The sequence below is a fragment of the Giraffa tippelskirchi genome, chromosome 13 (genome assembly GCF_054371585.1).
Source record: "Giraffa tippelskirchi isolate mGirTip1 chromosome 13, T2T-mGirTip1v1.2.pri, whole genome shotgun sequence".
NCBI classification, from domain to species: domain Eukaryota; kingdom Metazoa; phylum Chordata; class Mammalia; order Artiodactyla; family Giraffidae; genus Giraffa; species Giraffa tippelskirchi.
The window spans coordinates 1970969-3058513 of NC_137287.1; the positions used below are offsets into that span (position 1 = coordinate 1970969).

General features: G+C 47.7%; 4 protein-coding genes, 5 long non-coding RNA genes and 1 other non-coding gene across 29 annotated transcripts; 5 read left to right on the top strand and 5 right to left on the bottom strand.

The window, feature by feature from the left end:
• Positions 1 to 20329: 20329 nt before the first annotated feature.
• LOC145531105 (uncharacterized) lies at positions 20330 to 40792 on the bottom strand. 2 transcript variants are annotated; one of them, XM_081552708.1, is made up of 9 exons: positions 40709 to 40792; positions 39623 to 39728; positions 35325 to 35584; positions 34769 to 35072; positions 29147 to 29437; positions 26443 to 26624; positions 24559 to 24655; positions 23060 to 23253; positions 20330 to 22119 (listed from the first exon to the last, which is right to left on the bottom strand). In XM_081552708.1, the coding sequence occupies exons 1-4, from the start codon at positions 40724 to 40726 to the stop codon at positions 35043 to 35045; spliced, it is 414 nt and encodes a 137-aa protein (XP_081408834.1). In that variant the 5' UTR covers positions 40727 to 40792; the 3' UTR covers positions 20330 to 22119; positions 23060 to 23253; positions 24559 to 24655; positions 26443 to 26624; positions 29147 to 29437; positions 34769 to 35042. The 2 variants fall into 2 exon arrangements, with proteins under 2 accessions (XP_081408834.1, XP_081408833.1); XM_081552707.1 differs by lacking the exons at positions 20330 to 22119; positions 23060 to 23253; positions 24559 to 24655; positions 34769 to 35072 and adding an exon at positions 34496 to 34565 and having other exon boundaries at positions 26108 to 26624.
• Positions 40326 to 112361, top strand: LOC145531106 (uncharacterized). Of its 6 annotated transcripts, XR_014072188.1 has the most exons (5): positions 40825 to 41081; positions 49676 to 49745; positions 101826 to 102028; positions 103804 to 103976; positions 111450 to 112361. XR_014072188.1 is itself a non-coding variant. In XM_081552710.1 (4 exons), the coding sequence occupies exons 1-4, from the start codon at positions 40961 to 40963 to the stop codon at positions 58000 to 58002; spliced, it is 321 nt and encodes a 106-aa protein (XP_081408836.1). In that variant the 5' UTR covers positions 40781 to 40960; the 3' UTR covers positions 58003 to 58697. The 6 variants fall into 6 exon arrangements, 2 of the variants coding, with proteins under 2 accessions (XP_081408836.1, XP_081408835.1); XM_081552710.1 differs by lacking the exons at positions 101826 to 102028; positions 103804 to 103976; positions 111450 to 112361 and adding exons at positions 57405 to 57507; positions 57976 to 58697 and having other exon boundaries at positions 40781 to 41081; XM_081552709.1 differs by lacking the exon at positions 101826 to 102028 and having other exon boundaries at positions 40802 to 41081.
• On the bottom strand, positions 67102 to 69487 carry LOC145531107 (uncharacterized). Its single transcript, XR_014072191.1, has 2 exons — positions 69299 to 69487; positions 67102 to 68333 (listed from the first exon to the last, which is right to left on the bottom strand). It is a non-coding gene; the product is annotated as an uncharacterized LOC145531107 (long non-coding RNA).
• An 8119-nt stretch (positions 112362 to 120480) lies between the features above and the next one.
• Positions 120481 to 961393, top strand: SDK1 (sidekick cell adhesion molecule 1). Of its 13 annotated transcripts, none has more exons than XM_081552683.1 (45): positions 120481 to 120588; positions 393554 to 393713; positions 413926 to 414032; positions 416180 to 416327; positions 560919 to 561052; positions 663875 to 663986; positions 664611 to 664801; positions 671221 to 671304; positions 674663 to 674857; positions 676981 to 677097; positions 678375 to 678542; positions 680410 to 680512; positions 682774 to 682950; positions 689471 to 689607; positions 702477 to 702624; positions 703536 to 703676; positions 708147 to 708328; positions 730037 to 730152; positions 732315 to 732507; positions 736991 to 737089; positions 742627 to 742818; positions 745333 to 745454; positions 766531 to 766640; positions 767554 to 767704; positions 768266 to 768503; positions 773784 to 773899; positions 775136 to 775325; positions 777209 to 777307; positions 785851 to 786045; positions 787636 to 787837; positions 792033 to 792136; positions 794336 to 794406; positions 800454 to 800589; positions 801775 to 801834; positions 803808 to 803909; positions 810799 to 810914; positions 812698 to 812884; positions 814549 to 814686; positions 818791 to 818952; positions 819633 to 819758; positions 831912 to 832076; positions 834542 to 834679; positions 837391 to 837511; positions 837815 to 837944; positions 846987 to 847378. In XM_081552683.1, the coding sequence occupies exons 3-45, from the start codon at positions 413990 to 413992 to the stop codon at positions 847230 to 847232; spliced, it is 6105 nt and encodes a 2034-aa protein (XP_081408809.1). In that variant the 5' UTR covers positions 120481 to 120588; positions 393554 to 393713; positions 413926 to 413989; the 3' UTR covers positions 847233 to 847378. The 13 variants fall into 13 exon arrangements, 11 of the variants coding, with proteins under 11 accessions (XP_081408809.1, XP_081408808.1, XP_081408813.1 ...); XR_014072185.1 differs by lacking the exon at positions 120481 to 120588 and adding an exon at positions 313337 to 313919 and having other exon boundaries at positions 834547 to 834679; XM_081552682.1 differs by lacking the exon at positions 120481 to 120588 and adding an exon at positions 313337 to 313919.
• Positions 301601 to 313280, bottom strand: LOC145531109 (uncharacterized). 2 transcript variants are annotated; one of them, XR_014072193.1, is made up of 4 exons: positions 312641 to 313280; positions 305478 to 305709; positions 304702 to 304815; positions 301601 to 302294 (listed from the first exon to the last, which is right to left on the bottom strand). It is a non-coding gene; the product is annotated as an uncharacterized LOC145531109 (long non-coding RNA). The 2 variants fall into 2 exon arrangements; XR_014072194.1 differs by lacking the exon at positions 304702 to 304815 and having other exon boundaries at positions 312641 to 313220.
• TRNAG-CCC (transfer RNA glycine (anticodon CCC)) lies at positions 409738 to 409810 on the top strand. The gene has a single exon. It is a non-coding gene; the product is annotated as a tRNA-Gly (tRNA).
• On the bottom strand, positions 447338 to 463092 carry LOC145531110 (uncharacterized). Its single transcript, XR_014072195.1, has 9 exons — positions 462890 to 463092; positions 462611 to 462673; positions 462158 to 462406; positions 461217 to 461338; positions 459239 to 459923; positions 457425 to 457508; positions 456371 to 456450; positions 450656 to 450761; positions 447338 to 450430 (listed from the first exon to the last, which is right to left on the bottom strand). It is a non-coding gene; the product is annotated as an uncharacterized LOC145531110 (long non-coding RNA).
• Positions 895642 to 899035, bottom strand: LOC145531108 (uncharacterized). Its single transcript, XR_014072192.1, has 2 exons — positions 896203 to 899035; positions 895642 to 896017 (listed from the first exon to the last, which is right to left on the bottom strand). It is a non-coding gene; the product is annotated as an uncharacterized LOC145531108 (long non-coding RNA).
• Positions 961394 to 1028190: 66797 nt separating the features above from the next.
• FOXK1 (forkhead box K1) lies at positions 1028191 to 1078727 on the top strand. Its single transcript, XM_081552705.1, has 9 exons — positions 1028191 to 1028710; positions 1063276 to 1063461; positions 1074398 to 1074554; positions 1074949 to 1075095; positions 1075595 to 1075788; positions 1076176 to 1076342; positions 1076446 to 1076730; positions 1077521 to 1077745; positions 1078229 to 1078727. Exons 1-9 carry the CDS (start codon positions 1028205 to 1028207, stop codon positions 1078489 to 1078491), a joined length of 2130 nt encoding a protein of 709 aa, XP_081408831.1. The 5' UTR covers positions 1028191 to 1028204; the 3' UTR covers positions 1078492 to 1078727.
• LOC145531111 (uncharacterized) lies at positions 1042004 to 1046204 on the top strand. The gene is made up of 2 exons (XR_014072196.1): positions 1042004 to 1043286; positions 1043345 to 1046204. It is a non-coding gene; the product is annotated as an uncharacterized LOC145531111 (long non-coding RNA).
• Positions 1078728 to 1087545: the final 8818 nt, after the last annotated feature.

Here is a 1087545-nt window from a genome sequence, read left to right on the forward strand (position 1 = left end):
AGTAGTAACTCAGATATCACTGTTCACATATCACCATAACAAACACAGTAATAATGAAAAAGTTTGAGAGGTGGTGAGAACGATCAGAACGTGGTACACAGACAGGAAGTGAGCAAAAGCTGCTGGGAAAATGGAGCTGAAAGACTTGCCAGATGCAGGGTTGACACAGACCTTGACTTGGTGGAAAATGCAGTGTCTGCAGCAAGTAATAATGGAGGCGTGCCTGTACACGTCAGTGAAGCGTTCCCAAATGCCCAGCGAGGCCTCCCAACTCTGGGGACCTTACTGCTTTGAAGCCCTGAAAACCGGCCCCGACCTAATGTCCCCGGGTCTCCATTTACAGCAGAGTGCCAGCATCTCTCTGGGTTTTACTTTCGGGAAGCTCTTCCCTAATCACTCCTTGTCAAGTTGCAGTGTCCAGACGGGTCACCCGAGTGTCCAGAAACTGCCGCGGGGGGGGGGGTGCGTTTCTAACAAGATCGCAGGTGATGCTAGGCTGGTGGTCTCCAAACCACACTCTGGGTGGCCAGGGTTTCCATCACCTGTCACCTGTCATCTCCGGCCGATGAAGGACTTCCTGGCTGCCCGGCTCACCTCTCTAAAGTCCAAGTCACTGACGCCACCTTAAGGCTGGGCAGCAAAGGACACATTGATGGCGCCTGATGGAGTACACAAGGCTTGGGCAGAGAGGGGTTGAGCGTTTGATTATTTCGCCTTTTGATTCCCTCTGCCTCTGGGGGCTGTGGAACTGGGTCAGTGATGCAGAGGAAAGAACTGAAAGTTCTTCGTGAAGCACACGAAGAACTCCTCGATGTCCCTGCAGATCTTCTGATAAACACACATTTTGAACCTAATCATAATGGTACCACAGGCTTCCCAGGTGACACGAGTGGTGAAGAACTCGCCCGTCAATGCAGGAGACATAAGAGATGTAAAAGATGTGGGTTTGATTCCTGGGTTGGGAAGATCCCCTGGAGGAGGGCATGGCAACCCACTCCAGCATTCTTGCCTGGAGAGTCCCATGGACAGAGGAGCCTGGCAGGCTACAGCCCACGGGGTCGCACAGAGTCAAACACGACTGAAGCGACTTGGCACACAAGCACAAGGGTATTGCATAAAGAGTCATATTATGATCGGAGGTGATGCGAGCTGCCTCAAACCTTGTTGCTCACCTGCCTTTGGAGCCATTTGCTAAGTGAACAGGCAGGCCCCTTTCTTCCAGGGCAACACTCACCCTCCTTAGACAGTCAGTGCTGCTGTTTTATTCCTATGTTTGTGTAGGTCTACTCCATCTCACTGCTGTCCTTCTTCCCCAGCAGCATGGCTACTGAGGTGGAGTGGAAACCTTTCTGTTCCAGGGCTAGGGACCGCATCATGGGAAGCAATCATCAACTCAGAAATTAAAAGAGGAAATAATCATTACAATAGGGAAGAAATATCACACCCGTCTACGTGAATGCACTTAACCGTCAAACGAAGATCTTTAAGATGATGGAGCACGGACTGCACCGCAGGGAAAAAAAACAAGAAGGCAAAATGCGGCTGCGATTTATTCTGAGTAATCTCTCGCCTAGAAAGGACCACTTTCCGCTTCATAATCATTTACCAAGGAAGTTGCTGCAAACTGGGGAGGAAGGACTCAGGTTATGGAAATTGGCGGGAGGCAGGGGGCGGGAACTGGGGTGGGGGCGGGGTGGGGCTAGGGGCCCCCCACCCCCCCGCTGTCTTCCGGTTGTAGACCGGCAGCCCCAGGTCACATCCAGAGAATCAGGCACGAGAGTCAGAGTCCGGCAGGGGGACAAGGGGTAGAGAGGTGACAGGGAGGTGCCCACTCTGGCGAGGGCTGGTTATTTCATACCTCCAAGCTAAGGGAGCAGAGCTGCCTCGAGAAGGAAGAGAATGACGGTGATTTCACGGCCCTCTCTGCATGCCGAGAGGGGGCTTCTGCGGTGTTTTAGCGCCCAGGAAGCAGACTTGGGGAGGATAAGACATTTGCAGGGCCTTTCTGCCGGTATTGGCAGACCACTGTGTACACCCCTACTCACCATCTCACCCTAGTTTTGGATGCAGTGGATACAGCTTTTGGAATAATTAAGGAAAGACTAGGTATCCCAAATGAATTTTAAGTCACATAGAATTTTTGCCAGGTTTTCCTTAATGCCGTGTGTAGGCCGCCCAATACCCTGATGCTGAAAATGAACTCTGGGGAGGAGGGAGGGGGGATGGAAAAGAGGGGAGGGAGGAGAGGCAGCCGGCTGCCTTCAATATGAGCATTGGTGCAGCTTTCAGAGAAAATGCTTTCAGCTGTTCACCACCGAGTATGATGTTAGCTGTGGGCTTGTCTATATGGCCTTTGTTATGTTGAGGTATGTTCCCTCTTATGCCCACCTTCTGGGAGTTGTTTTTTTTTAATCATAAATTCATGTTGAGTTTTATCAAAAGCTTTTTCTGCATCTATTGAGATGAGCACAGGGTTTTTATTCTTCAGTTTGTTAATTGATTTGCAGATACGGATTGATTTGCAAATCCTTGCATCCCCGGGATAAAGCCCACCTGATCACAATGTCTGATCCTTTAATGTATTGGATTTGGTTTGCTTGTATTTTTTTTTTGAGGATTTTTGCATCTGTGTTCATCAGTGACACTGGCCTGCAGCTCCCATATTCAACCAAACATTTAGAGAAGAGTTAACACCTGTCCTTCTGAAACGGTCCCCAGAAATTGCAGAGGAAGGAATACTTCTGAACTCATCCTCTGAGGCCTACATCACTCTGATATCAAAACCTGACAAAGGTATCGCGGAAAAGGAAAATTATAGCCCAGCACTTGGAAACAATCTACTCGATTCCGTGCAAGACGCCTTTTGCTCACAGGAAGGTAACTACTCCCCAGATCCATGCTGTCCTTGAGTTCTGTTTCAGTTAAATGCCGGACACTCACACAGCTGCAAGTTAGACCAAGGAGCCTCCGGCGGCTCCCTCGGCTCCTTGCCCACCCTGCACGCACGCTTTTCCATCAGTCACCACGTATCTCAGGCTCTGTCCGCGTCCCCTCGAACCACTGCAACGGCTCCAAACCGCTCCTGTCCATTGATTCAGGCACAAAAACCGAGCCAGGCGTGGATGCCCTGCGATCCGCCCGGACACCAGAGCAGATTCAGGCGAGGCTTGCCCCAGCCCTGCTGAACCCTCTTCAGCGGCTCCCTGTGCCCAGCGGGCATCACTCAAGCTGCCCCGCAGGACCCAAGGGGACCCGCACGCCAAGGCCCTGCTGCTCCCAGTGGCCTCTTTCCTCCAACCTCGCCAGACCCAGCCTCCCAGCCCCGAGGAGCCCTGCTCCTCCTCTGTGCGTGCTCCCTCGCCGAGACTCGCTCCTCCGCACGGCCCTCCCCTCTCTGACCTGCGGCTGGGTCTCCTCCAGGCTCCCAGGGCGCTGATGCAAAGGCCCAGCCGGCACCGCCAGGGGCTCCCCGCAGGCCTGGACGGGTGAGGCGGCCTCCCGGGACCTGTCCCCAGCCCTCTCCCGCCTCCTCACCCCTCCACGGCGCGAGCCCCCTCCTCACTAAACGCCCTCCGCGCGGCAGCCGGCCCCGTCTCGGGGCGCCCTACCTGGCCGGAGGCTGAGCTCACGGGCGCAGCTGGGTGAGGAGCTGCAGGTGTGAAGCGGCGCCAGGCGGAGGGCAGTCACCCTGGGGCACTCGTGCCCAACAGTCTGTGTCTCCGGAGCCTGTGAGCAGACCTCGGAGGCTGCAGGTGGAAACGGGAGGAGGCATTGGGACAGGCTCCCGTCTTCCTGCGACTGTGCCCGTCCTGCCAACGGGTTTCCCTGTCCGCACCTGCTGGTTCAGCTAACAGGTGTGACTGTGCGTGCTCCGTCCTGCCCGAGTCTTCGCAGCCCCGGGGACTGTAGCCCGCCAGCCGCCTCGGTCCACAGGTGTGCCCACTTGTATTCTTGGGTCGGACGGTTCCACATCCGGGGCCTTGCCGACCCCCCAGGGCCCGCCCCTCCCCGGGCAGCTGGGTCCTAGAGACCGTAACCAGCTCAGCCGGGAGCACACCTCCCTGTGCAAACCGGCCAACCCGGAGCCCACCGCCCTCGCCTCCTCCACCGGCTCCTGCCCTCTGCGCCACCGTCTCCCTGCCCTCTCCTCCCTGGGCAGGTTCCACACAACCGGGGACGGGCCCTGTGCCCGGAGCCTGCTGGCATGATCCAAACCAGCCGGTCCTCAGCTGCCCCCCTGCTCAGCCTTTATGGGTGAGCAGACGTCTGGCCGTGCCCATCAGGCCGGGAAACCAGTGACCCACACGGACTAGCTGTCCCAGGCAGGGCCGTGGCCCCGGGGGGTGCAGTTCCTGAAGGACTCACAGCGAGAGCCTGTCTGCCCACAGCACTGCCGGCAGCTGGAGAGACAAGCTCCCCACCGAAGGGGGGGTCTGGGGGGCGTCCATCACAGCCCCATCCTCCCGGCCTCTCAGATGACTAATCGGTAAACCACCATCATTAGAACGTTCCCTTGTTCACTTTAGTTTGCGAAATCTCATTTGCATTCACTGCGTACCTTTAACATATTATTTGTCGTCTGCTGATATCACGGGGTACGTTAATTGCAATAAAGGAGAATAATGCCATTGAACAGTGTTCACAGGCCCCCTGGAGTGGGTGCGTGAAGTGTTAAATAATTAGGTTATTGATGTTTTAAATGCCTGATATTATAAATTCTCGGTGAGTTGCTTCGTGATTTTTGGAGAGAGTTTTAGTAATCTGGGGGACTTTGGGGTTTTTGAACCTGGGAAGGCATTATATTACACCTCTTAAAATAATGGGATATAGAATGGCAACCCACTCCAGTATTCTCGCCTGGAAAATTCCATGGACAGAGGAGCCTGGCAGGCTACAGTTCATGAGGTCGCAAGGAGTTGGACAGGATCGAATGACTGACAACAACATAGTTTCCTGTTAGCGAAAATGTTGCTCTCTGACCCATTTTAAGGAGCATCTTAGGTTGTCTTTTTCACTTAGCAATCTGGCATGTAGAACCGTAATTCTTTCTTTTGAACTGTTACATGGGGACGTCCCTGGTGGTCCGCTGGTTAAGATATCACCTTCCAGTTCAGGGGTGTGTGTTTGATCCCTGGTCAGAAGCTAAAACCCAACTTGTTATTGGCATGTATATATATATATATATCATATATATAAAAATATATAAATATATATATATATATAAATGGACTTCCCTGGTGGCTCAGATGGTAAAGCGTCTGCCTACAATTTGGGAGACCTGGATTCAATCCCTGGGTTGGGAAGATCTCCTGGAGAAGGAAATGGCTACCCACTCCAGTATTATTGTCTGGAAAATCCCATGGATGGAGGAGTCTGGTGGGCTACAGTCATGGGGTCACAGAGTTGGACAGGACTGAGCAACTTCACTTTCATTTTCATATATATATATATATATATATATATATAAGCAATATTGTAACAAATTCAATAAAGACTTTAAAAATGGTCCACATCAAAAAACTCCTTAAATAGTTGCATGATATTCTGTAATATGGATGTATAAAATTTATTCAGCTCCTCTCTATTGATGAAAATTAAGTTTGTTTCCACTTCCCCACAGTATTAACACAAACAATCCTTTGACATCCTTGGATTGTTCCAACTTTTTCTCCACTACAATGCTGTAGGAATCCTTCTTTGTCCCTGCTTCCAACCACGCTACCACAGACACCCTGATACACACCTTTCACGCACCACTGATCTGACTCGTGTAGGACAGATTCCCCAAAGTGCGAATACTTGTTCAAAGGACATGCATTTAAATTTTTCATAGCTATTTACTGTGAGGTTAATTCCCGTAGAGGCTGCAGCAATCACGCTGTTTCACAAGGTCTGTGAACACCTGACTTCCCTTCTGCTGCCAGCGTTGGAAGCTGCTGCCGTTTGAATCATTTGTTAATGTAACTGATGAAGAAGGGTGTCTCGTGACCAATGTAGTTTGCTTTTCCTTGGTGGCTTGTGAATCTGAGCAACTTTTCCTAAGCTTGTCAGGCAATTTGGATTCTTTCCTCTGTGAATTGTCTGTCTCTGTTTTTGGACGGCTTTTCTCTAAAGTCTTGGTTTCCTCATCCATAAAATGGGGGAGCAATGGTACCTACCTCGTGGGAGTCGTGAAGGCTTATTGTCTTAATGCATGTGAGGCCCTTGCAACACAGAAAGTGCCCTTAGCATCACTGGTGAGCAGCAAGCTGTGGTGGCAGCTTCATCACTGCTCTCTCCGTCTGGTGGGTGGCGCCGGGTTAGGATGAAGGTGCCATCCAGGACTGGTGGAAGGCAGGAGCCTGCAGCACTGGAACCTAGACTAAGAGCTAAACCTGGGGAACTGAAATAGGGGGCGATGTTGGTGGGGCCTTTTGGGGTCAAAAATGGGGCTGATCTTGAGCAGTAGCCGTGGGGAACAGTGGGCATGGAGCACCAGCCAAAGTCCGAGGACCAGCATCCCGGTGAGATGAACCGATCGTTCACCCCCACCCTGAGACTCAGAGATGCCGAGTGACTTGCCCACGGTCACGCAGCATGTGACCAGCAGAGCAGCAGCGTGAACCCGATTGTCTGACCCCCCCTCAACCCCCAACCTCTCTGCTGTCCCAGCTTAAAAGATTGAACTGAAGCTGCTCTGCTGTTGATGAGGGACCCTGACCACCTGGGTCCGTCCATAAAGCCCACATGGTTGCCTATTCTTAATTTCTTGGCTAGGATTTTAGGAAGAAGATGGAAAGCTCCCGAAGTCATTGTGAGGCTTCTGCGATCAAGCAGCCGATGCATTTGTTACCATACTAATTGGAGCAGAAATTAACCGAAATGCTGAGTTTTTAGTAGAGAGTGATTCTGCTGCAGGTGTCAGTAATTAGCGAAGAATGAGTCGTTTGATGTTTGTAGACACAGCCTTCTCAACTTTCTGTTCAAAAATAAACTTTGTAGGCATATTGTTCCGCACAGCTCCTGCTAATGCATGTGTCTCTCTGATGCTGTAATTCAGCATAAATATTTTAAATAAATCAATGACGCTGTCCTCCAGGGGCAGCGCACAAATGAAATTTTCAAAACCGAAAGAATGAAATATTTTTTGGTGAGAAAGGCAGACACCTGCAAGACAGCCGCATAGAAATTACTGTTTTCTTGCACTCTCTTCTTTTCTCCCTCTCTTTCTTTTGGTTTCTTGGGGGTATAAATAATTCACTGCCAATATCCTGTCCTGAGCAGGGACTGAGCAAATAAAGAGAATGCCAGTGGAGATCTGCAGACTTTGGAAACGGCCTAAGAAATCCCACTTAGACTAGACAGACATTCACTGGTAAGTCCAGGATGGCATTGCTCAGCACAGCCTGAGTTCTGAGATGGGAAGAGAAGGAAGGGAAACTTACAAATACACAGAGGTGCCTTGAAAAGAGAATCTCCTCCTTTATCAAACCAAGCTGGTTGGCCAACTCTGAGATGTGAGAGCATCTGTGTTTTTCAGCAGGCAGAATTGGAGCTTGGGTGGTTTTTCCCCTTATGAGCAGTAGTTGTGTACATGTGCGGGTGTGGTGTGTGTATTTTCAGGCTTAGGATTAGTGTTTGCATCACACATAACCTGGTTAGACACACCCCTCATCATGGGTACTTGGGTCCACATTTTACTCTTGACCATGAAGGGTGCCTGGCCCTTCCTACCACCTGGCTGGGTTCTAGAACATTCTCTACTTATGGCTACTGTGTGAACCATGCATCTGCCCGTAGGCAAACTGAGGATTGGCCAGCTGGAATGCTGCAGACTGTGGCAAGGTGAGGGGACCCTGTCTTTCCCTGACCTGATCAACCATGATGGATGGCGCTTGTGCTCGAGGCTGCCAAAAGTGTAGGGGGAAGTTGGTCCAATGGATTCCCTTCAACCATCCAGCATCCTTAAGGATAACTAGCACCATGGATCCAAACATATGAATGTTTGGGATTTTCCTTAGTGAAAAGTCTGTCTCTTTGAAAACAAGTCATAGCTATCATCCAGGACGCCCCCAGGAGGCAATAATGCACAGTGATTGGAATATAAGTTTTGGTTTCAGGAAGACTTGAGTGTTCCCATCTATAAAATGGGCTGGTAACAGGCCCTCTCTCACCTGGCTGTTGGGAAGATTCCGTCAAGATGCTCTCAGTCTGGGGCTTGGCAAAGGGATAGATAACATGACTGCCCTATGATCCCTGGATTATTTCACTTTGAAGAGTCCTATGGACTTGATCCATTAGGGCCCATGAGAGGGCTTCCAGCAGCTAGAACAGGTGAGGGGTGGGTGGACACAGCAGGAAGAAAGCTGCTAAGATGAAACAGAAGGAAGAAAAAAATCATCCTGTGGCTTGAGATCATTCTAGTCTGGGTGACCCTGAGCAGTCCTGAGTGGAACTAGAGATTCAGTGCTGGAGAAGACTCGAGAGTCCCTTGGACAACAAGGAGATCCATCCCGTCAACCCTAAAGGAAATCAATCCTGAATATTCACTGGAAGGACTGATGCAGAAGATCCAATACTTTGGCCACATGATGCGAACAGTTGACTCATTGGAAAAAAACCCAGATGCTGGGAAAGATTGAGGGTGGGAGGAGAAGGGGGTGACAGAGGATGAGACGGTGGGATGGCATCACCGACTTGATGGACATGAGTCTGAGCAAGCTCCAGGAGATGGTGAAGGACAGGGGAGCCTGGCGTGCTGCAGTCCACGGGGTCTTGAAGAGTCAGACACAGCTGAGCAACTGAACAACAACAAGAAAAGCAAGGAAAGGAAACTTCGGGTAAAGGGCCTGGTGCTCCCGGCAGGAAGACTGGAGTGGGCTGCTATTTCCTTCTCCAGGGAATCGTCCCGACCTAGGGACTGAACCCACATCTCCTGCATTGCAGGCAGATTCTTTACCATCTGGGATGGAAAGCCACCGGGAAAGCCGGGTAAAGGATCCGGCACTAAATATTTACGGCTTTGTGAGCCATAGGTCTCCGTGGCAACTACTGGCCTCCGCTCTTGGAGCCTGAGAGCGGCCCTGCTCCAGTCAGCACTGCTCACAGAAGAGGCAGGGACTGGCCTGGGGCTGTGGTTGGGCCCGCCCTGCTCTCCAGCCCTTTTGCGGTGCAGGGGGCTTCCTGCGACCGCACACTGTTCTTCCTGGTCTGTCCCAGTGGTACCCACTCCTTGGCGGTAGAGACCTGGCTCCGGTCCCAACCACACTTCCCGGGCCGTGGGACGTTGGGAAAGTCGCTGCACCTTATTCACATCCTGTTTCTCTCTTGGTACGAAGTGGCCTTTCGCTCCCCCCACCCCCAGCTCCCAGTACTTCGCCTCACCCATTCTCCCCTAGGGCACGAGGTAAGTAAAGGCCTTTGAAAACTTCAAAGCACCCAGGAATCTAAGGATGTTTTGCATCCATTTATCTCATCCAAGGTAGGAAAGTGAACCGCTGGATATGAAAGGCTGGAGAGGAGCTAGGTGATTCATCACCTCCTTGAAATCCTCCCAGGTTAAATCTCTTTTTCAGAGAATTTCCTGGGGAGAAGTCAGGGCTGCATTCCAGCTAACAAATCCATTCCTTTGCTTTGACTCTGAACCAAATTCTGGGACAGCATCAAAGCCAGCCTCCAGGGGCCTGCCTGGGGGCCGTCTGGGCCCCTCGCCCCCCCTGCCCTGCCCTCACCCAGGCAGACCCCCCTGTACCCCGTTGAGCTCCCCATGGCTGAGCCCCGCTGGGGTGGAAGTCTTGCTCATTAAATCGGGGAATTGAAGCATGTCCCCTGCCTCATTCTTTAGCCTACAGGGGATGAGGGCACAGAGCAGAGAGGTCGTGTCTCCGGTCCTGAATCGGTTCCCTTTGGAAAGCAGAGAGTCAGAGAGGAGGCGACGATCAGTGAGCCGTGAAGACATCCCTAAACTAAACGGGAGGGTGAAACCTCAGCAAGCCCCTCAGGCTGACTCGCCCTGCTCAACCGCCAGGCCCGGGGAGGTTTTAAGAGGCAGGCTGTGATTCTTTCTCCGAGATGATGCTGGTCCCGGGGGGAAGGGGACCTGTTAAATGGAAGTAGCTAACCCCGTGGGGACCAGCCTGTGCCGTTTCTACTCAGTCAGGTTTTGCGCTGGAGAAGTTGTTTCATCTTTTAAGTGGATGGAAGGGACTTCCCTGGCGGTCCAGTGGTTAGGACTTGGTGCTTCCAAGGCAGGGGACCCAGGTTTCGTCCCTGGTCAGGGAACTAAGATCCTGTAGCAGCATGGCTTGGCCAAAAATAAATAAATAAATAAAAATTTAAAAATAAATTTAAAAAAATGAATAAAAGGAAGGATGGCCTGTATCTCACCAGGGGGCCCTGCCCCACATGTCATTAAAGGAAGAGGAATCGAGACTTTTTTTTAAGCTTATTTTTAATTGGAGGACAGTCGCTTGACAATCTTGTGTCGCCTTCTGCCATGTGAATTGGCCGCAGGTATTCATGTGGCTCCTCCGTCGTGAGCCTCCCTCCCGGCCCTCCAGGTTGTCACAGAGCACCGAGTTTGAGCTCCCTGCATCAGACAGCAGATTCCCACTGGCGGTCTGTTTATTGTATTGTAGTTTACGACGTGTTTCAATGCCAGACACAGACCCAAAGAACAGCCCTGCGCTCCCAGTGAGGGAAGGAGACGGGAGGACGGTTTGAGGGAATCGGATTCTTAGAGCGAGCGGCCCAGGGAGAGCTGTGGTCACAGGTCCTGGTCTGGGAACGCTTGTCCGGCAGCCAGGAACCTCCTTCAGGTCTAGACCAGCTTCTGGAGGTGATACAATTAGCAAGAGGGGGTTACGCTCACCCTGGGGGCAAAGGCATTCTCCCTCGAAGGGAGAGGACTTGGAAGTAATGTTGGAGGGATGAGGGGACCTCCTCCCAGGGAGTGAGGCCTCTGGACGGGCCTCTCTGAGTTTCTCCTTCCCTTGCCAACAGGACGCTGGGATCACCCAGGGGTCGGATCCAGCCTTCTTGGGAGCTGCCAGCTCGGGGAGGGGGGCACCGATGGGCATCCACGAGACTGGGCGCATCTCCATGGCCGGCTGCCTGGCTTCACGCCTCAGATGCTGACCCGCCACCTTTGGCTCCCAGACTTGGCTGTGGCCGGCAGGCTGTGACAACCGCTCAGACAGGAGAGCAGCTCGGCTTAGAGACGCAGCGTGAGCAGGCCCCCTGCCACCTGGAGAGCCAGTGGGGGGACACGGGGCTTCCCAGGTCAGGGGCCGGCGCCAACGGCTTCACGGCCCACTTTCCAGAACTTTCCTGAAGCGGCTGGAGTGGCTGCTGTTATTTCTGCCCTGGCCTTTATTGTTTGAGGTCCATTTCCAGAAATATAAGACAGCTTGTGGGTCACGTTCCTCATTTCGCTAAGTTTTTTTGCTGCGAGGCTTGCAGGATTGCTTCTCTTGCACCCATGGCAGTGGAAGTGCAGAGTCCTCACCACTGGACCACCTGGCAAGTCCCCACAAAGTTAACTTTTAAAAATTATTTTTAGATATTGCAATAAGCTGCACGTGTACTACAGCATGTCTGTTTGCTTCAAGTAAAATGCTAAATGATTTTAGTTTGCTGTTCAGTCATTAAGTTGTGTCCAACTCTTTTCGACCTCATGGACTGCAGCACGCCAGGCTCCCCTCTCCTTCACCATCTCCCAGGGTTTGCTCAGATCACATCCACTGACTCAGTGATGCCATCCAACCATCTCATCCTCTGTCACCCGCTTCTTCTTTTGCCTTCAGTCTTTCCCAGGATCAAGGTCTTTTCCAATGAGTTGGTTCTTTGAATTAGGTGGCCAAGGTATTAGAGCTTCAGCATCAGTCCTTCCAATGAATATTCAGGGTTGATTTAAGAAAGGAAATTTAGTTTAAATTAGCTAATTATGGGGAAAAAAATGCTTAACCCACTGTGTGACGTTCCTAGGGTAGACAGAGTCATGGAGACACAAAGTAGAAAATGCATCCTCAGGAGAGGGTTGGGGAATTAGTATTTAATGAGCAGAGTTTCTGTTTGGGAAGATGATCAAGTTCTGGAGACGATGATGGTGAAATAACAACGTGTATTAAGCTGCTGAACTGTACTCTCCAAACGGGTTAAAGTGGTGGAGTCTCTGCCATGTATACTGCTCCAATGCTTAGGCCACCTGATGCGAAGAACTGACTCACTGGAAAAGACCCTGATGCTGGGAAAGATTGAAGGTGGGAGGAGAAAGGGGCCACAGAGGATGAGATGGTTGGATGGCATCACTGACTCGATGGACATGAGTTTGAGCAAGCTCTGGGAGATGGTGATGGACAGGGAAGCCTGGTGTGCTGCAGTCCCTGGGGTTGCAAAGAGTCAGACACGGCTGAGCAACTGAACTGAACTGAATTGACTGAGTTTTAAATGCATACACCCCAATCTTTAAAAAATAATGAGAAAAGTCTCATGGGGTGTGTGAGAATTAAATGGTTAGTGTATAAAGACCCTCGAAGAGTGCCCAGGACAGAGCGGTCCTCAGGAAATGCTGACTGTTCTTACCCTGTCTTTGTACTGAGACTCTGATAGGTGTCCAGTACAGCCCCCAGACTTGCGTACTTCTCACAGAGCCCAGCAGAGGGCGACAGCTCACACACATCGCAGGTTGGGGCAGGCAGAGAGGTATTCATACTTGATCAAGGGAGCGTTTCCTCTTGTCTGTGTTCTCAGCACTCTGGGTTTGCCTTCTGGGGTGGGGTGGGGGTCACCATCTCCTCCCAGAGCTGTGGGGGTACACCCTGCAAGAAGCCCAGCTCAAAAAGCAGCTCTTTCTTTCCCATGTGCAAAGGAGGCTCTTAGCTCATTCAAGCTCCTGCAATGAAGTGGGCGGTGGGGAGGAGGCTGATAATGAGCAGACAGTACTTCTCATAGTTCTGGGGGCCAGGAAGCCCAAGATCAAGGTGCCAGCAGACTCAGTGCCTGGTGAGGGCGCTGTTCCTGGTTCATTTTCTCACTGGGTCCTCACCTGGGGGAAGGGGTGCGGGAGCTCTCTGGGGTCCCTTCTGCAAGGGCACTGATCCCATCATGGGGCTCCACCCTCATGACCTAAGCCCCTCTCCAAAGGCCCCACCTCCCAACACCGACACGCGTGACTTGTGGGTGCTGGGGAGCGACACAGACATCCGGTCCGTACAGAGGAGCAGAGGTCACGTCCCTGATCCAGTCCTTGCTTTCTGGACTGTTCCTTCAGACCGATCTGGAGATTTCTTTCCTCCTGCCCTCCTGCGGTGGGGGGGGAGTGGGAGGAGGGGAATGAGTGCCATCCAGGCTGGCCACCTCACAGACCCACTTCTCAAGCTGTGATGTGCCCGGATGAGCTGAAGAGCTGGATAAAGTGATGGGCTCAGTGGGCATGGGTTCGGGCTGGTCCCTGGATAAAGTGATGGACTCAGTGGGCATGGGTTCGGGCTGGTCCCTGGAACAGCTCTCTGTTAGCAAGTCCAAGACTCTTAGAATGCCACTGGCAACGGCCCCAGGGGACCATGTGGCCTGGCAGAGAAATGACGCGAGCGGGCTCTCCCCCACTGGACACGATGCACAGGGCTGGCAGAGGGGACATTTCCAGCCTTGCCACAGCTCCCGGTCAGCGGAGAAGCCTCACTGGCCTCAGGAGCCGGGTGAGGAGAGAGTGGAGCTGGTAACTACGGAGGATGGCATTGAGCTGTCAGGAGTTCAGGAGCAATTAGGAGCTCACAGCAGATCCCACTCGACTTCATTGCCTGGGGCATCAATAAAGCCCCAGGGAGCGCCCCGGGCGGTAGAAAGTTCCGGATGCACCTCACAAAAAACTTTCTGCGTTTCCTTTTGTGGAATGTTCCCTCCTAACAAGGAAGAGATAATGACCCTGTCTCTGCCCGAACCAAGAATCTAACCAGAACTTTCTTGGGCATGCACTCTGGGGTGGGGGACGGCCAGGTCTCACTTTCTGTGGGGAGGGGGAGTCCTGTGTCCGCAAGCCGAGGTCTGCATGGGCCCCTCATCCCCCGTTCTGTCTCTCAGTCCGTCCCTCCCTGGCCAGGAAGAAATGGTGGGTTAAGTGAGGGAGGTGATCACCACGTTGGAGGGTTTGTTTCCCTACTTTCCTCGCCCGCTCAGCACACTCTCTCCCTCTGCTCTTTTAAGAAATCTCTGGAATTCACTGAGGCCAGAGTGTGGTCACCAGCTTTGTCTGCCCCAGAGCAGAAATCCTGCTTCCCCAACGTGCAGCTGCAAAGAGGCCTTGGTGAAACTACGTATTCCACCCCACACCCAGAGAGAAGAGGGCTTCCCAGGTGGCTCAGTGGTAAAGAATCCCTCTGCCAGGGCAGGAGAAGCAAGAGACTTGGGGTCGATCCCTGGGTTGGGAAGATCTTCAGAAAAAGGAAATGGCAACCCACGCCAGTATTCTTGCCTGGAGAATCCTGCGGACAGAGGAGCCTGACGGGCTACAGTCCACGGGGTCACAGAGAGTCTGATCGTGACTGAGCACGCAGGAACCAGAGAGAAGGGTTAAACTCGCCAGGTAGCGGTTGAAATCAAAGCCCGGCCCACTCTCTCACCTCCTAACACAGGGGCCGGGTTCGTAACGTCACGGGGGCCTCACTGCGGCCCTGTAACGCGGTGTTTCCTGAGCGCTGGCATCCCTGTGTTCCTCCCCCGCGTCTGGAACTCCACAGGATAATAGCGGTTTGGTACCAGAAGTTCCCTTAAATGTTTTGCATACTCTCTCCTGGGTGCTGCCTCAAAGGATTTTAATAATTACCGTGTGTAATGGGCAATCCTTCCACTCCTTTAATCCCCTCCTGCAGGAAGCCTGGCGGATGTGCCTGGGGGTGCAGTGCGTCTTGGCAAGGAGCCACCTGAAGAGAGAATCCGCTTAACCTGAGCGGGCAGGTCACACAGGGGGGTGCCTGGCTCTCAGGGACCGCCCCTCCCTCGCCCCTCCCCAGCCTCCTCGCTCTGGTTGGCGCCCGGAGCTCCGCCCTGAGCAGGATGGGGGTGGAGGGGCCCACAGAACAGCGACATGGAAGCCGGACAGGATGAGGGAGGAGGGGTCCACAGAACAGTGACATGGAAGCCGGCGGCCACCAGGGGAGAGGCCGAGGCGCTCTGCAGACTCTGGCTGGGCTTGGCCGGCTGGCACCCCCCTGCTGGTCCCAGGACGGGGCAGAAGCCCCTGCACGTAAGGCCTGGAAAGCTCCCTGAACAGCGCAGCAGTTAGCCGCCTGATGCTGAGGTCAGGTCTGTGCTGTAAACCCAGCTCCCACACTGACCAGCTGTGTGACCTTGCAGGCATGTTGAAATCTCTCCCAGGCCTGGTGATGGGTTACCTTGTGTCCCCAACAAGGTACGTTGAGGTCCTGACCCCCGTCCCTGTGGATGCGGCCTTCCCTGGAGATGAGGTCTTTGTAGAGTTAATAGAATTAAGGTGAGAGCATTGGGATGGGCTGGGGTCCAGAGGACTGGGGTCCTTATAAGCTGGGAGCTTTGGACCCAGAGACACGTGAAGAGGGGAGAGGATGTGAAGATGGACACGGGGAGACCCACCGTGAAGACTGGGCTGAAGCCACCGCCAGCCAGAGAACAGCTGGCGCTTCCTGAAGCTGGCAGAGGTGGGGCGGGGGTCTCCTGCAGGTTTGGGGGTGAGCACGGACTTTCAGACACCTGGACTTCGGCCCTCTGGTCTCCAGATATGTGAGGCCATCAGTTTTCTAAGCCACCGAGTTTGTAATTCTGGGATTGTCATGGGATTTTGTGCGACCCTAGAAAAATGCTTAGCAAGCTGCCGGCCAGCAGGGAGGGCTCGTAACTGGCAGCTTCAATCCCCAGGGGACTCAAGGGCCTTTTCCCCAACCTGCTGAATATGAGCTTGACCTTGGAGCCGCACTACTTCAATTTTATTTCATGATGTTTTATTTTGCTGGCTGGGAATGAGAGAAGGGCAGGGAACTTGGAGACCCTGAATGTAAATGTATGTAAAATTTGAAATGCAATTTAGATCATTGAGCCAGGAGCCCTGAGCCTCTTGCTCTGTCTCCTTCTCATTCTGTTTCTCCCCTCTCTCTGTCTCTATCTGTCCATCTCTCTCTACACATGCGTGCACACACACACACACACACACACACACAGAGGCATGCACACACACACATACACAGAGGCACGCACACACACACACACACACACAGAGGCATGCACACACACACATACACAGAGGCATGCACACACACACACACACAGAGGCATGCACACACACACACACAGAGGCATGCACACACACACATACACAGAGGCACGCACACACACACACACACACAGAGGCATGCACACACACACATACACAGAGGCACGCACACACACACACACACAGAGGCATGCACACACACACATACACAGAGGCACGCACACACACACACACACACAGAGGCATGCACACACACACATACACAGAGGCACGCACACACACACACACACACACACACACAGAGGCATGCACACACACACACAGAGGCATGCACACACACACATACACAGAGGCACACACACACACACACACAGAGGCATGCACACACACACACAGAGGCATGCACGCAGGGAGAGAACCTGGCTGGCAGCCAGAGCTCACGAGAAAAGGCAGAGAGGCAGGACTAGGCAGGAGGATCTGGCTCCTCTTGCAGCTCCCACCTGGGCAGGAGAGATTCCTTTGCAAGTGAACCATCCACTCTCTGTCTCTCTGCCTGTGTGTCTCCCTCCCCACCCCCCCTCCCCTTCCTAACAGTCCCACCTTGCAGAGACTCCTGGCTCCTGCATATCTCTTGCAGCATACTAATTAAATGTTTCAAATGGCTCTTATCCACAGTTAAGTGAAGATAAAAATTTAATGATTTAATTAGCAAGCTCAAGGAAAAAAAAAATCATAATGAAGAAAGGCGTTTGTAACTGTCCTGGGCTTTGAACGTTTCATGTGATGCTGCATTTGAGTTGCAGGGGACTGGGGCCTCCCTGGCCCGATGCAGAGACCTTCCGACCCCCGCTCGTCCTCCAGAGAAGGAGGGCTGTCGGGAGCAGGGCTGGCTCTCATCTGTGTCAAAGGGACCCCAAGGGTGCTGGGCAGAGGGCGCCCTGTAAAGGAGAGACAAGCAGCTTCACGGGGACCATTAACTTGGAAGCCATTGGAAGCGCCTGGTGCTGTTTTTCAAAGGACACTCTGAAACCTGGTCCATTTTCTCCTACCCTCCTGACATTTTTCCATTTTCCTTTTGGTGTGCAGCTCTTATTTTCAACGTGGGTGGCTGATTGACTTCCAGCCACGTTAATGTTCCACGTTTGCTGAAAGAAACCTCTCGTAGCATTGGGGATGGGGTTTGAGCAAGAAAATTAATTGCCCTTGTTTGAAGATTTTTGGCGTTTGCTCTCCGGAGTCTCCCATATTTCAGTGTGTGATCTATTTTAAGTGCAAAGAGGCTGGCAGCAAGAGCCGCCCCTCGTAGTATGTTCTTTCTCTGGGGGTCCTAGCCTGCCCTGCCCATCCCGACGCCCCCAGGGCATCCTTTATGCTGCCTTCCCACCTCTTCTGCCGCCTCCACCCATTCCCTAGAGGGTCTCGTAGTGGTCATTCAGCAAAAAACATCGTGTCCTGAAAAGCCAGGGGATGGCTGTGGCAGAGGGAACAATGTGTGTGCTCAGCTGCTTTGAGAACTGGCTCTGGGAGTGGACCCCCGGCTGCCCACTCCTGGCACTGACCCCAAGGGTCCCCCCTGGAGTGGACGATGCCTGCACGCACGGGGGCTCCCAGTCCCCCTGTCCTGAAGTCCCCGCATCTGCATCAGATGCGTGATGACGGCAGGGGCCCCTCGCTTCCTGGGATTCTCCTGCGTTTGGCCCAGGTCTTCACACACAGGAGGTTCCGCTGAAAAAGTTGCTGTGAGGACAGCCTCCCCTTTGGAAACTCTTCTTCTCTGGGCTCACCATTTGTGTTAATCGTTTCTTTTATTTTCTGGATTCTGATGCTTTGACATGTGCGGTCCTGCTGACTCTGAGGGACCGTCCCTCCAGGGCTGGCTAATTCCTAAAGCTAGCAAACAACTCACCTGTAAGCACACCTTCCCAAGGCAAACCAACCGACCCAGAGCCCACTGCCCATACCTCCTCCACCGGCTCCCACACTCCGGGCCACCGTCCCTGCCCTCTCCACCCTGGGCAGTTTCTACACAACCGGGGACGGGCCCTGTGCCCCGAACCTGCTGGAATGATCCAAACCAGCCAGTCCTCAGCTGCCCACCCCGCCTTGTCCACTCCTTCCGCAGAAACCTCAGTGAGGTTTCCGGTCCGCACTGACCCTCTCTCTGTCTCCTGGCTGACCCTGGTGCTGCCAGGTGCGACGCTGCCTGGCCTAAGCCTCCTGGGTGTAAATATCTTCCCTTCTGTGTGTCTTACTGCACCTGGAATCCTTCCGACTTTGTGGAACCCAGCCCTGAACATCTGTCTTGGGGTTTGCCTGAAAGGTTCAAGTATCCAGGTCCTTTTTCGTATCTCCTTCCCTGATCTGTATGGATGACATGAATGGACTAGCCTGTCTTTGGCTTCCCATCGGGCTCAACAGATGGGGGGCCCAATGGAGACATTCCTTTTCCTGGAGTTAGCCTGTGGGAGTCCCTGTTCCTTGCACCCAAATTGTGTGACTTTAGGATTCAACCGACAGATGCGTGTCTGCCTGTGAGACCCAACACTCTCAAACAACCTTGGCGACATTGGGGATCATTTCAGAGGGCATTGATTCTGTTGTGTCTGCTTCACCTTCCCACATGGACCCATCGCTTTCTTTCAGAGAGGAGGACCCAGGGATGAGCTGTTTCTGCCAAAAGCCTTTTCCTGTCATTAATATGTTAACAAATGCTGTCAAATAACAGTTGCAGCGGGCAGAATTTGCTGTTGGCAGAGGCTGCCTGCTGCCAGACGAGGCTGCGTCTGTTCCATGGGAGCCAGGCTGCTTCTGCCAGGAGAGCTTGGCACCAGGGGTCCCCGAGCCCGCGGTGGGGCCTACCTGCCCCATCAGCAGTGACAGTGTCTCATGTATGAATAATGCCTCCACAGAGCGTTTCTAAATGCCTTCCTGCAAAGAAGGCAGCAGAGATTCCCAGGGGAAGGGTGAACACCTGCCCACCTTCTACGAGGCCGGGAGAGATGGGGAGGGGAGAAAGAAGGGCAGGAATGGAAGCCAAGTGCAGGGAGAGGAGGGGACCAGGTGGGATGAGCCAGCTCCCTGTGTAAAGGGTGCTGCGGGTCCAAGGAAGGTTCAAAGGAGATGGAAGCATCGATACAAGGGACCCAGGGGGACTGGAAAATCGATGGTGGTGCCGAAGGGTCTTAGGGAGTCAATATTAGCATAGAGAATGCAGAAGAGCGGCTGGTGTGGCGGTTGTGAAGCTGCAGATTAGATAAAATGCATGCAGGACTTCCCTGGTGGCCCAGTGGCTAAGACTCTGTGCTCCCAATATAGAGGGCCTGAGTGTGACCACTGGTCGACAACTAAAAAAATTCCACATGCCGCAACTAAGACCTGTTGCAGCCAAATAAATAAAAATTGTTTAAAAATATGAAAATGTATGGAATGGGAAGGACCAAGTGGTTCACGAGAAGGCAATGTGTCACTTAACTACTGATATTAAATTGCCACATAACAAAAAAGACCCTCAAGTTCAGTGGCCCAAAGCTGTCATTATGGGAGCTCTCCGGGCTGAAGGTCAGCTGAGGACTGGATGACCCAGGCTGGGCATGGCCAGGATGGCTCTGATCCCCAGGCCTCTCATTTTCGTACCGAGACAGTGGGCCAGCCAGCCCTGTCCTGCTCCTGATGCTGGCGGAGGACCAAAGGACGAATGCAGCCGTGCAGACAGTCTTGAGGCCCAGGCTGGGAGCTGGCTGGGGATGAAACCTCATACCCTCCTTGCTCTGTTGGGCAAATCAGGTCCCGTGGGTGAACCCATGGGCAGAATGGGGGGCAATATTCTCTGCCCACCTTGGAGCAGGAAATGGCAACAACTCACTCCAGGATTCTTGTCTGAGAAATGCCCTGGACAGAGGAACCTGGCAGGCTGCAGTCCATGGAGCGGCAAAACAGACGTGACTGGGCGACAGAACACACACACACACCTGTGACTGAGTGAGTAGACTCTTCAGACTCGCCATGTAAAATATCTTGCCCCCAACTTGATTTTCCTAGAAATCATGGCTTCTTTTTAAGGTCTTCTCTGAATGCCTCTTTGACTTTGCAGTTGTATTCTAAGAACTGGAATGACTCAAATCAGATGGACCTTTAATCCCAGACCTCACAAGTCCAGAAGCCAGGAGGGGAAAACACTCTCTTTGCCCAGGTCCACATTGAGTATGACACATTTGAACTAGAATCTGGATGTGACCCCTCCAAAATGTAACTGGAGTAATCGCCCAGACCCTATAAGGTTCTGCTCAGTGCAGGGTCACGTTGGCAGAAACAAGCCATCAAATAACACTAATCGCAAGTAATTCCAATATTGGATCATGTTTCTCTTACAATATTAAAGGAAATAAAATTGTAAGCAGTAACAGCCTTCTTTAAAAAAAAAAAAAAGCTTTAAAAAACAATAAATAACTTCCTAATGAGAGACTCTGGGAAATCAAATTCCACACCTTGGTACATTCATCAGGCACTGATTGTGAACTTTGATTGCATTGGGAGGAACCTTGAAGCCCCCAGCCATACTCTGTGCTCTGGGGCTTTTCTCTCTGATCGTTTCAGGGAGCAGGCTATGTGTTTGGGGGTGACCCCCGGTTTCCTGAGCAGCGTTTGCAAGTTGTTCACATGGCTTCCGCCCCGTGCCGTTCCGGGTGGGAAACCGGCCGGGAGAAGTCAGTACACCAAGAAACGTGCACAGCATTTCCATTTGCTCCACATAAGCTGACTTGTGCTAGGAGTCGACCCCCTTCTTTCAACACAAAGTCTTTAAATATCATTAAGTGGGGGTAAAACACTTAGGATCCTCATCAGGAGACAGGATAACTGGACAGAGCAGATGAATGAATTTCCCAAAGCAAATTCCCTCAGCCCATTACATGTGTCATCCACCGGAGCCGGGGTTCTCTACGTCTCTGTCAGAGCCTGGGGGACTCTCCCTTTACCTGCTTTCACTGCCCAAGTCACAGCCATCTTCCTGGGTTAGTGAGCGGGGTCGGGGTGGGGAGAGGATTCCCTCCGTCCCCCACCCCTGCCACTTTCCCTTCAAAGTGAAGGTGACCACAAGGCTGAGGACACAGGCTCATCACCAGGGCGCTGGCCCCTGAGCAAATCTTTGCCCCGCTGACTGAAGATGGAAAGGGGGCTGGTGGGGCTGTGGAGAGGGTCAGAGACGCCCTCTGTGTCCCCAGGGGTCACCAGTCCACCTCTGGACCGTTCATCTTGCTGACGGACCGCAGGTGGGAGTCCCGGTAGGCTAAGCCTGTGCTCTGGGCACTAAGCGCTTTCGGACTTGTTTACTTCAAACCTCGGCTGAAGGGAAGAGGGAGGCTGAAGAGGTCAAGGCTTTCCCTGGACGGGAGCATCCTTCCCCAAGCACAGAGAAGAAGAATTCTGTCTCCCCATCATGCAGATGAGACACCAGACCCTGGTCTCCATGGACCATTTTGCATTGCCAAAGGCAAACAAAAGTTGGGTAGTGGCTTTTGAATGTCTAAGGGGCCTTTCCAGGCATAACTTTAACTCTGTGTGGTTTTTACTTTAGAGAACTTTAGAATGTAAGCTCCAGTTACATGTGTGACTCCACTGGACCAGGCATCTGTATTGGCAAAGCCTCCCCAGGTGGTCCCAGGTTTGGGGAGATCTTAGGACTCACAGCTCCCCACTCCACCCACCTCCCTAAGCCCCACTTCACCCATAGGGGAGCTTCAGGAAGCTTCTGGTAAAGGTAGACAGAGGGTTTCAGGTGTCAGCAGTGATGAGGAGGCAGCCAGTAAGGCTTAGGCGGGAGGAGCTGACTTGGGATTTCCACCACTAACTTGACTCGATTCTGCTAGACAAAGCGTTGGTGGGAATGTAACCTGGTGGAGCCGCTATGGAGAGAACAGTACGGAGCTTCCTTAAACTAAAAATAGGAGTACCATACAACCCAGCAACCCCACTACTGGGCACATACCCTGAGAAAACCATAATTCCAAAAGATACATGTACCCCAGTGTTCACTGCAATACTATTTACAAAAGCCAGGATGTGGAAGCAACCTAAATGTCTGTCGGCAGATAAATGGAAAAAGAAGATGTGGCACATATATACAATGAAATATTCCTCAGCCATGAAAGGAATGACATTGGGTCATTCATGGAGATGTGGATGGGCCTAGAGCCTGTCACACAAAGTGAAGTAAGTCAGAGACAGAAAAACAAATATCGTTATGTTAATGCTTGTATGTGGAATCTAGAAAAATGGTACTGATGACCATATATGCAGGGCAGGAATAGAGAGGCAGGCATAGAGAACAGACATGTGAACACGATGGGGGGAGGGGGTGAACTGGAGATTCGGATTGGCACATATACACTACCATGCCTGAAACCGATGGCTGGTGGGGACCTGCTGTATAGCGCAGAGAGCTCAGCTCAGAGCTCTGTGATGACCTAGGGGGTGAGAGGCCCAAGCGGGAGGGGAGGTGTGTACACATATAGCTGATTCACTCCACTGTGCAGCAGAAACTAACCAACACTGTAAAGCAACTATTCGTGGTGGTTTAGTCACTAAGTCGTGTCCAACTCTTGTGACCCCATAGACTGCAGCCCACCAGGCTCCTCTGTCCATGGGATTCTCCAGGCAAGAATACTGGAGTGGGTTGCCATTTCTGTCTCCAGGGGATATTCCCGACCCAGGAATTGAACCCAGATCTCCTGCATTGCAGGCAGATGATTTACTGACTGAGTTATGAGGGAAGCCCCAAAACTCCCTCCCCAAAAAAGTCCTGGCATCTCTTAGAAGGTCAGAGTTGAAAACATCCCATCACACCTCTGTTGCAGGTTGTCCTCCCAAAAGGTAAGTCAAAGTCTTCACGCCTGGCACCTGTGGATGTGACCGTGTCTGGAAATAGGGTCTTTGCAGATGTACTCAGGGTATGACGAGGTTGTACTGGACTAGAGTGGGCTTTAAGCCAGCAGCTGAGCTGGTGTTCTTAGAAGATGAGGGAAATCTGGACACATGACCTGCAGGAGAGAGAGGTCTTGGGAAGACAGGGGCACAGGTCGATTCACCTATAAGCCAAGCCGTGTTAGGAGCACCAGCAGCTGCCAGAAACCAGAAAAGAGACGTGGATAGATTCTCCCTGGACCTCCAGGAGGAACCAATCCTTCCAGCACCTTGAACCTGGACTTCTGGCCCCCAGAGCTGTGAGAGAAGGCATTGCCGTGGTTTTAAGGCACAGATCTTGGTCATGTTTTACAGCGGGCCCCAGGAAACAGATACAGTGTCCTTTGGGGAATGTCGGTACTCGTGCCTTGGGGGTAATGGGGTAGATGCAAGCTCTTGGGAAGGCGACTTGGGGAGATTATCCAAACGCCTAAAGCCCGTACTTCCTGATCCAGTTCTTCCTCTCGTGGGAATTTATCCCGCGGATGTATTCACACAGGTCGCCAGAAGCATTTGTACAGCATATTCTTTCCAGCATGGCAGAAATTAGCCAAAAAGGGAAAACAACCCAAGTCAGTAGGAGTCTGCTTGACTAAATTATGGTGCTTTCACTCTTTGAAAAAGAAGGCGCAAAAAGAAACGGAAAAGAGTGAGCAAGTTAAGTGCTGATCTGGAGCAGTATCCAAATCATTATTGCTAAGTGAGAAAAAAATGGAGGTGCCAAAGGAAGTATGATTCATATCCATTTTGGAATTAAAGGAATTACATACATGCATGTGTGTATAAACAAATCTCAAGGCAGAGTTACAGATGTGGGAGAAGCATTGGTAACAGTCTCTGCTTCTGGGGAGGAGAAATGGGTGTCAGGACAGGAGAAACGGTGTCTCTGAACCCCCTTTGTACTGATGAAATCTTTCCTTTCTTTGAGTAGTACCTAATGTATTTGTTTTTAATATTTTTAAAATTGTTCTTTTTTAATGTGGACCACTTTTACAGTCTTTATTGAATCTGTTACAATATTGTTTGTTTTATGTTTTTAGTTTTTTGGCTGCCAGGCATATGGGATCCCAGCTCCCTGACCAGGGATCAAGCCTGCACCCCTGTGTTGGAGGCAGAGTCTTAACCACTGGACCGCAGGGAAGTGCCCCTAATGGTTTTAAACTTTTTTTTTTTTAAAGTTCGTTCATGCTCTGGTTGCTAATATTATTCTTGGTTTATGAGCTGATTTTCAGTTCACACAATTTGAAGATGAATTTTGTGATTGTTAAGGGAAAAAGAAAAAAGTCTATTTCTTGCAAGTTGCTAGCTTCAGGGGGTGGAGGCGGGGTTTAGGGGGCTTTACGGGGTGATCCATGGTTAGAACACCACACAAGTCACCCTACCTGTGAGCGTGCATGCTCAGTCATGTCCGCTCTTTGCCACCCCGTGGACTCTAGCCCATCGGGTTCCTCTGTCCGTGGGTTTTTCCAGGCAAGAACACTGGAGGCAGAAAGGAAAGATTCCACCAGTACAAAGAGGGTTCAGGGAGAGGTCAGTCATCCCCCTGTGCTGACAGCCATTCCTCCAACTCTCACAGCTCAGCTCACATTGCAGACACAGCCTTGTGTGGGGTCATTTTAAAAGCCATGACAACACACCCTGCCCTGGCTCGAACAAGGAAGCATAAGGGCAAGAAGTGCTGGTTTTGCTTCTGGGGCCCCCGGATCTCCACCCTCTCTCCAGAGCTGAAGAGCATTTTTACTGTCAAAGCTTTGCATGCCTGCATTTGTAATCTCAGCTCATGCTGGTTACGAGTGAGTGGGGGTTGGGAGGGCCGCCAGATTGTCCCCATTTGACGGATGGGGAAACTGAGACAGGGCAACTTAAGTGACCTGTCCACGATGACAGAGTGAGGGCTTCTACCTGGGTCTCCTGACTATGCATCTCCTGACTATTCTCCTGACTCTCTTAATGCTGAAGCTCCAATACTTTGGCCACCTGATGCAAACAGCTGACTTATTGGAAAAGACCCTGATGCTGGGAAAGATTGAGACAGGAAGAGAAGGGAGCGACAGAGGATGAGATGGTTGGATGACATCATTGACTCAATAGACATGAACTTGGGCAAATTCTGGGAGATAATGAAGGACAGGGAAGCCTGGCGTGCAGCAGTCCATGGGGTCACAAAGAGTTGGACACGACTGAGCAACTAAACGACAACAACCTGACTATGAGCTTACTTTGCAGGGTCCAAAAATGGAACTGAAAAATCAGAACTGATTATCCTGCAACAATTCATAGAGTTCAAAAAATTTTTAAATGTTGCTTTAACCTGATATAGAATATTCTCCACCCTGACCTGGAGGTCAGGTCACGTGGCTGCTTGGCTCTGAAACCACGTCTCCACCACGCTCTGTGGGGCCCTATGACCTGTCCGCCCCAGTTGGTCTGACCTCATCTGCCCTCTCTGAACTCGATTTGCCCCCATGTCCACCTCTCCTGCCAGGTGGCCTCCCTTCTGCTTCTTGACATGCACCTGTCTCTGCACCTGTCTCTGTACCTGTCTCCGGCCCCTGCAGCCCCTCTGGGTCTCTGTGAGGCCGAGCGGCTTGTTCCACTTGAGTGTCACTTCTTACCTAGGCCCTCCTGGCCACTGCCATTTAATTTGCAAACCCACCCTGCCCTCCTCACTCCCCTCTCCAGCCTCCTTTTTCCCCATGGCAGCTTCCTTCTAACATCCGATGTAATGGACTTACTCTTCTGTGCATCTCTTTCCCATTTATGAACAAGATTGTGTCCATTCCTAAAATTTATCTTGATGCCCCAATGCACAGTGTGACTATATCTGGAAATGAGGCCTTTAAGGAGGTGACTAAGGTTAAAAGGGGCTTCCCTGGTGGCTCAGACAGTAAAGAATCTGCTTGCAAAGCAGGAGACCCCAGTTCGATCTGTGGGCTGGGACGATCCCCTGGAGAAGGGAATGGCTACCTACTCCAGTATTCTTGCCTGGAGAATCCCATGGACAGAGGAGCCTGGTGGGCTACAGTCCTTGGGGTCACAGAGTTGGGCATGACTGAGTGACTAACACTTTCACTTTCAAGGTTAAATGAAGCCATAAGGGTGGGCCCTGATCCAATAGGAGTGGCGGCCTTATAAGAAAAGGAAGAGACACCAAACCTCTCTCTCTCTGGGTGTCCAGAGGAAAGGCCACCCAGAGGACACAGTGAGAAGGGAGCCATCTGCGAGCCAGGAAGAGAGGCGTCACCAGAAACCAACCCTGATGGCACCTTGACCTTGGACTTCTAGTCTTCAGAACTGTGAGAAAGGAATGCCTGTTGTTTAAGCCGCTCAGTCCATGGTCTCTTGTCATGGCAGCCGGAGCCGACAATACAACCGCATCACCCCATGAGAACGTCAGCTCCCGGAAGACAGGCGTGTGGATCTCCTGTCTCTTTTGTATGAATACCTCCTGCGAGAGAACCAAATAAATATTTGCTGAGGGCAGAAGGCAGTTTGTTTCTGGCTTTTTCAGGGAAAGTTGGGGTGGGTCTGGGGCTCCCGAGTGTGTCTGGGCACCACGGGGACAGTGAGGAGCCCACACCTGGTTGATGACGATCACTGCCTTCCCCAGTTCCTTCTGGAACAAGGTTTGAGTTCTTGCTTACCACCCCGCATCTGTGGCCATGAGTCTGTCTCCCTGCCTCTCTGCTGGGGCAATGACTGAGTCTCTGTCTAGTTCAGATTTTCTAGCTCTGCATCAGCAGATGTACCAGTTACCTTTTTAGTAGTGTTTCGAAGGTGAAAACGGCCAAGAGCTGCCAGTTACGGAACAGGTGGGTGCCCGTTCCCTTGGTTCCAGGGGCCCCACCTCGGACTCCAGGATGTGCAGATGCCAAGCCTGGGGACGCCCCCTATGAGCTGGGAACCTGCCGTGTCGTGTGGCGTCGAGACAGCAAAGACAGCACAGGTCACCCCCTGCCTCACCCTGGACGGCACACACCGTTTATTTTCTGTGTCTACTGCCAAAACCTGAGACACATGCCATATGTCCACTTGTTTCTGGAGACTCTAGGATTGTAGACGCCTGGGCGGTGTTCGCACACACAGGGAGGTGTGATCATTGCCGACACACGGAGCCTGTGTGCCGGGAGGCCCTGCGATCCTGCCTGATGGTGTTGGAGGTGTCATAATTCTAGACACATAGCATATGTCCTTGGAGCAGACAAGGTGCTAAATTAATTCTAAAAGCCGGTTGTAAGTTTCTTGCCCAAACGCTCCCTCACCATATAAATAGCTTTTGCGTTCCACGTTTCCTACTGTGGTCTCTCCAGAAGCCCAGATATGCGATTCTGGCTTTATTTTTACAGTGCTGAGCATTCTTCAAAATAGCCCCATCTCCATAGAAGGAAACTGGGTGGGGGGAGCGATTAAATGCTAAGCAGGGGGATGTTTGCTCTATCTGGCTGGGAGTCCTTGCCTCCTGCTTCAGCACCTCAGCCCCTGAAGGAAGCTCTTCTAAACCTTCTAAGGAGGGACTTCTTGTCCTAGTTCTTTTTGTCTCTTCTCCAGGATAGGCTGCATCCCCAAAGACATCTGGAGTCTGGCCCAAGTCCTGCCTCCTGCACCTCTTCTGAGTTGAAGGTTTTCTCCATGTCATATTGACCCATTGGGGCTTCTTTGTGAACTTGAGGTGTGTTGGATTTGGGAGCAGAGAGAACTAGAATCCTGGCAGAAGATGTGAAAGGGAGACGGAAATGACTTCCTGGGTGTGTGTGTCTGGGGAGGGGTGGGGGGATGATGAGAGGGGCAAGGCCCCTGGTCTCAGCCTGGGTCTTGAGCTTTGGCCCCTCCCATCCCCCACCACTCCCCTCCCCCCTCCTCCCTTCTCCTTGCCCCCTCCCTCCTTCCCCTCCTGTTCCCGGCCCTAGTTCTGCTGCTTACCTTCCCCGGGAGCCCCGCTGCTCCATGTGGGTATTAGAAAAGTGTCCCTCTCTGGGTGCACTCAACTCTGTGGGTGCTCACCTGAGCAAGTGGACAACACTCTTTGAAAAGGAAAAATTCTGTCCTTCCTCTGAGCAGATGCAGCTTCATACGTACATGAACACAGAGCTCAGTGAATGGAGGATAGAATGGATTTCAGCTCCGCCTGCCCTCTTGGCAGGGTGCCTTTTTGCAGTGCGTGACCTGCACAACAGTCCCAGGCAGTCCAGGAAATGTATTCTTTTTCTCTTAGTGTAGCACAGATATTTCCTATTTGCTCTGGCCTTTGTGACAGATTCTGTTCTCCAAAATATTGTTGACAATGACATCTCCCACTTCACATGACCTCACAATGACGGTTCTCTCATCTAGAGTTGGAGTCCACATTCCATCCCCTTGAATCTGGAGTCCACATTCCATCCCCTTGTATGGCCTTGGCAGAGGTGATGTATGTGACTTCTGAGGTGAGGTTTAGAAGGTCATAAAGCTCCCTCTTGGTTCTCTTGGGAGGCTCTCTCTTGGCACTCAGATGCCATACTACAAGGAAGCCCAACTAACCCATGTAGAGAGACCACAGAGAGGTCCTGGGTGAGTGCTCCAGCCGGCAGGACGGGAAGGTCCCTGCCAACAGCCAGCACCAGGCGACAGACACGTGAGCGGAGATGGTCCATGGGCCCATGAGCACAAGGAAACAGTGCTTTTCTGTTACTAAGTTTCGCTGTTTTTTTATTTTTTTATTCTGTAAACTTTTTTTTTTTTAACTTTCAATTGGAGGATAATTGCTTTACAATGTTGTGCTGATTTCTGCAGTATATCAGCATGAATCAGTCGTAGGTATCTGCGTCTCCTCCCTCTTGAACCTCCCTCCCACTTCCCACCCCATGCCGGCCCCCTGCATGGTCACAGAGCACCGGGTTGAGCTTCCTGTGCTATGTAGCAGCTTCCCGTTAGCTGTCTATTTTACACGTGGTAATATATATTTCAACGTGTGGTGTTTTTTTTTAAACTTACACAGCAGTGGTAATTAGACTATCTTCAGAACTCAGCTCTGCTCCTTCATCAAGAGGCCCTCCAGGATGCCTAGGCTGGGTCAAGACATTCCTTCTTCTGGGTCCCTTCCCCTTGCTCCAGGCTCTCTGATCACACCACTTATGCTGTGCGTTAATCCCTGCAGCAACTCTGTGAGCCAGGTCTCACTAGCCCCGCTTCACAGATGAGGAAGCTGAAGCTGGGAAGGTTAGGAGACATTGCCCAGGTCCACGACTGCTCAATTGGCAGGGCCGGGTCTCATCCCTGGAGGGGCTGTGAAAGATATGGAAATACATAAAATAAAATTCATGAGATTACTTGGCGTCAGGTTCCCGAACCTTCTGAATTACACCTGTGGAACTCTTGGTTAAGGACCCCAGACAGAGGTGAACAAAGCCCAGGGTATCCCCTGAGTTCAGCACCCCTCCCACAAGGAAAGATGCCCCCCAGAGCCGTCAGGGACTCTGAAAGCAAACCGGACAGTGCGAAGGTGGATTTCCAGCCATGAGGCAGTCAGCCAGGAACGTGGCTCTGACACGTGGTTGAGGTGGCTGCAGCCCATGGATCTGGGGCAGCCGGCTCCATACTGAGGTCAGGGCTCCGTAGGCTACACTAGGTAGGGAGAAACGGGGCTGGGTGGGTGAGATTCAGGCTTGTGCAGGTGGAGGCCTGGGAGCTGCAGAAAGCAGCTCTGTGCTCAGCCTTCTCTGGCTCCCAGGCTGAGAAATTGAAGGCCCTGGCTTTGCCTTGGCTGGCCTCTGAGCTGCTGCCGTTTCCTCACTGGCAGGGAAATTCACGCATCTGTGACATGGGGTCAGGCGTCAGAGGAGTAGGGGGCAGGCGAACCACCTCTCTTACAACGAAAGCCTTTCTTTCCATAACACAACCCTTTTATATATTGATTTCGAACATGAGTGGCTTGCATTTTAAGGAAATAGCACAGTGCGGCAACACACAGTAAAAAATGTTTTTCAAACAGAGTGTAGAATGAGAAGTTCAAGTTTCCCCTCATTTCCAGCTCTCATTTTCTCCCTACAGAGGAACTATTGTTAACCCGGCAGTCTCTTCCTTCATGGTCTTCGCTCTACGAATTTGCCTATGTATAAACATGCTTACGTACATACGTGCAGATATAAGGTTTGACGTAAGTGCGATTATGTTATTTGCGTTATTCTATGACTTGATGTTCACTGGACTTTCAAAATCGATTGTCTTGGAGGTTTTTCCATGTTTGCGCAATGGGTGGTGAAACTCATTCTTTCTACAGCTGCATAGTTTTCCACACTGTGACTGCATCATGGCTTGTTTAACCAAGTTCTTGGAAGCTGTTTGGAAGGTTTCCCATATTTTTTTCCTATTACCATTGCTCCAAACCATCAGCTTCTTTCTTCTTACTTCTTTCTGTGTTTGTGCTGGCCTTCCTACAAAACAGCTTGGCTTGATGTTGTGAGACTAAAGGATAGGTACATTAAAATTTTTAGTGATGCTGAGCCCAGGGACGTCTACTCAATACCCTGTAATGACCCATATGGGAAAAGAATCTAAAAAAGAGTGGATATGTGTATATGTAGAACTGATTCACTTTGCTGTATACAATAAACACATTTTAAATCAATCATACTCCAATGAAAATTAAAAAAAAAAAAAAAGATTTTAGTGACACCAAATTGCCTTCCCCAAATGTTTTCTAGTGACCACTTCCTCCACTTGCGTGCAAGAGCTCGTACATCACAGCCTCGCTGACTTTGTTGGTATTCAGTCACTCAGTCATGTCCGACTCTTTGCATCCCCATGGACTGCAGCACACCAGGCTTTTCTGTCCTTCACCATCTCCCGGAGTTTGCTCAAACTCATGTCCATGGAGTCAGTGATGCCATCCACCCATCTCATCCTCTGTCACTCTCTTCTCCTCCTTCCCTCAATCTTTCCCAGAATCAGGGTCATTTTCAATGAGTCGGCTCTTTGCATCAAGTGGCCAAAGTACTGGAGCTTCAGCTTCAGCATCAGTCTTTCCAATGAATATTCAGGGTTGATTTCCTTTAAGACTGACTGGTTGGATCTCCTTGCAGTCCAAGGGACTCTCAAGCGTTTTCTCCAACACCACAGTTCAAAAGCATCAATTCTTCTGTGCTCAGTCTTCTTAAGGGTCCAACTCTCACATCCATACATGACTACTGGAAGAACCATAGCTATTACCAATCTTTTTACTCTTTACCAGTCTAATGGCCACAAACTATATCAGTTATTGCAATTTGCACTTCCCGATGTAACTACTTAGGCTGAGTATATTTTCATATGTTAATTGGCCAATCATATCTCATCTATAAAAGTGCCTATTCCTAACTGTAGCGATTAGGGTGCTTTGGGGAGCGAGGAACAGAAAACCATGACTCAACTGGCTTGAGTGATAAGGAATTTATCTTCTTATATTAAAAGAGCTGGAGATGGGGGAATGCAAAATGGTGCAGCTGCTTTGAAAAACAGTATGTTTTTTTCTCAAAAAAATAAACATAGAATCACTATATGACGCAGCAACTCCACTTCTGGGTTTATACCCAGAACTGAAGCAAGGATTTAAAGAGACTTTTGTTCACTCACGTTTACAGCAGCATTATTCACAGCGGCAGAAAGGCGGAAACAACCCACGTGTCCGTCGGTGGATGAATGGGATAGTGGGAGGTTATGCAACCTTAAAAACGGAAGGGAATTCTCACACATGTTACAGTGTGCGTGAACCCAGAAGATGTCGTGTGAAATGAGATGAGCCTGTTGCAAAGGGACAAATACTGTGTGATGCCACTTACACGGGGTCCCTGGAGGAGTCGGGTTCATCGAGACAGAAGCACAAGAGGCTGCAGGCGGGGGGCGATGGGCAGTTAGGGTTTAATGGGGACAGAGTCTCAATCTGGGAAGATGAGGAAGTGCTGGAGATGAGGCTGGGGAGGCTTGCACAACACCCTGAATGTGCTTAATGCTGCTGAGCTGTGCACTTGAGAACAATACACTTCATCACTATGGCACACTTTATGTTACATGCAGTTTATCACAGTTAGAAACAACCTTTTAAGTAAGAACAAACAAACAATCTCCTGGGCTGGTGAACTCCGCAGCCCAGTGATGTCAGGCAGGCCCGAGTCCTTCCCTTTCTCTGCCCTGCCAACCTCGGTGACGTTGTTGTTTTTAGTCACCTCCCCTCCTGGTCTAAGACCTCTGCGGCCTCTTCAGGACTCACAACTTCACCATGGTTACAGCAAGCAGGAAAGGGGGCCTTTCTTGGCAGCGTCTCTTTTTTGAGGTTGAGGAAGCTCTTTCCTGGAAGTCCCCTGTCCTCCTCTCCCCCTCCCCAGCCCAGCAGATGGGACAGGTGCCATCACCTGCCCTTTGCCTGTCCTGTCTATGGGTGACTGGCCACGGTGAGCCCAGATTCCAGGGCACCGGGGCTGGGCCCTGCCCCAGGCACAAGTCCACGTGGAGGTGGTGACCTGAGCAGACCTGGGGCCCTGGGATGGGGACGCAGGAGTGGCCACCCCAGCGGGTGACCAGCACAGCTCGAGACAATGCTCATCACCCCTTTTAATACCGGGTAATTTTTGTTTGCTTTTGATTTGTAGGAGCTCTTTACATAAGATCAAACGTAATCTTCTTTCTGTGAGGGGTGTTAACAATAGTTTTCCTAGTCTGTTGCTTTCCTTCGAGTGGATTGTATTTATGTAAGGCCAGGAGTCAGCTATGGTTTTTCCAGTGGTCATGTATGGTATGAGAGTTGGACCATAAAGAAAGCTGAGCCCTGAAGAATTGATGCTTTTGAACTGTGGCGTTGGAGAAGACTCTTGAGAGTCCCTTGGATTGCAAGGAGATCCAACTAGTCCATCCTAAAGGAGATCAGTCCTGGGTGTTCATTGGAAGGACTGATGTTGAAGCTGAAACTCCAATACTTTGGTCACCTCATGGGAAGAGCTGACTCATTGGAAAAGACCCTGATGCTGGGAAAGATTGAAGGCAGGAGGAGAAGGGGACGACAGAGGATAAGATGGATGGATGGCATCACCGACTCAGTGGACGAGTTTGAGCAAGCTCCAGGAGTTGGTTATGGACAGGGAAGACTGGCGTGCTGCAGTCCATGGGGTCACAAAGAGTCGGACAGGACAGAGCGACTGAACTGTACTGAACTGAGGAGTCAGCTGGAAGTATGCTTTTTCTCCCCAAATCTTGATTTCATTAATAACACAGATGCTTTTCTCTTCCTAAAAAACTAAATTGGAGGTAGCTGAGGCCATGAAGCCCTCATTATTGGCTTTCAGGCTTTAGATGTTTCCAATCAGAGGCAGCTGCTGAGCCAAGGCATCGGGGGCTGCAGGTACCTTGGCACTCTTGGGGCACCTGCTGACACAGGAGGACAGTGAAGCGATGGGGCCATTGCAGCCACATGCGAGGGCCACACTGGAAAAGAAACTGCCCTGTCAGCAGCTGTGTTTGTGCCAGGGGTTCCCCTAGGAGTGGGGGACCTTTTCCTTCCATCCTCAGGGTACAAGTGGCTGTGCTCTGCCCTGTGGGGAGCTGGCAGGGAGCACGCCCTTGGCCTCTCCCGGTGTTCCTGACTTATTGACCACAAGCAAACCAAGAAGATGGAGACTCTTAAAGAACTTGATTTGCAAAAACAACTCAAGTGCAACAGAGATTGTGTTTCTATACAAAGCCCACATATTCCGCTGATGGGGTTAACTAGACGGCAAAGCCGACTCGATGATCACAAATGTACAGACACGTCCCAGGCCATGGGAGCCACACAGGGCTGGGGCTGGCAGGACGGAGCAGAGAGTGGTGCCTGACCACAGCTGGGAGAACTGCGCATCCCTCATCCTGGTTCCTGGCCTCTGCGTGCTCCTGGGAGGTGGTGGGATGGACTTCAGGGGCATGCAGAACAAGGGAGACGCTTTGCTCTCTTGTTGGTCTCACTTGACTTATTCAGAGCCCAGGGAACAAGGAGGGTTATTTACTGGTGATCCTCTTGCAGCCCCAGGACCCCATCACCTGACTTTTGTGGACACAGGGGCTGGAGTGACTACAGCTCCCATGTGTGTTGTGAATCCTGTGCTCCAGGTACTGTTCTCCTTGCTTTGCAGGTGTAACAACCTTATGAGGTTAGAACTGCCATTGACCCATTTTACAGATGGGGAAACTGAGACACAGGAGGCCACGTAACCACAAGCAATGCTGCTGCTTTCACCTTCAAGTCCCTGCTCTCCTCCTGTTTGCAGAAAGCAGAAGCCCCTTTGCCAAAACCCAAGTGGGGTCTTCCATGTCCTGACCCATCTGTGGTTGGCAGCTCACCTTCCTTGCCAGCTTTCTGAATCGAGGACATTGATGACCAAGTGGTAGAATGGAGATCATGAGAGAGGGTCTGGGGGAAGAGAAGAGAAGGGGTCTGAGATACTGAGGAGGTAAGGTCCTCTCCTGAGGCCAGGCTCTAACACGGGGAGGGACAGAGCACGTGAAAGAACACGTGACTCTGGTCTCTAATGTGGGGCCCCTGTCCTGAGGTCACACTGCTTCCTCTCACACTGGTCCATCAGTGCTCTAACTACAGCTGTGTCAGTGTATTACCTGGAAGGAGTCTGCAATACACCAGGCTGGGGAGAAAGTGCTTCAGTTGCACCCCATCAGCTGCACTTCCATCTGGGACACCCAGGAACACCCTGAAACCGTGGGCAGAATCACGATGCATGTGACTGCCTGCGGGTTCATGCATTTTTCTGCAGAAACAATGTGCAGCTGTCACCACCCTCCAGAAGGCATCCTCCACGAGGTTAAAGCCATTGTTCTCTGTTAACAGCCATCCCTCGAGTGGGCAATGGCTCTGGACTGGGCCACCGTCTTCTCAGTGATCCCGGAGCCTCAGGCTGAACCTCTGTAGGAGAAGGAGCACTGGGTCAAAGTCACCCACTCAAATCCTGTGTGATTCCAGGCTGGTTTCCTACCCCCTCTGCATCCTCATTTGTAAAAATGAGAACTTCCTTTCATTCGTGCAGAGTAAATACAGTTATCAGCTTTTCTGGTGGCTCAGTGGTGAAGAGCCTGCCAAGCAGGAGACCTGAGTTTGATCCCTGGGTTGGGAAGATCCCCTGGAGAAGGAAATGGCAGCCCACTCCAGTATTCTTGCCTGAAGAACCCCACGGACAGAGGAGCCTGGTGCGTTACCGTCCACGGGGCCGCAGAGAGTCGGACACGGCCGGGTGACTGAGCACATGCGCACGGGGCCTGAATCATGCGTCCGGTTGCCCTCTTGCCTCCTGGAAAGACTCTCTCTTCTCGTCAGACTCCTCCTCCCCCCGGCGTACCGCCTCCGTGTCCCCGAGGGTGGGACAAGGAAGAGACGAAATCTCGCTCGTGTTACCACCTCTGAGCAGCTGCAGTTAATATCTGGGGGGGAAGAAGCTGAAATCATCATCTCGTTGAGGACTGTGCTTTCAAGGATTCTCAGTGCCTCTCCTCAGATGACCCCTCCTTGGTCATGAATATTCCAGAGCCTGATGATGGTCCAGTCTCTTAACGCAACCACTGAAAGTGAACATCTGGGCCCCAGAGACACCACAACCAGAGGATATTTACAGGAGAGGGAGGTGCCAGACACATGTTTCCTCCTTGGCCACATCCCAGCCTAAGCCAGCCGTCCCCAGATGGCCCCCATCTGTGCTGGCCCATGGAGGTGAGCGCGGGTGAGCACTTGGGGCCTAGGCCCATTAATCTCACTCGCGGCCCTGAAGCCCGAGCACATTTATGACCCAGTCAGTCCTCGGCCTCATCTCTTTGCAATCTCTGCTCTTTTAACTTTCAGCTTCCATATTTTCTGGTGACAAACTAGGTCATATCCATGGCAAAGGGGACTCTACCATCATATCATGCCATTGTTATTAAATAAATACATACTGACCTTAGGTTGCTGATTCATTCCTAATTTGAAGGGGAGGGTCAAGACCAGAAGTGCAGACCAGATTCCCCAGTCACACCCCTCGTGCCTCAGGGGCACCGTGACAGCTTCTGGTCGATGGGTGGTGACCTGAGGTGGCATGAGGCACTTCCGGGCAGGAGTAGTTATGAGCTGGCATGAGATGTTCCCACTCTCTTTTACAGAATGTAGGGGCCACGTGGTGAAGTGGAGAGCAGTATGGGAAGCTCCCTGGATGGCAGGGTCACTGAATGGAAGACTTTTAAAATAGATTGATAGAAAGTTCGAGGTACAGAAAGATCAGCAGATTAGGAGACGACTGCCCTCAGAAAGATTGTTTGTTCCTCACAGTTCCCAAGAGGAGGGGGCACGTGATGCCAGGCAGGGCTGCACGGGGAGGCACCAGGGAGGCTGGAGGCAGAGGGAGGGAGGGTCAGTGTGGACCAGAGACCTCACTGAGGTTTCTGCGGAAGGAGTGGACAGGCGGGGTGGGCAGCTGAGGACTGGCTGGTTTGGATCATTCCAGCAGGCGAGGGGCACAGGGCCCATCCCCAGTTGTGTGGAACCTGCCCAGGGAGGAGAGGGCAGGGGGACGGCGGCGCAGAGGGCGGGAGCCAGTGGAGGAGGGTGGTGGGTGGGCTCTGGGTTAGTTGGTTTGCACTGGAAAGGTGTGCTCATGGGTGAGCTGTTTATGGTCTCTAGGAACTAGCTGACCTTGGGAGGGGCGGTACCCCCTAGATGTGACAGCATCAGATCAGAAACAAGGGACATGGTTAATACAAAGACAGCTCATGCTGGGCTTTGTGGGAGGGAATTAACCCGGGTGATGTTGAGCCATGGAGATCTGGGGGTGATGTACCATGTCAGGTTAGTGCACTGTTGTAGGAACTCAAGGAGAAGCACAGGAACTTGGTTGTGGAGCTGAGTCTCACACCGTTGTGACATCTGAGATGTTGATTCACTCACTCAGTCAATCCTATATTCAACCAGTGGTCACTGCACATCAGCTGTTTTCAGGCCCAGTGCTGGGTCTGGACTCACAGAGGTCAAACTCTAGCCCTGCCCTCAGTGGAACTCTCAGTCTTAAAAGAAAGTAAGATGCATCAAAGGGTAGAGTGAAGATGGCCAGGATAGAGGCTGGGCAGACCCAGACAGAGGATGGGTCCACACTGATGACTCAGGGAGTGACTCCTCCTCAGGTGGAGGAATCAGGGAGGGCTTCTAGGAGGAAGTGATGTTTGAGTCGGGTCTTGATGGAGTTACATGAGCGTTTCCCTGCGGAGACAGTGGGCATGGATGCTCTAGGTGGTCTAGGGAAAGCAGATAAAGGCATATCCAGGCTTTGCAAAGGGTTCAGTGGGGCAAAAATAACTACTTTAAAAATGGGCAAAGAAGCTGAATATTTTTCCAAAGACCTACAAATGGCCAAGAGGTATATGAAGATGCTCAAGAGGTATATGAAAAGATGCTCAACATCACTAACTGTTAGGGAAATGCAAATCAAAACCACAGCAAGATATCACCTCACACCTGTTAGGATGACTATTATCATGAAGACAAGAAATGACAGGTGTTGGCAAGGATGTGGAGAAAAGGGAACCCTTGTACACTGTTGATAAGAATGCAAATTGGTACAGTCATTATGGAAAACAGTATGGAGGTTCCTCAAAAAATTCAAAATAGAACCATCATACGATCCAGTTGTGGGTATATTAATACACACCAAAAAGAAATGAAATTAGTATCTTGAAGAAATACCCGCACTCTCGTTTGTTGCAGCATTATTCACACCACAGCCAAGACACAGAAACACCCTAAGTGTCCAGTGACAGATAAATGGATAAAGAAATTGTGGACTATTTAGTCTTTAATAAGCAAGAAATTGTGCCATTGTGACAACATGGAGGAGCCCAGAGGACACCGTGTTCAGTGAAATAAGCCAGACAGACAAAGACAATTAAAGTAGGGTCTCACTTATATGTATGTGTGTGTCATGGTAAAGAATTTGTCAGCAATGCAGGAGACGAAGGAGATGTGGATGTGATCCCTGGGTTGGGAAGATCCTCTGATGAAAGAAATGGCAACCCACTCCAGTATTCTTGCTGGGAGAATTCCATGGACAGAGGAACCTAGTGGACTACAGGCTAAACGCGCACACACTCACTTTGAAAAAGTCGTAGAACCAGAGGCTACAGAAGTGGTTACATGAGAAATGGGAGAAGTTGATCAAAGGGTACAGACTTCCAGTTACAAGATGAATAATTCTAAGTCTCTAATGTGCAGCATGGTAAGTATAGTTAATATGTGAAAGTTGCTAAGAGAATAGATTTTATGTTCTCACCCCCTCCCTCAACATACACAAAATGGTAACTATGTAAGGTGATAGATATATTAACTTGATTGTGGTAATCACACTGTATACACATATGAAATCATTACATTATACACTTTTTAAAAGTCACATTGTACAACCTCAAATATATATATATATTTCCCTGTGTGTCACTAAACCTCAAAAAGCTGGGGAAAAAACGAGTTCAGAGTGGCTGGAACAGGAAAGGACCAGGAGTATGGTCAAAGACGTGGCTGGAAGGCCAGGAGGGCTGACACCTGAGATGGCTCTGAGAGGAGGGGCAGGGCTCTGGACTTCCTGTTGCAGGTCCTGAAAGCCTGGGCCATGGACAGACCAGGGGGTAACATGATGAAAGCCTGGGCCATGGCCAGACCGGGGGATAACATGATGACATTCGTGGTCATAGCTAATGATGAGATTAGGGTCTCAAGTCCCTCCTTCAGGGGCTCCACCATCAGATTTTTGGGACACTATTGGTAAAGAACTTGCCTGCCAATCCAGGAGACATAAGAGACACGGGTTAGATCACTAAATTGGAAAGATCCCCTGGAGGAGGAAATGGCAACCCACTCCAGTATTCTTGCCTGGAGAATCCCATGGACAGAGGAGCCTGGGGGGCTACAGTCCAGGGGGTCCCAGAGAGTCAGACACAACTGAAGGGACTTAGCATGTGTGCATGCGCATTCTCTCCTGTTACAGCAGGAGACAAAAAAGTCACTTAACCTCCTCTACTCTAAGACAGGGAAAGTAAATACTCTCCTCCCTTCTTGTATTTATGGCAGGTATAACTAATCAATAGACATTCTTTGGATTGGAAGCCATATAGAGCCTCAGAGGCTTTCTCAACACAATGTTTCAGGCAAGTACTACCCACAGGTCCAGATTGGCACGCATGTCAAATTATGTGTCATTTAAGAGGTTAAGGGCATCGTGTCCTTTTTATAGAAGTATTAATATTTTCATTTGGAAAAATAAGAACTGTCCTAGGCATGCAGAGTTTAATCAGAGGAATAAATCTCTAATGGTAGAATTTTAGTAAACAGAAGTTTGGAGAAGGGAGGGGAGGTCTGTTATGATTTCCTCAGATCAGAGCTGCCTCACCCACTCGGAACGTGGTCCTGTGTGGAGACCAAGGACACTTTTTTTTTTGTTTTCTCACTTTCCTGCCTCCATCGTCCGCAAACACCTCCGAGCAGACAGGGAGACGTTTCCATGGAAAGCTCCTCCCACAGCATTTCCTTTTGTGTACTCACAAAGCCCACGATCTGCAGGCAAAAAATAGACTCTCAATAAACATTTATTGATTGAATCTAAATTGCAATTTTGTCTACGGCCCTCTGGGAAGCCGAGCGGAAAGGAAATTCACCCCCATATGGTGCGGAGATGCATTGACTACCTAGAAACCAACCGAGGACCGCCCAGACTCCGAGATGGTGTTTGTCAGAAGCCACACGTATCAGGACTCATGAGGCCCCTCGGTCAACTCCGGGATGCACACACTCTTTCCTTGGCTCCTTCTGTGTGAGCCCCGAGAATAGTAACGGGTTTTTTCCCTGCTCGGCGTCTTATGACCTGGCCCAACACAGAGAACACTCTCAATGAAAACTTGCGAATGAATGCGAGTTACTAGTACTGCGAGAGGAACAGGCCTTTCTCCCCTCCTCCCCAGTCCGCTAGGACAGCGTGGGGCACCCGGAGGGGCAGCTGGGGTGGGAGGCTGGGGGCTGGGGGGACAAGATGAGCTCAGTTCTGAGCTCCGTGAACTCGGCCCGTGGGCTTTACCTGGGGAGCCTGGGGTTTGTGGGGACAGACGTTGGTTTCCTGGGAGCGACAGGGGACCCCCGGGGGAGGGGAACCCAGGGGAAGAGCGTCAGGAGAGCGGGGAGAAGCCCAGCTCCGGCTCTGGGGCAGGGGAGGGAGTGAAGCGGCCAGGGGTGTCAGGGAAGGGACGTCGGAGGGGAGGAGGCCCCGGAGAGGAAAGCAGGGCCTCCAGGAGCGCCTTCCTCACAGGCAGCGAGGAGGAGAGACGCCCATAGGGCGTGGTGCCACGTGTGATCCGCGCGGCCTCCTCACCTGGGGCCCCGTCCAGCCTGGAAGCTGTGCCTGGCACCGTTAAAACTGCTCAATTCCCACAGACACGGAGAACCAAAGACTTTCTCCCATCACCCAACCTCTTTCTTTGGTTGTCCCCTGCCCTGCCCTGCCCCCCTTCCCCTGGCCCTGGGTCTGAGCTTCGCGATTTTACCAGAGTTTCCGACGCCATCGCACCGCCGGCGCGCCTGGGCCCACGTGTGCAGCCTCTGTTCACGTTTCTCTCTTCCCGCAAGATCAGGCCGGAGGCCCCGGATGTTCTCAGCCCCTGAGGCAGGAAGTGGATCTGGGCCCCGTTACCTCGCGGGGGCGGCTGTGGGCAGAGAGGGAGCCCGGAACTCCTCCGCGTGGAGACTGGGAGCTGAGGGCGCGGGAGTCCCGTGCGTTGTGGACCAGGAGGACCTGAATGTCTCCATCCTTCGCGCTGGGAGCGGCAAGCGGCCTGCTGTGTGGGGAGCCTGCCTCTCATGCCATCGGCATGGACGGGGAGCCCACTCGGGGCGGTTCTGTCCGCCGTCACCGGGAAGGTGAGAGAGGGCCTCCTCACAGCCTCAGCTGCCTGGGCCAGACGGGTCCCGGGTGAGGGGCTGCAGGGTGGCCGGGGAGAGGCTCGCAGAGCACACGAATCAGCGGGAAACAGCAGGGATCCCGAGTGCGGGGCCAGGGTGTTTGTGCCCCGGCCTGGTGAGAGGCTGCCTCTTCCGGCGGGGAGAGACTGGTTCCCAGGCAGTTCTGGGAATTCACGGCCGTTTTCCAGCAACTCTCCAACAACCCGAGAGGCTCTGGCTTTGGGAAATCAGGCTGATGTGCGTGGGGCCGAGGCAGGAGTCCAGGGGCCGCGGGAGGTCACAGAGAGCGACCCCAACGCATCGCAACGGGTCCGGGCTACTTAGGGGTGGAGAGTGGGAGGTTCTGATAGAAGGCTGGACAGGGCCCTGGTGATGGTTGCAGGGCTTTGTCCTGCCTGGGGAGCTGCGGAGGGTGCCAAGGTAGCTTGTTCGAAAATTCATTTCCCGCTACAGTGGGGAGGGGACTGGAGGGAGAGCGAGGGGTTCACAGTCAGCGGTAAAGAACCCGCCTGCGATGCAGTAGCCGCAAGAGACGCAGGTTCGATCCCTGCGTTGGGAAGATCCCCTGGAGGAGGGCATGGCAACCCACTCCAGTATTCTTGCCTGGAGAATCCCATGGACAGAGGAGCCTGGCGGGCTCCAGTCCATGCGGTCGCAGAGTTGGACACGACTGAACAACTTAGCAGCATGGCGGGACTCTGTAGCTAGTTCCCACCCCCCCACCCGCTAGACTGTAGTCTCCAGTTCTGAGCCTGCTGTAACCTCTGACCCCGCTCCTTGTGGGTCTCACAGCGGCTCTGACATCCACCTGCGGACCCTGGGGGCGTTTCAATTGTCTGCAAAATTGTGTCCATGCTTCTTTGCGCAGTGACTTCCAGGCTCTTCCCATCTACAGAAGAGTCCGTTGCCCCACCCCTGAATCCTCGGGACTTGCCTTGGCCAGTAGAATTTGTCAGAAGTAAAAGGTGCGAATTCTAAATGTGGGCCCCTTGACGTTTTGCGTGCTCTCCTCTCTCTCAACCCCACAGCGTCATGTGAACAGTCCAGGGCTATCACCCGCTGGATAATGAAGACATCACTTCCTGTATCTGTTAGCACTCACTGCATAACAAATCGTGCTCAGTCATGTCCGCCTCTTTGCGACCCCATGGACTGTAGCCCACAAGGCTCCTCTGTCCTTGGGATTTCCCAGGCAAGAATACCTGAATGGGTTGCCATTTCCATCTTCAGAGAATTCTCCAGAGAATCTTCCCGATTCAGGGATTGAACCCAGCTCTCCTGCATTGCAAGCAGATTTTTAACCATCTGAGCCACCAGGGAAGCCCTCAGTGCTAACCCTGGGCCAAACTTTTGCATGTTGTTGTTTAGTTGCTCAGTTGTGCCCAACTCTTTTGTGACCCCATGGACCGTAGCCCACCAGGCTCCTCTGTCCACAGGATTCCCCAGGCAAGAATACTGGAATGGGTTGCCATTCCCTCCTCCAGGGGAATATTCCTCCCCCAGGGATCGAACCTGTGTCTCCTGCATTGGCGATCACTTGGGAAATGTAACAAATCACCCCCAAACTAAGCAGCACAAAAACACACGCATGTGTGAACTCATAGTTTCTGTGGATCAGGAGTCAAGGCTTGTCTTAGCTGGGTCCTCTGGCTTGCAGTCTCTTGTGCGGCTGCACACAGGGGTCAGGTGGGACCAGAGTCCTAGCGGGATTGACCAGGGGCAGAATCTGCTGCCAGGCTCAGTCCCCTGTTACGGTAGAATTCAGTTCCTTTCGCGCTGTTGGCCGGAGACTGGCCCCAGACTCTTGTTGCATAATTCCACCATGGCGCAGTTTCATAGCATGGCAGCTGGCTTTGTTAGAGAGAGAATGTTATCGGGATGGCAGTCAGACTTCTGTATCCTCATCTCAGAAATGACATCCATCACGTTTGCTGTCATCTTGTCTCTAGAAGTGAGTTGGGGTCAGGCCCACACTCAACACTTGTTCAGTCCCGCCTCCTCTGTGACGCTTCCTCTTACCCTCCTGCCCTGCGGACCTCCCCTTGTCTGACTCCATTGCCTTTGGTGGCTGGGCCACCACTGGGCATTTCTCACTTCCCTCCAGGAACATCTGATCATGTGTTTGGCACGGCCCAGTCTCGGTGGCTCCCTCCGTTGCCTGCAAGATCTTCCTTACCCACCAATCCAGTTCCTCCTTCCCGTGAAAGATGCTGGAGCACGAGTTCTGGGCTTTGCTTCCAGCTCTGTGTCCCCCTGGCTCACCCAGAATCATGTCTTCCATTTCGCATGCACATCAGGAATGACAAATGACATAGCTTTGAGTCCCCTCTGTGCATTACACAGGTGTGACCTTCTATAAAACCTTTATTTTGAGATCATAGTAAATATGCACATAGTGTAAGAAACAAGCAGAATACTGTTCTACCCTTCAGTTACTTTCCCCCAATGAGACCAACCTATGTGACTCCGTTACAACATCCCAACAGGAGATGCTTGTTGGTATGAGTTTTGCCAGTTTCACGTGTGTGTGTGTGTGTGTGTGTGTGTGTATTTGGTTCCATGCAGTTTTATAATTGTGTGTATTGTGTGACCACTGTCAACCACAGTCTACACAGTTCCATCAAAAGGACCTCTCATGGGAATTCCCTGGTGATCCAGTGGTTAGAACCCCACAATCTCACTTGAGAGGGCCCGGGTTCAATCCCTGGTCAGGGAACTAAGATCCCACAAGCCAAACATCGCAGTGGTCAAAAAAAAAAAAAAAAAATCCCTAGTGCTGTTTTTTTATAGCCAGAGCCTCCTCTCCTCCCTGCTTCCCCTGGAAGCCCCTGGCAACCACTAATCTGTTCTCACCTCTAATTTTATCATTTCACGAGAGTTATAAAAATGGAATCATAGGCTATGTAATCTCTTGAGGTTTCGCTTTTAGCACTTAGCACAATTCCCTTGAGATCTGTCCAAGTTATCATATGTATCAATAGTTTGTTCTTTTTTTTCTTTTATTACGGAGTCATACTCCATGGTATAGACACATTGCCATTTGTTTAATCGCCCACCCTTTGAAGGGCATTTGGGTTGTCTCCAATTTGGGGCTGTTATGAATAAGCCGCTGTGACCATTCCTGTATAGATTTTAGTGTGAACATAAGTTTTAATTTCCCTGGGATAAGTGCCCAGGAGGACAATAGCTGGGTCGGATGATAAGCACGTGTTTAGTTCTATAAGAGTCTGCTGCACTCCTTTCCAGAGTGGTTGTACTGTTTTGCGTCCCGCCTGCTGTGTGATTCATTTTCTCCACCTCCTCACTGGCACTTGATCTTATCACGGGTTTTCATTTGAGCCGTTGGATAGGCATGTAGTGACAGGTCATTGTGACTTTAATTATGCTTCCTTATTGGCTGAGGATAGTGAGCCTCTTTCCCCATTTCTTATTTGCCTTCTGGGTGTCCTCTGTGGTGAAATGTGTGTTCATGCTTTTTGCCAATTTTCTAATTAGAGTGTTTATTTACTGTGAATTTTGTCAGATCTTTTTTATATTCTAGACGTAAGTCCTTTGTCAGATATGTGGTTTGTAAATATTTTCTCCTTGTCCGTAGCTTGTCTTTCCATCCTCTTAACAGGGTCTTTCATGGAGCAAAGTTTTTAATTTTGATGAGATCCAATTAACCAAATGTTCCTTCTATTAAATGTGCTTTCAAGAAACTCTTCGTCTAGCCCTATATTGTCAAGGCTTTCTCCTATTTTAATTCTAAAAATTAATTTAATTCTTAGAATTTAATTCTAAGCTCACCTTGGATAGCACAGGTTTGAACTGCATGGGTCCACTTACAAGCAGATTTTTTTCAATAGTAAAGACTACAGGATTACACATCCTCAGTTGGTTCAGTCCCTAGATGACAAAACCATGGATATGGAGATAACTCCTGGATGAAGGGCTGTCTATAAGTAAATTATCATGGATTTTCAAGTGGGTGGAGGGCTGGTGCCCTAGCCCTACCTTGTTGAATGTGTTTGCTAAGTCACTTCAGTCATGTCCAATTCTTTCCGACCCCACGGACTGTAGCCCACCAGGCTCTTCTGGTCCGTGGGATTTCCCAGGCAACAATACTGAAGTGGATTGCTATTACCTTCTCTAGGGAATCTTCGCAATCTGGGGATAGAACCCATGTCTCCTGCATTAGCAGGAGATTTCTTTACCACTGAGCCACCAGGGAAGCCCCTGCACTGTTTAATCATTAACTGTAATTGTATTTTAAGTGCATGGCCCATTTTGAGTTAATTTTGTATAAAGTGTGAGGCTTAGATAGAGGTTCATTTGGTGGTTGTTGTTATTTACAGGCTTCTAGTTGCTCTTGGAGACAGAAATGGCAACCCACCCCAGTATTCTTGCCTGGAGAATCCCATGGACAGAGGAGCCTGGCGGGCTACAGCCCATGGGGTCACAAAAGAGTCATACACAACTTAGCAACTGAGCAAGAGCAAAGTTGCTCCAGTACTATTCGTTGAATGGACTGTCCTTCTTCCATTGAATTGCTTTTCCTCTTTTTTCTAAAATCATTTGAGTATTTGTATCTGTTTCTAGTTCTCTATTTGATTTCTCTTACCTATGTGTCTAATCCCTCTGGCAAAAGTACACTGTTTTGATCACTGTAACTATATATGTCCAACTCTTCGTGACCCCATGGACTGTAGCCCGCCAGGCTCCTCTGTCTGTGGGGTTTCCCAGGCAAGAGTACCGCAGCGGGTTGCCGTTTCCTATTCCAGGGGTAACTATATAGTAAGCCTCAATATTAGAAAAATTTCTCCCAGTTTAATCTTTTTCAAGAATGCTTTTGCTGTTTGAAGTCCTGTGCTTTGCTCCAGAAACTTTAGAATAATCTTATCTGTAAAAAAAAATCTTGCTTGGATTTTGATGGTGCTTGTATTAAACTTATAGATCAATTTGGGAAGAATTGACATCTTCACTATATTGAATTTTCCAACTATGAATGTGGTATATTTCTCCATTTATTTAGGTCTTTTTCTACTTATTTTGTTAGTATTTTGTAACATTCAAGATACAGATGCTGTACATGTTTTGTTAGATTTATACCTAAGTATTTATTTTCTATGAAGCAATTGTCAATGTTTTCAGTTTCACTTTTCACAGTTCATTGTTACTACGTTGAAACGTGATCAATTTTTGGAAGTTGTTCTTTCATCCTGCAACATTGCTGACCTCTTTATTATTAGTTCTACAGGTGTTTTGGTAGGCGCCTTAGAATTTCCTGTGTAGGCGATCAGGCCCTTTGTAAATGGTGACAGTTTCATTTCTTCTCATCCAAGCTATATAACTTTTATTTCCTTTTCTTGCCTTATTGTACTGGCTAGAACTTCTAGTACTATGTTGAATAAAGTGGCGAGAGACAATATCCTTTTGTTTCCAATCTTAGGGGGAAAACATTTAGTATTTTACCATTAAATACAATGTTAGCTGAAAATTTTTGGTATATGCTTTTTATCAAGTTGAGGAAGTTCCTCTAGTCCTAGTTTCCAGAGAGCTTTTGTAATGAATGCATGTTGGATTTTGCCAAATGTAGTGGGGTTTTTTTGCATAAATTGTTAAGATCATACGATTTTTCTTCCTTAGCTTGTCAGTATGGGATATTGGGAGAAGGAAATGGCAACCCACTCCAGCATTCTTGCCCAGAGAATCCCAGGGACAGAGGAGCCTGGTGAGCTGCCGTCTGTGGGGTCACAGAGTTGGACACGACTGAAGTGACTTAGCAGCAGCAGCAGCATGGGAGATTACATTCTTTCGAATATTGAACCAGACTTGCATCCTAGAATAAAATTCCATTTTGTTATAGTATAAAATTGTTTTTTACATATTATTGAAATCAATTTGCTAAAATTTTTGTTGATAATTTTTTAATCTAAATACATGAGGGATACTGGCTTGTATTTTTCTTTCTTTTACCTATCTTTATCTAGTTTTGGTGTCAGGGTAATATTAGCCTCATAAAATAAGCTTAAAGGGTTACTTTCTCTTCTATTTTCTGGGAGAGATTGTGTAGAATTATTGATTTTTGTAGGGATTCCACTATATAAACACAACTTTTTGCAGTCTACTAGTATTGTTGCTTTACCACTTGGGTAAAATGTAAGCTTTCTTTCGCTTAGGTCTCTATTACTGCCTCATTTAAGAAAAAAAAATACATGTATACACGCACATATTACATATGTGCGTGTATACATGTACGATTATATATACAATTGTCTTAAGTATTTCTTATATACATGAAAGTCACATCAGATGCTATAATTTTGCTTCAGTTATTAAATACAATTTAAGATACTCATGAGAAGTAATAGTCTGTTATATTTATCCCTATTTCTACTCATTCCAAACTTCTTTTTTTTTTCCTTTCTGAAGTAGCAAGCTTTCTTGAAACAAATGAAAAAATAGAAAATCTCAGTAAAGAAACAGAAGTTCTATTTCAAAAAGCTTCTGTTTATATCACTTCTTTTACCTAATCTTTAAGGATATGTTTGCCAACAGTAAATTCTCTTGGTTTGCTTTCATCTGAGAATCTCTCTCTTTTCCTTGGTTTCTGAAGGATATTTTTACCAAATATAGATCTCACAGTTGACCGCTCTTTCTATAGCACTTGAAAAATGTTGAAAAACTTTCTGCTTCCATAGTTTGAGATGAGAAATCTACTATCATTCAAATTGACGTCCCATGTAAGTAATGTGTTGTTTCTCAATGTTTTTAGTATTTTTTCTTTGTCTTAATTTGCAGATGTGTAACTTTTGTGTGTATTTCTTTACACTTATCCTATTTGAGATTAGTCAGCCCTTTGAATCTATAGTTTATTGTCTTTCTCCAAATTTGGGTTGGGGAGTTTTCAGCCATTATTTCTTTGGATACTTTTTCAGTCCCACTTTTTCTTCTTTTGGGACTCGGAAGCTATGAATATTTATCCTTTTTCACTGTCTCAAAGTCCCTGAGAATGTTTTCTTTTTCAACTTATTTTATGTCTGTATTATGACTAGGAAATTTTATTGCTCTGACCTCAAGTTTGCTGATTCTATCCTTTGTCATTTCCACTCATCTATTGAGCCCATTCTATGAGGTTTTTTCCTGGTTATTGTATTTTTCAGTTTTTAAATTTCCATTTGGCTTAAAGAAAAATAGCTCCTGTTTCTTTACTGAGAGTTTCTATTTTATTTGTTTCAAAAGAATTTGTAATTGCTTGTTGTGCATCTTTACGATGGCTGCTCTTAGATTCTCGACTATTCCAACCTCCCATTCATTTCTGTATGATCCCTGTCGACTGTCTTTTTTTTCACCCAAGTTGTGATTTTCCTGGTTCTTGGTAAGAAGGGCGACTTTTCCGTTCCGTCTTGGTCGTTGGGAGTATTATATTATGAGGCCCTGGATCCTATTCCATTTTTCTCTTGAGCCCGCAGTCTCCTCTTTGAGAGGAAGCATGATGGTGGACGACAGGCTGTGTCCAGTTCCCAGCTGAGCCCCCCACACCATCCTGGCTGAAGTGACGGCCGACGCTCGCCGCCTCACTGCGGCTGGGTCAGCAGCAGTTGGCTTTCCCCTTGGCTCTGCAGACACCTTTGCAGTGAAAGCGGAGAACAGCTGGTGCCGTCTTCCTGTCTCTAAGCCCCGCTGCTAGGCTCCCCTGACACAGGGATGGGAGGAGTGGGGATGTGAATCCCACCGCTGTGTTGTTGCAGGTGGGACACAGACGGAGACGCTCCTTATGCTTCTTTGCTCCGTCACGTCCAGGGGTCTTCAGTTGTGAGGAGGAGAACCTGGGAGGCGTGGGCCACTCAACTTCATCCTGAGCTGGAAGTTCAGGTGTGAGGTGACCTTTCTATTCTTTCTTTGCAAAATGGCTATTAACATAATAATACTCTGCCTGCCATCCGGAACTGTTCTGAGAGTTAACTAAGATGTACGTGTATATGAAAGTACACTGGAGACTCTGATGCTAGTAGAGAATTTTATTATAACGATTTGTTATTTCTGAAACTAGGGTCTGGTAAGATGAAGCTTGAGAAGAGACAGGGAAAATAGTGGAGGCCCTCCATCTATCAGTTTAATGTTGGTGAAAGCAAGCTTGACAGCCAGAAAGCAGCCTTCTCTTGCCTAGTTCCCTGTTTCTTTCGAGTCTGTGGCAACCTTCTCTTGACGATCAATAACCCAGGAGAAAGCGAGAGGAAAAATGAAGATTAGGGTCATGGCAAGGAGAGAGCAGTAAAGTAGCTTTAAAAAGCCTAATAAACCAGGATAATTGAATGTAGTAAGGTTCGTGGCTGGGACAAGGGTGGTGTCTGCAAGAACCGTTTCCAGGAAAACGATCACAAAAGGGAAAAAAGTGCCGAAACCGGGAGGGAAGGAACGAGTCCCAAAGGGGACCCTGAGCGGGTAGGGGTGAGCGTTCAGGACGGTCCCCCTTACTTAGGGGCGTGGGACAGGACCACCCCTGGAGTGGCCCCGGTGTTATCAACCAGGATGATCTGGGTCTCACGGGTTCTTTGTCCCTGTTCCAGGTAGACAAAGGGTTGCAGACTTCCAGTGTTTGAATCTCAGCTCAGCCACCTTGTGTCTGTGTGATTTGGGGTAAGTTCCTTAATCCCTCTGAGCCTCAGTTTCTCCTTCTGTCAGTTGAAGTTGGCAAAGGTGCCAGCCCCAGCAGGTTGTTTGAGGGTCAAAGGTGAGGGTGAGCATGAGTCATTGAGCTTGCCCGTAGTAGAGAACCATTGTGTAAGGTAGTCCTTTTCCTGGCTCTGGGCCCAGGAATTGTGACCTCGGTCTAGGCTAATAGTGGAGAAGGAAATGGCAAGCCACTCCAGTATTCTTGCCCGGGACAGAGGAGCCTGGCAGGGTACAGTCCATGGGGTCACAAAGAGTCAGACACGACTTAGCACCTGAGCACTCAAGCTAGGCTAAAAGACAGGAGACCCTCTATTCAGTCATTTTGGTTCCTCCATAGTCATGACCCACTGCCAAGAGTAATGCCCCACCCCCAACAGTTGTCCCCACTCCCTTCCTTCTTGGGACCGGCCTTCCTGGTGTGTGGGCATGAAGGTATAAGGGATCCACCTGAGACTCTGAGTAAGGCTGGCAGGATGCCCGCTTGCTTATTGGTTTCTCTAGAGTTTTGCACGAACATGGGACATGGAACTACAGACATGTAGCCCCTGGAGGCATGTTCTGGCCAGCCTGGTACCGCCAGCGTGTTTCTTGATTACATTTCTCTCTGGAACTAAGTTGTGCTGTAGATGGTGTTGCCCTCCACCGCTGACTCAGCCAAGAGGTGCCTGAAGCCCTTTGGTTTCGGGGGGAACATGAAGTCTCTGGAGTGTCCTGAAATTCCCACGTCACTTCTCTCAACATTAAATAAACACATGGAGTAACTTTTGTTATTTTTATCCTTTGAGAACCAGTGTTTTGACTAGTAACAGTTCAGTTCAGTCGCTCAGTCATGTCCGACTCTTTGCGACTCCATGAACTGCAGCACGCCAGGACTCTCTGTCCATCACCAACTCCCGGAGTCTACCCAAACCCATGTTCATCGAGTCGGTGATGCCATCCAACCATCTCATCTTCTGTCGTCCCCTTCTCCTCCCGCCCCCAATCCTACCCAGCATTAGGGTCTTTTCCAATGAGTCAACCCTTCGCATGAGGTGGCCAAAGTATTGGAGTTTCAGCTTCAACATCAGACCTTCCAATGAACACCCAGGATTGATCTCCTTTAGGATGGATTGATTGGATCTCCTTGCAGTCCAAGGGACTCTCAAGAGTCTTCTCCAACACCACAGTTCAAAAGCATCAATTCTGTGGCGCTCAGCTTTCTTCACCGTCCAACTCTCACATCCATACATGACCACTGGAAAAACCATAGCCTTGACTAGACGGACTTTTGTTGGCAAAGTAATGTCTCTGCTTTTAAATATGCTATCTAGGTTGGCCATAACCTTCCTTCCAAGGAGTAAGCGTCTTTTAATTTCATGGCTGCAGTCACCATCAGCAGTGATTCTGGAGCCCAAAAAAACAAAGTCTGACACTGTTTCCACTGTTTCCCCATCTATTTCCCATGGAGTGATGGGACCAGATGCCATGATCTTAGTTTTCTGAACGTTGAGCTTTAAGCCAACTTTTTCACTCTCCTCCTTCACCTTTATCAAGAGGCTCTTTAGTTCTTCTTCACTCTCTGCCATAAGGGTGGTGTCATCCGCATATCTGAGATTATTGATATTTCTTCTGGCAATCTTGATTCCAGCTTGTGTTTCTTCCAGCCCAGCGTTTCTCATGATGTACACTGCATATAAGTTAAATAAGCAGGGTGACAATATACAGCCTTGACGGACTCCTTTTCCTATTTGGAACCAGTCTGTTTTCCATGTTCAGTTCTAACTGTTGCTTTCTGACCTGCATACAGGTTTCTCAAGAGGCAGGTCAGATGGTCTGGTATTCCCATCTCTTTCAGAATTTTCCAGTTTATTGTGATCCACAGAGTCAAAGGCTTTGGCATAGTCAATAAAGCAGAAATAGATGTTTTTCTGGAACTCTCTTGCTTTTTCGATGATCCAGCAGATATTGGCAATTTGATCTCTGGTTCCTCTGCCTTTTCTAAAACCAGCTTGAACATCTGGAAGTTCACGGTTCACGTATTGCTGAAGCCTGGCTTGGAGAATTTTGAGCATTACTTTGCTAGCATGTGAGATGAGGGCAATTGTGCAGTAGTTTGAGCATTCTTTGGCATTGCCTTTCTTTGGGATTGGAACGAAAACTGACCTTTTCCAGTCCTGTGGCCACTGCTGAATTTTCCAAATTTGCTGGCATATCGAGTGTAGCACTTTCACAGCATCACCTTTGAGGATTTGAAATAGCTCAACTGGAATTCCATCACCTCCACTAGCTTTGTTTGTAGTGATGCTTTCTAAGGCCCACTTGACTTCACATTCCAGGATGTCTGGCTCTAGGAGAGTGATCACACCATCGTGATTATCTGGGTCATGAAGATCTTTTTTGTACAGTTCTTCTGTGTATTCTTGCCACCTCTTCTTAATATCTTCTGCTTCTGTTAGGTCCATACCATTTCTGTCCTTTATCGAGCCCATCTTTGCATGAAATGTTCCTTTGGTATCTCTAATTTTCTTGAAGAGATCTCTTGTCTTTCCCAATCTGTTGTTTTCCTCTATTTGTTTGCACTGATCGCTGAGGAAGGCTTTCTTATCTCTCCTTGCTATTCTTTGGAACTCTGCATTCAGATGGGAATATCTTTCCTTTTCTCCTTTGCTTGTCGCTTCTCTTCTCTTCCCAGCTATCTGTAAGGCCTCCTCAGACAGCCATTTTGCTTTTTTGCATTTCTTTTCCATGGGGATTTTCTTGATCCCTGTCTCTTGTACAATGTCACGAACCTCTGTCCATAGTTCATCAGGCACTCTGTGTATCAGGTCTAGTCCCTTAAATCTATTTCTCACTTCCACTGTATACTCATAAGGGATTTGATCTAGGTCATACCTGAATGGTCTAGTGGTTTTCCCTACTTTCTTCAATTTAAGTCTGAATTTGGCAATAAGCAGTTCGTGATCTGAACCACAGTCTGCTTCTGGTCTTGTTTTTGCTAACTGTATAGAGCTTCTCCATCTTTGGCTGCAAAGAATATAATCAATCTGATTTCGGTGTTGACCATCTGGTGATGTCCACGTGTAGAGTCTTCTCTTGTGTTGTTGGAATAGGGTGTTTGCTATTACCAGTGCGTTCTCTTGGCAAAGCTCTATTAGCCTTTGCCCTGCTTCATTCTGTACTCCAAGGCCAAACTTGCCTGTTACGCCAGGTGTTTCTTGACTTCCTACTTTTGCATTCCAGTCCCCTATAGTGAAAAGGACATCTTTTTTGGGTGTTAGTTCTAGAAGGTCTTGTAGGTCTTCATAGAACCGTTCAACTTCAGCTTCTTCGGCGTTACTGGTCGGGGCATAGACTTGGATTACCGTGATATTGAATGGTTTGCCTTGGAAATGAACAGAGATCATTCTGTCGTTTTTGAGATTGCATCCAAGCACTGCATTTTGGACTCTTTTGTTGACCATGATGGCTACTCCATTTCTTCTAAGGGATTCTTGCCCACAGTAGTAGATATAATGGTCATCTGAGTTAAATTCACCCATTCCAGTCCATCTTAGTTCGCTGATTCCTAGAATGTCGACGTTCACTCTTGCCATCTCCTGTTTGACCACTTCCAGTTTGCCTTGATTCATGGACCTAACATTCCAGGTTCCTATGCAATATTGCTCTTTACAGCATCGGACTTTGCGTCTATCACCAGTCATATCCACAGTTGGGTATCGTTTTTGCTTTGGCTCCATCCCATCATTCTTTCTGGAGTTATTTCTCCACTGATCTGCATTAGCATATTGGGCACCTATTGACCTGGGGAGTTCATCTTTCAGTGTCCTATCCTTTTGTCTTTTCATACTGTTCATGGGGTTCTCAAGGCAAGAATACTGAAGTGGTTTGCCATGCCCTTCTCCAGTGGACCACAATCTGTCAAACCTCTCCACCATGACCCATCCATCTTGGGTGGCCCCACACGGCATGGCTTAGTAACAGTAGATAACATATGTTGAATAGCCTGCCTGCCCTGTGTGCCAGGCATATTTCATCTCATTTAATCCCCCAACCATCCTATGGAACAGAATCTCATACTGTTCCATTTTAGAGATGGGGCACTTGAAGCTCAGAATTTAAGTCGTCTGCCCAAGGTTAAACAGCCAGCTGGGTGAGTCGCTTCCCCAAGGGCCAGAAGCTCAAGTGCCAAGAGCAGAGGCAGCAGGCTTCGTCTGCTGAGGTCAAATTGTAGGTGTTCTGGGCTCTGTGGGCCAGACAGGCCCCGCGCAGCTGCTTGTGTGCTGCTGAAACAGGAGCGCCATCACGGGCAGTCTGCAAACGATTGAGCGTTCTAATGAGTCTTTATGTAGGGAAACAAGCGTTGGGCCACATGTCACTGTGCGCTCACCCCTCACCTGAAAAGACCAGTGGGTCAAGTCAGTGCGTAAAACAGGAGCAGAACAAACAAAAAAGCAACCCACCCTGATACGCACCCTAATATGTTCCAGCTCCTCTTCTCCCCAGATGAGAGGGAGACAGAGGACATAGCACAAGTACCTGCTTTGTGGTCGCCAGCGTACGGAGGGGGTGGTGCCCACAAGCCCCATCGGTGAGCAGTGGCCGGTACTTAGCCTGAGCCATTTGCTGACCCCCTCCTGGACACATGGCCAGTTTCCAAGCAAAGGCGCAGGTCTGAATTGGAGGGGACCGTGTGTGTGTGTGTGTGTGTGTGTGTGTGTGAGAGAGAGAGAGAGAGAGAGAGAGACGTCTGTTTTCTAATATTGTAAATGAGTAAAACAAATCCCCAAATCCTGCACAGACCCAAGTAGAAGATGCCCAACCACTGGCTGTGACCCACTGTCTGCCAGCAGGACCTGTGCACTCTGAAAGCTTCCCCAACAATACTGCATTTATTAAGTAATAATTCATCTGTTTTCCTATATATTTTATTTATCAAAGACCTCAGTAACTGTCAGGCAGAGTTTCTTATCAGCAGGAACTGACCAACGGACAAGTGTTGCCTCCCAGGCTGGATGATCAATCCGGAGGAACCAGGGAGCCCTGACATCTTAATTATCTGGAACATCCTTATCAGTGGTCAGTCCTGGACGGGGCGCTTCCCATTGTTCGCCAGCCCCTAATTGGGACTCTCTGATCTGGTCCCTCCAGGGCCACTCCTCCACGTGGCTCATCCTTGTTGCTTCACTCTGGCGGCTGCCTTTATATTATTCAACAGACCGCGCCGCCAGCACCCTTGGAGTGAGCCGCTCTCCTCCATATCCATGCACTGTGTAGCATTCTGAGCCGTTGAAACTAAAAAGAGAAAAAAGGGTTTCTGTTTGCTGCAGCACCAGCAAAAATATAGAGAATTTTTTTTTTTTTTTTTTTTACATAGAACAAAGAATTACTCCAGACCGAGCAAGGCGGTGGACAGATTTCCTCTTACTGGGGCTGGTGGTCAAACTTCAGATTTTTGTAGGGGAGTCAGTGCTGTGCAAAGTCACTTTAAGTTACTCTCCATGCATCATGTAAAATAGAAAAAAAAAATTAAACAGTGATGTCCTGGGAAAGTGGAGAAATGAACAAATAAAGCAGCTGAGGTTAGGTTCACACTTGCATTTAAAGAAGAGTTCATTTTAGTTGCTAAGAGGCCTGTTGGCTTTCTCGAAGCCTCCTTGAGGGGCAGGAGTGGAAACACCCGTCACCTCTGGCCGCACCCGCGCCCCCTCTGAAGAGGACGCCTCGTGCTGCCCTGCTCACGTGACCTCATCTGGCTGCGCAGGTGGAGCCAGATGTGGGGACTTGACCACGGGCAGCCAACAAAGAGGGTGACAGAAGTTGATGAAAGACCTGATGGGATTCCCTGTAGCAGGAAACGCTGAGGGAAGCTGGCGGCTGCCTTGGACTCCAGGCTGCAAGGCCGTGGGGTATGTGGGTGGCCCGCTCACCAAGTTCTGGCTGACGTCCTGGGGTGGCTGAGACAGGAGGAGTCAGAGAGAGGGCGGAGGAGCCACGTGGAAAAGGAGGGGGTGCTCCAGGAGAGGAGAGACGAAAGGTGCCCACCTCCCAGAGGTACCATGCAAACACAGGTCCTCCGTGGAGACGGGGCCGCGGGCGGGGTCCTCTGCGTCTTAAAGATGGAGAAAGCCGCCAGGAGCAGAGAAAGGCCTCAGCCGTCTAGAAAACCATAACTCTTCGGAGATCCCACGCCGAGGTTTCCGTCTCTGTCCAATAAAAAACAAGCCTAGATTTCTTACGGCAAGACTTCATCTGGTGGGATCATTGTGAGCAGGGAGGTGGGGCGCTGGGATCCTTGCAGTTTGGGGAACACTGACCACAGATCTGTCAGCATCGCAAGGTTTTCTCTTACGGAGAAGAGTAGGTGGGATTTCCCTGGTTGTCCAGTGGCTGAGATTCTGTGCTCCCGATGATCCCTGGTCAGGGAACTAGATCCCACATGCTGCAACTAAGACCCGGCACAGCCAAGTAAATAAATATTTTAAAAGAGCAAGGCTAGAAAGAAGCCTTGTGTGGGAAGTCATTCTAACGGGAGTGAGAGGAAGAGGGTGGCAGCAGATCAGAGAACATCTTCCCCTGAGGCCAGCCTGTTCTCAGGAGGGGAGGTGCCCATCTGCAGGTCCTGCCTCACCTACCTAAGGGTGGCCAGAATTCAGGGACGGGCACGAAGGAGAGAAAGTGAATGCAAGTTCTGTTAACAGAGGTTTGTTCCGTGTGATCAGCTGGACAAGCAATCCAACGAATCATCTATGAAGCAAAAGATTGGAATTTGTGGGGAGAGGGTCTGAGTCTGGCCTCATGGTTGCATCTGCACCCTAGAGTCTTATCCAGGTCATACTGGGGGAGGGTGTTTCTTTTCAGTGAGCTGTTTCCAGAACGCGAGGGGGTGGGGGATTTCTTAACCCTGCTGTTTTCGCAGAGCCCAGGACTCAGGTAAAATTCAGCTTTGCCACCTCTGGGGGGGGTCCCCTAAAACTCTTTCGCGATGTATGAGTAGGATACTGTTGCCTTTGCCCAAAACTGTCTGATGGTCCTCTGGGCCTACCCCTTCTAGAACCTTCCCTTCTACTCTGTCCCCCCCAATTGAGGTGGTCCCTCAAATTCTGGAAGAGTTTGCAGTAGGAAGCAAGGGCTGAGCAGAGAGGCTGCCCTGGCATTTGAGGAAGTCTCCTCCTGAAGTCTGCATCCTTGACCCCATCTCAGGCCCCGTTGTCAGGAGGGGACCCTCGGCCTCTGCCCCTCTCCTAACCTCTTTCACCTTAATCCCCCACCAGCTCTGTCCTCAACAGTAGACGCTGACCCTCCCCCCAACCCCGTCCCCCACCAGGTTTTGTTGCAAAACCCCAAAACAGACTTGTAAATCTCAAGTCTGTTGACTTAAGTCTTCTTGACTGTGCAAATCTGCCTGTAAAAATATTTTTAGGAGCTGGGTTGCCACAGGATGTGGAGAGTTGAAACCTATTTCCATATGACAATAAAACCAATATTCATTGTGATCATTATTATGATAAATAGTATAACTATTGAAAGTCCCATGGGTGTGACTATGTGCCAGGTGCTGCTGGAAACACATTACACATGTCGACTTAAAAAAGTATTCACAACCTAGAAGTTGAGGGTTATGTTTCATCTGCTGTGAATTTTTAGGACTCCATGCCTGGGAGACAGCATCTCAAGTGACCCTGAGAGAACTGTTCCAAGGAGGTGGGGCGAGGAGCCAGCTTATACGGAAGTTTGCAGCAAGAGGCAGGTAGTCTGAGCATCAGAAGGTTATTGTTTGTTAAAGAAAACCAGGTATCCCAAGTTAAAGAATTTAGCACTTCTCTGTGTACGGGAAGATGCGAGGGTCTGGGCTCACTGAAACCATTCCCTTCATATGCCTCTGAGCTGTCTGGGGCCAGCATCCTGCGATTTGACTTTTCACATCCTGAGCTCCCCAGTCCTGGTCATAGGGGGTGGCAGCCATCTGATAGCCGCCACGTCACAGGTGTTTTTGTCTTTTTGTTTCTTTCTGGTGACTCAGATAGTAAAGAATCCACCTGCAATGTGGGAGACTTGGGTTCGATCCCTGGGTTGGGAAGATGCCCTAGAGAAGGAATTGGCATCCCACTCCAGTATTCTTGCCTGGAGAATTCACGGACCTGGCGGGCTACAGTCTATAGGATTGTAAAGAGCCAGACACAGCTGAGCCACTGACACTTTCACTTTCTGGATTCAGAAACTCACCTTTGGAGGGCCGGAATAGCTGATGACTGTGACACCCTTGTTTATTGACATGGCAGGACTGATTTCGTCAGATCCAAGCATCAACCCTACAGGGGCAGGTATCTTATTTTTCCCATTTTACAGAGCAGGAAACTGAGGCCCAGGAGCGTTGTTACCCAGCTGGGGTTTCAACCCAGGCAGCCGGAAGCCACAGCAGGCCTTTCACCACAACCCTCCACCATGCTCAGTGCTCCAAGGCAGCACTGTCTTGTTTCCGCGTTCCTGGCAGCTGGAGCGGAAGGGTTGCCTGCTGTGAAGTCGGCCAGGTTTTGCTGAGACACGTGGGCTGGTCACCCAGCACACTCTTTCTGGACCGGGGCTGGGAACCTGGATTTTCCTTTCAACAGGCTCTCAGATGGAGTTAAATGAACTCGAGATTTCATTAAGATAGCTATCGTGAAAGGAAACCGGGCAGTCTGGCGGAACAGGTTTTGGCTTTGTTTTGCTGTAAAATAGGTACCTGTTTTAAAATCAGATGAGTATCAGTTTTGGTGACCCTTTGTCTGCAGGCGATGCACCTCTCTCCTGAACCTGCCTAGGAGGGGGCCGCCTGCGGAGCCTGTGATCGGGGTTCACCCTGGAGACTGTAACGGTGGTGTCTGCGTGTTGATGGCCGTGTCCTACTATGTTCCGAGCACTGGGTTCATACACATCAAATCTAGCTCTTGGAAAAACCCTGGAGGTGTGTGATGACTAAAAGCTTGGGCCTTGGAGTCACCCCGAAGTTAATTTAAATCCCTACTCGATCATTTAATAAGCTGTGGCCTTTGTAGGTTACAGTCCCCTCTGTAAGCTTCTGTTTCTTCATCTAAGGGTGGACATCCTGAGAGTGCCTAACAGGGCTCTTGTGAGAATGAATGAAACCAGGCATATAAATACATCATGCATATAAAGTCACAACCAAACGAATATTCACTTTTAAATGGGCATCGCTAGCCGCATTGTACCCAAGACAAAATGAAGTTCAGAGAAGGGACATGACTTGTTCCCAAATCGCAGAGCTAGTTAGTGGTGAAGGTGAAGTCGGGGTAAATGATGAACAAGTGGAGAGTGTTGATGGTAATGGTGATATTATGACAAGCTGGTGGCTTGGGCTCCTGGGAGCCTGAGCTGATGCCCCACTGTGACCGACGCCCCGGGAGAGTGAAGTCTGTGGCTGATGGTGCCAGTGAAGCAGAGGGTCTGCTAAAGCTCCCCTGACCCCCCAGAGGTGATGATGCTGTCCATGCCTAAATTTAAATACCCAGCACACGTATTCAGAAATACACACCAGCAATCCACAAGATCTTCCAGAGATGTTTTGCGACCACTTGTCTTGATGGTAATAACAATGATGACAGAGAGGCAGTGTGTGCGCTGGTGACAAGTATAGATTGGGAGAGTCACTCCAGTCCTCGGTTCAAAACCTGGCTCCATGACTGGCTAGCTGTGCAACTTTGAGCAAGTTCCTTAACCTCTCTGAGCCTCAGTTTCCCCATCCATAAATGGTGACAGTAAAAGTACCCACCGCTCGGAGCTGGGGTGAGGATGGAATGAGATAATGCTTGTAAAGTGACTAGCACGTAAGAAAACCCACAACAAAGTTTAGCCATCGTTTGGAAAGATAGGTCTGTCCCGGCTCCCAGGGAGGCTGGGGTCACGTGGGCGGGGGGAGGTGAGCTGATCTGAGGCACTGAGTTCATACTGTTTTCTTCGAGCGCAACATGGTGGCAACTTTGGCCTCTGGCCCGACCTCTCAGGAGAAAGTAAACACACAGAGACCTGGCAGGTCCCACAGACGACCAGCCAAGTCCACCACCCCTGCCCGTACCCTCCCCTGCTCACCTGTCCCCAACACACATTTGACTCCCTCTTTAGAGGTGTCCAAGTTCTACTGCATCCTGGAAAGAAAGCCAAGTTCTTAGTTGTGACACTGGCCTATTTCCCCTTTTGTTTTTTTTAAAAATGGTGAGAAACCTTCCCTTCTCGCATGCCTGCACTGTCTCCTCTTTCTCTCCCTCAGTTTCTTAGGAATGAAATCACCCAAGATATAAATAAAATGTTCTAAATAAAGCGCTGCTCTACCGCGGCATAAGACGTATCTGCGTATGTATGTGACTGTCAGCCAAAATAAATTAACCTCCAATGGAAGTCATTTTCATGTAATTAATTATTCCTGTATCAGCTAAAAGAGACAGGTGCACCGCTGGCGTGCTTTGTCGGGACTTCTCAATGAACTTTTTAAGAAGGCTCCACTTAAACATGCTGAATGACTGGTAATGGCAGCTATGGCTTTTGTTCTGACACTGTTTCTTGACTTGGAGCCTTCATTTCTCAATTACTGTAAACGGAAAACAAAAGAACTGACATCAGAGGCATTTTTGAAGTACAGGATGTGCTAATTAAGCAGCAGGAACATAGTATCCTCTGTCAGCTGATGTTTGCCTTCTCCAGTTTAAGAAAGGGGTTTAAGCTGTTTGGGGCTTTATAGCAAAACAACTTGTGATGTGGTTAAGTCTGTTATTAGCACAAGTTCTCTCTGCGTCTTGGCAGTCAAAGCCCTGGCATAGTAAGATATCTGGATAAGCTGGGGAAATAGCAGGATGAAGATGGCCAGGTGACTTTGCAACTTAGAGAATGAAAGTGTCCAAATAAGGACAAGTAGGGAGTTGGTGTCTGGAGTGGATTGCCTTAGGACTCTTTTCTTAGCCTTTTTCTGAAGTCATTCAAGGCTGATCAAAGAGGGACATGTCATGAAGCACAACAGAATCAGACCGATCAACAGGCCGGAATGATAGGCCTGTTTAACAAGTTGCTGCTTTCCAAAATAAATAAAATTCTGTCCTGGGGATAAGAATAATAAAAGCAGCTACAGGGTGTACAAAGATTAACAGCCGCCTTATGATCTTAACTTTTCTGAGTCATTGGTTTAAGTGTGTCTCCTGTTTATAAGCAACATATAACTCTATTTTAAATCCAATTTGATATTTAATATGTGAGTTTAACCCAATCACATTTATTGTGATTACTGATATATCAGGATTTAATTCTGTCATCTGATTTTGTATTTTTTTCTGTTTGCCATGTTTCTACCCCTTCCTTTCTTCTATGTACTGATAAGCTTTCTTTATTTTCTTTTGTTTCTTTCACTGTGATGGAAATGACAGCTTATGTTTCTGTTCTTCCTTTGTTACCCACAAAATCTTAAACATAGATACTTTTCTCAAAAGCCTAAAGGTATACAGTGTCTCTGTTCTTCTTCCAAGCAAGAGAAGGGCTTTAGCAAATTCAACCTCTTCCCTCCGGTTTTCCATGTTACCATTCTGTAGAAGTTCATATTTATCTTTTGTAAACACAAAAGTAGCTTTTCTTACAATCAATAGTTAACCAAGACTTGTCAAATTCCTTAATGATGTTTTTGTTTCCTCTAGTTTCCTGTGTCCCGCTCCTTCACCTTTTATTTATTTTCTTTCTTCTGGAAAACATCCTTTAGTAGCTTTCTCACGTGAGGGTGGAGCCATCTGTGGAAATAAACTCTTTTAGTCATTTTATATGTGAAAATATCTTTAGTTTGCCCTCACCTCTGAATGATAGCTTATCTGGGTATATTATTCTAGACTGAATTTTTTTTTTTTTTTAGCTTAGCAGTTTTATGGTATCTAATGTTGCTGATGAGATTCTTCCTAATTGTCTTTGCTTTGTGGGCAATCAGTACCCTCTTCCTAGCAGCTATGAATCTTTTTCTGCTTATCCTTAATATGCTGCAGTTTCACTAGAATCATCTGAGTGAATTCATTTGTATTTATCCTACTCAGCACAAGATGTGAAATTTCTAATTAAGGATCCAATATATTTCTGCAAAAATAAACTTGAGCAAATGGAAAGACATTTCTTATTCTTGTACAGGATGGCTCAATGTCATGAGGATGTCAGTCCTTCATAAAAATACCACTTTTTTCCCCTGCAACTACACAAGTTGATTTGAGTGCTCAAATAGCAAGATAAACATGCAAAAATAGGAAAGTCACAAAAAGGACAATAGAGGCTAATGACTCTTCCAGATATTAAAACACATTATATAGACTCCATACCTAAGAGTGTTGTTTTGGTGCATAAACAGGCAGAAAGAACAATAGGAAATTTTTCAGAAATAGATACAAGGACATATGACTATTTAGTATGTGGTAAATGTGATATCTCAAATCATGGGGGATAGGACAGACTTTTTTTTGTTGTTGTTTTCAAGTATAGTTGCTGTAAAATATAGAAGTTACAGGTGTATAATATAGTGATTCACAATCTTTAAAGGTTATACTCCATTGATAGCTATTATAAAATATTGGGTATATTCTCTGTAGAATATATCCGTGTGGCTTATTTTACAAACCCTTTGTTTGTACCTCTTACTCCTCTACCCTAATATTGCCCTTCCCCCTTCCCCTCTCCTCACTGGTAACCACGAATTTGTTCTCTAGATCTATGAGTTGGCTTCTTCTTTGTTATATTCACTAGTTGGTTGTATTTTTTAGATTTCACATATAAGTGATATCATACAATATTTGTCTTTCTCAAGACAGACTTTTAAATAAACAGTTTTGTGATATGTATTTGGACATAGAGTCAAAACTTAATCCATTTCTCATATCAGAAACTAGAATAAATTAAAAATGGATTAGAAGTCTAATGTAAATAATGAAACTGCACAAGTGTTTTTTTTTTGATTATGGATGAATTCTTTTACAACTTGGCTATGGAGAAACTCTTTCTAATTATGATGAAAAATCTAGATGTAATAAATAAAAAGATTGGTATATTTGACTGCATGAAAAATATACCTTTTATGATTAAAAAAATCAACATAAGCCGAGTAAAAAACAACAAATGAGAAACCAGGGGACAGGGGTATAACTTACATTACAGATAAAGGGTTAATATTCCTAAATATAAAAAGCTTTTTAAAGGGAGGGGTGAAAGCCCGCAAACTTGACTGAAAAATGAGCAAAAGATATAACCACATACTTCATAAAAATCAATACACAAATAGCCCTTTCAGACAAATGAAAAGGTATTCAACTTTACCCTCAATAAGATATATAAATTAAAACTGCACTGAGGTATCATTTCTTATTTTTTCATTTAACAAAAATTTAAGAACAACTGAGTAACACTCTAGGGGAAGGTGTGTGCATGCCTGCTAAGTCATGTCTGACTCCTTGCAACCCCAAGGACTATAGCCTACCAGACTCCTCTGTCCATGGATTCTCCAGGCAAGAATACTGGAGTGGGTTGCCACGCCTTCCTCCATGGGATCTTCCCAACCCAGGGATCAAACCCAAGTTTTCTGCATCTCCTCCATTGCAGGCAGATTCTTTACCCACTGAGCTACCTGGGAAGCCCCCAGGGGAAGATGTAGTGGGGTGCAGAGTGACTACCCCCTTGAAGGGAATTGGATAGTATTCAACCAAATACCAAGCATCTACTGTTTGACTCACCAATCCTACTTCTAGGAGTTCACCCTGAAGACACATCTTTACAAATATGAAATGACTTGATGTAAGGCAGTTACTGCAGTCTCGTTTCTAATGCCAAAATATCAGGGACAACCTAATTACCCATCCGTAGAAGATGGATTGGATAAATTAGAAATGCAGTAGATTACTAGGCAGCTAGAAAAAACAATGTGGAAAATCCCTAAGAGCTGATAGAGTGATTTCCAGAATATATTGTTAAGTAAAAAAAGCAAAGTTCAAAAGAGTGTTATAATATGCTGAGTTTTGTATGTATGTACGTATCTGATTTTTTTTTTTCTGTAAAGCAATACAGAAAAGTTAATGAAAACAGTTACCTAAAAGGTTTAGGGGGCTGGGATAGGAAATGAGATTTCTCTGAATATAACTTTTACAATTGGGTTGGGTGACTATCATATTTATTTTATTGTTTCTTTGAGTCGTGTCCGAGTCTTTGTAACCCCATGGACTGGCACCTGCCAGGCTCCTCTGTCCATGGGATTCTCCAGGCAAGAATGCTGGAGTGGGTCACCATTTCCTCCTCCAGGGGAGCTTCCCAACCCAGGGCTCAAACCCACGTCTCCTGCTTGGCAGGTGGATTTTTTACCACTGAGTCACCTGGGAAGCCCCACCATATTTATAACTGTCTTTTATTCACACCCCTTCTCTGTCTCTTTTTTGGGGGGGGGTGTCTTTGTTAATTCTCCTGCCTTTGCCACCTTGAATTAAGCATTTTATGTGATTCAATTTACTCTCCTCTATTAGTATGTCAATTATATTTCCTTTAAGAAATGTTTCAGTGGTTTCAATATATATTTACAGCTAGTCCAAGTCTACCTTCAGATAGTACTACACTACATCTTTACAACAGAGTATTCCCAGTTTCTGTTATAACATTGGTGTCATGCATTTCCCTTCTCTGTTAGTTATAAACACTCAGTTCATTGTTGCTGTTATTATTTTGAAGTTATCTATCAGCTCAATTAAGAATAATAAAATATTTAAAATTTTTATCTTATTTCTTCTCTACGCGTCTTCCCTTCTTTATGCAGATCTGAGTTTCTGCTCTAAAAATCATTTTACTTCTCTCTGAAGAATTTCTTTTTAGCATTTCTTAGCAAGGTAGGTCTACTGGCAATAAATTCCTCATTTTTTGTTTGTTCGAGAAAGTGTTTCTTCTTAATTTTTTAAGTATAACTTCACTAGATACAGTTTCAAGGCTGGAAGTCTTCTTTTTTTTCTTTCAACACATTAAATGTTCCACTCCATTCTTTTTGGCTTGCATGGTTTGTGAAGAGATCTGTGAGGTCAATTCTCATTCTTATTCCTCTATAGGTAAAGTGTTTTCTTCCTCTGCGTCTTTCAAGATTTTTCTCTTTGTCTTTGATCTTCTGCAGTTTGAATGTGATTTGCTTAGGTGTAGATGCCTTGGTATGTATCCTTCTTGGTGTTCTCCTGTAATTGTAGTTTGGTGCATGTCATTAATTTTGAAAAATCCTCAGTCATTATTACTGTAAATCTTCCTTCTATTTTTCCTGTTTCTTTTCCTGTTGTCCCTGTTACACAAAATTTTGTACCTTTTGTAATCATCCCACAACTGTTGGGTGTTTTGTTCCTCGTTTCTCCTCATTGATCTTTCTCTTTGTATTTCAGTTTGGGAAGTGTCTTCTGACATTTTTCAAGCTCAGTGGTTCTCCTCGCCCATGTTCAGTCTACTGACTCGCCCATCAAGGGCACCCTCCATGGGACTGCCCTGGTGGTCCAGTGGTTAAGGCTTCGCCTTCCAATGTAGGGGACGTGGGTCTGAGCCACGGTTGGGGGGCTAAGAGCCCACACACCTCATGACCGAAAAAAGCAAAACATGAAACAGAAGCACTATTGTAACAAATTCAATAAAGACTTAAAAAATGATCCACATCAAAAAATCTTAAAAAAAAAAAATCCTTCATTTCTGTTATATGTTTTTTTTTTTTAGTATTTCCCGGTGATGTAAGCAGAGAGATGGAAATGCTAATAATGAATCTCATCTCTGCTCACATCACCCATCTTTTGCTGCGTGTTACTGCTTTTTCCATTAGATCCCTCAGCATCTTAATCATTGTTATTAAAACCCCCAGCCTGCTAATTCCAACACCTGTGTCGTACCTGAGTTTGATTCTGGCGCTTGTTGTAGTCTCTTCAGTCTGAGTTTTTTTTCCTGGCTTTTTATCATGCCTGCAGTTTTTTTTTGAAAGTCAGACATGGCATATCAGGCGGTAGGAACTGAAGTGAGTCGGCTCTCGCTTTCATTGTGAGGGTTTCTGTTCACCGGCTGGCGGTTAGGCTGTGGTGACGCTTGCAGTGGCTTCGGTGTCAGAAGCTTCTGTTGCCTCTGGTGTCCTTGCTTTTTTTCTCCCTGTGTCTCTGAGTTTCCCTGGAAACTTCTTTTTAAATAGAGTCTGTGTCTCGCAGATTTCTCAGTTGTAATTCACTATGATTATGCCGGAGCCCTACTGACATGGTGGTGAGGCGCTGGGAAGCGGAGACATTCTATCATTTTATGATTAAATCTCAGGCCTTTTTCTGTTTGGGTTTTGGTTGTTTTTTGTTTTTCAGGGGACCTGAGTCCCTGGGCTGCAACCTTCAGAAGTGTTTATCAGCTGTTTTCCCCTCAACTTATGTGAGATAGGGAGGCTAGAGATGGCTCCAATTGTCTAATTGCCCTTACCCTAGATCAGAGAGGGTCTGGAAGTTTCCTTTGAGAATAGGCCTGTGTGGCTGAGAAGTGAATGTTCTGGGTGTAAATAAAAGATAAAACTTGTGTAATTGGGAGACCCCAAAAACTGGGCCCCCAGGAATTTAAATTCTCCAGGAGTTTCTGTTCCCTATAAGCTGTTTTCCTCTGTATTCACCCATTTCTCCAGATTTCAAAGCAGAGGTTTGCCCTGTGACCTCAGTTCTATGAGGGATCTAAGAAGAGTTGTTACTTATTAGTTTGTTCAGCACTTTTTCTTCCTGGGATGTTGGGAGTGATAACTTGGGAGGATGGGAGCTTAAAGCTGGAAATCAGGTTCCCGTTCTCTTTTTCTTGCTTTCTTAGGCGACATCACCATTTTTTTTTTTCTATTGCCATTTTGTTATAGTGCCTTTGATGAAGGCATCTCTTTTATAGATTTGTTCATTGTTGCTCTAGGTATATATACAAAATATTTAACAGTCTACTGGTGTCTACATTTTAGCAGATTGAGCAAATGTAGAAATTTTACTTATTTTTAATATTCCTTTATCTTCCCCTATTCGGAGAAGGCAATGGCACCCCACTCCAGTACTCTTGCCTGGAAAATCCCATGGACGGAGGAGCCTGGTAGGCTACAGTCCATGGGGTCGCTAAGAGTCGGACATGACTGAGCGACTTCACTTCCACTTTTCCCTTTCATGCATTGGAGAAGGAAATGGCAACCCCCTCCAGTATTCTTGCCTGGAGAATACTAGGGACGGTGGAGCCTGGTAAGCTGTCTATGGGGTCGCACAGAGTCGGACATGACTGAAGCGACTTAGCATAGCATAGCATATCTTCCCCTATTATGATAAAGCAATCATGGAGAATCACATCAGTGTTATAATTTTTGCTTTAATCATCGAGCATAATTTGGAGATTTCGAGAGGAAAAGTCCACTGTGTTCTTTGTTATTTCCTTGTGTTCTGAGATTCCTTCTTTTATCATTCCCTTTCTGTTTATAAAACTCCCTTTAGCTATTCTTTCAGCATTGTTCTACTGGTGACAGATTCTCTTAGCTTCTAGTCTTTCCAAAAGGTCTTGATTTTTCCTCCATCCCTGCGGGAGTTCTCAGTGGATATAAAATTCTGAACTGGCCGTGCTTTGCTTGCAGCACTCGAGAGATGGCGTGTCACTGCTCCTGGCCTCTGTGGCTTCTGGTGGGAAACCCACTCTTGTATGAGTTGCCTTTTCCCCTTTAGATAAGGTCTCATTTCTCTCACTGCCATCAAGATTTTTTTTTCTTTTCCTGTTTTCTTTTTCAACCAAAGGGTTTTCATAAATTTGCTTGTGATACGGATTTCTTTTAGTATATCCTGTTTGGGGTTTACTCAGCTTCTTGAATCTGTAAATTTGTGTCTTTTGCCAAGATGAGGAACTTTTTAGCCATTATTTCTTTGAAGACTTTTTTAGTCCTACCCACTCCCTCCTCTTTTTCTGGACCTCAGATAACATGAATACAGGTATTTTGTTACTGTGCTGCCGATTCCTGAGTCTCTGTTCTTGTGTCCGTGGGTTTTCTCTGCTGTTCTAATTTGTTCATTTTAATTGTTCTCTCTTCACATTCACTTTCTGTCCTCTGCATTCTTCTCTTAAGCCTGTCCGCTGAGGTTTTTATTTTGATTATTGTATTTTTCAGTTTTTAAATTTTTATTTTAAAAATTATTTTCCATTTCTGTGCTGAGACTTTCTTATATTTTCACTTGTTTCAAGTATGTTCATAATTGTTCACTGAAGCATTTTATGATGAGTGCTTTAAAATCTTTGTCAGACATTTCTAACATCTGCATCATCTCTGTGTTGGCATCTGTCTTAGTTTGCCAGGGCTGTCACAACAAATTACCTTAAACTGGGTGACTTAAAGCAGCAATATTTATTCTTTCTCAGTTCTGATGGCTAGAAGTCTAAGATCAAAGTGTCAGCAGGACTGGCTCCTTCTAGAGGGTCTGAGGGAGAGACTGAGGGATGCTGGTGGCTGCCAGCATCCTTGTCACTCCTTGGCTTGTAGGTCTAATTTCTGCCTGTCTTCTTATGCCTTTCTTCTTTGTCAATCTCGCTGTGTCCTTACTCCTGTAAGAATAGGAGAAATGCGTGCTCAGTCGTGTCCAACTCTTTGTGACCCCATGAATTGTAGCCCACCAGGGTCTTCTGTCCTTGGGATTTTCCAGGCAAGAATACAGGAGTGGGTTGCATGCCCTTCTCCAGGGGATTTTCCCAACCAAGGGATTGAATCTACGTCTCCTGCATTGGCAGACAGATTCTTTACCACTGTGCCACCTGGGAATCTGATAAGATTAGGAAAGGAATCACCTAAATGCATGGTGATTTCATCTGGACATCCTTAACCAAGGACATCTGCACAGACCCTATTTCCAGATATTGAATTGAAAGTGTTAGTCGCTCAGCTGTGTCTGACTCTTTGTGACCCCATGGACTGTAGCCCACCAGGCTCCTCTGTCCATGGAATTCTCCAGGCAAGAATACTGGAGTGGGTTGCCATCCCCTTCTTCAGGGGGATCTTCCCGACACAGGGATTGAACCCAGGTCTCCTAATTGCAGGCAGATTCTGTACCATCTGAGATACCTGGGAAGCCCATTTCCAGAGAAGTCATATTCTGAGGTTCCAGGTGAGCATGGACTTTGGGGGGATGCCCTTCAACACAGTACAGCATCTTTGATTCACTTTTCCTCATTCAAGTTGAGTCTTGTTGGTTCTTTATATGATGAGTAAAATCTGATTGAAACTTGACATTTTGAGTGTTACGTTATGAGTCTGGATATTATTTAAACCTTCTGTCTTAGCATGCCTTTTCTACACTCCTTCAGCTGGAGGGGTCCTTCCCTTGTTGCTTTCAGTGGAGGTGGGGAAACGCAGGTTTCCCATTTGGTGTGCGGTGACATCAGAGGGAGAGGTGTTCCCCGTTAGAGCTGGGTAGAGGGTGGCTCAGGCTCCCCACCAGCCACCACCGCTACCCCCGGGTGGCGAGCACATGGCACTTCCCTACCCCTCTCTACGTGGTGCCCGCTGTCATCACCTGAGGGTAGCCTTGTTGCCACTGGACGATGCCAAATGGTCTGATTCTCCTCTTGGCCCTTCTGATGCCACTGCAGCAGGGAGGTGGACGGTCGTGTCATCCTACCGGGCATAGGTGCACGTTCAGGCCCCCCTCCGTGGTCTCCAGTGACACTGTGGAGTGGGGCCTCACACCCCCCTCAGTGGGGGTGAAGGTTCTGGCTTTCACTCCGCCTTTGTTGGTGGCCTGCTGAGCGTAGGTGGGGTCACAGTGTCTTCTGTGATGTTTGCCTGCAGTGGAGCAGCTGTTGTCTTAAAATTTTCTTTCTAGGCCGCCCCTTTCCTGGTTCATTAGTTAGAGAAAACCGGCTTTCCTTGGGATTTTTTTTTTTGTCTGTGCCTTTTGGCGCTCCCAAATCGCTAGCTTTTCCAGTGGGATGTACGAGGGATAGATGAAGCAGAAGGAAACTAAAGCACTCAGAGCTGAATCTCATTTCTCCTTTCCTCGGAGCTCTGCCTTCTTCTCTCTACCTTTAAGCGTCTTTCTGTATTTGTTTTCAATATGATGTACAAGGTTTTTAGGAAAAAGTCCATGAATTCTATCTTTCTGTGAGTCGAAGTTCCTATTTCCAGGATTTTTTAATTTTTAAAAATTTTTCTCTTTCACTCATTCTTGTCTGCTTCGTTACCTTGGTCATGTTCAATGGGTATCATTCCTCTCTTTATCTCTGAGGATTGTAATCATACTTATTTTAAATCCATTTCATGTTATCATCACATTTTCATTTCCTTGGGGTTGACGAATTTGTTGCTCATCTCCTATAAGACGTGCTTTGGAATTTTCGTTTGAAAGCTCATCTTGAATTGAAGTTCTGTGTGTCTGTGGGTACATTTCTCCTCCCTGGGATCACCCCACTGTGACCAGCAGTTTTGCAGGGGTCTCCACCAAGCCCATTGGGTTTCTGAGTAACAAGGGGGCTTTTACTGGGGGCTTGGGTTCTTGCTCCACAGTGACATTGAGCAGATGTGATTTGACCTAAGCTCCACAGGTGCCTCTGCTGGTTCCTGTCACCTCAGGCAACCACCCTGGGCCACAGATGCCATGTTTGAACTCCGTTCGTGGATGGGAGTGGCCTCCCCAGACTGGACCCCGGTCTGGGATACATGGAGGCCATTTTCTGTTCTCTTTGTCTTGCAGGATTTAGCTCCCAAAGCATCTATGTATTTTTCAAAGGCAGTTACGTCCTAAAATATGTTTATACTTCGTTCATTGTTTCTGTGATTTTGGAATCGGAAAGGAGAAGGGCCTTGCGAACTCACGCTGCCATTTTAATGGGAAGTAACCTCCCCCGCCTGCCTACAGCTTCAAAAAAGCAGCTCAGCTTCATGCAGCGTGGATCGCCTTGGTGTGGCAGTTGCTATCTCAATTAGTTTGTAGTCAGGCGTTGGCTTGATAACTGTATTAAGTCTGGATAATGATAACAATACTTTAAAAAGATTATTGACCTGTACTTTAGATTTCTCAATCGAAAACCTTAAATTGCAAAATGACATATTTCAGGCATGTATTACCTTGGGTAACAAAGGCAGAGAGGCCACAGAGAATCTCTGAGCATCGCTGAAGTTCCTGCTCTGGTGCACAATTATGGTATTTTTGTAAAATTACAAAGAAAGGAAGAGGATGTGATATTTCTCTCTGAAAGGCAACTTCTTTTTGCAGCGCAGACTTGGGCCTCATAATCCCCAAGCCCAGGCGGGGTTTCTGCTCTCCGGCCTTTCTGACGGTTGTTCACATTCAGTGCAGGTGATCAGCCAAAACGCGTTTGAACGAAAATAGCAATTTTACCCACCCTCAATCCACTTTCTTTTCTGTCCCCCATCGCCACTCCAATTTGGCCATAATTGTACCGTTCCCATAACAACAGCCAAATAACTGGATCTTTGTGGAGGGCTTATAACAGGGTTGTCCACAAAGCTGCTGGCAGTGCCGCACAGATCCTGCATATCAGTATCTCACAAAAGAGACCACTATTGAGGAGAATGCGTCTTGGCAGCTCCGAGTCCAACTTGCAGCTGATACTGCCGCTGTGTTTCTGAACAGCAGCCCATCTTCCTCCTACGTTCTCCACGGGCATGAGGTCTTCAGATCGCCACTCCCTTGTGGCCTGCCTGGGACAGTGCAAAATGCACGCACAGAGAGAAACACACAACAAAACTCCTCTGTGTGTATTTCAGCAAATTACCGCAAAAATCAAAGAATCAATTCTCCATGAGGTCTCAGGGCTGTGCTTCAGGCAGTGTGGTAGCATGACGCCAGCGCTAAGAATCAAAACACGTTTAAGTGCCTCTCTCTATGGAAAGATGGAGAGAGAGACAGAAAGATAGACAGAGAGACACACACAGAGAGAGGCAGAGACAGAGAACAGAGGGAGACAAAGAGGCAGGGAGACAGAAAAAAGAGGGAGGAGACAGACAGAAAGAGACCAAGACAGAGAGAGAGAGAGCAAGAAAGCTTTGCTTTCTGCTGAGCATCGGTGTGGGTTCAGGGAGCAGGCTTGTGGATCAAGGTGGAAGAGCTGGCTAAGTAGCAGCCCTCTTGTCCCAGCCAGCAGGTACATCAAGCCAGGTGTCACATGTCCCTGCCAAGAGCTGTCTCGCTCTCTCAGTAATAAATGAGGCAGCCACTGCGGGTAAACTGGGAGCAGCATCCCGCATTCCGTCTGAACTCAGAGCTGGGACTTTGCAAACTGACGGCTCCTGTCCCCTTGCGGGGAGCTGCTGACACACCAGTTGTCTTCATCCAACTCTGGGGTGGGGTGGGGGGTTGGTGAGAAGTTGTGAGTCCTGCTCACCTTCAGTCGCTGACTCTGGGGGTCTGGTGGTAACGACCATGTCACCCCTGGAGCTGCAGGGCTAAGAGCCTTTGAGGGAAACTTAGAGCCCTGGGTCTCCCTCCTGCAGAACGAGATCATGGCTGATGCCTCTGGTTGTCACTGGGAGCCGGGCTGGGCTGGACCGAGGCGGACCCTGACACCTGGCAGCAAGGTGGGCTCAGAGCTGCTGGCCTCAGGTTGGACCCCTCAGAAGGGCGTTGCAAATGCATCGCTTTAGATGAAAATTGGGCCTCCCAGGTGGCGCTAGTGGTAAAGAACCCACTGCCAATGCCGGAGACATTTCAATCCCTGGATTAGGAAGATCCCCTGGAGGAGGGTGTGGCAACCCATTCCAGTGTTCTTGACTGGAAAATCTCATGGACAGAGGAGCCTGGTGGGCTACAGTCCATGGGTTTGCAAAGAATCAGACACGACTGAGCGACAAAACAACAAACAGAAGACCATTGTCCTAATCCCCTGTAGAATGTCACCAGCCCACCAGGAAGCTCTGATGTGATTGTTACTTAAGAGAAATAAAAGATGCAGTCTTTGCCCTCGGGAAGGTTTAAAATTCCTCTGGGACAAAAAGTCTAAAATACTCGAAATTGTTAGTGAACAATCGTTAGTAAATGTATATGCAATACTGTGTTTTGGGCTGGCATCTTAGTCCATGCAGGCTGCTAAAATGAACTTACTGTAGACTGGGAGGCTTAAACAATAAACATTTAGTTCTCAGAGTCCTGGAGGCTAGGAGTCCAAGGTCAAGATGCTGGCAGATTTGGAATCTAGTGAAGACCAGAGTCCTGGTTGTGGACAGCTGCTTTGTTGCTGGGTCCTCACGTAGTGGAAGGAGCAAGGGATCTCTGGGGTCTCTTTATAAGGGCACTGATGCCAAGGGCGTCCTTGGTGGCTCAGCGGTAAAGAACCCGCCTGCCAATGCAGGAGATACAGGAGATATATAAATACTTGCGTTAACAAGTATATACAGTTATATACAGGTGCACTGGGAGGACCCCCTGGAGAAGTACATGGCAACCCACTCCAGTATTCTTGCCTGGAAAATTCCATAGACAGAGGAGCCTGGCGGGCTACAGTCCATCGGGTCGCAAAGAGTCTGACATGACTGAGCGACCGAACACCATCCCGTGCATGAGGGCTCTGCCCTCATGAGCTCGTCATTCCCCATCACCTTGGGGGCTGGGATTTCAACATACGAATTTTGGGAAGACATGAGCGTTCAATGTTTTGCAGCTGGCATCTTCTAATGATAGAAGTGAGTGTGATGAGCAGATAGAATCGGGGAAGATTTGAGGAGGCCATGTAGATTGAGAGACTGAATTCTCCCCTTGTCGAAGTGAGGCAGGAATTCTTCCCCTTCACAGATGAAGACTCGAGAGTTAAGCTGGTAAAACAAATGAGATTAGATTTTTTTTCATCTTCCTTGTCCGTCCTTCTTTCTATCTGAGATTAGTCATTAGGAATGGAGGATGGCTCAGAATTTCATGACTGCTAGCCACAAGTCCTTTGTAGGATCATCATAAATTTGAGAGGTAGGTAGTTTTACAGGTGGGTTCAGGGAAGACTTCCTGGAGAGGGGGGTGACCCTGGACATGCTTCTTGAAGGATGAGACAGCAAAAGGAGACGTGGCAGCAGCAAACACTCTTGGTTCCTGCAGAGCAGATCTGTCATGCCCAGCACTGGTACAAACCTTAGTGTAGATCCCAGTGCGTTTATGAGCTCTGGGGTGCGATCCATTTGAACAGTTTGAAGCTCTGGGTTTTCCTTCGATGGGAGTTGAGTACTGTGGGTTTGCTAAGTCCTCGGCCCTGTGTGTGAATGGATCACTGGCCAGCCCTCTTCGCATCTGCCAACTCCTGACAGAGAGATGATGGCTCAGTGGAGGGAACAGTTAGTCCCACTCACCCATGCCCTCTGGCAGTGACGCTGTTCCTGAGTTGGACCTGCCAGACGTACATCTGTTTGAAGGCAAGAGAGGAAGTGCCTCTTCCCTCAAGCTTCTCCAAGCCAACCAAGACTGCCGGTTTACTGACGGGGCACAGCCTGAGGAAGCGGAGGTCCGTGTTTAATGAATAAAAGGCCGCCCGTGCAGACCTGCCCAACTCCATTCAGCATGCACGTGGTGAGGGCCTCCCCCTTGGTAGGTGGTGTGGCAGGTGGGAAGGGCACAGGGGAGCTCTCTGCCCTCGAGGACCCTTTTTCAGTGTTCTTGTTGCAAGAGGGTACCTTGCCAGTCATTCAATCACCCTCTGGCTTGTTAACGCAAGTATTTATTGAGCACCAGCTGTGTTCCAGGCATTGCACTGAGTTCTGAAACTACAGTGTGCTGCCAAAGCAAAGAGATGCTGGGTGACTTATTTAAAATAGTGCGAGATGTGAAGCCCAAATCTTCTAGCACTTTTTTAAAGGGCCAAGATGGTAAACGTTGTTGGTTTTATTATGTGACTACTCAGCCAGATCGTTTCAGCATGAACACGCCACACACGGTATGTAAATGAATGAGCATGGCTGTGTCCCAGTGAAATGGTATTTACAAAAGCAGGCATCAGGCTGAAGTTTGCCTTCTGGCTACAGCTTGGCAACCCTGATTGCAAAAGATTACACTCCCAATACCTAGAACCACAGAGAATCCGAGTCAGAAGGAACCAGATAAATCTTCAGTTCCTTGCAGAAACTGTCTCTAACTGCCATGTGATCCAGCAATCCCACTCCTGGGCATATATCCAGAAAAAACTTTAATTCAAAAAGAGGCATTCACCCCTATTGTTATAGCAGCACTGTTTACAATAGCTAAGACATGGAAACAATGTAAATGTCCATCAACAGATGAATGAATAATGATGTGGTACATATATGCAGTGGAATACTACTCAGCCATAAAAAAGAATGGAATAATGCCATTTGCAGCAACATGGATGGACCTAGAAATATCATTCTAAGTGAAGTACATCAGAAAGAGAAAGACAAATATCATATGATATCACTTATATGTGGAATCTAAAATATGAGACAAATGAACTTATCTATGAAACAGAAACAGACTCACAGACACAGAGAACAGACTTGTGGTTGCCATGGGGGAGGAGAGGGAAGGCCTGGGAGTTCATCTGGGATTCACAGATGCAAACCAGCGTGTATGACGGACAAACAACAGGTCCTACTGTGCAGCACATGGAACTATGTTTAATATCCTGTGATAAACCATAATGGAAAACAACGTGAAAAAGAATACATGTATAACATGTATCCAGTTATATTAATATGCATTATATATAATATGTATTCAATTATACATATTAATATATATTATGTATACAATATATATTCATATATATGTGAATCAAACGGAATCACTTTGCTGTACAGCAGAAATTAACACAACATTGCAAATCAATTATACTTCAAGAAAATAATTTTAAAAAAACTGTCTCTAAGAAATCTCTAAGAAGTAACTGGCCCGTTCTGTTCAGGCATAGGGAGCATACCCAACGTGAAGCGTGTCTGGACAGTTCAAGTCACTAGCAAGTCTCGACTGAGTACAGGTTGTACCTGGATACAGAGAAACTAGTATCTGTGTTCCACATCTACCCCAACACAGTCTGTTTAATGAAAACTCAGAAGTAACCTAAATGACCATTGGTATAAAACAGGTAAATAAATCATAGAATATGCATATAATGAAATATAATAAGCAGTTAATAGATCCATACTTATCAGAATAAATAGGTCTCATAAAACAAAAATTTCAGAATAATGTGAAATATTTGATGTCATTTGTTTAAAATTGTAAGATATACAAAGCAATGCCGACATTATTTGTGATAGCACATATATGTAGGAGAATATATAAAATCAAGAATTAATGTACTTATATCAAATTTTTGATGCTAACTGCTTCCAGAGTGGAGGGAAATAATGGAACTGGTACAGGAGGTAAAGATAACCTCACTTTCACTTGTAATCCTTTATCTCATTATTAAAATTTTGAAGAAAGGGATAAAAATATGACTAATAATGGGTTGCTGCTTAATCTCTGCCATCGGTTCTCATCTTGAGAGTGCCAGGGAGCCGTTGGAGAGTTTTAAGTGGGCTCTGTGACACTGTCCGGTTTTTAAATGATCCCTCTGCGGTGGAACAGGTGGACTGGAAGGAGTCAGGGTCGGTGTGGCTACAACAGTCAGCAGCTACTGCAGGTGACACGGGGTAGGCTGGACAAATGTGGTGGCGGCGGAGGCGATAGTGGTGGTTGGTGGAGGTGATGGTGACGGTGATGCTGGTGATGGAGGTGGTGAAGGCAATGATGGTGGTGATGATGGTGGAGGGGGAGGTGTAGACGTGTTGGTGGTGGAGGTGGTGGAGGTGCGGTTGTGATGGTGGCTATGGCGGTGACAGTGATTGTGCTGGCAGAGATGAAGAGCAGTAGAGGTCTGCAATATACTTAGAAGGTAAAATGAACAAGATTTAGTGATTCTTAGAGTCACTTAGAATTGAAGAATGAGGAGCAAGGACAAATCAGTTGTATTTTGTAAAAAGTCTGGTAATGACCTTAAGCTGCTCTTAGTTTCATTGAAAGTCCGTCTCTGTTGACCTGCCCTTCATAGCTCAGCATCCCAGTGTGCCTCAATCAGCACCATTCAGGCTCCAAAAACACTTCTGCCTTGCACGCGTTCTTGGTTGCCTTGGGGAGTTCAAGACAGCTGCACACGTTCTTTGACAATCTTTTCAACAAGAGATGGGGTTTCTTTCCCTTCCTCTGAGACCTGGGCTGGCGTGTGACTGTTTGACGAACAACTTACGGAAGGAGTGATGTGGGTAACTTCCTCCCGTAGCATCTGGCCTCTGAAGAGTCGAGACTCGGTGACGGATGCTCCATCCTCCAGCCTGGTCCCTGGGGTGCCATGATGCATTGTCTAGTCGCTGAGGGTATTTAAATTACTCAGTCTGAACACTCCTCCCCATGGAAGAGCTTCAATCCCAACTAACAGGAAGATACATGAGAAGCAAGGGGCAAAAATCTTCCAGCGGTGCTCTTGCTCACTAACCCTCAGCTCCACGGAATGCTGCCTCCTAAGTGAGTGTTCAGTTTGTAAACGTGTATGCAATTTCGATACTGCACAAAATGAGGAAAATAAGTTGATGATTTCATGTGGTGACTCTTAAAAAATCTAAAGAGTTCGTTTATGTTATTTTTGTTAACATTTTCATTGTAAAACATTTCTTCCCAGGATGAAAGCTCATTGAAATGACGCCTTCCTGGGAGCATATGTGCAAACTTTACACTCGGCTAATTTTATATGCGATTAAAACTTAAATGCGTGAAGACATCCTTTGGAATAATTAAAGACACTTCAATAGAGGCATAGAAATGTGTCCGAGTATATCTGAAATCAGCAGAGACGGAGCCGGGGAAATCAATTTGGCCTTATGTCATTTTACGGTAATTTAGAAGGAAGCAGAATTTGGCTTTCAAAGGATATGCTTTTCCATTTGGGGTAAAATAAGGTGCATTCTCCACTCAAAGTAAGTGCCCTGCTGGTGTACAGTTAATGTATGGACGACAGTTTATCTCCAGGTTGTTGGAGGGAAAGCAGTCCTTTAAAAGGGCGCTGTGGTTCCCTGGGAAGGGAGCCTTGAAGACAGTGTTGATCCACTGAGGAGCGCTGTCTAATATGCTCCCCGAGGTACAGTTTCCCTAAATCTATTAGACTTTTACAGTCTTCCAGGAAGTGCAGTCTGGAGATGCTTCATCACACTGTATTAACTTGACAACGTAATGGATTGCTCTCTCTTTATTTTCATAGAAAGTGCTGGGTTTGACCTTGAAACTCTTAACCACACTTTATAATCCTCGGCCCATTCTGGCATGGAGGGGCCCCTAAGAAAAAAGCCCTGGCAAGGTTTGAGTCCGTGAGACTTTGGGTTTGAAGGACGGAAACAGAGGAGGTGTTGGAGAGTGGGGGTCCTGGTGGCTCTGTGTGGATGGATGGGGGCGGATGAAGAGGGGAATTGAGTCACAGGTAATCTGTGGGCTCTCACCTTGTGCCAGATGCTCACTTTACAGGGCTATCCTATTTGCTCCTCTTGAAGTTGACATTAGTTTTGCTCTATGGATGAGAAAACTGGGGCTCAGAGAGGTTAAGGAACTTACCCAAGGACACCCAGCTACTAAGTGGCAGAGCTGGGATTCAAACTCAGGTCTTTTAAAAATTTTGATTTATATTTATTTATTTTTCATGGGAAGACACTTTATTTTAAATATAGCGGTGTGTGTGTGCCAATCCCAAACTCCCAGTCTATTCCTCTCCTGACTGTTCCCTTTGGTAACCATAAATTCATTCTCTAAATCTGTGCAACTCAGGTCTTTTTGACTCAGAAGCTTGAGATCTTAAGCATGATGCTGTAAGAGCTCATGTTGAAATAAAAGCTCTGCTTTATTTATTTCCCTTGTAGAGGAAAGTATGTTATTTTGGGCTGTTTCTCCACTGGAGTGCTTTTGTGTATCATCATGTGATCTTTCCTGCACTTACCCTAAGCCAATGGCTGAGCTGTCCCTTCCTGGATTCTTCCCTAGGAAGACAGGATCCTTCCTTGGGGGCTGAGGACAGTGTTGTTGTTCAGTTGGTAAATTGTGTCCCTTCATGACCCCATGGACTGCAGCACGCCAGGCTCCTCTGTCCTTCACCATCTCCCGGAGCTTGCTCAAATTCATGTCCATCGAGTCGGTCATGCCTTCCAGCCACCTCATCCTCTGTTGTCCCCTTCTCTTCCTGTCTACAGTCTTTCCCAGCATCAGGGTCTTTTCCAGTGAGTCAGTTCTTCACATCAGGTGGTCAGAGTATTGGAGTTTCAGCCTCAGCATCAGTCCTTTCAGTGAATTTTCAGGGTTGATTTCCTTTAGGATTGACTGGTTTGATCGCCTTGTAGTCCAAGGGACTCTCAAGAGTCTTCTCCAACACCACAGTTCGAAAGCTGACAGTGTGCCAGGTTTTATTTCCTGCTCTGGGTCTGCAGAGCAAGACATTCAGTGGGGCTGAAATGGTCTGTCCATGAAAACCTCCTGGATGCTGAGCCCATTCAGAGCTTCCTTTTGCTTCCCTGGACAGATTGGGGTTTGCTTCCAAACCCCTGGGAACACCCTAAAGTTCTTGACTCGGCAGAGACCAGTGCCTTTGGATGGCTGAACTGATATCCCAAGGGTCGCGTCAGAGGTGGCCCATCACCATCCCCTGGTGGGTGTGGTCTTTGGCTGGAAGCAGTGTCCAGGTCCATGGTTGGCGCTCCTGAATTTGCTTCCTTCTGCAAGCCATAAAGGATTTTAATTACTGAAGAATGATTCCTGCGTCCAGCCAATTTATCAGCCTCTGGCAGGAATGAAGAGTCAACTGGCTATGAATCCTACCTGATTACTAATAAGAACTACATAAAATGACACCAGTGCTGAGGAATGCTCTTGCTTGGGCTCCAGCCAGTGCAGTTCTGGATGGGCTGACCCCAGCTGAAGACAGCGACTGCTTTCCCTGGTGCGAGGGAGAGGCTCCCTGAAGGCAAAAGTTCACAGGGCCACGAAGGACTGGGAAGTAGGTGGCGATGGTTTCCAAAGGCAGATGTTCACAGGGCCATGAAGGACTGGGAAGTAGGTGGAGATGGTTTCCAAAGGCAGATGTTCACAGGGCCGCGAAGGACTGGGAAGTAGGTGGAGATGGTTTCCAAAGGCAAATGGTCACAGGGCCACGAAGGACTGGGAAGTAGGTGGCGATGGTTTCCAAAGGCAGATGTTCACAGGGCCGCGAAGGACTGGGAAGTAGGTGGAGATGGTTTCCAAAGGCAAATGGTCACAGGGCCACGAAGGACTGGGAAGTAGGTGGCGATGGTTTCCAAAGGCAAATGTTCACAGGGCTGCGAAGGACTGGGAAGTAGGTGGCGATGGTTTCCAAAGGCAGATGTTCACAGGGCCGCGAAGGACTGGGAAGTAGGTGGAGATGGTTTCCAGCAGGTCCCCCGGTTACCCTTCCCATCCCGGGGGCAAGGTCACACCCTCCAGGCTGCCAGTCCCTTCTGGGGCTAGAGAAGCAGCAACACTTCTTCAGCCGGAAGCCCAGGTCTTGGTGCCCACAGGCGCTCGCAGTGTGGGTGATGCAGACTGGAGCCAGGATGCCTGGCTTCAAGTCACACGAGAAATATCCCAGGCGCCCACCAGTGAGTCAGGGGACAAACTGATTGTGTCATATCCGTACAATAGAAACTTGTTCATCCATAAAGAGGAATGAAGCTCTGGTACACACTGCAATGTGGCTGAACCTCAAAAACATGATGTTTGTTGAAAAATGTGAGACAGAAGGTCACGTGTGGTATGTTTCTGGTTACCTGAAATGTGCAGAACAAGGAGAACCATAGAGACAGCAGACTGGTGTTGCCAGTGTGTGCGAGCTCCTTCATGTCCGACTCTGCGACCCCATGGACTGTAGCCGCCAGGCTCTTCTGTCCGTGGAGTTTCCCAGGCAAGAATACTGTAGTGGGTTGCCATTTCCTACTCCAGGGACAGTGGCCGTGAGGAGCAACTGCTTGGTGGGTGTGGGTTTCCTTTTGGGATGACAACGTGCTTTGGAACTAGACGGAGGTGAGGGTCGCACGACATTGGTAATATACGGAAGGCCTCTGAATTCTTCATTTTGAAATGGTTATTTTGTGTCATATGACTTTTAGTCCAAAAAAGAAAAAAGCAAAGCAAATCGGATCATAATGATGCATTAAACAAAATGCATGTTTTGTTGATGATCTGAGGTGGAGCTGTTATACTCCATATATACCTGTACTACACAGGTACAGCTGTCTACTGTAACAATAGTAGACGTGAAGTGCACAATAAATGCACACCTGAATCATCCCATGACCACACCCCCTCTTCTCCGCCCCAGCCCGGGCTGTGGAGAAACTGTTTTCCACGAAACCAGTCCTTGGTGCCAGAAAGGTTGGGGACCGCTAGTCCACCATTTGTCTTTTTGTTACGGAGAAGAATCAATTCTTACTTGTTTAATCCTCTCTAAAAAACAGCAGAAGTGTGGATGGGGAACGCCAGCCAGTGGGATTTGTTCCTGTCCTTGTCTAGACTCCTTAGCGCCTGTGAACGTTCATGATCACAACACCACTCATCCTCTTTCTAACATTTCCTCTCTGCGTGTGTGCTGCCTGCTAAGTCACTTCAGTCGTGTCTGACTCTTTGTGACCCTATGGACCGTAGTCCTCCGGGCTCCTCTGTCCATGGGATTCTCCAGGCAAGAATACTGGGATGGGTCACCATGCCCTCCTCCAGGGGGATCTTCTCGACCCAGGGATTGAACTCGCATCTCCTGTGGCTCCTGCATTGGCAGGCGGGTTCTTCTCTACTGAACACAAGATCTATGTTATTTCTTATTATTTATTGTTTTCCCAAAACAATAAACATATTGAAATAAAAAACAGAAGCAATCATCTGACAAGAGCTTGCTGTGGGGCCCTCCAGAAACTCACAACATAGTGGGAGATGGATCTATGAATGAATACAGGGGTCCCAGTGGTATGTTCCAAGACCCTCAGGGATGCCTGAAGCTGCGACTAGTACCAAACCCTAGTTGTATTATGTTTTTTCCTACATGTACATACCTATGGTGAAGTTTAATTTATAAGTTAGACAGAGTAAGAGAATATCTGAATTGCCAGCATCACTACCCTGGCACTTTGGGGGCAATTATTAAATAAAACAAAGGTGACTTGCACGCAAGCCCTGCGAGGTTGTGACAGGAAAGCTGATAACACACATGGCTCCTGAGTGACTAACAGCAGGGTACGCGGGACAAAGAGGTGACTCACGTGCCAGAGGAACAGAGCAGGACAGCAGGAGATTTCATCCTACTACAGACAACCGCGCGCAGATGAAAACTTAGGAATTGTCTAGTTCTCGAATTTTCCATTTAGCATTTTCTGATTGTAGATGACCACAGCTGAAGCCGAGGAAAGGGAAACCAAAGATGAGAGGGGACGGCTGGGTGGCAGGATCGCGTGGTAAGCACAGCACGTGATGAGTTACGGTCAGGGATGCTCGGGAGCCCAGAGAAGGGGCCCCTGAGCCTCTCACCCAGGTAGAGGGGGTGGTCAGTCTGGGAAGGCCTCTTCCCTGGGCCTGAGCCAGCAGTGGGGCTTGACGGGGAGAGTCCTGGGAGAAGCAGGCTGCTTGGGGCGGACAGGGTCTTAAGTGGCGTGGTCTCCGCTGGGAAGTTATCACTGGTTTGGTTTGGCTGGAAGTGCAACATGAATGTGATCAAGAAAACAGTTGTCAGCACCCGTGTTTGCCACTGTCAGACCTCCCTTCCCGCTGGACTTGGCTGTGCTAACCTGGCCAGGAGTGGAGCCAACGGGAAAGACCCCAGGGCTGGCCACACTGTTGCCCAGAGGAAGGAGAGCAGGGAGAGAAGAAGGGGGTGACGTTTCAGAATTAACACGGGAGAGAAGCAAATGAGAAGAGCAACTCCGTAAGATGGGGGCTTGAGGTGATAGAGTTGAGTGCCTCGGGGGTTGGATTTTCTGTGGGTTGTGCTGTGGCTATTGGAGACTTAGTCTCCTTCAAGGCAGGAAAAAGAAGGCTGGATTTACCTTGGGTTACAGCGAGGTATGGGCCTTCCTTGATGGCACAGCTGGTAAAGAATCTGCCTGCAATGCAGGAGATGTGGGTTTGATCCCTGGGTCAGGAAGATCCCTTAGAGAAGGAAATAGCAACCCACTTCAGTATTCTTGCGTGGAGAATCCCATGGATGGAGGAGCCTTACAGGCTACAGTCCATGAGGTCACAAAAATTCAGACACGACTGAGTGACTGAGCCCAAGACACACAGTGAAGTAAGATAGGGGATGGAAGTGAGGTGGATGGCTAGAGCGTCCCACCATGATGCTCTTGGGTCATCTCTAGCATGTAGGACTTGATCCTGACGGCAAAGGGGGACTTTTGGATGTTGAACAAATTAGCCTTACCAAAGCTCAGTTGCTTCATCTTTAAAATAGAGGTCCTAATGACGCCTGTCCTGGAGTTTTGTTGTGGGTGTTATAGCAAACCACACAAAGAATAGACCTAGCAAGTGTCCTGGCACAGAATAGCCTCAATTAATGCGCATTGGATCTGGACCTTGATCTGCCCTGTGTCCTATGCACCTAAGACCAACCCTCTCCCCAGAGCTGATAATATTCTGGATCACAGAATGCCTGGGATGTGAGTAACATGATAATACCGTGTTTCATAGCCGCCTTTGCCCCTTGAGCCAAAAGAGGGAGCAAAGTGGATGTTTTCGCAAGCAGAGAAGAGACACACACACAGTCTGTTTCATTCCAAGGTTCTGACTCTTGAGCAGGCTCCTTACGAGGTCACGGGCCTGAACTGAGGAGCAAAAGGCCCAAGAAACAGAGATTAAATAAAAGAATAACAAACAGGTATTGCATGTCTGCTCCCTGTGCCTCTGTGCAGTATTCCCTTAATCTTTGCCACGGCTCTGTGACGTCATATTTGCATGAGTTCCTCGTTACTGATAAAGCAGCAGCCCAGAGAGGTTAAGTAGTTTGCCCAAGGTCACACAGACAAGGAAGCAGCAGGTCCAAGGCTTGAGTCCAGACTGTTTACCACTGGTCTGAGCTCTTGAGTCATCTTTCTCAGGAAATCCAGGAATGCTCTCTGGCAGAGGAGTGAATATCCAAAAGTGCATAAACCACAGTCCTAAGCTGACCTTGATGAGAGCCTATAGAGTTAGCATTAAAAAAAAAAAAAGGTATTTATACATGTATCTTCACCCTCATAATCCATTCTGTTCAGATAAATTAACTGTTCAGCAATGCAGAGAAGCAAGGAGCAGTCCCCAATCAGATGGCTCCATGCACACGCCATTTGTCTTGTAGGATCAGTCCTGGAGGGGTTTCCTGTGGCCCAGTGACTTCGAGTGTGACCACTGCAAAGTACGAACAGGATTAAAAGGAAAACATCTGTGTTTTTCAAGGCTGCTGTAACTCAAAGACAAACAAACTATGGAGATACCCAAATGCTTAGTGACTTCTGCTGTGGAGGGGGATGATGACTGTCTGAGCTGGGCTTTGATTGGAACAGATGCAGATAATACCCTGGGATCCTCACATCTGAGTCTTTTGGGTGGCCTGGAGCATGATGACAGAGGCATGAAAGTATATGTATGATTCCATAATGTCAGATTGAGTTGGAGACCATCTTTTTTTTTTTTTTTTTTTGGTTAAAGTCAGTGAGTCCTTAATACATTTCCCTCCCAGGATGAAGTCTTTGGGGTTGTAGAAATACTCCAAATATGTACTACTATTTTATTAACGAGTTTTGCATCCTGTACAGGGCTCTGAACTTCAAAGAAAAATAGCCAGGATTTGATCTTCAAAAGAAGAGAGGAGTCCCCATTAAGATGCTCACATGCCTCAAGCTATGTGCTGGGTCCAGAAAAAGTCTCATTTTGGGAGGAGAAAAGAAAACTTAATTACCAATGAATGAAGCGACTCTCAGAGCATATGGTTTTCGGGTTTGCCAAGCTCCAAAGCCAATTTGTTACTTTATTATTATTGTTGTTGTTAATGGTCACTTGAAAGATGTCTTAAGCTTCTCAGTCAGTCTCTTTCCTGAGGATGCAAAAGCTGAAATGTCTCTGGAAGGCAAAACCGAATGGGATGGCAGATAAAAATAATATTTTTATCATCTGTCGACATTCAAGGGTGACTGTAAAATGTGTCCCGAGATGGTCTCTCCCCCTCCTAACAAAGAAATAGCCACTCTCCCTTGTTTGGGAAACCTACTTTGATGCCTCAAAAACCAATCTTTTCTGATTCTGATTCAGTTCTTTTCCTTTGGCAAGTGTTCTGCCTGATTCTGCACCATTCTTTGGAAGGGATAATTCTTCTCTTGTTTATGCTCCCATGTTTCAGAGAAAACGTCATGGCTGAAGCAGACATGGTTTGCGAAAAGTCCTGCTCTTGGTGAGCCAAGGAAAACATGTTTCTAAAATCTTGCTAACATTTTAGCTTTGGCATCTTCAAATCTCATATTTCTCCTCTTTTTCTGTCTTTCTCCAATGTGGCTGTCAAGGGACTGTGTGATCTTAAGAGTAACCAGGGCAGACATGTGCCCTGGAGCTCCGCCACCAGTTGGAAGAGAGTGTGTATTATGAGATTATTGCGCCCTCCAATTTGAGGGGCAATTTGAGTGGGACAGGGAGCTGCCTGGGTCTACAGAAACTGCCTGCAGTTGGGATTCTGCCCGTGTGGGATGAGACATTTGAGAATTGTTAGAATTGCCCAGAGGATGGAGAAACCAGCAGCCCACAGGGCATTGTGAGCAGTTTTACGACTAATGAGCATACTAAGGGCTTTATGAATGACCCTCTTACACTGTTGACACTCAGCTGACCTTTGCATCCTCAAGTGTGCAGGTCAGGCATCTTTTGAGTCCTAATAGTTTCTTCTATGGGCTTCCCTGGTGGCCCAGATGGTACAGAATCTGCCTGCTAATGCAGGAGACCTGGGTTTGACCCCCTGGGTTGGAAAGATCCCCTGGAGGAGAAATGGCTATCCAATCCATTATCCTTGTCTGGAGAATTCGATGGACCCAGGAGCCTGGTGGGCTATAGTCTGTGGATCACCTATTTCATAGGTGGCCCAATCGAAGTGCATTAGTGCTCTCAGGGGGCTATGTCTTTAAATGCCTCCTGGACAATGCCCTCAAAGGCCCCTACCTCCTTCCTAAGCGGGCCTTTCTGCAAAATCCCAGTGCATTTCCTCAAGCTGGGCCATTGGCTGGCTCAGCTGCGGTCCTCTCTGAGACCACAGTGGCAGCTGCTGAATATTTTATTAGTCACTGTGTCTGTCTGTGAAGCCTGCATCTGGATGTCCTCTGTCCTGTTGTGACACCCTTTCCCTTTATTTTTTTTTTTTTGTCTTTCTCTGATTTATTAGTTTTTTTCTTTTTTTTAAAATTAATTTATTTATTTTAGTTGGGGGCTAATTACTTTACAATATTGTAGTGGTTTTTGCCATACATTGACATGAATCAGCCATGGGTTTACATGTGTTCCCCATCCTGAACCCCCCTCCTACCTCCCTCCCCATCTCATCCCTCTGGGTCATCCCATTGCCCCAGTCCTGAGCATTTGTCTCATGCATCAAACCTGGAATGGTATTCTGTTTCACATATGATAATTTACATGTTTCAATGCTATTCTCTCAGAACGTCCCACCCTCACCTTCTCCCTCAGAGTCCATAAGACTGTTCTATGCATCTGTGTCTCTTATTCTGTCTCACATATAGGGTTATCATTACCATCTTTCAAATTCCATATATATGCATTAGTATACTGTATTGGTGTTTTTCTTTCTGGCTTACTTCACTCTGTATAATGGGCTCCAGTTTCGTCCATCTCAATAGAACTGATTCAAATGTATTCTTTTTAATGGCTGAGTAATATTCCATTGTGTATATATACCAAAGCTTCTTTATCCATTCATCTGATGATAGACATCTAGGCTGCTTCCATGTCCTGGCTATTATAAACAGTGCTGAGATGAACATTGGGGTACACGTGTCGCTTTCAATTCTGGTTTCCTTGGTGTGTATGCCCAGCAGTGGGATTGCTGGGTCATATGGCAGTTCTATTCCCAGTTTTTTAAGGAATCTCCCACCCTTTCCCTTTAAAGGAGCCACCAGCGATGATGCGTTGTAGTCTGTTTAGAAACAAGGACTCAGCCAGCTCCTGGCCAAGCTGGAGAACATTCTCCTTTCTGAGGATAGATCTTTGAAAGTTTGTGCAGATTTGGTAAAAGGGAACACTCCCTTCCCAAGGAGAGTTTTGCTTTTAGGAAAGCTCCCTGTCTGTCCCTAATTCCCCTGCAGCTAACCCCAAGGAAGAAATTTCAAAAAGAAAATGTGAACCTAGGGGTTCCCAGGGCTTCCTAGTGGCTGAGTGGTAAAGAATCTTTCTGTCAATGCAGGAGATGTGGGTTCAATCCCTTGAGTAGGGAAGATCCCCTGGAGAAGGAAATGGCAAACCACTCCAGTATTCTTGCCTGGGAGATCTGTGAACAGAGGAGCCCGGCAGGGCTACAGTCCATGGGGTTGCGAAGAGTCAGACATGCCTTAGTGACTAGACAACAACAAAAGGGGACTCCAAAGATTGCTTTTCAAAAGGTACTGATTTCTAAGATCACTGTTCTCATGCTCTTGTTTTAGAACTTGGGTGAATTAATTTATTCCATCAAGAAGTGTTTACGTAGTTGCTGTTATGTCAGGCACTAAAAGGTACTAGGCCTCAGCCTTGAAGAAGACACCTACCTTGTCATCACAAAACAGAAGGCCCAGTGAAGGAGTCATTCACTCACTCTTTCATTCACTGCACACAGCTTATTAAGTGCCTACTGTGTGCCTGGAATTGCTCTAGAGACTAGGATACACAGTGGTGGACAAAACAAAAATCATTCTGGTGGGGGATGGACATTTTTCAAATAATCACAGTGTGTATAATTATAAAACACAATGAGCCCAATAAAGAAAACTTCTTAAAAACACCTTCCCTGGGATTCTATACCCAGCTAAACCATCATTCAGCAGTCAAGGCTAAATATAAATAGCAACATTTCCAGATGTACAAAAATAAGAGAGTTTATTATCAGCAGATACTCCATATCAGAGGAAGTGAAAAAAGAAGAAAAGCATGAAAAATGAGAAACAGCACAACAATCATTAAATACATTGGAAAATGCAATGAATTATTGCTTATCTTAAAACACTATTTTTAGTTTTCATAGAGAAAAAAATGCAATTAATGAAAACCAGTGAAATAGAACACTGGGATCAAAGAGAAAGGATATTTTTTAAAGCTGAATTTTTAATTAAACAGATAAAATAGACAAACCTCTAGCAAGATTTAGAAGTGGATCAGAAACGCATAAATAAATGTAGGTATAGAAATGGGTAAACAGAGATACAGTTGAGTTTTTTGTTTTTTGTTTTAAATCAGGAGGATACAATGAATAACTGACACCAACAAACTTGAAAGCTGAAATGAAGTGAATTATCTTCTAGAAAAATATAGACTACCAAAACTGACTCAAGAAGGTTTAAATACACCAAAACTATTAAAGAAATTGAATTGACAATCAAAAGTACTCCCACAAACCAAACCCAGTACATACAGACCAGAGGGCTGGATTCTGTTTTACAGGTGTGTCCTAACAAAACTTCAAAAAATAGAGAGCTCTCATCTCATAAAAGCTATTACAGAGACTAGGAAAAGAGGTGAAGCTACTGAAATAATTTTATAAGCTTAGTATAATCATGATGAGCCAACCAGATATTCACGAGACCACAAACAAAGAAGGCTCGAACATCTTTGTTCTACCAGCCAGTGCCCTGTTCTTTATCCTATGAAGGAAGGGAGGCATTGGTTACCTGGCCTGTAGAAAGAGTCAGGAAAAGAAAGATGGGTTATCATTGCACATCTCTCACATTAAACTTTGTGTTAAAGTGAGAACTTTGTTTACTACACAAAGACCTAGATGTCTCAATTGAGATGTAGGCAAGACCCCTGCAGAAGCTGAAATTACAAAAGTGAGGTCTACCAGGTCCATTCTGGTCTATGTAAATGCAGTTGCTAAATACTATCACGTTAAAAATGAGCGACCCGAGGGAATTCCTCAGTGGTCCAGTGGTTAAGATTCCATTCTTTCATTGTCGAGGCTGCAGGTTTGATCCCTGATTGGGGAAATAAGATCCTACAAGCCAGTCAGCAAGCCCAACATAAATAAATATAGGAGATCCAGGGCTAGTGCTAAGCCCCATGGGATCCCAGGACAGCAAGTGAAACCAGAAAACTCAGATTCTATACTAATCAGAGATTGGCAATGGTCAGGATATAAAATCAAGATGTAAAATCAATAGCATTTCTCTATAACAATAGAGACCAGTTAGAAAACTTCATAGAAGGAAAAGGCACACAAAACAAATACAATATCAAATAAATGTGTTTTCAATAACTGTGAATAGATAAATCTTACAAAAACTTCATGAAGAAAGTACAAAATATGACCAGAGGGAAAATTTGTTTTGTTAAAAGCAAGGATAAATCATATGGAAGGTTGGTAATCTCTAATATATTAATAATAAAGATATTAATTCTACTTCAATTTAATTTATAAATTGAATTCAATCTAAACAGCAATTCTTACAGAACTTTCCCATACTTACTCAAAATGTCATGTGAAGGCCAAGGCCAAGAGTAACCTACAATTTGTTGATGAAAGAAAACAAAGAGTGGGGAACTTGCCCTACTGGGTATCAAAAATTTTATAGAGTTTTGGGTTTAAAATAGTATAATAATAACACAAAAAATAAGGTACTAGGGTAACAGAATAGACTAGGAAGAAGAGAGAAAAACCACGTATATGGAAACTAATATTCACATTAGTGAGGAAAGGATAAAGGCCAATTAATAATCCATATAAAAGTTAGTTCCCTCTCTTGTATAATGTATACAAAAATAAATCCTGATGGATGAAAGCTGATATGTAAAAAATAATATTAGAAAACCCTTAACAGAAAATATAGAAAAATATATTTTTGGCCTCCATGTAGGAAAGGATTTCTTAAGACACACAAAAAAGTACAAACTACAGGAAAATACGAATGGATAAACCTGATGATAATAAAACAAAATCTCTGGACATCAAGAGACTAAATTAAAATCTAAGGCACAGATGAGGAAAAGCAATAACTGATTCAGACGTGGTTTCTGGAGTATGTGAAGAATTCCTACAAGAAAACAAAAACTCAATAGAAGAATGCACAAAGAAAATGAACAAATAATTCATTGACAAGGAAATCTGCATAGCAAATAAATATATGGGGAAAAAAAGATCCGTCTTACTAGGAATCAGTCAAGTGCAAACCAAAGCAACAATAAGATACTGTTTTTCACACCCATCAGATAGGCAAAAATTTTAAAAGTGTTACAATATTAAGAGTGTCAAGAATGAAGAAAAACACAAGCTCTCATTTATTCTGTACAAACACAAGTTGGCACAGATTTGAAAGAACAGTTGGTGGTGTCTTGTAAAGCTGGAGACACGCATGCCCTATCTCCCTCCAGTTCTGTTTCCAAGTGTGTGCCGAAATGTTTTTAGCGAAGGTATGGCGTTTTTTTGCCTCACACCAGTTCTCCAACTCTCTAATACTGAGTGTCCCACAGGTTATTTCAACTCTGATACTAACTAGCTGAAGTTAGTGCAGACCCCGCAGGTGAGCGGTTGAGTTTCTCAAGGCTGCCCCTGCCCACTTCATGCCAGTCACAAAGGGCAGGGTGCCAGCTGTTGTTTACTCCCTAAGTCGTGTCCAACTTTATGACCCTGTGGACTGCAGCACACCAGGCTCCTTTGTCCTGCGCTATCTTCTGGGGTTTGCTTAAACTCAGATCCATTGGGTCAGTGATGCTATCTAAACCATCTCAGCTTCTGCTTCCCCCTTCTCCTTTTGCCTTCAGTCTTTCCCAGCAGGACAGTTCCAGAAAAACACCTACTTTTGCTTGATTGACCACGCCAAAGCCTTTGTGTGGATCACAACAAACTGGAAAATTCTTAAGGAGATGGGAATACCAGACCACCTGACCTGCCTTCTGAGAAACCTGTGTGCAGGTCAAGAAGCAACAGTTAGAACTGGACATGGAACAACAGACTGGTTCACAAATCGAGAAAGGAGTACGTCGAGGTTGTATATTGTCACCCTGCTTCTTTAACTTATATGCAGAGAACATCATGTGAAATGCTGGGCTGGATGAAGCACAAGCTGGAATCAAGATTGCCAGGAGAAATATCAGTAACCTCAGATATGCAGATGACACCATCCTTAAGGCAGAAAGCGAAGAAGTAAAGAACCTCTTGATGAAAGAGGAGAGTGAAAAGTTGGCTTAAAACTCAACATTCAGAAAACTAAGATCATGGCATCTGGTCTCGTCACTTCATGACAAATAGATGGGGAAACAATTGAAACAGTGAGAGACTATTTTTGGGGCTCCAAAATCACTGCAGATGGTGACTGCAGCCATGAAATTAAAAGATGCCTGCTCCTTGGAAGAAAAGCCATGACCAACCTAGACAGCATATTAAAAAGGAGACACATTACTTTGCCAACAAAGGTCCATCTAATCAAAGTTATGGTTTTCCCAGTAGTCATGTACGGATGTGAGAGTGGGCTATAAAGAAAGCTGAGCGCAGAAGAACTGATTCTTTTGAACTGTGGTGTTGGAGAAGACTCTTGAGAGTCCCTTGGACTGCAAGGAGATCCAACCAGTCCATCCTAAAGGAAATCAGTCCTGAATGTTCATTGGAAGGACAGATGCTGAAGCTGAAACTCCAGTACTTTGGCCACCAGATGGGAAGAATCGACTCACTGGTAAAGACCTTGATGCTGGGAAAGGTTGAAGGTGGGAGGAGAAGGGGACGACAGAGGATGAGATGGTTGGATGGCATCACCGACACGATGGACATGAGTTTGAGCAGGAGTTGGTGATGGACAGGGAAGCCTGGCGTGCCACAGTCCATGGGGTTGCCAAGAGTCGGACACGACTGAGCGACTGGGGTGAACTGAAATGAACTTTCCCAGCATCAGGGTCTTCTCCAGTGGGTCAGTTCTTCCTGTCGGGTGGCCACAGTATTGGAGCTTCAGCTTCAGCATCGATGTCATCCCCTGGACCCTTCTGTGTGTTTGACAGTTTTTATTGTATATGAGCTAGAAGGAGAGAGAAATTGTATGAAGACATAACTAATGAGCTGTAACTTACGTACAGTGAATGAACCCATCCCAGGTGTACAGCCTGATAAATCTTTACAAGGTAAACACTTCCAGAGCGTAGTACAGAACCCAAGACTGCAGAAGGTCCTCCCAGTGATCGACCCACCCCCTGCAAAGAATAATGACCATTGTGACTTCCATCAGCATCAATGAATTGTGTTTTTATGTTTGAATGAAGAAATCATGTAGAATCCTATAGTAGATTCTCTTTAGCAGCTGACTGCATTTTCGCAGCATTGTCTTTAAGATTCGTCCTGAGGGGCTGTTTTCTAAATGTCCTGAGTGCTGATCCAGTCAGAAGGTAGGGGCTCCATGCTCAACTTGAGGAAGGGCTCCATGTTCACGCCCCCGCCCCCTGCCCTGCAAAGCAGCAGAGAGGGAGATCTAACCCTTCTGAAGGATTCTTTTTTTTTTCTCTTAATTTGTTTATTGATTATTGAAGGATAATTGCTTTACAGAGTTTTGCTATTTTCTGTCAAACCTCCACATGAATCAGCCATAGGTATACACTAAAAACCACGGCTGTTTAGGGAGCTGGTGTCCATCCCGGCTGTAGGTGGATTTGATGATGCTCCCAAATCCCCTTCTGGCCCTCAGTTTTCTGACCCCCTTGCCTAAATGTCTGCTTTACATAAAGTAATAACCAAGTGTCAGGGACTGCAGGAGAGGCTTGGAAGAGCTTCCCAACTCAGCCTTCAGACAGCTCACCAGGGGTGTAAAAATAATTAAAGCTGCAAAGGGAGATACAGATATTATTTTTAGACATACATCCAAGGTTTGCCTCTCTTCAGCACCCCATTCCAAACCCTCACTCGCAGGCAGAGTTTTTAACTGTTAACCCTTCATGTTGTTTTTGTCCGCAATGTTAACTTACAACTCAGAGGACTCGGAGATATATTGTTGTGATAGGAGAGGTACAGACGCGTGCTGGTGGGGTCCCACAGCTGGGCTGGAGGGATGCAGCACTTTGAGGTGTCCTGACATGTGGTTGGTTTCCTGGTGCTGCGTGTTGGTGAGCTGTGGGCCATCTAGTTGCTTCCAGGTGCGTGGGGACCATCCAGATGCCCCCATGGACGGTTCAGTTCATTGAAATCTGTCATCGAAATGAGTGGACTGATGGAAGTCTCTGCTTAAAACTAGCAAAATAGTGGAGGTTGGTATGAAATACACACACACACACACACACACACACACACACAGACACACACACACAGACACACACATGATACGGAGCCCAGAAGAATTCTACATCTGTTGTAAGGGAATCATTTTTCACTTCCACGGTATCACTTCGCTGTGTCTGTGACAGTGAGTTTAACCCAAGTTACACACACTCTGGGTGGTTTTCCTTGGAAGATGGACCGCCACAGATGACAGTCTGAATTTGACCACCAGACCCACTGCCCACATGGTTAGACTCTGTTCCCACTGACCTAAAGAATCAGCCGCTGGAGAAGGAAATGGCAACCCACTCCAGTGTTCTTGCCTGGAAATCCTATGGACAGAGGAGCCTAGCAGGCTACAGTCCATGGGCTTTCAAGAGTTGGACACGACTTAGTGGCTAAACTACCACAACCAAAGAATCTGTACCATAATTTTAAAAATATTCATTTATTCATCTGGCTGCACTGGGTCTTAGTTGCAGCACTTGGGATCTTTGATCTTCGTTGTGTCTTTTGGGGTCCTTAGTTTGGCATGTGAACTCTTAGTTGCTGCATGTGGGATCTAGTTAACCCGCAGGGGTCAAACCTGGGTCCCCTGCATTGAGAGCTGGGAATCTTAGCCACTGGACCACCAGGGAAGTTCCTAGCATAATGGTTTTATTTTTGCATCCGACAAGAAGAGTTTTAGTTGCTCAGTCATGTCCGACTCTTTGTGACCCCATGGACTGTAGCCCGCCAGTCTCCTCTGTCTATGGGATTTCCCAGGCAAGAATACTGGAGTGGGTAGTCATCCATTCTCCAGGGGATCTTCCCAACCCAGGGATTGAACCTGGGTCTCCTGCATTGCAGGCGTATTTTTTTTTTTTTTTTAATGTCTGAACCACCAGGGAGGACAGCACTGATGATCCAGATAAAACAGGGCACCGTGAAGCTCAGAAAACTCTCTTGGTGAGGACAAGATTAAGAGACACGCCTGTGAGTGGGAATCGCAGACTTGCCACGTGGACGAGGAGGACAAGGGTGACATCTGTGGCCCTGATGGAGCTGATTTGCTCCTTTGCAAGGGCAGAAACTGAGCTTATTTTAACAAAACCAAAAGTGTGGAAGCGTTCATCCCCCATTGGGTTTAACCCAAACTGGATGGTATCTATTTGCTCGTTATTCCTCTTGGACTCAAGAGGCAAGAAAGAATCACGACTCTGGAGAAAGGATGCAAGAGCAGCAAGGTGCTGCTGAGATGATGAGATGCCAGCTGAATTATAGGCAGTCTGTCCAGAAAGGCGGAGAGCTGGTGCACTTGAGGATTCAGCCAAGGAGAACAGTGGAAACCGATAAATTATTTTGGCTGCTGAGAATAAAAACCCTGTTGGTGGAAAAGGCAGAGAACAGGGTGACTCGGAAAGAGGGAGAGGAGTATCAAGTCAGATTCCGCTTTGGTGCCAGCACCTCTAAAGTTGTAGGAGACAGGTGGCATGGTGGCCGTGCCTGAATTCTTGTCTGCAGCTCCCCAGGGCTGCCTGATGAGATTCGGCTTTTGCCTTTGCCATCTGCAGTTAGGAGAGAAAAGCTCCTTTTAAGATTTGAGCCACTTGTACATTTATCAAATCTTGGATCTTCTGGTTTGTGCCCGCACCAAGGATTAACAAACAACAAAATGCCATTAAAAGCTAAAAAAAAAAAAATTTTTTTTTTGAAAACTCTCAGAAGGTTGTAGACACCTCTGCAGAGTTCTCATTCAAAGTCCATGGACTTCCAGTCTTGTCGAAACCACTGCTAATTAATACCTTCTCACTTCCCTGCTGAAAGCAAAACAATTTACAATTAAGTCAGGCAGCCTACGCATAATCACTCTAACACCTCTTATGTATGTTTTGAAACGTGCTCTCACATTTCATGATCCGTTTGTTTTACAAGATGGGTAAACGGCAGACAATTATGGTGATAATATGGCTGAGGTGTTTGGTTTTTATCTCTTCGCAGTAAATTGTGGTTGTTCAAGCCTTCACAATAATGGTTTCCATGCTTCTCCCGTTTTCTTCCTACCACTTGACAATAAATATGCATTCTTTTTTTTAAACAAAAAAGAATGTTAGTTTATTATAATCATATCACCTATTCAAATAGCAATATAATTAAAAAATTTCTTGGTAGGCACGACTGAAATTAATTATACTAACAAATATATTCAACAGTATGTGCCTCTGAAAACAGAATATTAGGTGTGTTAAGTCTGTTGTGTCTCCTTTTTCTATGTAGCAGCAAAAGGTGCTATCTGGGTAATGGGGCAGGCAATTTTGCTTTTGAAAGATGCTATCAAAGGACATGAGGATTTAATTTAAGATTTTTTTTATTAGAAGGGAATGTGTCCCACATGTGATTCTAGGCACAGGATCAGGGCTGACAGGCTTCAGAGATTCACAAGCAGTTGGAATGAATGGGAAAAATCAAAGCCAGGGCGATGGGGAGAGTGGGACCATGGAGAGCTTCCTAGCATCTTAGACCTGTTCTCTTTATTGCTTGTTCCCTCGAAATGTCCTTAGTCTACTTTTGCCAGAGGCATTCTCAGACTTAAGAAAAAGGAGCCAGGTAGGCTGTTTGTAGAGGTCCAAAAGGATTAAGATTTGAAGGTGAAAGCCCTGTTAGAAATACTTCCCTCAAAACTCTCTAAACAGTTGACAGTAATATTCTCAAACCTTTTGCCCGCTGGCTCTCTCCTGGGGGTGGTCTTAAAACATTCTTGGAAAATAGTGTTTCAAGAGCACACATAGGCAATCTGTGAGTGTGATTTAGAGATTACTCTCTGAATTCTCCCCTCTGCAGAGCACATCATGTCACCGTGAGCCTTCCTCCACTGTGACACCAGTGTCATTAATTAGGTTACGGAAACACAGAACTAAATAGCCATCTGGGGAGAGTAAAATGAAATACTCTTTTTTTCTTTTTCTGCCTTCTGAATTTTGAATGCATTACAGTTGGCCATAGCCAAAGCCATCCTTTAAGACCCTCTGACATTTGAAAGTAAGAAATCTGGGGTCTGACTCTATTCTAAAGCCTTTCTCCCTAGTTCACCAAGAGCGCTGTGGATTTTACAAAGTGTCTTTGTACATATTAGCTCATTTGTTTGTGAACAAGATCCCTAGCACTTGGCACAAGGGTGGGTGGGTGGGAGGCGTGCTGGGCTTGATTTATTATTTTTTCCATTGGGGCAGGAATGGAAGCAAAGGGAGATCTAATCATCCCGCTTCACAGAGCTCTCTCTGCCCATCTCTCGTCCTCTCCATAAACTTCCAATCTGTGTCAAGCCCCCTGGACCGTCACCACATTTTATTTGGGTGTTACTCTTTAAGGCCAGTGTGCTTTCCATAGCAGTTCTGGGGGCCCCCTCGGAATGCCAGGAGGTGACCCCTTCCTGCGGCTCTGGGGTCTGCCTGTTCTGAAATGTGATCTCCAGTTCTGAGCTCTGATGGGGGAGCGACTTCACGCCGCAAAGCCAGCACAGCTGTTTTGTGACTCATGGGAATATCATATTTAGCATGTTTTCTCCAGTGAGATGTATTTATTTAGATGACACATAATACTGTTGAAAAGCCAAGCCTGCTTTGCTCTTACACTCAGCCTTACAGAGAATGGAGGAGTGAAAGAGGCAGAAGGAACTTGTCTGGGAGAGCCAGCTGGCGCGAGAGGCCCCTCGGGCCATTTGTGCAATGAGCTCACACTGGAAATCTGAACAACAGGGAATGGACCCTGGGCACGGAACTCCAGGGCACAAGACAGAGGAAGTACTTTGTAGCCAGCTCATCCTAAGCATTTGCGGCTCACAAATATTGCCACTGAGCCTGGGAGATTGCTGATTGCCCACAAGCATTCTGGAGAGAAAAATACAGTCATCTACCACTTGAGTTGATAGGGTGTTTTGGGAAGTGGTGGTAGCATTATGGCTTTTTTCCACTCTGGAGGTCATCCTCTGGAAGGTAACAAGGCCATTAGCACTTGAGCAAGCCAGATGGCCCACTCAACAGACAGAAGACTCCTCCCTCCTCCTTGACCCAGTCCCCCAGTTCAGCTGTTCCCAGCCTTGGCATTACTGAGCTCAGACCATCACCCAAACATAGGGAATGAGGGGGAAACACGGGAATGAATTAACGTGTAATTGGTGGGACACCTTCCCATTTTGTCTTTAACTTTCCTTAGTGATGTCTGGATCATGGGGACTTTGCCAAAGCAGCGTGCTGGGGACAGTCACTGAGACCTCCCATTTTATGGAGAGCATCACCTTGAAGTTGCTCACATTCAGTCTCACCTCCCTCCTTCCAGTTCACCTGCACAGAGTCTTGAGTTCTTCCTGTTTTCCGTCAGCAGTTTCCAGGCCTTGTCCTTTTATCTGCTAACCCTGAGCTTTCTCTGCAGCACACCATACCCACTGCCTTCAGCTCTTGCCAGAGAATATTAAAGAAAACTGGGGCTGGCCTTGATCCTTCAGGAGTTTTGTTCTCTACACCTCCCTGTGCAGAAAGGCTCTGTCCCTTCACCACTGACATTTGTTCCCTGGTCTGTGTCATTCACCATCTGTGTCAAGACAGTCCCCATCTCAACTGGTCAGTGGCTCAATTATTTCAAAGGGTCTTTAGTGGATAAGATTCCTCTTGAAGTATTGAAAGTGTAAGGAGGTGTCTTTTGAAACTTGGTAGTAGTAAAATCCTTAGTTACCCCTCTGTTGTGCCACCACTGGGCATCTAGAAGGGTGTGAGTATATCAACCAAGACCGGAAGAGGCACTCAATCAATGGGTAGCTGATGATGAATAGTAACGAGGAGCCCAGGGAACAGTGCACCACAGAAAACAAGCCTTTTCTGCCTGGGTCACCTTTAGGCCGTTGCAGAATTGGCCTCAGATACAGGCTACAGGGCTTCCCTGGTGGCTCAGATGGTAAAGGATCTGCCTGCAATGCATAGACCTGGGTTCAATCCCTGGGTCAGGAAGATCCCCTGGAGAAGGAAATGGCATCCCGTTCCAGTATTCTTGCCTGGGGAACTTCATGGATAGAGGAGCCTGGCAGGCTACAGTCCACGGGGTCACAGAGTCAGACACGCCTGAGTAACTAACACACACTTAAGGCGATAAGGGAGCCTATCTTTCAAGAATCACCCTCCAGCTTCCCTTTTCAACCCACTCTCCAGTGCAGAGTCCTGGTCTTCACTTTCTGGTTCCCTGCACAGAGTCAGGGAATGATCGCTCTCTTTGTTCTATCCTGTAGGGCAAAAGAAATCACTGTTTTCTGTGGGTATAGTCAGGACGGTAGTGATAATGAAGATGATGATGATGATGAAGATCGTGTTGAAGATGGTGGTGGTGATGAGGTTTCTGGTGATGAAGATAATGATGGAGGTGGTACTTGCGATGATGATGATGATATGGTAATGGCATCAGTAACTAAAGAGTGCAAGACACCAGTTAGCAGTTTGCATTTATTAACTCGTTTAATCCTCAGAACTCCCTTATGAGCCAAGTATTTTTTATGATTGATCCCATTTTACAGGTGAAGTAATCAAGGCATAGAGTTGTTAAGTAACTTGCTTAATGTGACAACAGCCAGTAGAAGCAGAGCCAGGAGTTAGACCTGGACCGTCTGCTCCAGAGCTCACACTTTTGGCCACTGCACTAAAGGTATAGATGCTCAGAGTCTTTGAGGCGGTCAATCTGGAAACCAATGAACTCGTGTTGCTGTTGTGTAGAACCATCATTAAGTATGATAAATGACCCCCCAGCGAGGACCGGAAGGGAGGTGAGGGGACAGAGAATCCTGCTACGTCACAGCTTTTCGCAAAAAGAGTCTCATGTAGCAAATGCAGACGAGCAGAGCGGTCTGGGAAAAACAGGGAAGGAGGCCTGGGTTCCTGCTCAGCGATATTCCCAAAGACCCTCCACAGAGGCCTGAAGGCCTGCCCCTCGGAGATCTGAGGGCTGCAGAACTGGGGTGGGAAAGCTTTTGGTTGCAAGTGTAGTCAAGAATACTGGCTACTGCTTATTACATACCTGCTACTGCCAGGTTCAGTTCAGTTCAGTCACTCAGTCATGTCTAACTCTTTGCAACCCCATGGACTGCACACGCCAAGCCTCCCTGTCCATCACCAACTCACAGAGCTTACTCAAACTCATCTCCATTGCGTCGGTGATGCCATCCAACCATCTCATCCTCTGTCGTCCCCTTCTCTTCCCACCTTCAACCTTTCCCAGCATCAAGGTCTTTACCAGTGAGTCGATTCTTCCCATCTGGTGGCCAAAGTACTGGAGTTTCAGCTTCAACATCAGTCCTTCCAATGCATATTCAGGACTGATTTCCTTTAGGATGGACTGGTTGGATCTCCTTGCAGTCCAAGGGACTCTCAAGAGTCTTCTTCAACACCACAGTTCAAAAGCATCAATTCTTCGGTGCTCAGCTTTCTGTGTAGTCCAACTCTCACATCCATACATGACCACTGGAAAAACCATAGCCTTGACTAGACAGACCTTTGTCAGCAACATAATGTCTCTGCTTTTTAATATGCTGTCTAGATTGGTCATAGCTTTTCTTCCAAGGAGCAAGCACCTTTTAATTTCATGGCTGCAGTCACCATCTGCAGTGATTTTGGAGCCCCCAAAAATAGTCTCTCACTGTTTCCATTGTTTCCCCATCTATTTGCCATGAAGTACCTGCCAGGTACTTTTAAAAAAATGCAATGTGTCTTGTAGCACAAATTCTGTTTTATGAAAGTTGGGGTAAATTTTCCTTGGATATTAAAAAAGAATCAGTTTAAATCTTCAACACTGCTTTTAGAGTGAGGTGTGACTATGCTCATGTTTTAGGTGAGGTAACGGAGGCTCAGTGCAACCAGCCTAAGTTGACCTCGTCTAAACTGGTGGCAGAGCTGGGGTTGGAGCCAGGATGGAGCGACTCCAAAAACCTGCTCTCTCCTGGGTGCATCACCCCATGGAGACGAGAGCCTCAGCTCCCCTCTGTGCACACGCTGACTCGCCGCCTCGACCTCGGAGGACGCCCGTAGACCCTCAGGTGTGACTCCTCTGGGCAGCACGTCGGCGGCCACTCTTGGTCCCACATCCCATCCCTCCCTTCCCCTATAGGTTATTTCTGAGCCTACAGCCTTCTCTTCTTGATCCCAGTCGCCACCAGCTTGGTCCAGATGGAGGCTGAGCTACATCATCTGTGCTGTGATTCCCCTGGCCCCACGGCGGCGCTCTTAAGGCGGAGGTCACATCTGTGAGCCGACGTCCTCTCTAGCTCGGTGGCCGTTTGCGCCGACAGGTCCCCCACTCCTGCCAACCGACGTTCCCAGTTTCATCCATGATCTCCTGCAGCTCTCTCAGGGGGACACCATCTGCCTGCAATGATTCATCTGCGCGTACTTCTCTCTAGTCTGGCTTGGAACATCCTGGTATTGACCATGGTTTGATCTAGTACCTGTCTGCTATAGAAGCCATTTGAATAGCCTCTGTAGACCAAGGTTGGAAGTCCATTCAATCCGTTAGCTGTTTTCTTTTCATCCTCTCCCTCACAGAGAGCATCTATCCATTAGTCGTTCCACCCTTTTAAAAAACAAAGTGAGCAGCTGGATTGGTGGGTTTTCATTTCCTAGCAGGATATTGACCTTGACTTTGATCAGGAAGTTGTGTTGCTTAGTGACTGAGGGTATCGACTCTGGAGTCAGACTGACCTGGGCAGAAGCCCTGGTTCTATCACTTCCCATCTGGGGAGCCTGCCTGATAAGTACCACTTTCTCTCCCTTTAGGGAACTGCACCTCCCACACTCCATCACAGGGGTTGTGCTGGGTCACCAATCACAGCACACCATCTCCTTGGCTACAGTGATTGGTTCATGGATGGGTCAAGCAGAATCCTTCCCCGAATTTTTCTAAATAGATCCTGATGGGATGGCCATTTCTACTCATACAATCCAGACCTGCTAAGGTCCTTTTTTCACTTCTCCAGTGAGGGTCTGTTTGAGACAGGTAAAACAAGCTCAGAGAATGAGAATCACGAGATGGGAGGAACTGGGAAGTAGGGAGTGAGGAGGAGAGTCGCCCGCCCCCAGAGCTCCATTGCTGAGGCCCCCAGAGCCAGCAGCATCACTTGCCTTTCAGTTACATGAGTCAATGGATCCTCCTTTTCCGTTTGAGCTGGTTTGTGTGGGCTCCTGCTGATTACAACCACTGTGTCCAGACAAATCCATCACTCAACTGAGTTTCCTACTGAGTCTCTAGAAGTCTTTCCACTTTGATATCATCCAAAGGCCTCGTTTCTTGTGACTGGTTTAAGAATCTGTTGCAAACTACACAACAAAATCCTGGAGGCCCAACTGTCTGTCTATGCCTCCACGTATTCTCCACTTCCACCTGGACAAGCTTTTCTTTTTCTTTCTTCTTTTTCTTTCAGTGACCTAAACTGCTTATAAAGCGCTTTTGGAAGTCGTGGTTTGGTTTAGTCACTAAGTCGTGTCTGACTCTTGCGACCCCGTGAACTGTAGACCACCAGGCTCCTCTGTCCATGGGATTTCCTAGGCAAGAATACTGGAGTGGGTTGCCATTGCCTTCTCCAGAGGATCTTTCCAACCCAGGGATTGAACCCAAATCTCTGTATTGCAGGCAGATTATTTACCTACTGAGCCACCAGGGAAGTCCATGTGCCTCCTTAAGTGCCGCCAGCCACCTTTCGAGAGAGGAATCTACTCGTTAGGTTAACAAACCTACTCTGTCCAGTCACTGTTTTTGGCACTGGTGATACACAGATGAGCGTGACAAAGCTCTTAGCCTTCACGAAGCTGCATTCCGGGGGCAGAGGCAAACAAGTGAGTGAATAAATACATAATAGGGTTTCAGGTGACAGTAAGTCTGGTAAAGACAAAGTAGATCATGTCAGAGAATGACTGAGGGGGTGGATGCCATTTAGACAGGTGATAGTAGAAAGCCTTTCTGAAGAGTTGACGTTAAGCCAGAGACCCAGGTGAACTCAGGGGGTGAGTGAATGGGGAGAGGAGTCCAGGCCTATGTACAGCAAGTCTAATGATCCTGAGGCAGGAATGATTCCTAATAATCTGAGAAAGTGAGGCCAGTGGTGTGAAAGTGAGGGGCAAGTCTGGGCATCTATTTAGCCTGTACTGTACCTTCAGGTTAATTAGAAAAAGGCACCCGCTCTGGGTAGACTAATTAACACTAGGCATCTTTGTGTAGAACACGACCTGGACAACTGTACCTGGCAGTCATGAAGATCGTCTTAGGGGATAAGGTCAGAGAGAGACAGGAACCAGTTCATGTAGGACAAATGCTGAATTTTACTCCAGAACCACCCAAAGAAATAAAACAGGAGCCACAAATGTAATCCAAAACTTTCCCATAACCACATTAAAAAAAAAAGTGAAATCACTTTAATCATATTTTTTTAAAAACACTTACACAGAACATTAACATTTCAACATGCAATGAATATAAAAAATGAGATATTTGACATTCTTTTTTCATAGTGTTTTTAAAAATCTGGTATATATTTTGCAGTTATATTGGGTTGGCCAAAAATTTTGTTTGGAGTTTTCCATAACATCTTACAGAAAAGTCCCAAAGAACGTTTTGGGAAACCCAATACTTAACACATCTTGACCAAGCGTTGAATTTTTATCAGAAATATTTGATCAGTATGTAGAGTTCATATGTTATAGTGAGAAAGTAGATGCATATATTCAGCTTGTTTAAAACATGCTGAAAAGTTTTCCTAATAACTGAATTGGCCATCAGTTCTGAAATTAATTAAATTAAATTAAAAATTGACTTCCTAGGTTGCATGGGCCACATTTCAAGTGCTCAGTGGCCACACGTGGCTAGCGGCTGCCATATTGGACAGGGCCGTCCTGCGTGTTCTGGGGTCCATGGTAAGGTGGACCACGGGCAGGGACATGAACTGAATGACCTTTAAGAAGGATCTTTCGGGACTTCCCCAGTGGTCCAGTGGTTAAGAATCCGCCTTGCAACGCAGGGGATGTGGGTTCGATCCCTGGTCAAAGACCCCACCTGCCACAGAGCAGCTAAGCCTGCACGCAGCAACGACTACAGCCCACACACTCTAGGGCACACGGGACACATTCAGAGAATCCGTGCACCACGGTGCGAGATCCCGTGTGCTGCGACCCAGGCCCGAGGCAGCCACATAAATACTTCATTTTTTAAAAATAAATATTTCTGGAAGCTACATGGAGTCTAGAATGGAAACTGGGAGACGAGCTGTGACTGTCCAGGTGGGGGATGAGGAAGCCTTGCTCCAAGGAGGCAGGGCTGGGGGAGGGGGCGCTGTGAGGGTGGGCAGATTTGGGATACCTTCCAAAGGCAGGGCTTGTGGGCATCTCAGGGAGCAATGGAGATTGACCGCAGGGTCCAGGGAGACGTTCTAGGACGCTGATGAAGCTCAGCCTCAAGGCCCCTCGCTCTGTGGGCTCCTCTCCGAGGCGTTTTGTGCTGCCTGTGGTAGTTGTCAAGTTTTACAAACGTGCCAGTTTGTAATGACTTCTTTCTCATTCCAAATAAATACTCACTTTTGTTCCTGATTTGATTAATACTTTTTTTTTCCTTATTCCAGATTGAGTAAGCTTCAAATCCATGAAGACTGGGATCAGCCTCTGCTCTGGGATGTACTGGCCCATTTTGAAAATGAGAAAACTGAGCCTCGAAGAGGTAAAAGTGACTTGACCTCAAGCAAATCGATCAGCTCTGATCACATGTTTTCCTGCATTGAGGCATTTTTTTCATCCGGTAAGTTGGCTTGAAACAGTGCTCTGAATTTTATGGAGTTATTCATTCCTTTTAATGCTCCCTTCATGTTTTCAGAAAGTCCACTTTTGACTGTATTATTTGCATTATCTTTCTAAGTGGAGCAGGTAAGTAGGCAAACTAATTCTTGAGTATGTGTTCCCTGCACTTTCCCCCAGACCATAAATTTGTTCCGTGATTTGGAAGTGATCTAACATGATCACAAAAGAGAGAAGGAGGAAGGGAGAGAGAAAGAGAGTTAACATAGATGAATGTAGCAGAAAGCTATGTGTGCATTCATTGCAGTAGTCTTTCAACTTGGCTGTGAATTTGAATTTTTTCCAAGAAAAAACAAAAAAAAAGCCACTGACCTTCAAAGCCACTTGACCTTTACTTTCTGCTCAATAAGATATTTGGCTTATTGATGCGGGGTAGTGAAAGCTTTCCGTCAATACCAGGTCTAAACTGGCCTTTTTGCTAACACTGTTAATGTTCCTCTCTCATCTTGGTTGCCCCCATCCAGGGCACAGCAGTATGGGGGCAGTGAGTGGAATCTCCACCTACTGGGATTCCCTAGCACATCCTTGCCAGGTGAGGCCAGGGGCCCCGCTGCTACCTACGTCATCCTTCTGCAAGCAGGTTTTCTCCTTCCATCTGCTGTCTCTCTCCTCCTTCTATCATTTTTGGCCTCAAAGCCCATCTCATCAATTGCATCCCTGCCACCAGGTCTCCGTGATGCCAGCCATGTTAAGATCTCCATTTGCTGCCAAGGATCCATATGAGCCAGCCTATTATTTAGGCTCCTGGCGTCAGGCTATATAATCTGGCTTTGTTTATTTGTCCGCTCTCTGCCTATGTAATGTCTCATTCAGTGGGTCAGCTTCTGTCTATTCCATTTATTTTTTTTACGAAGGCTACAAGGCTTTCCTCCTGGCCTCTAGAACAGAAGCCTCATCAATCTTTATCACTCGCTGGCTTCCTCCCATCTTATTTTAAGTTTGAATACTCTAGTGAAAGAAGTGGTGGACCTTTTAAAACTCTTGTAAGAGAGCCTACATGAGTTGAGCTGTGAAAGCAAGAGAATCATTTGTATTGTAGTTGTTTCTCTGTGTGTGTCCTGCTCCAAGCTATCAATTCCTTGAGGACAGGAGCTGTGTCTTATTCCCTAACCCTAACCCTCAAACTGTTTCAGGTTCCTAATAACAACTCAACAAATGTCCTTTGATCAAATAAAGATTCCCGGGCTTCCCTGGTGGCTCAGTGGTAAAGAATCCACTTGCCAATGCAGGAGACATGGGTTCGATCCCTGGTCTGGGAAGATCCCACATGCCACGGAGCTGCTAAGCCCGTGTGCTGCAGCTACTGCAGCCTGCGCACCCTGGAGCCCGTATTCCACAAGAGAAGCCCTCGAACCGCAACTAGAGTAGCCCCTGCTCTCTGCAACTAGAGAAAAAGCCCGCACAGCAACAAAGACCCTGCACAGCCAGCAACAAATGAAGAAAATTATTTTTTTTTTAAAAAGAAGCATTCTCATTGCTGTAATCATAACCCCTTGTTAACTGGACAGTCTTTCAAAAGGAACAAGCCATTTTCCTTTAGACATCAGACGGCTAACAATTCAGAGAGCCCTTGGCCTTTTAAGTCATCAAATGCCATCGTTAAGCAAAGTAGAGTATCTGCAGGGTACTTTTCTGGGCTTAGGGCCTGGGAAAGAATAGGGAAGGATTCAATACAACCTATATTTATTGACCCACTACATGTCAAGGCCTCTTGCATTCATTTTACAAACTCTGTTGGGAGCCAGCGTTCCAGGTGCTGCGTAAGGACCAATGACAAAACATGAGGAGCCACTGATGGCTCTTAAGGAGCTCCCAGTGTCTTGGGGAAGGATGACCCAAGCACACAAGTGATCAGACAAGACAGAGAGAAATGCATGCCACGAGACGAAGATGAAAACATTATCAAGAGTCCTGCTTCTGAAACAGTCTCAAAAGCTCTCGGGATAAGACATTGGCAAAACAATAACAACAGTATTTGTGGAACTTGTTGTAACTACGGAGTATTTACAAGTTCTGGATTCTCCTCTACCATGAAGCCTGAAAGAGATTCCTCATTTCCTAGAGGAGGAAACCAAGGCTCTTGGAGGGACAGTGACCTGACCTAGGTCTCCCAGCCAGGGGTTGGCCAAGCCAGGACCTCCTCCACTGCTTTTTCCTTTTTGCTGTTGTTTAGTCACTAAATCATGTCTCACTCTTTTGTGACCCCATGGACTGTAGCCTGCCAGGCTCTCCTTCCATGGGATTTCCCAGGCAAGAATACTGGAGTGGGTAGCTATTTCCTCTTCCAGGGGCTCTTTCCGACCCAGGGATTGAACTCGCATCTCCTGCATTGGCAGGTGGGTTCTTTACACCTGAGCCACCTGGGAAACCCTTTCCTTGTTTACCTCTGAGGAACTGGTGTGAGGTGCTGGTTCACAGCAGACTCACCAGTGACCCCCAAAGTCTGACTTAGTTGGCCTGGGGTGTGCTTCTAAAGCCCCTTGAGTGATACTAACGAGAACCATGTGTGTTAATCATATTTTCTTATTCTGTACTTTTGATGCTTTGCTATCTTGGGAACTTGCAGACCCTGGAGGGATGTTCTCCCAAGGCTAACCAGTTTCTAGAGACAGTAAACAACTCACCCATTAGCATGCCTTTCATATGCAAACCAAACAACCCAGAGCTCATACCCCAACCCCTCCTCCTAGGGGCTCCCACGCTCTGGGCCACTGTCCACCTGCCCTCACCACTCAGGGCAGCTGCCTGGATCTTTCTGATCATTTTCATATTGAGAACCCCATGGGTCTGCACAACGAGGGTAAAGGTTACTTGTTAAAATATCAAGGAGGGGACTTTGAGGACAGCAAAGGGAATGTCACTTCTGCTCCAGGGCAAGATGGTATCTCACTTACAAATAGTAGTGATCCTTGAACACCAACCAAAGGAGATGAGAGATTCTGGGAAAAGAGTGTCATCATTTTGGTGTAGGAAATTGAGCTGATGACATCTCTGTTCAGGAGTAAATGAGCAGAAAAGGAAACACATGGAAATAGTATTTTAGATTTCCGAAGAGCCCTTGACATGGTTGGAGAAGGAAATGGCAACCCACTCCAGTGTTCTTGCCTGGAATCCCAGGGACGGGGGAGCCTGGTAGGCTGCCGTCTATGGGGTTGCACAGAGTCGGACACGACTGAAGTGGCTTAGCAGCAGCAGCAGCAGCTTGACATGGTTCTGCACCAACATCTATTTTTAAACCTTTAGTCAGCATAGGATGGGGTGGGCAGTGTGGGTTTCTTTTTTTTTTAATGGATGAGAAAGTGACTTAGAGACAGGGAGAAAAGAACAGTAATCAAGAGGCCACTCTGGCAGGAGCAGTTCAACTGGCGGGACCTTGACGAGGGGCCCTGGAAACGGTTCCTTGTGATGCTTTTGCAAATAGTCTGGAAGAAGACTGCCCAGTGAAGTCAGCGACTCGGCACACGACCTTGGACCTTCCTGGGTGGTGGTACGTCAGGCCAATGGAGATGAACGGCGGGAGGTCTTCAAGGCTGAGCGCCTGGGCAGGGAAGTGGCAAATGAGCTTCACTGGGGCAAACCCGGGTAATGTATCCAGGGAGGAGCAAGATGATGCTGTCAGCCGGGACCCAGGGAAGGGGCCGGGTAGGCACCATGCACTTTTGCTGGAACATGTCAGGCAAGACACAAATAGAATACTGGATCTTCCCGGGAAGGGCACCAGGTCACCAGAGGACATAGTTCATTGTCCGACTGCTTCATGAAATGCCTCGTCTTTTACTGTTCTCCCCTCACGCCCTACCCCCTCCTTGCTGGGTGTTCCTTTTAACTTTCCTCGTTCTCTGTTTGTAACTATGCTTTTGAAGGTGGCATTGCCTTCCACAGAGAGTACCACCTCCTTGTGAGTCCCTTGCTCAGTCACTCAGTCGTGTCCGACTCTTTGAGACCCCATGGACTGCAGCACACCAGGCTTCCCTGTCCTTCACCATCTCCTGGAGTTTGCTCAAACTCATGTCCCTTGAGTCAGTGATGCCATCCAGTCATCTCATCTTCTGTTGCCCCTGTTTCCTCCTGCCCTCAATCTTTCCCAGCATCAGAGTCTTTTCCAATGAATCGGCTATTACCATCAGTATTGGAGCTTCAGCATCAGCGTCGGTCTTTCCAATGAGTATTCAGGGTTGATAGGCCCCTCCCCCCCAAACTGGTGCTAAAATAATCTCTAATAACTTGCCCACACAGTCAGATATTTAAAAACAGCTGCCAGATGGGACCTCCCTGGCAGTCCAGTGTTTGAGGCTCCACGCTTCCAATGCAGGGGGCGCAGGTTCGATCCCTGGTTGGGGGACTAACATCTCACAGGCTGCACAGCACAACAAACAAAACAACCCCCCCACAAAACCAAATAAAGTTTTTTTTTTTTTTAATCCAATTAAAAAAATGAAAAGAGCCAGCAGATCCATGTGGAGTCCTCCCACCTCTGTCTCCAAGCCCTTTGTTCTGCGACCTTCTCACTTGGCACTTGTGTCTCTAGCTTGTGACCCTCCCTCTTCAAGAACTGAACATGCGGCTCCAGCTCTGGCCAGCGCGACCCGCTGTCTGTGCACCACGCTGATCACCACGTGCTGCAGACACCCCCACAGCGCTCAGAGGCAGCCAGAGAGCAGCCTGGAGCCTTGTCTCACACGTGTGTGGTGTGAAACCACGTCCTCCCCACCCTGTCCTTCCCCCAGTGGGGAGCAGATGTGTGGAAATGGTACACTTGAAAATACAAATAGCTTGGCAAATGATGCAGACAACCTCACAATGCCTTATTATGGCAAACTGGGGTGTTCCGCCGCGCTCTTCTTGCTTGTCCAGCCGACAGCAGGATAAATAACTGTGTTGGATGAGATGGTTTCGGAGGCCCCTTCCAGCTCTCAACTCCTGTGATTCTCAGTCCTCCCACCACATGTTCTTTGGTGCCACGGTTGGCCCCAGAACGGAGCCAGCTGGGCCAGGAGGCTGACTCAGTTGTCATGGGTTTTTGAGAGGAAAAGAGCTGAGAGAGTAGCCTCAAGACGCCCACTACCGTGCATAAGAGACGGCTGGTGGGACACTGCTGCGCACACAGCACGGGCACTCCACTCGCTGCTCTGCGATGACCCGCGGGGTGGGAAGTGGGAAGGGAGGGGGCTCAAGAGGGAGGATGTATGTGTATTCTTATGGCCGATTTACGTGCTTGTACAGCAGGAATTGATACAACGTTGTAAACCAATTATCCCCCAATTAAACATTTTAAAAACAGAAGTTAAAAGAAGCAGAGGTAGGAAGGTGCAGCATTACTGAAAATTCCAGACGTCTCCCAGTATGAGTTGGACAAATGCTCTTGGCTTCTCAGGTGGGAGGAGACAGCGGCTGCTACCACCTCCACGTTAAAACATAACTGATTTTTGTTTACTCAGTATTTATTATAAAGTGAAATGTATTCAGTCTAGAATTCTTAAATTTTTTAATGAAAATGTCACCTATAATCCTATATAGGAACAATCACCATTAATATTTTGGTGCATTTTCTTCCAATTGTATTTTAAATATTTATCCATCTTTACAGCCACCCATCCATCCAAAATATACCCATGTATTCCATATTTCTTTTTAAAAAAGAAAAATGGTATAGACAATTTCTCCCACTTATCCTGACCATTTTCCTAGGTCATTAAATATTCTTTGAAAATACAGATTTAATAAATTCACAGTATTCCATGAAGCAGATAAACCATGATGTATAATAATTTCTACTTTTAGACATTTAGGTGGCTTCCAATTTTTTTTTCCTATCACAAACAATGCCAAGATAAACATTCTTGTACATGAATCTTCGCCTTTTCAATTATTTTAAGGAGATATTTATTGGAATGTAATCTTGGGCCAAAGAATATGAATTCTTTTAAAGCTTTTCATATACATGTATCACCAGAGTCCTTCCCACAGTCTCTATGTGACCCTGCAGTCATGCACCTCTTTCATTGAATAACTTCTCAGAATGATGGAGTTGATCAGCTCTCAGCTTCACTTCCTAATTGAATAGAGCACAGGAGAGTGAAAGGTAAAAACACGTAATAAATGTTCTACTTGAGGCTGAGATGCCAAGGAGCACAGGTGGGCAGCGATGACTGTGCCCATAACCGTGACACCGAGTCACTCACTGTATCCGTTTGCTAGGGCTGCCCTGACAGATTCCAGATTGGGTGGCTTAGGCAACAGAATTTAGCTTTTGCACAGTTCTGGAGGCCCGAAATCCACATCCGTGGTGTTGGCAGTTTCCTTCCGAAGCCTCTCTCTTTGGCTTGCAGATGGCTCCTGCTTGCCACCTCTTCACAGGGTCTTCCCTCTGTCTGGGCATCCTGGTGTGTCTGTGTGCCCAAGTTTCCACTTCTTACAAGCACCCCAGTCAGGGTGGACTAGAGCCTGCCCTAATGACCCCACTGTAACTTAGGTCACCTCTTTGAAAGCCACTTTCCAAGTACAGTCACGTTCTAAGGTATTGGCTGTTAGGCTTTACATATGAATTTGGGGGGTGGGACACATAATACTTAGTAGTAGAAGGAATGGTTGATGTGGAGGGGTGTGTATTTCTAATCTGAATCCTGGGTTTCTAAGGCAAGACTCCTAGACCCTGCAAAGTACTCTTCTTCCAAGTACCGGGTTGGCCAAAAAGTTTTTTTGGGTTTTCCTGTAAGATGGTAGGGTAAATGTGAACAAACTTTTTGGCCAACCCGATATTCCCAAGTCCACAGGGATTGTCTCTGGGAAACTATATTTCCAAGGTGGCTACAATGGTATTTCAAAACTCGCCTGCTCTCCCGTAAGGTGGCTTTGCCTCCCTGCTGCCTCCAGCCCAATCAAGAGAGAGCATGTAATTCTCCCTCTTCTTGAATATGGGCCAGTCTCAACCAATAGAGGAAGTGATGGCACATTCCTTCCAAGGCTAGGTCGTGGGAGGTCGTCCAGTTTCCAGACACTCGCTCTCAGATGCTCCCTCTTGGGACTCAGCTGCCATGTCGTGTGGAAGCCCAAGTCATGTGGAGGAACTGCATGAATGCAGTCTGGTTAACAGCTTCGATCCAGCCCAGCCTGCAAGTAATCCCAGCACAGGTACCAGACATCAGTGAGGTCATTCCAGATGATTCCAGTCCCCAGTCCTTTCCTGGCTGCACCCTGATTAAATCCCTGACCCTCGGAACCTGTGAGCAGAGTAAAGTGATCTCTTTTTTATACCACGTTTTGAGATGATGACACTGAAGCCAAAAGAGGGACAGTGGAATATTCACCGTTGTTCCACGGGTAAATGATGGGACTAGATTATTCTCCAGCTCTCACAACCTTCAGTCCACAGCTCCTTCCACTATTTACTTTTAAACAAGTGTTTATTTTTCTCCAGTGAACCACATACCACTGGGGGCATGGAGACAGGAGGCAGTGATGCTTGCATAAGCTCCTGAGTGCATCCGAGGACCAGCGGATGGACACTGCAGAAAGGCCCACTACAATTCAGGGCAAGTGAGACCTTGGTCGTAACCAGAGATTTCTCCAAATGGAACGATCTTGAGGGCTGACAAAGAGGAGCTGAGTGCCTCCGGCAGACGATTGGACTTAATAGGCATTAAGATCCGTTCCAACTCTCCCTTTCAGCTCTGAGATCCCATTGCTTCCATGCCTTGTTCCCAAAGGGAATTAAGAGCTTTCTTGTATTTGACTTAAAAGTTCCTCTTTTAAACAAGATGCCCTTTAAGGTCCCCTCTGATCAGTTTTCATGATGCTGTCTGTACAGTATTTTGTCTTACCTGCCTCTAAAGCAGAAGACAGCAACAGGACATAGCTTAAAATCCCCACTCATTGGCTGGGTACCCTGGAAAAGTGATGGAAGCTCATTGAACCTCAGTGAAGTGCAGAAACACATTTCCTATCACTCCTAAATTCCTATCATTCCTAAACACAATCTCCTATAGAGATTGTTGTGAGGATTAAATATCATGCTTCTGTGAAAACCCAGTTTCCCTGGTGGCTCAGTGGTAAAGAATCTGCCTGCAATGCAGGAGCCACAAAAGACATGGGTTTGATCCCTGGGTGGGGAAGATCCCCAGAGGAGGAAATGGCAACCCACTGCAGTGTTCTTGCCTGGAGAATCCCATGGACAGAGGAGCCTGGGGGCTGTGGTCCCTGGGGTTGCAGAGTCGGACACGACTGAGCAACTGAGCACCGACATGAGCATGTGAACACCAGGTGGGGAGACGTCTGTGTGAGCCTCTTGTTAAGTCTCTCCCTTCCTCTAAAGTAAACATCTCAGAACTTCTCCAAGTCTGCCGGTTCCCTTCCTCTTTCTAGGCCTAAAATAACTAAGGTCCCTGTTGAAGAGAGTGATGAAGAGAGAGACAGGATAGATAAATAAACAGAAAGAAAATATCAACTGCATCTTCCCTAACTTTCTCCAACTGCTCACCAACTAAACTGTGCCCCCTGCCCCTCTCCCTGGCCTCCCTTTGCAGTGGACCGGAAGGCCGTCCCTGTATGTGGCCAGAACTTCACTTGACAGGACGCTCCAAGGGTCTGGGCTTCCCTGATAACTCAGTTGGTAAAGAATCCACCTGCAATGCAGGAGACACTGGTTTGATTTGTGGGTCAAGAAGATCTGCCGGGAAAGGGATAGGATACCCACTCCAGTATTCTTGGGCTTCCCTTGTAAATTCTTTACAGCTGGTAAAGAATCCACCTGTGATGCGGGAGACCTGGGTTCGATCCCTGGGTTGGGAAGATCCCCTAGAGAAGGGAAAGGCTACCCACTCCAGTATTCTGGCCTGGAGAACTCTAAGGACTGTATAGTCCATGGGGTTGGGAAGAGTCGGAACACGACTGAGTGACTTTCACTTTTCACTTACCCAAGGGTCTTCAGGACCCTGAGCTATTAATTACCAACCCCTCCTTTTGGGTCTCCCTTTCCACAGAAAAGAAACTTCCCTCAAACACCAAATAATCTTGCCACCTTCTACCCTCACCTTCGCACTAAACCTCTTGAAAATGTCACCTCCATCTCCCACTCATTCCTCCCCCACCTGGGGCTGGCTCAGGCTCCCGCTGAAACTGCTGTCCCAGGTCTGGGAGGACACTCTGGTCACTAAATCTGGGGGTCCCTTTTCTATCCAGAGCTTCTGGACACTCTGCTGTCTTTGCCACTGAAGATTCCCTGAAGTCCCCCGTCTCCCCACCACTCGGATACCACCATCCTCTCCTGCCTTCCCCAGCCTCTGCTTCCTCCTTCTCAGTTTTACCCCCAGATCCACATGTCTGGTGTTCATATCTGTGTGATGTTGTTCCACAGACATCTCAACTCTAACATTCAAGATGGAATCAGTGTTTCTCCCACCTTTATCCCTCCAATCCTGTTCCTCCACCTGTGTTCATCCTCTTAAGAAACAAAAGGCTGTTTTTGTAGCTGCTCAAGCCGGAAAACAGGCGTCCTCTTTGACACCTCCCTTCCTCCGGTATGGATCCTACCTGCCCCTTAATCTGCCCCTTCTCTGCCACCCCCTGTCACTGTCACTTCCTATTTAATTGCTGTAGTGCTCTCCTAGTAGGTCTCCTGGCTTCCAATCTTGCCCCAACTCCAGTCCAACCCACCATCCGAATGATGTTTCTAAAAATGTATCTCATTGTGTAACTGCTCCTTAGAAACCTTAAGTAGATGTTTATTGTTCTGCTGAAATTCACACTCCGGGCTTCCTCACCTGGTGCTCACTCTGCCTGAAACGTCCTTCTGTCTCCCGGCTATTGATTCCATTCCCATTTATCCCTCTGGTCTACATTTAGACTTGACTTCTCCTGGAAAACTTTCCTTGATTCCCCCAGGCTTCGAGATCTTTTCTCAGATGTTCCTTTAAGTGCTTTCGCTTATCACACAATTACTGTAATTGCTTGTTTCTCTCTTGCCTAGCACTGGAGCTGGCACAAACCAGGAATTTAATAAATACTTGTTGAGAAGGAAGAATGGAAGGAATTACTTTCCAGTGAGTCTTCCAACTTGAGCATGCATCAGAATCACCTGAGGGCTCACCCCGAGATTCTGATGTTTGGGGTGAAGCCCTAGAATTTGCATTTCCGACCAGGTGATGATAATGATGGTGTGGGACCACACATTAAGAACTTAAAAAGGTGACGGACAATTACCCTTGAAGAAGGCTGGTAGAAGATTTTGGAGGCTTGGTAAATTTCTGGTGCATGCACGTGTGCATGCTCAGTCACTTCAGTCGTGTCTGACTCTTTGAGATCCATGGACTGGAGCCCACCAGGCTCCTCTGTCCCTTAGATTCTCCAGGCAAGAATACTAGAGTGGGTTGCCATGCCCTCCTCTAGGGGATCTTCCTGACCCAGGGATCAAACCCCCATCTCCTGTGTCTCCTGCATTGCAGATCTCCTGCGTCTCTCTTTACCCACTGAGCCACCTGGGAACCAAACTTCTGGTACCTCTCTTTTTTTGCAGCTTCCTTAAGAAGAGCATTTCATGAGAGAGTTCAGTCTCTGAAAAGATTCTCAGGAAACTGGGTAGGCTTTAAGGTAACCAAAGCAAGGGCCCCCATAGGAATCAAAGGCAGCACCTGGTGGCTTCTTAATGGGTTACTAAGCAACGGAACAAAGGTGAGGGTGAGGATAGGACAGGCAGGTGGTGGGGATTTTCGAGTGAGACTAAGGCATTCAGAGGGTAGCCGTCTATCAGAAGGCCATGGAAACCAGATGGAAGGAATCCCCTCCATCTTGCCTTGGTTTGCACATGGACGGGCACACCATCCCTATGCGGAGATGTTGATGCAGTAACAGCCTCTAATGGGATCGGGGAATATTTTTCTCAGAAGAGCCACTGAGAACCCATGAGGGACATTTCTTAATGAATGATAGGTGAGAAATGACTCGGGTTCCTCGCCATCTGCTTTTTAAAAATAAGCTCTTTGTTTATTATGAAATACATATTCACATTTGAAATTTTTTAAAAGTAGAGGAAAATCATATAATTCTAAATCCCCTAAAGGAAACATTTAAGTTTGGTATCCACCCTTTTAGAAAAAAAGAATAAAATGAACATAAAAGGGATTATTTTATTTATACTTGCCCTATAACTTTATAAGAGAACACTTAACTGAGTATAATGGACACTTCCGTATTGATTTTGTCTGCTTTATTCTTTTAACAGTCACGTGGGATTTTATTGTGTGGATTCACCATATTGTACTTAAACTTCCTGGATGGGCAATTAGGTTGCTTTCCATTTTTGCTATCATTAGCAGTGCTGCAATGGACAACCTTAAGCACACATTTGTGCATCTGTGAGGTAGAATGGAATGGAGAAGGAAATGGCAACCTACTCCAGTATCCTTGCCTGGAGAATCCCAGGGACAGCGGAGCCTGGTGGGCTGCCATCTGTGGGGTCGCACAGAGTCGGACACGACTGAAGCGACTTAGTAGTAGCAGAGGTAGAATGGCTAGATCAAAGACAACTTGTATTTAAAGCTTAGTTACAGATTGCAGGTTTCTGTCCAGAAAGGCTTAATTTATGTCTCCACCCGCAACCTGAGCACCCTTCTCCACATACCATACTTGCCATTGTCAGTCCTTAAACATTTTTATAAGCCCTATTACTTTAATTTTTTATTTCTTGTATCAGTTTCTTTGGGCATTCTTCAAGCATTGATTTTTCCCTTTGTATTTGTTCCAGACTTGCCTGTTCATGGGCTTTGCTCATCTTTCTGTTACGAATTGTTCATCTGTTTTCTGTACTGACATAAATACCATTTATAGAGTTTGTTGCTTCTCTTCCCGCACCGCCCCCCCCCCATGGTCCCATAAGTGTATTGAGTCTACACAGTTGAGTCTATTATGTTCTAGGAAGATGCATATTTTCCTTTTAAAAAAGCAAAATTATAATTCTATCATGAAAAAAATCTTTCCTTTTATCTCATGACCCATTATGGGCAAAAGAACAGGGGAAAAAAAAGCACAGAATGAAGGAAAGGAGGTCTGTAGAGAGGAAGAGTGAGAAAAGAGAGCCGTATTCATCATGTTTATTACGTTTTTGAGACAGTGTGATTCTCCAGCTTTAATTCGTATGTGAATCCCTTGGAGATCTTGTTAAACTATGGATTCTGATTCAGCAGGTCCAGGAAGGGATTGAGATTCTCTATTTCTTACCAGCTCCCAGATGAGGCTGATGGCCCATGGACCACATCTGGAAGAGCTTCAGTTTATGACCAGTTGAAAATACCAGCGGTCTCAGCCAACAGTACTAACTCCACTTCAATTATCATTTGTTCTGAAAATCCTTTCTCTAAGTAAGCAGGGAAAACCCTAACTTCTTGTTCTGGGAAACAGGAACTAGCCATAGCTCTCTCTCTCTCTCTCTTTTTTTTTTTTTTTAAAGAAAAATAACTCTGGTTTCATGGAGTAACATGCCTCCACACCTTGGTCCTTTAGAATACGTATATGGCTAAAGCTTTTAAAATATGTATAAAATGTTCACTTCTTGAGACCTTCTCATTGGGCTGGATAAAATTACACTGAGAAATTAATTGGCCCTTTGGGGCAGAAAAATTCCAGTTCTGTGCTGGCCACCTCCTCACCCCAGCATTATAGAGGGGTTTCTCTGTGATGTGTTCTAAAGAAAACCTAGAGTCTAAACATACCCCCTAAGACAGTAACCTAACGGGTCATGTAAGAGGTAACACTGTCTGGTGTGGAAAAAGTCTTAGAATTGGACTCAAGAGAGCTGGACTCCTGCTCTGGCTTTATCACAGCTACTTTGCGTCTATTAAACTTCCCTGGCTTGGTTCCTTCAACTGTAAAATGAGATGCCATTAGAGCCTCACTTACTCAGGATGATACTGGAATAAAAAATTTCCCAGAGGTGTCTCCAGACCTTTCAGAGTAGCAGTGATGTCAATGCTTCTGCTGCAACTTCCAGCATACTGGCTTGGCTTTCCAATTTCCAAGCAAGTTTCCATAAAGGTTCCCCTGAACTGCAAAATCAATCACAGCAAAAGAGGCTCAGGGCACTTTTTTGAGTGTCCTGATGTCAAGAAGTTGCCCGAGCCACTGAGGGACAGGGAAGCCTGGCGTGCTGCCTTCCGTGGGGGCGCAGGGTCAGGCACGGCTGCGCCACCGAACCGCAAGACGGGCACGCGCTGCCACTTGCAAGGAAGGTCACGGGCATATGTTCCTGGATGAAAGGAAGAGGTTAAATGTGGACTGCACTCAGCTGGCGTGCAGAGCGAGGGTGGTTTGTTTCAGGACAAACTGGTATGAGGAAAGGGAAACGAGCGTTTACTGACTGGGAATTATCTCACTCCTTCCCAACAACCTTGTGAGATGGGACTTGTTCCTTACTCTTTACAGGAACATAGAGTCAGCAGTTTGCCCACATTTCACAACTGGAAAGAGTGGAGCTGAGACCTCCAAACCCTCATCTGCTCCACAGGTTCCCTCCCACCCGCTCCGTGTCTCTGAGCAAAGCAGAGGTGCTCAGAAGCAAAGCTACTTCACCTCTTTTATCTTGTTTCCCCGGCTGCACTAGGGGCCCACCTCTCACACAGCGTGTGGCGGGGATGAGTGCGATGCTCCCACACAGGGCTGGCCTGCCTGAGCGGTCAACGTCCTGTAGGCACGGCTCATTTTCCTCTCTAGACTCTAACATAACCCTGCAAGTTAGAAGAGGCCCAGGGCTGCTGCATAACGTAAGAATAATTGGGCGTTCCCTGGTGGCTCAGTGGTAAAGAATCCGTCTGCTAATGCAGGAGATGCGGGAGACTCATGTTCAATCCCAGAAAGGGAAATAGCAGCCCACTCCAATATTCGTGCCTGGAAAATCCCATGGACAGGGGAGCCTGGTGGGCTACAGTCCATGGCGGGCGGTGCAAAGAGTCAGACAGTACTTGGCGACTGAGTATACATAGGGCTGCTGCAATGGAAACTAATATAGCCCCCCTTCCCAGCCCACCCCTCAGTGCCCTTAGGACACCCTTGGTCCCCAGGGTTCTGCTGTGGTATTGGAGTCAGTGCACACTAGTGTTTCAAGACGGCGTTAGAGAACACGCTAGCTTTGGGTTGCATCTCACCTTTCAGCCCTCCTCGCAGCCCTGGGGTCCCATCCCGTTCAGAATCTCAGAATCCGCCTCCTCAACTGGCTGCTGTCCTCTGTCCTCAGTTTCCCCACCTTTCCTTCCCAGGGTCATTGTTCAGACTTAGTAGAGGCTGGGGAGCGCACAGTGGGTGCTCTGAAAGCGGGAGCTAACCCCCGCTCAGAAACCTCGGCCACGTGACCCGCTGTCCACTCTCCCGCCTGGAGCAACAAATGCAGTAACAGGGAGCCCGCACCCAGTGCGTCCTGGGGACGCAGCCCCGAGCCGGGCGCAGGCCCTGCCCGGCTGCCATCACCACTTACCGACCGCACTCGGTCATCACAGGCCCCGGGCCTCAGACTGCGTGTCACCTTCCAGGCCCTCCTCCCACAGCCTCCAGGGCGCTTAGTTCACCCTATAAACTCGGCTAATGCTTATCACGTGCGGCGGAGCTCCGCCGACCGCGCCCACCCCGCTTTGCGGGCGCCCAAGGCTCAGAACCAGGAGACTCTTCCCAGCAGGAGACCCTCCCTCTAGAGGACCCTCCCCTGGGGGACCCTTGCTCTAGGAGACCCTCTTCACGCAGGGACCCTCCCTGTAGTGGACCCTCCCCCTGGGAGACGCCCCCAGTGAACCCTCCCCCTAGGAGACCCTCCCTGTAGTGGACCCTCCCCCTAGTGGACCTTCCCCCAGTGAACTCTCCCCCTAGTGGGCCCTCCCCCTAGGAGACCCTTCCCCTAGTGGACCCTCCCCCTGGGAGACCCTCCCCCTGGGAGACACTCCCTGTAGTGGATCCTCCCCCTAGGAGACCCTCCCCCTAGGAGACACTCCCTGTAGTGGACCCTCCCCCTAGGAGACCCTCCCCCTAGTGGACCCTCCCCCGAGGAGACCCTCCCCCTAGTGGACCCTCCCCCGAGGAGACCCTCCCCCTGGTGGGCCCTCCCCCTGGGAGACCCTCCCCCTGGTGGACCCTCCCCCTGGGAGATCCTCCCCCTGGTGGACCCTCCCCCTGAGAGACCCTCCCCCTGGTGGACCCTCCCCCTGGGAGATCCTCCCCCTGGTGGGCCCTCCCCCTGGGAGACCCTCCCCCTGGTGGGCCCACCCCCAGGGAGACCCTCCCCCTAGTGGGCCCACCCCCAGGGAGACCCTCCCCCTAGTGGACCCACCCCCAGGGAGACCCTCCCCCTAGTGGACCCACCCCCAGGGAGACCCTCCCCCTAGCAGATGCTTCCTCTAGGAGGCCCGCCCACCCCACGCTGGGAAGCAGCCCAAGCTGTGCTCCCCGCCGGCCGCTCATGACCTTGGACGCGCCTCCAAAGCCAGTGTCCACTCCTCTCAACAGGCGGCGGGTCTGCACCTACAGGTGCCTCTAGTTGCTGGGATCTGAAAACCCGATCCGGCGTCTTTCTCGTTTGTAATCCCGGCAACTTGGCGCCTAACCACCCGAACGCCGAGCGGGCGGGAGGGGCGGCTCCCCGGGGGCAGCGGGGAGGACGGGCCGGGGCGCTGCGAGAGGGGCGCCCGCCTGCCCTCCCCGCGGCCGCACGTGAAAGCCCACCTGCGCGCGAGTGCGCCGGGGCCGGGCGAGGCCGGACCGCCCCCGCGGGAGCCGCCCGGGTCGCGCGTGCAGAGCCGGCGCCGGCCTGCAGTGCCCACCGCGCGTCCCTAGGGGGCGCAGCCGGCGCGGGAAGCCGCCCGAGTGGAGCCCCGGGGCCCGGCGCGAAATTCCAGGCGGGCGGGCGCGGCGAGTTTGAAAGCAAGCGAGGGCGTGGGGGCGGGACGCGGGGGGCCGCGAGCCGCCTCCCCTCGGCCAATCAGCGGCGGCGGCGGGCGCGGGCGGGCGGCGCGTGCGGCCGGGCTGTGAATGGGGCGCGGCGGCGGCGGCGGGCGAGCGAGCGGCGGCGCGCGGGCGGGCGCACTTTCTCCTCAGCGCCGGGCGGGGGCGGCGGCGTCTCCTCAGCGCCCGCCGGACCCTCGTAGAGACGCGGCGCGGCCCGGGCGCTCCGGCCGCGGAGCCGGCGTGACAGGCGTCTCCTCGCGGACAACTTCTCCCCCGCCGCGCCCCTCGGCGCCCGGCGCCCCTCAGCACTTGGTCGCCTGTCTCGGAGGCCCCCGCCCGCCGTCCCGCTCTCGGGGCCCGAGGCCGGGGCCGGGGGCGGCGGCGGCTCCTCGGCATGGCCCGGGGCGCCCGGCTGGCGGCCGGCGGCGGCGGCGGCGGCGGCTTGGCGGGCCCGGGGCGGCCCCGGGGGTCCCGGCCCGGCCCCGAGCGGCGGCCCCGTGGAGCCCGCGCAGCGCCCGGGAGCCCCGGCGGGGACGCGGGGGAGCGCGGCGGGCGGCCGGCGACAAAGTTGAGCGCGGGCCGGAGGCGCGGGTGGTGGGCGCTCGCGGCGCTGCAGCTGCACTTGCTTCGGGCGCTGGCTCAAGGTAAGCGCGGCGCGGACGCGGGCCGGGAGCGGGGAGGCGCCCCGAGGGCCGCTCGCCGAGCCTCCAAGTTGGGAGCCCTTCGCCTCTCAGCGCGCCGGGCGGCGCCGGCCTCTCGTCAGGGGCCGAGGCGCCGGCCACCTGGAGCCGCTGCGCCCCCCCAGGCCCCGCCGCCCCTCAGGTCCGGCGCCCGAGCCCAGGGGGAGCCCGGCGGCTGGCGGAGCAGAACTTCGGGTGCCCGCGGCCTCGCCCTCGGCCCCGCGCCGCCCCCACCCTCCCCTGTGGCCCCCGGAGACCGCGCTGGTCTGACGAGGTGCTGCCCCTCTGCCGGCGCCAAGTGACCGCTTGAACGGGGAGGTGGCGTCTCTCCCGAGCCGAGCCTGGCCCCCGAAACATGGGTTCTTTCCAAGACCCGGAACGCCCCCCCCCCAACCCACCCCCGGCCCCCCGAGCATCCCTGCTCGCTGAAGTTTGCAGGTCTGGGGAGGATGAAGGTGGAAGTGGAAGTACCTGGCTGCACGCGCCCTCTCGGTGCGGGCTTTCATGGGGCTGCGGGCGGCTCCAGGGGCTTGGCTTCGGTGGTCCTCGGCGTCGCGGGAGGCAGGTGGACGGCAGATGCGAGCACTGAACTTAAATTAGCCGTGTTCGGTGTCCAGAGAAGGTGATGTGTGTAGCGACGGATGATGGTTTAAATGGAATCGCATCTCAAAGGTCTGATCTCAAAACTATCATCCGATCGTGGAACAGCAGATAACTCATCCTTCTCCTGTGAATGTTCACCTGATTGATCCGCACTGAGGTCCTCCCCGCCCTCTCCCCAAGGCTTTCCTAAATGCCCGCTCTCGTGTTTTGCTACATGGAAACAAATTGCCATATTTCTGGTTAATTTAACTCTCCTCCATTACTTGGAAAATATTCGTTTCGCTTGTTTGTGCTTTTTTGCTTAATGACTGACTTTGGTAGAAGAGCATTTATTAAGTCGTTTTGTAAAATGGGATCTGGAGATTGCCAGAGAAGCCAGGTTCAAATGAGGAAATCTGAATCAGTTAGGGATGACCTTTAAGATAGAAAGGGTGTTTATTAAGTTTTCCTTTTTTGTTTTTTCCCCCCGAAACAGTGACTTGCACTTTACAGTAAGCTCTGAACCTTAATCCATGTAAAGATTTGTGTACAAGTTCAGAGTGGAAAAATCTGGCTTTGTTTTGAAATATATATATTTCAAGTTTTTATCGGTTTGAAGGCTGTCAGTGTGTTGCTTTTTACAACTGTAATGTTAGTGAAATTAACTTAAAACAAGTACTAAGACAAACTTTGTTAGGGAGGAGTATTTTATTCCTCATTGCCAGTAAAAAAGGGGGGGTACCTATTTTACATTTTACATTTACATGGTTTATAAAGTGTACAGATCTTTTATTTCAAATAGGTTGTCACAAATTTTAAATTCATTGACAGGTTTCTGTTCTCTGTGCTCTGTGAAATGTGTAATATATCCATCATTTTTTTATATCATATTGAAAATTCATATTACAGGGGAGATGTCACCATTTGACAAAAGCTCATGTATCTTGAAAATGAAAATTCTGGGGCTGCTATAGATTTTTGATGGAATGATGAGTTGGCCATATGCATGGCGAATGTATTCTCTTGAATCTTATCAGATAAAATGTAACATTGTAAATGGAACACTTACCACTAGGTTAGAACCTGCCAAAAGTACTATATTACTATGTAGCTAGGTGAAGCAATTCCTAATTTCTCTTTAACTGTTTCCTTCTAATGGCCTTTCATGTGGCTAGGCTTGGTCATGATACCTTGGGAGAAAATAAGGGCATATGGACTAGTAAAAGTTACATAGTTTCACAACCCAAGTTTTAAGCAGACTGTGTAATTGACGGTGAAGTGAAACATCAAGTTCAGGTCTTCTAAATGGAACTTTTTAGTAGTCCTGGAGTTTCTTTCTACTCAGTAATGATAATTTGAATTACATAGTCTGTTTACTGGTGGGCTTTTGGGACTTTTCTCCATTGCTAAAGAGCCAAGTCTTTTTAGTTGTACAAGGCAGGTGGCAATGCATGCTTTCCATATGTTGTCCACTAGGGAGCCACGCTTGAGTGTTGAAGAAGGTTGCTTTCTGGGGCAGAAGATGGCAGGGTCGTATGTGTCATTTGTGTGAAGTCTCTGGTGTCTTAGCTTTCCTGCTGGACCATTTCAGGCTTACTGATTCTGATAATGCTCAGTACAGCTTTGTGTTAAGGTTGTGTTCATCGAGTGGAGAAGGGTAGGAATGCACTTCTCAGTTACTGCTTGGGGTGGTTCACAGTTCTTAGGTTCTCCTTTGGAGTTATTTTCAGCCCCTTGGATTCATGGTTCTCCAGCTGTGGTGTGTATCAGAATTACTTGGGGAATTGGGTGAACCTAGAGAGGGCCAGCTCTTTTTGTTCTTCAGTGAGTCACATTGAAGTGGCGGACTTGCTTCCAGGTGTCCCTGATGATACACATCAGAGTTTGAGAACCACTATCTTGGCTTGCTTAGTTTTTCCTCATCCCATCACCTGTTGATTCCTCGTGTTTCTCAAATGTGTTTGCATGTCCAAATCACCTGCGAGCTCTAAACAATACGGAAGGCTGACTCTCATTCTCAGAATTTGTTTTAATTGACTTTTGGTTTGACGTGAGCATCGGGAGATTTAAAAACTCAAGTGGTTCCAGTGCTCAGTCAAGTTTGAGAACCATTGCTGTATTATTATTATTTTTTTTAAATCTACGACTGCTTGATTTTTCCTTTAACCTTGTTTCTGGCTGGTCTTGTGGTTCTGTAGACTGTGCACCCTTTGCTGGACCACCCACAACTCCAGTGAGCTTTTCACACTTTTAGCTGATTTTCACTTGTTACATGTTCATCATCTCAAAACTTTGAAATTTCTTCCAGACTTAATTAGCTTTTGAGTCACTCATTCTATTTATTCCTACCGACATTGTCAAGTTCCTGCTTTGTGCTAGTCTGGGGTTTGCATCAGAATCACCAGTGCAATTTAAAAATACCCTGGTCTCTCTGGGCTCTACCTCCAACCTGGAGGGAGAATGTGTGCGTTTAAAAACTCCGCAGGTGATTTCTTGTGTCTTTGTGTTATGGTTTTATCCTTGTAGGCCAGTCTCATAATCATATCCAGTTCTCTGTCATCCTTACCCTGACTTGCTGTGACCTGGCCTCCTACGTGGATCCCTTTTCTTGGGCAAATCTCAGCCTTGAGTAAGGTCTACTCTGCCCCTGGCTTGCCGAAGATATCGCAAAACAGAGCTGATTTGGTTCAATACAAATCTACTTTCATTTGGGCCCTCCTTGCTTCCCATCCTCTCAGAGTGGTTTGTTTCCCCTGTTCCTCTTACTCCTATACCCACTTCTCCTCACATCTTTGTAATTTGAGTCTCAAGTGGAACTTGATTGAGTTCCAGGCTACTAGCTTCACCAGATGGAGAAGGCAATGGCACCCCACTCCAGTACTCTTGCCTGGAAAATCCCATGGGCAGAGGAGCCTGGTGGGCTGCAGTCCATGGGGTCTCTAAGAGTTGGACACGACTGAGCGACTTTACTTTGCCTTTTCACTTTCATGCATTGGAGAAGGAAATGGCAACCCACTCCAGTGTTCTTGCCTGGAGAATCCCAGGGATGGGGGAGCCTGGTGGGCTGCCGTCTGTGGGGTCGCACAGAGTCGGACACGACTGAAGCGACTTAGCAGCAGCAGCAGAGAGTCTTCATGGTGCCACACTTAGTAGCGTTCAGGTACATCTTATTAGCCATGGCATGTTTAACAGATGGCAACTGGCCACTTGGTTGGTAGCCATCCTGTAAATCTAATAATAAGTGATTATCACCTTCTGTGCAGCCTATGTATGGCCACCTGTACCTCACCCTTCCTGAGCCCTTATTATGTGCCAGGCACTATGTGCTTTACAGGTAGGCTCACTTACTCTTCACAACAACCCCAGAGAGTCAGGTAGCATTTTGTACTCATTTTGCTTATGAGGAAACTGAGGTACTGAGCTATTAACTAATTTGCTTAGGGTCTCAGGGCTAGGGTAGAACCAGATTGGAAGGCAGACTGCCTGATCCACGGTTTCTGTGCATAACCGACTGGGCATAACTGGACTGGGGTGTCTCCTGTGCAGCCCGTGGCTTTATGGGGGAGGGGGCCGGAGGGGAGAGCCGTCTGATCAATACCAGAGGGAAGATGGCGGCTGATGTTTTCCAAACACTGTACTGAGTTACGTGACCTCAAGGGTCAGGTTACCTTATTTACTGTTACCATAGAACAATAAAAACTACATTAAACAATCTGGGAAATAGAGAAGAATATGCATAACCCTCTGCGTGTACCTGTCCCTCTTCTATAGTAAAATGACTTGCCGTTTTGCCTTTTCTTTTTGAAGATTTTTTTTTCTCATAATGTAAATGCCAAATTACAATTGAGAATGGGATTGTGGCAGTCTGTTGACAGATTTGAACCCCCGAAAATTGAGCACACTAACCGTTTCTTTGAAGGACACTTGGAAAATGTTCACTCAAGTACATGTATTTAAGTTCCTCAAATGGAAATAGAGAGGTGGGGTTTGTGAGGTCCTGATCTTTTGTTAGCAAGCATTTTATCTAACCCCAGTCCAGTTTAGCTACATGTTGGGATTATGTCTAACCAGAAAGTTTCTTGTGTCACCAAATATTGGAGTAAAACAAAGTCACTCTGGAAAGCTAAGTGGGTGATGAAGTGGAATCAGACAGGATATTGTAGTTTAGTCCTACCTGTGAGTGTGTGCTCAGTCACATCCGACTTTTTGAGACTCCATGGACTATAGCCCACTAGGTTCCTCTGTCCATGGGATTCTCCACGCAAGAATATTGGAGTCAGTTGCCATTGGCTTCTCCAGGGGATCTGCCCGACCCAGAGATCAAACCTGCATCTCCTGCACTGGCAGGAGGATTCTTTACCACCAGGGCCACCTGGGAAGCCCTCTAAATTCTACCTACTAGTTGCCTTCATATTCTGTCCATCCTGAGTCCTCGTGTCGTTTCGTTGGGGGAACTTGGCGGGGGGAGGGAGTGCCTTCTCTCAGGTGTCCCTGAGGTCAGAGACCAGCCATGTCTGCTGAGTACATCTAGAGACGGATACAGAGTGAAAGCTCAGAAACTGGGTTTTGACCAGGTCATGACTTAAACTTCTGTAAGAAGGAAGGAAAGCAGTAGTTCTGAAAGTAGACTCTTTAAGTCCAAACCCATGAAAGCTGAGTAAGGGGAGGATGGGCAATGAAAATCAGGTTGAAAGTTATAGTACAAAGAGGAGTTAAAGTACAATTATCTAAAAAAAAAAAAAAAAAGTAAAGATGTAGGGGTAAGTTTTATGATCTGGCTAAGACTTAGGGTAAGCTATCACTCAAGCTATCACTGTTTTTTACCTAATGTAACTGGACATTTTAATACATATACAATCCCTTTCATTCTAATTAGTAATTTGACTTCCTCATTTCCATAAGGTATTTTCTTAAAATTTACCCTCAGTTCGTAAATCTTTTAATCAAACAGAGCTTTTATTTTTTTATTTTAAAATATTATTTTAAAAATTATTTTAATTAAATTTAAATTAAATACAAAATTTTATTTAAAAAATAAAATAATCTCATTTAATATAAATGTTTGTACCGTATTTTGTCACATGGGACTGCAGCGATGGCATCTCATGTCATTCTTTTGTAGTAGTGCATAGAAATCAGCCTTATGTTCTTTTAATGATTCCCTGAAATAGAAAAGTCTCTCACAGTGTGATAAATACCACCTGCCAGTTATTGATCCCATACCTGAGACCTGTTCTGGAGAAATACGTTACTAACCTTACAGCTTCGCTACTTGGATACCAGTCTTACCATATCCGAATACAGAGGTAAAGGTGTGTGGGAGCAGTGCTTCAGGAAGTGCTTGTTTGCACATTTGCTCTTCTGACGTTGAGGTGGTCTCACCCCTGACAGGCCGCTCTGAAGACAGACTTATTGCCTTGGTCTGGCTTCAGGCTCCCTGACCCCAGGATCTCCTGTGAGTATTGTGGGAATGAGAACATTTTATAAAGCTTTCCTAGAAGAAAGGATATGGTGAATGCAAAAGACATTGGGATAAGGGTTAGTAGACTGGTTTTTATTTCCTTCTATAACTAACTTGCCATATTAGCAGGTATGTTAGCGTCCGAGTTGATTTTTTCTCACCTGTAAAAGTTGGAGGTTAAACTACATCTTCAGAATTGTTCTGCCGTGATTTTTTGATCTGTATTTTGTCACATCTTTTCTGCCCTTTACCAAGCTTCTGTGTCTTCTATCTGGGGATTCTATAACTCCATATATCTTAGCTCTTAGAACCTAATTCTCTTCATTTTGCTTTTGCTGTGGTGTTTACAATGTGAAGACAACTAAGATGCAATATAATATTTCTCCTTAGGTGCTGCCATCTTACACATGATATATTTACTCTCGCCTGAAAGTAGTTCATACTGAAAATTTTAGGTTCTCTAAAATGAATTAGTGCCGCAATTTATCAATGTAGACCTGAAGTTTGGAGGAATAAATTTCTTTAAAATGTGAGATGCCTATGTATTTAAATGGCTAGAAGAAAAAAGGGCAAGACTAATCGAAATCTAGGAGGTAATTAATGCAGTGAGAAAATTTAAAAGAGATGAAATAGTGATATGAGGATGTTTATGTTTACTGGACAGTGACCATCAGTAATTGAAGAGATTAGTAGATGCTGTCTGTTTCTGGGTGCAACCTAGTGCTGTGTTGGTTGTCTTCATTAGAGACTTTGAGTAAATCAAATAGTTCTCAAAATTCACAATAATTATTTTTCACTTTAACAGGCTTAGCTGACATGCTGTTGGTATACAGACAATGTCTAGTGAAGATAACAGCTATCAATTAAATCTGGTTTCTTAATAATGAATGTCAGTCAGATAAATCTTCTAATGTACTGATATTTGGAGATTAGCTTGTTGAACATGGGCCAAGTCTGTAGTTTCTGCAGTGTTTTTGGGATGTGTGTGTGTGTGTGTGTGTGTGTGTGTGTGTGTCTGTAACTTTGGGGATGTGGGCTTTGGAGAATGGGCTAGACTCCTGGGCCCGTATTATCATCTAGATAAGTTTAGCCTTTGATGTAGTGTTTTGTTGCCTTTTCTCTCTTCTAGAACTCTCTTCTGTATTCTAGACATGATTCTTTATTGTGAGAGGCTTGGAAGCTCTCAACTATATAAGCTTGATTTTTATGAAGATGACTGATCTTTCCAAGAGAAAGAATATAGGAAGGTAACTAAAGAATGACCGTGGCAACTGGAAGAGGAATGTGGCTACTCGGGGTGCTGTTAGTTACCTTTATTAAGGATTTCACCGACCTACGCAGGCTGGTTGAGAAAGTTAGATTTTGGGTGAGGAAAGATAGCATAGCTTATATCACATGGGGATAACCTGTTCCTTTGTTACATCCACAGGTATCTGTGGGTTTTTCTCTTTAGTGTGAGCCTTAATTTTGTGTATATTTGTGGCTGAAGGTCAGTTCTATCTCACCTTCCCTCTAGGTTGTAAATGTGATGCAAAAAGAATAGGAGGTTTTGATTTTGTGGACCAAGCCCTCTGTACAATGAGCGTCAGTGTTGATTTAATACATGAACCACCAGATGGCAACAGGAAAAGTATTTATATAGGATGTAATCTCTAGTTTGTGTAGCTATTTTTTCCCCTCCCTTCCATGGTACACTGCTTTTCAGCACTTCATGGAATATATAAAATTCTCGGCTATGAGCAAGGTGAATTCGTAATACCTTACAATGCAAATCACAACCAGGAAATAAAGTAGTGGTAAAGTATTACTTGGGGTAAAAAAGACATTTTATTTACATGAGTGCATGTATAAACTGTTCCCAGAGGGAGTGGGTTTCCAAGGATGCAACTTTATGATTTATATTATTGTACAGTTATGCTTTTTCTACTAATTTTTTTATTCAGTGTTTAGCTCTACAGTAATCTATGATGATTTGCAGAACATAAAAGAAAACATGGCTCTTAGCCTCCAGCATTTTATGTAACACGTTTAAAAGGAGGAGATACATGAGTTAACAAACAGTGTGTGTGTTTATGTATTTTCTGGCCAAAGCTATTTTCACTTTATGTGGAATTTGTTTTATTTTTGCTGTGTAGGTGTGTCCCCCTTTTCTAAGTGTGTCTTCTTGGCTTTTCTAAGTTTTTTTTTTTTCCTTAGCTAAGACTCTCTCCTGGTTGAAAACTAGAAACTCAGTCTGAATGACTTAAGGAAAAATGATTTTATTGAAGACATCTTGGGGTATCAGTGTTACAAGAAGAATATTTTGAAACTTGGCAAATTTAGGATTCAGCTCCATCTCTGGGATCAGCTCAGTCCAGTTGCTCAGTCGTGTCCAACTCTTTGTGACCCCATTGACTGCAGCATGCCAGGCTTCCCTGTCTGTCACTGACTCCAGGAGGCTACTCAAACTCATGTCTGTCATGTCAGTGATGCCATCCAACCACCTCATCCTCTGTTGTCCCCTTCTCCTCCCACCTTCAATCTTTCCCAGCATCAGTGTCTTTTCAAATGAGTCACTTCTTTGCCTCAGGTGGCCAAAATATTGGAGTCTCAGCTTCAGCATCAGTCCTTTCAATGAATATTCAGGACTGATTTTCTTTAGGATTGACTGGTTGGATCTCTTTGCAGTCCAAGGGGCTCTCAAAAGTCTTCTCCAATGCTACAGTTCAACGGCATCAATTCTTCTGCACTCAGCTTTCTTTATAATCCAACTCTCACATCCATGACTACTGGAAAAACCGTAGCTTTGACTAGACGAACCTTTGTTGGTCATGTAATGTCTCTGCTTTTTAATATGCTGTCTAGGTTGGTCATAGCTTTTCTTCCAAGGAGCAAGCATCTTTTAATTTCATGGCTGCAGTCACCATCTGCAGCGATTTTGGAGCCCCAAAAATAGTCTCTCACTGTTTCCGTTGTTTCCCCATCTATTTGCCGTGAAGTGATGGGACCAGATGCCATGATCTTAGTTTTCTGAATGTTGAGTTTTAAGCCAACTTTTTCACTCTCCTCTTTCACTTTCATCAAGAGGTTCTTCAGTTCTTTGCTTTCTGCCTGAAGGGTGGTGTCATCTGCATATCTGAGGTTGTTGATATTTCTCCTGGCAATCTTGATTCCAGCTTGTGCTTCATCCAGCCCGGCATTTTGCATGATATACTCTGCATATAAGTTAAATAAACACGGTGACAGTATACAGCCTTGACATATTCCTTTCCCGATTTGGAACCAGTCTGTTGTTCCGTGTCCAGTTCTAACTGTTGCTTCTTGACCTGCATACAGATTTCTCAGGAGGCAGGTCAAGTGGTCTGGTATTCTTATCTCTTTAAGAATTTTCCACAGTTCGTTGTGATCCATACAGTCAAAGGCTTTGGCGTAGTCAGTAAAGCAAAAGTAGATGTTTTTCTGGAACTCTCTTGTTTTTTCAATGATCCAGCAGATGTTGGCAGTTTGATCTCTGGTTGCTCTGCCTTCTCTAAATCCAGCTTGAACATCTGGAATTTCAATGGAGCCAAAAATTCAAAACCTCTCAGGTACTGCCCTCTTTGTCACCCTCTCTGTCTGCTTCTGTTCCTGTCTGTGTTGGGGTCCCCCTGACGCTCACTGAAACGGCCTTTCTCTTTGTGACTAAAATGGGCTGTCACCAGTCTCTGCATTCTTATGGCTTCAGACTCTGAAATAAAGATTGACTTAAAGCTTTGGTTGTGAAATTTGTGAAATAGTCAGATTTGTATTTTAAAAGCATTATCTTGAGAAGAAAAAAGCACTTTGATTGTAAAATTGAGAATGGGTTGGGAGAAACCAGAATGCCTGTAGACAAGTTAGATTGTGTCACCTGTTGATGTGAGAGAAAGTCATAGCTCAGGCTAGGATGGTAGAGTTGGAGATGAGAAAGGAGGATGGATGGGTTGAGAGAGAAATAGGGGACAAAAGATGGACAGGGCTTGGCAATAGGTTGGATACAGAAGCTGAGTGAGAATGTCAGGGAGTAGCGTCCGACTTTCTGACTTGCATGACTGGTTGATTAGGGGAGTCAGTCACTGAGGTTAGACCACCTTAGTTTGGGTGGGATGATTACGATTTTCAGTGTATTAATGTGAGGTACCTTTGAAGCATCCAGACAGACTTGTCAAGAAGATGTTTGGATGTTGATTTTGCAGTTAGAGGATAGCTCTGGGCTTTTGATATAAATACTTGTGGAGATAATATAGCCTGTTTAAGAGGATAGACTTGGCATAAAATAAAATTGACCCATAAAAGCTAGCTGTGCTTCCTTGGGTTGGGTACTTAATCTTCTTTCGGCATTATTTCTCATCCCTTAAGTATAAGTGTACAATGTACCTTCCTAATTGTACCTACTTCATATAGCTATTGTGAGGATCAGTTGATATGATCACAGATAAGGAAGGTATTTAGCACCTTGCCAAGTACATAGTATGTCTCCAGTACGTGTTAGGTGGTGGTATGGTTGTTTACACTTTTGTGAATAGGAATCATGCCTCATTCATTTTGTCTATTCCCATAGTTCTGAAGTGTTAGTCACTCAGTCATGTCAGACTGTTTGTGACCCCATGGACTGTAGCCTGCCAGGCTCCTCTGTCTATGGGGATTCTCCGGACAAGAATACAGGGGCGGGTTGCCATTTCCTTCTTCAGGGGGCTCTTCCTGAGCCAGTGATCAAACCTGGGTCTCCTGTACTGAGAGAGACATCAGGGAAGTAACAAGCCACTAGGACAGGATGGGGATTGTGAACAGTTGTCGTGACTAGAGTGTAGTCATGTTAGTGAGGCAGTGACTTACTGGTTAAACTGAAGGAGGAAGAGAGGGATTGAGGAGAGTGAGTTTAATATGAGGACTGAGAAAAGGTCGTTGGATTTGTTGATAAAGTGGTAAATGTTGATTCTTTTTAGTATAATTTCACTAGAGTTGTAGGACTGTAAAGCAGATTGAAGTTGATTACAGAATGAATGGGCAGTGAGAAAATGGAGTCAACAGGTGTTTTTCTCATACTGTTAAAACTGTCAAGCAAGCCAAGAACTACAAAGGCATTTGAAGTGTATAGTGACAATGCCTTGGGAATATTTATTTTTTCCAATTTAAAAACTGTCGTCAAGGCTGAAAATAATTGTGGGCTGTTGTCATCTGGCAAAATTGTAAGTAATCATCACAATTCTCTGAAGTGATCATTTCACAGTTTCATATTTTGTGACTCCTGGAGGCTTCTAGCAGCATTGCTACTGGAGCTGATATAGAAGACTTCCACTCCCACCCTGGTGTAAACACATCGAACCTGTGGACAAAAGAGAACAAGGACAAGTAGAAGCATTCCTGAGCCTGGTGAAGCAGGAATCCCAAAGGTCAGAGCCAGGGTATACTTGGGAGCTCAAGGCCTGTGGCAGTTTTAGATCTGGGTATAGGACCCGAGGGTCTCATGAAGGAGCAGGAGACACGGTCTTAGGTCTGCTAGAGAAGGAAGGCAGAGTTGGGGTCCCCAGTGTAAGACCCTGTGGGGCATCCCGTCTGTGAAAAGAAGACAAGAAAGGTCTCGCCCAGTAGACTGAGGGAGCACAAAGAAATGAGCTGTCCTCAGGAGTAAAAAGAGAAAGTCCATACCTCACATTGGGGGTAGGTGGAAATTTGACATTTCTTACAGTGTAACCAACCATCAAGCTAAGAAATTAGCACAAAATCTGGTCCAGAACTGTGGGAGTCCTCAGAAATAAGTGTAAATTGTCCTGCAGAGCAGAGGAACAACCTGGGACTCAATAGAAGAAACCACTCATGCTAAGGATGAACTTGAAATAAAACAAGCCAGTCACACAAGGAAGTGAATCATTACGAAGGCACTTTGGCAGATGTTGTAAATAGGAGAAAGATGCTCCTGGGACGTGGGACAGAAATCACTTGGGTAAAATTATTAGCGATAATAAGACTGCAGTGAAAGAGCATCACAGATTGGGAAGAGAACACGTAGATTTGGAAAGGAGCCAAGTAGAATTTCTAGAAACCTCAGGTAACCTCAGTGCACAGGTTAGACAGCTGAGTGCATATCAATGAAGGGAAAACTGTTCATCTTTGAGGTGTTCTGAAGAAATTGCTTGGGAGAGAGACAGAGTGGAAAATGAGTGGTTAAAGACTTATGAAATTCAGTACAAGAAAGTTCACTGTTACCTTCTGTGAGCTTCCTGAAAGAGAAAATAGAGTGGGAGAGAGACTCTTCGAAGATATAATGGTTGACATTTTTCCATAATTAAGTGCAAGGCTTACTTCTTAGGTTCAGGAAACACAGTGAACCCCAAGCAAGATAAAAACAATTCCATACCAAGACACATTGTACCTGAAACACTAGAAAAAGATAGAAGCAACTGGAGGAAAGTCACTGTCTAGAAAGTGTTTTGTTGGTGGCAGACGGTGATAGACTATTATCTTCAAAGTGCTTTTGGAGAGAAACATCAACCTGGCATTCTGTATCCATATGAAGAAATACTCAAGGGTAAAAGTGAAACAAAAGTTTTGCAGATGAAGACCAAGTTGATCACTTTTGCTGAAGGAACTATTAGAAGATGTACTTCAGGAAGAGAGAAATTGAAAACTGAAAGACAGATTGAAATACAAATAGTGAAATGCTGACAGAGGGTTCAGAACCTGGCGGGTCAGCTTAAACAGAATCCCGGTGGGGCTACGAGTAGGCAGGTCAGTTAGAGTCTGGAATTCAGCTTAGCACTTGAGAACACAAAGATGAAGGATTCAGGTAAAAAAGACACTAAGCAACAGCAGTGATGAATTCCTTGTCTACATGATGAGATTCTTGCCACTTTGGACCAATGTCAAGACCTCCATGTTCAGCCAACACATTCCGTAATGACCTCCTTAACATTCTGAATTGGGGTCTTAGCTGTGGAAAATAGGACTTGAATCTTAGCCATCAGAAATTCAATGCACAAAGGTAAACTACATCTAACATTTGAAGGAAAGCATCAATATGGAGGGAGGACCATGGTTAAGATACAAAGAAGCTAAATGGATGAGGATAAGTAGCAGATGAGAGTGTCGACTTTTGCCATTTTGTGTCAACTTGATATGATTTGCTGGTGGTTTTTGACCAACTCCTGGACTTTGAAAATTACTTAAATCTAGTATCACAGTATTATAAAGACAACAGTCATCTGGATCTTAACTTTGCTGTTCCCTGTGGGATCACAACTGTGAAAGGAAAGTTATGGTATGCTTTTATGTGGACAGATACAGTGTAGCAAGTTAAAATCTATAGTTTAGCATTTTATTATCTGAAAATACAGCTTAAGAGGATTTCTAGAAACTACAGTTCTTTGCTTTGAAACTCACTCTTTCTTGGGTAAATTTAATTTCATCATAGAGACTATTGAGAATAAAAAACTCTAAAAAACAAACAAACAAAACCCAAACCTCATTTGCCCTTCTCCAAAGTCCGCTAGTGAGGAAACACTGGGAGTCTTAACCTGCTCTGACCCGCATCCCCCACTTTTAGGGAACAAGTTGGGTTGGATGGAGTCCTGTGCCCTGTATGTAACAGTCAGCAGCAGGCAGCTCTTACCAAAATGGTGAGATCTGAATTCTTATGGCATCTTTTCTAGTGGTTGATGTAGCACATGAGAAAACTACTGTACTATGTTGGTATTAAAAAGATGTTGTAGAAGTGGATCTAATTGACACGGAAGGATGTTCAGAATATATTAGGTGAAAAATGAGGTGATAGCATGGTTTGTACAGTGTGATAGCATGTCTTTATTGAGTGCTTCTCATGCATCAGGCAACGCGCTAAGGCCTTTCTATGCAAGATCTTATCTTGTGGCAGTCCCTATTTCATAGACGAGAAAATTGAGGTGCAGAGGGTTTGAGGTCACCCACTTAGTAAGTGATGCAGATAGGCTTTGAGTGTAGTTCTGGCCGACTCCAGCGCCCCTGCTCCTGGCCCTTGCCCTGTGCTGCCCGCTGTGTGTGACCGAGCACATGTGGTGGGGTGTTTCTGACACAGGGTCACTCATACATGTGTCAGTAGAAAAGGACCTGGGACACGGTGCATCGGGACATTGAGAGTGGCTGTCTCTTGATGACTTTATTTCCTTTTACTTTCCTCTAATTTCTAATTATTCTATAATGGGCTTGGATTGCTTTTGAAATCAGAAATAGTATAAAATCTTATAGAATGGTGTAACAGACTAAAAAAAGTAATGGGGATATAATTTTAAGTCAGAAATGGATAAGAAATTGCTGTTTTATACTCAGCAAGTATGGTTGAAGGAATAGACCAGTCTGCTTAAAGTGCGTATCTCTGTGTTATCGGAAATTTTTCTTTTTTTCTGTAAGTTCTAAGTTTCAAACAATAAGCATTTATAACTTTTAAAAAATTGTGGAAGCAATTATTATTTGCCACAATGTGATATTAGTGGATTTTGGGAGGAATATGGTATTAAAGTAATTTAGTGGTTCAGCCTGAGATTGCATTAATGGGGACTTGAGATTTTGGTGCTTTTTTTCTACTCAAGGAAACTTAAATTACTGTTTTGGGCCTTATTTTGTTCATCTACTTGAAAAAGGCATGCAGTATCTTAAATTACAGGCTTATTGTAAGAACAAAAACTCCTTTGAAAGATGAGTTGATAAACACATTTGTACCATCGATTTTTTCATTAGTGATGTTTAATATTTTATGATTCTGGTGTCACTTCTCCCAGTAACAGCTCTGATATCAAGTGCTTTTAATAAGTTTAAATTTTAATGATATTAAAAAAATTTTAATGATATTATGTACAAAAGCTTCGCAGCATGTAGCTTGTGTTCAATGAAAATTAGTGATTTTAAATTTGTGTTTTACATAAATTATGAACTAATACATATATATTAAATATAAATGCAAATTATGAGAGTATTATGTATGAATGCAGTAGTGTAGCTGGCCACAAAAGATGCTGTCTTCTGAGAATGACCCTGGTACACAGCAGGGAACCCCATTAGCCGTTTCTCTGCTCTGTCATCTCTTGATTTGTTTTCATGGAGTTCTGCAAAGTCCTGCAGCTTCAGAGCTTCTCTGGTTCTTGCTAACCCTGAAGTTTACATGCTTAACTTTTCCTCAACTCTGTTTTCCAATATGCCTTCCTTTTGCTTAAGCTAGAAGGAGTAGTTTTTTCTTGGAGCAAACAATATTCAGACCTTTTAAAATGGGAAGGCATAGTAAGCACTGCCAGCAATTTTGAACTGTAATATAAATTTAAAAATTGTATAAGTTCTAATAGTAAATATTTCAAGGCAAGCAAAGGAACATGTACTGAATTCTGAATGGGCGTATTACTCATTGAATTACAACAAATGGATTTGGTCTTTGCCTGTTTTGATCTTGCTTTCATCTTAACCACTTTCCAGATTAATTGGAAAGTGAGAATTCCTTCCTCTAGCCCTGCTTAAGGCGCTGTTGTGCCTTCAGCTCCTCCTCCGCTTCTGTGGCTTGGCTTCCTCCTGTGGCTGTGCCCCCCTCGGCCACCAAGAGTGGGCTCTTCTCTGCCGTTCCTGTTCTCTTGGCTTTCTGTTTCTGAGGGGCTGCTGTTCTCCCCTTCCTCACCAGGGTTGCTTACCTGCAGTCTCTCCTGCGTGTTCACCATTTCTGTGTGTGACAGCATGTGTGGTCCACGTTTAGGATGTGTGCAATGTTAATAGGTACCCTTTACTTGTGAAAACATCTAGAAATGGTGCTTTATTAAAGTAGATGTGCCTTTGTGGTTCTTAAGCTTCTTTCTTTCATTTAGTTTTGGTAGGCAAGGAGGCTTAAGGTGTCTTTTCACAACAAGATTTTAGTTTATAATTATGTTTTATTATGTAGTGTTTATTCCTTATGAAAAATTATGAGCGGGAAAAGGATCTACTTTTCTGATGCTGGTCCTTTCTACTTGAGGTCATCACTGTTCTCTGTTTGATTATTCTTTCAGTGATAATTTTTGTGTAAGGCAGCCATATACGTATATCTCCCCCCCCAACCCTTTAGCATTATACAAATGGTAGCATACTGTTACATACTTTGGAGACTGGCCTCAGCATAGTTTTTCACTTAATAATGTGTCATTTCATGTTAGCAAATACAGATGTATCTTATTTTTAAATATGTATATAGAAAATGTGCTTGTAAGTCATTGGCTATGGTGTATTGGCATTATAACATGATGATAGCTTAAGTCTTAGAACTGGGTTCAAATCCTGGCTTTGCCATTTATAAACTGTGTCACTTTTGGCAAGGTACATAACCTGTCTGTTTCAGTTGCTCATTTATGAAATCAAAAGTTAGTATCTCTTCACAAGGTTTTTGTAAGGATTAGAAGAGAAAATGTATGTAAAGCATTTAGCACAGTGTCTTGCTTAATATTAATAAATCATAGCTGTTATTATGCTCCTGAGTTTATCAGATCATGAGCCGCTGTTGTGTTTCTCCTTCCTCAGCTGAAGTAGAATACACAGGAGGCGTTGCATGTTTCTTGGCCTCTTAACTGACCTTGGTTGTCTGTTTTCTTCCAGTCTATTGCTGTTTATATTCTCTCCCGCTCCCCTCCCTACCCTCTCCCCAGTCAATAGTATGTATTTCTTTTACTTGTGAGGTTTCTACTGATCAGTGGTAGCCTCCTGCCATTGCATCGTTGTTGTTCAGTTGCTAAGTTGTGCTGACTCTTTGTGACCCCAGGGACTGCAGCATGCCAGGCTTCCCTGTCCTTCGTTCTCTCCTGGAATTGGCTCAAACTCATGTCCATTGAGTCGGTGATGCCATCTGACTATCTCATCCTCTGTGGCCCCTTTCTCCTCCTGCCTTCAATCTTTCACAGCATCAGGATCTTTTGCAGTGAGTTGACTCTCTGCCTCAGGTGGCCAGAGTTAGGTGCTATCATTTGTGCTTTAGTATAAACCTCAGCAGAGAAGGCATATTTCTGTTGATGATACTCTGGAGTGAATTTAGTATTGGGAATCACAGTCATGTCACTAGACAGGATGATTCTTCTTGTGACTGGGATTTCAACTGGGATAGAACTGAGATTTGGATACAGAGGGCAGTTGACAGAGAGGGCCTGAGTTTCTACAGAGGCACTTCAACTGTGGGCCTGTCTGAAGTGGCCTTAGGAGGCCGAACCGTGACAGGGGAAGTGTGTGTGTGTGGGTGGCAGTATGCAGGGATAGGTTGTTCACTAAAAACTATCAGGAGAAGTCAGGGGCAGTGGGTTCTCACGGGGAATAGTATGCAGGGTATGGTGTGTTTTTATAAAAAAGAAAAAAAATTGGTGTGTATAAACCAGATGAGCTTCCTTACTGAGCTCTTTTCATGTTCTGCTCCAGGGTACAAGCTGTCTAGCTGTGGGAAGCCCCTAGCCTTTTCCTCAGGGGAGGCAGGAGTCTCACTTGACGGAGTCTGCCCAGCTGTCACACTTGGAGGGCTGAGGATCGGTGCACCCAGGAATACCTGTGGACCTCTTCAGGGGGTTGAGTGCCTGGAAGAGTGTCTGGGGGCTTAGCTGCCCAGTTTAAGGTATTAATTCACATCAGTGTGATTTCATCTGTTCCCACCGACTCGTGTGGCCTAAGCAAGCTGGCTTATATTTGAGAGATTTCTTTTATCCTCTCTTCAAGATTGTGTTTTCTGGCTTCTTGGCTTTGGCAGGTTTTCAGTACCTGAACGATACATATGTGCACTGTTTGATAATCTTCATATTTTTGTCCCCATTGAGTTTCTATCATATGTTGTGGTCATGAGTGAGGATCTGTTATCTGCTCCCAAGGTATCTGGTGATGGTCTGCATGTCCTTGGTCTGTATATTGCCAACTCAAATAGCCTTTCTGCCCCGGGACCGTAGTTGCTGAAAGAAATATATAGAGATGTAGCAGCTGAAATACATTTGAAACGTTCTGTTCAGGGAGTTCACTTTTGTTACTGTTTCTTTATATTAAAAATCTGATTTCCTCCATTTGTCTAGATCTATTTCATTCTTAGAAATTCTTTTTTTTTCATTTACTTTTCTGAAAATTTGAACATTTAAAGAGATGACAGCTCAACTCTGTACCAAGGCTTTCTGAGAAAGTGAGAAAGTGAATTTCATTTTAGAATAGCTCAGAAGTGGTAGAGGGGGTGTGGCAGAATCATAGTTCTGCCTTTTGAAACCACCCTTCCAGATCCATTTCTCCTTGCTGCATTCTCTCTGATGTGTGGGTTTAAGAAGCACCAGATGATTCTGTCTCTTACACAGTTTCCCCCTCTCTCCCTCCTCACCCCTTGTATGTGGATAAATACACTCAAAGAGTTAGCCATTCTGATTCCAGTCATCTTTGTCCTCCTTTGCAGTTGGAGGGTTTTTTTTTTCCCCCTCTATTCCGTGTTCTTACCTTACACATAATACCTTGAACTCTATGAAGAAAGCTACAAGTAGAATTAAAATATATGTATTTTTCTATTATACAGAATGAGAACTCATATTCCTGTAGGTTGCTGCTTAGCATTCAGAATTGTGTATTTCAGCATCAGAGTTCCTTTTTTAAAAAACTGGCCATGTTTAATATTGATTTTTTGTTTGTTTTGGTTGGTATATGAAGACTCTAAAGATAGAGGAAGCTGTTTGACTAATTTTTGTTCTTTACAAATAAGTCATTAGAAAGCAAACCAAATCTGTAGTGCCAGTTCATGGTCTTTGTAGACTTTTGTCAAATATCTACATGTTTTAAGCAATTTCTGTTTTACTCATAATTGCAAACATCCCAGAATTACTCCTTCCTGAGGTACAAAGTTTGTTCAACTAGTTATCTTTGTTAAGAAAGGAAATAAAAGACCTTTCATATATCTTTTGCTGCTTATAGAATAATACCAAACTTTGTTTATAGTGTTAAACTTGACAAAAAATGTTTAAAGTAATTTTGATCTCAGGAATTAGAGAAATCAGTACTTTGGTCCTGGCTGAGAAATATCAGCTAAGGCTAGGCAGCCTCACTTTAAACCTTGTACTTGGTAAGAATTGAATGTCGCCTATAGACTTGGACAGAGAGGATCACAACGTTCTTGAAGTTTCTGTGTTTTTCTTCTGAAATGTAACTTTTCTAACCTAACATAGGGTATAGGTATGTCTTGCTGTGCTAAAATTTTAAGATACATCAGAGCATGTCTACTGATGGCTCTTGAAATGAAGATTAAGTGTATTTATTGTACATAAAAAGAATCTTTTTTTTGAAACTCAAAAATCTTAACAACCTGGAAGAAAGATAATTCCACAGAATCTTTTGACAGATTGCTTAGAAGCTTCAAAATCAAAGTCAAAATGAATTAGGAAGTCATCTTTGATTTTCCTGGGTCATTTGATTTGTGCAGATTTCTCTGTCACTTGTAAGGTGCTCATGACAGAGTAGAGTATAGTGCTCGTGATGGGGTCCTGGCTGGTCAGGTGGTTGGCAATGAGCTTTGGCTGGTTCTGCTAGCCCTGGCTCTGAAAGCTCAGCCCAGGAACGTGAATCGGGTGAGAATATCAGGACCTGTCATGCTGTTGTAAGAAGAACTAACCTATGCTGTTGCAAGAACTCAAAAAAGCCATGCTGTTTTCTTAAACAACAACAAAGAACCCAGCTAAAATATACAGATCTTATAGTATCTTAAGAAGTTTATGCAAAGAAACACTCTTCGTGTTGTGGCAAAAGTTATTTTTTAAACCTTTGGTTTAAAAAGATGAATGTGGAGTTGTTTTTGACTGCTTTGTGAGCTTATTTACAGGACTCAAAGGTGGAATTGTGTAGGAGTGTATACAGTGAGGTCTTGCTTTACACCTTTGCCCTCTAGCCTGTTTGCCCCCGCCTCCTGTCACGGGTAACCATATTAGCCACAGGTAACCAGGGTATCTTTCTTTTAAAGATAATTTTAAAAATTGAGATGAAATTCACATAACATAAAGTTAACCATTTAAAAGTGAACAATTCAGTGGCTTTTAGTACATTCACAGTGGTGCAGTCACCACCTCTACCAAGCTTCGAAACGTTTTCATTGCAACCAAAGGAACCTTGTACCCATTATCAGGAGCAGCCCCCAGAGCCCCCAGCTGTTTCCCCCTCGTTAATCTACAGTTTGTCAGTCTGCATTTACCTGTATTTCATGTAGATGGAGTCACACAGTGTGAGAACTTTTACTGTGGCTTGTTTCCCTTAACCATGTTTTCAAGGTTTGTTCATGTTGTTGCATGTATCAGCACTCCATTTATTTATTTAAATTGTTAATTGAAGGATGATTGCTTTACAGAATTTTGCTGTTTTCTGTCAAATCTCAACATGAATCAGCCACAGATATACATATATCCCCTCCCTTTTGAACCTCCCTCCCGTCTCCCCCACCCTTCAGCCTGTTGCAGAGCCCCTGTTTGAGTTCCCTGAGTCGCACAGCAAATTCCCTCTGGCTCTCTGTCTCACACGTGGTATGTAAATCTCTCTGTTACTGTCTCCATACATCTCCCCCTCTCCCTCCTCTCCTCCCACCTTGTCCATAGGTCTGTTCTCTGTCTGTTTCTCCATTGCTGCCCTGAAAATAAAGTCATCAGTGCCGTCTCTGACTCCATATATATGTGTCAGTATACAATATTTATGTTTCTCTTTCTGACTGACTTCACTCTGTATAATGGTTTCTAGTTTCATCCACCTCAATAGAACAGATTCAAACATGTTCTTTTTTATGGCTGAGTAGTATTCCATTGTGTATATGTACCACAGCTTTATCCATTCACCTGTCGATGGACATCTGGGTTGCTTCCATGTTCTGGCTCTTGTCAATAGTGCTGCGGTGAACATTGGGACACATGTGTCTTTTTCAGTGTTGGTTTCCTCGGGGTGTATGCCTAGGAGTGGGGTTGCTGGGTCATATGGTGGTTTTATCACTAGTTTTAGGAGCACCCCATTTATTTTACGGGCTAAGCAGTAGAGTCCCTTTTATGTGTGTGCCGTAACGTGTTTATCCATGCTTCCATTAACGGACATTTGCGTTGTCTCCACCTTTTGGCTGTTGTGAATCATGTAGCTGTGAAAATGTATGTACATGTGTCTCAGTACTTTCATTTCTTTTGGGTATATTCCTAGGAATGAAAGTGTTGGATCATGTGATAGTCCTATGTTTGACGTTTTGAATAATCGCCAAATTGTTTTCCACAATGGCTGAGCCACTTAAGAGTCTCACTAGCAATGTATGAGTTTTGCCACATCCTTGCCAATCCTTGCTATTCTTTCTTTTCTTTGTAATCCTGGTAAGTGTGAAGTAGTATGTCTTTGTGGTTTTGATTTGCATTTCCATAATAGTTAATGACATTAAGCATCTTTCCATAAAATTATCGGGCATTTGTGTATCATTTTTGGAGAAATGTCTCAAGTTCTTTGTCCATCTTTAAACTGCATTGTCTTTTTGTTGAGCTGTGAGAATTCTTCTAAATTCTATCTGAACCCTTACCAGATATGACTTGTGTATTTTCTCGCATTTTCTTACTAGTTTCTTTTTAGTGTTTTTTGTAACTTAATTTTTTCGACCTAACAATACAATCTAGAAATCAATCTATATAGGTACATAGGGATTCTCTCTCCTTCTCTCACTGCCCTCTCTCTTTGAATAGTACCTCACTATATGGATATGCTGCAGTTTATTCCATCTGTTCCCCAGTTACTTGGGTTCCATTTTCAGTCTTTATTCCAGATAGTCCAAGTTGCGTCTACCACTAAAAGCTCTTCCCCTGCCTCTAGACATCACTGAACACTTCTCCAGCTGGTCTCGTGCACTTCTGTAGCCTCGTCTGAGTTTCAGCCAGTGTTTTCCATGTGTTGGTGTCACAATCGTCCACTGAGTCACCTCAGCTAGAAACCTCGAATCTGTCTTGAGTCTCCCTCTTCCTTCTCGATCCTTCCCCATCCCTTGGCGTTCCATCCCTTGCCTCCAGTCAGCTTTAAAATCCTGTGGGTTTTCTTCTCTAAGTATTTCTAAAATCTGTTGTCATTCTTACTGAATTTTCTGCCCAGTTCTTGGTCAAATCCATCCTCCACATGGCTTCCAAAACAAATCTCGCCACGAATCTCTGCTTACAGTGGCTCTTACCAGGGAGATCTTCATAATCTGAGCCTCGTCTCCCTCTCCTGTGTAGTCTCTTCCCGGGGTACATTTGGCCTCTCAGAATACTGAGTTGCCGGTAGTTCCAGTCTTCTGCTCCCTTCTCCCCAGCACACTACGTTGTTTTTACCTCCTTTGTTTTGCAGGTCCAAAGGGAAAGTCCTGAATACTTTCTCCTAACCCCTCTCTCTCACCCAACCTTTGGCCAGGCAAACTTCCACTTACTCCTTGAGTCTTAGCTCAGTTATCACTGCCTTTCAGATTTCTGTGTCCTCCACACAGAGAATAGTCTTGATTTCCACAGTATCCTGTGCATCTCCCCACCTTTGTACTTTCCTCGCTATAGTTTATTATGGCAGCCTTTTTTCACCAGTCTGAGAACTTCAAAAGATAGGATTATTTTATTCATTATTATATTCTTTGCTCCTGGTGCAGTGCCCAGTATATAATAGGAACCCAAAAAAAATACCTGTTGAATGAATGAATATGTTGTACAGTTTTTCCTTTACCACCGTTTAGGCCTGTGCTTATTGAATTTCCAGATCTTGCTCTAAAAGATAGGAAGAAATGATATGGTTAACACTGGCCAGCCTTTGGGTAGCTCATGGTACAGTTGGAGATTCTAGAGGAGAACCTCCTGCCAAGTTCTTTCAGCTGTTGATCACTTCAGTTCCTCATATTTGTAGAACTGAGGTCCCTTTTCCACATTGACTGGGGCCACTCTGCTTCTAGAGGCTTTCCTTCTTGTACAGCCCCTCCATCTTTAAACCAGCAGCAGCATACCGCATCCTTCTCATTCTCTGAAAATCTCTGACTACTGCTCTCAGCCAGAGAAACTCTGCTTTCCAGGGCTCACATGCCCAGATCAGGCCCACTGGGATAGTCCCCCTGTCTGTGTATGTCACAGTGCTCTCAGGCTCCAGAGGTTGGGGTGGGGCATTTTTGGAATTCTGCCTACTGCAGTGCTCAAAGTTTAGTGATGTTTTGACAGATTGGGTAAGGGTTCTGCTTTGGCCAGTACATGAGGGTTTATGTGACCTGTTTCCATTTCTTCAAGCCCCTTGGCGTCCTGTTGCTGCATATGTGACAAGGATTTTAGTCACGTGATGTAGCTCATAATGTGGAAATAAGCTTGAGAGAAATGAGTTTAAATGGACTGTTGGTCCCCATAATGAAATCTAGTATGTACTATTCTAGGGAGAGGAGATTCATGTTCTCTTTCTCCAATTTCAGTTTTAGATTTGGATTGTTTTTCTTGCCTTTCTTCTCCTTTAGCATTTGAAATCATTGAGTAGATTGTTCTGATTATAAGCATAATATTGTTTTTCTAAAGTAAGCTTCTTATTGAAATAAACATACAAAAGGTATATAAATAGTATATCACTTGATAAATGTTCACAAATGGAACAAGCACATGTAATTAATATTCAGATCAAAACATTAGAACATGTACTAGTATTCCAGAAGCCTGACTGTCCTATGGTCCCTTTGAAAGCAGTGTTTTGCTTGCCTATTAATTTGATGAACTTTTTGTTTATTTAATTGGTTAAAAAAAGCTTTTAAAAGAAGCAGGTACAAAAGATAATCCTTAAACTGTTTAGAGCATGGAATAGTAGTTAGGAGGTTGCTCTTGCAAGTCTGGTTGCTGCAGAGGATGGGACCTAGTGACCAGAGGTGATGTGGGGCTATGTTCCTTACCTTTTTGGTAATAAGAAATAAACTCTCAATGTATCACTGCTGCAGCTGCTAAGTCGCTTCAGTCGTATCTGACTCTGTGCGACCCCATAGATGGCAGCCCACCAGGCTCCCCCGTCCCTGGGATTCTCCAGACAAGAATACTGGAGTGGGTTGTCATTTCCTTCTCCAGTACATGAAAGGGAAAAGTGAAAATGAAGTCTTTCAGTCGTGTCCGACTCTTAGTGACCCCATGGACTGCAGCCTACCAGGCTCCTCTGTCCATGGGATTTTCCAGGCAAGAGTACTGAAGTGGGGTGCCATTGCCTTCTCCTGTTGTATCACTAACTTTTAGTTATAAAAATGGGCTTTGCACTCTAAGCAGTAGTAGGCTCTTTTGCTGTTAAGACAGAAACTGGAATCACTGTTTGGCCTTTTGGGTAAGATCAAGTGTAAAATAGAAACTGGAAAACCGTTCTTTAGGAAAGTCAACTTAATGGGGTCAATGTGAAGTGATGGTTGGTTTTTGTATTTTATTTCCAAGACCAGAGATTTTAGTTTTTCTCCTTTATAATTTTGTTAAACCTGTGCTCAGAAAATAGAAAAGGGCAAAATTATAGAATTTATATGTTTGAATGTTCTTAGGAGGCAGTGTTGAAAAGGTAGTCCTTTTTCCATGCTAAATTTTTCTATTTTAACATATGGCAAGTTTTCCACGTACAACTTTTCTTTTTTAACAGAACAAATTTTAGGAAGCTATATTCAAGTCCCGTATGATGTGATAAGACTTTGATAATGGCGTATCTATTAGTTTGTGTGTCTTAGAACTGTATTTATTCTCTGCATTACCAAAAGAATCCTGGCCCCATTGGGAAAGACAGCTTCTTAACCTTCTTTACTCATCCACAGTTGGGTGACGCTTAAGTGTCACAGGTCCATCTTAAGCCGCAGACTCGGATGTGGTGTTCTAAGGTAGAAATCTGACACCTTAAAGTGACCTACCATATCATAAATACTGATACTGAGGATTCATGATCCGAGTATCAATAGTTTATTTTTCGAGTTATATATAACATTCTCAGTCTAATGTATAATATCCTATCCTTTCTATGTATCATCTTAACCTATTACTGTGTATTTCTCTAACCTCATGGATTATTTATTGCATATATCTATACATGACAGAAGTAATTTTATTTTCCTTAATATTCAAAGAATATGAACTTTAAAAGAAAAATATGAATACATCTTAAATTGAGAATTTTGATGTTACACGTAAAGCTCTTTTTATTATAATCATATGAAGAAGCTCTTTTTGTGTAATCCTGGTTCCCAGGGACCAAAATGATTTTTATTGTAGATGACAGAATATGAAAATAACTATTTCCATTATAGAACTGAGGGATTAAAATGCATATCAACAAAATAAACCAGCTTCTTGTGTAAAATTATTAATTTTGCTAAATAATATAGTTTTATATAGCTATGAAATAGTACTATAACCATTGCTGAGTAATGTCTTACACATTTTTAAAATTTACATGAATAGTTCTCAGACTTCTTGAATTTCTTATGTTTTGTTCAACTAAGTTTTTGTGATCAGGATGATCTTACAGGTGGTGGTTATGATAAAAGTGGCAGACTTTTAAGTCATGGTTAGGTTGCATGAGTCAAATATATTCCCTCTGAGAGACCTAAGAAAGGCCACCTTGCTTGGTTGTATCCACGTACATTCTCACTGGGAGAAAGAGCCACCAAAGTGAAGATTACTTAGGCGTTTATGTATCTTGTCAAATACCTCTTCATGTAACAACAATAATGTGGTTAGCTTTTTCACTCCCAATGGCTTACAATTTGTAAAAATGTCACTTGTTCATTAAAAAAAAGTAGAGTGTAGAAAACTATAAAGAAAGTAAAAATTAAACTGGAGAAGAAAAGAAAGCAAAGATCAACAGAAATCTTCCTCCACAGAGATAATGGTTGTTAGCATTTTGGTGAACTTGTTCCTAGGAATCTCTCTGTGCTTACAAACATATGGAAAAGTATACATATCCCCAGTGAAGTGAGATCAAAGTGTGTGCTTTTGTTATCTTTCACCCGACAGTGTGTTTTCAAACCTGTAAATATAGACGTGCACCGTTATTTTCAATCGGTAAGTGCATTCTCCTCCAGTGTGTCAGATTTTCCTTAACTCTCTGGTTAATGGACATTGAAGTTGTTTTCGTTCTTCTCCATATTAAATCATAATGTGGTGAATATGGTTGGGTATACATTTTTTTCCTAGTTGTCTGTAAATACCTTGGAGTAGGATCGCTGCATCCCAGAGTATTTCCTGTTTGTTCCATGTCACCAGGCTGCCCTTGAGAAGGTAGTGTTAATTCACACCTCACTAAGGCCTCATTTCTACATCTTCTCACCAACACTGCTTTGTTGGTCTTTTTTGATTATTATAAATCAGAAATAGGCAAACTGATGGCTTCTTTTTTTCCACTTTATCTTTCATTTTTATTGCTTTAACTTACATTTAAAAATGTAAATGTGTCCAAGGTTAGAATGTGCACCTAGCACCCAGTTTTTTCACCTAGTGATTTCAGCTCGTGGCTAATCTTGCTGCATCAACATCCCACTTGCCTCCCTTTGTCCATTCATTTGAAGCATGTTCCAGACGTTATCATTTAATCTGTGTCAAATTATTATTTAATACCTCATTTTTATTTACATCTCTCTGTTACTGAGAATGAGTATCCTTTTATATACATGTTGGGTACCAAGTGGTTACACATTTTAATTTAGTAGTGAATTAGTTGATCTTCTCTCTAATTTTATGCCAGTTGCATTAGTGTCATTTAGCACTTAGATTTAATAATCTTAAGATGTTAGAGGTAAAGATAATACTTGGTTCCAGGAAAGTAACTAGACTCTGTGCTGGTCAGATAACGTCAGCATTTGGTCCTGGGTATGACATCTTCAGGATGTTGACAAATGAGTGTGCCCACAAGAGAGTGATCAGTGTGGAAAAATTACAGAATAGCATCACACAGAGGATGGTTGAAAGAGCCTGGTGGGCATCTTTAGTTTGGAAAAGATGAAACTGAGGAAAGAGGGTGATGAATGGGGGCGACTCTGATGATGTGTCATGTGGAAGGGTTTTGGGGGAGATTAAGAGGAAGAAGCTGCTAATTCGGTAGCAATAAATGATATTTCCTCTCTGGCTCTCTTCCTTGGATTTTATTGATTTTGTTCATACACAGCTGATAAAAGAAAGCAAGTGATTAGTTATGTGATGCTTTTGAGTTTCCAGGAAAACCTGAGATGACACACCCCTCTCTCCAAAAGAGGACTTAACTCTGAGGCTTAAAGTGATTTTGTCATACAAGGAAATACGCTTCAGTAGAAAAATAAAATTTTCCAGCTAGAAAACTGCTCAGTATAGGCCCAGAATTCCATATCCGTCACTTCAGCATAAAGTTTTGAAATATTTTTTATAACTCATTGGAGGCGAAACTTGACCTGAACGGATATGTCTCTATTTATCCCCCTTGGTGTGAATATTCATACATTTCTTTGCAGAAATAGTAATGTGTTAGATTATATTGTACTTTGCCATACCCCAGAGGGTGTTGTGTACTGCTGTATCATTACTGATCTAAAACCCAAAGAAATCTGAAGTCTAAAACACTGGTCCAAAGACTTTTTGTACCTATAATACAATGGCTGTTTTTTCATATGTTGAATGATGTACTGTGTATTTTGGTACCTGCTCACTATGTGTGTATAAAAAGATGATAATAGTTTCCCCATTTATCTTTTGGAGGCTGTGAAAACAAGGTTAGGATGTAGAACATTCTGAATAGGATTGCCTGAAAATAACATGTTATAAGTATAGTATTATTATTCAGTACATGTTTAACATTTCTTCTGAAAATGGAAAGAATAATGTTGAAATGTATAGCTGAAATATTATAGATGTTTAACAAAGAGATGTCTTATAGAGGCAAACGACATATTTCAAGATGTTTTCACTTCGTCTGATTAGTGCATTATAATGCTATTTTGAATTATTTGAAATGAAGTAATGTATCATAAAACAGAATCAGGCCTATTTGAAGGTCCACATTTATGAACTCTTTGACTTTTCTTTTAGGCATATATATTGAAGTTACTTGTAAATGATGATGATGATTTCGTTTTAGCTCATGCTAGCATCCTGGTTCAAGTGATCTAGGTTGCTTATATTGTAAGCCACATACCAAACATCACACCGAAAGGTAGTGTGGTTTAAAAATGTATTTATAAAAACAACTCACTTGGTTGAAAAAAAAAAAATCAAGCAGCAGAAAAGCATGTTAAAAAGTCTCCCTTCCTTAATCTACTCAAAGATAACTGTTACTAAAATTTTTTTGTGTGTGTTTTTAACCCTCAAAATCTTTACTCATGTTAGCTTATATGTCTTTTAAAAAAATGATACAAATAGAATTGTATATTCTCCATAATGACCTTTGGGCTTCCCTGGTGGCTCAGTGGGAAGAATCTTCCTGCTGTGTCTGGGTTGGGAAGATCTCATGGAGGAGGAAATGGCAACCCATTCCAGTATTCTTGCCTTGGAAATCCCATGGACAGAGGATCCTGGCAAGCTACAGTCCGTGCGGTTGCAAAAGAGTCAGTCGGACATGACTTAGTGGCCAAACAACACTGACCATTACTTTTTCACATATGTCTTAAAAGTCTTTCTATAAATGCACACATAGATCTTGTAGTCACTGTGCACTATTCAACATGTATCATAACTTTCATGAATGGCCCTTGATGGACCTTTAGATTGTTTGCTTTTTTTTATTAGACATGATTATGCACTGAATATCTTTATGTGTGTAGTTTGACATGTTTTTTGCAAGAAAATCCAAAAGGTAGATTCTTACCTTGAAAACGCTGTATATGTACATCTAAACATACTGATAGTGTTGAATTCCCCAACAGGTCTCACCAGTCTATCTACTTACTGTGTTCATGAATGCTATTTATCCCCCTCTTGCTGCTGCTATGTATTATTTATGCAGGTATGTTTTGCTTTTTCATCGAAATTAACTATATTTTGTTAATGTCAACTTGAAAAAATTTATGTCTGAGCCAGGCCATTTTTCATGTTGCAGACAGCGGTTGGTACTCATGTAGGTTCTCAGCTCCCATGTCTTTGAACTACCTTCATGAGGCACTCTTATGACATTGGAGAGAAACAGATTCTCTCTCCTCTCTTCATTGTGAGCTCCTTGTTCATATGCTTTTAAAATTAAATGGCTCTATTGATACATAATTTACATGCCATATAATTCACTCATTCAAAGTGTAAAATTCAACAGCTTTTAGTATAGTCAGAGTTGTACAACCAATCAACAATCAATTTTGGAACATTTTCATCACTGGAAAAGGTCAGTTTTCATTCCAATCCCAAAGAAAGGCAATGCCAAAGAATGCTCAAACTACCACACAATTGCACTCATCTCACATGCTGGTAACGGAGAAGGCAATGGCACCCCATTCCAGTACTCTTGCTTGGAAAATCCCATGGACGGAGGAGCCTGGTAGGCTACGGTCCATGGGGTCGCTAAGGGTCGGACACGACTGAGCGACTTCACTTTCACTTTTCCCTTTCATGCACTGGAGAAGGAAATGGCAACCCACTCCAGTATTCTTGCCTGGAGAATCCCAGGGATGGCGGAGCCTGGTGGGCTGCCGTCTGTGGGGTTGCACAGAGTCGGACACGACTGAAGTGACTTAGCAGCAGCAGCAGCAGCACATGCTGGTAAAGTAATGCTCAAAATTCTCCAAGCCAGGCTTCAGCAGTACCATGAACCATGAACTTCTAGATGTTCAAGCTGGTTTTAGAAAAGGCAGAGGAACCAGAGATCAAATTGCCAATATCCTCTGGATCATCAAAAAAGCAAGAGAGTTCCAGAAAAACATCTATTTCTGCTTTATTCACTATGCCTAAGCCTTTGACTGTGTGGATCACAATAAACTGTGGAAAATTTTGAAAGAGATAGGAATACCAGACCACCTGACCTGCCTCTTGAGAAACCTGTATGCAGGTCAGGAAGCAACAGTTAGAACTGGACATGGAACAACAGACTGGTTCCAAATAGGAAAAGGAGTACGTCAAGGCGTATATTGGTACCCTGCTTATTTAACTTATATGCAGAGTACCTCATGAGAAATGCTGGGCTGGAGGAAGCACAAGCTGGAATCAAGATTGCCGGGAGAAATATCGATAACCTCAGATATGCAGATGACACCACCCTTATGGCAGAAAGTGAAGAAGAACTAAAGAGCCTCTTGATGAAAGTGAAAGAGGAGAGTGAAAAAGTTGACTTAAAGCTCAACATTCAGAAAACTAAGATCATGGCATCCAGTCCCATCACTTCATGGCAGATAGATGGGGAAACAGTGGAAACAGTGTCAGACTTTATTTTTTGGGGCTCCAAAATCACTGCAGATGGTGATTGCAGCCATGAAGTTAAAAGATGCTTACTCCTTGGAAGGAAAGTTATGACCAACCTAGATAGCATATTAAAAAGCAGAGACATTACTTTGCCATCAAAGGTCCGTCTAGTCAAGGCTATGGTTTTTCCAGTGGTCATGTATGGATGTGAGAGTTGGACTATGAAAGAAAACTGAGCACCGAAAAATTGATGCTTTTAAACTGTGGTGTTGGAGAAGACTCTTGAGAGTCCCTTGGACTGCAAGGAGATCCAACCAGTCCATCCTAAAGGAGATCAGTCCTGGGTGTTCATCGGAGGGACTGATGTTGAAGCTGAAACTCCAATATTTTGGCCACCTGATACAAAGAGCTGACTCACTGGAAAAGACCCTGATGCTGGGAAAGATTGAGGGCAGGAGGAGAGGGGACGACAGAGGATGAGATGGCTGGATGACATCACCGACTCGATGGACATGGGTTTGGGTGGACTCAGGGAGTTGGTGATGGACAAGGAGGCCTGGTGTGCTGCGGTTCATGGGGTTGCAAAGAGTTGGACATGACTGAGCGACTGAAGTGAACTGAACTGAACATCACCCTTAAAAGAAACGTCACACTCCTTAGCTGTAATCCCTCCATCCTTAGAGTCCTGGGTGGGCAGTGGGGTGGTGGTGGTGGTCTCACCTAAGTAGCAGTGAGATTATTTACTAATTTACTTTCTGTCTCTATAGATTTGCGTATTCTGGACATCTAATATAAACAGAATCATACAGTACGTGATCCTTCTGTGTCTGGCTTCTTTCATTTAGCATCATATTTTCAAGGTTCATGTAGCTTGTATCAGCACTTCATTCTTTTCTACAGCTGAATGGTATTCCATTGTATGAATATGGCACATTTTATTTATCCATTCATCAGCTGATGGACAAATATTTGGATGGTTTTTACTTTTTGGTGGTTATGAATAATGCTACCATACAACTTTTTGTGTGGCTGTGTTTGCTTTCCTCTTGGGTGTATACCTAGAAATGGAATTTCTGCATCATGTGATGACTGAGGAACTGCCAGGCTGTTTCCAAAATGGTTGCATTATTTTATATTCCCACCATCAGTGTGTGAGGTGCTAACTCCCCCAGATCTGTGCTGGTGGTTGTCATTTTCCACTTAATAAACTACACTAGAAGTGGAAGTGGTGTCTCATTGTGGTTTTGACTTGTGTTTCCTTGACTGCTGGTGAGGTTGAGCCTCTCTTTATGTGCTTATTGGTCATTTACATATCTTTAGAGAAATGTGTATTTGGATTCTTCCCACGTTTTAAAATTATTTTTCACTTGTAACAATTCTTAACTCGTATATGATTTCCAAGTATTTTCTCCCATTCTTTGAATTTCTTTTCACTTTCTTGATGGTGTTCTTTGAAGCACAGAGGTTTTAAGTTTTGATGTCCAATTATCTTTTTCTTTTGTTTCTTGTACTTTTGGTGTCATATCTCAACATACATTTTTAGACACTGAATTTGCTTGGTGAAACATCTTCCCTTCGGATACTGGTGCAACATGTTTCTTTCAAACCGTCCTTGAACTTCTTTAAGGCAATGTCAACTAATTTGATGTAGATATTTTACTTGGCAGTATTTTAAAGGCATTTTCATAAAATTAATCAACATTTTATAACATGTGACCTTGCAGTGTAGTTCTGCATATTTATGGTAAAACACTTGTTGTTACTTACTTTATAGGTACTAAAAAATCTATTTTTAGTTTGAGAATATAGCTTTCTCATGCTTTATTTTGATTAGCAGTAAGCCTCTTTTTTTTTGTTTTAAGCTAAGATGATGATTAATTTATTGCAGATTAAAAACCACTTTATCCAAACTTATCTTTAAAGTTAATACCTCTGACTTTTTTGAGTAACACTGGTTGATACTGAAGTTGTTTGAGATTTTAAACCGATTTATTTTTGGTCATCTGCAGAAAGTTAAAATTTTTTTTCTTTGTTGTAGTTTTAAATTTCTTTCTTCAGATAATTAATGTACAGGGCATGGCTTACTGATAAGTATGACTAAAGTTGTACAAATTACTCCTAGCAGGGTTCCATCCTTTAATGTCAGTGCTGTAAATTGTTCTCACAGTCTTCCTGTTATTCTGGCATTATATCTTGTGTAGATGTAAATTTTTGTTTTGTGGGCAAAAGGGATATGGTTCAGTAGGATTCAGGAACTTAAAAATTGCTTTCCATCACATTTCTAATATGTATTAATAATAACTCTTTCAAAGTGAAGTCAAAGTAATTATAAAGGAATGATAATGGAATCTGTTATCTATTTGGAAAAACAAATTTACCATTTGTTTTAGAAATAATGTATTTCTAGGCCCTAGAAAGACTCTGCAATTCATAATTAAAGTTAGTAGAAACTGGAACAGTTTCTAGGAATGTCATATTATGCTGTAGGGACAACAAAACTTTTAAAGATTCTGACATTTAGCCAATAAGTTGTTTCTATTTCTAAATAACTCCCCCTCCCCTAAATAGATAAACATTTTTGGTAAATCTGTGGAGGTTTTTTTTTTTTTTTTTTTATCACTCTCATATCATTGAAGGTACCTAAATAATATTAGCATTTTAAGTTAAAGCTTACCACTTTGACATTGCCACTGATTAGGATTGAAGGCTAAATTGAGCCTGGGGACTAGGTTTCACTGTCCAGAAAAGGCTATTCTGTTTCTCCCTGTCAGTATGTCATACTCTTTTATAAGGGCATTGCCAAGATAGGAAGAGGCTGCTCCTTCGAGCAGGGTATTTGATTATGTCATTCTCACAGGTGGGAGCTCTGTGAATGAGTTCAGACCTCTTAAGAAATTGGGAGCTGTGGTTCTGTTGCTCTGAGGGTGCCAGATTCCTAATGAAGGTCAAAATGCACAGAGCCGATGGGGCCGGTTCCTGGCAAAATCCTGATGCTCAGAAACCACTTGTGGGGTATCTGGGATCTCTTACTTTTAAAATATCTCCTGTCATGCAAATCCCTACCCCCAAGATAAACTCACTTTATCCGCTTTTGTGGCCACATTGCTGAGCACTTTGGAATGAGTCAGAACAACTTTGAAGAGTGTTTGTATTGGTCAGGATTCAGTTGTAGAGAATAGAATCTAATTCTTACTACTTCAAACAAAGAGATTTATTACAGGGAATTCAATGTCTTTCTGCATTGTTAGTAAGAAGACTGGAGTAGCTTTGAGTGAGTCAGTCTACAGTGTTTTCCATAGGTGTGTGTTTTCTAACCAGACCTGCTTCCTCAAAACTACTCTACTGTCCTTCCACTGTCCTTGATTGGGTGATTCTTCTGTTCCTTCGAGTGTCAATTCCTGCTCTCTTCACTCTGGTCCCTTTTAATCTTAGCAGGTACTAAAGTCCAAGTGTGAAAGAAAAAGTTGTGGTGTGAACTTAATCATTCTTCTGTCTTCTTTCCTGTCCCTTTCAAATTACTGTGAGAAGCTTGCAACACTTAAAGAATGTAGGAAAAAGGAGGCATGAGTCAGCAAAGTTCCTAGGAGCACAGAGATTTTTAGAATTGGAGTCCAGAAATTGAGGAGAGTAAGCATGAGGAGGGAAATAAAAACATTGTTGAGACTCCAGAATCAGCCTCTCACAAGCATTTGAGACTATCAGGGTCCTCTTTACTTCTTGAAAACCTTTCTTCAGAGTCTAGGACATTTCTGTCTCCTATCTCACTGACTGAAGCCATTTCTCTTTCCTTTGTTGAATCCTCTCCTGGCTTCAGGGCTCAGTCGTTTTTTTTCTTCTTTGTGGGTAATCAATGGAAACAGTGAGAGACTTTATTTTTTGGGCTCCAAGATCACTGCTGATGATGACTGCAGCCATGAAATTAAAAGACGCTTGCCCCTTGGAAGGAAAGTTATGACCAACTTAGATAGCATACTAAAAACCAAAGACATGTGCCGACAAAGGTCTGTCTAGTCAAAGCTATGGTTTTTCCAGTAGTCATGTATGGTTGTGCGAGTTGGACTATAAAGAAAGCTGATCACCCAAGAATTGACGCTTTTGAATTCTGGTGTTGGAGAAGACTCTTGAGAGTCCCTTGGACTGCAAGGAGATCCAACCAGTCCATCCTAAAGGAAATCAGTCCTGAATATGCATTGGAAGGACTGATGCTGAAGCTGAAACTCCGATACTTTGGCCACCGGATGCGAAGAACTGATTCATTGGAAAAGACTCTGATGCTGGGAAAGACTGAAGGTGGGAGGAGAAGGGGATGACAGAGGATGAGATGGTTGGATGGCATCACCAACTCAATGGACATGAGTTTGAGTAGGCTCCGGGAATTGGTGATGGACAGGGAAGCCTGGCGTGCTGCAGTCCATGGGGTCCCAAAGAGTTGGACACAACTGAATGATTGAACTGAACTGACTGTGGGTAATCACCTGCCTAATTTATCTCTAGCCTTAATCTTCCCCAGAGGACTACATTGATTCCCCTTAGATATCTCAGATGAGTCTAAAACCAAACTTTTGTTTTCCTTCTCCCAATTCTGCCCTTTACCCGGTGTCCTCTATCTTAGTCAATGACATAATTTATCCAGTAACTCAGGCCCAGAACCTTGGCATTATTCTTGGTGTTCTCTTTCTCATTCTACATTCAGCCCATTAACAAATTCTGTTGGCTCCACCTCAAACTAAATCCTGAATCTAACCACATGCAATTGAAACTTTCAAAATACACAGTACCGAATTATATAGTCACCATACCATACATTACAACTCCAGGACTTTTGACTGGAGTTTTTGAATCTTTTGATTGCCTCGTGCCTTTCGTCTGCCCCCTACTTCTGGCAGCCACCAGTCCACTGTTTACTAAAGAAACGAAAAAATTTCTCTTCAGATACTGAAGTCTGCAGTGAAATTCTTTGTTTGCTGCTCCCTGCAAGACTGTCTTCTCATTCTGTTCATTTGTTCACACTGTTGCTTCTGACCTTTTTGTTATCTCCATCATCTGATGTTAGCCTGTTTTCTTTAGGTTGTAGTTTTCCTTACAGACTCACTCTAAGAATTCCTCTCCAGTTGCACTAACCAAAACTGATTTTTTATGTTCTTGCTTTTCCTATATTAATGGCTGTTTTGTACTACTGTTTTGTACTACTCTGATAATATTTGAAGTAAATCATGTGATATTCTGTAGTACATGGAGCAGTTGCTTTATAGGTTAAAGAGCATATTTAATGTGACATTGGTAGTGCTTGTTTTGTCCTGAGTAAAGAATCTGCCTGCAATGCAGGAGACCCTGGTTTGATTCCTGGGTTGGAAAGATGGCCTGGAGGAGGGCATAGCAATCCACTCCAGTATTCTTGCCTGGAGAATCCCCAGGGACAGAGGAACCTGGTGGGCTGCTGTCCATAGGGTTGCAAAGAGTCGGACACGGACACGACTGAGCGACTAAACAGCAGCAAACATGCAATATATACAGTGAACTTTAAATTGCTGGAGACTTGTAAATACTGATATGCTGTTACCGTGAAGACAGTGACGAGGAGGACTTGCTGGAAGACAGACTGTGATAGTTAGAACCCCTCAATGAGGAAGCTGTGGGAGAGAATGGGGAGATAGGGGTGCCAGTTGGATAGCTGGTGACTCTCCCTAAAGCCACTGCCCTCCTGCTCTCACTGCCGACAGGACCTGCTGAAACAGGAGCAAGTTAGCTTTCTCTTCCATCTGTTCTCTAATGAGTACAGTCAAGTGTAGCCAGGATACTCTGTCCGGGTGGGTTTCTGTCCAAAAGACCTAGATATTTACAACCTCCCTTTAGTGTCATTTCTGCCAAATTCTCGAGGGCCCAGGGCCCATCACTAGAGCAGTATTTCCCTATAGCTTGTTTTTTTTAATTGTATTCTGAATTTGGTTTATATTCCTAAATGGCTTTATAGGTTTTTTCTCCCCATGCCCTTAGAGGTAGTTAATGTGCTTCTGAACCACTCGGGTACCATTTTAGTAAATTAAAAATTCAGTTCACTGAATGATACCCCTGTGGCCTGAAAGAGTTAATACAAGTTTCTTAAGTGCCTTATTAATTCCCAGGGAATAATTTATGTATTAGAGTGTAGCTTAGTATCTTGCCAGTTACACACACACACTATGGAATTTTTTCCCCCCATTTTGGAAAGTAGAATCGAGCCCTTGAAAACAAATGGAGATTGAGCTTAAATCTAGGACTCCTGCTTCATAAATACTTACACGTGTGTAATGTTTCAGTGAGAGAAGGGGTATATTATAGTAATAAAGATGAACCAGGTTCATATCCCAGCTCAGCACTGTACTTCTGTGAGATTGTGGTACATTAACCTCTCCACATTTTTCTCATCTTTAAAGTCAAGGATCATGCTTATGTTAGAGACAGCACAGGACAATTGTTAAGAACTTAGGTTTTTTAAAATTTATTTTTCATTGGAGGAAAGTTGCTTTACAATGTTCTGTTGGTTTCTACCATACAGCAACGCAAACTAGCCATAATTATACATCTATCAACTCCTTCTTGATTGTCCCCCTCCTCCCTTCATCCTATCCATCCCGGTCATCACAGAGGGCCAGGCTGGACTCCCTGTGTTATATAGCGACCTCTCACCGGCTATCTGTTTTACACATGGTAGTGTGCATATGTCAGTGTTACTTTCTCTGTTCGTCCCACTCTCTCCTTCCCCCTCTGCATCCACAAGTCTGTTCTCTACGTCTGCATCTCCATTCCTTCCCTGCAAGTAGGTTCATCAGTGCCATTTTTCTAGATTTCATATATATGCATTAATATAATGTATTTGTTTTCCCCTTTCTGACTTCATTCGATATAACAGGCTCTGGGTTCATCCACCTCACTAGGACTGACTCAAATTCATTCTTTTTTATGGCTGAGTAGTGTTCCCTATCGTATATATGTACCAGTCTTCTTTATCCATTCATCTGTCATTGGACATGACAGGTTGCTCCCATGTCCTAGCTATTGTAAATGGTGCTGTTATGAACATTGGGGCACATGTGCCTTTTTCAGTTATGGTTTTCTCAGGGTATGTGCCCAGTAGTGGGATTGCTGGGTCATACAGTAGTTTTATTGCTAGTTTTTAAAGGAATCTCTATACTGTTCTCCACAGTGGCTATATCAGTCTACATTCCTACCAACAGTGCCAGAGAGTCCCCTTTTCTCCACATCCTCCCCAGCATTTAAGAACTTAGGTTTTAAAAAAAATAAAAAAAAATAAAAAAATAAAAAAAAAAAAAAAAAGAACTTAGGTTTTAGTGTATAATTCGGGTGCACTGAGTTTGGTTCCTGGCTTCACTACGTTACATGTGTGACCTTAAGCAAATTAATCTCCTACTCAGTCTTTTTCATTTGTAAACTGGAATACTACTGGTTCCTAACTCATAAAGTTGTTTTGAAGATGAACAACTTGGTAAATGCGAGCTGCCATGTTTATTATTCACCATGATGACTTTTGGTAAGTGATAAAAAGTGCTCTGCCTGGGACACAGTAGGGAGCACTGAGTAGAGGACAGCTTTTGCTGTCAGCGTTATTAACAGCAGAAGGGTCATCTGCAGTGTTCCCGCTTTAAGGTGCAGATGGCGTCAGCCCCTCACAGGACAGAACACTTGGATGCGCGGCCCTCAGTGTCCCCTGCTGTTAGCCTCTGTCCTGTCTTTGGAATGTGCTCGGTACAGCTGTGTGCATGTCACTGTAGAAGTGTGGCTGGCTGGCTTTTCCCCCTCCTCCTTGCCCCCTAGGCAGAAGTAACTTGAAAGTGAGCTTTAGTTTTGGCACTTTCTTCATTTCCTTTCTGTGTCTTGCGCCTTCACTACTTTTGCTGCCTCTTTCCTCAGTTTTCAGCTGCCATGTGGTTGCAGTTAGAAGAAAAAGATCCTCTGTGTAGCTGTGTGATGTGGACTTCACGAGCCCTGTGGTTCTGTGATAAGATGGGTCTCACTTAAGGGGAAACTCATGCTTGGACTGGCTCATCTGAAAAGGAGGCTGGCTTCTGAGTGGCACCGAGGCTGGAGAGCAGGGTGGGGGAGGAGCTCTGGGTTTCTGCAGGGCAGCACTTCGCTTGACTCTTGGACCCAAGTGTGACTGACCAGGATGGCCTGGGAGGCACTGCACTGGTGTGTCTGTGCAGGAGCAGCTATGTGGAAGCAGCTGGAGGACTAGGAGGTGAGGAATATGGACACGTGGCCTGTGACGTTTTATCTGCTTTTGGGGACCAGAGTACATCTGCCTTAGCTCCCTCTTGGGAGAGTTAAGAATTTCCTCCTTGAGCATTGTCGGGCTGCAGATAAAGCAGCGGGAGGAGGATGAAGTCTGCCCTTTGTCCTTTACGTCTCTCGTTCGTGCCGTCTTTCTATGGGGCACAGTTATGTAGGTTCATGGTGGTGCTGGTGTGTAGGTGAAGTGCTCCAGTAACAGCAAAGTTAGCCTGAGGGTGTGCGTGTGTGCTAGGTCTCTCCAGGCGTGTCCAACTCTTCGTGGTCCTGTGGACCATAACCCGCTAGGCTCCTCTGTCCACGGGATTCTCCAGGCGAGAATACTGGAGTGGGTGGTCATGCCCTCCTCCGGGGGATCTTCCTGATCCAGGGCTCGAATCAGTGTCTCCTGCATTGGCAGGCAGTTTCTTTACCACTAGCGCCACCTGGGTAGCCCTTGGTTTGAGAATGGTAAACTATTTTGAGTCAACCACTATGTAATGGATTAAAGGGGTGAGTGAGAGACCCCCCCAGCCTGGCAAATAACATGATCTAAAAGTAGTTAACAGTAGAAATGTGCATATGCCATTCAGCAGCGAGCTCAAACAACAAGAACTTGTTAGTGCCTGTGTGAGCATTATCCGTTGAAGAGTGTCTATTGGAGAGGACAGGTATACTCTGATGCTGAAAATGGATACAACTCTTGAAGTCAGTAAATAACTCTTTAGCGTGACTCCGCATCTGCCCACTGAGCATCTGTTGTTACTCCACTGTAGTTCTCAGTGTAGCACACTGATGGAGACAGGTTACAGTGACAAGAAAAGCTAAGTATTTAGTCATCTTGGATGTTATTTTCTTGTAAATTACCGATAATATTGACAGCATGTCATTTTGCTTAATGTAGTTGATAGACTATAAGTTTGGACTGAGGGGTCTTTCCTGAGACACTCTAGGACTGTGATAAGTTTCTGGAGTACGAGACTGAGTCTTATTTGTAGCCTTTTCCTAGTGATGTTCCAGCTTTTACTTCTATAGTCACCCAACATGTCATGTTAATTTTGCTTCGTTTTACAATGCAGAACCTTGTATCAGTTTATTCACATCTCACAATCGATCATGTATATGGTAGTTTGCTTGAAACTTAAAAAAATTAATGACACAATTATAATACTCATTTTTCCCCCATTAAAAGTGAAATAACACTGTTTTGTTTCTGAGGAATTTGGCTTCAATGGTTTTTGTTTGGAGCTTAATGTTAAAGAGAATTATGATAGAATAGTAAACACAATTAGTGACAGCTGGTTGCTGCAAGGATCAGTAATGTCTGATAGGTAGACATTTATTTTGTGATAACATACTCTGGTGAAACTAGAGTTTTATCTAGTTTTACTACATAAAACTAGAAGAATAAAAACAAATTTGAAAGCAGCTTAATTACTGCCTAAACAGCAGTTATTCTGAGAGTCTGTTGCCATCTTTTTAAATGGGTAGCCTTGTACTTCAATGGATTGGTTAATCTTAAAGACCAGATGGTAGTTGTATCAAAATTTCGTAAAGATTTTATGTCCTGTGTTTTGCTATCAGCTAAAAGCATTAGAATTTATTAACTAGGAAAGTTAAACATCACCCCAATCCCATTGAGAAAACAAGCATATAAATAATAAGAATAAAAATTGATGAATCATTTTATTTACCTAATAATTTACTGTCATTATTCGCAAAGAAGACAAGGTAGAAGCTTAGAAGAGAATGAACCTTAACATCATTGTCTCCTCAGAAGAGACGAAATAGAGAAGAGGCGGGAAGAACATGCAGGGTAACATGGTCATAAATCCGAGTGTCAGTGATTACAGTAAATGTAAATAGACCAGGTGATTCAGTTAATAAAGTTTGTCAGGTTAGACTAAAGATAATAAAGGTTGTCAGATTAGACTAAAGAAAACCCAAGCTGATGAAATGCCGGGTTTACAGGGAGCATATCTTAAAAATAAGGATGCAGAAAGTGAAAGAATGGAAAGTTACATTTCAGTTTCTTTCTAATTGAAAGAAAGCTGCTATATGACTATGTTGGTGGCAGAGAAAACAGAGATTAAGGTAAAAGGCATAGTAGCGGTGAGGAAACGCACTCCACGGTGGTGGAGGCTCAGGCCACCGAGTGTGAAGAACTCAGGTGCTCGGTGACAGACGCGGTTACCTAAGGAAGCGTGCAGAGACAGAAGGACAGTCCTGTGGGAAGTCCGCACAACTTTCTGAATAATTAGTAGAACTGACAGGTAGACAACTCAGAAGTATATAGAGGATTTGAAGAACATGAATAACAAATTTAACTTAATAGATATATATAGAATGTTACATATGCTTTTTGTATAACCCATTCTTTCCAAGCACATATAGAATTTTACTTGACATTAACTATGAATAGGACTGTAAAGCCAGTCTCAACAAAGTTCAGATGATTGAAAATCATGTAGAGTATATTCTTGCATCATCATGGAAAGAAGCAATAATGAAAAGATAACAGGAAAATCTCCATATGTCTAAAAATTAAGAAATATACTTCCTAGAGAGGTGGAATGGGAGGGGTGGGAGGAGGCTCAGGAGGGAAGGGATATATTTATATATATAGTTATGACTGATTCCCGTCGTATGGCAGAAGTCAATACAACATTGTAAAGTAATTATACTCTAATTAAAAAATAAAAAAATATACTTCCAAATGTTTTCTAGATTAATGAAATTTTATAGAAGCACTGGAAGGACAAAGAACAGTCATTTAAAATGTTTTCTAGATTAATGAAGTTTTATAGAAGCACTGAAAGGACAGAAAACAGTCATTTAAAAAACATTAACAAATCCCTGTAGTTGAACCTAGTAACTAAAAATTGTCAGCGTTTGGGTCTATTTTTCTTAATGTCCAAATTTTTTGATAACTCAATATTGCAGAGATCTCCAGTATGTTGAAAATTCTCCTTTCCTTGGAGCCTAGTGATCATCTAAACTGAATCATCTACGACGTCTCTGATCTAAATGGGGGAAAGATCACTCCTGCTGATGGCGAGAGAGAGTGCCATGACCAGGAAACATGGATTTACCGGAAACGGGATGTTCACGTGCAGGTTTCAGCTCACAGAGCTCTGGAGACCGCTGAGCCTGCAGTGAGACTGTGGGCTAGAGACAGGGAAGGGAGCTTGAGACCCAGACACGCTGAAGTGGGTCAGTTCTGCTTCTGTGTTTGAATGGTGGTAGCAGGGATACCAGCAGGCCTTCACCGGTGTGTCTGAGATTTAACTACCCCTTCCCATGTCCATTTCTGAGGAGGAGAGAAGAGGTGTTTTAGGTCATTACTGATCATTTGTCATCTGGAGACCCTCCTTGCCCCCCCCCACCCCCCGCCCCTTTTCCTATTAAAAGCTTTGAGTAGCATGAAGGGATTCAGGCATTGACAAACTTCTGAAAAGGAAATGAGTTCTGGCCCATTTTGAAAGAGTGAGGATCTAACAAAGGACAGACACCAGGTTGAAGAAATAATTTGCCACATCATGGGTGCAGGAGCACACTGTATATGGAGTAGCTTGTTGAAGCAGAGAGGGTTTGTCTTGACCAGTGTGTGGAAGGGGAGGTTGAGTGTCAGGTAGATAGATACACGTGCTTTTCTGGTGATCGTAGCCTCATTAGTTTTTGTTTTTTTAAAAAATTTCCACATTATCCCAACTTGCAGTTTCTGTTCCTAAGGCAGTTTCTTTGTTTCTCGTTATTGTTACCTTTTTTGAGCACAGGCTGGATATCTGAGTGATGTAGATGATGACATGGAGAACTTCAAGACCACGCGCGGTAGATGACAGTTGATTCGTGAACAACACTGGTTTGAACAACTCACCTCCACTTGTTTTTTTCACTATTCGCTAAATACCAACCTCACTACTACACAGTCTGCAGCTGGTTAAATCACAGATGCAGAACCTCATAGAGGGCTGACTGGTCTGTAAATTTAAATGCAAATTTTCTTCTGCTTGGGGTTGGCACCCCTAATTCCTGCATTGTTTAAGGATTGCTGTGTATCCTAAAGTATTCGACTTAATCCTGGATAGATATTTGCACATTTTAATGAATATCTTTCATTTTGGGGTTATTTTGAAAATTGTTGACATTTAGAATAAAAGTTGATATAAATAAGTACCACATTTAGATTTATAAAATGTACTGAACATGACTCCCAGTTTTTGAAATAACCATAATTAAAAAAAATTAAAATGCTTATTCAGTTCAGTTCAGTCACTCAGTCGTGCCCGACTCTTTGTGACCCCCATGGACTGCAGCACGCCAGGCCTCCCTGTCCATCACCAACTCCCGGAGCTTGCTCAAACTCATGTCCCATCGAGTCAGTGATGCCATCCAACCATCTCATCCTCTGTCATCCCCTCTCCTCCCACCTTCAATCTTTCCCAGCATCAGGGTCTTTTCCAGTGAGTCAGTTCTTCGCATCAGGTGGCCAAAGTATTGGAGTTTCAGCTTCAGCATCAGTCCTTTCAATGAATATTCAGGACTGAGTTCCTTTAGGATGGACTGGTTGGATCTCCTTGCAGTCCAAAGGACTCTCAAGAGTCTTCTCCAATACCACAGTTCAAAAGATCAATTCTTGGGCACGCAGTTTTCTTTATAGTCCAACTCTCACATCCATACATGACTACTGGAAAAACCATAGCCTGGACTGGATGGGCCTTTGTTAGTAAAGTAATGTCTCTGGTTTTTAATGTGCTGTCTAGGTTGGTCGTAACTTTCCTTCCAAGGAGCAGGTGTCTTTTAATTTCATGGCTGCAGTCACCATCTGCAGTTATTTTGTAGCCAGAAAAATATAAAGTATCTCACTGTTTCCACTGTTTCCCCATCTATTTGCCATGAAGTGATGGGACCGGATGCCATGATCTTAGTTTTCTGAATGTTGAGCTTTAAGCCAACTTTTTCACTCTCCTCTTTCACTTTCATCAAGAGGCTCTTTAGTTCTTCTTCACTTTCTGCCATAAGGGTGGTGTCATCTGCATATCTGAGGTTATTGATATTTCTCCCAGCAATCTTGATTCCACCTTGCGCTTCATCTAGCCCAGCGTTTCTCATGATGTACTCTGCATATACGTTAAATAAGCAGGATGACAATATACAGCCTTGATGTACTCCTTTCCTGATTTGGAACCAGTCTGTTGTTCCATGTCCAGTTCTAACTGTTGCTTTTTGACCTGCATACAGATTTCTCAGGAGGCAGGTCAGGTCGTCCGGTATTCCTATCTCTTTAAGAATTTTCCACAGTTTGTTGTGCAAAACACATATTGAGAGACGTTAAATTTTACTACTTGGAATTAACAGAGTAATTCATTCTTTTTCTGCTCTTTGTAAAATTAAAAAAATACTTAGCCCTAATTAGTTGTACTCTGTGTGCTAAGTCCCTTTAGTTGTGTCCGATTCTTTACAAACCTGTGAACTGTAGCCCACCAGGCTCTTCTGTCCATGAATCCCAGGCAGGAATACTGGGGTGGGTTGCCATGCGCCCCGCTCCAGGGGATCTTTCTGACCCACGGATCGAACTCGTGTCTCTTATGTCTCCTGCATTGGCAGGTGGATTCTTTACCACTAGTGCTACCTAGAAGCCCTGTATGTAGTTTCCTTAATGGTTCACCCAAGAATTGGCTGTAGTCCATTTCTAAATGCCCCACGGAGAAGGAAATGGCAACCCACTCTAGTATTCTTGCCTGGAGAATCCCTGTGGACAGAGGAGCCTGGCAGGCTACAGTCCATGGGGTTGCAAGAGTCAGACACGACTTAGCAACTAAACCATCACCACTGCCAAATGCCCCATGGGTCTGCCCACTACTCCTCTGCTGTGCTTAGTTGCTCAGTCATGTCAGACTCCTTGACCCCATGGACTCTAACCTGCCAGGCTCCTCTGTCCATGGAGATTCTCCAGGCAAGAATACTGGAGTGGGTTGCCATGCCCTCCTCCAGGGGATCTTCCCAACCCCAAGATTGAAATATTACCACTCTGTCATGAATAGAAACCACAATAACTAGGTTAACATACACAGACTGTGTGATCCATAGTTACAGGGGCCGTGTTTGTCCTTGTTTGGTGAAGCACCATTCACTGTGGACTCCATTCAAATGATGAACAGAAGCAGCAGTCTAATGTGCTTGAGCTCATCCTGTGTCAGCCTCTGTGCAGAGTCTTTCCCTAGGGTACCTGTGTAGTCCTCATAATGATCCCATAAAGTTGAAGACAGGGATCTAGCCCACAGCAAGGTTGACCAGTTGCCCAAGTAACACATTTTGTGATAGAATTAGGTTCTGAATCAACATTTTAGACCACTGTCAAATTTCACAGATTCAGATTTTTTTTTTTTTTTTAAGACAAAGGAACCCAGAGCTATGAACAAATGGGGACAGTATGATTTCATTTTAGGTCTTATGTTTGTGTCTGGAAAAAATGAATATAAGGAAGAGTTTTTTTTAGCAGTATTTGTCTTTGGTAATTATCATTTTAGAAATTAATTTTCTGGGAAAAATGTTGGTAAATGCAACATCATAAAAGTTAAATTGAACTGTCCTCACATTTCATTTGTGAGAACATTTTTTTGGTATCATTTAAGGCTTTAAAAGCTCCTGAAAAAATTAATGATCCATTTATATTTTTCATACGTATCAAAATCACACATTTATTAAATCACATACAGTTAATCACATTTCATTGGACATTCATATTGACTTTGTAAGTCTGGAATAGACTCTTTAGCTCGCTAGCAAAGGCATTAACCTCTGCCCTTATTAAAAACATATCCTGAAGTATAAGAGCAAAATATTATTGACTGTGTTGTGCTTAAAAATCTCAGAGTGAAATAGAGTGAAGCAAAGTTAAATGAAGAAGTTGTTGAACTTAAACTCTATTTATTTCCTCATTTTCTTTTATTTAACTTGGAATGGGATGTATCTGGCCAAATCTAGTCTTTTTCACTCATGTGGTAATTCACTTGATATATTTTATTAAGATATAGGATTTTTAAAAATACTGAAGTAACTAAAGATTTCAGAATGTTTCATATCTAAAATTTGGTTTTGAGTGTTGTCTGAAATTAGGGCTAAAAATCTTTGTTAAAATATAAATGAATTATTCATAATGATAATGGAGTTATTTTTTATATTTATTTTAAATTTTTATTGGAGTATAGTTGATCTGCAGTGTTGTGTTAATTTCAGGTGTACAGAAAAGTGAACCTGTTTTACATTACTATATATAAAATAAATGAGTAATAAGAACTTACTGTACAGCACGGGGAACTCTAGTCAGTACTCTGTAATGACCCGGATGGGAGAAGAATCTAAAAAGTGTGGAAATATGTATAGGGAGTTATTTTTAAAACATAGTGGTGAAAATGCACTCCTTGCCATTTGCAAATTTAAACCTCAGTGTTTTCACTGTGTTTCCAGTCAGCCTTCTCTTCTCTTCTCTACATCAGCTTTCCCCACCCCTCTCTGTTCCCTACTGTCTGCCTCCTCACGTGTGCCCTTCATAGAAGAAACAGAAGCCGTTAGTGGAAACACCCCGGACTTCTCACCCACCTGTCCACATGTTTATTCTTTTAGGCACCCATCCTTACCATCTGCATTTTAAGGGCTCCTGGTCCTAACTTCAGAAAGGATCCCCTGAGTTCATCTATCATGCCCAGATTCATTGTCCGTGAAATGTGCCGTCATATGCCTTCCATATTCTGACTTTCTTGTCTTGAGAGGACGGGGCGCAGTCCTGTGCAGCACATCCTAGAGTCTTCCCTCTTGGGTGAATTTGATCCAGTAACAATTCCCTTTATGTCTGGTTCCTCAAAGTTAGGAAATTACACAACAGTTCCCACATCAGGGCACTTGTCCGTCTTGCCTCTCCCCACCCGCTTACCATGAGGGCCGCACTGTGTGAGTAGGCAGCTCGTAGCTCTTCCCAGCAGGAGCACTGTTGAAAAGGAGGATTCCATGGCCTTGTAGTGTGTGACTTCCTATGACATCTTCATTAGCTTCTACAGACTGTTCTCTTAGTTTGTAAGACTCTTGGTAGGGATTCATATTAAATATGTCTAGCTATAGTTTTTGAAAAATGAGACCACATTTGCCCTTCCCCAGTCATCCTGTACCTCTTAAATTTTTTTAGCCTTTTGTGTGTGTGTGAAATACGGCCAGAAAAAGTGCATAAAGCAGATGTACAGTTCAACCAGCTATAAAATAAACACCTGGTAGTCACCACTGAGATCAAGAAGTAGGACATTGCTGCCTCCTAGGAGCGCTCTCTTTGTTGCTTCTCTTGACAGATTAGGCAGGTATTCCATGAGCTCGTGCACAAGTTCCTACATTGTAATTCATACAAGTTAGGAGACTGCAGTTTATTTACAGTACCTAAGAATCATGACTTCATTATCTTCACCAGGCTTTGGATTTTAGTTTTCCTTTTTCCAAGTTTAGTTTTCTGTATGTATTCTGAAGAGTATTTTCTTTGACCGAGAACGTGTTTGTAGAGTTATGTATGTTTTCTATAATTGTTAATAGTGTAGGATAACTAAATGGAACTTTAGTTTTTACAAATCTCATTTTATTCTGAGATTGTTTTCTGATAATACTTCTAGAGATTCCTGCCATTTTCTTATACACATGACATGTCTCTGTCTCTGAACATTTCTGAACTTATTAGAATACCTGCTCAGTCATGTTAATCTCCTTGAGTATCTCTTCTGTTTCTTCCTTCCTGAAATGGTGTGTTTCTAGTCAGAATTTGATCGTTGACAGGCTTGGCACGCTCTTGTAGTTGATGTCCATGTTCAGAATCATGGTCTTAGAAAATGCCGTGTGTTCTGTTTCTTTTTTCCCTCTGCTTCTCCTCTTTATCAGGCTTTTTTCTCTGTTTTTCCCCTTCTTCCATCTCTGTTCACTGTTCTCGCTCTCCTCCCTTTTTTTCTCTTACTTGAACGTGGTATAGAAAACACGAAACTAAGTTTCAAAACATAATGGCACAGGTGTCATATGACCTGAGGGACTGAAGAGAAGGGCAGACAGTTTTCAACGACTCAAAGTGTTAACACAGTGAGGATGGTCTGATAGGTGCCCTACTATTATGGGGCCATTGGGCAGGTCTTCCTTGATGATAATACCTTCCTACAGACAAAAAAGGTTGAGCTAAACTTTCTCTGCTGCTGTTGTATTTATGATTTGTGACTAGGTGTGTCCTTTTTTCCTCTTTCATGATCTGTGTTGCAGTTATGTACAGATGTATTTCTCAGTTATATTTGCTTTAAAAAACTATGTATTTAGTAACACTGAATGTAGCTTAATGGAATTTTAAACTGTTAATAATGTTCATAGGTTGATGTGTAAGCTGTACCTGTTTGTTTCTGGTGCTGGACTTGGTGATCTTTGACAACTTGTTTCTTTAGTTATTTTAATAAGGGAGGACATTTGGAGCAATCAGCTCATCTAATCATTAAAAAAAAACGATGCTTAGAAAGCATCACTACGAACAAAGCTAGTGGAGGTGATGGAATTCCAGTTGAGCTATTTCAAATCCTCAAAGGTGATGCTGTGAAAGTGCTGCACTCGATATGCCAGCAAATTTGGAAAACTCGGCAGTGGCCACAGGACTGGAAAAGGTCAGTTTTCGTTCCAATCCCAAAGAAAGGCAATGCCAAAGAATGCTCAAACTACCACACAATTGCACTCATCTCACATGCTAGTAAAGTAATGCTCAAAATTCTCCAAGCCAGGCTTCAGCAATACACGTGAACCGTGAACTTCCAGATGTTCAAGCTGGTTTTAGAAAAGGCAGAGGAACCAGAGATCAAATTGCCAATATCCGCTGGATCATCAAAAAAGCAAGAGAGTTCCAGAAAAACATCTATTTCTGCTTTATTGACTATGCCAAAGCCTTTGACTCTGTGGATCACAATAAACTGTGGAAAATTCTGAAAGAGATGGGAATACGAGACCACCCGACCTGCCTCTTTAGAAATCTGTATGCAGGTCAGGAAGCAACAACTGGACATGGAACAACAGACTGGTTCCAAATAGGAAAAGGAGTACGTCAAGGCTGTATATTGTCACCCTGCTTATTTAACTTCTATGCAGAGGACATCATGAGACATGCTGGGCTGGAAGAAACACAAGCTGGAATCAAGATTGCCGGGAGAAATATCAATAACCTCAGATATGCGGATGACACCACCCTTATGGCAGAAAGTGAAGAAGAACTAAAGAGCCTCTTGATGAAGGTGAAAGAGGAGAGTGAAAAAGTTGGCTTAAAGCTCAACGTTCAGAAAACTAAGATCATGGCATCTGGTCCCATCACTTCATGGGAAATAGATGGGGAAACAGTGGAAACAGTGTCAGACTTTATTTTTTTGGGCTCCAAAATCACTGCAGATGGTGACTGCAGCCATGAAATTAAAAGACGCTTACTCCTTGGAAGGAAGGTTATGGCCAACCTAGATAGCATATTTAAAAGCAGAGACATTACTTTGCCAACAGAAGTCCGTCTAGTCAAGGCTATGGTTTTTTTTTTTTTTTTTTATCTCAAAAATATTTATTGATCATCTACAGTTTGCTCTGTAAGGGAAGCTGAGTGGAGCAAGAGTTAGATGAGTCCTTTGCTGTCACAGAACTTAAGTTTAAGAGAAAACAGAACATAAGCCAAAGAAATGAGTATTAAGTAAAATATGCCAGGCCAAGTAGTAGTAATGGGGAGAGTGGTACTTGTAAAGTAAGCAAAGAAGACCTCCACAAGGGAGTATATTAGTTCTCTAGGCTTGTATAACAAAGTAGCACAAACTAAATGGCATAAACACCAGGAGTTTATGTTCTCACACTTGTGGAGGCTAGCTGTCCAAGATCAAGGTGTCAGAACAGTTGGTTTCTTCTGAGTACAGTGATAGAGATTATCTTCTATGCTTCAGTTCTAGCTTCTAGTAGTCTTATTTATTACTTGTCTTCTAGAGGATAATCTCCTTTCATATTGTCTTCTCTCCATGCTTATATGAATGTTCAAATTTATCCTTTTTATTCGGACACAGCCATACTGTGTTAGAATGTGCCCTTTTGACCAGATTTTAACTTAATCAGCTTCTGCTGCTTTGTTAAGTTGTGGTCAACTCTTTAGGAGCACAGGGATTATAGCCCACTAGTCTCCTCTGTCCATGGGATTTCCCAAGCAAGAATACTGGAGTAGGTTGCCATTTCCTTCTCCAGGGGATCTTACTGACCCAGGATCAAACCCCAGGTCTTCTGTGTCTCCTATTTGGCAGGTGGATTCTTTACCACTGAGCCACCTGGGAAACCCTGATAATCAGCAAAGACTCAGTTTTCATATAAGGTCAGACTCACAACTACTGGTTTTTAGGACTTCAACTCCCCATTGTGTGACACAATCCAGTTCACAATAGGGCATGGGGTTTAAAGTATGTCCAGTTGAGTTCAATTCAGTCACTCAGTCGTGGCCGACTCTTTGCAACCCCATGGACTGCAGCACGCCAGGCCTCCCTGTCCCATTACCAACTCCCGGAATTTACTCAAACTCATGTCCATTGAGTGGGTGATGCCATCCAACCATCTCATCCTCTGTCGTCCCATTCTCCTCCCTCCTTCAATCTTTCCCAGCCTCAGGGTCTTTTCCAGTGAGTCAGTGCTTCACATCAGGTGGCCAAAGTATTGGAGTTTCAGCTTCAGTATCAGTCCTTCCAATGAACACTTAGGACTGATCTCCTTTAGGATGGACTGGTTGGATCTCCTTGCAGTCCAAGGGACTCTCAAGAGGCTTCTCCAACACCACAGTTCAAAAGCATCAATTCTTCAGCACTCAGCTTTCTTTATAGTCCGATTCACATCCATACATGACTACTGGAAAAACCATATCTTTGACTGCTGCTGCTAAGTCACTTCAGTCATGTCCGACTCTGTACGACCCCATAGATGGCAGCCCACCAGGCTCTGCCATCCCTGGGATTCTCCAGGCAAGAATACTGGAGTGGGTTGCCATTTCCTTCTCCAGTGAGGCTATGGTTTTTCCAGTGGTCATGTATGGATGTGAGAGTTGGACGGTGAAGAAAGCTGAGCACCGCAGAATTGATGCTTTTGAACTGTGGTGTTGGAGAAGACTCTTGAGAGTCCCTTGGACTGCAAGGAGATCCAATCAATCCATCCTAAAAGAGATCAATCCTGGATGTTCATTGGAAGGTCTGATGTTGAAGCTGAAACTCCAATACTTTGGCCACCTCATGCGAAGGGTTGGCTCATTGGAAAAGACCCTAATGCTGGGTAGGATTGGGGGCGGGAGGAGAAGGGGACGACAGAGGATGAGATGGTTGGATGGCATCACCGACTCGATGGACATGGGTTTGGGTAGACTCCGGGAGTTGGTGATGGACAGGGAGGCCTGGCATGCTGCAATTCATGGGGTCGCAAAGAGTCGGACACGACTGAGCGACAGAACTGAATCATTAAAATGTTCTTTTAAGATTACAGAATAAGTTAAGGTATGACTCATCAAAAAGTTTTTCTATAAAAGCAATCTCAAAATAGGAAGAATTAAATGTTGTCTCAAATTACTATGCAGCTAGAATTTTCTGTAGGATTGAAGGTTGTAGTAGCTCTGAGCGTTGATATTGATTTTGAAAATTAAACCAATTGGCAGTCATCCCTGGAGGACTTGATTTCTGAGACCTTCATATGTACTTGGACTACAGTAAATAAAACTGCATCCTAGAGGGAGCCAAAATGTGGATTTTAAGCATTTAATAAAAGCATTAAGCATTTTAACTATTTAATTTCTCTTGCCAGAATCCTGGAGTGGGTAGCCTTTCCCTTCTCCAGGGGATCTTCCCAACCCCGGGATTGAACCCAGGTCTCCTGCATTGCAGGCGGATTCTTGACTAGCTGAGCCACAAGGGAAGCCCAAGAATACTGGTGTAGGTAGCCTATCCCTTCTTCAGTGGATCTTCCCAACACAGGAATTGAACTGGGATCTCTTGCACTGCAGGTGGATTACTTACCAACTGCTATCAGGGAAGCCCTGCAATTGCAAAAGAAGGGTTAAATACTGATTGCTATAGATGGAGATATGGTACACCATTTCTAAGGCATGATTTGGAACATTAGTGCAGCTTTCCCCCCAAAACATCTAAATCAGAGCCCTGGTTTTCAGACCATCCCTCAGAACTCCAGGAGTTATGGGAGTCCTCTCAGGCATCACTGTGGGGACAGGGGGTGTGGGTAGGCGTGTAGCAGGGAAGACGCTGCTGCTCCCTACTTTCCATCGAGCTCTGCTTTTCTCTCTTTATTTGCCCTCAGTACAAAAATAAAATCTGAGATTTAGTTGAAAGAAAGGCTTACTTTTATAAAGATGAAAAGTTGAAAACTTTGGCGCACTGGGCTGTAGCAGCTGTAGTTTTCTGTCTAGACCGGCTTTCCTTCTATCTTGTTTTCTCTCCGACTTCTCTTCAGTCCACACAGTGGGCTGTGCCTAAATGTAGTAGCTGTTTTGTGGAAGCTGTCATCTACTGTCTCCCCCACTCCCGAGAGAACGAGACGGCAGTGCCGTGGAGACACAGCGTTAGTTTAAGGGATGGCCGTGTCATCAGCCAGGGTGGCTGGCATTCGTTTGTACTTTTCTGCAGGACTAGGAGGGAAAGACTGTCCTTCTGTCTGAATTGCTGCTTGTGTTGGGCTGCCAAGTGGCCACCTTCTCCGCCCTGTTGGGGTGCTCAGCTGAGGAATGCAGCCCTTGGAGGGAGCAGAGCCAAGGCACTCAAGCCCTGATGACACTCTAGGAATCTGGGTCCCTTAAAGGTAGGAGTCTTCCCCTCCCGGGCTACCTACTGGCATTGTGGGTACATTCTTTTTGTTGTTAAAGCTGTGTGATTTTTTTTTTTCCATTAAGAACTATGAACAATACCTTAAGGAAGATGAGACTTGAGGAACTATACTGTCAGGTCATTGGTTTTTTTTTTTTTAATTAAAGTGTAGTTGATTGACAATGTGGTGTTAGTTTTAAGAGTATAGCAAAGTGATTCGGTTATATATATTATATATATTTTAAGATTCTTTCCCCTGATAAGATATTACAAAATAGAGGGTATAGTTCCCTGTGCTATATAGTAGGTCCTTGTGGGTTATCTGTTTTATATTTAGTAGTTCATTTCAGTTCAGTCGCTCAGTCGTGTCCGACTCTTTGTGACCCCATGAACCGCAGCATGCCAGGCCTCCCTGTCCATCACCAACTCCCGGAGTTTACCCAAACCCATGTCCATCGAGTTGATGATGCCACCCAGCCATCTCATCTGCTGTCGTCCCCTTCTCCTCCTGCCCTCAATCCTTTCCAGCATTAGGGTCTTTTCCAATGAGTCAACCCTTCGCATGAGGTGGCCAAAATATTGGAGTTTCAGCTTCAACATCAGTCCCTCCAATGAACACCCAGGACTGATCTCCTATAGGATGGACTGGTTGGATCTCCTTACAGTCCAAGTGACTCTCAAGTCTTCTCCCAACACCACAGTTCAAAAGCATCAATTCTTTAGCACTCAGCTTTCTTCACCGTCCAACTCTCACATCCATACATGACCACTGGAAAAACCATAGCCTTGACTAGATGGACCTTTGATGGCAAAGTAATGTCTCTGCTTTTTAATATGCTGTCTAGGTTGGTCGTAACTTTCCTTCCAAGAAGTAAGCGTCTTTTAATTTCATGGCTGCAATCACCATCCACAATGATTTTGAAGCCCCCAAAAATAAAGTCTGACACTGTTTCCCCATCTATTTGCCATGAAGTGATGGAACCAGATGCCATGATCTTAGTTTTCTGAATGTTGAGCTTTAAGCCAACTTTTTCACTCTCCTCTTTCACTTTCATCAAGAGGCTCTTTAGTTCTTCTTCACTTTCTGCCATAAGGGTTGTGTCATCTGCATATCTGAGGTTATTGATATTTCTCCTGGCAATGTTGATTCCAGCTTGTGCTTCCTCCAGCCCAGCGTTTCTCATGATGTCCTCTGCATAGAAGTTAAATAAGCAGGGTGACAATATACAGCCTTGACGTACTCCTTTTCCTATTTGGAACCAGTCTGTTGTTCCATGTCCAGTTCTAACTGTTGCTTCCTGACCTGCATACAGATTTCTAAAGAGGCAGGTCAGGTGGTCTGATATTCCCATCTCTTTCAGAATTTTCCACAGTTTATTGTGATCCACAGAGTCAAAGGCTTTGGCATAGTCAATAGAGCAGAAATAGATGTTTTTCTGGAACTCTCTTGCTTTTTCGATGATCTAGAGGATGTTGGCAATTTGATCTCTGGTTCCTCTGCCTTTTCTAAAACCAGCTTGAACATCTGGAAGTTCATAGTTCACGTATTGTTGAAGCCTGGCTTGGAGAATTTTGAGCATTACTTTAGTAGCGTGTGAGATGAGTGCAATTGTGTGGTAGTTTGAGCATTCTTTGGCATTGCCTTTCTTTGGGATTGGAATGAAAACTGACCTTTTCCAGTCCTGTGGCCACTGCTGAGTTTTCCATATTTGCTGGCATATCGAGTGCAGCACTTTCACAGCATCATCTTCCAGGATTTGAAATAGCTCAACTGGAATTCCATCACCTCCATTAGCTTTGTTCGTACTGATGCTTCCTAAGGCCCACTTGACTTCACATTCCAGGATGTCTGGCTCTAGGTGAGTGATCACACCATTGTGATTATCTAGGTCGTGAAGGTCTTTTTTTGTACAGTTATATATGTTAATTCCAAACTCCTATTCTACGATTCCCCCTCTTCCCCGCTGGTTAACCATAAGTTTGTTTTCTATATCTGTGGTTTTATTTCTGTTTTGTATATAAGTTCCTTTGTATCTTTTTGTTCCCCTAATTCCATGTACAAATGATGTCATGACATTTGTCTTTGTCTGTCTGGCTTACTTTAATTAGTGTGATAATCTGTAGGCCCATCTATGTTGCTGCAGATGGTATTATTTCATTGTTGTTTTGTTTTAATAGATCATTGTTATTAAAATAATCATAATCTAGGCTTTTAGATTTACTTTTTAAGTTACTGTTATATTTTTCTTATAATGAGTGATTTTACATCTGGCCAGGAATGCATTTAAGTAAAATGCATTTTGGATACTGTCTATAAAATGTCTGCTCTCAAAACAGGGTGACTGTGTGATCCCTTAGTGCTGACATTCGACTCCAGAGGGTTTGGGGCTCCCAGTGTGGAATACTGGGAGAACCACAGAGCGCATGCCAAGTTCCACAGCAGCTCCTGCTGTCCCCTTCAGTGTCTGAGCCTCACTTCTAAGATTTTAGCAATTTCAAGACAGTATCTTTAGACTTCACACCACTCTTCAGAGGATGCTACTATTCAGGGCATTCTGCAAGTTACTGTAAGAAGGCATAATTCTCGGTAAGCAAGCCGCACAGATAGGAATTTTTACTGTAGTCATGACTCTGTGAGTCTTAGGGCAAACCCAGGAAGGCTGTTTGTCTGAATGAATCTTGAGGTCTCCTCCTTGCCTTTGGAGTTCTTGTGCCTGTTTAAACCAGTAGATCCTTTGACAGAGAAATTTTTATAACTAAGATATTCCTGTGCTTCCTCCATTTTACTTCTGGTTCTGCCGTTCTGCTGTCGTCTTTGCAGGTCACTTAACATCAGGGACCGGAAGACAGGTGTTCCTTCCTCTCTCATGGCCTTCTCAGCATGAAGCGCCTTCTCTTGAACATTCCCACCACTTCTGTTAGTTTGTTTCTTCAGTGTTAGAGTGTAAACCTCAAGAGGACAGAGGACAAGCTACTTTTGTTCACATTACATTCTTCACTAGACCCAATGGAGTACCTGGCACAACAGGTGCTCATTATTCAATCTGTTGAATAAATGAACAAAGCTCCTCGGTTATTTAAATTTCAATGGCTTGTGGGGCTGATTCTCATCCAATCAGTGTAGAAAACAACAAGTATTTTAAAGCAATTAGACTTCATAGGAACACTGTCATGCAAATACGTAACTCTGGGTAGCCTACTCAAATGCCAGGCCCATAATGTTAGTAAATGAAGCGTGTGCGTGTGTGTGTTTGTGTGTGTGTTGTGGGGGCAAAACAGATTTTACTTTTGATTCTTCTTTAGCATTAGGTCTCCTTAGGTTTATTAACATTCTTCAGTAGGAATAACTGCTGAAGATTCCTGTTGAAACGTCAACTTTTCTTTGCTGTGTGTTTTAAAACATGTCAGAAGTATGTGAGAAGCTACCGTTGGGTTGATTGTCCCAAGTTGTGTAACCCTGGCCCAGTGCTGCCTCCACAGTCCCAGCCACCTGGCCTGCGGCTCCTGGAGCAGCGGGAGGAGAAGTTGTCGGGGTTTAGCTCCATGAGAAGCCCTCAGGGAGGGACGTCTGTGCTCTGTTATGAAACTGCGAGCCCACTGGAAGGAGGTGGGAGTTTTAACTTGGGGAATTTCCATATTGGAAATGGTTCTGCCTGTGTGTTACTCCATGTACTTACACAGAATAGCAATTCAGCACATTTGAATAGTAAGGACTAGTTGCCATTTATAGCTTGTGTACTGAAAAAACAAAATGACGAGTTGACGATCATATCTGCCATCTCTTTGCTTTGGTTGACTTTTAAAGTCACAAACTTTAAGAAATTTAATATGGTCAAAAGATAATCTTAAACATATTCTAAGTTCTTAGAAAATATACATGATCACTTATCTCTGATACATTATTTCCATAATTACTTAATTAAAAACCTGTTATTGAAACTAGTGCTAATTTTCTGGACGTTTGCAGTAAGAGAATTTTACTTCTCTTGTTATACGTCTGTTGCTTGTTCTTTGGTTCTGTTTTGCGTCACACCTACTAGTGAGTTCTCTTACATTTCCTGCTTCAGTGAAGAGACCTGGTCTTTTCTCCATCCCCGTGTGTCTTCTCCTTCCTCCAGTTACTGCTCTCACGTCTTCGTTTCCCCATCTTCTCTCTGTATCGCTTACTTTTGGTTCATTCCGTTTAAATTTACAGTTTAACTCTCACTCATTTGTTTATTTCTTAAATTATTTGTGTCACTAGGTGATTTCAAATAGGCTAAGAGCTGGCTGTGCTTCCCGGCCTCCCCTGTGAGGGAGGGGACCTTAGACCTACCTGTTGGCTAGAATTCTCCTTTGGTCATGCAGAGTGTACAGACCTTTACCAAATATTTATTAGAGGAAAGATATATAGCTGGGCAAGTTTCTGATCTCAATCAATTAAAAATAGCTAGTGAATTTTTCAGGGTGATTATTTAAAGTGCTATACCGATAATAGATACTGAAATGAAGCCATATGCACAGCCTGGCATTTTAAAAAATCTGTTTTAAGTATTTTAGGTCTTTACCTTGGAGCAGATTAATTTTTCAGTGGCAAGCCTCATTTTCTCTACCTTGAGTTATGACCTGGTACCAGGCTTTATTGCAAAAGTCTCAGACCTAAAGGATTTAAGGTTTATTATTGCAATTTTAGAGCAGGATGGAAAGGAAAGAAAAATAATTTTCCTGAGTGAAAGGACCTAGTTCTTACAATAGCATTTTGATCTGAGGACTATACTGTGATAAATAACTCTCACTGTAGAATCTGGGATGAAATTAACCCTGAGAGAACTTATATATCCCTGAGGCATTAGGTGGCCGATTATGACTCTGTATAATCTGTTTTCACACAGTGTAGTACACAAATATATGTGTGAGCTGAGTGTAAAGCAGCCTTCCTTTACTTTTTTTTTTTTTTTACTCTTTTTGGTGACTCCTTTGAGTAAGGATTTATCTAATACTGCTTGAATCTTCTCTTCTTGTCATCATGGTAGTCTTATTATTTGAGTAGGATTTTGATGACTGTGTTTGAACACAAATATACAGCAGCAGAAAATGTGTATACCAAATTCATAATTGTTCTTGGATTTATTATATCTAGAGAAATGCCATCTGTAATATTTTCTGGTGTTTTACAAATTCCATTAGAATACTAAGGTTAAAAAACTAAATATAATTTCTTTCTTTGCAGACTTTCAAAGGAATACACAAGATTTAAAATTCATTAATTTTTAGAAAATTAAAGCTTTGCATTTATTTTTTAAACTAAAACTCTGCAGTATGAATTATAGTTTTGAAACATGTAATTAGGAAAAACAGTATTTATTAAAAATTGTATGCAATTGGTTTTTTCCCCTGGAAGGCATGTTATGTTTTTAACTTTTTATTTTTATATTGCAGTATAGTTGATTAACAATGTGTTAGTTTCAGGTGTGCAGCAATGCAATTCATATACATGTATATGTACAAAACAATTCATATACATATACGTTTATACATATACAGTATTTATTCTTTTTAAAATTCTTTTCCCACTTAGATTGTTACATAATAATGAGCAGAGTTCCCTGTGCTATACAATAGGTCCTTTTTGGTGATCCATTTAAAATATAGCAGAGTGTACATGTCAATCCCAAACTCTCTAACTATCCCTCCCTCCCCTCTTTCCCCCTGTAACTGTAAGTTCTTCTCTGAGTCTTTTTCTGTTGTGTAAATAAATTTATTAGTATCATTTTTTAAGATTATCATATTCTTACCCTTGCACATGTACAGATACATATACATACACACATATTTGGTAAAGAAGCCACCTGCAATGCAGGAGACACCAGTTCGATTCCTGGGTTGGGAAGATCCGCTGGAGAAGGGATAGGCTACCCACTCCGGTATTCCTGGACTTCCCCTGTAGCTCAGTCATTCAGTCAGTTCAGTCATTCAGTCGTGTCCGACTCTGCGACCCCATGGATTGCAGCACGCCAGGCCTCCCTAACCATTGCCAACTCCCAGAGCTTACTCAAACTCATGTCCATTGAGTCAGTGATGCCATCCAACCATCTCATCCTCTGTCATCCCCTCTCCTCCCGCCTTCAATCTTTTCCAGCATCAGGCTCTTTTCCAGTGAGTCAGTTCTTCGCAGCCGGTGGCCAAAGTATTGGAGTTTCAGCTTCAGCATCAGTCTTTCCAACGAATATTCAGGACTGATCTCCTTTAGGATGGACTGGTTGGATCTCCTTGCAGTCCAAGGGACTCTCCAGAGTCTTCTCCAACACCACAGTTCAAAAGCATCAATTCTTCGGCACTCAGCTTTCTTTATAGTCCAACTCTCACATCCATACATGACTACTGGAAAAACCATGGCTTTGATTAGATGGACCTTTGTTGGCAAAGTAATGTCTCTGCTTTTTAATATGCTGTCTAGGTTGGTCATAACTTTTCCTCCAAGGAGCAAACATCTTTTAATTTCATGGCTGCAGTCACCATCTGCAGTGATTTTGGAGCCCAAAAATATAAAGTCTGTCACTGTTTCCACTCTTTCCCCATCTGTTTGCCGTGAAGTGATGAGACCAGATGTCATGATCCTAGTTTTCTGAATGTTGAGCTTTAAGCCAACTTTTTCACTCTCCTCTTTCACTTGGTCATCAAGAGGCTCTTTAGTTCTTCTTCACTTTCTGCCATAAGGGTGGTGTCATCTGCATATCTGAGGTTATTGATATTTCTCCCAGCAATCTTGATTCCAGCTTGTGCTTCATCCAGCCCAGCATTTCTCATGATGTACTCTGCATATAAGTTAAGTAAGCATGGTGACAATATACAGCCTTGACGTACTCCTTTTCCTATTGGGAACCAGTCTGTTGTTCCATGTCCAGTTCTAACTGTTGCCTGCTGACCTGCATACAGAGGTCAGATGGTCTGGTATTCCCATCTCTTTAAGAATTTTCCAGAGTTTGTAGCTCAGCTAGTAAAGAATCTGTCTACAATGTGGGAGACCTGGGTTCTATCCTTGGGTTGGGAAGGATCCCTTGGAGAAGGGAAAGGCTACCCACTCTAGTATTCTGGCCTGGAGAATTCCATGGACCGTATGGTCCATGGGGTCACAAAGAGTTGGGCATGACTGAGCAACTTTCACTTTCACTTTTCACACACATATTTACGTTAAATTCAGAAGTCAAAATTAAATGCAAAGGTATTTTTTGAGATGGCTCACTTCCATCTCTAATCCCTTCACTTATTCCCAATATCTCCTCCATTTTTTATTAATTTTTCATAAAAATAAGGAAATGTATATTTTCTTATACAAAAGATAATATTGTATATTCTCTGTTCTCCATCTTTTTTTTTCACAATATATCCTGCAGGTTACTCCATAATAATATATAGAGGGATTCCTTACTCCTTTTTATGGCAACATAAATACTGGATAATTTTGCATGTGTAATTTCATTAGATACTACAGGGGATTCCTCTTTATGGGGATTTTGTTTTGTACTTGTATCAACATTGTTTGACGTTTTCAGTTACCTCTCAACCTTGCCAGGAGAATAGGGTTTTGCTAGGTAAGTGGGAACTAGTGTTTCAGTGTAGTTCTACTTTACATTTCTCTTACATGTATAAATGAACATTAAAAAATTATTTAAGAGCTTCTTTTCTGTAAACTTTTGGTTCATTTTTTCATTGCCTATTTATCTGTCAGATTTTTGGTACCTGTTTGCTTCTATTTTTGAAGAAAAAGATTATCTTCTTGGGAGATGAGTTGTGAGTATTAAATATAATCTGGTTTCCCATTTGTTTTAGGATGATTTTTCTTGGATGTATGTTTTGAAAAATACCATCTTACAGCTGTGATTTCATTGGCTCTTGATCTTTCTGCAAGTGTCCTACATAGCTGCGGTAGAGAAGTGAGGAGTTACTGTTCATGTCTGTATTCTCTAGCTGCTCACTTTTTTGGAGTATATTAATATTCCAAACCACTTATCAATAACAGTGCATTATTTCAGGTCCTATGTTGATTAATCTTCTCACCATATAGCAGAAGACCACAGAGCCTCTACAAGCTTTTTGTCTACTGTAAACGTGTCATTTGTGGAACAGTTGTCTGGTTATGTTAATTATTTTTGTGGAAGGGCATTCCCTTTTTCCCTCTATATTTGTAATATATTTCCATAGTCTGTGTTCCTTGCATCTCTTGCCTAAAATGGGTTTACAATATCTTTCTGCAAAGGGCCAGAACAGAAATAAGTATTTTAGGCTTTTCAGACTATATGATGTCACAATTGCTCAAATTTGTTTTTGTAATGTAAAGACAGCCTTAGACAATTTGTAAATGAATGTCATGGCTGTGTCCTAGCAAGTTGATGGGGAGCAGGAGAGGGAGAAGAGTGGGCAGATTTGGCCCGTGGACAGTAAAGAACCCGCCTGAAACACAGGAGACCCAGGTTTGATCCCTGGGTTGGGAAGATCCCCTGGAAAAGGAAATGGCAACCCATTCCAGTATTCTTGCCTGGGAAATTCCATGAGCAGAGGAGCCTGGTGGGCTACAGTCCATGGGTCGCAAAGAGTTGGACACGACTGAGTGACTAACACCTTCACTTTTTCTCTTTACATTCTGCTGACCTCTGGTCTTGGCCATTATAATTAAACTCCCCTTCAACTTGTATAACTGCCCACTTCCTTGCCATCATTTTGAGTAAGTTTAATAAAAATTCCCTTAACTGTAAAATCAGATAGTAGAGTCATGTACCTCCAGGGAATTTAGTATAGTGTTTGGATGACGATGGCGATAAGATTTAACTTGTTTTGGTGTACTGTTCAGTTGAGTTCAGTCGCTCAGTCATGTCCGACTCTCTGCGACCCCACGAATTGCAGCACGCCAGGCCTCCCTGTCCATCACCAACTCCCGGAGTCCACCCAAACCCATGTCCATCGAGTCGATTATGCCATCCAACCATCTCATCCTCTGTCGTCCCCTTCTCCTCCCGCCCCCGATCCTACCCAGCATCAGGGTCTTTTACAATGAGTCAACCCTTCGCATGAGGTGGCCAAAGTATTGGAGTTTCAGCTTCAACATCAGACTTTCCAATGAACACCCAGGCTTGATCTCTTTTAGGATGGACTGGTTGGATCTCCTTGCAGTCCAAGGGACTCTCAAAAGTCTTCTCCAACACCACAGTTCAAAAGCATCAATTCTTCGGCGCTCAGCTTTCTTCACCGTCCAACTCTCACATCCATACATGACCACTGGAAAAACCATAGCCTTGACTAGACGGACTTTTGTTGGCAAAGTAATGTCTCTGCTTTTAAATATGCTATCTAGGTTGGCCATAACCTTCCTTCCAAGGAGTAAGCGTCTTTTAATTTCATGGCTGCAATCACCATCAGCAGTGATTCTGGAGCCCAAAAAAATAAAGTCTGACACTGTTTCCACTGTTTCCCCATCTATTTCCCATGAAGTGATGGGACCAGATGCCATGATCTTAGTTTTCTGAACGTTGAGCTTTAAGCCAACTTTTTCACTCTCCTCTTTCACCTTCATCAAGAGGCTCTTTAGTTCTTCTTCACTTTCTGCCATAAGGGTGGTGTCATCCGCATATCTGAGGTTATTGATATTTCTCCTGGCAATCTTGATTCCAGCTTGTGTTTCTTCCAGCCCAGCGTTTCTCATGATGTCCTCTGCATAGAAGTTAAATAAGCAGGGTGACAATATACAGCCTTGACATACTCCTTTTCCTATTTGGAACCAGTCTGTTGTTCCATGTCCAGTTCTAACTGTTGCTTCCTGTCCTGCATACAGGTTTCTCAAGAGACAGGTCAGGTGGTCTGATATTCCCATCTCTTTCAGAATTTTCCACAGTTTATTGTGATCCACACAGTCAAAGGCTTTGGCATAGTCAATAAAGCAGAAATAGATGTTTTTCTGGAACTCTCTTGCTTTTTCGATGATCCAGCAGGTATTGGCAATTTGATCTCTGGTTCCTCTGCCTTTTCTAAAACCAGCTTGAACATCTGGAAGTTCACGGTTCACGTATTGCTGAAGCCTGGCTTGGAGAGTTTTGAGCATTACTTTACTAGCATGTGAGATGAGTGCAATTGTGCGGTAGTTTGAGCATTCTTTGGCATTGCCTTTCTTTGGGATTGGAACGAAGACTGGCCTCTTCCATTCCTGTGGTCACTGCTGAGTTTTCCAAATTTGCTGGCATATCGAGTGCAGCACTTTCACAGCATCACCTTTGAGGATTTGAAATAGCTCAACTGGAATTCCATCACCTCCACTAGCTTTGTTCGTAGTGATGCTTTCTAAAGCCCACTTGACTTCACATTCCAGGATGTCTGGCTCTAGGTGAGTGATCACACCATTGTGACTATCTGGGTCATGAAGATCTTTTTTGTACAGTTCTTCTGTGTATTCTTGCCACCTCTTCTTAATATCTTCTGCTTCTGTTAGGTCCATACCATTTCTGTCCTTTATCGAGCCTATCTTTGCATGAAATGTTCCTTTGGTATCTCTAATTTTGTTGAAGAGATCTCTTGCAGCAGAAATATACAGAAAAATTTTTAAAGAAAATTAGAATAACTAGAATGTGCTTTAATTCCTATTTATTTGCTGCTAATGTTGCTGACAATACTCCCTTTGAGGATGAACTTTGCAGAGAGACTGTTGAACTGTGATACCATCGCATTGTCAGATCTCTCTGTAGAAGTGATAGTTCTAAGAGGAAATGATCTACATCGGAAAGGAGTCCTGTCATAGTCTTGTAGGTATTATTGTCCTCAACTAAAAGTAAACTTAATAATAATGGCTTCTATGAGTTAAAAAAATTTGAAACAAGTAGAATATGTAAAACTTAGTTAACTGTTGAGTCAGGTATGGAAGTCCTGATCATTTCTGGGTATTACAAAGAGAAGAAAGTGTTCCCAATCCTCTCCTTCCCTGAAAGACAAAGTTTTGTTCACCCACTATTCACAAAGATATTTGTCCTCCTGTTAGAATAGTGATTAAATGAAAATTGTCTGTTGCCCAGCTCACTTTCATGGGAAACATCTATTCAGTTCCAGATTTTATCAGAGGGATTTCAAATCCAGTACCTCTTATCGTGTTTCCATCCAGTTTTCATGGGGTTGCAGAAGGGCAGTTAGTAATAGGGTATTAGGGGATTAAGTGAAATTAATAATTTGAGAATTAAAAGCAGCCTGGAAGAGTTTGAATCATGGGATGGTAGAGTTGAAGGGATAAACTAGTAAGGACAGGAGGAGAGGAGGCCCGTTGGAAACTAAGACTTTAACAGTCTGTCGTATGAACCTAAAGCGTGTGCCCTTGACCTTGCCAGCCCAATCTTTGCTTCTATTCATTTCCACTCCTAGAAGCAGAAAGGAGCCTGGTTATGACCTGGCAGCTCATCTGTATCTAACACTGTTTCAAACTTGTCCAAGTTTTTATGTGGAGCAAACGAGACAATTAATGCAGAGCACTTAGAACAGTACTTGACCCAAGTCCTGTAAGGGCTGAGTGACAGTCAGCTCTTACTATAACCCAAGTGCTGTAAGGGCTGAGTGACAGTCAGCTCTTACACATACAGCTTCATCGCTGTTAAACATGTAGGTGTTGCTCCTTGTTTCTTCTAGTTTATGCATAAAAGCTAAGAATTCTGACTTCTGTGAAGTTGTGTTGCCCCAGATTTCTGTGCGTCGCTGCCCTGCTCCTCCCACCCCCTTTAACAGTGTAAGCAGTCTGGCTGAAACGCGGTCCTCCCGCCCCGTCTGACAGCGTAAGCAGTTTGGCTGAAGCGCGGTTCCCCCGCCCCGTCTAACAGAGTAAGCAGTCTGGCTGAGGCGCGGTCCCCCCGCCCCGTCTAACAGAGTAAGCAGTCTGGCTGAGGCGCGGTCCCCCCACCCCGTCTGACAGGTAAGCAGTCTGGCTGAGGCGCGGTTCCCCCACCCCGTCTGACAGCGTAAGCAGTCTGGCTGAGGCGCGGTCCTCCCGCCCCGTCTGACAGCGTAAGCAGTCTGGCTGAAGCGCGGTTCCCCCGCCCCGTCTAACAGAGTAAGCAGTCTGGCTGAGGCGCGGTCCCCCCGCCCCGTCTAACAGAGTAAGCAGTCTGGCTGAGGCGCGGTCCCCCCACCCCGTCTGACAGGTAAGCAGTCTGGCTGAGGCGCGGTTCCCCCACCCCGTCTGACAGCGTAAGCAGTCTGGCTGAGGCGCGGTCCCCCCGCCCCGTCTGACAGAGTAAGCAGTCTGGCTGAGGCGCGGTCCCCCCACCCCGTCTGACAGGTAAGCAGTCTGGCTGAGGCGCGGTGATGCTCCTTCGTTCATGGATCCTGTGCACGTGCTCCCCTCTACAGAGGCAGAGGTGAGCAGATGAGACAGAGAGTATATAGTTTGCAAAACAGACATTATTTACTATCTGTATGTTACAGGAAGAACTTGTCAACGCCTGATATATAGGGCCTTCTGATCCAAAGTAAAAGTGAATATAAAGGACTCAGGTAACAGTTTTCTGAAACTGTCATTTAGTCTTCATTTCTCTTAATCTTATTGAAACAGATGATATTGTATAAAAGGGGATTGTACAAAATAAGATGTTTATTCAGGTTTTTATTTATGTTGTTATCAAAGAGCTGATTTGAATTACTGTAAATTATTAAAAACATTACCGATTGCAGTAAACTATGTGAATTAATTTAAATGCTTGAAGTTTCTTTTCTTTTGTAATAGATGAAAACTGCAACCATAAAATTTGTGGTACATTTCTTTCCACTTACTAAGAATAAATACATGTATGCTGTGTAGTCATTTGGTTTCGTAAGAATTGGTATTTCACGGCAGCACTGAGCTTATCAGCTTATGGTACCAACTCAGAACATTATTCTAGACATGAGAAGTCAGTGGTGTCACCTTCATCCACAGGAGACAGCATGTTGCTTCCCATTGAGAAGGACTTTAGGGACCAATCTTTGTTTTAAAATGTATCATTACTATTATCAGAATCACTTAGATTCAGAGCCATAATAAAGACTACGAACATAGGTCTAAGATAAAATTTGAATTTAGATCTGCCTTTAAATTAAAATATATATGTGACTTCAGAGAGTATGGTTTTGATAGTGTGATTGTTAATTTCCCCAAAGTGAATCTGCTTCTTGAGTACGTGGATTTTCAGAGCAGTCTCCTTACTGGCAGAGGAATTTCAGACAAGTGGTGTTTTTCAGACAGCAAGGCAGATGGCTCTTTTTTTTCAGTACAGGGTGTGCCAACCAAAAGAGACAGCTACACAAATGTTAACCCCTGGGGGAGTGAGAAAACAATTGCTGTCAGTTGTTCTTTATAAGTCTGTAGCTTGACTTCAGAACGGTGTGGGAAAGAAATCTTTTAAGAAAAGGATGCATTAAATGCACAAGTGCAGCCTGTAATCCCAGTTCTCACTGAAATAGTGGGAGATGATGTGATATAACAAGGAAACAAACTCTTAGGTCTGATGTTTCTGAGATAATGTGGCAGCATACTGCTTGGGCCTGATAGATTGCTTCCTAATTTCTGTTAAAACATTCGTGTGGATGACAAACGCAGGCAAGTGAACTCGAGAGCAAATGCCATATGCTAAGATCTGGGTAGGAGCTTCCCCAATGAGGCTGGTGGAATGGATTGAGACTAGTAGGGTTATATAGCACATGCTCTGCCTCAGAACTATCAGTAGAACAGGCCGCACCCAATGTAGGACAGAGTGTGAAGATTGGGAGCACGTGTTAAAGATTTAAGAGACTTGAAGATTGGAAGCACGTGGGTTATGTTGAGTGGAAAAGTTTGCTGCCTGTAGATTTTGAGTCTGTCAAATCCGTGGCCTTAACCTGTTGCTTTCCCATCTCCACTAGTTCATTTCCATTCATCTTCCTCTGAAACCCAGCTCCCAATGTGCAACCCAGTAGCAGGAGCTAGGCGAAGGTGGCTGAGGGCACCCTACCCCCTTGAATGCATGTCACTTAAGGAAAAGTAGCAGGAGCCATGGGTGCCCATGTGTTTCATGTATTATGTACAGTGCGCATGACGGCTGACAGGAGTGCCTATTAGATCAGGAAGAGTTTCTCCATGTGATCATACTAGAAGGAATGTCTAGTCGTGCATCAACAATTGAGCTGAGAGTAGAACACATCTAATTTCAATCTGTCTTAGTCTGAGAGGGAGAACCTGCCAACATTTAGTGGACATTGAGAAGACTAAAGACATGTTTACCTTGTCTGCATGAACGTTAGATTTAGATAGCTCTGTCGTCTACAAAACTTGTGTATGGAAGATGTCTATTGTGTAGTTTCTGAAAAGATTCTAGAAAATAAGGGAAATGAAATAATGACTTTGAAGACATAGTATATCTCTCTGAAAATGATTACATGTAAGAAATACATTTAGTATAAATATACAACAAATTTAATGTCAGTCTCCTGAGATCTTAAAAGATCATGACCTTGAGTAAAAAGGAAACCAGAGAGCCCTGAGGAGGAACAGGATGAGGTGAAAGAAGACTTGTCAAAGTTAAGTGAAATAAAAGAATGCAAGAAAACAAAAATTGCGGTAAAATTTAAAATTTGTATTAAGGCAATCAAAAGAAGCTTAGGTCCAAAGCATGGAGGAGTGTTATGGACAACAAGCTTGGGAACAGAAGGCAGAGGAGAAAGGGACGATACGTGAGTGAGAAGTAGATCTGGAAGGCAGACCTTCAACCCAAGAGGCGTTCCGTAGCCGGAAACTAGAGCAGTGATCAGGGAAATGAGTGAGCTTTCCCATGCCAAAGGGCGCCCTGAGAAGCAGCCAAAAATAATGACGAAGGGTTCCTACTTAGGCTATTCTGGCAAAATATTTGAACTTTAAGGATAAAGCAAACCCAGGAAATAAAGGAGGTTACCCACAAGGGAACACCCCAAGTCTGTGGCTCTGTAATTGTGTTCAGCTAATTTATATATACATGTACATATACATGTAAAATCTTGTTTCTAAATGACTATTTTCAGACGTAAAATAACAGCATTCATGTTCCATCCCTCAAAAAGCTCTTTAGATACATATTTCATCCATGGAAGAGACCACTCTTGGATTTTAGCTTTTTTTTTTTTTTTGACTTTGAAAGGAGAACTTGGAGTTGTATAGCCTCCTGACCTTTTGGTAAGTTGGAATATGTTTATGCCATGTCCTTTGATTGGAGGTTAGCAGTACGGGCTGTCAGACTAGCTCAACTGAAAATTCACCACCCAAACACAAAGCCCAAAACAATCCAGCTATATTTCCTTTATAAAAAGCTATGTGCCAAATAAAATGACTCAGAAAGGCTTAAAGGAAAGAGATTGGTAAATGTACACAAGGAAAATATAAGTTCCCTTACGCTAAGACAGCGTTAAAATAGAACAAAAGTAGTCATGAAGACGAAACATATAAGCCACAATAAAGGAGTGACATTAATTTTTATGGGATGAATTACATCACAATAAACATTAGTCACTGGGAAGTCAAAGGAAAGCAGAGAGTAACGAGACACTAATGTTTCTTTTTGGCCGATTGTTAGACAGGAAGTCAGGGTGATCGAGGGCATGAATATTCTAAGAGTGAGCTAAGATGCTTGTCGAGAGCTTTACTCTGAAAATAGAGGTGATTCCTTCTTTTTAGGGCCCCAGAGAATTCTTTTTTCTAGATCATAAAATCTAAACTTACTACAAACTGAATATAATAGAAAATGCATTCAGTAACTACACTGAAATTTCAAAAACACCGTACAGGAAAATTTAAAACAATAAGTGCTGAGTTCTCCCCCTTTACCCTGCTTCAAGCCATTTCCTAAATAACTCTTGGGTCAAAGAGAAAAGCAATACTAAGATTACAAAATATTTAGAAAAACTGTATAATGGAAAGTGTGTGTTAATGTGATCAAAGCAGTACCTAGAGGAAAATTAATGTACTTAAATACTGACATTTCTTAGCAAGAGGGAATAAAAAGCATTTCAGCTCAGACCTAAAAGAAAAAGGGAAGTTATTAAAGATGTGCCCTAGAAAACAGTGCAGTTGATAAGCTTGTTGTCACCATAGGAAGGACTTCATTGTGTCGTGGGAGCACCGGTGTCTGTGTCCAGAGCAGAGCTGCTTCTCTGCCTCCCCAGGGCCTCATCTCCCATCCCCATCTTTTGCAGTTTTCTCTCCCTGTTCTCTGTTAGGCTGGAACATCCACACCTGGAGCTCTCCCCAGGCCAACCATCTACTTTGAGCTGCCTTTTCACAGCCACAAGGAGGGCAGGGGCTTATGTGCAGGGAGCTTGTGGGTCCGGCTGTTCTCAACTCTACGTTTTCATCAATTTATTGTCGAGCCACTCTTGCTTTTCTGTGTGTGTTAACTCTGAGCTGGGAACTTCTTTTGGCTGCTCTGAGAACTGCTCTTGCCTTCTGTTTGGGGCCACAGTTAACATTGCTCAGTCTTTCAGTTTTTAGTCCTCTTGTTTTGAGTCCTGCAATTTTTCTGGTTTCCAGGCACCCTATAAAATATTTAATCTGCTGATGGCACCATTTTTGGGTCCAGGATTCTTTAATAACAAAAGTCTTCTGTTAGTGCATGAGGCCTTTGGTGGGAGAGAGAATAGACATTTGTGCGCAGATGCCCTGCTTTTGTGATTTTTGTTTTTGTGGTGTGTTATCTCCTTGAAGTTCTCTAAGTGGTTTTTTATAATTTCTTCTGCTTACTGAACTGACAGTTAGTGAGGGTGTGGGAGTGTGCACCTATCCCTGTCGCACACGAGGAGACACTAAAGTCACAGTAAGGATTCAGACCAGGCTGTCTGACTTTAAGGCCATCCCAGCTGCCTCACTGACTTTTCTGGGTGTTAGTTGGGTGCCTCTTTTTCATGGCATTTGTTTACCTCAAACACCCAGTGTTTCGTGTATTCCTGTTCACCTCTGTAGGTAAGGATCAATGACGGAGTGTATTTCTTTAGCTCAAGTGAGAAGTCCCCCCTCACCTCGTGGCAAATACAGGTTCAGCACAAGGGCTCAACTTCAGATGACTTTTCAGGGGCCAGGAGGGGCCGCTGTGGGGCAGGGGTTGGGCACCTGGCTGTGTGCACATTCCCACCCACCCCTTCCCTGAGCTAGCATTAACTTCCCTGAGTTAAGCAGCTGAGGCAGGGGGGCGCACTCAGCACTCCTGCCCTCCAGTTAGTTATCTGGCCAGTTGTCTGTGGCAGCTCCCTCCCCTTGCCTGCACTGTGCTGATAATGGGATTATTCTGAGCTTCTGCTGGGAAACTTGTCAACTGTCGCAGGTTCCTTATGTTTCCTTGGATTTGCCATTGTGTTCTCATCAATTTTAGTTTTTCCAGAAATTCACTCATCTATTCCACAAATGTTTATTGTGGAGGGCAGTGTGTTGGGCTTTAGAAAATTAAGGTGAACAAAAGGAGAAACAGCCCATTGTGATGGAGTTTATATATACGCATGTGGGGAAGATGGGCGCTAAACGGATAACTGACTTACAGAAAGCTCATGTTCTGTGAGGAAAAGGTGCGGTGTGCTTTGGGGACACGAGAAAGGGCTCCTCAGTGGGAGAGGGCTTGTCATGGAGCTCTACCTGGAGTCCGTGACAGTTGACCTGAGCTCTGGGAGGAGAAAGAAGGCCTAGGAGGTGAAAAGTAAGAACAAGAGTGTCGCTAGCAGAGGGAAGAGGGGGCGAAGAGACCTGACAGATGAGGGTAAACATGGTCTGCTGGATATTTACTCTTGCTGTAGCTATGTTTATTTTCATTATATATTTATTCTTCCATTTCACGAAGTGTGGTAGAGAGAAAAAGTTTGATCAGTTGTCTTGATTGAAACAAGAAGTCTCAAAGAAAGTAACCCGGGAAAATTTTTCTGGTATAAGCAATAAATGAAACATAAAAAAACTTACATATTGTGTGTGCTGTGCTATATATAAATGAATATGAAGGCACTATACCAATACCAGGGCTTCCCTCATAGCTCAGTCGATAAAGAATCTGCCTGCAATGCAGGAGACCCAGGTTCGATTCCTGGGTTGGAAGGATCCCCTGGAGAAAGCAATGGCAATCCACTCCATTATTCTTGCTTGGAAAATCCCATGGACAGAGGAGCCTGGCAGGCTATAGTCCATGGGGTCGCAAGAGTCAGACACAACTTAGTGACTCAACCACCACCACCATACCAATACCAAAAATATTATCCTTAGGAGGTGGGATGACGTGATTTTTATGACCTTTTTTATACTATTTGATTTTCAGCTTTTCTATGAGTGTGGATTGCTTTTATAGTCAGAAAAAATTTTTCTTAAATTAATGTCTAATTTATGGTTTGACTTATAAGCCCAAACAAACAATTGCTAAGTAATTTTGAGAGAGCAAACTTTAAATTTAACTTTTTAAAGTTAGGACATGTATGATAGTTTTTAAAATATGCCATAAAGGAGCCAGACTCTCTTTTCCTGATTTACAATTCTTTTAGTGTGGCTGTTGACTTCATAGTAACTAGATGGCTGCTGCAAGTCTAGAAATTGCATATATATCCAGGCAGGGAAAAGGAGACAGGGAATTTCAGCTGAGTTTGTCCGTTTTTATCAGAAAATAAGTAGCTGTCGCAGAAACCTCACCTGTTGGACTCCCGTTTGCCTGTCACTGGTTAGAACTGTGTCACAGAGCTGTCTGTAGTTAACTATAAGGAAGCCTGAGATAGCAAGTTTTTGTTCTTTGTTTTTAAGCCAGAGCACATTGCTCTTCAAAACAAAATAGGGTTCTATTAATAAAAGGATGAATGGATATTGGTTAGGCAACTTGCTGTGTCAGCTACAGGAATGGTTGCTTATAGATGGTAATAAAAGTCAGGAGCATGATTAAGACTACTCAGAGGGAGTATTCAGAGTAAGAAATGAGAATCAGCAAAAGCGCCTGAGGAACTTTAGGATCAGAGGAATGCGTATTCTCCAGGGAGGGCACTAAGAAGGAGGGACTGTGAGAGTGGTAGAAGGGTGATCACCTGATGGGTGTGGTATTTTCTAAGCCTCCCGAGAGAGAGGAAGGTAGTTTATCTTGTCCTGTGTGCTAATGAGACAAGTACAACAAGAACTAATGTGTGAACTTGTTGTTGAGTCTCTAAAGTCACGTCTGACTCTTGGCGACCCCATGGACTGCAGCATGTCAGGCTTCCCTGTCCTTCACTGTCTCCTGGAGTTTGCTAAGATTCATGTCCATCGAGTCCGTGATGCCATCCAACCATCTCACCCTCTGTCACCCTCTTCTCCTCCTGCCCTCAATCTTTACTAGCGTCGGGATCTTTTCTAATGAGTTGGCCCTTCACATCAGGTGGCCAAAGTATTGGAGCTTCAGCATCAGTCCTTCCAATGAATATTCAGGGTTGATTTCCTTTAAGGATCAACTGGTTTGATCTCCTTGATGTCCAAGGGACTCTCAAGAGTCTTCTCCAGCACCATAGTTCAAAAGCATCAGTTCTTCAGCACTTAGCCTTATTTATGGTCCAGCTCTCATATCCGGACATGACTACTGAAAAAACCATAGCTTTGACTATACCGACCTTTGTCAGTAAAGGTACTATGCTGACTTTGTTGGCAAAGTGATATCTCTACTTTTTAATATGCTGTCTAGGTTTGTCATAACTTTCCTTCCAAGAAGCAAGTGTCTTTTAATTTCATGGCTGCAGTCAGTGTTTGCAGTGATTTTGGAGCCCAAGAAGAGAAAATCTATCACAGCTTTCACTTTCTTCTCATCTATTTGCCATGGAGTACATCATGCAAAATGCCAGGCTAGATGAAGCACAAGCTGGAATCAAGGTTGCTGGGAGAAATATCAATAACCTCAGATATGCAGATGACACAACCCTTATGGCAGAAAGCGAAGAAGAACTTAAGAGCCTCTTGATGAAAGAGGAGAGTGAAAGAGTTGGCCTAAAGATCAACATTCAGAAAACGAAGATCATGGCATCCGGTTCCATCACTTCATGGCAAGTAGATGGGGAAACAATTGAAACAGTGGAGATTTTATTTTTGGGGGGCTCCAAAATCACTGCAGACAGTGACTGCAGCCATGAAATTAAAAGACACTTGCTCCTTGGAAGAAAAGCTATGATGAATCTAGACAGCATACTAAAAAGCAGAGACATTACTAACAAAGGTCCGTCTAGTCAAAGCTATGGTTTTTCCAGTAGTCATGTATGGATGTGAGAGTTGGACTATAAAGAAAGCTGAGCACTGAAGGATTGATGCTTTTGTACTGTGGTGTTGGAGAAGACTCTTGAGAGTCCCTTGGACTGCAAGGAGATCCAACCAGTCCATCCTAAAGGAAATCAGTCCTGAATATTCATTGGAAGGACTGATGCTGAAGCTGAAACTCCAATACTTTGGCCACCTGATGTGAAGAACTGACCCATTGGAACAGACTTTGATGCTGGGAAAGATTGAAGGCAGGAGGAAAAGGACGACAGAGGATGAGATGGTTGGATGGCATCACTGACATGATGGACATGAGTTTGAGTAGAGTCTGGGAGTTGGTGATGGACAGGGAAGCCTGGCGTGCCGCAGTCCATGGGGTCACAAAGAGTTGGACACGACTGAGTGACTGAACTGATTTGCCATGAAGTGATGGGACTGGATGCTACGATCTCAGTTTTTTGAACATTGAATTTTAAGCCAACATTTTCACTCTCCTTTCACTTTCATCTAGAGGTTCTTTAGTTCCTCTTTGGTCTCTGCCATTAGAATGGTATCATCTGCATATCTGAAGTTATTGCTGTTTCTTCCAGCAGTCTTGATTCCAGCTTGTGATTCATCCATTGGTGACCTTGGAGAAAGTGTTTTCAGTGGTGGCCGTGGGCTATTTAGTGAAGAGGGGTAAAGTAGTGGCAGTGAGAGTAAATGACTCTCAAAGGGTTCTGAGCAAAACAGAGGGCGGGAAAGGGAGAGGAGTGATTGGAGGGAGCTGTGTGTTTGGAAAGTGATACTGGACCATGGCTAAATGTTTGAGAAAGGCTTTCTATTGGACAATTATATTTCCCAAGGGACATAGAAGTTGTTGAGATCTGGAGCCCAGGGGGGAAGGTAACCTTTGAAGGAAGAAAAGATATGGACACAGAGGGATTTCCCATATTTTGGAGGCAGGGATATGAGAGGTAGCTTCTGATGGCGTCTGTCTTTTCTGGGAGGTGAGAAAAGACGTCTTCCTTGGTGTTGTGAGAGTTGGCAGACGTGGGGACTGGAGAGAATGGACAGGATGATTGATGAGCCTTGTAGGGAACTTAGGGGAGACTGAGATATGGGTAGGTGGGTTTCAGCCCAGTCATGCTTAGGGAACCTGAGTTAAGTTAAGTTCCACAGTACCAATATGCCCTGCGTTATCTTACAGAGGAAAGTATTTTTAAAAATTTAGCTGACATTTCTTGACTGATACCTATAAGCACTTTAGAGGTACATAATCATAGATTTGTAGAAAAATGCTGTTAAAACATGCTTAATAGGTTTCTTTGTCTCTGAAGCAAGTAATTGTTAATAATAATGACTAACATTTATTGAGGGCTCCACTCTGTCCTAGGTGAAAGGTGAGCACATTACCTGCATGATTTATACAAACTTCACAAGAGAAATCTAGCAGGCAGGTGTATTATTGTTGCCATTTAAAAGATGACTAAACCTAGGCTCAATAATTAATAACATGTTCTAGATCACAAAGCTACTTAGTAGTAACAACAGGACTTGACCTGCATCTCATTGACTCCAGAGTTGTGTTATTAACTACTATTGTGTGGATTGAACCACATAAAATTTCCTGTTTTGTAGGTAAAAATGACAGAAGATTGGCAATTTTATGGCTCAACTCCATACACAGTACTTACCCAAATAATTGCCAAGGTTATGGACTGCTTTTTTTCTAGGTATTGCCCCAAGTATTTTAATTGCCATAGTCTGTGACGTTGTGAACTATTTATTCAGTACAACCTTAGTTATTTTGATTTTTGAAATTACATTTATTCTCATTTTTAAATAACATCTTTAGTTTGTTTTATCGTTTTTGCTTTTTTTTTGGCCTGGATTTGAGGCTTGTGGGGTGTCAGTTCCCAGACCAGGGACTGAACCTTGGCCTTGGCAGTGAAAGCACTGAATCGTACCATTAGACCACCAGGCAACTCCCCAGGTTTGTTTTGCTTTTTTTAAAAATTTTTATTTATCTAGGCCTCTGTTGCTGTGCGTGGGCTTTCTCTAGCTTCACCAGTGGCTTCTTGTTGTGGAGCACAGGTGCCAGGGGCACGGGCTTCAGTAGTTGCAGCCTGTGGGCTCAGTAGTTGTGGTTCATGAGCTTAGTTGCTCCTCAGCCTGTGGGATCTTCCTGGGTCAGGGATTGAACCCATGTCCCCTGCATTGGCACGTGGATTCTAATCCACTGTACCACCAAGGAAGTCCTGTTTTACTTTAAATGAGTACATTTTTATAGTGATGTTACCTTTTCCTGATTATACTGACAAATTGTATTTTGTGGTGGTGGGAATCTGCTGGGAATATTGGCAAAAATATAGAAGAAAACAAACATTACAACTTTAATTTCTCACGACATAAAAATAGATTAAATTGCAGTAGTTGTAAGCCTTCTTATTTAGTATCCATTTCCATTATTTATCTATTATCTATATCCATAATTTATCTATTGTATATGAAAATATATAAAATCATTATAAGCCAAACCACAGGATAAATATCAGTTTCTTTTAAGACATTTCTTCTGGTTATAAAGCAATCCGTACTTATAGAAATGTTGAAAATCAAATATATAAAATCATATAATCAAATATATATAAATTATATATAATCAAGCATTATATAAAAGTCAAATAATTATGTATTTTCATTCTTTACAACATTTGATTCAGTGAGTGGCAGTCAATCAAAAATATGGATTCATTTTTAATTCAGTAGGTTTCTGACTTATTACGTATTTGTTGACTGCTGATCATCTTGATATCCTTTTATTTATGAAGATTATTTTGAGTAAAGGGAGGGAATTCTTCCTAACTACTCACTTCACCTCCAACTTGTGAACACCCCCAGGTACCAATGATATTAAAAGTAAATTGGCCACTCTCTCATACTAATAAAATATTCTTAAATAGTATTCTTACACTTCAGTTAAAAATTTCCATTTAAAATCATGAATTTACAAATTGGGTGATTACTTTTTTCAAATTAAGGCCTTAATTAAAAGGATAAAAGTTATGCCTGTGACAGTGTTTGGTTTACCAAGTTAGTGGAGGGTATTTGACCTCTCATCTGCCTTCATATAATCATTTAGGTTGCATGCATATCGAAGCCCTTAAAGTGTCTACTAATTGTGCTCCGTGTTGGGACCTGATCTTAAACTGTATAGTCTTAGTATTTTCATATAACTTTTTGTTCAGGTACAAGAATTTTTTAAAGACGGCATGGAAATTAATTATGTGACTGAGAAAAATAATTTCCCCCAAGTTAATTGCACAAATTACTGTAGCCCTAAAAGGTTAATGATTGTCAAACATCTTTGATGCATGGAACCTATTAAATGCCAGTGTCATTTGAATAAGTAACTCAACTAGACCTTTGTGAACAAATAGCCTTAGCCAAAGGACAACAGTACATAGTGCCCTTTTTTTATGTTTTAGAGGAACACTTTTTAAACTCTGCAGCTAGAAGACTTAAGTCAATCTTAGTCACAATAGATCCTTATATTTCACATTAAAACAGTTGACAGAAAACTACAAAAGTAAAGCAAGTATCCTTCAATTAAAAAATAAATAAATTTAAAAAGATAGTTTATATTTCAAAAGGTAATTATGATCATGTATTGTCCACACTGTACTTCACAGAACTGCTGAGTTATTACTTGAAATTTGGAAATACATTTATTTTATGCAGACTTAATATAGACCTTAAAGAACTGAATAGAATTAATGCATAGCTATTACTGTGGATATCTGAAATGAAACTTCTTTTATAGCTATTTATAGAAGAAAATGTTATTGTATGGCTAATATCTTAATTTTATTTTAAAATGCCAAACTTTATTACGTGTTTCTTAATCTTTGCCTTTTAATCTTTCTGTTTAATGGATACCTTTTAGTGATTGTCAGTAATTAGCCAGTTCCAAAGGAATTAGCCAGAATATACTTTTATTTTTAATAATGGTATATCCTAAAGGACAGTCTGAAGAATAGAAGTTCCTTTAAGAGATACTTTTCCAAAAATGATTGCATGGTTCAGTAAATTTGGGAAAAAACTGCATACTAAATCCTCTCTTTACAAGGCTAACAATGTACATTAACAGACTGAAGGATCTGAGAAACCTAGAGTAAATAAATAAGGTTAGCATCGTCTAATTCAGTGTTTCCTAAACTTACTCGATGACAGAAATTTCTACTCTTTAGTAAAATTTTATTGGCCTACTCTTTGTGACCCCATAGACCATAGCCCTCCACGATCCTCTGTCCATGGAATTTCCTAGGCAAGAGTACTGGAGTGGGTTGCCATTTTCTACTTCAGGGATATTCCTGACCCAGGGATTGAACCTACATCTCTTGTGTCTCCTGTATTAGCAGGCAGATTTTGTACTGCTGAGAAACCTGGGAAGCCTAATACAATGTATAGTTGATTTACAGTGTTAGTTTCAGATGTACAGCAAAGTGATTCAGTTTTACACACATATACCTATTCTTCAGATTCTTTCTCCTTATTAGTTTGTTTCCTGTGTGTGTGGATCTAATTCTGCTTTGAAAGTTCATTTGTATCATCTTTTTAGTTTCCACGTGTTAAGTGCTGCCATGTGATATTTGTCTCTCTCTGTCTTACTACACTTAGCAGATGGGAGTACCAGACCACCTTACCTGCCTCCAGAGTAACTTGTACGCAGGTCAAGAAGCAACAGTTAGAACCGGACTGGTTCTAAAATGGGAAAGGAGTACATCAAGGCTGTATACTGTCACCCTCATTATTTAACTTGCAAGCAGAGTACATCATGCAAAATGCTGGGCTGGATGAAGCACAGGCTGGAATCAAGGTTGCTTGTAGAAATATCAGTAATGTCAGATATGCAGATGACACCACCCTTATGGCAGAAAGCGAAGAAGAACTGAAGAGCCTCTTGATGAAAGTGAAAGAGGAGAGTGAAAAAGTTGGTTTTAAACTCAACATTCAGAAAACTAAGATTGTGGCATCTGGTTCCATCACTTCATGGCGAATAGATGGGGAAATAATGGAAACAGTGACAGGCTTCATTTTCTTGGGCTCCAAAATCACTGCAGATGGTGACTACAGCCATGAAATTAAAAGACGCTTACTCCTTGGAAGGAAGGTTATGACCAACCTAGACAGCATACTAAAAAGCAGAGATATTGCTTGACCAACAAAGGTCTGTCTAGTCATAGCTGTGGTTTTTCCAGTAGTCACATATGGATGTGAGAGTTGGACTGTAAAGAAAGCTGAGTGCCGAAGAATTGATGCTTTTGAACTGTGGTGTTGGAGAAGACTCTTGAGAGTCCCTCAGGCTGTAAGGAGATCAAACCAGTCAATCCTAAAGGAAATCAGCCCTGAATAGTCATTGGAAGGACTGATGCTGAAGTTGAAACTCCAATACTCTGGCCACCTGATGCAAAGAGCTGACTCAATGGAAAAGACCCTCATGCTGGGAAAGATTGAAGGTGGGAAGAGAAGGGGGCGACAGAGGATGAGATGGTTGGATGGCGTCAACAGTGCAATAGACGTGAGTTTGAGACGTGAGTCTGAGCAAGCTCCAGGAGATGCTGAAGGACAGGGAAGCCTGATGTGCTGCAGTCCGTGTGGTCGAAAGAGTTGGACTTGACTGAGCCTGAGCGACTGAACAACAGATGATAATCTCTGAGTCCATCTATGTTGCTGTAAATGGCATCATTTCATTTTTTATGGCTGAGTAACAGTCCATCGTGTGTGTATACACGCACACACACATATGTACACCTCATCGTGTTTACCCCTCCATCTCTTGGATTGCTTCCGTGTCTTGGCTGTTGTCAGTAGACCTGCAGTGAATGTTGGGGTGTGCGTACCTTCTCCTGTTACAGTTTTTTCCAGCTATATATCAGTGGGAGCTAGAAAAGGCAAGGAAATGGACCCTCCCTAAGAGGTTCCAGAGGGGGTGAGGCTGTGGCTGACTTTTGCCCTTTTATATACATATTTTGGACTTCTGGCCTCCAGGACTGTTAGAATAAATCACTGTTATTTTTTGCCATCAGTTTGTAATAACTTGCTATAGCAGCAATGGAAAACAAATACAGATTTGGATGCCTGGAAGAGGGGTGCTGCTGTAACAAATACTTTAAAATGTAGAAGTAACTTTGGAAATGGTTAATGGCTCGAGGATTGATTTTGATGTGCATGATTGAAAAAACCTAGGTTGCCTTGAGCAGACTGTTGGTAGAAATATGAATGTTCAAGGCTCTGCTGAGTGCACAGAAGGAAATGAGAAGCTTGTTATTGGAAACCGGGGGAAGCAGATTCTGGTTTTACAATATCGCGGCAGAAAGCTTAGCTGAATTGTGCCCTGAAGTTTTATGAAAAGCAGAACTTGTAAGTGATCAACTTGAATAGCTGAGGATATTTCCATACAATGTGCTGAAGGTGCATCTTGGTTCCTTCTTGCTGCTCATGGTAAAATTCGAGAAGAAATTCTGTCTGTGGACTGCAGCTTCAGTGCATAGCCTCGAGTTCCAGCCTGCCCTTTCTGACAGCCTGCCCCAGTGGGCACACGTTGAAGAGCAAGGTTGTAGAGAACCATGTTTGTTTGTTTAGAGTGTCAGACACATGTTATATGTACAGGAGTTTGAATTTGCTCATCAGTCTTCAACATGTTTACCACTGACAATAACTTAACTGATCTAATTACAGTGATCCAAGCCAGTATATAAGAACCACGCCTTCTCTAATTCTGAAAGTTTTTTGGTGTTTCTCCCCTAGTAGGTTGAAGAGCGTTTCTCCCCGCTCTGCTGCCCCACCCGCCCCATTCATGTTTACTTTGCAACCTGGGATTGTGACCTTATTTGGAAATAGGGTCTTTGCAAATGTGATGAAGTTGAGATGAGGTCATGCAGGATTAGGTGAACCCCAATCTAGTGACATTCCCTTATACGATGAGGGGAATTTGGACCCAGGGACACATAGGGAGAGTACCACACGAAGACAGAAGCAGAGATGGAAATTGTGCTGCCTCATGCTGAGAACACCAAGGATTGCTGGCAGCCACCAAGAGCCGAGAGAGAGGCATGGAGCAGATGCTCCTTCTGAGCCCCCGAGAAGGAACTGACCCTGCCGGCAGTCTTGACCTTGGGCTTCCAGTCTCCAGAACTTTGAGGGAATAAATTTCTGTTGTTTTAAGCCACCTAGTTTGTGGTATTTTGTTTTGACAGCTCTAGGAAACAAATCCATCTTCTAACAAGTACAAATTAGATAAAGGACTCTAGCAAATTAATTAAAAATCTGATAGAAAATGTCACTCTCCCACAGAGCCAATGACTATGATGGCTGTCTTCCAAATTTGGAATTCTGGAGGTGAAAGTTAGTGATGATAGCTCCTTGGATAATTCTAAAACCTTTTGTACCAGGTGAGATTTAGAATGAAGTGAAAAGACATTTTAACAAAATCAAACAATATCAAACTAAGAAGGGGCAAGAAAGAACTAGAAGGAAGGTTGGATAAAGCAGTTGGTTATAGCAGTGCTGGGACTAAACAGATGCCTCTTTTTGTGGAATAGAGTTGTCCCTTGAAATTCTGCTTTAAAGTACATTCTATGAAGTGGAGCTGTGTGTTTTTTTTTTTTTTTTAGTTTTTCTACCTTAGAATAAAAGATTTCTTCCCACAAGGAAGTAATTTTACCCAATATGCATTTTTTAAGATTATTTCAAAGAAAATGTATGTATCCAGTAAACAAAAAAATAGGGATGTTAAAAAAGTATTCTCTATTCAAGATAGCATGCTATATATAGCCTAAGATTAAATTAGAAAAAAAAAATGCAGTCTTTGGAAAAGAGATATCGGTAAGTGCACTGATGTACCATATTCACCATGGAAGGTATCAGTTTTATAAGGATGATGGTTGTCTCCACATTAACCCATAAATTCAGCTCTAATCAATAACTGAGCACTTGCAACATTTTTCATAGCAGGCATTTTCAAACTTCACAGAAAAGAATAGTATCGTGAACCCCATGTGCCCATCATCTAGCCTTGACAGTAATCAGCATTTTGACAATCTTGTTATCGTTGCAGGGATTTGATAGGAAGAATGTGTTGTTTTATTTTCCTGGAGAATTTTAAAAGAGGACTAGAAGTCATGTCATTTTTGCCTGTAATTACTTCAGTTTCCATCACTAGGTACTTAATTTTTTAAACATAACTACTGTTCCAGTATCATACTGAAAGAAACGAGCAGTGATTCCTTAATGTCACCTAGTTTTCCATCCACATTCAGACTTCTCAGGTTGTGTCCAGAGATGGCTTTTTCCGCTTGGCTTATTTGAATTAGGATGTAAACAAAAGTCCTTCCGTTGTATTTGCTTATGCCCTTTACACCTCTTTGGTTGTGTGCTGGCTCTGCCTCTTTCTATTGCTTGCGGTTTATTTGTTGTGTGTTTTTGCGTGTGGGGGTTGGGAGGGGGTGTTCCAGTGGTGTGTGCCTGAGCCTTCTCTTGAAAACCTCTCACTCGAGCTTAGTGTTTGTTCACTGATGATTATTGCCCAGAACCGTGATTTCCTCAGGGGTTGAAAAACAGTGCGTTTCTAATGATAGCATTCTTTATGCTTATATTAGCTAGAATTCTTTATATAATTTATCCCTCTTCAGCTATATAGTTACCCTGAAATAGCTATATTAGAAGGGCAAGATAAACCTTAATTTTTTTTTCCTTTATCAGTTTTAAGTGTAGTAAGCTAATGTTTGATTATCTTCTGCTGTGTAAAAAATTACCCCAAGATTCAAGGGGTGTAAAACAACAACTGTTTTATTAAATATCATTGTTTGATAGGTAAGGAATTTTGGAGGGCTTGGCTGACAGTACTGTTAAATGTGGAAGAAAGTGGGTGGGCTGATCTGAAGAGTCCCAAGACCACTTCATTCATTCTTTTGCATGTGGACATGCAGTTGTTTCAGCACCATTTGTTGCAGAGACAGTTCTTTTCCCATTGAATAGGATGTAGAACACTTGTCAAAACTAAGTTGGCTGTGGAGGTATGGATTTATTTCTGGACTCTCAATTCTATCCTGTTGGTCTGTATGTCTGTCTTCATGCCAGTACCACACTGTTTTAACTGTTGTTGCTTTGTAGTAAGTCTTAAAAGTAGAAGCATGAGTCCTCCAACTTAGTTCTTCTTTTTCAAGATTGCTTTGTTGTTTGGGACCCCTTTAAATTCCTTTTGGATTTGAGGATTGGCTTTTGCACTTCTATAAAAAGGACTACTGGCATTTGATAGAGATTGCACTGACTCTGCAGATCACTACAGGTAGTACTGATATCTTGACAATATTAGGTTTTTTGATCTATGAACTTGAGGTGTCTTTACTGTTATTTGTCTTCTTTATTTCAACAATGTTATATAGTTCTTAGCGTACAATTCTTGTACTTTCATGATGAAACTTATTCCTAGTTATTTATTCTTTTAGATTCTGTTATAAATGGACTTGGTTTTCAAATTTCCTTTCAGATAGTGTATTGCTGATATATAGGAATGTAACTGATTTCTGCATGTTGATTTTGTACTCTGCAACTTTGCTGAATTCATTTAGTAAGCCTCAGTAACTTTCTTATGGATGCTTTGGGATTTTCTACACATAGGATCATATCACCTTTGAATAGAGAGAGTTTACTTCTTCCTTTCTAATTCGGATGGCTCTTTTACCTTTTTATTGTTTAGGTGCCCTGGCTAGAACTTCCAGTACAGTGTTGAATAACTGTGGTGAGAGTGGGCATACTTTTCTTATTTCTGATCTTACATGGAAATCTTTCAGTGTTTCACCATTGGGAATGATGTTAGTTGTGGGTTATTTTGTAAATAACCTTCATTATTTTGAGAAAGTTTCCTTCTAGTCCTGCCTTTTGAAGTGTTTTTTTTTTTTTTTTAATCTTGAAAGGATATTGAATTTTGTCAAATGCTTTTTCTTGTCAGTTATGATCATGTGGTTCTCTTAATGTTCTTTGTGCTATTAATGGGTGTTATACCGATTGTCTCACGTTGAAGCACTCTTGCATTCCTGGGTAAATCAAATTTGGTCATGGTGTATAATTCTTTTTTTTAATTTATTTATTTTTAATCGAAGGATAATTGCTTTACAACATTGTGTTAGTTTCTGCCATATATCAGCATGAATCAGCCATAGGTATACATATATCCCCTGCCTCTTGAACCTCCCTCCCTTCTCCAACCCCTTCCATCCCTCTAGGTTGTTACAGAGCTCCGATTTGAGCTCCCTGAGTCATAGAGCAAATTCCTTTTGGCTGTCTGTTTTACATGTGATAGTGTGTATGTTTCCATAGCACCTCTCCATTTGTCCACTCTCTCCTTCCTCCCCCACGCCCGTGTCCATAGGTCTGTCATGATACATAGTTCTTGAGATGCTGTTGGGTTTTGTTTGCTGGTATTTGTTTTGAGACCCTCATTAGTTTTTGGTAGTTTTATTGGTTGCTAGAATAGCAAGTGTCTTAGTCACATCTTGCACATTTCATCACTTCATTATGGAATCAAGCATTTTGGAAAATAGCCCTTGTTCCATTTTGTGGAGACACTATTTAGAAACCATAGTTTGGATTATTAGTTTTCGTTGTTTGCAGTGGTCAGAGCTAGAAAATACACACCAATACACACATATCACATACATATTTTTAGTAATATGATAAACAAATATTTATTTTAAAGTGAAAAACTTAGGCTTCTAAATGAAGTGAAAGTGTACTAGATTGTCTTTGATTTTATGTTGGAAAGTATGATACTACTCATTTGAATTATTCTATGATATAACTATGGTAGTTAGAAACAATGATACCACAGTATTTCTATTTACGGAAAGACTACAGAATGCAATTTAATGTTTCTTCGCGGTTCTCTTCCTCCTCACATGCCTTCCTCCTCTCCATCCCCATCCCCCATCCCCTACCTTAAGCTGTATCCCTCTGGAGAGATGTACAGCCAAAATGCAACTGTTTTTTTGGCTTCACTGAGTGGCTTTGGGATCTCAGATCCCAGACCAAGGATTGAACCTGGGTCATGGCAGTGAAAACGCTGAATCCTGCCACTAGACCGCCAGGGAACTCTGCAAACTCAGCATCTTAAAGGAACTTGAAGTGACTATTCTCTCTGTGTGGTTATGCCACCAACTTGTGCAGTTCAGTTCATTTTCTGTCTCAGTAACTGCCTTTTGTTTGTTTTTGCTTAATTTTGTTTTTAAATTACATAATAGGATTACATGGTTTCATTGTCAACATTGTGAAAGAAGATATACGCAAAGAGACCAGCCTGTGTTCTCTTCCTGTTTGTATTTTTACTTTGTCATCTAAGTTGTTGCATTTGTTGGTATAAAGTTCATAATATTTCCCCATAGATCTTTTAATTTCTCAGGGGCCAGAGGTAATCTTTCATTCTTGATTTTTGTGATCTGTATTTTCCCTTCTTTTTCTTGCTAAGGGTTTATATACTCAAGGGTTTGTCAACTTTGTTGATTTTTAAAGAACTTATTTTTGGTTCTTCAAATTTATCTTAAAAAACTTATTTTTTTTATTATTTTTGTTTTATATCTCTTTAATTTCTAGTCTCATCTTTATTATTTCCTTCTTTCTGATTGCCTTCAAAGTCTTTTCCTTTTATTTCTACATTTTAAAGGCAAATGCTTAGATTTTTGATTTGAGGTCTATCTTCTTTACTAATATTGGCATTTAACTCTCTATGAACTTTATTTTTGCTGATATCAAAATCCTTACTGATTATCCTTGTATTTTTCTTTGACCCATTGTTATTTAGAAACGTGTTTAATTTCCAAATGCTTGTGGATTTTTCTAAATTTTCTTCCATTGTTTATATCTAATTTGACTCTGTCATGTTTGGTGAATATACTTTGTATAGTTTTGATCTTTTTATATTTATTAATGCTTTTTTTTTGGCCTTGTATGTGGCTTATCTTAGAGAATGCTCTGTACTTGAGAAGAATGTCTCTTTTGTTGTTGTTGTTGTTGAGCAGAGTGTGCTATAGATGTTGGTTAAGGTAATTTGGAGAAAGAAATGGCAACCCATTCCAGTATTCTTGCCTGGAGAATCCCATGGACAGAGGAGCCAGGAGGGCTACAGTCCGTGGTGTTGCAAAGAGTCAGATATGACTGAGCGACTAACACTAAGATAATTTGGTTGCTAGTGTTTTTCAAGTCTTCCATTTCCTTATTGATCTTTCTGCTTGCTTTTTATATGTTATTGAATGTGGAATGTTGACATATTCAATATAACTGTTGAATTGTCTGCTCCTCTCTTTAGTTTTGCCATTTTTAGTTTCATGTACTTTAGGGCTCTGTTATTAGGTTCATAGATGTGATTGTTACCTTTTCTTCTGAACTGACCCTTGTATCACAGAATTTCACTCTTATTTTCAAGTAACATGTTTTGTCTTTGTCTATTTTGTCTGCTATTAGTAAGCTCTACTTTACTTACTGTTTGCATGATTCGTCTTTATCCTTTTGTTTTTGACTGACTTCTGTCTTTGAATCTGAGTATCTCTTTTAGATAGCGTATAGTTGAGTCATTTAAAAAACATCCATACTGTTAAGCTGTTTTTTTATTTCAATGTTTAACCCATTTTCATTTATTGTTATTACTGATAAGATAAACATCTACCATTTTATTATTTTCCACATGGCTTATATCTTTTTGGTTCATTCATTGCTCTGTCACTGCCTTCTTTTGTGTTAGGTAGATTTTTTTCACCATATATATGTTATTTTCTTAGTTGTTATCTTGGGGATTATAATTAACATCTTAATTTAAAACAATCCAGTTCATATTAATCCTAACATAATTTCACTAGTGCACACAATATTGCTCTAGAGTCATATTAGCTCTAACCCTTTCCCCCACCTTTATGCTATTTTTGTTTTACAAATTACATCTTTATACATTATAAGCCCATTCACATTTTTATAATTGTTCATTTATATAACTGCCTTTCAAATCAGATAAAAGAAACTGATTACACCTTCTCTCCTCCCCAAATATAATTATTGTCTTTTATATTTATCTATGTGGTTTCCTTTACTGGTGTTCTTTTGGATTTGAATTGTCACTTAGTTTCATTTCATATTGAAGAAACCCCCTTTTTAAATTTCTTGTTGGGCAAGTCTGCTAATGACAGATTCTTTCAGTTTTTCTTTATCTGTGAAATTAACTTTATTTTTTGAAGGATAGTTTTGCTGGATACATAATTCTTGGTTGATAATCTTTTTCTTTCAGCACTTGGGATATGTCACTCGCTGACTTCTGGCCTGCATGGTTTTTAATGAGCAGTAACCCATTAATCTAATTGTTTTTGTCAGACCACTCTGGGGATGTGGCCTTCTCTGCTTAGTGAGTTCTGACTGACAGCAATAAAAGTGCTTTTTGAATGGGGCCTTTCCAGGGAGTTGAGACAAGTCAGATGGTGACAGTGTTCTGGCAGTGGTGCTTTCCAAGGAGGTCCAAACCCAGTGGGGGCAGGGCTACAGGTGATCACAGCTCCTGTGGTTGTGGGGCTGCTGGTTTGCAAGGTTGCTAGTTTTTAGGAGAGTTTAGGAGAGGAGTGGTTTATGGCATTGTAATATGTTCTAAGCAAGGTTTATCAGTCTTCCTGACATGTACTCCTTGGATTTTTGTTAGCTTTTGGTTAGTTTCCAAAATTTTGAAAAAGTTGATTTCCACAACTGCACTGGCATTTTCATTGTTCTTTTGGATGAGAGCATTTACACAGGTCCTCATTCCACTATTCTGGAATCTCTGCCATTCCCTGACCCCTCCCCCCCATATGGATGAATTAAAGGCCAGTTTTATTTTGGACTTCTGGGTTCATGGGAATTTATTACATTATTATAAAACACACAAAAATTTTTATGGTTGTGGTTACTTTCACATTAACACACGAGATAGGGAATCTATTATGTAATGGAGTTTTATAAAAGAGCTTTGACTTCGGCTTTCAAATCCATTTTTATGGCTAGAAGAATTCCCACATGGGACTGCCTTAGCTTGCCCTACTTCCATATCAGGACAAGACAGGGATACTGATGAAAGGAGTGCTGCTTTAAGATGAGAGAGTGTTGCACACTGCCCTTTCCTAGGTCCCAGCCACCGCCTTCAGTCTTAGCCCTCAGCTCCACAGTGTGCTCTGAGGGGTTTAATAAATGCTGGGGAACTGTCAGCAAGGCCCCAATAAGGACACAGACAGCTCTGCCCTTATTAATCTGTATTTAAAGCATGATGTTTTCTGGTTGCTCAAGCATTCAAGAGTTTTTTTAGAATAACCAAGTGGAGATCTGGGGGAGATACCCCAAACTGTCATCAAGATGACTTGTGCATAGTGTCATGCAGGCAGGATTAGAATGGAAAGGAAACTAAGAAAATGAAAATTTAAACAGTTACAGTTTTCTATTTTAAAGAATGACTTTTTAAAATAGAAGTGTCAGCACAGAGCGTTGATAATGGGAGTACTGCCACTGGGTAATTTATATCACTGAAAATCTTTTTAAGAGACAGTATTGGTAGAGTCAGATGGTGCTCCTAAACCTTTTCATGTATGTAATCCATAGGAAATGTTTATTTTATGGCTTGTTGAGGAAAACAGCAAGGCTGCTCATGGCTACAATAGCTTGAACCAGCCATGGTTCACTGGTTGTGAAGACCCAGCCTTTCTGAATTTGCTTCTTACTTACCCATCTGAACTATGGGGATGGTTCTGCTGGCTTGTCATGATTTTGTATCTACTAGTTTTAGAATACCAAAATTATCCCTTAGTTTCCCAAATACTGAAAATGTAAAGTAACGTTTGAATATTGGCAAAATAAGAGGAAATGCATTTGTACAAATGCATAGCCATTCTATTTTATTGTCATTTAACTCTCTGGATCTGAAGACCAGTACACGGCGTTTGCTGGCAGTTGATACTGATGCTCTCGTGTATTTGTGGCTGTCTTTCCTGGGTTTGTCAAGTGGGAAGTGTGGACACCTGCTGCTGTGTGTACCTTGTCCAGGCTATTGTGGAAGAGATAGACAAGCAGGAAATTGGTCTACTCATGGACCTCGGTCTGGCTCATCACGTGTTGCCTTTTTCCGAAATATAAATGATGAAGTGGTGTCATTTACAGAAAACAAGATGCAGAGAATAAACGTAAAAAGATCTTAAAGAAGAGAAGGCTCCGTGTGGCTTAGTGTCTTGCACTCAGTAGGATATACAGGGGATATGTGTGAGGTCTGATTGAGATTCTTAGGGAAGGATGTAATGAGGACTGAAGAACTAACTCTCAGACATAAAAGATGCTGAAGTCTGGCTATTCAGAGAGTTTTTATTGTTTTCCTAAGAAATTTGCTTGGAAGCACACTATTCATTTCTCAAGAGGAAGACTAAGTTTTAGAGAAGAAATTTCTCCTAGATACTATTATAAAGTTTGAGTATTTCTATTATGATTTTATTACATCCCATCTGTGGTAGATGTTTTATTGAAATTATTTGGATGTTATCATCAAGCTGTGACAATGATGTTTTAAAGGTCATACACAAAACACAATTAAATTTCCCAAGTGAAATAAGGATATGCGTTGTGAAAGGCAAATAATTTGAAGTAGTTTCTTTTTTTTTATATGGGCCATTTTATGATGACATTTTGAGGTGTTTAAATAGGTCACTATGTTGTTTCCTTTTTGATTGCAATTTTCCCTTCACTATTTGTGTAGCTTCAAAATAGAAACCAATGTGTTTAAGTTACAACATTATTGAGTCTTATAGTTAATATAAACTTTATTTTAACTTCAACAGTAGATTCTATTATAACTGTGAAAACTTACTAATATTATTGTGTTCTTATATAAATGTGATGGCTTCTGATTGGTAGAGATTTAATTATGCACACTTTAGTTTATTATAAATTGGATAAACCAACAGTTCTGTACCTGTGTCATTTGCTTACTCGTTAGGAGATTGCTAAGATTCCCTTCGTCTAAAATTTGTGATGTTATTTTTACTTTTTTCCCTCTAAAAGTAATAAATGATTATTTCTTTCAAATGTTTGGAAATTAATACTGGAAAATTTTTAATTATTATTGCCTACCACAGATTATTTTAATATTTGACAGTGTTTTCTGTTTGATTTGTGGTGCTGACTCATAAATGCCACTGGGAACAAAGGCATTTTGGTTCTAATATAAGGATCAGTTATTTAGGTAGCAGCACGATGACTTGGGCAAACAAAAATTTGTTTATAATTATGAGCAAAATAACAGATGATACCTATCTGAATAAAGTGAAAAACACAAGTACATTAAAAAAGGATAACTCAATATCATATCAGTTTCAATAGCCCAAAGGTTATTGTCTCTTAAAAATAGGCTGATACTGTTGTTTGTTTCCGTATGGATTGCTCACTGGTGTGTACTTTCTGAGAGGGCAGGTGTACTGCACATCTGTATGGGTACTAGAGTATTGTATTTCAAATTGAATTAAATGGAAATATGTGTGTGTCTGTCTATTTATCTCAGGTAATAGAGAGTTGATAGCCTTATTAATGGAGTCTGTTGACTTTTCTTTGTTTACCTAAACAAATGACTAGTCTGCCCTTAGGACTGGCATTGTTTTAGGGATATAGTAGTAGTTGGTGGGAAAGGAGTTGGAAATGATTAAAATTATTAAGTACTTCTGAACTGGTTTTGAAAGCTTCTCTGGGCTGAAAGCCAGTTGATTCTTGTCAGTGTTTTTACATGACTGAGGTCAATTACTTCAGAGTTAGAACAACTGCTTCCTTGGTAAAGGGTTTAACTCTACCTGGTGGTACAATATAGGATCCTTTTAAATGCTGCTGTAATTGGTGTTTAAATAAACATGTTTTGATTGGACAAGAATGGAAAGGCTATTTTGGAGTATTTTCAAAGGCAGAAGTTTAAAATAATGTAACTTGTTAATTTTGTATTCTGTCATGTATAGAGTAATATTGAGGTTTCAATTTTTATATTAAGTAAATGAAAATATTCACGTAAACCTTTTCTATAAGAGGGATTCCCAACAAGTGAAAGATTCTGAGCAAAGACAGTTGGATTTAAAAAGTTGAACTAGTTGGCTAAAGACTTGGGTTATTATCATGGCCTGTCTTTGCCTTATCAAGGCCTATCATGGCCTTTTAACTTCGGGAAGTTTTAATATCCTCATCGTTAAAGAGAATCTAGTCCAACTCTCTCATTTGTGAGACCTTCCTTAGTCCTGGAATACGTTGTGAAGGAAGTGAGTGTGGCATAAGTGGCTGTATGAGTATTCTGCCGTCACGGGAGTTTGAAGTTGGAGGGAGAGGGTAGAGTAGTTGGAAGTAAAGCATGGGCGTGCCTCATCCAGACAGCCCCGAGCCTTATTGCCAGACAGGACTGCACAGATTTCACACCGTTAGTGCACAAGTTAGGAGCAAGCAGCCACTGGGCTGACCACTGTTTTTAATGCTTATCCCAAACATTGTGTATCGAACAGCTTTTCCCCACAATCTCTACCTTTTTTTTGGTTTCATACCTGCCTGTTGTCTCTGCCTTTTTGCCTTTGAAATTTTTCGAGTTTACCCCATGTTGGGGTAATATGTAGACATAGAAGGGTTTGGAGAGGAGCGTGACATCATCAGTTATGCTTGTAAGAAAGTTTACTTTAGCCAAACAGTGCAGGGTTGATAGAGAAGGGTAGTATCTGGGGAGCTAATCCTGTGAGAAAGTTAATAGCAGTATTTTTTCTTCCTCAGACTAGTTCTGTATGTTAAAATATTTAAACAAAATGTAGAACAACTTAATCCAAATGTTTTTTTGCTCTCAGTTAAAAGCTGATGCTTTGAAATAAGAACTCAGTCAATTACCATCTCACTATGCTTATCTTGGCAGAGAACTTGGATGTGTATATTGCAGTGGACTCTTAGCTTAGAAAATCTATCTTAGATATGCATGCATGCATACTCCATCTCTAAGTCATGTCCGAATCTTTGTGTCCCCATGGACAGTAGCTTGCCAGGCTCCTCTGTCCATGGAATTTCCCAGGCATGAATACTGGAGTAGGTTGCCAGTTCCTTCTTCAGGGGATCTTCCCGACCCCATGATCAAACCTGCATGTCCTGCATTGGCAGGTGGATTCTTTACCACTGAGCCACCAGGGAAGCCAGTATTAGATACAGATATACCTATATAAATTGCAACTAGTCAGACATGACTGAGCGACTGAACAACAACAACATGTAAATCTTATCTGCATTGATATGTCTGTGGGACAGATTTTCAGATAGCCCAGACAACAGAAATAACCCTAGATTTGCACTGAAGTAGCAAACGTGTTTCTGTCTCTGTGTACCACTTGTATCTGGGGAAACTTGCTTCATTACCTTTTCCTCTCCTACTGCACTGTCTGGGCACATTGTTGTCAAGTCAAAATCAGATACACCGGAGTTAGACCTTGTTCAAATCTTGTCTCTTTCTTCAACTTTGGGCCAGTTCATTAATCCACCTGAGTTTTGGTTTCATTATAGATCGTTGATAGATAAATGATTTTATGGATGTGATGAAACATACTAAAAACATATAGCTTTATCATCCAGATGAGGGTAGTAAACAATGAAAAGCCAATCTCTTAGTGTTTGGATGTGTTTCATCAGAAGGAATATTTAAGGGAAAGCCACCAAAGGCTTCTTGAATGATTAAGAAGCCACATACAACATCCACATATAAACACACAGGCACACAAGGAGATTTATATGTGCACATGAATACAAACATTGATATAAACACAAGTGAATTTAGAAGGTTAATTGATGAATGGAGGAGTTTCCATTTTGTAGAATAAGAACAAACAGGACATCTGTAATGTAAGCATTCCATTTTTATCCTAAAACAGAAAAGCAGAAAATAACCTCTTCTAATTTTTATGTCTTTGTGGACAAGATTGAGCAAACTGCAGAGATGGTGAAGCACAGACAATTTGTTGCCAACAGGATTAAGAATCCTAGAGGAAAACGGCACAGATTACCCTTTCACCTGAAATTGCTGTTTCTCTCCATATGAGTAGGGAAAACAAAAACAAACACACAGTGAACAGAGACAGGGATACTGCCTGCACTAACGATGCTTGGGTTGAAGGAAGTCCTTACAAGTTGGCTTGTGTGTCTCCCTACTCAGAATTCACTGTGCTTCCTGGAACTTCATATTAAAAATTTCGTAGATCACAGAAGGAATTTTCAAACGCATAATCTTTGCTGAGAGCCATTACCAAACATTTGTTCTTTCAATGACTCTTTGAAAACAAAGCTTCTTTGAGTGCTCTTGCACCATGCCAGGCTTTACAGATTTTTGCATCATGGGAAGTGATATTTTGTGTTTGTGTGTGTGACCAGTGCCATGGTTGACTGGTCTCAGCAACCTGCTTAAATATCTGTGATGAGAAGATGTGACTGAAAAAACAAATAAATGAAGGAAACAATAAGCTTAGCACACATATGTTTGCACAGTAATAAGTTTTTCCCAACGTGTGTAACATTGGTCAGTCTCCTTTAATAAAGAAGATTTATTTTCAGGAAACCAGCTTTATGTGAATGATGTGTATATCATAATATTTTATTTACCTGTATTTTGATATTTCAAGCTGGGTACTAAACTGAAGATTCTTCATATAGCAAACATTTCTTGGATGATACTTAAGGCTCTGTTCTAGCATTGGGTGTCCAGGGGTATGTAAGAATAGGTCCTTCCCTTTAAGGGGATCCTACTTTTGTGGCAGAATTGTAGCAGATCCTGTAACTAGTCCTTATTGAATGACTACAGTGGGCCAGGTTTGGTTCTAGACTCTGGAGATGGTGGCAGGCATAGTCTTGCTCCCAAAAGACGCTATGAATATTAAGAGAAAGATACAGTTGGGGGTAGGAAGCTCGGACAGAACTTACAGAGAATCAGCTAAAGCCAAGTGTACAGTGATAACCTGGAGAACTCTGTGGTCCACTCTTTTCACTCAAGTAAATTCCCTTTATGACTAAAATGTTACTTTTCCTCTGTTCTATATTATTAATTATCCATCCTCAGTCTTTAATTATAAGCATTTGCTTTATTGATTTTTTTTTAAAAAGTTCATGTCTGATTATGTCTAAAAGAAGTTGTGAACAAATTCCATACAGCAAGCCATTTGACAAATTACTGAAAAAATAATATTTGAATAATATGAGTATCTCATTTATCTTATTATTAAAGGAGATTTTAGCCAATTTCTGCTTCCTATATGTTGAATCGATCATTCTTTTTCAGCACCTGTTTGTACAAGCTTGTTGATTTGATCTGTACTTGAATTAACTGTTTACATTTAATATGTTGGACAGACAGTACTATGGATTACTCTATTTATGAGTAGTAATTGAGTGTGAGTAATAATTACTCTATTTATGCGTAAATTGTTTTATTTTAATATGTATTTCTAAATTCTGCTTTTAGAAATTTATTTGCTTTTGCATACTCAACTTTATTCACTAGCATTTGATAATAATGCATTATAAACTGGCAGGGCCATTTATTTACCAAGGCTTGCAATACTTATTCTGTAGTTTCCAGTTTTGAAATAATTAAGCAGTGCTGATGCACAGTTCCCATTGTGTTTTCAGAACCCAGCTAGTTAATTAGCTTAAGTGGCTCTGTCAGCCCTATTGACAGTTCAGGGCACATAGTGCGCGCTTGTCAGGCTGCGAAGAGGAAACACACAAGAATGCCATTACTGTGGTTAGCTCGGTTCCCTTCCCACCCTTGAGATATGAGTGGGCTTTCTTTTTCACGACATAAAAACAGAACCAGATAATGTAAACTGACACTTTCGCTTGTGATTAGCATGGGCCTTTTTGTTCAGTGTGGGTTGGTGGTTTTCCAGTCCTTTGCTTTGCTGACCCTTCACTGCTCTTTGTATCCTGTGTCCCACCTTTCCCGTGTGATGGTCTCTTAAGATTTTATTACATGTTTGTTTTGGATACCTTCAAGGCTGTTGGAATCATACCAGTGATGACTCTGAAGTATTGTTGTTTAAGTCGCCAAGTCGTGTCCAACTCTTTTGAGACCCCGTGGATTGTAACCAGCCAGGCTCCTCTGTCCGTGGGATTTCCCAGGCAGAAATACTGAAGTAGGTTGTTGTTTCCTTCTCCAGGGTCTCTTCTCGACCCAAAGATCAAACCCATGTCTCTTGCATTGGCAGGAAGATTCTTTACTACTGAACACCTGGGCAGCCTGGTGACTCTGAGAATCACTTACAGTTCATTTGTCCTGCGTCTGCCTTCTGGTTGGCTGTGCATTTGGGTGGGTGATCTTGTTCTGCATCTTGTCCCTACAGTGCCTTTCAGACATCCTTTGTGGGTGGGGTTTGAGGTGTTACTGTTTTCTATTTTCATCAAACCTTATGTAAATTATGGAATTACTCCACAGCATACACTTAGTACAGTTTTACTGGCTTTAGAACCTAGCGCTTTGGCGGGGCAGTGGTGAATGAAGTGGAAATGGAGAGAACAGGAGGAGAACAAGTAGGAAGAAACCCAGGCTGGAGTTGGACTGAGACAGAGCAGGAGAGCAGAGTGTTGGGGTGACTGTGAGCTAAACGCTGGGCAGCTGCTGACATGAGAGGCATGTAGAGAAGCAGGCTCTGTGTGTTGGGAGGATGGGCAAGGGGAGGGGAGTGGAATGTGGAGTCTGATTTTTGACATTCCTAGGTGTATGTTGGTGAGACACCATGTGGAAATACCCTGTGTGTGTACTAAGTCGCTTCAGTCATGTCCGGCTCTTTGCAACTCTGTAGCTTTGTAGACTGTAGCTTGCCAGGCTCCTCTCTCCATGGGATTCTCCAGGCAAGAATATTGGAGTGGGTGGCCATGCTCTCCTCTAGGGGATCTTCCTAGCCCAGGGATTGAATCTGCATCTCTTATGTCTCCTGCATTGGCAGGTGGGTTCTTCAGCACTAGCAGAGTTTAAGTGAACAAAGGTGTGTACTTGCTGGGATGTATGTTTGAGAGTCACATATTGAATACTTGCTAGCTCCGGTGATAAGGCCTATTTGAACATGCTCTTTGAGCCTAAATTTGCTCATCTATAAAAGGGGCAAAATAGGATCTTTGTGAGGATTAAATGAGTTAATATGTGTAAAGTGCTTAACAGTGTCTAGCACATAGTAACTAATATTTAAATGCTAGTTATCATCACCATCATAATTCAAGATTTGTTTAGAAAGAGGTATTATTATAGAGTTGGCACTTGAACAGTGTCAGGGTTAGGGAAGCTGGACCCTTGCACAGTCAAATATCTGTATAACTTTGGACACCCCCACCCACAATTAACTACTAATAACCTACTGTTCTCTGGAAGGCTTACCAATAACGTAAGTAGTTGATTAACATATTTTATGTATGTATTAAACACTGTATTTTTACAATAAAGTAAGCTAGAGGAAAGAAAACGTTTTAAGAAAATCATGTTGTTAAGATGCTCAATTGTATCGGACTCTTTGCGACCCAATGGACTGCAGCATGCCAGTCTTCCCTGTCCTTCACTATCTCCCCGAGTTTGTTCCAACTCATGTCCATTGAGTTGGTAATGCCATCCCACTATCTCATCCTCTGTCACCTGCTTCTCTTGCCTTCAATCCTTCCCAGCATCAGGGTCTTTTCCAAAGAGTCGGCTCTTTGCATCAGGTGGCCAAAGTATTGGAACTTCAGCATCAGTCCTTCTAGTGAATATCCAGGGTTGATTTTAGGAAGAGGAAATACATTTATAGTACATATATGTACTTATGAAAAAAATCTGTAAGTGGGCCTGTGCAGTTCACGCACATGTTGTTGTCAGCTGTCCATATTCAAGAGAAGAGGGATACCTGACCTGAGCACCTTAACTGCTCTGCCAGGGGTCACATAATCAGGAAGTGTCAGGAGAAGTGAACCAGGTCAAACTGTATTCCTAACTACACTTGTCTCTCTCCTTCCTTTGTGAAAATAAGCTCTTCTGCAGAGGCTGTGTGGTGTAGAGAAAAGATAGAGGACAAAATACCTAACTTGCAGAAAAGCTACCCACTGCAGTATTTTTGGGCTTCCCTTGTAGATCAGCTGGTAAAGAATTTGCCTGCAATGCAGGAGACCTAGATTTGTATCCCTGGGTTGGGAAGATCCTCTGGAGAAGGGAAAGGCTACCCCCTCCAGTAGTCTGGCCTGGAGAATTCCATGGGCTATATAGTCCATGGGGTCACAAAGAGTCGGACATGACTGAGTGACTTTCACTTTCACATCATTGTAAGAGAGAAAACCTTGCAGAAAGATGTAGATGAAGCTTGACATTCAAGAACTGCTGGGGAAGAATGAAAGGGAAAAAGGGAGAAGGTCTGAGTGGAACAAAGAGACACCAGAGAGAATGAGAGAGAAAGGTCGTATAGTTTCTGCATTTAGGGACAAGAAAGCTTCAAAAAGCACCTGTTGGTTGACATTGTCAAATGCTGCCTGAGAAAAGGCAGTCTGAGTCACTGTTTGGTGTTAACAGATTAAATTTATTTCCCTTTGGAGCTAAAATCAATTGACTAAAAATACAGTAAGAAACAGAAATACATGATCTAGCGATGTAGATGAATCAGCAAAAATTTAGAGTTAGATTTATTCTTTTGAGCCCCCCTTCTAGTTCATAACTTTTATCAACAGAATATCCTTGTACCGTGCAGTATCTGACATTTATCAGCTTAATTAGGGATCTCGTTGGACCACTCAGCTATCTTACGCATCTGTGATGCTGCTCTGCAAATCTGAAATGCAGTAGATGCACTGCCATGAAAAGATGACCAGTGTGCTAATGGTAACCTGGAAAAGCATCCTTTTAATTCAGTGATGACTCTTATTCATACTAATTCTTGCCATTGTTTCTTAATTCTTTGCGTCTACTTTCTCCACAGTCAACAAATTATGAGCTGACTAGACCACATTTTGAGAGCAGCAGGTTATGGACTCTGCTGTTTAACTTGTCTGACATCTATGAGGGCTTGGTAGGGCTGGAGCTTTGTTCACCACATATGAGCCCATTGTCTAGATTAGCGCCCAGCACATAGTAGGTCCTTAATCAGTGTAATTTAAATAAGGAATGAGTGAAGCTTCATAGTCAGAACATTTACAAAAAATTTATCCAACACAGTATAATGATATACGTAATTGGTGTGTTTCAAAATTAATCAAAAATAGAAAACAGACCATGTAAGTTACCAAAAAGCACAATTTCATTTCATATGAAATCAGACTTTTATACAGTTGACATTGTGTATGTGCATGGGTAGAGTGGGGGAGGATTATGGAGCCCAACTCAGAACCATGGGCAGGGTTAGGGCAGGAGTTGTAGACCTCCAGATCTGTGACCCAACCTGTCTGAGCTTCCTGGGGTTCCTTCTTGGCAGATTTTCAGACACCCTCCCTCAAGTATTATAATTTGGCATACTGTGTCCATTCATCTCACTTATGAGAATGACTTCCACCCTCTTTAATAAGATCTACACTTTATCTTCTTGAAAGACCAAGATTAGATAAGAATTGGTGTAGTCTAGGGGTGAAGTTCCAAAGAATAGCAAGGAGAGATAAGAAAGCCTTCCTCAGCGATCAGTGCAAAGAAATAGAGGAAAACAACAGAATGGGAACCACTAGAGATCTCTTCAAGAAAATTAGAGATACCAAGGGAACATTTCATGCAAAGATGGGCTCGATAAAGGACAAAAATGGTATGGACCTGACAGAAGCAGAAGATATTAAGAAGAGGTGGCAAGAATATACAGAAGAACTGTACAAAAATGGTCTTCACGACCCAGATATTCACGATGGTGTGATCACTCACCTAGAGCCAGACATCCTGGAATGTGAAGTCAAGTGGGCCTTAGAAAGCATCACTACAAACAAAGCTAGTGGAGGTGATGGAATTCCAGTTGAGCTATTTAAAATCCTGAAAGATGATGCTGTGAAAGTGCTGCCCTCGATATGCCAGCAAATCTGGAAAACTCAGCAGTGGCCAGAGGACTGGAAAAGGTCAGTTTTCGTTCCAATCCCAAAGAAAGGCAATGCCAAAGAATGCTCAAACTACTGCACAATTGCACTCATCTCACACGCTAGTAAAGTAATGCTCAAAATTCTCCAAGCCAGGCTTCAGCAATACGTGAACTGTGAACTTCCAGATGTTCAAGCTGGTTTTAGAAAAGGCAGAGGAACCAGAGATCAAATTGCCAACATCCGCTGGATCATCGAAAAAGCAAGAGAGTTCCAGAAAAACATCTATTTCTGCTTTATTGACTATGCCAAAGCCTTTGACTCTGTGGATCACAATAAACTGTGGAAAATTCTGAAAGAGATGGGAATACCAGACCATCTGACCTGTCTCTTGAGAAACCTGTATGCAGGTCAGGAAGCAACAGTTAGAACTGGACATGGAACAACAGACTGGTTCCAAATAGGAAAAGGAGTACGTCAAGGCTGTATATTGTCACCCTGCTTATTTAACTTCTATGCAGAGGACATCATGAGAAACGCTGGGCTGGAAGAAACACAAGCTGGAATCAAGATTGCCGGGAGAAATATCAATAACCTCAGATATGCAGATGACACCACCCTTATGGCAGAAAGTGAAGAAGAACTAAAGAGCCTCTTGATGAAAGTGAAAGAGGAGAGTGAAAAAGTTGGCTTAGAGCTCAATGTTCAGAAAACTAAGATCATGGCATCTGGTCCCATCACTTCATGGGAAGTAGATGGGGAAACAGTGGAAACAGTATCAGACTTTGTTTTTTTGGGCTCCAGAATCACTGCTGATGGTGACTGCAGCCATGAAATTAAAAGACGCTTACTCCTTGGAAGGAAGGTTATGGCCAACCTAGATAGCGTATTTTAAAGTAGAGACATTACTCTGCCAACAAAGGTCTGTCTAGTCAAGGCTATGGTTTTTCCAGTGGTCATGTGTGGATGTGAGAGTTGGAATGTAAAGAAAACTGAGCGCCAAAGAATTGATGCTTTTGAACTGTGGTGTTGGAGAAGACTCTTGAGAGTCCCTTGAGCTGCAATGAGATCCAACCCGTCCATCCTAGAGGAGATCAGTCCTGGGTGTTGATTGGAAGTACTGATGTTGAAGCTGAAACTCCAATACTTTGGCCACCTCATGTGAAGAGTTGACTCATTGGAAAAGACCCTAATGCTGGGAAGGACTGGGGGCAGTAGGAGAAGGGGAAGACAGAGGATAAGATGGTTGGATGGCATCACCAACTCAATGGACATGGATTTGGGTAGACTCCGGGAGTTGGTGATGGACAGAGAGACCTGACGTGCTGCAATTCATGGGGTCGCAAAGAGTCGGACATGACTGAGTGATTGAACTGAACTGAAGGGTTGAAGTTTCCAACGAACTTGATGAGTGCCCATAAAATTTCTGGAGCCTATAATATTGATGTAGCTAATATATTTTGAGAACCTACTTTGTACATAATATTTTGGAGAGTAAAAAATGCTTAATGCACATTTTATATCCTGGGAAAGCTTATAGCTTTGAACTATTTTGAGGTATAATTTAAATACCATAAAATCCACCATTTTTAAGTACAAATTCACTGATTTTTCACATATTCACAGGTTTATACCAACATCACCACTAATTCCATAAGATTTTCATCAGCTTGGAAAGAAATCCCATACTAATTAGAAGTTACTCTCCATTCTCCCTCCTCTTCCCCCACTCTCCATCCCTGGGAACTACCAGTATACTTTCTACCTTTATGAATTTGCCTGTTCTGGATATTTCATATAAATGGAATCACACGATGTGTGGTATTTTGTGACTGACATTTTTCACTTAATGTTTTCAGGTTTCATCAGTGTTGTAGCATCTTTCAGCACTTTCATTTTCATTGCTGAATAATATTCCATTGTGTGGATATACCATTCCACATTTTATTTATTCATTAGTTGATGGACATTTGGGTTGTTTCTACTTTTTTGGACATTATAAATAATACTGCTTTGAATATTCATGTACATGTTTTTGTGTGAACATATGTTTTCACTTCTCTTCATTATATATCTAGGAGTGGAATTGCTGGGTCATATGGTAACCTGTGTTTCACTTTTCGAGGTTATGTAGAATTTTAATATCTACAGAGTGCTTTATATCTTTATTTATCACAATGACTGATAAAGGAAATTGAAGCTCTGAAAGATTAGCTGGGTTAGAGAAAAGCTTGCATCTGTCACAAATATACATTTAAAATGAGATTCATTGATGTATTGGTTAATTTAGGGAAGAACTGAAAGCTAAATATTGGTCAGGAAAGGTAAATAAAATGTGTGATATTCACATAGTGGAAGTCTGTTGCAGATAGATGTGTGTGTAGAACAGTTATCTACATAGCAGAAAATATGTGTATATATACACACACCTCATCAGAAATAGATTTAAAATCATAGAACCTAATGCCTAGTGAAAAAACGGGTTGCAGAATGATAGATACAGTATAACATCATTTATGTAAGCTAAGAAAACCATAAAGAAATAATATACATGGTTACCCACATGCAAAAGTGTAAAAATGGATATGGAATACATTCACCAGTCTATGTAGTGGTTGATCTGCATCTCTGCTTCCAAGCTTTAGAATTCCTGCCATTACTCTTTCCTATATATTTAACAAATTATTTCCATTACAAGACTGTCAGTTTCTTTATATAGGGATCATACTTCCTTCACTGTCTTATTTCCATTGTCTAGCACGATGTACCTAGCACATGAATGTGACATCATATTTTTGAATGGCTAAGCAAATGAGTATCAGACCACTTAAAGTATTTTGGGAAGAAGGTAGGGTGGGACAGATTAAATTAGCCATTCTCCCTTTCTGCTTAATTGTCTCTTCATACCTTCATATTCCCCTGGTGTTATCATAATATGAGGCCTGCAATCACAAGAGTAGTTCTGTGTGACATGACGTGCTAATAAAGCAGATGGTGTGTGCAAATAAGCAGGAGAAAAGACATCTTTGCTGCAGAAGTCATTGCTGTCTCCTTTAAAGTATGGAGTATTTTATGGTATCTCAGTAGATTTTATCTTCATTGTCAAGGTAATGATTATGTATCCTATAAATCTTGATGGCTTTGTTGTATCAAGCGTCAAGTTACATAGCTTAGGTAGTTGTAGAAAGAAAGATGTCTATAATCAGGTTTGGAAGGAGTATTACTAATATTTTTGCCTTTCAGGAACATTTTGGTTTCCCCTCTTTGTGTTTATATGGAGGAAGAGAACTCTGTTTCCACTTAGGGCCTGTCCCTCCTTTCTCTTTATTATCTTCTCCCCAAAGGAAAAAGAAGGCAAACTAAAGTTTGGAGACAACCAAGTTTGACAACAGTATGGTGAAGGTTCTGGTTTCCACATCTCTGTTCTGACTCTCTCCCCGAGTGCTTCGTGGCAGTAAAGACGCTCCTCCGCTCTCCCTGCTTCACAGTAAGCAGGGCCAGCGGGTCAGCCCTGGCCACACACGTCTGGTCCTGTCTCAGCCTTCCTGGGGGAGGAAGCCAGTTCAGGCTCTCTGTGAGTCAGGTCATGAGGGAGGTCACGGGGAGCCTCATTTTTGACCCTCAGCCCAAGCTACATTCTCCAACACAGCTCACCAGAAACTGCGAGGGACTGTAGGCAGCAAACTCTCATGCTTTGACCCCGTGTGTCCGTCTGCGGCTGTGCTCGGTTGACTAGGGCCGGGCATGGTGGTGAAGTGAGCCATACATTTCCTTTGTTACTTCCCACCCCGTCATAACGACAGTCCTGACTTTCCCCATGCTTTGCACTGTTGAAACTTTTCCATTCATAATTATGTCTCACAGAACCTTCAGCCAGCATCTTGGCATTGTAGAAATCTACTCAGCTGTTTAGAAGCAATTTGACCTATTTGAACCCATAAAAGCAGTTAAAATCCTGAGGGGTCCTGTCAGAGCACATTGTTGATAGTTGCTTTTATAGGTGGTGAAACCTTTTATTTTTATTTGTGAAGGTATCAAAACAGTCTGTCTTCCTTCAGATAAATACCTACTCAGCACAGGAATATTTTACTTTAAAAATGTAGCTGTTGTATGTAATTAAATCTAAGATGCCACTGATTAAAAAGATGCACTGTTTTATGTCTCACTAAAAATGATGCTGCCAATTAATTGTAAGATGCCATTGGTTAGACAATGCAACCCCACTCCACAGTATTACAATATGAAGAAAAAAGAAATATGGAACAAATAAATTAAGAAGGAGTGACTCTTCATTTGCAGAATATCTCAGTAGGAGCAGGTTGGTGTATTAACCACTGAATGGTGAGCTTAATGTCTAGAGACTGAGGTTCTAGTTTTGGCTACAGGAGAAAATGTATATAATTTTACTTTGAAAGGGATAGAGATAATAGAGTTTGGAATAAGTCTGGCCTCTGCCCACCTCTCCAGCATCTTCTCATGACGCTTAGTTTGACCTTCTTTGAATTTCTCAGGCCCCCCAACCTTCTTTCAGCCCATGTCCTTTGAATATGCTATTTTCTCGGCCTAAACCCTTTCTTGCTCCTTCCTTTGGTCAAGTCCTGCTGACTCTTCAAGCTCCCCCTTAAATGTTACCTTCTCTGAGTCTCCAGGCTAGGTTTGCTTGCTTTCATACACTAAGGCAAGTATACCGAGTCTATGTACTAACTGCCCCTCGTATTTCTTGTAACATTTGTCACGATTGTAATGAAATATTTATGCAGGTATTTTCTTGTTGCCTTTCAGGATAGTCTTGTTCATGCTCGGTTCCCCCTGTGTTTTCACCGCCTGGCACATATTCTGTGCCTAACTGAGATTTCTTGAGTAAGTAAAGTGGCAGTGTCTGACAGTGACACATACTGCTGAGGGTGGCAAGTCAGAGTCTGAAAGTGTCCATTGTGTTTGGCAAGTCAAGTCGCTGGGTATGTTAGAAGGCATAGTTTTAGTGGGAGAGTGGGGAAGAAGTGAGATTGCAGAATATGTTACAAAGAAAAGCAAGACTACTCTCTATAAAACACTGGAACACTTGCAAATAATTTCTCTACTTGATAATACCTTTCCTTGTGTTTTACTAACTCAGTGAACACTGTCAGAATCCTCCAAATTACAACAAGATAAAAAATAAATCCCAACACATGCTACTATGATTTCTTTGCTCAGCGGATAGTGGATAGAATGGAATATTCACTTCAGTAAAGGAATCACGGGCAGGCAGTTCAGAGCATTCTGCTCCAGAAGAGCAAAGAGTAGCCCAAATGTTCTCTTCCCCTCTGCTTATCACTGAGCCCAAAGTACAGTCATCTCTTTTTTTTCAGTACCACTGGCATCAAAAAATAAGTTATCTTTCATCTCTGTGCTCAACAGAACTTGAAACAGAACCTTAGAAGACCAGCTCTTCACATAAGCATGAAGTAATTTGAAAATCCTTATATGATGGAAGTGGCCTTGTGAAGACCCTAATTGTGAAGGTCTTCCAGGCTGTGTTGTGAAAGGTGCTGTGGGCAGACCCACAGGCAATGCTGCGCGTAGTCCTGGTGTGTTCTACTTGTGACAAGTAATAACAGTAACAAATACTTGACACTTGGGGTGAGTCACCTGTTCTGAGCACTTTACATACATTTACTCCTTTAATCTTCGCAACAAATTCTATGAGGAAGCTGCTCTATTCCTTGTTTTCTTTTTTGAATCCATCAGGAAACTGATGCTCAGAGAGTAGCTTGCCCAGGAGGGCAGAGTCGGTGTTTGAGGCCTTCTGGCTTCAGAATCCTTGTTCCCAAAGACTGTAATGTACCCCTGATGGCGCTGATTATACAGTCAGGACCTGGGATTGACTGCCATTCCCTCTTCTGCCTCCTTCCTCGTCCGCTTGTGCTGATCCCTGTCCCCTCTTCCCTTGTGTGAGTGTCTAGAGAAGCCTCGGTGCAGATGCTTCCACACTCTCCCGCCCGGGCAGTCGCTGGTTTAGAATGGATCGGCTTCTCTGGACACCATTATTGGCTCTGTGTGCTTCTTCTGCAGTAGGAGCTTTGTTGTGGGTTCAGTCAGTTTCTGAATGCCGGTCACGAATCCTAGTCAACCTTCACCATGTTGATCATTTGAGAAAATATGTTCCGAGTTCTGATAACTGTTTTACATGTGCGCTTTTGGAAAACCTAATCTGTTTCTAAAGTTGATAACTACCTTGTGTATGCATTAAGTATGCATTAAGTACTGAAGTTCCCAGTGTCCAAGAAATGCACTACACTATTAAAAAAGAATTAACGGCTTTCTCTAAAGAACAGAACTAAGCTCAGTGTGGTCTGGAATTAATTCCTGCCTAGAAGTTCTACAATCAAAAGGGCAAAATGTGGAAAAGCAAAGATAAATAAGTAAAATTGGAAAGTATGCAAAGCCGTTAGAGATGTGCCAGTGACTCAGAAGTAGATAAAACCGAGAAACGCATCCAGGCCCCGGGTTGTGAATGCGCCGCCACAGTACTGGGCGTCTGAAGTGTTTCCCTGACACTCAGACCTCCTGTCAGTGGTGCCCAGGAGAGCCTTCCATAGTCGTTGCAAAGAAAAGAATGTCCTGGAGGGAAAACAAAACAAAATGCTATTTAATATTCAATTTGGTATTCTTTAAATTTAAAAGTGTTTGTAATAATATCATAGCTGGATCAACAGTACTGTCATATTAGCATTAAAATTTTCCCATTATTTTTTTTGGCATGGTGAATTTGAAAGTATTGTTTAACCTAAAGGATTTTTAAAAGTTAGATGAAATAGCATTTATTTTGCACAGTTTGATGGATTGCCAGCAGCAGGGAAGACTTTGCAGCTCAGATGTTTCCAACGCCCTTCTGATCCTCTTTTTCCACTTTTCCTTCCTCGTTAATTTTTCTTTCAGAGCCGTGACCATTTTACTTTATATAGAAGAGATGCCTAAGTAGTTAGGTGTTAATGAACTTCTCGGCATTTTATGTGTCTGTGTGTCTGCTTTATCATCTCTCTTAATAACCTTGCTGATGTTTGGGGGGGAGTAAGGGGAGGTTTTGCTTAATTTTGTGATATACTTTGTATTGTACAATAAGCAGGATTATAATAAATTGCCATTTTAGAGAATCTGAATGTTATTTCATTGTATTCATTTTAATATAAAGAGAATCTTTTTTTTAAATTAGTTTATTTTCTATTTTTTAACTTTACAATATTGTATTTGTTTTGCCATACATTGACATGAATCCACCATGGGTGTACATGTGTTCCCCCTCCAGAACCCTCCTACCACCTCCCTCCCCATCTCATCCTTCCAGGTCATCCCGGTGCACCAGCCCCGAGCACCCTGTATCATGCATCGAACCTGGACTGGCGATTCATTTCACATATGATAATTTACATGCTTCAACGCCATTCTCCCATATCATCCCGCCCTCGCCCTCTCCCATAGAGTCCATAATACTGTTCTATTTATCTGTGTCTCTTTTGATGTCTCACATACAGGGTTATCTTTACCGATTGACTAAATACCATATATATGTGTTAGTATACTGTATTGGTGTTTTTCTTTCTGGCTTACTTCACTCTGTATAATAGGCTCCAGTTTCATCCACGTCTTTAGAACTGATTCGAATGCATTCTTTTTAATGGCTGAGTAATATTCCACTGTGTATATGTACCACAGCTTCCTTATCCATTCATCTGCTGATGGAAGCAACGGACAAACAATTAATCTCAAAAATATACAAGCAACTCCTGCAGCTCAATTCCAGAAAAATAAACGACTCAATCAAAAAGTGGGCCAAAGAACTAAACAGACACTTCTCCAAAGAAGACATACAGATGGCTAACAAACACATGAAAAGATGCTCAACATCACTCATTATCAGAGAAATGCAAATCAAAACCACAATGAGGTACCATTTCATGCCCGTCAGAATGGCTGCTATCCAAAAGACTACAAGCAATAAATGCTGGAGAGGGTGTGGAGAAAAGGGAACCCTCTTACACTGTTGGTGGGAATGCAAACTAGTACAGCCACTATGGAGAACAGTGTGGAGATTCCTCAAAAAACTGGAAATAGAACTGCCATATAAAGAGAATCTTTATGGAAGAATTTACGACATCTCAGGAACAATTATTTTTAAACATAGTACTTGGATTGCTTTATTGCATTGTTGCTTAAGTGGTAATCCAAAGGAGAAAAGAGTAAAACCTTTTACTAATGATCTTTTTTTGCAATGGATTTCCTTCTCTCTACTCCCACTTTTAGTTATTTCAATGTTAAATTTACTGTTTGTCATTAAATAATTGTGATGTTCACAATTACAAAGCTCTTAAAATTGCTTTTCATATTTGCTACTTATGATAGAAAACCCTTTGACCTAAATATTTTATGAATACTTAAAATTTCATATTATTGACTTTAGATGTGTAGAGTTTAATTTTTAGTACTGAGCTACCATATGTAAACTGATTATATTGTAAAATGAAATCAATAGAGAATGGACATGTTCTACTTTGCATGAATGTCCAAAACTAAAGTACATCTCTAAGCAATGAGGTGGCTTTCCATTAGTTCTTGGTTGGGACTGTATTGTGGAATTGACAGTGGGTGTTATACCAAAAGACAACTCCCAGCCCCTAATGTTTAAGGGTGATGTTTAGAGTACTGTGAGTTTATGAGAACTTGCTCTCAACCTCAAATAAATAGAGTGCTCCAGGAGCTCCATTTTGTATTTCCGATTTCTGGGCATTTGAGACTATTTTGGAAAGTGGGCAAAAGTTCTTCTTGTAAGTTGAGTTGATAAGACCCTAGAGAAATGAAGTTGTCCCATAGAGTCTCAATACTACTTCCCTGCCTCCACAGAGCATCCCTAGTTTGTTATGATGAGCCTGAATAAAAACTAGATAGCTTAAGTTTTAGTTTAGATCTGCATTGGTGACTATAAGAAAAACATTTAAGCTGAAACCTGATAATTAAGTTTTTAATAAAATTTTCAATATGCTAAATCTACAAAATAAGAGACATATAAAAAATAGTCTGAGCATGGAAGAGAATTCTTGGAGATGCGGAGCATGGTTGCTGATGAGAAGAAATAAATGGCAGATTGCATGGTGCTCAAAGTCAAATAGTAAATCAGAAGACATCATGCCTGGTTAACAATAGTAATGGGGATATAATGATATATATATGTCTGTACTGGGATTTCTGAATTTCAAAATAAAGAGAAAATTCAAGTATCTAGTCAGAATATAACATGTTAAGTTCGAGTGGAACACAGACAGACAGACCCAAGGATTCTGTACCCAGCTAATAGTATTGCTTAAGTGGTTAAAGGGTCCATGTTGGTAGACTTACTATTGGTCTAACTATGAATCCTTTCAGAAAAAATAAAGAAAATATTGAAGGCAGTGGCAAAATCTAGGGTGATTCAACCCACACACTATTATAGAAAAGAAGCAATGGCTTGTATGCAACCAGTGGAACTTGAATCTAAATAATTGTTAGTTAATAGGTTGTGAAGCTAAGTGCATTCATTGCACAGAAAATACTGTGGAACATAACCAATTTTTATTTTCTTAATAGCACTAGCGTTCTTTTGCAAAACTCAAATAAATTATTCCTTTCTATAGCTCTGAGTTCATATGCATTTCTAATTAATTGAAAAATCTACTCTGGCAAGACCTGGGACCAAAGGGAGGAAAGACGGTGATAAACTCGAGATATTTAAAAGTGGGTGAGGAAATGATACAAATATGATAGACTGTCAGTTCTAGGGAAGAATACCAGAAACAATCTGATTTTCAGAAGTAATCATAAAAATAGATAGCATTTAATGAGTGTTGCAGGTCTTATTTTAAGTATTTTTTTTAATCTCATTTTACACTGCATATTTTCAGGGATATTAATGGACAGGCCAATCTTAAGTCTGCAAAAGTGTAAAGAGCATGCATATAAGGTATAAGATATAGATATCTTAATTTTAAAGTTTTTTTTTTTTTTTTTACTATTTCCCCTTTGCTTTTTTTAAAAATTAAATTTATTTTTTTTAATTGAAGATAATTGTTTACAGAATTGTATTGGTTTCTGCCAAACATCAACTTGAATCAGCCATAGTTGAAAAGTCTAAGGAGTAATCATAATAAGGAATTGAAGGGAGCCGCTGTAGATACAGATGTAAAGAAAAAGTAATACATTGGCTGGTGAGAGCTATCCTGTTTTCTATAAGAAAGTTTAAGAACAAATGATGCCAATAGTTTACCTTTTTTACTGTGGCAGGGTAGTTGGCTTGGTTTATATCTGACGATAGAGAAGAGTAAAATTTTTATGGAGGAGCCAGGACCTGAGTTTCCTGCTTTAGGAAAAGAGAATATGTAGTTAATTTTCATGATCCCTATCAAAAGAACAATGAACTTTTGAACAGCTTGGTGAGCAAATGGAGTACAGAGCAAGGCTAATTGAATCTTCAACAGGGAGAATTTCTGGATATAAGTAGGTTTCTATGATTTCATAAGATGGGTTTTTTGGGGCAATGAGAACATAAAAATAGTAAATTCAGGAGTGAAAACTCAATCGATAAAGAACCTGAATTGTATTTTAATCATGAAGTCAACTGCTTTTTATACTTTTTTTGCTTTTGTTTTCTGTACAAAGAATCCTATACAACAGAAATATATTTCCAGGTGGTATTGTATTATAGAATTCAGTAACTTAGATTGAATTTACTTTTGCTTTTGCTATCTGAATGGATTAGAAAAATTCCTTTTGGGCAACCAGAGACCAGATGATCAGATAGGCATCATATCATTTTCTTTGCTATGAAAATTATAATTCAACCGTGGTAAATTTTTCTAATGTTGTATTTTCTGTAAATAATACAAAGAGTAAAAGTAAGTAAAATCATTACTCTGTTTTCCTCCCTTCATATTCTAAATAATAAACAACTGATTTTTGGCAAATACATATTAATTTAATTTTAGGGATGTTATTTTTTAGTTCATTTTGATCAAAGATGTAAAAAGATCAATTATTTTGTGCTCAAAGGTGTGCTAGCCAAGATGGCTTGCTGTAGATATCTGGTATCTTTTCATAAATATCTATGTCTAGATAAGTCTTTTCTCTGAAATCATCTCCTTAAACACTTAAACCTAGTTAGATCACCCTCAAGTATAAGGGATTTATGAACCATGTAGGATATTTCAGGAATTCTTTCATACCCATGCAAACAAGAGGCTTTAGTATTATTGTGGAAAAGAAAAAAATGGGAGATTTTGGGGTAGCTGTTTCATTTATGAATCAAAATTTATTTTTTCTTTTTGCTGATAGTCTGATAAGCAATTTTGTTTACCTTTCTAAGAATTTCTCTTCATGATTAATCAAACCCAAAATGTTTAAGATAAACAGCAAAGTATTTTTCATTGTTTGAAATGGCTGTGGCTGATTAAAACTACTTCTATCAAAATTGACTATATATCAATTAATGAAGTTATTACGTCCTCTATGTGGAAAAAATATCAAAACCTTGAGGTCTTTGATTTTCCATTCTTGTCAGACGTTAAATTGTCGGGGTTTTTTTTGTTTTTGCAAGTGGTAGAGGGGCTGTAGGAACTACTGAACTAAAAGATACCTTTTCTTTCTATGCATAAGCTGCTGCTCAGCAGCTGAATGATCTCGGGGAGGCAGGCCTGTGTTATCGTCGTGGTATTGACTTACACTTTTACAGAGAGCAAATTTATGGCCCTTATCTTGGTGAAGACTTTATGAATGACTGGTATAAATCAAGAATTGAATGACTATTTTTCCCTTTGAGCATAAATCTATGATTCGGAGACTGATTTCTGAGTAACTTTTTTGTAACCCATTTAAATGATCATTTTCAACCACTTTTCTATATTTTGGCATAAAACAAATTACTAAAATAAAACTTAATACCAGTGATAGATTTTTCTTCTGTTAAGGAGCTCCTGGAATTCACCTTGAACTCTTACACAACTCAGTAAATGACCTCAATTAACAGGGTGGTGGGAATCCAATGCCTGGGATTGACCGAAGCAACTATGTATGTACTCCTTTTAGGTGGGAGAGGGAAAATGAAGTATATATTTATTTTTAAAGGTATTTGTGATGAAATATGCCATTCATTGAGGAAAACAAGTAGATAGGAAAAGCCAGTCATTTCTAGGACACTTGCAGAGTGAATAACTTTTATCACAAGTCCTAGAAAAGTGAAAAAGTGTTAGCCCACAATCTTCTGAACACACTTTCCCAAGAGACTTTCCTTCAGGAGGATGTCTCTAAAAACAAGATGGAAAACATGTCAGTTCACTTGGAAGGAAAAGCTAGAAATATGTGGGTTTAAAAATAGTTTCATGAACACTGTCCTTCTCCTCAGAAAAATTTTGATCTATAGATGGCGTCCTGTAGGTAGAGGGGTTACTTGAAATGGTATTTTTTTCCTCAAATGGTCCTTTGTTTGTCTTCCTCTTAGTACATGCAGTTGTATGACTTAAACAGTTAACAACATGGAAAAAATAGTTGGTCAGGAGATAAGCAGTTGATCTTGGCTGTTTTAAAGGGACTACAAGAGAGGGCTGTAAGTGAAGTTATGCAGCCCCTGGTGAAAAGAGGGTGACCCCCGGATGAGCAGGTTGAGGATGTGTGTGTTCGGAGGGTTGACTTGAGTCATTGTATAGAAGTAAAGCCCTTAGGACAGTACTTGGCACACGGCATTCGACCAATAGCAGCAACTGTTAACCACGCAAAGCAAGGGCTGCCTGTACGTTTTAATCATTTTGCAAAGAAACCAAATTTTGGGAAGATTAGGTAATTGTCTGAGGCCGCATAGGTAAGAAGTGTCAGAAACCTATTAACAAAACGTTTTAATGTCTCCAGATGTTAGTGTTGTAAGAACTCACAACCTGTCTGTTGATGCTTCTGTCAGAATACCCATGGAGCTCGAATTTCTAATGGATTGTTTTCGAAAACTCATCTGCCTATCTAATCATGTCTGTAGCCCTCTAGGGGACTCTCTGCGTAGCTGAGCTGACCATGTAATGTTGCCAGGGCTTGCCTGAAAAATGAATCAGTATACAATGATCACACAAAGCTTCCGGAAGCTAGTGACACACTTGGCCTTCCAAGATTGTTTCTTGGAAGGAATCAAAACTCCTTAGTCTTAGAATGAAGGAGGAGCCACCCTGGAACAAATGAAAAATCCCGGAGAAGGACAAGAACATCCCAGTAATTGAGTGGAGAAAAGTGGGCGAGCTAACTGCTTAGCAGTGAAGATACCTGGTTACGCTGGGAGATAAGCAGGGTGGGTAGGGGTTGAATGACCCTACCTTTAGTTTCCAGGGTTCAGTGTAGTCTGTGCTCCGTTCACTGGCCAGCTGGTAGTTGGAGTCCACACCAAGTAGTTAAATCTGAGTGAGTCTGATTCTGATTTACAGTCCACCTTCCAAAATGGAGGAGATCCTATTCAGAGTACCTTAAATTATTCAGGGTAGAGGAGAATCGTGATATGGAGATGGGCTATGGGATTAATGCTAGGCCTGGAAAGATGAAGACCAAAGAAAAATTTGATTAAAGAAAAAAATCTGACATTATTTAGTGCCTCTAAGATGCCAGGCCTTGTGCATGACTTTTACTTATTAATTATGTAATTCTCATAAAAATCTTGTTAGCAGGCATTGCGGAGACAAGGAAGCTGAGACTCAAAAAAGTTAAGTAACTTAACTACTAGGGCTAGTAAGTGGTAAAGCTGAGATTTTCTTTTTAAACCCAGACCCATTTTAATATATCACGTAGCTCTTAAATGAAAGATACCAGAGTAAAACATTAAAAGTGAGACATTTCGGGAGTGCATGTCTCATCTTCAACTAAGCTTGTTTCAGGAACCCCAGAATTCATGTTTCTCTGGAAATAATGTTTGAACTTGTCATTTGTTATCTGGGCCATACTGCAGAAACCTATTTTATGTGCTTATGGCTGTTTTTCTGTGTCTTGACATGTATATCTATTTCTTTATATATAGCTTTCTGTACTGTTGATCAATAAAATGCATATAATTATTATATAAGGGTTTCCCTGGTTGCTCAGTGATATAGAATCTGCCTGCCAATGCAGGAGACCAGAGTTTGATCCCTGGGTCAAGAAGATCCCCTGGAGAAGGAAATGGCTACCCACTCCAGTATTCTTGGCTGGCAAACCCCATTGACAGAGGAGCCTGGCAGGCTACAGTCCATGCGGTCACAAAAGAGCCAGACACGACTTAGTGACTAAACAACAACAATTATTATATAAGATAATACATTTTGAGGTATATTTTAGGGATCCTGGGGACTGCTTCTCACTTGGAGAGCAGCTCTTGCTGTCAGCAGCTCTGTGCAGGAACAGGAGCACCGGTAGGTAAGTTGTCAGGTGTCCACCTCTGTGCTGGGATGGCAGCTGTCTCCATCTCTGTGTTCACAAGAGAAGCAGCATTTCCAGTGCATCTCTTCTCAGGTATTCTACATTTGAGAAGAAACAGCACTTCCCTGATATATTTTTATGTTCCATTTTTCTTTCCATGTGAGTATTCTTAATAAATTGTTTCTGTGTATTGGAAGTGTGTCTTAATTAGTAATTAAATTCTTTTCATAGCAAGTAACAAAAACAGACTCTGGTCTGCTAAAAAAACACTTGTTCTAAGGCCTCAGTGGTGTTTTCACGTTGGGAACCACAGTCCAGACCAGGCACTGGACTCTGTTAGGCAATGAGGAGCTTCTCTCCTTGTCTGACTCTTGTCTACCTCGTCTCTGTCTCTGCCTTTGCCCCTCTGGCTTGAAGGTCACTTGAAACAGTCTTTTCTTTGCTTGTTGACTTCCTTCTCTCTCTGTTCACTGGTTTGCCTTCGACCTCTGAGCGCACAGTCCTATGTGGCTGCCTCCCTGTTCGTGATTTTTTATCTCCTCAGTTTCTAATGAACAGATTCTAACCAGAATCTCTGAGGCATGATTCCAGAATCCCAGGTACAGAATGACCTGATGCTTGGCCCACCCTAAGTTAGATACCACCACTAGTTAGGTATCCATACGATGTCCACAGTCTGGGGGGCGAGTCCTGCTCTCCCCAAGCGCTGCAAGGGGGTCGGTCTTCCGCTGGAATGGGAGCAGGGGGAGACTGGGAGGTGCCTGATAGTGGTGCAGTACTCACTGATTGTATTTGGCTTTTTTGCTTCTGGCTTTCTGTATTTTACTCCTTTTAAACTAAGGAAGCATTTATTGCCACTCATTCTGTATTTTCAAATTAAAATTCACTTCCAAAGTATTCCCAGTAATAAAGGGCTCCCAGAGAACTATGGTACAAGGAGGACCAGGAGCAGACTTACTCTGAAAACTGGAGAAGATATTTTAAAGCAAGCTCGTCTCTTTTACTCACCCGGACCCTAATAGACGGCTGATTGTTTAGCTGAGTGATCTGAAGACGCACACACTGGTCTGGTCTGTGAGTAAGACTGTGCCTTTCAGTCACATTCTTTGCTGCTTCACTGCAATGAGATACACCAAAGGTGAATGCCGAATCAGTTACACCAAAGGTGAATGCCGAATCAGTTACACCAAAGGTGAATGCCAATCAGTGTTGTACTTATAAAGGCAGTCCATGAAGTGGTGAATGGAAGAATCAAACTTCTGTGGTAAACTTTTATTGGAATCTATTTTCAGTTCTGTCAGAGAAGCAGCATGGCCCAGTGGACTAAGGGGAGGACAGGGAATTTGGAGCTCTGAGAGATAATCTATTTTGCAACTGACTAGCTTTGTGACCTTGATAAAAGCACATTAACCTTCCTCTACTTCCTCATACGTAAGATGGGATCTACCTGATAGAATGATCAGAATATAGGTACATTCTGACTTGAGCAAACTGAATAATAAGAGAGATTTTATATGAATCGGGAGTGGGTATCAGAAGACTGTGGTTTGTAAGAAGATTCTCCCTAGATGCATGTACGATCCAACCTCTTCTCAGGCTTTTAAACTGTGGTTAATTGACAAAAGTTAAATTTATATATATGAGTTTAAAAAAATATGCTTATTGGATACTGTGAGAAAAAAATTCTGGTAGAATTATGATTTGATAACTCAGTAAATCCATGTGAAATACTAAAAGAAATGTTTTGCAGGCAGCAGTAAACAAAGAATATTTTGAGACCTTAGATTTCAGGGTGAATTTTTTCAGTATGAGAATGACAGTAGTGCCATTTCTGCCATATTTTTACTAACTTGTTGACATGGGCATCATCATATTGGTCTTGGCGTCATGACACTGGTGCTGAGTCGACATTCACACTGGCAGCTTGTCATCCTGCTCCAGTCAGGAGTAGCTGTAGGCAGTTTCAGTTTATCTGCTGCTACTGGAATTTTGATGTAGCAGTGTTGAAGGTTTGATTTGTACTATGGCAGTCTTATGCGTACTTGTGAATTTATTCTCCACAGGGCAAAGGATCCTAAACACTAACGTATAAACAAGCTCAAAGAATTAAAGTAGGAGGAATAAATAAATAGCAGTTTGTTATATATTTATATTGAATTTTGCAGTCTTAGTTATTTAAAAGTACATTTTGTCGGTTTTCACATAGAGAAACTCCTCAAGTCCAGAGACTAGGTGGCTAGAGACGCAGCAGCCAAATCTTATTAAGAACCCAGGTTTCCTAACTTCCCAGTCAAGACTGCTCTCTGAACTGTTGCAGAAGGGTGTTGGTGGACTGGGTTCTGAAGCCAACTGATATGTGTGTTTGAGTTGCGTTTGAAGGAGATATTCCACTCCCTCCATAGCGTAACAAAATTTGCTTATAACTCCCCAATAAAATTGTTTTCCTCCATCTGAAAGAGACTCTCCCAAACCAGTCTGAGGATGAATGCTGCTCTGCCATCTTTTCCAGAAAGGGCTTTGTGGCTGAGCCTCATTGTTGCATGAGTTTACAGCATGTTATTGCTAACTTGTAAATATTCATTTACAGGAAAGAGTGACTAAAATCTTGGCATTCTTTTATACTGCTGAGATTTCTGAGTTAAAGCTAGTTTTCTGTTTCTTTTAGAGGAAGGTTTTCCCAAAGTTTCATCTTGGTTGCAAAACATATCCCCAGAGATTCCAGTCAACATAACTCATGCTGACCAGCTGACTCCAAGTGTGACAGCACAGTGTTCAGCAATGTCCAAACGAAACCAGGTGGAGGCCGGAGAATATGTCTGCTTTTGTCTGAATTATCTGGTTAACTACTTTGGTTCTTGATTTCAGCTGGCCTCAAATGAATATTAACCCAGAGACAAATTTTGTAGCCTTACATGATACTACAAACATTTTGCCATTGCAGTTACTGGTTTATAGTTGGTTGCAATGCTTGATTTAGTGCAGCGCTTGCAATGCTTGGTTTAGTCATTTTGATATGTGGGAGGAAGATTTAGTTGGATTAGATTTCTGTTATTTCTTTTCTCTTGAGAAAGATAAGGCAGGTTCTCAGATTATTGTATTTGATTAATAAGCTCCCCTCTCCCAGGTATCCCATCACCATCTCTGTCTTCAATTTTATCTTCATCTCTTCTTTTTCTCTCTTCTTCCCTATTTCTTCTCCCTTTTCTTTAGGTGTATATTAAACAGGAAAAAAGTTCCAGCACAATGACTGAGCGAATTGCAACATTAAAGACTGCTTGGCCAAGAACCTATTAATCTTTTTATGAAAGCCTTTAGGGACCAACATCAAATACAAACATGTTAGAAATCTTTTTGCTGTTCCAGCTCAACTGACCCAGAAAAATTTTAAGAGCAATAGTCAGTGCTTAACAGAAAAAAGATACAATTGTAAATTTGAAAAGCTCTCATCTTTAACATGGCTCTTATGTATCACAAGCTTGACAACCTTATAGATTCCATGCATGCTGCAGTCGACTTCAAAAATCTGTTTTAAACACAGTTTTACATTGAAGTTTTCTGTGTATTTAGTGATTTATTAATAATTTTAATTTTTGTTAAATAGGTTACTTTGCATGTAAATACTACAATGTATTAAGGAAGTGTTGAGAATTGTTACCCCACATAATAGTCAATTTAAAGCAGTGCTCTTTTTAAGCAATCAACTGAAGAAAGGAATAATAACAGAAAAGAGGCAAAAACCATAGATGTGGGTCCATCTTATAACCTGTTTTTGCTGATAATTTTGGCTTGTTTTGTGATGGATTTGTTTTCTTTTCTTTGAAGACCTAGAGTTAGAAATTATGCCTGGTGTGCTGCTCACCTTACCAGGAGAGAGCCAGCATGATGGAGAGAAGACTAGGAAATCATGTTTTCAAAGGCTGTTTTAATGAAGAAGAGTGTGTTAATTTGATATCTCTTTCATCAGGATCTGTAGGAGAGTTTGCACTTCGTTCCCTTTGATTTTAGTATGTGAAGTAGAGTTTTTACTCAAGTCCTCTCTGGAGTAAAACTTTTGTTGAGAATGAGTGTTCTAGCTATGCCACTTCGCTCTTTCCTTGAGGAAATTTGCTTTGCCACAAGTGCCGCCCAGTTCTCTTGGGGAACATGGTGTGCTATAGCTGCAGCTACCAGGTATTGAAGATCACATGCTTCCCCATTTTAAGTCTCACAACAACTAAAGTACTTCCATTTCATAGATACTGATTAGCTCATCCTAGGTCAGTTTTCCAGTTAAGTGACCAAGCTGGGATTCTGTCCCGAGCCAGCTGACCCAACACAGATGGTCCTAATTGCTTCCCTAGATTGCTTCCCCACGAGGTGTGGCTTGCCACCATCACCAACCCAAACTGCCTGCTTTGGGGGTTCTGCATCGCGACCCCTGGTGGCAGTAGTGCTGGCAGCAGAGTAGGTTGGAATCAAGCATATTTTGCTTCCATGTTGGCCTCAGTAAACTCAGACACAGGTCAGAATTGACCCACTTTATAGCACTGTGTATGTTCTCTTGTTTCATAGGTGATTTTCCTGGAGGAAAGATGGGCTAAAATTCCAGAGCAATTTTTGAAGGCTGTCTCTATTGTTAAGTTTCTATCTGGATCCCACTAATAAGAAATGAAGTTGTATCACAAAGAATAAACTTCCAAATTACATAATTCTTATTCTGATCAGTTAATTGCCATCTATTTGTCTTCACAAGAATTAAAGATTTCTAACTTATAGTTTAGTTTTGTGATTCTTAATAATACAAAGAGACTTTTGTTAAAATATTACTGATAAAAATATTTTCTTTTTCTCACTATTTTATGGAAGACAATGACTGGCAGAAAAGCAAAGTATAATATTATTAAGCATAAAAGAAATGTTAGAAATCTTTTCCAGTGTGGTTTCCAGACCCACATGTTTTGATATGTGACTTACTAAGGGGGCTACTGTTCAAAGAGGGAAGTAAAGGTAATTAATCTCTATGCTATTTTACTGCCCCAACTCTTGACTGTCTTCTGTGGGGGTCTTCTGACTTGTTCTGTTTGTTTCCTCCCCTCCCTTAACCTCCCTTCTGTCTGTGGTCACGTCTGGGGACCTCATCCTTTCTCATGGATTTATGGTGATTACTCCCACCCTTAGATTTCTAGGCTCTCTCCTCTATATTTACTTGTTAGCCACAAGATTGTATAGTGAAACTGACGCAGCTTTCTCTCCACTAGAAGTATTAAAAAAGGCAGGACTGTTGTTCTTGGAAATTAGGCCTAAATTATGTTTTAGGTTGTAAATGAATGTAGCATGATGTGGCTTGCATCCTAAGTTATTTTAAAGAGTTAGTTCCATAATGGTCCCAAACAATTCCATCATTTTATTTTCTGTATAATACGGATTTTAAGTGTGCGTGAGGACACTTTGCATCCACTTATGTAAAACAGTTTGATGAGTTAAAGTGAGATGACATTTCATGGATTCAGTGGGACTTCAGATCAATTTGCATTTCAGTGGTATTTTATGGCTGACTTCAGAAAACTTATTTTAAATAGGATTTCTTGGTAAGTTAAAGGATTTAGGGGGATGATTATAAAATAACTGATTAAAAAGTGTGCAGTGTTAGTTTTCATTGAACTTAAGCTTGTATGAGTTAAATTTAAAACTTAATTCAATTTTTCAGGTTTTATATTTTCCTGAACCTCTTTTGAAGTATTAATTTTGTCATGCTTGTCATTCTAATCTAATGATGATTTGATGTTTGCAAACTGAATAAATTTGTATGCAAGGAGTTCTGCTGTATTTTTAATCAATAAAGATTAAAATTTGGCAACTATAATAAAAAGTGAAAAATTTTAAATAGAAAATGAAAATAATGATTATACTTTAGAAAGTACTTTTATTAATGTTCTTGTCTATGAATCACGTAGTATCTTTCTCATCTTTCTATTCTGTAACATTAGAAGGTGATTGAACCTTAAAAGAAGTAATTACTACTAAATTGTGAAGAGTATGTAAATTAGAACAGAATATTTAAATTAGAACAGAATCCTTGTGCTCACATTCTTCCCTCTTTCCCTGAAACATATGATCTAGAGTTGCAAATAAAAACCAGAAAGATGCTGCACTACTTTAAAAACTCATCTGCCCTCCCCAGGAACTTGCATAGACAATAGAGTGTTCTCTAATGAAAGTATATCTTTACTTCTTTATTACTTATTGATAAAAAATGTAGGGCTTAAAATACCTAATAGATCAGTTAAAATATCTAATAGATCAGTCACATGAAAAGTAAAATTCCTGGGTTAGATATCCAAAGGGCAGCAGTTACTGTTCCATCAGTCCAGGAGAGCCTGGTATGGATTAACACTGCTTTTCTTTCCAAAAGATCTCTTGACACTGAAAGACAATTAATACAACCCTTAAAAAATGCATGCAGGACATTTTATTGTAGCTCTTCACCTTTATTGCTCAGTGCCCTTCAGGGGTGAAAGGAGATCTTCCAATGCAAAAATAGATCTAAAAACTTAGCTGAATGATTAGTAATAAATGATTCTTCAAAAAAAAAAAAAAAAGAACTAACACTGTTATTTCCCAGTATTGAGAGGCCACCTCTCAATAGAAAATGAATGTGATTATTTCCAAGGCTGAAATTTGACTTTTTAAAAGTGATGATTTAGCATGATAACACAGATGTTTAATAGTATATGAAAGGCAAAACTTAAAAAAATAATATGGAAATTTATGAAACCTGTAACTCTATCAGATGTCAGCAGTTAAAATTAGACATGATTAAGCAGAATAAAAGCTTATTCACATAGCTTTGTAGAAGCTCTGACTGAACAGAAGCCTCATCTTTTGTAGCACTGTAACTTACTAGTGAAGAAACCACATAGTTGACACCCCTGAAAGAGACAATGTGTTGATAATTGAGAATACCCCTTATATATGTGTGAGAGACTTGACAGCATCTTCATCACCATCGCATTTGATCCTCTCAATCCTGAGACATTGTTAGAGCAGGTGGGATTATTTAACATTTTACAGATGAAGAAATAGAATAATTGTTATCCAAGGCTACATGGTTAACATTTGTAACTAAACTCCAGATCTTTCAAAACTCTCCTTTTCCCCACAGTGCTTTTAAGGTGCTATATTGTATAGTCCTTTGATTCCTTTGATTTTATGTATCATATTTAACACTAAACAAAAAATTTGCTATTAAGATCTACATGACATTGTATTTCATATTCTCAATATAACTTCTGCTTATAACATGTAACGAAGATTATCCTTTTACAGTTATGTTGTCTTCCAGCTAAATTTGACGCCTTCATTTACAGACCAAATGATAGAATGTGCCCCATATTCTGAACCATTTCTTTCTTTAGCCATAGCCTATTCCAGCCATGAAATTAAAAGATGCTTACTCCTTGGAAGGAAGGTTATGGCCAACCTAGATAGCATATTTAAAAGCAGAGACATTACTTTGCCAACAAAAGTCTGTCTAGTCAAGGCTATGGTTTTTCCAGTGGTCATGTATGGATGTGAGAGTTGGACGGTAAAGAAAGCTAAGCGCCGCAGAATTGATGCTTTTGAACTGTGGTGTTGGAGAAGACTCTTGAGAGTCCCTTGGACTGCAAGGAGATCCAGTCAATACATCCTAAAGGAGATCAATCCTGGGTGTTCATTGGAAGGTCTGATGTTGAAGCTGAAACTCCAATATTTTGGCCACCTCATGCGAAGAGTTGACTCATTGGAAAAGACCCTGATGCTGGGAAGGATTGGGGGCGGGAGGAGAAGGGGACGACAGAGGATGAGATGGTTGGATGGCATCACTGACTTGATGGACATGGGTTTGGGTGGACTCTGGGAGTTGGTGATGGACAGAGAGGCCTGGTGTGCTGCGGTTCATGGGGTCGCAGAGTTGGACACGACTGAGCAGCTGAACTGAACTGAACTGATTCCAGGCCCTCAGGAAGAGAGAAGCCTCACTAGTGTGTGCGTTTCCCTTTGCTGCCGAGTGTGTCTGAGCTGCCTGTGCCCTCCGTACAGTGCAGTCAGCTACAGAGACAGCTCCAGCCTCGGGAAATGTCTGCTGGGAAGGCTGCTAGCCCGGGTATTCCCGCCACTGGTGGCGTGAGATAAAGTTGGTTTAGCACTGGTCCAGAGCCTGGCTCTGGAGCAGCTGATGTCTGGGTTCCACCCCTGCCACCACTTGGTTGGTATGGGGCCTCTCATCTTCATCGCCAACGCCATCTTTGAGTCTTCGTTTTCCTCTTCGAGGTTTCATCTTTCTTGCCGTCGAATCTTGACTCACTGTGGACAGCCCTCATACTCAGTTCTAACAAAGTTTATTCTTCACGAGTCCCCTCACTGGCAGTGATCCTGTTGTTGAGTGTTTTGAATGTGTAGTTCATGGAAGTCTTCAGTTGAGCCTCAGCTGGTTAGATACAATGTAGTGAACTCATTTTTTTCAAAAGATGAATAATGTTTAATTTCCCCTGAGTAAACATTCCATGCATTTGTTTACATGCCACTTTCTTGCTTAAAACTGATAAATTGTTTCTCAGGCCATGATTATACATGAGGAGCATGCAAGCCCCGGGTCCAGCTGTTTCACTGGAGACCATTATTGCACTCCTTACAAAACTGTGGCAAAATAGTCATGAATAATATTAACTTGTTTGGAGGTGTGGTCAACCTTTCCCAGGACTGACTCAGTGGACAGCAATCAGCTCTGTGCCAAGATTCGGAAGCGGAATCCAAAATTCCACATGTTAATACTAGTCCTGATTCTGTATAGGAATGATACTGGGAATCAGTGTTGCCAGGAATGTCCTGTATTGGCTTAGCTAATACTTTACAGTGGGTTAAAAAAAAAAAAAAGTTTCTCCTATTTTTTAACTTGTTTCTTAATCCAATACACTTTTGGATGAACTATCAGAGTTTGCTTTATAGAACAGAAAAAAAATTTTCATTCATGCATTTCTTGGTTTTATTATCATGTCATAAACATATCAGTTTTGTGAGAAGAAGACTGTCAGAATGGCCAGCTCAGCCCTGATTACACACGGAAGAACTCACCCCCACCAAAGGGCCCTTTTCTTATGCCAGAAGCATCTAGGTGAATCAGAATGGGACATGAATGAAAATAACTCCTAAACCTATAATGGACTTCCCAGGTAGCTCAGACGGTAAAGAACCTGCCTGCAATGCAGGAGACCAGAGTCCGATCCCTGGATGGGAAAGATCCCCTGAAGAAGGAAATGGCAACCCTCTCCAGTATCCTTGCCTGGAGAATCCCCATGGACAGAAGAGCCTGGTGGGCTACAGTCCATGGGGTCGCAAAGAGTCGGACACAACTGAAGTGACTCAGCAAACCTCTACTGTACATTTTTTAAAGTTACAGCTCTGTTGAGGTGTAACTGACATACAACAAGCTGAAAATCTTCAAAGTATACAATTTAGTAAATTCTGATGTGTATATATCATGAAATCATCACCACAATCAAGGTAGTGAACACATATGTTCCTCCCCTCAGGTTCCCTTGAACAGAGTGGTAATTCCTCAAGCAGGTTCTTTGCACGTGCCTCCATCATCAGTCACTGAATCTGCTTTTAGTCCCTGTAGATTAGTTTGCATTTTGTAGAGTTTTATTTAAAATGAAAGCATGCAATATGTCTTCTTTTTGTCTGACCCAATTGTTTTGAGATTCATCTGTCTTGTGTGTATCAATTGTTCATTGTTCATTTTTGCTGCTGTGTAAATATTATATTGTGTAGATAGACCACAATTAGTTTATCAGTTCATCTGTTGATGGATATTTGGATTATTTTGAGGTTTTGTCTACTACAAATAAAGCTGGTATGAACATTTTTGCTAAAGTGTTTATCTGGACTTAGGTTTACATTTTTCTTGGGCAGAACATAGGAAGGGGGTATTGGGGTCATATGGTCAGTATACTTTTTAAGGACACTGTTTCCAAAACGGTTATTCCATGTCTGGTTTCTTCACTTTCATGCCAACACTTGGTGTGGTCTTAATTTTGCAACTCTAATAAACATGTAGAAGTATCTCATTATGGTATTAATTTGAATTTCCCTAATGACTAGTGATTTTGATCATCTTTCCATGTGCTTATTTGCCATTCGTATATCTTCTTGGTGAAGTATCTTCAAATCCTTCATCCAGTTGAAATTAGGTTGTTTGCTGAATTTTGGAAGTTCTTTATTTTGAAAGCAAGAATATCAGGTATGTGCTTTGCAGAAATTCTCTTCCTGTCTGTGACTCACCTTTCCTTGTTCTTAATAATTTCTTTTGAAGAATAGTTTTTAAGTTTGATGTGGTCAAGTTTTCCAGTTTGTCTTTTTTGTGCTTTTGGTATCATATCTGAGAAACCTTTGTCTAATCCAAGATCACAAATGTTTGCTCCTATGTTTTATTTTAGAATTTTTTTGGTTTTTAGTTTATGATCCATTTGGAACTTTTTTATATATGGTTTGAGGGATGGATCTTCATCATTTCTTTCTTTCTTTTTGGTAAATGGATCTCTTATTATTCTAATATCATTTGTTGAAAAGGCTCATTTTTTTTTCTCCATTTAATTGCCTTTGTACTTTCTGGAAATCTTTTGTCCATGTGTGTATGAGTTTGTTTTTGTTTTGTTCCATTGATTTACTTCTCTCTTTTTACACCAGTAGAACAGGGTTTGATTACAGTAGTTTTATAATAATTCTTGAAGTTAGGTAGCATTAGCCTTCTGTCTTTGTTCTTCTTTTGTTCTCCTTTTTCAGAGTTGTTTTGGCTATCCCATATAAATTTTGGAACCAGCTTGTCATTTTCTGACAAAAGGCCTGCTAGGATTTTGATTGAGATTACAATCGAACATATAGATCAGTTTGGGAAGAATTGAGTCTTAACAACTATTGAGTCTTTCAAACCATGGACACGGTCTCTGGATCTCTGAAAATTTAAAATGAGTATCTGGGTTCTAAATGTAAACCAGTCAGGATCACTGATCAAGAGACAAAGCAAAAGGAATACCTCAGGTGCCTCCTGGATTAACCCGTACACTGGAACACTGGTCTTCTCATCCCCTCAGTTTTGTTGTGCTGTGATTGACATACAGCACATAGAAGTGTGGGGCTTCCCAGGTGGCTCAGTGGTGAAGAATCTACCTGCCAGTGCAGAAACTCACATTCAGTCCCTGGGTCGGGAAGATCCCCTGGAGGAGGAAATGGGAACCCACTCTAGTATTATTGCCTAGAGAATCCCGTGGACAGATGATCCTGGTGGGCGACAGTCCATGGGATTGTAAAGACTCAGACACAGCTGAGAGAGTGAGCATGATCACACTGTGTGTAAGTTCAAGGTTACAGTGTAATGACTTGCATGCATCATGAAGTGACTATCACAATTAAACTGAGTGAATATCATCACATGTAGATACAAAATTTAAAACGTAGGAAAATGCCTTTTTCTTTGTGATGAGAACTCAGGATTCCCTTTTATCTGTGACACAATAGCAGCACTGATTATATTTACCATGCTGTGCATTATATCCCTGGTGCTTATCCATCTTATGACTGCACGCTCATTCCGTTTGACTACCTTCATCTAATTCCTCCCTCCTGCAGCATCACCCCTCCCCGAGCCTCTGCTGACCACAAGATCTGATCTCCTTTTCTGAGTTTGTTTGTTTTCAAAGTATAATTGACCTACATCACTGTGTTAGTTCCTGGTACATAACATAGTGATTTGATATTTCTATACATTTCAAAATGATACCTTGATTAGTCTAGTTACCATCTGTCAGCATAGAAAGATATTACATCTAAGTAAACTATCTTCCCCACACTGTACATTTCATACCCATGACTCATTTGCGTTATAACTGGAAGTTTGTATTTTTTTTTGAAGTTTGTACTTTTTAATCTCTCCTCCTCCTCTGAGGAGGCCTTACAGATAGCTGGGAAGAGAAGAGAAGCGAAAAGCAAAGGAGAAAAGGAAAGATATTCCCATCTGAATGCAGAGTTCCAAAGAATAGCAAGGAGAGATAAGAAAGCCTTCCTCAGCGATCAGTGCAAAGAAATAGAGGAAAACAACAGATTGGGAAAGACTAGAGATCTCTTCAAGAAAATTAGAGATACCAAAGGAATATTTCATGCAAAGATGGGCTCGATAAAGGACAGAAATGGTATGGACCTAACAGAAGCAGAAGATATTAAGAAGAGGTGGCAAGAATACACAGAAGAACTGTACAAAGAAGATCTTCATGACCCAGATAATCACGATGGTGTGATCACTCACCTAGAGCCAGACATCCTGGAATGTGAAGTCAAGTGGGCCTTAGGAAGCATCACTACGAACAAAGCTAGTGGAGGTGATGGAATTCCAGTTGAGCTATTTCAAATCCTGAAAGGTGATGCTGTGAAAGTGCTGCACTCGATATGCCAGCAAATTTGGAAAACTCAACAGTGGCCACAGGACTGGAAAAAGTCAGTTTTCGTTCCAATCCCAAAGAAAGGCAATGCCGAAGAATGCTCAAACTACCACACAATTGCACTCATCTCACATGCTAGTAAAGTAATGCTCAAAATTCTCCAAGCCAGGCTTCAGCAATATGTGAATCGTGAACTTCCAGATGTTCATGCTGGTTTTAGAAAAGGCAGAGGAACCAGAGATCAAATTGCCAATATCTGCTGGCTCATCGAAAAAGCAAGAGAGTTCCAGAAAAACATCTATTTCTGCTTTATTGACTATGCCAAAGCCTTTGACTGTGTGGATCACAATAAACTGTGGAAAATTCTGAAAGAGATGGGAATACCAGACCATCTGACCTGTCTCTTGAGAAACCTGTATGCAGGTCAGGAAGCAACAGTTAGAACTGGACATGGAACAACAGACTGGTTCCCAATAGGAAAAGGAGTACGTCAAGGCTGTATATTGTCACCCTGCTTATTTAACTTCTATGCAGAGTACATCATGGAAAAGGAGTACGTCAAGGCTGTATATTGTCACCCTGCTTATTTAACTTCTATGCAGAGTACTCCATGAGAAACGCTGGGCTGGAAGAAACACAAGCTGGAATAAAGATTGCTGGGAGAAATATCAATAACCTCAGATATGTGGATGACACCACCCTATGGCAGAGAGTGAAGAAGAACTAAAGAGCCTCTTGATGAAAGTGAAAGAGGAGAGTGAAAAAGTTGGCTTAACGCTCAACATTCAGAAAACTAAGATCATGGCATCTGGTCCCATCACTCCATGGGAAATAGATGGGGAAACAGTGGAAACAGTGTCAGACTTTGTTTTTTTGGGCTCCAGAATCACTGCTGATGGTGACTGCAGCCATGAAATTAAAAGACGCTTACTCCTTGGAAGGAAGGTTATGGCCAACCTAGATAGCATATTTAAAAGCAGAGACATTACTTTGCCAACAAAAGTCCGTCTAGTCAAGGCTATGGTTTTTCCAGTGGTCATGTATGGATGTGAGAGTTGGACGGTGAAGAAAGCTGAGCGCCGCAGAATTGATGCTTTTGAACTGTGGTGTTGGAGAAGACTCTTGAGAGTCCCTTGGACTGCAAGGAGATCCAATCAATCCATCCTAAAAGAGATCAATCCTGGGTGTTCATTGGAAGGACTGATGTTGAAGCTGAAACTCCAATACTTTGGCCACCTCATGCGAAGGGTTGACTCATTGGAAAAGACCCTAATGCAGGGTAGGATTGGGGGCGGGAGGAGAAGGGGACGACAGAGGATGAGATGGTTGGATGGCATCACCGACTCGATGAAGATGGGTTTGGGTGGACTCCGGGAGTTGGTGATGGACGGAGAGGCCTGGCGTGCTGCAATTCATGGGGTCGCAAAGAGTCGGACACGACTGAGCGACTGAACTGAACTGAACTGAACTGAACTCCTCTGACAACCACCTGTTTATTCTCTGTACCTGTGATTCTTTCTGTCTTATGTTTTTTCATTTGTTTTGTTTTTTAGATTTCTTATATACATGAAATTATATAGTAGTAGTCTTTCTCTGATTTATTTCACTCAGCATAATACCCTCTAGGTCCATCTGTGTTGTCACACATGGCAAGCTTTTGTTATTTTTCATGGCTGAGGAGTATTCTATTCATTATCCATTCATCTATTGATGGGCATTTAGGTTGCTTCCATATCTCAACTATTTTAAATAATGCAGTGAACGTGAGAGTGCAAATATCTTTTCAAATTACTGTTTTCATTTTCTTTGGATAATTGCCAGGAATAGAATTGCTGGATCACATGGTAGTTCTATTTTTAATTTTTTGAGGAATCTGCATACTCTTTTACCCAGTGACTACACCAATTCATTTCTGTTTGCGTTTGTTTGTGTTCACACTCCCATCGACAGCGCACGCGCGTTCCCGTTTTCTGCATCCTCCCCAGTACTTGTTGTTTGTCATTTGCTCCGACAGGTATGAGGTAATACCTCATTGTGGTTTTGATTTGCATATTAATTGGCTGTTCAGTTCTTGATCAGTTCCCCACAAAATTTTCATTTAACGTGAAATGTCTAAATGTTAGATGTCTCACTCAGTAGAAACCTCAAGCCCCCACAGGCGTCTTTGTCCCAAGATGCCAGTCAGTCGTAAACAGGTGCACTCACCTTGTCTGCTGGTACCACACTGGGGGGTGGGCAGTTTGGATGGAAATAAGAGGGGTTTAAGCTAGAGATCCAAGAATATTCAGACCCTCCCTTGGTCAGCTAACTCTTGCCTGCAAGAAAGGCAAAGGAATACATGCAACAAAAATGAGACCATTATCAATAAGAGCCACATAATTCTGGTTATGGAAGAAAGAAGTCAGATATCACAGGCATCTAGATAACCGTGTCTTTTATAGATTTATAGCCTTTCATGTTGCAGCTTCACATTTTTCTGAAGGAGTGTTGATCACAGTATGAGACTGAGCTGTGGCACAGACAGCGGGATTGCTTATCACTGCCAGAGCCTGGACGCCCCAGTCCTGTGTAGTCAGTTATGTGAAGTCAACAAATAGAATGGTGAGGGTCATTGCAGATAAACCACCAGTCCTTCAAAGACAAGTCAGAACTGTTTGTCATTGACGATGTGCCTATGCCGTTCTCCCATGTGGAGAATACAACCGTACGAGCTAGGGTCACGTTGTGGTTTGAGGACATGAAATTAGCCTACATGGATTCACATTACCATTCTGCGTTTGCACATGTGGAGAGCCAATTTCTCTATACCTCTCTTCTTTAAAGGATACAGAAAATTGTAATCATAACACGGAGATATTAAAAGTGAATACTTGGGTTTGGTGTGCTTGGTACATTTTGTGTTTTTAGCATAATATATTTTTTGTCTTTCATTTTGTATGTTCTTGTTGCCCCTGACTACCTGTGAGGGTGTGAACTGTGTGCTCAGTGAACAACGTTTGCTTTACTTTGTGTAAATTATTTGTTCTACTCACCTCATCTCACCTCTTGCATTCCCTCTTACTTTTTTGATCTTTTCTTTTCACCTCAGTCAGCCTTCTCTTTTACTTCAAAACTACTTTCTTCCAAGAAGCCTGCCCTCACACACCACAAATGACTTATAGATTAGAGGAGGGATGGGAAATATGTTTACTTCCACAACCTCAGAAACAATCTCTCCATATCCAACCTGTAAAAATAAGAAGCCAAATGCTTTTTTCTATCCCAAAGCAAAGCGAAAAGTTTTAGCATTCTATCCTGTAACTTAGAGTTCAGAATATTTTGTGTCCTATCTAGTAGTGCTGAGAGTATTTAATAAGCATTGATAAAAAAAATTAACCATTTTCTGCCAATTAACAATTTATTTTATTTAGCTTATTTCTTATTTCTGATAATTTTAGAATAGGAATAAGACAGAAATACTGAACAGAGATGATAGTAGCTTGAAAATCCTTTATGTCAAATATATTAAATTTGAAATATTGGAAGGCTAGAATCCAAATTCAGAAGTAATTAACCAAAATAGTTGACAGATGTCAGCCATGCTAATAAAATTTGTATACCCTGAATATTTTCCAGCTTGTAATTAACTGCACAGATGATGTGATCTGATTTTGTCACTAACTGCTTATTAATGAAGGAGATAATGACTAGTTACAAAATCCATAGTGCTAGATGAATACCAAGTTTAAATATTTCCCATACAGCTGGCACCAGTAGGAGTCATACAAACCTTGATATTAGTTTGATTTGTGCTTACTTTCTTCATGTGTGATTGCCAAGGGGAAACTGAATTTGCTAAATTCAGCTTTAAGTGACCTTGAAGATAGTAAATCTATTTTTATTTTTTGGTCAGTAAGCATAATGGCTTTCATTTTTAGATTTTTTTAATTAGAATTTAATGTCGTCAGGCTAGTGATATCACCAGTGAAAGTTTAAAAAGTGCAAACGGATAATGTCAAGTTCAGTTACAGCCAAGCAGAACATAATCTGCTAGTATGACTTGAAGACCTGAATGCAGGATACTATTAACATAATAGTTCAATAACGAAAGAGCATTATTCATTATTTTCATATAATGTGACATTTACTTTAATATAGAAGAGAAACACTCTTCAGATGGCGAGTGAATGTCTCAGCACAAACAAGAGATTGTATTAGGTGTTTGACTTCAGAGCGTGTACTCTCTAGTGACTATGAGCCCTCGCTCCTGGGTGTCTTTCATCTCTTCTGTGAACCAGTGCTTGCTGAGCGCTCACTGTACGCTAGACCCTACGCTAGTGTTGAGGATATAGTAGTGAGCCAGAGGATTCGGTAATCTCTAAGTAGCTTATACCCTAGAGGGAGGTGGACAGATAGTCACTCCGGAGTCTAACTGTGGTGAAGGCAGGAACATTTCATTGCCACTGATGCTGGAGGTCAAGAAAGGCTCTCTTAAGAATGGATTGCTTAAATTCCAACCTAAAGTTGACGAGGTGAAAGGGAGGGAAGAGTGTGCAGGAGAGGGACCAGCTCAACGCAGGGTCCCTGTGGTGGGAGAGAACAGCCACTGAGTGTACACGGTCTAGGAAGCCAGTGTCAGGAGATGTGTCTTATGCTGTATTGTAAAGGGAATCCATTGGAGGGCTTAAGAAAAAGAGGGACCATGATTAAACTTCAGTTTTAATTTAAAAAAACAAAACGAAACGACCAAAAGTCTAGACTGCAGTTGGAAAATGGATTGCAATGAGCTCAAGTAAGTGTGGACTAGAGCAGTTAGGGAGCACTTACAGTTGTTTTGCCAACAAGCGTGGAGCCTGACAGGAAGCGGAAAGGTTCAGGAGAGGCCGGGGAGCAGCCTTCCCAGCCATGTCCTGTCTCTAATAGGCTTCTGTAGCCCTTGCACCTCTGCAGAAGCCTTTACCCAGCACTGCTGTTCTCTTGTGTGCTTTTCCCCCTGGAAAGTCTAGTTCTGTCCTTATTTATAAGACAGATGATTGATACCTCCTGAGCCCAGGCCCCAGCTCTTGGCTTTCTTCCTTGGGTGGTCTCTCTCTCTCCAGTAGAGTGGTCTTCAGTATTTATGCTCGTCTGCCAGCTAGTTTTGCCTGCTTGACATCCCCACTTGGGCATCTCGCAGGCGTCTCCAGTTTCTCATGTGCTTAGTACCCCTTTAGCCTCCCTTTTTCCAAACTGGTTTCTCTGCTGCCTCCGCACCTCTTCTCTTACTTTTGTATCCCTGTGTTTGGGATAATACATACTTGTTGAATGAGTGGGGGAATTCAACATATAATTTCAGTGGTAGGTAGTTCTGTTAATAAGAACAGGGAAGGCTCTTTCCTTATTCCATCCAGGAATAAGAAAACTCCATTCATTTTACAAGAAAACTATAGTTTTTCAAAGTTCTTTTAAAAGAACCATCCCAGAGGAATGGGAGGAATCGTACCTTGATACAGGGCAAGAATGGCTGCCTAGGCAGCCCACTTGGCTTCTGTTTGTAAGAATTTGTGTTAGTTTGTGTTTTTTTCAGAGGTGTTTTGCTGAAGTAGAATGATTATTGTCTAAAAATTTTCTGTCTTGTTAGGTCGTGTCCTTCCTTATGCTTTGGTTATTGGAGGAAGTTTTTCTTGGAGATTTTTTTGTCTGGTCCCATTGGTTTTTCTAGGTTGCCATCTTCTTCAGCATCTGATCTGGGATAAAGCAAAAAGAAAACTAAGAGAATATACTGCTGTGTCATTCTTTGGGCCCTGGGGTCCCCCTAGCCAATCTTACTTCTTTCCACCTTTCAGAAGCTTTTATGATTGTTTTATAGATTAGGTTCAGAGTTTTTATCTTCACTTGGCAGGAGAAATAGGGAAAAGTACATGTACTTCATCTTGATTTGGAGCTGGAAGTCAGGAGGCTTTCCTTAATGATTACATATCTTTTAAATATAGTTTTCACATTAAATCAGAATGTTCTCTTCCCAGGGTAAAGGAATGTTCAGCCAGTTTAACTTATACGTGTTTTATGCATATTTGTCAGTGTTTGGAATTTTTGATAGCTTTGTATGAATCTGAAATTTTGCTAATAATCACAGTACTGGTTACTGGAGCTTCTGCTGTGCACTTGGCACGCTGCACGCCGTCTCTAATCTTCTCTCGACCCCTGTGCATCAGGTTGTGTTATCTCTGTTTTGTGCATGAAGCATCTGAGGCTCATGGAAGTAAATTAACTTAGCCGAAGTCACAAATGAAGAAATGGTTGCATTAGGGTATGAACCAGAGTTTGTCTAATTCTAAAATATTTGCCCTTTGCCTTTATCATACAGTTGCAGAAAATTGGATAAAATCTTAGAGTTAGCGAAATTTCCACCAGCCCTTCTGAAAACAGAATTAGAGTTACTCTCTCAATGCTTTGTTTGACCTGCATTTAAAGTAGGATTTTAAACACGGTATGGGTAAGAACAACCAACTTTCAGAAACTTTATCAAGTTAAATACTTTGGATCCATTCAACGCTATCAAGTCTCTGCTTTTAATTTTCTCAAGCACATCCCTGACAATGTATTGTAAAACAACATTTGTAGAACAAGTTAATGATGACTTTTACCAATACCTGTTTCAAACAAGATTAAACTGTATTTGAATTCAATCCCTGAGAAATAATATTAAATCAGGGGCACTGCATAGAATTAGGTTAACATCCTAGGGTATTGTTTTAGCTACAAGTATTTTTGGATGTTAAACTCTAGCGTCAAGTGTGTTTGCTTATGAGATTATTGCTTTACCATGAATTTTTTCTCTTCAAATTCTGTTTCAGACTTTCAAGAAGTCTTTATGTGGCTCATCTTTTAAAAGACTGTAATCAATAGAACAGCTTTCAAGAAAAATGTTGAGAAAAAGATGGATGGATTTCATGAAGGGAAAGCTAATGAAGTGATATGAAATATGAATGACTCTGATGTGCTGGGTTTTAGGCCCCTTTTTTTGTGCAAGTGATAGGTTACAGAGCTCTGAGCCTGAAATCTTATTAAAATTTTAGAAGATAGAGATAGAGTAAATCTCATCTTAAAAGTGTTCTCTACTCAGCAGGTTGTAATTCAGCATTATTTGTATCTGTTTTAATATATTAAATATTACACATTAAACTACTTTAGAGGAAACAATTTTATGTTCAATACTTTAATTACAAAAGTAAAATAGCCTAATTGTAACATTTGAAGCGATTAGCACGTTATGAAGGAAACGTTAATTATTTTTCTGCCAGCAGCCTTCTCTTCGTCCTCTTTCCCTCTTGCCTACTAATGTTAACATCAGAGAGTTTATCTTTTCACATCTTTTTCCACGTTCGAGTACAAACACACACATACTTACATCCATGTACATTTCAAATGTATTAGACTTCACTAACAGTAATTCTGTGCTCCATAAATGGGACCATTCTCTATACATATGAGTCTTCCAATTGCATTTTTCCTCTCCTTCCTTCAGAATGATAGATATACATCAAAACTATTTAAAATTAACTAAGGGCTTCCCTTGTGGCTCAGCTAAAAGAATCCACTAGCAATGCGGGAGACCTGGGTTCAATCCCTGGGTTGTGAAGATCCCCTGGAGAAGCGAAAGGCTACCCACTCCAGTATTCTGGCCTGGAGAATTCCGTGGACTATATAGTCCATGGGGTCGCAAAGAGTCGGACATGACTGAGCAACTTTCACAGTATTTAGTGTCTGTAGTATGGACAGTCAGTTTATGCAGTCATTCCCTATTGTTGGACATTTCAGTAGTTTCTGGTGAGATTCTCATTTTTGCTTTAAGTGACATTTTCTGACTATTGGAGATATTGTACATCTTTTCATTTTCTATTAGCCACTTCAGTTTGGTATTTCCTCTTTGTGTTACTTGCCTATTTTCCCATTGAATTGTCTTTTTGTTTTCAATTTGTAGGAGTTCTTTCTGTATCAGGCATTAACTGTTTGATCATTTAGTTTTGAAGTTGTTTTTTTTTTTTTTTTAACCAGTCTGTAACATTTTTGAAGTGACTTACTGTATTTTTTTGCTGTAGAATAAATACAAAATTATGTTTTCACAGTTATCTATATTGTCATGAGTATCCTGTCTTCCCTAGCTAGTTCTACACATATCCTCCTAAATGCTGTTAGTCTGAATGTTATTGTTTTACTTTTTTTTGTATGGAAATCTTTAAGTCATCTGTAATTTACTTTAATGTATGGTGAGATGCAGGGGCCAAGCTTTGCCTTTTGGTTGATAGCTAACCATTTATTATGCTAATGGATTTTAGTAAATAAACCATTCTTTCCCCCTCAAAATGTAAATGCCATCAGTATTCTTTTAAAATATTTAAATGATTAGATTTCTTCTCCAGCTTAACCCATTTTCAGAAAGGTAACGACTTTTTAAAAGCAGGATTTAGTAAATTGGAAAGGTTATTTCTCTGTGCTCAAATGTCAAATGCTACCTGATACTCTTCTTTGTTGCTGACTGAAATTGCAAGCACAAGAAGGATTATTGCTATGAACAAATCCTCTAATCAGGATGTAACTTAACAATTTTAAGACCCTGGGTAAAAAAGGGAAAATTTGAGATATTCATACAGTGCCTCTACAAAAACAGTAACATATAACTACTGTGAAGAAAGTAATTTATTAAATATAAGAAAGAAATCTTTTTTTCTTTGCAAACATATGCAGAGAACTTAGGTTCACAGAGGCCTTCTCTCTCCTCCACGGCATAAACTACATAGGGATGGCTCTCTCGGCTGAGGGCACCTCAAAGGTGCTCCTCCAGGGGTATCTGAAGGCAAACTCTCCACTTGCCAGTGCTGATTGGGTTCATCTTTTAAGTATTCCCTGCACAGAGAGATCAAATCCAGGCATATCTCGCTTTCATTCATTGTGGAAATAAGTCCTTGGGGTTGGTTCCACAGCAGTGTGCTTTCCAAGATGTTTTGCTGAGGATGCTGACTGAGTTTATCCACCATCATACAAGGAATGAAAGAGAGGAAAGGTAACTTCAGTGTCTCTAATCAAGAGGTAGTGGCAAGAATTATATCAATGACAGATTTGAGAAGACTTGGTTATATATTCCATCACTATAATGATAGAGCATCCTCGTAATTAGAAATAGGCTCTTGAAGTCTGTTCAGACCCCTTCGTTCTTGTTGTGACCCCATGGACTGCAGCCTGGCAGGCTTTCTGTCCATGGGATTATCCCGGGCAGAAATAGTGGAGTGGGTTGCCATTTCCTTCTCCAGTGAATCTTTCTGACCCAAGGATCGAACCCACATCTCCTGCATTGTGGGTGGATTCTTTACCACTGTGCCACCTGGAAAGTCCCTCAGAGCCCTTTTAATGGACAGCTTAAATATCTGACAGTAAGACCTAAGTAAATAGAATGCTGTATTTCTAGGATGGAATAGTATGTCAGTACTCCAATACTTTGGCCACCTCATGGGAAGGGTTGACTCATTGGAAAAGACCCGAATGCTGGGTAGGATTGGGGGCAGGAGGAGAAGGGGACGACAGAGGATGAGATGGTTGGATGGCATCACCGACTCGATGGACATGGGTTTGGGTGGACTCCGGGAGTTGGTGATGGACAGAGAGGCCTGGTGTGCTGCAATTCATGGGGTCGCAAAGAGTCGGACACGACTGAGCAACTGAACTGAACTGAACTGAATCTTCTATTTTGATGAATATTTATGGTAGATAAATATTCTCGCAATATCATGTTTCATGATAAAGCATCATCTGCAATAGATATCCAGCATTTAAACTCAAAAGATACCGGTAAAAAGACTTGTGGGACTAACTTTTCATTCATTTTCATTTACCAAATAAAACGGACTAAAATCAGATAGTTAGAGAGGTAAGAAAATAGGAGGAAGCCAAGGGAGGAGGAGGTTTTCTAAGGGATGCAGTAGTTAGTGTGGTCAGTTGGTGCAGAGAGCTCCCATCAGCTCAGTCCTTAGAGGTGCCTGTTGGATTTGGCAACAAAGAGGTTATCAGTGATATAGCCAGACCCAGATTTCTGAAGTGGAACCAAAAGATGGAAGCCAGTAGGGACTGAATAGAGGACTGGAGACGAAGTGGGGACAGGCATACAAGTATTTGATTTCGGTAGGTTGGCTGTAAGAAAAGTAGACAACAAATAGCTAGAAGGTTATGGTGTAGGGCCAAGGGAGGTATGTGTGTGTGTGTGTAAGATAAAACTTGAGCAGTGTCCTAAGTTTCAGGAATAGAGAGTGAAAGGGTATGAGGGAGGTGATTGACACAGGATCCCTAAAGAGATGGGGGAGCATGGAGCTCTACTGAAAAATAGGGAGCCTTTCCCACTATGTCAGACGAGAGGGAGGGAAAGACACATAACAAGGTTCCGGCAGGTTTGGGTCAGAGGTGAAGTAAGCAGGGGGAAGAATGACGATGCATTTTCTTTTGTGAAGTAAGAGATGCCTTCTGAGGACAGAGAGAGGAGAGAGAGGACTTGGGGACTCTGGTCAGGGAAGGGAGCTGCCTAGCAGAGTGCATCTGCACAGGACCACTGTCCCCGGTCCTGCTGATGTATTGATGTGGAGTCAGAATTAAGTTGTTTTAACTTGATTTCCAACCCTGAATATTTGTTGGAAGGACTGACTGATGCTGAAGCTCCAATACTTTGGCCACCAGATGCAAAGAGCTCGTTGGAAAAGACCCTGATACTGGGAAAGATTGAGGACAGGAGGAGAAGGGGACAACAGAAGATGAGATGGTTGGATGGCATCATCCACTCAGTGGACATGAGTTTGAGAAAACTCTGGGAGGTAGTGGAGGACAGGGAAGCCTGCTGCGCTGCAGTCCATGGGGTCACAAACAGTCAGACACGACTTAGTGGCTGAACAACAGCAACAAAACTTAATTTCCATTATCTTTCACCACATAAGATATTTGATACTGAGAATTTATGTGTAATATAGGACTGATTTACTGAAATCTAAGCTAAAGTAAATATTTGATGAACAACACATGTAAAATTAAACAGTTCCATCAGCCTTCATGAACCCTGCTTTACCTGATTACTTTCCATTTTGCTCTCTCTCCAATATCAACACTTTTCCTTCAACTGTGAACCAGCTGTATATGGCTAATCAAACCAGTGCAGTAAGGAAGAGTCTCTGGGCAGTTGCCAAGAAAATAGACCCCAAGTAGGAGTGTTAACATACTGTATAGGTTTCTCTACTTAAGAGCTCTGTCTATAATATTTTTTGTATATAGAAAAAATAATTCGTTCAAAGCTCATTAACATGAATAAGCTGGTATCTTAGAACAGGATCAGAGGGCTAAACTTTTTAAGAGTTAGATTTTATAAATTTGTCAAAGGTTATTGAAACTGACTCGCGTGATTAAAAATAAATTACAGACATTTTTGTGTCTTGTCTGTTTAACATATTTGGGGCCTTTGTCATTTCAGCTTTCTTTGGAACTGGTCGAGTGTTCATCTAAGCTCTTCAGAATAAGTAGTCATTTTCCTAAGGATTCTAGGACGATGGTGCTATCTCAGATTCTTAGAAGCTGGCTGTGCGTTGCTCTTGGTGAGCATGTGGTTTCTTTCTGCCAGCCTCGAGAAGCATGCGGTTGATACTAGAAACTGGCAGGTTGGGAGTTATATACCAACATATCAATAATATGAATTTATTAATTCATTCTGAGTCATAGGGAAATTCTTACAGTAAACATCCCTGGAATAAAGTTAACCATGTGATTGTTGTATCAAAAAGTAAAAAGCAAGAAAGTTATTTGGAAAATGCATTAATAACAAGTCAAAACCTTTACTCCTAAAATGCCACATTAAGAAAACTCTTAATTTTCTGTATATTTGCTTCAATACTAAGAGCTCAAAGTGCCTTCATGCAAATATTAAAATTCAAAGGAATACATGTCATTGTGTGACTTCTTGGAATTTCCTTTCGTTCATCCACCAACCTGTTACAAATTCCTATCATTTACTTTTCCCAAAAGTCTTGTAAGGTTTTTTTGATGAGTCAGATTTTTGTTGCTCGTCCTGCTGAGGTACCCCTTTCGTCTCTCCCTCCTTTTGTTTTGTGGCTCTTTCTATTTTTGTTTTTTTCCCAGCACAGAGCACATTCCATTGTGAAGCCCTTACTGATGTCAGCTGCCCTGTCCCACCTTATTCAGCCATGAGAAAACTACATGTGACCGTTGTTATTTTTAATGCCACACTCCCTTTGCCCCAGCTTTGCTTCCTCAGCTCCATCCTGCACTGCGATGAGCTGACCTAGCGCTTTGGTGGTTGAGAGACTGGGAAGCACTGGGCCTGGTTTGTTTCTATCTGTTCGGCGGGTGTTCATAAGGTGCCCTGCCATTTTGTTGTTCCTCCGGTCCTGGCAACCCTAACCAGTTCACTTCTTCTTTCCGTCTTTTCCAGTTCTTGGGGGGTGAAGATTCAAGTCTTTAGCTCATCCTTGTGCCTTTCCCCAGTCTGTTCCCACAGATATTATACACATTGTCCCACCTCTTCCTTTCACGCTCCCAATTTCACAACTTCTGGTTGAATCTGAACATGGCATTCCATCTTTATGATTCGTAATTACTGTTTCTAGCTGGCCCACACCATGCACTATGAAAGATATTTCTTTTCTTCCCAAGTTTTCTGTGTATCTATTACTGGTCTATCCCTGAACTCTATAAAATTCAGTTTAATGTGGCCAGACAGGTGAGGTGGCTTATCATTTCCTTTTTCATCTTAGAGATGTTCCTCCAAGAGGCAGGCTTCAGTCTGAGCTGCTTGTTTCCTGGGCCTTCGGTGCAGCCCCGTCTTAAAGCGTCACATCGCGCTCTCCGTCCCCTTCGTTCACCCATCTCCTTTGGGGTCTCTTTAGCTCCCTGGATTCCATGTGTTTTTCCCTTATTTTGCTTCCTGTTTCTCAAGCATACCCTCTAGGAGTTTCCTGAAGATGCACGTGAGAGATGTATAATTTTAGACACTTTTGATCTTTGAAAATACCTATTTTGCTCTCATACTAGTCTAGGTATGAATTTCTTAATTATTTTCCTTCAGAATTTTCAAAGTGTTGCCCCTGCCTTCCAGCGTCCAGTGATTCTCTTGGGAGATCAGATGTCATCCTAATTCTTGTATCTGACATATAAGAAGATAAATACTTTAGGATATCTCTCTATCTTTGATGTTTTGAAGTTTTGCATCAATAGACTTGATGTAGTTGTGGCATTGGGCTGGGTCTTAGTGGGCTACTTTAATCTGGGAACTTTTCCTTTTTCAGAAAATGTCTAATATTATCTCTTTGGTAATATCTTTTATCTTATGTCCCTCTTCTTACTTTATCAAATTCTGCTAGAGTATAGCTCTAAAACTAGAGAGATTTTTATCTCTTTTTCTCATTGTTTTACCCCAGTGCCTGCCTTTATAATGTAGGTACTGTGTACAATAAATATTGAATGAGTTTATAAGTGAACTGTGTTTGGCAGTTAAACCTGGGTTTATCTTCTAGCTGGTTTTGCTCTCTTTTTACAAGTCTTTTTCTTTTTGTTCTATACACAGGAAGATCTCCTTCACTGATCATCCCACTTTCCTGCTTTTTTGTCTGCTAATCCATTATTATTTTCAAGAGCCTTCCTTTTTTCTTCCTTTTTTTTTTCTTTTTTGTAAATCGCCTTTATGTCCAGAGTCCTGGTGGGAAATAGAATAATCTATAAGTATACAGTCTGTCTGGACTGTTGTTGTTGTTATATATGGTGTGAGGAAGAGTACAGATTCGTGTTTTCCATGTGTCTGTGTTTGACATACATCATTATCGCCATGATCATCCGCTCTGCAGTGCTCTGCGGCGTCACATTATTAGGTCAGATGCCTCTGAGTGTAGGACTCGTCCTTTTGTTCGAGGAAATAGGGCTTCTGTCTTATCGTTGTCTTTCATCTATTGTGCACTATTACTGTACTGTCTCAATTACTGTAGTTTAATAAATAGGATTTATATCTGATAATGAAAGTCTCTAAATTTGTTCCTCTTTGATATTGTTTTGATCCGTATTGACCTTCCTGTATTTTCATGTCAGTTTGTGTAATCAATGTGTCAAATCACACACACTCACACACACACACAAATCTCTGCAAAGATCTGAATAGGATTATGTTGTCCATAGATGAACTTGGGAACAACTGATGTCTCTACAGTACTGTATCTATTAATCCATGACTTTTGTATGTTATTCTTTCTATTGTAATTTTTATATTTAATGATGACATAGGAACCTGAACTTGATATGCCGGGGGTGTAGGCCTCATCATTCTTCTTTTTCCCACTCTAGGCATCTGTCCTCAGGGCCATTTCCCCATCTCTGGAGCTTCTGAACTCAGAGAGCCATGCAGGTGTAAAACGTTCCTCTCTTTCTGACAGCTTTAATCTAAAAACAAATAAATGCCTTTTAGTATTTTTAAACTATGACTTTTTTTATCAGTTGTAAAAATTATTTTAAAATATTTTATGTACTTATTTCTGAGTACTATTATACTGATACACTTTTCTCTGAAGGGAAAACATATAAATGCACATTTCAAGTATATAAAGCACTTTTGGGACAGAGAAACTTGTTTTTCTCTGTTAAAGCAAGGTATAAAAGTTAAAACTTGAAGTGCCTTTTCTATCAATTACTTTTTTTTTTAAAGAAAAGTTTTTTTTTTTAAAAGCAACATTTATAATATGGTTAGTATTTGCTTACTGCTTGTTTTACAGTATGTTTTTAATGTTTGTGGTGTGTGTACATATGTGTATATCTATACACACATATAAAGTATTTTGGCTGAAATATATTTCAATTTTATGATATTTCTCAGTTCAAGTTTTTAACAGAAGATTTTTATAGTCAAGTCTTGACTTTAACTATATTGTGCATTAAATTAGTCCTTACCTGGAGAAAATATACATTTATATGATGTTTTTCCTTTAGATTTGATGTCAAACTATATTAATAATATTATACTTGAAACTGTAAATATCATATTTGACACTGAACTAATAGTATCTTATTTGAAAACTATTCATAATGGAATATTTTGAAGATGTTCTTTGTGTCGCCAAAGGTAAAATTATTACTAACTGAAGGGACACTTAGAGGAAGAGCTCTGAAAGGAGGGCCCCAAACTCCTGCAGAAGTTGGGTCAGAAAATTTGAGAGTGGTGGAGGCAGCTCTGTCAATGAGGCTGCCGCCTGGGAGATCCCCACGGCAGGCTGGAATTGGGCGTCCCCCTCAGAGTGGCCTGCGGCGTGCTGAGGAGGGACCTGCGGCGGGCTTTTCAGTTGGTGATATGGAGTGGCTTCTGGGGTGAAGAGGAGCCCTCAGGTCTCATTTGTCACTTGTGTCAGTGGACGGCACTCTCTAGAAATTATCATAATTTTTTCCATTATTTTTATAACATGCAAACTCAACTATGAATAAAGCTATTTAAACCAACAAGTGAAAATTAGGAGAAGTAGGTACGTAAAACATAATGGATAATCTCAGTGTAATTTGAGATCTCAGCAGTTGAAGACTAACCCTGAGAAGAGAGAATTCTAGTAGAAATACTCTGGTGTCCCTGACCATTGGCTTTTCCTGTCATTTGATACCTGTGGACACTTTCTTTTTGACTGGCTCTCCACCCCTCTAATTGCTGAGGTTTGTATGATGTTAGGTTTTTGGTGGGATCAAGCCCCCCATGTACTGAAAACATACTCTTCGTGATTAACCATTTAATGGAGGATGGGGAAGGCCCAGGAAGGGAGGTAGTCCCATTTTTTTTCTTATCATTCGCCTATCTGACCATTCAGGCACAGGACTTGGAAGGACTGGAAGGAGTACCTGGTGAGCCGGCTTAGAGCACGACATTGGTGTTTACGGAACCATTTTACAGGCTACGATGGGGCGTTCTGGGGAGTCAACGCTGAGCTAGCCATAGGTCTAAACATACATACAACGAACCACAGGGCCTTGGTGAGGAGAATTTTATATTAACCAAACCTGGGACATGTTCACCTGGACCTCGTCCTTCCTGAATAAAAGTTGTAGTGATTTCTGATCACCCCCATTTTCTTGGGCTGATTGTAAAGCACATGCATGGATCCCTGTAAGTGCTACTTCAGGATGTGATGGTTCTTCTCTCCTCAAATGGGCAGCTGTGTTAGCTGAGGTTTTTTACTGGCTACGCCTTGACTTCTGCCTCGTAGAACGGGACTGTTGGACACAGTGGCCGTCATGATTTAACACATGAACACGCATGGGAGGGTAACTTTCGTTTAGTTCTTGGGGTGTGGAGAGAGCCTGAGGGTCCTCAGGCAGATTCTTAGCTTTTCATGCTAGCTCTGGGAGCTGTGTGCTGCAGGGCGTGAAACAGTGAGGTGTTCGGTCACAGCCGCTGCTGTCCCAAATGGAGTAGTAGGAGGTGCAGCAACATCGAATCACGCTTGCTCTCTGATGCTGGATGCATTCTGAGTACTCACCTGGAGAGCTAAGTGAGCATTGTTCTTTCACAGACAGGATCGTTACCTAGCTGTGTCCTAACCTCAAGAATTCAGTTGGGTTGTGTCTTGTCAGTTGGATTCCTTAGCTTGGGCTATGAACTCAGCCTTGCACTGTTTCTGGCAGGTTTACCCATCTTCAGCCACTCTTATCTCAGAATGAGGATATCTATTTTTTGAGCCATGTTCCATATCCACAGTTCATATGAAATTGCTTGTCATTCTTGCTTATCATGTAAACTAATAACTGGCTCCTTTGTATTGTAGCATTTGCTAGTAATGGCAGAACTATCCAAATGATTGTGATAACCTGCCAAGAGGATTACACCAAGTATTCCCCCACCCCTCTTCTCCATAGCAGAGTTGAACTGAACCACATAAAGGGAATTTTCCTAGCTTAGGACTTTGACTAATGATTTACTATGTGTTTAAATTGATGTGAAATGACTGGAGGCATTGACTTTTTAGAGTTGTGAGTATTTACAAATCATCCATGGTAAACATTATGTACCATCGAATTCTTCTTCATTAGTGTCTTTAGTTCCTTTGATAAGTATGCTGGTAAAAATCTGACTCTCTCTGTCTCTCTCCATATGCATATAATATATGTGAAAATATACGTGTAGTTGGTATATGAGATCTTAAGTAAAGGCACCATATGTTGATAAATGTGGTTTTACCTGAGTGGTAGAATTTGGGGTACTTTTTATTTCTTTATACTTTGCTCTGTGCTTCATGGAGAGCATGTATTTTTAGTGAATCAGTAAAAAAAAATTTTATGTAATCACATATTACTTTTATGGTAGAAAAATGGTTTTAAAAATTGCTGACAATTGAAAACAGTAAAATTTGTAAATGGACAGTGTTTAATTAAAACTTTTTCTCTAAATGAAAACTTAATTTTCCTTAGCATTAGACTTTATTAGCTTATGCCATGGAACAGTGCTTGGAAAAATCTGAAAATGCATCACAGGTTTATTAGAGATCTTGCTTTTGTGTAATTTTTAGGCTTTTTGGCTTTCTAATTGTTATACGCAGGTGACATAATTATCACTGTTACTGTATTTTTTTATTGTGGATTTTAAGCAGTTCTTTGCTCAGTCATAAATATTCAAGAAATGAAAAATTATCTTAGTATTTTTGAATGAAAAAATTAAAACACAGAGAATCATTTGTTCAAGTATGTTAGTTGCTCGATTGTGTCCAACTCTTTGTGACCCCATGGACTGGAACACGCCAGGCTCCTCTGTCCATGGGATTCTCCAGCAAGAATACTGGAGCGGGTAGCCATTGCCTTCTACAGGGGATCTTCCTGACCCAGGGATCAAACCTGGTCTTCTGCATTGCAGGCATTTTCTTTACTGTCTGTGTCACCAGGGAAGTTCAAGTTGTGAAACAATTTCAGATAAATGTTCAATATTTCGTTATTCTTATTTCATGTGATATTCATGTTGTTTCAGAGAAGAATATTTTCTTTTAGTACTAGTGAAATATGATTTTTCCAATGCCTAATAATGTGTTTTCCAGAAGGTTAAAAACAAATTAGTTTATGGAATTTGGGGGGCTGTTTACCCAATTTGAGCTTTTCTCTAATTACATAAAGTCTGGTGGCTCAGACAGTAAAGAATCTGCCTGCAATGCAGGAGATCCAGATTGAATCCTTGGATCAGAAAGATTCCCATGGAGAAAGGAATGGCAACCCACTCCAGCATTCTTGCCTGGAGAATTCCATGGACAGAGGAGCCTGGTGGGACACCGTCCATGGGGTGGCGAAGGGTCGAACATGACTGAGCGACTAACACTTTCACTTTCATGAAATACTCAGTAACAGCATGTTGTTAGGTCTACAGATAGATTTTTCTGATTATGTGATTATGTACAGGCTGATTTTTAAATTTGGAATTTTGTATCAATTGATTTCATCAGAAATTCTTTAGAAATTAAGATGCAGTAAATGGCATCAGATTATGTATACTTCTTCAGTATTTTAAAATATTTGTGAAGGGCTTGTCTACTTGTCTACATGACTGCAGCCATGAAATTAAAAGACGCTTACTCCTTGGAAGGAAGGTTATGGCCAACCTAGATAGCATATTTAAAAGCAGAGACATTACTTTGCCAACAAAAGTCCGTCTAGTCAAGGCTATGGTTTTTCCAGTGGTCATGTATGGATGTGAGAGTTGGACGGTGAAGAAAGCTGAGCGCCGCAGAATTGATGCTTTTGAACTGTGGTGTTGGAGAAGACTCTTGAGAGTCCCTTGGACTGCAAGGAGATCCAATCAATCCATCCTAAAAGAGATCGATCCTGGGTGTTCATTGGAAGGACTGATGTTGAAGCTGAAACTCCAATACTTTGGCCACCTCATGCGAAGGGTTGACTCATTGGAAAAGACCCTAATGCTGGGTAGGATTGGGGGCGGGAGGAGAAGGGGACGACAGAGGATGAGATGGTTGGATGGCATCACCGACTTGATGGACATGGGTTTGGGTAGACTCCGGGAGTTGGTGATGGACAGGGAGGCCTGGCGTGCTGCAATTCATGGGGTCGCAAAGAGTCGGACACGACTGAGCGACTGAACTGAACTGAACTGTCTACTTAATTGTGATTTAGTTTTCCAGGTAGGGCATATTTCTAGGTTGGTTTTTCAAAGAAAGTTTTTGGTGTCAATGCCATGCTTTTCCCTTATCCATTGGCATTTCTGAAGACCTTGTATTCTCCATTTAATGCCTAATTATTTAAGGATTCTCTGAGCAGTTTGCTTGAAGTCTGTTTTTCCCTCTTAGCCATTGACAGCAAAACACATCTACCTGAGTGAGGCCCCTTTGATCTTCAGAGAGCTTTATCTAAAGGGAGATTAAAAAGAAGTCTGTCAGGCATTCTCCCAAGGAAATTGAAAGCACTTCCTAAGATTTCAGATCAGGTGAAGCTTCTCTGAATTAAGACATAGGAAAGTAACTGTGCTGATCAATGGCTTAGTCATTGGTTAGAGATTTCAGAGAATTGCCTGACTTGGTATGAGAGAATATTTTTCACGTCATCTCAGGCTTAGAATTTATGCAATAATATTGATGGCCAGAACCAACATCTTTTCATTCATTTTACTGTATTTAACTCTCTTCATGTCCATGAGGACAGAGGCTAGCAAGGTTCCGATGGTTCTCAGCCTTGTTGGGGCCTGGTGTCATTGGGTGAATTTGCAACTGGGCTTTTCCGAATCGAGTTGAAAATTTTCAGGAACTTATATGCCAACCCCCTTTCCTCATTTTAAACAAATATACAGAGAGTGCTTATTTTTTGTCAGACTCTAGGTTTGTACTATTTACCAGGAGCAAGTCTAACAGGTATAGCATCTGACAGGCAATGGGCTTCAGAGTCAAAGTACTGTCCTCAAAACACTGTATGTAACCATTTAAGATGTCTTGTAGGGCCTCAGTTTTAGTAAAGAAATATAAAGTCTGTAATCAAACTAAGTTTCATTTTAAGACTATTAATTTAGCCTTTTAAAAAGTTAGAGCTGGGGGTGGCTAATGAGCTGCTAATTTGTAACATAAAATATGTCTGTGAAAAAAGAAAGTCTGCTTTGAGGCTCTCATTCTGTCAGTAAGAAAACCTTGGGGAGAAAGCTGTAACTGTGTACAGTGGAAACTTTTTATTGAGTTTGGGGTTGTGAAAGGAGAGGAAACTATGAAAGTCTAACGAAGGATTACAGTCTGATTTCTGAAATGAATGGTTGAAAGGACACGGGAAATAAGGGACTGACAGGAGAATCAAGCTTTCCAAATTTCTTTTCAGAAATTCCAGGCTTTTTATGAAACTGTGAGAAAATGGCTTAGCCTTATGTTCTTCCATTTTGAGCTGCTTGGAAGAAAGTATCATATAAATGCAAATTTCTACTGTAATAATGTGTTCACCTTGTATTATGTGCCTAAAGAGTTGGGAGAACCCAGAAGCTATTTAATATACAAAGCATTGCCTATAAAATGTTCCTTTATTACCTAAAGAGTTTGCTGTGTTTGATAAGCGCTACCTCTCCTTCCTCCTCCTTGTTTATACCCCCAAATAGGCTGAGTTGACCAAAAAGTACCTGACATCTTCCAGTTATTGTAGCTGTTGGAGGACTGTTGGTGTATTAGGACTTTTGTTGCTATCAGTTGATAACATTTTGATGTCCTTCATTTCATTCATTAGTTTAGGAAAACAATTTGGATTTCCTGTACAAGTGCGTGCTAATTACTTGAGTCACGAGAAGATCGAGAGAGGTCCAAGGGTCCTATTAATTGCTTTGAGCCTGAAAATTTTCTCATAATTGGTTTGGCAAGAAGAGTCAGTGAGATTAGTTGCTAATGAGGAGATAAGTATGTAATTTTAGCTTGATATAAAGCTGTGATTGTCAGTAAGTGGTATTGGGAATCTGGATTATTTTTATTAGACCTTGTTTCTCTCGACAAAATCATTATCATGTCCAGATATTGTAAACTGGGTTACTTCACACTGTTATTTTTAACATGTGTTACTCCTCAAACTACAGGTAATTAAAACCTTGCTAAGTAGGGTTCATTAATAAAGTTACCAATATGAGCAGTCAATTTAGATTCTTCAACTCATTCAGAGAAATTCTATTTTACATATTTATACTTGGTTTTCATTTGTCTGAAATGTTTGAAGTAAGTCAAGAAGAAGAAACTCACGTCAACTTACTTACATAGACAACCTAATTTGTGTTCAAGTGAAGGACTGGTAACATTGCAGAGAAACGAATGAAATACTGCTCTTTACCAGCCAAGAACAAAGTGAGTGTTATGGGCTTTACTTTGTATGGTCCATTTGGCTTCCTGCTTTTAATATGAAACTTGCCTGATTTTACTAGTATGAAACACTGTGACTTCAACCTTCAATTGTAAGGTGAAGTTTCTCTGAAACAAACATTGAAGTATTTTTGATTTGTGAAAAAGGCTTCTTTTCCTCTTTAAAAAACAATCAAGCTCTTCAAATTATTTATAAGCACAATGCTTTTTACTTGAGGCGTGTGTTACGGTCTCGAGCATTTGTTCAGTTTTCCCCTTTTGTAATCTTTATATCCTCCTTTTGTATTTGGGCTTGTGTGAACATAGTGCTCCAGTGAACGTGAGTGCTTTCTCATCCTTTATCCGTGTCTCCTCCTCTGCTGTGTTTTCAGCCAGTGAAGTCATACTTCCCTCCACTACTTTTTTGTTGGCAAAAGGTTTTTCAATGTTTGCATCTCTTGTTTTTTAAATATCCACAAAATTCCATTTTTAGCTATTATGTTTTCACAATTTCAAAACACCTTTTGCCGAAGGAGGAAGGATGATAAAGAACAATTGAGTTTCTACACATCACACATTTTGTGTAAATCCTACTGAGCATCTGGCATATGCCTGGTGTGTTACTAGGTACTGGGAAGGAGATTAGAAGAGTTAATCATTTTTCTGCCTGAAGAGATTTATTACATAATTAGAAGGACGAGGCTAATAAGTTAGAAAAAATACAATCTAAATATAATATGTAAGCATGTTTTGAAGGAACAAATACATAAAATTATTTTTATATCTTAGCAGAGTAATTGTAATTGATAATGACTAGTTCTATATTTAGTTAAAAATGGTTACTTCCCCATCACAGGGCCTTGAAATAAATAGGGTACTTCTGTTTGAATTAAGGAGGAAAAAAAAAAAAGAATCACTGTCTTACTGAGGTGAAGTTTGTGGAGCACTAGAAAGCTATGAGAACTTAAAACCTGAGCTTAAATTACTCAGTGTACGTTTGAAGAAGTTAAGACCAGTGACTTGCCTAAGTTACACAGCTACTTAATAGTAGTGCCATAAGAACTTGGGGTAATATACAAGTCTGAGTTGCTGGCAAACCTAAGGAAGAACCGCTCGTAAGTATTACTGATGTAGTAACATGAAAGGTCATTTTATTTGACCCTTTCCCTTCCTCCACCTTTGATCTTCTTTCTCTTGCTACTCATCTTTCTCCATCATTATCAGCATCATCAGTGTCATTATCCCTTCTATTTGAATGGCTCCTTATGGCTTAAAAATATTTTTATATATACCAATTTACCTGAGCATTACAGAAACCTGTGAGGTAGGTCAAGCTTGTCTGACCGAAGCTGATAAAACACACCTGAAAATCAGTGAAATAATTTGCTGCAGTAAATGAAAAAAGACCTCAGACCCAGATGTCCTTCTTAAGTCTTTCCCACTCCCTCTCAGAAAGTTGGTTCCATCTCAAATCCTTTCCCAAACCAGGGAATCATTTAGAACATGTGGAAAACGAGGAGTAAAATTGTGTTTAATGCTTATTGTAATTATTTGGCTTGTGCCTTTAAAAAATGCTTTATAAATTTACTTATTAAATAATCCTTGTAGATTTGTGTTGTATGCACTATTCCTAGTACATAGTATAAATAAAAATCTAGGCTGGTTTGAAGAATAGCTTTGTGGGGTTTTTAACTGAGGGACCACCCACCTCTACATGGGACTCTTGCATGAAGTCAGATGTTGGCGATCCTGAATAATTTGGAAGCCTTTTGAATTTGTGTGCGCTCATGTGCTCATGCCCTGGAGAAGGAAAAGGCTACTCCCTCCAGTATCCTGGCCTGGAGAATCCCATGGACTGTGCGTGGGGGCGCAGAGAGTCGGACACGACTGAGCGCCTTTCACTCATATGTGCTCATTGATTACTACTACATTTTCCCTCTAGGCTCAGCTATTAGCATATCTTCAATTATTACTTTTTTGTCATTCTATCTTTGTAATTACCGTCATTCTACTTCTAGCTTCTTTTTCCTAAACGTAGAACCCTAGTTCCTAAAATAAGGTTCAACTATATTGATATAGGATAATGTTTAGAGAGTGTGGTAGAAACTAGGTGATCATTTTTGACCACTGTATTGTCTCCATTTATTTTTCTTAGGCTATTTTTCCAAATCCATGTGTATTCTTAGCTTTTCTTATTTGTATGTATTCACAGCAGTGAAGGACAGAGGAAGATTCTGGGTTTTTGAGTCAGTGGTTTCAGTTGAAAGATGCCCTCCACCACTTACTTGCCAGCCGTGTGGTGTGATAACTGGGTTCCTTCAGTGTGGGATAGGGAGGCAGGAGATGAGGTCAGAGTGGTGCGGTGTGGGAAGTACCCGATCAGCTGTTGCTGGCTTTGCAGATGGAAGGAGACGTGGGTCAAAGGAGGCGGACGCCTTAGAAGTTTGGGAAGGCAAGCAACACTGTCCTTCCTTGCAGCCTCCAGAAAGGAGGCACCTCGGCTCGGGGTAGCCCAGTGAGTCCTGCACCAGACTTCTCAGTGTTCCTCTGGTGTATCCTTCTTTATCTTTCTGTGTTTCAGTATGCTTGTGCCTTGTCTCTCTTGTAAGCATTACAGATGTGGATTTCTAATTTTTTACCTAGTTTGACAATATTTGTTTTTAGTTGCAGAATTCAGAACAATTATACCTACTATGATGACTGATATATTTAGAGCCGTTTCTACCACTGTATTTCCACCATCTTATTTTGTCCCCATTTGACGTTGTAAAAAACCTTTTCCTTTTCCTATTTTCCTCCACTCCTTTAGATGTAACAAATTATTTTTCTGTTAGTTTTGCAGTTCCTCTTAAAGGTTTAATGTGCATATTTTAAAGTCTAAAGACTTCACTCTGCCACTCCCAAGAACCTCTAAATGATCTTAATTCGGTCATTTCTCTTCCACATTCTTCTTTTCCAGTATCTTTAGTTCTATCTCTTCATCTTTCTTAATCCCAGATGCAGTATCCTTATTGTTGTTTTATATGGTTTGGGATTAACTGTGTGTTTACTATTTGCTGTGCCCAGCTCTTCATCTTGCATTCTCAGACCATCCTTCTGGGTTTGCAAGTATATATCAGTCAGAAATTCCTTTTGACATTGTTTGGTTTTGTTTGCCTTAAAATATTTTAATTTTTGCGTTGTATTTGGAAGAGTTTTATTTGATGTAGAAATCTATAGTTATTTTCTTTTTGTATCATGGACTGTTCCGTTGTCTTCTGATTTCCCAGTGTCGCTGATGAGAATTCTTTATAAATTGACTTGCTGTTGCTGAGATGGTCTGTTTGACTTTGGTGTTTTAAAGTTTCATGGTAATGTGATGAAGTGTGAATTCTTTGTAATTATCTTCAGTGAATTGGGATTTGTTGTGCTTCCTGAATCTGAGAATTTACGTCTATCATCAACTCTGGAAGATTTTCTGTCATTATATCTTCCCTCCATGTTCTTTGAGGATTCCTATTATATGTATTTTAGTACTTCTCTATTCTGTATCTCTGAACTTTATAAAAAAAAATTTTTTTCTATTTGCCTTATTCCACATTTTAGTTACTTTTTCTTTTCTATCTCCTGCTTCAAAAGTTCTCTTTTCAGTTATATCTAACTTGCTGTTCAGTTAATTCTGTTTATTTTTAGAAGGTGTATTTTTTCCTTTGTAAAGTGTGCTTGGTCATACTTTGTCTCTTGGTCCTTTCCTGTGCCTTTTAATTGCCTATTATTTTTCAAAACATGTTGAGTATCTTGGATTTTTTTCAATATCTTAACATTCTGTGTATCCTAAATTTTTTAGTGAGTCTCATGATCACATTTGCTTTATGCACTGACCCTCACTACAATGCTTTCTTTTCTCACATGTTATTTTTATTTTAAGTTTGTGTTAATGGAGATTTTAATTGTAAAAATGTGAAGATTGCATCATGAGGAGACTTTCTCTAGAGGCAATTGTGTTTTCTCTTACTTTGGGACAGCTACTAAGGTGGGGCTACTTCAAATTAATTTCTCTATTTGGAGTGCTTTGGCTTCCCTGGTGGCTCAGTGGTAAAGAATTTGCCTGCCAATGCAGGTGACACGGGTTTGATCCCTGGGTCAGGAAGATCCCCTGGAGGAGGTAATGGCAACCCACTCCAATATTCTTGCCTGGGAAATCCCGTGGACAGAGGAGACTCGTGGGCTTCCAGTCCATAGGGTTGCAAAGAGTCACACATGACTTAATGACTAAACAATGATAGTGTGTGCTTTGGACCATACAGATAGAGTAAACTTAGATTTCAGTCATTCATTAAGGTCAATTTGTGATTAAAATTCAGACATCCTGCCCCTCACCATTATCCAGAATTAAGACCAGAAAAAAAGACTTGTTAATCTTTTCACAGGAAGTAGGGATCTTTAATTGCTTTATTCTGGCTTCTCACCTTATATGGGCCCAAAGTCTTGTCTTTTGTATTTTGCACAGTCATTAAAAGCAGAAGCTCTTGGTTCTGGGCCACCAGTTTAAGCTGCTTTGGCTCGGTGCTCCATCTTTATGCTTCATACTTACTTGTTTTATCCTTTGAAAAGGAGTTCCCTCTCTTTGTGAGCTAAGCTATAAACATAAAAGGGATTTCAAATATTCATCTTTCTTTGTATATTTTATTGCAAAGAAACAGCTCTTGAGGAGTCTCAATTAGTTTATTTTCTATTTCCTACAGTGTACGCTTGCCACAGCTTCTGCATCAGCACCTGCTGCTTCAACTTACAGTTTAATGTTGTAGAGACAGTTCTTTCCTTAAGCCTCATGAACCAATTTCTGTTAGCTTCAGACTTTTCTTCCACAAGCTTCCTCATCTCTTTCAGACTTTATGGAATTGAACAGAGTTGAGGCCTCCTACTAAATTAGGTTTTAGTTTACTGGAATATTGTGACTGGTTTGATCTTTTATCCAGATCACTAAAGCTTTCTCCATGGCAGCAGTAAGACTGTTTAACTTTTTTTTTTTTTGTCATTTGTGTATTCACAGGAGTAGGACTTTTAATTTTCTTCAAGACTTTTTACTTGACACTAACAACTCGCTTAGCTGTTTGACACAAGAGGCCTAGCTTTTGGCTTATCCAGAGTTTGACATGTCTTCCTCCCTAGGCTTAATCACTTCTAGCTTTTGATTTAAAGTGAGAGAGGTGTGACTCTTTCTCTCACATGAATACCCAGAGGCCATTATAAGTGTTGTTAATTGGCCTAATCTCAATATTGTTGTGTCTCAGAATAGGGAGGCTCAAAGACAGGGAGAGGGACAGGGGAACGGCCGCTCACTGGAGCAGTCAGAACACAGTGGACGTTTGTAGAGTAAGTTTGCTGTCTTATATGGGCATGGTTTGTGGAACCCCATAAGAACTACAGTAGTAACATCACAGATCATTAATCACAGATCACCCTAACAAATATAATAATGATGAAAATGCTTCAAATTTTATGAGAATATTATGAAATATTATGAGAATTACCAAAATGTGACACTGAGCCCCAAAGTGAGAAAATGCTGTTGGAAAATGGCATAGATAGACTTGCTTGATGCTGGGTTGCCATGGAGATTCGATTTGTAATAAAAAATACAGTATCTGTGAAGGGCAATAAAGTGAAGAGCAATGAAATGAGGAATGCCAGGAGTTTCAACTGAGGTCATTTTCCTACAGGCTAAAATGTTTACTGTCTGGCCTTGCACAGAAAAAGTTTGCAGACCTCTGTGCTATTATTTACCCTGATTTTTCTTTATAGACTTTAACTCTCTGCCCTTCCTTCTGCCCTTACCATATGGTTATTTGTTTATTATTTGACTCTGGCCGCTATAATATAAACTTCCAAACAGACTCTGTGTTATCACCAAAATAATACCAGGTAAAGGTAGAAGCTCGGTAAATATTTTGCTGAACAATGAATGAGTTAGCAACATGCAAGAGCGAGTTCAGTTTTCCCACATCCTTGTATGCACCCAATGAGAGGTGTATAAACTTTGCCAATATTTGGGGGCAGTGATATCACATTGTTTTTTTTAATTTGCATATCTCTGGTTACTCTTGGTGAGACTGCATCTATTTCTGTGTTCTGTTTATTGATGATGTACATTTTATCTTGTGTGGATTGCTTGCTAATCCTTTACCTGTTTCTCTGTTTGCTGCCTTCAGTAATGCTTTGAATCCACATCGAAGCTGCTCTCCTCCAGAGAGGATTGTATTTGCTTTTGCCAGTTGCCTGGAGGCACAGCTACCTGAAGGGTACATTTAAAAATTGTTAGGTTGCTGGTGTTTTGGGCTTCCCTGGTAGTGTAGTGGGAATTTGGGCCACAGACCTGCACGAGGCCCCCTGGTGGTTAGAAATTCTCAGGGAAGTGCTTTCCCTTCTAAAACAGTAACTCGGACCTGTGTCCTTGCCTTTTTCTTCTGTACAGGGGTTTGTTTCTCATTCACCTTTACACTGTGGGCGAAGGGCTTTGTGATTCCAACTGTATTCAGAAGTCTCTTTTGAGCTTACCCCCTTGTAACAGCCATGGGCTTTACTGCTTATCTCTGATGCCTCATGCATTCATCGAATCAGAAGCTCTGGGCCACCAGGGTTCAGAGAGACGGTAAAACCCCACTGCCCTCCTGGAGTATTTCTGTCACTTTTTTCCCCTCTTACGCTCTGCCTGATCAGAGATACATTTTGGAATACCTTTTAAGAAGTATTTCATCTAACATTTTAAATTGTTGTCAGTAGGTACAAGTTTAGGGTATCTGATCTGTCATAATACCATGAAATAAAGCCTGTTTCTCTTTTATACACCAGCACTACCCATTTTATTGCTGTAGTTTTACAGTATGTCTAGTAGAATATGTTCTTTCACTTTGCTATTGTGCGGTTTATCTTTTTTATGGCTGTTTTGACATCCTTTACATGTCTTAATTATTAATCCTTTCTTATGTTACAAATTCTGTCTGCCAAATCTGTTGCCTTTTTTTGTCATACAAAGATTTAAATTTCGATGTCATTAAATTCATTGTTTTTCTCTTATGTGTTTTCAGTTTTGTGTCTTTGTAAAGAAGGAATTCTTACCCAGGGTTATAAAATATTTATTTTCCTGTACCTTCTATTAATATTTATATAGTTTGTTTTGAATATATTGATCTTCAGTATGTCTGTAATATTTCTTGTGATTGATATGAGGTAGGCTTTAACTGTTTTTCCCCCAAAGGATAGCTGATTTGATTAGCTGATTCTGTCTCAGTTTATCAGTCAGGGTCCTGGCAGAAAACAGATTGGGCGAGTAAACAGAGATAATTTTTGAAGAGTTTAGTAAAGAGACTTTAACAAATTGTGGCAGTTGAGGGAAAGAAGCCGAAAGGAATCCTGCCATACCCTGGAGCAAGTAACAGCTGTTTTTTTCCTCGCTAGGCCTGTAGGGAGAAGGTCAGTGGGAGTGGAAAATGGATGTGGAGAGGGCTGCCTGCGAGGAGCTGGGCCATTTTGCCAAGGGGCATTGAGAACTCTGTGGCAACCCTGTAGAAACAGAGCCCATTTGTGTGGAGGGAGACAGTTGAGGTTCAAGGGCCAGAATGAGTACCGTGACCGAGTTATTTACCCTCACTCCCCACTGGGAACCAACTGGAAGTCACAGAAGCCCCCTAGGGTGGTCCAGACAGGTCAGCTCCTGGGCACAGCTGGAGAGGTGTGCTAAGAGGAAGATCTCCTGCATGTCCAGTGATTGAAAGTTTTATCTTTTAAAATTCTGAGCCTCCATAAACTGTACGGCACTGTAGGGTAGTATGCTGGTTACTGTGGTCAGATTTGCTGATTTGAATCTCGATCTGCCAGGCACAGGTCTTGACACCTTAGACAAGTCACTTAACCTCTCTGAGTCTTAGTCTCCTCAGCTATAAAGTGAGAACAATAAAAAGGCACCTACTTACGAGGATTATTGTAAGAAATAAATGAGCGAATCTATGCAGTAAGTTTAGAACCATGCCTGGTGCATAATAAGTGCCAAGTAAGTGTTAGCTATGATGATGGTGATGATGGCAACAATGATATTCAGGATTTCAAAGCTTTTAAATTGTCTTGTTAATTGCTGTTTCTCTTCCTGTATTAGTTTTACTCTTTAATATAATGTTATTTTGGCTTTTTATTATTTCATATAGCTCAAACTCTTTCATTGTTTTTTAGGATTACTTGGTCAAGTTCCTGGGCTAAGGATTATGTTTATCAATGAATTTGTTAGAAACTGACATTTTTACATACTAAGTCTCACCATTCTTGAACAGAGTGTATCTTTTCATTTATTTGGCTTTGTTTATGTTCTTCAGTAAAGTTTTACAGTTGTCATCAAGATCTTAAATGTTTCTTTTAGTTTTGTACCACTTTAGTGCTTATGTCACTTTTTTCTATTAGATTCTTAAATTGACTATTTTGGAGGTGGAAGAAAGCTATTGGTTTTTGTGTTGACTATGTATGTGTCCACTTGCCAAAATTTCTTATTTTTCTGTTGATTGCCTCTGATTTTCTATTGTTTATGAATTATGAAACCTTATCTATTCCTCTCCTATATTTATACTTCCATATTTTTGTCTCTGATTGCAATACCCAAATCACGTATTTGGGTGTGGGGTATAAGCAGATGAAACCAAGCTCCTGGTCTCAGTCGTCCTTTAATGGATACCCCTCATATTTGACCATTACATATAACAATTTTTCTAAATTTCTGGTATATACCCTTGATATGAATTTGCTAAGCATTTTTGTTAGAAATTAGAGTTGGATATCATCAAATGATATTGCAGCCTCTATTTGATAACAATGTTTTTTTCTCTAATAGAGTACTGCAATCAATTCATTGGGGTTCTTTCCCTTTTTCCATTATTATTAAAACATATACCTTGGATAAACCCTACATGGTCACAACACTTGCATAACTTTTATATCTTAATACTTTTTTTTTAAAAAGTTACATGTGTTCATAAGTGTTATTTCTGAGTTTCTCTTCTCATGTTTATGATGTTTATGAATTCAGTTAGTGTTGCTCTGTTAAAATATGTCAAGTAGCTTTTTGAAAAATACTTTGTCCCAAGACATTTTATATAACATGGGGATTATCTCTTCCTTGAAGATTTGGAAAACTCTCCTGAAAACCGTCTGAGTTTAGTGCTGTTTTAATTTTTAGAGTTACATCATTAACTATTATTAATATTTTAGTTTTTCCTATGGTCACCTGGTCTGCTCATGTTTTCCTTTACTGTGTTCTTACTGTACTCTTTCTAGTACATTTTTCTAATATTTTATCCATCCTGCCTAGGTTTTAAAATTAAAGTTAAAATATTTTCAAACTGAATTTTTCCCTTTTCCCGTCCTAGAGTGTTTATTTGGGTGTTCTCTCTTTCTTCTTAATCAGACTTTGCCAGTTTTGTTTGTCATCCCAAAGAACCTAGGTTTCAAGTGTCCTGGTATTTTTGTTTTATTTTCTAATTAGTTTCTTCTTTTATCTTTAATAATTTATTCTACTTTCCTTTTCAGATTTATCTGTGAGTTCCCCCCTCCCCTGACTCATTTTCTGAGCTAAAAACTGCCTGAAATTTCATGTGTTTTCTAAATAAATGTATTATTTTATCTTCTGATTTTCTTCTGACCCTGCTTTGACTGTTTCCCAGTCTTTATTTTGTAAGCTCTGATTGTTATTTATGTATAAAGGAAATAAAAATTTTTCCTTTTTTTCTTTACCCAAAACATATTTATAAGTAAGGTTTTAAAGTTCAATAGATTGATAGAGAGATAGTATTTTTTGTAGTCATGTTTTAATTTTATCTCATTACATTCATTAAAAAGGTTTATTTAATTTCTGTTTTTTTGAATTTGTGAATGTATTCTTTTGTACTAATATTTGGTAATTTTTGTGAACATTCCAAATTTGTTGAGTGTACATTTATCTGTCTCTTAAAACTATCAATTTCTCCTTGTTTTTATCTTATATATTAAAACTATTGTATTAAGTGCATAAAAGTTGTATTTGCTTTGCACATATTTTATTGAAATGAAAGTCACTCAGTCATGTCTGACTCTTTGCCACCCCATGTACTATACAGTCCGTGGAATTCTCCAGGCCAGAATACTGGAGTGGGTAGCCTTCCCCTTCTCCAGGGGATCTTCCCAACCCAGGGATCAAACTCACGTCTCCCACATTGCGGGCAAATTCTTTACCAGCTGAGCCACCAGGGAAGCCCAAGAATACAGGAGTGGGTAGCCAATTCCTCCTCCAGCGGATCTTCCTGACCTAGGAATCGAACCAGGGTCTCCTGCACTGCAGGCAGATTCTTTACCAACTGAGCTATCAGGGACACCCCAAATATCTTATTAGCTATCTTTTTATGGTCTAGAATAGATTTGGAAATTTTGTCTTGTAAAGGGTCAGGTAATAAGTGTTTTAGGTTTTGTGGCCAGATGGTTTCTGCCAGAGTTGCTCAGCTCTGCCCTTGTAGTGTGAAAATAGTCTTAGGTGATATGTAAATGAGAGAGTGGCTTGTTGTTCTTGTCTGACTCTTTGCAACCCCATGGACTGTAGCCTGCCAGGCTCCTCTGTCCATGAGATTTTCCAGGGAAGAGTACTGGAATGGGTTGCCACTTCCTTCTGCAAGGGATCTTCCCAAACCAGGGATCAAACCTGCATTTCCTGCACTGGCAGGTGGATTCTTTACCAGCTGAGACACCAAGGAAGCCTACTGTCCCTAATTGAATAACTAAATTGTTTTCTACTTTTTCTCTCCCCAATTTTATGTGGTATCTTTTCTTCTGATATAAACCTGGTTATATTTCTTTTTTCCCGTATCTTTATTTTCTGTTTTTTTGGTATGCAGGGTTCTTGCTTAAATTATTTTCTGAAGTTTTTATAATTGCTTGTTTAACTTCTTATTTGAGAAATGATTTAGGATTTGAGGAGAATTTAAAGTATTCTCCTTATTTATCTATTTTTGTTTCATATTTTTGTCATGAATTTCAGTTTTATTACATTATCTTCAGAGAATGTGATCTCTGTAATTTATATTCTTTTGAATTGAGGCTTAGTTTGTGGCATAATATGTAATCAAGTTTTATAAATGTTCTGTGATCATAAAGTGATTTTGGAAGTCTATCACAATGATCATCAGTTTAGGTTGCTTTCAGCTATAGGTAATGGAAAAACAGTTGAAAATGGCTTAAGCTGTAGGAAATTGATTATTTGCATAATAAGTAGGGGCTTCAGTAGTGTCATCAAAACCAAAGTTCCTTTCATTTTTCCCTTCTCCCCTTTTCAGCTTGGGCTTATGCTCTTAGGCTGGTTCTCCCCCTGGTTTCAAGATGACTCTCACAGATAATGACCAGATAAAGAATAAGTGCCCTCATTTTAGTGTGCGTGCGTGTGTGTGTGCGTGTGTGCGTGCGTGCGTGCGTGCGTGCGTGTGTGTGTGTGTGTGTGTGTGTGTGTGTGTGTGACGTTCCCCAGAGGCTACTGTAGATCCAACAAGCTCTGAATGACCAGAATTGAGTAACAGGTTTATTCCTAAAGCAGTCATTGGGAATAAGACCACCATGGGTAGTAAGTGCAATAATAATTTGCCGCTTGAGAGTGAGTCAGGGTTGGAGGCACAAAAGCAACAATTGCCTTTCCCAGAGAACATCAACCCTGAGCCAGAGTGAAGAAGAGTCAGGGTTCGGAGAGTGAGTCTAAAGCCTGGGGGCACAGGGGGTTCGGGGAGGGTGACTGGGTGGGAAACCAGCATTATCGTCTACACAGTGGAGTCCTTTATCAGCTGTGAGGCTGCACAGGCAATCCCGGCAGTTCCTTCGGAATATTTATCTCTTCAGGTGTAACTTAAGCATCGTTTTGGCTGTAAATAATTCAGTTTATCTTGGAAAGTTTGATGTGATTATTGTCTTTAATAAGTAATTGCTGCCCCCTGAAAAAATGCTTACTGTAAAATTCTCTGTTACTATGAATATGTCAGATATATATATATATATTTTGCTATTTTGTTTATAACTGAGAATCTTAGGATTTTGAGCATTGTGTCTTCTTTTTGTTCATCCAGCAGTGAGCACAGTATTTCCAGAAACTAATTATTAGTAATAATAAAAGATATGTATCTGGAGATAGATTGAAATGTAATTCAAGATGTGATTAGCTACCTAGTTTGTTTTTATTAAAAATGTTATTTTTTCCTGCATATTTGTAATCCAGGGAAAGTGTCTAATATGAAAAAGATTTATTTTAAGACAGCATATAAAAAATAATTGGTTTAACAGCATTGTGTGAATACAAATGAGATAGTCCTATTAAAATTTGGTCTCAAAGTATATATGGTAATACAGCAAGATTCATACTAATTACTAGTTCAAGTTTGTGGTCAAGTGCTGAATTCATGTGAAGTTGTGGTGTCACTAAATGAGTCCTGTCATAAAGAAATGATGTTGCCAGTTACACATCAAGTAGTCAAAGGTTAATATATTTGAATAACTAATTGTCAGGATGAGCTTTTTAATCTCCCTTGTGCTTACTGATCTTTTGTTTACTTTTTCTTTTGTTGAGAGAATACCCAAAAATGATAGATTGTCACTTGCCTTCAAGCTTGATGTTCAACTGAAACCAATTAAGTGAAGAGAAATCCGTCTTAAGTGAAATCACCTTAGTGTATGTGTCTTCAGACTGTCTAGTCTGTAACTGCTCATCCTTTACTTTGCATCCAAGTAATTTTATATGAATGATGGATTATTGAATTCTTTTAATAGGAAAATAGGCACATTTTAAATTAATAGTCCTTATCACAGATACTGTTCAGTTGCTAAGTCATGTCCACCTCTTTGCAACCCCATAGACTGCAGCACACCAGCCTTCCCTGTCCTTCACTATCTCCCGGAGTTTGCTCAGGCTCATGTCCGTTGACTGAGTGGGTGATGCCATACAACCATCTCATCCTTTGCCATCCCCTCCTTATCACTGGTACCAATTAGCAAAAGAGAAATGAATTCCCAGGATTTAACAGCTCTTCCTGGTGGCTCAGACAGTAAAGCGTCTTCCTGCAATGTGGGAGACCTGGGTTTGATCCTTGGGTCGGGAAGATCCCCTGGAGAAGGAAATGGCAACCCACTCCAGTGCTCTTGCCTGGAAAATTCCATGGACTGAGGAGCCTGGTAGGCTACAGTCTATGGGGTCGCAAAGAGTCGAACACGACTGAGCGACTTCACTTTCTTTCTTTCTTTCAGGATTGTTTGGTTACTCTGGGGGAAGGTGTATGAATTTTGGTCTAGATATCACATCTGGCATAGAATAAATATATTTACTAATTCAACAGTATTTACTGAGTGTCTGTGTTGCTAGTCATTCATGTGTTCTGTATGTCACTTCAAAGATTGCTATTCCTTTATATTTCTTTAGAGACGTTATTTTGTGTGAAGAATTTCCCACGTAGAAAGCTCTGACTTCCTGTCACCTCCATTTAATTCAGTCAGGAATACAGTTCAGTGGACACACGAGTGAAGTCCTGCCTGCTCAGACGCTCACCCACTGGGAGTGGCTGGAGAGGGGAGGGCGCTGCCTGGGCCCACATCCCTGACGTGGGTGGTCGTGAGCACTGCCTCTTCTACCAGCTCAGGACATGCCAGAGACCCCCGTTCCCTGTGACTCTGGGGATGGTCTCCCAGATTTCCGCAAGGTGAGGAGCTTCCGTTATGCTTTGATGAAGTGCCACCGCCGCTGCTGCTGTCGCGTCCGTCGTGTCCGACTCTGTGCGACCCCACGGACAGCAGCCCACCAGGCTCCGCCGTCCCTGGGGTTCTCCAGGCAAGAACACGGGAGCGGGTGGTGAAGTGCACTCGCCCTCATTTCTAGGGGCATTCTCGGGCTGGACTTCAGGGGAAGACTAGGAGAGTGCTGGCCCCCCGTCCCTCACTCCCACAGGCAGATATGCTCTTTGGCACCCACTCCCGTGTGGCATTCACCCTGTGAAATGTGGCAGATGTGAAATTTGGAAATTGCAGATGTGAAAATAAACAGCGTCACTCAGTTGATGACTTGCTTCATGCCTCGTGCTCTATGTAACTTCCGTTGTCAGCCTCACTTTGCAGCACTTTATAGATGGCAGCAGAGAAAGGACTAGGATCTTGTTTGGATTGCCTCGTAGAAGTTCAAGCATGTACTCATGGAACTTCGTTTTACAGGCATATGTAGCCTTAAGTGAGCAGGATGTCTCCTGGTTGCTAAGGGGCCCACGCTGGCTTTGGTTCAGGCAGGCCCGTGTATCTTCCCATCATAATGCCGCAGTATGGAGTGCTGTGTGAGACCCTGCCAGAGCCTCTGGGCGTGGAGCCTGGGCCATCAGTATTTTGAAAGTGTCCTAATGATTTCAGTACACAGTCAAATATGAGAACCACTGGTTTAAAGCTTTGAATAACACATTTGTTGCAATTTTAATGGTAGACGTTACTGAAAAATGTTGAAGTATCTATAAAATGAATTAAAGATTAAAAATTCTCTTTCCCCTCATTCATAAACCATTGTGATAGCAGTCTTGTGTAGAATTATCTAATTTTGCCTGATGAGGTTTACTTAGAAAAAGAAAGAAACTTATAGCTGTGTCTCTCCTGAAGTCTTTTTGCAGCAACTCATTAAGGCAATAATTAGTAATAATTAGGCATTCTTACCTGAGGTGAAACTTTAGATATTGTCTCATTGTTCCACTGAAAGTTACGTGAGTGTTATGGCTTTTTAAATGAATCAGAGCAATAAATCCAATATTGTTTGCAAGCCAACTGTTTTTTCTCGTGTGCCAACAATTATATAATCAAACTGTAAAGTAGCTATTTAAAGATTTCTTACTCTTGAACAGAATTTAAATTTAAGAATTAGAAATAGTAGTTAGCACAGATAAAAGTGTCTTATTGACCACCACTTATTGATGCAGTGAGTCCAGGTCCTCTTATGAAATACAGGCATTTAAAGTCTTCTGTGCATTGCCTCTTATCCCATTTTACACTGACTCCCTGTTACGACTCAGGGTGTTGGTTTCATTTTCAAAGCCAAATGTGATTTGGACATTGGGCAGGATAACCCTTAAATTTCCTAAAATAGATGCTTTTTAGGAACTTAAAACACGAGAAAGCCGTAATAACTGCTTATTTAAATCCAGAGCAGTTCCAAAAGTCTTTTCTGTTCATCTCAGACTTTCTTCTCTGCTAAAATTTATTATGTGTGAGGGCAGATTTGTGAGTTGAAGAGTAATGTCTGTAATTAGAAAGCTGGTGTCTGGCAGATGTCTGTGAAATTAGGTGATCTTACCAGAGGAATGGGTGGACAGCTGGCATGCTCTGAGTGGTTCTACATCAGAGCTCCTCCTCCTCAACACGGCAGGCTTCATCCCGTATCTCACAGTTTACATTTAACAAGTGTCCTGTTGCTTTCTGGTTGACTGATGCTTTGTTTGTTACATAACATCCTGACATCTTATTAAGACTGTAATTATAAAACAAAGCCCCAACTCACTAACAGTAGTGGCAGACAGAAAGATGCAGCTGTTTAGCTTGCTCTTCTTGATTGAACATAGAACTTAATCCAGCCTTTCATTGCCTAATGACTAAAATTTTTATATTTTAGATAAGTCAAGAAAACAGTGGGAATTTAATTGAGATTCAGATAATTAGTTTATGCATATACTGTGTTCCAAGAGATTTAAATATATGTCTGTCTGTCTCTACCTGCTTGACTTGTAGTTATCCATCCTTGACATTGCTTGTGAGCTAAAACTCTACCTGAGTTTTTAATCTCTAGTCTAGAGTTCTGGTCATTCAGTTACTGTAATAATCATTTAATGATGCTTATGGATTTTGCTCTCAAAAAAGAAAATTAAAAATATTTCTTCTAGTGTAGTGTGCTGTTCTCACTACAGAATATTGTTTCCTTTATTTCTAATTTATACATTTTTACAAGGACGTACCCACACAGATAAAATAGTCATAATCAAGAAATTTTATTTTCCTGGGATAATTCTTTTATTTAGCTAAAGAAAAGGAGAATTATAGGAAGGATTTTATGAATTCCATCTTGGAGTCGGGGCTTTTGTATTGTGAGGGCTTTTCAGTTTCCGTTTCTCTCTTGCAAGGTTAAAAGAATCATTCTCATGTTAGCTCACAACTACTGCATTTGGTCGTCCTTTCTCACTAACATAGCCTCTGGCTTGTGGAACACTGGGTTTTCTATAGTAGATCGGTCTGACTCTGTCTGTACAAGGAATGACCAGACTGAATTAGCACTGAAGTTCCATTACAAATCCTTCATCCAGCCTTCAGGTTTGAATGGGAAATATCAATTCAGGAAGCTCATAAGTCATCAAATGTTTCAGTGGTTTGATACAGCCAGAGCATACAGAAGAATAAGTTCCTGTATAGATTGGTTATTGAAACAGTCCATTTCTGCATCATCCTTAGGTGGGTTTTGAAAAGTTAGGTTTTTCACTAAACTTTTATCCCATTTAATAGAATTTGGATACATTTCAAGGACTAGAGAAAGCAAACAAACACCTCTTCCCTTCAATGTTCAAAGTAGTTATTACAAAATCTTTTTTTTTCTTACTGCGTAAGACTTTTATGCTTTCTTTTTTTTTTTTTACCTTGAATCAGTACACATACTTCATATACAGTTTTAACAAGCTTTGTTATGCTATCCTGTTATTAGTTCAGTTCAGTCGCTCAGTCGTGTCCGACTCTTTGCGACCCCATGAATTGCAGCACACCAGGCCTCCCTGTCCATCACCAACTCCCAGAGTCTACCCAAACCCATGTCCATCGAGTCGGTGATGCCATCCAACCATCTCATCCTCTGTCGTCCCCTTCTCCTCCCGCCCCCAATCCTACCCAGCATTAGGGTCTTCTCCAATGAGTCAACCCTTCGCATGAGGTGGCCAAAGTATTGGAGTTTCAGCTTCAACATCAGACCTTCCAATGAACACCCAGGATCGATCTCTTTTAGGATGGATTGATTGGATCTCCTTGCAGTCCAAGGGACTCTCAAGAGTCTTCTCCAACACCACAGTTCAAAAGCATCAATTCTGCGGCGCTCAGCTTTCTTCACCGTCCAACTCTCACATCCATACATGACCACTGGAAAAACCATAGCCTTGACTAGACAGACTTTTGTTGGCAAAGTAATGTCTCTGCTTTTAAATATGCTATCTAGGTTGGCCATAACCTTCCTTCCAAGGAGTAAGCGTCTTTTAATTTCATGGCTGCAGTCACCATCAGCAGTGATTCTGGAGCCCAAAAAAGTAAAGTCTGACACTGTTTCCACTGTTTCCCCATCTATTTCCCATGGAGTGATGGGACCAGATGCCATGATCTTAGTTTTCTGAACGTTGAGCTTTAAGCCAACTTTTTCACTCTCCTCCTTCACCTTCATCAAGAGGCTCTTTAGTTCTTCTTCACTTTCTGCCATAAGGGTGGTGTCATCCGCATATCTGAGGTTATCGATATTTCTCCCGGCAATCTTGACTCCAGCTTGTGTTTCTTCCAGCCCAGCATTTCTCATGATGTCCTCTGCATAGAAGTTAAATAAGCAGGGTGACAATATACAGCCTTGACGTACTCCTTTTCCTATTGGGAACCAGTCTGTTGTTCCATGTCCAGTTCTAACTGTTGCTTCCTGACCTGCGTACAGGTTTCTCAAGAGACAGGTCCGATGGTCTGGTATTCCCATCTCTTTCAGAATTTTCCACAGTTTATTGTGATCCACAGAGTCAAAGGCTTTGGCATAGTCAATAAAGCAGAAATAGATGTTTTTCTGGAACTCTCTTGCTTTTTCGATGAGCCAGCGGATATTGGCAATTTGATCTCTGGTTCCTCTGCCTTTTCTAAAACCAGCTTGAACATCTGGAAGTTCACAGTTCACGTATTGCTGAAGCCTGGCTTGGAGAATTTTGAGCATTACTTTACTAGTATGTGAGATGAGTGCAATTGTGCAGTAGTTTGAGCATTCTTTGGCATTGCCTTTCTGTGGGATTGGCACAAAAACTGACCTTTTCCAGTCCTGTGGCCACTGCTGAGTTTTCCAAATTTGCTGGCATATCGAGTGCAGCACTTTCACAGCATCACCTTTGAGGATTTGAAATAGCTCAACTGGAATTCCATCACCTCCACTAGCTTTGTTCGTAGTGATGCTTTCTAAAGCCCACTTGACTTCGCATTCCAGGATGTCTGGCTCTAGTTGAGTGATCACACCATCGTGATTATCTGGGTCGTGAAGATCTTTTTTGTACAGTTCTTCTGTGTATTCTTGCCACCCTTCTTAATATCTTCTGCTTCTGTTATAGTACAGATTAAAAATAGGAATTTGGGGGGAGGTGATGAGTAGTGCTAGATGGAGCAATGAAAAATGATGGGGGTAATCATTTTTGGAAGAGAGGGAAGGAATTATAATAGTCTGGGGATATTTAGGGGTGTGCTAAATAACTCTGAGCCAATAATAACTTCTAAGGATATAACATTATACTGTAGTAAGAAAATTAGTGTTGGAAGTTATAAGTTTTATGAAAAAGGGTTATGTTTTATGTACTTTATCAAAGAAGACAAAATATATTGGGAAAACCTCCTAAACTATTAAAATTTTTACCTAATATTTAAAAAGATAAGAGCAAATGTATGTAAAGTTCACCTGTTTGGATTACCTCATTCACTGATTATGCTGCATAATTCAGGGATCAATCCATATACTTTATTTGGGAAGCGTTTGTTATGCACTTATTATGGGCTTCCCTCATAGCTCAGTTGGTAAAGAATCTGCCTGCAATGCAGGAGACCCCTGGTTCGATCCCTGCATCGGAAAGATGCGCTGGAGAAGGGATAGGCTACCCACTCCAGTATTCTCGGGCTTCCCTTATGGCTCAGCTGGTAAAGAATCCGCCTGCGATGCGGGAGACCTAGGTTCAACCCTGGATTGGGAAGATCCCTGGAGAAGGGAAAAGGCTACCCACTCCAGTATTCTGGCCTGGAGAATTCCAGGGACTGTACAGTCCATGGGGTCACAGAGAGTCCGACACGACTGAGTGGCTCTCACTCACTTCACTCTCATGCGCAGGAGGTGATGTGGGGATTTCTCCTCTCGCCAGGTGCCCACTTCTTTGGCCTTGGTTTCGTGTGTGTCTTTCTCTATCCGTCTGCAACCCAACCTCTTGCTTTAGTTCCATCCATTGTTTCTTACACAGTAATGTTTAGCAATGTCCTTCTCTCTTGTGAAGACTTGAAACCTAATGTCACTTGAACACGTCTGTGCAAAAAGAGATCTGGAATAATAGTAGTACATATGGAGACAATGCCTGTGGGCCAGTGGGACAGAAAAGCTCTGTGTCACCTCAGGTGGAGAACTTGGGAATGATCCAGCAGTGTCTGTAGGGGATAGTTTTTTTTTTTTTCTTGTTGAACTGCATAAATTTTATCCTTCCTTATTAAGTGTAGGAATTAACTCATCAGTTCTGGCCTGAGAGGAAGGCTTCCTAGCCTTGGTACTGTGCCCTGCCTGTTAGAAGTTGGACTGAGGCCTGCAAATGCCACCTTTTACCTATTCAGGAAGGCTGTTTTAAAATAAAGAACTTGCTCTGCTGTATTTATGAACTCTTTGGATGGGACAAAGGACTTCCCCAGATTTAAAATCTGTAATAAAGGCATTAAGCAAAGGCTTCTCTTCTCCAGATTTAAAATCTGTAATAAAGGCATTAAGAAAAGACTTCTCTTCTCCAGATTTAAAATGTGTAATAAAGGCATTAAGAAAAGGCTTTGCTTCATCTCTCTAAAGTGCTACTACTCAGAGTCACTCCCTGACTTGGTTACAGGGGACACCACCATCTGCCTCTCAAGCCTGGAGCTTTACAGAAATCTCAGTGCCTGACGCCTGTCTTACTCTCTGCAGCCTGTTGATCACAACATTATGTTTTCCTCAGAACCCTCGTCTCTGTGAGACTCTTTCCTCTGTGCCCTTAGTTCAGGCGAACAGCTGGAATATGTAACAGTTCTCAATGCTTTCCCTTGGTTTATTGAGGCCTTCTACAGCACTGACCTAACTGTTCCCCTGAAAGTGGTAGCGATGGTGTCATGCTTCCCACAGGGACCTCCACTAACCCCTCGGTCGTCCGGGTTCTGCACCCCTCTGCGGCCTTGCCTCCCTCTGCTTTCCCTCCACCTGCCGTGCCTTGGTCTCCGCCATGGGCTGTGTCCCCCCACATTAGTGGATTCGCAGGTTCTGCTCTCATTGCCTGGCTGCTCTTAGAGTCCTGGGGCCAAGGGAAGGAGAGACCGCCGTCTCTCCAGTTAACAGCTCATTCTAGTGTAGACGTAGTCAGCTCAACATTTCAATTCTTCTATTCCAGGAAAGTTTTCTACATAGTGAGGACATATTTATCATATTTCCACAGTGGACTGTTACTGTGAAGATCAAATAAGATCTCAACTGTAAAGTTATTGATAAACATTTGCCAAGGCATACACACAGTATAACGTATTGGTTAAGAGCTTGAACTCGGGAGGCCCATGGCTTGGGCTTGAATCCCTGCTCTAGCGCAGAGTAGGTAGCTGTGTGACTGTAACCTCTCTGTCAGCCTGCTTCTTCATCCCTAAAGTGGGGGTGGTACAGTACTTGTCTCATAGGGTTGCTGTAGGAACAACCAACTCAGCATATCTGAAACTTCAAGGGTAATGCCTAGTATGGAGTCATGTGCTATACATTTTAGCTGTGGTCATTTCTATTATCTTGGTTGCAGCTGTGTTTGTAATTCCTACAATCTGTTTATGGGATTCTGAATTAAACCGTTCTTTTTGCAAACATAGACACATATACATATATACTTTTTTTTTTAAAGTTCCTGCAACTTGTCAGGGTATCAAGCCCTATTTTTAACATGTCTTCAGCATTCTAAATATAAGAGGAAAAGTTGTCTTACCTACCTCGTTTTGCTTCTTAATTATAATACATAGAGAAAATAATACTCTTTTGTATTAACAGGTGATTTGTTTGGAACAAGTTGTATGGTGAGGGTGAAAATTTAAAATGGTGAGGGTTCAGGTCGGGTATAATACATTGGTTTATGCTTAATAAATTTCAAATCAATGAATTTTTACATATTGAATTTCTCTGTTTTAAGAAAGGATGCCTGTGCTCTCAATGTTTAGCCTTTCAGTTCGGTGTCATTGGTTACATTCTGAAGGCGTAAAGAATGGGCCATTGGTCAACTTATTTAGTGTAGTGAAGGTATACAAATTCAAGCTAATTTCCTTACAGGCTGGAAGATAAAAATCTTTTTTACCGCCCACAGCTAGGTTAGTAGTGCATGACCAGACTCCTCTTCTGAGGTCGCCTGACTTAATTGTGGTTGTGACGCAGCCACACAATGTGCCCCCATACTCATATTCCTGTCCCTTTATGTTTCTAGCACAGAGTAACTGAATAATTACTGTCGCTGGTCCTGCCATTTTTCCCAGTGAAAAAGCCTCCAACAAATACACAGAAGTTGAAATCATTCTAGATTAAGAATGTTTATGACAGACAAGACAGTGCTATTCCCAAGGCTTTATTTTAATCTATGACTTAAAAGAGAGATCCCAAAAAATGCTCCTATAAGCATGTTACCTCCACATGAGCCCAATGGTTACTCTTTTATTTCTTAGATTGTTTTGCCCTGAAGATAGGCATCCCTCGGGCAGAAACTGTGAAATAGAAATGTACATAGGGGGACTGGGGCTGCAGATTTGTGTGAATAAATATAGTATTTGTGGGGAATGTCAAGCTACCTACTCTTTTTTGCATTTTATTTTTTATTTTTTGATAGATGATGTTTATCACTCTTTTCGTAGCTTTCTGCCACAGACATCATTGCACCCGTATTATGAGAGTGCTGTAGCTTTCCAGTCATTGCTATTCCAGAGTTGAGTTTCTGAAGCAGCAGGAGTGAGATGATTTTGCAAATTGCAATATAATACTATATATGATCTTGTCTCAACCTGTAACACACGTATCCTCACAGAAATAACATTTAATTATGGTAATATCCTTCCTGATATCAGACACAGTATGGCGCCTGTTAAGATTATATTGTTTGTATAAGATGGAGTAAAAAGTGGTTTAAAGATGAAGGAATAAAATCACATACCTTGATAAACCCCTTAGATGGTATTTAGGCTGTGGAGAGCTTTTGATTTTGTTTCCTTTCTGTACTCCCCGAATAAAAACGCCAACAATAATTTGACAGGCAAATGCTGTCAAACGCTGTAACCCCATCTAGTCCCCTCCCTGCACATTTTAATCCCTGGTGGACTTTTCTCAGCTACACGGGCTGTGAGGTTAGGGAGTTCTGTGTGTGACCCTTTCCCCAAAGTCTCCCAGCAACAGATGCAGTGACCTTATCACACAGACAGCTCTATCCAGTTTGACAGTCCAGCCATCTGGTTTATATTGATCATAATTGATTTAAAGAAACCATCTCTCTGAAAGTTGGTCATTTAAAACCCCAAGGCTAAATTGGCCTACTGTTAATTTGAAGTTTTAAGCCATTATTCTTGAACCTTGTTTCGGACTGATACGTAAAAAATTAAGGCCTCGTTTCTTGTTTATGTGAGCTTTAGGGGTGAGAAAAAACTCGTGGCCTACCTTGGAAAACGTCAGGCTTTATGAAGAATGGTTTTTACTCTACAGACTATATATGAGTATGTGCTCACAGTTTGAATTGATGTCTCTTTTTAGATCCTGCAAGAGCTGCAAGTGTAGGTGGATTTATTTACCAGCTTTCTCGATTTGAACTCATACTTAACCTCTCTGAATCTCTTGAGTCTGTAAAATGGGGTGACGATGGTACCCATTTCGTTGCATTGTTGGGAGAATTAAGTGAGATTAACCTACTGCGTAGCACAGAGAAGAAAGGTTGACTTCCCTCCTGGTGATGGAGACCAATTACCAGTTGCTCTTAGTCACCACCACTTTCCCCTTCTTGAGCCTGTTTCCTCTGTAGGCTTCTAGAACCCTCCTCTCACCCTCTTCCTCAGGATCGCTGACACAGTGCCTCAGCCTCTCACCTGTTCTTTATCTGTCTGCCTGTAAATATTGGAATTTCTCATCTGATCACAGACAGGACTTCAGCTGTGGCTTGTTTGCATGCTGAGTGGCTTCCACGGGTTATCTCCAGCCCAGGTCTCTCTTTTGGGATCCTCTGAAAGGCATTTCTTATCCTGCTTACAGGGCAGATCAGGCTTTATGTGGCCAATTAAGGGCAGGTAAGGATCAATTTGGGAATGAATATCATTGATCTGAGCCAGCTCTTATTGGTTAATTAAGAATAGGTGGAAATCCAAAGTTTAATTAAAATGTAGGGGTTTTATACTTTGTTTTTTAAAGTCTGATGTTGCATGTCACACCATAAAACAAGTAAATTCTAGTCAAGTGTTCAATTTCTGCAGTTCTTGGTTATGATGATGCCTCTACAATTTGTTTTGGAAAACCTGGTTTTCTGAGTTGCTGAGATTATATCAGTGCAGCACTAAGTTGTTTAAGATGGACATCTTTTCAAGTTCATTGTATGCCTTGATTTAATTCAACAGTTAATAGTCATATACACAGTATTAAAGGCCATGTCAAGCTACCTACTCTTTTTTACAATTTATTTTATTTTTTGATAGGTTATTTATCACTTTATAATTCTCTGCTATAGGCATCAGTACCTTTATTATGAAAGTGCTATAGTTTTCAGTCACTGTAACCTTTTAGTCATTTTAATAAAGCACTAACTTTATTAAAATGGGGGTTATTAACCAGTTATTCTTAATGTCTTAGTTTTTTTTTTTAACTTATGAGACATATACTATATGGGGAAGAGTGTATATAATGTGTATTATGGTTTAAAGAGTAATAGTAAAATGAACACTTAACTAATCAACTTCCAGATGAAGCAAATAACATTATCAGTGTCCAGAAGCTCCCTGTGGAGTCATTCCCTATGTTACCCTTTTCCTTCACCCCCAGGAGATGTTTATTTTGAAAAACTGAGTTACTTTTGTACATCTGGGTGTGTAAGGGAAGGGCAGTGTTGCCGCTGTGGTCTCCATGATTAGAGAAACCGAACTGAGTCTCTGGGTCATAGCTGGGGTTCATTTTTCCTGGTGGTTTACAAAGCTTCTGGGGAAGTTAGTGCTCAAGGTCATGAATGAGTTCTGGGAGACAAAAGGTTTATCGTGATCAGAAAACCTGGCAGGGCTGTTGTGTGAGCCGTGGCAGATGCCTGGCAGAAAAACGCTAACGGGGGCGCGTGCATCTCCGTTCTCCTGTTTCTGAATTCTGTGGTTTTGGCCAACAGCTCTCCAGCATAGAGGGAAGTGCCATCATAGGGTGAGAAGAAAGTCTTCAGTGGGTAAGGGCTTCGAGGTGGGGAATTGAGTAGGAACTTCATTCACACGTGGTTAGAATGAGCCAAAGCACAGAGAAGAGTCTGGGTCAGGCTCACCCGGGCATTTTATATTCAGGTTGAAAAGGTGATTAAAAAAAGCCAAGGGAGGGAATGGGGTTGGTGGTGATAGCGCTCAGCCTGTGTATCTCATTAGTCACATTGCTGAAATTGGATTAATCCTCTCTGTCTCACAGTCCTGATTCTTGGATCATTCTTCACTGTTTTCATGATTCCATTTGCTACTTCTCTGCGCTGGACCTCCTGCTTCCTGAATCCCACATTTTCCTCAATTTAGATTACTTTCTTGTTTTGGTAGAACACAGCCTCCAGTATTTTTTGAAATAAAGCCTCATGGGAGATGACTTTTTTGGGATCGTTCTGTCTAAAAATATCATTATTCTATCCTCATTCTTAGATTGAGGGATTGAGGATTCTTGATTGTAAATAATGTTTGTCGGTAACATGAAAGTGTTGCTCCATTGTCTTCTCATTTCCAGTGTTGCTATTGAGAAGTTACAAGCCATTTGGTTTCTTAATTGTTTTGATGTGTTCTTGCAGTTTTTCTTAGGCTGTTTGTAAGAACTACTTTTTAAAACAATATATTTCCCTTTGGCTGTGCCGGATCTCCATTGCTATGCAGCCCTTGCTCTAGTTTCTGTGTGTGAGTTTCTCACTGTAATGGCTTCTCTTGTGGAGCATGGGCTCTGGGGCATGTGGGCGTCAGTAGTTGCAGTTCACGGACAGAGTAGTTGTGTTTCTTGGGCTCTAGCACAGGCTTAATAGTTGTGGCTCACTGGCTTAGCTGCTCTGCGGCATGTGGAATCTTCCGGGACCAGGGATCGAACCCAGAATCTGGCAGGCAGGTCCTTTACCACTGAGTGCCCAGTGATGCCCTGTAAGAACTACCCATTTCCCCAGTGTTTTGAAATTTCATCACAATATGCCCAGGCGGAACCAGTTTTCTTCCATCTATCTGAGTGCTCGGTGGGTCCTTTAAACCCAGATCCTGGTTTCCTTCAGTTCTAAGAAGTTTCCTTAAATAATTTCATTAATGACTTTCTCTCCATTCTTTTTTTCTGTTCTTTCTTTCTGGGATTCCTGTTATTCAGATGGTGCGCCTCCTGGACTGGCCCTCTATTTCTTATCTTTTCTTTAATTTTACATTTCTTTGTCTTTTTGCTCTACTTTCCGGGAGACTTCTTTAAATTCATTCTCCAACTCTTCGTTTATTCCTGTTACCATGCTGTTAAGTTTTAAGTGTGTGTGTGTGTGTGTGTGTGTGTGTGTGTGTGTGTGTGTTGGTTCTTTTTATAGCATCCTGTTCTTATTGGTTAGATGCAATATTTTTTCCATATCTCTGAGAATTTTAATGATAGATTTTTTGAGTTTTCTTCTTTCTGCCTAGTCTTTACATTCTAATGGTTGCTTTTCTTTATAATTGTTTTGATTTCTGACTTCTCTGAAGTCTTTCCTTCGATGACTATTAATCCTATATATGTGATTATAATGCCAAATAGCAGGCTGGAAAGTTGATGGAAAGTGCTAAGCATGTGGGTGGGACATTTTAACTTGGAGTCTCATTGCAGGATCATCTGCTCGAGCCCTTTTTGGTCACTTTGGCATTAGTATCTTTAGAGAATTCCTGTTGGACTAATTAGATTCCCTAGAGGAGATTACTTCAATCACTTACTTGGATGTTAGCTTTTGTCACTTTTTCTTCCTTTCTCTAGTTTGCTATTTCCAATTTTCTATATCTAGCAGATGGGGGGAAACCTGATTAGGATTGTTTGAAATTATAACAATTAAATCCTGAGTGACAGCCGAAGGGACTGGCCTGTGCATAAAATGCTTTTAATGTGTGGACTTTTGGGCATCTATTTTGGTGACCTAGAAACATATTTTTGTTTATTTTGTGTTCTTAGATGTACTCTGGAAACATGATGTGTTCATGTAACAGAATTCTAAATAGACAAAGTGTTATTGCAAATTGTTCTGGAATAATTTGTTTTTTCTTGACCGTTTCAATTGATGCAGTATGTGTACTTCTCTTGTTGATAATATTTCTCTAATCTTCCTACTGAACTAAATACTACTGGTCTATAATTATCATAATCTTTCTTTTATTTTTGTTGAAGTAGAACAGTCCTTTGAACTTTTTGTAACTATAAAGTAATAGGAGATTATGTTTGAGAAATATTTCTTACTTTTGATGTTCTCCAAGGTTCATATTTTGATTTCCTTTTGATTTACAAACATTTGGAAATTTCAAGTATTCAGTAGCCATTTTAACTAATTCTTGGTTGTTGTTTTGCCCTCCCAGACCAGAGATGTATTTTTTTTTTATGATTTATATGTTTTTATATAGTTGGATTTCTAGTGATAGAAAAATCTTTAATAAAAATTCCATTTATGTGTAAGCTCATTGTCATTCGCTTACAATGAATTAACCTATTAATGTTAAAATCATGGTTTTATTAAGTCACTGCCATTAAAGCTATGAAATGAAAATTCAGGTATACACAAGGGTTGTTAATTGGGGGTTGCTGCTTCAGAATTTTAACATTCATTGTTTTCATAAAAAATTTTTAACAAAGTGTTTCACAAGATGATTTATTTTAATAGGAGAATCCCAGGGACGGTGGAGTCTGGTGGGCTGCCGTCTATGGGGTCGCACAGAGTCGGACACGACTGAAGAGATTTAGCAGCAGCAGCAGCAGCAGTGCATTTAAAGTCTGATTATATATGCAAAATTTGAATTCACGTGCATTTTCAGGACTACATATTTTGCATGAGCTTATATATACCTATATTTTTTGACAAATGAAAGGACTTTTTGGTAGAAATCATCTCCAGCTTCTGATCTTCTGAGAGACTGGAAAAATTTTTTATTTGTTCTGTAATACACTTTTCTTGGCTATAAAACTGAAATGAAGATGTTAATCCTGATTCTACCAAATCATTGCAATATTGTAAGGATTAATGAACTAATGTTTGTGAAATATTTTCTTCTTTTTAGAATTGGAATTACCTAAATAGATGATATTATCATTAATATTATATATTATGTTCAGTACAGTGGACTAGATAATGATGCCATTATATCAGCCAATGTTTTGGATTTCTTCTAATTAGAATTACAGGGAGATAGTGGCATGCTTGCTGTAATCTTGCCCTCCTCTGCAAATGGCAAGTGAATATTAACACGAAATATTTAAATTGTACATAATTACAAGGTTCTGAAGAATTTATCAGCTCTAGGGAAAAATAGGGAGTAAGAAAATATTAATTAAAATTCAGGAATTCCAGCAATTGTATTTGGAACAGTTGGATTATTTGGCTTATGGTATTCATAATATTTTAGTATATTCATTTTTTAGCCAGCAATGATTGAATCTTGTCAAACACAGTATATAGCAGTGAATAATCCACAAATGGATTAAAGAAAACAGCTACATTTTATGATAGCATTAAAAAGGGTGAAATACTTGAGAACACACTGAAAACTATAAAACATTTTTTTTAAACATTGTTAAAAGAAAGTAAAGAGCATCTAAGTAAATGGAAAGGCATGGCATGTTTATAGATCAGAAGACTTAATATTATTAAAGTGACATTATTGCCCAAATTGATCTACAGATTAAACACAATTCATATAAAAATCCCAGCTGAATCTTTCTGTCTGTTGCAGAATTCATAGGCTGATCCTAAAGTCACATAGACATACAGAGGATCCAAAATGACCAAATAATAATGAAAAAGAAAGTAAAACTGGAGGATTTGCACTTCCCAACTTCAGACACTCCAAAGCTACAGTGATCAAGACAGTGTGGTATTGGCATAAAGACATGTTGATCAATGCAGTAGAATTGAAAGTGCAGAAATAAACCTTTACACTTAAAGTCAAGTGATTTTTAACCAAAGTTCTAAGGCAACTGAATGGAGAAAAAAATAGTTTCAGGAAATTGTGCTGAGACAGCTGTATATCCACGTGTAAAGAATGTTTTGGATCCCTACCTCACACCTGCACCAAAAGAACTCAGTTTTTTCCTTCTATGGCTAACACTATAAAACTCTTAGAAGAAAACAGGAGTAAATCTTGAGACATTTAGGCATTAGTTTCTTAGATATTATACTGAAAGCATAAGAAACAAAAGAAAAACTCTCTCGTGATTGCTTATGGGAATGTCACTTTGGAAGATAGTTTGGCAGTTCTTCAAAATGTCAAAGATACAATTATCATGCAAGCCAGCAGTTGTACTCCTAGATATGTATCCAAGAAAAATGAAAATATACATCCATTCAAAAATGTGTGCACAGGTGTTCCTAGCAGTGTTATTCATAATAACCCCAAGATGGGATCAATCCAAATGTCCATCAGCTGATTAGTAAATAAAATGTGCTATATCCATACCCTTGAATATTACTCAGCAATAAAAAGGAATGAAATACTGCTGCGTTCTGTAACATGAAAGAATCTTGAAATCACTATACTAAGTGAAGAAGACAGACATAAAGAACACATTTTGTTTGATTCTATCTATATAAAAGGTGTAGAACAGGCAAATCTATATACAGAGAAAGATAATAATTGCCTAGGGATAGAAATGAGGTGGGGAATGGGAATTAATTGCTAATAGAATTGAAGTTTCTCTTGGGATGATGAAATATTCTAAAATTGGACTGTCATAGTGATACAACTCATAGAATTTACTAAAATCCATTAAATCATACTCTTTAAACAGCTAAAATTATGATAAATGACATATCTCAATAGAACTTTCTTGAAACCCAGCTACTTCCTAGTTGTAAGATATAAAACAGAAGTGTTCGGACTGTGCTTCACAGGCCATCGTGTTTCGTGGAGATGTGTCGGGACCACCGTGGGCGACAGGGAAGACAGGTGGCAGGGCCCTCGGTGCCCTCAGCTGCATTGGACTTCAGCGAAGTCCCTCCTCTTTTATTCGTTATACAGATTGTAGTTCCACACATGATTTTGTTTGGAAAATGTACTTTACTGCTTTAAAAAATAATGGGAAGTATATGTTTAGGGCATGAACCACCATTTATAATAATTTGATTTATTCGTTCATCTACTATTTATTGAACATTGAGCACCTCTATGTGTTTTGCATAATAATATAAGTAAATAAATAAACAAGTAAATATATATATAACAATTCAGTGAGTGATACAACTCTAGATGTTTATTTTGGCTCTTTTTTCTATATGATAAGATTCTTGAGTATTAGAGTAATTTTCTTTAAAAAGTATAGATTGTATGTAGTTGAAAAAAGTGAAGTAGAAATTTTCCTTTTTTCTTACCTTCCTTTGGATTCAGAATTTTAAAGTACAACCTGTTATCTTTTGCCTTATTAACTAAAGCCCTTTACTTGTTACTGGTTGCTGTAGGGTTTTCATGTATATTTGATTTATATTTATTCTGTCTTTAAATATTAACCTCCTCATGTAAAAGATGATAAACCAAAACAATATGCTTTCATTTTCCCCTTCCTGCCCTTCACATATTTTTTACATATGTATAAACTCTACAATTATTTTATTTTTACTTTTAACTGCTGGTTACTGTTTAAAGAAATTAAAAGAATAAGAAAAATTAAATTTAAACTTACCTATATTTACCATTTGCAGTGCTTTCTATTCCTTTTTGTAGTTTCAAGCTTTTATTATCTTTGTCTTTTATCTGAAGAACTTCCTTTAGCTCTTTTTACAGTTCAGGTCTTTTGAAATCAGATTATCTCAACATTTTTTGGTTCTAGTTTTGAATGGCATTTTCACTGGATTAAGAATTGCAAGGTGACAGTTTTATTTATTTATTTCCTTAAAGGAAGGATTTTCTTCCATTGTCTTCTGACTTGCATTGTCTCTATGGAAAGTCAGGAAAGCTCTTAATCTATTTTCTCTTTTCCTCTGATTACTTTGTAAGTTTGCCACTAGTTTTCAGACGTGCCATTATTATGTGCCTTGGTATGTTTTCTTGGTTTTATTGTGTTTGAGGTTTATAGGCCTTTTGGATATGTGGATTTGTGTTCTTACTAATTTCTCAAATTTAAACACTTTACTTTCTTCCAAGACTCCAGTGACATCTAAAACATATTGCTTGATGATTTTCCTGATTACCATGACTGTTTATTTCATTGACTCTTTTTCTCCCTATGCTTCATTCAGTCTATACAGTTTCTAACACCCTATATTCAAATCTACTGTTCTGTTCTCCTAAGTTTATATGATTTTTAAGCACATTCAGTCACTTTTTCATTTTGGGCATTGTATTTTTCAACTCTAGATTTTTTTCCCTATATTTTCATCTAAATTCATTGTTTATTTTCTTTTAAATTTCCACTTACAGTTTTTGCCTATTAAGTCTGTCGTCTCTATCATGGCTGCATCTGCTTATATTGCTTGATTTTTCTTCTGGTTAAGTTACATTTTCCTTTAAAAGCATTTATTGCTTTCTTTTTTTCCAGTGGCCAGCTAAATTACATGTGTGTCAACTTGATCTCTTCAAGTCTGTCTTTTGAGTTTTGATTGGTGAGTGAAAAGCGGTCCTTAATGTAGCCGTGCTTTAGCCCTAATTCTGATTCATGGTCTTCAGCCCGCTTAGTGCCTCTGGGGCTTAAGGGGGTCCGAGTGGGGCTCCGCCGTCCTCCCACCCTGTGCGCACCCCAGGAACTCTCCAGCTGATTCCTCCCCAGCTGATTCCTCTCCAGCTGAGTTTTTTTTTTTTTTTTTTGCCTTGTCTCTTCTAATCTCACCCTGCTGCTGCTGCTGCTAAGTCGCTTCAGTCATGTCCAACTCTGTGCGACCCCATAGATGGCAGCCCACCAGGCTCCCCCATCCCTGGGATTCTCCAGGCAAGAATACTGGAATGGGGTGCCATTGCCTTCTCCTAATCTCACCCTGCACGTGTACAATGTTTTTTCAGGCAAAGAATCAAGGGGATTGTGTGCCGATTTTTGGACTTTTTTCTCTGTGAAACTCTTCCTTTGTTAGTGTTCTCCACAAACTCCTCTCACCTCTGTCTCCCCAGCTGACAAGTCCAGCTGCCTGGGCTCCCATCCCCATAACACGGTCCAGTAAGCGTCTCCAGGCAGAAGTCCAGGGCGACTGTAGGGCTCACCTCGCTTGTTTCCTTTTTCTTGGGCATCATAGTCTAGTGACAGAGAACAGTTATTTCTCATATTTTGTTCATATTTCTCATATTTTGTCTTTTAGTTTCTTTACTCCAGGAATTCTGGTCCAATGCTAAGTATTTCACAGTATCTAGCAGTCCCTTTATTATTTGTCTTGCTAATATTTTGTCAACTTGATTAGTCCAGAGACTTTCTCCTGACTGTCTTGTATCACTGAGTCTGGAACAAAGCCTAAGACATACTAAGTGGTTAGTAAATGTTTGCTGACTGTTTCATTGAATAGAAGATCTCCCCCTTTCTCCCATATGCTCTATATCCCCTGCTGGGCATTATCCTCCAGTCAGCATTATATGAGCTGCTATCTCCCCTCGTCTTAAACAACCATTGCTGGACCTGCTAGTGTAATTCTCAACCTGTTCCATTCTTGTCTTCACCTAGGATTTCTCCAGCAGTAGAATTTGTCAGGGTTGCTCCTGGCTCCCCTATTACTCAAGTGAGCAGACTGTCTCTCTGCTTATCTTATTTAATTTCTGATGGCACTTGACACTTCCTGAAATTCCCCACCCCTGCCCCACCTTTTCCTTTCTTTTTTATAATCACAATTTCCTGCTCTTCTTTCCTGTTGGGCTATCCTTTTCTTTCCTGACTTCCTTCTCTCTTACCAGGCATAAAATGCTGGCAATTATTGGAGTATTGTCTGTGGTCTTGGTCTTTTCTGATTATGCACACACCTCCTTGGCAATCTCGAATACTTCTGTAACTTGAATTAGCATCCACAAACTGGTGTTTCCATATATTTTTTTCTGGCCATACTTTTTTTCTGAGCTTTAGATTCATGTAGAGAGCTGACTCTTCCCTGTCCATCAGACTGTCAAACTCAGTATACTTCAAATTGATCAAATTGATCATTACTCTTGGCTCTCTGACATTATCATGCTTGAGACTGCAACTTAGACATCTAATTCCAAGAATCCTTTCCTAATTCTCCCATGATTTTTGTACTTTTTTGTCTCAGCACATAGAACCTTTGTATGGAAATTGCCTTGTATTGCATTGGCCTTGCCCCAGAGTTTCTTTTCCAAATTAGGTTGTAGGTAAGTTGTTTGGTGGCAAGAACTAAAATCTATAAGTAGGTATTTAGTAAGTGTATGTTCAGTGAACAAATGAAGAGATAAGATTTACAGGAAATGATTATTTCTTTTATTGAATGTGGCATGTAGTTTTTCTTTTGCTCCTAAAGTTACTTCCCTCATAGCTCAGTCTGTAAAGAATCTGCCTGCAATGCAGGAGACCTGGGTTTGATTCTTGGGTGGGAGAGATCCCCTGGAGAAGGAAATGGCAACCCACTCCAGTATTCTTGCCTGGAAAATCCCATGGACAGAGGAGCCTGGTGAGCTACAGTCCATGGGGTTGCAAGAGTCAGACACAACTTAGCAACTAAACCACCACTGCTCAAAGAATAAACACATTTAAAATGTAGTAAATCGAATGTTCTAGTAATAGCTGTAGCAGTGATGGCAGTCATAGCAGGCAGGCAGTGATGAACTTAACATTTTATGATAGCCTAAGGAATGAGGTTTGTGTGTGTGTCTGTGTGTGTGCGCACATGTGTGTTTATGCATGCTTGTGGGATAATGTGCACACATATGTACACAATCCATCCTAAGGGAATGGTCAGAATATGAAGTAAGATTAAGTTGCATTAGATAGTGGAGTTATGCCCGGTGACTTGGCCCCCCACGGTGCCAGCACTGACCCACATACTCAGAGAGGGCTTCTCAGGCTTCCCTAACTGTAGTGCATCCCTAATCTTAGTGATGGGAGCTTCTCAGGCTGACCCTGAAGCCAGAGGCTCTTGGGCTTGAAACCCAGCCCTGCCAAGATGTGACCTAAGGCATTTATTCACCTTTTCATGTTCCAGTTTTCTCACATGTAAAAATGGGGATGATTTGTAAGGCACTCACAGGTGCCTGGCACATGATCATTGCTACTTAAGGGTTTGTTAAGTAAATGCTTAAAACCGCAATATTAGGGGTTATTCTCTCATCTCTCTTTTACAGATCCAAAACTGTGGGCCAGGCAGCTGAGTGTCCCAAGGGTTCCTCAGGGAATGGAACTGACCTTTCTCCAGGTTCTTTTCCCCACACCATGCCTGCACCTTCACGCACCAGGTGACCCTCCGTGTAACAGCGTGGTCAGGCTCCGGCAGCAGCTGTCACTCAGGGCAGGCGTTCTCGACCACTGGCCCTGGGTAGGGTTTCTGGAAGAAAAGGAGCAGGACAGGCAGAGGGGGTACCGTGGGGGAGTGGGCATGTGGGGTCTAAACCTTGGAGCAGAGTGAATGAGTGAATGAGATCAGTGGTTCTCAGCTCAGGCTGCCCCTGAGGATCGGGGCCTCCCGTGCCTGTCAGAGCGCCCCGAGGGGCCCTGAGGCGCAGCCGCGGTTGGGCAGATCCACGGATGTAAGCGGGTGCAGCTCAGTTATAGCTTGTGCCTCCAGGTTTTTTAGGAGACAGGCTTATCAGCAGTAAATCTCCCAGTGTTTTCACTATGCTTGGACCTGGGGATTTTTTTTTTTTTTTTCCACTGCAACTTGAATTTCACTTTGTGCACAACTATGTGCTCCTAATCATGAGGCAGGTGTGTGAAGCTAGTATATCAAGGAGTGTGAAATTTCACAGGGAAGTAGTCTGGGTGCTCAACGTGTCATGGATTTGCACAGAAGATTCTCTTCCACCCTAGGTGTCACCCTAGGCTGCTTGAAATTTTCACTTCACCTGTGTTTGCTGGCCATGCAGCGTTGGGTTGTTTATGTCCTGTGACTGTGTTTCAACTGGGTGCTGATATTCTGATGTTTTGCTTAAAAAAGAATTAAGATGGTAGATGGACAATGAAGTGAAAAATTGAAGGATAATCAGTGGCTAGCTTTGGAGAAGGAATGTCTTTGTCTTTCTTACCAGACATTCTTTTTGGATATTCCAGGGCATGCTTTTCTCCACAATGAGTATAGTTTCTTGATGTCTGATAATAATGACCTTTGGCAGTATGGACATCAAGTATCACTGGTCTTAAAAGAGAGAAGAGAACATGTAAAATTTATTTTAGGTGGATTATCGTTGGTACCACTCTTTTCACTTAGCACACATTTATTTAGTATGTACTATGTGCCGAGGTGTACTATGGCACCACCTCACACACACCTGGGAATATGGGCTTCCCAGGTGGTGCTAGTTGTATAGAACTCGCCTGTCATTGAAGAAGACATAAGAGACGCGAGTTTCATCCCTGGGTTGGGAAGATCCCCTGGAGAAGGGCATGGCAACCCACTCCAGTATTTTTGCCTGGAGAATCCCACGGACAGAGGAGCCTGGCGGGCTACAGTCCATGGGGTCACAAAGAGTCAGACACAACTGAAGCAACTTAGCACACACACATGCATGTGCCAATTAAACTCTAGATGCTTGGAAGACATCACTGAACAAAATGGGCAAAAATCCTGCTCTCATTGAGCTTTTATTTAGTGACAGTATTCACTGGGGACAAAGAGTAAGTAATAAACACATGCTGCAAGCTCGGTGCTATGAGGAATAAAAAGAGCAGATATGAGCGATGGAGTTGAGTGGCCTGCAGTTGTAAATAGAGTGGTTGATGGAGGGCTTCATGGAGATGGTGACATTCGAGCAAAGACTGGAGAGAAGTGAGGGAATGAATAGTGCAGTTGTGTTAGGAAGGAATGTTCTAGTGTGTGCAAACACCATATGGGGTGGAGAGTAGAGGTACCTTCCACGGATTTCTGTGAGCAACTAGAAGGCAGTGGGCTGCAGATGGCAGAGGTCAGTAGAAGAAAAGTAAGCTAGCGATCACAGGGGCATGGGCGTCCGTGTCTTTGCAAGGATTTTGGTTTTGACTTTGTGTCAGATGGGAAGCCGTCAGCACCAGAAGTGGCCGGATCCGGCAGAAAAGGACTTGCGGTGAGGAAGAGCGTGGGGATGAGAGTGAAAGCGGGGAACCGGGCCTGGGGCTGTTGCAGGAAGACAGGCAGAGGGGGTTGGACAGGGGTGGCAGGGGTGCTGGGAGGTGGAGCCAACGGGATTCCACGGTGGACGCGTTGCCTGAGATGAGGGTCGAGGGTGACCCCCGCTCTGCTTGTTTTCTCTTGGCGGTCACCACAGGCTGCACCTGGTGATTTAATAAGGTGATACCGAGTTTTATTTTTTCCATGTTTGGGCATTTTTTAAACAATTTGCTACATTCTGAAAGCTATATTTGGATTATAGGTAATCTTCTATATATTTACATGGAACCTTACTTTATTCTCATTATCATTCTCCAGGTGGTAATATCTTTACCTGTTTATCTGGTCTGAGATTTTGTGTTTGATTTCAGAGCTAAAGTTTTTAAATAAAGCTCTGGTTGAAAAAATATCTTCAATGCTTTGATGTTTAAATTAAAGTTCAATAAGTGGATTATTTGGGTCATTTTACTTACATTAGTGCTTTACATTAAAATTTTCCTGTTTAATGAATATGTAATTAATGAGTAAAATTTGCTAATCAAATTGTCAGACTCTGTTAAATGCCTTGTTGAAATGTTTGTTTAGCAGTTGTTCCTGTCTCCTTAATATTGTGGCATTCCTTCTAATATAGGTTTTTCCTGGTAATTGTGAAAAGTGGCAGCATTTCACAATTATTTTTTTAATGCCTTATGATAAAAACGTAGAAAATTATAAAGCATAAAAAATTTAAAGAAACAAAAAGAAAATCAACCATAATTTTACCATTCTGAGCCAACCATTCCTAATGTTATTATTTTTCCCATCTTTTTATTTCTATGCTTACTTGTATGAATAGTTGAGATTTGGGGTAAATGTAATTTTGTTACTTTTTTCACACTTAACATCACAAAAAAGCTGCTTTTCCTGTTTTGTTGAAAATGCATTATGTCATTGTAAGAACTGTGTGATTGTAATGAGATTTAACATTCACCTATTCTTAGAAATTTTGGTTATCTTCACCTTTTAAAAGTTATAAATAGCATTTATATGTATGCACAATTAAAATAACTGTGCATAAAAACTTTTCCTGTATTTTAGATTATTTTCTTAGAGTACATTCTCAGAAGTTAAGTGACTGATTTGGAGAATAGAAACATTTTTGAGGGTCTTTATGCACGTTATGAGGTTGCTTTCCAAAAATTATACTAATAAAAATGATACAGTCAATGTTGAGCTGTTTTATTCCTAATTCTTCTGATGTTTTATCTCATTGTGTGTATGTTAGTCGCTCAGTCATGTCTGACTCTTTGCGACCTCGTGGGGTGTGGCCCACCAGGCTCCTCTGTCCATGGAATTCTCTAGTCAAGAATACTGGAGTGAGTAGCCACTCTCTTCTCTAGGGAATCTTCCTGACCCAGGAACTGAGCCTGGGTTTCCTACAATGCAGACAGTTTCTTTACCATCTGAGCTCATTAGATCCTCTTAAAATTCCTGTGTGGGGGTACCTGTGATGACCCTATTTTATCCCTGGAGAAAAGGAAGCCCAAAGAGATGATGGAAACAGAGTCAGGATTCAAACCCAGGTGGCCTGTCTTCTCCAGAGCCCTTGATTTTTCACCCATTTGCTGTGCTGCTTTGCAGGAAAACACTGCATTGGTTTTCAGTCCCAGACAACAACTATTTTAAAGTTTCTGTTTTAAAAATCTCCATAATTTTATAATAGAGACATGGTTTCATGTTTTGGTTTACTTGGAAAACTTAATGAAAAATTACTCACATGTGTGTTATCCATTTGTATTTCTTGTTTTGTTCTTGTTTTTTCATGACCTTAAATTGTTATTAACTTGCTATGAAATAGCCTATCTATATTATGTCATATCTGTTACAAATATTTTGTCTAGGTTTGTGATTTGCATTTTAATTTTAAGTTGGCTTTAATTTTTAAGTTGGCTTCCCTGGTGGCTCAGCTGGTAAAGCGTCTGCTTTACCCTGCAATGCGGGAGACCCGGGTTTGATCCCTGGGTTGGGAAGATCCCCTGGAGAAGGAAATGGCAACCCACTCCAGTACTCTTGCCTGGAAAATTCTATGGACAGAAGAGCCTGGTAGGCTACAGTCCACGGGGTCGCAAAGAGTTGGACACGACTGAGCGACTTCTCTTTCTTTCTTTGATTGCAAGTTTTCAGTTTTAAAAAAGTCTGGTCTGAGAAGATACATTTGTTTCTTTTATGGTTTCTTCTATTTCTTTGAACCATAGAAACATCATCCAGAAAGTTGACAAATATTTACCTATATTTTTTTTCCCCTAATTATGGGATTTTGTTTGGAATTGTGTTCACCTTATAAATCAATTTGAGACTAACTGACATTTAAAAAATAGTCTTCCTATAGATAGCAACTCTCTTTATTCAAATCTTTGTCATGTTTAGTGTCTCCTAATGAAGACTTAATACTCATGTGGCTGAAACATGAAATTGTGGTGTAGAATATAAATAAAATAGTGGTATTTTAGCAGCAAGGAAAGAGCAGAAGGACAAGACAGGTTATAAACCTTACAAGATAGGTTTCAGAGGAAGTGTCTACAGACTTCCCACCTGGAGTTTGTATGTTTTTCCAAGTGTGATTTTTCCCTTCATTTTATAAGCTGAATCTGCTACATGAGCATCTACTGCTTTCTGGGCAAGTTTTTATGTGTCAATGTGTATTTTCTGTTAATGAAACAAGGAAAAAATATATGGTTACAACTCACAAATATATTTATAGAAAATTTACTTATCAGATAGATTAGCTTTGGTTGCTTTCAGCAGCAAATCCACATGGCTTGAACAAGAGAGAGATTAATTTTCTCCTACATTAAGAGAGGCAGGCAGTCCAGGGCTGGTGTGGTAGGTCCACAGTGATTAGGACTCAGGCTCCATGTGACTCATCACCTTGCCATGGGTAGCGTGTCATCATCATGCTACATGGATGCTCTCATCCATGCATTTTAGCTTGTAGGAAGGAGGAGAGCCAAGGAGCACAGAGCAAACGGTCTGTACCCAGCTTTCTCTTAGGGAGGCGTCTATCTGCACTCCTCGCTGGCTGAACACTAGGGCCGTGAACAAGATACAGGATTTCGTGCCCAGCGAAAAACCAGGAGCTCCTATTACTAAAGAGGACTTGGAGAATAGATATTGGGATAGATAAGTAGCCATCTCTGCTCCGCTTTACTTAATGTTCTCTTTTTACATACAAACAAAAAGCATTTATTTTATGTGTAATAAGAGCAAAGGGAACATTTCCAATACTAATTAGAAAAAGAATCCCTTCGGCCATTTTCACCACTGAATGTAAAGATTCAGGATGAGACGTTGTCAGGCTTGGAAGGTACCTGGAACACTGTTGCTCCTTTGACATCTCTCTGTATATCTGTGGGCTCAGGAGGCAGGTGAGAGAACGGAGAGACTGGATTGGCCAGGGGAAGACTGGACCCGAAGGCGTAGCGACTTCTCACTCTGCTGTGTTGTTGGATAATCTTGGGAAGTTCAGCATGTCTTGGACTGAGAGCTGACTCTTACCTCTTGGGACCATCCTGAGAAATAATCCCTTAAAAGGAAAGGCTTCTGCATTTTAGGAAAAGAAGAACATTTGTTATTTTTTGTTGTGTCTTAAGAAGGAGAGGTAGCCTAACCAGCAAAATTGTGGAGGGCAAAAATGGCATCCTTATGAGTTCACAGATTTGTGTGCATAAGGCCACATTACCAGTTCCTCTAGTTACAAATGCATTGTTAAGAAATCCCAAAAACATAGTATCAAAGCTATAAATCATTGTATTTTGATCAATTTTTGAAGACTGAAACAAAGCTAATGAAAAGTCTTACCAACAAGGACCTACTGTATATCCCAGGGAACTCTGCTCAATATTATGTAACAACGTAAATGGGAAAAGAATAGATACATGTACTTGTATAACTGAACTACTTGCTATACACCGGAAACTATCACATGATTAATCAACTATACTCCAATATAAAATAAAAAGTTACAAAGTCTTCACTATGTATAAGAGGCTTAGCTTTTTGACTTTTGGAAATATTCTTGTACTATAATTAGAAGGACTTTCTGCATGTGTAATTATTTCATTATTAGTTATTATTTTATGCTTATAACTCATCAGATGAGAAATAGTTAAAATATTAAGTCTTCAGTGCATTAAGTTAGAAGAGTGTAAGGAAATTTTAGAACTCTCCTTTGTTCTTACCCTTTAACTCAAAAAATATTTTCTTGTTTTTGGTCTGCTTTCAAAATAGGCATGTGTGTGTATAGTGCTTAATATATGTATATTTACAATCTCCACCCCCTATATATAAATATATATACAACCACCTATATGATATATATGTACCTACATACTGTATTTATGTAAATTATATATGTACATATTATGTATATTGTAAGTCACATATTTATATATAATGTTTGTACATACACTTACCTATATATAATTAGTCTCATGCTCAAAGGCAAATACACATACTACCTATGTCAAACCATCCTCCTGGATGATTCTATATTCTTTTAGCCAAAACTGACTTTTATACATTGAATTTATTTGCCACAGTCTAATAATTGAAATTATAATAAGACATTTTAAAGTATTTTACTTTAAAGGACTGTTTTATATTTTAAAAAATAAAGACATAGTCGTCAAACCTATTATGAAAACATGCTCCAGATTTCTAAATGAAGTATTTTTGGAGCCTCCGTGACCTCTTAAAGAAGTAGTGTGCTACTCACAATACTTCTGCAAAACGTTCTGAAGATAAAGTAATCAGGGAGTAATAGCCTTTCACGTGAATTATTGTGGGTTTGTATAAATGAAAATTTGGAAAGTTGATGGAAGACTTTTGTGAAAAACTCTGATTATCTTCTAACAGTTAACAATTTGAAATATATCCGATATTATACATTTTACTTTAAAAGAAGTTGATACAAAATCATTCAAAGAAAAGCATCACTTTCTTAAGAATCCATTAACTGTAATAGACTTCATTACCTATAATTTGGGGACATGAAAAAACTGCTCACTTACAGAGCTATGAAATGCCATGTTGGGTCAGATCAGCCTGCTAGGAACTCTCTGATGTTGGCAACCAGAGACTGGTTTTTGGTATGTTTGTCTTGGATTATGTCCTGTCAGAGGATTAGGGTTAGAAGCAAACAGCCCTGATTTTTCTCTGTGACCTGTATTGTGTACACCATTCATAAATGTATGAAAACTCGTATTGAACCTACTTACAGTTTTAGTCTGAACCATTTCTGGAAGAAACTTATTCCTAAGCAATTGCTTCTGAAAGAATACCAGCAATTGCTCTGATGGTCAGGAAATTACAACTTTCAGGTTTATGAGTGTGCCCCATAATTCAAGCATGTCCATCTTTACATGAAAACTTCAGTTATCCCCAATTTACTCTTCTATTTTGTAGCATGCTAATGTTTTTAATCTATCTTATGGGTTTCTTATGTCCTCTTTATTATTTTAGCTTATTTTTGTTTTATTTGCTGCCTCTCCTCTTGGATTGTACCTGTGCAAATTCAGTACAGTGTCAGAGGCAGAAACACATCATGGTTCCACAAAAGAGGAAGTCGTCATGTTCCATTTTAAATGCTCTTCCTGATGATACTTGTCACTTTTACCTGCTTTCTGCAGGAGGCTATTGAGCCTGTTTCATTAGGAAATGCCCCGGGACAGCTTAGGGACCCACGAATATGTCACCATACGTGATTCATAGCTCAGAGCCTGTCACCTCTGGAGCAGGCTGAGTTATTATCTGGAGTGTGGTACCTGCAGGTTGTCCGTGTTGATACCCACTGCTCTTCTGAGAAAGTGCTTAGCTTTTTCATGTTGCATGATCTATTAGCCTGTAACTTTACTACCGCCCAGTGCTTTCCCTTGCTAGCTCGTCCAGAGAATTTCTTGTGCATCTCTTCTCCTAGGTCATCATCAAAGAGGACCATTTTCCTAGTGGCTGACACTGCAGTTGAAATCGCTTTTTCCGGAAAACGAGTTTCTTGTTACTGTGCTACCTTTACCCAGTGACTGCTTTTTTCTTAACGGTGAGCTCATTTTGTATTTCGTGAGTCTGTTTTAGGGCCCTCACTCTTTTTGGTGCAGAAGACTACCTGGGTATTTAAAGAGCCAAATTAAAGTTACAGTTTTAGGCCCTTTCTTGTAAAGACTTAATTCATCTTTCAAAGTGTTTTAGTGAGGTATTTATGCTTATAGTATTGTTTTTGTCTAAAAGATGTTTGTAAGTTTGTAAGTCTACCCAATGTTGGTAAAAGGCAAGAGAATATATAATTTTTAGGTGAATAACTTATTTTGTACTATCCTTTTTGGAAAAGAGAATAGTAATATATATGAAGAATTCTTAAAGTGTGAGCTTTTCTACCCAATAATTATACTTCTCAGAATTTATTGTAGGAAATAATAACAATAATAGCTAACATCTCTATACCACTTGCTGTGATTTAGATGCTGTTTTAAAGCATTTTACACATATTAACTAACTCATCATAACCCTATGAGATAGATACTGTTGTATCCATTTTTTTAGCCCAAAAAATTGAGGAAGCAAAAGCTAAATAACTTGTCCAGTATCACTTATCTAGTGAATGGTGAAGCCAGGATTTTATTTTGCCTCTATTAGTCTCAGAGATATTCAGTAAAATATGTGTAATAGATGAAAATTTTTGAATACACTTATATTTCCACAAATAGAGGTTATTATTCAATAAGAAAATCATACAATAGAATTCTATGAGATTAAAAAAATTCAAGTTGTAGAAAATGCCTTCCATTATGCTAAACCTTAAAAAAAGTATGAAACTATTTTTATAAAAAGTAGAATAAGTAATACACATAAATTTGAATAAAGATATTACATAAATAAACTAGGAAATCATCTAACAGAATATTAACAGTATTGACTACCCCTGGATGTTGGGATTATGGTTGATTTTATTTGTGCATGTATTTTTTCCGTTTCCTAAGTTTTTTTTCCATTGAGGACATTATTCTACGTTTGGAAAGAAAGGTTATTCTTGACGCGAGTGGTAAAAACTCTGCCTGCAATGCAGGAGATGTAAGAGACACGTCTTACATGTCTTCAGTCCCTGGGTTGGGAAGATCCCCTGGAGAAGGAAATGGCAACCCACTCCAGTATTCTTGCCTGGAGAATCCCATGGACAGACGAGCCTGGCAGTCTGTGGTCCATGGGGTTGCAAAGAGTTGGACACAACTGAACTATTGAGCCACAAAATTAAAAAAAGATTTTTTCAGTAATTAGACTAGAAGTTATTACCTTTATGAATACCTATGAATACCTTTATGAGTACCTATGAAGACCTACAAGACCTTCTAGAAATAACACCCAAAAAAGATGTCCTTTTCATTATAGGGGACTGGAATGCAAAAGTAGGAAGTCAAGAAACACCTGGCGTAACAGGCAAGTTTGGCCTTGGAGTACAGAATGAAGCAGGGCAAAGGCTAATAGAGTTTTGCCATGAGAACGCGCTGGTAACAGCAAACACCCTATTCCAACAACACAAGAGAAGACTCTACACGTGGACATCACCAGATGGTCAACACTGAAATCAGATTGATTATATTCTTTGCAACCAAAGATGGAGAAGCTCTATACAGTCAGCAAAAACAAGACCAGGAGCGGACTGTGGCTCAGATCATGAACTGCTTATTGCCAAATTCAGACTTAAATTGAAGAAAGTAGGGAAAACCACTAGACCATTCAGGTATGACCTAGATCAAATCCCTTATTAGTATACAGTGGAAGTGACAAATAGATTTAAGGGACTAGACCTGATAGACAGAGTACCTGATGAACTATGGACAGACGTTCATGACATTGTACAGGAGACAGGGATCAAGAAAATCCCCATGGAAAAGAAATGCAAAAAAGCAAAATGGCTGTCTGAGGAGGCGTTACAGATAGCTGGGAAGAGAAGAGAAGCGAAAAGCAAAGGAGAAAAGGAAAGATATTCCCATCTGAATGCAGAGTTCCAAAGAATAGCAAGGAGAGATAAGAAAGCCTTCCTCAGCGATCAGTGCAAAGAAATAGAGGAAAACAACAGATTGGGAAAGACTAGAGATCTCTTCAAGAAAATTAGAGATACCAAAGGAACATTTCATGCAAAGATAGGCTCGATAAAGGACAGAAATGGTATGGACCTAACAGAAGCAGAAGATATTAAGAAGAGGTGGCAAGAATACACAGAAGAACTGTACAAAAAAGATCTTCACGACCCAGATAATCACGATGGTGTGATCACTCACCTAGAGCCAGACATCCTGGAATGTGAAGTCAAGTGGGGCTTGGAAAGCATCATTATGAACAAAGCTAGTGGAGGTGATGGAATTCCAGTTGAGCTATTTCAAATCCTGAAAGGTGATGCTGTGAAAGTGCTGCACTCGATATGCCAGCAAATTTGTAAAACTCAGCAGTGGCCACAGGACTGGAAAAGGTCAGTTTTAGTTCCAATCCCAAAGAAAGGCAATGCCAAAGAATGCTCAAACTACTGCACAATTGCACTCATCTCACATGCTAGTAAAGTAATGCTCAAAATTCTCCAAGCCAGGCTTCAGCAATACGTGAACCGTGAACTTCCAGATGTTCAAGCTGGTTTTAGAAAAGACAGAGGAACCAGAGATCAAATCGCCAATATCCGCTGGGTCATCGATAAAGCAAGAGAGTTCCAGAAAAACATCTATTTCTGCTTTATTGACTATGCCTAAGCCTTTGACTGTGTGGATCACAATAAACTGTGGAAAATTCTGAAAGAGATGGGAATACCAGACCATCGGACCTGTCTCTTGAGAAACCTGTATGCAGGTCAGGAAGCAACAGTTAGAACTGGACATGGAACAACAGACTGGTTCCCAATAGGAAAAGGAGTACGTCAAGGCTGTATATTGTCACCCTGCTTATTTAACTTCTATGCAGAGTACATCATGAGAAACGCTGGGCTCGAAGAAACACAAGCTGGAATCAAGATTGCTGGGAGAAATATTGATAACCTCAGATATGCGGATGACACCACCCTTATGGCAGAAAGTGAAGAAGAACTAAAGAGCCTCTTGATGAAGGTGAAGGAGGAGAGTGAAAAAGTTGGCTTAAAGCTCAACATTCAGAAAACTAAGATCATGGCATCTGGTCCCATCACTTCATGGGAAATAGATGGGGAAACAGTGGAAACAGTGTCAGACTTTATTTTTTTGGGCTCCAGAATCACTGCAGATGGTGACTGCAGCCATGACATTAAAAGACACTTACTCCTTGGAAGGAAGGTTATGGCCAACCTAGATAGCATATTTAAAAGCAGAGACATTACTTTTCCAACAAAAGTCCATCTAGTCAAGGCTATGGTTTTTCCAGTGGTCATGTATGGATGTGAGATTTGGACAGTGAAGAAAGCTGAGCACCGAAGAATTGATGCTTTTGAACTGTGGTGTTGGAGAAGACTCTTGAGAGTCCCTTGGACTGCAAGGAGATCCAATCAATCCATCCTAAAAGAGATCAATCCTGGGTGTTCATTGGAAGGTCTGATGTTGAAGCTGAAACTCTAATACCTTGGCCACATCATGCGAGGAGTTGACTCATTGGAAAAGACCCTAATGCTGGGTAGGATTGGGGGCGGGAGGAGAAGGGGACGACAGAGGATGAGATGGTTGGATGGCATCACCGACTCGATGGACATGGGTTTGGGTAGACTCCGGGAGTTGGTGATGGACAGAGAGGCCTGGCATGCTGCAATTCATGGGGTTGCAGAGAGTCGGACACGACTGAGCGACTGAACTGAACTGAACTGAACTATTACCTTTAAGTATATTTTAGCCATGTACCAGTTAAATAAATAAAAATGCTAAATGTCATGTTATCAGGATCTTCTCCAGAGCCCTTCCTGTGGTGGTTACACTCATACCCTCCCTGTATTTGGCCCAGTGATCTTGTAAATAACATGTTGTCCGGATTTGACCAACAAGTTCATAGTTTCACTGTCTTTTCCTCTAGGGCTTCTGGATAAAGCTGTGTGGTTCCATTGGTTTATCTACATCTATCTCTAGTTTGTGTGTTAAGAACACAGGTGCAGTTATCTGCTTGCTCTGTTGAGCCTTTGGATGGTTATCTCGTTAGTACAGCATTTATAATAATGAAGCTGTGTGAATAGTCTCTGTAGGCTATTTGACATTACTGTTTTGTGTTACAGTCTGTTCTCCTAATCTTGTCAAAGAAAACTCCTTGGATCATAAGATGTTTTGTCTGAGTGTTTGGGAATTTTTATATAAACATCTCAATTTATTTCAAAAGTAATTGAAGCAAATAGCCTTGTCATATACTATAATTCTAATATATTTAACCCAATTATTTTAAAATCCAGTTTGTTTGGGAATCTCCAAGTTTTCCTTAATAAAAACTGAAACATGGTCTGCTCTTTATTATCTCTGTGCAAGTGGGCACGTTTGTTTAACCACCTTACCAGCATTTAGTGTCTATTTGGATAGCTTGTCTGAATTTTCCTTTCGGCCTGTGTACCTCCTTGTTTGACCTTGCACTGTCGTATCTGTGAGCAGATTAATTTCTTATTGCTACCATAGTAGATTACTACACGTTTAGCAACTTGAAACGATGCTCATTTATTACATCACAGTTCTGTAGGTCAGAAGTCTGAGTACATCGTGGTTCGGCTTGCTTTTCTGCTAGAGTCTCACAAGGTCCGAATCAAGGTGACAGTGGAGTTCTGTTTCTTTCTGGATGCTCTGAGGGTGAACTGGCCTCCAGGCTCATTTGAGTGTTGTCTGAAATGAATTCCTTGCAGTTGTGGGACTGAAGCCCCCATTTCCTTGGTGGCTCTCCTCCAGCGGCTGAGCTCTCCCCTCAGAGGCCACCCACATTCCTTCTCCTGTTTTCCATGAGCTTGATTCTTCTTCAAGGTGACATCCCACTTCCCTCCTGTGGCCCCCTCTGCTGTCAGAGCGCCTGTGATTAGGTGGGGCCACCCAGATAATCCAGGATGATCTTCCTTTTCCATTTGCAGAGTCCCTGTCGCCTCATGAAGTGACATAGTTGGAGGTGCTTGGGGGTCTGGGGTGCTGCTGTGTTCACCACAGAGCCTGTCTGTTCTCACATTCCTTCTACATGGTGACCATTGTGTTGCCCACGGTAGCAAGCGCCCAGAAAATAAGGGCGGAGTCCTGACACATGAATGGGTAAAAACTAGTTGAGGACTTGGGATAAATCTACTATTGGTTTTGGGGATTTTAAAGGAAAGTAAATTCAGTGAAGATGGAAAATAAGGAAGGCTTTACAGAGTAGGAAGTTCCTGGGTGCACCCCTTAAGACTGTATTGAATTTTCATATTCTAAGCACTGACGGGTTGTAGAAGGTGGGAAGAACTTGATCGACGCAAACAAATACAGTGTAGAATTGGACGTGGTTCATTTATGTGACAGCAGAGAGGCTACATTGACTAGGCTAGGAATAGGTGATGACATGTACAAATTGTAGAAAGCTTGGAGAGTCATGACATGTACAAATTGTAGAAAGCTTGGAGAGTCATGCAGTGGAATTTAGGTATGATTTTTTTAAAATGGGAAGCCACTTCGTTTTGAGTGAGAGTAGTATAAGGAAATGGGTTTCTTGAAGATTAGTCCAGCAGCGGTGTGCAAGATGGACTGAAGGTGAAGAAGGTGGAGCTCGGGCCAGTGGGGCCCAGGATCTGGACCATCGTCATCAAGCACCCTGCGTGCTGGACCATCGTAAGACTTTATGATTTTAAAGCATACGCTTTAAGAGATAACTTCATTAACTCCTTCATTAATGATGAGATCTTTTGGTCTTATTGTATACAGTAAATCTTCCTCTCTCTTGCAGCTTTGATATCGGTAAGAGTATCAGACTTACAGTGCTTTACACACTTTTCTGATAACTCTCTTCAGAATGCTTTCAGGATAGAAAGAATTGCTTTTTCTATTTGAATATGAAGAGGTGAAATTCAGAAATCTGAGCTTATTTTATCAAGATCATTCTTCATGTCAGTGTCGTAAGTAGAAGCAAAATTCTGGGCTTTAATTCTGATCCATGCCCTATCCTTGCAGCTATTCTTGGAGATAAGTTGAGAGAATCTTCAGATATACAGTTTGAGTTAACCCGAATAATTTTCCTGCTAAATAAATGTATGTATTCATTTACTAGTTTTTATGCAGATGACTTATCTATGAGGCATATGTTAAATACTTTGGAGCTACCTGCACGCAGAGACTTGATCATCTTGGTGCTTCAGGGCTTGTTATGGGGCCTGGCTCATAGAACGAGCCCTGAGATGCTTATTAAATTGATGATTGATGATTGGGATCACCTTGGCTCACCTTTGAAAAGCTGCTTGCTTCTTTTCTTCCAAAGTTCAAGAGGCCTGAAGGTCAGTGGACAGCCTGGCAAGATTCTCACCCAGAGTGCTTGATTTGTGAGGCTCCAGCTGTGAGGCTCACAGCACCCTTTGAAAAACACAATCTTATTTTAAAATAATTTCCATGTTAATCCCTTTGGTGGAGAGGGAATTCACAGGTATTCACATCAGAGTGTGAGTAGCCTTTTCTAAGGAGATCTGATTAGTTTGTTGAATTCAGACCAGCATTTGGACAGGACTTCAGTAAAGGTTACAGGCGCTGTTTGGCTCCAAAATTTCATTTCAGAGTAAGAGGTCCCTAAGGGCTAGTTTGACTTATTTAATTATACCGTATAGGACTTGGGTAATAGTTTTATAAAAACCCTCTTCAAGGCAAATTCGTAATTTAATACAAAGTGGTAAATTGGTATACCTTTAACATTTGTATCATGAGACAGATGATGTAGATAAGGATTAAATAAAGGGAAAAATTAGGTATAACATTTGAATTGGAAATGACAATATTGGTATATTTCTGAGAAAACTTGGAGTGAAATCACCTGAAAAATGCTAAGTGCAATTGACCTGAATGATGTGATTGTTAAAGAGCCACCAAATTTTGCAAAAGCATTTGTGAGTCATAAATGAAACAGCTTTTTTTCCTTCTCTATTTACAAACGGTCACTACTGTGCTAGACGCTGGATCCGAGACGAGGTCTGTGCTGTCCCAGGGCTTCTCGTCTCGTGGGGAATGAGCCACAGACTCAGGTATATGTGTCCAAGGGGGTTTACTGTGGGTGCAGAAAGTACTCAGCTCGCAGGGGGGTATCACCAAGCACTGGATTAGTGAATGAATGTGACCCTTCTTCCAAGCGTGTCTGCCTGCTGAATGGCTACCAAGCTCTTGAAGTTTGGCAGAGTCCCGCAAGCATCCTTTACCTTTGACCCTTTGCCTCCTCCCTGCAGTGTGTGCTTCTGTCACAGCATTCATGATACCCTCGCGGGCACAGTCATCAGAATGAACGCAGCATGGGGAGCCTGGGGGGCCCAGTTTACCAGAGCAGGAGGAAACTCTGTAACTGTCAGAAATCACAATGATCAAATATTAAGTAAGCTGTGACAGTTGTTAACAACCAGTCACCTTTTGATTTGCAGCAATGCAAAACTCTTTCTCTTTTCATCAAGCTACAAAACAGAAACAAAGGAAAATTCGAATCCTTCCAACAACTCAGAAGATTCTACACATGGACATCACCAGGTGGTCAATACTGAAATCAGATTGATTTTATTCTTTGCAGCCAAAATTGGAGAAGCTCTATACAGTCAGCAAAAACAAGACCAGGAGCTGACTGTGGCTCAGATCATGAACTCCTTCTTGCCAAATTCAGACTTAAATTGAAGAAAGTAGGGAAAACCACTAGACTGTTCAGGTATGACCTAAATCAAATCCCTTATGATTATACAGTGGAAGTGAGAAATAGATTTAAGGGACTAGATCTGATAGACAGAGTGCCTGATGAACTATGGACAGAGGTTCGTGACACTGTACAGGAGACAGGGATCAAGACCATCCCCAAGAAAAAGCAAAATGGCTGTCTGAGGAGGCCTTACAAATAGCTGTGAAAAGAAGAGAAGCGAAAAGCAAAGGAGAAAAGGAAAGATATTCCCATCTGAACGCAGAGTTCCAAAGAAGAGCAAGGAGAGATAAGAAAGCCTTCCTCAGTGATCAATGCAAAGAAATAGAGGAAAACAACAGAATGGGAAAGACTAGAGATCTCTTCAAGAAAATTAGAGATACCAAGGGAATATTTCATTCAAAGATGGGCTCAATAAAGGACAGAAATGGTATGGACCTAACAGGAGCAGAAGATATTAAGAAGAGGTGGCAAGCATACACAGAAGAACTATACAAAAAAGATGTTCATGACCCAGACAATCATGATGGTATGATAACTCCCCTAGAGCCAGACATCCTGGAATGCAAAGTCAAGTGGGCTTCAGGAAGCATCACTAAGAACAAAGATAGTGGAGGTGATGGAATTCCAGTTGAGCTATTTCAGATCCTAAAAGATGATGCTGTGAAAGTGCTGCACTCAATATGTCAGCAAATTTGTAAAACTCAGCAGTGGCCACAGGACTGGAAAAAGTCAGTTTTCATGCCAATCCCAAAGAAAGGCAATGCCAAAGAATGCTCAAACTACTGCACAATTGAACTCATCTCACACACTAACAAAGTAATGCTCAAAATTCTCCAAGCCAGCCTTCAACTATACGTGAACCATCAACTTCCAGATGTTCAAATTGGTTTTAGAAAAGGCAGAGGAACCAGAGATCAAATTGCCAACATCCACTGGATCATCGAAAAAGCAAGAGAGTTCCAGAAAAACATCTATTTCTGCTTTATTGACTATGCCAAAGCCTTTGACTGTGTGGATCACCACAAATTGTGGAAAATACTTCAAGAGATGGGAATACCAGACCACCTTACCTGCCTCTTGAGAAATCTGTATGCAGGCCAGGAAGCAATAGTTAGAACTGGACATGGAACAACAGACTGGTTCCAAATAGGGAAAGGAGTATGTCAAGGCTGTATATTGTCACCCTGCTTATTTAACTTATTTGCAGAGTACAGCATGAGAAATGCTGGGCTGGATGAAGCACAAGCTGGAATCAAGATTTCCAGGAGAAATATCAATAACCTCACATATGCAAATGACACCATCCTTATGGCAGAAAGTGAAGAGGAACTAAAGAGCCTCTTGATGAAAGTGAAAGAAGAGAGTGAAAAAGTTGGCTTAAAACTCAACATTCAGAAAACTAAGATCATGACATCCAGTCCCATCACTTCATGGCAAATAGATGGGAAACAGTGGGAACAGTGAGATACTTTATTTTGGGGGGGCTCCAAAATCACTGCTGATGGTGACTGCTGCCATGAAATTAAAAGATGCATGCTCCTTGGAAGAAAAGTTGTGACCAACCTAGATAGCGTATTAAAAAGCAGAGATATTACTTTGCCAGCAAAGATCTGTCTAGTCAAGGCTCTGGTTTTTCCAGTAGTCATGTATGGATATGAGAGTTGGACCATAAAGAAAGCTGAGCACCGAAGAGTTGATGGTTTTGAACTGTGGTGTTGGAGAAGACTCTTCCGAGTCCCTTGGACTGCAAGGAGATCCAACCAGTGCATCCTAAAGGAAATCAGTTCTGAATATTCATTGGAAGGACTGATGTTGAAGCTGAAACTCCAATACTTTGGCCACCTGATACAAAGAGCTGACTCATTGGAAAAGACCCTGATGCTGGGAAAGATTGAGGGCAGGAGGAGAAGGGGACGACAGAGGATGAGATGGTTGGATGGCATCACCGACTCAATGGAGATGAGTTTGAGCAAACTGCGGGAGTTGGTGACGAACAGGGAAGCCTTGCGTGCTGCAGTCCATGGGGTCACAAAGAGTCAGACACAACTGAGTGACTGAACTGAACTGAATGAATGAATGAAGCAAGGTTGTCAACACAGCTGATGTGCTGACTCAGGCCACTAAGGGAGTAAGTGTAGATAGAAGAGAGAAGACTTTTAACTGAATACTGGATTCTCCAACATTTAGAGATCTGGACAACAAAGAGGAGACAAGCAGAGCGGTGGGAGGAGACCAAGGCCCAAGGCGTCCTGGAAGGCGAGGGAAGAAAGAAGGTCTGTGTGCCAGCCGCTGCTTCTGCGTCCAGAGAGAGGACACTGACGCCTGAGCGCTGGGTTCAGCCCCTTGGATGTTATTGGAGACCTCAAACAGACAGTTCTGATGAAGTGATACTGATGGAAGCCTTACTGGATATTGATGAAAACCTAAAACTCTCTCCAGAGAAGCAGCGGGAAAGAAGAAATCGGAGAAGGTGCAGCTGGAGTTTGTTGTAAAGGAGAGTAAAGAGGGGCAGAGGGAAACGTTATTGACAGGGAGATACAGGGTTGGTTGCTGGGCTTGGGTCCATGACTGAGTGTGCAGATGCAGGCTTGGCCTTAGATGGGAGCATGGGCAATAATAATACGGGAGAGGGCAGAATACAGATACGGAGGCAGGTGGAGCAGACTGAAAATGAGGAAGCAGGAGTGATGCAGGAGGTTTGGGAAAGGTGTACAATATTGTCATGTAGCGGATTGCAAGAGGGAACGGACCAAACAGTGGGACCGCCAGACCCCACGAAGAGACCCACCTGAGGTTTGCAATCATGAGTTTCAAGGGAGCCCAGCTGATGTGACCGTGTGTCTTTGTTCAAATACAGTCAGCTGCCTGGGAATAGAAGTAAGTTCACATGTATGAGAGTGGATGGTGGGCCTACTCCACAGATTCAAGCATGAGGAGGGGGTTCTGGGAGCAGTGGGTCGCTTTCTGCCTCCTTCCCTTTCCGTATCTCGTGAGTTTAGGTCAGGCAGCGTGCTCACTGGTACTTGAGGAGATGCCTTTTCGCTCGTCGTGCGGTTTGGACCCCACATCCCCCTTTTCTTATCTTCTGGGAGGTTGATGGTGCTGTACGTTCACCACCCCCCGCCCAGTGCATTCTGTGAGTGTCGCTGGTTACAAGAGAGCAGAACCAGCTCAGTAGTTTCCGCCAGCACTGGGAACCTGCAAAATGCTTTGTAGCTGTTACGTATCCATTGTACTCCTGCCTGCAGGAGCCTCTGCCCTTGTGTTGAGTCAGGCTTCCTTCCTGTTACCTCTCTCTCCTCTTGGAGGACCGTTTCTGATGAGGGGTGGCCTAGGACAGGGGATGCTGGCACAGAAGCATATTTACAGTTGGTCTTCTAAACACTGTTCCCCTCTTGCCTGGTTATTTTCTGTCTCAGTTATTTTGCAGATTTCCTCTGCCTGAAATTCCCTAACTCCCTGTTCTCTGACCAATAAAAAAACTATCACATTTGAAGTAATAACTTGTCCTATATAATTTTGTTCACTTAAATAAAATTCAAATTTTACCAGGGATTTAAAATGGTGTTGGGATAGAGATTAATGAGATAGTATATACCCACTATCAAATAATTCACATTTTGGCCTTTATAGGATTTGTTACTTTTACCATCCAATTTTACATCATAAGATTTACCATGGATTTTTATTATGGTGGCTGTTTCACTGTAAATTGGCAGTATTTTTCATATATTGAAGAAAATTTTTAAAGTCAGTGTTTTCTCCTATGATTTGATATAACTTCTATTTAATAATCATTGTTTTTAGGTTGAAATTTTATCAGCTTTTCATATTTTCTTTATATGTAGTAATGTGAGTATATGTATTCCATATATGTATGTTCATATATATGCACATATATATATGGAATTTTTCTCATTGTCTGCAGATAGTTTTTAGGTTGAGTTTTTCTTTTTAGTTATGCTTTCCTCTATCACTTTGCTTGGAAATGCTGGATGAAATAGTTACTTTCATTTCTCTCTTTCACCATCATGATTGTTTCCTGCAGTTCCATTTATTTTTGTCAAGTTTTCCTTCATGCCATCAATCTGTCTCATTTGTCTACCGGTTCTGTTTCTTTTGCTTTTTTCACTGCCGTGCAGAGCTACGGATGGTCTTTTATTTGCTTGATTTTCATTCTTGATGCATATACAAACCACTGGAGTATGCAGTTTTGAATCCTATATATGTCTTCCAGATTTAGCTTTATATTATTATGAAGATATTTGTCATTTGGGCAGCTCCGAAAGGCTGCCTTCTTGAGACTCTCTCTGCCTACCTTTCCTACTGCTTTACAGTTTTCTACTGTTCATATTGCAGGTTGTCAGTTAAATTGCTATAAATCTGTCTTCAGTTTCAGGGTTCTATAATTACATAAATTTGATTATGAATGGCACATCTCCAGTTTGGTGGCCTGCTCCTAATATTGCTAGTGGTCAGTGTCACTAACCCTGTTATTTTACCATTTATGGTGAATCCACATCTTCAGATGATTATTTTTCTCTTTTGTAAATGTTTGTTATACATTCATTTCTGTTAATGTGTCAGCTTAGCATATATTTGTTAAATACCCACCACGGGTCAGGCACGAGAGTAATGGGGATACCATGGTGCATTGGATGCCCTCATAAGAATCACATTCTCGTATGGGAGGCAGACAGTGAACAAGAGAATACAAACCGTATGGAGCCACAGAGCATGTGAAATGCTACCAAGAACATGAAACAGGGTGCAGGGATGGAGCCGAAGACATTATTGTGGACAGGGAAGGCCTCTCGGGAAAGGTGGCATTCAAGCAGAGTCCTGATGGATCTAGTGGACTGAAGGGCTGTTTAGAGAAGGGAGCAGCCCCTGGAAAGGCCCTGAGTGGAACTAGCTTGGTGCATCCTAGGAACAGCAAGAAGGTCAGGGAGGTGATGATAGTTAGCTGTGGCAAGTGGTAGAAGTTGAGGTTGGAGAGGCAGCAGGGGCGATCAGAGGGCTTTCAGGGGCATTGAAGAGTTTGGATGTTAAATGGAGGATTTGTCCTCCTTAAAATGGGGGATTTTTTTTTTTTTTTTTTGGTAGGAAAGGACGGAGAATTTGTTTGCATTTGTTAAAAAATAAAAAGCAAGCAAACAAGAATCCTCACCTCCATAAGCACAATATAACCATCTGAATTAGGAAGTCAGTGTTACTGTTACACTGTCTGTCCAACCAGCCTATGGTCTCTTTCTGTTTCCTGCTACGGTCTCCATATGTTGCCTTTAGTTGCTGTGTCTCCTGTCCTTTAGTCTTTATGGGTTTCTGTCTTTTCCCATCTTCACAGTGTTGACATTTCTAAAGAGTTCAGGTTTATCTCTTCTCCCCTCAACCTGAGTCTGTCCAGTGTTTCCTCATACCCAGTCCGGGGCTGGGATTTTGGCAGATTTACCACCTAATTTATGCTCTTCTCAGTCCGCCTCGTCAGGAAGCATGTGATGCCACCATATCCCACCACTCCCAATGTCCTCCTTGATCACTGAATCACCAGCTTTCCCTTTGTAATTCAGGTGTTTTGTGGGGAGATAAGCCAAGACTACACCACTATTCCGTTTCTCATCAAACCTCCCCCACAAACATCAGCATCCATTGATGCCTCAATCAATCACCATTACAGTGGGTGCCAAATGGTGATTTTTTTATTTTTACTTCATTATTCCTTCCTCATTCATTAGCAGGCATTCTGCTGTAAGGAAGAACTTTCCTTCTCTCCCATTTATTTATTTGTCTTTATTACCATCATTATTTATTTTGATACTCAAATCACCCACAATTTGGACAGTGAGAGCCCCTCAGTCTGGGTTCTCTAGCTTTTGGACAGGACCCTTCATTCTGAGTACTTCCTTGATTTCTTTTTTTGTTTTTTAATTGATTAATTTTTTAAATTTATTTTTTAATTAGAGGAAAATTGCTTCACAATGTTATGGGTTTTTTTTTTTCTGCCGTACAACAGCGCAAAGCTATCCTTGCTTTCTGACACAAATACATTTTCTAGCATCATTTTATGTTAATGCAGGAATCAACAACTCCCTCGTGGAGCCTTGGTTATTTTTTAATGGAAGATGGAACTTAGAGTATAAGACCTAAGTATTTAGTGTACTCATTGCATTTAGGAATCTAGATTTCTAGGAGTTATGGCTAGCAATAATTTTAGGGTTCATCGTTGTAAAGATGGCATTGAAAATGAGATCGGGCTGGCTTGGTTTTGTGTTTTCCATAAACCATGTTCAGCTGTGTGTGTCCAGGTGCGGTGGGAGTGGAGCATTTGGTATAATCAGTATTGGGGGTTTCCAGCTTCTGTGATGCAGGGCAAGAGGACAAGGAAGTTGGGGTGCTCGTAAGGGCTTCCCAGGTGGTGCTAATGGTAAAGAACCCACTTGCCACTGCAGGAAACATAAAAGATGCAGATTCAATCCCTGGATTGGGAAGATCCCCTGGAGGAGGGCATGGCAACCCACTCCAGTATTCTTGCCTGGAGAATCCCGTGGACAGAGGAGCCTGGCGGGCGACAGTCCATGGGGTTGCAACGAATCAGGCGTGACTAAAGTGACTTAGCAGGTATGCACGCAAGGGATGATTATAGTGATGGACAGTGGCGTCTACCCTAGGTGGGGCTGAGAGAGGACATGAACAGAAGAGTGACTAGTAAAGATGTTCTAGAGGTCAGCGGCTTGAAGGTCTCGATGGAGGTTGGTTGTTGTTTGGCGGCGTGTTAGCAGGACTGCCTTATTTCACAGCTCCAGCCCTGCAGCCAGGAAGAAGTCTCAGTGGCCCTGATAATGAGGAAGTGAGCCAGGACATAGCAGGCTACTGGAGGCTGAGATTTTGTCAGGGTCTTGAGAGTGTAATCATGGCAGGAAGTGACCAAGCTGGGATAGAGGAAAAGTTCTTCCGCTGTGATGACAGAGGAGAACTGAGAGACGAGTGTGAGGGATGGATCATCTGTGTGCGCATCGAATGATGACAGAGACTGATGATGTGAGAAAGCCTCCACACTGACGTTTTCATCACTGAGGGGAAAGGGCGGCCAGAAGGTCCCTCGCTGATTTTAGCAAGAAGCAGTAGGGTGAATGGTCTGGTAAGCACAATAACGGCCCCCTAAAAAGACCCCCTCCTGAGGGCTGGAACCTGTGTGTGTGTCGCCTTACACGACAGGAAGGATTTTGCAGATGCGATTTCAATCAGATTCTTGAGATGGGGAGATTATTCTGGATGATCTGCCTGGGCCACATTCCATCACAGAAGTCCCCGTAAGGAGGAGGCGGGGGTTAGAGTCAGCGAAGGAGATGTGATGATGGAGACAGAGTCGGGGACGCTAAGGGGAGGCTGTGCTGCTGGTGTGAAGGTGCAGGAGGAGACCCCCCAGCCCGGACGTGCGGAAGCTTCTGGGAGCTGGGAAGGCAAGGAGGCAGACGGGCAGCAGCCCTGCCAACAGTTTGACCTTAGCCCAGTGAAACCCTTTTCGCACTTCTAACATCCATAATGGTGACATAGTAAATTTGTGTTGTTTTAAGGCCCTGGTTTTGTGGTAATTTGTTATAATGGGAATAGATGGTAAAGAGTCCGCCTGCAATTCGGGAGACCTGGGTTCGATTCCTGGGTCAGGAAGATCCCCTGAGAAGGGAAAGGCAACCCACTCCAGTATTCTGGCCTGGAGAATTCCATGGACTGTATAGTCCATGGGGTCGCAAAGAATTGGACATGACTGAGCGACTTTCACTACTGAAGTGAACAGCATGAGGAAAATAATGCAAATGATTTAAGGCTAATTCTTTAAATTTGCAGAAACTTTGAGTGAGGAAGAAGATTTGGAATCAGCCATGGCATAATGTCTCCATGGCAGTGGCTGTGGGGCATGGAGAAGAAAATGGCTGATGCCTCCTACACCTCGTTCACGGGGCTTCGGGGGACAGCCTGGTGCCAGTAAAGGAAGAGGGGGTGCGGCTATTCAGAGAGGAAACTGAGGGTGTGGGGGCATGGCTGCCGTGAGTCCCAGAGGGCCTTGAGCCCGGGTATAGGGGCAGGGCAGGTGGAGTTTGAACCCATAGACCACATGGAGAGGGCCACGTGGGGTTAAGAAGTGGCACAATGTCAGATAACTGGAGTGCTTGAAGTCCTTTTGTGGGTGGAGGTTTACAACAAAACAAGCAAACCCAACACAGCTAGTCATTTAGGGCACAACGGGATCGCTCCAGAGAACTGTTAGGTATCAGCGCTCAGTTAGAGCCCTCGGTTGGAATCGGTCTGTCAGGCAGTGAGGAGTGGTGGTAAGCACCTCGCCCAGGCCTCCCCCAGCAGCACGTCACCTGGGCTGGCCTGGGGTCTTCCCCCTGCAGACCTAGAAGGCCCTTCAGTGGTTAGAGATGCCTGAGGTGCCTCTCTTATTCCCAGCCATTCAGGTACTCTGTTCCACCACCAAAGTACAAAATAAAACTCACTAATTCTTTAACAATATTCTTCACTTTTTCCCTGAGTTTTAATGGAACACTTACAGAGATTATTGAGGCTTCCCTGATAGCTCAGTCGGTAAACAATCCGCCTGCAGTGCTGGATACCTGGGTTCGACTCCTGGGTCGGGAAGATCCCATGGAGGAGGGCGTGGTAACCCACTCCAGTATTCTTGCTTAGAAAATCCCAAAGACAGAGGAGCCTGGCAGGCTACAGTCCATAGTGTCACAAGAGTCAGACACATCTTAGTGATATCTTTCTTTCTATAGAGATTATAGTAACATATAAATAAGAATGATTCACTCAAGTAACCAGCATTCCATTTTGGTATATTTCTTTACTGTTTATTTGATGTAGTTTTACTCAGTTGAAACAATGCTATATATAAAACTCTATGTCTTGCTTTTTAAACATAATATATCTCATAGCCATTTTACCTTCTTTTAAACATTATTTATAAGCAGCTGTTTAATATCAAATGGTATTCTAAATAGTATTCCATCATGTACATGTCATAGTTCAACACTGTATGGTTTCACAGTTTAAGTTTTCACTATGTGAGGAACACCTTTGTGGGTAGAATTCTATCCCTAGGAGTATTTCATGAGATAGAGTTCTAAGAATGTAATAACTGGGTGAAAGAGGAAGAACTTTTAAAGTCTCTTGAAAAGTATTGTTAAATTATCCTCCCCAGCCTTGCACCAGTTTACACGCACACTAGTGATTTGTACTTAAGTACCAGTTATATTAGCTCAAAATGGCACTGAGTTTATTTTCATGCATTTAAAAATAATAATGGGCTTCCTTGTTGGCGTAGATGGTAAAGAATCTGTCTACAATGCGTGAGAGCCAGGTTCAATCCCTGGGTGGGGAAGATCCCCTCGAGAAGGAAATGGCAACCTACTCTAGTATTCTTGCCTGGGAAATCCCATGGACGGGAGCCTGGCAGACCACAATCCATGGGGTTGCAGAGAATTGGACACGACTGAGTGGCTAACACACAGACACAGAAATAATAATGCAATAAACCATAGTCTTACAATGACTCATTTCAACTTAATTATTAATAGATACTTCTGTGTTAGGACATTTTCTGTGGTGTCCCTTACAGATGTTCATCACCTTCCTGTTTAAACATTTCCAATGAAAGTTCATAGATTTGGTTTCTTTTAAGGCTAAATGCTTATTAAAATTTTAGGCCTTTCCAAGTTACTAAAGGAAATTTGTCTTTTACCATATTATTAACTGACATGGTAGCCTGTAGAAGACATCTATTAATATTAATGACTAGTTCTTAGAATGATTATAAACCATGAGAGACATAAACAAGTCAGAAAAAATGAAGTAGGGCTAAACAGAACTTAGATTCACTCATGTTTTATAGAGGAAAATAAATGAATAGAATGAACAATAGAGGGAAAATAGTATTTCTGTTGTTTATTTGTGATATTATTGACAGTGTACCACCAGTTTTCAAATAGGTGGGCGTATAAAGTCAATCATCTATTTCAAACGTACCTTGGATGTGACGTTAGCATACGCACATGACTGAGAAATGATACCGTGAGCTGTGGGGGTTCAATTCAAACCTGGAATTCAGCATTCATCCGCTTCATGGGGAGTGCTAGTGAGTCTGCAAAATTACATCTGTGAACAAAGTTGTGTGATAACGTATTTTCTGAAAGAATTGTTTGCTTGCCTTATTATTTCCTCTGTGTATAAAAATATAGATAAGTGTGCAGAAGGTCAAATCTAAATATTATTACAATGTGTTTCTCAATGAAAAAAACTTACTGTACGGTTGATCATCTCTGTTGAATTTTTATTGGTTTGGAAGTATATGACTGGTATTTGGAATTATGCTGTTAGAATATTCTACCAAACTAGCTCTGCTTCATGTAGCAGTGAATGAATGATTCGTTTAAGAGTCTAACAAGATTTGACTAATGTGAACTCTTCTCTGAATATTGGATCTGCTCCTGATTGTCAGACCAAAGTACTTTCAGGCTATATGGCTTCCAGTTGATATTAAATATGGATCTTTTGATAAGCCTACATTTTAACTTGAATAATTCAAGGGCAGATTTTTGGAGTGATCTTAATCCATTCCCTATGTTAGTGCTTCGTGTAAGGCCTTTATTTACCCTAAATTTTGTGTTGAAATGTTCATGATTTTTTTTTACTTAAGGGTAGTGAGAAATGTGGCAGATTTAGTCTTTATTTGAATAATGGGTATTGGAGGCTAAATTGGGGTACATTTGACTTTTACTTTCTTAAAATTAAGAAAAAAGAATTTACCAGCTATTTGAACGTTGATTTGTCTTTGGATATTTTCATAGAGACTTAAATTTTCCTAGCCATGTTCTGAGTCTAGCCAGAAGGGAATGTAGGTTAGTTAGAACATACTTAGTGTGTAGGTAATTATATTTGTGTCATTATTTAAGTATGTCTCAGATAGTCAAATATGATATTAACATATTTAAAATCATTTGGATCACTTGTATTTTCTCCTTGTTAGTGTAGATAGTTAATTTCATCATTTTGAGTCTTCGATTTGTTCTGGGAACTGACATTTGTTAGAACTGATACATGACAGAGTTTAGTCTTGAAAAGAAATGGTTTTTGGTTTACGACTTATGTTTAATTGCACATTAACATTGTAAACATACAAGGAATCCACAGGAAATACTTTGCAGTTCAGGTAAGATAAGCTGTCTAGGAATTATGTGGGCTTTTGTTTTAAACTTGATTCATTTATTTGTACTAAAGTAGCACATTCAGTAACACCCCATTTATCTGGTCATTTTCCAGAATAAGATGGGATTTTCCAGGTAACTGATCATAAATTAGTTTTCCAGGTAACTGAATCTTACACCTTCAAGGACTAAAATCTTTTAAATTTCACCATTTTTGATGGAAATCTTTATAAAGTACGCACTTTCTACTTTCTTAGTTTCCTATGTTTTCTTAATCAGAGGATTCTCAGTGTAATTCAATCTTTTTCTGATGACTCAGGACCACAATTTTTTAAAAATGAGGAAGTTGAGTGTTATGCCTACTTTGAAGTTTTTTTTTTTTCTTCCTGGTCAGATTAATAATAAGCTGCCATTTCCTCTGCTGTTTATCACCTCCAGTACCTCTTCTTTTTCTCTTGGCGATTTTGCTTTTTGTTCTCCATGGCTTGTGAAACCAGAGTTGTTAGGAGTTACTGTTTATGGTAAATCAGAATCGAGGAGGAGCAGGCCTAGGGCCTCAGGAAGCAGGGCTGCTGCTTGGGTTCTGCCCTCCCGACAGCCGGTCCCGCGTTACCTCTTTCTCAGCGCTCCTGGACTTGGAGCGCTGTCCTGAAAGGCTGATTGCTGAGGCATGGTGTGACTCATGGCATGCCAGGTCCTACCTGTTTCCTTCCCCTCCCCTTAGAGGTGTGCCCTAAGGGAGTGCCCTGGGAACTGCCCCGGCTTACACTAAATAGCAGCAAACCCTGGGTTTAGTCTCAGACTCCTGTCTCCAAGCCTAGCGCTTCTCTACTGTGACTATGATCTTAACTCCAGGCAAGTATTAAGAACATTGTCATCAGTCTCGGTAAATAAAAAAAAGTCTGTTCTTTCTTAAAGGGACTCATGTCGTTCACCCTCTTACCTACTCCAGAAAGCAGAGACTCACCTAGACTCCCCTGTGCTCTCCATCCCAGGAGTTACTGGCTCCTTGCCTGGTTAAGTCTCTCCAGAGCACCCCCCCCCCCCACTCTGTTACACAGGCCTGGTCCACGCCTGGTCCTCTCCTGTCTTTTTTCTCTCTTTGTTCTGCACCCTGCTTCTGGAATCACTGTCTACAAAAAGCACCATCCATTTGACCAGTATAAACAGTCAATAATTGGAGAATATACATGGAAAAAGAGGGAGATAGAGACTGTGGACCATCATGAATACTTGAGGGGCAAAGAGGGAGCACCAAAGAGTCAAACAATGGAAACACCCAAATACAGGCAGAAAATAATTGAACTGTGCATATGTAGATGTGAGAGAAAGTGATTCAAGTGTTATAGTCAACCTACGCCTTGTGGTGCAATGTGGAGTAAGATACCATGAAAGCCCTGGAGGCATAACAGTGTATATAAGATCGGCCTCTCTCGTCACGTACAGCACTTACTGCTGACCAAACTCTGATTAGAACTCCATTTCTAATGCAGGGTAATACTAAATAATAAGTTTAGACAGGGCTGAAAAATGTGAGCTCCAGTGAACAAACTGAAAAGTTGATTAAGAACACCCATTGGTGTATACTGAAGGGAATGGAATTACTATGACTTGAAACAGTTAAGGGATACTTACAGGGTTTCCCCAGTGACTCAGAGATAAAGAAGCTGCCTGCAATGTAGGAGACATAGGTTAGTTCCCTGGGTTGGAAAGATCCCCTGGAGTAGAAAATGTCAACCTGCTCCAGTGTTCTTGCCTGGAAAATCCCATGGACAGAGGAGCCTGGCGGGCTACAGTCCATCAGGTCACAAAGAGTTGGACACGACTGAAGCAAGTGAGCAGTGGTATACGTGACTTAAATATATAAACTTTATTATTCTGATGCCAAAATAAATTCTATATGTTCTCTAGACAATCAGGGATTATGGTATAAGCAGTGTTTTGAATTTAAATATTTGTATTTTTTATCAGCCCAACACATATGCTATATAAAACCAATTAGCACCTTAAAAGTCTGTAATGAAAACTAACAGTATCAGGCACTCTGTTTATCCTTATAATGTGGAAATTCATGTTCTGGGAATTTTTTTTTTTTCACTTTTGGTGTCATTTCTTTAATAGTTTCCTTGTTTCTCTTTGTCTTTTATTTCGTTTTAGAACTCTTGTTAGTTTCCTGTTGGATTTGCTGGGTTAATTATCCCATTTTCATCTGTTCATCTTTCCTTTTGTCCATCTTCTCGCCTCCCTGGTTCTAGTGTCTCATAGTCGTTTTTTCCTGGCAGTCAGAGGATATTCACCTTTTCCTTCTGCGTTCCTCACTGCCTCTGCTGCTGCTGGCGTCCGTTTCAGTTTTGTCTGTCTCGGTCCTTTGTGTCGAAGGCTCCCTCAGATGCCTGTGGGTCACGGATTCCTGCGCAGGGATGAGGCCCAAAGGCTTCTTGATGAGGCGACCTCTGTCATCTCAGAGGGGTCTTCCAGGTGCCAGTGTACACAGGTCTTCCCTTTTATCTGAAGTGCTCCACATTTAACTAGCAAACCTAGAAAGCTCTTTGAATTAAGCGTAAGGAAAACTTAAATTCTAGTGATACTAGATATTGCACTGAAGTATTATGTAAGGCTTTAAAACTTGTGAAAACTTCTTGTTCTTGTTTATAAATATTAATGTTATCTGTTTGCAGCATGTTTAACATGAGAGGTTTTGTTGGGGGAATTGGGAGCAGTGTCTTTGTCTTTTCGTGGTGGGGAGGGTGTTGTTTTCAGGAACATTGCAATTCTACTTCCTCAAAGTTCACCGTAATTCAGGGGTTAAATTGGATTTAGACTAACAAATTACAACACATACTTCTTCCGGTAGAGTAACTATCCACTTAACGTGGCTCAGAACTCTTCCTAAGTAATACTTCATTGCTGTGATCCTTAATTAGGATAGGATAATGGCTATTTTTTCATTCTTAAATACTTAGTTCTTGAGAAATTATTTCATGTAAAACTGATTTAAATATTTTAAACCACTATTTTAAAAAGGCAGATATCATGAAAGTTCAGTGTTTTCATAGAAAAGAGCAGTGATACTTTTCTCAAAATCATTTTACAAATAGATGCTGAGGGTCTTGTAAAGTGAGAAAAAATGTATTTAGTCTTATGATTTAAATTAATAAAATACACCAATTTATTTCAGAACTATCAAAGCTAATAAAATATGAAAAGTTGGACATCAATTTTTCGTTAATATGATTGTATTTAAATGTGGGTAGTTATTTTATTAAAGAAACTATGGTAGGCTATAAAGAGTCCCTTATCTGTTGGTTTAATTTAAAAGTAAAACATACGTTATTCTAATTATATGCACTAATGTTGAATTTTACATTCATAAATTCATGACTCTCTTTCTTGATAAGAATATCTAACTGCTTTATACCCTGTGGCTGTAGTATGGAAAGAAATCTGGCCTGGGAACCAAGAGAACTGTTCTCTAGGTTGAGTTAGGCTACTTACTTAGCAGTGTGACCTTTCACGTGTATTTAACTTCTTACAGAAGTACTTAACTTCTCTGCTTTAAAGTTTTCTCAGCTGTAAACTGAGAGCCCTTGGGTTTCCTCTATTTGTAATACTCCCTTATTATATGACAAACTATGTCCTTATAGGTCTTTCTCATTAAATTAACATGTAATCAACTAATGCAAACATATATATATACACACACATACACATATATTAAGTTGGCTAAAAAGTTCATTTGGGTTTTTCTGTAAGCTATGTGTATCATGGTAAAAAATTTGGATTTTATCAAACTATATAAAACAAAAAGTGAAATTCTGCTCCCACCCCCACTCAAAACAAAACAGGTTAAAAGTCTACAGTGACAGCTAATAAATGCTAACAGTCTCTGTATCTTATTGCAGAAATTTTTCGTGTATTTGTCAGTATACAGACATTTAAGTCATAATACAGGTAACTGTTTAGCACCTTACTTTTGTCCTCTTTACACCTTTGAAATGATTTTATGTAAATATATTCCTGAACATATTTATTTTTAATCAATATCTGGTAGCTATAATTTATAATTTAATAGGAAATTTAATTTTTAATTCTTTGCCTTTTCCTTAAACCATAGTTTCCCCCTTGCATGTTTGAATTGTAACAGCAGAATAATTTTTAAAAATCTATATATGAAAAAATGTCTGAAAGTAAATAAAACAAATGTTGACAATGCTTATATTGGATGCTAAATTTCAAGTAATTTTTCCTTTATGCTTTCCTATTTCATATTTTAAGCAATTGACATTTTATTGGGGGGGAATCCATTTTAATAAAAAGTACCATGCTATGAAGTAATTATCAATCAGTAGTTGTTTAATTGAATTGTAAAACCATATTCTTTATTGACTATTAAATAGCACTTCATTAAAATATTTTATTATTATTTTTATTTTTTAATTGAAGCATAATTACATATAATAAAAGGCAGAGATTTTAACTGTACATTTTGATGAGTTTTTTACCCACTTCACTTGAAATATAAAACATTCCAATAAGCCCATAAAACCCCCTCAAATCTCTCTTTAATCAATCCATACCCTCCACCCAGGCAACCACTGATCTGGTATCTATCCCAATGGATTCATTTTTTCTGTTTTGAGCATCATTTGAATGAAATCCCACTCTCTGTACTCTTTTGTGTCTGACTCTTTCATTATACATAATATCATATTTATGTGTCTTCATCACTATTTTAAAAGCCCTATTCTTATTCTTCTTAATGTTTAAATAACTGGGCCAAGATTGCAGAGCTTGGAAGCACTGGAATCAGAGCTTGGTTTCAGGTCTGTGTGACCCCAGAGTTCTTTTCTACCTTTCATGTAATCTTCCTTGTCTGACTCCTTTGCACTCCTTTCTGGGATAGCTCAGGCCACTCAAAATCCTTTGGGGACTACATTATAAGTCATCATATCTGCTGTTAGTTTCCCTATTGCCAACTTTGGATTCAGGCTTCTTGCATCAGGTATAGCATTTCCCGCTGTTGCAGCATTTTCCAGCTGTTCAAATTTTATATTCTCTCCTGTGTTCCCTTTACTTTTAGGAGAAAATTCCTTTACTGTCATCTCATGAAGTTTCAGAAGAGAATTTAAAATTAAAAAAACACATACTTTTAGCCTGCCATCTTTATCTTGGAAGTTCCCCCTTTTTAAAAAAGAAAGGCAGTCTAGGAGTAGACTTTTAAAATTACTTCTATTTTTTAAAATTAATGTTTCCTTCTATTAATTCTGAGGCAGGTTCAGAAATACTGAATTTTTTTATTTTCCAAAGATCAATGTAATTTTGACTCCAAACACCTTCCCGTTGCCCTGTCACCAGTTGTCTTTATTCACTGTTAAGGCACGTGGCCCCTTACCTGGAAAGGGATGTGGTGCTGGACTGTGAGATACTTTGGATGGTGCGCTAAATAACTTCCATTGTATTCTTCTTATGCGGGAATCAGCTGAGTCCTCATGGTCCCCTCACATCTGCCAACCCAGCTATTTCTGTGCTAGACTTAGGACACAGGAATTCAAGACGCCTCTCACCCCAGAACGTGATGATGAACTTGGAGGAGGGCACAAAGGCTCACGCAGGAGCTGATGGAGAGGAAATCACTTTGGTGGCTAGATAATGTTTTAAGGAACAAAAGATGGGGGTGGGGTGGGGGTGGGTCAAGAAAAGAGAGTGAGAGATCCAAAGTGTATTATCCTGCTGTCATGATTTTATGGTAATAGGAACAAGAGGCAGAAGGGATCTTTTTTATCAGTGTTTTTGCTGGATTGTTTTTTCCCCCATTTCTGTCTTGTCTCCCAAATTGGTATCATCTCTCTCTGCCTTTTCAACCTAGTCACTTATGGGCATGACTCAGTTTGTAAGAAATGACTCTGGTTTTGTTTGTGAGTTGAATACTCTCCACCACTACTGGGGGAACAAGAAGACTCAAGGGAGAGGTTTTCCAGTAGGACCTTTCTGTTGGTTCAAATCACCTGATTCCCAGGCTGATAACCGTCTTTCCACCAGTCAGGGCCTGTGTGGGAGGGGGTGGCTAGCGCATCCTGTTACTTGTACTTCCAAGAAGCTGGAGCTTGGCCGTGAAGACCTTATCCAGGCGGTGCTTCATCTGTAGAAATTCCTTCAAAGACTTGATGTATACATGATTTACAACATTATTTGAATGTTCGTGTGGAATTTTAATGGGAAAGTGAAAGAGGAGCTGTTGAGCGTTTGCCGTTGACACCTGCAGTCCCATCTGAGAGCTTCTTGCAGGAGTTCTAGGCTGGATGACTGAATCTGTGCTGGCTTTGGCACCTCCGCGTGAGAGGTCCGTGGGGATTGGAGACTCTGGGCTGGAGCTCAGCAGAGGCTAATTTACTTGCCTGGCTCCCTACCTGGGATCACAGGCTCATTTAGAGCAGGGCCACATCTCATTTGTTTCTGAACTCCTGGTAACTGGCATAGTTCATGGCATGTGATAGGTGCTCAGAAAATGATTGCAGACCAATCGATTAAATGAGGCAGTTACCACCACCACCACCATTCAGCAAGGCAGTGATCATCCACACCGAGAGGAATCCTAGGAACGGGTGAGGCTGCAAAGAATTATCTCGTATGTCACCATCACGGGACTCATCCCCTCTGTGTGTACAGGGTCCTGACGCGCGAGTGCAGAGTGCTCACTTTGGGATGATAAGCTGCAGCTGGAGCACACACCTTATCTGATGATGGCCGTTGCTGCTCAGCTGTTGCTGGTAGATATGATAACGGAGCTCCCAGACTTTCAGAGGACAACATGAACTATTCTGATGTTAAAATTTACATTTGCAGTGTTTCGAGGAACACATAAAACACATGTATAGGTCAGATTGGTTCTGTGGGCTTTCACACCGCTCTCTCCAGAAAATCAAACCAGAAGAGAAGGGCAGGGTGCCAGGAATCTGTAAGGGGCAGGTGGAATAAAAAAAACTCCCAGCAAGCTTGAGAAAGGGTAATTAAAGAGCTGGAGGAGAACAGTGAACTTGAATCTTAAGAAGGGAAGACTCTCAAGAAATCTGGGCAAGGTTGATGGATATCTGCTATGATATATGCTATGGAGAAGTCAAGTAATTAGAGAACACAGTGAATCATTCAAGAATGCAGGGGGAATGCACATTAGCATTATGTAGCTATTCTTGGCCTGGCATAAATATGGTCCAGACTGTGACTTAAGTATCAGTTGGACCAAATTTGTTTTCAAACTTATTTCCTTAAAGCTTTGACAAAAAAAAAATGAGTCCAAGTTCATGTAAATTAACTTGACATTTTGAAAACCATTATTCATGTATCGAAAATATAATACTTCAAAGGAGTATTTAAACTGTTTCAAGGAATTTACATGAAACTGTCAAGGGAATCATTCTTGTTGTATCTTTACCATGTTAGGATGGGCCTTCGTCTTGTCTGTCTGGGTAAAGTTATGACAGTGGATCCTATTCCAGGAGGTTTTGTTTTATTGGAAGGAAGCCCAGTTAAAGTCTCATACTAATTTTCTGTCATGTTATCTACCAGAGAACAGATTTCCAAAGTCTCTCAAACATTTGACACAATCATTTCCATTTGCCAAACTTCATCAATGTTTTTCAAGTGATATATGCATTTTAAGTCAAAATTGAACAAGGTTTATCCTTGAATAGAACAAAATGTGTCCTGTCTAAGGCATTGGATTAATAGAAGATGTTTTCATTTTTATTTGTTGAAATAGAAAGTTTATAGTTATAAATTACTGAGTGCTTTTTGCAAGTTGAAAATTGTCTCACTGAGCAAACAAAACCCATTTACTGAGCTCCCTCTGTGTCCTTTCACATGCTCAAAGCCATACAGTTTGGCTCAGTGTTATCGTAGTCCTGAAGAGGGTATAATCTGAGCCGCACACTCATCATTCTCTGTACTTCCATGCCTTCATGTCTTTTTCTGATGTACTGCCCTCTGCCTGGAATGCCCATCCATCCTCAATCTCCTGTTCTTCTGACCTTTTTTGTGAACTCCTACTTATCGAGCAGGGACAGTGTAAAATGTCAGTTACTCTGCAGCTCTCCTTAATCCCTCCTTATCATTATCCCCATAACACACCTTGTATACTATGAATAGAACACTTATCAAACAGTATTTTTGGTATTTTTCTCTTCCACAAAACTGTAAGATTCCTAAAGGCTGTGTGATTAATTTCTCCATCTAGGCATGTATCTGACATGAGGGAACTTCAACCAATGATGGTTGACTTAGACTGAATCCACTTATTAGGACAGATTTTACTCTAGTGCGTGACTCTGGCAAATAAACTATTAACCCAATGTGTTATTAAATATTTACCTTAAATTGTGATAAAGTAAGTCACCTCACATATTATTATTATGTAATTCAAACAAAGGAACAAAAAATAAGAATTTTCAAAGGAAGAGGGGCTAGGTATATATACATAAGCCTTCACAAGCTAATTAATTCAAAAATCCAACACTATCTTAAGAGGGATCACATTGATTAAATAATTTAATTGTTGATTAGGTAGTCACTGACAAAGCAAACTCAAGAATTTTCATGCAGAAGGATAGCTATTTCTCTAGTAATCTGCAGTAGATTTCTGTTCTGTCATAGCTTGATATTACATAGTTCAGATATGCCACAAGTCAACTCATCATCCAGAAATCTCATGATTGTGAAAGTCCCACACAAGACAACTTAAAACGTTGTTTTTCTCCTAACACTAGTGCTGGAAAAATGATCCAGTATGTTAAAAAGATGTTTTTAACTTCTGCTTTGTAGAGATCATGAGCATAACTCCTTGTTTTATTGTTGTTCACTCACTAAGTTGTGTCCAACTCTTTGTGACCCCATGGACTGCCGCACACCAGGCTTCCCGGTCCTTCACTATCTCCTGGATATGCTCAAATTCATGTCCGTTGAGTTGGTGATGTTATCTAATAATCTCATCTTCTGCTGCCCCCTTCTCCTCTTGCCCTCAATCTTTCCCAGCATCAGGGTCTTTTCCAATGAGTCAACTCTTTGCATCAGGTGGCCAAAGAAAGTATTGGAACTTCAGCTTCAGCATCCGTCCTTCCAGTGAATATTCAGGGTTGATTTCCTTTAGGATCAACTGTCTTGATCTCCTTGCAGTCCAGGGGACTCTCAGGAGTCTTCCCCAGCACCACAATTTGAAAGCATCAATTCTTTGGCACTGAGCCTTCTTTATGGTCCAACTCTCACATCCATATATGACTACTGGAAAAACCATAGCTTGGACTATGTGGACCTTTGTTGGCAAAGTGAAGTCTCTGCTTTTTAATACGCTGTCTAGGTTTGTCATAGTTTTCTTCCAAGGAGCAAGCATCTTTTAATGTTGTGGCTGCAGTCACCATCCACAGTAATTTTGGAGCCCAAGAACGATCCTCCGGAGAAGGGAATGGCTACCCACTCCAGTGTTTTTGCCTGAAGAGTTCCATGGACAGAGGAGCCTGATGGGCTACAGTCCATGGATTTGCAAAGAGTCTGATACAACTGAGCAACTTACTTTTCACTACAATTATGTGGTAGGCTTAGTTTTATTTTTTGTTTATGAGGAGTACCTTCAGGGAAGGCATAGAGCTCTGAAAGGGACCTTTTTAAAGTGTAAATGGAGAAATGAGGAAGAAACATCAAGGATAAAGAAGGATTTCTAGGAGGGAGAGTAAACATGGATTTACCCTTGCTTTAGAAATTTCCCGGAAGGGGGTCTATGAGGAATCGGGGAGATCTTGCTGAGGGCCTTCCTCCCCTCTTGCTTGTCTAGCTCGTGGATGCCAGAAGCCTCTCTGGGGGAAAGTTAACCCTCAGCAGTTTGCACTTGCTGCTGTTCCTCTCATCTCCATACTGGGCAAACTTAAATGTCGTTCCTATTTGTCTTTCAAAGTTTTCTGCCAAAGAGTGTATTTCTCTAAGCTAACTGAGCTTATGCTTCATTTTTATTTTATTTTCTTAAATTGACAAAGCAATGTTTCTGCCATTAGCAAGAAAAAAATTGAGATATCGCCATAGAGGAATTGTCATTGAGAGGGCATTTGTGATAAGATTTGACCTTTTGAAGAAATAGATCCCATTTCCCTTGGCCTCCTGTTCTACTCTGAGTATTTAATTTGATCATTATCTGTTGTGACTGTGAGGGTAAAGTCACAAGGCCAGACTCCTGCCCTGTGGGGACAACCATTTTACTGACGAGATGTGCTCTCCAGTCTGCGAGGAGTCCTCGTACAGCGGACCCCAGGCAGGTCAGGTGGGAGGCAACTGTGCCTGACTAATAAGCTTTCCAGGGGCCACTTCTAATAGTGGGTAATAAAGATGACACATAGTCACCTACAGGCAGGTCTGGAAACATGCAAGATGGTCATTTGCTTACTTCCAAGAAAAAGACTTGGAATGGCATTCAGGGTGTTTCTGCCTGTGTTACGCATGTTTGCAGACATGGACAGGAGTTATATGGACTTTCTGTTAAAATATGTTTTAAATTCTATCGATCATATAGTTTGAATTTCATTTTTGGCTTATTCTGTACGGGAGGATGATCTATTCAGAGCATTTGATGAATATTAACTTGTACATTACCTCAAAATATCCAGTTATTGATTACCTGATAATAAAACACCAATAGCCATCTGAGCTTTATAAACTTTTTATCATTAAGATAGGCTTGATTTTATTTTTGAAAAATAATCATTTTTTGCTCATAGATTGTTTTCCGCTATGCATCTATGCTGGTGTTTAGCTTCTTTAATTCCTTTTTCAACTGTAACAATTGTATACTTTTTATATTTGAATTATTTTCCTCATAAATTATGTTATCCTTGGCTAAAGGCTTTTCTCTTTAGTAAATGCTTTTGACTATCTGGCCTTTATAGCATCAATTTCATTTTTAAATGCCTATGGAGACATGCTTGACTGCTTATAAATTTTCTAGTGTAGTTCTGTAAGAATTCTTCACTTTCCAAAGGACCATACGTATCCGTGTTGGTTCCCAACAGTTTATAACTGGCAGAATAATTTAAAAGACATTTTCCCTTTGCAACTTAATTTAGAGTAGAGTGCATTTTGTCAGCAAAGGCAGTGCAGCAGGGGGCATGGATCAAGCAGTCTGGACCTCCACCAGCCTCAGAGGCAGTGTGGGCATCCAGAGAGTGCTGCACTAGCTGTGGTGGGTAGGTGTGGGGGGGGTCTGGTTTTTAAAACTTCAGCTTCTTTCATGCTTAGGCTACACATGCGGGTAGGCAGGGGAACTTCAGCTGAGCACAGCCCTAGGCCAGTGGAGGAGCCACCATCTCAAATGCTGATGCCTGCCAGAGGGGAAGGCAGTGTAGCCCATGTGTATATGCATGTAGTTTACGAAGTCCTAATGTTTCTGCCTGGAAATGAGGCCCCTGACTTCTGCTTGCATTTCATGGGCTGAAGGAAGACGCCATACCTAATTCAGGGGTTGGGAAGTGCAGACACAACAGGGCTTGGGAGAACTGAGCATGTTTGCTGAGCTGCAGGATTAAAACTGCACTTGACAAAGGCGGTCTTCCAACGACAGCCAACGTGAGGAGAAAATTTTGACAGATAACAGATCTTTGCTCAAGACCTCGCCACACTGTGCAGAATAAGTCTGATAACTGGTAGAAAAGGTGTGCGAGCAGAGATGTGTCACGGGATTGATGGAGGTTTAAAAAAGTAGGTGAGGTGACCAAAGGAGCAGAATGCCAGCAGGGACTAGTGTCAACAGTCAAGTTTAGGCCAACATGGCATTGCAGATTTGGGGGGAAAAGATGAATATGCAATTGTTCCCAGAAGCTCTTCACTTCGAGAACGCACAGCATCCTTTACTTCTCATCCTTCCAGGCTTAATTCAAATATTAGTCATTTGCATGTATTTTCCCACTGAAGTATGAATTCCTCAAGGACAAGGGTCCGCTTTTGTGTCCTGTGTGCCTAGTGCGTGGTTGACAGCACAGGCATTGCATGACTATTGAGGGAGTGAACTGGAACTCTCTGGCAGCCCCTCCCACGGGGCCAGGTGCCTGCTCTCCCCTCTGGCTGGTTCGGCATTTCACAAATGTATCCTGGGGGTTGCTGGTAGTGGAAGCAGCGAGAGCAGGATGGCGTTCCTGAGCATTCCGGCCTCTGCTCTGTTCATCTTGGAGGGACCAGCGCAAGTAGGAAGGATAATCAAGTAGTGTTCGGAGAGCTGAGCAGTGAGAAGTAAACTTGTACCTAGTGTTTAATTTTTGTTTTGTTTTTGTTTCCTACTTTTGAGTGTATTAAAATGAGGAAAACCTAAATTAATGTAATTTATTTACTTAAAGACTTTATAACTTGTGGTATTCTTGGCCTCACTTTTTATTACGAAAATCAGTAAACATAATTAGACATATAACTTACTTTTTAGACCGTGGGGTGTAGAGCAGCAGTTCTCCAACTTGAGTGCCTCAGGGTCCCCTGAAGGGCTCGCTAACACCCAGATGGCAGGGCCCTGACTCCCAGAGTTTCTGGTCCAGTTGGTCTGGGCTAGAGGTGATGAGACTGCTGCTCTGGGAAAGCACACTTTGATAAGCAATGAGGAAGAGGAACGGACACCGAAAACAGAGTAGAAAAACGTATGCGTCTGAAGCTCTGTGATGCTACATGATAAATGTTTGATTTTGTGTAAGTTACTCAAGCCTTCTAGTTTTGTGTTTCCTTCTTGTGGAAATGAAGGTCATAATTGACCTCACAGAGGATCAGATAAGAGTGTATAACAGAACCATTTTTTTTTTTTTTAAAGTGAGGCTCTGTGAAAATACTGCTTTAATAGGTCCTATGTGTTATGAACCATGGGCATCTAATTGGCAGCTAAATGTATGTGGGGTACTCTGTGCAAGGCAGTGGAGGATAGAACACGGGAAGAAAAAGAACAGCAGTATTGTGGACTTTCCCAGAGGCCAAATACTGGAAATGCTATTAAGAATTCAAAGAAGGAAAGGTTGTGGTGAGCTGCTGGGGTGGTCTTTACCCAAAATTTACTGTGTAAAGACCATCATTTCACAGGAAGACACTGGTTTTTCCTTGCTGTGCAACTGTCTTATTGCAGAGCTGATGTCCTAAAACCTAGAAATCTGTAATTTTGGCACATTTTAGTGTGAAGTTTATTCTTCTGTGGATCAGTCTCAGGTTACCTACTTAAGAGTTTGGTGAAATTAAGAGTACAGAATTATTTGTTTTGCCAGCATTTAAAACTCGTCTCAATAAGATAGTTGTAAATATAAATATCAGAAAGATATGCAGAGTCATTTTTCTCAGCCTGTTCAGGCTGCTGTAACAAAATCCTGCAGGTGGATGGATGGCTTAGATACAACAGAGAGTTGTTTCTCTCCGTTCTGGAGGCTGACAAGTCCAAGATCAAGGTGCTGGCAGGTTCAGTGTCCTGGAGGGACCCAGTCCCAGTTCACAGGGAGCCTTCTCTGCTGTGACCTCACTTGATGGAGGGCACAGGGGAGCTCCTGGATGTCTTCTGTAAGGGGCACTAAACTGCCACCCTGTGACCTGGTAGCCTCCTAAAGCCCCCACCTTCTAAGAGTGTCACACTGGGGGTTAGTGTTCAACACGTGAATTTTGGGAGGATACACACGTTTAGGTCTATAGCAGGCTACTGAAACTTTTAGCCAAACAGGATGGGTGAGGAAAGCCCCTGGAAATCTCCACTTAAAAAACGTGGCTCACACATAGTTGACCAGCATTACCATTTTTCTTTTACGATTTGTGACCTTCTTCATTCTTTAGAGTTTTAGATATTTTTATTATGGTTTAACTCTAGTTTTTTAAATTATACTTAATAGTATGTTTAAAAATTCATATTGAATGCAGAATATTAACATATTTAAGTGGTTTAATAGCCCTATATTTAAGATTAAAGTGATAATTTATCATTAATAACATTATTGATTTAAGTAGAAAATATGGACTAATTTTAGAAGTCAGAGCAATTGATCTGGTAAATAAAAATTATTTTTTACAATAAAATTGAGATTTTAAAACTTACCTTGTGCAAAACAGTATCTGAGTAGCAGATTGAACTTTGGATGGTGAAGTGTAACTGTATATTCTGGCTACCATTATGATGAATATGTTTATATGAAAGCTTTACTGCAATTGTAATACTGTAGATTTTATTATGTTTTTTTTCATCCAGTGAATCCCACTTACTACCATATGGGTTCTGTTTAGATTCTTGGCATTAAAAGGGGGATCCTCATACCTGAAAAATATTGGGAATCCCTGAGGCAGTGCATGGTACTACTCTGGCCCTTCATCTTGACTTGCTGTTTGGATCCTTTGTAACACACGTTTCTTACATTTGTCTTACCCATTTGGCTATAACTGAATCTTCTCTAAAGCAGGCAAGGGTGGAAAAGCAAGAATATTAAGATGTGAGGACACTTCAATACTCTTATTAAGACTCGGATACACGTCAGCCTTAGACGATTGCTTTTTGCTTCCCTCCTTTCCCTCTGCTGGCCCTCTCCTTCTCAGGACCGTCTCTGATCATGTCAACCTACATATTCTTTTTGAAGAATTTATTAGAAATCATAACCAGTGTCTCCCACCATCCTCTTTCCTTTTATTTCTAAAGTACCAATGGAAGAGTAGATCCAAGAATATGGCCCCCAAATTCTTGAAATATTTCAGAGTGGGACAACTGTAAACCATGTATTACATAACATCAATTTCCCACGATCAAATCAGTATAAATTAACATTGAAATAGATCTACTGAATAGGTTAGAGATCCAAGTATATGTAAAGATCTGATATATGATGAAGCTGCAAAAATCAGTTCAGAAAGATGGTTTATTTCATAAATTTCATTGACAAAACTAATCATACGTCCAGAAGAAGATAATGTTAAACATCCTTCTCCTACTATGTGTATATATATACTACTATAAATTTCGGGTACATTATTATTGTAAACATTCCAAACACACAAGTTGCAGAGGCAGGATTGGAGTCCAGGTCTTCCTCATGCTATGCACTACACCTAAAATGTTGACTCATGTTGTCCTGCTACATTTCCTGAAGTAGAGACAGGAGAGAAATGTTTTCTGTTGCTCATCATTTGATAGTTCCCATTTTGTTTTATTTTTGTCCTTATAAATGATGCTTATAAATTACATCTTGATTGATAAGTGGATCCATGATTATTTTCTTAGAACCATTTTCTAGATGTGAAGCTGCAGATTCGAAGGATACTCAGGTTTTTAAGGCTTTTGAAATGAATTTCCAAATTGCTCTTCAGAAAGGCCATGCCAATTTAGTGATTTGGCTCCTGTGTTGTACTCAGAATCTTACCATTTTTCTATTCCTAGACCATCATTTGTCATAGAAAAGTAATTTCCCCCATCTTCTTTCTATATTGGCAAGTTTTTAATTAACTTAGGGCTTCCTGTGAAGTCTGAAGTTAATATTCTTTTATCCTTTTTATCATCTATTGCAGAGTAACATATCAGTAAGGTCGGGAAGAAAATATCACTTCTTTGACCCTAAATATCTTCTTCTCTAGCATTGATCAGAGGCCTCTGTTACCATTTGGTCACACAGAACAGCAGTAGTAGGCTTTTCTTTGAGTAGTATAAGCATATCGTCTGTGGGGTGGCCAGATGTCCCCCTGCCTCACGATGTCAGTGAACTACACCCACAGTAGAACTTGCTGCTTCTTGATTTCCGCCATTCTGCATTATCTGTTCAGTGGAAGTGCAGTGTACTTCCAAACTATAACAGCATGTACTGTATTAAGACTTACTCCTGTGTTTACTTATCTGTCATCCATACACTTCTCTTTGCTGAAATCTAGAATTTACTGAGTTATTTCCAAAGACCATGAAATGTGATTGCTATGAGGTCTAGTCTTCTTGGGAGGATGCATTCTCTTTGTGGAAGCTGCCACAGGGTTGACACAGTACTATTATTATTATTCCATACACTTTGTGTACCTCCATCTGTCACCAAGAGACGGAGTTGAAGTAATGACATCTCACCAATTATTTGATGACATAAGTTTTCTTGTGTGCTGCCGTATTACTTAATTTTTTTAAATAATATATTGAGCTAAATATTATCCCTTGTGCCAAAGGAAAGTAAAATTCTTTCCAGAGCAGGGAATTTTATGTCATATGGTATTCGATGTGAAATGGATGGATATGTGTCATCAATCACAATGCTCACTAGACTGAATTTAGAGCATTTGTGCCCTGTGATCACGGTTATCTGGTCTCCATGCAGTGAGGGGTTTTGGTTTTACTTTTTAGCACAGACCTAGACTATTATGGGCTTCCCCAGTGGCTTAGATGGTAAAGAATCTGCCTGCAATGCAGGAGACCCAGGTTCGATCCCTGGGTTGGGAAAATCCCCTGGAGAAGGGAATGGCTACCCATTCCAGTATTCTTGCCTGGAGAGTTCCATGGACAGAGGAGCCTGGTGGCCTACAGTCCATGGACTCGCAAAGAGTTGGACACAACTGAGCAACTATCACTTAGACTATTATACTATAAATAAGGTGAAAATTATAGGACTTGTTTAAATGGACCCTAAACAATAACAGGCATCTTTCTTAAATGGCTTTATTAATGCACATAGAGGCACCACTCTTTGCTCATGCCCTTCTGTTTACTGCAGATCAATTACTATGTAAAGAGAGATCTGAATCATGACTCATTTTTCTTTACATAGGCCAGTTCTTTCCTCAAGCCAAATTTAGCCAGAAAGGAAAGAAATCCTATTTTAGTGCATGCCACACTGAAATAAAACAATGCAGCTTCATTCATATTCTCCTTAAATCTGCATCTAAAAACATATATTTGTATATATATATAAGATATACACAATATGTCTATTAAACATCAGTACAGTTTTCACAACGATGATATTTATAGTCAATGTGAATTTTTAGCTTTACATGTAAATATATAAACATATACATTCCTGTATATGTATCAAAGTATTTTGCATATCTCAGCATATATGTATACCTCTATATATCTGCATATATACTAGGATAACAGAAATAGCATTTATTAAAGTGAAAGTGAAAGTCACTCAGTCATGTCTGACTCTTTGCGACCCCACGGACTGTAGTCCATGGGGTGTATAGTCCAGCTACCCAGAATTCTCTAGGCTAGAATACTGGGTAGCCTTTCCCTTCTCCAGGGCATGCTCCCAACCCAGGGCTTGAACCTAGGTCTCCCGCATTGCAGGCGGACTCTTTACCAGTTGAGCCACCAGGGAAGCCAAAGAATACTGGAGTTGGTAGCCTATCCCTTCTTGAGCGGATCTTCCTGACCCAGGAATTGAACTGGGGTCTCCTGGATTGCAGGCATATTCTTTACCAACTGAGCTATCAGGACTACAAATTTTAGGTATCTTGCGATGTTTAAATAAACTCGCAATATTTTAGTGCCTAGAATTTTTTTAACTTATACATTTCAGTAACTTACATTTTCTTCCCTTACCTAACGTAGTCTTCAGATGCATTAATATACTGAAAATCAGTGTATTATGGTGAAATGAAAAATGTGGTATTGCACACGTTACCAGGGGTTGCATCAGAGTAGTGCTCAAGTTTGTTTAGTTGCTAAGTCATGTCTGTGCTGATGACCACTTGCTTAAAGCATGTATTGCATGTCCTCTCCACCTTTAAAACCTTCCTTAGTTATTACTGCATACTTACTTTTATTCCTTCTCTGATGTTATCGAAATAGTATAAATTGTAATACTTCCTTGCCTACCTATCATATATCGGTCTGATTCTTCTCTATCCTTAACCCTTGATGAATGACTACTAGACGTGGACTTTTATAACATGTAGAGAAAAAGTCAGGAATTTTCTTGTGCTGATTATATCCATTTGATAGATGTGTTCTGAAACTTTCTTGTAGTCATTAAAATGTGAAGTAAAATTTGAAATGCTTTGTGTGGTGAATTGTTACTAGAACAAATAATAGTTTAGGAAAGAAAATATTTCTCATAAGAACTCTCATATTCCCTTTTCTTTTCATGTTTTGGTATTTCTAGGAAATGCTTTCCTCTATTAAAGGTAAGCACTTATAATTTTTTTTGCAACACTGCTCTAGAGTATAGTTGAAATGCACATATTAGCTTATTTTAAACCTTCTTTTACCATCTGTGATTGTTAAAAGAAGTAAAGGTTAAAGTAAATTGCATAATTTACTTACACAGTTGTGTAATTGAGTTGGGTAAACTCAACCAGTTTTTGATACTTTTTTTTTTTTTTAGCAAAGTAGCAAGAAAGAAAAACTATTTAAGGACTTCACATACTTTTAAATCATGCAAACTAAACTTTCTCTTTTTTTTTTTGCTTAAAAATCTTTTTCCTTTTTATTCTTTTGCATTTTATTTATTGTAATGGTAGTTTGCCAGGAGTAGATGTTTTTAGGAGGTGGTGGTGGTGGTTTGGTTGCTAGTCATGTCTGACTCTTGCGACCCCATGGGCTATAGCTCTCCAGGCTCCTCTGTCCATGGGGTTCTCCAGGCAAGAATACTGGAGTGGGTTGCCATTTCTTTCTCCAGGTTTTAGGAGGTACAACCCAGTAAAAAAAAAAAAAAAGCACATCTGTGTTTATAATGCAATATTTATTAATATAGGTCATATTACTTTAATATATCAGTACCTGATGGGTATGTGAATTATTTAAAATGAGCATCTGTGTACTATTTATGGTATTTGAAATAAAATGAATTTTTAATGTTCATATGTAATACGACCTGCCAAGATTATTGTGGTAAAAAGTTTTCAGATCCAAATTAGGAATCAGCTGCAGTGTTTCTCCCTCACTTTATAGCAAGCCTAAAGTTGGACTCAACCTCCAGTGATGTTTTCCTGCTTTAAAATGGGCTAATTATGCACCTATTTATACACGATTATGTTAATAATTTTTGAGTCAGTTAAACTTCATGCTCGGCTTGCATGCCTCTTCAGTCTTTTTCTTTCCGGAATTAAAGCTATCCAAAAATAGAAATACCAGTTTAGCTGATCTCACTTTCCCCCTGAATTTAGTAGTTTTATGTAACAGACAACGTTAAAAGTTTTCTTAAAAGTTTTTCTTAAGGGAATTATTTAGATTAGAAATTCTGATTCATGTTATCAATCTTTAAAAACTCTTACTCGAGAAGATTAAGTACAGGTGTCGCTGAGGTTTCAGTTCGGTACGACGACTCCTAAGTGGGAGGTCTCACCCTCTCAGACCCTCTGGTTGCTGGAAGTCATGGTTGCAGACCCTCGGTAGACCCTCGCTGAAGGGACGCTCACCGAGCATCTCTATCCTTCAGAGGCTGTTTAGGTTTTCACCTGCTCCTCCTCCCCTCTCAGTGAGGCTGATGGAGCTGCTGTAGTCTGAAGGGAGACAGGGTTTGCGGCTCTGTTAGTTTGCGGCACGTAGTTTTTCTTGAGGAGAACTTATTTTCATTTTGCTGTATCACACAGTTGAGAGAGCTCTTTTTGGTTAAGCTGATTCCAAGCAATGTTTCTGAGCTGGACTAAACGCAGAGTAGCATCTTACTTTACTCATGGCTGTGAATCATATTAATCCATTTATCTTAGCTGTCATGCAGTTTGCTAATTAAGTCATTCTAGGGGGTTAGGGGAAGTGAAAGACTTTGAAATAATCATTCCATTCTCCAAACAAAGTAGCAGCAGTTAATGGTCTTGCCCAGTCGTTTTATTCTGATGTCTCATAAACCCAGAAATACAAGATAAGTTTGAATCTTATTGTTGCGTCCATCTTCCTCACTTTATCTGAAGATTGTGCAGAAGATATTTAAATACAAAGTGATAAATTTAGGTTATAGTTATTTAAAAATTTTATCATCAAACTAAAACCTGTTAATTGTATAACATTTGGAAAATAGAGAAAAATATAAAACCAGGAAATTTAAAAGTATCCATGATCAACCATGTAGAGGTATAATTATTTAATGGATTTCATTTTGGCCTTTTCAATTCATGTTTTTTCACAAAATGTAATTATTACTTTGTATTTTGCAACAATAACTGACATTTGCTGAGTGCTTATTTCATAGAAGGCAGTGAACTGAGAACTGTGTATGTGTTATCTATTTAATGTTCACCACACACTATGAGACTTTTTAATGATGAATCTGAGACTTAGATTTTACTCAGTGTCAAAAAATTAGAACCTTGAGATCCCCAGTCTGTACAAATGGCATAGATCTGTTTCTCCCTCCTCTTCCCCACTGAGAACAACTGTAAACCTTAGAAATTAATGCAAGAGGCTAAAAAGGAGAACTCTGAAAGCTGGTAAGAAACGGGCAGGCTGGTTTGGGCCCTCTGGACTGGAGGAACCAAATAGCAGTCGAGCATATTGCATGCCCCCAGCCAGCACAAGAACCAGCGAGACCTGGCATTTTCTGGCCCCCAAACTAGCAACACAGGCAGCTCAGATGGCCCTTCCTTCCCGGGTAAGGAAGAGCAGGCCTGGTGTCACCAGCAGGGGGGTCAGTGAGACTCCTCGAGCAGCAACTGGCCAGGGTGTGTGCTCTCTTTCCCTGGTGGGCCAAGAGAAGGCTGGGCGCTTGGCAGCCCCTGCTACGGAGGCCCGCCGGGTAACTCCTTTGTCCTGTGGGTCTGAGACTCCCTTCCCTGCCCAGAGACACGGGGTCGTGAGCACACAGGCCAGGGGTCCTGGGAAGCATCTCCCAGTTGGGAGGCCTTGAGACGGCAGGCGCGCGTACCTGGGGAACCCCTGCTGTCCTCTCAGACAGTACCTGTGGGAGCCTCACCAGCCCCAGATGAATGAAGCAGACCACCAGAGCGCTGCCGTGGCTCTGAGAATCAGACTCATTAGAGCCACAGCTCATGGAGGCGGGCCAAGACCCATGCGAGTGAGCACCTGGAGACGGAGCCCTCAGGAATGCAGGAGGGCTGGACACGTGCCACCCAACAGTGAGGGAATGCATCTCCTCAAGAGCTCATCGGACATTTGCTGGAACACGGCACGTCTCGGGGCGTAGAGCAGACCTCAGCACATGGAAAGCAGCTGGACTTAAGCTGAGTGTGCCCTCTGACCACAGTGGAGTAGGACAAGCACTCAAGACAGAGAGAAAACGCAAGAGCCTGGGAAAGCTCCAGACAGGTGAAAATGAGACAGCGTGCTTCTAAGTAATACGTGCATCAAAAAGATCTTAAAGGAAATAATAGTACATAGAACTGAATGGAAATGAAAACAAACATATCAAAATTTGTGGAATGCAGCTAATGCAATTCTAAGAGGGAAATGTATAGCACTAAATTTTACATCAAAAATGAGGAAGGATCTCAAATCAATAATCTAAGTCCCTACCTCAAGAAATTAGAAAAAGAAGAGGGAAAGAAAAAAAAAAACCCTGAAAGCCAGCTTAAAGGATGAACATTGAAGAGCAGAAATCAATGAAATTGAAAATAATAGAGAAAATCAATGAAGCAAGAAGCTAGTTCTTTATAAAAAAAAAATCAATAAAATTGATAAACCATTAGCAAGACTGAGAACAAGAGACACAAATCACTAATATCAGGAATGAAATGGGATAACACTACAGACCCTGAAAGCCATTAAAAGATATAAAGGACAACTTTGTGCTCATACGCTTGCCAACTGAGAAGAAATGGGCCAATTTGTCAAAAACTACAAACTACCAAAACTCAATTAAGGTGAAATAGATATTTTGAAGTTTTATAGCTACAAGGAAATCGATCCAGGGTAGAGGCTGTGGTTACAAAAGGGCAATGCTCAGGATCTTGGTGGGGATGAACATATGCAGTGTATTGGTTGTGGAGATGGACCCGTAAACCCAGAAACTGGTTGAGACTGTAGAACTGAACACACACACACGTACACAAATGAGAACAGGTTAGACCAGGGAAATCTGAAAACAGTGGGTTTTGTTTGTGTCAAATCCTGGTCCCAATATCCTGTGGTGGCGGTGGTGGCGGTTTAGTTGCTAAATCGTGTCCGACTCTTGCAACCCCATGGACTGTAGCCCACCAGCCTCCTCTGTCCATGGGATTTCCCAGGCAAGAATACTGGAGTGGGTTGCCGTTTCCTTCTCCACAATATCCTGTAGTTTTGCAAAATATTACTGTTGCAGAAAAAACCGGATGAAAGGTATTGAATATCTCTATAATTTCTTAAAAATGTGTGTGAATGTAAAATTATCTCAATTACATTTTCAATTGAAAACATAAAAAACACCTCGTTACTTTGAGTTGAAACCTGACAGTGTGACTCCAGAACCTGTGTTCCCAGTAACACGTCTCCACGGCCAGTTCCCAGTAACACGTCTACACGGCCAGTTCCCAGTAACACGTCTACACGGCCATGTGATTTGAGACCTTGCATGACTAAGTGGTTTTATGCAGTCACATTGATTCATACTATGTGTACATTTAAAAGTGAGTATGTATGTGTGAGTGGATACATTGGTGTTTCATATGTATCTTTATCAGCAGTGGTTAATACGAGATGATATAGGTTTTTTTTTCTATCACATAGTTTGAAAATTCCATTCAATATTCGCAGTTGTGGTCACCAAAGACTCTTTAGATTCTAAGTGACATAAACCTGACATGGCCTGTTAGGTAGAACCAATTGAAATTGCCTGTATGGTTGTCAAGTTAGACCATTTTTGATTTACAGAAATGGCAGTTTCATATGGTTCAAAGAAATTGCTGGAGCACAAAGGATTTCTCAGAAGGATCTTGGAGTAGGTAATGGGATCACAGAAATCGTGGAGGGACAAGAGAGCTCTGGGGGTCTCTGAGGCTGGAACCTGGGATACAGGCTCTCTACATATATCTTGTTTTTTCCTTCTTACATTTTGGGTTCTGTGGCAGATGAACATTCGCCAATACCTCTTGCAGTAGGACCACTGGGAGCCTCCGGGGTCTTATGCTAACCTTCCTTCAGTCAGAAGGGAAGGGAACTTCCCTCCCTGAAGAGTTTTTTGAAGAAATCCTGGGGAGGACTGAGATGAACCTGGTTTGGGTCACATTCCCATTCTTTTCCAAACAGTGGGAAAGGGGCAGTGTTTGGGGAACAGCCCAGCAGTGTGGACAGGAGGTGGAGATTTTTGCTGTATGAAGACAGGCGTGGAGAGGGAGGCCATTAGAGTGACCACTGGGCCCCAGGAGTGCTGTAGTCTGTGGTGGTTGTCAGGGCAAGATACCTAAATGATAGTTAAATCGTGACTATAAAAACAGTCTTTAAAATGTGCTTAATTGTTATAGCTTTTGAGTTCAGTAGACCTTTCCCCTCCTGTTAAAGACAAACCAATCTATATTAGAGACTATCAAAAATATTTTTAAAATAACATTTAAACAAGGAATATTTGTATGTTTTTAATATATATTTTTATTAGGCAAATGTGTATTCCACTCCGAATTCAAATAATCACTTTTTCCTACCACACTTGAGGTTATGTATCTAAAATTGTTTGAAAGCATGCTTTTGACTAATGGTTGTTAGAAGCAACAGCTGAATATTTTAAACTTTCCTGTCGCGTACAGGATGTATCTTTTTGAAAATTTAAGAATGAAAATAGAAAGCATGCCCTCTCCAAGTGAAGGTGTTTTCTTTGAATTTTTTTTTCTGTAATTGAGATGCTGAACCTAACTGTGATATATAAATAGTCATTTTTATTAATATTACAAAAGGCAGATGTGTGCTTGGAAACAAAATCCTGAACAGTACACACTAATGACTCTTGCAAGGGTGTAATTTACCAGGATGCAGTCTGACTTTATAACTCATTAGCACAAGAAGCATCAGTTTGAACAAAGCTGTTGCCTCCTTGGCACAGTGGTCGTGGACAGTCTTCTTGTTCACTCTGCTATCCAGCATGGCTTACATGAAGACCCGGGTGAACTCTGCTTTGGTCAATTTCCAGGAAAAATATTTTCTCTGCCAGTGAATTTTTGTGTCTGTTTTGTCAGAAAACAAGAAGATGCATGCTTCAAATTTTTCTTTAGTGGCTCAGGGGGTGGCTTCCCAGGTGGCACTAGTGGTAAAGAACCTGCCTGCCAGTGCAGGAGACATAAGAAACGCCAGTTCGATCCCTGGGTTGGGAAGATCCTCTGGAGGAGAGGTGGCAGCCCACTCCAGTATTCTTGCCTGGAGAAACCCATAGACGAGGAGCCTGGCAGTCTACAATCCATAGGGTCACAAAGAGTTGGTCATGACTGAAGCGACTTAGCATGCATGCGCACTTAGGGCTCCAGTTTAGTGCCCAGATGTAGTAATCAGCATCCTCAGATGTCATTCATTTGTACTCTATTGTGATTCATTCTTAAGTGTCCTGCAATCGCTTTTGTCTGTGAAGCCCTGTTGTGACAGAAGTGTTGATTCAATTTACCTGCATATCTGTTTACAATTTCTGAACTGTTTTTGCAATCATAAATATCTGAACCTCCAAAATAACCCTGCAAAGTTCAAATAGAGATGACACTGTGTTTTTTCTTTTTAAAAACTCATCTGAATAAAAACAAGCACAGATGAACTTGGTATTATCGACATAGACTGTAGACTTCACAAGGGCAGGGACTCTTGTTTGTTCACCGCTATGCCCCAGTTCCCAGTATAGTGCCTGACACTCAATAAATGTTTCAAGATGATTGATGTTGAATAAACTTTAAAAGTACTGAGCTCCTCAGAACTTGGAAGAACACTGAAAAAACTTGTATTGGCAGAAGAGAGAAATGCACAGCCCCAGGAGACCAGGACGTAGCTCAAAGCAACCTGTCACAAGCACATTTCTTTGAAGTCTGATGTTTTATCTTAAAAACTTATGCACATTTTAAATTCTACTTCATAGTAGGACTATTTGTTTTATCACAAAAATTACTTTAAATGTTATCCATCGTAAAAATAATATCATGCTTCTGGAAAATGCACTGTGTGTATCCTGAATGCCCCTAACTAGCACATCTCTGTTGCTTTTGAGAAATGCAAATGTCCACTTATTTACATTCTATTTAAGTATTATCTATATGCTGATCACTTCCAAATGTATGTCTTCTGTGCATCTCTCAATTCATCATCTTCAGTTCAGTTCAGTTCAGTCGCTCAGTCGTGTCCGACTCTTTGCGACCCCAGGAATCACAGCACGCCAGGCCTCCCTGTCCATCACGAACTCCCAGAGTTTACCCAAACCCATGTCCATCAAGTCGGTGATGCCATCCAGCCATCTCATCCTCTGTCATCCCCTTCTCCTCCTGCCCCCAATCCTTTCCAGCATCAGGATCTTTTCCAATGAGTCAACTCTTCACATCAGGTGGCCAAAGTATTGGAGTTTCAGCTTCAACATCAGTCCTTCCAATGAACACTCAGGACTGATCTCCTTTAGGATGGACTGGTTGGATCTCCTTGCAGTCCAAGGGACTCTCAAGAGTCTTCTCCAACACCACAGTTCAAAAGCATCAATTCTGCGGCGCTCTGCTTTCTTCACCGTCCAACTCTCACATCCATACATGACCACTGGAAAAACCATAGCCTTGACTAGACGGACCTTTGTTGGCAAAATAATGTCTCTGCTTTTAAATATGCTATCTAGGTTCGTCATAACCTTCCTTCCAAGGAGTAAGCGTCTTTTAATTTCATGGCTTCAATCACCATCTGCAGTGATTTTGGAGCCCAAAAAATAAAGTCTGACACTGTTTCCACTGTTTCCCCATTTATTTCCCATGAAGTGATAATGACAATTCTGTCTTTCCAGTTGATTGGGCAAAACAGTTGTCGAGTCATCCACGACTTGTTCCTTTCTCTCCCTGTCCACAACCAGTCTACTGGAAATTACTGTTGGCTCTGCTTTGAGAATACATTGTGAATTAGACCTCTTGTAACCACTCCTACCACCACCACCATCTCTTAAATTGAACAAGGAGTCTATGAGACTAAAGTGACTCTAGTGCTGATGGCCTTTGTAAGCAAAACAAAACCTAAGGCTGTAAGTGTCTTGAAGATTATGAAGTCAAAACCCTGAGAACAACTGATCACAAACAACCAGCTTGGCTTCACCATAGCTAGGCAAATGATTTCCTTTGCTTCTGTACTTTATATAAGATTTTCCCCTGTCTCCGTTGGGTAGAGTGCTCCTGATCACTTCCTATTTGGGATGACTGATTCAAACTGATTTATGCTCAAATAAATTCTTATTTTAAATACGTCTCAGTTTATCTTCCAACATGTTTTACCTGGGTTTGTTCAGGAGCTGTGTCTGTCCCTCCCATCTCCTTTCTGTTCAGGGTCCATATAGTGTCTGTGTGATCCTATAAACACACAGGTTGGATCACAGCCTCACTGGGCACAGCCCTATCCAGTGGCCACCCATCTAACTAGATTGAGGGCTGATTCCTCGCTAGGCACTGCAGGGCCTTGACGTCCCCTCTGTAACCTTTCCCCTCCTGCCTCCTCATCTTCCTGGTTCTCTGTCCCAGCCAGTCTGGCCTCTTTGCTGTCCCTCCAGCATGCCTGAGTTGGTGCTTCCTCAGGGCTTTGCGTTCACTGTTCACTTTGCCGTACCAGCTCTTTCCCAGATATCCAGATGGCTGGCTTCTATACTTCAATTGGGTCTTTCCTCAGAAGTCACATTTGCAGTGAGGCCATCCTATCTAAAATTTCACACTTCCCACCAAGCATATCCCGTTTCTCACTTTTTTTTTTTTTTGATACTTAAAAGTCAACATTAAAAAAACTAAGATCATGGCATCTGATCTCATCACTTCATTGCAATTAGAAGGGGAAAAAGTGGAAACAATGACAGATTTTATTTTCTTGGGCGGATGGTTACTGCAGTCATGAAATTAAAAGACACTTGCTCCTTGGAAGGAAAACTAGGACAAACCTAGACAGCATATTAAAAAGCGGAGCCATTTCTTTACCCACAAAGGTCCAAATAGTCAAAGCTATGGTTTCTCCAGTAGTCATGTACAGATGTGAGAGTGGGACCATAAAGAAGGCTGAGCGCAGAAGAATTGCTGCCTTCGAACTGTGGTGCTGGAGAAGACTCTTAAGAGTTCCTTGGATCTCTTTCTTCCTCAGCTTTCCTCCTCTGCAGAATACATCCCTAGACTCTAAGATTGATAAAGGCAGCATAGAATGGTGCCTGTTGCATACCAGGCATGCCAGGAAATCTTCCTTTAAACTGAACTATGTCCAGAGTTATCAGAATGCTCCCTCCTAACTCTCTCTCTCACTCATGTCTTTTTAAAGAAAATACTTATTATTTATTTTTTGGCTGTGCAGGCTCTTCATTGCTGTGTGGACTCTTCTCTAGTTGTGGCGAGCAGGGGCTACTCTCGAGGTGCGGTGCATGGGCTTCTCATTGAGGTGGTTTCTCTTGTTGCCGAGCATGGGCTCTAGGGCATGCAGGCTTCAGTAGTTAGGTTAGGTATCTTCCCAGACTAGGGATCGGACCTGTGTCTGCTGCAATGGCAGGTGGATTCATTACCACTGAGCACCCAAGGAAGCCCTCACTCATGTCTTGAGTCAGATCTCTAACACTCACCCTCAAAGTCTAAAGCCTGCCTTATGTCTGTGGGATACTGGGCCAACTTTGTGTCCGAAATACTTCTGAGTCACCCATCTGTTAATAACTGTCTGTGGACACTGCTTTCTCCAGGCATCAGAGACAGAACTTCTAGTGGAGAAAAGAAAGACGCTGTCTCCTCTCTGGTCACTTCTTTATTCCCACATGGGTGTCCCAGGTCAGTTCTAGAAAGTAGAAGCGTGGTTGTAGAAGTTGGAAGGCCCCAGGAGGGAGCATAAACCTTCTTGTGATGATTTGTTTCCTCTGGCAGGGACTCCTTAAGAGACTTACTTATTAGGATGTGTATTTTCCTAAATGGTGGTTATTGGCCTGACATAATGTCCGGCACATAGTAAGTGCTCATTAAACCATTCATGAATCAAGACTGGGCCCCTGAATTTCAATTTGATGGCTTCAGTTTCTCTCCATACAGCTTACACATGGCCTTCACATATTTACATTCTGAAGCTGCAGATGTTATCAGAGGCCAGGCTACAAAGAGCATGTTTCCTCCCAGAATGCACTGTTTCTAACAAGCGAGCTAAGTAGGTTTTTCTGAATATGGGCTTAAACAAGATTCATTATAGGGGTGGCCTTGCACTGGGAACTGATTTTTATAAGGAACCTTAAGTTATGAATAGTTCACTCTCTTTCTAAAATTTTCTTTTTAAATTCACATTTGCTTTCACCTTCTTCTGAAAATGGATTGAGAAAGATTAATTTTAACGACAGCAAAAATGCCAGTGGGGGCGAGTACAGACAAAGTTTGCAGTCATTATAAATATTTTAGGTCTCTGTTTTTTAACACCCCGCAGCTATGTTTACATAGTTGATCTGGGACAGAATGCAACTCTGTATCTGTTCAACATACTGCCTGAGAGCCAGTGTTCACATGGAGAGTATAGCTTGATGTTTGGGGCGCTGCACAGTGTCCTAGCAACAGGTGATTCCAAGGGCGAGGCAGAGCCTTTCTCCCAGGGTCTCAGACCACAGTGTAAAGTTTCCAAGAATAACTTGTCATTATCAACCTTGACCCTTAAACCTTTAAAATACCATTTTCTGTTTATTCAAGTAAAATATGCTCATCATGGAAAATAATCTGGAGTCTTTAGGTTTTACGTGTAAGAAGTGGTGTGTAGACCTTTAGTCCCAGCCCAAAGAGTAAAGTAGCATAGACTACCTATTTCCTGCTCCCCAGAAGAAAGTACAGAAACTCAAGGGAAACATGGGTGCTAAGAACAGACAGTGGAACCAAAGCCCCCTTGTGGAGCTGAAGCCTGTCTACACTTTCATACAATTGGTGGGGATGTGGCTGCAGCCGGTGGGAGGCCAGCTGAGTCGGCCAGACCGAGGGGTGTGCTCGGCGTGTGTGAGGCTCCTTGGCAGGTGTTCCCTGTGAGTGCAAGTGAGCTTATACTGCTGTCAAATGAAGAGACGTTCATCCACCTCATTCTTTCACACGTAGCTGTCCAGTTCCCCCACCACCACTCACTGGGAAGACTGTCTTTTCTCCATTGCATATTCTTGACTCCTTTGTCAAAGATAAGGTGCCCATAGGTGTGAGGGTGGGACAGATTAAGAGAGTAGCATGGAAACACATACATTCAGTTCAGTTGCTCAGTCGTGTCTGACTCTTTGTGACCCCATGAATCGCAGCATGCCAGGCCTCCCTGTCCATCACCAGCTCCCGGAGTTTACCCAAACTCATGTCCATCAAGTCGGTGATGCCATCCAGCCATCTCATCCTCTGTTGTCCCCTTCTCCTCCTGCCCCCAATCCTCCCCAGCATCAGGATCTTTTCCAATGAGTCAACCCTTCGCATGAGGTGGCCAAAGTATTGGAGTTTCAGCTTCAACATCAGTCCTTCCAATGAACACTCAGGACTGATCTCCTTTAGGATGGACTGGTTGGATCTCCTTGCAGTCCAAGGGACTCTCAAGAGTCTTCTCCAACACTGCAGTTCAAAAGCATCAGTTCTTCGGTGCTCAGCTTTCTTCACATATACATTACCATATGTGAAACAGCCAACCAGCGGGAATCTGCTGTATGATGCAGGGAGCTCAGAGCCAGTGCTCTGTGACAGCCTGGAGGGGTAGGATGGGGTGGGAGGCGGGAAGGAGGCTCAGGAGGGAGGGGACATATGTATGCCTGTGGCTGATTCATGTTGATGTGTGGCAGAAACCAACACAATATTGTAAAGCAATCATCTTCCAATTAAAAATAAGTAAAACTTTTTAAAAAAGAGAAGCTCCATAGGCAAAATGACCCAGGACTAAGATTCTAGACGTTATCTGCATCACTGAGTTGAGGGGAACCAAAGGGACTGGGCGGTAGGGCTAAATAAACATAAGAATGGGTCTTAAAAGCAGTCATGTGCACACAGAAAACGGAGGGTGCAGCACTTACAGCAGAAGAAAACTTGGTTTTTCTAATCAGAAATAGGAAAGAGAGGTGGGATGCGGGGAGAAAACAGAAAGAAAGTACATTAAAACGGGAAATGGGAAAAAAGTAGGGTCCAATATGATACTAATTATAGTGTATGTTACTGTAATGTACATTACAAAGAGACATTCTCAGACTGAATAGAAAAACAAGATGCAAAATGAATTATCTATAAGAAACATACTTCAAAAGAAAGGCAGGAAAAGGTTGAAAATAAAAGGATAGATAAGAAATACACAAATATGACCCAAGAGAAAGTAGCAGTAACTTAAATATAAGGGAGAAAGACGAATGTTATATACTGATAAAAGGAGCATTAGAACATCGAGACTACAAAGATGGTGCAGCCACCAGAAACACAGGCGTCTAACAACACAGCCTGAAAACATGCCAAGAAGAAATGGACAGAGTGCTGAGAAACAGGGAAAATCAACAATTGTGTTTGAAGATTTTTTTTTAACACATCTCTCTTAGAAACTTAAATCCTGCAGTTAAAAAATAAGCCGATATGGAGAAACCCTGAACACCACATTAATAAACTTGAGCTTTCAGAAATACACCTAAAACTGTATAACTCACAGAAATGTGTCTTTGGGGGGGAGCCTGATGTGGAATGAATATATATTACGCCATAAAGGAAACCTCAACTAATTCCCAAGAATGAAAGTGATACAAATTAGCTTCTCTCAATATTGTGCAGTATAATAAGAAATTAATAACAAAATGATAGCCTGCCCCTCCCATAAAAAATCTCTTGTGATTACAAATTGAATAGCATATTTCTAAATAACCCTTGGGGTTAAAAAGGAAATAAAAAATGAAATTATGATATATTTAGAATTGAAAAATAGTAAAAACATTAAATGTAAGAATTGTGGAATATAGTTCAAGGAGTGCTTTAAAGGATTGTACAGTCTGAAACACATTTATCAATAAAAAAGAAAGGTTAAAAAATAAACGAGCCGGTTTGAGCTCCGCTGCTGCTGCTGCTAAGTCGCTTCAGTCGTGTCCGACTCTGTGCGACCCCACAGACGGCAGCCCACCAGGCTCCCCCGTCCCTGGGATTCCCCAGGCAAGAATACTGGAGTGGGTTGCCATTGCCTTCTCCAATGCATGAAAGGGAAAAGTGAAAGTGAAGCCGCTCAGTCGTGTCCGACTCCTAGCGACCCCATGGACTGCAGCCCACCAGGCTCCTCCGTCCATGGGACTTTCCAGGCAAGAGTACTGGAGTGGGTGCCAGTGCCTTCTCCACAAGAGGGAGGGGACGCAGGTATGCGTGTGACCGATTCATGTTGTTGTGTGGCAGAACCAATACAATGTCGTAAAGCAATTATCCCTCAATTAAAAATAAATAAACTTTTAAAAATGCAAAATAAGTGAGCCAACATTGAACTCAAAAGTTAGTATTAAAAAAAAAAAGTTTAGAGAAACCAGAAGGAAGGAAATAATAAAGGTAAGCACCAAAGACAATAACATGCAGAACAATAGTAATAAATGATAGAGAAGGTTAAGAAAAGCCAAAACTGGATCTCTGAAAGACCTCTAAGACTGAACGTGAAGAAAAGAAAAAAACGGGAACAAAAGATGAGGCTATAGACCAGACATTTTCAGATGAAAAAAAGTATTGGAACAAATATATGCTAATAAATTTGGAGGGGACTAAATAAAATTAATAAAATTTCAAAAAAATGTAAATGTCAAAACTGTCACAAGAAGAAATAGAGAATGTAGTTAGATGAATCTATGATTGAACCAGTCTTGGAAATAGTAGTCAAAGGCTTTTTCTCCCCAAATCTCTAGGGAAAATTTTATAGGTGATTTCTGATAAACTTTTAATTCATGGTCACTTTTTCTCTTTTACCAGTTGTTCCAGAAAATAGAAGATAGAGGGGAAAAAATGCTCAGCTTATTTTATGAAACTATTGTAGCCATTAACAGAAAATCTATGAGTGCACATTTAAAAAGATAAGAAAAAAAATGATTATCTCAGTGTAGCAAAAGCATTTGATAAATTTTAACATCGGTGCAGTGGTGAAGAATCCACCTGCCCACGCAGGAGGTGCAAGAGACAGGCGTTCGATCCCTGGGTTGGGAAGATCCCCTGGAGAAGGAAGTGGCAACCCACTCCAGTATTCTTGCCTGGAGAATTCCGTGGACAGAGGACCCTGAAGAGCTACAGTCCGTGGGGTCACAAAGAGTCGGGTGCTACTGAGCACACACACAGGGTTTTCAAAAGGCGGCACAGTGAACATCTTTACAGATAAATACCTGGTCATTTTTGAGGTTATCTGCTGAGAAAGAACGGTGCTCTGGCATTTACTAACTTTGCCTTACTTTCTTCATGGGTTGTTGTGAGGCTTGAGTGACTTAAACCTGTAGCAGAATTAGAAGAGTGTCTGACACATAATAAATGCTTGGTAAGTGGCAGCTTATTGCTATGGAGTTATTTGTAGAAGCAGAAGCCCTGGGTTAATTGGTGTTAACTTTTATTTTTAAAGACTCATCATTAATTTGTTTATTCAATAAGTATGTGTTGTGTGCCCATGGTATGTCTTGACATCTAGACAAGGGTGAAACTAAATTACCACAGTGACAACAAAAAGGTAAATAAAATACAGTATATGTTATGTGGTAGTAAGTGTCGCAGATAACGGTAAAGCTGTGGTTGGTTTTCGCAGTGCTCTGATTGCAGAGTGCTCTGCACGCGGGCCATCTACTCGCCTTTTCGCTCTCCGTCTTGTCGTTCCACAAGCGTCAGTGAGAGACGGTGACCCCTGAGGGTTCCCTCTGATTCGTCTTTGGTTCTTAGTCAAGGAGGGGGCTAACGTGGCTGCCCACCTGCTACTTTTATCACATTCTCGATGATGCTCAAGAAGGTGATTGGTTTTTTCCTCTTTATCTTTTAAATTATGAAAGTATGAGAACACACAGGAGACTTAGAAAATACAGAACAAGGTTACATTTAGTTATATATTACAATTGTTTTTTTAAGTAGATAAATTCAGATTTTTAGTTGGAGTTGCAATATCAAGCTCTCAAAAATTACTAGAATGAATATACAGAGAAGTGGAAGGATATAGCAGGCCTGAAAAGCACTATGAACCAATTCAACATAATTAAGATTTATGCAATTTTCACACAACAGTAGGACACAGATTCTATTTAAGTTCCCATAGACTGTAAACCAGGAGACACTGAACATGTCCAAGGACATACAACGAGGTGCAAAAACTTCATGGTCTAAAGGTATTGAAATCATGCAGTCTGTTCTTCAAGAAGGTGATTGTTAAGAGATTTATTGTTTGAACCAGTGTCACTAGTGACAGCATATGGATCCATTTATTTACCGTATTAATCTTAGTTAGTCAGCTACTTTAGACAACTGTGATATGCCATTCCTAATTTCTGGCTTCTTTCTGGAAGGAAGTGTATTCCTTCTTGGTGCTTCCATGACTCTTTGTACCTCTGTGAAAGCAACAATCGCCATTCTTCTTTGTATGTAACGTACACATATTTTCCCCTTGCTATATGCTTTGGTCAGAGACTATGGCTGGTTCATTGTGAAATGCCTAAAGTGGTTACCATTCAAGGAGCTTTTGTTGAATTGGATTTGACCTTCCCCCTCCGCATCATTTGGACTTCTTTCTGGTGAATATTCAGGATGTCCCCCAAGGTTATTCAGTACTGCATTCCAGAGGACCTCAGGAATGATTTACACCAGCAGTTTGTGATAAATAGCAGACCCTTGGCAGACAGAGCCTTTATAATTTATGACTCCACCTCTGGTGACATATGGATGTGGCCTTTGGCAGGCTCCCTGATATGAAATGATTTTTTTCCTAAATTGGCCTCATCTTGGAGTATCTTTGAGTAATACTGATCACCAGATCCTTTCAAACACCACTCAGATACCAAAAGGTTTTGCTCCTACATAGGAGCATATATCCGTTTTATGTTGTTAATAAAACATAAAATATTTTCCTAAAGGAATTATAGAAAAATTGATTTAGTATCTTTCTTTGCTATACAAATAAGCGTTTAGTTTAACTTCTCTTATTTATTACTGAATATTTTAGCATGGCATATGTTTTTCCTAGTACCACATTACTATCAGCAGTTCTTTGGACCTTAATTTTCCCACTTGAAAATTTAATGAGTGTATTTTTTATATTTATTTACTCATCTAAAATTTGTATCTTATTTAGTTTTAAAATTTATATCTTATTTAGTTCTAAACTTTAGTTTAAAGTTGATGAAAAGGATATAGAGAGTACAAAAAAAAAGTATCAGAAGTGAAAAAAAAAGAAACAAGGAGAAAGTAAAGTAGGCTCTCAAACTGGAACGAGATGTGAGGCTGATAGAAGGATGCAGAGCCTGGGTCATTGCCCCAGCTGCTGGTTTTAGTGACATGCTGTGTTGCAGCCAGCAGGAAAAAGGGGTCCTTGCCAGTTGCCTGGTTCCCAAGGGTCACCAGATAGGGTCGTTCCTTGTCTCAAAGGAGCACAGCTACTCAGGATGCCAGGACCAGAGGCTGTGTTTCTTGAGAAGTTCCAAGAGGACACTAAGGCTGCAGAGCAGTGTCTCAGCAGCATCCTATAAAGCCTTGTGAAGAGTCCCAAGGGCGTCTGGTCCAGTCTCTGCCAGAGAGGCCAGGGTGTCTGTGCACCCAGGAATCATTGGCTTCTGCTTTGTACTTATTGAAGGAATTGCTCACTCCATCAGCATGCTTCACAAATTTGTTACTTTTGGAGAAAAGCTTGACCTTAAATTTGTTAGATCTGTTCCTTCTTTGTGCCACACGTTGACTCTCGGTTCACTGTGTTAGTGGGAGCTGTGTCCCTGGTGCGTGTTGTGTGCAGTAAGCCACTTTTACTTTTTTCTTTTGAGGTTGCCTCCCAGAGGCTCAGTCTTGCTCTGCCTTTGGACTTAGGACTGTCGTTTTATATTTATTTATTGGAATATAATTGCTTTACAGTGTTCTTAGTCTCTACTGAGTAGTGTTGACATATATACACTTGTCATTGTTGTTCAGTTGCTGAGTTGTGTCTGATTCTTTGCAACCTCATGGATGGTAGCAAGCCAGGCTCCTCTGGCCTCCAGTGTCTCCTGGAGTTTGTTCAAATTCATGTCCTTTGAGTCTGTGATGCTATCTGAGCATCTCATCCTTTCTTACACTACCATGTGTAAAATAGATAGCTAATGGGAAGCTGCTATATAGGAGCTCAGCTCAGTGCTCTGTGAGGACCTAGGGGGTGGAATGGGAAGGTGGGAGGGAGGCTCAAGAGGGAAGGGGCTTATGTATACATACAGCTATATGTATACATAAATACATGTATGTATTCCCTGGTGGCTCAGATGGAAAAGAGTCTGCCTGCAATGCAGAAGACCTAGATTTGATCCCTGGGTTGGGAAGATCCCCTGGAGAAGGGAATGGCAACCCACTCCAGTATTCTTGCCTGGAGAATCCCATGGACAGAGGAGCCTGGCAGGCTATACAGTCCATAGGGTCTCAAAGAGCCAAACACGACTGAGCCACTAACACTTTCACTTTTCTCAGCTACATCACGTTGATGTACAGCATGACCATCATTTTCTTATCACTGTCTTTTCGTCATGACTTAAATTGTGGACAACAGTCCCATCATTTGAGAGAGGCAGAGACAGAAACCACTGGCTGCTGCTGTGACCGACCTAGACAGCTTCTTAAAAGGCAGAGACATCGCTTCGCCAACAAAGGTCCGTGTAGTCCAGGCTATGGTTTTTCAGTAGTCATGTATGGATGTGAGAGTTGGACTATAAAGAAAGCTGAGCGCCAAAGAACTGATGCTTTCGAACTGTGGTGTTGGAGAAGACTCTTGAGAGTCCCTTGGACTGCAAGGAGATCCAACCAGTCCATCCTAAAGGAGATCAGTCCTGTATATTCATTGGAAGGACTGATGCTGAAGCTGAAGCTCCAATACTTTGGCCACCTGATGCGAAGAACTGACTCATTTGAAAAGACCCTGATGCTGGGAAAGATTGAAGGCGGGAGGAGAAGGGGACGACAGAGGATGAGATGGTTCAGTGGCATCACCGACTCAATGGACATGAGTTTGAGTAAATTCCGGGAGCTGGTGATGGACAGGGAGGCCTGGCGTGCTGCAGTCCATGGGGTCGCAAAGAGTCAGACGTGACCAAGCGACTGAACTGAACTGGCCTCCAGTTGGTTTGGGAGAAGCCTGAGGCTGTTTCTTCCCTTTTCTTCCCCTCAGTGTCACTTAATTAATGATTCTGTTTCCCCAAACTGCTTTCTACCTCTCAATGTTCAGCAAGGATTCTCACTGAATTCATCGCTCTTGAGAGGATCTCTCAAATTCTGTCTTATCTGGGGACAGTTTTTGTTTTCTGGTGGTGGTTTTATTTGCAGCAGCACAGTCAGTGACTCATGTCACAGTCACCAGTGGCGGTAGCCCGGCCCTGCCTGCTGCGCGGCGTGCCGTGGCTCGGGAGAACTGCAACCGACGGCCCCAGCGCGTCCCTGAAGGCGCTGCGCGCTTTGCTCCACACAGTGCTCTATTTTAACATAACTTCATGCTCTTTATTTTGTTCAGTGATTTTCGCCAACACATGAATGCTTACAGTTCATTATAATCACAGTTTGCTTGTTTACTTTTAATGCATATTATGCCTCTTTAATCTGTGCTGATTTATGGGTTTGCCATCTGTAGTATGATTTCTCTGTCAGAATGTGTATTGAGGTATTTGTACCTACAGTACACTCATTTGTTGTACATTTCCCCAGGGAGGTAATGTTTTATATTTTTCTCAAATATATTTATTTAATGAAATTAGGATCTTCTCATTGAAATGTTTATTTTTAAAATTCCAGTTAAGCACTCTATGTCATGTAATTTAATTTACATTTGGGTGGTTGAAACGGATTATTTACTTAAAAGTAATTGCTGCAGTATCTCTCTCTATATATATATTTATAGATATATAAGCTTATTTTAGATACTTTACATTACTGATCTGCAAAATTTTGGTTTTGATGGTATTGTTCTTTCTTTTAGGCTATCTTTGTTGTTAATGAAGTAACTTTTTGTTTTAGAGTTTGTTATAAGGGAATTCCCAAGTTTGTATATCTTGAAAAATATTGATTCATTAAAACCCCTATTTTAAATCAACTTTGAGAACTGTAAGGAGCTCACTGAATACAGCATTCTTGGTAATCAGAGAATAGGATCAAGTTTTTTTTTTTAACTTGGACTAGCAATTCTAGAATGAGTTATGAGGAAATGTAAACTGGCCTGTCTTTTTTTTTTTTTTCTGACCTGTCTTCTTAATGTTGAATTAAATCTGTTGTCTGTGCTTTTTAAGTTTATTGGTAAACCTCTGCCCAGCCCTTAAAAAGTCAGCAGTCATTCTTTGTTCTCATCCTGTTATTCCCTCCTCTTACCCAAGCTACTCTCTTGCTATCCTATTAGGAAAATCTTCAAAATCTGCTTGTTGAATATCTAAGTACGTAGGATTTATTGGCTAACTACCAATGCCTAACCATCAAAGACAGGACACTTAACCCATTAAGGTAAACCTTTGGATCAGCAGGAAATGACTAATTTTTTTTTAATTCAATTTGACAGGCATTTACTAGATACTTACTATGTTCAAAATATTATGGATAATAAAAGGACTAATAAGTCAATAGTCTGTAATTTAAAATAACTTCTGTTTTTACTTTTTTCTATTACTTTGCTAGAATTCATCAACCTAAAACAATAAAAGAGCCAGTTATTTTTACCAGCAAAAATGAGTTTATTCAGAAACAGAAAAGAATTCCCGTCAAGGACATGTGGTCTTTGGGGAACCACAGGCAAGAACAGAGACAAAGGAGAGGAACAGTCTTTGATGGTGGAGAAGGCCAACAGGCTGTGCCAGTCTCTCATTGGCTGGGCTGTTGCTAGGCAGGGAGAAATTCTCCTTTCCAGCTGCTGCTGCTAAGTCGCCTCAGTCGTGTCCGACTCTACGCGACCCCATAGACGGCAGCCCACCAGGCTCCCCCATCCCTGGGATTCTCCAGGCAAGAACACTAGAGTGGGTTGCCATTTCCTTCTCCGCTGAGTGATAAATAGCCTTCCTCCTGTTGGAGATGCAAATGTACATCTCTTCCTGTTGATGTCAATGAGGAGTAGGGTGTGAGAGCTCTCCCTGTGGTTCCCTGACTCCAATTTAAATGACGTTTCTGTTTATTAAGTTGTTTAATGGTATTTCATGTATTTTTGTAAAAAAGAGATTTTTAATGACGATCCTAGGCAAAAATGCCTCATTGGAGAGGATGTGGAGCCTATTTAGGATTAGGATCCTCTAGACCCTCAGAGGGCAAGATTATGGGCATAGTGGACATCAAGACCTGGGCTTGGTGTAGACATTAGGTCTGACGGGAGTGACATCTCCATATGCTCTGTGAGGTGCACAGACCACGGAATGAGTATGGGGAGACAGCAGGAATGTGCCAGAAAGACCACAGGTCAAATGAGACAGACATGTGATAGGACCTAGCACATTGCCTCATGGCTCAATAAATGGTGGCTTCTGTTCTTCTTCTTCTTTTTTTTTTATGATGAACATTCCTCCATAAAGATAGCTTTTCATCGGTACCTGTGATGTGACGGGCAGGGCACCAGGTACAGAGGATTCCATTGTGAACTAGACAGACCAACTCATTACCCCTGGAACTTGTAGGGGATGCCAAGTGAACAGGCCAAACAGCGTGTGTGATGGTGGCAGAATACAGCATGCAGTTGGAATGGGTTCTTCTGAAGAGCAGGTGCAGGAAGAATCCCCATTGGAAGGGGTGTTCTTGCTGGAAGGCAGGTGGCAGTTGGTGAGAATAGGGGGTGAGGGGAACCCTGTTTCAGCAGAGGCAGCATCCAGAAGGGCCATCCAGGAGGGAGGGAGGTACAGAGCCCCTGGGAACTCGGGGTGCAGCCAGGGTCTGGGGCCGCATGGGCTGTGCTTGGGCAGTGCCTCTAGCTTGCTCTGAAGGTGCTTGGACTTTATCCCACAGCATTCTGGGAGCTACAGATGAAATACTGCTGGGATCTGACGAAACACTTAGAAAAATTTCTCTGGTCTCAAAGGGGAGAATGGTTTGGGTTGGTGGAGGAGTTGCTGCAGAACCAGGGACGATGGCCGAACTGGAAGTAGGCCAGGGGCTGATGCTGATCAGCTGTGACCAGGAAGGCAGAGGAGGGCAAATAATCCCACAGAGGTGTGGACAGTGGGCAGAGTGGAGACTCAGAAGAGTCTTCTGATGGGGTCAGTCTTGGGGTACTGTATACTCTCAGCAATGGGAAATGGGTGGATCTCTTCACTCGAGGGCCCAGGGAAGGGCTCGCATTAGGAAGCCAAGGTCACTGGACCACGGTAGACCAGCCGTCCACCACGGAATGGGAGCATTCACTATGTACAGCCTGGGAGAGTTGTGGCCACAGTGAGTCTCAGTCCCGCCCAGCGCCTGGTGAACGAGCATTTCCTCCAGAGCCAGCCTCTGAGTAAGAAGCAGGCTTAGCCATTCTCCAGCAAGAACACTGGAGTGGGTTGCCATTGCCTTCTCCAGAGGATCTTCCTGACCCAGGGATCGAACCTGGGTCTCCTGAGTCTCCTGCATTGGCAGGAGTATTCTCTACCACTGAGCCGCCTGGGAAGCCTCTGAATAAGAATAGTAATCACATGCTTCTCTCCCCAGGTTGTGCCTCATCTCGATTAGCTCAGGGCCACAACTAAACTGAGAAACCAAAGCCTTTCTGGGAACCCGGCTGCTTTGTGGTCGCTGTGGCCACCAGACACTGTGATTGCCGCTCTTGCTTTTTTCCTGAGGCAGCCGGGGACCCTTCAGGTCCCCACCGCTCTTTCCGTTTTCCACTCTCTTGTTCCAGTGCTCATTAAGGAAGAAGAGACAGAGGAGAAGGAAGAAGGGAAAGGAAAGCTGAATGTGTGATAAGCTCAAACCTAGACACTGTTTTTTATCTTTGTTTTTCCTGACAGCTTCATCAATTCTACATGCATTTATTGAATATTTACTAAAGATGAGCTGTCTTTTAGGTGTCATTCTTTGCAGAGTTGGCGTTCTGAAGATAGGGTGTGTTGGAGGATTCCTAATAGCCTACTTTGATGAGTAAATTTGATAGACTTGGCTTCACAGTGAGGGCTCAGCTGTCTTTTCAAAGCAGACTCTCTGTGGCCCCTGATTTGACGTGGTTTGTAAGTTTCTGCTGTTAACTGGTGCTGGAACCTGTGTTTAAGGAACGAGCAGGGCCAGTGTGCCGTTCCTGAGAGTGTATGAACCTGGGAAGATTCTTGGCTTCCTTCCCACAGCCCAGAGCCTCATCAGTGCTAGACTCAGGGTCCCACCATTTGCAAACAAGATGTCCATTCCCCTGTGTACCATCTCCCTCCACACACACATTCCACACAGCAAAGGCATCTTATAAAGTAGTTGGTGCAACACTGTACTATCTGGCTTCCTAAAAATCAGAAGGAAAACATTTCACTTAAAGATGTGAAGCAAACCAATTATTAAACCAAATGAAGGAGCATGTGATAAAAGGCAAAAGAAAGTTGAAAAGTAAGTCTTCTGAAATGAATAAGAATTCTAGGATTAAGAAGATAAGGCGTTATCAGGCTCACAAATTAATAACATGAAAAGCACTTTCTCTAAATTATAGAGAACGTCTGAGCGTGAGGTGTGTGTTGGAGCCACTTGGCGCCTCTAAGTGCTGAGGAGTCATTTTCCGAGGTGCTCCTCTAGCCCCCTCACTGCTTTACACTCAGGAGGAGCCCCCTTTGCCTCTCGGAAGACAAATCCAGGATCAAGGTGCTGGCCACGTTGGTTCCCACTGAGGTTCTCTTCCTGGCTTGCTGATGGCTACCTTCTTGCTGGGTCCTCATGTGGTGGGCAGAGAGGGGGAGAGTGCAGCCCCCTAGGCGTCTTCTTCTAAGGGCACCAGCCCCATTCTCATGACTTAATCTCATTGTCGTCACCTCCCAGCGGCCTGATCTCCAAATAACATCACATTGGATGTTAGGACTTTAACATGTGAAGTTTGGGGTAACAGAAGCCTCCAGTACATAGCAGCATCTCATTTAATATGTTTATTTAAGCTAAAAAAATACATTTATCAATTTTCAAAAGGGGGAAAACACCCACATAGGCTATAAACAGTGATTTCAGCTGGCTTTTGATTTTTCGTGAGCAAGAAAAGTAAATCTAGAGATAAACTATAAAATTCCATTAAGTAAGAACTTCAAAGGGGCCATCTTCATAAAAGCAGTAACTCTGTTTAGAGAAAGTTTGGGGGATCAACTTATTAACAGCATTCAAAGATAATCAAGCTTCCTTTGTTCTTTAAAATTACGGGAATGAATTAAAAGCAAGATTCCCAGTCTATCATGTATCATTGAAACCCCAAACACAATAGCATTTGTCTTGTTACAGATCAGAGGAGGCTGTAAATCTATTATTTATTTTTTATTAAAGGTGCAAGCTCCAGAGCGAGGCCCATGAATAGCCAAGAGAAATAGGAGATGAAGCCTTTCATCTCTCTGAGTCCCTCCCCATGTGTCCCGGTCAGCAGTGATTCAGTGTTCCTACTTCTTTTATGAATGTGTTTGTTTACCTGGACTATGTTCAAAGGCAAAGAGAAAAGAAAGGGGAAAGATGAGGAAAATCGCAAATCTGGCTTTACCTTTCAGAGCAGAGTTAGAGTTGTAATTAGAGACAGCTCCGTTGCCATTTCCAACTCTCGACAGAATTTTCCATCAAACCAGTTGTGCTCTGGATCTCTCATGGACCGTTAGGAGTAACGCAGGATGCTGCTGCTGTGCTCTTCAGACTCCCCTTTTATGCCCATCCCTCTCCCCCAGGCAGGTCCCCTGGGGTCACCGGTGTTTACAGAGTAGGTGGTGGCCTGCCCCGGGTGAAGGCTTCTGAGACTGCCCCAGACACCTGGGTCTGGCTCTGAACCAGCTGTGGACACTGGGAGTGAGTAGGCTGTGCACTGCCCGGGTAGATAAGCCTGTGCCTTCTTCAGGGGACCTGGGGGCAAGTGCAGAAAACAGGGGGCGGAGCAGTCCCAGCGGATGCCTGGAAAGCAGGGGAAGATCCCTGGTGACTTAGTATGGTGGCTTTGGAGGGAACTTGCCCGAGTCGTGGGTCCAGCAAAGAACTTCTTCACGTGGACACTTCGGTTACACTATGGTAAAGCAGCCAGTGTCTTTAACTTGCTGGAAAGAGCAAGTCGTAATCAATTCTGCCTGTTTTCTCTGGGGCAGGAGCCATCACTTATGCCTGTGTGAACCATGCACAGGCATGCATCTGGCTGTGTTTTCATGTGTTAACCCGTGTGAACCAACTAAAAATAGTGTTTCTTTATCGCGCCGGAAACTAGAGCTTCTACGTTTCGTTCCCGATGCTTCCTTGACTCAGGTGGAAGGTGTGAACTTAAACTATATAAGTAGTCTCTGCAAAGCCAAAGCCAGTTGCTGTTTGTGGGCACTACCTAAGCCTGCCTCTGGGGAGCAGCGCTTTAATTTCCCGGGTAGCTGGCGGGCATCTGAGCAGAGGGTAGACTTGATGTGCATCTATTTGCCTGCCCTCACCGCGGACAGACTTCCTGGTCTTTCCTCGATGCCTTGTAGTCACCTCCTGACATGAGTCCTTGTGTCCAGTCTACCTCGCACATGACTCCCCTGGAACCTGGCCACGCTGGAGGGTTCATCTGCCTCTGAGCCTACTCTGCACCGAGTCCAGCCTCCTGCATCTGGAATCTTGGACCCCCAGCACCCGCCACGGGCCGGCTTGGCATGTCCTTTCCCTGTGCTTGCCCGTGAATCTTCTGTCCCAGTAGCAACCACGGTAGTAACAGCAGAGCTCCTGGGCTGGTGCTGTCATTTGCACCATCTTACAGAGGAGGAGGAGGCCAGGAAGGAAGGGGGCCCAGCCTGTGGGCCCCGACCAGCAGGTCCAGGTGTCAAGGCTTCCCTGGCTGCGGCCTCACGTGCAACCTTCTGTGCAGTAGGTCCTCTTGGCAGTTCCCCTCCCTCCTGGAACCCCCAGGGAAGTCTTCCGTTTTGCAGTTGTTTAGCCATCTCTGTGTCAGACCCTGTGCTAAGAGCTTTCTGTGCCTGTTAACTTAGAGTGAAGTAAACTGAGAATTTCGTCCTTGCAGCAGCCCTGTGAGGAAAGCATTCTCCATTTTACAAATGAGGGACCTGGCTCGCATTAAGTTTTCATTTGCTTGTATTGTCCTCCAACCATGTTACAAGCTTCATGAGGGCAAAGACTGTAATTTCCTCATTTTCCATGTTCCCAGACGACCCCTAATATGTCCATACAACAAAGAGGCTTGCAATGAATGCCTTAATTAATGCAGTTTAAAGGCAACCTCGAGATAGAGAAAGGATCAGAGGAGGAGCGAGCAGGAGGGCTGGTCAGACACAGCCTTTAGATTCACCTTGTGATGAGGAGAAAGAGGTGGCAAGATTCCTTGCTTTCCCATCCCCTCCCCCCCTTTTTTTTGATTCATCTTGTATTTTTTCCCTGAAGTTTGCATTATTTCCTCCTAAAAGGGAGGCTCTGTGAAAGTAGTATCAAGGCCAGTCCTTCAGTTCTAGTCCTTGTTCTGACTTTGCAGTAAAGGAAGCAGAGTCCTTTCAGGCCCTTCTCTAGTCCAGCCCACTCCCCGTTTTTTCAGCTTCTCATCTCCATTTAGCTCTGTGGCCTGTGTGTGGCAAGGACTTTATTATTTGGGACCCCACTGGTGCTGGAGGGAAAGACGCCCGAGGAGGATCATGGCAGGAAACAAAGGGTGTGCATGGGCCGTGGCGGGCCTCCCAGGGGGTGCTGGTAGTAAAAAACCTGCCCATGACTCAATCTCTGGGTCGGGAAGATCCCCTGGAGTGGGGCATGGCAACCCACTCAAGTGTTCTTGCCTGAAGAAGCCCGTGGACAGAAGAGCTTGGTGGCCTACGGTCCGCAGAGTCAGACACGACTGAAGCGACTTAGCAGCAGCATGGGTAGTGGGTGTATATACAGGAATTTCCAAGCCTGAGGCAGTTGTCTTCCTGAGGTCCCTCTCTGTTAGCCGTAAGGAGATGTGGGGTCAGGGGAAAGGTATTTTGATAAAGAAACTCCAATTGGAGACAGTGGACAAATTGGTGAAAACATCCTTCAGACCTCTGGTTGTTTCTCCATTTTAGGCCTCGACTGTAGCCACATGCGCCTTGTATCAGCGCGACCTTGTTTATAGCTCTCGGTCTAATCAGGATTATCATGTATGCCTGCGAGTATGTAAATTTGACAGTTCTTACTCTAAAATAGCATTCTCCATCTTTCGGGGAGTAAACTGCTTTCTCAGTAAGCAAATTTTCAGTTTATTATGTTCCACTTTGAAGCTTTCTTCTTCTTGTGCCAAGTTGCTCTTAAAAGTGACTGACTCTTAAGGAATAGTTTATTTACTTTGAAATAAGATTCTGTTAGAACAGTTTTAAAACACAAGGAGAGTCGGCAGTCCCTTGCTAGAAATATGCGAGGAACTCAAAACACTGATATTCACGTCCATATTTATGTCTTTGAGAGGCTGTTCCTATCCAGTTCATAGCACATATTTCTGATTCACTCACTGAGTCACTATTTTGTGCAAGGCCCTCCACTCAGGGGTCTCCTTAAGATACAGAAATGAATAAGACGCAACCATTCTCTGGTCCTTGAGCCTGTACACTCTGAGAGGGGAAATCAAGCTAGTACTAAAGTGAGAGGCGGAGAGTCCTCGCGCCCTCTGAGAGGTATAGCGTGCAGGTCAGAGGAACCAGAGGAGATGGCATCTGTGCCAGCAGACTTATGCAGGAGATAGGGAGCGGGGCAGCCATTCCCAGGGCACACTGTGGACAGGGAAAGTGTGGCGTCTGTGAGCCCTGGGACGTCTAGGCGGAAGTGAGGGTTGAATGCCAGTAGTCTATCAAGTAATAGGCTAGAACTCCGGTTTGGGGTCAGATACCAGCCATATTTCACCATCAAGGAGGAACCAAATGCCGGTCTGAGGCAGCTGATGATAGAGAAGTTTCTAGAGTTTATAGAGCAGGAAGAGTAAATTGATTTGAATAATTTTTCCAAAGTATGTTTTTTGAAGCCAGATTGGAGTGTTGTAAGGAAAAAAAGGGGGTTCTGTGCCTTTATTATAAGACCGTTCAGCGCCTTTGATATGCTTTGTGACCTTCTAGATGGTGATGTATTTTGTGCCATTTCAAACGTCCTGGACCATAAGCCTGAGGAGGACACCAACCGGGTGGAACACCAGCCTTGGGATTCCCTTGGCTGCCGCCTCCTTCTGCCTCAGGTGCTGTCTGCCAAGTGTTCCCTGCCCGGTGTAACTCACAGCTGCGCCTGCCCCCTCCCCGGGCTCCATTCTGATTCAGTTGCCCCTTCACTCCTGGATGCAGGTAAAATGCCTCCTGACGGCATCCCTGATGAGGCAGCCGAGGGGTGGGTGATGCAGCCCGGCCTTTCTGGGGGATTAACTTCCCAAGAAGTGAATCTTATCCGTAGGAATTGGGGGAGCTGGGCTGGTGGGTTTCCCGTGCTCCGTCTCTCTGCTGGCTTCTCCTGAGAACTTCTCAGAGAAGGTGCCCATGCCTGGACGCATCTGCCAGGTGAGCTGAGGTGTCTCTGAGCCTGTGCCATCACAGCATCAGGATGCCCTGGCACTTACCCTCTGCTCTTGCCTCAGCTCTCGTTCTGCACATCCTCTGCCCTAGCTTGCACTTCCCAAGCAGAGTGTCAGCACTTAATCCTTGCCTCAGGCTCAGCTTTCCGGAGAACCTGGGCAAAGGCAGAATCCTGTTTTTTTTGAGCCTTCGAGAGTATGGTTTCACAGGGCTCACTCGGGGAAACAGTGTGATGGCTGCACGGGCTGGCTCGGGGCGCCGAGGATGACCATCTCACGGTAATCCAGACGAACAGTGGAGAGAACAGGAAGGGCAGGACGTGCCCCGCAGGGAGCTGGCGAGGTGACTCAGAACCGAGGCTAGAGGAGCTAGAGATAAGGACTTGGGGGGAGGTCTCTCAGAGATGGCTGAGAAGCACGTGGTGCTGTAAGCTGCATATGGGCGGGTGTAAGCAGAGGAGGATAGGAGATGGGCTGTCTTGGCATGGAGAGGGGGAGGACAAGGAGCTCTTGAGAAAGGGATGACGCGGAAGCAAGGATGGAGTGTGCAGCCACTGAGAGCTCTGAGGAGCAGCGTCCTCGTGGCAGGAGGTGGGTAAGGCCCTGGACTCGGAGGCACAGCGCGATGGGCTCACCGGTGGCGCTGTGGGCACTGCCATGGTGGCACTGAGGCTGGGAGTTTGGTAGTGGCGGAGGGAGGGTGGTGCTGGAAGATGCATCTGGCTTGAGGGAAGGGTAAGATAGATGAAACGGGAAAAGCAAACGAAATGCAAAACAGATTATAGCCACTTTGCCTCTAAAGATGTGGTACAGTTTTCGCCACTGGGGAAATAAGAGTCTGTTTCTCTTCACCTTTAGAGATGGCGCCTGAGCTATTAAAGGGAAGACTGACATTGCAGGGCCTCCTCCATTTTCTCGTCCTTAAAGGAAACAGTTTGTGGCTCTTGGTTTCAGATGAAACAAGAATGAACTTTTGGATATGCAGATAGGGGCTCCACAACTGACTGGGCGGAGGAGAAAGAGCTAGTTGCTGTGCTGAGTAAAGTCTGCGGAACTGACTCTGGGGTTGGGACTGGCCGGGAAGAGAGGGCGGAGCCACCGCTCTGTTGCCCTTACTTTCAGTGAAGTGCGCTGTGCACAGAGCCCCTTGGGCCAGTGTCTCTGGCAAGATGGAGCAGTGAGAGGAAGAATTTAAGTCATACTGAAGAAAAGGGGCCATGTTCAATTGGTCAGCACAGATCAGCAGAAGAACCCGGCTGTGGGCCAGCGACTGTGAGCAGGAGCAAGCCTGCCCAGCTGCTGTGACCTTGGGAGCCCGTCTCTCAGGGATTAGCAGCAAAATTGAGGAGGGATTTGGATTTCCCACACTGTAGACACTGTTATTGTGGTGTCCAAGGACAGAGTGACCTTAGCTGTCATCTGGGCGTCAGGGGGATTTCTTAATGTTTGTGCAGGCAACGGGGGAGCACTCAGTGGAGGCAGAGGTGTGGCCCCTCCTACAGAGAGGCGACGTGTGCTGGGCAGTTGTGAGAGAGGCGGTGTGATGAGGATTCCATAGGACGGTTATTTTCAAAGCAGCGCGGGTCCACATAGATTAGCTGGCCTTGTAGTGAAGCAGTCGACGGAATTGCTCGCTGTAGTAGGAGAAGGAAGAGGAGGTGGAGGAGAGGGTGGGGCTCAGTGCAGAGGTTTGGGGTTTCCATCGTGGGCACGGCCTGAGGGTCCATCAGGGAGGGATTCTTGGGCATATATGAAATCACGTCGGAAGGGCTGGTCATGGGTCCAGACACAAACTCTGCTCAGGAACCTAGGTAGGGGGAGCAGATGACTGAGAATTTAGCGGTCAGACTGACTCCAAATTCAGAGGAGAGGTGAGGGAGCAGAGGAGGAGGTGATGAGGATCAGGGGTCAGAGGGGGTCTACAGGGTTTGAGACTTTCAGCATTTGCTGCTTGTATTAGAGCTCTTGGTAGAAACAGAACCAGTGGGGTAGAGCAGTCGGAGAACGCGAGACCTGGGGATGGCAGCTGAGAAGTCCCACACCTGCCATCTGCAGCCTGGAAACCCGGGGAGGCTGGTGGAGTAGTTTGAAAGCCTGAGGGCTGATGGTGTGGATTCCAGTCCGTGTCCGGCTCAGCAGTCGGAGAGTGAGTCCAGCACTCCTCTCCCCATTGGTTCTGTTCAGGCCCCCGTGGATCGGGTGGTCTTCACACATAGCAAGAAGGGCCATGCTTACTCAGTCTGCTGACTCAAAAGCTTACTTGTCCCCCCATGGATTGGATGGTCTTCATCCACCATGACAAGGGCCATTGGTTCTGTTCAGGCCTCCACGGATTGGACGGTCTTCACGCACAGCGAGAAGAGCCACGCTTACTCAGTTTACCGACTCAAATGCTCACTTCCTCCCCAAAGACCCTCACAGTTTAACTAGCCATCTGGGCAGACTTTGACCCAGTCAGGCTGACACCTGAAAGTGACCGTCACGTTTCTCCCTGGCCTTCCTTGGATGGAGACCTAGCTTCACAGGGGTGCACATCAGGTCTCCGCATCCCAGTTAGGTATCAGCTCCCCCGGACCAGAATCCCTGTCTTCTCCTCAATGTTCTCTGTAGCCGACACAATGCTTTCCATGTACTAAATGTTCAATAAAAATGTGTTGGATGGTTCATTGATCCAATAAACTTATGTCTATGCCAATATAGAATTGCTCTTGAAAAGCTGTGGGTAAATCAATTCTTTGTAACTTGAATCTTATTTCGAAGGTACAAGGGATCTTCAGCATTTAAAGGAACCTTAGGTCAATCTTTGGGAATCCAAGAGTCTTTCCTCATGGATAAGGAAGCTGATCTGTAGAGAGATAAAGTGTCTTGTTGCAATCTGATATGCCGGCCAAATACAGTGTTCCTTAACGTCAAGTGTGCCTAGTTTTTAGGTAAAGAGCGACTCAGAAGTCCAGCCATGGGGTTTATTGCATTAGATTAATAATATCATAATTCCAGCCTTATTTATCTTTAGTCTGCAGATATTTAGTAGATTTCAGTTAAAGCATTATTTCAGTTATACACTAATGAGTGAATTCTGTATTGAACAGTTTTCCATTTTATGGCAGGTTAATGAAAACAAAAGAATATACAAGCAGCCAAAGCTCTGGCCGAGAAAATTCACTCATAAAAGGCCCCTGACTCAGTGTACTCAGTCTTTCTTTGGTGACTGGTGTTGAGCATGTGCTCTTGGGTTCTCTGTTGTGGTGATGAAAGTCCTTGAGGCTGTGGCTTAATGTTAAGTGTGAGAAAGATGTTGAAAGAGATTTAGTGAAACCTTTTGGACACCTCACTGATTGAATTATTCATTTAAAATTGATCAGGTTTTATCAACATCTGTATTGGGTTGATTTACTTTCTTCTTGCTGTGTTCTAGAATGAAGTAATTTATTAGATGAGAGGAACTTGAGAAAAAAAGCACAGTTCCTTGGATCACTATTTTGGATGATCCAAACGAAAGCAATAAAAGAATCACAGCATGCATTTCATTTGTTCTCCTTTCTCTTCATAGTCATTTTCACATGACTTCTGCTTGTCAAAAATGATTTTGAAGTTGTCATTTACTACAGAAGAGGCTTCCTTTTCATTTGGGATTTTAGTTTCCTGACGGAACAGTGAATCAGATGTGAAGGGCAGGAGTTAATTTGTATTGATACTCACTAACAGTTGTTGTACAAATATCACCTCATTTAATTCGCACAGCTCTGCAGGCTGGACACTGTTAGCCCCATTTGCAGATCCCGAGACTCACAGGGATAAACCAACTTGCTCCCACAGTTCGTGCAGCCCTGGGATATCAGTGTCTGGACTCTTCTTGGTCATCTCTACAGCCAGGGCGCCGTCTTCTAGTTTTCACGTGTGTTATTAGTGTTGGCTGCTGTGACCACTGTTTTTGGAAGACAATGTGATATCATTTGCATAATAATCTCTTGAATAAGGCTTGTGCGTGCCAAGTTGCTTCAGCCATGTCCAACTCTTTGCGACCCCGTGGACTGTAGCCCACCAGGGATAATGCATACTGTTTGAGCAATTCAAAAAGTATGGATAAATGGGATCTTTAGATTGTCCGCACTCTCAGTCTTGAGCTCATCACAGTCCCCACTTAACCAGGAGTGTATGCTTCCTGGACTAGTCCTGTGGTGCCATGCCAGGATATACACAAAAGTGATGATAGAGAGTAGGTTTGTTTTCATGTTGGTGTGAATGTAAAAATGGGATAGAGGGTAAATAAACCATGTGTGGGTTTATAAAATTCAAGACTAAAGCTGACCTCATTCAGCTGAAGCTCCAATACTTTGGCCACCTGTTGTGAACAGCCGACTCATTAGAAAAGACCCTGATGCTGGGAAAGTTGAGGGCAAAAAGAGAAGAGGGTGACAGAGGATGAGATGGGTGGATGGCATCACCAACTCAATGGACATGAACTTGGGCAAACTCTGGTTGATGGTGAAGGACAGGGAAGCCTGGTGTGCTGCTGTCCATGGGGCTGCAGAGAGTCGGACATGACTGAGCAACTTAACAACAGCGACAACACAAGCTGGCCTGTGTTGCTTGCAGTAGGTAGCTTCTGACTCTGCTCCTAGGATGTGGAGGGCACCTGTTCATTTTCTCCATCTGTTATGGGTTCTCCTGAGTAAAAGTTGAATGTTAGTGGATTTGAAGTAGAAATAGTCTTTCTTGAATTCTGGCTGGCTTGAAGTTTAAAAAAAGGGGGGGGGCAGGGATCAATGTAGATGTTCTACCTCCTTTCCTATTTCTGTTTCCTTTGCCTTTCTTTTGATTGAAGTGAAAATGAATAATGCTACAGATGAAACACAACAGAGAGGCAGGTTATGGGTAAGTTGGAAAATCAAACTCAGTGAAGATTTATTATTTTTAAATTATGTAACAAATTTAATGAAATCTAATGAAGCAAACAAATTTAATGAAAAAGTGAATTGACAGTTTAAAATATTCTGTTTAGCTTCTAGAAAGTGAATACTAATAAGTTTGAAATCACTAAATCACAGTAATCTGCTACTTTATGCAAGAGAGTTCTGTTGATTAAAATTTAAAGTCTAAACATATTTTGGGCAAGATTGCTATCGTCAGATAACTGTGTGTGATATCCTTCAGTTGCTTTAAAAGGTTCTCATTTTCAGCTGCACAGTGAAATCATAAAGAAAGCTTGAAAAATACTGATGCCTGAGCTCCACTCCCAGATATTCAGATTTCATTGTTCTGGAGTATGACCTGGGTATAAGCATTTTGTAAAACTCCCCAGGAGAGTCTAATGTGCTTCCAGTGTTAAGAACCATAGATAGTGGTATTATAATCATTCTTTAATCACATTTACTTGTTTTTTTTTTTTTAATTAGATCTCTGTATTTTAACATTTTGATATTAGAGTTGTAAAATTTTCAGGAAGGTAGCTCAGATCAACTTACAGGCAATTCAGAGTCTTGACCTTTATCCTTAAAGTTTTTATATTTCAGATGGCAGTTACTGTAAAGATTACCCTTTTCCTTTTGCAGCATCATAATACTGAGTGCCAAGACCTAAGTTTTTGAAACCTCCCAGTAGACCCTTTTTAAACTGTTCTGGGCCTGCAGGCTATGGCAGGACCTGGCTGTTAATTCAGTACCTTCATCTGATTGACACGGGGAGGATCACTGGCCACCCAGGGGAGGCCTTCCTGTTATTAATTCCTTTCTGGATGTCCTTTATGTGTTTGCCCAGAGGCCTTGGCATTGGGCACGTTGTGAAAGTCATAAAATTAAAGAAGTATTTTGCACTGGCTACTCAGCCTGACATCCAGAAAAACAAACTACAGTAATGGCTGGCGTGTCCTCCTTTGAAAGAACTTGTACCGAATGTCTTTTTGGTGTGTATTTCTTGGTAGAATTTGTAGGGTGCCTACTGTGTGCTGATGGATGAAGAAGGGTTCAGTTCAGTTCAGTTCAGTTCAGTTCAGTCACTCAGTCGTGTCCGACTCTTTGCGACCCCATGAATTGCAGCACGCCAGGCCTCCCTGTCCATCACGAACTCCCGGAGTCTACCCAAACCCATGTCCATCGAGTCAGTGATGCCATCCAACCATCTCATCCTCTGTTGTCCCCTTCTCCTCCCGCCCCCAATCCTTCCTAGCATTAAGGTCTTTTCCAATGAGTCAACTCTTCGCATAAGGTGGCCAAAGTATTGGAGTTTCAGCTTCAACATCAGTCCTTCCAGTGAACACCCAGGATTGATCTCCTTTAGGATAAACTGGTTGGATCTCCTTGCAGTCCAAGGGACTCTCAAGAGTCTTCTCCAACACCACAATTCAAAAGCATCAATTCTGCGGCACTCAGCTTTCTTTACCGTCCAACTCTCACATCCATACATGACCACTGGAAAAACCATATCCTTGACTAGACAGACCTTTGTTGGCAAAGTAATGTCTCTGCTTTTAAATATGTTATCTAGGTTGGTCATAACCTTCCTTCCAAGGTCTTTTAATTTCATGGCTGCAATCATCATCAGCAGTGATTTTGGAGTCCAAAAAAATAAAGTCTGACATTGTTTGCACTGTTTCCCCATCTATTTCCCATGAAGTGATGGGACCAGATGCCATGATCTTAGTTTTCTGAATGTTGAGCTTTAAGCCAACTTTTTCACTCTCCTCTTTCACTTTCATCAAGAGACTCTTTAGTTCTTATTTGCTTTCTGCCATAAGGGTGGTGTCATCTGCATATCTGAGGTTATTGATATTTCTCCTGGCAATCTTGATTCCAGCTTGTGTTTCTTCCAGCCCAGCATTTCTCATGATGTACTCTGCATATAAGTTAAATAAGCAGGGTGACAATATATAGCCTTGACGTACTCCTTTTCCTATTTGGAACCAGTCTGTTGTTCCATGTCCAGTTCTAACTGTTGCTTCCTGACCTGCATACAGGTTTCTCAAGAGACAGGTCAGATGGTCTGGTATTCCCATCTCTTTCAGAATTTTCCACAGTTTATTGTGATCCACAGAGTCAAAGGCTTTGACATAGTCAATAAAGCAGAAATAGATGTTTTTCTGGAATTCTCTTGCTTTTTCGATGATCCACTGGATGTTGGCAATTTGATCTCTGGTTCCTCTGCCTTTTCTAAAACCTGGCGTAACAGGCAAATTTGGGCTTGGAGTACAGAATGAAGCAGGGCAAAGGCTAATAGAGTTTTGCCAAGAGAACTCACTGGTCATAACAAACACCCTCTTCCAACAACACAAGAGAAGACTCTACACGTGGACATCACCAGATGGTCAACACCAAAATCAGATTGATTATATTCTTTGCAGCCAAAGATGGAGAAGCTCTATACAGTCAGCAAAAACAAGACCAGGAGTGGACTGTGGCTCAGATCATGAAATCCTTATTGCCAAATTCAGACTTAAAGTTGAAGAAAGTAGGGAAAACCACTAGACCATTCAGGTATGACCTAAATCAAATTATACAGTGGAAGTGACAAATAGATTTAAGGGACTAGATCTGATAGAGTGCCTGATGAACTATGGACAGAGGTTCGTGACATTGTACAGGAAACAGGGATCAAGACCATCTCCATGGAAAAGAAATGCAAAAAAGCAAAATGGCTGTCTGAGGAGGCCTTACAAATAGCTGTGAAAAGAAGAGAAGCGAAAAGCAAAGGAGAAAAGGAAAGATATTCCCATCTGAATGCAGAGTTCCAAAGAAGAAGGGTTAGTGACGATGATGAGGCCACAACTGCTGGAAGCTGTTTGTAGTCTGCGTAACCCTCTGGGGTGGGTAGGTATGTGTGTGTGACTGTGTGTGTATGCACCCACACATGGACATGCTGTGGTGTACATATATTACTTAAAAAAAAAAAACAAAACAAAACTTGAAACATGAAGTTCATTTTTAAAATGTAAACCTTTGAATGGGTGATTCTCCAACTTTGGTAGGCATATCAGGATCTGATTTAGTATCAAATTTGGTGTTCAAAGTTGGAGTGGCAATGATTTAAATAAACTTTCTTCCCAAAGCTATTTTTCTTAGAAGCCCTGACACAGATTCCAAACGAGTCTATTGATGGTTTCATACAGAAACAAATGAATGTATTTTTACCATTTGTGGAAATTATAGTTTTGAAACTGGGAAGGCCTGTGTATCACTATCTGCTCTATTTTTGGAAGTAATGGAGGAAGTATTTCAACCTGATTACTGCCTGTGGAGTGAGGAATTTCTTATTTGACTGACCACCTGCTGATATTTTATTTCCTTAGAGCTCCTCAAGTTATTATAAGAATCACCCAACAGTCTGAAATCAAAATGATGTCTTACTGTAAAATGTCAGCTATTTGTTGTAAAAAGATTGCATGCCATTTTAAATATAATTGCCATCCCTCTCCCTTACACGCAAACATTTAAGAATAACAGAATCCTTGCAGAACGAGTGGGAGCAGTCACGGTTCAAGCTTTGCAAATCTGAGCGACTGCCTGCCTTCTATTTTGAGTCTGTTAATCGTCCAGATAATTGTAACTCCAGTTACCGCCCTTTTTTGTCTCTCTACCTCCTGGTCATCCTTGCGACATTTTAATGAGGCTGTTTGTGTGTTGCTGCTGATGAATTCTGTCCACTGAAGCTTATTTACTTTCTCTTCAGCTAGGTTCTAGCCTCTGTTTACTCGTCTTGGTATTCTCTTTCCTTTCTGTACTGCTACCAGACTTTCCTTTCCCCCGCCTTTGTGTTGTAACAGCAGACTGGGGGAGCTTGCGGGCTCCTCCTGTGGGAGCCCTGTGTGGGTAAATGTCACTGCTTTAGACAAAGAAGGGCTTGGCTACATCACGGTGACTCGAGATGCAGCTTAGATCGCACCCTCTTGAACGTTGTATCTGGCCCTTTGAAAGCATCTGTTTACTGTATACTTCTGAAACACTGGCTGGTTTGGCACCAGCTTTCTAACTCATTGCTTATCTGTATCCTTGGGATGAAGGTGAAAAGTGGCCAGTGGGGGTGAGTGACCTCGCGTCTGTTCCCCCCACAGGCGCCAGGGGAGCGAGAACTCACCCGTGAGACGCTGTAGGAAAGCAGTGCTGCAGCTGGGCCTTCCTGGGTCTGCCTCAGTCTCACTGTGGAGAGTGTAGTTCAGTTGATTCAGCATCTGTGATGGCAGGCTAGGGTCTAGGTACTAATTTGAGAAGTATTACCCATCTTAAGGCTTATTTCTTGACATTAAGAACATGCTTATGTAGTAATGCTTTGTTCTCAGCACCTCGCGGCTTTTGAAAGAGGCCCTTGCCTTCACTTATTTCTACCTGGCAGCTGCTGCCTTGGGCCTCCCTGTCGGTGTGGAGGACACGGGGACAGTGTAGACCATCCCCACCAGGCCATCCCTCCTTTCTTTTGCCCCTCAGGTTGAGAATGGCCAGGCTTCCAGTGGGCAGTGACCACAGGTCAGCTGCCCCTTTGCTTCAATCTTGCTTTATTTACTCAGGGCTCTTGGAGGCTCAGAAGGTACTCAGCTCATTTTTATATAATTCTGCTCGTTTAGAACATGATTATTATTATTATTGAAGAAAACTTTGAAGACTTTCTCATGATGGTTTTCCTTCTTATTCTCAAATTAAATCCATCAGCCTTGCCCAAGATCTGGTCCAAAAGAGGGCCGCCGGTCCACAGGGGAGGCCCATTTAGCTTTCAGGAATGTGTGTCCGAACTTAAGCCAGCTGTCCTCCCGTCCTTCTCCTGCTGTCCTCTCTCGTGTCCCTCCAGTTTCCCTGCCCCTCCTCCTGCTCACTGACCGCTGCTGATGCCCACAGACAGAAACTGGCTCTTTTCAAGAGGACACGAGGCTGAGCGGGTGAGAACACAGACTTTGCATGAGGTTCCCTAGTCCGGCTCTGCCGCTTTCCCGCTGTGAACCGCGGGCACATCCTTGACTATATGCCTCAGGTTCCTCATCTGTAAGCAGGGATGCTTAGCACAACTAGCTGTTATTGTTATTTCCCAAACAGGCTACTCAGACAGCTTTACTGAGATAATTTAAGGCCATAAAATCCACCTTTGAAGTATAAATTCAAAGTTCTTCATATGTTTACAGGGTTGTCCAACCATCACTATACACTAATTTTTGAACCTCCCAAATAAACCATGTCCCGGTTAGCAGTCTCTTGCCATCCTCTTCCCTCTTCCTCCTCTGCTTGCCTTTCCCCAGGTAACCTCTAGTCTACTTTGTCTATGTCAGTTCAGTTCAGTCGCTCAGTCGTGTCCGACTCTTTGCGACCCCATGAATTGCAGCATGCCAGGCCTCCCTGTCCATCACCAACTCCCGGAGTCCACCCAAACCCATGTCCATCGAGTCGGTGATGCCATCCAACCATCTCATCCTCTGTTGTCCCCTTCTCCTCCCGCCCCCAATCCTACCCAGCATTAGGGTCTTTTCCAATGAGTCAACCCTTCGCATGAGGTGGCCAAAGTATTGGAGTTTCAGCTTCAACATCAGTCCTTCCAGTGAACACCCAGGCTTGATCTCTTTTAGGATGGATTGATTGGATCTCCTTGCAGTCCAAGGGACTCAAGAGTCTTCTCCAACACCACAGTTCAAAAGCATCAATTCTGCGGCGCTCAGCTTTCTTCACCGTCCAACTCTCACATCCATACATGACCACTGGAAAAACCATAGCCTTGACTAGACGGACTTTTGTTGGCAAAGTAATGTCTCTGCTTTTAAATATGCTATCTAGGTTGGCCATAACCTTCCTTCCAAGGAGTAAGCGTCTTTTAATTTCATGGCTGCAATCACCATCAGCAGTGATTTTGGAGCCCAAAAAAATAAAGTCTGACACTGTTTCCACTGTTTCCCCATCTATTTCCCATGAAGTGATGGGACCAGATGCCATGATCTTAGTTTTCTGAACGTTGAGCTTTAAGCCAACTTTTTTACTCTCCTCTTTCACTTTCATCAAGAGGCTCTTTAGTTCTTCTTCACTTTCTGCCATAAGGGTGGTGTCATCCACATATCTGAGGTTATTGATATTTCTCCCGGCAATCTTGATTCCAGCTTGTGTTTCTTCCAGCCCAGCGTTTCTCATGATGTACTCTGCATAGAAGTTAAATAAGCAGGGTGACAATATACAGCCTTGACGTACTCCTTTTCCTATTGGGAACCAGTCTGTTGTTCCATGTCCAGTTCTAACTGTTGCTTCCTGACCTGCATACAGGTTTCTCAAGAGACAGGTCAGATGGTTTGGTATTCCCATCTCTTTCAGAATTTTCCACAGTTTATTGTGATCCACAGAGTCAAAGGCTTTGGCATAGTCAGTAAAGCAGAAATAGATGTTTTTCTGGAACTCTCTTGCTTTTTCGATGATCCAGCGGATATTGGCAATTTGATCTCTGGTTCCTCTGCCTTTTCTAAAACCAGCTTGAACATCTGGAAGTTCACGGTTCACGTATTGCTGAAGCCTGGCTTGGAGAATTTTGAGCATTACTTTACTAGCATGTGAGATGAGGGCAATTGTGTGGTAGTTTGAGCATTCTTTAGCATTGCCTTTCTTTGGGATTGGAACGAAAACTGACCTTTTCCAGTTTGTCTCTATAGATTTGCCTTATTCTGGGTATTCATATTAATGCAGTCATAAACCATATGATTCTTTGTGATAACCACTCTCAGCACAGTGATTCAAAGGTTCATCTATTTTTCATTTTACTGCTGAATAATATTATGTTGTTTATCCACCCACATATTGTTTATCCATCACCTCTTGACAGACACTTGTGTTTCCACCTTTTGGCTGTTGCGACTAGTGCTGCTATGAATATTCATGCATGAGTTTTTATGTGGACATGTGTTTTCATTTCTCATGGACGTGTACCAAGAGTGGAATTACTGGGTCACGTGCTAATTCTATGACGCTTTGAGGAACTGATAGACAGTTTCTGCTTTGTATTCCCATCAGCAGTGTATGAGGGTTACAGTTTCTCCACGTCCTTGCCAACACTTGTTATTATTTGTCTTTGTAAAGTGGTTTGGGATAGGTTATCTCATTATGATTTTGATTTTTGTAGTGACTGATGTTGAGCATTTTTATGTGCACGGTGCTCTCTGTCATGTCTGACTCTTTGTGACCCTATGGACTTGTAGCCCGCCAGGCTCCTCTGTCCATGGGATTCTCCAGGCACAAATACTGGAGTCGCTTGCCATTTTCTTCTCCAGGGGATCTTCCAGACCCGAAGATTGAACCCGCGTCTCTTATGTCTCCTGCATTGTGCCTATTAGTTTAAATATACTGACTGTTAAGAAAATTGCACTTACTGTTTTAGAGATAATAAATAAAAAGTACCAGTTTCTGCTTTAATAAAGTTTGCAACCATGGCAAGAGAAGATAGGTTTTAAGTCAGTACTGTATGGGCAATCTGATTAGCATAACAGTGGGGGAGAGAGTGTCTTAAAGTACCAGTCAGTGACCAGGTGAGCAGACACAAGTTATTGATCCGAAGCAGTTGGAGCAGTGACTGAGAAAGGAGTGTGTCTATTTCTGAGGCAACGGGTAGAGGTCTGCCTTAAGGACTTTGATTGAGGTAAGATTTGTAAATCGTGAAATTCACAGATACTAAGTGTACAATCCAATGAGTTTTGGCAGATGTATAGGTTCATGCAGCCCCCACCTCGGTCCGGAAATGGACATCTCTGTCTCTCAGTCACAGTTCTTCATGTCCATTCCAGTCGATCTCGCTCACTGTCTGCAACCATTGTTCTCATTTCTTTTCACATAGATTAGGTTTGCCTGTGTTTAAATTTCATATAAAGGGAATCATATAGTATGAACAATTTTTCTTTCACTCAGCATGATGTCTGTGAAATTCCTCCATTGTGTTGTTATTGATTTGTTCACTTTTATCAACGTCTGTTGTTTTCAATTTAGGGTATTCATACCACTGTGACTATTCATGTAAAATTATTTGTGTGGACATTATTTTCTCTCAAAGAAATATATAGGCCTGAAATTTCTGGGTCATTGAATAGGTGTTTAATTTTATAAGAAATTGCCAGTCCTTTTCCCAGATGACTGTGCTGTTTTTACACTCTCACCGGTAACTGAGGAGGATGTTACAGTTGCAACATGTATTCGTCCACATTTAGTGACGTCTGTCTTTTACAATTTAGCCATTATCGTCCCTGGTGTCAGATGGTTTTAAGCACCTTCCTGTGTGCTTGTTAGCTCTTGGTATTTCTTCCTTTGTGAAGTGTGTGTTCAAGACTTTTGCTCATTTTATTTAATTTTCTTTGTGTTATCATTGAGTATTAGGCATTCATATATAATCTGACTTCAAGTCTTTCCAAGATCCATGTAACCAGAAGACTTTCTCCCACTTTGTGGCTTTCATTTTCATTATCTTAGCAGTGCATTTGTTTCAAGTTACCTTTTGAGACGATCTCATTATTTTGCTGATTAGGAAAGTCAAGAGTAGGAAGTTGAGTTACCCAGGCTCACAGAGCTGGTTAGGGCAGAGATGGGGTTTGAACCCTGGTGGTCTGCCTCCTGAGTCCTTGCTCTAAGCAGCTATGATGTATAAATACAAGTACTTCTCTTTGAGAAACACTGTTTATGACTTTGCTGAAATCAATAGGCATTATCTACTTGAATTTAGGTATTCTTAAGAAGTTTTTCCCCATGTAGTTTTCTTGGTCTAAAATTAAACCTTCACTGTTTAGGTCTCTTTTGAGTCCCAGTTTTATGTCAGTTTACATGTGACAGAAACTCACCAGTCTGCATTAATCAGAGAAAGAGAAATCACACCTGAGTTTCTTTTCTTGGCCCTTTTGGCCTTTAATCTGATTTGAAGTTTTAGGATTATTTGAAAAAATATTTGAGAGAAATATTGTACCATGTTCAAGAAAAGTGTTGGTTATTTCTGATAACTCTACTTTGGTTGGTCACATTTTTATAGTGCAAACCATAGAAATGACAATTTAGTACAATTCTACTTTGAAATAAAATACTGGAGAGCTGGAAGCTTATTGCAGTTTAGAGAAATAGGGAAATTGTTTTTATCCCACCGCCTCTTATTATTAATTTATATGTTGAGACAGATTAGCACACTGCAGGATCAAACCAGTACATAAATACAGCCATTTATGTTTTACCCTCAGCTTCACTATAGATTAATCTCACTGAAAGCTTGAATGGCTTCTTAGGGGAAGATATTGGAAGGGTAGTTTTACTCCATGAGTCCCCTTAAATATGCTGTTAATTCTCATCGATTTTAGAGAAAACAGAGATAATCAGTTTGACTTCCCCCTGACTGAATGCATCGGCAAGCTGTTCGCAGTACTGCTCAATGGAAATCTTGGAGACCCCTCCTGCTTTCCTATTTTCACACACAGTTCTGAACACCAATGGAACAACACTGCCGAGCTCTTTCTAGATGAACTTTTGAACAGAAAGTGATGACTCTACCGTGAAATCGAGGTGCATGCGGTGTACGGTTTGATCTGCTTTCTCCTTCTGACTTCAGCGCTCCCAGAGGACAGTCAGTAGCCGGCCCTTTCCTCCTCCTCATAGTGGCGCTCAGGTGTCCTGGCCGCTGGTTCCCGAGCCCTGTCCGCAGCCAAGCTTAGCAACCGCTGCCGCCCCACCGGGCCAGCCCTCCTCATCCTCAGGGACCCCTCCAGGGGCGCGAGGATGGCATCCTGCTCACCTTTCAGAGCTGGGTCCAGGCGCAGACATACAGACAAACGCCTCATGCCAGTTCCCTTCTTAGCTGGGATGGAGGCGTGCCGTGCCTGAAACAACTCTCATTTGTCCTAAAGGAGGAGACAGTTCTCTAACAAGGAAGCCTTTGGGAGCCACCGTGTAGCTGAAGCAGCACAGCGAGTTGGACCTGAGTTTCGTGGTTCTGCCCGGCCGTGGACCTCAGCCCCTGAGACGTCCGGGTCTGTCAGGTTGCTCTGGATGCTGGAGCCCTCAGCCAGGGAGGGTCTGCGGCCCTGAGCCCCACTGCGGGCTGCCTCGGGCCCTGGCCTCGTGGCTGTGCGCTCACCTCCTGTGTTGGCCTTGGCGGGCTGACCAGCCTCTCGCTCTCTGGGCTGTGACCCCTCAGGGCAGGGATGAGCTGTGTCGTTGGGGCAGCTGGAGCCGCTCAGCAAGTGAGGGGTGATGAGGCAAAGATGAGGTGTGACGTGGGGCAGGAGCCCCGTCTGTGCAAAGCTCTGCCCAGACTGGGGAGGGATGAGGGTCTGGCTGCTGCTGATCAGAGGTGCTGCCATGCAGGGTGGAAGCCTGACTTACAGTCCGGCCTCCAGTCCTGCCCCGTCAGAAGCACTTAGGAGAGAGTGGCGGTATGAGAACACCCAATTCCTGTGTCTCCCGGCCATCGTAATAGGTTAGGGTTATTATGTCTGAAATCATATCTGTCGATATGTGTTCACTTGTAGCTACCTTTCGCCCTGAAACTTGTGATTCTCATTCATTTACAAGGCAGAGGTAGAAACATATAAAGTGACATGCAGAGAAGTTGGCTAATTTTTTTAGCCACAGAATGTGATGGGATATCCTACTATATTTGAAAGTCTGTCGCTGGAAAACGTTTGTTTCTGCTAAGGTAGAAGTGAGAGGCCCGAGAATTAGCTGGGATGGCAGAGCCACCGTCTCTCCCTCTTTCTTCCCCCTGTGCTCCTTCCCTTCTTCATCTAAGCTTAGCATTAGGTAGTTGCAGAAAGTGCAGGTCGAAATAGCTAGTCTTAAAACACATAGAGGACTTTTTCCTGAGACAGTTGTCTTATAGGATCATCTTTCTCCATTGTAGTGTGACCTTTCCATATTTGCAGATTTAACTATAGGAGACCATATCTAATCATATACTTAAAGTTTACCTTAGAAATACATTTAAAACGCACAACAGTTGTTTTAAAAAGATTAATACTACTATTATGAAAAAAGCACAACGTGGTGTGAGATTAAATTACCGGCTTCGATAGGTGTACATAATGACCTGCCGGCAGCTGAAATTTGAATGACTGTATTTACTGGGAAAGAATCTCCCACCCATACTTTTCTGAGTAGCTGTTCACAAATGATGCATTATGCCCTGTGCTTTTGTTTCTCACTGGGTTTGAAAAATAAAACTTTCCGTTAGGGGTAAATTCATAAGCTTGGGGTGTGAAAATGTTTGAATTTGATATAAAAGAAGTTTTGAAAGGAAGATTAGTGGTTTAAACCAGAAGATTAGTTGCCCTGGGAAATTCAGCTGTCGAGAAAGCCGAGTTCAGTAACACCAGGTCCTGCTCCAGCTGATTGCTCCCTCACACTGAGATTCCTAATCTCCCCACTGCACTCCCACCTGACTGGCGGGGCTGATCACCACGCCTTAATGCTTTTCTCCATCACCGGAGCACAGGGGCTCCTCTGCTTCAGAACCCCCTTGCTTGTGGCAAGCTGATTGCTCCACTAAGTGGAAGGTGATTATTATTATTTCTTTACTCATTATCACTTTAAAACAGAGGAGAAGAAGGAAAGTTACTGAACAGGTTACCATTAGTGGTAGTCGTGGCTGAAGTTCTCTCATTGGCAGCATTGCAGGAATCACTTGAAGTTTGACTTTCTTAGCACCTGACAGTTGATTCCCATCCATTCTGCCATGGAAGTGTCTGGTACTAGATCCTCCATATTCTGCGGGAAGCAGATAATTAAACCCACAGTGAGGCCCCCTTCCACACGGGAGGCTAGCCTGGAACCACAGGACATGGCTCTCCCTCAGAGCATCTCGGCCTCTGGCTTCCCCATGGAAACGACTTCTGAGGCGCATGGTCACGGTTCCCTTCTAGACGAACAGAAGATGATCCTCGTATTGGATAGGTAAAGGTAAATCTGTTTACATTTTATCTGAAAACCTTTAAGGTCCATTTAGGGAAATGAGTGCTGCTGCTGCTAAGTCGCTTCAGTCGTGTCCGACTCTGTGCGACCCCATGGACGGCAGCCCACCAGGCTCCGCCGTCCCTGGGATTCTCCAGGCAAGAACACTGGAGTGGGGTGTCATTGCCTTCTCCGAGGGAAATGACTTCTACATCATAAAACCAAGATGATGTCTTGAGAGAACATTATGTCCATCCCTTCCCTCTGGATGGACCTTAAATGTGTATCATCCAGGCAGATGAGGCTCTCTCTCTCATCAGTGATTTGTGTTCTATTTAATCGTATGTGAAAATGGAAATTTCAGTTTTTCTTACTAATTCACTCAGGATTCTATGAATGTTCATTGTATGAATACAGAAGCATATTTAATCTCTGCTCATTCTTCCTGAAGAAGGAGAGATCTGTTAGTCATTACCTGGAAAAACACACACCACACATACACACACACACCACACACACACACCACACACACACACCACACACACACACACACACACACAGACGTGCCTCAAAGAGTACCAGGAAAACACACACCACACACCACACACACACACACCACACACACCACACACACCACACACGCACACACACACACCACACACACCATACACACACACACACACCACACACACACACACACACGTGCCTCAAAGAGTACCAGGGAGACCACTGACATTTCCCCAGGTCAGTCTGATAATCTTAGCTCAGGGTAGCTCAATCACTTTTGTCTTTATGGATCTTTTCAGACTCTTTCTGCTCCATTTAAGGTGTATAAAGATCACAAACTTTTGCAGGGATCTGAGCAGACCTGAATACTAACCCTCCCTCTTCTCTTTCTCTTCCCAGAGCTTTTATGTTTTGTTACCTTTAAACCCTCTTAACCTCATGATCTACTCTGGATACTTCAGTGCTAAATAGTTCTAGGTTCAGAAAGATTAACTGTGTTGTTCTGCACATTGGCTAATCTATGTTAAAATGCTTGTGGTAATAATTTTAATTTAGACATTTAGTGTTCCAGAACATTGACATAGTTACTACCCTTCTTCCTACAATAAATATTAGAGTCTGTGCTAACTATAATTGTACAGTCATTTAGATCACAAGGTTTCTGCTTGCCAGCTATTTGAAACTATTTTCAAAAAATTTTTTTTCTGCTAGATCATAGTATCCAGCACAATTTGTACACAGTATAGGCATATTTGTGAAAAAGTGTTAGTCGTTTAGTCATGTGTGATTCTTTGTGCTCCCATGGACTGTAGCCTGCCAGGCTCCTCTGTCTATGGAATTCTCCAGGCAAGAATACTAAAGTGGGTAACCATTCTCTTCTCCAGAGAATCTTCCCAACCTAGGGATCAAACCTGGTCTCCTGTATTGCAGGTGGATTCTTTACCATCTGAGCCACCAGGGAAGCCCATAGGCATATTTATTAAACTGTGAATACTTGGAAAACTTGAATTATTATGGTATTTACATTTAGAACATTTATATATAAATCAGTGATGCCCTGTCAATTATACAACCAAATCAAGTTCTTGAGCATCTATCTTGAAGCCTTTTTCTTTCAAAAAGATGTATTTTTTTTTCGTGATTCATTCTTATAGAACACTGGAACCACATGAAGGCATTTCTTTCTCTTTCGTTAAACATAGTGCAAATGGCAAGGCGCTGGCTTGTGTGCCTGTCTGATTCTTTGCGACCCCCTGGACTGTAGCCTGCCAGGGATTCTCCAGACAAGAACACTGGAGTGGGTTGCCATGTCCTCCTACAGGGGATCTTCCTGACCCAGGGATCAAACCTGTGTCTCTTACGTCCCCTGCATTGGCAGGCGGGTTTCTTTACCACTAGTGCCATCTTGGTAGCCCCTGGAACAGATTACCTGGGCTTTAAATCATGCTTTTGCCACATACTGTCTCGGTGGCTTTGAACAATTAGTTTCCCTCTGCCTCTCTTTACACATTTGTAAAGTGGCTATAATAACAATGTCTATTTTAGAGGGCTTCTGTGAGAATTAAATCTGATAATGCATACAAAACACTTGGAACAGTTTCCAGCACAGTAGACACTAAGTTAATCCTAGCTGTTGCTGTTATTTGTATTGTTATTATATTTATTTGTTGAACAAATATTTATACTTTTTTCCTGGCATTGGTCTCAGAACTCTGACGTGATTAATACAGGGCAGGGGAATCTGCTGAGTGTAAGTCAAGGTTTGTTAGGGCGTGTGGGTGGGAGGAGCTCTGTGAACCTGGAGGATGGGAATTCATCAGCTTGCAGGGGGCTAGGGGGGAGCACCCAAGGTGGGGAAGGAGCATGAAAGGCCCCCGAGGCAGAAAGGGCTTCTTCTGGTTCAAGAGTTACAGTAGAATGTGCCGGCCGGCGTGTACATCCCTGAAAGGGGGTAGGAGGCCAGAAGGACAGACTATGCGACTGTGCCCCAGGGCTTTTATTACAAAAATGAGAGGTTGTTAATTCTGCGTATTTTACTGACGAAGAAACAAAAATCCACATGTCCTGATCAGGATCACGTAGAGAATCAGGGAGCTAGCACTGGAAACAAGTCTCCTGTGTTTTGTTTTGTTTCTTCAAATTAAGGAAGCATCATACAAAAATTGCAAAGTCAGACAGAATGACTTTCTGTGTTCTCACAGTGAGAGGCCCTGTGTACCCACATCTTGGCGTGCTCTCCACGGCGGCCCCGCTACTCCCGCCCCCCTGCATCCCCCTCCCCCCAAGAGATGTCTGTGTTTACCCTGCTCACCCCCAGCACCGCAGACCAGGTTCGCCTGGGTTTGAACTTTTATGAACTTTTGCATGGAAGCATTATGCTGCAATCCTTTTCCTGACCGGCTTCTCTCACTACACATATGTCTGTGAGATCCATCCGTGGTGTCGGGTGTTGTGTATAGCAGTAATGGGTTCGTTACAGTTGCTGCGAGCTGTTTCTCTGTGTGAATACACACGGGTTTTCGGTGTGATAGCCCCTTAATGTCACCATGAGATGCAGTGTGTGTATGAGACAAAAGCTGGATTGAAATTCATGTCATTTATGTCTATAGGTTAATACTGCTTATCCTACTTTTTTTTTTCCAACTAAGTGAAGGTTATATATTTTTTTAGAACCAAGGTGTATAACCTTGATTGTCATACTTTGAGAGTATGTTGTTGTTTAGTCATTGAGTCGTGTCCAAGTGTTTTGCGACCCCATGGACTGTAGCCCGCCAGGCTCCTCTGTCCCTGGGATTTCCCAGACAAGAATGCTGGAGTGGGTTGCCATTTCCTTCTCCAGGGGATCTTTTTGACCCAGGGATGGAACCTGAGTCTCCTACATTGGCAGGTGGATTCCTTATCACTGAGCCACCAGGGAAGCCCACTTTGAGAGTACAATGCCATGTTAAAACAAAGGCTTGCATCAGCAGAGATTGCTTGATGTGTGATAAGTAAGTATTAATCACGAATGGAAATAGATTAGCTTGTCAGGTGCTTTAAGATGCTCCTGTCATAGAACATCAGCCTTTTGAAATATTACCTAGGGGTCTGCGGGTTTCTAGGGGGTCAAGGATAATTTGCTACTTAATTGGGCCAAATGGCCACCATTTCTACATTTTAAAATTAGGTCTCTTTAAATAAAGTGATTGATTAGTTGGATGAAGGCCATTTTCATGTGTACTCCATTCATTTTTTTCCCTTTCTCTCTCTCTTTAATATTTCAGATGACGTTGTGCCGTACTTTAAAACGGAGCCCGGCCTCCCGCAGACCCACCTGGAAGGGAACCGCCTCGTGCTCACGTGCCTCGCGGAAGGGAGCTGGCCTTTGGAGTTCAAGTGGACGCACGACGACAGTGAGCTCACCACCTACACCAGCGAATATAAGTAATTGATTCCTTGAAAATAAGATTACATTTCACGGTGGTACATTCAGAGTATTTGCCTTGTTGGCCATGATAGCATGGGGTGGGGAGAGTATTGGATTGCATTGGTAATTCGTTAAGGATTAAGGGAATACATTTGAACATGTAATCAGAATGTGATTTACTATTCCAATACAGGTTGTATTTACACTTAGGAAGTCTGTCATTATATTTGTAAGAGTAAGCCCCATAGTGAAATTACCAGACCAAAAGAAGGTGTAGTTACAGAGGAATGCAAATAACAGCTTCAGCTGATAAACTTGCCTTCCTGAGGCAACAGTCCTGCCTACCAGTATTGTTCCTGCCTGAAGAGCATCACAGCTTTCTACAGGTCAGAGCTTCTGGAGCTCTGGTTGCCAACAAGACTTCCCTGGCTGACTGTCAGAGCTGGGATGGGCACAGAGGGAACTCTGGGAGGATGGGCATGGGCACAGCATGTACAGTCAGCAAAAGGAGCATTCACTGGACACCTGCCAGGTGCCAGGCATTGGGGACAGGGGTGAGGATGTCGGGGGACCCAGTACAGGGGACGGAGGGGGGACGGGGTGAGGATGTCGGGGGACCCAGTACAGGGGACTGAGAGGGGGCGGGGTGAGGATGTCAGGGGACCCAGTACAGGGGACGGGGTGAGGATGTCGGGGGACCCAGTACAGGGGACGGGGTGAGGATGTCGGGGGACCCAGTACAGGGGACGGAGAGGGGACGGGGTGAGGATGTCGGGGGACCCAGTACAGGGGACGGAGAGGGGACGGGGTGAGGATGTCGGGGGACCCAGTACAGGGGACTGAGAGGGGGCGGGGTGAGGATGTCAGGGGACCCAGTACAGGGGACGGGGTGAGGATGTCGGGGGACCCAGTACAGGGGACGGGGTGAGGATGTCGGGGGACCCAGTACAGGGGACTGAGGGGGGCGGGGTGAGGATGTCGGGGGGACCCAGTACAGGGGACGGAGAGGTGGCGGGGTGAGGATGTCGGGGGACCCAGTACAGGGGACGGAGAGGGGACGGGGTGAGGATGTCGGGGGACCCAGTACAGGGGACTGAGAGGGGGCGGGGTGAGGATGTCGGGGGGACCCAGTACAGGGGACGGAGAGGTGGCGGGGTGAGGATGTCGGGGGACCCAGTACAGGGGACTGAGAAGGGGGCAGGGTGAGGATGTCGGGGGACCCAGTACAGGGGACGGAGGTGGGGAGCTGGAGATCAGGTGTGAGGTGCAGCTTCTCCAGGAAGCATGTGGACCAGCTTCCCAGGCTTGGGACTTCCTGGCAGCGCTTGAGGTCTTCCCAGGTGTGTCTTCCCACCTCCTTTTCTGTGTGGGGATGATGCTGGATGCAGTTCTGAGTGGGTGGAGAATTACTGACTGCTGAACATTCCCAGAGGCCCCAAAGTCAGCAGGATTCAGCAGTGCTGTGCTCTTAATTAAAGGAAATAAGAAAGAGAATTGACGATCTAGAGGTGTTTTAAGGAGAGTAATGAGCTTCTCAACAGGGGGCATAGTCCACCATGTGTTCTTTACCCCAAAAGTCATAACATGGTGGTCCATGAACCGCAGTCAGCCTTCCTTGGTTGTGGTGTGCATGTTTTAAATATGTGTTAATATATATGTGTGTATACACACAGTATTTGTTCCTCAGTTGATTGCCAGCATGTAACACTTACAAGATTTCACATAAAATTCTGCATTTTAGGCCCTCTGGAACAATTAGCAGGCCTGGGCGCCTGGGTGTGCAGCCCCACACAGAGGCAGGTGCTAGGCAACACTGCCTTGCATGCAGGCGTGGACACCCATTTCTCAGCACGCTCTGGGCCTGCCTTATAGCCCCCCACTTGCTCCGCCCGGTCCTGTTATCCACCTTCCCTGTGTGGGCAGAGGAGTCTATGTCCTCCTCTTTCTCATTCGGTCCGTACTGTGAGAGGACCTGCTGTTTTCAGAGCAATTGATCACAATAGTTAAGAGAATGTTGAAGTCAAGCAGACCTAGGTTTGAATCTCGGCTCACCACCAGTTACATTAGCAGTATTACTTTGAACAAGCTGCCTGTTAGCCACAGTTTCAATAATCTGCAAAATGGGGGTGATCAAGCCTCGTCTGTGGTGTTGTGAGCATTGAAAGGCTCTTATGTATGTAAAACAGCATACTTTCTGGCCCACAAGCAATCAGTTAATAAATTGTAGGCAATCTTATATTTCATTGTAATATGACATAGGGCTTGGTTTATTAGAAGGGGATATAAGAAAGCAAAAAAAAAGTGACCTTAGGAATGAGAACTATTATGAGCTTTGATGGCAGATGACTTGGGTTCAAATACTACTATTCAACTTACTATCTTTGGACAAGTTATCTCATCCAGTTTGGTCTTTTCCCATCTGTAAAATGGATATAATAAAACCCACCCTGGAGGGTTCTCATAAAAATTAAGTGATGTGATGTTTCAAATGCCCCAGGAAGAAGGAGTGAGGTTTCAAAAGAATCCGTCTTGTTTTTCCTCATGAAAAGAAGTAGTGATGTGGGTGATCCATAACAGTGGTCTTAAAACTGGGGGATATGCCATGGATAGTGTGGCAGAGGAATGGTCTTCTGGATATTCAGTCTCCACAGGCACGCTTTCTGAAGTTGAGCTGCCTGAGGACGTGCCTCTGTGATGGTGCCTGCCCGTTCTCTTTCTGCACCTGCTTTGCATTATTTCTTCCACTTCACAGAAGAATGCACACCTTTCCCAGTTTGAGTCTTCTGTGAAACCACATCTTCAGCGCACAAGACAAGCACAGTTTAAAACACTGGGCTTGGAGCTTCCCTGGTGGTCCAGAGACTAAGACTCCGAGCTCCCAGTGCAGGGGGCCTCCAGTTAGGTCCCTGGTCAGGAAACTAGATCCCCCGTGCTGCACCCAAGATTCTGCATGCTACAGCGAAGAGCAAAGATCCCACATGCCGCAACAAGACCTGGCTCAGCCAAATAAGTAATTATTAAAAAGTAAAACAAACTATCGGGCTTGAAGGAGCCTCTTTTAAACATCCCCTAAGAGCTTCTTGCCTTCTCTCTATACTATACTATACCATACTGTACTATACTATACCATACCATACCATACCATACCATACCATACTATACCATACCATACCATACCATACCATACCATACCATACTATACCATACCATACCATACCATACCATACCATACTATACCATACTATACCATACCATACCATACCATACCATACTATACCATACTATACCATACCATACCATACTATACCATAATGTACTATACTATACCATACCATACCATACCATACCATACTATACCATACCATACCATACTATACCATAATGTACTATACTATACCATACCGTACCGTACCGTACCATACTATACCATAGTATACTATACCATACCATACCATACCATACCATACTATACCATACCATACCATACTATACCATAATGTACTATACTATACCATACCGTACCATACTATACCATAATGTACTATACTATACCATACTGTACTGTACCGTACCATACTATACCATAGTATACTATACCATACCATACTATACCATAATGTACTATACTATACCATACCGTACCGTACCGTACCATACTATACCATAGTATACTATACCATACCATACCATACCATACCATACCATACTATACCATACTGTACTATACTATACCATACCATACCATACCATACTATACCATACCATACCATACCATACTATACCATACTGTACTATACTATACCATACCATACCATACCATACTATACCATACTGTACTATACTATACCATACCATACCATACTATACCATACCATACCATACCATACTATACCATACTGTACTATACTATACCATACCATACCATACCATACTATACCATACCATACCATACCATACTATACCATACTGTACTATACTATACCATACCATACCATACCATACCATACCATACCATACCATACTATACCATACCATACCATACTATACCATAATGTACTATACTATACCATACCGTACCGTACCGTACCATACTATACCATAGTATACCATACCATACCATACCATACCATACCATACCATACCATACCATACCATACCATACTATACCATAATGTACTATACTATACCATACCGTACCGTACCGTACCATACTATACCATAGTATACTATACCATACCATACCATACCATACCATACCATACCATACCATACCATACTGTACTATACTATACCATACCATACCATACCATACTATACCATACCATACCATACCATACCATACTATACCATAATGTACTATACTATACCATACCGTACCGTACCGTACCATACTATACCATAGTATACTATACCATACCATACTATACCATACCATACCGTACCATACCGTACCATACCATACCATACCATACCATACCATACCATACCATACCATACCATACCGTACTATACTATACCATACCGTACTGTACCATACCATACTATACTGTAGTATACTATACCATACCATACTATACTATACTATACCATACTATACTGTACTGTACTATACCGTACTGTACTATACTATACTATACCATACCATACCATACCATACCATACCATACTATACTATACTATACCATACCACACCATACTATACCGTACTATACTATACTATACCATACTGTACTATACCGTACTATACTATACTATACTGTACTGTACTATACTATACTATACCATACCATACCATACCATACCACACCATACTATACCGTACTATACTATACTATACCATACTGTACTATACCGTACTATACTATACTATACCGTACTGTACTATACTATACCATACTGTACTATACTATACTGTACTATACTATACCATACCGTACCATACCATACCATATTTGACTATACTATACTATACTATACTATACTATACTATACTATACTATACCATATTCAAGGGCCTAGTATGACACTAGAAATAGGGTCTTTTGCCCAGTCTTGGGGTTTTCCTAATTCAGATGTCTGTAGGTGGTCAGCAAGAGCGGTACCATTTTCTTGTGAACACCCTTCTCTTCTCCATTCTCCAACCATCAACAAAGTATATATTGTGCCTCAAGGAATGTTTATGAGAACAAAGCAGGGAGACATCTGCAAGAAATACCACAGGCAAGGCACCTTGTTGTATCTGGGCTGCAAACTTAGCATCAAGCTCCGTGGCTTATACATTTACACAAAATAGAATTACAATTTTCAAGATTTGTCAGAAAGAAAATGTCTGCTAAATACTCTTCTCTGAAGTACACTTGTCTCCATTTCACCTACCCAGAAAGGAGAAGAGCTTGGCGAGGTCTCAGTGGCAGATCGCAACGAGGGCAAGTGTGTGTGTGTGTGTGTGTGTGTGTGTGTATGTAAAAAGTTCTGTTTATTTTCTTGAGATCAGTGTTCCCTCTTGATGTAGAAAGACCACGCACTGTAGGAAAGTTAATGCTTTCTATTTTCTCATTCATTTGGAAGACACTTTCATTAACTTTTGCAAACAGGTATCATTTGATATTCCAAATCCATATTCATTTTTGTTACCTCAGTGTGTTTTGCTTGCTGGTATGCATCAGCCTCTTTGCTACTTGTTTATTTCTCTATGTTCTCATTAGATTTAAATTAACTGTATGCAGATATGTGGTCAATAACTTTTCTTTTTGTAGTTAATTTCTATCCAGTTTTGTTCATTCTGATAAATAACTTCCCACTCACTAAAATGTAAAGTAGTTGGGGGAAAAAAGCCACTTTCACTCAAGAGGCATATCTCCTTTCTAAGATTTTACTGTTCAATGATGATTTTTCAAAATTTGTAATACATATATGTTGTTTTGATTAGCTGTGTAGTAACAATAATTACAATCAACGTGTAATCCACATGAAATTTTTTTAAGTGCTCAGAATATTTTGGTCAAAGGATATTCTTTTAAAATGACCATTTACTTGTATATTTTCATTTCAGAGAAGTATGTTGGATAATAAATGATGAGTATCTTTCAGGCATGGAAACATGTTACATTAGAATAAAATTCTGTGGGGTAAGTAGATTTAATACTCAAGTTCAAAGAGCAAAAAGAAACCATACGAGAGTTCTATCTGTTCATTTTTAAGAAATAAATATTGTTGATATCAAAATATATTATTTAAATTCCATTGGATGCTTTTAAAACTGTGTGACAGTTTTATTTTAAAATGCCAAAACATATACTGTGCCATTATTATATATGCAACTATTTAAACTTCTCTATGAGAGAACATCTTTGGTGTCAGCGTAAAAATATGCAAGGAGACTAAGCTTTTTGCATGGCTCTTTGCACCAGCAAATTTACCCGTTAGCCTGACACACCCTGGATAATCCCCAGGGAGACAATGTGCTGTTGCTTGTATTGAAGCAGGATTCATTTGATATATATATGTATATATATATATATGGTTCATTATATATGCACCATTGAAATAAAGTAGATGCTTCACTACCATTTCACCAGAAACTCGTTAAGAAGAAATGGGTTATTCTGAAGCAAAAATGGTTTAGGTTAGACGTGATGAATTATATTCTTTGCACTGAGGGCTTCAGAAACTGAGATGGGTTATCAAGGATCCATTGTATTTTGTCATCATTTTTTTCAAGATATAAAACCTGTCTAAAAGTCTTAGGCTATTTTTTCAAATGACTCTTTTATCTGCTTCCTTCCAATAAGCACATTCAGCTGTCATATGTTAGCCTTCACAAGGCTGATGTAAGTCTCAGATTGAAAAACATGGATACTCTATGAAATGGGAGCTGTATTCCTACCTAGCATTGAGGCCCTCTTTCTCCTCCACTCCACCCTTTGGTATGGGCGATGAAAATACTAACCCTAAAAAAAGCAAATAATATAAATTCAGCTTTTCCATCTTTGGCTAAAAATAGCACTTTCTTTGCTTCTTGTGTTACAAACTGCAGGATGAATTTCAGTGAGTTTCAAATGTTACATTAATCATATTGATGCTTATCTCCATGTTTAAGCACAGGTGTGGCCACACTGGGAAAATGAGAGTAGTTCAGTGATTAAACAAAGTTGCATAAGTGTCACAGGCAGATTTGTATCTTTTTTTTTTCCTTCCAGGAAATATTTACTGTAAGTTATTTTTTCTGCTTTGGAATAAAAAATATTTTGTAATTATATTCAAAATATATGTATATATATATGTATACATATATGTATGCCCAAAATTTATAGTGTTAGGCACTCCAGCAGGAGGAATAATTGGATACTCTGCTGAAAATCTTATAGTCTCCTTTCGTGATCTGTCTTCTATTACAGTATAAACAGTAGAAATTTGATGGATATTTATTTTTCATTTCAGTAAAGAATAGGAATGGTTAAGGGGAAAGTTGCTTTTTCTTATGTCCTATAAAGGGACAAAAATTCTACAATATCAATAAAATTTAATAAATACCTGGGAATAACCTTTATAAGAAATGAGTAGAGTATGAAGAAAAATAGAAAGCCTCACTGAGAGATATAAGGGTGAATTCTAGGTAGGAAATCTAAACAACCATGACACTGGACACAGTATACGAAATAACTGTTTTCAAGATACTGGACCTCAGGCAACCGAAGGTGTGATGCCTGAGAGATGGAAAACTAACACGGTGAGCCCTCTGATTGCCTGGCTCACTGCCCTGAGAGGATCCAGGCTGTGGCACAGAGACGGAGAGCACAGGTGAGACCTGGAGGGACCGAGCCCTGAGTTGAGGGGAGCCGAGAGTTGAGAGCGATCAAGGCAGGGGACGGAAGGGGAGAGAGAGAACTTTGGAGATCTGCAGAGGTTCTTTTTTTGAGTATTTAGCAGATTATTCGCCAGCACATTCGTGTAAGGAGACTGCCCAAGTCCAGGAAACCAAGCACCCAAGAAGTGGAGGCAGTAGTTCCCAGGCTCACACAGGGGTGGGTTGAGTGCCTTTTCTCAGCAGCCAAACTGAAAAACCTCATAATTCACAGCATTATTGGATAGGGTAACAGAAGGGTCTTGGGTCTGTAGTGGGGAATTACTAACCCTGGACCAACTACAGCTCTGGTCCTGCCTGAGGATTCTTAAAAGACCAGAAAGGATCAAACTGTTTCTAAGTATCTTTGTAGCAGTGGAGAACAAAGCTCAGGAATATTTATAGGAATACAAAAATAGCACCAAATACAATACCAGCACTAAACAGGGTAAAAGTCACAATGTCTGGAATCCAGTCAGAGATTATTAGGGATGTAAAGAGGCAGGAAAACATGATCCAAAATGAGAAAAATCAATCAACTGAAACCAAACCAAAGCTGACACAGATGTTAGAATTAGTAGAGAGTGGTACTGAAACACGATAACTGTATTCCATGTGGTCAAAGTTAAGTAGAGATATGAAAGATATTAAAAGGCAGAAGATATTCTAAGGATGAAGCCGATAGCATCTGAGATGAAAAGCACAATGGGTGAGACTATCAGCAGATTAGACATTGCAGAAGAATATATTAGTAAACTTAAAAATATAGCAATGTAATGGGCTTCCTGGGTAGCTCAGCTGATAAAGAATCCACCTGCAATGCAGGAGACCCAGGTTTGATTCCTGGGTCGGGAATTTCCCCTGGAGAAGGGATAGGCTACCAACTCCAAAATATTAGTAAACTTAAAAATAGAGCAATGTAACTGTTCAAGATGAAGGGCATGGACTTCCCCGGCAGTCCTAAAAACAGAGCAATATAACTGTTCAAGATGAAAGGCAGGGACTTCCCTGGCAGTCCAGTGGTTAAGATTCCGTGTTTCTGATGCAAGGGATGCAGGTTTGATAGCTGGTCAGGGAACTAAGATCCTTTGTGCCATGCAGCTTGGTCAAAAATAAATAAATAAATAAAAATGAAAGTCAGATAGAAAAAAAAAATAAACACAATGAAAAGACCATTAGTAAATTACAGGACAACTTCACATGGCCTAATATATGTATAAATTGAATCCCAAAGACAGGGGTGACAAAGTATTTGAATAAATAATATTGAGAAATGTTTGCATTTGATGAAAACTACAAACTCATCAATGCAAGAAACTGAGCAGACCCCAATAATGGAGTCACTAGCCAGTATAATAAGAAAAAGAAAAAGCATCTAGATTGTAAGAGGAGATGTAAAAATGTCTTATTGAAGGTTACATGATTGTAGAAAATGTGATATTGTCTTTAAAAAGCTGCTAAAATGCACATGTGTTTACCAGTGTTATAGGATACTAGATGAGCATGTGAAAGTAAAAGTCACTCAGTCATGTCCGACTCTTTGCGACCCCATGGAATACATGGTCCATGGTATTCTCCAGGCCAGAATACTGGAGTGGGTGGCCTTTCCCTTCTCCAGGGGATCTTCCCAACCCAGGGATCGAACCCAGGTCTCCCACATTGCAGGCAGATTCTTTACCAGCAGAGCCACCAGGGAAGCCCAAGAATACTGGAGCGGGTACGCTATCCCTTCTCCAGTGGATCTTCCTGATCCAGGAATCAAACCAGGGTCTCCTGCATTGCAGGTGGATTCTTTACCAGCTGAGCTATCAGGGAAGCTATAGATGACCATACAAGTCACTTATATTTCTGTACACTAGGAAAGAATAATCTGCAATTTATTGAGATTTAAGATATTTATAAAATATATAAAATTTATTTTGTAAAATAAAAACAAAAATATTTTTAAAAATATCTTCAAAAATCTTAGAGATGAATATGATGAGGTGTTTGCAAGATTTTTATACTTAAAACTATAAAGCATTGCCCAAGTTTCCTAAAAGAAGACCTAAATAAAAGGAAAGTCCATGTCCACATATCTAAAAACTTAGTATTGCTGCCATGTCAGACTCTCTCAGATTGATTGCTTGGCCATACCCTTTAGGCTTAAGACACCGAGAAAGCAGTTCATCACTAAATCATGAATTAGACTCCTCTACCTATTTTTTATTTTCAGTTCAGTTCAGTAGCTCAGTCATGTCTGACTCTGTGACCCCATGGACTGTAGCACACCAGGCTTCCTTGTCCATCACCAACTCCTGGAGTTTTCTCAAACTCATGCCATCCAACCATCTCATCCTCTGTCGTCCCTTTCTACTCCCGACCTCAATCTTTCCCAGCATTAGGGTCTTTTCAAATGAGTCAGTTCTTCTCATCAGGTAACCAAAATATTGGAGTTTCAGCTTCAATATCAGTCCTTCCAATGAATATTCAGGACTGATCTCCTTTAGGATAGACTGGTTGGATCTCCTTGCTGTCCAAGGGACTCTCAAGAGTCTTCTCTAACACCACAGTTCAAAAGCATCAGTTCTTCAGTGCTCAGCTTTCTTTATAGTCCAACTCTCACACCCATAGGTGACTACTGGAAAAACCATAGCTTTGACTATACAGACCTTTGTTGGCAAAGTAATGTCTCTGTTTTTTTTTTTTTTTTTTTTTTAATATATTTTTTTGTTCAATGATAATTGCTTTACAGAATTTTGTTGTTTTCTGTCAAACCTCAACATTAGTCAGCCACAGATATACATATATCCCCTCCCTCTTGAACCTCCCTCCCATCTTCCTCCCCATCCCACCCCTCTAGGTTGACACAGAGCCCCTGTTTGAGTTTCCTGAGCCATACAGCAAATTCCTGTTGGCTCTCTATTTTGCATATGGTAATGTAAGTTTCCACATTACCCTTTCCATACATCTCACCCTCTCCTCCCCTCTTTCCGTGTCCATAAGTCTATTCTGTTTCTCCACTGCTGCCCTGTAAATAAGTTCTTCAGTACCATTCTTCTAGATTCCGTATATATGTGTTAGAATATGATATTTATCTTTCTCCTTCTGACTCATTTCACTCTGTATAATAGGTTCTAGGTTGTCTCTGCTTTTTAATATGCTGTCTAGATTGGTCATCGCTTTTCTTCCAAGGAGCAAGCGTCTCTTAATTTCATGGCTGCAGTCACCATCTGCAGTGATTTTGGAGCCCAAGGAAATAAAGTCTCACTGTTTCCATTATTTCCCCATCTATTTGCCATGAAGTGATGGGACCAGATGCCATGATCTTAGTTTTCTAAATGTTGAGTTTTAAGCCAACTTTTTCACTCTCCTCTTTCACTTTCATCAAGAGGCCCTTTAGTTCTTCTTCCCTTTCTGCCATAAGGGTGGTGTCATCCACATATCTGAGGTTATTGATATTTCTTCTGGCAATCTTGATTCCAGCTTGTGCTTCATCCAGCCCAACATTTCTCATGATGTACTCTGCATATAAGTTAAATAAGCAGGGTGACAATATACAGCCTTGACATACTCCTTTTCCGATTTGAAACCAGTCTGTTTTTCCATGTCCAGTTCTAACTGTTGCTTCTTGACCTGCATACGGATTTCTCAGAAGGCAGGTCAGGTGGTCTGGTATTCCCATCTCTTGAAGAATTTTCCACAATTTGTAGTGATCCACACAGTCAAAGGCTTTGGCATAGTCAATAAAGCAGAAATAGATGTTTTTCTGGAACTCTCTTGCTTTTTCGATGATCCAGAGGATGTTGGCAATTTGATCTCTGGTTCCTCTGCCTTTTCTAAATCTAGCTTGAACATCTGGAAGTTGACAATTCACGTATTGTTGAAGCCTGGCTTGGAGAATTTGAGCATTGCTTTGTTAGTGTGTGAGATGAGTGCAATTGTGCAGTAGTTTGAACATTTTTGGCATTGCCTTTCTTTGGGATTGGAATGAAAACTGACTTTTTCCAGTCCTGTTGCCACTGTTGAGTTTTCCAAATTTGCTGACATATTGAGTGCAGCACTTTCACAGCATCATCTTTGAGGATCTGAAATAGCTCAACTGGAATTCCATCACCTCCACTAGCTTTGTTTGTAGCGATGCTTCCCAAGGCCCACTTGACTTCGCATTCCAGGATGTCTAGCTCTAGGTGAGTGATCACACCATTGTGGTTATCTGGGTCATGAAGATCTTTTTTGTGTAGTTCTACCATATATTCTTGCCACCTCTTCTTAATATCATCTTCTTCTGTTGGGTGCATACCATTTCTGTCCTTTTTGTGCCCATCTTTGCATGAAATGTTGCCTTGGTATTTATAATTTTCTTGAAGAGATATCTAGTCTTTCCCATTCTATTGTTTTCCTCTATTTGTTTGCATTGATCACTGAGGAAGGCTTTCTTATCTCTCCTTGCTATTCTTTGGAACTCTACTTTCAGATGGGTATATCTTTCCTTTTCTCCTTTGCCTTTTACTTCTTTTCTTTTCTCAGCTATTTATAAGGCCTTCTCAGACAACCATTTTGCCTTTTTGCATTTCTTTTTCTTGGGGATGGTCTTGATCACTGCCTCTTGTACAGTGTCATGAACCTCCGTCCATAGTTCTTCAGGCACTCTATCTAATTGGATCTAATCCCTTGAATCTATTTGTCACTTCTGCTGTATAATCATAAGGGATTTGATTTAGGTCATACCTGAATGGTCTAGTGGTTTTCCCTACTTTCTTCAGTGTAAGTCTGAATTTGGCAATAAGGAGTCCATGCTCTGAGCCACGGTCAGCTCCCGGTCTTGTTTTCGCTGGCTGTGTAGAGGGCTGGGCAAACAGGCTCGTGGAGGGCACAAGCAAAACTTTCTATTGCACCCGGACCCAGAGAAAGGAGCACTGACCCCGCAGCAGACTGACCCAGACTTGCCCACGAGTGCCCTAAGTCTCCGGTGGAGGCCTGGGTCAGTGGTGGCCTGCTGCAGGCTCGGGGGCACTGAGTGCAGCAGTGTGTGGGGGGACTTTTTGAAGGCGGTCTCCATTATCTTCTTTACTTCCACCATAGTTTGGCCTCAGGTCAAACAACAGGGAGGGATCCCAGCCCCACCCATCAATAGAAAATTGGATTAAAGATTTACTGAGCATGGCCTCACCCATCAGAACAAGACCTAGTTTCCCCCTCAGTCAGTCTCTCCTATCAGGAAGCTTCCATAAGCCTCTTGTCCTTCTCCATCAGAGGGCAGACAGAATGAAAACCACAATCACAGAGCACTAACCAAACTGATCACATGGACCATAGCCTTGTTTAACTCAGTGAAACTATGAGCCATGCTGTATAGGGCCACCCAAGATAGACGAGTCATGGTGGAGAATTCTGACAAAATGTGGTCCACTGGAGAAAGGGATGGCAAACCACTTCAGTCTTCTTGCTGTGAGAACCCCATGAACAGTATGAAAAAGCAAAAAAAGATAGGACACTGAAAGATGAACTCCCCAGGTCAGTGGGTGCCCGATATGCTACTGGAGATCAGTGGAGAAATAACTCCAGAAAGAATGAAGAGACGGAGCCAAAGCAAAAACAACACCAGATGTGGATGTGACTGGTGATGGAAGCAAAGTCTGATGCTGTAAAGATCAATATTGCACAGGAATCTGGAAGGTTAGGTCCATGAATCAAGGCAAATTAGAAGCGGTCAAACAGGAGATGGTTAAGAGTGAACATCGACATTTTAGGAGTCAGTGAACTACAATGGACTGGAATGAGTGAATTTAACTCATATGACCATTGTATCTACTACTGTGGGCAAGAATCCCTTAGAAGAAATGGAGTAACCATCACAGTCAACGAGAGAGTCCGAAATGCAGTACTTGGATGCAATCTCAGCAACAACAGAATGGTCTCTGTTCATTTCCAAGGCAAACCATTCAGTATCACAGTAATCCAAGTCTATGCCCCATGAAGTTGAATGGTTATATGAAGACCTACAAAATCTCCTAGAACTAACACCCAGAAAAGATGTCCTTTTCATTATAGGGGACTGGAATGCGTAAGTAGGAAGTCAAGAGATACCTGGAGTAACAGGCAAATTTGGCCTTGGAGTACAGAATGAAGCAGGGCAAAGGCTAACAGAGTTTTGTTTTGTTTTTAATCTGCTGGGTCCCCTACTCAGCAAGAAAGGTCTGTTTTCTCAAGTGAAACGTAACCAGTTGGTTTTGTCACCAACCAGCCAAACTGAGGGTGACCCCCACCTGCGTTTTCCCACAGAGGGCCGAGTCCCCAGGTTGTTCAGTTTTCCAGCCTCGTGTCTGGTCATTCCTCCTGGTTCACTGTCCTCTGTGAGCTGCCCAGCTCACAACAGCAGCAGTGGGTTGTGTGTTGGTTCACATGAACTAGTCTTGCCCACTTTGACTAAAATAAGCAGAACCCCTTATAATCCCAAACTCTTAATGCTTGGGGTAACTTTCTTATTTCCTGGAGCCCAAGATGTGAATGGCTGGGCACTAGGTGCAAAGCTTTCAGCCTAATTTTGGCCTTTCTTCTATATTACAAAGCTATCTTTAAAGCCCTGGAATTAATAAATGAAGTTCTCATTCTTAAGGCATCAGGTCCCTTTGTCAGTTTGTTTATAAGGAAGGGGAGATAACCTCTGGCAGGTAAAAGTGGGCAGACTGTTCTCATCTCCTTCCTAGTCAGCGCATCCCATGTTGAATTCCACGGTTTTCATGGTGCGAGTCTGTGCTGTCTTGTTTGATTTTGATCTCTAATATTAAGTGTGTGTCACAGGCTGATATTCTTCCTACCTGGTTGTATACTGTTTATATTTATTTCTGATTTTATTTGGGTATCTTTTCAACTCCATGTGGTCATAGCAGATATGATTCTTTCTAGAGAATGTTTGAAGCAGAATCAGCATTGAACTTTTAAAAGTTCTTATTGGAGATGATTTGGATTTAGACAATTAATTCCACTTGCCTTGTTTGTCTAATCATCATTGTCGAATCTAAGAACTTTACCCAGAATGACCAAACAAGTGTGTACATAATTGTCGACAAATGCTTCCAATAAGATAAGTGAAAGCTTTTTAATTTGTTTCTAATTCACTTATGCTAATATTGTAACACTTAATAGCCTAGGTTTTCTTTCCATTGTGTTTGGTGTAGATCAATTTGACTGCGTAGGAACTGACATTTCTTCTCATATTTTAGCCCTTCATATAACAGTCTTAGATATTTTAATGTCTCTTAGAGAACCTGGCAACATAAAGAATTAAGTAAACAGATAGAATAAAGGATTTTTAGCTCTAAAAAAACTTGAGGTCTTTCACAAAGATTTCTGAGGCTCTGTTCTTCCTGATTTGAGAGGTGTTTTCTCCTAATCACATATCTGACAGACTATTTTCAGCCATGTATCCATATTTCCCAGAACATGAATTTCTGTTTTTCTGTCCCTGGTTTGATGATTGAAGATAGGAATGGATGAAGAATGAGTGATCCCAAAACAATGTTCTCATTAGACAAAATCACAAAAACCACAATCCCAGAAGAAGATATTTTGGGACTTTTCAGTGTTAACTCTTGAAATCTTGAATTGGTTTTTATAAGTGAATACACAGTTCACAGGTAGTTACTGGTCTGTGGATACTAAGCATCCGCTTGTTCTCTGGAGCGCTTGCAGTCCCCAGATTTATGTTCCCAAACAGCACGACAGACACACAGGTGCTTCCTAGCCCAATCCCAGAAGGGACCTGTCTGTTGCCTCTTTCAACTTAATGCAGGTTTTTAAGTAAATAAAATTCAGATTAGAGAGCTTTTGAGGATATAATGTTCCCATTGACTATCTTCCATCTTTATTATGCTGTTTAGTTTAACTTCATACTGATTAGCTCTTGAAAGGAATTCAAAACGTAACCCTTAATGTCTAGGACATATTAGTGAGCTGGACAATGCTTCAAAATGTTGGGTCCATCCCTTTCTTAACAAGTTTCAGGCTGGATTTTTCATTGCACTATTTACTTGAGAAAAAAATCAACTATAGACTCATTCCACTTTTGACTGTTGCTGTATTTTAAAGTTTCAAATAGGAAATTTTTAAAAATGAAATTGAAAATACAATTATTTGTCATCTAGTTTCCAAGAAGGATATTAACAGCTTAGTTTTGTATTTTTTTTTTTTTTTAACACTTTAAAGAATGGAGCACTTCCCTGGTGGTCCAGTGGCTAAGACTCTGCACTCCCAATGCAGGGGGCCCAGGTTCAAAGCCTGGTCAGGAAACTAGATGCCACATGGCGCAACTGAGAGTTCTCATGCCTCGACTAAGGATCCCACTGATGCAATGAAGACCCAAAGCAACCAAATAAATAAAAATAAATATTAAAAAAAAATAAGGCTGGACTTTGGGCCAAAATAGGAAAGTTTATTATAGAACTTGGTTGTTTATTTTCATGCAAAATATATATTTCCATACCAGTGTAAAAAAAAATTAAAGTTGTGGGGAATAATCTTGTCTGTAGTGGCATAAAATGAATGTAGGCCCCCCAAAAAAGAAAAAAAAATATTTAAATGGGTATGAAAAATCTTTCTTATGGATTGAGTTACGTCCCTGTCATTAAAGGGAGAAGTATGGCTTTTCTTTTCTACAAGGAGGATGTAATTTTGTTATTCTGAACTTGATAGGTTTCTGTAGACCTGTGTGCTTAGAGCATCTAACTCTTGTTGGGAATAACTGCTCAGCAGTAACTGTGCTGAAACAGACAGTATTTTGTCAGGTAGTTTCTAAAATTTGAGTGGCTCTTTTTAGGGATACTCCTCATAATATGTTAATTAGTCTCAGTTTCTTGGGAACTATTGACCACTTAATGATTCTTAGTGGTTAGCCAGGAAGCCATGACTTTTAAAAAAGAGATTATTCAGTGAGGCATTATTGAGGTTTTTCTGTGATCATTATGAGTACCTAGTAACTTAAGATGTTTTTTCAACCAAAATTATGTCAGCTACATTCTGGGGAGTTCCAGGACAAGCCAGTCCAACCCTCTCTGAAATAAAGGAAGTTGTCACCTGGTCATTGGGTTGCTCTCACAGTCTCAAGGCTGGCTGGACATTGGGCAAGAACAGAGGGAAGTGGGCCCACCAGAGCCAAATCACCCCATAGCCAGCCCCTTCAGGTCCTGCTGCCGCTGTGCTGCTGGGCCCTGGTTCCACCAGTCGAGCCGCTGCCCTGCCCGGCTCCGGGCGCCCGCCCCGTTGCCCTGGTCCCGGGCTCCTTTGTGCCCCACCGCTGTGCTGCTGGGCCCTGGTTCCACCAGTCGAGCCGCTGCCCTGCCCGGCTCCGGGCGCCCGCCCCGTTGCCCTGGTCCCGGGCTCCTTTGTGCCCCACCGCTGTGCTGCTGGGCCCTGGTTCCACCAGTCGAGCCGCTGCCCTGCCCGGCTCCGGGCGCCCACCCCGTAGCCCTGGTCCCGGGCTCCTTTGTGCCCCACCGCTGTGCTGCTGGGCCCTGGTTCCACCAGTCGAGCCGCTGCCCTGCCCGGCTCCGGGCGCCCGCCCCGTGGCCGATGCTCTTTCAGCCCTGCTCCTGTGTCACCACTCCCAGAGCTAAATGTCCAGACTGTGTGCGTCCAGGGGTCATGCACTATCTCATTGCTGGGCCCTGTTAATGGAGGGGTCTGCCTCTACCAGGACTCAGAGCAAAGAATTCTCCAGTACAGGAACGCGGGGCAGACCCTGGGCAGACAGTGCCAGTCACCCTTTCCAGGTAGGGCTAGTCAAGCAATTGTTAGGAGTGAAGTGGACCTAGAACTGCTTCTTAGAGAAAGTCTAGGTTGTCGCTGTTGCCCATTTCGAGTGGCAGTTGAGAGCTGAGGTATTCTACGTACCAGAAAGAACATTTAAACCGTTGGGTTTGTTGTGATTTTGTGTTCGATTTTCTTTAATTTGCTCCTCCTGATAATGAACTGGCCCCGGAAAAGGTTCTATTGGTCTGGTAGATTCTGCCATGAAACGGTGAATACAAATGTTCCCTGCTGTGCTTTTTTGAAATGGGAGCAGGCATTTTCTATATTTTAGTGGCATATGGCGCTAAGATTTTATCATGCTTTCTTACAAAGAGTCAGGAAACTTTCTCTGCTTAAAAGTGTATGTTTGTAAACAATAGGCTTGCGCTGAATATTCCCATCTGTTGGGTGAACATAATTTGTGTAGGAATTCCTGTATTAGGTGGAATACTTTGCAACTTTTTTGTATATTTCTTTCCCTGGTGAGACATTAGACTAAGAGACAGTACAAAGCAGCATATGCCTAATATTCAGTTTTGTGTCTGCTTCTCCCTGTTTGAAAACAGTGCTGTTTTTGTGTATTAGTACATAGGATTACTATAGAAATTCATAAGAATATAAAAGCTATTCAGGGTATTGCAAAAAAACAAAATATTAATAACAATCGTATAAATGTGGTTAAGTTGCAATGATGACACTGTTCTTGTAGTTTTTCAAATATGTACTCCAGTAACTTCTGTTATTTCTTTTCCAAAAACTTTTCTTGATTTTGTTTTAACCTAATCTCAAAACTCCTCCTTATTATAATCACAGTATATAATAATCAGAGCTGCTCATCCTTCTAGTCTTGATTTGTAATTTAAATAAATGGCATTGACTCTTTGTGTTCAGTTTGGTATTGTTCTGATTGTCTTCACTAATTAATTTTCTGTTTGAGAAGAACCATTCTTCAGTATAGAATAAAATTTTGAAGACTAAGGCTCAGCAGTATTTTTTCATAAAATATTTTATTAATCTTGCCATAAGATCTCATGATAGTTATCAGGGGGCAAACACACTTTGATTAATATTTGCTTAATACTGAATTACCTGTATTGTCCAAATGTTTTATTCACTTAAAAATTATGCCTATCAGTCCTTTTCCTGGTTGGCTAATTGGACATACTTGAGTAAAAAGATGAGCAATTAGTTGAATATAAGTGATTTCAAGGTATGTGTAGGAACTGAGCAAATAAAGCATGTATTACTTGGTGCCTTTTACCTGATTTTTTTTTGTTTACATTTCTCTGATTATACTTTGTAAGAGGAAGTATTTTTAAGTTGACGATGCCTATTACTAGATAACTAGGTATCTATTAGCAGAACATCTTGTTAGAAAAGGATCGCATCATGGTGTCTTCTCTTTTTGGGAAAGTAGGCACCTATTTGATTGGGTTCAAGCTCTCTTTTTCCTTCTTAGGATAGCACCCTCCCATGTGTGAAGAGTATCCGGAACTCAAGTCTTGATTCTTGGTGAACATAGCTTAGAAACCAGTGACATGTGCTCCCCTAGGTAGCATGAAAGGTTTGAGCTCTGGAGCTGCAGAACTCACATCAAGTGGTTCCCCCTTGTGTCTCGTGCTTGTTTATGGACTTAAAAACATCTTGCGTTACAGGGAGCTCAAAGTCAGTGCTGTGAGACAACCTAGAAGGGTGGACTGGGAGGGGAGGGGTGGGGAGGTGGGCGGGAGGCTCAGAAGGGAGGGGACATGTGTATGCCTGTGGCCGATTCATGTTGATGTGTGGCAGAAACCAACACAATATTGTAAAGCAATTATCCTCCAATTAAAATTAAAAGCAAAAAAAAAAAATCCCTGAATTAGGAAAAACCAGAGCTTTTATGGAAACCATATCTTCTTCCCCCCTATAATATTTGCTGACCTTTTTAGAAAGGCGTTGATTTGAGGAATGGTTATTTATGATCACGGGAATGGAAAATACAAATAAAATAACCTTTTAGTCAATCATGAAAGATTTTAAAGTTAATATCAGGCCATATGCGTAGAGGAAAGGCAGGTGTGTGAAGTGAATGTTGCTGGAAAGCGTCTGCTCTCATGGGGAGCAGAGCTGTGCCCTGGTGCCCCTCTCGCTTTGCCTGAATGACACCTGTGTCTCATCCCGCGTTGTCTGAACTTTGATGCAGGAGCACATAACATGTTAAGACTGTTGCAGTTCTAGAAAGAATTTTTAGAAATTCTGAGAAAGGGAATTATAAAAAAAAAATCAAAAGGCCTAGTTTAAGTGGAAAGTGTTTCAGCTATTTAACAGTTACCTTTCATTCAGGCCATTTTGAGTGATGTGTCTACATGAAGGCACGGGGTACACTGGTGAACAAGATGGGTCCAGAACCTCACTGCATGGGGTAGTCACAGCCTAGCTGGAGAGACAAACAGCCATTACATAACCTCACAAATAAACTGCGGATGCAGTAAGTGTGTTGGTCAGGAAAGGGGGGCATAGACATTGGTTTACCAAAAATAAAATATTTTTGCTGCTCGATACCAAAATATACTAGATTGGACACCCAGGCTGGCTGTGTAGTTATACAATCATTAACACTGCCTTTTGATGTTTGGCAGGTACGTTATTCCATCTTTGCAAAGGCTGGATGCTGGGTTTTACCGCTGTGTTGTCCGAAACAGAATGGGAGCCCTCTTGCAAAGAAGATCGGAAGTTCAAGTCGCATGTATGTGCACATTGGAAACATCTGCAAATGTTAAATAAAACAATGTCTGTGGGCACGCTCATCAAAATCACCTTTGACCATGTTGGGAATTGAGTTTCTGTCTCGGGTTCTATTTGGAAGAGGATAATTGCTAAAACTGGTTCAGAGATAAGTAAATATCGAATGCAGCTGGTCTGGTGATGATGGTGGGGCTGGTGGGGTGAATACCACTTCTTTCAATTCAATAGATAAGGCACCGTGGCGGATAGGAAACATGAGCAAGACACCTTCTGTTTTATGAATTAGCTGCTCTCAGCTTTTGTTATATTCAGATTCAAATGTTTTTAAGATAAAAAAGTTAGATAAAATTTTGTCTATTCATAACCAGTTCTCTCCAATGATGATTTGTTTAGAAATCCTTCAACTGCCCAAGTACATGGATAGCGTGTCTCAATTCTGGAGTGAGTTAATAATTCTCTACTGGGCAGACCATTTTGGAGAATGAAACTTTTAAAAGTAATCAGAGAGGATATCAGAACACAGGGGACTGGAATTTTGGTGTAGTATTTCTATTTGTTTAGCAGAATGGTGGAGAGGGGAGTTGGCCAATTCAAAACATTTAATACTTCAGTATTAATATTTAGTATTAATACTTTAGTCCAAAATCTGTGATGGGTAGGGTCCATGTAAAGTGGCCTGTAGGCTTTATTATATTCTGAATTTATGACCAAAATGTCTCTTCATTTAAAAGAGAGCAAAAAGTGTTGACATTTTAAATTGCATATTAATGCATCATAATAGATTTTAAAGAACTCTAAAGAGCTCCTAAATTGGGTCATGTCAACCAACGATGACGGTATTTTCTCACTTGTCATTTTGACCCCAGTTAAGGCTTGCCGTTTTCAGTGTTACTGTATAAAGTAAAATAATTTCCAGTTATTCTACTTTTCCCCTGTAATTACTAGTGACTGTGTAAGGTGCTGATGCTATACGTGTTTAGTGTTAATTACTAGGAAGGCTTCACTTTTCTGAATTGTGGTAGTGAAGTCGCTCAACTAAACCTGTCTGCAGAATAATTCAGAACTTTTATTCAATTGAATAATTGAAAACAATTCATAAATAAAAAATCAAGGTCAGTACTCAAAATATATTTGAATAAGCTTAGAATTTATTATAATATATTAAGCACTAGTTTATAAAATTTAATTTTGGGCTTTTTTCTCCTTAATCATTTATATTCTTGCTATCCTTTATCTCTAGGGCTAGACTTTCTCATCTCGATTTTCTCTCTTTGATAACAAATTTCACCTTAACTGTGAATATCCTAATCTGTTTCATTAACTTGTTTCATCTGTTTCCTAGACTATTAAATACTGCTTGCAACATAGTAAATAATTTCTTTTGAATCACAAATTCATTGATAATAGAGATCTTTTATAGACTGTTCCAAATTTATATGAATTCCATATCCATGTGTGTATACATATATCTGTAGCTACTCATAATATGAAAAATTTTCAAACCTTTCAAATGGCACTAATTTTAAAATTGGCCACATATACCCACATTGTAACGTCTGGGTTATTTCCTGTGATCCTATTTTTTAAATGCGGTAAACCAGTAGCACAAAGACTGGAACAAAACCTACCTACCCCAAATTAAGTCAGTAGCATGGGGTAGAAAACCCTCCAAAAGTGAACTAATGGTTAAAAAAACACTTCTCCAGGAAGATACTTTTAGGAACCATTCACCCCAGAAACAGAGGCGAAGCTGAGCAGGGGTGCCTGGGCAGAACCAGCTGCAGGGATATGGGCGGTATCCGAAGGCATTTTCTTAGCGCTTCTGGGGAAGTGCTTCATGCATCAGGAGCACGCTTTCCAGCAAAGATGTCAGTGGCGAAGTCGGTTGCAAACGTGTCGTTGTCCTGTTGCAGCAGCAACACAAAGACCGTGGCTCACGTGTCCTGTGGGCACTCTGGGGGCCGCGGCTCCGCCTGCCCCCGCTTCCCCCCGCCCCCAGCCTGCCCTCCTCCGCACGCTCCTCCGCTGTCTCACTGCTTCATGAGGGCGACGTCGGTGACTTTGCCATGAAACAGAGTGCCCATCTTTGACCTCCCTCCCTCTCAGAAAGAGTCTTCTGGAGCTTAGAAGTCTGATTTTTCTCTACAGATATGGGAGAGTTCATGGATGCAGACGAGAGACGAGTGGTCTCGGAAGGCCACGCGGCCGTCCTCGGCTTGCCGCCCATCAGCAGCTTCCCCAGGCCCCAGGTGACGTGGTTCCGAGACGGGCACAAGATTATCCCCAGCAGCAGGATGTAAGTTGTTCCAAACTCTGCAGTTCAAAACACGTCTCATGACACCAGTCGGTACCATTGTACATATCAAGTGTACCAATTAAGCTTCAGAAAGAGTAGCCTGGTCTAGTACACCTACCTCAAGCCTTAATCAAGAGCTATTTTAAGACTGGCTTGGGAATTTTTAAGCGGTTTAAGAAAAGGTCATGTAATGTTATTCTCCCATATACCACACGCCCTACCTAAAGCACGCTCACTCACTCGTCATGGTGGTTTTTTTCCTTTTCTGAATGCACTTTTTTGAGATGTCATTGTCATCCTGAGCTGTGCTGAGCTCCAAGTACTAATTTAATGAGTTCTGGTATTTACTGACAGAGCTGTAGGGTTTTTCCCTCTTTTTACTGAGCCACGTTGGATACTACTTTCTCTGATGATGAAACAGTAATTACTGCTGATTTCTCTTTATCCTTTTATCCTACCATGACACTTTTATTTCCCTTCATCTAATTAGTGGTTCACCCATCTATTGCAGAGCAGTTGCTTTGTGATTAGATAAGCATTATTTCAAGGTGTTCTTGCCTATCTCCCATTTAAGATATTTATCTAATGCCAGATAGTTTCTGCATTTGGAAGCTTTAAGTGATTGAAAAGAACATTTGGGATATATTTCGTAAGTGGGCATTTTGCAATGTAATTTAAAGATAATATACTGAATATAAAGGTTTTGAGGATGGACATTTCTGAAAGGATCGTGAAATGCTATGATCTTGGGCTAAATGTCAAATATTTATGCCATCAGATGGTTGCACTCAGAAAAAAAAAAAAACTGTGAGAAGAAAACGCTTTTATTTTTTTCCCGGAAAGCATATGTGTAAGAGAATTTGCTGAATGGTTTTTCAAATATGCTTTCTTCCCACTTGACCATCCACTCGGTCCCGTCTTTAAGCCCAGAATCCCCACTCTTCTGTTTGGGCATCAGAACTCTGTTTGTGCCTGCACAATTCTTAAGCTTATTTAGCAAGTGTTTCTATCTTGGTTATCAAAAACAGGAAAAATACTGAAATATGTAAAAGGCATATTTTAAAATTCTAGTAAAAATATAAATTACCTTGGGAAATGGGATAACTTCTGTCCTTTTTCTGTATTGTATTGAAACTTGCTTAGGTATCCACCTTTATATTGATTCCAGTTATAACAAATGCCTCTGGAATTGGGGTGAAACAGGGACAAGGGATCAATTTCTCATTCTCTTAGAGGATGGTGGGGCTGAGAATAAGGCAGCTGAGATGGATTCCCATGCAGCGTTCTGGAAGGTCCTTGTGTTGAGCAGTGTGGCTGGTCACAGGTGGAAAGAGTCGGTCCTCAGAAGGGTGGGTAGGTGGACTTAGGCTTCCTCTCAAACACTGGAGGTTCTAATTAGTGTCAATGGTGGAGGATTATTTTCATTCAGTAGCAAATAACTACATAGTAATTCATTTGTTAATCCATTGTCTAGCTATGTTACTGAGACAACATTTATTCAAGTACAAAAGGATGCAGAATGAAATAACAACTCTTAATTTTGTAAGCCTGTTTTTTTTTTTAACTTGTGATTTCTTGCTGAAGACTGCTTAATTCCTGGTGAGCCAATAACACAAAGATGCTCATAGGGCTTTAACTTAGTGTCATAGCAAACAGACAGTCTGCTTACCACCGTGAAGTGATTGATAAATCTCCAATCTCAGTAGAGTAATATTCCCAATGGCTTCTTTTTTTTTAAGAGATGAGATGAGGCTGATAATGGATATTTACACTTTCTCAAAGCCTTTTAGTTTCATATTTTCCACCTCATCATCACCCCCATATTTTTTAAGTACCTGCTGTGCAAGATATCATAAATCAGTACTTGCATAGTTATCTCCACAAGTTTATGCATCATTCACAGATGTATTACTTTACACTTCTAATAAAGTCCCGCTCGGACCTCAGATGGAAGAGCAATCCACATTGCCTCTGCCCAGATGGTTGGCAGACAGAACTCAGAGGGCGTCAGATCTGTTCTGAACCATGAGAGGCGTCATTTAAAAATGGAACGTTCGCCTCAAGGTGTTTCACACCTATGGAAACAGCTCACACCTCTCCATCGGCTTCTGCACTGATGCCCTGGGGTCAGCACCCTGACACCCGGGAGAGGTGGACCTTTGTCGAGGGAAGGAGGAGCCTCACTTTGCCGCCCCTTCCCCACCACGTTTTAACATTATCTCATAGCCTTAGACATGTGAGCTTTAGGCTTAAAATTAAATGACTTTTTTTCTTCCAAAGGAAACAGTCTGATGTTTCTCAACTTGAAAAATTAGTTGCATAGTCTATTAATAATATTAACAGCAGCTGTTACTGAGTACACTTTAAACATATCTTCTCTAACCCTCAGAGCTGCCTTCTTAGGCAGGTATAACTAGCTATCAGAACTGAAGACTGGGGCTGGTAAATGACCCCCCAAGGGCACATGGCCGACAATGGCAGAGCCGGGGCTCTGACCCACGTCTGCTGACTCGACATGCCAAGCTCTCTTCTGCACCAGGCCAATTCTTCTTTTCACTTTATTTTGCCAAACCTTCTTCGTGCTTTTGATTAATTTTTTCCTTATACTGCTTTCATCTTTTTCCTCCTGTTTTAGAATATCAGGTTTCAATTTGAAATACTGTAGGTTGGCCTGGGTTTCCATGAGCCACAGGCTCACACAATCACATACCCACGTCAACAGTGAACATGCCTGCACGTGTATTGTTTATCCTCTCTGTATTGGGTCTGTTGGTCCCTATCTTCAGAAATTCTTGACAAAGAGAAGGCAACCATGGCCTTCTAATTAAGGTGTAGACATTTGTTTTGGATTGTTTTGTTAAGAGTGACATGATGGTAGATGGCCAAGGGGATCCAGTCATTAGACAGCTGTGTATACCACATTCAAGGATAGCAAAGAAAGCTTGGTTAACCTTGGGGGTGGTTGCTGTATTGTTACTTATAGGCTTTACAGTTGTATATGGACCATACATGCCAGTGAACAAAGCCCAAAGAGTTCCATCGTATCAGTTAAGATGCTCTTGGCTGCAAGTCACAGGGGACGCCTCTGGCTAAGCAAAAAGAAAACGTGTTTGGAGTATTTGGAGAACTACAGAGCCTGGCCAACTGAAGAAGAAGACGGGGTGGCAGCCAGGGCTCCTCCTGAGGCCCAAGGAGCAGGGAGCCTGGCCTCCCAAGCACGTGCAGGTCCCAGTTCCTGAAACTGTTGAATATGGGTGGTAACACGGCGAAGGGACTGAAGGCAGAGGACCCCACAGGGGACTGATAAGGTGGGAAGGTAGGCGTCCCACCTGGAGGCAAGTGCCTTGGGTCTGGAGCAGTGAAGCTGAGGGTCTGTACCTGTGACTGGCATGTGCCAGACGTGGCCACTCTTTGCTTCAACATCTCACCTGGAGACGTTAGCTAGTGAGAGTCACGACCCTGTACTGTGTAGATCCTGTCTCGTCAGATGGTTTTCACCTCCCCTGGGTCCTGACCATCTAAGATGTCTTTGTGTTTATCGCCCTGCTTGGCCTGGTGCTGTGCAGAGCAGAGATGCAATACTGGAAAAAGTGAACGGATGGGAAATGTGAAGGAAATTCCTGTAATAGTATAAACATCCTCACCAAGACATGGGGGGGAAAGACAAACCTCAGGAGAAAGTGGTGCTAATGAAGGCGAAATGTATCTTGGAAAAGCAAACAATATTTTGAAAGAATTGAGAAAAAGATATACTTAGAATTTTGAATTGGTAATTATAGGTTTTATTTATATGAAAAGATGAAAAAAGTGCTTATTTATTTTTCTGCTTTACTGAATCCAAACAGTTAGTTTGCTATCTTTGCACGTCAGAGATGAGTATAGCCTTATCTTATAAGTATAGTCTAATTTGATAATAAAATTGTTCTGCGTTATTTCAGCTTAGATATATGTTCTTTGTTTCCTTTTATTTCTCAAACTATGAAATGTGAATGCTGATGTCATTCAGTACTTCTCTTACCTCCGGGAGGTAATTTATGTTGGCAGTTATCAGATTAGGACGCAGAAACTTGTTCTCTGCAGTGCCATTCTTTTGCTTAATTGCAGGTTCTTATGCTCAAACTGCACCCTTAGCCTACCTGACAGGAATGTGTAAGCACAAGTGTACAGGCATGTGTTTTCCTAGGAATGCGAGGTTTATAGACTAAATATTTCAAACCTGCAGTCAGTTTTGTGAGACGACTTGCTCGGAATGAGCTGAATTGTGAAGTATGGGCAGGAAACAGCATCCCAGGTGACTTAAAAACAGTCTGACTCATGATTGTCCATGCTTAAATACTCGAACATCCATTAACCTATTACCATTCATTTCAAGTGCTGCAAGAAAGATGTGTTTAAATTAGCACTTGTATTGGAAGTCACAACTTAATGCTTGAATGAAGTAGATCTGGTTGTAATAATATTTTTATAGTTAACCGGGCTTTCAAAATAATATGCTTTTCAAATTTTCATATTATGTTTTATAGGCATTCTGTGAATGTTTATAGAGTATGTCTATACGTGTGAATTGAACCATATTTGTATAAGTAAAAAAGACTAGGAGATGCGAGCTCCAGACCCGCTTCCACCATTAATTCTGGCCTTGGGAAGATGACTGACTCTCCTTTGCCTCCGTTTTCTCGTGTCAGAAATGAGGACGGCATCGTCGGTGACCTCTGAGGTCCTTTCTGGTGTCTGCACCAGCAGTGCTCAGGGCCAGACCTGCCTCTCCCCTGCTCTTTCTTCCTTTCTGCACTTAGTAGGTACTTGCTGAGCACTTGTCCTGTGCCAGGCACTGCTCCAGCTACTCAGGACAGGTAGGGGCCTGAGGACATCGGAGCTTCTGCCCTCACGGAGTCACAGTCCAGCAGGGAAACACAGGAGTACCCAGAGGATGATGAAAGTGATGAGGGGCTTGGAAAGGTGGGCGGGAGAGAGCTGATCAGGAGGGGGGTGTGTGGTCAAGGACACCTCTGTGCAGGTGAGGGTTTAAAATACACTTTGTTGAGTTGTAATTTACATACAACAGGACATACAGATTTTAAGCACACAGGTTGATGAATTTTCGCAAGTGTATACATGGATATAATCACTCTCCTAATCAAGTTGCCTAGGACAATTCTTACCCCTGGTCCCTGTCCCACTCTGACCCCTAATCTCAATCTAGTACCATAGGTTAGTTTGCTTATTCTAGAATTGCTTATAAATAGAATCACAGAATATGAAATCCTTTGTTTCTGCCTTCTTTCATTGGACATCATTTCTGTGATTTTTTGAGGTGCTATTGATAAGTATTGTTATTACGTATTTTTTGAGTGCTAGGCACTGTTTGAAGTATTTTCTCTGTACTGATTCACTGAAGCCCCACAGCAGCCCAGTGGGTTGTATTGTTATTAATATTACTGTCACTCTGCTGAAAGGAGCAGCAACAGAGAGAGGCCAGCAGCTGGTCGGTGCTGAGCCCACACTTTGCCTCTGTGCCCCACCGCACCCCTGGGCTCCTGTCCGAAGGAGGAGGAGCCGGCCATGCACAGATCTAGAGGATGAATATTCTGAGCAGTGGGGTCACATACATGCAAATCCAGCACAAATCCTGTTGCATTTCCTAACCTGTGGTCTGGTGCTCAGGGCACTGTGAGCAGAGAGTGGACAGAGAAGGGGCCAAGAGGGAAATGGGATCCTGGAGGTGCCAGAATTTGGGAAGGAGTCTGGGTTTCATTCTGTGCACAGTAGTACATCTTCAGAAGGGTTTGTGGTTTTTATTTTTGGAATTTTTTCCTGAAATTCTGGCAAAATATGTGTAGCGTGAAATCTTCCTTAACTATTTTTCTCTGTAAATTAAGTGTCATTAACTATATTCATATTGCTGTGCAGCCATCATCACCACCCCATCTTTGGAACTCTTTCATCTTGTAAAACTGAAACTCTGTCCCCACTCAAGGTTAACTCTCCATCCCCGCTCTCCCAGCCCCTGGCATCCACCCTCTACCTTCTGTCTCTAAGAATTTGATGCCAGTTGTTTAGTTGCTTAGCACACCAGGATTCCCTGTCCTTCACTATCTCCTGGGATTTGCTCAAACTCCTTTCCATTGAGTTGGTGATGCCATCCAACCATCTCATCCTCTGTCATCCCTTTCTCCTCCTGCCTTCAATTTTTCCCAGCATCAGAGTCTTTTCCAATGAGTTGGCTCTTCACATCAGGTGGCCAAAGTATTGGAGCTTCAGCCTTAGCATCAGTCCTTCCAATGAATATTCAGAATTGATTTCCTCTAGAATTGACTAGTTTGATCTCCTTGCTGTCCAAGGACTCTCAAAAGTCTTCTGTAGCACTGCAGTTCAAAGGCATCAGTTCTTCCATGCTCAGCCTTTTTTATTGCCCAATTCTCACATACATACATGGCTACTGGAAAAACCATAGCTTTGACTATACAGACCTTTGTTGGCAAAGTAATGTCTCTGCTTTTTAATATGCAATCTGGGTTTGTCATAGCTTTTCTTCCAAGGAGCAAGTGTCTTTTAATTTCATGGCTGCAGTCACCATCTGCAGTGATTTTGGAGCCCAAGAATGAAGTTTGTCACTGTTTCCATTGTTTCCCCATCTACTTGCCATGATGTGATAGGACCAGTTGCCATCATCTTAGGTTTTTGAATGTTGAGTTTTAAGCCAGCTTTTCACTCTCTTCTTTCACCTTCATCAAGAGCCTCCTTAATTCCTCTTTGCTTTCTTCCATAAGAGTGGTGTCATCTGTATATATGAGGTTATTGATATTTGATGCCAGTAGGTCCCTCATATGAGTGAAATCATACAATATTTGGTTTTCCCTCATTTTTAATCAGACTTAGTATTTGGGTTAATTGTGGATTCACATGCAGTGGTTAAGAGTCATATGGGGAGATCCCATATGCCTTTCAGCTGGTTGCCCACAAGGTCGTGAGACCTTGCAGGGCTGTTGTGCAGCATCACAGCAGGGATATGAGGCTGATACACTCAAAACACTAAGTTGCCTGTTTATATCACAACCCCTTTCTTCCAACCCTCATCTGTACCCTAAATCCTGACAATCACAGATCTGGTCTCCATTTCTACAATTGTATCATTCAGAGAATGTTCTGTAAATGGAATCATGCAGTCTGTAACTTTATAGGATTGACTTTTTTCACTCAGCATAGTTGTGATTCAGTCAGGTTATTGCAGGTGTGAGTACCAGATTCCCTGTTATTCTGTGGTTTTCCATTGTGTGGACATACCACAGCTCATATAACCATTCCCCTGGTGAAGGACACTTGGGTTGTATTCAGATTCCCTTTTATTGTGTGATTTTCCATTGCGTGGACATACCGCAGCTCGTATAACCATTCACCTGGTGAAGGACACTTGGGTTGTATTCAGATTCCCTTTTATTGTGTGATTTTCCGTTGCGTGGACATACCGCAGCTCGTATAACCATTCACCTGGTGAAGGACACTTGGGTTGTATCCAGATTCCCTGTTATTCTGTGGTTTTCCATTGTGTGGACATACTACAGCTCATATAACCATTCATTTAGTGAAGGACACTTGGGTTGTATTCAGATTCCCTTTTATTGTGTGATTTTCCGTTGCGTGGACATACCGCAGCTTGTATAACCATTCCCCTGGTGAAGGACACTTGGGTTGTATTCAGATTCCCTTTTATTGTGTGATTTTCCATTGCGTGGACATACCGCAGCTTGTATAACCATTCCCCTGGTGAAGGACACTTGGGTTGTATTCAGATTCCCTTTTATTGTGTGATTTTCCGTTGCGTGGACATACTACAGCTCATATAACCATTCACCTGGTGAAGGACACTTGGGTTGTATCCAGGTTTTCACCCTGTGAATAAGGCTGCTGTAAATATTCTTGTATATGTTTTGTGTGAACATGTCTTCACTTTTCTGGAATAAATGCCCAGGCATGCAGCAGCTGGGCATCTGGTATTTGCATATGTTGAGTTTGTTTTTTTTTTAAGAAAATGCCAAACTATTTCCAGAATGACTGTACCATTTTGTATCCCCACCAGTGGTGTGTGAATGACCCAGTGTCTTCGCTTCCTCACTAGCATTCAATCTTGTCACTATTTTTTATTCTAGCCATCTTGATGGGTATGTAATTATAATTCCTTGTGTTTTTAATTTGCATTTCCCTAATGGCTAATGATGTTGAACATCTTTTAATGTGCTGACTTTAAAAAAGAGCCTAATAGAGAAAAACTAAACTTCTTGAAGTGAAAAATACAATCATTTGTTTAAAAAATCAATTGAATGGGTGAAAGAGCAGACAATATTACAGCAAAAGTAAGAAATATTGTTTTGCTAGATTGAAGGAAAATACTCAGAATAAAGCACAGAAATAAAAAGATGGAAAATACAGAAGACAGGCCAAGAGATAGAGAGGATAGAATAATCAGTAGAAATCTAAGAAGAGCCCCAGAAAGGAAGAATGAAGAAAACAGGGCAGGTAACGTTCAGAGAGATGATTATCACAGTGTTTCCTAACATGAGGAATCCTGAGTCAAGAAACAGAAAAGGCTGCAAGTAAGATAAATGAAATGAAATCAAAACTGCTTATAGTGTAACTGTAGAACCTCAAAGACAAAGAAGCAGCCTTAAAAGCAACCGTACACATAATTCAGATTTCCTCAAAACAGTAGTTACATGACAATTGACTGCAATAATAGAGAAGATGATCATACCTGAGGCTACAACAGTCATCATAGAATTTCATATCCAGCCAAATTAACATCCAAGCATGAGGGAGGAAGGAAGACCATTTTAGACTGAGAATTTCCATTTCTGAGAACTTTGCTGGAAGAGCTGCTAAGGATCAGCTTGAGGACAAGGGATATTGAACCCAGGAGGAAGTAGAATGTTAGAAATATTGGTCATCATTTTATTAGTTTCTCTAATTAGGAAATATTCAGTAATTACAATTTTAGCATATTTAAAATAACAGAGAAGGCAGTAAAGATAGCAAGATGAAATAACTCTGGGGGGATTTTTACTGGGAATGGCTGCGGTGAAATGGCAAGCGTCCATGAGGTGGTGGGGGGAGCGGTGCAGGTGTTTAAGGTGGGAAATAACTGAGAATGTTTATGCGCTACAGAAGTTCTCTCCTAGAGAAGGAGAATGTGGGGATGCAGTGAGGTGTGGGGAGGGGCGGAGTCCTAGAGGAGGCTGAGCAGCACAGACACTCTTACCACCAGCTTGTGAAGCAGGGCCCCAGCGTGGTGGGGCCTGCAGGCTTCAGGACTCCGTGGGGGCCCTTCAGGGCCAGAGTAGAGGGCGAGATAGTAGACTCAAGGGCACCTTCCACACAGAGCGCGGTGCATGCTGTTTGGCAGACATGCTTGTGGGAAACTGAGGACTTTTGTGGTTTTTATCTCCTCTGTAAATACTGGGGATATGTTGTAAGTTTAGAGTGAAGTGTGACGTGAGGAGGGAAGTGAAGGTATTCAGTAATTATCTGGAGAGTCAACAGCAAATGGAGCAACATGCTAGACTTCAGGGACCATTTGATTGTGATTTGCAATCGCACCTTTGTGGTGTGTGGTCATGGACTGTCTCAGTACAGCTGAGAGGTTCTGATGCAGTTGCAGAGAAGGTGGTTGGGTTCAAAGAAGGATGAAGTATACAGCCTGTCACATGGGACTGAGAAGCAAGGGTGCAGAGGGTTTGCAGGTGGGCAGTGGCTGTTGGTTGTCTGTGTTGTATTGGGAGGAAGTAATGGGTGGTCCAGTTTGGCAGTCAGAAGACTGTACGGCTGTGGAGTGGAAGAATGCCTGAGTGAGGGGCGAGGGGAAGTGGGTGCTCCGGGCACCTCCTATCCTCTCATCCTCTCCTTGGCTGCTCCATCTAGTCCCTTCCATTCTACGGGATCTGGTGATGCAGGTCCTGAAGGTGGCCCGGTTGAGTTCTTGTAGGTGAACTTAGACTCTTAGGGAGTCAGGGTGGGCACGCACTGGTATAGGGTGTGGGAAGAGACAACCAGTGAGAAGCAATTGACCAACTAGTGCTCAAGGACTTGAAACCCGTAGGTGCTCTGTGTCACCCACACGACGTTGCAGATAGCAATCGTGTCCTGACACCTGCTTTGAAAGTGTCCTGAGTACATGTGGCTGAGCCTGTGGCTGTGTCTGTAGACATCTTCTGGGGACTTAGAATCAGCTGGGAAGGAGGGACCCAGGGCAGAGAATGTGCTGGAGCCCCAGGGCACAGCACTGCTGCCTTGGCTTTCTGTGCATGCTCCATGGGCTTTCCAAGTGCTGATTTCTGAAGCCTGGAACATTTTTTTTGTTGTGGTGGTTCTAACCACAGCAGGATGCAGATGGTGAAGGTCCCTGGGCATGTGCAGGCAGCTGACCGTGCGGCCCTGCTTTGGGAAACAGGGTGTGTCACAGCCAGGGGACCATTCCTGTGCAGAGGAAGTAGCCTGGGGGTGGGCGTGGGCATCTTACAGTTACTCGGTTTCATTTGAGTGGGCAATGTAGTGTTTAATGGCCAGAGTTTAATATTCTATGTACCAATTTTTCATTTGAAAATAAAATACCACTTCATTTTCCATGAGCAGATCTAGTGACAATAATGCATTTCTTTACAAATATTAGCCCTATTATACATCTTAAGTCAGTTGCACATAATTGCATTTCACCAGCTCTACATAATACTTTAATTAAAACTAGGATAATTAAAATACAGTTTTAATGAACAATAAATTCTGAAGTTGCCAAGCCTGGAATGTGTTAGTTGAATCATACCTTGCACTTTTTTGTAGCTCTTAAATCTGTATCCACATTTTGTTTTGAAACGGCAACAACCATGAGCAAGAGACATTTTTAAACACATTTATTAGTATGTGCCACTGAATACTGCGCTTCCTTATGGCTCTCATCTGTCTGTCTATCTCCCTTGCATAAAGTTAGTTGTTTGCTACTAATTAGAATCTGTAGAAGCAGGGAAAAGTTTTTCTTGGTCTTCCTCTGCCCCAGTACAGTATTACTGAGATATATTGACGTGTAACATTGTATTATTTTCAGATGTGCAGCATCATGATTTGATATATATGTATCACAATAAGTTTAGTTAATATTCCATACAACCCATAGTTAAAGATTTTTTCTTGCAGTGAAAACTTAATATCTACTCTCTTAACAACTTTCAGATATGCAATATAGTATTGTAATGTACCATGCTGTACATTACATCCCCGGGACCTGCTCACCTTATAGCTGGGCCACTGTCACCTGTTTCCCCCAGGACCCCACTCTGGTGACCGCCAATTTGTTCTGTCTTTCTGTGAGTTCAGTTTTTTAGATTTTGTATATAAATGAGATCATACAGTGTCTCTCTCTGACTTATTTTACTTAGCATAATTTCCTCAAGTTTATCTCCTTCTTTATGGCTGAACAATATTCATATACACATTCATCTATCAGTGAACACTTAGATTGCTTCCATGTCTTGGCTAGTGTAAATAATGTTCTTATGAACATGGGGTGAGCACAGATATCTGTGCAAGATATTGATTCCATTTCCTGTGGATATGTACCCAGAGGTGGAATTGCTGGGTCAAAAATGTCTGTTTTTAATTTTTTGAGGAACCTCCAAATTGTCTCCCATAGTAGCTGTGCCAGTTCACATCCCACTGACAGCACGTGAGGCCCCTCTCTCTCCATCCTCAGTAGCACTTGTCGTCACTTATCTGTTGATAATCGCCATTCTACGAGGTGTAAGGTGACAGCTCAGTGAAGGTTTAATTTGCATTTCTCGTGTGATTAGTGATTTTTGAGCACCTTTTCATGTACCTGTTGACCATTTGAATATCTTCTTCAGAAAAACGTCTCTTCAGGTCTTTTGCCCATATTTTAATTGGATTATTTCTTTGTCTTTGGAGGCCCAGCAACTTACTTAGTGTTTGGCCATACTAAGAAGTTGATGTTTGTTGGATGAATGGAAAGTACTTCTTGGATAAACAAGTAAATAATAGAACTTGGCTCATTCTGGGCACATGATGTGGGGACTGCCTACACTAGGCTGGGACTCAGAAAACCAAGGTCTTGGTCTCAGCTTCGTCCCTTAGGATCTGTGTGACCTTGTGCAAGACTTTTAACTACTCCCAACAAAGATGATGTGATGGGATATCCCAAATGAAATCGTGGTACCTACCCTACCACACTCTTGGAGTTATCCTGGGGACCATTGGTTTGGTGGACAGAATTACAGATGTGAAATCACTTTCTATCCTGTAGAGTAAACGTCACATGGTGGTCTGATCACCATCCCTTCTCTGTTCATTCGGCTCTGTAATTATATAAAGAAGCATGCATTAGTACTCAAAGTCAGCTTCCTAATCATCAACTCATTTGGAACTATGGATTTTTTAGGTTGTTTTGCAATGAATTTTCAGTCCTTGGTCAATGGCTCCTGTAGCAGAGAGTACAAAGAGATATACCTCCTCCAGTGCCCCCTTCTTAAAACGTCCTTGGGAAATTTAAGCCAGTCTTACTGTTGGCTGGGTGATTAGGGCGGCATTCCTACCTGTGCACCTAATGTATAGTTTATCACACAGTCAGAAAGCAGTGACGTTTATTAGCTTCCCTTTTAGATTATCAGTGTCGCTGCTGCTCTCCCTAAATCCAGGTCATTTACTCATTCACTTATCTATTCATTTAAAAGCACCTAATTGCACTGGTGTCATCCACGGAAGTCACTCCTGAAGCACCAAATCCCCTGTGAAGGAAATATGCTCTGGACCCAGGCCAGGGGATCCTGCTGGAGTTAATAAGTCAAGAAGACGTGGCGACACTATTTCATCTCTAACCCAGACGCAAGGCCTGGTCTGCCAGGGCAGCTTCTGGTGACGCTCTGGGACGCGTATCACCTGCACGTGCATGGAGCGCCAGCCGCCAAGTGTGGTTCAGTAGCTTACATGCACACTCAGGGGCTCTGTATTGTGGCAAGCCTGATCACATCTGGTCTTATGCCAGGTCTTCAGGCAGAAATGCTGGATAGCAGTCTGAGTTCCTCCCACACAAACGAGGAGGAGAAGGAAACTCCAGAAAGGAAAGGATGTTCTTAGAGCCGAGAGAAAGTCACAGGCTGTGTCCTTCCTGGGCCCTCGTGCACCTTAGGGCCGGGGCCCTGGGGAGCTGTGGACAGGAGAGGTCAGGGCAGCGGGGCATGGAGAGGGTCCAAGGTCACACAGAGGGACCGTGGCCAGCTGAACTTGGCAGGAGGTGCTGGTCCGGTTGGCAGCCTGCGTCCCCAGGTCCCCTCTTTGTGGGAAGAGAGGCAGCCTTTCGGGAGGCGGGGTGCAGTGCCCCCCCAGAGTCCTAGAGATCCTGTATGTGGAAGCAGTCAGGGAACGCAGATGTCAACGGGAGCAGTCTTGTGTGCAGACGCAGAGTTTGAGGAGCAGGGTGGGCTTTGGACAGCACTCTGGGTTTTCAGAGAAGAGATGACTTGGAGAGTCAGCTGTACTCTGACCATTTCCTGACTCTGGGCAGGCCTAGTTACTGTTTGGGGGACTTAGGTTTTTCACACATGAAATGGGATCAAACCAATCCTGTAAATGTCTGACATGAAAACATTCTGCCCATTTGTTGGCTGGGGCTCTGCAGAGGAGCGGAGGGAGCCGGCCGTCTCTGGGAGGATGAAGGTCTGCGGGGGAGGGTAAGTGATGTGCAGCCCATGCAGGTGCTACGGAGGGTCCTGCGTATCTCTGTTCCCTTCTGCAAGACCGCTCTAAATCTTCATGACGTCCCAGTCGAGAAAGCAGAGGAAATCTTGTCACACCAATTTTGTGGATGACTGCGTGGGGGAAGAGAGTAGCTCCATGATTTAGGGTCAAATCTCCATTAGTGATGGAGCCAGGGATAGAGTTGAGCACCTGAAAGATGCCTCCCAGGTTGTTCCTGTGAGAGTTGGTGGCAGAGGTGATCTCAGCTTCCCAAAAGGGCTGTGGTTTGCAAAAGAGGCCTGCAGTGGGCATCTCTCACCCGTTCTCTGGCCCCACAGCGCCACGCGTGGGCAGGTGCCTTAGGGCCAGTCTGAAACCTCCGTGAGGCTCCACTCGTTCATCTGGAAAATGAAAGTGATGATAAACCGGCCTGCCCACCTCACAGGACTGTTATTTTTGTGCGTGATATTCAGATATAGTAACAGATATCATAGCCTTTTGTGAATTACAGAGTGTCACGTCTGTGTGATGCGGAATTATTTTCTCATGAGGGCTCATTCTTGGCTGTAATCAGATCTGACCAAAGCCTAGTTAGATCTAATTGCTGGTGAATTTGCATCGAAATGACAGTCGCTGATCTCAAGGTCATCCTTCATCCATTCAGCCCGTCCACCAGTCAGCACTGTACTGGGATCTGGGGATAAAAAGATCAATACAATGATTCTGCCTCAGAAAGGCTCACAATCTAGTGAGTGGATTGTAGCCATTTCATCGTAGTTCATCTTGTACAGTCCTTTTATTAAAAATAGAAAAAGCTTTATTGAGATGTAACTCAGTTATTAATCCTTTTAAAAGAATATATCTTTTGGGACTTCCCTGGCAGTCCAGTGGGTAAGACTCTGCACTTCCATTGCAGAGGGCATAGGTTCAATCCCTGGTTGATCAGGGAACTGAGATCCTACATGCAGCACAGCATGGCCAACAAATGAAAATTAAAAAGTCATTTACAAAAAGAGTATATCTTTTGAACTGTATGGTTTAGTGGTCTTTAGTATATAGTTGACCCTTGAGCAGTGTCAGGGTTAATCCACATATAACTTACAGTCAGCCCTTCGTATCTCCAGTTCCTCTGACCAGAGACCCCATGTAGTATTGTAGTGTTTGTTGTTCAGTTGCTAAGTCATGTCCAACTTCTCAAAACCCCATGGACTGCAGCATGCCAGGCTTCACTGTCCCTCACTATCTCCCAGAGTTTGCCCAAGTTCATGTCCATTGAGTTGGTTATGCATCCAACCATCTCATTGTCTGCGCCCTCTTCTCCTTTTGCCTTCGATTTTTCCCAGCATCAGAATCTTTTCAAATGAGTTGGCTCTTTGCATCAGGTGGCCAAAGTATTGGAGCTTCCACATCAGTCCTTGCAATGAATATCCAGAGTTGATTTCCTTTGAGATTGACTGGTTTTATTTCCTTGCTGTCCAAGGGACTCTCAAGAGTCTTCTCCAGCACCACATTTTTTTTTTTTTAATGAACCACTTCTATTTTATTTCTGCTCTAATTGTTTTAATGTGTTTATAGGGTTCATGTTGGCCAGGAATGACAGTGAGATATACAACGTTGTTTGCCCAATACAGTAGACTGTTTCATGAAGTAGATACCCAAGAGGCCAGTCAAAGTGTTTGCAATTGTTATTATTTTCTGTTCTTTTGTAGAAAGAATGAACATGTAAAAAGAAAAAAAAAATAACCTAATTGCAAACTATTTTAAGTAGCCAGTAAATCAAAGAGACTGCAAACACATTTTAGTGCATTTGACTCTACTTTGGAACATTTCAACCACAGTTTTTCTTTTTAATAAGAATCCTTTAGGGGTCAGGGCAGGCAGAGATTGGGTATGGATTATTTGGGTTTTTTCTTTTTTCTATTGATTGTAGTACTATTGAAAGATTTAATATTACTGATGTCATTTAAGCTAAATTTAGTGTAAATAATACATTTTGCAGAGTATTTCTTTTCAGTTTCCTTTTCATTTTCCAACTGTCGTTAGCTTTCCATTCAGTTCAGTGGCTCAGTCGTGTCCGACTCTTTGCAGCCCACCAGGCTTCCTTGTCCATCACCTACTCCCGGAGCCTGCTCAAACTCATGTCCATCCAGTCGGTGATGCCATCCAACCATCTCGTTCTCTGTCGTCCCCTTCTCCTCCTGCCTTTGATCTTTCCCAGCATCAGGTTCTTTTCCACTGAGTCATTTCTTCGCATCAGGTGGCCAAAGTAATGGAGTTTCAGCTTTAGCATCAGTTCTTCAATGAATATTCAGGACTGATTTCCTTTAGGGTTGACTGGTTTGATCTTATAGTCCAAAGGACTCTCAAGAGTCTTCTCCACACCACAATTCAAAAGCATCAATTCTTCGGCACTCAGCCTTCTTTATGGTCCAACTCTCACATCCATACACGACCACTGGAAAAACCATGGCTTTGATTTGACAGAGCTTTGTTGGCAAAGTGATGTCTCTGCTTTTTAATATGCTCTCTAGGTTGGTCAGAGCTTTCCTTCCAAGGAGCAAGAGTCTTTTAATTTCATGGCTGCAGTCACCGTCTGCAGCGATTTTGGAGCCCCCCAGGAATAAAGTCTCTCATAGTTTCCATTGTTTCTCCATCTATTTGCCATGAAGTGATGGGACCAGAGGCTATGATATTAGTTTTTTGAATGTTGACTTTAAAGCCAACTTTTTCATTCTCCTCTTTCACTTTCATCCAGAGGCTCTTTAGTTCTTCGCTTTCTGTCATAAGGGTGGTGTCATCTGCAGGTCTGAGGTTAGTGATATTTCTCCTGACAATCTTGATTCCAGATTGTGCTTCATCCAGCCTGGCATTTCACATGATGTACTCTGCATACAAGTTAAATAAGCAGGATGACAGTATATAGCCTTGATGTAATCCTTTCCCAAGCACCACATTTTGAAAGCATCAATTCTTCAGTGCTCAGCCATCTTTATGATCCAACTTTCATCCATACATGACTACTGGAAATATTACTATTGAAAAATATCCACACATAGGTGGCCCTGTGCAGTTCAAACCTGCATTGTTCAAAGGTCAAGTGTATTCAGAGTTGGGCAATCACCACCACTAACAGAACATTTTCATCACCCAAAGAAAGCCACACACCCAGAATCTGTAGCTCACCACCACCCTCCCCGCCCCCATCACGAGACCCTGGCAAACACTGACCTCCTTTCTGCCCCTATTCATTGGTCTGTTTTGGACATTTCATATAAATGAATCGTACAGTATGTGACCTTTTGACACTTGACACCTTATGTAGTCTTTACTGGGTTGTTTTTTGTTTTCTTTTTTTGCATTTTTTCTTTTTTTTTTACATTTGACTGATGATCATTAAATATTTCATTGAATCTTCTTTTTTACTTTCACTGATCATCATTAAATATTTCCTTGGATCTTTTTTTTCTTTTGTAATTTTCTTGAGCTAAGTTCTGTGTGGGTAAAGACGTGCCTTTATTTCCTTGAGAAACACTTGCCAGATGCTTCCTTGTGTCAGACACTCTGGCAGGTGATGACATCACATGGGTCCCTATTCTCACAGAATTTAGAGTCTGGTAAGGGTAAACAGATGAGAAATGGGCAAATGAACCAACACATTAAGAGAATCAGCCCTATTCAAGGATATAATGTTTAGACCAAAATTTGAAGAGAGAGAAGGAGCCAATGACATGAAGAAATGGTGCTGCAGGTTCTGGGTCCAGCATTGGCAGAGAAGCCGAGGTAGTGAAGAGCCTGGTGGTCTGAGACCTGAAAGGAATCTGCATGGCGACAGTAGGGGGATACCCCAGATGACAACAGGGCCCCATCCTGTGGCTCTGGAGGAGAGTTTGGGTTTCGTTCTCAGTGCAGGGGAAAGGCATGGCGAGTGTCATGATCTGATTTGCTTTGTGAAGAATGGGTGGTAACAGTGGAAACAATTCCTAGGAAGCCTTTGCAAACATCTTATCTGCAAATGCGGCACTGGCAGCTGGGATTAAGATGGGGCAGAGCAAATGGGGAAAGTGGGCGAATTAAAGCTATAGGTTCAAAGTATAATCAACAGTTACAGAATGAATAAGCAATAACAAAATAAGGATTAAACAAGTAGACTCAATAGGGCTTAAAGATGAATTGGGTACATTGTGGAGTCAGGCTTCTTGTTTCTGATTTACTGAAACAATGACTACTAGATAAGAATGGTTTGGGGTCCTGCTACGTTTGAGAGAGACGCCTGTGAAGAATCGATGTGCAGAGATCAACTTTTGGATCAATAATTGGAATGACAAAAGTTTGGAGCTCAAAGGAAAATCTAAGCTTGAGACACAAAATTGGAAATCATCAGTGTACAAGTGGCATTTAAAACCATGAGAAGGGGAGAGAGATGTTAGAAAAGAAGAGAAGCCAGCTCTGAGAACGCCAACATTTAGAGAAATAAGCTGCCCACAAAAAGAGACAGCAGGAAGGGAGCAGGCAGCCAGGACTGCTGATGTCAGGGAATCACCAGGAAGAGAGTGCCTTACCTGAACTGGGATGGCACCTGAATTCCAGCACAAACACAAGGAGGAGGGGGCGGTGGGGGAGGGGAGGAGGGGAGGAGGGGAGGAGGCGGCCACAAGGAGCGCAGCAGCGCAGCCGAGGAGGAGAGCAGGAAACATGGGGCGGAAAGGGAGACGCGGGGCGAGGGGGGGAGAGCCTGTCCTGTACAGTGTCCAGCCCCTCTCGGGGAAAACCCGCTCACGCTGGGCTCAGCTCTGCAGGCTGCCTGGGCAGAGGTCCAGCTTCCTCGCATGGCCATAAACTGGAAGGCCCTCTGGAAGCAGCGTGCTGTGAACAGATTAGAAAGTTTGGGATCAGACAACCTACCAGGTGAGCTCGCGCTGCACACGGGGTGATTTTTCTTGGTGCCTCAGTGCTCCGCCTTTATCTCCGCTGACAGGATTTTACTGTTTTACCTTGGAAGATTATAAATGGGGAGGAGTCCTTAGAACTTATTTATCTTTGAGAGCATGAATCTTTCCTTCTTCAGTTGAGACGTGCCCATTCGTTATTAGACAAGGAAAATTGTTATATCCAAGAGATAAATTATGTCCTGAGGTTACATGTACAATTTGTATACTTTATTTTTATAGTCAGAGTCTATAGTTTAATGCATGAGACACTTTTGTGCATTACCTATGCTGAGTAACCTTGGGTATTTAGAAATTGCCTGTGTGAAGTCTACCCGTTTTAACACATGTCTTTCATTCCACAAAATCACTGGGAAGTCGTTACCGCCTACGATGACAATCACTATTTACCTAAGCTCTGTGGAGCTTCGTATTCTGCCTGAAACTTGTATCATGGCATGGACTTTACACAACTGATTTACCATCAGTAATCTTACTAACTTCTTCTGATTTTAGAACTATATGGAGAAATCATAGTCTGTTTTGAAGTTGCTGTGCATGGGTTAATATTGTTGAATTAAATTGTAGTTAAAGTTACAAATTTTGTCTGTGAAAATGGATGTGAATCCATACTTGTGTAATTAAAGTTGGAGAGGAAGGAGGAATTGGCGACCTGCCGGTGGCTTATCTCTGGTTTCTGGTTGTGAGTGGAGTGTCTGTCTGTTTAGTGCCTGGTTTTCATCTAATACACTCTGTATGAATTTAAATAAGTTGTAAAGGCCTCAGATAAATTTTAGTCAGTTCTTTGATCTCATGATGAAATTGAGGAATTGTCTCAATGATGGAAATATTGAAAAGCATCTAATGATTAAAAATTTTAAAAAGAACTTAAAAAAATTTATGTCCCCGTCTTAGCATTTTCGGCTGTCTTACTGTTGTTAGTATGGTTAGGAAGGATAATACATTCAGCTTAGAAAGAAGCAGTGTAAAATGGTGGCTGAGAATGTGAGCTCTGAGTTCAAACCCTGGTTCTGCCATTGAATGGTGTGTGACTTTGGGCATGTTATTCAGCTCCTCCGTTTCCCTTCTGTGTGGCTGGAATAGCAATAATCCCCACCTCATGGGACTGTGCAAGCACCCATTCACGTAGAGGGCTTGGCCTGGCTCCTGGATTATATAAGAGCATTAAACCATTAGTGGTTCTTACCTCTCTTACTGTGATTACTCACTTGAGGGTTTCAAGCTGAGGAGGAGGCAGTGGTTGTAGTATTCTCCTGGTGTTAGTTCCTTTCAAGTAAATCTTGCAAAGCAAAATTACATTTTGTATTTCTGATTACTTTCATCCCATCTGGAGGTGTGAAGGTGATTTCCTTAATCCCTCATGCGAACCACAGTCCAGGTTCTCAAAAGCAGTAGGTAAGGTGGGACTCAGGAAGGAGCGGTGAGGCAGAGCCGGTGGGTGAGCGGTAGTGAGGCTCTGCCGGTATAGGCACAGGATCAGATGAGTCACGCTGCTCTCCAGGAGATGCCCTCTCCGGTTTCAGGAAATAGGAAGCCCCAGAACGTTTCACAGGGTGAAACTCAGAGCAAGGGGATTAATGTTTGCCATCCCCCTTGTCGTGCCTTGCTCCTTACTTCAAAAAGGAACAAAACCAGTTCTTGCTTGACAACCCTCTGAGAATCCATCTGTCCATGTCAAGACCCTATTTTAGCAAGATAGTGACGGCACCAGGAGGTAGACTGTCTTCACTGGGCCTGAGAGAGAGGGGTGCTGACAGAGACGCTTGGAGGCGAGAAGCCTGCAGGCTCAGTATCGGGCGTGGTTCATCTGCTGAGATACAGCCCAGCAGCGGCAGATATTCAGGACCCTGTGTCCTCCAGGTGTGTCTCATGCTCACACGTGTGTGCATGCTCACACATCCACATCCACAGAGACACGTGTGTATGGAACAAATGTACAGCATGTATAAACATATGTCCCAATATGTATGTGCATGCATGTGTGCACAACATACACCTTACATATATCAGACAACCAGGACATAAATTTGATTTCGGTTTGGACTTTGAAGGAATGTATAATCAGATTATTTTAAGTTAGTATTAATAAACTACATAGAGTCAAATATTCCCATATTTTTAAATCTGTTTATAATAGTAAAAAGATTTGATTTGTCCATATTTGAATTAAGATTGTGATACTTTTAGAATAAGATTTATAATGATAATAAAATGTCCCAGAGCAGAGACATGAACATCCATGTTTCTGTCTTCAAATGAGGTGATTCTAGGGGGATTAATCAAAAATGAAAGTTTATTTCATGCATAGTAATTTTTTCTCCTTTGAGTTTTTAAATTAAATATTTAGGGAAGTTGAATTTATGTTTGTAGCAAATCTACTTGACTTGGGGCTTGTTCCATGGTTTTTGTTTGTTTATTTTCTGCGAAGTTCTCCTCTCGAGGTTTATGCTGGAATCGAGGGATTTGTACAACAAAACATTGGGTACTGAGAAAATAAACAGTTGTTTAGACCACACGTCTGTGGAAGGGTGTGTGGTGTGCAGGGTAAGCAGCTCGTGCTGATTTGCCCAGGACTGTTCCAGGTTAGCGCTGAGAGTCCCCAAGTCCCCAGGGAAACAAAGATGGTTGGCCACCCGACCTGCTGTTCATGACCACTGTTGTTATACATTTTGCCATATTATATGTTTTCCCTGCCAGTGTCAAAGGCTCTGCATCTATAAAGAAGCTGGGAAAGTAGAAAAAGAAGTCTGACCTTAGGTAACTACCCTGTAATTGCTAAGCAAGGCTTATTTTCAGTTGAACGGAACTTACTTTCAAAGCATGTTTCAAAGTAAGAGATTGTTGTCACCATGGGAAGGTGATATGCTTCCAGAGTATGCTAGGCATTGTCAATTTGAGAAAAATTAGCTGTTAAGATATCCTCTGACCCCAGCATCTCAGTCTAGTCTCACAGAATGACTATATAACTACTCATACCTTTTTACAAGCATTCTGGCTTGTCTCCTGCTTTGTTCTGCGTCTGAACAGCATCAATGCTTACTGAAACGTACCTGTTGAAATTAGCTCAGTGAGCTTCCCCTAGTTTGCCACAGGGAGATGTTTTTCTTTCTTCTTGGTGGAATGCTTGTCAAAAACACATATGCCTTGAAGGGGAGGTAAAACACAAGGTGAGTTGGGCGGGGGTGCCTGCCAACTGCGTCACTGAGACACTCTTCATCACTGCGGTTGTTGTAATGAGAAATGCCAGGCTGCTAACTGCCCCACAGCTCAGGGTAGCTCCAGGTAAAATGCAGTCATGTCATGAAGAAGTATAATGAGAAAGTCTAATACATGTGCTGTCTTCTCATATGCACATTTTATTCTGGTCATCTTAATGCCTTTGCTGTTGTGGTTATAAATTTGAAAAATAGAGGTGGTATAATCTAGCTTCTGGTATGCTTGCATCTCTTTCTAGGGAAACTTTTTTTTTTTTTGCACACTTGAGGGTGGAGATGAAGTCTGCATGAGTTCTAACAACTTGGCACCTTGCTTTAGGTTCTCAGACAAAGAAACACTGCCTCCAAGAATCATAACTTCGTGTTTGAAAAATAGCAGTGACTTGAAAGGACAGTGTGTCATTTTCAGAAGGAATAGATATGAGCCAGATCAACAGCAGAGTGACTAAGGCCTTTATAACTCTGAGTAGGTTCTTTTGATGAACTTGGAGATCGTTGACCTCACATGCAAGTAGAGAAATAGATGAAAGATACACCTCTCTGAGAAAGAGTGGATTTTCTCTCTCAGTCATGAGAACTGGTGCTCGGGCCCCTCCTCTGTGAAGCAGGTTCCAGGTACGAGTTCTCTGTAGTTGCTCAACTCAGGCCTGCGGGCCTGCGGGCGTGGGTGCCCTTTCTGTGCACGCCCGCCAGGCTCCAGCCTCTTCTCCTCCTTATCCCGAAGCCCGACCCCCTTGGCACCACACTTTGTGACTAGCAGTCTCACTTATGGGAACACTTGAGCAAGTTCTGCACACTCTCTTTAACACACTGGCTAAGTCACCTGAATGGGCACACCACCTAAAATCGTGAATAATTCTGCTGTTACTTTTGTTCCAACCCCTACTTCCTCAGGTCCAGCTAGGCTGGAATTCTCTGAGGGCAGGGAATGGTTTTCCTTTACCTTCGCACCTCTGACACACAGCACAGTGGCCCACATATGCTGGTGCTCGAGGAATATTTGTGGGTCGAATGAATGAATGGAGCTGGTCTTGTGCTTGACATCCCGTAATAAATTGTCCTACCCCCTCCTCCCTGACATAACGCAACAGCAAAGGGCAGCAGGAAGCGGTGCTCTGAGGTCATTCCAGGACCCAGGGCGACCCGTGGAGGGGAGGCCCTTCTCTGATGCCGACTCCTCGGCAGTCTGCAGTCTGCCTAGTGCCCCCCAGGGTCAGAAAAGGGGTAAACGGTTTATTCACATTTGAAACGGTGAGTGTTGTGTTGTGTTTCCTCTCTCCACGGGCAGACTTGGATTGATCTGTAGTGATGAAGGCAGTTTCTCAGCTGGCCTCATTAACGAAGGGCCGAGAACCTAGACCAGCTCCTGCCATCTCCTGACCCCTCCCTCGCTCCCTCTTGGAGTCCCTGGTGTCATCACGTTCTCCTTCTCCCCCACCACCGCCCGCCGTCAGGCCGCGGGCACACGCTGCTTGATCGCCGCAGGAACGCTGACCCACGTCCAGGGCTCCAGTTCTGTCCTCCGCTGACCCACGTCCAGGGCTCCAGTTCTGTCCTCCGCGGTCGGCCTCTGCCCTGGAGGGTAGACGCTCCCTGCAGGCCCCATGAGGTCCCGCAGGCGCCCACCGTGAGTGGTTTCCATGGTTTTCACGACGAAGCCTGTGCTGGAGTCGCCCCGGTGGGCGGCTGCCTGCCCCCGGCTCCGCCCGCCTGCCCCGTGGACTGTCTGCCCCTCCTGCGCTAGGCCCTCCGTCGCAGGACCTCACACGCGCTGTCCCACTGCCTCGAAGGCCATTCCTCCCATGGTTACTCCTTCTTGGTTTGCATGCCGTCTTCCTCTGAGAACACTTCCAGGCCGCTTGGCTGAGCCCAGGCGTGGCGGGGTCTGTGCGGTGCCATGTTTCCCTCAGTTGGGCCCATCAGCGGGGACAGCCGGGGCACCCCTTGAGGATGGACACCGTGGGTCAGTTGCCTGTGTCCCCAGGCCCTAACGCAGCGCCTGGCGCATAGGAAGCAGTTGAATTTGTTTGAGTGTATTGGTTGATTTATGACTAATATTGATTTTCCTTTCATACTTACCTGTCTATTAAAGTACATTTGTGGAGATAAAAAGATCTGAGCGACAGTGTGGTTTCACCATGTTGGTGGGAAGGTAACTGGTTTATTCTTTCCTGTCTCAGGTCTTGCAGGATGAAAGGGTTAGGCATGCTCCTGAGCCACATAATCACATCTCTCTCTCTCTTTGAACTTGGAGTTGAAGTGGGTTTTTAATTTACTTTTCTCTTTAAGGACTTGTGCTTTGTTAAATGGGTGCCCTTGTAGTTTGGGAAATTGTGTGGTAGAGATTTGTTTTTTTTCATAATGTGTTCCTAGAAGAGAAATAAATGATATAAGAAATAAAAATCCCAATGAATTATGACACATGCAATTTCTTGTGCATATCTCTATACCCTGCCAGGTTATTCTGACCTAACCATGGGTAAATTCTCATTTGAGAAATATATATCCGTGAGATTTATATAGTTGTTCAAATGTAATTTTATTATAACTATATTATTATCAAAAATGCATCTTTGGGACTTTGCAGCTTCTATTTATTCTGTTATTAAAAATGATAACATCACTTATTTCTTTTTTATACAAGTAAAATGTAGAACAACATTTTGGCCTAGAATGATTTTTTTAAAGCTAGCCTTTTGAAAAACTGGGGCTAAATGAAAATCTATAAATAGCTGACTCACAGGAGCTGGTAATTCTGGTCACCAGAGATAGAGGCGCATGGAAGTATCACTGACAGTGTCACAGGCATATACCTTGCATTAACTTTGGGGTGGGGGCATGTAAGTAAAAGAAGTTTAAGGTTTAATGTTTCATCAAGCTTTAATCTAATACTCTCATTATTGCATTTTCAGTTCAGATGTAAAGGCACATTGCACTGAGATTTTAACAATCAACATATGTAAAGTGTCACTTACCTGATTAATTTTATATAAGCTAATTTATTTTAGAAAACCATCCCTGTGGAATTAATATTAACACAATGCAACAATTAAGAGAAAAAGTTAACCATGCATACTTTCTACTAAAACTGCCATATCTGTGTCTTTGTTTCTCCTTCAGCAAGTCTAAATATAGACCAGCATTTTACAAAATGAACCATCGTCACCCAGATCTTGTTCTTTTGAAATCTACCTTCTTTCCCAGCCCAGCTGTAGTATTAATGTCCCTGTTTCAATTGATGGCCGCCATATTTAATTATGAAATATACCTAAATGTGGAAAAGTGCACAAAACATAAATGTGCAAAGTAAAACATGATATTCAGCAAACACCCACACGACCACCTGTCATTCCAATTTTGAACACAACCTGTAACCCTGCTGTGGGTCCCTTTCCAGTCACCCCTCCACTGCAGCCCCAGGAGACTTGAGCTCTGTGGACATGCTTTCTTGTTGTCCTTTAGTTTTACTGCTTATATCTTTTGCTCCTTTGGTGGCGGGTCGGGTGGGCTGTGGGTGGGGAGGCATTTATACAAATGGAATCAAATAGAATGTCTTCTTTTCTGTGTTGCTTCTCACTTCAGTGTGACGTTTTTGAGGCTTATGTTTTTGTAACTGTGTTTCACTCATGCTCATTGCTGGGTGGTTTCCATGCCACAGGTTACCAGCCTGTGGTTAACGATCATTAGTCTTGTTTGCAGTTGTGGCTACAGTGGGCGGCCCTGCTGTGAATACACAGTCCCTCCTTGTCTGTGCTTTCACTCTCTATAGTTTCAGTTGCCCACCGAGGCCCATTTAAATGGAAAGTTTCAGAAGTAAGCAGTTCTTGAGTTTTAAATCCAGCACTGTTCCGAGTTGCTTGATGCAGTCTCTCACTATCCTGCTCCGTCCCACCACAGTGAGACCCCCAGCACCCTCATCGTCTGCTTCTGACACCCAGTCGTCGATGTTGTCCCAGGTCAGGGTCTCAGATCACTGAAGCAGATGACCCTCCACCTGACGTGCCGTCAGAAGGCTGAGGGTGGCCTCCCGCTGGGTTATGCGGCTGACACCTCCCTTCTCATGTGAGATGAGGGATGAGAACTGTACAGGGAGGTATTTCAAGAGACGGAGACCACGTTTATGTAACTTTGATCACAGTATATTGTTAAAGATGTTTTATTGTCCGTTACCTTTGTTAACCTCTTACTGTGGCTAACTTGTAAGTTAAATGTTATCACAGGCATTTTTATATAGGAAACAACACACTGCATAGAGGATGTGGTGCTGTCCTAGCTTTCAGGTGTCACTGGGGGTCTTGGACGCCACCCCCAGCTGACACTGTATCCTTGCACGTGCTTCCTTGTACATGGGGTCATAGGCTGTGCATGTCTTCAGTTTCACTACATTTTTCAAACTGTTTTTGAAAGCAAGAAAAAGCTCCAACTCTTCATCAATATTCAGATTTTTGAAGATCTGCCACACTAGCAGGGGTACAGTCATATCACAGTGGTTCTAATCTCCCCAGCACGTAATTAAGTTAGGTACGTTCGTGTATGTTGTATGTTCTTACACGTGTGTTTGTCAGTTGCATCTCCTCCCTTATGAAGTACCTGTTTGAGTCTTCAGACCTTCGGCCCGTTTCCTCTCTGGAGTTAGCTGTTTTTCTTATTGATTTGTAGGAGTTCTTTATGGATACTGGGCACAAGTCCTTTGCCTGTGGTGTTTTCCTCATCTCTGTGGGTTGCCTTTTCACACCTTTATGGTGTCTATTGAGGAGAAGGACTTCTTATTATTATTTTTTTTACCATGGTTACATTCACCATCTTTTCCTTTATGGTTAATGCATTTATTGGCCTGAGGAAGGTCTCTTTTCTTGTTGTATGACAAGATGATATTCTCCTAGGTTATCTTCTGAGACCCTTACAGTTAGTTTCACCTTTTACATTGGGGTCCCTAACCTACAGACTGTTGATTTTTGTCAGTGGTGTGAAGGAAAATCCTGCACATTCTTCCTTTTCTTTCCTTGACACGCCTTTGTTTCTGCTCCTATTACCTGATGCCTGGCTGTTGCAGTTACCTCCTGTCTCTACCTTCCAATTCACCTCACCAGGTCAATTTTCCCAATACGTCACTCTGGTGATTCTATAGTGAACTGAAGAAAAACAAAAAAACCCCCACAATGTCACTTATTTCATATATGATTGACTTTTGTCTTTTTTGGTATTCAAAACTCCTCAAAAAAAATCTGTTGTTGTTTTAGCAAGAAGAGTTAGCACCTCATGAGGTAAGAGCAGCTGGCTTCTATGGGGGTTCATCACCACGTCCAGAACGAGGTCCTCAGCTCTGCACACGCCAGGCTGGCTTCTGTTTGTTTGTTTGGTCTGAGTTCTTGGAACTGGTCCTGCCCTGAGGACTGAGTGATGGATCTTGCCAAGCACTCATCTCCAGTAAGGGGGCAGCGCATTCCAGTGACCATTAGATTCATATCTGTTTTTCAGGTCACCCTCTTTTCAGGACCAGAAGATCCAGGAAGCCAAGTTGGTGTCCCAGAATGTTTTCTGTGCAGACAGAAGGAGCTAGACCATTTTAGCAGATATTTATTCTGAGCCAAGGTGAGGCTAGACACTTTGTCTTATCTTTACAGCAGTCTACCTGGGGTTTTACATGTATCCAGGTCAGTCTCTTCCTTCCTTGGACTGGGCTGAGAAACACAGCCAAGTCTTTGTTCTTTCAGCTTCTCTTTTCTAGGCTACGTGCTGACCCACCCTGTTCTCCCCACCATCAGAGCAGAGTACAGTTGGCTCACCTCGTACCACTGTTATCCTGAAAGAAGCCTTCTTTTCCAGGTTGTGGTATGTCTTGCTGTGCCTCCAGTCCCTGCCCCAAGGATAGACATCTATTTGAGTTGAGCTCATCTGGCTTCTCTCTCCTTAATCCTACAACAAAAAGTCTTGTGGGTTTAGGCAGAACAGGCCACTTGCTATTTTTGAAACACATCTTGTGGCTTCTTGGTTCTTTACCTTTGGTTAATTATGTCATTTCTCTGTCTCGGTTACCCTGTCTCTAGGTCCATTAAACCTATAACTTAAAAAAATCCTGTTTGGTGACACATAATGAACCTTTTCTCTGGGAGATGTCTCACGGTCACGTTTCCTGCTGAAGGGCGGAACCCGGTGGGCCGAGTGTGAATCGCACGGCTCCTTGCTCAGGCCACGGCCGGTTTCAGATCGCAGGTGATGGAGAAGTTAATCCACTGGCTGACCCCTGGCTAATCAGAGTCTTTAAAGAAAGCCGTCCTAGGAAACCCAGACACTGTAAGCTTATAGAATCGTTTCTTGGAAAAAGCCACACATCCTCCTGTGAAGTTACAGGATGACAGAGGAGCCTCTGTGTGTGGAGGAGGCAGTTCTGCAAAGGGTGGTATGGGGCGGGTGCTGAGGAGAACGGACATGAGGTGGGAGGCCCAGGGCAGGCCGGGCGGGGAGGGAGACGGGAAAGCTGCCCTCGGCGGCAGCTCCTGGTTCTGAGTGGGTCCCCTTGATGTGGCTCTGCTTCCTTCCCAGGAGATCTGTGCCCTCCTGCTACAAGGGCAAGGTGGCAAGGTTACCAACAGGAAAAAAAGTCTTCTTCCCAGCCCCTTCCTACCCGAATCTTTCCTACCCAGAGCTCGTATCTTTTTTTCCTTCATTTTAAAATTAAGGTTTAAAATCCACCCATTTTAGGGTACAGTCCAGTGAAATCGGACAAACATGAAGTTTCTGACCCACTGCTACAACCAGGATATAAACCACTGTCATCACCCCCGAAGTCCTCATTTTGTGTTCAGCTCTTCCCCACTCCTCGGTCCTTAGCAACCACTGATCTGTTTTTTCTGCTCCTGTGGTTTGGAATCTTCCAAGAACGGCATGTAAATGGAATCCTACCATGTACACGCTTTTACCTCTGACCCTTCCATTTAGCACATCGCGTTTGCACTTGTCTCTGTCGTTGCACGCGTCGGTGACTGGTTCCTTTTTATTCCCGAGGAATGTCTCATCGTATGGACGTGCCTCAGTGTATTACTCTACTCACTACCTGAAAGACATTGGGGAGAGTTCCAGTTTGGGCCATTTATGAGAAAACCCACTAGAAACATTCACAAATGGGTTTTTATGTGAACATAATCTTTTTTTCACTGAGTTAAATTCCTAGAATGGACCTGCTGGGTATTAGCATAAATGTATGTTTGACATTATAAGAAAGTTCAAGAATCACGTAGCTGCCACACCAGTCCCATTTCCACGGTGTGAGGCTGTCACGGACACCTGATTCTGTGATATCAAAGTGGTTCATCTACTCCACCCAGCCCTCAAAACCTGGAAATAGCCTCCTGGTTCCTGGCCTTTAGGCCAACATGAACAACGCCATCTGAAGTTAACTTTCTCGTGACAAATTCTTGAGGAGAAAACCTGAGGCGTCACCAAGGGAGACACGACATGCAGATGAAGAGGAGAGACGAGCCAGAAGCTAGTGTCCGGGTGAGTCCAGACGTGATCCCGTTCACAGGCCCCAGAGCCGCCTCGGCGAAGGAGGTGATGTGGAGAAGGAGAACGCTCAGGAAGCGCTAGGGTTAGAGCGTGCCCTGGTGCCCCCGCGGGCCCATGCCAAGGGCCTGTCCCCCCCGTGGGCAGCGAGTGCAGGTGAGCACTCGCTTCCAACCCCGAAACAGTAAAACATGTTTTCTAGGGACGTCTTTCAACATTTCTTTGAAGGATTCCAAATGATGTCCTCTTATGTACTTTATTTTCCTATCATTTTAAAGGATAAATTTTTTTTATATGTCTTTTGCCTCTGAGACCGCTTTTACTGATAGTACATGAGTACTCAAAGTGCTGAGTTACTTTTTCTCTAGCATTTGACCAAACTAAAAGGTACTGGCCCCTAAATTTCAGTGACACACCAAGCTTTTCAGAAAACAAGTTCCAAAGGGGATTGTTTTTATCTACAAAACACCATCTTATGGACAGGATATTGACTACACTTGATAGAATGGGAAGCGTGAAACAAGAATGAAGCATCGCAGTAGCAAAGCCCATGGGAGCGATTCGTGATTAACAGGCTCACTCACTGCATGGAAACGGCTAGGAGCTGGACAGGAAGATGAGAGGAAAGCGTTAGTTCTCCGAAGGAAGCCTCGGCCTTCCCCCGGTGTCACATGCTGCCACGTGGCTCTTCTTTTCAGGGTGCTCATCAGCTCACAGGAGAGTCTTATGCTCCTAATAGTTTATGAGCAAGTGTTTAAACATTCCAAAATGAAGACGCTGGCATACCCCAGTCCTGCTTGCGTGTTCCCATCTGAGTTGATTCACATCAGCTGTGAGATGCCGTGTGTAGTCTTATTCTGTTTTTCCTATCTCATGTGATTTTGAATATCATGTTTTCCTAATACATCAAGGTAGTCCCGTCTTACTGTGGGAAGCCAGAAGGTCTGTTGTCAACACAGAGCTTCTCTTCAGGCCCATTCTCCCTGCTGCTGGCTTAGTCACTTCTTTACAAGTGGACCATAGGTTTCACATCAAGGGAGGAAAACGTAAATGTTGGTTTTATTTGAGAAAGAAATAGTGGTGATGGTTGTACAACTTTGTTAATGTATTCAATGCTATTAAGTGCATGCGTACATGTGTGGTCAATCTTGTTTGACTCTTCTGCAACCCCATGGGCTCCTCTGTCCATGAGATTTCTCAGGCAAGGGTACTGGAGCGGGTTGCCATTTCCTCCTCCAGGGGATCTTCGTGATCCAGGGATTGAACTTGTGTCTCCTGCATTAGCAGGCAGATTCTTTACCATCTGAGCCACCAGGGAAGCCCATTAAATACATACAGAACAGCAAGTTTAAAGGAAACAATTCAGTGGAGGAAGAATAATCTTTTCAACAGTGCTTGACCAACTGGATGTCTATAGGCAAAAATAATGAGTTTCAACCTGAACCTCATACCAGAACAACAAAAACTGAAAGCATACCAGCAGTGAAGAATTCTTAGACATGGCACCAAAGGCATGACTCATAGATGGAAAAAAAAAAAAAAAGAAATTGGGTTTCATCAAAATTGAAAAGTTTGCAATGTGAATGGTGTTGAGAAGAAGATGGAAAGATAATACTCAGACTGGCAAAAAGTTTTAATATCTGTAAACCACATATCTTTCAAAAGACTTATATCTGGAATATATACAGAATTTTCAAAATAACAGTTAAAAAAATCCAGTTATGAAATAAATCAAGAAAATGAATAAGCATTTCACCATAGAGGATATACAGATGTCAAATAAGCCTATAAAAATATTGTCAATATCATTAACCATTAGGAAAATGCTAGTTCAGACCACAATGAGATTTCATTATACACCTATCAGAATAGCTAAAATTAAAAGTAGTGACAATACCAAATGCTGTCAAGATGTGAAGCTGAATCACTTGTGTTGCTGGGAGGTGTGTAAATTGACACAGCCACTCAGAAAAAAACAGAAAAAACAAACATCACAGCACCCAATAATCACAGGCACTTGGGCACTTATTCTGGAGAACTGAACACCTATGTTCAAGCAAAAATGTGTATACAAACAGAATCTGCAGCTGTATTTGTAATAGCCAAGTTGTAGACACTTCTTTGTAATCAGCCAAAAGTCAGAAACAAAACGAGTTGTCCTTCAAGAGGTGAATGATTAAACCAACTGTGGTCCACATAACCATGGAATATAACTCAGCGATGAAAAGGAATGAGCTATTTATACAGGCAGCAACTTGAGTGGATCTCAAGGACATTATGCCGAGTGAAAAATATCCAGTCTCAAAAGGTTCTGTACCGTATGGTTTCATTTCTGTGACGGTTTCAATATGACACAGCTGTGGAGATGGAAAAAGACCAGTAGCTGTCTGGAGTTGCAGCTCCAGGAGAGTTTGGAGGGCCAAAGGGTGGATGTGCGTGTGGAAGGTTAGCACAAGGACCTCCGTGGTGATAGAACAGCTCTGTGTCTTGATGGTGGTGGTTACACAAGTGATATATGCTTGCTAAACTTGCATAAAACTTGGAAAGTCCAAATACAGTCTACAGCTTGTACCAATGGCTACTCTGGTCTTGAAATTGTGCTATAATTATATAACACTTTACCTGTGGGGGACACTGGGTGAAGGGTACCAGAGACATTACTGTATTTGCATCTTCCTGTGAATCTATTATTATTTTAAATCTCTTATCAGCTTTAAAACATAGTTGTGGAGCTTAATATTATTACTACAGAGTGAAGATCTGCAGGAACGATGTCAGTACATAGACTGCAGCCTCTGAGAAGCTTAGGTTTGCCTGTCCCCACCCTACCCCTTCTCTTCCCTTAAAGGGGACAGCTATCCTGACTCATGAGTATGTTAACCAGTTTGTAATTCTTTACAATTCGTAATAATTAATATAGTTAATAGGTATGCCCCCAAGTACAATAATTTAGGTTTTAGACCTTATATAAATGAAATCTTATTGTATTATTTTTGTGTTCTGACCTCTTTCACACAACATACTATCAAATTCATGCATGTTCTAGAAAGTAAATGTTCATTTTCATTACCTTTTAATTTTCCATTGTCTGCACACAGCACGGTCTGTTTATCCATTCTAGTAGTAATAGACTTTTAAATTGTCTCCTTTTTAGACTATTATAAACCATCCTTATACATATTCCCTGGTATTCCTGTACACATGTCTGTTGGGTTTTGCCAAGGAATGGCTGAGTCAAAAAGGTAGGCATGTTCTCAAATTCATGAAATGCCTATTTTTCAAAGCATTTCTGTCTAGTTGTCCATTTTTTCCTTTAACGACTTAACATATTTTACTTATTTATAATGCCTAGGTATGACTTTTATCATTAGAATAATGATATCTCAAAATACTGTTTTGCTTTTTCTATGTCGTACCCGTAGTATTGGTAACAGAGCCATCAGTTCAGTTCAGTCGCTCAGTCGTATCCCACTCTTTGTGACTCCATGGTCGGAGCCTAAGACATGGCAACCATAGCAGATGGTTTGTTGAATGAATAAATCAAAGTTATGGGTGTTACACCCCAAAGACATCTTTGCCTCCCTTCACTTGAGGTCCACAGTGTTTTTTCTGAACCCCTGGAGACAAGATGTATTTTGGAATTCAGAGTTTTAAATATTTCCTTTTTTGGAAGTGTAGCAGTCCATACACTGTATATTACCTAATACCACAAGTGTGGATGCTGGGAGCCTTGCACCATCAAACGTGTTCACGTCTCTGCCGTGAGACTATGAAAGACTAAATGGGGTAAGAACAGACTGTAAATAGTGTTAGAGCAGTTAAGGTAATTGTTTGATTAGTAGAAGTTTAAAGGACCTGCCTGTCAGATCACTTGAAGATTACGATGCTAAAAATTACAAAACAAAGTTCATAGACCTGTTGCACCTTTCACTACAGCTCTACGCAATGACAGACCAGGTAGATAAGAGTGTCCTCACCTCCCAGGTGCCATAATGGAGTCACCAGAAAGAAAGGATCTTACCCCAGGGTCCACTAACCAGCGGAGCTGGAGCACAAACCTTGTCATGATTCTCATACTTTTTCAACAAAGCTGCAACCGCTTCTCACGAAAGCGGCAGTTCCTGTGATTTGTAAAATAACATTTCCAGAGGGGAGGAGGCTTCTTCATGATGAAGCTGGCATAAATCACGCACGGTTGTACTGAGATTCGAAACGGGACCAAGGGCAGGGCTCCCGCCGAGGCTCGTGTGTGCTCTGGGCCGTCAGGGCCAGCGTTCAGTGCCTGCTGCAGCAAGCGCCCTGACCCTGCGCACACTGCCCACGCTCGCCTCCAGCCTCCCTGGCCTCTGCTCCTCTCACTTCCCCCGTGTCGGGAGCTCCACAGCACTGCCCCCTGCACTGCAGCCCGCTCTCTTCTCGCAGCAGAAGATAACCCGAAACCAGGCGTCCAGGACTTGTGTAGACCTAGCGGCAAACTTGCCTATGAAAGTAGTGCTCCTCAGGCCAGCCGCTAGCTGGCAGGGACTGACGCTGAGTGAGGTGAGTGCAGGACTGCAGGTTTTCAGACTTGCTGTGGGTGGTGGCGGTGGAGGTGTCTCCTCCAGTAGCAGGTGAGCCGTGTGAGGCCGAGGCTTCTCCTTCTTCTGTTCCCTGTGCTTTCCTAAGACCTTCAACAGGGCCCAGCCCACGCTCTGCACTTGCCGGATACCTGGTCATAAACAAATGATTCTTTGCTCCTCTTATTTTTAAGAGCGGTGTGCCTTTGAGCTCTGTTAAAAACAGTGTCAGGCTGGAAGAATCAGGTGGGATTTCTGTGGAGAGTTAGGGGGGCTTTGACATGCCCTAAAGGAGCACTCATCATAAACCGTCATCGTGATTTCTGTGTCGTCTGTTCATTATGATTCAGGGGGCTTGGTGAGGACAGAAAACTCACCTGTGCCTGGTCACGGTAGCAATTCAGGAAACGTTTACTGGCTTCAGGTTCCTCCAAGATGGAGTAGCCCACCGCTCCCAGGTCCTCCCCTCAGAACTGAAATTCCCTGCGCGTGACACAGCAAAGACACACCGGGTGTCTGAGGGGTAGAAAGAGGAGGCGGCCCTCTTGGGGACCGGGGCGCTGAAGGATCAAGGGCTTGGTGAGTTCCCCAAGCTTCCTCACTGTCACCGTGTGTCCCGGACAAGGAGCTGCAGAAACTCTTATCTGAGCCAGCAGCACACACACGCGCGCACACACACACACGCGCACACACACACACACACACACACACACACACATACACACACACACACAGACACACACCACACACCACACACACACACACACCACCCCCGAGAAAAGATTGTTCCTTCTGCCCAGAGGACTGGGAGAAGTCTCCACAAGTGCTACCCTTGTGGTAACCCTCTTCTACTCTAGCCAGACAGGAATAGGAAAGATGTCCCGCCACCAGCTGCTCCTCCTGGGAAAGTTGATGTTTCACCCCAAGCCCCACCCCACTCAGGCAGGCTTGTGCTCATGTCTGCCCGTTGGCTGGCGTTGGCAGGACTAAGCAGGAGCTGATCCTCCGTCCTCTGCCCAGAAGATACAAGCGGTGTTCTGAGCCCTCCTCACCAGGGTGCTGTTCATGGGCTCTGGGATGGAGCCCAGCGTCCCCTTAACTCAGCAGCCACGAGACCCTAAGGAGCCAGTAGGGGTGGGCCCTGGTACCCTCAGCACTTGTTCCGTCTGGGCCCCGTGGGAGGGGATCTTCGGCCCCCCCTGCAGAAATAGAGCAGTCGCCCCCACCTCCCGCTTCCTGGTGGCTGTGGGGCGGGGCACACAGTGGCGCTGACCTTCACTCACTCAGCCGTGGGACTGCCTGCTAAAATGAGAATTACGTGGGGTGCAAAGTCTTATGTACTATCCAAAGTGTCTAGGACATAGTTTAAGATGACTTATCATGCTACAAACCAGAAAAATCACAACTTGAGTGAGAAAAGTCAGTCAGGAGACACGAACCCAGAGATAAATCAGATGTTGGAATTGCCTGTAAAGCTTGTAAAGGGGCCAATCACAGAAGTACTTTAATAAGAAGTTATTAACTCTCCTCAAATAAATGGAAAATAATAGAAAACTAGGAAAGCTTAGCAAATAAGTTGAAACATCAGAAAAGGACCAAAATGGAAATTAAAGAACTGAGAAATGATAACCCAAATAAATAACTCACTGGATGGACTTAGTGGCAGAGAGGACAGAGGACTGAGTCAGTGAACTTGGAGAATGGGGCGGGGCAGGTGGGGAGGAGCACAGGCCCATAGGGGCCTGCAAACAGCCATGGGGGCTGACAGTCACATCATCAGGGCTCAGAGGGAGAGGAGGATGAAGGTGGGGCTGAACAGTGCTTGAAAACATCATGTCTGACAACATCCCAGATTGAGCCCAAAACATAACCCTAAAAAACAGAGTAAACCCCAAATCAGATAAATGCGAAGAGAAGCACACCTGGATATATCATAATTAAACTTCTGAACACTAAAGAAAAAGGCTTGAAACAAGTCAGAAGTGACACATTACTTACAGGGGAACACGAATTCTAATGACAGCAGTCATCTGAACCTGTGGGGCGTCAAAGAAAGTGGCCTAACATTTTTAAGTACTGAAAGAAAAGAACTGTCAACAGGAAATTTTGTGTCTGGTGGAAACATCCGTCAGAAGAAAGGGAAATCAAGACATACTCAGGTGATGAAAAACTAAGATAATTTGTTGCTAGCAGAAGTACAGCTAAAGGAAATTCTCTAAACAGAATATAACAGAAAGAAAGCTTAGAACTTCAGAAAGGAAAGAACACTGGAGTGATAAAAAGAGGATTGAATTTGATAGACTATTCTGCTTCTCTTGAATGTCTTAAATCATACTTGATGGTTGAAGCAAACACTATAGCATCATCTGAAATAGTGCTCAGTATATGCAGGGAAAATACTTCAAAACAACTTGTTTTTAAAAGTGGAGAAGGTAAAGGGATCTAAATGGAAGTAACTTTTCTAAACTTCAGAGTGGTAAGTTTTATATATGCATACAGTACCTACATCAGCCTCTAAGGAAACCATTCAAGATACTGAAAAACACTAGAAATAAATCACTATATTCCTAAGAAATGTTTCAATAACCCACAGGGAGATAAGAAAAATGAAATAGAGTAACAGTCAGAGGAAAGAAACAGAAAAATAAAATGGCAAATTTAAGCCCTAATATATCAATAATTATATTAAATATAAGTGATCTAAGACATGGGATTCCCAGGTGGTGCTAGTGGTAAAGAACCTGCCTGCCAATGCAGGAGACTTGAAAGATGTAGGTTCGATCCCTGGGTCAGGAAGGTCCCCTGGAGGAGGAGTGGCAGCCCACTCCAGTGTTCCTGCCTGGAGAATCCCATGGACAGAGGAGCTTGGCAGGCTACAGTCCGTAGATAGTCCATAGGGTTGCAAAGACATGGACATGACTTAAGCGACTTAGCATGCACACACGATCTAAGATGTAGGTCTGTAGAGTGAATAATAAAAACAGGATCCCACTGTTTCCTGGCTGTAAGAAAGTGACTTAAATGCAATGACATGGCTGGGCTGGAAGTAAAAGAACAGAAAACCATATATGATGAGAACATTAAAGAAAAATCCAGTTCTTTTTATGAGGATAGTATACTTTGATACCAACATCAAATACAATATTTAAAAGAAAATAACACTGTATACCAATCTTTCATACATTTAGTCATAAAAATTCTTCACTAAAATATTAGCAAACCAATTCAGTTCAGTTCAGTTGCTCAGTCGTGTCCGACTCTTTGCAACCCCATGAATTGCAGCACGCCAGGCCTCTCTGTCCATCACCAACTCCCAGAGTCTACCCAGACCCATGTCCATCGAGTCGGTGATGCCAGCCAACCATCTCATCCTCTGTCGTCCGCTTCTCCTCCCGCCCCCAATCCTACCCTGCACTAGGGTCTTTTCCAATGAGTCAGCTCTTCGCATGAGGTGGCCAAAGTATTGGAGTTTCAGCTTCAACATCAGTCCTTCCAATGAACACCCAGGATTGATCTCCTTTAGGATGGATTGATTGGATCTTCTTGCAGTCCAAGGGACTCTCAAGAGTCTTCTCCAATACCACAGTTCAAAAGCATCAATTCTTCAGCGCTCAGCTTTCTTCACCGTCCAACTCTCACATCCATACATGACCACTGGAAAAACCATAGCCTTGACTAGACGGACTTTTGTTGGCAAAGTAATGTCTCTGCTTTTAAATATGCTATCTAGGTTGGCCATCACCTTCCTTCCAAGGAGTAAGCGTCTTTTAACTTCATGGCTGCAATTACCATCAGCAGTGATTTTGGAGCCCAAAAAAATAAAGTCTGACACTGTTTCCACTGTTTCCCCATCTATTTCCCATGAAGTGATGGGACCAGATGCCATGATCTTAGTTTTCTGAACGTTGAGCTTTAAGCCAACTTTTTCACTCTCCTCTTTCACCTTCATCAAGAGGCTCTTTAGTTCTTCACTTTCAATATCACAGTAATCCAAGTCTATGCCCTGACCAGTAACACTGAAGAAGCTGAAGTTGAATGGTTCTATGAAGACCTACAAGACCTTCTAGAACTAACACCCAAAAAAGATGTCCTTTTCATTATAGGGGACTGGAATGCAAAAGTAGGAAGTCAAGAAACACCTGGTGTAACAGGCAAATTTGGCCTTGGAGTACAGAAGGAAGCAGGGCAAAGGCTAATAGAGTTTTGCCAAGAGAACGCACTGATCATAACAAATACCCTCTTCCAACAACTCAAGAGAAGACTCTACACGTGGACATCACCAGATGGTCAACACCGAAATCAGATTGATCATATTCTTTGCAGCCAAAGATGGAGAAGCTCTATACAGTCAGCAAAAACAAGACTGGGAGCTGACAGTGGCTCAGATCATGAACTGCTTATTGCCAAATTCAGACTTAAATTGAAGAAAGTATGGAAAACCACTAGTCCATTCAGGTATGACCTAGATCAAATCCCTTATGAGTATACAGTGGAAGTGACAAATAGATTTAAGGGACTAGATCTGATAGAGTGCCTGATGAACTATGGACAGAGGTTCATGACATTGTACAGGAGACAGGGATCAAGACAATCCCCATGGAAAAGAAATGCAAAAAAAGCAAAATGGCTGTCTGAGGAGGCCTTACAGATAGCTGGGAAGAGAAGAGAAGCGAAAAGCAAAGGAGAAAAGGAAAGATATTCCCATCTGAATGCAGAGTTCCAAAGAATAGCAAGGAGAGATAAGAAAGCCTTCCTCAGCGATCAATGAAAAGAAATAGAGGAAAACAACAGATTGGGAAAGACTAGAGATCTCTTCAAGAAAATTAGAGATACCAAAGGAACATTTCATGCAAAGATAGGCTCAATAAAGGACAGAAATGGTATGGACCTAACAGAAGCAGAAGATATTAAGAAGAGGTGGCAAGAATACACAGAAGAACTGTACAAAAAAGATCTTCATGACCCAGATAATCACGATGGTGTGATCACTCAACTAGAGCCAGACATCCTGGAATGTGAAGTCAAGTGGGCCTTAGAAAGCATCACTACAAACAAAGCTAGTGGAGGTGATGGAATTCCAGTTGAGCTATTTAAAATCCTGAAAGATGATGCTGTGAAAGTGCTGCACTCAATATGCCAGCAAATTTGGAAAACTCAGCAGTGGCCACAGGACTGGAAAAGGTCAGTTTTCATTCCAATCCCAAAGAAAGGCAATGCCAAAGAATGCTCAAACTACTGCACAATTGCACTCATCTCACATGCTAGTAAAGTAATGCTCAAAATTCTCCAAGCCAGGCTTCAGCAATACGTGAACCGTGAACTTCCAGATGTTCAAGCTGGTTTTAGAAAAGGCAGAGGAACCAGAGATCAAATTGCCAATATCTGCTGGATCACCAAAAAAGCAAGAGAGTTCCAGAAAAACATCTATTTCTGCTTTATTGACTATGCCTAAACCTTTGACTGTGTGGATCACAATAAACTGTGGACAATTCTGAAAGAGATGGGAATACCAGACCATCTGACCTGCCTCTTGAGAAACCTGTATGCAGGCCAGGAAGCAACAGTTAGAACTGGACATGGGACAACAGACTGGTTCCAAATAGGAAAAGGAGTACGTCAAGGCTGTATATTGTCACCCTGCTTATTTAACTTATATGCGAAGTACATAATGCAAAACGCTGGGCTGGAAGAAACACAAGCTGGAATCAAGATTGCCGGGAGAAATATCAATAACCTCAGATATGCGGATGACACCACCCTTATGGCAGGAAGTGAAGAAATTGATTCAAGTGAGGTATAAAAAATTATATATCATGACTAGGATTTATTCCAAGTATTAACATTTGAAAATCAGTCTATGTAGTCCATCTTTCTCAATAGGCTAAAGAAGAAAAAAAATCAAATTTTGCAGAAGGAAGACTTGGCAGAATTCAACACCTATCTCTGGTAAAAACTCTCAGCCAACTAAGAATAGGGGGTGTTGGGCTTCACCCCACAGGCCTATGAGGCCTGCACTGGCCCAGCTTTAAGACCCAAGAGAGAGCCCAGAGTCAGCAAGAGACCCCAATGGTGGAACGAATAGGGGAGCCTACCTATCTGAAGCGAAGTCCTGGGGCGACCCCCCATTGTGTGTGGCCGATGGCAGGCAGGACGAGGGGGCAGGTGGTCTTCACTGCAAAGTGAAAGGGGAGGTTACCAGTCCTAGGGGAATTGATGTCAGGTGGGCTCATTAATTACCAGGGAAACCGGTGCAGGGCAGGCCCCTCACCCCTCTTTTGGTAAGAACAGTCACTAACTGGGGCCTGGATCAAGCAAGTGGGAAGGTCAGTCAGAGGAGTAAGTTGTGGGTGAAGCAGGCAGAGGAGGTACAGGAAGCCAAAGAACAGTCATCGGAGTGACCTGACCACATACGCCTCCCCCTCCGCACCCTGAACCACCCTTACAATCTTGGTCTGCCCCTCTTCCGCATATCCCTGGGGAAGGTGCAGCCAGGATACCACAAATACAGCACAGCCAGGCCACGCCCCCAGGGAGGGGCGGACCCTGGCTCTAAAAGAAACATTCCATTGGCTGAGTCAACAGTCAGCTGATGCTGGAGCTTCAATGCTTTGGGCACCTGATGGGAAGAGCGGACTCATTGGAAAAGACCCTGATGCTGGGAAAAGATTGAAGGCAGGAGGGGAAGGGGACGAGAGAGGAGGAGATGGTTGGATGGCATCACCGAGTCGATGGACATGAGTTTGAGCACGTCCAGGAGATAGGACAGGAAGATGAGGAGAGCCTTTCCTTCCCTGGTCAGTAGTCCCCACATAGTCACAGTAGCCAGAGGAAGCTGCTGGGGAGGAAACCCAGAGGACGACGGAGCATCTCACGGTGGACGCGGCAGCTGTGCTCATCTGGCGGTGAAACCAGCACCGGTTCCCAGCCCCAGACAGATCTCCTCCCTCAGACCAGGGACGCGATGAGAGACGCCTGACAGGCCGTCACGGGAGGTCATGACAACTGAGCAAAGTACAAGCATTCAGAGAGAATGCCACATCCGCCTCCGGCTTCTGTCCTGGTCTGCAGGACAATTTAGAAGACTCACGTTTTCAGTAATACAAGGACGTGTCAGAAATCACGTACACAGTGGCCACCCAGTTTTACCTTAGATGTCTGAATCACAGCTACTCCGTCTTGACTTAAATGTATTCCCTTTCTCAGTGGCCGAAGCGGATGTACACTGCACATCTGAAAGACCACAAAACAGGCCGCTCCACTCACTAAAATTTAAGTTAAACCATGGATAAGCCAAAATGACCTCCCCATGCCTCAAGACGTGCAGGTTTTCCCATCATTTCCCCTTCTGCTTGCAAACTTTTCAAGAGAAAGCATTGATGATTAAAATGCGTGACCCTCATTGCTGGGTGCTGGCTCCTACCTACACTGCACAGCCCAGACTGTGATTGGACTTGAACCCACTCTCTTAATTAAGGTGACACACCTGGTCTCAGGACTCAGTGAAGCTCAGGCTGTTTATGTCTCATGACAGAAAGAAATGAGAGACAAAGTGATAGGTAAGAGATGGATTTCTTTAGAGGGAGACACATTCCACAGGCAGAACGTGGGCCATCTCAGAAGGTGAGGGAGGCCCCAGAGCACGAGGTCGTCTCAGAAAGCAAGAGCACCCAGGGGAGAAACAGTCCACAGGCAGCGTGTGGGCCATCTCAGAAGGCAAGAGCTGGGGCGATTAGTTTTCACAGGCTGGGTAGCTTCTTAGGCTAATGAGTGGGAGGGTTATCCTCACTGTTTTGGGGAAAAGGTGGGGATTTCCAGAAACTGGGCCATCACCCAGTTTTGGCGCCTCTTACGTTTGGCCTCGGAAGCGTTGTGGCACCGGTGGGTGTGTCGTTTAGATGCTAGTCGTTACAATGAGCCTGTGACGAGGCTCAAGGTCCACTGGAAGTAGACTCTTCTGCCACCTTGGGCCTAGTTGGTTCTGGCCAGCCCGTGTCTGTCCTCAAAGGCTGTGTCCTCAGCCTTTTAGGGGTTGTGCCCTGCCCTCTTCCCACCTGCTCCACTGCCCCAGGCTCCATCATGTCCCTTGATTGCTAGGCCTTCATTATAGTTTGCTTAGTCCTTCACGTGGAGAGAAAACTAATCAGATCTCAGGGTGTATTAATGGGGAAACACTTTGTAGGGCGTGCATTTTATCACTTATGCCCTATTGTTACACAAGCATCATATGTTTGCTTTTAGCAGCAGACTTAAAGCAAGCAATGTCACACTTCATGAGTAGTTATACTGACAATTTCACTAGATAATTTTCTTCCCGACCAGAACATCTAGGCCAAAGTATGGCTAACACAGTAACTTTCATAAATACAGACCTCAGTGAACAGAGCTAGAATTTAATACCCACTGAAACATAATACTGTTATAAAATTACATGCACCTCCACCAAACCCAGCCAAATCAAGATTACTTGTTTGTCAAAAAACTGTGGTCGATTGGTCATAAAGGCTCCTCCACGTTGGCTGTGTTGGAGTTCCTCAGAAGGAGGGGCAGACTGGATTCCCAAAACGCCTCTCCAGGCCAGGAAAGCCATGCCAAAGGCCGGTCACCAGGCCCCACCTCTGGATCTCTCTCTCTTAGAGGTCCCCAAAATAATCAGATTCCTGCACAAGACGGGAGACAGTCTTTCCCATTCCTTGCTGAGGCTACTCAGAACCCACAAGTCTCAGTTTCTGGAGACCAGACAGAGAGAAAAGAAGAATGCTTCAGTTCAATCCACCTGTAGTTTATCAAATCGCTGTAAGTCATAACTAACTTGAGGGGAAGGGCTTCCCCATAAAAACACAGATCAAACCAGTAACATTCCAGACAAAACCCATGAACATTATAACCACATTCCACAGTTCTCTCAGTGACCAATCCTTTTGTTAACTTTTTATGAAGCCATCCATTAAAATATTACTTACCGAGGTCAGCAGTATGATCTGAAATTTACCAGAGATCTGTAGTTGTTAAAACATCCTTCCAATGAATCGTCTTGAAGATGAAGCACTTTTGCAAAAGAATCAGAAGAAAACAAAAACTCGATAAATGACAAAAAACTAAAAGGGCACATTAAACACCTGATCATGATATAACCGATAAAGAAACACGGGTGTAAACATTACGACTGATTATAATGTTAACCCTTGAAAACCTTAACGTCTGCCAAACCCAAGATGCAAGAAATTGTGCATTTCCTAGGTGGAGAATACAGTGCTTTAATCTTCCTCTCCTGAGCAGGCAAAAGTAGATAAACTTAGACCCACACCCAGCAACTAATATTCCAGTGTTTTATCCTATTTGAAATGGCCCATGAATTCTCTTCTTGTGTCACCGAGTCCGAGCTTATACTGCTCACGGCACGACAGGCTGATAATCGAGAGATATGTTGTTGGGGCAAGGACTTCAATCAGAAAGCCAGCAGGCTGAGAAGAAGGTCAGCTTGGGCCCCCAAAGAACCATCTTGCCTGAGTTAGATTCAGCCTCCTTCTGTTCTAAAAGGGGAGGGAGTAAAGTCAAACACTTCCTGGTTCCCATCAGGCTCTGGACAGGTTGAGTGAATTTCCTCCTCCTGTAGCCATTCACAAGTGGGCCTAGTTGGGAGGTTTCCTGTAAGATAAACACAGGTATTTTAGCTTAATGCTCATTCCCTGGGAAGCAGGGTTCCCAGAGATGGCCATTATGTATAATTTAAGCTTATAGGCAACACCCCTTTAGTGATGAAGTTGGAATAGAATGCAGTGCAGGAGACCCCGGTTCAATCCCTGGGTTGGGAAGATCTTCTGGAGAAGGGATAGGCTGCCCACTCCAGGATTCTTGGGCTTTCCTGGTGGCTCAGCTGGTAAAGAATCTGCCTCCAATGCAGGAGACCTGGCTTCAATCCCTGGGTTGGGAAGATCCCTTGGAGAAGGGAACAGCTACCCACTCCAGTATTCTGGCCTGGAGAATTCCATGGACTGTATAGTCCACGGTGTCACAGAGTCGGACAGGACTGAGCCACTTTCACTTTCACTTTGGAAGAGAATACAAAAGGTTCTTCCCTATTACACTTTCAACTTTAGTTTCAAGTTACCAAAATCTAAGAGAGACTATTTTAGACAGGCATTCCCAAAACATAATTACTTCTAGGGATTACCTAAAATTATTAAGAGTTAACCTAAAAGCTCTTTTCTTCTCCTTTCCTCTTAGAGAGCATGTAAGATTAAAGCTGCAGAGAGACCAGGTAGTTCATTTAATCTCAAAGGCACAAGAGAAATCCCAATTCCTTCTAGAAAGCTAGCTAACCAGTAGAGAAGTCTCACTCAGATACAGTAGCAGAGATGTCAGAGGCCGTTGTTTGCAAGAGTCGTGGCAGCCACCACCATCAAGGACAGTCACCACAAGGCCCAGCGGCCTATGAGCCGCCACCTTGGGCGTTCTACCCGCAACACACACACACTTTCAAGATCACCCCTGGAAACCTCTGGGCCCCACGTGTTAGTGGACAGCCGCCCAGGCTCACACCTGCAACTTCCGGGCCCTACCTGCTAGTGGACAGCCCCCGCAGCTTCCCATTCCCCATCCTGAACTTCTGACTTCTCTGCGTTCACGGGATTTTCCTTGGTCTCCCAGCTGCTCCGCTGGTGGTTGGGCTGCACATAACAGGCTACCAGGCCTTTATCACCCAGCTTTGAGGCGAGGGAAGAGCCGGGAGTCAGCAACAGAGACCACCGATGGTGTAATGGATGGGGGAGCTTACCTGTTGGAGGCAAGGTCCGGGGGTGACACCCCACCATGTTGGCAGGACAGTACCCGGGGGCAGTCTGTGCTCCCTGGGGGAGGAGGCTGCCAGTTAAAGGGGAATTGAGGTCAGGTGGGCTCATCAGTTGCCACGGAAACTAGTTAGAGGGGCAGGCCACTCACCACCGCTTTGAGAAGAATGGTCACTAGCTGGGGCCTGGGTCAAGTCAGTAGGAAGGTCAGTCAGGTGAGCAGGGTGTAGCAGGCCCTGGTCGGCAGAGGATGTACAGGGAGCCAGACAACAGCTGTCATAGAGAGGGGAACTTTTAGCTTCCTCAGATTGATCAAAGCACTTGTGGGGAGGGAACACTTCTATCACTCATCCATACATAGCTGGTGGGAATGTAAAGTGGCACAGCCACTCCCTATAGGGACAGTCTGGCAGTTTTTTGTAAATCTAAATATGCAGTTACACATTACGCATCAAATGGACACTTGGGCTGTTTTACAAGATTCCGGTGTTCACAGTGAAGTTTTCCGGTTTCAGGTACTCTGCGGAGACCACCTCTTCTTTCCGTGGCCTGGGGTCAGCACGTTCGTCATAAGCACTTAGAGCGAGGGAGTGAGAGGGGAGCTGTGGCAGCTTCACAGATTGTCAGGAAAGGTTTTACGCCCCAAGGTTAGAGGGTTTTCGAAGGGAAGCTGCTCCAGAAACTGCTTTAACCGCCTTCTGGGCATTGGGTGCATTAAGAGCTTTAGGACGGTCAGTGCGGTGATGATGCCGCCACTTCCTAACTCCTCTCCGAGTGCCGTGCACACGAAGCTAACCGTATTATTATTACTCCAGGCCAGCCGAGGCGTCCTAAGTGTTTCTAGGAGCTTTACACGCCCTTCCAACGTCCTGGAGAGCGACATGGCTCACAGGAGACTGCAGTTGGTTCAGCCCGGTGGTTTGAGAATCAGACCTGGACTCTCACTCTGGCCCTGCCAGTTCCTGGCTGTGTGACCTTTGGCAGACTGGTTAGTCTTTGGACTTCAGCTCTTCCCTGCAGAACAAGAACTGAGCCATGACAGTGGACAGACCCTTCCTGAAGGGTCTCGTGAAGGGTAGACGAGGCACTTACCGTGAAGTGGGTCCTCAGTGCCCTGAGACGCTCGCTGTGCCACTGCTGTCGTCGGTGTTCTTAGAAGCAGGAGCAGTCATGATGGTGGAAAGAAGTCGAGGGACAGGTTTCACCTCTGCCTCTAACTTGGGGTGCAGCTTCTAGACAGTCACTTTGACCTCGGGCAGCCTTGGTCTGCAACAGCTTGGAGCTGGCCTTGGGTTCCCAGCCAGAGACTGGGCTGGCTCACGGTGGTAAGGGCACCAGATCCTAGCCATCAGACCAGTGGTCGGTGACAAGGGCCCTAGCCCTTTGGCTTTGCAGAAAAGAACTTCCACAAAGATGGAAAGTAGTGAAGCAAGTTACGTGTTTATGAAGAGGAAAAAGAGGACAGCACATGTGGATAGGCACATGGGTGGACTCGGAGAGAGAGCATCACCGAGTCGCCCCCTTGTGGCAGTTTAAATCACTTACGTGGGTCATTTCTTCTGGGTTTCCTCTGGGCTTCCATGGTGGCTCAGATGGTAAAAAGTCCACCTGCAACGTGGGAGACCTGGGTTGGAAAGATCCCCTGGAGGAGGGCGTGGCAACCCACTCCAGTATTCTATCCTGGACTATACAGTCCATGGGGTCGCAAAGAGTCGGACACCACTGAGCGACTTTCGCTTACACTTTCCTGTGGTCCATCATTCCGATTTGCCTGGTTCACAGGCCATACTTGGTATATCTCAGGATCCTGCCATGTGTACGCACCCATCTCTCAGCCAAGATGGATCCTACTGAAGAGGTGTCTGGGTAGGGAACATCCCTTAACATAACTCCCCTTTGACTTGCAAGAAACCTTTCTGCACAAATGTGGTTGGGGAGGTCTCCTGACATCAGGAAGAGAAATAAGTGGTCTGAGCAGGGCACAGCCTCATCCCTTAATTGCCCTGCTATTCTTGTCTTAGAGTTTCAGTCAATAGAGAATGACTCTCCAATTGCTTTAGTGGGGCCGGGGAATGGGGGTGGGGGCCCATCTGCCTCCTGCCTCAACCTAGCTTTTTTCAGACCTCAGTTTCCTCTTCTAGAATCTTTGCAGGCAGGACATTGCAGATAATATGCAAAGTATCTTTCAGTGTTCACTTTCTTGAATTCTGAGGTGATCTTGTTGGAGATAAAATGATAAAAATCACAGTGGTTTTTTTAAAAAAATAAAACAAGCTAAGAAAAACAAAACCCCAAGCAAACAGTGGTTGAAAGCACCGCCTGTGGAGTCTTCTGGGCCTAGGTTGAGCCTTTGCTCTATGCTTGGTGTGCCCTGCTCATGGCCAGCTTTCATGCCAGGACTGTGGCTTTGTTCAAGATGGTGGCACGCTGTGCTTCCCGTTCCTGACCTGAACCATGATTTCTCTAAGACAGGTCAGCAACCTACAGCTGCCAAGGGCAAATCCATGCCCCACCCCACCCCCAGCCAGTTCGGTGTTTCTGTAAATAAGGTTTTATTGGAATATAGCAAACTATTCCTTTGTGTGTTGTCTGTGGTCGTTTTCCATCTGCGTGGGCAGAGGAGCTGGGTAGCTGTGACAGAGACCACATGGCCAGCAAACCCTGAGCTGTTAACGGTCTGGTGCTTTGCAGAATGTGTTTGCAGCCCCTCCTCTAAGAAAGTGGTGGTCCTCCCGGCCCTCAGTTGCCCAGCTTCCCTTGCAGCTACAGAAAGATGGAGGGCAGGATTCTTTACAGACTTTGCTGAGCTGCTGGGCTGGTCCTGGAGCTCCTTTCCTTTAAAACATTTTTACGGTTGTTGTTCTTGCTTGTGCCTCAGTGAAATCTGGTATGATAGGCTTTTACTATTGTGAAACTGGACACATTACTTCTCCAGGCCTCAAGCTTCTTATCTGTTTCTCATTTAATAATAACAAGGATTAAATCAGACAATACATATAAAACTTTTGCTGAGTTTCTTCCATGGAATAAACAAACAATTGAAAGTTAGTATTTTCATGTCTGACGAATCCATACATAATTTTATTTTACTTTGAGTCTATCTGTCCACAGGCACATATCTGTCAAATTAAATACCTTTTGTAAAAATCATATTTTATTTAGAAATGTTTTGACAGCCAGAACATGTGTTTCCATTGCAAACAAAAACATTTCAGTTTAGAAATACTTGTTTTGATCATCTGCATGGAAATGAATGTTTTGTATTTGAGTTAAGCTACAAAATATTTTTGCCAAATGCTTTTGCAAATATATCCGTCCATTTCTTAGAATATTGCCTTGGAGAAGCACCCAGTGGCAATTACGCTTTGAGATGAGATTTACGGTTTATAACCCATAGCGGATCTAACCTTTGGAAAAGACAGGGAATGACAGCTGGGACAGACAGCTGGGTTACTGTCAGAGCAGTGGTCGGTGTTCTCACCACAACCCCAGCGTTATAACCAACACTGGCTGGATGGACTTCCAGTGTGAGTGTCATGAAGCCAGAATTAAATGGCATGTTATACTTATGTCCCAAGCATCATACAATATTGATCTTTTTATTGTAACTATAATTTTCTGAGGGCTGTGAGTAAATAGACTTTTTGTTTTTGCCACAATTATAGTAATCCACTTGAAGCTTACTGTTGCTGTTCAATGATAGTGGCAAACGTTTATTTTTTTATCATAATTCTCACATGGTTTCCCTTCCAGATTTTACACGTAGTAAATGAAAAAGTAAGCCCACTGAATTGCCTGTGTCTTTGCTGGCATTTAGGATAAAGGGAAATCCAATAAATCTTTCACGGAGCAGTTCTACTGATATTGGATTATGAGATCATTGTGTAACTTTACAGATAAATCACCAAGCAAACATCACACGGTCAATCTTGTTTAGAAAATAGGAAAGCACGTCTTCATGGTAAGATTCCACCTTAGTTTTAACCCTGTATAACATACCAGTATTTTTTCAAGTTGATTACACTCTCCACTGCAAGACCAGTATAAACTTTACATTAATAAAACACATATGACTTGTCTTTGAGTTCCAAGAAAATTTAATTTGAAAGTAATACTTTACATTTATGTAACACCTTTCCTAATGTGTAGTCTCAAAACATTTCAGAAAAAAAAGTACACTTATATTTTAGCCTGCATTTACAGGCAATCACTGGGCTCGTATTTCTTTATAAGACTCTGTGTGACCTACTAGAAATACTCAAACATAGTGGTTTGTCTTTGTCAGATGATTTTGTTCTTCAAGGAAGATTACTTGGGAGAAAATTTCTTCAACTTATGATAGAAAAACACCTCTCTCATTTTCTTATCATTTAGCAGGAAGTGCACCGATTTCTCTCAGACAATTAAACTAATGTTTCATACCTTAGAATTACCTTTCAACATGAATAAATTCAAATGTATTTGAAAACCAATTACAAATCTCTGAAGTTCAGACTTGTGAGGGACAAAAAAAAAGGCTAGAATTTTCTTAGGTTTTATGATGATCACATAGCAGAGTAGAAATGCCATGAAATCAGAATGTCTTTGGATGTGAAGAGGTCAGGCTATTCCTTGGAGTGAAAATGAATCACAGGCTCAGTTGTGCTCTGGGATGGAGAACCTCCCCTACTTGGCTGTGGAAATTTCATAGAACTGCCAAACGCTGGAGATAGCTCTCCTCTCTTTTCAGGGACCTATATAAGGAGGCAGCAGTGTTCACAATAAAAAGTAGAAGATAGATGTGCTCTGGTGGTTTGATATTTTAAAAAGAAATAAATAGATTATTATCAGACGTGATCCATGTGAACTGATCTTACTGATTTTCCTGTTGTGACCTCAGTCGCCCGACACCAGTACAAACGCGTGTGTGTCGCTGTCAGGTCTGCTTTCAGTGGTGTTCAGAACATGTCCGAGAAGAAAAAAAATAGGGTTTTGTAGTATTTGTTCTTGTCTTCATTAAGCAGTAACTCTTGGTTTGTCTGCTTACGCATTCTTTCAGCTTGTGTCTGGCATGTGTTCTAAGGCCGGTCACATCTGTGCAGTGAGGACATCCTTGAGAAGCTAATGGCTGGAGGGGCTCCTTGTCTGCCAGGTTCACCGTGACCTGGCTTCTCCTTTCCCTCCTTCTCTCCCTCCTTTTCCTTTCTTTCATTTATTCCTTCGTTCATCAATATTTTTTTCAGTGCCTGCAACGTGCCAGGTCCTCAGACTACAGCTGTGAGCACCGTTGTTCTCGGTCCTACTCTAACTTCTAACCGAGTGGGGAGACACGTTAAATTCAAATAAATGATTGAATAAATAACTTTAATTGCAATTGTACTTCTGTTCTGAGACCCCAAATGATTTCTGATTGAGTAAACTCCAGGAGTTGGTGATGGACAGGGAGGCCTGGCGTGCTGCACTCCATGAAGTCACAAAGAGTCGGACATGACTGAGCGACTGAAGTGAATTGATGCAAGCTGAAGAGCAGAAAGAACAAAGAATGGAGAAAATGAGAGCTCAGAGAAATGTGGGGGACTATTAAACACACCAACATATGCATAGTGGGAATATGAGAGAGAAAGAGAAAAAGAAGAGAAAAAAAATATTTGCAGAAACAGTGGCTGAAAACATCTCAAATTTATTGACAAATAGTAGCCTTGATGAACATCCAGGATGCTCAATGATGTCAAAGTGGGATAATAGCAGAGAAACTCATTGTATCTTTATAAACAGCTGCATCCTGGTAGAAGTGCTGAAAGTTAAAGACAAGGAGAAAAGTCTTGAAAGTAGCAAGAAAGAAAAATGGCTCATTACTTGGAGTTGGTGATGGACAGGGAAGCCTGGCATGCTGCAGTCCACGGGGTCGCAAAGAGTCAGACATGACTGACTGCATTGAACTGAACAATATACCTCCTCCAGAAACATTGTTTGTCTCTCAACTATTTTCTGTTTTCCTTTATACCTTCCAGTGATGTGTGGTAAGGTGTTTTTTTTCCTCCATAGATACCACACTGCTTTTGCTGGCCCTTTTATGCATTTTTTGTTATTGTGAAGTTTGTTTTTACTTCTTCTGTGGCTATAATTGTTGCCTTTCTCTTTTGGAGACCATCTTTAAGAAAGTTGTTCGAGAATGTCATAGGATGGTCTACTTTGAGGTCCCCGGTGTGTCCGGGGACATCCTGCTGTATCCTCGAGACTCTGGCAGTGGCCTGTGGTCTTTACAAGCCTGATCTCTGCTGCCCCCACGGACCGAGCAGGGCAGCTGAACCGGGCGCACACCTGGTTTCCGGGGTCATCGCTCGTCCCCTCCCTGTCCGTGGTCTGCGCCGCCTGGCTGTCACTCAGTGACCTGCCCCGCCCCATCCGTGCCCTTCACGCCCTCCACCACGCCGCTCCCAGGCGGCCTCTTTCCTTGTCCCACCTGCAGGTGATTTCTGCTTCCTGTCGAGCCTCATAGAATTTTGTTCATGCCTCCTTGGGGAGGGTTTTTCATATCTGTCTTTGTTGATCTGTGTGTCTACCTGATCTTTCCCCAAAGTATGACAGCACGGAGAGCAGGTTGGAAAGTCTGAGCTCTGCGACAGCGCGACTTCACCTAAATACCCCTTCACTCCCATTTTCTTACTTCTATGGGAATAGTCAGTGACACTTCACTCCCATTTTCTTACTTCTATGGGAATAGTCAGTGACACCCTGCCTACCTCACGGGACTGTGCGGAAGCCCTTTTGTTGTCTGGAAAGTGCACACTTAGGAGATGGTAACCGTGCTCCGGCATTTCCCCTCCTAGATCGGGAGGTCCGTGAGGCAAAGCCTGGGTTCACGTCAGTGCTCCTGCGAGGTTTAGGTTGGACGAGAGCCTTCCTTTCATAGACACTCCCAGCTAGACTGACCCGGGGAGGGGCCAGCCTGGGAAAATGGGGATATCAGCTGAGTCCTGGTAGACTTGGGGGTGTGCGTACGAGCTGCCCGGTAGGCAGATTGAAACTGCAACTGGAGACCTGCAGTTTCTGGTTATCACTGGCATTTACTTGGTCTGGAGAGGGTGTATGTATATTAACCGGAGTAGTTGCAAAGGGAAAAGTCTGAATTTGGGGATGTGCATGATCTACAACACTCTCAGGAAAATAATATCAGATCCTGGTGTGTTTGATGTCCTGGGAAATTTTTTTAAAATACAGATTTCTAGGCCACATCTCTTGAGATTCTAAATCTATGGGTTTGAGCCCAGGCGCCTACATTTTTAGAAGCATCCTTGGTGATTCACATCATCAGGCAAGTCTGTGAGACCATGCACTAGAAGGAACCACAGGATTCTTGGTAGTAACACTCAGACCTGGTGGAGAATCATTTCTTTGAAACAGCAAGTTCAAAACATGTAGAAACACACGCGCATACACCCTGGAATAATAGACACGTGAGTGCTCTGGTGTAAGTCCATGAGCTTTCTTGTTGATCCACCAGATTCTGAAATACTTTTAGTGTATAAGCGCTTTGTTCAAGAAAGAAGATGTAGAAGTGTCTCACTGGGAACTGTACATATTAGAGACAAACTTGTTATGTTACAAACTTCTTGGTGTAACTCACACTTTATTGATTACTAAAATATTTATAAGCATATAATCTGAGAGTTCTTATAGGTCAACTCTCTTAGAAGGAGTATGGTCTATATTAGTGTCTTTGCACAGAAAATTAAATAGGTATGTCCCTCCAAGAACTTGCATATATGCATGCTTGTGGGAGGACAGGAAGGTGATTGTCTTTATAATAGGATTTAATCATCTGTTTTCATGATTTTTAAAATTATACAAAACATTCTCATTGTAACAGATTAGTACAGAACAGTTTGAGTAAACAGAAAAAATCGCCCACAGCTTTATTTTATAGAGACAATTACAAGCATCTGTCATGTTTCTATTGATACTTTCTTTTACGTATGTTTTTCATGATTGAGATTCTACTTAATTAACTATTTTGTAAACATTTTTAAACTTAGATTGTATCATAGATGTCCCCATGTATCAAAAACCTTGAGAAAATTATATTAATGGTTGTGTAATAGTTTGTCCTACATGGATGTGCATATTCATAGAAAATCAGAAATACAAAACATGGAGAAATGCATTGTTGGTACATTAAGTGTTTCAAATCAGTAATTTAACTGATGTATCATGTATGCATTTTCCTTGTAAACTATATCTGTTCATCTGAGTCGTATAGAGCCCTGAGAGTAACCAGAGAAGCCAACACGAGCGGTTAGCCAGCCTGTGCCGTGGGGAACGCTGAGGAAGACGAGCCCAACCCCGGGGACGTGTGGAGTCGCCTCTCGTGGCCCCACAGTGACGGCCCCGTTACCAGTGCTGGCGGACATCCTCTCGCTAAGTTCTTTTGCTTCTTGCAGCCTTTGGGGCTGTCATGACTTCCACTTCCTGACCTGCCTCTTCCATGTTCCTCACCAGTATTCTTTCCCTATTCTTCCTTTGACTATTCGTCTTAACTACTTTCCCACCTTGTGGTGAAAATGCTGGTCTTTCTGTGCATTCTCTACTTGACTCCATTTTTTTCCATATTCTGAACAACCTCCTTGGGTGATTTCTTCTTGCTCCCCAGTTTGTAACCGCCTCTAAAGGATTGTGGGCTTCCCTTGTGGCTCAGCTGGTAAAGAATCCACCTGCGATGCGGGAGACCTGGGTTCGATCCCTGGGTTGGGATCCTGAGAAATCTGTATACAGGTTGGGACCCTGAGAAACCTGTATGCAGGTCAAGAAGCAACAGTTAGAACTGGACATGGAACAACAGACTGGTTCCAAATTGGGAAAGGAGTACGTCAAGGCTGTATATTGTCACCTTGCTTATTTAACTTATATGCAGAGTACATCATGCGAAATGCTGGGCTGGGTGAAGCACAAGCTGGAATCAAGATTGCTGGGAGAAATATCAATAACCTCAGATACACAGATGACACCACCCTTATGGCAGAAAGTGAAGAAGAACTGAAAGGTTATTGCTGAACCACGAAAGACTCCAGGATTCTTGGCCTCCAGAGGAGAAGAATTCAATCCGGGGCCAGAGACAAGGCTTGATAGCTCAGAGCTTTTGTGTAATAAAGTTTTATTAAAGTAGAAAAGAGAGAGAGAAAGCTTCTGACATAGACATCATAAGGGGGCAGAAAGAATACTCCCTGCTCGTCTTTAGCTGGATGTTATGTAGCTACTAGCAGTCTGCTAATTGAAGAAAGGAAGTGTCTCAAAACTCAGAGAATGGCACCAGGCCCCTCATCCACAAGATGCATTCTGAGATAGTCTTGGCACCAGGTGAGTCATCCGGGGCCACAAAACCATTGCCATGAATCTTGAAGAAAGGCAGATTCCTATACAAACATATAGTTTCATTAACATGGATTAGAAGAACAGTGTGTGAGTATAACATACTGGTTTGTCAGGTTCTGAGCCTTTAGGAGAACCAACTTGAAGACAGAGTCTGGGGTAAACGCATAGTATATTAACAAAGCTTAAGACAAACATTTCCATAAGAAAAATGCATTGGTTAGCTCAAGGTTTGAGAAAAGTTAAGTTCTGGTGGAACCAGCTGTCATTATGGCAACACAGAATTTTAAGAGAAACCTCTTTTTAAATTTGTATAGAGAAGGGGAAAAAAATGTAACACTAGTTTGTTTCCTCCTGCCGCTTAAGAGAGAGATAAAAAATGTCTGACACTTGCGCCTATTTCCTCCCTTTGGAGACCCCTGGCCTTCCTGCCTGTTACCCTCTCAGAACTAAAGAGCCTCTTGATGAAAGTGAAAGAGGAGAGTGAAAAAGTTGGCTTACAACTCAACATTCAGAAAACTAAGATCTGGTCCCATCACTTCATGGCAAATAGATGGGGAAACAATGGCAACAGTGGCAGACTTTAATTTTGGGGGCTCCTAAATCACTGCAGATGGTGACTGCAGCCATGAAATTAAAAGACGCTTGCTCCTTGGGAGAAAAGCTATGACCAACCTAGACAGCATATTAAAAAGCAGAGACATTACTTTACCAACAGAGATCCGTCTAGTCAAAGCTATGGTTTTTCCAGTAGTCGTGTATGGATGTGAGAGTTGGACTATAAAGAAAGCTGAGCGCTGAAGAATTGATGCTTTCGAACTGTGGTGTTGGGGAAGACTCTTGAGAGTCCCTTGGACTGCAAGGAGATCCAGCCAGTCCATCCTAAAGGAAATCAGTCCTGAATATTCACTGGAAGGACTGATACTAAAGATGAAGCACCAGTACTTTGGCCACCTGATGGAAGAACTGACTCACTGGAAAAGACCCTGATGCTGGGAAAGATTGAAGGCGGGAGGAGAAGGGGACGACAGAGGATGAGATAGTTGGATGGCATCACCGACGCAATAGACGTGAGTTTGAACAAGCTCCAGGAGTTGGTGATGGACAGGGAGGCCTGGCGTGCCACAGTCCATGGGGTCGCAAAGAGTCAGACACGACTGAGCAACTGAACTGAACGGAAGGGCGTGCTGGCCCTCTCTTACACATCCTCCCCTCCCCTCTCTGCTGTGGGGCTCACTTAACACCTGATGTTCATGGTGGTCCTGGCTCAAGTCCACACTCCTCTGTGTGACCTTGACTATCCCCTCTCTTCTCAGACCTATGTGACCATCCAGTAGTGACGAAAAGTCTTCTTTTTATCTATTTCTACTATTTCTTGTTCTCTTTACCCAGGGTTTGATGACGGTGCTCTGAAATTATAGTCTGACTTTCTCTCACAGAGTATACTGTTCTCTCTTCCTTTAAATCATCTTCTGTATTTCAGGTTATTCAAAAAGCAAAGATGATGCATCCAATGTAATTATTGTCTAAATTTCTAACCCTTTGTAGGTGCTAACTTCTAAAATAGCATTAAGAACATTAATTAAAGAATGAAAGAAAATATATTTAATTACTTTCCAATTTATTGATTCTCTAATTATTGTATTTGATCATATATTGAATTTAGAAACTAAAATATAATTATAGGAAAGTAATTTACTGTAAAGGGAGAGCATTTCATTGCTTCTGATTCCCTAGGGTGTCCAACACTAATAACTAGGAGACCGCTAATATTTACCATTGTAATTTCTTAAGGAAAACTGAAATAACATGGTATGAATGATACATTCATTTCATGTTTAGAATAACAGTGCTGAGTGAGCCCTTATTTTGAAAATCCTTTGAAGACTTTCAAATGGATATACATCTTCATGTTCTTAAGTATAATAATTGTAACGTGAGACAAATCTTGTATTTTCTAGCTTTTCCTCCTCTAGCTGTTTTTTTACCAATTTTTAAAATAAAACCTCATGGAGTGAGTGAAGGGAATTTAAACCATTTCTTGCAAAGATTTTTTTTCTATTACCTTGGAAAATAACAGTGCAGGGCTGTGGTTTTTAAATTGCTTGTCTGCTAATTATAAGAAAAGCCAAGATATTGAAATTTGTGTAGTGCTAATTACTCATCTTCTCTCCCCCACTGTAATTTACGATGTGCCTTTAGAATGTCAGTCGCTGATTTGGAGCTTCTGTCTCTGCCTTTTTTCTCAGCAATTAGGTTTCATCTTCAACTAATGGAGCTGAGCAACGTTTGGCTAACATTATGAAGAATCTCTCTTTAGCTCCGCTTCATTAAAAGTTGACGCGAGACCTTAAAAAAGGTTTTGTGTTTTTTGTACCTTAAGGCCATGTGTATTAACATAACTTTCATCCTCCTTTTTTCTTAAATTATTATTGTCTTCCTACTCTTTACCCTGGACAGTTTTTGGCCATCTCATTGCCAAGCCATTATCTTTTGCCCTAAGCAGAGCAGGCAGGGTCCTTGTTTTTACTCCTAAAGTTGGTGTACAGTTTTGTAATTTATCCATCTCTTCCCACTTCTACCCTTTAGTAGGTTTTTCTGTTGTTGTTCCTCCGGCATTTCTATGTGCTAATGATCCTTGAATCTTATTTTGCTGATCATCAGTCTGTGGAAGAGAAAGAAAGACGTTAAGAGAATCTTCTCAACCCTTGCTTCTGGAAAGATGGAGTAGATGTGCTTATTTTTCCTGCTCAGTACAGCTAAAATCTATAAGCTTTTTATATGGAGAACGTAAGGAGAGCCTGAAACGTGGAGTGCAGAAGGCGGATTGCCTGGGGACTTGGGGGCCTGACTAATGACGGCGGTCGTTTCCCTGAGCTTTCTCCTCACCTCATATGTGTTGGACGGAGTGCCAGCGAAGCTGAAAACGCAGACGCCAATGGGCAAGAGGAAAGAGCCTTCAAGAAACCCTGTCCTTTCTAGACAAAGGACCACAAGAGGGCTGGTCTCACAAGGCAGACAATCCTTAACCAATAACCACTTTATTCCATCAAACACCACACTCACAGACTCCACCAATAACGCCAGTGGGGAGCCCAGACTTCGGCCTTGCCAGTCTGCCTCAGGCAGTTCCACTACCCTGCCCCTGCCCAGAAAGGTGGGAAAGAAGGCTGAGTGTGCCACTGAGACTTCTGTCCCCGCTGGGTGGTCATAGGCTCCCTGGTGGTTTCGGGGGAGACCACCCGGGGGGCCTGGGCTTGGATCCGCACCTGGTCCCTCCTGTCTCCGCACTGGGGTGGTGTCAGAGGAGGCCTGGGGGAGACTCGGGCCTTCCACGTCCGCCAGTGATGACGGAGCACCCTCCCCGACGGTGACAGCAGAGGCTCTGTAAGGAGCAGCAAGAGACCCCTCCACATCTCACCCAGGGGGGGATCAGCTGAGGCCACGGGCCGCCTGGAAGGGCCCTCCACCCAGCTCCTGGCCTTCTGTTCCCACCTGGCCCCGGAGAGGGGGAGGGGCTGCCCTCCGTCTGCTGAAGCAGGGTGGGAGGAGCCCACTTAAACAGAAGTGACCCCATGGACTGTAGCCCCCCTCCAGGCTCCTCTGTCCGTGGGATTCTCCAGGCAAGGATACTGGAGTGGGTTGCCATTTCCTTCTCCAGGGGATCTTCCCCGCCCAGGGATCGAATCCGGGTCTCCTGCAGTGGGGGCAGATGCTTTACTGACTGAGCTATAGGCTTAAACAGAGGCGCAGTTGCCAAGTCTCCTCGGTGCATGCTTACTTTTCCAGAGGGGCCGGACCCTCCACCTTGCCTCCTGCACTGCACGAGCGATCCAGACCCTTGCCAGCATTCGGTTATTGCCACTCCTTTTTATTTCAGCTGTTCCAATAGCACCTTAGTGATACTTCAACATATTTTAATTTGCATTTCTCTCATGACTGGTGTTTCTGAATATCTTCTCACGTGCGTATTTTCCATCCCATACCCTCTTTCATAAAACATCTCTTCATATCTTTTGCCCATTTTAAAGTAGAGGTTTTTTTTATTATGGAGTTTCAGGAGAATTCTCTGTGTATTCTAGAGAATGTATGGCTTTCAAGTATTTTATTACAGTCCACAGCTTGTCTTTTCATTCCCTGAATAGGCTCTTTGGCAGAGCAAAAGTTTAAACTTTGAAAAATCCCAATTTATTGATTTTTATGGCTCGTTTCTTTGTGGTCATGTCTAGAACTCTTCACCAAATCCTAAAATCCAGAGATTTCCTTTTATGTTTTCTTTCAAAAGTTTAAGGGTCTTACTTTTCACATTTAATCTAACATATTTTGAGTTAATTTTTATATGAGAAGTAGGGTTTAGGTCAGGCCTTATTTTTTTTCTTATGAATGTTTAATCCTTTCAGCTCCACTTGTTGAAAAGACCATTCTTCCTCCTCTGAACTGCTTCCGTGACTTTGTCACTAATCAGTTGGCTGTGCCCATGTCCGTCTTTTTCTGGGCCCTGGTTCTGTTCCCCTGGTCTGTGTGTCTAGCCCTGTGCCAGTGATCTGTGTGCCAGTACTGAGGAGTTTTTATTGCTTTAACCATGTAAGAAGAATTCAAACTGGGTAGAGTGAACCCTTCCACTTTATCCTTCTTTCTCAAAGTTGTTTCAGCTTTGCTTTTCCATATAAATTTTAGAATAATCTTTTTTATACTTAAATTTTTTTCTTAGGATTTTTATAAGACTTGTATTAAACTTATACATCAATTTGAAGAAAATTGACTTCTTTCAATCCATGGAACATGTATTTAAATCTTTGATTTCTCTATTATATTTTGTAGTTTTCAACATCAGGCTCTGAACGTGTTTTGTTAGATTTATACCTAAATATTTCTTTTTTAAGTAATTGTAAAAAGGGATTGTACTTTTATTTCAGTTTCCATATATTCGTCACTACTGTATAGAAATGCGGTTCATCGCTGCACGTTGACGTTGTATCCTGTGACCTTGCTAAGTTCACTTACTCTCGGAGCTTTTTAAAAAGTAGACTCCTTGGGATTTACCAGGTAGAGCATCATGCCCCCTACTAAACAGGGACAGTTATTTTTCTCCCTCTCCTATCTGCACGCCTGTTAGTTCCTCTTCTGCATTATTGAGCTGCTTAGAAACTCCACTACCACGTTAACGAAGAGTGGCGAGGGCAGAGACACCCTGGTCTTGTTACCAGGTCTGCAGGGACGCGTCGCTATGTCTCCATGGATAAGATGTCAGCTATAGGAGTTTCGTATATGCTACTTACTAAACTGAGGAAATTCTGTTCCTAGTTTACTGACAGTTTTGATCAGGTATGGCTGTGAAGTTTTGTCAAATAATTTTCCTGCACTTGTTGTTGGCTTCCCAAGTGGCTTGTTTTCATTGTTGTCTCATCTTAACAGTTTTATTGTTTTTATTTATTCATTTGCATCAACAAGTGGTTTCCTGTCAGTAGAGTAAATTCTTTGTCTTGAGGTTGGTCTTTTGCAAACCTTTTCTTAGCTGCTTTCCAAGATGGACAAAACTTCTGACATCAAAGGAGAATTTACAAAGGTTAGAGACTCCAGGCTTTCTCTTTTTGATGTCTGTCATCAGGGATCTTTGCATTGAGCTTCATCGCAAGCTCAAGGGAGCAAAACATGTGGCAGATGCCCCAAGTCTTCCACAAACTTCTTGGTTTTGTGTTATTTTTTTATCTTTTGGTAAATTGTCTTAAAACCATTTGATATATTATTTGAGTACCGAGGAAGAGATTTTATTAAAGTTCTTTAAACATTTCTTATAAACTTTTGATATTACCTACAATGTCTTTTAAATTTTAAATCCTTCAGGAACAGGTAGGGAATTGATATTTCTCTGACTTTTCAGTGGCAGATACTGTGATACAGCCAGTAACACACTGCAGTTAGTTGTTCTGCTGTTCCAATTGCATGCATTTTGCCTTCCCTCCTGGCTTTCTTAGAGAGTTATGTATGTATGTGTGTGAGCCCAGTGTGTCCGACTCTCTGTGACCCCATGGACCATAGCCCACCAGTCTCCTCTGTCCATGGGATTCTCCAGGCAAGAATCCTGGAATGGGTTGCCATTTCCTCCTCTAGGGGATCTGCCCAACCCAGGGATCGAACCCATGTCTCTTGCATCTCCTGCATTGTCAAATGGATTCTTTACTGTTAGCACAACCTGGGAAGCCTCATCTTAGGGAAGGAAGTCACGTGAAATACTTCTGCTTCCTTCAGAATGACTAGCTTGATGTGAGGTCGTCACACACTGGACACACAACTAGTAACTTGCTTGTTCGCTGGTTATTCAGTTTTTCCGTGCTATTTTAATGAGACAGGAAAAAGCTCATTGCCCAAATCTGATTGCTTTTATTAAAGTTCTCATGTTGGAATCATTAAGGGCAGAAATCTGATTGTTGTTGTTTCTAATTTCAACATATGTACAAGCTGTTTAGAGAAAATCTTTCTCTTCTTTCTGTCTCAGTGCTTCACAATGTACTTTTTCTTAAACAGAGTTTTTCACATGCCAATGGAGAGCAGTGCCATCAAAACTTGTGAGAGGTGCTTGCACACCCCAAGCTAGCTGCAGCCGTGTGGTCATTGTGCTTGCACACCCCAAGCTAACAGCAGCCGCGTGGTCACTGCTCGAACCAAAGGGGCTCCCAGGTGATCAGGAGAGCACCCAAGGGCCAGGGGGTCCACAGTCTTAGCAGCCGCCCCCTTCTGCCTTTTAGTAATTCTCCAGGAATGTTTACACACTTGATTATTTCTATTTTCAAATACCCTTACACTATTACATAACACAGTGAATATTGCAGCATTAACAAATATATGGTTGAGATCTTTATTGCTGTGGCTTTGCATAGTAATATAGGGATTTTTCTCTAAAATATAAAGTTCATTTGAAAATTATTCTTTTACCTTTATGTCAATTTCCAACATTAATTTTATTTCCATTGAACTCTTAGGAGGTACTTTTGTATGCATGACCTATAGTTTGATCGCAATTAATATTATTGCTCAGAAGGTAGACTAGCTTTATATCTAAGAATCTGAATTATGTAACTTAAGGAAGTTGGTATACTTTCTCTTTTATTACAGGAAACAGTATGATTTGATTTTTTCAAACAACATAAAAATATTTTTATATATTTTTGAGGATTTCCTTTTTTCTTTAAAGTGAAAATAATCTCCATTAATTTAGGAGACTGTGCTGTCACCTTTGCTGTTAAGGACTCACTTATTCTATCACTAAATATTTATTGAGTACTGGGCTTACACTTTATGGATATATCAGAGAGAAGACAAATAAGGTCCCTGACCTCGTAAAGTTTACATGGAGAGACAGGCAGTTAACAAGTAAGCAGATGAATAAACAAGATAATTCTAGATGCTGTAAATTACATGAGGGGCTTCCCAGGTGGCACTAGTGGTAAAGAACCTGCCTGCCAATGCAGGAGACATGAGAGATGAAGGTTTGATCCCTGGGTTGGGAAGATCTCCTGGAGGAGGTAATGGCAACCCACCCCAGTATTCTTGCCTGGAGATTCCCATGGACAGAGAACCTGGTGGGCCACAGTCCATGGGTCACAAAGAGCCGGACACGACTGCAGTGACTTAGCACAGCACAGCATGGCATAGATTACATGAAGGGGATTGAGGACTTTATGTAATGGGTGGTGGGTAGCTTTGGTTGGGGGTCAAGGAAGTCTATTTAAGAAGCTGACATCTGCACTGATTCCTAAAGTGTAAGACTGAGCCAGCAAATACCTGTGGTTAGAGTGCGTCCAGCCATGGAGATGGCGGCTCAGAGAGCCCGAAGCAGAAGAGCTGAGTGTGTTGAAGAAGCTGGAGGAAAATGAGTGTGGCAGGGAGAGTCTCCGGACGGGGTGGAGGGGTGGGCCAGGCCCTGCTGCTGGCAAGTCTGGGGGTGGGCAGGAGGTCACGGCCGGCTGGGGGTACGGGGACCCCTCAGCAGCCGGGGGAGATGTGAGCCCACCCCTGGGACAAACGCCTGTTTTCAGAGCTGCGTCTGGCCGGTCAACAAACTGACGGACGGTGAAGGCACTGTCTTCTCCGTTAGGATTTTCTTACTCCAGAGCCCCCCGGGAACTGAGGTTCCGTGTGGGGTACACTTGGGGTGTTTGTCTCTCCACACCTGGAGAAATCCAGCCTCTCAGAAAAGGGGGCGTTCCCAAAGAGTTTCAAGTAAGAAAGGATTTCGGTGGGGTGTGGACGAACGTTACTTATTTCCTCCTTGCTTCCCCTCAGGAGTCGCTTTATTCATTTCTCTTGCTATCTCAGACATCTAATTCTTTCTCCCCACCACAGTCGTCTACCATTGAGTCGGGCCTGGTCTCGACTTTAGTATTTGCAACAAAAAGGGCAAAAAAGAATCTTTTCAAACATGTGTCAGCTCCATTAGAATAAAATGTCATCGGAATCTCAGCAGCTCTCTGTTCTACTATTTGATCATTGATCGTGGAATCAGAACTTGAGCTTTCATCTGGAGAATATACTGGCTTTGAAAGTAAAACCACTCAGCAACTTAATTATTGTATAATTTGCTTATGCTCAGATATTATAGTCACAACCTGTTGCTTATTGCCAAGTCATATATCTAGTAACCTTTGTGATTAAGAACCAAAATGAGACCCAGGTGTCAGCAAAGCTGACTTGACACAGCCAAAATAAACACGACATTAATTCAGGGCTGGATTAAAGAGAGAGCACTCCTCAGACCCTAATCCAAAGGCTGTTTCATCTCAGTCCACACACACGTTTGAGATCTCAGGTTAGAAGTGGTGAGAGGCAGGTGTCCAGGCAGCAGCACGGAGGCAGCCAGCAGCTCGGCAGCCCTGGAGGAGGCGGGGGAGTGCAGAGCACGGAGCCAGTCACCCCACCAGCCCTCCGACCCGGTCCTGAAGGTGTAGACAGCCCTGCAGCACGGGGCAGCAGGAGCAGCCCTGGACTCAGGTGCAGACGGGCTTCACCACCCCACCCACCCCCACGGCGGGCAGCACAGCATTGGGGCAGAGGCCTCAGTCGTGCCCTTTGTGAGCAGACTTGGTTGTTCAGTCACTAAGTCACATCCGACTCTGCAGCCCCATGGACTGCAGCATGCCAGGCTCCTCTGCCCTCCGCTGTTTCCTGGAGTTTGCTCAGAGTCAGTGATGCTGTCTACCCAGCATCGGGGTCTTTTCCAATGAGCCGACTCTTCGCATCAGGTGGCTAAAGTGTTGGAGCTTCAGCTTCAGTCCTTCCAATGAATATTCAAGGTCGAGTTCCTTTAGGATTGATTGGCTTGATCTCCTTGCAGTCCAGTTGCATAAAGTCTCCGAGTTGCAGTTTCTTCACTGTAAAATGTGAAGGATAAGAATTATTGTTCTTAGAATTAAATGAAATAATACGTCTGAAAAGGACTTTGGCTCTATAAAATTACAATGTGAATCTTAGTTTTTAAAAAGTTCTTTTTCTGCCTTTGATTAGGTATTTAATTACTGACTAGTCACTCATCCTGAGACTCAGTTTCCTCCTAAATTGAGAAAATAATTGTACTTTACCTGCCCATTTCATACCAGCAGAACAATGTCCTTAAGCTGTTTCGATTCTGTAAGCTTTGCATTCCTATGTGAGTGGATGATGTTGCCATTCCTGCAACACATTACAGGACAATAGACAGACTGTGAAAATGGTCCTGAGGCCTCAAGAAAAGGTTAAATGTCATTCAGTATACTTTGTCTAAGAAGGAAAAGAACTGTTGTATAATTAATTTCAGAAAATTTTCTCCAAAATGTGTTTCTAAAACAGTTGACCGTGCTTGAAGCATTGAGCATCATATGTCTGGGAAATTTGCTTTTGCAGGATATCTCACTTCCCAGTGATGCCAGAATGAGTTGTTTTGTGTGTGTCTCAAATGTGGAGAGGTTCTAATTAAGTGCAAATTACAATGAAATTAATGAATGACACCAATTTTGAGATTTTAAAATGGGCTTAGAGAGAATGCAGTGTGGGCTTAGATTGATAATAATTCTAATCTTTTTAAATTGTGAATCAATATTATATAGCATTAAAACTCAAATAAAAAGTAAATGAAGACTCAAGTAGAGAGACCACTCATCTCTCAGTGTGGTTCAACCTCTCAAATGATGACTTTAAAATTTATTAAATGCTAAGATTGTAATTGTCCTTATTGTTCACTGTATACCAAAATAATTGTACATATAATTAATGAGAGATGTTAAACTACCCTAATCACAAATATACTACATTGTCATAAATTGTTTAAATATAACTGCAAACTTCAGGTATTTCACTTCTTGCAGATGAACTGCAGACTGTAAACTAATTAATGATATAGCTATAATACTTAATAGAAATTTTGTTAAAAATTATTTGATCCAACATTTTCTTTCTTTTTTTAATTGAAAAATACTTTATTGCTACAGAATGCTACCCATCCTCTGAGTCTTCAGCGGGTCATGGTAGTAACATCAAAGGTCACCGATTGCAGATCACCCATGACCAATAAATAATAATGAGGAAGTTTGAAATATTGCAGAAATTACCAGAATGTGACATAGAGATGCAGAAATGAGCAAATGCTGTTGGAAAAATGGCATCGATAGACTTGCTCAAAGCAGGCTTGCCACAAACCTGCAATTTGTAAAAAACATATTATCTACAAAGTGGAGTATAAAGAGGTCTACCTCTTGTTCATGATACCTCTATTGACAGCCCCAAATCAGCTGAATAGTCCTTCGTCCTGATTCACCAAAGTCTACTAAGGAATATTGGTAACTTGAGGGCAGAGATAATTCCTGCAATTTGAAACTCACAGAGAAGTTGCTTCATAATCATTTGTTAAGTTACTTAAAGATGCCATGTCCCCCCTTAGCTCTGCCACTGAGTTCTCACAGGCATCCCTGTTAAAGTCAGCCTTGAGGCACTGAACTCTCAGGCTTGAGGGCCTCTGATTTCATTTGTTTGTTCATGGTGTCATAGTCAACTGCTTGGTCTTGACTGTTGCTACAAGAAGGAGTCAGGCTGACTCCACTGAACAATAAAGAAAACATTTACTTAAAGGAAAAAAGGAACAGAGCTTCAGGCACCTGTGAGACTATAAACAAAGGTCTAACCTTCATGCCAGTGGAATGCCCAGGAGGAGAGGAAAAAGAGCAGGGCTGAAAAAGTATTCAAAGAAATAAGGCTGAAAACGTCCTAGAGTAGGGGGAAAAAAACAACCAAACTGGAGATTCAAGAAGCCGAGTGAATCCCAAATAAGATAAAGTCAAAGAAACCTATTCAAACATATATCATACTTAAACCTATGAAAAGGAAAAATGAAAGCTCTTCAGACTGAAAAAAAAAAGAAGAAGAACTGTCAACTGTGAGTTCTACATCTGGCAAAAATATCATTCAGGAATGAAGGGGAGAAACTTAGACTAAGGAAACTGAGAGAATGTGTTTCTACAACCCCTGCACTGGAAGAGCAACCAAGGAGACCCTCCAAACAGAGAGTGTGCTCAGAGGAGGAGATTGGAACGACAGAAAGGAAAGAAGAACGAGCTAGAAAAATGAAACTCAACAGACTGTCCTCCTTGAGAACTTCTTAAATTATATTTGAAATTCAAAGAAAAAAACAAAAACCTGTGACACAGTCAGAAGCGGTGCTAGATATGTGTAGCATTCATGCTCAGTCACTTCAGTCGTGTCTGACTTCTTCTCCACCCCGTGGACTGTAGCCCACCAGGCTCCTCTGTCCACGGGACTCTCCAGGCAGGAATCCTGGAGTGGGTGGCCATTTCCTTCTCCAGGGGATCTTCCTGACCCAGGGATCAAAATCCCATCTCCTGCATTGGCAGGCGGGTTCCTTAGTGTCTGAGCCACCAGAGAAGCCCTAACTTGACTCTATCCAGTGTTAAGGCTTCCTGTATTGTAGGCACCCAGGGGCTGTTGGCCCTTTGTGATTCTTCAGTCCTTGACCTCTCTCTGTGTGCTTTTTCAGGATTGGGGACTCTGTATGGGCACACGGTGTACACCCCACAGCACTCCACACACTCTGGACACGCAGGAAGTGCTTACAAAGGGCCATGGTGAGTTCAGGAGCACCCACACCCCAAGATGCCCAGACACATACCCTGTGACATCAAGCGTCCCTCATCCTGGCCAGGGCCCTCGGAGGCAGCGACTGAGCTGTAGAGGGTCAGCACACACCCCTGCCTGTCCTTCAGGCCCCACCAGACACAGGACCAGCGCGGGCTTCTCACCCACAGGGCCACACACCACCCCCTCCTGGCCTTCCTCTTCCGGTCTCAGGAAACACTTCCTAAGGTAGCATGGAAAAGCAGCCTAAGGATTGATACTTAGTAATTAGAAACGCATTTCACCTTGAAGTTGCTTTACAAGCTTTAAACATCACTGGACTCTATGGATAAAGAAAGAAGTGATAGTCATGTGTAACGTTCAGTTTCACACTTGGGAAACAAACAGTGAGGTGAGGTAGCTTCTGCAGGCTGGCAGCACACCTGTGTTTGGAGGGAGTCTGTGACTGTGTCATTTGGTTCTCAGGCCTTTCTCAAGCGTGTTCAAAAATAAAAGGCTTCCATACTCAAGATTTAGCTTCACCCCTCATGACTAATAAGTTAAGAATTCAAGATGAGACAGTAAATAAGACCAGATAAATAAGTTGCCTCTGTGTACTGAGATGTAGACATAAATTCAGATCATTACCCTGGAACTGAGAGAGCACTTGCCTAAAATATTAGAGTAACAGTTTCTGCATCTTAAATACAAGCTTTTGAAAAATAGGATATTTGTTGATAAAAGGACACTTCTAAGGGCTGCTACATATCTTGGGGATTTAACAAATAGGGAAGGTGAAAGAGGTTACTTCTTCAGTTTTCTTTATTCACTTATTGGCAACAAAATTAGGAAAATCAGTGATAGAATTTTACCTGTTTTGTTGACCTAATGATAATACAACGTTTCATTGTAAAGCTTGAATTTCAAACATAGACTCTTTTCATTACTGTAGTCTGAAGAATTAGAAAAAGACAATTCATGGCATTTGGAAAGTAAAACATGGTAGGTAAAGTAGTTGTCATTCTACGGCACCGTCAGCTTATTATGTCTGAGTGATATTTTATTGTTGTGTGCTGAGGGTGAGGTTAAGAGAAAGCATTTTTGTTTAAGTGCAGTTGATTCACAATATTCTGTTATTCTAAGTGTGCTGTAAAGTGAACCATATATATATAAATAGCATGTATATGTTTTAAGAAGATTTTCCATCTTATTACAAGATACTGAGTATTGTTCCCTATATTTTATAGTAAATCCTTGTTGCTTATCTATTTTATATGCAGCAGCACATCGCTGTTAATCCCATACCCCTCACTGATCCCTCTCCCCAACCCCTTCCACTGTGGTAACCGTAAGTTTGTTTTCTGTGTCTGTGAGTCTGTTCCAGCTCTGTAAATAGATTCGTTGGTATTATTGTCTAGTTTCCACATATAAGAGATGTCCTACAATGTTTGTCTTTTCTGTCTGACTTAACTTAGTATAATATTGTCTGGGTCCATCCATGTTGCTGCAAATAGCAACATTGTATTCTTGTTTTATGGCTGAATAATATGTGTGTGTGTGTGTGAGAGAGAGAGAGAGAGGGAATACATGCACACGCGTGTGCTGTCTTTCTTATTCACTCATCTCTCAGTGGACACTGAGGTGCTTCCGTGTCCTGGCTGCTGCAAACATTACTGCTGGGAACGCTGAGATGCATGCATCTGTTTGATTTAGAGTTTTATCTTTTCTGGATATACACCCTGCAGTGGGATTGCTGGATCATTTAGTAGCTCTTTTTTGAGCGTTTTAAGGAACCTCCATGGTGTTTTCCATGGTGGCTGCACCAGTCCTGGCCAGGGGGCTGCTTCCCAGGTATAGCTATATACTTTAGAGACAGAAGGCTGATTTTGGCGGACAGTCCACCCAGCTGCTAGAAGCTCTTTGTTCGGCTGTATTAGCTTAGAATTCTGTCCTTAGCCATGTTTTTGTCTCCAGACGTGTGGGCCTCAACAGGTACTTTTAAGTGAAAGATTGTCCTAGAGAGTTGAATCTGTTTTCACATGATACAGAAATTAATTTTTCCGATTAGAGTTTAGTTAAAGAAGGAGACTTCCTGAGCATTCTGAAAACTACTTGAAAATCTACCCTTAGTCTAACTGGAGAGGTGAACAAATGCAGAGTTTAAGGTGGAGAGTCTTCCAGGCATTGCCTCTAGGAATTTCACAAACTGAGACCCAAAGTGTGTGTGCCTGGGCCTTGAACATGAAGGAACTCAAGTCCCAGTGCCTTACTATTAATATATAATGGGGGGCTGGGGAAAGTCTATAGATGGACTTTCTGTTAAGTAACCCTCTGCTTTTCTCCTTGAAATACAAAGATAACTTCAGTTTTGACAAATTCTGTTTAAAAAATTTTTCTTAATCATAATTATAGAGGAAGCTGTAATAAAGGATCCCCTTAAGAGTATTCATGCTATCATTAAAATTACTGCTGTTGCAGAGAGCTAAGCCCACCCCTGCTATTCTTTTGCTCTCTACTTGGTTAAATCAGAAAAGCTTCCCTGGTGGCTCAGTTTGTAAGGAATCTGCCCACTATGTAGGAGACCCAGGTCAATCCCTGAGCCAGGAACATCCCCTGGATGTGGGCATGGCAACTCAATTCAGTGTTCCTGCCTGGAAAACTCCATGGACAGAGAAGCCTGGTGGGCTACAGTCCATGTGGTTACAAAGAGTTGGACACAACTGAGCAACTAACACTTCTTAATTTTCATAACATAAACCATATATAGAGAGACAGGAGCCCCAGGAACAGAGAGGGTAGCCACACTGAAGAAATGATCAGCACAGCCTCTATCCCTGGGGACTCAGCCACCCCCAGTCTAACTTCAGAGCTGCCCAAAGCCAAGACCATTAAAGAGAGGAAAATTGCCCAGTCCAGTGTGAGAGTATACTGTCTCCTCCTCTGCAAGCATGGTCATGAATGACATCTGATTTGAAACCACAATTTACTGCTGTAATAAAGTTTCTAAGATTACTGCAGTCGGAATTCAATTGTATTGAACAGTCAATTGATTCTGGGCTAAAACATGCTTACATTACAAAATAATGACTGGTTTGAGAAAAATAAGGTTGTGTTCAGGCACCAGTGTCTCCGAGCAAGAGGGACTGCTTTTAAAATTCTTCAGGGGAAAATAGTGCAGATTTGCTAAGTCTGCTTGAGATCACATCACCTTACGTTGCCTTGTGCTTGGTCCTTCCAGCATCCCAGGGAGACAAACAGAGCAGGAACTTCCACTTCATAGACAGAGTCCCGGGGTCGGAGAAGGCGTTTCCGGAGAAGATTTCAGTCCAGTGCTAGAACCCAGCTTGTGAGAATCCTTGCGCTACTGCAGGCAAAATAGGACAGCCGCTGAGTTGACAGAGACTTTCTTTTTAAAGAGTGGATTTAGAGGCATGCTTCCCCAAATCCATTACCTCTGATCAGCATGAAGAACAAAGTGAATGCTTTTGGATATTAAGATAGACAGTACATGCAAGCAATGAAATCGGAAGCAGCAGCTCAACTGTAGATATTTCTTACTTCTAGGAAATTAATTTTTTGTGGCCTTACTGGCAAGTTTTGAGGCCCAACTGTTATCCTCTACATGTTTTCCTTTGAGGCAGTAAATGAAGTCTTTGTCTTGGTAAGAGCCTTCTAAAATATTTGATCTGAGGTTTGGTTTTATCCATTGCAGTGCTATTATTTCTTAGTTTATTCTTTGTCATTGAATCTGGCCCACAGTTGCAAATCAAATTAAAAAATATATATATATAAACCTTTAATCCTTCAAAACCTTTAAAAGGTGGGTAGTGGTGAACATTAACCTGTGGGTTTGCCGGTGCTGTCGGGAGCTGGGAAGTTCTCAGCCAGTGATGGCAGATTTCGGCAGTGACCATAGGGCCACCAGATCTGGTTTCCACTTTTCTAGTAAGTGGACCTCGACCAACCCAACTCTTCCCCTCACTCAATCTACTCTGGAGTCTGTAGGGGGCGCATGTGTGCTAAGTCACTTCAGTCGACAACCCTTTGCAACCCCATGGGCTGTAGCCCACCAGGCTCCTCTGTCCATGGGATTCTCCAGGCAAGAATATTGGAGTGCGTTGCCATGCCCTCCTGCAGGGGATCTTCCCGACCCAGGGATCGAACCCACCTCTCCTGCACTGGCAGGGGGTTTCTTTACCACTCACGACACCTGGGAAGCCCCTACAGGGGTGTAAATCATACCAAACGGTTTTTGCTGGATATATTAGAAAGAAATGCCATTTATACATGCTAATCAAACTGTAATTGCCTGTCTCCATGATAAACAGATCAAGAATAGGTCTCTGAGTGGCATTCTGGAGAATGTACCTTTCAGTCTTTACAGACATGACGTGTTTGTGACAAGAAAGCAGGCTTGACATTAGAGAGACAGCAATGTTTCCCTCCATTAAAGGGAATTGATTTTTAAAATTTCACCTGCATCCTAAGTAGGCACTGGAAAGATTGTTTACATGGCGGATAGAGGAGCAAGTTACTTTTAGTTTTAAAAGCAACCTTGTTGCCATATTGATTTAATCAGAGCTCTATTTGCTTGTGTCTGCTGATCTAATGTGTAATCAGGATCCTTAAATAGGAAGTGGTTTCACTCCCTTGCTCTCTGTTCTGGAAAGAAAGTGTGATGCTGGATTTGCCACCAGTGTTTGCCATCAGCTTGTCACCGCCAGGCACCAGAGACGTCCTCGGCATCATTTCTGTGCTCCCCACCTGAGACTGTTTCTGCCCTGCCTCCTTCTCTTTTTACCAAGAACGCCAGCGAAGAATGACTCATGAGAAATAAGACATATTAACTAAAGTCCTTGCTCCATTCAGATTCCACATCTCTCTTCTGTCCCGGGATCTCGTCCAGGCCCCCACAGTACACTGAGTCACCGTGTCTCCTTCAGGCTTGGCACCCTGTGATAGTTTCTTAGACTTCCCTTGTTTGTGATGACCTTGATCATTTTTTTCTCTCTCCTTTTTTTTTTTTTTATTTTGGTGTGTGTGGGGGCGGTGAGTGCTTGTAAGAGAGTTCGTAGATTTTCCTTCTTAGTGTTAGTCATTCAGCCATGTCTGACTCTGCAACTCCATGGACTGTAGCCTGCCAGGCTCCTCTGTCCATGGAATTCTCCAGGCAAGAATCCTGGAGTGGGTAGCCAGCCATTCCCTTCTCCAGGGGATCTTCCCGACCCAGGGGCTAAACCCGGTTCTCCGCACTGAAGGCAGATTCTTTACTGTCTGAGCCACCCACGGGCTTATTGTTTGATTCAAGACTTATTTGTTGAGAACGGCACCAGGAAGGGAAGTGCTCACCGACTCTTAGCTGAGCAACCCGACTATGATTCCACAATGGATCAGAATTCCAGTCTGTCTTTTATCCGTGGGTGAAACCTCAGAAATCCTCTAAATTTGCTTTGTGGGGTCCACAGTGGAGAAGGGTCTGATGACCCTGATGAGGATGGCCAGGAGGCCACGAACCCTGAGTTAGGAAACTCCAATGACTGTTTCTGAGAGTGAAAGGGGGCTTTCCCGATGGCTCAGCAGTAAAGAACCTGTCTGCAATGCAGGAGACGCAGGAGACTTGGGTTCCATCCCTGGGGCGGGAAGATCCCCTGGAGTAGGAAATGGCAACCCAGCTCAGTATTCTTGCTGGGGAAACCCCATAGACAGGGGAGCCTGGCAGGCTGCAGTCCATGGGGTCGCAGAGAGTCAGACACGACTGAGTATGCATGCATGAAAACACATACTTGGGAGGAAGTCACCGTCTCCAGAAAGACACCCTGGACCTGTCCCTTCGCTGGGGTCTTAGCCTACCTTTGCCAGCTGGCAGGATACATGGCCTGAAGCTCTGTCTGTCTGCTATGAAGGTTGACCTCCCTGGGATTCCTCTCCCCACAACTCTGAGCTTTTAATTATTCTCAGCCTCTGGTGTTCACTGTTCTTTTATCTGAAAAATTTCCCCTATGTTAACTTTCCATCAGAGACCATGTATTTTATGTCTTCTGTAACTTTCAAGCTTCAGCACAGAACTGAGCTCTCATGGACGTGTTCCTAAGACTCCCTCTTCTTTCTCCGCCATATGTCTTTTATATTACCCTTAGTTCTGCCTCTGCATGAAGGACTGAGTATTCTTTTTTTTAAATTTTAATTGGAGGCTAAATAATTTGCGATATTGTGGTAGGTTTTGCTATACATCGACGTGAATCAGCCACGGGAACTGAGTGTTCTTGATCCCTCGCACCAGCAAAGCAGACATCTTACACGGAAACAACAGCAAAGTCCTGTAGCTTATAAAGAAATGCGGTGAGGAACCACTGCGTTATAAAGAAATGCGGTGAGGAACCACCGTGTTATAAAGAAATGCGGTGAGGAACCACCGCAAGTTCCCACTGAAATGAATGCATTCAAGCGTTAGTTAGTGTCAGCAAGATGTGCAGAAACTTTGGTTTAAGAATTGTGATGGAAAATGACTTGAGGCCTCAGCCTTGGGGATCGGCTGCTGGCAGGCTGGGCCCGCTCGACAACTCGGTTTAGCCTCTCCTGGCGTCGCTGCCCTTGCCTGAGTGGTGTCTGTATTTATTTTAACAGGTCATCATCCTGCTTTGGGTGTTAATGAAAAGTCTGGCTATAAGGTCCAATGAAACTGAGTGCTTTTTTATAATACTAAATCATTCACTATTTTGTTTTCAATTTAGAATCAAAATGAACGCTTATATATTCAGGTGTGAAATTGTTTGTTAGCCCAGTGAAATCAGACTTTCACAAAGGGACAGTTTAAAGGCTTGGCGTTGGAATCGTTCACGCTAGTGCTTTCCTCAGATGCCCACAGTGGCCTTGATTAGTGGCTCCAGGGTCAAGGAAGGAGTGTGTCCTTCAGGGGACACTTGGCAATGTCTGGGGCATTTACAGTTGTCACAGCTGGGTGGAAGGGTGCACTGATGACTTGTGGGTGAAGCCACAGATGCTGCTCAACACCTGGCAATGTAGGAACGTCTCCCACCCCCCAACCCCCAGCAAAGAGCTACCTTGTCTGTGACCCTAGGTTGACAGAAGAATAAGCCTTATAGAATGTTCCAGGATGACTTCTAGACAGTGGTTTCCACTCAGCCTGTTTGAATAAGAAGACCTTTTTTAATGACTAGAACTTTCAAGGAGTCTCACATGATTGTTGGTCTCTTATTCTTCAGTAATGGAGAAAACGCATAATAATGCTAGCACACACATTCATACTTGCTCACAGAGGGGCTGTGGGTTAGTAAGATATTTGCAGTCATTTCTGTCTTGTCACCATAACATTTGAAAAACAACACCTGTGCTTCTGTGGTGGCAATTGAGTTCAGTTCAGTCGCTCAGTTGTGTCCGACTCTGCGACCCCATGGACTGCAGCACACCAGGCCTCCCTGTCCATCACCAACTCACAGAGCTTGCTCAAAGTCATGTCCATTGAGTTGGTGATGCCATCTAAGCATCTCATCCTCTGTCATCCCCTTCTCCTCCCGCCTTCAGTCTTTCCCAGCATCAGGGTCTTTTCCAAGGAGTTAGTTCTTTGCATCAGGTGGCCAAAGTATTGGAGCTTCAGCTTCAGCATCAGTGGTATGTGGTGGTGGTGGTTTAGTCGCTAAGTCATGTCCAACTCTTGCGACCCCATGGACTGTAGCTTGCCAGGCTCCTCTGTCCATGGGATTCTCCAGGCAAGAATCCTGGAATGGGTTGCCATTCCCTTCTCCAGGGGATCTTCCTGACCCAGGAATCAAACCAGGATCTCCTGCCTCCAAGGCAGATTCTTTACCAACTGAGCTACAAAGGAAGCCCTATCAGTGGTATGAGAGCTATTATTTATTCAGTCTCCAGTTAGTGCTTCATTGCATATGGATTCCATGGCCCCTGGAAGGAAAGCTTTGTCCTCATGGGGGGAAAAAGGCCCACCACATGGGAACCATCTTTAATGGGGATTCCTTTGAGACAGAGAAGAGCTGGAGAATCCTCCCATTTGGAGCTGAACGAATGGTCAGTCTGGGAGAGAGGAGGGGTGTCTGAGCCTGTCGCCTCTCTGCTGATGGTGGTGGGTGCCCTGCGGGACTCTTCGTGCCTTCTCACCAGCTGAGGCATCCGCCTGCTTTCTCCGGCTCCAATGAGAGTAGGAGCTCTGGAATGAAGCCAGTGGATAGAAGAGACTATTGTCCAGCCTCTGAATCTTCTGGGACTGTCTGTGTCCACTTTTTCAAAGAGCAGACTGTGAAATGACAGCGGGGTAGGACATGGAGGTAATAGAGATGTGAATGAGATGGCTCTAGGAGGGCAGCAGGTGGACGGGTGCCAGCGGGAAGAGCCCGTCAGAAGAGTAAGTGTCCTGGCAGCAGGTCCGAGAGGACGAGGTGACAAATGGCCTTTTTCTCTGGGAAGGAAGCCAACGACACGAAAGAGTTGTGGCTTGGGTTCCAGATCTTAGATCATCTTTTCTTACTCACAAAATGAAGGTCCACATTCCTTCCAGGAAACTAGCTAAAGCAAGCAGATCAAGAGGCGGCCAATTGGAAGAGCCTCAGATGTAGGAAGGGGATGCAGGGGAGGGAGAGGACGTACAATCAGCTACTTTGGCAGCTGTGTGCTACCAAACTCTGGCCTCCAAGCCTTTTTGCTTTGGCTCCCAAACTTGAGGGCTTTTCATGGCTGCCATCCATCTTTGAAATACAGCATCAGGGCGTATTTTCGGTTGAACCTTGGGACAGCTTTGGTTTTGATTTTGGTTCTCAGCTCATCTTCTCTACATTTCCATCAAGTAATGTATCAGCTAGCTGTTGCTGGGTAACAAACCACCTCCAGACTTAGTTGTTTAAGGGAATATCTTTTTATTATTTTTCGCAGTCTATCAATAGGCTGAGTGATTTTGCTGATTGGGCTCGCTTGTGCACCCGTCATCAAGGACGGGGGGACGACGGGGCATGACTGGTCGGCGGGCCCACGCTTCTCCCCACGCGCCGCCATTGCCCTGCTGTGAGGCTCACTTGGCGTGTTCTCCCAGCAATGCGTCCAGAGAGAAAGAAAGGCACACGTGCTTTTTCAAGGTGCTGCGTGTATTATGTTTCCCATGGAGCTGCGACCGAGTAGGTCACACAGCCAAGCTCAGAGTCAGTGTGGGTGGGCGTCACTCCAGGGAGTGGACGTAGAGAGGCAGGTGTGGGGCCAGAAATGCCGTCCCTCCGCCAGAACTGGGGACCGACAGGGGAGCCGGCTGACAGCCGCCAGTTGTCAGAAGGCCTTTTCTCCTGCATGTTCCGTTCTGTTTGCTGTTGCTGCTCTAGAGCTAGACAAGCCATGTATTTCAGTCTGCTTTGTGGTTGAGATCCACCTCGGCAGGCATCTTGACTAGGCGTCTTAAGTGGGTAATTTTCCGTCTCTTAGTCGTTCTGTCACCTACATGATGATCATACAAACCCCAGGAATATAAACACCACTCCCCATGGTGTGCTCAGATGCACTAAATAAAAGAAGTGAACAGATTTAAGAAGAAACAGAATGAAATCCCCATGGGGAAAAACTTCCTGGTAATTTTATTTTTAAGATAAAGTAATGAAGGAAGACGTGTTTGCTGGACTACGTAAAGCTCCAGCTGGTTTTCTTTTTTTCTTTTTTGGGGAGTAGATGGTGCGGAATTGTGAAGGAGGGAGTTCTAGCCACTTGTGTGTTTTGTTGGTAGGGCATGAAACCACTGGTTTTCCAATTGTTATGATCAAATGAATATAGAAGTATTTATAAACATATGCAAATAATAAGAATACATTTTTGCACTTTGCCAGGAGAAAGATGCTGTATTATTTGGAGCTTATTTAGATAGAATAAAATAGAACTTTCTAAAATTCCAAGAAAGACAGGTAAGATTTTTCTAACACTTTATACAGTAAGTTTTTACTTTATACAGCTCATATTTACACCGTTACCATCAGTCCATCAGTCTCAACCGTTTCTACTCATATATTTCCTTTGGTTCAGTGCTAATAAGCATACTTCTATTTTCTTTTTGGAAACACATTTCTCGCCTCTCTCCGTGCGATGCATTCAAAGAGACTAAGTGGCAAACACTAATTAGTCTTTGCAGTGTGTCTGTTTATTCTATTAACCGAGGCACACAATGTCTAGGGATACAGTCGGTGAGTGGGATTTAGCGGCAGAGGAGTGGGGCACCTTCACTTCTGGCTCCTGTTGCTGCTGCTGCTGCTAAGTCGCTTCAGTCGTGGGCCACCCCATAGACGGCAGCCCACCAGGCTCTGCTGTCCCTGGGATTCTCCAGGCAAGAACACTGGAGTGGGTTGCCATTTCCTTCTCCAGTGCATGAAAGGGAAAATGAAAGTGAAGTCGCTCAGTTGTGTACGACTCTTAGCGACCCCACGGACTGTAGCCTACAAGGCTCCTCCATCCATGGGATTTTCCAGGCAAGAGGACTGGAGTGGGGTGCCATTGCCTTCTCCATGGGTCTTTAGAGAATTTGTTAATTCATCGCCCTGTATTTTTCAGTCGTCCACTTGAATCTTAAGAACTTTAACAGGATGACAGGAAAATAGTCACCATGTTTAGAAGGCTTCTAAACAAGCACAGTTAGATGGTCATCGTATTAATAAATTATAGTATTTCATACAGGAGAGGCTGTCTTTCGAGTTATTTTTCATGACTGATGTATAGAAACCGCAGTAAAAAGAAGCACCCTCTTCGCCTTACTTGGATTCACTGGGTCTTCCTTCCAGAGGTCCAGGGTCTCAGTTTCCCCACGCTGGTGGTCCGGGCACAGAGCGGTAGATGACTGCAGGTGGCAGACTCCCCGGGCACCTGCTCCAGCTCCTCCACCTCTAACCTCCCTAAGACCTGTGCTCACCTCCCCCGAGTTCCTAGAACTGCCTCTGTCTCTGGGCCTCCTTGACGCCTGGTGCAGTGACTAGAGGTGAGGTGACCAGTCCAGACGGTGCTTGGGCAGGAAGGGAGGAAGGAAGGCACAGCAGGGCTGGAAGTGACTTCTCTCTGAGGCATTACAGAAGCCTGCAGGTCACTCACCTTCTCTGTACGAGGTTTAGTGTCAGTCCGTCCCAATGCTCACTTCCCGTGGTGACTGTTCTCAGGACAGATGGCTCTCAAACCTGAGAGCATGGCAGAGTCATCCAGGGCACTTGGTCTAGAGTTCCAGCCCCGAGCTCCTGACCCAGCATCTCCAACAAGTGGCCCCAAGAATTCACTTTTCCAAAGGCTTCAGGATGTTTCTGATAAAACTGCCCCGAGAATCCATGCTGGTGACTGTCAGTCCAGACCTGCCACTAGTCTCGGCGCTGACCAGAAGCTCTTTCCTCTTGCCCAGGTTCCCAGCGAGATGAAGGTTCCTACAACCCATTACCTCTCCTTTCCGGCAGGCACCTGGAATTAAGGAGTCAGAACCCCTTTCCTGTCCCTGTAGCATCTGCTGGTGTTTACATTGTCTTTACATTTGCTAACAGTTCTCTCTCTGGACAGTCTCCTGCTCCTGCAGCGGAGGCCTCAGTGCTCTCCTGGTGCCCTGTAGGTGCAGGAGAGGGTGCCCGCATTCTGTGACCTACCTGCACAGGACGGACACCAGCCCTGACAGAACTGGATCAAAGGGATGTGGACGTTCTCTCTGCATAGATCAGCTTGAGGAAATATATCTTCCCACGTTAATCATGGTCATGATATCTCTATTCAGACTGACTCACCTGCAGACGATGTTAAAAATGGTACTCGGATTTAGAATTTGTCTATAAGCAAGCTTCTCCTTAAGTACTAAGTCAGTAATTTGGTAAGAGGGCTAAACGTTTCAGCTAAAGATATTATCTGAATTATTATTAAAGATATTATCTGAATTATCTGAATAATTATTATTATTAAACTGTTTGCAGTTTAAATAATATTTCCATTTCAAAACCTGATCAAACAAAATAGCCATTAATTAAACACCAGTTGTTTTCTACTTGGAGGAAGTGAGTGTAAACAGCAAAGGCTGGAGGCCAAATTGTTTTTGAGAGGTATAGGGTATTTGTTATGAGTGTGGCTGATGTGTGTCTAACCCACTTCATCTTCTACAGCGTGAGTTTTAACTGAATAGCCTCTCTCTTAAAAATGAATTGTTTGAATATAATATCTTAAGGATCAGCCTTCTTTTGCAGGTGGAGCAATATTTTCCATCCCTCATATTCTTCATTTTCTGAGTTCCACCTATAACAGGCTCTTGGCAGAATTGTGAAGAAGCGAAATGTCTTTAATGACTGTGTCCCTCACTCCCTTTTTGTGTGTGTGTGGGCTGACCCTGGTGGGTGCGTGACACACTCTCAACCTGGGTTAAGCCCAGCGGGGACTTTGTAACTGGGCTATTGAGGTCTCTTTGGAGTCATAGGGCAGGAGTCCAGCTGGGACTCAGAAGGGCTTGGAACCAGAAGCCCCTAGATCTTTCTCTCTTTGCATCTCTCTCTACATTTGCTTCATTCATCTCTTTCACTCGTGTCCAATGGTTCAGCCAGACGCGGACACAGGGAGGGGCCTGTTTGTGTAGAAAAGCCATCGGGGACTGACCCTGAGGTTCGTGTGCCCGTGCCGCTCCCAGCCTCCCAGAGTGGAACATGGCTTGTGGAAGAACATGGGCTCCTTCCAACCACATGTCCTCGGACACCCGCCCCACCTGTCACCTCCTGCATACCAGGTGGGTATCTAGGTCCTTGCCGAGTCGCCAAGGAAGGCATGATGGAGTTTCTAGGACAGGCCTTACCCCACCAGCAACCCCAGGACTATCTGCAGCATTTTAAGTTTCTCCAGCAGTCTTTGAGAAGCAGAACTCTAGGAAACCCCTGTCAGTCCCCTGCATCACCGGAGCTCTGAGCAGAAACGTGCAGCTCCTGAAGGGCCCTTCCCACCCCCTCCATCTCCCGCCCCCCTGCAGTGGTCTGTGTGGGCGTTCTGCCCCCCACTGCCAGTAGCATATGTGTGTGGAACTGATTTTAGCAATCCTAATCAAGAAATGGTTAAAACAACTGTTTTTTTTTCCTTTAAACTACTCTGTATTTCATCTGTGTTATTTTTGAATATTGGATTTATATTAAATAGTAGTTTGCCCTAATTAACTTTAATGTTACAGATTTGTGCCTTTTGAACTCAGCATGCAGATTTATGCAAATTATATGAAGCTTTTAAGCTCAGAATCCCAACATTTCCATTTACAATCCCATTTACCTTGTGTCACTATATCACAAACTCACCAAAGAAAGAGATGAACTATTGGGATTGACATGCTTGATTATTTTAATTTTGCTACTGCTTAAACCAAGAAGCATACAGTAAATGACTTTCCTAAGATAGATGTATATATGGCTGTTCACTTAGACAACGAACCAACATCCAGCTCTCTGCACTATAAACCCAATGCTCCATCCGTTTTCTTGAGCTGTAGTTTGGGTACTGTACTCTAGTGCATATATGTGTGTGCAATATTTGTAGCAATTTCAGAATTAGTCCTCGAAATAGAGGGGACAGAGCAGTAATTTTGGGGCAGTTTTAATTACGTTTTCATGTGTATGCGCTCATTAAATCTGACTCTCCCTTCTCCCCTCCTTTTTCTCCTCTCTTCTTTATCTTCTTTCCTTCTCAATCTCTTCTGCATTTGTCAAACTTCATGACATAAAAGATCAATGACCTGTTGATCAGAGTTCACAGGAATTTGTTCACTGGAAGAGATCCCTGGAGAAATATTCTAGAAAAAATTTTGTTATAAACAAGCAAAAAGAATTATCAGGAAACTGTACTTATTAAATTGAGACTGGTTTCCTGCAGGGTGATTCTTCATCATCAGCATTAGTAGTTTGTATTGAGCTTTGGTGTGACATCACTTCTGCTTCTTGAAAGGCATAGAATTGGTCATACAGGATTTTCCCACATCAGTGCACATGGCTTGTGTCAGGAAAGGCTGTATTCAAGGAGGAGAAACATCCTGGGTGGCATGAATAGGAGAGGTGTACTTAGACACGCAGGTGGGGAAAGTCTTGATGTGGGGGTGAGGGGAACTCATATGAGGGATGGTTTAAACAGGATCCTTTGTTTAGTTTATGCCTGCAGGTAACAGCAGGTACATTTGGAGCTGGACGTTGTCTGGCCGCCTAGGTGAGGTTGACTCAGCTTTTGTAGTCGGGCACACCTGACCGATGCACTCTTCTCGGGGCTCTCTGAGCTCTAAACATTCAGCCCTTCCTCCCTGCCGTATTCCCTCTACCTCGCTTCTTCTGTGGCTTATCAGAGTGATTAGAGTTGACTTTTTAATTTATTTAATTAATGGGGAGGAGCCAAGCAGCTCCAGAGAAGGCAGACGCCTTCTTAAAACACTCACACCTTCCAGTCTTGCTTTATTTCACTAGAACAGATATGCTGGGACACAAAATACCCTAATGCCTAAAAATGACCTCAACTATGAACAGTTATAATAGTCAACATTCTGGAAGGGGAACTATGTACACCCATGGTGGATTCATTTCAGTGTATGGCAAAACCAATACAATATTGTAAAGTAAAAATATAGATACATTAAGAAAAAAAAAAAAAAAAACAATTGCCATGCACCAGGAAGGAACATGCTTGGTGCTTGCTATATAATAGTCATTGTAATTAGATAGAGGAAGAAGAGGGGAAAGACTGAATAAACCACCCTTGAGTGCCATGGAAAGAGGTAAAGACGGTGGCAGGATAAGGAAACCTTCCTGCTTTGATATTATTGTGTGAAGGTGTGATTCTTGGAACCAGAGTAGCGATTACTCAGGACCGTCTGTAGCCATGAGTGGATCGTAAGTTGTGTCTCCCCAAACGGTGTCATTGTTCAGTCATAGCACCAACCCTGGAGTCAGTATAACCCTAAAGGGTGATATTGGAGAAGGAAATGGCAACCCACTCCAGTGTTCTTGCCTGGAGAATCCCAGGGATGGTGGAGCCTAGTGGGCTGCCGTCTATGGGGTTGCACAGAGTCAGACATGACTGAAGCAACTTAGCAGCAGCAGTAGCAGCAGCAGCAAGGGTGATATATTCTTTCTATATTTGTTGTTCCGTGTGATTAGTAAAACAAGGAAAATTAAAACTGTTCATTAAGCAACTTTATTCAGGTATTCTGTAACTTGCATCCAGAATCATCCCATTGGATATCTGGAACGACAGCCATCTCTCATCTTGTTGATTGCAATGGCTCCTAGTTTGTTCCTTGGAAATTAAGGAGCACACTCCAAAGTAAGCCATCAATTAAAGAGGAAATCACATGGAGAATTACAAAGCATTTTAGTTCAATGAAAGTGAAAACCATAACATTACAAAATTTGGGGATTGTAGAAGTTCGAGAAAAACATAGACTTCTGCTTCATGGGAGAGTCTAGCTTCTCCCATGGTGACACATTGTATAACTGTAGTGAAATATCAAGGCCAAGAAAATGATGTTCAAGCAACACTGTTAACTAGACTACAAACTTTATTCAGTTTTAACATGCCCTCTTTTAAGATTTCTAGCCAATGCAATTGACATGATAAGTAGCAGTAACATTGTTGAAAAAGAAAAGAGAAAACGTATCATTTATTTGTCTTTTAAGAAATACCCGAAGTAAATGCTTTCAGACTATTAATTTGGAAGTTCTTAGGTTGTGGTGATTAAGAATGTATACTCTGCAGGCTGACTGTGAGAGTCAGGATCTCGGCCCCACTGTGGATTGTCTGTAATGTTTTAGCAAATTACTTAACCTTTCTGTAAAGGTTCTTCTCATCCTTAGAATAGAAATATAATAGAAGCTGTCTTGCTCAACTGTTTGTGAGGCTTAAAGAAAATAACATCTGTAAAGCATTTAGAACTATACCCAACATATAAGAGGTTAAATTATAAGAAATAGCTGTTTTTATAGATCAAAATGGTTGTATATTGGCCATGCCATATGATTTGACCTAAAAGTGATGTATAAATGTTTTCTTTTATTTGTATTATTACCACCAGTAAGAGAAGTCAGTAAGGGCAACTAGTCAAACATTAGATGTTAAAAAAAATCAGAGAAAGTCAGCTTCTAACTCACAGTGTGAGGGCTCCACTGAGCCAGTCCCCAGTGAGACCGATAAAAACTGTTTTTAAAGAAATATTTAGATCTTCTATAAATGGTCAAATATAAGTGCAAGGGACAAATTGAGAAATAGCTATTGAAGAATATCTACAAAAATTCTCAAGGAAAGGTGAGTCTGTGGAATTTGTATCAAGATTGCTCCTTCCTCCGAGCTTAGCAAGGCAGAGGCTCCATTCCAGACTCCCTCAGCCTAGACTAGGGCTCGTTATGCCTCCACCTCCCCAATGAAGGATTTTCCTCCTGTGAGGAACATCAGTGTTTCTCGTCCACCCAAACTACCTGCTGCTGAGTCTCAGCTCCAGTAACTACAGTAGAGTGGTGAAGGCTCCCCTCTTGCCCCTCAACCTCCACTGTGGATTAAAGAATTTACTAGAGGAGCTCAACAGCAGATTTGAACTGGCAGGAGAAGGAATATGCAAACTTGAAAATATTGACAGGCTTATGCAGGCTGAAGAGCAGAGAGAATAAAGAATGAAGAAAATGAGCGCTCAGAGAAATGTGGGGGACTATTAAACACCAACATGTGCATAGTGAGAATATGAGAGAGAAAGAGAGAAAGAAGAGAAAAAAAAAAATTTGCCAAAACAGTGGCTGAAAACATCTCAAATTTATTGACAAACAATAGCCTCGATGAAATCCAGGATGCTCAATGAAGTCAAAGTAGGATAATAGCAGACAAACTCATTGTATCCTTATAAACAGTTGCATTGTAGTAGAAGTGCTGAAAGTTAAAGACAAGGAGAAAAGTCTTGAAAGTAGCAAGAAAGAAAAATGGTTCGTTACTTGCCAGGAAATCCCAATAAGATGAACAGAGGACATCTCACTAGAAACCATAGATGCCGGGAAGCAATGGGGTAAGATACTTAACACTGCTGGTGCTGAGCAGTGGGGGCCCTGCCAGTCACGTCTCCTACACTCCACAAAGCTGCCTTTCAGAAACTAGGGCAAAGTAAGGACATTCCCAGATAACGCCTGAGAGAATTTGTTACTAGCAGATCCTCCTTATAGAAAATTGCCCCAGCCTAAAGCTAATAACTCTAGGTAATTTGAATCCACATGAATGCCAATGAGGATAAATGCCAGAAATCTACTACTAGGTAAATCACATTTAAACTGTAGAAAATCAAAAACAGGGATAAAATTTGGGGGAGAAAAGACTAGGGGGGGAAAAAAAAAACCTTGCTAAGCAGGAAGCTAGAATAAGAAACACATCAGACTTCTTGCTGGAAATTGTACAAGCAGGGAGAGAGTGGAGTAAAATGTTTAAAGCATTCAATAAAAAAAAAACCCCGTCAACCTAGAATTTTGTATCCAGTAAAATTTACACTTGAAAATTGAAGGAGAAAAAGTGAAGGAGAAAGACTTTCTAGCCCCAAACTCAATAATTTGTTGCCAGCAGACCTGCCTGGCAAGAAATGTTAAAAGAAGCTCTTCAGAGAGAAGGAAAATTATACAGGTCAGAAGCTCCAATCTGCATAAAGAAAGAAAGCACATTATAGAAGGAATAAATTAATGTAAAATAGTTTACTTTTTGTATTTGTAATGTAAAACATCAGTATCTCAGAATAGTTACTGTATAATTCCATTTTTACAAAGTTCAAATATAGGCAACTTGAATTACGGTGCATAGCGATGAACACCTAGGCGGTAAAGGTTCACTGTGGTGTGAAGATTGCAAGGGGCCCAAAGGCTCTGTAGTTTGATCTAGATGATGGTTTATATAAGTATTTTTGTTTCGTATACCCTTTTATATGTGTGTGATTTCATAGTTAAATTTTCTCCGATGACTTTCCTATGTAATTATGTGTATGTGTGCGCTCATTTGCTCAGTCTGATGTTCCTCTTTGTGACCCTGTGGACTAGAGCCCGCCAAGCTCCTCTGTCCATGGAGTTTCCCAGGCAAGAATATTAGAGTGGGTTGCCATTTCCTCCTCCAAGGGATCTTCCCAACCCAGGGATGCAACCTGAGTCTCCTGTGTCTCCTACATTGCAGGCAGATTCATTACCTCTGAGCCAACAGAGAAGCCCCATATAATTAGCAGTAACCATATAGAAAACATCATGGAAAGAAATTCTCTCAACAATATAATATTTGAAACAAATATAACAAAAAGTGTAGAAGACCTCTATGAGACCCACTGAAACTTTACAAATGACTGTAAGTGATACCTTGACCATGTGTTCAGTTATACCTTCTTCCTGAATGGGAAAACTTGACATTGTGAGAACACTGTGCTGGGCTGTGCTATGCTAAGTCACTTCAGTTGTGTCTGACTCTTTGTGACCTCATGGACTGTAGCCCACCAGGCTCCCCTGTCCATGGGATTCTCCAGGCAAGAATACTGGGGTGGATTGCCATGCCCTCCTCTGTGAGAATACTGTTTCTCTCTAAACTGATTCACTGGTTGACTTAATGCAATTTCAGTCACATTCCTGGAAGATACATGGTGTAATGTTGACAAAATAATACTCAAGTGCTAAAGGTGATATGTAAACCAAAAATAGTAAGAAAAAAGTTGAAAGTAAAGTGGGTGGCTCAGCTGTAAAGAACCCGCCGGCCAATGCAGGAGAAGTGGGTTCAACCCCTGGGTCAGAAAGACCCCCCTGGAGAAGGAAATGGCCTGGAGAATTCAATGGACAGAAGAGCCTGGTGGGCAGTCCATGGGGTCGCAAAGACTTGGACGTGACTGAGGCACTAAACAGCAACAAAGTGATCACTAGTGTTCAGAGAGGATAGTCTAGAGGATGAGTGCCTTTCACTGGAGGATTTCACTTGGACCGGCTGTGGGTGTGTGTGTTGGGGGGGTGTAGGGGGCAGGGAGAGGGGTTGGCGAATGGGAGCTTTCCCTGGGAAAGAGGTCGAGGCTGACCGAGTCCATAGGAAGAGTCAGGGAGGAGGTACAAGGGAGTAAGAGGGTGATGCAGAGCTCAGGAGAGGCACTCACGAGGTCGGAAGGGAGACAACGCCCCAGACTTTGAGTCTGAACCAGAAACGGATATGAAAATAACATTTCCAAAGGAGACACTGATACAACATTGAATTACATAATTTATGATACAATATTAGTATATCTTAGTTATATTGTGTATCAATATTACTTATGCAATATTAATAATAAATAATTTTAGTGACAGTGATCCAATATTTAATGATAGGATATGAAATTATAAAAGCTGGGCACAAAGCAACATGTATAGTTTAGTCATAATTTTGATAAAGAAAAATTGTATGTATATACATGCAGAAACTGAGAAGTAATTCCAGACTGTCACTTCAGTGGTTTTCTATGTGGTAAGAGGAAGGATATTTTTTATATTCTCCTTTATTTTCTAAATTTTCTATAATGAACAGGCGTTACCATTTACCTGGGGAAAATATGTATTATTTCAGAAAAATAGGTTCAGTTTTATCTTGGAACATTTAAATGAATAGTCTATATATATTAAAATGGGCTGATGACACAACATGGCAAGTACTTGTTAAATGGCACGGAGTCAGGGCTAGTGCTGGCTTTTTACCTTTGAGAGCTTCAGTGTCCACTTTTCCTCCAAGAACCCTTAAGCTTCAGTGTTTGTTTTGTTTTGTTTTAATTGAAATGTGTTTCTCAAACTTATGGATCTGGGGAAGAAACTGGAACCAGCTAGCCGTGGGCAGTTGCTTCAGAAATTCTAAAACATGTTCAGCTTCTTCATGCTTCACGTACTGAACTGTAAAAATCCTGGTTTTGTTACCAATGGGTATCATAGGGTGAATTAAATCTCATCCCTGTTTTATCTGACTAGGAGCAAAAACAAATCTTAAAAATTCAGAAGTGCTTGGTTCAACCATATAATTACTTCGCATAAACGTAGAATCTCAGCTACCATATGCTTTTATTTTCAGTGCTACTCACAGTATCACTGTTATTTGGGTATATGTGATTTGTTATATCTAGACCTTTTCTTTTCTGCAGAAATTCATTCATAATAATATTTTGGTTTAGGGTAAGTTTCCGTATATCAGGGACCAAAAAAAATCAAGCCATGTTATAGAGGGAGACATACCAGTACTGAATGTTTTGGCAGATCATGTTCTATTTCATGCCCCCAGAATCTAGTCACATGGTCCAGTAGATGAACGCATTAGAGAAGGTTAAGGGGAACACCACCTCTTACACTGACAAAAGGAAAGAAAAGAAAGTTCTTCCCCCGGCTTGCATGTGTGCTGAGTCCCTCGTGTCCAACTCCTGGCGTCCCCATGGATGAGCCCACCAGGCTTATCTGTCCATGGGATTCTCCAGGCGAGAACATTGGAGTGGGCTGCTCCACCCTTCTCCAGGGAATCTTCCCACCCCAGGGATCGAACCCGCATCTCCTTTGTCTTCTGCATTGTCACGTGGGTTCATTACCACTAGTGCCACCTGGGAAGCCCCGCTTGCTCATAGCTAAACCCTGGTTCGGGAGGAGAAAAAGCCCCTTGCATCCTCCTTTCCTCTTTGCTGGACCAGGAGCAGGGCAATGAGGTTCCCCAGCTCGTGGGCTGGGCAGAATTCCAGTCTCCCCTTTCCCTCCCAGTGTTGGTAACATACCCTACAACTCCCAAGGCGTGGGGCTGTCCTGGTGTGAAATAGCAGCAATGCAGGTTAACTTTGGACCAAGTCAGTGTGTAGAGAAGAAGCAGAAATGAAAACAAAACCCCACCTCTCCCAGAAAACCAGCATACACTGGTTTAACTTACATTCTTGTTAGCATCCAGACATTTTTCACACTTTTTAATACAAAGCTCATGCAGGCTTACAGAACTTGGTGAGACGTAATGTGTGTTTAGGGAATAAGACATGATTTATTTGCCAACCACAGAATTGATTAAGTTATTGAGCAAAATTGGCAAAAATGTTTTACTCTTAGAATATATGGTTATTTTGACTGCTTCAATTAAAAATCACTTAATAGCATCAGTTTATCATTGCCAAGGAGGACCAGAGATTTAGTAGCATCTTACAAGCATCTCTAAAGAAGGGGCTTGATTCAAGTGATTAGATGGACAACAAGGAATGTGAAAGAGGCACTAACCGCATTGCAGAAGAGTGAAGACGAAGGCAAACCACTTAATGTCAATGTCTTCTCTCATGTCAAATCAACACGTATAAAAATATTTAAATATATAATTTATATGCAATGCTGCCTGTAAATGCTGAGATAAGAGGTACTCGATCGAGTCAAATGCGATAAAACATTTCAGTTTTTGCCATCAGTTCACACCTTTCTTTTCTGCACATTTTCTGCTTAAATCGTGGGAAGACGCCTGAGTATGGTGATGGCAGTGGAGCCGAAGAGTGTGTGTCCCGAAGAGTGTGTGTCACGGCTCCCCTTCTCGCGTAACGGCCTCATGTACCTGCACGTGCAGAGCCCGTCCCTTCTCAGAATTTGCTTTTTCCTTCCAGAGCCGCCTGCCCCCCACAGTGACTCCTGGGGTTCCGCCCGGTAGCTGTGGTCCCAGAGGAAGCCTGGGGGCCCTCGCTGTCTGATTCATAGCCCCCCCCCGGTCCCTGTATGGCCACCGGCCTGAGGGCTCATGCTTCTGTTATCGTGGGACATTTAGGCTCTCACTAACATGAAACTTAAATTTCAGTCAGTGGTTTTCACGTGCACTTCAGTCTTCTGAAGGCTGATAGTTCTTAAGGCATCGAATAAAAGGGCTATAAAATAGGATGATGCCCCTTTTTACTTTCTGTCCCATAAACCTTGAAGTCAGCGCGTCCGTTCATAACTCATCACTGCTGCACCGTCGTTCACCCCGAGACAGTGCCTGTAGCAAACAAAGGGTGCGGGTAGGACCAGAGACGCCGTCTACAAGAAGGAGAGCGCGGAGCAGGCAGTGGGGGGGCAGGGCGTGTGGTTAACCCCTGACGGTCTGGGGGCTGTTTACTCGTTAACCATCCCTGTGGACTACCACCAGGGCACTGAATCCCAGCCAGTGATGAGTCTCTGACCGCCTTACAGACCTCTTCTTGAAAGGTGCTTTTCCTCACAAGAAATTATTCAGCATTTCCTTCCTGGTAGTGCTGAGCTCTGATCAGACCCTCCCCACAAGCCCTGGAAAGGGGTCTCTGGGGCAAGACCTTGGCCGTGGCCCCTGAGGTGGCTTTGCCCGTTGCTGGGCTTCAGCTCCAGACGCCTCCCCTCCTCACTGCCCCCAAGGACTGCTCTCTTCTGAAAGCCCTGGGAAAATCGTTTTCTGCTTCCATTTCCTTCCCTGGTTCAGCTGCAAAATGTATGTGGTTATATCTAATTTTTAAAAACATCACAGATGATGGTCTAGAGACTGAAGATAGCATTTCATGTGAGGCATATTTCCAATGAGCAGAGGGTGAAATGAGCTCTCTGCCAGTGGGAAAAGCATCCCTTTTGCCTTCTATGATTTACATTTCAAAACGGCCTTTGGGGAGAAAGTTAACTAATAAACTTTCTAAGTCTCTGCCTACATGATTGAACATACATCACAATTCTTGTTTTCATCTTGCCAAACCTGATGGCCAAGGCTGAAATTGACTCTGTTAACTTGTCTTCCTAAAGCTCTTATTCACTGCTATTAAGGACTGCAATCTAAGTAATGAATTTATTAGATCAATTATTTTAATCTTAATGCATGTTTAGGACTTCAAAGATCCCTTTCTTTTGATTTTCATTCATTTAAATAGTTTCCTGCACATCACAGTTTCCATGCCTTCCCTTTGATACATAATTACTATTCTGCAAGGACTCCCAAGACTTTTAATGTCTTTGGACCTTAGGATTTTAACCCAGTTAAACACAAACAAGATGAGAAAACAAGGGCCATGGAGAAATTGTGTTACTGAGCATTAGGAGAAGTTTTAAACTCTTGGTCAAAGTGTGATTCTGTGTTTAAGAAATCAAAAGCATGCTGGGAGATGCCTTCAGAAACATTTACAGAAATTGTTTTGATTTTAGAGTTCTAGCATGTATTTATATCATCTGGGATTATACTTATCCCTTGGTATCCTTAGTGGGTTGGTCCCAGAACCCTCACCCTATACTACGCCTCACTTCAGAGCTACCAAAATCCAAAGATGCTCAAGCCCCTTATATAAAACGGTGCAGTATAGGCATGTAACTTATCGGAATTCTCTCTTGTGCTTTAAATCATCTCTAGATCACTTACAACTCTTTGTGACCTCAAGGACTGCACACACTGCACACAAGGACAGGCTTCCCTGTCCTTCACTATCTCCCAAAGTTTGCTCAGCCTCATGTCCATTGAGGCAGTGATGCCATCCAACCATCTCATCCTCTGCTGTCCCCTTCTCCTCCTGCTGTCAATCTTTCCCAGCATTAGGGTCTTTTCCAATGAGTTGGCTCTTCGCATCAAGGAGCCAAAATATTGAAACTTCGTCCTCAGCATCAGTCCTTCCAATGAAGGCCATCCTGTAGACCTGTTTATCTCAGAGACAATTTCAGCAGCCTGACTTTGTACAGTTTTCTCAGCGTGAAATGCATGAGGGCACACTCATAAGTTGGTGAAATGGTATTTGTGGGCCATGATCTCAAATAAAAATAGATTTAAAAAGCTATGTTTTGAAGTAACTAGAACTGGACCCTTCTGTATTTATTGTCTTTTGTTTTTTTCTCTTTTTACTATATGTAATAACATATATTGGTAAGAATTCAGCATCACCTATAAAATAAAATTTTGAAGGAAAGTAAATGCAAAAAAATTAATGATTTGATGAGGAACATCTTTCTTAGAGACTTGATATTTCTAGGCATTGCTCTTGGCTTTCCATTCAAGACTTCTGGCCAAACCATAAACATAAATGTCTTGGCCATGTGGAAATGGTTGTAAAAGATGTTTAAAAGAAGGCCGATCCAAGAGTCTTGGATGTTATGCTGGCCAATAAAGTTGGCCCTTGGAGAGTTTTTATTCACCAACCTGAAGTTCTTTTTCTGAGAAATTCATATTACTTTTTAATACAATTATCTTCATTCATACCGCAAGGATTTACCTAAGTTATAATTGAATATTGCATTTTTAAGAAGGTTTCTTAATTTATTAATTCCTTCATCAAATTTTGCTTGGTGTTGTTCTGTCAGAACAATTTAATTTTACACCAGCTAATTTAGCCTATATAATATTTCTCCTGAAATTCAAATAGCTTGGCAAGCTGTTACAGGTGGTAAGAAAGAAAACACTTTTATAGGAAGCATTAAAATGTTAAATTGTGATGTGCAATCATTTTTTCAGTCCTCGGAGGCATTCTGTTACTAACCCTCCTGTATCCTTGAAAGAAAAGTTGTGTTTTACTGAAAAGCCAGTGCTTTTCTTAGTTGCCCTCTTATTTCCTAATGCGCCTCCGTCCTTCCTGTCTCCTCCTATCCCAGAAGTTCTTCCAGGATTGCTGACTAGAATAACAGCAGGACCTGGTTTCTGAGTAACCAAGAAAAAAAGGGGAAAAAAAGTTTATAGTCAGGGTTAACAATACGCAGTGAATAATTCAGACGTGATGAAGCAACATCTTGTTTAACAAGACCATGCCTGCTCACCTAGCCACCCGTGTGCGATCAATGGCCTTAAGGGAATACACTGGGTTCAAAGGGCTTTGGTGATTCTGAAAGAGCCTGCAGTCCGGGGAGCTCTCACCAGCCTCCTTTCCACTGTTCACTTGTTGGGCCCGGAGCCGCTCACATTACTGATTACATAGCACTTGGGCAATGTTTTATCTAATTTCTGATAAGGCTTTGTTTTATAAAGTGAGTTTGCTTCTGTGGAAATACACAGACGCTATCGATTGCCCACTCACTCCAGCAAGGGAGGGAGCCTTGCTTTTGGCTGAGACTCAACGGCCGGCCAGGGCCTGGAGGGCTTTACAGGGAGAGGAGGGGGCGTTGCGGGCTCTGGTCAGAGGCTGTGCCTAGGAGGCTGGAGGCGGTTGCCTGGAAGAGGGACTGGTTTGGGGAGTGTAGGGGGTTCCCCCTGAGTGGTCCTGAGCTGGGGAGGGGCTTGGGGGCCACCAGTGCCCGGGTCTCAGCCTCCCCCGCTGAGGGTGCCGTGGCCGTGCCGGGTCCCCGCAGACGTCCTTTGTGCGTCAGCGTCCCCTTGTCTTACACGGCCTCTCTTGTGTCAGTCTCTCATTTCCTACGGAGAAACTTCTCTAGTCACGTGTGAACTGAATATTCTTCAGTGGGAAGTTTTAAATCAAGAAGGATATTGGGGTATTTTTAAACTTTACTTTTTAATTTGTGTATAGTAACATCTACGCTCTTCGAAGGATGTAGAATCTGACCACCACCATAGTCAAGACACAGAACGTTACCTCCAGACGTCCTGCACTTTCCCTTTGTAGCCAGCCCCTCCCCACACCCCTCACCCCAAGCAACCACTCATCCATTTTCTGACCCTGTGGGATTGCCTTGTCTAAGACGTCATGTGAATGGATATAAAGAGTATGGAGCTTTTTGATCTGGCTCTTTTCACATGTCATAAAGTGGAAGACACATCCATATTATTTTATGTGTATCAGTTGTTTATTCTCTTTTTTTAAAAAAATCTAAACTTTAGGTTTTATCTGAATTCCACCAGTTTTTCCCTAATGCCCTTTTCCTGCTCCAGGATCCCATCCCGGATCCCGTGTTGCAGTTAGTCGTCCTGTCTCCTTCGTCTCCTCCAGGCTGTGACAGCTTCTTGGTCTTTCCTTATTTTCATGACCTTGGCGCTCTTGAACAGTACTGGTCAGCTGCTCTGTGGAACATTCTTCCACGTGTTTGATGTCTCCTCGTGATCAGCCTGGGGTTGTGGACCTGGAAGAAAACCAAGTGAAGGACCCTTTCCATGGTATCACGTCTGGGGCTCTAGGAGGCAGCCTGCCTTATTCCCTACCTGGGGACCTGGATCGCTTGGTACACATGATGGGTGACAGGTTTCTCCAAGATATAGTTCCTGAGTTTTTTTTCCTGCACTCCTGGAAGACTTTTCCACACACTGACCAGATATGTAATGCTCTTCCACACCAGTGCTCCAGTTCTCTGACAGCAACAAGTGTCCAGCAATTCAGCCCAGGGAGCTGAGCTTCCTTTTCCTCTCTGAGTGTGCCCTCTCCCAGTTCCTGAATGTATTCACCTACCCGGAAGCCCTGCAGACCCCTCAGTCTAGGGGTTTTATGGATGTTTTATAACAGAAGCGTGGTTGAGTAGATCATTGCTCACTGGTGATTATCTCAACCCCCAATTCCTTTCCTCCCCAAACCTGGAGGAATGGAGCTGACAGTTCCAAGTTTCTGATTGAGGCTTGTCTTTTTGCAGCCAGCCCCTTTCCCCCGCCCCAATCTCGTAAGCCCCATAGGAGCCCACCAGGAGTCCTATCTTTAGAAGGAAAGACATTCCTATCACCCTTTGTTGTTATTATTCAGTCACTAAGTCATGTCTGACTCTTTCCCACCCCATGGACTGCAGCATGCCAGGCTTCCCTGTCCTTCACTATCTCCCAGGGTTTGTTCAAACTCATGTCCATCAAGTCGATGATGCCATCCAACCATCTCATTCTCTGTCACCTCTGTCTCCTTTTTCCCCTCAATCTTTCCCAGCATCAGGGTCTTTTCCAGTGAGTTGACTCTTCACATCACATGGCCAAAGTATTGGAGCTTCAATTTCAGCATCACTCCTTCCAATAAGTATTCAGGGTTGATTTCCTTTAGGATTGACTGGTTTGAATTGCCTTGCAGTCCAAGGAGTTCAAGCTTCAATCCAAGCTCAAGAGTCTTCTCCAGCACCATCGTTCAAAAGCATCAATTCTTAGATACTCAGCCTTTTTTATGGCCTAACTCTTACATCCTTACATGACTATTGGAAAAACCATAGCTTTGATTATATGGACCTTTGTCGGCAAAGTGGTGTCTCTGCTTTTTAATAGGCTGCCTAGGTTGGTCATAGCTTTTCTTCCAAGAAGCAAATGTCTTTTAATTTTGTGGCTGCATTCACCATCCACAGTGAATTCGGAGCACAGGAAAATAAAATCTGTCACTATTTCCACTTTTTTCCCATCTGTTTGCTATGAAGTGGTGGGATGGGATGCCGCGATCTTAGTTTTTGAATGTTGGGTTTGAAGCCAGCTTTTCACTCTCCTCCTTCACCCTCGTCCCCCTTACTCGGGAAATCCCAGTGGTTTCAGGAACTCAGTTGCCAGGAACCCAGGCAGAGACCAACTGTGTGCTTCCCATTGGTCTCCAATTACTTAGAAGCAAGTCAGTCACCTGGTCCAGCCCACCCTTCGGGAGGGCGGGGTATTGGGATTAAACTCCACTTCCTGAAGAAAAGGGTCAATAATGTGGGCACAGGCGCCTGTTAAAACCACCGCAGCAATCAGTTGATATTCTGAGATATTTTAAGGCTATTCAAATACCCGTTTCTCCTTAAAGTTTACCATCAGGGGATCTTGCTTGTAGCAGTTATTGTGGTGAAGTTCCATTTCCCTCATTCCTTCTACGTTTATTATTTTGAGTTCTTCTATAACAAAGGTTTGTCTCTCCTCCCCGTGTATTTTTTGTATCCAGTCGTTTATTATATTATTATGGGGATGGGTGTTTATGTTACTCCTTGAGTTATAATCTGGTTTAATTTGTGACTCAGATGATTCCAGCCTTGGGAGTTTTTCAGGTTGGCTTCTCTGTATCCCTTTGATTTTTTTTTTTTTGTTTGTTTGTTTGTTTTTCCTTTTGCTTAGCACTTCCTTCCTCTCTGGAACCAGGAGGTGCTGCAGGCTCATTTCGTGTATTATCTGCACCAGCCTCAGAATTGGCCATGCCTTAAAAGATTCCTGGTTTCTTTTATTGGAAATAGGATTAGAAAGATCTGGGTACTGAGTGTGCTTGTTGCTACTAGATTGTCACACTTCTAGGCCTCGCGATGGACAGAGCTAGTACACTGACACAAATATTCTAACCCATACACACACACACACACACACACACACACACACATACACACAAGTCTATGTTCCAGTATCGGTCTGTATACATTTTAAAATAACCATGAGTTCATGCAGGTATCTCTCTCCATAATCCAGGACCGTGGGCTCATTCCATTTTCTTCCATTTTTTCTTTGTCACTTCTCTCTTTTCTCTGACTTCCATTCTCTCTAGTTTGTTTACCCACTTAACCCCAGTGTAGCCAGTTTCAGAATTGCTAACTCATACCCCTGTGAGAAACAAGTTTACCCACTAAGCACTGTTTATGTATAACTCCCTTACCTTTAGCCTTGAAATAACCAGTCAAAACACAGTTTTCCAAAGCTAGTTAGGGCACTTCCCTTTTCCTCACTTCCTTCAGTAAGATTACATCTCACATCTGTATTTCATTCACTTCAGTTCAGTTCAGTCGCTCAGTCGTGTCCGACTCTCTGCGACCCCATGAATTGCAGCACGCCAGGCCTCCCTGTCCATCACCAACTCCCGGAGTCCACCCAAACCCATGTCCATCGAGTCGGTGATGCCATCCGACCATCTCATCCTCTGTCGTCCCCTTCTCCTCCCGCCCCCAATCCTACCCAGCATCAGGGTCTTTTCCAATGAGTCAACCCTTCGCATGAGGTGGCCAAAGTATTGGAGTTTCAGCTTCAACATCAGACCTTCCAATGAACACCCAGGATTGATCTCTTTTAGGATGGACTGGATGGATCTCCTTGCAGTCCAAGGGACTCTCAAGAGTCTTCTCCAACACCACAGTTCAAAAGCATGAATTCTTCAGCACTCAGCTTTCTTCACCGTCCAACTCTCACATCCATACATGACCACTGGAAAAACCATAGCCTTGACTAGACGGACTTTTGTTGGCAAAGTGATGTCTCTGCTTTTAAATATGCTATCTAGGTTGGCCATAACCTTCCTTCCAAGGAGTAAGCGTCTTTTAATTTCATGGCTGCAATCACCATCAGCAGTGATTCTGGAGCCCAAAAAAATAAAGTCTGACACTGTTTCTACTGTTTCCCCATCTATTTCCCATGAAGTGATGAGACCAGATGCGATGATCTTAGTTTTCTGAACGTTGAGCTTTAAGCCAACTTTTTCACTCTCCTCTTTCACCTTCATCAAGAAGCTCTTTAGTTCTTCGTCACTTTCTGCCATAAGGGTGGTGTCATCCGCATATCTGAGGTTATTGATATTTCTCCCAGCAATCTTGATTCGAGCTTGTGTTTCTTCCAGCCCAGCGTTTCTCGTGATGTACTCTGCATATAAGTTAAATAAGCAGGGTGACAATATACAGCGTTGACGTACTCCTTTTCCTATTTGGAACCAGTCTGTTGTTCCATGTCTAGTTCTAACTGTTGCTTCCTGACCTGCATACAGGTTTCTCAAGAGACAGGTAAGATGGTCTGGTATTCCAATCTCTTTCAGAATTTTCCACAGTTTATTGTGATCCACAGAGTCAAAGGCTTTGGCATAGTCAATAAAGCAGAAATAGACGTTTTTCTGGAACTGTCTTGCTTTTTCGATGAGCCAGCGGATATTGGCAATTTGATCTCTGGTTCCTCTGCCTTTTCTAAAACCAGCTTGAACATCTGGAAGTTCACGGTTCACGTATTGCTGAAGCCTGGCTTGGAGAATTTTGAGCATTACTTTACTAGCATGTGAGATGAGTGCAATTGTGCGGTAGTTTGAGCATTCTTTGGCATTGCCTTTCTTTGGGATTGGAACGAAAACTGACCTTTTCCAGTCCTGTGGCCACTGCTGAGTTTTCCAAATTTGCTGGCATATCGAGTGCAGCACTTTTACAGCATCACCTTTGAGGATTTGAAATAGCTCAACTGGAATTCCATCACCTCTACTAGGTTTGTTCGTGTGATGCTTTCTAAGGCCCACTTGACTTCACATTACAGGATGTCTGGCTCTAGGTGAGTGATCACACCATCGTGATTATCTGGGTCGTGAAGATCTTTTTTGTACAGTTCTTCTGTGTATTCTTGCCACCTCTTCTTAATATCTTCTGCTTCTGTTAGGTCCATACCATTTCTGTCCTTTATCGAGCCTATCTTTGCATGAAATGTTCCTTTGGTATCTCTAATTTTCTTGAAGAGATCTCTAGTCTTTCCCAATCTGTTGTTTTCCTCTATTTCTTTGCATTGATCGCTGAGGAAGGCTTTCTTATCTCTCCTTGCTATTCTTTGGAACTCTGCATTCAGATGGGAAAATCTTTCCTTTTCTCCTTTGCTTTTCACTTCTCTTCTCTTCCCAGCTATCTGTAAGGCCTCCTCAGACAGCCATTTTGCTTTTTTGCATTTCTTTTTCATGGGGATTTTCTTGATCCCTGTCTCCTGTACAATGTCACAAACCTCTGTCCATAGTTCATCAGGCACTCTGTCTATGAGGTCTAGTCCCTTAAATCTATTTGTCACTTCCACTGTATACTCATAAGGGATTTGATCTAGGTCATACCTGAATGGTCTAGTGGTTTTCCCTACTTTCTTCAATTTAAGTCTGAATTTGGCAATAAGGAGTTCATGATCTGAGCCACAGTCTGCTCCCGGTCTTGTTTTTGCTGACTGTATAGAGCTTCTCCATCTTTGGCTGCAAAGAATATAATCAATCTGATTTCGGTGTTGACCATCTGGTGATGTCCATGTGTAGAGTCTTCTCTTGTGTTGTTGGAATAGGGTGTTTGCTATGACCAATGCGTTCTCGTGGCAAAACTCTATTAGCCTTTGCCCTGCTTCATTCTGTACTCCAAGGCCAAACTTGCCTGTTACGCCAGGTGTTTCTTGACTTCCTACTTTTGCATTCCAGTCCCCTATAATGAAAAGGACATCTTTTTTGGGTGTTAGTTCTAGAAGGTCTTGTAGGTCTTCATAGAACCGTTCAACTTCAGCTTCTTCAGCGTTACTGGTCGGGGCATAGACTTGGATTACCGTGATATTGAATGGTTTGCGTTGGAAACGAACAGATAAGTCATTCACTTATCATAGTCTAAATTCCATCCTGGGACCTTCCAGGACCTCGGCTGAGTTTTGTTTCCTTTTTAGTTTGCAAGCAGTGAAGTTCGGTCTTTGTTGGACTTGCTGTGGGTGTCACAGAGCCCTGAGTGGTGTGTCCGCTGTGGCACCGCACCCCGCAGCCCCGTCGCCCTGAAACGCCCGTGTGTCCTCTGTCTTCAGTCCTTCCCACCAAACCCTGGCAGCCACTAAGCTGTTTCTGACCACACGGTTGTGCCATTTTCAGTATGTCATATAAATGGGATCTTTAGGGCTTGCCTAGCAAAGTGTATTTAAAATTTATTCGTGCAGTTGTGTGAATCAGCAGCTCATTCCTTGTAATGTTGAGCTGTCTCCCGTTGTCTGAATGTGTCACAGTTTGTTTATCCAGTCCCCTGCCACAGTGTGTTCTGGTGGTTGGGGTGATGGGAGAAAGCTGCTATAAGCACGGCCTACGTGATCTTTTGTAAACTTACATTTTCGATTCTCTTGGCTGAATACCTAGAAGTGGGTCAGACGTTACATGTTTAATTTTTATGTCTGTGTTTGCAAAACGTTTTTTTACCGAGAACATAGAGTGAACAGCACCTTTCCTTAGTGAGCATTTTGATTGCCCAATTACATGTGTTGTTTTTTTTTTTAAGTTGACTGATTTTTCCCCCTTAATTTCCTTGAAAAATTCAGTATCCTATTGATTAAGAACATTTTCTCTTTTGGTCCATACTTAGTGATCTGTTTAATTATTTGGTGGTACCTCTTCTAAGCAAACTCAGGTGTCATTTCATCTTTTCTTGCCTTAAAAAAAATATGCCTAATCATTGTACAGAGATGATGGGGGAGAGAAAGAAAGAACGAGAGGAAGGAAGAGACGAGGGCAGAAGACTTCATCTAGGGTGCTGGGGAGGGTGGGGCGGACATGGACAAGCCTCGAGGGCCTTGGTGACACCAGCCTGATGAGGGTGAAAACACATAAGCAGGGCTGCTGCCAAGGGACACAGAAGGTGGAAGCAGTCAAGTCTTGCCGTCTCGCAGCCCTGGAGCACCAAGGCTGGGTGATCTGAAAATTGATAACAGAGATCATAAGCATAGTATTTAAGAACAAGCACGAGGTTTTTGTACTTGCTTCGATTTTTAAATAGCACAATGCAGACAGTTTCACTTCTGGCTCAGTGGTGTAACTCCAGCCCTAGGCAGGAATAAGCAAGTATTGTTTCCACGTGACAAGTCTTTAGCTAGTATTCGAAACACTTTCTTCGTAAAGAACTATAGTCAGGAAATGTCAGCCCATGACTGTGTATCTGAATATATCTCTGTGGGATTCTGTTATTTTTAACCACAACTTGGCCATGAATTGCTTAAAGAAATTGAAGGTATTTTCGCTTTGAATGGTTTAGGGAAGAACACATGAGAGACTGCTGATTCTCTTCCGGGGACTGTGTTTCTGCTGTTGGAACCTAAAGTGTTCCTCAAGCCGTCCTCTTCTTACCTTAGATCGGTGGTTTCTAACGGAGGTGCCTCCTCGCATGGGCTGTTTGTGAGGCGTGTCTGGTCCCCGATGGCAGCCAGTCACAGGGTAGGAGGCAGGCGGGCCCTCCCGCGGTGCTCGCGATGGTCCTGCAGGATGAGGAATGGTTCTGTGCCTCTGTGTCTGCCCACACCTCCCTGGATGTTTACACAGACTTAAAAAAACAAACATTGATTATGATCCGAGCCAAGTACTCCATTTTAAAAATAAGCACATTGTGTTTCTGCAGGGCTTTTAACATACACTGAAGTTCTCCACAAATGCAATTACTGAGTAAATTGAGGGAAAATTGTACTTTGTTTTGTTGGGAACTTTACCAAGAGCTATTCCCCATTTCAGCAATGCCCCTGTGGTATGCAGGCTGCTATTACAGCGCACCTGTGTCTGTCTTCATTTGTAGCCATAGCACGCAAGCATCTAAAAGAGGGAAATGGGGATTCAAAACAAGAGACTTAGAACCAAATGTTTTCTAATTAATAGAGGGGTATTAAATGTGAAGACACCATGCTTATTAGGTTTTATAAAATGTCATTTATTGTCATCCTCTTTTTTTGTTCTTGTAGTATGACCATAGGAAATACATTATAAAATTGCATGCTTAAATGACTGATGTGAGGGGATCGCCTGCTATTTTTGCAGTCTCTCTCTGATCCTGTCCCCAGCGGCGTACGTGTTACAGCCTCTCGGTTCTTTCCCTTGAAGTATAGAGACCAGGTCTGTGACCTGGCACGTGGAGGGATGTGCAACAGAAGCTGTTTGCGGAGGATCATTTCTCAGCAGCCTGTCCCATGTCAAAGCAGCACATTGCTTAGACACAGCATTCAAAAATAAGCCTCATTATTCCTGAGAATATCATGTTTTTCTTCACTTTAATCATGTGTAATTTGTCTTGAAACGTTATTTCAGTGAATATAACTTCCTCTTTCTCCTATTATTTACCATCTGTTATTATTTATCCTAAATTGTTTAATAGTTTAAATTTTTATTGAGGTATAACTTAGACGTGGTAAAGTACACAGATCTTAAGCATAAAACTCAATGGAGTTTTCCCATATCTTATCATGAACACTTTCAAACATAGGAAAATATGAATCGAACACCCTCACACCCACCACCTAGTTCCTACAGTCCACGTTTTGCCGTCTTTGCTTCATCTTGGGTCTCTCTTTTGACCCACACCTCTCTTTCCCCACGGGTCCATCTCACTGTTTGATGCTTTACAAAGTGAGTTGTAGACATCAGTAACTTACCCCCTAAACATTTCACCATGCTTATGGTAACAAACTTCAATATTTGTTTCCTTGTTTCCTCTCTTTAGGTAAATTTGCATACAGCACACTGCATAAATAGTACGTGTACCATGTGCTTCCTTTTTACAGCTGCACTCGTGTGTGTGCAGGCCCAGACATGGCTGGAAACCACCATCACCCTCAACGTTCCCTGGCGCCCTCCCCAGTCAAGCCTGGCCCCCACCCCCAGAGGACGGAGGATGTTATGGATTTTTTCAGCAGAGATGAGTTTAGCCCTGGTCTGGGATTCGTGGGTGACCCTGGAAACCTTGAAGGGGCACCATGAGGCCAAAGCTACTTTTGTCAGACTGGTTCGATCTGGTTTGCCCTTTCCCGTCTCCTTCTCCTGAGACTCTGCTGGGGGTCCCAGTCCTGCATTCATGCTCTGCACGGTAGTACTGCTGCTGCTCGGCCTCATATTTCAGTGAGGACAGGGAGCGAGGGGAGAATAAACACTTTAAGGCATGTTTTAAGGCAGTGTTATTCTCAAACCTACTGGACAAAATCACCCTCCCCTTTTATTACAACAAATATTTAATCATGCCCCCTTACTCGCCTGCAATGAAACTTGTAGATTAAAAAATCAGCCTACACATATAATTTCAGAAAATCAATATAATGCCCTAGTGTTGCTATAAAGGAGAAATAAAAGAAAGTAATTCATGATGAATATGTATTTTAATATGTAAATTGAATGCAGAAGCAGATATGAGAGTCCAGCTGTCTTCTATTAGGTCAAACATTAAAGAGATTTGCAAAGACGTAAAACAGTGCCATTCTTTCAACTTTTTTTTTCTGTTTTGGAAAACGTAATTATTTTTCATAAAATATGATGACATATATGTCAATATGTGAAGTTTGTTATTACCATTCTTAATGGATTAATCTTTAGCTGAACCTGAAGCTCCAATACTTTGGCCACCTGATGCAAAGAACTGACTCATTGAAAAAGACCTGATGCTGGGAAAGATTGAAGGCAGGAGGAGAAGGGGACGACAGGGGATGAGATGGTTGGATGGCATCACCAACTTGATGGACGTGAGTTTGAGTAAACTCCAGGAGCTGGTGACGGACAGGGAAGCCTGGCTGCTGCAGTCCACGGGGTCGCAAAGAGATGGACATAACTGAGTGACTGAACTGAACTGAATGGATTAATGAATATTTTAAGTGTCTTTAAAATTTAATATGAGAAATAGAAATAGATATAATCAACATAAATCAGAACAATCAATAATTATGATTGTGAGAGGTTAATAAAACTAAAAACTTGGAGAACCACTAGTTTAGCCTGTACTAGAACTTCATATAAATGGAATCATACAGAAGGTGTAAGTTTTTCGTTCAAACTTTATTTTACTCAAAATAGTGGTTTTGAGATTCATCCATGTTCTTTGGTTTGTGTGTGAAAAAAAGAAAGTGTTAGTTGCCCAGTCATATACAACTCTTTGCGACCCATGGACTGTATCCCACCAGGCTCCTCTGTCCATGGAATTCTCCAGGCAAAAATACTGGAGTGGGTAGCCATCCCCTTCTCTGGGGGATCTTCCAGTAGTTTATTCTTTTTTATTGATAAATAATAGTCCGTCATATGAATATACCACAGTCAGTGAGTTTTTAAGTTTATGTGTGCCCATGAAAACGTCATCCAGATGGTGTAAAATATTTCCATCATTACTGCCCGCTAAAAGTAGCAGTCATCCTGACATCCACAGATCTCATGTAAACAGACCAAAAAGAATACTCAGTTTTATGTCTATCACGGTTCACACAGTGTTATGCCTGTGGACATTTACTGTGTCATGTGCAAGAACAAATTGTTCTTTTTCTTCACTTCTAACGTCAGTTCTTGTTCTCTTGTCCACTTACTCCTCTACTTTCATTTTCCTATACTGTCCTGTGGAATGGTTTTTAATCCTACATTTGTATTAGTACCTCCAGATGTGTTCATTATAAGAAGGTTATCAGGCGGCTCAATGGTAAAGAATCCACCTGCCAGTGCAGGAAATACAAGACTCAGGTTCTCAGGTTCGATTCCTGGGTGGGAAAGATCCCCTGGAGGAGGAAATAGCAACCCACTCCAGTATTCTTGCCTGGAAAACCCTGTGGACAGAGGAGTCTGGCAGGCTGCAGTCCGTGGGATCACAAAGAGTCATACAAGACTGAACACATATACACACACACACAAAGCATCTGACAACTTCATTTTGCTTCCAGTGTTGTCAGGCTTAAGCATCTACGTATTGAAATGCATCAGTTCAGTTCAGTCACTCAGTCGTGTCTGATTCTTTGTGACCCCATGGACTGCAGCACGCCAGGCTTCCCTGTCCATCACCAACTCCCAGAGCTTGCTCAAACTCATGTCCATCGAGTCAGTGATGCCGTCCAACCATATCATCCTCTGTCGTCCCCTCCTGCCTTCAATCTTTTCCAGCATCAGGGTCTTTTCCAATGAGTCAGTTCTTCACATCAGGTGGCCAAAGTATTGGAGTTTCAGCTTCAGCATCAGTCCTTCTAATGAATATTCAGGACTGAGTTCCTTTAGGATTGACTGGTTGGATCTCCTTGCAGTCCAAGGGGCTCTCAGGAGTCTTCTCCAACACCACAGTGCAAAAGCATTAATTCTTTGGTGCTTATGAAATGCATGGTCATGAAATGCATGAAGTGCATGGTCATTATAAACTGTTTTATTTTTTTCTTCTCTATATCATTGATTTTTTGAAATTATATGTGAAGTGTGGTTATTTTATCTATGAATTTCACTTCAGAAGAGTGAAGTGGGCATTACTAAATATTTGTTGTTTAAAAGGAGTTGAGTGGATTGGATCCCAAATGATTGAGAGTACTTCTTGGATCATGTTTTAAAGTCTTTATTTTCTTTTTAGCTCATCATTCTTGCTGGAATATTGATCCTAGTAGCAATAACATTATAATGCAAAGAATTAATCATTTGTTTCATAAGAACATGTTTTTAATAAGTGTATCATTTACTAAAAAAACTGGCGTTTTTCCAAGCGATGACATTTCTGGCCATTTGGCCAAGATTTGCAATGATGGATATAAACATCATTTTTAAGGATTGGCATCTTGAATTATGTGCAAGGTTCTAATATTGATTTATGGAGGGCATTATTCCTGTTGTATATAATCATATGTATCTCCTTGATATCTGATTTGCATTGGTTAATGTAAAATAAGCAGACTAGCTATTCATTTTTTTCTCAGTCTGAACATTTTCTAAATTCATGCCTCAGGAAGATCTGTTATTCCAAGAAAATAACCCAGCCACCATGAATTGCAAAGTGTATTACCTTATTTTTCACCTTGAGAAGTAAGTAGAATGGTAGCTGCAGGTGAGATGTCTGGAGTCGGACTACCTTGATTTTCATCCTGGCTCCACCAGATGGGCCATGTCTCTGTCTGCCTCTGTTTTCTTATCCATTAAATGGGATTAACTGTACCTACCTCGTACCAATGGTCCCTCCTTAATAGGGTTGTTGTAATTATTGGATGGGATGATAGAGTGTGAAACGCTTAGAATAGTGCCTGACTGTTGGGAAGTCTCTGAGTGGAGAAGGTTCAGGACTGGTGCTGAGGAGAGGGAGAGCGGGGAGCAGCCCAAGGACGTTGGAAAGAGTGCTTTCCGGACGCGGCTCAGACGTTCCCGCACCCAGCCAGGCGGCGCCGCAGCCCCTGGGATGGAGACTTAGGAGCGCGAGAATTAAGGCTTTTTCTCTTTTTCATTTTTTGTTACTTTATTGCAATTGTTTTCACAGAAAATGGCATCCACACCTGCTAGCACGTACTTAGTGAGTACTGTATGCAGACTCGGTTCTGGTCTAAACACTTCATGTGCCCCGATTCATTTCACTTCCTGGCCAGCCGGCGAGGCGGGCGCATCCTTCTTGTCACTGTACTGAGATGCAAGGACACAGACCCAAGGAAACCCCTTCAGGAGAGGGGACCAGGATCTGACCCCGGTAGTCTCTCTTCTTTGTTCTTTGGGTTTTTTGTTTGTTTGTTTGTTTTTATGATTTTCTTGATATGGACCATTTTTTAAAAGTCGTGACTGAACTTGTTACAATGTGGCTTCTATTCCACGTCTCTGTGTTTTGGCCATGAGGCACGTGTGCTCTTAGCTGCCTGACCAGGCATCAGACCCGCACCCCCTGCATTGCCAGGTGAAATCTCAGCCACTGGACCACCAGGGAAGTCCCTTGACTCTCTGTTCTCAATTATGATGTGTTGCCTAATAAAATGAAACAAAACAGAAGAACTCAAACTTTGGAATTATCTAGAAGGCAGCAAAACAGAGCAGGACACAGGTATAGCTTTCCTCCTTCCAGGTCGTTGATTGTCTTGGAATAGCTTCTTATGAAAAAAAAAAGGAAAGATTTTATTGTACATTTATTTTGAGCCAGTTACTCTTTAGTCCTTTGTGTTACTTTCCCCTTTTTAATCCCCACAACCCTAATGGGGGGGGTACAGTTATTATGGTCCGTGTTCACAAGCACAGGGGCTAGAGGTGCCTCACATGCCTAAGGTCACTCAGCAAGGAAGGGGGACAGCCTGGTGCCATCTCAGGCTCTGGACAGCCATCTGACCATCACCGATTCCCCTTTACTCTTCAGGTTGTGTAACAACCAGCTCTTTAACTGTATTTGCTATTCTCTTTAAAGCAGCTGTGAATGTAGTAGATAGAAGCATCCCTCTCCTATTACCAGCTACGTATCAGCTGAAAAGCTAGAACTTTGAAGCTTCCAAAGCATCACAGATCTGACCTCCAGGAAGCAGAGGGCAGAGCCCCCTGAACTCCAGGAGCAGGTTGTACTAGGCAGAGTCAGTCGATTTAGTGTGCTGGTGACCTGTTTCACTAACATTCCTAAACCTTAAATTTCAGTGAAACTAAATAAAAATCAGTAACCTCAAAGACAGTATTTCATCAAACAGCAAGTCTTCCTTATTAGACTCTCAGTTCTCCTTGGCCCAGCAGCAGTTTCTGTGGCTGAGCCCTAATGATTGGATCATGCAGGTATGTGCCATACATTCGGAATGTCCAGAGTTGCCTCTTGAAAAATCCAGTGCCGCTGGGAGTGTGGAATGAATTACACTCCTGTTCTCACGTGCTGACAGAAGTTTTCACACTTCGCATTGCCCGGAGTCTAAAGCTCTAGCACTCAGCTGTAGGAGTGTTGAGAAGTGGACGAGACGTGGGTGCCACACCTGCGTGTTCCGAAGCCTCCACGCCCGGCCCTCGGCAGTCTGCTCCTCCTCCCCGGTCTACCCGCTCCGTGACCCACGCCGTCTTCGTCGGCTTCTTCTTTCAGGCTCCCCTTCCCCTCGCTCTGGTCCTGCTGGGCCGCCGTGCTGTGGGGACGCAGGGCCGAGCGGGGCAGCTCGTCAGGCTGCCCACGTGTGCCGAGTGGCATCTGCAGAGCGGTGACGCAAAAGCTGCTTTCTCTGGGTGCCCGAGTGTGGCTTCTGTTGAGCTTTGAACAGTAGAGCGTTTGAAATGGAACTTTTTATTTTGAGACAACGGTAAACTCACACACACGTGAAAGAAATAATACAGAGAGATTCCAGGTACACTGACTCGGCCCTGACATCGGGAGATCTTGACGAAGATCAGCTAGGGCCACGGCCAGGACGCTGGCGTCGGCAAAGCGACGGTGACCCGCCGTCGTGTTCAGAGCTCCGTTTGCTTGTGCTCACCCTCCGTGTGTGTGTGATTCCAGCACGTGTAGGCGTGTGTGTCTTCTCAGTCAAGATGCAGAGTGACCACCACAAGGGCCCTCCTGCTGCCCTTTGATAGCTGTGCCCGCCTGCCCTGACGCCACCTCGTCACCCCCACCCCCTCCACAACCAGCGCCCTGTTCTCCATCCCTAGGATTGAGCCATTTCAAAACTGTCACATAAATAGAATCAGACAGTATATAACTGTTTGATATTAGTTTTGAGATTGGACCTCAGCATAATTCCCTTGAGGTCCATCCGCGTGGCTGTGAATATTCGCAGTTCGCTCATTTTTATCGCTAAGTAACATTCCATGGCGTGGATGTACCCACAGTATGCCTAGTCGTTTACCCATTGAAGGCCATCTGGGTTATTTATGAATAAAGCCGCTGTGAACATTTGTGTGAACACAAGCTTTCACTTCTCAGAGATAAAATATCCAAGAGTACAATCGCTGCATCATATGGTAGCTTATGTTTGGTTTTATGAGAAATTGCCAAGCTGTTTCACAGAGTGGCTGTACTATTTCACTTTCCAGCCAGCGGCGTCTGAGTGACCCCCCGTTTATCTGCATCTTCATCAGCGTTTGGTTTTGGCAGTCACTGTTTTTTATCTTAGCCATCCTACATCTAGGTCTGTAGTGATACCTCACTATGGTTTTAACTTGCCTTCCCCCAATGGGGGACATCGTTTCATTTGTTTATTTGCCATCTTCAAATATCTCTTCACATCATTTGCTCATTTTCTGACTGAATTTCTGTTGTTGACTTTCAAGAGTTTTTATATACTCTGCTGCTGCTGCTGCTGCTAAGTCGCTTCAGTCGTGTCCGACTCTGTGCGACCCCATAGACGGCAGCTCACCAGGCTCCGTCATCCCTGGGACTCTCCAACCAAGAACACTGGAGTGGGTTGCCATTTCCTTCTCCAGTGCATGAAAGTGAAAAGTGGAAGTGAAGTCGCTCAGTCATGTCCGACTCTTAGCGACCCCATGGACTGTAGCCCACCAGGCTCCTCCATCCATTGGAGTTTCCAGGCAAGAACCCTGGAGTGGGTTGCCATTTCCTTCTCCAATGCATGAAAGGGAAAAGTGGAAGTGAAGTCGCTCAGTCATGTCCGACTCTTAGCGACCCCATGGACTGCAGCCTACCAGGCTCCTCCGTCCATGGGAGTTTCCAGGCAAGAGTACTGGAGTGGGGTGCCATTGCCTTCTCCGTTTATATACTCTAGATACTAGTCATTTGTTGGATATGTCGGTTACAAATACTTTCTCCTAGTCTGTATCTTATCTTTTCAACTTCCCAACGAACTTTGTGGCAGACAAAGGTTTTAAATACTGATGAGGCCTCATTTATAAGCTTTTCCTTTTCGTGGACCGTGCTATTGGAATCAAGTCTAAAAACCCTTCAACAAGCCCTGGGTCCCAAAGAATTTTTCCTGTATCTCTTTCTAACAGTTTTGTAGTTTTACATTCTATGTTGAAGCCCATGATCCTTTGGGTTAATTTCGTATAGATATGAGGATTAAGTCGAGGTTAATTTTCTTTTTCCCTATGAATATCCAGTTGTTGAAAACACTGTACTTCCTCTGTTCAACTTTTGTGACTTTGTAAAAAAAAAAAAATGCAGTTCATATTTCTCTATCTCTGGGTTGTTCTCTTTTCTGTCTCATTGATCTCTCTGTCTGTCCATGCACCGGTCGAGGACTCGTGGAGGCTGGGCAGGGCCCAGGCGCTGATGGGCAGCAGGGTCAGCTCCTGTCCACGCTCTCCGCCCAACCCCGCTTCTGGAGAAACTCACTCAGTCCCAGTGGTTCTGGAATCACCTGGGTCATTGCTCTGCATGGGCTGGGTTTCAGGAAATACAGGTGAAGTTAGAGGGTTAGAAACAGTGTGAGGCATTTGTTTTCTTGAGCTCCTCGTGGTTGCCACCGTTTCACCTTTTTCAGGCCGGGTGGATTTCTGTTAGGCTGAGGTGTGCACTCTCACCATTCGTAGGTCGGAGCAGTTGAACACAGGCAGTGGCACACGGCTCAGCACGCTGTGCGGCCCCGAGCGGCCATGGCTGCTTGCCGCTGCGCCTTCCGGGGGCCTGATGTCCTGTCTGCAGAGCAGCCGGCCCAAGGACCTTCCATCCGTGACACACGCGTTGGTCCTGGTCATCCTAGCTGATGTTATAAAGTAGTTTCCCGCCTTCCACAACATTTTTTATTCTTTTCATTTTTTTTCTGTTTAATTGTTACACTCAGCTGTTATTGCCTCTTTAAATGGAATAATCTCTGGGTTAATGTCTCTGACTCTCCCTCTCCTACAACTTAACTGCTCGTGACCAGTACTGGCACCGACTCACTGAGCGAGCTCCTACTCACTGTCCCGCTCGAGCGTGACCTGTCTCCCTCCCTGTGTCGTCCACAGCGCCCTTCATGCAGCGCCGGCTTGTGCCCCAGGCTGAGTGCCAGGCCCTCGGGCTGTGGGTGTGATGGTGGATCCACAGTGTGTGCTCAGCAAGTGTTGAATGGGTACAGGAGCGAGCGAGCGTTGTTGGCTCGGGCGGAGCTTCTTGTCTTTGGGAGAGACGAGGTGTGGGCAGACGGCTTCAGCCCAGTGCGCGGAGGACAGTCGTGGATGTGGAGGATGGATGTATGGGGGCTTTGGGAAAACCAAGGAGACTCCTGTGTTTCATGCATGCTGTGCCCACCTTCTGATTCCCAGTTACGTCCTGCAAAGATATTCTGTCACATCCATGTGCAGGTAACTTAGCGCCTCTGTTACCGTCACCCGAGCAGACTCGGCCATTTCTCTGTCCCATCCACCATGTCTAGCTCCACGTAATGTAACGGACCCAGCCAGGCCCTTTGCTGTGTAACTTTCCTCTGCTGGGTGCTCTCCTCACCCAGCTCACAGAGGTGTCTTGAGGCTTAAATGGGAATGATGTATGACTGTATATAAACTGGGGCTTCCATGGTAGCTCAGCTGGTAAAGAATCTGCCTGCAATGCAGGAGACCCCGGTTCGATTCCTGGGTCGGGAAGATCCACTGCAGAAGGAATAGGCTACCCACTCCAGTATACTTGGGCTTCCCTGGTGGCTCAGCTGGTAAAGAATCTGCCTGCAATGCGGGAGACCTGGGTTCGATCCCTGGGTTGGGAAGATCCCCTGGAGAAGGGAAAGGCTACCCCCTGCAGTATTCTGGCCTGGAGAATCCCATGGACTGTATTGTGCATGGGGTCACAAAGAGTTGGACACAACTGAGCGACTTTCTCTCTCTCTCACACACACACAGAAACAGCATGAATTCTAAGCACGTGGTCACTGTGTATGATAGTTTGTATGTAATCATTGCAAAATGTATGACTGACCCATACATGACGTAAGAAGAAAAGGAGGTATTTTTCTAATATTTTCTTCTGAGAAACTAAAGCAGAGACCTAGCTCATGTACCAGTAGGCTGGCTTCCTGGACAAGGATGAATCTGGAAAGGACAGATGACGGAAATTGGCGTTGGTTTTGTTACAGAGACCCACCGAGGTCGTGTAGCAGCCTTGTTGAATCTGCCCTGTAGTGAAGCTTTTCGCAGTCTCCATGGTAACACGCAGAGAGCCATAGTGTACAGAGCAGTGTGTACCTGTGTGGACATCCAGCGAGAGACGTGCGTCCTCCCCCACACCCCACGGCTGGCTTCCTCTCTGTGCGTCCCAGCGCCTCATACACCTGCTCCTTCATCTCCAGTCACGGTCATCTTTTCCTCCAAAATCTGATTCCAACTCACTCCTCCGGCATCTCCTCTCCTCTCCTCGGCTCCTGCACAGGAGGAGATGGAGGTGTCTCCGTAAGGCTGCAAACTCTGCGCTGCGAGGAAGACCCTCGAGACTTAAAGCAAGTGTTTTCTCGCAGACCTGAACGAAGCCCGGGTGTGACCTTCAAGTGACTTTCATCACCACCCCCTTCGTATTCAGAAGGCTGTGCACTCACTCACCCTCATTAGCATGCACTTAATGGATTTCCCTGAGCCTTCTTACAAACAGTCTAATGTTTGAGTAAGACTTTATGGCTGTCAAAGTGTTTACTCACATAATCCAACTTGATCCTCACCTTGTGAGGTAGTTGGGGCCGGTATCGAGGTTGTCATTTTACAGACAAGGATGCGTCTTCTGACGCAAATCCACAGGCCGGTGGTGGAGCTGGGACCCGAGGCTCGAGTCCTCCTGCCCGCCCTGCCCTGGAGTCCGCTCGGGGCCACCCCTGTGATATGCAGCCTGGGCTCAGAGTGGGCGCTCCAAAAGTTCTGGCCGAGTACCAGCCTGCAGCTTTTCATGCCCTTTTGCAGTGTGCACTTACATATTATTTTGCTCTAATTGTCTTAATCTTAGGGACTTTGCAGAAAGTTGTCCTAAAAGTATTGCTAAAAATATGTGGTGATTATGAAAGGAGATGTGGCCTGCCCCCCACCTTTCTAAGCATTAACAGCACCAGTTCCCTGTAGAGAGAGGGTCAGCAGGAGACGGCAGGCGTTGTTGTTTGGTAGCTGGCATTTCCTAACATGATTTTACTTTACACAAGTAGCCTGAACTCTTTCTTGGTAATTCTCTCATCTACCTGCAGGCAGAAGAAGGGTTTTGGGGGGGTTTTTTATGTGCACATAGAAATCAAATGGTGCCGTCCATTTTCCATGCCACTGTGACTGCCGTCTTGGTAACAGCCAGTGGTGTATAATATGAAAGTCTTTCTACCTTTAAGCAAATTTTGTTTTCCCTATTAAGAAAGAAGGTATAAGCTAGAATTTTCTGTACATGAGTCCATATTTTTATAAAATTTTCTTAAAGGAAATCATGAAAAAGCAAAGGTGATAATATATTTTGGAACAAGCCCTCATGACTTAGATTTTTTAAGCAGCGCCTTTGTTGAGGGTTTTGGGCTTTGGACAGAATGTCTCCTTAGGGAGCTCCACTCCCCGCTGTGTGTTCCTCACACGGCTGGGCTGAAGTTCACATTATCGTTTTATATCTGAAAAATATAAGCAGAGAATGTTTTTGTTTCATCCAACAGTTATTTCTACACACGAGCAGACGGCTCGCCTGCGTCTATATTTATGCTCTGATGGCATGAGTGTGTGTTTATTTCATTATAGTCAAGCACATCACATATGTTTTTAGTCAGTTGAAGTATAGTTAGAGCAACCATGAATCTAAGATGATCCATAAACTGAAAAACATTTCATCCTAACAGAATAGACTTGGCTGACTTTAAGCATAAGCTTAAACAAAATGATGAGTTCATAATTATTTAATGTAAACTGAATAAGGTTGAAGGGCCCTGTGGGGTCGACTATTTCAAAGTGCTCCAATGATTACACATCACAGACCGCCTTCCCGGTAAAGCGCTATTCAGGTGGGAGGCTTGCTGGCAGCACCATAAAGCACCTAAATGGCTTCAGACTAAAGAATCTGTTAGTTTTGTAGGTTTAACATTCTTGACACTTAATAGGATTTGGGATTCCAGTGTAGCAGCAGCTTTTATTGCAGACACTTTAATTGAATGCCTCAGAGTAAAATGAAATTAGCAAAGACAGTGTTAAATTATGGATGCTCCTTTTTTATCATTTGGAAAAGAATTCTGCCCAGTTTCTTTTTCTAATTATATTATTTCAAACTGATTGATATAAAAACTTAACACACTATCTTTAAGACTGGGTATTCCATCTGATCCAAGAAATTCTGAATAGAATGAGTGTGGAGTTGACGTTGGCCGGATCGCCTCTCCTAAGCTTCAGAAAGGAGTCTCTTTTGGCCTTGTGTGGTTTAATAACAGCCCGCAATAAATCCCCGTTCTTGAGTGGGAAGGGGTCAGACAGACCCGCAAACCCCAGAGCTTCACATGACTCTGCAGACAGACGGGGGCACTGAGCAGAAGCTGGTGACGTCATGCTCTCCCTAATGTGGCGAAGAGTAAGTGTCCAGTACGCTTTACAATCACCGACACAGTTAGCTGAATCAGACCTGATTTGTTTTTCTAATTTATTTGGCTGCACCAGGTCTTAGTTGAGGCAGGCAAACTCTTGGTTTTGTCTCGCCTGGACAATCCCACGGACGGAGGAGCCTGGTAGGCTGCAGTCCATGGGATCGCTAAGAGTCGGACACGACTGAGCGACTTCACTTTCATTTTTCACTTTCATGCACTGGAGAAGGAAATGGCAACCCACTCCAGTGTTCTTGCCTGGAGAATCCCAGGGATGGCGGAGCCTGGTGGGCTGCCATCTATGGGGTCACACAGAGTCGGACACGACTGAAGCGACTTAGCAGCAGCAGCATGTAGTTTCCTGACCAAGGATGGAACCTGGGCCCCCTAATTGGGAGCACGGAGTCTTAGCCACTGGACCACCAGGAAGCCCCCAGACTCGGTTTTATTTAAACACCCATGAGTGAAAAGTAGTTTTTGTATTTGGATATTGATGATCTTGATATTGCATCTCTGTTTTTTTGGACATAACTTTTAAGATGATAGGAATCTTCTAACTGAAACAAAATCTAGGGGGAACATTATATAATTAAGAAGCTGAGGCCAGTATGCTTAGAAACTGTGAAAGCAGATTCAAAATGTTGGAAAACATTACAAATGAAATAATTATTTTTTAACAGACCATTGATATAAATGCTTCATAAAGGAAAGGGAGAAGAAAACTGAACACATTTGGGAAATTAATCAGTTGTTGTTGTTCAGTCACTAAGTCGTGTCTAACTCTTCATGACCCCATGGACTGCAGCACACCAGGTTTCCCTGACCGTCACTATTTCCCAGAGTTTGTTCGAATTTCATGCCCATTGAGTCAATAATGCTATCTAACCATCTCATCTTCTGCGCCCTCTTCTTCCCCTGCCCTCAATCTTTCTCAGCATCACGGTCTTTTCAATGAGTTGGCTCTTCGAGTTTCAGCTTCAGCATCAGTCCTTCCAATGAGTATTGAGGGTTGATTTCCTTTAGGATTGACTTGTTTGATCTCCTTGCAGTCCAAGGGACTCTCAAGAGTCTTCTCCATCAACATAGTTCGAAAGCATCAGTTCTTCAGCATTCAGCCTTCTTCATGGTCCAACTCTCACATCCGCACATGACTACTGGAAAAGCCATGGCTTTAAGAATACGGACCTTTGTCAGCAAAGTGATGTCTCTGCTTTTAACATGCTGCCTTGGTCTGTCAAAGCTCTTCTTCTAAGGACAAGGGCCTTTTAATTTTGTGGCTGCCGTCAACATCCACAGTGATTTTGGAGCCCAAGAAAATAAAATCGGTCACCATTTCTACTTATCCCCCTTCGATTTGCCGTGAAGTAATGGGACCAGATGCCAGTTTTCTGAATGTTGAATTTTAAGCCAGCTTGTTCACTCTCATTTTTACCCTCATCAAGAGGCTCTTTAGTTCCTCTTCACTTTCTGCCATTAAAGTAGTATCGTCTACATACCCAGTCAGCACAGACATTTATTTAATTTGAAAAATACCGTTGCCCATGATCATAAGTACCCTTCCAAGTCTGAAGAGTGTAAGGAAAGAGAAGACAGTCCTAAAAATTTCCCAAAGCATCACAGATTCAGGCAGTGTGTCCACAGCTGTTGCGTCTTCACCCGTTCAGTCACGTCATCAGGCTGTTCAAACAGCAGCGCCCTTATCTTAGTCCCGCATGCAAATTGGTGAATACATACTAAGTAAATAAAGTGTGTGTTTCAGATAGACACAGCTGTAGAGACTTGTTCACTTGTGTTAGGTCGTGGATCTTGTCATCTCTCTGTGTCACGCGACACAGTCGTGGTCACACACGTTGTACACAAATATGATGTCTTTCAAACTTGGACAAGCTGGCAGCACAGTGGAGCCGGAACGGCGTATTGTTCTCCGGAACCCCCTCGTGTTTGTGTCTTGTTCCTCTTCCTTCGAGTCCTTTCTGTCCCCCTTTTGGCTTCTCTCTCTGCTTCCGTCCTCCCCACCTCCTGGTGACCAGCACTTGTGCGCGGACAGAGCATGCGCCACTGACCCAAGCACAGGCCTCTTTACAGCCGCGGTTGTTACCCACGCTCAATAACTGGAGCTGGCAACTTGCTGCCGGTTAGACAGGCTTTCCCGGTGAGCGCCAGTGCTCTGAAAGCGGAAGTGTCCTCCGAAATGGGCCTCCTCTTCCACAGCCGCACTGGGGAGGCTTTCTCCTTTCTCCCACCTGAAAACGTACCGGATACCTTTGGTTTCAGGATCTTACATTCTGGCCTAGTGGCAGTCACGTATGTGAGGCACAAAAGAAGGAGAGGGGTTCTGGTTAATGCCCTTAACGCCTCTCCATATGAAGGAAGGTACATAGGATCCATCAGATGTCTGCCAAGGGGCAGAGCTACTTCTGTGTCCCCGTGGATGGACTGGAGGTCAGGACCAGCTATGTGCTTTGGTAACAGTGAGTTTCAAACAATAAATGCTTTTACTAGTCTTCATGTCTTGGATGTGGAGAATGTTTGCTTGCATTAGGGCTAGAGGGAGAGAAGAGGTAAGCTTGATGGTACCCGCATGCTTTACACTTCACTTTTCTTTAAAAAAATTTTTTTTTAAAACACAACTGCCCTACATCTGGCTTCCCAGGTGGCACAGTGGTGAAGAACCCACCTGCCAATGCGAGAGACGGGGGAGACGTGGATTCGATTCCTGGGTCGGGAAGATTCCCCTGGAGAAGGAAATGGCCACCCTCTCCAGCATTCTTGCCTGGAGAATCCCATGGATGGCATAGCCTCGTGGGCTGCAGTCCATAGGGTTGTAAAGAGTCAAGCACATCTTAGCATGCAGGCAAGTTCTCCTTACAACCAGCACCTTGCAACTCCCCTGGCTCTGTTTGCTCTTCTCCACCCCACACACAGGCTGGCTCATAAAAAAGGAGTGTTACTGGAACTTCATGTCAACTTATTTAAAACATAACAAAGAAAGTAAAAGAAACAGGGGATAAACATGTTCCCTTCCTTTGCTCAAACCAAATTGGTTGATGCTGTTCCCTTGACATAAACATTGCTTCTGTTTGCAGGCTACAAAGAAGAAATGTGACCTCTCTTGACAATGTATTCATTATCATTAAAATTCTTTCATCCCAGGAAAGACTTACTACTGAAATCATTTTTTTTTTTTTAAATCCCACAACGAAAACTTTTCTGCCGCAGAGTATGCTCCTTAATCTTCTTTCTTCTTTTGCTCACTTAATTTTAATGTTCTGGCATTGTTTGAATGCTAATGACGATTGACAAAATTCTTTTTTTTCTAAACGTAGTCATCTAAATTCTGATTAACTAGGAAAAGCACAAAGAAAATAGTTATTTCAGGTATAGGAATGAAATATTTGTTGCATTTGTAGGAAGGCGAAGGTGACAGAGCTCAACAACAAAGTAAGAATGCTCACAGTGAGGACAGGCCTGTGCCCCCTGACCCTGCCCGTTCACAGGCAATGCTCACAGTGAGGACAGGCCTGTGCCCCCTGACCCTGCCCGTTCACAGGCAATGCTCACAGTGAGGACAGGCCTGTGCCCCCTGACCCTGCCCGTTCACAGGCAATGCTCACAGTGAGGACAGGCCTGTGCCCCCTGACCCTGCCCGTTCACAGGCAATGCTCACAGTGAGGACAGGCCTGTGCCCCCTGATCCTGCCCGTTCACAGGCAATGCTCACAGTGAGGACAGGCCTGTGCCCCCTGACCCTGCCCGTTCACAGGCAATGCTCACAGTGAGGACAGGCCTGTGCCCCCTGACCCTGCCCGTTCACAGGCAATGCTCACAGTGAGGACAGGCCTGTGCCCCCTGATCCTGCCCGTTCACAGGCAATGCTCACAGTGAGGACAGGCCTGTGCCCCCTGACCCTGCCCGTTCACAGGCAATGCTCACAGTGAGGACAGGCCTGTGCCCCCTGACCCTGCCCGTTCACAGGCAATGCTTACAGTGAGGACAGGCCTGTGCCCCCTGACCCTGCCCGTTCACAGGCAATGCTCACAGTGAGGACAGGCCTGCGCTCCCCTCTACCCTACTCTTTCACAGGCTTGAAGAGCCTGTCACCTGAGAGGTGAACTACACAAAAAGAAGAAAGAAATACCCGTACAAACTAGTTTTGAAACATTTGCTTTTCTAAGGCAGTGTTGCAAAATCTCTTCTAATTCCCTCAATTTCTGTATCTCAGGAATTCCCAAAGCACTTCTGTATAAATAGTAATAGGTAATTCCTTTTTTTTTTTTAAGCTGGCCCAATTCACAGATGTCCTTTTTTAAAAATGTGTGTGCATGCATGCTAGTTAATTCAGTTGTGTCCTACTCTTTGTGACCCCATGGACTGTAGCCCGCCAGTCTCCTGTGTCCATGGGATGTCCCAGGCAAGAATACTGGAGTGGGTAGCCATTCCCTCCTCCAGGGGATCTTCCCAATCCAGGGATCAAACCTACACCTCTTATGTCTCCTGCGCTGGCAGATGGGTTCTTTACCACTAGTGCCCCCCTCTAGCCAGTTCACCATAATATAGTTAGCTCAAGATGCACTCTTAAAACCCCTGTGAAGTTGACCCACTGGCAGAAATGTAACGTATCTGCTCTCTCTGCTGTCGCTTGTACATTTAGTAGCTTAGTGAACCGCTGCATCAGATCGTTCTTAGACACAGGAGGGCCTTTGCTGGGGCCCCTGCCTCAGGAGCGCTGAGTCCTCTGCTGTCAGTGTCCGGGCAGATGGCCCAGCACCCTCTCTCAGCAACTCTGCAGACGCAGACATGGAATGCAACCTGGATGCTCACGGAGCACTGGGAGACGCGCAGGGCAGCTCTGCGGAGAGCCGGAAAAGCTGAGGAGTCAGCGCCCTCGGGATCGGGGTCCCTGGTACACGCAGGAGGGCAGGAGGCGGCCAGCCTCAAGGCTGCACCGCCAGGGCTGGCCCCACGACCACCTCCCCTGCGGGGTCAGAGGCAGGACGCCCTGTGCGACTGTTGGCTCCCAGCTGGAACCTCACTGGTGCCGCCAGAGGCAGCGAGATCCTCTGCCTCTTGATACCGGGTGAGTGAAGGATGTGGTCCCTGGACCCCCTGTGAGCGGGGCCCCCCCAGCAGCTGCGCAGCGGTGCGAACCCCTCCTCGGAGCCTGGCTCTGGGCGCTGCTCCTCCCAGCCCGTGTCCCCACAGCCCTCGCACTGGTGGCTGCTCTGTATCAGCTCCTTCCTGCGCTCAGGCTTCGGACAGCTCTGGAGTCAGCACCGCGTGTAAATCCCCCCTGATGACACCCCTGGCATGGCTGCTGTTTCCCTGACTCACGAACATCAGTACGTGGAAGTCTTTCCCCTGAGTTCATTCGGCTTCTTCAGAGACGGCCACCCTCCTGCCCTGGCTTCCAGTCCGTGATGTAAATGTCTGGCTGCTGGTATTGAGGGGCACCAGACAGACAGTGAATCACAATAAACTATGGAAAATTCTGAAAGAGATGGGAATATCAGACCACCTGACCTGCCTCTTGAGAAACTTGTATGCAGGTCAGGAAGCAACAGTTAGAACTGGACATGGAACAACAGACTGGTTCCAAATAGGAAAAGGAGTATGTCAAGGCTGTATATTGTCACCCTGCTTATTTAACTTATATGCAGAGTACATCATGAGAAATGCTGGGCTGGATGAAGCACAAGCTGGAATCAAGATTGCCGGGAGAAATATCAGTGACCTCAGATATGCAGATGACAACACTCTTATGGCAGAAAGTGAAGAAGAACTAAAGAGCCTCTTGATGAAAGTGAAAGAGGAGCGTGAAAAAGTTGGCTTAAAGCTCAACATTCAGAAAACAAGATCATGGCATCCGGTCCCATCACTTCATGGCAAATAGATGGGGAAACAGTGGAAACAGTGGCAGACTTTATTTTGGGGGTTCCAAAATCACTGCAGATGGTGACTGCAGCCATGAAATTAAAAGACACTTGCTGCTTGGAAGCAAATTTATGGCCAACCTAGAGAGCATATTAAAAAGCAGAGATATTACTTTGCCAACAAAGGTCCATCTAGTCAAGGCTATGGTTTTTCCAGTGGTCATGTATGGATGTGGGAGTTGGACTATAAAGAAAGCTGAGCACTGAAGAATTGCTGCTTTTTAACTGTGGTGTTGGAGAAGACTCTTGAGAGTCCCTTGGACTGCAAGGAGATCCAACCAGTCCATCCTAAAGGAAATCAGTCCCGATTATTCATTGGAAGGACTGATATTGAAGCTGAAACTCCAATACTTTGGGCATTTGATGCAAAGAGCTGATTCATTTGAAAAGACCCTAATGCTGGGAAATATTGAAGGTGGGAGGGGAAGGGGACGACAGAGGATGAGATGGTTGGATGGCATCACTGACTCAATGGTCATGAGTTTGGGTAAACTCCGGGAGTTGGTGATGGACAGGAAGGCCTGGCGTGCTGCAGTCCATGGGGTCGCAAAGAGTCGGACACAACTGAGCGACTGAACTGAACTGACCTGAGGCAGACAGCGGGCAGGAGGTCCAGCACTCATCAGGCAGCCTGTCACTCCAGCTCCTGCCACCCCCCGCCCCTGCCACACCTAGCACCCCCACATGGGGACTCTGTCTAGCGTAACTTCCCCCTGAAAAGGCAGCTGTCCTGAGGCGTGGGCTGGATGCTTCTGGGAAAGGCTGTGTAAAGTCTGCCTGTGAACTTCCCAGCAATTCCGCTGCTTCCTTCCTGCCCCCCGCCAGCCTCCACGGGACCCGCTCCAGCTCCTCTAGAGAGCTTTGCAGGATAGGACTCCTTCCCCCTTACCACCCGCCAGGACCAGTGGTCCTGTTCCGTTCCCTCCCCCCGAACACCAGGGTCTGCGGGAGGCTCCCTGTGAGGACCCAGCAGCAGCCGCTGCTGAGGAGTCTGGAACCAGCCTGCAGAGGCCCAGTCCGCATCCTGGTGCTCGCCGAGTGGCCCCCACAGAGGCCGATACCAGAGGAGAAGCCTCAGAGGCTGAGCGAGTCTCTGGAGTAGGTAGGGAGCCGGGGAGGGGTGGCCCGGGGGCCGCTGTGCCTCTGGAGAGAAGTGTGAGCACAGTAGAGACCCCCACCATCACCAAATTCACTTTGCTCAGCTTCAGTTAACCTGCGGTCAGTCGTGGTCTGAAAATATTAAATGGAAAATTCTGGAAATAAATAATTCACAGCTTTTAAATTGCACACTGTGCTGAGTAGAGAGTTAAAGTCTCGTGCTGCCCTACTCTGTCCCGCCCGGGACGTGAATCACTCCTTTGCCCGGCGTCCCCTGACCGAGAGTCACCTGTAGCTGCCTTGGCCATCAGATCAGCTGTGTCCCAGCGCTTGTGCTCCTCACGCTCGTCTTACTTGATAGTTGCCTCAAAGTGCAAAGGTGGTGATGCTGGCAATTTGTATATTCTCTCACTGTGCCCAATTTATCAATTAAACTTTATCATAGATATGTCCGTATAGGAAAAACCATAGTGTGTGTGTGTGTGTGTGTGTGTGGCTGGGTATTAATACTGTCCCCACTTTCAGGCACGCAGGTATCACCTCCCTGTGGATAAGGGAAGAGCACTGTGTGGGTATGCTAGCTTGAGCTTTCACAGTGGCCCACAGAGCTTTGATTCGGGAGCCTCCTGCTTAGATTTGAATCTCAGCGCCACCCTGACTAACTGTGTGACTTTGTACAAGTGATTGTTGTTGTTCTTGTTGAGTCACTCAGTTGTGTCTGATTCTTTGCGGCCCCACAGACTGCAGCTCACCAGGCTTCCCTTCACTATCTTCCGGCCTTTGCTCAAGGTCGGCGATGCCATCCCACCATCTCATCCTCTGTCGCCCCCTTCTCCTCCTGCCCTCAATCTTTCCCAGCATCAGAGTCTTTTCCAATGAGTTGGCTCTTCACATCAGGTGGCCAAAGTATTGGAGCCTCAGCATCAGTCCTTCCAACAAATATTCAGGGTTGATTTCCTTTAGGATTGACTGGTTTGATTTCCTCTCTGTCCAAGGGACTCTCAAGTTACTTAACCTTTCTGTGCCTCAGTTTCTAAGAATAATGCCTACCTCCCAAGGTGTTGCAAGGATTATTTAGTAGTTGTAAATTGTAAAGTTGAACAGTGCTGGCCTATAGTAAACTTCACGTCAGTACTTTTTAAACAGAAACACCTGGACTGTGGCTTGTACCATTTGTGACTGAGCTTGTGAGCCAAGCCAGAATTTAGTTGAGCAGGAGCATAAGGCTGTGAGATCCAGTCACAGTTAGTGGGACTACAGCTGGTGAAATAGGAGTCCAGAAGCAGATTGAACCCCTGGGAACTGTTGTGTTTTTTTTTAAATTAGTTTATTTATCTATTTTTTAACTTTACAATATTGTATTTGTCTTGCTATACATTGACATGACTCTGCCATGGGTGTACATGTTTTCCCCTTCCAGAACCCCCCTCCCACATCCCTCCCCATCCCATCCCTCTGGGTCATCCCGGTGCACCAGTGCCGAGCGCCCGGTATCATGCATCGAACCTGGACTGGCGATTTGTTTCACATATGATAATTTACATGCTTCCATGCCATTCTCCCATATCATCCCGCCCTCGCCCTCCTGGGAACTGGTTTGAATGATGGAGATACCAGAGCTCCAGATAGTGGAAGGGAGCTATCGCAGAAACCATGTCACGTGGAGCAAGCCATGGTACAGAGACGAGGGAAGGCTGACTTGGCAGTAGGTGCTTGTTCTAAAGCTCCCCCAAGCCCTTTGGTCAGGAGCCCAAAGGGGCAGAACCTTCCAGATCCTACTAACGGGGAACAGCTGCGGGTGTGACTCCTGCCTGGTCTTCATTCCTTCAGGACCCAGCCCAAAGCCGAGCGGGATGATGCCGGCAGCTCCCCCCAGGGAGGGGGGACGGGAACCTGGAGGAAGGTGGGGGCTTACACCAGCGCCCTCTCCACTGAAGGAAGCCTCTGGTTCTCTGTCTTTGAAAGGGGATCGATTTTGAACTAGACCTTGATCAAGGGGGATGAGTTCAGGATGTGCTCTGGGAACGCAGTTCAATCCAGGAGCCTTCAGCCACACATGGAATGAAGCTTCCATGCCTGGCATTGCCTGGAAACCAGCACAGACCCCAGACCAGGGTCCATGCTGCCCGGGACTCGCACTCCGACCCCCTAGTGGCCACACCCTGACCTGCAGCCGCCTGCTGGTGTGGGCGTCCTGCTCCTCCCTGCCAGAGACAGAGCCCCCAGCACTGGCCTGCATGAGTGTTTATTCCTTCCTTTCCTGCATTCTTTTTCCCTTTCTTCTTCAGTCATTTCTAGTGAACTCTGGAATTAATTTTTAAGTTTTCCCAAGATGTCTTGTCTTGAAGGTATGCAACGTATCTTATATATCTTTATATTCACTGTTCCCCTGCCAAGCAGGCCCTGCAAAGAACTGACCTTTATTAGCTGACAAATAAACAAATCACCCAGAACAGGACTTTTATGCTGTCACTTTCTTTCTCATTGAAGGTGTCTCATCAGGGACCTGAACATCTCTACTCTCTCTCCCGTTCATCCACCCACCCACCGACCCATCCATTCTTCCATCCATCCATCCACCCACCCACCTATCCATCCACCCGCCCATCTATCCACCCACCTGCCCATCTATCCATCCTCTGTGGTTCTCTATACATCTCACTGTAAGCTCATTTACTCAGCATCAGTGCCATTGCTGACTCCTGCCCAGGTTCATTCTCTGCAACTTCTAACACACATACCAGCCTAGCTTTTAACATAGAAAGCTTAATGAATACATGTTATTTGTAGCTTCAACACAATGAAATGTTAACATTGTACTAACTCAAGGTTTTTTTACATGGGAAAGAAAAAGATTCATTTCACAGTGATACACAGAATTGTGTGGGCGATTAAAAAAAAAAAGGTCAAAGGATTCCAGAATCCTCCAAATGGGACGATGATAAAATTGTCACTAAGAAGAGTGATGTGCTGTTATGAAAAATATCTACCCAAACGTCCCTTTTTGAAGAGTTATTGTAACATGTAAGGGTTATAAGTTCAGTATTTTACTCTGTTTCTGTATAAGACAAGTAACACATTTCTAAATTTGAAGGCAACCCCTCCACTATTACAAGATCCTGTAAGTGATTCATTTACTTAGCTTTAAACCATGTTTTCTTGTATCCCTCTGAAAAGACATGGTCATTATTAATAATCAGCAGCACATAAAATGTATTTTCTAATGGACAGAAAAGCTGTGTATTTGAAGATCTCCCTCCTCCATAAAGAAAAGCCTGCCCAGCCACTAGCATGACCAGCCCTGAACATCCCACGCAGCGGTGGTCACAGTAGGTGGTGAAAGGTTCCTGGACCTTGGATGGTCTTCCGGGGCCTCTCTCGGTGCGGACTTTAGCCAGATCCTGGAGCCTCTGTCCTTGCCAGCTCTTACATCCTTCAAGTCTGTCAGTTCTACAGCTGTTGTCAGCAACTTGTTTTTTCTTTAGATTTGGGGAGCTATAAATTGCATCTTTTCTAACCTTCCACTCCTCTGCCGCTTAGCTATTGGAAGTGAGATTTAAAGAATCAAAGGGGTGTCAGCATCCAGAGCACTGGGTCTCTAATGGCTGTGCGGTGCAGCTCTTCTGGAATCGCAGGAAGGGAATGAACTGAGCCTGGCTTGGGGCTGATGGGTGGGGACAGCGTTTTGGCACAATTGCAGTTGCCTTGGAAAATGCACTTCTTTTCCTAAGCCTGATTAAGACTGCCCTCACCCCTTAAAAGGGGCACCTGGGAACAGGGCCCTCCCTGCCCTGTCTCTGCGGAGTCCTTCCCTCGCTTCTGAAGCCCTCTTGCTCCGAGGGTGTCCTCCAACCCCTCTGTTTGGGAGCACCCCCCGACTTAGCACAAGCCAGGTCTGTCTGGTTTTTAGTAAACACACCATCTTTATAAAAGTACTCCAATATATTCGTTGAGTTCATTTGCCATCTTACAATTTTTGCCTCCTTTTTTAAAAAAATATAAATTATTTTATATGTACAAAAACAGTTTGCAAGAGAGCGTCCTGAACGCCTGACCCGCCCGGCTCGCAGCCGAGGGCGAGGAGCAATGTCCGAGCACGTGCCAGCCCTTCCTACTTCTCCGTCCCTCAAGCCACAAACAGCATCCTGGATCTTGTATTTCACGTTCCTATTTTAGCTGCTGCTGCATTTTTATTTTAGTATGATTTTTCAAAAAAAGAAAAAAAATCAATATATCAAATGTATCTCAGTACAGCTGGGAATTTTAAAAATAAAAACTAAGTTATCCAAGCAAGAAAATAACGCCCGGCGGGGGACCAGCTTTGGGGACACCAGCACGCCTGCCCGCATGCACGCCCGCATTTCAGAAGCCGACAGCATCCTCTCCCCGCTTGGCTGGCCGGGAAGGCATATGCCTGAGATCCTCTGTCTGTTGCCTACATGAATTCTTGGCCGCTAAACGTGTCCTTTAAGAAAAGATTAATGGGCTTCCTATAAAAGATTATGACAGACACCGCTGTTGCCATCACTGTTACACCATTAGGGGTGAACCTGCGGGGCCTCTGCGGGGCGCCGTGCGTGTGTTCCCTTCCTCCTGCCACAGGCATCCTCGTCCCTCTCCTTGCGTGGGTGATGGAGCTGCTGTTAGGTCAGGCAGCTTGTCCAAGGCTGGCGGCATCGCCGACTGCCTCCAGGATCCACACGGTGCCCTCCCGGCACACGAGACGGGGCTTAGCAGCTGTGACCCCGCTGGCTCAGTCCTGTGTTGTCCTTGAGTGGACAGCGTGATCTGACTGTGATTATTTTTTTTCCCTCGTTCAGGAGTGTTGGGTATATGTGTCTTATAAACCGATGCCATCTCATATGCCAGGCCAAACAAGACTTGGCTTTCAGTGTACAGCTGGCACCTCCCTTGGTGCTGCTTGAAGGGGTCATGTCAAGGCTTATAGATCGTTGTGTGAGTCTATGACAGAGGGGGAATTCGAGGGCCTAGAAACAAATACACAGTGCCCAGAACTCCTTCAGAAATGGGACCTGAGAGGAGTGTGCGGTCCGCAAAGGGCAGAGGAGGAGGACGGCTGACCGGGGACATCGTCTTTGTGTCCCTCTCCGAAGCTGCATTCTCTCCCTCCTCTTATTTATCATGGAAAGTTGTTGTTCAGTCACTAAGTCGTGTCCAACTCTTTTCGACCCCATGGATTGCAGCACACCAGGCCTCCTTGTCCTTCTCCAGCTCCCGGAGTGTACCCAAACTCATGTCCATTGAGTTGGTGATGCCATCCAACCATCTCATCCTCTGTCGTCTGCTTCTCCTCCTGCCTTCAATCTTTCCCATCATCAGGGTCTTTCCCAATGAGTCAGTTCTTTGCATCAGGTAGCCAAAGTATTGGAGCTTCAACTTTAGCATCAGTCCTTCCAATGAATATTCAGAGTTGATTTCTGTTAGGATTGACTGGTTTGAACTCCATGAAAAGTTAAATTACATTAAATTGGAAAGTGATGCTAATATGTTGCCACCCATCGTATTAGATTGAGAGCCGAAATCTAACCACACACGTGTCTTTTCTGAAGCATCACTCTGGCAGGTAGTCCGTGTTCTGCCCGTGTGACACGGATACAGGGTAAAGTCACAGAGTGGTGTGCACCCATCTGTGTTCTTCCTTGAGTCAGGTAGTAAAATCTGTGAGACTGACTGGTTATACGCGTAATAATACCAGCAAGGACGATAAATCTAACTTTAGATCTCATAAAGTGTTTCTGGGAAGGTGATGATTCATGATCAGATGCACACACAACATCACGAGAGAGCTAAGAAACAGAAGCCATAACCTCTGGCTCCAAAAATCGTGGACTTTCTATGAACTCAACCAGCCTTTCTCTGGAAACCAGTGAAACGGGCCTTGACAACTGTGTGTGCTTTTTTCCTTCTCCGCCTCTCCCGATTTTCTTAGAGGTGTAAGTTCTGCTTCTTGTGATGTTTTGGAGATGAAATTTTTTTTTAAAAAAGATTAAAGGAATAAAAACTAGTTCTGTAAAATGAAAGGGAGGTTCAAGCGTGTATAGGTTCATAACAGGAAAACTAATGAGGTCTTTAAGTATGAGTGAATGGGACGCCTGAAGAGTTTCTGCCGGAGCCCGCAGATGGCCAGATAAAATGGGAGAGGCTTGACTGGAGATGGAGAGGTTTTCTTGGCCAAGAAAGAGAATTTCTTAATCAAGAAGGTAGCAAAACGTGGAGGTGGGTCTCTGTGTGCATGCTGCTCTCCCTCCCCCATTTCCTGCAGAAGCAAAGCTCCCTCCAAAGATGCTGTGCTTTCCTGCCTCCCGTCCTGGGCGGTGCTGGCCCCCTTCACCCCGTCTCCTTCTTCCGTGGGCCCCGCCTGCTGTGAAATCCCGTGCAACCACTTCTCACCATCCCCCCGTGACCACCACGGTCTCCTGGTGACCACTGAGGTCCACGCGCTTGGGTTCATCTGCGCCCCTCTGGCACTGGTAGACAGTAGTCACTGCATTTGTTTGCTTTTGTTTGACTATTGACAACGCTGAGCTTTTTTCAAATATGCATTCTTCTGTTTTCGTTCTTAAATGAATCTTATGTTTGTTTTATACGATTGGGCAGCTTGCCTTTCAGTCTTCTTGATTTTGGGGTATAACATTAACATTCTAAATGTTGCATAGTCCAGTCAGTGCCCTTTTCTGCTCCGGGAGCCCATCCAGGATCCTGCATTTCGGGATTTACCTGTCACATCAGCTTAGTCTCCTTCAACCTATGACAATTTCTCTGTCTCTCCTTCTCTTTCATGACTTTTACACCCTTGCAGGGCACTGATTACTTGCTTTTCAAAGTGTCCCCGAATTTTGGCTTGTCTGATGTTTTCTCATAATTAGGTTGGGGTTATTTGTTGTTCAGTCGCTCAGTCATGTCTGACTCTTTGTGACCCCATGGACTGCAGCACGCCAGACTTTCTTGTCCTTCACCATCTCCCAGAGCTTGCTCAAACTCATGTCCATTGAGTCCGTGATGCCATCCAACCATCTCACCCTCTGTCACCCTCTTCTCCTCCTACCCTCAGTTTTTCCCAGCATCAGGGTCTTTTCCAATGAGTCGGCTCTTCACATCAGGTGGCCAAAGTATTGGGACTTTAGCTTCAGGATCAGCCCTTCCAATGACTGTTCAGGGTTGATTCCCTTTAGAATTGACTGCTTTGATCTGACAGTCCAAGGGACTCTCAAGAGTCTTCTCCAATACCACAGTTGAAAAGCATCAGTTCTTTGATGTTCAGGCTTCTTTATGGTCCAACTCTCACATTCATGCATGGCTACTGGAAAAACCATAGCTTTGACTATACAGACCTTTGCTGGCAAAGTAATGTCTCTGCTTTTTAATATGCTGTCTAGGTTTGTCATAGCTCTTCTTCCAAGAAGCAGACTTTTAAGTTCATGGCTGCAGTCACCATCCACAATGATTTTGGAGCCCTAGAAAATAAAATCTGTCACTGTTCCCATTGTTCCCCATCTGTTTGCCATGAAGTGATTGGACTGAATGCCATAATCTTCATTTTTTGAATGTTGAATTTTAAGCCATCTTTTTCACTCTCCTCTTTCACCTTCATCAAAAGGCTCTTTAGTTCCTCTTCACTTTCTGGCATAAGGGTGGTGTCATCTGTATATCTGAGGTTACTGATATTTCTCCTGACAATCTTGATTCCAGCTTGTGCTTCATCCAGCCCAGCGTTTCACACAATGTGCTCTGCATATCAATTAAATAAGCAGGGTGACAATATACAACCTTGACATACTCCTTTCCCAATTGGGAACCAGACTGTTGTTCCATGTCTGGTTCTAACTCTTGCTTCTTGACCTACATACAGGTTTCTCATGAGCATGGCCTTGCCCACCAGAGCAAGGTTGGGGTTACAGATTTGGGGATAAAGGACCAGGGAGGTGAACTTCTCCTATCTGGCGTGCCTCGTGACATCAGCTTCAGTCGTTACTCGTGACACTAGTCTCAGTCAGCAGCTTAAGGTGGTGTCAGCGAGTCCGTCCACCGAGAAGTTAGACTCGGCAGAGCTGTAATTGTCAGAGTTCTTGGCTCTCCTTGAGCTAACCACCTTTAACTTTCTTTTTGTATCAACTAATCCCTTTGTTCTTAACTAACTGAAATGTCCCAAATGCAGATGCTTGCATAATGAAATCACTTTACTGTTATATCCCAAAGCACACGTAAACTGGTCACACCAACCTGACAGATTTTGAGCAAAGGAAGATAGACTCAGATGAGAATACAGGACACATGACTATTTCACTTATGAGACATTATTATGTAATTAGCTATTTCACATAATAGGGTTTTTCTTTAACAGCTGAAAGCAATATTTTATTACCATAACCTTTTTTGTTTTTACTTTGTGTTAGCTTTAATAAAAACTTTTTTAGAACGTGTCTACTTTTATTTTAGAGCATAGGGCATGTAATTTATTCTCTTCTCAATATCACTTCAAGGTTATAATTAAAAGCATTAACTCCTGTTCCCTGACCCTTAGAATCTACTGAGTTGTTTAATCCTTCTTTGTAAAATTCAGTGACTGGCCTCAGCTCTGCATTTTGAGTCCTTAGAGCTGCATTTAAATAGCTTATTTATTGACAGTCGAGGGACTGTCAATATCCCTGTCTCCTTCATCCTCCTCTCTCAGCCCTGAGGCTCTGGTCACTGAGTTTGACCAGAGAAGGAAGGGTGACCTTGGAGCAGTGAACTGCACGGCCTTACCCTGAGAAGGGCTCCTGAGTGAGGAAGGTCTGGGAAGGTCCAGGGGCCAGGGCTGCGCCCATCACGTCTCCTGCCCCGTCTCCCTGCTGTGTCTGCTCCGGCCTCTATGGCCTCCTCTGACATCCAGGAACACCCCACACCTGTCCCGCCCAAGGGCCTCCGCACGTGGTGTCCCCCATCCAGATCCTCTGACCTGTTTTATTATTCAGTCCGCAAACCCCAACTTGCATCCCCCTTGAAAACTCTGGCTGTGACTCTCCACTGACCAACTGGTGAGTTCCAGGAGAATGAATCAGCTTTTGCTGATTTTAGTTGCCAAGTTGTTGCCTTCCCATAGAATGAGGTGGGAGTGTTCCTTCTTTTTCTTTTCTCTGGCATAGGTTTTTCCCGGCTTTTTAAAACTTTTTATTTTAAATAGTTACACACTCACAGGCAGTTGCAAAATCAGAGAGGTCCCGTGCACCTTCCATCCAGTGGGTGTGTTTTACATGACTACAGTACACTGTCAAAACCAGGAGGCTGACGTGGGGGTGATGTGAGTGTAGCTCTGAGTCCTGTTATCACACGTGTGGTTTACCGGGAGACTGACATTGGTGTGATGTGAGTGCAGCTCCGAGTCCTGTTATCACAGGTGTGGTTTACCGAGAGACTGACCTGGTGTGATATGAGTGAGTGTAGCTCTGAGTCCTGTTATCACAGGTGTGGTTTACCGGGAGACTGACATGGGGGTGATGTGAGTGTAGCTCCGAGTCCTGTTATCACACGTGTGGTTTACCGGGAGACTGACCTTGGTGTGATGTGAGTGCAGCTCCGAGTCCTGTTATCACAGGTGTGGTTTACCGAGAGACTGACCTGGTGTGATATGAGTGAGTGTAGCTCTGAGTCCTGTTATCACAGGTGTGGTTTACCGGGAGACTAACATTGCTGTGATGTGAGTGTAGCTCCGAGTCCTGTCATACGTGTGGTTGCGAGTCACCACCTCTGCTGTCAAGGTGCAGAACTGCTCCGTCACTACAAAGGTCTCTCTAGTGCTGCCCCCTTAGAGTCACACCTGCCACCCACCACTCACCCATTCTCCCTTGCTAAAGTTTCAGCTTTTCCGGAATGTCATATAAGTGGAATCATACAGTCTGTGACCTTTTGAGATTGGCTTGTTCACTCAGCATAACGCCCTTGAGATCCATCCGAGTTGTGTGTGTTAGTTGGTAGTTCCTTTCTATTGCTGTGTACTTTCCCTTAGCATGGCAGTAGCCAAGTCTGTTTAACTCTTCACCTGTTGAGAGACACTCGGGTTGTTCTCAGAATTTGGCTATTCCAAATAAAGCTACTATGAACATTTGTACACAGGTTTTTGTGTGAACTTAAATTTTTATTCCCTGGGGAAAATGTCCAGGGGTCTAATTGCTGGGTCAAATCGTAAGTATATTTGTGTTTAGCTTTTTTAAGAAACTGACAACCAGTTTTGCAGAGTGGCTGTACCATTTTACCTTCCCACCTGCAATAAAAGGAAGGTGCAATTTCTCTGTATTGCCGTTTTCAGATTTTAGCTGTTTTGATAAGTGTGTATTAATACCTCACCATGGTCTTGATTTACGTTTCCTTAATGGCCATGATGCTAAACATCTCTTCTTGTGCTCATTTGCCATCTGTATCCCCTGTTCAGTGAGGTGCCGCTTCATGCCCTTTGCCAATTTTCTAGTTGGATTGTTTAGTTTTTTTTTTTTTCTTTGTACTGCTATAGGCTTTTGAGAGTTCTTTATATATTTTAGATATGTATCCTTTGTCAGATTTGTGATTTACAGATATTTTTTCCAAATCTATAATATGTTTGGTTTTTTTTACAGGGTTTTTCACAGAACAACAGTTTTAAATTTTGATGGTCTAGTTTATAGATTTTTCGTCTTTGCTTTCAATGTCATGTCTAAGAAGTCTGCACCAAGCCCTAGATCCCAAAGAATTTCTCCTGAAATGTCTTCCAGAAATTTTATAGTTTTACATTTTGCATATAATCTCTGACACACTATCAGTTAATTTTCATATAAGATGTATGGGGGTGCGATCACAGTTAATTTTACTTTTCCTTTTGTTGTTGTGGTTCAATCACTCAGTCACGTCCGACTCTTTGTGATACCATGGACTGCAGCACGCCAGGCTTCCCTGTCCTTCACTATCTCCTGGAGTTTGCTCAAACTCAGGTCCATTGAGTCGGTGATGCCATCCAACCATCTTATCCTCTGTCGTCCCCTTCTCCTCCTGCCCTCAATCCTTCCCAACATCAGGGTCTTTTCCAGTGAGTTAGCTCTTTACATCAGGTGGCCAAAGTATTGGAGCTTCAGCTTCAGCTTCAGTCCTTCCAGTGAGTATTCAGAGTTGATTTTCTTCAGTATTGACTGGTTTGATCTCCTTGTGGTCTAAGGGACTCTCAAGAGTCTCCCTCAGTACTGTAGTACCTTCTCCTAGGAATGTCCAGTTGCCCCAACCCCATTTGTTGAAAAGACTCTCCTTCCTCCATTGAACTGCATTTTCACCTTGGTCAGGAGTCAGTTGGCCGTACTTGTATCGTGTATTTCTGGGTTCTCTAGTGTATCCTGTTGATTGAAGTGTCTGTTCATCTGTCAGCACCACTGTTCCAATAAAGTAAATCTTAGCATCGGGTAGAATAATTCTTCCTACTTTTTAAAAATTGTTTTGATCATTCTAATTGCTTAATCTTCCATATTAATTTTAGAAATATCTTTCCTACATCTCCAAAACTCTTTCTGGGATTTTGATAGAAACTACATTAAACCTATAGACTGTTTGGGGAGCACTAACATTCTTACTTTTTAGCCTATGAACTCAGTATGTCTTTTCATTTATCTAGAAATTTGTTTTCTTTCTTCACTGTTTGTGGCGTTTTTTTACATAGGAATCCTGTATATATTTTCATTCTCACATGAGTATTTCTGTTGAGCAGTTATACATGGTGTTATATTTTTAATTTTGATTTTTGCATGTTTGTTGCTGTTATATAGAAATATAATTGGTTTTTTATGCTTATCTCATGTCCTAAAGCCTTTGCAAAACTCACTTATTAATTCCACAAGTTGTTTTTGTGTTTGTTTTCTGTAGATTTCTGGGTATTTTCTATGCAGACTATGCTATCTGCAGATCAAGACAGTTTATGTCCTCTTTTCTGATTTTTGTGCTGTCTTATTTGTTTTGTTTGTTTTTTTAATATTTATTTATTTATTTATCACTGTGCTGGGTCTTCATGCATGCCATTTTACTGATGTCAAACCATGCCCTTTTAGGGCAGTGAAAGCATCTTCCGGTTGATTCCTGAGTCCTTTCCATACGACCTTGTCTTTGGTTGTTTCCTCCCCGTGTGATACCAGATGTTGGAGGCTCATCTTGTACATTTCCTGCCCCAGATCCATCATGAATCATTTCTCCAGAAGGCCCTGGTTCCCTTTTGTGGGAGCAGCATTTAGGGACCACAGTCTGGCATTAGGGATTGGAGCCAGCACTTGAAGCCCTTGCGATAGCCACGCCCGACCTCACAGCCCCTGCTGGAATGTGGAGCCTGGTAAACCCTCCCTCATCCTCTCTGATCTCACCTTCCGACACAGGCTCGCGGTTGTTTGTCAGAAGAGTCAGTAAATGAATGAGTGAATGAATGAACACTCCAATGAAACACATCTTGTGCAATCCCTACTTGATGGCAAAGCAAAAAATATAATATAGCCGTCCAAAAAAGAAGTGTTGTCAAAGCAACTAAAATCACTCCCGGCCTCTCCAGAAAGTACAAACACAGGCGGAGCGCAGACTTCACTCCCCGTCCTCCCCCACCCAGCGCCCCTGCCTCCAGTCATCTCTTGCCCCGCCCTCCCCTCTGGGTCAGCTCTGGATTCCAGGGTCTCCTCTCTGTGTGAAGCCCTCAGGCTCTGCTCCTCCTCTAACTCTCTGCTGTTACCCGGACGGCTCAAGAGGACCCTGAAGTAAAGGCACAGAGAGATCATAAATGCTTTTGATTAAAAATCTTCCCTTTTATTCTCATCACAAATAAATGATAAATGCTGCCAACATTCTGTCAGAGGAAGCTCTGAATCAGTCTTGCCATAAATTTGAATTTGTGTGATAATGGGAAGTGTGTTGAATATTTTACAGGGCCAGGCCCTATGCCTAGCGTGCGCGCATAGACACACACACACACACACACACACACACACACACACACTTTAAACTCACTTTATTCAATGTACATAACAACCCTGTGAGCTGGGTAGGGAATCTCTCATTTCAGAAGTGAAAAAACTGGAGCCCAGAAAACTGAAGTTTTTCTATTGTTGCTGTAACATATTATCACAAACCTAGTGTCTTAACAAAGCTTCCCTGGTGGCTCAGACGGTTAAGAGTCCACCTATGATGCAGGAGACTTGGGTTCGATTCCCGTGTCAGGAAGATCTCCTGGAGAAGGGAATGAAGGTTTACTGTCTTACAGCTCTGGGGGTCAGAAGTTTGAAATTGGTCTCACTGGCTAAAATCAAGGTGTCAGTAGGGCTGTGTTCTCTGGAGGGTCCTGGGCTTTCCCAGCTTCTGGGCACCTGCATTCCGTGCTGTGGCCCCTTCCTCCATATTCAAAGCCCCTCGCATTGCACCTCCAGACGTCTCCCTGGCTGGGACACTCCCGACTCCTTTTAGATCCCGTATGGTTACTTGGACCCACCCGGAGATTCCACCATCATCTCCCTGTGTCAAGATTCTTAGTTGCATCTGCAAAGCCCCTTTGCCGTGTGAGGTAACGTGTTTGAAGGCTCTGGGGGTTAGGGCGTGGCCACCTTTGAGGCCACTTCCCGTGACCCAGAGGAGGTTCACACAGCAAGCGCGTGGGGCAGGTGGGCTGCGTGCTCACCTTCTTAGCTCTCCTCCCAGCAAAGGTGCCCCCCTTCAGGAAACCCCAGAGGTCTGTACCTCTGTATCACTCTGTCAGGGTCGGCGGTGGTCTTCCATTGTGTTCGAAGCCTGTGCCTGATTCATTGAATCACTCTGGGCCAGGGTGCTAGTTACACAGGGCTTGTGGCGAACCTGGGAGACCTTTGAGAAATGCTGCCAGGGGCCAGGAACAAACGCGTCAGCACCTAATGAACGCCAGCGCGGCTCTCTGCGGAGAGGAATGGAGGCAGTTACTTCCTATGCTGTCGTGTTGTTTGTCATGGAAATGAGCCGCGTGACCAGTAACGGTGGCGAGAGGTGGAGGCAGTTGGGAGAAGTGGCTGCTGTCTGTTTTCTATTTTCATCCACTTTCCTCCTTTTTATTTTCGCTGGGGTGTCTCGGCGCTGTGAGTGATGTCACCTAAAGACGCACACCGCCCGCATCTCACAGATGTGTTGTCATGGTCCATGATGTTTCCAGTACATTTAGACTTTCCCAGAATGGCCCTCTTTACATTATTTATGGCGAGACCTTGGGCAGATCACCCCTTACCAGACAAATCTGAAGTCACCAGCTCATTTTCTCATTTTAGGCACACTCTAATGCCCCCAAACAAAGACTATTTAAGCTTTTCTGGGGAGGGTCCAAAGTTGGTAGTTATTGAGAGAAAACATTCCCTCTCCCCAAGGGAAAGGCCGTTTTCACGAATTGTCATGACCCGGCCGGGCCCCCTGCCCCCGCCTCTTGTTTCCAGGACTGACGGCTCTGACCCAGAAGACACGGGACCTTCCGTAACCGTGACTGAGAAGGCCTGGCCTTAGGGCTCTACCAGGACAGGAAAGGGGGCCCTCCTCTCCAGCCTACACTCCTCAGGAGTGCGGGGCTCCCACGGGGGTCCGCAGCATCACAGAGCCGCTGTCCTCCTGGTAGATGTGGGTACTTGGACGGCCTCACGTCCAGCGGTCACAGCATCACTCCTTCACTGCGTCACCGCTCCCACCAGGACCGCTGTATGCCGGGCGCCAGCTCCACCACCGCGGGACCAGACAGGAGTCCTAGAGAGGTGGGGGGGGGGGGTTGGAGGAACAGAGACAGACAGAGAAAGAGAGAGAGGCCTAGGACGCAATAGTGAGACGCCCATGACAGCGCTTTGCCCCAGGACCGTGGCTGGCCTCCCCGCTCCAGGCGGAGGGAAGGTGGTGTAGCCTGGGGTGAGGGGCCTCAAGGAAGGACTGCATCAGGGGTAGGGGGCTGGAGGGCGCTAGCTTAGAGTCTTGGGTCTTCCCTTTTCTTTGGAAAAGCTATTTCACCTCTAGGAGCCTCAGTTTCCGCCTGTAAAATGGGAATCATAACCAGTTTGGAGTGGGAGGTGAGTGCCAGCTGTGGTGCTAATTGTTTTTAGACCTTATCTCACTTGTCTCTCACACCTGCACTAGGAAGCGGGCCCCTTTGTTATGCCCATCAGCAGAGGGAGGCATCAGGATTGTGCCACCCAGCAGGCGGGCAGCTTGCTCAGTGCCACAGGGGGTGTCAGAGAAGCCCCACTCTGCACCCACACCCCTGCTGCCTGCCTCCAGCGGCTGAGAGGATGAGGGGGACAGTGCCTGCAAACTCAGCCCCGGGCAGGCCCATGGCAGGCGCCCAGAGGGGGAAATGCAAGGGAGCTTCCTGCTCCTTTGGGGACCTGTGGGCCCCCAGGGAGAGGGACGAACAGGGCGATGACTCGGGGGTCAGCTCTCAGGGGCACGTTCAGAGAAGCAGGCTTGCCCCTGCCAAGACTGGATGCAGAGCACCCCATCAGAGCTCTGAGGATGCCAGCATCCTTCTCCCCACTGTGGCTGCCGGGTCAACTGGTTCCCTGACAGCATCTGTGGACTCACTCCAGCCCCACGGCCCCTGCCAGCCTGGGGAGGGGCACGGTGGCCGTTCCAGAGAGTTTGGTGTAGGCGCCCAGTGTGTTAAATGCCTCCCAACCTTTAAATCAGCTTCTCCTTCCCTGTGTGTGTCAGAGCCTGTGTGTAACCACAGAAGGCTCACGGGCCCCCGAGAAGGCGGAAAACAGCAGACATGGTGCTTACACACTGATGCTTACGCACAAATGGTAGTTTTCAGAAGGAAAAGAGGTTACAAGAGAATTGGGTTGTCTTCCCAGTTAACCTCCCCTTCGCCATCGAGGGCATCGTGTCCTTGAGCGTGAGGGTCTCTCCCTGGAGTCTGGGGAGCAATGTCCCCGGGCCCCTGTCATTGAAGGTCGCTTCAGCACTTGAGGCTCGGCCCTGACCAACTCTGTGTTCTGGCTCATGCACACACAGCTCTGTCCCTTAATAACTTCAAAGAGGTGAACGAAGAGTAGACCGCCTTTGTGACAAGCTGGATTCTCTAAAGAGGAACTAATACTGTGGCCGACTTGAAAGGCGGAGGCATGTACAAAAGCCTGTGCCCACTAGCGTTGTCCAGGTCCCTCTGCCATTGTTGGGGCTTAAAGGAGAGTGCCTCTTTCCTGGCCGCTGCTCCGCCCGCTTGATCCTGCCGTGAAGACACAATCCTGCTCGGTGGGAGCACACCGAGCAGGGTCAAGCGCCCCGCCCACCGTGAGTGCCTTCCTCTGAAGAGAGCGGGGCGCAGAGAGCAACTGGCTCATCTGGAAGCTGCACTGGCCAGCCACAGGCTTTCCTGACTCCACCTGCACGCAGGAACGGCTGGGCCTACCCGTCCTCTCCACCCTGCCTCGGGAATGGCCCACCTCACCAAGACCACAGGGGTCTCCTCACACCCTGCAGAATTCTTCTCCAGACGCTTGTACCCCCGGGTTGGCCACCACCCTAGCCTTAATGGTCTCTTACTTTTAAGGGAGTCTCTTACTTGGCTACTCATTAATTTTTGGCTGAATTGCATATCATTTTTATTAGATCACTCCCTAACATGGACTTGTTTCAGCTTTGCTCATTATTTTCAGGGGGTCTCCAGGGTAGAAGGGCTGTCACTGGTGCCCTTTCTTTTCATGTGCCTTTCTGTTATGCTTTTAAATGGCTTTTAGTTTGAGTGGATCTTACACTCTTGTTTAGGACACTCTTTGGACCTAAAGACCTAAAAACACACATTCCACACATTTTAAGTCTTGTTTCTTATTCTTTTTGTTTTAGCAGAAAAAAAAATGAAAAAAGATTGGTTGGAAATTTTTATGCCTTGACCTCAGCACCGTTGAAACCTTCCTCTATCACTTCACTCTTTGCTGAATGACTGACCACAGCAGGAATCCTGCAAGGCTGTTTATTTGTGTCTGTGCTGACAATTAGTTAAAATAACAAAAGCCCCCCTGAGCATAAATTGATCAAGGTATAGATCGACTAAAATGCCTCAGAAAACTAGCTAGAAATGTTAAGAAACCCTGTTATCGATAAATATGTTTCTGCCGGGCAGGGTCCCTGATGGAGTGAATCCCTCACCAGTCGCACTGTCACCCTGTAATTTCCGTGTTTCTTTTCCATCTCTCCTGTTGTTCGATGTCTATTCCAGAGGAAAAAGGTCGGTTCTACTTGTGGCACATCAACACGTGTTGAGAAGCAGCCGTGGATTTTCCAGCATTAAAGGCTTGTAAAGTGGGCTCTGTCGTCTGTCTCTCAGATGGGCGGACGTGTCTGAAAATGGTCTTTTCCCGGGTCTCTGCTACATCATGACACCTCGGCTCCCCAGCGATAGCTTTTAGGTGGTAGCACATCAGATCGTTCATGACCTTAATCTGATGATTCCATCGCCTGGCCGTGTGTGTGTGTGTGTGTATAGGGAGGTCTGTGAACTAAAACTCTAGGAAGAAGTTGCTATTTAGCGCCCCCCACAAATAGGACAGTTGTCTGCCCTGCTTATTTGATCACTTTTTATCTGTGAGCACCGCACCTGGGAGCCGGGTTCAGCTCCAGCCAACGCTGAATGACTGGCCGTGTCCCTCACTGCCTCGGTCTGCGCTGCGCAGGGTCCTTTCCACGTGGGCATTGTTGCTCTTCTTTCACGGATGGAAGAAAACCAGCTAAGGAGCCTCGGGGAACAGGGTCAGGGCCAGATCTGGTTCCAGGCCTCGCTCCATCCAGGTTGAACTTGTCTGAACATTTTTAGGGGTTCGATCCCTGGGTTGGGAAGATCCTCTGGAGAAGGAATGGCAGCCCGCTCCAGTGTTCTTGCCTGGAGAACCCCATGGACAGAGGAGCCTGGTGGGCTGCACCCCACGGGGTCACAGAGTCAGACATGACTTCGTGACTGAGCTTAGCACACGGCAGCCATAGAACAGGGCCCCTGAACGGACAGAGAGTAGGAAATGTTCCACAAGGCACGGGCCATGCCTTTCACTGAACTGGTGGAGGCTTGAACGGCCCTCCCCGTCTCTAGGGTCTTCCTCTCAGGTCACCGTTGGTCCTTCCCCCACCGCACGAGGGCCTCACTGCACAACCTGAGCTTTTGCCGGCCTACGCGCTGGGTGCAGCAGAGCTAAACTCAAACCCCATTTGCTCCTTGTCGTCTGTCCTGGGTTTTCCTGTTTCTACCAGTGAACACAACTCAACTCATCACCTCTCTGGGTTTGAAATTTTGAGAAACAGGTTTCCCAAATTATTGTTCACTTGCCTTTAAAATGTTCTTCTCCCACCCAGGCAAACAGTCAGCAGCAAGCGTTTACATCTTGACTAAGTAAACACATCATTCCGGTGCCTTAACATTTATTGAGTACCCAGGGACTCCTTATGGCCAACAACTCCTTATAAGCAATTTTAGTTCTTGTAATTGTACAAGTAAGGGAAGTTCATAATTTAGAAGTTGTCTGCCTTGAACTTGCTGTTACACGGGAAGGCTTGAGATCCAGATTATCCTCAGAGCACTAAACCTCAGAACCAACCCATTAAAAAGCTGTTTAATTAACATAGGGAATATTTTAAATGTTTCATTTTTATTTTTAAGGGTTTAAAAACTAATGTTCTGCATTTTTCTGCACTCCTGATTTTTTAAAAAATGTAATCAAATAATAATCGAAACCAATCAAATGCTGCTTTAACATCAGCAATAGTAAAACCACAGACCCAGATTTATACTCTCCTATCTTATGGGCAAAGTTCTGGTTTTCCTGAACCCTTGACTGAGTTTTCATTATAATGTTAGTCGCTTGGTCATGTCTGTACTGTTTGATAACATGCCAATACAGATCCATGTTTATATTACCATCTGGCTGTGTGTTAAAAAGTGTCAAAGATCAAAATACTTATTGAGAACAAAGTATTCTTTAAATCTTTTTATGAAAACAAAAAGGATGAGTTACAATGAAAGGTTTTTTTTAAGGTTTATTTATTTGTTTTTGGCTGTGCTGGGTGTTCGTTGCTGTGAGGGCTCTTCTCTAGTTGCAGGGAGAGGGGGCTTCTCTTGCTGCCGAGCGCGGGCTGTAGAGTCCCAGGGCCTCGGGAGCTGTGGTGCTCAGGCTGAGTTGCTCTGAGGCATGTGGGGTCTTCCCTGACCAGGGATCGAACCCGTGTCCCCTGCATTGGCAGGCAGATTCTTAACTACTAGACCATCAGGGAAGCCCACATTGAATGTTATGATGAACATTATAGAAATTTTGGGAGACTCTTGGAACTCCTCTCTTTGGACCCAAAACCACTCTTGCTGCTGCTGCTGTTTAGTCACTACGTCCCGTCCGACTCTTTCATGACCCCATGGACTGTAGCCCGCCAGGCTCCTCTGTCCTTGCCTCTGGAATTTCCCAGGCAAGAATCCTGGAGTGACTTGCCATTTCTTTCTCCAGGGGATCTTCCTACCCAGGGATCGAACCTGAGTGTCTTGTGTCTCCTACAGTGGCAGGGGGATTCTTTACCACTGAACCACCCGGGAAGCTCCAAAACCACCCTTAGAACTCTTCAGGGCAAATTATTAGAGTGTTCCCTATTACTTCATGTGGTCTATGCATATATCAGCTCTAAGCTCCATGGGACACGGTCTATGTGTGCCTGGTCCAGGCTGGATTCCCTCCACTCGACTCAGGCCTGGGAACTCAAATGGCTGCTGACGAATTAGTGATACAGCTGTTTGGACCTATCCCCATGGCAACCCAAGGGAACACAGACCCTCGCTTTCCTTTCCTGGTCTTGAGCAGGCACACCGTGGGCTGTTTGCATCAGTGACAGACCTGGTGCTTCTAGAACTGATATGGCGATGTCACTGCTCTGACAGTGGGTGCTCCGTGTGGCACAGGGAACACGTCGTCCCTTCAGCACTGGCTGGTGTGGGGGGAAGCACGCTTGACCATATCGCCACTGCCCACCCCCCAAAACCCACCCACCAAATGCATCAGCCCCGGGTCTAGGAGCCCACCTCCCAGGAGCCTTTCCCCCTCAGTGGTTTTGATCGGTGCTGAACCCCGCCCCCCCAGGGGATTTCATCCTTTCTGAAATGGAGAATTCTTACTCTGCCCACTGCCGGGAGAATCAAGTGGAAACCAAAGCGCTAGAGAGGTGTCCATTCTAACTGGTCTTCTTCTGTGGAACCACAGCGCTTCCTCTGTCAGGAATGTCCACTATTAAGGGCAACTGGCCAGTGACAACTCCCTGCGCTCATAGTCAGTGACTGGTGTGTGACCCTTTAGCTTCTTTTTTTTATGGGTCCAACACTGTGGTTTCCCAACTAAAGCACATTTCACCCGTACTCGACTAGGTGCTTTCATTTTTCTTATTTTCTTTATCACTGTTCCAACACTTTGGCCACCGGATGAGAAGTGCCAACTCATTGGAAAACACCCTAATGCTAGAAAAGATTGAGGGCAGGAGAAGAAGGGGGTGACAGAGGATGAGATGGTTGGATGGCATCATCGACTCAATGGACATGAGTTTGAGCAAACTTCAGGAGACAGTGGAGGTCAGGGAAGTTTGGTGTTCTATAGTCCATGGGATCACAAAGAGTCAGACACGACTGAGTGACTGAACAGCAACAGCAGCAACATTATTCCATGGAATTAGAATTATAAGATGTCATTTTGAAGTGTAGAATTAAGTCGGGAAAGACTAAGGAAAGAATTTTACATAAAACCATACATATAGTTATTTTAATAAAGTTAAGAGAAAGGAAAATCTCTGGCCTAATACTGTAGTTTTCCTGTTAAAGTCAATGTAAGTTTTAATGTACTTTGGAATTATATTGTAGTGGAAGCTATGCAGTTTATAATATGGGAAATTATTGAACTTTGCTAATTAGCATACCCTGCATTCATTTTGAGATTTTTTTTCCTTTTGATAACAAAAGTGATATTTACTATGGAAAATATTTTAAAAAAACAAAAATCAAAAGAAAATAACTTGGAATCTTTTTACTCAGAGCTAGCCACTGACTGTTAGGGGCTTCCCAGGTGGCACTAGTGGTAAAGAACCTGCCTGCCAGTGCAGGAGATGCAAGAGACACAGGTTCAATCTCTGAGTCAGGAAGATCCCCTGGAGGAGGGCGTGGCAACCCACTCCAGTATTCATGCCTGGTGAATCCCATGGACAGAGGAGCCTGGAAGGCTGCGATCCATAGTGTTGCAAAGAGTCAGGCACGACTTAGCCCAGCACACAACACAGCCACTGTTAGCATTTCACAGCTACACATAGGTAGGCTGATATATGGGATTATTTTTCTATGCACAAAGGATACACATGCTTTAGGTTGTTTTTTTTTTTTTTTACCCTCAGTTCAGTTTAGTTCAATTGCTCAGACATGTCCGACTCTGTGATCCCGTGGACTGCAGAACGCCAGGCTTCCCTGTCCATCACCAACTCCCAGAGCTTGCTGAAACTCATGTCCGTCGAGTTGGTGATGCCATCCAGCCATTTCATCCTCTGTCGTCCCCTTCTCCTCCTGCCTTCAGTCTTTCCCAACATCAGGGTCTTTTCCAATGAATCAGCTCTTCACATCAGGTGGCCAAAGTATTGGAGTTTCAGCTTCAGCATCAGTTCTTCCAATGAATATTCAGGGTTGATTTATTTTAGGATGGACTGGTTGGATCTCCTTGCAGTCCAAGGGATTCTCAAGAGTCTTCTCCAACACTACAGTTCAAAAGCATTAATTCTTAGGTGCTCAGCTTTCTTTATAGTCCAACTCTCACATCCATACATGACCACTGGAAAAACGATAGCTTTGACTAGATGGACCTTTGTTGGCAAAGTAATGTCTTTGCTCTAATATGCTGTCTAGGTTGCTCATAGCTTTTCTTCCAAGGAGCAAGCATCTTTTAATTTCATGGCTACACTCACCATCTGCAGTGATTTTGGAGCCCAAAAAAATAAATCCTGACACTGTTTCCATTATTTCCCCATCTATTTGCCATGAAGTGATGGGACCAGGTGCCATGATCTTAGTTTTTTGAATGTTGAGTTTTAAGCCAGCGTTTTTACTCTTTTCTGCTATTGTATGTGCCGAATCTATATCAGAATGTACTTCACTTCTAGTAACAGAAACCCTGACTTACTGTGTTTAAGCACGAATGAAGTACATTACCTCATGAAATAGGAGGTCCAGGGATAGGAGGCCTGCAGGATGGTCCACTGGCCCCACCAGGGCCTCAAGATCAAGGACACGGGTGCTGTCCATTTTCTCTGTCCTGCCATCAACACGTCAGCCTTGTGCTAAGGTTGTTCCCGTCACGGCCATAAAATTGTCACCATGAACATCTATCTGGGACAGCAGGCTTCCTTGTTCACACCTAGTAGCGGCAGAAAAAGCCCGACCCCCAGCCAAGGGATGGAAGTCCTGCTCGTTGAGCTGATGAACTAACTTAGGTGTGGCCACCCCAGACCAATGACAGCCCCGGGTCCGCGCCATAGCCCGCCAGCCGGAGCCTGGTCTCCTCTGTCCGTCGCTAGAGGGAGGGACTGGAGAATGCTGGCTGGCACAGACACGTCTGTGTGGCGTGGCCCTCACAGCACAGAGCTGCTGTCCCAGGGCGGGTTGTGAGGAGATGCTGGGTGTCAGCCCACCTGGTGACTTCACGCCATCACGGAATATTTTATGAACATGTGTTAAGAGTCGTGTTAAAGGACCGCGTAGGTCATTACATTCCCGCTGTGGGCTTGTCTGCTCTGATTCTCACAGTTCCGTCCTTCTTCCTGATTTGTTCACATGCTCCCTCCTCTCGGGGTTGAAAGGGCGGCCCCCAGCAGCCCCCAGGGCAGCAGAGGTCTGACCGGCCCCCACAGAGTCCTTCCCGCTGGCCTCAGTGGGAGCTCGGATCCCCTGGCAGCTCCTCACTGTCTTGAACAAAGCTGGGGTGGCAAGCCTGCGTCTGCGAGCGGGGCCGACTTGACTCCTCATCACGTGGCTGCCTTGGGGAGGCTTGGGCACCACAAATTCAGGGTCTCCCGGGAAACAGGACCCAGAGCGTGGACGCCTGGTACCTGCCCCACTGTCTTTAAAGGTGTTCTTCTTCTTAAGCATTACAGCCATCACCAGAATTGTGAATTAGTTGAATGTTGTTAGATATTTTAGTTTTCATTTAAAAATCAGTTCCTTTTGTATAAGTGCTCTGTTCAGAAAGAGTTGAATAGGCAGAGATAAAGTCTTCTGGGGAACTGACCCTTACTAATTTAATGTTCTGCAAAGTTTGGGAATTTTTGTGGTGTTCTTTTTGGCAATAGATAGATTTCTCTTCACAAGTTTTGAATTTACTACAGAAATTTAAAGCTAGAAGAAAAAATGAGCTTATAGATATAAATTATAACAGATGTAAACTTTAATATTTCTATTCTTTATGTACTTTTTTATTTGCAGTACCTTTGAAACAATGTCATAAATAATACAGAGAATTAATGGATATATTTTGGAGAATAATTCTGAGGAATAATAGGCATATTTGAAATTACTATGGCAAAAATCAGATGTTAAAGAAAAAAGTTATGATATACTCAGTTTTTAAATTGTACTATTAAATGTGAAACTTCATGTGTAATAAATAATTCGTATTTAATTTTAGGTGCCAGTGTAACATATACTAAAATAAAATGGAACAAGTTCCATGGTTCTATAAAGGAATCTATAAAGGAGTTATAAATAATTATAGTAAAGCTTTTGTGAAATATTTTTATGGGACTAAAAATTGAAAACTTCTTAATAGGGAAATTTTCTTAAATGAGAAATGGGGTGAGTTAGTCATAGAGACCTCAGATCTAATATATCCTATGGGAACCCTGAATAAGCAGTAACTTCTTAAGATAATCTTAAAAAGTGTCTGAAAATCAAGAGATTTCGAAAAAGGTTTTCGGAGGTAGCAGGAAGAAAAAGATGATTATTATGTTAAAATTTCTCATGGGAAGTTATTTATTTTGCATGTTTTTTGATGTGACTGGCATAGAGATCTCAGTTTACCTGAATCTGGAAGGGCTGTGACTATCTAGGATTAAAAGTGAACAAATAAAAGTGTTCGGCAGAGAGTCTCACAGCTGTGGGAGGTGACACAATCCACCCATGTCCCAGGATTTTTCTAGTGTTTTGAACATGAGGGCGTAGGCTGGAGGACATTCGCTGCTCAGACTGTGAAGAAAGCCCTCTGCACCAGACAAGGAAAAGATCACTTACCTTTGTTTGTTTTTTAACACAGGGTCTTACCGCCTCCCAACCTCCTTAACTAGTAAAAAGAATACAGAACTGTAACGTGGGCAGAGCACACCCATCTAATGAAAGGTTGCTAGGATTTATGAAATTTTTGTCGTTATTGCTTTTCTCCTTCTTCCTTTAAATAAGTAAGGGTGAGAGTCTGTGGGGTGTGGTCGGCAGGGCACCAGTCTGTATGAGAAGCCTTCGTCCTCCCTCTGGTGTCATCACCTTGCTGTGTTACCTTGGTTGTTGTTGTTCAGGCACTCAGTCGTGTCCGACTCCTTCTGACCCCGTGGACTGCAGGACTCCAAGCTTCCCTGTCCTTCAGCATCTGCCAGAGCTTGCCCAAACTCATGTCTGTTGAATCAGGGATGCCATCTAACCATCTCGCCCTCTGTTGTCCCCTTCTTCTCCTGCCTTCAACCTTTCCCAGCATCAGGGTCTTTTCCAACGAGTTGGCTCTTTGCATCAGGTGGCTAAAGTATTGGAGCTTCAACGTCAGCATCAGGCCCTCCAATGAATATTCAGGATTGATTTCCTTTAGGATTGACTAGTTTGATCTCCTTGCAGTCCAAGGAACTCTCAAGAGTTTTCTTCATTACCCCAGTTCGAAATTATGAATTCTTCAGAGCTCAGCTTTCTTTATGGTCCAACTCTCACATCTGTACATGATTACTGAAAAAACCATACCTTTGACTATATGGACCTTTGTTGGCAAAGTAATGTCTCTGTGTTACCTTCAACAAACAACTTAATGTCTCTGATCCTTGGTTTTCTCATTTCTAAAGAGAAGGTGTGTGGGTCAGATGTGTCCCAGTGGTTCCTTTTCACCGTAGGACTGGAGTATATGAGGACTCAGGGAGGATGGCCTAGAACGTTTGTTTGCACTTGAGGGCATGGGGAGGAAGCACAGGAGAGACTGTGCAGCCCTGGGGTGAGTGATTATGGGCAGATTGAGCTGAAGGGGTCAGCACTGTGCCCGCTGGCCACTCTCCCCTTCCCAGTAGTCTGGACGTAGAGGTACAGTGGCTCTAACGAGGCTCCCTGGGAGTGGAGAACACAGTAACTCCCAGCTCCGTGGGCTCAGGGTTTGGGGTCCAGTGCGACCAAAGAGCACTGCCTGAAGGAGAGAGGCCAGCTCCTCCAGAGTTTCTTCTAAGCTGTCTCGTCATGAATTCCTAGAGGAACCTCTGAGTGTGACAGGCCCTGGGTGTGTATGTTCCAAAGGCTGTCTTCCCACAACCGGGGTTGGTAGGGAGGTGGCGTCTGGGGCTCCCAGACCCCTGGCCAGCAGGAGCGAGTGCATCGTTGGACCTGAGGAGGCTCAGCCTCCACCTCATTCCTCAGGTCGGCCTGGGGATTCGTTTCTGTCCTTCCAGATCTCGTTTTAACCTAAAACAACAACAACAACAACTGCGGACATTCCTTTACAGTTGGCCTGATGACTTAACGTGCTTTGCCAAGAAGTTCTGTGTATGGGCCTTGACACTGTCCCTCCCTCTCCCCTGACGCAGAGCCATCACACTGGAGAACCAGCTGGTGATCCTGGCGGCGGCGGCCAGTGACGCGGGGGCCTACTACGTGCAGGCGGTCAATGAGAGAAACGGGGAGAACAAGACCAGCCCGCCCGTGCACCTGAGCGTAGCCAGTGAGTGCCGCGGCCCGCACGGCCACGAGGGCGGGGGGCGGTGAACGTTGGGCGTTGGGCACAGTTAACAGCCGCCGACTCACGGGGCGTTTTGCAGCAAGTCTCGCCTCTCTGGCTAGTGGTTATGATTCAGGGTTGATCCAGTGTCTATAGCTGCTCTCCTCGAAGTGACTGGCAGGAAATGGGAAGCTGACCAGTAATTCTAAATGCAAGATCTTATTTGTTTTGGGGAACTTAAAGAAAAAAAATTTCTTTGCTTTGGCACTCTGTTAATGTATGTTTTTTAACAACAGAACATCTTTGGGCTTATAAGCAGTCGTATCCATGAAACTTATATGGGGCAAGATTAGGCCACAGGTTGTGTTCTTTTACTTTAATTTTAAAAAACCTTTGAGAAAATGTACATATTAAGTTGTGTTAAAATTACGAGTGTATCTTAGGAATAACTGAAAGCACGGATCATGAAGAAAATACACACATGTCACAGTTAAATGTTCAGTTTCTTTAAGGAAGTTTTAGTTTGAGGCAACTTAGTTTACATATTTGGCCTTCGAAAGAAGGCTCCAAAAATTGTCCTTGCAAGAGCTGATTGCCAGAGAAGTGGGGAATGATGAGAAGCAAGAACTCGGAGCCGAAAGGGATCAAAGGTAAGTCTCAGAAGTGCCACCAACGTTTGCAGCGAGAAGCTTTGCGGTAGGAAAGGCAGGGACTATGCTCTTGAGAAGACACAGCTGGGAGATGGTGGTGGAAAATTTCAGCATACTATGATCGCATCATAACGGAGAGTTGACTGAATTTGTCTGTATAGTGGTAGATTTCATCTTTTTAGAAAGCTCTTCGGAGGAATGGCTCTCCCCTTCAGGCGAGAGCCATTTCGTTTCACAGGTGAGCTTGACCACAGCCTCTGCCTCTGCTGGTCCTCAACAATGCAGTTGCTTCAGGCACAGTTTCTGGGAGAGTGTAGCCAGCACCGGGGTCAGGAGGCAGCGGGCATTAAACGAGCGTGCCCTCACCTGACCCACACTTGCCCAGCAAGTGCTCCCAGGTGGCCACCGCCCTGTCGTCAGCACCGTAGTTCCTGGGAACTGAGTCCTCAGCTCCAGACCGCAGATGGCACAGGTCTGGCCCTCAGCGGGGCCTCTCGGGGCTGGGGTGAGCTGTGTCCACTGATCCGATGCTGGGCTTACAATATCCCGTGCAGGTTTCTCTGCTGTTTGAAGGACCCCGGGAACCAAGAATCTCAGCAGTGAAAGAATGTGATTTATGAAGACTTTTCAATACTAATAATAAAAGATGGAAACTGTTATTAATAACTAACTGTTATTTAATAACTGTGTTATTAAATAGACTGTGATAACTTTAGTTATTTCCAACTTATATCATTAGAGCCATTTATTCTGTTTAGCAAATCTGATTCAACACTCAATTGTAATGTACATACTAGGCTAATAATAGGTCAGATTAGTAGAATTCTGAGTCAGAAACAAAAAAATTGACCTTAGTCTGTTGAGGGGGGGACTGCACAAATATTCTGGTTAACTTGAGGCTAACATCGCAAAGTTATGAAACACTCCACACCTGGTAGTTTCCTACAGGGCCAGAAAATGAAACCAATACACTGGATTTGCAGGTCGCTGTACTATCACAGTACCATGCCTTAGATAATTGGAATATGTAAATTTTTTAATAATTTCAGTGTCTAACCAAGAAGCATTTTGGAAGCAGCTCATAAATATTATAATTAACTGCCTTGCATTTAGTTCCCGTGTGTATTTTTATCTTTTTGTTGGCACCAGGTAAAATGTGTAGAAGGTGAGATGTAAGGAAGTGATGGTATGGACAAACTTATTTTAAATCTTAGGAAAAGATCTCCATTCTGTCCGCTTTTGTGTTCTTTGCTCTTTATGGGGACCAGATAGAACATGACAACTAAGGAGACTGAGGAGACAACCTTGTTTTAATTCTTGAGTGAACTGGCCTGTTGACGTATTAGATTTCCCTAAAAGTTAAACGGCACCCAATTATACATTTTCTCACTGGAATTCTATTTGGAAAACTTCTAAAGATCAGAAGTTTGATAAATCTGCAGAAAACCCCAGAATTGCTTGTTTATTTATTTTTACCATTATTTATTTCTGTTTTAAAATTTTGGACCGTGCTCTGCAGCTTGTGGGATCTTTAGTTTCCTGACCAGAGATCGAAGCCACACACCCTGCAGTGGAAGCACAAAGTCCTAACCACTGGCCCTCCGGTGGGCTGCCAGGGAGGTCCCCAGAAGTGACTGTTTAAATTTCTCTCCTCTCTGGACCATGGGGACCACTGTGGGGATGAGGGGGCACTGTCGTTTGGGACTCCCCTGCCAGCACCGTGTGAAATACGGAGGGTGCATCAGCTCCACCGGATTTACTGGAATTATAAATAAATAATGAATAAAATTAAAATTATAGAAAAAACAAACTCCATAAATTTATTATGGAACACTCTTGAGACCTGTTCACGCAGATAGTAAGATGCAGTGTGTTCTTCAGACCTAGACATCTTTTTTTTTTCTGATGTAGGCTTCTTAAAAACACCAAACAAGATTGATGAAAAATTTTAGAAACTTGCCAGCCAGCATTTCTGAAGAATCTAAAGATATTACAGCCAATTATCATTTAACGATGATAAATTTTCCCTTGGCATCAGGAGAATAAAGTAGGGAACCTTTCTGTAGTGAATCTGATCAAGGTGGTAGGCTACTGGCAATTAAATTCCTGGTGGTTTTCACTGTAATTAACGTGAAAGTGGAGAGAGCCGCGCAGCTCGCCTCTTGTCTGCAGTCATCGTACTAAACTGTCCCTGCTGCCGGGACAGCCTGGCATCCAGCTGGAGCAGCTCCCGGCGCGGCCTTGCCTGGACCCGCCCAGGTGAGCGATACCCTATCACCCAGCTGGCAGGAGGAGATGATGTGTTTCCCTGCACAACTGTGCCCTGCAGAGTAACCTCACCACCTTCTCAGTGGCTGAATATTTTGGCTACACTGGAAGCTTATGGGAAGCAAAGAGATTGAGATAAAAAATAAAATTTTGAGGCAGCACAACAATCCGAAGGGCAGTGCAGCCCCATAGTGGTACCCCCGCTGCTCCCCGCCCTCCCCTTTCACGTGGTTAAGAGAGTAAGTCACCGCGTCCTGCCAAGTGTTTCCTGCCTGCCAGGGAAGGGGAGGACGTCTCTGGGCTGTCCATTCCTGCTCCTGGGGAAAGCCTGCTGCCATCTCGGGGTGGATTCACTTTGAAATTTTCATGTGGCGTGAAGCCAGCAGATGTTAAGGACGTAGGTGGACCGCTGAAGCACCCTGCATGAATTTTTCATGGCCGACTCCTGCAGCTCAGGTGCACGCCAGGAAAAGAATGGGCTGTGCTCGCCTGAGAGGACACATTTCCACTCTGAGGTCAAACCCAGGCAAGCTTCATACACCTGTCAACACGCGCTCGGTTTTCCCTTTGAAGATTTTACATTGAGTTAACTCGCGTGGATCAGATCTTCCAAACTGAATTAATCTGTGAATGAGAGTTTCTTTTTTAAAAAAGGAAAGATAGAGTTTAGGAGATGAGATGAGTTCTGTGCAGTGATTAACCAATTATTGTTTAAACGCCATCATACATGCCTTAGACACATCATCAGCTCTGATCTAGTCTTCAGAATATCCAGCATAATGCGACTCTCTGCTGGGGACGAAGCTTAGATTAGAAAAGAAATGACCGCCTCTCTCCTTCCTGTTTCTTTCACCTCTCTCATTTTAATGTCTCCTCTTCAAACAACATTTGCAGATAGGATATCATTTCAACTCATCCTCCTGGAGGCTGGCAAACCCTTGCTTTTAATTCTGAAGACCACTTAACATTCTTTTGTCCTCTATAATGCTAATTTAACTGCAGACTTCATATACGGTTTGTAGTTGAAAGTGAATTCCTGAGAATAATGTCTGTGAACATTCGTCCAAGAGGACTGCCCTGTGCAGCATGGCTCTCGTGTGCCCGGATAAAATTCTGTCTTACTTCCTTCACGCCGCTAACATCACAGGGAGAGAGCGGGCCTTGGAGCGTACGCCTTTCACTTGTTCTTTAACATGGGCTGGATGCGCAAAGTGATAGGAACGATTTGAAATGTTTTTAGAAAGCGATCTGGAGGTAGTGTCTTATTATAAACGGCCAATTTCAGATCCAACTATGACTTTATAGGTTACATGGTACCTCACCGCCAGAATGTTCAGAAACATAAAAGCAGGCAGTGTACTTCACAGTAGAATTTCATCGTTGAGCTTGTGCGTGCTGAGTCACTTCAGTTGTGTCTGACTCTGTGACCCCGTGGACTGTAGCCTGATGTGTGCACACTGAGCTGTGCTCAAGTGTGAGCGTGTAACACACCAAAAGGTGAGATACAGAAAGGTGAAGAGAACGGGATCGTGAGTATCCTGTGAATCATGACGGCCTCATGCCATCTTTAGTTCGGGCCTCAGGACACAACACACACCTGGTGAACGGAGACCCGTATTTTGCTTGGTCCTCCTGGTACTGCTCAGCTCTCTGGACCCGCCCTTCAACACCTGATTACAGGGGCAGTTTGTCCCGGCAGGTGGCTGATGAAGAGCATGGGGGTCAGCGTTGCCGTTTGTGTTTCCGTGGCTCCATTGCACTACACTGGTAACTCAGATCTGTGACGTCCCCCCAGGTGTATTTTGTATCCAGTTGTCTACCCTGTCAGAGTTAGTTTAGTTAAAAATACAGAAATACATAAATCCACCTACCAGGCAAAGGTGAAGCCACAGCCCACTGGAAAGTTCTGAAAGCAAATGGATATATGAAGGCATCCTGTCCGCCTTGAAAATGAGAGTTTTTAGATCTGCTTTGGGGCAGCTTGTATGCAGTGTGTGGTGGGCCATCCCACTGGGAGACCCCCATCTGCATAATAGCATAAAGATTAGTTTTCTTCTTATGATTCCATTTCAAACACACAAGTGAAAATGCCAGTTCTAGTGTATGTGTACATGCTGGTGGATGAGGTTTGGAATAAGCGTACAGCTGGGGATTCTCAGCCAGACTTGAGAAATAAAGGTCAAAGTGATTAAAAATAACAAGGCCCTGATTCTCTCCCCACGTGCGCAAGACAAAGCTGGGTTGTTTTTCTGTCATCTACTCGTTTTCTCTCCATCAAATTCCCATCTCTTCTCATCCCAAGCTGTCTTCCTTTTCTCTCTCTGTGACTTATTTCAGTCTGAATTCATTCTTGGTAAATCCTGGGGTGTAGGGTTCAAGCATGAGTTGTAATTTGCCCTCAGCTTTCAAGCACATTTGGGATGCCCAACATCTGCACTCTCCCAAAGCAGTGCTCCTCACATGGGCTATGATGCCCTTCAGGGTGCACAGAGACTTCCAAGAGGGTGAGCAGTCTTGTGTAATTCTCAGGGCAACTGTTTCCAACTGCTTTCTCATCCTCTTTGTAAATATCAGATCATCCTGGGGATTGATTCCCTGGCAGTCCGGTGGTTACGACTTGGTGTTCACGCTGCCTGGGTCCATATTTGAACCTTGGTTGGAGAACTAAGATCCTGCAAGACACAGCATGGCCGATGATAATAATGAAAAGTTAAAAAGCAGATCGTCCTGAGGATGCCCCAGGCGTCGAGGGCTCTTCTCACCACTGTCCCCCTCCTACGGGCGTGTGCCCCGCTCTTCTTGAATCTCCAGTACAGGCATCGTCTGAGGGTGCAAACTCCAGGTGCCAAACAAAGGGGCGATTCTAAATGTCAGTGTCAGAACTGAGACAGCGAAGTACTCTGATAGCTGGGAAGTAAGTCCTTTTATAAATCAAGTGTTTTCAATTCCCGGCTGTCTACAAAATGAGGCAGAACCCAAAGGCATTGTCAGCTGACACTTTATTACAAGTAATCTTCGGTGATCGATCGCCAAGTGACAGAAGGTCTGCTTGCTCTCAGTATGGGAAGGCATTTCCAGACCTTCTACAGTTTGGGGACTGCCTCGCTCTCCTCAGTGAAAAGTGAGTGGAAGGGACGGTCGGTTCAGGCCGCGTGTGTGAGAGCTAGCAGGTCACCTTCACGCTCGCCCTCCCCTGTGGGGACCCCCATGCCGGGGCCACGTGGAGACGCTGGAGCCGCCCGCAGGGCAGGCTGAACTAGTACATGGAAAGAACAGCCCTGGGCAGTCACCCCGGCTGTGTGAGACTCAACGCGAGTGGGAAAGGGCTTCCCTGGTGGCTCAGTGGTAAAGAATCCACCTGCCAAAGCAGGAGACTCGGGTTCGGTCCTGGGTCGGGAAGATCCCCTGAAGGAGGGCATGGCAACCCACTTCAGTATTCTTGCCTGGAGAATCCCATGGACAGAGGAGCCTGGCGGGCTACAGTCCATGGGGTCACAAAAGAGCCAGACATGACTTAGCAACTAAACAACAACCAGTGGAAAACAAAACTTTGTGTGCTAAGCACTGAGACTGCAGAGTTTATTTGTTATTGGAACAAAAAGTAGTATACATATCTAATAAATTACTCTGTGACTTCTGGTATACTCAGAGGAATTTAAACAACTGAGAGATATTTCTATAACAAAATTCCCTCCATTTTCATCTACTTTTTTATATGAGCAAAATTTCCCAGCAGTTATTTCTACAAAAAAGAAAAGGAGGATTAGAATCAGGGTAAACCTTGCTATCCATCTCATGCATGTCCTGTGATTTTTTTTCTCTTATGTATAATATTCATCAAAATTTGTTATACATGTATTTTTTTTGGGGGGGGTGCAAGTAGTAATTGTAACAGTAGCTCAATTTAGAGCATGAGATTTTTTTTAAACTCCAGAGGCCTTTGTTTGCTGGGAAATTTTTAATTTATATACATAGTTTTTCAGAGGCAGTGATAGGGTGATCAATAAAATATAAATATAATAAATTAGGATAAAATTCTGTTGGAGGAATATAATGGAACACAAATTCAAAAAGAAAAATAGAAATGGAAAATTTCTGACTATTAAAAATTAGAGCTTGTTCATGTATTGTTTAAATGGGTGCTGATGTGTATCAAATCCTTAGAACTACTCTATCAAATATTTAGGTTCCTTTGGATACATATAACAGAGTACTGCAATTGTTTATATTATTGAAATATACTAGAACATTAAAATATTAAAATACACAGGAAATTATATACTGTACACTCCTTCAAATCTGTGTTTAAAAACTTTAGATGTTAACTTATGCTATGGAAATGAAAACATAGTTTTTAAAAAATTCTTTAAAATTTTAAAAGATTTCTTTTAATAGCAATAACTTTTCTAAGCTATATCATATTTGATAATTTTTAATTTATAAATAAGCTGTTGAGTGACTCCTCAAGGGCACAGGTGGAAGGGTACTCATGCTCCTTGAGATAAAGATAGATGTTTCACATACGTTTTCCTCCTGAAATTCCACATCCGCCCTGAGAGTTAATGATCCACCCATTTCAAAGCTGAGGGCGCTAAGGCCCTAAGAAGTTAGGCTATTGACAGAAAGCACAAGAAGTTAAATGAGAGTTGAGAATTCAAGTCAAGGTCTATCTGGCTCCCAAACACCCTAGTTTCTCCTCTAGGAGGGAGGCTGGGCCGGGCCCTTGGTGTCAGCCTGTGTACTGATGTGAGGAGCCCAGGGAAAAGGCTACACGCGCGGGCGAAATGGCTGCTCCCTGAGGCAGCAGCCCCTGGGGCCTGGAGGTTCTCTGTCATGAGCTCTTCCACACCTGGCCTCAGAGGAGGTGGCTGTGTTTTAAAAAGCGAGAGCTTCTGTTTTGATGCCAGAACCACTTCCACTACCCATTCAGTCCTGGTAAAGCCCGTGTGCTGTCCGTGCAGACGCGGTGTGGAGCCTGGCCCCGTTTTGCAACCAGCTGAGGTCGGCGGGGGTGGCCTGGAGTTAGACCCCACTCACCTGGACACAGCTGTGCTTGCGGGCGTCGTGGAGATGAGACTGGAACCAGCGCTGACCAACGAGCATCAGGGCGATAAATCACAACGTCCAACAGCTAAGTGGCAGTGTTTCTGCAGTAACACGTCAGACACCACGTGGGCTGTCAGGTAGGATGTGGCTGGTCTTGGTGTGTTTCCCACAGGCACGGTTTTGCTCCCCCACTTCCCAAGCGTTACTGTTGACCCGCTGGGGTGCATTTTGCAGAGTGAGGGAATGAGCCGCCCCCCGGGAGTGAGGGGAGCACAGGGGGGAAGTCCATTCACCAAGCAGATTCTGACCAGCTGGATGCGGTAAATGAGCCATAGGATTCATTTACTTCTCCCAATTATAACATGATTATTCAAGGGCACAAATAAATTAGGCTGTGATTTGCCTAATCAGATTTTTTACAGACTCTTCCACAAAACTCAACTTTGAGAATTTCTCCAACACGCCCCCCCTCCTGCCCCCTGACTAACCATGCCGATTCAGGCGATTGTGCTCAGATGTCTGCTGTTCAGGCGATTGTGCTCAGATATCTGCCGATTCAGGCGATTGTGCTCAGATATCTGCCGATTCAGGCGATTGTGCTCAGATATCTGCCGATTCAGGCGATTGTGCTCAGATATCTGTTAGTTTTTGGCTGCACTGCGTCTTCATCGTTGCCCTCAGGCTTCCTCCAGTTACAGCAACTGGCAGCGACTCTTGGCTGTGGGGCACGGGCTTCTCACGGAGGCGGTCTCTCTTGTGGGCGCGGGCTTCAGTAGCTGCGGCTCCCGGGCTCCAGAGCACCGGCTCAGTAGCCATGGCACACGGGCTTAGCTGCTCCACAGCATGTGGGATCCTCCCAGACCAGGAATCAAACCTGTGTCCCCGCGTTTGCAGGTGGATTTTTATCCGCTCTACCACCAGGGAAGTCCCTATAGCCGGATATTTAAACACACGACTCTTGAGGCAGTTGGAGAACTGTAAACAGAAGTGCCCCTGACGGCATTTACCCCTGACTGTGGGATCCAGTGTCTTAGCCCTGGCCAACAGCCACAGCCTAAATTTAGGTAACTGAGAATTGAACATTTCACTGTGGGCTCCTAATATGCAAACATAACATTTCAAAACTTAATAACATTTGGAGATCAACTCAACATTATAACTCAATATTATAACATTTTAACTTACCGTATCCTTATGCAGTATCTTCCTAGTTCTGACCCCTTTGGGAGTTACATTCATTGAAGCACTTTGACTGCTTTCCCTGACACCTTAATTGATACCGAAGATAAGGAGTTTTCAGACGGCAAAGACAAAGGGGATGTAAAATTGAATTTTCTGGACAATCATTGTACAAACTCTAACATCTATTCATTGTCCATCTTGTCTTGGGAAACCCCAAGCAAATTCATAGCTATCATCTGAGACAAGACTGCAGAACTCGTTGTTAGTTGTAAATGTGGTTTTCTCAGTTGTTGAATAAAAATGCTGCACACTTCCCAGTACCGTTTCTTTTCATGAATGAGTTCAGTATCTGGATCTGATAATTCAGAAACATCCGTTTAGCTTCTCTTCCTTAGGCCTTTCTGAGGTTTTCCAACTCCAGCTTGTAGATCATTTAGATGGCAGAATTGTTTTCAATTTGTAAAATCGTATTGAAAGTCCTCAATCTGTTGCTGCCCTGAGTAGGCAGCCTGACGCTTGGTCATCTTCTGACAACAGCTCAGATCTACCTTTACTGCTTAGTCATGATGTTTTATTACAGATCACAATAAATGACGTTCTTTTGGCTCTTACAGAAGGCAGTTACAGCAGGTAATTAAAATTGTAGATCTTTACAAGGTGGCTGAGAATATTAAATCAAGTCTTAAGAAAATCAGGTAAAATATTGTTAAAGAGAAAGGCCGCTTAGCTGCTATGAAGACCATTACCAGATCCAAAGTGCCGGATTCCCCCGCTTTTCCAAGAACACTTTGTATCTGAGATGTAAAACAGATGGAATTTATGTCATAAATAATAGGAGCCAGAAACTGAACTTAAGAAGTAGACCCTTTCTGTGTTCTAACTAGTGAGTCCTTAGCAGTGGTCTCTGCATGTGATTCTTTGTTATTTCAGGCAATTATCCTGCCTGTGCCCTCTCACCTTTCATGATCTTCAGGAATATCCTGCTTGGTACAAAGTCAGTCCCCACTCTCAGAGCCTTGCGTAGCTTGATATCTGGCAAAGCAAGGCATCCATGAGTTTAAGAAGCGTGACTTCTGATGGTCAGGTAACTTGCTGTTGGCCCAGGAACATCAGGCAAGCGTAGCTTCTTAAGGTGGATTCTGAGGACTGCTCTTTTCTGTAGTTTTATAGGATCACAGATATGTGAGCTAGGGATTTTCCAGTTCACCTTAGTTGCAGATGAGAATGACCGTCTGGGGAGCCTGAAGGGTGGTGTACTGTGTGGTTTTCCCAGGGGGCAAGACGCAAACAGCAACCCAGAAGAGCAGAAACTCTGGTGAAAGGGTGACTGTCTTTTCACTTTGGTCCCAAACCTGGACCTGTGAGTAGGAACTGGAGCTCCAGAAGAGATAAGTCGGTGGTGGCGAGCCAGTCGGCTGACCCCACGGGCGGATTGTTTGTCTGTTTGCCTGTTCTACTGATAATGGAGTTCGCTGAGCTGGATCCCAGCTGGCATTAGATGACCCTCTCCCTGCAGCTCCCTTTGCTTCCCTTGAAAGACTGTCCACACGCTAACGCATCTCCCCATCAAGGTGTCACTCAGTGGCTGTATCGATTCGGACAGGGCTGAATCACACCAAGGCTTGCTCTCATTTGGGAGGGTTTCCAGCACTAACGTGCTCCAGAATTCAGCCCACTCCCTTTCCATTCCTTCAGACTTTGGGGTGCACCCTGATTAGTTAGAGCGTCCTACGTATGAAAACCACACAAACAGGCTGACCTTTGGCTAATAGCTCATTTAAGAAAGTTTCAGTGGTTTACTCAGGAAGACCAAACTCAATAGAGGAAAACAGCCTCAGAAAAACTTATGCAAAAAATGTTACCATCATAGAGAAATATAAAATGAATAGGCAATAGTTAGAGCCTTTCATTCCCTTGTTCGTTTTCTCCACAACATTAAAAGCATTATGATGGTCACCATGCTCTTATAAAGCTGAAGGCAGGAGTTCTGCTCTCCTGAACTCTGTCCTGGCGTTGAGATCAGCTGGGCTGAATCTACCTCTGAAGTCTGTACCTGAAGGACTGGGTGGGACACCAGTGTGCCCCCGCTGGCTTCAGTGCTAACTGGTTGGTGCCCCTACCCTGCTAGCCTGATGGTCGTTAGACATCTTGAATCCCTGGCCCGTAAGAACACTCAGGATGCACAAAGAAGTAGCTGGACCATCACTGTGGGAGCAGCTGGCATCCTCTGCTGTTCCGGAGGCACCCTGTGCTCAGCTCCGAATACCTGAGGAAGAACTGTCGGAAGTGCTGCAGGGTCTTCTCCTTGGCTTCTCATTTTTCTTTCAAAATATATAACCCCCATTTAAGAACGTCAGACTTCCTTCCTGGTATTCTGTTCAGAAAATGCTGAGCACCTAATATCTACCAGGCATTATACTTGACACTGAGAAAACTAAATGAATGGATGAGACACATGGTTCTTAGGACTCCCCCAGCAGTCCAGAGAGGTTAAGACCCCACAATCCCCATGCAAGGGCCATGAGTTCGATCTGATCAGGAAACTGAGACCCTACATGCTGCCATATGTGGCCAAAAAAAATAGGACGCATGATTCTTGCCCTTCCTGAGCTTGCTTTTTCTTGAGGAGAGGCAGATCCATGAGCAAATGTTGAGAATACAGCATGTTAAATGCCAAATGGAACGTTTCTCTTCCAGGGCCAGAGAAGCGTTGTTAGCAGAACTCTGTCCTCTCGTCTCCCATTGATGCAGGGACGCAGCACCAGTGAGGTGGTTACGAGAGGACATCTGGGGTTGGACTGAGCTCCGTGGGGCTGGGGACTGTTGCAACTGCCATCCTGGTGTCCGCTCCCTGGCTTCACATCCGCATCCCCTGCACCTCCTCCCTCCAGGTGCACTGTCTTCTTCCCACCAGAACGGGCTTCCCACCAGGCCAGGAGGGTTGTCTGTTTCTCCACGCGGCTCGAAGAATGCGTGACAAGTCATAGGGACTTTGTAAAGACTTGTGAATGAGTGAAGCCAAATGCATTGCTTTCTTCCCTGGCTTCCTTCTTCATCCTGCACAATGGACCATTATTTGTACTCTCTTGTCCTTTTCTTCTTAATATTTATTTATTTGGCTGTGTCTGGTCTTAGTTGGGGCATGCAGATTCTCTGTTGTGTTGTGTGGGATTGTCTGCTGCAGCTCACGGGCTCTACAGTTGTGGTGTGTGGGCTTAGCTGCCCAACGGCTTGTGGGATCCTAGTTCCCTGACCAGGGATGGTACCCACATGCCCTGCACTGCAAGGCTGATTCTTAGCCAGGGGACCGCCCACCAGGGAAGCCCCTACACCCTCCTGCCCTTGACCTCTGCCACCGGTGGCTTCTCAGGCGCCTTCTCACCGACGGTCCCCTTGTTCTCCTCCAGCTCCTCGTCTTTAGGTGTTTCCAGCTCCTTTGGTTCTCTCCACCCCCACACGAGAGGACTCGCCATTGTCTCATCCTTGGGTGCAATGTTTTGTTAGTTTTTCTGCTGTTCATTTCTCCTTGGAGGACTCACTGATTCTGTGACTTTAACTATCACCTTCAGTCAAATGTTCTCTCCCGACACTTCTCAGCATTCAGTCCTTGCAAAGTGGAAAGTTGGATGAATAATTTTAAGTCCAGGATGACTCTAAAATCCTTATTATCTTCTAACTGTTGAACTTCTTTGCTTGACTTAGTAAGGTGCCCTGACATGGAAGTCTTGCCCCCACGCACTTCCTCAATTATTGGTTGTGTTCTGTTTAATGACTCCTTTTGGCCCTCTGGTCTCCGGCTTCCCTCTTTCTCTCTCTCCCTTGTCCAAGAGATTATGTAGCTACTGGTGACAGGAGAAAAAGCAATCAGGAAGTTAGGCCCTGAGAACAGAATCCATGGTGCTGTTGGACATCGTCACTTGGAAATTAAATTAGCCTGTGTCCTTCTACTTCCTGCCTCAAAGTCTGTTCTTTTATTAAATTCCCTACAAAATCATCTCACTGGCTTTCTGTGTTCCCAGCTCTCAGCTATCCCTGATCATGTAGTTAAATCCCAAATTCTTCCAGAATGCCCATCCATCCATCCATCAGTCCACTGTTTTGTTCACTCGGCATACTTGAGTTCATTTAGTGCTTGGTAAGCGGCAGCGCTGTGCTGGGCCCTGACAACATACTGATACCCCAGGCAGGCTGGTTTCTGCTGTCGGAGACTGCACTGCTGGGAGGAAGAGACAAACCAGCACTTTGACGTGGGCGTCCTAAGTCGGAGGTGGACGACCCCCACGTGCCCTGAGTGTCTGCCTCTTTCTTTTCTAATCCTCCTGCTTTAAAAGGTAGGGTTGGTAAAGTGAAAGTGAAAGTCACTAGTCATGTCTGATTCTTTGTGACCCAATGGACTATACAACCCATGGAATTCTCCAGGCCAGAATACTGGAGTGGGTCGCCTTTCCCTTCTCCAGGGGATCTTCCCAACCCAGGGATCAAACCCAGTCTACTCACATTGTAGACAGACTTGTTACCAGCTGAGCCACAGGGAAAGCCCAAGAATACTGTAGTGGGTATCCTATCCCTTCTCCAGCAGATCTTCCTTACCCAGGAATCGAACCGGGGTCTCCTGCATTGCAGGTGGATTCTTATTATCAGGGAAGCCCTAGGGTTGGTAAAGATGAAGTTAATATGTGCAAGATGTGCACAGAAGCAACCTTTTTTATGAGAAGAGTTCACAATGGTTCTTATTTGTATGACTATTAGTGTAGGCTTATATAGAGAAAATATGAAAAAAATTTCAAGAGTCAGGTTACATTAGAAATAAATGGAACAGATCAGTGGAATTACAGCCTCCAAGCCGTCAGTATCACTTTTCTCAGGAGCGGGGCCCTTCTGCGGGCAGAGCTGACCGAGCCCTGTGACGTGATACAGCACCAGCGTGTCAGACTGTAACTTAAGAGATGGATTGCTTTACAAATGGACCATTAACATACGTTATTCATCTCTAAATCATTCAATATGTGATCTATAGAAACTGATTTCCTTATAACTTATGTGTTATATGCATAACTTATACATGTGTGCACAAAATGACTTAGATACACAAGTTAGAACTCTCGTCCTAGCCCAGGCTGCCACAGCAAGATGCAGGGCAGGGCGGTTTAAACAGCACGTCCCAGAGCCAGGCACTGGGGTGCTTTCTGGTGAAACCTTTCTCCCTGCTTGCAGACAGCCGTGTCCTCTGTACACCCATCCGGGAAGGGAGGGAAGCGAGATGGCTGGCATCTTTTCCTTTCTGATAAGGACACCAGTCCTATCAAATCGGGGCTGACCTCATTACCTCATTTTGCCTTAATTCCCTCTGCAGAGGCTTGATCTCCGAAGCTAGTCACAAGGAGGGTTAGAGCTTCCACATATGGATTTTTGGGCTTCCCCAGTGGCTCAGCACATAAAGAATCCACCTGCATCGCAGGAGACACAGGAGATGTGGGTTCAGTTCCTGGGTTGGGAAGATTCCCTGGAGAAGGAAATGGCCACCCACTCCAGGATTCTTGCCTGGAGAATCCCATGGACAGAGGAGCCTGGTGGGCTACAGTCCATGGGGTCGCAGAGCTGGACACAACCGAGCACAATACAGCACATTTGGATTCTAGGGGACGACCATTCCGTCCATAACCGCCCCCCAATTTCTTCTCCCTCTTGTAGCTTCTTTCCTGAGGTCTTAGATCAGAAGTCCAGACTTCCCATCTGTGGGATGTGTTTGCTCCTTGCTCGGGTCTCCTTTAGTCCACACAACACCTTAAAAACCCATGAACCGGCATTTAAGCATTGAGAGAAACTCTTCTGACCTCAGAAACTGTTTGACAAGCTGCCACCTCCCCCGGTGGAGCGGTCTCTCTAGCTGAGCACCTCCTCCTGAGGCAGAGGCTCAGGTCTTCCCGGGGAGCACAGTGTTCTTTGTTTGGGGGAAACACTCATATGGAATGTTGAAATAACACAGGTTTAAAGCTGCGAGACGGGCAGCTGTTTCAGAGTGCGAGAGAAGTCTCTTCGTTCTTGAGGAACTTGGGTGTTTGTGTTGACAGACCCCCTCTTTGGAGAGAAATGTATCTGAATCTCCCGCCACTGCTCTGGGGGCACCTGAGCTGTGACCCATGGGCCGTGGCAGTTTCTGTGAGGACAGGGGTCCTCTCTACTGGAGCCGTGCAGGGTGGTGGCCAGGACCTGCATGGCGCTGTGCAGTACTCGAGATGTGACTAGAGCCACTGAGAAAGTGGATTTTTAATTGCATTAATTTATTTTAACTTTAGTAACTGCAGGTGTCCTGGGAGTACCACATTAGACAGACCAGTCCTGTGGGAACACATAACATTCTGTATGCAAAGGGCTCCCGTTGAAACTGCCTGTGCGCGCCACCTTCGCTCTCCATGCGCTCCTGGAACTGTGTAGGCGTGGCGAGGGCTGGTCGTGACCAGGGACACCCCAGCCCCCTTGTTCGTGTGAGCGGATGCCCACCTGAGGTTCACCCGCCGAAGGTCTGCAGCCGTGGAGCGGCTTGCTGTGGGCGGGCTTCTGTTGGCAAAGATGGTTGGTCAGTCACTCCTCTGGGGCAGCTGCACTGCGCACCTCCAGGGTCTATAATAATCTGTGTTAATGGTGCCCTGAAGAAGTGGTCAGCTCATGGTCAGTGTGGGGTACTTGTCAAATGACTGATGACCTCATTACCGTTTCTTACAGAATATCTCATACGCCAAGTCTTGTGCTGGGCATTGGATAGTCAGGGGAGCCAAGGGTGAGAAGGCCATCTAATTAAATAGGTGATTAAAAGAAGCATGTGAGCCATAATAGAGAGAAGCACAGGTCGCTATGGAAACCCCAAGGTGGACATCCAGCCCCTTCTGGGGGACCCTGGTAAGGTGGTCCCTGAGGGACTGATGCTGGCTGAGACCAAGGGTTGAGTAGGAGTTCGCCAGCTCAAGAGTTGGGGAGGAGGCCGCCTTGATAAGGCACAGCAGTGCCTGGGGTCAACAGACCCCACTCTGTTCACGGCTGGAACATACCAACTTCCGGAACGAGAACAAGGCTCTGTCCAAGCAGAGGCCCAGAGAGGCCTGTTCAGGAAATGTGAACAGTCTTGAAAAACCCAGAAGTTCCCACGTGGGCACTGAAGAGCTGGTGGCCCTGGACCCACATGCCCTCAAGACAGCGGGGAGCAGCCCTGCTGCCTGAGTCTTGTGGGCACTTACTCACCCGGCCTCTCCCGGCGGTCCCGGACGGCCACCCCGACAAGGACGCCAGCCAGGCGCCGGTTACTGTCCTCATAGCGGGACATCTTCTGCGGTGCCCAGTCTCTATCAGAAAGAGGTGAACGGAAGTCAGGCAGAGAAGCTGGAAGGATCTCACAGTGCTCAGTGGAGTCATTCCTGCTGTGTGGCTGCTTGGTGCCCTTTGCTCTCCACTAACTCACGGAGTTCACCTCCATCCAGGATCCTCAGATCGGGGCTCAGTGACTCCAGGGACCCCAGAGATGGATGGGTTTCCGGGAACCTGTTTCTACCCCCGCATTCACGCATGGACTGCTTCCTGGACTGATCTGCCTGAGGAATTGTCTGCAGCAAAGGAGCAGGACGTCCCCTCCGTTTCTCAGCTGCTTTTCTCCCACCACACAAGGGAAGAGGTTTCGTCCCACCAAAGGCTAGTCTTTCCTCGGTGCATTGCTCTGGACTGTGAAGCCCTCCACTTGTCAGACGAAGGATAACTTCAAACACTGGGATCAGTGCTGAGAAAGCAGATGCCTTTAATAACTGGGTAAGAGATTCTCTTGCAAGTTGGGTGGCATACAGTTCTTAGCTGTCAACAAAATGGAAGGAGGACCTAGTCAAATTGTCAGCCAATAGATCAAGAAAAATAATGTTTGATGATAAATTACTGTGTGACTTTGGGCATAGCCATCGGAATAATGTCAAAGAAGTGACTGACATTGTAACAACGGAACTTCCATTCTCATCTACTTATTTATGAAAATAAGTTTTCTTGGTGCATACATTTATAAAAACAAAAAATAAGGATAAAATTGATGCTGAATGCTTTCTCATTTTAGCTGGAAGTAATATTCATCCGTGAATACATGAACTAATTAAAAAGAGAACAGTCTCATTCATCTCATTAAGAGATGCATTTCCAGTAGAATTTTTATATTTTTATATTCAGTATTTTTCAAAATTTGTAATGATGTATGTTGGTTTGATTTATTAAATATTAATAATAATTATAATGGATAACCAACCTAGAAATTTTTTTAACATATCAGTTCAGTTCAGTTCAGTCGCTCAGTCGTGTCCAACTCTTTGTGACCCCATGAACCGCAGCACGCCAGGCCTCCCTGTCCATCACCAACTCCCTGAGTCCACCCAAACCCATGTCCATCGAGTCGGCCATCCCATCCAGCCATCTCATCCTCTGTCGTCCCCTTCTCCTCCTCCCCTCAATCTTTCCCAGCATAAGGGTCTTTTCCAATGAGTCAGCTCTTCACATGAGGTGGCCAAAGTATTGGAGTTTCAGCTTCAACAACAGTCCTTCCAATGAACACCCAGGACTGATCTCCTTTAGGATGGACTGGTTGGATCTTCTTACAGTCCAAGGGACTCTCAAAAGTCTTCTCCAACACCACAGTTCAAAAGCATCAATTCTTCGGCGCTCAGCTTTCTTTATAGTCCAACTCTCACATCCATACGTGACCACTGGAAAAACCATAGCCTTGACTAGACGGATAGAGTTTTAGAATTAGTGGAATTTGAAAAAAATGAAATATCTCTCCTTTCTTATGTAGAGAAGTGTAATGCAATGATAAAAGACTTTCAAACTTAAAACATACTACAATGAATAGAATTCTGTCATGGATTGAAGGAGAAAAAAGAATGACAAAATTTCTAGATATTAAAAGGAGATTTTTAAATGAATGAAGGCTGGCATCATTCCACAAAGGAATCTAGGTCCCTTTCAGGTGCATATGAAAGAGTGATCTGAAGGTTTATTTAAAATACACTAGAAATTAAGTGTTGTTCAGTCACTTAGTCATGTCCGACTCTTTGCGGCCCCACGGACTGCAGCAAGCCAGGTTTCCCTGTCCTTCACCATCTCCTGGATTCAATGTAACCATTTAAAATGTAAGCTTAAAAGATGTGAAAGGGATATAGGGGATATAGTTTCTCAAAATTCTCTTATGGTTAATATGGGCATAAATATATGAAGCCCATGTTCAGTCAAAGTGGTAGTGAGAGGTCTGTGCTTAGTTTGGAAATGAAAGTTGAAACAGGGAGGTGGGGAAGAGGGTGTGGAGCTGAGGACCCCTGACTGCCCTCCTGAAGGGGCCGGATAGTGAAAATGGGATGTCCACTGACAAAGGACAAGTCACAGGAAACTCAGAAGTGCTGGCCCAATGTATTTAACAATATCATAGGGAAAGCGACAGAATAGAATAAAAGTATCATTAAGTATATGACACTTTCCTTAACCCTGGGCACCCAAGAAAGTTACTGAGCTGATTCAGGACTTTTTTTAAGCACCCAGGTGATGTTACTATGTAGCCATCCCTAAAAATTATCAGACCAAACGCAAAGTATGGTCCTCGGACCATAATTATCATATTGTCTTGGGAGCTTGTTAGAAATGCAAACTTCTGAGCGCCATCTAACGGCTACTTTATCGAATTCTACATCTTAACAGGATATTTAGGCGATTCCTATTCTAAACAGTAAAGTTTAAGAAAACCAAGATTTCTAACACGTTCCCAGGTGATACTGCGGGTTGAACAGCCGAGTTCTCGAGTGGTGCTGTTCAGAGGTCCTAGAGCAAAGCTGCTCAGAGCGTGCTTCCGGGAGCAGCAGCGTCAGCATCAGCTGGATACGTGCTGGACACGCAGATTCCCAGAGCCTTACCCCGACCTAGTGACCGGCACCTCTGGGGCCACGGGCCAGGAATCAGTGACTCAGCCAGCTCTCCAGGTTGTGATACTGAGACTTGAGAAGGACTGCTCTCGAGAGAACGCACGTGGACCTGGGCCGCTCAGGGAGGCGGCGCGGAGTTCCAGACCAGAAAAGACAGCTGAATGAGAGACCTGCTGCCAAAGCTGTCACCCTGAGCTTCACTCGTCTCCAAGCCTGTGGCCACTCATTCTGCTGGATGTATAACAAGTGGGGAAAGTCACCTAGACACTTTGAGGAAGGTCTCAATCACCCCCCCACACACCAAACCAGCAACCCAGTCCGGCTGACATGCCGGCCGAGGGCGAGGAACACACCCTTCCTTCCTCACTCTGTGTCACTGGACTCGACTCCCTGACAGCCTGACAACAAGGCATCCAAGTCTGCATGGCAAAGAGAACGTGGTGTCACCCGACGTACAGCGAGGAGACGGCTGCGGTGTTTGTGGAGGCCCAACTCGGGAGAGCGCACGGCAGCAAGGAGAGGAAGGGGCCCAGCTCGCGTTCCTGGAGTGGGGCGCCTCGAGCACCTGCAGAAACCCCTCGGCAGTCACTGTGCACGTGGGGAAGCACCGGCCCAGCCAGGGCAGCCTGTGGGACTCGATCGTGAGGGGCTGGTGCAGCCCGGCGCCTCCCTGGGCCCTCAACTCCAGGGCACTGGCTTAGCTTGGGGCCTGGTGCCAACCCAGATGGGAGGACAGACTCACTCTCCTTGACTCTATTGACTTCAGGATTCTGCAGAGCGTGGGCTCACCTTGCTTTGTGTTCTGGACCAAGTTGAATACCCTGGCTTCACATTGTCTTCTCTTTGACTACAGATGGGATATGATTTATTAACTTTGTCTCTAGCGATTTTTAAAAAGGAACTTTTATTGTGGAAAAGAAATTGTTGAAATTCTATCACCTGCAAAATAGAACTTGGCTCTTTCTTCTCCAGATTAACTAAAATCAACCTGCTTTCAATTGATGATATTCCTTCATTAGTTTTCATTCATTTTTCATCACATCGGATTTTTTTTATTCATAATGCTTTTGATGAAAATTAATTAGTTTCTTTTAGAACTGAAACAATACTATCATAGGCACTCAGACATTGTTATACAAAAAGGCCTTATTATAAAGCCTGGCCTCCGGTCTGAAGGTTTGAGTCTATTTCGTAGAGAACCCAGCTCACAATGAAACTGCGGAGGCTTTTTGGTTTTTTCACTGCTGAGGATCTGGACCTCAGTCTTTCCATCTGTAAAATGAAGAGTCTGAACCCTGTGCAGTCTAAACTTCTGTTTTATGAGCCCAACAAAACTAAACTTTTATAGAATAGATGTGGGAAGAATATATACAAAGGCTTCTGTGACTATTATGCTGATTGAACATTTTCTCAGCCCTGTAAAGAATACCAATCAAAAGCTGACTGGTGCAGCTCTAGGATTTTTCCCTAGGGGGGATCCTCAAACAGGGCCGGGGTATGGGAGGAGGGGAGTGGACTCCATCAGGGGTCAGGTGCTGGACCTCAGGGGCTGGGACTTGCCGACCTGGCTCTCGGGGGACACTGAAGCTCAGCGTCTGCACCTTCGCTGATCTTCTTCCCCAGATAAACGGCTTCCTACAACTTACTCTCTTTTGCAACACAGCACTGTGAAACCAAACTTCAGAAAACCCAAAGGAAAATCCACTTCTTCAACTGTAATTTCAACAGTGAAGAATTTGGAGAGAACCACCTTCGAAAGACCCCATAACGCCAACCGCAGCTCCCAGCACGAGTCCCACACACGGGACATCACTGTCCTGACGGCCTTAGAGACGAAAGTCAGACCTGCGTTCCTACCGTGTTTCTGATTTGGTCTGACTGAACAAGAGCCTTAATTCGGGTAATATGTGCGATTATGTGTTCAAAATCCATTAGGAATAAAACCTCCTGGATGAATCCAATCATTACTTGACAGACAAGTGTGCATTCCGCTCCCCCCCACCTCCACAAGAGAAGGGCTTTTCACTTAATACTTGGTTCACTGGAATATGTGTCTCATATTCTCTCTGCGGTCACACAAGATACAGGGAAGGAACCGGGCTCCGTGGCCCGGCCCAGGGAGGCCGCCCGCTGTTGGGCAGCTTCAGAGGAGGAGGTCCGAGGGCCGGGGTGGGGCGAGGGTGGGGACCCAGCAGGTTCTCTCGGACGGAGGGGTCTGAGCCTGGGAGGCGAGGCCGCTTAAGCCAGCGGGTGAAAGAGGACAAAAACATCATCTGGGTCTGTCAGTGGTCGGCCAGACCCATGGAAAGAACAGAGGGACGCGTGGGCCGTGGAGCTGGTCAGATGGCCTGCAGTTTGCTTGTGCTGAAAAGAGGTCCTAGACCTGCCCTAAAGGAAACCGGGTCTTGACTCGGCGTCCCCAAGCAGCGGGTCTCCCTTCGGTGTTCACGTCCCCAAGCAGCGGGTCTCCCTTCTGCGTTCACGTGCGATTCTCTCTGTGCACAGTTTTTCCCATTTTTGTTTTAACAAGTGCAGACGAGTCAATTAAAAAGAAGCTCCATTTGCAATGAATATTTATTTAACACTGAACAGGTCGCTTGCTGTACGAGCCCCCCAAATAGTAAAAGTAAAACATCTGAGTGAATAGGGAAAATTACTGGCTACATTTAGGAAGTGACTGGATCCTCAGTATCAACAGGTTGAAAGTGTGGTTTCTGGAATAAGTTCAGTGGAAATGGTATTTTATCGGAGCTGCTCCCCTACACACAACTTTACAGAAATTCAATTTAATAATTTTAGACCATATTCCCAATTACTCGAAGAAGGTTGGGTTTGCATGTCTTGATAACACGTATATATTTCTGTTTGAAATAAATGAGAGTAGCTTGCACATAGCAGGAGGAAAAAGAGCCCAGAAATTTTATTAGCAGTAAGTTTAGGTTGCTGATAAATGACACGCTCCCTTATTTCCATGATCTGAATAGTAAAAAGGCTCACAGGGGACACACAGCCAGTCACATGTGTGTGCATACACATACCACACTTAGGCACACACGGGAAACAGAATACGCACTGACACAGCCCTTGGGGTATGCGTTAATACACTGTTTAAAGGGATCTCAGTAAAGATTTCCTATAAATTATGTTTATTGCATAAAGTGAGTAGAGTATTAGGTGTGAATTCTAAATGTGCTCAGGGAATTCTACCCTCTGATTTTAAAAAGAGAAGGACGTTTGCCTAAGGAACTTGATTACCTCCTGATAGGTCATTTCGGAAAATATATACCGTGTTCATCTCGGACAACGGTCGGTGTTTCCACACAAGCCACGCTCCCCACCCCCAGCCGCCCTTGCTCCTCACTCTCAGCACACTGCTGACCCTGAGGAAGAGGAGCCAGCTGACCCCTCTGTAAATTCCCTCCAAGTCGGTGTGTGCCGCCTGCTTCCCACCTGTTTCCCAGGGGTCTCCCTGCTTCTGCTCTCGCCTGAAATGCCCCCACTTCCTGGAGCCGCTCTGCTGGAGGCCTGGCCCTGTTTTCTCCCTCCCCCCGCAAACTTCTCATGCGTCCCGTCTCCCTCTCGCCACCACCAGGCTCCCATCAGCTCGACCGGACGGGGCGCAGGCTTGGGCTCCTCTTCCTACTGAAAGAAATGCATGAAGCCTGGTACCTCCTTGCGTATTTCTTAAAGATATTTAAATTTTTATTAAGCGTAAACATTTTCAAGAAATATCTGTTATTGACTTAATTGACTGTGGTCTTCCCAGGTGGCTCAGTGGCGAAGAATCCACCTGCCAGCGCAGGAGCCTCAGGAAACCAGGTTTTGATCCCTGAGTCGGGAAGTTTCCCCTGGAGAAGGGAATGGCGACCCGATCCCTGAGTCGGGAAGTTTCCCCTGGAGAAGGGAATAGCGACCCGATCCCTGGATCGGGAAGTTTCCCCTGGAGAAAGGGAATGGCGACCCGATCCCTGGATCGGGAAGTTTCCCCTGGAGAAGGGAATGGCGACCCGATCCCTGGATCGGGAAGTTTCCCCTGGAGAAGGGAATGGCGACCCGATCCCTGGATCGGGAAGTTTCCCCTGGAGAAGGGAATGGCGACCCGCTCTAGTATTCTTACCTGGGGAATTCCAAGGACAGGGGAGCCTGGTGGGCTACAGTCCTTGGGGTCACAAAGAGTCAGATAGGACTGAACCACAAGCACGCATGCGTGTCTTAAGTGATTACCGTACGCCATTTTTAATATTAATAAAAACAGGACATCTTTTTTAATTTCTAAAATGTGTCTGAGTTCTTGACCAAATCTTAGGGACTAACTGAAAAAAAAAAAATCCCATATGTGCATGATTATAATTCAAAATTATACAATACATGTTGGAATTTTCACTTGTTAGAGTGAAAATTATCATTTTATTAAATGCATTTAAAGCTTGTTAAAAGCAGACAAAGATACTATCTAGCACGAATAATAAGCTTTTAGGAGACAATGTCTCTCTTGAAGACATGATATCGTCTTTTTAATTGAATTATTTGGTGATATTAACATTTTAATGAAGGAATTATCCTATTTTATATTTCTTAAGAAATTGATATTTAATTTCTGCTTCACGTTAATAATGTTATAAGTATTTAGCATATTTTAAATATGAGTTAAAACTAATTCATATTTCATATTTCCATAAAGATAGAAGCATAATATGCTTCATTGTATTATGTGTTTGTATTCTTGCTTTGTCACCAGCATTTGCTTTAGTGGAGCTATAGTTTGAAAACACTAATCCCAAGAAAATAATAATTTAGATAAACAATATCTTTGATGTTAGAATTTGCCAATCATACAGGTGTTGTGAGGATGCATATTTAACAAAAGAGCCCTGTTCACTAAGCAAGGTCTACTGGCATTAGGTATTCAGTACGTGTGGTTTATGGGAAAGTCTCAGATCGGCTCCCCACGGCCTCACAGGTGGCCACTGTGGACACAGCAGAAGTGCCCTTTGGAAAAAGACTGGACACTGAAGCAAAATGGCTAAATGGCTTCTATCCCCCCTGGAGGGAGAAAAATAGATTTAAAGTATGGTTGCTAAAGAATGAGACCTATTAATGAAAGAGTGTATTGTGATATCCCTGACAGAATTTGACAAATAAGAGAAGAATATGTTCCTAACAGAAAGTACGTGTTTGAAGTATATTTTAAACTAATGGTTCCGGTGCATTGAGAGGTTCCTTGTGGAGTGGAAGGTGAGTTAATCTGAGTGAACGAAAAGAGAAGGAAGTGTTGGATGAGAAGTCTGCCTTTTTATGGACCATCGAGTTAGAGGACAGGCCCCACTGCCGGCCGCCAGGCCCTCATGTTCATGATTAACTGTGTTCGAGGGTGTGGGTAGACTCTTGTTTTTCTCTTGGGATCGTTACTGCATCATTTTGAAATTTTGATGATGAAAGTGGTTCTAGCTAGTGTCCTCTGTCTAGCAGACCAGAGGGCTGGATGTAGAAAGGCTCTGAAGGACAGCCCATGTGTTTGGAAGATGCATTCGGAAGACATGGTTACAATGCTGTCAGCAGCCGTCACAACTGGAAACACACCCATTTTAAGAGTCTGGCAAAATGGGTGAGAGGTGCTATTTGTTTAAAAATCTGTTTCTTGAAATTTACTTTAAAACATGCTATTTAAGGAAAGAAAAACCTATTTCCTTAGTCTTTAAATACCACGTATCTTTGTCATTGCAGTCGCCTACCCCCAGGGGATCAGCCCTTGTAAACGCAGGGTGTTAACTTGTGCTCCCCCTGACTGGTTCTGTCTTCCTCCACAGCAGCGTGGACGGGACGTGTCTGCCATTTGGGTGATGCCCAGTGTGTATGTTGACTTTGCTGTTTGGAAAGATGGAAAGAAATCTCTTGTTCAGACTAAACTTGGAAACAGTTTGCAACCCTGAGTGTTGATTCTGGACTGTGCTCATTTATTTAACAATTCTGGATGGCATTTACAAAGCGTCAGCTGTTGGGGATATAGTGATAAACATGACTGTCCTTTAGGCCCTCCCAATCTAGTCTGTCTTATGTTTTACAGTCCTTAGGATTTTTTTTTTAATCAAGTGAATTTAAATATTGAAAACTATACGAGGAAATTTTTATAATTAGATTTTGAATATGTGCATGTGTTTATTTTTTTTTAAATACAGCTTAACAAATTTCTCAATTTGAGAATATGAAATAGGGATTATAACTCCGAGGAGTAAAGTACTTGAGGAAGATACAGTAAATCTCACTCTCTTGGAAAACTCGTCGGGGCCAAACATGCCCCGTGAGATGCTCTGCTCCATCCCTTCCCCGTCTCGTGACTGCACGTGGGAAGGGTGCCTTCAGACTCTCGCTAAGCTGGAGGAAAAGGAAGAACGCACCCCCCGAGGTGATCGAGAGGAGCCCCAGGGCCCACAGGAGACCCGCGTCCTCCTCCCACTGCAGTGGACAGACGCCGCCGGTCCTCTAGCATGAGTCCTCACCCTGAGACAAGCACAGCCCGGGAGGCGCCTCGTCTGTAAAATGAGCACACACGCGCCTTGCAGCGTGTCTGTGCACATTAAGTCGGATGATATGGAAAGAGCTCCTCGAAAGCAGCGGACACTCAGCAAATGTCCGTTATTTCCCCCTATTTCCTTACCCACATTCTCAGTATGTACTTACCGCCATTATCTGTTATTAGCCACTGAAGATGATCTGATTTTTATAGAAAACATAGCAACCATACTCCCTAGTGCTGACAAGAAGATCTTTCAGTGAGAATGGAATGCAAATTTAAGAAATATTCTGCTCATGATATTTTAAAAAGTCACAATTACGCTCGAGAACCTATATTTATTAGAAAACATAAAAGCAACAGTGTGGATTTATTCTACAATATTTTCTACTGAAAATAGAAGAAGGATATTTGAGGGGTTTCAAGTCAAATGGGGGATGAAGATTCTTCATAGCCTCTTCCTCTTACTCTGAATGGTAGAAAAAGGAGCAAAGATGGATGGATGATAGATAGATAATAAATGAATGATAGATGGTAGATAAATAAGTTGTTGTTCATTTGCTCAACTGTGTTTGACTCTTTGCAACCCCATGGATGGCAGCACGCCAGGCTTTCCTGTCCTTCACCATCTCCTGGAGTTTGCTCAACTCATGTCCATTGAGTTGGTGATGCCATCCAACCACTTCATCCTCTCTTGCCCCCTTCTCCTCCTGCCCTCAGTTTTTCCCAGCATCAGGGTCTTTTCCAAAGACTCAGCTAGATAACACAGAAAAGAGGAAAGGGGATATGAAGAATTCCTGAAGAGAAAGAGCAAACAAGAGTGCATGGAAAGGAGACTTAGAGAAGGTGGGAGAGGCACTAGAGGTGGGAGACGCTGAGAGCACGATGCTGCGCAGATGCCAACGGGAGAATTGACGGGTCTGCAACAGCTCCACCAGCAGTGTTCTCCGTACCCGTGGGTGTCTCACTGCCCTTCCTGCTGTGGCCACAGATGTATTTCCCCACAGGTGAGAGCTCTGAGTACTGAGATGTGTGTGTGTGAGAGAGAGGCCAGGCCTCTAGTACTAAGGCCAGGAGGAGAGGTTAGAACTCACTCCCAGAAGCCTCCCTAGATAAGCACGCTGGTCAGCAGCACGGTGACCCCCTTCTCTCACTGCAGGGAGGAGATTCTACCATGAAGTCTCAAATGCAAGGAGGAACACAACACCAGGGGACACTCGACAGCCAGGAAACCCCATGGGAGAGATGACACCAAACTCAGCGAAGGATACTTATGCAAGGAAACATTGAGAAGAGCAAGTCAAATAGAAGATATCTGTTTTACTTTAGGAAACATACAAGAAAACTTTCATCAGTAAAAAACTAGAGATCCTGGAATTTCCCCTGGGGTCTCAGAGCATATCATAAAGATAAAATAAAAAGTTGTCGATACTGGAGCAGGAAGGAACAAATGTACTGTGTTTGGTTATCCAGTGTGAAAACTGTCTTCAATATTTACTTGCTAAATGCAATCATTTCCCCCTCCCTGCCTCTGCTCGTGGTTCTGTGGGTCATGAAACAGGAGGATGAAGCTGGAGGATTTTCTGCAGCCCACCCGTGGTGAGCTGGGTGCTGGGTTAGAAGTCTCCTCCAGGGCGGCTTGTCCGCGTGGTGTCTCATTCTCAGGACCTTTACTTCTGAGGTCTTCAGGGCAGTGGCACTCCTATGATGTGAAAGCCACGGATCGGTTGGGTTACTTTGGATTTCAGGGAGCAGAAAAGCTCAACTCAAACTGGTTTTTTACAACGAGGTGACACCATGTGTGAAGCCGAAGGGCAGGGCATCGCCTGCAGGGCCTGTGGTGTCATCAGAGCCTGGTTCCTCCCGCCTTTCTCTTGTTTGTTTCTCTGTTTAAGTAGAATCCATGCATTGTTTCCTTTGACGTCTCAGCAAAACTGGAGCTGCGTCTCCAGTACGTCGTTTCTCCCCTGCTTGCAGGGGTTGGTAATCCCACATGGGCGTTTCTGGGTCTGGGGAGGTTTGTGTGCTTCAAACTGAAGAGTTTTAGTTGGTCCCCTGCTGCTTGGTTGCCTCCAAAAAGAAATGGAATGAGTAATTTGAACACAAATGGGAGAAAGCAAGACTCATTTCCATCCCAAGGAGAACTTGAATGTCTCCACCAGAAGGGCTGCCTGTTAACTTGGTGCTCGTTCAAAACCTTATTTGGGGCTAACACTTCTTTATAAGATGGCTTCGTGTGCCTGGAGTAATTCACAGAGATTGATTTGTAAAACATTCTGAATCAATTAAGGCTTTAATCAGCAAAGAAGCAAACTTCACATGGCTTGTGGACTAATTTTACCATCTCCCATCAAAGTGAACCTAAGCTGAAAAAAGAGAACAATTATGAGGATGCAATTATCTGTCCTGATTGCTGAATTAGGAGAGTTTGTGTTTATCCGTCCCCACGTAAAGGTGGGTACCGTCTGCGGAAAACGGTCCCAGCAGCTGTCGGGGTGACAGGCACCCCTCCTCGCAGACACACAGGGACTGAGGGTGACTTGGATCCAGAAGACTCCAGCTGTCAGCTATGAGTGAACCAGCACAAGACAAAGGCTTCTGGGTACTGTTTTGTATAAATGTTTTTGAGAGCAAGTTTCCAAAAGCTCCTTGCCAACAGCAGGGAGTTCTTGGGAACCCCTTGAATCTCTACATCTCGTTTGAATTACTACATCTGCAGATCCGTCTACTTATGCAATGATTAGGAAATCGGTTTCCTTTATTTAGACCAGACCTCAGCTGTGGCTTCATGTTGGAATCACAAGGGGAGCTTCGGAAAGTCCCAGAACCCACCCAGGCCTGTTCCACCAGAATGTCGGGGGTGGGGAAGCCAGGCATGGGCACTTTTTGAAGTTCCCCAGGTAATTCCAGGCTGCAGCCAAGATCAAGAACCCCTGACTGAGACAGCGTTTCCAGGATAGCACAATCTCAGTCTGTGTTGCTATCACGTGATGGCTGTGTCGTTCTAAACTAGGATAATTTTTGACATTTTATTCTTCTCAGTAAAGGGTATGTGGCTTCCCAGCTGGCTCAGCAGTTAAAGAACTCACCTGCCAGTTCAGGAGATGCAAGAGCAGGGTTTTGATCCCTGGGTTGGGAAGATCCCCTGGAGGAGGGCATGGCAACCCACTCCAGTACTCCTGCCTGGAGAATCCCATGGACAGAGGAGCCTGGCGGGCTCCAGTTCATGGGATCACAGAGTCAGACATGACTGAGTGACTGAACACAGCAATACACAACAACGACACAAAGGGTGTGTGTTAAATATAGAACGAAAGGTAATTTTTGTGACCTTATCAGACTTTCCCTCCCATATTTAAAAATCAGAACGATCCCTTTCTCAGACACTTTCTAATTCCAGGTTTGGAAAATGTGGTCACCTGAATTATATGTTATGTAAACCTTAGATAGCCAGTGACTTTCATTTAGTCTTGTCCTTGTATTTATCAGAAATGTCATCCTTTTTCTGACAAAACTAGGATTTGAGATACTGGTGGCTCTCTCCTCGGGGGCATCTGGTCTTAGCCCCGTATATTCCAGGGCCCCTCAGAGGAGGGCAGGGAAGCGCTGGTGAGAACAGCCAGCCTGTTCGCCATCATCCTCCACCGCTCCTCCACCTCTGTCTCCAGCTGGAAAGCTCTCCTTGGCAGTGGGAGCAGGCACCTTAGGAGGAGACCCCATCACTCCCGTTAGTCCCCGGGGTGCTGGCCTCTCACGTCATCTTGCCGCTCATCAGGCAGCTTCCTCCGAGAGAAGTTCTGGCAGAAACTTTTCTCAAGGTTTCCATCAGTGTCTCCCCACCCCATTGCCGAATGGGTCCTTTTGTTAAAAAAAAAAAAAGATTGTGATAAAACATGTATAATGTAAAAGTTTCCACTTTAAGCAGTTCTGAATGACATTGAGTACTTTCCCATTGTTGCACAGCCATCACCACAATCCACTTCCAGAACTTCTTCATCTTCCCAAACCTCTGCACAATAACTCATTATGCCCTGCACTCGTAACTTCTGTTCTACTTGCTGTCTCTATGGATTGGGTTACTCCTCCTCTGCATGAAATAATACAACATTTGCCCTTTGTGTTAGATGTCTTTTGTTTAGTATAATGTTTGCATCCATGTTGTAGCAGGTGTCAGAATTTCCCTCCTTTTTAAGACTGATTAATACTCCTGTGTATGGATGAACTGCATTTTGTTTACCCATTCATCCATCAATGGACATTTGGGTTGTTTCGACTTTTTGGCTACTGTGGCTAATGCTGTTATGAACATGGATGTACAAATATCTGTTCAAGTCTCTGCTTTCAATTCTTTTGGTCATATGCCCAGAAATGGACTTGCTGGATTGTATGGTAATCCTGTTTGACTTTTCAAGGAACTGCCATATTGTCTTCCACAGCAGCTGCACCATTTACAAGCTGAGCACACCCTGTCTATGTATTTCCTCCCACATCACCATTTAGCTAAGTCACATCTCTCCCCAGTGAGGGAAAGAATGCAGAGCAGAGAGAGAGAGAGAAATGGATCAGGAGTAAACATCACTCTGCGAAGAAGCCTTCTCCCCAGAATTATCCCCCCGACTGCAGCAGAGTCTCCTACTTGAACTTCATCTCTGGCTGCCAGCCTTCTGGGGTTGCTAGCTTTGTCAACACTTTTCATACATTTATGCAGCTTCCCACCACTCAAACCTCTTTCCCTAGATGTCAGACAGGAGTACAAAGCATATACCCTGGCCTTGGACTTGGGGAGTGAAGTGTGTCTGAGGAGATGGGACTTACAGGAAGCCCGTGCTGGAGCCACTGTGAAGGGGCCAGGAGAGAGGGGAAGAAGGAGAGGGTGGAAGCGGGGGTTTGGGTGGAAGAGCCTCCTGACGAAGGGAGGGTGGAATTAGCCTTGAAGGAGTGAGTCTGACAGAGAGACTGGGGAGAGCAATCCTTCCTCTCCCTTTGAAGGGATGTTGGAAGGGAATAGTAATAAGAGCACGGGTTCAGAAACGTTTTTGACATATGAGCTGCCATTTACCAAAACATCTGTCTGCAAGAAGAAATGATGGCACAGCCCTCAGCAGGAAGCCAAGTGACCATTCACCTCGGTTCTTGACACCCTGGTTCTGTGGGTTTCCTCCTGTGTAACCCACATACAACCCAAGATCCCCCCCACTAACCTCTCTCCAGAAGTTATTTTGAGGGTCACAGGAAAGGAAGCCTCTGTAGTCAGGAGTGAATAAGTTTTAAATATGCTCTTGAAAAACACAACAGCAGTGAACAAGGCAGCACTTACACACACCTGAGAGGGGCCCATACCTACGTGCAGGGAAAGGGGGCCACAACGAGGGGCAGAAGGCAGAAAGGATAGAACGTGACGGCCGTGTCGTATTCGCTGAGCTGGATACGTTACGAGTATCACGGCGTCCTTTTAGATACCAGGAGGCTCGTTTCCCTCCTCGCGTACAACCACATCAGACCCTCTCTCATGTCTCAGACTGCTTTGAAAGGCTGATTCGTTCACATATTCATTAATTCAGCAACTATCGATTGGGTGTCTCTATGCCTAGACCTGTTCCAGGCTCTGGGAGTCTAGTGGTGACTGTGCTATGATGAGCCCTGTTCTGTGGGGAAGACAGACAGCAGACAAGTCAACAGGCGTCTCTCTGCAGCCCTTGCAGAGTTGGTGAGTGCTTGGAATGATGAAAGAGGCAGGCAGCAAGCACAGAGGGCCCAGGAAGGAAGGGGATTGTGAGGTTTAGGAGGAGGAGGCCAGAGCAACGAACTGGACCGTCGCTACTGCAGGGGAGTGTAGGGGGAGGTGGTGAGTGCTGTGGACCAGCTCTCTGAGACAGTCCACACACTCACACAGGGAGCCTTGTGGATGCCCCCCACCTCCCACTCAGAGTCCGTGGGCCACAGGTTAGTGCAGGAGAGAGACTGAGCTTTGATTTGGGGGCATACGGAAACCACGATGTTAGAATAGGGAAGCATACTGTTCCCTGTGAGAGAACCACAAGACATGTTTGCAGGGTGGTGATGATGGAGACACAGTGTGAGAGAAAAGGATCAGGACCCCTGTGAAGGACTTGGTTTGCCAGCTGAAGAGTCTGGAATTGACCCCATTGGTCATGAGAGCTGGGTCACCAAGAGGGCAAATGGCCTGGACCCCATGGCGCTCAGCTCGGTGGCCAGCGTGGCAGATAGGCTGCGGGACCCTGACGGACTCAGGCTGGAGGACACAGTCATCGCCCTCTTCCTCTGCCCTCCTGGCAAATTGACAAGGCACAGCGGGAGACTGCAGACGTGGCCATTGTGAGCGGGTGTGCTTTCCTGGCACTGATGGAAAGCTATTTCTCCAAGCGATGACTCAAGAACTAAGAGAAACTAAGGTCCAGCCAAACAGAAAAAACATGTTTGGTGATGTTATCATATTGGATTAAGATGAAATAAGAATGTGTCTTGGTCAGTCAATCTGAGGATATGAGTTCAAACTGGCTGAAGAAAAAAAAAAAGGCTTTTAACACAGGAAAGAGAAGAAAATGAACTCTTCATTGAAAACGTATTTTTCCCAAGCACATTAAGAAATTAGAATTTGATTATTTTAGTGGGAAGATATACAGAAGCGTAGGTCCTTTTGATTAAAACATCTTAGAAAAACTTAAGATACACTTTTGGAGCTCTGGGTTATTTTCCAGCTTTGAGATAGGTTGTTTTAGCTGGTTTTTTGGGGAAATGGTGGTGTGTTTTATTTCTTAGCTCACCCATTGGCCGTGCGTGGTTTCCCACTGCATGGCGTGTTCTGTCTCCTGTTTGCTCCTCTTTCACGAAAGAGATAAATGTCTTCCGACAGACCATTACTTATCCTTTATATCTTTCCAGAGATGATCAGAGTTCACAGATTACATAAAACCTCTCATAAAAACCCTATCTCGTAACTCGAGAGTCATTTTGGCTTGAACGTTTAGCAGAATGTTAATTCTGGCATATTTCACTGCCAGGATGAGGGATTGTGACTATGTGGCTGTGTAAAGTTTAGATGAGTCATAGGTCAGCCTTCTAAATTGGAAGGAAATATAATCAAGTAACCTGACAATTACCCACTAGAAATGTTATCGTTTATTGCTTATTAATGAACAATAAACAAACCTGTCACCAACCATTGATTCTGAAAAAACATACTGCTCAGTTTATTTCAGTGGCTGGCCTCATCTAAGCACGGAAATTTGTCCCAGGGAAGCACTGTGATTATTAAATACCATCAAGCAGACCCTTGATATAATGAGATTAAAACTGTCTGTACAGGGAAACTAGACTTTATTAAAAAAGAAAGAGGAAAAGAAAGCCACCTTATCAGAGCTGGCTTTACAGACTGGGTGACATCTGGCTAATAAGTTTGCTCTTTTTGTTGAAAACACAATTTGCGTCACTATTAGATGAAATGAAGCATGTGGACGTCTTCACAGCCGGGTAATGGGATGTGCTCTGCCCCTCTGGTCAAACCCAGTTCTCTCCTCTGAACTTTTCTTCCACAAGAATTTGCCAATATTTTTATGCTGCATTCTACAATGATAAACGGTCTAGACGTTCCTTCTGTTTTTAAAATTAGTATGAATGTAAATCTATACTCTTGTTTATTTCTTCTGAAACTAAGGGCACTTAGGTTACATACTATGTGGCATCTATCTTTTTCTCCATAACATAAGTTAAATTGTAAACATTTCTGTTAACGTGCACCCATAGGAGGGTGTTCAAGAGCTGGTGTTTATGAAGAAGGAATTTATAAAAAGGCATCCTTTAGCCTTCAGAGTGAAGTATCTACCTTGCCTGCCCTTGTTGCCTAATATCCTGAGATGAATAAATGATGTGTACAGTACCACTGCTCTGTTTAAGAAAATGTGAATTACTATATTGTGTATTACATTGTCGGAAGGCGGTAATACAGAAGGGAGATACAAGGATGATTGACATTTCTCGTCAGGAAAAACAGAGCTACCTCTGGTGATCCTTGTAGGGGATTCTGCTTGGCTGCAGAGCATTGTCAGTTGAAGATTTTCTTCAAAAAATAAAAATAGAAAAACAAGTGGAAGCTAACGTTGTGCATTTTGGCACAGCTGTGCTTCTCATTTCTCCAAGATTCCCATCAGGGGAGCAAAGCCCGGAGGGAAGTGGGGCGGCCAGAAGCCAAGGGCGGCTCTGAGCTTTCGGAAGCCCCATCTCCCCGTCTGGATGACTCCTTCTCCCGCCGCGTGCTCAGCACGCCACAGGCCAGGTGCGTTCTCCCTGTCGGTGAGAAAAGGTGGGCTCGCTGCTTTTGACTCTTCGACAGGTAAGACTTTGAGACCTCACCTGGAGGAGGACGTGGGCTGTCTCCGGCAGTCTCCTGAACACAGGAAGGCCATGCTGCCCGGAGAAAGGGAGAAGGGCTCATGTGTGCGGTTGAGGTCAAAAACTAACAGAACACAGCGCATGCAACCTTTAACAAATCATACTTGGATTCCTTTTGTCCCCACGGGGTAGAAAAAGAAAACGCTGTTTAAATAATTTTGTTTGAAAGAAATGCTATCTGATATTTATCATTCCCTGAGTATTACAACTTAAGTGTCTCGTGGATTTATTTTGGATCATCCGTCTGAGTGTAATATGCAAGGTTCTGGGTAAATGGAGTTCTGTCATTGTGTCATTAGATGTAAAAATGATCAAAATAATAAAGGGCATTTAAAAATGCATTTTTCTTTAATACAAAGCCTTTGTCAGAACTCAGAAAAGTTTATGTGAAGCTGTGTAGTGCTTTGCTTTTAAGATTCCATTGAGATACTATAATCCAGAGGCCAGGGTTTCTGTGTTTTTATATATTAAAATTAACTCTCATTCTATAAATTTATTCTAATATACCAAGTAGTTGCCACTTCACATTATTTTTATCACTCTGTGCCCCTTTTAAACCAAGGAAGCTGATCTTATGTGCCGATTTCCATGGAAAGATGACGGTTATGAGGCATAAAATACATGCTCCATGAGGGTGTAACTGTTATACCAAAGAAAGTGGATTCAGGAGGATGCTGCTGCTGCTGCTGCTCAGTTACTTCAGTCGTGTCCGACTCTGTGCGACCCCATAGACGGCAGCCCATCAGGCTCCCCCGTCCCTGGGATTCTCCAGGCAAGAATACTGGAGTGGGTTGCCATTTCCTTCTCCAGTGCATGAAAGGGAAAAGTGAAAGTGAAGTCGCTCAGTCGTGTCCAACTCTTAGCAACCCCATGGACTGCAGCCTACCAGGCTCCTCCGTCCATGGGATTTTCCAGGCAAGAGTACTGGAGTGGGTGCCATTGCCTTCTCCATAGAAGGATGCAGTCACTTTTAAATAAATATCTTTAATTCTTGTCTATCACTGTCATTTAGTATCATTTAGTGTCGAGGTCACAGCCATTAAGACATTCTCCTTAGACCAGTCTTTCCCTGACGGCTTGGGGGAAGTCTCCAGCAGGTACTATTTACCTTTTGTTTTTTTTTAAAAAAAAGAGAAAGTAAACTTCTAATTTTAAATAATATTAGATTTACAGAAGAATTACAGTTTGTACAGAAAGTTTTGTATACATTTCATCCAGTTTCCCATAACATTTACATTTTATGTAACCGTGATACATTTGTCAAAGCTGAGAAATCGACATTGGTACAGTACCATTAACTAACATTTAGATTTTATTCAGATTTCACGTTTTCCCATTTATGTCTTTTTTTTTTTTCTGTTGCAGTGTCTACTTCAGGCTGTCATGTTGCATTTAGTTGTTATGTCTCCTGCAATCTGTAATCATTTCTCACTTTTTCCTTATTTTTCATGACCTTGACATTTTGGAAGGATCAGATATTTTGTAGAATTTGATTGGTATTGAATTGAATCTGTAGATCAAATGTGAGAGAATTTGACCGCTTTACAATAACTGATCTTCCTATCCATGAATATGGTACACTTCTCCATCCATCCATGTCTTCTCTGACTTCTCTCATCAGTGTTTTATAGCTTTTAGCATGCAGATCCTGCACAAATTTTGTTAAATTTATACCCAAGTATTTCTTTTCTTTTTTGTTTGTTTTGGTGCAAGGGTAAATGGTGGTGGGTTCTCTTTTCTACAGATTCCTATTATTCATTGCTGGTATACAGGAATATAGTTGACTTTCATTTGTTAATCATGTATACTGCCATCTTGGGAAACTTACTTATTCTAGGAGGTTTTTCATGAATTCTTTAAGAGTTTCCACATGGACAAGTCATCTCATTGCTAAATAGAGACAGTTTTCTCTCGTTCTTTTCAATCTGTTTTATGCCCTTTTCTTGCCTTTTTGTACAGATAGGAAATGAATAGATTGCTGAGTAGAGCTCATGGAGGAGACATCCCTTCCTTGTTCCTGATCTCAAAAGTCCTTTCACTGCTAAGTATGATGTTAGCTGTAGGTTTTTATGGATGTCCTGTGTTTGGTTAAGAATGTTGTCATTCAGACACAGCATCAGTATCTTTTCCAAGAAGTTATTATTGGCTCAGAGTTATTTAGCACACCCCTAAGTAATTGTCTACTACTGCTGCTGCTGCTAAGTCGCTTCCGTCGTGTCCGACTCTGCGCGACCCCATACACGGCAGCCCACCAGGCTCCCCCGTCCCTGGGATTCTCCAGGCAAGAACACTGGAGTGGGTTGCCATTTCCAATGCATGAAAGTGAAAAGTGAAAGTGAAGTCGCTCAGTCGTGTCCGACCCTTAGCGACCCCATGGGCTGCAGCCTACCAGGCTCCTCCATCCATGGGATTTTCCAGGCAAGAGTACTGGAGTGGGGTGCCATTGCCTTCTCCTAGAGAAGACAATTTTCTTCTTTTAGAAAATTACCCAGGCAGTTGTTGTTCAGCTGCTAAGCTGTGTCCAGTTCTTTGTGACATGGATTGCAGCACGCCAGTTTTCCCTGTCCTTCACTATCTCCTGGAGTTTGCTCACACTTAATGTCCATTGAGTCAGTGATGCCATCCAGCCATCTCATCCTCTGTCACCCCCTTCTCCTCCCGCCTTCAATCTTTCCCAGCATCAGGGTCTTTTCCAGTGAGTCAGCTCCTCACATCAGGTGGCCAAAGTATTGGAGCTTCAGCTTCACCGTCAGTTCCTCCAGTGAATACTCAAGGTTGATTTCCTTTAGGATTGACTGGTTCGATCTCCTTGCAGTCCAGGGACTCTCAAGAGTCTTCTCCAGCACAAATCAAAGGCATCAAAAGGTTAAGAAACTCCCTTTTTTACCATTTCTTGAGAGTTTTTACCATGAATGAACATTGAACTCTATAAAATTTTTTTCTCCATCTATTGAAATGTACATATGGTTTTTCTTATATAGTCTTAATAAGATGAATTATTAATACATTGATTGTTCTTTCGATACTGAACCCACTTTCCAATCCTGGGATAAATTCTACTTGGTAATGATGTATTTTTCTTTTGTACAGTTTTTATATTCCTGTATTCCGTTTCTAATATTCTGTGGAGAATGTATACATCTATCTATGTTCATGATGGGTATTCATCTGCAGTTTTCTTTGCTTGTAAAGTGATTATCTACTTGGTATTGGTGTAATACTGGCTTCATAAACGAGTTGACATATTCCCTTTCTCTTTTGTTTTCTGTGGAGTTGGTATGTTTGGAAGATTTCACCAATGGTACTATCTGGGACTGGAATTCTGTTTTGTTTCATTTTATTTTTAAATGTTTCAACTACAAGTATAATTTTATTAGTAGACATGTTTTTTTCCTTGAGTGAGTTTTGGTCATTTGTTTCTTTCAAGGAATGAGTCCATGCCATCTGAGTTATCAAAATCACTGGCACAGAATTGTTTATGGCATCTCCTTATTATCTTCTAGTGTCACAGCATCAATAGCAACCTTCCCTCTCTCATTCCAGCACTTTCAGTTTGTGTCTTTTCTCTCTTCTCAGTCAGCCTGCCTAGTTGTTTATCACTTTTGTTGATATTTTTAAAAAAAAAACAACTTTTGGTTTCTTTGACCATATCTCTTTCTTGAAAACTCTTATCATGACTGCTGTAGAGTTTACAATATACACTTTAAAATAATTTTTCACCTCATACACTTGCCTCTTAGGCAGGCCCTGTGAACCTGGGCGGGCTTTCCGGTGTTCCTGCCCCCGCTCTGCGTGCCTTTGCCGGCCTAGCATGTGCTCCTGGGTCTCTCTCAGAAGTAGAGCTCCCCACCCAGCGGGGTTCCACAGTGTCCCCCTGCTAGTTCTGTGGTTTTTTGGCGGGGACGGTATTTGGGGAGGTGGGTAGGGCAGTGTTGATGCTGACGGCCACCGCTGCCCTCTCCCAGCTGCTGTAGGTTTCTGCCCGTGCCTAAAGGCCATGGTTTTCCCATCCCCCCTGCAGAGGAGGGATTTTGTTCTTGACAGGACAGAGGCGACAGGTCTGGGCAGAGTTTCAGCGGTGGCTGCTCTTCTTCTCCCCCCGCCCACGCCAGGAGAGGGGCTTTCTTCAGCTTGGCAACCTTCCCGGTGAGCACCCTGTGGGGCTCGGCGGGGAGACGTTGCTCTAGGCTATTGGCCGTGTGTGTCCGTGGCCCTCAGGACGGCACACTCACACTAGCCCACGCGGGGCCGTAGACGTCTCACTACAGCTTCTGCTGAGTCTTCCTCTGGGCTTCAGGCCCGTTCCATGGTGTCTGTCCCAGATAAGCAAATGCAGGGCTCAGATCCCACTTCTCCCTGGAGGTCCCTGTCTCTTTCCAAATTTGGAGTCAGTTGTTTGCCCTGCAGCTTCAGTTCACAGGCAAATTCAAGAAAAATCATTAGCTTACACTTTGTCCAGCATTTTTCTTGCTGTAATCCTGGGAGTGATGCTCTTTACATGTTTTACTGTTTTGAATTTCTACCATTTACCTTTCAAGTCACTCTCAGAAAAATCAACACCCCTGCACTCCGTTTAATACCTCAGATAATCCCAGCTCAGGAATTAAACCAACTGACAAAACACAGAGGAAATGCTCTTGAAGCTGTCTGTCCTGCTGTCTTCTCAGGCTTCTGTGGAGCCAGCAGCCGGCAGTGGGAAAGGAGATTGGGGTGGTGGGGGCCTTCTCCCACTTCCCGACTTCTGCTTCTCCTCTCCCGCTCCCAGCGAGCCCAGCCCTCCCAGGCTGGACACCCAGGGACAGAGGAGGGAAAGATTGACTAGAGGTGGGGCTGGGGAGGAATAATGAGAGGATGCAGGGAAGTTCTTACTTGGCCAGGACTTTCTTGCCTGCAGTGTTCTCCCGTGAATTTCCCCTTGTGAATCTGAGACCCCTTCCTGCTGGGCGTCTCCAGCTGTAGGTCCCTCAGTACAGAAGAACGTGCCTCCTCCAGCCTGCTGGGCCTTGTGTGGCCTTCCTTAGCCCCAGGGACCCGGTATCATGCTTGTACTTCCCTTCCTCTTGCCCTTTCCCGGCCAGGTCTAAGACGACACCAGACTGGCTCGTACATGACCCGTGGAGCACTTCCACCTCTGTGGCGCGTTGCCGTGGGCGGGAGGGTGGCTGCATTCCCAGGGGCAGCTCTTACACTGGAGGCACTCTGGCCAGTTCTTTTGCCTGGTCCAGTGTCAGTCGGACTCCAGCTTGCTCTTTCCCCCAGATTGCCAGGGACACATATGCCAGCTCTGCCAGGGGTCTCCTGCAGCCCCTAGCACTTGACTCGAGGTGACTGGAGTGAGGGCCAGATTCTCAGCATTCTGATAACTGTTCCAAAATTTTTTTCTGATCTCCAACTCCTTAGGTGCTACTTTCCCCAGTCTCTTTAGGTTGCAAATGTGCAAAGCAAGTTTTTGACATCCAGTGTTGCAGGTCTTATTTTGAGATCTTGCACTGTGGAACGAGGAAGAAGTCATTCCTTAAATTTCTTAGGGCCTCAGTAGAACTGAGACGGGAGAAATTCAATATTGTCATCCTCTTACTAGCACTGGTTCTATTTAAGAGAATGGATGATTGTAGTAACTGGTAGCAGGACATCACTTTTTCTCTGGATGTTATTTTTATAATTTTAAAATGTGAAAACAGATGATTCATAGCATCCTAAGACACTTCAAGTTTAAGATATCGAAGACTGCATTTCAGATTTCAGAACTCAAACACAGTGCTACCGTAGATCTGCAGTGGCCAAAGGAAGGATTTTTTGAAGGGACATGGACAGTTGCTATCTTTTCTTTTGACATGGTGGCATTTTTAATCAAGGTAAGTGACTGTGCTTCCATGTGAAGTAGCTGAAGCATATCAACATATACTTAACATTCTAATACTTTACTCTGTGGCCCCAAAACAGTTTTAGGGGGTTGAAATATATCCTAATAATAACAGGGATTTGTAAAAAAAAAAAAAAAAAATCTATATTGTTCTTTTTGTGAAGCTAAGACTTCTCAAATAAGGTAAATGATTTCTCTCTCTCCCCCTCCCATGGGTCTTATGTATAAATTTTAATTCTTAGATTGAGGGGCAGCATGCTTGTAGATGAAAGGGCACAGTTAAGAAGTCTGCCTTCAGACTTAGAACTACATTCACGTTCTGACCAGAACAAACCTCTAACCAGGGTGAATTGAATGGTCACCTGACTTATCTGAGAGCCCCTGAACCGTTAGGCTCTTCCGGCCTTGAGCTGCTGGGCCTCGTCCCTGCTCCACTGTCCCTGCCCTGGGAGGTCAGCCCCTGAGGCGTGGTTTCCTCCAGACGTGGGGACAATAACCTGTGTCTGGCAGAGTGTCACGAGGACTCCCCAGGTACAGGTCCCCCGCACACAGTAGGCCCCCAGCAGAAGGCAGCTGTGATGGCACCGTACATGTCAGAGATCTCAGAGCCAGCGTGCTTCCGCCTGCTACCCGGAGCTCACGTCACTGCCGGGGACGGGGTTAGTCGATTAGAGATATGAAGGGGACCTGATGGAGACTTTCCTGTTTCCCAGTTAAAAAACTCTAGGTGATTTTTCCCATTTTAATTTTGGCTATAAAAGTACAAAAAAATGAGAGAATATAGAAAAAGTAAGAAAAAGAAATGTAGCATCACCTATATGCTCTCACAGGGAGTTAACCACTGTCAGTTTTGGGGGTATATCCTTCCACATTTTTTTGGAAAATATACAGATGTGTACAGGAATGGTATCATATGAAATACAGCGTTTTATAACCTCCTTTTCACTTAATGCTATATCATAGACCTGTTTCCATGTCAGTATATAACATCATCATAGAATATCATTATGTTAAATAAAGTTAATTTGGAATAACATCCATCAGTGGACATTTAGACTACTTCCAGTGAACTGCTGTGATCTCCCTTATACGTGTGTCTTTTCATACATAGATGGTTTTTGTCTCAGGATACCAGTCTTAGAAGTTGATCGGGTGCTCAAAATGAAAGCATTTATTTATTTGTTTGTTTCTTTATTTTGGCTGCACTGGCTCTTTGTTGCTGTGCATGGGCTTACTCTAGTTAATGCGTGAGGTTGCCCCACAGCATGTGGGATCTTAGTTCCCCAACCAGGGATCGAACCCACATCTCCTGCATTGGAAAGTGGATCCTTAACTATTCAAGTCCCAGGAAAGCATATTTTAAATGAGGCATATTATCAAATTCACTTGGAAAGACTGTTCTAAGTTACATTCCCATTAAAGCATATGTAATGTTCATATCTCCACATGGAGTTTTAGAATAAAATATTTCTATGTTCTTTCCACGAGAGCATTTTCTTCACATTTTCTCCCATAAAATCAAAGTATCTTTAAAAAAATTTTTCTGTATTAAAATTTTAAGGAATTCAGTTATCTAAAAAAGTAAACAAAAGCTTTTAACTGCAAACCAAATCCTTTGGCCCTAGTAACTGTGAACACTGTGTCCATCAGAATCAGCGTGGGGTCTTAGACGTTGTCTCGGAGCATCATCGCTCTTTAGAGATGAGCAGCCTGAGGTCTGCAGTCAGGGTCTTAGACGTTGTCTCGGAGCATCGTCGCTCTTTAGAGATGAGCAGCCTGAGGTCTGCAGTCAGGGTCTTAGACGTTGTCTCGGAGCATCGTCGCTCTTCAGAGATGAGCAGCCTGAGGTCTGCAGTCAGGGTCTTAGACGTTGTCTCGGAGCATCGTCGCTCTTCAGAGATGAGCAGCCTGAGGTCTGCAGTCAGGGTCTTAGACGTTGTCTCGGAGCATCGTCGCTCTTCAGAGATGAGCAGCCTGAGGTCTGCAGTCAGGGTCTTAGACGTTGTCTCGGAGCATCGTCGCTCTGTAGAGAGGAACAGCCTGAGGTCTGCAGTCGGGGTCTTAGACGTTGTCTCGGAGCATCGTCGCTCTGTAGAGAGGAGCAGCCTGAGGTCTGCAGTCGGGGTCTTAGACGTTGTCTGGGAGCATCGTCGCCCTTCAGAGAGGAGCAGCCTGAGGTCTGCAGTCGGGGTGAAGGGCACCTGGATCCTCTGCCGCTTCTGCCATCACCCGCCTCCCCATCCTGCATAGTCACCATTGTTAGCTGCAGAGGAAATATCATTTTTCTCCTAATTTTAGGACTGCCCTGTGACATTTACTTTTTTTTTTAATAGATGATTCTAACGTGCATACAGAAAAGTGTAAAAATCTCAGCTGAATGGATTATTAAACACACCTGTGTACTCATCACCTGGGTCAAGAACAAAAAAATATTTTTGTATTAACATTTTCTAACTCAGGTGACCATAATGAAAAATGTAAAATTGCCCCGAATACTCCTTGGACCGCAACTGTGACATCAGACCATCAATAATTTCACATCAGAACATACTCAATGGGTCTCCCCTCTTCTGTTCTCCTCTAGGGGCAATTACTTCTCAGTATTCTGTTTGCAGTAACTTGTCTAGTTTTTAGATTGTCCACAGCACTGAAGAAGCTTTCAGTAGACTTGCTCTTTGACCATGAAATCGTCAGGGCAAAACATGGTGGTATGCAAACGCATGTAATTGAGGGTACATTGCTGTACACGCCGGCCAAAAATCACGTATGAACGGTTTGGCACAAGTTATTGTTTGGTACTAGCCTTGCAGTTTCTGGATGAACCTGGAGGGACAGCAGGGAGCGGGCACTCTGCATCAGAGAACCTGGCAGGAATCAGAAGCGCCTGTGAGGTTACTTGGTGTGGGGCCAGCAGCGGAGCCTGGGAGCCGAGCCGTGTGCCTGCAGCCGCCGAGCTCGATGGATGCAGAGGCTGTAGCACCCTGCCTCCCGGAGCAGGTGCCAGGCTGGGCCTCAGAGTTCAGGCGGAGAAGGCTCAGGAGCGGCCGCGCCTCCCAGCTCAGCAGCCGCTCCCGTGGCCTCACTGCACCCTTGCCTGCGCGCTCAGGGCGGACAATGGGTTTAATCTTGTTCTTCAGTCAATAGCTCTGGCATTTTCTTTCTTTTTTGTGGTCAGTGTACCATTTTTCTTTCTTTTCCTGCACGAACACAGCCTCGCCTGCACTGCTTCCCCTTCGTGTGGAAAAGTTACAGTCTGGACTGTAGCGGAACAGTGCTCTGATTAAAGTGATTAAAACGATATACAGCATGCATAATTAACCTTTGGGTGGCTGTCACCACGAGCTGATGCACGGAGCTGATACTGGATCTGTCTGTGGCAGCCAGCGTATGCTACATGACCATTTTTTTTTTTCCTGCAGAATTTTAATCACTCGAGATAAAGAGCTAGGAGAGAGAGATCAAGGCTGTATTAATCCTCTCAATGGCTTTATAATTTCCCTTCTATTCTGCTGCTGGTAATCAAGGAAGATAATGCCACCTTAAGCCTAGATGCCAAGGTCAATCATCCTCATGCCCTTTGATAGCAAGGGTGTCGTTATGAAAAGATTTTAGTGAGCGTAAAGCTGGCCATGCTTGGGAGAAGGGTATGTGGCATGATCCCAGGATGGTCAGGCAGGCCTTTGTTTCTGGCAAAAATAATTTTAAAATATTATCCCTGTTAGAAATACATCCCGAACAGCTGGTCAGGCCGCAGCCCGGCCACACGCGGTAGCCTCGGGTGATTGAAGAACTGGGGAGGGGGCCGGGCTGGCGGGTGAGGCAGGCTGACTGGGTGACGAGCGGGCGGGCAGCCGGGCAGCCGGACTACGCTCCGCGGGCACTCCGGCACCGCCCCGGGATGCCGCCGAAGTCAAGACACAAGTGCAACGACGCACAGCTATGTGGTGACATTTGAAAACAAGGCCCTGTTGTTTTTTTAAGAACATGCAGGTGAAAAACAAAAGTCCTTTCCACTCAGAAGCACCTGAGCTGAATTCCCAGCTGGCTGCCGGCGGCTCCTTCCACCCAGGCCGCTCTTATTCGGCTTCCCCTTGAACAGGCTCCCCCGGTGAAGGTGACCTGATGGAAGGTGCCAGGAGGGCCGAGAGCACAGCCACGGAGCGGGGCCCTGCTGCACCGCCCGCCGGGTTCTGCGCCTCCAGCCGCGCTCGGACTGCGGGGCAGGACTCCTTAGGGGACCTCTGCTTCGTGGTCACTTGTCCTGAGCAGGAAAGGCCGAGGAGGCCGCGAGCACAGACTTCGGATCCACCTGAGGTTACTGGGAGTCGGAAGATGAGCCTTTCACCCTTGCGGACAAAATGGAGCCCTCAGGGTCTCCAGCGGGACCCAGCACGGCTCCGGGGAAACTGAGGGGGGCTGGCCCCTGTGTGGTTAATCCACACGGCTTCTAGATCCGTCTCTACAAGCGTTAGCTCTGCCTGCTCCTGAGAGGCCGCTGTGCCGCTCCCCTCCAGGCCAGGGGCGGCGGGGGCAGCAGAAGACCCTTCTTGCGGTGGGGCAGGCAGGCTGACGGGCCAGCGTTAACCAGGAAACCCCTCCTCTCGGGGCTTTGATCTCGCTTCTCTCCTTTATAATCTGACCCCAGGCTCTGATTCTGTCCTTCTGGAATTTGTGCATGGTTTCCCGAAACTTCCGTCTGGATTCTGCATGTTTAGGGTTTGTGGTCCCCTGGCCTGGCCTGGCCTGGGGTGACCCTTCCCCTTGCCCGTCTCCGAGATGGAATGTAAATAGCATTGCAGAGGCACTATTGCCGGCTTCTCTGAACAAAGTCTCTGTGAGGCCTTAGGTACCACTGATGTCACTATTTACAGATGAACCTTCTTTTTCAACGAAGTGGCCTCGACAGGGCCTCTTTTTGAAACCACTTTCTTAGCAATTCATTTGAGCCGTTAAAATGAATGAAACTGAATTTAAAAGAAAATATTCTATAATTTGGACTTTGTCCGCTTCCTCTGAGTTACTGTACCGAGGCAGCAAACGGTTCAGCCATGCATGTCTAAGCGAGCGCTCCGGCTCTTGTTCCCGGCGTGTGATTGCCGTAATGGAGCTTTCGCCCTATTTCCACAGGTCAGAGCAAGTGCTGGCGGGAGGGGCCGCACAGATGGGCTCCTCGTAAGAAATGGGAATGTGGGGGCTACCGCTCTGAGTTACTGGCGTGGCTAGTGAGCCCAGGGGCTTCTCTGCTGGTTCTGCTGAGCCCAGGGGTCCAGGGAAGGTGCCAGGAGACCCCCCAACATAAAGCAGGTTTCTGGGTGGCCACTGGGCAGGGTGCCAGGCCTGGCCCCCAGCAAACACACTTCATCCAGCATGGCCCCCACGTTCCTCTGGTTTCTACCTTGAAGTTCCTCCTAAGACTTGTTAAGGAAGCAAAAAATGTTTCTTAATAGTTTCAGAGTCTGCACAGCGCTTCTTGTAGAGCCCTTTGCTCCGTCTCGAAGGGACTCATGAAGCACAGGGTTGGTCTCCTTCCTGAGAGCCTTGAGGAAGGAGTGTATCTGGAGAGTGCGTTAAGATGCCTGTGTCCCATGTGGTGATGTAGGCGCGTGTGCGTCTGTGTCTGTCTGTGTCTGTGTGTGTCTGTGTGTGTCTGTGTGTATATGTGTCTGTCTGTGCGTCTCTGTGTGTATGTTGTCTGTATGTGTCTGCGTGTGTGTGTGCCTATGTGTGTATGTGTATGTGTGTGTCTGTATGTGTGTGTGTGTGTCTATGTGTGTCTGTGTATGTCTGTGTCTGTGTGTGTATCTGTGTATGTGTGTGTCTGTGTGTATGTATATCTGTGTGTGTGTGAAGCTCTGTAGTTTAGGCTGTCTCATTGCAAAACTGAGTTTAAGAGATGCACCCTGAAGGCTAACCAGGGCTCATGGAGGCCCCAGGAGACTTTGAGCTCCCAGATTATGAAGGCCTTTGTCTCCCTTCTAAGAAATGCAGACTTTACCGTGAAGACGGACAGAAGCCTGGGTCACTCTTCAGAGCCCATCCCTGCTGTCAGCCCATAGTGACCGCTCAGCCCAGTGATCAGGACGCGGGGTTTGGAGCCCAGGACCCCTGCGCCCGCCGCCCTTGACCTCTTCTCTCTCAGGACACGAGGTTCTCACCGCTCTGCGGCCCCAGACCCTTTTCCCTCCTCAAGCTCCACGCGGCCCCCAGAATCCTACTTCTAATACAGACACCATGGAGTCCCCACCCCTACAAAGAACCCTTGGTCGTTTCCCGCAGCCAGCGTCCATGCAGGCCTCTTAACAATCGTGCCGCCTCTTCCGAGGGCCTCCTTCGTTGGCAGATCCTCTCGGCTGCGTGTCTTTCATGCCCCGCCAGCCTCCCACGTGTGAATCCCTGGGCCGCGCCCATGGAAGGTGTCCGGCGTGTGGAGGGGCGTCTCCCGTACTTTGTGGCTGTTGCTGCTGCCTGGGTTCCCAGGCACCGGCCTCTGAGACCAGGACCCTGAGGCGGAGGCGGGACTGACTCCATCTCTCGGATGAGGAGTCTCAGCAGGGTCCGCCTGACCCCGCTGTCCTTTAACATCCTCCCCGCAAGCCGTCTGCGGGCACCTGCTGTGTGCCAGGCTTGTGTGGGAACACAGCGGCTCCCAGCGGGTGGGGCAAAGAGGGGGAGTTCTTTGGTGGAGCGAGCGCAGAGCTTGGGGGACGGCCGGGACGTTCCCCACTGTGTGTGGAGAAGGCGCTTAGTCTCCAAAGCTCCGCGCGCCTGTGCTGTGAGCCCTTCAGACGTCTGAAGGAAAAGGCAATGGCTTTACTACGGAGTCAGGGCGGCCAAGCACCCTGGCGTGTGTCCGGCGGCCACGCGCAGCCCTCTGTGGAGCTGGGGGCGATTTTGTGCATCTGATTTCTCCAAGATGCTGAATATCATATCTTGCAGTCAACAGGATGGATGCTGCTTAATTATTCAGCTGCTCCTGGCCTGCCTCATCCCCCGACTCTGCAGTGCCAGCCTTCATCAGCTGTGCCATTTCACGGAGCCTGTCCCCTCTCTCGTTTCCTCCCAGAGCTCTCAATAAACGACGGCGACAGTGACAAATGCTGGTTAGCATCGATCCAGCGCCTTCCGGAGGCAGGGCACCGCACACTGCCTTTGTGCTGTGTTTTATTTTGAATTCTCCCACTGATGCCCCAAGACCAGGACTTCAGCGCAGACGGTTGATCTGGGAGGCAGGGGCAACAGGTGGCAGAGCCCAGGGAAGGCAGAGGCGCGGAGGGCCGCCACGTGGTACTGCGGACGGTAGTCCAGGGGAGAGCACAGCTCCACCCCTTCGAGGCCTCCGGAGCCAGCACACAGCGTGATGGGACGAGGGAGCCGAGGTGTTCACAGGGCAGCCCCCGCCGCGATCAGCTGGCGACAGTGGTAGGCGGGACTCTCACAGAGCAGGACCCAGCCCCCAGGGCGACCACCGGCTGAGGGATACAGACGCTGGCTCTGGGAGGTGGGCCAGCGGGCACTGCCGCGGGGGGCGGAGGGGTGGACGTGGTCAGGGAGCCGCAGTGTCTGCCGCCCGAGGCTGCCGTGTTCCTTTCGCCGGACTGACAATCACACGGAGTCTTAGTGGACTGGGCGACTGGCCTCCAGTGACACGTGCTGGTCATTCGTGTTCTCTGCTCCGTGAAACCCCCCTTCCTTTCTGCGCATCCAGGGATTTAACTCGCAGTCCAGCTCAACAGTGGCTTCACGGGCTTGGCACCACCTCCTTCTGGGCTGGGGCCTTTTCCACCCGCGTGCTCAGTCAGTCCGCCGCTCCGTTGTGTCCGACTCTTTGGGATCCCGTGGACTGTAGCCCACCAGGGTCCTCTGTCCATGGGATTCTCCAGGCAGGAACATTGGAGTGGGCTGCCGTTTCCTCCTCCAGGGGGTCTTCCCAGCCCAGAGACTGAGCCCACATCTCCTGCACCTCGTACTTTGCAAGCAGGTTCTTTACCTACTGAGCCACCTGGGAAGCCCCTTTTCCACCTGATTCTGACCCCAAAGTTGGCTCTCGGGATGCCAAGCGACTTGCTTCAATGAAGAGAAACGGATGAGGCTGGGTGAACATTTCTGTTGGAGTGGTGTGTCTTTGATCCAGACTTTGAGTAGTGAGTAGCCCGGGTTCTGCTGCTCTCACAAACAACCCCATGGTCTCAGCGCTCTGCTGCCCACCCACTCAGCGTTCACTGGGGGTCCGTGTGGTAGCTCGGGGCCCCAGGAAGCTTTTGTGTCCCTCTCCCACCCCAAGGGCCCTGTGCCTTCAGATCGCAGGCATGACTGAGGCTCCTGCTGAGGCCTCTGCCTGCCTCAGCCCGAAGTGAAGATGCCCGCTCTAGTGCCGTCTCACTCGCCAGGTCTTGTTCCGTGGCCCAGCTCCGTACAAGAAGGCTGGAAGCGCCCAGGAAGGGCAGGTGGGGGCGGGACCGCTGGGTCTCAGTGACCCCCAGAAACGCCTTCCCCAGTAAGGGAAGTTGGGATGATTAAGCAGTCATGATCAAGGCCCTCCTGGGGCCTTTCCTGGGGATTGCTGAAAGGCTGGAAGAGTTTTGCCTTGGGCTGCAAATGTCAGTTGCTCATTAATTCCTCAGAAATGCCCAGAGCCAAGGTTGCTATTGCTAATAAGATATATGTGTTTGGTTATTTAACAAATCAAAAGAAGCATGTTGTCATTTAGCAAATCAAAAGAGTGTGTTGTTACTGGCATGGTCTTGATGAGTCTTAAAACAGGTGCCTGATCTCCACTCTATTCATCATATTAGTTGTCACGTCTGTTCGGTCCCATCCCTCCAAGTTATGCTCGGGAATAAATCTTCTTGGCATGAAATATCACCACAGGGTAGTAGTCAGCAGTTGTTGTCACAGCTGTTTTGAAACCTAAACAACTAAAAAAATGCATTTTAATGTTCATTTTAATAATTCTCTTTTCTCCCTAGCAACCCGTGTGAGATCTGCCGGTCTTGGGTCCTGCAGGTTTTCGTTGACACTCGGTGTAGTCTTTCCTTGTTCTGTCTGGTTGTCTTACAGAAAAAATGACAATGTGTAATTCTTGCCACCTTAACACTAAAGGGGTGCAGATGCTTTCCGAATGGTATTTTTTTTTTAAATGTGATTCAGCCAAAAGGAGACCAACAGATTTAGGAAGGAATTGAACGTGTTTCCTGAAATGAATCGTTGAAGTCTGACTTTCTTTTTTCACAGTGATTAACAGATGCCAGGCCTTCATTTTTTTAATTAGAGTATAGTTGATTTACAATGTTGAGTTAGTTTCAGGTATACAGCAAACTGATTTAGTTATACATATGCGTGTATTCATCCACACTTTTTTAGATTCTTTTACCATGTAGGTCATTACAGCGTGTGGAGTAGAGTACCCTGTGCTAGTCTGTGCTATACAGCAGGCCCTTATTTAGTTATCTGTTTTACACACCGTGACATGTGTATCGACCCCAGGCTCTCAGTTTATCCCTGTCCTGCCCCTTCCCTCTGGTAACCCTGGGTTTGTTTTCTAAGTCTGTGACTCTGTTTTCCGCAGATTTGCACAGATTCTGTTTGATGAGGGAGGAAACCTTACCTTTACAGCTGTCCCCACGCTGTCCTCATTCAGAGATAGTGTTATGAAAATGTGGAAGTGATTTCTTGATCTGAGTGAGAGAGACCCAGCAGCACACAGCCCGGTGCTGTTTTCATAACCGTGCCCCACGCACAGCCTGGCCTCCGGCCCCGGGACGGAATCGGCAGCGGTGTCCGCCAAGAGCAGGACAGGACAGGAAGCACACCCGCTCTGGAGGGCATGTTCTCCTATTGGCCCTGATGTAGAGGAGGTTTACGAAGGCTTTCGAGGACCCTAAGGGAAAATGTACCCAATAAATCAATGGTGATGCATTAACAGACTGCTACTGAATGCATTGTTCACAGAATGTAATTCCCTGATAATGGCATTCTGTACAGTATATCATCGCAAAACAATGGTAATATCACCACAGCAGAAATGACTGATAAAGTATACACACATAGGATCTTAGAATTCTCCTGTAGATCCAATTTGGGGTTATCAGGCTCGTGGAGCAGTAGATTTCATTTTCGCATTGTACAGAGGTACAAAAAACTCTGCATATATTGTGAGAAGCCATGTTTTACATAATAAGTTATTGGTGCGGAATTGGCAAGGTTTTCACATCTTCTGACTCGGTCTCTTCTTATTCTATACGGTAAGCTATGTTCACTTTAGTTCTTTCGTTTTATCTAAAAATGAACCTGTGAGCGCTTCTGAAAATTGCAAGAATTTTAAAAGGAACTATGAAGTTTGACTTTTTTTTTAAGTGGAGATATGGGAGTAGCATAATGGCGTTGCTCTTAATTTTTTAATAATTGTATTCATTGAGTTGTCTTTGGCTGTGCTGGGTCCTCACTGCTGCGTGGGCTTTTCTCTAGTTGCAGCGATCAGGGGCTACTCTAGTTGTGGTGTGCAGGCTTCTCACTGCAGTGGCTTCTCTCCTCACGGGCTCTAGGGTGCCCAGGCTTCAGCAGTTGCAGCTCCCAGACTCTAGAGTGCAGGCGCAGTAGCTGTGGTACGTGGTCTTAGTTGCTCTGTGGCATGTGGGGTCTTCCCAGACCAGGGATCAAACCCATGTCTCCTGCATCGGCGGGCGTATTCTTTACCACTGAGCCACCAGGGAAGCCCTTGTTGCTCTTCAAGTTTTAATGAAATGTGTTGATACTACTTCAAGGATCTTGACAAAAATCATCCATAGTCCTATTGCCCTCTAGGACCTGGAAATTCAGAAACCCACTAGTAGCTCTGAGCTCTCTGAAGTCTGATAAGAATTGAGACTGAAAGTGATGTCTAATCAATACCTCCAAGATCCTTGAGGACAGAACAAGATGTAATTGCGTTTTTGCACACTTCCTAATACCAAGACAAGTGCCTTGTGTCCAAAAGCACTGGCATTGGTGACGATGGCAGTGAGACCCTGGAGGGACGTGGTGTGCCCTGTCCTGCCCCTGGCATCCAGGAACTAGGCTTTCCCGGGGGTGGGGCATATGGCCTGGGCGACACAGAGCTTGGGGAGGGCACCGTAGCCACTTCAGAACCCACCGCAGCCGTGTCCAGAGGCGGCGAGTCCTACAGCAGTGCCAGCGACACCCTCACCAGACCATTCCCACTAGAAGGCGGCGACTGTACACTGTCTCCGAGATGCCTTGGCTCCTGTGGCTCTGTCTTCTAAGACTGGCTGGCCTGCCTCTTACTGGCTTTCTGAACTCCTGAGAACCTTCCAGGAGACCTCCCACCTTCTTCCTTGCTTTGCACAGGTGACCCGGGTTGGTTTCTTTCGTTTACAACCAAGAATCCCTAAGCAACTGAGCGGTCAGTGTTGGCTGACATTTCCTAAGTGCTCAAACAGAAGGAAACTTGGGAGGTGGTCTGACCTCTCATTTTAAGATGACTCCCAGACGTATCCCTTGCTCAGAGTTCTGTAGACTCTTGGCAGCAGGGCTGGAGCCAGGATTCTGTTCTTTCACTTGTGGAAGTTCTAATTGGGAAGAAGAGTCATCCTGGAGAGCTGTGCTGTTCAGTATGGTAGCCACTGGTCACACGTGGCCACTGAGCGCTTACACCGTGGTGCATCTGAGTTGTGACATGTATCAGAAAAAAGGAGACTATCTCGTGTTTACGTTTTTGTGTTGATCACATTTGAATGATTATGTTTTAGACATAATGGATGAGATAAAATATGTTTTTGAACTTATTACCATGTAATTTTTCAATGTGGTGGTGGTTTAGTCACTAAGTCATGTCTGACTCTTAGAGACCCCATGGAGTGTAGCCTGCCAGGCTCCTCTGTCCTGGGCTTCTCCAGGCAAGAATACTGGAGTGGGTCGCCATTTCCTTCTCCAGAGGATTGTCCCAACCCAGGGAAAGTTACATGTGCGGGTTGAATTGTATTTCTGCTGAACACAGTCAGGAGACAAGATGACGTCTGAGTCTCGGGATAGCAGGGGTTCTTTGGTGGTTATGCTTGAACACTAGCCAGCTTCTGCTGTGGTAGATGCTCCACAGATTCTGGGGGCTTCCAGCAGCACCACTCAGGCCGGGCTCCTCTCATCCGGCCTCACGTGCTGCTCCCTTGGGGACCCCGCTCTGGTGGAGCAGCCAGTCTCTGGGGCCCGTTCTCCTCACTGTAGAAGCTCCCGCAGGTGAGCAGAAACCCCAGAGCCTCCTCCTGAGCCGCTGCTGGGGGGTGGCACACCGCCCCTTCTCTCGGGCTCCCCTGCTCAGAGCAGCTTGCGTGCCCAGGTCCTCAGGAGACGTGGGGGGTGTGAACCTGCCTGCTGGGAAAACGCAGCTGGAGCAGGGAGGTGACGAGTGGTTGTGAGCACGTGATGCTCACACGTGTTCACTCCCCTCCCACGTGAAGGACTATAGCACGTTTACGGCATCCAGAGCAGCCCCTCTTGACCTCACGTCTCGTGAACCAAAGAGCAGGTTCGTTGCCTCCCTGCTGGTGGAGAAGAGGCAGGGTAATAGGAGCAAAGGCTCCCGTTTGGAAGGTGGAGTGCCCGCAGCGGCCAGGCCAGTCCTGGGGGCCTGCTGGGCAGCTGCTCGGAGCCCAGGACGGGTAGAGGTCTTGCCATGTTTGGAAGGTGGAGGGCCCACGGCGGCCAGGCCAGTCCTGGGAGCCTGCTGGGCAGCTGCTTGGAGCCCAGGACGGGTAGAGGTCTTGCCATGTTTGGAAGGTGGAGGGCCCGCGGTGGCCAGGCCAGTCCTGGGGGCCTGCTGGGCAGCTGCTCAGAGCCCAGGACAGGTAGAGGTCTTGCCGTCTGCCCTTCACATGACTCTGGACAGCCCTCTGGAAGCTGTACTCCTCTCTTATCCTCCCTGGCTCCCTCTGAGGAAGGTGCTGGAAGAGATGTCCTCCCCAATGGAAACAGATTTCCTAACTTGTCTCCTACCCATAGAAAAAGTGGAAGCTGGGGGCCGTCTTAGATCTCAGGTGATCAGTCCATTTTAGTTCGGGTTCAGAGCACGCTTGGCACTTCACAAAACCACTAGTTTTGAGTCTGTGACTCCTGTGGGCTCCCTGTGCACGCAGCATTCCAGTCACTTTCAGCCTAGGTCCTCTCTCTACACACGCAGTGTTTTGAGCTTTTGGTTCTTCTAAGAAATCCAATTCCGGGTCTCTTTCCCAGGGTCTTTTTGTGCAACTAAGGGAGTCCCCTGGAGGGGTGGGGGGGGGGTTTCAACAAAGGGAGTAATAGTCCTACATTTGATTTAGTCTCTGGAGGAGGCTGGAGAAGGCAATGGCACCCCACTCCAGTACTCTTGCCCGGAAAATCCCATGGATGGAGGAGCCTGGTAGGCTGCAGTTCATGGGGTCGCAAAGAGTCAGACACGACTGAGCGACTTCACTTTCACTTTCTTTCTGGAGGAGGCTGAGCCTTACTGGCCAGTCGTGACTTGGTGAGAAGTAGTTCCATTTTCAAATCATTCAGGTCCTGGAATTTAGGGGTTTTCTCTATTCCCTTTCAGTTGCAAAGCAGTGGGCTGTGTCTTGTTTTATGGTGGGGGCTTTCTTCCTTCTGTGGGGGGTAAAGTTATCCTGTAACATCAGTTCACACGGGTAGCATCCTGAGAACAAGTTTAGTGGGTACATTTTCTATCTTCTAAGTTATCCCAGGTGGTGTTTATTGCCAGATGTTTCAGGACTGCATCCCTGGGGGTGCGACTTTTCCAACTTCCTCTAAGAGTTTTCTGGCGCCCTAGCACCTCGACCCGAAACCATGCCATAGATTTCAGCTTCCTGTCATGGCAGCCCTACTTGTGTGCCCAGTTTCTGCGCTAGTCAGCTTTTGCTGCAGTAACCAACAGTCCCTAGATCCCTGCAGCATCCAGCAACCAACATTTGCTTTTCACTTAAGAGTCCTGCTAGTCAGCTGCACTCTGCTGGCTTGGCCACGCTCCCCCTGTCTCCTCGTGCCAAAACTGTGCCTGAATGAGCAGCCGCCATCTGTGCTGAGCTGTTCTCGCGGTGGAGGGGCAGGAGCCCAGGGCGGAGTGGAGACCTGCACGACCTCACACAGCCTCTGCTGGGAGGCTTTGAACCACAGGTAACACGGGAAGTCCAGAGTTAATGGGGCGGGGAATGCAAGCTTCACTTTCTGGGAAGTCATGATAAGGACAGGGACAAAGTTCATGATATCGAACAACTACCTCCATGACTCACAGGTTCAGACTCTGCACAGAAACCTGGAAGTGAATCAGCAAGAACAGCCTAGTAGCATTTTTATAGCAGCAAAAGCACAGGCCTGATGTGATCCACAGGGCCTCCGACTCCGGGTTCCTCCAGCCGTGCACCCGGCTCCAGCTCCGGGCCACAGGGAGAGCTCCTTGGGGAGTTGCAACACCACCATTTACACTGCTGTGGGCCAGAGACTCCTCCCCTGCAGATCTCAAGCTCCTCTTGACTAGTAACAAAGGGGATGGCTACCTTTGCTTTAGGTGGTACGTTGTTGCTTTCAAGGAAGATGCTCTGGTTCTCTGCTGAACTGCTGGGTCTGGCAGGAGCATGCTCCATCAGGAAGGATCTGGGTTGTGGGGGAAAGGGCACAGGCTTAGGAACCAGGCTGATTCCATTCTGCTCCCATTCTGCCATCTACCAGACGTGGACAGTGAAAGTCCCTCCGTCGTGTCTGACTCTTTGTAACCTCATGGACTATACAGTCCATGGGGTTCTCCAGGCCAGAATATTGGGTGGGTAACCTATCCCTTCTCCAGGGGATCTTCCCAACCCAGGGGTTGAACCCAGGTCTCCCTCATTGTGGGCAGGTTCTTTACCAGCTGAGGCACAAGGGAAGCCCAAGAATACTGGAGTGGGTAGCTGATCCCTTCTCCAGCAGATCTTCCAGACTCAGAAATCGAACTGGGGTCTCCTGCGTTGCAGGCAGATTCTTTACCAACTGAGCTATAAGGGAAGCCAGATGCGAAACATGGGCCACTTTAAGTTTCTGGGTTGATTTCCTTGTCCATGTAATGAACACAGCAACACATAGTGCTATCGTTAGGATGGTTTCAGGCAGTTCCTCTCATGAGAAAGTTCTCTGTTCCATTGAGTCAAAATCTGACGCCCTCACCCGTGACCTTTGGCCCCAGTCCCACCTCTGTCAGGGGCAGCAAGGCAATCAGGACCATGCGCGCCGGCCGCCCACGCCTGAGTCCAGCTCCACCACTGCTGGGAGTGTGGCCGGGGAGGATGCTTGAGGCCCCGGCTCATGTCTCAGTGAGCCGCTCAGCGTCTCTGCTCACAGCCGCACATGAGAACAGTTGCTGCCGTTACTGGCGCTGTTACTGCTTCAGAAGGAAGCTCTTGAGGTGCCTGAACCCAGTTTCCCCGCCTTCTGTAGCCTCCCGTATTTCTCCAGGCTAAACTGCTCAGTCCCCTCCAGCCCCCTGCAGGTGTCCGGTTCTCTGCCCTCCCCACCAGCGGAGCTCCCCTCCGGGGAACCGGCTTCAGCAGCCCTGGTTAAGAGCTGAAGGAGCGTCAAGTGCATTCAGGGCTGGAGTCAATGCTCGTGGGGCGATGGACGCCTCCAGGGACACACGTGGTCCGCCACGCCCTCTCCTCTCATGCCCTGGCTGCTCTGTCACTTTGGGCCTCGCCCTGCCCTCTCTGGACACTGGTGAACTTAATGCCATCTGACCCTGCCTCCGGGGCACCCGCCACGTGAAATTTTTTGTCTGACTTAGATTTTCCTTGTCCAGGACTGAGGATCTCATGGTTTACCTTTGAGAAGCCTTCTGATTCTAGCATCATAACCATTTATTTTTTTCTTTGCTGTGAGGGTTCACTTCTTATTCTCCAGCCTTCTGTTTTAATGGTCTAGGTTAGTGATCTTACTGAGTGGATCTCTGAAAGTGTTCATTTAATCAATTGGGGAAAGAGAAAGTAACAATTTCCCGAATTTCTTGGTCTTTTCAAGTAGAGAATGGGAGAGGAAATAGATGATTTTTTTGTGAAATGTATGAAGTGGTCACTTATTTCTTCACTTCCATTTAGAGTCAGGTTTGATCCTTTAGCGTTTATACCTATACATCAAGTCAGCTTAGGCTTTTTAAAAAATTCCTGTCTTGAGATACCAAGTGCACTCTATTAGCATTTGGAATGAAGATAAAATACCCACAAGTATTGGAATGAAACCCGGTTGTCTTAAAGGAAGCAGTCTACTCTAGGACACAAGGTTTACCTGAGTGGGGGTCACAAAGGCAGATATTCTCTGGGGATCCCCTGGGTCTCACCACTGAGGAGGTGAGACCCTTGCCCACGCCCTGCATTTCCCTTCTCCCCATTTCCTCTCTGTTCCTCTCTTAGCTTGACTGCCAGGGACACCCCTGCTGTTTTTTCAACAGCCAGGCTTTGCGGCGGCTGGGACATTTAAGATACAGGAATAAATTCACTTAAAGGCACGGGAACTTTCTTAAGCACTGTCTCCTGAGGTTCCCCTCTCAATATGACAAGGAGTGCCATAAGTGCTTTAAGCTGGGAGCTTTTTGAGCTTTCCATCATTGGAGTTGGACCAGTTTGAGAAAATATGTACCATAAATAATCTTCAGAGCATTTTAATATACTGCCGATAGTATTAAAAGTCAAAGCTTTCATAAAACTTAATTTACTCCGCCTGTAAGTTAAATCTGGAGCAGCTTAAAAATGTGCATGGCTCCTTCTAAATTGCAGCTCCCCCTTCAGCCTCCTGGGAGGCGGGAGGATGCATGCCTGGGCCTGGAAGATTGGGGACCACATCTCCCTGAAGCTGTGTCCACTCTGTGATGACACCCCCTTGCAGCCTGGGCAAAGCCGGCCTCCTGCCTACTCCCCCCTCCACCACCACGTCCCTCTGCTGACCCCAGTGGTCCTTGTTTCTGAACTTGCATAAACTGGATTCCTGCACCACTGACCTTCTTATTTTCTAATGTAAATGTTTGATGCTATGAATCTCTCTCTAAGCAGCGATTTAGGTGCATCCCAGATTTTTGATACGTTGGGTTTTCCTTTTCATTCATAACAAAATATTTCCTAATAGCCTTTGTGATTTCTCCCTTGACCTCTGGGTTATTTATAAGCACGTTGTTAAGTTCCAGCTGTTTGGAGATTGTCCAGATTATCTTTCCATTATTGATTTCGGATTTAATTCTGTTCTGGTCAGAGAACATACTTTGCATGATTTCAGTCCCTTTAAATTTATTGAGATTTGGTTTATGGCCCACAGTATTTTGGCAAATGTTCTGTGTGCACTTAAAAAGAATTTATATTTTGCTGTTGTTGGGTGGAATGTCCTGTAAGTATCAATTAGGTCAAGTAGGTTATAATGTTGAAGTCTTCTATATCTTTACTGTTTCCCTAGCTTTTTAAAGAACTGAATCATTGGAAAAGACCCTGATGCTGGGAAAGATTGAAGGCAGGAGGAGAAGGGGACGACAGAGGATGAGATGGTTGGATAGCATCACCGACTCGATGGACATGAGTTTGAGCAAGCTCTGGGAGTTGGTGATGAATAGGGAAGCCTGGCGTGCTGCCGTCCGTGGGATCGCAAAGAGTCGGACATGACTGAGCGACTGAATTGAACTAAACTTCTTAAAAATAATTTATTTTATTTATTTATTTTGGGTTGTGATGGGTCTTCTTTGCTGCATGGGCTCTTCCCTACTTGCGGCAAACAGGGACTACTCTCCAGTTTTGGTCCGCAGGCTTCTCACTAAAGTGGCTTCTCTTGTTACGGAGCACAGGCTCTAGGGGGTCCGGGCTTCAGTTGCTGCAGTGTGTGGGCTCAGTAGCTGCAGCGCCCAGGCTCTAGGGCACAGGTTCAGTAGCTGTTGTACATGAGCTCTGTGGCTCCACGGCATGTGGGATCTTCCCGGATCAGGGATCAAACCCATGTCTCCTGCATTGGCTGGAGGCTTCTTTACCACTGAGCCACCAGGGAAGCCCTAACTTTTCTTTCAAAGGAATTTTTTAAATGAGAAACAGAAGTCTTTTACATCTAGTCACACATTTGCCATCTTGGGGTGCTTCTTAATCCCCTCATGTACATCCAGCTTTCTGTCTGGAATCCTTTTCTTTCTCCCCAAGGCATTGCTTCCGCCTTTCTGATGGAACTGGTCTGCGGGTCCTAGAGTCTGTCCGGGCACGGCGGAGCATGAACTCTTTCTGGCCTCGCTGGGCTCCTGGGTGTATACTGCCTACCCCTCCCGCCACGCCACCCTGGCCTGGAGGGTGTCCTGGCCTGGACCACAGGTGTCCTGGCTGGTGCACAGGTCAGCACCAGCAGGGGACTAGGGTCTCCCTTGCAGATCTCCAGATCGTGTGTCTGTGCTCTTGCCTCCTCTCTGGGGTTCCGGCCCACCAGCGTTAGCCTCCTTGGCCTTCCCGAAGTCTGAAGTCTGTCTTGTCAACTCAGGAAACCCAAAGGTGTGTGTCCGGGCCCCTCCCTGGGATGGGCACTCTGGACCCCAGGTGGCCAGGCCCTGTCTCTCCCGCAGGGACCAGTGCCCTGTGCAGCCTGTGGGCCAGCGTCTGAAATCGCTGTCTCACATATTTCATCTGTTTAAGGTGAGGAAATACACCTGATTCCTGTTTCTCTCTCACAGTTGAAGGCAGAAGTCCTTCCCATTTTCTTTTTAAGTAAAAGAACCTTAATTGTGGTAAAATACACGTGACACGAAACCATCAGAACCGTTCCAAGTGTCCAGTTCAGTCGTGTTAAGTGCATTCGCATTGCTGTGCGGCCGTCACCAGGAACGTGTTCTCTTCCCTCTGAAACTCTGTCCCTCAAACGCCAAGTCCCCTCCCCAGCCCCCACCCTCCTACTGTCTGCGCCTGTGAGTTCGGTAACTTCTGAATCCCCCATCTAAGTGGGGACAGGTCGCACGTGCCCCGTGTCCGACTCACTTCACCTGGCAGGGTGTCCTGAAGGTGCCTCCGTGTCGTAGCACGTGTCAGCCTTTCCTTCCTTTTACAGCCTGAGTTTCCATCGTGTGGACGGGCCACGCTGTGTTTGCCTGCTCGTCTGTCAGCAGACAGCTGGGTGCGTCTACCTCTTGGCCGCTGTGATGACACTAGTCTTCTCCATGAACGTTTAATACTCAAGCTTGTTAGAATTCTTCATGAGTATTGATGGCCATCTCACCAGATTGTCCAGTTTGTCTTTACAGGTGTAGGTGAGGGTGTGTATTTTTATATGAAATTCTTACGAGAAGAAGAAGAGATAAATGCACACAGTTCATTAGCCAACTTGGATCAAATTCCCGTTCCTTGCCGTTTCCGCCTTCCTTTTTCTCTCCTTCCCTTCCCCCTCTGTCCCTCCTTTTCTCTCTCCCTCATTCTTGGCTCTCCCTTCCTCTGCTGCTCTCTCAGCCCCCTCTTTCCCCTCTCCTCCTTCAGTGGGCGTGTGGCAGCGGCTTTGTGCAGCTGCTGAGTGCGGAGAGATCAGTCAGCACTCTGACATGCTAGCAGGCAGCAGTTCCCGTCCCGGGGGGCGCAGGGAGCCTGAGCGACTGCAGATGAAAAGCAGTGCAGAGGCGGCACTTCAGCTACTCAGTGAGAGGGGTGATTTTTGGCTGGTGACGATCCAGGCAGGCTCTGCTGGAGTCTTGACGGGTGACTTGAGTCCCGGGTTTGGGCGCAGTCAGGCTCCCCAGCGGTGGCAGAGACGTGCTAAGTAGGAGAAGTGATGTGAGCAAAAGCAGAAACCTCCTGTCATCAAGTCATTCGGGTCTCTTTTCCCAAGAATTCTTTTCAGCTAACGTTTTAAGCTTCAAAGCAGTACCTGGAGAACTGTATCGTGTGCAACAGTTAAAATGGGGCAATGACAATCACATTTCTTTTTCATGCCCTTTGTCCATTTTTTGATGGTTTTAGACATTGCGTATTGCAAATATTTGTTCAATTTTATCATTTGTCTTTTGCTTTTTACATCCTATTGTTCTTAAGAAAATAATTGTTCCCGAAACAAAAAAAGAAGCCTCACAGTAATTCTAACGGTAAGTCATCTGAATTAGTAAAAAGTTAGGATGACTAATTTAGAGTTTTAGTGTTGTTACGCTGAAGGCATTTTGTCACCTTTGATTGTCAAACTATGTCTTAGCAATTAGAGCTCTTTGCGAACATGTTTTAATAAATGAATGGTGATTTTATCACAGGGAACATTTTTCCTTTGTAAGTGCAAAGAGGTTATACTCAACATCTTGTTTATATTGTTGATTTGCTGAGAAAAGGTTTCATCTTTAAACAATGTAGATTTTTTAACCCAATCCCTAAATAAATTATCATAAATTCTGAATTAAAAGTTTTCTAGTAATACAGAAAGGTGAAACAGCACATTTGTACCTCATTTTATTATTGTAACAGTATAATTCTAAGCTTCTTTATTTCAACTTTAATCAAGAGAAATTCATTCAAGTATATTTCCCTGCAATCCTCCCACATTTACTGTCAATGTCAAGAGGGACAGTGTGCAAAAATTGTCTTGGAAAACGAAGACATTTACCTCCTTGGTCTGGTATTGAGAGACCCCCAAACCCAAACCAAAAAACCTTGATTTTTTTTTCAGATGTCACCCTCAGTTCCCCTACAGCGATTTTCTGCTTTAGAACTTTCACAGGGTGTCCCCACAGCGTATGGGTCCACGCCCTCCTCTGCGTAAGGTCCTCTCACATCTCCCCATCGCCTGCAGGTTAGCTCTGCATGAGAACCGAGTTCTGAAGTCAGGAAGACCTGTGTGCATTTCCTGTGTCTGCCTTGTACTGTGTGACTTACAGGCAGTGAGTGCTCTTCTCTAAGCCTCAGCTTCCCTGTCTGTAAAGTGGGCGTGACCGAGGTTCTCAAAGATCACTGGCGGGAGGCTGGATGAGAAAGCAGGTGGAGCCCTCTGCTCTTCTGGTCCAGACGCGGTGCCGCTGCGTCCACACGCCTGGCCACCTCCACTCCACGCCAGTACCCTCATCACATTCAGTCACTCACCGTGGTCCTAACGCCCGAATCTGCTGCGCCCCTGGGTTTCTGCTCCCCCTCCCCCGATCACCGCACCGTTTCTTTCTGCCCTCGACACCCTTGTCCACTTGACAGCGGTCTTCAGGTGGCACCAGGATGACCCTCGTCCAGGGGATGTTTCCTGACCCTGTTCCCAGGCCTTGAGCTCATCTCAGCCGCAGGAGATGAACAGAGCAAAAGCCCAGTTCTTCTCTTGAGTCTTGGCTCCCTTGCTCACACTGGGCCTCACCTTATAAATTGTTAGCTATGCAAGCGGACTCTTTCATTAAAGAAATTAACTGTAACTATCACCCTCCCAGCCCTCTCCTCCTCTCTTTGCTCTGTGTGCAGAGTTGCTCAGTCGTGTCCGACTCTTTGCAACTCCACAGACTGTAGCCCACCAGGCTCCTCTGTCCATGGGATTCTCCAGGCAAGAGTACTGGAGTCGGTTGCCGTTCCCTTCTCCAGGCGAATCTTCCTGACCCAGGGATCGAACCCGTGTCTCCTGTATTGATTGGCAGGCAGGCAGACTCTTTACCGCTGAGCCACCAAGGAAGCCCTTCTCTTTGTTGAGGGAACAATTAACTGAAATTTGGTGTTATTTCTTCTTATGTTTTCCTATTTTCTTACACATTTCCTTCTCCCAAATCCTATAGAATATAGTTTGTGTATTTTTAAATTTACATGAAACTTTCCATTTTACACTGGTTATCCTCAAATATTTATCATTCGCAACCGACCTCACCGAGATTAGGCAGCATATGCTGTGAACAAGGGACGGACCTTGAACCGGCCTGCTTCTCCTCCGTGCCCCGCGTCCGTGTGGCCCTGTCTGCGGACTCTGGCTTCTTGTCAGTCCCCAGGTTAGCCGTCATAATGGCATAAAGCTCCTTTTCGGACTTAATGCTTACTTCGATTTACCCATTGTTGCTTCTGCCACCCCTGCCTCCTTCTGAGTTTAGTACCCTTACACAGTCTCCTTCTTCAGAAGCTGTATGTCACCTCCCTCTTTTGTCCTCCAGCTGTTACCTTGGAACATTTTAGCCCGCAGAAACCTAAGACAGCTTGTGTACCGCACACGCTTCCCTTGGTGCAGAGGTTGTTGGCGTCTCCTCTCTCCCTCCTCCCTTCCTCTCCCGTCTCCCCCTTCCCTCCCGCCCTCGCATGCTCTGTCCCTGCCCCTCTCTCTCACACCACACAAACTTTTTTGACTAACGCATCTGAGTGTATTTTGCAGATAGTCCCCCTAAATACTCTAACATCTGTCAACTATGAGTAGGAGTAATCTCCTCCATAATCATAGTACAATTATCACTCTTTAAAATTTAGCATTGATTTAGCACTATTATCTAATATACAGTCCATGTCCAAATGTCCCTCATTATAACAATAAAGAACTCTGTAGCTTCTTTCAGTCCTGGCATCCAATTAAGGACGATTCATTGCGTTAGTTCTCATGGCCTCTTCATCTTCTTATCCTTAATCTAAGAGTTCCTGGCCTTTTGTCTGATTTGACATCGACATTTTTGAAAACTCCAGACTGGTTGTTTTCAGAATGTTCTTCAATCTTGAGTTTATCTGATTGTTTCATCTTTATTAGATTCCGGTTAAACATCTTGGTGATACTATGCCCTTCTCCATGTACCACATCAGAGGCCACTTGATGTCTGTCTCATTACTGATGATTTCTGAGAAAGGGATTATTTGGTTAAATTGAGGCTAACAGATTTTTCCACATGTGAAGATGCATTTTTCCCTTGTAATTAGGTAAAAATCTATGTGGCAATACTCTGAAACTATATGACTATTCTGTTTCCCAATAGTTTTAATGTTGATTGATGATTCTTGCTTCAATGCTAGTGATTGTTTTTAAATTTCCAGCATTCTGTTTTTTAAGTTAGCGTTGTTCTGTGAACAACTGTTTTTCCTTCTTCATACCTCTACCCTGTAAACAAAATTTAGAATGGAATCATGTGCTCTTTGTATTAACTCAGCCTGTTGTACTATAATCCTTCAGTTATTCATTCTGATGCTGAAAAGTGGCCCATGATTGGCTGGTAGGGGTCCACTCAGTGTCTCCTATATTGTTTTAACACATTTTCATCTGATTTTGAGAATTTCTCACTTTCAGGCACAACAAGGTGCTCACCTTGCATTTTCCCTGCTCCTGGCATCAGCCATTGTTTCAAGAGCCATGATTCCTTTGAATAGGGTATGGTGTTTAGAAACCAAGATCTGGGAAGTAGGTGTGCTCATTATTACTGAGGTATTATTGCTTCAAAGCTCTTACAGTGGACAGATCAAGAAGCCATGTAAGATATATATAGTAAGATAATATAAGGTATGTAATAATATGGTATAAGACATATAAGATATATATATATATCCTTGCTCTGTCCACTGAAAAAGTAAATTTATTTATACTTGTATTTATTTTGTACATATATAATTTATACCTAAAATTATGCACTTCTACTGGCACTTCTAAATTTCAATTTAGTGTTGATATCACAGGGTTCTTTCTCCCTTTCCCCCACTACAGATTTGTGTCTCCCTTATCTCGCAGTGAGAACACTGATTTCTGACAAAATTAATATATTTATTCATTTTCTCAGTCCTGTAATTCACTCTATAGGATTCACGCTATATACTGTTGAAATTGCCAAACCAATACCTACTTTAAAGTCATTAGTAGAAATCAGGATTCCTTTTGTGCATTAAAGATATCGCACTGAGAGTCCCTGTCAGTTACTGGGTCCTAACCTTTTATGGATTAATTTCTTTTTTTATCCATTTGTCTATCAATGGACACAGTTGCTTTCACATCTTGGGTGTGGTAAATAATGGTGCAGTGAATATGGGGGTGCACATATCTTTTCAAATGAGTGGGGTTTTTCCTTCAGAAAACTACCCAGCAGTGGAATTGCTGGATCGTGTGGTAGCTGCATTTCTACCTGTTTGAGGAACCTGCACAGCGGTTCCCAGGGGCTGTGCCACTTTGCGTTCCCACCGACAGTGCATGGCAGCCCCCTAGTCTCCACACCCTCGGCAACAATTGTGTGTTGTCTTTTTAACAATAGCCATCTGACAGGTGTGAGGTGACATCTCATCATGGTTTTTATTTGCTTTTCCCTGATGACTAGTGATGCTGAGCCTCTTTTCATGTGTCTGTTGCCTGTCTGTAAGTCTTCTTTGGGAAACGGTCTCTTTAGGTCCTCTGCTCATTTTTGAATTGGGCTATTTGTTATTTTGAAGTGGCATTGTATGAGTTCTTTGCATATTTCAAATATTAACCCGTTATCAGATACATAGTTTGCAAATAGCTTCTCCCATTCGGTAGGTGGCCTTTTCATTTTATTGATAGTTTTCTTCGCTGTACAAAAACTTTTTAGTTTGATGTAGTACCATGTGTTTATTTTTGCTTTTGATTCACTTGCCTGGGGAGAAACATGCAAAAAACTATTGCCTAGACCAGTGTCAAAGAGCTCACTGCCTATGTTTTCTTCTACGAGTTTCGTGGCTTCTGGGATTAGGTAGTGTTGGTGGCTGCAGAACCTTGTGATAATAAAAACCACTCGACTGTGCACTTTCAAATGGTGACTTTTATGGTATGTGAATTATATCAATATAAGCATATATATATATGAACACCTTGTTTTCAATGAATATTCTGGAAATTGATTCATAAAATCCTTCGCCATTCCTTTTTTACAGCAGCTGCATACTCATGGTAGCAGAGTTTATTCTGCAATCTCCTGTGTATTGACATCTAAGTTTTCAGTATTTGTCTGTTACAAGTAATGCCTCAGTGAATGTCCATGTCTATGCTGGTGAATCATTGGGGGCGATTTTCCTTTCAGGCTTGAGTGAAGTCTATAGATGGAGAAAGTTCCAGGTTGATAGTTTACTTTCTCTCAACTCTTTGATGCTGTTATTCCATTTTTTGTGGCCACTTTATTTTTGCGATAAGGAATCTGCTGCCAGTTCAATTATTCTTTTGTGGATAATCATTCTCTGTGGTTGTTTTTAAGACTTTTTCCTGTCATCTTTGCTGCCTGCAGTTTCACTAAGTAGTTTATTTCCTCCTGCTTAAGTTTCACAATGTTTCTTTAGCCTGAGGAATCACATCTTTTATCAATTCCAAAATTCTTAAGAGTTCTTCTCCTGGATATTGTTTTTCTTTTTCTTATTGTGGTCTCTCTTTCTAGAACTCCTGTTTAGGCATATTTAGAGCCTTCTTCTTTTACCTTACTTTCTCTTAGCCTCATTTTCATAGTTCCTGTGTCTTCTGTTTTTGCTGTAGTCTGGGAAATTTTCTTGATCTCTCTTCCATTTAAATATTTTCACTTTAGCTTTGTCTTATTGATATATGTCCTTACCTCTGAATTTTTAATTTCAATGACATTTTTCATTTGTAGAAGTTTTATTCAGTACTTTTTAAAATCTACCTTTTCTTTTCACAGTATTTGATTATTTTTGTTAGAATTTCTCTTTTTTTCTCTTGTTTAATCATTTCAAACTTTCTTATTTTATAGTCTCTCTCAAATTACTCTCTTGCCTCAAGTTCAGGTGTGTAAAGCTTATTTTTGCATACACTGGCTCTTCTGATGGTGGCCGTATTTTGTGTGAGAGAGAGCACATCTTCGTTCGTTTTAATTCTCCTGTTCATGAATCGTGGACGTGTTAGCATGGAATAGTTTTGCATTGTTTGTATCCTTGTCCCACTGGTTTCATTGTTCTGGTAACAGTTTAAAATAATTTTTCAGATTAAGGAGTCCTACAAAACACAAGTAATATTTCTTTGTCTTTTTGAACTTTCTTATTTTCTGGCATATACTAGTTGTCTTGTTTTTCTCTATCAGACTTAGCTCTGACTTTTCAATTTCTTTTTTATGTTTCATCTAAAACTTTATGTGCTTATAAGCAGAAATGAGGGCCATGATAGCTCATTCTGCTATGTAGCTAAAATCAGAAATCTTTAAATAGATTTTTTTTTTTTTTAGTGCTTGTTTTTTTTTAACATTGGCACATAGTTGATTAACATTGCTGTGTTAGTTTCAGGTGTACAGCAGAGTGATTCAGTTATACCTAGACGTGTATCTACTGGTTTTCAAATTCTTTTGCTGTTTAGATTATTACAGAACATTGAGCAGAGTTCCCTGTGCTGTACAGTAGGTCCTTGTGGGTTACCTGTATTATTTATTCATTTTGATTTTTATTAGAGTATAGTTGATTTGCAATGTTATATTAGTTTCAGGGATACGGCAAAGTGAACCAGTTAGGTTATCTTCATAACTAGAGCAGTATGTACATGTCAGTCTCAACTCTCAACCTATCCCTCCCCCACCCCATCCCTTCCCACCCCCAGTAACCCGAAGTTCATTCTCTATGTCGGTGAGTCTGTTTCTGTTTTGTAAATAAGTTCATTTGTATTCTTTTTTTGAGATCTTAGAACTAGATCTTTGTAAAAATCTTTAAACAGATTTTTATTGTAGTAAAATATATATAACATTGTGAAAGTCGCTCAGTCGTGTCCAACTCTTTTGCTACCCAATTCTCCAGGCCAGCACACTGGGGTGGGCAGCCTCTCCGCTCTCCAGTGGATCTTCCAGACCCAGGGATGGCACCAGGGTCTCCTGCATCACAGGTGGATTCTTTACCAGCTGAGCTACTGGGGAAGCCCATATATAACATAACCCTCACTATTTTAACCATTTTTAAGTATACAATTCAGTAGCATTAACTGTATTCACAATATTGGCCAATCATCACCAATATCTATCTCCAAAATATTTTCATCGCCCCAGACAAAAACTCTATTCCAATTGCATTAACTCTCCATTCACTCCTCGCCCACCACTCCTGGTAATCTCTATCTACTGTCTATCTCAATGAATGTGCGTATTTTAGATATTTCATCAAAGTGGAATCATACAACATTTGTCTTTTTGTATCTACCTTATTTTACTTAGCATAATGTTTGCAAGGTTCACCCACATTGTAGTATATATCAGAACTTCATTTCCTCTTTATGGCTGAATACTATTCTATTGAATGAATGTCCCACAGTCTGTTCATGCGTTCACCTGTCAACATGCGTTTGGGTTGTTTGCACCTTCCAGCTGCTGTGAATAGTGCTATAGTGAACATTCACGTACAAAGGTCTGTTTTAGTCCCTGCTTTCAATCCTTTAGGGTAATATACCTAGGAGTGGGATTTTGGTAATTTTATGTTTTTAAATAGATTCTTAGCAAAATGAAATAAATCATGAAAGACGTAGCACTCAAACAGTAGAGGTAGTGAGGGTCTTCTATCAGGTTGCTTCTATTTGGGTTATCATTTACGATATTCAAGGGTAAGATCAATAGAGTTTAGCCCTGGAATTGCCCAGTTATTGATACATATTGCTCAGCTGTGCACACCATGTGTATCCAGTGTGACTTTCTTTGAATCTGAGATAACGTGATTGAGTGAGTGCTTATATACATACTGCTCATCTTTTATTCTTATTTCGGGAGGGGTGGCTTGTGTGTTTGGGGCTTGGGGGGATGCAGATCAGGGCCAGACTCCTCTCTGCTCCAGTGTTAGCCCCAACTTGTCTCATCACTTCTCTTACTGCGGCTCAGCTTTCCTTTACACAAACACATACTGAGTGTCTAATTCCCTGCCAGGGGCAGGGACCTCCTGCCCAGGGGCACCGGCAGATCCCTTCACGCACGGCTGGCCAGACACCCACCTATGGTGCAGTCAGGTGTGAGCAGGAAGCGCAGGGCACCTGGGAACAGCACAGGACTCATGGCAACGACCGCAGAGCGTGTGGTGGATGCTTCTGGGTATTCCGACCCTCATACAGCTGTCAATTCTGCCTGCAACCCCTTCCTTCTGTTCAGTACGCTGACAGCTTATCACCCTTAAGCTCATAGTGACAGTTGTCTTTTTTCCCCCAAATCAGTTTGATATACTTTTGATGTAATGTCAAAGGGGAAGTCATGCTCTTTTGTAAGAGCATACTGATAGGCTGCGGTCCATGGGGTCGCACAGAGTCAGACACGACTGAGCGACTTCCCTTTCCCTTTTCCCTTTCATGCACTGGAGAAGGAAATGGCAACCCACTCCAGTGTTCTTGCCTGGAGAATCCCGGGGACGGTGGAGCCTGGTGGGCTGCCGTCTATGGGGTCGCACAGAGTCGGACACGACTGAAGCGACTTAGCACTTAGCACATAATGAGTGTATTTGCCCTGTGCCTTCCCTGGTCTCCAGAGCGGGCATAAGGAAGAAGCAGCACTTGGGGGGATGGGGTGGGACGTGGACCCAGGAGAGAAAGAAATTATTTTTGGATGCCTTGGAATAAAGAAGGAAGAGGCCACACTTGGAAGACATGAGTAGAAGTGCCCTGTATCGGGAGGTGTCCTTTCCACAGCGCAGGTCCTCTCAGGGTCCTCGATGGGCTAACAGGAGACGACAGTGAGGCCAGATGCAGACGGCCGTCCTCTGCTCAGGTGCACGGGGGTGGAAGGAGACTAGGAAGGCGGCCCCGGGACGGCACCTCTTAGCCCATGTTCCTCTTGGTTCCCCTGACGGTTATGAATTCCTGGAGCTGGCTTTAAAAATGAACAGGGAATTTCTTGGCACACATAACGGAAGGGACCGGGGGCAGACTGTCTTCAGACACGACTGGACCCACACGCTCGAGTCCCTTGAGCTGGGCTTCTTTCCATGTCTGGCCCTGCCGTCCTCCAGTTTGGCTCCATTCTCAAGCTCTCGGATGTTGTCCAGACGGCCGCCGGAAATTGTAGCCTTAAACCCGGCTTGGCCCCGGGCTGGTGCTCCATCAGCTCTGTGGTGATGCTGCCGACTGGTGTTGGGAGTGGCCGGTGGGCAGGCGTGGTGGCCTCCCCTTCGGCTGGCCTGGCCACCAACAGCCCTGAGTGACCTGTGACTCTGCAGTGTGTCCCTAGCCCTCCCAAAGATGCCAAGCTGAGGGAACATCCAGAGGGCAGAGACCATCCGTGTGGTCCCACAGTGCCCAGTGCAGGGTCTGCCAAGTATCAAGTGCCTGTAGACGGGTCTGCGCTGTATGCCCTCTGAGTGTCAGGTTTCAGTTATTTTTCTAGGTATAAATATTTTAAAATTTACCACAGAGAAGCTCAATGATGAAAGAGTCCTCTCTTCATTCACACAACCGATGGCTTTATCTTTTGTATGCCTCACTTGCTTAAAGTCAGGTACTTCTTAATACATAAATCAGCCTCTTTTGGATAGAAGTTAAATGCAACCAGATTGAAACACAGCCTTGAAAACATGAGCAGTAGAGGTCATTATGCATCAACACCCCTGGAGAAGCGCCTCCCTTATAGGAGAAGTCGGGGGCCGGGGATGAGGTCCATTTAAAATGTATAAAAATAATAAAAGCGCTCAGGGATTGCAAGGCCATCGGAAGGGACTGCTGACGTTGGGTGATGCCGGCGTCCAAGCCCCTAGTTTCTCTGCAGGGAGACACCGGCACAGTGCACTCTCCCCCACCTCCCGCTGCATCAGCAGACAGGCCCATTGTTTTCTGGTGGAATGTGCAGAGCCCGGAGCCTCTGTCCTCTCTGTGGCTCGCCAGCCTCAGCAGAGAGAGAATCGGAACGTTTCAAAGAGACGACACAAAACCTGATTGTTCTGCTGCGCTGTTGCAGCGCCCCACCGCAGTACCCTGTTCGGAGCTGTCTCCTGTGAGGCACGTGTTTTAAGCCATGTTCTGTCTGTAAAGGCTCTCGGTGTTGGAGAATTTGCAAGTGTAGGGAAAACAGCTGCATGTTGCCAAGTGTGGCCTCAAGAGGTGGGACCCTTCTGGCCAGGGACTCTGTTTCCTTGGCTTTCTGGACGGTCCTGAACTTCTCCAAGGTCACTCAGAAGCATTGACCAACTGTACCGGCCTGTCCACACGTGCTGCCATCCCGGTGTGAAGCCTCCTGGGCCTCTCAGGTCTGCCTTTACACCCCAGGGGGGTTTCTGCACAAACGTGCAGCCTGGGCACATTCCGTGGAGGGTGTGGAGGGAGACGTCTCTATTCCTTCATTGTCCTGCACTCTTAGCCAGAAAGTGGCCTCATGTTCATTTCTAGCATGCAGATCTCCTGAAAGGCCAGTTCTTTGGCCCTTCCACCTGAACAGCTGATGGCTCTTCCTCTGGCAACCGTCAGGATCATTTATCCAGAAAAATTGATTATTCAGATTGTTAAATCCCCAATTAGTCAGGATAATCAGTGTTCTATTGTATTCCGTAAATATGACACTGCTGCAGGGCACAGAGGGCCCTCCAGCGCCCGGGGCCCCTCTCTGCTCAAGTTCACGCATGCGGTCCCGCGGCCCCAGCTCTGCGCAGGCTGATGTGCAGGGCCTTATCAGGAGGGTGTCCTTGGTCTGTGCCAGCTCCCGATTTTGTGGCAACTGGAGTGGCCCAGCCAGGGAACTTGTGGGGAACCAGTCTTTTCTAACTGGGACAAAAGTTGAAATGACAGATATATAAAAAATGAATCAAGTTGAATGTACATACATATGCATCATGCAGCCACTGTGCTCTGAGCTTGTCTCCTGCCCAGGGAAGAGCTGGACTTCAATCTGCTATTCATCCGGACACCAAAGCCTGTACATATGGTCCCTGACCGTCTACAGTTCAACTTACAGTTTCTTGACTTCAGAGTGATACACAAAAGTGATACACAGTTAATAGAAGCTGTCCTCGAATTTAGAATTTTGATCCTCTCCAGGCTGGTCAGCAACGTGCAGTAGGAAGTCCTCTTGTGATGCTGAGTGGTGGCGGTGAACTGCGGCTCTCCGTCAGCCCTGTGATCGTGAAAGCCAACAGTCTCGACACAGTTGCTACCACTCTGGACCCATGCAACCCTTCTGTTTTTCACTGTCAATACAGTATTCAATAATTTATATGAGATATTCTACTCTTTATTATAATACAGGCTTCATATTAGATGGTTTTGCCCAACTGTAGGCCAATGTGTGTTCTGAGTATGTTTATGGGACACTTGGCTGAGCTCTGATGCTCAGTAATTTAGGGGTGTGTGTGTGTGCGCTCAGTAATATCAGACTCTTTGAGACCCCTTGTGCTATTGCCCTTCAGGATTCTCTGTCATGGACTTTTCCAGGCAAGAATACTGGAGTGGGTTGCCATGTCCTACTCTAGGGGATCTTACTGAGCCCCCGTCTCTTGCATCTCCTGCATTGGCAGGCGGATTCTTTATCACTGAGCCACCTGGGAATCCCCTAGGTTAGATGAAGTAAACATGTTTTCAACTTAAGATATTTTAGACTTAGAGTGGTTTTATCAGGAAGTAACCCTGTCATAAACTAGGGAAAATATGTGCTCTTAATGAAGGAAAGTGGCGGCAATGGACACTCGGTGACCTGGGGAGCAGCCCAGCCAGCAAGTTCTGTACAGGACCGCTGTTTAGTCTGTAGCTCTGGGTCCGATGCTGGGGGAGGGAGGTCACAGAGGATGTGAAAATGATGAGAACCAATTAGGAGCAGGCCCTTCCCTGGAGGAGGTAGGGGGACCGTCCATTCCCCTCAGTGTGTGTGCTGTGAGTCACCCATCAGAGGCTGCAGGTGATGGCCTGAGAGAGTCAGACGCGGATCCCGGCTGTGGAAGCGTTTTAGATGTGCCCTGAAGGGTGGGTGGAAGCAGACATCTGAGGACCAGGAAGCCTTCCGGGAAAGGGACCAATGTGAACAAGGGATTTGGGTGGGGGTGTGAGCAAGGGGTTGTGGCTTGGGGTGTGAGCAAGGGATTTGGGTGGGAATTGCGGGGCAAGGGGGTCCCTCCACTTGGTACAAAAGGAAACAAGTGAGGCCACAGGAACATGGATGGAGCTGAAGTTTGTTGTGCGACCTCACAAAAGGGTTTAGAGACGAGGAGCTCTGTGGTGACAGCTGTGTTTTAGGAAGATGAATCTAGCACGTGGCGGAGGAGCTGAGGAAGAGGCCGCCTTTATTCCTTCCAGATTTTGCTTTCATGTGCTAATGTGCATGTTGTGGATTCTGAGAGAGGGGGAGCGCCTACGTTTATTTGACCGCAGAACCCCTTTTTCTCACTGACTGGTACACGGTGGGCCCTCAGTGTCTTGCATGAACCAATAAGCAAGTAAAACACTGTATTCCACAGAATAGGGCTTAAGAAGCACTGCCTCCTGCAGAAGCGCTTCAGCAAATGGAAGGACCAGTGGGAGAGCTTGGCAGTTACACGGGGAATGAAGACGGAGGGACCGCTCAAGAGTCAGCGAGCTGAAGAGAGCAGAGCGAGCCGCTGACGCCGACAGCCCCGGCCCCTCCCCTCCCAGCAGGCTGGCTGGGGGCCTGCCCCTGGGCCCTCGGGCTCCTCGGGGCTCTGCACGCTGCTGGCTGTCCGCTCCCCAGCCTCCGCTAGCTGAGCTGAGCACAGGCAGCCAGACATCCCATGGAAGGAAGCGGAGGGGAAGCCACTGGGCTTCCCGCTTTCTAACCAGACAGTATGGTACCTTTCTGCCACACCGTGTGCTCTCAGGGATGGGAGCTGTTCTGTGCCAAGGCCTGGAGAAGCCACGCGGGGCCCCGGAGGTGGGGCTGGGGGACGGGGAGCCAGAAAAGGAGGTGCTCTTGTTTCTCCTCCTCACTCTCCTCCCTGTTCCCCGTTCAGAGGATGCTCTGAGAACAAGGGGGAGTTCACGGCAGGGGGACTTGAGATGGGGGCGGGGTGCAGCCTGCAGGAGGCCTGGGAGTGGAGACCCTCTGGGCCTCACGGGGAGCTCCCTGGTCCTGTCAGGCCTCAGGGCCGGCGCCTGTCTCTCTCCTGTCCACGGCCTTCCTCTCCCACCTTAGCGCCACTCATCCTCCAGTTCCTCCAGACCACGTCACCGCTGTGGTAACGTCCTTTCCCCATAAGCTCTCTCCCCGCAAAGCCTCCCCGGGCAGGTTCACTGAGAGTTCACCTCCTCTCTTCCGTGTGGGACCTTTGTATGTATGGTACCTAAACGGCAAGTGTTCCAGCCGGGCGCCCTCTGCAGCCAGTCTCGAGTAATATGTGGGAAGCCCTAGTGGCTCAGGGGTAAAGAATGCGCCTGCCAATGCAGGAGATAGTGCAGGAGATGCAGCTTCAATCCCTGGGTCAGGAAGATCCCCTGGATAAGAAAATGGCAACCCACTTAGTGTTCTTGCCTGGAAAATCCCATGGACAGAGAAGCCGGGCAGGCTACAGTCCATGGGGCCCCAAGAGAGTCAGACACGACTCAGTGACTAAACAACAATAAGAAATCCTGTAGCCGGGATGTACGAAAGTTCAGATGTCCCCAGGCAAGGGCTGTGGGCACTGGGCGCTCAGAGGGAAGAACCTCCCTGCGCTGAGCGGCACCACGGAGATTCTCCGCTGAGCCAGCCCTGAGTCGGGGCGGACACGGTAATAAGGAGGTTGGGGGTCAGGAAACCATGGCACTTGTCGGAAGAGACTCAAACACCTTCCTCAGGCTTAGAGGACCTGCACGTGGCCAACTGGCAAATTAAGGCCACGAGTCACACCTTTTATTTCCAAAGCTCTGAAGGAGGGAAAACTAAGACATCTTGACATAATTTTGATTTCTAACACTTATATCAAAGTTACTTTCCTGCTTATACGCACACACACACCCCTTCCTGCGCTCAGGGTTTATGGTCTCCACTGGAAGATAAGATTTGGCGCTCATGGATTCTGAGCAAAGTCTCTGTAAAACAGAAACCGCTTCTTTTTAAATTCTAGTCTTCAGTTTCTAGTTTTTAAATTCTAGTTTGTTAGTTTCATGGGCCTGCTACAGAAGTCATACTTTTCTAGGGGTTCCCTTATAGGCAGAAACAACATGGCAAGGTCACCCTTGACTGGGTCACGAGCTGCCTTCCCAGTCCAAATTCAGGGGATGATCAGACACCCCAGGAGTAGTTCAGTTCAGTCGCTCAGTCGTGTCCAACTCTTTGCAACCCCATGAACCACAGCACGCCAGGCCTCCCTGTCCATTGCCAACTCCCAGAGTTTACCCAAACTCATGTCCATTGAATGGGTGATGCCATCCAACTATCTCATACTCTGTTATCCCCTTCTCCTCTTGCCTTAAATCTTTCCCAGCATCAGGGTCTTTTCAAATGAGTGACCTCTTCACATCAGGTGGCTAAAGTATTGGAGTTTCAGCTTCAACATCGGTCCTTCCAATGAACACCCGGGATTGATCTCCTTTAGGATGGACTGGTTGGATCTTCTTGCAGTCCAAGGGACTCTCCAGAGTCTTCAACACCACAGTTCAAAAGCATCAATTCTTCGGTGCTCAGCTTTCTTTATAGTCCAACTCTCACATCCATACATGACTACTGGAAAAACCATAGCCTTGACTAGATGGACCTTTGTTGGCAAAGTAATGCCTCTGCTTTTTAATATGCTGTCTAGGTTGGTCATCAATTTCCTTCCTAGGAGTAAGCATCTTTTAATTTCATGGCTTCAATCACCATCTGCAGTGATTTTGGAGCCCAGAAAAATAAAGTCAGCCACTGTTTCCACTGTTTCCCCATCTATCTGCCATGAAGTGATGGGACCGGATGCCATGATCTTAGTTTTCTGAATGTTGAGCTTTAAGCCAACTTTTTCACTCTCCTCTTTCACTTTCATCAAGAGGCTCTTTAGTTCTTCTTCCCTTTCTGCCATAAGGGTGTTTTCATCTGCATATCTGAGGTTATTGATATTTCTCCCGGCAATCTTGATTCCAGCTTGTGCTTCCTCCAGCCCGAATTTCTCATGATGTATTCTGCATTTAAGTTAAATAAGCAGGGTGACAATATACAGCCTTGACGTACTCCTTTTCCTATTTGGAACCAGTCTGTTGTTCCATGTCCAGTTCTAACTGTTGCTTCCTGACCTGCATACAGGTTCTCAAGAGACAGGTCAGGTGGTCTGGTATTCCCATCTCTTTCAGAATTTTCCACATTTTGTTGTCATCCACACAGTCAAAGGCTTTGGCATAGTCAATAAAGCATAAATAGATGTTTTTCTGGAACTCTCTTGCTTTTTCAATGATCCAGCAGATGTTGGCAATTTGATCTCTGGTTCCTCTACCTTTTCTAAAATCGGCTTGAACATCTGGAAGTTCACGGTTCATGTATTGCTGAAGCCTGGCTTGGAGAATTTTGAGCATTCCTTTACTAGCGTATGAGATGAGTGCAATTGTGCGGTAGTTTGAGCATTCTTTGACATTGCCTTTCTTTGGGATTGGAATGAAAACTGACCTTTTCCAGCCCTGTGGCCACTGCTGAGTTTTCCAAATTTGCTGACATATTGAGTGCAGCACTTTCACAGCGTCATCTTTTAGGATTTGAAATAGCTCAACTGGAATTCCATCACCTCCACTAGCTTTGTTTGTAGTGATGCTTCCTAAGGCCCACTTGACTTCACATTCCAGGATGTCTGGCTCTAGGTGAATGTGAGTGATCACACCTTCGTGATTATCTGGGTCGTGAGATCTTTTTTGTACAGTTCTTCTGTGTATTCTTGCCACCTCTTCTTAATATCTTCTGCTTCTCATAGGTCCATACCATTTCTGTCCTTTACTGAGCCCATCTTTGCATGAAATGTTCCCTTGGTATCTCTAATTTTCTTGACGAGATCTCTAGTCTTTCCCAATCTGTTGTTTTCCTCTATTTCTTTGCACTGATCACTGAGGAAGGCTTTCTTATCTCTCCTTGCTATTCTTTGGAACTCTGAATTCAAATGGGAATATCTTTCCTTTTCTCCTTTGCTTTTTGCTTCTTTTCTTTTCCCAGATATTTGTAAGGCCTCCTCAGACAGCCATTTTGCTCTTTTGCATTTCTTTTTCTTGGGGATTGTCTTGATCCCTGTCTCCTATACAATGTCAGGAACCTCCATCCATAGTTCATCAGGCACTCTGTCTATCAGATCTAGTCCCTTAAATTTATTTCTCACTCCCACTGTATAATCATAAGGGATTTGATTTAGGTCATACCTGAATGGTCTAGAGGTTTTCCCCACTTTCTTCAATTTAAGTCTGAATTTGGCAATAAGGAGTTCATGATCTGAGCCACAGTCAGCTCCAGGTCTTGTTTTTGCTGACTGTATAGAGCTTCTCCTTTTTTGGCTGCAAAAAATATAATCAGTCTGATTTCGGTGTTGGCCATCTGGTGATGTCCATGTGTAGTCTTCTCTTGTGTTGTTGGAAGAGGGTGTTTGCTATGACCAGTGTGTTCTCTTGGCAAAACTCTATTAGCATTTGCCCTGCCTCATTCTGTACTCCAAGGCCAAATTTGCCTGTTACTCCAGGTGTTTCTTGACTTCCTACTTCTGCATTCCAGTCCCCTATAATGAAAAGGACATCTTTTTTGGGTGGTAGTTCCAAAAGGTCTTGTAGGTCTTCATAGAACCGTTCAACTTCAGCTTCTTCAGCGTTACTGGTCAGGGCATAGACTTGGATTACCATTATATTGAATGGTTTGCCTTGGAGATGAACAGAGATCATTCTGTCATTTTTGAGATTGCATCCAAGTACTGCATTTTGGATTCTTTTGTTGACTATGATGGCGACTCCATTTATTCTAAGGGATTCCTGCCCACAGTAGTAGGTATAATGATCATCTGAGTTAAATTCACCCATTCCAGTCCATTTTAGTTTGCTGATTCCTAGAATGTTGACGTTCACTCTTGCCATCTCCTGTTTGACCACTTCCAATTCGCCTTGATTCATGGACCTGACATTCCAGGTTCCTATGCAATATTGCTCTTTACAGCATCGGACTTTGCTTCTATCACCAGTTACATCCACAACTGGGTGTTGTTTTTGCTTTGGCTCCATCCCTTCATTCTTTCTGGAGTTATTTCTCCACTGATCTCCAGTAGCATATCGGGCACCTACCGACCTGGGGAGTTCATCTTTCAGTGTCCTATCTTTTGCCTTTTCATACTGTTCATAGGGTTCTCAAGGCAAGAATACTGAAGATGTTTGCCATGCCCTTCTCCAGTGGACCACGTTCTGTCAGACCTCTCCACCATGACCCGTCCGTCTTGGGTGGCCCCACATGGCATGGCTTAGTTTCATTGAGATAGACAAGGCTGTGGTCCATGTGATCAGACTGGCTAGTTTTCTGTGACTGTGGTTTCAGTCTGTCTGCCCTCTGATGCCCTCTCTCAGCCCAGGAATAGAGGGGCCCCTTTGTCTTCCATCTCCACACCACGCTATCTTGCAGCCCTAGGAATGCAGCTGTGGTTATTCCGATCTGTCTGTAGGAGGTGACATTGGATGGTCCCTTCCACTGAGAGCCTTCCTTTTTTAGCTGGCCCAATTTGTCCTCTAATCATTTTCCACATGCATGGCTTCTCACACCCTTTTTCTTGTGAACACATCCATACCACTAACAGTGTTATATTCTACTTCTTTTCAGATTGATCTGTTGGCATGGAATTATTCTTCTATCCATTATTATTACAACATCCAACGCAATCATCATTAGCCCATTAACTCATAACTATTACTATCATAGCTAATATAATGACTATTAACTAAATATGAATAATTCATGCTACCACTAATATAATTACTGTTATTAACTATATTCCATCTCACATGACCCATCTTTGCTGCCTCATCTCCCCCTCCTCCCTCTCACCCTGTCCCTGCTTCATCTGACAAACCGAACAAGCTGGGCTTCCCAGCCGATCCTGAGTCAGACGACCCTCCCCGGGACACAGTACACATGTCAGTGCCTAGTGAACGGCTGGCTCGTCTGCAGAGGTCACATCTGGGTGAACAGCTGGCTCTGTGGCCCATGGGCGTTCACCAGCACCACTCTTGTCTTCACGTCCGATTTTGTCTTTGCCGAGGTCATGGGCTCACCTGAAGCTGCAGGTGAAGAATTGGAGATGGATCAACCTGCCCAGCCCTCTGGACCCTTCCAGTGAGAACAGAATGGAGAGTAGCCGTAGGAGGGGTGGGGTGGCAGAGGGACTAGGGTGCCCCTCTCACCTTCCTGATGAACTGAGAGACTTATTGGAAAGCATTGATCACGTCGAGGCATTGACCAAACATTGCCACATGTTCGTGCTCCATGGAGTCTGTCTCTCAGGGCAGCATCGGCCTTCGGAGCTCTTAAGGATTCCACTGACTGACCAGCTGAACTCATATTGCTATGTCAGGCTCTGTGGGGTAGCTGGAGACTGCTGACTTGAAGGAACTTACAGTCTAGCTGAGGACCTCACGGTGTAATGCACTGAGTCCTGCTGCATGTCAAAGACTGCTTGAGACCCGGACTGCACACACTGCTCACATCCCAGACATAGACTGGACCTCAGAGAGGCCGCAGTCTGCCTGGGAAGAGACAAGTGAAACACCAGAGACGTGATCAGCGCTGCTGACCACTGCAGTAAGCCCTGGGGGCTCTGGGGCCACCAAAGGGGCTGCCTGATTAGCCTGAGGGGGTGCCAGTTCTGAGAAAGATTCACCAGGAGACGATCAGCTGAACATTTCAGGATGGAAAGGAGGCCGCGGAGAGAGCCAGGTGAGGGCAGTGCGGGGGTGGGCTGACCACCCGCAGAGGCGGGGCAGACCTCCCTGGAAAGCGGTCCCCTCGCCATGGCTGGTGGCCAGGCTGTGTTCAGGGGGGTGATGGAGAATAGGTCGGGGGCTCAATAGGGGAAGATGGTGCCGTGCATACTGAGACTAGTGGACATCACGCCGTGGGTTGTGGTAATTCATTACAGACTTTACACCTGTGAGCGTTTTAAGATCTTGCTAGCCGCAGCACACAAACAGGTGAAAGAAGGCTTTTAGCAGTGCGTCGGATGAGGTGTCAGAAGCTCCTGAACTGCAAGTGGCAAGGGGGGATGGGAGGGATCGTGGCCACGAGTTTGAGGGAGAATGTAGAGTCAGCAGGAGTTACAACGCACTAATTCGCGGGGCTAAAGAGAGGGGAAGGTCTTGTGTGAATTTCTAGCTTGAAACGTCTTCACCATTAGGAACGTGTTACGGTGACCTGTGGTCAGTGATCGTTGACGTGACTATTGTGTTTGGGGCACCAGGAGCCACACCCGCCTAAGACAGCAAGCCTAACTGGCAACCACTGGGTGTTCTGACTGCTCCACCGACCGGCCGTTTCCCCATCGCTCCTCCGCTCTCTGGGCCCCCCTGTTTCCTGGGACACAGCAGTATTGAAATTAGGCCGGTTAACAGCACTGCAGTGACCTCCAAGTGTTCGAGTCAAAGGAAGAGTCACTCGTCTCTCACTTTAAATCAAAAGCTAGAACTGATGGAGCTCAGTGAGGAAGGCCTGTCAAGCGCTGAGATAAGTCAAAAGTGAGGCCTCTTGCACCAAAACTTCACCAAGTTGTGAGTGCAAGGGAAAATGCTTTAAAGTAAATAAAAAGTGCTACAGGAGTGAAGACACACATGGTAAGAAATCAAAACAGCCTTATTGCCAACATGGAGAAAAACTTAACTGGCCTGGACAGCAGAGCAAACCAGCCACAACATTAAGCCCCGGCCTCATCCAGCACAAGGCCCTGACCCTTCAATTCTATGAGGATGAAAGACTTGAGGAAGCTGCAGAAGAGGAGTCTGACGTCAGCAGAAGTTGGTTCATGAGGTTTAAGAAAAGATGCCGTTTCCATAAAAGTGCAAGGTGAAACAGCAGGTGCTGATGTAGACGCTGCAGCGAGTTTTCCGGAAGATCTGGCTGAGATAATTGATGAAGGTGGCCACCCTGAACAACAGATTTTCACTGTAGATGAAACAGACTTCTCACAGAAGATGCCGTCCGTGCAAGACTTTCATAGTAAGAGAGGAAGAGTCATCGCCTGGCTTCAAAGCTCCAGAGGACAGGCTGAGTCTTGTTAGGGGTAAACCAGCTGTAAGTTGGAGACGGTTGCCGTTCTGAAAGTCCTAGGGCCCGTAAGAATTGCCCTTAATCTACTCTGCATGTGCTCTCTGAGTGGAAGAACAAAGCCTGGATGACAGCACATCTGTTTACAGTGTGATGAACTGAATATCTCAAGCCCACTCTCGAGACCTGCTGCTCAGAAGAAAAGATCCAGAATATTACTGGTCATCAACAGTGCACACGGTCACCCAAGAGCCAACGGAAACGAACAAAGAGCTGAATGTTTTCATGCCTGTTCCCTGTACGGCATCCATCCTGCAGTCCATGGATCAAGGAGTAATTTCAAATTTCAAGTCTTGTTATTTAAGAAATACATTTCATGAGCCTGTAGCCGCCATGGATTGTGATTCCTCTGATGGATCTCAGCAAAATCGATTGAAAACCCTCTGGAAAGGAGTCACCCTTCTAGACGCCATTGAGAACATTGCTGATTCATGGGAAGAGGTCAAGATGTCAACATTAACATTTTAGAAGGATCTGATGCTGACCCTCATGGATGACGTTGAGAGGCTCAAGACATCAGTGGAGGAAGTAACTGCAGATGTGGTAGACACAGTAAGAAAGCTAGAATTAGAGGTGGAGCCTAAAGATGGGGCTAAATTGCTATAATTTCAGGACAAGACTCTCATGGGTAAGGAGGTGTTTCTCAAGGAGGAGCAAAGAAAGTGATTTATGGAGCTGGAATCTACTCCTAGTGAAGATGCTGTGAGCGTTGTTGCCGCGAAATGAAATGAAGGAGCATCAGGGTTTGAGAGGCTGGACAGCAATTTTGAAAGAAGTTCTCCTCTGGATAAAGTGATCTCAAACAGCATTGCGTGCTACAGAGAAGTCATTCCTGACGGGAAATCAGTCAGGGTGGTGAACACCTTTGTTTTCTTGTTTTAAGACTTGGCCAACCCCGCCTTCAGCAGCCACCACTCTGATCGGTTAGCAGGCATCCACATCAAGACAAGATGCTCCACCAGCAAAAAGAGTCATCTTGCTGATGGCTCAGGTAATGGTTAGCATTTTAAAGCAATAAACTATTTTCTTATTAAGGTATGTGCCTGGTAGCTCAGATGGTAAAGAATCTGCCTGCAATGCGAGAGGCCCAGGGTCAATCCCTGGGTCATGAAAATCCCCTGGAGAAGGAAATGGCAACTCACTCCAGTATTCGTGCCTGGAAAGTTCCATGGACACAGGAGCCTGGTGGGCTACAGTGCATGGGATAGCAATGAGTCGGACATGACTGAGCGACTAGCACTTTCACTCTTACCTTGTTTTTAAGACATAATGCTGCTGCACACTTACAGACGACAGCATAGAGCAAACAGAAATGCACGTGGCTTGCTTTACTGTGACATTCCCTTTGCAGTTGGTGGTCTGGGACTGAGCTAGCAGCATGTCCAAGTCTGCCTGTGTATGTCTCATACAAATGAAACGTAAACATTTTTAGTGAAATTAGATCATACTGTATGGATTCTTTTCAAAACTTGTTCACTTAATATCTTATTATTTATACAATATTAATACCTACTTGATCACTTTAAGTAGCTGCCTCGTTTCCTTTGTAAGTAGGCATCACGATGCATCAACCTAATCCTCAGTCGTTGGACATTCAGATTGTTTCCAGATTTTCACCATTATAGACAGAATGATGAATATCCTTTCCGCTGCATCTAATGTGAATATCGGAGTTATTTCTCTACTATAAATTCCTAGGAGTGGAACTGTTTTTTGTGTGTATGGTCTCCAGCTCTTGAGCAGCCAGGCGGCCCCGTCTCCACTCCTCCGTATCTCCTGGCTCTCTCCTCTTCCTCACCGGCCTGTTTTGCTGACTTCTTTTGCCACCAGACTTGGTTTTATATCACAGATTCAGGGACTGACAGTCGTCCCTGTCTCTCTGATAAAATTCTTAGGAAGGTAAGTCTGATTGGCAGATTCCTACCAGTCCTGAGTCCCGGCCAGTTAACTCTGGACAGCCTTGGATGAGGGGCTGAGACTGGGTTTCAGTCAGTCGTGTGCTGGTGAGCGCTGGCGGGGGGCGTCTCCTCCCAACTCCATGCGCAGTGAGGCTGTGTTTGTATCTTCAGACCTGCTGGGGTGGGAGTGACTGCCCCAGGGAAATTGGAGGGTACTCCAGATCAGGGCCTGTTGTTCACTGCTTATCAGAAAACCACTGGGTGTCACATGGAATAAGCCTGTCAGACTCCTCGAGAAAGGTGCGGCCAGTCCTCTGTGGGATATTTGTGATATGATGCGATTCAGTTAGAATTCTGTCAATGTCACTTCATCATCTTCTAGCTTTGATGTCGTAGAGAAGGAGTCTGGAGCTCTTTGGTTTTCCCTTTTCTTTTCTTTGGGTTGATACCTTGCTTTAATCTATCCTAACTCTTACAAGTTTTACTTCTCCACGAAGCCCCCACATTCTACTGGGATGTGACGGGGTGGCTCTCTCCTTCCGGGTCCTCAGGAGGCCCTTTAGTTGAAGACGCAAACCGTCTTTGTTCGTGTCTGCTGTTAAGGCGCTTGGCGCTGCTCTTCCGTGGCCTCCGGCTCTCCCATCCAGGGCTCCTGCTGTGCTTACTCGGGGTCTCCTGGAAGAGTCTTCCGTCTGCTTCACCTCTCCTCATAGCTCATTTAATCTGTCTTCTCTGAATTCTAGGAAGAACCCTCAATCCCAGCCAGATTCACTGATTTGATTGTGTACACTATTTTGATCTGTTCTTCCGGGCTTCTATCGAATTTTTAATTTTGGCAACTGTTATTCTCATCTAAAAGCAATCTTTTCTGATCTCAGATTATTCCATTTTCATATTTATAGTATAGTATTGACTCTTCTCAACGAGTTTTTTATTTGATTCAGATTTTCTGACTCATCTGAATCAATTTGATTCAGAAACTTCCTCAAGTGCTCCGTTTCATAAAGGAGATGTTCTTTCAAGTGCGTTAAAATGAAGACTTCTCATGCTGGCCTTGGCCACGCTTGCACAGCTCCCGGTGGGGAGGGGGAGTCCCTTTGACTTTTCTGCTGAAGTTAGGAGTTCAGATCAGCAAGCCTTTGCCCCAGGCAGGGCTCATTCACACCGCCCCGTAAGAACTCTCCCGTGCAGGGTAGCAATCCTGATTTTCAGTATTAGTACAGTTATTTCCCTATTTGTTCCTTTGGAAACAATTTCCATAGGGATTTAAGAAGCACAGAATGGGTGCATTGAAATCACCTTGGGGCAGGAGTTTGATTTTGTTTTAATGGCAGCATTCAGGGTGACTCGGGAGGTAACCTCAGAGACTCTTGGGGCTGAGGGAAAGCTGCCGTACCCTCCAGGTGGTCCGTGGGGCCAGCTGTCGGGCAGCGAGTGATGCTGGTGACAGACGTTGAGCTCTTAGGAGCAGGGGCTCAGCTTGGTGGCGGTGGCTTGAGGAGTGTGGGAGAGGAGGGGGTGGGGGATGACTCTATATGCTAGAAGGTGCAGCCCTGCTCCTGGGGTGCCTGCCTCGGACAGAGCGACGCCTGGAGATGGGAGCGGAAGGAGGAAGCCTTTCCCAGCCAGGGGTGCCGCGGCCAGCACAGCGGGGTGGGCCTGAGCCAGGCGTGGAGACAGGGGTGCAGCCCCCGGCTTGGTGCGCCTGGCCGCCCTGGCCCCATGCCCCGCCGCGGGGCAGCACGCAGGCTGCAGGTGGACGCGGGCCCGTGCCAGACACCCCTCTCGGGCTCTCACGTCCTGCCTATCCCTCATGAGGAGGACGGTCAGGACATTTCTCCAGGGGCCCTGAGAGACGACCGGGGTGGGGCAGCCCTTTTCCTCGGGCCCACGGTCCCCCCACTGCGTTGCTGAGTTTGCAGCGGCCCCCAGGAGCTGTGGCGTGGTAACTCCCGAGTCCTCCAGGCGGCGCCAGAGGTCACGGGGCCATCCTTCCCCCAGCGCCCTCCTCCTGTCTGTTGTCTTCTTCCCCAGCGTGTGCGGCGGGGAAGGGCCCGGCCTCTCCATAAACAGGACCATGTTGGGACCACCGGTCTGGGGCTCTCACTCCTGCTGCTCTCACTCCCCGCTGGTCCTCTGGGGACAGGAGCTGGCGTCTGTCACCTGCTCCTCGACCTGCCCAGTCCCTCCTCCCAGACTGGCGCACCTTAGGTCACTTTAGAGAAATCTGCTCGGCCGTAAGACAATGTCCTTTAATTTCACAAACAGACTGGATTTTTGAGGTGTGTGGGTTTTTTTTTTTTTTTTTTGGGCAGGAATCTAACTTCATTTAATGTATTCAGATGGTGGAAATTGTGGTTGTGACTGAGATTTTTACCTGAGTTAACAGATGATTGTTCCTCACCACAGAACTACAGGAGTGACCCTTATAAATGAACACATGCTTTGTTTTTCCTTGATTGCTGACAGCCACCGCTGTGAGTCCTGAGTAGAAGAGTATTTAGTGACAACAGCCAGCCTAGTGTTGCAGCAGGAGAAAATGTAGGAAATTGATGAATTATCTTTCTATTTGCACCTTCAGAAATAGGTTAATTGTTTCAGTGACTGGCTCTGTCTTGATTAGGAAGCATTAATAGCAATTAATGATATAACTTCAAGAAAGGTATAGGAAAATTAATAGAATTCTCAGCCAACATAAATTATAGTCATTATCTACTGTATCCAGAGCCATTAGGGCTGCTGGGCTAGTTGATTAAAGTGCAAGTAGATTTTTTGGTCTGAATTCTCTAGATAACTGAACAAATCTCTTCTTTATTTTTCCAGTATAAAATTCCCTGTAGTGAGCTAATACTATGACTTAGTTCAAAATGCCTCAATTCTACAACTTAATGAAAAACTGTTCACAAGTTAATTTTATTAATATATGCACATTTTATCTATATGTGCAAATATTACTTGATTATGGTGATGAGACTTTTTTAGTAAAAAAAAAGAAAAGAAAATAAGCTGCTCAAGAATGGCAAAGAACAGTTCAGGTCCAAAAATACAAAGCTGCAAACGATTTTATGTAGCTTGAGCTCTGCTCAGCTTTAGGAGCAGAGCACTTTTTCTTTGGAAAAACCAATAATACAGAGGATGACAGGAGCGACAGTGACAGAAACGCAGTAACCAACGCTGACAGCACCCTCCCTGGTCCGTCCCTGGGACTGGGTCCATGAAGTCACCTTTCATCTTCACATTGGTAGCAACCTGGGGGCTTCCCTGGTGGCTCAGATGGTAGAAAATCCACCTGGAATGCAGAAGACCCTGATTCAATCCCTGGGTCAGGAAGATCCCCTAGAGAAGGGAATGGCTACACACTCCAGTATTCTTGGATTTTCCTGGGAGCTCAGATGGTAAAGAATTCACTGCAGTGCAGGAGACCCTGGTTGAATCCCTGTGTCGGGAAGATCACCTGGAGAAGGGGAATGACAGTCCACTCCAGCGTTCTTGCCTGGAGAATCCCATGGACAGAGGAGCCAGCGGGCTGCAGTCCATAAGTTTGCAAAGAATCAGACACGATTGAGCGACTAACACTTTCACTTTTAGGCAGGAGGTGTCGTCTCACTCACAAATGAGGAAGCTAACACTTGGAGATGGTCAGGACGTTGTCCACGGTCCCCCAGCTGAGTGGGAAGCTGAGAACTGGAGGCTGGTTGGGTGAGTCCCCGGCGTGTCCTCTCAAGCGCTCGGCCAGACTGCCGCGTAGGGCTTGACTTCTTTGAAGAAGGTAAACTCTGCCTTGCTGGACCCAACTCTGTCCCGTCTGATTCCCTTTGTCAGTGTCCTCAGGAGACGCCTCGCTGTCCTTCCCAGTAGCAGCGCTGGATGTATAGGAGTCTCCTCAAGAGAGTCTGAGCTGCCTTAAAGCTTTACTATGGGCTGGGAGCCACTGTGCTTATCTTCAGTCTTGGTCAAACTATGATCTGGGCAGATTCAGCCTATATTTGTCCTCTCATTTGTCCTGGAAGTCAAGACCTGCCACCCAATTCCATCACTCATTACTGAGAATTGATGGCCGCGTCCCTGCTGATCTTGTTCTTTGGCTTCGGTATTTCACGGACGGTGACCATTTGCCCAGCCTGCGTCTGCCAGACTGAACCGCAGTGCCCTACGCAGCCTGGCACCCTCGGGTGAGGGCGCATCACCTTGTGCCATCGCCCTGATGTTTTATGTGTCTTCCTCAGGCTTTTCTAGCTCCTTCTCTCCTTTCTGGAGATCTGGCAACCAGAAGAGCATTCCAGATTTGTACCCTAAGCTGTAAGGAACATACAGGTAGCACCACATGTCCCCTGCCCCCAGGGACGTTTCTGAAGGTTAACCTCAGGATTCTGTTGGCATTTCTAGACAAAGCGACAGAACTGATCTTCTAAACGCCTCTGAACAAACTGTTTATGGCAGTGTATCCTTTTGTAATGTATTCTGTGAGGGTCATGTGGATTTGGGAGAAGGGGTCAGAGTGATTAGGGAAATCTTCAGAGGTGGAGGAGTCTGATCTGGCCCCTGAAGGATGTCCGCGGAACCAGATGACCTCTGAGGTCAGTGGTGGATCGGTGTGGAGCGGTGGAGGGTTGGAAAGGAGCCAGGCGCAGAGCTAAAGCAACGGGGCATGCAGGCCAGCCATGGGGAAACCAGAATGACCGGAGCTGGGCGGGGGGGCCTGGAGAGAAGTGGAGACGGATACTCTGGGTGGGGAACCAAGTGAATCCATCGGTGTAGACAGAGGAGCACCGCAGTGAAGACCACCTGAAGGCCCCCGGGGCCCAAGCAGCACAGTTTGTCTCTCACTCACATTACTTGTGCAGCGGAGGTGCTTGCGGGAGAAGCGTCCTCACTGCCTGGTGTGTCCCCGCTCCACCACGTGGGCCTTGTCCCCGGGTTCACTGCAGGGCACGGGGGTCACACGCCCCCATGAATGAAGAGCGAATGAATGAAGCCACTTGGAAGGGACCCAGGTCCCTTCCGCTCTCATTTCCTGGCCCAAACCAGCCACGTGGCTAACTGTACTTGACACCTAACTCGTAGGGAACAGGGCAGGACCCTGCTCTTGTGTCTAGAAGGAGAAAAGAACTCACCATATGCTGAGCCTCCATAGTGGCTCGCACAGTGGCAGGGGGCGGAGCCTGGAAGTGCCAAGTCCTGCAGCAGCTGTCAGGGTCTGAGGGTGACGAGCTGGGTTCTGGCAACACTGGCCTGAGTTCAGCGTTTGAAATGGCCACTCCGGCTGAAGGATCTCTCGGCCTCCTCTCGGTGGGCTTTGATTTCTGTTACTTGTGCACGGCCGCACCTTTGACCTCCTCATTGGAGTTAGGATGGGGAGGGCCTTAAGAGCACAGATTCTAGTTATAAAGCCCTGGGTGTATATCCTAGCTCTGTCCTGTGAGGCAGGGGCGCTACCTTGTGAGTCTGTTTACTTATCTGTCAAAACTGGAACAACAACAAAAAATACACATGATAATGGACACACCGTGTCTGGCCCATGCTAAGCAGTCGGTAAATGTGCTGTGATTATAATCTGAAAGACTCTGCCTTTGGGGCCCTTAATTCTGTTGATGGTCTTCCTTCCCTCCCACTTTTCCTGCCTTTGCCCGTTTACTTCAACACGGAGCTTGTCTCCACTGCCCAATTTGTTAGCCCCCTTCTAGCATCCTCTCCTTCCTCCACACCATGATGTCCAAATTTCAGTCATTTCCTGTGGCGTCAGTCTCGGCCTCTAGCATACTCAGCTTGCTGAGCTCAGCCCGCCTTCCACCCGCCGCTCCTCTGCAGGACTGAGCTCCACCAGCTTGGGGTCCTCCAGGGTCTCTGGAGGTGTCAGTGCTGCGCAGAAGCCCGTGGACTCATCCCAGTTTCCCTCCTGCCTCTTTTCCCTGGTAGCTGCCCCATACCTTGCCTCCTTCCACCCCCTCCTTCATGCTCATGAAGACGGAGTGTTTTTGTGTGTTTTCTTTTGTGTAATTGATAACCACGTGAATATAATCCTGACTGAAGAGTAAGATCCCCTAGTACAGAGCTTCTCCAATTGAATGAGCCGACAGGTCACTCAGAGAATTGAACATTCAGGTCCTCATTCGGTGGGTCTGGAGTGTGGCCTGAGAAGCTGCCCCTCCAACCAGCTCCCAGGAGAGGTCTGCACAGCCGGTCCTAGCTCCACTCTGGGGAGCAGTGAGTCTGTTGATACGTATTGAAAACCCACCATGTGCTGAGAAGCATGACCTTTTCCCCCTAAGGAGTGGGAGCCCCACTGCCAGAGCAGGGCCCGCAGGACAGGCTTCACCTGAGAGCTTAGTGTGGGGATCTCAGCTCCATCCACCCAGACCTACTGGTTTAGAATCTGCCCTTCAACAGGTTCCCAGATGACCTGTGTACACAGGAAGGTTTGAGAAGAAACTTAGAAGATATAAATAAAAAGGTCTTAAGAATGTTTGTAAAACTGCATGTTGTTTTTCAGTGTCTTGCAAACTGAAAGTATTGATGTCAAATTAAGCTAATTAGTGAGGGGGTTGAAATTAATTAACCAGGAAAGACACTCTGAGGAAAATAAATTTTGTTCCACACTTAGAAGAAGAAAAATATATTTGTAAATGTATTTAACTTGTATTTTTAACATCATTTAGAAGGTCTTATCTATAGCTATTTCTTAGAAAAGCCTACTTGTAAAAGAAAAAAATGATTCCTGCATCTTACTGAATTATTTTAAATTTTTGTTCCATCATTTTTAATGTAAATAGAAGCAAATATGCACGTATAGTCTTATTTCTTCCCCTTCTTCTGCCCCAAAAGGAACATGTCATACTTGCTTTTCAGTATTTGCTTTTTTCATTTATCAGTTCGTCTTAGAGGTCTTTCTATATCACTCTATAAAGAGCTTCCTCATCATTTTTTTGCTGCTGGGTAGCATCAAACAGTGTGGATGTACTTCCTCAGTATTTTGCTTTTCACAATGATATTTAAAAGCCCTTTTCATGACAATAACCAGTAAGTAGGAGGTCATACCCCCAGGGAATAATTGCTAAACCTATGTTAAATTTCTACATCTTTTCTGACTCCTGTCAGGTAACCACAATGTGTTTCGATGAGGGTTATTTTAGGCTAAAATGTTTTTCCCAAACAGTCCCTAATTTTCAAAATAAAGAAATAAAGGGAGCATTTGTCATCTTAGAGAGGCATCTCTCACTTTGAGGGGAAATAATTTGGGGGGATCCTTGCCTCATATTCTTGCACATGGGGCAGATTTTACACTCCTTACGCTCCCCCCTGCCTCCCATCCTGAGTTCTACCCACATCCATGTGCTGATTGATCCCGTGTGGCTTAAAAGAGTGGGTTACCATTTCCTTTTCCAAGACCTACCATATGACCTAGCAATTTCACTCTTGGAAATAGATCAGAAATAAATAAATAAATAAATAATTCGAAAGATGCATGCACCTCAATGTACATAGCAATATTATTTACAATTGTGAAGACATGGAATCAATCTAGGTGCCCATCAACAGAGGAATGGATGAAGAAGATGTGGTATATATGTGGTGGAATACTACTCAGCTATAAAAAGGATGTTTTGGCAGTTGCAGCATAATCATGGGTGGACCTGAAGGGCATTATGCTAAGTGAAGTAAGTCAGACAGAGAAAGGCAGATACCGTATGAAATCACTTATATGTGGAATCTAAATAATAGAACAAACTAGTGAATATAACAGAAAATAAGCAGCCTCAGATATAGAGAAGAAACTAGTGGTTACCAGTAGAGAGAGGGAAGCGGGGGAGAACAGTAGAAGGGTAGGGAATTAAGATGTATGAACTACCACATATAAAATAAGCTACAAGGATATATTGCACAACACAGAGTGAAAGCACCTTATCTTACAATAACTATAAATAAAATATAACCATTACAATTGTGAACCACTATACTGTATACTCTGCAGAAGGGAACAGCAACCCACTGCAGTATTCTTGCCCGGAGAATCCACTGGACAGAGGAGAGCCTGGTGGGCTACTACAGTCCATTGGGTCTCAAAGAGTTGAACACGGCTTTTACTCACTCATTCATACTGTACGCTTATAATTTGCATGATATATATCAGCTATCCTACAATAAATAAACAGTTTCTATATTTTTTGAAAGATAGCCTACATGTATTAAAGTTCATGAAATAAAATTAAAAAAAAAAAAAAGAGGGAGAGCTTCATCCTAGCTCCAGTCCCTTTCTGTCTCCCACTCTGGGGGCTTGTGGGGCATTTCACTGCTTATAAGCAAGTCATTCCATGGACTGAACAGAGACTAAGTCAGATTTTTAAACAAATAGACGGCGTCCTCTTAGTGGGAGTGCCTATCATTTAATGATTTGTCAGAGTTGCTTTTAGATTTCCTATCAATTCTCTATAAATCTGTTATTCATGCTGTCACACAGAAAGCGGAGCACCCACACTGCTTTAGAACTACAGCAGGAACCCTCTCAGGCCTCATTTGTTGGAATTGATAGTTTGCACTGTCCAGATTTGCTGAGTAATCATCGACCTTCTGCATCTTAAATAGGCCCACACTGACCAAATTCTTCCTTAATATATTTGAACAATCACATAAATGGGTTTAGGACTTTATTTTTTATTCATCTGCCTTCCAGTTTATGTGAACAGACTCCTTATGTTTCTACCAGCATGCACTCCCCTCATAAGGCTTGTGATAATCTATTTGCGAGTATATATCTTCAGCGGGATCTTGGCTGTGTTCTGTGTGCTTAATTCTTTATATGCACAGCTTCTGTTTTATGTACTCTCCCTCTTTCTGTCATCAACCTTAGATTTATTGTCGGTGCTGATTTCAGACCAAAATATAAATGCGATTGTGTTGACATAAAAAAAAAAAAAAAAAGAATCCTCGCTTCCTAGCAGATTGAGTGGAGAACCAGTTGGTTTAAATAGATAACCTTGGGTCATATCGGAAAATGTCTCGTTCTAGCCGAGTACTGTACCCTTACACCATGGGACGGACTTTATTCATTTAAGGGAAGCTAGGGCAGACGGGGAAAGAAATATTTTCTTCTCTTAAGATTTCCTGATCTGTTTGTACCTCTGTTGTGACACGCAAGGGTAATTCTGATACAGCAAGTCTAACAAAAAGAAACGAGACGGGAAAACAGAGGGGGCATTCCTCCCCAGTCGTGAGTTCTCATCCTTCACCATCAAAGCCTCCGCGTGCCCCGGCTCACTCTGCGGTCGTGCTTGCTGTGGTCCTCGTCAAGGACGATGACCTACCTAATCCCCAGAGGTAGACGGGGGAGAGAGAGCATACGCAGGAGCAGGAGAGAGAGAGAGAGAGCGAGGAAGACCAAGAAGGAGCCAAGGCCCCACCCCCTCTCTCCTCTGCGCTCAGACCAAGCGTGGTGTTGCTCCGCAGCCGGCTCACTTGTTCCTCGTGGGGTCAGGGCTGCCCGCTCAGGGCACTGTTGTTGCTGTTCAGTCGCTGAGTCGTGCTGGGCTCTTTGTGACTCCGTGGACTGCCGCCCTCCCCCGGAGTCTGCTCAGATTCACGTCCACTGAGTAGGTGATGCCATCCCACCATCTCATCCTCACTCAGGATGATGAATCTCCAAAGAGGCTGAGCCCAGAACCTGCCCTGGTGCAGGGCAAGCCGTCAGCCACACCATGTAGATGGAGGGCACAGCCCCGCCTGGCCCCGCTGGAGATGAGCTGGCTTAAACCCTCCCTCCATCCTCCAGAGAGAACTGCTCCTTGATCCTAATGTCAGAAAACAGAACACGGTTCTATTCCCAGAATCAGCTTGGAATGAATATGGTTGATGGACACAGTTATTCACTAAATCATTTACTTACTATTTATTGTTTTGGACTTTTAGTGCTCACAGTTGCTCTATGCTGGTTAGGATAGAAATCCTACAAGACTTTCTGCCTCCGAGTTTGCTCTTTTCTGAGATGAAATAAATAAGAAGTTGATTACCTAAAAACACAGCAGAGGAAATGTTCTTCAGTATGTTTGTATGAACATTAGCGTTTAAGGTAGGAGTGCATAAGAAAACACCGTGTGACCGATAAAGCGTTCCTTCAATTCTGGGCAGAACCACCTCGCGGCATCTCAGTTTTATGAAACACTAAATATGTAAATGAGAGGTTTTATTGGCTTTTGGATTTCTAATTTGAGAAGCTCTGGTTTTATTTAGGACATCAGTCTCATACGGAAAAATGAAAAGAGGGTCATCTGTTGGTCTGTGGGGTGCCCCTTCCGGGAAGGAGCTGAGACCTTGAGAAACCTGTTCCTCAGAATATGGGCCCCTCAGTTCTTCCTGTTTTCACGTGGCGGGGCGGGGGGGGGCATAAAATATGAAGCTCTCCGTGTTTTGTCATTCCAGTCAAGCGAAGTCTCAGAAAGTAACAGCCCGGGGAGCGTTCACCAGCAGCACGGCTTCCTGAGCAGGCGGCTTTATAACTAGCCGATGAATTTACCTTGAGCTCCAATTGCCATAATTTCTAGTCTGCAAGTTGAACAATGGTATCTGTAGCAAGGGAAAATAACTTCAATTTTGTCTGGTTCTCTAAAGATCTTCATTGTATTTTTGTTGGGGGGGCACAATTGTGATTTTCCAGATAACATTCTGTGAGCATACCATGACCCCTTTCTCTCTTATTTATCCCCTTTTTTCTTTCACGTGCTTACAGCATTTGTTAAGATAATCTTCTGTTTTCTCCAGAGACTCAGGATTGCATTTCTTTGTTCTGGGTTTTATCTGTCACAGACACTTTTCTAGTCACAGATTCTGTTTGTGAATCACGCTATGTAAAGAACAGCTGATGTTTTAGCAGGATCTGAGCCTGGCCGAGAGTCATAAGCATATCTAAGGGGCAGAGCTGTGCTTCTCTCTGAGAACTTACATGCAGGACGCTGGTCTTGGGATGAGATTTGATTGTCTTAGAAACAGATATTGATACTGATTTGGAAACTGTCAAGTTAGATTCCGTGTGGCAAGCACCTGTTAGGCACTTACTGTTCGCCAGAGGCTCCGAGGAGGACACACCTCCGGGTGCTCACAGGGACGGGGCGGCTGTGTGCTCGGACAGATGCCCTCCTCTGAAGGGCACACGTGTTCGTCTTGCTTCTCCCCAGGAGCGTGGCATGAGCTCAGGGACGATGTGGGTGCGGCGCTTACTGAGAGGTGACCCCACCCGTGTGGGCGCCTCGGTGGGCCCGCCACCCCAGGAGGGAGGCCTGGGAAGCCTTCCTGGAGGAGGGGATGTGCTCCCTGACCTCAGCAGGTGGGCGGGGGTTCTGGAGGCAGCCTTAGGGGGGCGGGGCAGGAACGGGGAGGGTTGTTGGGGGTGTGGCGCTGGGACGATTCAGAGAGCGCCTGGCACATGGCCAGTGAGCCTGGAAGCTGAGCCCTGCTCTCTGTTCGGTCCGCAGATGCCTACTGGACACCGCTGGGCACCAGCTGCTGGGAGCGTGGCCGGGGCGGCGCCTGTGCTCCCGGCCATGCCCCGTGGGGAGGGACAGACAGACTGGCGCAGCTCGCAGAGGGTCGCCTGGCGTTGGAGCCCGGGGACGGCATAGCAGGGAGGGCTGGCCCATGCTCGTCGGAGCCCCCAGCCCCCAGGGCAGGCCCCGTCAGTGTCGCTCCTGCCCCCCGGATGACAGGCTCTCAGTCGTTACAGAATCTCCTGTGGGTCTGATTCCTCCTCTGGGGGTCACTCCGTGCCACGGTGCTCTTCCTGCTGGTCTGCCAGCCTCTAAGTACTTTGTGTCTCGTGTGAACTCTGAGAAAATCTTTTTCCTTGGAGCCCCTCCAGCTCTGGGGGTGAGGGTGGTGGGAGAGGCCAAGGCTTCAGAAGGCCCCTCTAGGTGTCCTGCGGCTCCCTACATCCTTGCTAATATATTGCTTTACATGGGGATCAACTGCCCTGGTCGGCTCCACGCCCAGGTTGGCATGTTTGGCAAAATTATTCAAGGACATTTCTCATAGAGGCTAAAAGTGATCTATTACTGCTCCTAGGTACACTCTCAATAATTTCAGAACACCATTTGGAAAATGGACCTAATCTCATGAAAAATAACCTCTTACTCCTCTAGCCCACCGAACGGCACACGGTTTTTCTCTTGGATGTGCTTCTTTTGGGCTTTGCTGGTGGCTCAGTGGTAAAGAATCCACCTGCCAATGCAGGAGACATGGGTTCGATCCCTGAGTTGGGAAGATCCCCTGGAGGAGGAAATGGCACCCCTCTCCAGTGTTCTTGCCTGGGAATCCCAGGGACAAAGGGGCCTGACAGGCTACGGTCCATGGGGTCACCATGGACCCCACGGGCAACTAGAACAGCAACAGTTCTTCTTCTAATGTTAAGCAGTGAGTGCATGCCAGGTCACTTCTGTCATGTCCCACTCTGTTATGACTCTATGGACTGTAGCCCACCAGGCTCCTCTGTCCATGGAATTCTCCAGGCAAGAATACTGGAGTGGGTTGCCATGCTCTCCTCCAGGGGATCTTCCTGACCCAGGGATTGAACCCATGTCTCTTATGTCTTCTGCATTGGCAGACGGGTTCTTTACCGCTGGCACCACCTGGGAAGCCCATTAAGCAGTAGGTTTTGCATTTATATGCTTAAATGAAAAGCAGGTTATCAGCTGTTGTCCCTGGATATGTGGATCGCTCCTGTGTCCAACCACGGAGGTCCTAAATCCACACTCCAGCTCTCCGGTTTACCACTTTGCGCTTATCCCAAAATAAATAAATAAATGAATAAGCCTACTGCAGAGTTGCCTTTCACACCTTCATTTTTCTCTGCCCAGTAAAAAGCCGATGAAAATACATTCTTCATAACGTTCCATTCATTTCCAAATGTACAAGTTCTCAAGTACATTATAAAGGAGAAGAAAAGAAAGGGCTGGGTTGTTTGTCAAGCTGTCATATTACTTTATTTATCGTCTCTTGTCAATAGAAAAGTCCAGAAGTGTATTGAGATAAAAATGGAAGTACATGTAAAGATAACAGTGTAAATGGGACATACTGCTGTGTTTCCGCCCGTTTTCCTTTCCTTCCTACCGTTGGACAGTAAACAAGAGGAACTGAGTCAGCTGGTATAGACTCGTCCGGAGGGAGCAGGGAGAGCTTCTGTAACGGGGTTTCCCCCCTGACACGCCCCCAGCCCCACACGCCCCCTCACCGTCCCCCACTGCACCGCCCAGTGCCTTCGAGGTCGTGACTGGGTTCTGGCTAACGATCGAGAGAGTACGCGGTGTTTGAAAGGACAGGAAAGCTTTCTTAGCTCCACACACAGCAGATTATCAACCCAGAAACTTACACAGCCACCTCACCTGCTCAGGGGCTGGGTGAGGAGAGACTAAAAAGTGAGTCTGGGGAAAGTAAAAAGTGGGAGCAGCTTTCCATTTAGTGAAGATGACTTTTCCAGTCAGGAGAAAGTCCACGCTGTTTATTTCTGTTTTCTTAAAATTGCCCAGGTTCTGCCTTGAGAAACTCAGCTCTTAGAATCTGAGGAAATGACCTGGTCTGCCTCCTGCACGTACACCATTTATTGCAGTAGATGTTAACAAAAAGAATAATAATAATAATTTCTATGGGTTCTTGGAGATTATATATATATACACACACACATATGTGAGGCCTCCCAGGTGGCACCAGTGGTAAAGAGTCACCTGCCAGTGCAGGAGATGCGAGAGACCTGGGTTTGATTCCTGGGTCGGGACGATCCCCTGGAGGAGGCAGTGGCAAGCCACTCCAGTTTTCTTTCCTGGAGAATCCCATGGACAGAGGGGCCTGGTGGGCTACAGTCCGTGGGGTTGCAAAGAGTCGGACATGCCTGAGCATCTGAGCACACATACATGGACACATATGTATGCACACACATACGTGTATCTCCTAGTCTCTTAAAAGACATGTGCCCTAGAGGGTTCAGCTCTGCAGGATTCAAGCTCTCAAGACGCCAGCTCCCTGTGGTGCGCACACTGAGATGCTCCAGCGTGCGGGAAGGCACTTAACCCCTTTGCCAGGCCCTTTTAATGACACCAACAAAGATGATAGACTCCATGTGGTTGCAAAAGCAATTGGTGAGCAGAAAAGCCACTCGATTTTCTTTAAATGAAATGTCTCGGAGCTGTTCTCACCCATCTCCCTAAAGGGCACCAGGGTACCTAGTTGTGCAAGGAAGAAGGTCAAGAACCACAGAGATTGACCAATTAAGCGGTGTTTTTATTGCCAGAAAGCAGTCGAGAATGGTGGGAGGCGGCCGGGGTGCAGAAGCTGAGCTAAACAACTGAACAAAGAGGGGCTCCCGCTCCACCGTGTCTGGTGAGCTCTGCGGACAGTGAGAGGCTTCTTGGTGGAGGGCAGGATTTTTGCTCATATATATATAGCCCCACATTCCTTAGCAGTCATCCCTCCAGGCAGACACAAAGATCCATCTTCAGAAACTGAGCAGAAATGGCCTTGATTGTCTGTGTGAGAGCTCCCGTCCCTTTGGAAGAAACGACAGCCTCTGTCTCCTCAGCGTCTCGCGTCTTTCTCGCCCTTCTTCCGCTGCCCCGGCCCCCACGCGCTGCTCTGCCTGGCCTTCTGGACGGAGGCGCCTGGGCTCCGGCCGAGGCCCGTCTTCCGTTCTTGACCCCGTGCCCTCACCGTCCGGCACCGCTGACCCACCCTGGACCCCACAGCGCCCTCTCGCCCGCCTCACCCGCGCGCGCCGTCACCCCAGCCCGCTCTTGCCCCCGAGCGTTCACCCTGACAGGCGCTCCGCCGGCACCCAGACTTCTCACCAGGATCCGCGGGAGCACAAGCCCAGTTTCTCTTCCTCTTCCCCCACCCGCCTCCCTTTCGCCTCCTACTCTCTCCACCGCAGCTTTCCTCCCCGCCCACCCCCGAGTCCTTCAGTTCCTTACTGGACGAAGCCCAGACTCGTCGGTAGACGGCCCCCTACCATGGACAGCCTCCCCTGAGGCCACCCACAGACCCCAGCTTCCCCTCAACCTTCAAGCACCACCCACGGCTTTCCAAACACACCAACCCAGTTTCCACTGTCTGTTCCCGAAATGCCTCCGCCCCTCCTCTCTGCCTGGTGAATGCCTAGCCGTATTCCAGGGGCCTGGCTCCAGCCTTGCCTCGTTCCCCTGGAGGGACTCACCCCGGCCCACGTCCTGCTGCGTCCCCCTGCCCTGCTCCCCGCTCCCCACCCCGGCTCTCCCGGCCCCGCAATAACCTGCTAGTTCTGCCAACTCAACTCTCTTCCTCTATAAACCCAAGCCTCCTTGATGTCACTGACCTCTGAGCTCTGCAGTTAAACCCCGAACTGCCCCCCTCCGACCTGCCGTGCTTACAGTGCCCGGCACTGTGCCCCAGAAATAAGAGGTCGCTACTACTGTTACCATCCTTCAGCAATAAAGACCTGATAATAATGACCAACCGTGTTCTGAGACTTAGTTCTTCCTTTAACAGGTACCCACAGGGGGTCTCCTGTAGCCCAGGCGTCTGTTTTGTGCAAAGAGGACCAGCACGCCTGCCCTCCTCATCCCAGGAGGTGGACAGGCCTCCCCACAGGTCGGGATGCTGCCGTGCGGCGAGAGCCCGCCGCCCCGGCTCCAGGGGGCCGCTTCCTGCTCAGCCCAGACGGCCCATGAAAGCACCTCTGCAACTGTCCGTCATCTGGTCAGCACAAGCGAGAAATGCTACCAGTATCTGAGGTCGCAAAGGGATTTTTCTAAAAAGCCAAAGAACTCAGATCTCAGCACTGAGAGCTTTTACTCCTCTGGTGTCTTCTCAGCCTCGTTTCCTCCTTGGTTCCTACAAGTCTTAGACCAGTCGATTTGGAGCAAGGAGATCCCAAGTTTTCGAAAGGTCCTGTAGCCCCGCTTATCTGCTGCTTCTGGAGGGAATCCTCGTCTTACCTGAGTGAGAACCCTGTGGGTGCAGACCCACCGGGAACTGGGGAGCGGAGATTCTTTTTAGTCCCGGGGTCTGTGGCAGCATCATCGCCCATCTCTTGCAGAACGAGGTCACCTCTGGCTGAATGCGTGGACCCGTGTGGTTTGCTCGTCTGGTGCATTTGTGTGTCTCCGGGTAGATGTGACTCAGCCTCTCCTGGTGGAGGCCCTGAGCTCATTATTTTCCGGGCAGCCAGGGAGGGACCCGGCTCCGCAGAGGGAACAGCCGCAGCCCCACTCGGTTGAACCTCAAAGATTCCCCGAGGCGAGTGGCCGGGTGCGCTCGGTGGGAAGCAGGACACAGGAGACAGCGGTTCCAAAAGAGAAAGCCAAATGAGGGATTCACTTTCTCGATTCTTCTGGAAAATACCCCCTTTTCCAGGGCATAGGTGCTTTCTTAAGAGGAAGAAGGCTATGCTTCGGAACGAGCTATGCAGATCTGGAGAGGACGGGTGTGGGGGACGTGGGTGCTCCGGGCTCGCAGGCTGGCATGTCCCCCTGGGCTGTGAGCAGGGAGTCTGGCAGGAGAGGCGGTGAAACCCTGGGTCCATTCTTATATGCGAAACAGATTTATTTGCACGTCCAACATGAGGATTAGGATCCTCGATGGAAAGGAAGGAAAGCAGTTTTCAGTCAAATGGAGAAGATCCAGGTCTTGTTGTTGGGGCTTATGGGGTTTTATGTCCCCTACTGGGGATCGAACTGGGTCCTTGGCAGTGAGGGCAGAGTCCTAACCACTGGACCCCAGGGAAGTGAGATTGTTCAGTAGCTGGTTTTAGGTGCTGCTGAATGAGGACTTGCTGTGTTGCTTCTAGATGCACTCATCAATAGTAGGTACTGCGGTACCTCTGCCTCTGTCTTGGTTGAAGCCTCAGATGCGGAACCACATGTACAGAGGGACCGTGTATCTGGAGGGACCACGTATCCGGTGGGACCATGTGTACAGAGGGACCTTGTATCTGGAGGGACCATGTATGGAACTGTGTATATGAAGGGACAGTGTGTACGGAGGGCCGACTATAGGTTACATGGGCATTTTCACCTGCCAGAGCCCAGCACCCATAACCCCAGCATTGCTCAAGGGTCAACTGTACACCCTGAAGTGGATTACTGGGTTGTACAGTAGTTCCATTTTCATTTTATTTGTTTTTTTTTGAGGATTTGGCAGCTGTTTTGAGAGGTGGTTGTGTGGGTAAGACAAGTGAATGTCTCTCTTGGGAGCAGAGAGGCAGGGACCAAGCACGGAGGAACAGCCAGAGGCTGCTGACAAGCTTGGAGACTAAGGCCTCCTGCCTCCAAGGCGGCCTACTGCCCACACCTCCTTTACCCTGGTCCTGCCCTCTCAGACCCGGCAGGGCCGTCTTCCAGCTCGGTCCTCCCGTCGTGCCCACGTCCAGTCCACCCACACAGCTCTGTTTGAGAACATCCTGGTTCCCGTCACCACCTCCACCACCCAGTCCAAACGTGGCTGTCTCCCACAGGCTCGTGGGTCACTGGGCTGACTTCCCGCCACCTCCTGTGCCCCCTCAGTCCCCAGAGTTCGAGTCTTGGCATCTGGAGGCCTGTCGGCTGGTTCCTCCCTTCAGGCTCTCGGTCAGCACCTCCCGCCTCTGCACGGGCTCCCCTGGCCGGTGTGGCTTGCGTCCATCCTCACTAGGCCGTCCCCTGAGGGCACAGTCTTGACTGCTGGGCATTGGGGCGTCTGCCCTTCATCTGCTCTATCCGCAGTAATTCCACAGCTTAGCAGTTCAGGTAGACTTTGAACTTTTTTTTTTTTCACCGTCTGAGAGATTCAATCTTCTTTAAATGTACTTTTTAATTAAATGCAACCTGGACAGCTCTCTCCACTCAGCCTCTCTGATGACTGAGGGTTTCCTGTGGGGGAAGCCGGCTCAGATGGGGCCCCAGGTTCCCCTGCCAGGAGGCTTTCTTCCTGGGACTACAAAGCATTAGCCTTTCTGCCTTTGAAGCTGCCCAGTGCCCACTGCTGCTGACCTCGGCAAAAACCCTCTTTTTGAGCCTGTGTCTCCACCACCCAACCACCTATACCAGCCTGGGAAACATTCAGTGAAGATGCTACAGTAAAGGCTCAATTAAGGAAATGCTCAGGGGAAGGAGCATTCTAGTTAATTTAATTTTTGGTTAACTGAGCACAGCCAAAGTTTTTATTGGGAGGAGGCATCATCATGTAAAAGAAAGATTATGAACTTAGGATGAAGACATTCGTGTTTAAAACCCATTCTCTACCATCTGAAGTCATGTGACTTTAGGGCTCAATTTTCTCATCCATAAAAGGGGGATGCTAATAGCCATCTTAATAGCTTGTTGTTAGATTAAATGGGGCAACATTTGTGAATGTGAACATGTAGCAGAGTTGGGCAGTCGTGTGGGCACTTGGTGAAACATGCTTTCCTTCCCGCTTCCGATTTTGTTTTCATTTTTCTTGGAAATAATTCTTACTACACTGGCATATGGTTTTTTAAACATGTTTTTTAATGCAGAACACTGGAGGAGAAGGTAATTTTCCTGGCAATGGTAATAGTGACTCATTATTGTAGAATATTTATGAAAAATTAACCAATCATTGAGTATCTGTGGAGTACTTATTGTATCTCAGATACTGTGGGACTAGCAGAAATGAAGAGATCATTTTATTCTTTTTAAAATGCCCAGATAGTCTTTGTACTTTTCTGCTAAGAATTGAATGTGGGGGGAGAAATTGGTAGAAATGTCAGCTTGGCAGGTTAAAAATGCACATCTATGATTTCCTCTCACTTAAAAAAGAAGTGAAAGCCCCCTGAAAAGCAGACGCAGGTTCACAGGACGAGAAGAAGGAGCCGTTAGTGAATGAAAGATGAAAAGAGTGTCTGGATGGAGGAATATAACCTGGGGGCGGGGAAAGGGGTCTCAGCTTGGGGACACCCAGAACAGACGTGGTAACACAGCTAGAAACGGGGATCAGTTCACGGTTTACGTCTGGAACAGTCTGCTCCCTACCTCCCACGCTGTGCAGAGTGCTCAGCAGGTAAAGCAGATGGACAGGTGGACCGACAGCAGGTGAGGAGCCCTCCTTCTGAGAGGGAACGGCTCCGGAGGAAGGGGCTCTGTGCTCTGGGGTTCAGGGTCCCCTGGGAGCAGCCCTGAGCTCCCCGCCCGATTGAAGCCAGGTTGCCCGTTGACAAGTCACAGAGGTCCCATTTGGGAGGTGCGGCGGGCTGTTGCGTTCTGTTTTCAGTCTCTCTCTGCAGTTCTGGTTAATCCGTGCGCTCACACAGGGCTGAGGAAGGGCTGATGCGCCCCAGCCCCAAGTGCGGCTGCTCACTCGGCCCAGCAACTGAGGGGCCGTGAGGTCTTGTCATCGTCGGGGCCGTGAGAGGCACACAAACAGGAGTCCCTGTCCTGTGTGAATCCCCGGCACCGACAGCTCCCTCCTTCTCCCTCCTGGGGGTGCCGGCGTATTCGGTCCGCCTGTCCCCAGGGGCTGCGGGCTTGGGCTGGGCGCTGGCCTGTCACCTGCGGGTCTCCCGGGTCAGTGGGCAGTCGGGGGCCTGTCTCCGGGGACCGTCCTCCCGGGCTGGCGTGGCAAGTGCTGAGCGCGGGCTCCGTCTCAGGCGCCCAGCCAGCTGTGATTAGTGCCACATTAGCGCCATGCTCCGCGGCCTCCCCGCGCCCCGCCACTCTCCTCCACGCCGCACGACCGTGTGCAAATATTAGCTCCTCAGGTCATTGCTCCTCATCAGCGACTTTCACAGAGGACAGGCAGGCTGTTCATGTGACTGGCGTTCCCGAGCCCTTGTCCTTTGTCACGAACGTGTCTGTACCCAGAGATCTCATCCCCAGCCCCACGGGCCCCGCGGTGTCATCAGCCCAGGGTGCCGGGTGTGGGGAGAGGCAGGCTGCCCGGGGCTCTCCAGGAGACCTGAGGGTGCACGAAACAGCCTCCCGTTAATGTAGTCGATATATAGGTTTGAAAAATGATTTGTTGGTTCTGCCTTAACGGAGTCGATATATAGGTTTAAAAATTGATCTGTTGGTTCTGCCTGCAGCAAGCTTTTTTTTTTTTTCAATTCACATGAACCTTTCATTCCAACATCTCGTACTGATCAGTCAGTGAAAGCGGGACTCAGCGCTGTGGGACACTGACTAGAGGGCAGTCCTCTTTCCTCGTCTCTCCTCTCTCCGTGGCCCTGACCGCACTGCCCGTGGTGGAACCTACCAGGGTGCCCCTCAGCCGCTCACGTGGGTGGTGCGTCTCTGCAGCGTCAGGTCTTCCGGGAAGCATTTTGCATTTGCCGTGACATCCATTTATTTTTTATTTCCAGTCCCCTCCATCTCCACCCTTTACTGAAATTCTTGTTCTCGAAATGTTTGCTCAGTCATCGTTTTCCTTGGATAAACAGTAGTAATGCGCACCGTGTGTAGTTTAATTTTGATATTACACATATTTGAGAGAAGAGTTGCAAAACCATCTCATTGTCTTTTTCTCCCTTGTCACCAGAGGGATGAGCTGAATTACTTATAGCTTGATACTCACACAACAGAGATGGATCAGGGTGTTTACTCTTCAGACAGGAAGGACTGAACTGAGGGCTTGGTTCATGGGGTACGTTTGCTCCGGGGTCACGTTCGGGCCCACGTAAGAGAGGGGCCACTTCCCAACCACACACGGGCCCATGAGAGGGCCTGACCCATGAAACAGTTGTGGAACTGGATGGGTTTGAAAGCAGTGGTTAGACCAGGTACCTCAATCAGCAAAGTCTGTAACTGATAAATAAGATCAGCGGTGGAAAATGCACAGCAGTGTGAAGGCCATGATGAGCATGGTGTGCGGAGGGGCAGCGAGAGCTCTCGGTTCCCGGGGTTTCCGGGCAGGACGTGGGCTCACAGGCTGTGGGCTCCAACCCCAGCTCCTACCAGGACCAGTAGGAGGCCCGACCGGGGACCCCAGGGAAGGCTCCCTGGGGCTGGGTCGGGTCCGGAGATGCTGGGTGTCCTGTCGGAGCGGCTTGACAAGACTCATGTCAGTGTCCCACCCTCGCATCACATTCGCATCTGCACCCCATCTGTGCTCCAGAGGCCCCATTCATGGCTTCCGCTTTCTCTGCCACAGGAGACGCTGGCACACCTGAAGCCACAGCCCCCATCATCGTGGTCCCCCCGAGCAACAGGAGCGTGGTGGCCGGGTCCAGCGAGACCACCTTGGAATGCATCGCCAACGCCAGGTACGCAGCTGGCCCCCCACCCGCCAGGCGTGGCCGGCTCCCCCAGCAACAGCGGACTTGGTCCCGCAGCCGGGCTATGGACACAGCGCATCATGGGAAGATAGCGTGGACCTTCCCCAAGCCTTGTTCTGCAGTGTTTATATTGGATGTAATATTTATACTAGAAGTCAGTGCTTTAACTGTGGGTCAGGCGGAGGGTGTCCTCTGAGATTCTGACTGAGGAGCAGAGGGGAGCTGAGGCCTCTGGGTGCAAAGGAAAGCGTTAACCTCTTCTCCTCTGTCATCCTAGGCGTTCTCCGCCCAGTTAGTGGCCACCCCGCACTCGAGTCCCTGTGATCAGGCCTCCCATGTAGCGTGTCCCCTAGCAGTATTTATTTTAAACATTCTTTTCCGGAGCCAATGGAACCATTAGCACTTATGGTCCATTGCTGCTGCAATTAGCTATCCTTGCTCAGCAGCCCTTGAGCAGAATGTGTCATCCGCGGGTGCTGTAAGGGAGCGGAGCTGTGTCTGGATTGATTTTTAAGTGTCCACTGTTCAGCCCACCATGGTTCCTGATAAAATGATTATTATTGCCACCTACGCAATCCACAGTTACCATACTAACGCCCCTCGTTTCCACAGGCCCATCGAGGAGCTGAGTGTGATCTGGAAGAGAAACGGGGTGAGGGTCACCAGTGGGCTCCACGGCTTCGGGAGGCGCCTCACCATCAGCAACCCGACCTCCTCGGACACCGGGGTGTACGTCTGCGAGGCGGCACTGCCCGGCAGCGCTTTCGAGCCCGCCAGAGCCAAGGCCTTCCTTTCTATCGTAGGTAAGGCTCAGACTGGAAGCGGCGATGTCGGCATCCCTGCTCGGGGAGTGGCCTTCCTTTCTATCATAGGTAAGGCTCAGACTGGAAGCGGCGATGTCAGCATCCCTGCTCGGGGAGTGGCCCCACACCTCAGTCTGGGAAAACAGCGTAGTTAACTCCTGTATTCCACTCACTTTATTTTTAACTCAGCACATGGAGGTGAAGTTTGCCTCCCAGAGTCAGCCTGTTCTTCTTTCCCAAGAACATCAACGCATTAAATCCAAAGAGTTAATGTTCTGAATACTTCCGAGAAATGTTCTTCTGAAAACTTCCAATCGTAAAGCTTGGGAAATAGAGTGTCAGAATCCTTGGCATATTTATCGCCTTCGGATGCTGGTCTTTCTGCCACGAGGCTTTTCTATAACTCTTATTTGTCTGTTCTGATCAGTGTTCAGAGATTAATCTATTACCATTATTATTTTACTTTTTGACCCAGAAGAAAGTCAGAAAGTCTTGAATGTTCCCTTTTGTTAAACTGAAAAGTGAGAACAGAGAGGTGTCCTAGGACCACGTGTCATTCTGAAACCGAGGAGAGGGAGACACGGTTAGGCGCCTTCCAGCCACTTTAAACCCTGGGAGATGCTGGTGTTTGGGAGGTGGGCATGGTACGCCGATTAAGGGGATCCTCCGCCTGTTTTCAGGTTATTGAGATTGCACTGTATCACGAGGCAGGGCCCGTAGTTCTCGCGTCTTTTAAGCCCCTGTCAGGACCCGCAGTGGCTGCGATCACTATCGTAGTGGCCTGTCCGGGTGGTGGCCGCTGCCGATGAGCGGTGCCCGCGGGGTCGGCCCAGGCGGGAGGGCCCCTGCTTCTCTCTGATGATAAGGCGGGTGAGAACGGGAAGGGAAGGCTCTCAGGAGCAGAAAGCCTCTGAGAGCAGTCGCTCCTCACATATTAATCACAGACAGACCCTGCAGTTTGCCACTTTGCAAACTAAGAGAACACAGAAGCCTGTGTCTTCATAAGAAATTAGCAAGAGTGTGAAGAAATGCTGCATAAAAAGCAGTTCGTGTTACATTCCTTTCAATCACGAGGAACTGGCTCTATGGCCCGAGAATGACCATCAAATGCACGTGATGCGAGCCTGTCAGCCTCTCTGAAAGACATGCACGAACTTTAAAAGCATCGAAGAGGCAGGTCTGAGTCACCGATCGTTGCAGATTCTACACCAAGGAGCCGAGCTGGCTCTCGGCTGCCTTTCTCATCTGCACTTTGCGGTGGTCCATACCGCACGCCGTTTCCTGAGGGGGGCCTTTCTTTCGGGGGTGACCTACAGCCATGTGAGCACAGCGCGTCACAGGTAAAGCCCAAATTAAAGTCTGTGACGTGCAAGTCTCCAGCAGACGGGGCTGTATTGTGTTAAGACGTTTTTTGTTGTTATTGTTCAGTCACGTAGTCGTATACCACTCTGTGACCCCGTGGACTGCGCGCCAGGCTTCCTATCCTTCACTGTCTCCCAGAGCTCACTCAAACTCATGTCCATTGAGTCGGTGACGCCATCCAACCGTCTCATCCTCCGTCATCCCCTTATTCTCCCGCCTTCAATATTTCCCAGCATCAAGGTCTTTTCTGATGACTCGGCTCTTCACGTCAGATGGCCAGAGTATTTAAACAAGAGAAGAAATGTATCTCCCTGTGAACTAGAACATTTGTTTCCATCATAATTCCCTTTTAAAAATATTTAAAGCGGTCATGGGAACTTGGTTCTGCATTTCCATCTGGATTCCAGAGTGGATTGTTACTATATTCTCTGAGTTGCCACCTCTGTATTCCGGCTTTTAAAGGTACACAGACACACTTGCATCTTTATGATGTTGATTTAAATCCCCTTTATTCATAAGAATTTGCTGTGACAGGTGGGATTTTGTGGTTGAGTCCTGGGAAGGCCCTGAAGAGCCTCTGTTTGTTAGAGTGATTCAGGAGATTACAGCCCCGAGCCCCGAGATGGTGGAGGGAGGGGTCCTTGAGAAACACGGGGCCCGGCTCCGCGGCGCGGTCACGGGGGAACGTGCAGATGAAAGGGGCAGACACAGGCTGGCTCCCCATTGCTCTGCTTCGTACTGGCGAGACCAGACCGGCGAGTAGTGGCTGCGTACCCCGCCCGTCAGCTCCCTCGCTGGGTTGCTTCATTTCTGAGGTTTAAACAGGAACATGGGGTCTGACTACAGCAGTGTCACGGGCGGGACTCTCTGGGGAAGGTGGCCTCCTGGGCTTGGCGTCCCGTGTTCTCCTCCACCTGCCCTGCCACAGGGTCCTTTTTCTTTTCTGCCCGCTGTCTGGGGCCTGGGTGCCCGCTGTAAGTGTGTAGGGTCAGTGCTCCCACTGTCTGGGGCCTGGGTGCCCACTGTCTGGGGTCAGGGTGTCCAGTGTGTGGGGTCAGGGTGCCCACTGTCTGGAACCTGGGTGCCCGCTGTCTGGGGCCAGGGTGTCCAGTGTGTGGGGTTAGGGTGCCCACTGTCTGGGGCCAGGGTGCCCGCTGTCTGGGGTCAGGGTGTCCAGTGTGTGGGGTCAGGGTGCCCACTGTCTGGGGCCTGGATGCCCGCTGTCTGGGGTCAGGGTGTCCAGTGTGTGGGGTCAGAGTGCCCACTGTCTGGGGCCTGGGTGCCCACTGTCTGTGGCCGGGGTGTTCAGTGCATGGGGCCAGGGCGCCTACTGTGTGGCAGGTTGGAAGTGCTGGAGTTAAGCCCCCAGGAGCATGTTTGTCCAGCACCATGTGGCCTGGTGGGGAGAAGGGGGAACTTGGAGACCAGGAAGATGCATGTCCACCCCTAAAGGAGTGTTAGGCTCCTGAGGCCTGTGGTCATCTCTTTCTCTCCTCAAGTAGGGGGTTTGTAAGTGTCTTGTCTGAAATTATATCAGGCCCAAAAAACACAGAGATGAGACATTCTTCCCTGAAGCAGCGTCCAGCCTGGCGGGAAGACCGCCATCTGGGTACATCACAGAAATGTGGGTCATCGGCCCCCAGGGCACGTGGCCGAGGTGGGGGGTGCAGACCCAGCCCGCAGAGGTCAAGGAGGCTCTGCAGGAGGAGGAGCAGGCAGACCGGCCCTGCAGATCTAGTCTGAATTTCACAGCGAAGCGACTTGAGAAAGACATTCCCTGTGGAAGAACCAGGATGAGTGGACAGCCTTTGTGTTGCTCAGGTGAGAAAGGACCGCAAACTCAACAGCTTAAACTAACACAGAGGTGTCGCCTCCCGGTTCCCGGCCTCCGAAGGCAGCAGCCAAGGCTGCGCTGGGCTGGACTGTTGTCCAGAAGCTCTGAGAGGGTCCACCTCCTGGCTCGTCCAGGGGCTGGCAGATTCAGTTCACGAGGCTGTGGGACTGGACCTTGTTTCCTTCCGAGCTGTTGGTGGGTCATTCTTGGGTTCTGGAGGCAACCAGCATCCCTGGCCACAGTCACCTCTGTCTACAGAGCCAGCAGCAGGCCGGGTCCTCATGCTGTGGACCTCTGACCTCCCCTCCTGCCGTCCCTCCCGCTTCCAGCCGGAGAAGGTTCTCTGCTTTTAAGGGTTCCTGTGATGAGAATGGGTCCACCCAGTGGATCTAAAGTCTCCCCATTTTTAGATCGATGACCTCAGTGACGTCGGCAGAGTCCCCCCTGCCATGCGGTGTAGCAAGTTCTCGGGCACCGCTGACTGGGGGCGAACACCTTTGGAGGGCGTCCTTCCCACCCCAGTGGACAGAGGCAGCAGAGTGTGGATGCTAGTGGCGAGTCAAGGGCCCACCTCTGCCACTTCCTGACACTGTGGCTCTGGGGGTGGGGGTGGGGGGCGGCCGAGGGGGCATCTCGGAGCCGTGCAGAGGGCCCTGCTCAGGACGGGCCCTGCAGCTCAGGCCGAGGGGTGCAGGGAGGGGAGAAGCCAAAGCGCGGCATCAGGGGTGGGAGAGCCTGAGGGGTCCTCACGGGGTGGGGGGCTCCCCAGGGGTGTCCCCTCCTCCGGCTCTGAGGAGCTTCTGCTGACTGGAAGGTCAGGCCAGCTGCCTGTGGCCCCTGGCAGAGGTCAAGGGCCATCTGCACGGCCAGCCTCTTCTTAACTCACCATGTCCACCAGACGAGAACGTTTTCCTGACGTCTTCATACTGTTTCAAAAGAGATGAAAGTTTCGTTTCGATCCCCAGTTTTACTGGCTGCGGTTGTGACACACTTTTAGAAGTCTAGTGCGTGCCTTCATTGGCAGGGTACCCTTCTGTAACAGAGTTGTTGCCGAGGAGCTAGGACACGCACTTGCGCTGGGAAGGCTCCGGTGGGGGCGCCTCGTCCACAGCAGACCCTCCCTGCCAGTCACCTCAGACTCTCTTGGCTGACGTGCCCGGTACTCTCCCCGTCTGTTCTCCTTGTGGCCAACTGAAGTGGCTGAGGGTGGAGAGGAGAGTCCTGAGTGCCATGGGGCTGCTGGAGGAGGAGAGGAGCGGTGGCGGGAGGAGGCGGGCAACGGTGGAATTACCGTCGGAAGCCGTGAGGGTCTGAGGCCCTCGGCAGCCCCGCGGCTGCTCTGCGTGCCCAGACACCTGGAAGACTTTCTGGAAAAGGCAGGAGAATCAATACATGAGTGAGCAGACCTGGCCTCCCTGGATTTCGGCCACTAAACCCTGCCTGGGGTTTGGCAGCAGGGGAGACAGTGCTCGGCCAGCTCCGGCAGGCCGCCCCCGAGACGCGCCCGGGGAGCCTGGCGGCTCTGCACTCGGGGTCGCGGAGCATGTGGAGCCGAGCGCCAGGGAGCTGGTCAGGCGGGGATGACGGCGCTCAGAGAGGAGCGGCCCTGGCAGGCCCCTGCAGTCCCGGAGCCAGGCCTCTGGTCAGCCCGGGCCAGCCTCGGGTCGCTGTGTGAGGACGGCCCCTCGTCTCTGAGCCCAGGCGGGCTCCTCCCCGGCATCTGGGAAGCCCCGGACACTGCAGAGCGAGGACAGCAGCCCCAGGACATCGGTCAGGGCGCCAGTCAGCATCCGCAGTCAGCCGGCACCTTGGGGCTGTCTGGTCCCGTGGATGCTGAGCATCTGACACATGGGATCTTACCGTCAAAGTGCGACTCCTCCAGGGAGACCCTCCAGGGATGCTGGAAGAACAGCCAGTCCCACACAGCCAGTGCTGCGTGATTCCACGTGTGTTCCTGCTGCTAGGTTGTTAGTGCTGCTGGCGTCACTGCTGATGAAGGAGACGTGGGGGAGCGTGCATGTGTGAGTGTGCGTGTGTGCATAGCTGAAGACCAGCCTGTTGACGGGGAATCTGCGGTATTCTTTGAGGCCTGATCTACACACACACAACCAGGTGGAGAATCTGCCCCCATCCGGTGGGTCTGCAGCCCTGGCCTGGGCCAGACGGGCTCCTTCCAGCAGGTGGTTTCTGCCTGATGACCCAGTAATTGCAGGACTGACACCTGACTGCTTCCAGGGAGGAACTTTCAGCCTTGCCTCCTTCATCATGTCTCTGAAACACTAAGTTTTCATTTCTCTGTTTCCTCCTTTAGGCCCCACCCTGTTAAAAGACATAGTCAGTACAGAAGGCAGGCCAAGCTAGAGTATCCACAGTCACACAATTACACTTGGAAACAAACCTGTCTGGAAGACAGTACCCAGAAATTATCACAAGGAAAGCGAATGACCAGCCTTGGTTATCATGATAATGAAGACACTACTACCTTAATGCTCAACAAACTTGGCCATGCCAGTGTTGAATTCCTGCTAAATAAACCGAGAAAAAAATACTGCAATTTACTCTCCAAGGAAATTCATTGTTTAATACAACCCCTGCTTTTCCTCTGGTCGTCCAACAGCAGGCGGGCCGGCCGGGTGTCTGGAGATATGCAAGTGGTTGTGTTTGCTTTGCTGCTGAAGATAGATGAGAGGTCCATTGCCTTTCTTCTCTTAACTATGATTGTGCCTTCCACTGAAGTATTAAGTCTATATTTTGGAGAAGAACTGCTAAGACTTTGAAAAATATATTAATAGGCTGCTCCGTTACCTGACACAGGCCGGGCGCCTGCCTGTGGTGCTTTATTTGACAGGTTTCGTGAGTTGTTGTTTAGTTTAGACACTGAAGCAAACTAGTCTATAAAATACTGTGCTGTAAATATAAACCTTTGTGAACCTCATTGGATAGTCCTTCTAAAATGTGAATTAAGATATTCCATGATTCAGACCCATAAACTGAAAAGTAGCCATTGCCCTGAGTAGTAATTTGCTTGCTGAAACCTTGGACTATAAATTGCCTTTGGCCCCTGCTCACTGAATTCTGAGTTTGTGTGCACGATGGTAGGTAGCTAATGAAGTTTTCAAAAATAGTTTTATAAAAAGAGTTCAAACTCTTTCAGGCTGTAAGGGTCTTCTGAAATATATCTCTTTGGCTTAGGGGCTGTTTCGGGTTTTTTTCTTGTTTAAAGAGCCACCGTATTTTACCGCGGAACCCAAGAGTCGAATATTAGCGGAAGTGGAGGAAAACGTGGACATCGCGTGTGAAGCCATGGGTGAGTGAGGGGAGCCGTGAGGGGCTCCGGGGAGCCATGGGCGGGTGCAGGTGAGCCATAGGGGTGGGAGCCGTGGGGGCATTTCGGGGAGCCGCGAGTGGGGAAGCCGTGGGCGGGTGCACAGAGGCTGTGGGGGAAGCCTCCACAGGGTGGAGGAGCGAAAGTGGCATCTCCAGGGCAGAGCCATCATCTGGGTAGCGACAGGTGGACTGTGACGATTAGAAAGCAGACCTTTCGCCTGGAGCAGAACTCAGCTGCTGGGCGTGCAACTTTGGGGAAGGCCTTTGATCTTACTGAGCTTTTGTGTCCTCACCTGCAAAGCAGGGCTAAGAATATTTACCCAAAGGAACAGCCAGGAAGCCTTAACGGCATCCATCCCAACAGAGAGAGACCAAGTCTTATCCTCTTGACTCCCTTCAGAGGCTCCGACTCCCCCAGGATGAGCCTCCCAAGACTTGGGGCAGAAAGTTCGTTCTCATCCCTGGGGTGAGGGGGGCTGGTGACCACGTCCGCTCCAAGAGGAGAGAGATTGTTCTAATTTTTGAATAGGAAATCGTCCTATTTTTCTGGCCTTTCAGCCTTTGACTGACTTTTCTTCTGTCACGGCGGTAGTTTGACCTCTTGTCCCTGTGCCTTGACCCCTTGCTGGCTATTGGTCCTGTTTCACGTCCAGCACACATGTGGTCACACTAAGCCTCCAGCAGGGACAGGCTTTCTGCGGCGATTTCATAATCAAAACTGCGCAAGTGCCCTGGAGATGGTCAGGGAACGAGAAGGACATTTTACGTTAAGACCTGTGCGTCTTAAGGGTTTCAGCTCTTCTTCTAAGAGCTTGGAGGCTGAGTTTTCCCAACAGTTCTGGGAATCTTCAGGAAAGCACCCCCTTAGGTGCAGAGGCAAGAAGATGGACGAGACCCTGGTGTAAAGTCCTCGCCTGGGGTCTGGCGAGGGCGCTGCTCATGGATCCCTGGACAGGCAGCTAGCTGCCTCTCGCCGTGCAGTAGAGACCAGATCCAAACCCACATCCACCAGCTCCATAGCCAGTGCTTAGGCCCGGACCCGAACAGATACGACTGACCTGCAGGGAGGGAGTGGGGGTGCCTCTCGGGATGGTGTGGAGGGTCAGCATAGACACGGGCGTCCACTCCCCTCCCCTCCATCCACTGAGCCTCCTGCAGAGGCCGCTCCGGCGCAGAGGAGTCGGTTCCCCGGGGGCTCTAGCCGTTGCCCCGGCAGCTCCCAGGGCATCTAGCCCCACTCTGCGCCCTTCTCTCTGACCAGCTCGACCCACACGGATGGCCCCATGAGGGGAGAGGAGAGTCCTGTGAACTTCCCGGGGAAATCTTTACTTACTGTGGCCCCTTGTTCTCACTTCTGTCTAAACACCAGTTTTTTAAGGCCAACAACTCTGTGAAAGTGAAACTATAAAATAGAGTGTTTATACTTTAGAAACAAGAGTCTGCCATACTGCGGGGATAAGATTTCTGTTTATGACATTAAATTGCCCCAAAATAGAAATATTCCTAGTTCCCTCTATAGTAACAATTATTTTTCCATAAATGACAATGTTAGGCTTTTCCTTTGACAAGAAGATGCTTTTCTTGCGTGATTTCTACAGAGTAAACTGCTTGTTAAGTACAGGCTTATAAATACATACTGAACAGGTCTTTCAACATTGTGTTGCCATCATATAATTTACTGCTTTCTTTTAATTTTGACAATGAAACCATAGCAGCATGCGAAGTGGTTATTCTTTATGAAAGCTACATCATGTAATTGCTATTATGAGACTTTACATGAAGCGGTTATGCTTTTACCTTCAAATGAATTTTTTTAAATTTCCTGATTTAATGAAAAGTGACAGGAAACATAATGAAGGCAAAGAACAGAATCTGAGAATACATTATCTTGAAATATTCCACGACATTAACTTTATTTATTAAAGAAGACATCTTACACCTACACAGTATCATAAGTCAACGGATCCGAGTGTGCCTTTCAGCGTGAATCGTGTTGAGATGTTTTATTTAAATTCATTTTATATTTAGGGAAGCTGAGGCACAGAAGGATCCAAGATCTAGAAATAAGCCAGGTGCTTCTGCATTTTTCCGACAATCAGCATTCTGTGCCCACTGAAGCCCAGGACCCCAGCTCGAGTGCCTTGGTCTGTTCCACAGACGGCCTCTCCGGTCCACCCTCTTGGCTGACCTGACCATTCTTGGCTTCAGGAGGACGGAGAAGGGAAGCAGTCTTCCCTTTGCCTGTTCCCCAAGGATCTAAGGGAACCGAGAGGAGGGCCTGGTGTGTCCCAGGCAGCAAAGCCACCAGGGACAGTGCATTTTCATCTGGTCGCCTGGCCACACCCGTTTGGGGGACAAGCAACAGAGGTCCTCATGCTCTTGGGCCAAGGACAGCCACTTCATTTACAACCCAGGTTCTGCCCCGTGGCCTTGTCCACCGAGTACTCCCGCCTGGCGAGCCCCGACCTCAAGCCTCCTTCCAGGTGGCGAGGCCGCGTGCAGCTCCCGTCTCACTGCTCGGGGGTCTCGGCCTGCCCTGTGATGTCACCTGGATGAGGAGAGGGCACCCGGGTGGGGCGGCTGGGCCCTGAGCCTCCATCTGACGCTGGCCCACCCCGCTCTTGGGCGCAGGCGCAGGAGCACCCCCCACCCCGTCATCTCTGCACCAGCCTGGTCTTGGGGCCACGGTGATGTCTCCCAAATCCACAGCCTGGACCAGATGCGCCTTGCGCGCTTGCTGCTTGAGCTCACCCACCAGGCACCCAGTGCGGTGCAGGAGCGCGCGGGTCAGTGACCCCGACTCCTGGGATGGGGTGCCGTAGTCCCGGGCTGGGCGGCGAGCACGCACCCTGGGCCAGGCGCCGGGAGGAGCTGATGTGCTGACACGATCGGTCTTCACAGTCACCTTCGGTGGGGAGCACCACTGCCTTCCCGAGTCCCAGGGGACTGGGGGGAGGAGGGCTTACCTGCCCTGCCCAGTGGCTCAGCTTGGAGGGGGCACGTGTCTCCCACCCTGGTGACCCTGCCCCACCCCCCGCGGCACAGAGGCAGGCACCGCGGGGCCAGGGGCCGTCCTCCCAGCGCTGTCTGAGGTCAGTCACAGCCATACCCATGGGACAAGGGCACGGCCAGGCCGCGGGGAGAGCTGGAAGGGCCTGCAGCCCCCTCCCCACCTTCATGGAAGATAAGAACACCACCCAACCGGGAGCTTGGAGGGGCGAGGAGGTGCCCGGTGAAATGCTTCCGTTCTGCCTTGGAGTCGTTTTGCCTCAGTCCTCACATAGCAGTTCTTGAAATTTAGTGAGTTTCACTAAAGAACTGTTTCCACTTCTCCGCAGGGGTCCCTCCTCCTGCCCTCCAGTGGTTCAAGGATGCCGTCTCCATCAACAAGCTCCAGAACCCTCGGTACCAAGTGCTGGCTGACGGAGGCCTGCGCATCCGGCAGCTGCGTCCAGAGGACTCGGGGATCTTCCAGTGCCTGGCCAGCAACGCGGGCGGGGAGGTCCAGACCCACACCTACCTGGATGTCACCAGTGAGTACTGCCCCTCCGCCCAGAGCCCGGCCCCTGGACGGCCCCGAGGCCCCGGCTTCCCTGCCCTCGCCCCATGGACGCTCAGAGAACGCGGGTGTCTGTCCAGCCCGAGTGCCCACACTCCGGGCACTTGAATGCGCTGCTCTATTGAGACGTAGGAGCAAAGTCCCCATCTTTCTGGACAGAACTGGAAACACTAAGTGAATAGCTCATGCCTAATCTTTTGATCTTTTTTTTACCTGTCTTTCTATATTTATTCTCTATTTTAGTTTTTTTGAACAATTATAGTTCTTTCGTGAGTTTCTTTTATGATCCTATTAACAGAAATACTTTGGCACTATGAAAAATAAGATAAAGGTATCTGTGAGTTTTCTTTTTAATCTCCCTTAGTTGTAGTATTTTTTTCTAAAACAAGTAGAGTTTAGTGATTATGAAATTCTCATGTTTGCCCTGTCTGGGAGCAAAATGCTGAGTCTCCAGGTACAGGGGCCATTCAGGAAATCAAATCACGGTCAATGTGTGCATGGCCAGTGGCTTTTGTCAGCAGTGACTCGGAAGAGACTGGTGCAATATTGAGATATTCATGCATGTGTTTTGGTAAACTAGGGGTCACTTCCCCTGACCTTCCCCAGGGTCAAATTTCCCCTCCGTTGTGGAGTCTAGGAAACCAGTATCACTTCAAGCAGAAAAAGTAATATTGGGGTCTTAAGCTGGAAACTGGGTTTTGATCTATTAGAGTTGCTTGGGGATTCCCAGGCGGCGTTGGTGGTAAGGAATCCGTCTGCCAGTGCAGGGGACGTCGTTAGAGACACGGGTTTGATCCCTGGGTTGGGAAGATCTCCCGGAGAAGGGAAGGGCAACCCACCACAGTGTTCTTGCCTGGAGAATCCCACGGACAGAGGAGCGGGGCGGGCTATGGTCCACGGGGCCTCAAAGAGTGAGACACGACTGTCTGGGCACGGAGTTACTTACGCCTGCTCCGCGGTGCGGGCAGGGGCTGTCGGAAGCCAGAGCGTAACTGCTTTCGGCTTGGAGGGAGGTGTTTCTGTTGCTACCACTCGCCTCTGCTGTCGTGACCTGAAGGCAGCACAGACAGCTCTGAGCAGACGTGTCTGTTCACAGGGCTTCATTTACAGAAACAGAGATGGACTGGACTGGGCCCAGGGTGGAGGCTGCAGACCCCGCTCTCATGGGAGACCCAGGGAAGACCACCTGAGTCCACCCAGTCTCAGTTCTCTCTTCAAAACGCAGCCAGCTCAGCCCAGGTCACAGGGATCTCAGGAGGATCGGTTTGGGAATTTAAAGGAAAGTGCTACTTAACCCGGTTCCCATGACAACTGGAGCATGAACAAATAAAGACCTGTAATGATAATGCCACGTATCTGTTTTGTAAGTACAGGGCTTTGCAAAGTGGATTTTTTTTTTTTAATTAAAGCACTTTTCATGAAATAAAAATATAATGTGTAAACCAATCAATATCTATTCCTTCACTTAACAAGCATTTACTGAGCACCCATGTCAGTTACTCTGGGCCTGTGAGGCTCAGGGACAAAGCTAAGATTCTTTTCTGAGGTCCTTAGAATCTGGTTATTTTAATGTTCAAAATGGATCCTAGGAAGGGTCAAAATGTCATCTCTTAGGTGATATTTAATATTCAGAAATTAGGTCTATCTTTTTTTAAAATAATGAAAGCACTTGTTTGATTTCTGTAAATAAATGTCCGTCTTCGCTTTAATGTTCATCTGAAAGCTCTGTGGTTCGGTGGTAAAGAACCCACCTGCCAATGCAGGAGACATAAGAGACATGGGGTGGGTTGATCCCTGGGTCGGGAAGATGCCCTGGAGGAGGGCATGGCTACCCACTCCAGTATTCTTGCCTGGAGAATCCCACGGACAGAGGAGGCTGGCGGGCTGCAGTCCACGGGGTCGCAGAAGTGTCAAATGTGACTGAAGCTCTCCTGCTTTCCCCTGCTTGTGCCGGTGGAGGATCATAGTCAGTCCTGAAGGGTTTTCATCTTGTATCGCTGCAGCACTGTCTGCGGTTAGTTCTGTAAACACCCAGGCAGACGCCTCCTCCAGGCTGGCCTGAGCATTCCCATCTCACTGTCCACGTCCTCTGCCTAGATGTGGCCCCAGCCTTCACCCAACCTCCGGTGGACACCACGGTGACCGACGGGATGACAGCCGTGCTCAGGTGCGAGGTGTCCGGGGCCCCCAGGCCAGCCATCGTGTGGAGGAGAGGTAGGCGGCTCGCACCTGCCTTGGGAGGCAAACTCGGCGGGGCAGGGTTCCCTCTGGTGTGCCCACTCATCTGTCCATTCTGGGAAGAGCGACCAGATCCCGGGGAGTCAGACAGGCAAGACCTCTCGAGCTCGGCGGAGCTCACCGTCTGAGCTCTTTCCCCCTCCAGGCCCTCCTTGGTGCCTCGGGCGGGGTGGCCCCTTAAATCCCGGAGCCAGGTTTCAGCCCCTTTGTGAAGGAGGGAGGTCACAGCTAGGAACACGTCCTTTGTTATTTTAAGCAAGCTGCCTCCAGCGCAGGACCACCTTCGTCCTCAACAGCTGGACGTCCGACACTCAGTCTGACTCTATTTCATCCGACACTCAGTCTGACTCTATTTCAGTCTGACTCTATTTCCTGTGAGGCGTGGAGTCACGTCTCGGGCTCATCGCAGCCCCACCCCCACCGCCCGGCCCCATCTACAACGTGATGCACGCCTGCCACCAAATGAACGGCACATGCGGTCCGTCCTTGACAAGCCCCGGCTGAATCGGGTTCGTCCCCATTGATCATGCTTGGTGGACTGTATCCGGGTGAAACCTCAAAACTTACACTTTTTTCTCACCCAGACAAGCCCTTGGTGGCTTCCCAGCTCTCGAAGGGGCCTCAGTTTATAGACACAAAGATCTGGGAAACTACCGATTAATCGGAAAGAGGGGAACTCTTTCATTTTAGATATCTCTTTTTGTCTTTCCGGATTTAGAATGTAATAATAGCTTTAGATGGAAATTTTTCAAATGCATATAAATATAAAGAAAACTCAAAATCAGCCACTCAGAGAAAGCCATCACATTTATGGATGGTAATTTTTTTAAACTTCTTACTTTGTGTTGGAGTTCAGCCAATTAACAGTGTTCCGACAGTTTCAAGTGAACTCTAAGGGCTTCGGCCAAATGTACACTTGTATCCATTCTCCCCCCAGACTCCACTCCCGTCCAGGCTGCCGCGTTAGGCTGAGCAGAGTCCCACATGCTCTGCAGGAGAAAGACAGCACAGCGTGCGTGTCCATTCATGGATCATGATTGTTGTAACCAAGTCTCTCAGCACTGGGCAGTTAGGGTGTTTCTGGCTTCGGTTACACTAATGACTGTTAAAGCAAACTGCTTTGGTTACTTCCGTGGTATAGTTTCCACTTGCTTCCGATTGTTTCCTCGAGTTATCTTCCCAGCTGCGGCCACAGCATCACGTCTCCTCGAATGTTACGGTCCTCACGTTTCTCTTTTCTCTGTCGTCCGCAGGAAAGCACATTCTGGCCAGCGGCTCTGTGCGGATCCCCAGGTTCATGCTCCTGGAGTCCGGGGGTCTGCAGATCGCCCCCGTCTTCATCCAGGATGCTGGCAACTACACCTGCCACGCAGCCAACGCAGAGGGCTCCCTGAACGCGTCTGCCGCGCTCACCGTGTGGAGTAAGGACCACGGCCCACGGGGAACGTTCTGTTAATAATGGTTTAATCAGCACATCGTCTGTGCTTGGAGATGTCAATATGCCCTTGGACTCCCTAATCTAATCAAAGGAGAACCATTATTTTTACAACTAATTTAGAGAAATCTGTTGAGCAATTAGTTTTCTCAACTTCTAAAAGAATAATTAGAAAATGTATTCAAAGATTTAATGGGGACATTTCAGGAGAGATAAAAGGTTAACTTTTTAAAGTCAGTAGAGTAGGGGTATTATGCCAAACTAGCTTGAGTAACAAAACTGAGACATTGGCTAATTTTATACAAATTACAGGAGAAAAATGGATCAAGAATTAAAATCCCAGGGGAAGTATTTTCCCATACTGTAATTATAACCAATTAAAACACTCCTCATATGTTAAGTATGGATGTTTCCTATGTGTAGGAGTGAACTATAACACGGGTTTCTGAAACACAGAATAAGTTGTTTTCCAGAACCTAGGGATTGGATTACCAAGTACTCAGCTTCACCGGCTGATAAACTTTTCCCTCTCTGCTTCATCCGTATCCGTATCACTAAAAAATTATTGTTCAAAACAGCCAGAAACAGTGCTCATTAATTGATTTTGGTAAAGCCATCTATATGAGGAGAGAAACTTTTAACTGCACGAGTGAATAATTTGTTAAAATACCATCCTTGAAGAAAAACTAAAAAAAAGAAAAAGTACTTGTGCTTTATTTCATATCTGGTTTACATTCTATGGTATAGTTGTCGTCCACTCCGATAAATGGCCCTTCCTAATGTGTTAGGTGTTCTAAAGATATCACTAATTTTTTAAAAAAAAATGAGGACCCCACACACACACACCAATATTGTTAAATATTTACTAGAAAAGAGGTTTTGTTCCACGGGATAACCTAATCTGTCAACCACATCTGATTCATCCAGTGTCCCTGGAAATTAACCGTAAGTGTGAAAGCTTGTGGGAAACTGATGTCTGCATCTCTGTAGCTCATTCAGCAGAGCATTTTGTGGGTCTGCTAAGATGCAAAACTGTAATAACACAAGCATGGCTGGCACAGCCCTGCGTGGCCTGGGGGTCTTCCCAGGCACCCCGGCTCTGTCTGTCCCAGTGGGAGCAAACAGCAGCACCCCTTTCACAGGCAGGAAAACTGAGCTCTGAGCAGAGGTGTTTCTCTGGATGCCCCACGGGTAAGCGGTCAGGCAGGGACCCAGCCTCCTGACTCCAGGTTCCGGGCTCTTTCCTGCCGCAGAGCAGCGCCCGCCTCCAGGGCGTGCGGTATGGGGACACACGGCGGGGAGTGCCGGGCGGACGACAGGCCTGCAGGGGCACCAGGTCCCCTCTGCACTGGCCCCGAACTACCGGGCAGGAGACCCTGCAACGCCGAGCCCCGGCTTCCCCTCCTGGTCCCCGGAGGATCACAGCCTTCGCAAGCCTGTTGTAAGGATTAAGTAAACCCAAAAATGAAAGCACTTTGCAAAGCCATGAGGTGCAGTGTGGACCTTACCAGAATGTTGATCATCTTGGCAAAGAATCCAGATTTCTCCTCAGAGCGTAGAGCCTGGTAGACACCTGCCTGTGATCTTGTTTCCTGTTTCCTTCTGGAGTGTTCCGAGGTAGGGGGATGACCTGGGGTGTGGGGAGCGGGAGGCCTGCCTGCCTGCCTTCCCGAGATGCAGACGGGCTTGCTTTCAATTCCCTGAACGTCTCTGAGCACTTCCGTTTACACTCGTTTTGCCAAGGTGAGAGGAAGCGGGGAGGTTGTGATGTCAGATGACCAGTTCGTTACCCCCCGAGGGAGGAGGCTCTCAGCCGTGTGATCCTGTCTGAGCTGCAGCTTGTGTCTTTGCAGATCGAACATCCATCGTGACCCCTCCAGAGGACCGCGTGGTGATCAAGGGGACCACGGCCACGCTGCACTGCGGAGCCACCCACGACCCACGCATTTCTCTCAGGTCAGCTCCGTCAGTTACAGCATTAACATTCCGTGAGCTGGGGCCCTGAGGTAGAGACGAGAGGAGAGAATCTCGGGAGCTTTGATTTCAGCCACAGACCCCTGATTCCGGCATCTTACGGTCCCGGGCCCCTTCATTAATCACACAGACCCCATTTTCCACTCCAGCCTTATGTATTATTTACAGTGAGCTGTGTTCCACTTCATGACTTCAATACAGTGTTTCATGATTTTTCTGCCAAGGTTAATACACTGTCTGTAAAACATGCTTGTCAGAGGCTGATAGTTAATGAGAGAAAAATCCAGAGAGATGGAATGGGATTTCGGCAGTGTTTGCACTGGGGCCGGGCTGGACCCGAGGGGTCTGTTCTACTGCATCAGGCAGTATCCTGTGTATCAGGAAGAGAGGGAGCGCCACGTGGGGGAAAGGCCCCGCAGTGGTCAACTCGCTTAGAGGAAACACACGGAAAGAGGGGAGCGGAGGACGTGAAGACCCGCTCGGGACGGTGACCCCCACCCTGCCTTTGTCCGACTCAGCCTGGGAAGGTCGCGATGAAGAACCTGACCGTCCAGGTGGACACGGGCAGCAGACACAGGTGGCTGTCGACCACGAGCTTCTTCCCAAAGAGCCGCCACTTTCAGGAGGGTTTTTAATTTTCCGAACCAGCCTTGAGCATGCATCTAGAAAGGCACGGTCATCCTCGTGTTTTCACTCTGGCCTTAGCCCCAAAGGCACGCAGTTAGCCCCTGACAGAATCGAGGTGTCCCCCTGCTTCCTCACATTCCACTCTGGACGCACAGATACGTCACTACCTGGATGTGGAGCCTCAGCTGTTTCCTCACTCTTCCTGGGCAGCTATCGGACAAATTGAGGATTGTATTTCTACCTGCCTCTCTGGAGTTCCCCAGAGCTCAGAAATCAAGTTTGCCTTCCTTACAAGAACGTTGAATGCAAAGCAAACACACGAAAACCAACGAGGTAGAAGATTACCTAGAGAATTCTTGGATTCTAGAGAATTCATTCATTTCTAAAGGACTTGAGAGTGTCGCCCAACAAAGGACAAAGAGATATTTTTCTGCTGCCCTAAGGCCACTAGAGAAGCCCCCTCAGATCTGTGTGGTTTCCTCGTAGCTTCTTATGTGTGGTTAAACAGAGTCGGAGCTCCCTTCCTGAGAAGTGATTAAGTTGCTCACTCTGGGCACCCCGAGGGGCGCCGGCCCTGAGCACTGGCCGCTGAGTGCCGGCCACGAGCGCTGTTCCCAGAGTAAGCAGCAGATTCACTTCCTTCCCTCTGTCTGCGGGTGATTCCAGACGAGCCGTCTGTCGACGCCCGTGCTCTAGGTGCATTAAGCCTTTAAAGAATGGGCGTGTTTTGGAAATCCAGCCCAGGATTTGGGAAAGGAAAGCAGCACTTGGCTCCCACCCAGCAGTGACCAGTGAGGGGCCCCTGCCCACCCCCAGTCCAAGGCTGGACGGGCTCCTAGCGGCATCCACATTTGAAAAGAAAAGTGTGCTCAAGTGTCATAAGGAATGAAAAGAGAAGGGCATGCAGTTTTAAGGACAGAATGACTGGGTTTTAAGAAAGTGTGTTGACAGGGTGTGATCCATTTTCTTCAGAAATTGGGGAATTCCGCCCTGGGGATTTTTAAGCAGCCCTGCCCCCGTCCAGCTGTACTCTGGCCTCCAGGATGTTCCTCAGCGGGAGGGGCAGATGTAGTGGTGACAGGAGTGACCACAACCCCTCAGACTTCCCGTCCCGAACCCCAGGACCGAGCAGTGTCTGCCCTTGTCTTCAGCATCCTGGTTTTAACTTCAGCATCTGCCTCTGTGTTGTGGCCAAGACCTTAGGTTGCTTTCCTTTTTCTAACGTATATTCACGTGTTAGGTACCACCCTTTAAAGAGCACATTTCAGTGGTTCTTACTGTTTACTACAATATATTCAGAAAGTTGTGCTGCCCAGATGGCTCTAGTGGTAAAGAACCCGCCTGCCAATGCAGGAGACATAAGAGACATGCGTTTGATCCCTGGGTCAGGAAGATCCCCTGGAGGGGGGCATGGCCACTCACTCCAGTGTTCTTGCCTGGAGAATCCCACGGACAGAGGAGCCTGGCGGGCTACAGTCCATGGGGTCACAAAGACCTGGACACAACTGAAGCGACTTAGCACACACATTCACAAAGTCACCAATGGCTCACTTTTTAATGGAGGGGGAAGGTCAGCAGCCGGGGTCCTCACTCAGGCCTCTCTGCTTGGCCCACAGCTACGTGTGGAAGAAGGACAACGTGGTCATCGCCCCGTCCAGCAGCTCCAGGGTCGTGGTGGAGAAAGACGGGTCCCTCCTCATCAGCCAGACGTGGTCGGGCGACATTGGGGACTACACGTGCGGGGTCGTCTCCGAGGGCGGGAACGACTCCAGGACGGCGCGCCTGGAGGTGATGTGAGTACCGTGCCCGCGTGCGCACAACGTCACCGCCGCTCCACGCGGCCGCCCAGTCACACGCGCCGTGGGGTCAGAGGCCACCGCCCTGGGCCGCAGGCAGGCACACTCGCAGGGCCGGGGGTTTGGTAATCGCCTCGGGGCTCAGACACGCACACTTACAGGGTGGGGGCCGGTAACCCTAAAGTCAGATCATGCCCGCCTTCAGCTTGGCTGGCTCACGATCTCTTTTCCTCCTCGATGATCCCCTCCGACCCTGCATCCTGACAGACTGTTTACCCCGCCTTTCCACGGGATGCCCGCTGAGGATCGGCAGGCCGGCCCAGTGCCCCTGAGAGCCCACTGCCTCTCTGAGGGGAGGTGCGCACCTCCCACCAGAACTCACAGACGTGGCGGGCCGCTGCCCATCCCGCCTGCCTGGCCTTCCAGGGGGCGGGTCGTGGGGGCCACACTCGCCTCCCACAGCCCCTCTCCTCACAGGCAGGAAGCTGAAGGGCCTGCTGACCAGGTTGTCTTTGCAGCGCAGATTTGTTGTTGTTCAGCTGCTAAGTCGTGTCTGACTCCTTTGTGACCCATGGGCTGCAGCGCGCCAGGCTCCTGTGTCCTCCACTGTCTCCCAGAGTTTGCTCCCAGAGTCCACTGGGTCGGTGATGCCGTTTAACCATCTCACCCTCTGTCCCCCCTTCTTCTCTCCCTCCTGGAGTGGAGGATGACACAGCTCTGCGTTTTGAGGCCTGGCCACGTTTGGCATACCTGAGGCGCTCAATAAATGCACATTGGTTGGTTGAATGAATGTGTGTGTTGCAGGCCTCCAGTTGTCCTCCCAGCCAATCTGCTCAGGCCTCTGGCCTGCCTTTAGGTGTGCACGTGCCTGGGGCCCCCACCACTTGAGGGTGCCCGCCCTGCTCAGCCCTGGTCCCCTGCCTTCCTTCCCCCATCTACAGCTCACGGGAAGACCCTCCTAAAAATTGTTGATGATTCTGGCGTCCACGACCCGTGAATCCACATGACGCTCTGTGCTAGTCACAGTTAAACTCCCTTTGAGTACTCTTAGATCATCCATCATTGGCATCAAATAAATAAATGTTAGCATTTCATAAAGATTCTGTCAGCAGAAGCCAAACTGCATGCTTCCAATGCAGTGCATTCTTTCTATTCCGCACAGTTTTTATGTTCTGCTGATTTACATATCTTCCCTACTATGCACTTATTTGATTTCCTCTAAGTAAAATACATTTTTTTCAGCAAATGTTGCTGTATCTATAAAATAATGGGCTTTCTGTAATGGGAAAACACCTCATCTCCAAATACAGAAATACTGCAGATTCGCGATTCAAACCAATTTAGGTGCGACTGGTTGTAGAGCTGATCTGAGAGACAGCGGTCCTTGTGCATTGTTGGTGTAATAAGCTCTCAGTTCTTCCAAATCGGAATGAATGGGGAAGGTTGTAGGTTAGAGCACGCGTATCTTTAGATCCAATAAGGTCCTAACTCTAGGACGTCGGCAATGACGATAGTGATGATAATAGTCATAACTCAGGATTGCGGGGCGTTCGAGCTTCTCAGAAAACTTGCAAATCCAGTGCGTTAACGTCGCCCGGATTTGCTCGGATGACAACAACAGCAATCTCCTGTTGCAGGAGTGACTGAGAGCTACTCAAGGCTAAACAGGGTCCTTCAGAAGGGCCTGCAAGCGTGCTTCCCGGCCTCCCCACTCGAGTTAAAAGCCTCTTTGTTAAATATAGAAATTAGGAGCGTTACAAGTGGGCTTCCAGGAGCAGGCCAGTCCCTGGCAGCTCTCCTGTGGGCTTGCTCCATAGTTGGCGCCCTGGAGCGTCTGCTCTGTGTCAGCCTGGGGGGCGGGGGCGCTAGGGGACCCTGGAGGGGGGAGAAGCCACCATCGCAGCAAGGCTACCGGCCCCCGAGCGACGCTGGCCTGGGGGCCCCTCCCCAGCTCTCACGCTGCAGCCTCGGTTTTCTCACCTGTGAACGGGGCACGTTATTGTTTACCTCGAAGGATGGCGGTGACGTTTGAATGGACTGGCCAGGAGCCCAGCTCAGAGGGGGCAGTCAGTCCCAGCTCTTTCTATTCCTCACCATCTCATAGAAAATGCTCCTCTTTTCATCAACAGCACCCCCACACACACACACACACGCACACACACTGGGGCCAAGAGGTGTCTCTCTCCCACCCTACTTTATTTTTGCCTGAAGTCTGTGACCCTCGGATGCCCCAGGTGTGTCTGTCTGCCATAGAGGCCTCGGTGCCTGAAACAGGTGGCCCATCAGTGTCTGAGGAAGCCCCGTTCCGCTTAACAGATTGAGACAGGTTTGGGTGTTTGATGCCAGCAAGGAGGGCTGATTTCAGAGGGGTCTGCCTCACCCCTCCCAGAGAAGTGAGGCCTCTGCAGTTCCAGAGGCTCTCATGGCGCATCTGACCATTAACAACACACAGTCTTGGTTACACTGGTCATTGGTCGTGTTAGGTGTGTGTGCTACCAGTTTGCTAGAGCCTTACAGGAAGAAACAGGGTCTGGGGTGACTGCAGACCCCCGAAGCTTCTTGCTGTATTGAGCACCCCAGAGGGACCAGACGCCAAGGCTCTGTGGGTTGACTGTTAATCATTTAAAAACCCAATTAGCACTGCATCTTTCCTTCTGAGACCAGAGACTAATTCCTCTGAGCCACAGTACAGAGGAAAGCCTCATTTACGGAGCGGCTGGAAGACGCGGCCCCGAGGCAGTGGGAGAGGTTTCCTTCACTAGAACCGCTTCTGACAAAGCTGTGATAAGGAGCGAACAATTTAGTGCCATTTCGCAAGTTATCGGGCCCCCACTGCCTTCATCCTCAGAGTGAAGTCAGAGAAGATGGGTTTGACCGAGGCTTGTTTGTCTGCTCAAGGGGCAGGGCTTTTCTATAGAAAAATGCTCATGGGACCCCCTCCCTCCCGGGGAGCCCCCCACAGGCACCCCTTTACCATCCGCTTCCTCTCGGGTCTCCTCCCCAGCTGGTTTTTCCCAAACGCACCTCGCTGCCTCGCCTCCCCGCGCAGGCCGGGCTTGGCTGCTGGTAATTTCTGCCATCGCTGCGGCCTGGTTTCCCTGAGGGTGCGTTCTCTTCACACCGCGCGGTGACTCGGCACTGGACTCACCCCCACGTCCTCGGACCCCTTTCATCCGTCACCCCGTCTGCGCATCAGTGTCTGTGAGTCACCCTGCTGACCGTTGATCTCCTTTCCAAGCTGGCAGAGAAGTGCCAAGACACCGTCTCCTGCTATCAGATAAGATCCTCCGAAATGGACTCAGAATATTGGAAAGCCTCATTTGTCGGCCACGGACGGGTTAGTCGAGTATTTCACCAAGCTTAACTTCCAAGATAACCAAAACTTATCATTTAAAGAAATAATGTATGTTTCCAATGTATATTAAAGAGTTCTTCGCATCGTGAAACCGGTAATATTGAACACCAGAGATATGCCAGAGAGAATTTTCAAATGGGGGAGGCTGGAACCAGAAAAAAAAAAAAATCTAAATTCCCTTCCGACCCGGGGTCCTGTGATGTATGTAAAAACCGCACTTTGTGTCGGCCGTCGTCCGGGGGTGACCGTGGACTTGGGGCGGCGGTGGACAAGGGCTTGTTATTTCCAGCCCCGTCACAGACAGCGACATCCTCGGGCACCGCTGGCTCTAGATCTCGGTACCGGCTCTAAATGTCTCAAGGCCACTTTGCCTTTTAAGTTCCTAAGTCTCCCCAGTCTTTTTAGAATGCTCCTCTCGCCCGCCCACCGCAGGCTCGGGGCTGCCGTTGCTGCTGTTCAGCATGCCCCCCTCTTCACAGGCCCTGTGCTCTTCCCCTTGGTGGCCTTTCAGGGCCTGGGAGGCAGGACCCCAGACCTGCTCCCCGGGTGAGATGGATGGACCAGGGCCTTGTCCGAGCCGGCTCCAGGACTTCCTGAGCAGACGCCTGGACAGGAGGCTGCCTGCAGTGATCAGCAGACACGGAGTGGTGAGCGGCCCTCCGTCTCAACAGCACTCCAGCCCCAGGGAGAGAGCCGTCCACCTGCCTGTCAGATGGGTTGTTGCTAAGTGCGCCGCATTTAGGCTGAGAGGCATGACCTGACGCTGAGCGCAGACCCAGGGTCTTCCCGGCTGTGGGAACATGAGGATCAGACCCCTCATACCCCCGGGACAGGGTGTGCAGAGATGCTCTGGGCCACGGCCAACTCTCCTCTTGTGCAGAAGGAGCCTGTCCCTTCCCGCCGCCCCCTGTCCTGTCCGTCCCTCCTCGAGGACAGGAAGGCCGCTCTGCGAGGCCGGTCCCGAGCCCGCCGTGCGCCCCTCCTCCAGCTGCCGGGTCCTCCCCAGACCCTACCCGCGTCAGCCCCGGCCGCCTGCCTGCTCTGACCACTAACCAGCTGTGTCCCACGTCTGTTCTCCCTCCTGACGGTCACACAGAGCATCCTCTGACAGTTTGTCGCCAGGACCCTTTCTAACGAGCTGCCCTCGGAAAGTCAGCGTCACACAGACAGCCAGAAATCCTGGACCCGGGCCTCTCTCACTTGCCTCCCTCCACGACGCAGTGTGACCCCACGGCGCCCCGGTCCTGCCCGCGCCCTCAGCAGCCACTGCCCACCCGGTCCTCCGTCTTCAGCCGGATCCTCTCATCCTCGGCCCCCGCCTCTCCCGCAGGGCTCTGCCTCTTGGCTGCTGTCCCCAGCGTGGCTTCCCAGCTGGGCACTCTGGGCAGCCAGGGCTGTGGCCGCCTCCTGGCTGTGTCCACGCCTGGGAGGGTGGGCTGCAGAGGGCTCTGTTCCTCCCTCCTCTCCGGCGGGGTCAGCGCGCCCACCCTCCCCACGTCCCCCGTGTGCCGCTCGGCTCCAGACGCCGGTGACAGGGGGTGGGCAAGAGGCTGCCCTGGCGGAGGACGAGCGCCCATCGTCCAGCACACGCCCTGGCCCTGCTCCACGGGGCTTCACGACATTTGTTCAGCTTAAGAGTCTGTAAATTACAGAGAGAGTCGAGGTAGGCGTGATGAGTTCTGGTCGAGTCAGGGGCGAGGGGGTGCAGAGGGTCCCCACAGAGGGGAGACTGAGCTCTGGAGGCTGGGCGAGTGGTGGGTTACGGGCTTGGTCCCCCTGGGCAGTGCGGTGCTCTCAGGAGAGCGCCTGGGGGGGCAATGCTGGCTGACGAGCGGGGAGGGGGCACCGCTGAGGGCAGGGAGCCATGTGACCCCCGGCAGAGCTCAGGGCTCCACGAAAGCCTGAGCCTCATGACTCCGGGAGCACTGGTATGAGGACACAGCAGAGGGGCCCCTTTCCTGATTTAAAACTCAGTTCACAGTTAAAGAGAAAACAGCACAACATTTCAGGCCTGAGTTCATCCTTCGTTGCACTGATTTAAAGTCGCGGTCTACGTGAGAAATATTAGTTTGTTTATAAAGCGCATGGGTGGGTTAGAGAGGGCTGTGTTTCTTAGGTAGCTGCAAGCACATAACAGCTTAATAAATTTCCAAGTGTAATCAGTACATTTTTTAAATTAAAAATATCAAGTATAATTATGGCTTTCTGTGCTGGCCTGTGTGGGTCAGCAGTAATTGATGTGTAAGAGAGACCGGAGCTAGCTGGTGGGTGAAGCAGGTCACACCCAGCGTCCCCTTTCCAGCCCCCTCCCCCCTGGCAGGAGGAGAAGCCAGTCCTAAGGTCCCAAAAGCAGGGCTCTGCTCCGGGGCCCGAGGTATGAAGGTTAAACACAGGCCTGGCAGCTCAGGATCGCAAGGTCGCAGCCCCGTGGGTGACGGAAACCACGCGACTGGGTTTTGAAGCTCCATCACCAGTAAATCCCCATGAAGTCCCGTTCTGTTCGTAACTTCTTCCCAGAATTTGTCTGCTTTGTGTTTCCATTTTATAGCCTTGCTGATGGGTTGTTTACTGTTTCCATGGGCTTTCAGTTAGCGTTTTCACCGCAGTTGCCTCTCAATGCCTCTCCCAAATTTCCATTAGCCAACAGAACACAGGACGACAGTATAAGTGCACAAGGCCAGTAATGAGACAGCCACGCTGTCCAAGGACACACATGGGCGTTTTGGCCGGTGACTCCAAATAGCTGGTGTTGGAAGCTTCCACAGTCGACCCTATTGCCCGGGCCTTTTCCTCTTACGTGGCTTGCTGTGTTCCCATTAACAGCCTCTCACTGCAGAAGCAACTTGGTGACCAAGTTTTCTCAATTAAACCATCTACTGTATGAAATGGGCACTCCCCACTCGATTTAAGTGAGAGTCATTACTTGTTTAATCCCTACCAGAGGGATTAAATCAAATTACGTTTGGAAAATAAAACACATTGTGAATGGTGATGGAGGTTTTTTTTTTGGGTGGGGGAGGGCAGCGAGTAGTTAGTATTTGTGTGCAGGGCCTGCTTGATGTTTTCCATTTTCAAACCATCACACACCAGGACCTCCCAGGAGGTTATCACACGGTTCTGATATGTGGGTTTTTTTTTTTTCTTTCTTCCTTTGTATCCAAGTGAGCTGCCTCATTCACCCCAGAACCTCGTGGCCAGCCTGAACCCTGCCCACAGCCATGCCGTGGTGCTCTCCTGGGTCCGACCCTTCGACGGGAACAGCCCTGTTCTTTACTACATCGTGGAGCTGTCCGAGAACAGTAAGTAGCGAAGTGGCGGTGTCGCCACGGACAATAATCAGATTTCTCCCCGGCTCTTAATGTCTTTAACCTTTCCTTCTGGCTCAGACCCACACCAGCCAGCGAAACGCTCCGGATGCTTTACAGAGTTTCAAATGGAAACCGCAGCTTGGGCTTTGGGAAACCTAAAGGGTGGCGAGCGAGCCCAGGCGGGCAGCAGCAGGAGTGGCCGCAGGGCCTCCCGTGGGCGCCGGGGTCAGTGCTGAGGCCCCGGGGCCCTGCCCACAGGGGCGCCCGGTCTGCGTGAGTAGAGAGGACACCGCAGGAGCGGCCTCTTGCCGTCGGGACCCTGACATAGCCGAGTCCCGTGGGCGTCGTCTCCTTGGAAGCAGGACTCTGTTTCTGTCGTCTTTGTGCCCTTAAGAGGCACTCACGGATGAACGGGGCCAGGTTCCCTGGTGGAGCCCCGGAGGATGAGCTCAGGTCACAGTCACCGACCCTGGGCCGTGAGGGGGGTGCCCTGTGGTGCCTGGGTTACATGAAATAGGGCACGGTTTCAAATGCATGCCAGCTGTTCCCTCAACAGTGTGCATCGTTGGTTGGCTCTTTGTCAGACATCTCGCCTAAGAAGCAGGTTTTACATACAGTCATTCATTCCGTTCGTCCATCCATCTGTCCATCTGTCCAGTACTTAGTCACGCTTGGGCATCTGCTCTGCACCAAGCACTTGGCTGGGTGCTGGCTGCAGAGCTGAAATGGTCAGCCTCAACCCCTGACAGCAAGGACGTGGTCAGACGTGTCCTCACGTCCTGCGAGCCATGCTCTCCCATTGAGGTACCTTCTTTCCAGGTGCTGTAGGGAGACAGTGTTGGGGGGGGCCCAGATGGGAGATGATCGGACGGTGCCCCTAGTGGGCGGGCGTGGCGGGAGGCCTGGGCGGGCCGAGGGCAGGGGGCAGCGTGTCCCCTCGAGGCATGTGGAAAGACCTTGAGAAGGTGAGAAGGGAGGACACAGCCTGCCCCCGGCTCCCCTGCTGGGCCCACCTGAGCTGACCGCTGCCCAGACACTTCCCTCGGAGCCTCTAGAGGAGAAGAGTCCGGAGTAGTCCACACCGCCATTGCGATTGCACTGAGCATCGTTAACACAAAGACTCTGAAGTGGGGAAGACAATTCTCTCCGGCTGGCCCTGACTTCGTCTGCGGCCTCGGCCAAGTCAGTCTGCACCGCTGTCAGTGGACGAGTCACATGTCTCCCATCTGAGCAATAGCAAGACCAGCACCGTCATCTGGGCCAACAATCGGGGTTTTATTTTTATCAGGAAACAGCGCCCTTAAGAAGCCGCTGAGCACGCTGGCTGATTACGGTCAGAAAGAGCCGCTTAGCCGCTGCTGCACTAAAATGGAGATGGTATTTGGCTTGAGCTCAGGGCTGTGCCAGCAGACGGTTCTAAATAACGCCATCTGACAGTCCCCACGTCCCTCTCCTCAGGGTACTGGCTGCCTCTAGCGTCTCCTGGCAGGCCGAGTCAGCTGCCGTCCTCCTGGAAGCCGGCGACCTGCAGGGACCACTCTGGTGTGGCTCGGTGGCGGAGGCAGGCGCTGTGTAACACCTGCCCTGTCGACGTGCCGGCATCACCGGAGGGCCTCGTCAGCGCTTTTATGGAGCAGAACTCTGCAGCTGCCGCCACAGTGTGTCCAGGTGCTCAGCCTGAGCCAAAGCCCGTTTGTGCGGAGCGTGGCCCCTGCAGGCGTCCCGAGCCCCCTGTGGAGCTGGTCGTTTCTCCTGTCCCAGGCATCTCTGCCAGAGGCCAGGGCCCGGTGAACCACCACGTCCCAAGGCCCAGCCTGAGGGACGAGCCTGCTGGGCTGAGGGCAGTTGAGGGGGGCAGGCCCAGCAGGGCTAGGGGAGCCCAGTGGACCCTCCACGGCGGGTTAGGGTTGGGGTTGGAGTTGGGGTTGGGGTTAGGGGTTAGGGTTAGGGTTGGGGTTAGGGTTGGGGTTGGGGTTAGGGGTTGGGGTTAGGGTTAGGTTTAGGGTTAGGGTTAGGTTTAGGGTTACGGGTTATGGGTTAGGGTTAGGGGTTAGGGTTAGGGTTATGTTTAGGGTTAGGTTTAGGGTTAGGGTTAGGGTTATGTTTAGGGTTAGGTTTAGGGTTAGGGTTAGGGTTAGGGTTACGGGTTAGGGTTACGGGTTATGTTTAGGGTTAGGTTTAGGGTTAGGGTTACGGGTTAGGGTTACGGGTTATGTTTAGGGTTAGGTTTAGGGTTAGGGTTACGGGTTAGGGTTACGGGTTATGTTTAGGGTTAGGTTTAGGGTTAGGGTTACGGGTTAGGGTTACGGGTTATGTTTAGGGTTAGGTTTAGGGTTAGGGTTACGGGTTAGGGTTACGGGTTAGGGTCCAGTGGTTAAGACAGCCCTCTTCGACTGCATGGGGCACAGGTTCAATCCCAAGTCAGAGACCTAAGGTCCCAGAGGCTGTGTGACACGAACAAAGGAAAAGAGAGAGGGCAGGGGCTCTTGATGTCTTCACAGCAGGGACTCTGCTCCACAGCAGAAGGACGTGGCCCACTCTAAAGTGCTGGTTGAGTTTGATCAGGGCTAATGTTTAAGATCATTACAGTCCCCAGGGGGAGGGCGCCAGAAAAGCCTGTGACGGACCCTGAAGTGGACCCAAGGGCAGGCCGCTGGGCGTCCCTTTGAGCTGCCTTCAGGGTCACCTGAGGCTTTAGGGCCTGTACTTTTCATTATTTTTGAGCTCTTTTTACAACTCTAGATTATAGAAAGCTCACAATGATGTGAATAATTCCTGTCCATACAGATCGCGTGTCCTGGTGATAAGTCATGACTGTAGTAGTTGGTTATTGCTCTGAAGCTACTGGCCAGTTTTGCCTCTATTTCATTATCACGTTCCTAATGGTCAGCATGTACCTGTGTTGTTTGAATTCTCTTCTGATACATTGTAACATCTTACTGGTTCCCTCATTAATCAATGGCAGCTAGAATCTTTGGGCTTGGCTCCTTGCTCAGTGGTAAAGAATCGGCTAGCCAGTGCAGGAGATGGGGGTTCAATCCCTGGGTCAGAAGGTCCCCGGGAGAAGGGAATGGCTACCCACTCCAGTATACTTGCCTGGGAAATCCCATGGGTGGGGAAGCCTGGTGGGCTCCAGTCCATGGGGTCGCAAAGACACTTAAGGGCCCCAAATGTGGCCCCGAAATGTGTTTCTGCTCCCAACCACCTGGACACTAGTCCCAGGCCCACTTCTGACCCAGTCGCCAGCCCTAGTCTCCTCCTGCATAGAAGCACTCTAGAGAGCAGAGGCCGGGCTTGTGGCGCGGTTCAGCTCAGTCCAGTCGCACAGTCGAGACCCCCGGGAGGTGGGGAAAGCCTGCCTTCGCGGGGAGACCGCTCATGGCTCAGCCCGCTCTCCTCCCGCACGGGTGTCTGTCTGTCCGTCAGCTGGCAGCTGCCACCCTGAGAGCGTGTGTGACCTCCTCCTCCCCGCTTGGTATCACGAACTTCAAAGCTGACGCCCGGCTGCGTGTTGTTTTCTCGCCGAGGTGGCAGAGAGACTTTGTTCTTATGCTTCAGATTCTTTGCGACCGTCTTTGAAACACATGTCAGACGGGCGCCCTCTCACAGCCCGTGAGAGTGGGGAAGTGGCTTCATCCGAGCCCACTTTCTGCGGGTTTTGCACATTGAACCTCATACTGACAGCACTCGCTCCCCTTTAAAATCCATCCAGACCCTCCCTGTTGCGTCGCTGTGTCATCGGTGCAGAGCCGGGCGGAGGCAGGGGGCTTGGGGGCTCGTCTCCTACCCCAGGCTGAGCTCCCCTCCACTTCTGGGCCTCTCCAGGCCCCACATCTAGCCACTCTGTCCAGCATCTCCTTCTCTGACTCAGACGGCCTCTCCCGTTCAGGGACCACACCCTTCCCAGGACCGCGTCCCCTCATGAGCCCACCTGGGGCGCGTCTGGCGTTTCCCCCAGAGCTGAGGAGGCTCAGGCCCGGGGACGCAAACGGCTGACGGTCTCACAGCCTGTTCTTGGCGTCACTCCGGCCATATTCCTTAGCAGGGAATTTCGTTTAGTTCCCAAGTTCCCAGCTCTTTTTGTTCTTCACTTTAAGACAAAACTTACAGCCCTCACCCTGCACAGTTCTATTGTTTCTCTAAAACAGACACAGCAGAGAAAGCCTTCCCAGCGCGGGCCTGTGAAACTGCTGTCACCGCCTGCCCTTTGAGGTTCTGTCTGAGACAGAAGATGCTGTCCCTTCCTGCTCCTTCTCCTGGCCCCATGACCATCTCTGACTAGTCTCAGCCTCTCAGCCCAGCCTTCCTGGGGGGCCTTGGAGACCTCCATCTTACCCCCCATGGGTGCCACGAGCAGCTCTGCATCACAGCATCCTTTCACAATGGTGCTTCAGGTCACTCATTTAAGGCATGTTTGATGCCATGATAGAATCACGGAAGACCTCATGGTCTTCTCTCAAGAGTGCAGGCTATTCTAAAAATGTTATTTCTGCCAGCTCAAGCTTGAAATTCTAAAGTGCCACTACAAATTATATTCCTCTCATTCTTTTAATCATTCTTTATCCAGAATCCTATAGAAGGATCTCATTTAACCTTCACGGAACCAGCTATTATCTGTGCTGCTCCTTTAACACCAGATGAGCTGTGAATAAGCCAGGAGAGGCAGTTCTGTAGCCCAGACACGCTCACCTCTGAGTTCTCACATCTGCCCAGAGCAGGTGAGTGGCTCAGAGCGGGGATCAATTCCACAGCCCCCATCCCAGCAGCTTCACTCTGAGGAGCTTGAGATTATGTGTTGTCTGGGCTTTGAAACTGTCTCTGTTGACACAATGACAATAATCTGAGGGCCCTTTAGCATAGAGAAGCAAATGTTATTCATCCCACCAAAGTAATTTCAATAACTCATTGAGCTGAGCACCGAAATATAGGTCAGAGTCTCTGAAAAACTTGAAAATAATTACAGCAAGCACTTGAAAAATCATGAGGGTGGTTTAGAAGACAACCGTAGTATTGACCTGTGCTTGCTTCGTTCCATTTTTTTCTGCTGCTCTCTTTTTTTTTTTCCCTAATTTTGGAAAAGAGTTTATATTGCTTTTTTGAGTGATACGTACACATATATTTTTGTATGTGTGTATATGTTTAAAAAAAGCTACCTTTAGTATTACTTTATGGATGTACAGTTCTTAGAGTCAATCCAGGTTTTATAGAGTATGTAATTTTGGAGACTTTTTTAAGAAAAAAAAAATATTCAGGGCTTCCCTGGTGGTCCAGTGGTTAAGAATTCACCTTGCAACACAGGGGGCACCGGTTCAATCCCTGGTCCAGGAAGATCGCACATGCTGCCGAGCAGCTGAGCCCCTGCACTGCCTCTCTGGAAGCCCAAGCGCCACAGAGCCCCCTGCTCTGCAACAGGAGAGGCGCCGTGGTGGGAAGGCCACACAGCACCTGGAGGATAGCCCCCACTCGCCTCAGTTAAAGAAAGCCCACCCAGCAGCAAAGACCCAGCACAGCTAAAAATAACTAAATAACATGTAAAAAAATAAAAACATTCAAAGGTGAAAGGACCCCCACAGGGATCTTGGGCAGGGCCAGTGCACATGGGGGCCAAGGGCTCAACGTGCCCCTGGAGGGGGCATCGGGTGACCTCTGTTGGCAGTTGGTGGCGGTCCCAGCCCCCTGCTCTCAGCGCACCCCAAGGCAGCAGGTCCCCAAACACGAGAGGTTCCCGTGAGCCCCGACAGGATGGCCCACTCTGCAGAGTGAGCTCTAGGAGATCCCGCGGCCTTCAGTCCCGGCTCTCCATGTCCAGCTAGCGTGTGCCGGGCGTGCCTGGCGGCCACACACCACAGCCCCGCCGGCCTCCTGTGCAGGCCCCGCATGCCCCCTCGTCCAGGTCCACATCGCCCTGTTAACTAGCCGGCCTTTCCCTGCCCCCCACTTGCTAAACATTTTATTCAGAACGTTTAGGTTTACAGAACAGTCGTGGGGAGAGAGTTCCCCAGACCCCACGCTCGGTTTCCCCTCTCATCCCCTTGCCTTCGTGCGGGACGCTGTCTAAGTCAGTGAGCCGACGTTGCTGCACGATTGTCACCTAAAGGCCAGGCTTTGTTCCGTCTCCTCGGCGTTCTGCACATGTCTGTTTCTGTCCCAGAACCCCACCTGGCCCCACACCCCATTCAGGGGCCTTGGGCGTCTCCGTGGGCTCCTCCTGGCCCGGCAGGTTCTCAGACTTACCGTGACGTGGACGGTGGTGACAGTCTGGGGAGGAAGGGGAGTGCTGGAGGTCCTCTCACACTTAGGCTGGGGCCTGGGGTCTGGGAGAGAGACCACGGGGCGCAGCGCCCTCCCACCCCTGCCACCAGGCACCGCTCTCAGCGCGGCTGCTGCTGTTGACGTGGACGGGCCCGTGACGGTGGGAGCTGCAAGTGAGCGTGCGCCTGGGTCACCTCCTCCGTGGCCCCCTCCTGAGTGTGCACCGTCAGCCTAAGAAACCTAGAACACTTGCGTCCCGCGTCTGCACGGCCAGCCCCGGCTGGGAGAGGAGTCTCCCCTGAGCATGACCTTCCCGGACCCCAAAGGTGACAGTCCAGAGGACAGCTCCCCTTCTGCATCCTCTCTGTGACCGAGCCCTTGGCTTTCCTGCTGCAATACCGAGCAACTGCCTGAAGTCAAAACAACGAAGCTGTACTTATCTGGAAGTTTCCACGACATGGGAGGATCAGGCTGTCATCCGTGCCTCTGTTTCCCGCGTGTGGATGCAGACAATGGTGCCCACTGCGGGTCACCATGGAGCCATCTAGCAGCGCCTGGCATGGCAGGTGCTTCCCCAGAAAAAGGACAAATCCGGGTCCCGGGGTGAGTCAGGCCCTCTTCTAGGTGCTGAGGCTCTGACGGTGACTCGGTGCATCCGAATGGAGTTTATCTCCTGGGTGGCTTTCTAAGTGGGTGCGTGTGAGTGCCTGCTCGGTCACTCAGCTGTGTCTGACTCTTTCATGACCCTGTGGACTTGCCCGCCAGGCTCCTCTGTCCATGGGATTTCCCAGGCAAGAGTACTGGAGTAGGTTCGCCATTTCCTCCTCCAGCGGATCTTCCTGACACCGGGATCAAGCCAGCATCTCCTACACTGGCAGGCGGATTCTTTACCACTGAGCCACCTGGGAAGCCCCACTTAGGTGGATATCTATTCTTATTATAATTCTTACAAAAATACTTCTATTTCAGAAGACATAGTATGCAGACAGTTGTAGCCAAATCAGCAGTGGAATTACAATTAGAAAAATAATAAATTTGCATCTTATTTTTCCACTTAGCTCTCTCTGTAACCTGGAGGAAGTTGTTTTAATGAAAGCATGTTCATTCTTATTTGTACAAAAAAAACACAAGGGACAGCATCAGTGAGATCTCATCTTTTCATCTACCAAGTGTACAACTGAAGACAGTCGTAATGCCCACTGCTGGCAATGCTGTGACAAAACAGTCACTTTCTAAAAACTTTTCATTAGGAAAAATACTAAATACGCACAAAGGTACAGAGTATTCTTGTGTTCGGTTTCAGAAACCATCAATAGTTGACGGCACTTGTTTCATCAGTTCTCCCACTCTTTTTGCTCGAGTATTTTACAAGAAGTCCCAGAGATTTTGTCATTTCATCCATAGGTGATGCAGTAAATACTCAAACAGGGGCACCAAACAAAATTAATAGAATCCTTAATATCATCTTACACTCAGTCCACGTTTAAGTGTCCCTATTTAAATTTTTTAAAAAAGCCTTTTCACAGTTGATTTGCCCGAATCAGGATCCAAACCAGGTCCGTCTGTCGTGTTGGTGGTTTTGCCTGTTTCATCTCTTAATCCACTTGCCCTGTTCTCAGCCCCCGCCCCGTCCCCTTCCTCCCCAACCCCGTCCCCTGCTCTCCCTGCCGCACAGGCCAGGCGCTTCCTGTCCAATGTCTCCAGCCTCTGGCGGCTTGCTTCCTCCTGGTGCCGTCGAACTGGTTCCTGCATCGTCTTTATTGCCCAGAGACACTCAGCCTCTGGTTTTGTGTGCCTTCTTGGTGTGCACACACGCACGTGTGTGTGTGTGTGTGTGTGTGTGTGTACCTCCCGGGTGCTGCTGGGCACCCCATACCTCTGGGCACCCCATACCTCGTCACAAGAGGAGACAGCGGAGGCCCTGCTGCTCTGCCCTCAGTGACGTTGGACTGCCCGGGAGCCTAGGCGGCGACAGCCCGTATATCTGGGGAGAAGTTACTTAAACTTCCTGGAGCCTTGATTTCTCGGCCTGTTAAGCGGGGAGAGAGTGCCTCCTCCCCAGATGTCTCGTGTGGTCATGAATGTGAAAGAGCTTCCAGAAGGTAGACAGCAGCACAAACATTAGGTATTAACAGTAATAATGGTTCTTTTGGCAATAAGGAAATTTTCTTTGGAAAGTAGTTTCCTTCCTCAAGTACCTTTAATTGAGAAAATGGTGATGCTCTTTTTTTTTTTTATATCGAAAAAAGCTTCCGGTTCATTTGGGAAGACTGAAAACCGCCAGCTTTTTAACCAACAGACAGAGTGGAGGGGTGATTACCGCCTTGTGGTTTCCGGGCACTGGAAGCCAGGAGAGAAGCTCAGTGATGCCCATCTGTGGAGCAGAGGCTGGGGAAGGCTGGAATTCCTTAGTCTTCTAGATCAGAGTGGAGAAGGCGATGGCACCCACTCCAGTGCTCTTGTCTGGAAAGTCCCGTGGACGGAGGAGGCTGGTAGGCTACGGTCCATGGGGTCGCTAAGAGTCGGATACGACTGAGCGACTTCACTTTCACTTTTCCCTTTCATGCACTGGAGAAGGAAATGGCAACCCACTCCAGTATTCTTGCCTGGAGAATCCCAGGGACGGTGGAGCCTGGTGGGCTGCCGTCTGTGGGGTCACACAGAGTCGGACACGACTGAAGCGACTTAGACTTAGACTCTGGATCAGAGGAGCAATGGGCATCCCCAAGGGGCAGGAAAAAAGCTGTTGAGAGTTTTATGGGGTGGTTTCCTCTATCGAAAGGTTCTGCATTCCAGCCCTAAGAGAAGCACCTCACGGTACTCTTCTGTGAGGACCTGGGGAAGAATCTTTTAAAGGGATTTTGCGTATTGTCAGGAACAGAGTTGCTCCTTAAATTTTAACACTTCTCAGCAAGCTAGCAATTCTGAAGCTTGTGAATGAGCAAATCCTCCCCACAACCACTTTTTTTTTTTTTTTCTGATACAAATCAGAGTGCCCATGAGACGGATCAAGTTCATTTGTATCAGTCTTCAGTTTAATCTCTCTTCCTGCCAGATCTTTTATCTTCGAGCAGGAGAGGGAAAAGCATAAATACAGAATCCTGTAGATGCAGCAGGAGGACTGAGCAGAGCCCCAGGGTCTAGAGCAGATTAATAGGCCCTGTTGTCAAGTCAGACTGGGCAGCAGCTCCTGCAGCTCGGGCTGCACTTTCAGGCGCTGTTTACACCCCGCATGAACAAATGGCCCCGAGTCAGAGAGTCACGTGGGGCCAAGTCGGAGTGGGAGGGGGGAGGCCCCGCGTGGGGCCTGAAGGCGGCGTCTGAGCGCTTCTTGGCCCCTGCCCTGCGCGCTTTATCCTTCAGTCCTCGGGCTGGACCACTGTCCTTCTGACTCTGCCCCTTTGTGAAATCGCCGCCGTACCTGGCTGAGCAGTTGAGCTGTTTGCTCCCAGACCCTGCCGTCTGCAGGAAGAGATGGACGCAGAGACGCTTTCATCGTCGTGTGGCTCAGGGCCCTGCGGGAGCAGGCGTGCTCTCGGCTTGTGGTCAAGGGGGCCGTTACAAGGGAGAGCTGACCGAGGAGTGGGGGGAGGGAACCGAGGGAGCAGGGGCCGGCGGCAGCGGAGCCAGACTAGTGGTCACAGGGCCCGGGGAGCCGCAGGGCCCGGGGGGGAGGGTCTGTGCAGAGCCGCCCCCAGAGAAAGGGACCGACCTGGGCATGAAGAATGCAGACAGGGAGGAGGGAAGAATGTCTCCAGGGAGGAGGGAAGAGCGCCCCCACCTGCCCGACAGGCCCCCCAGGCACGGGCAAGGTGGGGACAGTCGCGAGAGTCTGAGTGAAGATGGGAGCGTCCAGCAGAGTCCCCACCGGGGCCAGGCCTGGGCCAGAGGCATCAGCACCCCGCCCTGGTCTCAGGACTCACGTGGTACCCCCCGTTGTGCTATGTGTAGATCAGGTAAAAAATTTCACTGTGGTGAGACACACACAACACGAAACATTCCATCCTAACCCTTCACATGTTGTGCAGCCGATCCGCAGACTCTTTTCATCCTGCAGAACGGAAGCTCTGTCCCATTAAACAGCTCCCCGGAACCGGCCCCCAGCCTTCTACGTTCTGGCTCCATGAATCTGACTGCTCCAGGTGTCTCACTTAAGTGGAATTGTGTGTTTTTTTGTCCTTTTGTGTCTGGTTTATTTCACTATTAAATGTCCTCAAGGTTCATCCATGTGGGAGCATAGTTCAGAATTTCCTCCCTCTTCAAGGCTGACTAATATTCCATCCCATGGATGGACCACATTCTATGTGTACATTCATCTGTTGATGGACACTTGGTTCGCACCACCTTTTAGCTACTATTAATAATGCTGTTAAGAGCATGAGTGTACAAACACCTGTTTGAGACCCTACTTTCAGTTCTTTGGGGGTATGTATTTCGACCTGGAATTGCTGGATCATATGGTAATCCTATTTTTAACTTTTTGAGGAACTGCCACCCTGTTTTCCCTAGCGGCTACACTGTTTTACATTCCCACCAGTGGTGTACGAACGTTCCAACTTCTCCACGTCCTTGCCAACACATTACTGTCTGCTCTTTGATAGCAGGTGTCTTAACGGGTGTGAAGTGGAGTTCAGTGGCCTTTTGATTTGCAACCCCCACACATATTACTGCTTTCTGGGTGGCACGATAGTAAAGAATCTGCCTGCCAATGCAGAAGACGTGGGTTCAATCCCTGGGTCAGGAAGATCCCCTAGAGGAGGAAATGGCAACCCACTCCAGTATTCTTGCTTGGGAAATCCCATGGACCCAGCAGCCTGGCGGCTACGGTCCACAGGGTCGCAAAGAGTCAGACACAAGTGAAGCACTGAGCAGACATAACACACATTTTCCTATAAGAAGCAGGAACAAAACTGAAGCACTGTAAGCGGAAGAACTCAGAGTCAGCTTCAGCCTCTGTCTTTCCAACTGGGTGTCAGCCATCTTCAGGATGGAACCTGTATCTTCTCTGAAGCCTGACTCAGCGTGCCCAGTTCCCACCAACCACATCCAGTTACGCTGACACTGGAGGAGCTTCTGTCCCTCTCTGTAGTGACAGAGGACTCTTTTCTGTAAGGGAACCTGCCCAGAAACCAGACCACGAGCTGTTTGATGTCTCGGGCTCCCAAAGTCAAAGGAGACACTGGTGCGAGTTTTTCTGTCATTGACTGGAGACGCGCACATTGCATTTTTAAAGGGAACTTAAGAGCGGCGATGCTTGTCAGTGGCAGATCACCTGCGTCCCCGAGCAGCACAGGCCAGGAAGACCGAAACGCCCAGCTGGTGGCGAGGACTGCCGTCCCAGAAGGCCATTCTGGGAGCAGCTTCATTTGGAATAATTACAAAGACTCAGCCTTCGCGGCCCAACTGGCACCATGCTGCAGAGCGTGCAGCTTCCATCAGGGAGTCCAGGCTTAGAGCGGACGGCGCTGCATGCGGGTCAGCAGGAGTCGCATCTGAGGGCCTCATTTCATTGCGGAACAGCTTATGGCTACTTCTTCACCCATAAAGATGCCGAGCGCGTTTCTGATGAGCCCCCCAAGTGCAGACTTGTAAGTCCTCATAGCCAGGCCTCTAGGTCTTCACTGAAGTGGCTGTGATGTTGTGCGCGGGCTGGGCAGGCCTGTGTGCAGTCCGAGCTGAGCCTTGTCTGACACCAGGGTCACGAGTCGCCGCTGTGTGCCACTCTCAGGCGTGGGCGAGCGATTGCAGCACCGTTTCCAAGGAACAAGAAGGACAGTCTGGTTCCCGGAAGAGTCGCCCATCCCCCCGTCTCACTTCACTGGGAACTTGACACAGTTCAGCCTCAGAGCACTTCCGAGTGGACCCGACAGGGCGCTTGTTCATCCCAAGGCTCCACGAGGTGATGGAGCCAAAAAGCCTGTCTAAACTCTGCAGAGAACGTCCCAGGGAGGGGTGGGGGCCCGGCAGAGCCCTCCGAAGCCTTGCGGGGGAGGGCCGCTCTTCCACACCTGCCCGGAAAGCCGGGGGGAAAGATATCCTAAACTCGCTGTGGGTTCATTCCGCATCTCTCCAGCCAGAGCCGCTCAGGGGCGTGGATGGAACGGGCTGCCACGCAGATGGGCGGCAGAATGCGCAGCCCATCTGTCTTTATCATGCTCATTTCCTCTTTTATTAAAATGTTAATGAATATAGTTTTTATTTATCATTTGGTGGCGTGTGCAGCATCCTTTTCTGGGAGACAAATCTGCAATCTGCCGCGTGAGCTGACGGAGAGCGCCATCTCATTACCCAGTGAACACGGGAATGAGGAACAACGCTCTGGTACCATTTAAACTGCCACGTGTGGGCTGAACAAACAATATCCCTTTACGTGGGTTGGCAGTGAGCACCGCTGAACTTGGGAGCGGGAAGCCTGGGTCCAGAGCCGGGCTCACTGGACCAGGCCACGGGACCGGTGCCTCAGTGTGCCCGTCCGTTCAGTGGGGCCAACCTCTCCATCGGCCTTGGTGAGCGACTGAGACGGGTTATGTGGATGCACTTTGCGTTCCCTCGTTATCATTCAGACGCGCGCCTGCAGAGGTTCGAACTTGTTCTGCTCCTCCTTTCAGACTCTCCCTGGAAAGTGCATCTGTCAGACGTCCGCCCCGAGATGACAAGCGTCACGGTACGCGGCCTGACCCCAGCTCGCACCTACCAATTCCGAGTGTGCGCCGTGAACCAGGTGGGCAAGGGGCAGTACAGCACGGAGACGAGCAGGTGAGCGGCCGTGCCAGCTTTGGCGCGGTGAGGGGAGCCGAGCGTGAGCATCTCGTGGGGCGGAGGGAGGCCATCATCAAGGTCACTACGAGGTCATCGACCTCCGCCCTTAGTGGCCTTAGCGGGGGACAGACACGAGTGGGAAGCCTGTAACCAAGAGGAAGCGTTGGGGTTTGCAGGGCGGGCCGGGGCTCCGTCACTGCGGAGGAAAGTTTCTTAGGCCCCTGGGGTGCTCTGACTGTGCAGACAGGAGTCATTCCCGATCACAGAGCCCCTGTGTACACGAGATTAAAGAGCTGGCGGGGTCCCTGGGCCCTTTGTGCAGCCGACCGCCTGTGGGGCGGGACTCGTAAGCACCCAGCAGGTCCGTGGGAGGCAGAGCAAACCCCGCGCTTCCCTGGTGGGTCCTGATGCTGAGTCCTCCCCACCCAGGCGGGCAGCTGCTCTCAAACCCGTTTAGATGTGACCCAGGGAAAGGGCTTCATCGCACTTCAGCGCGCCCTCCCCGCCCAGCCAGAGCTCTCGGCGGGCCCAGGTGGTGGAAGTGTTGCGAGCTCTAAACGACTGTTTTCTAATCGTGGGGGCTTGGTGTGTGAAATATTGAAGGAACTAAAGAAAGCGATTTGGAAGCAGCCCTGGACTCGGGCCAATGAGCCGGCTGGCTGGGGCTGGTGGTCCTTAAAGGGCGGAGGTACCGTGGGCCTCTCAGACAGAACAAGCTAACCCCCTGTGTCTTCCGGGACCTGTTATATCGATTTTTCCTTCCTGTCGGATCAGCTGTGTGTTTTGCTTTATTCGTCATTCGATTCGAGTACACAGTTCGGCTCAAGATTCAGCAAGATTGAGAATGGGAGCAAGGGCCCGGTGCTCCTGGGGCTCATCTCTCCTCCCCTCCTGCCCTCTCTTTTCAGACTGATGCTCCCCGAGGAGCCACCCAGCGCTCCCCCGAAAAACATAGTGGCCAGTGGGCGCACCAATCAGTCCATCATGGTCCAGTGGCAGCCGCCCCCAGAGACGGAGCACAACGGGGTGCTCCGTGGATACATCCTCAGGCAAGTAGCCCATGCCCCACCATGTTCAAGCCTTTGTGAACAGTCCAGTGTCCGTCTTGCTGAGGTTGCAAGCTCAGATGTCTGTAGGAGCCCAGCGGTAATCAAGAGACTCAGGCCAGCGGCAGGTGTCTCGGGGGTGGTGGAGACTGTGGCCACCAGCTAGAATGAGCGCCTGTGGGCAGCCTCTCGGGGACAGGCTCTTCAGATGCAGCCTTGATGCGTACACACCCTCAGGGGGTGCAGTTTAGCAGAATGGAGGGGAGTGTTCCAAGCTGGAAGTAAGGTGTGCTTATTCCTTGTAAATCCTTTTACTGTAGGTTCTTACCAGAGGTATGCATTCTAAAGTGTAATGGTTTTTAATTAAGAAGAATACAATTGCTTTCATTACAAGCCAGTTTTTACCATGCCAGTATGTTGGGCTGCCAGGTTTTCCAGCATTACCAAAACAAGGTAAAAGTCTGGCTTTTTTACATGCATTCTCACAGTTTTCCAATGTTGGGAATGAAACCAGTACGTTCTAAAACACAGGGTGGGCCACACCCTCCCAGCTGCAGACCAGACATGGCCCAGGAGTGGCCAGTCGCTCTCTCTGCTCCTCTGGGAGGGGTTTTGAGGTTCTGAGCACCTCGCGTGAACCACGCCAGCCCTGGCTGGGTTGGCAGAGGAACCTGCTTTGCCAAAAACTACTGCTAAGTTTAAAATGGCAGCAAAAGTGATTGTTTTAGTAGTTTGTCCATACAAACTACTAAAAAAAAAGAAAGTAAAACAGTATTGAAAAGGTAACTGTTAACTCCCTCCTAATAGACTGCGCAGCCATGGATGTACCCATCACCAGCCTCCGGGGGCAGGGCTGGTAGGTGTGCACTTCGCAGACGCCCAGCCCGCGCCTGTGCTAAACCTGTGATCAGGAGACACCAGGTTAACAAAGGTCTAACATGGAGCGATGTAACTTCTTAGCTAAATGTAAAACATTACGAGAGAGTTGCTTCTTTAACTCCGTTGTCTGCACAGTCGGCTCATTCCCAGCATGTATTTATGTAATCACCCGCTCATCATTTAATACACATTTATCTATATGCACGTGATGTGTGCCTGTCACAACCAATTCACTGCTGTTCTCCAGTTGTCCTCAAGCATATGAATTATCCTCTGAACACAAGCCAGATCATTATCTGCCTGAAGAGGTTCAAATGCGGCCGTCCCCCGGCTGCACGAGGGCCGCAGGGCTGAACCCGCACTCAGGGCCCCCTCAGTCTCTGAGCCCCTAGCCTCCCTTCCCTGGTTCACAGAGGAGACTGCCGATGGGTCCCCTGCGGGCAGGGGGTGCCTGTGGACCCTGGGCCCGCGAGTGCTTCCAGAGCCTGGTCTCTCTCCCTCGGGAAAGCAGCCCAGCACTTCCCACTGCTCGAGCCCAGGTTTTCCTCACTGCTCGCCCAGCTGTCCCCTGGCTCCCTGCTCATCAACTAATGAAGATAATTGGCCTCCTCTCTGGACCGGCCTCCGCCTCACATGCTTGTCATCCCATCCGCCTCTGTCTTTTTCTGACCACAGGGAGGAAAAGTTTCCCTGGGCTCCATCTGCCAAGTAAGGACTTTAAAAATCAGGCCACAGAGCCAGGCTCAGGGCGTGGAGTTTCCTAACGCAAGCTCTCTGATGTCACGAGGCCCCGTCGGGCACGGCACACTTCCCTGTTTTGTGGGATTACGACTCTTAAAAGGATTTTCTGTGATGTTGTCAGTGGAGGCAAGCGCTGGAAAAGAGGTCATCCATATTTGCAGGGGTTTCAATCCAGAGAGCCCCGAGACGCGGGTGTACCACACAGGCTGTGAATATCCCAAGTTTTCAAAAATTAAAGACCCATGGCAAAATGAATTTGCTGGGAAACATTTCCGAATAATCCTCCAGTCTGCAGATCAGCTCTGTTTGCAAGCGTGTACCCTCCGGGGCGCGGGCTCCATGTCAGACCAGCAGCACGGGCCACAGAAGAAAAAAATGGAAATAAATCACTGCCGCAGCTCCGGCCATAAGAAGTAGTTAGGGTACGTGCACAGTGATAAAATATTCATAATAATGGGCAGGGTGTTTCTTGGAGAGGAACAGAGGGGTTGTGTCCTTTAAAAACATTCTCCTGTTTATTTCTATGTAAAGAATCTTCTTCTTCTCTCTGAGGCGGTCTCCTGGGCAACGTATCCGGCCCTTCAGCGGACAGTGCCCTGTGCTTCTGTTATTAATTATGACCTTCCTAGACATTCTGTGACTATTACAAGAGCGCCCTGAGCCGCTGGTCAGAATGGAGCACGCTACCTGCCGGAAGGGAGAGCCAGGAATCGACACGGTGGCCCCTCCCCGCCTCGTAGAGACAGGTCTGAGCAGACGGGTGGGCAGACTCAGTTCCTCATGACCCAGGGTTCTCTCTTGGCCCGCTTCCTGCACAAGCAGTGTTCCCAACAGAGAAGTGTTTTGGGGGCGGGGCTTTAATCCATCAAAGCTCCTTTGCACCCATTGTTTCATCCTATTCTCGAACCGACCCCACAGGATGCCATCATTACCACGTCACCTTAGGGAGGCGGAAGCCAAGGCTCAGAGAGGTGAAGAGTTGGCTTCAGACCCTCCAGCTCATGAATCTTCTTCCCAGCCTGGTCTTCTGGGCGGCTTGCTTTGCTCTCCCTGGAGTGCATACCGGACGGTGAAGCGAGGGTCTCCAGCAGCCACGCCTGGCTGTACCCTGCTGGGTACCCGCGGTCCTGGGCCCAGGCACGTGCCAGGCTACTCCAGGGTCTGGTGTGGGTGGGAGCCAATATTTGCCTTTTTTCAAAATGCCTGATTGTCCCAGGGCCATTTATTTTCAGAGTCCCTGCTCTGTAGATGGGGAGATGGCTGGTACTCGGATGAGGCCACACCAAGCCTTCCCTGTCTAGAAGACAGGCCGTCCTGTGGTAGACTCGGTTCAGCCCGCCGTGAGCGGCGCCCACCCCTGGCGGGGGAGTCCAGTGAGGTTCAGCGGGATCGGACAGGTTGGAATAGAAGCACAGATGGGTGTGAGGCCTCCTCTTTCACATTCGCCCATCACGGAGCGCCGCTGCGTGTGCCAGCGCCTCCCCGCAAGGCTGCTGCGGGCCCCAGGGCCTCTGCGGGCCCATGTTCTGCTGCTCCTCTCAGACGCGAAACAGGAAGGCCTTGGGCCTTTGTGCTCTTCGTGGCCTGCCTGCTCTAGATCATTTCTGCCTCCTCTCCGGCAGGACTCACCGCGCACAAGTGGCCTGTAGCAGGAAGGGCTCAAAGATGAGTCTCAGAAAACCCTGATTTTCACGAAGAACATTTTACTACTGTGTCTGTACATCCTGAGTGCGTTTTCAGTCATCACTCTTCTCGGAGAGCTGTTTCCCAGTCCAGGCTTGGTTTTCGGAGTTCTTCTTTCTGAGGGCGGTAGCCTTGCTGACACGCTGGTTCGAGTGAGTCTGGCTCAGGCCCTTCCCTGCGTCCAGGCCCTGTGGCCCTGGGGACGGCGCAGTGACTACCGGGACTCTGCAGGGTCGCTCAGCGTTCTGGAGGCGCCTGAAGGCCCCAGCCTGCCATGGGGAGTGGGTGTGTTTCCCGCCCCACTCCAGGTCTGTGTCCTCCTGCACCTCTGCCATCCCCACTGAGCATCAGAGACGTGTCTTCTTGAGGAAGGAGCCAGCTCTCAGATAGAAACTCCACGCTCTTGGAAGTTATTCCCACAGCTCTCGCCCCTCAGTTTACCCAGAGGAACGATCAATTTCTGCACACATGATCATGGAAGACGTCCATCACTCAAAATAATGTTACCACAGTCCTTTCACTGTGCGAATAGCAGTGTCCCAGCTAATATGTTTTCTGTGTCCAGAGTTGTGTATGTCGTTGTTTTAAATAAATGCAACTTTAACTCTCCGCCTTTCGTCCACAAAAGAGCCTGCATACTGCCCTCTCACAGGTCCCCTAAGAGCCGCTCTTAGCAGTGGACCCGTATTTTAGGAGTGTGAGCGCCTTTGAAAGCCAATCATTCTGACTGTGGACTTCATGCCCTAGCCCAGCAGGGAGCTCAGCCCCCGGACACCAAGGGACACTGTGCTGCCCACTTCATTTCCTCCGTCATTTCAGAGTCACTGGAGGAAGGGGCCTCTAGGACTGATTTATAGCCGCAACCCACTAGAAATCTCGTCTGAAAATTGTGGTCCTGAGTTACTGTACCCCCTGGACGACTGACACTTAAAAAGGGATCATTTTTCCTAAACCCTAACGTGGTTGAAGCGTCAGGTCTGTTAGCCCAGAGCTTATAGTCACTGTGAGATTAGATCAGACCTTCTTAGTGATGGAAGTAGAAGTTGTGTCATCTGGGGCGGACCTCTGGGCTTTATTCTTGTCTGTCTACCCCAACCTCTTCTAACCGCGTGGAGGAACCTTGGGGAAACCCAGTCTCTGGCTCAAGTCATCTCTCCTGGTCTGCCGCAGGTACCGCCTGGCCGGCCTGCCCGGGGAGTACCAGCAGAGGAACATCACCAGCCCCGAGGTCAGCTACTGCCTGGTGACCGAGCTCATCATCTGGACCCAGTACGAGATACAGGTGGCTGCCTACAACGGAGCCGGCCTGGGCGTCTTCAGCGGGGCGGTGACTGAGTACACCCTTCAAGGAGGTGAGCCTGCCCGAGGCGGCACGGTCTTCATTGGGGAGCAGGACATGCAAAGTTCTGTTGGAGCAGTGAGTTGAAATATTTTGAAATATTTCAACTCATTCAATATTTGAAGTATTTATCTCTGTTGAAATAAAAATAGAGTGTTCAGTCCTCTAGGGAGCAATCAGAAGGGGATGAATCACATATTTAATTTAATCTCTCCTTCTATTCGTAAACTATAACAAAACCACAGAAAGGGATTGGATATATTATTCTGTCTGCTTTTTTCTGGCTCCTAAGGACGGAATGTGTCTCTACACATCCTTTAAGTGGTCCACTTATCCTGAAAAGTCCTGTGGAATTGACTTTTTCTGAAAGGAATAACGGTATATTTTGCAGTGAAGGTGGCTGTGGAGTCCTGTGTGAAACGGTGAATGTTTTTGGAAGAAAATGATTATTTAGTGTTTTGTTTGTAGCAACGTAATACAATTATCAGTAATGGGGTTTGCGCCTCGGTGCTCTCCACCCTGACTTTGGGTTTCCTTTTTCAGTTACACAAGCAAACAATTCACTAGATCCGTAAAAACTCCTCCCCACACCCACCCCCCGAAACTGACCAGGCAGAATGCCATAAAGCCAGCAGGTCTTACATTTATGAGCTAAGACCCAACCCCATTATTTCCAGTTAATTCCACTGTTTTCTGGAGGGTCCAGTTCTCGGCCCCAGGAAGGGCTGGACCCTCAGAGACACTCTCCACATCTGCATTTCACTTTTAATGCTCTTTGCAGTAACAAATAGACCCTCTCTTGACACAATGGCGCACCAGAGCGTGGCCCTGGGAAGCAATTTTCCCACCAAATCTAAAACCCTTTTTCGATGAGCAGTTCTCTCCTCTCCTGACTCACAGGTGTGAGTTTATTTGCTTAGGTGTTTTTATTGCTACCAGGCCTTGACCTTTTCCAAGTGATAAGGTTCCTAACTGCCCACTTCTCTCCCCAAATCATGCCTGAGACCTAATGTTCCTTGATATTACATGCTGTCATTATCATCCCGTATTGATCGGCTGTCTGTTGTCATCCCTGAGTCCATAAATCCTCCTCACGAATTAAGTGCCGTCAGCCCTGCCTTCACAGTGATGAGCAGAGAGACTTAACATGCAGGACAACAGGAAGGGCTTGTGTGTCTGCCCGCGCCTCTGGATCACTCACTGGAAAATGAAAATAGCTGAAAACCTGCTCTGTTAACGCTTGCTTTAATTAGTCCATTTAATAGAATAACAATAAATTTGGAAACAGTTAAAATGACAAATACCGCTGCTAACAATCCCCCGGCACTGTTTACAGCGACGGATTCCTCGCGTTGCTGGCGTCCTCTTGTTTTGTGCAGGCAGGGCACAGTCTCCCCCTGACCGAGAAGGGCTGTGGGGTGCTGCGTCTCGCGTCTATCCCGCCGCCCCAGGGGAGGGTCTAGGCTGTGAGCGAGAGGGTCTAGGCTGTGAGCGACGTGATCAAAGCGCTCTGTGAGGAAAAGAGACCTGTTGGCAGGTGTGTGGGCGAGGCCGGAGGGGCCCGAGGGTGGGGCAGCCGCTGCAGACGGCAGAGCGATGGTCCGGCTGTGAGCTGATGAACTCCCCCGATCGCTGACCTGGCTGTGAGGAACCACGGGTGTGTGCGGTGCAGCTTCACACACATTCTCTCTGGGCTGCCCCTCCACCTCATCCAGCCTGCCACAGGAGCTCTCGCTGGGGCGTCCTGTCCCATGGGACCAGCCCAGTCCCCTCCTCAGCTCACTTGCAGTTTCTGGGGTGAAACAGGGCACATTTTGCTCGCGTTGAGCGGGTCTGAGGTTGCTGGGCTAACGCAGGTGGAGCAGCGCTAACACTGGGTCTTCTGAGTCAACAGCGCTGTTTTCTGGGTGCCCTTGGCCCCTCTCAGGTCAGTGGGGCCCCGCAGGGGATTCATCCGGCCTGACTTCTGGGAGCGTGGCTGCCCCTCCAGCACGAGGGGCTCGTGGATTTGGACGCGGCTGGAGGGGGTCGCTGACTCCGCATGGAGCCGTCTCTGGATGCCTCGGCTCGGGTGAGGTTGGGGGTAGTTTGCTTCCTCGCGTGGGTGAGAACCTGACTTCCACTGGCTCTGGGTGCAGAGGTGTTCAGAATCTCTCTCTTCTTAGCTGTCTATGAGCTGATGTCGTGTGCGGTTTTCCCATCTGCATGTCCGCCTGCGTCACTGGGTCACCATTCCTTTGCCCGGGTACTAGGTGGCTGGCAGTGGAGCCTGGAGCTAAGAACCTCAGCAGGTCTCAGGGCCCCCAGGGTGATCATAATCCATGTCTTTGCTCACTTGAGGACGTTTCTGACTTTCTGTGTGTCCTTGATGCAGGCTGTGATCCGGCAACCTCGGTGTGGACTCAGAAAACACACCTCCTCTGGGGAACTTGGCGTCTTTTCCTGGTGTCTTCTGCACCCCCTGACCCGTGTGCTCTGTGCAGTAGTAATGCCCAGGCAGCTGACCCGGAGCACTGGAACTCAGTCAGTTGTTCCATGCTCTGATTCCAGGCCCTGCCCTGCCCCTGCCCTGGACCCTCGGTCACCAGCAGAGCTTCTCAGGCCGTGTCAGCCTCTGATGCTTCCCTTCTTTGTCTGAGGGTCATGCCTGAGCCCTAGGGCTGGTCCCTTGGGCTCCACACCTGGCCAATCAGGATGGACGCACGGCCAGGGGAAGTAGCTGGCCCCTCAGCACAGGGCTCGCTCACGTGGGGCTCACGTGGGGCTCACGTGGGGCTCACTTACACGGGGAACACTCAACAAGGGCGCACACACACACACACACACACACACTCTTTTCTGCCTACACAGCCCCAGAATTGGCCTTGGCCCAGAGTCCATAAAGCCTGACTCGTATTACTTATCAATACTACTTATCTGCCTTCAAGAAACATCTTAGCTCTTCTCTGCCTCTGCTTTTTTTTTTTGCATCTGTAAAGTTCTGACATTTCCACCCGCCCTGACTACTTTAAGGGCAGCTGTGAAGAGAAAAGGAAGCAGTAGGTGAAAAGGCTATTGATGCTGAGCCGTGACACCACATGCATGTTGCTGTCTGTGTTCCTCCGTCCACCCTGACCAGCATCGATTGTGGTATTTGAATGTCTCCATCTTGGTAGTTGTACAAAAAGAAATTTGGGGTCAATTTCTTTGCTATTAGTAAAATCAAGGACACATGTTGAGGAATTGATGTGAGTACCTACTATGTGCTCGGGGTCACACAACGGGCCAGGGCCCTAAGAGTGAAGGGGACACCTGTCTCATTGTCAAGCCTTGGCCTTCAGCCTCGACCAGAAGTGAAGACTAACATTCGTGAAACAAGATCAAAAATGAGAACAGAATCTGGCCTTGTTCTCAGGAAGGCAGTCCCGTTCACCCACACACTCGGCGTCACTAACCTACTTTAGAGGCTCTGCAGCCAGGGCACTCCCAAGAACGTGCCATCACTGTGAAGGCACCCCTGCAAAGGGGCTTTACTGGGACAGCATCAGGGAAGTAAGTGTAGCTGCTTAAATGGTTCAGAATGGAGTCTGGCTGCTAGAAATGGACCCAAAGGAACAGTAACTTAAATGAAGTGGGGATGTGTTTTCATCTGACACCAAAAGAGTGGGCAGTGGGTTCTGTGGAGTCATAGTGGCAGCTTTATGGTCACGAGAGAACCAGGTCCTCCTTTTTTGCTTTGCTGTCTGTAGCACTTGCCTCACGGTTGCAAACTGACTACTGTGATGCCAGCTATCACATCCAGATTCTAGAAGGAGGAAGGCACAGGGTCGGCCTTGTGGCCAAATAGTCAAATATGACCACCTTTGAGGAACTTTCTTAGAAGTCCCATCTGCCACAGACTCATGCTTACAACGCATGGACTGTCTCTGTGCCAGAGAGCCTGGAAAGGGTCCCTCAGCTGGGCACATTTCCGTCCATTATTAAGGAAGGAAGAAGGGAGGGCAAGCAGAGGGCAGCTAGCAGCGTCTGCCCCACTTTGTCCAGCGACTCCTGCTGAGGAGTCACGCGAAGGATGTACAGTTTCTAGGTATAAACTGGAAAGACAGCCCGTCCCATAGCCGCTGCGGGCAGAGCGCCTCCTGGTCCTTCATAACCACCCAGACTGGTGTCACCGGACCCCTCGGCCCCCTCCCGGAGCTCGGCAGCTCTGCTCCGGCAACTGCAGAACCCTCTGTGTGTCCCAGGGCTGCTCGCAGCCATCGCTGAGAAAGCCTGGCCGGCCAAACTGGCCCTTGAAGCTGAAAAGGGAATAATTAAGATGCTGGAGTGTTACAGGAGTAGGGGGGGTGAATTACGCATAAGATTAATTATTCGTCAGCCTAATTTGGGAAATTATTGGAATGTGTGTACTCACGATTCTGGAACCAGTCAGGAGACCGTGGAGGAGCAGGAGCAAAGGGAAGAGCAAAGCTGCGGGAAGAGCCAAGCCGCCATCCAGCCAGCCTCCTTCTCCTCTCCCATTAGCCGTGTGGGCTGGAGCATTCAGGGGAGACGTGGTGTGATTTATCTCGACTTTAATAAGGCTCCTCTTGAGAAGGTGTCGGAATGCCGGGAGAGCTCGAGGGGTGCCCACTGCTGTCAGGGGGGCGTGTGGGTGTCAGACGGTCACCCGCAAAGAGAACATGTGAACAACGCCGCACCGGCCTGGGCGAGGGCACGGGGGCGGGAATGAGGGTGGGAGGGCTGCTGCCCGGAGATGTGCGTCCCCGGCTCCCGGAGCGCGCGGCCTCGGTCTCCAGGGGCTTCCCTCAGTGGGGCTCCTGAAGGAGGATAAGGGAGCCATACCTCTGAGCCCAGCGAGCTGATCCCGGACGTGGTGAGAACCACCACCTCCTGCCACGCCCCAGGCTCTCCTCAGTCCCGTTTATTGTTGAGATGCAGTAAAAGCTTCAGTTATGGCCCGCGTCCTGACAGTGTGTGCGACCCCAGCCACCCTGAGGCTCCCCTGAGAACCCTGCGGTCACGCGACTGCTTCACCGTCTCTCACCGTTAGCTGGACGGTTTTTAACAGAAACTGATTGCGGAGCCAAACACTGCGTCAGCATCGACTTCCAACGACTGATTGCTTCAGATGACTACAGTGCTTTTCCTCCCTCACTGGATGATTAGAAAGTTGCTGAAGCAGACATTGGCAGTAGGAAAGGTGCTCATAATTATACTGGGTGTTTAGTTATGCAGAACTTAGACTCCCTGGCTTTTTCCTCTTGAAACCAAAAGCATATTGATTTCTGGAAGGGCTCAGAAGGAACTTGTGGAATGAACTTAAGTTGTCTTCCATTTCACTTGGGGTGATCACAGTGGGAATTTGACACCCTGGGCCCCCGAGTCCACGCGGGTGGAGCCGTGTGAAGAGGCTCGCTGCTCCGCGTCTATGCTGCTTCTGTGCGTGCTCACTCGCTTCCGTGTCCGACTCTTTGCGACCCCACGGACTGTAGTCAGCCAGGCTCCTCTGTCCATAGGATTCTCCAGGCAAGAATACTGGGGTGGGTTGCCATTTCCTCCTCCAGGGGGTCTTCCTGACCCAGGGATCGAAGCCACATCTCCTGTGTTTCCTGCTTTGCAGGTGGGTTCTTTACCACTGAGCCAGCAAGAAAGCCCATGTGTAGGTGAATCTCTCACATTGGAAACTTCCTTCTGCAGGGAAGAGAAGGTCACGAGGCCTTGCTAACAACATCTATTAAGTGGGATTGACGGGCAAGGTCATGGCGGGTGGGGCATATGAGAAGCTAGGAAGTGAGACCGTTTGTGTTAGAGATTCCCAGGTGTTCAAGTTGTAAAGGGCCAGGGCAGACCAAGTAGGTGTTTGAGGCGTGCTCAGTCACTCACTCGTGTCCGGTTCTTTGTGCCCCCATGGACTCTAAGCCTGCACCAGACTCTTCTATCCACGGAGCTCTCCAGGTAAGAGTACTGGAGTGGGTTGCCATTTCTTCCTCCAGGGATCCTCCTAACCCAGGGATGGAACTCGCATCTCCTGTGTCTCCTGCAGTGGCAGGCAGATTCTTTACCGTTGAGCCATCTGGGAAGCCCCAAGCCAGTGAGGTTAGCAAACTTTATCACTTCCTTAAGTGTGTTAGTCGCTCAGTCATGTCCAACTCGTTTGCGACCCCATGGACTGTAGCCTGCCAGGCTCCTCTGTCCATGGAATTCTCCAGGCAAGAATTCCTTCCTTAAATGGGCCCATTAAGATGCAAATGCTGGTTTTTCTATAAAGGGTTCAAAGACAAATTATACTATAAATCATTCTTGAGCATGCCAAGATTTTAATTTTTTCTGGTTTTATTTCTTTATCATTTTTCTTCTTGTAACAGGTATTTTTGTGCTGTAATGATTTATTCTGGTTTCAGAACATTACCTTCTAATGAAAGAGAACTATTCCATATTTAGAGAGAAATGGGGAAAAACATTTGGTTATCCAGGTTTCTAAAACATTAGTAAAAGCCCCTGAATGTTCACTTGGGCTTCGCACAGTTCTCTAAAGTAAGGGTTATAAATGAGCGATCTGCAAGCTCCATTCCTATCTCCTCTTGGGAAATTCTCAATGTAGCATAAATGACATTGCACAAAAAGATTTGTTTTTCCGTCCTTATGACTTTTCAGACCTCAGGTTGCGCCCACAGACAGGCTAATGTTAGATTCTCCCAGCATCCCCTGAAACACCCAGTAGGAACTGAACAAAGTGATGCGGGGTGTTCCTTTAGGTATGGGCCTAACTTGGTCTTTGAGATCTTTCAGGAAAGGGTAGGAATCGAATTCTTCAGGGGGAGCCACTGTACACCAGTTTTCACTGTCCTGTGTACTGTCCACTTACATTCTTGCCTTCTGCGGCCATCCCCCAGCCGCTGTGTGAGAGAGGCCCCGCGGTCCCTGTTTTACAGAGAAAAAGATAGAAGTTCAGAGGGGTAATCAGCTTTCCAAAGGTCACACAGGTTGAAAATGCTGGGAAGTGCTCAAATTTATGCTTTTCCTTCTCATTCTGCATATAAACATAGGCAAAAATTGCTTCCAGATTTTCAGTGCTCAAGTGGGTTGGCAATAGCTTGTGGATATTTTTTACTGGAATGAAAAATAGGCACAATAAGTCTATTTTACATGGAAACCCAGGACAGACACACACACTCACACACACAACTGAAACAAAAGGTTCACAGAACAATACTTACCCTGACAGTGTATGATGGTTTTTAATATTTTCTGCTCTATTCCATTCTGTCTCATTCTTTCCTTCTTTAACAAATGCAGGCTGTGATCACTAAGCTGAGTTTCTGGTCTGCAGACCAGTAGTGGCCTGCAGTTTGAAAAATCACTGAATTCAAGCACTACAGGGTGTTGGCTCAGCTGGCCATGAACCCCTTTCAAAACAGGCATCAACTGGCCTGTAGTTCACATCAGGGTCAAGGTTGAAGCCGAGTGCCCAAGGGAGATACTACAATGAAAGGCCCAACAGGGGTGGGTCTGAGTGGGGACGGAGCAGAGGCAGCCTGGGCACAAAGCCGAGATGCGGGGCCTGGAGGCAGGTGGAGTCCAACACCCGTATCTGTGCAGATGACCTTGTGGGAGAGAAGACTTGCCCTTCAGCTGCTGCTGAAAGACACAGGGAGCAATCAAACCCATCTTAAATGACTGTGCCTGCGTGCTAAGTCAATTCAGTCCTGCCCGACTCTTTGAGACCCCATGTAGCCCACCAGTCTCCTCTGTCCATGGGATTCTCCAGGCAAGAATACTGGAAATCTCCTCCAGGGGATCTTCTCGACCCAGGGATCGAACTCAAGTCTTTTACGTCTCCTGCATTGGCAGGCGGATTCTTCACCACTAGCGCCACCTGGGGAGCCCCAATACTGTGACCAGCACACTATTTTGTGAGGTTCAGACTGGTCTTCCCTACAAGCCTGTGAAAATTTTGAAGGAAAGGGCTGCATCTGATGGATCTTATTTGGGGGCTGCACCCCCAAACCCAAGCATGGTGCCTGACACGTCAATAAATGAAGCGTAAATAGATGTCTGATTATGGCGGACGCCTGCTGTTTCTATTTCAGTTCCCACCAGTGGGCCAGTGCGCGTCCGTGTTCAGCACAATGCCCAGCCTTCTCTCCCGCGGTCTTCTCCTTGTCTTAGAAGAAGAACCCAGTGGCTGCTGGCCTTGCGCCTCTCCAGCCTGCAAGCTGGTCCCGAAGGCTTTCCCCTCAGTGCCTGGTGCATAAAGAATTGAGGAAAATGAGTTTGGAAAGGGATACACAAAACTTTTTCAGTGTTCAGGTATTTTCTTATGCAGGACACTTAAAAAAGGATTCTTGAGATTCTTTATGCAAGATCTGTTATCCCCACAAAGTGTCAGGACTGTTTAATGCAGGGAGGACATTCAAGTGCATCAAAACCACGACAACTGTCACAGCGCAGGAACTCAGCCATAGCCTTCAACCACCTGGAATTACTGACACCACCCAGCACGCTGTCCACACAGCAGAGTTGTGGCCCGCGGTTCCTCCACGCCGTGAGCTGCTTCTCCCCTCCTTGAGAGGCGGGTAGTGGTGTAGGGTCACCTGGGGAGGGAGACGCCCGTGAATGCTGCATAGACCCTTAAGTCACCGATACTTGAGATCATACATGTTCAGGATGAGGAGAATCGGGGTGCGTGGCTGTGGTGGAGTTGTAAGGAATCGGGCGTCCTTCCGTGGTGTGGCCACTGCTGGGACCAGCCATCCCACCAACAGCTCCATCCCCAGCAAACAGAGGGTGAGCAGAAGTGAAGAGATGTTCTTCTAGGCGAGGGAGGCCCTGAGTGTTCACATGCCAGGCTGCTCACAACCAGGAAAACGGACCTCGCCTTGAGGGCGGTGAGAGAGGAGCCGCCATCGTGCGGGACGCCGGGGTTTCCCAGTTTGAAACCGATCAGGTCGCTGTGGTGTCTCAGGTAGACACACACGAGCATGTTCGCACACAGAACTGTTGTTGAGCGACGCGCTGTCCTCTCATCTGCTAAATTCAGCTGACTTGACAGCATTGTCCATGGGCCGATAGCGTCTTTAGGTTGGGTTCTGCCAACTGATACGGGGTGAGAAGAAGGAGGCAGACGTCAGTCACTTTCCTCTGCGGAGGCCTGGACGCTCACACGCACCTGCCCCATGAGACCTTGTGAATCTCCCTGCGGGCATTTCACGGTGTCACTTCATTAATTTTGTTTGACATGTGAATCTCCCAAACATCAGGTAGCTCCATGGCCAGTGCACGCTTTTTCTGATTAACTGTTATTTTAAACCGATTTCCGCTGTTTACATAGATTGCGGAGAAGATGGATTGTAATGATAGTCTAGAATTTACTCGGGAGTCCTGCAGATCAGCTTTGCATAATCTGCATGATGTTGTTGGAGTACTTGAATGAAATAGCAAACATGAGCCCAGCCGGTGTCTCTCTTTCCAGCTGCAGAGACTGGCTCAGGAGAAGTGCTGACCCGACAGAGTCTCCAATTCTGTGGGCTGTGAAAAGCAGTAGACATTCCTGGAAGAAAAGGTGGAAAACAGTCACTAGGAGTCACCTTGGGTCACTCAGAACAGGTCACCTTCTACCAACCTCATTTCCTTCTAGGGGAGGGTTGCCGAGTTGATGGTCCAAATGCTACGTTCATTCTGTGGCTTGATTTCCACTCATTGCTTCATTTACTTATCAGTTCTCTCAATCAGCACCCTTGTGGCTGAGATGGAGAGGGACCTGCCTGTATCACCAAAAGTGATAAAGTCATTAGGTGGACTCTAAGGACTCAGCTTTGCCCAGAGAGTGTCGTTCAGTTGAAGGACCACCAGCGTGAAAGTGACTCCAGTTGCAGAACCCGTCACCCTTCGGGGCTTTTCTTGCTCAGCACTTCTGTCAGGGACTCGGAGCGGGTGGAGACGGCATGCCCGTCAAACCTGCAGGTGTCACAGCTGAGAGAGCCATTCAGATGTTCTGTCCCCGAATCAGAAATAAAAATAAACTGCAGTGTTAGATTGATGGCTGAAATCAGGCTGAAACATAAAAGCCAGACGCTGCTTTTCCAGACACACGACCAGCCACGTGACAGAGGAGGAGGGATGGGATGTGCCAATTGATGCCATAAAGAGAGTTGGGAGGTGAGTTGAGCACAGATCCAGGGAGAGCTGGGACCAGTCTTGTCAATGACACATTTCTGAATCAGGGCAGATCCAGTGCCATGGAATCCTGTTTGGGCTGAATGCCGCTGGACCCTGGAGGCCAGGTCCAGGTGCCTCGCCGTGAGAGCTGGTGAGGACTCGGGGGCTCCGCAGAGAGGGGGCCCAGCACGGGCCACTCTGTCCGTCCCGTCATGCAGGAAACAGGAGAAACAGTGTTTACTTGGCCCCTGGGAGCCAGGCCCAGCTGGATAGTTTTGTGGTTTTCAGGTGGTCCGATGGCTCTGTGGGCACGGAGACAGGCATGGGCAGGCAGCAGTTGTGAAAGGAAAGGCAGGTCCCTTTACAGCGTTGGGCTGGGGCACATGGGGACTGTGAAGAAGGACGGGGTCCAGGAAGGCCTACTGGCCGCCGAGCGGCCGCCTGTCGGGAGGGGTGAGCAGGCTCCTGCGAGGACAAGCTGGTGAACCCCAGGACTGCAGGGGGCTGGAACTATACCTACAGGAAAAGGAGGTACAGAGACAGAAATTAGGCTTCTCCTTGACTCCGAAGCCATGTAAATATATTTCATCTATTGTGTGCATGCATGCTCAGCCATGTCCAACTCTTTTGCAGCCCCACGGACGTAGCCCACCAGGCTTCTTGGTTCATGGGATTTCCCAGACAAGACGACTGGAGTGGGGTGCCGTGTCCTACTCCAGAGGATCCTCCCAACCCAAGGATCAAACCCACATCACCTGCATTGGCTGGTGGATTCTTTACCACTGTGCCACCTGGGAAGCCCTCATCTATTCATAAAACTAAGTTATTTTAAAGCATTTATAACAGAAATTCTAAAAAGCTGAAGGCAATATGAGACAAATGAACACAGTGGTATGTTGAGTTGGTGAACTTAGCCAAATGGAAAGTAATTATTTCAAGTAACTTTGAAACATGATGATTTGACTGCCCATCCCTAGCACAGAACCAAAATCAAAACCTGGAGGATAAAGGATCTACAGCTTTCAGCGGCCATAGAAATGGAAGTGCCAGGTTCACTGTTTTTAAGGCACGATTGTGTGAGTCCTGTGGATGAAGCAAGTAAGTACTATATGGCTGTCACTGGGAACTGAGATTTTTGGCAAAGTCGAAACCCTAAATTGGAATTGGAAGTATGATGATTTTATCCTCAAAGGAAGAAAGAATTTCTTGTAAAAAGGCCTGGAAATGAGAACCAACCTAGTAGCCCAGAGTTGCCCAGTAACCCCCAAATAAACAGCTTTCTTGGCTACATGGGAGATTCCAGGTCAGAAGCAGGCAGTATATAATATAATGTAATGTAATATGTAATTCCAGAAAGTGAAGAAGCTTATCAAGCCCCAGTGAGAGCTTATCAAGCCCCAGTGAGAGCTTGTCAAGAAGACCCCTGAGCCACCTTGAAGAGGCTCCCACTCATTAAAGATGGGAAAATCAATAATAATAACTACAACGAATTGAAGTGTTCCAAATACATTTCAGTCCGTGGATTCGTGACAGTGTGTATTTTCAGAGCCACATTGATCAACTTTGGCGAATGCTAGGGGAACTTTTACATGCTGAATTTGTATAAAACTTTCCAATCAAAATCTCAAAATTTTGAGTGAGAAACTTGACCTTAATGGGTGAACATAACTTATTCAATATGTGGTTTTATTCTTGAGAAGCTGCCATTCAGATACCATTAAAACTTCTAATGATAACCTCTTCAAGCATTCGACGGTAACCATTAACAAGAAAGCATTTGCATAAGTAGGTGGTCGTGAGTGCCTGAAGATTATTTGTCACTTTTTCCCCAGTGAAGAGAGACTTCTGTCTTACTGTTAACCAGAATGGAGATAATTCGCCCTCTTTAAATTATACTTTAAGGGGGCAGTATTTCCCTAGGTTAACAGTTCTTTCTTTCATTTTGACATTACAAACACGTAATGTCAATCAGTTTTTGTGATAATGTGACTGGATTTGGAATCTGATCAAATATTTCTCACAGCAAGTATTTTAAAATAATGGGCACTTGTGTATATCTACACAGATACTGCTGCCCATCTAAATAATTTTTCTTTAAAGTTCAAACACTGATTCCTTTAGAATTATAAAACTGATTGTATGTCTCTCGTACACGTTAGTATAGATGGTCTGGGGAGTCCTCTGTGGAGTCCAGTCAGGTGCTAAAGAGTGTCAGTTAATGGCCATTTTTGGTGCCAATAGCTTTTCCTTCAACAGACCTTGGAGAAGGCAATGGCACCCCACTCCAGTACTCTTTCCTGGAAAATCCCATGGACGGAGGAGCCTGGTGGGCTGCAGTCCATGGGGTCACTAAGAGTGGACACGACTGAGCGACTTCACTTTCCCTTTTCACTTTCGTGCACTGGAGAAGGAAATGGCAACCCACTCCAGTGTTCTTGCCTGGGGAATCCCAGGGACGGGGAAGCCTGGTGGGCTGCTGTCTATGGAGTCACACAGAGTCGGACACGACTGAAGCAACTTAGCAGCAGCAGCAGTAGCAACAGACCTTCAAAGTGAGACCCATTCACTAAAAACATTAACAACAATGATAATAATAACATTTTGTTCACAAACTCTTACAAAAACTCTTGGACAGCTGGTAGACTTCAGTTTGAAATTAAAATAGGAAAGTTTGTTTTATGAATAATACTGTTGGAAGATAAATGGATGGCATGTCAGATGCTGCTGCTGCTGCTAAGTCGCTTCAGTCATGTCCGCTATGCGACCCCATAGACGGCAGCCCACCAGGCTCCCCCGTCCCTGGGATTCTCCAGGCAAGAACACTGGAGTGGGTTGCCGTTTCCTTCTCCCATGTCAGATGACACAGTGACAAACGCAGTCCAGATCATTAAATCAAGATCACTTCCATCTCAGGTAGATGAGCACCGATGCACAGCAGCAGCTTTAATCCCTCAGAAGAATTCTTTTGTCAACGTGGTATTCTGACCCCATTTCTTTCACAAAGTGAAAAACAGGTGGGACTGTAGAGTCTTGGATTTTGTTAGTTTCACCATCTGATAAGGAAGGTTACAACAAACCTAGACAGTGTGCTAAAAAGCAAAGACATCACTTTGCCGACAAAGTCTGTCTAGTCAAGACTCTGGTCTTTCCAGTAGTCATGTACAGATGTGACAGCTGGACGCTAAAGAAGGCAGAGCACTGAGGGACTGATGCTTTCCGACTGTGGGGCTGGAGAAGACTCGTGAGAGTCCCTCGGAAAGCAAGGAGATCAAACCAGTCGATCTTAAAGGAGATCAACCCCGAATACTCTTTGGAAGGACCAATGCTGAAGCTAAAGCTCCAGTACTTTGGCCACCTGCTGCAAAGAGCTGACTCAATGGAAAGACCGTGATGCTGAGAAAGGTTGAGTCAGAAGAAGAGGGCAACAGAGGATAAGGTGGTTGGATGGCATCACCGACTCAATGGACAGGCATTTGGGCAAACTCGGGGAGATGGTGAGGGACAGGGAAGCCTGGCATGCTGCAGTGTGTGGGGTCACAAAGAGTCAGACGCGACTTGGCGACTGAGCAGCAGCAACACGTGTTTAAATATAAAGAAGAATAAAGCGGACTGTATGGATGTAGTAACTTCAGAAATCAACTTTTCAAAAAGTGGCACCCCACTCCCGTATTCTTGCCCGGGAAATGCCATGGACGGAGCAGCCTGGCGGGCTGCAGCCCGTGGGTTCACAAAGAGCTGGATGTGACTAAGCACACACACTTCAGCTTCAACAACGCATGTAATGAACACGTATAGTTTTCAAATATAATTTCAACAGTTGTGTGTTTTTGAGTGGCTGTAAAGAGTGGTTTACTACAATGAAAAGCTGACGGCATCTCCCGGCCCAGTGGAACCCCAATGGTGGCGCCCTGACTGGACCACTGTACCCCAGTCCGCCCTCTACTGGCCACCCCGAGAAATCCATGCTCAGGAACTGCAAAGGGCCTTTATGTTATCAACAGCTTGCAAACGTTTCCCGAAGGAAGAGGACTTCCGTATCTAAAGCCACCCTTGCGGTTCTCCATTCACATAACCTGGCTGTTAGGTGCCCCAGAGAGCTGGGGCTCCTTGTTCTTGACTGTGAAAACTGAGACAGTGTCCAGGGAATCTAGGTTGTGTGTCCTCACTGGGGTCTAGGGGGAATTATCTGGTGAAAATGGATTTTTTTTTAGCAGTGAAAATCACAGAAAAGCATAACCCCTGTCACTTCACCAGGCCTCTTCACGGCCTGCAGTTCTGCAGTTCGAGGCTTGGAAAGAAAGGCACTTCAGGTGCTAATTATCTGGGGAGAGAATGCCTCTGGTGGCAGCAGGGGGCCACAGCCTCCCAGGAGGGTCCTCTGCAGCACGCAGACTGAGCCCAGCTCTGGATGCCTGGGCCTGCACCGTCCTGCGAGCAGCGGCTCCTCGGGAGCTGAGCCCTGCCTTTCCCGGAAGGCTGGGGTTACGTAACCCTTCTCCGTAATTAAGACCTTTCCACCATAGCAACTTCTTTATTTGAAGCTCTGTCAAGAAGGATTTATGGGCTGTAGGTCTTTTTCTCACTTGAGGGGATTTTTAATCCCATTGTCCACAAATCTGTGAGTCACTTCTGATGACAGTAATTAGGAGAAAGAGATGCTGAAGGATCTGAGAGCAGAAGAGAGCTGAGGAGAATTGTGAGCTTTGACGTGAGGAGAAGGGAGCTTGCCTTCTTAAGTGGGTCAGCCAGGCCGGGACGCCTGGTATCTGGGTCCCAGGGTGGGGAAGGCGGGGAGGCCCTGACCTGATGGTGAGAGGGCCTCTCAGCGTGGCTGTTGCGTGACGTAAAGCAAAGTGAAGAACAGCAGGAAGTATTGCTCATTTAGTTTATGCAAAATGCTGTTTTCTTAAAGTGTCCGATCGGTGTGGTCTCACCTTAGAGAATATAACAACATTTGACTGGAAAGTTTTGTGCAACTTCAGAGTCAGTAATTGGAAAGGAAATCCCAGAACTAAGCCTGCCCAGAGTGAGGACATGGGCTCTCGGAGAAGTCACAGCCCTTTGCAGCTCTTTCCCAACTGCTGTTCATATTCTTTCGTCCCTTTTCCCCTCTTCCCTCCTTTTTTCCCCTCCCACCCCCTTCCCTCCTCTCTTTCACGGGGGAGATTGTCCCGGTGACCCACTGCCTTCCAGGCAGCTTGCAGGCAGCACCGTTGTACCATATCTCGTGGTTTTACGGGCTGGGAATGGGATCCAGAGGGGCAGTACGTTGAGCTGTCTGCTGAGGGTCAGGAGAGGGGAGATGGGTTCCCTTGAGTGTGGGTGACTTGACCGGAAGGCCATCAAGCCGGGCACCCTGGGGCTGCCCCCCAGGCACCACACCCAGCCGCTCCAGCGCGGTGGCCACAGGGTCAGCGGACTCCTTTCTCCTCTCAGGACTCCCAGAAAGGACAGTTCTAGAGATAGGCGTGGAAGCTGCTAGTTTATTAAGGCCTGGGTCCTATTCTCTTGGTCAGAACACTCCCAGAGTCTGCATTCAAGTGCCTCAGACACCACCTCTACATGAGAAAAGGCATCAAGGATCCGCAGCCTTTTCAAAGTCAGACTGACTGAGGTGTAACTTACTTGCCTTGAGAGTGGAGCTCTGCCCCTACCCCCAGCCCTTGGCACGGGTTCCTCTCCTCTAGCTTTCCCTTTTACAGGAGTCATAAAAATGCGAGAACCCAGCATGCCATGGAGCCGGTTGAGTCTGGCCCACCCTCGTGTCTGGCACTAAGGCCGTCCACGTAGCTGGCAAGAATGAGCGTCTCCTCCCACTTCACTATGAGCAGCGGTCCATCCCCTGGACAGGCCAGTTTGGTTTTCCTCTCCAGCAACTGAAGGGCTTTGGAGATGTTTCCAGTTTGCTGTTGTTGTTGTTCAGTCACTCAGTTGTGTCCCGCTCTTTGCGACTGCATGGATTGCAGCATGCCAGTCTCCTCTGTCCTTCACTATCTCCCGGAGTTTGCTCAAACTCATGTCCATCGAGTCGGTGATGCCACCCAGCCATCTCATCCTCTGTCGTCCACTTCTCCTGCCCTCAGCCTTTCCCAGCATCAGGGTCTTTTCCAGTGAGTCAGCTCTTGGCATCATGTGGCCAAAGTATTGGAGCTTCAGCTTCAGCATCAGTCCCTCTGATGAATATTCAGAGTTGATTTTCTTTATTGACTGGTTTGATCTCCTTGCTGTTCAAGGGACTCTCAAGAGTTTTCTATTTCTTTCATCAGTTTTCAGCATACAGATCTTGCCTATAGTTTGTTAAATTTATATATACTTCATGTTTTAACTGCCATATAACTGATACTGAATTCTTAATTTCAGTTTCCAGTTCTCCATTTCTTATGTTTCAAAATATAATTCGCCTCTGTATTTTGATCTTGTCTCCTGTGATCTTGCTAATCTTGGTTCTAAGTAAACTCGGGGATTTTCGACATGGACAGTCATACTGTCAGTGAATAGAGGGGTTTGGGGGGCTTTGTTTTCCTGTTCTATCTGGATGCCCTTCGTTTCTTTTTCCTGCATTACTGCACCAGCTTGGCCTTCCAGAGGAGGAATGGTAAGAAAGACACCTTTGCTTTGTTCCTCATCTTAGGGGAAGGCATTCAGTCTTTCATCTTAAATAAAATGTGAGTTGTAGGTGTTTTACAGATGCCTGTTAGCAAGTTTGGGCTTCCTAGGTGGCGTTAGTGGTAAAGAACCCGGCTGCCAATGCAGGAGACATTAAGAGATGCAGGTTCGATCCCTGGGTTAGGAAGATCCTCTGGAGGAAGGCATGGTGACCCACCCAGTATTCTTGCCTGGAGAATCCCACAAACAGAGGAGTCTGGCGGGCTACAGTCCATGGGGTCGCAAAGAGTCGGACGCGACTGAAGTGACTTCGCTGCAGCACGTGTGCTTAGCAAGTTTAGTACGTTCCTTCTAGTTCCTACTTTGAGAGTTGTTTTGTTTTCTTTTCTTTTCTTTTTCCTTTAATCTGATAGCTCATCGGTAAAGAATCCTGCAATGCGGGAGACCCCAGTTCATTTCCTGGGTCGGGAAGATCCACTGGAGAAGGGATAGGCTACCCACTCCAGTATTCTTGGGCTTCCCTTATGGCTGAGCTGGTAAAGAATCCACCTGCAATGCGGGAGACCTGGGTTTGATAGCTGGGTTGGGAAGATGCCCTGGAGAAGGGAAAGACTACTCACTCCAGTGTTCTCACCTGGAGAATTCCATGGAGTCCATGGGGTCGCAAAGAGTTGGACACAACTGAGTGACTTTCACTTTCATTTTTCCTTTCATCACTATTGGAGGTTCAATTTTGTCAAACGCTTTTTCTAAATCGATTAAGATGATCATGTTTTCTAAATTCTATTTATAACAGCAAATTACCCTGATGAATATTCAAATGTTGAACCAGCCTTGTGTTTGTAAGATAAACCCTACTTGAATTAGGATAAATTGTGATTTTTACATATTGCTTAATTTGATTTTTCTAATATTTTATTAAGGATTCTTGCACCCGTGTTCTCAGGCCGGCAGTTTACTTTTCTTTTTTTTTCCAGCATCTTTTTCTGATTTTGGTATCAGCTTAATGCTTTAGAATGTCTTTTATTTCCTTCTTCAAATGCTTGGTAAAATTAACCATTGAACCTTATGTGCTTAGAGTTTTCTTTTTTGGAAGTGTTTAATTTTGTATTCAAATATTTGATAGCTGTTTGACTACTCAGGTCATCTATTTCTTCTTGAGTAGATTGAAAGTGTGTTTCTTTAAAGACATTTGTTCATTTCATCTAAGTTGTTGAATTAATGAGCATAAAGATACTCAAAATGTCCTTTTATTCTTTTAGCATCAGTAGAGTTTATAGAGGTGTCTCCTGTTATCGGGGATGTTGGTAATTTGCAATTTCTATTTATTTTTTATCAGTCTGGCAAGAAGTTTGTTGATTTTTAAAATAACAGCTTTTGGATTCATTGTTTTTTTTTCTATTATTGTTTATTTTTATTTCATTGATTTCTGCTCTTTTTCTTCACTATTTTCCTTCTATTTTTGTTTTAGTTTTAATTCACTCATAGATTCTAAAAGTCAAAAGTTTAGATTCTAATATAAACATCTAAAGGCTATTTATTCAGTTCAGTTCAGTCACTCAGTCGTGTCCGACTCTTTGCAACCCCATGAACCGCAGCACGCCAGGCCTCCCCGTCCATCACCAACTCCTGGAGCTTGCTCAAACTCATGTCCATTGAGTCGGTGATGCCATCCAACCATCTCATCCTCTGTCGTCCCCTTCTCCTCCCACCTTCAATCTTTCCCAGCATTAGGGTCTTTTCCAATGAGTCGGTTCTTCGCATCCGGTGGCCAAAGTATTGGAGTTTCAGTTTCAGCATCAGTTCTTCCAGTGAATATTCAGGACTGATTTCCTTTAGGATTGACTGGTTGGATCTCCTTGCAGTCCAAGGGACTCTCAAGAGTCTTCTCCACACACCACAGTTGAAAAACATCAATTCTTCATTGCTCAGCTTTCTTTATAGTCCAACTCTCACATCCATGCATGACTACTGGAAAAACCAAAGCTTTGACTAGACACCCTTTCTTGGCAAAGTAATGTCTCTGCTTTTTAATATGCTGTCTAGGTTGGTCATAGCTTTCCTTCCAAGGAGCACGCATCTTTTAATTTCGTGGCTGCAGTCACCATCTGCAGTGGTTTTGGAGCCCCAAAAAATAAAATCTCTTCCTGTTTCCCTTGTTTCCCAGTTTAGTTGCCGTGAAGTGATGGGACCAGATGCCATGATCTTAGTTTTTTGAATGTTGAGTTTTAAGCCAACTTTTTCACTCTCCTCTTTCACTTTCATCAAGAGGCTCTTTAGTTCCTCTTCACTTTCTGCCATAAGGGTGGTGTCATCTGCGTATCTGAGGTTGTTGATATTTCTCCCGGCAATCTTGATTCCAGCTTGTGTTTCTTCCAGCCCAGCATTTCTCATGATGTACTCTGCATATAAGTTAAATAGCACGGTGACAATATACAGCCTTGACGTACTCCTTTCCCTATTTGGAGCCAGTCCATTGTTTCATGTCCAGTTCTAACTGTTGCTTCTTGACCTGCATACAAGTTTCTCAGGAGGCAGGTCAAGTGGTCTGGTATTCCCATCTCTTTCAGAATTTTCCACATTTTGTTGTAATGCACACACAGTCAAATGCTTTGGCATAGTCAATAAAGCAGAAGTAGATGTTTTTCTAGAACTCTCTTGCTTTTTCAATGATCCAACACTTTCAAAACCCCAAATTTTGGCATGTTGTGTTTTTCCCTTTTATTAAACCAGAAATGCTGTCTGATTGTCCAGGTGATTTCCTCTTTGACTCGTGGGTTACTTTGAAGTGCGTTCCTTAATTTCCAAGTTTTCCGGGACTCTCCACATATCTTTCTGTTGTTAATTTCAAGTTTAATTCTGTTGAGTCATAAAAGACACTTTTTGTGATTTCAGTTATTTTCAACTTGTCTAGATTTGTTTTGTATGACATATATATTTCAATACGTCCATCTCGGTTAAGTTCCACATGTGCTTGAAAAGAATGCACAGTCTGTTGTTCTTGGGTAGATTTCTAAGTAAATATCATGTGGATCAGATTCTGTGTGGTGGTGCTCTGGCCTCGAAGATCCTTATTGATGTGCCTTGTCTGCCTTTTTTTTTCTTGATCAAGTGTTGAAGTCTCCACCTATCCCAGTAGTTTTGTCTAGTTTTACTTCCAGTTTTGTCAGTTTTGCCTTCTGTACTCTGAAGCTCTGTTGCATCCACTTTCAGGACTGTTGGGTCGTCTTGGTGAACAGATCACGTCATCATCATGTCATGTGCTTCTTTATCATCAGTTTTATTGCTTGGTAGGATATTTACTTTGATATTAGTGTCATGACACCAGGTTTATTTTAATTAGTGTTTTCAAGTATTTTTTCCCATTCTTTTACTTTTAAGCTATTTTAAACAAAGAGGGGGAGGGTCCCTCTTTTCTCGTATTTCGGACACAGCGGCCCTGTGGCCTCAGCTTCCTTATGGGCCCACAAAAGGGTAAGACTTTACTGTTTGTTCAGCTTCTCCTCACGTTTGATGGGTGGGCCGTGCTTCCCAGCCGCCTGCACCCTCGGCCCAGGAATGCCTGTGGCCGTTTTCAGTCCACAACTTCAGGATGGTGCTGAGTGAGAACTGAGTAGGATCGTCTTCCTGGTATCGTATGGAGGGAAGGACCAGGGACAGCGCAGCCAGAGAAGGCGGGAGTGGATGGGCGACCTGGAGCTGGAGCGGCTGTGATGTCTGGGGTGTCTTTCTCGTCTCTGCCGGATGACATGCGATTCTGAAGAAGAGCGTAATGGAAGCTGCCGTGATTTTTAACAGAACCACGCTGAGCCCTCCCACGTGTTCTGTGCCAAGAGAGGCGTGTCTCTGTTTCTGTTCCTGGAGCCAAAGGATCCTCTGGGATTCGCTGTCTTTCCTTTGAAACAAGCTCCTAAAGAACCAGGACCTTCCCATGTGTCCTGCAGAAAGTTGTACGGCACAGCCAGCAGGCCTGTCCCCTCTGCAGAGGCCGTCCTTCAAAGGACAGCCGGGTCCCGTCACTGCCGTTTCCAGAAGACCGCTCATTTCCCGCCGCCCTCCGTGTACGCTCTTAACCTCCGCGCCCGGCGTCTGAGGCCGTCCCCACAGTGACCCTTCCACTCTCTCAGCCCCTTCTCCCCCAGCGCCCCATGCCCAGCCACGCTCATTATTCTCTCACCGCTCGCCAGGTTTCTCATAATTGCATGCCTTTGCTGCCTCCTTTTTCCCCGATGCAAAGGCTTTTCTCAAGGCCTTTCCGCCCTCAAACGTCTGCCCTTTCTCCCAGACCTCGTGCAGGGTCCCCTGGGCTGAGGCCTTCCGCACGCCTCTGGGGCAGAGGCTCGGCCTGTGTGTTCACTGGAAGGACTTGCCTGTTTCAACGCAAGTTGAAAGTGAACATCTCCCCAAGAATGTGACTTCCTTGGAAGTCTCTGGGCCGGCCTGTAATTGGGCTCAATAGCTCTTCAATAAAAGAAATGGAAAGTGGAAAAATTTTTAATGGTGGTTTCTATGGCAAACAAGGAGACGTTTAGTCTCTGAATGGATAAGTGAGTGCATATGAAAAGGGATTTTTTTTTTTAATGTATAAAGGATAACGGGGCTTGAAAACAGAATGATGTGTAACAGGGGATGCAGAGGCCTAGATCAAACCTTGCCTTGATCTCAAATACTGGCTAACTGAAAAAAAATCAGAGAAAGCTTTTGTTTGCTGTCTACCTTGGGACCCCTAGGAAAGGCTCACCCGTGGGTTGAGATGACCTGGTCCACTTTTCTGCCTGTGCCTTTAAGGATTCTCCCACACAAAGGGAGGAGTAGCCCAGCTCTTGCTTGTTGTAACGTCACCATTAGCCTCCAAAACCGTGCAGCACCCTCCCGGTTCGCAGGCCGAGCAGCCGGTGAGTCGTGAGTAGCTCAGTCTCTTCTCTCCCCGCCCTGCGCCCCCGGCCGCTGTCCCGCCACCGCCGCCCCGGAGCAGTGCCGACCGCGCCCCCGCAGCACGTGCAGGTGGAAGCCGTGAACTCCACGACCATCCAGTTCCTGTGGAGCCCCCCGCCTCAGCAGTTCATCAACGGCATCAACCAGGGATACAAGGTGCGCCTGGGCACAGCCGGGGGAGGGGCCATCTCCGCGTCCTCGCGGTCCTATGATCGGGGGGCCCCTTGCACCTCGTTTCGTCAGGAGCCCACGGCATCCAGTTACAGAGAGTGTTGACCTGGGCGGGGTCTCCTTTCATCCATGGCCTTACCGCCAGCCATACTGACCCGTAAACTCTCATTACTGGTTGCCGAGAGGATGGTTGGTGGGGACCCCGTGGTGGTGCAGTGGTTAGCACTCTGCGGTTTCACTGCCGAGGGTGCACGTTCAAACCCTGGGTGGGGAACTAAGATCCAGCAAGCCACGTTGCACAACCAAAAAAACCACACACACACAAAAAAAGGATGGTTCAGCTAGGACAGAGCAACGTTATGAGAAAGGCCGTCCATATAAAATGACCAGTGGGAGACCCGTCCTGGCAGATTGGAATCAGCACATGTATGACCCGCTTCTTCCCAGAAGGGGGGCCTCTCTGAGGAGCACAGACTCAAAACAAAGGGCAGAGGACGCGCCTGAGTGAGGTTTCTACCAAGTAACGATGAGTAGGCGCCCCCTCACTGCTTCAGGACGAATTCTGTGTGTGGAACTGAGACCCGCGGACTCGGAGCGCCCACTGGACTGAACAGAGACAGACGTACCCCTCCTTGCCCTGTGCCCCTTCTGAGTTCCAGCCTCTGACCTTCCGAGCTGTGCCTGGATGCAGTTTCCAGAAGCACAGCCCTCCTTTCCTTTTAGATAAGCAACTCCTGCTTGGCGCGGGGAGCCCGCCTTCATTTCACCTGCAGTGTAATGTATTCACATATCTTCTGCAGTAGCAGGTCAACACAAGGGTTCCACCTAGTTTGCTTATAAACTTGATGATTTCAGATTCAGAGAGTGTTATTTCCTCAGAACACAGTTCATTTTTTTCCCCCATTTGGAGTCAACTTACTAAAACACTTGTTTTCCACTAGAAAGACAGGCATAGTTGGAAATTTGTCTGTCTTTTCTTTTCTCCCAGAGGTAGCTACAGTCAGAAGTTTCTTTGAAATCATATTGATCAGTGAAGATCTTACTGGCAAGACCAGGGCGTTCATTCAGTGATTTGGTTGTGAGCTTACTCTACATAAATATGCTCCTTATCCTGTGGTGTGTCAATTTTCAGACTGAGTTAGCCCTAGAAATGTTTGGTGTCAGAGGAATTAAAACTCACACTTATACATAATGTTAACAAAACATTAAAATAACTTCCTTTTGGATGTGTATATATACTGTATTTCTGGTGACTCAGGTGGTAAAGAATCTGCCTGCAAGGCAGGAGACTAGGGTTCAATCCCTGAGTCAGGAAGATCCCTGGAAAAGGAAATGGCAACCCACTCCAGGATTCTTGCCTGGGAAATCCCATGGGCAGAGGAACCTGAAGGGCCATAGTCCAAGGGTTCGTAAAGAGTCGGACACAACTGAGCAACTAACACTTTCACTTTCATAACCAGTCTCCCCAAATCCATTTTTGGAAAACCAGACTGAGATAAATTATAGATAATTAACAGTGTTCCCATTGAACTCAGGACTTCTTTTTGAGTCAGAGTAGGTGCCCATCCAGAAGAATATTTGTATTGATGTTTCATTGCACTGATCCATTCAAATAACAGGTAATGTCATCTTTACTTCTTAATGTTAAATATCTATATGTTCTGTAACGTGTTTAAGTGAAGAGAAGGGGAAAGTTTGAGAAGTGTCTTTTTTCCCAATGTGAGTTTAAGTAGATTTTTACATACACGTGTATAAAATGTGTATAGAAACATACACGTGCTCAGCTGCTCAGTCGTGTCTGACTCTCTGTGGCCCCGTGGACTGTAGCTCGCCAGGCTCTTCTGTCCATGGGATTCTCCAGGCAAGAATGCTGGGGCGCATTGTCCTTCCTTCTCCAGGGTCACGTCTCCTGCAACTCCTGCATTGGCAGGCGGAGTCTTTACCGCTGCACCACCTGGGAAGCCCATAAATATACATATCTGTACTCAACTAGTCTGTGAGATATCTTTTAAACTCTATATTTTTCAGCGAGATTTTAAAATGACTTTGCCTTCTTCAAAGACATAGTATCGCAAAATAAAATTTTGGTGCAGACTTGAGGGTGAAAGGATGAAATTAAATCTCTTTTTCACCCTGCTCCATCCCAGCTTCTGGCATGGCCGGACGATGTCCCTGAAGCTGTCACGGTCGTCACCATCGCTCCAGATTTCCACGGAGTCCACCACGGGTACATCACCAACCTGAAGAAGTTTACCGCTTACTTCACCTCAGTTCTATGCTTCACCACCCCTGGCGACGGGCCCCCGAGTGCGCCGCAGCTCATATGGACACATGAGGACAGTGAGTGCCCTCCCCAAGGGTCTCACGGGACCCGTCAGTCATCAGAGGGGTTTGGGCCACTGTCATGTCCAGCTTAGCTTCGTGTGGTTTATGAGGTGTGGGAGACCCTAGAGAAATAAGCTGGGAGCTGAGCAGAGGCGTCTCAGTGGCTCAGTTAAGACTCGTAGACGCAGCTGTCTAGGCGTTCGGACCGCAGGACCTTCCGTGGGGCTGTCGCTCGAGTGGTTTGAAAGCTCGGTCTGGAGGTTCTGTGATGACGGGCTAGAGACAGAGGTGCTGCGGCCTGGGGAGAAGGTGGATGATCATGAGAGCCTGTACCCTAGACGGCTAGCGCTGCGGGAGACCTAGAGATGTGTTACAGAGAACCGGGGGCTGCTGAGACCCGGGGGTGGGGGTGGGGAGAAGGGGTTCTCCAGGATGACTCCGCAGACTCTGGCTCGGGTGACGGGTAGGTGGTGACGACCGTGACCGGAATGTGAAAGCAGGTCCAGGGTTGGGACGCGGGGCTTAGTCGGGACCCACTCACGTCGAGGCAGCAAAGGGCCTGAAGAAGCAGATGTGGGAGTCCAGCAGTTAGCGACTGACCGTGTTCTCCCAGGAAAGGTTGGGGGCTATAACTGAGCGTGTGGTCTCACCACAGATGGAAATGCTTGAAACCAGTGCTACCTCAGGGCATTTGAGTATGAGGCCCTTGGCAGTTAAACCACCTAAGTGGGTGCAGTTGCTCTGGAATCCGGGGGCTTTAGAGAAGCAGGAGGCTGGCTGGGCTCTGGCCTCGCCGTGTGTGAGGAGGCTGGTTGGAGCCTGAGTGCAGGGGTTGAGCAGAGGGCCCCGGGGTGGGGAGCTCTGTAAGAGGGGAGCTCTGCTTGCTGGAAGGCCCCTTCCCCACTCCCTTGAAGGAAACACAGCTGGACTCCTTTATGATTGCCGGCGGGTGGAAAGGGAAGTCCCCCTGCCCTCATAGTTGACGGAGGTGGCAGTGAATTCTCAGAGCATCTATCGGGCACCCCTCGAGGCTCTTCATCATTTGGACATTTTCTTCCATTTCATTATTGAGAGGAGAGCCCAGGGCAGCATCTCAGCTCCAACCACAGCAGGTCCAACCAGACGTTGGGTTTTACTTTCCAGAGGACACTTACTAAAAATAAAAAATGGCAAAAGCAGGGAACTTCTTCAGATAAATGAGAGAAGACTCCTGGCTGAATTATTTACTTAAAAAGCTCTATTGTTGCCAGTGAGACAGATACAGTGGACACGAGATGGAGCAAACTCCAGGAGATAGTGGAGGTCAAGGGAGCCTGGCATGCTGTAGGACATGGGGTCGCAAAGAGTCGGAAACGACTGAGCGACTGAAGAACAGCAAAGACAGACACGGACTATGCAGAAACATCTCATAATGCTGGGCAGCCAGGGAGCAGGACCTTTGAGGCCCCAGGCCCACCATCAGTAAGAAGGAGAAATGAGAAATTTCTTGAGAGTTGAGAAAAGTAGCAGTGACATCATCTTTTTCGAATTTTCTAACTGAACCACCATTTTTTGATAGAAAGGGAGCCTGTCGGTCCTACCTAAAAAGACAGAGCATCCTTGTAGGCGTGGACAGTCTCCCTGAAAAATGGGAGGTAGGGCTGCTTTTGGGCTTCCCAGGTGGTGCTAGTGGTAAAGAACCGGGCTGCCAATGCAGGAGACACAAGAGATGCGGGTTTGATCCCTGGGTCAGGAAGATCCCCCAGGGGAGGGCATGGCAACCCACTCCAGTATTCTTGCCTGAAGAATCCCATGACAGAGGAGCCTGACGGGCTACGGTCCACGGGGCCGCACAGTCAGACACGACTGAGCGACTGAGCACACACAAGGCTGCTGTCGGCTCTGGGGGCGCAGCCTTTAAAAGAGGGCCTGGTCTCTGCGTGCCAGCGAAACGGCCCCCATCACCCTATTGGGGGCGCAGCCTTTAAAAGAGGGCCTGGTCTCTGCGTGCCAGCGAAACGGCCCCCATCACCCTATTGGGGGCGCAGCCTTTAAAAGAGGGCCTGGTCTCTGCGTGCCAGCGAAACGGCCCCCATCACCCTATTGGGGGCGCAGCCTTTAAAAGAGGGCCTGGTCTCTGCATGCCAGCAAAACGGCCCCCATCACCCTATACTGACGACGCAGATGGCGCCCTGGTGAGTTCTGCACACACAGCGGGCCTCCTTCTCCAAAGCTCTGATGAAATAAGAACTGTGGGGAGGGGGCGGAGGGGGGGCAGCGCAGTAGAGAGGAAACAGAATATAAATTTAAGCTGAGACGCTGCCAGCTGGTTCCAGCAGAGCTAAAGGACAAGCATATTTGGGCAGAAATCCAGGAAGCAGAAACACTGAGAACATAAAAGGAGCAAAAAGCTTTCTTCGCTATTCTATCGATCGAAAAAAAGAACCAGTCAGTTCAAAAATCCGTCAGAATGTCTTTCTGGAATCTTAGAATTGGAGGAGGATGAGATGGTCTTGACAGCCATCCTATTTTACCGTGTTCCACACTCAAAGAGTGAAATTTGTCAGAGCGTATGAGCTTATCCATAAAGAGTCTTTTGAAAGTTTCACCCAGATGAGTGAATTTGCTGAGGCTGTTATCATTTTTTTTAAAAAATCACGAGGTGTGTTTGGAGGCTTTGTCCAAGTACCAACTGGGTACCAGGTGTGGAATTCGCCTTAAAATCCTGCTGTGTCTACAAGGTTCCAGTGGGTAGAGCAGGGCTGAGGCCGGTCGGCCGGAGCCCTGAGCCCGGCTCCTGGACGGACACCAGGCACCCTTGACTTCGCACTCTCCTGTTCTAGGCTGAAAAAACTGTGCTTCGTTATTGTGAGAAAGCTCTCCGTGTGCCCTTGCCCAGAGGTGTCCACGGGAGGCCGGTGGGAACCTGGTTCCCCGCCCGGCAAGAAGCACACACGTCTCCCCTCCGAGCCTGCCTTTGCGCCTCCCTTCCCTCCCCGACTTGTCCCCTGCACGTCTCCTGAAAAAGGGCAGAGGGGCGCGTGTGGGAGGCGCCACTGCAGAGAAGCCAGTGAAGCAGGGCTGATGAACTGCGGGCCCGAGGGGTGCCCGCCAGGCACCCCACGATGCCCAGCTGGGGACACAGGGGGCCCCCGCTCTCTTCCCCTCCCCCCCTCGTCGGCCCCCGCCCCGTCTGACCGCTGAGCCTCCCCTCCAGGGTCTCCTTTCCCACCTGCCCCCCACCGCGCGACACGGAGCGGGACCTAACCAGCACGTGTGACCCGTCACGGCAGGCACAGTCACCTGTCACCGCTTCCCACCTCCTGGGGAGGCGGCCCCGAGGGGACCGGGTGTGGGGGCGCTGGAGCGCTCAGCCTGGAGGAGCTGGAGCAGGCGGTGGGCTCAGAGCCCCCTGGTGGCCCCTGCGGTCCCTCCCGGGCGGGCAGGAGACCTGTGTGCCGGACCCAGCTCCGGGCTGGCCCCTGCGCATCCCTGCTCTGAGCCCGGTGTGCAATTCTACAGCCGGAGAACCGGGGCGGGTCAGAGCAGACTCCTGCCGTGCGTCCGGGTCTGAGAGCCCGGACCTGTTCAGCTCTTGTCCTGGCCTTTCAGGCCTCTCCGGTATACCGACAGTTAGCTCAGCTTAGAAACAACTCTACATTCTGATGGCGTGATAACCGACAGCTAGTAACGGCAGCCACGTCAGTCAGCATTTTTGCGGTGCCGGGGACTTGCTAACGGCTTTTGTGTTTTATGACATTTTTTTCTCACAGTTAACTTGCAGCGTGAGTTACTTTTGTTTTCCCTGTTTCGCAGATGAGCAAACCAAGGCTTAGCCACGCTAAGGCTCGCCCAGCCGGCCAGCAGGGGACTGGGCTTCTGCCCCGCCGAGCCCGGCACTGAACCAACGGCAGCTCTGCTGCTCTGCCCTCCTGCCTTAAGAGGGGGCTGCAGTCAGGGAAACTCCAGGGAAACATGCAATTTTTGCTGGACATTTCTCACGCCTGCCCTGCCCCTGGGCTACCTGGGGAGAGTGAGTGTAGGTTACAGCCTGGATCAGGTTGGCAGGCATCGGCCGGCGACCAGGTATGGCCGGCCCGGCCTCCTGGCCAGGGCTCCTGGCTGCGGCCCCACATGGGACAGACACACAGCACGGCTGCAGAGGCGTCAGGGACGCTGCGGTTCGCAGCGGCCTTCAGGGTCCAACCGCCCGATTGTTTAGCTAGATCAGATCAGGAAAAAGAGAAGGGATTGCGTCTGCATCTCCCACTGCCAGTCTCTGCAGATCTTGGCGAGGCCAGGGTGAGGCCGACAGAAATCATTTATGTGATTGTAGTCTGCTCACCTCTAACACCTCAGACCCCCGTCCTTCTGGGTTCTCTCTGGCTCTTCCTGAGGGCTCTGACCGGCAGGCTTTGTCCTGGCTCCCGCCTCCTTCCACAGATAGAATGTTCCACGCCAATCCGACTGGAGGGAATTGGGCCACATGCTAACAGACGTCTTTGGTTCTCATTTCCAGAACCGGGAGCTGTGGGCCACCTGAGTTTCACGGAGATTCTGGACACGTCTCTCAAAGTCAGCTGGCAGGAGCCCCTGGAGAAAAATGGCATCATTACAGGTAAGGGTCTCTGTGGTCAGAAAAGGAGAAACAAGTCTGCCCCACAGAGAGGGACAGACACAGCTCCAGGCGCCACGGTGGGCAGCACCCGGGTGCCCACGGCCAGAAGGGTGACTGTCGCGGGGCCGAGGCGGAGGGAAGGACCTGTCCCGGGGGCATCGCCTCATGTGGGCGCCCTCCTGGTCAGGCTGCAGCCTCCGAGTGTGGAGGCTCGGTCTCATCGGCTTGTTGAACAAGCCTCTGACATCTCTGCCCGGGAGACGCGCGCTCCAGATGTGTCCTCCCACGGCTGTTTCTCTTCTGTAATCCCGTGGCCGTGCAGGGAGGTGACAGCTGAGATCACCGCGGTGTTACAGCTGAGGAGGCTGAGGCTCGGGCAGGCAGGAAGAGCCGAACGCCTGCGCGTTCAGGAAACGCCGCCGGCACCACTGCCAGGTGGCCCTTTCCCCCACCTTCCCCCCAACCCCGGCCCTGCCCCAGAGAGCGGCCAAGCCACGCCTGTCCCCTGCCCCCGATGCCAGGCCACCGGGGGTCAGCTGCAGGTGAGGGACATCCAGGGAGCAGGGACCCAGGCTGGGCGTCGGCCGCCTCCCTCTCCTGCAGTGCGGTCTCGGGGGAACGGCTCACTTTGGTAGGACTTTTAATGATTTCATTTTGTAGAAGAGGCTTCTGAAGAACGTTTCAGGTGATAGGGCTGAATTTCCACTTAAATCGCGTCATCCACACGCAGCACGGGGGTTGGCCCAGGCTCCCCGCCCAGACCCAGGGCTTCGCTTCTCGTGTTCCCCGGGACTGTGCCGCTGGCCTCAGGAAGGCCTGACGGCTCTGCTTCCTAAGTGGTTAGGTGCAGACAGCTTAATAAGTATTATATCCCGGCAACTGAACAGCTGCTTGAAAGAAGAAGACGCATTCATTGAAAGAAGAATGTTTGCATTTCCTTCTTAAGTAACCAGCTAGCTCCCGGTGTGATGCGTGGGCCACGGGCACTGCCCAGCTTCTCCAGCTTGGAATCCGAGTGGACCCCGCCCGCCTCCCGAATTTCCTGTCCCACATGGTGTTCACACGGTTCTGAGTCCTTATCTCTGTAACTGCCAGAAACGCAGCGGAGACAGGGCGCGTTCGAAGGCTTGCCGCGTGCTCTGATCCTGGGATTGCGGCTGGCTCCAGCCACAGGTTCGCGCGGGGCCTCAGACACAGGCCCCCGCACACAGCCCGGGGTCTGTCTCTACGCTGAGCTCCCCGCTTCTCTCCCGTTGCTCAGGAAACCTCCCGGTGCCAACCCGCCCTCTGCCTACCTGCAAGGTGCCCTCTGCTCACCTGCGCCCGACCAGACCCCCTACAGAGGGGTGTGCTCCGATCCAGAAGGTGCCACTAGGGACACCGTTGAGCCGATGCCGCCTCTGACCCTCACTTTTAAATAGATTCATGAATGTAGTTCTGCCCTCAAGAACTTGTGAGTGATGTTAAGTCCAGGAAGGGGGAAAAGTGCCTCCTGAAATCAGACCTCCAAAGCCCAGTCTGCTCGCACTCTGAGGCCTCTGGGCAGAGGACGCAGTGCTTCGTGTGTAAGGAAGACGCCCCGCTGTGGCCGTGAGTGGAAGGAATGAGACCAAGTGGGCGGGGGTGGAGCAGAGGAGGGCGGTCGCCCAGAGGAGTCCAGCTTCCTGTGGCTTTAAGCTGTGCAAAGGGAGGAAAACAGACAGATCAGCTAGAGGGAAGCAAACCCAGAAGCACGGAAAGCTGAGCAGCGGCCCCCACGTGGTAGAAGACGTCCTTCCGGTTCGGTCCCATGGGGACATCTGTGGCCTGAATTAGCGTGAATTAGAGCTGCACCTGCTGCTGACTTCAGGGGGGCCGGGGCGCGGGGCAGGCAGACCTGTCACCTTCGTCGGCTCGGCCCTGAGGATCCACAGAAAGGGGTACGTTTCGGAAACCGGGCCTGGACGCCTCGATGGACAGACTCCACCAGAAGGCCTCCCTGCTGACAGTCGGAGCCTCAGCCCCGCCCTGGCCCTCCGAGCACCCGCCCGCGTCTCCCTTCCGGCGTCCAGCCTTGCGGGAAACCCACGGGCGTCACATCCCACTCCAGAGTAGAGCCCACCTCGCCAGGCTGAGCACCCGCAGCCGACACTCCTGATTGATGATCGTCAGTTCTACAGCTAATAGGGCTTAATGAACCCAATTTCCTGTTTTATTAAACAAATACTAGCAGTCACCGGCAACAGCTACTGTCTGTCCTGGAACTCGGCCTTCACAGCTCGGGCTGTTGAGAGCCGGCCGCCCTGCCCTGGGCTGGAAGCAGGTCTGCAGTGGCGGCTCCGAGGGTCAGAGCTTCAGGCAGACGCTCCGCTCCAACCAGGCCTCCCTCGGGGGCACGGGATCCCTCCTGGTCTGCTCTCTGGCTCGCCCCTCCCCCCGACTCTGTAAGACGGCCTGCAGGGGAGGGGGCCTTCCCAGAGGCCGGACCCCTGCTTCAGTGTCCCCACAGGCGCCCCCAGGACCCCCGCCCTCTGTGGGACCCTCCCTGCCCTGGATGCTCTGCTTGGACACGCAGGGCAGCACCCCCAGATGGGCTTGGTTTCCCGTGGGGCACGCCAGCCGCACCCCAAAGGCCTTTTACAGGCTGAAGGGAGAGAATTCTACCAAGTACAGCAAAAAAAACCGTGTTTGCGTTTATGGGCAAACCTGCCTCCAAAAGCCCCTTTTGGGAAGCGTCTACAGGGCACCAGCACCGTCCCTCCAAAGCCGCCCTGTCAGTGCCGGTCAGAGAAGCTGCCGGGCAGATGGCACCGTAATGTCCAGCCCTGCGCACGGGCCGCTCTGTGGCCCAGACGCCCCGTAGGAGACTGGGTGCCGGGAGCGTCCCTGCAGCACCTGGAGGAGCCCGCGGAGGGCGGCAGGGGCGCTGGGCGCCCAGCGAACTCCGCCCACGCTCCCCCTGCACAGGCAGCATCCCCCACGTTCCCCGCCTAAACGCTGATTTATGAGCAGGAGGACGCGGACAGACAGCTCGCGATTGGATGCACTGCTCTCTCGTGGAGAATTTGCTTCAGCTCAACACGGAATCATTTCTGAAGCCCCTCTGGTCATTAGTCTCAGTTAGGCAGCGTTTGGAGCAGGTAGAGCGCACCCTGGGTGGGGGCTCTCTCCTCCCTCCTCCCGCCCCGGGCCCTGAGGAGCGCTCCGGCCAGGCCTGCCTGCGCGGGGCCACGCCCACCACGTGTCCACACTCCGTGCATCCGTGCGGGGCGTCCAGGCCAGCTGCTCTCGCTGGCCTTTGCCGCATCCTTTCCCGAGCACGTGAGGGCCTTCAGTTATCCATTTGGCTTCATTTGTATCCACAACAACGGCCACCCACCAGACTGTCCGCTGCAATGCCGTAGAACCCGGCTAATTCTCTTCTGCTAAGGGTGCTGGAAGTGCTGTGTTTGGGCTCTAGGTTGCCATACAGGACAAGATGCTATATTTTAGTAAATTTTGATGAAGAACAGCTTTTAAACAAAGAAAATGGTCTGGCGGACAAGGTGGTGACGTTAACGGCAGGCATAAGAACACGAGTGTGTGACAGCAGCCTTCTCGTCGGGTGCCTGCGGGGCCCACGCGAGCCTGTCCGAGCGGAGGTCCCTCGGACGGCCCCCAGGCTGGGCATGCCTCCCCGGGCTGCCGTGCGCGGAGGGCTCCCGGGGGCGGCGGGCTGGGAGGGCGCTCCCTGGGAGGGTGAGGAGCCCCGGCCTCGGCCCCCTCCTCCGTGAGGCGGGGGCGATACTGCAGTCTCAGAGCTCCGCCCCAGGCTGAGTGAATTCACCTGCATGAGGCGCTCAGGGCATCACAGGAAAGTCACGGACACGGCGTGTGTGAAGTTACCGGTCCTCACTGCCCTGCCGGGTGGTCTGGTTTTCACTCTACAGTTAGTTCCAAAAGTCTGACTGGGCAAGAAAAAGAAAGAACGGGTGGATTTTAGAGCCTTAGGGTGTTCCTGCCTCTGAAGGCAAAGGAGGGCAGGGGTCAGGGCAGGTAGCGGGGAGGAGGCTCTCAGGTCTGGAGTGAGCACCGTCCTGAGGTGACGGCGAGGGGTCACCTCTGTGGGGCGGGGGCCGCGGAGGGGAGGGGGCCCGGGAGGCAGCCGGGGCCTCGGGCCTGGCCCGGGGTGGGGACCCCACCGCTGGGAGTGCAGCTGAGGTAAGTGGGGGCTGCCAGTGGATGGCAGGGCCCCCTCCGTCTTCCACGGCCTGGTGCCCCGGCCCCCCAGCAAGGGCCGCACCCCACCCCCGCCTCAGAGGCCGCGGGCTGAGGGGCGGCTGACGGGCAGCGGCTTCTAGCGTTATTTTTTTTTCCAAAGTACTGAAGCCCCGAGACGCTCCCCTCTAAATTCTTGTTTACCTGCAAGTGCAAGCCACTGGCTCGATTTATTGCTTCATCAGAGTGAGGAGGAGCCCAGAGAGCCCCCCAGCGCGTCTGTCTCCATGCTCACGGCCCGGAAGACCGAAGAACGGCACTCTCAGCACTTCGCCCCGGCCCGGCCCGGGAGCCCCTCCATCAGCGCCCTCTCCTCGGGGGTGCTCCGAAACGTTCTCTGATCGCATAACAGCCCCCGCATGGGGGCTGACTCAGGGCTGCCTAGGTCTTTTTTTTCTGAGCCCCAGGTCTCAATGGGACCCAAGGCTGAATAAATTGTGATCATGAGGCCCCGACGGATGAACTTGAGCACAGAAGGTGGGGGGTGGGGGAACCCGTTGTTGCTCGGAAAACGGGCTCAAGGGGGAGGCAGGGCTGGAAGCAACACTGGTGCCTGGGCGGGGGAGAAACATTACGGCAAAAAGCGCTGTATCAATCATTGTATAAGGGAAACATGGCAGCGTTTCCACAAATTAGTTGCAAGCCAGGAGCAAGCCTCTGATTTAGGGTGCCGTGTGATGAAAATATCGGTTTATAAAAATGGAAATGTGGATGAAGCGCGTGCATCATCTGAGGACAGAAGGCTGCACAGAGGACCGCAGGCCGGCCGGCCTCAGTCAGCCCCTTAGTGCTCCCCAGCCCCCCACCCCCCCCAGCCCCCTCCCCCTCCCTCACCCCTCCCCCTCCCTCACCCCTCCCCTTCCCCCCTCAGCCCCACCCCTCTCCAGCCCCCCTTCCCTCCCCCCTTCCCTCCCCCTCCCTCAGCCCCTCCCTCCTCCCCAGCCCCTCCCTCCTCCCCAGCCCTTCTCCCCCCTCCCCCAGCCCCTCCCTCCTCCCCAGCCCCCCTCCCCCCTCTCCCAGCCCCTCCCTTCTCCCCCAGCCCCCCTCCCTCCTCCCCCACCCCTCCATCCTGCCCTGGGGACTGAGCTTGCCAAGACCCCAGCCCCATCCTCCTGCTGCCCCCTTGGGTGTGGCGCCCAGATGGAGGGGCTCACCTCGGGTCTCGTCCCCGTGGGCCCTGGACTGGTGGCCCGGCTGAGATCCCTGCTATTGTCAGAGCCCTCAAGATGACCACGGGGCGCCCGCCTCTGCCCTGGCTCCGTGGACCCCGGGACTGACCCTGTGCCCCGCCTGCCTTCCAGGCTACCAGATCTCCTGGGAGGTGTACGGGCAGAGCGCCTCGCGACTCACGCTCACCCTCAACAGCTCGACGCACGAGTACAAGATCCAGGGGCTGTCCTCTCTCACCACCTACACCATCGACGTGGCGGCTGTCACTGCCGCGGGCACCGGCGTGCCCACCTCGTCCACCATCTCTTCAGGGGTGCCCCCAGGTCAGTACGCTTGGGCCCCGGTGTCCCCGTGGCCATGTCCCCTGGGCCTCACTCATGCTCCGAGGTGGTGGGCATCTTTGTGCGGAAGTCACTCGGGGCCTTTCAAAGAGGGGTGTCGGCCCTGGCTCGGGTGCTCGGGGTCAGTGAATGCTGCAGTTAAGACCCAGAAGCACAAAACTATCCCCTCGGCAAAGCAGCGGGGGTGTGGGTCTGTGGGGGGGGGGGGGGGAGGGTCTGGAATGAAGGTCGGGGGGTGCGTCCTCCCCCAATGGGGCCTTTCTGGAAGTCAGATCATCTCCCTAGACGTTCACACTCATTCCAGCTTCGGAAATTGCACTCGGCTGTTTCTCTCCAAAGTTTACACTTAAAATGAAAGTGTTTTTCCCAGGAATTCACCAACACACAGGCGTGAGAAAACGTTGTGGGGCCGTCGATTCAGTTCTGTAGCTAAACCGGAGACCTGGTGCTCTCCGGAAGCCATCCGGGCGCCTCCTTTGGGTCTCTGAGGAAAGCAAGACAGCCAGCGGTCATCCCCGCAGCCCTCTCCTCGGGGAGCCGGGAGCCCTGGGTCCCGCGGCACGGCTGTCCGTCCCCTGACACACGGTCGCCACTGCCCTCTCTCGGGCAGGGCTGCTCACACTGTCCTGTGCGTCCATCTCGACCCCCCACCCCGGTCTGTGCTGGGCCCACCTCGACGTGGCCACCCCCTGGGTATGGGCACTTCTGCAGAACTTGCCACAGGACGCGCTCCAAGGGGCGCCCACACTGCTGGCCGGGGCCACACTTGAGCCGATCCGATGTTTTCTCTAAGGCCTTTACATAAGACACGGGTCCTTTCTTAAGAAAGAAGTCTTTGGCTTCCAGAGAGATTCATATATTCCACGTAAACAGCAGCTCCCAAAGCACACATTCAAAACGTGGTTAGGACCTTAATAACTAGTGACACGAAGAAGGCAATGGTACCCACTCCAGTACTCTTGCCTGGAAAATCCCATGGACGGAGGAGCCTGGTGGGCTGCAGTCCACGGGGTAGCGAAGAGTTGGACACGACTGAGCGACTTCACTCTCACTTTTCCCTTTCATGCATTGGAGAAGGAAATGGCAACCCACTCCAGTGTTCTTGCCTGGAGAATCCCAGGGATGGCGGAGCCTGGTGGGCTGCTGTCTGTGGAGTCGTACAGAGTCGGACATGACTGAGGCGACTTAGCAGCAGCAGTAGCAGCAACTAGTGACAATGAGGTGGCGATGATGCCATGTGACTTAATTTTTTAGAACCGGCTGATGGGCAGTGGCCAGGGTAACACGGAGCATCCCTGGGCGACCAGCTTGTTCCCTGGATGGTTTGGACACCGTCCAACCAGGGCCTGGAAGTGGCGAGCTGACCTCACCTCTGAGCGGCCTCGGTCCCAGCGTGACTGTGACCAGCACTACCCTGGATGCAGAGAAGGGCTACGGGAGTCGGGCCAAGTGGGCCTGATACCCTGGCTGGGGGGAGGCCGGGGGCTGCTGTTGCTTCCCTGGCGGGCAGGTCCCCAGGAGCCAGGGGTCCATCCTGGGACACACCAAGAAAAAGCACGTGATGACCATCACTTTGGGCTGTGATCCATTTGCAGTGCTTGAAGTTTATATCCATTCATGACTGGAGAACCAGCTAAGGAACCCAGAGAGCTGACAGAGATACAGAAAAGAGTCACTTGTCCTTCGATTTAAATAGTCTCCTCTTCAAGTTCATTAAACACGAGGTGGAAAGGACCCTTGAGAGTCCAGCGACACAGTGTGTGCCAGCCCTGAACCATCACCAGAGTGGTCCTGTTGCCCCTGTACGAGACCTGGTCTCGTACACCCCAGACACTCCAGACACCCCAGACACAGCGAGTCCGGAAGTTGTTCCTCGGACACGGTGCGTCTGGGAGTCTTTCCTGACACTGGTGTCGCGCGGTCTTCCTTGAGAGTTTTTGAATTGCCCAGTAATGTCAGAGCTCTCACTGTGAACCCACAGCATCTCACTTTCAGGTGGGACAGGCTCCTGGGGGCAGGCCAGGGGGTCAACCTGCGGAAGGGCCTCTGTTTAAGGAGGACGCTTAGCCACAGGTGGCCGCAGATGAGGGGCCACATGCAGAGCCCACCTGCCCTCGCTCAGTTGCCAGAGCAACAGAGCCCAGGCAGAGTGGGACGAGTTCTGCGCTTTCACCTGAGTCCAGTTGTCTTGGAAACCAGAGCCAGGAAGCCTTCGGCTTGGGACCCGCACACCTCCTGTTTCAAGCTGCCCGGAGATACTCGGGGTCCACACTCCCTCCCCATCCTCTTTGTCAGGAGGGAGATGGACACTCGGCCCTTTGTGTTCTTCGAGGAGCCTCGGAGGGAACTCTGTGCTTCTCACCCTGGCAGCTGTAAAAATAAACCCTGTCTTGGTGTAAAGGCATGTTGGAAATGGTTTTTGCTGACATGATTGATACCTTTCCTGAGCTGTGGCAGGATTTAAATCTCCACCTTTCCTCTCTCCTCTGTGTGCAGAACTTCCTGGTGCCCCATCCAATCTGGTCATTTCCAACATCAGCCCTCGCTCGGCCACGCTCCAGTTCCGACCAGGGTACGACGGGAAGACGGCCATCTCCAGGTGGATTGTGCAGGGACAGGTATCGTCACCCTGAAGCCGAGAGCTGCAGTTCTCGTAGAGTAACGTGGGGCCTGGAGGTGACAGGAAGTTCAGTGATGCCTTTGCAGGATAGATAAACCCCTGGCTGGAGTGGCCTTGGGTGGTTTGAGGGGCAGTGGTGTTTGGAGGAGGAGAACCGGAGACTGGAGTGGCTGGGGCACCCGGGGCAGACGTGGGAACAAGAGGGAACACAGGGTATTAGGCTGGACTCTTATTGGATAACGGAAGAAGGGGTGGTGGGGGCGCACGTTCAAGTCACAGTTCAGTTCAGTTCAGTTCAGTCGCCCAGTTGTGTGAGTCGTGTAACTCTTTGCAACCCCCTGGACCGCAGCACGCCAGGCTTCTCTGTCCAGCACCAACTCCTGGAGCTTGCTCAAACTCATGTCCACTGAGTCAGTGATGCCATCCAACCATCTCATCCTCTGTCATCCCCCTTTCCTCCTGCCTTCAATCTCTCCCAGCATCAGGGGCTTTTCCAGTGAGTCAGTTCTTTGCATCAAGTGGCCAAAGTACTGGAGCTTCAGCTTCAGCATCAGTCCTTCCAATGAATATTCAGGACCAATTTCCTTTAGGATGGACTGGTTTGATCTCCTTGCAGTCCAAGGGACTTTTAAGAGTCTTCTCTAACACCACAGTTCAAAAGCATCAATTCTTCGGTGCTCAGCTTTCTTTGTAGTCCAACTCTCACATCTATACATGACTAATGGAAAAACCATGACTAATGGACAGGGAAGGCTAGTGTGCTGCAGTCCGTGGGGTCACAAAGAGTCGGACATGACTGAGCAACTGAACTGAACTGAGTGGAAAAACCATAGCTTTGATTATACTGACCTTTGTTGGCAAAGTAATGTCTTTGCTTTTTAATATGCTGTCTAGGTTGGTCATAGCTTTTCTTCTAAGGAGCAAGTGTCTTTTAATTTCATGGCTGCAGTCACCATCTGCAGTGATTTTGGAGCCCAAGAAAATAAAGTCTGTCACTGTTTCCATTGATTCCCCGTCTATTTGCCATGAAGTGATGGGACCAGATGCCATGACCTTCATTTTTTGAATGTTGAGTTTTAAGCCAGCTTTTTCATTCCCCTCTTTCACTTTCATCAAGAGGCTGTTTAGTTCCTCTTTGCTTTCTCCCATAAGGGTGATGTCATCTGCATATCTGAGGTTATTGATATTTCTCCCGTCAATCTTGATTCCAGCTTGTGCTTCATCCAGCCCAGCATTTCACATGATGTCCTCTGCATATAAGTTAAATAAGAACAGTGACAATATACAACCTTGACGTACTCCTTTCCCTATTTGGAACCAGTCCGTTGTTCCATGTCCAGTTCTAACTGTTGCTTCTTGACTGCATACGGGTTTCTCAAGAGGCAGGTCAGGTGGTCTAGTATTCCCATCTCTTTCAGAATTTTCCACATTTTGTTGTGATCCACACAGTTAAAGTCTTTGGCATAGTCAATAAAGCAGAAGTAGATGTTTTTCTAGAACTCTCTTGCTTTTTCTGTGATCCAGCAGATGTTGGCAATTTGATCTCTGGTTCCTCTGCCCTTTTCTAAATCCAGCCTGAACATCTGGAAATTCTTGGTTCACGCACTGTTGAAGCCTCACTTTGAGAATTTTGAGCATTGCTTTGCTAGCATGTGAGATGAGTGCAATTGTGCAGTAGTTTGAACATTTTTGACGTTGCCTTTCCTTGGGATTGGAATGAAAACCGACCTTTTCCTGTCCAAGAGGCAGTGATCAAGACTGTCCCCAAGAAAAAGAAAGGCAAAACGGTTATCTGAGGAGGTCTTACAAATAGCTTGGAAAAGAAGAGAAGCAAAGGCAAAGGAGAAAATGAAAGATATACCCATCTGAATGCAGAGTTCCAAGGAATAACAAGGAGAGATAAGAAAGCCTTCCTCAGTGATCAATGCAAAGAAATAGAGGAAAACAACAGAATGGGAAAGAGTAGAGATCTCTTGAAGAAAATCAGAGATACCAAGGGAACATTTCATGCAAAGATGGGCGCCATAAAGGACAGAAATGGAATGCAGCTAACAAAAGCGGAAGATGTTAAGAAAAGATGACGAGAATACACAGTTGAACTATAGCAGAACTATGCAAAAAAGATCTTCATGACCCAGATAACCACAATGATATGATCAGTCACCTAAAGCCTGACATCCTGGAGTGTGAAGTCAAGTGGGCCTTAAGAAGCATCACTACAAACAAATCTAGTGGAGATGCTGGAATCTCAGTTGAGCTATTTCAAATCCTAAAAGATGATGCTGTGAAAGTGCTGCACTCAGTATGCCAGCAAGTTTGTAAAACTCAGCAGTGGTTTGGTATAGGTTCCCCCAATTTGATGGTGTCATTGGTTGAGATTTTTCTTTTAATTCTGTATCACAATGAGCTACAGAACAGACTGAGACGATTGTTCGGTATAGTCAGAATGGATGAGCCTGCATTTACTCAACAACGTTCACAGCATGTGTTTATCTGCAGGCCCCAGTCTAGCATGAGGTACACAGCGTGAGCAGAAACAGACGCCGTTTGTGCGGTCAGGGAGGAAGCTTCTGTCTCAGGGGAAGGACCTTCAGGTTGCTGGGAAAGGAACAGGAACTTGACCTGTGAGGATGGCGTGGAGGACAAACGGCTGGAGGGCGGGGTGTAGGGAGGAGCTGGGGGCAGATCATGGGGAGCCCAGGGGTCCTTCTTAGGAGGACTTTGCACATGACTCAGAGCACAGTGGCAGGAGAGCAGGACCCACAGGGCACATGCGTCAGGGGGACGGTCCCATGGCCTCCATGGATCCCACGCGCCCTGACGCACCTTGTTCCCCCCAGGGCAGAGCGCACTGATGCCGAGAGCATAAGTGTCCAGACCCTTAGTGTCCGTAGGGAAAGCCCGGGGGTTCTCATGACTATGCTTGTGCTCTGTTGCAAGACAATTCGATCCTGGAAACTTGGCCATAAATGAGGGCACGGATTCATCTATGTCTTCAAAACTTTCATTAAGCAACCGTTTCTGGAAGCCTCTGCAGGATTCTGACAGTGGGCCAGCTCGTTGGAACCCATCGATCAGTGCAGCCGGAACAATTAATTACTTAGGAAAGGATCACTGAAAACATACATCCCGGGAAACGAAAACCGAAACAATAAAAGCAAGCTTGAAAACGAGAAAATAAAGGAGGAAAACCGTGGTCCCTCCTGGAAAGCAGAGGCTGAGAGTCGGCCAGACAAAGCCAGGCACGCGCTCCAAGGAGCACAGAAGCCAGGAGTCCGTCCATAGTGTCCTGGACAGCAGTCCCGCCGGGCACAGAGGATGGACGCTCTTCAGGGTGGGCGTCAGGCCAGGCTGGGCGGCGGGGGCGGAGAGTCCACCTCTGCTGGCTCTGTCCGAGACCTGCGTCCTGCGCCTCTGGAGCCAGGCCTGGGAGCGGCCAAGCTCCTGCTGCTGGGGCCCGCTTGCCAGGACCGTCACGGGCTCCAGGTCTGGGAGGGGTCCCTCTTCTGTCCATGGAGAGAAGGTGATGGGTGAGCACGTGGCGGCTCTCTGTACATAAAGTGCACACGCGTTATGCTTCTCTCCCACAACGGACCTATTAATACGTGTGTTTTTAATATAAAACATTTTCAGCATGCCCAGAAGGAACGCACTCCCACACACCCTTCACCCACACTCACCTCTTCTGTTCTCTACATTCATCTGGTCCCTCTTTCTATTATTGCTGGAACGTTTGGGGGTTTTTTTGTTGGTTTTTTTTTTCAATTTAAAAAAGTTTTAGTAAAGTATCATTGATTTACAATATATATTACTTTCAGGTATAATATTTTTGCAGATTATATTCCATTTAAAGTTATTATAAGATCTTATCTGTATTCACTGTGCCGTGTCTTGTGGTTCAGCTACTCAGTCGTGTCCGCCTCGTTGTGACCCCACGGACCGCAGCGTGCCAGGCTGCCCTATCCTTCACTATCTCCCCAAGTTTCCTCAAACTCATGTCTATTGAGTCAATGATGCCATCCAACCATGTCATCCTGTGTTGTCCCCTTCTTCTCCTGCCCTCAATCTTTCCTAGCATCAGGGTCTTTTCCAGGGAGTTGGCTCTCCACATTAGGTAGCCAAAGTAATTTTTACAGATTATAGTCCATTTAAGGTTATTACAAGATATTGGCTATATTCACTGTGCTGTACATGAAATCCTTTATCTTATTTATCTCATGCCTGCTAGTCTGCTCCTCTTCTTTTAAATTGATATATAGTGGCTGTACAATATTACATAAGTTACAGGTGTACAATATAGTGATTTGTGATTTTTAAAGGCGATACTCCACTTATAGTTATTATAAAATATTGGCTCCATTCCCCGTGATGTGGGCAGCTTGTGCTCCTGTCCAGAGGCTCTGGGAGACCACCATCTCCCCGCTCTCCCCGCTTGGCCAGACTGTTGGCAGAGCTCACTTGCTGAGGTCCTGGGACCAAGCCAGCCATCGTTACCCCCAGCTCCGAGGGTCCCCACGTCCCTTCCTCCACCTGCAGAGCCGGCGGTGGGGGAGGGGGGAGGTCCTTCTCAGGCTGCCACGGTCTCTTTCGTCTCTCCCTGACCCACTCTCCCACCTCTCTCTTGCATTTTCAGATAATCCAGGATAATCTCCCGATTTCAAGGCTCTTAACCTTAATCACGTCTGCAGAGTCCCTTCTGTGTGGGGTGACCTACCTACAGGCCCCAGGGTTCAGGATGTGGACCTCTGGGTTAGGGGAGATGCTTGCAGGGAGCCTTATTCTGCCTAAAGTTTGCTTTCAGCCTTTTGCACAGGCCTTTTGTATTTATGCTGCTGAACCTCTGGGCTCGATCCCTAGGAATGGGATTTGGGGACCAACAGTGAGTGTAAACTTTCTAGACGTTACCGAAGCTTTCTGCTGCAGGTTGTACACATTGCATTTCTGTCAACAATATATAGAATTTTTTGCCATGCCAAAAAAAATTGAAGTTTAATTTATCAGTCCTTTCTTGCAAGCATTCGGACTTTGAGGTCTTAGATAGAATGGCTTTCTTCATTCTCAGGTCATAAAGGAATTCACCCGGTTTTTACTACCACTTCTGTGATTTCATGTTTGCATTTAGGTCTCCATCCATTTGGAATTTGTTCTTTTATATGAATGATATGAATCCCTTTTTTATGATTTTGCAAGTAGCTGTGTAATTGTCCCAAAGCCATCTATTAAGAAGTCCATCTTTTCCCTCCTGCTCATCTGCAGCATTAAATTCCCGTGTGCACGTGGGTCTGTTTCTGAATCCTTACTCGGTTCTATCAGTCTGGCCGCTCATGCAGTAACTCCACACTGTTTAATTAGAGAAGCTTTAAAATGTGTTTTAGTGTGTGGTAAGGTCTTCACCACCCCCAGCATCACACACACGCACACGTGCACACACACCCTCACACATACACACGCCCTCACACACACACGCCCTCACACACACACGCCCTCACACACACACACCCTCACACACACACACCCTCACACACACACACGCCCTCACACGCACTGCCTGACTTATTTAGCATTTTTCTCACCTTCCTCATGTCTCATGACATCGAGTATTTCTACCCACGAACACAATATGTCTTTCCACGATACGTCTATTTTCATCAGCTGTTTTCTTCTTGGGAAAAGCACTGGGCTATCTCTTCTTACCTTCGCTCTGCTCCCCAAAAGGCAGGGCAGCTGGGGGGGGAATCAGTGTGCCCCGAAAGCCGTGATAGGAAGAATGTGGACTTTGTACCAGCCGCTCTGGCCCCCCTTCTCTTGCCCCCTTTCCCATCTCTGGGGTCCTGGGCATATTTAACTCCTGTGCCAGCCTCAGTGTCCTCACCTATAAAACAGGGTCAGTAGTACTGTCCCAAGACCGTCATGAGGATTAATGAACATATGTACATTTTAAATGACATTTTCTGACTCTGTTGCTGGCCTGTAGCATCACAGTTGATTTTGGAATTTTTTTTTTTTTAATTTAATGAACTCTCATGTGTTCTTGGGCTTCCCTGGTGGCTCAGCTGGTAAAGAATCAGCCTGCAATGCAGGAGATCCCGCTTCGATTCCTGGGTTGGAAAGATCCCCTGGAAAAGGAATAGACTACCCACTCCAGTATTCTTGGGCTTCCCTGGTAGCTCAGCTGGTAAAGAATCGGCCTGCAATGCAGGAGATCCCGCTTCGATTCCTGGGTTGGAAAGATCCCCTGGAAAAGGAATAGGCTACCCACTCTAATATTCTTGGGCTTCCCTGATGGCTCAGATGGTAAAGAATCTGCCTGCAACGCGGGAGACATGGGTTTGATCCCTGGGTTGGGAAGATCCCCTGGAGGACGACATGGCAACCCACTCCAAGTATTCCTTCCTGGAGAACTCCGTGGACAGAGAAGCCTGGCGGGCTGCAGTCCATGGGGTCGCAAAGAGTCAGACGTGACTGAGCAACAAAACTCACGTGTTCTAAGTGCTTTTACACATTCACTCATTTAATCCTCGTACTGACTGTGAGGAGGTCACTGTGACCCCTCCTGCAGACAAGCCTGGAGGGACTGAGTTGCACAGCTCAGCCCAGGAGCGGCCTGGCCCCCGGTCCACCTCTAGGCTACTGCTGTGTCTCAGCCCAGCCCAGCATTAGGGCGTCACGGCCGAAAGCTCCGGCAATCTCCCGTTAGTTGGTTAATTCTCCTGTCGTTTCTGTAAAGAAGTCACGTCGCCTGCTGCCACCGACAGTTTTATTTCTTCCTTTGAAGCCTTCATGTCCTTTCTTTCTGTTTTTTGTTTCTTTTCATTTATTGTTCTCAACGGACAGTCTAGACCCCCCTGTATCATATTGAATCGGGGCAGTGATAGAACAACCTTTGTTTTATTACTAACTTTAAAGAAATTCTGTTAAGGCTTTATTATCAAGTCTGACATTTACAACATTTATGGTTGGCTTTGTTGGGAATTTTTGGTATTTTGTTTTTACAGCTAGCTTTTATTGGGTTAAGACAATTCTTTTCTAATCCTGCTTTGCTAGGAGTTGCTTTGGGGAATTTTAGGATTAAAAAAAAATCATAAAGAAGTGTAATTTTGTCAAACTACATCTTGCATCTATCAAGTTGTTCATGTTTTCTCATCTTCTGTCCGTTGGTGAGATGATTTAGGCTGATGTTCTAATGTTCGCTAGTCCCAGTGTTCCTGAGATAAACACAATTTGATGTTTATAGTGTGTGATTCAATTTGGGTTTAAGATTTTCGTATCCATGTTCATAAGTGTACTTGGCCTTTTCTGGCCGTTGGTTTGGCTCTGAAAATCGAGTTTACCTTCTCACCAGTTTTCGTAAATAATGTTGTGATTGCTCCAAAGGGGGAGGTGAGAGGCAGGGGTGCTGACACCCCGAACTCGCCAGCACAGACAGGAACCTGGAGATCATCTTCCTAAGGTTCCTGGGGTTCTCCATCCCAGCTGTGCATTAGTGGGTAGGCAGATTCTAGCACCCAGACCCGCCCCCCTCAAATCAGTTCATCTGCATCTCCAGGTCTGAGGTCCAGGCACCTTCCTGTTTGTACATAAACAAGATGATATAGGTCCCCCCGGTGACACAACAGGTTAAAAAGCTACCATGTCTGCTGCTCTGGTCCTGTCATGGGGGCCCCTGCTCAGGGCCTGGAGGGGCTATGTCAGTGATCCAGCCTCTTCTCAGGTCTCTGCCTGGAGGTTCTGAGGCTCCAGTTCCCTGGGGAGGACGATCTGGGCGGGCTCCCTGCCCCTTCCCCAGGCTGCACCCAGCATCTCAGAGTGGCCCTGGTGGGGCAGGTCCACAGCCCAGAGTCCTCACCGCTAGCTCACCGTGAGCCTGTAGCCGCTTCTTAAAAGTTTGAGATTGCCCTAAAGTTCAGTTTTACCTTTCACCTTGAAAGTATTTCAAAACTACATAAAAGTTGCTAGAATACTACAAAGAAACAACCCTCCACCCACCCAAACACTCCATCTGAGTTTTGTCAATTGTCCCTAAATGTCCTCGGTAGCAAAAACCTCCAGCCCAGGACCGCACATCACGCCTGCTGTCCCATCTGTCCTTCCCCGTCACCTGTACTAGTTCTTTGGTCGTTCCTCGACTTTCATGACCTTGACAGTGTCAAAGATCACAAGCCATTCATTTCCTAGAACATCCCTCAATTTGGATTCATATATCTTCATGATTAGACCCAGATTATGCATCTTTGGTCAAAATGTCTCCAAAGTGATGCTGAGTTCTTTGCACTGCACCCTGTTGTGTTTACTGATGTCGAAAGGCCCCGTCTTTGGTGGAGCTGGTTTTGCTCACTTGATTACGGTGGAGTCCACCAGATCTCTCCTTCACAAGGAGTGAGTATTCCATGGGAGATGCTTCCAGATTGTGTGAAAATCGAATTCTCCTTTCCACTCACCTCCTAGAGAATCATTCCCTGATTGGGTCTTGCCAGAATTAATTAGTATAATGAGGCACCCAGTTGTGACCTTTCTAATCAATCATTTCTTCTACATTTATTGATTGGACTTTTATTGTTTTGCTTTTTTTTTTTTTTTTTAAAGCTGTCTCGTCTCACTTGTTTGTTTACCTCAGTGTGGACTAACGGGTTCCTATTTTACATGACAGATTATAATCCGTTTCTATCATCATTGATGTCAGTGCTCAAACTTTCCCGCATTTGACCAGTCGGAGGCCCTCCCTCCTTCTGGCTTCTGTGTTCTTTTCACAAGTTCCAGTTATTCCAAGGCCCTCCTTACTTTCTGACACGAGATGTTCTAGCTCATCTCATTCCTTCCTCTTCTTTCCCAGCCATTTCTCTGAGGAACCTTGGATCCTTTCTGTGGAGAGTGGTATTTAGAAACCACGGTCTGGGCACTGGATGTGCTCACGGCTCCTGGGGTGTCCCTTCTCCCAGACCCTGTCAGTGCACAGAGCTGGGAAATGTGTGTGCTCGCAGGTCTGCCTCCAGGGCTGTGAATCTGTCTGCATAAGTGAGGAGCACTGGCTCACAGCAGCACCTGCAAATGCAATTCAGTGTGTGTGAATGTGTGTGTGAGTGTATGAGTGTTGCTCAGTCGTGGTCAACTCTTTGTGACCTCATGGACTGGCTCCTCTGTCCATGGGATTCTCCAGGCAAGAATACTGCAGTGGGCAGCCGTTCCCTTCTCCAGGGGGTCTGCCCGACCCAGGGATCAAGCCCAGGTCTCCCACGCTGCAGGCGGATTCCTTACCGTCTGAGCCCCCAGGGACGCATACAGTTCAGCACCATCCCTTTACTCAGGCCACCACCTCCACATCGACAGCAGCCTCACTTTTCTCCCTGTGCTCTCTTTCTGTTTACTTACTTGCTGAATCTCCCTTGTGTGGCTGATCCTCTGAGATGACCACCCTGCTTGGACACCTTCTCTGCACAGGTCCTGACTGGGCTCCTTTGCACTGTGCTTCTGGAAGGAAGAGTGAAGGCTGCCCTACCCTAAAAATTTTAGCTTGCAAACTTAAGTTATCAGAATCTAAAGTTAGCCATTATCTCTCTCTTCCTCCCAGTGATACAAGATTCTAAAATTCTTTAATTCCAATTGAATCATACTTGTGCCCAGCATTTCAGCCCCGCCTTCTTTCTGTATCCCCAAAGGCCGTGATGCCTATTAGCATCTTTTCTTACAGTCAGTGCTTGCTTAGATTTCACGGCCGGTTTGGCTGCAACTTCACTTCCTACTCCGTTGGCCTCCAGGCACGTACCTTTCTCCCCGATACGCTCAGCTGTGCATCGCTCATGTGTCTCTTACACTCTGTCCAGCTCTGCTCTGGGTCTAGGGTGGGAGGCTTTTCAGGTTATCTGCTCTGCCGAATCTCCAGAACTGGAAGTCCCTTCGAGATAGTTTGTCTAAAATATTTTAATATTAACTCAGCAAGTCTAAAAATTCTGGCAGTGGTGCAGACAGTTGGAACTTTGAAACCAGAAAGGAAGTGTTTTCCCCTGAAACTCGTTACCCTAACCATTTGTGTTTCAGTGTGCCTAGAGAGTAAGTGTTCATCTATAAAAAGAAACGTGGGTCCAAACCACAGGGGTAAGGATTACAGACTTTTCCTAGCCAAGAGGAGGCTAGAGAATAAGTGTTGACATTTCATCACCTGGTGCCTGGGGGGCCCGGAGCCACCCCCCGTCCCAGAGCCGACACACAGTCGGCCTGTGTAGTGACCCCTCCTGCCGCGTGGACGAGACGCCACTCTCCTCCATCCTCCACACTGACTCCATCCGCAGACCCCCACTGGGTTTATGTTGTGCTCATCAATTCTCTTAATCGAATTAGTTGGAACTGGTTTTCATTCATATACTAAGTTATCCCAAGAAAATCTCACGACGATGTGGCGAAGATTAGCATGGATGTCCACTTTGGGGCAAACGAATCCTGCTTTTATTTGTGAACTGTTCCTAAATAGCCTCAAAGGCATGGGAAGCAGAGTGTCCATTCAAAACTCAATGAATGGGGCTCCCCTGGTGGCTCAGTGGTAAAGAATCCGCCTGCCAGTGCAGGAGACGTGGGTTTGACCCCTGATCCGGGAAGATCCCATGTGCTGCGGAGCAGCCAAGCCTGTGGGCCACAACTGCTGAGCCCGTGCTCCAGAGTCCATGCCCTACAACAAGAGAAGCCACCACAGCGCCAAGTTCACGCACCACATCTAGAGAAAGCCTGCGTGTAGCAGCGAAGATCCAGCACCGTGGGAAAAAAATAATAATGAATGAATAGGCATCTCTTTAAAGGTCTTGGAAGGCCCTTCGTTTCTAGGCCGGTGTTCAGTTATCTCAGACTGAAAGCAGAACACAGTCCTCCCCACCCCGCTCGTCTGCTAATACACACATGGCCGCATCCGGGGACTGAACAGATCTGCAGCCTCTGAGACCTTTCAAGAGACCCCATCCACTCCTCTCATTGTATCAGTACTGCCTTCCTGGCCGTCATCACCTTCCATGCACCATCCTCCAACTCACCCCCGGGAGGGGCTGCGGACAAGGCCCCCGAGGACATGTGGTGCAAAGAACGACCTGGTGACACAAAGCAGTGAGCACCGGCTTCGGGCCCAGGGCGGCTGGGCCTGGTGCCCCCGCTCTGACCTCCTGGCCGGGTGGCTACCGGTGAGCTGTCTGCTCAGGCGCTGTCGCCGTAGAACATGACCGACAGCAGCTGTCTAGCAGGCTGCTGGAGCCTTAGGACATGTGGGCGTGTCTGCACACCCTGGAAGTGCATGGCTCCGTGCTCTGTGGACACGAGAGACTTCATGAGCTGAATCTCCTCTGAGAAGCCCGTCAGCGCCTCAGGGCAGGGGGAGGCCGTGTCCATGTCACATTGCCCCCCAGGAAGCCTCGGTGCATCCCCGCTACTCCTCTGAGAATGTCTGGGCATATTCCCTGGCCCAGGCAGGCTCCACCTTTCCTAAACTCAGCACGCTGGGGCCCTGGAGACCATGCGTGGTGTATATGAAGCCTTCTGAAACATTCCACACCTCATTCCCTTCGCATGGATGCGGGTCAAGCCCAGGCAGCCGCTGTGTGCGCTCACTCGGCCACTCATCCGAGAAGCGGTCACCGCCTCCTGCCCCGTGCGTGGCCGCGGGCTGGGATCCCCGGAGCAATGAGGCTCCGGGGCACGCGGGCCAGTGAGCTGTCGGCCACTTAGCAATTCATCACATGGGAAGCAGGGGGGTGATTTATAGAGATTTGCTTGGGGTGCTGGCAGAGGAAGGAGGCCCGAGTCCACTCAGGTGGCTGCGGAGGTCCTCAGAGGGGGTGGCATCCTAGCCCACCCCTCAGGGACCACGGCCGCTAGCCAGGGAGGGCAGAGGGCAGCCGGGTGGCCTCTGGGAGCAAGGACCGGGCTCTGCCAAATGCTTTGTGACGGGACCACCTCTGCTCTTCTTCCTCTTACCCATGTCTTTGCAGAAGTTTCTTTTGAATTCTGACTGCTTTTTAAGTGTGCCGAGAAGGTTGTGTCCTTGGGGTTGTTGCTGGTGAACTGTGGAATCAAAGACCCTCATCATTGGAGGAGCCCCCTTGAAAGGCCCTGAAATAAGCTGATGCCCAGATATGGGTTAATAAAATTGTAAACAGCGGCTTTCCCAGGTATCTCTGGCTCTGTAATACTTCGCTTAATTAGTAACCTGTGACTGGAGAGTGAGCACAGCCTCTCTTTCCACATTTTCACGGCACACCACGAGAGGAGAGACTGCAGACGCCGTGTGGTTTCCCTGCTCCCACCGCCCGCCTGCCCACCCGCCTGGAGCCCCTGCACCCTTAGCCATCACAGCCGTGGGCTGAGCTCTAATGGCCAGAGTCACCCCAGCTGCTCCCAAGCATGCTCTGAGCATGGTCTTCTGCCATGAAGATGCTGGTGGTAGCGCCTGGGTACAGATAAAACCTGTTTCCATCCGAAAGAGGAAAGAAAAAAAAAAGCCCACATAGTGTGTATTTGTGTATAATAGTAGCCATTTTCTCAACGGGAACGGTTTCAGGAAGTGTTATGTGCTCATAAAACACAGCACGGCCTCCGAGTGCTGGTCTTGGTAACTAAAGAGCCGCAGGAGTGGAGGGCCGGTGCCCGGGGCCCCCAGGCAGGGCGCCCGCAGAGGCCCGAGGCGGTCGGCGGGGCGCAGGGCTGGCAGGTGGAGACGCGCCATCCTTCCGCAGAGAAGCTAGGGGGAGACGGGGGTTCTGTCTCCCCCCGAGCCCCCCGAGGACGGGATCCAGGCTGAAGACGGGAAGCCCGGCATGTGTGTCCTCTCCTGCTGGCCGACACGCTCCCCCAGAGAAAGCTGGACGAGTCCCGTGGCCTCTCTGGGCTTGGCCCTCTCAGGAGAACGCTGGGAGGAGGACGCCACATGGAGAGCCTCCCCGCTGGCTCGTATGGACTGAGCACTTAATAAACTGTGCAAGTCAAGGCAAGTGTTTGGACTCAAAGAGAGCTGCCTGAGGCGGCGTGGCTCCAAGGAAGGACTGTCCTTGCCCTGGGAGTGCTCCTGGGATGGGCCTGTGCAGAGTGCAGGGCTCGGCCCGGAAAGTACTGCCGTCAAGCCAGCCACCAGCCAGGACGGGCCCACCTGCCCACCTGAGGGCCGCGTCCTGCTGACGCTCAGCTAGGGAGGTGCTGGACTTCCGTGGTCTCCGGTCAGAGAACCGAGGTGGCCCGCGTCCCCAGCGGGGGAGGAGGGGTGCTGGTCGGGAGGAGCAGCTTCCGCGGCTAGAAGCCGGCCTGGCGTGAGCAGCCGGAGTGTCAGCAGAGCGTCCAGGAGCTGGTGGGGGAATCCATTCACACGGAACCAAGACCAGGCCACACCCACCCCAGGAGACTGTCCATCCTTTGCCTGTGTATCCGTCCACCTGGCAGCCTGTCACCTCCCACGGCGTGTTCTGTCTCTGGCAGGGTCGCGGGTCAGATGTTCTTTGTCTCATCACCTCGAGCTCTGGAGTTGGGGATTTCTAATCGCTGATTTTATCTCCTCCTTCCCTCATCACGAGTGGTATCAGAACTGTCTGCAACCCTTCCGACAAGGGTCTGTCAGCGTTTCAGTTGTCATGAGCCTTCACCGTGGTGGAATTTATTTTTCATAATAGGAAGGAAAAGAGCAACGTTATTTCTGAGCGGTCTGTCACAAGGGCTGTCACCACTGACGGCTCCTCAGGAGTGGCTCGGTCATCAGATAGAGTCGCCAAGATGGGAACAGCTCCGCTCCGGTGTGACGCCTCTGCCCAAGCACATACGCGCCGCGGGGATGGGTGACAATGGCAGACACGCTCGGGTATTTCACAATGTTTACTGTTTGCTTGATTGTCCATAATAACACCCTTGTGATGACTTTCCTCCCTTATTTCTCGACTTGCGTAGGAAGTCTGCACAAGATGAATGGTTTGAAGTGGCTTTTTTGTTCGTTAAGTCTATCAGGTCCTTTTAGTTGCTCCTGTTGTAAGACTTTTTAACATACCACAGGAGAAGGAAATACTGCAGCCTAAGAGACAATTCAAGTACAACCAAGGGAAGCGCTTTACAACAAATGTCACTTTCAAGAAATAGAGGTCAGTGTCCGTATAAATCACACCTGTCAAACCGAGTTAAATTTTACGGGAGTTATGTCTTCCTGTTCTTTTTGAGGCTCTTTCATCCTGATTCTCTTGTTGGGATTTTAGATTTGCCTATATGTTTCATTTTTCCCATCATTAGGTTTTATATTTGCTTCTTCCAGTCATCCATTCATCCAGCAAACACTTATTGAGCCCCTGCTGTCATATTGGTTTCTGGACTCATGCTACATACTAGATTACAAAGATGGAAAGCTTTCAGTCCCCACCTCCAGAAATCCACAACTGGAGGTGGGGGTAGGAGGAATAATTGAGGTGCAATAATCAATAAAATGAGGCTTGTGAGAATAGTTATGAAAAAAAAAAGTGTTGCCAAGACAACCTTGGAAAGAAAATGGGTAACAGAGTGGAATAATCAAGGAGGGCTCCATGTAGGAGGTGAACTTTTTGTAGTTTGATGGGGAACAGGGAACTCCAAGCAGAGAGAAGAGCAGAGTGAAAGGCGCATGGCCCCGGTTGTTTTAAAATGTAAATTTTATTATTATTTGGGTAGAGTGAAGCCAGGGGGTCAGGACATGACTGCCTGGAAAGATCCTTTGTTCCTCACTGTTCCCAAGAGGAGGGGGCACACGATGCCAGGCAGGGCCGCAGGGGGAGGCACCAGGGCGGCTGGAGGCAGAGGGAGGGAGGGTCAGTGCAGACCAGAGGCCTCACTGAGGTTTCTGCGGAAGGAGTGGACAAGGCGAGGTGGGCAGCTGAGGACCGGCTGGTTTGGATCATTCCAGCAGGCTCCGGGCACAGGGCCCGTCCCCGGTTGTGTGGAACCTGCCCTGGGAGGAGAGGGCAGGAGGACGGCGGCGCAGAGGGCGGGAGCCGGTGGAGGAGGCGAGGGCGGTGGGCTCCAGGTTGGCCGGTTTGCACAGGGAGGTGTGCTCCCGGCTGAGCTGGTTACGGTCTCTAGGACCCAGCTGCCCGGGGAGGGGCGGGCCCTGCGGGGTCGGCAAGGCCCCGGTGTCAGGGTCTTCCATACAGAAGTGAGAGCTGTGGCTGGTACACGTGAGGAAGGCTGCGCAGCGGCGTGGTTGGGCGTGAGCAGGCAGCAATGGGCGCTGTATTCGTTGATTAGCTGTATTATTACTGTATTCATTGATTAGCTCTAGTAAATTTCTGGTCGAGTCTTCAGGGTTTTCTACGTAGAGGGTCGTGTCATCGGCAAACAGTGAGAGTTTTACCTCTTCTTTCCCGATCTGGATTCCTTTTATTTCTTTTTCTGCTCCCCTGGAGGGGAGGAGGGAGCCGGGTGAGGCCTGCAAGGCCTTGCTGAGGGGAGTGTGTTCCTGGGAACCTGCGTCTCCCTGTCTTTGAGCTCCCTGTGGGCCTTCGGGGCTGTCCTGCGGGCCTCACTCCAAGGCCACGTGCCGGTGCCGCATCGCATCACGTGAGCAGGAGGCAAGGCTCCTCGGGTTCCCACCCCTTTCCCAGCCCCCCACCCCCGCCGCACTTCACCAGTGATGTCGCCCAGCCCTCGCCGGCCTCTCGGGACCTTAGCAAGCTGTACGACAGCCACACAGGGTGCGTGGAGATGTGGACAGTCCTGTTTGCCCTTGAGAGGGGCCGTGTCCGAGGGAGAGAAGGGACAGACACAGAACAGCCCCTGACGCTCGTGAGGGACACTGGGAGGCCAGCTTCATGTGGAGGAGGAGCGGGAGCTGGGTGCCCGGCTCCGGGGAGACGCAGAGGGAAGGGCTGAGGCTGGCCCCAGGCCTCCCTCCCCACCCCCCGAGTCATAGAGCAGCTCTTGGCGGGGGTTCGGGCCACACACAGTGGGTCTACAGACCCAAGGAAGGCAGGCCCGCAGGGCCCCCTTCTGCAGGGACAGGCCCGGGTCCACAGTGGCTTCCGGGAGAAGCCTCTTCTTGGGGCGGGGGGACTTTATGGAAAAACTGGCTCCTAGGAGGATATTTCGGGGGGAATGTGAATAAAGTGGTAGAAACCCCAGCACGTGGGGGAGGTAAGACAAGAAAGGCTGGGCAGCGGAGGAGGCCGTGTGCCATCCGTGGGGCCGTGAGCCGGGCTCGGTTCTGCGGATGTGAGGGCTGTTCACTGGCGCCAGGGCCCGGAGACAAAGCCCTGAGCCTCTGGACAGTCGCGTCGCAGTCCTCCTGCCTCTGAAAACAGAAGGAACATGAAATAGCTAAAAAGTAAATGAATAACCAGCTATCCCGATAGGAGGAGGGAGGGAGCCCGCCTAGAGCCGTTTCCCAGCAGGAACCTCCGCAGAAGCGGAGTCAGTGCGGGGTGGGCGGGGGAGCTCATTAGGGTCGCAGGCTGAGGACTCTTAGGGAACTGGCCTTGAGCCCCATCCAGGTCTGAGTCCCGCCCTGGTTGGGCTGCAGTCTGCCAGCGGTGACAGCGGGGTGGCCCATCTGACCCCCCTCCTCCGCACCCCCAGCTGCCTCCCTGGGCGGCTGGGTGTGGGGACACCGCTCAGACCAGAGGGCGCTCGAGACCACACGCTGCTGGACAGGCGGGTTTCCCTGCCTCTGGGGTTCGGCTCAGCAGGCTTCCATGGCGTGGATTCTGGAGCTTTCTCTCTCCTCGGCTCTGCAGTAGAACAGGGCCCCCTCCTCCCCTCCCCTCCCTGCCCACAGCTCAGCTCCACGTGCCCCTTTCCTCTCGCCTCCCCTTGTGGACGAGGTTAATGCCTCTCCTCTGAGTGGCCATCGATCCCCGGCCCCTGGGATGCTGAGCTCATCACGGCCGCGGGCTGGGGGCTCTGGAGGTCCTGCCCAGCGGGCCGGTTTCCACCTGACTTCTCAGACGCAGGGGCTTCCCAGGGCAGGCAGCTTGGGCCCTGAGGAAAAACCCACTCGGCAGGGGTTAGACCCCAGGCATTAAAAGGGCAGGCGGGTCTGAAGGCGCCCCACCTCCTGGGTCACGGGTGCCAAGTGCCGGCTGGCAGGCACTGGGGGCAGCAGCCCAGAGCCCTCCCCGGAGGAGGAGGCAGGAGGCAGCGACTCCTGGGGCTTCAGCCCAGGACGGGCAGGCTCCCCGTGGATGCTCACAACCACCCCCCGCCAAGCGACATTTGATGTGTGGCATCTCTTCTCTCGTCCTAAATATTGCAAAGTGCTGTTTGTTAGCTTTAAAAGAAAAAGAAGCAAAAAAAAAATTTGTCAAAACCCCAGCCTCCCTGCCGAGCTCTGATTGTTTTATCTTTAAAGAATTCTGCAGCACTCCCTGCCCAGCGCATCATTAGTGAGCGGCTGGTTGCTTCTAGAACGCTCCTTTCCTATGGTCTTGGAATCTAAGCGGAGAGCCAGAGGAGCCCAGCAGGCGACACAGGCCTTGGCTCCTCACGGAGACGCTCCCCCACCTTTACTCCGCGTGTAAACCGCTTGTTACACAAACTCGACCCCCCACCCCCAAGGTCTGGAGCCACAGTTTCGTTCTCTGGGATCATTTGTTTTGGAGCTCAGTGCTAGGCAGCCCGTCTCAACCCTGATTTTGAAATTGTGCACGTTTGTTTGTATTAACACATTCATCCAGGTGTTAATAAACCAACTGGTTGGCCCCGAGATTGGGCTGAACCCCAGTGGGGGTGCTGGGGCTTCGGTGGTGAGTCAGACCCCGAACCCCCCTCAGGGGCTTGTGGGACAAGTGACAAGTGTGGAAGTCGCCTTGAGAAGGAGGCAGGAGGGCACACCGCCGTGGGGGGCCCCGGACAGGGTGAGTGGACAGTGAGGACGCAGACTGTGCGGCCAGGTGGCTGCTGCTGCAGCTTCGAGGCTCCACGCGGGGCCGGCTGTGCCCACACCCGTGGCCCAGGAACACTGCGTTCCGCGAACGGGAGGCAGGCAGGAGCCCTGTGAGTGAGCCTGCCCAAGGTCCCTCTGTCTGAAGGACACTGGTGGTGTCTGACTTACTCGTCAGGGTCCGGCCCAGACTCTGTCAAGCGAGGTGCACAGCTATAGGAACTGCAGACCCGGAGGTCGCTGCACGTCGCCCTTCTGACCAGCGTCACGTCTGACGTGGCCGTCTCCTCGCGGCCCCCTGCCTCTCCTGGCTCCAGACCCTCGGATGCTCTCCCCTGAGCCACGTCACCACCCGCTGGTCCCTCGTCCGCGAGCACCAGGAACTTTTGCCATGCGCCGTGTCTGTGTGAGCCTGGGCGTGACCAGCCCTGCGTTGGGCTCACAGAAGGTGCCGGAGGGCACAGAATTATGGCATCACCTCCTGTGGCCTGTTTCGGGGCCAGTGGTTGGGGGGGCCTGTTCACGGAGGCGTCCCGAAGGCCCAGGTCCAGTCCAGGTTCCAAGGACTTCATCCCGAAGGCCCGGATCCGGTCCAGGTTCCAAGGACTTCATCCCGAAGGCCCGCATCCGGTCCAGGTTCCAAGGACTTCATCCCGAAGGCCCGCATCCGGTCCAGGTTCCAAGGACTTCATCCCGAAGGCCCGCATTCGGTCCAGATTCCAAGGACGTCGCCGGCTTCGTGGAGAAGAGCAGAGGGCGGACGTGTTTTCAGGAGGTTCAGGTTTGAGACTGTGTGATGCTGTTGCGTTGTGACAGACGGGCCTGCGGGGAGAATGGCGGGCAGGTCCATGGAGCCATGAAGCACCCACCTGAGTCCCGGTGATGTGGCCTCTGTTCAAACGCAGGTCTTTTAAAAAAGAGAGCGGTAGTCGGGAGGAGGGGAAATGTGACTCGGGGACCCCAGCTATGCAGTTGTCGGTTACACGCCTCAGAACAAAAGCCCCACAGCCAATGCACAGCACCTCCTGTGGGGTCACATGCTGAGGCCGGGGAGACCTGGGCCCCCGAGCGCCAGGCCCTGGACCGCGGCCGCCCTCCTCCCGACGTCCCTGCCCCTCCAGCCGCTCGCTGCTCCGCTGCCCCCCGAGCTCTGACAAACTGCTCTTCTCCCCACCGTGTTCTTGGCTGGTCACCACCTTTTGTACTTTGATGTTTTCCCCTTGAGGCGAAATCCATGGTGAACATAAAGTTGACCACGTCAAAGTGTACGATTCACGGGTTGGTGCCTCCACTCCAGCCTCCACCCGCATCTAGGGCCAAAACGTTCCCAGGCTCCCGAAGCGACCCCGCGCCCGCCTCCCCAACCCTGGCGTCCAGCCGTCTGCTTTCTGTTCCTGCGGGCTCACCTGTCCTGGGTATTTTATGAGATGGGATCACGCAGCGTGTGGCCTCTGGGTCTGGTTCCTCTCGGCATCACGCCTTCAAGGCACGCCCACGGTGCGGCGGGGGTCAGAGCTCCGCCCCTTCCACGGCCACACAGCCTGGGGCTGCACCGCTGCTTCCCCTCCAACCTTCGACGGGCACGTGCATGCTTCCTCCCTGGGCTGCTGTGAGCAGAGCGTCCGTGAACATGTGCACACAAGGGTTGACTTGTCAGAGAGCCAGCTTGCACTTCTGAGGGGTGTAGACCCACAAGTGAGGTTGCTGGGTCACATGGTGGTTCTGGGTTTAACTGTTGGAGGACCTGCCAAGCCATTTTCACGTTGTTAATGGAGAGGGTTCGGAGAAGGCGATGGCACCCCACTCCAGTCCTCTTGCCTGGAAACTCCCATGGACGGAGGAGCCTGGTAGGCTGCGGTCCACGGGGTTGCGAAGAGTCGGACACGACTGAGCGACTTCACTTTCACTTTTCACTCTCATGGACTGGAGAAGGAAATGGCACCCACTCCAGTGTTCTTGCCTCGAAAATCCAAAAGATGGGAAAGCCTGGTGGGCTGCCGTCTATGGGGTTGCACAGAGTCGGACACGACTGAAGCGACTTAGCGGCAGCAGTGGAGAGGGTTGAGTTTTGTGTTTCATTTCTCTGGGACTCACGCCGCCCAGCTGGTTTTCCACGTCTCCAGTCTTCAGTCTTCTCGTCTTCCATGTCTCCACCAAGGTCATTTAAATCCTCACACCATCCTCCTATGACCTCCTGCCAGCTTGGTTTCTCTGCAGACATCACGAGCACGTTTCCTGTGCTGTCACTGAAGCCATCTGTGGGATGTTGCCTGCACGGGGCCCTGGCCGGCCCGCCTCGGCCCTGCCTGTTTGGCCTGAGGCTCTCCGTGCCCACGGCCCTCCCCGGGCCCCCGACCCCCAGAGCCTGCGCAGGCCCCGCACCTGCCTGGACGGGGGTGCAGGGACCTGCAGAGAACTCGGGGGCTTCCGTGGCAGGTGGTGACCAGTGCCGCCGCCCACATCATTGCTCTCTCGCTGGGTCAGGCCCATTGGGCCACAGGACAGGCAGCGGGAGTGAGGCAGTCAGACGGGCTTGGGCAGAACTAGAAGCTGCTCGGATGAGGATGGGGATCAGGAGAGGTGTGGCTTGGGGTCAGGCCGGGTGTCCTGGAAGGGCTGAAAATACCACCTGGGCAGCTGACTGGACGGGAGCTCGCGGGCAGGGGATAAAATCAGCAGGAGGCGGACCACCAGGCAGGACAAGGGGACAGGCGGGGTTCAGGACAGAAGGCATTGGGTCAGCGGTGCCCCGAGGTGGGCTTTACTGCCTCATAGTATCCCAGGCCAGCAGTGGGGTCCCCTGCACAGAGACCTCCAGTGGCCCGGCCAGCGGTGGCGTCCTCAGCGTGCATTCAGGCAGAAGGGGTCAGGGTGGAAGCGGGAGATGCGGCGGGGGAAACGGCTCTGGACCCTCCATGGGGACACCAGCCACTCGGGCCCTGTGGGGCTGGGCAGGTCTTCTCTGGCGGGTGGTCCCCTGTCCACAGGGATGAAGGACCTGAAGGCAGATCCCATCCCGAGCCTCGGTCTGAGTCCTCGGGGCCGAGTGTGCCCAGGCCCTGACCGAGAGCTGGTGACTGAAACCCCCAGACCCAGTGGTGGGGACGGAGGTGCAGGTCAGGGGGTGGGGGGGTGTGCGCTCATGGGACTGAACGCCCCACGCGTGAGGGGGTGGCTGGCGGCCTCAGCCCCCCACAGTCCAGTGGGTCCCAGGCCCTCCGTCCCGCAGGTTGGAGCCATCGGGGACGAGGAGGAGTGGGTCACCCTCTGCGAGGAGGAGAACGAGCCGGACGCCCAGACGCTGGAGATCCCGGACCTCACGCCCTACACTCACTACCGGTGAGAGCTGCCGGCCGGGGCCCTCGTCCGCAGATGTGAAACCCAGATGCAAGCGTGCAAGCAAGACACTTCCAGCTGCCGTAGCAGTAAACTGAGCTTTTCGGGGCACGAGATGCCGTTGAGTGTCATTCCCAGAGAGACTGTCCCTGATGCCAGGCCAGCAGCGTCCCTTCCACCAGCTTCACTGGCTGGGCAGCCAGCAGGCATGGCTGGTATCAGGCTCAGTAGCCAAGACCCATGTGGTTGGAGATGGAGGTCATTTTTTTTTTTTACAGAACCCCACCTCTGGGGCTGTTAGGGTACTGCCTGTGCGAAGAGCAGATGTCCTTGGAACACCCTCTGCTTCACCCTCCCTGGCCCGGGAGGTGTGGGTTTCACTAATCAAGCATTTAATGTGACGTTTAACCTTTGCCTCTTGACCCTGAAACTTATCCAGGCAGTAAATCCTTGGCCCAAACAAAGGGTAGAGTGATGGCAGCTGCTTGAGATGCCATGACTTCCCGTAAGATTGAGGAAAGAAATAGGATTTCCAGTTATCTCAGATGCTGGGTGTGATAGCGTCACTGTTCTGCCAGGATGGATGCACTTCATACGACCAGGGAACAAAAGACTGAGAATGACTAATTCAGGGAGTAAAAGGTGAAATTACATCTTTGTGAAGAACACTGTTTCAATACAATACCGAAGTGAGGGTTTTTGTTTTTTTAAAAAAAAAAAAAAACTAATGAGAGGTGCTATTGAACCTACACTCATTTTAACATCCTTCCTAAGTTTAGAGCAGATGAATAAAGATTCGCTCGTTTTTAGGGGAAAACATTCAGTGTAAAATGAGCTGTCGAGGTCCATGATCTGCCATGTGAAATTGGCGTGTGTTTTGTCTCTTTCCACTTTTCCGCATCCCCTCTCCCTGCAGGTTCCGAATGAGGCAGGTGAACGTCGTCGGCGCCGGCCCCTTCAGTCAGTCCTCCCGGGTCATCCAGACGCTGCAGGCCCCCCCAGACGTGGCCCCCACCAGCATCACCGTCCGCACCGCCAGTGAGACCAGCCTGCGGCTCCGCTGGGTGGTGAGTCAGGGGGAGCGGCGCTGCAGGGAGCCCAGACCTCAGTCATCACTTCCTCCTGCCTTTGTCCAGGTCGAAGCTGATCTCTCACTAAACCAGGAAGTAGTGCATTCCACAGTTGGTGTTGGATCTCAGACCATCCCCATCTCAGACTATTAGAAGCGTTACCCACTGGCTTCTTGGAACCGAGGCATATTCTTTAGGGAAGAAAGTCGATGGTCCCACGGGCTGGGCCTGTAAGTCCTTGAGCTCGGTCGACACGGAACAGGTCCGAAGCATTTGTAAGATAGCCAGCTTGATATTGAATCAGAACATTTGCCCACAAAATTAAGCCACAATATATTAAAAGAGATTATGTCCAGCTAAAGTTACTGACAAGGCTTCCTATAATTAACAGAAAAAAAGTTTCAGGGAAAAGTAAAAAAAAAAAAAAAAAATCCAAGAATATTCACCCCAGAGTAGCTTTTCCATGGACTCGGCCACATAAGACAGGCTGGTGCTTGGGAACCCTCACGGGAGCGGTTTCGAGACAGGGGCTCACCACAGACTGTTGTCCGCTTCCAGCCACTGCCAGACTCTCGGTACAACGGGAACCCCGAGTCCGTGGGCTACAGAATTAAGTACTGGCGCCCGGAGCTGCCCTCTGTGGTGCTGGCCCAAGTCATCAGCGACCGGCTGGAGCGGGAGTTCACAATCGAGGGGCTGGAGGAGTGGGCCGAGTACGAGCTGCAGATGCAGGCCTTCAACGCCATCGGGGCCGGGCCCTGGAGCGCGGCCGTGCGGGGCCGGACCCGGGAGTCGGGTGAGTCGGGGCTCTGTGCCACCTGTGTCTCCCTGGAGGAGGAGCTGAGCGGGCCCAGGCTTGGGGGTGGACTCGGGAGTCGGGTGAGTCGGGGCTCCGGGCCACCCATGTCTCCCTGGAGGAGGAGCTGAGTGGGCTCGGTGGCACCTCACTGGCTCATCCTTACCCCCCTTCCCCACCGTGTCTATGTCGACACTTTCCTGAGCAATTAGGTCAACCTGCCTCAGAGCCCATGACACTGCTTCGCATTTGATGATGGATTCTCCCAGGGGCTGGACTTGCATTGTTGTCTTTAATTAGGGATGATTTTCACCACCAGTGATGGGAAGCAGGCGCATATGGAGACTCTGATGGGATCTTTATGACGCACGGTGTTCAGGAATTCCTCCCGACAAAGTTGTGTGTGTGGTGTGTCAAGACAGTTTCCTCTGCCCCAGAAAATAGACCCTCAAAAGTTCAGTTGCTTTCACACATTGGGAGTTTCTCACTCTTTAAAGCCTAGGATGGGTATTCCTGTTAGTGGGTCCATGGGGTGATTTCAGGACCCAGGCTCTGACGTCCCGTAGACTAGCTGCCGTCTGCATGCAGCTCCCAGAGGGGAGAGATGAGCAAAGGGTGGGTGCCTCTGCCTCTTAACACCTGCCCAGAGATGGCTCACAGCGCTTTGCTTACTGCCAGGAAGGGAAGGAGAGCTTTCAGCGGTCCCTTGGCAGAATGCTTATCTTCTAGGTTCCATGGACAGAGTGGTCAACAGCGGTTTGCAGGACCCTTGCTGGCCTGGTTCAAGCTCGTAGAAACACAGAAAAGAGTGTTGCCAACACTCTTTAAAGACACACAAACCAGCTCTTTCCAAGGGTTTGAAATAGTGAGGCTTTCTCCTGAAAAGAAACAACATCTCTGCTCTTCAGCTCAGCCGCCCCCACGCTGTTCAGCACTTGATGTATGAGGGGACTGCTTACCCTAGGCCACGTGGGCTGTTAGAAGTCATGCTCTGAGTTCCTTTCTGACCTCCACCCAAGATGGCTGAGATGAAGGTGGGAAGTCTGAGACAGGGAACTAGCTGCATCAGGACTTAGCTGTTTCCTCAGAGGCTTCCTGAGCCCAGGGCAAGTCCTGTCTTCTTCATGTCTTATGTTGTATACCTTAATCTTACACAGTGTTACATACAAATCATAGGTAACATTGATTTATTTATGTAACATTGATTCTAAAGCTAGAGATAAATATTAAATATAAATATTTCATTATTAAAAGAAAGCATTAAAACTCTAAGTAGAGATTAAAATGTCATTTAAAACAGTTTTTCCTAGGGAAAAAAAATAAGACACAGTCATTGAGTAAAACAGTGTGGTTGAGGTAATAAGTAGGTTAGACACTGTGAAAGAGAGAATTGCCAAACTGGAAGCTGAAAATGAGCAAAGATCTCAGAATACAGCACAGAGACATTGACACTGAAAGTATGACAGAGAAGTTAAAAGACATAAGGACTAAACTGAGAAGGCCAAATATACAGTCAGTGTGAGTCAGAAAGGATGGGGGCAGGGGCAGGGGAATGAGAGGGAGGAAATACGTAGTGATTACGGCTGAGAAAGTCCGTAACTGGGGCAGGACACTGTGTGTCAGACTGAAGACGTGAATCCCGAATAGAAACAATAAAAATAAATCTGCACCAAAATGCACTGCCCTGCAATTGCAAAATACCAAAGCCAGAGAAAATCTTAAAAACATCTGGACCCAGGACATCTTACCTGCAAAGACCATTTGAAACCAACTTCTTGAGAACAACAGAGACCAAAAGACAATGGAATAATAATCCCGAAGGAACTGAAAGAAAGTAAGTGTCAACCTCAAGCTCTGCACTTAGCTACAGCCTTTTGTTAGAAAACAACAGCTAAATATCACATGAAGGTGAAGAAAGTGAAATTTTAAATGGAAAATAATATTTTGGGATAAGTTTTCAAAGAAAATTCAACAAAGACAACCAATGGCAAAATGGCTGCCTTGAGAGTATCTTTTTGTAAAAATCTCTCCAGCTGCTAAAAAGCCATCCTTACAGTGGTCAGACAGAGGATGAGATGGTTGGATGGTATCACCAACTCAATGGACATGAGTTGGAGCAAACTCCAGGAGATAGTGGAGAACAGGGGAGCCTGGCGGGCTGCAGTCTGTGGGGTCACAGTCAGACATGGCTGAGCGACTGAAAAACAACAGAAAAAAACCAGTGGTCAGAGGTCATCACTCAGCGTTTGGTGAAGAGGGTAAAGGGGTCCCCAGGGCATGCTGGCAGAGAGCCACAGCTGCTGATGATTCAGGAGGGGTCGGAGGGAGCTGGGAGGAGAGGAAGGCCGCAGCTCCCTTCTGGAGCACGCAGCACCTCGGCGAAGGTAGCCGTATGTCCGTGCTTTCAGAAGCTCAGTGCACAGACATGCTGAAGGCCAGCCGTGGAAGCACCACGCGGAACTTCTCAAACCACATTTACATGAAGTGTCCAGTTTTGAAGTGCGGTCAAGCAGGTTTCATGACATCTTCTGATACAGGGTAAATGAGGGCCTTAAAATCAAAGACACTGCACGAGGCGTGGCTGGTGCTGAGAGGGAAGAAGCCCTGCAGAGGGGAGAGAAGGAATGAGGGAAGAAAGCATTTTAAACGGTGCTCTTTTTAATGAAAGCGGAGTTTCTAGGACTGTCTCAAAACTCAAGATACCAGGCTGGGAAGGAGTTGAATCTCCCTCAACTTAGGTAATGTGCAAGATTTTTTTCCCAAATCTTAAGAACGTAAATATTTTCTAACTAAATGGCATTTTTCCTTGGTGAGACTCGAATCGGCTGAAATTTTCATCCTGAACGCTACCGTTTGCTCAGCCTGTCCCCTCGTTGGGAACCCAGCTGCGTTCTGGGCACCGAGGCTGAGCTGCCACAATTGCCCAGTTGCCCTCACTCTCTGGGGACACAGATGGCCTGCCAGTGTGTGGAGGCACGTGTTAGCACGTCTTAGAAAGTCATCTGTTACATGTAGGTCTACAGTGAGAACTGGGCACTTATGGTCTCCAAGATGAACCGCAGGAAATGGTTAAGGATTGAGAGGTGGCCGGTTTGCGTTGCTATGACGATGGCCTCTCTCTTTGCAGAGAGACGGAAATTTAGAACTTAACGCTAGTGTCTTGGTACAGTATACTTGCTCCTCTCACCTGGTTCTAAATAAAGTGGAAAATGAAGTCGGAAAAGTGTAGGTTTACCTTCTCTTTGAATAATAAGTGACACCTTTAATTCACAACTGATGCAAGGTGCCAGCTTCTCGCTCAGTTGTTTTTTTTTAATAAAATAAGCATATGTGTCAGCAGTGTCCTGGTAACCGCCTTGGAAGTTACAGCACCAACTGGGAGCCGCTGATGCGACGCCAGTGACGCCACGGGAGCCCCCGCGGAAGGTGCGAGCGGCCAGCCTGCTCCCTTCAGGGGCCTGAGTTCACTGGAAGCCAGGAGGATTCTCTCCCTGTGACACAGATCTGCTCAAGTAAATTAGAGTGTTTTGTTGAATGACTGACTGATGGAATGAATGACCCTCTGCTGACGTAGTTGGGAAGAAAAAGTTAATCGACCAGGTGAGCTGGCCAGCGGCTTCTCTCCAGAACTGTCAGGAAGAAGACCCCCGTGCTTGGGACGGACAGGCGCCAACAGCGGCGTGTGTGTGTTGTGGGGGCGTCGGCCAACCCACGTGGCAGCTGGTCCGCGCCTGGGCCCTGAGGACCGTCGGTCAGCCTCGCAGGTGGACAAGGGAGGTGGGGGTCCCCGCCTCCCGGGCGGTCAGGCCCGGGAAGCCGTCCTTCCAGGCCCAGCGCTCCCAGCAAGTGGCCCTGAGAGACCCGGCCTGCTGCTAGGCCCTCTTTGACCCTTCCGCCTCCATCCCAAACCCACCGCTTGTGGAGCGACTGGAACGAGCTGGCCAGCGACGGGGCAGCATCTCCTCCAGGACCGGCACCAATCCTCATTTTTTTCTTAAAGGCTTGATTACTGCAGCCGCTCGTTTCCTGGGGCTGCTGTAATCACGTGCCCCAGAGCGGTGGCTTCAAACAGCAGAAATGTGTTCTCTCGAACCTCTGAAGGCCAGAAGGTGCAGGAAGGGGTGTAAGCAGAGCTGAGCTCCTCTGGAGGTGCTGGGAGGGGCTGTCCTTCCCCCTCCCAGCTTCTGGAAGCTCCTCGCTGTGGCAGCTCAAACCCCATCCTGCCAGGGGGTGAGGTCTCCCCACGTGCACGTCCGTCTCTTCTCACAGGGATGCCAGTCCTGCCGGAGTGGGGCCCACCCCACCCCCATGACTCATCTGACTAATTACATCCACAGGGACCATATTTCCCAGGAAGGTCACATTCTGGGCCCAGAGGGTCAGGACTCAGCACAGGAACTCGAAGGGACACAATTAAACCCACAGCAAAGAGCACATCGCTTTGGTACAGAAGCTCTAGGAAGCAGAGTTGGGGAGCTGTGTCGTTGTGCAAACATACGTTACTTTCTGTCTGCAGATTGTCTGAGTACCAGAGGAGCCTTCGCAGTGGCTGAGCGGAAAGAAGGATGTGCTTATGCAGGAGGGAGTGAATGAGTGAGTGAGTGAGTGGACGAGTGATAGAGGACGTGAAGGAATGAATGAGTGAATGGATGGAGGGACGGATGAGTGAGCCGGTTGGCACGCTGGTCCTGGGGGTGGTCACTGAGGTGTCACAGCCCCATCACGTGTTATGTGCCCATGAGTTTCGTGAGCTTGACATGTTCTCCTTTTCGACCGTGGAGGCTCTGGGGGTGCTGACACCCCCTTTGCTCGGTGGCTGTCACCACCTCCCTCGTCAGAGGTGCACTAAGGAAGTCTCCCCTGCCCCCACCCTGGGCATAGATCATAACTTCCCCTCCTCCCCTCTCCGCCTGCCTGTCCCCCCACAAATTCCTCATTTAGAGAGGTCCATGAACTGTGTCTGAAAGTGAGGATTCCATCTGAGATAAAAGTCACAGTTCTCACTAGTTAATATAAGAATCATCAGACAAGCTTATTTTCTCTCTGGGTGGACTTGGGTAGCATGGAGCTCCTAAATACCCGGGATTTATGGCATTTGTTGCTAATATTAAGGAGATTTACATTTCCGTGATACCCCTGCAGGTTTAATCTGATCACTGCAAAACGCTCAGAGTACATTGCTATTTCAAGGACAACTTGATTAGAAGGGTAAAAATTAGACCTTTATTTGTAGAAGCCTTTAGACTTCTGGAACCAATCTCTTTAACTCATTCCTTGCAGTTCCTTCAGCCGCCCCTGAAAACGTGTCAGCCGAGGCTGTCAGCTCCACCCAGATCTTACTGACGTGGGCCTCGGTCCCCGAACCGGACCAGAACGGGCTCATCCTGGGCTACAAGGTACGTGCTCAGGTGACCTTCCCCGCCTGTCTCCCCGGCCCGCGAGCTCGTGTGGGCTGTGCATCGCCAGCTCTGGCCTGCTTCCTGGACTTCACACCCCTCCTCTCGTCTCCCTCATCACCATCTGGGGTGAGGGTCAGTCCACTCTCGTCGCTCGGGCCCACGCAAGGCGTTCTGAGCCCGTGTCCTCCCCCTAAGACAGGAGGAATGGTGGTTGCTCCCTCCAATCAATGGTGGCTGATTTTGTAAAATGCCAAGGAAGTGTCATGAGGCCCCCACACACGTGTCTGCAGGTGTCATCACGACCCGTGTCCGTCCTGGGCGGTGGCCTCGGCATCGAGGCTTGGACACCTCCCGGCTTCTCTGGGAGACCTTTCTGGGCCAGCTCTGTGTGCTTTTACGCTGACCCTTAAAACCCCTCTGTTCTGTTCCGTCCGCTCCCCCAGCAGCAGGACAGACCTTCCTGGGTTTGACCGTGAGGCCACGAGTGTCCCGTGCACTGCGGCCTCCTCCTTGGGCCGTCCGTCATCTGGATCCCGTTCTCTGTTTCCGCCTGTCCTCACATCCCCACCGCCACCTGGGCACCCTGATCGCTCCCTTCTGGCCCCTTTGGCCGCAGCGATTCCCCGGTGCAGCTTTCAGAGCAGTGCTCACAGCCCCACCTTGGCCCTGGACAGCCCTCCCTCCCAACCCCTGCCCTTCACAGCCTTCCGGCCGCTGCTCCTGCGGGCCAGCTCCCAGAGGGTGAGCTTTGGGAATGAGGAGCCGGCGGACCGTGGAGGGGCCGTCTCAGCACAGCCACGTCTGCAGTGAGGGCAGGGAATGGCCTCGGGCTTGGGGGTCCCCAGGTCCTCTGAGGCAGGAGGCCCATCTCCTAACAACCATGCAGCTGAGTGGCCGCTGCTCCTTTCACAAGAAGCGGGATGTCTCTGTGTTCATGTCGAGCCCTGGTTTTAGGGGCTGCCGCCGGGGACCTCAAATCCTGTAAATTACGGCGGAGTCTGGCTCGCACAGCCGGCCAAGGGCTGGGTCATCACTGCAGCCACCTTCCAGTATCTAGGAAATTGCTGTGCTTCCATCTTTCCCCCCAAAACGCCAGCGGTTAGGAGTTAGATCCCCGCGCCATCAACCGGCTGCCCTAGGGGAGGACCCTGGTCCTCCCCGGGTGGTCCTGAGCTCCCCGGGCCCCTCCTCACGCACTGCCTGCCTTCCCCGCCCTTGTGTGTCGCTGCACAGATCCTGTTCCGGGCCAAAGACCTGGACCCCGAACCCCGGAGCCACGTGGTGCGCGGGAACCACACGCAGTCGGCGCTGCTGGCGGGCCTGGGCAAGTTCGTGGTCTACGAGCTGCAGGTGCTGGCCTTCACCCGCATCGGGAACGGCGTCCCCAGCACGCCCCCCATCCTGGAGCGCACCAAAGATGACGGTACGTCTGGGGCCGTGCCTCTGCCCGCCTCCCCTGGTTTGCTGTCCTCATCCAGACCCTTTGGCTGGCGGTCATTTTCAGCTTAATTTTCAGAACGCTTCTCCCGTTTCAGCAGAGGAAAAGGAAACAGAGTCGTTTTCTGCTCACAGAGCGCTCCTAGGCCAGTTTCAGCCAGAGTGAGTGTTTACAGGTTGGGGGTGAGCCTGAACGGTCGGAGGGGCCGGTCCTGGTGGCGTTGGCACAAAGCTGCTGAAAGCCCACTCCTGACCCTGGGCCTGGACTGTAGCTTCCCTGGGGTGGCCCGCTATTGTTGGCATAATGAGACCATTACCAGCCCCTTAGAGTGCATGTTTGATGGGCTGGGTGCCCAGGTTCCCAACCCCAGGGACAAGCAGCTCTTGACAGTTGTCTAAATCCTCAGGGACGTCTCTCCACTTTGCAGATGGCAGACACCCAAGGTTAGCTCCCGTACGCGATCTTTGTTAACCAGATTGTGGCAAATATTCTCCCTCCAAAAAACCCAGGCTCAGACATGGCTGATGAAAGTGAGGCACCAGAGATTTTCTTCAGCATTTTTACTGAAGGAATTAAATCAGCCTGGAACGCGCTCTAACCACTGAGGTGACACCCTCCTCCCCATTTGCTGGGAGATAGCGCAGGAGCTGGGCCTCGCCTGGGTCAGACGAGGGGGCGCCTCGAGCATCATCCTTCCTTGGGGGCTGGTCTCAGGGTAGCCAGGGTCTGAAAGGGACCCTGTGACCTCAAGGCCATATCATTGCAAAACTGTGTGTTGTGTCCAGGACCACCCGAATGAACAGTAACAGGGACGTTTAGTAATGGTTCCTCAAACTTGGGAAGGTACTCTTCCCAAAGTACAGGCAGAGGAGTCTGGACCGATGTCTGTTTTCTGCCACAGTCGTGATATAAACTTGTTTCTCCTTCCCCTCATTTCATCGCAATGCAAGCGATCAGCCTTGCGGACAGTTGGGGCAGAAGCCACGGAAGACAGACCAGACGTCAGAGTTTCCCATTTGTGAATCAATCCTGGCACGTGAGCCTGTGGCCTCCTTCCATTTATTTCACCCGAATACAGGGGTCAGAACACAAGTTTATAATTTAAAATACTGTTCTCAACTTAGTAGCTCGAGGCAAAATTCAGCAGCCCTGGAATGGCTGCAACGCACATCATATTATTTCTATATTGATTGTTCCATGCCTGTTGCCACTTACCTGGGAAGAGTCAGTTCTTAAGTTCCAACAAGAATTTCCCATGCTGGCCACACATTTACTAGCTTGTCCATTTAAGTAAATATATTTTACAGTGTCTACGACCCTATTATTTTGTGGTGCCTGCATACATAGCTAGTTTTTTAATTACTGGTGCACCAGACCATGAAGAACTGTTATATGCATTTGTGGACATCGCCTCTTGATTTTCTGGGATGATGCAGGAGAGAGCTCGTGTGTCTGAGAGAAAGGCCATTGTTGTAGCCATGTTATTTGGTCAATCCCTGTAACCTCCTTTGGGAGTTGGGAGCGACATTCAGCCACCTTCTTCACCTGACACCTGCTGTGTGGACGTCCAGACCGGGAGAGGAATCAGCTCAGAGTGGCGAAGTCTCTACTTTGACTTGATATACCCTCTACCATGCTACTTAGCGACTGTAGCGGCCAGCTTTCGGCAACACTCAGGACTCCCAGCGTGGTTCATGAGCGCTGCAAAAGTCACCTTCCCAAAACTCAGAGTGATTCACCCATGAGCAGTGTCATCAGCAGTCGTGACTGTCCTCAGCCAGCCCACAGGACCCTGCAAAACCCCGCCGTGTACTCACATGACATCCCCGGCGAGGCCTGATTGTGGGGTCTTTTTTTCTTTCCTGCAGCCCCAGGCCCGCCCGTGAGGCTCGTGTTCCCGGAGGTGAGGCTCACGTCTGTGCGGATCGTGTGGCAGCCTCCAGAGGAGCCCAACGGCATTATTCTAGGTAAGGGAGTGGCGGGGGTCACAGCTCAGAGAGCAATGACAATTAGATTGATTTCGTCTATTCTTATTAGATGTCTAAAAGGTTAAAAAAAAAAAAAATCCCCTCCACAGCAGCCTGGCATTTTCTGAGCCGGGAGACCGCAGCCCTGTGTCTCCTGCTCTAAGGGTTCTTCGCAGAATGAAATTTACATTTTGCTCGCCCAGAATCTCTTTGTTCACGGTTCACGGCAGTACCATCTGTAATTGACCTTCCCTCTGCTCAGAAATAACCCAGTTATTTTGACGTGTGTTTGGAAAACAGCAGGCTGGCTTTTCATAGAAGATTCCCACGCGGGCCTTGCTCCAAGGTCCCAGCAGTGTCTCTCTTCTGCTGCAGGGCCTGCACCCAATCCTTTGAGGACGTTTCCCAAGTGAACTGCATGCCTGGGTCCCAGGGAAGCAGTTTGCTTTGAACTTGGCATTCAGGGGGCCAGCTCTGATAACTTTGATGAAGAGTCTTAATTTGCCCCAGTTTCCCAAAGGCAGCAAGTTTTATTTTTAAAGGTCATCAGTCCGTTGATTTGTTCACCCTTTCACTGTGACACATCGGGAGCCTCTGATGTGCCAGGCCTGTGTGCAGAGGGGCAAGGGAGGGGGAGGAGGAGCTAAGGAGTGAGTGACCCGCTGGCAGGGCAGGTCCTTGAGGAGGAGACACCGGTGTCGTGCTCAGTCACTTGTTCGTGTCCAGCTCTGCAGCCACATGGACTGTGGCCCGCCAGGCTCCTCTGTCCATGGGATTATCCGGGCAAGAATACTGGCACGGGTTGCCATTTCCTCCTCCAGGGGATCTTCCCGACCCAGGGCTTGAACCTGCTTCTGCTGCATCTCCTGCGTTGGCAGGCAGGTTTTTTACCGCTGAGCCACCCAGGAAGCCCTCAATATGGGGAGGTTCCACGGAATGCCCTGCAGGGCAGTGTCTGCTGGGTCAGGGGCTCGGGGCTGGATGGTGTTTTCAGCCTGGAGTCTGAGGATGAGTGCTGGTAAACAACATATTCGGTCTGCTCACCTGTGGATGGTAAAGCCAATCTCCTAACACCGGGCCGTGGAGAAGGCAAGTGCAGTGTTGACTGCCTGGTGACAAGCAAGGTGCCAGGGCAGCTGGTGCTCAACACGCCCCGACTCCCGAGTGGGTTTCAGCCGGGTGGGGGGGGGGGTGTGATCAGCACGTGCGCTGTCCTGCGGCTGGCGGACGGCGAGGTGACAGGCGGGCTCACAGGGGTTAGCCCAGCACTCCTCAGGCTCCACAGACCTGGGGGGTGAGTGCTCGAGGTCATCCAGCAGTTAACACCTCCCCTGCGGTGGGGGTCTCAACATCTGTGGAACGACTGAGGGGCAGCACACGCGGTTACCGGGTGCTTCAGAGAGGGGCGCCAGCGCAGGATACGGGGAGGGGCTGTCCCAGGAAGACCCAGAGGGTCTGCTCCGTCACATGGGTGGTTTCCCGAGTCTTGAACCTTGAGCTTGAATAGCAGTAAAACGTACCACTTCCACCTGCTTACACCTGCTCTCCAGGTGATTGTAAGATTTTGTTTGAAAAAGGGTTTCACTTCATTTAAAAAAAAAAAAAGTTTGAAAATCTGTGCCAAGGGAGTCCCCCAAGGACCTTGAGCAGCGAAGGGACGTGATCAGATTTGTCTTCTGAATAATAACTGGCAGCCATGAAAGGGCGAACAGCCAGGCAAATCCTTGCCAAGCCCCGGCTTCATTAAGACGGGGCCCGGGGCTCGCTCGCCACCTGCACAGCAGGCCCGGCCTGCAGCTCGGCCCTGTCCTCTGCGGCCCCGGGAGCCGCTGCTGTGTGAGGACGGTGCTGCTGAGCCAGGTGACCGAGGACCTGCAGATTCTTGCCGTTAAAACCACAACCATCGTCGAGGAGCCTCTTCTTTGGCGTGCGTTTCAGACCCTGTGCAGCTGAGAGGCCACAGCCGGCTGGTCTCAGGCCCCGGGGCGGGAGTGGTCTGTGGAGCTGACGCTGCTCTCGAGGTGCCCGGAGCCTGCACGCGGGCAGGGCTGCCCTCCTCTCTGCAGCCTGTTATGGAAGCAGCAGGACAAACAGTCTGATCACCGCCCACTCCCAGGGAGGAGCCCCAGCGTGATGCGGAACAAGACGCATGTTCGGAGCAGAGATGTGAAGTGCCCCCCCGCCCCCCGGGAGTCCCCCCGAACCGCATGCTCTGTGCAGAGCGGGGCCCCCAAGCCCACCGCCCTGGGCGCCCCCCCCATCCACCCCACACACACACCAGCTCGGCTGAGACCCGGCGGTCTCTGTTCTGTGCTCATCTCTGCGCTCTCCGCAGCCCTCCCTGGCCGATGAAGATCAGTTCTGACAGCAGCAGTCCGCGGGAGAGGGCGGAGGAGGGCCTGCCTTCCCTGTGTGAGCACACACAGACCTGTGCTCTGCTTTATGACCGTGACTGTGAGCTGCTTCTCCAAGGGCTTCCCTGAAGCCCCGGTGGGGCTCCGGCCTCAGCCAGTGCTGGGCGGTGACCCTTCCCGAGTCCTCTGGCAGGGACGACCGCCGGCCCCGGATGCCGCACCTCCTCTGAGAACCACGTCAAGAGGGTGCCTCTGCCTGCTGCCTCCCCTCTGCCACCCATCGCCACCCTGGCCGGGCTCTTCTCCTCTGGGCTCCCAAAGCTCCTGTGCTTACAGTCCCAGCACGAGTTCCCCACCCCCCGGAGCCCGGAGTCCCCAGGAGCCCAGAGTCCCCGTCCCCAGGAGCCTGGAGCCCCCCGTCCCCAGGAGCCTCCATCCCCCAGAGCCCGGAGTCCCCCGTCCCCAGGAGCCCCCATCCACAGAAGCTCAGCGGCTCACTTTAGAATCATGTCCCCTACTTTTACTAGTCTTTAACTTTTTCTGCTCGTGAAAGCAACGTGTACAATGATAATTCAGGCCACAATGCAGATAATTTAGATACCATTTCACAGTCATCAGACTTAGAAGCACAGAAGGTCTGATGGTCCCCAGGAGAGGTGAGGAGGCGGGGAGAAGCCTCGCGCTCTCCCTGGGAGTGCAAGCGCAGCTGCAGAGGGGCTGACCAGCGCGGGTGCACCCCCACCCAGCCGCCCCCCTCCAGGCCTTAACTCTGAGAAACCCTCACTCCTGTTCACAGGGCCAAACACACAGAGTCACGGCAGACTGCTTTAAATAACAGGAAATTCAGGAAAGAGACAACTGGACGCAACCCAAACGTCCATCAGTGAGGCAGTGAAAAGGTAAACTGTGGGCTATTCGTACAGAGAAATTACAGAGACCATTAAAGTAACGAACGCGCACTCCAGGAGGTGCCAGGAAAAAGCCTCACAAACATCTGTTGCGGGAAAAACAAGTTGCAAAACCATCCACACAGCTCGAAAATGTCTCTGCATACTTGAAAACTTTGCAGACGTGACCGGTTGTCATGTATGGGTACACACCTCTGGTGAAGCTGAAGCTCCAATACTTTGGCCACCTGATGACTCACTGGGAAAGACCCTGATGCTGGGAAAGATTGAAGGCAAAAGGAGAAGAGGGCGGCAGAGGATGAGATGGTTGGATGGCATCACCAACTCAACAGACATGAACTTGGGCAAACTCCGGTAGGTGGTGAGGGACAGGGAGGCCTAGCGTGCTGCAATCCATGGAGTCGCAAAGAGTCAGACACGACTGAGCAACTGAGCAATAGCAGCAGCAGTGCAGTGAAAGCCGCATGCGGACAGACCCCGGTGGCCGGGGCTCAGAGCCCCCCAGGGCCCCTCTGTTTCTCCTTCCTCGCTCCCCTCCCTTTGAATCCCCTCCCCAGATTCTCAGTAAGGCGGCCTGAGGTCCAGTCTCAGGCGTTGCAGACAGACTGGGGGTGGGGGGGCGGGTAACTCAGCAGCACCTCTGTCGGTGCCCAGGAGTCAGTCCCTCTGTGCCAGGGCTGCCCCACCTCAGGGGGACTGGTGACCAGATCTCCCAGGTATCGTGCAGGGCGCCGAAAGCCCAGAACCGCCAGTGCTGGTCAGCACCAGCTGGACGCTGTGGCCCTTTGGCACCTCCTCCCTGCGCTTGGACCAGAGAGGTCTTCTCCGCGTTGCTGTGTGTCTGCACCCGGCATTTCTGTGTCCATCATGGGCGTGTTGCAGGGCTTTGTTCTCCATCACCCTGGCAGCTTGAACGGATGGTTCCTGCTGAGAGGCAGCTTGGGGCCAGGTTACAGGACGCCCCCGAGGCACTGAGAAGTCTGGGCGTAGATCTCTAGTCCCCAGAGGTCCTTGAAAATCACAAAACCCCAGGTCAGGAGGGGGTCGGACTCCGAGGCTGCGTAACACAGCTCTCCACCTCCCCGGACACCCTCCGGGGCTGTGAGGCGTGTAGTGGTAATTGTAACAAACGTTGTCTGGGTAACCTGTCACCCGGATATTATTACCGCCAGTGCACCAAATTGTAGATGCTGCGGAAAGACGGGAAAACGATTTCTAAAGATTCAGATTGGTGTTCACTAGGGAGAAAGGAAAACATCTTTTTTTGAGACTCGCTTTACGTCCAGGGACCTGGCGTCAGCGTCCCGACTCCGGCGGTGTGGCCTTCTGAGTATATAAACATCTCTGCGGCGAGAGCTTTAGTAATCTATATCAAAACATGTTCTTTCATTTCCAAAAGAGATTAACAGCATGAAATATTGGAGGCGCCTACAGGGAGAAACACTTGCTTATTTGCGTAAATATTTTACCGGGAGAGCTCATAGCATTTAGAGCCTTCCTTGGGGGATGCGGGGGGAGCCACCCGAGAGCAGCCGTCCCCCCCTCAGTTGCAACTGCTCCACAGTCGCTCAGACGCTGCAAAGCTCGAGTGACGCATGTGCTCCTTGGACCTCGTGGGTCTGTCCCTCCAGACACCACATGCCGGATCCCCACCTCCACACGGTTAGAAGTCGGCCTGCCTGTGAGGACCGAACCTTGACCCTTGGCTTATTACACGAGGGCGTGCGGGACTCTGCTGAGAGTTAGGGCCTCAGCTGAATAGGGTCTGTGGTAGCAAATGCCTGGCTTGCTCCACTGTTGCATTCATCTGCCCCCGACCCTCACATGGAGAAGCTATAAAACCAGCGACCCAGGCAGCATCCGGGCTAGGCTGACGCTTGCCCCCAGGGAGATTCAGCCGCTGTGGGTTCTCTGAGCCAGGAGCGGGCACTGCGGGGTCATCACCACCCACAGTACCTGCAGGGGGAACGGCAGCTCCGCGCCCCCCTCGTGGCCTTGGCCTCGGGGCCCCAGGATGGTCCCCGAACGGACTATGGACAGAACTCTCAAGCGAACACCGTTTGTCTACCCAGAAACCACCCAGTCCTTAGACGGCCTCGCCACCACCTAGGAGGTCTGCACTCGACTCTCTAGAGTCGCTCTGGGGTCTCTCCGCCGTCAGCGCCTTAGGCCGAGACCCGCCCCCCGCCCCCCGCCAAGGCCCCCCATCCTTGGCTGCATCTCCTCAGGCTCTCCCCGCCCCCCTCCCCCGCGGATCGCCCGGAGCCCGCCTCCAGCCTGTGGCACCCGCCTCTTCCCCTCCCAGTTTTCTAGAGGAGCGACGTGTCCTCATCTTCCGGGTGACTTCGAGCTGCTCAGGCTTCGGCAGCGCACCGCTTTCCCCCTGCATCGCCGTGGGCTGCACACGGTTGTGCCCCTCTGAATGCCCCCGTGACCCCTGGGACCTTCCACCGTGGCTGCCCCCAGCCCTCTCCTCTCCGCCTGGGGACCCAGATTCCTGTTCCTTCCTCGCGCGGCTGCACCCTCTGACCTCCTGTCGCTGAGACTCAGCTCCTGTTTCTGAGCTTGCTGGACCCGGGATCAGATAACAAGTCTTTTCTGTGCAAACACCCCCGTCCTGCCTCGCTCCCGATCCGTGTTCCCAAGTGTGTGGGCCCACGCTCCGCCGCTGCTCTTGGCTGCTCCTGTAAAGAGGGCTCTCTCCTGCTCATGGAGCCCGTGTCGAGGTGAGGTGGGGACGTTTATCTTCAATGTTCAGGGCACCGCAGAGCGGCACCGCAGTGACACGGCCCCTCTTCTAGGGCAAAGGACAGGAAGGTGCTCCTAGAGTCCAGGGCTGAGGAATTTTCTCCCAGGCACTCCTTGTGACCTGAATCAGAGACTAGCCCAGGTTTTCCGAGATTCTCCGGGGTCACCTGGAGCCCTCGGGGCCCAGGCAGAAACACACCATAAGTCCAAAAGAGACAGAGGACAAGGAGCGAGCAAGGGGCCATGTGAAGGAGCCCACACAGGCAGGTGGAGGTGAGGTCAAGGGTCCCCCCGGGGTCGTGCCCTGAGGGGCAGGGGCGGGGAGTAGGGGTGGAGCCTTTGGTGGAGGGCAGACCTGAGCCCACCTGGGAGGCAATTAGTGGCTCCTGTATAATCCCCGGATCACAGCTCAGGATCACAGCTCACGGAGGCAATTAGTGGCTCCTGTTTAATCCCCGGATCACAGCTCACAGAGACCTGCCTTTGAACAAAATCTTGGTTTCACCCCAGGATTTTAACTCCAACAGCAGATAATCTGAGCAGAGGTGAAACGTGATCAAGAACACACGATAACAAAAGCACATCGGCAACCACGTCTGAATCCTCGTTAATTCAGACTCACCAGGCAGAAGGTGATTTGAATGATCAAGGAGTCTTCATCACATGTGACTCTCCGAAACCCAAAGGGACACGTTAAGGGACTGACCGCTGGCTGGTGGGCGCCGTCAGGGGTGGGGCACCCCTGGGATGCCCCGTGTTAATTGCACGGCCATGCCCCCCTGGGGCTCCCCGTGCCCAGGAGGTGCTGGTCAAGTGGTCTCTGCCCCTCCCAGCTGTCTCAGGTATAGTCGTGCCTGCTCACAATCTGAAAAGGAACCTGGTCAGCTCAAATCTGCCCAGAAATTCGGTGTGCACACACGCAGGGCCCCAGCCCCAGAAGTGCAGATGTTCGCCTGGTTTTAATGCAGTTACTTTCTGCCTCTCTGGGGGCAGAGGGTAGGGTTGGGGTCCCTTCTTCACGAGGCGTGGTGTTTCTTCAATGGCCGAGCTCACTCACCCTGGGGACACGCCTCCTTCTCGAGGTCTTTAAAATACTATGTTTGATCATGATCTTGTTGGTGGTCTGTGTCTGCCTCTGTAGTCTTTGCACTTGGTCGTAAAGTTCGGTTTGTCTTTGCAGAATACCTTTCCTTAATTCCTTGCCGTAGTTCAGCTACTTTCGCATGGGGCACAGGCTGATTTTCCTCCGGTGGCCAGGTGGACACAGGGGTCATTGTCAGGGCCCTGGCCAGTCCCCTGTGAGACCCACTGTAGCTTCTGTGGATGAACCACATGCCCGCGTGGATGGCGCTGCCCCCGCATCTGATCTCCCCGGGCGCCCTTCGAAATCTTCTGAACACGGGCCCCGCCCTGCGCCACAGTTTCCTTGCAAATCCCGACAACATACAAATAATAATACAACACATGAAAGCTGGAGTAGAAGTCCTGAGGTTAGAGCTGGTGCAGGAAGGCAGGTTTACATCACTCTGTAGCAGTGGGTGAGCTTCAGGGCAGAGCTGGGGGCTAATACAGAAGAGTATAATGGGGAGAGACAGAGCAATGACGTAACTGATCAGGACGGTGTGACAGGCGGGGGGGGGGGGTGGCTGAGAGAGCAAGGGGGAGGCTGGTGCTCCCAGCAAGGGGGGCACACTGCCGGGCGTGCAGGAGGGGGGCTCCGCCCAGGTGGGCACGCTGACCACGTCGCTCTCCTTTTCCGGACACCAGGTGTCCAGGTGTCTCAGAGCTGGGTCTGCAAGTCCTCTGCCTCTTTAGACTCCGGCGGAGGGACCGGCAGGGCCTGGTCTTCAGGGAGGCCTGGTCCTTAATGACATGACCTCGAGCAGCCATGGACTCTTGATGATCAGGGCGCTCGGAGAGACGGTCTGAGCCAAGGGCCCACCCAGAGCTGATGTGCACACCCCCTCCGGCTTCCTTGACAGCGGAGAGAGCTGTCTCTGGGGAAGCCCCCCACCCCACCTGCTCAGAGCCACAGGGGTGGGGCTTCTGGAGAGCAGGAGCGCTGGGCTGGCAGGAGGAAGAGGGGTGTGGAGACAGACAGCAGACACACAGGATCTGAGCACAGGCGTGAGTGCCTCCAGGGCAGCCTGCTCCGGGGAGAAGGGCGCTCCAGGCGGGGAGACCCTTGGGGGTCGAGGGCAGAGCTGCTAGAAGGTGGGGGCGGGGGGCAGAGAAGGCAGCCGCCCTCTGTGCTGCTCCTGAGCGTCCTGGGTGCCGGGGGGCACAGGGAGGAGGAAGCTGTGCTCACGTCGAGTTCCGCAAAGGATGGAGGGGGGCCTAGCGCCCCGAGGCCCCCTTCATCCCTGGGCCTGGCTTCCCTCTCAAGGGCCCGGCCTGCAGCTCAGACACCGGCCCGGGAGAGGGAGACAGCGCAGAAACCCGGGGCTCGGTGGTGTCCGGGTAGGGGCTGGGGGCTTCCCGGTGAGGGGGGGACGGCTGACCAGCGGTCTTCATGCCCTGCCCACCCCCCCAGGCTACCAGATCGCCTACCGCCTGGCCAGCAGCAGCCCCAACACCTTCACCGCCGTGGAGGTTGGCGCCACCGTGAGGCAGTTCACGGCCACCGAGCTGGCCCCGGAGTCCTCGTACGTCTTCCGGCTGTCGGCCAAGACCAGGCAGGGCTGGGGGGAGCCGCTGGAGGCCACGGTCATCACCACCGAGAAGAGAGGTGAGACCCCGAGGCCCAATTCAGTGTCGGCCAGTGAGGGGGAGAGAGGCCCCTCGGTGTGCCTGGGGGGGGTGGGGGTGGCTGCGCAAACTGCGAGTTTATTAAGCACCTCCCGAGTCCTTCCTGGAGCTGGACGCACAGCTGGTCCACACAGCCTGGCACTCGCCACAGGCGTGCGTCCTCAGCCCTGATTGGGGTTCAAAGAGAGAGACCGCCCCTCCTCCCCCTTCCCCATGGCCTGGCCTCCTCACCCTATTGACTTCAACAGAGAAGCCCCACGGGGCAGGAATAACTGTTGAACTGTGCGTCATGAAGAGTGCGGGTTCTGATCAGGACGTGCGGGGTGAAATGAAGCTGCAGCTGATTGCCCCTTCCCCCCCTCCTCCCCTCCCCCTCCCCCCTCCCCCTCCCCTCCCCCCTCCCCCTCCCCTCCCCTTCCCCCTCCTCCCCTCCCCCTCCCCCCTCTTCCCCTCCTCCCCTCCCCCTTCTGCCCACCAGAGATGCCAGAGCCCCCTGCCGTCTCCTCCCCGCTCCACCCAGGAAGCAGTTAGGCCCACCTTCCAGCACAGGGAGCCCGCAGAGCTGAGTACCCCCCACCACAAGGTGACTGAGAGCCCCCGGCCCTGGTTCTTGCCTTCCTCCTCAGAGCCCACGCAGCCCCTTCTGAAGGAGCAGGAAACAGGTTTGCTCAAGTTTTGCTGTGACTTAACTGAGTCCGAGAGGAGGTTCAGACGTGAACTCTCTCGGGGGCAGCCCTGTTCCCCAGCCCCGCAAGTGCCCCTGCCTCCCTGCAGCCCCCCATCCCACAGCCCCCGTGGCCCAGCGGGGGCCCAGGAGAGCCGGGCCCCTTCCCGTGCACCCAGGAGGGGCCTGGACTCGGGCTCTCGGGCCGCAGCGTGGGCCTCAGGGAGGGGAGTTAGATCCGGGCCCCTCGTGGCCATCCCCGTGGGGCCGGCCATCAGCTGCAGCGTCATTTCACCCCACACGTCCTGATCAGAACCCGCACTCTTCATGATGCAGTTCAACAGTTACTCCTGCCCTGCGGGGCTTCTCTGTTGACGTCGATGGCATAAGGAGCCCGGATGACAGGCGAGTGACCCCTGCGCAGACGCGAGGTCCCGGCCCTGCTCCCTGCATCCCAGTCACTACCCCAGAGGCTCAGCGCGGCCCCCAGGCAGCCCACTCCACAACCTTTATGGTCTCAGGCCCAGGTTGACGTTCAGGGAGAGCAAACCAGTGTTAAAGAGGCGCTGACCCGGAATCAGAAAGAGGGAGAGCATCCGAAGGGACCTGGAGGGCTGGCAGCTCCCAGGCGTCTCTAGAGATTCCCGCCCTGGCGGTGCCCACGGGGAGCGTGGACAGGCCCCTTCCAGTCTGCTTGTTTCTGCTCTGAGGGTGGAGTGTCTGGGACTAAACAGGGGTCTCCAGTCAGGTCCAGCCAGAGTCCGGGACCCTCACATCGCTGTGGATGACGGCCCGGCCCGCCGGCCATCTGAGCCAGGCAGCCAGCGCCCCAGGCAGCCGCCGAGCCCCGCCCGGAGCCGCTTGGGGTGCCCCTGTCCCTGACCTGGCGTCCTCTCTTGGTCGCAGAGCGGCCCGCGCCCCCCAGGGAGCTCCAGGTGCCCCAGGCCGACGTGACGGCTCGCAGCCTGTGTCTGCGGTGGGTGCCCGGCAGCGACGGCGCCTCCCCGATCCGGTACTTCACGCTGCAGCTGCGCGAGCTCCCCGGGGGCCAGTGGCAGACCTACTCCTCGTCCGTCAGCCACGAGGCCACGGCCTGTGTCGTCGAAAGGTACCAAGAGGGCGGGGAGGACCCTGCCCTGCCCCTGGGGGCCCTGCCCATCACTCCCCCCCACCCCCGCCCCGGCTCCTGCCCTCCCAGTAGGGGTCTGCGTGGGGCAGGGAGACCCACACTGCGAGCCCGCGTCAGCCCCCGGTCGGCCCTCAAGGCCCACCGCGGCCTCTTCCTGCCTGTCCTTCCGAGCTCTGTCCCCCCCGCTGGCTGCCCCCGAGCCCCAGGGGCTGACGAGGTGGCGGGGGCGGAGGCCCTGTAGTCCCCAAGGCAGATGGCGGCCCAGCCTGCCCGTGGCACCGCCTCACAGGCCAGTGTCACAGCCAGGGAGACGACCCTCCTCTGTGCTCCGGCCTCGGGTCAGCAAGGCACACCTCTTCCGCCTGCTGCCGTCCCTGGCTCCGCGGTGACGGCTGACGGCAGGAGCAGGGCCCCCCTCCCGAGCCAGCCGTTTGGTGACCCCTGGGTGGAAGGGAGGCCCTGGACTCACTTTGTCCTGATCCCACCCCAGCCTCTTGTCTGGGCCGCACCCGCTTCGTGGTGGGGGAGGTGAGGGCTGGGGCGTTAAGTCGCCTGCCAGGTTCCTCCAGATGGAACTGTCTAGACAGGCAGGCCTGGGGGGTGACCTCGGGCCCTGCGTCCTCAGGTCCCCCCCGGACAGAAGCCCTGGGCTGCAGGGTTGGCGGTGGTCCAGGGTGGTCCAGGGTGGCCCGGGGTGGTGCCTGGCCTCACCTCTGTCCTTCCCCTCAGCCCTGCTTACCTGGCACACCCCACCCCGGTGCCCCCGCGTTCAGCCTAATTAGGATGTGCCCCTGGGTGTAAATAGCTCCCGCTCCTCGTGTAAGGGTCGGAAAGAAGGACCATAAAACCCGGCCGCCCCTCCTGTCATGGAACCTCCTGGAATCAGAGCGGTGGTCTGCTGGGGGCTCCCCGTGGGAATGGAGAGGTCCGAGTGTCAGGACTGACGGGTGAATCTGGTGGGAGAGAGTGTTGCCAGCTTCCTAATGGGCCAGAACCGGGACACCTGCTTCCTCCCCATCAGCTGGAAGCATATCAGGGGCAGAACCCCCAGGAAGGAGTGTTTCATACCACCGTGTAATCTTCCCTCCTCCTTCAGGGTCCCGACAACTTCTTTTTCCTTTTTTTTGAACATCCATTTTACATTTTTTACTTATGCCAGTTGTGTGAAGTCCGCTAGTGGCCAAAAGTCATAAAACATGTAAACAGAAGTTTAAAAGAAAAAGTGTAACCACCTAAACCGTGTGCCCGTACCTCCGTCTGGGGGCTGTGGGTCCCAGGCACTGGGGGAGGGCTTGGGCCTGGGGGACGGATTCCAGTGTCACCGCTTCTGGGGTAGTCGTGTCCCATGGAAATGTGACTCAGTGAGGGGAAGGGCCCCGAGGACACAGCACGTGGACGTCCTGGGTGTCCCTCGGGAAAGGGCAGTGACGGCTGCTGTGCCCGGAGACCGTGGGCCCTGCTGCTCCTCTGAACGCGCCCTCTCCAGCAGCCTATAGGGAGACGGGAAAGAGAAAGGCACGTTTATTAAGCACCTGCTGTGTGACCAGACTCCTCGAAGCAGGCTGTGCAACAGAACTCCCCCTGGGAGTGCAGACACCATCGCCTCCATTTCCATAGATGAGCCGAGTGAGACTCCAGAGAAATTAAACGAGGTGCCCCAGTTAGGAGAGGTGGGGCCGGAATCGGAAGCAGAGAGGCTGGAGGAGGCCTGGGGGAGTGAACTAGAGCAGAGCTGGGGGAAATCGGAGGGTTTGTTCCTGGAAGTTTTGTTCTACTCAGCAGGGAGCGCGGCGGGAGTGAGGGGGCAGGAGGGAGGTGGTGAGGAGGACAAGTGCTCGGGGTAGAGGGGAGACCAGTCGTCCAGAGGAGCCATCAGAGGATGGAGACCAGGCTTGGTAACCATGGTCACCTCTCCAGGGCAATGAGCTGACCGCTCCCTTCATGGCTTCTGAGTCGCTCTGTCTGTGCCTGTTTCCAGGTGCCTGGCAGGGCTTTCCTGCTGAGACAGGAAGTCCTGCAGCTCAGTGACCCCCAAGGAGAGTCGTGGGTCCTGTGGAGGAGGGGAGCCTGCTCAGCACGGGGTGAGGCTGGGACCTCTGATTCCCGGTCCCCTGGCCCCAGCCCGTCCGTCTCGGACCCAGGCCCACTCACCCAGCCGTCGGTCATCCTTCACTGCCCCTGGGATGTGCCCCCGACTCCCTGAGACCCCAGAGTTCAGGAAAGAAAGGCTGGTCTTCAAAGAGCTTGATCTTTGGCCTCAGTTCCCAAAATCCTTAGAGAGCGGTGAAACGCTAAATGTCATGTAGTAAGTCACGTGCACTACCGTGTTCCGGACAGCAGTGCGCTAGACACGGTCCACGGGGTCACGAAGAGTCTGACACGACTGAGCGATGAAGCACGCACAGGCAATGGAAGTGCTGCGTCTGAACACAGGGGTCACTTCCGGGGCCCCCGCCACGTCCCCAGCTTGTGCTGACTTTCACGCATCCTCTTTCCAACCCTCCCGAGAAACTTCCAGGACAGATAACGTCCCCCCGCGTTCGTCCCTCCGGCCAGTGTTCACTCAGCGCCGCTGGCACCAGGCCCGGCCGGCGGCGCAGGAGCATCCCTGCGGGTGTGAGCTCACGGAGCGCCGCCGCAGGTCTCGCACAGGAGAAGGTCTCACGCAGGAGGAGATATGAAAACAGAGGGAGGGGGAAGCTTTCTGATCACGGCTTCCAAAAACGATCCTCGGTGTTTCAAGATAGCAGATTCCTTCCTCTAAACGAAGTGTTTCCCAGAAGCGATTACCAACCAGATGGATGAGGAGCTGCTGCTGGTTGACGCAGGGGGAGCGGAGACCCTGGATGCCCAGAGGGTTCCTTAGAGTTTCAGGGGTTCCTTGGTCCTCAGTTTGAAAACCACTGGTTTACAGGTCAGATGGGAATTGAGAAGGCAGGGTTGGTTTGAGGCAGGAGGGCTGTGCTTAGACCAAGGTGAGGGAACCTGGAGATGGTCTGGATAAGGGACGGGGAGGGGGCGCCTAGAGTCACCCGGGATGTTTGGGCCCAGGAAACAGAGAGGATGACGGGGCCACCGCCTGAGGCAGAGGGAAGGGGCAGGCGGGGTCCTCGTCGGCTCCCCACGAGCAGGAGTAGCAGCCGGTGCTGAATGGGGTGAGCAGGAAGTGTCCCCGGGGACTTGGTGAAGGTTTGTGTGTCCTCAGTACAGACGAGTTCGTCTGAAGCCTTAGTTGTCGGTGTGGCTCCGCACTGGGCACACGAGACCCCATGGATCCGGACCATTTGGGTGGGTGGGTGGAGGATGAACAGATGGATGGAAGGGAGAGAGGAAGCCCAGAGCGGTGGCGCCAGAAGTGCACTCGCGTCCCCAAAGTCTCATCCGTGGGCCGAGGGGGGGACATCGTATCATGTGGGCAGTCGACTTCGTCTTGGGGGACATCGTATCATGTGGGCAGTCGACATCGTCTTGGGGGACATCGTATCATGTGGGCAGTCGACATCGTCTTGGGGGACATCGTATCATGTGGGCAGTCGACATCGTCTTGGTCTTACTTAGGTTTTACTTAGGTTTGTTTAAAAGGAGACTCCTCTTCCCACCCCAGCCATTGACCAGTCTCTGCAGAGGGCAGGGGCCTCTGTCCCCTCCTCGTGACCTGGGAATCCTGATGGCTCCACCCCACAGAGCTGCCCTGGGGGTTAGAGGGGGTCACGCTGGTACCCTGGCTGGCTCAGTCAGGGAGGGAAGAGGCCAGGGGCACAGCCTAGAGCCCCAGGTCACGGGAGCTGCCTGCGGGAGACCTGGGGGAGCGCAAGGAGGGGAGCGGGACAGGAGCTCAGAGGTAATTAGCGCCTCTGGAGGAATCCTCCAGCTCCTCAGAGAGCAGGGATTTGTGCACGGAGTGTCTCTAATTACAGGAGGTGGCTTCCTCCCCCAGGAGCCCTGAGCCTAAGCTCCATCCCCACCGGGAGTTCTGCTCCCCCTCCGCCCCCTCCCTGAATCTCCTGTTCCCCTAGACTGATCGTCAAGCCAGCACTGGGGGCTGGGGGCTGCTCCCCAGCAGTCCCGGACCAGCTCACTGCTGCCTAGGGGACGCAGCCCCAGAACGCCCCACCTTGTGGGGGCCCCCCTGGCAGGGGAGGGGCTCCGCGGTCACAGGTCTCTTCCATTTCAGGCTGAGGCCCTTCACCTCCTACAAGCTGCGTCTGAAGGCCACCAACGACATTGGAGACAGCGACTTCAGCGCCGAGACGGAGGCGGTCACCACGCTGCAGGATGGTGAGCAACGAGGCCTGCTTCCCGCGGCTGCCTGTGCACCCCGAAACCCCAGCTCCTAGAGAGGCCTGCTCCTGCCTTGATCCAGGAAGGGGTCACCCGAGGGAGTGTGGGGAGCGGCCATGGGCGGTGGGGTTCAATTAGCAGCAGAAGCCGGGCGCCCCTGCACAGCCCAGGGCCGTAAATCAGACTTCAAGGGCTTCCAAATGGAGGGACGTTTCTTTGATTGGCTTCCAAACCAGACGATCCATTAGCATCCCTGACACTGAATAATTTATAGGGTCATTAAAGATAGATGCCGTGGGGTAGCTGGGTTATAAGAGCTTTTCCCCATTTTTCTCATTCACGAGCCACCCTGGTTTTGCCACTTGACAAATGCACAGTGAAGTGACGGCAGAGAGACCCCCTGAAAGCTCCAGGTGCCCCCCCAACCCCCGCTCGGTTCTGCTCAGAGGAGTTGGGCCTGAAGATCCCTTGTGAGTTTGACCATCGGCAGTCAGACCAGGCCCAGAAGGACAGGGAGGCGGGGTCCTCAGGTCCACCCAGCAGACAGGCAGGTGCTCGGGACCAAGTATGGTCACTGCGTGACAATGCTGAGGCTCGGAGCCCAGGTGGCGGATTGGACCCTTAGCTCACCGGGCGGTGCTTTGTGACAGTCCCCAGGCCCGCCCAGAGCTCCCCCTTTAACCAGCCCATCCCCACGATGGCACAGGCTGCCGGGCTTCACCTCTGCTCTTCTGCAGCCCGGGCTGTCGGGACCTCCAGCCCTGAGGGACCAGCTGAGGGGCCGGGGGCCTTGCTAGCTCTTGAACTCGCCGAGGTCAGTGCCTGCTGCCCGAGGCCGCCAGGGCCCCGCGATCCTGACCAGCGAGGTGCCCGGCCCCCCATGTTGGCGGGAGGCCGGGGAGGAAGGGCGGGCCTGGCTCTGGAGAAGGGAGCTTGCCCCCTGTGGTGCCCATGTTATTCCTGCCTTAACGCCTTGCCTGAGTGCTAGTTCTTACAAGGAAAAAACCCAGCAGCTGATCTGTGGGAGAGGGGCACCCGCCCACTCCCCTGCCTCTCCCACCCCTTTCATATTCAAATTACTTCTTCATCTTCCTTTCTGAGACTGCAGTTTCTCTTTGCAGTGGGTTGGCCTTGTGATTTCATCCTGTGTCTCTAAGTCCAGCTCTCAGGGGAGACCGACAGACCAGGCTGACCCCAGGGCTGGGGGCCCAGGGCTGGGGAGGGGCTTGGGAGAGCGCAGATGGTTTGCCGGGAAAGGGTTTCTTATCCTGAGAGTGCTGAGCCTGCCCCACGTGGTCAGGAACTCTGGGTCAGGGCCTTAAGCTGGAATAGCCAGAGACGGAAGGGGCAGGGTAGAGAGCTGCCCCTGGGGCAGGGCGCCTGGAGCATGGCCAACATGGGCCTGTCCCTGGTCTGGGCCCGGAGGACAGGGAGGCCTGCAGGGTGCAGGGGGTCTCTCGGAGCAGCTGATTCGGAGCGGGGAGCAGGCTGCGTGTGCTGGGCGCACACATGAGGCGGGTGGGGAGAAGCCCTAAACCCTTCTGCTCAAAGCCCGTTTCTGAACACTGACTCTACGTCAGGTCTCAGGGTGTCACGGTGGGGCCGCCGTGAGAAGGCCAGTGCGTCTGCTGGGGACGGGCCGCCCAGGCCCGGCGGGGGCAGACGTGGCAGAGGATGGGGCGCGGCCTGCTGGAGAGCAGGGCAGGGTCAAACCGGAGCAACACAGAGCTGGACCGGGACCCAGGCTGGGCCAGAGGTCTCCCCAGCCCCCGAAGCCTGCCCCCTTTCCTGACAGTCATGTCCATGTTTAAAGCCAAGGGCCCTGGGCCTGGCTTGGCCACTTGTCCTGTTCAGAAGTCACTCTGACCCACGTACCCCAAAAGAATGATGCCCCTCCTTCTCTGGGGGGTGACCCCCGAGGAGTGCAGGGAACTGCAGGAGCTGTCCGGGCGCCTCGGCTGTGGAGAGACCCAGACTCTGCGTGCGTCCAGTGGGGCGGGTCCATGGGAGGTGAGGTCGGGGAGGTGGTCCAGGATGAGGTCCTTCTCTCCTGGACACAGGCTGGCAGGCAGGGGAAGGGCTTCCATAGAGAGGAGGGAGCCGCGTGCTGGCTGGTTGAGAGCGGGCAGGGACCAGGCCCGGGAGCGCTGGCCCGAGCTCCACGTCTAACCGCTACTGCTTCCCTCTTGCTTCCAGTCCCTGGGGAGCCCCCACGCTCCGTGTCTGTGACGCCGCGCACCACCTCGTCTGTTCTGATCCAGTGGCAGGTAAGGCCCGGGGACCCCACGGTGCTCTGTGAACCCCGCTCCTGCAGCAGCGAGCTCAGCCGGCACCCGCCCGACCCTGGGTCGGGCTGGAGAGGACGGCTGGTACACCGTGCAGGGCCGTGGTGTGAGTGTGACCTCCCAGGTGGGAAGTCCAGCGCCGTGGTGACCTGCAGAGTGAACCGGAGCTCGGGGTGTTGAGCGGGGTGGGGGGTCAGCAGGATGGTCAGCTGGGCGCCAGCACACAGCCCGTCTGGTGGCCGAGTCATCCCAGGCCATTTCCTCTCTTCTCCGTTGCTAAGTGGCAGCCCCTTGGGGTAATGGGAACCTTTGAATGTGAACAAAACACATTTCCAAGTGTCTTCTGGTGAACTGGGAGCTCACTGCTAAGGCATTCGCACTCTCCAGCCTCCCCCGGAGTGCTGAGACTGGATGGGGACCCAGGAGGCCTCAGCTGGGCTCTGATGGCTGTCCCGGGGGAGCCACGGCTGAGTGGCCCTCGGGGCCTCGGGAGAGGGACAGGCCTGGCCTCGGCCTGCGGGCCAGTTTGCTGTAGCAAGACTCTGACCCCAGAGGCCTCTCTGGCCCCAGGTTCCTCCTCTGTAAAAATAGGGGTTCCGAGGTCCCTCTGAGGCCACTGTGAGGTCTCTGATCCAAGGCCTGTGAGACCCCTGACCTCCATCAGGGTCTTTGGTGGGAGGTGGGGAACATTCAACATAGAAACTCAAGGTCCCAAGCACTTCCAGTTCCCACTCTCCACTAACACGGTCGACCAAGAGCACATGGTCTTCCAGGCGCTGCTGAATTCTGCCAGGTACGTGCTTGGTCTCAGACATGGGTCTGGCTGCCCCACAGGCAGGCGAGCTCAGGGCTGCGGCACCTCAGCCGCTCCCGACACGCAGCTGGGGACGCAGCGCCGGCTGTCAGCCCCCCTCCCGCCTCCGGCCCCTGGGCTGCAGGCGCTCAGTCCCAGACTCTCTGTGAGGCGGCAAGAGCTGCACAGAAGGTGCCTGGCCTGCCTGTCCGTCAGCTGTCCTCCTTCAGAGCCCAGCAGGACAAACTAATTGCAAGAAGCCTGAGCAGGAGGTGGTCAGTATGATGCATTGTGGAAATAAATGCCTGTCAACTGCCAGGAGATTGAAGTATAATTAAAATTATGAGTGATTTACCAAATCAGAGCCAAGAGAACAAAGGGACAACGTTTAAATATATAGATTTGCATTCTAAACAAAATGTTTCACCTGTAAATCTTTTTTTTAGTAATTTGTTTAAAAACACAAGCACTGCCTGTAATTCTAAGGCCATTGACCCATTTGAATGGGCTGTCCATTAGATTTGATTCCTCTTAGTAGGATGATCAACAGTCAAAACTCAACATTCAAAAAACTAAGATCATGGCATCCAGTCCCATCACTTCATGGCAAATAGATGGAGAAACAATGGAAACAGTGACAGACTATTTGCTTGGGCTCCAAAAAATCACTGCAGATGGTGACTGCAGCCTTGAAATTAAAAGATGCTTACTCCTTGGAAGAAAAGCTATGACAAACCTAGGCAGCATATTAAAAACCAGAGACATTACTTTGCTGAAAAAAGTCCATCTAGTCAAAGCTATGGTTTTTCCAGTAGTCATGTGTGCATGTGAGAATTGGACTATAAAGAAAGCTTAGCACCAAAGAATTGATGCTTTTGAACTGTGGTGTTGGAGAAGACTCTTGAGAGTCCTTTGGACTGCAAGGAGATCAAATCAGTCCATCCTAAAGGAAATCAGTCCTGAATATTCATTGGAAGGACTAATACTGAAGCTGAAACTTCAATACTTTGGCCACCTGATGCGAAGAGCTAACTCATTGGAAAAGACCCTGATGCTGGGAAAGATTGAAGGCAGGAGGAGACGGGGAAGACAGAGAATGAGATGGTTGGATGGCATCACCGACTCGATGGACATGAGTTTGAGCAAGCTCCGGGAGTTGGTAATGGACAGGGAAGCCTGGCGTGCTGCAGTCCATGGGGTCGCAGAGTCAGACGTGACTAACTGAACAGAACTGAGTGGGATGATCAGTCTGTGCCTTTCACAGGTCCAGTGCTGTTGGAATCTGAGGATTTGTGCGTATGTTCTAGACAGCAGTGGCTCTGTGTTCACACTGAGTACAGCTCATACTGGGCATTCATGTCCCTGAATTGATCACATTTAAGCTGTTCTGAAACCTGCAGCGGGTCACACAGTCTGTCACTCACATGCATTTCCTCTCTGGTCCCCTCTTCCAACTTTTCTCTGAGTGGATTTTGAGGCTGTTTTCTAGCAAAATTAATGTCCTAAGGGGTAGACTGCATCATGTGCAGTGGACTCGGGGAGGGGAGACTCGGCTGTGCAGGGCGCCTTCCTAAGAGTGGTGGTGCAGCCCCCGGTCAGAGGGGACGCGGGGCCTGGCCTCTCTGGGGCATCTCCTGGCCTTTGTTCCTTTCTCACCGCTCGCTCTGTCTGTGAGGACCAGCTCCGGCGCCGGGCTCTGAGCACCCAGAGGTGAAGGGGACGTTGAAGAGCCTCCGTTCCCTGCCGTGAGCTCCACACACATTAGTGCGAAGACAGGAGGGGAGCAGCCGGAGGGAGGTGGGAGGTCACAGGATGGCCGGTCCCCCCCCATCTGTCAGGGCAGTCAGGTCATTATCTGGGTGGCATGTCCGGCAGGAATGCAGGCTCAGGTGTGACAGCTGCTGGGCTTCAAGGGCAGGCGCCTGGATCTGGTTCTCCAGGGCCTCCTGTGCCTGCTGAGCCATGGGCTCAGTCCAGCAGGCGTCAGAGAGAACCCCTGCTCTGGGCTCCAGGGAACGGAAGAGGTGGGAAGTCCTGGGCTCAGGCCCCAGGATGATGGCAGTGGAAGTCCCGCTCTGCCTCCGGCTCACCGTGAGATCTCAGACTCCATCTGTGTGGACCCTCCCCAGCCCCAGTGGCACTGATTAGCAGTAAGCACTGCATCTGCCTTTACCGCATGGAACCAATTTTTAAATAGGAGAGGGTCGCACAAAACAAAAATCCTTAAAGCTATCTGAACCAATCCTATGAACTCAAAGGGGAGGGATCTAAAACAAAAAAGTGTATCAGAGGATCTGAAATGCTGCAGTCCTCAGGGCTGAACGGCCCCAGGGCCGGGGCTAGACAGGAAGCATAGGGACCGCCCAGCATGCCCGGGCATGCCCCCCTCAGGGGTGTTCCTGCCTCTCCAGTGCAGAGGATGGAGGTTTTGTCCGCCGAAATCGGTAGGAAAGAAAAGGGCAGAATAAAATAGAAACTGCAACAAGAAACAGAGCCCCTCTCCTGCCCCCCGGGGCAGACCCCAGGTTTCACCCCTGTTCTCACCTCCCTTCCTGACCCGAATTCCTAGCGCTCTGGATGGTTGAGACCTCGTTTTGGGAACGGTTGGGGCAGAGGGCAGCAGACTCGCTGCTGGAGGAAGTGGTCGGTGTCATGGTTCAGCTCGGGGCCCGGCCAGACGGGCATGTGCCTCGGGGTTCCTGTGTTCCCGGCCGGTCACCTGCCCTGCCCATCCAGGCGACGCAGGGGTCTGAGCTGGTCCACCTTCACTCTCATATTGTTAGTTCTAAAACTGTGAGGTGAGTTTAAAGATGTCTCCACCTGTGGGTGTCAGGAAAGCGGAGCGAGCACTGATACCCTGGAAATATCGGGGATCCGGTTCCAGACCCCCACAATAGAGAAAATCTGGCAGTAAAGCGACTCACACGACTTGTCTGGTTTCTCAGTGTTTGTGAAGGTGATGTTTGGCAATCCAGGGTTGTCTGGTTGGGCTTGCTGGGCTCCTCTGATCAGAGGGACGCACGTGGATCCTGAGGACGTGGCGAGTCCACTCCAGTTTTCCAGGCTTGAGTGTCTGTGTCTGATGGGAAGAATGACCAGCCATGGTGCTTTTCATGCACGGGCAGACGGGGTAGGGGGGACGGAGGACTCAGGAAGTGGCGGAAGAGCGTGTCAGGGGCTGCGGCAGACCTGCCCTGCAAACCCCTGGGCTCTCGCTGGTGAAAACGTGATTCCGGCTCGTGCGCGAGTGTGTGTGGGCGTGGGAGGAAGCGCCCTTGCTGTGTGCGCTGCCCACTGGCGAGTGTGAGAGCAGAGCGCTATCCCCTCCCGCGGGGGTCCCGAGTTTGGGACTGAGAGCAGCCAGAGGTCACGGAGAACAGACTTACCTGAATATCCGGGTAGCTGGTGCCGCCTGGGTTCAGGGACTGAGAATTGAAGGGTGTGAGCTTGGACAGCAGAGCGCCTGGAACCCGTCACCCTGTCCTCCCACAGTCCCAAAGGCCAGAGTCCAAGGTCAAGGTGGCGGCTGACTCTGCAGACACAGGGAAGCCTGCTGCCTGCCTCTTCCCGGCCTCTGGCAGCTGCGGCAGGCCTTACCACTCCTTGGCTTCTAGATGCTTCCTCAGTCTCAACCTCTGCCTTCACGTGACATTCTTTCTGTGTCCAAATGTCCTCATCTTATAAGACTCTTTGGGTCTTTTTTTCTAGTCTCAGCAATTGTTAAATAATTGCAAGATTCCAAATTGCCTCTTAAAATGTGCTTTGTCTTCACGATCCATCACGCTGAACATTCAGGTGCCCGTGTGAATCAGTTATCACATTAGCCGATGGTGTTCACGAGTCCCAAGTCTGCCAATTTGTTTGCAGGCGATCTTACTGTCCGCGCCCTTCAAGCTCGAAGGCCATCCTGTTGTCTCGGTGTCATTGAAAAGACCTGGAGAGGATTGGTCTTGGCGTTCTGAGGGGTCGGGGAGAGTTAGTCCCAAGCTCATGTTTCTAGATCTCAGGACTCCGCACATCTGAGTGTTCATGTGGGGTCAGTGTCTAGACGTGTGATTGCTGCATTAAAGACTTGGGCAAATAGGATGGAACTGCCCTCAGAGAAGCCAGCCATCGCCTTAGAGCGTCCCCTTACACCCATGCCCTCTTCCTAACCTGATTACGTCTGCAGAGACCCGAATCTGGATGAAGTCACTTTGCGGGGACCGGTGGTTAGGACTCAGCATGTCTCCTGGGGGGGCACAGTTCAACCCACAACAGGGGAGCTTTCCTACAGGGGCTGTGGCATCCACTCGGGCACCAGGACGCTCTTGGTCCGTCTGTCTGGCTGCAGTTTGGGAAGTTCGGTCCTGACCTGCTGAGGCCCGTAGAGAGGGGAGCAGAGCCCGTAGCCCCCAGCACCGGGGTCAGGGCTGCGGCCTCAATGGGGTTCCACATGGAGTGGGGATGGCTTTCCTTCCACGGACAGACCTGTCCCCCAGCTGGGGCCGCCCTCCCCAGGCTTACTTATCAACAGAAACCAGCCAAAGGGGAAGGGGAGGTCGGGCCGGGCCCTCCGCGAGCAGCGGCGGTACCCAGAGGGGAGTGGTTGCAAGGTCCTGGGCTCACACACACAGGCTCAGACTCCTGCACCATCCGGCCTTGTCTCCAAGCCACCTGTGAGCCGCCAGCTGCCCTCCGCTGGGTTCTCAGGAGTCAGGCGAGCACCCGCCCCACCGTCGGCCACTCTTACACCAGCTGAGGTGGCAGCGGCTAGTGGGAGGGTATGTTCTAGCCCTAGGCCTGTCAGGCAGAGGGGGGGCCACCTGGCACGCAGAGGGGTCAGTGAGGGTCCCAGTGAGATGGCCACAAGCCCGGGTGGACAGAGGGTCAGGGACTGGAGGGACGGGGTGGGGTCAGTGGTGGACGACGCCGGGCCAGGCCGCATCCACGGCCCCCTTGGTTCTGGGTCTGCCGGGAACGAGCAGCTTCCTCTTCATCTGTGACCTGGGCCACAGTCTCCGGCCCCGATCCTGGGGCTCGGGCGTCCGGGCTGGACACGCCCGTGTCCACGCACGCAGGACCAGGAGGCCTGGGTTCCTTCCCCAGACCCCCTCACTCCTCCTCATCAGCGGAGCCCCTGCCTGTCCTCTTGTCAACAACGGAGGACCCTCCAGTTGTCTTGAACCAGTGGCTCCCCGCCTTCCCGCGCAGCCGCCAGCACGCAGCCAGGCCCCTGACCGTGCTGTCTTTGCAGCCCCCGAGGGATGAGAGCCTGAACGGCCTCCTGCAGGGGTACCGGATCTACTACCGCGAGCTGGAGTATGAGGCGGCCCCCGCCACCGAATCCAAGACGCTCAAGACGCCCTCGGCTCTGCGGGCCGAGCTCACCGGTGAGCCTCCCGCCCCCCGCCCCCCACAGCAGGGAGGTTCCCATAACCACCACATCTGCCCACCCCAGGTCTGCTGGGAACAGCCGCGGGGGCCGGAAGGGGTGCGGCTCCGCCCCCCACCACCCCAACAGTGTGCAAGGTCCAGGGCACAGCAAGGGGACCCAGGAAGGCTGCCTGGAGGAGGAGCCATCTGAGGGGGTTGTCAGGGTAAAAGGATGTCACGGAGGACGTGAAGGAAAGAGGGTGACGCAGGGCCCAGCACGGCTCGGTGAGGGGAAGGCAGGGGTCAGCCGGCCAGGGCGGGGGCTGAGCCATGGGGGCCTGTGTGCCCTGGAGGAGGGGGAGCCGGGCCTCCAGGGACAGGGGCACCGCCCCACACGGAGCGGGCCTGGGAGTGTTGGGGCCCGTGGAGCCCCAGCCTCCCTCTCCCCGCTCGTCTCTGTGTGCTCTGCCCCGAGCCACTCTCCCCTCCCGCTCCCTGGGGGGAGGCCCAGAGGCGCCCCCCTCCTGGCCCCCCAGCACCGTCAGAGGAGACGCCTGAGCCCCGGGCACCCGCATGCTGGGAGCGGGGCAGGGCGTCCAGGGCACCGGGTCCGGCTCTGCCTGGGCCTGCTCCGGCCTCGCATCTCCCTGAGGGTCACACGCGCTGTGCTCGGCCCCCGGCGCCCCTCTGGGGTCGGCGAGGGGCTGCAGCTCGGCCCCGACCCCACCGGGGGAGGACCCGGCTCCGCTGAGACCCCCGCTTGCGGCATCTCCCTGGGTGCCCCTTGGCGATCCGGCCAGCAGTGACTGTCCCTCTGGGCTGAGTCACACAGACCCTGGAATGAGAGGGTGCGCGGGGCCTGTGTACCTGCTCACTGTCGACTGGTCGTCCCGCCGGCCTGGGGCGCCGGCCTGAACACATACCGGACGCGGTCGCCCCGTGGCCCCAGTGCCGCTTTGCACTACGTCCTGCCGGATGCCAATTGGATCCGTTTAATCAGAGGGGAGACCCCCCCTCCCCGTCGCGGGCCAGGGGCCTGGCTGGTTCAGGAGGCTTCACAGGGGTCCCGGTGAGCAGGCGGCTGTGTGGTGGCCGCTCAGGAGGCGGAGTGGCTTCCCGGCCAGGCCTCCCCTCCACGTCTGCGGCCCGTCCTGGCGCCAGCTGTCCCCCACGCTGACGGCCTGTCTGCTTGCCCCTCACAGCCCAGAGCAGCTTCAAGACCGTGAACAGCAGCTCCACCGAGACGACCTACGAGTTAACACGTGAGTGACTCCGCGCGCAGCTGGGCAGCTGGGCAGCTGGGCAGTGCCCTCAGCCTCTTGGCGGACCGAGTGCAGACCAGCTCACATTCCCGACTCTCATTCCTGGAGCCCCCCACCCCGCCCCCAGACCCCCTAAAATGCTGCTTCGTGATGGGCCAGAACCACCAGGAGGAAGTTTCTAGAAACACAGGCTGGGCAGGGGTTCCCAACAGCTGTTCTCAGAGTTTGGGACAGAGGCAAAGTCAGAGGGCAGCTGTCTTCTCTAACTCTGTCGGGTTATTTTTAACCCCCCTTTTAGTTGTGGATTCACCGTCTTCACCACTGTTACGTGCACACACTGTCTTGCAGCCGTCCCCACCGCCTGCCTCCAGGACCCTCTCACCCCCCACCCGAGACTCTGCCCCGTTAAACACTGACGCCCTCCCCCCACCTCCCCCAGCCCCACCCCGGGCGCCCACTCCCAACTTCCTGTCTCTGTGAACCCGACCCCTCCAGGGACGTCACAGCAGGGGGATCGCCCAGCACGGGCCCCTGTGTGCCCGCTGGCTTTACACCTAGCGTCCTGCTTGCTGCAGTGTCGGGGTCTCCCTCCTCTCGGGGTGGGGGGCGGCCACCGCATGCACGTGTCCAGCACGTGTCCACCTGGCCTCTCCTCCTCCTTATCAAACCATAGTGCTGCCCCTTGGGTTCCGGCTGGGGTGGGTTTCAGTGACCGAGTGCAAGGCTCAGGGGCCGAGCTGCAGTTCAGTCCAGTGCAGAGAGGTCGCTGGTTCAGAGAGCAGGTAACGGAGGGGCGAAGAGCCGGCCCTGCCAGGCCCCGCGGGTGCCGGCGCTCTGCCAGCTCATCCCCATCACCCCGGCCAGCACCCGGGGCAGCCGACCAGCCCGGCAGCCAGGGTGGGGTTCACGGAGCTGTGCCCTCCCCCGAAGCTCCCCATCATCCATCGTGTGCCGGCTCGCCTGCCCCCTCCCCCCTCGCTGTCTCCTTGTCTGTCCACCGGGTCCCTCCTGGGCCGGGCGTCTCCCACATGTGGCCTCTCCAAGGGGTCGGGTGAAGAGTCAAGTGCAAGGCCCGGCCCCAGTGACGAGGGCTCCCTCCCCGGGTCTCCACCCAGGCCTTTCAGTCTTGGGTTATGAAGTGTGGAAGGGGCCCCTGGCCACGCCCTGGCGTCCACTCCGGTGCATCTCTGTGGATTCCTGGCAATCACACAAGGCCCCGAGTTGAGACGAAGCTAGCCTGGTGGTTTCTCAGCAGCAGAGCTCGACCATGGGGGCAGGATCTTGACCATTAAATGTGTCTGTGTCAGCAAACTAAGGCCTGTGAGGTCCGAATGGCCACGTCCTGGAAAGAAAAGGGCATGAGATGCCAAGTCCATCACGCAGGCCAGGCAGCCACACACGAGCTCTGTACTACTCGATGTGGCGAGAACAGCTGATTTTTAAGCCAGAACTTTCTGGAAGGTCCTCCCAGTCACATGGCTTTCCAAAGGCCCCATGTATGTATCTGACCACCTGAGTGCATGGTTCCTGCAAACCGTACCTCCCAGAGAGGGGCCCCCTCTGCAGAGGTCAGCGAATGCGACCCCCAGGCCTTCCCACCATCACTTCACAGAAGGGGGTCAAGGGTGGCCCACGTGGTCGAGCGGCCCCAGGGTCTTGCTCCATCTGCTCCTACTCTCCAGGAGAGGTTCCGGACCAGAAGGCAGGCCCAGGTCAGGCTCTGTGTCCTAGACTCGCTCCCTTAGACAAAGAGCTTGTTGCCACCTTGCCCCGAATGCAGGATGGCTGTGATTGCCTCACCAGGGTCACGGGCAAGTAGGGGACCCTGCCGGACGGAGGGTGGCCGGCCCCTCACAGGCTTCTCTCTGCAAGAAAGAGCTCCTTCATCCCCCCAGGGGGCACTGGTCATGGAGGGAGCTTTCTAAGAAAGGGCAGGGCTCCTGCCTGCTGACGCTGTCCCCTCGCCCTTGCAGATCTGAAGAAATACCGGCGCTACGAAGTGGTTCTGACGGCCTACAATGTCATCGGTGAGGGCCCGGCCAGCGCGCCTGTGGAGGTCTTCGTTGGCGAGGCCGGTGAGTCCCGCCCGTAGCTCAGGTGCCAGCAGCATTCCCCTCGTCGGAGGTTGTGTTATGGAGGTTCAGGAGGCTTCCAGTCAAGGGCTGGGTGTCCTGGTGGCCCCAGGAGCGATCAAGGCTTGCTTTTGAGACCCAGGGGTATTCAAGGTCTGGAGGCATCAGATTTAGCAGGACCTTCTCTAGGAGAGCCACGCTATTGCCCTCGTGGGGATCCAGGAGTGCGGGACCCTGGGTGCGGGAAGGGGGACGTTTGTCACCCACTGTCTCTAGCAGCGCCTGAGCTCTGGCCCCGGCCCTGAGTCAGCCTGACCGCCTGCAACAGCTGCTTCCCCGCCTCCAAAAGCCGCACGGATCCGTGTTAGTCCCCCTTTCAGATTCAACGTGGCCCCTGGGTTTGTTTTTAAGGACCGTCCCCTCTGTGGCGCTGACGCACAGGGAAACGTCATATCCCACGTTGAGATCTGAGTGTTGCCTTCTCCCAGCCCCCCACTGCCCTGGAAAGAGGGCATCGCCTGCCCTCTCCCCACAGAAAACCCCCCTCCCTCCGGGCACACACTGCCCCACGGACAGCCATCTCCTCTGATCCTGGCACGTGGCCAAGGGTTCTGCATGAATCTGCGGGTGCGGACTCGGGAGGGTGAACGGGGTTGGAATGCCCCGGGGACGGGGACTCAGGCTTTCGGGCGACGAAGGCTGTATTCTCTGGGCCAGCCACAGGACACGTCAGGTGACTGCGCAGTTTGGAGAGGTTATTGTCAGAAACGAGCCAGCACTGAGGGTCTCTGGCTTAGCAGGGTTTTTCTGGAAGAGTCACACGGTATTTTCACGTAGACGAGGATAAACCAGGTGAGGCCACAGGAGAGGGCAGAGCCACCCCGGCCTCTGCCCAGGAGTCTGTCCGCGGCAGGGGTGGAGGGCGCTTGCAGCAGGCGGCCTGGGGGCCGGGCACTCCAGGAGGGCGTGGGCCTGGCCGCAGAAGAGCCCACGCAGGCAGGGGCGGACGCGGCATGTCCGTGAGAGCAGGGGCTCTGGACCCTGGCGGGGCGTCGCCTGCCGCTGGGCTGACCCGCCTGCACCCCAGGGAGAGGACCAGTGGCGGGGCCGGGTGCTCAGGACGGGGCCTGCGTCCTGGGACCCGTGCAGGCGTGCGGAGAACAGGGCTGGAGCCAGGGTGAGAGGCCCGAGAGCGCCAGGGCTGTAGCAGCCAGGGGACAAGCGTGGATGGCTGCCCCCCTCCGGCTCGCGTCCTGGGTCTGGGCTGGTTGGTGTTCGTTTTATGGTAAAACACAGCTGACTCGACAAGTGCAGTCTTAATCACCGGCAAGCGTCCAGCCCAGGGGCAGGGAGCACGCTCACCGCCGCCCGCCTGCCCTGGCCCCGGCTTCTCCCCAGACCGTCAGCAGGCCCCACTCCCCCAGCCCTGTCGGCCTCTGACTTGCTTCCCGTCTGGGGTGCTCCATGGACACGGGCTGCAGCCGCGTTTGTCCCCTTTACCCGGCTTCCCTCTCCCGGCGTGTTTCCCAGGCTCACCCGAGCTGCAGCAGCTGTCAGACTGGGTTCCTTCCACGGGGGAGGACTGTCCTCTGCGTGCAGACGCCGCATTTGCTGTCGGTCCATCGGTGGACGCCTGAGTTGTCTCCCCTCTTGGGCGTTGTGGTGGAGCTGCTGTGAACACAGGCGGGCCAAGTGTTTCTCCCAAGTGGCGGGAGGGCGTCCATCGGCTGCTTCTGTGCCTGGGTGGCCTCCGGTCAGGGATGCAGAAGGCAGAGGCCAGAAAGAGGCCTGGCTCCCCGCCCCCCACCCCAGGTCGGGTGGATGTTCAGCCCCAGAGCGTTGCTCAGCCATCCGTTTTTACGCTGCAGAGAACATTCTAGAAGGAGGACGCCATGCTTCTGGCACTGCTGCCACGTACCCTTGGCCGTCCAATCTCTGCCTCTCACAGCCCAGGGGCCCTTGTAACGCGTTCCTCCTGACTTTGAGCAGTGCTGCTCTCAGGCTTGCAGAAAATAAAGCTGAATGGGGGCGGTTTCCATTCACTCGGCCGGATGCTTCATCATCCAGACCATTCAGCCGGAAACACTCAGACTCGTGTGAAAACTGCCCCAAAACAGCGTGCTTCCCAAATCAGACCTGCAGGTCTGAGGGTCACCTCTGCCGGTCCCCGGCTCTGTGATGCTGGGCCCGTCACTCCACCTATCAGAGCTCTGGCCCTGAGGACCACGGTCCAGAAGGAAAAGCTGCAGGCTGGGAGTGAGGAGATGGGGGCCCTCATCCTGACACTGCCCCCAGCTCGCCCGTCCTGCCTGCAGAATAAATGTCCAGGACACGCCTGGACCAGGGCCGGTCAGTAAGTGGTGAGTGACTGAGACCCTGTGCCGTTTCTTGATTAGTCTCATCCTACAGAAGAGTGAGAGGTTGAGAGTTAATGATCTCTGGGTCCCCTCTAGCAGGAATATGTAATTTTTAAATCCTTTTAACCTCAGAGAGAAAGGGTAACCTTTTGGAGATCTCTCATTGAGATTGACTTCTGACTCCAGGCATTACAAATTGGTAAAAATAATACACTACTAAGGACTACAGCTTGCAAGAGATAGAAACCCAAAGAGGCTTAAGCTGAAAGAATCTGTTATCAACTCATGTAAGAGAAAAGTTGAAGAGCCTGGGTACGGCGTCAGGCGTGGCTGGGTCCAGCACACTGACAAGCTGTCCCTGTGCCCCCTCCTGGCTCCTCCTCCTCTCAGCTCACTCCCGCCTCAGGCCGGCTCTTCCTCAAGGTGGACCAGTGGCTCCAGGCGGCAGAAAGAGAGCTTCCTCCCACGGGGAGGAAATGCCTCTCCCCCAGGAGCCCGGAGGGGGGTAGACCCCAGAGGGAGAAGGCCCCCAGAACCCTGCTTGTCAGAAGGATGACCCGAAGGTGTGAGCACCCGGAGCAGGTCCCTGGGGGACATTGCGGGTCCATGATGACGCCTCCGGGCAGCTCAGGTCACACAGGCACCAGGGGAGACGGGCATCTGAACGCGTCAGCACAGGGTGACACCACAGCCCTCCGCCTCCACGGGGACAGAGCCCACCCAGGAGCAGCAGCCCACCGGCCCGTGGGCGAGGGCACCTCGGGGCCCACCTGGGGACACTGCGCGCGCCCCCTGCTGGCCGTGCTCCGCTCGCACACTGCCCGTTTCATTTCCGCTGCAAGAGCCTTCACGGCCCGTATTTTCTCCAGTTTTACCAACAGTGAAGCTGTGCTCGGGGATTGGACAGACTCCCCACGTCCCGCCGTCTGAGCCCGGGGCTTAGACTCCCCATGCAGGGCTTTCCCCGCAGCCTCCAGCCCCCGCTCCTGCAGCCTGGAGAGCACGGCAGCGGTTTTTTGGAAAATGGTGTTTGTGACCAGTTTCCCGCTTCTTCCCGTTAAGCTTCCTTGGAGTTGTGTTTGGTTCTGGCTCAGCAGTGAGGTGAAGAGGAGAGGGGAGGTGACAGAGGAGAGGCCGGGGCCGGCGCCCCGAGGAGTGGACGGCGGCTGGGGCGAGACGTCCTGGGCCGGCAAGGGGTGGGGGCTGAATTCCTGGCCCCCTCCCAGGCCCCAGGAACCTCACCATGAGGGAGGGAAGGAGAGAGCCTCAGAGCCAGGCTGTCTGAGTTACAAGAAGCTGAGTCCACATGCCTGCTGAGTGCGTGACCTCTGGCGGGTCGCTGGATCGCTCTGGGCCTTAGTTTTCCCGTCTCTGTGGCCTGCGTGCTGGTCACTCAGTCATGTCCGACTCTTGGCGACCCTATGGACTGTAGCCCACGGAAAGCACTGGACGTTCCTGCTGGGAAATGCCCCACGGGTCATCGGCCAGACTGGTGTCCCTCCCTCCGGGGGACTGTCCACAGGGCGGGCGCCACCCCACGGTGGGGCAGGACGAGGGGCTGGATGGTGAGCAGTCCTGCCCGAGTGGTGGGTAGCCCCCGCGCTCCCAGCCCTGGCCTCTTAACCAGACCCCTTTGCAGATGCTGCTTCCTTTCCTTTCCGTGCTGTGAGCACACGGGGGCCTGTCCAGCCGCCGCCCTGCAGCAGAGGTTCTGAAAGGCTCTGGTGCAGGGCCCCAGGGAGCTCAGGGCCACCCAGGGTCTGCAGGACCCGAAGTCAGGAGTCCGAGAGTCAGGGCCCGGGAGCCAGCACCCCCTTCACCAGCATGTCCACGCAAAGCCAGGGGCAGCCGCTGTCTTCCCTTGACGCCGGATGGTCACCTTGGGGGCGGGCGAGCTCGTCCAGGGGCCAGTGGAGCTGGACAAAGTGCTGGTCTCACTGCTTCTTGGGACCTGCCTGCCTAGTCCAGCCCGCAGCTCCCAGCTTTGCTGGGCTTCCTGAGCACTCAGCCAGAATCCCAGAAGATTCCAGAAATCTCTGGTGTCCCACCACCACTGTTGGGTACAAGGAGTCTGCAGAAGTCCAGAAGCATCTCTATTACCACCCTGGTCGACCCTCCCTGCAGGCCGGTGGGTGACGGCCGTGGGTCAGCATCATCTGCCCGGCCGGGGCGCCCAGGGGAACCCCTCTGCCCCGCGCCCAGCCCAGCTCCCACCTCCAGCACCATCTGCAGCGTCCACGTATCAGCTAACGCCAGACTGCTGGGCCAGCGGGCTTCTGAAAACTGATTTCATGCACTTTAACATGGCATTCTGAGCCAGTGCTCACGTTCACCGTCCTCCACAGATAGTAAAGTGGGGGAACAAAGAGATCACGGCCCGTTAGACACCCCACCAGCTTCCAAACCCAACCCTTCGTGACGAACAAGGATCCCTTGATGGGTGTAAATGGAGCGCCTTCCTGCAAGTCTAGGGGGGAGGCCCAGAGGCTCTTCTGAGCTAAAAACATGAGTCTAGAAGCCAGCGCGCTTCGCTCTGTGTTGACGGCGATTTCTCTCTGCCCTGCTTGTGTCATCATCATGGAAGTCCTTGTTACCCGCAGCGTTTTTCAGGCAGGAAGGCGCCGTGCTCCAGGATGGACTGCGGGGCTGCGGGAGCCCCGCCCGGGGACGGCGGTGCAGGTGGGCCTGCCGCCCGGATGGAACCAGGCCGGGTGGGGGTGCTCTGCGTCGCACGTGTCCAGCCCCGAGCCGCCGCGGACCCTGGCTCTGCCGAGTCTCCAAGAAGGAAACCTGGGGCAGCGGACACTCACACACGGCCCTGACCCACCGCCGGGGTGACGTCCCACTTTGCCTTTCCCCATCTAATTGTGCCACAGTCATTTCGCGACAGAGTCGCCGATGGCAAACATGCAAAAGACATTAACTTTATTTATGTTTTGGATTATTAATGCGGCTGTTAAAATTCCTCCAGTTAGTTTTGATTGAATTGTTTTTCTGTGTGATTCTGTTGTTTAATGGAGCGGTAAATAAGAATTTCTGATAATGAGGGCGAGCATCTGTCACAACAACCTGGTGTGGGTTATTAACATTTCCATTAGCGGCGGGGGGGGCCGCCGGAATACGGGGCACACAGTTAGAGCAGAATGAATAGGTGGTGTCAGGCCGAGTGCGTGTTAATTACCATTTCATTCTGCACCGAGGGGCGGAGGGGAAGGGGCGACTCGCGAAGGTCGTCCTCTCCGCGGAGGCCCCTCCAGAGGGACCGAGCGCCGGGCCGTCTCCCCCGACGGTGACCGTCCATTTGGTTCCTTCCACGTGTGGCCATAAACAGACTTGAGTCCAAAGGCAGCACCCGGGCCGCGGGAGGTGAGGGCGCTGTGCTGGCAGCCAGGACCCCCTGACAGCTCTGGGGTCCAGCCCGTCGTGGAGTTTGCTGGGAGGGAGGGCACCCGGGGGAAGAAGGGAGCAGCCCCCGGGAGGCAGAGGACAGACCAGCCGGACGTACATGTGGGTCGCCTGCGTTGTTCCCAGCTGCCCTGTGGCTGCTGGCAAGGCCACGGCCACGGTGCCCTGTCACTGACCTTTCACCTGCACAGGTGACCCTGCTGACTCCAGCCCAGCACGGTGGGGCGGGGGGAGCCCTCGGGGTGGGTCCTCCCGGGGGGACGTGCGGCGGTGGCCTCTCCGCTCCGTCCCGAGGAGGGGCGGCCGCGGGCCTGCAGACGTCAGCTCCCCCCAGGAGCAGGGCTGCGTACCCCAGCGTCCTGAACCCTGACAGGATCACACAGACCCTCGTTTTTCTTTTTTGGCTGTGCGGTGGTATGCGAGATCTTAGCTCCCCATCAAGGATCGAACCTGGGCCTCCGGCAGTGAAGGCAGAGTCCTGACCACTGGACTGCCAGGCAGTTCCCACAGATGGCCTTTGTTTTCTCCAAGTTCCACGTGGAATTTAGCGTTTCCCTCGGGTATGGTCACTGGAAAAGACCCTGATGCCGGGGAAGATTGAGGGCAGGAGGAAAAGGGGGCAACAGAGGTTGAGTAGCATCACTGCCTCAGTGGACGTGAATGTGAGCGCGTCCGCAGTGAAGGAGACAGTGAAGGGCAGGGAGGCTCGTGTGCTGTAGGCCTTGGGGTCGCAAAGAGTCGGACATGACTTAGCGACTGAACAACTGCAACAGCTCGGGTGCGAATGTGACAGCCGGCAGCACAGGGCCTGGGGGGCCTGGGTCTCCCAGCCGCAGGGCGCCTGCCCCCCCACCCGACGCAGCGAGGTTGGAGGCTCCTGGGTCGTCCCTGCTCCTCCCAGGCGACCTCACAGCTCAGCCACGAGGCTGGCTGCTGTGTCTTACCTTTGTTCCCACAAGCGCTGCTGTGTCTCGGTATGATCGCTTTTCTTGGGGTTCTCCAGACTTCACCGTATGCACTTGGAACCGTGGGCCTGAGAAGCGTCTGTGGTCCTCCTGCCAGGGGCGGTGTCTGGGAGCCCGCGCGGGTGGGCAGGCCTCCGGGCTGACCCTTCGCTCTTCACCCCGCAGCCCCTGCCCAGGCCCCGCAGCACGTGCACGTGAACCCGCTCACCGCCAGCCAGCTGGAGGTCACGTGGGAGCCGCCGCCACCCGAGAGCCAGAACGGGAACATCCAGGGCTACAAGGCAAGCCCCTCGCGTAGCGCAGTCTCCTCCCCCCCGGCCACCTGTGGGTGAGGGCCAGCAGCCTGGACCCCCCAGCTCACGGCCGCCCCCGGCTCACGCTGCCCTCTGCGTCCTGCGCCAACACACGGCAGCCCTCGCCCGCAGAGCCAAGGGCATCGCTGAGGGGCTGGACCAGGCTCAGCCCACCTCCTCCCTCCCAGGCCAGCCCCCGCCCTCGCCCTCGCCCTGCACCCCCTCGAGGAGCCTCCACCACCCTTGCTGACGGTGCAGGGGGGGCCCTGGGGAGACCAGGCCTTACCCCCAGCTCCGCCCAGTGTCACTACTGGACCCTTCCCGAGTCTTGACTCAGTAGGTCCAGGATGGGGCCCGAAAATGTGCATCTGTAACAAGGTCCCCAGTGGGCCCAGTTCCTGGGGACCTGTTGGAGAACCCCAACACTGACCTGTTCTGACTGCGCATTAACTGAATACTCCAGAAGTGGGGTGGAAGGAAGGCACCAGGCCGTTCCCGTAAGAGCATCGGGGATGAATAGTCACACAGAGTTGGAGGGGGCAGGGAGCCCCTCCCAGGGTTCTGCCTCCAAGGTCACCCCTGCAGACAGGGCTGGGACCCCATGAGGTCAGCCAAAACCCTCCCGAGATAAACAGCCCAGGGCCGTCCCTTGCAAACTTCATCTTCCCCACAGGGTGAGTCTCCTTGTCTGGCCTGCTGAGCCCCAAGTTGATCAGTCCTTAGACTCTATGGGCTCGCCTGCCTGATGATGACTATTGGACCGGTTAAATGTCCCTCTAAGAATGATTTCTGTAGCTGTTTTGTGAAAAGAAAGGCCTTTCTCCATGGCAGGGCCATTAACAATGATTGATGAGGCGACAGCAAGTCCCTTGAGCCTGGAGGCAAGGTGCTCTGTGTATATGTCCAAAGCGTGTTCCCTATTAATAATTTCCCAATAATAGTGTCCTAAACAGACGCTGAATGTGGGTATTGATCTCAGTGTCCAGGTTAGTACGGCCTCTTCAAGCAGAGCGCCTCACTGGCCAGTTCAGAGCGCAGAAGCTGGAATGTGTCTTGCAGGAGGGAATGAGCGTAGCTAACCCACCAGGGCTGCTTTGGCCTGGCCAGATGTGTGGATGCTGGAGAGCCGGCCCCCTGGCCCCTCGCAGCCTCTGCCGCTCTGTATATGGGCCAGCAGCTCTGACCAACCTGCCCGGGTTACACCCACGGAGCCAAGGCAGATCTGTGGATCGGGGCTGTCTCTGGGCAGCCTGGCTGGCACCGGCTTGGGGCTGTGGTTCTCCACCAGCTGTCAAGGGAAACAGTTCTGATGACCTTACAAACCTCCATGTGTGGGCATCACATTCACCCACAAGCACATAAAAACCAGACACAAGGAAACAGAACCAGGAGAAACACGGGCCAGCCAGCAGTGCTGAGCCCAGCATGGCTCTTCTCCTCATTGTCTGAGGCTGTTTTAACGTCCACAGTATTAGGTCACGTCGATGGAAGGCTTCGATGGATGTCGGTCTTAAAATGTCGGAGCCTCGAGTGAAGCTGGGGGCCAGTGCTGTCCACAGGCTGGAGCAGGGGCTGGGTCGGTCTCCCTTATGTCCAGAAGCCTGTCCTAAGGCACCTTCCTGGCAGCCATCTCCGTCTGCAGGCCCCGTCCCCCTGGCCTGGCCTCTGCGGAGGAGCGCTGGCCCCCCAGGAGTACTGGGGCCCCCTCCCAGCTCTGTGGCCACCCATCCTGGGCTGAGACGGGGTGCCGCCCCTCCATTCCTCCCAACAGATCTACTACTGGGAGGCGGGCAGCCAGAACGACACGGAGAAGATGCGGGTGCTGTTCCTGCCTGAGACTGCGGCCAAACTGAAGAACCTCACCAGCCACACCAAGTACCTGGTCAGCATCTCGGCCTTCAACGCCGCAGGCGACGGGCCCAGGAGCGAGCCGCAGCCGGGTTGCACCCACCAGGCAGGTAGGAGCACACGAGCCTCCTGCTGACCGCCCGGGGCACCCCCCTGCCCCACCACTGCTCCCTGCCCCTCCTCTAGCTCCCCCAGCTTCCCGCTCTGCCGGTCCTGAAACCCAGTCCCGTATAGCCGGAGATTTCTGGGTCTGACCCACGTGCTGTCTCCAGCGCCCAGCCTGGGCCCGCTGCATGGAGCTGCTTGCTGTGAGCCTCGCAGGACGGTGGGGGACAGGCTTCCAGCTGCACGAGGCCTCATCCCTTGCAGGCAGGATTCGCCCCAGGCCCCTGAGCTTTTCTCAGGTCCAGCTCCCAGAGCGGGGATCTCCGAGTCTGTTGACCTGTTGAGCCTGGGCTGCAGTGTGGGCCCCCCTGGGGCCTCAGGGCCGCAGAGCCCCGCGGAAGCAGCTGGCCTGCCATCTCTCAGGCATACGCTCCGGGCGGGTCCCAGAGCGTGCCCGGGCTGCCCTGCCAGGGATCACACTGCCCATGGCCTCCTCTCCTCACCCAGTGTGTGTTCTGAGCTGATCACTCACTGTCCTGGTGACTCTCGGAGTCCCCTGTGGCCTGGGGGGCTTTGTGAGGCCGGCCAGGCCTCCCAAGAGAAAGGCGGCTGGGCCTGGGGTCCCAGGAGCTCCCAGGGGCTTCGTGAGATCCAGAGGGTCACAGGCCAGCAAAGTAGGTTGGGGAGCCCATGGGATACAGACCCCCGTCTCGGGGCTCCCCAACATTCTGTGGGTTCAGTCTTCCTGGGAACAGCGGCTCTTGAGCGCTTTGCCCCCCACAAGAATACCACAACCGGATTGTAGGGGCCGCGTCCTCAGGGCCTGTCCGGCAGTCCCTGCAAGGCCGGAAAGGGGCCATCGTGGACTCTGAGCAGGAAGGAGGTGGGCAGAGCTGTGGGGCTGAAAGTAGGAGGTGGGGACCCTCGGGCGCCGTGGCCCTGGCTGGTCATGGGGTCACAGGACCCCCAGGGACAGGGGAGGGCAGAAGCGGGGCAGGAGGGGCTGGTTTAGTGGGCATTTCTGATCTCTGAGGGGAACCAGGCTGTGGGGACGTGAGTCCCCATGCAGTGGGGGAAGCTCGGGGCTCCAGTCCAGGTGGACAGGGGCCTTGGATGTGTCGGCCTGCTCCCTGACCACCCAGCTGGCCTCTGCGTCTGCTGGGGAAAAGCGTCTCCCCACTCAGGGTGGCCTGGGAGCTCCCATCTCCAGACCAAGGGGGACCGTGAGATGGTTGGGCACCAGGGGATCTCAGATGAGGACGGGGTGGGGGTGTCCCCTGGGGCCTCCAGGCCCCCCAGAGGGAGAGGAGAGGAAGGCAGAGCCTTCATCCATCACGCACCACGGAGCCCGGCCCCCCAGAGGAGCAGGGCTGGAGCTGAGAGTGCTATCCACGCTGCGTTTTCTGTTTCTATTATTCATTTTTACACCTTTGTCACTGTGTTTCTCAGGCTCCTTTGTGCTTAAACATCGTCATTTCCTCTGCTCTTCTCGGGAGGGTTTGAGTTTCCGATTGATCCTGGGAGGTTGGGGATAATCAGTAAATCTCCTTTACACCCCGCGTGGCATTGAGCCTGCGCCGGGTCGAAAATAACATCTAATAAACATCTCTGCTCCGATGATGTGCTATATAAAAGGAGCTTAAGTGAACGTTCTATCCTTTTCCTCCAGCTCCCGGGACCCCCAGCTTTTTGACATTCTCGGAAATAACCTCCAGCACGCTGAACGTCTCATGGGGTGAGCCCGCAGCGGCCAACGGCGTCCTGCAGGGCTACCGAGTGGTGTACGAGCCACTCGCGCCCGTCCAAGGTAAGCCTCGCAGGGCCTGGCACCCACCGTCGATGTGGGAAGAGGCGGGTGAACGGGCCGAGCGCATGTCGCGTTCCGCACAGCCGCCTGCATGGGGCTCCCGACCCAAGTCTTCACCACCTGTCGCTCCTGAGGCCTCAGGGCTCATCCCACCCGGGCACCGCGAGCCGGAACCACATGGGCTCCGTGGCCAGTGGAGGCACTGGGCCCAGACGCTGCCCCCAGGTGCTCCTCCAGGCTACCCTTCATTCTAACATTTACTCAGCAAGGGGTTTTGGGGGGACACACACCGTGGACTTGCAGGATATTCCCTGACCGGAGACTGAAGCTGAGCCCACACTGAGGGCTGAGTGCGTCTCTCTCTCTGCCCCCTCTGTGTGCCCAGGACCGCAGTGCAGAGGAGGGCGGTGAGCCCCTGGTCATAGACGCAGACAGACTGAAAGTTACGGATTGTTTAATGTCTAGAAGGAAAAGATACCACCCACACGTCTAACGATCCTGGCTCTCCACTTGAAGCCCCGCGATAAAAGTTTCCTTTAAAAATAAGCACATTCAACTAAAACAGGGAGTTGATGTGAAGAAGAAAATTTAAGCCCTAGATTTTATTTCATCGAATCTCAACCGCCGTGGACTCTGAGATTCATTGTTATTTTGTGAAGTGCTGAGGAAGGAAAAAGGCCTCCCATATACTCCAGCCCAGGCCTCATGCAGTGCCAGTCCAGGGCTGCATCCCAGATCAGACTTGGAAGCGTGAGGGGCACGCGTCTTAGAAAATCCGTGCACTTTGGTAAATAGCAGTAGAGGCAGGTGTGGACACAGTCTGTGCAACAACCCAGAGGCCGGGGCCACATGGGCTCAGCCCCTCTCAGCCTGGAGACAGACAGCCTGAGCATGGCCGGGGTCGCGGTCACAGCCCCGGAGGCCCTGGAGGAGGTGGGCCAGGAAGGGCTGAGAATTACTGGACACCGGTGTTTCGCTCGCCCATGTGAGTGGAGGCGGGGACTCGGCGCTCGGTCACGCGGCCACCGCCCCGGCTCCTCTCCGGAGCCCAGGTTCTGACCTACACGTCCCAGGCCCCGACTCCCGCTCGTCTGTCCAGTGGCCAGTCCAGGGCTGGGGATGCTGCCCTTGACCGTGGTGGCAACAGTGACTGGCAGTGCCCAGCCCGGCCCACAGAGCCCCTGGGCTGCCTCTACCCCCAGAGCTGCACTGAGCCAGGCCCACCCACGCCCGGACAGCTCTGGCCCCGCTCCTGCGGGAGTAAGGCTGAGCTCAGGCCTCACGCCTCCCCCAGCCGCCCGGGCAGCCAGCACACACCCCATCCCTAGGGGCAGAGCTCAAGGCCCGCCGCCCGAGTGCCGCCCTGTTGACCTGTGACCTTCCAGACGTGCCCTGCTCACCACCAACCTGGGCCCGCTTCTCAGGATCCCACCCGGAGCCTGCCTGGCCTCTCCCCGAACCCCTGATTCTCCAGTCACACGCTGAGCCCGAGCCCTTCCGGCCTCCATGGCCCGCAGCCCGGGAAGGTGGGGTCTGCCAGGCAGGCCTCCAGCAGCGGGTGGCGGGCCTCGCACTGGCCAGAGCTGACTGACGCCGGAGCAGCAGCCGCTTTGGGGCAGGCGTAGGCTTAGGAAGTGTTTGCACACCCCGAGTCCCCACACCTAGGCCCGTCCCTCCCCAGGACCCCCCAGTTCCTGGATTATGTATCCCCCCTGCGTAGGGCGGCCGGCCAGTCTGATGGGCGTGCGGGCCTCCTGAGTGGGGGTCTCCTGGAGGAGCCCAGCCCCCCTTCACTGTGGGATCCGGTATTCCCACAGGGAACCATGGAAGTGGTGACGGGGGCTCCGGACGATTTCGATATGTTCACGTGTCTCGGAGGCCCTGGTGTCTCCCGGAGACGTGGCTGCAAACACAGGGGACCGTCCGGTGTCTTTATTCTCTATCGGCTCTGTGGTAGCTGGCTCCCCGTGAAGACCACCGAGGATGTGACATGTACGTTTACACAGGCACACGCACGTTTGCAGTGAAGACAGTAAACAGAAGTTGTGAAACAGCGCCCTCGCCCCGGCTGACCCTGCGTGCCCCTCCCGGCCCCGGGCCCAGACCTGGCGGGCTGCCTTCAGCCCAGGGAGGAGGGGGCACAGCGTGGATCCAGCGTGTGGATCCGGGCCCAGGAGAGCACGGGGCCTCCAGCCCTCGGAGCGCCAGGCCCTGATCTTGGGAATCTGATTCCATGGAAGAGCTGTTTTTATGTTTTCTAAAAATGTCTTTTAAATGGGAGAAAGATTGAGGGCAGGAGGAGAAGGGGGTGAAAGAGGATGAGGTGGTTGGATGGCATCACCGACTCAATGGACATGAGTTTGAGCAAGTTCCGGGAGATGGTGAAGGACAGAGAGGCCTGGGATGCTGCAGTCCATTCGGTCGCAAAGAGTCGGACATGACTGAGCTACTGAACATCCACAACAAAATGTTTTAAATGAAGGTATTTTAGGGAATTGCACCATGTAGCTTTGTAGTGCAGGCAGTTTTAAAGTGGACTGAACAAACAAGATTCTGCCTTGGTTGGGACAGGATGGGGATTGGGATGGGACAGAGTTCACAAAATCTGTGCCCGGGGTTGGTTCTACTCTAAGGAGAAAGAAGGTATTTTTTTTTTTAACAAAAAAAAGGGGGGGCTGCTCTGCCAAAAACTGTACATCCCACAGGACCCCCGGCATCAGCTGGTGACGGTCCCCACGTGTGTGGGCTGTCCCCGCTGGGAGCCCCGTCCGGAGCAGTGGAGCTGAGGGGCAGCTTCGCTGGACAGAAACGGCCCTGCTTCTGCAGTGAAAAGGTCCAACCAGGGAAAACCTGCTGGAATCATTCTGAAATAATTGGGAAGCAAATGATCTAGCTGAGCAAGTGTTTGATAAAAAGCGCGATGTGAAAGCATGAGCCACGAGAAGGGACTCGGACCTGCAGGGCTGGAGGGATTTGCTCTGGCGACTTGGAAGCTGGACCCGTTTTGCACAAGGACACGCTTTTTTGGGCTCTTCTGAGGTCAAGGCCGCCCCAGGACTCAAGGTGCAGAGAACACCAGCCATTCACAGCGATCACAGACCTGTGGCCCCACGGTCTCGGGAAGCCCGGCGGTTCTCTGTGTGGGGGACGCAGTTGGGCGGACCCTGGACCCAGGACAGCAGGCGCCGGGTGCAGCTTGTCCACACGCCCTCTGCTGACCGAGCAGTCCTGGAACCACTGCAGCCTGAGGCCCCACCCAGAGGTGCCCGACAGACGTCGGCAGGTTGGAGGCTCTGAGAAGTCCCGCAGTCTAGAGCTTCTGTAGCTTGCTTGTTCGAATGCCTCATTTTCAAACTTGTCATAAAGAACCCTATTTTCCCTTCTGGAAAATGCTGCGTTTATGTATTTTTCAGGATGTATCTTCCTACCAAAATATTGAAGCTCTATTTTCTAATTAAATGTCCTGCAACCAGTATCACGTATGCTCCGTCCCCACGTCTGAGGGTGAGGGCTCTGTGCCATCCAGGTCTCGGGTGGAGGCCCCGCTGTCCATGTGACAGGCCCTCCATCCTCGAGTCACGTCCAGGGCGAATCGGTGCTTGTCGCGCGTGGCCGAGGCCTTTACGCCACAGGGTGGTCCCCACTGGGCGGGGGGGAGGGGGTGCACCTTTAACCCCCAGAAGTCTTCCCGAGTCTTCGTCTCCCACAATCTCACTTCCAGGACTGAGTCAGGAAGCCCGAGGTCGCCTCCAATGTGATGCAGGACTTTGTGGGAAGGGACCTTCCAGACCCCAAGGCCCTGCCCTCCTGGTGGTGCCGGTCGCCGGGGTTCTCTGCCCCCGACGTGACCATCGAGCCTGACTGCCTCCTCCCACGTGTTGCCAGGGTGGTTCTTCCCTTGTCAGCACCCGCTTATCAAGCTTAGACTCTAATTGCACTTATCTGTGCTGAAAATTGGCCATTATCACCACTTAAACGCCTCCTAACTGTAAGAAATACTTCCTTAGCAGACCGAGTGACCTCCGCATTGTTATCAGAGCCGGGCAGGCAGGCGGGGTCAAGGCCCCTCTGAATCCACCCCTCTCCCCGTTCCCACGGCTCTAGGAGTCAGCAAAGTGGTGACCGTGGACGTGAAGGGGAACTGGCCACGCTGGCTGAAGGTGCGGGACCTCACCAAGGGTGTCACCTACTTCTTCCGCGTGCAGGCGCGGACCATCGCCTACGGGCCCGAGCTGCAGGCCAACGTGACGGCCGGGCCAGCTGAGGGTGAGTAGCCAGCCCCCTTCGTCCGCTTACCAGTTTGTCTGCACTCCAGCGTGCCGTCGTGGCCGCTCAGAACTGGCTTCAGCTCAGGTCTGTTTTGGTCCCGTTGTCTTTTTTTTTTTTTAATTTTTCGCTGCACCCCATGCCATGTGGGACCTTAGATCCCCAACCAGGGATCAGCCTAGGGCCCCCCTGCAGTGAAAGTGCAGTCCTAACCGCTGGGCCCCCAGGGGAGTCTCTTGGCCCTGTCTTCAAAAGCACGTATTAACGAGAGTGTCTGCACGTGGACAGGTTCAGTATAGATGAGCAAATTCCTAGGTGTTAAGCATGTCAAGTTTGTATTTATTTTCTGGGAAAAATATTAAGACAAAATAAGTGCATTCAATTCAAGATACACAAGAAAATTTTGAAGTTTTCACACATGAGGCTGAGCCAAGGTTTCCGCTTCACAAACGACCTTGGCCTCTGTTTACAGAGGTGCTTACGGAGGCCAGGGCAGCAGATCCAGGGGGCACCTCCACGCCTCACCTCTCTTGATCCTCTGATGGGCCTTATGAAGCCTGCGTCAGCCCCTACCCCACCCCATTTCCAAGAGGAGGAACCTGAGACTGAGCATGGTGGCCCTGCCTGAGAGTCTCTGCGGGCGAGAAGTCCCCAAAGCCCCTTCTCTGCTCTGTCCACAGGGTCCCCGGGCTCCCCTCAAGACGTCTCAGTCACCAAATCCACCTCTGAGCTGACCCTGCAGTGGACGGAGGGCCGGGCAGGCAGGACGCCCACCACGGGCTATGTCATCGAGGCCAGACCCTCAGGTAGGGTGGGCACCACCCCAAAACTGTGTCAGTACAAGGGGGGACGTGTCCAAGCCATGGGCCCGCCTGGCACAGTGTCTCCCTGCCAACAAGGGGACCGAGGGAGTGATGCTGAAACAGGAGCCTCCCTCTCACGCCCCCACTCTCTGTTTTCATAACCATGGCTGTGCTTATTATAAGCTCACGGGCATCAGACTCACAATGAGGTGGCCATGTGACCCGGGTTTAGGGGAGGGTAACTTCTCTTGGAGGACTTAGGGCCCCTCACACACGCTCTCGGCTCACCAGTGACGCCGCGAGTGGCTCAGAGACAGGCTGAGGGGCTCGGTGGGCCGCGTCCTGCTCATCCCCTCGCTGTGAACCTTCCTGCCAGGAGTGGTCCCCACATCACATGCTGAGAGCAAGGCTGAGATCCACCGGCCCTGTCTGCCCTGAGAGGCTCTCCCCTTCCTCCTGTTCAGTTAATACCTTTTGATGTTGTTGTTCAGTCACTCAGTCGTGTCCAGCTCTCTGCGTCCATCATCAACTCCTGGAGTTTGCTCAAGCTCATGTCCATCGAGTCAGTGATGCCATCCAACCATCTCAGCCTCTGTCGCTCCCTTCCTCTCCTGCCCTCAATCTTTCCCAGCATCAGGGTCTTTTCAATGAGCTGGCTCTTGGCATCAGATGGACAAAGTATTGGAGCTTCAGCTTTTAGGAAGGACTTATTGGAAAAGTGAACTTGTGATGGGTTAAGTCTAGTTTTATGGCTGGGGGTGGGGGTGTCACCCACACAGGAGCACCGCGCGTGTTCACCGTGACCTTCAGACGGCTGCACAGCTCAGCATGAGGTTCATGCTGAGGGTGAGCGTACCTGGTGGGCCAGCGCCACGCTCAGAAAGCAAACCACCAGGTCCCTCCCACTAGATGGAGTCCAGCTCTGGGCACGTTCCAGACTAAGGTCTAAAGCAGCTATTAGAGCAGAAGGAAGGGGCCCTGAAGCTGCAGACCCCGCAGTGTCATAGGCACCCCTCCTCCCCAGCAAACTGGTTCTGAGAGGTTCCTAATTAGAAGTGCCTTCTAGAAACTTCTAAGGAGAAACCTGGTCCATAAGCCAAGACAGTTTCTATGAAACGTGAATGATTCTTTGGCTCCCACACCCATGCTCAGCCCCCAGCCTGGGACCCGGCCAGTTTCTGATAAGCAAGGTGTTTGACCTGTGCTGGAAACAGAGGGCCCCAAACCTGTGGCCGGCCCGGGCTCAGCCAGCACCGTGGCTAAGAGGCCTCTGAGGTCTGGGCCCAAACGAGGCTGTGGAGGCCATGCTGACCCAAAGGAAGCAAGCTGTTTGCCCCTCAAATCCTGGGGTTACCCTGCTTGCTCCCCAGGCCCCCACGGTGTTCATGGACAGAATTCCAGAGATCCACCCATTTAGATGGGGGAAAATATATATGTGTTTTTATCTTCACTAACCTCTAACTGAAAGGAGCACTTCCTTCCCTTATAAACACACGTTAGTTTCCTCTGCCGCTGTAACCGAGCACCAAAGACGGGGTGGCTTAAATAATAGAGACGCGCCATCTCTCAGTTCCGGAGGCGGGAAGCCTCAGATCAAGTTGTCGGCAGGGCTGGTTCCCAAGGGGGGCCGGGGAGTGGGGTCCGGTCCAGCGCCTCCCCCGGCTCCCGACGCGTCACCCACAGCCTCTGCAGTGCCTTGGCTTGTGGCAGAAGCATCACCCAGACCCCGACCTTCCTCGTCACCTGGCCTCCTCCCTGTGTTCCTGCCAGCGTCCACATGTCCCCTCTGTATTTCTTTTATGTATTTGCTACTTTGGACGCGCTGGGTCTTCTTTGCTGTGCGTGAGCTTTCTCCAGTCGCAGGGAGCGGGGACGACTCTCCAGCTGCGGTGCGCGTCTCCTCGTCGCGGTGGCTTCTCTCGCTGCGGAGCGTGGGCTCTAGGCACGCGGGCTTCAGGAGCTGAGGCCCCCGGGCTTCGCTGCTCCGTGGCATGTGGGGTCTTCTCAGAGCAGGGGTCGAACCCGTGTCCCCTGCACTGGCAGGTGGATTCTTAGCCGCTGGATCACCAGGGAAGTGCCTAATTGCCTAATCTCCCCTTCTTAGAAGGGCCCCAGTCATATGGAATTAGGGCCCAACCTCATGACCACATCTTAATTAATCACATCTGCAAAGACCCTATTTCCAAATAAGATCACGTTCTGAGAGCCTGAGGATCAGGCCTCAAGGGTGTGAATGACAAGGGGAAGCAGTTCAGCCCACGACAGGAGGCGAGAAACCACCTAAGTCGCTGCAGTAGCTGTGAGGCTGCCGGCAGTCGGAGTCACAGCCGCGTTCGCGTCGCGTGCCAGCCATGGAGACTCCCCCGGATCCTTCACATTCATTCATGGAATTACGTCGTCTGCAGACCCTGCTCTACCTCCTCATCCAAGGCGTTCATGACGAAACCAAGACTTCCGAGTTCCCTGGGATGAGGGTATCACGGAAATCCACGTTTCTCTACCACGTCTTCCAAAGACCACATGGCTCACCAGGGGTGCCGAGAAGACCCACGTGACCCAGCCCTTCCTCGCAGCCTGGAGGCAGGCATGGCTGTGAACTTCCGGGTATCGCCGGGCACTTAGGAGCGTCACCAGTGTAACGCGTTTCCTTTTCCGTTGTATGTCACACGTCTAAAACCACCCTGAGACGGGGTCCTTCAAAGTCAGCTGGCTGTCAGAGGGTCCACGGCACTGAGAAAAGATAAGGAAGCCTGGATCTCGAGCAGGGGTCCCCAGGTCCTCAGCCTCCATGATCTAACGCCGGATGGTCTGAGGTGGAGCTGATGTAATCACAACAGAAGCAAAGTGCAGAACAAAGGCGATGCGCTTGAATCATCCTGAAACCCCCGCCCCGTCCAGGGAAATCTGTCTTCCAGGAAACCAGTCCCTGCTGCCGAAAAGGTTGGGGAGCGCTGGAGAGGACATGCGCCCGAGACGCTTCCCGAGTCGCTTCCTTCTGCCTGAAAGCTTGTGTCCCCGAAGAGAGGGAGAGGTCCCAACGGACGTGGGCTGTGACCAGCCACAGGAGGGGCCATCGGGCGGTGGATGCGCTCTGTGTGAGGACCTTGTCGAGGTCAGCTCCCCGGTCGTGCCATGCTGCGGATTCCCAGGGTGACGCCCTCGGGGGTCACTGGTAAAGGACACTTGGGGTGCTGAGCCATTTCCCACAGCTACGGGGAACCCATGAGATTCTCAAAAAGTTTAGCTTAGAGTTTCATAAAATCCCCGTGGATGGTCTCCTCACCCTCGTCTGTCAGTACACCAGCATCTGTCTGAAACAGGGGTCTCGCGTCAGTGGTCAGCCTGTAGGGGACATGACTCAGCAGCAGCCCGACTCGGACGCTAGAGTCTTAGGCTCAGTGAGTGCTTGGGGCCGTCCTGGAGCGAGGAGATGGTCCACAGGCCGCCTGGGGAGCTGGTTAATCTCCCTTGGGGTTATCTTTGCTCATCCACCCGCCAAGATGGAGGAAATGGGCTGCTTATCCATCAGAAGTGCAGCTTTAGGGGGTCTGGAAGGCAGTTTAAGAACTAGCAGGATGTCGCCCCACACCCCGGGGCCTCACCCCGACACAAGCCTCCTGCCATCAGCCGCTCATCCGAGCTCAGCGGGTCAGCACCAGGACATGGAAGCTGACTCTCGAGGACCGAGACACGACTGGAAACTGACCTGGAGACTCTGCTTCACTTCCTCAATGTTGGAAAGCGGGCAGCCAGCAATTAGCCTTCTCCAGTGGCCGACTGGACCAGGGCAGGCTGACCGGCTCACCATCCAGCCTCTGAAAGTCAAGAAAGACACCCCCTGCACTCCAGGATGGAGGCTCGCAGCTGCTTGGAGTCAGATGAAACGCTGTTACAGATTGTCAGTGTTTAAATAGCTTGCCGGTACCGTGAGCTCTGGATCTCAGCTGCCATCTGTTACAGGCCTCATTACACAGAGTTAAAGGCGGCACCATCTTGCTGCCGCTCCCCAAGCCCTCTGTAGGGCAGTGGCGTCTGAAGGGAGCTTGCTTGTGGCGTGTGGGCCCCTGGGACAGGGAGTTTGTGCTCAGAGGCCGCCCAGAATCTGGGAAGACTGAGCCCATTTTGGGGAGGCCCCGGGGGCCCCAGGCTGCCTGCCGTTCGCCCACCAGTCTCATCTCCATCTTGCCCTGAAAAGCACGGAGCTCGCCCACTTGGCTGGTCTGGGGAGGGCGGCCAGCGGGCCTGGACAACTGAGCAGGCGGCCGTGCTGCCTCATGAGTCTTCATTTTAACCACAGGCAATTCTGCTGATGATCAGGCAGGGATCAAGACCATCCCCCGAGAAAAAGAAATCCAAAAACACAAAATGATTGTCTGAGGAGGCCTTACAAATAGCTGAGAAGACAAGTGAAAGGCAAAGGAGAAAAGGAAAGATATGCCCATCTGAATGCAGAGTTCCAAAGAAGAGCAAGGAGAGATAAGAAAGCCTTCCTCAGCAATCAGTGCAAAGAAATAGAGGAAAACAACAGATTGGGAAAGACTAGAGATCTCTTCAAGAAAATTAGAGATACCAAAGGAACATTTCATGCAAAGATAGGCTCGATAAAGGACAGAAATGGTATGGACCTAACAGAAGCAGAAGATATTAAGAAAAGGTGGCAAGAATACACAGCAGAACTATACAAAAAAGATCTTCATGACCCAGATAACCACGATGGTGTGATCACTCACCTAGAGCCAGACATCCTGGAATGTGAAGTCAAGTGGGCCTTAGAAAGCATCACCACGAACAAAGCTAGTGGAGGTGATGGAATTCCAGTTGAGCTATTTCAAATCCTAAAAGATGATGTTGTGAAAGTGCTGCACTCGATATGCCAACAAATTTGGAAAACTCAGCAGAGGCCACAGGACTGGAAAAGGTCAGTTGTCATTCCAATCCCAAAGAAAGGCAATGCCAAAGAATGCTCAAAGTACCGCATAATTGCGCTCATCTCACACAGTAGCAAAGTAATGCTCAAAATTCTCCAAGCCAGGCTTCAAAAGTACATGAACTTTCAGATGTTCAAGCTGGATTTAGAAAAGGCAGAGGAACCAGAGATCAAATTGCCAACGTCTTTTGGATCATCGAAAAAGCTAGAGAGTTCCAGAAAAACATCTACTTCTGCTTTTTTGACTATGCCAAAGCCTTTGACTGTGTGGGTCACAACAAACTGTGGAAAATTCTTCAAGAGATGGGAATACTAGACCACCTGACCTGCCTCCTGAGAAATCTGTATGCCGGTTAAGAAGCAACAGTTAGAACTGGACATGGAAGAACAGACTGGTTCCAAATCGGGAAAGGAATATGTCAAGGCTGTATATTGTCACCCTGCTTCTTTAACTTATATGCAGAGTATATCATGAGAAACACTGGACTGGATGAAGTACAAACTGGAATCAAGATTGCCGGGAGAAATATCAATAACCTCAGATATGCAGATGACACCACCCTTATGGCAGAAAGCGAAGAACTAAAGAGCCTCTTGATGAAAGTGAAAGAGGAGAGTGAAAAAGTTGGCTTAAAGCTCAACATTCAGAAAACTAAGATCATGGCATCTGGTCCCATCACTTCATAGCAAATAGATGGTGAAACAATGGAAACAGTGACAGACTTTACTTTTTTGGGCTCCAAAATCACTGCAGATGGTAATTGCAGCCATGAAATTAAAAGACGCTTACTCCTTGGAAGGAAAGTTATGACCAACTTAGACAGCATGTTAAAAAGCAGAGACATTACTTTGACAACAAAGGTCCGTCTAGTCAAGACTATGGTTTTTCCAGTGGTCATGTGTGGATGTGAGAGTTGGACTATAAAGAAAGCTGAGAGCCGAAGAATTGATGCTTTTGAACTGTGGTGTTGGAGAAGACTCTTGAGAGTCCCTTGGACTGCAAGGAGATCCAACCAGTCCATCCTGAAGGAAATGCTGAAGCCAAAACTCCAATACTCTGGCCACCTGATACGAAGAACTGACTCATTTGAAAAGACCCTGATGCCTGGAAAGATTGAAGGTGGGAGGAGAAGGGGACGACAGAGGATGAGATGGTTGGCTGGCATCACCGACTCTATGGACATGAGTTTGAGCAAGCTCTGGGAGTTGGTGACGGACAGGGAGGCCTGGGGTGCTGCAGTCCTTGGGGTCACAAAGAGTTGGCCATGACTGAGCGACTGAACTGAATTCTGCTGATGCTCTGACACAAACACACCAAACTGAGCAGCGACTAAGGAAATTCGTTCGGGACTAGAACACAGAGTCCCTCTCAGTCCTGGAGAAGGGCGGTCAGCGAGCGTGGGCTCGGCCCCGGACCCCGCCGGCAGTCCTGGAGAAGGGCGGTCAGCGAGCGTGGGCTCGGCCCCGGACCCCGCCGGCAGTCCTGGAGAAGGGCGGTCAGCGAGCGTGGGCTCGGCCCCGGACCCCGCTGGCAGTCCTGGAGAAGGGCGGTCAGCGAGCGTGGGCTCGGCCCCGGACCCAGGTTTCAAGGTTTCCTCCCGGTAGGTGTTGCTAAGCTCTGAGGAAGGCAGTGGCAACTGTGCAATGGGCATATGCAGCTGATTTATCTACACAAATTATTTCAAGGCGTTTTACTGTGTAGATAAGGAAGACTCGTTTACATATTTACACAATAGGCAGGAATGGCACTGAAGGAGCTATAAATATATTTTCCTCTCCAAAGCAGTCGTGAAATATACATATTTAGGATGTACCGAATGCAAGGCAGACATTGTGTTGCTTTTTTCACAAATAATGTATTTAGCCCAGAGATGGGCGAGGGTGAGATGGATTATGGTCCCTGGTCCCTGGGTGGGGGAGGGTGTTCCCCCCAAATTTTCAGTCCTCCTGGGAGCCCCCCAAGCCCTTCCTCACTCATTCTGTCCACTTGCAGTCTTTGACTGCAGGACTTTTCAGCTGAACAAAGGAAAACATCAGTGTTTTGCCGAAGGTTGAAAAATCCACGGAAGTTGCTGAGTCAGCACCCTCAGCACCAGGGCTGCGGCTACAGTTCTCACCGGCCTGTGTTCAAGCCCGTCTCCCTCACGGGCCCCGGTGACAGCCCATCAGCCTCTGCGGATGTTTATTCCGGGGCAGGGCCCCCCATCACAGGCCATCCTTTGCATTTCAACATTCATCTCGTGTGTCCTGCCTTAAACAAGGACCAGATAAAATACAACTTTTTTTAATCAGATATATTTAGCCTCAAGTTTAATCCACACCGTGTCAGTTAAATTTCCGACCCAGACCATTTATACAAAGAGAAATGGCAACATTCAAGAAATAAACGGGCTTCCCCAGTGACTCAGTAGTAAAAAATCCACCTGCCAGTGCAGGAGACCTGCCCTGGGTCGGGAAGATCCCCTGGAGAAGGAAATGGCAGCCCACTCCAGTATTCTGGCCCGGACAATCCCAGGGATGGAGGAGTGTGGCAGCCTACAGTCCATGGGGTCGCAAGAGAGTCAGACACGACTTAGCGACTAAACAACAACAAGAAATGAACAGCTGCCGGGCTCAGAACTGCAAACCGCCGCCCTGCGTTCACTGTGTGAGTTAGTGGAACCAGAAATCTCGCGCCGTGAGTGACAGTTTCATTCAGTGTGGAGACTGTCTAATTGTCCAGGAAATCGGACTTTTGTATCGGCATCTACCTGTGCTTCTGGCTGTTGGGGGATCCACGGAGCACAGACCCCGGGATGTGCCTGCGCTGAGCGGGGCTCTGGTCAGGAGGGAGGTCTTCCTGGTTCCTGGTGCCGAGGATGCGCCTCCTGCCGCCACCAGGCGAGGAGGGAGGTGCTGGCCCCAAAAGCGAAGCGTTGCCTTGCTCTGCTCCGAGAAACAAGCCGGTCAGGGCGGCAGCCTCCATGGCTGGAGGGTGCTTGCCTTCCTGGAGGCCATTCAGAATTAGCCATCTTCCATTTTAGGAAACAAATGATGCCATAGGGCGGCCCAGACCAGGAGCTTCTGTCTTTAGAGAAAAACCGGCCGGCGGGGCCGCCTTGTGTGGATGGACAGCTCTCCTCCCGAGCCAGCGGGGGAGGAGGCGTGTGGCCAGAGTGCAGTTTATCCAGCAACGTTCTGCAGCATTCATTTCTCAGCGGCTCCCCCACCTTCTTACTTGCTCTGGTGTTTTCCCAGCAGTGTCTCAGTAACTCAGTGTCTCAGTAACAGGAGTCTAGGAAGGTGCCGGGGGTCCATGAAGGGGGGCCGGGCCCAGCAGACACCGCGAACACCCCAACACAGACATCACGTGGCCCCGGCCTGAGGGTCAAAGGCCTGGTGCCGTCTGCAGGGCTGCTCCTCAGCCCCCGGGATGTGGCTTTGGGAAACACAGCGACTGTTCCCCTCAGGCCAATCCGAGCTCCCCACGAGGGCAGGGAGGGAAGGCTGGCTCTGTCTCTGGGGCACCCAGCAGGGTAGCCTCATCTGGTGTCTGAGAGTGGGCCAAGCACATCCCCAGAAGAACACAAGGGCCCGCGCTCCCCTCAAATGCTGATTGAGATGGAAGTTCAAGCCCAGGGATTATCCTGGTGCGTGGAAAATCAGCTGCACAAATCTCATTATGCTTAATAGTTCTGTAATCTTATTTCCCCCCCTAATTTGTAGACATACTTTTCTCCATCATTGATTTATTGAGATATTTAATGACAGTACAAGTGCGGGAAACAGTCGGCAGTGGAGAGACAGAGTGATGTCCCAGCGGCCCCCCGGGGTTTCTGCCGGATAAACAGCCGGGAGGGTTGCAAGTGGAGCCGAATATGCTGAGTATGCTGGTTTTGGAAAGGCAGAATTGAGCAGAACAAAAATGCAAACTTTTTTCTATTAATTCAGAAGGAGATTCTCTTGGTATGACTCCTCCCCTCCCAGCGTTTTTCCATGTAAAGTAAATCGTCTTGTGTTGAGATTCTGTATCAATATTTTAAAAACGTTTCTATGAAAAATACACATAATTCTTGGAGCTATGACAGAGCATTTAAAATAAAATGTGGCCTTTGAGTGACGGCAGAGGAAGGGGAAATAATTTTTTTTTTCCTTCAAGTTGCAGGAGAGCATTACAGGAAGCTTACTTAGTGCCAGAGACACTCAGAGAACCCGCTGCAGCAGTGCTTGAGCTGCCGAGGACAGTCTGGGAGCACCCGTCACGGTCTTGTTGGTCCCTTAACTACAGTGGGTTTAGGCAGTAGCCAGTGCTGTTTCTTCAGTCTCTTTCACAGCATAAAACTATCTTCTTAGTGGGAAAACACCACACAGTTCGTTGAATGTTTAAAGCCCTTGGAACAGTGGCTTGCTCATAGCAAGCTCTAAATAAAGAGTGGTGATTATTATTTTATGAAAACTTGCCTGGGCCAGGCCCTGTGAAAGGCTGTGGGGGCAGAGCGTTGGATGAAAGGATGGGTGGGTGGAAGGATGAATGGATGGATGGATAGGTGGAAGGGTGAATGGGTGGAAGAAAGGAAAGATGGATGGAGAGAGGGAGGGTGGGGAGAAAGGAAGGAATGAAGGAAGAAAGGAGGTAAGAAAGGGGAGGTGAATCATGTCAACTGATATTTATTGAACTCTTGAAACATTCAAGAACCCGTCGGTACAAACAGACAGGCAAACGTAAAGAAGTGTCCTCGAGGCCCATAGGCAGACACTGCCATCTCTTCCTAGAGTGGAGGAGTGGGTCAGGGCTGGCCTCCAGAAGATGAATCTGAAAGGGTGAGATGACCTTGTTGGTTTTCCTCCACCCCCGACCTGTAGACTTATCAATAGCTCATTGAGACCAGAAATCTCATCTGGTTCCCTGTTGGCTGAAACAGGGCCTGAGCAGAACATGAGCTCTTAAGTGTTTGTGGATGGAATGGGTGGTGAATGGGGGTGGAGGGGGAGCGGGGCCTCCCCGGGTCTCCAGGCGAGGGCCTGCAGAGAGAGCGCACCCTTCGCACCAGAACTAGATCACAGAGAACAATCGGACGTGTGGACCCTAATGTCAGAAGGAAGAGGAAGGCTTAAGCGAAGACTTGCCATTTGGACGTTGTTAATGGTAATGGGTGTCTTGGTGGGAAACTCCTATAAATGTGAGTATTTAGAAATAAATAGTCATCGCGCTCCCTCTCCTCAGTACCGTAATCTGTACCTTTCAAGTCTCGCCCACATCCATTCCTTCATTAACCCGTGACTACAAGCGCTTAACCAGTGCACACTGTAAGCCCTGTGCAAACACAGGCTCCCACGTGGGTGATCTCCTTCTGTTGACCGTGGGGCTGATCCTCTCGAGCTGCTGGTGTTCCGAGGTGTGTGATGAGGCTGTTTCCCAGAGAGCCGTCCGCCCTGTGAAGCATGCACGTTCAAATGCGCTGTTCCCCTCCAGATCGCCTGCTCTTTGTAAAAGATCACCTACTTGCTCCTATAACAGAATTTATAATTCACAGAGGATCACTACTTCAAACGAACAGCGTGGGCCCGGAGCCCACTTTTTACCAAACGAGCTCCTTAGAGACTGGATTTCACAAACACTCGCGGGGTGTACCGCTTACTGAGCACTTCCTCAGTACTGGACTCGTTCAGTCCCCGAGGCACACTGTGATGTGGATGTCCTTTGTTGCCCGTGTTCTATGGTGGGGCACAGAGAGGTTAAACACTCTCCCTGAGGTCACACAGCTCACGGATGATGAGGCAGACTTCACACCAAGGCTGTTGAAGCTGCTTCCTTTCTCTCTGTGTATGATTTTCTGGCTTCAATTTCAGTTTTATTAATGTTTACCCGTATGTCAGGGTTTAAAGAAACTCAGTATGTGTTTTTATTGTGGTAAAAGACATGATGTAAATTTGCCGTCTTAGCCGTCCGTGGGTGTGCAGCTCAGTCGCATTAAGTACATCCCCGTGGTTGTGCAGCCATTACCACCATCATCTCCAGGGCTTGTTCATCCTCCCAGACTGAGGCTCTGTCCTCATTAAATCACATCTCAGCCCCTGGCACCCACCCTTCTCCCTTCTGTCCCTGGGGATTCGCTCTGGGAACCTCCTAGACGTGGGACCGTACAGCGTCTGTCTGTGACACAGCGTCACGTCCTCGAGGTTCATCCACACTGTGTCAGCAAGTGCGAGAATGTCTCCCTTTCTGAGGCTGGATCACACTTCTCTGTGTGGCTGGACGGACCACATCTTGTGTATCCAGCCCTCTGTCGATGGGCACAGGTTGCTTTCATCACCTTTCGGCTCCTGTGAATAATGCTTTATGAACGTGGGCATGTAAGTTCAAATTTCAGTTGTTCAGTCACTCAGTCACGTCTGACTCTCTGCGACCCCATGGCTGCAAAGAGTCAGAATTCAGTATGTCTTTTAAAATCTATGCTTGTATCTGGTAGCTCCCGGGAAGAGACTAAAAACGACTGGTCTTAGGGCAGCCGTGACATCCTTTGACTCCAAAGGATGCTTGAACTCGAGGAAGGCACACCGGGGGTTTGGTTCGGGAGGTGAAGCCAGGTCCTCAGGTGAGGGGCCGAGGCCCCTGAGGGGTTGGCCCAGAGCCCCTGCCTGCATCTCCGTGCCAGCTGCCCCTTGGTGCCATCCCCCCATGAGAGAACACGACCCGCTATCGATTATTGAAAGCTGTACTGGGCACACTGCAGTGACCACCCAGACAGTGTAGACAGCGTGACAGCATCAGCACAAACCTGGGAGCTGGCTGGTGAACGAGGCTGTTGTTCAGCGCTTTCTCTTTGACCCGCTAGCTGGATTGTCATTTCCAGTGAGAAGGCAGTGGGGCCGAGAACTCAGGGCGGAGGCTGGTGTGCGTGGGGCCCTGGGCCCGTGAGGGCAGGGGCCTGTGTCTTCAGGGAGTCGGGATAGTGGGAACTTGGGGGTTAGGGACACGCGGTGGGCGGGGACAGCAGGATGTCCAAAGTGAGCCAGCCAAAGAGGAGACGGGCCAGAGACCAGAGGCCAGGAGGCCGTCAGGGGAAAGCGCTCCTGCCCAGCTTGTAGCCTTGGCGGAGGCTGTTCAGGAGGGCGAGGTCCCAGCCGGAGCAGCTCACCTCCGGCCCCCAGGAGGGAGCTGGGGGCTGAGGCCAGGGCGGGCAGGGTCCACCCGCAGGGCCTCCATCTGGGAGACCGGCGCCCTGACCTCCGTTCTCACTGCCCCACAGACGAAGGCCTGTGGGACATGTTTGTCAAGGACATTCCGCGGGGCGCCACATCCTACACCGTCAGCCTGGACCAGCTCAGGCAAGGAGTGACCTACGAGTTCCGGGTGGTGGCCGTGAACCAGGCGGGCTACGGGGAGCCCAGCAACCCCTCCGGCGCCGTGTCAGGTAGGAGCCCCACCCAGGGACCCCAGGGGCAGGACGGTGTGGGCCCCGAGCACGGCCGTCCCTGGAGGAGAGGTCCTGGCCACACTGAGCTCCAGCCTCTCTGGGTTCTCCTGTCTCCCTCCGTCAGAGCCAGGGCCTCGGCCTGAGCTGAGCAGGGTCCCCCCCCAGGGGAGAAGGCGTGCCCTCCAAGTGGAGGGCCCGAGACCCTCTGTGAGCGGATGCGTCCTTAACGGTTGAGCCGAAAATTGAAAAGCAAAATTCCGCCACCCTGCCCCTCCCCAGCCACCAGCCGGGAGAGCGCGAGCCCTCGGCACGCGGGTGTGTCAGCCCAGGCGTCCTTGAGGGATGCCGGCCGAGGGGCCCGGTGCGCCCGGCGCCTGCGATGGGAGGCCAAGGCCTGCCGGCTCCCGCGCCAGCCCCCGGCTCTGCCGTGGGGGGAGCGGCAGACGTGGAGGGGCGGCCAGGGTCCTTGACCCGGAGCTCAAGTGTCCATGGCGACAGACCCTGTCCTCACCAGTGACGTGAAGAGGGGTGTGACCGCTGGGGAGGAAGTGACAGTCCTGGGCCTGGTCTTGAAGGGTGCAGGGGGATGGCTGCAGGGAAAGGAGAGCCTGTACGAGGCTGGGGGAGTAGTGAGGGACCCGGGGGGACAGGCTGGGGGGGAGGGTGGTCACGCGGCCTGGACCCACTCCTGGGGACCCGGGCGCAGATGAGAAGCAGGCCTCCACCACACCTCACCTTAGGGTCCCCCCTCGGGAACACTTAGAAAACAGCCGTGCAGGGCCCCACCCCAGGCAGCAGTTGCATCACGGGGGTCACAGGTCTGGGACGGATGATTTTCTAGCTCCAAGGTGGTCCTTCCATCCACCGAGATTGAGAGCCAGGCTCTAGAGGTGAGGGTGGCTGCAGGCCGACCACCTGGAGCTGATTTGAGAAAGGAGCTGGCTGCAGAGACGTTTGGAGGTCACAGGCCGATTCTGGGCCAGAAACCACGCACCTTCCTTCCAATCAAGACAAATATGTTCCCCATCCCCAGAGTCACATCTGTTTCAGCTGCTGACTGTGCTGCTTTAAATTGGAAACATCCTTCATCCTTTCCTTGAGTGGGCCTGGAGGGAGGGGAGCGTCCGCGGGCACCCGGGCACCGCGTCCTGGTCTGGGAGCACCGTGGATTCCAGGGGCGCTTGGTGAGAGGGACAACCTGGGGACCACTCGCTTGTTTAATGAAAAATAGGCAGAAAGATCAAATTTACCCCTTTTACCTCATCTTTATGAGAAACTTGTAAACATACCCTAAGGTAGAGAGAATGGAATAAGGAAGCCCCAAGCCTATCACTCGGTTCAGCAATTCAGGGCTTGCCTCCCTTGACCACGTACAAGAAGTGACAAAAAGCAGTTCCAAATGCACAGGGCTTTCAATTCCGCACATGCGTAGGGGATGGAAAGGCTGGTTCCTACATAAGAACACGGCTCCGGTCCTCGGGCCGTGGGCGCCATGGCTCACACGTCCTCTGAAGTCCAGCTCGTGTGTGTCGGACCTAAAGCGCTGTCGCCTGCCAGGGCTCCCTCTGGTGCTGTCGCAGTACCCGGAGCGGACTCCCCCTTGTTCGCAGGGCGCACACGCTTCGCGTCCATCCACTGAGACCCTTCTGGTGGGTTTCTGCTTCTGGGCGGCAGACCTCGGGGCTCCCGTTCGGTCCCGCACATCCGATGCCCCCCACAGGGAAGCAGGTGGAAGGCACGAGGGGGACCCCGGGGCCATCCGGCACCTGGCAAAGAGCAGCTCCCATCTCTCTCTCCTTAGTAAACAGAATAAAACATGAGGAAGAAGACAATCCTCCTTCAAAGTAACTCTCAGTTTTGCTGCAGGAGCAAAATCCGTAGGGCACAGCCCCAGCCTCCGTGGGTGGGGGGCCCTGGTGCGCAGAGGAGGCCGACAGGTAGCAGACAGGCCCCTCAGCCGCAGCGGGTGAGCAGAGGTTCCTGGGCGGGTGTGGGCGCGTCCAGCTCTCGGCCCGGAGCGGTCGGTCACAGGGCTCCCAGGCTTAGACTGAGCGCACCCAGGCTCGTGGGCGCAACACTTGCAGGAGCCCATTTTCCACCCGAGAACTCCCTGCGATGTCAGGATTCAGCGGGGGTTCTGGTGGCAGCAGGAATGGAGGCGGCCAGGGGATTTGGGGGTGTCTGCGGAGAAAGCCCCCGTACCAGGAGAGAGGAGCAAGGCCGGGCACTTCCGTTCCTCCCTCCCTGTAACCCAGACAACAGGTGAAACGGGGAGAATGTAAGCTCGCTGGCCAAGGCCTGGGGTGGGGGCAGCAGGGGGAGAGGACCCCAGGCCCGAGAGAGACAGCGGACCCAGAGCCTCTCCGGGAAGCCGGTGGATCCGCCCAGGCCAGGGTCCCCCTCCCCGGTCACAGCGGGGCCGGAGTTTCTGCCCACGTGACCGTGCGCCTGTCGCCCTGCAGCTCAGGTGGAGACGCCGTTCTACGAGCAGTGGTGGTTCCTCCTGGTGATGGCGCTCTCCAGTCTGCTGGTCCTCCTGCTGGCGGTCTTCTCGCTGCTGCTGCACAGCCAGAGCAAGAAGTACCGCAACTGCGGCACAGGTGGGGACGCCCCCACCTCCCACGGGGCCCTGGGGCCGACACGTCGGGGTTCTCCCTCCTGGTCTGGGGGGCCCGCACCACGCTCCATTTCAGTCCATGAGACGGGCACAGCAGACTGCCCTCCGGAGGCAGGAAACGGGAGCTCTGGGCACCGGCATCCGGCCGGCTCTGCCCTCACGTGGGCCACGCGTCCTTCATCATCCGGCCCCTGAGAGTCTGTTTCCACGTCTGCTGCAGCTGCTCAAACGCAGGAGTGGTTTTTAGTATGATTGAACCGTGGGAAGTGGGAGAAGGAAATGGCACCCCACTCCAGTACTCTTGCCGGGAAAATCCCATGGTCGGAGGAGCCTGGTGGGCTGCAGTCCATCGGGTCACAGAGTCGGACACGACTGAGCGACTGAGCACACACTGGTTGTTACTTTTATATCGTATCTTCCCACCCAGAGATTTAAAGTTGTGCTAACTTTAACTGGTAAATTTAAACATGTGGATGCAATATGTAAACACTGCTAGGACCTTCAGAAAAAAAAGTGGAAAGTGTTTAGAGATGAGAAATGGCCCCTTCAGTATCACGAGGACAGTGAGCGGGGCACGGCTCAGTCGCCTCGGGGCAGCTCAGGACGGTTACATCCGGCTCTGTGGTCCAGCCCTTCTTGCTGACGGAGCAAGTGTTTCCTGGGCCCCGCACCCCGGCTCTGAGCCCTGCCAGCCGGGCCCCGTTGTTCCCAGCACGGCTGGGCCTGGGTGTAGCAGGTGCTCAGTGAGTGTCCACAGCTGAAAGAGTCACCATCATTAGAAAAATGGACAAATGCACGTGGGCAGAGCCGGCTATGGAAGGGCACAGACAGTGTGGCTTGCTTTACAGGAAGGTCAGGAGCAGCCTAATGAATGGATATTTCTAGAAGGCAGGATGGTGGGTGTTCTTAGTGCAGAAGTATAAACAGGGAGGGAACCTTCCAGGGCGATGGAAATGCTCCGGTCCTCTGAGAAAGGGGCCCTCAGATGCCCTGACCGCAGCCCCCAGCACCGTGGTCCCTGCACCAAGAGAGTTAATAAAACCAGGAGGCCCTAAAGTGCCCGCCATTTGCTTCTGTAACGTTGAGCCATTCATCCCTCCAAGAAAGGATTTATTTTTTTCTGTGTAAATTCACTTCTAACAAGTGTTCCGTAAATCAGATTTGATTCCTGCGGGATTTACAGTGTATGAATGGCATGTCATTTTCCCGAGTTAATGCTATTACAGAATCCCATGTCTGGTGCAGAGAAAGTCTCCCTGCCTCCCCTCCTCTCCCTCTCCATCTGGGAAACAGACCGCAGAGTCCAATCTGACCTGCAGCTTCCAATCCTCAGCCTCACCCTGGAGCATTCTTTAACATCATCATTGATGCCCAGGAAAAAAAAAATGCCCCCCAGAATGTCTCCCTGCCCGCCCAGGAGACGCGCAGAGCCCAAACCGCTGTGCTGCAGCCTCGTTCCACCCCTCCTGGACGACACGCTGTCTTGTACAAGGTCAGACGTCCTCTCTGATTATAATATTCACCTGCTCACCTCCCCTCAACCCAAACCCCAATGCGCAGGCGACCTTCTCTTTCATTTGCCGCTGTGTGCTGCTGGCTTTTCCCTGTTGCACACAAGTCGAACACCGAGGCGCGCGGAGGGCTGTGGGGTCCCCGGCAGACAGGATCCTTAGGATTGGAAATGCTGGTGAATTTTGCAAAACACACATGAAGCCCCTGGTGTGTGCTCAGGCAGTGTCCCGGGGGCTGGTACGTCACCAGGAGCAAAGATGTGTGAGCACCCCTGCGTCTGTGCCTCCGAGAGCTCACGGCCTAGCAGGGAAGGCAGGCAGGACCACAGGAAGCCAGCCAGCTCTCAGGACAAAACAGACAGGTGGTGACGGGCACCGCCCGGAGAAACGACGCGAGGTGGAGACCTCAGGGGTCCGGAAAGTCCTCTCTGGTCTCGCCACCCTTGAGCTGTGATCTGAAGGAGGGGGTGGGTGAGTAAGTCAGGGGGATGGTTGGGGAGGGGCTCCCCGGGCAGGGGAAGATTGGAAGGGCAGGGGAGACCAGCCTGAGCTGGGGGACAGCTGTGAAGACCGACTTTCATGCCGAGCGAGGTCGGGGCCACCAGGAGCTCTTCACGTCCCCTGGTTACTTACAACTTTGGTCGGCTAGCCGATTGTAGAATCGGCTTTGATGTGTACTGATAGACTTATTTTTAAGTGATTTTTAGTTACAGACATTCACAAACATGTGTGACCGTCACCACAGTTGATCCTGGAGCATTTTTGTCACTGCAGGAAAAAAACCCTGCACCCTTGAGCCCTCACACCTTATACGTTTACTCTCCACTTTACTGCCTGGTTCTGACTATAAGCCTTTATTATGAAATTTATTGAATATCCTGAATGGTTTAAAAAGTTTATGCACTATTCTTTAATAAGACAATGATTAAAAAAACAAACTTGATTTTGGTGTCCAGGAAAAGAAACACCAAAATGCTAGTGTCATTTTGCTCCGAGGTTGACGTGTAGCCTTACACCCCAGCCTGTCTGCCTACCTGGCGGGCTGACTCGGGTCGCCAGGCCCGGGGCTCGTCCCCAGGCGGTCAGGAGCACCCTGGGTGGCCCGCCCTGCTCCACGTGGCTGGGGGCTGGTCCCCAGATGTCCATTTCCTGAGGCATCTGCGCCGTCTCCGCCCATCTGTAGGTAAGAGCATCTCCAACATGGAGGAGTCCGTGACCCTGGACAACGGGGGGTTTGCTGCCTTGGAGCTCAACAGCCGCCACCTCAACGTCAAGAACACCTTCTCGAAGAAGAATGGGAGCAGGTAGGGGATTGGCACCCACCCAAGGGCCCACGCCAGGCCCACGCCTGCGGGTCCCCCCGAATCCCAGGGGCAGGAGGGTGCGTGTTAGGGACGGCTTAAGGACGTTTCTAGAGATAAAGAGGAGGCAGGTCTCGGGTGCAGAGACCTGGTCTTGGGAGACCTCCAGCCCTTCCAGGCATCACTGGAAGCCACGAGCGGCGTGGGAACTGTTTGCGCGGGTCGCCAAAACGGTGCCAGAGGCTGTGCCGCGATGAGGCCGGGGGCGGGCCAGGAGACGGGGCTGACTGGTGTCGCGTCCCCCAGGTCCCCGCCCCGGCCAAGCCCCGGCGGGCTGCATTACTCCGATGAGGACCTCTGCAACAAGTACAACGGCGCCGCGCTGACAGAGAGCGGGGCGCTCCAGGAGAAGCCGGGCGACGCCTCGGAGTCCGAGGTGGGTGCCCGCCCCCAGCTGCCGGCTCCGGCCCCTCCTGTCCCCCCGGGGCCCTGCCCTGGACTCGGCCGCGTCTACACACACACACAGGCTCGGGGCAGGCAGAGCCAGGACAGAGGGCGCCCCTTCCCAGACGGGCAGGGTCCACGCTCGTCTCTGGTCCCCAAGCGCCCTGGCGCGAGGCCACCTCCCCAGTCAGTCCCTGGCCCAAAGTGGACGTCGGGTTCACAAACCTCCTCACTGCGCTCTGCGCTCAGAAAGAGACTCGGCCTACCTGGAGGTCACCGAGGAACGTGGTGGCCTCTGGACCCCCGAGGGGTGACGGGGGCCCAAACCCATCCGACTGGTAGAACCTGGACCCCCGCCCACCCCAGATGGGGGCTTCCCCTCCCGCCAGCCTCCTGCTTGGCCTCTGGTGCTCCAGCACGGGCTTTGGTCACAGCAGCGCTGGGTCAGTTATCGGGGTCACCTGAGCGGGATGGGAGTCCCGAGACCAGGGAGACCCCGCCCCCGAGGGGTGTCAGCCTCCAGCCGTGACCCCCAGGACCCTGCCCCACATATCTGGGTGCCTGGGCATTCACTGCGGGGCTGAGTCCATCCTGGGCGAGGTCTCTTGTGTTGGAGGGGGGGACATTCCCTGGAGGGACCCATGGGGGCACCGACAGGAGCCCCACTTTCCCAGGGAAGCCCCTTCCCCAGGAGCATGTCTCACAGTCCGGAGTGAACCAGCTGACGCAGGTAGGGAGCTAGGCGCCCAGTCTTGACCACGGGATTTCAGAGACGCCGCGACAGGGACGGAATTCACCAAGCTGTTTGCCAGACATGCAGGCCCGCCCCACCTCTTGGCATTCATACTCTAAATCAATATTTAATCTAAAATGAGTCTCACCTTCAATTTGACCTGAATTTAGGACTGATTGCGCCCTTAGCCTCGATAAAATGCCTTCTTTCAAATTGTGGTTTGTGTAGGAGCCCACAGGGGGCCGGACCGCAGGCAGGGGGCCCAGTGGCTGCAGCCCTGGGCTCATGGAAGTGGCAAGCCGCTCTGCAGGCGTGCAGGGGGAGTGCTGTGTCCGCGTGAGGGGCTGTCTGTGGAGGGAAAAGCGAGAACGCTGACCCCAGCTTCCTGATGAGGAGGCCATGGCCTTTTCCAGCCGCTTGTCCCAAAGGCGTCGGGAAGGGGTGGGCTGGTGTCCAGCGCTCCCCAAGTGAGCTGTCAGAGACGGCACCCGCCCCTGCCCGTGGCCTTCCTGGGCTCTCAGAGCATCGTGGACGACGCTCACAGCGGCCCTGCACTGCCCCCCGGGCTTTACAGCTCCACGCGGGCTAAGCTTAGCTAACTGAGCGCTTCCTCAGCTGGGCCCAGAGGCAGGTGGTTCCCGTCCTTGTCCCTAGGACACCCCTGAGGCCAAGGCCATCCCTCACACGCACCCCACCCTCGGTTTCCAGAGCCCACTGACCCCCGCCCTTCCCCTCTTCTCCCTCCCAACTCCCGGGCCACAGAGGCCATTCCCAGCGCTGCCAGGACTGGACTCATCGATTCTGGACCATTTGTTCATAAAAGCTCAGAATGGGTTAAACGCAGGCCATTCAGTCTGTCTGTCCTCTCACACGCGGGGGTGTTTTGCAAGTCCGATCCAGCTGATTGGCATGGAGGATCATTAAATGCCTGCGGGCACTAGGCCTGTACATGCATGTATGGGCACATGTGTGCACACATGCTTGTACACAGACATACACGGGGGCACACGGGGAAGAAGGCAGCAAGAGGGGAAGAAGGGAGGGGGTGAGGGTTGGAGGAGAGAGGGACGGGCAATGCACACCAGATCCTGCAAGGAGGTCGTTCTGATCCTCACGTAACAGACGAGAGCAGAGGCTTGCCGAGGTTTTGAGTGTCTTCCCCAGACACGCACTCCTGAGTGCGCCTGGACGCAGACCCAGGCGGCGGGCTCCCTTCCGTCCCTCCCGCCAGGCCGGCTGAGTTCTCCTAGCCCGGGACGCGTGGCTGAGCGAGGGCGGGCCGTGGCATGCCCGGTGCCTGGAGGAAGAGGCTCCTTCTGTGATTCCCACAGATGCTTTGCGGGTCCTAACACTTTCTGGTTCTAGAAAGTTGATGGAAAGCGTGGACGCCATCTCCACTGAGGTGCGTCACCTTGAACCTGGGGTTCCAGGCCACCTGAAGCCTGTGGTAGGCGGGTGCCTCCCGTGAAGGCTCCGGGAGTCCAGGCTAAGAACTTGCGTCCCTGAGTTCTCAGGTAGATGCAGTGAGGCCCGTCTTTCCCCCCAGAATTCGGTGCCCTGTCTTCATACTGGGGCCCAGCTTCGAACCTTACTACCTGGGAGAGTTGTAGGCAGATTCATGGGGTCCCTGCAGAGGGACCTTGGAGGTGCCAGCTCCGATGGGGGCCTCTCCTTTGAACTAGTCTGACTGAGATGTCATTCACGTACCGCACAGTTCACGTCTTCGCCGTATTGGCTATTGAGATGTGTGTTTTTAGCTCCTTCACATTTATGAGCTTCCCAAATTTTCTGCTGTTAATGATTTTTAATTTTATCCCGCTGTGGTCAAAGAACACATTTTGCATATCTTCAACCCTCTTGTCTTTATTGAGCCCTGTCTTGCGGCGCAGCACCTGGCCTGTGCTGCGAGAACCCGCTGGAGAAGCCCGTGTTGCTCCGCTGTTGCTGTGTGGAGAGTTCCGTGTGTGTCTGCGGCGTCCGGTTGATTTATCGTGCCGTTCAAGCCTGCCACACTCTCGATCTCTCCGCCATCTGTTAACGTACTGAGGTCTCCAGCAGTTGTTGTTAACAGTCTCTGTTTCTCTCTTCATTTCAGGCAGTTTCAATTTCCTGTGTTCGGGGGCTTGTTTTCAGGTGCACGTCTGTCTATAACTGTGGTGTCTTCATGATGGACAGACCTTTTTCTCAGGATAGCACGTCCCTCTTGGTCTCGAGTAACAATCCATGTCTTAGTCTGTTTGGCCTGACATCAGTATAGTCACACCAGTTCTCTTCTGGTTCCTGTTCACATGGTGTATCCCTTCCATCGTCTCACTTTCAGCTTGTTTGAATCCTTGGATCTGAAGCATGTCTCCTGTTGGCAGCGTGAAGTTGGCTCATGCCGTCGTATTCAGCCTGCCGGTCTATACCTCTTCACTAGATTGTTTAATCCGTTCACAGTTAATGTAATTGCTGCTAATTCCAGGATTCACACCTGCCATTGTGGTGTTTGCCTTCTATCAGTCTCATTTCTCTATTTCTCTGTTTTTCCTTCGCTGTCATTTTGTTGTTGTTAAGTGGCTATTTTCTAGTGTATATCTAGTGGATATTTAGTTGTTTTGTATAGTGACTGCCCTAGTATTAGTATTTGCTTTAGATTTATTCTAAATCTCAGTGACATATAGAAACTTTATTCTTGTATAAATCTACTTTCTCATCCCCTATTTGTGCTTATTATTATACATATTATGTCCATATTTGTGACAGACCCAAGGATGCATTTTTCTAACTGTACAGAATTTTGTATCTTTTAAAGAAGTTGAGAGAAGAAAGGTGAACAGCTATTAGAGTTTATCATGTTAACCCTTTTGTTTACGAATTTTAGTTCTCTTCTTTCTTCTCGCGTTTTTGTGCCGCTATAATTATGTCACATTTCTGTATATCATGGACCCAATGATATAATTATACAATATAATTGTATACCTAATATTTTAGGAAATTGCTCTTTAAATCGGATAAGAGATGAAAGGAGATGAGGTTATTATAATGCCTCTTATAACTGCCTATGTAGTTATCTTTGTTGCTACTTTCATTTGTGTGGATTTGATTTGCTCTCTGGTGTCACTGGCCTTCAACCTGACCATCTGCCATTAGTATTTCTTAAAAGGCAGGTCTGCTAGCAATGGATTTTTCTGCTTTTGTTTATCTCAGAATGTCCTGTTTCATCTTCATTTATGAAAATAGTTTTGCTAAATAAAAGGTTCACGATTGACAGTTTTCTTTCAACACTTTGAATGCGTTAGCCCATTGCCTCCTGTCCTCCATGTTTTCTGACCAGAAGTCAGCTGTTAATGTCATTTGAATTCTGTTGGACTGAATGAGTCATTTTGCTCCTCTCAATTTCATGAGTTTCTGTGAGTTTCTTTTTGCCTTTGTCTTTCAGAAGTTTAACTGTAACTATGATGTGTCTGGGTGTGACGCCTGTCCCATTTATCCTACTTGTGGTATATTCAGCTTGTCGAGTATGCAGTTGTTTTTTGGTGTTTTTTTTTTTTTTTACCAGATTTGGGAAGTTTTAAGTCATTGTAACTTTCAGTATTTTTTCTGCTTCTTTCTTTTCTCATCCTGGTAGTCTCATTACACACACGTTACTACACTCAGAGCTCTGTCACATTTATCGGGTGTTCTGTTTTGTGGGTTTTTTTTCCATTCTTTTCTCTTTGTTTTTCAAATTTCATGACCCACTCCATTATTCTTGCCTGAAAAATCCCATGGACAGAGGAGCCTGGTGGGCTACAGTCCGTGGGGTCCCTTGGATGGAGTCAGACATGACTCTTCGACTGCCCATGGCGAGCCGTCTCCGTCAGCCTATCTTCAGGCGCACTGCGCCTTTCTCCGTCAGCTCAAATCTACTGTTGAGTCCCCCCAGTGAATTTTACGTTTTGGTTATGGGATTTTTCAGCTCCGGAACTTCTCATTCGGTCCTTTTAGGTCATTTCTCTTCGTTGATACTCTCCACTTGGTGTGACAGTGTCAGCGTACGTTAATTCTTTAAACGTGGTTTCCTTCAGTTCTTTGAACGTATTATCATAGCTACTATGAAAGTCTTTGCCTGCCAGTATCTGAGGCTCCTCAGAGGCTGCCTGCTTTTTTCCCTGTGTATGGATCACACTTTGCTGTTTTTTGAAAACAAGAAAATATTTTAAATAACATCTTGTATTCACCGTGAATACCCACATTCACCCCCCTCTGGTTGTTGTCCTTGTCGTTCACTTATTTGTTCAGTGACTCATCTGGACTAGTTAGGGAAGTCCACGTCCTCAGCAATGTGTCCGCTCTGATGTCACCCCTCCGAGGTGCGGCCTTGGGCACGCGTGTGGTTTCCATGACAACCAGGGACGACTGAGGTCGCAGCTAGGCCTTGTTCTTACCTCCCCATTAAGGTTCTAGAAGGCCCAGCACGGCTGGTATCACACCCAGCTGTTAACCTCCTCTCCCTTCCAGCTCTTATTATTTTCGACAAGGCTCCAGGGTATAAATTGCTCCACAGTTGGATCCAGTCACAGCCCAGCCCTTCTGCTGCCGGCAGGATGTTGTTAATCTTGGAGTTCTTCTCTAAGCCCAAGAGGGCTCCCCTCAGCTGTCTCTTTGCCTGGTCCTCCCTGTTAAACCTCTGGCGGGTTTATTGCTCCACTTGTTACTGTCAAGAACTTACCTCTTCATTTCTCGCCCCTGAGGTCTCCACAGTTTCCAGCAATGCCCTGAGGCATGAAAAGTGAAAGTGTTAGTCACTCAGTCATGTCCATGTTCGGCTCCTCTGTCCACGGGATTCTCCAGGCAAGAACACTGGAGTGGGTAGCCATGCCCTTCTCCAGGGGATCTTCCTGACCCGGGGACTGAACCTGGGTCTCCTGCATTGCAGGCAGGTTCTTTACCATCCGAGCCACCAGGGACGCCTGCCCCGAGGCATGCTGTGGTCCAAATTAAGCTACCCCCTGCAGCAGGGCTGGGAGCTCTCTGTTCTGAAGGGCTGACTCTCCCGCTATGAGGACCTCTGTGTCACAGCACTACGAGGACCTCTGTGTCACAGCACTACGAGGACCTCTGTGTCACAGCACCGAAGCTGGGGTGGGGACAACGGCCCCCTTCTCCACGGTGACCAGTGAGGCGCTGGGTGGGGATGGACGCCCCTGGGCTTCTAGCCGCGCCCCACCCCTCTGCGTGGAGCTCCTTCCACCAGCCACAAGGGTGAGGCGCTCAGGACTCGGTGTTCTCAGCCCCTCAACCTGGTGCACATCGTCCAGCCTCCCACAGACCCGGGGAGGAGGGGAGCCCAGTTCTCCCGACCACACCTCCAGGAATACCTCTGCGTGCTGGAGCTGGGGACGAGCAGTTGGCTGGGAGATGCCGGCGGCTTCCTCTCCATGTCAAAACAAATTCCTGGACTCGGAGTTTTAGGGGTGGGGCCCTGCCTTCTTGGCCACATGTGCGTCCCCCCCACAAATGGAGCTTCCGTCACCCCGGGGGTGGGGGAGCAGGTTCAAGCGGCTCAGACTCTTGCTCTTCTTAGTGATTTTAGATTTTCTGCAATAAATCTTGCCCCATTTGTATATGCCCTTGGCAGCATTTCCAGGGACTCTAAATGATTGTTGATAATGTGATTTGCCCCCAAGTGAGTCATTGTTCTTCTGTGGGGAGGACCTGCTGCCTCTCCCGGCCATTCTGGAAGCATTTTTTTGTATCGGTACTTGGTTGATGACCCAGGTAGGGGGTCCCCTGCCCACCCTTGCTGCCCACCCTCTCCTCCAGAGCCAGAAATGCTGTGAGCTCTCTGCCAGAACAGCTCTTCTGCAAAGCTAATACTTCACTGAAAAAAAAAAAAATTGTGATGCTGTCATTTTCTCCCTGGGGTGTTTTTTCACCATTTTCAGAGCTATTACTCGAGTGACAATTCTGAGAACCGGCTCACGGTACAGGAGAACCTGCCTGATCAGAGTGGCTCTGAATTAGACCATCGGCCTCGCAGAACACACGCTGTGGCTCTTGATGTTTCTCCACTTAGAAATAAGGGGCTTTCTCTCCGTTTTATCGCACAGCTGCTTACAAATTATATCAGGGATACTGTTCAAATCGCATCTTAAAAATTATGTTCAAAATCCACAGAAACAGTTTCCAAGGTCTCTCTGGCTTCAGCCCACTTAGACCAGCCCCCTCACACTTAATTAATCCTCTAATAATATTGGAGTCTTTCATCTTGCCAGCACAGCACCAGAAGTCCTGAGATTATCTCTGTTAGCTGCTTGCCAGGCATCCATGCGCCTTTAGAAACTCATGGTCGGGTCTGCAGGCTCATCCAATCACAGGCTGGCCTTCCTCGGTTTCCTGGGAAACGGACTCACATCGCTACTTCATATCACACAGGAAACTTGAAAAAAAAGACCCCGCAGCATTTCCTTTCTGTCAATAATTCTAACTCACTAAAATACATCCTCATTAAAAAATAATAATGTCATATCAACAATAACCAGAGCAGGCAGCAGGACAGAGAATGGCATGTTAACCCCGTGCTTTGTCGTGGGAGCGAAAGTGAGACCTGAACAGGAGCTCTGAGGCCCTCACCCGCGCCCCATGTGTCCCGAGATGGGGGCACGTTCTCCCTCTCCCTAGAGGAACAGCGAGAAGCTGAAGGAACAGCTCTTAGTCTCCCCTCTCCATTCTGCATGATGGTTTTGTTCTGTCCCAGCGGCTTTGGGGGCCACTTGGTGGGCCCGCGGCCCCGCCACTCAGGGCCAACAGCCTTGTCCCCCAGGGAAGCACTCAGCTCTTCCCGGAGCGGTGGGGAAACTCCCAGGGCAGGTTCCCGTTGGCTCACGGACCTCAAACCACAACACCACCCGCCTCCTCCACTGGCTGCTCTAGGTCCCCGAGGTGAGGGGTCAGGTCCCTCGGCGCTGCAAGGGAGGGGCCCCAGGACATTAGACAGCAGACACCATGCTCCATTAGGGCCTCCATCCTCGGAAACCTCCCCGTGGAGGTCAGCATGGATGTGGTGCTGCCTGGAAGCGCGTGTCCTGTGGAGGACACCATCTCCTCACCCTGACTGAGCTCACCATCAGACCCCTCGGTCTGGGGGCCTGTGCCATAGTCTTGGACAGTCTGCAGTGCCTGGGCCTTCCACACCCCCAGGCGCTGCTGCGTTCTCCACAGAGAACACAGAACATCCCCTGGAGGGCTGTGTAGACCTGACCTGGGAGGGGATGGAGTGTAGACCTGTCCTTGGAAGGAGATGGAGTGTAGACCTGACCTTGGAGGGGAGATGGAGTGTAGACCTGTCCTGAGAGAGGAGATGGAATGTAGACCTGTCCTGAGAGAGGAGGTAGAGTGTAGACCTGTCCTGAGAAGGAATGGGGTGTAGACCTGTCCTGAGAGGAGGTGGAGTGTAGACCTGTCCTGGGAAGGGATGGAGTGTAGACCTGTCCTGAGAGAGGAGGTGGAGTGTAGACCTGTCCTGAGAAGGAATGGGGTGTAGACCTGTCCTGAGAGAGGAGGTGGAGTGTAGACCTCTCCTGCGAGAGGAGGTGGAGTGTAGACCTGTCCTGGGAAGGGATGGAGTGTAGACCTGTCCTGAGAGAGGAGGTGGAGTGTAGACCTGTCCTGAGAAGGAATGGGGTGTAGACCTGTCCTGAGAGAGGAGGTGGAGTGTAGACCTGTCCTGGGAGGGGATGGGGTGTAGACCTGTCCTCAGAGGAGATGGTGTGTAGACCTGTCCTCGTAGGGAATGGAGTGTAGACCTGTCCTGGGAGGGGTTGGAGTGCAGACTCTCCTGAAGCAAGAGTGCAGTGGATTCGTGTCCTGGGACCGGCTCAGGCACAGGGACAGGCAGGGGAGCAGAGACTCTGGGAGCAACGAGCTGGCTCCCGCTGCCCAGCTTGGCCCCCGTAGACATGCTGAGCTCCCCGAGGTCTCGTGGAGGTGGGCCCCGGGGTGGTCCATGCCCAGGTGGTGGGGAGAGAGGGAAGCAGGGTGGGGTGGGAGGAGGGGAAAGGGAGAGAAACAGGGGAGCGGCCCCATCCCACCTTAGACCGCCAGTCCTGCTCCCACTCAGCCCTGCTGCTGGTGGCCACCCCCCACCCCCGTGACCCCACCCCCCGTGTTCCTCCCCCATCCCATGGCCACCCTCCCTCCCTGACACCCCCCACTCTCCATGGCCGCTCCTTCAAGACCACCCCCATATCCTCCCCCCTCAGCCCCCCCTTGAGCCCCGGGCCTCCCCCGTCCCTGGCCGCCCGGCTGAGCCCGCTCCATCTGTCCGTCTGTCCACAGGTCACGGACTCCGAGTCCGAGGACGCGCCCCCCCAGCACTCCTTCGTCAACCACTACCTGAGCGACCCCACCTACTACAACTCGTGGAAGCGGCGCGCGGGCACGGCCCCGCACAGGTACGAGGCGGTGGCGGGTGCCGAGGCCGGGCCGGCCCCGCGCGCGGTGGTCACCACGCAGAGCGCCGTGTTTGCGCCCGCGGCCCGTGGTGCCCGGACTCCGCTCACCGGCTTCTCGTCCTTCGTGTGAGCTGAGCGGCGGCCCCGGCGCAGAACTGGGCTGGAACTGGGTTGAGAGAATCTGACGCTGATGGTTGATTTCACCCCCTTGTGAACAGGATTTCAATTAGGAACGTTTTTTTACTGGCTTTTTGTAACATCGCTGCAGGAAGCAGGTTTCTTTGTTTTTCTTTTCTTTTTACGAGAAGGTGTGTTTCGCCGGGTGCAAGGGCTCGGCACCCCGACCTGGGAAGGCCTGAGCCCTGGGGGCCCGGCTTCTCCATCCTGCGGCCTGGGAAGGCTGGGGGGAGGGGGACGGGGGTCCTCCAGGCCTCTCCCCTCTCTGCTCTACCTCCTGCCTGAGAACCAGCGCCCGCCAGGGCCTCCACGCGTGACGGCCCCGCTCCCGGCGAGAGGAGCAGGTGTCTGACCTGGGCTCGAGGCCTCCAGACCTCGGGCGTCCGTCTCTGACATGTCCTCGCTCGGCAGCTTTAGGTGAGGAGCCGGCTTCACAGTTCCTGGCAATGGGGCGACAGAGGGCAAGGTTCATTCCAGGGGTGAAATACTCGGGGCTTTCCCGCTTCGGTCCTTTCTTTGACCCCCATGGAACAGGAGCCACCTGCTGCTCCCCCCCCCCCGCCCCGCCCCACCCCGCCCCGAGGAAACAAGACCGTGGCCGCAGAATCGCTCGTTGTGTAAGAGGGGTGCATTGTTAACCAGAGTATTTTTTAAATCTTTTTATCTTTTTTTAAAATGAGTCACATGAAATGAATGCGTCTCAGCTGTGTGCAGGTGCCTTTTGATGCATTGTTTAGCTTTGTCCACGGGAAAGACAAAGAGCGACGGTGTCTCCAAGTAAAGCAAAACGGCTCTGAGAAGACGGGGTTCCCAGCGCCCCCCGCCCCATCCTGTGCCCCCCAGGCCCTCCCGTGCTCGTGGCCGCGTCCTTCCTTGGCACAGCACTGTGGTCCCGTCCCCTGACCCCAGGCCAGCTCTTAGCCTTAACGGGTTTTCTGGAAACCTTTTTTCCCTTTAATTGTTATTGTTTTGTTTTTCATTTATTTTTGGCTAAATGGAAATAGCATGAGCTGCTTTGAAAATGAGTCCAAACCGTAGCTCCGCCTCCAGCGCCTCACGTCACTCTTGTGAAAGGTGTGGGAGGTGCAGGTGGTCAAGGCCCAGCCCTGGCCCCAGTCTAGAATGTTCCAGCGTGTGCCCGCAGGGACTGTGGGTGGGCCCCGCGTCCGGCCTGTCCTCACCCCCCAGCACGGGGGCAGGGCCGGCCTGTCCCCGAGAGGGACACGGCTGAGCCAGCGCCAGCAGGGAGCCTGTCTCGGGGCCACGCCGTGGGCCGTGTGATCTGTGGGGTCTCTCCTTCCCTCTTCCCGCCTCCTCAGGGCAGAGGGCCATCTTGACCCTCCGCTTTCAGAGTTGCTGGGTGTGACCCCAGGAGACCAAGAAGAGTTTGTCTTGTGTGAGAAAAAAAAAACAAACCCAACGTTTTCTGTGTTAGAGTTTTGTGTTGGATTAAAAAAACCTTTTCAGTTTCTCCAAAAGTAGAGGTAGGAGGTGTGGAAAGGTTCCTTTCTCTCCGCCCTCCCCCCTCCCCCCTCCCCCTCCCCCCTGACCCCCCTTCCCTCCTCCCTCCATCCCTCCTTTTCTTCCTTCCTTCTCTGAGTGGAGGGGAAACGTTCTAAACCAAAAATCCTGGATGCTCTACCCAAAGCCTCCCCTGCAAAGACTTGCTCCCCAGCTCCCTGGACAGGCCGGCCTCCGTCCTCTCGGGCCCCAGACGGGGAGTGGACAGGAAGCCGCGAGGCTGCACCTCAAATTTCTCGGGAGACAAGCGGTGGACAGAGAATGTGGACATGCTCTGCCTCCGCGCTCTGCTCTCTAAGCTGTACGGAACCTTGCTTGACTGACGGGAGAGTGCTGGAGTGTCCTGGCACGAGGACAGTTTGGTTTGAGGTGTGTCCTGCTTTGGGGTTTTTGTGACAGCAGCGCCTTTTTCCCCAGGCTCATTACACTTCCTTGTTCTCTCTGCTTTGCGCCGACTTCTTTGGGACGGAACTGTGTGTCCGAGGCTGCGGCTCGTGGCTGCCAAGGCACTGGCTTCTGCACCTGGCCCGGTGGCCCCTGGGCTCTGGGCCATGGGAGCCGCTGGACCCAAGGGAGAGCGGGGTGTTTCTGGTTAGATTTCAGCTTCCAGACAGTGTGACATTGAGAAGCATGTGTTCCTAACCTCTCCTCTTGCGGGAGGAAAAAAAGAAAAATCACATGATAGGGAAATGGATGTTGGATTTTAATCCTGGTTCTGAACCCAAGACGGACACCATTTCTCTAACAGAGGCAGGAGGCGTGTCCTCTCCTGCCTGTTCCCGCAGCGATGCCCTGCAGGTGACCCCATCCAGGGCCCGGCGATGGGCAGGCAGGCTGCCCTTTCCCGTGAGGACCACGGCCGCAGGGCCGCGCTCTCTGTCTGAGCAGCAGAGATGGGTTTGCCCGAGGCTCCCGTCCCCTCCGCAGACTCCAGTCCCCACCCCCAACCCCCGGGGCTCCCGGGCACAGGTTTCCAGACCGGTGAGCGACAGGGCGGGGCCGTGGGCAGTCTCCACGCCCAGCGGCCGTGGAGCACATCTCCTGCACCTCCTCCCTCTGAATAAATCGGCCCAAAGCGAGGCCCTCCCATCCCCGGCCATGCTTACAAGGAGCCCTCGGTACACGCCGTCGTGGAGGAGAACGAGCCGTGAGGCAGTGTCGGGGGACACTGCGGAGGGTGGTGCCCGCTCTGCAAAGCCCGCGGAGGGTGGTGCCCGCTCTGCAAAGCCCTGGTGAGGCTGCCCTTGCCCTTGATGGCGACCGGACCGCAGCATGGTGTTTGCGTAATGGTTCTAATGGTTCATAGCATGGTTTTCAGTTTTTACAAATTCCTGGCACACAGCGTAGTTCTTCTCCCAGCAAGCTGTCAGTCCGCAAATTCAGACGCGGCTCTCTGGCTCAGCATCTCTGCCGCATGGACCATCTGAGAGGTGGGATCCGGTGGGGGGGAAGCCCTGGGGCTGAGCCGGTCGGTGGGCACGCCGCGTTCCCTGTCAGCCTCACCTGCCGGTTTATCGGGGGGCTTGGGTCAGTCCTGAACTTTTCCCGGCCGCATTTTGTGGAATTGTGCAGAAAACTAGATCTCCTTTAAAAACAAAGACACTTGTAGGAAGACAGAGAGGTGCTATGGGTACGATTTTTAATAAAAGCATCATTTTGTTCCTTATGCGCCTGTGCTTTTCTTCAACGAGTATGAATGAAATGGCTCAGGAGTTCTAGGGCTGAAGGATGGAACGTGAAAGGCCAGCCCAGTGCCGTGTGGGGGCCGCGCGGCCCTGCTCCTCCTGGAAAGGCGGGTGTGGACGTTGGGGGCAGGTGAGGTCAGGGGGACTCAGCTGGAGCTTTCCCAGGGAGAGGTGCACCGGGGAGCAGCCTAGCCAGGCTGCCAGGGCCTGAGGCAGGCGGTGTGGGGCCCGAACCCCCCGGAGTGGACAGCGGCCATCCTCAGAGCCAGGCCCTGCCTCCGGCGTACCCTCTGAAGACTCCACAGGTGCCGAGAGGGAGACTGCTCACGGCCAACCGCAGACCAGACTCGAGGGAGGTGCTCCGGCCCCTCTGCGAGGGTCCCGCCGGCTCAGGAAGCCTGAGCGCCTTCCCACCCCTCCAGCTGCTGTGTGCTCCCGGGGTCCACCAGGAGGGACTCAGCTTCCCCCTCATCCTCAGGTCCTCCCGGCCGCAGACGGCGGTTCTCCACGCGGTGCTTAAAACTCCCAGTGCCGGGCCACCCCCGGGCCTGGGAGGACAGGCTCTCTGGGAGTCGGGCCCAGGCACCCAGTTTTCGGGGGTAAATCTGCCCAAGTGATTCCAGGGACCGCGGAGGAGGACGTGCGCTGGGAAGACCGGGCCGGGGGGAAGGAAGGAGAAGCAGACCGCGGTGCTGACGTTGCTCCAGAAGCAACCGCCACTGAAGCAGACATGGCTGACGGCCAGAGGTGAGAGCCTGTTTTGTCTCTCTTTTCCCGCGTTGTCCACCTACTTCTGCCCTGCCCCCCATAAACACGAAGCTAAGATCAGCCCACGTTCCCGTGTTGGGGACGCCCCAGCCGCCGTGTGGAGGGTGCCGCCTGTGCTGAACGGCCCGCCCCACGTGTCCCTGTGCACTGGCCACATTCGTCCGTCACAGGCTCCCCCAGGCCCCTGCGGGGGGGGCCCCCAGGGTCCCCACAGGCACGAAGAAACATGCCCAGGCTGAAGCCGTTCACCCCAGACGGACACGAGGCAGCAGCAGGGTCCAGAGCGGGCAGTCAGGGCTGCAGAGCGGGTGGACGCCTTCCCGAGGACATCTGCCTCCCCGCGGTGTCCCCCTCCCGCCCCCCCAGCCCCGTCGGGGACAGCCAGCCTCGGGAGGCAAGGTCACTGCATACAGCTCAGGCCGGCCTGGTGACCTCACCACACAGAAAGGCGCCTGGAGCCCCAAAATCCCCCCCGCGTGCTTCCCTCCTTTGTTAAGAGAGAGCGCAGGCGTTCACCCGCACAACCTGGCCGTTGTTGCCGTTACGTCGTCATCGCGCGCACGCTCAGTCGTGTCCTACTCTCTGTGACCCGTGGACTGTAATCTTCCAGGCCCCTCCGTCCATGGGATACTCCAGGCAAGAATACTGGAGTGAGTTGCCGTTTCCCTTTCCAGGGGATCTTCCCGACCCAGGGATCAAACGCACATCTTCTGTGTCTGCAGTGCATTGGCAGGTGGATTCTTCACCACAGGGCCGTAGGCAGGTTCCTTTGTGTCATATTTTAGATTCCGCGTATTAGTGATATCATATGGTGTTTGTCTTTCTCTTTCCGACTTACTTCAGTTAGTGTGATCATCTCTGGTTGATCCGTGTTGCTACAAATGGCATCGTTTCACTCTATTTTATGACTGAGGCGAATCGCACTCTATACACGTACCACATCTTTATCCATCCCTTTGTTGATGCGCATTTAGTTTGTTTCCACTTCTTGGATATTGTGAATTGTGCTGCTATGAACACGCATCTTTTTGAGTTGGAGTTTTGTCTGGATATATGACCAGAAGAAGGATCGCTGGATCATGTGGTAACTTTTCATGCTGTTCATGGGGTTCTCAAGGCACGTGGTCGCAAAGAGTCAGACATGACTGAGCGACTGGGCAACAGCAGCGTGGCAACTCTGTCTTTAGTTCCATGAGCTGGTTTTAAATGGCGCAGCCAGGAGTGTCCTAAGCTGGCATCGCTGTGCCTGCCCACCCAGAGCATTTGGGGCTGGCTCAGGTAAAGGATAACAGGGACCGGGTGCCCCCCTGCATACATGTGCCCCCTCCTCCCCCACGCCTCCTCCTCCTCCCCTGACCGAGAGGCAGTGATTATCTCAGCCCAACGGTGCGCCTCCTGGGCCACCAGACTGTGGGCAGAGGGGCCCAGGGCACAGGAGACCCGCAGCACCAAGAAAAGGCAGTTCTGAGGTGGTGACCAGGCCTCCACGGACATCCCGAGGAAGCTGAAGTTCAGCGTGGTTATTGCCGATTGCTGTGACGCTCACAGATGGTGTTAGAGGCCTGGCTTTGCCGTGAAGTGGGACCATTTTCAGACCCTTCATTCAGAAGCACAGGCGCTTGTGCAGACCTTCTGATCAACCAGCCCATTTTCCGAACATGATCCGTTTGCCAGACGCCTGTTTTAAAACGATTTGAACACGGCCATGGCTTCGCTTGTACAAGTACCTTAGGGTTTGCCAAAGTCTCTTTCCCTTTAATAGCTGGAGTCAATTAACAGCCAGCATGGGCGAGAATTCCAAGCTGTTAATTCTGGACTCTGCGGTCTTAAAACGTCCCACTTCTCCTCAGATAAGACAATATTCTGCAGTCATTAAGCAAACCACGACATTACGGGGTTGAATCTGATCCAGACTCAAATAGTTTAATAAAAAATTCATATTTCTAAGGCATCTTGAACATGTTTCTGTGGAATTCTCCAACCGGCCACCGGCATAATTGACCTACTGACTTAGAGGTCCAGACAGCACCGTGGAACCCCTAAAGGGAACCCAAAAGAAATCTGATGGAGTCCTGGAGTCTGCGGGGGACAGTCCTATGCCCTCTTGGTCTCTGGGAATGTTTTTTCGAGACTGTTGAAGGCTGAAAGACTGGGGGCTTGGAGCTCAGGAGATGACGGGTGACGGAAACCAGAGACTCAACAAGACCTCTGGGGGCATCTCTGTTGGAGAAAGGGGGCCACACGGCCTCCCAGGGACCCCCAGTGGGGGGGTCCTTGTCTGCATCTCAGGAGCCACCCCATCACCATCTACCTCAGTGGCACCCCCACCCCCAATTTTGGCCCGCCATCCATAAAGCCCAGAGATGAGGCCTTCCCCGCCCTGGTCAGCCCCCACCCAGATGTCACCCCGGGCGGGAAATGAATCCTTTTATGTCCACATAGTGCAGCTGTTTCAATGAGGCAGACTCGCATACAGGCGTGCAAAGCAATCTCCAAGTTATACTGTTCTGGGCAAGACAAGTGTGTTCCTATGTGTGTGTGTTCACTGGCACACATGCACACACACACATCTGTGCAAAAGGCGGAGAGACTCTCTGGAAAGATGACTGGGACTTGGGAACAGTTCTCTCTAGAGAGAGGATGAAAGGAGAGGAGCCAGGGGGAGGGAGACTAACCCTGGCGGCCTTTGTGTCTCTCACCAGGCACATCCATGACCCTCTCATAAAGGCGCGGGGCTGCAGCTCCCAGCTGACTGGGCGCCCCCCACCCCGCCCCAGCCCCCAGCTCCTGCCTTCTCCCAGGGTCCAGGGAGGCGAGTATCAACCAGCATTGAAGACAACCGGCCGCTTCCTAGCTGTGTGTTCTTGGGGGAAACACTAGCCCTCTCTGCTCCTTTTTCCTTCTAATATAACTCGATTATTGTGAGGCTTAAATGAGAAAAGGGCGGGAAGACAGTTTGCAGACTCCGATGATAATGTTGGTGCTGCTTTATTCCTGGGGTCACCACTGCCACCATCTCAGGGAACCTTGAGCAGGAAATGGAGGCCAACCTGGGGTGTGGGCCCGGAGGAGAGGAGCAGGGCACAGGCCACACCATGCCCGCGTGTAGTATTTAGAGGAAAACAGCCCCATTCCAAAAAGAATTCACTGCGGTGGTTTCAACCAGTTCACACTGAAATTGCACTGGTGGGCGGTGTTTCATTTCAGGGCAGCTTACCGTCCTTTGGCAAAGAAACGGTACCCTGTGTCAGTCCCAGCTATTGCTCAGAATCCCCTCTGTACTGACAAGCGTCATGTATTTTTTCAACCCATTTTTGAAGTTTCAGAAATACATACTTATCTAACTCTCAAGATTTGAAAATTTAAGTGGCTAAGCCCCCCTGTCTCCTCCTTTGCCCCGTCACGTCTTCCTGGTCGTGGCTTCCTGAGTAGCCTTTAATTCTGATCATCTTTCATCACGTCAAAGACAATCACCACTAAATTTCGTGTCTGAATTTTCTGTTGCCTTCGAGTGAATCAGAATCCAGCTTGTACTAACACTGGAAACGCACTGGAATCTCAATGAGGCTACGCAGAGTCCTGGTGGCTATTAGCAGAGATGATTGGAAAGTAGGGAGATGGGCATCGGGCGGGGGGAGCCCACGCGTAGATGAGGTCGCGGTCCGCATGGCTCCGAGGCCCGTGTCTGCTCTTAGAGAGGGGCCGCCTTTGCCAGATCCACCACCAGCCAGCTCGTCTGTGCTCTTTGATGCGCTGCTTCCCTCCAGCCGACAGGAAGAGGCTGCTCACTCGCCAGGCCTCAGGAAAGAGCCAGTTGAGCAGGAGGCGGCTGATAGAGGATGAAGTCATGGCAGGCTGAGCGGGATCCAAAGGCTCTGGGGTCATCTGCGTCCCCCAGAGGCACAGGCTTGGCATGGCCGTCTTCCCAGCTTACAGTTCTCCTGGAGCTAAAATCCCACAGAAGCTGCTGTGTGAACCCCAGGCTTACACCCGCTAATTATAATGTAGACTGAGACTGCGTGCGTTATCTGTTTGTTGTTGTTACTCAGTCGCTCAGTCGTGTCTGACTCTTTGCGACCCCCTGGACTGCAGCACACCAGGCTTCCCTGTCCTTCACTCTCTCCCGGAGTTTGCTCAAACTCGTCCATCGAGTCAGTGATACCATGCAACCATCTCATCCTCTGTCTTTTCTTACCCTCAATCTTTCCCAGCATCAGGGTCTTTTCCATAGAGTCAGCTCTTTGCATCAGGTGACCAAAGGATTGGAGGTTCAGCTTCAGCCATCAGTCCTTCTAGGGAATATTCAGGGTTGATTTCCTTTAGGATTGACTGGTTTGATATCCTTGCTATCCAAAGGACTCTCAAGAATCTTCTCCAGCACCACAATTCAAAAGCATCCGTTTACATTTCTCTAAATCAAAATGCACCTGCATATTAAGCTCTGTTTTCCAGAGCCATATTCTCTCACCTCTCCAGCCTGTTCAGAGGTCCATAGAGGAAGTTTCATAGGATTCTTTCAATATTTCAAAATGCCAGCCAAAAGTTACCTCTTTTCCCTAACTTCTTCAGCCATATAGGCTCTTTGCTTCCCACTGAAGTGACATCAGTGTGAAATAACAGCCCCACACTGGGGACACTGCCGTGGGGCCTGCAAAAAACACTGTTTGGACTCACACCTAGGCCCCGTCGTTACTGGGCTTCATGACCTGGAGTCAGTTCTCCCATCACAAGTAAAACACAAGTAATACTCACGAAATGCTAGCTATGAATATCATCATTGTACTCGATTCTTAAAACACTAACAAAAAGAAAGCTAAGTATTTCTTAGTAATCATTCATTCATTCAAGACACCAGCGCTAAGCTCTTTACAACAGTCCGTGTACTTGGGATCCTTCAATGAACAAACAAGACAAACCCGCCCCAACCACCCACAGGATTGACTTTCAAGTTAGAGGAGCCAGGAATAAACAGCAGATGGAATTAAAAGTGAGGCATGGAGGCTGCTTGTGATGATAAACAAAGAGAAGTAGAAGGACTTCCCTGGTGGTCCAGGGGTTGAGATCCACCTTGCAGTGCAGGAGACACGGGCTTCAGCCTGGTCAGGGAGCTAGTGTCCCACATGCCACGAAGCCACGAAGCCCGCACACCCCAACTACAGAGTCCACACCCCACCTATGGAGTCTGCACCCCGCCTACGGAGCCCGCACCCCGCCTACGGAGCCCGCACCCCGCCTACGGAGCCCGCACCCCGCCTACAGTGAAAGATCCTGAGTGCTGTAACTAAGACCTGATAGAGCCAAATAAATAAATAAATAAATATAAAAACAAAGAATAGTGTGCTATTGACAGAGGTCAGATACAGATTCATGGCACCAAGTAAAGAGCCTATAAACAGCTCCACATTAGTACGGCCAACTGGTTGTTTTAAAGATTTTTTTGACGTGGACCATTTTTGAAGTCTTTATGGAATTTGTCACAATATTGCTCCTGGGATTTTTTTTGTTTTGCCTTGTTTTTTGTTTTTATGTTTTGGGGAATTTTTTCACCACAAGGTATGTGGGATCTTAGCTCCCAACTAGAGATCAAACCCACACCCTCTCCACTGGAAAGCCCAGTAACGACAGGGCCTAGGTGTGAATCCATTGGAACTTCACAGTCGTAGTTGAAACCATTGGCCCACCAGGGAAGTCCCAGGCCAACTGATTTTTGACAAAAGTGTAAAAGCAATTCAATGGAGAAAGGCAGTTCTTTTCCAGAAATAGTTCTGGAGCAGTCAGACCAAAATTGGAGCAATGCGCCCAAGCTGAGCATCACCTGTATCTCCTCCTAGTGGCTATACACTCCATATCAACATTAACTCAAAACGGATTCTAGATTTAAGTGTAAAACATAAAATTTTACAACTTTTAGAGAAAAAAAATAAGGCATCTTAGGGATCCATGTCTAGGTAAAGAATTAGATTTGACACCAAAGGCACAAAAAGAAAAAAAAATTTGATAAACTGGACTTCATCAAAATTGAAAAGATTTGCCTTGTGAAAGACCAGTGAAAGAGGATGAAAAGACAAGCTACATACTTCAGGAAAACATTTGAAAATCACGTATCTGACCAAGGACTCATATCTAGGATATATAAAGAGCTCTCAAAATCGAGAGTAAAATATTAATAAAAATCAAGAAAAAAAATCCAAGTAGAAAATGGGTGAATGCATACAGAAACATTTCACCAAAGATGTTCAACATCACTAGCTTTACGGAAACGCAAATTAAGAGTATGATGAGCCATCAATACACATCTATCAAAACAGCTAAAATAAAAATACTGACAATACCAAATGCTGGTGAATATGTAGAAAAACTGGATCTCTCCTAATCTGCTGGTGAGAATATAAATGTTTCAGCAGGGCAGTTTCTTAAAAACACTTTTAAAAAAAACCTTTAACACATGACCCAGCAATTGCTCTGTTGGGCATTTATTCCAGAGAAATGAAAACTTATGTCATCACAAAAACCTGTACATGATTGTTTGTGGCACCTTTATTTGTGGTAGCAAAAAAAAAAAGAAAAAGAAAGAAAAAAAAACCTGAAACAACCAAACTATCCCTTAGTAAGTGAATGTTTAAGTCAGCTCTGGTACATCCATACAGTGGAATACAGCTCAACAGTAAGGTTGAACAGCTGATGTGAACAGCATGGATAGGTCTCAAGGGTTTTATGCTGAGCGAAAAAATAAAAACGACCTGAAAAAGCCGCATCCCGGGGACTTCCTGGTGTCCAGTGGTTAGTACTTTGCCTTCCAAAAGGCAGGGGCTGCGGATTCAATCCCAGGTCAGAGAGCTAAGATCCGACATGCCTCGTGGCCAAAAAAATCAACACATAAAACAGAAATAATATTATATTTAATAACAAACTCAGGAAAGACTTTAAAAGTGGTCCACATCAGAAAAGAATATTTTAAGCCACAAACTGTATGATTCCATTTACATAATGTTCTTGAAATGACAAAAATATCGAGATAGAGAGTAGATTTGTGGTTGCTGGGAGTTAGGAGGGTGGGGTTAGGGAGGTGGGGGTCACTATAAAAAGGCAGCAGGAGGTGACTGGACGGTCCGTGTTGGGACTGCGCTGGTGGTCACCCGAATCTTGAATGTGATCGAGTGAGGAGAACTGGTCACACACGTCTCATCAGTGTCCGTTGCTGGTGTTGCTCCCACACCGTGGTTTCATAAGCGAGGACCACTGGGCAAGACTGGGTGGAGGCGTATCAGAGCTCTCTGTACTTACTTTGCAGCTTCCTGTGCATCTGTGATCATTTTTAAGTAAGTTTTAAAAATCACAGTGAGGCACCCCGACACATCCACCAGGAGTTGTTTAGTCGCTCAGGCGTGTCTGACTCTTTGCGAACCCATGGACTGTAGCCCGCCGGGCTCCTCTGTCCACGGGATTCTCCAGGCAAGAATACTGGAGTGGGTTGCCATCCCCTTCTCCGGGGGGGTTCTTTCTGACCCAGGGATCCAACCCGGGCCTCTTGCATTGCAGGCAGATTCTTTACCATCTGAGCCACTGGGGAAGCCCCCACAGTCACCGTCAAATTGTAAACTTGCTAGAGGTTTGAACTTCACAGTCGTGGTTGCAAAGGAGGGGGACCACAAAGAAACTTTATTCTCTGTAACTGAACCCGCCCTGCTCCCTGAAACCCTACGCCGTCTCCCAGCATCCATATGACACTCTGGAATGTCCGCAGCCCCCTCCAGTCCCTCCTGCCGAGGGAGAAAGGAGGCAGGTGGACTGTGGGGGTGCCTTGGCCCCTTTCACGCTCTCACTCGCCCTCAGGCTCCCTCAGCCTGGGGCTGTGCTGTCCAGTACAGGAGCCACCAGCACATGTGGCTGCTTAACTCAACTAAAAACTTAAAATGTACTTCCTCAGTCAGACCAGTCACCATTCGGGGGTTCAGCATCACTTGTGGGTAACGCCCGCTGTTCTAGCACAGATGGTGGCTCATTTCCATCGTCGGGGACATTCTGATGGACAAAGCACCTTGACTCACAGCCTCTCTTTCCATCACAGGTGTGGGATATGGTGGACAGTTGTCATAGGAAACTGACTGTTCCTGGACCTCTGCCCCTCACTGGGACGTTTTGGGGGGAATCTTGAAAGGTGAGTGCGTTTCTGAGTCATTCTCCACAGCAGGTGGGACCCTTTGGTTTGTCCGGCTAATTCTGGGTCTTTCGTCCTCTGTCTTGGGGCCCTCTGACGTAGAGAGGTAGAGTCAGGAAAGCAAAGAGGAAAGAAGCAGGGACCCGGGGCAGTTACTGGACCCCCACAGAAAGAGAGGGTATGCCTGGCCGGAGGAGGAAACAGGGCCCCTTGCCAAGCCCCCGGCCCAGGCGGATGCACAGCTCTGGAATTCCAGCCTCCATCTTTCCTCATGTCCTGGAAGCCACTTCTGTCCTCTGCTCTGGGGAGACCACATCCATCTCCATCCAAAGCTGTCTCGGCACCAAGAACGCCGAGGCACAGCCAGGAGCGTGGAGATTGTCTCCATGATGAATCCCTCCGCTGCGGCTCAGCCCCACTTCTTGGATGAGTTTGCAAACGCAGGCGCCAGCTGGTGCTGACCTTTCAGGCTGAACCTCACAGACAGCTGCTGGAGACACTTGCTTTCCTGTCCCTGCGTGGGGATCTTCACAAGCCAGGAGCTGATGGTTTCCATTAATGCCTGAGCTCCTTCTGGACGGGCTTCCCTGGTGGCCCACATGGTAAAGAATCCAAAAGTCCTGGGTTCGACCCCTGAGTCAGGAAGATCCCCTGGAGAAGGAAATGGCAACCCACTCCAGTGTTCTTGCCTGGAGAATCCCGTGGACAGAGGAGTCCATGGGGTTGCGAAGAGTCAGACACGACTTAGCGACTAAACAGCAACAACAGTTTGAACCACACTATGTGCAGGGCTCTGAATCAGGTACAGGGCTAGGGTTCATATTTCCAGAACCTTCTTGGACAGGGTGATAGCTGAGGAAAGTCTTGAGAAACAAGGACCCAAGTAGAAGCCGATGCAGGCAGAATCCCAGAATCCGCTGGGGAAGACGGCCCGATGTCCTCCAGGCCGAAGGGCGGGTCCCGACATGGGGTTGCTCCTCCCATCCGTGCTCTTGACCAGAAGCGGGTCAAACGCAGCCTCCATGAGCTGACAGCTTCCATTCCCTCCTGCTAGAGCCGAGACAGGAATTAATCATCAGCTAATACGCTTAAAGCCCTTTTTCATATTCATTGTTCATTTCATACTCGGATGGCTTTGAAAAATACCGTTTGGTGCCTTGCAATCATGCCAGCATCTAAGATGTGGAAAATTTGCCTCTGAATTGAGATCATTTTTAGAACGTAAAGACAAGTTAATGCAGAAGTACCCACACCCATGGTGGCTCCCAAAATACTATTTATCTCTTTGCTGAAGTTAAAATAGCTGTATGTTAAGGAAGTTAGGATCTGAATGGGTTCCCTGTGTAAGATTCCAGGCCTTCCGGCTGGTGGCCTCCTGTATGGGGTGTGAGAGGTCCCAGGCAGACCCCTCCTGTCCACTGGTCTTGATAACTAGGTTTCTACGATTGGCTACGAATTTGTCCCGTTTCCCTCCCACCCCTGGGACATGGGGACGTGACACCTTGGGAACCTGCCAGCAGGTCCCAGCAACACAGGGCCCAGCAGTGGGAGGCCCCACGTGGCGCCTTCTCAGCCATTAGTGTTTCACCTGCACTTGCCTTTCAGGCAAAAGGGGCCAGAAGAAAGCAGAATAAACACAGAGGTGAAATTCTTAGAAGTAAAGCTGAAAGGGCCCCGGGAGGGCAGCCGCAGTCTTGTACACTGTGCCAGAGCCAGCTGTGGCACACTCAGCCCCAGGCGACAATCAGGAATGTCCCAGGCAGCCTGAGGCCTGCCCTGCGAGAGGGCCCACTCCACGGCAAGTGGTGAAGACCCCAGACCACAGCCAGTTCCCTGGAGAGTTAGGGGCTTAGACACCACCCACCTGTACACCAACACTAACCCTCCACCTAGAATTCAGACCAGTCTCCCCTCCTGCACAGGGATGATTTCAGCTCTCCTGATCGTTACGTCCTGGGAAGGTTTATATTCGGAGGCCGGACCTGAAAAAGCAGGAAAGTCAATTCAGGCTTCAAGAACGTGTTTAGAACCATCGTGAAACAGAAGTCCTTTTCTTGCTCAATCTGGGCTTCCCTGGTGGCTCAGACAGTAAAGAATCTCCTCACAACGCAGAAGACCCAGAATCAGTTCCTGGGTTGGGAAGATCCCCTGGAGAAGGAAATGGCAACCCACTCCAGTATTCTTGCCTGAAGGATCCCATGGACAGAGGGGCCTGGTGGACTACAGCCAGAGGGATCACAAAGAGTCGGACACAACTGAGCAACGAACACTTTTCACTTTCACTTTTCTTGCTCAATCTAAGGGATCAGAGTATCTCCTGCCTGTTTTAATTCACCTGAACCCTCCCCATCCACCCCATGCTTCAACAATTCTGGCCAACAGAGATATTGTACTAGATGCACCCACACGTCCTGTGGGCACTGGCTGCTGCGTGGCCGTGACTGTGCTTCAGATGTTTCCCCTCGTCCACTACCAGGGAGGCCTTCTTCTGCAAAACATTGAGAAGGAAGGGGCCTGGGATGAGTTCGTGAGGGCAGAAGAGTCTGCGGCCGCTGGGGAGGGGAGAGGCAGCAGCTGGGTCTCTCCGCGTCCAGGAGCTGGAGCACGTGGACGGAAGGGGCGCTGGTCCAGGAGCGCGGGCGTAAACAGCCACGATTTTCTTCGCCCTTTTTATAGACCATCGTGTGACGCCAGATGGGCCCCATCTGCCTCCTCCCCGGCCTGCACTTTATTAGGACAGCCTGAAAGGCTGAGAGCAGGTATAAAAAGAAATGGAGCTGGAAGTTACGACCCAGGGCTTTGGTCATCTGGGAGCTCCAGGCACCTGCTGGCCAGGCTGTGGAGCGTGGAGGCCCGTCCAGCTGGGCAGGCGGGAAACCCAGGCGGCTACGGGCAAGCTGGGGCTCAGGGCTAGGGAACCCTGGGGGGCTGCAGGAAAGTGGGGGTCAGGGCTGGGGGACCCTGGGGGGCTGCAGGGAAGTGGGAGTCAGGGCTGGGGGACCCTGAGGGACTGAACGTTGAGGGGTCGGGTCACAGGGCTGGGTCCTGAGCAGGGGTCTCCTGATGGGGTTCTTTATCCTGCTCCCTTGCTTTGTGCTGCCTCTAGTCCAGCGTTGACGAGCAGGACGAGGTCTGTGGCCTCAGCATGCGCTCCTTCCAGGTCTGATGGGCAGAGATGGGCTGGCTCCCAGGTGGGAGGCCTGAGCAGACACACAGGTCCACACGCTTGATTTACTGTTCTGCTTGCAAGTCTGACTGATGTTTGAACTAGGGCACCTGCGTTTCCATTTTGCACGGAGCCCTGCATATTTGTGTAAATGCTCCTGTGTGGGAAGGAGGCAGATGAGCAGGAAACAAATCAACCAGCAAAGAAGCAAAATAAATACAGACAGTGATACACTGGGTGGGAGAGCAACAGTGGACCCCAGGTTAGGGGGTGGGGGCCGGGCAGAGGGTGGGGACTGGCTTGGGTGGATGGCACACGTGGGGTCAGGTGTTCTAGAAGGCCCCTCGGGGGAGGCAGCCTCAGGACAGAGTGTCCCAGGTGGAGGGCCAGAATGGGCTCTGTGAACCCAGGGTGAAGGCCAGGGTAGCTGGGGTGCAGAAAACTCAGGGGAGGTAGGGCTTTGTAGACGGGATGGAGCTGGGCTGTGATTTCTCTGAGTGAGAGACCACTGACCAGCAGCGATGGGCTGGGACATATGCACGGGGCAAAAATGGAGGCAGGGAGACCAGTGCGGAGGCTGGGGGCCTGGTGGGAAAGAGCACAGCAGGCGTGGAGAAGTTGACTGGACTTGAAAGATTTGGGAGATGACACCGATGAGACTTGCTGCTGGGTTGGATGGGGTGTGTTTAAAAACAGAGAGTCAAGGACAGCGTTTAGGGTTTGTGTTGAGCAGTTGGGTAGAGGGCAGGAGCACTGAGGGGGAGTTGGGAGGAACAGTCTGATGGGACCAGAGAAATGTGTTTGGCCATGTTGGGTTAGCCATCTCAGGGAGACACTGGGCAGACCTCGATACCCATACACATCTAGGCACAGACTGTTCTGAGAAAGGAAAGGTTGTTGTTCAATCACCCAGCTGTGTCCGACTCTTTGTGACCCCATGGACTGTGGCACACCAGGCCTCTCTGTCCCTCACCATCTCCCAAAGTTCACCCAAGTTCCTGTCCTTTGCATCAGTGATGACATCCAGCCATCTCATCCTCTGATGCCCCTTCTCTTTCTGCCCTCAATCTTTCCCAGCATCAGGGACTGTCCCAATGAGTCAGCTGTATGAATCAGATGGCCAAAATACTGGAGTTTCAACTTCAGCATCAGTCCTTCCAATGAATATTCAGGGTTGTTTCTCTTAAGATTGACTGGTTTGATCTCCTTGCTGTCCAAGCGACTCTCAGGAGTCTTCTCCAGCACCATAGGCATCAATTCAAAGGCATCAATTCTTTGGTGCTCCACCTTCTTTACGGTCCAGTTCTTGCAACTCTATGTGACCACTGAGAAGACCATAGCCTTGACTATATGGACCTTTGTTGGCAGAGTAATGTCTCTGCTTTTCAACACAATCTCCGCTTTTACACAAACCCTAAAAGAGCCCTGAAAGTAACCAGTGGGCCTCTGTCTCACCCAAACACCCCAACCCAGCGCAAGAGACTCAATAATAAATACATGATGACATCCAATGAGATACGGGACAGTCCAGCACAATCTCACCCACAGCTCTCCGCATCCTCTGTTATGACAGTTATTCCACCGGCCCTGGGCAAGCAGAGGTGCTCGAGTTGAATTCTGAAGGGCAGAGTTATTTTTCTTAGCATCCAGCCTTGGACACATTCAGTAGCCACTTAATAAACACATTTCTTTCCAGCAGGTGGACCCTTAAAGGCAAATGAGTCCCTCAGGCTCTGGTCCCCAGGGAACGTCTCAGGGGGTCTGTAAGAAGACCCTGAAGATCCATTGGGTGACCCTCTCCAAGGGAACACTGCTGATGACCCCCGTCTGAGTCCTGGTCCCCGATCGCAAGCACTGACCAGAGCCTGAGGAGTTGAATTCTGAAAGGTAAGCAGGCTGGACACGCAAATTCCTGGTAATTCTCAGGGTTGTGTCATCTTGGAACTTTCCTTTGATTAGGAGATAAGTTTATATACGGTGAAATGCCCAGACCCTAAGCACACCATGAGTGAGCTCTGATAAACATATATACCAGGACTTCCCTGCTTTTCCACGGGTTAGACTTCATCCTCCACTGCAGGGGTTCAGGTTTGATCCCTGGTCAGGGAGCTGAGCCCACATGCCTCACGGCCAAAAAACCAAAACATGAAGCAGAAGCAATGTTTTGACTATTTCAATGAAGACTTTTAAAATGGTCCACATCAAAAAAAGTCTTTAAGAAAAACCCAAAACACGTATATACCAGCATGACCACCAAACCATACCACTCGAGATATGGAATAGTTTCATCGCCGTGGGAAGTTCCCTGGGGCCCCTTTCAAGCCAGGCTGCGCAGCCCCATGAGGAACCAGCATTCTGACTTCTGTGACTGTAGATTAGTCTGGCTGGCCGTTGACCTTCAAAAATAGGACCCATCCAGTCTGTATTTTCATGTCATTTGTCCTCTTTTGTTCCCGAGCAAGTGTCCCTTGTATGGAGGCTTATCCCGTCTCCTGGGGGCAGACGCCTGAGTTGTCCCCAGTTTGGGGCTAAAACCAACCCTGCTGCCACCATCATTCTCAAAAAAGCCTTTTTGGGGTCCACATCTCCATTTCCCTGGGGTTGATCTCTAGAGGTGGATGCATCATAGAATTTTTTTAAAGGAATGTAGAAGTGGGGCTTCCTACCCAATCCGAGACAGCCTCCGCCCACTCAGTGGTGACACCATCGTAAAAAGATAATTCGAATGTTCGCCTGGAGCATCCACGCCACTCTCTCAGCCGAGGGGTTTTACCATCTCCATTGTGCACACTGTGCGCGGAATTTAATTACCTGTGTTGAGGAAAGTGACACCAGGACCAGCTTGGAACGGCTGTAACTCTGAGGGGTTTATGGCCACATATTAAAACCAAAGCCATGGGGAGACTGGCTTGGAGCCAGACAGATCAGCAGCAAGAAGGGTAAAGATGTGTCGAAAATAAAATTTAATTTTCCAGCTGTGGTTACGAGCAAGCCATTTTCCGGCTTGGCTGTGGGGTCGCAGCCTAACGAAGGAGGCCAGCCCCGAGGCTGCGCTGGAGGCGGGCGAGGAGCGGAGCGGGGAGGACACAGCAGGCCACCAGCTGCCGGATCTGCCCGGGGCACGGCCCCCAGGGAGGAGGCCGGGTCTGTGGCCTTCTCTGCATAAATCCACAGGGTCACAATCAAGGGGATCGCCTGGAACGTAGCTAACGAGATGGCTTTTCACAACAGGTCGGGCCGAGCAGGAGTTGGTTCTGTGTCCACCTTGGAGCAGGGACGGCAGAGCCTGTCTGTGGTCAGAGCAGCCGTGGCCCCTGCAGGGCCTGGCCGGCCCCCACCTTGGCCTGTTCCACCGACTCTGAGCCCCAGGCAGGCCCACGAAGGAGTTTTCCCTCGTTTGTAGTTTCTTTCAGAGGCAAAGACTCAGGTAAAGACAGACTTGCTAAGCGTGGTCTTCGGCAAACACGGCTCTCCTGCCTCTCTGCTCCTGGGTGATGACAGGTGGTGACAAGTGGGGAGACGCCCCCCTCGACCTTGAACCCGAGCATGAGGAGGCTCTAGTGCAAAGAGGACTGACCCAGGAATCGTGCGTACGCACCCAGGATGGAACGGCTGGGTCATATGGCAAGTCAATGTTTAATTGTCTGATGAACCCCCCGTTTCCCCAGCGTCTGCACCATTTTCCATTCCCACCAGCAGTGGGTGACGGTTCTGCTTTCTGCACATCTTTGCCAACTCTTGTTTGTTTGTTTGCTTTAACATTTATTTGTTTGTTTTGGGCCTCATCCGGCCTTAGTTGCAGCACGTGGAACAGGCTTCTCTCTCGTTGGGCATGTGGGCTCGTTAGTTGCAGCACTCGGGCTTAGTTGCTCTGTGGCACGTGGGATCGTGGTTCCCTGACCAGGGATGGAACCCATGTTCCCTGCGTTGGAAGGCAGATTCTCAACCACTGGACCACAAGGGAAGTCCCCCTACTCTTGTTTTTGTCTGAGTTTCTGATCCTAGCTGTCCTACCTGGTGTGAAGTGGTATCTCGTTGTGGTTTTGATTAGCATTTTCCTGATGGCCACTGATGTTAGTTCCTAAAGTTCTTCCCAAATTCCAAAGTCCTATGATTCTAGACCGTATTTTGTAACAGGTTTACCTTGCAACATAGGGGTATGAAAGAGGAGTCTCCCAGGTTAATTTCTAGGACATATTCATGGGTCCCTCACAGTGTCACAAAGAATTTAACCTGCCCCCAAGAACTCTGGCCCTTCCTTGCCCTCAGCTTTGGGAGGTGATCTCAGAGCCCCGGGAATGTCATGCCTGATGGAAGTGTTTGTTTTGCCAGAGATCCTGTATATGTGCTAAGCAGCCTCCAGTCGTGTCCAACTCTTTGCAACCCTGTGGACTGTAGCCCGCCAGGCTCCTCGGTCCATGGGATTCTCCAGGCAAGAATACTGGAGTGGGCTGCTATGCCCTCCTCCAGCAGATCTTGGGCCACAGCCAATAGTCAAAATGTGAAATAGGCCTGGGGCTTTGAGTTTGGGGATGTTAACCTCCAGAGGGGCCACACAGGGAGTCGGCCGAGCCTTGGCTCGGCGCTTCCCCAGCTGGCGGCGCTCAGTGTCACGAGCCGGGTGGGCTGCAGTCCATGGGGTAGCAGAGTCGGACACGACTTAGCGTCTGCACAACAGCAAAGGCAGGACAGACAGAGGATGGTGAGAGAGGGCCGGATGAGGAGACTCGCTCTTGGTAACTTTACCCTTTAGATTTATAGCAGATGACTTTAGAGTTAATTTTCAGTCCATTGTCCCTGTGTGGAATAAAACCCAAGACTGTAATCCACAACAAAAACATTTTAATGGGTTTTCTTTATTGTTGGATGTCCAGTTCACAATTGACTATCCCTTTCATCAAAACAGGCTGTCACTACGGGCTCATAGAGGTGGGAATTGCAATTGCTTTGTCAAAAGTCACAGGACCGTATCAGAGGCCCAAGGCCACCTGTGTAAAACACGGGGGAGTGGGGTGCTGACCCCCAAAGCCACTTGCCTTCTATAGAGACCTCTTTTGCTCCACCAGTGAACTAGACTTTGCAGAATCCTGGATTCCTTTTCACCCTTTGGCCACCAGCATAGTCACAGCAAGTGAACACAGGCAGTGAAAGTCCTGTGCACAAAAGGACCCAAATTTATAGGGAGCAGAGACATAAGAGCCTAACAGGAAAATCCTAAAACCCTCTTGGGTGGGTTTCTCTAATCTGTTGATAAGAGCAACTGGAAGACTTCTGGGGAGCTGCTGAGACACGGATGGTAAAGACGACTTGGGATCATTTTTAAGCCAAACAAAATAATGTAATTCATATTAACCAGCTGCTTTGTGAACCCAGAGTCATCCTGCCCAGGTTAGCCCAGCACCTCCCCTGGAAGATTATTTTTTCCACTGAGAGTTACATTCACGGCCCTAAAACCATGGTCTCCGAGCTGGATATTTGGGAAGATGTCCAATAGCGTGGTGACTGCGGCCGCTTTCCTCAGGCGGGATGGGGGACAAGGCAGAGTCATTGGCCAGACGCAGCCTGGGGGCGGCCATGGGGCAAGGAAGCGGCAGAGAGGTGGCTGATAAAGCACAGTGACCGCCACATCTCATTGCTCATCTTGTGGTTGAGCGGCAGGCTTCGAGCTCTCTGCAAGGCAGCATTTCTCCCATCCGCTCCAGATGTCTGTCTGTGCCCCCAGAGACCAGGACCTTAACCCAGACTGGACACAAACACTGCCGCACCAGTGGGGGTGCTCACGTCCTCTCCAGGGCAGGGTTTGCGGGGGGGGGGGGGGGGGGTTGGGGCTTGACTCTGGCTCTCAAACTGATGGAGCCACCCACTCTGATAGGTGCTGCTGCTGCTAAGTCGCTTCAGTCGTGTCCGACTCTGTGCGACCCCATAGACGGCAGCTCACCAGGCTCCGCCATCCCTGGGACTCTCCAACCAAGAACACTGGAGTGGGTTGCCATTTCCTTCTCCAGTGCATGAAAGGGAAAAGTGAAAGTGAAGTCGCTCGGTCGTGTCCGACTCTTAGCGACCCCATGGACTGTAGCCTACCAGGCTCCTCCGTCCATGGGATTTTCCAAGCAAGAGTACTGGAGTGGGGTGCCATTGCCTTCTCAGACTCTGAGAGGTACATGGGGCCAAAGCCAACACCATACACAACAAAGTGTGAGCTGACCAAGAACTCGCCCCGGAACATCGTGCTCTTCCAGCACTCACCAACAACGAGGTTGAAGACAGCGGCAGCACAGACACCCTGCGAGTCAGCCAGAAGCATGTGCTGTGTGTTTTTTTTTTTTTTTTTTTAGCAGCTTATTGAGTTCATGTGCCATGTAATTTACCATTTTGTCATTGTTCAGTCACTAAGTCGTGTCCGACTCTTTGCAACCCCATAGACTGTAGCACACAAGGCTCCTCTGTCCACAGGGTTTTTCAGGCAATAATTCTGGAGTGGGTTGCCATTTCATTCGCCAGATTTACCATTTAAAGGGTGCAATTCAGTGGTTCTGTTAAAAATTTTTATTGACATACAGTTGACTTAACAACTGTATTTCAATTTAAAAATTGTGTTTCAAGTACACAGCAAAGTGATTCAGTCATAAACATATACATAACTGATTCATATTGTGAATCACATGGTCGTACACCTGAGACACGATTTTTTAATAAAAATGTGGTTGTAAGTCAACTGTATTTGACTTCCCTGATGGCTCAGTGGAAAGAATCTGCCTTCAATGCAGGAGACGCAGGAGACAGGGATTCAATCTCTGGATCTGGAAGATTCCCTGCAGAAGGAAATGGCAACCCACTCCAGTGTTCTTGCCTGGAGAATCCCATGGACAGAGGCACCTGGAGGGCTACAGTCCATGGGGTCACGAAGAGTCCAACACAACTTAGCGGCTAAACAACACCAACAGTACATAGGCCCATTCCCTCCCCACCCCAGCCCTAGGGCTAAGCTCATCGGGAAGATAGTTTGCTGAGAGAAGTGAGCTTCTGGGGGCAACTTGGAAGCAGAGGGAGTTTCTCTCAGATGAAAAAGCAGTGTCTCCTGGGCACACGCAGGAGGGGCTACAGGCCCCCCTCAACGGCGGGGCCCGGGCCAGGCCTGTAGGCCCCACACTGTGCCCGGACCTCAGAGGCGGTGGCCAATGATGTCCCCAGGGTGTGGCTCTCAGCCTGGACTGTCCTCTGCCCCAGACCTGGTTCAGGGCAGACAAGCAAGCTCCAGACTTGGGGGTCCGTAGGAGCTGGCACTGGGGGTCTCTTCTCAGCGGCCTCTGACCCATGCAGCCCCCAGCTCTCTGTGCCCCCCCGGGAACTCCCAATCCCAGGATCGACCTACAGAAGAAGCCAGGGTGGGAGCCGGTCATCAAAATGCCTCTCGTGTTCCCACCAGCCAAGCAGGACAGGGACTCAGAGACACACCTGAGCTGGTGTCAAGACCCTGAAGACATAGGACATTTCTGAAACACCCGAGTTGTGGACGGAGACCCCCCTCAACCACACCCCTACCCCAGCCCCACATGCACCAAAATAAATAGTAAACAGAGACGTAGCCTTTGCAGAAAGAAGAATTTTTAACAGATATGTGAGGCCATCAAAACCAGGGAATCTTATTCAGCCAAACGATTACAGCTTGGGTTTTATTTCTAAGCGTCTTTTTAGCATTACGCTGTCACCTATAATAAGTGGCTTTGCTTGAGCAAATGGTGGAGGATCCTAATTGGCCCTGGAAAAAGGATTTTTCATACATCTCAGGGGCGGAAGGATGAGCAGCATATGCAGTTACACTAATGGCTTCATTTTTTAAGATACTGAGTATTGTTTATGTGCGGTTCTTATTTTATTGCTCGCAGATTAACAATTGCTCATCCCAAGAGAGGGCTGAGTATGAACCAGAAGGGCTGGGAGGCACCCTGCATTCCTGGCTGTATCCCGCCTCCCTGATTGGTACCCCCCACCCCCCCCCGCCCAATGCTGAGGTCAATAACCAGCTCTGATTTCTGCTGAGTCAGTTTGCTGTGATCTGCCTTGTCCTCCCTCGTGACGTTCATTATGTCTCCAGATGAGAGCGGGGGCCCTGACACAGAGCTGATCTCAATGGAGGAAAAATGTATCTCTCCTTCTCGGGCCTCCTCCCTTCATTTTGACTTTCAGCTCCTCCCTCGTCTGGCCAAGGTCTGTAATCAAGAGTCACGTGGCTCCCAGGCCTCTGTCTGGGTGAGATGGGGAGACGTTGGTGGTGCTTTGTCTTCAGAATCCAGAGTTAATGTAGGGATGGAAGGACTTTATTCTCCATCCCTTTCTTGTGAAACACCTTCCCTGTTTTAAAATAGCCCTCCCTCCTGGAAATCTGTTAAATGTCTTCTGGGAATTTATTCCATATATGGTTCGTCTCATGGAAAGAGAACTCTGCCTCCAGGTACCCAAAAATAAGAGCAAAGTTCAAACAACTTCCCCCAAAAAACACTTTTCTCTTTTTTTAACAAAAGAAATGTATTGCCTCACAGTTCTGGAAACCACAAGGCCAAAATTAAGGTTTCTCAAACAGCTGGCCCCTCTGGAGGGTCTGAGGGAAAACATTCTCCATATCTCCTCTCAGCTTCTGTTGGTTGCCCGGGATCCTTGGCTTTCTTTGGTTTCTCTCTGTTCCTTTTTCACGTTGTCTCGCCGTCTAGCTCTCTGTGTCTCAGCTGTTACTCCTTTCAGCTCGTGCTGGAGGTCAGCAGTGGCTCACTGCGGGGGCATCAGCAGCAGCAGTCTCTGAAGGTGCCCCCTGGCACAAACCCTCCTGGAGGCTGCCACTAACTCTACCCTCAAACCCCTTTTCTTAAAGAGACAATAATCTTTGGTCCAATTTAGAAAGAGAACCGACGTCAGGCACCTCCACTTTCCCAGCACTTCAGGTGTTCGTTCCCCAAATGTACCACGTGGTGTGGTGAGCTCTTGAGCACGTGAAAGTGAAGACTTGCCCCGACACCAGCCTGCCACGAGGGACACCCTCCCCTAATGGTCATTAAGAAAGGCCTGTCTAGTTTGTTTCACTTTTTCTATTTCATATTCAGTGTTACCATTTCATTTAGTTTGTTTTCCAATTTCTCCATCTCTTCTTTTTATGTTTTCTCAAGCCTTTATCAAGCATTAGAACAGTTTTTCTATACATATATTTAAGTAATATGTATAGTATATGTATTTTGGAAAACATGAATTTTTGCCTAACTAAAAAATTGGCATATTGAAAAAAAAAGAAAAGAGAGAAAACAAAGGCCACCAGGTGAGCCCAGAGTACTGAGCATCGGGACTAAGACCCCGGGGGGAGGAAGGGAAACTGCCACCTCTGTTGTCTGTGGCTGAGGAGAGAGGATGGTTGATGAAATCAGCACCCAAACAGCACAGGGAGTCCAGAGATGGTCCTTGATCCCTTTGATAATCTGATCTCCACCTTTTGAGGCCCACGTGCCAAAAAATGTGATGTAGAAGCACCCCTTAGGTGCCCCTCAAACCCTCACCCCTGTAGCATCTTCCCAACTTAGCCTCATGACAAATAGGAGGGGAAAAAAGTGGAAGCAGTGACAGATTTTATTTTCTTGAGCTCCAGAATCACTGCAGACAGTGACTGCAGCCATGAAATTCAAAAGACGCTTGCTCCTTGGAAGGAAAGCTGTGACAAACCTAAGCAGCATATTAAAAAGCAGAGACATCACTTTGCTGACAAAGGTCCATATAGTCAAAGCTACATGGTTTTTCCAGTAGTCATGTATGGATGTGAGGGTTGGACCATAAAGAAGGCTGAGCACCAAAGGATGCTTTCGAACTGTGGTGTTGGAGAAGACTCTCAAGAGTCCTGTGAACTGCAAGGAGATCAAACCAGTCAGTCCTAAAGGAAATCAACCCTGAATATTCATTGGAAGGATTAAAGCTGAAGCTCTGATACTTTGGCCATCTGATGCCAAGAGACGACTCACTGGAAAAGTCAGCTGACGCTGGGGAAGATTGAAGGCAAAAAGGAGAAGGGGGTGATAGAGGATGAGATGGTTAGATAGCATCACCAACTCAATGGACATGAATTTGAGCAAACTCATGTTTGCTTTTTTGCCTTGGGGTCACAAAACGGCTGCAGCAACACCAGATATCACTACTGTTTGTCTGTAAAACAGAACAATCCCTTGTTCTCAGTCCCCATCAGGGTGGCTAACTTTGGAAGGATATCCCAAATGAAGGCAACCCCAGAAGGTCACCTGGCCACGTCCTCTATCCAAACGTCACACGCTGTCTAGAATTAACCTGGCGACAGGTTACGTTGTGAGGACCCAGAAATGTTCATAGTTGCGGCTCTGAGATCAGCAGTCTGCTTCAGAAGGGAAAACAACACCACAATTGGATGCCCTGGAGAAACCTCAGCGCTGCAAGTCCCCGTCACGTAAGCGGGTGAAGTGAGCCGCACTCCGTCTTTAGCCGCCGGGGAGCCGGAAGGAGGCAGACACGGCCCTAGCAGCACCGCTGCCGGCTCTCTCGGCTCATTTCCATCCCGGGGTTACAATGTCTGGCAGTGGATGGTGGCGCCTACCAAGATTCTGCTTTCCGTTTTCTCAGTAGTGCTTGCACATTCATTTCCTTGGAGTTTTTACTGTTTTTGTAGGATCATTACCTGTCTCCAAAGTGCATCTGGGCCATTGTCCATGGAGAGCTCTGGCTTAGATTTTGCCCGGGACAAAACTACCAAGGTTGTCGGGACTGGCAGTCAAGAAGGCACTAACCCAGACACATTCTGCCCTCCTTGTCTGCTCTCACTGTCAGCCCATCGAGTAGGTTTTCTGTCACCGGCCTAAACTGCTACTTGCCGCAGTCCCTCTGCCTCCCGCCGCAACCCCTTCTACTGCCGTGTCTCAAGAGGCCGCGTCCTTGGCTCCTTCTAACCGGAACAAAGTGACTCGTTAAACTGTCCCATTGCCTTTCAGAATGAATGTGGCTGCGTAGGAACATTTTTCTACGTTTTCCTCCTGGAAATCAGGCATTAGGAGCACAGAGAATTTCAAAGCCCTATAAACTCGGGGAAACCAGAAAACAGATATAGTCGCAGAGTTCAAAGTACGTGCACAGACTGACAAAGCAGGACCCGACGGGAGGGGAGGGAAGTGAAGAACGCGGGGGCACCAGTGGCAGTGAGGAGTGTGGTGTTTCAGAGGAGGGGTTCAGCAACAGTGGGCGTGGGGGCCGGGGCGGGAGGCGGTGGGGGAGCATCCTCGGACGAGTTTTGTTCAGAGAAGCAGAGGAGGCCAGACTGTAAAGCCTGGATGATGAGGAAAATGCAACCCAAAACACAATGAGATGTGATCCCACAGCTGTCAGAATGGCCTGCATCAAAAAGAACACAAATAACTGATGCTGGAGAGGGTGTGGGAGAAAAAGGAGCCCTGCTCCACGATTGGCGGGAGTGTAATTGGTGCAGCCACTGTGGAGAACAGTATGGCAGGTCCTCAAAAAAACTAAAAACAGAGTTACTATATGACTCAGCAATTCCATTCCTGGGTATATACCTGGGAAAGAGACACGGATTTGAAAATATACATGCACCCTAATGTTTATAACAGCATTATTTACAATAGCCAAGGCATGGGAGCAGTCCAAATGTCCATCAACAGATGAGTGGCTAAGGAAGGTATAGAATATATATACAAGGGAGTAATACTCAGCCATAAAAAAGAATGAAGTGTTGCCATTTGCAGCAACAGGGAGGGACCTGGAGGGCATGATGCTTAGTGCAATCAATCAGAGAAAGACAGATCCTGTATGATATCACTCATATATGGAGTCTAAAAAATACATCTAGTAAATAAAACAAAAAAGCAGCTGAGTCACAAAGAACATATTAGTGGTTACCAGTGGGGAGAGTGGAAAGGGGGCAGTATAGGGGTAGAAGGGGAAAAATGGGTGATTGCGGGATGATATGAAATCAGGGGGGTGAAACTTTGGAAAGGCACGGTAGGATTTAAAGAATCTTTCACTCAATTTAAAAAAAGAAAATGGGTGAGACGTCTCCCCACTCGGGCAGGAGAGAAGAAATGCCCTCCGCGGGGCGGACCCCGTTCTGCGCTCCCCCAGGCGCTCCCCGTCTCCTTTGCACGTGTTAACAGCGCGCCATCCACGAGCACGTGGCCGCCCGCGTGCCCCAGCCCCCCCCCCGCACGCCGCGCGGTCACGTGGCTCTGCGGGGCCAATGGGGTGCGAGCGGGAGGGCCGCACGCCTGGCGCCCGAGGGAGCCGCCCGTGCGGGGCTCCGGCGTCTCTCCGTCGCCGCCGCGGTGGCAGGGCCGGCTCCCCGGGCCGGGTGTGCACGGAGGCGCGGGCGCCCCCACCCCCGGCAGCGGGCCGGGCGCCCCGGGACTGCCGTGTCGGGAGCGCTGACAGCGGCCGTGACTCCTGCACGCGTGCCCCGCGCCCCGCGTGGCTCAGCCGTCGTGTGGACGGGCGCCCAGCGTGGCTGCGGCCCGGCAGGAGCCTGGGCCTGTGCCGGCGGGCCCCGCGGGAATGCGGTGCGCGGCTCCTCCGGCCCCTCAGCGCCCAGCCGCCCCTCCAGGGCCGACAGCAGCTCCGCGTCTCCGGGCCGCCACTCCGCCTGCAGTCTCCGGTGAGCTTCCACTGCTTGTGTTTCATCCAGGAGCCCAGACTTCCGAAAAGGTTGCCTGGAAAGCCTCCACTGTTGTGTAACTCAGAGATGTCTTCTCGGCAACACTCCCTACACCCCGCCTTCCCCCCGCCCCACCCTTACCCCCGGACCCGCACCCCAGCTCTACCCTTACCCTCACCCCCACCCCCCCAAAACTAACCCCACCCTACCCGCACCCTTATCCCCACCCCCACCCACCCCCAAACTAACCCCACCCTACCCGCACCCTTATCCCCACCCCCACCCTCACCCCCACCCACCCCCAAACTAACCCCACCCTACCCGCACCCTTATCCCCACCCCCCCTCACCCCCACCCCCCCAAACTAACCCCACCCTACCCGCACCCTTATCCCCACCCCCACCCTCACCCCCACCCCCCCAAACTAACCCCACCCTACCCGCACCCTTATCCCCACCCCCGCCCTCACCCCTACCACCCTCACCCCCACCTCCACCCACCCCCACCCTCACCCCCACCCCCCCAAACTAACCCCACCCTACCCGCACCCTTATCCCCACCCCCGCCCTCACCCCCACCCACCCCCCCAAACTAACCCCACCCTACCCTCACCCTTATCCCCCCACCCCCCTCACCCCCACCCCCCCAAACTAACCAACCCCACCCTACCCGCACCCTTATCCCCACCCCCACCCTCACTCCCACCCACCCCCCAAACTAACCCCACCCTACCCTCACCCTTATCCCCCCACCCCCCTCACCCCCCAAACTAACCCCACCCTACCCGCACCCTTATCCCCACCCCTGCCCTCACCCCCACCCCCCCTCACCCCCCACCCCCACCCCCCCAAAACTAACCCCACCCTACCCTCACCCTTATCCCCACCCTCACCCTTATCCCCCCCCTTACCCACGCCCCCAGCACGGTTAGCGGAACCTCTCCTGAGTTCTCTGCCGAGTCTAAGGGCTCCTTCACCCACGCTGGGCAGCCAGACGCTCGTTCACTGATTTTCTAAAATCTCAAACTCTTGGTTGTGAAATGGCTTCTAGTTGGAGGATGTGCTGGGTTCGGAGAAAAACAAGCAGACCTGACGTGCACAGTCCGTGTTTCTCAGATGATGCTCATTCTGTAGAAAAGTCGTCGTCTTCTCAAATGCAATCTTTGCCCAATCGTCCTTGTATAAAGAGTTGAAAACCAGCCTGATTGTGGTGGGTTCAGGGCCCCCCGCTTCCCTGTTCCTCAGCCAGCCTCAGGGATCAGAAGGCGTGAGTCTCCCAGCCTCTGTGCGGTCCACACAGACCCCTTGATCCCGTCACAGTGAGTAGAAGTCGCAGACTCACAGCTAATGTTCATGGCAACCCGTGGAGAGTCTCACAAACGTTTTGCTAAGTGATAGGAGAACCGGGGGCAAAATGTACATACTTGCATTCAAGGGTGTGAAATTCTAGAACAGACAAAACAAACCCATAGTGATGGAGGCTGATCAGTATTCGCTCCTGGGGATGGGTGCTGAGAGTGACCGGGTACTGGAAAGCTCTAGATCTTGAGGGAGGCCTGGCTCACACAGGTGTGTGCACTTGTCCGTGCTCATCAGGTTGCAAGGAGAACTTGTGTGTTTCACACAGCGGATGTGGGGCTGAGGGTCCGCAGAGCAGTTGGTCTGTTGTTGCTGAACCGAGTGGGGGTGGGAGGTGACAGAGTGAGAGCTGAGGCTGGACGGACCGGGTGGAGGCAGCCACCGGCTGCCCCCAGGTGACCGTTGAGCTGTATTAACTGGGATGCGCTGAGTGTAGTCTGAGAGCCTGACGCCGCCGACACTGTACAAGCTTTGCTTTATTGTGCTCACGGACACTGTTATTTGTTTTGTTTGTTTACAACTTGAAGGTCTGTGGCCACTCCGAGTCCAGTAGGTCTGTGGGCACCGTTTGTCCAGCGGTGTCAGCTCCCTGCGTGTCTCTGTGTCCCAGTGCGGTAGGCCTGGCAGTGTTTCAAACTTTTTATTATTATTTTCATTATACTTACAGTGACCTGTGGTCAATTCTTTTTTCATTTTTTTTTTAATTTTCATTCTTTTTAGTTGACGGATAATTGCTTTACAATGTTGTGTTGGTTTCTGTGTGCAACAACGTGAATCAGCCATAAATATGCATATGTCCCCCCGCCTTTGCGTTCAATCTTTGATGTCACTATTCGAATTGTTTTGGGGTATCGTGAACTGTACTGTGTAAGATGGTGAGCTTAACTGTTGAGATGACAACAGAGGATTTAGAAATAAGATAAACTGAGTTGCTAAGGCAGTGGCCGAGTTTGAGAGGATTAGATTTTGAAAGTAGTTCTGTGGGTAAAATGCTATCAGCACTGCAGGCCACAGAGAAATTGTTCATAAAAGGAAAAGTCAATTGATGCAGCAGACATCATTGTTGTCTTATTTTAAGAAATTTCAGCATCACTCCCCCATCAGTCAGCAACCACCAATACTGAGGCGAGATCTTCTGCCAGCAAAACCTTTAAGACTCAATGAAAGCTCAGATGATGGTTTGCGTTTTATAGCAGTAGTTTTAAATTAAAGTATGCCTATTGTTTTGTTAGACATAACGCCATTGCACACTTAATAGACTATAGTGTAGTGAAAACAGAACTTTTCTACGCCCTGGGAAATCACAAACAAAATCCAAGTGACTTGATTCACTGCAGTGGTCTGGAACGGTCCACAGTCTGAGGTCTGGCTGTATTCTCGGAGGATAGTTGTCAGTGTGTCAAGGGGGCACTTCCAGCTTCTCGCTGTGAACCCTGCTATGAATTCTGGCTGCCCCGTACCCTAGCCTCTCCTCTGGGTCTGGGGGACCAAGCAGAGCGGCCTCTGCCTCCTGCCAGGCTGGCCAGGAAGTGGGAGGGGCTCATTCCCTGGGCTACAGTTTCTCCAGTCTTGGAATCGGTGCCAGGAGCCCAAGGAAAAGGGACCTCGTGGGTCCATCCTGCCAAGAGTGAGCATGGCAGAGCTGCTGGGGGCAGTGTCAGGAGCCAGCCACTGAGGCAGCCCCAGCGTGTGCCATCCAAGTGGTGCCCAGGATGGGGCTGCAGTGTCTTCCCGTTTGAGTCCGGGCTTTGTTGATTATTTAAATTGAAGTAGAGTTGATTTGCAGTCTTGTGTAGTTTCAGGTAGGTATTCAGCAAAGTGATTCAGTTATACATTCATAATCTTTCTCATTCTTCACCGTTATAGGCGCTTACAAGTTACTGCGTACGGTTCCCTGTGCTGCACAGGGGGTCCTTGCTCTTTGGAGTTTGCAGTGTGGTCATTGGCAAAGCTTCACCAGGGTTTGAGCCAGATTCTGTTTCTGTTGCTCGTAACTCACACCCTCAGTCCAAACACTCTTCTGCTCTGAGGGTTGGTACTTGGGTTTGAAGGTCACCATGGCAGAGATGTCAAGAAGAGATGGAGGGTGGAGTTTGAAGCTCAGCTCCCTCCTTCCCACGTCATCTAGCTGTAATGAGATCCTCGTCTTTCTGTCTCTGGGCCTGCTCGCCTAGGAATTCCCGAGTTCCAGCAGACGATCCGAGGGTCTCGCGTGCGCATGTGCAGTCGCTCAGTCGTGTCCACTCTTTCCGACCCCACCAGGCTCCTCTGTGCATGGGATTCTCCAGGCAAGAATACTAGGGTGGGTTGCCATTTCCTCCTCCAGGAATCTTCCCAACCTTCCCAATTTTCCTCCTCCAGGGGATCTTCCCAACCCAGGGACGAAACCTGTGTCTCCTGTGGCTTTTGCATTGGCAGATGGGTTCTTAACCACTGAGCCTTCTGGGAAGCTCTTTGAAGGTCTCATCTGGTGTTAGAGACGTGATAATGTGTGTAACTAGGAAGTCATTCCTGATAGTACTCGATGCCACCACTCAGCTGCACTGGGCGATGGCACTGTCCCTGTGCTGATGGAGTGGGGAACCCCCTGGGAGAAGCAGTGTCCCGACGGTCCCAACAGCAATGCCACAAAGGCTCTCTGTCGCCTGCTTTCTCTCTGCTTAGGAAGCCCACCCTCACTGCTCGCCAAGACTTCACCCCAGAGAAGGGAGCAAGACTGGCCCCCAGAGGGATCATGACCCCTCTGGTCCCCAGAGCTGTGAGATAAGACACACAGTTGTCTGTAGTATTAAACTGTCTGGTTTGTGGTCATTTGTTATGGCAGGAGATAGTACAGCGGCTGGCAGTCACCTCACATTGACGTGTCCAAGACCGAGCCTGGGGTCTTCCTCCAAAGCCCCCACACCCAGAGCCTCCCCCTCCAAGTTGATGTTGCCTTCTTTCCAGCTGCTCAACCTGAAACCTTAAAGGCACTCTTGACTCGCTAAGATTTCACAGCCAAACCATCAGGAACTCTTGTAGCTCCCACTTTGAAGGTGGTTGTTGTTCAGTTGCTCAGTCGTGTCTGACTCTTTGGGACCCCATGGACTGCAGCACGCCAGGCTTCCCTATCCTTCACCATCTCCCAGAGTTTTCTCAAACTCCTGTGCGTTGAGTCGATGATGCCATCCAACCATCTCATCCCCTGACACCCACTTCTCCTTTTGTCTTCAGTCTTTCCCAGCATGAGGGTCTTTTCCAGTGAGTCGGCTCTTCTCATCAGGTGGACAGAGTATTGGAGCTTCAGCTTCAGTCCTTCCAGTGAATATTCAGGGTTGATCTCCTTGTTGTCCAAGGGACTCGAGAGTCTTCTCCAACACTACAGTTCAAAACATCAGTTCTTTGGCGGTCAGCCTTCTTTATGGTTCAGCTCTCACATCCATATATGACTACTGGAAAAACCATAGCTTTGACTAGATGGATCTTTGTCAGCAAAGTGATGTCTCTACTTTTTAATATGCTGTCCAGGTTTGTCATAGCTTTTCTTCCAAGGAGCAAGCATCTTTTAATTGCATGCACTTTGAAGGTATGAACCCAGAATCTGAGCACCCTCCTCTGCCTCCACAGGCTGGATTTCCAGGTCCACCAGCTGGTCTGTCTCTGCCCTTTTCTCTCTCTCTGTCACCTGCTCTCATCCATCCTGTTCCAGCCTCCTTGCTGTCCCCCTAATGCCCTGGGGCCTTTGCAGAGACCACTTCATCTCCTCGGAGCGTTCGTCCTTGACAGCGGGGTGGCGCGACGCCGCTCCGCCTTCAGGTCTTGGTTCAGATGTCCCCTTTCTCAGTAAGATCTCTCTTGACCACTCATTCCAAACACCAGCCCCCCCACCAGCATCCCCATCGTTTCATCCTGCCCCCTGAACACCTCCCATCACGTTCCGTCCTTCCTTTTTGTGCTGTTGGTTTATTGTCTGTGTCTCTGGCTAGAGTGTAAACTCGAGGCCGGCAGGAGTTTCTACTTTCTGTATTCTTTGTCACCCAGAGCATGCCGGATTCGATAAATATTTGTTGAATAAATAAGTGGGAGGAAAAGTGTCAGCTCTTTCTTTCCTCACAAAGTGCATTCATTTGTGGGGATCATGAGATAAATGAAATCGTGTGGTCATCAAAACACATTGTGTGTGCTATAGCATTTTGAAAAATGAAGATCTTCAGCTTTGCCAAAATGGTTGTTATTTTTCCCCCTCTTATTTGGCGAATTGAGAAGCCTCCCCGCTTTGCACAATGCAGTGGCTCCCTTGCATTGGATCCATTGCAGTGGAAACACACTGGGAACAGGGGTGATTGTCTCCTGAGTGCAGCCCCGGACAGCCATTGCCAGAGGCCCCACCAGAAATGCCTGCAGCCCCCCACACACTCCCGGGGGGTTACAGTTAAGGGTTAGGGTTGGGGGTTTGTGTTGAGGCTAGGGGTTGGGGTTAGGGGTTAGAGTTAGTTTTTATGGTTTTTTGCTATTAATACACAGAGATATTTCCATGGATTTTATAGGATATTGTTTCCATATTTACAGCCCCATATATTGAGGATAGTGTGTGTGTGCTCAGTTGCTCAGTCACGTCCAACTCTTGGCAACCCCATGGACTGTAGCCCACCAGGCTCCTCTGTCCATGGGATTATCCTGGCAAGAACACTGGAGCAGGTTGCCATTTCCTCCTCCAGGGGATCTTCCCAACCCAGGGACTGAACCTGTGTTTCCTGCTCCTGCATTGGCAGGTGAATTCTTGGCCACTGAGCCACCTGGGAAGCCCCTCTTGAAGGTAACCTTCTGTGCAGATCTTTCAGCTGGTTTTTTCATCCTGGACTGTTTCTGAGATTTATCTATATCGATGCATGAGGCCACAGTTCGCATTTGAGTGCTGCGTAGTCCTTCACTGGGTGGAGAGACGGCAGTCCCTTTGTCGGTCCCGTTGTTGGGCGTGTAGCACATTTGCAGCTCTGAGCAGGTACCAGCAGTGCTGGGATGAGCCTCCCCTCGTACGTCTGTCTCCCGGGCTCACGGGTGAGCGTTTCTTCAGTGTGTCCCTCGGGCGCACTTCTTGCATTTCTGGGGGGAAAAAACTGATCGCCCAGTGAGCCTCCGAAGGACACTCTAGCTCAGTCTTGCCCACTTTTTTAAAAAGTGATGTTATCTTTCAAGTCTCATTCCATCTCAGGATTTCCTTTCCATCTTTTTTCCTTGCACTTTTACTGCAGAAAAATCTGAGGTGCTTTTGGCCGATTGTGTCTCCCCAGTGCAGCAGGACCCCCTGGTCTCTGTAGTTCCTGCACATTGGCGACTGGCTCCAGAGGCTGATTAGAGCCACGTTTAATCCCTTTGGGAGGACACGATGAGCTGGGTGTGGTGTCCTCACTGCATGGTCACAACTCTGCAGTGCAGTGTGAAGTCACAGTGACAGCCGCCATCACTGTTACGTCACTGACTCCAGCGACAGTGCTTCTGGGGGACTGCCGTTGAGAATGATGCTGGCTGTTAAGCAGGCATAAATATATGTTATTAGGTATCTGTGGGTAGGGTATCCGTGTATCCTATCCCTATTTCTTTGGGTGCCTTTTTTAAAAATTAGAATGGAAACTGAAATTTTTCAAATGCCCTTTCAGCATAAAATGATGATCTGTTCATTTCCCATTGAATCACATTATTTTATTAGATTTCCTCAAATTGAATTGTTCTTGTAGTCCATAATAAAGTTCTTGGTTGTGATGTATTTGATACTGTTACTCGATTCATTCACTAGTGTAGTATTTTATGTAGAAATTTTGCATCAACACTCAATGGGTGAGACTGGCTGATAGTGGATTATTATCCATACTACTATTATCATTCATGGTAACTAGTGGTGGTTCCATGTCTGCTTCTACTGCAGTCTGTCAGGTATTAATATCAGGCTTGTGCTCTTCCCAAGAAAAGAAAGTAACAGATGTTCTTCTTTTTCTGTTCACATGCTGCTTGGCTGTTTTGTCATTCATTCGCTAAGTCATGTCCAGGTCTTTGCAACCCCATGGACTGCAGCATGCCAGGCTCCTCTAGAGCTTGCTCAAACTCATGTCCATTGAGTCAGTGATGCCATCCAACCATCTCATCCTCTGTCAACCCCTTCTCGGCCTCAATCTTTGCCAGTGAGTCAGCTCTTTGCATCAGGTGGCCATTGTATCGGAGCTTCAGCTTTAGCATCAGTTCTTCCAATGAATATTTAAGGGTTGACTTCCTTTAGGAATGACTAGTTTCATCTCCTTGCTGTCTAAGGAACTCTCAAGAGTCTTTTCTCCAGCACCACAATTTGAAAGCATCAATTCTTCAGCACTCAGCCTTCTTTAGTAATTTCTTGAGAAGGTCTCACAGAATGATGTCTTCTTAGTCAAACACAGTTTTGTGGGTAGTCTTTACACTTCAAGCAAAGTTTGGCTGGATGTAAAACCATGGCTCACAGCCTCCTTCCATGAGGATATTGTAAGGATTTCTCTCTCTCTCTTAGAGTGTTACTGGGACAACTGGAGAAGGGCATGGCAGCCCGCTCCAGTATTCCTGCCTGGGAAATCCCATGGGCACAGCCTGGCAGGCTGTGTATATGGTCCATGGGGTCGAAGAGAGTTGGACACGACTGAGCAGCTGAACAGCAACAAACGACTGTGACAGCATCTGATTCCTGCTTGGATTTTTTCCTTGTAAGTGTCTTCCTTAGCTATAGCCCACTAGGCTCCTCTGTCCATGGGATTTCCCAGGCAAGAACACTGGCGTGGGCTGCCATTTCCTTCTCCAGGGGATCTTCCCCACCCAGGGATTGAACCTGCATCTCCTGCATTGGCAGGCAGATTCTTTACCACTGTGATACCTGGAAGCCCCAGGTAAGTTCTAATCTGAACTTTTAACAAGTGTCCCAGTTGACGGAAAGAAATCTTTGGGGCCACACTTTGAGAAATATCTAGAAATTTTTCATCATTGAAGGGAGAGACTTGATCCAGAATCAAAGAGTAAGTTCCGGTCAAACCAGCGCCTTGCACTGTGCTCGGCACACACACTGAGTGGGGCAGATGGGGTTTCCCCTAGGTCTTCTGCTGAGGAAAACGCTAGGGGAACAATGTTTGTTTGTTAAAAACTAACAAACATGTCAGCTCGGATAGTTTAGCCCCAGCCGCTAGCCAGGTGAAGCACTGTTCATGAAGGCAGCTTCTAGGATCCTTGGTGAGAAGAGATCAGAGGCAGGACCAGTGGTTTGTCCAAAAATATCTCTTAGTCAACCTTCAGGGCTTGAAAACTCTCACCACTCAGTCCTGCCCCCTGAAAACTGAGGGGGGAGGAATTGTCTCCAAAGATACATAAGACGCCTGATGAAAGAAACACAGCGCTGCGTCGAGCCCTGCAGTAAGATGAGAAACTGTCTTTGTTTATAGGAGCATGAAACAGCCGCTGATGAAAAACATCTTTAATTCATTAAAAGATCAAAGACTAAAATGTAAGACCTGATACCATAACACTCCTAGAAGAAAACGTAGGGAGGCGCTCCTGAGCGCTGGCCTTGGGAATGTTTGGGTTTTTTTTTCTTTTTTAATACGACTCCAAAAGCACAAACAGCAAAGCAGAAATCAACACATGGGACTACATCCAACACAAATGTTTCTGCAAAAGAAACAATTAACAAAATGAAAAGAGACCTTACAGGATGGGAGAAGAGTTTTGCAAACCATGTATCAGATAAGAGGTTAATATCCAAAATAGGTAAAGAATTTACAGAACTTACTACCAGAAAAAAAAAACCCCATCTGATTAAAAATGGGCAGGAGAACAAAATAGACATTTTTCCAAAGAGGGCATCAAAATGGCCGACAGGCCTATTCGAAAATATTCCACATCACTAACCATCAGGGACATGCACACCCAGGCACAGGCAGTGTCGCCTCACACCTGTTGCAACGTCATCACTAAGCGTCTGTGTTGTACCAGGATCGGATGGCCAGGTTTATCAGAACTGTCAGAGTTTGTCTCAGATTGATTTAGTAAGTAACCCTGTTGTAGTGATAAGAGAGTATATGCCGTGTGATCGAAATACCATCCAAGGAATATTTAATGTTGGCATTTTCTTTTGTTGTTTAGTCACTAAGTCATGTCTGAGTCTTTTGTGACCATAGCCCGCCAGGCTTCTCTGTCCATGGGATTCTCCAGACAAGAATACTGGAGTGGGTGGCCATGCCCTCCTCCAGGGGACCTTCCCGACCCAGGGATCAAACCCGCTTCTCTTATGTCTCCTGTGTTGGCCGGCAGGTTCTTTACCACCAGCGCCCCCTGGGAAGCTGCGCGGTGCCGCGTGATGTGAGCCCCAGCAAAGGAACACAGCCGTGGGCCCGTCAGCATCACTGGCAGCATCGCCTGACTTCGTCCTTGGGAAATCTTGTTCTCCTGACATCAGTCTCCATTGTCATGCTTTTCTTCGACCTTCTTGTCACAAACCTTCAAGAAATAAGAAGTATCTTGAAACCCAAGGCTGACATGAGTGGACAACTTTGATAAATTTATGTCAAGATTCCGACAGAGGCCTGTCTTTCAGACAGGATAATGAAGGTGGATGCTCCCAGGTTCCATCTGGCTTTTTACAAAGCTTCTCACCTAATCACACACCCTCCCTCTACGCCAGATTAGGAGTTTATACATGAAAAGGTCAGCTGGGATTAGGGGCTTTTTAACTCAGGCAATCAATGACAGCGACCTCTCCAAGTTTATTTCCAACTCAAAGATGGGCAATTATATGAAATTTATGCTCAGCGAAGAAGAAAAGCAATTATAATGATTTTTGCATGCATTTGAAGAGTACTGATGCATTCCCCACAGGTGTGTGGAAGCTAATTAGCATTTCCATTAATATTAGTTAATGTGATTACTATTTACTGAGCCCCTTCTCCATGCCAGGCACCGTGCTTGGTCCTGCAGATAGGAGAGACCTGGTGCTGGGTGCGGAGGAGCTCAGGGTCTCCTGGGAGAACCAGGTGCTAATGGAACAAAAACAGAGATGTTTCACAAACTGTGATGAGCACAGGAAGGGAAGGCGCGGCGCCCTGAGGAGTGGGAGGGACGGGGCCGGGGGCACACCAGAGTGGGGGCCCAACTGAGCTGCTTCTGAGGGACAAAATGAGCAGAAAAGCATCCCAGTGGGGAGAGAGCCTCCCCTGGGTCATTCTGTAGCCATTCAGGGCTTTGTGGCAGTGTTTAGTCTCTAAGTCATGTGAGACTCTGCGACCCCATGGACTGCAGCACGCCGGGCTCCCCTGTCCTTCACTATCTCCTGGAGTTTGCTCAAACTCAGGTCCATCGAGGCGGTGATGCCATCCAACCATCTCATCCTCTGTCATCCCCTTCTCCTCCTTCCCTCAATCTCCCAGCATCAGGGTCTTTTCCAATGAGTCAGTTCTTCCCGTGAGGTGGCCAAAGTATTGGAGCTTCAGCATCAGTCCTTCCAATGAATATTCAGGGTTGATTTCCTTTAGGACTGACTGGTTGGATCTCCTTGCAGTCCAAGGGACTCTCAAGAGTCTTCTCCAGCACCATAGTTTGAAAGCATTAATTCTTTGTCAGTCAGCTTCTTTATGGTCCAACTCTCACATCTGTACATGACTACTGGAAAAACCATAGCTTTGACTAGATGGACCTTTGTCAGCAAAATGATGTCTCTGCTTTTTAATATCCTGTCTAGGTTGGTCATAGCTTTTCTTCCACAGCTTCCACTTTTCCCCCATCTGTTTGCCATGAAGTGATGGGACTGGACTGTAGGCTGCTGAAAAGACTCCTGACTTGATGTTAAAAGCAATGGGAAGCTTTGTGTGTGTGTGTGTGTGTGTGTGTGTATGTGTGTTTGTGTGTGTATGTATTTTAAGCAGCTTTATTGGGCTACAGTTCGTCTATTTAAAGTGTCCAGGGTCAGTTGCTCTCCAGATAACCCAGATATATGCAGCTGTCTCCACAGTCAACTTCAGGACATTTTCATTATCTCAAGAAGAGGCCCCCATACACTGATGATGTAGACATCAACCCACTGTTCCCCACCCCCACTGTAGCCCCTGGCAACCACTCACCTCTTTTCTGTCTGTGGATTTGCTTCTTCTGGAGATTACATGCAAATGGAACCGTACAGTATGTGGTTTCTTCCGAGACTAGTTTTTTGACTGAGCGTGGTGTTTTCGAGGTTCGTCCCTGTTGTAGCACAGGTGTCAGCTCTTCATCCCTTTTTATGGCTGAATAATATTCCCTCGAGAATAGATCACACTGTGTTTACCCTTTCGTCTATGGACACGTGGGTGGCTCCCACCTTTAGGCGAGTATAAATAGTGCTGCTGGGAGCTGGGTATGCAGGTGTTCATGTGCGTGTATGTTTGCATTTCTCACGGGCGTCTAGGAATGGAACTGCCGGGTCCTGTGCTAACTGTGTTCCGTCCCAGAGACACCAGACTTTTCTGCGGTGGCAGCAGCGTTGTACTCTCCCACCAGCTGTGTGTGAGGTTTCCAGTTGCTCCACATCCTGGTGGCCGCTTGTTGTTGCAAAGTTCTGGAGGGTGCGAGCGGGTGTTGCACGGTCTTCGGCTGCTGTTAAGCTCAGAGGTGCCAGAATCGTCCAGGGCTGTGTGTCTAGTGCTGTAGTTCTCAAACCAACGCTCATCAGTACCACGCAGGGAAATGAAAACGCAGAAGACGGCGTGACTCCCCTGTCTGACTCGGCAGCCTGGGGTGGCCGGGAACTGCATTTCTAGTGAGTTCTCAAGTGGTGATGCTGCTGCTGCTGCTCCAGACACCAGACGTGGAGAACCTCTTTGCTAAACTTACCGAAGCCCTGGGTAGTCATTACTCAAATCCATTTCATGTGCCTTCACTCATCAAAAGTCATCTGCATAAAACCTGCACCACCCTCCAAGCAGCACAGAGCCTAAACTACAAGTTGTTTGCCCGAGTTGTGGTCCAGGAATTTGGAGTCAGCTGTGGGCTTTCCGACGTGGCGCTTATGGTAGAGAATCCACCTGCCAGTGCAGGAGATGTAAGAGACACGGGTTCGATCCCTGGGTCGGGAAGATCCCCTGGAGGAGGAAATGGCAGCCCACTCCAGTATGCTTGCCTGGAGAATCCCATGGACAGAGCCTGGTGGGCTACAGACCATGGAGTCCCAAAGAGTCGTACATGACCGAAGCGGCTTGCACCACGCCCGCTTGGAGCAGAGCCTGTTGAGACCCCCAGTGGAGCATGCGCGAGTGTGCGTCCCTGGCGCCTTGGCTGAGTTGTGCCTGTGCAGAACCATCCTGCCCGCCCCTTATCCCATCCCCTGCCCCGCGCGCCTCCCATGCCGTGCCACCTTATACCGCGGTCCGTCAGCCCCTTGCCTTCAGGGCAGCTCGTCTGAAACCTGTTCTGTCTCCGCACTCGGCCGCCTTGCAAATACCCGGCCTCTCTGCACTGCAGACCTCAGCGTCTCCACGTTTTGACCTGCTCCGCGCGCGGGCACCCAAACCTGGTTCGGAAACATGCTAAGAAAGGAGGCGAGACTGGGTGGAGTGGAGGAAGCAGGTGGGAGGTGAGGGAAGAAAGGGAGCGACGGGGAAGGAGGTGGAGAAGGGGCCGCGGGGGAGGGGATGCCGCGGGGAGACGCGCCTGGGTTAGAACGCCAAGACCCGCCCCGGATGCTCAGAGTGGCTTCACCAAAGTCACCCAACGTTGGAAGCAACCAAGATGCCCTCTGCCGATGCGGGGATGCTCATGGTTACTCCGGTCAGCGGATTATTACTCAGCACTGAAAAGAAATGAGCTGTCACGCCGTGGACAGGCATGGAGGAGCCTTAAATGCGTGCCCCTGAGCGAACGCAGCGAGGCTGAAAGGCTCACGGACCGTGATGCCAAGTGTATAACATTTTGGAAAGAGCGAAACTGGCGACAGTCGAAGATGGGTGGTTGCCAGGGCTTGGGAGGAGCACAGGGGATTTTCAGGGCAGTGAGAGGACTCTGCCTGGTACAGTCATGGTAGCTACCTTTGTCAAAACCCACAGGTTGTAAGATATGAAGAATGAGCCCTTGTGGAAACGGTAGACTCAGTTCACGACAGTGCAGCAGTATTGGTCCCTTAGTTGTGACGTCCCACACTGATAAGATGTAAACAACAGGGGAACTTCAAGGCAGGGGCTCTGGAGCACGGGGTTGGGGGAGTCAGGTCCTGATCTGGGGGGCCCCAGAGCAGCAGGAGGGAAGGAGGAGGCAGCCCAGATGTGGGGAGACTTGTGGGCGCAGCCTGGGAAAGTGAAGGCATTTCACACTGGCAGCTTCCATTTCAGGTGGAGAAGGATGCAAAGTCATTTCTTAAAATGGGGGGTGGGGGTGTGAGGTTTGAGATTCAAAACAGTCATGGATCAGGAACAAGGGAGCTGCTGAGAGGACCTGGTGGAGGCCCTGGGGGCAGCAAGAGCCTTGCCCCTGGCCGGCCAGGCTGGACGCCTGAGCAGACAGGAAATCTAACCCCACAGTACACTAGAAAATGGGCATTTTTAGCTGCATCTTAAAGATGTCTTCAGGCGCTTTCCTTCTGTGTTCTCCTCCTCCCCCCATGACAGGGGGCCCTAAAAGACCCCCCAACTCGCAGGTGTGCTTTGACATTTCAGGGAGGTAGTTATTTCCTTCTTTGTGTTTTCCCTAAATGGTCAGCACCCTTCTGGCACTCAATTTATCACATAATGGTTTGTTTTGGTGACATTTCTACCCCTAGAGGCCCTGAGGACCAGGTCAGTACCTTCTTCACATTTTTCTACTAAGTGTCTGACCGAGTGGAGTTGTTACCTTAGCATTTTGTCACCAATCCGAGTATTTGACTTTTGTTAATTAGGACCGAACATTTCCCCAACAACAGACGTGTCATTTATCAAGGGTCATCCTGGCTCTGGCATCATGACCCAGATCCTTCATGGAGGAACAGATCTGGGTGGTGCTCATGGTTGATCCCACCCAGTTCTCAAAATAAGTGCTGCCCTGCTTTTTAACTTTTTTTGTTGAGGTGAAATTCACATCCTGTAAAGCTGCCCACTTTATAATGAACTGTTCAGTGGCATTTAAGTCCATTCACAGGGTTGTGCAACCACTGTCTGTAATTCTATAACTTTTTCATGTCAGAAAGAGACCCTGTACCCATCAGCCACACCCCCCACCCCATGACAGATGCTAATATGCCTTCTGTCTCTATAGATTTACCGATTCTGGATATTTGGGTTGATCTGCCTTTTGGTTATTGTAAATAATGATGCTGTGGGGATGTCCCGTGGTGGTCCAGTAGTTAAGACTTCGCGTTCAGTGCAGGGGCTTATGGGTTCAATCCCTGGTTGGGAAACTAAGATCCCTCTTATCTCGCAGCTCAGAAACTAGAACATAAAAGCAGTATTGTAACAAATTAAATGAAGACTTTTAAAAATAATAATGATGATGCTGTGAACTCGCATGCAGCTGCCCTGCTTTTGAAACAGACACTGACTTGTGCCACCTCTCCACTCACCCCACCCTGTCCTTCTGTCCACCCCCACCCTGTCCTTTTGTCCAACCCACCCCACCCCACCCCCACCCCGCCAAGACTTCCAGCCCAGTTACCACCAAAGCCTTCACCAGGCCTTCAGGAAGAGGAGACTGAGGTCACAGTGGCCCTGCCCCTCCCCAAGGCTGCTTCCAGACCCTTTCCCAAGTACTTCTATCTCCATACACAGACGTGCCACTGAAGAAAGCATCGTGTTTATATGAGGCAGGCGGGGAGTGAGAGGGAGGCGTAGTGACCTTGTTCTGGGCCTTTCCATGGGTACTGTGCTTTTCATCTTCTGAGTGCTCTGTCTTGGTTGGCCCTCCACAGCACACACCCAGATGCACCTCGTTATTTTTAGCTGTTTAATGAGCTCCTCTCCTGTGGATGGGCACGTGGGAGGTTTCCCATTTTTCACTCACTCAGGTAATTTTAAATGCTTCCTCATGGTAAAAGCACCAGGATTGCTGCCTGCCGAGTTGATGCTGCGAGAGGCCTCGATCCCTGGAAACGCGCCTTTTCAGTTTGAATGGCCTCCACCAGTTGCCCCGCAGTCCTTGTCCCGGCGCTCCGCTAGGACAGCCTGCCTCGGGTCTTTTGCCGACACTCTGAATTCTTCAGTGTGATGCTCCTGCACACCGGGGGAAGGGAAGCAGCACTGAATCCTTGTTTTCATCTGCACTCCCCTGGCTAGCAACCACACAGTTGTTTGTAGGTGGGACTAAGGCAGCGGTTCTCAACCAGGGGTGATGGCATGCCCTCCAGCATCAGCATAGCCAAGTCTGGAGACTTTTCCGGTTGTCAGGCTGGGTGAGCGGGGCTTCTGGCCTCTAGAGTGTGGAGACCTGGGATGCTGCTGACCATCCTGCAGTGCACGGAACACCCGACAACAAAGAAGGTCCATGGCACAAAGTGGAGAAACCTGGAGAAGAGAAATACACGGTCTAAAACCTGCCCCTGTAACTGAGAGCACCCTGGAATAGCGCATGTGGTTTTTATAGAAAACAGTGATGATGAGACATTTCTCAGCAAACCTTATCTCTGTACACGAGTTGTGAGAGCTGCCCTGTTGAATGATGTCCACAAAGGCGGTGAGGACTTCCTGTCCATGGCGATTACCAACACGATTGCCCATGTGTCATTCTGCATCTCCAGCCTCAAGCGATAAGAACCTGGTCAGTGGGATTTGCAGCCCGCAGCCCCTCACTAACCTCAATGCCCTTTTGTCGTCTTCTGTCCCTCTCCCATCCTCACTGTGCTGGGCACATTTCCCACCTGAGCAGTTCCAGTCATTCCTTCGCTTTGTGTGCCTTGCCTTTATTTCACAGGCAGATATTCGAAAATGCCTGTTAAATGAGTCAACATTTTCTACTACATAATGAAAATTTATTCCCCTCCACTTGCCCAAGTCATCTTAAGAGTAAGAATTAACTGCTTGGGAAATAAATATTTATGCATATTATTCCCGACCTCTCCCTCTCTTCAAATGGTAAAGGAAAATTCTGCACCAACCTGACAAAAAAAAAACACCACACACAAAACTTAAAAACAAATTGCATTGCATGAAAATCCCCAGGACTAACGTCCACAGGCAGAATCTTGGAAAGGGCCCATCTCCCTTGATTTTCTGTAATGAAATTCCTCAAGTAATCAAAAGAGCAAACATTTAGAACAACAGTGGACCGAAGTATTCACTCCTTCATAAGCTTTGTTAGTAATTCCCACATATACGCCTCCCAGTCATCCTACAGAGCCGGTCTAATAAAGCATTATGGCCGACAGAAACGTCCTAGGGTCTCAGCCTTTTGCTCTTTCTTGATGTGAGAGTGAATGTTAATCGCGGAGGTGGACGTGGGGACTGGAGGCATGTTCACCCAGATGGAGCCCTGTGCATCCATTCGTGGGGAACAGAGCGTCCCGATCGACGCTGCTGTCCATCTATGGCACTTACTCTCCAGGTGGATTTGAACCAGTCAGTGCTGCTTTTAGAAGTGGATGGGGTGATGCAGGGAGTCTTGTGGAGGGAGCAACCACCCAAAGTTGGTTCTCATATGGGTATATGTGCCATTGCTATTAATACATTCTATACAGCTAATGAGCTTTTTGTTGTTCAGTCGTTAAGATGTGTCCAACTCTTTGTGACCTCATGGACTGCAGCACGCTAGGCTTCCCTGTCCTTTACCATCTTCCAGAGCTTGCTCAAACTCACGTCCATCGAGTCTGTGATACCATCCAACCATCTCATCCTCTGTCGCCCCCTTCTCCTCCTGCTCTCAATCTTTCCCAGCAACAGGGTCTTATCCAGTGAGTTGGTGCTTCACATCAGGTGGCCAAAGTGTTGGAGCTTCAGCTTCAGCCTGAGGAGTCTTTGATGATTTCTTGAACAGCCCATGTTTGCTAATTCCATAAGTATTTAAGTACCCTGGGTCAGACTGAATCACTGGCGTGACTTCTTCCATCCCCTGTAGTTTATTGTGCGTGCAGATCTTGGCCACGGCTTCATGGAGGGCAGAGTATTCTCTTAGCACTGGACACTGGATTTGGCCACATGTCGTGCTTTGGCTCATACGGTGTTAGCAGACGAGATGCTAAGGCTTAAAATGTGCCCGTCCACTGCAGCTGGGCTACGCACTGATTGCCTCTGGCGTCCAACTGATCCAAAGATGAGCATAGAGCAGGCGCACCCTGGCCAAACACAGCCAAACCGAGCCAAGGTCAGCAGAACCCCCGCCAACCGGCAGACACGTGAGCCAGAAGCACGTGCTCGCTGTCGTTCACAGAGAGTTTGGGGGCTTTGTTGTGTGCTTAGTCACTCAGTCGTGTCCGACTCTCTGCAACCCCACGGACTGTAGCCCGCCAGGCTCCTCTGTCCATGGGAATTCTCCAGGCAAGAATACTGAAGTGGGTTGCCATGCCTTCTTCCAGGGGATCTTCCCAACCTGGGTCTCCAGCATTGCAGACAGATTTTTTACCATCTGAGCCACCAGGGAAGCACTTGGGGGCTTTGTTATGCAGCGTTACTGTGGCAATAGCTGACCAATACACTCCTATAGTATTCTCAAACTCAGGGTGCAAAGATGAAGAGTTTAATGAAAGGCCCAGTGTTGAAGGGGCTTGAAGTTGAGTGCGGGAGCAGACTTGTAAACTAACGCGAAGCTGGCACAGGTGCTGTTATAAACGTATGAGCCAGAGATGTCGGGACCTGGAGGCAGGAGAGGGCTCTGCTGCTTCTAGGAGATCATGTTACCAAGTCCAGCCTCATACTGCTTGCCGTGCGACAGGCCAGTAAATCGTGACATGAGTTGTTGCGACAAGGAATAGAGATGTTACTCAGAAAATTGGCAGACTGAGAAGATGGTGGGCTCATGTCCCAGAGGACCGTCTTACCCAAGTCAGAATTCAGGCTCCTTCCATACTAGAGGGGGGCGGGCTGTGGTTGGTTGTTGCAAACATCTTGGTATCGGAATCCTTCGTTCTTGTAATTGTGCACATTGGTCAAGGCACAGTGTTTCTGTAAACCTCCCATAAGACAAGTTTTATTCTCTGCTCTGCCACTTATTGTGTGTTTAGTTGCTCAGTAACATCTGACTCTCTACAATCCAGGGACTGGAGCCCACCAGGCTCCTCTCTCCATGGGATTTCGCAGGCAAGAATACTGGAGTGGGTTGCCATTTCCAACTCCAGGGGGGTCTTCCTGACCCAGGGACTGAACCCAAGTCTCTTGCATCTCCTACATTGGCAGATAGATTCTTTACCACTAGTGCCCCCTGGGAAGCCCCTGCCAATGTTTACCTCTGTGTAAATGGAGAAGTGTTATACCCTGAAAAGTCAGAGCCTTGAGAATGGGCTCCCCTGTGTATTTCAGGCTATAGACAGTTTTCTTTTTTTTAATTTATTTTTAACTGGAGGATAATTACAGTGTTGTGTTGGTTTCTGCCATACATCAATATGAATCAGCCACAGGTATATATATATATGTCCCCTCCCTCTTGAACCTCCCTCCCACCTTATAGGCAGCATTCTTAACTTGTAGCAGAAGGTTTAAGTGAAACAAAGAGATCCAGCATGGAGCCGGGTTTGTTCTTCCCTATTAGGATAGGGATACCCTTTTCAGGGCAGGCAACTCAAGCTGAGATTTATCAGCCAGCTACGGGAGGGGAAGGAGCTTTTCAGCAAAGAGAAGAGATATGTGCATCGTCCATGGGTCTGCTGGCATTCATTCTGGCTGGAGTATGGGATGTTAGGGGCAGGCAGACGGACATAGGGCCAGAATTGGGGGCCTGCACCCCACTGCACCCCATTGCAACCAGACCCAACAGCCGCTTCTAAAGTCCTCTGGAAAGAATCTGGTGTAAAAAGCCGAAAATGATTAGAAGACAGACTTTTGATAGAGGGGAAGAAAACTTCAGTATGAAATCTGTACCGTAATAAGTGACACAGCCACCCTAGAGAATGCTGGCGCCTCCAGAAGAGACCTGACTTTCCAGCTGTGCCTGATACGGACAGACTGATCATGTCATCCGGACTGACAGCTCTGAGAGGCGACAAAGAACTGGAGAAAAACACGAGGATAAAAGGCTTACAAGCGGGCTGAAATCTCCCATACAGAAAATTTTTTTTAAGAAATGTCAGTTGACTGAAGGGTGAGTTTCTACGAGGGGCGAGGCTTCCCCGCTCACCTTGAGTCATCTAGGCCAGCTCGCAGGGCCAGGCGCCGGACAGCGTGTAAAGGACCCAGTGGCCAGAGAAGAGCGCCTTTCAGTTCACGGCGTCTGGGGCAGCACCTGGGGAGCTGTCCTGGGAAGGACCGAGGCTCAGATCCACCACCCACGGGGGATCCCGGCAGGCAAGTGAACGCACACGGCAGACTCGGGTTCAGACAGCAAGGCTTGGTGGGGACCAGGGCTTCCAGCCCCAAAGGGCATCTGCTTCTCAAGCCCCTTCCCTACCTGTTGGCAGGCAGGTTTGAGGACCCACAATGCTGATGCTTCCTATTGGTTTCTGGGAGGGGTCAGAAATCAAGATTTTACTGGGATGTCATCTAATGTGTAAAAGCTGTTACCTAATTCAAATTAAAACAAAAAAAAAAAATAAGCACTGCATGTGTCAAATTAAAACCCCAAATAGATTCAGTCCTCACTGCCGCCCAGTGGTCGAAAGCGTTCATTTAAATCCCAAGGGGAATGGAAGGACTCAACACCAGGATGAGGTTTCACAAATAGCCACATTTTACCTGAATCCAAAAGCCACCTTTGCATCAGGAGTCAGGCTAGGAGAGGCTTTCTGAACCCCTGGCAAGAAGCACACAAAAGCAGGGAGCGGAAAATACCAGCCACTTCAGTCATTGTGAAGCGTCTGTGCCAGGTCCCAAAAATAAGATACAGATACAGCGACTGTGTTCTCCTCCAGATATGGCTTCGTGGGATCTGGGGGATTGTTGGCTTTGGGTTTGAGGGCTTGAGAAATATCGTGCAAAGAAATAAAAACAAAATCGCATTTAGTTATGAATTTACTTGAGAGTTTCCCTGTATTTTCTGAATACCAGCCTCTTTCACAGCATTACATCGTCGTAGGATCCATTGTAAGACCTCCTGGGAGGCTCAGTGGTAAACACCGGATGGCTGCTGTCCCTCTGGCCCACGGCCGAGGGTCTGCAGGTGGAAGGAGAGGGTGCTGGCCACCCTGGGCGGAGTGGGACCCCTGGCGTGTGCCCATCCCTGCGTCTGCTCAGGGTGTTCCGGGAACAGCAGCTGCTGCTCATCTCTCCCTCAAATCTTCTGTAAAGTCCTCTTCCCACTAACTCTATCCAGAAGCTTGTAGGGTGGAACTCAGACATGGGGTTCTCAGCATCAGCCAAGGTGATCAGGTAATTCTGTATGCATGGAGTGGAGTTAAAACACTTCATGTGGGTCCGCATAACTTTGAAAGCAGATTTAACACAAGTAATTATATAAACATACTTATTTCATGAAATGTAGGGAAATGTAGTTTTCCAAAACGATAGAAAAGGCTAGATTTATTTAAAATGTAAAATAAAAAATTTATATTGAAATCTACCTTGGATTTCAGCTGTCCATTTTATCCTAAAAATGGGCACACGGCCGAACGTTGCTGTTGTTCAGTTGCTGAGTCACGTCCAGCTCTTTGTGACCCTGTGGCCTGCAGCGCACCAGGCTCCTCTGTCCTCCACTGTCTCCCGGGATTTGCTCAAACTTATGTCCATTGAGTGGGTGATGCCATCCCACCATCTCGTCCCCTCCTGCCCCCTTCTCCTCCTGTCCCCAGTCTTTCCCAGCATCAGGGGCTTTTCCAACGAGTCGACTCTTCAAGTCAGGTGGCCAAAGTGTTGGAGCTTCAGCGTCAGTCCTTCCGTAGAATATTCAGGGTTAATTTCCTTTAGGATTGACTGGTTTCATCTCCTTGCAGTCTGAGGTTGAGACTCCTTACAGTGTACCCAAAAGTTAGGCAGATGTTTGATGTTCTTGCAGCTTCAATTTCAAAACTAACTGTTTTAGAAACAAGCCTTGTGTTTTATTGTAAGTGAAAAGATGAGAGAGGTGGTCTCAAGTAACCACCTGTGAGCATCTCTGCGCAAACACTGAACTGGGGGCAGAGATGGGTGGACTCTCCCAGCAGGTGGGGGACAAGTCAGGCAGGGCCGTGGCTTTGTGCTGTAACACTAGTTTTTAAAACAGAAAAGAACCTCAGTGTGTCCTTTTTGACACGGCAGTGGTAATTTATGACTCATAAAGAGCTGCCAAGTGTCATCTAGAGACAAATTTGAAGTCTCCCTATTTCTTTTTTATTCTCCTATTTAACTTGTATTTAAAATTCAGAGTTCAGTATGCTTCCCACCTTTGAACAGTGGTCTGGGCCACGTATGCTCTGAGCCATAGCTAGGGATGACAGCCATGTAAAATTGCACAATTAAAAACCACTTAAAACTCCATAGTGGTCAAGCCTCCTTGGTGGCCTGAGTCATTCTGCAAGTGACCAAGCAGATGGAGGAGAGGCAGACACAGCCATTCGAGCTCCAGCCGCCAGTCGGGGGACCTGAGGGGCCAGTTTCTACCTCGCCTCCCAGTCGGACGGCAGCCAGAGCGAGAGAAAAGACTGGACATGCGGGCAGTGAGGAACAAAGGCCCGGCTCCCTACCACCTGACCGGCAAAGGTCTTTTCGGTCAAAGTCAGCCCACAAGACCTAGAGGGGGCTGTTTCTTCAAACATGCAGATGCCAGTGCAAAGCTACAAGCAACACCAAGAATCAAGAAAACACGACTCATTCAAGAGAACAGAATAAATCTCCAGTATTTGACTGCGGACGTCCCTGGGCCATGACACTTGTCTGGCACGAAGGGGTGCTCAGCGAATGGAGGATAAAGGGAGGTCATTGCCTGAGTCACAGGGAAAGCTTTGGGTGTGGGGGTGAAATGGATCAAGTCAATGTGATTTTGTACAAAACAGGATTTGCTGCTTTGTGTAACCAAAAAGTCCAAGGGCAGGCCTCCCCTTGGTCTGGGGTTGATGTCATCAGGCCAGGCCCAGCTCCACTGCTGATATCTGCTGTCACCAGGCCGTCTTCCCTGTGGATCAGAACTGTCTTTGCAAACGAGACATCTGAGCAGCTGAGCTGCCCAGCTCGGGAAAGGGCTGCAAGCGCACCGCCCGCGAGAAAGGGGCCCCGCCTTGCTCACAGCAGCGTAAATCAGGTGCCAGCCCGAGTCAGAGTTCCTCTGAAAGGGGAGGTTGGATGTGAGAAGGCGCGGTGGGGGTGGGGGCAAAGTGGTGAGGGTGGGGGCAGAGTGGAAGTCACAGAGAGAAGAGAGACTTTGTATAAAACTGCAGACAAAGAGAAAAGAAAAAGAAACAATATTAATACACAAAGAATGGCTTACCTTATAACACAACTAATGAGAAGATATAACAGAAGAAGTTCCCTAAAAAAGGCAGGGACAGCCCAACTGCAAAGATAAAATACCTAAGAATAAAATATGCAGGTTCATTATGAAGAGAACTTTAATATTCTCCTGGGGGCTGAGAATCAGCCTAGAATAAGAGGGAACATATATCACATTCTTGGCATCAGAAGATCTACAGAATGAGAGGCCCACACTTCGAAAATTACTTCCAAAATCAAACCTACCATCACCCTATCACAATCCCAATAGATTGTGTGTGTGTGTGTCCAGTGTACTTGAATGATGTCGAGTTGGTGTGGAAAACCAGGTGAAAACAGAAAGGAACATCTGAAGAAGAGAAGAACAGTCCTACCAGATAGTAATTTTAAGCCTGCCTTCTCTAAAACGCTGTAGGACCTACAAGTGAATAGACAGAAAAATCAGTGGAACAGAATAAAAAGTCCAGAAATAGACCCAAAACATTTATGAGAGCTTCATTTATGACAAAGTTGGTGTCTCAGTAGTGTGAGCACAACTGGGTAGTCATTCCCACATCCACAAAAACAATAAATAAATTAGAACAAAGTTATTTTTAAAAGAAAGCCACAAACATAATCAAGGAAAATGTTAGGTTATAAAATAATCTTGGATTTGGGGAGCTGTGTATCCACAATACAAATTCAGAAACTGTAAGAGAAAAAAACAGATTTGATCACACAATAGCAGTACTAGTAACTTCTATACGACAGCCCAGCCTAAGCAGACTCATGAGACAAATGACAAACTTAGAAAAACATTTGCCATTCATATCACAAAGGTCTAAATTCCCTAATAAGATGCTAGCGACAAAAGTTTTTTGAGGACAAAGGCTATGAAGAGAAGGTTCAGAGACGAGGAAATTTAGCATAAAGAAACCAGCAGGCACTTTGGCCATTTTGCCTGGAAATCTTGGCAAGATCCATCTGGTCATTACAAACATTTCCTGGTTTCCATGTTACCATGGGAACCACTGGCTAAGCGTTCTGCCACCACATAATCAGGACCTCCTTCCCAGCAGCCAGTTATCTACGGCAGCGCGTCCCCTCTGCCCACCACTGTATGCACACATGGCTGTCTGTGTATATGCACATGTATAGACCTACATCCACACACATACACCTAGTTGGTTGTACATTAAAAATATGTCTGGAAACATATACAGTTGCCGCTCAGTATTCACAGGGCATGGGTTCCAGGACCCCCAGTAGACACCAAAATCCACGGATGTTCAAGTCCCTTATAGTTGATGGTCCTATACAGTCACCCCACTCCCACCCCTACATCCATGGTTCTGCATCTGCGGGTGTGGAGGGCAGACGGTACATGTGTGTGATGACAGATGAGATCAGTTGCATCTTGAGAAAAGAACTAGGTAGCCTGAGGCAGGCTGGAAGGAAGATTTTCACTAGGTCCTATTTTGTAGCTTGTAAATTTTGAACCACATAAATGTATTATCTAGGGCTTCCCTAGTGGCTCAGAGGTAAAGAATCCGCCTGCCAATGCAGGTAATGTGGGTTTTGTCCCTGGGTCGGAAAGATCCCCTGGAGAAGGAAATGGCCATCCACTCCAGGATTCTTGCCTGGGAAATCCCATGGACAGAGGAGCCTGGCGGACTACAGTCCATAGGGTCGCAAAGAGTCAGACATGACTTAGAGACTAAACAACAAATGTATTATCGATTCACAAAGCTGTTCATCAACTTTAAAATATATACTTAGGGTGGTTGTTTTTAAATTGTTCATAATGATTTCCATAAAAAAGACCCTCCTTAAGTGGATGAGAATACATGAGCTTCCCTGGAATACACAGCCGTCAATTGAACAACACCGGTTACGGTTCTTTCAAACGTTGGTGTTAACAGGTGTTGCCGGGAGGAATAGAGGAGCCTGCTCACTTACTTGGCACGTGTAACAGCCGGGTTTTGCTGAGGGGGGCTTCTGTCTGGGCCACATCCTTACAGCAGGCTGCTAATGAGGCCAGTGTTAAGGGGTCAGTATTTGGGGGAATTGTAAGAATACCGCTCACCCCTCCAGCCATCCTTTAACTCCAAGCCAGCAATCCAAGGGGTTACCCCTTAAGAGGGCAAATGTCTCTGTAAATCATGGATCATTACCGGCAGAAGAACGAGGCTCCGGGTCTCAATGACTGTGGGTCAGTGTAGTCATGGTTTTAATGGGCTCTGCCTAATATGGCACCACACATGCATGCCAAGTGGGTTCAGTCGTGTCCGACTCCTTGAGACCCTGTGGACTGTAGCCCGCCAGGCTCCTCTGTCCATGGGATTCTCCAGGCAAGAGTACTGGAGTGAGTTGCCATTTCCTTCTCCAGGGGATCTTCCCCGCTTAGGGATCAAACCCACGCCTCTTAAGTCTCCTACATTGGCAGGCGGGTTCTTTACCACTAGCGCCACCTCAGAAACCCATGTGGTACCACTGGTCTGCTATCACAGGGCACCAGTGCCCACAGCAAGGCAGCAAGAGGAGGCCCGGGCAGCCCCCGCGAGTTCCGGTCGTCCGTGCGCTTCTGCCGGCCTCCGACCCCTTCCGTGTGCTCACTGCTTAGAACAGGAATAAGGAAACTTGTCGAAGGATCTGAGGTCCAGCTGGGTGAGAGAGCACCAGCCCGCAGGGCATGGGCAGAGCTGGGCTCCGCGTGAGACACCTCTCTCCTCACTGTCATTGGGCCCACCTACGCCTCTGAGCCCCGGGGCCTGTTCTCTGCGGATGGGGCTGTGATTCCATCAGAATCTAGATGTTAGATTGTGGGTGTAAGGAATAGCCCAGCCGCTGGGCTTGCTGACCGTCTGGTCAACCTTCACTTCCTGGATTGTGTATTTGGGAATCTGCCTCCTCACTAAGATGCGTGGTGTGTATAACACCCCCTTGCAGGGACCTCTAGGAGAGTCCAGGGGATGTGGGTGGGCAGGCAGTGGCTGCCCAGACCCGTTTTATGGATAAGAAGTGAGAAGCCGCACATGCCCCAGGTCACCTAGGAGGAGCCGGGAGAGGTGGCACAGTAGCTGGCACTCGTGTACTCAGGCGCTCAGTCGTGTCCGACTCTGATTCTGCTGCGCTCCCCTCTCCATGGAATTCTCCAGGCAAGAACACTGGAGTGGGTTGCCACTTCCTCTTCCAGACCCAGGAATCTAACCCACGTCTCTCTGTCTCCTGCATTGGCAGGCAGGTTCTTGACCACTAGCGCCACCTGGGAAGCCATGCAGCAAATTACCCCTGACCCTCGAAACTCGCAGTGCCTCACACTGACTGTCCTGCGTGGTTTCTGGGGGTCGGAAGCCTGGCAGGGGCTTGGCTGGCGGTGCTGGCGTGGGGGTGGGGTGGGGGGTCTCATGAGCACAGTCAGGTTAGCCGGGGCTGAAGATGAAGGCTTGACTGGGTTGGAAGATGGGCTCCCAAGTTCCCAGACGTGGCCATCAGCTCCTCACCAGGTGAGCCCCTCCAAAGGGCTGCTCGAGACACGGCAGGCAGCTCCCGGCAGCACGAGGGTTCGGAGAGGGGCAGCTTGGGATGGGAACAAGCGGTGTCCTCTGTAACCTGATCCAGACAGGACGAGCCATCGCTTCTGCCATGTTTTAAGTCCCCCAGGCCCGCCTGGTGCGGCATCTCCTGCTGTAGGTAGAATCTGAACTCGAATTTCCCCGACTCCAGTGACCCGTATCCCTTCTGTAACACGTGGTCGGCATTCCCATGTTGCAGGTGAGGTGAGCTCTTTGAAAAGCTGGTGTCTAGAGTTCACATCTCCGTGTTCTGCGGGAGTGTTTAGCGGGTGTGATCGATGTCCTCTTTGTTCATTCACCTACTGACTCTTGCTGAGCCCACACATGCGGACCACCCTCCTCCCCCCCCCCCCCGCCACCTTCCTGCAACCTTTGTACTCACCTGGTGGGAGGATTCAGGCAGCAGAAACCTCGCCAGCATCTCAGCTCTGCTCTTTTCCAAGTCCCTTCTCCGCAAAGTCACGGGAGATTTATTTCCTCGAGAGTGACGTGAACTTTGGGGATGTTGACGCCACAGAGCTTGTGCCAAATCTGTCTTGTGTTTAGGACTTAGTTCTTTGGAACTTAAGATTCAGTGATTCGATTTGGTGTTCCTGCTGTCCCCCACCCTTGGGCTGAGGGCTGCACGGGAGGCCCTCTAGTTACGAGTGAGGGTCTAACAGGAGGAAAAGGAACGTGGTCAGTTCTCCACAATCTCACCGCAGAACTTGGATGATCTTCTTGCCTCCCTACTAGAGACCATCCTTACTTCACAGGTGAAGAAGTGGGTGCAGAGGCCCGTGAGATGACTTGCCCAAGACACAGGCATGGAACCTGAGTCCAAAATCTGTGATTTTCCACTTTGTGTCACTCAGCCGTTTGTTGAATAGATGAACAGATGGTTTTCATGGTTCAGAGGCTTGTTCCTATAGCTCGGTGCGCAAATTATAACACAGAATCTGACCAAAAGACAGAATATTTGAAATCAGAGCTGTCAGGTAAAATCTTGTGGCATGTAGGTGCCATGCGGATGTTTATCAACACTAACGCAGTTGCCCCCATGTTGAGTGCTGTTGAATGTGATTTTTCTCCTTCTCTGTATGTTCTGAGACATACTGGAATTCTTCTGTCGTTTGGAGCAACTGCTGTTGGCACGGGCGGGCTGCATCCCGCGTGAGGCATCAATACTAATCCAGCGGTAGGGTGTTAAGCATCCACAATACACATTTTAGATGCATGTTTTCTTCCCTCTTAATCTATTTTGTTTCAGTATTCCCCACTCTACATGCCATCTACTGTTCTTCTGTACTAACTCTTGTTTCCCAAGGGCCTTGGTAAAAATATTATGTAAACAAAAAAGCATCCAGTAAATGCATAAAGGATGAACAAATGAATTAATCCATCAGTTTTCTGGACCAAGAGGCCACAGAATAAATGAAACATATTTCAGTGAGAGAATTCTTACGAAAAAGTGTGACCCTAAGGCGTGCATCCTTGCGTGCAAGAGCGAGAGACAGAGAGAGAGAGAGAGAGCCCTACACCCACCACTGGGTATTTTCTTGGCAGAGTCTGGGAGACGCTGTAACACGGTAGTGAATAGAAAGGGTCTGAGATGAGGGCGTTACTGTCTGCTCCCCGGAAGACGACTCACCACTGACCGAGCAGCGCTGCATTTCTTACCCACGACGGTTAAATCTGAGCCCAGTGCGTCAGCGTCTCAGGGAGTCTCAGGTGAGGGTCAAGGGTTGACATGTGTGTGATTCTGAGGTCTAGGCTTGCGTCCATTTCCTGCGGCTGCTCTAACAAAACATCACACGCTGAGCAGCTCAAAACAACAGAAATGTCTCCTCTCGTGGTTGTGGAGGCCAGAAGTCCAAAATCCAGCGCCGGTAGGACGACTCTGGAGGAGAGCCCGTTCTTTGCCTCCTGCAGCCCCCGGTGGCTGGTGGTGCTCCTGGCTTGTGGCCACGTCACTGCTGTCTCTGCCTCTTGTCACGGTGCTCTCTGTCCCTCGTGGGGACGCTGGTCGCTGGATTGGGGGGCCGCCCAGATAACCCAGGATGGTCCCTTCATCTTAGGATCCTTAATTACATCTCCAAAGACCTTTTTTCCAATAAGACCACGTTCGCGGATCCCCAGTATTAGGATGCACACCTCTCTGGTTGTGGGGGGCACCGTTCAGCTCACCATGCGTCTTCAGCGGTTCACGGTGGGTCTTTCAATGGGGCGATCGTAGCAGGACCCGGCAAAGCTCTCACAGTAACAGCTCCGATTGATGGACGCCCTAAGGAACGACCTGGAGGGAGTTTTGAGGAAGACACCCTTGTTTGATGAGCCCGTGCTCGGTCCAGCTGAGCAGTCTCATGTCCCAGACTGGGCCTGTGTGAGAACCTGTGATTCGGATAAGTTGATTTTGAAGAAGTTCCGGAAGCAAGTGACACCAGAAGGAGTTGCTGTTGGGATCCAACACCTGGTGGGGTTTCAGCCACACTTCTGGAGGGTCAGCACCAACACCACCATGAGGCAGGGCCTGCAGTGGCCAAGCTGCTTCCTGGGGGCAAGAAAATAGACCCCAGTTATCCTACCAGGAGGGAGCTTCAGACTCCCCCTGAGCGCCCGGGAGCAGAACGAGGAAGCCCACTTCTCGGCGGACGGGAGCCGAGAACTGGGGCAAAGCAGCCCCCTCTTGTTGGAAACCCACAGGGGTGAGGCTGGGGGTCTTCTCCCTGGACCCAGTGCCCTGAGGACGAGGCTGCCCCTGGGCCCACAGCTGTCTCCTTGGGGAACAGGAAGGCTGGCCAGTTGAGTGTCTGCCCAGTAGGTGGTATTGGGGGAGGCAGAGGCTCCCTCCCACCCTTCCATCCACCAGGGCGGGGTTGCCTCGGAAGGAAAGTGAGACCCACGGTAGGAAGCAAAGAAGCTGCAGGTGGTCTCCACACCTGAGCGGGGTCATGCCTGAGATGCTGCAGGTGTTACGTGCTAACAGCTCATCTGAAAGGGGCAAGAGGGGGGACCAGGGCGCCTAGACTCCGGGACAGAGGGGGCTGTCCGAGGGCCGACCCGGGCTCGGCAGGTCAGCCAAGCGCCCAACCCAAGAGTTCCTGTGTGAAGGCTGTGGGCAGGAGGCATCTGGTGTTCGTCCTGCAGATTGGGGTCTGCCCGAGAAATGGGCTTTGTAGCACAAAACTGTTCCCGCCTACCTTCATTTCACTTGGGATTCTCTTCATTATTTGTGGTACATCCGAGGTGGGTGGGGCTCTAGGAATGAGCTCCAAGCCCGAAGTCTCTGGCAACACCGACATCTCAGCGGTGAGCTGCAGAGGAGGAACCGGCGAAGCACAGAGAGACAGAGGGGGCGGCGTGACGGTGCAGGCGAGGACACTGCCAGGAGGAAGCGCCTCCACAGCTCCCATCGCTCCGGGGAGCACTCGTGCGGGGGGCAGGGGTTGGGAGCGCTCTGGCTGGGGGGTTAGCGCCCCTCGGTCCCCAGAGGCGCCGGCCCGGCCCCGCCTGCCCCCGTCCTCGGTGTCCATCCTCCCCCACCTGCCCGGGAGCTCTCTGTCTGCATCCTCTCGGGTGTCCGAGACTCTGCCCTCGATGCCTGTGTCTTCAGAGCTTCAGAGCTTCCCTGGCCTGCTCAGAGTCCACTTCCTCCAGCTCATCAGTGAAGGGGTTTCCTCTTGGAAATGCAGGAAGGCGTCACCACTGCCCACTGAGCTTTCTCTGGAGAAATGGATGGTGGTGTCGCCCTGGCTGCTCCCGGAAACCAGAGGGCGCAAGGGCAGGGCTGGCAAGACCCTTTGAGCCCCCACGCCTGGAGCTGGAGTGGTCCTGCAGATTTCATCCGACCGTGTTCCCAGTCGAGGACGACTTACTCAGCCCTGGGGGGTCCTCGCGGGTCCCCCTGACACATCACTCACTCCCTCCTCCAGCAGGTGGAGGGGCCACAGAGGGTCACAGCATCACTTGGGCTCCTGCCTCCGAAACACCCTAACACCCGAGAGAGAAACCAGTGACCAGTAGGTTCGTCTCTTCATCTGAAGCAACTGAAAGTTTCCACTTATATTCACATCTGATGTTGCCAACCTCTCGACAAGAATTAATTTACCACGACGTGGCTTTGTTCACAGCAATGAGGTTTTCGTGCAGAGGCAGCTGAAGGAGCAATGCTGGGTCTCCAAGCGTCGGATTCTGTCCAGATGAGAAGACCAGGTATCCTGTCTGGGGGCTGGGTGGACTCTAACATGAACTGTTTCAGATGCAGCACTTTCTGCTGAGCCTCATCTCCAAAGCAGCATTAGTCACCGTGGACAAGAAGTGGAGACAGTCCAGGTAGCAGATGAATGGATAAGCAGCGTGTGGTCTGCACATTTTATATATGGTATTTTATCAATAGTGTATTCCATTTATACATAAATGCCTATATAGATGGATATTACTCAGCCTTAAAAAGCAATGAAATTCTGACAGCTGCTACCACACGGACGGACCGTGAGGATGTGATGCTCAGTGAGATAAGCCAGATACAGAAGAACAGACACTGCGATTCCGCTTCTGTGGGGTCCCTGGAGGAGTCAGGGTCACGGAGACAGAAAATAGGGGATTTCGTGGGTACCAGGGTCTGGGGGAGAAGGGTGGGAGGTTAGTGTTGAATGGGTACAGAGTCTCAGCTTGGTAAAATGAGATGATTCTGGAGATGGTGGTGGTGATGATTGTACAGCACTGTGAGTGAGCTCACCGCCACAGAACTGGTCACTTAAAAATGGTTGAAAGTGAAAGTCGCTCAGTCATGTCTGACTCTGAGACCCCACAAACTATACAGTCCGCGGAATTCTCCAGGCCAGAATACTGGACTGGGTAGCCTTTCCCTTCTCCAGTGGATCTTCCCGACCCAGGAATCAAACCGAGGTCTCCTGCATTGCAGGCGGATTCTTTACTAACTGAGCTATCAGGGAAGCCCTGATAAATGGTTAAAATGGTCAGTTTTATGGTGCATTTATTTTACCACAATAAAAAAAAGTTAAAAGCAGTTATCTGAGAGGAACAGGACTTGGGGGTGGGAAGACTGATTTTCCTTATAAGCCTTGTGATACTATTTGATTTTTTAACTACATGTACATGATACTTTGATAAATATTTTTAATTAAAAGATCGAACACAATAGATGATATCTTTTAGTTGGAAGAAAAGAAAATCTATGGAGGAATATAAACTGTCATCACTATTCCATGTCTCTTATCTTCCCGGAGGAAACGGTGTATTCTTCTTCCCTGATGGATTTGGCGGAAACGCTGAGACGGTCTGCGGTGACTGAGTTTTACATCAGAGCTCCTTCTCTTATGAAAGGACGGGGCTTTTACTTAACAGTTTTCAAAGTGCACTCACAGAACCATCTTATTTAATAGCACACCTGTGTATTAGGATCCAGAAGTGTTTGTTACCCTCATTTTAAAGATAAGGGAGCTAAAGCTTAGATTAATTCCAAGTTCCTTGAGTAGAAGACTTCTCGGTACACAGTCAGACCAAACTCTGCTTAACATTACACAAAACAGTGACTTTACCAAATATCAGCGGTCCCCTCGAGCACGGTCAATTACTAGCTCTAAAAGTAACCGACAATTAGCAAAATGATTAATTGATCGGTCTGTCATCACTTAACTGTTCATCGTCCCTCATCTGTCTGTGTCGTCTGTGTACCGTGTACTTATCACCTTTCTTGCTGGTGTCACTGTTCAGTCACTAAGTCGTGTCGGACTCTCTGTGACCCCCTGGACTGTAGCCCGCCAGGCTCCTCTGTCCACGGGATCATCCAGGCAAGAACACTGGAGTGGGTTGGTGTTTCCTTCTCCAGGGGATCTTCCCGACCCCATGCTTCCACTGCAGGGGGCACGGGTTTGATCCCTGGTTGGGACACTAAGATCCCGCATGCCCCTCAGTGCAGCCAAAAAAAAAAAAAGACTTGAAGTCCCTGATGAGTTTCAGGGAAGAAGTGTTTCTAGGCAAGATGTAGGGGAAGGACTGCAGGGCGTGTAGCCCTCCTCTGATTGGTTGGTGGTGAGGGAACAGGGGTGTCAATCATCAGCCAGTCTGGGGTCCCTAGGCTTGTGCTCAGCCTGCAGTGACCGTCCGCCACCTGGATGGGGGCCTTGGTTCTGCAGAAGAGATCAGTGATCTCATAATCAAATGGTTATCCACGTGCCTGAGGAGCAATCAGGAAATGCACCTTTCTGCATGTCTCTAGTTAGTAACTGAACCTGCCCTTTGGAAGTACTTCCCCAATGGCTCAGCAGTAAAGAATCCACCTGCAACGCAGGAGACGCGGGTTTGATCCGTGGGTCAGGAAGATCCCCTGGAGAAGGAAATGGCTACCCACTCCAGTATTGTTGCCTGGGAAATCCCATGGACAGAGGGGCCCGGTGGGCTGCAGTCCGTGGACTCTCAGAGCCGGACACGACTGAGCGACTAAACACACACACATGCGCGCGTTGCCCTGTGGAGCTCACAGAGGCCTGGGAGGCTGGGAGTCCTGCAAACGGAGAGGCCGCAGGGTCCTGCTCGGTGTTGGCCACCCTCTTGTTTGCTTCCGCTCTCTCTAGAGGGAAACAGGTGTTGGACAAGAAAGGAGTTTAATCTATCTAGACGGGAACAGGTGTTTGGAGAGGCAGGGGATAATCATAAACTCATCAGAGGAACTCGGTTGTAGGAGGACGGTATCATTATCCGTCATCTGTGTAACTGTCATATACTACTTACCTGTTTATCACAGATAGGTCAGTCTCCTATGTATCACCACTGGGGTGACCCAACCTCCTGATTTGCCTGGAATAGTTTATTCCTGTTGTCCAGGGCAGCACTTGTCTAGATTTCTGATTCCGCAGGGCTATAATCACTGTGGAAGAATAAGCCCAGGTAGGAAGGTCTTGTTGTGTACCTGGAGCTTCAGCCCTCACCTTGTCCAGTCGTGTGTGCAACGTACATGCAGGAGATGGAGTTTTCACTCACATGTGACAAAAATCTGAAAGGCGATCTGGGATCGTCCACACTGTGCTTCCTCACGTTTCCAACAGAAAGTGACACCTGTGTTTCAGAGAGAGCCTGTCGAGGACCCCCTGAGGAAACAGTGGGCTCAGGGGAGGCTGCACGGTGCTGACTCTGTTTGGGGGCCGGTGGGTGGGGGCGGTTGTTCTGTTGCTAAGTTGCGTCCAACTCTTCTGCGACCCCATGGACGCCAGCACACCAGGCTTCTCTGTCCTTCGCTATCTTCCAGAGTTTGCTCAAACTCATGTCCATTGAGTTGGTGATGCCATCCAACCATCTCATCCTCTGTCACCCCCTTCTTTTCCTGCCCTCACTCTTTCCCAGCATCAGGGTCTTTTCCAGTGAGTCAGCTCTTTGCATCAGGTGACCAAAGTGTTGGAGCTTCAGCGTCAGGGTTGATTTCTTTTAGAATTGACTGGTTTGATCTCCATGCTACCCAAGGGACTCAAAGAGAGTCCTCTCCAGCGCCACAGTTCAAAAGCGTCAGTTTTTTGGCACTCACCCTTCTTTATGGTCCAACTTGGGTTGAAGGGAAGTGTAGCTGCCTGTGCTTTGACCTGCAGAATGTGTGAAGCTACCATTCTAGCAGTTGGTGAGGCTGGTGAGAAATGGGGAAGCAAATATTGTAGGCGTGTGTGGAATTTATATGAGAAACAGAGACTTGAGCCCCTGTTGGCGAGTGTGTTAGAATCCTCAGCACTCTTGCTGTAGCCGTTTGCAGCTTTATTACATGGGCTAGATCAACACCTAGTTATGTATTTTATGGTTGGGTAATGCCTTTTTATTTCACAACAAACTCTTACAGTAATAATAAACTGGAAATGAAAAGTGAAAGTGCATGTTTAAGAAAAACTAAGGACTGAATTTCCACATCTGCAGAAAGCTGATGACAAGTACATAACTGACACAATATGCGTGTCAACATTTACCGCTCACCATGACACTGGGAAAGATTGAGGGCAGGAGGAGAAGAGGCCATCAGGAGCTGGGGTGGTTGGATGGCATCACCGATTCAATGGACATGAGTTTGAGCAAGCTCTGGGAGATAGTGGAGGACGGGGAAGCCTGGCGTGCTGCAGTCCACGGGGTCGTAAAGATTCGGACGCGGCTGAGTGACCGAACAACAACCACAGTGGAGGCCGTGTGGACAGCACTCCTCCCGTGAGAGCCAGGAGAAAGGCCAGCCTGCTGAAAACACCCCAGTGTCTACTTCGTAGGTTAACTGCTGCTAAGTCGCGTCAGTCGTGTCCGACTCTGTGCGACCCCATAGACGGCAGCCCAGCCGGCTCCACCGTCCCTGGGATTCTCCAGGCAAGAACACTGGAGTGGGTTGCCATTGCCTTCTCCAGTGCATGAAAGGGAAAAGGGAAAGTGAAGTCGCTCAGTCGTGTCCGACTCTTCGCGACCCCGTGACTGCAGCCCACCAGGCTCCTCCGTCCCTGGGGTTGTCCAGGCGAGAGCACTGGAGTGGGGTGCCATTGCCTTCTCCGTAGGTTAACTGAGCACAGCCTTTCCCAGGTAACAGCGTAACCTCTGCAGCTGTAGAAGGTCGATTTCCACGAGACTCTTCCGAGCATGACTTTTCATTTAGATCAAATGAGTGTTCTTCTAAATCAGTGTTGCTCATTTTTACTCCCCAGTTTTACTGCCTATCTATAAAAAGTGAAGCAATAGCTGTTAAAATGTCTATTTCATCAGAAGAATTTCACAAACAGTTAAATGATGCTGGTATTGTATCAACACCATGAGATGTTTCAAATAGAAAATCAGTTCATTCCAATACTAGTGTGGTCTTTTTCATCCAGTTCATATAATCAAAGTAAAGCCTTTGAAAAGTCATCTCTTTGAAGGCGAAACCTCTTAAAAAAATCTTTGAAACTTCAGTTTCAAATCTGAATCTTTGAAATTTCAGTTAAAAGGCTTCAACATTGAAGATAAAATGATTTGGGGGAGTGATCATATAATACAAAATTTTATGAAGAATAATGTTGAGGTAAAAATAGCACTCTTACTAAATTATTAAAATCTGTTTGGCAAAAGCATACTTGGAACTAGTTATGGTACCCACATAACTGTTTCAAATACGAAGCAAGCTTCTACCAATAGAGGCAGAAACTGTGCCTGTTGCCATTTGCAAACAGCTTTGTATTCACAGAGTAACTGAACCACAGAATGATTTCAATGATGGTGCTAAATTTAAAAGAAAAAATTTCAAAACCTTCTCTCTCTGCTTCCCATCATCAGTGCATTTTAGAGATGTTTCAGCATTGAGAAAAAAAAAAAAACTATTTCATTTAAGCAAACCAGTCCATCCTAAGGGAAATGAACCCTAAATATTCATTGGAAGGACTGAAGCTGAAGCTGACGCTCTAATACTTTGACCACCTGATTCAAAGAACGGACTCATTAGAAAAGACCCTGATGCTGGGAAGATTGAAGGCAGGAGGAGAAGGGGACGACAGAGGATGAGATGGTTGGATGGCATCACCGACTCGATGGACATAAGTTTGAGCAAGCTCTGGGAGTTGGTGATGGACAGGGAGGCCTGGCGGGCTGCAGTCCATGGGGTCGCAAAGAGTCGGACACGACTGAGCGACTGAACAACAACAATGGTAGTGAGGGTTTGTTTGGGGGTTTTTTTGGTTTTTTGTTTGTTTTGCTTTAAGTTTAATAAATGAATCCTCCAAATTTAGGGCACATTTTTCCCCAAATACATTGGAAAATTTTAATTAATCATGGATGCCAAAAGATCTTTCAAACTTAAGGATCTCAGCAAAGTGCAATTATTGAAAATAAAGTCTGTAATCAGGAAGGTATTGAAATTCGTTCCCACAAAAGTAAGCAAGGAAATAAACAAATGATGAGTTCAAACCATGTACAAGAATTCACTTTAAAATTCTAAAATTGTGACTGGGAATTTCTAAATTTGCAGAAAGAATGTTCAGATGGAGCCCCTCTATTTTTTAATTTGATAAATTAACCGTACTTACACTTTCACAGCATCTTTGATTAGTGAAACACTCAAGAGAGTCATATAATAAACTCTTCACAGAATTTTTTCAGTCTTTATTTTACATTGGAGTACAGCTGACTTACAATGTTGTGTTAGTTTCGGGTGTACAGCAAAATGATTCAGTCACACATAACCAGTATGTGTTCTTTTTCAGATTCTTTTACCGTATAAGTTACTACAGAATATTGAGTAAGTGTTCTCTGACCGGTGTGAGGTAACACCTCAATGTAGTTTGGATTTGCATTCTTCTAGTGATTAGTGATGTTGAGCATCTTTTCAGTGCCCTTTGGTCATCTATATGATTTCTTCAGAGAAGTACCTATTCAGACCTTCTGCCCACTTTTTGGTTGGGTTGTTTGGTTTTTTTAACACTGAGCTGCATGGACTATTTTTGTATATTGGGGATTAATTCCCTTGTTGGTCACATCATTTGCAATATTTTCTCCCGTTCTGTGGATTGTCTTTTCATTTTGTTTATGGTTTCCTTTGCTGTGTAAAAGCTTTTAAGTTTAATTAGGTCCCACTTGTTTATTTTTATTTTCATTGCTCTAGGAGGTGGATCCAAAAAGATACTGCTGCAATTTATGTCAAAGAATGTTCTGCCTGTTCTCCTCTTAGAGTTTTACAGTATCTGGTCTTACATTTAGGTCTTTAATCCATTTTTGAGTTTATTTTGTGTATGGTGTTAGAGAATGTTCTAATTTAATTATTTTGCATGGAGCTGTCCAGTTTTCCCAGCAGCACTTATTGAAGAGAACGTCTCCATTGTAGACTCTCTCCTCCTCTCCTGTGAACTGATTGGTTGTGGTCATGTTGGTTTCCTTCTGGACCTCCTGTTCTGGTCTGTGTCTCTGTTCTTGTGCCAGGACTACACTGCTGTGATGACTGTAGCTTCACCGTACTGCCTGAAGTCAGGAGGCCTGATTCCTCCAGCTCCATTTTTGTTTCTCAAGATCACTTTTCCTACTTGGGGTCTTTTATGTTCCCATACAAATTTTAGGATTTTTTTTTGTTCTAGATTTGCAAAAAAAAAAAAAAAAAATGCCATTCATAATTTGATAAGGATTGCATTGAGTCTGTAGAGTCCCTGGGGCAGAACAGTCATTTTGGCAGTATTGATTCTTCCAATCCAAGAACATGGTAAATCTTTCCATCTCTTCAAGTCCTCTTTGATTTCTTTCATCAGTGTCTTATAGTTTTCAGGGTACAGGTCTTTTGCCTCCTTAAGTAGATTTATTCCTAGATCTTTTATTCTTTTTGAGGCAATGGTCAATGGGATTGTTTTCCTTAGATTCCCTTTTTGATCTTTTGTTGTTAGTGTATAGAGATACAGTATCTTTCTGTGTATTAATTTTGTGTCCTGCAACTTGACTGAATTCGTGGATGATCTCTAGTAGTTTTCTGGTAGCATTTTTAGGATCTTCTATGTATAGTATCCTATCGTCTGCAAACAGTGACAGTTTAACTTCTTTTCCAATTTGAATTCCTTTTATTTCCTTTTCTTCTTGGATTGTCGTGACTAGATGGACTGTCATTCCAAAACTATGATGCATAGAAATGGCAAGAATGGACATCCTTGTCTTGTTCCTAATCTTAGCGGAAATGCTTTCAGCTTTACACCATTGAATAAAAGAAGGTATTCTCAGTGGAAGCAAAAAAGACAGTCTCTGTAAATTTTTAGTCTGAAATATTTACACATTTTACCACAAAAATAATAAAATTGATAATAACCTCTATTTATCAGAGTTATTCTGAGCCTACTGGATACCTCAGCACCTGTAGAGAGGAATGTTTTTGCAACTTAAAATGTTATGATTGACTGGGAAAAATCAATGGGAGGTGTCAGCAATTTCAAATGCATTAGTCATAAAAACCAACTTGAGGAAGATTGCAGGCAATTTTATGGAAAACAAAATCGAACAATATTGAAAACCTTTCTTTTTCAGAAAAATACCAATGAGATGGTATTCAAAGTTGAGATGGCTAAAAAATTGAGGAAATATGTGAATAGCTGCCAAGAATAATTGTTCTTTGTAAGTTATTATCTAGTGTTAATTAATATAAAGATTTTAAAATTCTTTTACCTTTAATGCATGTAGATTTTGGTTAGTTTTTTAATATTTTTTAAAGAATTACTTTATAGCTGCATCAATATATGAAACCAATTTGTCAGTCAGTAAATAAATAATTTTAAAATTATTTATGTTTTAGCATCAGTTTGCAGTTTCAAAATTTTTCCAGTCTATAGACAAGAAAAGTTATATGGATACCCCATCTTGTAACCTTTCTTGTTCCAGAGTAGATCTAAGGCAACATAAAAAGACATGGAACATCCCAGCTTTTAATCTTACAATTATTAGTAAATCACTTGACCTCACTAAAGATTTTCAGAGTTCTTTTCAGCATTTGTCCTGCTTTTAGTTAAGGTGACCAGTTTCAAGTTGAATAATTTAACTTTGATTAGCTTTTATGGTAAATACAATTAGGGTGAAAACTAAATAGGTTTTATGTGATTTCGTATTTAATCATTTATCTGACTACTCCTTACCACCAGGAAACAAATTATGAATATGGCTCAGAGAACATCCATGTTCAGGTGCCACTCAGATAGCTTACTGTGTGCCTTTTTAATTGAAAATCAATCCAGCCATTACTGGACCCCTCCCCAGTCTGGGGGCGGGAGCAGTGTGGCTTTCCAGAAAATGATGATGGGGTCATAAGTGTACAACAAAGTCCTTTATCAAAACAGTTGGGTAGAATTGTGTGATTTTGTTCAGAAACAAGTCCGGTTTGTCCTCAGGAATCTCAGAGCCTGAGAGTGGGAACGGACTTTTGTCTCTCTGTGGCCTCTGGCATGAGTTGAGTGTTAAGGACAGTGGGAGCTTCTGAGACTTAGCAGAGGCATTTTATGGGAATAAACTGTTCGGCGTGGAGTTAGGGAGTGAGTGAGCTGAGCTGTTGGGAAACCAGTGAGAACTTGCCCCAGAGATCAGAGCCTTTCTCTCTTCCCTTTGAGCTACAGAGAGGAGGGTTCTGGGATCAGATGAAATTTAGATACAAATGAACTTACAGGTACAAAACAGTAAAAGAGGCGTAGACTTAGAAAACGAACTGACGGTTGCCGGGGGGAAGGGATGGTTAGGGAGTTTGGGATAGTCATGTAGACACTGCTAGATCTAAAATGGATAACCAACAACGACCTGTTGCATAGCACATGGAACTCTGCTCGATGTCATGTGGCAGCCTAGATGGGAGAGGGGGTTGGGGGAGAATGGATATATGTCTATGTATGGCTGAATCCCTTCACCATAAACTGTTCACCTGAAACTATCACAACACTGTTAATCTGCTGTACCCCAATACTGAGAAAGAGTTGGACGTGACTGAGCAACTGAACAACAGCAACCCCAATACAAAATAAAAAGTCCTCCCCCCAAAAAATAAAGAGGCAATTCACGCTTCTACCCTTGGAAGGATGGCAAGCCTGCTTGGGCACTTAAAAGAATTTCAGGAACTTTCCCAAAGACAGCTTGTTTCAAGCCAAGTCTTAGCCTGGAATTCCCCCAGAGCTTAGCCCTGAGATAAGGATTGGAGTCCACATCATTCTCCTGGAGGAAAATGTAAAAATAATGATAATAGATAGCAATATTAAATAATAAAAAGTATCCCATTGAGCATCGTGGACCCAGGGGGTTCCATCCCACTGGATAGACTGCCTGGGGGAGGAGGCTCCTCCCCTCCCCTTCTCTCCTCTGGGAGAGGTCTTGGAGGGGTCCTGGAGCTGGAGTGAGTTACCCACCACCTTCCACCAGTCATTGTTTGAAGTCAGCTTTCAGGGGTTGGGGGCTATTAACACCCCAGAACTTATAGCTTCGTTGGATGAGGGTTGATAAGGCTCCCAGGAACATTTGGAAGCTAGGGGTCCCCACCCACAAGGACCACCCAGTGGCATCCATTGTGTGTCTGTACCGTCGCGTGGTTTCCTGGTGATGAATGTGTATGTCATTCCCATCATTTCGTCTTTATAGACACTGCTGCTATGAACGTCCTCAGCCAAATCCTTGCGAATATCTGAGCAAGGTTCTCTCCAGGATTTGCACCTGGAATTGGAATTGCTGTTTGGCAGAGCACGGTGTCATTAACGGCGCCAGGTCCTGCCAGATCGCTTTCCAGGATTGCTGTATCTTACTGTCATTGTCTTGGCAGTATATGAATATTCCTACTGACTCACATTCTCACCAATGTTTCCTAGAGTCAGCTTTTCTAAGTACTGCCAACCTGGTTAACCGTGCCTTTCAGCGCATGTCCATGATTACAAATGTGGCTGATCATGTTTTCATACGCCTTTTGTCTAGTGATGTCTTTTTAAAAATAGTCTGATGTTGAGTGCTTAATTCTTTAAGTCGTGTGTCCATGTGTGTGGCCTAGGAAGGTGTGTGTTGGGTAGCGGGCGTCCTCGTTCACTCAGAGGATTGTTGTCAAGGAAACTTCAAGCTCCCTAGGAGGATATTCATGATGACAGCTATTAAGTAGTGCTTTTTGATGGAGAGCCTCATGATGATTTGAGCCACTATAATACTAAAGTTATAAATAATAATATCCTGATACCACCATCACAATTCCTTCACAGAGTCACTGTTAACCTAGATTTGTATTCATTAAACCACACAGTTACCTGTGGAATCTGAACAGGTATCAGTGCTACATGGTTGCATCAGATTCTGAATAGTTACCTTATACTTTGATCACAATCCAAGATTATCTCATCATATGTAGCTAGCGTTTTGTTCTAATCCATCTCTTGCATATCAACACATCAGGCACAACGTCACCATCTGTCATTAAAAAAAAACCCTTATTAGTTTCTTCATTCGATTCAAAAACTAGGGAAGAGAAGCAGCGGAGGGAATCCCAGCAGGGATGTTGTTTGTCATCTCAGCCCGAATGAACTTCAGATCCAGGGCGAGAATGGCACAGCTGGGTGTTTAAGTGAATAGGTAACCACTGGTGAGAGGGAGCCTGGGCAGCAAAGGGTTGCGTCAGCAGGTCCACATTGCCCAAACCTCCACGTAACAGGTTTGGCCCTTGCCTGGCTCCTGGGAGCTGTTCTAAGCCCTTAGCATGTCCTGGGTGATACAACTACCTCTGTTTATCTAGGGCCTTAAACTGTGCTGGAGAGTCTATGCTAGTGATGGGATATAGGGTGGGGCCTCGGACCACACAGTGTCAGCTTGACCACTGGAAGGACTGGAGACCAGGTTCAGTTACATAGGTGATCAGCCACACGTCTGCAACTGACCATCAGTAAGAACATTAGGACAGGGCTTCCCTGGTGGCTCAGCAGTAAAGAAACCACCTGCCAATGCAGGAGATGCTGGTTCAATCCCCAGGAAGATCTCCTGGAGAAAGAAATGGGAATCCATCTAGTATTCCTGCCTGGAAATCCCAGGAACAGAGGATCCTAGTGGGCTACAGTCCATGGGGCTGCGAAGAGTCAGACACGACGTAGGGACAGGACACCGAGGCGCGGGCGAGCATCCCGGCTGGTGGTGCTCCTTACGTGTTGTCACGTGTCCTTGCTGCCTGCACGGCCCCGCTGGGTGGAGCTCTGCCCTACACGCCTCTTCCCTTTGCTGATTCCAACCTGTGCTTTCGTTGTTGTAGTAAACCATAACTGTGAGCATAACATCTTCCCTGGTTCGTGAGCCCTTCTGATGAGTCGCTGCACCCGAGGGTGGTCTGGGAGAACCTGCACGGGGCCACAGCCCCATGCAGTGCACACCTACAGTATGTGAATGCAAGAGCCAGAGGCGCTGAGGTCCTTTTCCTCCTCCATGGTCTTTGTTGCCACTGTCTTAGTCAGCTCCAGCCGCCATTAACAAAGATGCCGTCGACCGGGTGGTTTAAACAAGACAGTAGTTTCTCACTGTTCTGGAGGCTGGAGGTTGAAGATTGGGGTGCCAGGGTGGTCGGGTTCTTGGAGAGAGCTGATGGCTGCCTTCTTGGAGTGTCTTCACATGGCAGAGAGAGAGACATTAAGGAAACAGACTATCTCCTATTCTTCTTATAAAGGCACTAATCGCATTCACAAGGGCTCCATCCCCTGACCTAATCACCTCCCGAAGACACTGTCCCCAAATTCCATCACATTTGGGATTTCAGCATATGCACTAGAGGGAACACAGATATTCAGTCCATAGCAATCACTAATCATGGATGTCCTACATGTTTGTGTGCTAAGCCACTTCAGTCATGTCCAACTCTTTGTGACCCTGTGGACCGTAGCCCACCAGGCTCCTCTGGCCCTGGGATTTCCCAGGGATGAAGGCTGAAGCAGATTGGTGTGCTCTCCTCCAAGGGCTCTTCCCGACCCAGGGATCAAACCCGAGTCTCTTATGTCTCCTGTATTGGCAGGTGGGTTCTTTACCACTAGCGTCACCTGAGAAGCCTGATGTCCTTCACCTGCCCCCCAGTGCCAGGGTCTAAACCCCATGGGAGCCACAGTTTCCTCAGGTGCAATAAAGAAGCCTGGAGATAACATTTACTATAAATAGACCTGCCTTTTGCTTCTGTCAGCTAAATTCGTGACTCTTCATTAATTTCAAAGAGTTGTTTTAGAATTGGCCCAGCCTCACAGATAAGCATCCTTTAGAGACATGTATTGTCAATTCTTTCTCTTACTTAACCTATTTAAATCCTCTAATTAACAACATCTTTTCAGGCAATAGATTTGTATCCTTTGACCCTCACCTAAGAGGCCATAACTTCAAAAATTTCAACAGCAAATGAGCATAAATTACACTGATTGTTCATCCTCTTTTCTTCAGCTCTGGTTAGAAAGTTCGTTTGAATTAGAAGAAAATTGCATGGAAAGTGGAATGTATATTTAAGTGAGAGAAACAGATCACAATTAGATATGGAGTATAATCCTAATTTTGTTTTTAAAAAAAAAACAAACACCTACCATATGTAGATGGGAATAAGCGTGGAAGGAAAAACCTCTAGATGATAGCCATGGACGTGTGGCCTTTGGGAACCCGAGATGGGGCAAGTGCAGTGGAGGAACTGAATCTTAAACTTTATTTAAGTCCAGTTAATCTCGATGCGAATAACCACCTGCGACCACCTTCCCTGTAGGACAGCAGATGGAGTCAGCTTTGCTCGTGCGTCTGGCAGTTGATGCTGCCAACTGGCTGGACGGCCTGGGTGATCTCACCATGGAGACTCTGCCTGGGCTAGTTGGGCCTCCTCATGGCCTGGCAGCTGGGTTCCAATAATGAACGCCCGCAGAGGACCAGCGGGAAGCTGTGTCACCTTTCAGGACCTAGGCTCAGGAGTCAGACAGTGTCCCTTAGGGGCTTCCCTGGTGGCTCAGACTGTAAAGAATCCACCTGCAGTGCAGGAGACCTGGGTTCTATCCCTGGGTCGGCAAGATCCCCTGGAGAAGGGAATGGCTGCCCACTCCTGTATCCTTGGCTGGAGAATCCCATGGACAGAGGAGCCTGGCAGGCTACAGTCCATGGGGTCGCAAAGAGTCGGACAAGACTGAGCGACTAATACTTTTCACTTTAAGTGTCGTTTATGCCCTGGTCACAGGCAGACCCAGACTCGAGGCGGGGGGAGCATAGATCCAGTGCCCTGATGGAAGAGCCTCAATGTCAAGCTGTAAGAAGAGGACATGGAATGAGAGATGGTTTTGTGGCAAGAGGGAGGTTAATTTCAAAATGGGTTAACTATGACTGCCCCACAAACCACCCCAAAACGTAGTACCGTACAATTATTTATTGCTCACCATCCGCAGGGTTCAGACAGCTCATCTCGGCTCCAAAGAGCTTTAGCTAGGGCAGTTCAGTGGAGGACCACAGGATCCACTTTGAAGATGGCACAACTTGGGCTGGCAAGTTGGTGCTGGCTGGTGGTTGGCAGGGAGCCCAGCCAGGGCTGTGGTTGGGTGGGGTTGGGTGTTGGGTCCTGGTTCCTCTCCATATGCTCGCTCCCACCCATGGCGGCTGGATTCCAAGATTGAGGCCCCAGGACAGGATGGCATTCTCGTGCAGCAGCCTTGGGAGTCACAGAGCATCCCCTCCATTGTCCTCCGCTGGTGGGGGCTGCACCAGGCTGGACCACGCTGTAGAGGAGGGGCCACAGGCCCTTCTTCTTAGTCAGGAGAGTGGTGAGGGGCGCCCGTGGGGTGGCAAGCCCCGTGGCAGGCATCTTGGCAAAACGGGAAGGTGAGAATCTGAGGCACTCTGCTTGTCCTGTGCCTGGAAGGTTTCTTGAGGGTGCGGCAGGCGCCGTTTATGGTCGCTCCCTTTCCCAGCAAGCGTTGCCCTCTGCAGTTGGTGGACCCCATGCCCACTTCCCTCCACATCCTGCGAGGCGCCTTGCCCTTTCCCTTTGCATCACCTGCTTGTGACCTGCAGCCGGTGTGGTCTAACTGTTCCTTTACCCCAAGGAGTAGAAATACTTCCCTCTCCCGAAGAGAAGAGCGTGGCCCAGTTAGGCAGAAGGCAATGGCACCCCACTCCAGTACTCTTGCCTGGAAAATCCCATGGACGGAGGAGCCTGGTAGACTGCAGTCCATGGGGTCGCACAGAGTTGGACACGACTGAAGCAACTTAGCAGCAGCAGCAGAGACAGGAAAGAGGCACGCTGGTGAAATTGTTCACATACACATCCAGAGAGCGGCAGTTTGTACCGAGTAGGAAAAAAACAGATTTTTTTTCCATTTGAGCTATTTCCAAATCATTGCCCATTTCCCCATCTGGTCAGAAACATGTAGGGACTGCCCTGGTGGTCCAGTGGTTAAGAATCCTTCCTGCAATGCAGGGGAGGCGGGTCCTATCCCTGATCGGGGAACTAAAATCTCATGCTATGGGGCAGCTCAGCCCGCGTGCCGCAATGACTGAGCCCGAGGGCCGTACCTAGAGTCCACGCACCTCGATGAGAGAGCCTGCGTGCCGAGACTGAGAACCGATGCAGCCCAGTAAGTAAATAACAGGTATTTTTTAAAAAGAAAGAGAAGCCTGTGGGAGCTTTTAAGAAGCACCGCTTGCTTTGACATCCTGGCAGCTTCTGGAACGTTTCACGAGCCTGTGCTCACGCATTTCTCTTTGCCTGGAGTTGGAGCGTCTGTCCTTTTCCTCCCCCTTTTGCCTGCTCTCTCCCTGCATGTCAGGCTGAGATGGGCGCCCCTCTATGTGTGACTTGTCACGGGGCAGGAACTGTCACTGTTGCCATTGTTCGCTGGGGACAGAGACGTGTGAGAATGATTCAGGGTTGCCATATATTAATTTAGTCCCTGAAGTAGCTCTGCAGAGGACCGGGTTTGAAGTTTGATAAAATGAGTTCCCTGACACATATATCTTTTAGAAGTTGACGTTTTCTGTAATAAGCTCGAGGGACGTTTTCAGCAAAGCCTGCCAGAAGATTCCAGGCTGCAGGATTTGGGGGCACTCTGCTTTTCATGTCTCCCCAGCTCCTCACTGTGGAGGAGCTCAGACTGGTGGTGACAAGGGGCTGCTTGTCTAGGGTGTGGTCCGGGGGTCTCAGGAATTCCTGGGTCGGGGGCCCTCCGAGCCTCAGAGACGGCTGACTCTGTCACCTGGACACCTCCACGTAAATGCTTTCCTTGCCCTTGCTCCCTGGTCACTGTGGCACTTCAGAGCCCAGCTCTGCCCACAAGTGGGTAGAAACTCAATAGATGGTTGAGACCAAGTGGGGATGCAGTGTAGCCGCATCCTACACATACTCACCTTGGTGCTGGGTGTGTCATCAGCTGTGAGTGGGTATGAGCCTCACATTCACAGATGCTTATTTTTCAGCCTGTGCACCCTAACCACTCTGTGTATACCTGAAACCATGTGTCAACTATGTGTATATTACTATATATATGCATTATAGAATATATAATGCAGTTAATGTACTTAAAATTACAGTGTTACAAATAATATACTTATATGTGTACAAGTATTGATTATGCAAATTACAATTATATAAGCTACATTAATTTGGATACTTACTTTAAGGAATTGCCTGGCATAATTAAGATGGGCAAGTTAAAATCTGTAGGAGAGGCCAGCAGGCCAGAAGCTCAGGTAGGAGTTGATGCTGCAGTTTTGAGACAGAAGCTCTTCTTCTCCAAGAAGTCTCAAGTTTGTGCTCTTAGGCCTTCAGCTGATAGAGGGGATCAACCAGACGAGAGAGGATCATCGCCTTTACGGAAGTCAGCTGACCGTGTGATGTTCCCACTTCCTCTCAGAGCTCTGGAACAACACCTGGATTAGTGTCTGCTTAGATGCCTGGGTCCTGTAGCCCTGCAGGTGGACACATCAAACTCACCATCACGCAGATGGGACATTGCCAAGCACAACGTTGACCAAACCACACATGGTGACTTCAAAGTTAAACTCTGAGAAAAGGGAACTATCCTACACCACTGGTGGTAAAGTAGGTTGGTGCAGCCACTGTGGGAAACCGCATGGATGTTTATCAGAAAACAAAAAATAGAACTACCATATGGTCCGTCAGTCCCACTCCTGGGCATACATCCAGACAAAACTCTAATCCAAAAAGATATACACACTCTTGTGTTCACAGCAGCACGATTCACAATAGACAAAACCTGTGAACAGCCTGAGTGCCCGTCAACAGATGAATGGATACAGAAGATGTGGTACATGTGTACAGTGGAATACTACTCGGCCATGAAAAAGACAAAATAATGCCATTTGCGGCAACATGGATGCAACTAGAGATCATTATAAGTAGATCAGAAAGAAAAAGACAAATACCATATGATATCACTCATATATGGAATCTAAAATATATTAATAACACAAAAGAACCCATCTGTGAAATGGAAGCAGAATCACAGACATAGAGAACAGACTGGTGGGTTGGTAGAGGGATGGACTGGGAGTTTGTGGTTAACAGATGCAGACTGTTAGATACAGGATAGTTAAACAAGGTCCAACTGTACAGCACAGGAAACTTATTCAATATCCTGTGATAAACCACAGTGGAAAAGAATATGAAAAAGATTGTGTGCATGCGTATATACATATAAATGAATCGCATTGCTGTACAGCAGAAATTAACACAACACTGTGAATCAACTATACTTCAATAAAAAATCAAACTCCACTATATACACAACTAATTAACACATTGTATACCTAAGCATAATAACAATGGTCAGAGATTTATGATGTTAGTATTGTTTTGGGGGGGCCGTTATTTCAGCCAAGTGAATAAATCAGCAAGTGATTAAGAGCAGAGAGTTAAAATGTTGTGTAGTTTTTGTGGGTTTAAGAACCAGTGTCTATCTATAATATCTATACCTCGCTTAGCAATCTTCATTTACTTCTGAAAAGCCCTGCCCCTGAGTGAAAAGCTATTAGGTGAACAAATGTTTCCATTATTCACAGTAAAAATTGTGATGTGTTCCATCCTGGACCCAAATATCCAAACAGTTTTCACAGATAAAATACAAATTGAGCAAGGAAAACCCAGTTATAAAGAGTAACACTCTTAAAGTAAATAGATACAGTCTGCCCGTAAAATAAAGTGTGTAATAAAGTTTTAGTGTATTTGCTCTTTTGTCTTCTTTCAGCACTTTCTTCGCCGATTTTTCAAACTTCTGGGGCGCCTGGTGACTCGAAGTGAACTTAAAAATAAAGTAATGATGCATAAAATCACCTTGAGGGCAAAATAAAGGCAAAAACATGAGAAGTGTTCAAAGCTGAAATGTGGAAATAGGGCTTCCATACAACACACTAAAGGCTTGTTGAAAATAAGACCTTCCATCCCACTCAGCTGGTGAATACAGGAAAGCAAAATATGTTGGTATGCAATTAAAATTTATTATAATTTATACAGTTGTTCTCCAATGAGAAACAGTGTAAAGTAAGTTTTCTGTCCTTGCTTGAAACTGGCATGTAAAATTATGGCATCTTTGTAGCATATTTATTTAGTGTGCTTTTGATGAAAAAGTCATGACACACGTGTGCACACATATGCACACACAAGGAGTCATTGTTTAAAAAAGTGCTGTAACTTTTACTTAGAAAATGAACTTATGACAGCTGAGAGGAAGGGATAATTAGGGAGTTTGGAAATGTTCAATACACAGTGCTATATATAAAATGGATAACCAGCAAGGACCTCCTGTACCGCAAAGGGAAGTCTGCTTAATGTTACGTGTCAGCCTGGATGGGAGAGAATGGGCACATGTATGGCTGAGTCCCTTTGCTGTTCATCTGAAACTACCACAACATTGATAATGGGCTATACTCCAATACAAAATAGAAAGTTTAAAGTTGGAAAGAAATAAATGAAAGGTTTTTTTTTTTTTTTTTAAGTGCTGTTAACTTTTAAGAGCCATTATGGTCAAAGTTCATTCGCTGAGGCATTGTTGTGTGATGTCCATGTGTGTGTGCTTGCCAGTTTGAAGAATATTTCTCAGAAGATACACAGGGAGCTGGTAACAGAGGCTGCTTCTAGGGAGGAGGACTGAGAGACATTGACAAGAGGGAAATTTCACTTTAACTTAAAAACCTTTTTTGAAATGAAATGAATGGAGAAAAATGTATGAGGATACCAGCAGGAGTCCCTGACTGGGTCCCGACGGCCTCAAACGGAAGCACACGATTGAAAGATATCGTGAAGAATAATTTCCCTGCAATGCCATCCTGTGGAGAGAGAATGATCACACTACATTCTGAGATTCAGTTTCATGAAGACTGTTCCTTTCCCAGCATGTTGGTGTGGATTCACAATATTGCCCTGTGCAGATGAGCTCTTGGAGCAGACTTTTTGTTGTTCCGTGCTCCACCCTCTTCCCAGAGGGCAGAGCCCACGTACCACCACAGTGGCTGAAAGTGAAAAACCTGTGCATTCCAGACTCCCTTGCAGCTAGGCTGGCCCAACTTCTGTCCAGGGGGTCATCAGAGGAGATCTGCTGAAAGAAAGTCCCCAGTCAAGCAGGGCATGAGAGAATTAAGTCCTCTCTAATCTTTTGGACATGAGTGGGTAAAGGTGTGATGTCTGGAGCTGTGGTAACCATTTGGTGACCAGGAGGAAAATCACCTAAGGAAGAAAGCTGAGCAGAAAGAGAGAAAGGACCCAAGTTTGTGATGTCTTCATGGTTCCACTGAAATACCCAGTCTTGAAACGACTTACTGTTGGACTTCTTCCAGTGAGAGAGACTAAATGCCTATATCATCAACTCTGATTGTCCTGAACTGAACAGAGCCTGTGTGTTTAGTTGTATTTGACTTTGCAACCCCATGGACTGTAGCCCGCCAGGCTCTTCTGTCCATGGAATTTTCCAAGCAAGGATACTGGAGTGGGTTGCCATTTCCTACTCCAGGGGATCTTTCCAACCCAGAGATTGAACCTGAGTCTTCTGTATCCTGCATTGGCAGACAGATTCTTTACTACTGCACCACCTGGGAAGCCCCTGATTGTGCTAACCATCCTATTTATTTAATCAAGTTTTCAGTTACTTATAACATATCCTAGCTGATATAGCATGTCATAAACTTTTAAATAGTTGTTCTAGATATACTATGCCAATGAACGTGAATTTCACTGTGATATATTTCCTTAGTAGAATCAGTCAGCAAGAAATAAAAGTTTAAGTAGTGAGTGTTTTATTAGAGGGTCAGAGTCTACCTGAGTGCTGAAGAATTGATGCTTTCAAATTGTGGTCCTGGAGAAGACTCTTGAGAGTCCCTTAGACAGCAAGGAGATCAAACCAGTCAATCCTAAAGGAAATCAACCCTGAATATTCACTGGAAGGACTGATGCTGAAGCTCCAATACTTTGGCCACCTGATGTGAATAGCCAGCTCATTGGAAAAGACCCTGATGCCGGGAAAGATTGAGGGCAGGAGGAGAAGGGGACGACAGAGGATGAGATGGTTGGATGGAATCATCAATTCAATGGACATGAGTTTGAGCAAACTCCAGGAGACAGTGAAGGACAGGGAAGCCTGGCGTGCTGTGGTGCATGGGGTCACAGAGTGTTGGACACAACTTAGCGACTGAACAACAACAAAGTCCATCCAGTGTTTGTGTCCAGGTATCTACATAATGCTAATTGTGAACAAATATCTTTTGGGAAAACGTCTCTTTGACATTCATCACTTCTAAAATTTCTTAAAAGTAACATGTGTTTTATCACCAAATCACACGACTTACAGATCTCTCTGCAGTACAGGTAGCTGTCACTAAGTAAACCATGCCTTGAAAAACAGTTCCTGTAAGTCTGTTCAGTCTGTACACCCAGCCCACTAGGCTTCCCTGCCTCCATCTGCTCCTTCCAGTCGGTGGAGAAACTAGCAGTCTTGAAATTGGGACACTTGGGTCTGAATCCAAGTTCTGGTGTCCCAGTCCTTACTAGGTGAACTTAATCAAGTTAGTAAACTCATTTGTGCCTCACTCTTTTTGGCCCTCGGCATAGAAAAGATAAGACTCAGCCGTGAACGTGACTCATTAACATCCCGGGAGCTGTCTGGAGAACCCGGTGTGCCGTGATGCTGTGTGCTTGTTATGGTATCGTTTAGAACACCTTAGCTGCAAGTAGTGGAAAACTCAGCTCATGGAAGCTTTACTCACTTAGCAAATAGATAGGTGGTGGCTGCCCTTAGCGTTAAAGAGTTGTCAAGAATCCAAGATCACTCCATTATTTGTTTCTTTCATCTTCACGATGTGAGCTTTTTGATCTCATGCTTCTTGTTTTATGGTCACAAGATGGCTGCTGCAGCTCCAGGCATCATGGCTTTATTCAAAAGCAGGAAGCAAAGGGTGCAGTAGCAAAAGGCTGTTTTCTAAAGTGATTCTCTTTTGTTATCACCAACAGAAAATCTTTTGTTGAAGTTTTTCAGCCTCTTCCCTTGGGACTATGATGTATGACAATCCCTTTGTGGCAAAAAAAGCAAGAAAGCTGGGAAAGCAAACATCTGGTCATTTTCCTTTTTCCAAAGTGTAAAGTAGAAAGGAAGGGAGCTGGAGATGGTGGTTGTCTGATAGTGAGCATCTAGGTTTTTAATGAATGTAGGTTTTGTTTATTTATTTGGGCTGCGCTGGCTCTTCATTGCTGTGCACAGGCTCTTTCCGGCTGCGATGAGTAAGGGCTGCTCTCTAGTTGCGGCGCGCAGCCGAGTTTCTGTAGTTGCTGAGCCTTCTCTGGCTGGAGCACAGGCTCCATGGCACGTGGGCTCCGTAGTTGGTGGCACACGGGCTTAGTGGCGCCTCAGCATGTGGGATCTTCTCGGACCAGGGATGGAACCCATGTCCCCTGAATTGGCAGCTGGATTTTCAACCATTTGACCACCAGGGAAGTCCTGAACATCTCTTTAAATTAGGGTTCATCCCAAAGATAACAGCACCTCCCAAGCACTGGTGAAGTAGGTTGGTGTCATAGCCCCAGCCACAGAAAGTCAGGCTTGGTTGAGCATCTGTTAATCAGCAATCAGTGTATAAGATTGGGGAGATTTCTGTCTTCAAGAAATGGAGACAAGAAACATACTGCTATTAAGTAAAAGGATCATTTTAAACTGTGGTTTAAAATGGTGGTGCTAGCGGTAGAGAACCCGCCTGCCAATGCAAGAGACATGAGAGACTTGGGTTCGATCCCTCAGTCAGGAAGATGCCCTGGAGGAGGGCGTGGCGACCCCTCCCCCCCAGTATTCTCACCTGGAGAGTCTCTGTGGACAGAGGAGCCTGGTGGGCGACAGTCCATAGGGCTGCAAAGAGTCAGACAGGACTGAAGCGACTTGGCCCACACTAACGCACACACACATACACCTTGAAGAAAACAAAAGCGTGTAAAGAGGGATGCCAGAAAGGTGAATCATTCTGGCCCAAATATAAAATAACATTGGTGAAAAATGGTACCGAACACCAAACGTTTTTCTCAAAAATCCAGTTGCCTTTTAATTGAAAGCGACACTGTGGCTTTGCTCCCCTCCCGAGACTGTGCTCACCCACACCTCTGAATGTTCCTTTCGTTTAAGCAAAGTTTTCTAGGCCTTTTATACTCTTGACACCCAGCGCAGCTCAACTTAGGAATGCGTTTTACAAGGAATGAGTTTTACGATCATTGTTCATTTAAGAACATGTGTCTCCTCTCCAAGGGGAGGCCCTGCTTCCCGCACAGGTTTCTTTCAGACGATTTTCTTTGAATTTTGCTTATTGATCCTACGAAGAATTCTGGGACTTCTCTGGGGACTTGGCTTGTATTCAGCACTGTAAGAAGAGGAGCCGGGAATGTAAATACCATTGTGAAAAGAAAAAGAACACATGGTAGGAAGCGCGGTCTCCTGCAGGAGCGTCCGTCTGCCTTGATGCTATCCCTGGGACGAGGTGTGTTCACTTGCTCGGATATGTGACCACGATCCCCTGTCAGGGAGCCCACGGCCAAGTGAGAGGTGGAGTCTTAGAGCAGCGAGTGACCCTGTGAGTCGTCGCATGCAGCCCTCCTCGGGCGGTGGACACCCTCAGATGTGCGGCTCCGGCTTCCTGGGAGCAGGTCCTGTGGAGGGGAGGTCCCTGTGGGTGAGGAGCCGACGCGGTGACCCAGTTGCCTTGTGCTCTTGTGAAACCATCACCCGTTGGTCCCGATGCTGCTTCTGGAAGCGCTGCCCTCCCCTCCTGACATCTCTCCGGCAGACGGCAGTCGGAGCTTACAGACCTTTCCGTCTCAGCTGCTCGTTTTTGCTTTCAGCAAGAATCCGACGCTGTTGAATCCAACACCCCAGCCCACCCCACCCCCAGCTCTCTCGCTGGGCTCCTGTCTTGGTTACCACAGCGCCATCCTCCCATCGCTCAGACGCCAGAGTGAGGGCTCATCAGGCAGTCCTGTCCCTCTGCCCTCAAGGTCGTCTCCTAAAGAGATAACTTCACACTGCTCAGCTGCACCCTGGTGTAACCACCCAGGAAGAGTCTCCATCCACACAGACACTGCACGTAGGGAGATGTTGGCACTGCCTTCCCAAACTCCCGTAACTCTTACAGCGTTCTGCTAATACGCGTCCCACACCACCTTCTGCGGTGCCTATCTGTGGGCCTGCCTTGTCTTCCCCAGGAGCAGACGAGGCTCTGAAGACAGGTTATCCTGTGTTCAGCCTTCCTAGCACACTTAGTCTCTCCATCCTGTCCCACTCTTTGTGGCCTCATGGACTGTAGCCGCCAGGCTCCTCTGTCCCCGAGGGGTCTGCAGGCCAGAGTGCTGGAGTGGGTTGCCATTCCCTTCTCCGGGGGATCTTCCCAACCCTGGGCTCAAACCTAGATCTCCTGCATTGCAGGCGGAGTCTTTACTGTCTAAGCCACCAGGCATGTTCATAATCAGGCCCTGTAAGTATTTCCTGAAGAGGTGGTTATGAGTCCTACTGGTTAGAACAGTCTTGTCTTTTTTCTTTTTCTCCTTTCAGTACTTTAAAATTTATTTTTAATTGGAAGTATTAAGTTGATTTACAATGTTGTGTTAGTTTCGGGTGTACAGCAGAGTGCTTCAGTTATACGTACGTGTGTGTATGTATGGTGGTTTTGTCGCTAAGTCATGTCCGACTCTTGCAACCCCACAGACTACAGCCCGCCAAGCCCCTCTGTCCATGGGATATAAAGTGTGTGTGTGTGTAATTGTTGTTTAGTCAGTAAGTCGTGTCCAACTCTTTGCGACCCCATGGACTGTGACCCAGCAGGCTTCTCTGTCTGCAGGATTTCCCGGCAAGAATACTGGAGTGGGTTGCCGTTTCCTTCTGCAGAGGATCTTCCCAACTTCGGGACTGAACTCATAACTCGTGTCTCCTGCATTGGCAGGTGGATTCTTTACCACTGAGCCACCAGGAAAGCATATGTATGTGTGTGTGTGTGTGTGTGTGTGTGTGTGTGTGTTTATGTCTGTGTGTACACAGATAAAATTTTTTAAATAATATAGTTATCTATATATAACTGAATATATATTCTTTTTCAAATTCTTTTCCTTTATAGGTTTTTACAAAATAATGAGTATAGTTTTCTATACTATACATAATTCAAAAAGATCCATGCATCCCAATGTTTACAGTTGACAAGGTACGGAAGCAACCCAAATGTCCATCAACAGATGAATGGATGAAGAAAGATGTGTATATGTACACAATGGGATATTTCTCAGCCATTAAAAAAATGAAATAATAGCATCTGTAGCAATATGGATGGACCTAGAGGTGATCGTACTAAATGAAGTCAGAGGAAGACAAATATCATATAATACTGCTTATATGTAGAACCTAAAAAAAAAGAATGACACAGATGAACTCATTTACAAAAGAGAACTCAGTCTTAAATACCGAAGCCTAGGCGTGACTTGGAAGGGTACTGGCAGTGGTGTCTGAGTGCTGGTGGAGGAGGGCTGGACTTGGGAAGACCACCTTCCCGGAGACCATCAGGTCCTTGAAGAGAGTGGGGTGCTCATGTTCTCTTGTTGATGCCCCGGCCCGCTGTAGAGTTCAGCAACCCCATTCTCTAAGTTATTCCCTGTGACCGGTTCTCATCTAGGACAGAGATTTTTCCTTTTTTTTTTTTTTATTTTTGCTCTTCTCCAGCAAAATAAACATCTGTTCCCCCAACAGAACACACATCAGCAGTGCTTGATCAAAATGGGACCTTTTTCACAAAGCCAGCTAGGGGTCAGCCCCTCCGATGAGCTCCAGACGGCTCCATCCGTCTCCGATTTTAAAAAACTGAAAACTCCTGTGCATCACTTTGGTACTTTTTGTTTTCAGTGGGTTTATACATTTTCAAAAAATCAAGGGCCAAGTTAATTTCCATCTCTCCAATCTATCGGCTGGTTCTTGAACATGATAAACTACTTGAACCACAAACGCACGTAGGAAAGTAGTCATTATGCTGCATGTTCTTTGGGTAACAGGGTTTCCCTGGGGCTCAGACGGTAAACAATCTGCCTGCAGTGTGGGAGACCCAGGTTCCATCCCTGGGTTGGGAAGATTCCCTGGAGAAGGGAATGGCTACCCACTCTAGTCTTCTTTCCTGGAGAATTCCATGGACAGAGGAGCCTGGCGGGCTACAATCCACAGGGTCACAAAGAGTCAGACACGACTGAGCAACTAACACACACCTTCTCTGGATAAACTCACTCTTTCCAGAGTTGAATCAAAAGTTGAATTGATACAACAGGGACTTTTTTAAAAAACACTGAAACACAGACACAGAATCAGTGGGCTTTCTCAGATGGAGCAAGCTGAACAGGTTACGACCTGGTTCTCAAGCAGACTGTCCAGAAAACGTTCTAATTGGGGAAAACAGCCGCGAGGGTCTGATACTCCCAGCACAAAGCCGCCCTGATGCTGAACTGCTGTTTTTCATTCCTGTTTCTGTGACTTGTAAGGGATTAAGCAGGAGCTAAGAGCTCGGAAGTTAAAAAGGTGAGCGTTCTTCGGGGGTGATTCAAGCATCATCCTGTGAAAGATTCCAGTTTGTGAAGTGAAGCTTGTCATCAGGGTGAGATGCTGAGGTCTGGCTGAGTTACACTTGCATAGAACAACCATAACCACACCTTTTCCTATTACTTCTCCCCACACACCCCACACCTCTGACCACCCTGCTTCTTTATTCTTCATCCCATAAATACCCCACCCCCTGGGCCTCAGGGAGCCTGGTCTAGGACCTGTTCACCCCTTCACTTGGCTTCCTTGTGCATAACCCCACTCTTTGCCGCAAACCTCACTCAGTGCTTCAGCATTTTGACCTGCTGAGCACTGGGGCAAAACCAACTGGGTCTGGTAACAAAGTCCCAAAAATTCAGCACAGTCCTCCCTTACCAGTGGCTGAACAAGTCAGTATACATGGAAGCCAATGATGCTTGCCCATTTACTTACCTATCTGTTGGTTCTGCCGGGTCTTAGTTCCTGGAGGAGGAAATGGCAACCCACTCCGGTACCCTTGCCTGGAGAATCTCATGGACAGAGGAGCCTGGCGGGCTGTAGTCCGTGAGGTCGCAGAGTCGGACGTGACTGAGCACGCCTGCAGGTCTTAGTTCCCTGACTAGGGGTTGGCCCCCAGCCCCCTGCTTTGGGGACTCGGAGTCTCAGCCACAGGACCACCAGGGACGTCCAGGTGCTTCTTTATCGACAGCTTGTTGGGTGCTCTCTGTGCTCTTTGATTTGTCCGAGGCAGCCAGGCTTCCACGCCGCTGTCCTGGGGCAGCTCCATAGTTTATTCTTGAAGATAGAGCCTTTCTTTCCTCCACCTAGAGCCTTTCTTTCCCTCTGAGTTGCAAGTTGTGTGGGAAAAGGGACAGTGATTCTTCTGTAGTAGAAATTTCAGCATCTTGAACTGTGTAACCACGAGCGTCTTATAACCATTTTTGGCTGATCAGAAATCTTTTCAGATGCTGAAAAGACTTCCTTATCTGTACCAAAACCCCAGAGAGCATTACATTAAGAAAATAACCCTTCTAAGGACATAAATGTCCAGAGTGGCACAACTGCTGTTGCTTTAAAATGAGCCCTACCTCCTCAAGATTGCTGAAAGGCAACAGCCGTGAACCTATTTTTGGAAAGCCTGGGATCATAGGATTTCAGACTTCCAGCAGAAGCCCATGAGTTACCCAACACCGATGTTTTAGGAAAAGAGGGAGAAACTTCCCAGCCCTGCCTCACTGCAGGGCCGCTACCCTTCAGAGCGTCTCAGAAACACCCCGCAGGGATACCCGCCGTTGACGGTCCTGTAGGGCCAGGCGGCACTGCTGCAAATCAAGAAAAACCCACAGATAGAAAGTTGCGGCAAAAAATACCAGAAATGAGCACTGTCTCCACCTCATAACCTTGAAATCTAGTGAACCTGGAAGGTAACTTCTAGATCAAGTTCCAGCAGCTGCAACAAGTAACTGCTAAGTGACGCAGCAAAGAGCTATTAGGATGAGTTAGAAAGGCGGGCCTGATGCAATGGGATGTTTCATTGTGATTTATTTAGGGGAAAATATGACTGTATTAATAAGATACACATTTAGTGAGCAACCATTGAAAATTAGACACCCTACTGAACTTAATTTAGTGAACACATAAAATTTTAGAATTCACATTTATATTTCTATTTAAATCCATACATAGAGAACATGCATATATTTTTCTAAAGTTTATCTTTTTTTTTCCTGATGTGATTCTTATCCTTTATCGGGTCAATGATAATTACACACTCACAACATGACTTGTCCGTTAACATAGCTTTGAGTGGCATGAAGGAGATTTGTCAGCAGAAATCCAGCTTAAGTGTCAGCAAGATGCTGGCTAGGAACTTCAGATGGCAGGGCCTCTAGGTTTGGTAAAAAGTAGTTTAGGCTTTGCCAGCCACGTGGTCTCTGTCCAAATACCCGTCTTTGCTGTGTAGCCTGAAGTCAGCCAGAGCTGACACGCAAGCGAGAAATACATGTACAGACGTCGAAATTTGAGTTTCACATGCCACGGAAAACTTCTTTATAACTTTATTTGTCTCTGACGGTCCTGAGTCTTCATCGCTGCTTGGGCTGCTCTCTAGTCGTGAAGTGCAGGCTTCTCACTGCGGCGGCTTCGCTCGTTGTGGAGCGTGGGTTCCAGGGCAGGCCAGCGTCAGCAGCTGTGGTGTACGGGCGTAGTTACCCCGCAGCACGTGGGATCTTCCCAGATAAGGGGTCCAGCCCGTGTCTCCTGCTTGGCAGGCGGCTTCTTGCCCAGTGTGCCACCCGGGAAGTGCACGTGCCACGGAATATTATTCTTCTGTTTGCTTTATTTTGGGGTTTTTTTTTGGTGGAGGGTGGTTTCCAACACCTTAAAAATGTAAACATCATTTTTAGCTCACAGGCTGTATGGGTAAAGATCAGGTTTAGCCAACAGGCCCCCATTAAACCATTTCAAGGCCACAGCACCCCCAGGAAGGGGAGTAACTGAAATGATACCTTTATGGATGAAGAATCGGAGCCTGGGGGTGTTCAGTGACTGCCTCAAGTCAGACAGCTAAGGATGGCAAAGTGGTGAGCGCAACAGACATGTCTGCCTCTGCGACCCGCCTCTAACGCTGCATCCGGTCCTCTCGTGACCGTATACACGGTGCATTTGTCCATCGTTTCACTGCCGGCTTACGTGTGTCATTGCTGAGTGCTGACCCCGGGACCCCGTGGACTGTAGCCCACCAGGCTCCTCTGTCCATGGGATTCTCCAGGCAAGAATACTGGAGTGAGTTGCCATTTCCTCCTCCAGGGGATCTTCCCAACCCAGGGATCGAACACTCATCTCCTGCGTTGACAGGCGGCTTCTTTACCCCTACTGAGCCATGAGGGAAGCCTCAACATGGTGTCATTAACTTGACGAAATTCTCCTCCGAGTGCTGTGTTTTATTTCTGACGCCTATGAAGCTTTCCGTGATTGAATTCATTAACAAGGAAGCAGTGGTTTGCGGTCAGTCCACTAAATAGCCTGCGACAGCCGATGCTTTATTTTCATGGGCCTCCGGTTCAGACACCATTATCATTGTAATTATTTACTTGTTTGTTCACGTCCTACAATGTTCCTAAAACGGTCTTAGGTAACTAAGAGCGCCATAAGCTCATAAATTAATGAAGTCGTGATAAACGAGTGGTGTTAAATCTTTAAATATAAGCCATAAGGCCTGGGGCAGGCTCCTGCGGGGTTATTAATTTGATTTCTTTTTCTTTCCGACACTTAAGAAAAATCATTTGCCCGTGGGAAAAGCCAAAGGTGGACTTGGCATCCTTCCAAGTCACGGCCTCGAGTTTCTGACCAGGTGTTGACAGTTCCCTTCCACGGAGGTGTCCTCATTGCCCCCCGTGCTCTCCCGGCTGTGACAAATTATTTGAGAAATTCCAAGAAATTCCAAAAATTTACCAAACCCAATCCTGATGCCCAGGGAACTTAACCACAGGAGAAACCAGTTCCAGATGAATCCATCACTTCAGAAATATCACTGCAGGGAGAACTTAGACCCCGCATGCCTTTCAGCCAGAAAACCAAAACATGAGACGGCAATACTGTAACGGATTCAATAAAGACTGTAAAAATGGTCCACATCAAAAAGATCTTTAAAAAAAAAAAAGAATTGATCATGTAGTAGAAGAAAACATAACTGAACAGGGATCAGTCATTTTTGTTTTAATTTCACTGCAACCATATTCACTTGTCCTCAGTTTTTAGAACACAGGCAGCAGTGAACTGTGGCCTCAGGACCTTTGAACCTGCTTTTTCTCCTGCTCAGGACAGTCTGTTCTTTACAGAACGGGCTCCTTCTCATCCTGCAGGTCTTGGCCTGAACACCTATATAAGGCATTTCCCTTTTGTTCTCTTCCGCCCCTAGCCCTGTTTACAGTATAATTACACAGCTCACTTGTGGTGTACATTCTTACCTGTCTCCTCCTCTAAACTGGAAGCTCTGAGGGGACCACGTCTGCTTGCTTGCTCACCACTGTTTCCCCGGCACATTGCACAGGGCCTGGCACATAGTAGATGCTCAATAGATAGATATGGAATAGACACGTGACTGAGCGAATGAATGGAGATGAGCAGGGAGGGGGGACCATGTGGGTGAGCTTCAGCCTTGCTCCCTCACCCCAGCCCCAGATGCAGAGGTCAAGGCTTGCTCGTTACACCTGTGGGTGTTCGTGGGATTTTCCGCTTTATTCGATTATCTATCTATTTACTTGTTTTGGCCTTGCTGGGTGTCCGTTGCTGCGTGGGCTTTCTCTAGTTGTGGCGAGCGGGGGCTGCTCTCTGGTCGCAGTGTGGGCTTCTCACGGCAGTGGCTTCTCGTTGCAGAGCAGGGGCGCTCGGACGCGTGGACTCAGGAGGTGCCCCGCGTGGGCCCGGTAGCTGTGGCACCATGACATGTGGGATCTTCTCAGACCAGGGATTGAACCCGAGTCCCCTGCATTGGCAGGCAGATTCTTAACCACTGGACCAGCAAGGAAGTCCTCTGTTCTGACTTCTGAAAGGAAAAACCATGAGGCAAATAAACAAAAAGAGAAGTTGGCCTTGCTAAACTCAGATCGTTTCACAGAAACTGAAAAACAAGGTCGCCTGGGCCAACTGAGATCTGAGTACAGACGCACCCTGACGCTGTAGCCATGAGTTTATAGCCGTGAGTGCACTGCTGACTCGGGGGGAGAGAAGCGGACTGCTGTAGGTGAGCAGAGGGCCCAGTTTCAGATCCGCACCTAGGTGGTCCCTTCGTCCATGACAAGGACACCACTGCAGCTCAGCGGGAAATCCTGACAGCTGCCTCACTGTCATACTCCAAAAATATTTTATTTGAGGTAGGTCATAGGTCATAGATTACACATGACACGAAAAACAAAACAGAAAATGTGGCCCACTGTTGTCAGGACTGGAGCCAAGGTTCCTCAAAGACAGCCCCAGAGGGGTTTGCCATGAAAGCGAATGCTCTGACATTAGACCTCATTAAAACCAAACCCTTCTCTTTATCAGCAGCACCACTAAGTGTGGGGACAGACAATACATAGACGTGGATGAGATAGTCTCATTGCATATGTCTGACAAAGGAGCCATGTGTGAATATAAGCAAGAAGAAGAGAAAGATAAGCAATCCAATTAGAAGATGGGCCACAGATTCGAAGAGTTCACTAAAGAAAATATCAACTACTCCGTCAGTAGACAAAAGCATTTTCAGCAGGGAAAAGCAAATTACAGTCACAATGGGATACCATTACAGATCCAGCAGAATGGCTAAGATTTTTTTAAAAAGGAAAAAAGAATTAAAAGGCTGGTGATGCCATGCATATGTTGGCAAGCATAGGAAACAACTGGAACCTTGATGCGCTGCTGGTGGGAGTGTAACCGGTAAAGCCACCTCTGCTGATTGTTTAGTGTCTGCTAAAGCTCTCTGTCTTCCCAGGTGGCTCAGAGGGAAAGACTGCACCTGCCGATCCAGGAGACGAGGGTTCGATCCCTGGGTTGGGAAGACCCCATGGAGGAGGAAATGGCAACTGACTCCAGTGTTCTTGCCTGGGAAATTCCATGGACAAAGGAGCCTGGCAGGCTGCAGTCCATGCAGTCACAGTCAGGCACAGCTGAGCACGCATGCCACGAAAGCTATCTATGAAATATTTGCCTGCTTAGCAACTGTTCATCAAAAATGTGTGCTGGGCTGCTCAGAGCAACTCAGCAGTGTTACTCAAAATTGCCCCAAACTGAAAACACTCCATCAAGGCCAGAATGGATAAATAATGCTTGGCACATCATACAATGAAATACTAAATAGCAATGAAAAAAGAATGTGAGACCTACATAGAGAACAGACTTGTGGCCGAGGAGGAGGGAGGGACAGACTGGGAGTCTGGGCTTAGTAGATGCCGACTATTATATACAGAATGAATGGACAGCAGGGTCCTACTGCGTAGCACAGGGAAGAATATTCAGTGTCCCTGTACATTTATGTCCTGAACTATAATGGAAGAGAATATAAAAAGGAATGTGTGTGTGTGTATATATACACACACACATATATACGTATGACGAATCACTTTGCTGTATAACAGAAATTAACATTGTAATTTAACTATATTTCGATTTTTAATGTTAAAAAAAAGATTGTGAAAAATAATAGCTTGGATGAAACTTACAGAATTGCTCTGACTGAAAGCCACCAGACACAAGAAAGGACTCAGCGTGTGGTCCCAGGCATGAGGAACGGGAGACAGGTGAAACCCATCTCTGACGACAGACTTCAGGGTGGCGGCCACTCTGCAGGTCAGAGATGGGCTAGCTGGGGGCCCAGGGTTAGGGTTCTAGGAACATAGAAATGATCTAAGCCTTTTTGATGGGGTGATGGTGACGCGCTCACAGACCCACACACACATGCAGTGTATGCTTGATGTTAGTACATCTCACCGCGTATAGGTGTTAGACCGCCATTAAAGGAGTTGTTTTTTTGTTTTTTTTTAAGAGAAGGGAGAACTCATGACAGATTTTGGAGGCGAACATTACCTTCCTGCGTGATTGGATTCAGAAGTCGGCAGACAGGAAAAGGAGGGTTTCGAGGCTCTGTGAATAGTGATTCCATTGATGGAAACACGTGGACAGGAAGTGGGCTGGCGGGGGCCGTTTTCCATTATCAGGACCTGTTGATTTTGAGATCAAGCCAGGGTCCCTGAGGAGAAATGCTCAGCGGACGAGTGGGGACCCGGTGCAGGGGCTGGGGTCACAGCTGGAGACGCGGACTCTGAAGGAGGGGCTTGAAAACACTGGAGGGAAAGAAAGCCAGCAAAATGCTCACATTCAAGATTGGTCCTCAGGTGAAGTCTACAGCCAGGAAGAGAGAAAATACCCAGGCCATCCGGGGGGTAGTGTTTGCGGAAGGCACCAGGATCTTGCATAGAGATGGATTGAGAGGGAGCAGAAAGAGACGTGCCCTCCTCTTCCCTCTTTCTCTCTCTTTCTTTTCTTCTTTTCTCTCTTCCCTCCTCCCCTCCCTCCTTCCTTCTTTCCCTCCTTCATTCCTTCCGCATTGCGTTCCCGGGTTCTTTTCTCCTGCACCCCCACTTATCAGAGCCCTCACATCTGGGGAAAGCCACTGGAGTTTGTTTCCTAAGCTCGCTCACCTCACTTTGTTCTGAATTCCTTTCATTCAGACTGAACAAAGACATAAACATCACACACACACACGCACACAGTTCATGGACTGGCGATACATTCACTCTTCTGTACTAACCCAGAGACGGGCTGAAAGGTCATTTCAGATAATTATCACCCTGATAATTGAGCAGATGGCAATCACCAAATCCAGCCTTCCCCGCCTGTCAGCATCTCTGTAGCTAATTCACCTTCATGCCTGGGCAATTTATTCTAACTAGATTCCATTTCATGATTGCAACTTGTATCTTTGCTTCTCAGGGTGCCCCAGAAACTGAATTTCCAAAAGGTTTGTAGCCGTGAGAAGCTGTTCCTATAGAATATAGGAAAACTGGCGTGGGCCCAGAGACCTCATGTCCTCTCAAGACCCCAGAAATAGACCCAGTCATGCCTTTTTCATGGCCGCCTCTGTGTCTTTGAGTTGGGCCTCTCCCTTCTGTTGTCCTTGTCCCTAAGCCTCAGAGGTCTATCCTAAAAGCTTCAGCAGAAAAGGTGTGCAGTCTCTTCCCATGTCTGAATGAATCAAATCCAAAGCCCATAAAAGCAACTCAGTCACAGCCACAATTCTCCTTAATTTGTCATCCTGGAGACCAACTGTTTCCCTTATCTTTTTTCTACCTTTCCCTTTTCGTTTGGCTCTTTTTATACGAATTCTGAGGGAGTCGCCTGCTGGGGAAAATTCACCTCTCCCCAGGAAAGCAATCACCCACTATGGCAGGTGCTCCCTCTGCGAATGGGTCATTACTTTTCAGCAGGGATGTGAATAGTCCATTTACTTTGAAGAAATTAGAGACAGTGTGGAGGCAACAACATATAATCACTTAATTTGGAGCAGATCCAGAACTGAGTATAAGCACCTTTGATTTAAAGGGAAAAAAAGCAATTAAAGGCAGTTGGCAGAAAGTTCTTTCAAGTCAATGAAGTCACTCACTCAGCCCATTAAAAATGACTAGCTTTTGAAAGCTTAATTTGATTTCAAGTGAGAAGAGAGAATCGGGGCGGGGGAGCAAAGATTGGCATCCAAGAGAAGGAAAAAAACTAAAACTAAATGATAGATCGTTTAGAAATTTCCATAATCTCATTGGTTTCTACTTCTGTTTTCCATTCAAGGAGCCCAGCCTGCTTGGTGTGGGGGGGGCGTAGGGACAGCTCACAAGACCAAGTGCCAGACGCTCCCTGTCCCAGCCTCCCTTGCAGCTCAAGCTCACACCGACTGTTGCAGGAAGGGCCCCTCCTAGGGCCCGAGAGTGGGCTCTTGTCTAACTCTCGGCAATGAATTGTCCTAGAAGACACACATGCTGGCGACGCAAGAGGCTTTACTGGGAAGGGGCGCCCGGGCGGAGAGCAAGCAGGGTATGTGAGGTTCCTGTCCGGGTTGTCTCTGGCCAGTCTTCCTGCTTGGCCCACGGTTGGTCTGACTCAGGGTCCTTGCTGGTGGTGTGACCATCGCTCAGCCAAGATGGATTCCAGAGTGAAGGATTCTGGAAGGTCAGTGTCTCGTCCCTCCGTTCGGCCCCTCTCAGATTCTCCCAGTTAATTTTATGAGACATATTGCAGGCTGGCATCTCATCCCTCTTGTGAAAGGGAAAGTGAAATCGCTCAGTCGTGTCTGACTCTTGGCAACCCCATGGACTGTAGTCTACCAGGTTCCTCCATCCATGGGATTTTCCAAGCAAGAATACTGGAGTGGGTTGCCATTTCCTTCTCCAGGAGACCTTCCCAACCCAGGGATTGAACCCAGGTCTCCCGCAGTGTAGGCAGACGCTTTACTGTCTGAGCTACTGGGGAAATCCCTCTTTTGGGCCCCTCCCAAATTCTCCTGGTTAGTTTTCGGCAGCAACACGACGTTCCTTATCAGGACCCCCCGTCGTGCGACAGCTCATGCAAGTGGTTCTCGTCACGCCTGCCCGAGGTGGGCAGTTTCGGTCAACAGGTCCTAACAACTGGACGTGCACTGCCCCGATCAGCACCGCCCAGTGTCCACTCCTGAGCCGGTGACCCCAGACACAAGGGGCAGGGAGCCCCCCTCCTTCTGAGTGTCCTCCACAGGACCAGGCCTGAAGTGCGCACAGGGCACTTCCCAACTTGAGACCACGTGTCATCTGGGACAGGGAGCGTCCGTGGAAAAAGAGGAGGGTGAGAGGAGGGAGGGACAGAAAACCAACAGACTGGAAACGTTTTGCTTCGAGGTGAATGAGTGTGCCTTGTAGCAGAAGGGGCCTCAGGAGGAGTCCGTTCGGGGAAAAACTAGAGATTTGCTCTCGCTGGAACTCCCCCACCGGTCCCTTCTCTCTCCCCAAACTGCCCCGAGCGCCTCCGCTTCATGTCCCGATGCCCACTAAGTGCTGCCCGCTGAGTCCTCAAGCCCCTCACCTCCTCCCCCACCCGGAGTCGAGCGCTGTGCTTATAAACTGAACTACGACTGCATCGTGGCCCATCGCCATGAGAGGCCAACGCGCCTCGTCCACCGTCACTGGGGCAGAAGGTGCTTTCTGATTCAGAACTCCACAGCTTCCCAGAGAATGCACCCCGTAGGCTTCCTATCACATTAAAAACCCAGGAGGACCGGGGGCAGCAGCCTGTAATCAAACCCATTAATATTTTTGCAGGAAAGTATATGAATATTCAGAGTAAGCGGGGAAAATAATGATTATAAATAGTCTCTCATCAGATCAGGTCAGGTTTGCTCTGACCTGATAAATAGAGCTAAAAGAAGCCTAAAAACTTGCAGTCTGCAAAACTTTTGAGTTTTGGAGTTGCGTGCAAGGATTATGTGTGCTAAGGCGCTTCAGTTGTATCCACCTCTTTGTGACCCCGTGGACTGTAGCCCGCCAGGCTCCTCTGTCCATGGGATTCTCCAGGCAAGAATACTGGAGTGGGGGGCCATTTCCTTTTCCCCCAATAGGGCCATATAAGCAGGGGAAGTAAGTGAAGCAACTGGCCATAATCAGTGGGGAACGGTGAGGCCTGTGAGAGCAGACGTGCTGGTCCCGCCTATGAATAGAAGCCGCCGTCGGGGGGTGTCTGGGGATTGGAGACGGGCACTGGTTTGTCGGAAGCAGTCACTGCCGTGGGGATGGTGAGCTGGGGGCGGCGGGTAGGGTGGTGAGTAAGGTACACACAGACACAGCACGTTGGAGCCGAGTCTTGGGAGAGACGCAGTAGCGACTTCTGCCCCGGTTTCTTGTTTGTATATTATTTCCACTGCATATGTGTAGTTGATCCCCTCTGAGGAGCACTGAGTTGAAAGGACCAAAATTCAGAGTTTTTGATTGAGCCACAGGGCATCGAGCTTTTCAAACCAACTTACAAACTTGAATAACCTGTAACATCAAGACTCAGATACGGTACATGTTTCAGTGGTGACATGATCATCTTATCAAAATCATTAAACTTTTAGAGAAGACATTTAAAATGGAAACTTTGGAAGTCAATTTACTTGAGCCCATCAGAGTGCTTTATCCAAAAAGCATACATTTGACCTGAAAGTTCCACACATAGGAACTTGTCTTGAGGTCATAAAGGGACCATCAGACATAAATGAATATATGGTGATATTAACTGTATTACTCTTTATATGGGAGAAAATCAGAGAATAACCTAAATGACTGTTGTTAGAGAACTGATGAAACAAATCATGGCATACGCATGCAAAGGAAGACCTTTCACAGGCATAAAATTATGCTGTAGTTCAGTAATCATTGACATGGAAAGATGGCCATGAAAAAAAGCAGTATGATATTATATTTGTTTGAACAAGAAATATGTGTATGAAAATACACGCACCTTGAAAAACATGCCTGAAAGCTTATTCATCAAAATGTTATGAACGGTTATTTGAATATTAGGATTACTTGCAATCTATTTTTTTGTTTTTTTATATATTTTGTAAGTTATTCAAAATAAACACAAATGATTATAGTAACTTACGAAAATAAAGTTACTAAAGGGTGTGTTGATAAATTTCTCTCAACATTTCAATGAATAATTGATCTATTTTGCGGCTCATGTTTACTCTTAAGTTATAAATTCCCAAAGAGAGTTTTCCTTCCTTCTTTCCACAGCTCTGCACACAGCACTGCAGGTGATAAGAACCCCATTATGACTGTTGACTGATGGGGTATTTACATGTCAAGTGCTGAAAATAGCTAAGAACCAAATTGCACAGCTGAGCCTCTGGCACTCGAACTTTCATAAGTGAAAACTAAAATCTCCAAGTCATTCCATTTTATTATAAATGAACCCTCCCCACAGCTCCCCTTCAGTTCTGAAATACTGCCAAAGTGTGGATTATGATCCCATCTCCCACCTCACGGGAGAGTTTTTAAAGCTATTTGATGGCATTATTATCCTACAAATTGTGATGAGGGAGGCAAAAGTGAATTAGGTGTTTGGAAAAGCCATGCATGGACCTGCGATTTCTGTTATGGGAGCAGGGCCTGGCTGGGCACCTTTGAGAAAGGTATACTGTGCATCTCCAACTTCCTCACCATTGTTTCCACTGTCTGTATCAGTCAGCTACTGCTGCATAAGGAACACCCACAAAAATCTCTGGGGCCAAAAAAATGCACATGTTTGTCCACCTAGGCTGGGCTCATCTGGAGAGGTTCTGCTTCTTCAAACTACAAGTCTGGCTGGCCTCCCCCTGCCTTCCCCCTCTAGGATTCAGAGTCTAGCCCCACGCCTTCGGGATTCACTTTGGTTCCAGGTTAAAGAGACAGAAGCTATTCAAGGGAAGCCTGTCTTTTGTCAATGATAGGTCAAGAGGTCACATCCAACCTTGCAAGCCCGCTTCCACCCCCTGCTTGGGTCATCCCATTGGCCAAAGCCAGTGCCCAACATCCATGGGGCAGGGAAGACCACAGCAAGGGTGCATTGTAGGAAACCATGACCAGTGATTCACCTAACCAAGCTCTTACTCTCTTGGAAGTCTTTGCTGGGAAAGGGCACTCCTCCAGTTGGGATAGGCGTGGCTTTTCTTGTCTCTTAGTCATAGGGACACAAAGGGACTTTCCAGCGTGTACAGAGAGCATCCTTGGGGGCTGAGGGGAGACTTGAGCCCACTTCCTCTCCATGTGAGACCATACACAGCATTGGTGCAGCGGGAGGCAGGAGGCCCGTCCGTGGGGCTCTAATAGTGGGCACTAGCCAAGGGATATTTGCATGTCTCTCGAATCGCTGAGTAGCAGCAGCGCCGCACTAATAACTCCTTGCTTTAAATCTCCAGGGAAGAGTGTGCGGTGTCATTGTCTCCAGTCATCAGTTAGGCTGGGTTCTCGGGGACTGTACATCGGGATGTACACAAATGCAAACGACTTTAGGAAAGTTGAAAAAAAGAGTGGGTGGAAGGGAACTTCTGCAGCCTTTACTGACCAACCAGTGGTGGCTCAGTGGTAAAGAACCCTCCTGCCAGTGGAGGAGACATAAACGACATGGGTTCGACCCCTGAGTTGGGAAGATTCCCTGGAGAAGGAAATGGCACCCCACTCCAGTATTCGTGCCTGGAGAATCCCATGGACAGAGGAGCCTGGCGGCTCACACAGAGTCGGGCACGACTGAGCACTCACAACATCAAGGAGGCTTTCTGCCTTTTCCTCCCAAGTCTGGACACCAGCTGACAATGGGTGTGTCCACTGTGTCCCAAAGGAGGAGAAGCCCACAGAACTCCCCCGGGCTTAAACACGGCCGGGTGAGAGGAAAGGAGGAAAGTCTTAAATAATACAAGGCGGTGAATAAGAGAACCAGAGTCTCTGAGGGAAGCTTGGAAATAGGGCGGTTCAGGGCAGGATCCTCAGACCCCCGGCCTGAGCATCACCGGAGGTTCTCAGGCCCCTCCCCAGACCTGCTGAATCAGAAACCCTGGGGGTGGGACCCTCTGCAGATGGTCTTAAAAGCCACTCCCTCCAGGACATTTCCAGGGTGACGGGTGGTGGATGAGCCGGGGGAGGGAACAGCCTAAGCAGAGACGGGCGGGCACTGTGTGGCCGGGGAGCGCTGGTGCGCTGGGCGTGTCATCACAAAGTGATGGCCGTGCAGCTGAAAGAACAGAAATGCATCGTCTCCCTGTTCTGGAGGTGGGGTGGGCTCCTCCCGAGGCTGCCGGGGGGAATCTGTTCCATGAGGCGGGGAGGTGCCCCAGCGCTCCGGGGCCCGTCGGGGAAGAGTAGGAGCACGAGAGTGAGAATGTGGGGGAGCCAGCCTCCTCTTGGTGGTGAGTGGCGCTGGAAACACTGAGTCCAGCGACATCATTTGAGTCACGAAGGCCAGGTCGGCTCCTCAACTTTCCCAGTGCCTGGACCAATACATCGCCTTTTTGTTGAAGGCTTTTTGGCGTTTTTTTGTGGGTTTTTTTTTTTTAATATGTTTTGTTGTTTTTTAGTCACTAAGTCATGGCCAACTCTTTGCAACCCCATGGACTGCAGCCCATCAGGCTCCTCTGTCCATGGGATTTTCCAGACGAGTGGGTTGCCATTTCCTCCTCCAGGAGATCTTCCCGACCTAGGGATCGAACCGGTGACGCGTGCACTGGCAGGTGGATTTGTAACTGCCAGACAACCAGGGAAGTCCCAATCCTAGCCATTGTAGCCATTTGAATTTGTCAAATTGAATTTCTGCTTCATGTGATTGAAAGCTGTACCTCTAAGGATTGAGATCCAGGACTGAGATCAAACAACAAATCACCCTCTGACTTATGTTATATTGTATATAATACATCAATATTAATCTACATTATTTTGTAGTATCCACTATGGACTCCACTTTGAAGAGAACATGAGCCATCAGACAGTATTCTTTATGTTCCTGTTATGTCTTTATTGAATTGCAGCGTTAATTCTGTTAAGCGTGATTGCCAGCATCCTGAACAGAAGCTGCTGAGCGATGGCTCAGGTCTTTCACTCACGCATCTCCGTTCACTGAGTGTCCAGAGCAGCCCCCTGGCCTTAGCAACAGGACAGCCGAAAGGGCAGGAGGCGCCTCCAGCAGGTCACCTGCTGCAAGAAGGAAATTCTGTCTTGCTTCCTGGATTTCAAGGTGAATTTTCTCCAGCCCTTCTACCGTGTGAGAGCCTCAGGGAGTGAGTGTCCCCCTGCAGCCATTCTTCCTGGCACAACCTCTGGGTAAGGGCACCAGAGGTGTCAGGGTGCCACGTTTCCAGGGGATCAGCCCCAGTCCACAGACGACAGACAAACCAGAATTAAACTTACCCCCGCCTGTGCGAGGCTTCACGGATAAGCGAAAATTACTTCTGACCTTTTGACATCTTAGACTCGTTATATTCTTGGTTTATTTGGATGAGAATGTTGTTGTTGTTGTTCCTTCCCTCAGTCGTGTGCAGCTCTTTGCGACCCTATGGACCGCAGCGCACCAGGCTCCCCTGACCTCCACTGTCTCCCAGAGCTTGCTCAAACTCATGCCCATCGAGTCGATGATGCCGTCCAACCATCTCATCCTCTGTCGTCCGCTTCTCCTCCTGCCCTCAATCTTTCCCAGCATCAGGGTCTTTTCCAGTGAGTCAGCTCTTCACATCAGGTGTCCAAAGTATTGGAGCTTCAGCATCAGTTCTTCCAGGGAGTATTCAGGGTTGATTTCCTTTAGGATTGACGGGTGGAACAGAATAGATGCCATCAAAGAATAAAGCTGAGACTCTCAGAGCTTAGACAAAACATACAGAGCCGAGTCTGCTAATGCAGACAAAGGGACGCGTGTCCCAGCAGGAAAGTGCTGAGCAGAAACACAGGGTTTAGATTCCGGACAGGGGACCCTACTGGTCATGCTGATCACAAGACTGACAACAGCTGCTGTGCATAGAACCAGTCCAGAGGTGTGTGCACAGCGGGTCAACACTAGCCCTGTCATTCCCTGGTCTGGAAAACATCTTCGATTTTAAGAAACATCTTCAACCCAAAGTGAAGGGGTCGGGGGTTAGTCGGAGTCAGGGTTCAGTCCTTGTGCCTGGTCCTCTGTCAGTGGTGGTGGCCAGGGGCCAGTTGGATGATCTGGCCAAGCAGTGCCAGGGAGTGAGTGTTTCACATACAGCATCCGTTCACTTAGTCCACATTTATTGATCCTCTGATCTGGATCGCTTCATTCTGATCTTAGCTCAAACATCGGCGCTTTAGAGAGGCTTTTTCCGTCATCCTGTCTTAAGGTCACAACCCCGGCTCCCCGCCCACCATCCCTTGCGCTGGTCCAGCGGCTCCTCCACTCCCAGCTGCAGCCGCGGGGACGTGGGTCTGTCTTGCTTCCGGCTGTGTGTTCGCTCCTCAGAGACTAGGTGCCCCGTGCGTGTCTCCCAGAGAGGAGCAGCACCTCAGGTGCTGGAAAAAACCAGAGCTTCCAGAACAGACACGCTGTGATCGAACTGAGCCAGAGGCTCTGTGTTTCAGTCAGGTATTTGTTAAATCCCTGTATTATAAAGCAGAGGGAAATAGGACTGTTGTCACTTGCACCCTGCTTCGGAAGGCAGACGATCAGCATCTGTAAACATGTTTTGTTTTTAAGATTTTTTTGATGTGCACTATTTTTTAAAATTATTTAATTTATTTATCTTTTGGCCATGCTAGGTCTTTATCGTCGCACACAGGCCTTCCCGAGCTGTGACACGCGGGGGCTGCTCTGGGCTGCGGTGCCCCGGCTTCTCTGGCTTCGGCGCACAGACTCTGGAGCATTCAGGCTTCAGGAGTTGAAACGCAGCCTCAATAATTGTGGCTTACAGGCTTAGTTGCTCCACGGCATGTGGGATCTTCCCGGACCAGGGATTGAACCCCTGAACTGGCCAGGCAGATTCTTATCCACTGTACCACCAGGAAAGTCCAATGTGAACCATTTTTAAGGCCTTTCTTGAATTTACTACAGTATTGTGTCCGTTCTGTGTTTTGGGTTTCTGGCCACCAGGCATGTGGGAGCTTCGCCCCCAGACCAGGGGTTGAGCCCTCACCCCCTGCAGCAGAAAGGCGGAGTCTTAACCCCTGGACCACCAGGGAAGTCCCTGTAAACATTTTAAACCCTCATCCCCCAGTCTGAGAGCTTTGACTCTCTAGACCCACCCCCCACCACTTCGTGTATAAACTGTGCCCGGAGCGACTTTGTGAAAAGCTGAAAACAGGTCTCAGGCCCCATTGGCCACGTGCTTCCCCGGGGCCCCAATGGAGAGCACAGAGTAGGTGTCCAGTGCCCACAGCCCTCGTCACCCACGGCCTTATTACCTTTCTCGGTCACGGCCTGTGTCATGGCCACATGCTGATGCATGGCCATGGCCAGACCACTCAGTCCTCAGCCATGATCTGTTCCCACACTTCACGACCCCAACAAGGGATGTCCTTGACCTGCCCTGGTCTGAGGGTCTGCAGTCCCCCACCCCCACCAGTCTCAGCCCTGCAGGCTGGAAAGCCAGAGCCAACAGTCAGTGTCCACTCAGCCGGGCCCCGGTGTTTAGGGGAACGTTGGTGATGGAAGGACCCGTAAGAGCCAGTTAACTCCTGCTTTTAAAAATAAAAAAGAATTATTTGTTTGTTTGGCTGAGCCAAGTCTTAGTTGTGGCCTGTGGGATCTAGTTCTCTGACCAACGATAGAACCCTGGATTTGGGAGAGTGGAGTCTTAGCCGCTGGACCACCAGGGAAGCCCCCCATAACACCCGCTTGGCCACTTTCTCCTGTAAAGCTGAGCTGCTCTGGGGCCAGGCTGACTGCCGTCTCCAAGACACAGGCCCACTGCACGATGCAGCTTTGGGCCCTTCCCACTGCTCTCAGAGTTCAGTTCACCCACGCCCCTGACATGGGAAGATCAGGCAGACCGCCCCCCAGGCTTCTGTGGGCCAGGCATTCGGTTTCAGCAAGAGCTAATAGCGGCTTTACACGGGTCATGTTATCTAGTAGCTGCATCAAAACCACAAGCCCCAAACCCCAGAGGGGCCCTCCTGCTGAAGGCTGCCTCCCCGCGGAGCCCAGCGGCTCCAATTCGGCAAGATGCTCATGCCTGTTCTGTGTCCAGTATCTAGAGAGGCTGCCCGGGCGCTGGGCCCCCAGGATAACCCTGACCGGTCAGCAGTGACAGCAAATGGCAGGGCATCTCACCCTCTAGCTCCCTGCATGCGACTCCCAGAGTGTGGAGGGCAAGCTGCTAACTCAGGGTTCACCGACTTCAACGTTCATCTCATCCCAAAACAGCCCCCCAAGTGATGCACAAAATAAACCCCACGGTACGTTTACCCCTCCCCCCACCATGCCTGGCATCCCCTCCCCCACAGGACCAGGTAAGATGGGCATTTATGTACCTGTATCCACAGGCTCAGCGGTGAAGCATCTGCCCATAGTGAAGAAGATACGCATTCAGTTCCTGGATGGGGAAGATCTCCTGGAGGAGGAAATGGCAACTCACTCCGGGAATCTTGCCTAGAGAATCCCATGGACAGAGGAGCCTAGTGGGCTGCATTCCATGGGGTTACAAAGAGTCGGCCATGGCTTAGTAGTGACTAAAGCACCACCACATCCAACAGGGAAATCAGAGTTTGAGGTCCTTCCTCCCAGTGTGTTCAGACAGTCCTCTGGGCCCTCAGTCCGCCTCTGGGACAGGGAGTCTTAACCACTGGACCCCCAGGGAGGTCCCTGCGGGCAGGTCACCTGATGCTGGGAGCTTCCGTTCTCTTGTCAGTCTTCCCGGTAAAGCAGAGGTGACTCTTCCCAGGGCTGCTGTGAGGCTGGGGTGACTTACTGATGGAGAGTGCAGCCAGCCAGGACCTGATGCATTACTTGGGAATTCCCTGGCAGTTCAGTGGTTAGGACTCTGCACTCTCACTGCTCAAGGCCCAGGTTCGATCCCTGGTCAGGGAACTAAGATCCCACCCGCTATACAGTGCAGCTAAAAAAAAAGGACCTGGCACACTGCTGCCTCTCAAGATGTTATTTCCAACCTTATCTGTCTGATGAAATTTCTGTATCTAAACCTTCCCATTTTCCATGAAGTCTCACTGTCTTGCTATTTCTCCAATTGGAAATTAAATTTCTAATGCACATCTCAAAAAATAATTCTTGGCTTGGCTGCCCTTGGTGGCAAACGTTTTCTTCCTCTGCGTTCTTCTACAAGCCTTGTAGTGTGAGCTTCCGTGTTGAGGTCTGTGTTGCGGACAGGGTCTGCGTGCAGGCTTTGTCTAGCTGTGGCAACCAAGGCTATTCTTTGTTGCAGTCCTGGGGATTCTCACAGTGACGGCTTCTCTAGGTTGCAGAGCACGACTCTGGGGCGCGTGGGCTTCAGGAGTTGTGGCACACGGGCATAGTTGCTCCGAGACATAGTTTATCTTCCCAGACCAGGGATTGAACCCGTGTCCCCTGCACTGGCAGGCAGTCTCTTACCCGCTGCACCACCAGGGACGTCCCAGTTCTGTGTTCCTTTTTCAGTTAATATTATGTATGCTATGGTGTTCCTGACGAGCTACAGTCCATGGGGCCGCAAAAGAGTCAGGCACAACTGAGCAACTAAACAACAGCAGTCTTACATACAGTAGTGTCTGTATGTTAATCCCAACCTCCTAATTATCCATTCCCTTCCTTCCCCTTCAGGACCATACGTTTGTCTTCCGTGTCTGTAGGCCCGTCTAGCACCATTTGTTGAAGAGAATATTCCCCCTGCTTATTTGCTTTGGCATCTTTGTCACGAATTAATCATATATGTATGGCTCTGTTCCTGGGCTCTCTATTCCGTCACAGTCCCATAGAAATAGAACCCAAGCTATAAACGTAAGTAATGGGTATAACTTTAAATTTTCTGGTAACCACATATTACAAGGCGGGCAGCTATTGGACTGCTGTATTAATAACTCATAGTTTAGTCAGCCAGTACCCACAGGTACTGTTTTATGAATGAATCCAGCCTGGCAAACACAGGCAATGGGGTGTCATGAATTATGTATCATGTGAAATAAAACAGGTTCAGTTGGTCCACAGGCTGGAGCCTCAGCTGAAAGCAGAGCCCGCGAGTTGTGACTTTCAGTGCAATGTTATGTGAGGTGTTAGTCGTTCAGTCGTGTCCGACTCTTTGCGACCCCGTGGACTGTGGCCGCCAGGCTCCTCTGTCCGTGGGATTTCCCAGGCCAGGATACTGCTGTGGGCTGCCATCCCCTTCTCCAGGTGAAGCTATGTAATCAGCGCTAAACATTTCCTCGCAGCCTGGCTCGGTAGAGCAAAGAGCAGGATGCTAGATCCATAATCAATACCATGAGTAATACGAAGTTTGTTTAACTCTAAGAGGCAAGAAATTGTTAAAGACTGAAATAAATCTTAAAATAAATGTTAGTTAAAACTAACCTATGATATTCTATGCCAGCCTCATGGATTAAGTTTCTGGAAGCAATCGGATGAGACTTACTGGTTAGAAAAACAAGGATTTAAGGGAGAAGTAACATTGGGAGAAGAAAGCTTGTGAATAAGCATGTCTTTAGAATTATTGATTAGTTAACAAAAAATAAACAACGGAGACATTACAAACTGCTGGACTAAGCATCACTTTCCTGACTCCAACTCCCATAAAAACGGCAGAAAATGTAATTCTAATGAGAGTAAATACATAACAGTGTTAGACTGGCTGTAGAAGACTTTTTTTAATTTTATTGAAGTATGGTTGATTTTACAGCATTCTGTTAATTTCTACTATACAGGAGGATGATTCCGTTACAGCTATGTATACATTCTGTTTTATATTCTTTCCCATTGTGGTTTTTATCTATTTGTGTCTTTATTTGGCTGCCTGAGGTCCTAATTGCGGCACCCAGGGTTTTCTCTGCATCCCATGGGCTCTTGCGTTGTGGCACATGGACTCTAGTGTGGGGGCTCTGGAGCACATGGGCTTGGCTGCTCTGGCGCTCAGGCTTAGCTGCTCCACGGGATGTGGGATCTTAGTTCCCAGCCAGGGATCGAACCCGTGCCGCCTGCATTGCAAGGCAGATTCTTAGCCACCGGCCCCCCGGGGAAGCCTCTCCTTTGTGGTTTATCGTGGAATATCGTATCTAGTTCCCTGTGCTGTACTGCAGGACCTCATTGTTCATCCATTCTCTGTATAACAGTTCACATCTGCTAACCCCAACCTCCTTGTCCTTCCCTCTACAACTAGAAGACTTTTTGAAGATTAGAAAGCACACAGAACATGATCTATGGAGAAAAGACAACAAAAGCAATAGCCCAAAAGCAACAGGAAAGCTGGCGACGTCGTTGAAGGATGTTCCAAGCCCACAGCACAGCTGGGATGAGAACCCAGGGCGCCTGGCTGCATCCGCTGACTGCTCCCTCACATTCCCTCTCTCTGCCAGATGTTTGCCGAAGTAAGTTAGTATTTTAAAAGTGATCTCAAGTTACAATACTTTGGCCACCTGATGTGGAGGAGCCAATTCGTTGGACGAGACCCTGATGCTGGCCAAGGTTGAGGGCAGGAGGAGGAGGGGCACCCAGAAGAGGAGGTGGTTGGACGGCGTCATCCGCTCAATGGACGTGAGTGTGAGCAAACTCCGAGAGATAGTGAAGGAAGGGAAGCCCGGCGTGCTGCAGTCCATGGGATCGCAAAGAGTCAGACACGACTGAGGGACTAACAGCAAGTTACAAAACTTACAATGAACAGGGCGCTCAGCTCGGTGCTCCGTGATGGCGAAGAGGGATTGGAGTTGGGAGTTGGGACCATGGGAAGGGAGGTCCAAGAGGGAGGGCTGGCTTTGTGTACAGCAGAGACTAACACACCACTGTAAACCAATTACACGCCGATAAAGAAAAACTTTAAATAAAACTAAGGTTAGAAGAAGAAGAAAAAAGAAAAATTCCCCCATTAAAAAGCATCGCATAAACAAGGTCCTACTGTGTAGAGCAAAGAACTATATTCAGTGTCTGTAGTAAACCATAATGGAAAAGAAGAAAATAACAATAAAAAATAAATAAAATTACAATGGGAAAAAAGCATCCCAGTTCATTACCACAAATAACATTTCTTTTTCATTTTCGTGTGTTCAAGTGTATTTTACGCATGGCTATTTGTAAGAGAAGTGGGCCTACGAGTTTTTGTCCTGTTTCTCATTTAACTTGTGTAACATCTTTGCCATCTTGTCACTGAATCTTCACAGCTATTGTTTTTAACATCTACATAATATACGTTGATTACGATTTATTTTCTTTTTTCCTTCTTTTTGACCATTTAGGTTGTTTCCAATTTGTGCTATTATAAGTAATGCTGTAATTGACCTCTTTATTTCCTTGGCTGAATTTAAATCTGTTTCATGAATTAAAAGCAGCTGAATTGACTTCTGCTTCAGTCCTTTATGAACAGAAATGGAATGTCCTGGTTTCACAACAAGGAACAGTCTAAATTTAGGTTTACAGATCAGGCTGTATGACAAGTCACAGTCGCAGTGGCAGAGTTCCTAAAGCATTTCAGTGTCTATTCAGCTTGCTTGTTCCTCTTTTGGGAATACAGTGAGCCCATGTTGCTCTGGTTTTACAAAGAATCTCAAGATGGATAACTCTACCCTTGACAGGACTAATTCTGTCTTCAACAGTATGACTTCCAGATGCGTTACTTTCTTCAGTTCTTTCTGCACTTGACCAAGGTTAAGGGCAACTATGAATGCATAATTCTCAGGTCATTTAAAATGCTATATAACACTGACAGGGTTTCTGTTTTTTCACAAAGTATTTTGTTGCTCCAGAAAACTAGTGTATAGTGATACTATGGCAGAAATGGAGTGCATGATGTTTTTAAAAAAATAATTCAAGGTCTTAGAAATTTTGAATATGATACTGAGAATTTTAAACTCAACAAACCAAATGAGTAGGAGATTGATAGAACTAAAAATGGATTATTTCCTGACTTCATGGACGGAGGAGCCTGGTAGGCTGCAGTCCATGGGGTCGCTAAGAGTCGGACCCGACTGGGCGACTTCACTTTCACTTTTCACTTTCGTGCATTGGAGAAGGAAATGGCAACCCACTCCAGTATTCTTGCCTGGAGAATCCCAGGGACGGCGGAGCCTGGTGGGCTGCCGTCTATGGGGTCGCACAGAGTCGGACACGACTGAAGCGACTTAGCAGCAGCAGCCTTAGAGGTCCAGTGGTAAAACACCGTGCTTTCCACTGCAGGAGACACAGGTTCGATCCCTGGTCGGAGAACTAAAAGATCCCACATGCTGTGTGAGGCCAAAAAAAAAAACAAAACTAAAAATGGATTATTTCCTGAATAATTGAACCATTCCAAAGCCATCTAACATGAATTTCATAAGTAGAGAATGAAAGAATGGAGGAGAGGAAAAAAATTAATAATAAAATTATTCAGAGTTTAAAGACACAAATATTGGGGTTGAATAGGTTCACGGTAAGTTGATCAGAATGCATGAAACAGAAGCAAAACCATGGAGTGAAGAGAAAGTCCTAAAAGATTACAAAGCAGGCAGGAGAAAGAGGAGAAAACAGATTGCCTACAAAGGAACAGGAATAAAATCAGGTTCTGCCCTCTCACTGGCAACAGTGGATGCGGAAGACAAAGGAGCAGCAGCCTGAATTGTCTGAGGATAAAAATTACCCTGAACCCAGCATTTCAGACACAGTCCAAAATCAAGGTACTTCCAGACATGCTAGAACTGAAAGCATTGACCGTCCATAAGTCTCTTTAGAACAAATTCGTTAAGGATTTGCTCCCCTAAAACAAACAAAAATAATGAATTTAAGAAGGCAGCACAAGATGCAAGTAACTATATGAGAAAAAGTAAAACCACTCCAACTGCCATCTCATGAGCTCCACATGTGGACAATTGAGAGAATGGAGGGGATAAAAAATTATGTCTGACGATTCAGGAGGCGTAATATTTTTAAATGTGTCATTGAAAACTAAGCTGAAAAACATACCAAAAGAATCCCGCTTGGGAAAGGTGTGTTAGCAAGAAGAGGAGGAGGCTGGTAGGAAATAAGAGGAGTAAAATTACGTGAAAGGTCTTGTCTTGCTGAATTAAAAATAAACAATCTGATTAACTCTGGACATGTTTTAAATTTAAGAACAGTTGGAAAAAATAATTGTATTTATAACTTCTTAATTTCAAACGACTGGAGGAAAAATAATAAAACATGATATGGTCAATCTTCAAAAGACAGGAAATAAAACATAAGATGAGAATATATTAAAACATATTGGTAATAGCAACAAGTAAAAACTTGTTAAGTTCTCCTATTAAGGGAAAAAAACTGTTCAGAACATATCAGATAGTAGTCGGCTACATGTTTTGCAATTAAAGAGATAACAAAAAGATGGCTTCTAGTTAACCTTAAGAAAACAGGTAATTACTATGCATTTTAAGCTATATGTGAAGTTCAGTTCAGTTCAGTTCAGTCACTCAGTCGTGTCCGACTCTTTGCGACCCCATGAATCGCAGCACGCCAGGCCTCCCTGTCCATCACCAACTCCCGGAGTCCACCCAAACCCATGTCCATCGAGTCAGTGATGCCATCCAGCCATCTCATCCTCTGTCGTCCCCTTCTCCTCCCGCCCCCAATACTACCCAGCATTAGGGTCTTTTCCAATGAGTCCACCCTTCGCATGAGGTGGCCAAAGTATTGGAGTTTCAGCTTCAACATCAGACCTTCCAATGAACACCCAGGATTGATCTCTTTTAGGATGGATTGATTGGATCTCCCTGCAGTCCAAGGGACTCTCAAGAGTCTTCTCCAACACCACAGTTCAAAAGCGTCAATTCTTCGGCGCTCAGCTTTCTTCACCATCCAACTCTCACATCCATACATGACCACTGGAAAAACCATAGCCTTGACTAGACGGACCTTTGTTGGCAAAGTAATGTCTCTGCTTTTAAATATGCTATCTAGGTTGGCCATAACCTTCCTTCCAAGGAGTAAGCGTCTTTTAATTTCATGGCTGCAATCACCATCAGCAGTGATTTTTGGAGCCCAAAAAAATAAAGTCTGACACTGTTTCCCCATCTATTTCCCATGAAGTGATGGGACCAGATGCCGTGATCTTAGTTTTCTGAACGTTGAGTTTTAAGCCAACTTTTTCACTCTCCTCTTTCACTTTCATCAAGAGGCTCTTTAATTCTTCCTCACTTTGTGCCATAAGCGTGGTGTCATCCGCATATCTGAGGTTATTGATATTTCTCCTGGCAATCTTGATTCCAGCTTGTGTTTCTTCCAGCCCAGCGTTTCTCATGATGTACTCTGCATATAAGTTAAATAAGCAGGGTGACAACATACAGCCTTGACGTACTCCTTTTCCTATATATGTGGAGTAAGATGGAAATTGTACTCTTAAGTAAGTTAACTCATAACATAATTTTAACAATAAGCTAATTCATAACATAACTTTAAAATCTGCTCAAGTTAGTCCAAAATTAAAAGGGAAGACCAAAATTCAGTGAGACCAAAAATTACCCATCATCTCAAGAATTTAAAAACACTAAGCTGCAAAATAAACTAAGAAGACAAGAAGGAAATATTGAAGAGCAGAAATTAATTTTTTATAAATATACAACAGGGAGGATGAAAAAGCCAAAAGTTGTATCTTTGAAAAGATAAAATCAGTAGAGTAACATCAGTGGTTCTCTGGCAAGAAAGAATGAATAAATAAACATTAAGGGTGAATGGATAACGTTTCTACAGATATGTAGACATTAAAATAAAAATAAGAGCGAATTTGCTAATGGGAGCAAAGTTACACACTTGAGAATTTAGGTGACGTTTACAAATATGTAGAAAAACACCACAACTCACCAAAACTGACACAAGAAGAAACAGAAAATTGACATAGTTTTATAACCATTAAATGCAGGCTTCCAGCGCAATGCAGGTCCAAACCAGAAGGGAGATGTGATGCTAAAACAGGCTTGGAGTTTTGATAAAATCTCAAGTCAGACATGTTGATTTGAGATTGTTTTTGCTTCTAAACTGTCCTGGAATGCCTGTCCTGTAAGAATGAACCCAAAATTCATGGCCTAGCCAAGTTTTTACTGGGAGGCAGAGGAAAGTTACTAAAACAACAAAAGATTTTTAAAGATTTGTTGTGATTTTTGTCCGGAATCATGTTTTACTCACCACACTGGGTATAGATAGCCCCGACTACATTCAAGATTTTAAAAATAGTTTCCGGAGTTATTGGCATATAATTGACATATCGCATCGTATAAATGTTATATAATCTTTGCTTATTTATTTACCTGACTGTGCTCGGTCGTCTTTGCTGCATGCTCTCCTCTCTACTTGCGGCGCGCAGCTTCGTCCTGCAGCGTCCTTAGCTGCGGAGCACCGGCCCCGGGCGCTCGTGCATCCGTAGTTGCGGCTCCCGGGCTCCAGAGCGCAGGCTCAGCGGTCGTGGCGCCGGGACTTTGTCACCCCACGGCGTGTGGGTTCTTCCAGGGATAGATTCCATGTTTCCTGAATTGGCGTGCATGCTTAGTGGCTCAGTCCTGTCCAACCCTTCACGACCCTTTGGACCCTAGCCCGCCAGGCTCCTCTGCCCAAGAGATTTTTCAGGCAAGAGTACTGGAGCGAGTTGCCATTTCCTCATCCAGGGGATCTTCCCAACCTGAGGACTGAACCCATATCTCCTGTGTCTCCTGTGGATTCCTTACCACCGTGCTAGCTGGGGAGCCCAGTTTTTATGCCAGTACCAGACTGTGTGATCACTACAAATTTACTGTCAAGTTTTAAATCAGTAAGTGTGATGCTCGGAATTTCACAGCAGTCTAGTAGTTAGGACTCTGAACTTTTGCTGCCGAAGTCCTGGGTCCAGCCCCTGCTCAGGGAACTAAGATCCTGAAAGTCTCAAGGTGTGGCCAAAAAAAGTGTGATGCCTCCAGCTTTGTTCTTTTTTCTCAAGATTGTTTCAGCTGTTAGGGATCTTTCGTGGTTCCACATGAATTTTAGGGTTGTTTTTTTCTGTTTCTGGAGCCTAGTTAGAGGGCACTTTCAGAATCTACAGTCTGACTGACTTCGGAGGACTTACCTCCAGGGGTTCCCAGACCACAGCCAAGAGGGGCTGGAGCCAGTTCACCGGCCACTTCAGGGTCCACAGCCAGGACCCAGGTCTGTACGCCTGACATGTGAGCCATGGGTGGGCCTGACTATGGGTCTGGCTCCAGGTCCCTGGGCATATGGTGCCATGCCAGGACCAAGCCATATGGGGCTGAGGCCGAGTTCTTAGGGGTACAGAGCTGTTTCTGGCTCTGTAGCTAGGACCGTGGTCAGCAGATCCATTGCCAGGTAGGACTGCACTGAGCTTTTACAACCTCATAACCTGGGTCCCAGAGCTCCTGCAGGAGCAATTTTATAGGTGGCACAAAAAGTGAAAGTGTTAGTTGCTCAGTCGTGTTGGACTCTGTGACGCCATGGACTATAGCCCGCCAGGCTCCTCTGTCCATGGGATTCTCCAGGCAAGAATACTGGAGTGGGTTCCTATTTCTTTCTCCAGGGGATCTTCCTGACCCAGAGATCAAACCCAGGTCTCCTACATTGGCAGGCAGATTCTTTAAACCGAGCCACCAGGAAAGTCAGCCAAGTCTTCTGACTTTCCTCAAAAATCAGAAACCTGCATTCTTATTTTCCCTGATTTCTGTACATTGCCAACAAAATAAAGATAATTTTTTTTGAGACTTACCTGGCACTCCAGTGGTGAAGACTTTGCCCTCCAAATGCAGGGCATGTAGATTCGATCCCTGGTTGCATCTGGGCCAAAATCCGAAAAAAATATGAAACAGAAGCAGTATTCTAATAAACTCAATAAAGACTTTTAAAAAATGATCCACATCAAAAAAATAACCTTTAGAAATAAAGTTTTTTAAACCTACGATGAGCCAAGTAAAACTAATGTACGCACCTGATTCCGAACAGACATGAAACCTCTGATTTAGACGAGGTCTAGTCAGTGATAAATCACAGGGCGGTTAAATTTCCAGGCCAGAACTTTGGATCCAGCGGAGAAGGGGAGGTGAAGCTGGAAACATGAGAGGCACAGTCATCTCTTTGCCATGGAAACCCCATGGGAGAAGGTTTTTTTTTTTTTTCTGTATTAAGAGATCAATGGAGGATTAATAATAATCCTCTACATTGGTAGAGCACTTCAGACCCGAGTGCTTGCTCATCCCTAATCTCATCTGAGGCCTGGTGACGGCCCACGAGCTCGTCGAGAACACCCGCCGCCCTCTGACCTGATGAAAGGGAGGTAAAGCGCTCACACGGGCGCGCTCAGAGAAGGAAAGAGGAGAGACACAGAGGAGACAGGAGGACCCAGGTCTCAGTGGAAAGGCTCAGGATTAAGTTCGTTCTCCCTGACTTTTCATCTGCATCCTCTTATCCTCTGTCTGTCTGACACGCGGTCCTGGTCTGAGGTTGCAGGAGGCAGACGGAGAGTGTTCATACAAGGCAGAGGGGACTTGGCAGGGGTGGGGTCAGGACTCTGAGCAGCGACAGAACACATCTGGCCAGATGTGCAAGGAAAACATCACCGGCTGGCCGAGGCCCGTGACCACACCATTTGCCACCATCTCTCCCCTGCTGCTTTATTCTGCATCCCGTAAACCCCCCAGCCCCTTGCCGTGGGGAAGGTAGGCTTGACATTTGTTTTCCATCTCCTCGCTTGGCTGCCTTGCCAGTAACCCCGCTCTATGCTGCGGAGCTGGGTGTCTAGGCGGTATGACCTGCTGTGAGTGGGCAAAACAAATCTGGCTCAGTAAAACTGACACCTACTCCAACGTGGACGGACCTTGAAGACACTCTGCTAAGTGAACTGTCAGTCACGAGAAGACAGATCCTTGTGATTCTGTTACAGGATAGGGTCTTGTAGAGAAGAAGGCTGGTGCCAGCCGCACAATACCATGAATGTGCTTAACTCCACTGACCCTTACGCTTAGAATCGGTTAAGATGTGTTTTGCCACAATTGTTAAAGTTTTTAAGTGGGGCGAAGTCACGGAGTGGGTGCAAGCCCTCTGGCCTCCGCTTCCCTCTGCTCCCACTTTGGGCTTTGCAGTTTGACCCGAATTCCTAACCCACTGGTGAGACTCTGCTGGTCTACACCTGGGGAGGTTTGCCAATTCTGCTTCCCCTCCCTGGGGTGCTTTCCCTGCTTTATCCCGTCTTTTGGCTGAACCAACTCAAATGCCGTGAGATGGATGGATGGATGGCATCATCGACGGGAGTTTGAGCAAACTCTGGGAGGTGATGAAGGACAGGGAAGCCTGGCGTCCTGCAGCTGATGGGGTGGGAAAGAGTCAGACATGACTCAGCAACTGAACAGCGACAGCTAAAGCGTCCGCTGCCTGAGTCCTCCCCCATCCCACGCCCCACCGCCTGCCCCGAGGGTGCAGGCCTCTCTCTGGGCCCCCTCTTTGTCGTGCCTGTATCTCTACAGCCGCCCTCGCACATAATGTGTTGGCCGCCTGTTTGCTTGTCTACACGTGTCTCTCCAGTAGACATGGGCTGTGTGGGGCGGGGTGCCTGAAGGTCTGAGGGTAACTGAGCATTCTCTCAGCCACTGGGGGCTGAGAGTGAAGACCCAAATATTTGGAGGTAGAATGTCATGAAAATGGGATTATAGGGACTTCTCTGGAGGTCCACTGGTGGGATCTCTACACTTCCACTGCAGGGGGCACAGGTTCGATCCCTGGTTGGTGAACTAAGATCCTGCATGCCAGGTGGTACTGCCAAAACAATAGAAAATAAATTTTAATGGGATTATGATGGCCGTAAACACACAGACACTTTCTGACTTGGTGGTGAATCTCCTTCCTCCATTATAAGCAGAGCAGAGGGTCCTAGGCTGGTGTCCCTGCAATTTGGGGGCATCCTTCAGGGCCATCAGGGGCTCAGGAGGGCTCCATGGAGAGATGATGAACGGGTTCCTGGCCGGGCCCAGGCCTAAGATTCCTAGGAAACTGTGTCCAGTGGGGCAGGAACCCATTCTTAGAGAAGTTCCTGGGTATACACGGGGCCTGGGAGACTGGGGTGGGGCAGGGGAAAGAATAACTGAGAGACTTTCAGAGGGCATCGCTGGACACCATTGTGCACCTCACCTGACCCGACCCTTAGAAGGGCTTGGACCAGATTCCCAAGAAAAGGAGGCTCTGTACTGAGCAGCCACAGAAATACATTTTTTTAAAAGTGATATCTCCACTTTGGCCACCTGATGCGAAGAACTGACTCATTGGAAAACACCCTGATCCTGGGAAAGATTGAAGACGGGAGGAGAAGGGGACGACAGAGGATGGGATGGTTGGATGGCATCACTGACTCGATGGGTGTGAGTTTGAGCAAGCTCCAGGAGTTGGTGATGGACAGGGAATCCTGGTATGCTTCAGTCCGTGGAGTCGCAAAGAGTCAGACACGACTGAGTGACCGAACTGATCTCCAGGAATATTTAAAAGCCCACTGAAAAGACAGACATACAGATAGACAGAAGAAATGAATTCAGAGATAGGCTCGCATATGCATAGTCTGTTGATTCACTGCAAAGGTGCCAAAGGGAGAGATTGCCTTTTCAATAACTGGTGCTGGAACAATTGAACATCCATACAGGGAAAAAAGGTTAATCCTTGCCTCAGACTGTATACAAACTTTAACCCAAAATGGATCAGAGACCTAAATGTAAGAGCTAGTTCCTTGAAACGGCCAAAGAAAAACACTCTTCAGCGTTTGTCTGACTTTGGAGTAGGCAGAAATTTCTTAGATGTAACAGCAAAATCACAATCCTTTTTTTAAAAAGGTGGTAAGTTAGGCTTCATCAAAATTAAAACCTTTTGCTCTTTGAAAGACACCATTAAGAAAGCAAGAAGACAAGCCACAGACTAAGAGGAGATATTTGCAAATCATACATCTGGTAACTTGTATCCAGACTATACAAGGACCTTCTCTAACCCAACTGAAAATGAATACAAGAGTTGAATAGACATTTTGCCCAAAAAACCATACAAACAGAATGTATTCATGTATTTAGATATGTATTTGCATGCCCTCTCAATCAAGAAACCTCACATATTTTTTTTTTATTTGCTTCCAGGAAACCCTCTCGCCTGGTGCCCGCTTCATCCTGGAACAGCTAAGATGGTGTTAATTCCATGATGGCAGCAGTTTCCTCGACCATCCCGTGTAAGACCCACAGGCACAAACGGTAAGAATCGCATGCATCTGGTGACGTGGGGGGGGGACCTCTGAGATGAAGTTGGAGGAGCCAGGTGGACCTTAGGACTGCTGTGAGCAGTGACGTGTTGTCCGTGTTTAACGTCTGCTCTCCAGGGGGAGCGAGGACAATCGTGATTTGTTGTGTTTGCCACTTTCCGTGGGGTAAATACTCCTGTCCTGGCTAATTTCAAGCTAACATCATGACGTCCCCGAACCCAGAGTTGGGAAGAGATGCGTGTGATCAGCTCTCCTGAGTAACCCAAACCCGTTCCGGCAATGAGACGCCGCTTCACACATCTCATCAGCAGAGCACTAAGCCAGACAATACCGAGTATTTAATATGAAGATGCATTAAATGGTGGTGGGAGTAGAAATTGGTTCAGCCACTGTCGAGAGCAGGGCGATATTATTTGGTGGAATGCTTGTAGTCTGCAATCCAGAAATGCGTGTGGTTTTCTAACTGGATATGTATAAACAGAGCTTCTTGCAACGTCGTTGGGAAAAGCCAGAAAGTGGAAGCAACCTAAATGTCCATCAGTAGGAAAATGTATAAATAAATCATGAAACAGTCATTGAGCGGAAGAATGCACTGCAGCATTCTTAAAATTAATACGCTAATACACGTATCAAGATGGCTGTATCTTGGAAAACATAATGTGGAATAAAAAATCAAGCTTTAGGATGTTATGTGATGCATAACACAGAACTTCTGTAGAAGTTTTAAATGCATAAAATGCTACCCGGTGATATGATACAGATAGATATATTCGTTGAAACATGATGAAAAATCATTTTAAATAGAGTAGACAAATATATCCGAAATTTATGATAATATTGCTCCTGGGGAGAGAGAAAGGAGCTTGAAGCTGGGGATGGATATAAAGGGTACTTCATCTTTATTATATTATTCTAGCTCCTTTAAATATTAAAAAATAGTGATTTGAAATAAAAATGACAACATATTAATGGTTTCAATTCTGTATTCTGACAAATAGGGCATCGTACTGGTTACATTTTTCTTTATGTTTCTTGGTATTTCAAAAAGTCCTTCGAAGCATCAAGGCGCGATCTCTTTATGACATGAGATTGCTACCTCCACCCCTGTTCACTGGCAAATCGCACACACCAAGTACTCAGGCAGAGAAGTGCTGCTAGAACGTGACCAGGTGGGCCCTTTCCTCTCAAGTGATGTGCCCCCTTCTCCAGGAAGCCCCTCTTGACTTCTTCCTCTGAGCTCCTGGTGGCATTTCATGAATGTAGCTTTGGTGACACTTGTCACACTGATTGTATAATAATTTCATGTTTCCAGCTGGAGCTGGGGTCATCCCAAAGGTTCTCTTCACATGTCTGGGTTGGGAAGACTCAAACAGCTGGGAGCTGGGGTGCCTGGGGTTTCTGAGACGTTTCTATCTTTCTAGACAGATGCACAGATGATGAAGATAGATCGGTAGATGCAGACAGGTAATGGCTAAATAGGTACATAGAATGAAGATAGATATAGATGAATGAATGATAGATAAAGATGGATGATAAATAAAAGATAGATAACCATTCCAGTATTCTTGCCTGGGAAATCCCATGGGCAGAGTAGCCTAGTGGGCTGTTCCATGGGGTCGCAAAAGAGTTGGGCACAACTGAGTGACTAAACAGATAGATAGACAGGCAGACAGGCAGACAGGCAGACAGGGGTAAATGTGGAGATAGAGATACTGTGGTATGTTAGAAATGTATCATCTCTTGCCCTAGAACCAATTGCTACATATTCAGGAATTTTGTGAGCTGGTCACCAAACCATCAGTAACTTGAAATTGACGGTGATGAGAGTATTTCCATCACTGCTGCTGCTGCTGCTGTTGCTAAGTCGCTTCAGTCATGTCCGACTCTGTGCGACCCCATAGACGGCAGCCCACCGGGCTCCGCCGTATCTGGGATTCTCCAGGCAAGAATACTGGAGTGGGTTGCCATTTCCTTCTCCAGTGCATGAAAGGGAAAAGTGAGAGTGAAGTCGCTCAGTCGTGTCCAACTGTTAGCGACCCCATGGACTGCAGCCTACCAGGCTCCTCCATCCATGGGATTTTCCAGGCAAGAGTACTGGAGTGGGGTGCCATTGCCTTCTCCGATTTCCATCACAGAAGTAAGCTATACATCAGGTCTGTTTTTGAGCGAGACCAAGCTTGTCTGCCTCACTGGGTGTGGATATAGAAATATTTATTTTCTCCATTCTGTGTAAATATATGCAGTTCTCCTAGCTTTGTCCACTGAGCCAAGATGAAAAGGTGAACGGAGGTAAAACCTCCTCCCACTGCCTTTTAGGGAACAGTCACCGCATCTGCTGAGGGTGGTCACCTCACCCCCCGCGCTCACCAAAACTCTAGCAGCTCCAGAAGGGAGCAGCCGCCTCTGTAGTTAGCTGAGGCCTCGCCAGAAAATCACCACGTCCGTCAGCACCCAGCCCCGACCCCGAACGTCTGTTCAGAGTCAGAGGAATAGAGAGGAAGCAATGATTATTTACACTTCTATTGAAAAGTCTTCACTTAAAACTGAAAGAAACAAACTCCACAACTGGGGAGGAGGTTTAAAAAAAAAGGCGCTGAGCCAAAATATTTTCCCCTCGGTTTAACTAAACTCCCCATGCCTTCTTTCAAAGGACATCTTAAATCCAAAACTGAAATCAAGGACTTTGCTTTTTTGGTAATTGTGTTGGAATATAGCTGACTGACGATGTTGTGTTAGTTTCTGGTGTATGGCAAAGTGATTCGGTGATACCTGTACCCACTCCACATACGGTCATTACGGAGTATTGACTGGAGTTCCTGTGCTATCCAGTAGGTCCCTGTTGGTTATTTATTTTATATATAGTAGTGTGTGTATGTTAATCCCAACTTCCTAATTTATTCCTCCCCCCAGCACTTCCCCTTTGGTAATAATAAGTTTGTTTTTGAAATTTGTGAGTCTGTGTTTAAGTTCACTTGTATTTTTTTTTAATTACATTCCACACATGAGTGATATCATATGATAAATGTCTTTCTTTGTCTGACTTACTTCACTTAGTATGATAACCTCTAGATCCATCCGGGTTGCTGCAAATGGTGTTATTTCATTATTTTTTATGGCTGAGTAACTTTCCATTTTGTGTGTGTGTGTGTGTGCGTGTATGTGTGTGCGCGCGCGTGTGTGTGTATGTGCGCGCGTGTGTGCGCGCGTGCGTGTGTGTGTGCATGCGTGTGTGTGTGTGCGTGCGCGCGTGTGTGTGTGTGTGTGTGTGTATAAAACGCCTTCTTTATCCAGTCTTCCGTCAGTGGACATTTAGGTTTCTTCTGTGTTTTGGCTATTGTGAATACTGCTGCTATGAATACTGGACTGTATGTATCCTTTTGAATTATAGCTTTTTCCAAATATATGCCCAGTAGTGATTGCTGGGTCATATGGTGGCTCTATTTTTAGTTTTTAAGGGACTTCCAGAGTGTTCTCCATAGTGGCTGTACCAATTTGCATTCCTACCCTCAGTGTTGGAGGGTTCCCTTTTCTCCACACCCTCTCCAGCATTTATTGTTAGTAGACTTTTAGACAACGGCCATTCTGACCAGTGTGAGGTGGTACCTCACCGTAGTCTTAGTTTGCATTTCTGTAATAATTAGCGATATTGACCAGCTTTTCATGTGCTTTTTGGCTATCTGTATGTCTTTGGAGAAATGTCTATTTAGATCTTATGCCCATTTTCCGATTGGGTTGTTTGTTTTTTTGACATAGAGCTGCATGAGCCGTTTGTATATTTTGGAAATCGATCCCCTGTTGGTTGTAAAGTTTGCAAACATTTTCACCCGTTTCGTGGCTTGTCTTTCATTTTGTTTATGGTTTCCATTGCTGTGCAAAAGCTTTTAAGTTTAATTAGGTCCAATTTGTTTTTTGTTTTTGTTTTTATTCCTCGAGGAGGTGAATCCAAAAAAGATGCTGCCGTGATTTATGTCAAAGAGTCTTCTGCCTTGTTTTCCTCTAATAAGAATTTTATAGCATCCGGTCTTACGTTTAGGTCATCGATCCATTTTGCGTTTATTTTTGTGTGTGGTGTTAGAGAATGTTCTAGTTTCATTCTTTTACATGTAGCTGTCCAGTTTTTCCATGTGCTGGATCTTCAATGACAACTCAGCAAGACCGAGTTGTCCATATCCTGCAGTTTCCAAGGAAAGGGCTGATCTCGACCAGCTCCAGGGAGATAAGCTTGAAGGTCAAGGTATTTCCGGCCTGATAAGAGGTCCATGGGGGCCGTGGGCCACACCAGATTGTTAATGCCGACAGTGTGGATCGTGAAAGGGGTCTTGGGCCGCACTGTATCTTTTTGACCTCTAGAGGGGCTGAAGACTAACAACTAAGGTCAGCCACACGGACAGTCCATCCTTATGCAACTGACCCCCAGCAACACACAGGGAAGCCAAGGCCTGGGCGGGCTCCCCTGGCTGACACCATGTCATATGCGTCATCACACATCATTATCGGGAGAACTAAGAATCGTCTGTTCCGTTCCACTGGGAAAAGACGATGGGAAGCCTGCTCACGGTCTCGCCTGGACTCTGTCCCACAATTCTTTCACCTTTCCTGATTTTATCGCTATCCTCTTGCTATAATGAGCCGTAACCGTGAGTGTTAACTGCAGAATTGAAGGGGGAGGCCGTGTCGAGACAACCCTCGGCGTTTCGGTCCAGCCGCTTGACGTGTTCTTCCATTCTCCTTCCATTCCCCGTTGAGCCCACCTGTGGGGAAGCTCGCCACTGCCCACACACCCAGTGCTTTCTCTCATCTCCACGCTCTTCTTAGCACACCAGGGTTAGCAGTCCAGGGTTTACGAGAGTGTGATTGTGAAATGCGAGGGCGAAAAGCAATGAGGTGCTCAAATCGTTGGTCAGAAAACAAAGATGGCGCTGTCCACACTGACCAGGCAGGGGCCCTGGCATGCAGTAGCTCATTTGATAGGGTGACCCATGGGCGTTTGGACTCATTATAGGAGGATGTCGTTTAGGGTTGTCACTGAGTGCTGACAGAAGTGGGGGTGCCACAGAGGTCAGACTGCGGCAGGAGGAGTGGGAGGTAGAGGCCCGTTAGAAGCAGATGATGATGACGTGTGAGTGTGTGTGTGTCTGTGTGAGTGAGTGTGTGTGTGTGTGAGTGAGCCACTCCACTGCCTCGCGCACTAGTCCTGCTGGGTCACCAGCTTTATCTTCTTGCAAGGTTTGGCCTCAGATGCTCACAGCCACGGGCTTGCCACAGCCTTCGCTGGTCTAGGCTGACCCCTCGCAGCTCCGCTGACCCCGTGGGCCACCAGTCAGGAGTCCTGGCTCACCCCATGCAGGCTGGCCCTCTTGGCCAAGCCCCGAGATCAAGTAGAATTCCGCATCGTGGACTGACTCCAGTGGCAAGGGTTCTGATGAGTCAGAGATTGAAGGAAAAGTAATAAAAACCGGTGGTGGAGATTCTGCCTCCAGAAGCTGGCTGTGCCGGCCACGTTCTGCTCCGTGAGGTCCCTCTCGTGTCCTCTCCCCGCCTAGGTCACTCACCCCCACCCCCCACCCTGACTCCCCCCAGCCAGGGAACCAGGGAAGCCTTTCTGATCTTACAGGTGGAATGCCTTTTTTTTTTTTTAATCGTTTTCATCCTATCCCCCCCCATCTCTATCTGCATATGAGAGAACTTTCTCAGCCTTTGAGGCCCAGGCTTTTGAAACCTAAAGCCATGAGATGACTTACCTTAGTCTGTTCCGGCTGTGATAACAAGATCCCTCAGCCTGGGTGGCATTTATTTCTCCCAGTTCTAGAGGCCGGAAGTCCAAGGTCAAGGCCAGCTTGGTTGCTTCATGGTGAGGACGACTTCATAGCTGGGGCCTCCTTGCTGAGTCCCGACATAGTGGAAGGGGCTGGGGCAGGGAGCTCTGTGGGGTCCCTTTTAGAACACTAATCCCAGTGGGCTTCCCTGGTGGTCCAGTGGTCAAGAATCTGCTTTGCAGTGTAGGGGCATGGGTTCGATCCTTGGTCAGAAAGCTAAGATCCCACTGACCTGGGAGCAAATAAGCCTGCACACCATAACTCATGAGTCTGTCACCACAGCGGAAGACCCCCCGTGATGTAATGAAGACCCAGTGCAGCCAAATGAATACATAATTTAAAAAAAGAAAGAACACTAATCTCATCCGTGAGGACTCCAGCCTTGACCCCTCCCCACAAAGACCTCACCTCCCAGTACTATCACCCTGGGGGTTAGGGTCTCAGCACACAGTTTTGCAGGGACAGAAACCTCCACACCACAGCCGGGGCTCTTTTCTCTCCACGTTCCTGCTCTGCAGTCTTTCCTTGAGGCGCTACGGGCAAGGTCGAAGGGGACATCAGGCGTGAGAAAACGCCAGTGACGGTTTGAAATGGGAGGGGAGGGTGTACAACGCTGTGGATGTTCCAGATGCCTTGGGATTGGACACGTCAGAAAAGTCCACTCTGTGTTATGTGGGCTTCACCCCAGTGAGAAAAAGGAAAAGGAGGCCTTCATCAGTCACTCTAAAACATGATCCACCTGCATTTCAGCAGCACCTCCACGCCAGCCGGATGAGCTCGGCACCTTTAAATCTACGCTCACTAATTGGAGCGCGTGCAGGCTTCTGGCGGTGGCGACAGACTCTGTGTGATTAATTTAGCAAATGTCACGGTCAAGAGGACAAGCTTCAGAGAAGCCCCCGGGGGCAGGGACCAGGGTTTGCGGCCTGGCTCAGCCACTTCCGCGGGGCGTGACCTCGGCAAGGTCTTTAATTTTTTAAAATCGTTCATTTATTATTAACAGCCCAAGAGGAAATATGTGACTATTATTCAATCTTCTGCATTTAACTTTTCATGTCTCGTGAACTTCCACCCTGGGAAATGTCAAATCCATCCACGAAACATCCAAGCAGAAATCAAAATGTCCCCAAATGTTAGAGAAATGAATCACGGCCGACTTGACACACAGTTCCAGGCGTCACAGGTAACGTAAGTGCTCTGTGCTTCGATGTCTGTGTTGGCGAGTCGAGGGCCACGTCCCGGCCTGTTTCTCTCCCTCCAGACCCGATGCAGCAGCCTCTTGGCCAGTACAGCCCGCACATGCCTTTCCCGCTCCATCGTTCCAGCTCCCCGGCTTACGACGGTCCACAGCTTCCATTGTTTTTGAGATGCAGTCCAGAATCCTCATCACGGCCACCGAGCCCCCCACCCCAGCTCCAGCTGCTGTGGGCTTGTCCCAGTTTCCCCCGAGGCTGCTCAGACATGCTCACCACTTCTCATGAGCCACCCGCAGCCAGAGGCCGCTGGACTGGCTCTCCTGCAAAACGATGATGAGACTTCCTTACCAGCTGCTGTGAGAATTAGATGAGATAGGCGTTAGGAACGCGCCCAGGGATAGAAAGGAGGCACGAGAAAATCTCCCTTTAAAAAAAAAAATTGGACATGTCACATAACAGATTTCCTAAAAAAGAAAAAAAATTGATGTTGAGGAAGAAAATTTATCATGCAGAAAGGTTCATAATATATCACAAAGAGAAAAAAAGAGACACCCAAGTACACTCATGAGTATGCCACTGATTTTGTCAAGGTGCACATTTTGTAGTTTTACATGAATATATAATTTTATAATTATATATAAATCATGGACAACCTGTAAGTACATATAATTGATGTGTGTATGTGTGGGTGTGTACATATTTTTAAAACCACAATATCAGTATCAACATATTATTAATGTAGTGGTTATCTCTGGGTAGCAGGAAGCATAAAGCCAGATATTTAATCTGTGTGTTTTCTGTGAGGTGTTTTTTGTTTGGTTTTGATTTTTTTTTTTTTTCTTGCATTGAGCACAAGCTGTTTGTAATTAGAAGGTGAAGTTGACCATCCTCCTATGTGATACTGTGTTTCTTATCTTGGACAAATAGTACAGGATTCTTGAATCTGTGACAGCTACTGAATCTGTTTAATATTTTGAATTATAGATAAACCAAATAATCTGTTTTAAACTGAACAGAAAGTGGTTCCTAGCTTAAGTCATCAGGCTGTGAGAAATGGTTAAAACCGCTGTATCCTAGCAGACATCTGCAGGCTGGGAAAGTTAAGTTGTCGCCGAATCTGACCTGCAGGGAGTCACTCTGTTGGGCTTGTCGGTTTGGCGCCGTTGGATCTGACCTGGTTCGAACGAGGCTCAAAGGGGCAGCTCTACTTTGACCCGGGGTTCCTGAGCTGCCCGGACGCCTGGGGAACTGTCTCTGCGGAGCGGGACAGGAGGCCATCCTGACTGCCTGGAGACCTGCCTGGAAAGAGACGGTCCGCAGAGGTGGTGGTGACCCAGGAGAGAGCGTGTGAAGGCCGTGGGCAAGGGAGCACAGGCCCTGGGGGTCGGTCTCGGAAGCGGCATCAGACAGAACCCCGGCCGGACAAACATCTGATCTGAGTGCAGCCAAGATCGCCAAGGCAAGGCCTGTATGTGGAGACGCAAGGCCGAGGCTGGGCTCTGGGAAAGGCCAGCATTCTATGGCCAAGGGCGCGAGGCAGGACCAGTGAAGAGCCTGGTCAGGCGGGAGGACACACGAAGGACTTTCTCCCAGAAGAAGCTGGCCAGGGGGAGAGGGGCGGGTGGGGGGGGAAGGGGCAGTTCCAGTGGCCTAGAGGCCGCCTCCGTGGACAGGACCCCGAGGACTCGAAGCTGAGCTCCAGCAGGTCCCCGCGGCCCCCTGCCAAGGACATGCACCGCCCTTGGCCCGACAGGGCTTCTCTGGAGAAATGTCCTTTCCCTCAACACCTTCTTTCACATGCCCCCATGGGCAGAGTGCCTGCGCCAGCCCCCAGGGGAGGCGGGGTCCTGGTCCATAGCTGCCAGCACAAGAAGAAGTAAAACCTGGAGCTTTCGGTTTAAGTGGATGAAAGCCATTCCTCCTCGTCCGTGACCGTCTGCGTGAGTTTGCATACGAAAGCACTCCTCGAGATCACCGTAGCAGCCGGCCAAGGTGAGGCCCTGGAAGACTCAGCCGTTTCCTCCAGGACGGTGTCACGCTGCCCCATCGTCACCGCCGAGACGGGCCCCGCAGGTGAAATCCGGTCCCGAGGTCCTGACGCTCCGCTGTGTCCTCCAGCGTCACCCTTCTCCATCTGCAGGGATGGGTCAGTGCCTCCCACCGTCTCCCGAATACTCATGGCGCCCCGGGGTCAGCGCTGTGTCATTCGAGTGCGAGGTGTTGCCTCTGCAGGGTGGCACCGAATTCTGACTCCGGTCCCACTCAGTATTTCCACTCGTAAGCTGCCTGGTTCCCCCATGAAGTCAGCCGCTCTCAAGCTTTATAGTCACGACAGCAACCCTCATCTCTCACCAGGTCCCCCCAGGATTCCACAGGTCCTCCTGGGACACTTGGTCGTCTGTGTTCCCAGCCTCCATCCTCCGACCATTATTCACCCTGTATCTCAGGGTTTATTCTCCTGGCAGACTTCGAGCCAACACCAGATGCCAGGGCGATTTTTTTTTTTCCCCTTCCAACACCGTGGAGGAAAAACAGATCTTCCAGGTGTGGGAGCCCCCCTGACAGTTCAGAAAATGACAGATGGGCAGGAGTCTCGATTCATCAGAACATAAAGGCACGAAGCTGGCTTCGCCACTCAGCCTCGTCGCCTGAGCCATCCCAGAGTGGAGGATGACCCTCAGATCTGGAGACAGAAAACCCTGGATGCGTCCTTGTCAGAGCCGGGCGCCCACGTCTGCTCGCCCCCAGGGGCCATGGGACAGGTGCAGAGGGAGCCGTTGGCGGGACTGTTTGCTCAAGGAGAGCTGGAACAGCCAATAAAGGGGGGCTGTGGTCGGGCGCATCTGAAGAGCCGAGTCCTGTTCCTGCTGCACTTGGAAGGTCCCTGGCGGCCAGGGGTCCGGTGGGGACAGCTAACTCCGCCCTTGATGCTCTCGGTCCTGGTCCCCGGCCGCCCCCCGGGCACCCGCCCCTGCAGAGCCTCTGACCGCGTCCCCTTCCCCCGTCTGCTGCCCCATCTCCATGATGCCAGCATCTGAAAGGCAATAACGGGAGCCCGCAGACAGGTTCCAACCGCCCTCTTCTTCCTCCTGACCCTTCCTGGTCCTCACTGCACCCCTCAAGACCCTCATCCAATGCCCCAGGCCCCTCCCTCTGAGGAAACGAGCTGGCCTCCCCCCCTGAGATGACTGAGACCCTCAGGTCTGCGCGCCGCCATTTCCCCTGGACCCCCACCCACACCTGTGCCTCCACCGGCTAAACATCTAAATCGTCTCCCATGTGTCCCCTGAACTCGGGCGTCAAGAAGGTAGTCCGGGCCACAAGCAGAGCATTCCCCAGGGGGATGCGGGCGGCCGACACCCAAGAGGAGCTTGGGTGCGGAGGAGGACGTGGAGGCCGGGCTTGCGGAAGTGGCAGAATGTTCTAGATCTGCATTCTGGGCGAGGTTCCATGACTCCGTCTATCTGTCCGAATTCACAGAACCGCACACCAAGAAAGGACGGATTTCTGTCCACGTCAGTCACAGCTCAGTGGCACCGCCTTCAGTTTGCAGAAGTGTGTAGTCAATCACTCGGGACCTACCTGGCGGGTCAGTGGTCAGGACCCCGCGCTTCCACGGCAGGGGACACAGGTTCGATCCCCAGTTGGGGAACCACGGTCCCACATGCCGCCTGCTTGGTGCAGCCAAAAAAAGAAAAAGGAATAAATCATTCGTGTTCAGCGATGAGCACTTTTCCCTCCTCAGACAACTCCTGTGCCTTCCAGCCGTCACATGGCAGATGCCGCTCGTGTAGAAGACAGGCGTAAATATCTCCCTCCCAGCCCGTTTTCCACGTTCTCTGCTCACCAGTTTTCTCCTCATTTTCCCCTCACCATGGATTCTCCTCGCTTCCCTTAATAAGCTCTGTTCTATAATTAGTCCGCTCTGATAATTCTTTTATCATGTATGTGTTTTATTTCTAAAATATTCATTGCCGTATGCTGGCCCATCACGCCATAATTCCCAACTCCCTGACCACCATTTTTACAGTCTTACAGTCTTAATAATCTTTTCTATTTCGATGGTGCTTTTTTTTTCCTTTTTGTCTGACGAACATAAAAGTACTCTGCAGGCATTTTATATCCCCGGGAGGTAGTTAGGGGAGGGAAAGAGATTTTGCAGATGGGAAAATACAGGCACAGAACGTTGTGCGGGGCGCTGGTCATGGAACATGGTGTTGCTGCTGCTGCTGCTGCTAAGTCACTTCAGTCGTGTCCGACTCTGTGCAACCCCATAGACGGCAGCCCACCAGGCTCCGCCGTCCCTAGGATTCTCCAGACAAGAATACTGGAGTGGGTTGCCATTTCCTTCTCCAGTGCATGAAAGGGAAAAGTGAAAGTGAAGTCGCTCAGTCGTGTCCGACTCTTAGTGACCCCATGGACTGCAGCCTACCAGGCTCCTCCGTCCATGGGATTTTCCAGGCAAGAGTACTGGAGTGGGGTGCCATTGCCTTCTCCGAACATGGTGTTGAGTGTTAGCCAAAGCCTGGCTCAGAGCTTTGGAGCCCAAGGAAGGAGGGGTCCTGTCAAGCCACCTCGTCTGCCCCCTCCAAGCCTGGGAGAATCTAGAGTCAGCCCGTTCAACCTCTGGGTGGGGACCAGGCCTGGGCCTCTCTCTTTACTGCGAGCTTTCGTGCTTAGTCGTGTCCACCTCTTTGCGACCTCAAGAACTGTAGCCCGTCACACTCCTCCGTCCGTGGAATTCTCCAAGCAAGAATACTGGAGTGGGTTGCCATTCCCTTCTCCAGGGGATCTCCCCGACCCAGGGATCGAACCTGGGTCTCCTGCACTGCAGGCGGATTTTTTACCATCTGAGCCACCGGGGAAGCCCTCTTTACAGGGTGGAGCACAAAATCCCGTCCCCCTCACCACCCCCCTCCACTGAACACAAGAGACTCCACTGGGGGTTAGGGTGGAAAGTGACCAAAGATGGAAATGTTGTGAGCACGCAGTGCTTCCCCAGAGACAAGTACGGGGATTTCTCCAAACCCAGAGGCTACCTTTGTAAGTCCCCCAACGGTGGTTTTGTGAGCACACAGTCCGCCCACGCCCGCCCAGGGGCTGCTCTGATGCTAAGACCCACCTTCAGGCATTGTTCCCCCAGCCGCCACCCCCTCAATAGCTCCCTGGATCCAAGTCTTTCTCTCAACAAACACAAGTCTTCTGGGTTGTTAAACTGTCCCAAATTTTCCTCCTTTCTGGAAGTACTGGGTTGACCAAAAAGTTTGTTTGAGTTTCCTTAACATTGTACAGAAAAATATGAGTGAGCTTTTTGGCCAACCCACTACGTGATCCCAACACACAAAGTTGGCACCTAGCAGGGGCAGCCTTTATTGCAAGGTGGGGCGCATCGGGTCAGACCTCACACACAGCTCCAGGGCTTTGCAGCAGACCCGACCACCTGGAACTAGTCGTGGTGACGCTAACGCGCACCCTAACCACTCCCGTCTGGGGCGGACACTTCACGCCCGCCGGTTGTTGTGGATGCAGGTCCAGTGTCACTCCGAAAATAAACTGATGAGATGGGGTTTGGACCACAGACCACACTCCTTCTCCTGCCTTTCCTTGGCATAATCATAGACACGACACCTTGCTGGGATTGGCAGAGGGGCCTTCCGAGTCTCTGGATTCCCGAGTGTCACCACCTGCCTCCAGTCTTGCACAGGTTGTGTTCTCCAAAAGTGTCCATAGCCTTATCTCCCATCCCAGATGCTCTTCTTAAAACATCAACTTGACATTCCTCCCCTGGAGTAATGGGGACCGTGTCCTTCCCCTTGAACCTGGGCAGGTTTGGCAGACTAGGCTTACTTACTCATTCATTTTGTTGTTGTTCAGTCACTAAGCCATGTACAACTCTTTGCAACCCCATGGACTGCAGCATGCCAGGCTTCCCTGTCCATCACCAACTCCTGGAGTTTGCTCAAACTCATGTCCATTAAGTCGGTGATGCCATCTAACCATCTCATCCTCTGTGTCCCCTTTTTCTCCTGCCTTCAATCTTTCTCAGCATCAGGGTCTTTTCCAATGAGTCAGCTCTTCGCATCAGGTAGTCAAAATATTGGAGCTTCAGCATCAGTCCTTCTAATGAATCAGTTCAGTTCAGTCTCTCAGTCATGTGTGACTCTTTGCAACCCCGTGGACTGCAGCACGCCAGGCTTCCCTGTCCATCACCAGCTCCCAGAGCTTGCTCAAACTCATGTCCACTTGAGTCAGTGATGCCATCCAGCCATCTCATCCTCTGTTACCCGCTTCTCCTCCTGCTTTGACTTTCCCAGCATCAGAGTCTTTTCAAATGAGTCAGTTGGCCAAAGTATTGGAGTTTCAGCTTCAACATCAGTCCTTCCAATGAATATTCAGGACTGATCTCCTTTAGGATGGACTGGTTGGATCTCCTTGCAGTCCAAGGGACCCTCTAGAGTCTTCTCCAACACCACAGTTCAACAGCGTCAATTCTGCGGCGCTCAGCTTTCTTTATAGTCCAACTCTCACATCCATGCATGACCACTGGAAAAACCGTAGCCTTGATTAGACGGACCTTTGTTGGCAAAGTAATGTCTCTGCTTTTTAATATGCTATCTAGGTTGGTCATAACTTTCCTTCCAAGGAGCAAGAGTCCTTTAATTTCATGGCTGCAGTCACCATGTGTAGTGACATTGAAGCTCAAAAATATATTCTCTCACCGTTTCTATTGTTTCTCCATCTATTCGCCATGAAGTGATGGGACTGGATGCCATGATCTTAGTTTTCTGAATGTTGAGTTTTAAGCCAACTTTTCACTCTCCTCTTTCACTTGCATCAGAGGCTCTTTAGTTCTTTACTTTCTAATGTAAGGGTGGTGTCATCTGCATATCTGAGGTTATTGATATTTCTCCCGGCAATCTTGATTCCAACGTGTGCTTCATCCAGTCCGACATTTCGCATGATGTACTGTCCATATAAGTTAAATAAGCAGGGTGGCATTCAGGGTTAATTCCCTTTAGGATTGACTGGTGTGATCTCCTTGCTGTCCAAGGGACTCTCAAGAGTCTTCAGCGTGAGCACCACCTATGCGCCTCCCTCAGATTTTAAACACTTAAGACTCCACTTTAGGGACGTCCCCAGTGGTCCAGTGGCTGAGACTCCGAGCTCCCAATGCAGGGGGCCCGGGTTCCATCCTCGGTCAGGGAACTAGATCCCACGTGCCGCAACTAAGAGATCCCGTGTGCTGAAACCAAGACCTGATGCAGCCAAATAAAAAGCAGAAAAGTAAAAGCATTTTTAAAAGACTCTACCTCTCTGTTTTAGGAGGGAGATTCCTCCTGTTTTGTTTAGGAGAGAAACTCCCTGGTTTGCTTTGAACTGTAGCCCGCCAGGCTCCTCTGTCCATGGGATTCTCCAGGCGAGAATACTGGAGTGGGTTGCCATTCCCTCCGCCAGGGGATCAGGAATTCCTGACTCAGGGATCAAACCTGCGTCTCCTACATTGGCAGGCGGATTCTTTACCACTCTGCCACCTAGGTCGGCAGGAGCCAACCCCAGATAATCTATCTTCACGTCCAGGGCGGTAAATCTCTCACTTTCAGCTCAGCCTGCGCATCAGAAGACCATGCTCCTTCTGTGAGGGAGGACAGAGAATGACACCCTGTGAGGTGTTTTAACTCCTTCCCTTTTTTGGCCGCGCTGGGTCTTCGTTGCGGCACACCGGCTTCTTGCCAGTTGTGGTGCTCCAGCTTCGTTGCTCTGCAGCGTGTGGAATCTAAGTTCTCCGACCAGGGATCGAACCCACGTCCCCTGTATTGGAAGGTGGATTCTTAACCGCTGGACCCCCAGGGACGTTCCAGTAGCCCTCCTTTTTATGGAAATATGAGGAAAAGAGCAGGATGGGGCCCTCTGCCATGCATCCAAGGCTCTTCACAGCCGATTTCAGCCCCCCTTCTGTGCAGGCGCCCCATGTTCTAGCCACCCCCCAGTGACCTTTCTGCTCCCCAAGCCCCTCACTTGCTAGCCTCAGGGCCTTGGCACATGCTGTCCCTCCATCACAAATGCCAATCCCTCCCTTGTCTAATTGGAAAAATCTCCGACATCCTTTAAGACCTCATACAAATGTTATCTGGTTTCCAGAACATTCTAACACCTGCCTCCCCAGCAGGGTCAGCTCTTCCAGCATCTGTGCCCTATGTGAGTGTCCATCTCTGCCTACACGTTGGGCCCCGAGGGTTGGGTCCACACGTAAGACAAGTTATGTAATCAACAAGTGTTGTTGTTTTTAATGAGGAAATAAGTAAACAAACACATCTGATGTGTTCTGACCTCTGCCCCTGGAAGGACTCTACACACTCAGGGGCCCCCTCTCATCCTTCCTCTTCTCAGAGGGGAATTTCTCATTGTCATGGATGGCAGTTCACACACGATGCAGATAATCACTTTTTCACATGGCCTTGGAAAAAGCTTCTGTTTGATCTCGCCTCAGCTGTCTTAAACGAAAGGCTCCCATGCAAATAAAGAGCACATCAGAATGTCAGGGAGCTCAGCCCGGAAGCCTGAGCCCCTGTGGGGTCAGAGGGGCCAGGAGGGGCCTGGGCCCTTATCCGACTCCCCGAAAACCAGAGCACCTTCCCGCCCACCGCCGCCTCCTGACCTTCTGTTGTCTGTTCTCAGGACGCTCTGCGTCTGCCCAGCGTGGGGCACACAGCTCTCACGTGATCCTTACTAGACTCTCTTGCAAGGGCGGAGAGCAGCTCTGCCTACCCCACCTTCCCCCGCCCAGCCGGGGCAGGGGGACGGGAGTGAGTTTGGTGGAGCCAGTATGCAGGTGGGGGCTGCCTCCCGCGGCTGGAATCAAACAGGAGCTGCGGGGCCCTGGGGCAGGCAGGCCACGTGGGTTGGGGGGGCAGGGCTGCTGGCATCTCAGTGTGATGAAGGCCTCTCCCCGGGAGGGGCAGCCCACATCCTGCTGGCGAGGACATCAGTTGCATCCCTCTGTCTAAAGAACAGTGTGCTGGGGACTTCCCTGGTGGTACAGTGGAGAAGAATCTATCTGCCAGTGCAGGGAACGTGGGTTCAATCCCTGGTCTGGGAAGATGCCACGTGCCTCGGGGCAGTTAAGCCCGGTACCACAACTACTAAAGCCTGCTCGCCCTAGAGTCCGTGGTCTGCAGCAAGAGAGCCCACCACAATGAGAAGCCCGCGCACCAGAGCAAAGCTGCCACAGCTAGAGGAAAGCCCATGCAGCAGCGAAGACCCAGCACAGCCAAACACAAAAATAAACTAATAAATAAGATTTTTTTTAATAGAGAGAGAGAAGTGTGCTGGATTGGGAAACTCTTAGACTCAACACGAGGTGCCGGAGCAGGGAGGAGAGGGAGGTGTGAGTCAGGAACCAAGCTCCCAATTCCGAGTCCACAGACGAGCCAAGTGACCCCGTCCAGACTGCCAGTAAGCCCCTCCCGCACCAGGGAACCCCGTAAGAGGAAGGTGGGGTAGCACCTCAGTGGTTTCCAGCCCGTGGGGCCTCAAAGCTCACACTATCAAAGATCAAAAAGACCCACATTTCCGAGAAAGATGTCCAACGGGCAGAGAGAGTGCTCTGACACTTCTGTGATGATCACAGAGCTCTGGTTCCCAGCCTAGATTTCTATCTGGCGCCAGCAGGGAAGAGGTTCTGCCTCTAAGTCAGATGGTATCTGAGCAGGGGATCTGGGTTCAAACCCAGCCCCTCCCATGCAGGGAGGCCTTAGGGCAAACTGTTGAAACCTCTTTGGACTTCAGTTTGCCAGTCTACAAAGGCAGTGTCCGGGATGGGGCTGCTGGTAGCGTCTGCACTGGGGCAGAGACGTCCCTGTGAAGACTGAGCGAGGTGACGGCACCCGGCAGACAGTAAGTGCCTGATAAACGTGGCTCGTTTTATGGTCTCTCACATGGAATGGAAATGACAGACAGCTACTGCGGAGGCAGCTCATGGAGGGACTTCCCTGGTGGTTTAGTGGTTGAGACTCTGCAATTGCAATACAGGGGGCCCGGGTGTGATCCCTGGTGGGGGGAACTAAGACCCCACGTGCCACCAAAACAATGAAAACAAAAAAAGTACCAGCCTTCATTCATTCATTCAGGATGGTGAGCAAAGTAAATCAAAATGCCAATGGCAGGTCGCACCACCAGGCCAGAAAACAGTTGATTTAGCCACTAGATTAAAAAAGATTGCTAGCTGTATACTGATAACATATAAATAGGTAAACTAGTCGTTTTAACTATGTAACATAAAGATGTGGAATTTTCAGTCTCAGCCCCCTAACTTGCTAGGCTGCCGCCCCCAGCCCCGATTCCCGGACACCAGAGCTTTGCTGAGAAAGTTCTAGATGCTCTCTGCTCACCCCTCACCCGCTTGTTCTGGCCCCGCCTTCTGAGGCTTCATTTCTTGGCCACCAGCTCATAAAGCGTCAGCCCCTTTGGGCAGAGCTGCTGATAAACTCCAGTCTTATGACCCTGCAGTTCCGCTGAAATCCTGTCAGGTGGGACTTTTTTACTCCAGCAAACAGAAGGTGGGGTTATTTTCTCTCACATTGTAATGATCAGCTTGGGATAGTTAGTTTTGTCTTTAACTTTCTGACCGCACCACAGAACGTGCAGAATTTTAGTTTCCCAACCAGAGATGGAACCTGTGTCCCCGCCCCCTGCATTGGAAGCGCGGAGCCCTAACCACTGGACTACCAGGGGTGCCCCGTGGGATGGCTTTTTATCTCCTTATCAGTGTTAAATGAGTGATTACAAACTTACATCCCCCCAGCAGCCAGGCAGCAACCGTAAATAAGGTAACGCTCGGAGGCGGTGGGGCCTGACATCGCCGGTTCGCTGTTTTGGTCTTGCTGCTGCCACTGACAGAGGCTTTGGCCCTGGGCACAGCGGGGCACGGTGGAAACCGAGGCTAAGGCTGGAGACCCGTGCCAGCCTTTGAGGATGGTGGCCCAAGTTTTCTAGTTTCTCTGATTTTTCATATTTTTGCATAAATTCCCCCAAATTTTAAAATATCGGCTCAGTTTTTTTTTTTTTTTTTTTTACACTGTAAGTCAGAGAAAACATAACTGCAGGCCAGATTCAGCTCCTGAGCCATCACCTTGAGAGACTTCACTGAGCCGCCTCCAGCCAGTCCTCACCACCGCCTCCGGCGCGTGTGAGCAGGAGTGGAGAGTGGCCAGGGTCACCAGGGAGAGGCTGCCTTTTCTTTCCCAGAGCATCGAAGAATTGTCCTGTGAATTTCAGTGGTTTTCCAGCAGAGGGCAGTACCATTTCACGGTCTGACAAAGCCCATCACCCGTTCTCAACAGATGGACATGAAGTGTCTTAAGGCTGGGACGTCCTCCTTCAGATTCACCCAGAGCGGGTGTAAGGAGCAGCAGCGGCCCTGAGCAGGGAGGAAACTGAAATGGAAGACCCCATCCATGCTGATTGGGTTGCAAAGTGGAAGTTCCAAATACCACGCGTTTGTGAGGTTGTGGGAAACCAGAGACTCTGCACTACCCGGGGCGGGGGAGGGGGTGCCAGGGAAGGGCAGGAGGAGTGTGAATTGACACACCTCTACTTTGGAGACTTTTTAGCAGCACCTACTCAAACTGGACATACAAATACCCATGACCCAGCAGTTCCACTAGGCGTGTGCCAGCCACACACTAACATACCTGCACCTGGAAATGTTCAGAACATCCATGGGCATGCCCTTTGTGAGAGCCAAAACTAGAAAGAGGTCCAATGCCTATTAGTAATGGAAAGAATAAAGTGTGTATTCGCAGGGTGGATACCAAACAGCAGTGCAAATGAACCAGGATACAGAAAAGTCTCCTCAAAGTAATGTTAGGTACGTGAAGGCAGCCACGAAGAGTGTCCTGGGTGATTTCATTCCTATAAAAGGCAAACAGCAGACAGGGATCAGCTGTGGTGTCAGGAGCCGGGATGGGCTTAGGGGTGCCTGGTGGTGACCTAAGGGGTACACGGGGACTGTCCTGGGGTGCTGGTGAGGTTCTGGTGCTTGACCTGCTGGTGATGACGTGGTTGTTGTTGTTTGACCGCTAAGTCGTGTCTGACTCTTTGTAACCCCATGGACTGCAGCATGCCAGGCTTCCCTGTCCTTCACTGTCTCCCAGACTTTGCTCAAACTCATGTCCATTGAGTTGGTGATGCCATCCAACCATCTCACCCTCTGTCCTATGTCATCCCCTTCTCCTCCTGCCTTCAATCTTTCCCAGCATCAGGGTCTTTTCCAATGAGTTGGCTCTTTGCATTAGGTGGCCAAAGTATTGGAGCTTCAACTTCATCACCAGTCCCTCCATTGAATATTCAGAACTGATTTCCTTTAGGATTGACTGGTTGGATCTCCTTGCAGTCCAAGGGACTCTCAAGAGTCTTCTCCAGCAGCACAGTTCAAAACCATCAATTCTTCAATGTTCAGCCTTCTTTATGGTCCAACTCTCACATCCATACATGAATACTGGAAAAACCATAGCTTTGACTATACAGACCTTTGTCGGCAAAGTGATGTCTCTGCTTTTTAAGTACACTGTCTAGGTTTGTCATAGCTTTTCTTCCAAGGAGCAAGCATCTTTTAATTTCATGCCTTCAGTCACTATCTGCAGTGATTTTGCAGCCCAAGAAAACAAAGTCTATCAGTGTTTCCATTGTTTCCCCTTTATTTGCCATGAAGTGATGGGACTGGATACCATGGACTTCGTTTTTGTGAATGTTGAGTTTTAAGCCAGCTTTTTCACACCCCTCTTTCACCCTCATCAGGAGGCTCTTTAACTCCTCTTTGCTTCCTCCATTAGAGAGATGATGTGGTTGGGATCCCTTTGGGAAATCCACTTGTGCACTGTACGCTCTCTGTACACACGAGTCCAACACACGAGTGTCACAGCAGAGACCCCCAGGTGTGCGTTGGGCAGGGAGGGGCTTCGGAGGAGGAGAGGCAGAGGAAACCCCCGGGTTCCTGCATCAGTGCCTCCAGATGTGACGTTCACTCCAGAACTGCCCAGGGTCACAGGCGTCACACTATTGCTAAGGAAAGCCAGCATCCTTGGACAGGTCGTGTCAACGACAGGGTAGATGCACAGGATGGGGTTTGGGGACCAGGAATCCTTGCTTCCCTGAGATGAGGGTTTGTCTGCTGGTCATTTATGTGGTTCCCGGGAGATCCACAAGGGAGACGGAGCCACCAAGGGAGGGCAGGACCTTGAGGCGGAGTCCTAGGCCCCTGGAACATGGGTTACACCTCAAGGTTTGTCCAGATGGGCAAGAGAGCTGGGCTTTCAGAGTCCCACACCCATCAGCGCTTGGCGGAGGGCTCACCGTCTGCATGGGCAGGCAGAGCGGCTCTAGTGCAGGCCATCCAAAGCCAAGCATCCCTTGGTGAAAAGAATCATGGGCATGTAGGGGAGCTCGGGGACTTTGGGTCTAGACTCTGACCTCCTCACTTTCCCAGGGCGTCTCCAGTTCAGAGTGGGGGTGGGAGGCTGCCCGTCCTGCTGAAATCACAAATCACCTTCATCAGGCCCCAAGGCAGTAATGACTTGTTCAAGGGTATAGAAAGCGAAGAACTAAAGAGCCTCTTGATGAAAGTGAAAGAGGAGAGTGAAAAAGTTGGCTTAAAACTCAGCATTCAGAAAACTAAGATCATGGCATCTGGTCCCATCATTTCATGGCAAGTGGATGAGGAAACAATGGAAAAAGTGACAGGTTTTATTTTGGGGGGCTCCAAAATCACTGCTGATGGTGATTGCAGCCATGAAATTAAAAGACGCTTGCTCCTTGGAAGAAAAGTTATGACCAACCTAGATAGCATATTAAAAAGCAGAGACATTACTTTGCCAACAAAGGTCCGTCTAGTCAAGGCTATGGTTTTTCCAGTGGTCATGTATAGATGTGAGAGTTGGACGGTGAAGAAAGCTGAGCGCCGCAGAATTGATGCTTTTGAACTGTGGTGATGGAGAAGACTCTTGAGAGTCCCTTGGACTGCAAGGAGATCCAACCAGTCCATCCTAAAGGAAATCAGTCCTGAATATTCATTGGAAGGACTGATACTAAAGTTGAAGCTCCAATATTTTGGCCACTTGATGCGAAGAGTCGACTCTGGAAAAGACCCTGATGCTGGGAAAGATTGAAGGCAGAAGGAGAAGGGGACAACAGAGGATGGGATGGTTGGATGGCATCACCGACTCGATGGACATGAGTTTGAGTAAGCTCTGGGAGTTGGTGATAGACAGGGAGGCCTGGAGTGCTGCAGTCCATGGATTGCAAAGAGTCGGACATGACTGAGCGACTGAGCTGAACTAATATTGGTTGCTTGCAGCATTTGGGTTTCCTCTGGAAAACAAGAGGCCAATGATGCTTTCAAATTGCCAATGCTGGGACCTCCCCAGTGGTTCAGTGGTTAAGACATCGTACTTCCAATCCAAGAGACGCAGGTTCGCTCCCTGGTCAGGAAACTAAGATCCCACATGCCATCTGGCCAAAAAAAGAAAAGAATATGCCAATATCTTCATAGTAACTGTTTTTTAAAAACCCAACAAACTGCCAAATCCAGCCCAGAAGTCCTGCCCCGTCTTGGCTTCCGGGTCTCCCTTACAGACTTGCCCGGGACCACGACCCACGTGAACACCCTGCACACACACTCTGATCTCAGGGTTTTCTTCTTGGGACCCAGAACTAAAACAGAGAGGAAAATGGATTCCAGCCACTGGGAGAAGTGGAAAGCTGAAACCCAGAGCGCAGGCCTCCTGCCTCCCGCACACACGCCTGTGGATCTGGTTTCTGCAAACAGAGTGAGTTGCTTGCAACAAGCTTGTCATCACTTCCAGGATCTGCCCTTACTCAAGTCACACTGTTTTCATTGGGAACAGAGACGAGTCCCTGGCATGGAATTCAGCCGCGCTTTCCCATAAAAATACCAGCAGCCACTCACAATGGGCGTGCCACCACGGACCAAGCCCGCCCCCGCAGAGCCCTCTTAACCCCTTTGTCGCCCAGCGCCCAGCGTGAATCTGGCAGCTGCCCGTCTGAGTCCTGGCGCCCTTCCCCCAGTCTGAGGGGGAAGAGAAAGGTGTCCTCGCCCAGAATCAGGGCTCCTCTATAGGCCAGAGGCTGAGAGATGTGTCTCATCTGAACAGACCTTGGATCTGGCGCTTCCCAACCGCTCTCCCCGGGACAGGCGGCTGGCCTCCCCTTCAGATGTCCCCATCTGGGTCACGAACCCGAGGACACCAGCCTCTCAGCCTTACAGCGAGTGTCACTCAGAGATGATATTCACCTGGCAGTAGGCGTACAGAGGGCTTCCCAGGTGGCTCAGTGGTCAAGAACCTGCCTACCAGTACAGGAGAAACAGGAGACGCAGGTTCAATCCCTGGGTTGGAAAGATTCCCCTGGAGAAGGAAATGGCTACCCACTCGAGTATTCTTGCCTGGAGAATCCCATGGACAGAGGATCCTGGAGGGCTACAGTCCATGGGGTCACAAAGAGTCGGACTTATCGATAGATCACACACACACAGGCATATGGAAAGGTGTTTCACGGCACTAACCACCCAAGACACACCAAGAAAGATCACAGTGCGATACCAGATTGGGCAAAAGTAAGCTCTCTCCCAAGCAGCTTGGGAAATCTGTTTGGTACCATCTGCCGGAGCTAGTTACACATAGTTCCTGTGCCCCAGCCAGCTCCCTCATTCCCAAGCGGAGGAAGGGCGTGGACCCACCCAGAGACACGTTCAAGCATGTCACTGTGGCTTTGCTCGTAACAGGCAAAAGTTGGAAACAACTCAAATGTCTGTCAGTGGTGGATGGGGAAGTAACACGTGGCGTATACGATACAGCAGTGAACAAAGCCCCCTCCTGCAACACGTGCGACCCTCACATCCACCACACTGACCAAAGTCAGCGCCTGTGTGCGGCCAGACCCCATTCAGATCAAGTTCAAAGACAGGCAAAGCTGTCTTAGTCCATTCATGCCGCTTTAACAAAGCACCATAGACTGGGTGCTTGTAAACATCAAGAATTTATTTCTCCCAGTTCTAGAGGCTGGAGGTCCCACATCGGGGTGCCAGTGTAGCTGAATTCTGGTGAGGACCGTCTTCTAAGGTTGCATGCGTGCTCAGAAGTGCCCAATTCTTTGCAACGCCATGGACTGATGGACTGTAGCCCTCCAGGCTCCTCTGTCCATAGGATTCTCCAGGAAAGAATACTGGAGTGGGTAGCCACACCCTCCTCCAGGGTATCTTCCCGACCCCAGGGTTGAACCCAAGTCTCCTGTGTTGGCAGGCGGATTCTTTACCACTGTGCTACCTGGGAACCTCTCTTTGAAGAGGAGAGAAGAGAATGACCACACAACCCAGCAATTTCACTCCTGGGTATACACCCCAAAGAACTGGAAACAGGAACTCAAAACCGTGTGTAGTAATGTCCATAGCAGCGTTATTGACCACAGCCAAAAGGGTAGGGGCAACCCAAGTGTCCATAAGTTGGTGAGTGGGTAAACCAAATGTGATATATCCATACAATAGATTTTTTAAATTTATTTGACATACAGTTGGTTTATAATGTCACGTTCATTTCTGCTATACAGCAGAGTGATTCAGTGATGGCTATATATGCATTTCCATTATGGTTTGTTATAGGATGTTGACTGGAGTTCCTGGTGCTACACAGTGGGACCTTGTTGTTTATCCCTCCCATACACACGAGTTGGCATCGCTCAGCCCGCCCTCCCAGTCTCTCCCCGCCACCCGCTCTCCCCCGTGGCAGCCAGCATCGTTCTCTGCGTCTGTGGGTCTCTTTCTGTTTCATAGATGAGCTTGTTTGTCATACAGTAGATGTTATTCCTCCATAAAAGGAATCAAGTGCTGATACATGCTAGAGTGTGGTTGAGCTTGAAAACGTAATGCTAAATGAAAGAACCCAGATCCCAAAGGACATACATGGTATGATCGCACGTCTGTGAAATACCACAGTAGCAAATCCATGGAGACAGAAAGGAGATGCGTGGTTTCCGGGGGCTGGGTGAGCTGGGGGACGGGGGATGCGAAGTGAGTACATCGTGGGGCGGGGTTTCAGTTCAGGGCGAGGACAAAGTTCTGGAACCCCATAGCGGCGATGGTTGCGCAATGTTGTGAATTACTTCACACCACCGAAGTGTGCACTTTAAAATGATTCGAATGAGAGATTTTATGTTGTGTGCCTTTTGCCGCGCACACAGAAAGTTAAACTGAAGTTATCGTATGACTCAGCAATTCCACTCTGAGGTGTAAAGCCAGGAGAATTGAAAACACGTGTCCACACAAAAGCCTGCCTGCAAACGTTCGTAGCAGCATGATTCATAACAGCCGAACGGTGGAAACCATCCAAGTCACCATTGCATGAGGAATGGGTGTTTTGATTTCTTGGGGTGACTGAGACAAATTACGGCAAAGCAAGTGACTTAAAACGATAGGAACGCACTGTCTCGCAGCCCCGGAAGCCACAAGTCTGAAATCCAGGTGTCGGCAGGGCTGAAACCTGTGGGGAACCCTTGCCCGCCTCGTGGGGCTTCTGGTTTTGCTGGCAGCCCTTGCCGTCTTGGCTGGTAGCTGCCTCCCACCACTCTCTGCCTGTGCTGTCACATGGCCACCTTCTCTCCATGTATAAGGACATGGGTCATCATGGATTAAAGGCTCACTCCAGGATGACCTTATTTTAACTAATTCTTTGGCAGCGACTCTATTTCCAAATAAGGTCACGTTTCTAGGAACTAGAGGCTAGGACTTGATTTCTTTTTTTGGAGGACACAGTTCCACTCCTAACAATGTATGAACTAAATGCAGTGTAGGTACATGATAAGGCATGATACATCCAAGGGAGGAAATGAAATACTGACCCATGTTATGTTGTGGGTAAAACCTGCAGGCATGATGCCAAGTGGGAGAAGCCAGACACGGAAGGCCACGTAGCGTACAATTCAATTCCATTTATGTGAAATGAAATACCCAGAACAGGCAAATCCACAGACACATAAAACCGCTTACAGAGTTTGGGGGAAGGGGCAGAAAGCAGAGTGACTCCTTGAACGGGTCTGGGGTTTGTTCTGGAGGCGATGAAAATGTTCTGGAACCAAACAGAGGCATCAGTTGCACAATGTAATAAAAACTACTATATCGTGCACTTTACAAAGGTGAATTTATAGTGACTGAAGCCATGAAATTGAAAGACACTTGCTCTGTGGAAGAAAAGTTATGACAAACAGCATATTCAAAAGCAGAGACGTCACTTTGCCAGTAAAGGTCCATACAGTCAAAGCTACAGTTTTTCCAGTAGTCATGTACAGATGTACGTAGCTCAGTCCATAAAGCATCTGCCCATAATGCGGGAGACCTGGGTTCAATTCCTAGGTCGGGATGTTCCCCTGGAGAAGGAAATGGCAACCCACTTCAGTATTCTTGCCTGGAGAATCCCATGGGCTGTAGCCTGCCAGGATCACAAGAATCGGACACGACTTAGCACTATCTTTCTTTCTTTCTTCTTTCTTATACGGATGTGAGCGCTGGACCATAAAGAAGGCTGAGTGCCAAAGAATTGATGCTTTCGAATGGTGGTATTGGAGAAAACTCTTGAGAGTCCCTTGGACTGCAAGGAGATCAAACCAGTCAATCCTATAGGAAATCAACCCTGAATATTCATTGGAAGGACTGATGTTGAAGCTGAAACACCCATACTTTGACCACCTAATGAGAAGAGCCAACTCATGGGAAAAGACCCTGATGCTGGGAAAGACTGAAGGCAAAAGAAGAAGGGGATGGCAGAGATGTTTAGACGAGATGGTTAGGTAGCATCACTGAGTCAATGGACATGAGTTTGAGCAAACTCTGGGAGATCGTGAAGGACAGGGGGTCATAAAGAGTTGGACACAACTTAGCGACTGAACAACAGCAGCTGTCAATGATATTTATCTCTTGAGTAGTGGGATTCAGTCCCTTCATCGGGAAGATCCCCTGGAGGAGGACATGGCAACCCACTCCAGTATTCTTGCCTGGGGAATCCCACGGACAGAGGAGACTGGAGGGCTACAGTCCATGGGTCCGCAAAGAGTCAGACACGCCTGAGCGACTGACACACACACACACACACAGTGGGATTACAGGCGATTTTGATCATCCTCTTTTTCTGCTCTTGTGTTTTCCCTTTTTCCCACAATAAATCTGAATGCCTTGTTTTTATAAGAAAAAAATACAGTGTGGGCCTTCTTTGGTTGAAAGCCACAGAAAGTAACTCAAACTAATCTAGACAAAAAGAGGGAAGGGTGTTGGAAACTGAGACAGAAAGCAAGACTTCCCCACCCAACATCCACTCTCTACCTCTTCCTTCCCAGCAGAAGCCTGGTTTTCATGGTAGGAATGTGTCCAGTTTAAACTGTACTTCTTAGTTTCCCTTAAAACTGGGGATGGTCATGTTATGGAAAATAAGATATAAACAGAAATTAGCTGGGTTGGAATTCTGGGAAAGATTTTTTTTTTAAGAGGTTGGCCATGCTGGCAATGTCCTTTCAACCTCCCTCCCTTCCTTGTTTCTGCTATGTGGAATATCATTGTGATGGCTTGTGCCACAGCAGCAGTTGTGACCATATGTGACCTTGAGGATGGAAGCCACAAGCTGAGGAAGACTGGAGCAAAGAGGAAGAGTCTGGAACATTGGTGACTGTGGAGCCACAGACCAGACCTGGGCTGTCTATTGCCATCATTTAAGCCAGTGGTGGCTCAGACAGTTAAGAATCTGCCAAAGCGGAGACCCGGGTTGGATTCCTGGGTTGGGAAGATCCCCTGGAGAAGGAAATGGCAACCCACCCCAGTATTCTTTCCTGGGGAATCCCATGACAAAGGAGCCTGGCGGGCTACAGTCCATGGAGTCACAAAGAGTCGGACACATCTGAGCGAGTAACACTTTCAGTTTCACTTCTTCCTGCTGCCTGCAAACCCATCTGTAACTGATCCAGTGCTCGCTGGACCACTAGGAATCTGAAGAACCAGGCTTGGAAATGAGCAGGGACCAAGGCGGCTCAAGAGTTAAGAAGCAAGAGACATATGCACAAAGTTATGGATGACTTCGTCACCATCACACAATGATTCTCCTTCTCAAGGGAGCAGCAGGTTAACAAACAGTCACTGGTCTCTGAAAACAAACCACACCCTTTCCTGGAAGCGAGGCGCTATAGGTTAGGACGAGGAGAACACACAGGTCTATACATTTGCCTTCAAAAAGTCCCACTCTGGAGAGTTTCCTTGCTTACTCTTAGGATATTTCCAGAGAGAAATCTACCCTCTCGGTGTCTCAAATAAAACAAGAATTAATGGGTGCATGTGCCCACATTTCCCCACCACGAAAGATTTCCCCACCAGGCTGCACTGTAAACCGTAGGCAGTTGCTTGTACCCTGACCGCCAGCGGGTGAGCCCTGCCAGCTCAGAGGTCCAGGATGTTTAGACAAGTGATGAAGCCGGTCTCCAGCAGAACTCAGAGAACCACGGGGTGAATCTGAATGTGGCTTCACATGCTGTCGGACAGGAAACAGAAGGCTGGCAAAGCCCTTCTGAGTCCTGAGATCTTCATCTTGCAATTTGCAAAAATATCTGAGTGTGACCTCACCCACAAGGGGTGGGGGCCTGACCCTAAGATGGAAGGTCCCACAGGAGGAGCAGGGGAGGATGGGGGAGAACTCCACTCGTTTCTGGCCTCTTTCTTCTTTTGCCCCAGATTCCGTTTACAGAGGAAGAAGCATCTGGTTGGGTGTGATGTGGGTCTAGACAGCCTTGGGCTTGAGGATGGCAGACTCCTGGTTATATACCCCACCCCGCCTGCCTCCACCAGACCGTGTCCAATGGGAAAGGGATTGGCAGGACCTCTAGTGAGAGCAGAGAAAATGGACAGCTGGGAAACAGATCTATTTTAAATTTTTAAGTATATACACTTTTTAAACGTTTTTATTTATTTATTTGGCTGTGCCAAGTCTCAGTTGGGGCATGTGGGATCTTAAGTTTTGGCATGTAGGATCTAGTTCCCTGACCAGGGGTGGAACCTGGGCCCCCTGCATTGAGGATGCAGAGTCTTAGCTGCTGGACCACCAGGGAAGTCTCTAAGTAGATAAACTTTAAGTTAATTTTTCCTTTAAAAAAATTAGAGTTTCTGTGCCCAGAAGAATCCTGTGTTGAAGTCAACCTGAATTCCACTGTGATTCTCTCAGGTCACACAGAGATAAATGAAGGTCTAGAGGGAAAGCAAGATATACACGGGATAAGCCACACGATGACTGCTAAGAAAAGGTACCCAACCAGGCCACTGTGGGAGAACAGTGAAAGGGGGCTGTTTTACTTTTGAGCCTCCAGATCAGAGGTGGCTTCCTGGAGGAGGTGACATTTGAGTAGAAGATGGGGATGAAGATAGAAATTTGTACCAAAGGATGTGGAGCTCTGAATGTCATACTGAAGGTTTCTGTGGAAAATGGGGTGTCACTGAAGGGTTTTAAGCAGAGAGAGAATCTGGGTCTTGTCTCAGCGGCCATGTAGAGATAAGATTGCTCCGGTGGGAGAAATTAAAAGTTAGGAGACCCATAAGAATGTTGCAGTCATTCATATGAGCAGCAACAAGGTGCTGCTTTGGAGACCAGGGAAACTAGGGTAATGATGCAAAACCACATTCCAGGAAGCTAGACTGGGCAAGTCTCAGTGAATAATTGGATGTTGAGGGTCAAAAAGGAAATAATACAAGGTTTCTCTCCTGAGTGACCTGGTGCATGGGGACACTGTGTACCGACCTGGGGAACTCAGGAGCAGTGTGAGTGGGGAAGAAGCTGAGGTTGCTTGGGGTCAGGTAAGACTTGAGATGTTTGAGATGTTTCCTGATGGAAACAGTCTACCGGCAGTTGGAAATCTGATCACAGTCAGACTCAAGAAGATAATGTTGGCCATCATTACGTCTGAGTACTGAATTATGAGTGATTTTTGTTTGGTTGTTTTTAGGACCCTATGCAGGCATGTGTTACTTGTCTGGTTATAAGAGAGAATATGCTTTTTTTTTTTTTTAGTAATAACAGGGACATCCCTGGTGGTCCAATGGTTAAGAATCCACCTTGCAGTTCAGGGGACTTGGGTTCAGTCCCTGGTCGGGGAACTAAGATCCCATATGCCGGAGAGCAGCTGAGCCCACCTGCCGCAGCTAGAGAGTCCGCGCCCCTCAGCAAAAGAGCCGAGTGCCACACTGAGACCCGATGCAGCCAAATAAATAAATATTTTTAAAGACCATTAATTCATTCACAGAATTGTTTTACATATATATATATATGTATGTATCTCGACAGCGACAGACAGGTGGGGATCTGGGAAATCAGGATGCTCACAGACAGGACAGAACTCAGGAACAAGATTTGGAATCAGCCAGCTCAGTCTGGCACAGACAGCGCCGTGACCCAGCACCTCCTCTTTGCTGGGCTCTGGGAAACAAGGCAGTGACTGTGATGGGGGGCAGTCCGCGTCCTCAGAGAGCCCCGAGGACGGTGCCCAGAGAGGAGAGACGCACAGATCACCCACTTTGCAAAAAAAAAAAAAAAAAAAGCAAGGAAGCGCACGTTCTGGCAGCTGCACAACTGGCTGGCTGGCTGGGCAAACATTCTACACTCTGGGCTTCCCTGGCGGCTCAGTGATAAAGAATCCACCTGCCAATGCAGGGGGCGTGGGCTCGATCCCTGACACAGGAGGATCCCACATGCCACGGAGAAACTACTGGGTCTGCGTGCCCTTGAGCCCGAGCTCCACAGTAAGAGAAGTGGCCGCGATGAGAAGCCCGCACACCATCACGGAGCGTAGTCCCCAGTCTCCACGACTAGAGAAAAGCCAAGAGGCCCAGCACAGCCAAAACCAGATAAATACAATTTTTTCAAAATTTCTACATTCTCGTAGGCTCTGGGAGAAGAAGGCGGAGAGCTGGTTGCTGGGAAAGTGCTTGCATCCAGAGACCATTCATACAGGGGGAAGGGCATTCTCCTTCCTGGGAGGATCAGACTGAAGAGGTGACGTCTCTGGGTTTCAGCCAAACGTTTGACAGAGGTGCTCTGGCTGCACCTCTGGGCGGATTTCGACACCATGGGCTGAGGGTGGCTGACTGACACAGACTCAGAGAAGGCTCATGGACCAGATGCAGAGTTTTGATGAATGGGTCAATGGCAAGCAGGGGGAAGGTCTTGAGATCTCATGAGTCTCCTTTCAGCTCCATCCTGTTCATCATTTTTTTAAAAAAGAAAAACAGAGAAATAGATGTTGGCTCAGGATCAAGGACTTAAGCAAGCAAACGTCTCTGGAAAAAAGAACTGGAGCCCCACCACCGGGTATGTTTGAGCAGGCCCTGGAGGATACCTTCCGTGAGCAGAAAGACCAGAGTCCAGTCCTGGAGGAAAGGGTGTAGTGGCAGCCCCTACCACCCTTTCCAACACCAAGCCCCTTCTAGTCTACAAGAGCCCTCTGGAGCAACCACTTAGAAGCTTGCCATCTTGGCAAACCCAGCGTGTTCACCACTGAGCACTTGGGTTCTGGGAGGCACGGGGTCCCTGCCGTCAGGCATACCTGAGTTCCCATCCGAGCCACACCTGTTCAGGTGTGTGCCCTTGAGACAAAGCACTCCAGCCCTCTCTCCAGGATCAGCCGCCCCCCACCCTTAGTCCTCTTGCCTGTGCTGTGTTCCCCCCTGGCCCACCCCACGAGGCCACCCCATTCTCAGCACCCTCTTTCCTCTGAACCACCCCCAGCAGCCCCCCACCCTCCGACCCTCGTTAGCCGTTCTGTAAACCATGACGCTCGGTTCTTTTTCTTCTCCTTGGCTTCCAGCCTTTGCAGTAAGACCAGGGGCTCTTTGCAGACAGGAGCCCAGCTGCTGCTTCTGCAGATGACCCAGGGCCCCGTCCTGCTTGAGACACACCCTTGGGGAGCGCGTGCTGATTGTCTCAAAGGCAGGTGCTGCCCAGGAGTTTGGGGTCATCCCAACAGAAGAGCTCACGGAACTTCCCGAGTGACACAGTGGCCCGTAACTCCAGCTTGGATTGGCCAAGGCTGTTTGTCACCAGGGAGAAGGGGAAAGTCTAAGGAGTCTGTCGTTCACACAGACAGGCAGAGCTCTGCCTTCTGTTTCACAGCCTCTTTGCTTGCTGCCTGCCCATCCCCCTCCTCAGAGCATTCTACTCCTGTTTACCCCTGCGATCCCTCCACCCAGATTAGGTCAAAACTCCACCTTCTGTCCATCCCGAGCACAGGGCAGCTCTCCTTGGTAGTGCTTGTCCATGGTTTACATGCATTTGGGTGATGCTTTATCACCAACTGTTTTCCTCGCCCTGGAGCTGTGTCCCCAGCACTTAGCCAGCTGCCTGTCACACAGCAATCAATCAATAAAGGCTGGTCCAGTAATTGAATGAACACTCTCTGGTTCCAGCCAATATACGTGACCCTCACACCAGTGTCTCTCCAATCTGTCCTGTTAGAGGATCGCTCAGGGAGGGGTGCTGGCCTGGCTCACACCCCCCATTTATCCTGGAAGCCAGAGGGCAGGGGAGGACCCCCTGGGAGATCCCCAGGTCAGGCCTGGTAGTAACAGCCAGGCCGATTGGCAAAAAGTCGGGGAGGAGCCACTGCGGGTTTTCTCAGCTCGGTTCTGTTCAATTCCCGTCCTGCACTGCCATCTCCAGGGCACCGGGGCACTCCAAGATGATCAGAGGCGCGGTCAGCTTGGCCAGAACCACACAATCACCCTCATAATCAGAGCATTTGATCCGAGGAAGGTCAGAGCACTGGAGAAGGACTTGCTCATCGCTGCTGTGCAGTGGTGACGCCCACTGCCTGTCTCCTACTCCACAAGCAGGAGAGACCACGGGGCCACGACAGGAGGTGCCCTGGACCAGCGCTTATCCCAGGGCCACGTGCCTGGCAAGCACCCAGGATCATGCAAAGCACAGATTCCGTGGCAGAGGCCTGGGGTGGGGCCTGGGAGTCTGCATTTCTAGCCAATGTCAGATGCTGGCGCAGCTAGTCTGACACAGCAGTCCAGTTTGACATTCAGACTGTGGTCCAAGGGCTCTAACATCAGCATCCCTGGAAGGGTTTTGCTGCTCACGATGCTGTCCTCATCTGGGCGACAGCAGCATCACCTAGGAGTCTGTTAAAAATACAGAGCCTTAGGCCCCACCCCAGAATTTCTGGATCAGAGTCTGTATTTAAACCAGATCCACAGGTGATTCACAGACACGGTAAAGTCTGAGATTCTCTGCTCAAGAACCCTGGTCCTTAAGACCAGCTGCATGTTGAAACCATCCGCCGAGCTTTTAAAAAATGACCCTGATGCAATCTGTGTTGGCTACAACCTGCATATCAGGATTTTTTTTTTCAACTCCCCAGGTGATTCTAACAGAAAACAAAGTCCAACTGCTTTGCTTTCTATTAGAATAGTTTATCAATATTTTATTAAATTTTGCTAATAGTTTTCTTAATACCTATAGGAAATTTTTTCTCCGGGGAAGATACAGAAATAGCCAACAAGCACAGAAAAGATGCTCAGCATCAGTAAGCAGTAGGGAAACGCAGGAGAAAACCACAGTGAGGTGCCACCTCCCACCTACTAGGATGGATATCATCGCATCAGTTCAGTTCAGTCGCTCAGTCGTGTCCGACTCTTTGTGACCCCATGAATCGCACCACGCCAGGCCTCCCTGTCCATCACCAACTCCCGGAGTTGTATCAGTGGACAGTAAAAGGTGCCAGTGAGGACGGGCAGAAATTGGAACCCTTGAATGTTGCCAGTGGAATGTAGAGTGATGTAGTGCCGACAGACAGTCTGTCAATTCCTCCAAAAGTTAAAATGGAACTGCCATATGACCCCGCAGTTCCACTCCTAGGTATTTACTCCACAGAATTGAAAATGGGGATTCAGAAGTTTGTTCATGCAAGTTCATTGCCTCGTTAACAGACAAAAGCCCAAAAGTAGACACAATCCAAGTGTCTACCAACAGATGAATGGAAAAACAATATGTGGTCTAGCCACACGATGGAATATTAATCACCCACAGAAAGGAGTGGAGTGGTGACGCATGCCACACTATGGATGACCTTGCAAACATTATAAGCAAAGCTAGAGAGGCCATGCATATATGCACTGCATATGGTGATTGTAGCCATGAAATCAGAAGACGCTTACTCCTTGGAAGGAAAGTTATGATCAACCTAGACAGCGTATTAAAAAGCAAAGACATTACTTTGCCAACAAAGGTCCATCTAGTCAAGGCTATGGCTTTTCCAGTGGTCATATATGGTGTGAGAGATGGACTATAAAGAAAGCTGAGCACCGAAGAATTGATGCTTTTGAACTGTGGTGTTGGAGAAGACTCTTGAGAGTCCCTTGGACTGCGAGGAGATCCAACCAGTCCATCCTAGAGGAGATCAGTCCTGGGTGTTCATTGGAAGGACTGATGTTGAAGCTGAAACTCCAATACTTTGGCCACCTGATGCGAAGAACTGACTCATTTGAAAAAACCTTGATGCTGGGAAAGATTGAGGGCAGGAGGAGAAGGGGACGACAGAGGATGAGATGGCTGGATGGCATCACCGACTCGATGGACATGGGTTTGGGTGGACTCCGGGAGTTGGTGATGGACAGGGAGGCCTGGTATGCTGCAGTTCATGGGGTCACAAAGAGTCGGACATGACTGAGCGACTGAACTGAAAGAGGCCAGACAGGAAAGAACAGCAGTGCAGGAGCCCTGTTATGTGACATATCTGGACTAGGCAGATTCATAGAGGCAGATGTTTTCCTGTGTCTTCAAAACACTGTGTGGTCTTGGACCCTCTTCCAGTCTATTGCAAAGTGGTCAGGGTCCTTCTTCATCAGCTGAAACACCTCAGTTTCATCAAGAAAATTCTTCATGTCTTCCAGTTCTTAAAGGGAGAATAATCTGTCCTAAAGACTTTGCACATTTTTTAGTTTACTCCTGGAAAATTTCATCTTTTATTGTAAAAGGGATCCTCTGTGTTTTTCACTTGTTTAATTGGAGGATAATTGCTTTACAGTGTTGTGTTGGTTTGTGCCATTCATCAGCATGAATCAGCCATAAGCATACAGAGCTTCTATTTTCTAAGGAGGGGTTATTTGTATATAGACCTGCTGTTGATTTTTTTTTTTTTTTTTTGCTGTGTACCCACCCTTCTGTTTTCAATATTGATTGATTGATTGGGCTGCGTTGAGTCTTGCGGCATGCACACTCTCAGTTGCGGCGTGTCGGATGTAGTCCCCCAGCCAGGGACTGAACCCAGGCCCCCTGCACTGGGAGTAGAGGCTGAGCCACTGGACCACCAGGGACGTCCCCTTGCCCACGTTACAGTGGTTTCCCAGTGGCCACAGAAAACTGGTAGTTCCCTAAAACATGGCGTAAGGTAGAGCTGACATCACGTACAGAACAATCCTCAGTGAGTTCCACATGTGCTGAAGGACCAGACTTGGGTCTTCTTCCCACTGAGTTTTATAAAATATTAACAGATGACAAGTCTACAGAAGCCACTGCTGGATGCCATTAGAAGGTCAAATTGCTAAAGAAGTTTCTAAAGACTTATTTCTGATTTCTGTACTTTCTTGCCATGGACCAGTAAACGCTGGACAGACCAGGAGTGGCCCACAGACTTAACATTTTGAGTATCGTTGCTTTCTTTATGTTTTAACTGGGGTGTAGCCAGTTAACAATACTGTGGTAGTTTCAGGTGAACAGCGAAGGGACTCAGCCATATGTATACATGTATCTGTTCTTTCCCAAATCCCCCTCCCATCTAGCCTGGCGTATAACAACTGAGCAGAGTTCCATGTACTACACAGGAGGGCCTTGTGGGTTATCCATTTTAAATCTAGCAGTGTGTACACAACCTTCCCAAACTCCCTAACTGTCCTTCCCCCCCTGCAACCATAAGTTCATTTTCTAAATCTGTGAGTCTCTTTCCGTTTTGTAAGTAAGTTCATTTGTAACATTTCTTTTTAGATTCCACTTATAAGGGATGTCATATGATATTTCTCCTTCTCTGGCTGACTTACTTCACTCAGTATGACTGAGTATTATTGCTTTAGAGCTTGTCTCCAACTTCATTAAATGTTACAGTTCCAAACCTATACTCTGTAATATGTTCTCACACGTTCAGTTACCAAACTCTGTTTATTACTGCAAGATCATACTGCTTATGCAAAGTACAGGAACCTGGATTATTATGTTACATTGTGTGTGTGTGTGGTAGGCTTTTTATTTCTAAAACCAGAAAAAAAGAAAGAATACAGGACATTCCAGAGATAGATATACTAATATATCTTGATATTGAAATACTTCCTGGATTTTCTCCAGATTTGAGGCAGTGAAACACTGCCAGAGGAAACTGAGCCAAAAATAAAGTTTAAAAATTCTGAGCAAATTACGGTTTGGTGACGAGGGACAGTGGAGTCTTTAAAAATAGAGGCTTCAGAGAAGCTGCCTGCCGTTACTGTGAACTAGCGTCACAAGCAGCACGCATGGCCTCGTGGCTCCTGCAGCAGCAGGAGATCTGCCTCCACGTCTGGGGCCCTGGAATTAACACGCCAGCCCAGTGTCTTGCAAGACCTTCGTATCACTGCTCAGGACGAGTGATATCTGGGACGCCGCGAGTCCCTCCACTCTGCTGGCAGGGGGACAAGTCACGTGCGGCAGGGACACCAAGGACTTTTCCTGTTGGATCCTGGGGACCCCCGGGCATGGCTGGGCCTCCCCATCCTGCTGGCGGGTGGTGAGACTTGTGGATCCCCTGCAGTTAGCCTCCCCGAGCGTCTTGTTTTAAAATCAACTATCGGTGCCACTAAGGAAGGCGAGGCTGCCAAAGCGTGTGTTCTTTCTGAGATGAGGTGTGATGTAAACACTTTTTTTTTTTTTAATATTTATGTATTTGGCCGCACCGGATCTTAGTTGCAGCATACAGGATCTTTAGTTGCAGCATCTGGGATCTAGTTCCCTGACAAGTTTGGGCGATGGGGGCAAGAGCTATCATCAGTGGAAAAAACGATCCCGTCTGCAGCCCAGGGTTAGAGGGGTGTAGCTGGGCTGGGACTGAGTGATCCAGGCCCCTCCATCTGTCCTACCACCCTTGAGTCCTGTTTCTCCTTTCTGCAGCTTCTGTTTGCTGTTCTTTAAAATGGGCCCAAGTGTTGCTGGGAGGACCACATTGATGACTATATGGCTGTTGCAAGCAGCAGTTAGGAAGGCTGGGTGCACTTACATTAAATTCATAGGTTCCTCTAGACTCCCAGGAGTGGATGAAACAGACAGTGAACTGCAATCTGAGTGATAAGGGCTGTGAAGGCACTAAAGCAGGGTCATGAACCCGAGGGCTGTGCGCTCCTTGAACAGAGCAGTGCTCCAGAGGCCTCCAGAGGAGATGGCTCAGCCACAGCTGGGTCAGGAGGCTCTGATCCTGAAGTCCCTTCCCTGTGGCTGGAGCCAAGGGTGGTAGGACAGATGGAGGGGCCTGGATCACTCAGTCCCAGCCCGGCTCCACTCCTCTAATCCTGGGGAAGTCACTTCACCTGGAAGCATCATTTTCTCAGTCCCTAAAAAGAGCTAAGATCACCTGTGTGTAGTGATTTTTTTTAATAACAACTAAGTATTTATTGCCAACATCCGCTGGATCATTGAAAAAGCAAGAGAGTTCCAGAAAAACACCTATTTCTGCTTTATTGACTATGCCAAAGCATTTGACTGTGTGTATCACAATAAACTGTGGAAAATTCTGAAAGAGATGGGAATACCAGACCATCTGACCTGTCTCTTGAGAAACTTGTATACAGGTCAGGAAGCAACAGTTAGAACTGGACATGGAACAACCGACTGGTTCCAAATAGGAAAAGGAGTACATCAAGGCTGTATATTGTCACCCTGCTTATTTAACTTATATGCAGAGTACATCATGAGAAACGCTGGGCTGGAAGAAGCACAGGCTGGAATCAAGATTGCCAGGAGAAATATCAATAACCTCAGATATGAAGATGACACCACCCTTATGGCAGAAAGCAAAGAAGAACTAAAGAGCCTCTTGATGAAAGTGAAAGAGGAGAGTGAAAAAGTTGGCTTAAAGCTCAACATTAAGAAAACTAAGATCATGGCATCTGGTCCCATCACTTCATGGGAAATAGATGGGGAAACAGTGGAAACAGTGTCAGACTTTATTTTTTGGGGCTCCAAAATCACTGCTGATGGTGATTGCAGCCATGAAATTAAAAGACACTTACTCCTTGGAAGGAAGGTTATGACCAACCAAGATAGCATATTTAAAAGCAGAGACATTACTTTGCCAACAAAGGTCCGTCTAGTCAAGGCTATGGTTTTTCCAGTGGTCATGTATGGATGTGAGAGTTGGAGTATAAAGAAAGCTGAGCGCCGCAGAATTGATGCTTTTGAACTGTGGTGTTGGAGAAGACTCTTGAGAGTCCCTTGGACTGCAAGGAGATCCAACCAGTCCATCCTAAGGGAGATCAATCCTGGGTGTTCATTGGAAGGACTGATGTTGAAGCTGAAACTCCAATACTTTGGCCACCTCATGTGAAGAGTTGACTCATTTGAAAAGACCCTAAAGCTGGGAAGGATTGGGGGCAGGAGGAGAAGGGGACAACAGAGGATGAGATGGTTGGATGACATCAACGACTCGATAGACATGGGTTTGGGTAAACTCTGGGAGCTGGTGATGGACAGGGAGGCCTGGTATGCTGCGATTCATGGGGTCGCAAAGAGTCGGACACGACTGAGCGACTGAACTGAACTGAACTGAACTGAAGTATTTTTAAAGTACTTCTTTATTTGGCTGTGCCGGGCCTTAGCTGTAGCATGCAGGATCTAGTTCCCAGAACAAGGACAAACCCAGGCCTCCTGCACGAGGAGAACAGAGCCTTAGCCACTGGACCATCAAGGAAGTCCCTCTGTGTAGGGATTCTTAAAACATGACTCCAAAAATCTCTGACACTCCTCCGGCCAAGAGGTCGGTCTCCATCACCTCTCCTTGAAGCTGAGCAGGTTTCCAGTTGCTCCGACCAACCACGTATGACTGTGACTTCAAGGATGTGTCTTAAAAGGCCCTTTCCACCTGGCTCCTTTGGGCACCTTGCTTTTTTGCAAGAAGTTCCACTTTCCCTGAGACTGCCACATTGGAGGAAGCTAGAGATGGGCAGCCCCATCTGAGCCTCCAGCCGACGGCCGGCATCGCCTGCAAACCTGGACATCCAGCCCCATCCAGCCATCAGCTGCTCACACCTCCCCACCATCTCCTCCTGGTCACCGCCTGAGACCGACCCGCCCCTACTACACCCAAGCGAGAACTGCCAGGCTGAGCCATCAAATTGTGAGTCAGACAAAGCAGTTGTCTTACACTAGTAAGCTCAAGGGTCATTTGTCCCCTGGTTTTAGTGATGGGAGCACCTGTCTGCCCTCACTTCTGAAAACTCTTGCTCACCAGCTCCTACCACCTCATCTTTTTCCTGTTCCTCAAACACACGGCATTGGTTCTGGCCTCGCGGTGTTTCCCATGAGCCATTCTCTCTCTCTCTCTTCCTGGAAATTCCCCTCCCTTCCCCCATCGCCCATGGCTGTCTCCTTATCTAGTAAGGTCTCTGTTCAAACAGCCCACCCTCAGAGGGCTCCTCATGTCACCTGATCTAGATTAGATCTCAGATCAGGAGCTGCTGTCACATCAACAGAGGCTTCTTAAACACTTAACCAGCATCTGCTAGTTTTCTGTTTGTGTTTGTTGACTGTGTCCTCTGCCAGACACAGTCCTCCAGAGGGAAGCCCTCCCCCACTTTGATCACCCGTGTATCCCCCTGCTGCTTGCAGAAAGTCTAGCACAAGTTTAAGCATGGATCCGTGTCGATTAAATAAATGAATATACAAGAAGGACACGCCATGAGGCGAGGAGAAGGACACGCATTTCTGTCAGAGAGAACAGCAAGGTGAACTGACGAGGGTGGTGAGTTCCAGGAAGGAAGACACCTGGTTGGGGCTCCAGGGGTTTGAGATGACACAGGCAGGATGAGAGGGGTCCAGGCCTTTTAAAACATAGGATATTTTCACAGCATGAAAATTAAGCACAATGTGATCTGATGGGGGGGCGGGGGGAGGAGATGGTAAAATACATGCAACATACAATTTACTTGCCTTAAGTGTTTTTAAGTATACATTCTGCCTGTGCATGCTCAGTCCTGTCGGACTCTTTTTGACCCCATGGACTGTAGCCCTCCAGGCTCCTCTGTCCATGGGCTTCTCCAGACAGGAATACTGGAGTGGGTAGCCATTTCCTCCTCCAGGGGATTTTCCCCAGCCAGGGATCCAACCGGAGTCTCCTGTGTCTCCTGCATGGCAAGTGGATTCTTGACCACTGAGCCACGAGTTCAGTTCAGTCGCTCAGTCGTGTCCGACTCTGCGACCCCACGGACTGCAGCAGGCCAGGCCTCCCTGTGCATCACCAGCTCCCGGAATTTACACACACTCATGTCCGTTGAGTCGGTGATGCCACCAGGGAAGCCCCTTAAGTGTACAGTTCGGTAGCATTAAGGACGTTCACACTGCTCCCCTCCCCAGCCCCTGTGTCCGTGAATCTGCCTATTCTAGAGACCTGGCGGACGTGGGATCATAACGCCCGTGTCATTGTGAGTCTGGATGATTCTCCCCAGTCCACCCCTGTCACACAGCACACGCCGTGACTAACACACACATAACACGCATTCTGCTCTGTTGCTTCTTAAGGTGGAACAGCAATTCCACGGCGTGCAGACACCACATTCTGCTCCCCGTTCACCAGCACGGGCGGACGGGCGTGTCCGAGGCTCTCTTCAGGGCCAGGTGGACCCTGCCCCGGGGTTGGGGGGAAGGCCAGTGCAGGCCGAGGACACAGCCAGGCAAGGCCAGCACTTCACCCGCACGACCACCCGCCTGTGCCCCGCCCTACCGGCGAGGGGCCGGCCCAGGTCACAGGCCCGGAGCGGCAGGGGCGGACCGGGCGGGGCGGGCCCCGGAGCCCGACCCACCCTTCCCGGCCGCCGGCCGCCCCTTCCCGGCCGCGCGGCCCCGCCCGGCGCAGCGCCGCCCGCCCCGCCCGGCAGCGCGCATGCGCGGGAGGCGCCGCGCGCGGGGCGCATGCGCGGGAGGCGCCCGGCACCGACGGCCCCGCTCCCCGCTGGGGTGTGAGTCCGCGATCCGGGCTTTCGGTCCCGCCGGGAGTTCTGTTTATAAACACACGGCGCTGGCCACCGGCGAGGGGTGAACCCTAAAGGTGGTGGGGTCAGAGGTCAGCGGGGGCGCCGGCCAGGAGACCCATCCGTTCGCCTTCTCGGGCTGCCGGCCGTGCGGCACGGCCGGCCCGGCTGTCCTACCGGGGTCTGGGGCGGCCCGGGGGAGGGGGGCGCCACGTGGTGCGCACGTGGTCCCGCCGGGGCCGCGGCCGCCCCTCCCCCACAGCGCGGGCCCCCCGGCGCCCCCTAGCGGCGGCCGGGGGGGCCCGCGCTGCAGTCGCGCCTGCGCACAACGCGTCACGCCGCGCCTTCCGGCCTGCGCCGTGGTCGGGCCACGCCCGTTACGTCGTCGTGAGGCCGGCGGCACGTCCGCCGGGGACGCATGTGTGGGTCTGGCGAGGGCTCCTGGGCCCGCCCCGGCCGGCCCGCTCGGGCCGAGGGCAGGCCCCGGGCCGCTGGGGTGTTGTGATCCGCCGGGAGCGAGTGTGCGCCGGCTGAACGCTGCCCGGCCTCAGTTTAGGTTCCCCAGGGCCTGGTGCCTGTAGGCGCCGTTGTAAATGCTCGGTCAGATCAATAAACGGAGGGCGAGTTAATCATTAAGTATTCAGGAAATGCTGTTTCAGATTTTTTCTGTTACTTCATCTACTTTTTATAAGCTTTATTTATGGGATTGGTGAAAAGCTTGGGCTTCCCTTGGTGGCTCTGTGGTAAAGAATCCACCTGCCAATGCAGGAGACTCAGGTTGGATCCCTGGGTCTGGAAGAGGAGGAGATGGTAACCCACTCCAGGATTCTTTGTCCGAAGAATCCCATGGACAGCGGAGCCTGGCGGGCTGCAGTCCATGGGGTCACAAAGAGTGGAGCAGAACTGAGCGACTCAACAACATGCAAAACAGCTTGGCTCAGGGTTAGCACTGAGGGCCAACTGAGGGCTTCCGTGGTGGCTCAGATGGTTAAGAATCTGCCCGCAATGCAGGAGCCCTGGGTTCAGTCCCTGGGCCGGGAAGATCCCCTGGAGAAGAGAATGGCAACCCACCCCAGTATTCTTTCCTGGAGAATTCCATGGACAGAGGATCCTGGTGGGCTACAGTCCATGGCGTCACAAAGAGCTGGACACGGCGGGGCCGCTGACACTTAGCCCTGAGCCTGTGGTAGTTACTGTTATGGCTGTTGCCTTTTATTTTTTGTCCTTTTGAGTTTATTCTATTAAGTGTAAAAAATTTGAGCTGCGCCTTACCGAGATTAAAGACTTTCCCCCTTTTCTGCCATTGTATCCTAAAGATTCATAATTGCCACTGCTGGTTGCTCTGTACAATTGTTTCTCAGAAGTTTACCCACTTCCGTGTTTTTAAAATATCAGAGTATGTGCCGGGACACTGCCCCAGGTCCTAAGGAAGATTAATCCCACCTTGGTAAGAGGAAACTTAAAAGTGGTTACTTACAAAGGAAATCAGAAAGTGCTTACCCTAAAAGTCAGGCTGATGGCCCCTGTGTAACAGCTGGCAGGCAAAGAGTGCGTATTTACACACGAACATTTATATAAATTTTGCTAATACAATGCATGTGCAGCACCCTTTCGCAGACGGGCAGCTTTTGACAGCAGAAACTTGTTTTCTCACATTTTGGTGTGGTGTGTGCATGCTCGGTTGTGTCCTTCTCTTTGGGACCCTGTGAACTGTAGCCCACCAGGCGGCTCTGTCCATGGAATTTTCCAGGCAAGAATACTGGAGTAGGTTTCCATTTCCTTCTCCAGGGGATCTTCCCGACCCGGGCTCAAACCCTCTTCTCTTGCATCCCTTGCGTGGGCAGGCGGACTCTTTACCACTTGTGCCACCTGCAAATTTGAGATTGGTGCTTGTTCCTCCGAGGCCTCTCTGCTTGTCTGGGGGAGGTGAGCGTCTTCCTGTCCTCACATGCTCGTCCGTCTGTGTGTGTCTGCGTCCTGACCTCCTTCTAAGGGCACCAGTCTCATAGGGCTACCCTGGTGACCTCGCTTTGCCTTACCTCTGCAGAGGCCTCGTCTGCAGAGAAGGTCACGCTGTGAGGTGCTGGAGGTTAGGGCGTCCACGTGTGAATTCACGGGGGACACAGTTCGGCCATCACAAACCCCCACTTTACAGGTGAGGACGCTGAAGTAGAGAAAGGCCACGTCACTTGCATGAAACCATGTAGCTAATAAAGAACAAGCCAGGACTCAACGCCCAGGGAGCCTTACTCCCTGCTGTTAGAGTGAATATGTATGCCCCCCACCCCCAGATTCTTTTGCTGAAACACTAATCAACCAGGTCGTGAGGGTCCTCAGGGATAGGGTAGGCACCCTTATAGGAAGAGACGCAAGAGCGGTGTTTCTCACTCTCCTCCCACCCCTGCCCACGAGGAGGAGGAGAGAAGGCAGCCGTCTACTGAGCAGGGGGCAGGTTCTCACCAGACATCTGATAAACTGACACCTTGGTCTTGGGCGTCCTCACCTCCAAACCGTCAGAAATAAGTGGCTGTTGTCTAAGCCACCCAGTCCATAGCTGAGCTGACTTAAGACGCTCCCATCGTCAACCCCTGCTCTAGCGCCTCGGAGAACTTGCCGTGAAACTCTGCCGTGGTACCGTGTCGTCGCTTCCCACCTGCAGACACAGTCGGGGCCGGGCACCCGGCCTGAGTTCCCAAGGGTGCTCCCGTGCTGACGGGGCTTGGCAGTCGTCAGACAAATGAAGGGAAAGGCCCGGGGCGGGGACACCTCCAGGACAGCCTCCTCCTACCCCGCCCCGCCCCGCCCCGTCCACCCTGGGAACAAATGCAGCCCCAGGAAGCACCCAGCCCTGTGGGCTCCAGGCGGGCAGTGGTGTCCAGGCCTGGGTGAGTCAGGTTGCTTTCCTTTCTATTTAACGGCCCCCTCCCCCCACCGCCCTGATCCCCTTCCTCGCACGTCGCAAGCCCCGCTCACTCGTGTGGTCACGGGAGGCCCTGCTCAGCCTGCCCACGGCCTGGCCCAGCATCACGTCCCTGTCCCCAGGCCTGCAGGCGGCCCCTCTCTGCCCCTGCCTCCTGTTTTCTGCCAGATTTCACAAGAGAAGGGCTTCCCTGGTGGCTTAGTTGGTTACGAATCCGCCCGCAATGCGGGAGACCTGGGTTCGATCCCTGGGTCGGGAAGATCCCCTGGAGGAGGGCATGGCAACCCACTCCAGTTTACTTGCCTGGAGAATCCATGGACAGAGGAGCCTGGGGGCTACAGTCCACGGGGTCACATAGAAGTGACTTTCACAGGAGAAACCGGGCCTGTGGCCCCAGCGCTTGGCGAGGCCCGGATGCTGCCTCCTGGGCCACCAGGTGCGCAGGCCGCACCCCCAACAGCAGCGCAGGGAACAAAGGCCCCGGCCCTGGAGCCTGCGCAGCGGTCTGTTGAAACCTCGGGGTCGGTCCCTATTAATCTCTCCCTTTAGTGCCTCCTGGGCCAGAAAAGGAGTCAAACAAAACCTCTCTTCTAAGCAGAAAGAACTTTCTAGAGAGCGAGAGGAAGAGCTAAGCCAAGTCTCCCAGCCCCTCTCACCAGTGTAACACTAGCAGGTTGCCTGGCTGGGCCTCCCAGACTCACCGACGGGAACGGGAGTGCCCTGGAGAGGGGTCCGGCCCACGACCTGTTGCCCTGGTGACCCCAGAAGGCCGCAGCAGGAGAGCCAGCAAGGGACCTTGGCCTGCGTGCATGCCCCCCCAACCACCACCAGCTTGATTTAGTTTAAAAACCAACGCAACCCAATTAAATGATGTGTTGTGTTTTCTTTATGTAGGCACACACAGAGGGTGGGAGAGATGAAACAGAGACCCCATCTCCTTTCTTTCTCCGCCGTAACCTTGAATCTCGACTCCTCTGTCTGCTTCCTCCCGCTGTTGCCAGCCTGCCTTAACCCGCGGTGAGAATGAACCCTGATGAATGAGGAATGATACCGCGTCCCTCACTCATCTGTAAGCAGGAAGTTTGGCTTCTCTCTGGAAACAGAGGCCTCGGCCCAGCCCAGAACACCAGCAGGCCCTCAGCCCCCCAGAACCAGGCCTGTTGTCTCTGGCCCCGTGTCTGGACTGTCCTGTGACAGAGAGCAATGGCCTTTTCATCCAGACGCTGGGGCGCTTTTTCAGGCAGGAGGGGCAGCAGTCCTGGATGTTGATGCCTCTGAGCACAAGCAAGTTCCTCATTAAAATTTAATTCAAAAGAAAAAGAAAGCTGGCTCAGAGGGCATCGGCGTGTCGTCCGTTTAGATCCGAGGGCAGAAGTCCATCCAGAAGCAGTGCAGAGCGTTAGCTTGGAAAGTCAGATGAAGGACGGGACAGCAGTTCGTGGAAAGGGCATCCTCCTCGGCCTCGCCGCGCACGGCAGAGACGTGGTTCCCGGCACAGATTCTGGCCTGCCCGGGCTGCAGCCTCGCTCTGCGTTAGGCCGCACCTTGAACGCGACCTTGGGCTCCGAGCACAGGTGGTCCTCCCTCCGTCCTGAGCCCGTGCTAAGTCCTGGGTCCCGTCGAGCAGGCGTCGTTTTCCTGTTTCACAGCTGAGAACAGCAAGGCTGCACGGGCCAAGCAGGGGCCCTGGTCCAGTCCCAGGAACCGGCCACTTAGCACAGATGTAGGATCGAAGCCCAGGTCCACCTTGCTCCGGAGTCCGTGCTCCTTCCCCTGAACTTGGCCGCTTGAATAATTTGAGAGAACCCACTTCGGGGCAGTGGGGACGGGTGGGTTCACATGCTGCTGCTCAGGATACCGGGGGGACAGAGTCTCACATGATACCATCAATGCAGGGCTTCCACCCAAGACAGCAGATGCTCTTCTCGCAAAGAGAAACCCGAGAGTCAAATCCTGCCCCGACTTAGGCTCAGCGAAGCCCACCCTTTCCACAGGGCGTAACCGAGCTAAACGACTGGAATGCCCTGTCAGGCGTGCAGATGGTCTGGCCTGGCACGTGCAGGGGAAGTTGCCAGCATGGCAGTTAAAAAGTGTTTCTGGAGCTTCACTATGGTGAGGGTTGTTGTTGTTGTTTATTTTTTTTAATTAAAAAAAAAATAATAGCACTGTCCTAGGAGAGATGATTATAATGATAGCTCTAGAGGTTGCAAAGGAGCGGTCACACCAGAGAAGCTGGGAGAATGTAGGCTACAGCTGAAGCCCAATCACCGTGATTCCAGGAAGCACTAAGGTCTCTGATGGCCAACTAAAAAAAAAAAAAAAAAAGAATGCTTCTAATAATTCCATAGTTTTGTGTTTTGCTTTATGGTTTGCAGCACAAAGCAATGCACAGGGGCCCACCGCAGAAATCCAGAGACCTTCCTTCCACCCCATTCCCAGCACAGGTTTTTATTTTTCCCAAACTGGAGATTAGCAGGAAGCCACACCTTTGAGCTAAGGTCGGAATTCACCATGAGAACTAACAGTGAGGAAAGGCTGGCTCTTAGGTTCTCAGCTCGCCCCCTTTCCCCTGCTGTGACCGTCCCTCCAAAGCACCAGTTTATACGGTTTTGCAAAGAGTAATTGGTCAGTGCCTGTGCTGTGCAGTTACTTAAAGTGACGTCCACTAAGGATTTCTAATAACACAGGGAAACACCCCATAAGGTGAAGTGGATAAAGCAAGATAGGAGATCAGGCTTGTGCGTGTTCTGCAGAAAATGTACCCAGCCCTTAAAAGTCATCAGCGGTGAAGTCATGCGTGTGATTAGTTTTCTTTTTGATACGTATTTTCCTAATTTTCTACAGCGAGTGAACAGACGTTGCATAGTTGCACCATGGCGTGTAGTTTCTTCAATGAAATTAAACAGAAACTGGGTAACTCTCTCCTATTCTTTTTCTCCCATATGGGGCCTTTTTCTGATGATTGACTTTTGTGGTCCATTTACGGTCCTTTTATTTAATTCTTGCTGTGGCTGCTGGTTGCTTGGTAACAATCATTGTTACTGATTGCCTTTTCCTCATTGGTACTCTGTAACAATGCTGCATTACGGAGCAAATCGGTGTGAAATGATTTCAAGCCAGGACAATAAAGGAAACTATCTGACCTCAATTATCACACTTTCCACCTTAGGAGACGTGGCTACCCTGCCAACTTCTCAAAATGTTAACATTTAATAAATGTACTAGAAAGAACGAAGGCTTAAAGACCCATGGTTCCTAGTTTTCACTCCCACACCCAGCTGTGAAAAATCTCTCCCCGAGATGCTGCTGGTCTCCCGGGCGCTGTCTTCTCTCCTACTGCAGCAAATGCGTTCACAGTGCCTACCTAGCAGCCCCCTCCCCACTCCTGTTTCCTTCCATGAGAACCCAGATTTCTGTCCTGAAACCATCTTTCTGTCAACCTCAGGAGAGCCAGGGCCCAGCTCCTGAGCGAGACTCACAACTGGACTAAGAAGAGCTGGGTGGTCACAGAGCCCTCGCTGGGAAGTGGTTTAGACAGAAGCACGTGGTGCCTTTTTGGCCAGTGAGACACAAGGCGGGGTGGGCTGGGGTAGAGAGGTCCTGAGAAACATGTGCTCCTAGAAAAGAGATGCGGGAAGCAAAAACGGGCTCCACATCCTGGTTTGGGAAGATGGGGAGCCCGGGGGCCTCAGGAGGCCTGCAGCCACCTGGAAATCAGGAGAGTCAATCCGTCAAGGACAAAGGAGGCCAACGCTGGGAGAACCTGAGCCCAGGTGGCATCACTGAGTCCACCAGTCACCCCAGGGCCGTCCTTTCTCCTGAGTTCTCGTCAGTAAGGTCGTAACCCTCCTCCATGCTGGAGCCCTGTTTTCTATTAATTGCAGTCAGAGCCTCCTGTCTGAGCCAGCGCTGACGCTGAAGGTTTGTCTGACGGGGACCCCCCGGCTTCCCTGCTCATGGGGTAGCCCAGGCCTCCTAGACCGTCCCCAGCACTCACCGTCCCACCTGCGATCCTGGGGCAGTGACCACGAGTGCCCTGGTTCATTGTCTGGAGTGTCCCGGTTTCAGATGATCAGTTACACGGTTGTTGTTATAAACTGAGTTGTGTCCCTGAGAAATCCACCAGCTGAAACCCTACCCCTTTGTAACTTGAAATGGGACGTTCTTTGGAAATCGAGTCATCGCAGATGTGAAAGTGTTAGTCGCTCAGTCGTGTCCGACTCTTTTCGACCCCATGGATTGTAGCCTGCCAGGCTCCTCTGTCCTTAGAATTCTCCAGGCCAGAATACTAGAGTGGGTTGCCATTTCCTTTTCCAAAGGATCTTCCCGACCCAGGGATGGAACCTGGGTCTCCTGCATTGCAGGCAAAATCTTTACCATCAGAGCCACCAGGGAAGCCCCACATCGGGGCGGAGTAGGGTGGGACTCAAGTCCGATGTGATCATTGTCCTTACAAAGGGGAAGTTGGAGACAGGCACACAGGGAGGTGCCATGGGAAGATTGGAGATCCGCTGCCACGAGCCAAGGAATTACCTACTAGTCGGGGGTGGGGGGGGTGGGGTTTAGGACAGACAGGCCCTCCCCGGAGCCTTCAGAGGGGCGCAGTCCTGCTGACTCCTTGATCTCAGACCCCACGGTGTGCAGGAATAGATTTCTGTTGAAGTTGCTACGTTGGTGGTACTTTGTGAAGGCAGCCCTAACAAACCCACGCAGATCCCACTGCAGGAGTATCTGAGGGGGAAGGGGCCACTTCTGGTCACAGGCATCCGGCGGTGGTGGCCCTGCAGGGGCCGTGGAGGACGGGCGGAGTGTCAGCAGGCGGAGACGCCTTGTGGGGAAAGGGCCTGAAAGACACGGAGAAACACGTCTCTGAGCCCTTGGTCAATTTTACGCTCTGACAGCTTTGCCTGATGGTGATGTGTGCGCGCGTTCAGTTGCTCAGTTGTGTCCAACTCCTTTTGACCCCATGAACTGCAGCCCGCCAGGCTCCTCTGTCCATGGGATCCTTCAGGCAAGAATACTGGAGTGGGTTGCCATTTCCCTCTCCAGGGGATCTTCCGGACCCAGGGATTGAAGCCACGTCTCTTGCATTGCAGGCGGATTCTTTACCGCTGAGTCACCAGGGAAGCCGGATGTTAATTGTGACACTCTAAAAATGTATTGATATGTCTCTGTTCAATAACGTGTTATGAAATCATTCCCTGTCCCGAAGTCTAAAGCACACTTACAGACGACCCCCGTTACCTCATCTGACTGCAGTGAGATCCGGGCAAAGGATCAGCTCAACTTGAGGGCGTCGGGCTCCTCCGAGAGGGAGGATCCTTCCACCCTGAGTGGCCACAGAAGAGGTGGTCTGGCATCTCGTACGTTGAGGTGCCCATCCCAGTGCCCGCAGATACACCAGTGAAACGACAGAGCACTCAGACGCAGACCCGCATGCACTGTTGTTCAGTCGCTCAGTCGTGTCCGACTCTGAGACCCCGTGGACTGCAGCACGCCAGGCTCCTCTGCCCTCCACCGTCTCCCCGAGTCGGCTCAGCTTCATGTCCAGTGAGAGTTGATGCCATCCACCCATCTCGTCCTCTGTCCTCCCCTTCTCCTCCTGCCCTCAATCTTCCCCAGCATCAGGATCTTTTCCAGTGAGTCAGCTCTTCGCGTCAGGTGACCAAAGTATTGGAGCTTCAGCTTCAGGGTCAGTCCTCCCTTCCAGGGAGTATTGAGTATTCAGGGTTGATTTGCTTTAGCATGGACTGGAACACGTAACTGATGACATGGGTGGCAGTGCAGAGACATAGTTTTCAATCAGTGGTGCTAAGAAAGTTAGGTATTCATGTGGAAAAAAAAGAAGTGGAACCCCTACCTCACATTACACACAAAAATCAGTTCTAGATGGATTTAAGGATTAAATGTAAGAGGCAAAGCTACAGAGTTTGAAAAAGACATTTGGGAGACCGTCTTCATGACTTCGGGACAGGGAATGATTTCATAACACGTTATTGAACAGAGACATATCAATACATTTTTAGAGTGTCACAATTAACATCCGGCTTCCCTGGTGACTCAGCGGTAAAGAATCCGCCTGCAATGCAAGAGACGTGGCTTCAATCCCTGGGTCCGGAAGATCCCCTGGAGAGGGAAATGGCAACCCACTCCAGTATTCTTGCCTGAAGGATCCCATGGACAGAGGAGCCTGGCGGGCTGCAGTTCATGGGGTCAAAAGGAGTTGGACACAACTGAGCAACTGAACGCGCGCACACATCACCATCAGGCAAAGCTGTCAGAGCGTAAAATTGACCAAGGGCTCAGATTATCACCGTCATCCGTGGCTTGCTTCACTAGGTTTCTGTTCCAACCTTGCATGTGTCGTAAACGTAAATTTTTCAAACACGACTCATTGCAAGATTTTGAGTGAGGGAGAATTTTTAGGTGAAATTTACGCAGATACTTTTTTCCTGATTGTCCAAGCAAAATATATACTAGGATGATAGTTCTTCTGAATATGGTTCTGATTCAGATGTGAATATTAGATCAACAGAAAGACAAAAACCTTAGTGATTGATTCTGATATGAAAAGTGAAAATGAAACTCACAGCGCAGGAGAATGCTCCACTGCTTTTACAGAAGAGTGGATTGAAGACAGCATGTCAGTAGAATTAGAAGACTTTACGAGTGTGTCAGGTGTAACTACTGAATGTAATAACCCCCAGAGTGTTAGTGAAAGAACAAAATTAATTTGGGGCCAAAATAAAATTCACCAGCCACGTGTGTTAGTCTCTGCAAAAATGCCCTCGTCACCAATGAGTTATCTCATTAAAAGCATTTATCGTAAAGAAAAACAGCAATAAATTAAAATGAAGAAGTTGTTCATCAAAGGATGATTGCGAAGAGAAAGTGGAGGTGAGAAGGCCAGTCTCATAGCAGTGGACGATACCTGGACCAAACACAACCACGAAAAACCAGTTTTCCAAATATGTAAAGAATTTCAAACTGATAAGGAAAAACAGAGAACCCAATAGAAAAAAAAAAAATGGGCAAAAGACTGCAATCGGCACATCACACAAAGGTCAATCCGGAGGCCCATGAAAGGCGTTCCACCTCGCTGGGAGTTATCTGAGCACCCGTTAAAACTCTGAGGCATCTCTTTACCTTCCAGCCTGGCAAAGACCTCGAAGTCTGGTGGAAGCAAGCGATGGCAACAACACTGAGCCACGGGGCTCCGAGGCCGCACAGGTGCCGCGTAGATGGGGGCGGCGACTTTATCTACAAAACTTGACCTTTGCACATTCGGTGACTCACAAATCTACTTCTGGATGTGCAACTTCGAGAAGCGGTTCTCAGACTTCAGCAGACATCAGAATCCCCGGAGGGCGTCAGGGCCCCACCTCCAGAGCCTGAGTCAGTAGGAGTGGGCTGGGACCCCAGAGTCTGCATCCCTAACAGGTTCCCTCCCAGCTAACGCTAACCCTGCGGCCATGGGGCCCACACTTGGAGAACCACCTAGAGAAATGTGTGCTCAGTGCCCCAGGAAACACGTACAGGAACTGTCCTTAGAGTTGTCGCTAAAACTGTCCATCGGCAGTGAATAAACTGTGGAGTGAGTGTAAGTTGCTCAGTCGTGTCTGACTCTTTACGACCCCATGGACTATGCAGTCCATGGAATTCTCCAGGCCAGAATATTGGAGTGGGTAGCCTTTCCCTTCTCCAGGAGATCTTCCCAACCCAGGGATTGAACCCAGGTCTCCCGCATTGCGGGCGGATTCTTTACCAGCTGAGCCGCCAGGGAAGCCCAAGAATACTAGAGTGGGTAGCCTATCCCTTGTCCAGCAGATCTTCCCAACCCAGGAATTGAACCGGGTCTCCTGCATTGCAGGCAGATTCTTTACCAACTGAGCTATCAAGGAAGCCCCAAAGTGTGGAACATTCATGTAATAAAATCCTGTGAATCATTGGAAATGAATGAACTACCCCCACCTGCAAAATATGGAGAAAATCGAGGTCCAGTTTGACTGTGAAAATCGAGACAATAGATTTTGTGCACGCGTGCTCAGTTGCTCAGTCGTGTCCCGACTCTTTGTGACCCCACAGACTGTAGTCCCCAGGCTCCTCTGTCCATGAGATTTCCCAGGTGAGAATACTGGAGTGGGTTGCCATTTCCTCCTCCAGGGGATCTTCCCGACCCAGGGATCGAACCTGTGTCTCTTAAGTCTCCTGCATTGGCAGGCAGGTTCTTTACCACGGAGCCACCCATGTGCAGTACAGCTCAAATCACAAAATGTTGAAAAAATGTTGGAAAAAAAAATCAAGTCATGTTATTCAGGGTTGCATGGGTATGTGATAAAACTATGGAAAAGCAAGAAAACTACATAAAAGTCGGTGCCATGGTTTCCTCCAGGGGAAAGAGAAAGTGATGTGACCAGGGGAAGGGTGCCAGTTATTCAGTCATCATTCCAGACCCGGCTTTGTGGACCTGGGCCTGGAACCCGCGTCCCCCGCTTCTGTCCTGCCCACTGCCTCCCTGGCAGGATCCTCCAGGAGGTGGCGCTAGACCGCGCCTGGAAGAGGGCGGGAAGCAGGGGCCCCTCTGCACCCCCACTTTGGGTCTACACCTGCTCCTTAGTCCCATAAACGCTGTTGTAGCAGCGCCTCTCTGCCCTGTCTCGTCGGTTCATTCAGGCAGCAGCAGGTTCTTGTCTGCTGCTCTTCCGACACCCACAGAAACAATGCGTACAACCCCTGGGGGCCTCCCGCACAGCCAGCCCTCTTGCGGGAACCGGAGTCTCGGCTCCTCTGAGCTCCTGCGTTTCCACAATCCCAGCCCCTTGCCCCCAGCACCACCGCCAAATGACCCATCTCATTCAGTCACGACCTCCATAGCTGGAGCTCTGTCTGGACCCTTGCAGGTACACCTAGAAAACCGCTCTGTGCCTAGTCCACGGCCCTTCCCGTCAAGCGCTTCCTGTTAATGTAACTCAGCGGCTCTTGTTTTCACTCGTCGTCTCCTCCAGGATGGAGGCTGCGTGCTGTGCAGTGAGGGGCGACAGGCAGGCGGGAGCTGCATCTCCCCTTTCTCCAAGCCGTCTGCGGGGATGGCCAGCCGTCCAGTTCGTCCAGGGCTGAGGAGTCAGTCACCCGGGACGCAGGGTGTTCGGGGCTGAAATTGAGAAAGCGTAGGCAGTGAGTTGGTCATCCTGTGACTTCATCCAACACGTTAACCCTAGCTACGTCTTACGGCTGCACTTGGATCCAAGAAAGGATGGGAAATGTAGGTTTAGCTGGGCTCGTCATTACCACCCAGGAAAAAGCAGCAGGGAGAAGGGCAGAATGGACTTAAGGGAGGCTGCTGATGGTTCTGCCCTTTTAACTCCAGACTGAGCACCACGCCCCCGGGGGCACTGCCTGAGACACAGCTGTCACCAGAGTGCTGACCCGAAGCTGGGTCCTCTGGCCGTGGTCTCCCTTAGGATGCGATGCCTCTTCTGCTTCCTTTTTGGCAGCTTAGAAGGGAGGATCATGCCTGTCCTTCCGGGCTACCTCAATCCTGCAGCCGAGGGGCTGGGCAGTACGTCTTCGCATGAACACACACACCTGCATTTCTTGCTCTTAGCTTGGTAGGAAAACACTCACCAGGGAGGATTTTCAAAGCCAGTCAGTCACTATGCTGACTCCCTTGAATTTCAACAGCCCGCTGCTTGTTCTTTATGACAACAATAAACATAAAAAGAGGGAGGCAATATCGTGTCTTGAAGATTTCATCTTTTGATTAACTGAAACTTCACAAGACTCTTAGCCCACGTGATCTTCCCCCCTTGATGCATGAATCGGTTCAGCCAAGCAGGGGCGGGGTGATGGTGAAGACTCGGGCAGCCGGGGGCTGTGTGCCCTGCACGATCCCCGTGTGTTCGCCCCACGCCGTCGTCGAAGGCGGCAAGTCCACATGGTCCCTGCCAAGCGGGAGGCTGGTCCCCTCTGCTCCCCATTGGCCCAGCGTGGTCAGTGCAGCCACTCTCCTTGGACACGGCCGAGAGCCAGGCTGGATGCCAGGGTTTCTCAAATTCCCTTTCCTTCTCTCCGATACAGACTTCTCTGTAGATGTGGGAAGCTCCATTTTTCCTTTTCTCTGGCTTCAAAACAGGAATTAGGGGCTTCCCTGCTGGCTCTGTGGTAAGGATTCCACCTGCCAATGCAGGGGATGTGAGTTCAACCCCTGGTCAGGAAACCAGGATCCTCCCTACCCTGGGAAAACGAAGCCCACCAGCTGCAACTAGAGAGAAGCCTGCGTGCTGCAGTGAAGACCCCACACAATGGACCTAAGACCCGACGCAGCCAAATGAGTAAATGAATATTAAAGTTGCCCCAGCCCAGTGCCCTTTGACACCACGGAGCCATCCAGGGCGAGCTGTGCGCAGTGGGATGGGGGGCGGGGGAAGAGAAAGGTGCTGAGGTGGACCCTGAAGGACAGATGACCCTCGGAAGGAAAACAGGATCTGAAGGACGGGACTTTAAGCCAGGATCAGGGCCAGGCCTCTCCTTGGCTGGGGAGGGCTCCTCGGGGGCCTCTGAGATCAGCTGGGAACGTGGCCTTCGGGGAGAGGGGGGTCCAGGCGTGGGAAGCTGGCCGGGAAGTCGCCCTCCTCAGGAAGGTGCCACTGACTCATCCATTGGTCCTTGTTCCTGCGCTTCCCAAACACCAGCCCACTTGTCACTCGAGGGTGAGAGTGTGGGCACGGAAGAAGGTGCCCATGAGCTGCATGAAAAGGTTGCTCGCCAACTTGACTTCAAAACAGAAACAGACTCCCAGAGACGGGAAAGCAGGGGACGGGGAGGGATTAATGAGGACCTGGGGATTAGCAGATACACCCCACTGTCTATAAAACAGATGGACAGCCAGGTCAACTATATTCAATAAGCACAATAGTCTAGTAAGGAGAAACAGTGAATCCCTGTGCCACATGCCTGAAACCAACACACTATGCCAGAATCCTAGGGGATCTTCCCAACCCAGGGATTGAACCCAGGTCTCCTGTATTGCAGGCAGATTCTTTACCATCTGAGCCGCAAGGAAGCCCCAAGAATACTGGAGTGGGTAGCCTATCCCTTCTCCAGGGGACCTTCCCGACCCAGGAATCAAACTGGATTCTCCTGCACTGCAGGCGGATTCTTTACCAACTGAGCTGTCAGGGAAGCCCTAACAAGGGAAGCCCATTGTAAATCAACTCTAGGTCAATTAAGGAAAAAAAAGGATGACTTGACAGTGACTTTGTTGTTTCCATTTTGTTCGCATATTTTTGGGTTTTTTTGTGGGGAGTGTTGGTACAGACCTGAAAGGGCAACTGACGTTCTAAGCACTTTGTTAGAATTTTTGTTTATTACACTGTTTCCTTCTCTTCCCAGCTACACAACAGTGAAATGGGAGGATAAACACTCAAAGGAGGACCTGAGTGTTGTTGTTGAAAGTTGCCTTTTTTGACCTAGTATTCAAAGTCTGACTTTCCGTATTATCTCATCAGATCCCAATCAACCTTACTTACCACCTTTAAAAAAAGATATTTATGTGTTTTTTTATTTATCTGGCTGAGCCGGGCCGTAGTTGTGGCACCCAGGATCTCCGATTTTCTTTCCGCCTACTGCCTTTTTTTTTTTTTTTTAATCACTGACGTTCCCCAAAAAAGATTGTCGTGTACTGTCCACGTCACCAGTGGGGGTGCTGCCCCACGAATTCCTACCACGTCCCTAATAAGGAAGAGGGGATGATGGTGGAAATTCTCTTTGGTCTCTGGCAGGAAAAGGCCAGCTTCCTGGGAGGAATCAGTTCGTTTTTATCTTATGAACAGTGACTCTTGTAAACGAACCTGTTTCCTTCTTTGCTGGGGCTGTTAGGAAGCTCAGAAGTAAAATCAGCGTTTATCTTTACCAGCTGCCTTAGACTTTAAGGTTTGTACTTTGTGTACTGACTGTATCTGCGGCTTAATCTTTTTTTTTCCATCACTATTTCCCTGTTTTCCAGTTTCCCCACTTGTTTGTTTTTTTTTAGTTCAGATGAATTTAGACTCCATGAGATACAGTCAGTAAAAGTGGGAAACAGACTCTGGGAAACTTTAATGAACAAATGACCCAGTTTTTAAAAATAAATTGCAAGGGGGAGAAAAGGAGGTGGAGAGAAAACATAGACTAAAAGAGATTAAGAGAATCCTCACTCGCTGTTGGGAACGTCCGATTCGGCAGTCACTTGGGAAAACAGTCTAGCAATTTCTTTAAATATACATTCAGTGTGTAAGCCGGCAGTTCCATCCCTAGGAGACAAATGAAAGCGCAGGCCAACAAGTTGTGCATGAATGTTTGTAACAGAAGCGTTCATAAACCCGACCCGGACACAACCCGTGTGTCTATCAGATAGTGGGCTGATCAGTTTTTGCAGTGGTGTATTCACTCACTGGGCCTCCCAGGTGGTAAAGAACCCGCCTGACAGCGCAGGAGACGGAAGAGACTCAGGTTCGATCCCTGTGTCGGGAAGATCCCCTGGAGGAGGAAATGGCAACCCACTTGCCTGGAAAATCAGTCCCATGGACAGAGGAGCCTGGTGGCCTACAGTCCATGGGGTCTCAAAAGAGTCGCACATGACTTAGCAACTAAAACAGCAACAACAACAATAAATTATACCTTAGTTGAAGTAAATTATCCTTCCATAAGGTTATTTAAAAATGAAAGGAAAAGGAGAGAACACTGGCCAGGAATTATATGCTGTTGAGCCAGGGTTAGGGGCTTCCCCAGTGGCTCAGACGGTAAAGTGTCTGCCTGCAGTGTGGGAGACCTGGGTTCGATCCCTGGGTCAGGAAGATCCTCTGGAGAAGGAAATGGCCACCCACTCTAGTACTCTTGCCTGGAAAATCCCGTGGATGGAGGAGCCGGGTAGTCTACAATCCATGGGGTTGCAACAACTGAGCAACTAAACTTTCAAGCCAGGATTAGGCTTCTTTTTTGGGTGACAGTGTGATGGTAATTTCTTAATCTTTTTTCTATATTTATGTTGTTGTTTATTTTGTTTTTGTTTATTTCTTGGCTACACTAGGTCTTAGTTGTGGCCCTCAAGATCTCCGCTCTTCATTGCCGCATGCGGGATCCTTTCCTTGTGGTGTTCGAACGCTTTAGTTGCAGCACGTGGACTCGAGCTCCCTGCCCAGGGCCCCTGTGTTGGGCGCGTGGAGTCTTAGCCGCTGGACCACCAGGGAAGTCCTGTAGTGATGTTTTTGAAACCAACTCTTATCTTTTCGGGATACACACTGAATTATAGGAAATGATATAATGCCTAAGATCGGCTTCAAAATTAATAGAGGATTTGGGCGGCTTGTGGATGAAACGAGGCTGAGTATACACAGATCCGGGTTGAAGCTGGGTTTGCGGTACAAGGAGGTTTGTTTTATTATTCTGTCCTCTTTTGTCTGTGTGTTCAACGTTCTGATAGTTAACAGTTTTAAAAGATGGGCTTAAGAGTCCTTGGGAACAGGCCAAATCGGCGGAGTCCCTGACGACATCCGCTTGGAATGAGGAGGTGGGCCAGCTATTGTTTGTCTGCCCGCGGCCCCGCCCCCTGTACTAACAGGAACCAGACTCGCTCCCTGGATGGGCCAGCCCCGCAGGGTGGGCTGCGTGCCTGCATTCCAGGCTCCGCCCTGCCTGGCGCCTGCCCACCTTGGGCCCAGGCCTGGGCACAGACCCTCCGCTAAGCCCTTCAGCAACTTTCTCCTGGGGATTCCAGCCTCCTTCGGAATGATGCAAGAACTGGGAAAGTTTGGAGCCGGTTAATCCCAGCGCGGGCAATCCTGGGAGACCAGCCTTGGGGTTTTTGCAGCTAACTCCCCAGGGCACCTCTGCTTCCAGCCCTTTCTGAAACCCGGATCTCGGCTCTCTCCAGTTCTGTGATCAACCTAGCATCGTGCCAGTACGTACCCTTTTTGTTGAAGCTGGCCAGAGTCGGTTTCCATGGCTAAAAACCAAAGCGCCCAGCGGAGGAAGCAGCAAGCTCAACAGATCATCGGTGGCCTTTTCAACCTCTCCATCCTCCTCAGCTGACCCTTTGAACATGAAAACTCCCACACAGTGGTCTGATAAACAAAGAGGAGGACACATACTTGATACAGAGACACCAGCTTGATAGCAACATGCCCACGCTCCGCTAACACACAAACCCAGCAGTGAAGCGAAGTGAAGTGAAAGTCGCTCAGTCGTGTCCGACTCTTTGTGACCTCATGGGCTAAACAGTCCATGGGATTCTCCAGGCCAGAATACTGGAGTGGATAACTTTTCCCTTCTCCGGGGATCTTCCCAACCCAAGGATCGAACCCAGGTCTCCCGCGTTGCAGGCGGATTCTTTACCAGCTGAGCCACAAACCCAGAGCATTGTCATAATTAAGACAGAAACATCTATTGGGACAAAAAGGTTACATTGGTCTCTAACAGCCCCATCCCATAGTAATATAATATGAGCCAAAAATGTGATTTTTAGAAATAAAAATTTTTAACTTTCTAGTAATTGCATTAAAATGGTAAAAAGAAATAAGTGAAATTAATTTGGGTAGTGCATTTTATTTAGCCCAATGTAGCCAACAAATTACCATCTCAAACTATAACCAATATAAATATATGAAATACTAATAATACCATTTTTGTTCTCTTTTTTTTCTATAATCAGTATAGTTTTGTGTGTGTGCACTCAGTCACAAAGTCTGACTCTTTGCGACCCCGTGGACTGTAGCCCCCTGCCAGGCTCCTCTGTCCATGGGATTTTCCAGGCAAGAATACCAGAATGGGTTGCCATTTCCTTCTCCAGGGGATCTTCCTGACCCAGGGATTGAACCTGCATCTCCTGCTTGGCTGGCAGAATCTCTACCATGGAGCCACAAGAAAAGCCCTAATATAGATATACAAAATACTAACACTTTGCTTTAAAAAAAAAAACAAAACAAAACTAGGCCTTTGAAATCAGGTGTAGTGTGTTTTACACAGACAGCATGTCCCACTTTGGCCGAGTCGTGTTTTCGGTGATCAAAAGCTATAAATTATAAAGGGGCTCTACATTATCCCTCAGGAGTTTCTTCGTATGCCCTGGATCGTGCATCCTCAGGATGGTACCAGAGGCTCCACCAAGGGCTCAGCTCCAGCGGCTCGGCGGTCCAGGGTGGGTTCTATCTGCGGTGGGGACATTCCACCAGGATGATACCACCGACTGGGCGCTTGGAGGGCCCGACTCTAGGCAGCAGGTTTAAAGATCTGATGTGACCTGCCCACCAAGTACAGAGGGGGCTCGCAGGGCCCAGGGGACGCCTCTCCAGAAGAGCAGACCCCTGAGCTCTTGAGCGAATTGAGCCGTTCCTGATGGAGACAGCAGGAAAACCCTCGCAGAGAAGAAGAGACAGAGCTGCTCGATTACCGGTTGGAGTGACTTCCATGTCCAGTCCTGCATGCATGGAGCTTATGTTGGTCTATGACACATAGGACTGAATAGTCAAAGCTACTGTTTCTCCAGCAGTCATGTATGGATGTGAGAGTTGAACCATAAAGAAGGCTTAGTGTTGAAGAATTGATGCTTTCAAATTGCGGGGCCAGAGAAGACTCTTGAGAGTCCTTTGGCCAGTCCTAAAGGAAATCAGTCCTGAATTTTCATTGGAAAGACTGATGCTGAACTGAAGCTCAGTAGAGCTTTGGCCACCTGATGCGAAGAACTGACTCATTGGAAAAGACCCTGATGCTGGGAAAGATTGAAGGCAGGAGGAGAAGGGGACGACAGAGGATGAGATGGTTGGATGGCATCACTGACTCAGTGGACATGAGTTTGAGCAAGCTCCAGGAGTTGGTGATGACAGGGAGGCCTGGCGTGCTGCCGTCCATGGGGTCGCAAAGAATCAGATGTGACTGAACAACAGCAACAACAACATAACACATTACTCCCAACCACGGAAGAAAAAAGCTAAACGAGCTGAAGAATGAAAACTCTTCTTAGATACATCAGAGAAGTGAGGCCACAGGCAAACTGCCACCGCAGGTTGGAGGGACAGACGGACGAAAGTGCAGGGTCATGGTGCACCAGAGCAGAGGCCAGAGAACAGGGAAGGCGGGGGCCCAGGGCCGGGCAGGCAGGTCGCACGCTCCTGGGGGCCTATCCTGGGGGCCCCGACACGACCAGGAGTTTTACCACCCGAAGCTCTGCTGGGTTTTCCCAGTAAAGACCCCGAGCTTCCTTCATTCCCGGGAGAACAAGCATCGTGTTCTTCCTGTTCTCTGCAAGGCCTGCTGGCTGAGCAGGCTCTGGGGGCTTCTGCAGAGCTGGCCCTTGGGCTAAGAGGCTTGCTTTCCTGACTTCCAAGTTTGTTCTTACAAAACACTCTGCATTTCTTGAGGTCACAGGAGTGACTCTCTCGGTGTCCCCCAACATCCCTCAGCCCATTTCACAGCAGAGGAAACTGAGGCCCAGAAGCCAAATAACTTACCTGGGGGCACAGAGCCGGCTAACAGTGGAGCTGGCTCCTCCTTCTCCTGGCACCATCATTCTGCTTTGTCTTAATTTTTTAAAATATTTGTCTGTTTTTATAATAAAGATATTATAAAAATTAAGAAATTAAAAGTTAAATAAAAATTTAATTTTAATTAAAATGAAGAAATTTTTCTTAAAAAATTTAAGAAATTTTTAAAGTTTCTTTATCTGTTTTTAGGGGGGCTTCCGTTGTGTCTCAGCTGGTAAAAAATCCACCTGCAATGCAGGAGACCTGGGTTCGATCCCTGGGCTGGGAAGATCCCCTGGAGGAGGGAAAGGCTACCCACTCCAGTATTCTGACCTGGAGAATTCCATGGACTGTTTAGTCCATGCGGTCGCACAGAGTTGGACACGACTGAGCGACTTTCACTTTCACTCTATTTTTATTTGGCTGCACCAAGTCTCAGTTGCAGTAGCTTGTGGGGTCTTTAGTTGCAGTATGTGGGATCTAGTTCCCTGACCAGGAATGAAACCGGGCCCCCTGCATCGTGAGCTTGGAGTCTTAGCCACTGGACCAGCGCTTGGACCACCAGCGAAGTCCCATGCCACTGTCTCAGCGTGGCAAATCCTCCAGGCTCCGGTGAGCTTCCAGAAAACACAGCCCCACTACCTCTCATGAGGGACCCTAAGCCGAAAGCACCCCGCCGGGTCACCCCAAAATTCCTGCCCCATGGACACAGTGAGATGGTACACACTGATGGTTTTAGCTGCTACCTTCTGGAGCCGTTCGATATTACACAGCAATGGATGAGGTTTTTTTCCCCTTGAGTGCTCTGTCGAGCGTTAGTGTTCACCCCGGCTTTGTTTGAACAGCTTTCCTCCGGGGTCGAAGTCGGACCTATCTTTTCCTGAACTGGCGTTCCAGAAACGTGGATGGACAGGTTCTAAACTATAGGGTGACCAGAGGAGGCTGTAAAAGAAAATCAAGCCAGGCTGCTGTAAGTGAGCTGAGGACGCAGAGGCCCTCTCTCTGGTTTGGGGGCCTCAAGTGGGTGAGGAAATGTTTCGTGGAGGATTATTCTGTCTGCCTGTCCTTTGGAGCGATACAAAGCTGCAGCCCCTCTGGGTGGTGGTCAGAGGCCCATCACCTGGGATGTTCACCAACCCCCCCAGGGACTCGGTGAGCAGACAGGAAGCAGCACGGGGGATGCGGGGAGGGTCCGAGAAGGAAGTGACACTGAGCTGACAGGAAAAGGAAGGGGCGCGGAGAACCCAGAGCATGGTCTGGCTTCCCCGGTCATTCGGCAGGTTACACAGTGAGCCCCAGGCCCCAGGCTGCAAGTGTGGACTGGACGCTATCAGGCCCCGAGGCATCTAAGCCCCACACGCCAGCCTGGAGACTCAGCCAGGACTGGGGGGGACCCTGTCTTCTGATGGGGCCTCCCTGCCGCTGCCTTGCCCTTAGCCCCTCCCCCAGAACAGCAGTCCTTGAGTCCCTCCGGCAAGAGGGTGAGCCCCTCGTCGCTCCCCGGGGCGGGTCTCGCTGTCCAGCTGCTCTGTGCCCGGAGCACGTTGCTATGCTGGCCTGACTCCGGAGGAGGAAGGGAGGAGAGGGCAGAGGCAGCCCAGCGTCCGCCCCACCCCAGAGCAGCACGGCCTAGGACTTTGTGCGTCTGCACGGATCATACAGGAGCTGCTAGCCACGTGGGTCTCCAGAGCCAGCACTTAAACGTGGCTCACACCGCCTGTCACAGCGAAGGTTTTCATTCCATTTCATCTTCATTAGAGGATAAATGTAGATGGCCAGATGTGAGCGGTGGCTTCTGAATTGGACGGCATTGCCCTTAACAGACCCTTGTTTTGGGTCTATAATGATACAGTCTCTTTAGATGTGTGTGTGTGTGTGTGTGTGTATTTTTAAATATTTTTTTATTTGGCTGCATCAGGCCTTAGTTGAGGTACTCAGGATCTTCCCTTGCAACATGAGGACTCTCTAGTGGTGAGCAGGTTTAGCTGCCCCGTAGCATATAGGATCTTCGTTCCCTGGCTAGGGATTGAACCCACGTCCCCTGTGTTGCAAGGCAAGATTCTTTACCACTAGACTAGCTCTGCTGGTGAAGAATCTGCCTGCAATGCAGGAGGCCCCTGTTACATTCTTGGGTCCGGAAGATCCCCTGGAGAAGGGATAGCCTACCCGCTCCAGTGTTCTCGGGCTTCCCTTGTGGCTCCGCTGGTAAAGAATCCGTCTGCAGTGTGGGAGACCTGAGTTCAATCCCTGGGTTGGGAAGATCCCCTGGAGAAGGGAAAGGCCCCACTCCAGTATTCTGGCCTAGAGAATTCCATGAACTGTGTAGTCCGTGAGGTCACAAATAGTCGGACACAACTGAGCGACTGTCACTCCCTAGAGCACCAGGGCAGTCCCTAGATACGTATTTTTTCATTATTTATTTATTTGGCTATGCCGGCTCTTGGTCACAGCACGCAAGATCTTGGTTGCGTCACTCGAAGTCTCCCGCTGCGGCGTCCCAGCTCTCTAGTCACAGCACGCTGACTTAGTTGCTCTGTAGCTTGTGGCATCTCGGTTCCCCGACCAAGGATCAAACACAGGTCCCCCGCAGTGTAAGGGAGATCCTTAACCACTGGACCACGAGGGAAGTCACAGTATTTCCATTTTTTAATTAAGGTGGATGTACATATGGAGTAAAATTCACTCTATATTTTTGTGCACTGTTCTGCTTTTGACAAACACGTGGAGTCACATAATCGCCACCACAAACTGCACCGCTCCCCCAGCCAAGATCCCCACCTGTCACTCTGCACCGCTCCCCCAGCCAAGATCCCCACCTGTCACTCTGCACCGCTCCCCCAGCCAAGATCCCCACCTGTCACTCTCTGGTCAGCCTCTCCCCAGACCTCCAGCCCCTGGGAGCACTCACCTGTTTCTGTCGCTACAGTTTTGCTTTTTTTCCAGAATGTCCTCCAGATGAAAGCACACGCACCGCACTCGGGGTCCTCCGAGTTGTCCTGTTGCGTGAACCCCGCTCCTCTCTTAGCATCACGTCCCATCGTACGTCTGTCATCCCTTCCCCAAGGAGGTGCCTGTGGTTGCTGGGCTGTTGAGGTTTGGGTTGTCAGGAATAAAGCCACTGTAGACCATCAGAGAAGGCAGTGGCACCCCACTCCAGTACTCTTGCCTGGAAAATCCCATGGACGGAGGAGCCTGGTGGGCTGCAGCCCATGGGGTCCCTAAGAGTCAGACACGACTAAGCGACTTCACTTTCCCTTTTCCCTTTCATGCACTGGAGAAGGAAATGGCAGCCCACCCCAGTATTCTTGCCTGGAAAATCCCATGGGCGGAGGAGCCTGGTAGGCCACAGTCCATGGGGTAGCTAAGAGTTGGACACGACTGAGCGACTTCACTTTCACTTTTCCCTTTCATGCACTGGAGAAGGAAATGGCAGCCCACTCCAGTATTCTTGCCAGAAGAATCCCAGGGACGGCGGAGCCTGGTGGGCTGCCATCTATGAGGTCGCACAGAATCGGACACGACTGAAGCGACTTGGCGGCGGCAGCAGACCATCAAGTACAAGTTTTTGTACCCACACATGTTTTCATTTCACGTGGGTAAATATCTAGTCATGGAATTGCAGGCCATTCGGTAAATCAGTCGAACTAGATAAGAAAGTGCCAAACTTTTCCACAGTGGCAGTACCATCTTGAATTCTCCGAGCCCTGTGGAAGAATTCAAGAAGTTCTCATCAATTTTAATATTTAATAGATGAACTTAAACAGATGAGATTAAAACCAATGTGGTTTTAATCTGCTCCCTAACAGTGAATGATGCTGAACACCCTTTCCTGGGCTTGTTTGTCACACCTGTATCTTTAGTGAAAGATGTGTTCACATGTTTTTAGATTAATTTTTTATTTACTTCTTATCTGTGGCACTGAGTCTTCAGCGCCGTGTGGAGGCTTTCTCTAGCTGCAGCAAGCGGGGGCTACGTTCGCGGCGCAGTTCGCGGGCTTCTCACTGTGGTGGCTGCTCTTGTGGCTCGCAGGCCCACAGCACGTGGGATCTTCCCAAACGAGGGATTGAACTCGTGTCTGCCAGGTTGAGAGGCGGATTCTTAACCACTGGACCAGCAGGGAAGTCCATGGTGTTCATTTTAATGGATTGTTTCTCCGGACACTCCATTGCCTCTTTTTAACTGGGCCTTCGTCATCACCCCCCAATACAGTGTATTTTTCCTGTCAGTGGTTTAGTGTCTTGGCGTTAATTCTGTCCTGTTTTGTTCCTGCGACCAGGCCCAGGGCCTTGCACCCCAGGCTTGCAGTAAGAGCTGGGAGTCACAGGCTCAGCGGTTGTCCAGGTTCTCCCTTGAAAGCCTTTTCTTTTTCCTTTTTCAAGAGAAAGAGTCATGAAGCAACTTCAGCAGGCCCCGTAGACCCAGAGGGAGAGTGAGAAGAGTTCCCTTTCTCCGATTCTGGTTCTTTAATGGCTTTTTATTGCCCCTTTTCTGGCCCTCTCTCTGTCAAAGCTGTCAGTGTATCTGAAGGCTCCCCATTTAAGGAGAAAAGAATTGCAAGGTTAAATGGGAGTCTGGGACTGCAGGGTCATCGTGAGTCAGCCCTGTGTGCTCCCGCCATTATCACGGACAGGTTGCTGCTCTGCAGGAAGAGAATTGTCTAGGTCTGTCCGTCTGCGCAGAAGTCTTCACATTTGATGTTATTAGGCCGGAGGGGCCTGAAAGCACGTGTCCCTCGTGTATCAGACAGACTTGTCCTTAAAAAGTGGGAAGTCGCCCCAGATGACCCAGAGGAAAGAACCTCGCAGGTTGTATGTAGAACTTTTTCTTAAAAAGAAAAGTGGTAAAATACATAACATTTACCATCCTAACTATTTTTTTAAATATTTTAATTTATTTGACTGTGCCAGGTCTTAGCTGTGGCAAGAAGGATGTTTGTGGCGGCCCATGAGATCTAGTTCCCTGACCAGAGGTCAAACCCAGCGGCAACCCCTCCCCCCAAATTAGCCACTGGACCACCAGGGAAGTCCTTTAACTATTTTAGGTGACAGTTCGGTAAAGTCCACTCACAGCGTTGTGCAGCCATCACCTCCAGAACTTTTTCATCTTGCAGAACTGAAGATCTGTCCCCATTGAACACTAACTCCCCACTCATTCCCTGTTCCCTGGCAAAGTACCCACCCTTCCACTTTCTGTCTCTATGAACTTGACTCTGCCAGGGACCTCACAGAATCGGACTCAGACAGGATTTGTCTTTTTGTGCCCATGCGATTTCACTTAGTGTCTTGTCCCCAGGGTTCATCCATGTTGTCACATGTATCAGAATTTCCTTTTGTTTTTAAGGCTGAATAATGTCCCATTGGACATGTCGGTGGGCCTCTGGCTTCTTAGGGCACTCTGAATAATGCTGCTGTGAACATGAGAGTATAAATACCATCTTAGGACCCTGCTTTCAGTTCTTGTGGGCACAGACCCAAAAGTGGAACTGCTGAATCAGATAAGCATGTGTTTTCCACCCCACTGTTTCCCAGAGGGGCCGCACCGTTTTCCATTCCCACCGCCAGCGTGTCTGTAAACGTCTCTGTCTGAGATAAACACTGCTTGACTCCCTGAGTGTGTCTCCACCTCCCTGATGTAGCCTCTTGCCTGGTCTCCTGGTTTCCTAACCGGCCTCCCACACTCCTGCTGGCCCCTCTGCGACTCAGGCTTCACACGACAGCCAATGATCCTATTTCGAATCTGTGATCTGCATGTTGCCCTTCTGCTCACCACCGCTCCGTGGTTCCCACTGCTCGGGCATCAGACCCAAGTTACATGACTGGTCTGGTTCAGCTGATCTGGTCTCTTCCCTTTTCCAGCTACCTGTCAGTCCCTAGAAAGCACCTTGCCCCCTTTCGTTAGCTCAGGTTGTTCCTTGGCTGGAATGCCATCCCCAACTCTCACCCCACCCCCCAACAGCCTTGGATTTCAGCGCATCATTGCTCAGGGAAGGGTCCCAGATCCCAGGACCTTGTCCTGATTCCACAGACAAGTACCTTCTCTTGTTGCAGCTTCTTCTAAAAGCATCTTACTTGCCCCCACCGCAAGCACCGGCTCTGCCCGTTTCTGTGTTTTCAATCACGTGATGGTTGGGTTAAAACCTACTGCAGCCCCAGACTGGACAGTGGGTAAGCGGACAAGCTTCCCATCCTGGGGAGGGGGGGAGGGAGGGGGCTGGGCCCATCTCCCTACACATGTCACCTTGCAACAAGGCCTCAGACTTGAGACGGCTGTAATTTTGTATTTGTTAGAATGTTACTTGATTTCTGTCTGCTTCTCCCACTACACTGTAAGCTCTACCAGGGAGGGTCTGTTCCCGCACCGCCCCCCACCCAATAACTATTAAATGATGGCCGGGCGCAAACACTGCTGCCTTTTTTAGAGGGCCCTGGCTGAATCAGGAACGGGCATGAAGCACTTCTGAAGGATGCCTCAAGTAGCCAGTTCTACGTTTTCACAGAAGACCTCCCTGCAGGCATCTGCCCCCCACCCCACCCCTCACATTAGACTGTAACGGATGTAAGGGCCTAGGCGCCTGGCCTGCGTCCTGGGTCACTCGTGTAGCTACTTGTTGAGTGAACAGATGACTCCGAATTGGAGCACGGGGCATCACGGGTCGCCAGCACCTTCAGGCAAACTCTAGGTACAGCGCGAGACCCCTCAGTCTCGGTGCCTAAGTACCATCGCACTTTGGGGTGTCGGGTGGAGCCTCTAGAGCCCAGGAGGCTGCTGACGTCAGTGGTCCCTTTCTCAGCGAGTGACCCAGGATCGAAACTTTCCAGTGCGGCTTCTTCGGGGGTGTGTGTGGGGAGTGGGGGGGGTTCCCCTCCCGCGTCCCGGGGCGGGAGGAGGCGGCTCCCCACCGGGCGCGGCGGCGGCGGCCAGGGCGCCACCCCGGGGCGGGCGCGGCGCGCGGACACGTCCCCCTGGCGGCCCCGCGCGCGCTGCGCCCGCCGGCTCCGCTCCGAGCGCTCCGGACCGGGATCCCGTGGCCGCCGCGCCCGGAGCCCCGCCCCGCGCGCCGCGCCGCCGCCGGAGGCCGCCCGGAGCTGCGCGAACATGGCCGAGGTCGGCGAGGACGGCGGGGCCCGCGCCCTGCTGGCGCTGCGCTCGGCGCCCTGTAGCCCGGTGCTGTGCGCCGCCGCCTTCCCGCCCGCCGCGCCGGCCGCCGCCCCGTCGCCGCCGCCGCCCGCCCAGCCCCCGCCGCCCCCGCCGCCGCCGCCGGGCGCGATCGCGATCGCGGGGGGCGCGGGGGGCGCGGCGGGCGAGGCCCTGGTGGCCGCGGCCGCCGCCTCGGTGCGCCGGAGCCCTGGGCCCGCGCTGGCGCGCCTGGAGGGCCGCGAGTTTGAGTTCCTCATGCGGCAGCCCAGCGTCACCATCGGCCGCAACTCGTCGCAGGGCTCGGTGGACCTGAGCATGGGCCTGTCCAGCTTCATCTCGCGGCGCCACCTGCAGCTCAGCTTCCAGGAGCCGCACTTCTACCTGCGCTGCCTCGGCAAGAACGGCGTCTTCGTGGACGGGGCCTTCCAGCGGCGCGGCGCGCCAGCCCTGCAGCTGCCCAAGCAGTGAGTGCCGCGGCCCCCACCCCGCGGACGGCCTTCCGACTCCTGACGGTTGCCCTTGCCCCGCATGGGCTTGGGGTCGCCGCCTCCCGCCCCCCATCCCCGCCCGGCGTTGGACAGGAGTCATCTCCTGACCCCTGCCTGCCTTGGGCCGAGGGCAGCCCCCACCCGCCCAATCCCAGGCCTGGCCTCAGGATCGCCCTTGCCCTTCCTCCCAGCAGAGCCTGAGGTCTACCCATTTCCTCCCGATCTGGACACGGGGTCACTCTTGATCCCTGCCCTGCCGGGGCCCAGGGCATGGAGGGTCGCCCTTGCCCTCCCCCACGACCTGGCCACCAGGGACGCCCTGTCACCACCCCTTGCCTGGACCCGCGGTTGCCCTCAAACAGACTGGCTGGAAGAGTTGCGCCAGAGAGTCTGTGGGGTCCCTGAGGTCAGGGGGTGGGGGGACCCCGAAAGGGCCAGGCCCCTTCAGTAGGGGCCTGGTCTGAACTTGGGCCCGGAGAGGACAGCAGGAGAGTGGGCTGGGGTGGGGACAGGAAGTGTCCTCTCCTCGTGTATCTGAGGACGCAGGTCAGGGGTCCCCATGATTGGGGGCATCCACAGCACAGTTGGGGTTCCTGGGCAGAAGGGCAAGTCTCAGCGGGGAGGGAGGGCAAGGAGAAGGGGACCCGCCACGCTTGGGGGACCGGCGGCCGATGCCCTGTGGGACTTCAGCAACACCCTCGTGTTCACTGGCCCTTCCGGTTCCCAGCCTGCCTGGCCGCCCTACCCGGGAGGTCCTTGGTTTCTCCCATCTGCGGATCAGGAGAAACCCCGTGTAGGTAGTCATGCCGCGCTCGGCACTTTCTTTTTCTCTGTAGTAGTTGCTTGTCACTCCTCACCAGTGTTATGTTTCTGCAGCGTGCTTGTGTTCCAGAGTTGTCTCTGACTAATTACTCTCGCTTTTATAAGCACTCTGGGTCCACAGGATTTTTTGGTGGGGTGAGTCCCAGGGCCCAAAGCCTGTTTCTGTAACCTCCTACCCTTTCTAAGATCCCAGCACGTTTGGTTGTTAAGTATTGTACTGAGAAACTTTCAACATCAGCAAGGACTTAGTGGTGTTTAGGGCCTGGGGGGTTGTGGTGGGGGGTAATAACAGAGGTGTCTTATCCAGTGGTTGCAGTCCCTCTGTTCTGTCTTTTCCACAACCTACACACTCCCCATCCAGGCCATTGAATGCTTGCTGGGGCCAGCCCCTCCCCTCGTGAGAAAGTGACAGGTAAACAGCGCCTTTCCTCTCCCTGCCCTGTGGCCCTTGGAGGCCCGGTCTGCTAGGGCTTCTTTGTATAAATTCAGGTTCTGGAAGGGCGTCCACCCAGCAGTCTTGTTTTCAGAGCTCTCTGCCCAGCCACCGGGTGGGAGCAGCCCTGGCCAGGCTCAGCTCACCGAATCGTGAATGCACTAGTATTTTCTCTAAGTCAAGGGGAAGAAATTTCAGCCGGAGGAGTCCTCAGTTCATGCACTGAATAAGCGAGTCCCAGGCCCATTGTTTGTGAAACGTGACTGGCGATCACGCTGCCTCCCTGGCCCTCGGAGCCAGCAGCCCGGATGGCTGCCCCTCTCCAGCCAGGGCCCTGCCCATGGCGCTCATCGGGCTGTGTTCAGATTCACCGCCCTGGGGTGATGGAGAATCCACAGGACAGGACGGGTGTGCTGGCGGAGAGACCCCAAGCGGACGTCCGAGTCTGCCTTCCTGGGAGAGGGCAGCTGTTTCTGAGACCGTCCAGGCCTGTGGACAGCCTGCGTGGTTTTACGTTCTTTTTATTTGAGGAGGCTCAGCCTCGGTGGTCGCATCCACGGGGCGGACGGGCTGTTGAAAGCCGCTCTTTCGAATCGGGGCAGGGGGCTCTGGCTCAGCACGTGGAGAAGTGATCAGGCAACCTTACTGAGCTCAGAGGAAGGAAGCTGGATGTCACACTGGGTGTCACCTCGCGATGGGAATGTCGCTGCTGACTTCCAACGGACAGCAGCCGCGAAGTCCGTTTCCTCTCAGGCCTCGGTGCCCGGTGTGGCCATGAGCGCTCGAAGCGGTGACGTTTCCTCCGTCGTACTTCTAGAGAGTGGGAGGCCTGGCCCTCTTCTTTGTGTGGTAGCACCACCACGCCCCTTCCTGCGAGGCACCCCCGGGTGCCGCCCCGCACACACACGACCCCCCCACACACCCCTGCACAGCTCCCCGGGCCGTCCCTTCCCTCCGGCCCCCCGCTCAGGGACGCACGAGGTGGAGAGGAAACCCAGAAGGCACGCACCTTTGTGACTACGAGCAGGTTTTTCCAAAACTAAAATGAAGCACTTTTGAAATTACTGGCAGGAAAAGAAAAACTGCTCGTGACACCACTGGGGGCCGACCGGCTAGGTGACCGTGTGCACGGGCGGAGGGGGGCAGCGCAGTCAGTCCCGCCACGGCCCCTCCTGTGCGGATCTCTAGCGGCCCCCGGTCCCCGGGCCCGGGCCGGGCGCCTGTCAGCGTTACATGGAGACAGACCAGCCAGCAGTCAGTGTGTAAAAGCGCAGTGTTTACAGGCATGTTTGTCGATGAGAAATCAGTGACTGAGTCTGCAGCTCCCTCCAGGGGAGAAAAGCGTCCCCGAAACTCCAGGTTTCCGAGGCGGGTGGTCAGCGGACCTTTCCTGGGCCTGTGGGTGGACGTGGTTCGTGTGTGTGGCTGGAGGTCGTCAGGCCAGCAGATCTGGAGTTTGAATTGGATGGAACCTGTGATCTAAAGGAGGGGGACCCCACTCGGCCTCGTGCTTGCTCCTTTTTCCAACCTTCTTTCCCAAAAGTCTCATAAAGTAAGCATGTGGACATTCGAGTGTGAGTTTTCACAGTAGAAGCGAGACTTCGTTTGTGGTGGCTTCTGCGGGTGGTGACATTGATGGGATTCTTTGTACTTTCCTGTGTGTCCCAAGTTTTCTGTGATGAGTGTAGCTCTTTTTTTTTTTTAAAGTTTTGAAACATTACAGGAAGTTTCAAGTGTAGAAATGGAGTGAGCCCCACGTGCCCGCTGCCAGGCTTGTTTTATCCGCTTCCCCACCCAGCTCCCTGTCACCCCCGACAAGTTACAAGCGTCCCAACACCCTGTCTGTAAATATTTCAACAAAAGATAAAGATTCCTTTTTTCAAAAACCTAACCACAGTGTCATTATCACATGTAAAAAATTAATAACAAGCTCTTATTCTAATCAAACTTCCAATGATTGTTTGGATTTCCCTTCCCATCGCGTGAATTTTTTTTTTTTTTTCCTTTTCTCACAGCGTGTTTGTTCAAATCAGGAACCAAATCAGGTCCAGACGCTGTGATTGGCTGGTGGGTCTCTCGCATCCCTTTCAAACTGCAGGCTCCATCTCATCCCCCTCTCCCTTTTTTTGTCCTTGATGAAGAAACAGGGTCATTTGTCCCGTACACTTTCCCACGGTCTCTCTTCCCAGATTGCATTCCCGTGGTGTCCACTGACTGCGTCCTCTCCCCTGGCGTTCTGTAAATCGGTTGTCGTACCTGGAGGTTTGGTCAGACTCAGGTCCGATGTTTGTTTTTTTTTTGGCCAAGCCTGCCCAAGAGCAGAGGCCGAGCAAGAAGCAGGCACATGCCTGCCCCCTGTGGCGGGCTTCTGATGGGCGCTGCCCTCGTCCCTCAGCCTGTTGTCCCCTGTCCTCCCGTCGCTGATGGTGGCCGCCAGCACGTGTCCCCGGCCGTGCTGACGCATTCCACCCTCCGAAAGGCTTGTTGTGAATGGAGATGTTACGGATCATGGCCTCTGCAGGCGTCCTGTGATAAAAAGTAATTAATTGTAACCACCAAAGCATTTTACTACATAAATAATTGTTTAGGTGCTATGAAAGCATACAGGCTTCCCAGCTGGCGCCTGTGGTAAGGAACCCGCCTGCCAATGCAGGAAACACGAGAGACGCAGGTTCGATCCCAGGATCGGAAAGGTCCCCTGAAGAAGGAAGTGGCAACCTGCTCCAGTACTCTTGCCTGGAAAATCTCGTGAAGAGAGGAGCCTGGAGGGCCGCAGTCCATGGGGTTGCAAAGAGTCGGACACGACTGGGCTTGCACACTGTGATCACATACAGGACATACGTGCTTATTGCTGTTCCAGCTGGTCACTGGAAGAATATTGAATTCGTTACTAACCATCTTACGGCAGTTACTAGGTTGAAATTATATTGAAGTTAATGAGAAAACGCCCTAGACTTGCTGAGGACCACAGGTGTGGGTGGAAGGCCTCAGGGCCTAGCATCCCCAGGGAGAGCAGCTGGCTCCTGTCCTCCCCACCCTCCTCCCTGTCCCCCCCTCAAGCCTGCCGGGAGCCGCGGGGGCCCCCCCGACGCGGTCCCTCCATCCTGGGCGGCAGGTCGGGAGCGGGCCTGTGTGCAGAGCCGGGGGCACCTTTGGGGCAGGGAGGGCGTCAGGTCCCAGGGGTGAAGAGGTGAGACTTGGTGGTGCTGGCTGTGTTTCCGGGCAGAGAGGAGAGTGGTGGGCAAGGAGCAGGGCCGCGTGCGGCCGTGTGTGGAGCCAGGGGGCCCACAGAGCCCCACGGACACGGTCATCAGGCCTGACCCCCGAGGACTGGGGGCGGGGGGCCGGGGGACCGGAGAGGAAGAGATGCCGTCGAAAGGCCTCCTGAAGGAGGCGTGCTCTCATCTGGTGATGGAGCAGGCCAGGCGGCGTATGTCTGGAAGCTCCGGGCACGGTGCTCACGCAGAATGACACTCGGGAGGTTGGCGTGCCGTGGAAGCAACGGAGCTTTGGACTCAGGCTAGTCGCATCGGGATGGTGCAGTCGAAATAGGAAATGTGGCATTTTCTCTTAAGTAAAAGCTTTGTTGTGTTTTTCTTACTGCGTGCTCAGTCACATCAGTCGCGTCCGACTCTTTGTGACCCCATGGACCATGCCCACCCGGCTCCTCTGTCCATGGGATTCTCCAGGCAAGAATACTGGAGCGCGTTGCCGTGCCCTCCTCCAGGGCATCTTCCCAACCCAGGGATCAAGCCCACATCTCCTGCGTCTTCTGCAGGTGGACTCTTCACCTGCTGAGCCATCGGTTGGCGGTTATTGTGTTATCACATATGCTAGTTCAAAGATTCTGTCTTGTTAAAAACTTACTTTAAAAAGGTTTGTAGGCATGTATTAATAGCAAAGTGAGAGCTCGTGCATTGAATCTATGTTCTAGTATTGAATTCACATTGGCTGTTTTGGACTCATCACCTGTGTAAGAAAGTTTCCATAGTGCTTAAAAAAATCAATCTGTGATAAGGATGGTTTTTATTATGCAGTATGTGTTGAATTTATAATAAACTTACGAAAGTCTTCATCATTGATGAAGGAATGGAATTGTAGGTGCTGAAAGAGTATTGAGTAGAGTTCTAGTGGTGTTCATAGTACTTTTGAAAAAGACATGGCTCTGTCACAATTATGTGCTGGCATGAAAGGAAAGCATTTGATGTGTAGATACAGTAATTTACTATGTGCTGTTTCTGCATCTTGCGAATGTCAGGGGATAAACTTGCTAAGTTAATGACAACTCGAATTACAGCAATGCCTCATTTCCATAATTACCCTGCATTTAAAGCATTTCATATTAAAATGAGAGGGTTATATAAAATGCTTTTACTTTGATTTCCTGGAAAATAGGCCTTTGCATTTGTGACTTGTTACGAGATTTTGTAGTTCATTCTCGTGGCTTCTGTGGCTTCTCAGGAGTTTCTAGTTTTCTGGTAAAAATGTTGCCGGTAGATCTAAAAAGAAAGGCGACAGTAGTCTGCCTGTGTGCACGTGTTTCATGGCCCCAGAGAGGGAGGCTCTGCACCGTGGCCGTGTGCACCGAGCCTCGCGCTGGCTCAGTGACCACCGACCCACGTCTACAACCTGGGGCCTCACGGGCTCTGCCTGGGTGCGGGGTGAGCCCGTGGGGGGCTCGCTTCGCTTAGCCCTGAGGGCTCCGCGTCAGTTCCTGAGCGGCTGGCAGACACACGGCTCCTGTCCCCTAAGAGCCAGCTCAGGTGTGGGTGTTTGTTCGGGTGTTTGTTCGCAGCCACTCCGTTAGGGAGGAACTCTTAGGGAGGAACTCGAGTCCTTAGTCACCAGGACGTGTTTAACTGTTTGTTTACCGGGGAGCCCAGAGAGATCTCGTTTATATGGGGTGTGTCTGTCCCACTTCCCAGATTGGAAAGTGCCCTGAGAAAATAAGGTTTATATATTTATTAATCTATTAAAAAATGGCAAGAAGAGGTCTATTTCAAAAATGACTTTCTATGAGAAAATAGCTCTGTCTCCCCCAACAAAAGAAACTAGGATGGGTGTTCATTTCTTGGTAAACGTCCTTCACCTCTGCCTTGATTGATGCAAGACCGCTGACTCGCCCTGGCCAGCCTCTGCTTAGCGTGTTGTGATATGTTGTTTCAGTTAAGTTCCCTGGGAGAGGGAGCAGAGTTTATGGTCTCGCAGGAAGTTCTGGGGCTCTCGCACGCCTCTCCAGGACTGGGTGGTAGCAGCTTCTTAAACCTTAACTGCACGATGTGATCTGAGACCTTATCCCTGGACTTTGGGTAAAACCCCCAAACATTAAAACCCGTTGCCCTCTCTTGTGTTTTGAAAAAATCTTTTTACCCATGGGTGATTTTATAGCCTCATGCTTTGGTCACTGAGGAAAATACTGATTGAATTATGCAGGTGTAATGTCAACATATCTTATTATACAAATGTTTTATTTTTGTTCTATTGTTACTTTTGATCCACTGGAACCCAATAACTCACGTCTTTGAAAATAGAAATCTTTGAAAGGATCAGTCGTTCTGATGGAGTTTAATTTTGCTCTAAAAGTTGAGTGAGAACGCATTTTGTAGAAATAGAAAAAGTCAGTTTTGTTGTTAGCCTTTCTCAGCACCTTGTGTTGTGATTTGGCTTAAATTTTAGTGTTTTCGTTTGTACAGTCAGTTCTTTATTAGTCCAGGTGGAGCTGTCCAGCCCACCACTGACTTCTGTTCCTTTCCTGCCCCCAGGAGGGGTGCTGTGGGGTCCCTGGGGGGCTCCCCTGTTTCTCCCTCCAGCTGCGGCCGTGGACCCACCGGGAAATGGAAGATGGAGGCTGGCAGTCATGGAGTGACTCAGCCCACTAGGACGTCAGGGACAACATGGGGTTTTATGGCATTGTTCCTTGCTTGGGATTCTTCCTGAACCCTCTCTGAGCACACGTGTAAAGCACGACTGGGCCCCGGGCCGTCCTGGAAAGGCTTTGCCTGTTGTGGGTTGTCACAGAAGCCCAACGGTCTTGCTCTGTTTCTGGATGAGCGGCTGTGACGTCAGATGTGCTGGCTCCGCCCCCCACCATCATCGCCTTTCTCTGAGTCACAGGTGGTCTAGGTGAGGGGCCGGTCCAGGTGCTGGCCTGATGAGGCGGGCGTGCCATCGGCTGGGGACCCGCGGCGCTGGGTTGGGGGTGGCTGCAGGGAGCCGTGGGTCCGGGAAAGCCTGCCCGGAAATCCCGCGACCCCCCCCCCCCCACCGCCCCCGTGTCTGGTTTGGATGCAGTTTACAGAGGAGGTTCAGGAGCCTCCCATGCGTTACCAGGAAGCCTCGGCTGGAGCGTTGGTCAGTGAAAGGTGACCTGTAAACTTGGTGACTCTCCAGAGCTCACATGGAAAGGATGTTAGAATGGAGCCCGATGATCCCGGCAGCAGACCGGCTGGAGCCCGGGGTCCGCGTGAAGAGGAGGGCGGCCGGGTGGAAGCTTGTGCGCCCCCACCGCCCACCCCCGCCGCGGGGACGCAATGTCTGGTCTGCTCGGCAGTTACGTGCCCCACGCAGGGAACAATGACTCATCGCAGCAGGAGGAAAACACCTTCGCTCAGAGTGCCCGGCTGGGTTGGACCCTGTGTGGACCGGGGCGCCTGCCGCCTGCAGCGCCCAGCGCGCAGGGGGGCTCGACTGACCGTCGGGCTTTCTCAGCGGTCTCCCCGGCGGGGCGCGGTGAGCGGAGCCTCTCGGCGGTCCGGTCTCTCCCCGGCGGGGCGCCTTGAGCGGAGCCTCTCTGCGATCCGGTCTCTCCTCGGCGGGGCGCCTTGAGGGAAGCCTCTCTGCGGTCCGGTCTCTCCCCGGCGGGGCGCCTTGAGCGGAGCCTCTCTGCGGTCCGGTCTCTCCCCGGCGGGGCGCCGTGAGCGGAGCCTCTCGGTGGTTCTGTCTCTCCCTGGCCTGGCGCTGTGAGCAGCTTCCAGGCCCATCCCCAGGTGGCCGGGCGGAGATCTCCTGGTGTCTGGAACACCCTGCCCCTAAAGAAGTGCCCAGCAGGACTGTCTGGGTCCTGCATGGCTGTTGACACTTAAAATGTGGCTCGTGTGACCAGAGAGCTGATTTTTACTTTTGTTTTTTTGGCTGTATTGTGTGGCATGTGGGATCTTAGTTTCCCAACCAGGAGTGGAACCCGGGGCCCCTGTAGTGGACTCAGGGGGCCCCAACCACTGAACTGCCGGGGAAGCCCCCTGAATTTTAGTTTTTATTTTGCTGTTCAGTTTTTGTTGTCATTCAGTTGGTAAGTCGTGTCCAACTCCCTGTGACCCCATGGACTACTGTACACCAGGCTTCCTGTCCTTCACTATCTCCCAGAGCTTGCTCAAACTCATGTCCATTGAGTTGGTGATGCCATCCAACCATCTCATCCTTTGTCGTCCCCTTCTTCTCCTGCCTTCAGTCTTTCTCAGCATCAGGGTCTTTCCCAGTGAGTCAGTTCTTTGCATCAGATGGCCAGACTATTGGAGTTTCAGCTTCAGCATCAGTCCTTCCAGTGAATATTCAGGACTGATTTCCTTTAGGATGGACTGGTTGGATCTCCTTGCAGTCCAAGGGACTCTCAAGAGTCTTCTCCAGCACCACAGTTCAAAAGCATCAGTTCTCTGGTGCACAGCCTTCTTTGTGGTCCAGCTCTCACATCCGTCCTGGGCGGCCTTGGGGAGGAGGCAGGTCTGTGGGTGCCCAGGCCTCAGGGGGTGGCTGCCCCTCAGTTTACTGTACTGGCCTCCAAGGCTTGCTTCAGTTGTGTGCCTTGAGGTGTGGGGGTGGGAAGGCCTGATCCAGACCGTGGGGTCAGGTCGCATGTGGGGCGAGGGGTCCTTCCGCAGAGATGAGCACCCTTCCGTGTCTGCCGCCCTGGACCAAAGCTAAGTCCAGATGGACGGCGTCTGTGTTTCCCTTCGTTGCCTCAGTTCTTGAAGTCAGAGGAAGAAAGTCAGGGGATCCGAGACACGACTCCTATGAGTGTTAAAGACGAAGGCAAATGTGCAACTTTGCGGGAAATTAACAGAGAAAATCCTCTCCCTGGCCCTTCATAGCCCTGGGTTCACGGTGCGTTGATTACGGACAGATCCCCTGCGAGTCCAGCTCCTTGAGGCTCGTGTTTGGGTTTCTGTCCTTGCAGACTCTTCCCCCCTTGCTGAGCAGGTGAGTGCCTGTCCGGAGTCGGAGTGGACACCCGCTTGGACCCGAGTAGCTCTGGTCTGTGTGGCTGTGAGGGGCCCGTGCGTTGAGCCGGCAGGCCTTCCCGGGTTGGTCACATATTGAGTGAACGCTGGTCCTCGTCCCTCTGGTCCATGTGTCCCTCTCCGGGACCTGGAGGTTCCTTGAGGGTGGCACTCACACGTGTGGCCCCTGGGACACTCAGTGTCTGCGGAGCGTATCTGTGTACCTGATCTCGTGTGGCCTGCAGGTGGCTGGATGGGGTCCATTACAAGATCTTACTCACAGGAAATCCAAAACAGTTGTTTCTGATCAGCGAGTGGTCAGAAAACTGTTTGAGTGGCCAGGCCAGGACCCAGACGGGCGCTGTCCAGTGTCTCGTGCCCTCGTCCCCACCCCCTCATCAGCTCAGCCTGCCCCTGGCCTGCGAGGGGTCGTGCGGGGCCCTTTGATGGGCCTGGGCCCGGGCCCCTTCCCCAGGCTCCTGTTGGTCACGTTTTCTTGGCGCTCGGCCACGCCCCTGTGTCGACCTGCCGGGGCTGCGGGGTCCAGACTGCGTGGTCGCTGGCATCACAGCCAGCAGCTGCCTCGGCCTCTTCTCTAGGAGCCCCATGCCCCTTGTCACGTTTAATCCCGGGCGTTTATAGACTTCTCTGGGGGATGGGTAATGTGATGGGGACTTTTCTCGCTGATTGTTTTCTAAAGGTCAGAGCTCACAGGTAGGAGAAGGGGACCCTTTTCCTTCGCTCTGGAGTGTGTACTTCCGCAGAGTCAGAGTGTGTCCATCGCCGGATCTGGGCCTGAGGCCGGGCAGCGTCACAGAACCTGTTTTCCGGCGGCCCCCTTCCTGGTTTCCATCGCCAGCCCGGCCAGGTCCAGGCTAGAGGCTGCGCCCAGGGCCCCGTCTCCACTGACCTTGACGCTCTTAAAAGAAAATAGGAGTCGCTGTGTCGGGGGGACTCAATTTCCAGTCGGCCCGTCTGATTTGACGACGTCCTGATAGGGTTCTGGTGCAGCGTCTCTGGCTGGAACGCTGGGAGGGGCCGCGTGCCCTTTCTGGGTGTTGCACACACACGTGGGCCTTCTCGAGGGGGTCGTGTGACCACTTGGATTTTGTGCTGTGGGGATCCTTCACCAAACAGTTGCTGGTTTTCTTCTTGTGATTAGTAATCTCTGAGATTCAGTACTGGAATAAAACAGTAATTTTGAATCCAGCCACAATTTCCCCTTCTAGTAACAATGTTTTGATTCACTCTTAGTGATGGGAGTTGGCTTAGCCGGGCCCCCCGGCAGGGGCAGCGACAGTGACTGGCTCACGCCGGGCAGGACCCCGAGAGGCAGGCAGGCAGGGGCTCTAATCTCACGCCAGCCTCGTATGTGCCCCAACCATCACCAGGGTGTTTGTCCACCACAAACGGGGGCGCAGGGCACTTTGCAAAGGAAAAGCTGTGCCTTGGAGGTGGAAGCCCAGAACTGATGAAGTAACTCGTGTGTTATTGAAGGCATTTTAAGAAATACAGGAAAGTGCAGAGGACAGTGTAATGTGTCCTCGTTCATGTCCTGTCTTTTTTTTTTTTCCAAGAGAAATGACAGGTCGCAGGTGACTTTGGGGTCCCCTGAGTTCCGGAGACCCTTAGGAGTTTGACTCTAGTCCTTTGTCATACCTTCCTGACCCAGAGCCGTCTCCGAGTGATGTTTGTGCAAGCTGTGTGTGTGTGTGGGGAAGTGATTTACACGAGTGGGGTCTTACTTCGGTGTGTTTCCATGGCTGCAGGAGGAGTGCCTCGTGGGCAAGACTGTCAACCGTGTCTTCACAGCCCCAAGGCCTGACCACTGCCCATCCCGGCCCCGCAGCCTCCCCTCCCGCTTTCCTCCCCCGTCCCGTCTGCTCCAGCGCTCAGCCCCCTGCACCCGCGCGCTCCCAGGCCTCAGCCCAGCATCCCTGCCCACCCTTCGTCCCGTCCAAGGGCCCTGGGCTCACCCTCAGCTGCCATACCTGAGCTCACAGCTGGATCCAGGGGGCCTCTCCGTGCTGGATGTGGACAGAACCTGGAAGGTCACCCCGCGTCCCCTGCCCGCACCCCACCGGCCTCTCGGGCCTGAGGCCTTCAAATTCCCATCTGACTGGCCGCTCCTCTGCCACGTCAGCTGCTGAGCCCTCTGCCACGCTCTCCAACGGTGACGAGTCCAGGTGACCCCGGGCAGGCCACCTGCAGCATCTCTGAGCGTCACCTTGGGGCATCAGCACATTCACGCTGTCTGCAGCTCGCACCCCCTCCGCCTGCAGAGTTCCTCATCTTCCCAAAGTGGGACTCGTCCCCTCCGACGGCCGGCTCCATGGCCCCCGCCTGCGTCACGCGAGTGCTGACGGCGCACCCATCCCTCCCACTGGTCCCCTACCTGGCATGCCCGCAGTCGCCCAGTGGCACTGCCATGGGGCCACATAGGCCAGCACCATGTGCTGTGCGTTTCCCTGGGTTTTCCTGGAGTTTGTAACTGCGTTGCCCGTGTGATATGTGTGTCTGTTGCCGCCCCACTAACCTGGAAGGTCCTGAGGGTGAGGTCCGTGCATGGAAGTGATCCTGCTGCGGTTTGTGGGGTGTGTCTGGGCCTTTCCCCCGCCGGCCCACTGACCCTCAGCGCACCCTGGAGGAGAGCAGGGTGGGGAGGGCCTCGGGACTCGGGAACCACCCTTGGAATAGTCCTGGGACAGACGGCCGCCCTGCCTGCCCAGCGGCAGGCTGACCCGGGCGGGCCCTGTCCTCCCCTGCCCCCAGCCCCTGCGGGCGTCTTCCGAGCTGTCCTGTGTCCCTGGGCACCATCCGCTCAGCCCGTATTTGGGGGCAGTCAGTTCTTCAAGTTTCTAGGAACCTGGTGGACTTCAGTCTGTGGGGACACTACCGAGCGACTAAAGGACAACAACAGGTTTCTCCCCTCCCAGTGGGCCTCTGACCTGTAGGGACTGAGCCGGCGCCTTGGGGACTCGGTGCCCACGTGTGCGTCTACCTTTTCTGGGCAGATCCACCGGTCTCCCTGTTACAGCTCCTTGTGAAGTGAAATGAAGTGAAATGAAAGTCGCTCAGTCATGTCCAGCTCTTTGCAACCCCATGGACTATACAGTCCATGGAATTCTCCAGGCCACAGTACTAGAGCGGGCAGCCTTTCCCTTCTCCAGGGGATCTTCCCGACCCAGGAATCGAACTGGGGTCTCCCGCACTGCAGGCAGATTCTTTACCGTCTGAGCCACAGGGAAGCCCAAGAATCCTGGAGTGGGTAGCCTGTCCCTTCTCCAGGGGATCTTCCCGACCCAGGAATCGAACCAAGGTCTCCCGCCCTGCGGGCGGGTTTTTTACCGTCTGAGCCGCCAGGGGAGCCCCACAGCTCCTTGTGGTCATCGGTTTCTCAGCCCTCACTTTATTATTTTCAGAAGTGTAATTTCATTTTTTTTTGCTGTCATTTAAGCAGCCAAAGAAGTCTGCCGTGTTTTTAACATGACAACTGTTTTTTAAAATGGGTGAGATTTTTTAAAGCCTGTCACTTTTCTAAAGGCGCCAATGAGGGTCTCTCTGGAGAACTCGTCTGTCCAGAGGCTTTTTTCCAGAGGGCTCCATGACTAACATGGTAGGTAATCCTCACCAGAGCAGAGGAGTTGAAAGTCTTGAATTCTCAAGCTTATTGGAGAGTTTGCTTTCTCAGCCTGCATTATCTGGTTTTCTTAAAAGTCAAAATTCTTCAGTGTCATTTCTTTTCTGGAAGAGTCAGTTTTTAAAAGAAAGACCCCCCCCCAAAAAAAAGTACACATGAGCTTGATGTCACACATCTATGCAGCCTTTACTATTTCAAACTTTTTGGTGTTACGTACATAACCCGTGCTCGTACAAACTTGGGAAGACGCAGAAATGTGAGGAGAAGAGCCCCGGAGAGCTGCCCTCCGCGGGGGCGACTGCTGCGGCGGCGCTCAGAGTGCTTCCCTTCTGCCTTGTTTCCTTTTTAAAAAAAAGCAAAACTCTGGAGCAGGGACTCTGCTGAAACTGCGTATTTGCAATTTCACTGCTGCTGGGGAATTGGAACCCGTCTAGCCAGGGGCTCTAAAGCACCTTTTTTATGTTAATGTCTGTGGCTGAGTAGGTTAGGGCCCTGAGTTGGTCTCTAAACAGAAGGGAGGGTCCCCGCAGAGTCTGACCTCCGACCCGGTTCCCTGAGGCTGGGCCGAGTCGGGGACGGGCCTCCCCCCTCCCCCATCCCCAGGGGCCCCAGTTCCTAGCGACCAGATCTGATAAGGCCATGGTAACCAAAACGCGGCGGCATTCTCATCTTCCTAGGTGGTTTTCATCATGGGGAAACGTGAGCCAGGGAAGAGCTCGAGATGCGCCTGGTCAGGGACTTATCGCTGGGTGGGGTGTTGGAAGCATTTGGGGGAGGGGCCGTTGCCCCAGCTGTAAATGCCTGCAAGTCCTGTCTGACCACGAGGTCAAGGTTGATCCGGAGCACCGGCCTCCCACAGAGATGACCCGCTGTCCTGAGTACTTTTTGCAGGGTCTGTCTATAAATAATTTTACTGAAACTGAATAAATAACACAAGAGGTCATGAAAAATGTAAGTAACTTAGCTGGTTTATACCTTAACTGAACTCCATTGCATTTTCTCTGTAAAAATGAAAAATAAAACCTGAGGGTCCCCTGCCTTTGTCCCCACGTTGCCGAGATGCTGCGTGGCCCAGATGCAGACAGCAGGGTGGTGTCCCCGGGCAGAGGGGCGGAGGGGAGGCAGGTGCTGCCCAGACAGCAGAGGAGAGGACGGGGCCCCTGGAGACCCAGCGGGGCTGGCCCTGTCGGGAGGGTGGGTACGGACCCCTGAAGGGCGTCTGGCTCCGTCTTTATTTCAGAGAAAAGGGCTCTGAGGCCATGCGGGATAAACTAATGGGTTTGAGGCTGTAATTTACATAACAATTAAACCGGGTTAGTTTATCCCACAGTGCTGAACACAGGCTTCTCCCAGCGCAGTTTCTCAGTGTCTTTAGCCTGTTGTATGACCCAGTTTCCCCAGACGGGTCGTTTCTCCTCCACGGTGCTAACATCTGAGCGGAGATGTGGCCCCGGCTGGCGCGGGCCGGGGTGCTGGAGCCGCCCGCTAATGTCTGAGCGGAGATGTGGCCCCGGCTGGCGCGGGCCGGGGTGCTGGAGCCGCCCGCTAATGTCTGAGCGGAGATGTGGCCCCGGCTGGCGCAGGCCGGGGGTGCTGGAGCCGCCTGCGGGGCCTGGCGGTCTGCAGGGAGGGCAGTCCCTCTGGCCCTCCTGCTCCGCGCGTGGGCGCACTGGGGCCACCAGCACCGCGCTCGGGGCTCCTCCCAGTCCTCAGTCACGCCCGGGGGAGAGCCGGACCCGCCACGTAGATGCAGGTGGGCTCTCCTCCCCTCCCGGGGCGTCAGGGGCGTGCCCTGGGACAGGCCTGAGGCCTCTTCTAGGTGTGGGTTCTCTCCGGGCTGGCTCGGGGTCTCTAAACAGCCCCGCTGCTTTGCAGACAGACGCCGCCTCCCTCCTGGGCTCCAGCTTCTGTCTTATCAGTGGCCCACAGTCCGCAGAGAGAGAGCACTCCTTCGGAAAGGGTTGGAAGGGTTAAAAATCTCAGTTGACCTCAGATTATCAAAAGTGATCCTCTCGGGTTAGTACGGAATTTCATGTGACAGACGGGAAGGAGGCCGTGAAAGTGTAGCAAAGCCGAGTCTAGAGACACGGTGCTTCGCTCCAAGTGCAGTCAGCTTCTGCTTCTGTGTGGCTGGGAGGGCTTTTATCCTGGACACCTGGTGAAGCCTCAGCAGCTGGGCGTGGGCCCCGAGGCCCCCTGCGGCCCCGTCCTTGGGGGCGTGGGGGTGAAGGTGGCAGTGAGGTGCCGCTCCCGGGGCAGAGGCTGGCGACCCGCAGGTGCCGGGCGGGCACCAGGCGGCCGTGTCAGCAGGCTGCATCATCCTCGCTGTCGGCTCACGGGCAGCCCCCGCCCGGGGAGCCCCCACCTCCGCCCTGCAGGGTGCTTCCCGCTCGGGGGGGGGGGGGGCCCTGCGCCAGGTCCCTCGCGCTCCCTACTCCCCTCCATCGCGTCCGCCACGTTGCTCAGCTCACAGGCCCGTCTCCTCGGAGAGACCACTGCTGTCCTTGGGGCCCATGCGGGGCCATCCCTGTCAGCGGGCGCTCGGCACCCAGTGGCCCCAGGAACCACGCAGGCCTCACCCACGTCTGTCACGCCCGCAACAGCTGTTGCTTTCGTGGTGGCCCTCGGTGGCCTGCAAGACCTCGTGCAGGGGAGTAATGTTTCAGGATTCCGCTTTGGGAAAAGGGAACTAATTTTCCGCTTCAGAGTTCAGATTGCCGGGCCCAACGTCGTCCTGAGCACCCGAGCAGTGCCTGCCGCCCCGCGATGCCAGCCGCTCGCCTGCGGGTGGGGATGGGACAGCAGGGGGTGAGGGCCGGCAGGCCCAGGAGATAAAGTGAGCTGCGTGGTGGCAGGCTGACTCAGCAGCAGGGTTTTTTAATGCCGTTTTATTGTCAGATCTGTCCAGTCCTTTGTTTCGTCCTCGGAGGAGTCGGGAGGTCAGAGCCGCCCCGGGGCTCCAGGGGTGACCGCAGAGGAGCGGCGCGGGTGAGGTCACGGCCGCCTCCGCGAAGGTTCTGGGTTAAGGGGCGTTTCCTCCCAGGACCCCCACGCCGGCTTCACGGGACAGCACGTCCGTGGGGGATTTTGACTAGCATTTGGATCAGGGGCAGGGCACCGGCGTTCCGTGCCGACCCCCGTGTGACCCCCGTAACGAAACGTCTGGTGGTCCGTGTTTCTCCTGCCTCCGGATGCCTGGTGGTGGCCTTGGAGCTGCCCCGCGGCGGGAGGAGCCTGACCTGGATGGCCTGCACTGCCGAGGCTGCTTTTGACGGAAACTGAACTCAGAGCCTCCCCTCTCCCCACGTGGAGTCTCCCCGCGTCGTCGAATGCCCTCTGTCATTGCAGGTGCCCTCACTGGCCCTGTTCCGTGTCGCTCCTCCTGGAGGTGGCGGGGCGTGTGCGCGTCGGGACAAGACCGATGGCCGCTGCTGCGTGGCCACAGCCCTCGCCCTCGGGGTGGCTGGAGCGTCCCCTGGCTCAGAAGGGCCTGGAGAGCGCTGATCAGGGCACCTCAGGCCTGACCGGCGCATCGGGTACAGGGGGCCATGCCAGGACCGGACTCCACGTCTCCTGACCCTTGGTCAGCACCGCTGTTTCTACTAAAACAGGCTGTTTCCCCGGGATGTCATGCCTAAGACAGAGTTTATGTGAGTCCAGTGTAAATTCCGCGCGGGCAGTGAGTTCCCACCCCTCTGCACCGGGCAGCTCCGGTGAAAGCAGAGGCGAGGCTGCTCGGGGGCTGGTGGGTGCGCTGTATCAGTCAGGAGGCCAGGGTGTTGTAACAAATACGCCAGCAGCTCAAAGGCAGAGGAAGTGAGTCGCAGTGCCTCCTGGGTGACGCCATGAAGAGATTGTCTTCGGGGCATTCAGGGCAGGAACCTGAGGGCTTCAGGAGGGAGGTCGGGAGGCAGGACTGGAGCCGGGGGACCGTGTGCCAAGGGGGGGCGGCAGCGATGGGGCCTCGGGAATTCTCCGGCGGGGCCAAAGCCAGGCGCCCGGTTCCTGGATGTTTGAGGTGGCTCGTTGGTGCTTTCGATGCGCATCCCCCTCGCGCGTGAGACAGGCCAGGAGGGTGGGAAGCGGGTCCGCACACGGGGTCGGCGTCTCGTGTGCGGTCCTGCGGGCCGCGGTGCCCACTTAGTCCCCCAGCGCTGGGTGCTCGCTGATGACTGCGCCTGCGTCAGACGGAGCCGTGAGGGGTGCTGGGAGCCGGGTCTGCTCGCTGTGAAGAGCCGAGTCACCCGGACCCAGGACGGGCTGCCCTCTGTGGCAGGGGCTGGCTTTTGCGGGGGCTTCTCAGCCCACCCGGCCCACCAGTGCACACAGCCTCGCCCGCCATGGACGGGACAGGCCAGCGTCCGTCTGGTCGTTTGCTCTCGGGGATGAGACCCGCCTGTTCCGCTCATACGTCCTTGGGAAGGAATACTGACCGCTGTCAACCAGACCGCCGCTCTGTGAGTTCTGGGCTCCTTCTCGTCATCTTGAAGGTGGTCCTGTCTGCACTGGGTTTAAGTGTGCCGGCTACCCGGCTTCTCCCTTCACAGCTGGGTTTTCTGTCCTCTCGCCTCACCGACGTGCCCCTCTCTGGGACAGGTGATGTTTGGTTCTGTTTATGCTCCTGAGTGCGTTCAAATCCATTTATGACTAAACACTGCTCCGACACCCACGGTGAGATTTATTGACACAGAGCAGGGCAGAACGGGCGTGCTGGGGGCTGGCCTGGATTGTTGCCCTCGTCTGTTTATTTCCAGTTGGCAGGAGATGACATTTATTTTTAAATTGTGCTCACAGCTCTGTGAATTCTGCAGAACTACAAACAAGATTTCACTGTAACCCCACAGTAAGAAAAGGGATGAAGGTCCGGACCTCCGAGGGACAGACCTCCTCCCGGGCTCCCGGGCCCCCGGCGGCCAGCGGACCTCATCTCCAGATCCGTAATCGGGCAGGCAGCCTGGCCCAGGGAGTTCTACTCAAGGACATTCGTAACTTCAGAAAGTTCTGTTCCTGCCCTTTTCATCTCTTAGTGATTTCTGTTTTTAGTAGTCAACAGAGCGAGTTCACAAGTGTTCGTGACCGTTAACTGCGTGAGTTCTAAGTAGTGAAAAGCGTCGTTTTACATAATGAGTTATGGAGAAGGCAATGGCACCCCACTCTAGTACTCTTGCCTGGAAAATCCCATGGACGGAGGAGCCTGGTAGGCTACAGTCCATGGGGTCGCTAAGAGTCGGACACGACTGAGTGACTTCACTTTCACTTTTCACTTTCATACACTGGAGAAGGAGATGGCAACCCACTCCAGTGTTCTTGCCTGGAGAATCCCAGGGATGGTGGAGCCTGGTGGGCTGCCGTCTATGGGGTCGTACAGCGTCGGACACGACTGAAGCAACTTAGCAGCAGCAGCACATAATGAGTTCAGCACCGCGGCGTGCAGGCAGAGAGCAGGGCCGGTTAGGGGCTCCTAGGAGAGGCCCCTCAAGCTCGGGGAGCACAGGAGGTCAGCTTCCCAATAGGGAGGTCCCGAGAGCCACGGCGCTCTGAGGGCTCACGCGACACCGATGGGATCTCAGTGACCCCGGCCTCCTCCTCCTCCCCTCGGTGACCCCGGCCTCCTCCTCCTCCTCCTCTGAGTGACCCTGGCCTCCTCCTCCTCCGAGTGACCCCGGCCTCCTCCTCCTCCCCTCGGTGACCCCGGCCTCCTCCTCCTCCCCTCGGTGATCCCGCCTCCTCCTCCTCCTCCTCTGAGTGACCCCGGCCTCCTCCTCCTCCCCTCGGTGACCCCGGCCTCCTCCTCTTTCCCTCGGTGATCCCGCCTCCTCCTCCTCTGAGTGACCCCGGCCTCCTCCTCCTCCCCTCGGTGACCCCGGCCTCCTCCTCCTCCCCTCGGTGATCCCGCCTCCTCCTCCTCCTCCTCTGAGTGACCCCGGCCTCCTCCTCCTCCCCTCGGTGACCCCGGCCTCCTCCTCCTCTGAGTGACCCCGGCCTCCTCCTCCTCCCCTCGGTGACCCCGGCCTCCTCCTCCTCCCCTCGGTGACCCCCATCTCCTCCTCCTCTGAGTGACCCTGGCCTCCTCCTCCTCCCCTTGGTGATCCCGCCTCCTCCTCCTCCTCCTCTGAGTGACCCCGGCCTCTTCCTCCTCCCCTCGGTGACCCCGGCCTCCTCCTCTTCCTCCCCTCGGTGACCCTGGCCTCCTCCTCCTCCCCTCGGTGACCCCGGCCTCCTCCTCCTCCCCTCGGTGACCCTGGCCTCCTCCTCCTCCCCTCGGTGACCCCCATCTCCTCCTCCTCTGAGTGACCCTGGCCTCCTCCTCCTCCCCTTGGTGATCCCGCCTCCTCCTCCTCCTCCTCTGAGTGACCCCGGCCTCCTCCTCCTCCCCTCGGTGACCCCGGCCTCCTCCTCTTCCTCCCCTCGGTGACCCTGGCCTCCTCCTCCTCCCCTCGGTGACCCCGGCCTCCTCCTCCTCCCCTCGGTGACCCCAGCCTCCTCCTCCTCCTCCTCCCGGTGACCCCCGCCTCCTCCTCCTCCTCCCCTCGGTGACCCCCGCCTCCTTCTGCTCCTCCCCTCGGTGACCCTGGCCTCCTCCTCCTCCTCCCCTCGGTGATCCCCAGCCTCCTCCTCCTCCCCTTGGTGACCCCAGCCTCCTCCTCCTCCTCCCGGTGACCCCGGCCTCCTCACAGGGATGGGCTGAGCAGCGGGGGGTGGTCTCTGGGTTACGGCACCCTCGCCCTCTCACTGGCCTGATATCTGCTTCTAGTGTAAGGGCTGCTTTGGGGTTGTTGCCTTTAACGCGCATCTTACAAGTTCTGATGTGTGTGCTGTCTGAGGAGGCGGTTCACAGCTGCAGACGCAGGAGGTGCGTCCTTCCCGCGGAGAGAGCCCCGGGAACGTGTGTCCTCACCTGCGTTTCCGCCCGGGCGCACGTGGTAGCGCCCATGGACCCAGAACACTGTGGGCGTCACGTCCTCCTGAACGTTGGGCAGAACCAAAACCTTGCGAGCAAAAAGCAGACATTCCGGGCAGGGAGGGGCGCCCTGCTGGGCAGCCGAGTCTCGTGGCTGGGACCGCGCTGGGTCTGGGTGTCCCCTCTGCAGGAGGGGTCACGGCCGACAGCCTCCGTCTCCTGGCAGAGCGTGTCTAGGAGGGAAGCCGCTAGCATGTGCCTGGTCCCGGCTCCGTGCACCCTGCCGGCCCCATGGCTGGCCCTGCATTGGCCCGGCCGGAGGCAGAGGCTGGAAGCCTGACCTATGAGAAGCCGTCTGCTTATCAATGTTTGACTTGAGCGGAGCCAAGTTCAGAACAAACCAGGAGGACGATGTGAAGTGCTCCGGTGTTGTGAAATAGGAAGCAGAGTTCTTTGTTTCTCACTGTAACTGACCGATTAGGACCTGGGTCTCGCCAAAGTGGCTGCACCAGGCATGTGGTCAATTTGAGAGTCCGGGGCGGCTCGCAGATTCCTGCAGCCAGAGCACCCAGAGCCACGGCCAGTTCCCTGAAGGTGGAGCGATGTCGGGAAAGCAGTGCTTCCAGCGGCCCATCCCAGTGTAGGGTCGCCAGGCTTCAGCATAGACCCCACGGTCTGGAAGCTGTGAGAAAGGGGCCAGGAGTGAGAACCACAGGATGGGGGTCTCTCGGCAGAGCTGTGGTCTCTGGGTACCTCCGTCGTCCCGGTGGGCCGGCCGCAGTGGCCATGCGCACAGTCAGGATGCGAAGCCCTGTCTGCCTCTTTCCAAGGAAGGGAGCTGCCTCCAACCAGGAGTCCAGGGCGCCCCTGGACGAGTGCGCTGAGTCAGGCCTGCCGTCCTGCCTCGTTGCAGCCCTGCCGTCCTGCCTCGTTGCAGCCCTGCAGGCGCAGCATCGTGTGTCCAGACTGCGTGGCGCGGTGGTTCATTCCTCTTCGCCGCTGAGTCGTCACTGCCCCACCGTGCGGGTTCCCCGTGTTTCCTGAGGGACCTGGTGGTTGATCGTGCCTCCTGCAGATAAAGCTGGCGTGAGCAGCCATGGGCAGTTTCCGGCCCACCTGATCGTCCTCTCAGGGATGAATGCCCAGGAGGGCAGTGGACCGGTCGAATCACGGGGTGTGTCTGGTTGAGGAACTGCCCACTGGTCTTCCAGTCCCACTGGCAGGGCGGGGAGACCGTCTCCCCGCAGCCCCGCCCGCACCCGGCGGTGTGGCTGCCGCTTCAGCCGTCTTCCAGGTGTGCCCCCCAGCCCCCCGATGGGCAGTGTGTCCCCTGCAGCAAAGCGTCCACTCTGTGATCGCACTGGTTTCCTCCCGTGGGTGATAACAGCTTTTCACTCTGGCTTTTAGGACCTTTTCTCTGTCTTCCAGTTCCCAGAGGTCGGTGTGGATTTCTCTGAGGTTTGCCCGTCTGGGCTTCACTCTGAACCTGTGGGTTTATCTTGCTGCCACATTTGGCGGTTTCTCAGCTATTTTTTCTCTACCCCACCCACTTTCTGTTCTCCTGGGACTTGGGAGTCAAGCTTCTGTTTCAGCCCCAGAGGCTCCTGAGACGCATGTTCTCTATCTCAGTCTCTTTTCTCTTTGTGGCTCAAGCTGGGTCGTTTCATCGTTCTTGGCTTCAGGTTCACTGGTTTCCTTCTTTGTTCTTTTCATTCTGAGTCTGTTCATTGCGTTTTCAGTTCCTATGTCTTTAGTTCTAACATTCCCTTTGGTGGTCTTCTGCTTACTGAGATTTTCTGCTTCTTGTAGTTGCTCAGTTAAAGATCACTGCTTTAGAATCCTGGAAAGGTAATCCTGACACCAGCCTCTTCCTGTGTTAGTGTCTCTTGATGCCTTTTCCCATTTTGTTTGAGATTTTCCTCATAATAGGAATCTGGATGTTTGGGATACGTGCTCTGAAGACTTTGGACCTTACTTAAATCCAGTGTTTGATAAGCACTCCTCTGGGCGAAGGGGGACCACCCCCATCACTTCCCACATGGCCCCCTTGGTGCTGAGGACGAGCCCAGGGACTCACGGGCCACTCCCGCCCCAGACCCGCCCTCGGCTGGCTCTCCGCCCTGGCCTGTGTGGCCCTATGCTCAGTGGGGGCAAGTCCCCGGGCCCCTCGGTGGGGACGGCGTGTGTCCCGTCCTCGGTGGGGACATGTCCCCGGGCCCCTCGGTGGGGACGGCGTGTGTCCTGTCCTCGGTGGGGACGGCGTGTGCTCCTGTCCTCGGTGGGGACATGTCCCCGGGCCCCTCGGTGGGGACGGCGTGTGTCCTGTCCTCGGTGGGGACGGCGTGTGCTCCTGTCCTCGGTGGGGACATGTCCCCGGGCCCCTCGGTGGGGACGGCGTGTGTCCTGTCCTCGGTGGGGACGGCGTGTGTCCTGTCCTCGGTGGGGACGGCGTGTGCTCCTGTCCTCGGTGGGGACATGTCCCCGGGCCCCTCGGTGGGGACGGCGTGTGTCCTGTCCTCGGTGGGGACGGCGTGTGCTCCTGTCCTCGGTGGGGACATGTCCCCGGGCCCCTCGGTGGGGACGGCGTGTGCTCCTGTCCTCGGTGGGGACGGCGTGTGCTCCTGTCCTCGGTGGGGACATGTCCCCGGGCCCCTCGGTGGGGACGGCGTGTGCCCCTCCTGCTCGGTGTCCCCACGCTGGGTCCCCACACTCCATGGGGAGGACGTGGGCCCCCGCCCGAGGTGGGGGGTGCTGCGGTCTGCAGGGCTGGTCTCCTCTCTGGGTCCGTGGCTGAGCCCGAGCCGTGACTCCACAGCCTCACCGGCTGGGACCCGCCTCGCCCCGCACCCCGGGTCACTGTGTCTCCCCTCCCGACTGCCGACACGTGTGTCCCAAGGATCATGCCGGCCTGTTGCGAACTGTCTTACAAACCGGGTGCTCTGCCTCCCGTTCAGGAGGGTCCTCTCTGTCCTCGGGCTGACTGAGTCCTCTCGCCTTCCCCCATCACAGCGCGGCGCGCCTGAGACTTTCCTCTGCCCTGGTGCTGTCATGGTTGCCTTCAGAGTTTTCCATTTCCCTTGTCACTCTCTGCTCTGAGACTGCGGGTGCTGCTGTCGCTGCCTGGACGTTGGTTTCTGCGGAGATGGGGCCGTGCTCCTTCACCAGGCCGCTCGAGTTCTCGTGCCCCGGGCTCTGTGGGGCCCGGCGCCGGGTGTGGCCGGTGAAGTGGATGTGGAGTCCCAGCAGCTCGTTGGCCTCTGCTGCGGGCGGGCTCCCCTCGGCGGCCTTCCCGGAGCCCGCAGGCCTGTCCCCTGTGGGCGGGCGGTGGGCCTGCAGGGCACAGTCGTTCACGGAAAGCGAGGAACCCAGCGCCCGACCCGCGCATCCCCTCCGCTGGCAGCTCAGAGGCGGTTTCTCTGTCTCTCTCCTCTCCTCTCCCGGCCTGTGACGTCGGCAGACGGCCTGGGCCTGTCCCAGGAGGGAGCCCCCAGCCCCGAGTGCCCAGGAGGAGAGGGAGGCCGGGCCACCGTGCACGGGGCTGGAGACCATCTCTGAGTGAGGCCGCTGATGCCGGGTGGGCCCAGGGGCAGGCGAGGGGCTCGGGAGCGAGCACCCGCATGCAGGCCCGATGTCCGCATTTCCTCCTGGGCGCTGTGGCACTTCCTCAGCTGAGTGAGGGCCAGTCCATTGCGGGGTTTCATGGCACCTGTCCTGCCAGCCCTGCGGGGGGGTGGGTGCGGGGCAGGAAAGCTCCGAGGAGCCCTGGGGGCTGACTGGTCACGGGAAACCGGGAGCAGAGTTCAGAGGGGGGCGGGAGGTGATGCCGGAACTTCCATGTGGTTATTTTTCATCTTCTCCCTTTAAAGTGTGTGCAGCCCTTTCTCCTGTGGGAGTGGGGGGTGTGGACACCCCTCCCCCAGGAGCTGAGCGTGGCCCCCTGCGGACCCCCCATCCTGGCCCACGGGGACTTGATGGGGAGCTGACTTGGGTGAGGCCCCGGGCCTGGGTCAGGGTCAGAGGGGGGTGTGTGTGTGTGTATCTCAGTGCTGGCTGTGGGCGGACTGTCTATTGTTACTCCGTCACAGGAGGTTTCCCGGCCTCTCCAAGAGGCCTGATTTACAAGAAAGAAAGTTTCGGGGCCCGTCCCCGCTCCTTGTCCACAGGCCATTCGCCCCAGCACCCTGCTCTGCACCCCCTCCTCCTTTCTCCCTGTGATTCGGGCCCAGAGGCCCCTGTGCACAGTCTCTGTCGGCGTCTCTGCCCTACACATCCCCAGAGGGACGGGCAGGTGGGGATCCCAGATGGTGCCACCCGATGAGAGGTTCGGGTCCCGACACCCTGTCCGTCAGCCTCGCGATCCTGGGCCTGAGGCCGGGTTCCCTCCTGGTTGGGGGGGTCTGTCTTAGGACAGAGCAGGCGCAGGCCTGGGGCGCTTGCTGGTGAGCACTGCCCGACCCCGGCCTGATCGTCCACTCACGCCCTGGGCCCAGCCCCCCGTGCTCGTGCCCCTGGTCTTTTGGGGGACGAGCCCCCTGACGGTGGTCAAGGGCCGTCTCCAAGCCGTCTTGCTGGGAGAAGCCGACTCAGAAGCCCAGAGAAGCCGGCTCCACCCTGGCCATCACGCTCGCCCGCCCGCCCGGCGGGTGCCCTCACCCCCAGCTCCTCGTCCCAGGGCAGGGCCCTGCGGGGCAGCGCAGACAGCAGGGAGTTCATCTTCCAAGCAGATGCTGTTCAGGCTATTGTCAGTAATTGTCGAGAAGCTCACGAGCCCTGCACTTCCTGCTTCAACGTCGGTGGAGGCCCATGGTGTGCTGGGCTCCCCGTCCGCCCCAGCAAGGGGTCGGTGCCGGGCCAGCCGCGCCCTGATCCCAGCTGGGCAGCAGAAGGCCTTGGGGACGCGGCCGCCCTCCCCCTCGTGCCTCGGCAGACAGCCCGTGGTTTGTTTTTCCCTCAGTGGAGAGCTCTGGCTTATTTTCCTTTCTGAAGCCAAATAGTTTTGTTTCGTCCAAAACGTGTCGGGGACAGAGGGATCACACAGCCAGCCGTGTGTTGAACTTGGCCCACAGGCAGGCTGGGCCCCAGGCCTAACGCCCGTGGAGGCTGCTTCCATTTCTCTGTCCCACCATCCTGTCCTGGCCGGGGGTGGGGCTTCCACTTCAGGACCTCCTTGCCCAGGGTGGTTGCTGGCAGCCGGTCATCACATTTCCACTCCAGGCAAGGAGCGGGAGGAGGGACAATGGGCAGGAATCCTCCCTCGCGAGCTGTCTGCCGGCCTCTGCTTTCTTCGCCTGTGCCACTGTCCATCAGTCACCCCTCGGCAGAGGTGCTGGTGACGTGGGCACCCCGGGAAAAGCGGTGGGAGGGAAGTGGGTTGGGGCAGGGTACTCCCTCGCGTACCCCTTCACGCCACGCCTGCCCCGCGAGGAACCCCGTTCACCCGCCTTCCCAGGGGCAGCCCCAGGATCAGCTCGCCTCATGAAAGCCGGGGCTCCCTGTGGTTGGGGGAGCTTCCCTGGAATAACGCCCCTGCCCCTGGGTCCCGCTCTGGCTGGAGCCTGTGGGAGGGGAGGGGGCTGAGCCGTGGGTGGGAGGGTCCTTCTCCCTGCTTATAAGCAGAGATGAGAGCCTGGGTGGGGTGGCCCTGGGAGCCAGGGCGTGGGGGTGCACAGGGTGGCGCCCCCACCCGGCCTGGACGCGTCCACCTGCAACAGGGGTTCATCCACCTCCGCGGACTCTGATACCTCCCCGGGTGCCTCCTCGGGTTTCGGTTCTTTGGGGAAATGGGCTGGCGGCCAAGTGCCGTTCTCGGGGCCGCCCACCCGCCCATGCCCCTCCCCAGCCTCCGTGCAGGGTGGCTTCCGTGTGTGCCTGTCGGATTCTCCAAATTAGGAAGGCAAGCTGAGCTGGGCTGGAAGCAGTCAGACAGGGTTCCTGTTGTGTTCTGACAAATGGAAGGTTTTTCTTTCTTTTTTTTTAAACAGCAAAGGCTGTGTGCTCTCTTTGGAGGCGGGGTTGAGGTTTGTGTTGGGGTTCCCTGCTGAGCTTCGCTGCTGTCTCTGAGGCCAGTACCGAAAGGAAGGTCTTGGTTTGGGTGGCGGTGCCTGGGCGGGAGGCCCCACGGGTCTGCCTGAATCGTCCACGCGGGAAGGATGAGGCCTCTCCGGGCCTTCCCTGCCAGCCTGGGTGCCCGCATCTTTCCGGCCGCACCCCAGGCTCTTCTGCCTGCAGCTCCTGACGGCATTTCCCGGCCAAGTTTAACGGAAGTGAACTTGGCCTTTCTTGAGTTGCCAGCACCCAGAAAGTAAACGTGCAGAGTGGATTCCTGCTTTGTTTTCCTGTTTCTCCTCCAGCCACGGTGTCCTGGAGCCTTTTTCTTTCTGCCCCTCAGACTTACAGGAGCTGTGATTGCACAGAGCCCTCTCCATAATGTCCTCCAAATACACATGTTTAAGTATAACTCAAGTGTCCAGAGAAATGGAATGTGTTGTTTAGTTGACATACTTAACTTGCCAGCACGTGGTTACCAGGGACATGTAATAATAGCCTTATGCTACTTTTTAACTATTTTTTGCTGTATTTTATTATACTATATTCTATCGTTGTATTCTTGCATTTCATGTTGATTAAGGTTTAATCTTAGTTCTGCAGACCATCTTGCAGTGTTACACGGACTGCAGCCCACCAGGCTCCCCTGTCCACAGGGATTCTCCAGACAAGAATCCTGGAGTCGGTAGCCTGCCCCTTCTCCAGGGGAACTTCCTGACCCAGGAATTAAACCGGGGTCTCCTGCGTTGCAGGCGGACTCTTTACCAGCTGAGGCACCAGGGAAGAGGGCCTGGCAGCCCCAGATCCCTGGTGTCGCATCAGCGCCTTTTCTCGGGAGGGGCTGCTGCCACTCCCTGGGCGGGGTCTGAAGTGTCGGTGCAGGTGTTGCTTGTTGCAGGCTCGCTCTTGTTTCCTGCACTTGGCACTTTCCTGGGTCTTCGTCTTCGTGCTTAGACACCCCGTTCTCGTCCTTGGGAGGGAGGGAGGGGGAGCTGTGTGTAATGGGGGGTGACCTTGGCTCCTGACCGCAGACCAAACACGTGTCACAGCGGGTGGACGTCGATCTCTGCACAGACCCCGGCCGTCCCCCAGCCCCGTCTGCGGTGGCGCTGGACCCAGTGACGGCCCTGCCCGCCAGGCTTTGCATGTGGGGTGTCTCAGCCCATTCTCCCTCCCATTCTCAGTCAAGCCTCTCTCAGTAAAAACCGCAGGTGCAGGTTTGAGCGGCGACACGGGCGGCCCGCCCCCCGTGAGAGGGAAGGATGCCGACTGTCCCCTGGCGCTCTGCCCCATGACTCTGCCACACACAGAGCAGGCATGTGGTCCGTCTCCTGGCACGGTTAACCCAGGGTCAGGGAAATCTGACCCTTGCCCTGGGGTTCGGACGCTGGGATTCAGCCATGACCTCTGGGCTGCTGCATCCGTGTGGAAGGAATCAGGCTCCTTTGGTCTCAGGCCTGACCTTTACCTCCTGGTAGACTTGGTTACCCCGTGGTGCATGGTCCACTCCTGCAGTTTGCACACACGCATTACCTGGTGATGCGTGGTCAGCTCCTGCAGTGTGCACACACGTGTTACCCTGTGACGCATGGTCAGCTCCTGCAGTGTACACACACGCGTTACCCGGTGACACGTGGTCAGCTCTTGCAGCATGCACACAGGCGTTATCTGGTGATGCGTGGTCAGCTCCTGCAGTGTGCACACGTGTTACCCTGTGACACATGGTCAGCTCCTGCGGTGTACACACACGCATTACCCACTGATGCATGGTCAGCTCCTGCAGTGTACACACATGCGTTACCCGGTGACGTGTGGTCAGCTCCTGCAGCATGCACACAGGTGTTATCTGGTGATGCGTGGTCAGCTCCTGCAGTGTGCACACGTGTTACCCCGTGACACATGGTCAGCTCCTGCGGTGTACACACACGCATTACCCGGTGATGCATGGTCAGCTCCTGCAGTGTACACACACGCGTTACCTGCTGATGCGTGGTCAACTCCTGCAGTGTGCACACGCGTTACCCTGTGACGTGTGGTCAGCTCCTGCAGTGTGCACACACGCGTTACCCGGTGACGCGTGGTCAGCTCCTGCAGTATGCACACAGGCGTTACCCGGTGATGCGTGGTCAGCTCCTGCAGTGTACACACACGCGTTAGCCGGTGACGCGTGGTCAGCTCCTGCAGTATGCACACAGGCGTTACCCGGTGATGCGTGGTCAGCTCCTGCAGTGTACACACACGCGTTAGCCGGTGACGCGTGGTCAGCTCCTGCAGTGTACACACAGGTGTTAGCCGGTGATGCGTGGTCAGCTCCTGCAGTGTGCGCACTCGTGTGTGCAGTGTGGAGGGAAAGGCGGCCGCCGAGGCGACCCCCCCGAGGGAGCCTGAGGTCTGGGGAGCCCTGCGGGGAGGCGCAGGGGTGCTAGAAGTGGGCTCTGTGCAGGGGCGGCCCCGGGGACAGGAGCCTGGAGACCGTGCGTGTGCTGGGACGCAGCCGGGCCCTGAGCTGGTGGCAGCCCAGCACTGGTGGGCTCGGCAGGTCCCCAGTCTGAGGCTCCCCCGCCAGAGGCCCCGCCTGTGGTCCACACTTGACTGCAGTTCACCCCACTGCAGCGCCCATTCGGTGGGCAGTGACCTTCAGGAAGCCTTCAAAGTGGTAATTCTGATCTCTGTAGCTCCCCCGTTCAGCCAACTGGATCACCTTTGGTGTTTTCCAGGCAAATCCGGAAGGTACTTGCTTTTTCAGATATATTGGACTTCCTGCCCCATCTGATTTTCCAAACTGTAAAGCTTGGGAGCTCAACTTAGGAGTCATTTTCTTGTTGTTTGCTTGTTTTAAACCTGACACTTCCCCACCAAGGGGTAAGAATGTCCCTGGGAAGATGGCCTGGGGTCCTCCTGGGGCTCCTGACCCTGCCTGGCCCTGCTCTGCTGGGACCCTCAGAGCCCAAGGTCCAGGCTGCAGGCAGCCTGGCCTCTGGAGGGGGGACCTCCCCCCACCGCATCCAGATCTACCTCCTGGCTGTGCTGGCCGTCTGTCCTGTGCTGGCTCTCCCTGGTCCACAGCTGCCCAGCACAAGAGATCCGGCCTCTGCAGCCTCCAGCCTCCTAGGCTCAGCTCTGTTTTGGTTTTTAAGATGCACTAGCAAAACGTATTACATTCTTAATAGGAAGTACGTATTTTAGGTTAAAGACATAGGATTGTCAGACTCCTTTGATTTGGGGGTTGTATATGTAAAAGGTTTTTCAAAACCATTTCCTGAACTGTTGTGTTTTTCTTTGGTTGTTCTTACAGAACTCAGAGTCTCTACTGCCTCTGGGGGTCTAGCTCCAGACCTCTGTAGATGGGGGTTGCTTGTGGCCCAGGGCCCACCCTGGGCAAGCCGCCCACTGGCCTGTGCCTGGAACGCCCCAGTGGGGGTAGGCATAAGGCGCTGCTGGCTGTCAGCTGCCCCAGCCCTCCCTTCCGAAAGGAGAGGCCTGACCATCTTCCCATGCCTGGGTTGTGGTTATTTACAAAATTTGAACATACTGGTCATCGAATGTGTAACAGCTTTTTTCCTTCTCGAGTCTTTCATTTCTTTAAGGACACAGTTACATTTAGAAAATGTTTTGAAAGACTCCAGGCTTCTGCGGGGCCAACCTCTCCCCAGGGCTGTCCTCACTCCTCCTCCTAGTCCCTGTCCTCTGCGACGGACCAGAGCCCAGGTCATCGGCCACTTGCAGTGCCAGCCTCACCCGCCCCGGGGCTCCTCCTGCACCCAGGCTTGGCGCTTTGTCTCTGGTTTACCAGGGAGAGGCCTTAGATTCAGCCACACACCCCAGGTCCCCCCACATTGTCCCAGCAGCCCGTTCTCAAACCAGGTCTGTCTGATTTCAAATCCTGTGCCTTTTGCCATGATGCTGGACCATTGAGTCTCTGCTGTTTTCATTTGTCAGCGTATCATCAACATTTTAAATCATCTTTCGTGGGCCGGTTTTAATGAGTGACTGTTACTTGTTAGGGCTTCCCAGTTGGCACTAGTGGTAAAGAATCCTGCTGGAGACTCAGGAGACGCGAGTTCAATTCCTGGGTCAGGAAGATCCCCTGGAGGAGGAAATGGCAACCCACTCCAGTATTCTTGCCTGGAGAATCTGAAGAGCCTGGTGGGCTACTGTCCAGTGGGTCGCAAAGAGTCAAACATGACTGAAGCGACTGAGCATGTGTGTTACTTGTTCGGTACTGTGTGAACTTCTAACTGCTTTGCTTGGAATATTTCATTTAATACTCACGAGACTCTTACAGCATATACACCAAGAATACCCTAGTTTTCCTGATGAAGAGAACGGATCGGATGCTTTAAGAGATTTTCCCAGAGACACGCAGTCCTGGAAGGCATCCTTTTAAATGGCTAAATGATATTCTTCCATGAATGTGCACCCTGGTGCATTCAGCTGTTCCTCACAGGGAGCTCTTTCAGTTCAATTGTTCAGTCGTGTCCGACTCTTTGCGACCCCACGGACTGCAGCACACCAGGCTTCCCTGTCCATCACCAACTCCTGGAGCTTACTCAAACTCATGTCCGTCGCGTCAGTGATGCCATCCAACTATCTCAGCCTTTGTCGTCCCCTCCTCCTCTTGCCTTCAATCTTTCCCAGCATCACGGTCTTTTCCAGTGAGTTAGTTCTTCGCATCAGGTGGCCAAAGTATTGGAGCTTCAGCTTCAGCATCAGTCCCTCCAGTGAATATTCAGGACTGATTTCCTTTAGGATTGACTGGTTTGATTTCCTTGCAGTCCAAGGGATTCTCAAGAGTCTTCCCCAACACCAAGCATCAATTCTTCAGTGCTCAGCTTTCTTTATGGTCCAACTCTCACATCCATACATGACTACTGGAAAAACCGTAGCTTTGATTAACGGACCTTTGTCGGTAATGTCTCTGCTTTTTAATACGCTGTCTAGGTTGGTCTCCCAAGGAGCAATTGTCTTTTAATTTCATGGCTACAGTCACCATCTGCAGTGATTTGGAGCCTGAGAAAATAAAAGTCTGTCACTGTTTCCATTGTTTCCCCATCTATTTGCCATGAAGTGATAGGACCAGATGCCATGATCTTAGTGTTTTGAATGTTGAGTTTTAGCCAGCTTTCTCACTCTCCTCTTTCACTTTCATCAAGAGGCTCTTTAGTTCCTCTTTGCTTTCTGCCATAAGGGTGGTGTCATCTGCATATCTGAGGTTATTGATATTTCTCCCAGCAATCTTGATTCCAGCTTATGCTTCATCCAGTCCAGCATTTCTCATGATGTTCTCTGAATATAAGTTAAATAAGCAGGGTGACAATATACAGCCTTGACAGCTGTTTATAATTAGGATGTAGGTTTGGTTTTCGTAACAAAGGTCAGAAAACAAGAGTGAGATGGATTTCTTTTGCACATAACAGCCCCATAATGTAACCTGATATGGTAGCTCCAGGCTCTTTCTGTTCTGTTGGTCTGTTTCCCAGTGTCCATTTTATAGCCCACCGTGGCTGCTCCAGCTCCTGCCATCACACCCACATTCTGGCCACTAGGAAAGGGAGAAGTGAAGAAGACGCTCTCTTTCTCCTGAGGGCATGAACCATCCACATCTCACTGACCAGCACAGTCTCACGGGTGCACTTGATGCAGAGAAACATCATCCTTAGTCCAGCAGCCATTTGTCCAGCTGAAACAAGTTTGTTGTTGCAGCAAGAGAGATGTGTGTCCAAGGGACTAGCCATCTCTGTCACAGTCACCGTCTCAGTGCCCCCTGGGATTTGTGGCCTGGGGGATACCAGTGGTCCTCCTCCTCTCCTGCTCCTAGAACACCTTTTCTTCAGTCCACACCCCACCACCACCACCACAGTACTTGGTCCCTGTCTTTCTAGGGGAGGTGCCCCCAAATGTCCACCTCCCCCACCCCCAGCAGTCCCCAGACTGCTGTCATCTCTGCAAATTAGGGCAGGAATTCTGAGGCAAGCTCTCAAGGGACCACCCCACAAGGGGGGTGGATGCTTGCCGGGGGCGTCCCTGAGCTGGTGGGTGGCGGTTTCAGCATGCACCCCCACCTTCAGCCGGGGCCCCACCAGCACAGGCAGATTGCACCTGGGTTCAGGCTGCTGTGGGCACCTTCAGGGGAATAGCTTTAACTGCAGAACACCGTCATTAAAAATCTAGCCAGAGCCCTAAACCAGAATGGCCCAGCTCTGCGGGCACCCTGGGGAGGCCTCTGTTTAATCAAGGAGCTCCCTGGTACCTCCTCTTCCCCCCTCCTCCTCCTCCTCCTGAGTAGTGCATTGGCAGCCTCAGGATAATTTTCAGAAGAGTGAGTCAGGAGAAGCCTCTGAAATAGCTGTTGCAGTAAATACTGTGAAAATGTTTATGGTTAAAGCCTAATTGGGAAATCGCTGTTCAGTGGGAAGCGGTCCTGCTAGTATCAGTTATCGATGGCAGTCGATTTTGCTACTGATGGCGTGCCCACGTCCCTGACCTGTAAATCACCGTGTTTTGTTTCACTGAGGCCCTAGGCCATGTACCTGTGCCATGTACGTCTACCGTCTATCCATCCGGCGCCTTGGGTTTGGACTGGAAAGCGCCCGGGAGGGGATCACTCTTGCCCTGAGCATGCAGGGCCCCAGAGGCGTTAGGGCAGGTGGGCGCAGAGCAGAAGTCAGGCTGGGAAGCGGAGAGGAGGGGGCCTGACGGTGCTCCCGGCATCTCGCCGCTCCTCCTCCCGAGCTCGTCCCTCGGGAATCACGTGCCTCTTCTCGTCTGAACCCCGAACCCCATTTTCTAAGATCCCCCCACCGTCCTGTGACCTCTACCAGAGGCCAGAAGCCACATCCCCTCTCTAGTTGTCTTGACAGTTGTAACTGTAAGATGATCTCAAGGTTGTGGTCTGATCCCGTGTTAGCACGGGGACTTTTCAGGGCGCAGGAAGTCAGAACTCCGCCCTCCTCTGGCAGAGAGGAACACGTAGCTTGTTTTGTTAACTGGCAGCAGTTAAGGGCCATAGAAACTCTTTAACTGTCTGTCACCGTTACTGCTTTCCTCCCTGGCACTGGTGGCGGGGGGGGGGGGGTGAGTCCGTGGGCACAGGCTGCCCCGCTGTTCATCGCAGCCAGCACTCACAGGTGGTGCTCCCCTGTCCTCAGCCCGCTCCCAGGCTGGGGGACGCTGGGCCCATCTTGGACTCGGCGGGGATGCACATTGACTCTGCGAGTTACAGAAGCAGATCGGCCTCCGGGTCTGGGGAGACCTCGGGCCTCAGAAGGCATCTTAGGCAAATGTGTGATGTGACCTTCTAGCCAAAATACCGACAGAGGACATCTCCATTGGGTGGTGGGGAGACTGAGGCAATTGGAGAGGACACGGGAGGCTGCTTGCTTACAAGACAGAAACGGCAGCCCGGTGGCCCTTTAAGCAGAAGCATGGATGACGTTGCCCTTACAGACCCCCCCTGACATTCTGGTGCTGAGTCAGAGCATCATCAGACAGGAAGACAGCTTCTGTTGGAACAGTACCAAGACCCCCTTGTTCCGATTGTAGATTTGGAAATACGAGCCACATGCAGGCCCCTCTCTGCTCTGTGTCTCTGGAAGGATCTGCATCGGCCAGTCGAGCCAGTTGGAGCTCGTGATGTCCTCTGTGAGATGCAGGCAGTGGCTCTCAGCGTAGATGCTTGCACTGCTGAGTCATGTAGGGAGAGGTGAGCCCTCCCAGCAGAAGGCTCGCACGCACCCCTCTTGGCCGGTGGGGCGCTGGGGTCCCCACCTGCCGGGTCCCAGAGCCTGTTCTGACCAGTTCTTAAATCCCACTCCTTAAAGCCTATTTTACTGAGAGAAGAGGGAATGCAACTGAAGCGGTGCTTGCTGTGTCCCTGATTCGCTACTTAGATGCTGAATTGATCGACAGGACTACATACCAGGCGCTTTTTGGTGTAGACCCAGTGTCTGCCCGAGGGTCAGCAGCTTGTGGGGAACTGGGCGGTGTAGAAGTCAGCGAGTGTGCTGGACAGGCGACGCCCTGCTTTACAGGCGGGGGCTCCTCAGAGGGCGAAGAGCGCTGGGCTCCTGTGCGCACGCAGAGAGGGGCTCGTGTCTGTGACGGGCTGGGCGGGCGGTCACCTGCAGTAGAGGACACGAGGTTCCCTTGGGTCCGGGGCGCTTCCTGCCAGGCCCCCGCCCGCACCTGCGGCGGCTGCTGCTGCTGCTTCTCCAGGGCGGGGAGCGCTCCGCGAGGTGCTGGATCCACGCGTCGGCCCAGAAGGGGCTCCTCGTGCGGCCGGAGCTGGCATGGGCGGGGACACAGGTGGGGGTCCTTGGGGGCAGAGGTCTTGGCCGTGCCCGCCGGGCTCTGTCCCAGGAGACGGGGACGCGCATCAGGGCGCGGGTTTGGGCATGCGGGCGCGCACGGCAGGGCCGATCACTGCGCAGAGGCGAGCCGGCGCCCCTTCCCTTGCTGGGCTTAACGCCCGCCGCCCTCTCGTTACAGGTGCACCTTCCGCTTCCCCAGCACGGCGATAAAGATCCAGTTCACGTCGCTGTGCCACCAGGAGGAGGCCCCCGCATCCCCACTGCGGCCGCTCTACCCGCAGATCTCCCCGCTGAAGATCCACATCCCGGAGCCGGACCTCCGGAGCCTGGTCAGCCCCATCCCCTCCCCGACCGGCACCATCAGGTGAGCGGCCCGGCTGGCCCCGCGCTGCTGCTGCCCGACGAACCCGGGGCGCTGGGCTCCAGAACGCGGCTGAGGAAGCGGAGAGTGATACAGGAGGGTGTTCTGTGCTTGATACAGTGCGGAGTCTGTTTCTGGAAAATGGGCCGTGGGCGGAAAATTTGAAACTATTTTAAGCGCATCGGGGGACCTGACAACTTGACAGAGTCTCTGGAGAATGCACTTACAAAGTGAAGAATCACTGCCTAATTAGTCACTTTTCCAGTTTGAAATTCTGTACATTAGAGCTTTTGAAAGCAGGCATGCTGCTGCTGCTGCTAAGTCGCTTCAGTCGTGTCCGACTCTGTGCGACCCCAGAGACAGCAGCCCACCAGGCCCCTCCGTCCCTGGGATTCTCCAGGCAAGAACACTGGAGTGGGGTGCCACTGCCTCCTCCGTGAAAGCAGGCATAGGTACCATTTTTTACAGACAGTGAAACTGTTTAAAAGGAGTATTTGTATACCAGGATTTGGTGGACTTGGTTTCTCTAAACTTTGTAGAAATCCTTTCCAGAGTTTTGGTAATTAATCTAGGCGTGGAAGAAGGGCAGGTCCTCAAGCATTCTCACCCTTGGCATGCTACACAGAGAGGGCCCCTGGGGGAAGGCTTGAGGGCGACCCCACAACCAGCGCCGGCGGGGGCGGGGCAAGCTGCCCCCCGGAACACGGCGGGGGCCTGGGCCTTCTCCCCCTTTTGTTGTAAACATGTTGAAAGACATGGGTTTGAGGATCAAGATTTAACAAACTTGAAAGCAGTTGACTGCTTCACTAAGGACATGTTAAAGTGAGACTGGCCCTGGAGATGCCGCCCATGCTGGTGTCTCGGTTCCCGCCCCCGCAGGTCAGGCTTCGTCACACATCGCCCGGAGGAGAGGCAGACCGTGTCTCAGGGTCAGCAGGAAGCTAGTTTCGAGCTCATGTTCCCCCTGAGACGGTCTCAGGGGCCCTGGGGACCACACTCGGACGGCGCTCCCCAGCAGAGCTCGAGCTCGGCCCCCCCGCCCCGGTGTCACCCGGTGCCGTCTCCTCTCTGGCTGACCAGCCCAGTCGGGGCCCCGGCTTTGCACCTTTAAAGGCTGACATTTAGAGGCTCAGGTGGGCTCATCTTGGCACGGCCGCCGGTCTCACGTCTGCCTTGTGTTCTACGCCGTGTCCGTTACCAGCTGGGAGTCAGTTCCCTCCCGAGCCGGTGAGGAGGCGTGTTTCTCTTGCAGAGAGAGCTCAGGGATGCCTTTGAAATGCCACAGCGCAGAACTCAGGTCTGGGACCCCAGTTCTGGTTCTGGCCACATCTCCAGTTGGTGGGAGACCCGGGGGCAGGTCTCTACAGCCTCCTCAGGCCTTGTCTTCTCTGTCGATGAAGCCTACCCTCTAACACTACAGTGGTCCAGGATGACAGGGAGGAGCAGTCAGTGACGAGACCTGCTGTGGGCCAGGCCTGCCGCTCAGCAGCTGTACCTGCGCTATTTTATTTAGTCCTTAGGGATTTACGAGGCAGATTCTGTCCTAAGCTCTTTTCAGGTTTCCAGCAATAGCTCTGTTCTCAAACCCGAAATGTACCACATCACTTCCCTGTCCTCTGACATCTATCCTGAGAACAACCTAAAACACGAGGGCTCCACTTGAGTTCACGATGAAGTTATGCTGTGAAAATGCTCTTGCACTCATACATCTGTAATTTGTGCACTGATAAAAAAATTATGTGTCGTAAAACGAAGCAGCCACTTTGGGAAACAGTCTGGCAGTTCTCCAAAACATTAAAGGTTTACCTCAACCGCCCAGCAACGCACTGGGTCGTGAGGTCTCCGTGGAAACTCGTCCAGCGGGGTTCAGGGCAGTGTTATTCATAGCCACCTCCAAAAGGGAAACAACTCAGCTGTCCATCAGCCGCTGAGTGGAGGGAAATTGTGTTACAGCCAGGGCATAGAGAATAAAACGGAGCAAAGTGCTGGCACCTGGTACAGTGTGGGTGACCCCTGAAAATGTGATGCAGAATGAAAGGAACCAGTCCGCAGGAGACCAGGCGCTGTGTAGTTCTATTGACGGGCAAAGTCCAGAATAGGCAAAGCCTCAGAGGAAGAGAGTAGATAGCAGTTGCCAGGGACTCGGGAGATTTAAGGGAGTGACGGCTCCCTGTCCTGGGTTTTTTTCCGGGGTGATGACCATGTTGTGGAGCGAGATGGTGGTCACACCACTCCAGACACTAAAAGCCCCTGAGTCGTACGCTGGAAACGGCGCACTGTGTGGTGTGCATAGCGCAGGGAGTTGGTACGGAAGCCCTGCTCTGATACCTTCACCCCACAGCACCTCAGGGCAGCGGCGGGGATGCCCACCGCCGGGAGCCCACGGGCCTGTCCCGGGCCGGGCGCGGCGGCCCTCCGAGGCCCTTGCACGTCCGCCGAAACCAGCTCAGACTGGCACGGGGCTGGGAACAATCAGCTTATGATCCAGACATAGACAGCTTTTACGAACAGAAAGTGTTTTGGTTTGTACCTGGAGAGCTTCTTAGAATAAATATAATTCCCAGTAACATTTTGAATAAAAGCAGGGGTCAGCAGGTCGAGCTGGAGTAGCCACCCCGCGAGTGTAGAGGCCTGTGTGCCTGGGGGAGGCGGCGGCTCTGGAGCGGGGCCACTTGTTAGGGTAGAAGGGGTTCCCGGAGCAGAACCGGGCCTGGCCGGACGGGGGGCTGGGAGAGGGGCGGGGCGGGGCTTGGGGAGGGGAGGGGCTGGGGGCGGGCTTGGGGAGGGGCTGTGGGCGGGGTCGGAGAGGCGCTAGGGCGGGGCGGGGCTTGGAGTGGGGAGGGGTGGGTGTGGGCGGGGTCGGAGAGGGTAGGGGCGGGGCGGGGCGGGGCTTGGAGGGGGCAGGGGCGGGCCGGGGCTTGGAGGGGGCAGGGGCGGGCCGCACGGGGTCTCTCCGGTGCGCACAGGTTGGAGCATCTTTTCGGGAGGCGGTAGCTTTGGAGACGGGCGCCCGCACTCTTGGCCTCTAAGTGTCACAAGGAAGGATTTCTGTGTACGTCCGCTTGTCTCCGCGCGGCGGAGTCGACTGCGCACTGGAAACCTCAGGGGCCCTTGAGGTTTTGCTGCCGGGATCTTCTTGCTCCCGCCCCGGCGCAGGAGCAGGGCGGGGCCGGCGTGTTTGCAAACAGCTGCCCCCTCTTTCCCAGCCCCTCCCTGCGCCCCAGGTCCCCGCGGATTGCCGGGGAGGTGGGCTGCGGCCTGAGCCGCGCGGGTCCCCGTAGGGCACCCCACCCCCAACCCCCGCCGTCCTCATTTGCCGCGTCTGCGCCCGCAGCCGGATCGGTCGGCTCGCTGGGGCTCGGAGAGCTCGGTCTGGGCCGGCCCTCTTCGGAGCGGGTTTGGGGCGGGTCCTCTCTGGGACCAGGGGGCGGCTGGACCCGTCGGAGCCGCCCCGCCGCCCCGCCCCCTTCCCTGCTGGCCCGGCGGGGGTGGGTGTGTGCGGTTTTTTTCATGCCCTGAAGTACTCCACCCAGAAAATGAATGAACTCTCTTTGAAACAAGTTCTGCTATCTTAAGCAGCGTTTTGTTGACTTTTTTATTTCTTTCCCCGTTTTGCACTGAACTGATGTCTTTAAGAAAGAACCGATTGGTTAATCATTTTCTGGGTGTTACAAAAAGAGACTAAATCCTTAAAGCTGCAGTTTAAAGAAAACTGCTGAAATTCTACCTGAGAAAGGGGGCAGCACTGATAGAGCTCAGACAGTAAAGAATCTGCCTGCAATGCGGAAGACCCAGGTTCAATCCCTGGGTCGGGAAGATCCCCTAGAGGAGAAAATGGCAACCCACTCCAGTATTCTTGCCTGGGGAATCCCAAGGACAGAGGAGCCTGGTGGGCTGCATGCAGTCCATGGGGTCGCAAAGAGTCGGACAGGACTGAACGTCTAAAAACAGAAAACTTTAGAAGCTATTTCTTGAGAAAGGCTTTTCTTGATTTTTCTAATATAGAGATCACAAAACCAAAAGTAACCTGCTTTGTGGAATTCGTCCAAGGTTAGTGGAACCCTGTATGAAATAAACATTAAGCCACCGGCCTCAGTTCCCACCACTTGTCACCCTGACCTAGCAGTCCATTGTGGCTTCACGGTGGCGGGAGAGTCAATCCTCACTCACTTTGCAGCCTTAGGTGTCTTCTGAGTTTGGAGGGGCTGTTAGAATGGCTGTTGTGTTTCTGGAAAACTTTGGATCCTACCTGAGAGTGATTTACTCTGCATTTCCTTGGTTCCCCTGGTAACCTGGAGAGGAGGGTGCCTGTGCACCTGCGGCCCTCGCCGCAGCCCCCCACCCCCACACCCACCTGGTCCCTTTCCTCATCTGAAAACTGGGGAGAGATAAAAATTGGTTCATCGACACAGAAAGATGCGGCCTTCCATGTTCTTTATGGTTCTCTTCCTGCCTCTCCAGGAGTCTGGGCCACAGGGCCTTTTTGGCAGTAAATTGTTGAGAGGAGGTGGGCTGGGCTTGTGCTGTAGCCCTGTCTCCAGTGGGACGCCCTGGCCCTGAAGATCCTGCCTCAAGTGTTCCTGGGTGTGCCTTCGGGGCGACGCCCGCCTGGCATCCTGCCGCCCGAGGGCCCTTCCTTTCCAGATGACAGCTGTGGTTCAGGAAGCAGGCAGAGCGAGGGGGAGGAGCAGAGGGAGGCCTGGGGGCCCCCTCCCGTCGCGGGATCTGCCCCCTGCCTGCTTGGAGAGAGAGGCGCTGGGAGGTCTGTTCTCACTGGGACGACATGCATTTCAGATACCAGCTCCCCCTTCTGCAGTCACTTCCCAAGGTTTCACAGCACAGAGTTTCTCTTCAGGAGCACAGACCTGGTTAAGAGAGCTCATAGAAACTGGCCTCTATGAATTCTCTTTGCCTGTTCTTTGTTTTCCCCCCAGATTACAGAAATGCTGTGTGTGCACTACACAAAAGAAATGTTTCCGAAAGGGACAACCCCCCAGTGACACTCCTGGAGAGAAGTCCGTGTCTACAGGGGCCTCTTCATGTGGACATGCAGAGAGCTTGTCTGATGAGTGTCAGTACTTGTGACCCCACCCTGGAAGGGCACTGTGGAGCCCAGAGGGTCCTGCAGCTTGTTTTTCCTCCTGTCCCTCTGTCTCTGCTCCTTTCCCTGTCACCGCTTCACTCGTGGCTGCACAGTAGACTGTTTTGACGTAGCCTTGGTTGACCAGTTCACCCACAAGAGCCACATGGCTATTGCTGGTTTCTTAGTTTCATGGGCAGCTCAGTGGCAGGTCTGGTTTGAAGTCACCTCTGAGTGAGTGAGTGAAAGTTGCTCACTCATGTCTAATTCTTTGCAACTCCATGGACTATACGGTCCATGGAATTTTCCAGGCCAGAATACTGGAGTGGGTAGCCTTTCCCTTCTCCAAGGGAATCTTCCCAACTCAGGGATTGAACCCAGGTCTCCCGCATTGGAGGCGGATTCTTTACCACCTGAGCCACCAGGGAAGCCTGTCACCTCTCTGAAACGTCTATAAACGGCTCATGCTGAGGCCATCGATGCCTGAGCTTTGATTATTTTGTTTACAATACTCTCATTAGGGTCGTGAGCCACAGAATTTTAAGAACAGTGGTTGAAAAAGAGCTAGTTCTTTCGTTCCTGCTGGGCCTGCAAGGAGGGTGGGGCGCTCGTACACCCTTCTCCCCGCAGGACCCTGCTCAGTGCTGCTGTGCCGTCCAGCCATGCTGTCCCCACTTTGCAGATGAGGAAACCGAGGCTCCTCGGAGGTCATTCTCGCCAGCAAAACCATTGGGTGTCTGGGCTGCACGCTCAGTGGGCACCCACAGGGAGAAGCAGTACTGATTGAGTTCATGCTTTTTATTCTTATCAAAATAATACGTGCACCTAAGAAAGAAACCCAACCACTAATGCGGAGGAAGCTGAAGCTGAACGGTTCTACGAAGACCTACAAGACCTTCTAGAAATAACCCCTTTCATCGTAAGGGACTGGAATGCCAAAATAGGAAGTCAAGAGATGCCTCAAGTAAGAGGCAAGATTGGCCTTGGAGTACAAACCGAAGCAGGTCAAAGGCTAACAGAGTTGTGCCAAGAGAACGCACTGGTCATAGCAAACACCGTCTTCCAACAACACAAGAGAAGACTCTACACGTGGACATCACCAGATGGTCGACACCGAAATCAGATTGATTATATTCTTTGCAGCCAAAGAAGGAAAAGCTCTATACAGTCAGCAAAAACAAGACTGGGAGCTGACTGTGGCTCAGATCATGAACTCCTTATTGCCAAGTTCAGACTTAAATTGAAGAAAGTAGGGAAAACCACTAGACCATTCTGGTATGACCTAAATCAAATCCCTTGGGATTATACAGTGGAGGTGAGAAATAGATTTAAGTGACTAGATCTGATAGAGTGCCTGAAGAACTATGGACGGAGGTTTGTGACGTTCTGCAGGAGGCAGTGATCAAGACCATCCCCAAGAAGATGAAATGCAAAAAGGCAAAATGGTTGTCTAAGGAAGTCTTACAAATAGATGAGAAAAGAGAAGTGGAAGGCAAAGGAGAAAAGGAAAGATACAGCCATCTGAATGCAGAGTTCCAAAGAGAGATAAAGCCTTCCTCAGTGATCAATGCAAAGAAATAGAGGAAAAGTATAGAATGGAAAAGACTAGGGATCTCTTCAAGAAAATGAGAGCTACCAAGGGAACATTTCATGCAAAGATGGGCACAATAAAGGACCTATGCACCTAACAGAAGCAGAAGATATTAAGAAGAGGTGGCAAGAATACACAAAACTACAAAAAAGATCTCAATGACCCAGATAACCATGATGGTGTGATCACTCACCACCTAGAGCCAGACTTCCTGGAATGCGAAGTCAAGTGGGCCTTAGGAAGCATCACTACAAACAAAGCAAGTGGAGGTGATGGAATTCCAGCTGAGCTATTTCAAATCCTGAAAGATGATGCTGACAAAGGGCTGCACTCGATATGCCAGCAAATGTGGAAAACTCAGCAGTGGCCACGGGACTGGAAGAGGTCAGTCTTCATTCCAATCCCAAAGAAAGGCAATGCCAAAGAATGCTCAAGCTACCGCACAGTTGCATTTATCTCACATGCTAGCAAAGTAATGCTCAAAATTCTCCAAGCCAGGCTTCAACAGTACATGAACTGAGAAATTCCAGATGTTCAAGCTGGATTTAGAAAAGGCAGAGGAACCAGAGATCAAATTGCTATCATCCATTGGATCACAGAAAAAGCAAGAGAGTTCCAGAAAACATCTATTTCTGCTTTACTGGCTATGCCAAAGCGTTTGAGTCTGTGCATCACCACAAACTGTGGAAAATTCTTTTAAGAGGTGGGAATACCAGACCACCTGACCTGCCTCCTGAGAAACCTGTATGCAGGTCAAGAAGCAACAGTTAGAACTGGACATGGAACAACGGACTGGTTCCAAATCAGGAGAGAAGTATGTCAAGGCTGTATATTGCCCACCCTGTGTATTTAACTTATATGCAGAGTACATCATGTGAAATGCTGGGCTGGATGAAGCACAAGCTGAAATCAAGACTGCTGGGAGAAATATCAGTAATCTTAGATATGCAGATGACACCATCCTTAATGGCAGAAAGCAAAGAGGAACTAAAGAGCCTCTTAATGAAAGTGAAAGAGGAGAGTGAAAAGGCTGGCTTAAAATTCAACATTCAAAAAACAAAGATCATAGATAGCATCTGGTCCCATCACTTCATGGCAAATAGACAGGGAAACAGTGACAGACTTATTTTCTCGGGCTCCAAAATCACTGCAGATGGTGACTGTGGCCATGAAATTAAAAGACTCTTGCTCCTTGGAAGGAAAGTTATGACCAACCTAGACAGCATATTAAAAAGCAGAGACATTACTTTACCAACAAAAGTCCATCTAGTCAAGGCTGTGGTTTTTCCAGTGGTCATGTATGGATGTGAGAGTTGGACTATAAAGAAAGCTGAGTGCCAAAGAATTGATACTTTTGAACTGTGGTGTTGGAGAAGACTCGTGAGAATCCCTTGGGCTGCAAAGAGATCCAACCAGTCCATCCTAAAGGAGATCAGTCCTGAATATTCATTGAAAGGACTGATGCTGAAGATGAAACTCCAATACTTTGGCCACCTGATGCAAAGAGCTGACTCATTGGAAAAGACCCTGATGCTGGGAAAGATTAAAGGCGGGAGAAGGGAACGACAGAGGATGAGATGGTTGGATGGCGTCATTGACTTGATGGATATGAGTTTGAGTAAGCTCCAGGAATTGGTGATGGACAGGGAGGCCTGGCATGCTGCAGTCCATGGGGTCGCAGAGTCAGACACGACTGAGTGACTGAACTGAACTGAAAAAAGCAGAGGCTTCTGCAGGCTGGCCACGCCCACCGGTCCTCATGCCCCTCAGCACCTCCTCACTCTGGTTTCTGTTTCAGATCATCAGACTGCCTGCCTGTGGGATACAGGGCTTGGCTTTTCCTCCTCACCTGTCCGCACGGTGAGATAAGTGTCACAAGTGTAGGTTACTGGTCCCCCGAGTGGTCGTGTGCGGTCACACTATTCAGCCTGAGCTCCAGGGACTGGTCGCCCCTGGAGCAGGCAGCTCTTTGCTCAAGCCTGGAGTCCCAGCAGAGATCCTCTAGAGATGCCCTGTGTGTTTATTCTGTGAATCTTCCCTATTTTGTTGATGGCCAGGGGGTTTGACGGGGACTAGGAAATTCCCTTGGGGGACACTCAGTGTGTTGGCCGATCTCTCCAGTCGTCTCTGAATCGCACGTTCTCCGCCCAGAGATGTCCTGCTCGCCTGTCTCCAGCTCTTCGCCGCCCCCCCCCACCAGCTCCCTGGACGTGTGACCCCAGGGTGGCCGGGTACCAGGCACAGCCTTCTGGGCCCAGGCCAGCCCGCGGGGACAGCTGGGCTTATTGAGGCTTATTGAGGTTGGGGCCACTGTGCATGTGGATGTTCTCCAGGCCAAGCCCCCCAGGCTCTCTGGGCCTCAGTGGTGCCCTGTGCCTGAGGAAGCTTCCCCGGGGCGGGTCTGTCAGCACCAGCCTCCCCGCACTGTGGAAGGCGGCCTCCCCTCCCGCTGGGGAGCCAGTCTTGCTGCCTGTTCACTGTCTCCACTGGAAACTGTTCTGTGAGGAGTGACAGCCTTTTCTCTGGGCTTTGCCTTTGGAGGGTTAGATGTAAACCTTCTGAGATGTTTTACAAAGTATGGACTTGGGACAGACAGTGGACCCCAGTGCCCGAGCCCAGAGTCCTGTCTGCTGTCTGCATTGGTCATGATACCCCATGGGTCACGCCAGTCAGATGCCAGCGAGGTTTTCCCGGATGAGCCCTGCACGCCCACCAAGCTGGACATCACCTGACCTGTCCACTGGTGGCTGGTGTGTTTCTGGGGGCCGCTTCTTGCCCCTGTGGTCAGAGCATGGACCAAGTGTTGTCCAGAGTGGCGCTGAGCCCGTCTGGGACCGTAGCCCGTGCCCCGGCGCCTCTGCACGGCAGGTCCTGCAGCATCTTCAGGACCCCCTCCCCCCAACTCCCTGTGGGAGTTGAACCCCCACGTGCTGTGGTGTTTGGTTCCCCGATAGACACAAACGTTTGGAAACCTGATGCTGAGTGTGTGAATGCGTTCCCAGTAAGACACTTACCCTCCCCTCCCACCTTACTTTAAAAGCTTGGGTTTTGTATGTTTGGTTCAAAATGAAATTCACAAAGAGGTGCTTTTATTACTGCTTCCTACCTCTCAGCAGCTGGTTTATTATTGTTGATTAAAGTGTCTATACTCGCAGGACTTACCTGTCTCTGTATCTGGGGAGTCTAGTTGAGAGGAGAATGATTCCTGAAAATTCCCACCTGGGTTGCTGGGATTCCCGACCCCAACGGGGGTGACAGTAGTGGAATTCATCATTAATATCAACTGCCCCGTTTTTCTCAGACACGGTGTTTTGCTTTTTCCTTCATCCCTCCCTGAGGTCAGTAACTATCTCTTGAGCCCCTCCTAGGAGCCACAGACAGCTCCCCACCTTGGAGGAGCCAGGCAGGGAAGCCAGAGACAGCAGCCCCGCCAGAGAGGAGGCATGAACTTGACTTACGGGGGAGTTGGGGACATCTTGTCCCTTCGACAGTGAAGGGAGACCCCCTCCGGGGCTGTGGGGAGTGGGCCTGGGAGGCCCTCTGCAGGTGGGAGGCGGGCGCAGCGGGGGCGGGGGGTGCATGGAAGGAGACGGTGACCACCGAGCTCTGGTCAGCCCCCAGCTCCAGGCACTTCATACCTGGATTTGTGACCCACTTTTAGGGTTTATTTTAGGGTTTATGGGCTTCCCTGGTGGCTCAGATGGTAAAGCATCTGCCTGCAATGCGGGAGACCCAGGTTCGATCCCTGGGTCAGGAAGAGCCCCTGGAGAAGGAAATGGCAACCCACTCCAGCACTCTTGCCTGGAAAATTCCATGGATGGAGGAGCCTTATGGGCTACAGTCCATGGGGTCGCAAACAGTCGGACACGACTGAGCAACTTCACTTTAGGGGTTATGACGGTTTTCTCTGAATACTTTTAATTTTCAAAATCAAAATTTCCACACGGTTTGACAACCGCAGCCTACTTGTTAGCGGCAGGAACCGGGCCACGCCTGCTGGTGGAGCCCTAGGCAGGGCGGCCCTCGCTCCGGCAGCACTGCGGCGCGGAGGGGGAGCCCCGCCGCCTCCCGCCCCCGGCCCGGCGCGCGGTTTCCCACCGGAGAAGCCGGGCCGAGCACGTGTCTCCCCGCGGCTTCCCCTCGGGCGCCCCCGTGTGGCCGAGTGAGCGCACCGCGTCCCCTCGGTGCAGCGCGGACGTCCCGTAGGGCCGGACATCAGCCGCCTCGGTCCGGGGTCGGACCTCAGGACGCGTGCTTTCTCTCCGCAGTGTTCCCAACTCCTGCCCAGCCAGCCCCCGAGGGGCCGGCTCCTCCAGCTACCGCTCCGTCCAGAACGTGACCTCCGACCTGCAGCTGGCCGCAGAGTTCGCCGCGAGGGCCGCCTCCGAGCAGCAGGCTGACACGTCCGGAGGGGACAGCCCCAAGGTCTCAGCCCTGGGCGCGCTGGCCGGTGCCTGGCGGGTGCAGGTTCCCTGCCCTCCTCCCCGAGCCCCTCCTTGTCCCGCCCGCGGGGCCAGGTCGGTTCCAGAGCCTCCTTACGGTCTCCGGAGGGTGTCAGGCTTCTGGCCTCCCAGCTTAGTCTTAGTTCATTCCCATCGGACAGCTGTCCTTAAATCAGTTTGCAGAGGAGGTGAGAAACCAGAATCAAACCTGACTTTCCCCTATGAGGCAGAATCGGCTCCTCCTAGTCTAAACCCCCAGGAGGAGGTGGGGGTGATGTTCTTAGACACCCCAAGAACCTGTGTCCTCGCTGGAGGGGGGTGGCTGGATTGGAAACGTGTCTCTCCGGGCTCACCCCGCCCCCCGTCTGCGCCCCCAGGACGAGTCGAAGCCGCCGTATTCGTACGCCCAGCTCATCGTGCAGGCCATCTCGTCCGCGCAGGACCGGCAGCTGACCCTGAGCGGCATCTACGCACACATCACCAAGCATTACCCTTACTACCGCACGGCCGACAAGGGCTGGCAGGTGCGCCCCTTCCCCGATCCCCAGGGCCATGCAGTGTGACCCCCACCCCACCCGAGTCCACGTCATCCCTCCAGGGAGCCCGCAGACGGGAAGATGTCCCCAGGCTGAGTGCACGGGGCGCTCCTGTGTGACCTTGCAGACACGCCTCCCCGCTCTCCACAGACAATTTCGTGTTTAGGTTCATAGGACCTTCGCCCGCTTGGCCCCGGCCAGCACATCACGCCCGCTCAGACTGCTCCCTGGTCTGTCCATCCAGTGTGCTATTTGGCTCAGCACGTGTTCTGAACCTGGCGTCCCCTGGACTAGGGCTTGTCCTTAACGTTTTGGCTTTTCTGTAAGGGCTGCTCGTGAGCCCATGCCGAATTTTCACAGGCATGACCGCTGTGACACCCCTGTGCTCGGGGCCCCCCTCCAGCCCTGACCCCAGGCTCGGGTGGCCGGGTCCTGCGCGGGTCAGACTCACACCCGCCGTGACCGCTGCCTCCCGCTCTGCCCACAGAACTCCATCCGCCACAACCTGTCCCTGAACCGCTACTTCATCAAGGTCCCTCGCTCCCAGGAGGAGCCGGGGAAGGGGTCCTTTTGGCGGATAGACCCCGCTTCGGAGGCCAAGCTGGTGGAGCAGGCGTTTCGGAAACGGAGGCAGCGGGGCGTCTCCTGCTTCCGCACCCCCTTCGGGCCGCTGTCGTCCAGGTGAGCCCCCCCGCCGCCCCCGCGTCCATGGCCAGTGAAACCGCTTCACCTTTTCTCGGAGAGACCGGCTGGGCCCGAGAGGCAGGCAGAGGGCGTCGGCCAGGCTCCCACGACCAGCTCTGCTCTCCGGGTGTTGGTTTGTCCCGGGGGCGGTTGGTGCCCGTCTCAGCAAAGCTGTTCTTCTTGACATAGAAGCACAAGCCGCTTTCCTGGGGGGCTGGCCGGGCCCATCAGAGGTGAACGCACTGGTCGTGGCCTTTGCCCGGCCCCTGAACGCGGCACAGGGACATTACATGTGGCGGGCGGCCGGTTGTGGCTGCAGGAGTGTCAGAGTCGGGCAGCACTCGGGCACGCTCACTGCCGCAGTCCTGTCTCCCCATCTCCTAGGAGCGCCCCAGCTTCACCCACCCACCCTGGGCTGATGTCCCCGCGTTCCAGTGGCCTGCAGACTCCAGAGTGCCTGTCCCGGGAGGGCTCGCCCACTCCACACGACCCTGACTTTGGGGCCAAGTTAGCTTCTGTTCCCGAGTACCGCTATTCCCAAAGCGCACCCGGTAAGCCCGGCCTCCCCCTCTCATCTGATGTCCCAGGACTCAGAGCCGCGAGCCCCCCAGCAGGGCGCGTGCAGGGCCCGCTGACCTGGCCCCTCCTCTGCAGGCTCTCCGGTCAGCGCCCAGCCGGTGATCATGGCCGTGCCACCCCGGCCGCCCAGCCTGGTTGCCAAGCCCGTCGCCTACATGCCAGCTTCCATAGTGACGGCCCAGCAGCCCTCAGGCCACGCCATCCATGTGGTGCAGCAGGCGCCCCCAGTCACCATGCTCAGGGTGGTTACCACCTCCGCCAGCTCCGCCAACGGATACATTCTCGCCAGCCAGGCTGCAGCGGGGGGCGCCCACGAGGCGGCGGGCACGGCCGTGCTGGACCTGGGCGGCGAGGCAAGAGGTAAGCTGGCCGTACGGTCACCTTGGTGGGGTCGCGTCCAGCTCTCATGGGTCTTCAGGAGGTGGAGCCGTCAGCCTGGGCCGTGGGGCTCAGGCCGTCTGGGGGGTGCGGCAGGAGTGTCTCTGAGGGACCGCGCCTCATCCCCTCCTGTTTTCCGGGGGGACGTCCCTATGAAGCGGCGCTGATCATCCTGAGATGCTGCTCCCCGCAAGCAGCATCTGGGGCACCAGGCGCCCCTGGACTAGGTGTGGGGCCTCAGACTGGAGCCCCCAGCGAGGGCTCCTTAGATGTCCTTCAGAGTGAAAGAGTCACGGAGTCCTGAGTTAGAAGTCAGGGTCCCAGGGGATTAACGAGGTGACCGCTGGGAACGCGAGCAGTGCTGTCAGAGGCCCTGGAGCCCACACTCGGAATGAAGCAGCGTCTTAGGGACCGCGGTGGCTCATGCCAGCAGTGACGTCCCTTCTGATCCTGTCCTAACAGTGACACATGCGTCTCGGTGAGAGAAAGCTAGGTTATAGTTCCAGGTGCAAGCCATTTCGTTCCAAATGATACGCTTTCTTTCCTAGGTTAAACTTGCTTTGGTTAAAGTACACGGTATTTAAATTTTTCCCTGAAACCCTACGGCTTGTATGTCTCTTGTTTCAAAACATTCCATCAGTGGGGGTTTTCTGTTGAGAACCCAGGCCTTTCCCCAGCGTCCCGGCTTCGGCTTCGGGACCTTGGCCCCCCACACCCCCAGGGCACCCCCACAGGGCCGCGACCGTGGCTCTGATGCGCACCGCCCCCGCAGGCTTGGAAGAGAAGCCTACCATTGCACTCGCCACCATCCCTGCCGCCAGCCGGGTGATCCAGACGGTGGCCAGCCAGATGGCCCCAGGGGTCCCGGGACACACAGTCACCATCCTGCAGCCAGCCACGCCAGTGACCCTGGGGCAGCACCACCTCCCAGTCCGGGCCGTCACTCAGAACGGCAAGCACGCCGTCCCCACGAGCAGTCTCGCCGGCAACGCTTATGGTGAGGCCCCACCTGGGGCGGCCCCCTCTCTCCCCTCCTCGGCCCTGAGCTCCAGCCTGACCAGGGTCAGTGCAGCGAGCACGTCTCCCCAGCTCATCCGGCCAGTTTCCTGAACACTCACTCTGTGTCTGGGCTGGGATTTGAGGCCAAGGTAGCCCCGAGGAAATACCCTGTGGGGGACAGAGTCAGAGGGGACGGGAAGGACGCTTTGGCCTTGAGCGCAGCGCAGTTAAAGCGGCCGTGGCCGTCAGGATGTCTAGGAGTATCCCCGCACAGAAGCAACCGAAAGAGGGGTGACAGGGTTGGAGGCCCCGCGGGGTGGGGGCCGGGAGGGGCTGGTGCCCAGGTGCTGCTGACCGGCTGTACCTGGAGGTGCCAGGCGTGCCAGGGAGCGGGCCCCTCATCTCCTCACCCTCCTCGCCCTTGTGTGGCAGCGCTGGTCCGACCAGCTCCCCAACGTGACTCTCTCTCTTTCTACCCTAGCCCTCACCAGCCCTCTGCAGCTCCTCGCGGCCCAGGCCAGCTCGTCCACACCAGTGGTGGTCACACGCGTGTGCGAGGTGGGGCCCGAGGAGCCGGCAGCAGCGGCGGCCACCAGCACGGCGCCCCCTGCCGCTGCCTCTGCCTCCCCCACCGGGGAGCCCGAGGTCAAGAAGTCCCGAGTGGAGGAGCCCGTGGGGACTGTGACCGCGCAGGCTGGCATGATGGCAGCCTCCGGCCCACAGGGCCCCGGGACCGGGGAGTGACGTCACGGCGTGGAGGTGGAATGGGACACACACCAAACGGAGCTCTGGGGCTGGACCGGGCGGCCGACCCCGCCGCCCCTGGGACTGAGACGAGAAAGCTCCCCGCGGCCGAGCTCGGGGCCACACGGGTGGGCAGGACGCCTGCATCCAGACACTCGTCCTCCTGCTCCTTGTCTCCTGTCCCCGCTCTGGTTTCAAACACAAAACACATAAACGCGTTCAGACAGCTGATTGTACAATTCTGGAATTCTTTGTCTTCGTTTCCTTCTCCCCGGCAGCACCGCCTTTTCTCCCCAGGCCTTTCGCCAAGGGCATGGGGAGAAGGTCGCCCGCAGCCCAGCGTCTCCGGGAACGTGTCCAGGCGGCCCGGCCCCTCACAGAAGCCAGGCTCCTGGAGCAGTCCTCACCCCCGGACAGGATGGAAGCACGGGCCGTGGGCACCAGCCCTGTCTGTAAGTGACTGGACCCGGGCGAGAGACGCAGAGCTGCCAGCTGGCAGACCGTCCCGTCGCTGCTGCTTCTAAAGTGGCACCGAAAGTGTCGGCGTTAACTGGATGGAAGGGAGGGGTCTGGTCTGGCTTTGCGCCCCACGTGTTTCCAGTTTTGTCGAAAGGCGGAATTGAGGTTTCACCGAGACGGTCTGAGACAGACGCAGAGGGGATCGCCTGCTCCTGAGGTTTCCACCAGTCGACGGTTTAACAGCTGGGTAGGTCTGGGTCTTCCCAGCATCGGTCCCTGCAGAGTGAACTTTTGCCGCTCCGTCTGCTAACTTCAAGGAAGACCGACGGCCTCCCGGACTGGAGCTCAAGGTAGAGGGCTGTTTGGATGAGAGGTCCACCTACAGCGTCCGCCCTAGTCCCAGCCACACCAGGTCGCTCGGGGCCGGAAGGAGGTGGCTGCCCCCGCGGGAGGACTGTCACGCCGAGTGGCCCCGTTTCCCAGCGGCTCTGACATCCAGGGGCCCTGTGGCTGCCTACTCAGCCTCCTCACTAGCTTCCAGGGTCTCTACCGCCCGACAGCCTGCCTCCCATTTCCGACCAGAACTGAGTCTGCCGCCCGTGGCACCAGAGGCCCCAGGCTGGGCCCACAGCCCTTGCCAGCTCAGGGACCCTCGGGAGCCTCGGGCAGAGCAGGGTGCCCGCGGTCCTTCAGCGTCTCCGCGAGAGCACTCTCAGGAATCGTTCAGCGCCTCTGTGAAGAGTGGCTTAGACCCGGCCTGGTGTCAGCCCTGCCCCAGGGGGCCCGCGGACATGGGCTCCCCGCTTCCAAAGCGCCGTCGCAGCTACAGGGCCGGGCATGCGGGCTGCTCTCGCCGTCAAGGTTGTTGCCACACGCCCCACGGAGACTGATGGGGAGCGTCCTTCCTCACTCAGCCCGCAGGTCAGGTGCATCCGTGCTGCCAACCCTCACCCTGCATCTTGGCCGTGGTGCCCCCGTGAGGTCAGAGCCGGGAGGGCTGGCGCCCGGCTCCGCACCCACGCGGCGGTGACCGTGCCCACGCTGCACTGGCATTCTCGGTGGCTTCATGTCTGCTGAGTACGGAGCCGGTCGAGATGGGCCTCCGGGCACCGCCGGGCTGGCCCCCGCAGGTCCTCGGCAGGGCTGGGGGTGCCGTTGTCTCTTTCTCTTCCGTCGTCGCTGCTCAGCCCTGGGGCTGCAGGCGTCTCGCTCAGGGGCCTTCTCGCTCACAGACCGTCCTCAGAGCCACAGGCTCGCCTTCCCCAGAGACAGACGCCAGGCCGGCCGGCCACAGAACACTCCCAGCTCCGGGCCCCTCTGCCTGGCCCGACCAGTCTGCCCCTACCCTGTGTTCTCCTGACTTCCGAGACAGTTTGGTTTCTGTGTGTTACGTTGACTCCCTCACTGTTTTATCCTGGCGGAGGTTCAGGGAGAAAGGAGTGGAGGGGGGTGTGTGTGGCTGCAACTGGCAGGGAGACGGGACAGGTGTCCTCAGTGACGGCCTGCCACATGGCGAGCGCGTGCCTTTTTAGCTCCTTCTGGGCAGGAGGGACCCCATGGGGCCAGGTCCAGGGGACCAGCCCCTGAGTCCCATGGGCCCCATGACGGGCCCACCCAGAGTCACTCCAGGTTCCTGGTGAGCCTCTGGGTGGGCTTTTGGTCATCTCACCAGATGACCCATGGCGCCCGTCAGCACTTGTCCTGAGACCAGGAGGCCAGGAGTGGGCAGCTCCCCAGGGAAGATGCGTGTTGTAGCTGGAAATATCCCTGCTGTCCTCAGAGCCCCCCAGGCCGTGGTTCCACACCCTCCCCCGCCACACCCGTCCACAGAAGCCAGAGCGGCCAGGAGAGCTGGCACCCGTGGCCTTCCACAAGCCTGGGTTGTGGCACGTGGACCGATCCACTCGAGGCTGAAAAGTCAACCTGGCCTGACGCTGGGGCCGCGGCCGCCTCGGGTCACCCAGGGGCTGGACTCCGCAGAGGGTCAGCCGGGCGGGCGTGCTCAGGCCCCGCCGTCACAGCGGCTCGCTGTCCATCCGGGTACCAGGCCCGCCTGTCCCGCTGTGCTTGATGAGTCATCACCTTTACCAGCGCCAGATAGAGGAGGGCACCGCTCTGCACGGTGGGGAGTCACAGAAATCCCTGCCCTCACCCCGCTGAGCATCCTCCCCTCCGGCCAGTGTCACCGGCTCTCGGGCCCGGGGTGGACACTGAGTGTCCCTCGTCCACCACCTGTATCTCTATGCGAAGCTCCGGGTCACCTGGCGCTGTTGAGCACGGAGCCTGTGGTCAGGGTTCAGACCATCTGTTCCCCCCACACCCCCCACCCCCGGGATCCCCAGTGAGGTCAGAGTCACACTAGGGGGCCCGCTCAGCGATACCATCACCTCCTACTCCTTCACTGCAGGGGGCCCTCAGTCTTTCTGTCGCTGGTTGGCTCATGTTCGCAGTTTGCTGTTTGTGGGAGGTTGCTTTTTCTATTTAAGAATTAAGCCAAATGGAGAAGGTGAAAAGTGGACTTCTGAGCTGCTAATCAACATGCATTGGTGATTCTCAGGCGGGAGGGGGTGGGCTTGGTGGGGCCGCCAGGCTGCTGGCTGCTTATCCAGACCCCGCTGGGCCTGGCGGGAGATTGGTTTAGGTCGCAGGCCTTGTTCGGCTGACGCTTTTACTTCCCCTAAAGAAAGGTCTGCGTGGACCGATCAGAGGGCGCTGCCCGGCTCCCGGGGTGCGTCCGAAGGTCTCTAGACAGACGCCGTCAGTGGCCCCTTGAAATTCAGGAGGAGAAAGAATTGTTTGGCTTTTTTTCTTTGGTCAGTTTCTTCCTTTTTGGAGACACAAGACCGGCTGTGAGCGCGCGTTAGAGAAGAGGTCATGCTCTTTTAGGGTTTAGACTGAGGGGCGGTTGAGGCTGGAGAAGGAGCTGTATTCTTCCCAAGGCCCAAGTTCTGCTTTGCCCTGAGATGGCTTCGTCTGGGATGGGGGACCGTTGTGCCCCCAGGAACGGGCTTTGGGTGCCACCAAGCTCACGGCTGCCCCCCATGGCTTCAGCGCCTGGTAAGCAGTACGCTGCCTATTCTAGAAGTTACCAAAACAATGGTGAGGCACTGCAAGTAGGAATGGACGGAGCTGCTAGACAGGCCCTGGGGCGGGGGGCGGTGCCAGTGGGAGCCACGCCCGGCTGCCCTCGGGGATACCTCTACCCAGAAGCAAGTGACTTCCCCCTTGTTGTTTATGTTATTCACACGTGCTGCTAGGAAGCAGGGATGGACCCCAGAAGGAGGGAGGCTCTCGGCGGGGGTGGGGGTGGGGGTGGGGGCAGCAGTGGCCGCTGTCCGTGGTCCTCTGGCTGCTCACGTGTTTCATGAACTCCAGGCCTTGTTTCCATCGCGCGGACCCACCCTTCCCGCTTTTTTCTCACCCCCAGAAGCTGCTCCCCCCTGGGTCCGAGGGCCGGTCTGGGCCATCAGTCACCACGCAGCCCCTGGGGTGGCCTCGTCCAACCATGAGGGGCCCACCCAGAGTCACAGCTGCCCTGCAGCGTGCTGTTTGACACGCACCACAAGCGTCTGCTCTGAATGGAAATAGAAAGTGGGCCCGTTGGCTGAGTGTGTTTAGGGAAAGTAGTTTTGCTCTTCTGCTGAGGAGAATGGTCACTTGCCGAGTCGTCGGTCCCCCCCAGCACTGCCGGGTTGTCGGGGCGTCCCTGCGGAAAGCCTGTCCGCTGGGCTCGGGCCGTGGCTCAGCTCTGCCCCTGCCCGCGGGGTCATCCCCTCCTGCCCTCATCCCTGGGGACACAGGGACTCAGCAGAGGAGAGAGGTTGGAAGGATTCGTGTCTCTGGGTTTGACGAGACTCCCCCTCTGTCCCCATCACGTCCGAGTGAATGTCCCAGCAGCTGCCATGAGAGATCTGATTGTCTGCAAAACTTGCCCTGCCCCCGCCCCCAGCTGCAGGCCTGCCCCCGCCCCCAGCTGCAGGCCTGGCTCTGCCCAGTGACCCTGTCCTCTGCCCAGTGACAGGAGGCCTCCTGCGGGCTCAGCGGTGACCAGGAGGGACATCTGTACCTTGTCTTCACTGGGCCCCGAGCTGGAGATCTCAAGTAGGCGAGCCTCAGGGTGCTCAGCGTCTCTTCCTCTCAGTATTCTAGGAAAGACAGGGCTGCAGGCACTTTGTCTCTAGGTATCTTTCTTTTTCACCAGAGAACCTTGCTCAGAGGATTTCCTTCATTCCTTGGACCTGCTTGTCATGCTGGAAGCAACTGGGTAAAGGTCCTGAGAAGACACATTTGGGAGGGGGAGCGGCAGCAGACAGGCTCCTCTACTTTGGTTGATGGGCTGAACACTGGCTGCATGGGACCCCTGACCCCCACCCCCGGCCCCGACGAGCCGGGGGTCTTCAGGTTACATCCTCCAACACCCTTTTGCTTCCAAGGGAGACAAGAGGTCTCCAAGCTATTCTCACTCTCTTGCCCCAGATCCATTATCTTAAGAGTCAAAATAGAATTGGAAGAATTCTAGTTCATTATTCTTTGTTTGAGATCCTTTTTCTTCAATTGGTGGCTCATTGGATTCATCCAAATATTTATTGGTGGTTCACTCTGCATGAGAAACAGTAAAAAGTGCAGGGGAGTCTAGACCCAAGAGGGATGTGGCTGTTTAGTGCTTCATGCCCCCTGGCCTACCATCTTAGTGGTCCCACTCACTAAAGATTCCATGCTGCTTACGTGAAGGTTTTTCTTAGTTCCCTGGTGGCTCAGCTGGTAAAGAATCTGCCTGTAATGCGGGAGACCTGGGTTCAATCCCTGGGTTGGGAAGATCCTCTGGAGAAGGGTAAGGCCACCCACTCCAGTATTCTGGCCTGGAGAATTCCATGGACCGTATAGTCCATGGGGTAACAAAGAGCCGGACACGACTGAGCGACTTTGACTTACTTACTTACTCTCTTAGCTGCAGTAATAAGACTGGCCCCTCTCGAGCTGTTGCCATGACCCCCAAGGAATGCTGTGAGCTGTCCGCAAATTCTGAGCATATTGGCTGAGCTGGAATGAGGCCCGTGAACTTGAAATGGATTTCTTGTGCATGAAGTTAACTGGTCAAAAGGCTATGAAACTACCCCTGTGGCTTCTTAAGACCTTAGCCTCTAAATTTCTGAGTTAAGTTGTCCAAAAGAAAATTTTAATAAGTAAAAATAGAATTTAAAATCAAACATTCTTAAGTCTGGCCTCTCCCAGCTTCCTTCCAGGATGGGCTTTCTGAGTACCTAGTCCAGGGGGACCGACCCTGTTCCGTTTCTGCTTTAGGACAGGGACGGGGAGGAGAGACGAAAAGTGTGTCCTTGATTCTTACTTATATTCAGACCCAGATCCCGGGCAGCTTGGCGCACGTGGGCGAGGGATAAACCCAGCACGGATTGTGTTTTCTTATCTGACTGGCAATTAGCCTGTAAACATCTGTGTGCATTTTTGTTTTTTTCTTTCATGGTGGCCGTCTTAAGTTTTTTCCACAATACGTTTAATCATCAGTGCTTTTAAAAAGTGGCGGTATCCTGTAGAGTGGGAATTAGGCTCCGAGGCGTATTGGGTGGGAGGCTGAAGTCACGTCGCAGGGCCGTGTTTCACCATCTGCGTGTGGGTTCTGGCCTCTGGGGCACCCAGGAGGGACACACACACCCCAGCATTGGGCAGGGCGGTGAGGGGCAGCGAGTAGGGGGGGACCCACCTCAGCTAGGCCGGCCTGAGTTTTCATTTCAAATGGGATACAGTATTTTTTTTTTTAATAAGGAGCCATACTTTAAAAAAAATATGTATGTTTGAGATCTGAATGTGATTTCTAATTGTACCAGACGTTAATGTTTTAAAGCTATAACAAAGTTTAAAATTTCTACCTTTTTTTTTTTCATTTATTTTAACTGTTCTTTTATCTATTAAATTGTTGTATGTGGATGGGGAAGTTTTGTCTCTCCTCTTAGCATCTGTTTCTATAACCAGAAATAAAATTATATATTAAAGAAACGGGCTCGGCGTGGTCTTGTGAGCGACTGCTGAGGGACAGACGGACAGATAGGCAGGCGACCTGGACACTCGGCTCCCCTCTCAGCTGCAGGGAGCCGCTGCCTGCTCTTTCACTGTTGCTCAGTCGCTCCGTCGTGTCCGACTCTTTGCAACCCCATGGGCTGCAGCACACCAGGCTTCCCTGGCCGTCACCAACTCCCGGAGCTCACTCAAATTCGTGTCCATCGAGTCGGTGATGCCATCCAACCATCTTACCCTCCGTTGCCCGCTTCTTGTTCCTTCAGTCTTGCCCAGCATCAGGGTCTTTTCCAACAAGTCGGTGCTTTCTCGTGGTGCTGCCGTATTGACAGATCACCGGAAGGGGGCGCTCAGGCGTCGGCGCTGCAGGCGCCTCTGACCAGGGTCTGATGAAGGTCCGTCACTGATCCGTCCTCGTCCAGGTTCCCAGTGTTTGTGCGTGGGACTCCTCCCCTCACTCGGCTGATAACTCACGTGCCTTCAGATCGCGCAGTGGCTTGGGGTGCTAACTGAGCTTCCAGCACCTCTCTTCCTCCCTCTGGAACTCCACCCCGTTCCAGAGGGAGGATCGGTGAAGCCTTAATGCCACAGTAACAGGTTAATCACGGGTTGGGAGTTCAGCCCTGTAGCAAGCAAGAGCGAGAGCGCTAAGTTTCAGGAGCTACGTTGGCTAATTAGCATCTTTTTTAACTGTTGAGGTCTTAAAGGTTTGTTTTTGATGAAGACCTTAAAATAGCATTTTACACAAATGCAACGTTTTTGTAAGAAACAGTCAATTATCACCCTTGGTAATTCAGTCAGATGTGTGTGTGGAGAGAGAGGGCACAGTTCCCAGTGCAAGCTAAGCTCCCCTGACCCTGGGTGTGGACCAGTGAGAAGCGAGTGCGCATCCGCCCCAGCACAGTCACCCTTGGACTCGAGCTGTGGAACCCCATGTCGTCGTTAGGCTACTGTCTGCAAGCTGGGTCTGCAGTGGAACCCCGTGTTGTCGTTAGGCTACTGTCTGCTAGCTGCAGACCCAGCTTGTCGTCCAGTCTCGTGGTTCTGGGGTTAGGCCTCCGCCAGCCCATCCCTGCTGTGCCAGCTCCCCCACGTCGGGCAGCCTGATGCAGGGTGTGGGGTGGGGGTGGTTCCTGGAAGGCAGGAGGACGCGTCCTGTGCCCAGCAGCTTTCTTCCGCTCCAACAGGCGTCCTGGAGCAGCAGCTGACGGCATCTGGTGGTCCCAGCCTGCGGGCCTCCTCCCCGGTCAGCATCAGTCCTGCCGGATCCCTCGGCCAAGTCCCGGACGCAACCCTTGCACCCTCTTCCCTTGTCTCCCAGCATTAGGAACAGCTGCTCCCCTCTCCTCCTTCCCCATTCTCCCACACCTCGCTGTGGTTCTTCCTGTCAAATCTTCTAATGAAATGAATTGCTTTCCATCTCCAGACCAGCCACAGATGGATGCCAGGTGCCCCAAGTCAGGCTGACCTCGCTCAGCCTCCCCATGGCACTTGGAACTCAACCCTGTGTCCTGTGGCCTCTGGGACCCTGTGTGTCCCTGGCTGTCCTCCCACTTCGCCGGCCACTCCTCAGCAGGCAGTGGGCAGAGCGGCTCCAAGCTGACCGGGAGTCCGGCTGCCTGTTCAGATCCCTCCTGTTCCTCCAGGTATGACCTTGGGCCCTGAGCCGGTTCTTGAGCGTCAGCCACCTCCTTCAGTAACGGCCCTCGTCCTGTGAGGTGAGACGGCTGCGGCGCGGTACGGGGCAGGCTTTCAGAGAGACCGCCTGTGACCAGGCTCCCCTCCCCGGTTCCCTTCCTGAGGGGCGCTGAGCCATCCCCCTATCCCCCACCCAGGGCCTTCCCCACTGCTCAGCCTTCCAAGGCCTCGCTGACCTGCCCTATCCAAAGACACCCAACCTTACCCTCTCCTCGCCCTCCCTCCATCATCCCTCCAGAGCGTTTGTCACCGCTGAGCTGCACATGGTTGCGTATTTGATAGCCGTGTTTCTGGCTGTAAATTCCATGAGGACAAGGACTTAGCCTCTCCTGTTCCCCAGAACCTAAAAGGCTGCCGAGCACAGCCCAGGGACGCCATCATTGCTCGTTCCATGAATGAATGATTGCACCATCCTCTTCATCCTCTCCTGCCCCATGGCCGAGGGAACGGCACCACCCTAAAAGCAGAAAGCTATTGGTGCCCTTGGTTTTTCCCTGTACCTCCTCGAGTGGCCCTTACTTAGGCAGCCTCCCTCCCTCCCTCCTCTGGATCAGCCCCTTCTACACACCCATGCACACGCACACATGCGCGCACACACACGCACACTCACTCTGAATCAGCCCTTTCTACACACACACACACACACACACACACACACACACACACACACACACACACACACACACACACACACACACACACACACACACACACACACACACACACACACACACACACACACACACACACACACACACACACACACACACACACACACACACACACACACACACACACACACACACACACACACACTCCACCCCCCAGTCCATTCTCTCCTCTCCTGCCAGACAGCAGGCGGCCCTC

Coding starts and splice junctions, on each gene's coding strand:
- LOC145531105 (XM_081552707.1), bottom strand. Junction 35,585..39,622: donor CGGACGATGGAGGCAGGAAA/GTGAGAAAACAA, acceptor CTTCCCCCCCAG/ATATTAACTGCAGCTGCTCA. Junction 34,566..35,324: donor CTGTCCGTGGGGTTCTTCAG/GCAAGAATACTG, acceptor CTCTTCCCCCAG/ACCCTCTCTCATGATCTCCA.
- LOC145531106 (XM_081552709.1), top strand. CDS start 40,961: ATGTCTCCATCCTTCGCGCTGGGAGCGGCAAGCGGCCTGCTGTGTGGG. Junction 41,082..49,675: donor TGTCCGCCGTCACCGGGAAG/GTGAGAGAGGGC, acceptor TCCCTGTTCCAG/GTAGACAAAGGGTTGCAGAC. Junction 103,977..111,449: donor TGAGGCATTTTTTTCATCCG/GTAAGTTGGCTT, acceptor ATTTTTCTCCAG/TGAACCACATACCACTGGGG.
- SDK1 (XM_081552683.1), top strand. CDS start 413,990: ATGGGAGCCCTCTTGCAAAGAAGATCGGAAGTTCAAGTCGCAT. Junction 702,625..703,535: donor TACAGCACGGAGACGAGCAG/GTGAGCGGCCGT, acceptor CTCTCTTTTCAG/ACTGATGCTCCCCGAGGAGC. Junction 837,945..846,986: donor GCGACGCCTCGGAGTCCGAG/GTGGGTGCCCGC, acceptor GTCTGTCCACAG/GTCACGGACTCCGAGTCCGA.
- FOXK1 (XM_081552705.1), top strand. CDS start 1,028,205: ATGGCCGAGGTCGGCGAGGACGGCGGGGCCCGCGCCCTGCTGGCGCTG. Junction 1,028,711..1,063,275: donor GCCCTGCAGCTGCCCAAGCA/GTGAGTGCCGCG, acceptor CTCTCGTTACAG/GTGCACCTTCCGCTTCCCCA. Junction 1,076,343..1,076,445: donor CTATTCCCAAAGCGCACCCG/GTAAGCCCGGCC, acceptor CCTCCTCTGCAG/GCTCTCCGGTCAGCGCCCAG.